Source organism: Podarcis filfolensis (assembly GCF_964270895.1).
Source record: "Podarcis filfolensis genome assembly, chromosome: 9".
Classification (NCBI taxonomy): domain Eukaryota; kingdom Metazoa; phylum Chordata; class Lepidosauria; order Squamata; family Lacertidae; genus Podarcis; species Podarcis filfolensis.
Genome location: NC_139610.1, coordinates 9,566,042 through 10,719,474, shown reverse-complemented (window position 1 = coordinate 10,719,474; position 1,153,433 = coordinate 9,566,042). Strand labels below are relative to the sequence as shown.

Below are 1,153,433 nucleotides of genomic sequence, written 5' to 3'. Positions count from 1 at the left end.
AATAATAATAATAAATTTTTTATTTATATCCCGCCCTCCCCAGCCAAAGCCGGGCTCAGGGTGCCTAACAACAATAAAATAATACAACATTCTAAAATCTTTTCATTATAAAATTAATTAAGGTATCTAAGTGTATTGAATTATTTAAGAAATGTGTGTATACATTTAAATCTCATCCTGTGATATTTGTGCTCGATAGTCCGAATGCTGGATGGAAATAACGGGTTTGCTTCTTGCAAAGCAGTTGGACAGAGCACCGAGTGTACAGTGGTACCTCGGGTTACATACGCTTCAGGTTACAGACTCCGCTAACTCAGAAATAGTACCTCGGGTTAAGAACTTTGCTTCAGGATGAGAACAGAAATCACGCGGCAGCAGCGCGGCAGCAGCGCGGCAGCAGCAGGAGGCCCCATTGGCTAAAGTGGTGCTTCAGGTTAAGAACAGTTTCAGGTTAAGAACAGACCTCCAGAACGAATTAAGTACTTAACCAGAGGTACCACTGTACATGGACCTTTATCTCTGCTAGGCAGCAGACTTGTGTTTTTAAAGCAAATACTGAGAATTCAGGGAAGGGGCCTGGAACATCCCCAAAGGGACCAAGACTCCAGAGAGGCAGCCAGTCCCGCAAAATGCTTCAAGAAAAGGAGAAAACACCCCAAATTAGGTCAAGGCATGTTGCACATGTGGAGCTCTATTCTCTCCAGAGTTCTTGTCATCCAATGTAAAGGTAAAGGGACCCCTGACCATTAGGTCCAGTCGTGACCGACTCTGGGGTTGCGTCGCTCATCTCGCTTTATTGGCCGAGAGAGCCGGCGTACAGCTTTCCGGGTCATGTGGCCAGCATGACTAAACCGCTTCTGGTGAACCAGAGCAGCACACGGAAACGCTGTTTACCTTCCTGCTGGAGCAGTACCTATTTATCTACTTGCACTTTGACGTGCTTTTGAACTGCTAGGTTGGCAGGAGCAGGGACCAAGCAACGGGAGCTCACCCCGTCGCGGGGATTCAAACCACTGACCTTCTGATCAGCAAGTCCTAGGCTCTGTGGTTTAACCCACAGCGCCACCCACGTCCCTCTGTCATCCAAGGTATCACTGCACAATTAGGAATGATTATCCTCTTCTTCCAGCAGCTCTTGAACAACAGCCCACACTGTTTATGAGAGTCCCATCACGAATGGGAGAGACTTTGTCCGGTTCACAGTGGATTCAGCACTGTGGGAGTGGTGTGTGTCTTACCATTTGGTGTAAGCCACCCTAGAAGTTCTACTGAAGGGAAGCGTGCAACTATTATAAATAAATAAACCACAACCAACCAAGAAATACCAAGAGTTAAGCTTGAAAGTGTTTGGTGATGGCGTGCACTCCAATGGGTGCTATATTTCTTTCGTTTTTGACATTTCTGGGTTGCAAGTTAATTTGAGTCGCTGAACCCATAGGTGTTTTCTACTTAATATATTCCTTTCGTAGGAAGAATGCGTCACTGGTCTTAATGCCTTCTGACAGAAGCTAGAATAGAAGCACACTTGTGGAGACAGCAAAATGAGAACTGAGCGGAGGCAGCAGCTGTTGTGCACACCAACTTTGGAGCCAGTCTCGCCCAATTCATTGTGGTTTATTTCCAATTTAACTGGCACAGGATAGGCCAAGAGATGCTCCAGAAAATGCCTCTTCTCAAGTCAGATACTTCTAAGCACTGCTGCTTTCCAACAACTCTAGTTGTGCCGATTGCATACTGACTTCAGCAACTTCTTCCTTGTAGTTTGAGTGCCAGAAAGCTATTACTGTTCCTGAGAAGCTAGGCAGATAAGCCATAAGTAAAGAACAAAATGTGCACTCAGATTATGAAGAGTTGCTTCCTAGAAGCTGTGCTTAAAAATCCAGACAATAGATGTAGCAGCCTGGTGGAGGTGGTATTATTTTACTGTTATTCCTGTTACTTATATATAATAATCTGCATGCATGGTGTTTTGCAGTCGAAAAGGGCAGCCGCAAGTCACAAAGAGCTTAATCTTCTGTTTCAACCATTTTTCATCGTCTATAATTTTGTCCAATTATAAGCCATTTGTGGCACTTTCTAGCTGACGTTTTCCAAAGACACTTTTCAATTCCATGCTTGTTTGACAGTAAGAAGTGCAGAACAACATTGTGGTCTACAATATGCAGAGTGAAAAGATGAAAGTATTGCTCAAGACTCCTTCTATTGTTCTGCCCAGACACTGAGGTCCAGTGCCGAGGGTCTTCTGGCGGTTCCCTCACTGCGAGAAGCCAAGTTACAGGGAACCAGGCAGAGGGCCTTCTCGGTAGTGGCGCCCGCCCTGTGGAACGCCCTCCCACCAGATGTCAAAGAGAAGAACAACTACCAGACTTTTAGAAGACATCTGAAGGCAGCCCTGTTTAGGGAAGCTTTTAATGTTTAACAGTCTATTGTATTTTCATATTTTGTTGGAAGCCGCTCAGAGTGGCTGGGGAAACCCAGCCAGATGGGCGGGGAATAAATAATAAATTCTTCTTCTTCTTCTAGAACAGGGCACACAGGAACTGTGACCCACCAAGCAGAGTCTACCCAGTGGCTCCCGTTTACTATGTTTTGTTTTGTGGGTCACAAATTCTTCAAATCTTCCTTGGAATAACTAAGAGTGCAATCCTGTACATTTCTGCTCCAAAGTCATTCCTGTTAACAGGAAGGGTGCAAGAGTCATGAATCTTGGCTAGGTACAGTTGCACCTGCAACATCATCCACGGTTGAAGTCAGGGACAGGTGAGTCGGCTATGCACTATGCCATCCTGGAGCTGCTGTAACAGTAAAGGTAAAGGGACCCCTGACCATTAGGTCCAGTCGTGACCGACTCTGGGGTTGCGGCGCTCATCTCGCTTTATTGGCCGAGGGAGCTGGCGTACAGCTTCCGGGTCATGTGACCAGCATGACTAAGCCGCTTCTGGCGAACCAGAGCAGCGCACAGAAACGCCGTTTACCTTCCCGCCAGAGCGGTACCTATTTATCTACTTGCACTTTGTTGTGCTTTCGAACTGCTAGGTTGGCAGGAGAAGGGACTGAGCAACAGGAGCTCACCCCGTCGTGGGGATTTGAACCGCTGACCTTCTGATCGGCAAGCCCTAGGCTCTGTGGTTTAACCCACAGTGCCACCCAATGTGTGAACCACTGATTAAAAACCCAGCCTTGGAAATGAAATGAGTGCACAGCAAACGGGAGTGTGAACACAGGTTCAGTTTGCATTCATCTGCTTTGAGGATTTCCATGCGCTGCATGCATTCCTTGAATCTTTTGCCAAGTCTCGCTTTTCCCCAGTCTACGGCTTATGAAGTAATCAAATACATAATTCCCTGCCGTCCTCTGCAAACTAGTTTTGCCCCACCTTAATAAACAGGCAGCCAACAGGGATGTTTTACTAAATGCAAGAGCCAGTCAGAGGGCAAGCAGGCATTTCCGCGCATTCTACTGCCAAGTGACAGACAGGGAAGCCTACATCGGAGCCAGAGTTGTGAGAATGAGTCTATCAGCCAAGCCGCCTAGGAGACTTGGGTGAAGTATGTGTACGTGATGCCAAATGTTAAAAGAAATGCAAACGGAAAAGCATGCAACAGGCTGCTTTAAAATATCTTGATTCAAATTCACAGGTGTCATTGGGAATATGCAATCAGGAAATTATAGCTAGGGCAAGAATAAGCAAAACAAATAAGAATCTGCCAGGCAAAATACGTTGAAGATTTGGAGGCATATTATGGGATGCACACAGTTTATGTGACACTCTGACCTGGACTTGTTGGATCTCACTGTCACCTCCCTGTGAACAAAGAGTAGGTCCCCTTGGACAAACTTCACATTCTCCTGTGGCTGGGTTATGACAGGAAAGACTGGTAGCAATGGGCAAGATATATATATATATATATATATATATATATATATATATATATAGTACCTCGGGTTACATACGCTTCAGGTTACAGACTCTGCTAACCCAGAAATAGTGCTTCAGGTTAAGAACTTTTCTTCAGGATGAGAACAGAAATTGTGTTTCGGCGGCGCGGCAGCAGCAGGAGGCCCCATTAGCTAAAGTGGTGCTTCAGGTTAAGAACAGTTTCAGATTAAGTACGGACCTCTGGAACAAATTAAGCACTTAACCTGAGGTACCACTGTATACACACACACACACACACACACACACAGAGAGAGAGAGAGAGAGAGAGAGAGAGAGAGAGAGAGAGAGAGAGTCATACCTCGGGTTACAGACGCTTCAGGTTGCGTTTTTTGGGGGGTTACGGATGCGCCGAAACCCGGAAGTACCGGAACGAGTTACTTCCAGGTTTCAGCGGCCGCGTATGCACAGAAGCGCTACGTTGTACTTTGCGCACGCGCGGAAGCGCCGAGTCGCAACCCGCACATGCGCAGATGCACCGCTGCGGGTTACGAGCGTGCATCCCACAAGGATCAAGTTCGCAACCCGAACGTCCACTGTATATATATTTTGTGGGTGCTCTTATCAGTTACTTATGCTCTCTGTTACGTTTCTGAGAGACACGAGAGTCCTCTGGATCTCATTTTGGAAACCACTGGCTTATGTAATTGAAGCAGAGGCCCAAGGAAAGCCACAGCTGATCTCTGCACCATCAGATGCAGATGCTTTCTGCTCTCTATGCTGAATGACCCTTTCAAAGTAAACACATTTCCTAGCGAGTGCTTCATCATTTCACCCCTGTAACCCTGTTTATTGTCTGAAAGAGGGCGTTTTTATTACAAAGGCATCTTAGGAGCGAAAATATGGCAGCCTCTTGTAATGTGCTGCCATTGATCTTTAATCTGCAGTGGCCATTCCTTGAGCGTTCTTCCACAATGGGGCCTCTCCGGCAGAAATGTGTGGCTACAGGGGGAAGCAAGCGAGCCGAGTGCCAGCGCTGCTCTTTTCTCCTCACGAAAAGCCTGAAATTGCTTTGTGTAAATGTGTGGAAAATGCTGATATTTTGTTTCTATAAATATCTCGCCTCCCGCGTGCCATATTTCATTTGTGCGGTTTCCTAGGAGTATTTGGCTTCTTATCATCGGGGCTCAGGGTGTGGAATACAAATGAGCTTCCCCTGCTAAGAGTTTACCCGGCAACCAGCTCTTGGAACATTGAGGAAGGCTGTGTGTTCGCTGAGTGAAATGAACTATTGACTGAATCAAATTTCACTGAAACACAGGAGATTAGAAAACATACAGTTCTGGTATAAACAGCCAAGAATATATTCAAGCCCCTTTTCCTCAGCACGCCAAGAAACAGGTTTTTGCTCCTATCCAATTACTGCTCTTCTTACCCTTTTACTTTTGCCGTAAATTCCTCCTCATGTGAAGGTTCGTGAAGGAGCCCAATCTAGTACTTTTCAAACCATATCCCTGCAAATTCCTCAGCAGCTTATCAGGGATTTCCCTGATGAGAAGATCAGTCGCAGCAAGCAAACGCTGTACTGTTTTTAACACTTGATTGGGAGCCACCCAGAGTGGCTGGGGAAACTCAGCCAGATGGGCGGGGTATAAATAAATTATTATTATTATTATTATTAACTGTCCTGAAAGACAACTGGCCTGCTGCTACCAACCTTTCTGCTCCAGGCAAGAATGCTGAATCCTTGAAACCTGATCTGCAGAACTGTGTCCCAAATGCCCATACCATATTTCAGGCTCGTAACTCAACGTTCAATTGAGATAGTCTATAACAAGCAAACATACGCCCCGGTGCTGAATAATGAGAAATATTATCTGGTTGGAAATGGAGATATCAGAATGAAAGTTGATGTGTAGGCTTCAGTCACAATTATGCATTTGATGTTCAAACACCAGCTCAGTCGACACGCCTGTTTTCAAGAGGCCCGGGAAAGATGATATAAAACACACTGCAATGTGATATTTCCTTGCAGCACTGAGAGATCGGAATTAAAGCCGCCACATACTTGGGCAATGTGGGTCTTCGTTTTAAGCTTTAACACCAACTAGAAGCCCACCCCTCACCAGGCATGTTCATTTTCAAAAGGTGGCAGGAAAAAGATGCAAAATAAATATGAAGTAAAGCAGCTCAAAAGAACCTTTTATTGAGGGTGAAAGAGGAGAGCGCAAAATATGGTCTGAAGCTCAACATCAAAAACACACACGAAGATCATGGCCACTGGTCCCATCACCTCCTGGCAAATAGAAGGGGAAGAAATGGAGGCAGTGAGAGATTTTACTTTCTTGGGCTCCATGATCACTGCAGATGGTGACAGCAGTCACGAAATTAAAAGACGACTGCTCCTTGGGAGAAAGGCAATGGCAAACCTAGACAGCATCTTAAAAAGTAGAGACATCACCTTGCCAACAAAGGTCTGTGTAGTTAAAGCTATGGTTTTCCCAGTAGTGATGTATGGAAATGAAAGCTGGACCATAAAGAAGGCTGATCGCCGAAGAATTGATGCTTTTGAATTATGGTGCTGGAGGAGACTCTTGAGAGTCCCATGGACTGCAAGAATATCAAACCTCTCCATTCTTAAGGAAATTAGCCCTGAGTGCTCACTGGAAGGACAGATCGTGAAGCTGAGGCTACAGTACTTTGGCCACCTCATGAGAAGAGAAGACTCCCTGGAAAAGACCCTGATGTTGGGAAAGATGGAGGGCACAAGGAGAAGGGGATGACAGAGGATGAGATGGTTGGACAGTGTTCTCGAAGCTACCAGCATGAGTTTGACCAAACTGTGGGAGGCGGCGGAAGACAGGAGTGCCTGGCGTGCTCTGGTCCATGGGGTCACGAAGAGTCGGACACGACTAAATGACTAAGCAACAACAACAACAAAGCAGCTCAAAGATTCTGCATTACTAGCATTGAGCCATCCAGACTGACAACCACAATCACATCTTGTGGAGGAGAATTCCACCGGCTAATTATGAATTGTGCGAAAGACTTCCTTCTCTCTGCCCACTATAGTGACAGAACTTATGGCCTTGGTTAACCTTGTAGAAATGCTCTCTTTTCTGTGCAAATTTGGGAACCACGTGAAGTGCTCTTTCATAACTTGGATTCCTCCAATAATTATTATTTTTCCGCAGTGACAAATCTTTTGACAGACTAAGTGAAAACGCTTACATGCACATTTTTTAAAGTTTTAAGCCAGATATCTTTTCTTGAACAAGGATTGCCTGTGCTATGTACACAAATCTTCCGAGTATTTGTGCTGCTAAATCCATATTATTCCTTACCACTGCTTAGTGCTGCATCATAGAGCTTAAACTGCCCCCCCGTCCCAAGCCAATTGATCTAAGCAAGCATTAACCTTCAAATAAGTTAGAAGAAAAGACATAATGTAAATCAATTTTCATGCCAAACTGAGGCTGCAACCTAGCTCTGTTGGAATGGGTGTTCAACATTTCAACAGGATACATTGCTCCTTTCTAAATACAGTGATACCTCGGGTTAAGTACTTAATTCGTTCCGGAGGTCCGTTCTTAACCTGAAACTGTTCTTAACCTGAGGTACCACTTTAGCTAATGGGGCCTCCTGCTGCCGCTGCACCGCCAGAGCACGATTTCTATTCTCATCCTGAAGCAAAGTTCTTAACCTGAAGCACTATTTCTGGGTCAGCGGAGTCTGTAACCTGAAGCGTCTGTAACATGAAGCGTATGTAACCCGAGGTACCACTGTAGCCTTAATTGTTCCTTCCAGCATTGCCTTCTGGAGGTCACTGGTCACAGTATCTGCCTCCCAATTCAATTCTTGAGTAGCTTGTGCATGCAACAGAAGATCCAAATCCTAGGGGCTGGAGTCCCTTCACCACCCCTCCAATAAAATATTTGAGGGGCCTTGCACTTGGGTTTTGCATAAGTAGATTTTTAAAAGAAATTCACTAGAGTTTTATTTGTAATGATAGGGGAAATGGGATGGGTGGGTTTAAATATAAGGTTCAACTTTGCAGCCCAATAGATCCAACAGAATTTCATTGCACAAAATGGCATCCCGTGAGTGTGGGGCCAGATTTAGCTACTGAAGGCAATAGGGATCTTTATATGTCCAGCTGTCCTTTGTCAACAACAATTTGTCACTGTTTTTTGTGTTGAATATATGCTATATGGTAGTTTATGGACCTAATAGGTCCATACGCAACACAAAACACTGTTGCTGTATGTAGGTTTTATTTGTTTTTTCTTATATTTTGGAAATGTACATTGAGGTTTTTTCTTTAGTTTTTTTTTGGGGGGGGGGCCAAGAGAGTGGGGCCCTAAGCTATAGCTTGTTTAGCTTATATGTAAATCCGGCACTGCATGTGTGAAAATGTACTTCTATACTGTTTGTATTTTTGTTAAAGAAAAAAATGAGTGACAGACATTATTTTATTGTTTCAAGCTGCCCAGGGAACATTGTTATAAGTGACGTGCAAACACTTTAAGCAAGCAAACAAACAAATCCTTCGAATGGCCATCCTGAGGGAACTGAACTCTGGAGAGCGGCAGAGGAACTCCTGTGTCATCTTTCAAGGCTACTTCAGCTAGAAAAAACAGCTGACTTTAGGGAGAAATGCTCTTTTAGCTTTAGTAGCAGAAATGGTACACAACACAGATCATTAAAAATAATAGGATTGCTCCCTGTTGGGACACAGCATGTGTCTGTTTGTCTGGGTGGTAAAGACCAAGGGAACACAGCTAAGATTAAAACATTCTTGTTCCCTCCCAGATCTAAATAAAGAATACAATTGCAAGAGTAAATGTACTTGCCCCTCACATTGCCTGAATCCTATGAGCCACAAGATGCTGTCAAAGGGAAGAAACTACTGAACAGATATACCTTGTTGATGTTGAAGTATCTTTGCATATCTCTCTAGTCTAGATGAAAGCTGTGGGCAAATACTCTTGCGTGTCGAGACCCCGCAGCCACCCCCTCTGGAAATAACTCACACAAGGACACAGATATTAGGTTTATGTTATTGGGCAAATTTTGGCCACAACTTTATTGAAATTACAGAATGTGAGCGGTATTGGCTTAGGCATTGATTGGACCTGACTATATCTGACTCCATTGTGCAGGAAGTCCAATAAGGGTAAGCTACCGGTAGGGGGAGCCCTGTCGATGTGAACCAACTCAAGCTCCCCTGTTGGGGTCGTGTCAAGGCCCTAGCCCCCAGCTGGGCTTCAGACTAGATCAACACCCCCGGATTCCTTTAACAGAATACCCTTAAGCATGGAGGGGCAGGTGATGGCCACACCTCACCTCCCCCACACAAGGTCAAACAATGCCTAACTGCAATTCTAACAAAGTTGTGATGATTGCTACAAGGTAGGCAAAAACCAAGTGGCCAGTGCCAATTTGCCAAGTGGAAAAATTCCTACCAGGCCCCTCGGACAACCAAGGCGACCAACCAAAGTCCATAGCAATGCCATTGCCTAACCTGCAAAATAGGGAGGGAGGGTGGGTGATTGAGGAAGCGAGCCAAAGAGGAAGTCCTCTGGCTCGCTCCTCCGTTTAAACGGCCCCGGCCACGCCCCCCTCCAGCCAGCAGATTGGCTGGCTGGGCTCTGACATGGCCGGGATCCCCCAGGCAACGGCGGACAAAGTCCTCCGCCCCCGGTGGGGAGTGGATGGCCACGCGGTCCACCGCAATGCCTCCCCACTGGGAAGTGGAACGGATTTGTCAGAATTCACCACCCTATTTGTGGGGAGAGAAAATGGGGGATAATTTCACGCAATTTCTCCAACTGTTTCTCAGGGGTGGGGAGACCAGGGCTGACCCCAGACATTTTGGCACCTGAGGCGAATCTTCCTCCCTGCCAAGAAAGATGGGGTGAGTGAAGATCTACATGAGGAACAAGGAGGGAATAAAGATCTACATCTGGATCTGCTGCCCTGTGGATCCTGCCACCTGAGGTGGTTGCCTCACCTTGTCTCATGCGTGGGCCAGCCCTGGCAGTGACTATAGCACAGCACTTTCCTTATTCAGAAGTGGTATTGTGCTGTTGTGGTTTTCGCTGTCACTACAAGCGACAACAGTAGCAGCCTGACCACCATTTTGCCTTTTCCATGATGGCTTGATCCGAGCATCGTTCCAACGCAGTGTGTGTTTGTGTGTTGGTGGGGTCGGGTGTTTAAATGGCAGCTGTCGCCCCCCCCCCAAAAAAATGTTCCAATGATTCCAAAAATTGTTGGAAATGCAGCGTGAAAGAGGGCAGCTTCTTTCACATGTGGTGGCTGTGCGACAAGGTGAAAAATTTTGGGGGAAACATATACAACGAATTATAGGGATGCGGGTGGCGCTGTGGGTTAAACCACAGAGCCTAGGGCTTGCCAATCAGAAGGTTGGCGGTTTGAATCCCCGTGACGAGATGAGCTCCCATTGCTTGGTCCCTGCTCCTGCCAACCTAGCAGTTCGGAAGCACGTCAAAGTGCAAGTAGATAAATAGGTACCGCTCCGGCGGGAAGGTAAACAGCGTTTCTGTGCACTGCTCTGGTTCTCCAGAAGTGGCTTAGTCATGCTGGCCACATGACCCGGAAGCTGTACGCCGGCTCCCTCGGCCAATAAAGTGAGATGAGCGCCGCAACCCCAGAGTCAGTCAAGACTGGACCTAACGGTCAGGGGTCCCTTTACCTTTACCTTTACACAACGAATTAAAGAAAGATCTTTAGATATACGTTCCAGAAAAAAAGGGAAGCATTCTCGTTGGGAATGGTTGGGGAAGATATTGCAAAGAATGATCAGAAATTGTTTCTATACACAACAACAGCAGCAAGGTTATTGTTAGCACAGGTCTGGAAACAACAGCGATTACCAACAGTGGAAGATTGGCAACAGAAGGTAATGGAGTATGCGGAAATAGCCAAATTAACGGGGAAAATTCAACAGGGCGATGAAACATCTCAAAAAGAATGGAAGACATTTATGCTGTACATAGGAAAGCTATATGTGAAATAGAGAAATCAGTAGAATCGAATTAAACCTGTGTAATATAAATATCTTTACTGAAAAAGAATAACAACAATAAGAAGTATAATGTATATTGTAATCAAAGTAACCAATGGTAGATGCAAATAATATATAGATAGACAAAAAGAGTTGTATATATAGAAGGATTTATTTACATGCAGATAATTTTTGGACAACGAATAAGCAGAACAACAATATATAGAATGGATAAAAGACATTGCGAAAAATTTAGATGTGACAAAAAGAAGTCAGAAGAGGGAAGGAGGGAAGTCAGCTCATAGGAGCAAATTGCAAATGTAAAATGTAACATAATGTGCATTTGAAGTGTGAAATTTGGAAAATTAATAAAAGATCATATTGGGGGATGACGACAAAATGGCCTTTGCTCCAATGTGGGCTCAGAAAAAAGAACCCAGAAAGATTCTCAGAAAAAGTTTCTTCTAAGAAATTTCAGCTCTGCTCTACTTTAGAAGCCAGCCAAGTATGCTTGGTCTCCATCAAAACAATAAATAGGTGGAATTAAAAAAAAAAATGTTACACATTTGGCATGGGAAACAATAATATGTGGTGAACAGGTGTGTGCAGTAATGAGCATTGCTGATGCCTCTGCCCTTTGCAGATGATGGAGATGCCATTATAACAATGTGTTTTGGCAGCATACACTCCCATTAATCCATTTTTCTGGAACAGAATACTTAACCCAAAATATACTTTCTGTTCATAGTCTGAAGAAGTGCTAAGGAGGACACAGCTATTGCTTCGCAGTTGTGCAGTAGAGGGATCCCATATAGGGTGGGGCAATGTGTTTCCCTATATTTTAAACCATATGTAAATAAAGAAATAGATAACATCTTGCAATGACACTTTTTTTTTAACAAAAAAAATTATCATTGCATTTAAAGAAATTAAAATCCATTACATTTATTCTTGACGAGATTTTTCAGCTCTGTGAAGGACTGATCTGTAATTTGTTTTAAACAGTTTTTAATATTATTGAATATTGAACTGTAAATTGCTGTAACTCACCCTGGAACACTGTGGTGAAGGTAAAAAATCAGTACCACTGCCACCACATTAATGACAATATTCCTGAGAAATGCCTATATTTCTAGTCAAAACATGTTACTAATAATGGGAACATCTATATCCTATACACCATATGCCCTTTTAAAATGTGGTTTTTAATGGAGGGGCTATTGGGTTGTTGTTTTTGTTTTTATTATGTATTTTGTGGTTTTATATCTTGATTTTATTCTGTTAACCGCCCTGAAACCCCAGAGTATAAAAAGGTAAAGGTTTAAGGGACCCCTGTAGGGTGGTATAATAATAATAATAATAATAAATAATAATAATAATAATAATAATAATAATAATAATAATAATAATAATAATAGGATAGCATGCCAAAAGCACACATTTCTATTCTAAAAGCTCTAAAAAAATGAATTGTGTGCTGTGCGTTTTAAGAGCATCTGCGGTAGTTTGTTATACTGAATAATAGCTCATATTAGTTCCCATTCGGTTCAAATCCCCACAACGGGGTGAGCTCCCATTGCTCGGTCCCTGCTCCTGCCAACCTAGCAGTTCAAAAGCAAGTCAAAGTGCAAGTAGATAAATAGGTACCGCTCCGGCGGGAAGGTAAATGGAGTTTCTGTGCGCTGCTCTGGTTTGCCAGAAGCGGCTTAGTCATGCTGGCCACATGACCCAAAAGCTGTACACCAGCTCCCTCGGCCAATAAAGCAAGATGAGCGCCGCAACCCCAGAGTCAGTCATGACTGGACCTAATGGTCAGGGGTCCCTTTACTTTTACCTTTACTAGTTCCCATTCATTTCCTTGTCCTTGAGAAAGGATTACAGTATTGAGGATTACAATGTGAAGACACTCTGCTTCTGTTGAAATGCACTATATCTGAGAAGGAAAAAGCATACCACCAAAAAACAAAACCCCAAAACAGCAATTTAAAAAGAGCAGACATGGTTACGTCTGGAAACATCACCAAAGTCTACCCATCGAACACTTTGCCAGTGATGTTGCCCACATGCAACCACACACAGAGAGAGGAAACTAATCCATGAAGGACAAGTCAGAGGGATGTCTCTCACCCAACACCGAATAAATGCATATAACCCTGCAGCCAAGAAGACTCTCAGGTGCTGTGCACTAAAGCAGGCAGAGGCCAGCACACTCCCAGGACTGCTGATTCAGTCCCTGTTAGAACGGAACTTTTGCCTCCCAGCTCAGCGTCGGTGGAACAAATACATACGACTAGGCAATAACAGCAGGGACGCAGGTGGCACTGTGGTCTAAACCACTGAGCCTAGGGCTTGCTGATCAGAAGGTCGGCGGTTCAAATCCCGTTGCTCAGTCCCAACTCCTGCCAACCTAACAGTTTGAAAGCACGTTAAAGTGCAAGTAGATAAATAGGTACCGCTCTGGCGGGAAGGTAAATGGCGTTTCTGTGCGCTGCTCTGGTTTCGCCAGAAGCGGCTTAGTCATGCTGGCCACATGACCCGGAAGCTGTCTGCAGACAAACACCGGCTCCCTTGGCCAGTAAAGCGAGATGAGCGCCGCAACCCCAGAGTCATTCGCAACTGGATTTAACTGTCAGGGGTCCTTTACCTTTAGGCAGTAACAACAAAGGGTACAGCATGTGAAGCAAACACAAACATTCTTGTTCAAATCTATGCAGGTGATATCCCTTCATTACTGGTAGCCATCGATTATTTTTCGAGCAATATCGTTCCTTTACGATACAGTACAGTATTCACAAACACACATGGGAGAGTGTTAAGACAGATCTGCTTTGTAACTTCAACATCTGCAGTGAGCTATCACTATGCAGCTGCATGTCCATCATAGATCCTCCAGATGTTTCAGAATCTTTCCCTTTCAGCAACTAGAGGTGAAAATATAATCCAGATCAAGGAACCCTGTTCTCTTTCTGCATCCCATCACCCTACATGTCTAACCCTGAAAATATGGGCCGCTTCAGAAAATATGGGCTACATATAGGCTATTTTCCTACATCTCTCAAAGAGATTCACGTTCCATTCAACTGAAAAGAAGTGGTTTTGAATGACACCTCCCCTCACCCCTTGTTTATTCCTCTGCTCAGCACTCACAGGTGTAGCTGGAGGCCAGAAAAGGCGGCTACTTATTTGCAGGTGAATAAAGAACGAGACATACAATATTCTTTACGTGCCTCTCAGTGCGCAGGCAAGCTGATGGCATCACATTCAGAACGGAGTCATATTACTTTGCTCTCCTGCGTGTGAGAAAAGTTGTTTGAAAAAGTCGTTTGTTTACCGCGGGAGGAAAGGCAGAAAGTAGTTATGTACGTTAAAACGAAACGGAACAAAACCTCACCACCATGAATGTGTAAAATGCTCCAGAAGAAAGCAAAACAACACAACACATGGCTCCTGAAAACTGCACTGTCATGCTCCAGTTGCTGGTTCTCTTTTTTGAATTGTATTGCATTATTAAGTATTTATTATTCATATAACACCACCACCACATAATGCATTTATGCTGCACCTGCCTGGAGAGTTCTAGGCCCTGGTCTTTAAGCATAGATCTGACCAGCACCACAATAGAATGACAAAAGCAAAGAACACTGGAGCACTTGAGATGAGCACTTGAATTAGTGGTCACATTTTTGTGCTCTCCCCACACCACCCACAAAAGCAAGTTTAAAAGCTCATAATGATCCTGCCACCCTGGATGTGAACTGCCCTCCCAAGGGAAGCTGCCCTGGTGCCCGCACCCTAATATTTTCAGCACCAAGTGAGTGTTTCGGAATAAGATCAATGTGTAAAATAACGGCACAGAACTCTGCGTAATCCAATGTATGACTCAATTCATTGTACTCAAGTTATTGTTTGATTCTGTTCTGTTCTGAAAATTGAATAATAACATACTTACATAAATGGCATTTGCAGTAACACTGTACAAATTTTTTAAAGTCTAAAAATATGGATGGGGAGTAATTTAAAAACTGAAGCATGAGCATCATAATAGAAGCAATAAAAAATGTTGATCACTGACTCCTACATATAAAGTATTTGCTAGACAGGCATTAACATTGCCTGTTAGACAGACACCCTCCTTGCCTGGCAGAAGGAAGGAAGGAAGGGCCTAACTAAGCATGATGTTTTTCCCAGAGCCATGGTTTTCCCAGTAGTGATGTATGGAAGTGAGAGCTGGACCATAAAGAAGGCTGATCGCCGAAGAATATGGTGCTGGAGGAGACTCTTGAGAGTCCCATGGACTGCAAGAAGATCAAACCTGTCCATTCTGAAGGAAATCAGCCCTGAGTGCTCACTGGAAGGACAGATCCTGAAGCTGAGGCTCCAATACTTTGGCCACCTCATGAGAAGAGAAGACTCCCTGGAAAAGATGTTGGGAAAGATGGAGGGCACAAGGAGAAGGGGACGACAGAGGATGAGATGGTTGGACAGTGTTCTCGAAGCTACCAGCATGAGTTTGACCAAACTGCGGGAGGCAGTGGAAGACAGGAGTGCCTGGCATGCTCTGGTCCATGGGGTTACGAAGAGTCGGACATGACTAAACGACTAAACAACAAGCATGATGTGAGAGAGTTGTGTTTGGGATCTCCTGCGACTTTTGTGTAAGCAAGGGGCTGCTTTGAAGATCATTGTACTGTACTGGTGCTCAGTGAGAGGGTGTTTAACCCTTTCCCCAACCTAAACTCTCCCGGAAGCTGATTTTTGCTCTGCAGCAATGCATTTGTAGCAGGGTGCCGTGAAACTGATACATCACAGACTTACTTTATCTCAGAAGTGACAGGCACCATACGTCAGAATCTGTTGTGAGCCATCGTAGCTCAAATCAGCCCCTCCAGATGTTTCAAACCCTTTCACATTCAAACCCTTGGGAGAGATCGAAATTAAACCACTAGCCAAATGGAAGACTCAGACCATTTCGGACAGCTGACCCCATATTTGAGAAACAGAAATAACCCTACAATTCTATGGATCTTGAGGAGAGGGAAATGAGTAGAAATGACAAGTGACAGGAACAAAGAAGATTGTTGAGATGATCTCCATAACATGCATAGTAGAAAGTTCCCTGAAAATGTCAATGTGCTGGTCCGGGGGGGGGGGGTGTTACCATGCGGCGTGGTCAGAGTCCGGTCCTGGGTCGAGGGTATGGAGGCTGTCCATCAGGGGCGAAGCGGTGTCCAAGGCAAGGAGCCGGGCGTGGTCAGGAACTCTGGAAGAGCAGGACAGGGTGCTGGCAGGAACAGGTTTCCAACGTCGTTGCTCCTGCAACCTGGGACTGGGCTGGCTGGCCTTTATCTCCTCTGAGGCATAAGGCGGTCCCAGCCCACAGGTGACTCGCCTCTCCTGGCCTGGAGGCGAGCACTCCTCCTGTGAGAACTTAGTTCCCTCCGCCTCTCTGCCCTGAGCCTCTGCAGCTCCGGAGAGGCTGGAGGGTCACTGGACCCAGAGGCAACCTCAGCTTCCCCTGACAGGGCTGGGAGAGGAGCACCTGCAGGCAATGGGTCCTTGATCACCTCTGGAGCCAGAGCGGATTCAGCTGGTGTCTGCTCCTGAGGATCTGGCACAGGTGAGGGCCCTTCAGGTTCAAGCCCCTGCCCCAGCTCAGCTGGTTCTGGAGGCGGGGACTCCTGTGCAGGCTGGGATTCCTCAGGTTCAGCCTCTGAATCAGATTCCCAGGCCATCACAGTCAAGCTTGAGCCAAATAAGATGTGATGATAAAAATGCATGAATGCATCACTACATATTTTGTCTTTTGCGGTTAGCACCCACAGGACTCCTTGATTTAGATCAGGACTTTAGCATGGAGAAGGAAGGCCTTCTCCACTGCAGGACTTTTCTACCAGTGAACACCATCCTCGTAGAAATACAGACCCATGTAGGTGTGTTCTCCTACTGGCTTAATAAGCAGCTTTGGGATCAATTTCCACTGGGAAAACAGCTTGGAAGGAAAGGTTAAACCTATGCAGAATGTTTCCTCACCAAAATTCAAAGAGGTGAGGCAGCTGTGGCTGCTATATTGTTAAGTTCCAGTCTGAATGGTTTCATGTGATTTTTAACTGCAATTATTTTATCTGTATATACTGTATTTTCTGGCGTATAAGACAACTTTTTAACCCAGGGAAATCTTCTCAAAAGTCGGGGGTCGTCTTATACGCTGGCTACAGCAGCAGCTCCTGCAGCAACTCCCCCCCCCCCAAAGGATAAAACGACAGCAAATTAAATCAGAGGACACCAAGCTCTCTAGATGAAGCAGAAATACGCTTGAAAATTGGCCCCAGAAGCCCCCGGCCACTGGGAAGTGGAGCAGATTTCCGAGCCGGACTGGAGACTGGTTTTTTAAATTTTTATTTGGTGTGCGTTGGAAGTGGAGTAGTCTTATATGGCGAGTATATCCCAAACTCTATATTTTAACTGGAAAAGTTGGGGGGTCATCTTATACGCCCAGTCATCTTATACGCCGGAAAATACAGTAGTTGTGTATGCTGTTGTGGTAACCTGCCCTGGGACCCTAAGGTGGGCAGGTAAGAAATACTGTAAATAAATAAATACATGGCAGAATGAAAATAAAAAAGATGGGTATGCGCTCAATGCTTCTGTCATCTCTAGTCTGGCCTTCACTTTTGTTACAGAACCGAAAAGACAAAGTAGATGAAAGGACTGACATTGAAATGGAAAATATGATAGTGCCATCATATAAATGCATGGTGCAGCCATATTTAAAGCATTTTGGTTGCACCCTCAAAAAATGTATCTAAAACTTCCCAAGGTCCAAAAAGTGCAGCAAAAGATTATAATAAAGGATCACCAACAGGACAACCGATAAAGAATATGAAGAAGGGTTAGATCATTTGTGGCTTGTTGGTCTAAAAAAGAAAACAATAAACCAGGCACATGATGAAAGAGGTCTGCAAAATGATGAATAAATAGAGAGGAATCATTCCCATTCACAATATTAGAACTTGACGTCATCTAGAGAAATTGATTGACAGTAAAGTTCCCAGCAGACGACAGTTAAGTACTTTTTTGTGTGATACATGATTAGCTTATGAATTAATTGCCACAAGATGTCATTATGACTGCCGCTAAAAAGGCTCTTATATAAACCAGATAAATGCACTAATTATTATAGTTTAAAATGACAGCTCCATATTTACAGTGACCTCCACCCTGTCCTTTGGCTGGGCACTTTTGGAAACAACGCACGTAACCTGAAAGAACTTGATATAGTCCAGAGAGGTAATGTCTACATTTCCTATAAATTTTCAGTAACTGTGAAGAAATCAACAGAAGTATTTTAAAGCACCATTAAGGTATTACGGCTGCTTAGCTCCTGGTTGTGGGATGAACTGCCTTGTGACAGTTTAAAGATGAACAATATATCATGAGCTACAGCCTAGTCCTGGGATTCTTGGCATAGGGAAACCTTGGTAGCATGCGCACACAACAGCCATTACAGCACCGTTAGCTGTGGTGCAGAGGTGCATGCCAGGATAGTTTTGGCTCGCCAGGAAGTCCATCCTAGCCTGCAAGGTCATTTCACCCCCAAACCTCAATTTCCAGTATTGATGGCAGTGTGCCTTTGAAGACCAGTTGCTGGAAATCATGAATGGGGAGAGTGCTTTTGCACACAAGGTCAACATGCAAGCTTCATTCTCCATAGCTGTCAACTTACAGATTTGAAAATAAGGGACCAGCAGCCTCGGAAATAAGGGATCAGCAGCCAAAATAAGGGATTTTCAGAGCACAGGTATGTTCGACTTCTGAGCCCCTCCGAGCCAAAGGCAGAAAGCCCAGCCAGCAGCCAAACGAAGCCTCAAGTGGTGGTTCCCACAGCGCAGCAATCCGGCAAAGGGGATGCAGCAAGGAAAACCACCGTCACCTCTCCGCTGGGAAGCGCTGAGCAAAGGCGAGTCCCCAGGCAATGTGGCCGATTTGATCAGCACAAGACATGCAAGCTCCACCCCCCAGTCGTTCTTAGACACCTTATTGGGTGAGCAACGCATTCAAGCAACACAGCTGGAGCCTCCCTCCTCCCTTGCCAGCAGGGAGGAAGAGAAGCTGCTTCCTTTGAAACCCGGGAAATTTAAGGGACATCATCAATAAGGGACAGCAGCGGGACCCGGCGCTGGGATAAGGGACTTTCCCGCCAAATAAGGGACGGTTGACAGCTATGTCATTCTCATAGACATCTAGTTGGTCACTGTGAGAACAGGATGCTGGACTAGATCTGGTCTGATCCAGCAGGGCTCTTTGTATGTTCAGGCTGTGTGAGTCAGTTGCTCATCAAATACATAATGACCCTGATGTGTGGAGTGGACTGCACTGGGGAAATTGTGATTGTAACCCTAGACTCGCTCACCTAGGAGCAAATCCCATTGAACTCAATGGGATTAACTGTAGAGTAAGAGATGTCTGCGATTGCTGTTTCCAGAACACCGCAGGGCATGCAGATCAAGTCATATGCTCTTCCTCCACCTGGATGGATCTGCTCAGGAAGGTGGGACCTGAACCAATTGCATTCAAGTTACAGGAAAAGAGATTCCAACTAAATATATCAGGAAGAACTTTCTGACAGCAAGAACTGTTTGATAGTGGAACAGTCTCCCTCAGGAGGTGGTGAACTCTTGTTTCCTTGGAGGTTTTTAAGCAGAGGTCGGATGGCCATCTGTCATGGATGCTTTGATTGAAATTCCTGCATTGCAGGGGGTTTACTTACTAGATAAACCTCAGGGTCTCATCTAACTCTGCAATTGTATGATTCTATAACATGTTTCTCAACATGTCATTTGAAATGAACATTACCTGATAAAGTCTTTAAGAGGACTCACCATCATTTACACGCAAGTCCCCCTTTGAACTTGCACCTTTTCCAGCTCAGGCAAAGAAAGAATGATTATGGATTAGTCATAATTTGAGATATCGGTCTGTAACAAGCAAAGATTTGCCTTGGTTTATAATTTTCTGTGAAATTAGCAGGGCTTTTTTCCCCCCAACTGGAACTCACCGGAACTCGGTTTCAGCACCTCTCAGGTGGGTGTTATTGGAGGTGTTCATGGTGAGTTCCGGCACCTCTTTTTATAGAAAAATAGCGCTGGAAATTAGATTTGTCTGTCTGAACAAACTTGAATCAAAAATATGTACAGTGGTACCTCGGGTTAAGTACTTATTTCATTCCGGAGATCCGTTCTTAACCTGAAATTGTTCTTAACCTGAAGCACCACTTTAGCTAACGGGGCCTCCTGCTGCCGCCGCGCCGCTGGAGCACAATTTCTGTTCTCATCCTGAAGCAAAGTTCTTAACCTGAGGTAATATTTCTGGGTTAGCAGAGTCTGTAACCTGAAGCGTACGTAACCTGAAGTGTATGTAACCCGAGGTACCACTGTAGTAGTGAGAAAGGCTTTTGCAGGCAAAATAAAAAATAGCAGCAAGCATACTCAAGAGGGAGAACGAATAAGTAAGGCTTTGCATTGATATAACGAACAATGCTTGTCAAGACTAATCTGAAATCTGATATTGCTGCGTAAGATTATTATCTATCCATCAATAATAATAATAATAATTTATTATTTATACCCCACCCATCAGGCTGGGTTTCCCCAGCCACTCTGGGCGGCTTCCAGCAGAATATTAAAATACAATCTATCATGTCATTGACATTCCATCCTTCTTCCAAGAAACTCAAGGTGTTGTACATGGCATCCCCAATCCAATTTTATCCTCACAACAGACCTGTAAGGTAGGTTTGACCAAGTGGGACTGACTGGGCCAATATCACACAGTGAGCTTTGTTGCTGAGGAGGAATTTGAACCCATGTTTCCCAGATCTGAATCTAACACTTTTCCTCACCCAAGTCCATTTAATAAGAGCCTGCAATAGATACTGGGCATTAATGGATATTTGCCTGCTGTAATAAATATCGGCCTGTTTCTCTGCTTCATGTCGAGTAATAATAAATAAAACCACACCTGGAGTACCACAGTTTAAGAAGAGTATTAACAAGCTGGAATATGTGCAGAGAAGGGTGACCAAGATGATCGAGTGACCAAGATGGAAACCAAGCCATAAGGGTATGTTTAGCCCGGAAAAGAAGAGACTGAGAGGTGTTATGATAGCCTTTTTGAAGTATCTAAGTATCCTGAGGGACACGGGTGGCCACAGAGCCTAGGACTTGCCGATCAGAAGGTCGGCGGTTCGAATCCCCGCGATGGGGTAAGCTCCCGTTGCTTGGTCCCTGCTCCTGCCAACCTAGCCGATGAAAAGCACATCAAAGTGCAAGTAGATAAATAGGTACCACTCCAGCGGGAAGGTAAACGGTGTTTCCGTGCGCTGCTCTGGTTTGCCAGAAGTGGCTTAGTCATGCTGGCCACATGACCCGGAAGCTGTACGCCGACTCCCTTGGCCATTAAAGCGAGATGAGCGCTGCAACCCCAGAGTCAGTCATGACTGGACCTGATGGTCAAGGGTCCCTTTACCTTTACCTAAAGGGCTGTGACATGGAGGAAGCGTGTTTTCTCCTGCTTCGGAGGCTAGAACCCAAACCAATGGATTCAAATTAAAATAAAGGCGATTCCGACCAGGAAGAACTTTCTGACCGTAAGAGCTGTTTGACAGTGAAATGGACTCCTTTAGAAGGTGGTGGACTCTCATTCACTGGAGGTTTTTAAGCAGAGGCTAGATGGCCATTTGTCATGTAATTGAGATTCCTACATTGCAGAGGTTGGACTAAGTGACCCTCAGTGCCCCTTCCAACACTGCAATGCTATGATCATTACAAGTCGCCCTGAATTATGCTCAGTGCATACAGACATCACATCCTTGATGCCATCCTTGCACAAGACTTTGGAAATACCATGCCGTAGACGAGGACAAAATGTAGCGCCCATCCCTTAATGATTCTTATTTGCACAATAATATTTGGTACAGTGGTACCTCGGGTTAAGAACTTAATTCATTCCGGAGGTCCGTTCTTAACCTGAAACTGTTCTTAACCTGAAGCACCGCTTTAGCTAATGGGGCCTCCCGCTGCTGCTGCCGCGCCGCCGCTGCACGATTTCTGTTCTCATCCTGAAGCAAAGTTCTTAACCCGAGGTACTATTTCTGGGTTAGCGGAGTCTGTAACCTGAAGCATATGTAATCTGAAGTGTATGTAACCCGAGGTACCACTGTATTATTATTTGGTACTTTGAGTAGGTAAAGGTAAAGGGACCCCTGACCATTAGGTCCAGTCATGGCTGACTCTGGGGTTGTGGCGCTCATCTTGCTTTATTGGCTGAGGGAGCCGGCGTACAGCTTCCGGGTCATGTGGCCAGCATGACTAAGCCGCTTCTGGCAAACCAGAGCAGCGCACAGAAACGCCGTTTACCTTCCCGCCAGAGCGGTACCTATTTATCTACTTGCACTTTGACATGCTTTCGAACTGCTAGTTTGGCAGAAGTGGGGACCGAGCAACGGGAGCTCATTCTGTCGTGGGGATTTGAACTGCCGACCTTCTGATCAGCAAGCCCAAGGCTCAGTGGTTTAACTCACAGCGCCACCCACGTCCCTGTAACCCGAGGTACCACTGTATAAATATAGGTATCATCATCATCAACATCATTATCATCCCCCACCGTTTGGGCAGCCCTCACAGTGCTATGGGAAGCCGCCCAGAATTCCCCCCATGCCCCCTTGCTATGGGAATTCGCCCCACAACCCCGCCAATGAGATGGACCTTCTTTTAGAACTACAGTGGTACCTCGAGTTAAGAACTTAATTCGTTCTGGAGGTCTGTTCTTAACCTGAAACTGTTCTTAACCTGAAGCACCACTTTAGCTAATGGGGCCTCCTGCTGTTGCGCCGCCACCGCCACTGCACGATTTCTGTTCTCATCCTGAAGCAAAGTTCTTAACCCGAGGTACTATTTCTGGGTTAGCGGAGTCTGTAACCTGAAGCGTATGTAACCCGAGGTACCACTGTATTATTATTTGGTACTTTGAATAGGTACCTGTATAAATATAGGTATCGTCATCATCATCATCCCCCACCGTTTGGGCAGCCCTCACTGCGCTATGGGAAGCTGCCCAGAATCCCCCCCCATGCCCCCTTGCTATGGGAATTCGCCCCATAACCCCACCACTGAGATGGACCTTCTTTTAGAACTATTGACTGGGCTGGGTGAGGTTGTAGGGCGGGGGTTGAGGGGGGGGCGGATATGGGAAACTCCGATGGAGAGGATGGGCTCCTTGCCTCCGATTGCGCAGGGTCGGTGGGTAGCCGGCGATTTCTTAAAACTCTCCTTTGGATGTATTATTCATGATACCAAAAAAGAAAGAAAGAAAAGCAGAAGAAGCGGGTGGGGGGGAGGATGAGGAGCTGGGGAGGGGAGCGGGAGGCCTCAGCGCTGATGTCAGTCCGGAGGAAGGAGCCTGAGCGCACAGCAGGATCCTGGGCGCTGCTTCCAGTGCTGCAGAGAGGGAGAGAGAGGGGGCAGCTTCAGGGTGCAGCATGCTGCCTGGCTCCCGTTCCAGCCTCTCCAGTAGCAGCGGCGGCGGCGGCGGCGGCTGCATTGCTCGGGCCACGAGCGCAGCAGGGCCAAAGGGGGACCACGCGGCGAAGGCGGCGGCCGAGGGCGCACGATGGCTAGCTGGCTGGGCAGCGGCTGTCTCTGGCTCCTGGCGTTGGCGTGCCTTCTGCAGCGCGCCCAGGTGAGGAAGCCGGTGCGGTGTCCCGCCATCTGCAGCTGCACCAAAGAGTCCATCATTTGCGTCGGAGCGGCGGCGGTGCCGCGGAGCCCCGGAGACATCAGCTCCTTGTAAGTCGAGCCAAGAAGGGTGATGGGTGGGTGGCTGGCGCGCAGCGCACGGATGGCACCAGACCTTCCCTTCTGGGGCGGCGCGTGTGCATGCTTTACTTGAGATTCCTGCATTGCAGTGGGTTGGGCTGGATGACCCTCGGGGGTCTCCCCCCCTTCCGACACTCACTCCGCGATTCTAGGATTCTGACGTTCAGAGGGTGTTAGAAAAAGCGCAGCACCAAACTTGCCCCCTCCGGCTGCTCCGTGCAAACAGTGCGCATGGGAAGGGAGGCGCCCGCCTGGCGTTTCCGTAGATGCCTGCGCGGTAGCTCAGCCGGAGATGTTGTTTTAGGGCGAGCAGAAGATGCTGCAGCAGCAGGCAGTTCCAGAGATGTCAAAAGACTGGAGAGGGGCGGGTGATGCGGGAGAAAAGGCCCAGCCTATGAAACTCAAAGAATTGGGGAGATGCAGTGAGTAAGTGGCCATGTTCTCACTAGAGGGGAAGAAATGATTTTCAGCTGGTCTGAACTATCTTGGAACAAATAGGATTCAGGGTCCTGGAAGTTGAGAGTGAGTTCACTGCCTTTGGTAATGTAGGACTTTTCAACTTGCATCGCTTTAAAATCTGCTAGGCTTTAAAAGCCTTCAGTCAGTCTTCAATTCTGTTTCACTCACTGATTGCTTCTGTTCAGTCATATGTCATCTGTATCTACAGCTATAGCACAAAGGCTCAAATATATTACAGTGCATATATGTAATAAGTAGGAAAATAAATCCATAATATAAGGGGACGAAGAAAGCAGATCCCGATTCACTTTTCAGACAGAGGCAGTCAAATGCACACAATATTTTGGATTAATTGATAAATACGGTGGAAGGAGACCATAGAAAACTTCTGGAGGAGCAGGTTAAGAACTGTAAGGAAGGTCATGGAAAAACTGTTAAGAAAGAGAGTCACAATGATGATGGTAATGCTCAAATAAGAAAAAAGTGTTGTAATTAGTTCCTATGGATTTCCCCTTGTATTTTTCCCCTCAGGAGCCTGGTAAATGGAACATTTTCTGAAATAAAAGAGAGAATGTTTTCACATTTGCCTTCCCTGCAGTTGCTGTAAGTATTAAATTTTTATATTTTATAAAAAGAGATGATCAAAGCTCTTGCCTGCGAAGAGGCATCCTGGGACTTTGAAATAACTGTTTCCAAATCACAGACTGAGACTCACGATTGGTGAACATTAATTTCTAAAACCACGTAAAGAGCTGAGGAGTCATAGCTTGGAAAGGAAAGGAAAGGTTAGTGCAGAATCCAAAATAAATTGACATGCGATTGTAAAGCTTATTCTCAAATCCAGTTTCTTCTTCTTTTTTTTTAGAGGAGCACATTACAAACACTTCTCTTGTTTGACATTTGTTTGAAGGATTATGCTAAAATAATGGAAGGAAATTCTGCTCCAACAGCAATGTTACATTATTGAGAGGCACCAAAAGAAACTGGATTCTTAAACACCACCACCACAAGCAACACCTTTTTAGTATTCCTACTTAACAGCTTCCTCCTTATATCTCTGCCATAACAGTATAATTCCCTATTTGGTTCCTTCCATATCCAAGTTGGCATGAGTATGCTTAGTTCCCACCATGCTTTTGAATCGCAATTTGCATTGTTGTCTCAAACTCCTTGGGCCTTCCTTTCTTCTGAGAAAGGGAAGCTGCCTCCCAGGCTCTCAGTCGTGGGTGGAAAGGAGACAAGAGCTTGCTTGATGGCTTGGCAGTTGCCAAAATCTACACCCCACACTGTAATTTTATCTTGGTTTGGGAATTGTTGGTGAAGTTGACTGAACAGCAGCTCCTGCCCACCTAACAACCAATGCAGATGACCTGGTGAACCAGCCACAAAACTTGCATGGCCCACAGACTGGAAAACAGGTCATGCATATGCTTCCAATTCTCTAGATGACTCTCTTGGGAGCAATGCGGTGAACTGCCAAGCCATGCAATCAATGCACTGTGTTACACAACAGTTAACAAAGGGATAGGCTGAGATTATTGTTGCGAACTGTGAAGATCAGCATCTTAACCTTCCTGTACGATAATATCCAATGCCCTTCAGGTTGTAAGTAATTGTGGTTGACTTTTGTCTGACTTTACTGAAACTTTTGCAATCCTTATCCATTTTATGATTTGCGGTTGCCGTAATATTTGCACTCCTGTTTTGTGATAACTGTATTTTTGTGTGTGTTTAACTAATAAAATGTAGAATTTTGCAAAAAGAATCAGCACAGCGCAGGCTGCAAGCACCAGCACATGCTCGTGACGCCATCAATTTGTGCTGACGTCAGTCGGCTTCTAGACAGACCTAGAAAGGTCTGCAAACACCTGCTGTAATCTGCTGGAGCCTTCTTACGAATTATAGTCCATCTTCCTGTATATAGTGCCCAGTTCTACCCAAATTGGAACTAGGAAATCCGGTCAAAATTTCAACTCTGGAAAGAATTCAATGGTCAGGGTAGAAATTAATGGTAACTGTGGAAAAGTGACAACAATATACCCTTAGAGTTTGTTGGTTCCACAGGCACCTCTGTCCTAGCCTGTCCCTCTGTGGACTTTTGGTCTACAATTGCTTTACACCAGGAAGAGAGCTGGATTATACCCATCTGAGGATAAGGACGGCAGCACCCAACTTTGCTTCCCTTTCCCTTGAGGGGGGAGAGAAGCCCCAAGAAATGTGTTTATGGCCTGAAAGGTGGGAGAGTCCCTGTAGATTTGCAGTGTAGGGACGCGGGTGGTGCTGTGGGTTAAACAACAGAGCCTAGGACTTGCTGATCAGAAGGTCGGTGGTTCGAATCCCCGCGACGGGGTGAGCTCCTGTTGCTCGGTCCCTGCTCCTGCCAACCTAGCAGTTCGAAAGCACGTCAAAGCGCAAGTAGATAAATAGGTACTGCTCTGGTGGGAAGGTAAACGGCGTTTCCATGTGCTGCTCTGGTTCGCCAGAAGCGGCTTAGTCATGCTGGCCACATGACCCGGAAGTTGTATGCCGGCTCCCTCGGCCAATAAAGCGAGATGATTGCGCTGCAATCCCAGAGTCGGCCATGACTGGACATACCTAATGGTCAGGGGTCCTATTACCTTTACCTTACAGAGTTGTAGTGCAATTATGTTCTTTTATGCATTTCTGCTGCACTGGGCTCACTAGGATGAGCTACTCTTTTCTAGTAGTCATAGATTCTGTTCCTCTTATTCTGCTATCCAGTGTGGCAAGACCAACCCCCTTTTTTAATCCAATAGTGTTGTGTCTTGCCACTCTGCTCTTCCAAGGTGGTTCTGGCTTGTTCTATCGAGGTTCTGAGAGCATTTTCCATACAAATCATTATATCAACATTCATATTAATATTTTCTATGGTTATTAAACGATGACCGTATTTTGGCATTGATTTTTTTTTTGTAATGTTTTACTCAGCTCTCTGTCTTTTTAAACTATAAAACATTAAACGACACTATAGGAATCCAAGTCAGCAGGAATGCTAAATGAATGTTTGACAGTGATGTAGAACTGTGACTAATCTATCCATCAACCAACCAACCCTTTCAATGCATTCCATCGTGGCTTCCCAACACTCTGCCACACCCCAGAAACAGAACCCAGGGTACAGCTGTGCAGGCAGACGGGGGAGGCAGAACACCCAGTGAGGTGGCCATAATCCATCATTCAGCTGAGTTGACCTCTCCCTCCTCCAGCTGCCACCACAAGGCTACCTAAGGACCATCTTGCCCTGAAAGGGGGTGGGGGGTGGGAAGACAGAACAGCCTGGTGAGTTGCCCAAATTTTATCTCCTGGTGTTCCAGCTAAAGTAGCCTCTCCCCGAACCACCAGCCCATGGCTACACAAAAAACATCTTGCCCTAGGAGAGGAGAGATCTAACTATATCCTAAATAATTTTTTTTTAAGCCTATATTTAAAATACAGTCATACCTTGGGTTGAAGTAGCTTCGGGTTGAGCGTTTTCAGGTTGCGCTCTGCGGTGACCCGGAAGTAATGGAACGTGTTACTTCCAGGTTTCGCTGCATGCGCAGACACTCAAAATGATGTCGCGCGCATGCGCGAAAGTGGCGAATTGCAACCCGCGCAGACGCAGGTTGCGTTCGCTTCAGGATGCGAACCGGGCTCCGGAACGGATCCTGTTCGCATCCAGAGGTACCACTGTAAATGGCTATCACTCATTCCTATGGGGGGAAGTAAATCACTGCACTTGACGACAACATTCTGGTGGGCCACCAACATCCCCAGTCCCTCTAAAATTGAGGTGACCTAGCTATCACATACAAGGCACATCCTGGAAGGGAGCAAGGTTCCACTTTCTCCACTTCCTGCCATTCACAAAGTTGAAAGATTAAGGACAGGAAAAAGGAAGTATTTCTTCATGGAGCACAGAAGGCAGTGGTGGCCACCAAATCCTATGGTTTTAGAAGGGAATTGGACAAATTCATGGAGGAGAACGCTAGCGGTGGCTACTAGCCAGAATGGCTGTGCTCTGCCTACACTGTGAGAGGCAGTATGCTTCTGAATACTAGTTGCTGGAAACCACAGGAGGGGAGCCTTTACTTTGAAAAAAATAGAGTTTTGAAAGCAGGCCAGTCACCGGACTACTCCAGCTAGGAATAATGGAATAGGACTCTGGTTCTATTTTGTTGGTTTTCGGAACTGGGGCCATGATTAAGAGGGACGGCCGGGGGCATTCGTATTGTGCCGCTAGAGGTGAAATTCTTGGACCGGCGCAAGACGAACCAGAGCGAAAGCATTTGCCAAGAATGTTTTCATTAATCAAGAACGAGAGTCGGAGGTTCGAAGACGATCAGATACCGTCGTAGTTCCGACCATAAACGATGCCGACTAGCGATCCGGTGGCGTTATTTCCATAACTTACCTTTGTTGATATCTACAGGAGCCTGGCTAAAGGAACTTTAAAGACTGAATCTTCCTTTTGGACACAATTTGAATGAGTTTTCTGTTTGTGGCTTCTGTAGCAGATCTTGTACACAGCTCTCTCAATTTCTGGATTATTAATATAAGATTTAGAACGTAGAATGGTTTGGTAGCATTTTGTGTGCCGCTTATATGCTGCTTACTTTATACTGGCCTTCCTACTCGTGGGCTTCCCACAGGTAGCTGGCTGGTTGCTGTGTGCTGGACTAGATGGGACATTGGCCTGATCCAGCAGGCTCTTAGTCCTACTACCTACAGAGTCGGGACGCGGGTGGCACTGTGGTCTAAACCAGTGAGCCTAGGACTTGCTGATCAGAAGGTCGGTGGTTCGAATCCCTGAGACAGGGTGAGCTCCCGTTGCTCAGTCCCTGCTCCTGCCAACCTAGCAGTTCAAAAGCACATCAAAGTGCATGTAGATAAATAGGTACCACTCTGGTGGGAAGGTAAATGGCATTTCCGTGGGCTGCTCTGGTTCGCCAGAAGCGGCTTAGTCATGCTGGCCACATGACCCGGAAGCTGTACGCTGGGTCCCTCGGCCAATAAAGCGAGATGAGCGCCACAACCCCAGAGTCGGTCACGACTGGACCTAATGGTCAGGGGTCCCTTTACCTTTTACTACCTACAGAGTCATATTTGATAACAAAGCAATGCATGCTTAGTTGCACCAAAGCAGGGTGAGAGAGTATTAAACGCTCACTGATGACTTGTTAATGGTTCTTTTTATGCATTCTGAAGAAACTGACTAAGGGAAATTCAGCTTTGTCTAGCATTTCTTCACAGTGCTTTAAATTGTATGGTGGCCTTTTAAAAACATTCCCCCTCCCCTTAATGTTTGCATTCCATTTTTTAGACTGCTGAATTCTAACTCATTTACTATCATACGGGATGATGCCTTTGGTGGTCTGTTCCATCTCGAGTACTTGTAAGTTTCTTCTTTTGTTTATTGTAGTAAACTAAGATTTCTTAAATGGATGAAGCTACTCTGATGATTTACCAGTACACTGTCCCTGAAGGAAATGTTCTTTGCTCTAGATGACATTACGTGTTGTGACTCAGGCGGGGCAAGCGAATGCGTGTGAACATTCTCATATTTCTGCTTTCCACTGCAAGATATAATGTGCATACGAGGAACTAATACAATTCCCCAACTGGAGCTGCCTGAGCTCCAGAAACAGGGAGCTCTCGTGCATTTCTCCTCAGGAAATGTACATGAATTCCCATTTAGCACATTGCAACTTGCAGTGGAAAGCTGACGCGCAATATTACTTGCCTTTCTCTTTCTTCAGCACTTAACGTCTAATTATTTCCAGAGGGCTAGCTATGCTTGTCTGTTTCAGCAAAACCAACAGTCTTGCGGCACCTTCAAGTTTGCTAGTCTTTAAGGTGCCACACAGCTCTTTGTCGTTAAGCACTGTATAAGGTTTTGCACAAAACTGGAGAAGTTATAGCTTACTTTGAACATGTATTTTGTGTTATGTTTCATGTGTTAAGGGTCAGGACTCCATGCACTGCAAAGGGGCTTTGAATTGTCTTTTCACAAACAACAGGCCCCCTACCATGTCACATTAGAAACTGCTTTTAAAACTGAAGGGACTTTCAAAAGCAGATTGTGATAGGGCATGGGGTGGGGTGTCTGCTGTTGTTTTAAAAAAAATCCCACTGATCATGTTCAAGCCCTTTGGTGTGCCTGAAGTAGCTCTTTGGATCCCAGCCAATGTGATAATGATTAAGAGCTGGTGATAAATTGGGCACCTCATTCCAGCTGAGACATATTGTGTGTGGACTCAATAGGAGAGCATTTAAAGCTCACGAAATGTGCCGAATTACTGTGAGTTGAATGAGGGAGTTTCACAGAAAAATGGGAAATTTGACCCAAACAAATATATGTTTTCTAAGCGCAGTCATAAAGGGACGTGGGTGGCGCTGTGGTCTAAACCACTGAGCCTCTTGGGCTTGCCAATCAGAAGGTTGGCGGTTCGAATCCCCACAATGGGGTGAGCTCCCATTGCTTGGTCCCTGCTCCTGCCAACCTAACAGTTCGAAAGCACGTCAAAGTTCAAGTAGATAAATAGGTACCTCTCCGGCGGGAAGGTAAACGATGTTTCCGTGCACTGCTCTGGTTTGCCAGAAGCAGCTTAGTTATACTGGCCACATGACCCGGAAGCTGTCTGCGGACAAATGCCGGCTCCCTCGGCCTTTAGAGCAAGATGAGTGCTGCAACCCCAGAGTCGTCTGCGACTGGACCTAACGGTCAGGGGTCCCTTTACCCTTGCCTAAGCGCAGTCATGTGCTCTGTTGCATCCCAGTTGGTGCATTTCCCCCTCTGTACCATAGAATTAATGTCAAAAGTAGCAAATAAGGAAGACAGGAATAGCTATACCCCTTAATATTACCACTGCATGGTACTGTTGCTGTTTACATTAAAAAAATGGAAACACAGCCTCAGCTGTGGTGTGTCATCAGCCAATGCGGCCCTTCGCCACACTTACTTCACTAGCCTCTTAGAACCAGGTGCCTTCTGATTAAACAAAAAAGATGACTCCCCACCTTCTCACTGACCTCCTTTTCATTCTATATCCTAACCACAAAATCAAAATGCTCACATGCATATATCTCATGCTGCTTCAGAAGGCCAATCCATATTACATATGGTTTTGATTAAGTTAATGCCACGATGACAAGGCAGGGTTACAGATTGGGTGCAAAAAGCAAATGTATTCCCTCTGCCCAAACTTGATTTATACTGTTCCTCCATAACAAAGATCCAACCCAATTCATATTTTAAATGTGACAAACCCTTGATTTTATGCCAAATAGTCTTAATTTGTTGCTGGGTTGTTGTTGTTTTTTATAAGAAATCGATTTTAGTGACGTAGCCTACTTTAGCTGTGCTTTACACATTTTATGAGCGTCTTTGTATGGTGCTTTGAGTTGTTTATGTAATAAAAAAAGTAAGGTATAAATGTTGAAATCAGGAAGTCCTTTTCACTCCTACTGATTTCAGTAGGAGAGATAATCACATGGTTTAATATCTCCCATTGGAACCAGTGGGACTTAAAAGTTCTGGGTCATGAATTTCCTTTTATATTGGTTATATATTATATATATTAGAAAATTATATATATATATATAATTTTATATAGTAGAATTTTGCAGCTTCAACTCAGGAGAGTGGGGTTACAAATGTGTGAAGAACTATAACAGCACAAGCCTATGCATGCTTACTCAGAAGTATGTCCCATTATATTCACTGGGGTTTACTTTCTAGGTGTCCATAGGAGTACAGCTGGGAAGGCAATGTATTCATTATGCTGCAAGCTCCTGGTTTCCTTCATTTCTTTTGCACCTAGTGCCTCTTAAAAAAATATGTTTACAGTTTTCTTCCAAACACAAAAATGTGGCCAAATGCTTGTGCATTGAAACAACACCAGTCCAACATGGTGATGTTATGAATGTAGGCCAAGTGGGGGGAAAAGCCACTGTCTAGTTGGGGCTATTTAAGCAGTATATATGTGTGGGACGCGGGTGGCGCTGTGGGTTAAACCACAGAGCCTAGGGCTTGCCGATCAGAAGGTCGGCGGTTTGAATCCCTGCGATGGGGTGAGTTCCCGTTGCTCGCTCCCTGCTCCTGCCCAACCTAGCAGTTCGAAAGCACGTCAAAATGCAAGTGGATAAATAGGCACCGCTCCGGCGGGAAGGTAAACGGCGTTTCCATGCACTGCTCTGGTTCGCCAGAAGTGGCTTAGTCATGCTGGCCACATGACCCGGAAGCTGTATGCCAGCTCCCTTGGCCAATAAAGCGAGATGAGCGCCGCAACCCCAGAGTCGGCCACGACTGGACCTAATGGTCAGGGGTCCCTTTACCTTTACCTTTATGTCTGACTCACAGGGGCAGTTGTTACATGACAAGCAATAAAAGCATATTGCAGCCTGACCCAAAGTCTAGCAAGAGCCCGGCTGCTCACACAAACCTCCTGAGGGCGACTCTCGTGTGTGCCCTGAAATGAGCAGTTTGGTTAATGGAGGCTTTTGTTAATCAGACCACATCAGACACTTAAGCCAAGAAAAGGGGAATAATTGGTGCTATTTTTATAGAAAAAGAGGTGCCGGAACTCGTGGCAACGGCCCCCACATGAGAGGTGCCAGAATAGAGTTCCAGCAAGTTCTGTCTGGGGAAAAAGTCCTGGGAATAATGCTGTTCACGTTTTATTCAGTATTTGCTTTTGTTCTTCTGCCAGACGAACTGAAACATTCTCTTTAATGTGTGTCTTTCAATCAAATCTTTCTGCATAGATTTATTGAAGGAAACAAGGTAGAAACCATTTCAAGAAACGCTTTTCGTGGCCTTCGAGATTTGACACACCTGTAAGTCTTTTAATGCTGCTTTGAATTATTTATATCTTGCCCCAAACTAGATTTTCCAGTACCTGCACTGTAGGTACAGCTATGGCATTTTTCTCACTTCACTACATAAGCTGCAGTGGGCTGTGCAAAAATGTGAAACAAGAAATGTTCTAGCCCTCATTGTTGGATAAAGTCATTTTTTTTTTTTGTTAAGACTAAAGAATCAAATGAACCTAGAATAGGTGGTGGGAGGCAATGTATTCTGTGTTCTTCGTGTGCTCTACAAGACACTTAGATTGCAATCACCTCATGGTTTACATATGAAGAGAAACACATTGTGTGGAGTCAATTTGAGGGGTGTTTCTTTCATGGTAAATGATTACAGTCATACCTTGGGTTTAAAGTTGCTTCAGGTTGAGCATTTTCGGGTTGCACTCCGCAGCAACCCAGAAGTAATGGAACACATTACTTCCGGGTTGCGCCACTCGTGCATGCGCAGATGCTCAGAATGACATCGCACGCATGCGCAGAAGCAGTGAATCACGACCTGCGCAGACGCGGATTGCGTTCTCTTCAGGATGCGAACGGGGCTCCGGAACGGATCCCGTTTGCATCCAGAGGTACCACTGTATTAGTGTCATAAGACAATGTCTGAATATTTCACAGCTGGTTCAAAATATAAACTATTTCGTAATGTGGGGAGTAAACGTGTCACATTTTGCAAGAGTCCCAGACAAGCCTGGCATTTAGCAACATCATTAGGCATCAGCTGGGGGCCCTGCACTGGTCAAAAAGGTTGGGTCAGGGGTCTCCGACTCACCAACCCAGAACACCAGAAATTGCAAATCAACATGATAATTTTAAATATCCTTATCTGCATGTTCCAACATATGCACAAGGCAACATGTATGTCTAATTACTTGCCCTCCTCTTCATTTCTGGACCCAGTGAGAAGCAGGAAGAGCCATAATGGCTGCTCAGGGGCTAAATGAAGCAGCCAATGAGCATTACTTTTTGAAAGCAGGAGAAACTTGTTCCTAAAGTTGATTGTGTGAGGGATGTGTGAGGCATGTGGCCTAGAAGGAGTGAATGCAAATTCAACGGGCTCATTACTGTACTTAAAATATGTAATTCTATATGCAACCTTTGTAGGTGTACTTCCTTCATCCTAAGCCACAAAAACAGAACGAAATCTGTTTGATGGCACCTTGAGACTAGTTTTTGCAAAGCTTGTTTTTACAAACTTATAAACAAGAGCAGCGACTTTCTATTCTCATGAATTAAGTCAGGAGTGTTTAGGATTTCCATTAACGTTCAAGGGTTTTACGTAATTCATTCATAATCCTATTAGTCATTGTCAACATTGGGAATTGGGCATCATCCAAAGGTTAACATTAGCTAAGTGCTGCTCTATTTAGTGATTATCATCTCTTCAACTATTTTAACACCTAACTTTACTTTTTCCAGTTCTTTGGCCAATAACCAGATTAAAGCTTTGCCAAGGGATGTCTTCAGTGATTTAGATTCTCTGATTGAACTGTAAGTAAAGCCAACCAAACTATTTGTAGTGTTGTTATTGCATGCCTGTCCTTGTGTGGGTTTCTAAACTCTGAGTTTGGAATTTGGAATATTGTTTCTAGTCTGAACTGATTCTGAAAACAAATACATCAACTGGCACTTGCTTTCTGGTAGCCTGATTCCAGATTGCCAAGTGAAATATTTTTCATTACCTTTTTGCTAACGTTCTCATGACAGCAATAGTCATGGTAATTAATTCTTCTGCATGGGTGCTTTATCTAACATTTGGATGCATGTGACCACCAACTTTTAAATTATATATTGCTAAGTAAATATATATGTTCTCAAGTAACATGTACATCACTTGAGTTGCCATCTCTCAATTATTCAACACTTGGTGACTGAAAGCTGAATATATGAAATGACCCCACAAAAGAATGTGCCCTTATCCGACACAAAGAAATGTTTGCAAACTAGGGGCATTTGCACATTTTACCAAACTTTTTTCAGATCTCACTTAGAATTACAGCCCATTGACAGCATTTCCAGTGTACTTCTGGACAAATCTGATGTTAAATTGAATTACTTTGTTACTTTCCTCCATATTTCTTTTAAACCAAAAGCAGTACAGTGGTACCTCGGGTTAAGTACTTAATTCGTTCCGGAGGTCCGTACTTAACCTGAAACTGTTCTTAACCTGAAGCACCGCTTTAGCTAATGGGGCCTCCTGCTCCACCGCACCGCCGGAGCACGATTTCTGTTCTCATCCTGAAGCAAAGTTCTTAACCCGAAGTACTATTTCTGGGTTAGGGGAGTCTGTAACCTGAAGCGTCTGTAACCTGAAGCGTATGTAACCCGAGGTACCACTGTATTGACAAGCTGCCACTCAGGACTGAAGAAGGGCATGTAGAGATAGGCTGCTTAACTCTTGCCTTCATGCTATCTTTCAACTCAAAATTGCCCACCTTGCAAGGGGAAAGATATGGGGATCCTTCATCTTTTCACCCAAGCATGGGAAAGTAGCTGGGCGTGTATGCGGACAAAATGCAGGAATGGAAAGGGTTTAGCAGCCCCCTTCCCCTTCCCCCTCCAGCTGATCTTCGGTTCTCCATTCCAGTCTCTGGGAAAAACAAATAAGGAAGGAGGGTTGGAAAAGAGAACCGCAAGGTCTAGTACAGTGGTACCTCGGGTTACATACGCTTCAGGTTACGTACACTTCCGGTTACAGACTCCACTAACCCAGAAATATTACCTCGGGTTAAGAACTTTGCTTCAGGATGAGAACAGAAATCATGCAGCGGTGGTGCGGCGGCAGTGGGAGGCCCCATTAGCTAAAGTGGTGCTTCAGGTTAAGAACAGTATCAGGTTAAGAACAGACCTCCAGAACGAATTAAGTTTTTAACCTGAGGTACCACCGTATAGTTGACTGACTGGTTTCGAAAAAGTATAAGTGAATCAGGGACGCAACCCTCACAGCCATACTCTGTTTCCAGTGTCACACCAGTCACAATGGCCTAGTTTAAGCGCTTATTCAACAGTGCATTTTTGTAAAAGTGCAGATATACCAAAAGCCGCATTCAGCAGTAACCTTTTAGAGATCTACTTGGGAAGAGGCTCTGTTCCAAAATTGTAAATGTACTCAAAGGTTTATTTGCGTGGTCTGGTTTTGTTTTTTTAAATGTCGCTAGAAGTACTTGTGATATTTTGTGGTTTATGCCACGAACAGCTGGCATGATGGGGCAGGGAAGTGCGATGGTGGAGGCTGGGGCTATCCGGGTGCCCCACTCTGATAAGCAGCAGTGATGCTGGTGTCAGGAGAACAACACTGTACCACTACACCAGCCGCTCCTGGGTTTCTGCCAACCTAATATTACCAAAAATCATAACACAGGAGGAAATAAATAAATGACTCTCCCATACAGGAAATCTATATTGCATTTACAGTGGTACCTCGGGTTACAGACGCTTCAGGTTACAGACTCTGCTAACCCAGAAATAGTACCTTGGGTTAAGAACTTTACCTCAGGATAAGAACAGGAATCGCACGGCAGTGGTGCGGCAGCAGTGGGAGGCCCCATTAGCTAAAGTGGTACCTCAGGTTAAGAACAGTTTCAGGTTAAGAACGGACCTCCAGAACAAATTAAGTTCTTAACCTGAGGTACCACTGTACAGTGCTGCCACACCGCCAAAGCACGATTTCTCTCCTCATCCTGAAGCAAAGTTCTTAACCTGAAGCACTACAGTGGTACCTCAGGTTACATACGCTTCAGGTTACATACACATCAGATTACAGACTCCGCTAACCCAGAAATATTACCTCGGGTTAAGAACTTTGCTTCAGGATGAGAACAGAAATTGTGCTCCAGCGGCACAGCAGCAGCAGGGGCCCCATTAGCTAAAGTGGTGCTTCAGGTTAAGAACAGTTTCAGGTTAAGAACGGACCTCCAGAATGAATTAAGTACTTAACCTGAGGTATCACTGTATTTCTGGGTTAGCAGAGTCTGTAACCTGAAGTGTATGTAACCTGAAGTGTATGTAACCCGAGATACCACTGTACTAGATAGATAGATAGATAGATAGATAGATAGATAGATAGATAGATAGATACAGTGGTGCCCCGCAAGACGAATGCCTCGCAAAACGAAAAACGCGCAAGACGAAAGGGTTTTTCGGTTTTTGCGTCTCTTTGCTAGACGATTTTCCCTATGGGCTTGCTTCGCAAGACGAAACGTCTTACGAGTTCTTGCAAGTTTGTTTCCTTTTTCTTAAAGCCGCTAAGCTGTTAATAGCTGCTAAGCCGCTAAGCCGTTAATAGCCGCTAAGCCGCTAATAGCCGTGCTTCACAAGACGAAAAACCGCAAGACGAAGAGACTTGAGGAACGGATTAATTTCGTCTTGCGAGTCACCACTGTAGATAGATGGATGATAGAGTGCCTTTTCCTCAGGGCAACATGCATGCTGTCAATCATCTCACCCACATTTTACATTTACTACAACCCTGTGAGGTAGCTGACACTGAGAGAGAAAGTCCAAGGTTACCCATATAAGAGTTCATTGGAGGAAGTGGGTAATAAAAATATGGTAACCTTCAGCTACCAATATAATAATCCTTGGAAAGTATTATATTAGATCTCATAAATAATGGGAAACGATTGTTCCAACAAATAAATAAGTATGTTCTTTAGGTTATGCACAATATACTTTGTGACAGCTTGTATTCACAGATATATTTACAGCATAGAGTTATCTCAACAATTTTGCAGCATGTTACCATCTAATATGTATTCCTCCTGTACAACATCCATTCATTTCAACATCACCACCTCCCCACCCCATGTAGAAAGCAGGGTTTGTGGGCTGTCAACTTTTTGACCAGAATCAGTTTTGAACTGTTCTAATGTTCTTTGAATTAAATATTACAAGTAACTTGAAGAAATATTTGACTGTTGGCTCGATAACAACCTTTTCAAATCTGTTTATTTTATTTTTATGTGTCCTTTTAGAGATTTAAGGGGAAATAAGTTTGAATGTGACTGCAAAGCCAAGTGGTTGTTTTTGTGGTTAAAGATGACAAATTCCACTGTTTCTGATGTCCTGTGTGTTGGTCCAGCAGAATTTCAGGACAAGAAGTTAAATGATGTCTCAAGTTTTGATGATGAATGCACCACTACAGGTATATTTTATAGCAAATGAATAATGAGAAGTGTGAGCTATGCAAGTCCACAAACCAAGAACGCTGATAAGGTGTTTTCCCAGACCGTTGTTCTGTTAGCATTGACATAAATGTCCTATTTTTAATTGTCTCATTTTATTATTTACATGGAAAGTGATGACAGATTAGTTAAAAAGCTAATACTTATTTCTCAAAAATCCACTCCTTTGTGTATAAAACGTTCTTCTTTTACCTAATTCTTAATCTTCTCCTACATCCCTGCTTGCTGACACCTTCTGTTCTGTTGTTTTTCTGAAACACTTACTAGTAAGGCCTAGTAAGCCTTACTTCGGATTAAACATATGTAGTATTGCATTGTTAGAATGGATTTGTCTTCCTGGATTTGCTCAGACGAAGGAAGGTAAGACAAGACTAATGGTAGAATTAAAGGTTATGGACAACATGGCTCTGTTGGCAAAAACCGTGATCTAGTGTCTCATTCCCAGTAGCATGTAGTGACACAATTACCCTGTGTCATCACTCCACCACAACTGTATATTTTCCCTCTCTTGCTAGTGGCAGCTAATGTAGAGAAGTGGAATGGGGAAACAGTTTAGGGACCACATGCTATGCAATGCGTCTCGCTCAGGGCACAGGGGAGAACTAAATATAGACAGTGATGTTTTCAACACCAACCCCGCGTCCTTCTCATAGAATCATAGAGTTGGAAGAGACCACAAGGGCCATCGAGTCCAACCCCCTGCCAAGCAGGAAACACCATCAGAGCACTCCTGACATATGGTTGTCAAGCCTCTGCTTAAAGACCTCCAAAGAAGGAGACTCCACCACACTCCTTGGCAGCAAATTCCACTGTCGAACAGCTCTTACTGTCAGGAAGTTCTTCCTAATGTTTAGGTGGAATCTTCTTTCTTGTAGTTTGGATCCATTGCTCCGTGTCCGCTTCTCTGGAGCAGCAGAAAACAACCTTTCTCCCTCCTCTATGTGACATCCTTTTATATATTTGAACATGGCTATCATATCACCCCTTAACCTCCTCTTCTCCAGGCTAAACATGCCCAGCTCCCTTAGCCGTTCCTAATAATAATAATAATAATAATAATAATAATAATAATAATAATAAATTTTATTTATATCCCGCCCTTCCCAGCCGAAGCCGAGCTCAGGGCGGCTAACAACAATCAAATAATCAAACAATCAAATAAACCAACATTCTAAAAATATTTCATTATAAAAATTAAGGCATCGTTTCCAGGCCTTTGACCATTTTGGTTGCCCACATCTACTTCTGTCACATCCACTACATCTTCTGTCACATCTACTTCAACTTTAAGTTCTCCGTTTTGCTGGTATGAACCTGGATTCAAAGAATGGGCAGCTTTTTCACCCTGCATGTGAGGTCAAAGCTTCAAGTGCCATTTAATAAATAATAATAATAATAATAATAATAATAATAATAATAATAATAAAGGCGATGGCAAACCTGGACAGCATCTTAAAAAGCAGAGACATCACCTTGCCAACAAAGGTCCGTATAGTTAAAGCCATGGTTTTCCCAGTAGTGATGTATGGAAGTGAGAGCTGGACCATAAAGAAGGCTGATCACCGAAGAATTGATGCTTTTGAATTATGGTGCTGGAGGAGACTCTTGAGAGTCCCATGGACTGCAAGAACATCAAACCTATCCATTCTGAAGGAAATCAGCCCTGAGTGCTCACTGGAAGGACAGATCCTGAAGCTGAGGCTCTAATACTCTGGGCACCTCATGAGAAGAGAAGACTCCCTGGAAAAGACCCTGATGTTGGGAAAGATGGAGGGCACAAGGAGAAGGGGATGACAGAGGACGAGATGGTTGGATAGTGTTCTTGAAGCTACGAACATGAGTTTGACCACACTGTGGGAGGCAGTGGAAGATAGGAGTGCCTGGCGTGCTCTGGTCCATGGGGTCACGAAGAGGCGGACACGACTAAACGACTAAACAACAAAGAATAGCAGCATCCCCCCCCCCCAATAGAATAGTAGGAGAAGGAAATTCTTGGCAAGTCATTCACATACCTTGGACATCAAAAAACTCTCCCTGCCCCCCCCCCATTTGTTCAGGTTTCATAATGGCAAAGGGCTTTGTGCTCTCCAGCATTTCAAGAGCAAACTGTCAGAGCTGAGAAATCTTGTTTAGGGGGTGATATAAAAGTAGATTAGTCTTACTATAAACTCCCAAGACAAAATGCGAAATGCAAGTAAGGAGGCAGGAAGATTTAAGCACTCAGTGGGAAATCTTAAGAGTGCCAGAAAATGTACCAAAAGTAAAGACTGAAATAAACTGACATCAAAATGAGAAAGGATTGAAATTTCCCTGGAGTGTATGAAGAAAAAGTGTATATGCATAGGCAAAGCCTGTTGCTATTGGTATGTCTTTACTTTTTGTAGAGGACCATGGTTTGTTGTTGTTTAGTTGTTTAGTCGTGTCCGACTCTTCGTGACCCCATGGACCAGAGCATGCCAGGCACTTCTGTCTTCCACTGCCTCCCGCAGTTTGGTCAGACTCATGTTGGTAGCTTCGAGAACACTATCCAACCATCTTGTCCTCTGTCATCCCCTTCTCCTTGTGCCCTCCATCTTTCCCAACATCAGGGTCTTTTCCAGGGAGTCTTCTCTTCTCATGAGGTGGCCAAAGTATTGGAGCCTCAGCTTCAGGATCTGTCCTTCCAGTGAGCACTCAGGGCTGATTTCCTTCAGAATGGAGAGGTTTGATCTTCTTGCAGTCCATGGGACTCTCAAGAGTCTCCTCCAGCACCATAATTCAAAAGCATCAATTCTTCGGTGATCAGCCTTCTTTATGGTCCAGCTCTCACTTCCATACATCACTAATGGGAAAACCATGGCTCTGGGAAAAACATCATGCTTAGTTAGGCCCTTCCTTCCTTCCTTCTGCCAGGCAAGGAGGGCGTCTGTCTAACAGGCAATGTTAATGTCTGTCTAGCAAATACTTTGTATGTAGGAGTTGGTGATCAACATTTTTTATTGCTTCTATTATGATGCTCATGCTTCAGTTTTTAAATTACTCCCCATCTGTATTTTTAGACTTTAAAAAATTTGGACAGTTTTACACAAACACAAATCTCTCACATCATGCTTGTTGTTGTTTAGTCGTTTAGCCATGTCCGACTCTTCATGACCCCATGGACCAGAGCACGCCAGGCACTCCTGTCTTCCACCGCCTCCCGCAGTTTGGTCAAACTCATGCTGGTTGCTTCAAGAACACTATCCAACCATTTCGTCCTCTGTCATCCCCTTCTCCTTGTGCCCTCCATCTTTCCCAACATCAGGGTCTTTTCCAGGGAGTCTTCTCTTCTCATGAGGTGCCCAGAGTATTAGAGCCTCAGCTTCAGGATCTGTCCTTCCAGTGAGCACTCAGGGCTGATTTCCTTCAGAATGGATAGGTTTGATGTTCTTGCAGTCCACGGGACTCTCAAGAGTCTCCTCCAGCACCATAATTCAAAAGCATCAATTCTTTGGCGATCAGCCTTCTTTACGGTCAAGCTCTCACTTCCATACATCACTACCGGGAAAACCATAGCTTTTACTATACGGGCCTTTGTTGGCAAGGTGATGTCTCTGCTTTTTAAGGACCATGCTTAGGCCATGCAATTATTATGAGTGGTGTATCAACAATGGTAAACTAACTGTTGCGTGTTTAGTAGAGTTACAGCTTCTGTCATTTACTTCTCCAGAAGTGTGTAGTGATTATTTTGAGTTCAGTGGGGGATGTGCATAAATACTGGTGACTGTTAGATTTCACATGATGGTGTGAAGATTCTTTACTAACAGGGGTCTTCTGCATTGACCGGTCAACATGCCTAGTCTTCCAAGTGCTGTTGAGGTGTATGTACAGGTAGACAATGTCAACCAGAAAGTATGTATACTGGTATGTCAACATAAATAGGAGATTGGGCCTGGCTGTTGCGCAGAACTGACACAAATGCCGTGCTTATTCGCTGAACCATGTTCTGATACTTTCACATTCTCTAGCATTTGCTGACCGTTATCTTCACTCACCAGACCATGTGTAAAATTCCCCGTTGATGCTGTTGGTTGGTGCACATTCTCCTAGTGCCTTCCTGTGAATGTGCAGGTGCAGGTGCAGGTGATTACCTGTGTTTATATACATTCACCAATTCATTGATGCTGCATACCTAGTTTGAGGCCGTAGTTAAGATCATATTCTGTGAGTTGCGATTCTCTGGTTCAAGACCTGACTCAACCATGTGGGATGTCTTTAAGCAAGTAACTATCTCTCACCGAAGGGGCGCGGGTGGCGCTGTGGGTTAAACCACAGAGCATAAGACTTGCCGATCAGAAGGTTGGCGGTTCGAATCCCCACGATGCTCCCCCACGTTGTTCCCCCACGATGTTCGAATCCCCACGTTGCTCAGTCCCAGCTCCTGCCAACCTAGCAATTTGAAAGCATGTCAAAGTGCAAGTAGATAAATAGGTACCACTCAGTTGGGAAGGTAAACAGTGTTCCCGTGCGCTGCTCTGGTTCGCCAGAAGTGGCTTAGTCATGCTGGCCATATGACCCGGAAGCTGTATGCCGGCTCCCTCAGCCAATAAAGCGAGATGAGCGCCGCAACCCCAGAGTCGGTCACGATTGGACCTAATGGTCAGGGGTCCCTTTACCTTTACCTCTCACCACCACTACTGCTCATGGGCATAATATATTGGCCTACTATGCTGTAAGGATTATGGAAAATGCAGGGAAAGTAGTAATATAAATACTAAAAAAAATGTTTATATTTACTCCATGCATTGTAACCTGTAAATATCACACAGCAAACTTCAGGCTGGTGGCCTGTAGTCTTTGGTGGGTTGAAACTTGCATAGTAACTGATCAAAGGCTTTTTGACCATGGTGGTCAGAGGGGCATCATCTGGCCACACCGTTGTTACTTCAACTGATGATCAGCTACACATGAGAGTGTTGGATAAAATCAGCGAAATGTGTTCTAGTTTTCGAAAAAACTGCAGGAGAAGGAAAATGCTGAGAAAGCAAAGCAATTCTATTAGTGAAGGAACAATCTGACGGCCCACCTCTGGAAAGGAAATGCATTTTTTAATAGAGTGTTCCAGCAGTGTGAAGTGACATTCTTTAGAATCCATACTGTGAAACAAATTGCTGGGATGCCCTCCTTTGCTACTGACTTCTGTCATTTCAGAGCAAACTGGATACATCATTTAAGACTTTCCTTTTCAGAGTCCCCCCACAAAAGGGTAGGACCATCTGTATATATTAGTTAATTCAAAATTTCAAACTTTAAGACTTACAAGATACTGTAGGTATCAGAAACCAGAAGAGGCACAGAGGATATAGTCACAGAAAGGCACAGTGTGTGGAAACATGTGTCTTTTAGCACATAATATATCATTGGAGTTAAGACCAAAATTATGTAGGACATTGTCAGACTCATGTCTTTAACTGTGCAGGTCTGCTTCTGATCAGGTGAAAGTGACTTCAAGTGAAAAAAAGGAGTAAGGTAAAGGTAAAGGGACCCCTGACCGCTAAGTCCAGTCGTGGCCGACTCTGGGGTTGTGCCGCTCATCTCGCTTTATTAGCCGAGGAAGCCAGCATACAGCTTCCGGGTCATGTGGCCAGCATGACTAAGCTGCTTCTGGTGAACCAGAGCAGCGCACAGAAACGCCGTTTACCTTCCCACCGGAGCGGTACCTATTTATCCACTTGCACTTTGACATGCTTTCGAACTGCTAGGTGGGCAGGAGCAGGGACCGAGCAATGGGAGCTCACCCCATCACGGGGATTCGAACCGCCGACCTTCTGATTGGCAAGTCCTAGGCTCTGTGGTTTAACCCACAGTGCCACCCGCGTCCCCCCCCCAAGGAGTACATGGGTTTAAATTCATACTTCATTCTGCTGTTTCCCCCCTCGAAGACTGTTCCCCAAAGTAATTTTTCCAAGCCAGGGTTTTCCAGAGAGAAATCAGCACAACGTGTCTGTTTTATGTTTTCTGCCATGTTCAGTTGTAACATTTTTTGTTGTTTTTAATTACAAACATTTCTTTTCAGATTTTGTGGTTCATCAGATTTTACCCTACCAGTCAGTTTCAGTGGACACATACCACTCAAACAATGACGTGTATGTCGCTATTGCCCAGCCCAGCATGGAAAATTGCATGGTGCTAGAATGGGATCACATTGAGAAGAACTTCAGGAGTTATGACAACATTACTGGTAAAAATGAACACATAATTCTTATTTGTTATATTACTTAATTGATTATTAGTGTCTTTTTTTTAAAGTATCCGAGTATCAAGAAAAAATGCATATTTAAAAGAATATCTCTTGCTGATCTCTGCTGAATTTAGGTTGGGTCCATTGAAAAATAAAAAATAGTTTAGTCTAGTTCGCTAACAAAATGGTTATCATTATGATGGATAGAATATGAGTTCATATATTGCAGGATCCTCAGAGGGTCACAAGATGCCACACTCTAGTTTGACCAAGAAATGGAATGCAAAGCAGAGCTATGCAGCAATAAGTAAACTTGATTCTTCAGTATGGAGTACAGTAACTCTATAGACCAAAGCAGATGAAATGTTAGAGATCAAATCTCTTTTAACTCTTAAAAAAACAAAAAGCAACCCTCAGCATCAGAGGTGGGGGGGATTAAATTCAAACCTTGGAACTTAGATAGGGGGTATTAACCTTGCCATACTTTTTCTCAATATAGGGGGACAGGGCTTCCAGACTGTCACTATTTTGGGGTGGGATTCAATCATATACTGGCAAATTCAGGGTATGCAATTAAAGTTGATGGGCATTTTTATGCAACAACCCAGCTTGACCCAAATACTGGATATATATTTTTGCTCTAAAGGAAGCGATACAAAGATACACTGGACAGTGTGCTTGATTTGACACAATGTCATCTGACCTCCCCATAAGCAAATTAGAATGAACGCTCATCAGATAGCCAATGTCATCTAATCTCCCTGCAATTCGAGGTGGTGCCATCATAGTCTTAGAGAGACAGCCCCAAATATTGTTGTTTGGCCCTGCCCAGATCAACCAAGCATTCTTTGCCCCTCTTACCTTGAGTCCTCCTCCTGAAGGTTTGAGCTGGGTGTTTTTTGGTCTCCAACCAAATCTTCATGTTCCCTCATACAAACACTTTGCTCGCACCTGTGAGGAGATGAGGCAAGAGCAGCAACAAAATTGTTGCTTAGAATTGTAGAGTTGGAAGGGACCTTGAGGATCTGTGCAGGTCCGGGGGGGCGGGGTTACCGTGCAGCGCGGTCCATGTCCGGTCTGAGGCTGAAGCAGGGTCCAAGGCAGGGAGTCAGGCGTGGTCAGGAACTCTGGTAGAAGAGCAGGACAGGGTGCTGGCAGGAACAGGTAACCAACAATGTTGCTCCCGCAATAGGGCAGCCCCAGTCCACAGGTGATTCGCCTCTCCTGGCCTGGAGGCGAGCACTCCTCCTGTGAGAACTTAGTTCCCTCCGCCTCTCTGCCCTGAGCCTCTGCATCTCAGGAGAGGGTGGAGGGTTACTGGACCCAGAGGCAACCTCACCTTCCCCTGACAGGGCTGGGAGAGGAGCACCTGCAGGCAATGGGTCCTCGATCACCTCCGGAGCCAGAGTGGATTCAACTGGTGTCTGCTTCTGAGGATCTGGCACAGGTGAGGGCCCTTCAGGTTCAAGCCCCTGCCCCAGCTCAGCCGGCCCTGGAGGCGGGGACTCCTGTGCAGGCTGGGATTCCACAGGTTCAGCCTCTGAATCAGATTCCCAGGCCATCACAGGATCATCTAGTCGAACCACCTGCAATGCAGGAATATGCAGCTGTCCTATTTGGGGACTGAACCTGCAACCTTGGCATTATCAGCACCACGCTCTAACCAACTGAGCTATCCAGGCTGATGCGCTTGAGAAAAATGAATCACAAACCTTTGTAATGAAAGATGCTCCATTGCATTTATTCATTGACTTCTTTCACTTCATAGGATTCTATTAATTTGGCAAGTAGGAATCCACAATGGCCAACTCAAAATGTTAGTCAATGACTTCCTGCCCCTTTCTTCCTTCCATTTCCACCTTAAGACATGATGGTGATGTTTTCTTCAAATCTTCTCCTTCCCTTCCCATTCTATTCTTCCTTTACACATGACAGCTCAAAACAAGCCCTGCTCCATGTTACTAGTTGCTAGATAATAAATGACAGTATGATGCTTATTGAACTGCATTAGGTCTGATTATGGTAAACAGGCCCCTTAGCATGCAAGAAACTGTTCCAATTCACTGTCATTCCCCATGCTCCTGGGGACACCTCTGCCAAAAAATCTAGACTCTGAACTAAAGTAGGGAGGTCTGAACTGATCTATCCTTTTACGTCTTAACTAGACTTTAGGGCAGAGATAGGGGAAATTGTAACTCATGAGCAACCTTTTGGGAGCCTTATGCCAGTAGAGAGTGGGACCAGAGGCAAAAGTAGATGGAGCAATGGGTGTGTACAGTACAGCAGGCAACACAAATGTCATGGGTTTACTTACTTACTTACTTACTTACTTACACACACACACACACACACACACACACACACACACACTCCTCTTCATCCTCTATCCAAGGAAGCAATAAGTATTATTGTTGTTTAAGGACAGATTTCAGCCAAGCCAAATACTCATTTCTGGACATTTAAAGCATTCCTGACACCAATGATTAAAAACAATCACGGACATATTGTCACAGTTGCTTCATTCGCTGGGCATTTACCGTATTTTTCGCTCTATAGGACGCACTTTTTCCCCTCCCAAAATTAAGGGGAAATGTGTGTGCGTCCTATGGAGCGAATGCAGGCTCCTTGGCTTCAGCGATAGCAATGCGAAGCCTCCGAAGCGCAGAGGGAGCGCTCCCTCCGCACTCCTTGGCTTCGCGTTGCTTCAGGGATAGCCGCCTGAAGCCTTTGGAGCACAGCGGGACCTCGTGCTGTGCTCCAAAGGCTTTGGGTTCCTTTTGCTGAAGCTGGGAGAGCAAGACTCTCCTGGCTTCAGCAGAGAGGGAGAGCTGTGCAGCGCCCCTTCAGTGAAGCGGGAGGAGAAATGGAAGGGGCTCTGTTTCTCCTGCTGCTTCGCTGAAGGGGCGCTGAGCAGAGAGGGGGAGAATTTTTTTTCTTGTTCTCCCCCTCTAAAATAAGATGTGTCCTATGGTCGGGTGCATCCTATAGAGCGAAAAATACGGTTGGCGTTCCATGCATGGTTTGCTACAGTTCAAGCAAGTGGAGTGCTGTAGGATTTCATGAGAGTCTGAAAGAGGAGCTGAGCCTTTTGAAAATGGATGGGATTGAAACAACATGCATGTGCCCGGTTTTTATGAACACTGACTCTGTAAAACTCCTTAAGGCAATGTGCCCTTTGGTAGAGGTGGAAGACTCAGCCAAAGCATTAATGGAAGGAATACTTACTAACCAGAAAATGATTTTTGTTCCACGGTGGGCCACATTTCACCAACTTATGAAGTGTTTGCCAGAACGTGCTTACAATACCGTCACGAATGCCATCATGTTGTTTCAAATTATTTAAATGATTGGTTAATTCCACAATATGATGGGGGGGAAGGATGGCTATAGTAAGGGGTGTAGCTCAGGGCTATATAGAGAGATTTGAGGGCTGCATTCAGTTCCCCCTCCCTAGGGGACTGTTGGGACACATCCCTTAGAAGGGTGGATCCCTTATTGCCCTGCAAGGTCAGGTTCTTCACAGGATGGGGGAGTGAAGAAGCATCTGGATCTCTTCAGGATCATTTTAAGTGAGCTGGTCAAGCCAAGACCAAAGGAGTGAGACAACACTGCAAGCCAGAGAGACAGACTGATTTTTGTTTCTGTGGGCAGGTGAGGAAAATGTAGTATGAGAAGCAGGTAGTGGGAACTAGAATCTTATAATAACTATGCAGTTAGGAATACACCGAGGCAAAGCAGACACTGTCAGCTGCGCTCCGTATTTGCTGTGTTCTGCAGACCAAGTCAGCTAACAGAAAATGGAGTTTTGACTGGGGACAGCAAATGGCAATAACCAGTTGCACTGGGCATGGGATGGTGCAAGACCAGTAAAGCTGATTTGGCACAAGAAGGAGGCCCGTAGTTTTAGACACAGTCCATTTATTTACATACTACATATGACAAGGGACGCGGGTGGCACTGTGGGTTAACCTCAGAGCCTAGGACTTGCCGATCAGAAGGTCGGTGGTTCGAATCCCCACACTGGGGTGAGCTTCCGTCACTTGGTCCCTGCTCCTGCCAACCTAGCAGTTCGAAAGCACGTCAAAGTGCAAGTAGATAAATAGGTACCACTCCGGCGGGAAGGTAAACGGCGTTTCCGTGCGCTGCTCTGGTTCGCCAGAAGCGGCTTAGTCATGCTGGCCACATGACCCGGAAGTTGTACACCGGCTCCCTTGGCCAGTAAAGCGAGATGAGCGCCGCAACCCCAGAGTCGGCCACGACTGGACCTAATGGTCAGGGGTCCCTTTACCTTTTTACATATGACAAACTCAGAATGTATTATGCTCAAAGCAATTCACGAAGGAGACAGTTTAAGATCAGTGTTTAATAAGTAAACAGAATACACTGCAATATACCATATACATTTTAGCAATTACAATTTATTTTTCACATATCAAAACATACCAACATGTCAGTTAACAGTATCCGGTACCATTAATACTAGCATTGTACCCAAATTAATGCACCTAGCAATAAGAAAGCTTACCCACACCAAACTAAGAGCTAAAAAGGAGAAAAATAATACAAAGTCAAACTAATCTTTTTTTTTTAACTGAGAAGCAAAGCAGCTAGTAAGCCTGATCTTTATTAAAGCTGTTGCAACAGGATCTCCCCCCACACGCAGGAGAGAGGAGGAGAACCCTGAACCATGCACACAAGTCCTTATATAGACTTTTGAACTAACTGCTCACCCTGGAGCCCCAAACCACCCCTCCATACATCATAAATACATCACAGAAGGGGTGTAGCCCAAGACCACCTCCAGTACATCATACATACATCAGAAGGGACGGACTAAAACAGAATCCTGAGTGTGTTGTTTATCTCCTGTCTGCCAGGTTACCTGATTGGATTACCTGGGCATCCTGGCCACTCTTTTGTTATAACTACCAGTACTCAATTCCTGAATCCAGGCCACAGGCTCACGCTATTCCAGGGGTCAGCAAGGCTTATCGGGCATGCCAGATCACTCCCACAGATATCCTCTGTGGGCTGGGCCAGCGCAGCGCAATGCCGGAAATTGCACCTGCGCATGTCTGCGGCGCTGGAAATTGCTTCTGCGCAGAAGCGATTTCCAGAGCCACAGAAGAGAGTCCCTGCGCTGCGCTAAGTCGAACTACTCTTAGCCTCTAACCAAGCATGCTACATCACTATGCACAAATGCAACCGAGATGTCCCAATTAAAAGGGACACTTTTTCCACATGAGACCCCCTCCCCTCACTTGACCCCACCTCTAGCTTTGAAAGAGAAGGCACAATAACCACAAGGCACTTCAGACAACCCACCCTGTTATAGAAGGAAGCCCTTTTCTCACCAGGTTCCTGTATCCTGAACCAAAACTCACCCTCATGGAAAAACTCTGGTTCTAGACAGCACAGCACCAGAAGAGGCAAGATGGAGAAAACATCTCCCCTGCCAAAGGTTCTCACTGAGCTGTATTAGATGGTCTAGCTCACCCTCAAAGTGCTTTTGCTCCCAGAAGATCTGTGGTCTGAGCTTGACAAAGAGTTTTTAAGAGGTTGACATTGCAATCCTATTGAGTTCATGGGACTTATTCACAGGTAAGTGTCCAGGATTGCAGCCAAGGAATTGTTCAGCACTGCCTGTTTGGTGATTCTCAACTCATATTTTCATTGACCTTTCACTTGAAAAAAGCAAATACAAAACATCATGTTTGTTGTTTGTTCAAGTTAGTAAATTTATGGTGTTTAGGTGAAGCTTTAAAAAAAATGTTGGGTGTTGTAGAAAGATGATGTTCCCCTTAGCAAGGAACAGGAAGTAGGTTGCTGTATGGATAGGACATTTATAGAGTCAAATCAAGTCTATTTCAGCATGACTGATTCTCTCAAAGCGTAGAAAGGGCTTTCTTGTTGATCAGCAGCAGACACCCAAGGTTGTTAAGGCTGAAAGGCTACTATGCCGATTTTTAAATCTGTACATGTAGCAGTCCTTTTGCTCAGTAGCTCTGCACCAGTCACTGCACCTATTATGCTCTCAAGAGGCGTTTCCAAGACTACTTTGGTGGATGCCTCCAGTCACAACATTTACTGGAAGGACCAGCAACAGTTATTTAAATAAGCTAACAACAGGAAGGGTCCATAAATATGACTGGTAGAGTTGACTCCAGTATTCCTTGTTTGGGACTTCAAGAATCACATGGGTTGGGATATAGCCTGGTAAATTATCATCGATTGGGTATGCTCAGGCTACGGCTCCCTGTACAGCAGATGGGAAACTTGTGGTCCTTCAGTTTTCAGGCTACAATTCCAAGATCCCTGAACGTTGGCCATGTTGGCTGGGAATGATAGAGGGCCACAGGTTCACCATCCTTCCTCTACAGGCACAGAAGTTACTCTTTTTTTGCTGTAAGTATTAGGAATCTGGCCTCTTGCCTTTACCTGATCAACAGAGGAATAATTTGACCTTCCTGCATTTCAGGCTCTGGCTACCAGCTCAAGCTAGAGAGTTTTCTAAGAACCTTAGCTTGATTGCCTAGATCAGAGATGAGGAGTCTGTAGCCCTCCAGATGATGACAGACTCCCGTCCCCATCAGCATTATGACTGATGGTCAGAGATTATGGGAGTTGTACTCCAGCAACATTGTAAAGATCTGTCTTTTTGCCCTGGCTTTCACTGACCCTTAAGATTGTTTTTGTTTTAATTCCCAGAACTGCTATTTTAGATGCTTTTATACTACTGTTACACTACTGATTTTATGTTGTGTTCTTGTTTTAATGATGTACACCAAGTAGATATTAGTGTTAAAATATTAAGTGGTTTATAAATGCTTTTAAATAAATGAATAAATAAAACAAATGGAGGGCCTGCTCTAGATTTTGATATAGCTGTCCAGAGCACCAGACTGACCCAAACATTTATCCAGCATTGAAGTTTTTAGCCCTACCAACAACGTACTCCATTGGGTCCTCTTTAATGTTGACAGTAGTGCATTTCAGATCTTCAGAGGCAAGGTTAATATGGTATTCTCAGTGGAAAGAAACATGGTCGCTTCATAACTATCTTGACTGCCTGGATTATGTTGGTTTCATTCGAAAACAATGATGAATTGGTCAATATATTGTTTAAAAGATTTAATTGTACTCTGCTGATATTGCTACTTTGTTTGAGCCAACAGGTCAGTCCATAGTGGGATGCAAAGCTATCTTGATTGATGATCAGGTTTTTGTGGTGGTGGCTCAGCTTTTCGGTGGCTCACACATTTATAAGTATGAGGAAGGCTGGACAAAGTTTGTCAAATTCCAGGACATAGAAGTTTCCCGCATTTCAAAGCCGAATGACATAGAACTCTTTCAGATAGAGAGTGAAACCTTTTTTGTCATCGCAGATAGCTCAAAAGCTGGTCTGACGACAATTTATAAATGGAACAACAAGGGATTCTACTCTTACCAGTCCTTGCATGAATGGTTCCGGGACACAGATGCTGAGTTTGTTGATATAGATGGAAAATCTCATCTAATCCTGTCAAGCCGTTCACAGATTCCCATTATCCTTCAATGGAACAAAAATTCCAGAAAGTTCCTCCCACACAGTGAGATACCCAACATGGAAGATGTGTTGGCTGTGAAAAGCTTTCGAATACAGGACAACCTCTACCTCTCACTCACAAGATTTATAGGCGACTCCAGAGTAATGATGTGGAATAGCAAACAGTTTGTGGAAATCCAAGCTCTGCCTTCCCGGGGAGCCATGACCCTTCAGCCGTTCTCCTTTAAGAATCATCACTACCTAGCCCTGGGAAGTGACTACACCTTCTCCCAAATATTCCAGTGGGATAATGAGAAGCAGCTCTTCAAAATATTCAAGGAAATCTACGTGCAGGCACCTCGTTCATTCACAGCTGTGTCAACCGATAGAAGAGATTTTTTCTTTGCTTCTAGTTTTAAAGGCCACACGCAAATATTTGAACACATAATTGTTGACTTGAGTTTATGAAGGAGCTGTGGGAGGGAGGTGGGAGGGGGTAACTCATGTACAGTGACATTTTCACATAAAAACAAATCAAAAGGACAGATTACTCATTTTCTGAAGTTAGGATGTGCCTGTGGCATTAGTCAGGAGTTTTCTGAACTTTATAGAAGTTTGCATATTTAATCAGGGATCGCATTAACTTGGTTAAATGCATGCCATGCCCATTTTACCATTGGTAAAGACACTTTAAAGCCTATACTCAGAAAAAGTGTGCAATGCATTAGAATTAATTCTAACACATCGACAATATTGATGTAAAATCGAGAATGGAGAAGGGAAACCAAAAGAGGCAGGATAGCCATGCGTAGAAAGAAAAGAAGAGGGAATAACTCCAGTGTGCCAATCCTCCTGTGAGCTGATCTTGGCAGAAACCGTATTTACGGACTAACTCAAAAAGCTTGTTTGGGATTTGTAAAAGTTAGCATCGAGATGAAAATGCTGTTGCATCGTCTTTGCTTCATGCTGGTCAAGGAAGGCAGCAAGAAAAGGAAGTCTGCTGGTTGGCCTCTGGAGCAACTGTGATAGGAGGAGCCTCTAGAGAGCACTGTCTGTTCAATGCTCAGTCTGATTTAGGGGAGGAGGAAAGAGTGGACATGTGATCTGTTCCCTAAATCTCTCCCAGGCGGCTAGTTCACAGCAGCTCCACATTCAGGACTTCATCTGAACTAATCCAACCCACCTCTGCTAATATTTATGGCCTGCCCACTTGTTTTGGAAGGCATACAGCTGCTGCCAACCCTCAGATAATGTTTAGTAAAAGAAGCAAGTGGTGTGATGCCACCACATCCAGCATTTCCTACTCCCCATTTTTTTTAACGTTGGCTGTTCCCTCACATGGACCTGGATCTAGCCAAAGTTTCAAAGTACAGTTGATTTCACCGGGACAGAACAACACATGTGCTTCATTCTCCCATTGGAAGACTTGCTGCTTATCTGTGGCAGGATCATGCCCTGTTAATTCTGCCTAATTCCTTTCATTTGCTTCCTGATTACTGTGGACAAGGCTCCCAAGATGCGACCACGAGAACTGGTGCTTTGGTCATTTTCACGCTATTGGCCAATTTATGCTTTCAGTTTGTTTAATGCATGCTTAAGAGAATCTCCCGTGCAAAGCTCACACAATCTGAACAGCCTTTTCATTCAAATGTGGACCGCCTGATCAGGTGACAGGGCCACAGAGGTGAAGACTGCGTGCAAGAATCAGCTCAGCTTTCAGCTGTTAAACATTCCGGGATTTATTGTAAAAAGGTTTTGTTTGCATTTAGTTCCCCATATTAAAACAGTGAAATGCAAAGCTGTACTGACATTGAGTGGTTTCAAGATGATGGGGTGGAAGTGGCAGAATCCTATCATTCTTTTTGCTTGCAATTTTATTGATTTTCCCCTGAGAAAAAAAAAGTTTATCAACAAGGACATTTGTACTAATAATCACAATGACAGCGACAACTTTAACCCAGTTCCACTGCTAAAAGACTTACAAATATAAGAAAGTTCATTATCATACACTACCAAACTAAACGTCTTAATTCTATAACGTAGAAGGGATCCCTATTTTCATAAAATTTGACTCCTTCCTGAAGATTGTGAACCAGATTTTGTTATGTTTGTCTGTGCAGAGTCCATTATGGTTAGGTTTGTATTGCAATCTTGCATGCTTTCTAAACCAAAGAGCACCAGTGATAATGTTGGTAGGTTGCAAAGCAAGAGATCAGACCTTCACCTGTATAGACATTAACATGCAGTAAGACAGATTGCTGTATTCCACTGCTCAGCACCATCTTCCTAAAGTAAATGGGTTTTCAGTTTTACCCCCTGGTAGCTGGGACGCGGGTGGCGCTGTGGGTTAAACCACAGAGCCTAGGACTTGCTGATCAGAAGGTCAGCGGTTCGAATCCCCACGACGGGGTGAGCTCCCATTGCTCGGTCCCTGCTCCTGCAAACCTAGCAGTTCGAAAGCACGTCAAAGTGCAAGTAGATAAATAGGTACCGCTCCGGCGGGAAGGTAAACGGCGTTTCCGTGCGCTGCTCTGGTTTGCCAGAAGCGGCTTAGTCATGCTGGCCACATGACCCGGAAGCTGTACGCCAGCTCCCTCGGCCAATAAAGCGAAATGAGCGCCGCAACCCCAGAGTCTGTCACAACTGGACCTAATGGTCAGGGGTCCCTTTACCTTTACCTAGCTGGGGAAGTAGGATGACAACACAAGAAGAAATATAAATTACGCAGCACAGTGACAGCACCCTACTTTTTGGTACAGGCAAATTTGTAATTGGTGATTTGAAACCTGGCAACCTTTACTAAGGAACACAAATTATCAGGAATATGTGCACATCATTATATAACCTTAACATGGACTTTTTCAAAAACTGTATTGCGGCTCCGTATTCATTGCAAAGGCCTGCAACTGTATTGTTTAGAAACAGAGCTTTTCAAATACCCACCCCTCTTATTTTGAGCACTGTGCTTTACATAACATTTCTGCACCATGTGAGCCAAATCCTCTTTCTCCCTACCCGTTTTAGTCAAGCCAGTGAAGCGATGGCTGTTCGCATCGGTGTTAAATGAAGCACTGAAAATGTTAGCAGTAGGTCACTCCAGGCAATCCAGCTGTTAAAAAGCTATGAAGATGCCAAAACGAAGCAGCTCCAGTGCATGACTCAAGAATCAAACTTTGTTCAGTGGCGTTTAAAAACAAATGCTACAGATGAGAGAATACAGGTTGTGGCCTTCATTAATCACAATTAGAATGGACCTGCAGTGTGTGGCGGCTTTGTTGTAACTGGCTATGAGACCCTAACAAACAGGTTTCGTTTTTCACTCAGGTTATAAATCAAAGCCATTCTACATAGCAATACCAGTTATTTGGGGCTTCTCCACACTTACTTTCCCTCTTCTCTTTCCAGGCATAGATCGCAATTTAAAGTTCAATGCCTGAGCACCTTCTCCCCCCCCCTTTTTTTTTTTTGCTTTGGAGCTTTCTCCATGAAAACCCGCTCTTTAAATCTCAATTGGAGCAAACGTCAATCTGCAGAAAACCTAATTTGATGTTTGGTCTGATTCAGCTTTTAAAAGCGGGTTCTTGCAGGGAAAGCGCAGGACAAAAAATAAAATAAAATGTTTGGACATGCAGTGGACTTCTGTCTGGAAAGAGTGGGGCAAAATAGAAGTGTGGATAAGTCCTTTATCTCAACAGCAAAAAAGATTGTGATCAAAAATAGGCTTGGCCCAGATGATTTGACTTTTCCCCACCATAGTCTACGGGTCAGAAACCACTCTCAGGGGTTGGATACATCAATATCTGGCCTGTTACAGCAATAAATATTTTGATCAACATTTGGAGAAAACAGCAAAGAATCTTTTAACACTGTAAAGATGAGCAGATTTATTGGGAAATAAGGTCTGTAGTAGTAGTAGTAGTAGTAGTAATAATAATAATAATAATAATAATAATAATAATAATAATAATAATAATAATTTATTATTTGTACCCCACCCATCTGGCTGAGTTTCCCCAGCCACTCTGGGCGGCTCCCAATCAAGTGTTAAAAACAATACAGCATTAAATATTAAATATTTAAAACTTCCCTAAACAGGGCTGCCTTCAGATGTCATTTAAAGATAGGATAGCTGCTTATTTCCTTCACATCTTCCACATATTTCCCTCCACAGGATGAGCGCCACTACCGAGAGGGCCCTCTGTAGACTAGAGAACACTTTTTTCAAATGCAGTTATGAAAACTCATGTCAACAGTCCTGGTAGTATGCCATAAAGCTGTTGTTTTTTTCTGCAACAGACTTGAGACAGCTTCCCCTCTGGAATCCAGAGAATGGTCCGCTCTAAAAATGGCGCCTGACTTCTGTGTTATGATACATGGCATGTGAACAGATAGGTCATGAATTACAGAATAGTATTAGATAATAATATGAAACCTGAATCCTTTTATTAAAATGGAGCCTGAATTGTTTTGTATTTGTATTTTCCAATGCGCGTTGGGAGGGATCTAACTTGTAGGAGCTGTGATTTAGGACACCTTCCAGCTAAAGCTTTAGTTCTGGATTTCAGCTGGTGCAATGTCATTGTAAGCTCAAGACAGAATATGCACATGGTCTGCCCGTTTTCTTCACACAACAACGCTGTGAGGTTAGGGTGAGAGCCACTAAGCTTCCGGGCTGAGTGAAGTTCTAAAAAACTATGCAAGCAACTAAACCACTGGCTTAGCTCTCACTGAAATCAATGGGAATTTAACTGCCTTTCCGTAACATAGTTTCTTATGTTGCTAACTATACTGGAGATAAGAAGTGTCATGTATGAGGTGTTCTCAATTCCAATAGATTTCTAAATATCACTCACTTACATAGCTGAGTCCTTCATTCAGAATACCAAATCTCCTGTAGTTGGCTGTCTTTACTAGGTCTCTCCTGATTCCTTGAATGAGTCTCATGCAGCAAGATATAACAGGCACATGGGAGCCAGCCAGCGGCCTCTTTTCCATTAGTATACTCCTGTTAGAAAGCCAAAGGTATTGAACATACATCATTATAAATATATGAATGGCTACATTTTAAAGCTAGGAATTCTCAGTAAACATCTTTCATAAAGGTCTATGGCACTGTAATCCTAATCACTCTCTTGGAAATAGGCTCCATAGATTTCGTCAAATTGATTTCCGTGTGTGCAAGCTGTCTAAGCAAGCATTTACAAAGTGAAAATAGATTGGCCCTGATCCAGTTCTAGTTACAGCAAACTAGATGTGCATGTTAACTGTGGCCCCAGATTAGTGATAGATCAATCAGTTCATTTCTAGTCTGTGTCAGTTTTGCACGTGTTAATCCACAAATCCATTTCGGCCCATTTCTGTATTAATCCATTAATAGTTTAAAAAAAGAAATTCACACTAAGATTTATATTTAAATACATATTTATATATTATCGCAATTTATTTCTATATCTATTTTATCTCAAGTACACATTTTTAATGCATTTTGGTACATTTGTTGAGCTAAGAACACTATCATAAGGTTTAGAGAAATGCAAAATCCAAAGGATCATTACATTCTGATCCTCATATTAGTTGGGGTGTGTGTGTGTGTGAGTAAAGGTAAAGGGACCCCTGACCATTAGGTCCAGTCGTGACCGACTCTGGGGTTGCGACGCTCATCTCGCTTTATTGGCCGAGGGTCATGTGGCCAGCATGACTAAGCCGCTTCTGGCGAACCAGAGCAGCACACGGAAACACCATTTACCTTTCTGCCGGAGCGGTACCTATTTATCTACTTGCACTTTGACGTGCTTTCGAACTGCTAGGTTGGCAAGAGCTGAGACCGAGCAACGGGAGCTCACCCTGTCGCGGGGATTCGAACCGCCAACTTTCTGATCAGCAAGTCCTAGGCTCTGTGGTTTAACCCACAGCGCCATTCATATGTGTGAGTGTGATTGACCAAAATCAAGTTCTCCAAGCTTCCCTATCCCATTTGGGAATGTGCATTGGAAAATGCGTCAGGAGATATCAGATCAATGTTGTCCAGCTACAGGATGCCAATTCAAATCTTGCCTTTGTCCTAAACTCACTAGATGGCCGTAGGCCTCAGTACTTTCAGAGCCAATGTGGGGTAATAGTCCCCTACCCTCCAGGATTGCTGCAACAATTCAAGATAATATGTATGACGCACTTTATGCACTCAAAAGTGCTGTACAATTGATATTGTTAATTATCATCATAATCTATTGTGGATTGACTAATAAATTCTGACAGATCTGATTATCTTCTTTGTCCAGCTGTGCATCTATATTGATTACATGCATGAGAAGCTGCTTCCATGTGTGTGATCTCTGTTACTGGATTGGGCATAATAAGTTAGTTGCCACAAAGGGCCACTGAAAAGAAGGTTAACTGGGCTCTTTTTGATTCAGCACAATCCTATATGCCTGCTCAGAAGCAAGTGTCATTGAGTTCAACAGGGCTTGCTCCCAAGTAAGCGTGCATAGGATTGCAGCCTTTGTTCCTATTAAATTATTGTCCAGTTGTACCCACTGGGTCAGTGCATGCCTTTCCAAAACATTTACATATGAGTAAGCGTTACTAGAACATTCAAATGGCTTTGTCTCCAGTAACTTCAGAAAAGTAGTGAGTTACATCAAAATGCAATTAAAATATGTATAATGAGGCCAATTAGATGAAGAAACAAAGAGGAACACACACAGTAAAACAAGCCAAATTCAGTTTCAGTAATAATAGTTTCAGTAAACTAACGAAAAGGAGATGCTTTAATCCCCTTTGAAATCAACACCTGGCATCCCGTGAACCAACCACTGAAAATCCATCCATTCCAGTGGAATTTAGGAACAGCTAAATTATTACGTCTTGCACACAAAGAATCTGCATGGAATACCACATTTATAATAGTCATACCATCGTTGGGAAAGACATATATATATATAAAACCAGGGGATACAATTGCCTAATCTCATGCAAAGATATGTGCTCCATAGTCAACTGAAATAAACAGGGACAGCTACTAGCTCTGTGTAGGACTGCCCTAGAAAACTTTAGTATTTGGAAGTGATTCCTAGTGAAAATAAATTACTTCCAAGTAAGCATGAGCTAATAATCTAGCCAAAGTGAAATGCACATGTGCCCCACTGACCTTAATGGGGGAGAGTTACAGAGAGAACTGCATGCTTAACTCTCTTGTGGAAAGCAGTGGAATTTAAAAGAACTTTGCTTTGGGTGATCATTCCCATGCTTAGGATATCCTGAGATACATTTATATCAAAGCAGGATTATTGGGAGATGGGGGGAACAGGCTAGCTTTTCTTTTGCAATTCCCACCATTGCTAAATCAACAGTGATTTCGCTTGTGAAAGCTAAGCACACCAATAATTCTCTTATTTGGCTTGGACTTAATTCTTCCATTAGAATTAACAGGATGCAAAAATGTTTAACCTTGGCATTCCCATGCCCTTGTTGTCTGGAAGGTAACAGAATAGTACTGACTGATGCCTAGAAGCATTGAAATCTCAGTGGACCAAAAGGAAAAGGGGCAGATACGATGACTTCAGGGAAGAGACATTTTGATTTCTGTGACATCTTTTTTCTTAAAACATACACACACAAAAAAACCTTTTGAATGTAAAAGAATATCCTTGTTGAATCATCCACTGTTTTTCAAGCGTGAAAAGTGGAAACTACAGAAAAGACAAAAGCCCAGGCTGCAAAATGTAATTTGGTGTTGTTTGTTTGTTTGTTTAAAGAGCTTGCCTATAGGTTAATCCAAACGCAACTATTGATGCAATCCTATTCATGTCTACTCAGACGTCAGTCCCAATGAATTCAATGGGACTTACTCCCAGGTAACTGTGTACTGGATTTCAACCGATGTTGTTACCATTGCCTAGGTTTGGTGAATGGACAATGGGCATGATCCATGTCTAGTTAAGCACATTTAAGTCGCATTAATTTCACTGGCAAGAGTTCAGCATACACATTTCAATCACATCAAAATCGGTGGGTCAAAAGTGTCTAGCTTTGGCTGGATCACACCCTGTATTGTTTTAGTTTAATATCTATGCATATCTCATACTCACATTCATCTAAAACTTGTACAACTTGTGCAACTTGTGCAACGTGTACAAGGAGGAGTGGTAAAAGAACAATATGCCGTTTGGCACAGTTTTTAATGTATTATGTGTAAATGAGGTAGTTTATAAAAGTACAACACAGTTCTGTGGCAGCAATAAAAACATTTTAAGGCTGTACATACATATAGCTCTTTTATGGAAATGAGATTATTAACCTTAAATGCTACTAATGCATATGTGTACCCTGTTAGTATGTGAATAAAGTTAGCAAAACAATGGTCATGATGTCTTGTGTCTAAAAATGGCTCAAATACGCAAGGACAAGTGAATGGAAGTGGACCTCTATGGAGAATGATTTCCTTGTGATGTCAGATGTTCCTCACATTGAAGCTCTCCTATCTGCCACATGAAATGAAGCTCTTCCTAGGGAAAGCGCCAGGGTAAGTGCAAGGCAAAAAGTATATAATAATAATAATAATAATAATAATAATAATAATAATAATAATTTATTATTTATACCCCGCCCATCTGGCTGGGCTTCCCCAGCCACTCTGGGCGACTTCCAAAAAAATATTAAAATACTGTAATACATCAAACATTAAAAGCTTCCCTAAACAGGGCTGCCTTCAGATGTCTTCTAAAAGTCTGGTAGTTGTTGTTCTCTTTGACATCTGGTGGGAGGGCTTTCCACAGGGCGGGCGCCACTACCGAGAAGGCCCTCTGCCTGGTTCCCTGTAACTTGGCTTCTCGCAGTGAGGGAACCACCAGAAGGCCCTCGGTGCTGGACCTCAGTGTCCAGGTAGAACGACGGGGGTGAGCGATATGGATGAGCCGTCAGCCACTCCCTTAGCCAGTTCACCCAGGCCTTTCTCTGAAGAGTGAGAAAAAAGCAACTGGCCTTTTCTCAAAGTGAAGCAGTGAAGAGATGGGGTGACTGCCAGAGAAACCACCAGGGCTGCCACTGCTAGCGGAGCAGCAAAGGAAAAGAAAAACCTGTGAATATTAGAGAGGAGGAATTGGGAGGCATCATGGAGAAGAGGAAGGTGGTCTGGCATCACTGGTGCCAGAAATAAAGGGATAGGGTGGGAGTGGTGGGGGGAGGAGCAGGGAAGTAGAGGTATAACATTTTGCAGTGGGGCTGGCAGACCGTAAAGTTCCTTCAACAAAGGTGTAATACTTGCATGGCTAGCACTGGTTTTAGGGCAGTACAAGTGGTCCCCCCCCATAGGGTGCTGAGCCAAGGAGGTGCAAAATACCATTACTAAATAATAATAATAATAATAATAATAATAATAATAATAATAATATATGATTTGTACCCCGCCCATCTGGCTGGGTTTCCCCAGCCACTCTGGGCGGCTTCCACAGAGACCGAAAATACACTAAAATGTCACACATTACAAACTTCCCTGAACAGGGCTGCCTTCAGATGTCTTCTGAATGTCAGGTAGTTGTTTATCGCTTTGACATCTGATGGGAGGGTGTTCCACAGGGTGGGCGCCACTACCGAGAAGGCCCTCTGCCTGGTTCCCTGTAGCTTTGTTTCTCGCAATTAGGGAACCGCCAGAAGGCCCTCAGCGCTGGACCTCAGCGTCTGGGCAGAACGATGGGGGTGAAGACGCTCCTTCAGGTATACTGGGCTGAGACCGTTTAGGGCTTTAAAGGTCAACACCAGCACTTTGAATTGTGCTCGGAAACGTACTGGGAGCCAATGAGGGTCTTTCAAGACCGGTGTTATGTGGTCTCGGCGGCCGCCCCCAGTCACCAGTCTAGCTGCCGCATTCTGGATTAGTTGTAGTTTCCGGGTCACCTTCAAAGGTAGCCCCACGTAGAGCACATTGCAGTAGTCCAAGCGGGAAATAACTAGAGCATGCACCACTCTGTGCCAAACGGCATATTTATATGCGTACCTACTGAGAAGATCCATAAAAGGCAACTGTAGCAAAAGGATTTATCGTGAAAATAAGAAATGCTGCCAAATTCTTTCCTTGTTCAGAATTACCATATTACCTGCCATATTACCGAAGCCTGTCTCCGACATGGTCGAATGCTCCAATCAGTACTCCAGCTGCTGAATTCTGCAACTTCCAAACCTATTGCAAGTGTAGAGCATTACAGCCATCCAGTCATGAGGTTATTAATGCATGAATCAGAGTGGCTGAGCATAGTTGCATAGTTGTTGCAGCACCTGTGGTTGGTGCTCCTCACCATCAAGGTCATTTGACGTTCAGTTGACAGTGTTGCCGCCAGAGCATCCCCAAATGATGTAGCTGCTCTTTCAGGGGAAGTGGAAACCCATTCATGAGAAACTTCCTTGTTCCTGGACCTGGGAATCACTTACCCACAGAGTGAGTCTCCATTTTTTGGCAATCACTGCAGCCAGGCGCTGGTGTTCAGGTCGTGTACAGGCTCTCTTGATTCAGATGTTACAGAGAAACAGAGCAGAGTGTCATCAACATTCCTGCTGACACTTTGACTCACAGCTCTTAATGACGGCTTCCAAGAGCTTCATGCAGATGCTGAATAGCTTTGGGATCAAAATAGTACAAACATTTTCAACAGCCAATTTCACCGTGTTCCTTGCCCCTTGCAAGAAGGCAGAATTTCTGAAATCAAATGTTGGCAACCTTGCTTCACATGGCTACCAGTAATAGATTAAGATTATTTGACTTACAGCTGTGACCACACAGCTTATGCATTAGCTGTTGTAAATAGCCTTTTACCCAAACTTTAACCAAAAACAGGATCCATTAATTTACTAGGGAACATCTTAAAAGCTTCATTCTGGCAACAGCCCGCTCAAAATTCCGGACAGAAGCACTATACTGAAAAGCACATTAGTATCCCTTTCTGTTCAGTGAAAGAACAGAACTTCCAGGGTTTTCTGGCACTGATCTGTCCATCCATTGGCAGGTCTCCATGTACCTGCTTTCAATTATTTACAGTCTAGAAGAAAATAATAAAAAATAACAACAAAGAGCTGAGAAGCATATCCAGGCTGGGAAAGGGGTCACTCGCCAGAGATATATGGCTGTCAAACAATGAACATTGGATCTCAAATGGCCTTCAGACAATTAAATGGTCAATATGGGGTTGGCTTCTTCTCCTCGCTTCCTGGGCTGCAAAGTTTTATTAGTAGAAAATAAAAACTGTACTAACTCCTTCTAAGTCCTGTTGATTTCAATGGGAGTTTCAAGCATTGCATAAAGGTTGTGATGCTAAACTTATTCAGAAGCAAATTCTGTTATAATCTAAATAAACAAGCTTATGGTTGTGTTGCAAATCTCTTCCATTGAAATCAATGGCTATGAAAGCCACAATCCTATGCACACTTTTCTGGGAGTAAGTCCCATTCCCACCGAACTTGGTGGGTCCTAGGCCTAAGTAAACAATACTATTGGGCTCAAAAGTACTTAACTTTGATTGGATTGTGCCTATAATGTTTCTCTCATGTAACTGCTTGCAGTAATGTGTTCCATACAGGAACGCCTGTATCTAATGACTGGTCTGTGCTAGCCAGAAATTTAACAGGTGCACTTGGGGGGGGGGAGCTACACAATGAACATCTGCCTGCTGTGTGATTGTCAAAGATGCAAAAACCTTTCTTGAAAAACAGCGGCAATTGTAGATTTTTGTATGTACAGTGGTACCTTGGGTTACATACGCTTCAGGTTACACACTCCACTAACCCAGAAATAGTGCTTCAGGTTAAGAACTTTGCTTCAGTATAAGAACAGAAATCGTGCTGCGGCGGCGCAGCAGCAGCAGGAGGCCCCATTAGCTAAAGTGGTGCTTCAGGTTAAGAACAGTTTCAGGTTAAGAACGGACCTCTGGAACAAATTAAGTACTTAACCCGAGGTACCACTGTATCTAGATTTCTTAATTAACCTCTCAAATATGGTAAATATATTATGAAGATCCTGAATCCCTTCTTACTTTCACACCTATTAATTGGAGTCCATTTGGAGTTTCAAGGTCATGCAGAAAATGCAACCTGAACCATTTGCCAGAATCGCTCTAGTCGATGCTTGTGCAAGATCTGCTAGATTCAGCAAAACTCCTCTTTTTACTCTATTGTTCCCCACGTGCATCTTTGAAGGTCATTTTGCAAAGGCTTACACTGCCACATTTAAATCTAGCTTGCATTATTTTCTCATTTGCATATGTGGGCTTATCTGTCAACACATTTATTTCTATTTACTGCTCGGACATTAGTACTGGATTGTGTGAAAAATGATCATTTTCTAACTACTGCGCCTGTTTCGGTTCTTGTAACTCAGCAGTCTGAATCATCCTCCAGCTGCAGGTGCTCTCCTACAATTTTCTCCGTTTCATTGTGGTGTGTATAAGGCCAGTGGTTAATAAAACACTTGCCATCTGCTATTATCAATAAGCTGCTGATTTTAAATGTCCATAGGATAACTGGTTAGCGGATGTGAGGAAGTTCAAAGTCCTCTGCATACTAATTGCGGTAACAACCAGCCTTATAATAGCTGCTCTTCAAATCCAACCTTTGCAATAGCGTGTCATACACAGGGATTAGAGCAGCGCCACTGTGCTGGGGGCTAACCGAGAGGCGAGGTCCGAGGTTGATGGTGCGGTATGGAGGCTGTCCGTCAAAGCTGTAGCTGGGTCCAAGGCGGGGAGTTGGATGGAATCAGGAACTCTGGCAGAAGAGCAGGACAGGGTGCAGACAGGAACAGGCTAGCAACAACGTTGCTCCCGCAATCTGGGACTGGGGCTGACTGGCTTTTATCTGCCCCGAGGCATAGGGCGGCCCCGGTCCACAGGTGACTTGCCTCTCCTGGCCTGGAGACGAGCACTCCTCCTGTGAGAACTTAGTTCCCTCTGCCTCTCTGCCCTGAGCCTCTGCAGCTCAGGAGAGGCTGGAGGGTTACCAGACCCAGAGGCAACCTCAGCTTCCCTTGAAGGGGCTGAGAGTGGAGCACCTGCAGGCAATGGGTCCTCCATCACCTCAGGGGCCAGAGCAGACTTAGCTGATGCCTGCACCTGAGGATCCAGCACAGGTGAGGACCCTTCAGGCTCAGCCCCGGCTCTGCTGGTTCTGGAGGCGGGGACTCCTGTGCAGGCTGGGATTCCTCAGGTTCAGCCTCTGAGTCCGAATCCCAGGCCATCACGCCCATAGTTAGCAGTTCTGTGTTATGTAGATGTCAGGTGCATTGACTCTAGGGGTTGGAAGTGTCTTCAGCCCACTCAATATTTGTTTGAAGGAGGATCAGCACACCCCCCCCAATGTTGAGGAGGCCTGTTGTGATGTTGTGAAGGCTGAATCGACCTGCACAGTGTCGGGAGATGCCACAGGGACCAGCCCGGCCTGGTGCAAGGTTGCACCGGCCTGCACGGTGTTGGGAAATGTGACATCACACGATGCATGTGTGATGCCACACATGAGCAATGCAAGCTGCAGACCATAGGTAGGCAACCTAAGGCCCGGGGACCGGATGCGGCCCCATCGCCTTCTCAATCTGGCCCACGGACGGTCCAAGAAGCAGCGTGTTTTTACATGAGTAGAATGTGTCCTTTTATTTAAAATGCATCTCTGAGTTATTTAGGGAATAATCTCTGCCCTGTTTAAAGGTAAAGGTAAAGGGACCCCTGACCGTTAGGTCCAGTCGTGACCGACTCTGGGGTTGCGGCGCTCATCTCGCTTTATTGGCAAGGGAGCCGGCGTACAGCTTTTGGGTCATGTGGCCAGCATGACTAAGCCGCTTCTGGCGAACCAGAGCAGCACACGGAAACGCCGTTTACCTTCCCGCCGGAGCGGTACCTATTTCTCTACTTGTACTTTGATGTGCTTTTGAACTGCTAGGTTGGCAGGAGCAGGGACCGAGCAATGGGAGCTTACCCCGTCACGGGGATTTGAGCCACCAACCTTCTGATCGGCAAGTCCTAGGCTCTGTGATTTAGAGCACAGCGTCACCCATGTCCCTGCCCTGTTTAGGAAAGCTTTTAATGTCTGACAGACTATTGTATTTTAATATTTTGTTGAAAGCCACCCAGAGTGGCTGGGGAAACCCAGCCAGATGGGTGGGGTATAAATAATAAATTATTATTATTACTATTATCATTATTATTATTACTTGTGGGGCATAGGAATTTATTCATTTTTTTTCCCCAAAATATAGTCTGGCCCACCACATGGTCTGAGGGACGGTGGACCAGCCCACGGCTGAAACAGGTTGCTGACCCCTGCTGTAGACTAACACCCTTCACAATCTGGCAGCCATCAGTTTATCAGTATTACTCCAAGCCAGTGGCGTAGCGTCGGTTGTCAGCACCCGGGGCAAGGCAAGTAATTTGCGCCCCCTAACCTGTGGATTTGCGCCCCCTAACCTGTGGATTTGCGCCCCCTAGCCCATGGATTTGCCCTAACCCCAGATGTTGCGCCCGGTGCGGCCCGCACCCCCTGCACCCCCCACGCTACGCCACTGCTCCAAGCTGTAACAGATGCCCCAGTCTTTGCCGAAGTTGTGTAGAAATTGAAGTTGTGTAGAAATAACAAAGCTGTACTACTCTCTGTTGTCATCAGAATACTGACTGTTTGTTTTGTGTGTGAGGAGATTTGGCAATTGGCTTTAGCGAAAAATACATGGAAGAAATAATCTAACCAACTCAAAAAATGAGAAGGTAGAATAGCAAAAGGAAAATATCATCCCACTTCTTCTCTCCATCATACATAACACACCTCTGTTTGTTTATTTTGTTTCTCCTGGTGAATTTTATTTGTAAGTTGCTTTAGGAACCATATTTACTGAAAAATGTACACATTTATATACTTTTAAATATTTATACATGTTATTGTTGTTGTTGTTTAGTCGTGTCCGACTCTTCGTGACCCCATGGACCAGAGCACGCCAGGCACTCCTATCTTCCACTGCCTCCCGCAGTTTGGTCAGACTCATGTTTGTAGCTTCGAGAACACTATCCAACCATCTCCTCCTCTGTCGTTACCTTCTCCTTGTGCCCTCTATCTTTCCCAACATCAGGGTCTTTTCCAGGGAGTCTTCTCTTCTCATGAGGTGGCCAAAGTATTGGAGCCTCAGCTTCACGATCTGTCCTTCCAGTGAGCACTCAGGGCTAATTTCCTTAAGAATGGATACGTTTGATCTTCTTGCAGTCTATGGGACTCTCGAGTCTCCTCCAGCACCATAATTCAAAAGCATCAATTCTTCGGCGATCAGCCTTTTTTATGGTCCAGCTCTCACTTCCATACATCACTACTGGGAAAACCATGGCTTTAACTATACAGACCTTTGTTGGCAAGGTGATGTCTCTGCTTTTTAAGATGCTGTCCAGGTTTGCCATCGCCTTTCTCCCAAGGAGCAGGCGTCTTTTAATTTCGTGACTGCTGTCACCATCCGCAGTGATCATGGAGCCCAAGAAAGTAAAATCGCTCACTGCCTCCATTTCTTCCCCTTCTATTTGCCAGGAGGTGATGGGCCCAGTGGCCATGATCTTCGTTTTTTTGATGTTGAGCTTCAGACCATATTTTGCACTCTCCTCTTTCACCCTCATTAAAAGGTTCTTTAATTCCTCCTCACTTTCTGCCATCAAGGTTGTGTCGTCTGCATATCTGAGGTTATTGATATTTATACATACAGTATATCATTTTTTTTTAAGTAGAAGGAAGGACTCAACAGTAAAGAGGTGTTTATAAAAGGAAAGGGATGTTTGTAAATGTTCAACACCCTGATAATTGTTAATAGTAAGATGATTAAGACTGCAATTCTATACACATTTATGTGGGAGTAAATCCTATGGAACTCACTGGGGCTTACTTCTAAGTAAACATGCCTGGATTGCACTGTAATGTTGCAGCCCTAAGAGGATGCATACAAATAATTTAGCTCCAATTATACATATTTAAACCACAAGTGGTTTAGAACCTTGAAAGAGATTCAAAGATGTTCTACTCAAGAGTAGACCCACTGAAATTAATGAACCTAAATTAGTCATGTCCATTTACTTCAGCGGGTCTAGTCTGACAAGGACTAGCACTGAATACCATGCATAGACTGGAACAGATAAAGCAGATTGTGATCAGTGTGATTATGATATTATAAATTTGTTAGATTTTAAGATGCCACAGGGCTCTTTGTTGTTTTCTCTTCAAAAGAGAACCACAAAACCCTTGCTGGAAATGGCTGTGTATGTTATTTGTACATATTTGAAACTCTTACAAAAATGTGAATAACAAAATATGAATACATTATAAATATTATTTTACTTCTTTTTTATGCAGCAAAATTACTTCTTCTGGAGACCAGGGCAAAATATATTTTGCAGACCCGTGGCATATTTCAGAATTGCTTAGACTAACATCCCTTAACACATTAGCCCCCTTACGGAAAGAACCATTCCTACTTTGTACAGCATATTGAGAATCCACAGTGTTTCTGTGACTAAGAGAGGGTGGCTGATGCCTAATGAACATCCTGCACAGTCCTATAATTAGGGGAGCAAAATAACTTGCACAGCTGCACAGGGCACAGCTGTGACATATTCTGCAAGATGGCTCCCTTGCTAACTCTGTCGCGCTGCTGTAATTTCTCTTCGCAATACTCTCTCCGCTACTCTCGTTGCTTCCTTTGGCCGACATTTCTTACATTTCACCAAACATTTTGGTGTAGTTTTTAAACCCAGGAATGAGAGCACTGAAGCATTTTATGCAGGAAAAATATACATAAGTCCCTAAGAATATAATAAGAGCCCTGCAGGATCAAACCAAGTAAGTCTGCCTTAGAACTTATTTATCTATTAATATATTTACACACCATGGGACGCGGGTAGCACTGTGGGTTAAACCACAGAGCCTAGGACTTGCCGATCAGAAGGTTGGCGGTTTGAATCCCCGCGACGGGGTGCGCTCCCGTTGCTCGGTCCCTGCTCCTGCCAACCTAGCAGTTCGAAAGCACGTCAACGTGCAAGTAGATAAATAGGTACCGCTCCGGCAGGAATGTAAACGGCGTTTCCATACGCTGCTCTGGTTCGCCAGAAGCGGCTTAGTCATGCTGGCCACATGACCCGGAAGCTGAACGCCGACTCCCTCGGCCAATAAAGCGAAATGAGCGCCGCAACCCCAGAGTCAGCCACGACTGGACCTAATGGTCAGGGGTCCCTTTACCTTTACCTTATATTTACACACTACCCTTCACCAAAATGGTAACAGGGCTGTTTACTTCACAATTTCTCTTAGCATATGCATTATTGTACACAGTGTTCTGCTGCACCGCAAAATTCAAAGAAGTGCGCAAATCAAAGCATAGCTATCTTTCAGTTTGCATATTTTTTGGGGCGAGTGCAAATTAGGTAGGTTTGCATTAAAACGTGAACCGAACCAAATTCCTTCCCCATACCTATTAGCAAACTTGGCCACTTTACTGCTTTCCCAAAGCAGTAATTAGGCTAACCAGAGTCTATACTCCCAGCTCCCTTTTAAAAATATCTGCTATGTTGGCCACTGTCCAGTTCTCAGGTATGGAAGCTGATGTTGGTGATGACAAGTAAGGTGTTTTTGTTAGCAGTTTCACATCTGATTTTTTAAAGAACTCTGGGGTGGATTCCAGACCTGATGATTTGTTCATTTTTTTTTGTTCTGTCATTAAGGCCCAGAACTTTGTGTCTTGTCACCACAGTTTGCTTCAGTTCCTCAGGCTCTCATCCAGCGAAGGCTAGTCCAGGTACAAGGACCTACATCAACCACAGTGAAGACAGATGCAAAGCTTTCATTCAGCTTCTCTGCAATTTCATTTTCCTCCTTTAGCACACCTTTTACTTCATCATCCACCTTGCTAGCTGGTTTTCCTGCTTCCATGATGTTTTTAGCAATGCTACATTCTTTTTATAAAAAAGTCTTTTTGTCTGCTTGCATTTCTTTTGAAAAAGTTACTGCTCCTTTTAGTTCTCATCTGGGCAAGACTTCCATCAGACTTAGCACCAGTGGTTGGCCCATAGCTGTCAACTTACAGATTTGAAAATAAGGGACCAGCAGCCTCGAAAATAAGGGATCAGCAGCCCAAATAAGGGATTTGGTTTAGCTTATACAGAAATCAGGCACTGATGGAGCCATGCTGCTTTGGCTGTGACCGACTGTGTTTTGCAGGGGGTTGGACTAGATGATCCTAAGGGTCTACAACTCCCACCAAAGAAGAGTGGCAGACAAAACTGATGAACGATGTCGAGATGGCAAAGCTTACAGGCAGAATTAGAAACCAGGAAGAGTACCTCTTTAATAAAGAATGGGGAAAGTTTATAATTTAGTTGAAAAGCTATTGTAAATAGCTACATACATTGGTAGGATTGACAGAAAACTTGCAGTAAAAATTTGAACTATGGATGGACAAATGATTTATAAAAATGGAGTTATGAAAGGGATGCAGAGGGGGAATCACTACATTAAGATGCTGCACTGGTTGGAGGGTATGCTAAGCAGCACATAGGGGCAGCCGTCGTCCTGGCACGAGGAGTTCCATCGGCCCTTTCCCGCCAGAGAGAGAGGGAGGGAGGGAGACTCTCGCCCACGCCGTCCGCGAGCCCGGCATGAGGTGGTTGCGGCGCGTGGCAGCCATTGAAGCGCCGCCCTTCTGCATCCCTCCCCATCCCCTCCTCTTCCTCCTCCCTCAGCCGCCTCAGCCACCACCTTTGGCTTCCCCTGGCAGTGCGGCAGAAGTCTCGCAAGAGAGGGGCTGCCTGCCCGCCCGCCGCCACCCATCTCCTCACAACACGCCCCTGAGGGGGAAAAGGGAGAGATGGAGACGCAGCAACTCGTGTGCGCGCTCTCTCTCGTCCCAGCTGCTGCTTCCCTCCCGAGCTGGGTGAGCATGAAACCCGGGATATTTAAGGGACATCATCAATAAGGGACAGCAGTAGACATGGCACTGGGATAAGGGAGTTTCCTGCCAAATAAGGGATGGTTGACAGCTATGGGTTGGCCAAATCAAGAATGGGTCGAGGGCCAAGCCTTCTGCCCACTTATTCATTGCTGGGTCCAGCTCCACCCTCTACCTCCATGTCTCACCTGGGCTTTGAGAAGGCCCTTTCCCAGAGCCTCGCATTTGGAGCAACTTGAAAAATAACAATCCAAGTGTTGAAAGTCTCACTAGCCTCCATAGCAAACTGCAGTGGTGGCCCATTATTCTGGCCATCTCACACAATGTACCAGTTCTATCTTAATCTCCTTCTGCTCTGAGAAGGAGGATCCCCTTGGTTCTTTCTCAGAACCCAAGTGCCAACGGAGGTGGCAGAGAAGCCAGCAGTGCTGCCACCAAAATTGCAACAATAATGTTTTTAAGTAAGTGGGTGTTTGTGGATGGGGGGAGGATTGGAGGCAGCTGTGGCAAGGCTAGGAGGCAGGAAGGGTTACTGGTAAGAATGTGCCAAAAGCCCCTGAAGCTTGGAACCCTTACTTCCATTTTCTGAAGGAAGCCTTTTTGCCATTAAAAGCACCATTGATTTTGCTGGCTGGCTGGTATCCTCTTGGACTTGGTGGGTATTTGTCCTGATCTGCAGTATGCATTCTCACTGAGCTTCTATCCATGTGGTTTTCCTTTCAACTTTTCCTTACCTTCTTTTTTTACCAGTCCCCTCATTTCTGAGAACTCGCCTCTTTTGAAGCCAAATATGACTATATTGGACTATGTTGGCAATTGCCCACTTACATAGACCATACCGCAATTTTTGCTCTATAAGATGCACCAGACCATAAGACGCACCTAGTTTTTGGAGGAGGAAAACAAGAAAGAAAATATTCTGAATCTCAGAAGCCAGAACAGCAAGAGGGATCGCTGTGCAGTGAAAGCAGCAATCCCTCTTGCTGGCTTCTGGAATAGCTGTGCAGCCTGCACTCGCTCCATAAGACGCACACACATTTCCCCTTACTTTTTAGGAGGGAAAAAGTGAGTCTTATAGAGCAAAAAATACAGTAACTCTGATAGCACCGTGGTCACTATTTCCAATCAATTTACCAACACTTACATCTCACAGTGCACCCACTTATGATTAAGTCCAGGGCCACCTGCCCTCTGGTCAGTTCCATGCCCAACTGTTATAAGGTGCAGTCATTTAGGGTATCTAGAAATGTGACCTTTCTCATGACCAGAAGCTGCCCAATACCATATTGGCTCATTAGTCAATCTAGCCCTGCATTGTTTATTTGGACGGTAGCAGCTCTCTCTGGGATCTTATCACTTGTTACATGTGTATCACCTGCTACCTGATGCTTGTAATTAGTGGTGACAGGGGAATGGACCTGGAAACCTCTGTGTTCAGAACATGTGCCTCACCACTGAGCTATGGTCCATTGCCGAAAAATGGCTAGACCAGGCTGCTACTTTTTATGTTGTATGCATTGGGATTTCAAGGTCCTCATCCTGCGAAGGGTGTGTGTGATCACGTCTCAAACTATATAGTCATTTCCCAAGTAATACAGAAATGAAGTGGCAGCCTGAGTTTGTAGAATTCTGGATGACACCACTACAGATTGCAGGAAAATTATATTTTTTAACATCTTCAAATCATCACAAGCCTAGCACATGAAGGAGTTATTTGATGTGATGGCTTACTATATCCTACAGAGTTTCTTATCTAAGGGAGTATTCAAAAATGTGACCTCGACTCTCACATAGGCTTTGAAGTGGTACAGTTCAGAACTCTCTATCATTTCCAGCCTCATTCTAAGTAAAGTGTAGAATCGCTCTTGTATGGAGGTGGGGTTAGGATTCCTCAGAAGTCTCTATTTCTTTACTGCAGCACTATGATAGGAGGCAAAAGTTACCCCTGGCAAAATTCTGGTTTCTCCCCTACTCCTCAAAGGTTTAGGAACTATCCAAGTCAGAACTTAGTAAACATTGTATTCATTAATGTGGGGAACAGTTCCAGCTATAAAGCTGGCTAGGTTGAACAGTCCTTTTGACACAAAAGGTTGGCATCAACTAGTGAGTCATGATCTCTCTATTGCTCTTTGTTTGGAATAAGAACATATATTCGGTTCCTCCTGCATTTTCAGCAGTACAACTTGACTTTGTTGTCTAATGAGACAAAGAAAGGAAAGACGTTTCTAAGCTTAACACCGTATTTAAGCTATTTAAATAGAGAATAGAATCTCTTATAACAGTGTAAATCACAAAACATTTTCTTCAAGGTTCTCAGTCTCTCTAGTTCTTCCACAGAGACTTTACTTTCCTGTTTTTCCTCCCCACTAACACACAGTCATTTTCCTCAGTTTTAAATTTATAAGATCAGTTTCTGCAGAGGTTGTGTAATACTATACTCAAAGATGAGGCCAAGAAAAAGAAAAGCAGGACAAGCTTTAAGCTATTTGCAATAAAGGCAAGGGCATTTGCTTCTTTACCCAGACATATTCTCTAGCATCTAACAAGATTATGGCCACCACTTACATTTATAAAATCATTATCATCTATGCTTGCACATAAGTCTATAGGGGCAGGTTGTTTTTTAATGGCAGCCACACCATTTACAAGGGAAAATGGGAAGTTCGAAAAGAATGGGCAGTTCAAAAACTGAAGTCATGCAAAGGTTATATTATGTTTGTTGATGTAAAAAGTGATTGATAACATGTTATCCAAGTAAGTGAAGTAGTCCAGGCTCTTCTAGAACCCCAGATTCTCCCCAAATATACCCATTTTGCCTCTCCCTGCTAAGTATTTGTGCAGGAGAGAGAATGTAGGCAGGTGCTGCTTGTCACACAAGCATATGAAAAGGTGTACCTGAAAAGCTATACCTTAAATGGTTTGCAAGCCCGTTCTCCTTTGAACCTGATCACTGTACCACTTAACTTCATAGGATTAGTATTTCCTGATTTGGTCACTGAGAGAATCAACTAGAAGGAGAAGAAATTCCACTTTATATAGCTTCTCCTGCTACTGATTCAGCACTGTGGTAGGGAAAGAAAAATCACAAAAGGGCTTCAACGGAGCTTTTAGAGTTTGGGAAATTTTTCTATTATAAGCTCTGGTATGGTGCTTGCCAGCTGCTCTTAGTGTGCAGTTTAAATATTCAAGTGCCTATTGTTCTCATCAGCAATTGTGCATTATGGCTGTGTGTGTGTACCACTCTGGGAAACAGTTCCTTTTTTCAACAGTCTCAGAGGGACTGATAAAGCCCTAAAACAAGCAATGTGGATTAATTCCCAACTAGATAAGATTCCTCCAAATCCCCAAAGATAATTTGCTTGAAGCTTAATTTTCGGCCTGTTATTACATGAAGGCTTTATCTTCAACCAAAGCTGGGAGCAAAATTAAGCAAGCTGACTTTAGCCAAATAAAACGAACAGTTGAGCTAGAATCCATTGACAGCTGGTACTTGGAATACAACTCTACAGCGGAAGAGTACCTCAGCATCTATTTAGCGTGGCCACTTAAAGGTAAAGGACCCTTGACAGTTAAGTCCAGTTGCGAAGGACTCTGGGGTTGCGGCACTCATCTCCCTTTACTGGCCGGCGTTTGTCCGCACACAGCTTCCGGGTCATGTGGCCAGCATGACTAAGCCGCTTCTGGCAAAACCAGAGCAGCACACGGAAACGCCATTTACCTTCCCGCTGGAGCGGTACCTATTTATCTACTTGCACTTTGACGTGCTTTTGAACTGCTAGGTTTGCAGCACCAGGGACCGAACAACAGGAGCTCACCCCGTTGCGGGGATTTGAATCACCAACCTTCTGATCAGCAAGCCCTAGGCTCTGTGGTTTAGACCACAGCGCCACCCGCATCCCCTAGGGTGGGCACTTAAAGGTAAAGGGTAAAGGGACCCCTGACCATTAGGTCCAGTCGTGACCGACTCTGGGGTTGCGGCGCTCATCTCACTTTATTGGCCCAGGGAGCCGGCGTACAGCTTCCGTGTCATGTGGCCAGCATGATGAAGCCACTTCTGGCGAACCAGAGCAGCACATGGAAACAGTGTTTACCTTCCCGCCGGAGCGGTACCTATTTACCTACTTGCACTATGACGTGCTTTCAAACTGCTAGGTTCGCAGGACCGGGGACCGAACAACAGGAGCTCACCCCGTTGTGGGGATTTGAATCACCAACCTTCTGATCGGCAAGCCCTAGGCTCTGTGGTTTAGACCACAGCGCCACCCACATCCCCTAGGTGGCCACTTAGGGACCTCCTAAAAAGAAGAAATTCATTATGCAGATTTGCAAAAAATAAAAATAATGCATATTGTAAGGCGGGGTAGCTAACCGTTTTAAATCCGAGGGCTGCATGAGCTATTGGCCAACCTGCAGAGGGTGGCATGGCAGTAGTGGATGTGGCCACAGCAAAAGTTACAGAATTCAAAGTACAGTAGCTACATGACAATCATTCTATCAACGCAAGCATTTCAGCTTCCAAGATAAAACAATCCTCCCCACTGACCCGAGCCTCTTGCAGGAGAAGGGGAAGAGTTTGGGAGCCCACTCCACACTCTAGAATCTAAGATATATATGCAAATTAGGAAATAATTATTATAATTTAAATAGAAATACAATGGATAGTAGGGGAAGACTGTGACCAGGTGACTGACCTGTGTGTCTGCTCAATCTGCCATTGGTGGGAAACTTCAAGACCACTGTTTTCCTTCTTATGCTTATTTATCCTGAAATGGACTACAAATATCAAATAAAATGCCCAGAAATCTCTAGCGACAAAGACCTGGTACATCTATCTGGGCAACACCAAATAATTTCCTCCATAATGTCAGTCTCATAAAAAGCTTAATTTTATTTACTAGTGCACAATTTTTTTTTTACACGTAATTCAACTGTAAGTGCTTTAAAGCTCCACTGAGCACATGCTTCGCTCTCTTATATGAAATTAAATGGCCATAACTATAACAGGCATTTTACTCTTCAAAGTGCTTACCTTTAGCTGGATCATGCTCAATAATATGTAATAATTCATACATATTTTTATTAGAACAATCTATATTATTCTGAATTGTATTCCTTTGCTAATTTATTATACAGAAGTGTCTTTTAATTTTATTCTAATTGTTTTGGTTTCAACAAGATAATGATGATGAAACTAATATCAGGTTAAAATCCTGCGCATATTTATTTGGCAGTATGACAATGGAATCAGTAAAAGATGTGTAGGATTATGCTGCAAAAGCTCAAATATTATAGCATATAAAAAACTCCATTAGTTTGGAATGCTAGAAATATAAAACAAACAATAGAATCACATTGGGTAGAGCTGCAAAAAACATTATTTTTCATAAGCAACCTTTCATTCTGATTTTATTTTTTTGCCTATTTTAATATACAACATCTGCTATATTTAGAGGTCCATGGGAGCTCCCTCTGGTGGATTTATTAATAGCTGAATGCTGAATGCTATTAATAGTCTGTTACTAGCTGGATAACAAGAGCTTGATGCCCTGATTCTTAACATATTTCTTCAGAATCAGCAGGTCAATCTGATGGTCCTTTTGTGCTGGCAGACGCTTCGTCGCCATAACATCGTGTGATGAAAGCACACAATACCAGCAGAAAACAATACCAGCAGAAAAAGAGAATTTAGCAACTCCCACAGCATCCCTTAACAACACCTAACAACACCGATCATGCTCTCTGCCCCCACATAAGGCATGCACAGTCTACATCTGCCAACATGCAAGAACTCAGGGACAGGACTGTTCGTCCTATTGATTTATGTGGAGTTTCTTGCAGAATAACCATACATTAGATTGCAGCTCACATGCATGCATAGGTACTGGGGTAAGGATGGTGAGCTAAATGTGGTTGAGGTACTGAAAAGACTCAGGGCATAGACCTATAGTACAATCTAAAAGGTAAAGGTAAAGGTATCCCTGCCCTTACAGGGCCAGTCTTGACAGACTCTAGGGCTGTGTGCTCATCTCACTCTATAGGCCAGGAGCCAGCGCTGTCCGCAGACACTTCCGGGTCACGTGGCCAGTGTGACGAAGCTGCTCCGGCGAACCGGCACCAGAGCAGCACACGGAAACGCCGTTTACCTTCCCGCTATAAAGCGGTACCTATTTATCTACTTGCACTTAAGGGTACTTTCGAACTGCTAGGTGGGCAGGAGCTGGGACCGAACAACGGGAGCTCACCCCACCGCGGGGATTCGAACCGTCGACCATGCGATGGGCAAATCCTAGGCGCTGAGGTATTACCCACAGCGCCACCTGCGTCCCATAGTACAATCTACATATACTGTAAATGCAAATGTAAGTCTGTGAGATGGGCTGAGAAGTCTCATCAGCGTAGTGACCTCCTGGTGTAAAAGGTGTAATAGTCTCTCAAGAAACCTGGTCCTCGGCTAGACGAAAGTTGGATTAGTCAGCTGATCAATGTCCCAACTCTTTTCCTAAGATAATTTGGAATTGATATGTAAGTTAGGATTCATTTTTAAAGTGGTTGGGGTTTTTAAATTGTAAGTGTAACATGTTGTTGTTTAGTCATTTAGTCATGTCCGACTCTTTGTGACCCCATGGACCAGAGCACGCCAGTCTTCTACTGCCTCCCGCAGTTTGGTCAAACTCATGCTGGTAGCTTCAAGAACACTGTCCAACCATCTCGTCCTCTGTCGTTCCCTTCTCCTTGTGCCCTCCATCTTTCCCAACATCAGGGTCTTTTCCAGGGAGTCTTCTCTTCTCACGAGGTGGCCAAAGTATTGTAGCCTCAGCTTCACGATCTGTCCTTCCAGTGAGCACTCAGAGCTGATTTCCTTCAGAATGGATAGTTTGATCTTCTTGCAGTCCATGGGACTCTCAAGAGTCTCCTTCAGCACCATAATTCAAAAGCATCAATTCTTCACCAATCAGCCTTCTTTATGGTCCAGCTCTCACTTCCATACATCACTACTGGGAAAACCATAGCTTTAACTATAGAGACCTTTGTTGGCAAGGTGATGTCTCTGCTTTTTAGGATGCTGTCTAGGTGTAACATAAAACATTCTATTTTCCCTCTGAGTCCTTTGCTTAGTGGACATATTTTAACCTAAAAAGAGGAGGGTGGGGACAAAATATTTCAAAACAACTTTTGACATTGCCACACAGAAAAAAAATAGAGGTCATTTCTATTGGCATCCCTGTAAGCTTGTTTCTCTACAGACAACATCATCAGTTCAAGAGCATGCCAGAGAGCTGTCTGCAATCTGCAGTTTCAGGAGATGTAATGTTCTGGAAGGCAAGTGGAATTTGGGACCACGGCTTATTTGCCTTGCCTTCTCTTCTTCCACTTCCCAACCCTGAACAAAAAGGCTGTTCAGTATTAACAATACAGCAAATTTAAAATGAAATCCTTGAAAGAACTCAAATTCTTTGTGCAAAACAAAATGGAGGCATAACACTGACAGCAAGAAAACTAACATCAGTGTTTGCATCAAGTAGATATAAGTAGAAGATATATGAATCTGATCTTTGAAGAGTTTATGAGGAAACCATTTTTAACTTACCAAATGCACAGTCTCTTTCTATGCTATGGGAAGTGGAAAACTTTGGAAGCAGCTTAGAAAGGGATGTTTTAAAGGTCTTTACTTTGTTACATATTGTGGGATTTTAAATCTCTGTTGCACTTCTCTCACCAGAGAGTACTTGCCTCAAACCTGGATCTAGGCATGCAAGGAAATTCTCCTTTTATATACCTAACAAAAACCCAACAGTCATCTGGTCCAAGTCTAGTTTTAAAAAGTTGTCCGTCAGCTGTTATTGGCACCTGGAAAGCAGACTGAACAGGAACAAAGGTCACCCGAATACAATATTCCCCATTAAGGTGAGATATGTTTTATTTAAATTATCGTAATTATGTCAAAAAGTATTTAGAAATTTTATTTATTTAGTAAATTTCCATCCTGCCCGCTGTCTTTCCTGATCCCAGGTCAGTGGAGGCAGGGAGAGAGATTGCAAACCTAAAAAACATTGATACAATGCATAAAAATAAAAACAAGATTTTATACCAATAAAATCTGAAAGAAAGTTGCCTATTTTTTTCACCAGCACATTAAGGTTTGGGCAGATAACTGTGAACCGCCCTGAGACCTGAGGGTATAGGGCGGTATACAAATTTAACAAATAATAATAATAATAATAATAATAATAATAATAATAATGAAGAAATGGGAGCCTATGGGACTCCCAAAGGAAGGGTGTTTCACATTCAGGGTGCCACCACAAAGAAATTCAATTTTTGAGTGGCTGTATAATGCACATGCCTTGGGTGTGTGACTTTGAGAAGGGTTTATCCTTCAGATTATAGGAACCAAGCAAAACATAACAGGGAAGAACACTCCTTCATGTTTCTGAAGTTATGGTAGATCAGTAACCATGCCATTCCCATAATGTAAGAATTGACTCTCAAACTGATGGCTCAGATTGAGTCACCAGGTTCCCTGGCCTCTTTCAGCGGCATCAGTGCCATAACAGAGAGAGCATTTGGGCTGCATTCCAGTGGCATATTAGTACTGCAATAGTGCATCATCCTGTTTCTCATAATTCTTCCAACTCATTATCATGTGATAATTGCAGCTATTACTTGAATGTGTGAAGTAGCTATTAGGAACTGGCTATTGCTAATCATCCTCTCTTATCACCCAAGTTAATTATCTAATGTGAGAGGCAAGCTGGGAGTTGATAAATCCATCAATCAACCCTGGGATGAAACATAGGACAGGTTAAACCTAGAACATGATGTTAGGTGCTTTTGTGCTCTTGCACTAGCAACCAATGGCTGTCTTACCATGAACATCCACATTGGTAACATCTGGGAGTGTAGAGAAGGTGTGTTTCAGATTGCAGTATACTATGGAACGTTTAAAACAGCACATTTCCTAGTTTCAAAACCACCTTAGTAAACCCTACACAGGATACCTGTAAAGCAGGCCAGTATTATCTCAGGATAAGAGGTAGAATGCGTAATGAGTCTGAAGTAAAAAAAATCACACACAGAAACAATTCTTAAAATCCTTATCCGAAAAGCAAAATAAGGACAGAGGCTGATTCTAGTTAAGAGGGACAGTTGGAGCATATAACAGGCGAATGGTTGGAGCATATGACAGGGCTGCATACGTACAGTAGTAAACACTAGGATGGCACGTCCTCATATAACAGTGCAATCCCATGGGGTAGATCCACACCACACATTTAAAGCACTTCCAACACACCTTTAAAGCACTGGACTTCTCCCAAAGAATCCTGAGAACTGTAGATTGTTAAGGGTTCTTAATAATTGTTCTTAATAATTCCATGGACTGCAAGAAGATCAAACCTATCCATTCTTACGGAAATCAGCCCTGAGTGCTCACTGGAAGGACAGATCCTGAAGCTGAGGCTCCAATACTTTGGCCATCGCATGAGAAGAGAAGACTCCCTAGAAAAGACCCTGATGTTCGGAAAGATGGAGGGCACGAGGAGAAGGGGACGACAGAGGACGAGATGGTTGGACAGTGTTCTCGAAGCTACCAACATGAATTTGACCAAACTGTGGGAGGCAGTGGAAGACAGGAGTGCCTGGCGTGCTCTGGTCCATGGAGTCATGAAGAGTCGGACACGACTAAACGACCAAACAACAACAATAATTGTAGCTCTGTGCAGGGGGGAAATACAGCTCCTAGGATTCTTGGGCTTTACTTCATGTGCTTTAAATGTGTGGTAGATGTAATTTAAGTGTGAATCTGCCCCATATCTATTCAGAAGTCCTATTGAATTTAGTGGGCCTTACTCCCTGTGAAGTGCAGCTGATTGCAGCCAAATATTCTAGACTTAACTTATGGCACATTCTTGACTTGTGGCTGGTCACTGTTGGCATTTGCAAGCTCTGAATGACCTTCTGTATCTCTATTTGCTGGTTAGAAGAAATAATTATTTGAAAAGATAACATTGCCACCCTCTTTTCTACCTGGGTCCCACACTGATGTAAGTTTCTTCAGGATTCACGCCACATATTTATTTGATGTTTTGTTTTTTAAAAAGGCATATGCTCCCTTTTCACATACTGTCAAAAAAGTAAAAATTGTAAATGTTCAACATACTGTGACAAATCACAGTAAACAACCAAACAGTGCCCTTTATCACAGCAGGGATACCAGAGTTATTTAGCTTGAAAACTCTAACAGCATGTAGTGTCTCTAACGTTCCAAAAATATAAATATTGCCAATGACAGCTTTCGTTTGCAACCAATTCTACAAACTGGAAACATAAAATTGCCCCCCCCCCCCAGCACCTTCAAGGAGGTAGGAATGTGAAGCTGATAATATAGGCCATATGCTGAATGAACAAAATGTTTTATTGGCCTCAAACCTGGAAAGGAAACAAATTATGTATCTAATCAAACCTCAGAAAAACCAATACGCAAACTGAAACCCAGGTATCCTGCAAAATTTGTACTTTTTTTCTGTTGCTGTTCTTACATAGGATCTCTAAGGTTGACATCCAACAACATGCAAATGGACTTCCACTCATGCAATGAGTTTTACTCTTGCAGCCCCAATTCCCCCGGTCTGCGCCAGATCATCCCCCTGGCTGCCTAGAGCAGATTTGGGGGTGGGGCTTCAGAGGAAAGAAAAGTGCACTGTGTTGCATGAGCAGAAGTCTATTCTGCAGGTGACACCACTGGATTTCACCTTATGTCATTTCCCTTTTAATAACCCTCCCTTGCCTTTCTGCCCTTCTCCACAAGTTCTTATGGTTCATCATTTATATCGATGAACTTTTTGTTCCTTCTCAAGAGCACCCTCTTAACATTTTTATGGTTCCTTATCGCGTTCAGAACAAGTTTAGACTTCCTGCTCACTTATAACGCACTGGCAGATTTCTCTGCCAAGATGGGCCTTAAATCCATGCTTCTCCTCCCCAGACTTGTGTTAGATTTACAGAACTTGCTAAAACGACATCTATGAAGATGACACAAGTCTGCTTTCTCTGTACACTTTTATTTGTTGTTGTTTAGTCGTTTAGTAGTGTCCGACTCTTCATGACCCCATGGATCAGAGCATGCCAGGCACTTCTGTCTTCCACTGCCTCCCGCAATTTAGTCAAACTCATGCTGGTAGATTCGAGAACGCTATCCAACCATCTCGTCCTCTGTCATCCCCTTCTCCTTGTGCCCTCCATCTTTCCCAACATCAGGGTCTTTTCCAGGGAGTCTTCTCTTCTCATGAGGTGGCCAAAGTATTGGAGTCTCAGCTTCAGGATCTGTCCTTCCAGTGAGCACTCAGGGCCGATTTCCTTCAGAATGGATAGGTTTGATCTTCTTGCAGTCCATGGGACTCTCAAGAGTCTCCTCCAGCACCATAATTCAAAAGCATCAATTCTTCGGGGATCAGCCTTCTTTATGGTCCAGCTCTCACTTCCGTTCATCACTACTGGGAAAATTTGATCAGTAATATAAAAGTGTACTTTTCCCAGTACACTTTTATACTACTGATCAAATTGATTTGGTATCTTGGTCTTCATTATATGTTAAACTTTCATCTAATCAACTAACTGAATTTTAGCTGCAGCTATATACATCCTGTACAGCACAATAATTTGGCCACATTGTGAATGGCTGTGCCGTCATTCATCCCAGTGTCACTTCATGCCAGCAGTAAAGCAATCCACCATCTTCTAATGCATTACAGTGAACGTTTATACAACTATTACACCTTGCAGGGCTTCAATATTTTTTCTTTAAGAGGCTTGTCGTCTATACAGAGCACAGCGGATTGTCAAGTGACTTCTATGGTTGTCAGAAAGATACCTAGATCCAGCAACCCCGACTTCTACATTTTGATGTTAATGGAGGAAAAGATAATGGAAACATTTATAAAGAAGAAGATTGCAATTCAGTTAAGGTTATGATTTAGTAGGGAGTCGGTCAGCATGAACCAGTTAAATGAAGATCATGTGTGACAAATGTATTAGGGTCATTTCTACACATTATTGAATGGGTAAGATGAAGCCATCAGTATAATTCATCCAGGTTTCAGGAAAGCATTTGTTAATATGACTACATCATGAGATGGATTTACAAGGTCAGGCAGAAGAGGATAGGAGACAACATCTGAAATGGAATATAAATTGGTTTAGACATAAGAAGCAGATGGTGTCAGTAAGACGTAAGAATTCATGGTGCAGAAAGGTAGGGTATGCATGAATAAAAATACAGAGCATCGCATGATTCATCTGTTGTGCTGGGAAGGTAGAAACAGACAGAGCTGCACAGCACTTGAACCAAGCACTTTCACAGAGTGACTGACTGGAAAGCTATTGTGGCAATGCAAATTTGTCATACAGGAATCCCATGTACTCAACATACTAACTTCCTCAATAGGCAGAGGGAAATTGCTTAAACTTCACAGGTTATTAACCACTTCTACCTGCTCTTTAGCACCATCTGTGCACCTGATTAAATACCAAATGGAAATAAATGCATCGTAAGTGCAGGTCAAAATTAGAACATAAGTGCAGAGAACAATACGCTTTTCTATAAATAGTATTCATCTGCATGATAAATGTGGCTTTAATTATAACTATACTAATTAATATATCAAATCAATATTCAAGGCACTTCACATTCAAGAATACAATAGTCTTTCAACAGCTCTGTAAGGCCGGCCAATAGAAGCATCCAATAATGCAAGGCAGGCTGAATATGTGTGTAATAGCCTGGAAGAGGAGGAGGAAGATGAGTTTCAATGGCTTATTGAAAAATTAAGAGCTCTAGACCTTTCAAGCAGAGCTCTTTTCCATAATCCTAATCCATATGATATCTCAAATTCTGTTACAAGGTGAGAGAATGATGGTCAAACTAGATAATATGCTAAATACATAGATGCTGCATAAAATGGCAACCACAGGTTTGGCTCCCCATTGTATCACCCCATGATGTCTAATAGACCTTATTGCACTAAACTAGTTTATTCACTGATGAGCCATTACAGCACAATCCACCTAGGGTGCAACACTAGTTGACTTTGCACGTAGAAGTCCATAGAAGTGATGGATATTCATCTTAAGGGTTTGCACTGGTGTAGACAGGTCATTTGTGCAACATCATTGGGTTTTTTTGCTTCCCTGAATGGATTATGACAGGATTACCTGAAGGGCTGCCTATGCAAAATATCAATCTCTCTTACTGCCTTAAGATCAGCTTCAGAAGCTCTGCTTAGATGCGCACCAACAAAGACAATTAGGGTTGATGGGCAGAAGGAACAGTGTCTTCTTGGTGAAGAACCCACAGTTATTGAACTCGATTCTGCATGTTATGCAGGCTCAATCACTTGCTGTCTTTAAAGGAGACTTAAAGACCTACTCTTTCTACTGTTGCTTTTATCAGATAGTCTATTGGTGTGTCCAGTTTTTGCTATGGCCATGTCTTGCTGTTAGCTGGTGCTACTTTTAGTAGTATTTTGTGCTGCTTTTAGTTGTAATGAAATGCTTGCTTTTATCTGGTTTTAAATTTGTATTATATTATATTATATTATATTATATATTATATTATATTATATTATATTATATTATATTATATTATATTATATTATATTATATTATATTATATTATTGGTTTGGTGTATATTGTTGTGAAACATTTTCTTTGAAAAATATTATATAAATCTAAAAAATAAGAAAATACTCTTGCATTATTCATGTGGTTCCACAACTGGATTTTCTGGCAATATTGTTTTAAACGTATGTACTTTTATACTTTATTTAGTCTGCCAAGATTGATTAGGGCTGAAGAGTTTGAAATGAATTTGTGCCTGCATTATAATTGCATTGAACAACAAGATTTGCATTCCAAAATGACAAAGTCATTTATGTTTATGAAAAACGAGACATGGATTATGATTCTAAGATCATAGATACGAGTGGTATTTGTTTACAACTATTTTAAACTAATATGGACAATCCTCAGCTCCAATTCATTCCAGTAGACTGTGAGCAGGATAGGAATACCATCCCAACGTATTAACAACAATGAACCAGCAACCAATTAGGCTGCTTGGTGACATGGTTATTTTCCACGCCACCCTTTTGTACAAGTGACTGGTGACTGGGGGCGGCCGCCGAGACCACATAACACCGGTCTTGAAAGACCTACATTGGCTCCCAGTACGTTTCTGAGCACAATTCAAAGTGTTGGTGTTGACCTTTAAAGCCCTAAATGGCCTCGGCCCAGTATACCTGAAGGAGCGTCTCCACCCCCATCGTTCTGCCCGGACACTGAGGTCCAGCACCGAGGGCCTTCTGGCGGTTCCCTCATTGCGAGAAGCAAAGGTACAGGGAACCAGGCAGAGGGCCTTCTCGGTAGTGGCGCTTGCGCTGTGGAACGCCCTCCCATCAGATGTCAAAGCGATAAACAATGACCTGACATTCAGAAGACATCTTAAGGCAGCCGTGTTCAGGGAAGTTTTTAATGTGTGACATTTTAGTGTATTTTTGGTCTCTGTGGAAGCTGCCCAGAGTGGCTGGGGAAACCCAGCCAGATGGGCGGGGTACAAATAATAAATTATTATTATTATTATTATTATTATTATTATTAGTGTGGAAAGTAGCTACAGCGATACAGCCATGTGTGGGCATGTAGATCATTATTTCAGATCTAAATTATGGGCAAAATCTGCCAGGCACCCCCAGATGCTGGGTGTGGAGAATCTTCACCCTCTACAGCAGGCCCTTGTACATGCAACAGGAGTAAGTCTCCTATGGAAGATTGCCTCAATGGTTGTATGGATGTACGCTTTACTGGATCAGGGCAATGGTCAAGAAGTAGTTCTCCCTTCTAAACATCTAATATTATCATATCAGCATCTTTCAGAAGTGATCTAATGGATTTTATCACCCTTGCAACAACTGCATTGCCTGGAGACAAACCATCAGGTGGTGTGGATCCATAGCAGTTACTACAGAATGACCGCTGGGAGGTGTGCAGAGAGAAGAAACGCCATGGTGCATCTGCAGCAGCACAACCAGATGCCTTCATCTGCCCCAGCTGCAACAAAACATGTCTCTCCCATATCAATCTCTACAGCCACAGCTGTTGTTGCAACCTTCTAATAGTTTGACCCCAAAAGGCACACTCCTCCATTGTCTCCTAAAACAGATGGATGCCAGGCAACCAACCTCATCACTTGAAAAACAAATTAGCAGACCACAAAATAATCTGATAAGAACAAATCCCCAGTTTACTAAGAACCTTTGGTACAAAATATGTTTTACTATTTCCCCCCCCCCCATGACATACACTGGCATCTAATGCAGACATGCTTTCTACCTTTCACTGCACATATTCTGGTTGTGTCTGACTGCAGGTTGAACAAAATAGAATCTAATCACTGATTACATTATTTCTGGCTGTGTTGATGAAATAAGGCGATTGGGAAGAAAACGATATAGGAGGAACTACTGGGAAGGAAAGGCAGTCATTGTGACAAGAGAACCCTTACGCCTCTTGGGGAAAAAATCCACGCAGAATTTGTTTATATAATCTTTACAAAGCTAAAAGTGGTGCCCAAGGGTGACTGCCAGAGTCCTCTGCCCCTTCTGATTTCTTATTGATGATGATGATAATGTTTGATTTGAAGGTTTCTGGGCGAGTGTTGCCTTCATTTTTTCTGGGTTTTTTTTTTGCAGGGGTTATAGATGTTTTGGCTGTTTGGGGATGGGGCTCTGCTCTTCACCTTTCTTTTGTAAAATGGGTACATTTTGGTACTCATGTCAGTTTCTTAGATTACGGTGGCAAAAGCATTGATGTACCAAGTGCTGTTGTGCTTCAGACATATTCATCTAATAGGCTCAGAATAGCGGTTGCTAAGCTTCCTTTTGAGGCTAGAGATCTTAGGCGTCACAGGACTACCTGCTCTCTATCTGTACACACACACCACCTTGCATCTCTGAAGAGATGCTGCTTTGGGTGCCAATGAAGTTGAGTGGTGGCACTTGTATCATGTTAACTCTGTCCAGAAGGAAATTAACCAGATCCCATTCTATATGACTTTTTAAAAGAAATCTGTAAAGACTTTAAGGAGATCTGTAAAGACTTTATCTTATTATCCCAGGCACCCTAAGAGGTGATACGCACGTATTATGAGAGACTGTTGTTTGTGTGTATTTTGCTTTCCTTAATTTTTTCATGCTTTTATGACTCTGTTTGGGCCCTCGTGGCTAACAAACAAACAAACAAACAAACAAACAAACAAACAAACAAACAAATGAAAGTCTATGAATTTAAATGCCCTGTTCATGAATGCCCCTGTGCTGGTCCCGGGGGGAAGGTCACCGTTGGCGTAGTCAAAGTCCGGTCCAGGGTCACTAGCCTGGAAACAGTTCACAAGGAGCGGGGCGAGGTCCGAAGCAGGAAGCCGGGCAGGGACAGGAACACTGGAGGGTCAGGTCTGGGTCCGGGCAGGAACAGGTACTCAACAACGACATTGCTCCCGCAACCTGGGACCGGGCTGACTGGCCTTTATCTTCTCTGAGGCCAGGGGTGGTCCCGGCCCCCAGGAGACCCGCCTCTCCTGGCCTTAAGGCGAGCACTCCTCCTGGGAGAAACCAGTTCCCTTCGCCTCTCTGCCCTGAGCCTCTGCAGTTCAGGAGAGGCTGAAGGGTTACTGAGCCCAGGGGGAAACTCACCTGTAGGCACTGAGTCCTCAATCACCTCTGGAGCCAGAGTGGATTCACCTGGTGCCTGCTCCTGAGGATCTGGCACAGGTGCAAGCACTTCAGAATCAAGGCCCTGCCCCAGTTCAGCCGGCCCTGGAGGCGGGGACTCCTGTGCAGGCTGGGATTCCTCCGGTTCAGCCTCTGAATCAGATTCCCAGGCCATCACAGCCCCAAAGCCTCCCACAGGGTGCTGTTAGAAACAGGCTGAAGCACTGGAAGGACCTTTGGTCTGGTCCATCAAAGCAATTCTTATGTTTCTTTAAAAGGCAATTTTAAGAAGAATGCTGCAGATGGTCACTGGGAGCACTGTTATGGGTGCTGCCTCCAACACTGCCACAGTTCCTGAGAAGCTTTCCAGAGCTCCTGCCAATTCTCAGCTCCATTGATTTCAGTGGGGAATCCATCAATTCATTCCAGCTGCGACCCATTAGTATAATTGAAACAAACCATTTTGTCATACTAGTGTTACAAAGTTTCTCTCTAATTGATTTTGATTATTTCCCATCTTAATTTAAAGCCCCACGATTGATTACTAGCAAACTAAAAATTTGCACATGGGTACTGCCGAACGCAACATTACATTTCAACCATGCAATGATAAATGCGGGTGCTTTGAGCATGAAATTCCTTAATGGGACCACCCTTCACAGGAGACCATGTTGTTTAGTATCTAGAGAGAGGAAGAGTCTGTATTCAGACAATATAAGGAGGGCAAGAACCCAGAGAGAGAATGGCTTCTGAATTCCAAGTAATGAGAGAAATCCTAAGGTGGCAGAGGCCAGTTTTGGTTCTGAAATAAAACAAGTCATAGTGTTTTTACATTATAATTTAATTAATTTTAACTATTATCTTTCACATGCTTTTAGTTATCAGTGTTTTATCCATATTGGCTTTAATTTTTGTAAGTCGCTTTGAATCCCAGTTCTGGGGGAAACTGGAAGACTGTATAAAAATAAATAAAATAATGATGATTATCTCCACTTTTGAATTCCATAACTGTATTTCTATATGTCTTAGGTCTTTTTAAAAATCAAAGCATAAATAAATAAATATGTCTAGCTGCATACTACTATGTAGAGGACTATAAAGTATCAGGCTCTCTTCATACTGGTACCATTTTTGACATGGCAAGACAAACATGGCACTATACCTCACTTATGTCAACAGATGATATTATTGATGATCTAGATATGTTACCTCAACAAACAAAACAGGTTATATTTGTCTACCATCACTTATGACTTGCAATCAACAGCTAGGTAAATGTCACCAAACTTCAAATATGCAATGCAAAAGAATATAGGCATAAGGCATGTTAATTTTTTTTTTACTTTACACTCTGATCTCAGATTCATTAATCCTACTTCATTTCTCAGGTCTGTGTATGTGTGTGTAGATACACACACACATTTAATATTCAAACAAATAAGTTCACTAAATTTATGTGCAGCAAGATAACAGGATTAAAATGAGCCACCTTTCTTCTACTGAAGAGCACTACTGAGGAAGCTAAAGCCTCAGAGAATAAAAATAATTGGAAGTGATCATAAATAGAGATAACTGAAGAAAAATACAATCTTGCCAGTATGTCAGGGAAAGTGGGGGTTTGGAAGCCAGTGAGGTGTTTGGTGATGCTACCTACTTATTTCCAAGCTTCTAGACTATATTTTAAGATAATTAAGATGGGAAATACATTTGATAATGTGTGGTGTCCCTGAGAGAGCAAAGGGGAAGCAGCTTCTTGCCCTCATGGAAAATTGATTCATTTCTTTTTAAGCTTTGCTAGGGAGAAGAAGATGGGACTGATTCAGCGTTGAGACTGAAACTGCATTCCACTGGTCCAGAAAATCATTTAAAAAACATTATTGTCAGGTGGTGAGGTGGTTGCTCACGAGTAACCAGGCAGGACTCCGACCTGTCTCTAGCAGGTTTTTATTTGGGCAAACTATTTACAGTGCAGAACCAGAAAGTTCATGTCCATCTCAGTCACTTGCAGATTCCGGGAGTGGCCCCTTCCGGTTTCTCCCCCAACAGAAGAACTCAGACACCCCAAATCTCCGCCTTCCCTCCTTACATTTCATCCCTCTGCATAAGCTGGGCCTGGTCAGCTGTGCTAGGTGAGGCACCTGGGCTCTCAGTAGCATCTTCGAGCCGTCCCCTCGCTTGGCTGCCCCCTTCCCACTCTGCTCCACTGGAGGTGTGGCTTTCTCCACCGCTGGACAAGGTGTTGCTCCTCAGGAGCGGCAGAGGCTCTCTGCATCCCCCTGGCTTTCTCCCCTGTTCCGATGGCAGTCCCCTGACAATTATTATAAATGAACTTGAGAAGTTAAAAGAGGTCATTAGAATATATAAGAAAGCAAAAACCTAATTTGATGATTTAAAGGGACCCCTAACCATTAGGTCCAGTTGTGACCGACTCTGGGGTTGCGGCGCTCATCTCGCTTTATTGGCCGAGGGTGTCGGCGTACAGCTTCTGGGTCATGTGGCCTGCATGACTAATCCACTTCTGGCGAACCAGAGCAGCACATGGAAATGCCGTTTACCTTCCCACCGGAGCAGTACCTATTTATCTACCTGTGCTTTGACGTGCTTTCGAACTGCTAGGTTGGCAGGAGCAGGGACCGAGCAATGGGAGCTCACCCCGTTGCGGGGATTCGAACCGCCGACCTTCCGATCAGCAAGTCCTAGGTCCTGTGGTTTAACCCACAGTGCCACCCGCGTCCCTTGAATTTGATTAGTGATTTCTAAATTCAGATACTGTTATGTCTTACTTCCTGAAACTTTAAGGAAGTACAGGCTGTTGAAAAGATAACGTTTACATTACAACAGTTTAATAATTGATGAGGTTTCAAATTTATGTGATAGTATGTTGACCGTGGGAGCTGTACATTAGATCAGCTGAATAATTTGGACCATATACAATATTGTACTTTAAATATCACTTACCAGTGAATGCTGAATGGCATTATCTTCAGTCACAACACCTGTTGATGTGTAATTATGGACCCTCTGCTCTGACATCATTGGATCTTCACAGGTGGCTAAAGGAATGGAATGGGGAATTAGAATGTGCTATACAACCCAAGCAATGGAAATTATTTTAGAATCTATACATGATGTTTCCTTACAATTTAAAATTTAGATTGATCCAGCAAAAAAATAATGTTTTGGGTATATTGGACCCCACATCTTTATAGGAATACACTGCCTAAGACAGATAGATGCTGGAGGTGTAATGCCTTGTTAAGGCATTATGCATTATATGCTTCAGGCATATAACGTGGAAATGTCCAGTTCTCATATATATATATATATATATATATATATATATACACACACACACACACATATATATATATATATATATATATGAATGAATAAAAAATACGGTATATAATATATGTCCAGTTCTTTTATATATATATATGAGAGAACTGGATATACACACACACACATATATGCACACAGGGGGGTGTGTGTATTGGTCTGAGGTGCTCTAGCTCCAAGGATTATGGCAAAATCCTTGATATCTGCAGATGTACACCTGCTTTTACATTATATTCCTGTAGTATGAAAATTAGTGGCAGGACCACGAAAGCAGATTTTTACATTATATTCCTGTAGTATGAAAATTAGTGGCAGGACCATGAAAGCAGATTGCATGCCTTTTCAGGTTCAAAACAGGAAATATTATTGAGAACAGTTATACATCATACATAAGATATCACAGCTGCGTGTTCCACATTTATTCATTTTTTATAAAAAATGAAGTATAAATTGTTAATAGACTTGCTAAGACATACCACAATATTAATCTAAACATATTCAAATCAGAGTATTAAAACTGGCACACATACAGAGATACAAATACGCACCCCACCACAAAAATGAGAAAAGTTGAGAGTACAGATGTACTTGTCCTTGCAAAACCTTACGTTATATCTATGTAACCATACTCTGATAATGTTTTCTTTTTTCTTTCATTCTTTAAAATCAACATCCCTGTGGTATGTAGAAACATAGTATTAAACAAAGTATTAAACTGCATGTGCTGTAGCAGCAAGTGAGTGGCAGATGGAGCTTGCCAGACTGGGAAGGTAGCCCATCTAGGAGAAGGAAAACTCTGACCCTAAACCTTCTAGAGAAGAAAAAGCTCAGGAATAAACCCAACACAAATCTGGAGTAGAGCCCAAGATGGTTGGATGGCACCTTGTGCGCCTCCTTCCGGCAACTCCTGCAGCCAAGTTGGTGCCAAACATATTGCTCTGCTTTCCTTTGGACCATATCAGCGAGGCTGAGACAGGAGTCTTGTCATCTGGGCAACCCAGGACATCCATACATACTGCCCCTTCGAAGTTACTTCAGGGCTGCTACCGCAGTGGCTTAACTTCACCCCAGAAGGCATATTCCATTGTGTCTCGAGGCAGACGGATGCCAACAAGCTGAGATTTGCTATGTTTTCTGAGTGCCTCGGGACTCGTTGTAGGGCAGAAAGGCAAAAATAAAAAAGCATTTTACAATAAAAAACTCTAGCCCCTGGTTATTGTCAAAGTGCTTCAGACTTCCATCTCTCAGTCGCTGGATCATCACCTTGTCGTGGTGAGCGGGATTGCACGTTCGTATGACCCTTGTGAGCGAAGCCGTCGGGAATCTCGTACTCCCAGCAGGGTCACTCAAGGCGGTAAGGTCAAAGGGAAGGAGCTAGACAAAGAATGATCCAAGAAGTCCTCAACAACAGAACAGGCAGATGATAACAAGTGGTAGGTTACAATGGCTGTGAAGGTGGATGAAGGCTGTAGCAGATAAGAATCTACCGGTCGTTGTGACTACTCATGCCATGGGAACAGAGCCTTACTGCGAAGACTGTGCACTGGTCAGCGTGCAACTCTCCATCTCCTCCAAAGATTCCATCTGAGCAGGCTGAAAGCAAAGAGTAAGGTTACCGTAACTTCCATCATAGAGCTTCAGTATGCTGATGACAACGTGTGTGCACACCCAGAGGATGACCTCCAAACCATTCTAAATATCTTCGCAGAAGCTTATGAAAAGCTTGGCCTATCGCTCAACAACCCAAAAACCAAAGTGCTGCACCAAGAAGTACAAAATAACCCCTCTGCAGCACCACAAATAAAACTCAAGCAGAAAGCGACTGTAGACGTTAGCAACAAAATCAGGGGGAAATACTGAACTATTATTATTATTTGTAACCTATCCATTCTGAAGGAAATCAGCCCTGAGTGCTTACTGGAAGGACAAATCCTGAAGCTGAGACTCCAATACTTTGGCCACCTCATGAGAAGAGAAGACTCCCTGGAAAAGACCCTGATGCTGGGAAAGATGGAGGGCACAAGGAGAAGGGGACGACAGAGGACGAGATGGTGAGACAGTGTTCTCAAAGCTACCAGCATGAGTTTGACCAAACTGCGGGAGGCAGTGGAAGACAGGAGTGCCTGGCGTGCTCTGGTCCACGGGGTCACGAAGAGTTGGATGCAATTAAACGACTAAGCAACAACAAAACAGTCGCTTTGTCTCAGGCTACTGAAGAAGTGAACATGAGGGGCAAGTATTTCAAATGTGTTAACAACCAACAGCAGGGCCGGCCCACCTGCTAGGCAAGGTGAGGCAACTGCCTTGGGCGGCGGATCCTGATGCAGATCACAGAATCCTAAAGCTGAAAAGTGACCCTGAGGGTCATGTAGTCCATCGCCCTTGTTCCTGACGTCCTCTTCACTCAGCCTTTCTTCCCTCAGAGAGAGAGAAGGGAAAGGAGGCGGCATTTTGTGGTTCGCCTCAGGCGCCAAAATAGCCTCGGGCTTCACCTCAGGCACCAAAATGCCTCAGGCCGACCTGGCCAACAAGCAAGCACGCCTTAAGTTTCCCTCACGCTCAGAGGCTGCTTTTCTTTCTTTCTTTATAAAGCGCAAAAAGAGGCGTCGGAGCCCTGGAAGAACAGCAGGTGCAGGCGACGGGCGAGGCCGCCTCAGCGCCGGCCCCGCCTCTACGCGAGGCTCGGCGGCCGGCCTGTGTTCCCCGAAGCCCACGTCGCGCAAAAGCAGCCGGAGGAGGAGGAGCAGCGGCGGCGGCGGCGGCGCTGAGGAGACCCGGCTGCTCGCCGCCGGCAGCTGCTGGAGCCGCCCAGCCGCCGCCATGAACTCCAACAACCGCACCGAGAGCGACTGGCAGGGACTGGTGAGCGAGGTGAGAGGGGGAGAAGGAACCAGGCCTCCCGCGGACTGGAAGGCGGAGCTGCCTTTTCCCGCCATTTCCCCCCCAGCTCTCCTCCCCAAACGGGCCTGCAAAAACCCGCGTTGGTGGTGCAATGGAGCCGGCACTGGGTCGCCCATCCCTCTCCTTCCTGGCGTTTCCGGCAGCCTGCTGTGCATATATACGCGATCTACAGTCGGAGCGGCTTGCTTCCCTTTCCTCTCCTTAGTGCAATTAAGGTTTGCAGCCCCACTTCCCCCAATGCGTGTTTACTGTGCAGCATGTCACTTGTGAATTCATCCCCACCCCCCAGTTAAGCGTGCATAAGGGTTGCAGTGGTGGTGGTGGTGGGGTTTTGGGGGGTGGCGTCTGGGGCAAGGGACCTCCCTGGCCCGCCAAAGCAGCTGGGCTAAGCTCAAAACTTGCCTCAGTTTTTCCAGGTGTGGCCAATGCTAAAAGCTGGATGGTTGCGTGTCACCGCAGGGATCGTAGCCACTTGTTGCTTGGAGGGGTATGACGGATGTTACCTGTATGTCACTTTGGGGGCGAGGGGGTCTGGAGCGAAGTATATATCTTCCCTTATTCCTGTTAAGCTGAAAGCAGCAAACTTTTGCTATTCCCATCTCCCCATTTTTTTTTACTTAGACCTTGTGAGTCAGGAATTCCCCAAAATGAGTTGCCAGGTCTCAGGGTGCGATCAGAGGTTTCTGCAGCGCTATTCACTCAACACAAACTTTTTTGGTGAAGGGGAGGGCTGCAGGTGTTCGGTTAAAAGTCTAAATGAAGTCTGCGACTATGCAACCATATGCTCTTAGATTCGTCACCATATCCAAGTAAATATATTTACGTTGGGGGTGGACATGCACCACGATCCAGACGGATGCCAAGGGATTTTGCTGTCATTCTCTGCCTGTTGTCAGGCAATGTCCCCTACTCGGCAGGGTATAAATAAATTATTATTATTACTACTACTACTACTACTACTACTGCATGCTAATGGGATCTGTCCATCTCCCATCAGGCTTCACCTTCTTGATTCTTGCCCTCAAAAGACCTGGCCACTCTGGGCCAAACTAAATTTAATGTCCATTGCATGATTGCAACTAATGTGCTGTTGCTGCTGTTGTTTTTTAATGTAAGTAGGCAGCTTATGCTATATCTGCATAGCATATTTGCCCTGTGAAGGCTTCCCTCCTGATGTAAGTTGCAGCTTCAGGGGAATAGTTTCCATAGAGACCACAATAGGTGAGACTAATGGGTTAAATTCTCCACCCCCTGTGATTCTGTTGCTGCCCCCCCCCACTCTTTTCTGTTTTCCATTTTTAACTTGTGCCTATTAATTCATTCAGTTGTCAACTTACTATTTTTCTTCTGGCTAGGATTCTGTGTGTTTTTAACAGAATCTTTGTTGGTTGAGTATGAGCCTATCATTTCCTTGTTAGAGGGAAGGAGAAATGACACATTCACCTGCTAAATTTTGACTGCCTTGTGGCTTTTCAATGTACAAGAGGAGAAAAAAAGAAATTTGCAATCCCACTGTAATAATTGCCGCTGTAAACTTCATAAAAAGACCAGAGGTGATTGAAGTGTTGTTGGAACTAGTCAACTTTGGCAAACACTGACTAGTGTTTGCCACAGTATCTCAAAATGGCTGCTTCCCTAGGTTTCAATTCTCTGCTGATGTTCTCAATAACATCTTCCTTCTGTAGTCATAGAACACTTTGATTCCTATATTATTGTACCAGCATCTCACACCCACAGCTGAGTAACACAGCCAGACTCTAAGGTTATAAGAAAGGATGTCAATCAGAGTGTAACTAAGCTCTCTAAGCAGCCGTTGGGTCAGCAACGCTTCTACAAAGTGGGTATTGCCTGTCCATGGTTCTTTTCACTTCCATGATATTCATATTAATTTGGGCTAGGTTTTGGGTCCTAAACAAATGCCAGGCAGTTGTGCTTTCTTTCAATCCCAATCTTACTCCCTGCCCTTCCATTAGCACCCCCTCATGCCATGTTGCTTCTGCTCTGAGAAAATGTTTCTAAGAAATGATGGGATATGTTGGCACAGGCAGTTATTGGCAATTATGAATGATTATGGTCACATATGGAGTACCAGCATTCTAATACTTAGAATCATAGAATGGAATCCCAAGGGCCTTCCAGCTCAGCCCCCTGCAATGCCGGAAAAAAACAACAACTACAAATGTATGTGGCAAAAAATGGTAGTGGTATTAAATGTTTTGTGGTGCAGAAGGATGGTGGCCTTATGAGACCAAGATGAAGACCACCTGCAGGAGATTCCCTTCCATGTTCTGTGACGCTTTGTGCTAACTAGGGATGTGCTATGGTCTAAACCACTGAGCCTCTTGGGCATGCCAATTGAAAGGTCGGCGGTTTGAATCTGTGTGACAGGGTCAGCTCCTGTTGCTCTGTCCAAGCTTCTGCCAACCTAGCAGTTCGAAAGCATACCAGTGCAAGTAGATAAAAATGTACAGCTGCAGCAGGAAGGTAAATCACATTTTCGTGTGCTTTGGCACTCATCATGGTCCTCTGTGCACCTGTAGTGGTTTAGTCATGCTGGCTACGTGACCGGGAATGTCTGTGGACAAAGGCTGGCTCCCTCGGCCTGAAAAGCAAAATGAGTGCCACACCCTTTGACTGGACTCAACCATCCAAGGGTCCTCTACCTTTTACCTTTACAACTTCTCACTCTGGTGTGACAGTTCCTCTACATACCAGAGGATGAAGTAGGAAAGTAGACTGCCTTCATGTGTTGACCATGAGGATAGGGTAACTGCTGGTGGGAAGCTAAATATTTAGCTGGGGGTGGGGGTGGGATTTCTGTAAGAAAAGCAACAATACACAATGAATTTGGGTGTGTATTTTCAAATAGGCCTTGCAATCTTGGCCATGAGTTGTGTAAGATGCTCTTTGACTCTAAAGGCCCCTAATCTTGAACCTATGCAAAATGTAGGATTAATAACCTGTTCAAGATGCATTTTTGGTTGTGTGGGCTGGAAGGTAAATAGAGATAAGTTATTGGCTGCAGGTGATGGAAAGGGAGAATAAATGGTCTTTCCTTCTCTTTGCCTCCCCAGCCCTCGCAAATCCACAATATTCTGCTCATCCTTACTTGCAGTGCTCAATTATGTACATTATTATATACATCTAAAGCTACCATATAATCCTGTTTGGTAACTTACCATTAGTTTGAAGAAAAAGAGAAAACAGTTTCATATTACTAAGCAGGAAATTAGTCAAGTGTAATTATTTGAAAACATAGCAAAAAAATAAGAAGCAAGGATAGGAACTGAGATGGAAAACTGGAACTGCACATATTTATTGGGTTTCTTTGCCTATTGGAAATTTTAAGGGTCCATAAAATAAAGACATAAAGACTTACCAATGTTTTTTTCAGAAGTAAGTCTTGCTGTGTTTAATGGGACATAACACCCAAGTAAGTGTGCACAGGGTTACATGGGAATAAACTCAGTTTTGCTAATTGGGATTTATTCCTGAATAAATGTGCATAAGATCATGCTGCCAGTTTCTCCCCACTACCTGTGTTCCTGTCTATTTGTACTGCTGGTCTAAAGACCTGGCACTTGATGTCACTGTGATAAAGCAAACCTTCCTGGAAACCAGCTCTGAAACTTGTTTTGCACTGGATGATTGGATTTTATGGGCTCTTTGAGGAAATGGTTCTTGTTTAAAGCTTAGATCTGCAGCTGCTTCTTAAGGAAGCGCCACACAAGGTTTCACATGCACTCACCTGTCGGCAGGGTTAGAAGCAATGGTTCAAATGATTCAATACAGTAAAAGCTACAATCCCCCCTCAGCTTACACAGTAGATGTTTATCACAGACATCTTCTGAGCACTATTTCACACACTATGTTGCATAAAATCTGGATTTGCCACCAAATGGCCTCTGCCTGTCTGTCTGATGAATATTCGCATCCAAGACATGTGTATGGAAACATTTGCTTCTCACATTCAAATGTTACATTTTTAAACGAGCACGGGGTTTTTGTTTGGTTTTTTAAGTGTGATGCAAACCTTAAATGGGGTACGAGTGAGGAAAGGGCTGCTTTACAGATGGCTAACTCAAGTCTTGTTCTGTGATAACACAAATACAGTACAGTACCATATCTGTAAAGTTCCCTTGCAGTTTAAAGGGTTGCCCTAAAGGAGATGAACTGGTGCTGGAGGACATCAATGCTCACAAGCTAGTTTACACCCACCTACCCACACCTTGATCTTCAAAAAAAATTCCCCTTGTATCTACCTACTATTACCTCATGTCAACAAACATTCAGTGCTTCTTAGCTTGCACGTTAAACCGCAAGTCACCAAGTGTTAAGTGAACATGTGGTGTACGTCCATCTGTGAACCAGTCCTTGGCCATTCTGATATTAAAACTTTGAAAGCATTGCATTCTTTTTGGCTGCTTAGGATTATTATTGCCCAGACATTTGCATATGAGAATAAAATAGTGACAAATTCTCAGTACATAGCGGGAAGTAGATACGGCATGTGTAGCAAGGAGTGGCACTGTATTCCACATCCTTACAGCTAGTTTGGCTTCTATTATCTATCTTCTTTCTTTCTTTCTTTCTTTCTTTCTTTCTTTCTTTCTTTCTTTCTTTCTTTTGACTGCCCTTCATCAGAAAATATCAGGGTGGTTCGCAGAATAAAATACATAATTTTTAAAAAGGAAATAAGTAAAACAAAACAGCAAACAACTGCTGCCTTTATTGGGTTCTGAGTGTCCTGAAACTTCAGCTTTTCTGTACATTTGATTTGATACAAGCTGATACAGGGAGAAGGCAGAGACAGGTGACTCTCTGTGTGTGTGTGTGTGTGTGAGAGAGAGAGAGAGAGAGAGAGAGAGAGAGAAAGGAGTCCACAGGTGACAGAAAAAAGGAGGAATCTGTATGAAAGGGAGAGGATATCATTAGTTAATCTTAATTAAATTAATATGCAAATCCTTTATTTTAATGGGACTTACTCTTAAACAAATATGCCACTTTAATATTTCAGTGTTGATTTGGAATGAAAATTAATTTTATTTAGTTGAACGATGAAATGGCAAGATTTTGCAAACTAAAAGGGAAAAAAAACACTTGTTTTGGAACTACAGCCATATGGTGCTTGAATGTGGAAGAATCGGGAATTTCCTCAAAGCATTATACAGCTAACGGGCAAGAAAGAACAACTGCCACCTACAGTATACTAGGTTCCGAGGGTGATAAGTGCTGCTAACTTTGATTTCAGGCCTGCTGATGTTAGACGTGAGCAAGAGTCACAGAGAAGTGAATCGAAGGTGGCAGAGAAGGTGATAATAAGGTGAAAGAAAGTGAGGAAAGGAAAATTTGAAGGAGGCAGGCAATAATGAGCAGGTGAAATGAAGTAGAAGGAAGAAAGTATAGAAAAGTTTGAGAAGGTAAAGAGACTGGAGAGACAAAGGATTGTGAAAGATGGTGAGATGGGAGTAAGTGATAACAGAGAAGGAACTGGGAGGTGCAAGGAGGAGGCAAAGAGAATGTGGGAGGTAAGAAGAGAGAAGAGCAAAGGCAAGACAGGTGATGCAGGACCAGAAGGTAGGGAAGAAAAAGCTGGAAGCAGGTGGCAGAGACGAGCTGGTGAAATTGATGGGCCTTTTTGGTAACAAAACACAAGCATAAATAGCGATGGTGACTTGCCCTCTTGCTCAATATCAACCACAGGTTTCAAGGAAGAGAAGAACCCGAGAAATAAAAGAGAAGCTGTATGTATTAAAAGGGTTTGAAAGTTTGCCCAACAGTACGTGAAAGATTGGTTCACTTGCATTTAGAAAAATTGTATGCCACTACCTCTGTGTAATAGGTGGTGAGACGCTAGTACTATTAAGTATAAATCAAAAGTGAAAATGTAAAAGTGAGTCCTGTGTGACTGGCAAGGAATATATGGTGCACCTTGAGTCTAGACTGGTTGAAGACCACTGCTCTAAATGAAGATGGGCCAAAGCTGATAAGTGACACCGTAATCTGAATTTCCGAAGTTTATAATGGTGTGTCTTTCACTTTTTAGATTTCCCCTCTCCAATAACTTGACAAATGTCCTGGCATTATCAGATTATGAGGTCATTTCTGTTCAGGAGTTAATGAGATCAAAGCGGATTTGGCACTAAAAATAGCTATGGACAAATAGGGACCATTTGATGGAGGGGAGAGCTGTTTCACCTCTCTGTAATGTTGTCTTTCTCATTCTGTTTTGTTTAAAGCAGTTAGCAGGCAGTAAGACAGTTCAAGCAGTAATGTGAAACAGTTCAAGCAGTAATGTATTATATCAGTCTTTACTTAATATGATCTTGTAGCGATCATAGTCCACTTACGATGGTAAATTAGTGGTAGATAAAAGTCAATAGACAGCAATGAAAATTATTATTTTGAAGGTATTTAGAATTAGAGAAAAGCAGATGAAATTTGAATCTAACAACTGTTTAATGAAAGCATTAAATAGTTCATTTTTGCAAAAATACATGAAGATGTATTCAGAAGATTCACTTTTAAAAAAATACCTAAAAACAACTAGCAGAAGCTATAACTATCTGCAGTAAATGGTGGCTCTTTTTTTTTAAAAAAAAAGAAATCTAATAAAAGTGGTTATTTGCATCTTAAAAGTAAAAAAACCCCACTGTATTTTAAAAGCAGTATATCACAGTAGCATCATTTGCACATCATGGTAAGCTGCAGTTGATGGCTCCCACTTCATTTGTTTCATACAATTTTTTTACCGCTTGATTGTAGAAAACCCTCAAAGCAGTTTTCCCACACTCCTCTCCTAGTGCAAGTGGGAGAAACAAAGCATAAACCTTGACTTAATGTTTCAAACTTAACTGGGATTCATGCTTGGTTGTGATTTGCTTGGAGCTGAACAAACCACAGTCCTCAGTTTAGATGTAAATCTGAGCCAGGGTTTGTGGTTGTTTCTCCCACTCAGTCTAGCGGAATTGTTCTTGGCATACCAGTTGTGGTTTGTTTGACTGAAAGAAACCAGGATACCTGGTTTGGATTTAATGCTAAGCCAGGGATTGTGGTTTATTTGATCCCACTTGTGCTTGGAGTGAAGTTGGAGCAATCGCCACATACACAGCGAACCATTAACCCTTGAAGTAGTAACAAGGTCTCCACAACCATATTTATTATCTGCCTATCTGCAGGTTTCGTTGTTGTGTTTGGTTACTCGGACTATGAAATGAGGCTTGTGTTTCCATTTCCATTTCCTCTTTTTGTTGTTTAGTCGTTTAGTTGTGTCCGACTCTTCGTCACCTCATGGACCAGAGCACGCCAGGCACTCCTGTCTTCCACTGCCTCCCGCAGTTTGGTCAGACTCATGTTTGTAGCTTCAAGATCACCGTCCAACCATCTCGTCCTCTGTCATCCCCTTCTCCTTGTGCCCTCCATCTTCCCCAACATCAGGGTCTTTTCCAGGGAGTCTTCTCTTCTCATGAGGTGGCCAAAGTATTGGAGTCTCAGCTCTTTAGCCCTAACCATAGTAAGCCGAAACATCCAAACTGGCAAACCATAGTTAGTGTTTGCCTTCCAAATCAAAATAAAAAACTGTTTGAAATGGGTTTCTGATTTGGTTTTGGAGAATAATTGCCAACTGGAGTTTGCCAATCCAAACTTCATGACTAATTATGTTTAGGGCTAAGGAAACCAAAACAGAATTCCTGGATCTGTTATGTCTAGCATTCCATTTCTCCATGTTAAAGATGGAAGCTGAGGCTGAGAAAACAGTGACTTACTTGCTTAAGGCTAGCGTCTAAGCTTGAACTGGGGCCTTGTAGCTCAGACTCTTAACCGCTTTAGCATATAGCAGTTTCCTATCCAGAGTTCATCATTATTCCAGGTTCCAATGTCATTTCAATGGTGCATAAAAAGCTACAGATTCCAGATGCCTTTTTAATCAGGGAATTGGCCACTCTTAAAGTGTCACTATATGGATAAGAACAATAATGTTGCTTTATTGAGGGTAGTGCCAAGGCATCATAACCCAGAAGGTTTATGGCAGAAATTCAACTTTGCTGCTGCCAGTAATAAAATTAATCCAAGGTGGAGGTGTCCTCTTCAAAGTTCATTACCCTAGAATGATTTCTCCTTCCCTTTAAAGGGCTCTTGAAAGGATGCACTTGCTACTTTTGGGTACCACTCAAAGCATTATTATTTCTTCATGACCTGCAGGTATATTAATGCACCTTGACCAGTAGAAATAAGAGCTGTAAGGTTCAAGAAAGCCCTTCTCTACATTTCCCCCAGTCTTCAAAAAAGGAGCAGAGCAAAAGGGGTCTTTTGACTGCAGACCAAGTGTGAACAGAAACAAATTCTGCAGCTTTTTACACATATGAAACACTAAAGCACATTACATATTTTAGGTGCATATAAATGTCCTTTTTAAAGGGATGTGCCTAAAAACCTCACATGTGAGTAAGATTATATTGCATTTGGAAGGCTGTAATTGAGTTTGTGAGTAGCTAGTAGAAAAAAATACTGGGCTTCGTTGGATAAAAGGGTGTCATCAAAATGGAGGGAATAGTATAGCTTTTTTTACTTTTATAGAGTAGTGAAAGAAAATGCATCTCTGCTAGCTGAATTAAGCACTCTGTGGTCTGATACTTCAATTATGAGTGTGTTTATGAAGAAGTAATTCCCATTATGTTCAGTGGGGCTTACTCCGATGTAGGTACGTATAGGATCACAGCCTAACTACAATCCTCAGTATGTTTACTTAGAAATAAATCTATTTTCATCCTAAAGGTTGTAATGTTAACCCAGAAACTGACACAGCCCATAGTTCCTTTAAAGCACTTAAATGTGTGTGCCCCTGCCTTTAAAGTAGCATTTTTGCACAATGCACCTGGTTGGTTTGGTTTGGTTTGGTTTTCTTTTGTTTTGTTTTCAAGCGGCACGTACAAACTTTTTGCCTTGACTTTCTTGCAGTATTTGGTGTGTAAAAGGAAGCTGGAAAGCAAGAAGGAAGCTCTGCTAATTCTTTCCAAAGAGCTGGACACATGTCAACAAGAAAGAGACCAGTACAAGCTTATGGCTAATCAGCTACGGGAGAAGCACCAATCACTGAAAAAGAAATACCGGGAACTGATTGTATGTAACTGGTTTGATCATTTTCTGTTAATATCTGCTTATATTGAATCTTTTGCTTCTTGCAATGCATTGTGCATTATTAATCATTTCCTTGTAATCCTTTTAGTTCTGTGTTCATGATGCTGTTTTTGTTCATTTTTATTTAATTCATAATTATGTATTCACTACTATTTAAAGCACTAATAGAAACAGCTTCGACCTTACAGTCTAAACCTCTTAGTGCTTTGATTGCAGTACTGCAGTGCTTCATTAAATTACTTTTTCAAGCAAACTAGATTACTTTATAAAGTCCTGTTATTTTTCCAGTGACATGTAAACTCCCTTCTTGTAGGACGGGGACCCATCTCTTCCTCCTGAAAAGAGAAAGCAGGTAGGTTTCATTTTTGCTTGCATGCACATATAATTTACTGCTCTATGTCATTGGTTGTTTTTTTTTTAAATTTTTTTGCTAAACTATGTTATTTTGATTCCACTAATCAATTTACAGTGGTACCTTGGGTTACAAACACCTCAGGTTACAAACACTTTGTGTTACAGACTCCGCTAACCCGGAAGTAGTACCTCAGATTAAGAACTTTGCCCCAGGATGAGAACAGAAATCACGCGCCGGCGGGAGCGGAAGACCCCATTAGCTAAAGTGGTACCTCAGGTTAAGAATGGTTTCAGGTTAAGAATGAACCTCCAGAACAAATTACAGTGGTACCTCAGGTTACATACGCTTCAGGTTACATACAATTCAGGTTACAGACTCCGCCAACCCAGAAATAGTGCTTCAGGTTAAGAACTTTGCTTCAGGATGAGAACAGAAATCGGGCTCCAGCGGCGCGGCAGCAGCAGGAGGCCCCATTAGCTAAAGTGGTGCTTCAGGTTAAGAACAGTTTCAGGTTAAGTACGGACCTCCGGAACGAATTAAGTACTTAACCTGAGGTACCACTGTAAGTTCGTGACCAGAGGTACCGCTATACTCACTTTGTATTTCAAACCTGTATCCCATTGGACCCTCAAGGTGGTTTGGTGAAAATCCATATAAAGCAAAGTAAACCTGCAAATCAACAATAAAAGTTCCAACAGATGCTCTACATGCATCCCCGCTCCTGAAGCTGTGTGCTCATTGGAAAAAGGGCTATCCTAGCAGGGCCTCCCCGATGATGAGGTGGAGATGCAGCCACCGCAGGCAGTGAAAGCCCCAAGATGGTGCTCCTGCGGGCACCCCACCTGCTCTGCCACTGCCGGAATTGGCACCAGCTTCTGCTGAGATCTTGTGGTGGAAGTGGCAAGAAGAGCACTTCCTGTTTCTCGCCGCCACTGGGCAAGGGTCTCTTAAGGAGAAGCCTTGCTGAATTTCCCCCCTCCGCCCAGCAGGCTGGCAAGGCTTTTCAAGGGCTTTGCCTTGAGGGGAAGCCCTTGCAGAGTCTCATAGGGCCCCCTCCCCATCACAAGGATGGCATCAGGGCATTTTATCTCTTGCCAAAATGCCTCTAGCTGCCCCTGCTATCATCCCAGAAAGAAGGAGTGTACCGTTCTTGAATCAGGAGTATATCAGATCTGTAGGGTCCTCTGCTTCCAAGAAACTGCTTTCTCATCAATATCCTGTGCAATCATCCCCTCTGCAAACTGTTCCATACTTCTTAGTACTAGGTTCCCAAGTCGTGGTCCATAAACCATCATTGGTTTGCAGGTGTCAATCAGGTGGTCCACAGTGTATCCACGTTAAATATTCATACTGATTTTTATTGCTTCTTTTATTTCTCATATTGTATTATTGTTACAACTTGATTTCCACAGAATTCAAATTGTAATACAATAAAACACGTTAAAAGAAGCAATAAACATACAATTAAAAATCACACAGCGTCTAGTGCAGTGCATTACAGTTGCTAGAACAAGAAGAAAAATCATTAAATGGTCCGCCTTAGTACTTTTCAAGCAGTCGGCCAAGAAAAAAGTTGGGAACCACCGGTCTAGTAAAAGAGAAATTCTGAATCGGGTTTGCCACAATCTAAGCCGTAACTAACAAGTAGCTCAAACACTTCTATCAACAATGAGAGGGAAATTGAAGGTGCCCTCTGTTGAAGTAGATTAGAGGATAGCAGTGGCATTTTGTCAGTTCTTTGGGCATACTAGAATTAGTAGGTCAACAGTTTTCACTGCCTTCATTCCCAATCCTACCCCCTTTAAAACCCAAACATTGTGATGGAAATGAATGCTTTGGGTTGTCACGTCTTTAAAATATTTAAAAGCATTCCATTTGAAAATAATTTTCAAGTAAAGCTTTGAATTCATTTGACTATAATATTTTCAGCTAGAAAGGCCCACACAGGTTAATCAACAGTGGCTTATGGGGCTATGGAGAAGTGTTGTGCCACAAATTCCCTTCTCATGAATATCCTCATGAAGGTGCCTTAATGCAAGGGTGTTTGTTAAAGCCACCATTTTTCATTGGGTCTAGGAAAGAGAAGGACGAGTTGTGTCATAACTGAAAATTGTGGTTTAAGTTCCAGTAACAATTCTGGCTTGCAGACTAAGATTGAACCATGGTTTCCAATTATGGTTTGTCAGAGCTTAGACCACAGTTTCCTACCGTATTTTTCGCTCCATAAGATGCACCTAGTTGTTTAGAGGACGAAAACAAGAAAAAAAATATTCTGAACAAAACAGTGGATGTATGATGTTTGTGGTTCATGCTGTAGCCACAGACATGTGATTTGACGGTGAGTTTGGGGTAGCCCAATGCAAAAATCCTGAGGATCCATGTGGATCTGTGCTTTGTAACCATGTTTTTGCACCATTGCGGCCCCATCAACAGTGGGTGCGTGATTTTTTTGGTGCAGGCTGTAGCCATGGACATGCTACGTGATCTGATGGTGAAATTGGGGTGACCCAATGTAAAAATCCTGAGGATCCATGTGCTTTTACCTCCCCCCTCCCAGGCAGCCTCCTTTATTGCTAGCGTCCCTTATCTCCCTCCCAATCGCTTGCCCATCAGCAGCTTTGTTTCAACACCCCCTTCCCTCTTTCAAAAAGAAAAAAAGCATGATATGCTTTTTGCCTCTGGGAGATTCAGCTCCAGGGCCCACGAATCTGCTCCATAAGACAAACATTTCCCCTTACTTTTTAGGAAGAAAAAAGTGCGTCTTATGGAGCGAAAAATACGGTAATTCAGAATGGTATCTCCCCATACCAAGGAATCTTTCTCCAGCTTTTGGATTGCAATACCAATTAGAGTTTGGGAAAGCAATAGTTTCTGGCCAGCAGGAAGGGGCAGAAAAATAATTTGCAGCCTGTTTTTATCAGGGGCACTGAGGATGTATTGGAACTGGGCACGCAGAAGATGAAGCACATCTAGGTCTGGCAGTTGGATTTAGAGTGTGTGGAGTTGCTTTCTACCATGGGGATGTCTATTTTTATTTATACACGGCTTTCTTGTAAAACAAAAACCATCCAAGTGGCTTACAACAAGTAAAACAGTTAAATCATGAAAAAAGTCACAACCTTATTTAAACCATACAACAGTTAAAATACTAAAACAGATGAAAACTACCCCAACTTTCTAAGCATCAGGTCTGTTTAGAAGCTGCTCTGCTTGCATATATGTAAATACAGTAAAGCAAATAGGTATGGTGTCCTTACAAACACCCTAGGTGCTCCATCAAAGGAGGCCCTAGAGCACATCATTGTTCCAGGAAGTGGGGAACACACAACAATATCTTGGGTCTATCCTCACTTTCATTCCATTTTTAATTCTAGTCGTAAAACATTCTTAGAAGTGTTCAAAGCTGGAAACTTGTTTTACAAAACTTTGTCTGGCTCTTCTTACTATGCACCACCTCCCTAGTATTAGGAATACGTTGTTTGGGCACTTCGTTAAATGAAGTGTTAGTATTTCTCTGGTGAATCATATTTATTATAAAATCTGATGGTGAGTTTACTTTCCCTTCAATACACATTGGTTTGATTGTGCATTTTGTTGGAAATATCCTTGCTGGAGCTCCAAAAGCATTTTATTTGCGTGGAAAGACTGTGACAGGTATCCTTCATCACTTGAAAATTAATGCATGAAAGTTTGTTTCTACAACAAAAATGTAACGCTAGCAGATATCATCAATTTTTGTGGTTGGTGTTGAGCGCTAGGGTTTCTTACTAAGCAAAGCAGGTTTTACTGCATTAAGTTGGGTGCCACAATCATACAAAACCATTGAAGTAGAAATTGCAATAAAAATTGCTATCAATCACACTTCTGAAGTGTACTTGATGTTTCATCAGATTTTTCTACCTGTTCTCCTTTATTCCAGTTGTCTAACTTGAGCTGTGAGCTTAAACACTGGAAAATAATTTAAGCTTCTAAGAGACTTGAGCGTGGTTTGAACATTTCTGTCTAAATGGCTTTTGTACTGTTGTCTCTCACATTTCCCCCTCTTGTTCCCCCCTTCATCCAGAAACCTAGTTTACAGGGCACGGCTGTGGGATGGGATAACAACTTCTGTGCGCTAACTACGATTTATCTGCAGAGGACTGAAGGGTGCATTAAGTTCGTTACTATCCACCCTTCAGTAGTCTGAAGCAAAGTAACTTGTGGCAGGATTTCAAAAGCTGTGTTACGGAAATCGAATTTTAGGGTAGTGGGTGCTTTAGGGAGAATGTTACTTAGGTTACTGGCTTTTTTCTACTTGGGTTGGGTAATGAGAGAATGAATCAAATTGCCATATAGCAAGTGTAGTAGTAGTAGTAGTAGTAGTAGTAGTAGTAGTAGTAATAATAATAATAATAATAATAATAATAATAATAATATATTATTTATACCCCACCCATCTGGCTGAGTTTCCCCAGCCACTCTGGGCGGCTCCCAATCAAGTATTAAAAACAATACAGCATTAAATATTAAAAACTTCCCTGAACAGGGCTGCCTTCAGATGTCTTTTAAAAATAGGATAGCTACTTATTTCCTTCACATCTGGAGGGAGGGTGTTCCACAGGGTGGGCGCCACTACCGAGAAGGCCCTCTGTCTGGTTCCCTGTAACCTACCTTCTCACAATGAGGGAACCGCCAGAAGGCCCTTGGCGCTAGATCTCAGTGTCCGGGCAGAACGATGGGTATGGAGACACTCCTTCAGGTATACAGGACCAAGGCAGTTTAGGGTTTTACAGGTCAGCACCAACACTTTGAATTGTGCTCGGAAACGTACTGGGAGCCAATGCAGATCTCTCAGAACCGGTGTTATGTGGTCCCGGCGGCCACTCCCAGTCACCAGTCTAGCTGCTGCATTCTGGATTAATTGCAGTTTCAGGGTCACCTTCAAAGGTCGCCCCATATAGAGCGCGTTGCAGTAGTCCAAGCGAGAGATAACTAGAGCATGCACCACTCTGGTGAGACAGTCCGCGGGCAGGTGGGATCTCAGCCTGCGTACCAGATGGAGCTGGTACACAGCTGCCCTGGACACAGAATAAACCTGCACCTCCATGGACAGCTGTGAGTCCAAAATGACTCCCAGGCTGCGCACCTGGTCCTTCAGGGTCACAGTTAAGTGTACTTCGGTTTATTTTGGTTTACCCCTCCCCAAAGTCTTCCGTTCATTGTGCTGACCAAAAAACCTTACTTTTGAAGCTTTATGTCATGGGAGCCCTGGGGGGGAAAATACTACTCAGGTTGAGGCTGGTTCTGCTTATGTAAAGAGGCTTTCAAAGAGTATCTGCTGCAGATGGCTCCATAGGTCCTCTTGCTTTTGGCAGCTTTTGTCCTGGTGACATTTTTGTTTGTGAAGGAACCCCTCCCATGTTCATCAGTATACAATCGTACCTTGGAAGTTGAACAGAATCCGTTCCGGAAGTCTGTTCGACTTCCAAAACGTTTGGAAACCAAAGCGCAGCTTCTGATTGGCTGTAGGAAGCTCCCGCAGCCAGTCGGAAGCGGCACCGGACGTTCAGCTTCCAAAAATCGTTTGAAAACCAGAACACTTACTTCCGGGTTTCAGTCATTGGGGAGCTGATTTGTTTGGGAGCCATGGTGTTTGAGTTCCAAGGTATGACTACTAACACTTTATACTGTTTCATTGGTAAGAGAAAAAAATGATGATTACTCATACTTAATCTAAACACAACTACAAGGGCCCTTGATTAGGCATTTTATCTGTGTGATATTGAATGATATCTTAATTTTCTTCTATCCTGTTTCCTTGACGTTACTGTTTTTATTTAAACCACTCCATGAACCAAGAACTTGTACATTGAATGCTAATAATGAACCATAAGTTGTAGATCCCACTGCAAATTTTTTGTGCTATTTTGGTGATGTACAAATGACATGCAAATCTCGTGGAATCCCATAGAACTGTAGAGTGGGAATCTAGCTCAACCCCCTGCAATGCAGGAATCCTGTCCACAGCTGTCTCTGGTTATCATTTATTACTCCTATGATCCCTGATTAGAAAGCCCAATAAAAAGTTACTGAAATAAAAATAAATAAAAAATAAAGGAAATGAAGGTTTTGCAGATGTGTCAGTGGATATCTGTTCAGTGCTGCACCAAACCATAATTTAATGTGATGTGCAAAAAAAGGAACAAGGCTTGGCAAGCGATGGGTTTGTGCACTCCTCTTTCCTTTCCCCCCGCATGGCTAAGAAGGAGGTGTTTGGAATTTTCATTTTCCAGATTTGTTTAGTACAGCTTGTTTCATCTGAACTAACTGACTGGTTAGTAATGATGATTTGTTTGAATCAAGCCAACTTGAAGCCATGGTTGAAGTTCCCATTGACTCCTGTGGGTGATTTCCCCCAAATTCATATAGCCAATAAAGGCTGCACAAACCAGTTTGGAACCATAGCAGGAATTGTGTCACATTAGGTAGCTCCTTTATCGAAGCAGTTTCCAGGAAGTTATAATAGACATTCTAAGAGAAAGCAACAGACAAATAGGTCTTCCATCATCTATTATATGTAAACAGGTGTATGTGATAACTTTTCTAAATACAGTGGTACCTCAGGTTACACACGCTTCAGGTTACAGACTCCACTAACCCAGAAATCGTGCTTCAGGTTAAGAACTTTGCTTCAGGATGAGAACAAAATGGTGCTCCGGCACCGCCGCAGGAGGCCCCATTAGCTAAAGTGGTGCTTCAGGTTAAGAACAGTTTCAGGTTAAGAACAGACCTCCGGAATGAATTAAGTACTTAACCCGAGGTACCACTGTAACAGCTTTGTGACTTTCTTGCAGCGTTAATAACAGCTCTTCATACTTACAGCCAGCAGTTGTTTATAAATGATAATAGATTGACTAAATAACTACAGCTGAAAGGAAAATGGCTGTAAATACAACTCCATCCTTTCATTTCTTGAATGAACACTGGTTCATTGGTAACCATGGCCAGCTCTAAGCAATAGAGGTTAGAAACAGTTTTGCAAACTGCTGTATGGGGTTAACCATGGTTAGCAAATCACCAGTGCAGATGGTTCACTCTGAAAAGGAGAAGGTGGCTGAGATTTGCATGAGAAGCAAAAAGCTGTATAGTAGTCCTCATACTTCCACTTGTATAAGAACTTGCACAAGTTGTTCTTTTCTTGCACAATGCTCTAGGAGGCAGAAGATGCCTTTTACATTTAACAAGGCACGTTTGGCTCCAACCCAGTGAGCGAGAGCTATGCAAGAATGTGTTTAATGTTCTTGTGCAGTTCCTATTCACTTCAGGGAGCTTTGCCCAGGATAAATTCCCATTGGATTGCACCAGTTGATAAGGTGCAATTGTAAGTGAGTGACGATGTAAATAATATTTCTTTTCATAAACTTCCTCATCTTAATTATGGCCTTGTGATATTTAACCACTGGTCTCAATCCCTTGTAGTAAACAAAGTGTGGCAGGATTTTTTCCCTGTGGTATCAAACGATATTTGTGCTGCCATCTGTCTTTGTTTATGTACAAGGTTTATGTGCACACATGGTTGATTTATTTTATTTTTTGCAGTAATTTTAGTTATAGGAATGATGCTTTTTGGCCTAATGAAGCGTTTGGTTCCCCTCACCACCAGTCAAACTATATACAAATGTCGCACTGCATAAAGCTTAATGATTTTTCTCAGTCACATCTTCATCATCCAGCTTTTGACTCACTCTTGTTTGATGAAACTTTGCAATTTTCCTAGGCTAATCTTGCCCAACTCCTGAGTGATTCTCGGGATCGAAATAAGCATCTGGGAGATGAAATCAAAGAACTTGAGCAGAGGCTGGGAGAAGTCCAAGGGGACAACAAGGTATTGTACAAGTTGCATTTGAAAGTAAAAAGGTTATAGCTTTTGAAGTAATCTAGTCTCTCATTCAATTTGCATAACCACAACCAAAGACAGTTTTGCCTGCAGTTTTCCAGATTGTGATCTATTGCTATTTAAATTGGAAATATCCAAAAAGAATTGATAACATCTATGCAACTTTTGTACTGTGCCTTCCATAGTGCTGTGTATGTGTTTGTGGCAGTTGCTCTGTATTCAAAACTCATAAATCTCAGAATAAAAATAGCAGTCCCTTATATTACAAAAGGGTTTTAATATATTATATAATTATTATGCCACTTTTCTCGCAAAAGTGTCCCAAAGCAACCTACAAAAACAATAAAACTAGTGTGAAAAAAGCAACCAATAAAAATTAAAAACACAACTATACAGATAGACAACCCTTCCCCACTAACAGAGGTCACAAATACTTGAAACTCTTCAAATTAAGGGCCAAAAGCCCAGGTTAAAAGGAAAATGTTTGCTGTACTTGAGCTTTGATACTTTAAGGTAGACCCTTCACATTTTGGTTTGTATTACGTTTCAGGAGGTCTTAAAACTTCTTCAAAAAGGCATTACATTTCCCCCCTAGAGTTTTATCTGTTGACTCCCTTAACAACTCATATCCGATTTGTAATCAGGTTCTTAATTGGCAGTTTTTCCTACCCTAGTACTGCGTAGAATTCTCCCTCTTCAAACGCCTATTTCCTTTTGCAGAATATCATTTTATAGTTGGAGAATTCAAACAGCAGAGCTGATACTTTCGTATATGATATGATTCTGTTTCAAAGATTAAATGAGGAAAATATTAAAATGCAGTTAGTTCTGAGTGTCACAAACATTTCTGATGATACCTGAGAAAGGGTAAGTGGGCTTCTCTGGTTTGTTGTTTTCCTTCTCTCTTGAATGTAAGAAGCACCGGCTCCTGGCTCCATCTAAAGCTAATCTAAGAACTGTAGAGTGGATGAGACCATAAACTCCCCCACCTGCTCCATTAATCCCCTACTGCAATTTGCAAAATAACTTTCTATATATTGTGATTTAAAAGCCAAATATTTAGAAGCTTGACATACCCTTTATACTGCTGTTTTGAGTTAATCATTGCTGGCTTTCATAGTTTTAATTAGTGTTTCATAATAAATTATCACTAGAAGGAGAGGCAGATCACTTTCTGTTATGATTTAGTATTTTCTTTTACTAGAAAATTAGTATTTTCAGTAAGTGCAGGCACCATTTTAAAAGGTCCATTATATCAGGAGTACATTCACATTTTGCTGCTTAAAAAGACAGATGGGAGGGTTCAAATATATACATATATATTACTTTTTTATTTTAAAACATTGCCTGCTAATCACCACTTTATAAATTCATTCCTAAATTTAGCAGTTTATATGGAACATTACTCGTAATTCTGGCACTTGGTATTAAACAAATGCCACTTGTCTGTGTTAACTAATATATATGAACTCAAATGCATTTAATAATCGTAGCTTTATCCATGTGCAAAGCGTTGAAAACCAGGATTTAATAGTGCAATCCAGAAAGCGCAAGATTAAGGAAAAACAGGATTTTAAAGCAGAGCAGCAGCCTTCATGGCTGGACTGACCGGGGCTGATGGGAATTGTAATCTGGAATAGCTGGGGGAAAAGCTTCACTAGTGCATAGGCAACATAAAGTTCAACAGTTTAATGCTCAAGTAGGGAAAGAGGTGAACATTGCTTCCAATCTGACCTGCAGAGGCTTCCCATCTAATCCGCCCCCCTGCCATGTTCCCTGAAGCACTGTCTTTTAATTACATACATCAGCCACTGTCTCATCTGCTTCTCATCCATGTGATCAGAGCAGAGGCTTTGGTAGAGTTCTCAGCTGCAGGCTCCTATGCCAGGGAAGCAACTATAAGGCATATGGGACAAAGTATCTGAAGTGTCTAAAGAGGAGACCCTGCTCAAATTATTGTGCTGATGCTGAGAAGGAGAAATGTAAAGAGTCCCTTGTGTCTCAATCTGCAGGGAAAAATGTGGCTGCTGAGCTTTTAGGCCTTACTTAGTTCAAAATACCCACCTGTTTAAAATTCTTTGCTGCCATATATATTCCCAACAATATATGGAAGATTAGAGCCAGCGAGACACTCTGGTTTGATTTTGGTTTGTTATAACTGGTTTGAACAAAGCATAGTTTCTCATATTCAGTCTAGCAAGAAACCAATCTGTACCAAAGTGCAATGTTGTTGTTGTTTAGTCGTGTCCAACTCTTCATGACCCCATGGACCAGAGCACGCCAGGCACTCCTGTCTTCCACTACTCCCGCAGTTTGGTCAAACTCATGTTCATAGCTTTGAGAACACTGTCCAACCATCTCGTCCTCTGTCGTCCCCTTCTCCTTGTGCCCTCCATCTTTCCCAACATCAGGGTCTTTTCCAGGGAGTCTTCTCTTCTCATGAGGTGGCCAAAGTATTGGAGCCTCAGCTTCAGGATCTGTCCTTCCAGTGAGCACTCAGGGCTGATTTCCTTCAAAATGGATAGGTTTGATCTTCTTGCAGTCCATGGGACTCTCAAGAGTCTCCTCCAGCACCATAATGCAAAAGCATCAATTCTTTGGTGATCAGCCTTTTTTGTGGTCTGGCTCTCACTTCCATACATCACTACTGGGAAAACCATAGTTTTAACTATACAGACCTTTGTCAGCAAGGTGATATCTCACCTTTTAAGATGCTGTCTAGGCCTTAGTTCAAAATACCATCCTGTTTAAAATTCTTTGCTGCCATATATATTCCCAACAATATATGGAAGATTAGAGCCAGTAGCCTGGTTTACACTTGGCGAGACACTCTGGTTTGATTTTGGTTTGTTATAACTGGTTTGAACAAAGCACAGTTTCTCATATTCAGTCTAGCAAGAAACCAGTTTGTACCAAACTGCAATAGGAAGATTTAAACTTCCTCCCCTCTTGCATAAAGAAGGATGGTACAAGGTTGAGGCAGTTGCTTATCTCTGTGAGTTGTTTGAGGATAAAATTGCTTGTCTCTACTGGGACCTCAGCTCCATTGTTATAGCAGATGAATTGCAAGAAGGGTCCAGATCACTGTCTAGTCTAGTTGTGTTTGATGTGAACAAGGTAGTTGGTTTGATCTGGGACACCACGTGCTCTTGATCTTTGCCCACTACGGCTGAATAAAGCTAGTAAGGAAGGGATGACTGGCTGGGCCAGGGAGGTGATGAATTTCTCCTTGCAGGGGGATGAGGTGCCTGTCTACCTAAAGGAGCCAGTGGTAAGACCATAAGAAACCCTTGCAGAATTAAGAAAACCTAAATAACTATCAGCAGATTGCTAGTGACCCTTCTTGAGTTCTTGAGCACTTGATTGTGGGCAGATCCCAGCTTTCTTGGAAAACTGATTTTCTAGATCCATTTCAATCAGGGTTTAGGCCTCATTTTGTTAGATGACTGTTTTCAGAGCGTAGTGCCTGGGCAGTCTTATTTACCCCCATGTGGGGTGCCACAAGAATCCATTTTATCTCCCATGCTGCTTAACATCTACATGACACTGCTGAGTGACATCATCAGGAGTTTTGCTGTGTATTGTGAGCAATATGTGTGGCAATGGATGTGGTAAACCAACGTCTGGCCTCTGGAGTGAGCCAACAAACTGAAGCTTATTCCAGATCAGACTGAGGCACTGTTGGTGGGTTGTTTCCTAGACCACACGGGCAGGGCAGGGCCTGCTTTGAATGGGAGCTTACACACCCTCTGAAGGTGCAGGTGCATAGCTTACGAGTACTTTTGGATTCACTACTATTGCAGTGGTGCAAAGTGCCTTTCATCATTCATTCAGTCAGTCATTCATTCTATTTGTATGGTGCTTTTCTGCACAGAAAAAAATTACGCTCAATACAGCTTGCAACAAAGAAAACAGGAATAAATTTCAAACAAACACTACAAAAACAATTTCGTAATGACAACAAAACAATAATGTAATAACAATTTCATAATAACATCGCCAAACGATAGCAAATATAATAATATACAAACAACCACATTTGAATACTATAAATATAGCAAGATTGTATAAACGGCGTACATCACCCTTTAGCAAAAATAACAAGGGAGGTTCACAGTTTCACCTTATTCCTCCCAGGATGTTGCTGGTGGCCCAGCTATTCCCCTATCTGGACAGACAGAGCCTAGCTTCTGTTGTTTATGCTCTGTAACCTCTAATTAGATTGTTGCAATGTGTTATACATAGAGTTGCCTTTGAAGACAGTTTGGAAACAGCAGCTGGTGCAGAATTCAGTGGCCAGGTTGCTGAATGGGACAATATGGCAGGAATCCATTGGCGATCAATTAGTTACTGAAGTCAATTCAAAGTGTTGATTTTGACCAATAAATAGTCATGGACTTTATACCATAAGGACCCCCACACTCCTTGAGAACCAACCCTGAACTTGTGTTTGTCATCTGATGCCCTTCTCCTTCTCAAAAGAAAGTGTGGAAGTTGGTAACATGAGAATGGTGTTCTCAGTGGTAACTTCCTGCTTGTGAATTGCTTTCCCATGGAGGTATGCCTGACTCACCGTTATTTATTTTTATTTTTATTCACTTAGGCTTTAGAGCCTTAATTTAGAGGGTATTGGGTCTATCCATGGCCTCCTTTTTGCTCATCTTTTTAGTGAGGTAGGTTGAGTTAGATCTGCCCTTTTATATGTATTACGGATGGGCATCTTAGGTTCCTATTACTTTTTTTATATTTAGTTTTAATGTTGCTTCTGTTGTTTTGTGAAAAAAGCATCTAATAAATAATACAACAACAACAATAGGAAACCACTGTTTCCCAAGTAGGTCTGAACAAGATTAATGTTTTAGCTTACAGTGGCTAAATTTATCATAGGCCTGCTGTGCAGCACTTTTATAGAATTAAAAGAAACATGTAATGTTCAGTAATGAATTGCTTTCTGTGGTGGTAGTTTTAATATTTGCCAGTATCTCACATGTACAAGATTTGTGCACATTTGTTTTTCTCTGCAGAGTGTTCTGTTTAGAAAATCTTTCAAACTGAGAGTCCCAGCATGAGTTAAAACCTTGTTTGTTTACACTGGCATTAATCCTCAAGCTGAAACGCAGTGATGCCCCATTTGCATTCATGGATTCAACTCTAAGGATTGTAGCTAGGATCTGGGTTTGCACATCACAGTAAGCCATAAACCATGGCTTACTGTGCATGAGTGAAGAATATCCACTTCGCTCCTTCCCACTCCATGATGTGCAGCCAACAAACCACAAACTGTAGCCAAGTTTTGTTCTTGTCTGACTGTACTGCTGATTGTAGTTTGTCGGAGCAAAAGAAATTAGAGTCCCTGGTTTGGATGTTTAAGGTCGGGATCATTTCGTCCCAACATACTAGCAGAGAGGAGACAAAAAGCCCAGATAGAAGTGTTCGCAGCAGACCATAGTTATGTGCAAACTGGGCTGCATCTTGTTCTTTCTTTCCTGAACTATGTATAAGAACCCAAAGCCAGTAAACTTCAGAGGGGAAAGCAGTGTGGTCTTATGTCTTGGCACAGATCTTTTTATTTATTTACATGTTTATAGACAGGAGGACAAATGGATGAGAAACAGCTGTCAGCATCGGCAGTGCTTGCCCAAGGCAAAACCCACAAAGCTTTTAGACTTCCACAACCTCTGAATACTTGAGCGCTTCCAGCTTGTATAAAACTGCCTGTTTTATTTTCACCTTTAGCTTTTGCTATCTAATCTTAATTCATTTATTTGAGGCTCTGCCGACGAGAAACTAAAAGGCTTTATTCTTAGTGATGAAATCTGATGTCAGTAGTGTGAAATCCCAGGGAGGGATAGCCTTTTGACTGCTTAAAATAATGATCAATGTGCTCCTTTCCTGGGTTAAAAGGGCGCACACAGGCTCCAAAAAGTAAAAGAATATAAAAGAAAAAAATTGCTTCAGTGGAGGCCAGATAGCTGCCTGAGCAGATGGGAGGCTACTGCCACCAATCTTCACACTCAGGGGAACTTGTTGAGGACCACAAAACAGGGTGCTAAGGTGGTAGAACTGGGCCAGTTGCAGATCCACTGGATCCTATGCCATCCCATTGCCAGATGAATGCCCAATTTGGACCCCTCTCCTGTGCCAGCCTGAAGTTTCTAGATGATGGTCGTATTGTGCCTCCACTGTCAGACTTGCTGGGAATTGCAAGTGTTCTGTATGTGAGCTTCCTGTGGACCTCTGGGTGGCCACTGTGTGAGTAGGATCCTGGACTAGATGGGCTGTTGGCCTGATAGATCAGGCTCTTATTATGTTCTTACAGGGGAAGGCATTTTAAAACGTGTTCCTTGAACCATTGGGTTCAGCAAAGCGAGCCCCGCTGCGCTGGCAGATTGTTAATTTTGTTGGAGTATTAGACAAAAGCACTGTAATAATAATTAAAGCATGCACACTCCCCAAAGAATAATTTCGGTATCGTTTTGATAGTTGTGCTTCTATCTGCTCCAAAGTGAATGCCCAGATGGTCTCTGCCAGTGTCACCTCTGGCAAGAGATGAGCAAGCAGCTGCTTTTGTAGCCTGAAAAGATGCTTTATGGGTGAACTCTGCCTGGATGTGTGATTCATACAGTTGTTTTTCCCCAAGCAAACTGGGCCATAGGAGTGGGAGGAGGAGGGAAAATACTTCAGTAGACATATCTATCAATAGGAGCAGAGGCATGGTTTTTACAGGGTTTGGGGGGATTTTAAGTTGTGCAGTTGCTTAAAAATACTTGATAATAACTAATCGAGAACTGAGTGAGGAATGTGCTTTAGCCAATGACCTTTTCGGTTGTGGCCAAAAAACCCCAAGTTCAAGTGGATTAAGTACAAAAGCAAATTAATTACATAATGTTCTTTAAAAAAACAACCTAGGTTTTTCATTTATTTGGTGCATCTCAAAAATGTTACAAAGCACCCAAAAACATTTTCTGGAAATCTGTTTGAAGAATTTGTAGCAGCAGTTAACAGAATTGTGGTGACACGCACACACTGCAGTTTGCAAGTTGAGTTCTAAGGCTGTTTATTTTTGTGACCGATCACAATCTCTTATCAAGCCTGACACACACCACCAGAACTGCTCCTGGATGCAGCTTGCCTGAGGTTTAAAGGTATCTTTGTTTCATGCCACCGCGGACAGAATGTGCCTTTTGGACAATAAATGCAAAATACTAAAGAAATAAAAGTGTTTCCACTATTTCTGGGCTAGCAGATAGGAAAATCTGGAGTTTTCTGGAAGAACTGCTCAATAGTTCTGAGTCATCCGTAGTGAAGTATTATTTTGAGTAGGAGTGGCAGATTGGTTTTAGGGAGTGTGTTGTTCCTTGCGTTGTGAAGCAATGCTGGAAACATTAAATAATTTATTGTGCTTTAATACAAAAGAACTGCATCTTAGTTTACTTCCCAGCTTCTTTTCTCTGCTTCTAGACACATCTCTTCAGTTCTGATGATTTTGTTTTTTCCTCTTCCCCATCTCTTAAAGGAGCCTTACCTTCACGGTGAGAGAAAAAGATAAACAGCTTACTGGGGGAAGCTTAGAAGAGTGTCCCTTTTAACAAGGATTTACAACCACATTTTAACATTGGCTTTTTTCATCTCGATCCATTTGGAGCCCTACCCCCCAAAGTTTTCATTATCTGCAGTTAAGATGGACATTCACTTGAGGAAGGTGAAATGTGCAGGTAGGGGTTGCAGAATTCCATGGTTGACTCCTAACATCACCTTTGAAGTTAGAAGGCAGCCAACATTGCATCTGCACCAGAGCACAGCTTCTATCTTTTATGTTCTTCCTCCTCCTCCTCCTCCTCCTCCTCCTTCTTCTTCTTCTTCTTCTTCTTCTTCACATTTTCTTCTAATTTTAAGCAAAGATTTGCTTTAGATGTACCCATTCCAGCTTGGGTCCCCTGAAAGCTGCCAAGCAGCAAAAATTTACTGAGCAGGAAATAATAATCACCCACCCTTCACCCTAAGGTCCTAGAGCAGGTTACAGCATTAAAACACAACGTTAAAATCAGTTTGAAACAACTTACAATCACAAAAATAAGGTGGATTCTAAAATATACACATCTCAAGTGTCAAAAGCCAGAGGTGCATTTTCAGCATTCACCAGGAATTGCTTAGGGGCTTTCACAGAGAATGCCAACCCCCTAATCCTGAGCCTCTTGAGGGTGGAGGAACTAGTAAGGGAGCACTCTTTGCTGATCTCATAATCCGAGAGGGTCTCTAAGGAAGGAGGTGGTCCTTCAGATATTTGGGTCCTGTGTCTTTTAGGGCTTTAAACACGAACATGAGCACTTTGATTTGGGCCCAGAAACAAACTGGCAACCAGTGCAGCTATTTTAAAATGGGTTATGTGATACCTAAATGGAACCCCAGCCCCTAATCTTGCTGCTGTGTTATGGACCAGTTGAAGTTTCCGAATTATCTTCAAGGAAAGCTCCACGTAGAGCACATTGCAACAATCCAGTCTGGAAGTTACTAGAGCATGGATTACAGCAACCAAAAGGGGCCATTTCCCAGATAACCTGGGCACGCATAACACCCTTTGTCTTTTCAGGATTCTGCTTCAGTTTATTGGCCAACAGTCAAAGCATCAGTTCCTCCAAGCACTGGTCTAAAACCTCTCCTGATTCAGATGAAACACAGAGAGAGTGAGACCTCTCCCAATAAATGTCATCCAAACAGTCTACAAAGACAGTGCATGTGAGTGCATTACACTACTCCAGTCCAGATGTACCGTATTTTTCGCTCTATAAGACACACTTTTTCCCTCCTAAAAAGTAAGGGGAAATGTGTGTGCGTCGTATGGAGCGAATGCAGGCTGCGTGGCTATCCCAGAAGCCAGAACAGTGAGAGGGATCACTGTTCTAGCTTCTGGATTAGCTGTGCGAAGCCCAGGGCATGGGGAGCCTTCATCCCGCTGCCCTGAGGAGGCTTCACGCGGCTATCCCTGGCTTAAGGGACAGAGAGGCTGCCCTCAGTCCCTTCCCCCACCTCCCGGAAAAGCCCACAAGAGCCCTGCTCCCTTTAAAGAGTGTGCAACTCTTGCTGGCCTTTGCGGGAGGTTGGGGAAGGGACAGGGGGCAGCCCCTCAGTCCCTTCTCCCACCTCTCGGAAAAGCCCGCAAGAGCCGCGGGGGGGGGGGGCTGCCCTTCTCCCTCCTTGGGGAAAAGCCTGCAAGCACCGCACACACACTCCAAGTGGCTTGTGAAAGGGAGCACTGAGCAGAGCCTGGGATGCATACAGGTTCTCCTCATCGCTCCCTTTAAAGAATTTTTTTTTCTTGCTTTCCCCCCTCTAAAAACTCGGTGCATCCTATGGTCAGGTGTGTCTTATGGAGCGAAAAATACAGTAACTAAGGCATGCAGGAATGTGGCTAGGCCTGTCCTATTTGGGAAAAGGTGCTGCTGGTTTTCCAATCTAGGCTTAGCAAAGATTCTCCTGGCTACACCTGCCACCTTGGAAACCCAGGAGGAGCGTGGAATCCAAAATCCTGGTTTGTAGTTGCTTCATTTGTATGTCGTTTCCCCACATACCTTACATTCAAACTGTTCACAATCGTGCATAAGAAAAAGAACCAAAAACACAAGTAACAAATCATTATCCATAATAGTTATGAACTCAGTTTTCTGAAAAAAAAAAAAAAATTTTTTCTTCCAGTAGCACCTTAAAGACCAACTAAGTTAGTTCTTGGTATGAGCTTTCGTGTGCATGCACACTTCTTCAGATACACTGAAACAGAAGTTGCCAGATCCTTCTATATAGTGAGAAGGTGGGGAGGGGTATTACTCAGAAGGGTGGTGGGAATGGGTGATTGGCAGATAGCTGTGATGAGCCTGCAATAGGTCTTACAGGAAAAAGCAAGGGGTGAATACCCTTCTGATAGAAGGATCTGGCAACTTCTGTTTCAGTGTATCTGAAGAAGTGTGCATGCACACGAAAGCTCATACCAAGAACTAACTTAGTTGGTCTTTAAGGTGCTACTGGAAGGAAAAAAAAAATTTTTTTGACTATGGCAGACCAACACGGCTACCTATCTGTAACTCAGTTTTCTGAGTGTTGGTCCATAGCTGAAACAGCACTGTGCACGTTCAAGAAGGAAGTGTCATCAAGGTTGGAAGAGCCCCAAGGTTCGCATCAGTACAAAAAGCTATGGGGGGGGATCCTAAGGGATGGACCCCCATAAGCTGGTAGGCTGTTGAATTGGGGGGTTGGACATGGAAGAACAACACCAGATCTGACCCACAAACGGCTAAAAAGATCACCTTACCAAAATTTCATCTGCAATAACAGCTACAGTGGTACCTCAGGTTACATACGCTTCAGGTTACATACGCTTCAGGTTACAGACTCCGCTAACCCAGAAATAGTGCTTCAGGTTAAGAACTTTGCTTCAGGATGAGAACAGAAATCGTGCTCCACCGGCACAGCGGCAGCAGGAGGCCCCATTAGCTAAAGTGGTGCTTCAGGTTAAGAACAGTTTCAGGTTAAGAATGGACCTCCAGAACAAATTAAGTACTTAACCCGAGGTACCACTGTACTTGTAAGGTTTCTGCTGTTAGATTAAAACTCAGGGGCTTGATTCTTTGACCACCAGCTTCTCTTAGTCCTCTTTCCAACCACCTTCCATTCATGTCTTTATTATTAGTAAAATTGTTTTTTAAAATTTAAATAAATTGGTGCTTAAAAACACACACATAACATCTTCCTCTTCTTCCCCGTTTTTGCTGGCTGGGAATGCGAAAACAGCCCAATTTGCCAAAATGAAAGCAACATGGGGGTCAATGCCTCATTGAGGACTGCAAGTCAGTCACCCTGTGGAGCTTGTCAAATGAAGAATAGCAGCCACAGCAGCGTGGGCTTAATGGGGCTGAAGCAGAGGATCGCGGGTCATTTGCATCAGCAATATTTTAATTGGCCCATAGGTACTTAAGTGATTGGCATTCTGAAATTGCTTTAGGTAGCCTTAATATGTGATGCTCAATTTCAGAAGAGTGATCTTCTATTTCATGAAATATAATGATGTGCATTAATTCTGTAGCGCAGCTGCAAAATGTTAAGTCATGGGAGTTTTCACTGCAGATTTCTCATGCCTCTGCGTCAATTCTACAAATTGGACCACTGAGATGTAATTCTTTCTCTCTCCCAGCAATGCAGAATGTGGAGGGGGGAGGGTTGGAGTTAAATAGTTGCATCCACTATGGCCTCATCATTTTGTAGGTAACTTGCGCACTTTATATTCACTCCTCAAAACATTTTTGATGGTAGCTTTGAAAACGATTGGCTCCGAATTGAGTTCATGCTAGTTTGAATACTTGCTTTTGGAGATCACATAAACACTGGTGAAATATTTTGGTTTTTCATATTGGGCACATCTTGCCTGACACGGGGATTGATGAGGTTTTTTTTAACTGCAGTGGTATTTTAGAATTCTCATTGTAATTAAACAGATTACTGTGTCTGAAGGATTGAACAAAGCTGTACAAAAGGCAATCCCAGATTGAGGACTTCATTCACTGAAATTAGGTACTCGGTGGAACTTAGTTCTGAGTTAAGGGTAGCGGGTGGTGCTGTGGTCTAAATCACTAAGCCTCTTGGGCTTGTCGATCGGAAGGTCGGTGGTTCGAATGTGTGTAGTGGAGAGAGCTCCTGTTGCTCTGTCCCAGCTCCTGCCATCCTAGCAGTTTGCAAGCATACCAATGCAAGTAGATAAATAGGTACCACTGTGTAAGAAAGGTAAACGGTATTTCCATTCTCTCTGGCACTTGTCACGGTGTCCCGTTGTGCCAGAAGCGGTTTAGTCATGCTGGCCTCATGACTCGGAAAGCTGTGTGTGGACAAACGCCATCTCCCTCAGCCTGAAGCGAGATAACCGTCCAGGGGTCCTTTACCTTTATATTTTAGGCTGTAGGTATTTTTTAAAAGTGGTAGTATGGATAGATTATTGCTGCTACTGATAGGGAAGTTCAAGAAAATAATTAAATGTTCTAGATATGTGTTTAATTGTTATTCTCATAATTGTCCTCCAGCTAAAACTGAAAGAAAGCCTGAGGGCAATTTGAGACATAACACACTGACAAACACATAAGTGTCTAAGTGTGTTCTAGATTCAGGTAGGTAGCCGTGTTGGTCTGACGCAGTAGAAATATATATATATATGTATATGTATGTATGTATGTATGTATGTATGTATGTATATATCTATATGTACGTGTGTGTGTGTGTGTGTGTGTATTTTAAAAATGTCCAGTAGCACCTTAAGGTAAAGGTAAAGGTACCCCTGCCCTTGCGGGCCAGTCGTGTCCGACTCTAGGGTTGTGCGCCAATCTCACTTAAGAGGCCAGGGGCCAGCGCTGTCTGGAGACACTTCTGGGTCACGTGGCCAGCGTGACGAAGCTGCTCTGGCGAGCCGGCACCAGCACAGCACATGGAAACGCCGTTTACCTTCCCTCTATAAAGCGGTACCTATTTATCTACTTGCACCTAAGGGTGCTTTCGAACTGCTAGGTGGGCAGGAGCTGGGACCGAAAGACGGGAGCTCACCCCGCTGCGGGGATTCGAACCGCTGACCATGCGATCGGCAAGCCCTAGGTGCTGAGGTTTTACCCACAGCGCCACCCGCGTCCCTGCCCAGTAGCACCTTAGAGGCCAGCTAAGTTTGTTCTTGGTATAAGCTTTCGTGTGCATGCACACTTCTTCAGATACTCTGAAAAAGAAGTCACCAGACCCTTATATATAATGGGAAGATGGGGTGGGGTGGGGTTTTTCTCAGGAGGGTAGTAGCAGATGGGTGATTGACTCAATGGGTATGGTCTAAGTGTGTGTAAGTGCAGGGAGGGGCACATGGACAAGAATTGCCTTAATCAGGGGAGGGGAATCTAGCCCTCCAGGTGATGCTAAACTACAACTCCCATCATTCCTGGGATGATGGCTGGGGCTGATGAGAATTGTTGTTTAGAAACATCTGGAGAGCTGCAGGTTGCCATCTCTGGCCTAACCCTCAAACTGAATCCATTCTCCCCATGTGCTTTACTTGTAGTCAGGCTTGCTTCTGTTATTGTAACCCACCCAAGGGGAAAATGGGGTGCGGGCAGGTAAGATTTGAATAGAGAAGTTGTAAGTGTTGAGAAGATTGCCCCTCGCATGTGCGCACATTTGTTATAAAACAGGACTCACAGACATACTGATCTGTATCATCATCATATATTTCTATATGCTGTTCTTCTGTTGATGTACTCACATAACCTAACAGCACAGATAAAAGAAAGTCAAATAATAAAATACAATAGAAATAAGTGCTTAAACAAAAACAACAATATTACACATGCTTTGTACATATTGGAGACAGATTTGGCTTTAAACATACTGTTCTGCTTCCACTACAACAGTGAGAAAAAGGGACATTTAGAGGCAAAACTGAGAGTAGTTCATGCATGAATGTGCGTTGATTCATCACAGCAGAACATGTGAACTGTCAATATGTAAAACGGATTTTGTATGAGACGATATTAAAGCTATTCCTTCGGTCTGTGATTGATACTCTGCACATGGAAACCATTGCTTGATGTTGCCTAATGGGACAGACTTAACCACCTAGCAGTCTTCTTTGCATGGAAGATGAACAGGTGAGCATACTCCTTCAGTGCACCATATGGTAATGTATGAGGCTGTACCTGCATACACCTGATTTGCACCTAGGTTCTTCCATTTGAGGTGAGATAACTGCACCCAGGCCTCCACACATCACCTTAAGTGTGTAGTACAGAGTTATGCAATGCTCACTTACTCTTCTACCAACCAAAGAGGATAGCTGGCCAGAGAAATGTTTCTGATGGCATATATGGATATCACAGGTCAAGAGCCCATTTGGGGGGCCTGTGATTGGCTACAACTACCTGTTAAATGCATTGTTGGTGGTAAACCTAGGTTTATCTCTGTATATGTGTGTGGCGATCACACAGGGTCCCCGGGCGTTTGACGGTCTATTGATCCCTGTGCCACCACAGTGATTGCTTCCCCTCTGCCACCAACCCGTTTCTCTCGGGTACACACCGAGTCCAGACAGTTGTTAACATTAAAACAAATAATCAAGTTTATTTTATAAGCATGAACAAGTTTATGGTTTCAGATAATTTTTCTTGTCAGTTTCTTATCCTTAGTTTCTATACCGGCCTATACCTTCCTAATAACTTCTAACTGATTATCCCAAATGTCTATCTGACTCCTCCTAACAGTTTCACTCACTCTCTCACATCAAAACTAGACCAACCCACAGACTTATCCTCCCTCTTCCTTCTCCAACTCCCAACTGACTTCCCAACAACTCCAACTCTTAACTCTAACTTCTCCCCTTGGGTTCCCACAGGCCAATCACTTCACACCCATTTAACCATTTCCTTATGACCCACCTAGGAGGGCAAACGCCACAATGTGGAACATCCCTTATGCTGCCTTCATTAATCTTCATTAAACTCCCTTAATTCAAGCACTAACTTGCTGGTGTTTCTTTCAGCTCCTTAGGATGACAATAGCTAAACAAAGACTCGGAGATGAGGAGGTTGGAGCACGCCACTTCGCACCACATGAACGTGAAGACCTTGTCCAGCAATTGGAGAAAGCTCGAGAACAAGTACTTACCAATTAGCATGGCTTATAATTGTACATCTATTCCTGGTACCTCCAGAATATAGTTTTGGATCTTGAGTTGCTTGTAGAGCAGAAGTAAAGACATACACAGTGGTACCTCGGGTTAAGTACTTAATTCGTTCCGGAGGTCCGTTCTTAACCTGAAACTGTTCTTATCCTGAAGCACCACTTTAGCTAATGGAGCCTCCTGCTGCCGCTGCACCGCTGGAGCACGATTTCTGTTCTTATTCTGAAGCAAAGTTCTTAACCTGAAGCACTATTTCTGCGTTAGCAGAGTCTGTAACCTGAAACGTATGTAACCTGAAGCGTATGTAACCCGAGGTACCACTGTAAAGAGACATTTTGTATCAGGCCAGACATCATATCTTCTGATATCCAGTTACCTTACAGCATTTAATTGGATGCTACCCAGAAGCCCACAAGCAAAGCATGAAATCCAAAATCCTCTCCAAATTCCTAAGGGAATTTGTCTAGTTCCTTTCTAATGGCCATCGCTACACCTGGGCTTTGAATTTCATAAATAAATATGTTGTGTGAAGAAGTATTTTCTTTTGGGACATAATCCAGTTTTAATAGTTAAAAGGGTATGGGGGTGAAATGCTGCCTAAATTCCCCTCTGCCTATTGCTTCTCCTCAGCCAGACTCCCTACCATAAGGAGAGATGTAATTTGGTTATTAGGGACACGGGTGGCGCTGTGGGTTAAACCACAGAGCCTAGGGCTTGCCGATCAGAAGGTCGGCGGTTCAAATCCCCGCAATGGGGTGAGCTCCCGTTGCTTGGTCCCTGCTCCTGCCAACCTAGCAGATGAAAAGCACATCAAAGTGCAAGTAGGTAAATAGATACCGCTCCGGCGGGAAGGTAAACGGTGTTTCCGTGCGCTGCTCTGGTTCGTCAGAAGCGGCTTAGTCATGCTGGCCACATGATCAGCTATACGCCGGCTCCCTCGGCCAATAAAGCGAGATGAGCGCCACAACCCCAGAGTCGTCCGCGACCGGACCTAATGGTCAGGGGTCCCTTTACCTTTAATTTGGTTATTAACTTCTCTTTTTTAAAGCTTTGCTTGCAGAAACAGGTTATTTTGCACATAGGTTAATATAATATTCAACAGAATACAGTGATGCATTTGAGTTCTGGTTTTTTGTCAGATTGAGACTCTGCAACATGATCTTCAAGCATCATTGGATGAACTACAGGATGTAAAAGAGGAGCGCTCTTCTTACCAAGATAAGTCTGACAGATTAAACCAGGAGCTTAACCATGTTCTTGGAGGACATGTAAACCGCATTATCGATATTGATGCTCTTTGTATGGAGAACAGGTGAGTTTGTTTAGAAATTGTTATAACTTATCGGGAGAATGGGCCACATAGCATTCACAAGGGTCACCTCAAAACCTAAGTCATTGCTAGTATTTTGCAGTTCTCAATTTTAGTTTAAAAGCAATAAGATACTCCAGAAGACTTTGGAGCCAATTTTTTTTTAAATAAAGCCAGTAACATAACATCAAGTATAAGAAGCTCTTAAATACTATCACTATTTCTTAAAAAGCCCCACCCAGCTGTTTAATTACAGTGGTACCTCAGATTAAGTACTTGATTCGTTCTGGAGGTCTGTTCTTAACCTGAAACTGTTCTTAACCTGAAGCACCACTTTAGGTAATGGGGCCTCCTGCTGCTGCCGTGCCACCAGAGCACGATGTCTGTTATTATCCTGAAGCAAAGTTCTTAACCTGAAGCACTATTTCTGGGTTAGTGGAGTCTGTAACCTGAAGCGTATGTAACCCGAGGTACCACTGTATTTTGCAGTTCTAAATTTTAGTTTAAAAGCAATAAGATACTCCAGAAGACTTTGGAGCCAAATTTGCACTACAAAGATTTTTTTCTTAAAAAAATAAAGCCAGTAACATACCATCAAGTGTAAGAAGCTATCACTGTTTCTTAAAAAGCCCCACCCAGCTGTTTAATTATGTGGAAAAGGTATTTGATAGAATAGTGTGGCAATACTTTCAGGTTCTACAAAATACGGGGTTAGGCGCAAAGTTTATCTCAAGGATTTAATTGATTGTCACTAATCTGACACCTTCAATTTGAGTCAATAAAACAAGGCTAGAGAAATACAGACTCCAGTGAGGTACCCGACAGAGTTGTCCACTGTCACCAGTTTTATTCAACATTAAATTTTAAGGGGTGGGGCTAGCTGGTGGCAAGACCATCATGAACTAAGGCAGGACTCTGGTGGGCTTGTTTTATAATGGGCTTAGCGAGGGATGGGTGAATCCTTCAGTTCACCATTGCAGCTGGAGTCCCCTCATTTTTTGAGCTGCTTATTTGTTCAAGATGTTGCTTTTAGCGCATAAAACTTTTTAAAGCTTGCAGCCAGTTTACTTGAAGGATGACCTTCCCCCATTTTTGTCCATTTGACTTCTTCACTCTGCAGAACTGGCACATTTACATGTGCCACACAATGTTCGCTCTGCACTTAGAAGGAATTGATCCTACACTCTGGAATTCCCTCCCCATTGATACTGTGCCCTGTATTGTTTCCTGTGTCTGCTAAAAAACATTTTTAGGCAAGCCTACCCATCCATGTAAACTTGACATATACTTGATCATGAGATTTTATTTTATTATGGTATTTTTTTTAAGCTGCTGATTTTACTTACGCTTTGAAAATGTTTAGGTCAGCTTGTTTTTAAATTTTGGTTTTACTGATATTTTTAATGTGTATTTCTTGTAAACCACATAGAGATTGTTGATGCTTAACCAGTACATTAATCCTGCTAATTAATTAAATAAGCAAATTACAAACTTCAGCTCTTTCACTATCTCTGCATTACTTTCTGTTACCTTTTAAAATGGCTCAATGGATAAACAGCTTCATGAAAGTAATATAGTCTGTTTTCTGACTTTCCAGATATCTTCATGAGAGATTAAAGCAAATTCAAGAAGAGGTCAACATTCTCAAATCAAATATTGTAAAGTATAAGGTAGATTTTGTTTTTGTGATATAATATGCAATCAGTTTTATTCATGTGTTTGTGGTGTGCACTTGCATTTGTTTTCCATCTTGTTACACATTCAGACAGTTGATTAGAAAGTAGATTAATTCATTCACAAAAATACAGAGTGCCACACCTTTTCTGTGTTCATAGAGACCTGCAGGGTGATTTTAGTACCTGTAATTGACCTATTTTCTTTTACATAAGGGTTTTCAACATTATACGTTCTGCTAGTATTGGAAGGCTTAATCACAGATTAAAACATGTTTTATTTGCTTGTTAGAAAAGATAGATCTCAATTAGCTTTATCCCCCATGAGAATGCAATTGCTACAGAAGAAATTGCTGTAAAAGAATTCTGTACAATTCTTCAGCTGCCCAAATCTGTTTAGATTTTTTTCAACAATAAAATGATTTATCCAACATGTTCAGTTGAAAGCAACCATTAATATTGCTTATGTATTCTGAAAATGACACTTTTATTTATTGTTATTATTTAATTTATATGCCACTCTTCCTCCAAGGATCACAGGGTAGTTTACAATATAAAAACACCAAAAATACTTTTTATTGTGATATAGTGGGATATTTATTTTAGACTAATATCTAAGATGTCTGAAATCTTTTCCTATGTACCTCTGTTTTCTACTTAAGTTGGGTGTGAATATGTAGCAAAATAATCTTCCATTTGGCAAAACCTTACATACAACATAGATGCTGTGTTAAGTAACTCTTTGCTGGTGGTTACATTTTTTAATAAATGTAACAACTTTTAAATAAACAATTTTTTAATAAATAAATAAATTTGGACAGTTTGAGGGACCAAAGTTTGATTTCTTAACCTCTCAGTCTAATCAAAAGTCACGTCAACATTTTCTACTAAAAACAACATTTTTTATATAATAAAACAAATTACCATTCTTTGATTGCTGTTTGTTTTAGAATGCACTAGAGAGGAGGAAAAATTCCAAGTCTCACAGCAAGTCAAATAGCAGTGCACTAACTGGAGTCCTTTCTGCTAAGCAAGGTACTGCATTGGTTTTTGTCTTGCCTTTTCTCTCCGAAAACTAAGAACTGCTGTTCTGAGACTTCAGCAAAACAGCGAAGATTGTGTTCATGTATTCATGTTCTCGCTTTGAGATACTGCAATAACTTTGAGTGATACAATGAACACCCTCAAAAGTCACCATTTCTGTGAGGGAAGCTAAGAACTGCTGTTCCGGGGCTTCAATGAAAACAGATCAAGGGGTTTCAGTAATAATGAATAGAATTTGATTCTTTCCCCGCCCCCGATGTCTTTTGACGTGTCATTTCCAGGCTTCTATCTCCATAAAACTAAGTCAGTATTTCTTTTGTTTTGATTTTTCCAGTCCAAGAGCTGTTATCAGAGGATCATGGATGCAGCCTGCCAGCCACACCGCAGTCCATTTATGACCTTAAATCTTTGGCTACTGCTTTACTGGAGACAATCCATGAGAAAAACATGGTCATTCAGCATCAAAGGCAAACCAACAAGTAGGCACTTTTGCAGAAACAGAGAATTGCAGAGTTGTAAGGGATCCTGAGGTTCATCTATTCCAGTCCCCTCTGCAATGCAAGAATATGCGGTTGTCCCATACAGGGTTTGAACTTTCAGCTGACTGAGTTCAAAATCTGTTTTGCATTTCGTTTTAAAGGCTTTTATCTTGGGGTATAGCAAAAACGCTAAGCAATGTGAATGTGGGTGTGCATCTTTATGGAATTGTAAAAACGTAAGAAATTGTAGTTATTTTGCCGTTAACCCAGTGCATCAGTTTTGAGAGATACATATTGCTGATATCACCAGCACTATTAGCACCATCCATGTGCATGGTGCTTTGCAAAGCACAAGAAGACAGTTCTGCGCCCTAAGAAGCTTATGGTCTAAAATCCGACATAGAGAAACAGGAGGGACTCAGTGGCAGGGTTAATAAAGGAAAGAATACAGTGGTGCCTCGCAAGACGAAATTAATTCGTTCCGCAAGTTTTTTCTTCTTGCGAGTTTTTCGTCTTGCGAAGCACGGTTTCCCATAGGAATGCATTGAAAATCAATTAATGTGTTCCTATGGAAACCGCTTGCCAGGCTGGCGGTGTGGAGAAGGGCTTTTCTCCCCACCGCAAGCCTTCAGGACAGGTACGGGAACAGAGGGGAAGGCGCGCAGCGCTTCTCCTCTGTTCCCGGGGCTTGCGGTGGGAGGAGGGTTTTTCCTCCCCACTGCCAACATTCAGAACAGCATTCTGAATGTTGGCAGTGGGAAGGAAAACCCTCCTCCCACCGCAAGTCTTCAGGACAGCCATCCGAAGGCTGGCGCGGGGAGAAGGTCTCTCCGCCCCACCGCCAGCCTTCGGAGGAGCCTTCCGAAGGCTGGCGGCGGGAGGAGGTCTCTCCGCCCCACCACCAGCCTTCGGAGGAGGTCCGAGGACAGTGGGGAAGATGCGCTGCGCTTCCCCGCTGTCCTGGAGATTTCCCTATGGGCTTTCGTCTTGCGAAGGAAGCCCATAGGGAAATTCGTTTTGCGAAGCACCTCCAAAACGGAAAACCCTTTCGTCTAGCGGGTTTTTCGTCTTGCGAGGCGTTCGTCTTGCGGGGCACCACTGTATGCTCTTACAGTCATACCTTGTTTTGCGACTGGGATCCGTTCCAGAGCCCTGGACGCTAGATGAAAAGGACGCATGACAAAGTGCCGCTCTGCACATGCATGCGGAGTGGTTTGCGCTTCTGCGCATGCGCGAGAGGCAAACCCAGAAGTAATCCGTTCCGGTACTTCTGGGTTTGCTGCGGACGTTTGACGAAATGGCCGCTTGACTCAAAACGAGGTACCACTGTATTTCAATGGAAGTGCTTAGGTTTCGCCACTGGCTAAGTCAAGCAGGATGCTGAAACTTAAGTGGCTCTGACGCAGCAGCATGGTTTCATAATATGTTACCGAAACCCTTGATGTCACATTTTTAAAGTTACTCACAACTGTGGCTTGATAAACGCGAACGTGCATTCCTTCTTTAAGGTGTACTGTAGCATTACAGATATATTTTCTTTCAAAATATTGATTTTTAAAAACACTTTTCTTTCAAATACACAATTTTTAAACTATAGGGGTTTAGTTTTTTACTCACGAGCTGCATTGGAACAATTTAGAAAGTGTAAAATCAAGTTGCAGTGAGGAGTACACATTAGCACAAGACGTATAGATTAGGTCAGGGCACACTGGAATTCACAAAAATTGAATTCCTCAAAACATGCTTAATTACAGTCACTGGTAAATACATATTGCAATAATACTACATATTCCTTGTTACAGTAGTTAAGTCAACTGCAGATTCCATAGGATTTGTTGATATGTAGACTGGATGTATGGTAACGAGATCAGTGGATTTGAGGCAAATATGCAGGAAGCCATTCTGATTAATTATGAAGGAGAAGTGAACCCATTAATGTAGTCTGCAAATGTGCAGAATATAAGCAAGCCTTGAGATTGTACACCAATTTCAGGAGTGGGTGGATTGCATGGGCATGTCATACATATATTATTTCAGAATAATTTCTGATATATTGGAGACGTTTCTAACCTGATGTGAAAAAAAAATATGTATTTCACATGAATTAATCTATACCATACGTTTAAATGTAAATTTGTGTATCATAAGCGGATGTCTTCTCTCACGACACTGAATATCACCTATCATTGGATATCACCCATCAAATATAAACAGGGCACATGCCCATCCATGGTGATATTACTATACTTTTAATTACATTTCATGGAACATTTTATCCTCATTTCAGAATCTTAGGCAATCGTGTAGCAGAACTGGAGAAAAAGTTGAGGACTTTAGAAGTCTCTGGTTTGTGGAGTCTTCCAGGTAAGTCAGAATTCATAGTCGTACTTAATTTGGGGGTATCTGAACATAAGGACATTTTTAAATGTGTATTTCATAAGAAAGCTGCTGTTTACATTGGGAAATGCATTGTTTTCCTCATTTACTGCAGGGTTTGTTTTTTTAGTCTCTATAAGAAAAGTAATATGAAAATATTTTTACTGAACAAGAAATCTTTGTTTTCTTTCACACATAACAGTTAGATTTGTCTGAAATTGAAGCATTTTAAAGGTTCTTTGACAACATAATTAATGATGTGTTACATTTATCAATCACATCTTGCCACATAATTTTTCTGAACCTGTAGGCTTCTCAGACTTAAGGAGAAAAACTACCTGGGAATGCCACCAGGAGATTTCTCTATGTGAAAACTTTGTCCAAGGATAAGGGCCTTTTGGACACAGAACCCTTCAAACATGCAATTCTGTAGTAGTTTAGTTTCAGGGGAGCTGGGAGTTAGGATTTATTTTAATTTCTTTATCATGCAGATGTGCCTAAAGCATAGTAAGAACATGGGAAATGAAAGCTAAAATGATTCTAACAATGCAATCCCTATGCATGTGCATTGAGAACTGAATCTCACCGGGTTGTGATGCTCAAAGTAGAGCCATTGTAATCAGTACGCTTTTCTCACCGAAGTCCATTGATTTCAGTGGCTCTGCTCTGAGGGCGATTTGGTTGGACAAAGTCCATTGAGTTCAATGAGACTTATCTCCCCAGCAAGTATTTACAGACGGCAACCATTTGCGTGTCTGCTGACACACAGGTCCTTTTGGACCTGGAAGAGGGCAGAACGGGCCGAGTGTAACAGGGTGAGGTGGCTTATGGGCTCTTCACCGACTAGGCCTGTGCAACGTATTGATACAACACCCGGGACCAGTATGAGGGGCAGACCGCAATGGCAGCTTTAAAAAAGGTAAAGGTACCCCTGACAATTAGGTCCAGTCGTGACTGACTCTGGGGTTGCGGCGCTCATCTCGCTTTATTGGCCGAGGGAGCCGGCGTACAGCTTCCGGGTCATGTGGCCAGCATGACTAAGCTGCTTCTGGCGAACCAGAGCAGCGCACAGAAACGCCGTTTACCTTCCCTATTTAGAGCGGTACCTATTTATCTCCCTGCACTTTGACGTGCTTTCGAACTGCTAGGTGGGCAGGAACAGGGGACCGAGCAACGGGAGCTCACCCCGTTGTGGGGATTCAAACTGCTGACCTTCTGATCAGCAAGTCCTAGGCTCTGTGGTTTAACCCATAGCGCCACCGCAGTATATTGCGGATGAAACCAATACCCCTCCTGACTCCCTCTGTGATCAGCGCCGCTTTCAACATCAGGCCTCTAGCAGCAGAGGGACAGTAGCAGCAATGGTTTCACCCACAATATACTGCCAGGTGAAGCCACCATCGCAATCTGCCCCTCATACCGCAGAGGGAGGAGCAAGCTGTATTGCGCACCCCCCAGGTGAGCAAGCCTTGATGCCTTGCATGCAAGAATGAGAGGCATGCAGCTCGCTCAGCTGGGGGGGCAGGAATAATAATAATAATAATAATAATAATAATAATAATAATAATAATAATAAAAAAGGGCGGCTAACACCAGGTATAAAAACAATTGATTAAAATACAACTTAAAAATAAGATTAAAATACAACATTAAAATGCAGCCTCATTTCAGTAGAAACTCAAATCAAGAACAGTGGAAAGCTCAGCTGGGGGGGGCCTTCCTGCTCCCCACCTGAGCCACACAAAAAAGCTGCACCGTTCCCAGCCCACGAGTCATTGGGGTGAAAGCACCTCAGCCCCCCCCCCCAGTGAGAGCTGAGGCAGTTTTCACCCCGCACCTTGCGTGCTGCGGCCGATGCAACTTGTTCTTTTAACATTGCGGTGTATCCGCAGATCCCGATGGCTGGCGATAGATCGCGATGTTGAAAACCTGGCATTGCCCAGCCCTCCCGCTGACATGCACAGGGGTCAGGAATGGAATCCCCATGCAAAATGGTCACCGCCTGTATAGGATTGCAGCTTAAATCTATTATTTTAAAAGATACGTTTCAATAACACAATTGAAATTTTATTAATAAAATTTGGTGTGTGTCCCCTATTACAATTTTATTCTACTTTAAACATATTCCTGAAATTCGCTTTACAAATTGTGCCTTCTTCTTAGGACAATGTATTTGCTATGCAGATCAACATTTTTATTTTTATTCTGTTGCAGTCTGGAGAGTGCTACATTGGCTGCCTCTAGCATAGCCAGTATGGGTTGCAGAATGTATATTGTCCATGGCACAAACTTTTTGATAAACTTTGCTGCATAGTATGCACATCCTTGAGAATTGTCATGTCTATGGAGGACATCAGCATTTTGAGGAGTGGAGTGAGCTGTGCTTAGTTCACATGACGGAACAGTTAACAAACAGTTAATGGCTATGCTGAATATTTGACTCTTGTTTTTCAGCACAAAAGCAATGTTGGCTATGTGTGCAAATTTCTCCTTGGAAAGATCACACATAATCATTCACCTTTTGTGTTTGTAGCCATTTTCTCTGGTCAACTACAGGTTCAGTCCATTTCTTTTTTTAAAAAAAGAAAAACTACTTTCTATTTTTTAGCATGACCCCAACCAACAGGGAACATTCAGAGGATGTGATAACATAACTCTGTGTGCTTATCTCAGTGACAAAAGAAGGGCATTTAGAGTGAGGTCAAGTCCTTGCTGGCCTGGTCAGATAGCGATCTCAAACTGGCTGATCACAACTTCCCTCTATCGAGTTCATCACCATGATGGTTGTCAAGCGTAAATAATGAATGGTCTAGAAATTTGCTTATGCACTATCTCAGTGGACCTCAGAATTAAGAGCCTTGCTGTAATTGCCTATTGGTTGACTATGTAAGAACACTCAAATTGCTGGAATAGGGCATATAATGTAGCTATAATAAGGTATATAAAATATTATCAGTGTGGAACTGCTGAACTTTTCAGCCTGGAAACCATTGAAACTGACATTTTTCTCCAAGAAAAAGCTTTCACTAAACTGTAGATTCTTTTCATAACTCCTAAACAGTTTTCTCTGCCTTTATGGTATTTAATATCAAAAGTTAGCATATGACTAAGAATATCTTACCTAGCATATTTTATTGCGTGCCTGAATGCATTTTGTTTTGTCCCTGCTCTGTTCAGAAGCTCTGACATCTATAAATCCCTTCTGCCGCTTGCTTTCATAAATCCAAAAAAATGAATATTTAGATGAGGTTGAGAAATGCAGATCCAGTAAACGAATTTTGTTTTACTGGACTGACTGGTTCTTATCACTTCTGAACTATGTTCTCTCTTCTGCAAGCATAGATGCTCAGAGCAGGAGTAAGATTAAAATTAGGTGTTAGCCTCCCCATCGTTAATTTGATGTGTGTTCAGTCGCTAGAGGAAAGAAAGCATAGCAATCCTATGCAACCTTAGCCTGGAACTCAATGATAGGGCTAGCAGTGGCACACAGCATGCAGTAGCTTGTCAGGCCATGTGTACCTTGGCAGGACTCAGCAGTGCTGCTTTCAACCCTACCAGCCCATTCCGTCTCCTGGCTAGGAGTTTACCTGGTAGCTGTGGTAATGCTCTAGTTCAGGGGTTGGCAAGGATTACCACGCCTGGGCTGGTTCACTCCAGCAGAGATCCCTCTGCGGGCCAGATTGCATGCGTGCCTAAGTGCACGCGCACACAATTTTCTGAATCTGCGCAGACATGATTTTCGGCGTCTGTACGTGCGCAGACGTGATTTCCTGTGCCACGGAAGTGAGGCACCACGCGCCAGTTTAGCGCAGCACGCAGGGACTCACCGAGTGGACGGCTTGGTTCAGGGGCAGCTCGTGGGCTGGTTAAACGACCCCCATGGGCCACTTGTGGCCCATGGGCCTTAGGTTGCCTACCCCTGCTCTAGTTTCCACCTGCCATTTTGAATTTCCCACAGTGCCCTGGTGGGGAATATTTTTGGCCTGGTGGACTAGATCTCTTATCTTCCCCACCTCACCAACAAGTGGGCGGGACCAGCCACCTGTCAAGCATGTGTTGTCATATTGACATTGGGCGATTGATAGGTGGGGGGGGCCCATCCACCTGACAAAGCTGGACTGCTGGAGTAGAGAGGTGATAACTACATAAAGCAGCATTGAACTTCCCACACACCAGCTGATGCACAGTGAGTTCAAGTCTCGATTTATGCAGGATTCAGGCAGCTAATTGCAGCTATTGGATATGTACCCATAGCAAGATTGAATTGTAGTCTTCTATGTGCATCTAGGATACTGTTGTTGTTGTTGCTGCTGCTGCTGCTGCTGTTCCTTTAAAAAAAAAGTGGAAGAAACAACAACCAGCAACTCCAAAACATAAATTCAGACCACACTGACACCTATGATCTTCCCCTGAAGACTGAAATAAACAGACCAGGAAACTTATATAGCCCACGTGATCATTTTGAGTATATATTTCTGCTCTTAATTCTACTCCACTTGCTTTAGTTATTTCTTTTCTGCTGCTATACTTCATTTTATAATTGATTACAGGGGACATAATCGCCCTTCAGTAAACCAGAGTGCCACTCCTTCACATAGTTTCAACTTTGTTAATAAACTCCATGTTTCCCTTTCTGTAGATTATAGCCCAGGTCTTCTTGGTGCAAGCTCCTACAGGCCTTGTGAAATTGCATTTCCTTGCAGCCAGGGTCTCGTGCCTTGCCTCCTACACTATCCATACTCTTGTTTCTGTTGCAAGATTGCAAGACTAAACTTTGTGCGTTGATTGAGGCTTCCAACTAGGCTAATGAGTGTGAAGTTGTGCTCACATTAGTGAGAGCCCCTTCTTGGATGCTTTAGATTGGGATCAGGGCAATGACAGCCTTGCAATTGGGGCTGTACTTTGACTCAGTTCTAATGGCCACTCCTGCTTCCCCCCTTTCTCTGCCCCAAGGCCAACAAAGTTAACCTGGGCTCCTCTGGGGGAAAGGCAGGGTGCAAATTTAGACATAACAACAGCAGGTCAGGACAGGGGAACACAGAATTGCTCAGTGACCCCAGCAGATCATCCCTTCTTGCTGTGGACCAAGACTACATCCCAGAATCTTCAGCTGAAAACTGACACTGTGTTTTCATTTCCTTTGGAGTCTTAACCTTGTTGAGAATGGCACACATGGCATCAGTTGCCTTTGGAGTCTTAACCTTGTTGAGAATGGCACACATGGCATCAGTTGCCTTTGGAGTCTTAACCTTGTTGAGAATGGCACACATGGCATCAGTTTCCTCCTGAGGATTCTGGGATTTGTAGTTGAAATCTCTGGCCAGGAAAAAAATGTCCTGTATGGACTTTGTGAGAGCGCACCACCACTTTTGCCACCCCTCCCACACGGTAACTTGCTTGGTTGGTTTTGATTATATACCTTCCTCTGACCCTTCTGATTCTCCCCAGACCGATGCCTGTTTTGATACATGTTTGAACCCCTGTGTATTTTGATCTGCACAGCTGCTTCTGGCCTACTTGGTCTGCCAGCTAGCTCACCCCGGGTTGCAGAACCTGTCTTCCTGAAGCTTGACCTATTCCATGGTCTGACACCATTGTTCCTTGAATCTTGATTAAGATCCCAAACCTGAATTGAAACCAAAGTTGAGCTTGCTCACCTGCCCTGTTCTCAGTGTATGTGTATTTTGCAAGCGAAAATGCCTTAAACCATGGTTTGCTTGGTAGAGATACAACACTTAAACATGGTGACTGCAGAGCATGGTATGCAGACCCACCTCAAACCATGGTTTTGCATCTTGGCTTGTAGTCATTTGCAGCTCACACTCTCGGGTTTGGTCTTCTGTTTCAAGTAGCTCATAATCCACTAAATAGAGTGTTTTGGCCTTTAAAACAGAACACTAGCAAAAGACAGATGATGATTTTAGAATACCTTTGTTCTATTATTTCTGTTTAGGCATCAAATTAATATTTATATAATAACTTTTCTTTCCTTCCTTTTTTTCTTGCTGCCTGAAGGCCTGAGCTACAATGTCTCAGTGGGATTTGGGAGTAGGTTCTGTTTGACATATGTATTTTTAGTAACTAATCTTAGCGGTGCATTAAATATTGTCACTGCATGTAAATAAATGGAAATGTTATCTGAATGTTTTTCTATATCTGTCAGATTAAGATGTTCAACCGAGTAAGTTAGATGGCCACAAGAGAAATACAGAACACTGTAAAATTATTTTTAATTGGGAGAAATGGTAATAAGGAAGGATACGAGCTAGTTCTGAATATAATCACGGGTTGTGCAGAATGATGGGATTTTGTAGCTTTTTTTAAAAAAAAATATGACAAGCAGTAAGTCGAGACAATTCCCCCTCTTTAACTCAGCAATTATGAGTATGGATATCAACCAGTGTTGCTACTTACATTTTAATTCCGTGAGTGTTGCTATCTGGTTTACGCATTCCAGATCCAAGCATCATGGAACACAAAGACACGGATGGTAAATGGAGAAGGCGGACATTCCGAACCCATTCAGGGTTTCTACATCCCTCACGCATTGAAGGACAGCAGGGATGGTAGAGAACAAGCTTTGCATGTAGAAAGTTCCAAGATTTATCCCTCGCACCGCCAATTAAATAACCAGAGTAGATAGACCAATATAGTACACATTTTTTTAGTAGTAGCATTGCAAAACTTATATAGGGAAGGTGGCAAAGTCACCCTTTTGGGGTGCCATTTTTGACAGTATCCCTGTGACAAGAACTTAATGTATAACAGATCATAGCAAAGATGAGATAAGAGGAACCTAATTTAATTAATACTTGAGTTAAAATGTTTCTTACTTTAGCCATTCAAAATACTGATTCAGATATTTGGAGTGTGACACATGCTAAGCAAGTATGTAGACAAAAACAAAAAGTCTCCTTTTATCCAAGCATTTGAATCAAGCCAATTTACTTTTCTTTTTGAAGATTCATGAGTTGGTTCCTGCTTTTCTCTTTTATTTGTTAGATCTTTAATTTCAATTAGGACCAGATTCTCGTATGTTCCTCCATCTAGTCTTGTAAAGGAAATGTGTTATGTAAGGTAAAGGTACCCCTGATCATTAGGTCCAGTCGTGGATGACTCTGGGGTTGCGGCGCTCATCTCGCTCTACAGGCCGGCGTTTGTCCGCAGGCAGCTTCCGGGTCATGTGTTCAGCATGACTAAGCTCCTTCTGGCGAGCCAGAGCAGCGCACGGAAACGCCGTTTACCTTCCTGCCAGAGCGGTACCTATTTATCTACTTGCACTTTGACGTGCTTTCGAACTGCTAGGTTGGCAGCATCAGGGACTGAGCAATGGGAGCTCACCCCGTCGCGGGGATTCGAACCGCTGACCTTCTGATCGGCAAGCCCTAGGCTCAGTGGTTTAGACCATAGCGTAAGCTTACCAGATTTTTTTCAATGAATCCGGGGACACTTTTCAACTTCAATGGATTTTGTATGGGGACTGATTCATAAATCTGGGGACTGTCCCTGGGAAACAGGGACATCCGGTAACCTTACCATAGCGCCACCCGCGTCCCGTATAATGTGTTACGTAGTAAAGCTGAAAAAAACTCATCATTAGTCTTTGGAGACCAGGATTAACACCTTCCCTTCAGCATCCCCCCCCCTCCACATGCAGAGGGAATTTCCCTCTAGATTTCTGATGAAGTTACCAAACTTTGTTTCCATGCGCTAAACCACACAGAATAGACGCACATAATGAACGAGGCAACAGAAAAGTAAAGCTGTGCAGCCTTCTACTCTCATTTTGAAGTGATAAATGAGAAGCCTGTATGACTCTACTCCATGCCAACATTGCCCCATTTTCAGGAAGGGGTGACACTTGCGCAGGGAAGAACCCTGGTATAGCAGCCTCTACTGGAGTCAGTAAACATTGATGGAGAGAGGGCATAATGCATTGTCAGGCAATAGCTCTCCCTAGAATACTTTCGGGGTCACTGTTTTAATATAGAAACAGTAGTACAGCTATTCTGAGGGACTAGCTACGTGTTGCATGCAAACACATGAAACAGAGAAACAGAGAAACAAAGAAGAAGAAGTAGCTTCCACAGAGGAATATATATATATAAAAAAACACTTTTGGCCTCCTAGTACAGTATCATGGTTAGAGGCATATGGAAGCAGGGTTTTTTTAATGGTTTAAATCGGGGGTCAGCAAACCTTTCCAGCAGGGGGCCGGTCCACTGTCCCTCAGACCTTGTGGGGGGCTGGACTATATTTTGAACGCATTCCTATGCCCCACAAATAACCCAGAGATGCATTTTAAATAAAAGCACACATTCTGCTCATGTAAAAACACGCTGATTCCCGGACCGTCCACAGGCTGGATTTAGAAGGCAGTTGGGCCGGATCCGGCCCCCGGGCCTTAGTTTGCCTACCCATGGTTTAAATGGTGCATGCTTTAAGGGACCACGAAATTTGCAACACATTGGGAGAAACATAGGAACAGTAACATTTTAAAAGGTAAAACTGAATGTCAATTTTGGAGGGTCTTGGCACGCTACAAAAATGCTGTTGACCCATCTGCCCCAGCTGTGTAGGCATTTGCTTGTTTCTCTATCAGAAGGCTTTGGAATGAAGGCTTTGGAATGAAACGAGCTGATTTTTAAGAGGGCAAAGTCCAATACAGACTTAATGAAGGACTCATTCAGAATGCTCCAAGATAAAAGCAGAAGAAAACAAATTTTGGTTTTAGAAATCATGGCCTGCAAAAGCAAAAGTCAAACATCCTACAAAAATGAGGAGTTAAAAAGGTCCAAGTAATGCTGTAATAAGAATTTCTCATTAATGGGACAGTGAGTCTAAATAAATAGGTGATAGCAGTAAAATAACAATACTGTAGTCTCTCAGCACCATTATCTCAGTAATCTCTTCAACAACCCAGAAAATCCATTATTACCTAAGCCCACCCAGCGAGTTCAAAGGTGATATGATTTTTGTACTTGAAATCCATAGCATATGCTGTTCCCCGTCCACACTCCACCCCTAGCTTGAATTTGCTAATCTATATTGCAGTTGTCAGATATCCATCGTCCATTAAAATGATTTTTATAAATCCTGATAATATCTAGTATATTTCACCTAAGATGCTTGTATTAGTAGGTGCTGTGGTAGAAATTTCCCAAAACGCTCTTGCAATATATTCTTACACAGATTGGTATCTTATTCTAATCTTCTGTAAATGCAAGTCTGGTTTTTCAGGCCTCTTCTGATAAACCAGCTTGTGCTCATTGGTTTGCTTTTTCAAAGTAGCCCCCTGGCTGAATACCCATTGAAATATACCCAGTGGAGGTATACCCAGATTACTCTTCCCATCTAAATGTTGCCTATTACCCTTTTTCCTTTCCGTAAGGCTAATTTTTGTCCACTTCCCTCCCCCCACCCCATATGTACTATACACAAGCGCCTCAAGATGTGTAAATCATAGGTAGGTCAAAATAGGAGCAACCTCAAAGCAGTATCTTTAATTGTCAAAGGAATAATGCTTTTGCACCAGTTTCCTGTTTAAAATGGGCCCTGTATATTGGAAATTCAGCATTCCATAGACATGCTAAGTAAACATGTGGGAGGGAGGCATTGAATGAGAATGTTAGCTCTGCCTCCCCAATGCCATTCTAATCAACCTCCAACTCAAGGAGGAACTCAGTGGGAGGAACTTCCTGTTTCTAATGGAGGTTCCCTGCATGCTTTAGAAACCTGGAGAATCACAGCAGCAACTGAGAAGCAGAACTTGTGTGTTTGTTCCCATTCCCTACTCCCATGTTTACTTATCATGTAGGTTGAATGCCTGAAGAGGAATTCTGTGAACCTCAGGTCTAAACAGAAATATTATCTGTAATAGTATTACTCTTTACACTGAAGATACTTCCATAATTTCTGATAGAGTTGGATTGCAGTTGAACGCATCTAGCTTGTGATTTATTTCTTTAAATTATTGTCAAATGAGGAAACCACATCTTTTAACCAGATGGGCTCATACAAAATGGTCTCATTGGGTTTAATGCAGTTGAACTGTCATACATATTTTGGCTCATAGCATAGCTTTTCCTTTTCTATAGAGCTACTGAAATATGCCTGTTGGGTGTACACGACGTGTTTATTTAAATGTAGCCGCACTGTTTAAAACGTTGCATTAGTAAACTTCTCAGTCGTGTTGGAGAGTTCATGTTTCCATGCCCTCTTACTCGCAGGTGGCAAGGATACCATTACATTCAGTGACCCCGCTATGCCTATTATCCAGAGGTCTCGATCACCATTGCTATCTTTTGCAGATAAGCCACAGCAGAAGACAGAAGGTAAGCATCTGGAGTCATAACAAAAGGGTGGCGTAGGGCGATTCGTCTCTTGTGCCACCGAGTTTGTGTAGGGGAAAATAAGGATGAAGCTGTTTAGAGATACCTGCAGTGTCTCATTTTTGCACCACCAGAATAGCATGGGAAACAAGCCCATGGCCACGGGACAGGAAACAATATTCAGTGGTGGCTGGTGAGGCAGCGTTGTGTGTGTGTGTGTGTGTGTGTCTTTGTCACTCCCCGGCTTCCAACACCATGGGTCACTGCCACCTACCAAGAGGGTGAGGTATGGTGCAGCATTGTAGTTCCTGTCACCATGCACTACAGTGAGCTTTCCAAACTTTGCCCCTCTCTGTAAGCAGCAGCGAGTCACTGTGTTGGGAAGATGGGAGAGCAACAGAGTGTCGGGATCTCCGCCCGGCTCATTTTCTTCCCCCGGGTCCTTCGGAATCGTGTTTAACGACCTGAGCCTTTGCTAAGGCCTCAGGCACATTCTTCAGCAGAGTTTCCAGCACAGGAAAGAGATGAGAGGTTTGGGCTACATTGCAAAGAGTTTTATTTCTAAGCTACGCAGACAGAAAAGACATCCTCTCTCTATGAAAGCAGAGAGCAACTGAACAAAGGAACAGGAAACCACTAACGTCACATCCCGTCTCCTCTCCCGTGAGACTTCCAACAGCCTGGAAGGTCTCTGGAATGTAAACAGAGCCTTGTGACTCCAAGCAGCTGCACAGTGATAAGAACAGAAACTAACACAGAGTGCCTAAATTTTGCATGATCCAATCCAGAATTTGGGTGATCACTTGCAAGAGCAGGAACTGCAGAACAGACTCCTCCCATGCGGGTTGGGGCTTTTCATGTTGCTCTTGTCGTAGCCATACTGTAGCAATTCACCTGCTGCCACTACGGTGTAAGGAGACCGCATTCTGCACAATGGCATGGCGGTCTGTAAGGGGTAGAATTCTGAGTCATGCTGCTTTAGGCCAGAGGCAGGACGTCACTTCGGAAAAATCCCTGCACAAAGTAAAGCGCCACATCAGGGAGAAAGGTTTGGCATGGCCTCCCCCTGATGTGGTAGCTTCTCCCAGAAGAAATTTTCTAATGTTGATAACTGTTAAAAAATAATAATTGACTCCCCATCTCTGGTCTGAGGTAGTGCAATCCAGAATCATATCACCTCATTCTGTGCAAAGTGTAAAAGGGATGTGTTAACACAGGCTGAGATCCTACACAGTGGTACCTTGGGTTGCATACGCCTCAGGTTACATACCCCGCTAACGCAGAAATAGTGCTTCAGGTTAAGAACTTTGCTTCAGGATGAGAACAGAAATCGTGCTCCGGCGGTGCAGCAGCAGCAGGAGGCCCCATTAGCTAAAGTGGTGCTTCAGGTTAAGAACAGTTTCAGGTTAAGAACGGACCTCTGGAACGAATTAAGTACTTAACCCGAGGTACCACTGTACATGTTTACCTGGGATTGAGTCCCACTTACTTACTTCTGACAAGACATGTATAGGATGTCTTGCACTAGAAATCCATGTTTGGTCAAAAGGACTGGTTTAGGTCAGATTAAAGAAGAATAATTTATCAGATTGTTTGAGGGGTGAGGTATTCTAGCCACTCCCAAGTATGTAAATGAAGCAGATTTTCATCCAACCATACTTGCAATTTCCTTGAATTTAAAATTAGCAATTGAGGAAGTCGAGACACATTATGGGTGTACCAAAAACGGGCACAAACAGGAAAACACTAGCATGGGGATGATAGTTCCAATTTGACTGGGTTGGGGAGCAGAGAGTTCCTTGTCAGGCAGTGTTAGCTGATTGTCTCCCACAGCTCAGCTATTGTCTTCATGAGTTAAGGGAATGGGCAAGTCTGAATGGGAAAATACAAATATTTTATTTATATGTGGCCAACACTATTTAAAGTTCATACAATGTTGGCCTTCCTTTCTAATTCTTATTCACGCAGGTCTGATGCACAGCATACAGTTCGTACTACTTCATCACAGTAATTAGAACATGGCTTTTCTTTGATTTTTTTTATTATTAATCTATTGCAATGTCAGATAAAATCTGACTCCAAGGTTGATTTAGTTCCATGAACCTGGCAAACTGATTTTCTTTTCTCCTCTAGTAGAAAATAAGCGTAATTTGAAGTAGCCTATTAACCATTCCATCATAAAATATTGCAAGCAGACTAACCCCAATTATCTAACAGGCTCCAGGGACAATCATTCCATCAAACTAACAAGTAAGCAAACTTTTCTCCACACCTTACTGCCCTCTCGGAGTCTGATCTGGAGGTCCCCCATGTATCTTAATGCATTTGGATCAGCTATAATCAAGGCTGTTTGTATATTAAGCACACATTTTGCACTAAGAAAATTAGAAATTCAGCATTTAATAATATGAGCATGTGGTTACTTTGCATACTGCTATTCAGTTTTGCATAGTCCATTCTGATCACAGTATTGGAATTTGAAATGGTGTGGCAGGAAAGGTTTGGGATAGAATGCCTTTATATGAATAAATTCTAATTCCTGTTTCGTATGACTTTATATCACTGTTTTATTTATTTGGTCAAACTCATGCTGGAAGCTTCAAAAACATTGTCCAACCATCTCGTCCTCTGTTGTCCCCTTCTCCTTGTGCCCTCCATCTTTCCCAACATCAGGGTCTTTTCAAGGGAGTCTTCTCTTTTCATGAGGTGGCCAGAGTATTGGAGCCTCAACTTCAGGATCTGTCCTTCCAGTGAGCACTCAGGGCTGATTTCCTTCAGAATGGATAGGTTTGATCTTCTTGCAGTCCATGGGACTCTCAAGAGTCTCCTCCAGCACCATAATTCAAAAGCATCAATTCTTCAGCGATCAGCCTTCTTTATGGTCCAGCTCTCATTTCCATACATCACTACTGGGAAAACCATAGCTTTAACTATATGTATAATAAGACTATACGTATAATAACTATAAGTAGATTGTAAGTGTTTTAAAATAAATAGAAGATACACAGAAATGGGAAGTGAGGGTCCACAAGCACATACTTCCTATGCATTTCTGTATTTTGTATTTTTTAATTCCGTGAATGAGCTGGATTTTCATCTTTAAAAGTGGCTAGGCTTGGCAATTCTTTTGGAGCCAACTATGTAGTGGAACTTGTAGATAAAGAGAGATCACGCAGGCAGCTTGTTCCCGTTACCCATGCTGCCCTCAGCCAAGTTCATGGAACCAAATCAACCTTTGCAGTCATAATTTATTCTGTGTTGATAAATCACATGTGAACTTGCCCAAATAGTACATCTATGTGTTGTGTATGCTCAGGTCCTCTCGCTCCATTAAAAGTGCATGAGACAGAGCAGAGATGCACTCGCTAGCCTTACTCCCTCGGTCAGATCTGCAGGTTCACTGCTCTCCATGCACTTGAAAGAAGAAGCCTGTGGTAGTTCTTGGAAACTTCTGTGCCAGATTTAGAATCCTGTAAAATAATGGTTCTCATTCACAGCAAAGCCTCTGGAGTACCAGGGCTGGCCCAAGGCATTTTGGGCCCTGAGGCATAGCAGAAAATGGCAGGGCCCTACTGGCCAGGGAAGAAAGGCAAAGACCTACATCAGGAACAAGCGGGGTATAAAGTTTTATATTAGGAACAAGGCAGGAGTGCACCCACAGAAGCCGCGGGCGAGGCATCCGTTGGAGGCCAGATCTGCTGCCGCCTGAGGCAGTCACCTCACCTTGCCTCATTGGTGGGTCGGCCCTGATGAGTACAGCGGGCTCCCTGCTGCAAGTATTCAGTCCTTTAGCATGCGAGCAGGAGGAGGGCCAAATATTGGGGACACGGTGGAGGGGATGGGGCCAGCCACCCAGCCTTTCTTTGCTCTTCCTCACGTGACTCTAATAACATTGGGGAACTGAATGCAAAAATTGGTATCATGTGTGCTGTGATTCTGCCAGAGTGCACAAGAGGTGTTGATGCTGAATTCAGCTTGATGAGAATCTCAGCAGCTTTCAGGCATCAGAACTTGTTAATGGGAACACGAAATCTAAGGGTTTAGGGTTCAGCACAATTCTCATAAGACCTTCTACTTCAGAACTGAGGTGACGGATCAGATGTCAAAACACCCCCCTTCAAAACAGCTCTGCATATGGGAAATTAGAACTCTTCAGAGTTGACGTTTGTTAGCTTTACACACAGAGAGAGTTAATGCTGTAAGAGGGGGTTCAAAATGCAGATCCTGCACTTGTTTTCAGAGGTGCTACAATGTGTGAGTTGATATCCTATGCCAGTGGTTTCCAACCAGTGTGCCGTGGCACCCTGGGGTGCCTTGAATGATGGCCAGAGGTGCTGCGGGCAACACTGGCCTCTGTCCCTCTTTCTTTCTCTCCCTCATCTGATGCCCTTTCAAGTCTCTGCCTCCCCAAGGTTTGCACAGCTGTTGATTGCAGCAGCCCTGGCTATAAGCTCCACAGGCAAATGGTGCCTCTGGGAGGCACCTCTCTTTGAGGGCAGGAGGCATCTCAGAGACCAGGAAGGGTGTTTGAAAAAGGGTGAGAGGCTGCCAGCTCTGCAGGCAAGGGGTGACATAAATGAGTTCCCAAGTCCCACAGGGGTGCCGCAGAAAGAATGTACAGTGGTACCTTGGGTTACATACGCTTCAGGTTACCGACTCCGCTAACCCAGAAATAGTACCTCGGTTTCAGGTTAAGAACAGACCTCCGGAACGAATTTAGTACTTAACCCGAGGTACCACTGTAGTTGGTTAAGGGAGCTGTGGACTCAGAAAGGTTGAAAACCTCTGTCCTATGCTCTGTCTATGCTCTGAATTCTCGAGTTGTTTTGAAGAGCAACATACAGAAGGTAGTGGCAGAAATAGAGCCTTCCCAACCACCTCATTACACTGTGATGCTCTTTGCTATCCTTTGCTTATTATTTATTAAGTTGTTCTGTTCTGCAGTTAGCATTTCCAATGGGAAATAAAACTTTCTTCGCTTAATTTCTCATACTTTTTCTGTCCCTCTACTTTGTTTTTCCTTTTCATTTTTTCCTCCACACTCCCCTGTTTTATCTGCCCCCAAATATTAAAAATACAGTACTTAAACGGTGGTCATACTAATTAATATTCAAGAGATTCAGACATCTTGACTGTAACTTCAGGCTGTCTCCAGACTCAATGTAATTGGGGTTTGTTTTTTAAAGAGTGTGTTACATGAATTCAAGTAAGTGTCAGTTCAGCTTTGTTTCCATACTAAACTTCCTCCCAACCTGAAAATTTAAGGTCTAGTCTAGTTCCTTCTCTCATCACTTCTTCCCACACTTCTGGGAATGGCAAGGTTGGGTATATGCTTCGCTTCCATGGGGCTGGTGTCCCAGCAGGACAGAGATCACAATGTAGTGGGATGAGGAACAAAATTATTGGCACATGTTTTCTGTGGAGTAACTTTGAAGGAGCCACATAGAAGATGCTTTTGAGAGTAATGTGTAAGTGGGAACGTGAATTGAATGGGAAATGCCGTTGTGGAATGTGAGCCGCTGGGCTAGGTCAGATGAGAGCCAGTGTGGTGTAGTGGTTAAGAGCGGTAGACTCATAATCTGGGGAACCGGGTTCGCGTCTCCGTTCCTCCACATGCAGCTGCTGGGTGACCTTGGGCTAGTCACACTTCTCTGAAGTCTCTCAGCCCCACTCACCTCACAGAGTGTTTGTTGTGGGGAGGAAGGGAAAGGAGAATGTTAGCCACTTTGAGACTCCTTCGGGTAGTGATAAAGCGGGATATCAAATCCAAAACTCTTCTTCTACTACTGATAATTGCTGTAATAAACCATAGGGTTTTAGACTGAGAATTATACGCCCACCCACTTCTCCTTTCTCTTGCGTGTCACAATTTAAAACTCCCTGGAGTTTGTTAAACCACAATTTGTTAAACCGTTATATTTGAACCGGGAAACTGTGGTTTAATCTCAAGACTACTTACCAGGATATGAAACCAGATGCTGATCCAGGAGCAGGAAATGCATGAGCACAACACTTGTTCTTGTTACATCTGAACCCACCCATTGAGTGAAATAGCAGACTAAGGACTAGGTGATTCTTAGAGACTTTTTGGGACATTCAAAGGCAGCAATAAGAAAAGATTGAATAGTGTGTAACCCTCCTCATTCTTCTGAGTATTGTCTGAAGGGAGAGATCTTCTTCAAATCCTCTGTGTTGAGATTTATACTCTTGCCCCTACATCTCATTGTGGATGAGACCTTTTCTGCTTAGTTCAAAATATCTAAAGAGGGCATTCCTGAAAAGGGTGTAATGCCTGAGAACAGGCTTAAAGACAATTCACTGTCTTGTGTTATGGAGGTGCCTGCTTCTTGGTCCCCTCCAAACCTGGAACTGTGCTTTATATCTACATAAATGTGATGTTTCCCCATTTTTCTCTTCTAGAAGAAACCAGAGTACAAGAGGAAACGTGTGCCATTAAAACAGAATTGACACTCCCAGAAAAAACGGCTACAGTTTCTGATGATTCCTGCACAAACCAAAACAACGGTAACAAAACCAATCATTTTCATCCATCATTACCCCAGTTTCCTTCTGAGGAAGACGGTGCAAATGGGTTTGGGAATGAAATCATTAAGCTGACAGAGGAGCAGGCAGCTGCAGAGCTGGAAGGGAGCAGAGCAGAATGTTTGACAGAGAGCCAGGCAGCAGGTCAGCCAGAGCTCAGCAGCTCATCCGAAGGCGAATCCCCCTTGCCCAGCCCTCCTCCCTTTGACTCCACAGAGCCCTGCAACCTCCGGGAGAACAAACACACAAACGAGAAGCAGGCCGTGGAAGAAGAGACAGGAACCTCGGAAAGCGACACTGAGAATCTTTGTGACAAAAAGGATGAAAGCGGTGACACAGGGAACGCCGAGGATGATGAAAAGCAGATTCCCCCAACTCCAGATTTCAGTGACATTCCAGATAATGTACCTGCAGCTGTGACAGTTACAGACAGTGCTCCTGATCTGGGCTCACCGTGACTCACTTTGATTGTTTTCAGAAAGGATGTGATTCCAGTCTCTTCAAGCTTCTCCCAGCTGCTTCCTTGTTTGTCTGTCGAGAAAGATCCCCTAACACACACACACACACCACACACACACACACACACCCTGCATCCAACACTTTGGTATGTGCAAACAAACATACCCTAGAGAAATGTGAAAAAAAGGAGCAGGACTAAAATGATGGCTTTCAGAATTTTGCCCTCTGCTATTTGCTGCGATTAACGTTATTAGATAGAGTGACATAATTGAGAATAATGGGACTTAGCACCCCATCATTATGCTTTATCACGTCAGTTACATCTCTGTCTCTTCAGTATGTATAATTTTTGGTGCAGTGCCTGTTTGAATGTATCTTAAGAGCCTGGAACGTCAAGGGGGGGTAGAGAGAGTTGCCTTTGGTGAAGCCGACAGAATCAGAAATGGTAAAACATAAAGGCTTCAATGAACACGCTTTTGGTTTCTCAGGGTGGGGGGTGATTCTTCCTGGCACACACAGTTTAATACTAAACAGCAAATTGCCTTGATATAACTGGTGGCTGTACATAAACCGTGTCTGGTCATCGGATTAATTACTTGCAGACACACAAACACACAGCCTATTTTGCTGTTTCTATTTTGAAGGAGCTTTTTCCAGTAAGTACTAAGGCACAACAGCGTATTGACAAGGCTGGCCTTGCTGGCCATGTATGTACTACCACCCCTCCCTCTTTCCCCTTATTCTGTCCCCTCTTCCTTGCAAACTGTGAGCTCTCTCCCTCTTCCCCCTTTCCCCCTTTCTCCACTTCTCTCTACTTTGCCGCAACTTCAGTTCTTGACTTTCCGCATCTCTCTTATGGCTCACACTTTGGGTTGTATCAAATGGAGTTCGTCTGGCCTAGAAATGGAAGTTGAACTTCGTCCATGTCAGAATGACGTCTTTTTGAGCTTAAACCAGGGAAGAGTTGGAAGTCGGATGCCTCCTCTGCTTTCATTTGAGCAGCGTTTAAACTCAAAAGGTACACCTGTGCAGAAGGGAAGTATATATTTTTCTTTCCCTTCTGATCCATTAGCCTTGTGGATAATAGTTGAAATTACTCTTTTTTTCGTAGCCATTTTCTCTCTTCAATTCTTCCCGTGGTGGCAATCAATTAGCTTCCAGTGGGAGAGAGTCTTTAGGGCTTCTTGGACCTGCTGCGCAAAGCTTTCCATAGCCTGCTTCCACTGATTCTGAAGTGTTTCCTTGCGGTTCCTGGTAGGACAATGGCTGTGTAATATTTATTGTGGATATTTTGCAGCTGTGGAGCTAAAGGGAGGCCTGATTTTTGGTTTGGTTTCCCCCCACCCACCCCCAATAAGAAACAATCTCAGCAGCTGTAGAGCTTGTCTGGGCCTCCAGCCGTAGAGGCAATTTTCCTGCTGGCTTGGGAACCTAATTGCCTGTAAATGTTCATTTCTCACTCCTAGAAACTTAAAACCAATTGGAGAGGGGATTAATCCAAATTTAACAATGGTGTTCATAAGAAAGGAGGGAAATCCTTCCTGTTTTGAGCCTTGGTTTTACAAAATAAATACCTGCCAGCTGCACATTGTTACAGGCTGCTTGTTAGCAGGTTCGTGCCGGAAGCAGCGGCAGACCCAAATCTTGAAAGTCGGCTGAGCTAGATAGCAAGTGTTGCTTTGACGAAGGGACTCCAAGTGGACAAGCAGATTGTACCCCAGGCTTGGAACCAGGAGGAACCCTGAAAAGAGCTTCAGGATCCTCCAGCCAGCTGGAACAAGTACTGGTTCTAACAAATGTTTGGCTGCTAGAGAAACCCCATTTGATCACTCTCGCTCTCTGTACAACTTGCTCTTCTTCCAGTACAGCAAGGAACAAGAAAGTCATTAGGCGTCTGTCTACAGTATGTGGAGACTCCTTTTAGGCCAAAGATTGTGGAATGGTTCCACGTGGACACAGAACAAATGACAGCATTTTCAAAGCCGGAGAGTTTTGTTTCAGTCTTTCTTTACCTTTTCAACCCGTTCAGTTTCTCTGTTCCAAGAGGAAAGGGGGGGAAAAGACTCTGCAGTGTTCCTTAAATGCTCCCTTAATCTTGGGCATTGCACCACTCTGCTATTTGCATCCCATTCTTTTTGAGCAACACTGGTTTATTCTAAATTAAATGCTTTTGTCTCTTGCATTAATATGAAAAAAAGTTGAAACCATTTATTAGTTTGCATAATTTCATTCCTCATAGTGCAGTGGAGGAGAAGGGGGAGGATTACGTTATCTCTTGAATTTGTGGTACTGTTGCTTTTATTGATAGAGTAGCTGACAATGTTATCGACTCAGCACAGCGTTTGTGCTTTTATTGGTAAAATAACAGATAGCCTTATTGTCTCGATTTGTTGTTATAGGAATGACAAAACTGATACAGTGGGAAGAGTAATGAATATGCACCAAACTTATGAATATGAAATTCTGGAATTTTGCTCATCATAAATAAGACATTCCACATCCCAATGTTCATTTCAAGATACATATTTCTTTCTGGTTTTGTCACAGCCTTGATAAGGGCTACAGCTAATGCTGATGAAGTCCTAGCGCAGAAAAAAATAGTCAAGTAGGGAGGGCAGCTTAACGTAAACAAGTTCACACCATGAATGGCCAATGTTTTGCATTGCTTTAAATTATGGAGTGAGGGCTGCCATTTGCATTTTTTATGTGGCGTCTAGTTTGGAGCCCAGCTGCGCTAGTGGAAATGTTTGCATTTGAGCTCAGTAGCTTCCGGTGAGCTGGAATGATGCTATCATAGGGAGAGATTGAATTAAGGTCATATATGTGTAAAAGCAAGTACAAGCCTGAAGAAGCAAGCCAAGTTTTTAAACAATGCATGTAGCTATTAAGGTATTAGTAACAGATACACTGCTCCCTAAAAATAAACATTCCTCAACCCCGTGATCTAAAAACTTCAATAATCCAAAGAGCAGGGGGTGATTCAGTGACTACTTACGCAGTTGCAAAGCGCGACAGGGGATACAGCAGGTTAAGTGATAATTGAACTTCCGAAACCCAGTCACTATCCAAATCCATGAAGTAGCCCATTCCCTCTTTTCTTTACTTCCAGTGTCGCCACTCACTGTAACTATGTGTAATCTTATATCTAGACTTTTGGTGATACAGATTTGGGGGGGGGGTATCAGGTAATGTGATGGCCCCATGTTATAGCTGAATTCTGGTCAATAACACTCTTCCTGGTTTACTTTCTCTCCATTCTTCTGCTCCTCCAATTCCAATTTTTGATCTGCTGGCTTCCTTAATCATTTAAAGGTCAAGTGGGGCACATTCCGTGTCTTACGCTTACAGAGAAGGCAGACTGATAAAGTGGTGGTACATCCAATGGCATCTAGTTTAGACCTAATTTACAGTCCTACGCATGTTTACTCACAAGTAAGTCTGGTTTCGGTGTTCGGTTGCGCCAGAAGCGGCTAAGTCATGCTGGCCATATGCTGGACATAAAAACTGTCTGCGGACAAACGCCGGCTCCCTCGGCCTGTAAAGCGAGATGAGCGCCGCAACCCCAGAGTCGTCTGCGACTAGACTTAACTATCAGGGGTCCTTTACCTTTTTAAGTCCCCCTGTGCTCTTACTGTGCTTATAGCAGCAGCCTTCAGTTTCAAAAACATTGGCTTGTTTATCTGAGAGCAGCACAGTTGATGCTATTCATTGCAGAGGCTCTTATGAGTATCAGTTGTGCTTCCTTGTTGGGACTTAATTCTTTGCTATCAAAAACCCTAGGGAGCTTTCCTGTTTGTTTTTGATTGCCACTTGCACAGGTTATAGCATTTGCAGCTATATTCATTTAGCTGCTGGTTGAAACCAGTACGTGGCCCCATAAATTTGCACTTGCATCTACCGTATTTTTTGCTAAATAAGACTCACTTTTTCCCTCCTAAAAAGTAATGGGAAATGTGTGTGCGTCTTATGGAGCGAATGCAGGCTGCACAGCTATCCCAGAAGCCAGAACAGGGAGAGGGATCGCTACTTTCACTGCGCAGCAATCCCTCTTGCTGTTCTGGCTTCTGAGATTCAGAATATTTTTTTTTCTTGTTTTCCTCCTCCAAAAACTAGGTGCGTCTTGTGGTCTGGTGCGTCTTGTAGAGCGAAAAATACGGTGTATATTTTTCAGTTGCAGAAAACAGTCAGTGCCAGTGGTAATGAAGTCTGGCCATCTGGGTACAAGAGTGTCTATTCCCCTTATCACTTGTGGTATATAATTGCAGGGGGTTGGACTAGATGACCCAGGTACCCTTTCCAACTCCATGATAACCACCTTTGAACATGGAAGTGCACCACAGTGGATCTACGTATTATTTTTACATGCCAGCTTCCCAACGTCCCGTTGCAACCTAAGCCCTGTTCCGGCATTCGTGCAATGAAGTCTTTCTCCCAGTGGAAGTTAAATGGCTACAAGGGAGAGATCCTTGTACTTGTAAAACCTTCCTGCACACTTTATAGCTTGCACTGGGAATTACAGCAGGCTCTCTGTCGCAGGGCTTTGTCCTCCAGTGTGCGGTGGGAGTGTGGATGCAATGAAGATAGTGTGTCCAGCTCAAGGGGAAAGCTTTAGCCTGCTCCACCTTAACCTTCCTAGTGTTGCTGAATGCCCCCCATTATTTCTCCCATAAAACAAGTAGCTGCCATTCTCTTTCACGGGGGGGATAAGCTCTTCATACTGGGACATGGATACTATGAGGACATTGAGTGTTCACTCAGCGGGGGGGGGGGGGTGGCTGTGGGGTGAATATTGCCATTCATGATAGAAAAAAATAAAATCCAGTTTCAAAGGTTCGGTCCAGTTCAACCAAGAAAGAGACAGAACCCAGCATAGGGCTGCAGTTATCAGGCTTCAGCTGTAAAATGAAATACCGTAAGTCTAGTCTTACGATTCTGAATAGGGATCTGCTATGTAAAGTTCTTCTTGGCTTTTTGTTTCTTCCTCTCACTAGGACTCGTTTTTCATTTTTATCAGTTCTGGAGGCTCTCAGAAATTAAGACTCCTTTCATAAGTTCAGGTGTCTCTTTAAAGCTTTTCTTTTAAGGATTCCCTCGCATCCTTCTGCAAAAGGCAATGGACACTGTAATGTCGGGGGGAAACCCCAAATGTTACATTTTAAGACTCTTTTACGTTAAAAATGTGTTTGATAAATCATTCAACCGTGCAAATTTTCAGTGGTCATGGAAACAACCTCTTTTTGAAGGAAAAAACAATCTTTTGGTAGTGGAGGCTAATTTTATGCACAGGGCATTTTATATAATTCACCAGAAGTTTTTTTTTAAGTCAAGAGCTCTCAAGAATGTATTTTAATAAATCGGGTGGAAATCATGTTTTTTAAAAACCTTAAATAAATTAATTGCTTTATAAAATTCTGCTGCTGGTTAATAATTTCCTTTAAAAATGTGTATTCTATTTATTTGCAGGCCTTGCTTTCATTGCAACCCTGTCATCAAGTAATATATATATTTTGTCAATTGTAATAAAGACATTTCCTAATATATTTATCTATATTTTGTGTTGTTTTTACTTCATTTTTATAACATGACTGTGACTCACTTGGTCTTAAACTCTGGTGCATGGCAGCTGCTGGTGTACTTTGAAGTGCTTTGTACAGCTTCAGTACAAATAACAAGGGGAGAGTATTATGAGCTGGGTATACGTGTTCTCTTTGACATTTATTCTACATGCTGAAGCATCAACCCAATTTTTAGTTGCCCTCAGCTCTCACTTGGTATATAGTTTGACTGCAGGATTCTGGCCACAAAAGATCCAGGCAATAGTGGGATTTTAATTCAGAACATATCCAAGCATCCTCACATATTTAGAATAATGTGGTGGTTCTGTTAAAAAATATATAGAAAGAAATTTAAGCCACAATCACTTAGAACAAAGTTTAAGAAGCGGTGTCAGGTTATGTGTGTATTTGTCAGATCACTGGTCAAATGTTTTAAGAGATAAGCACGTACAGCAGTACATTCTAAAGTTCATATTTTTCCCAGTTTGCTTGTCCTTGAATTTGTCACTGGAAAAACTCGTTGATTTTTTTTAAAAAAACAAACAAACCTAGATTTTGCCCTCTGAACGCTTGTCAGAAACCTTTTTTTCAGAACTGCAAAAACAAAACAACTTCTGGAATGAAAAAATGTATTTTGCTCTATTTTATTAGTTCAGTACTCTCAACAGCTGCACAAAACTACATTGCTGTGCTTCTGTAGCATAGTTCATGGCATCTTTGTCACTCTTGAAAACATGCAGAAAGAGATCCCCCTTCATTTATCAACATTGCACAAACAGCATTACACAATTTAACCAGAAGTGATTCAAATCACACTTTTCCAAATATTTATTCAGTGACGAAGAAAAAGTCAGGAATGTTTTTGGAAACACTTGCTTCAAATATAAACAGTGTGACACAGCTACAGGACTGTGGATAACTCAAACCAGCTAAGAAGCTTAAAAAGAGTTAGGAAGTAAAACCTGCAAATATAAGCAGAATAAAATAATGGATCTGAAGTTTTAAAATAGAAATAACACACAAACTCCTACCTGAGCTCTGGGGGAGAAAGCTGTTATCACTCTCTGCCAGCCCATCCTCAAACAGTTGAAAGCGAAGTATTTTCTTTATGCGTTTCAGGTATATAGGAAAACAGAGCACACCATCTTAGTTGGAGACATTTATTTTTACCGTTTGTTCCTCCAGCTTTCTTGTTCTTGATATTTCCCCGCTAAGAGATATGGCACACAATAAGCAGGGTTGTTCAAGATTTCAGTAGCGAAGCGTACAGTCCTCCTTACTATATCAAGGATAAACTTTAGAGCTGGCAGGGGGGAGCAAGCCTGAACCTTTAAATCATACGCCGCTACTTTTTATTATTAATCTGCTTACGGAACGGAGCACTACGACAGAGCAAAAGGCGTATCTTACACTTTCTCAAAAGAACCAGAAGGCTTTCCTACGGTTTAGCAGCAACGCCATGCGAGCTGCTGCTTGCCTCTTTGGTCGTGAGCATTTTCTTCCTCTTCTCCTTAATCTCGGGGAACTGTCTTTCCCACAGGTTTTTGGTGCCCGTTCCGACGACACAGCAAGCCAGCCGCTTGCCCGCGTTGCCGTTCTCCAAACTGGCCTTGTTGTTCCCTTTCCCCAGGTCGTCTTCTTGCTCGTGGATCACAACCGATCTCCCTATGATGCTGTACGGGCCAAACAGGGTGGCCACGAGATTGGCCTTATATTTTTTAATCTTGCCTTCCTTAGAGTAGAAGTTCCCAAAGTCCCCAGGGTGACGAGGGTGGTTTTCCTTGAAGGGATTGTAGTGTCCGCCTGCGGAGTCGCAGCCATCGCTGAGGTCTCCGTATTGGTGGATATGAATCGCTCTCCCGGATAAGTTGGCGCCTGCCGGAAAGCCATCCAAGTTGAAAATAGCCTCCAATTTCCCATTGGGGTAGGCCTGCCTGAACAAAACGTGTCCTGTAACCTGCGGCTTGTCTGCACCTACTTTAGGGCTGGGTTTCACCAAGCAGGAGGCATAAGCAGTCCGGTTGGAGGCCACGATATCCTCGTACAGCTGCGGATAGAGCAAACTCAGCCACAGGTCGTTGACTTTTTTCTGCATGTCCTGGAGTGCGTTTTCTTCATTCGGCTGGGCATCAGTTGCACATAGGGCCACGCCGGTGGCGAGAAACAGCAGCGAGAACATGGCGGAGTTACGCGGAACCTGCAAAGGGCTACGAAAATAATGCAGAGAAAAGTGGCATCAACGGCTTTGGTAAGAGCACCAAAACCAAAGGGAAAATATTAATAGCATTTTATAACATTGTGCTGAGGAGGGCAACCAAGATGGTCAAGGGTCTGGAAACCAAGCCTTAAGAGAAATGGTGGAGGGAATTGGCCGTGTTTAGTGTGGTAAAGAGGAAACATGATGGCCATCTTCAGATATCTAAAGGGCTGTAGCATGGAAGATGGAGCAAGCTTGTTTTCCCTTGCTCTGGAGCTGGGGTAGACAACCTAAGGCCCGTGGGCTGGATGCGGCCCAGTCGCCTTCTCAGTTGGGCCCATGGACAGTCCGGGAATCAGCGTGTTTTTACATGAGTAGAATGTATGTTTTTATTTAAAATGCATCTCTGGGTTATTTGTGGGGCATAGGAATTCATCCCCCCCCCCAAAAAAATATAGACTGGCCCACCACATGGTCTGAGGGATGGTGGACCGGCCCACAGCTGAAAAAGGTTGCTGACCTCTGCTCTGGAGGATAGGACTCAAACCAAGAATCTGAAGAAGTGTGCGTGCACACGAAAGGTCATACCAGTAACAAACTTAGTTGGTCTCTAAGGTGCTACTCTAAGGTGGGACGTGGATGGCGCTGTGGGTTAAACCACAGAGCCTAGGACTCTAGTGCAAGTAGATAAATAGGTACCACTCCGGTGGGAAGGTAAATGGCGTTTCTGTGCGCTGCTCTGGTTCGCCAGAAGCGGCTTAGTCATGCTGGCCACATGACCCGGAAGCTGTAAGCCGGCTCCCTCGGCCAGTAAAGCGAGATGAGCGCCGCAACCCCAGAGTCAGCCACGACTGGACGTAATGGTCAGGGGTCCCTTTACCTTTAAGGTGCTACTGGAAGGAATTTTTTAGTTTTGTTTCAACAATGGAATCAAACTACAAGAAAGGAGATCCCGACTAAACATTAGGAGGAACTTTCTGACAGTAGGAGCTGTTTGACAGTGGAACAGACTCCCACAAGAGTGGGAGTCTGGAGGTTTTTAAGCAGAGATTGTTTAGCCATCTGTCACGTAGAATCTAGTTGAGATTCCTGCATTGCAAAGGGTTGGGACTAGATGATCCTTAGAGTCCCTTCCAACTCTACCATTCTATGGTTCTATGAAACTATTTCACATATGCGATCTCAGTCCTTAGAAGGCTATTACACAGGTGATGTTACCACTCCTCTACTGCGGTAAAGGAGACTGCACCTTGTTTAGGGACACCTAGACCAGGGGTCAGCAAACTTTTTCAGCAGGGGGCCGGTCCACTGTCCCTCAGGCCCTCAGACCACAAATAACCCAGAGATGTATTTTAAATAAAAGGACACATTCTACTCATGTAAAAACACCAGGTAGGCCCCACAAATAACCTAGAGATGCATTTTAAATAAAAGGACACATTCTATTCATGTAAAAACATGCTGATTTCCGGACCGTTCACGGACCGGATTTAGAAGACGATTGGGCCGGATCCGGCCCCCGGGCCTTAGTTTGCCTACCCATGACCTAGACAATAATATTAATGACTCAGGTGAGATTTGAACTTGGAAGATTTTCTGGTTCACCGCTCAGCATTTTAGAGCTGCCTTTGGGCGATCTCAAGAATGTCATGTTTATGTTACAGGAACAGGGTGTTCTGGTTTTTAAACAGGGGTGAGGTATTTAAAAAACCCCAATTGTTTCTCAAATTCAGATCCCTCAGCCCCACAGCAGAAAACATATTAGGTGGCTACGTTATGCCCGTATCGTTTCTGAGGTAATAACAAAAGTATTCATTAGACCCAATCTCCATTCTTCCCTCATCTTGCCTGATTGGATCCTTCACCACCTTTCTATAGCAGCTTAGTTACAGGATATATTTGGTTGTAAAATTTATCACCACCTGATTGATTCCTGCATTGCAGGGGGGGTTGGACTAGATGACCCTCGGGACCCAATCCAACGCTACAATTCTATGATTCTCTGACATGGAACTAGCAATGTCCCATATATAAATATTTTAAACACACACACACACACACACACACACACACACAAGCCCTCTTGAATATGGCTGGGAAAATATCACAGCACTGGATCACCCCTTTTCCTCAGCATTCCCCAAAACGGCATTGGTTTTCCCAAAAGTTGAAAAAAAGAAGTCAAGACTTTCCCAGTGGGATTTAATACACAGTGAAGACAGACAAACAGACTAAGTGCAAATGAAGTAGTCTGATCATGTGTTTGCTGCCTTCAAAGCTACTTGCCTTTATAGGCAGAGAATATATGTTCGTTACACTAACGCTGTGTTCATGTTATCGGCTTAAAATACAGCTGGAACTCTCTTTTTCTCGATTCAGATTGAAGCTGGTTTTGGTGGGGAAACTCATAAAAACTCAGTGTTTCATAAGAAATGATAGAATAGAGTCTGAATCGAATGCAAACTGCTTCCCAAACCAGTGGTGGATGGGAGTGTGTACACAGCCTAAGAATGCATGTCTGTTTTCATCCTCAGCCGGTTCTAAAAGTAATTGCAATCATCCTACCTTCAGCGCAGGATTCCTTCTGCAAAGATTTGTTTTCCCAAAACACTTTCCAGTTGGGTGCAGTCTCTTTCTGCAAAGGGTGACAAGCAAGCAAGCCAGGCAGCTGTTGAGTTAGTGCTTCTGAGCTCTGCTTGTTTGTGTAAAAGTTAGGTAATAGTAGCTCAGGGGAGTGGCTAGGACAAAAAATGAGGAGAGGAGGGGGAAATGTCGTCTAAAATCCATCTAGAGGCAAAGCCTGCAGATTATTCAAAGAAAAAGAAACGCCTTAAAATTAATATTTCATTGCTTCATGCACTAGAGGAAATAAGCTTCAACATGAAGTGACAGAGGAAAAATATTTAAATAAGGCTTTGTTTAGTCAATTTGCTGATGAGTTCATACAGAATCTGTCAACTAGGCGGTAATATTTTTCCTGTTGTTAAGCCTCCTTGGAATCCGCTTTTAAGACACGTCTTAGCAATGAAACTTGATTTACCTATCCAAATTGCTGTAATTATAAAAAATCAACCAAAGTAACTAGGTTTTGAAAGCTTTATGTGATAACTTTTCTTGTTGGGGAGGAGGGTTGTGTTATTATTTGAAGAGACAATTTTGAACACTGGGGGAGTTGGTCTAGAAACTAAAACTTCGCCTCTCCATTGGTGGTTCTTGGGAGAGTTGTCTTAATGCCAAGATCTTTCAGAGCTGACAAGCCAGATTGTAGGATATTTATGGAGATTTGATGTCCCAGCACAAAAAAAGGGTAATAGATTCTGTACACTGATACTTCATGGTGTGCAAAATTCTTGGGCCGGGAAACACCTAGCAGTGATTGGCTCGGCTGCCTGCCATTCACAGACAGTCTGTCAGCCATAGATCTGCAGCCATTGGCTGAATTGCTCTCTCCCCCTTTTAGGGTAAAGGTAAAGGGACCCTTGACCATTAGGTCCAGTCGTGACCGACTCTGGGGTTGCGGCACTCATCTCGCTTTACTGGCCGAGGGAGCCGGCGTACAGCTTCCGGGTCATGTGGCCAGCATGACTCAGCCGCTTCTGGTGAACCAGAGCAGCACATGGAAACGCCGTTTACCTTCCCGCCAGAGTGGTACCTATTTATCTACTTGCATGTTGACGTGCTTTTGAACTGCTAGGTTGGCAGGAGCAGGGACAAAGCAATGGGAGCTCACCCCGTCATGGATTTGAACCTCCGACCTTTCGATCGGCAAATCCTAGGCTCTGTGGTTTAACCCACAGCGCCACCCATGTCCCCTCCCCCTTTTAGGGTACCATAATTGCTTGCTTTTGAGTGAGGTCAGACTCTGTTCCTGCCATTGACAGAGCTGCCTGGATGCTAGAGAGTTGCATCCAGGGAAGGAGTCAGGACCAGAAAGTAGCAGACCAAGGGATCAGGGAACTCTGGTGTGTCTGAGCTAGGAAAGAAGGATTAGGAATCCTCCAGAAGGTTCAAGAGAAGAAGAGGGAGAGAAAAGAAGGGAGAGAAGATGGAATTAGTGTAGGAAAGCAGGTGCTATTTCCAAAAGTATTGGAAAGGGAATCAGTTACCCACTAGGGGAGAGTGGTTATGTAAGCTTTCAGAATACTTAGAATTAGCCAAACTGACAGACATAATAAGACAAAAACCAAAAAGTGAAGAAAAAAAAGAATGGGAGTGCCTAAATGAATATCTTAAAAGTCAAGGTCCGAGGACAGAAATCTGGCTGAGTCAGGAATAACCTTGTGAAGTGAAAGGATAAGAAAGAGGGATTTATATTTAGATGTTAGGATAGAGATGATAAGGAAAACGGGAAGACACAATAAAGGAGGTTCTGTGGGATTGGTGGAAGTCAATGTTTGTTTTTCTTTTTAGTGTTTATATTATTAACTTGTAAGATATGGATTTGTGGTTTTTTGGGGGGAGGGTTGAATGTTAGTTTTTGTGTTTTGTGTATTGTTATTTTTCGATATCTTTTGTGTTGTTGTTGGGTGGAAAAATACTAATAAAATTTATATATTAAAAAGAAAAGAAAAGCAAGTGCTCAGAAGTAAGGAATACATACTAAAATAACCATTCATTTATACATAAGAGAGCCATTTGTAAATGATAGCAGGTGAATTTTTAAGGCCACTGCTCCGCCTATTCTTTTTGTTCACCAACATTCTGCTCCACTGTAAAGAACTGCTTAACTCTCCTTGCTAATGTTCCTCTGTGTTATTTTTTCCTTCCAGCAAATCCCTTTTTCTAGAGTGTATCTCCCTCCCTAAATAATGGTGCACATTCAGCATCTATTTTAATTTGAGGTTTCGCATAAACTCCCCTCCGCATGCATGTAGTCTTTCAAGTATTTTGTGACTGCTTTTCTCTTGCAGCAGATTGCCTTGTTTCTTATTTGGGTTCCATTAGATACTGTCAGGCCTTCAGAACATGTAGCCTCTCTCTCTTCCCCCGCTTCCGTGGCTCCTTTTAAAATGTAAAAACTAGACATGTTAACCACAAGTACACAATTAATCTGGCATCTGATCAGATGTTTGGAAGCTGTGGCTGGATGGTTACGTGGGAGCCGGTTGAAGTTAAATCCTTCGAAGACAGAGGTCCTTGGCTAGGTCGGGATGATATGGGATTGCGGGGGGGGGGGGAAACTCCCATCTCTTAAAGGTAAAGGGACCCCTGACCATTAGGTCCCATCGTGACTGACTCTGGGGTTGCAGTGCTCATCTTGCTTTACTGGCCGATGGAGCCGGCGTACAGCTTCGGGGTCATGTGGCCGGCATGACTAAGCCGCTTCTGGCAAACCAGAGCAGCGCACGGAAACGCCGTTTACCTTCCCACCAGAGCGGTACCTATTTATCTACTTGCACTTTGACGGTTGGCAGGAGCTGGGACTGAGCAATGGGAGCTCACCCCATCGCGGAGATTTGAACCGCCGACCTTCTGATCGACAAGTCCTAGGCTCTGTGGTTTAACCCACAGCGCCACCTGCATCATCTTTTGCAGGGGTGCTGTTAGTGCCAGCACCGTCCGTTAAGAGTTTGGGTGTAATCTTCGACACCTCCCTTTCCATGGAGGCGCAGATTACAGCTATAACAAAGGCGGCATTTTTTCATCTCTGCCAAGCTAAGCAGTTGGCTCCTTACCTCTCTCGCCCTGACCTAGCCACTGTGATCCATGCGACGGTCACCTCCAGACTGGATTATTGTAACTCGCTCTACGTGGGGCTGCCCTTGAGACTGACCCAGAAACTCCAGTGGGTGAAGAATGCCGCGGCGAGACGCCTTACGGGGTCCTCGCTGCGGGATCACATTCACCCAGTGCTATACCAGCTGCACCGGCTGGGTACAGGATCAGGTTTAAGGTGCTGGTTTTAACCTTTAAAGCCCTATACGGTAAGACCCTCATACCTACAGGACCGCCTCTCCTGGTATGTCCCACGGAGGATCTTACAGTCTGCAAACAAAAACATCTTGGAGGTCCCGGGCCACAGAGAGGTTAGGCTGGCCTCAACCAGAGCCAGGGCTTTTTCAGCTGTGGCTCCGATATGGTGGAACGCTCTGTCACAAGAGACTAGGGCTCTGCAGGACTTGACATCTTTCCGCAGGGCCTGCAAGACAGAGCTGTTCCACCAGGCCTTTTGCCAAGGCACAGTCTGACCCCCTCCTTTGGTAATTTCTTCACAGAACTCTAGCCCAATGGTTGCCATCAATTTGATTTGAAATGATTTTATAATGAATTGATTTTAGAATGCTGTATTATTTTACTGTTGTTAGTTACTCTGAGCCCAGCTTCGGCTGGGGAGGGCAGGATATAAATAAAATTTTATTGTTTTATTATTATTATTATTATTATTATTATTATTATTATTATTATTTAGTTTGGCTGCATTGCAATGTGCTGTGTGTGGTGGCAAAGTGAGGAACTGTGTGAGCGGTGCATCGATCTTTGCAGATGCTTGTAAAACATATGCGAGTGCATATCTACGTAGGGTTGCCACATTTCAAAAAGTGAAAATCCAGACACAAACGTTTGCCCAGCTTTTTGGGGCAAAGTTTTTGAGCTTTGAAGTTTTTGAGCTACAGTGGTACCTCGGGTTAAGTACTTAATTCGTTCCCGAGGTCCATTCTTAACCTGAAACTGTTCTTAACCTGAAGCACCAGCTAATGGGGCCTCCCACTGCCGCCGCGCTGCCGGAGCACGATTTCTGTTCTCATCCTGAAGCAAAGTTCTTAACCCGAGGTACTATTTCTGGGTTAGTGGAGTCTGTAACCTGAAGCGTATGTAACCCGAGGTACCACTGTATTTCTAAGGAAATTCTCCCTAATCTACACTGTCGTCATGGGCTGCCAATACGTCTGGATTTTCCCAGACATTCTAGCAATTTTCTCCCAGACGCCGTTGCCAATGACTGAATCCTGGCTATGTCCGGGAAATTCTGGCCGTATGGCAACCCTATCAGAATGTGAACAGGGAATGTACCGTAGAGTAAAGGCATCTGTGGATATATTAGGGTCTTCACTTAGCATTTATGTTGGTGCTTAAAATGCTTGCTCAATAGCCCTCGCAACAATATATTGTAAGACGGGTGAAGCAGACAGAGAGACAGAAACCTGTTTGGAATGGAAGACTTTCTAGTTCACATTCATTTCAAATGGAAAAAGTCTGAGCAGTCCAGTTCAAAACATTCTTGAAATTCCTCTGCCTGGTAAGGTAAATCTAGGAATGGGCTTCATTAACTACGAACCCCAAACTTTGAGATCCACTCCAAACCTTTTGTAGGGTTTTCAACTATGCAACACTACAAAAGGTTTGCAGGGCACCCCAGATTTTGATAGTTCGTAGATCATGGTGGCTCTAATATTTCCCTAGTCTACAGCCGAGTGCAAGTGAAGTTCAGTGTAAGATCAGATTGACTTGAACTTCTAAATCAGGGAAGAAACTGTCACAGCCCCAAAATTATATTAGGAAAACTTTGGTTTTGTCGTAATTTTTGTTGTTGTTTAGTTGTTTAGTCATGTCTGACTCTTCGTGACCCCATGGACCAGAGCACACCAGGCACTTCTGTCTTCCACTGTCTCCTGCAGTTTGGTCAAACTCATGCTGGTAGCTTCGAGAACACTATCCAACCATCTGTCGTCCCCTTCTCCTTGTGCCCTCCACCTTTCCCAACATCAGGGTCTTTTCCAGGGAGTCTTCTCTTCTCATGAGGTGACCAAAGTATTGGAGCCTTAGCTTCAGGATCTGTCCTTCCAGTGAGCACTCAGGACTGATTTCCTTAAGAATGGAGAGGTTTGATCTTCTTGCAGTCCATGGGACTCTCAAGAGTCTCCTCCAGCACCATAATTCAAAAGCATCAATTCTTTGGCGATCAGCCTTCTTTATGGTCCAGCTCTCACTTCCATACATCACTACCGGGAAAACCATAGCTTTAACTATACGGACCTTTGTTGGCAAGGTGATGTCTCTACTTTTTAAGATGCTGTCTACGTTTGTCACTGCTTTTCTCCCAAGAAGCAAAAAATACAAAAAGAGATCAAAATTATCTCAACTTTCTAAGGGTAGGCTTGTCTAAACAATCATGTTTTAAGCAGGCAGCGATAAAGCATGTTTGCTATTGTTATGCAGTGCTATTTTTATAGAAAAAGATGTGCTGGGACTCACCCTTCTTCTCTTAGAATGGCAATAGTGCCCAACTGGGAGGTGCCGGAATTGAGTTCCAGCTGGAAAAAAACCCCTCGGGTATGTGTATCCTAAAGATGTGGTGGTAAAGCAGCAGTGACTGACCTTTTAGGTGCAGCTGTGTAATGTCCAGAACAGCTCAAATTCATTTGGAAAAAAACCCCCAAATTTGGTGATTCAAATTGCACCCCTCCAATACTTAAAAACAACCCCTAATTTTGCTTCGACATCAGTAGGGTCTGAAACATCAGTGACTAACTAGAAAAGAGTCATTGGGTTTGTTGGTAGATGAAAAACAACATGTGCAGCAGCTATGAAAATGTCAAAGAGCTTGCCTGGAATTTCCTGTAACACCCTTATAAAACTCTGTGCCTTGGCCACATTTTAGAGTACTGTTCATGCTTCTGGTTTCTCCATCTCAAAACAGACACATATCATAGACATTGAATATGTCTGTGGAATCAGTGCCCAAAAGGCAACACCACATGCCATGCACCTTCCCATGGTGCCTACAGCTGCAGGGACTCACCTGTCTTTCTCCTAGCCAATTTGCATGCGAAAGTAATTGCATCAGTTCCTATCTGGGTAGGTGAACTGTGACACAACTTCCAGTAACTTTGAGTAACCACCAGTCGCTAAATACCCTTAAGCAAGAACCTCCAGTTATCAAGCTACAGATATCTAGAGGCAGTGAGGCACTTAACCCAAAAGCATGCTTTCAATAATATTTTTCATCTGCGGTGATTGAAAGACCAGTGAGTGGGTGGGTAGGCAGGTGAGGCAGGGGTCCTGAGTGAGATGCACGGAGTAACTGTTACAGTGGTAGCTCTGCTTACGAACTTAATTGCTAGGTTGGCCGGAGCAGGGACTGAGCAATGGGAGCTCACCCCGTCGTAGGGATTCGAACCGCCGACCTTCTGATTGGCAAGTCCTAGGCTCTGTGGTTTTTAACCCACAGCGCCACCCGCGTCCCAGCTAAAGTGATACCCCAGGTTAAAAACAGTTTCAGATTAAGAACAGACCTCCAGAATGAATTAAGTTCTTAACCCGAGGTACCACTGCAGTAGTAGAAACCTATTAAGTGCATACCCTCCAAGATTTCTCTGATGAAAATTAGAACATCCTATTCCATAATAATAATTTAATTATTTGTACCCTGCCCATCTAACTTGGTTTCCCCAGCCACTCTGGACAGCTTCCAAAGACAAGACAAAACAAAACAAAACAAACATTTAAAAAAACTTTCCTATACAGGACTGCCTTCAGATGTCTTCTAAAGGTTGTATTGTTACTTATCTCCTTGGTTCAGGAGTCATGTAACTCAATACCCTCCTCTGATGACAATATGAACATCCTAAAGAAAAGCGGGAGATTCCAGGATCAAATCAGAAACCGGGATGGCTTCTGTAAATTCAGGACTGTCACTGGAAAATAGGGACACCTGGAGGTGTGTAAGTGGTGTTCAGAAAACACTATAAAAGAACTATCAATATAGGGAAGCTTTTAATGTTTGACGGACTACAGTGGTACCTCTGGATATGAACAGGATCTGTTCTGGAGCCCCGTTCGCATTCTGAAGCGAACGCAACCTGCGTCTGCGCATGCGTGGGTCATGATTCGCCGCTGCCGTGCATGCATGTGACGTCATTTTGACCATCTGCGCATGCCCGAGTGGCGAAAACCGGAAGTAACGGAACACGTTACTTCCGGGTCACAGCAGAGCGCAACCCGAAAGCGCTCAACCTGAAGCAACTTCAACCCAAGGTATTGTATTGTATTTGTGTGCTCTGTTGGAAGCCTCCCAGGGCGGTATAAATAATAAATTGTTATTGTTATTATTGTTATATCAATATGCAGGTAAAATTCAGCCAAATTTAAAAACAGATATGCATAATTATGTTATACGTCCGGACTGCGCCTCACTTCACCAGATGAATGAAATACATATAGCATACAGAATGAGAGAGAGAAATTATTGCAAACAGTAGGTCCCCCAAACTCTGGAATATAGGGGCAACGCTCTGTGACATTCTGTCGATGATTAACTTATTGTTATCTCACATCCATCACATTCCTAACCCTTCTGCTTCCCTTTGAAGTTTATGTCCCTTCAGTTCAACCTTTACCCATTAGAGAAATACTGGACTGCCCTTTCTCACAAAGTAATTTTGGTGATACCTGCCGTACCAACGTTTTTCTCTCTCCCCCTTTCATCTCTGCTCAGCTATGTGTGTGATGTTTTATCACATAAAATTAGAGAGTAGTAGTCAAGACTGCACAGATCAGTGTAAAGGGGGCATCCATCAGCGTAGGTGTTATAGAGACGCACGTACAGTGGTACCTCAGGTTACATACGCTTCAGGTGACATACGCTTCAGCTTACAGACTCCGCTAACCCAGATATAGTGCTTCAGGTTAAGAACTTTGCTTCAGGATGAGAACAGAAATCGTGCTCTGGTAGCGGGAGGCCCCATTAGCTAAAGTGGTGCTTCAGGTTAAGAACAGTTTCAGGTTAAGAACGGACCTCCGAAACGAATTAAGTACTTAACCCGAGGTACCGCTGTACATCTTTCATGAATTACCTAATCGCATGGAAATTAGGTACTTACCTCCACTTACCTCCCAGCCCGCCCTCGCCCAGTGGCAGTCGTGCCCAACAGTTCCGCATTAACAGACAATTGCCCTGGGATGCCTCACCTGACATCTTCCTGACGTTCCTCACTCTCTGCTTTGGGCAAGGAGAAAGCCAGGGCAGCCCACCATCGGTTTGCCCCCCCGGCCTAGCACAGTGCCTTGCTGTTTCTCGCCAGAGTCAGAGAACAATAGGTGCACTATTTACACTCGAACGGCAGGATCTAAATGCTCCAGTGGGGAAAAAATAAACAAGGAAATCCTTGTTCCAGTCCTCAAATCTGCCACATGCTGCAAATGTTTCCACAGAGCAAGTCCCAACAGGAATATAGGAAGCTGCCATATCTGATTCAGGACTGAGTCGAACTCAGTATTTGTCAACAGTGAGTGGCTCTCCCGGGTTCCAGGCACCAGTCTCTCCTGGCCCTGTGTGGAGATGCCACGATCTGGGATCTGGGCTCTGTTGCATGCACTGCTTCCCAAAGTGGTGAAAAGTTCCAAGGGGCAGTTCTTACCTCGCTTTGATGTTCTTTAAAAGGATGGATTAGTAGAGTCTTTTATTATTATTATTATTATTTAAATACATCTTTATTGGTTTAAAATACAATCTTACAATAAAGGTAATACACACACACACACAAACACACACACACTGTATTTTTCGCTCTATAAGACGCACCTTTTCCCCTCCAAAAATTAAGGGGAAATGTGTGTGTGTCTTATGGAGCGAATGCAGGCTCCATGGCTTCAGGGATAGTCGCCCGAAGCCTCCGGAGCACAGCGGTAACTCCCGCTGCGCTCCGGAGGCTTTGCGTTGCTTTCGCTGAAGCCAGGAGAGCAAGAGGGATCGGTGCGCACCGATCCCTCTTGCTCAGCTGGCTTCGCTTCGCTGGAGAGGCGCTGCGCAGCTTTCCCTCTCTGCTCAGCGCCCCTTCAGCGAAGCGGGAGGAGAAATGGAAGGGGCTCAGTTTCTCCTCCCGCTTCGCTGAAGGGGCACTGCGCAGAGGGAGAGATTTTTTTTTTCTTGTTCTCCCCACTAAAACAAGGTGTGTCTTATGGTCGGGTGCATCATAGAGAGCAAAAAATACGGTATATATATTATTATTGCTATTTTTAAAAAGAAAAAAAGTAGGAAATTGTGGTTGTGACCTTGATATACAGCCACCCACAACTGAACCCACAGTCCCATTTCCTGGACTTCCTACATCTGTTTTCATCTGTTTTCAAATGGACATACTGCGGGGTGATGCAGAATTAATCTGCAACGAGCTTTCCCCTGCCCCCTAGAATGAAACCAGCTTCTTAAGAAGTGTTTTTTCAGGGGCAAAAAAATATAAATGCAGTAAATCTAGATTGCATGCAGACCAAAAAAAAACACACAAAAAAAAACACCTCTCCATTGATTCCAGACTAAAAAGGTGTGTTTTTTGTATGTAAAAAGGTAAAGGTAAAGGTACCCCTGCCCGTTCGGGCCAGTCTTGCCAGACTCTAGGGTTGTGCGCTTATCTCACTCTAAAGGCCGGGAGCCAGCGCTGTCCACAGACACTTCCGGGTCAGGTGGCCAAGCTGCATCTGGCAAGCCAGCGCAGCACACGGAACGCTGTTTACCTTCCCGCTGGTAAGCGGTCCCTATTTATCTACTTGCACCCGGAGGTGCTTTCGAACTGCTAGGTTGGCAGGCGCTGGGACCGAACGACGGGAGCTCACCCCGTCACGGGGATTCGAACCGCCGACCATGCGATCGGCAAGTCCTAGGCGCTGAGGTTTTACCCACAACGCCACCCGCGTCCCTTTTTTTGTATGTAGCCTCAGACAAATGTGCACATTAATGTCTGAAGAAACTTTCAATGGGAGTTCTGCTATCAGAACAATATTCACTAGATATATCTTGAAGGCAATTATGCAGTAAGAAAGGGGCATTGTTCCCAGTGTGGAAGAAAACAAATTTTCATAGCAAAGTGGCTTCCCACCTTTTTAAACACTATTCACTCTAATGTGTTGATGTTGCAAGCATAATTTAAACCCTGGGAGACTAATGAAGTTTAGCAGTATGCGTTAATTATTTTTTGTTGTCTTGGTTAACGCAAGGTCCTAAATCCTATTTACAGCCTGAAACTTCAGAGGGTCCAGACCTCTCATGCAACTTTAACATCTTTCGGCTTCACGTGGCTTTCGTAAAGCCTGGGAACATTTATTTAAATCCCCCCGTGGCGTCCGCTTTTTTTTTTTAGATCCAATGTGCAAAGATTCTAAACTGAAGAAATTGCACGTAGCTGATTTTTTAAACTTTTAAATAACATAGCCAACCTTTGGAAAGGCACTGACGGATACATTAGATTTTTATGGGCAGTTCAGTAATTGCATCTGTGTCACACTGTCTCAGTTGGCGCAAGAGCTGAAAACTTGCTGCATGCCCCCTTCCTCTCTTTCCCTGAAATGAGATTTGCAGGAGTTCAGGGCTGCTTTGTTATAGCACCCAGCCTTTTGAATTCCCTGCTCAGGGCAGCATGCCTGGCTAGCTCACGGCTGACCATTAAGAGAATGGCAGGACTCTGAATTTAAGAAAGCTTAGCCATACAGCTAAGGGACGTGGGTGGTGCTGTGGGTTAAACCACTGAGCCTAGGACTTGCTAATCAGAAGGTCGGCGGTTCGAATCCCCACAACAGGGTGAGCTCCCGTTGCTCGGTCCCTGCTCCTGCCAACCTAGCAGTTTGAAAGCACGTCAAAGTGCAAGTAGATAAATAGGTACTGCTCCGGCGGGAAGGTAAACGGCGTTTCCGTGCACTGCTCTGGTTCGCCAGAAGCGGCTTAGTCATGCTGGCCACATGACCCGGAAGCTTTATGCTGGGTCCCTCGGCCAATAAAGCAAGATGAACTCTAGAGTCGGCCACGACTGGACCTAATGGTCAGGGGTCCCTTTACCTTATCCATGCAGCTGATTTTTTAAAAAATAATTTTTATTGATTTTAACATATAAATTATAAAATGTACCACAAAACTTATCACTTATACAATCTTTTTAGACTTCCATCAGCACCTCTGATGATCCACTGTTTTAACCACTTCTTATGCATTTCTTAACTTTATATTGCCTTTACATCTCTTAACAAATCATCCTTCCCCTTCTCCATTTTAACAATATTTCCATTAGTACTCCTCACAAAACTTCTTGCAGACCTACAAACGTCGTCTGATCTTCACAAATACTTTTCAAATAGTCTGTAAATTTACTCCAGTCTTCCGTGAATTTCTGGTCCCGCCGGTTTCGAATCCTTCCTGTTAGTTTATCTAATTCTGCATAGTCCATTAACTTCATTCTCCATTCTTCTTTCGTCGGTAACTCTTCTTGCTTCCAATTTTAGGCCAATAATATTCTTGCTGCTGTTATTGCATATAAAAAGAGCTTATATTCCTTTCTATTTATATCACTCCCAACAATGCCCAGTAAGAATGCTTCTGGTTTCTTTATAAATGTATATTTCAACATTTTTTTCATCTCATTATATAACATCTCCCAGAAACATTTCACCTTTTTACATTCCCACCACATGTGATAAAATGTTCCCTCTTTTTCTTTACATTTCCAACATTTATTGCTGACTTTATACATTTTTGCTAACTTAACAGGTGTAATATACCATCTATACATCATTTTCATCACAACAGCTGATTTTTATTTTTACACGTCATGTAGCTGCTGCTGTGGCTGCAACTATGTGAGATGGGTTGCGTTGTTTTTTTTACATTGTCCTGCTGTTTTAGATTGTGTCTGGCTATGGATACAGTGGTACCTTGGTTCTCAAATGCCTTGGTACTCAAACAACTTGGAACCCAAACACTGCAAACCCGGAAGTAAGCGTTCCAGTTTGTGAACTTTTTTCGGAAGCCAAACATGCTCTATTTTGAGTGTTATGCTTCCAATTTGGTCAAACTCATGCTGGTAGCTTCGAGAACATTGTCCAACCATCTCGTCCTCTGTCGTCCCCTTCTCTTTGTGCCCTCTGTTATGTATTGAAGTTCTCTCCCTGGCCACCAGGAGTATCATGTATATAGTTTTCACTCAGCCCCGTGTCAGTTACTTTAGGCAGGAAACCCTGGGTTGTTGTTGCTACAATGTTGACAGCCGGCTGCCTATAAAAGCAGGCCGGCTGAGCTGTTTGCTGTTCAGTTCTGTTCCAGCTTACAAATAAAGAGCTGCTTTGGAGAAATTGCTGCGTCGTCTGCTATGTCTACCCACTATTTAACACCCTCCATCTTTCCCAACATCAGGGTCTTTTCCAGGGAGCCTTCTCTCCATTGTCTCTAGAGATAGATGAATGCCAACAACAACAGTGCGGCCTTATATCAACCTCATCCTTAACTGAATTACTTAAACAGTTTACAGTTCTTGTACTTGCAAAGGTTATTGCTGAAAGTATCTCATTAGATTTACAGTGGTACCTTGGGTTAAGTACTTAATTCGTTCTGGAGGTCTGTACTTAACCTGAAACTGTTCTTAACCTGAAGCACCACTTTAGCTAATGGGGCCTCCTGCTGCTGCCGCGCCGCCAGAGCATGATTTCTGTTCTCATCCTGAAGCAAAGTTCTTAACCTGAAGCAATATTTCTGGGTTAGCGGCGTCTGTAACCTGAAGCGTATGTAACCTGAAGCATATGTAACCCGAGGTACCACTGTAGTGAGATTTGAAGGACTGCCACATTTCATCAGAACGGAACATGCCTGCTTTTAGGAAACTGGGTTAATGCTGTGGTTTCTGCAAGTTCAGGGGTTTTTTTCGGGGGGGGGCACATTGTCTGCAAGTCTGGTTAAACAGGATGAAATGAGCTGTTCTGGAAACTGCACAGGAAAAGAGACTGGGACCATCTGCTACTAGGGACTTGTTACTGGAATGCCTGTGACAGAGAAAGTCGGCAAAGTGGGAGGTAGGCAGTAGCATAAGATCACAGGAGAGGATGTTCTAATGAATCTGGAGAAGTTAAGGCCTTCAGCTTAGAATGCAGCCTAAAAATAGCTACAAAGAAGAATAAAAGCACTCTCTTTTGAAGCTGTTCTCTTGTTGGCTAGTAACAAAGTGAAATTTCATCCCCAACGCACACAGTTCCCTCCCGTGAGCTGTCATCTATTTGTCACTCACTGGTTTGATACCCAAAAGCCTACTGATATTATTAAAACTGGGGATTATAAGGTTATAAAGTGCTCTGTAGAAACCAGATACGGATTGGATGTTTTTATTAGAGGATTATTATTCATCTTTCCCCCCCTTATTTTGTCAACAGGAATAATTCTTGCTGGAAGCTTCACTTGCACTAGTTATGTGATATTAAGGAAGCTAAAAAGTCTGCCTTTTCAAAGCCATGGTACTGAATGGGTGGCCATGTTTCTGGCATGCATGAAGGTGAAATCCTGATGTACTGCAGCAGAACATTGTTTCCATGACAGCTGGAGACTGAGCACTTCCTTTTTCAAATGGCCTGTTCGTGGGACCCACCTCTTTTGCTTTTGTTTTTATAATTGTATATCCTATCCTGGGACCTTGTGATGAAGGCAGGTAAGAAGAAGAAGAAGAAGAAGAAGAAGAAGAAGAAGAAGAAGAAGAAGAAGAAGAAGAAGAAGAAGAAGAAGAGTTTGGATTTGATATCCCGTTTTATCACTACCCGAAGGAGTCTCAAAGCAGCTAACATTCACCTTTCCCTTCCTCCCCCACAACAAACACTCTGTGAGGTGAGTGGGGCTGAGAGACTTCAGAGAAGTGTGACCAGCCCAAGGTCACCTAGCAGCTGCATGTGGAGGAGCAGAGACGCAAACCCGGTTCCCCAGATTACGAATCTACCGCTCTTAACCACTACACCACACTGAAATTTTCTTTATAAATAAATGAACACACCAGGGTTTGCGGCAATGCCTTATTCTGGACTGATGTGGCACTACCTGACCATTTAATGCTACTGACTCCATCCTCATCCTTCATTCTCTCTATCTGGATCCTCCAGCCCTGGTCCGGTTGGTTTCTGAGTTAGTCTTGGGCCTTAGGAAGTTCCTGACTTTCTTGATCATGAGGGCTAATAATGGCAGCACTCGCTTTGGATAAAATCAGAGGCCCCATTGAAAGCTAATAGAAAAGCTTTGACCTTGCAAATCTTTATTTATATTTTGAAAAACAAAATACAAAAAATTTAGACAGCTCTCAAGCTGAATGGAAAAGAACAACTTCTGATGAGGAAGCCGTGATTTAATTTGTGTACAAGAATCTCGTAAAGAAACAGAAGGCATGCCATGTGGGGAAAGATGTATGGGAGAAAGGATGGGTTGGAGTTTGCATAAATCTGAGGGCAATCTCCTGATAGCTACAGCCTTGGTACTTTCTTTCCTTTTGAGTTGCCATGATGGGAATATGAGTCTGGAATTAGTATAAAATTTGCACAGAGTAGAAAACAAATCATATTTTTTTCTAGGCACTATTGAAAACATGCCGGCCGGAACAAAATAAGAGTGCACATTATACGTGATCTATCCTTCAGGTACATTCATTACACATTCCATTATTATAAGCATATAATATCTTCCAGACAAGCCAAACAATGTGTGCAATGTGTTCTGAATGTTTAGCATTTGGTATGTCATTCTCATATTTTGAAAGCTACTATTAGTAGTTTCAGTAAAATGTTTTTATAGATTAAAAAAAACCAGAAGAGACCATTATAAAAACCTAGCATGATCTGCGACAGAATGAAGCCCACTGACTTTTATCCAACATTTCTTTAGCAAATCCAGAATGTTTGCTGAAGTTGTAGCGTATACCGCTGTATAGATATTAGCTAGATGCTCAAGCGAGAGAGATTTGACTTGCTCTTGTGATTACTTTATTTGTAAGATTTGCATCTCAGGCTTAGTCTTGCTGGCCACATGACCCAGAAAAACTGTCTGCAGACAAACGTCAGCTCCCTTGGCCAGTAAAGCGAGGTGAGCGCCGCAACCTCAGAGTTGTTCACGACTGGACTTAACTGTCAGTGGTTCTATAAAGGTAAAGGGACCCCTGACTGTTAGGTCCAGTCGCGGACAACTCTGGGGTTGCAGCACTCATTTCACTTTACTGGCTGAGGGAGCCGGCATATAGCTTCCGACTAAGCTGCTTCTGGCAAACCAGAGCAGCGCACAGAAATGCCATTTACCTTCCCACCAGAGTGGTACCTATTTATCTACTTGCACTTTGACATGCTTTTGAACTGCTAGGTTGGCAGGAGCTGGGACTGAGCAACAGGAGCTCACCCAGTTGCGGGGATTCGAACCACCAACCTTCTGACCGTAAGCCCAAGGCTCTGTGGTTTAGACCACAGCACCACCCTTGTCCCACAGCGCCACCCGCGTCCAGGGGTCCTTTATCTTTATACCCAACCAAAACTAAGCTTTAAACTACTGCTTATCCAAATGTGTTTGGATGCTTGCCCTTTTTTAAATACCTTTGCTATAATAAGGTGATTAAGTTTAAACAAAAACAAAAACAAGTTTAGCCACTGAAAGTTGAGTACAGGGGAGGGGGGAACATGGCCAGTCAGGTTTAAAACTTTGATAATTTGATAAACTTGGCCAGCCATGTTTAAAGCTTTGTTAATCCTGAGCAGAACAGAAAAGCTTGTGAAAACAATAAACAACTTCTTCTCCCGATATGCTTGTTTGCCATTTCTATGCTACATGGGATGTTTACAGTAGCTTGCTATCTTGCATTCTGGTACAACATATTCCAGAGCACCTTTTTCCCCCATTTCCACACAGAATCCTTTCAGAGGAAGGCAGTCATATCAGTAATATAATGCCACGTCTTTGTACACTAGAACAAAACAAAAATTATCTACAAACTGAACACTGTTTTTCTTGCTAGTTCTGTCAACAGAGGTCCCTGAAACATCAATGCCTCAAACTTTAACACAGACAATGGAAGAGGAGGTGGACAAACTAGACTCCTGTCTTTCTCAAACAAGCAAGGGGACAGAACACAAGTTATTATTAGTAAATCCCAGGGCTTAGTTTAGATTGAATAAAAGCAGCAATCCAACAAATAAATGAACCATCAAGTTTGAATTTATGTAGCATAGAAAACACATTAAACCTGTTTGACCAAGACAAAGGCCTTTTCTGCTATGAATAATGAAGGCTACACATTGTAACGTTCCCTCAGATGAGACATTAAACCCAAGGTCCTTTCTGTTTGCCTCTGGTGGCTACCCAGGTGGAAGTTAGAGACTCTGTGGCATTTTACTCAGCAAGTACGCAAATTCTCCGGTGTCATGGTGAGGTTTAAAAAACAAGCCTCAAAGCTAAATGGCAACTGAACTCTTGATGAATACTAAATACCTGCTGGGTAACCTGTATGAAAGGTCTGGGAGCCTAGGACTGTTACAATTAAAATCAAGAGAAAATAAAATTCTGCCAACTAACAGCAAGTCCAGATGGCTGCAATTGCAGGGATCAGGTGTAATGGTTTAATACTTTCTGTCTAGGAAGCCAGCTTTAGATTTAGAAAATACAGACCCTCTGGGAGGGTTGGGGATTGGGGACAGAGCGGGCCAAAGCTGGGAAGGCCATCGGCAGTGTCAAGGTACACAATGGTAAGACAAGTGGAGGACCTAACAGATCAGGGCAGAATTTGTGGACCATGGATGGAGCCTGGTAGAATCTAGCAGATTCACCGCTAGACTCTGCAACAACACAGAGTGATTTTGAAGGACTTAAGAATCTACAAAACCTGAAAAAGAATGGACGTATGTAACCTGAGAAAGTGCAAATGATATCCTCTGAGCAGACTGTGGCGTTTGCCTCCTAGGTGGGTCATAAGGAAAGGGTTAAAATGAGTGTGATGTGATTGGCCAGTGGAAACTGATAGGGGGAGTTAGAGTTAGAGTGGGTGTTGTATGGAAATTAGTTGAGAGTTGGGAGTTGGAGAAGGAAGAGGGAGGAATAGTCTGTGGGTTGGTCGAGTTGTGTTGTGAGAGAGTGAGAAGGAATTGTTAGGTGGAGTCAGTTACAGATAGGTAGCCGTGTTGGTCTGCCATAGTCAAAACAAAAAAATTTTTTTTCCCTTCCAGTAGCACCTTAAAGACCAACTAAGTTAGTTCTTGGTATGAGCTTTCGTGTGCATGCAACGAAATGCACACTATCTGAAGAAGTGTGCATGCACACGAAAGCTCATACCAAGAACTAACTTAGTTGGTCTTTAAGGTGCTACTGGTAGGTGGAGTCAGATAGTTAGTTGAGATAATCAGTTTGAAGTCGTTAGGAACGAATAGGACAGTTAAGGAACTAAGATTAAGAAACTGCCAAGAAAAATTAACTGAAACCATAAGCTTGTTCATGCCTATAAAATAAACTTGATTATTTGTTAATGTTAACAACTGACTGGACTCCGTGTGTACCCGTGAGAAACGGGGTGGTGGCAGCGAAGAACGCAATTACAGTGGTGGCACAGGGTCAATAGACCATCAAACATCCGGGGACCCTGTGTGATCGCCACAAAAGTGGTGGTGGAGCGGTGGGATACCAACAATACCTGCCACCAGAAAAGTGATAGGCAAGTAGTGGGATAACATCAACATCAACTCTAACACCTCTCTTGAAAGACCTACATTGGCTCCCAATACGTTTCCAGGCACAATTCAAAGTGTTGGTGCTGACCTTTAAAGCCCTAAACAGTCTCGGCCCAGTGTACCTGAAGGAGCGTCTCCACCCCCATCGTTCAGCCCGGACACTGAGGTCCAGCGCTGAGGGCCTTCTGGCAGTTCCCTCACTGCGAGAAGTGAGGTTACAGGGAACCAGGCAGAGAGCCTTCTCAGTAGTGGCGCCCACCCTGTGGAACGCCCTCCCATCAGATGTCAAGGAGATAAACAATTATCTGACGTTTGGAAGAGATCTGAAGACAGCCCTGTTTAGGGAAGTTTTTTATGACTGATGTTTTAATGTACTTTTAATCTTTTGTTGGAAGCCGCCCAGAGTGGCTGAGGAAACCCAGCCAGATGGGCAGGGTATATATAATAAATTATGATGATGATGATGATGATGATGATGATGATGATGATGGCTGTTGTTGCCAGCTGACAGCTTCTCGAAGCCACAGGTAAGAGTTGCGTGCAGGGTGGGAACGAAAGGTGGACAAACTGCCCCAGAAAGAGAAGGATGTGTCCCCCACCCTCTCCCCTATCTCCCCATACACCACATTTTTACCCCACATATATCTGAAATTTCTGTTCTACCCCTTCGCTGCCTGATACACTCACTGCTCAGGGCAGCTTATGACAATATAAAATCACAATACAATAAAAAATATATACTAAACTACAGAAAATAAAGTTAAAAAGAAGAAGAAGCTAAGATACGCATTAAAAATAAAGGGCAGCCATGGCCGTCACACCAACTTTATACAAGTCCCTGAAAAACTATTGCTTGTAATAATAATAATAAAAGTTTAAAGCATGCTTTGGACATAAATTTCAATGCATAATTTTAAACTGCCCAAGGGTCTTAGGGGGGAAGACAGGATTCTTCTACAACTGGCCACTGCTCTATATGCAGAAATTGATAGATGATTTTAAGAGCATGGAGCGACACAGCAAAGAAGAATGATTTCTCCCGAACAGAGACAGCTGGCTCCCTAGACAAGGACACACAACGGTCATGTTGATCTGCCAACCAAAAAGACTGATATAATAGCATCAGGGGTGGTGTGTACATTTCTCACTCCCCTTAATTGCAAGTTAATACGAAGGCTAATTATGGATGCTTTGTATATGTTAACTGCTTCATAGCTGAAGAGATACATCTTGACACATTAAGTGGGCATGCTTGGCAATGCTAAGCTGTGGTTTATCTTGGCTTGTGCGTAATGATAACAACCCAGGTGTTATACAGGATCGGACCATCTGCATTATATTAATAATAACTTCCCTAAGTGGCGGAGTGTGATTATTGCAGCCATCACCGAGAGAATTAAAATTAAAAGTGTGTTTTCTCTCTATTTTAGGCTGAATATTTTTTTGCGACAGTATTTTCTTGTATTTTGTCACCAGCCTACCATCGTTGTTACGGATGAGCCTTTGGTCGTTTTAGCCAAGGAACCTGAGGTTCTGCTGAGTCCTATATATTAATAAGCCCCATTTCTGGACTCTGCTGTTGGCAGAAAACCACACCATTACAGTACATGCAACGTATTTTCCAGAAAACCCGTAAAATAATTTGGACCGTGTTGTGCACCTGGTGATGTCATTAAGTGCCCAATATCAACAACCTCAGATATGCAGATGACACAACCTTGATGGCAGAAAGTGAGGAGGAATTAAAGAACCTTTTAATGAGGGTGAAAGAGGAGAGCGCAAAAGATGGTCTGAAGCTCAACATCAAAAAAACGAAGATCATGGCCACTGGGCCCATCACCTCCTGGCAAATAGAAGGGGAAGAAATGGAGGCAGTGAGAGATTTTACTTTCTTGGGCTCTATAATCACTGCAGATGGTGACAGCAGTCACGAAATTAAAAGACTGCCTGCTTCTTGGGAGAAAAGCAATGACAAACCTAGACAGCATCTTAAAAAACAGAGACATCACCTTGCCAACAAAGGTCCGTATAGTAAAAGCTATGGTTTTCCCAGTAGTGATGTATGGAAGTGAGAGCTGGACCATAAAGAAGGCTGATCGTTGAAGAATTGATGCTTTTGAATTATGGTGCTGGAGGAGACACTTGCGAGTCCCATGGGCTGCAAGAAGATCAAACCTCTCCATTCTTAAGAAAACCAGTCCTGAGTGCTCACTGGAGGGACAGATCCTGAAGCTGAGGCTCCAATACTTTGGCCACCGCATGAGAAGAGAAGACTCCCTGGAAAAGACCCTGATGTTGGGGAAGATTGAGGGCACAAGGAGAAGGGGACGACAGAGGATGAGATGGTTGGACAGTGTGCTTGAAGCTACCAGCATGAGTTTGACCAAACTGCGGGAGGCAGTGGAGGACAGAAGTGCCTGGCGTGCTCTGGTCCAGGGGGTCATGAAGAGACGGACACGACTAAACGACTAAACAACAACAAGATCCAAAGTCCTTGTCCCAAACCCAGTGAACCTCCAGTCTGCCCATGAGACCCTGGCACCTTGCCTTGCCTTCAGGACCAGCCTGACCATCAGACAGATCTCTGTGTTGTGTTAAGCTAGCCTGTTGCTCTTAGGTACAGTGGCGGGTGCTGTCTTGACTGAATAAAGCTTCACCTGCCAGGATAAGATCATCCTGATAAGATCATCTCCAAGGAAGAGTGATAGGCTGAATAGCAAAAACAAAACAACCCCCCAATATAATATATTTTATGATATTCTGCAGTATTCTGCAGCTTCTTCTTCTTTGCTGCTGTGCCTTCTAATAACGGGAAACATAGAGGAATAATGACATGCAGTCCAAAACAGATGGGATACCTGTCCCCTTGGTAACTGGAGTCCCTGTTTGTGTCTGCAAGTATTTATTATTATTATTATTATTATTATTATTATTATTATTATTATTAACAGGAAAATGTACAGATGTAAAACCAAGCAGTCCTTTATGAAGGAAACAAATAAGAATAATATCCAGACACCACAGTAACAGGAATAACCATCCAGGTGACCATAGCTCAGTGATTATTGTCCTTTCTGGTTCTGGTTTTGACCTTTAAAGCCCTATGCAGCCTAGGACCCACATACCTACGGGACCGCCTCTCCTGGTATGCCCCGCGGAGGACCTCAAGGTCCATAAATAACAACACTTTGGAGGTCCCAAGCCTCAAGGAGGTTAGATTGGTTTCAACAAGGGCCAGGGCCTTTTCAGCACTGGCCCCGACGTGGTGGAACGCTCTGTCACAAGAGACTAGGGCCCTGTGGGACTTGACACCTTTCCGCAGGGCCTGCAAGACAGAGCTGCTCCACCAGGCCTTTGGTTTGGACTCAGTCTGACCCTTATGTTTCTCTCCCATTATGGTCTTGATTTATCGGCTACTTTTAAAATGAGGCTGCATTTTAAATTGCATTTTAACCTGTAATTTAAATTGGTTCCCCCCCCCCCAATTATGTTTTTACTGTGATTTTATTGGTGTTAGCCACCCTGAGCCTGGCTCTGGCCAGGGAAGGCGGGGTATAAATTATTATTATTATTATTATTATTATTATTATTATTATTATTATTATTTCTCATCTTGGCTGCTTTCCTCCACAGAATGATCATGCTGGGAGAAGAAATACGTCTAAAAATCAGAAGTTGATTGTATCTGGAGACAGGTTGGTTGAGACTGGTTCGCAAAATAACACAAAGGTGGTGTGGGGGGGAGATGCTGCCAAGGTTGTGGGTTTGATTCCCCATACGGGCCACCTGCGTATTCCTGCACTGCAGGGGGTTGGACTAGATGACCCACGGGGTCCCTTCCAATTCTACAATTCAAGGGGGAAAGAGAGAGTGTAGGAAGGATCTGACATAACAAGCAATGCATAAAACCCACTGAAAGTAGGTAGCTTTCAGGAAATGAGCTCCATATCTTCTCATAAGTTCCCCGAACGGTGTTGTGCTCGAGCAGACTTTGAAATGATGGCTGTTACAGTGTTTTCCCAGACAATGCTTAAATCGGCTTTTTGCATGCCATTGGTTTTGATAAGGGGTGTTAAACTTTTGTCCTAGTCAGAAAACCGAGGGAAAGCACCGCTTGTAGAATTTGTCAGAAATCAGAGAGATTCCAAACATTGCAATGTCGGGTCTTTGCAGAAATACATAATGACAATTACTTAGATAACAGCTGCTCGGAGTTTTTCTGGAGGATACAGTTGTAACATTAAAAGAAGACTCAAAGTACATTCTTTCAAGACAAGTGTCAGCCTGTCTTCTCAGCTGACATGACAGACATAGCATGACATCAAATGCATGCTGGGCCTGGCTCCGTATAAACGCAGAACTATACTAATCCAACATACTGAGTCAAGTACAGTGGTACCTCAGGTTAAGTACTTACCGGTAATTCGTTCTGGAGGTCTGTTCTTAACCTGAAACTGTTCTTAACCTGAAGCACCACTTTAGCTAATGGTGCCTCCTGCCGCCGCCGCACCACCGTAGCACAATTTCTGTTCTCATCCTGAAGCAAAATTCTTAACCTGAAGCACTATTTCTGGGTTAGCAGAGTCTGTAATCTGAAGCGTATGTAACCTGAGGTACCATTATACATCCCCTCTGCAGTGTGCATTAAAACTTACCTGTGTTGTACCATCACCATTCAGCGCATCAACCAATAATGTGGTGACATATCTTTGGCAAGGTACCACGCGGGTGGCCCTGTGGTCTAAACCACAGAGCCTAGGACTTGCCTATCAGAAGGTCGGCGGTTCAAATCTCCGCGATGGGGTGAGCTCCCGTTGTTTGATCCCTGCTCCTGCCAACCTAGCAGTTCAAAAGCACGTCAAAGTGCAAGTAGATAAATAGGTACCACTCTGGCGGGAAGGTAAACGGCATTTCCGTGTGCTGTTCTGGCTCGCCAGAAGTGGCTTAGTCATGCTGGAAGCTGTCTGTGGACAAACGCCGGCTCCCTCAACCAGTAAAGCGAGATGAGCACTGCAACCCCAGAGTCGTTCGTGACTGGACTTAACTGTCAGGGGTCCCTTTACCTTTACCTTTGGCAAAATCTCATACCTCATGTTATGTCCACTTCATGTTACGTTCTTTCAGGTTACGTCCTGCGGCAACCTGGAAGTACCAAAAAGGGTTACTTCTGGGTTTTGCCGCTCATGCATGCGCAGAAGCACAAAATAACATCACACACATGCGCAGAAGCGGCGAATCACAACCCACACATGTGCAGACACACTGCTGCGGGTTGCGTTCTTTTCATGTTGTGAACAGGCCTCCGGAACGGATCCCATTCACAACCAGAGGTACCACTGTGCTTGTCTGGTGTACGTCTGGCCCAAGGCAGCTGCATCTGTTCGCAGAGGAAAGTTTGCTTAAGCCTCATTGATTTCAATTGAACCTAACATGTGCATAACTGTGAAAGTTGATAGTGGCCTTTGCATGTGCTGTGCATTGTCTATGGTTTCAGTCAATATTTCACTTTTCATGATCATTAAAGGAAACTGAGGAGGGGGAAGAGAGAAACAAGGGTGGGCCGGGGAGAAGACGAAACGCAAACCCAATCCTGCCTATGCAATCAAAATAACTTTGATCAATAGGTCTATTCACAGCCTCGCTTTATTTTGTTAGCTGCTTTCGAACAAATAAAGAATTGTTCCCTGATTTCTTTCCAAAGCTGAAATCCACCTTCCGTGAGCAAGATGAAAAGCTAATTTTCTTGAAGTTTAACATATTTGTGTAAGCGTGTCAGGTAAAATAAATGACATTGATATTCAGCGAGAAGGTAGGTGGCACCAGCTACAAAACTCTCTTTTTCATCTTACTGGAACATTAACTTATGCTCCTGAGGGCTGTGCAGCGTGCAAAAAGGGAAAGCGCAAAACTTATAGATGATTTATCATGGCTTTCACCCCATGTATCATGCTCTTTTCCCCAAAATTTTCTGTACCGAGGAATAAACCAAAATAATTTCCCCTTTCCCCCTTTACTTTTACAAACTGTGCTTACTCGGAGCTGTTTATTCAAATGGACTAGGTACAGCATAAGACACTCCCCCCGACTGTGTAGCTTGGCTTGCTTTTTTGAGTCCTCTGGCATGATTTTATCTGTACTGCTTGTGGTACATTTCCATTCAGATGAGCCTGAAGCATGGGCGTAGCCAAGGGGGGGCAGGGAGGGACAGCTGCGCCCCAATAAATGAAAATAAATAAAAATAAATAAAAATAGTTAACTGAGATTCTGCCCCCCCTCCCCACGAAAGGCCTACACCCATGGCCTGAGGAACATTTTTTTCAGATTCCAGTACTGAGAAGGGACAACAATCGTACCTATATTCAAATGCCCACTTGTAGATATTCATTCAATGTTAAATTGTATAAGGAAAAAGGGTGGGATATTTTGTTCCATTTACTATTTTATACTTTGTAATATTCTGAACAATAGCTATGTTCTCCCCCCCCCCTTTTTTTTTTTGCAGTACAGCAGTATTTTATTTTCCAAGGGAGAATCCCATGTGCTCTGTGTGTTTGAAACTACTGACAGTCATGAGTCATGACAGTCATGAGAAACATATCATCCTTATTTCCCCTCCATTTCTCCTCCCTCCCCTCCCTCCCCCCACAGAACCCACCCACCCCCATCCCCCGACTTCCCTCAGTCCCAGTCTTTGATTTCTCTAAAAATGCTGTTTTCTGCATGTTACACAGTTGTATAGATCCTCAAACTATTTAGCTGATTATTATCAATAAAAAGTTTGTGAATGTTTATTCAAAACCAGCCAAGGAGTACAGTTCGCTTTGTTGCGTCTTCAAATACTTTGTAAAGGGTTCCCATTCATCTTTAAAGTCACAGTTATCCTTGTATGTCAGTTTTGCCAGTTCTGCATAGGCCATCAATTTTTCTTGCCATGATTCTTTAGTTGGGGTTTTTTCAGTCTTCCATCCTTGTGCTATTAAAACTCTCGCGGCCGTTGTTGCATACGTGAAGATGTTTTTCAGCTTTTTTGGCAGATCTTTCCCTACAATAGCTATGTTCTGAATAGCCTCCTGTTTTGTGTTTTGTGTTGTTTGCTAGAAACTAGCAATTTCCTTGTAATTCTTCCACAAAATGCAGGGATGTACAAATATTCGTCTTTTCTTTCTGTTCTGTTTAGGGCTACTGTTCTCCCTAATTACTACTGCATCTGCTGCTAGTGAGCCACTGAATGCAATTCAAGGTGTTAGTAGTAGCATGCAAGGCCCTAAATCGCTCGGGGCCCAAAGACCTGAGGTAGTGCTTCTCTCAGTATCAACCATCTCTGGCCCTGCCATCAGCAAGGGAAGCCTTGTTTGTGCCACTGCCTCTGGCTTCTGGTTGGCACTGACACACGACAGAGCCTTTTCGGTGGTGGCGCCCTAGTTTGTGGAATGCCCTTTCTGAAGAAATTTTAAAACAATCCTGTGCTATCCAGGCATTTGATGATTAATACATACTGTCCATAGCAACTGTGAAAAAATTGTGAGGGTATGCAATTACTTTTAAATTCAAAGTGCTGGTTTTGACCTATAAAGCCTTAAACGGCTCAGGACCGCAATACATCAAGGACTGCCTCTTTGTATATGAACCTACTTGGGCCCAGAGATCATCTTCCGAGGCCCTCCTTTGTGTGCCTACTCCTCAAGAGATCCGGAGGGTGGCAACATGAGAACAGGGCCTTCTCTGCAGTGGCTCCCCATCTGTGGAATGCTCTCCCCAGGGAAGTTCGCCTGGCGCCTTCGTTATACACCTTTAGGCACCAGGCAAAAACATTCCTTTTTAACCAGGCCTTTGGTTCATTTGACTGACATCCTATGCCCTTTTAAAATGTATTTTTGGGGGGGTGGGGGGGCTATTGGGTTGTTGTTTTTATTTTTATTATGTATTTTGTGGTTTTATATCTTGATTTTATTCCATGAACCACCCTGAGATCCCCAGGTATAGGGCGGTATATCAATCAATCAATCAATCAATCCATGTTTTGTTAATGGCTTGAAATTGTATTTAAATGTTTTAAAGTTCATTTTTAAATTGCATTCTTTTACCATTTCGATGTTTGCCGGCCTGGGCTCCTTTAGAAGGAATGGCAGGATACAAAATTCAACAAACAAATAAAACCCCCAGCTGGGGACTGGGCTACCTGGCTTTTCAGAACTGCCCAGGCGTTCAGTCCTAGGAAAAGTGTGTGTGTGTGTGTGTGTGTGTGTGTGTGTGTGTGTGTGCTTGTAGTACCGGTGTTAAACAGATGACTAGGCATCTTTTCACATAAAGGGCTGAGTGGGAAGGTTTAATAAATGGATTTCGGAACGGTGTTAAGCTTGAAAACGGAACAGAACAATGTCTCCCAGCAGAAAGACATTTGACCTGGCAAACATTCGGCACTGCTGGCTTAATTATTCATGGAAAGGCAAAAGGTGCAGATTCAAAACCTGACCTTAAAAAACTGAAAAAGAAAACACACACCAAAATATAAGGCAGGTAGGCAACATTTATATTGGCTGCAATCCCCACAATGCATATATTTCAGGAGTTCCGTTCGAGTCATTGGGGCTGCTGTGGAGTAAAAGGACTGCAGTTTGTACCCATCAAGATCCACAATTGCTTTCCTCGCAAAGATCATCATATTTTGCTCTCATGCAGACCTTTCGCCTAAGCATTGAAAATCACACTAATTGGTTAAGCAACAATTATTTTGCCATGTTCTCAAGAACAACTTGAGCCTGGGGACAGAATGAACAGTTGTAGAAAGTGTTTGCCTTGCTTCACAGAGCAGGGCAGAGTTCTTTTCTGTCCTCAAGTGATATTTTTTTACTCATTGAAATCAACGGGCTTCTACCTGTTTGGTGTTCTACTGGTGTTATAAAAGATGCTCTGAGGGCCAGGGCCAATGTGACTGCTGCCTTTATCTGGAGTTGCTGTGGAATATATTGCTTTGTTGGACTCCTCAGACTTGGATGACACACATCCAAGTAGGAGCTAATGGCACAGAATTGGCCAACGTCCTTTAAAGAGCAAATATAGGTCCTTGAGGGTGTGAGGCCAACAGAAGGACCCTCGGTGGTGTCTGCAAGCTGCTGAGGCAACAGCTTTCCTTGTGTGGGTGAAAACTTGACAGCCTACCCTTTCTATGGTGATCTGTCCAGGGTTCTGAAAAGACTCTGGGCTTGTCACAATTGTGCATTATTTAGCCTATTTGAATTAGACTGGAGCCGTCCACATCTGCACATATTTGAATTTATATATAGTATGAGGAGCAACTTTCGGTTTTCTCATTCATTCCCTTTTGCTTTTGCCTTCTAATTTGCCGAGTCTATTACACCAGTTAAGGGACACGGGTGGCGCTGTGGTCTAAACCACTGAGTTGCTTGGGCTTGCCGATCAGAAGGTCGGCGGTTCAAATTCCCATCACGGGGTGAGCTCCCGTTGCTCAGTCCCTGCTTCTGCCAACCTAGCAGTTCGAAAGCACGTCAAAGTGCAAGTAGATAAATAGGTACTGCTCCAGCGGGAAGGTAAACGGCGTTTCCGCGCACTGCTCTGGTTTGCCAGAAGCGGCTTAGTCATGCTGGCCACATGATCCGGAAGCTGTACGCCAGCTCCCTCAGCCAATAAAGCGAGATGAGCACCACAACCCCAGAGTTGGCCACAACTGGACCTAATGGTCAGGTGTCCCTTTACCTTTATTACTATTCCACCAGTTAAGTACTGATGGGGTCAGGTGGACAAATAGCAAAAGCACAGTGTCAGGGAATTGTATGTGTGCTTGTGTAGCTTAAACGTTTCTTCGAAAATCTAAGGGATCAAATATAATATTTATTCATACCCCACTTTGGCAGGGACTTTCCTCTCTAGCCTCTCACCCTGGAGCCTTCCTCAATAGATGGAGATTGTGATGTGGGGTTGAGCTCACCTTCTGGGCCTGCCTGGCCTCTTCCTCAGTAACATGTAGGACTCTCTTAGAGTGGGGTGTCAGAGGAGGAATGCTAGCAGTAATGAGACTGTCCTGCTGCAAATGGAAGAGTAATGAAATCCCCTCTATACAAGATTGGATCCAAAAGCTGACAGAATATGCCAAATTAGACAGTCTATCAGAAAAAATAAAGACTAAATCAAAACAAGAATTCGTCTCAAAATGGGAGGTTTTCAAAGAATATTTGAAAAATAAATATAGTAGTTTAAATTCTGTTGCAGCATTCGAGGAACTTCAATAATAGTTGCAAGGTAGATATAAGAAATTAGATATATTAAGAAAAAGTTTAATTATGATAAAAGTGTGTATTGGCAATAAGTAATATGAAATCGAAATACGGAGTAGACGGGAGGTTGGGTCTTTAGTGTTAAGACCAATTTATGTTTTATTGTTTGTTAAGAAAATTATGCGTCTGTGGTTATTCCTGTGTGTAATTTGGTACAGTGGTACCTCGGGTTAAGTACTTAATTCATTCCAGAGGTCTGTTCTTAACCTGAAACTGTTCTTAACCTGAAGCACCGCTTTAACTAATGGGGCCTCCTGCTGCCGCCGCACCACCAGAGCATGATTTCTCTTCTTATCCTGAAGCAAAGTTCTTAACCTGAGATACTATTTCTGGGTTAGAGGAATCTGTATGTATGTAACCCGGAGTCAGCGTATGTAACCTGAAGCGTATGTAACCTGAAGAGTATGTAACCTGAGGTACCACTGTATTTGTGTTTTTTCTTTTTTCTTGCTGTATCAATAAAAAAAAATGGCAAAAAAAGAGAGACTGTCCTGCTGCATGATGGGAAGTGTATCCTCCGATTCCTCCCTTTCTGCATCTGCGCTCACACTGAGACACTCAGCTTCCAGCCCTGTCCTGGATGCGTCTCCTTCTTCTGATCCCCCTTGATCTCTCCAACCTCCTGCTTCCAGCACCATCCAGCTTGTTTGTCCATTCCCCAGCCTCTTCCCTGGTGTCTCACCATCAAGACCCAGGGCCTAAGTCCTCATCTTCCCTGTCCTCCCTGGGGGGCTCCTGGGTGGTAGGCCCTCACCACTTCTCCTCATCCAGCCAATCCCTGACACAGAGACATAGGATTGGTGGACATGCTCTTTCCTAAGTGGTGTTGTTGTTTAGTCGTTTAGTCATGTCCGACTCTTCGTGACCCCATGGACCAGAGTACGCCAGGCACTCCTGTCTTCCACTGCCTCCCGCAGTTTGGTCAGACTCATGTTTGTAGCTTCGAGAACACTGTCCAACCATCTCGTCCTCTGTCGTCCCCTTCTCCTTGTGCCCTCCATCTTTCCCAACATCAGGGTCTTTTCCAGGGAGTCTTCTCTTCTCATGAGGTGGCCAAAGTATTGGAGCCTCAGCTTCACGATCTGTCCTTCCAGTGAGCACTCAGGGCTGATTTCTTTCAGAATGGAGAGGTTTGATCTTCTTGCAGTCCATGGGACTCTCAAGAGTCTCCTCCAGCACCATAATTCAAAATCATCAATTCTTCGGCGATCAGCCTTCTTTACGGTCCAGCTCTCGCTTCCATACATCACTACGGGGAAAACCATAGCTTTAACTTTACGGACCTTTGTCGGCAAGGTGATGTTTCCTAAGTGTACTTTTGACATTAAAGAGGACATTCCTTGCCTGACAGTGCAGTGAAACAAGCAATGTCTGAATTGTCCCCAAGTCTCATTCACGCTAAAGCAAGGTTGACCTTGGCCACAGGTTCCATGTTCACACCCCTTATTTGATCATTGCATGTTGCCAGAATCGCCTTGCTCTTCCGATGCAATTACTTACTCCAGGTTATCCCAATTTAAGTGTGGACGTATTTATCAACACCTCAGTCCACGCCAGCATCCATTTTCGTCGGGATGGCAGAGGGATTACCTTGCTGGATGCTGTGGGGAACATCGGTCCATGGAAAGCACCATTCTGTTCATGAACAGAAGGCAGTTGGCAACGTTTGTGGCAGGGAGATAGATGACTCCGAGTGTGGATTCAAAGGGATGCCAAGGAATATGGCTCGGTATCAAAAGTTGGCCATTTCCATCTGGAACCTTTTAGGAGGGGGTCCTTTTGCCAGCTTGCACATTAATGCCAAAAAAAGAAACAACCCCCCCCCCCAGCAAATCAACCTGTAGACAGCAGAACAATACAGACAATTGCTATTATATATGTGAGGCAGTGTTGGGTGGGTATATTGGGAGCAGATTAAACACTATCTGTAACAAAGGCTTGAAGCTGACAATTATTTTAACGAAGTGTAGCCTTAGGGTGCTGCGGTGCGGCAGTTTTGAGGAGTGGAAAGAAAATGGGTGCTAAAAGGACTGCAAAGTTAAGCACACCCCCCCCCAGCTCCTCCACTCAAAATTACAGAATCATATGTTTTTTCTTCTTCCTCCTCCTCTTCTTCTTCTTCTTCTTCTTCTTCTTCTTCTTCTTCTTCTTCTTCTTCTTCTTCTTCATCTTCTTCTTCTTCTTCTTCTTCTTCTTCTTCTTCTTCTTCTTCTTCTCAACCTTCTCAGAGCTTTATTACATGCATTTTCTTCTAACATTTTGTTCACTCCTAATCTGCCAGGTTTGGGGCACCATTATATGGCAGCATGTTCTTAGTTATTTGGTATTAGTGAGGGGGCTGAAAGTACAGCAGTTCCCGAGGGTGAGTAAAAATAGCAAGAGGAACCAGGATTGCAAAAGGAGGGGAAGAAAGGTCCTGGCCAAACAACAGGCTGGTTAAGATGTAACTATGGAGATTGGAAAAGATGGCGATCAGAAGTATCTGCTGTGGCTTTTAAACAAACCATAGTTCCCTATTTTTTCTGACTTTGGATTACTGTGGATTGGAAACCATAGTTCCATATAGGCTGGTTAAAGGTAAAGGTACCCCTGCCCGTACGGGCCAGTCTTGACAGACTCTAGGGTTGTGCGCTCATCTCACTCTATAGGCCGGGAGCCAGCGCTGTCCGCAGACACTTCCGGGTCACGTGGCCAGCGTGACAAGCTGCATCTGGCGAGCCAGTGCAGCAACGGAACGCCGTTTACCTTCCCGCTGGTAAGTGGTCCCTATTTATCTACTTGCACCTGGGGGTGCTTTCGAACTGCTAGGTTGGCAGGCGCTGGGACCGAACGACGGGAGCGCACCCCGCTGCGGGGATTCAAACCGCCGACCATGTGATCGGCAAGTCCTAGGCGCTGAGGTTTTACCCACAGCGCCACCCGCGTCCCTTTATAGGCTGGTTAGAATGTACTAAAACCAGTTTCCCATTATGACAGAACCAGATCAGAAGGTTCTATTCAGCGAGGAAGGAGTTGGCTGCTTGCAGCTTCTCCGAAAGTTAAAAACAGAAATCCATTTCATTCTTGGGCATCTTACCTTTTATTTTTGTAACTGAAGTGTGGGTCTGATAATAATGTTTGGTTTAATATTTGAGGGTCTAGCTGCATCTTTCAGATTAACTGTAATCATTTTACAGAAAGATTTGAGTTTATGTAGTTGATCCAACGCTAGGCTGGACCATTCTCGTTTCTCGACTACACAGCCACATAGAGCCAATATTGTTTTCTTACAATTACAGTGGTACCTCAGGTTCCAGACTTCAGGTTACAGACGCTTCAGGTTCCAGACTCCACTAACCCAGAAATAGTACCTCGGGTTATGAACTTTGCTTCAGGATGAGAAGAGAAATCGTGCGGCGGTGGCAGGAGGCCCCATTAGCTAAAGTGGTACCTCAGGTTAAGAACAGTTTCAGGTTAAGAAAGGATCTCCAGAATGAATTAAGTTCTTATATGCGTAATCTTATATGTGTTTACTCAATAAGTCCCACTGTTCTTAACAGTTCCAGGTGCCTATAAGATTCCAGCCTAAGTTTAAGAATAGAAAGAATCCTTCTACCCTGTTCTGTAAAATATAGTACTTTGAAGTTATGTTTCTATCTCCATCATTAAGAAGTTGGAATTGGAGTGCAATGTAAATACAGGGGTTTTGAATAAGGAAATGGTGCTTGTTTGAGGAGTACCAGAGATGTACGTGAGAGAAAGGTGGGAGAACAGCAGGACTGGTCCTATCATTAGGTTGTTGTTTAGTCCTTTAGTCGTGTCTGACTCTTCGTGACCCCATGGACCAGAGCACGCCAGGCACTCCTGTCTTCCACTGCCTCCTGCAGTTTGGTCAGACTCATGTTTGTAGCTTCGAGAACACTGTCCAACCATCTCGTCCTCTGTCATCCCCTTCTTGTGTCCTCCATCTTTGCCGACATCAGGGTCTTTTCAAGGGAGTCTTCTCCTCTCGTTTTCCTGGATTCTCCCACATCTGGTTACCATTAAGGCTTTGTACATTTATGTACCCATCCCCACGTCTATCCTTCCCTGCAAACTCTTTCAACATGAAAAAACATGAGAGAAAGTTCAATCCAATCCCCCTGCCCCTCTCCCAAACAACTGATCAGTGGGGCATATGCTCTGTTATAAAGGATTGCATACATTCAACTCTGGTTGCAGGAAGGTCTTGAGGAACTATGCATGTATTTACACGCCACGTCCTATTCTGCACGGGGCGGCAGGAAGGCAGCGAAAAATCAATAAATAGACCTCTTATTAAAACACGGCACCAATTTGTGTGCTTGCTCACCTGCAACCAAAATAGGCAAAAGGATGAGCTACTCCTGTTCTGCAGCTACCTTTCAGTGTGGCAGTGAAGGATGGTTTGCCAAGACCCGCAAAGTGGATAGCCAGCAGGTCCCTTTGCAACAGCCACCACTCCTTCCACGTGTACAGTGGTACCTCGGGTTAAGAACTTAATTAGTTCTGGAGGTCCATTCTTAACCTGAAACTGTTCTTAACCTGAAGTACCACTTTAGCTAATGGGGCCTCCCACTGCCACCGCACCGCTGCTACGCAATTTCTGTTCTCATCCTGAAGCAAAGTTCTTAACCCGAGGTAATATTTCTGGGTTAGCGGAGTCTGTAACCTGAAGCGTATGTAACCCGAGGCACCACTGTATAGTGAATTAGAAACTGAGCAGCTGATCAGAAGGTCTTCATCCCTCTCATCTCCACTTCCTTTGATGCTTCTGCAGCCACTAAGGCATGGGTAGGCAAACTAAGGCCCGGGAGCTGGATCTGGCCCAATCACCTTCTAAATCCAGCCCATGGACGGTCCAGGAATCAGTGTGTTTTTACATGAGTAGAATGTGCGCTTTTATTTAAAATGTATCTCTGGGTTATTTGTGGGGCATAGGAATTTGTTCATTTTTTTTCTTCCCAAATATAGTCCAGCCCCCCACAAGATCTGAGGGACAGTGAACCGGCCCCCTGCTGAAAGAAGAAGAAGAGGAGTTTGGATTTGCTATCCCGCTTTATCGCTACCCGAAGGAGTCTCAAAGCGGCTAACATTCTCCTTTCCCTTCCTCCCCCACAACAAACACTCTGTGAGGTGAGTGGGGCTGAGAGACTTCAAAGAAGTGTGACTAGCCCAAGGTCACCCAGCAGCTGCATGTGGAGGAGCGCGGAAGCGAACCCGGTTCACCAGATTACGAATCTACCTCTCTTAACCACTACACCACACTGAAAAAGTTTGCTGACCCCTGCTCTAAGGACTATAACTTGTGATCAGTACTGTACTGCCACTGGGAAAAGAACACTCCTCCTTTGACTTTTTCTTTTTGTACGACAGCACACACGGTCTTCCCTGTTCCCCTGGGGTCCCCATCCCTCCAGATGTCAAGAGGTCAAATTTTAATACGATGGGACTAGGAGTCTTGAAGTCTGAGCCTAAAAGCTCTCAAGCCCCTCACAGGAGGTCTTAACAGGCTTGTGCCTGTCAAATAGGAAGTGGATCTAGGCTTAAGTCGCTGCCCTCTAGGAAGTGCTGAGACAGTCCTAATTATAGCTGTGCGAATAGCATTGATATAATATCTGAAATAAATGGATACAGCAAAAAAGAAAAGTCCTGAGATCTGTATTTCCTTACAGCCATGTGATTATGAGCCGGCTGCATCAGGAGGGTGGGGGAGGATAAAGGACTTGGATTATACAGCATGTGGTGGGGGAAAGTCTTTGCTGACATTGGCAGAGTATATTGTGTTGCGCCAGCATTGCTAGGAGGAGCGTCTGAGAGTGAGAACATTGCAAAGTAATGAACTTTGGAGCGCCGTGGCAAAAAAAGATTACATGCATGTATGCATAAAGAGGGAAGGATGGCAGAAAGACTATAGCTGTGTGCTGTGAAATTAATGTACACTTAATATTAAAAAAATCAACCCTCTTTTTAAAATGCTCTTACTGTGCTTTCCAAGAGCCTAGCAGCTGGCAGTGCGTAAGAGCCTGACAATATTCCATTGGGGCAAAAATAAAATGGCATAGCCACCCCATAGCATGGTGGAACTGCAACAATAGCCTGTGAATACTGTCTAATTGGGACGCGGGTGGCACTATGGGTTAAGCCACAGAGCCTAGGACTTGTGGCTGATCAGAAGGTCGGCGGTTCGAATCCACACGACAGGGTGAGCTCCCGTTGCTCAGTCCCAGCTCCTGCCAACCTAGCAGTTCGAAAGCACGTCAAAGTGCAAGTAGATAAATAGGTACCGCTCTGGCGGGAAGGTAAACGGCGTTTCCATGCGCTGTTCTGGTTCGCCAGAAGCGGCTTAGTCATGCTGGCCACACGACCCGGAAGCTGTACGGCGGCTCCCTTGGCCAATAAAGCGAGATGAGCGCCGCAACCCCAGAGTCGGTCACGACTGGACCTAATGGTCAGGGGTCCCTTTACCCTTTACCTTACTGTCTAATTGGCTGGAAGACCCAATCATAATGCTAGCTGAGTCCATATCACCATTTGCTAAAGTCAAAACCAGTTATGGGTGAACTTTTAGGGCAATTACTGTGGCTGCAGAGAGACATATCAGGTATCCAATCAGCACTCCAATTCTAAGCACTCCTGGGAATAGACTTCACTGGGGTTACTTCTTGGTAGACATTCGTATTTTTTTATTTACAGCATTGGACTTTCTTTTTGCTTCCAGGCATATCTGCATCTGAGCGACCTTGGGGCCTTGGCCCAGCCGCTTCATCAGCTCTGAATCTACTTGTCCTTGTCCTCTGCTCTTCCTCAGTAGCATGTTGGACGCCTTCCGACCTGAGGGGCTCATCTTCCAGAGCTGGACCATAAAGAAGGCTGATCGCCGGAGAATTGATGCTTTTGAATTGTGGTGCTGGAGGAGACTCTTGAGAGTCCCATGGACTGCAAGAAGATCAAACCTATCCATTCTTAAGGAAATCAGCCCTGAGTGCTCACTGGAAGGACAGATCCTGAAGCTAAGGCTCCAATACTTTGGTCACCTCATGAGAAGAGATGACTCCCTGGAAAAGACCCTGATGTTGGGAAAGATGGAGGGCACAAGGAGAAGGGGACGACAGAGGACGAGATGGTTGGATAGTGTTCTTGAAGCTACCAGCATGAGTTTGACCAAACTGCGGGAGGCAGTGGAAGACAGGAGTGCCTGGCATGCTCTGGTCCATGGGGTCATGAAGAGTCGGACACGGCTAAACAACTAAACAACAAGACATTCATAGGACTGTGCTGTGAAGCACAGAAAGAGATACACAGGGGGAAATATAATTCTGACAGGGTGTCTCAAGCTTCCATAGCTATTAACTGTATGTAACTAGAGTACTTCAGGTGACCATGAAGATGGATAAGAGGCACTTAAGAGACTGTCTCTTTAGGTCTGATGCAGAAAGGGATCTAACCTTGATGGCTTCTACCAAGAGCTCACCATGGTTCCCACTTATCAAAACAGAGCGTGCCCGAGCTAGATACCTGACCAAACTCCCACTTCCCGTACTAAGAATCGCTTTTACAGAACTACAGTTCAAATTGATGCCCTCGGCGGGTGTTGGATGGACGGTACGACCAAGTACATTACGAAGAGAGACTCTGTCTGTGTGGACAACCCTGCGTTGAGGACCTGTGCCATTATTTATTGTAGTGCCCATTATATATAGACCCAAGAGACTGATTTATAAAACCCCTATTTACAAATGGACCACATCTGAATAGGGGGGAAAGGGTGAAATGGCTGCTGAGCGACACTGACGACTTTGTTACTTATAAAGTAGCACTCTGTGTGCTGGCAGCTAAGAAGATGAGGAGGAAAGAACTAGATAAAATAGCGGTCAACTGCAAAGGGGATTCGGATATTTAATTTGGCACATCTTACCTGAGAATCTGCTATTCTATTCTATTTAATGCAACAAATAATTTTAGTAGCCGTGACTGTGGTTCTGTTGTATGTGTGGTGCCCGATGATTTTTATGGGTCCCCCCCCCTTCTGAATGATGCCATGGCCTATGGCTAGTGCAATAAAAAGTTTAATTGGTCAAAACTGGACTAGAGTAGACTGACTCCTAGCAACTGACTCAGTTGATGTTGTGGAATGTTTATTAACATTCCAGCTGCTCAGGAGTTTTGAAAAATAGTTAGTCCTCAAAGACTAGGAAGGGGGAGAAATGAGTTCAGCCGACAAGGCCTAGGTGACAGTGAGTTCAGTGAAGAGCAGGGTAGGCATAACTTTTCAAGTGGGGGGGGGCGAAGAGAGAGAGAGAGAGAGAGAGAGGTTTGTGAATGGCATGCCCATGATGAAAGCAGGGAGTAATAATAATAATAACAATAATAATTTATTATTTATACCCCGCCCATCTGGCTGGGCTTCCCCAGCCACTCTGGGTGGCTTCCAACCAAATATTAAAATACAGTAATACAGTGGTACCTCAGGTTACAGACGCTTCAGGTTACATACGCTTCAGGTTACAGACTCTGCTAACCCAGAAATAGTACCTCGGGTTAAGAACTTTGCTTCAGGATGAGAACAGAAATCGTGCTCCAGCGGCATGGCAGCAGCAAGAGGCCCCATTAGCTAAAGTGGTGCTTCAGGTTAAGAACAGTTTCAGGTTAAGAACGGACCTCCGGAACGAATTAAGTACCTAACCCGAGGTACCACTGTACATCAAACATTAAAAGCTTCCCTAAACAGGGCTGCCTTCAGATGTCTTCTAAAAGTTTGGTAGTTGTTGTTCTCTTTGACATCTGGTGGGAAGGCGTTCCACAGGGAGGGCACCACTACCGAGAAGGCCCTCTGCCTGGTTCCCTGTAATTTGGCTTCTCGCAGTGAGGGAACTGCCAGAAGGCCCTCGGTGCTGGACCTCAGTGCCCGGGTAGAACGATGGAGGTGGAGACGCTCCTTCAGGTATCCTGGGCCGAGGTCGTTTAGGGCTTTAAAGGTCAACATCAACACCTTGAATTGTGCTCGGAAACGTACTGGGAGCCAATGTAGGTCTTTCAAGACCGGTGTTATGTGGTCTCTGCGGCCGCTCCCAGTCACCAGTCTAGCTGCCGCATTCTGGATTAGTTGTAGTTTCCGGGTCACCTTCAAAGGGAGCCCCATGTAGACGCTTAGAGCACCCCAACTGTCATCGCAAGGATCACTTTTGTTAACCCCGCTCCTTCCACTTTTATATTGCTGCAGGCTCTATATTTCCTGGCTGTATGCTATATTTGTTTGCTCTGCAATGCCTCGGCAGCTTTCATGTGTCAATTGGCAAGCTGCATTCTGGACGTTGGCTTAGTGTTAATGCACATGCATTTACTTGCATGCGGGCTGAATGCAAGAGGTATTCCTCAGACCACTCAAATTTAACTTCTAGAAGACGCCCTAGTGGGGAAGGAGCTGAATCATGAGAGCTGGCAATGCGAACAACTCACACTAACTTCCAATAAAAACAACGAAGAGTTTTGTGGCACCGCAAGACTAATACGTTTCATGGACCAAACCCTACTTGATCTGTTGCATAATAATAATAATAATTTATTATTTATACCCCACCCATATGGCTGAGTTTCCCCAGCCACTCTGGGCGGCTTCCAATCAAGTGTTAAAAACAATATAGCATCAAATATTAAAAACTTCCCTAAACAGGGCTGCCTTCAGATGTCTTTTAAAGATAGGATAGCTGCTTATTTCCTTCAGAGGCAACCGTTTAATAAAGCATTCACAAAGTGCAAAACGAGGACAAAGACAGATATAATAAGTCCTGGGGCCATATAATCATATAATGAAGGGGTTCCATTAGATTCATTTAGGTGGGTCCATAGCATGTCCGCATTACATAGTGATATTTATTTCTAACTGTATTTTATTGCTTCTTCTTTTTCTTATACTGTCCTTTATTGTATTGCAAATTGAATTGCATGCAATGGAAATTGTGATGCAATAAAATACACAATGGTCTGAGGGCCTCACTGCCCTGGCTACTTTTGAACATATTTCATACGGGCGTCAAATTCATGCGGGCATCTGGAGAACTTACATTAACTTATATGTTTAACTTAAGACATACTTGATAATGTTTATGGCACTTTGAACTGGTGGTGGCCTTTTTTTGTTACTATTGGTATTATTTATGTACAATTTTTATTTTATTGCCTTTAATTTTTCTCCTCGTTTTTTCCTTTGATAAATCTGCAAATAAAGAAATTATGAACTCAAGTGTAGAATTAAAAGAAGCAATTAAAATCATACAGCATCTAGCACAGTGCATTATGAATGCTACAACAGGTAGAAAAATAATTAAGTGCAAAGACCATCAACAATTTTAAGGAGCTGTGTGTGTTGTTGCAGGGCAGGGAGGGGGTGGAGTTTTGGACCTGGACATTCGCAGGGAAACCAAAATGCTTGTTTACAAACCTACTGCACTACCAACTTTACTGTATGCTTGTGAAACATGGACCACTTATAAACGTCATCTCCAACTCCTTGAAATATTCCATCAACTGTTTCTCCGAAAAATTTTACAAATCGCTTGGGAAGACAGGCGAATTAATATCACTGTACTGGAAGAAGCAAAGATCACCTGTGTCGATTCTTCAACATCAACTTTGTTGGAGTGGTCATGTGGTGCGGATGCCTGATGATCGTCTTCCAAAGCAACTACTCTATTTCCAGCTTAAAAATGGAACGTGTAATGCTGGTGGTCAACAAAAGAGGTTTAAAGACTGTCTCAAGGCAAATCTAAAAAAATGCAGTATAAATACTGACAACTGGGAAACCCTGGCCTGTGAGCACTCCAGTTGGAGAACAGCCTTTACCAAAGGTGTCATGGGCTTTGAAGACACTTGAACTCAGGATGCAAGGGAGAAACGTGCTAAGAGGAAGGCACACTTGGCAAATCCACACCGTGATTAACTCCCACCCTGAAATCAATATCCCCACTGTGGAAGGACTTGTGGATCCAGAATTGGCCTCCACAGTCACTTACGGACTCATTATTAAAACTGTGTTTATGGAAGACAATCTTACTCGGCTACGAGTGATCGCCAAAGAAGAAGAAGGATGGATGTGCACACACCCATTTCAATGGAGAAGGCATGAGAAAGTTAAAGAGCGAATGCCCAGTACATCACTCACATTCAACCCCTACATACACCTGCAAATTTACTCCGCTGGTATAATGCATTCGACTCTTTATCTTGCAGATGTGCTAGAATCCTCTACACAGAGGGGAACTTTACATTGGTGCACTGAGATGATGAATGCAAAGAAGAGGTGTCTAACCGAGTGTGTGTGCTTTATACACAATAAAATACTCCCCTTATGATGCTAATAGATCTTTTAAAAATGAATAGCTCCGAGAAGCTAGCGCTTTAATATACAGATGCAAAATTATGTCCTCAAAAATGTATAAATCACTACGACGCTGTAACGCAATTAATTTTCATTGCTGCATTTGTGACCTACTTAGTCAGACCACAAACACTAATCTTGCTGGGTAATTAAAAGAGAGTAAATATCATTTGTCCAGGCCCCTAGTGATTTGTTTTAGATGCTGAACAAATTCTCTGCTGTAAGTTTGTCGATAAGAATTCCTTGGCTATGTACAGACTTTAATTTGCAGTTGCTACTAATGAACCTTAATATCTGGTTCTTCCGCACACATCTGGAAGATAACTAACTGTACGTTAATGTGCAGTGGGAATATTTTACTCAGACGCAGTTCTTCGGTTTTTGTTTTTATGAATGCATTATTCGGATTTCAATAAGGCTTGGATGTATTGTACCAAAATGGCAAGCTTGTTGCAAGCTTTATTTATAGCTAGAGCTAAACAAAACGCTCCACGCCGCCCCCTCGCAGGCTGCAATCGCTTCAGTGGCTCACACCATAACAAACTCATTTGCTTCAGTTTGAGCTCACCTAAAGGGAGGTGGAGCTGGGTAGAAGAAGGAAGGGATTTGTCTGCTTGCAAAAAGACATAGCACTCATCTACTCTCTTACCAGGGTTAAGTATATTTCCTCTTGCTGGCTTTTTAAAGGTATAAATGTGTACGTTTTCTGAGGGTGCCTCCAGACCGTTACTGTTTTGTGGAAGGGATCCAAGTGCATACTGAAACTCTAAGTTAGTGCAATTAAAGTGAATTAAAGTGTTCTGGTAAGGGACGCGGGTGGCGCTGTGGGTTAAACCACAGAGCCTAGGACTTGCCAATCAGAAGGTCAGCGGTTCGAATCCCCGTGATGGGGTGAGCTCCCGTTGCTCCTGCCAACCTAGCAGTTCGAAAGCACATCAAACTGCAAGTAGCTAAATAGGTACCACTCCGGCGGGAAGGTAAACGGCGTTTCTGTGTGCTGCTCTGGTTCGCCAGAAGCGGCTTAGTCATGCTGGCCACATGACCCGGAAGCTGTACGCCGGCTCCCTCGGGCTATAGAGCGAGATGAGCGCCGCAACCCCAGAGTCGGCCACGATTGGACCTAATGGTCAGGCGTCCCTTTACTAAAGTGTTCTGGTGCAACAAATCTCTCTCACACACACCTTTAACACAGATTTCTTGTGGTTAGGAAACACACTAAAAATTGTAGAATCAATGAATGATGAATAAGAAAATGTGTAAACGCCCCTCAAGAAAACCGGGATGAATACAGGATGAACATTCATTGGGGTATAACCCCCCTGTAAACAAATGAGGATGAATACTCAGTAATGACAAGATATAATCCAAGCTTTGTGCGAGCAAATCAGGATGAATGCTGAATAGGGTGGAAGGATCTGTTCATTTTGTTTTCTTAGTTTCTGTTTTTTTGAATCTTAGATTTGGTTATCCACATTTTGAAGCAATTTGCAATTTTAAAAAAATCCTCACAAAAATCAGAATTTTACTGTGAATTTCTCCCAATAAGCACATTTTTATATGCAGTTTTGACTAAGGTACATTTTTTCTGCAATCAATTTCCCCTAATAGAATCCATTTTTGGGATGCTATTTTGACTAAAATCTTCATTTTTGCACAAACTTTCCCCTAATCTACGTACATTGTTTGGACCATTAGGTCCAGTTGCAGACGACTCTGGGGTTGCACACTCATCTCGCTTTACTGGCCGAGGGAGCCGGCGTACAGCTTCCTGGTCATGTGGCCAGCAAGACTAAGCTGCTTCTGGCAAACCAGAGCAGTGCACGGAAATACTATTTATTTTCCCACCGGAGTGGTACCTATTTATCTACTTGCACTTTGACGTGCTTTCGAACTGCTAGGTTGGCAGGCGCAGGGACTGAACAATGGGAGCTCACCCTGTCGCGAGGATTTGAACCGCCGACCTTCTGATCAGCAAGCCCAAGGCTCTGTGGTTTAGACCACAGCGCCACCCGCGTCACTAAGGGACTTGGTATGAGACAGCAAATGGATGGGGCCCCTATCCCTCGACAGCTAAAGCCATAGCTTAGAGCAGAGAGTTAGGAAAGCAATAACGTGATCTAGAGGTGAAGCAGGAAGCAGGAGAGGCAGGGAAGTCTGTGAGAGCAACGTTTGACGTCTGTGTGAATCCAAGGCTGCAGCTATAGGAGAAACAAGACCCTTTTGGGGTGCTGATTCTGTGAATTCCTCCATCAAAGTCTCAGGTTACATATGTGTGTAAATAAACCATATATCAAGGGACGCGGGTGGCGCTGTGGGTAAAACCTCAGCGCCTAGGACTTGCCGATCGCATGGTGGGTGGTTCGAATCCCCACGGCGGGGTGAGCTCCCGTCGTTCGGTCCCAGCTCCTGCCCACCTAGCAGTTCGAAAGCACCCTTAAGTGCAAGTAGATAAATAGGTACCGCTCTATAGCGGGAAGGTAAACGGCGTTTCCGTGTGCTGCTCTGGTGCCGGTTCACCAGAGCAGCTTCGTCACGCTGGCCACGTGACCCGGAAGTGTCTGCGGACAGCGCTGGCTCCCGGCCTCTAGAGTGAGATGAGCGCACAACCCTAGAGTCTGTCAAGCCTGGCCCGTACGGGCAGGGGTACCTTTACCTTTACCTTAAACCATATATCATAAAGACACCACAATCTCCGCTGTGCCTCACTCCAAAAGGAAACAGGAACCCTGGGTAAGCATCTAGAACCCCTGGGATCTTGCACCGCTAGGAGACTGGGGTGGCCTGCAACAATATTATAGCCAGAATTGCTTGCAGATACTGCTTTGCAAGCAGACGTATTCTACAGATCTCTCGAAGAGCATTATCAGAGAGTCTGCCTCATTGTGCTGTATCTTTAAAACATAATGAGCACGTAAAGAACTGACTCCCTTACTACTGCTGCTGGACATATATAAAACTGTGCTTTGTTATTGTTTTGCCATTCTGATTAGCCATTTTGGGAACCACAAAGAAACTACCTTCAAAACTGACTCTGTGCTTTAAAGCAAAGCAAAGCAAATGTTGCTTTAAGGTGTATGGCTGGCCTTTTGAAATATTTTGCCTGTTAAAATATGCAGATCCAGAATTATGCATTTGCACACAACTTTTATTGCTTCCATAAATATATCTACACATTAAAGGTGCATAGAGGTAGCACTGAAATTGTGAAAGGGAAAACACACACACACACACACACACACACACACAAAGCTAGGAAATGGAAATTTAAGGGTGAACAGCACCGTGGGGCTTTAATATGTAGTCACCATGGGAGCCATAAGGCAAGAGCTAATGTGTGGTCCTTCCATGCTGTGATTCGTTATTGAAAGACATGTAGCACATTTTAGTCCTTACTGGTACATTTCATTCATTATAATTAGTGAAGCCACAGAATTAGAGAAAAACAAGTTGAGACTTGTGGGGGTGGTTGAAAGAGGCACTAGGAGCAGTGGGGTTGCAAGAGTGCTTGTTAAACCTGGCAAAATTGGCCTCTTCTGTTCGCTTTAGAAGGGAGCTGAGGCTAGGATTGCAACCTGGAGAACCTACCTTTACTTTTCAGCTCTGCGAAACGCTCATTAATTTTGATAATCCCTTTCAAACTGGTATACTGACTGCAGCCAAACTAAATATATATATATTAAAAAAAAACACACCAGCTAATCTTATCGAATGTTTGTACCGTTTGGCACCTTTCCGTTTCCCTTGGTGGAAGCTGTTGTCATTTGAGTTCCTTTTTGCCCTCGCTTAATCCAATGGTTTGTGGCCCCCATGATGGTGTCGGTGACATTTTGTATTTTAATATTTTGTTGGAAGCCGCCCAGACAGCAGCGGGGTATAAATAAATAAATTTCTTCTTCTTCTTCTTCTTCTTCTTCTTCTTCTTCTTCTTCTTCTTCTTCTTCTTCTTCTTCTTCTTCTTCATCATCACAGCGCCACATCTGATGTCACAGGTGCCTATCCACTAAAACACATGGGCCAATCAGATTTCTTCCTTCTTTCTTTCTTTGGCGATCACTCATAGCTGAGTAAAATTGTCTTCCATAAACACAGTTTTAATAATGAGTCTGTAAGTTACTGTGGAGGCCAATTCTGGATCCACACGTCCTTCCACAGTGGGGACATAGGTTTCCGGGTGGGAGTTGATCACGGTGTGGTTTTGCCAAGCATGCCTTCCTCTGAGCACGTTTCCCCCTTGCGTCCTGAGTTCGAGAGTCTTCAAAGCCCATCACACCTTTGGTCAAGGCTGTTCTCCAACTGGAGCGCTCGCAGGCCAGTGTTTCCCAATCGTTGGGAATTTTTAATCGTTTACATTTTTTTAAAAATTGCCTTGAGACAGTCTTTTAAACCTCTTTTGTTGACCACCGCTTTCCATTTTTAAGTTCGGAATAAAGTATAGTCATATCTCAGGTCAAATGTACTTCAGGTTGAGCGCTTTCGGGTTGCGCTCCGCGGCGACCTGGAAGTAACGGAACGTGTTACTTCTGGGTTTTGCCGCTCGCGCAGATTGTCAAAATGATGTCACATGCGACCCGCACATGCACAGATGCGGGTTGCATTTGGTTCTGGATGCGAACGGGGCTCCAAAACGGATCGTGTTCACATCCAGAGGTACCACTGTAGTTGCTTTGGAAAGTAGTGAGGACAAATGAAGACAAGGAAGGCAAGGTCAGGTAAGAAGGAAAATATGGAGAGAAGTGCAGAGAAGAAATATTAACAGGTGGGGTGGGGGGAGTGCTAAACATAATTGGAACAATGCAAATATGCTCACAACAAGCGTTGAAAAATCGCCCCAAACAGGAGGTGTTCTTCAGCATTCATGAGAAGGAACCCAGAGCTAAACAGCCAGCTTCCACTCAGCCCTGCCTTCAACTGTTCTGAAGCGGCGAGAGAGTTTGCCGCCGCTGTGCCTCCTGTTCCATTTCCCCCTGCCCGGTTCCATCACTCACCCAGCTCCTCCATCTGTTGCGAGGCAAAATTAAAAGTCCCTCTTGCATTGGCACACAGGAGAGGAGGGTGAGTGATGTGAACCATGGAAGACCCGGGTGGAGAAGCAGCTGCTGCTGCTGTAGTTCTTTCTCTTTTCTTCTCTTGCTGCCATTTTATTGGCTTGACATATGTGTCTTGTTTTTGGTGTGTGTGTGTGTTTGTGATCTTTAGGGACCCTTTTCAGACAGAACGGTGTTGGATGCTACTAGCCCAGAGATGGAAGGAAGAAACAACCCTGACCAGAGAAGAATGGCAAACCAAGTTGATGGACTATGCTGAAATGGCAAAATTAACTGGGAAGCTCAGAAATCAAGAGGACAAGAACTTTAAAAAAGAATGGGAAAAGTTTATAATCTATTTACGAGACCATTGTAAACAGTTTAAAACATTAGCAGGATTTTAATCACTCCTGTAAAATAATGGAAAGTATTAATGGGACGCAGGTGGCGCTGTGGGTTAAACCACAGAGCCTAGGACTTGCCGATCAGAAGGTTGGCGGTTCGAATCCCCTCAACGGGGTGACCTCCCATTGCTCGGTCCCTGTTCCTGAGAGCCAGTGTGGTGTAGTGGTTAAGAGCGGTAGACTCCTAATCTGGGGAACCGGGTTCGCGTCTCTGCTCCTCCACATGCAGCTGCTGGGTGACCTTGGGCTAGTCACACTTCTTTGAAGTCTCTCAGCCCCACTCACCTCACAGAGTGTTTGTTGTGGGGGAGGAAGGGAAAGGAGAATGTTAGCCGCTTTGAGACTCCTTCGGGTAGTGATAAAGCGGGATATCAAATCCAAATCCAGACTCTTCTTCTTCTTCGTCTTCCAACCTAGCAGTTCGAAAGCACATCAAAGTTCATGTAGATAAATAGGTACCACTCCAGCAGGAAGGTAAAGGGCATTTCCGTGCGCTGCTCTGGTCGTGCGCTTAGTCATGCTGGCCACATGACTCGGAAGCTCTTTGCCGGCTCCCTCTGCCAATAAAGCGAGATGAGCGTCGCAACGTCAGAGTCAGCCACGACTGGACCTAATGGTCAGGGGTCCCCTTTATGGCTAGTTTGGATGGATAAAAATTTGGAGAAGTATTGATATGCAGTTGTAAATATTATTAGGACCCATGGAAGGGATGGGGGGGAAATCAGGTGATTCAGAGCAATCTCGATATTTGGATCTTGAATTGTTTTTTGTTATATGTTTATATTTTTAAAAATCAAATAAAAAAAGTATTTTATTTTTTTAAAAAAGACAGAATGGTGTTATGGGAATTAAAAGGGGGGGTCAATATCCAATGAAGTCATCCACAGAGTAAACCCACTGAAATCAATAGGTCTGCTCTGAGGACTGATTTCAATCTCGCCCAAACTCCAGAATGAGCCCCTAGCAACATCATAAATGTTATGCAACTAAGAAGTTGTCAAGAAACTTCATAAGGGAACTTTCTGTTTGTGCCCGTCTGACACTCTTAGTAGGGGAACACAGAGGCCCAAGTCTGCCATCAATTTTTTTCTTCCTTCCTTCCCTTTTTTTGGCCTTAAAAGGCATCTGTGAATGCTCTCTCACCCCAGTGGTCCCAAAGCCACACATCCAGCTGGGCATGCTATCTGCTTAATCTCACCTTCTCCGGTTACTCAGAGTGACTCCTGAGGAAATGTCTTTCAGCGGGTTGTGTAGCTCTTTCATCCCCATCAAAGAGCTAAAGATGGCGGCCACCTCTTCCAAGAAGCACAGGTGTTGTGTGAGGAGAGCCCAACTGTCAGCAGTCAGAAAGGAGACCGGCAATTTGTTGTTGTTTTTTTTCTACTTGTTTGGATCTAAAAATTCAGAATTTTAAAAAAATACGTTGGGTGAGCTGGCAGCTCATATGCAGTATGAAAGCATGCAGCTATAGAGGGGACGGGAAAGAATGTTTGTCCAATTCTTGATAGACAAACGATAATGTTAGGAACGAAACATAAGGAAACAAAACACATCAGACTAGTAAGTAGCAAGTCAGACTAGAAGCTTTAGTTTGTTATTCTCCAGCCAAAGATAATCTCCTATGAAGTTTCACCGACTCCTGTGAGAGAGTGCTTAACTTTTGAAACATGTTGGATCATGCCCTCCAAATTGAGATTGGAATTTGTGACAGAATTCTCAGCGCCCTTGCCATGTCCTGCAATCCACAGCCTTTATTTACCAGGGATAATTCTCCATTTGCCGGTAAGTCGCTGCCCCTAATTTTGCCTTTGATGGAGACTGGGATGTATGCATTTTTTAATTACGTACGTGTGCACCCATTGGAAGAGCTGCTATTCTTAGATAAATTTCTGAGTAGGGGATGGATATACCGTGTGCTTGTGAAAACACATGTACATTACAGGCACATAAGCACTACAGCACCACCTGGTCTATATTTCACATGTTGGAGCTGGTGAACTGTTAAGTACAGTCATACCTTGGGTTACAGCCACTTCAGGTTGCGTTTTCTCGTATTGCGGACTGCCGAAACCCAGAAGTACCGGAACGGGTTACTTCTGGGTTCCAGCGGTCATGCATGCGCAGAAGCGCTAAAATCACACTTTGCGTATGCGCAGAAGTGCCGAATCACAACCCGTGCGTGCGCAGACGCGGGTTGCGAACGGGCATCACGCACAGATCACATTCACAACCCAAACGTCCACTGTAATAATAATAATAATTTATTATTTATACTCCACCCATCTGGCTGGGTTTCCCCAGCCACTCTGGGCGGCTTCCAACAGAATATTAAAATACAATAGTCTATTAAACATTAAAAGCTTCCCTAAACAGGGCTGCCTTCAGATGTCTTCTAAAAGTCTGGTAGTTGTTTTCTCTTTGACATCTGGTGGGAAGGCATTCTACAGGGCGGGTGCCACTACCAATAAGGCCCTCTGCCTGGTTCCCTGTAACTTGGCTTCTTGCAGCGAGGGAACCTCCAGAAGGCCCTCGGTGCTGGACCTCAGCATCCGGGCAGAACAATGGGGGTGGAGACGCTCCTTCAAACAAAAAATTGATCTTCTGTTTCTGTTCCTGCCTGTATCCAGATACTAAAGGATGCTGAATGTTTGGGTTTCAGGTTCATTGTAAGTACTGCTAGACCCACTGCAAAATTAGATGCTCTGTTGCACATGGTTATTTTATTTTTGAAGGAAACTGTTATGTGGTCAGTAAGGAGAAGCACATCACACACCCTCCACGTGATGGGCAGAAACAGGGTAAATGTGCAGCCACTTGCTGCCCCACAGTAAATGAGCACAGCATGCAGCAAGCGAAAAGAGATTCCAGCACTGTGCAAGAGAATGTTTGAGGTGGTGATGTGAGAATGGACATTAACAAATATACAAGAGTTCCCCTATTTTCACATCTAAAGATGTGACGTTTTATAACTACCGTATTTTTCACTCCATAGGGCGCACCAGATCATAGGGCGCACCTAGTTTTTAGGGGGGGAAGAATTTTTTTTTATTCCCCCCCCCCCGCCAGCCCCAAAGAGCAAAGAAGCCAAGATAGCTAGTGCACGCGGCTTTGGCAGAAGCAAAGACAGAGTGCGATGGATCCCGCTAGCCTGAGCTTCCCCCGACCCCAGCTCCCAGAATGGGTCCAGGAGCGGGGGCGAGGTTGCGCGCAACCTCGCCTTCGCTCCCGGAGCTTGCTGCTATCCGCAAGCCTTCTGAGCCCGGCGGGAACTCCCGCCACGCTCTGAAGGCTTGCGGACAGCTCCCCGAAGCCCGGGGTGTGCAGCGCTGACTCCCCGGGCTTGGGGCTGCAGGCTGCAATCCGCAAGCCTTCGGAGCCAAGCAGGAACTCCCGTGCTCCGAAGGCTTGCGGATAGCTTCCTGAAGCCTGGAGAGCCTGCATTCGCTCCATAGGACGCACACACATTTCCCCTTCATTTTTGGAGGGGAAAAAGTGCATCCTATAGAGCCAAAAATACGGTAAAATACATTCCCAAGGATTGTTTGGGGCAGTAGCCATCACTGGTATAAGACCATATGCACTCACGCTTAGAATTCTGCCCATACCTATTATTATTATTATTATTATTATTATTATTATTATTATTATTATTATTATTATTATTTTGCCAACCTGGTTCCCAAACAGGATATTCCCTCCTTCCATAAATCAGCCAGACAATCCCATTCTCATTTTCATTCACGAAAAGTGGAATAGCAATGGAAACTCCACATGTATGGACTGCTGTTTTCCACCTAGGGTTTTTCCATATAATATAGATATTCTGTCTTCTGCTGTTCTGCTGTTCCTATATTGTTGGTTTTTTCCAATAGATATTGTTGGTTTTTTTCTATATACCTAGTTTTGGGAGGAGGAAAACAAGAAAAAAAATATTCTGACTCTCAGAAGCCAGAACAGCAAGAGGGATCGCTGCACAGTGAAAGCAGCAATACCTCTTGCTGTTCTGGCTTCTGGGATAGCTGCACAGTCTGCATTCGCTCCATAAGACGCACACACATTTCCCCTTGCTTTTTAGGAGGGAAAAAGTGAGTCTTATAGAGCAAAAAATACGGTATATGGGGGAAAACCCAACAATATAGGAACAGCAGAATGGCAGAAGACAGAAGCCGCTTCAGCCAGTGTCCTACAGTCTCAGGAAGGCAGACAAAAGATGAAGACTCAGTGCTAAAATATCTCAGTTGGTAGAGCATGGGACTCTTAATCTCAGGAATGTGGGTTCAAGTCCCATGTTAGGCAAAAGATTCTTGCTTTGCAGGGGGTTGGACTAGATGACCCTCGTGGTCCATCCCAACTCTACAGTTCTATGATTCTGTGTCCTTTAAGTTAAAACTTTATTCGCATTAGCCAATGGCCATAGCAACAGTAAAACATTACAGTATACACAGAAAAGGGAATTTGATATAAAAGCACAATTTAAAGCCTAGAATCAGCCGCCGGTTAGTGGCCCTTATTCTGATTGCCCCTGCTATGAACCTAGCATTTATTTTAGTGTTCTGTTGGAAGCCGCCCAGAGTGACTGGGGAAACCCAGCCAGATGGGAGGGATATAAATAATAAATTATTATTATTATACAAATCTTTGCTGTTATCTGCTCATTTTGATCTGACAGAAGAAAGGACATGGTCCTTTAACATATTCCATGAGTGGGCTCTTACTGGTTTGCACCTGATTACCGTATTTTTTGCTCTATAAGACTCACTTTTTCCCTCCTAAAAAGTAAGGGGAAATGTGTGTGCGTCTTATGGAGCGAATGCAGGCTGCGCAGCTATCCCAGAAGCCAGAACAGAAAGAGGGATTGCTGCTTGCACTGCGCAGTGATCCCTCTTGCTGTTCTGGCTTCTGAGATTCAGAATATTTTTTTCTTCTTCTTTTCCTCCTCCAAAAACTAGGTGCGTCTTGTGGTCTGGTGCATCTTATAGAGCGAAAAATACGGTAATTATATCCTCTTTCCATCACTGCTAATCTATTTAAACCCCTCGTCAGAGAGAGTGTGTTCTCTCTCTCTCTCTCTCTCTCTCTCTCTCTCTCTCTCTCTCTCTCTCTGTGTGTGTGTGTGTGTGTGTGTGTGTGTGTGAGAGAGAGAGAGAGAGAGAGAGAGAGAGAGAGAGAGAGAGAGACTGAGACTACTCTGGCTGCAAAGAAGGAAGGAGCTGCCATTTCTGAAAGGGGGACGGAATTTGAAAATGATTTTTCCTCACAGAGAATGCACAGCCAGAGGGAAAGTCACTCTACTGTCTCGCGTCGGGAGGAGGGAACAACTTCTGGAAATGATTAAGCAGCAACACAAGCAATCTGGTTCAATTAAAATTAGGCGACAAATTGAAGATATATGCAATAAATTAGAAATGATTAAGCAGCCCCGAGGGGTTGGAAGAAAGAGCGTAAGAAGAGAGCCGCAGGATCAGGCCAAAGGCTCACGTAGTCCAGCTTTCTCTTCTCACAGGGGCCAAAACAGATGCCACTATGGAAAGGTCAGAAGCAGGGCCTGAGAGCAACCCTTCCCCACCGTGTGGACAGAACACAGCAGGGTGTGTATGAAAATGTATGAGGTACATGAAGCAACAGCACTCATCCTGCAGTATAAAATGGAAAGCAAGTCAGAGCTCACTCCGTCTGAAAAGCACCTTCTGGGAATTGCTGCTGAGGTGGGAGGGCTGAGGCTTACAGAAGTCTCCGCACCGTTGTTGTTGTTGTTTAGTCATTTAGTCGTGCCCGGCTCTTCGTGACCCCATGGACCAGAGCACGCCAGGCACTCCTGTCTTCCACTGCCTCCCGCAGTTTGGTCAAACTCGTGCTGGTAGCTTCGAGAACACTGCCCAACCATCTCTTCCTCTGTCATCCCCTTCTCCTTGTGCCCTCCATCTTTCCCAACATCAGGGTCTTTTCCAGGGAGTCTTCTCTTCTCATGAGGTGGCCAAAGTATTGGAGCCTCAGCTTCAGGATCTGTCCTTCCAGTGAGCTGATTTCCTTAAGGATGGAGAGGTTTGATCTTCTTGCAGTCCATGGAACTCTCAAGAGTCTCCTCCAGCACCATAATTCAAAATCATCAATTCTTCGGCGATCAGCCTTCTTTATGGTCCAGCTCTCACTTCCATACATCACTACTGGGAAAACCATGGCTTTAACTATACGGACCTTCGTTGGCAATGTGATGTCTCTACTTTTTAAGATGCTGTCTAGGTTTGTCATTGCTTTTCTCCCAAGAAGCAGGCGTCTTTTAATTTCATGACTGCTGTCACCATCTGCAGTGATCATGGAGCCCAAGAAAGTAAAATCTCTCACTGCCTCCATTTCTTCCCCTTCTATTTGCCAGGAGGTGATGGGACCAGTGGCCATGATCTTAGGTTTTTTTTTATGTTGAGCTTCAGACCATATTTTGTGTGGTCTTTCACCCTTATTAAAAGGTTCTTTAATTCCTCCTCACTTTCTGCCATCAAGGTTGTGTCATCTGCATATCTGAGGTTGTTGATATTTCTTCCGGCAATCTTAATTCCGGCTTGGGATTCATCCAGCCCAGCCTTTCTCATGATGAATTCTGCATATAAGTTAAATAAGCAGGGAGACAATATACAACCTTGAGCCAAGGCTGTATATTGTCTCAGCACCCTTACCAAACTACAACTCCCAGAATTCATTGGGGGTGGGGAGCCATTGCAGCAAAGTAGAACAAAAAGGAAAATACTTTTAGTGTCTTCTTTCTTAGATAAGGTAATGATCTCTGGAGCCCACAAGCAAGACATGAGCACTATCCTACTGCTGTTCTGCTGCAACTGTTCTTCAGAGGGCAAACTATTTGGATACCGGAGGCGACATAGTGTTATGAGCTGAGGAAGGCATAGAAGTTGTGTGCCTAAAATCCTTCTAATTCCTGGATAAAGCACTGATTCAATTCCTAGAATAGCCAGGCTAGCTTCCTGGTGAGGTGATGGCCTTCTAAGTACAGGCCATTAAGGTAACAAAGGATGTGGCTCGATGCCAGATAACAACTGGCTAGAAAGACAAAGGCCAGAGTTGGGAGTTGAGAGAGAGAGAGCGCTAGAAGTGGGCAGGTTGGGTAGCTGGAAGATAGAGCTATACCTGACTTCTGTTGGGATCTAAGCAGAAACAAGACCCTCTTGGAGTGTTAATACTGTGAACCTCCATTTTAGACTCAGGTTGCATATATGTGTGAATAAACCATATGTACTAAAGACACCACAGTCTGTGTTGTGCCTCATTCCAATGAAACTGAACCCTGGGTAAGCTGCCACTTGGAGACTGGGGAGCAATCTTTTTTAAATTTTATGAGGCAAGACCACCATAGTGCTAAGAGCTGGGGGGTTAAGGGGGAAAGCTCCTGTTCAACAAAGCTGCCATGTATAAGTTACACCTACAGGGTTAAGATTTGTTCCCCAAGTTCACCTTGTTCATATTGATGACAGTGAAGATGTATGCATATTCGATCCTCCAGCAGGATTTTTAAATGTATGTGTTTGCAGTCAATGTATCTTGCTGTACGGTAGTTTATGGGCTTTAATATGCTATATATATCCACATAAAAAGTCGCAGGCATTGCTGCACCCGTGTGATAAGTTTGCTTCTAAATGTTCCGAAGATTAGCATTTGTAGGATTGTTTACAGTTCAGCTGCAGGAATGCTGTAATTCATATTATATATAGTCAACTGTTTATCCATAATTTAAAATTGCAAACTCCAGTACAGTATTTCCACATACTGGGATTCTTTTTCCCCCGCCCCCTGCAAACACACACACACACACACACACACACACACTCGTTTGCCGCCAGATGGCACAGAGAAAATTATTCCAGCATTCACAGCAACTGAATTTTAAGCAGACAAATGTAACAGTCTGTAGCTATAAGTGCGCCTTGCTCGCTTTTATCAATGGCTGTAGTGCTGGCCTGTTTGATCACACGCAACAGAACAAACATGGCTCATTAATCAGCGCTTTGCCTCTTTTCATTCAGAGGCCCTCTGAAAATTTATTTGGCACAGCCCTAGCTGTACAAAGAATGAAAATTTGTATAATGGCGAGGGGGAGTTATGTTCTGTAATTTAAGATAAGTTAGCTCTAGTAAAACGTGTCATACAGCTACTCTGCAAAAAGAGTAGTTCGCTGTCTCTCAGTCCCAACTCGGAGGCTGTGGTAGCCAGGAGTACTGGGGGGTGGGACAGCTTTTTACTGGGCTGACCAGTACAACTGTGTCCTGTTAGGTATCCTGTGTTTAAGTCCAATAAGCTCTTAAAAATGTAGAAACTTTATAAATATAGTTGTTAATAAAGTTATTTCCTCAAAATTAATGTGACAGAAGTGAACTGTAAAATCTGCATAATTTGAGAAGGGCTTTGGGACACGGGTGGTGCTGTGGGTTAAACCACAGAGCCTAGGACTTGCTGATCAGAAGGTCGGCAGTTTGAATCCCCGCGACGGGGTGAGCTCCCGTTGCTTGGTCCCTGCTCCTGCCAACCTAGCAGTTTGAAAGCATGTCAAAGTGCAAGTAGATAAATAGGTACCGCTCCGGCGGGAAGGTAAATGGCGTTTCCGTGCGCTGCTCTGGTTCGCCAGAAGTGGCTTAGTCATGCTGGCCACATGACATGGAAGCTGTACGCCGGCTCTCTCGGCCAATAAAGCGAGATGAGTGCCGCAACCCCAGAGTCGGCCACGACTGGACCTAATGGTCAGGGGTCCCTTTACTTTACCTTGGATAACGTGTGGCAGTCTCTCTCTTTCTCTCTCTCTCTCTCTCTCTCTCTCTCTCTCTCTCTCACACACACACACACACACACACACACACACACAAATAGGCAGTGGACTTTCAAGCAACAGACAACACACTGTGTTAATTTGACCCAGGAATGGAAGCTTGGCCATTGGAGTGTTAGGAAATTTACTTACAAGTTAACATGCACAGGATGGCACAGTGAGTAATTCAAGAATTTGAAGGTACCAAAATGAGATAAAAACGAAGAATTGCATCCAAATCAGATGCGATGTTTGCCATGTTTGTCTTCCCTTGCACACCTGGTTTTTGTTAAACACATAGCTTATATCCCTTGGCAAGTTGGAAAAAACAGCTTTAACCCTTTGCCCCTTGCTGCATTTCTCCCAATGCAAATAGAATTATTATTATTATTATTATTATTATTATTATTATTTATACCCCGCCCATCTGGCTGGGCTTCCCCAGCCACTCTGGGCGGCTTCAAAAAGAATATTAAAATACTGTGATATGTCAAACATTAAAAGCTTCACTAAACAGGGCTGCCTTCTAAAAGTCTGGTAGTTGTTGTTCTCTTTGACATCTGGTGGGAGGGCATTCCACAGGGAGGGCGCCACTACCGAGAAGGCCCTCTGCCTGGTTCCCTGTAACTTGGCTTCTCGCAGTGAGGGAACTGCCAGGAGGCCCTCGGTGCTGGACCTCAGTGTCCGGGTAGAATGATGGGGGTGGAGACGCTCCTTCAGGTATACAGGACCGAGGCCGTTTAGGGCTTTAAAGGTCAGCACCAACACTTTGAATTGTGTTCGGAAACATACTGGGAGCCAATGTAGGTCTTTCAAGACTGGTGTTATATGGTCTCGGCGGCTGCTCCCAGTCACCAGTCTGGCTGCCGCTTTCTGGATTAGTTGTAGTTTCCGGGTCACCTTCAAAGGTAGCCCCACGTAGAGCGCATTGCAGTAGTCCGAGCGGGAGATAACCAGAGCATGCACCACTCTGGCGAGGCAGTCCGCAGGCAGATAGGGTCTCAGCCTGCGTACCAGATGGAGCTGGTACACAGCTGTCCTGGACACGGATTTGACCTGTGCCTCCATGGACAGCTGTGAGTCCAAAATGACTCCCAGGCTGCGCACCTGGTCCTTCAGGGGCACAGTTACCCCATTCAGGACCAGGGAATCCTCCACACCTGCCCGTCTCCTGTCCCCCCAAAACAGTACTTCTGTCTTGTCAGGATTCAATCTCAATCTGTTAGCCACCATCCATCCTCCAACCGCCTCCAGACACTCACACAGGACCGTCACCGCCTTCACTGGTTCTGATTTGAAAGAGAGGTAGAGCTGGGTATCATCCGCATACTGATGAACACCTAGCCCAAACCCCCTGATGATCTCTCCCAGTGGCTGCATGTAGATGTTGAAAAGCATGGGGGAGAGGACAGAACCCTGAGGCACCCCACAAGTCAGAGCTCAGGGGTCTGAACACTCATCCCCCCCCACCACTTTCTGAACACGGCCCAGGAGGAAGGAGCGGAACCACTGTATAACAGTGCCCCCAGCTCCCAGCCCCTCTAGATGGTCCAGAAGGATGTTATGGTCGATGGTATCAAACGCCGCTCAGAGATCCAGCAGAACTAGGAAACAGCTCTCACCTTTGTCCCTAGCCCACCGGAGATCATCAACCAGTGCAACCAAGACAGTTTCAGTCCCGTGATGAGGCCTGAATCCCGACTGGAAGGGATCCAAATGGTTTGCTTCTTCCAGGCGTGCCTGGAGTTGTTCAGCAACCACTCGCTAAATCACCTTGCCCAAGAATGGAAGATTTGAGACTGGGCGATAGTTGGCCATCGTGGCAGCATCTAAAGATGGTTTTTTAAGAAGCGGTTTATAACCGCCTCTTTCAGCGGGTCTGGAAAGGCTCCCTCACGGAGGGAAGCATTCACCACCCCACAAAGCCCATCGCCCAGCCCTTCCCGGCTAGCTTTTATAAGCCAGGATGGGCAAGGATCAAGGAGACAGGTGGTTGGTTTCACTCGTCCAAGCAGCCTGTCCACATCCTCGGAGGTAACAGATTGGAATTGATCCCACGCAATTTGACTAGACAGGACTCTAGCACTCTCCCGCCCCAGCCCTGCTCCCACGGTGGCGTCTACCTCTTCCCAAATCTGAGCGACTTTATCTGCAAAAAACTTTGCAAAATCATTGCAGGAGATCATGTGGTAGAAGACGCAGAAGGGACAATTTTGGACTACGGTGGGGGCAAAGGATTTAAAAAAACCCAACCCTCTAACATACACCACAATCCCAATCCTGTTTAGGCTATTTGACAAAAAATAATAATAAATGCAATACCAAACTTCACACACAAAAATTACATCTAGTTTGGCCCTTACGTATACAGAGTCAGCTTGAACATTAGGCAGAGTGGGGCGGTTGCTTCAGGTGGCAGGTTTTTGGGTGTCATGAAACTGCACAAACTCTTAATTTATTACAGTTGTATTTTTACAATTGCTAGGGAGGGGAACTTGTGGGTTTTTATGTCTCGGGTACCAAAATAACTTGTTTAGCCTTGGCACTGTGCAGCAGAAGGAGGGACAGCATTTTACAGCTCTGCCTCAGGCAGCAAAATGTCTTGGATAGGTCCTGTATACTCTTCAGCATTTCTCAAAAGATATAATATATGAATTTGAAATGCTGTTGCAATGCAGACTTACTAATGCATGTTTCACTATACGGGTGATGGTGGTGGGTATTTGCAATATTTATTAAGAAAAGGGATGTTGCGCAATGATCTTTGCCGTTTTGGTTAATGTACTTTAAAGCAGAACTTGTAAATTTAACATATAAAATGAAATAAAAATAATAAAGAGATACAGTGGTACCTCGGGTTTAGAACTTAATTTGTTCCGGAGGTCTGTTCTTAACCTGAAACTGTTCTTAACCTGAGGTACCACTTTAGCTAATGGGGCCTCCTGCCACCGCTGCACGATTTCTGTTCTCATCCTGAAGCAAAGTTCTTAACCCGAGGTACTATTTCTGGGTTAGCGGAGTCTGTAACCTAAAGCATCTGTAACCTGAAGCGTTTGTAAGCTGAGGTACCACTGTATTTCATGATTTCTATGGCCACCAGGGATCTGCCTCAATTAATATTTGGTCACTTGTAGTACTTTTACACCGCTGCTAAATCTTAGGCTAGAGTTCTACTCCTTTCCTGAGTTACTTCTGCTGTTGCTCGCCACTCAGAACATAGCTAAAATCCAAACTCCTCTAAGGAAATGTAGATCCAACATCTAATTTTCTTCTAAGAAATTTCAGTGCTGTTTTGTCCAATAGGGTTCATCATTCAGTCAACAACATCAACACAATTTTAAACAGTTCCTTATGCTAAAGTGGCAGTGACAACATCATTGATAATGTTGCTGCAGAGCATAAATAACAACGTCAACAGAGCAGAGCTTTTTGGGCTCGTGACCTGCCAAACATATGAAAAATATCCATCTTTGCAAAAAAGACAAATTGCAAACATTGAGGAAAGATGTGCTGTCTTAATGCATTTTAACCTGGCATCTTAGATTCAGCTGGGAAGCCTGCACTGAGGAATAGAAGATGTTCTAAAATGCCTGGGCAACCCACACACCATCCTGATTGCAACATCAGGTTTCTCTGTTAACAATGTGTGTTTGTGTGTGTTTGGAAGGGGGAAATTAACAATTCCTTGGTAATTTTAGAAGCAGTGCATGTAATGGAACAGGGGAATGTTTTCCCATGCAGATCTGGTAATTACCTACTGGAAACCTCTGGTTCTTATTGGTGCCATGTATACAGCACCCACAGCCCTGACTACAATTATGAATCGGTTCTCCATCATGCCTGGGATACTTCATCATCTTTTCCTTAGTACAGTGGTACCTCGGGTTACATACGCTTCAGGTTACAGACTCCACTAACCCAGAAATAGTGCTTCGGGTTAAGAATTTTGCTTCAGGATAAGAACAGAAATCGGGCTCCCACGGCGCGGCGGCAGCAGAAGGCTCCATTAGCTAAAGCAGGGCTTCAGGTGAAGAACAGTTTCAGGTTAAGAATAGAACTCCGGAACAAATTAAGTACTTAACCCGAGGTACCACTGTACACTCTCTGATAAGAACATTTGTGATTAAGCAACAGGGTACTGAAATGGTGAGTGGAATCATGACAGGTGTTTGCAACACCAACTTTTTGATTTAAGATACCTGTTGTACAGGGCCGGATTTAGGTTTGACGAGGCCCTAAGCAACTGAAGGTAATGGGGCCCTTTATATGTCCAGCTGTCCTTTGTAAACAACAAATTGTCGCTGTTTTTTGTGTTGAATATATGCTATATGGTAATTTATGGACCTAATAGGTATCTAAAGCCATTTGCACATGCAGAATGTAGGCACCCTATATATAGAAATGAGCAAACCTGTGATATTTTAGGGAGCAGGCTAGCAGGCGGGGCCAATTACTTACATCATAGGAGCCTACACAACACAAAACACTGTTGCTGTATTTAGGTTTTATTTTATTTGTTTTTTATCTTATATTTTGGAAATGTACATCCAGATTTTTTCCTTTAATTTTTTTGGGGGCCCCTAAGAGAGTGGGGCCCTAAGCTATAGCTTGTTTAGCTTATATGTAAATCCGGCACTGCTGTTGTATCAAGAACCTTGGAGGACAAAGCTGGAATAAGTCAAACTTGGTTATTGCTTTGTCCAACGGGCTCAGGAATATATATCAGTTCATCATGCCCATCCAGTATTTCAGTTTATTTTCTTGGCATTGAGCAGCAGTACCTCAATAAGAGTCATTATCAAAGGATATTCTGGGTTAGGCTAAAGAAAAGGAGGCATAACTCTTCTTCTGTAGTAATGGCCTTACCTAGTCCCACCACAATAACTTCCTTTACACCACACACTCAACTCTGTACCACCAAACTTGGTTGAACTTGATGACCCTTTGGATTCCTTCTGACTCTACGAGTCCATCTGCCAAAGTTCCCAGATGCTTACTTAGTATTGAAATACTTTATTGTCACTTGTACAACTTTTATACAGTGAGATTACATGAGCACCCCCCACTCAGCTCTCTTAGTCTTAATTCCCCTCGTTTACTGACGCACACCCACCAAATCCGAAAGTCACTTGCCCTGTTGTTATCTTTTCATTCAGCAGCCTAACAGCCCGCGGATAGAAGCTGTTCTTTACCCTGTTGGTGCGACTAATGATGCTTCTATATCTTCTGCCCAAGGGCAGGAGATCAAGAAAGTGCTGGCCAGGGTGTGAATCATCCCTGAGAATTTTCCTCACTCTCCTGAGGCAACGTTCTTCCGCGATGTCATCCAGCGGATTCACGGGACAGCCCATAATATCTTGTGCTGTATTCACCACCCTCTGTAGGCACTTCCTATCAGTTGATGTCAAACCAGCGTACCACACCGTGATGCAGTATGAAAGGACACTTTCTATTGTTGACTGGTAGAAGGAGATCATCAAATGTTGATTGACATCATTCTTCCACAATAATCTGAGGAGATGGAGTCTCTGTTGGGCTTTCTTAACCACCTGGGTTGTATTTATTTTCCAAGTAAGGTATTCACTGAGATAGACTCAGTATCCCCACAATATCCTACCCACTGCCTTGTGAGACATCTTTGGGAGAAGAAAAGTCTAAGGAACCTTACACAAATCCAGAGTGGAGTCCCTAACACGGCTGGATAGGCCCCTCTTATGCCTCCTGCAACCAAGTTGGTGCCAAATGTATTGCTCCGCTTTCCTTTGAACCACATCAACCAGGCCAAGAGGGGTCTTGTAGTCTGGGCAGCCTAGGACCTCCATCCACACTGCCCAGGCTTGCGCCTCAGAGATGTCACTTCGCTGCTGCTAATGCAGCAAAAACAATGCGGGAGGCAGTAGTCACCGGCCATAGCAGCCACAGCAGGTGCTGTGATTCTCCAGCGGTTTGACGTAATCCCCAGAGGCACACTCCATTGTCTCTCGAGACAGATGAATGCCAACAACAAATATCCTCCACAGAAATATTCTATCTACAAAGGCAAGGGGGGGGGTATCAAAGATGTAAAAGGACAAGAGAAAAGAAAGGACAAGAAAAGGACAAGAGAAGAGATTAACTAGGAAATGAAATGGCCACAAGAGCTTATATTTAATCTTTCATACTTTTCCTGACCCAGGCTCCCACAATGGGACCAAGGACTCTACAAACCCAAGTAGGAATGAGTAGGTTTAACACCCCCCCCAAAAAAAGTAACTTTAGATCTCACCTGGGAAGAAGGGTTATTCCAAAACCTCAGAGCAGTTGTTCTAAAGCAGGCATGTCCAAAGTCTGTTTCAGGGGCCTAATCCGGCCCGCCTGTCAATTTAATCCAGCCTCTGTGGCAGTATATGTCCTGGGGTAAAACCCCCCCAAAAGGTCAGCAATTTCAATCCTTAAAAAGCTCAACAACTTTGGGGATAAATCCTTTTTTAAAAAGCATGTTCACTTCATGAAATCTGGCCCTCTTTGAAAAAAGTTTGGGCACCCCTGTTCTAAAGGTTCTTCTCTTCACCACTGATGCCCCCACCTCTGCAAACATGGGCAGGCGAGCTCAAAGAGTAACTTTTAACTTGCATTCACACATATGGCACTAATGGTAAAATTAAAATGTCACAGGTGAGAGGCAACCCTCAATATTGCAATGATCAGCTGTGCTGCTCTGCAAGGAGTTGTCATGACGACTGGTAATCTTTGGCATCTGAGGTAGAAAATCCAAATGGCACCCTCACTGCTACTAATTAACTTCAGGACCAATGCACAAAGATGTTGCATTGCACCTTCCTCAATGAAATCCATGTGAGGTGTTTGAGAGCATGACTTGAGCTTGACGCATGAGACCCTTCGGTAAGTATTTATTTATTGATTTAAGATTGTTTGTGTCATGCCCTTCCACTAAAAATATGCCACTTAAAAGCAGCTATTAACACCCAATAAAAATAGTAATCACAGTACAATATATTGGGAACACATCCAACACACGTTTAAAGCACATGACTCCCCTCCCCCAAGAATCCTGGGAACTGTGGTTTCCCCCCTCCCCTCACAGAACTACAGTTCTCAGCACCTTACAAAACTGAGCCAGAGTTACGGGAGGCCCAAGAAAATTGCTAGCAATATAGAGGAGACTATTGTTGTTGTTTAGTCGTGTCCGACTCTTTGTGACCCCATGGACCAGAGCACGCCAGGCACTCCTGTCTTCCACTGCCTCCCGCAGTTTGGTCAAACTCATGCTGATAGCTTCAAGAACACCGTCCAACCATCTCGTCCTCTGTCGTCCCCTTCTCCTTGTGCCCTCCATCTTTCCCAACATCAGGGTCTTTTCCAGGGAGTCTTCTCTTCTCATGAGGTGGCCAAAGTATTGGAGCTTCAGCTTCAGGATCTGTCCTTTCAGTGAGCACGCAGGGCTGATTTCCTTAAGAATGGATAGGTTTGATCTTCTTGCAGTCCATGGGACTCTAAAGAGTCTCCTCAGCACCATATTCTTCGGCGATCAGCCTTCTTTATGGTCCAGCTCTCACTTCCATACATCACTACTGGGAAAACCATAGCTTTAGCTATACAGACCTTTGTTGGCAAGGTGATGTCTCTGCTTTTTAAGATGCTGTCTAGGTTTGTCATTGCTTTTCTCCCAAGAAGCAGGCCTCTTTCAATTTCATGACTGCTGTCACCATCTGCAATGATCATGGAGCCCAAGAAAGTAAAATCTCTCACTGCCTCCATTTCTTCCCCTTCTATTTGCCAGGAGGTGATGACACTGTAAATTGTGTTAGGATTTTGCATTCTTCCAGTCGGCTGACGCTGGAGGTAGGAAATTCTGCATTGGATGTGATGGAATAATTCAGTCCTTCCAATGTTGATACATGGAAGAATAACCTGCCCTCAGAAGAGGTAGGCCATTTTGCATTAGTCGCTACTCGTGGTTTGCTTACGCGTGTGGCACTGTGGTCTAAACCGCTGAGTTGCTTGGGCTTGCCCAAGAAGGTCGGCGGTTCAAATCCCCACGACGGGGTGAGCTCCCGTTGCTCTGTCCCAGCTCCTGCCAACCTAGCAGTTCAAAAACACACCAGTGCAAGTAGATAAATAGGTACCACTGTGGCGGGAATGTCAACAGCATTTCCGTGTGCTCTGGTTTCCATCACGGGGTTCTCCTGCGCCAGGAGCAGTTTAGTCATGCTGGCCACATGACCTGGAAAGCTGTCTGTGGACAAACACCGGCTCCTGAAAGCGAGATGAGCACCGCACCCCATAGTCGCCTTTGACTGGACTTAACTGTCCAGGGGTCCTTTACCTTTTACCTTTACCTTTTACCTCAGAACAGTGATTCACACAGAATTATAAGGGGTGGGCACGCCAGAGAATGGCACCATTCTAGGATGCTGTCTAGTCTGATATCCTTTTTCACCACCTGACCAGCCAGAAGCTTCTGGAAAGACCCTGAGCAGGATGGGAAGACAACAGACCTAGTCAATTGCTTGCAAGGATATGCAACATTGCACACAGTTCTCAACTATGGACATAGAGAGGCCATGAATCTGAAGTCTAGCAAACATGTATATCAACAATACTTATTTTCTCTTCATAAACTAATGGAGCGATTAGCCAATTACCAAGTATAACAATGAATAAAGGACAAGAAAAAAGAAATGACTCAACCCAAACCACAGCTGAGTATGTGGTAAGGTAGTAAACTGTTGTTAAAAAAACTGAGTTTCAATAGTTCCTGTTGCTTGTATTCCTCCTCCTCCTATGTCTGAGTGTCTTCTGCTCTCTTTTTCCCCCTCAAGTATTTCTTCAGCACCTTCTCTTCACCTGCCCTCCTCACTCTAGCTGTCACCAACTGACTTCACTTGCACTGCATCCTCTGACCTCATAGGAGTCGGCATTGCAAAACTGTCTTTGCATACAAAATTCATTCAGCCATTCGGCTGTCAACAATTCAATCCTCTCTGAATCGCCGCATCTTGGGGAGTGTGAATTCGATAAGTTTGTTACTGAGAAGTGAAGAGTGTTGTTGTTTTTTATTTCTTCATCGTGAATCTTCTGCCTACTGATGTGATTCTAGTTTTAGCATTAGTAGTTTTTGAATTGGGGGGGGGGGAGGAAAATTATCTCCATGTCCAGAGCATTCACAATTTTGCAAAATCTCGATCATGCCTCACCCTTAGGTGATTTCAATTTAGAAAAAAGACAACGAACATCCATCTCACTCTGCAAAAATAGTTCTTGTTGTGGATGGGCAAATTGCATGGGGCAGGATTCCTTCCCCTTCCCGTGTTATCTGCTCTGCCTAAGAACCAAGGCTAGATCAGCTTTCAATTTAATTTTATTCCCCACTAGAGTACAGTGGTACCTCGGGTTACATACGCTTCAGGTTACAGACTCCGCTAGCCCAGAAATAGTACCTCAGGTTAAGAGCTTTGTTTCAGGATGAGAACAGAAATTGTACGCGCGGCGGCAGCAGGAGGCCCCATTAGCTAACCTGAAGTGCTGCTTCAGGTTAACAACAGTTTCAGGTTAAGAACGGACCTCCGGAACGAATTAAGTACTTAACCCGAGGTACCACTGTATTTTCTTTCGAGCCATCGTCCTGGTCTGCTTTTTGTCCTATTGCTCTTCTTAAGCAACAGCATGTAAAGAGGTGCTTTTAATTCGCTCCAGCAATCCAGACCTCAGAGGGCTAGACCCATTCAGCACATAGTAAGCAGAGCTCCTTCCTGGGTTACCTGCTTTGAGAAAACAGGCACTGCTGTTGGTTCTCCAAAAGAGGGCAGGCTCTCTCCTCGGCTGGCAGCTTGACCTGCTGCTACAGATTAGGCACCGGAGAACGAATCCTGCTGCCAAGTTTTAAAAATAGCAACAGGCCACAGGACTGGGAAAGCGCCACTTGTTCCGTTTCTCAGGGGAAAGTTAGCTACCTGATTTTCCTCTCCTTTTGAGGTGCTCTAGGAAAACGTATGCAGTGAAAATTAACTTGCAGAAGACTGGGCTTATAAAGTAGAGATTACGCAGAGTTTTTTTCTCATCAATTCAGACTCGTTGCATTTACTTTTGTTTTAATCTGTGCGTACAGGAGACTGTGGCCTGGTTCTCCTAAACAGTAAATGTATGTCTGGAGGGAACTACTCAGATTGCGAGTGTCTCTGTTTGAATGTTTCAGTGCTCCTCCATTCAACACCAAAGCAAACCAAAATCCTGCATATAGAAAACTACTAACCTTGGGGAGGCGTTCTGGTCTTACCTTTTTCCAGACAGGTTAGTTTTCTATGTGCAGTTAATACTTTGGTAAGAAGCAGCATTAAATGTGAGTCTCCACTTGCAGTTTGAAATGAGTGGTATAGTTCTTTATAAAAAATATTTATATCTTACCTTTCTGATTGGCAAGCCCTAGGCTCTGTGGTTTAACCCACAGCGCCACCGCGTCCCTAAACCAAGGGTAGAACCCTATTATTAATTCACAGTGAGGGTGAGTGAGTGAAGGAATTTTACCCAGGACTATTGACAGACTAAGGATACCCCCATTATAAAAAAATAAATGAAAAATTATACAGTGTCTGTTTTCAAACAAGCAACACCAGACCAGAAGTGACATTAGAAACATGAACAGGTTTAGTAAAACAAACCCATATGGCTTAAGAAATCATTTCCCCAGGCACTGCTTGTAAATAGGGTGTAATGAATTGAAAAAAAATGTTTAAAATAACTTTTGTAAAAACAAACAAACCCAGAAGCCTTTTATTAGGAATTGAAGGTACCGACATTCCACAGGAACAGAAAACACTTTTCATGTATGTGACAACAGCAATGCGGGTGCTGCTAGCCCAGAGATGGAAAGAATACAAAGTCCCTACCTGAGAAGAATGGCAAATAAAGCTGTTGGACTATGCCGAAATGACAAAACTGACTGGAAGGCTCAGGAACCAAAAAGACCAAAACTTCAACAAAGAATGGAAAAAAATTATAATTTATCTAGGAGACCACTGTAAGCAGATGAAAACCTTAGCAGGATTTTAATAACACCTGTAATGTAGCGAATATTATGGATAATATGGAAAGATATAAAATATGGACTATGAAATAATATGCAGTTGAGAAGGTGGAAAATAGGATCCATGGAGGGGAAGGTGGGAAGTCCAGAGATTTGGAGAAATCTCTAAAAAGGGATATGCAGTTTGGATTGTTATAATTCTATATTTGTGAAATCAAATAAAAATTATTATATATGTAAGAAGGAAGGCTTGGGCGGTGGTGAGTTGGGGGGGGGGCACCTTTCCATTTCATATCGGGTGACGAAACAGGATGCCACTGTCCTTGCCCGTCCCTCAAAAATGCCATCTAAGAAGAGGAAAGGAATTCTTGCAGCAGGGGACTTTCCCTTCCCTCCCCTTCTAGAATGTACACTCTGTAAAATGGAAGACCCTGCAGTATGAGGAGACCAGTCTTATAGCACACAGTCAACCCAAGGGGAGGTGACGATCTTCTTGTCATTGTCCCAGTCCCATCCTTGAAACTACAGTCTGTAAAGAGAAAAGAAGGAGTCACTCTAAGCAGAATAGGAGGAGAGAACTGCCTTCTACAGAGCTCATTCACAGGGCAGTCTTAAGCATATGCGGCGCTGGGCTGCAAAGATCCACCCAGCGCCCCTAGGTTGCCCAGAGTTGTTGACCTTTTTTTTTAGGGGGGGACCCCAAAGTTGTTGGCTTTTTTGTAGGAGATAGTTGTTTACCTTTAGAACAGTTGTGGGACACAGGGGTGCCAGCGTCCCACGCACAGGGGCGTATGAAGGGGGGTACGGGTTCCATGCTGGGGAGACAAAATGTTGGGCGGCACGCACACTACCAAAGAAATCTAACAAGCAAATAGAAAGAGAACCTACCCAATTGATGCTGACCAACCCCCCCCCCACATTCATGCTATATAAAAGAACATACGGTAAGTTTCACCACCCTGTTACCCCTCCCCCCTTCTTCCCCAACCCTATGTTTTATACAACACTATTATCTCATATCAAATGTAACTGATTTGTAGAAAAGACTTCATAATCTGAAAAATGACACAATGCACGCACTTTTGTAAACCAAGAAAACCTTTAATAAAAATTATTAAAAAACTAAAAAATAAAAATAAAAACTGTGTATGGGGGTCAGATCTTAGTTGGAAAATACATGTATTTCATGCAAAAGGTTCTAGGTTCAACCCTGACATCTCCCAGGGTTGCTCTTAAAAAGCATAGCTGTCAACTTTTCTCTTTTCTTGCAAGGAATCCTATTCGGAATAAGGGAATTTCCCTTTTAAAAAGGGAAACGTTGACAGCTGTGCTTAAAAAGACTTCTGTCCAAAATCCCAGAGAGCCACAGCTTATCAGCTGACTGATAGCATTTGGGCTTTTCAGGCAGAAAGCCCCTGCAGTAATATGATATTTTTTTTAAAACCAACTAGTATCTATTCATGTTTCCTTGATGTTTTTAATAATGTGTTTTTTTAATACTTTTACTGATTTTTTGGGTATTTCGTAGTATACCACCTTGATATACCTTAATGAACATGTGGATTATAAACATATTTAAACCAACAAACAAACATGATGTTAGGCTCTGTCTTAGTTCCCCCCTTTCACCTGCTATTAAAAAACAACAACCCATAAATGTTAATTGCAATTAACATCACATTTAGTTTGGCCCTGACATACAACTATGTTTAATTTGTATTTTAAGTTCCTGGCAGTTCCAGAAGCAGAACTAAATTCTTTCCTGGAACAACCAATGTCTCAATCAGTTAAGAAGGCAGGGCAAGAATGTGAAAATAAACATACAATTATAATGTAATATAAAATATAGCTTAAAGCTGCTAATACTTCCCTTTAGCTGAAATCTAACAAAACACAGCTATTTCTTGTTATATGGGAGCCTGCTCCAGGCTTCTTACGATCACCCTCTGTTTCCCGCTTTTTCCTTCCTGAAATCACTGCTTGTAAACAACAACAAGATGGGGCTCTGTTGCAGCAAGTCCCAGTCAACTAATTAAGCCGGAGGCAACTTGAGAGAAGCCATAGGGAATCCAGAGCATCTCTTGCGTCGGATAAGTAGTTGATGGCAAGGGAGATGTGCTTGTTTCTCTAATGCAGGCCTTCCCAAGGATAGGCTGCAAAACAACACATCTTTTTTAAAGATTGGCCTTCTGTTCCAGTTGGTGTCAGTTGCCATTTCGTTGCTGACTACCTCCCTATATGATACCTCCTTATGCTATGTGCCTCTGTAATCCACGCTGCAGTCACAGTTTGTACTGAAAATAAATTAATTGTGCCCATGTTTGCCAGCATAGGCAATTTAACCACTTGCGGGTATGTGCCAGGATTAATTAAGGGACTTGCAGGTAGGTTTTCCTGCTGTAAAGCAATAATAATAATAATAATAATAATAATAATAATAATACAGTGGTACCTCGGGTTAAAGGGACACGGGTGGCGCTGTGGGTTAAACCACAGAGCCTAGGACTTGCTGATCAGAAGGTCAGCGGTTTGAATCCCCGCAACGGGGTGAGCTCCCGTTGCTCGGTCCCAGCTCCTGCCAACCTAGCAGTTCGATAGCACGTCAAAGTGCAAGTAGATAATTAGCTGCTGGTGGTAAGGTAGTGCAAAGTGTAATGATGTCAGAACATGACATAACTTGGGCTTGGTCTATGCATACCACAATATGAGGTACTAAAATGGGCTGCATCGTTTCAGATGGGGATGATGTTTCTGAATAATCCACTATGTTCTAAATTCCACACAAGCAGAAAATCAACACAGGAGGCAAGGAGGTACACTAGAGCCTTTCCTCCTGACAGTGCTACTTTCCTGTTTGCAGGGTGATGTGTTTTGCTAGGGGAACATTCAGAAATTAAATCTCTCACCTGTGGTCTTTAAGTCCATTATACTATCTCTGCATTCCTTCTGATCCTGCTGTATATGCAGAACTGGCCTAACTACTAGATGTCAGGAATGGTGAGCTGTTTTCAATAGCAGCCCCATGTTTCTTGTAGCATTTAATTCAGCCTTGGCCACTTATTAGCACTGATGAGTGTATGCTAATCTTCTCTCTTTGCAGTTTTTCGAGACCTTCAAAAATAAACCAGAGAGGAAGAGAGGAAGAGAATTTAAATGAAGGATGGTTGCTATGAGCTAGGGTAATTTCCACTGAAAGCCTGTGGGAAAATAAGCCTATTTTTTTAAGTGTCCAGAAAAGTGTATTTGCATGATAAATGACTTCATATAAATGCCTGGCATTATTGATAGGTGTTGACCCTGCCCAAAATTAGGAACCATTAGTGTAAAACCAGCAGTCAGCTGAAAGTACATTGTGTGAAGGAAGTATTGTGTTAGGATGAAAGATCTCAATTCACATGAACTCCAGAAATGAGAATTCATCTCCGTGAAGTAAATCATTGGCCACTTACTCTGGTGTCATCCCACTGAAATTGTTGAGATATAGAAATATTCTGTTATCTGTCACCTAGGATTCAGACTCAGAAGTGCAGCCTTAACTTATGGGTGCCTCTCCAGAGTAAATTTGGTGGGATTTGCCCCATGGTAACTGTGTATAGGTGTAGATTTACTTCAGCAAACAGCCCTACTCAAGATAATGGGACTACTTATGTGGCAGAAAAATGAGGTCAAGTCTATGGCTGTGATCCAGATAATTGTGCGTTCCGCAGAAGGCTTTTCAATTGCTGCTGCATTTGCAGTTTTCAAAGTGTGATCAGGACTGGAGAGCTGGAGCAAGCAGATACCTAGGCTAAGGCTGGGAGTCTCCTTCCCTCCATTTTATTTTATTTTTTACAGGTTTAGTAGAACACACACAAAAGCCTAAACATTTGTAGGTTTGCCAGATCTCTTGAGGATCAAACCCTGAGATGCAGGGAGTGGCTTCTGGGTACTCAGAAGTGGCACCTGACAGAATGAGGAGAGAATGGGCTTTGGTGAGACGGGGCAGATTCCAGTTTCTTGGGTCAGAGAATGGTAACACTTCGGTTCAGGGAATAAGCCTGACTGTGCCAGGTTCTTGAAGCCAAAACAGATGGGCCATGGGAGTTGTAAGATCTCCCAATGTTTTCTGTAACATTTAAAAGTAGTTGTAAAGGTAAAGGGACCCCTGACCATTAGGTCCGGTCGTGACCAACTCTGGGGTTGCGGCGCTCATCTCGCTTTATTGGCTGAGGGAGCCAGCGTACAGCTTCCGGGTCATGTGGCCAGCATGACTAAGCCACTTCTGGAGAACCAGAGCAGCGCACGGAAACGCCATTTACCATCCTGCCAGAGCGGTACCTGTTTATCAACTTGCACTTTGACGTGCTTTCAAACTGCTAGGTTGGCAGGAGCAGGGACCGAGCAACGGGAGCTCACCCCGTTGCGGGGATTCGAACCACCAACCTTCTGATCGGCAAGTCACCCACCAAGTCACAGCGCCACCCACATCCCTGTTTTGAGGGGTACATCCCATTAAAAAAATGTAGCGGGTGGGAATTTGAACCCAGGTCTCTTCAGTGCAAGTCCAGCTTTGGATTCATTCTACTCAACTGGTCCTCGATCACTCCTGCTCTCAGTTTTCCCTACAGTATGGATCGTGCGATTAGCCTGGGGATATTTTCCTCGCCATTAATTTGTGGGAATAGATTCAAGTAGAAAGTGGCTCATGAAGAATGCTGCTCTCTATTTCAAGCATCAAGGCATACGATGCTATTCCATTGGCCTAGTTTTCACAGGTGCTGAGTAACCATACCTTTGCTATTAAAGTCAATGGGAGCTGTAAGTGTTCGACTTCAGCGTTTTCAAAAGCCCAGGCTGTTCATGTCAGCACAAAACAGTTAACCATCATTCTCTAGTCTCCTATAGCACAGCTCCCAACAGAGAATCGTCTGTGTAAATAAAGCGGCTTTTTCCATTGCTTGTAATTACAGATCATAAAGCTCATGTATCACAGATACCCCCAACTGGGTAAGATTAGCTTTTTTTTGGCCTCTCCCTCTTTTGAGTGCTTCATCTGCAAGTTTGACAATGTTTGTTCGCTGTGGCATCATTCTATAAATTCAGCAACATACTAACATGATATGAAATATTCTCTCTGTGTTATGCGTAGTGTACTGATCTTCAAAGTTAATTTGTTAGCTTGGCTTCTAGGGACAAGGGTGCTATTTCATGGACAGTCAAGCTGGAATGCAGATCACCTCTAATTGTCAGAGCGGATACAATTCGATCACTTCTTGTGCAGAGTTTACATTTCAGAGATGATGTGTATACACAAAAATGCGTATACCCAAACCACCACCCTTAAACCTTAGAAATTAATAAATGGCAGGATTTTGATTATTTGGAATATGAAGGGAGAATACAAGATACAGAGGAATTCCTGGGCTAGCCTGTGCAAAATGACCTGGCCAAGCTAGGGCCATTAAGAAACAATACAGTGGTACCTCGGGTTACATACGCTTCAGGTTACAGACTCTGCTAACCCAGAAATAGTGCCTCAGGTTAAGAACTTTGCTTCAGGATGAGAACAGAAATTGTGCGGCGGTGGCGAAGTGGCAGCGGGAGGCCACATTAGCTAAAGTGGTACCTCAGGTTAAGAACAGTTTCAGGTTAAGAACGGACCTCCGGAACGAATTAAATTCTTAACCTGAGGTACCACTGTATAAGATGCTTTAGCAAAAAGCATCATCTGAAACATGGAAAAATATGGTAAGTCATGGAAAAGGCATAGGGAGCTCTCCTTCTCTCGAGGCGCACAGCCCTGATTCAGTTTTTGGTCCTCTACAACTACTTTTTGGGATGTGGGTGGCGCTGTGGGTTAAACCACAGAGCCTAGGACTTGCCGATCAGAAGGTTGGCGGTTCGAATCCCCGCGACGGGTTGAGCTCCCGTTGCTCGGTCCCAGCTCCTGCCAACCTAGCAGTTCGAAAGCACGTCAAAGTGCAAGTAGATAAATAGGTACCACTCCGGCGGGAAGGTAAATGGCGTTTCCGTGCGCTGCTCTGGTTCACCAGAAGCAGCTTAGTCATGCTGGCCACATGACCCGGAAGCTGTACGCTGGCTCCCTCGGCCAATAAAGCAAGATGAGTGCCACAACCCCAGAGTTGGTCATGACTGGAGCTAATGGTCAGGGGTCCCTTTACCTTTAGCCCCCAAAAGCCATCCCCTCTCACCTCTCCCAGCTGTTCTGCTAGCAAATAGGAAATATACACACAACAAATGATTAGGTTTTCAGAAGGGTTGCCAAGTAATTAGGAGGGGGGGAACCTCACTGACCGTCCCCTGTGCTTTTAATTAGCAGCTTGATCTTAAGAAGCCAGGACATGAAACAGGGTGTGGCTAGTGAAGGACCCAAGGCACAGGACCATGACACAAATGTGCATTTATTTGTATAGTTGTCTATGGGCAGTTTAAGATGGTGTGTGGTTCGCCAGCATTATGCCATGCTCTGTAAGCAAAGTGGGTATGGAGGGAAAGGGGCATGAGATCTGGGACTTGGCAGAAAAGTCCATATCAGAGAGGAGTTGTGCGCAGTGTACACAGGAGCAAGGTCCCTGGGAGGCTTGTGGCAGGGAAATTATACAGTGGTACCTCGGGTTTAGGGACACGGGTGGCACTGTGGGTTAAACCACAGAGCCTAGGACTTGCCGATCAGAATGTCGGTGGTTCGAATCCCTGCAACAGGGTGAGCTCCCATTGCTTGGTCCCTGCTCCTGCCAAACTAGCAGTTTGAAAGCACGTCAAAGTGCAAGTAGATAAATAGGTACCGCTCTGGCAGGAAGGTAAACGGCGTTTCCATGCGCTGCTCTGGTTCGCCAGAAGCGGCTTAGTCATGCTGGCCATATGACCCAGAAGCTGTACGCCGGCTCCCTCGGCCAATAAAGCGAGATGAGCGCCGCAACCCTAGAGTCGGTCAAAACTGGACCTAATGGTCAGGGGTCTCTTTACCTTTACCTTTACCTCGGGTTACATACGCTTCAGGTTACAGACTCCGCTAACCCAGAAATAGTGCTTCAGGTTACGAACTTTGCTTCAGGATGAGAACAGAAATCGTGCTCTGGCGGCCCGGCAGCAGCAGGAGGCCCCATTAGCTAAAGTGGTGCTTCAGGTTAAGAACAGTTTCGGGTTAAGAACGGACCTCTGGAACGAATTAAGTACTTAACCCGAGGTACCACTGTACTTCATGGAATCATAGGCTTGTAGGGTGGGAAGTGACCCTGAGGATCATCTAGTCCAGCCCCCCTGCAATGCAGGAATGAATATGCAGCTGAGCTGTCCAAGATGGGGATCAAACCTGCATCTTTGGCATCATCAGCACCATGTCCAAATCTAACTGAGCTACCTCTCTTCAAAAACATGTGTGTCAGGTTTGGGGACTAGTCACATGCCATAGCTTTTTCCGGTTCAGTTCAGGTATCAGCACTGTTAGCAATTTTTCTTTTTTTTTTTAAGAAATATTTATTAAGATTTTACAAAAAACAAATATACAAAAACACATAATAGAAAAACAAGAAAAAAAATAAGAATAAACACACACGAACAAAAGATACAAAAGATTAAAAACAATTCTTTTTCATAATTTAAAACTCATTTGCTTGTTTCGTTGACTTCCTCACACCTCCCCTTCTTGTATTCCCATTTAAATAATCAAATCAGCAAATTCTTACCCTCTTTCATTCGTCTTATCTCTATAACTTGACATTTTATAACTCAGTATTTTCATCCATTATCAATTCATTTTTGCATATTCTTATTAACTTTTTTTTACCTATTTATACCCTTTTTCCATATTCTTAAAGCATTACAGCTGGAAACCACTTAATTTCTTTTTTTTTTCTGGAGCAGCCCTTCCCCTCCCTGCACTGATGATGTTTCTGCAGAATGTGACCTGTTTCCCAGGACAGAGATAAGCATCGTGACTTTCAGGTCAAACTGGTATTATAAAGTCACAGAAGACTTTCATAAAAAAGTAAAGGACCCTTGACAATTAAGTTCAGTCACAAACGACTCTGGGGTTGCGGCGCTCATCTCGCTTTATTGGCTGAGGGAGCCGGCGTTTGTCCGCAGACAGTTTTTCCGGGTCATGTGTCCAGCATGACTAAGCCGCTTCTGGCAAAACCAGAGCAGCGCACGGAAACACCGTTTACCTTCCCGCCGGAGTGGTACCTATTTATCTACTTGCACTTTGATGTGCTTTCAAACTGCTAGGTTGGCAGGATCAAGGACCGAGCAACGGAAGCACACCCCGTCGCGGGGATTTGAACTGCCGACCTTCTGATCGGCAAGCCCTAGGTTCAGTAGTTTAGACCACAGCGCCACCCTCTATATAGAGTGAGGACACAGCTTTTTCTCTGGGCCTGTTGTGTTCAAGCTGTGTTTTAATGAAGCTTTGGGTTCCTCCGTTAGATCAGAAATGTAAAGGAAAATATTCTCTGAAAGACAGCTTGCCTACCAATACTGGAATTCCTCTGCAATAAGCAGATGCTGGAGTTTGTTGGGGGATTCATCTGTGACGGCATGGCCCAGGAAATAAGGTCAGGTCCATGCATTAACTGAGGTCATGGGCATGCCATATATTTCAAGCACATGGCTTGCCCCCAAAGAACCCTGATAACTAGTTTGTTGCTGTTGCTCTGTGAGGGATAAACTGATTCTAGCACTCGCTTAGGGATTATTTCCTGTTATGGTCAGTACCAGCTAATTATTCACTCTTCCCGCATCAGAAAGATACAGACCAGCCTCCAGCACATTTGGCTTCATTAATCTACCAGGTGTTTCTAATTAGGTCACCTATTTGGCACTGTCTTAGTGTCACAACATACACACAGTTGTTACTAGCCAAGCAAGAAACCAAAGGACGGTTCAAACGAAACTTAATTTTCAGCCTGCCAGCGGGCTTAACATATTGGTGTCAAAGTACTCCTTCTTGCATTTGAACAAAAACCAGGTTAATCACCTTAAACCACGGGTGACCAATCTGTAGCAGGGGATTGCAGCATACCTGTATGAGGTCCTTGCGGCGTAGAGACACTCCTGCATGCCTCTGCTACGCTTTCACAGCAAAAATCTATCAAGGCATGAGAGTCTGCATGTACACTGTTGAGTGCATTGCTGTAGAACTGCCTCATAGTTTGGACTTGGCCTATGGCACATGCCCCCTGTTATGTACTGAAGTTCTTGCCCTGGGCCAGCAGGGGGATATTGTAGATAGTTATGCAAATAAGGGATCGAAAGTGACGTTCAGTGATTGGATAGTTTTAGAAAATTGTTACAGTTACATTGTACTGGAGCTCTACATAAGCAGGCTGGCTGAACCCTTCAGTTCAGTTCTGTCCTGGCCTGTGAATAAACAAGAGCTGTTTGAAGAATCGCTGTGTCGTCTGATATGTTCACCCACAACTTAATACCACCAAATAGCTACCTTTGCAGATTTCAGCAGTGGAATAGATGCTATACTAGGTATAAAAAAAAAAGGTAAAGGTAAATGACCCCTGGATGGTTAAGTCCAGTCAAAGGGGTTGCGGTGCTCATCTCGCTTTTCAGGCCAAGGGAGCTGGTGTTTGTCCACAGACAGCTTTCTGGGTGATGTGGCCAGCATGCCTAAACTGCTTCTGGCGCAGCGGAACACCATGAGGGGTGCCAGATCACACAGAAACACAATTTACCTTCCCACTGCAGCAGTACCTATTTATTTACGTGCACTGGTGTGCTTTTGAACTGCTAGGTTGGCAGAAGCTGGGACAGACCAACCAGAGCTCACCCTATCACACAGATTTGAACCGCCGACCTTCTGATTGGCAAGCCCAAGAGGCTCAGTGGTTTAGACCACAGCGCCACCCACATCCCTTTACCAAGCTCTACTAACTGTACTGCTAAAGACATAGTCAAATAACAGCCTGAGGAGTCATGTATTGTGTGCTTGGAGTAATTCTGTTTATAGTCTCTTTTCTCAGCCCTTGGCCATCATGACTAATTGCATTTTGCTGGGAAGATTGGCTGTCTGGTCATGGAGATAGTTAATCCCTGCCTAAGAGAATGGGGGTGTCCCAAAGAAGGCAATTTTGAAGCTACTCCTGAAGGAGGAATCATTAGTCTATCAGATGGTCAATATTATCTTCTCAGGTGTGTGATGGTCAATTAGCTCCAGGCATTCTCTAATGAATCTGATTATCTAAACCTCTTCAATCCAGTTTTCAGCCTGGAATTGAAACCAAAAAAGCGTACTTCGCCCTTTGCCCCCATAGATTACTTTTGTCAGGAAACAGAATAGGTCAGTGGTGTCCAAACTTTTTTCAAAGAGGGCCAGATTTGATGAAGTGAAGGGCTGTGGGGGCCAACCAAAGTTGTTGACCTTTGAAATTGTAGACCTTTTTTATTATTTTACCCCAAAGTTGAGCTTTTTTAGGGTTGGAGTTGTTGAGCTTCTTTTAAGGATTGAAGTTGTTGAGGATTTTTAGGATTTCACCCCAGAAAATAAACTGCCGCAGGGGCCAGATTAGGCCCCTGAAACACACTTTGGACATGGACATGCTGGACTAGTTATTGTGTCCTTGCTTGTTCCCATGGATTTCTTGTACAGTGGTACCTCAGGTTACATACGTTTCAGGTTACATACGCTTCAGGTTACATACGCTTCAGGTTACATACGCTTCAGGTTACAGACTCCGCTAACCCAGAAATAGTGCTTCAGGTTAAGAACTTTGCTTCAGGATAAGAACAGAAATTGTGCTCCGGCGGCCCGGCGGCAGCAGGAGGCCCCATTAGCTAAAGCGGTGCTTCAGGTTAAGAACAGTTTCAGGTTAAGAACGGACCTCCGGAACGAATTAAGTACTTAACCTGAGGTACCACTGTATCTCATTACTTTTGACTATGGTATCCCACCCAGTGATTTTCTTCTAGAAAAAAAGGTGGCAGTACTCATCATGAAGTTGTTACAGTAAGTGCCACATTTTTAACCAGTGCTTTTCTTCTATAAAAAAGGGTGCTGGTACTGCATATACTTGAGTTTCACCAGAAAAAAAGGACTGATCCTACCATACTTCTTGTTTGCGATGGTAACTGAAGTGACTGATCTGGAGTGGCTTGGTGCCTATCTCACTGCTCTATAGAGCTAGGAAAGTTCATTTTTTAACAGGAACTAGTTCTATTCAAGTTCAAGATGTCCAAAAAGTTCATGTTTCTCCATTCACAAAACAGAATAGTAGATGAACTAGTCTGGTTCATGTTCCTTTCATAATTCCATTCAAGTTCATCCAAAGGATTCTCAGAAATTTCGTTTTCAACATTCAGAATATTACGAGCTCCTTTGTGGAAGTATAAAACATACTTACACTTAAGAAGACTAAGAAAACATCAAGCCACACATGCAGTGCATGTGAATTGTTTATTTTTCCTAACAATTATGACAGTTAAGCTTCAAGGCCAAAAGAGTCTAAGGAGTAAAAAATGCATGCAAGACAATGAAGCTGAAGTAAGCATTCAAAATTTTACCTCAAAATGAACTTAAATCAGTTTGCGTTCAGTTAGTAATTATGGAAAGCACTTTTAGGTGAAGTTCAGATATTTTTGAACTAATTCAGTGAACTTCATTGAACTAAACTAGCTCGTTCCAAGCACTGCTACTCATTTCCAGCTGTTGCTCTGCTCTTTGGCCAGCAGGAAATGGACAATTTTGGTAACAACACCTCTTCTTTAGTCGAATAAAAAAATTGTCCAGTAGCACCTTAGAGACCAACTAAGTTTGTTCTGGGTGTGTGCATGCACACGAAAGCTTATACCCAGAACAAACTTAGTTGGTCTCTAAGCTGCTACTGGACAATTTTTTTATTTATTTCGACTGCGGCAGACCAACACGACTACCTACCTGAACCTCTTCTTTAGAACACTCTTCAGCTGTTCATTTACCAGGCTTCCACTGCTAACTTCCAGAGAGAATTTGAAGATGTCATTCTTCTCTTTTGCTTGAATTTATTGTTTCTGAATTGTTTGTTGATTGTTTTATCTGTTGCAGCTTTACTAATTTATTTTTCTCATCCACCTTATGAATGCTTGCGATTAGGAGAGGTATCAATATTTTAAATAAATATTATGAAGTTGGAAGGCAATTATATAAAAAATAGGTTAGTCTTTTAAGGTGCTACAAGATGCTTTTGCCTTTCTGGGCTGTTCCCGGAGATTGGAACTCCCTCCCTAGAGAAGCTAGACTTTTTTTTTTTTTAAATAATTTTTATTAACAGGCCAATCACATCACATTATTCAAATCACATTGGTTCCAAATTATACAGCCAAATTTTAAATTTTTGAAGGTACCCATATATCAAGCTCCGCACGAGTCCAAAATTCCGGATAAGTGCAGGCATCACTTATTTTACTGCATTAATTAATCAGTTCTATCCAGTTCAATCCGGATAGTCCTTTATTATTTTCTTTCTCATCTTGTTGTAGTCATATATTCCTTTCTTTGCGATCTCTGATGATTCTCAAAAGCAGGCTGAAAGCTGGCGTCTCTGTGTGGGTTTTATACTCTTCAGAAGCTATATCAGCCCAGGACAGCCTCTGTTCGACACTTCCGTAAACAAAATTAATCTTCGGTTTGTCCTTTATTTTTCCAGGCTAGCCAAATAAATCAAATAGATCAGGGGGCTCTGTCAGGTCAAACTTTCAGTTCCATCACTCCTTCTCTTTCCAACAATCCTGATTCTCCTCCCCCACCTTTCTTTCTCCGGCAGCCTGTCTTGACGAAACGCCATTTTTTAACTGCGTCATAAAAAATTCTCACCGTTCACCAATCTTCTCTCCTGTTATATTCCACTTCCCCACACAGTTCTTAAAATCCTGCTTATGATTCTTAAGAAACGCGACGATCTTGTTTCTTTCTGGGGTGGAGGGTTATTTTTGTAACATCATATAAAGAAGAAAAGAAGGTTTTTCCTCCACCCCCCCTTCATTCCAAACATACAGTCTCTTGGTGGTGACACATCAAAAGATTTACTTATCCATCCGTCGCTCCCAATCGCAGAGATCCATTACTCAGCAGCCTTATCGTCGAGCTTTGCTTGATATATGTGCTTCAGCCTCATTTCCAATCATCTGTTTCCAATTATAATTCCGAGCTGAAGCAACCAGCACGCTCTGATTGGAATCGGCGTCAGGAAGAGCTGACTTCACCGAGGGCTCGTGCCAAGTGTTCGGCACCCCCGTCTCTCGGATCAGGGGGTGCATTGTGAACACCGCTGGCAAGACAGGGCCCCACCACATCCTGGGGGGAAGGGAAGGCTGCCTACTTCCCATAGCAGCCCCTAAATTACCTCGTGTGGGTCAGAGAGATGTTATTGTCGGCCATCTTCCAACGCGCCACCTGGTGGCCCCCGATAGAGAAGCTAGACTTTCTTCCTCCTTGCTGTCCTTCCATCAGCAGGTGAAGACTTCCTTGTCCCAACAGGCTTTTTGGGAACAGGCTACTCTTAGTGAACGGGCTGGTACCATTTTAGCTTTTATTGTAAATATACGTATGATTTGAATAGATTATGTATTAATAGAATCATAGAATTGTAGCGTTGGAAGAGACCCTGAGGATCATTTAGTCCAAACCCTTGCAATGCAGTAAAATGCAGCTGTCGAACCTTGGTGTTATCAGCACCATGCTCTAACCAACTGAACTATGCTGAAACATATACAGTGGTACCTCGGGTTACAGACGCTTCAGGTTACATACGCTTCAGGTTACAGACTCCGCTAACCCAGAAATAGTACCTCGGGTTAAGAACTTTGCTTCAGGATGAGAACAGAAATTGTGCTCCGGCGGCACAGCAGCAGCGGGAGGCCCCATTAGCTAAAGTGGTGCTTCAGGTTAAGAACAGTTTCAGGTTAAGAACGGACCCCCAGAACAAATTAAGTACCGTATTTTTTGCTCTATAAGACACACTTTTTCCCTCCTAAAAAGTATGGGGAAATGTGTGTGCGTCTTATGGAGCGAAAGCAGGCTGCGCAGCTATCCCAGAAGCCAGAACAGCAAGAGGGATTGCTGCTTTCACTGCACAGCGATCCCTCTTGCTATTCTGGCTTCTGAGATTCAGAATATTTTTTTTCTTGTTTTCCTCCTCCAAAAACTTGTGGTCTGGTTCGTCTTATAGAGTGAAAAATACGGTACTTAACCCGAGATACCACTGTATATAGTTTTAATTCTGTTCCGTCCATGTTTAATTGCTTTTTAATGAATTTCCCCTGCTCCCAATTTTTTTATCTGTAGGCTACCTTAAGTCCCTGTCGAGGTAAAAGGTGGGTTATAAATAAACATATAATAATAATAATAATAATAATAATAATAATAATAATAGATACTTTCTATTTGTAGGCTAGCTCTGGAGGCTTATCAGTGCCACAGACATTGCACATTAGATAAGACTATTACTTAGAAGCAGCAATTTGAAATACAGAGCGGTAAAAGGTTTGCCCACAGCCTTTCCATTTGTCTGCTGCCCGAGGTTTCATCCATCGTTATTACTCAAGAGAAGCACTTTCTTTCCCCCTCCTTATCTGTTTATGTTATGTGTGGAAAACAGAGGGAAAGAAACGCTTAATTCATAAAATCATAGAACTGTAGAATTAGGGACCACGATCGATCGTCATCTAGTCCAAGCCCCCTGCAATGCAGGAATCTTTTGCCCAATGCAGCTCTCGAACCCACAACCCTGAGAGATGGAGAATCTGAAGGCAGCCCTGTTTAGAGAAGTTTTTCATGTCTGATGTTTTATCATGTTTTTGATATTCTGTTGGGAGCCGCCTGGAGTGGCTGGGGAAACCCATTCAGATGGGCGGTGGATAAAAAATATATGATGATGATGCCTCAACGGAGGCCTTGCGAGTTTTAAAAGCCAAATCCTGAACTTGAGAAGGATCTAACAAATAACCTTATATGGCACAAGCCACAGAAAATAACAATTTTGTTGTTTTTTCTCCAAATTTTTTTATTTGTTTTCACAACATTATAAACAAACACATAACAAACATAAATCATAGCCTTATTGAAAATTATTAACATTGTTAAGTGACTTCCTCGCTTCCCCTTGGTTGAATTTCATTGCATATCCTTTTAACGGTTTTCCAAATCACAGTTCTTCCAAAATTTAACTTAAACATTCACATCCTTAGATCTCCACATTATGAAATTAAACATATTAATTCCTCACTTCACATAAATAAAATCCTAAGCCAATTAGGTATCTGCAAGCTGTTTTCGGTTAATTTGACTTAACATATTTAACTAAGTAATCATTAAATTTAATCCACTACTCCTGATACGCAGCAAATAACAAATTTGAGGCGCCTCCAGGGTCGCCTATTGCGCATCCCTAGGCTTGGATGTGAAGGCACAAGTATCTGCCTCGCGAATAAACGGAAGGTCATAGAGGGCTGGAGAAATAAAATGATGATGTCTGTATTAAGGACCCTCCCCTTCATCTATAGCGCCCGGCGGGCCGTCTTTTTATTTTATTTATTTATTTAAAAAGCAGACGGGAACCCAGGCGCATGCCGGAACGCCAGTGCTGGGGGATTAGGTTTCCGGCCGGAGCTTTAGCCCCAGCCGTACCTCCTCCTCCTCTCCTCGCGGCTGCCGAGGCCGCTTCCTTCCGGCCGCCATTTTAGCTTGAGCTTTCCCTTGCCTCTCTCTCTCTCCCCATCTCCCTCTCTCTCTCTCTCCGCGGCCTCCTCGCGGCCGCCTGCCCTGCCGCCCCCGGCCATGTCCAAGCGCCACCGCCTCGACCTCGGGGAGGACTACGGCTCCAACAAGAAGCGGCTCGCCGCCCCCGATGGGTAAGGAGGAGGAGGAGGAGAAGCGGCGGCGGCGCCTCCCCGCTCAACGAGCACATTCCTGCTCTCCGGCTCCCTCAGCGCCGTTGTTCGGCGAGGAGGCCGCGCTGGGCGGAGGGAGCAGGCGGGGAGCCGGCGGCGCCCAAGGCAGGCGGGCCCCTTCTCCCCGCCGGACGCGCTGCGGCCTCCCTGGAGGAGGCTGGCCCGTAGCCAGGCCGGGCCGGCGGCCCCTTTGTGTCCCTCGGCCTCGGTGCTGCCAAGGCTCCCTTTCCGCGCGGGCTCCCAGCGCGCCCCCGGCTCCCTGCCTGCTCGCTCCTAAAACCGCCAGTTCTTCGTCGCGGCTGCTATTATTATTATTATTATTATTATTATTATTATTATTATTATCTCCCTCACGACGGGAAAATGCAAATTCTTCGTCGCGGCTGCTGCTATTATTACTATTGTTATTATTATTATCCTCTCCCTCACGGCGGGAAAATGCAAATTCTGCTATTAATGTTATTAATAATAATAGTAATAGCAACAGCAGCAACGCAGAATTTGTATTTTCCCGTCGTGAGGGTGATTATAATTATAGTAATAATAATATCATTTCCCTCACGACGGGAAAATGCAAATTCTTCGTTGCGGCTGCTGCTATTATTATTATTATTATTATTATTATTATTATCTCCCGCACGACAGGAAAATGCAAATGAGAATCGACTAAAATATTGGGGGGGCGGCAGTCATCATCAATCTCAAGACTCGGCACACGCGCACCATTTGAATAACCATGCCCATCCACTTTAGGGGGAGCCAGCCTCCTGAAATATTTTATTTTTTTGGTGGGGGGGGGGGGAGAAAAGGACCTCAGCCCTTAGTTGGCTCTTATGATGAGAATATAAAATGCATAATAAATCGAAAGTTTTGTGTTCTCCACATACCCCCCCACCTGCCATATCTGCTTCAGCCAACTAAAAGACCAGCAGGGCTTCAGAAAGCACATGGCTTTGTGTTTCTCTCTTGTGGGACTACAATTCCCATCAACCCTAGCTAAGCAAGGCCAGTGGTTGGGGGTGGTGCGAGTTGTAGTCCCCACAACATCTGGGGGGGGGGCAAGTTTGAGAAGCACTGAATTGTAGGGGGTGTTGCCTACACATTGTGCCAGTTTTATGGGGGAAGGCTGTACAGTGGATGCTCGGGTTGTGAACGTGATCCGTGCGAGAGGCATGTTTGCAACCCGCAGCGTCGCATCTGTGCACGCGCGGGTTGCGATTCGGAGCTTCTGCGCATGCACAAAGCACGATTTAGTGTTTCTGCGCATGCACGAGCGCCAAAACCCGGAAGTAACCCATTCCGGTACTTCCGGGTTTCAGCGCGTACGTAACCTGAAAACGCGCAACCTGAAGCGTCTGTAACCCGAGGTATGACTGTAAGTGAGAAAACCAGGGTTCAGCCTCTCTTCCATGTGCAGCTGGGAAATGTTTAGAAATCTGGAGAGCCACTTCCGCTTCAGTGTGGACACAACACTGATAGGGGTGGGGGGAATAGATTATTGTTCTAACAAAGGGTACCTTTGTTTGGCTTTGTTTTTCTTTTTGTGCTTTGGAGACGAGCATGTTTTGTAGATAGGAGCCCGCTTCACCCAGTATTTTAAGTTACCGTATTGGTACGTTGTTGGGAGTGCAGCCATCATCGTCCCTGACCATTGGGCCATACTGACTGGGTCTGATGGGAGCTGCAGTCCCAACAAGTATCAGGAGCCCCACAGGTTCCTCACCTTGGTAAGTGTGTGCACACATATATTCTCAAGTACAGAGATAAAAGGGAGTGGGGTGGGGGGAAGGTGTGTTGTACAGAGTTAGGCAGAACGTTGAAAATAGTGACGAGGGTGGCTCTGTGGTCTAAACCCTGACCATTGGTCCTGATAGCTAGGGATGATGGGAGTTGAAGTCCAACAACTGCTGGAGACCCACATTTCAGAAAGGCTGCTTTATCCTATTAATGCGAAGTTCACTCAGGAACCTTTGGTGATGGACTTTGTTGAAGTAAGGTAAAGGTAAAGGGACCCCTGACCATTAGGTCCAGTCGTGGCCGACTCTGGGGTTGCGGTGCTCATCTCGCTTTATTGGCCGAGGGAGCCGGCGTACAGCTTCCAGGTCATGTGGCCAGCATGACCAAGCCGCTTCTGGCGAACCAGAGCAGCGCACGGAAACGCCGTTTACCTTCCCGCCGGAGCGGTACCTATCTATCTACTTGCACTTTGACGTGCTTTCGAACTGCTAGGTTGGCAGGAGCAGGGACTGAGCAACGGGAGCTCACCCCGTCACGGGGATTCGAACCGCCAACCTTCTGATCGGCAAGTCCTAGGCTCTGTGGTTTAACCCACAACGCCACCCACATCCCTTGTTGAAGTACAGTTGAAGTACAGGCTATGACTATTTTATGGCCTTACATGTGCTCCGCTGTGGGGGGGGGGGCGTTCAGGATCGTTGCCTGTATTTAATGTCCATTGGATAACATCCACAACACAGCCAGGATATGGATATTATGTTGTTCTTTGTAGGTTTGTATGGCATATACTGGGCATTTTCCTTTTGAATGTCACTTTATTCATGAACGGAAACATTTTCATATGTTGCAAAGCATGTGTTGCACAGATTTTGCACAGGGCCTTGGTTATACCTGACACTGATAGTTTGATGTTGAAGCCAGTCATCAGGACTCCATGAATTCTTTTGAGGTAGGCCAGTAACACTGTGTCCTGGAAGCGTTGGGGTAACCTTTAATAATAATAATAATAATTCTGCAAAGATCTTTTCATAAATGGAGAAAAGCTAGTGCAATGCCAATACAGATGGGGGTCTTTGTATTTCAACAGTGTGAATATTCCATACCACTAGTGCCCCCAATACAAAAAGGCTCACCTCTGCATCACCGCAAGCCAAAAATCATTAAGTTGTAGCAAGACTAATTGGGAACCATTTGATCTTAAACTTAATGCTCTTAACAAGCTGTTGGGTGAGGGGGAGGATTCAGTCATTCAGGTAACCTGGTCCAGAATTGTTTAGGGCTTTGTAAGTATATAATATGATCTTGAAATCAGCTTAATGGCTAATAGGCAGTCAGTTCAGATCCCTGAGGATAAACTTGATATGTTTTCACAAGGACCACCTCTCAGACTCTGGCATTATGGACCAGCTGCAGCCTCTGGACCATCCATAAGGAAAGCCCCATAAGGCTTTCACAGTAGTCTAAACATGGGGTATCCCTGTTCAGTAAAATGACACAGTTTATATAGTGGAGGAAGCTGGCAATAGGCACTCTTTGCCGTGGAGATCACTGTGTGTTTGTTCCATCAGAGGGAGTGCAATCCCATCTAGAACAACCAAAATGCCTCATTCTCTGACCTGAGAACCACTACTCATCGTGTCTCTGACGTAAAGGGACTCCTGACTGTTAGGTCCAGTCACGGACGACTGGGTTGTGGCGCTCATCTTGCTTTATTGGCTGAGGGAGCCGGCGTACAGCTTCCGGGTCATGTGGCCAGCATGACTAAGCCGCTTCTGGCGAACCAGAGCAGTGCACGGAAACGCCGTTTACCTTCCCGCCGGAGCGGTACCTATTTATCTACTTGCACTTTGACGTGTTTTTGAACTGCTAGGTTGGCAGGAGCAGGGACCGAGCAACGGGAGCTCACCCCGTCATGGGGATTTGAACCACCGACCTTCCGATCAGCAAGCCCTAGGCTCTGTGGTTTAGACCACAGCACCAACTGTGTCCCCTGTCGCTGAATTAGCAGTATTCAATTTCAGTTTATTAACTTAAGTTGGATTGTCAGCTATTGTTGTTCTTAAGTTGGGATAGCCTGGCTTCAGTTGTTCATGCTCTTGTGACCTCCCATCAGGACTACTGCAATGTGGTGTTCATGGGGCTTCCCTTGAAGATAGTCCAGAAGCTGCAGCTAGTAGAGAAAATGGCTGCTAGGTTGGTAAGACCTAGCGCTGGCTGCCGTTGTGCTACCAGACCCAATTCTAGGTACTTGGCACTTGGGTAGGGTAAAGGGACCCCTGACCATTAGGTCCGGTCGTGACCGACTCTGGGGTTGTGGCGCTCATCTCGCTTTAATGGCCGAGGGAGCCGGCGTACAGCTTCCGGGTCATGTGGCCAGCATGACTAAGCCGCTTCTGGTGAACCAGAGCAGCGCACGGAAACGCCGTTTACCTTCCCGCCGGAGTGATACCTATTTATCTACTTGCACTTTGACGTGCTTTCGAACTGCTAGGTTGGCAGGAGCAGGGACCGAGCAACGGGCGCTCACCCCGTTGCTGGGTTCAAACTGCTGAACTTCTGATCAGCAAGTCCTAGGCTCTGTGGTTTAACCCACAGCGCCACCACTTGGCACTAAGCCTTAAAAGACAGTAAGCCTTAGGACAGGGACTGCCTTATCATGGAAGCCTTTTTTGACTGAAAAGCAGAACAAAAATAGCTTTAAATATTTATTTTTTTACCTGTATCCCAATCCTGATTTACAAAACTGATGCTTCTTAGTAGTTAGATGTTAGTTATTCACCCTGAGCAAATGGGCTGTTTTGATCATACCCATAACTGTATTTGGTTGCTGGTATTCACGCAGTCCACATGTAGTGGAAAAGTAATGGTTCCCACCATGAAAGCAAGTCACCGGGAGCATGCCTTCCCACTGCAAAAGGAAGCAGCTTCTGTTATGCAACTGTGAGGAGGACACTGAAAGTTTCTATTTTATTTTAAACCACCTTTCCCTGGGATAATTGAACTTGGGGGAAATGTGGTCTGCCCAGGCGTGGGCAAGCTGTGTCCCAAGAGCTGCATGTGGTCCTCAGCCTAATTCTCCCTCTGGGGATGCCCAGAGTGGAAGGTGAGGAAATATGGGGGGTACACCAGAAATGGATGGTGCAGTAGGAGGAGGATAGGAAATCCTCTGAAAGTGATTAGTTCAGACCTCTGGTAAGAGCAAGCGGTCCTTTGGCAACTGCTGGGAAAGGAGGGGAAGGGAAGAGAAAGAAGGAAAGCGGGTGGCAGAGAAAGGAAGAAAAGATGACCCCATCCACTTTTTACTCTGGTTTTGCACCCACTTCTACCTTGAGAGAATGCAGACCTTGACAGAAAAGTGTTTCCTCTTCCTAGTTTAGTGGCCAGTGAAAAGAGGCCAAAATCAAAGTGTGGTGTCAAATCGTCATTTGGTCTCCAGTCATAGTTTAAAGGAATCACACTTCCCCAAGGCTCACAGTTGTTCTTTGTGTTACTGAGAAACCATGATTTCCTATTCTGTTTCAACAGAACAAGTGGGTATGTAGAGGCGGGTAATTGACTCTTCACCCACTTGGATTGCATGTGGCAATGCCATAGTTTGCAGTAGTTCATACTGATGTGGTAATGTTGATGTGCTGCTGTACTAATAGAACAGGGGTCCCTAACCTGCGGCCCATGGGCCGGAAGCAGCCCACGGAGGTCGTTTAACCGGCCCGCGAGCTGCCCCCAAACTGAGCCGCCCACTCGGTGAGTCCCCATCTGCTGCAGTAAATTGTGGCACTGGAAATCGCTTCTGTGCATGCCCAGATGCCAGAAATAGCTTCTGCGCAGACACCATTTTCAGTGTGCGCATGCACAGAAGTGATTTTTGGCGCTGCGGATATGCGCAGACGCAATTTCCGGTGTTGCATTGCACCGGCCCGGCCCATGGAGGATCTGGCCCATACCCAGTAAGCTTTGCCGACCCCTGTAATAGAAGTCCTGAGTCTACTCATTTTGGTTGCACACGACCATACATACCTAAGCTGGTATAGGTGGAGCAGTTTCTGCAATTGGTCCTATATAGTTTGCTTATTTAAAATATTTATGTACCACTTGGCAGGTGGATCTCACAAAGTAGTTTTGTTTCCTGCCAGTGGGGTCCCTTCTTGGTATGGTGACCCTCAAGTCCAAATGTGCTTGGCATAGTGACCCATTGTTTTATTGTCACATGAATTTTTGACCATCGGTCTTCAGCGGCTATTGATTATGTGCATTTTAACTACAAGGTTGCCATTACTTGAGGCATCCAAGAAAAAAAATACTGAACACCCCTATTAATGTGGAATTTTTTGAAATATTTATAGTGCTTACAAAATTATTCAGTTTTTTTATAGGAGTGTAAGAACACCAAGCATCTGATAGCAAGATATTGCTTCATAAGCTATAAAAATATTCTTAAAACATACAGCTGCACAGGCAGTGCTAGATATAGCAAACTTAGAATATTTTTAATAGTTTTATTCACTATAAAGTCCATTTTGGCAAGTGTAAGTGGTATGGCTGTGCTTTCATTTTGCCAACAAGTAGGTCAGTGTGGGGTTTGATGATTGTGAGACATAGTCTCAGATCATTATTAATGTATAAGATAAAGATATTATTTCTTATTTCAACTAAGCAAACTTCAAATTACCCTTGACTTAACTATTGGCTAATCCTGGCAGTAGATCCAGTGACAGTTTGCCACAAGGTTCTTGTAGGGGGAGTTGTTTTGAGTGACTATAACAGCTTGCCTCTTATGGTGTGAGTATCTTGTGATGAACTGTTACTAGATCTGCTGCCAGTCGCCAAGCATTAAAATATAAGACTCAAGCCTTTCTGCTGTACAGTTACAAGTGTCAATACAGCATTATAATATCCCTTTACCTTTTTAAAAATAATATGCCAAGACGCTATAAGAGGTATTCATCATACCAGTTAAGGATTAAAAGCCATAATTATCTGGGTTATACTTTTAAAGACTGCAACCCATTTGCAGAGGCATTGCAACCAACTAGCAGGTTGTGACACACAGGTTGGAAATACTGCTTTAAATGGCTTCAGCAAACAGCTAGAGTGGACTTCGTACTTCACATTTGTAACTACGCACCACCTAAAAAGTAAGGAGTAGCACTAACAATATTTGTATGTATGTATGCATGTATGTATGTTATAGAATAAATCAAAGGAAGTTATAGTATCAGTTGATCAATAATAATCAATACTATACTATCACCAGTGCATAACCCTTGTATTTAAAGCAGGGTGGTCATCTTAGTCAGTTGGTTGAATTTATATAGCAATATAAGCATAATCTTGCCTTTAGATCATGTATATGTGAGTGTTGTAGTAGCATAATCTTAGGTAATTCCCTCTTTGGTCTGAGAGAATAGTCTCTTTTAAGATGAGACTTGCCAAGAGAGAAGTTAAAACATCTGCTGCCTAATTAATCAGGTCAACTTTTTGATTGTTCAAAATATTTATGGAAAATTAAATGTTCCCATCTAAATCTAAAGGCATTTTCCTGGAAGTTAATGCCACATATAATATGCACCAGTGGTTTGAAGGAGGTGGGTTGAACTAGGTTGTGCCTCCATCATAGTTAGTTAACAGCATCACCACCACTGATTCTTTGTTTTATCTACTTTGTTGAGCTTTTCTCATTTCCTGGCTCTCTTTCGACATCTATGGAAATAACTAAAAGTAGCCCTGTTTGGAAAGATGAGGATAAAAACGTCCCCGGGTCTGACTGCTAAGATACCCAGTGATATACCGTATTTTTCGCCCTATAGGACGCACTTTTTCCCCTCCAAAAATGAAGGGGAAATGTGTGTGCGTCCTATGGGGCGAATGCAGGCTTCGCGGACCTCTCCGCAAGCAGCGGGAGCGCTCCCGCTGCTTGCAGAGAGTTCCCTGCATGCTGAAGCCTGCGCTTACTGAGCTCAGCGCGTCCAGGCTTCGCGGACCTCTCAGCAAGCAGCGGGAGCCAGCGCTGGGCTCCCACGGCTTGCAGAGAGCTGCCTGTTTGGGGGCTGGGGTCGGGGGAAGCTCGGGCTTCCCCCGCCCCAGCCCCGCGCCGGGGGGGGGCGGAAATAATTTTTTCCCCTTTATTTCCCCCCAAAAACACTAGGTGCGCCTTATGGGACGGTGCGTCATATAGGGTGAAAAATACGGTACTCATCACTCATATTCTATTGCTGTTGATATTATGCTGGTCTATTATGGTGTATAGACTCGTAGTAAGATTTAAAAACTTCTTTGTTTCTACCACTAGTCTGCTGTCAAAAACTGGTTGCTTATATGAGTAGTATTTTTACTTAGAAGCAGATACTCTTTTCCGCATTAGCAGAGAATAGCTCCACACAATACTACCATATACATAAAACATGGAGTTGTTGCAAAAGATGCTATCCCATATCCCTGGTAAGATTCCTTTTTCTGTGTCATTGTCATATTGTGTCTTCCACTGACATCTTTGGCTTGGAAGTGGGGAAAGAGAGCCAAACACAAATCCTTAATTTTACAGTTGCTCCTGTGTCTTTAAGCAAATTGGAGTGGAAAAGGCAGATGGTCTTCATTACGAGAATTCTTGGATTGTGGTGCTAGGTAGTATATAGGCTGTATGTCGTTGGATGTGGATGTTCTGTTATAACAAATTTAGTATGCAGGATTGTTCAAGAGATCCATGAATTGAAAAAAAATCAAACTTGATTTATATCAATAATATACATATCCATATGACCAGTTTGGATGCTTTTCAGTCGTTTCTCCAGTGATTGCAGACAGCTTGCCTTAAACACAAGACCACTGCAGATTGCCTCTTGAAACAGGCAATTTTGGGTGTGTTATAGATGTGCTCTCCATTCATGTGGAGCAATGGTGAAGCCCAAGAAACATGGCCAGTGCCCTGATAGTGCACCCTAGAACACCTGTAGGAATCATGTGCCTTACCTGGGATTCAGTTGTAGATATATGGAGGTTCCTTGGCAGATGTCAGTGTGGAAGGAATTTCCTGGGGTTGGGGCGTTTGAAACCCTGGCACTTAATTCCTGAGTGCTTATCTGCTTCAAATAGAAAGCTTTCATGCCCTGTATTGGTATTTTCAGATTTGCAAAGCAAGGCAGAACAGAAATTGAATATCCTAATTTTTATAGGCTTAGTTCATGACGAAGCTGTTCTGAAAACCCAGAATGACTTGTCTATCTTTGGTTATCATCATCATGGCAAATCATTCTAGAATATCTTACGTAGAGGGAAAGGTAATCTAGAACCAATAGAAACATGGGCTTGTTTATTTCCAATAAGGAAATTTTGTAATAGAGAGCCTTTACTATGGTTATTTCAATGTAACTTATCTTTCTTTGTCCTGGAAATCACTTAGGAAGGATCGAGATCGTGAACGGGATCGTGATGACCGGTCCAAAGACCGTGACAGGGATCGAGATAGAGACCGTGACAGGGAAAGAGATAAGGAAAAGGATTTACGCCCATCAACCAATTCTGCACTCCTTCCTGGTGTTGGGTTGCCACCTTTAAAGCCAGCTGTCCTTCCACAGGGTATTAATCCATTTACAAATCTACCACATACACCTCGTTACTATGAAATCTTAAAGAAACGACTTCAGCTCCCTGTCTGGGAATATAAGGAAAGATTTACTGATATTCTGATCAGACACCAGTCTTTCGTACTTGTTGGTGAGACAGGTTCTGGCAAAACAACACAGGTAAGTTATTTTTCCAACCTTTATTCATTTGTAAAGATTTTGTGGTGTGCGGCAAGTGTTAAATGTTTGGAAGGATTCTGTGAAAGTATTAAGTGTTGTACTAGCAATATTTCAGTGTCCTTAACGAAATTCGCTGTGCAGTGACACATCACAGGTCTTACCCTTTTGAGCAAGATCTGTTTAATGAACCTTTCAGTTGCTTAATGACTAGAAAATGATGTAATGAGATTTCACTCTCCTCCCCCACCTCTGGTAGTCTGTCTGTCTCTTCAGGGTCTGTTACCTTTTCATAAAAGGTTCAGTGATGTTTGAATTGCTCAATACAAGCCTGTGTTAATCTACAAATAACTGCTATTCTGGTTATTTGGATGTGGTGGACTTAGAATAATGGTCAGAAAGTATGGGAAGGCACTTACTCAAACCGTATTTTTCTGAAGCTGGCTACTGGCTTAATGGAAAAACAACAATGTATTCCAATTCTTATTCATTGATAGCAACTGAATTGCTTTGTTTTATATCCTTTGACAGTATAAAATGACTGTTTGTTGCCTATGTAGATTGCCGTCTAGTTTGTAGTAGTGTTAGATCTAATCCTCTAGAAAGAATTATGTTGCTGATACAGGTGTGGAGAACATACTGCTCTCAAAAGTCATAGGTGCAGGGCTCATTGTTCTCTGGGAGTTCACATAAAGGACAATATTTTAAATGCTACACAGAAACAGACTTGTTACAAGAACAATATGTTCTGGTATATTTGCTCTTAATTTTCAATTTATATATAAATCTCATTTCATCAGCTTTGCAACCATTGGCCCTATAGGTATCAGTGAGATTTCTGACAGTGGTGAAGAATTTTCTGTGCTTGGGCCCTTTGTAGTCTGTCAAAGGGAGATATTCAGAATCATAGAATTGTAGAGTTGGAAGGGACCAAGAGGGTTATCTAGTCCAACTCTCTGCAAGGCATGAATCTTAAGAAAACATCCACATATGCTGGTAAAGGAATGCTTCAGTACTTAATACTCAGTACATTCAGAACTATCAGTTTTGGGGCATGGCCATGAAGGAAAGAATATGGCCGCTTAAACTTTAAGCTCTACTCCAAGGCCCAGAGCAACAGCTTGGAGCAAGAGCCTGCTGTCCAAAAACCCCAAACCTTGAAGAAAGGAGAGAGGAATTCAAAAGGATTCCGAAAAGCCGAAAATGAAAGGCCTCACTCAATTCTTTCTGCACATAGATAGAAAGCTCACTTCCCCAAGGACACTAATGCAGGCCGAAGCCAAGATGGCACCTCTCTCGAAAGAGGTGTCTTCCTCACTGGAGAAAGAAAATGGTAACAATGTCTTAAGAGAGGAATTTGCAGCCCAACAAGAAGCCATAAAGGAGCCATAAAATACTCAGAAAGAACTACGCAGTGCTTCCAATGGAAACGAAACTGGCAGAATGTAACAAGAGGCTTTACTCCTTAATGGAAACAACTGCAGCAACAAAAGATTAAGGCAAATCTATGATAAAAAGTTCAAAGAATTGCAAAAAGAAAATATAGATATACGAAGATGCAGAAAATAAAAATAGGAGAATTAATTTACGTTTTCATTCTTCTGAAGAGGGAGTGGAAGAGAGTGAATGATCCTGCACAGTTTATTGCCTCTTGGCCTAAATCACTGCTTCCAGACCTCATAATCTCGGCTGATTATTTTGAATGGGTACACAGAGCACTTGAACCCAAACTGAGAGAGGGAGCTCCCCTCATGATGTAATTGTCTGCTTTGCCCGTTACAAGAAGGAGGAAATGTGGAATAAATGGAGAAACCTAATACCCATAACATATAAAAACAGCCCAGTTGCGGTGATGGAGGAACTGGATTTTGGAACACTCAAGAAAAGGAAAAACTCTCTGTGCTTGCATGATTAAACAATAAGCTGGAATTAAGTAATGTTTGGGCTTTTCCTTCTGTCTTATCATCATGAGAGGAGCAGCACAGCTCAAAGCAACAAATAGACTCCGAGCAACAGATCTCCTCAACAGTCTTGGAATCAACCTGCCTCTGGCATGGCAGCTAGGAGAGGCAGTGGAAGAAGGAACACTCTGACCTTTCCAATGGAGGTTGGGAGGATGCAAACAGGAGAAAAAGATCTCGCAAAAGCCTGACACGTAACAGCCCAGGAGACCACTACAACACACCAAGCAGATTCCTATGTCCTGCTTCCTAAGACAGACGGATGCCAACAACAACAGCAACCAACATGAGACCAAGAAATATGGACTAAATCTTCACTGTTTTGGCTAACCCAATTATCAGTAAGGCAGCCACAAGACCAATAGCCTTATTTGAAAGACTTGCAAATTCCTTCTGAGAATAAGGTCTAGATGTAACACCCACAATCTACATAGAATTCTACTCAGTGCATTGAGAGCTGGACCATAAAGAAGGCTGATCACCGAAGAATTGATGCTTTTGATTTATGGTGCTGGAGGAGACTCTTGAGAGTCCCATGGACTGCAAGAAGATGAAACATCCATTCTTAAGGAAATCAGCCCTGAGTGCTCACTGGAAGGACAGATTGTGAAGCTGAGGCTCCCATACTTTGGCCACCTCATGAGAAGAGAAGACTCCCTGGAAAAGACCCTGATGTTGGGAAAGATGGAGGGCACAAGGAGAAGGGGACGAGATGGTTGGACAGTGTTCTCGAACCTACGAACATGAGTTTGACCAAACTGCGGGAGGCAGTGGAAGACAGGAGTGCCTGGCGTGCTCTGGTCCATGGAGTCATGAAGAGTTGGACATGACTAAATGACTAAACAACAACAGCAACAATCCAGCTGACAGTAATCCATCCCAGCGCCTCGCCACATAACTGGAGGGGCTGCCCCACACACGTTATATATCTCCACATGTGGGAATATACAGAAGTTCAACCTTTCTGGAATTTGATACTTCAGTACATTAATAAAATAACAAAAAATAGAAGTTGAACCAGAATTAGCTTTATTAAATGCATTTGAAGACAACAGTCTGGATTTACATAATAAAGAATTAATAAGTCATTTATTACAAGTGGTGAGATGCAACATAACCAGATAATGGAAAGACCTTTCTGGTAGAACGATAGACAATTGGTACAAAACAGTTTGGGAAACAGCCGTCCTTGAGAGATTAAAAAATAAAATACAGTTGACATGTGGACAGATCAAGAAAGACGGCTTTCCTCTTATGTGGTTTAAAATTTCATAACATATGCCAGTATTTCAGAAAATGAACAATCCCCCTCATCAGCATTTGGCTCAAGCTGGTTGATCTAAATTTAAATTTAAGCATAAATTATTATCTTAACTTTGAGTCAATATACTAACACTTTATACTGTTTCATGGGTAACATATAGGAAAAATGAGTATTACTCATACTTAATCTAAGCACAACCACAAGGGTTCCTCATGGGCATTTTAGCTACGTGGTATTGAATGTTACCTGTTCAATCTTTCTTCCCCCTTTGTTTTTTATTTTTATTTTAACCTGTTCACAAACCAATAACTTACACATGGACTTTTTGAGCCATAGATTGTAGATATTACTGCAAATTGTTATTCCAAAAAAAGGTGAAGAATCAGTTTTGTAGGAAAGAACTCGGCTCTAAAACAAAGAGGAAAAGTATGATACAGTGAATATTTGTGTTCTTGTTAAAGAGTCATCAGGGTCTAACATCTTGGGTATCTAAAATACAGTACATATTTTATTATAGGCTAGGATGTTACGACTATCAAAGTGACTATCAAAGCTATTCGTCTTCTGCATTCTTTGATGAATTCGGAACAATTTAGCCTTTTCTTTCTTGTGGAGGCATCTAGCTTCCATTAAATGGAAATACAGCAAAGAATCAGGGTCCAGATGATGGTTTGCCGAGTGGTAACATGTGATGCAGGTTTTGTTAAGAGTGGAACCAAAAATTCTTAATGATCTTCATGGCAGAGTGAGGATTTGGGCCTGTCCCCCTGATTCCAGCCCAATACTCTTCTCACTAGACTGATGTTTTCTAGTGGTGCTAAGTTTTGTGAGTGAGTAATTCCTTATGCTTGTCATATTTTTATTTCAAGACTCATTGTGTGACGGTCGTGCCAGCTGCCTAGGCTGCCTCCAGATGGGTGGCTACCAGAAGTATGCACTTTTTCAGTGTGTACATTACACTGTATGTTCTGTCCACACCATGACATTCTGCTGTAGATCAAGCCATTTGAGGTTCAACACACATACAGTAGAACATGCATGCTAGGTGCCATCACCCCCCCTTTAATCAGTAATTAAATTGATTAAATGCTCTTGCATCATAAATTACCGCTATAGCAGCAGGGTATTATAGCACTGCACTTCTCTTTCATAAAGTGTTTCAGCGGAAATTTAAAAATTGGTTTTTAAAAAATAAAATGGCATTTATTTCCGGAAATGTCACTTCCCACCTCTTAAACAGCGCTTTGGAAAAGACAGAAGAGTAACACTTAAAGTGGAGATTGAACCACTCTTCCATTCTTCTAAAAAAGGGCAGGCTTTCTTCCAGTCTGAAAAAAGATAGAAGAACCTCGGGGGCGATACAGAATGACAGTGATTAGATGACACTGTTGTGTGGATATACAGTAAAAAGTGAATGAAGCTTGGGAATTCCACACTATAGATACCTAATGTGAAAGTAGTGTGGTAAGTTGTATAATACCTTATGTGAAGTGCTTAGCAAGGTCTGCCTGAAAAGTGATAAATAAATTATGTTAGTAATAATAATAGTTGGGATCCTTACAGCAATATTTGGATTTTATTTTGACATATTAGTTTGACAGGGTATCTGTCCTAAAGTAATCTTCATGCAGCTCTGCAAAAACTCTTGCATAATTGCACTAGACTAAACCATTGCCAAAAACATATCCCTAATTGATATTATAGCTTTTGTTCTGGCTTGCTGTTTGTAGCTATGTCTTAAATGGCCAGCCTGTTGGTTTTAGGAACACACACTGCCTCAGTGAACTGACAGGGTATAACACCTGCTTTCATAATAGCCACATTTAAAGTTATTTTCAAATGCGCAAACACAACAACAAATATAGCAGATAGATCAGGCATTCATTCTTTTTTGCCACAAGTCAGGATTTCATTTTGTCAATAGTGCTTGCCAATCATTTGTGTCAAATCTCCTTATCCAGGAGCATATAAGTAATAAGACTAGAGTAATTCAGTCTCCTGTAATCTTTATATGGGATACGATTGTTTTTCCTCTCGAAAGAATGCTAGAGGAAATGTATAGAAAATTGCATAGCTGAAAGCTCTCCTTAGCTTGCTAGAAAGAGGCTATAGCAGATTTTTCCACCACTAGGGAAGATCTTGTTAACCAAAGGGTGGTAGCCAGGATGTTCTTAACTGTAGGATTAAGCATTCATTGGAATCCTCACTTGATATGGTCTCCAGTTTAATCAGGACATTTTCCAAGTACTTGCCAGCGGATTGAGTACCCGAGTTGCATTAAGTTATTTTAGTTCACATCTTTCATCTTCCTTGCTCATGTATTGAAGCATTAGGGGTCATAAAATGAAAATGTGTATCTTCTCTTCTTGAAGCAGTCACTTAAAGATCATGACGGTTTATCTTTAGTTGTTGGCTGTAGCATCACCATTAGGTCTCTGTAGTTTAAAGCTACTTTGCTTAGTCCCCGCAGAACATCAATATGAAACAGCTTAATTCAGGTAAAGCTTCAAATTCCTATCACTGCATTTTTGCATAGTCAAGATAGATACAAGGTAGTCGTTTATATGAAATTGGGGAATATGTCTTCTTTTATTGCTCCTCCTCCTCTGACTGTCTTAAATAGGAATTTAGCGCTGCATGCAGTCCTCTGCCTCTCCTCTCTCAGTTCAACAGCCACTTGTCTCAAAGATGAATGTATAATACGGTGGTGCCCCGCAAGACGAATGCCTCACAAGACGGAAAACTCGCTAGACGAAAGAGTTTTCCGTTTTGGAGGTGCTTCGCAAAACGAATTTCCTATGGGCTTGCTTCGCAAGACGAAAATGTCTTGCGAGTTCCTGCGGGGTTTTTTTCCTTCCCCCCCTTTTTCTAAGCCGCTAATAGCGCTAATAGCGCTAATCCGCCAATGGGCTTGCTTCGCAAGACGAAAAAACCGCTAGACGAAGAGACTCGCAGAATGGATTCTTTTCATCTTGCGAGGCACCACTGTACTCTGTTTCTAAAAGCAGCTTTCAAAATGGCATTAAACATACCATTCACACCCCAAAACCTGCAGATTTTTGAGCCACATTGATTTGAACCCATTATATTCTGTTTGTATTTGAGAGAAGTTGTGTGTTTTACATGCTGATGCTCTTGTATGAAATAGCATTGCATTCAGTGGTTGGAGGTTAAACAAAGTAGACACTGGGGAAAAAATTAGTACTTTGCTTTTGAGTTCATTTAATTGGGTTAAAAAAAATTCTATGTCCCTTTTGTTACTGTGTATCCTAGTTTATCTCTTGTTAGGCTGTACTAAACCAGTTACCTTAGTATCTTTTAAAATGTCTTATCTTTTACCCTTTTACAGAAGCACTTCTTTTCATATTAGTGTACAACTTTTCACAGTAATATGATCCAATTTTTTAGCTATTGGAGTTGCAAGCGGAATGCTTTGTCATAGATTTACACTTTCTTTGAATAGTAACTGTCTGAAAGACTGATATTTATCTTCAGTAAATATGGAGGCTAAGTGAAACACTTCAGCACTTAGTTTCATAGTCACTGGTGGCTATTATATTTGGTCATTTTAATGTGCATTGAACACAAGTTCCTATGACTGTTGCCCGTTTCTTCCCTGCTTGTGTCAGTTTAATACAAGCTTCTTGAATAAGGGCCTATTTGTATTTATCATTTAACAACTCTGATACATTTTAGAAATATAAATAATATACCGAAGATTTTTCCTGATAGATTCCTCAGTGGTGCGTTGATTATATGCGGTCACTGCCGGGGCCAAAGAGAGGTGTTGCTTGTACCCAGCCCAGAAGAGTTGCCGCAATGAGTGTGGCCCAGCGTGTTGCTGATGAGATGGATGTCATGTTAGGACAAGAAGTTGGGTACTCTATTCGATTTGAAGACTGCAGTAGTGCAAAAACTATTCTGAAGTAAGTATTGAATGCCACCTTTTCCAAAAATCATCCATCTTGGGAGGAGAGGCTTTCGAAATTGCTTGCTCGCTAGCTTATATCCCAGGGAGACATCTCAGCTTGGGAAGAGCTTTGAGCATTCATATGTCTGTTCTATTCAGTGCATGTAGAAAGTAACAACTACATTATGCTGTAGTACAGTATATCACATTTATTTGACCATGGTGTCTCTCAGACCACCCAGTCTGTTCCTGGAGGTTCTCTGAACCTGTTCTCTGGTTCCATGGCTTTTAAAGGGGAAAAGCTATGTTCAAAACCTGCATGTACTATGGGTTTCCTTGCGTGAATGCAAAGAGATGAGGGTTATAAAAAGAAAGAAAGAAAGAAAGAAAGAAAGAAAGAAAGAAAGAAATGAGGCTAGAACAGCAGTTCCCAAACACTGTGCTATGAGAGAACGGTGGGAGTGCAGTGAGGAAAAAACAAATTAGAGGTTTCTTTTGAGACCCATGTACCTATCCACAGAGGTAACTACTTGCTGCATCTCTATATGACTCATTGTTCTGGCCCAGAACAGAGACACTTGCTGCAGCACAAGCGGATAGGTTCCACTCAGCACAGATAAGTTTACATTCTCCAAAAGCAGACAAGTATTTCCTCTCAGAACTACAAAGACCATTGACCTGGGGTGTCTGCAGTGTGTTTTTAATGGCTAGGCTAAAGAAAAATGCACAAATTCTGTGCAAGGGATAAAAGAGGTCTACCCTGTAATTTTTAGTTGGTTGGTATATATACTGTACCATAAATATGGTTGTGATAGAGAGGGATCTGTGTGGTATTTCTTGCTTTCATCACTGTCAAACAGGAAAGCTGGCAATGACATTGCACTTTCCCTAAGCAGCTAGACATACCTTGCTGCCGTTATTAACATTATTAACTCATGACTATATCAACCAAGATTGCAAGGGAAACAGAGTAAGTGTGGTGCTAACACTGACAAAAAACATTGGACTGTGTGCAGTTTAATCCTTCCAAGTTCAGGAAGAAGCAGACAGGAGAAAGTTAAGAGCTTTTTCTGTACGAAGTAAGGGAAGAAGAAAAACATCCTGTATCTGGGATTAAAATATTGGTTTCCTGTTCAGGTACATGACTGATGGTATGTTACTACGTGAAGCTATGAATGACCCTTTGCTGGAACGTTATGGAGTAATAATTCTTGACGAAGCCCATGAAAGAACACTGGCTACCGATATTTTGATGGGAGTTCTAAAAGAGGTTGTAAGGCAAAGATCTGATTTAAAGGTCAGTAGTATATATCAAATGTAGAATGTTGGAAAACGCATTTGTAGAAGATGTTCTCACTACTGGATTGCTTTGCACATGGTTAAATAAGGTTTGCATTTTGTATGTGTGCTTGAAATTTGTTCATAGTGGGAACTTTCATAATTCATGGAAAACCTTAGGTTATAAGTAATATTATAGCAACTTTGTTCACCCCTTTCTTCCCCAATGTTTGCTTTATTAAACACACAGTACTATGCTGTGTGTATTTATTCAAAAGCAAGTCTCAATGAATTCCCAAGTGAGTGTACATAGGATAGTAACTTAAGCAAATGCGAACGTGACGGTGTGATCATGTTGGTTTTGATATTCACGTTGCATTTTAGTGTACCTAAGAATTGGTATGTGGGAGCCAGCTTCCAAATAACACCTTTCCCCTTTAATATTGCAGGTTATAGTTATGAGTGCAACTCTTGATGCTGGCAAATTTCAGATTTACTTTGACAACTGTCCTCTCCTCACTATTCCTGGCCGTACGCATCCTGTGGAGATCTTTTATACCCCAGAACCGGAAAGGGATTACCTGGAGGCAGCTATTCGTACAGTAATCCAGATTCATATGTGTGAAGAGGAGGAAGGAGATCTTCTACTTTTTCTTACTGGACAAGAGGTATTTCTGAGATGTTTTTCTCATAAAGGTTGCACATGAGGTTTTTGCTCCATATTAAAAAAGTATTTTCTCTTAGGAGTTACTAACTACTTATTTTTCAGCAGTTTCATGAGAAAAGTTTCATAAGAAAAGCTCTGTGTGGATTACAGTTGAAATACACTAAATGGACAAACAGTAGTTAAAATGTAGACTGAGAAAAATAGTACTTGCGTCTCAAGGAGAATGTGCTTCCTCTTTATTAATTTTTGCATAACCTCATAGCTAGCACCTGCTCAGGACTTTATAATCAAGAGGGTTTTTAAAAATTATTTAAAAGTTTTCATTTCAAAACGTTGCATTTACTGGAATCAAAGTCATAAGAGGCTATCTATGAATATACTTCACAAATGTAACACCTCAGATTTCATTGTTACATTCAGAAGGTTTCCCCCTTGCAGAATAGCTGTTTCACTAGTGGGATGAAATTTGTGCATGTTACCCCAAATAAATTTATAACCAATCTAAACAAAAGATTGCTTTTAAAAGGCAAGATTGGAAAAGAGATTTCTATTTCTGTAAAAGTTTCTAATTTGCTGATTGCCCTCTTTAAACCTTTCTAGGTGTGTAGTGTTATTATTTAAGGTGATGTGCATGCAGGCCACTTTTCAAAGGTTCTAAATGTGTAAACTGTGTGTAGCATATCTGTTCAATTCTGTCTTCTTGCAGTAAACTCAGTGTTTTCCACTTCTAAACTACCTCATCTAGTTCCTGTAAGCAAATCCCTTATTCATGTGAGGTTTCAGTTGTTATATCCTCTTTGTACTCTAAAAACAGATACAGAGAACATATAGACAAAGCAAATGATGTTGTGCTCTGAATATGGTGACTTCCCCAAAGTCCTGATCTGACCGCGGAATCAGCAGCACAGCTGTGAAATAATGCTATTGCATGTACTTAATTTGGAGGAAGTCAAAGACAATTTGAAAACAGTTTAAAATAGTAATAGTGGAAAATCCGATAAATAGTATAAATAAATTCTTACAGAAGATGGAAGAATTTGGAAGGGTAGCAGGATTTAAATTAAACAAAGACAAAACAAAGATAATGGTAAAAAATATGAATGAATTGGAGAAAAAGAATTTCGAAAAGCAAGTGGTCTTCAAATTGTAAAAAAGATAAAATATCCGGGGATTTATATAACAACGAAGAATATTAATTTGTTCAAGGATAATTACATAAGAACATGGAAATAAGAAATCAATTAGAAATCTGGCAGAGATTAAAATTATCAATTTTTCACTGTTCTGCAACAGAGATTCCCACATATTTTCTATTTCACAACGTCCTCGCAGTCCAGTATTTGGCCCAGATCATCCCACTAGGTTGCAGATGGGATCAGGAGGAATCCATCCTGTATTATAAAATGACCCATAATGAAATTCCTTTTTCTTTCTGTTCTAACTTAATACTTGAGGAATCCAAGTTGCTACTTTCTCTGCAACAAGATAGTAGGATGCAATTGAAGTGGGAAAACCTGAACGTTTTCTGCTTGACAAAATATCTGCAATCCCTATCCACAGTCTTGGAATATTGAGGCGGGACGTGGAGTGCTTTACGGTGGCAGTTTCTGTGGTTCACTGTGTGATTGTAGATAGTAGTGAATGTGCTGAGGTATCCCTCCCCTACGGCTTTCATTAACTTAAGTCTCTTGCTGCATGCTGGCACATCTGAGTTGGGAGCAGTCACCAGTGTCCTTAGTCATTTGATTCAGCAGTATGGTTTCCCCCAGTTAAAGAAGCTGTGCTCCTGACTGGCTGGACACATGAAACAGCAATTCAATTGCTCTCTCCGTGTGAGGTGAGCTGTATGCTTCTTCGTATATTCTTTCCGCGTGAAAGAAGCTAAAGGGATAAAGAGCCTGGTGTGTGGAACTCCCATTTCTCCAACGTTCCAGCAATGTGATTGCAGAACCCGTTGCAAAAGTGAACCCTGGCTCTGGTGCACAGGGACAAGGTGTAAAAGAAGATGTTGTTTTTGGGAGTTGCATTCAGCACAGTATTAGTATTTCCCTCCCTGACATGCCACCTTCTGCAGTTGTAGTTGCTGAAAAAGTTCTTGATCGGTTGTAGCCATTTCTTTTTGATTAGGGGGCTGTGCTCACCTTCATATAAAATGTCAGAAGGAATGTACAGATCCCTAGATCTTGTAGTCTGTTGCAGCTATTTCAGACTTAGCTGTGCTAGAGATACGCAGTATAAAAAGCCGCACTAGCCTTTAATGTCCTGCAGATACTGGAAGATCTGGAGCAGGTTTGGCTAGGGCCCTGATTTGGAGCAATATCTGTAAACCACATTTCTTCCTCCTGGATCAAATGGAACAGATTCACCTTAGCACAGTCAGCTGTGTGACAGTAAAAATAAATTTCAATATAACAGGTTGTGCTTTGCCGGTAATACTTCACGACACAACCTGGAGGTGCAAGAAAATAGCTTTATTTTGTGTACTCTGCTGATTTTTGAATTAATAGACAGGATTGCTCTAATGTGCTGCTGATAAAAACATATGCCCATGAGACATGTTGGCTTTGCTGCTTCAAACTTTAGATGTGCAGTTGCTTCATTTGTCAAACATTGTAAGCATGTATGTCAGAAGAGACTTTCAGAAAGACAGTTTGAAATTTGTAACGTTTTTCTAAATTGTATGTGGCTAGCAGCAAGACAAGAAACATCCTGCACAAACAACTACAGTAAAGGCAAAGTAGGACCTGAGGAATAAATCTTTTTGTAAAAACATGTGTAGAAAGTGAATTGACCGTTCAGCTTATGCACTGCTCTTTAATGTAAACCGCAAGAGAGATGGATATACTGCGAAGATTTCTTCCGTTGCTTTAAATTGCCTAGCAAATGACTTGCTTTCCATACTGCACCCTTGTGTACTCATTACAACTAGACACATAAGCAAGCCATTTCAGTTGTCCAAATGTTCAGTTGCATCTTCCCATTTTTAACTTTCCAAGGAAGCACCTGTACTAACACAGTAGCCCTAAGTATGTTTAGGACTAACACTAATGTGTTCTGACAGTTAACTAATGTATTCTGCTGCAGCTGAAGACAAAAGGCATTTATTTGATGGCAGATTGAAGTATCTATAGAAACCTTAACTATATTTCCATCCTTGGTGGAGTTGAAACCCAAGGAATTACATATACACTACATAATAATTAATTCTCCATTGATTTTATGATCGATTTAGAGGTTAGGAGAGGCTAATTACTGTTATAAAAAGTAACCTTTAGTCCAGATAGTCTTAATCTTTTTATTATATTCTGAACCATTTTCCTATATAGATATTCTTTTATGTTATGACTGTCATGTGGGAAGACAGCAGGGGAAAAAAATCTGAATTAAAATTTGGCTGCTTCTGCACTGTGGTATAGCTGGTATTATGTACTTCAGCCAAAAGACAGAGCTCACAGTATGAAGAGAGGGAAGGCATTGTTAGAGATCGTGTAGCAGTCAAATTACTACTAGTCCATTGATTCTTAAACTGCAACAGCCGCATGGTAGGTTGCTTGAAAGACCTTTGTGGCGGCCATTACACGAGACAGTTGCTCACAGTGTCAATTGCTCTGATGGTGCCTTTTCAAAGGCTTTACAAAAAGAACTGCTTTTCAGCATGTTCTTTCAGGTGGTTGGTAAGACAAGAGCATTAGACTGCTTGTGGTCACTTGGGCTGCAGTTTAGGAAACACTGCTCTAGTTGTATTCTGTTACCTGTTAGGGGGCTTCTGCGGCAACACTTTCCACCTGGCTATACATATTCAAATGTATGCACAGCGTGTCAGCTGTGAAAGGCTATTATGTGTATATTTGCAGCTTGTGCCTTTTACATGCTTGGAATTGGGAGCACTGTCACTGTTTCCATGCCTATACTCAGGTGTATCCCCAAGTACAGAACATTGCATTTGAAGCTATTCTTGATTAGCCAAATCCCGTGGGCAAAATGAATCTGGACAAAAAATTTAACGCTATTTCGAAGGACTTCCAAAGATCTCCTTGTGAGAAACGCCTTAGCTTTTTGCAAAAAGTCTCATATCCTACTGTGGTTTGTTGTTATTGCTTTGGGTTCTTATCATTTCCTGTCTTCCCATCCAATATAGTTGATAATATCGACTTCCGATGTCAGAAGCTTTGAGCTACTATAGACGGGTGCTGCATATGTAAATGGGCATTTTATTTAAATGTCAGGTACAAACCAGCATGTTCACATGCTGATGTGTAATAATGTGAATTACTTCAAGGCTGGGACTTCTTCTTCAGCCTTGTTCTCCATAGTTGAGGTGTCCTGGAATTGGAAACTTTGTGGTTGCTGGTCAACAGAGTAGAAGTACAGACGCTCCTCAAAGTGTCACACAGGAAGAAAAGGCTGCTGAGCAAAATACTTTCCTTCCATTCTCCTTGGGGAGCCAACACTTCAGCTCACTGGTGTGCCCAGAAGAAACAAATATCTTAAGAGTCTGTCACTGTTGCTTAGCAACCTTTCTTGGAAGTGCAGAGAGTCCTATGTCGTAGCTTTGGTGGCCCTGTTTTCCACTGTGAGCTGTGGAAGAAAGATGCTTGTTCATAGTAGCACTTGCTATTCCAATAGTGCCTTTGCTCTTTTCTGTAGCAGCACTGGCAGGACCCAACCCAGTCAGTAATTGAGGGGGCTTGCTGTGACCTCTTATTTTTGTTTCCTAGCAGATTCTATGGCTATCCAAAAAAGCAAACAGTAGAATCTTGCTCTGATTCCAGCACATATTAGGAGAACTGAACTTACTATAAGATCATCTGGTCATTAACCGTGAAACTACCTCCCTGCCCATTTTGAATTCATATTTTGTGTTCTTTTAATCTGACATCTATTAGGTTTTACAAACCTACTACGGTGATTTCCACATTCTAAAATGGAAAGTTCAAATTCTTCTGTTTTAATATTTTAAGTATTGAACATGTCTGTTGAGTGAGCGCTTTTATATAGAGTCTTGGTTTCCACCAAATAATCTTAACCACACTGTCTGATGCATTTGAACTAATGTGGTCACAGTATGCAGTCACTGTAATTAGAACACATAATATACCCATTGTATATTATACCCATTGTATATTAGATATTAGAATTCATGGCATTGTTTCTGATCTGTAGCAAATTACTATGAGGCTAACAAACTTTGCATGTTACTGGATATATATCATAAGTTTATTGGGTTTTGGCTTCACCTGTTTTGAAACTATTTTTGTGACATAACTAGAAAGTTGTCTGAACTTTTTAAACATTTCAGCAGCTCAAAATACCTAAACCATAGCTTTACATGGTAAGTATATTTTTTGTTTCTAGTTTAGTAGACCAGTAGGGGGCATCCTAACCCAGAGTGATAGAGGTATTTCTTTTTACATCGAAATCATTTTTGCAAGAAAGCACTAAGAAACTAAAAAAAGGTTTCTGATTTCAAAAAGGTATTCATGCCCTTCTAGTCCCCTCTTAATATTTTAGGTGTTGTTTTTTTTTTGTAGCAAGTTCTATTGAAGTATAAAGTGATCAGTAGGTGGTGTGATTCTAGATTGTTGAATAGAACACGAAACAAAAGACAACTACATCTTCATTGAAGTCTTGATTGGAAAATAAGTGGTAGAACCATAATTTCTGTAGCAGCTCTCTGTATAAAGTGCATGGTTCATGCTTCACTATATCTTGCCTTTTAGTCTTGTTTAAGACAAACTACTGCTACTTTTTTATCTGTTTTAGTATTAAATAATGTAGTAATAATGTGACAATTCATGTTTTTCTGTATTTCCCACCATAGGATAGGTTAATGGGTGAGACTTGCTCAGAACTTTAGTAATATCTTAGCTTGTTGATAAATACCTTGAAGTTCAATAACAGTGTAGCCTTCTACATAGGAAGATACAAAACAATTTTTAGTAAGAGTTCTGAGGTCTTTCATAAACCATGTTAACTTGGACTGAGAGGAGGCTGTTTCTTGAGCATCTATGTTTATACTGTAAAGGTGTTTGTTCTCATTAGATACAATGAAGCAAATCTTCCATATAATTGCATTAGTGATACGTGACATTAAAGCTTAATTGGCTTATTTAAAATATCTTGCACATCAATTTCTTTTAGATTCTGAAAATTGAAAAGGTCATGAGTGCAGTTTAATATTCCTGGGTGAGAGATTTCAATTTTAGTACAATTTGTAGAGAATTAATTAGGAAATACGACTAAAAGAAAAAGGGTGTTGAATGCAAATAAGGCTGTTATGCTCATTGGAATAAAGACTATGAGGCATCTTGGACTGCTGTGGAAGTCCCATTGAAAATTCAACAAATGTCCAAATTAGTTTAAAAATAACTTGTTTTGTAGCAAGTCGTCGTCTTCTTCTTTTTTTAAAGCTTTCATAGCCATTAAGCTGGAAAAAAAGTTTAAAGTTTTCATGGACTCTTGTTTGTGTAGGAAATAGATGAAGCCTGTAAGAGGATAAAGCGTGAAATTGATGATCTGGGCCCTGAAGTTGGTGACATTAAAATCATTCCATTATATTCTACACTTCCGCCGCAGCAGCAACAGAGGATTTTTGAGCCTCCCCCTCCAAAAAAAACAAATGGTGCAATAGGACGAAAGGTAAAGTTATTAACACTATTATCCTATACCCGTTTAGGTGAGAGTTAGTCACATTGAAATCAGTGGAACTTATTTCAGAGTAGACATGTATAGGATTACACTGTAAACATTTTATAGCTTGGCATATATTGCCGTAATCTGGTTACTGTGCATCGCAAAAGAACTTAGCTTTGAACTTCACATGCTAAAACATCTAATATTTGGGAAATGTGGTCCAGTTTCCTTTCTCATCTCTCACCCTTTGTGTCTTTCCAGCTGATTTTAGGGTGCTGTGATGTTTAAGTTCATCATTTGTGATTTCCGCAGTGTTCTTTTCTTCCACGTGGCAATCAGAGCGTTTAGCTTTGTCCTGTAAACAGGAATGAATCATGTTGTTTAATTTTAAAAATAAAGAAATCAATGAACTTAATTTGTAATCATTAATGCATTAACTTTAAATGCATGATTTAAAAGATTTCAGTGAAGCAGAATTTTAGAAATAGCTTCAATAGAGGGGTGGGAAAAGGAGAAGCTTAGTGGGTTGCCATTGGTATGGGAATATGCAGTTTGAGAATTGGCTTTGAAATCCCGACGAAAAGGCTTCAAGGCGCGATCACTATACAACATTTTTGCCCTGTTTGTATCATTCACAGAAGAGTTTTCTATTCTATCGTTCAACAGGTAGTTGTGTCAACTAATATTGCTGAGACATCATTGACAATAGATGGCGTTGTGTTTGTCATTGATCCTGGATTTGCCAAGCAAAAGGTAAACATGGATTCTTTCATACGTGCTAGATTATTTCCCCCGAACTTAAGATGGAATTACTTAGAATTGACCTGTCTTTGGTCTTCTTTTCTACTTTTTATGGTTAACGGGGTTAAATGTGTGGCTCCGTAAGTGGAAGAAAAAGTAGGTACAAGTGCTGTGCGACAAGTAGGCCAGTGCTATAAGAGTTCATGTTGTAGCAGTCCTCAGTTTCTGGAAGAATATTTCTGATAGCACATGGTGCTGATAACACCAGGATTGCAGGTTTGAGTCCTGTATGAGATAGTTGCATATTCCTGTGTTACAGGGGGTTAGACTAGATGATTTGCAGGGTCCCTTCCAGCTCTAAGATTATCTGAGTCAATGAGGATTGAGTTACACTTAGTTACAAAACCTCCAGTGCAGCATGTGAAAGGCCATTCTCTCTTGCTTTTAAAACCAGTTGTGACACCAACCTGCTTAGTAGAATCTACTTCGAAAGTGAACAAAATAGTAGTAGATATAGGTAGTAGATATGGCTTAGTTTTGTTCCTTGTTTAACAAGCCACCTATTGGAATGGATTTCTTCCTACGTATTTCATATTTGAACTTTGAAGTGTGCAGTACTCATACTAGTTTGTACTTAACTCTTCCATCAAATAGGTATACAATCCTCGTATAAGAGTAGAGTCTCTCTTGGTGACTGCAATAAGTAAAGCTTCTGCTCAGCAAAGAGCTGGTCGTGCTGGTCGTACTAGGCCAGGCAAGTGCTTCCGACTGTATACGGAGAAGGCTTACAAAACCGAGATGCAGGTGCGTAAATTCCTTTTTTAAAGATCTACCATATTTTTTGCTCCATAAGACGCATCTAGTTTTTAGAAGAGGAAAACAAGAAAAAAAATATTCTGAATGAAACAGTGGATGTATGATTTTTGTGGTTCATGCTGTGGCCACAGACATGTGATTTGATGGTGAGTTTGGGGTAGCCCAATGCAAAAATCCTGCGAAGCCATGTGGATCCGTTTTTGCGCCATTGCAGCCCCACGCAACAGTGGGTGGGTGATTTTTTTGGTGCAGGCTGTAGCCATGGACATGCTATGTGATCTGATGGTGAATTTGGGGTGACCCAATGTAAAAATCCATGGGCTTTTGCCTCCCCCCTCCCAGGCAGCCTCCTTTATCTCTAGCGGCCCTTATCTCTCTCCCTGATCAGCAAACTATCAGCGTCTTTGTTTCAACACCCACTTCCCTTTTTCAAAAAAAGAGAGCATGATCTGCTTTTCGCCCCTGGGCAATTCGGCTCCAGGGCCCACGCATGCGCTCCATAAGACGCACAGACATTTCCCCTTACTTTTTAGGAGGAAAAAAGTGTCTTATGGAGTGCAAAATACGGTATTTTAGAAGCCAGTTATCACACTAGAGTTTAATACAGGATGTATAATTTTTTTTAAAAAAAATTCATCATCAAAAGAAATAGTAATAGTCTCCCTTTGGAGCTGCGAACTATGTATCATGCTAGAAGACTTGACTGCCAGCCTTGTTAGATTATTTTGGTTGTGGAAGGTTGTTGAGTGTGATATTACTCTTCTGATACTACTTCTGCTTCACGGATTGAAGATATTCAACATTTTCATTTGCCTTGATCTCAAGTACAGTGCAATTCTGAGTGTGTCTCAGGTGGGGTGCAAGGAAGCAAGTCATCTGCTACTGCCAAAGTCCTGCTAGTTTGTGCCAGTTGATGCAGGAGGTTCAGGGAAGTACCCTGACTTGCCTCCCGCCTCCTTCTCCCATAGGGATACTTTTTGTGTGGGCAATTCTCTCCCTTGGTTTTCAGTATGATAAAGCTCCAGGCTGGTATGAATGAAGGGCTTGATCCTGGAGCCTCCCCGATGAACCAGTCCCTGTCTTTCCCCTAGAATACCCAATTCTGGTTTGACGTATTTTGAGTTAAATTGCTGGCTGCTTCCAATGGGAACATCACTGGTGGTAGTTTTATGCCCATGGAACTTTACCATTGAATACTTAACAATTGCAAACACACATACACAGATCTTCGCATAAACAATTGTGGCCATTGTTGTCAAGCAAGGTAGAAGTGCCTCTTTATGGATTTTGTAAATAGGAATATTAATAACAGTATAAAAGGGCCTTTATTCCTGATTGCCCTGTACTAGACCACTATTTCTTAGCAAAAGAACAAGCCAGCATAAATTGAAATAAAGTCCCCATTTCTTTTCTTTACATTTCTAGTATAGAATAACTTAAGTATACATAATTTTGCATGGTTTTTGAGATGTGCTATGTAGTTTTGTCATCATTTTACTTCCAGATACTTTTCTGAACATTAATTTTTTTTAAATGACCTAGGTCTTATATCCATTTCATTGTAAAGTTTAACTTGCTCTGTTTTAAAATGATATTCCAATCTCTTTAGCAGATGTTGGACACAAAATGTTTTGTATTGCCAGATGTTAAGTTTTTCTCCCCAAATACACCCAGTACTTCAATGGGAAATACTGCTTTGTAATTTCTTTATGTAATCTTGCAGGTTGATAAATTTGACATCATTGTCGTAATGATATAGATTAAATCTATTTTGACTTGTTTTTAAAGGGGTGCTTCTTGTGTTTATATCTTCAGCATGATGCGTATACTTCTGTGACATACAGTTTTCATTGCATTTATTATTATTTTAAATATATAATTAAATTTCTATAATGCCCTTCATCTGAGAATTACAGGATAGTTTACAATTTAAAAACACAAAAATGCATAATTTAGTAACAAACAACAACGCTCTCTCTCTCTCCCCCAGTCTAAGTCCTATTGAATAAATGGACATAAGTATATTAATGGACAGAGAACTATAGTTTAATTGTGTCTTGGGCCATTGGGACAGGTATAACAGTACCACATTTACAACCCCAGGCATGGCCCACTGAGGCTGTAGTCTTCTGTGCCAGCTGTGGATGCAGTCTTCATGCTTTTTGATAATGGGGAAAATTACAGATGCAATAATAAAGTGAAACCAAAATTAATAAAATATTTGTTTTCCAGGACAACACCTATCCTGAAATTCTAAGGTCCAACTTGGGTTCTGTGGTATTACAGCTGAAGAAACTAGGCATAGATGATTTGGTTCATTTTGATTTTATGGACCCACCAGGTATGTTTTTTGTAAAAACTTTAACATGCAGTAATATAATAAGAAATATCCAAATTGTTGTTTTGTCAGGAACTTTGCCGTAGCCTGAAATAAATTCGTTCCCTGAAGAGAGTATACCACATTATCAGTGTAAACAGAAAGATGAGTAAGAAGTCCAATAGTAACTAATCAGTATTCTTTCGTCATGCGTAAAAAATGAAAGCCGCGAGATGCCTTTGCTAGCTTCCTGCTGAGCTTGTGAATGTATGGCACATAAAATGTAAGACAGGCGTTATGATGATGAACAGCAGACTATCTAGCACAGGGGTCAGCAGACTTTTTCAGCAGGGGGCCAGTCCACCGTCCCTTAGGCCATGTGGTGGGTCGGACTATATTTTGAAAAGAAGAACAAATTCCTATGCCCCACAAATAACCCAGAGATGCATTTTAAATAAAAGAACACATCCTACCCATGTAAAAACACGCTGATTCCTGGACCGTCCGCGAGCCGGATTTAGAAGGTGATTGGGCTGGATCTGGCCCCCGGGCTTAGTTTGCCGACCCATGATCTAGCATGAGGCAATGGTCACCATAATTTGCTTGGGCCGCAACTTGTTTTGGAATGTAGTGTTGATTCTGTGTTACAAGGTATTGTAACAATTTGGCTTTTAAAGTGTTTAGGGAAGGGCCACATCTCAGTAGTAGAGGATCTACTTGCCTGCATAAGGCATCCCCAGGTATCTCCAGGTATGGTTGGAAGGGTCTCCAATCTGAAATCGTAGAGAGCCACTCCACTACCAGTCAGTGCATACAATCTTGAGCTAGACGGATTAATGGTCTAACTCAGTAAAAGGCAACTTCCTGTGTTCCTGTTGAGTAGTTTTATGTTCTGATGTATCCCTCCCCATGTGAGTAATGACTGAAGAAGGCTTGCAAAAAAATTTTATCAAAAGAAAAAACTTGCCATAGGTTTTGGCAAGTATTTTATGCCAAATACAGTTTCATCAATATCCCTACTTACAGATGTATGAAATGGCTAGAAAAGAGTCGGCAGAGCAGCATACCTGTAGTCGGTCCCGAAATGGCTAATCCGAAAACAGATGTGATTCTTGTTGAACACAACCCTAAAGCAAATTTGAGCTTTATTTGATTCCTTGGTGGCTAGATCTCAGTAACTTAATTTTCTGGTAGATTGTCTTCTGGATTTTGTCAGCTACAGAATGGAAAATGAGATTGCTTATGAAAGTGTACTCACATTTTTTGCTTCCTAAAGGCAGATTAATTTATAAGAGTATGTTGGTTTTTTTGCAGCTCCAGAGACCTTGATGAGAGCACTTGAGCTTTTGAATTACCTAGCTGCTTTAAATGACGATGGAGACTTGACTGAACTGGGATCCATGATGGCAGAATTTCCTCTCGATCCACAGCTGGCTAAAATGGTTATAGCAAGTTGCGACTACAACTGTTCTAATGAGATTCTATCTATTACTGCCATGCTGTCAGGTAATAGCAGGGACAGAGATGCCAATCAAAACACAGATCTCCAGTTAGGGGAAGCTTGTATTATTGTTCCTGCAACAGGACTTATAACTTCTAAAAAGTTTGAACTGTGCCTTTCCAAGTTATTGTATAGTGTGATACATAATGGAGTAAAGTTTATAAATGAAATCAACACTGAAGCTAAAGAAGTCATTGTGTGTGAAATGGTCTAACTTCTCTCGTGGCAGCAAAAAAATTATACCTACTAAGGATTCCAGATCGTAGGAGTTCATTTCTGTCTCTTAAATTTTTAACTTATGCCCATTTTTTTTGTTACCAAGTGATTGATAGTCATAATAACCCACTTTATTTTCAGCCCTTTAACTTGTGGTTGCCACTTACATAGCTAGTATGTACCAGTTTTTCTGTAGAAGAATCCTAGCATAAACGTCTCAGGTTTTCATTGATAAAAGGGAATGCTAGGCGGAGAAAACATTTTCTTAGCATTAATGCGTCACAGTTTTTTAAAGGGTGGCCGATGCAGAAATTGTAGTGTGGACTTGCCTGAGCAGCAGTCTTTTGTTACAGTGGACAAGTTTTCGTTAGGGCTGGAATCCAAAGAGCTGCCTGGATGGATCCGAGGACTTGGGCCTGCTTAGTGGGATTTTTAAAACTTTGAGAAGCATCCCCAGCCATATCGCATGCTGCTTTTGAAAGTTGACTTCAGTTTCAAAAGTGGTTTGCACAGGGATGCTGCTGTTTGAGAAGCTCTAGCCCGGAGCCCTGTTTGACATGTGGAACTAGTATTTTCTTTGGGTACCAGCCTAAACCTTTAAAAATAACCTGCTCAGAATCTGTGCAGGTAAGGCAAGAAGTACTTATTTTGTATGTGCTGAAACCCTTCCCATAGTAACTTCTCATCGTATTGTACATTCAACAAGATGTCAACAAGATGGCAAGTAAGATAAAGGTTTTGAGTAAGACAACCCATCACTTTATTATTGCAGCGTATTAACAATATTTTTCGAAAAGCAAGCTACAATGTTTATTGCAGAATTTTGACAGTTCAGACTCAGAGCAGCTGGGCAGGGCAGAATCTAAATGTTTCATGTAAATTGTTGTTTTATCTGCGGAGGTGGTGGTAGGTGGATGCCTGCCTTTTTATGCCATGAATTTCCATCATACCAGGCAAAGACTTGATGCGTGCTCTTGCTTCCAACTGCATAGTATTAATTTCTTTAACTGCATATGTCAATATTTTGAAGGAAGACATTTTACTTTAACCTTGCCCTCTACAAATACTTTACAAAATATTTATACCTTCATGCTTTTAAAATTAAGAATGGGTGCACTCATTATTTGTTACAGTATTTTATTATTAGCACACAATCTTCAAAAAAAAATTCTTATTCTGAGGGATAGCTATTTTCTTGGGATGCAGTTAAGGTGCAGTATTCTAAAATCATGTTGCTTTCTAAAGTGTCGCCAACAGAATCAGTAAACTTAATTACAGTGAACAAAATGTGAAGGGAGACATGACATCCTGGGTTTAGAGTACAGGACTATACCAGTCTACTCAGAAGTAAGTCTCCCTCAGTTCCAGGTGTGTGGGTATAGATGTGTGCAAACAATTAAATGGACACAAGTGTTAGATAAAATGAAACAGGAAATAGTAAAGCTTACCAAAGCTACCCAAACTGAAGTAATTTTGATTCTTTAAACTAAAGCCATAATAAGATGCCTTTAAGCAGATGATAAAAAGTACAGCTTTTCATTCTGCAACTTACAGTAAGTACACAACTAATTTTTATTTGTAAATACTAGTTATTACATCAGTGAATTGATGGATTTTTGCCATAATGCTTTTTATTAGCCTTAGAGCCAAATAATTCAAAGAATTTTCTGTCTTTGGAGTACTCTATTTTGTAGAATGGACTTTGGTTCTTTTTTTTTTTTAAATTATGCACTGTAAACAGTGTGGTTCTTGCAGTACTTCGGTTGGCATATTCCAGTTGTGCAGAATATTCAATTTCCGTATTGTTATCAGTTTTCCCAGTGTGTCTGCGCAGTTAGGAGGCTGATAGACCAATTTAAAAGTTGTGTGTATTACTTATTTTAAAAAATAGTGATAGGAGCTTTTACAAGCTTTGGTTGTGACCAAAGCAAAAATACCATGAAGTTTAAATGGCAGGTAGACATTCATTCTGTTCTTTCATCATCCATTATGTGTGGTTTTAGTTAAACACGTGTAGGTTTAAAGTGGAATATTTGCACAAAATTTCTAGGTAAAGACTTAGAAACATGTATGAAAGACATATACATAATTTCTATAAGTCCGAGAAGCTTGTGCTAGCATCAAATGAGCTGCTTTATGGAGTGTTTACCTACTATAAACAGTAAAATCACTACTTGTGGTTATTAATTATCCTTCATTTTGACATTTTAAATTAAATCAGAAAAAATGCATTGTTTAAAGAGTTCAATGTGTAAAGAGCACTAGAGTCACAATGCACTAAATTCAGATTTGCTTGTTAAGGTCTGAAAAAGCTGCTGAGCAGTCTACCTTCCACCACTGCCGCAAACTTGAGAGCCCTGGACTGCTATACACGCGTACACACGTTTATATCTAAATATGCTTATTCACATATGTTTCTGTCTGCCAGTGCTGATAGCAATGCCTGCTGTTGGTGACAGAGGCATAATACATCTTAATATTCTCTTATGAGTAGATTAGGTGTTGGCATAACGTTTTACAAGGGTTGCTGTGTATCTTGGTCATTGGCCATAGGCTACTTATTTAAACATTCATTGGGTTGGATCCAGAGTTCCCATGGGACATTCCTGCTAGAAGGGTGGGAAGCAGGTTTCTCATATTCTTCCTTCTCCCTGCAGTCCTCTGTGACCCCAGAAAAAGGGTGGAGGTCCCTGGAATATGTGGGAACTGAAGGAGGTTGCAGAGAGAAGGGGGAATCAGTGAAAACCCTATCCCCCTTCCTCCATCTGGTATCAGTCCCTTCCGCAAGTGGAAGCATCTCTTCCATTTGAGGGAGGGACACTGGATCTAATTCACTGTCTCCACCGCAAGGCAGAGCTATCAGCACTTGGTTTTGTACCGGGGTCACGTGATCTTTCCATTACGTAACTGGAGCTTTGATGGCCTTCAGGATTTATTTTTTTGATGCCTACTTCTAGTCAAAATAATCAGGCATTCTGTAGCTTTGAAACCCTCTTGTCTTGCAGATGTGGTTAGGTGTTGATGTACCAAATCAAGGTAGTAGACAGTCCAAGATGCAGTTGGAGGCCATCCTGCCCTGCCCTATGCTCTGTGAACTGACCTAGCTAGGCCTTGTTCCTCTATCTGTGAATGCGTGACTCATCGATATGGGCGTTTGTGTTGGGCCCATACCAACCTTGTTTAGTCCCACAGTGTTTTGTGCGCCCCACGGAAGCCAAGAAAGCGGCGGATGAGGCCAAGATGAGGTTCGCCCACATAGATGGAGATCATTTGACGTTGCTGAATGTCTACCATGCTTTCAAACAAAGTAAGTAGAAACTGGTGGGGCTCCTTGTGTTACTTGCTGATATATAGTGTTGACAATCTGATAGCCAGTGTGGTGTAATGGTTAAGAGCGGTAGTCTCGTAATCTGGGGAACCGGGTTCGCGTCCCCGCTCCTCCACATGCAGCTGCTGGGTGACCTTGGGCCAGTCACACTTCTTTGAAGTCTCTCAGCCCCACTCACCTCACAGAGTGTTTGTTGTGGGGGAGGAAGGGAAAGGAGAATGTTAGTCGCTTTGAGACTCCTTAAAGGGAGTGAAAGGCGGGATATCAAATCCAAACTCCTCTTCTTCTTCTATAGATCTGTATTCACTCTTGCTGTAGATCTTCCTCTACTGCAATGTTACACAGCGCTGTGGGTTAAACCACTGAGCCTAGGACTTGCCGATCAGAAGTTCGGCGGTTTGAATCCCCGCGACGGAGTGAGCTCCCGTTGCTCGGTTCCTGCTCCTGCCAACCTAGCAGTTCGAAAGCACGTCAAAGTGCAAGTAGATACCGCTCTGGCGGGACGGTAAATGGCGTTTCCGTGCGCTGCTCTGGTTCGCCAGAAGCGGCTTAGTCATGCTGGCCACATGACCCGGAAGCTGTACGCCGGCTCCCTCGGCCAATAAAGCGAGATGAGCGCCACAACCCCAGAGTCGGCCACGACTGGACCTAATGGTCAGGGGTCCCTTTACCTTTACTTTTACCGCTTATAAAAGAGAGGGATTATCTGTAGGATGAAATACTTTCAGCCAGTGGGGCTTAGCGGATAATAGACTGTGTACAAATCAGGAAGGCCCTGATGATGATGATAGTAGTAGTAATCGTAGTAGTAGTAGGTTGTTGTTGTTGTTGTTGTTGTTTACATGCCACCCCAGCTACTCTGGCAGCTTCCAACAAATTAAAATACAGTAAGACATCACACATTTAAAACTTCCCTCTGTCTCACGCTGTCAGCATAAGCTTTCCCTCTGCACGAGTGGAATAACAAAACTTAAAAATAAGGCAAAACCTTAAAGTAATTGTAAAATATAGTTTGTGTGGTGACCTAAATAATTGCTAAGTAAAAGTCGAAGGGACCTAGGTCTCTAGGAGTTGGCTCCTAGGAGTTTGAGTCGGGCACCTCTCCTTCACTGGCCCTGAGCCTCTGTTAAACACATGTGGCTTTTGAAGATGAACTGGGATGCCTGGAGTGGTGGTTATTCTCTTCTCTATAATAAGGCCAATATGATAACAGGTTGGGAAAGAAACACTTTGCGCTGGGCTGGACATTACAACTTTTAGTGTATTTTGTGTGTGTGTGGCTTCACCTGCTTAAAAAATAATCTATTTCACACTTATTCTAAAGTTTTCATGTATATTTCACTATATTTACTGGGCTGTGTTATTCAAGCATAGGCAAACTCTGCCCTCCAGATGTTTTGGGACTACAACTCCCATCATCCCTGACCACTGGTCCTGTTAGCTAGGGATGATGGGAGTTGTCCCAAAACATCTGGAGGGCCAAGTTTGCCTATGCCTGGTGTTATTGCTGTAAAGATTACTAAGATAATGCTTGTGAAGTGTAGCAGTCCCCTGGCACTATAATTGTGACCCTGTATCTCATGAATTAGCAACCAGTTTAATACTGTGCCCCCAATTCCCATTCCTTCAAGTCTACCCAGAAGGATACCATAGTTGTAACGAATACTACTGAGAGGATCAGGAAAACCATTATGGTCTTGCTTCTCTTATCTCCTAGTGCAGATCATCCAGATCAAAAGTTAAAAAAAAAGATAATTTCACATGCTGCCTAACACAGATAAATCCGTTGTTTAACCCTAACTTCACTCTGGATAAATTGATATTTGTTTTGAAAATCCATATAAAATTGCTGTAATATAGTGTGAGAGGACATCTAGATAGTAGAAAATAATATTTGGCTGCCAGGGCCTGCCAAAATTTGAGGACCCCTGGCTATATTTAAAAGGAAATATTTAATGTATTTTTCTGCTCATGACTGAAATGAAATTAAGTCTGAGTGTTCTGTTAATAAGAGACCAATCAATCTCCATTATTTAGAGATCCTGGATGTTAAATTGGTGAGGAGGACATTAATGGCTCAAAGTTGGAATTTTTGTTAGGGACATTCTGAGAATTTCTAGGTGGGGAGGGGGGAAGGTGAACTGGAATTCTAGATTAAAATGCAGACTCAAAACGTATTGTACTCCTGAATATGAGGCCAGTTGCAGCTAGCTGAAGTGCCTGAGTTTTGGAATGCTACAATTATTCTGAATGACACTGAGTAATGGGTAGATAGGTGTTCATTCAGAAGACAGAGTATTTGTGATAACTTTGTCACAGGGATATTGTTTGGTTCTTGAGTGTTGTCTGTACTAATGCATTCAATCTTCCAATAACATCACTCTTTAGTCAAGTCTATGTAAGAAGTAAGACCAAGATCACAGTGACAAGAGAAGATAAACCAATTCTCTCTTCCAAAGAATCACTGTGAATGACACCCTAGCTTTCAATTCTTATTTTCTATCAATGGCTTTCATGTCAAAACTGATCCCTATCTCTATGAAATAGTAAATTACTCAGCTTTCTGACACAGAATTTACCTGACACAGAGGTTGCACTTCCTTGCATAATCTGTAAATTAAAATTTGAAAATAGTGGCTTGGCAGATGGGAAAATAGCTGAAAATAGAGTCGATCTTCTCCCAAGTAGTTGAAATAAGCAAAAGCGAAGAGCTTTTAATGTTAAAATGGAAGATCAGAAGTGTAATGCCAGGTACCAGTTGGATTTTACTGTGAGAATTCTGTGGTAGAAAATGTGTTCCTTATGGTTTGAAGTTTTAGAGTTACAGGCTGCCTATTTATTCATTTGTATCACAGCTGTTGTGCACATTCTTCATCTATAGTTTGAATATCCCTGTGTGCTCTCTGAAGAGCTCATAGATGGTCTTCAGATTTCTTCAGCAGGGCAGATCTGTTCTATTTGATAATAACCAGCACATTTCCACGTTGAAAGAATTTGAATGGCTGGTAAAATTGCAGTATTCCTTAGGCTTCATGGTACTTAGCGCTTGTGTTTACTTATGTGGGATCTTCTTTTTTTTTTAAAATAATTTTTATTAACTGGCCAATCACATCAAATTAAATCACATCACATAAATTCCAAATTACAAAGCCAAATTTTTAAATTTTGTTGGGGGAACCCATACTTCAAGATCCAAAGGGGGATTCAAATCATCTTCTTATTACTGCGTTAGTGTCCAAATCAGTCCCAATCAGTCCAGACAAAGCTCATAATTCTATCCAGTCTTATCTTGGTGTTTCCACATCATGTCTTGTTCATATAATTTCTCTTTTTCTTTTACGATCTCTTCTGTTAGTCTCCTTAAGCCGATAAGCAAATATAATAATCCTGTGTGAATTTCCCGTTCTTCCAATTTAAGTCCAGATGGTTTCCATATATCTCCTTCGTAGATAACATCACTCTTTCCATCATAAATCAGGCATTTTTCGCTCTTAAGTCCCACAGAGAAGTTAATCCACGATATGTAAACAGCTCTATTTCTCTCTTTCTCCTCCCAGACCCAAGAGCTCCAACAATGCCTCCCAAAATGGCGACGGCATTTTTAACTGCGTCATTCCAAAACTCTTAACTTTCCAGCTTCGTCTTGAAACATTGCTTTGGTTCGAAAGTTTATCTCCACACAGCCTTAAATCACAGCTTAAGTCCTTAAAGTTCTAACTCATTAGGGGAGGGGATTCTTGTTAATCACATAAAGAGGATAGGAAAGTTTTTATTTCCCCCTCCCCCCTCAGTCATTTGCAATACCGTATCTTGACGTATCTTCTCATATTTTGTTCTTGCCTTGTTATCAGAGATCTCTTCTGTCAGCAGTCTTTACTCCCCCTTTTTCCTTGAAGTATGTGCAATTTATCTCGTTCAAATTGTTTCTTTTGAAGATTCTTGCAAACTAGAGGCGCGGATCAGGGACGGCGTCCAGGAGTGCCGGAGTCCCACAGGAGGGCTTTGTGCCTAGTGCCCCCACCCCCACAAATTTGGGGGTGGTATAGGGCACAGCAGGCAAGGGCCGTCCCCCCCATAATCCTGGGGGGGTTAAGGAGGCTAATTACCCCCATCATAGCCTCCAAATTACCTCGTGTGGGTCGGAGAGATGTTATTGTCAGCCATCTTCCGATGCGCCACCTAGTGGCCCCCCTACTTATGTGGGATCTTCCTCTTTGTGCATTCAAACCTTGTGTGATCAGAGTGAGAGGGGGAGAGTTCATTCATTGCCTTCCACGTTTTGGAAAGTGAAATTCTCCACATGAAAGATTAGGGTTCTAAATTGTGTAGGGAGCCTGCAGGAACGCAGCAGACTGATCCAACAGGCTCATCTCGGCTCTCACTGTAATGCAATGGTGTGTGTTTGTTTCTAAAAGAATAACTAGAGAGGGATATTCTCCCATGCAATTCCACTGGTCAATCCAACAGGCAAGGTTGTGTGCATGTAGCCCTCTTTAGAAAGTTGAAATAGTACTAACTGGGTGCTTGTGTGCATTTGTGAATGCACGTTTTTCTAAGCTTCCTTCAGAAAGGACTAGGGTTGCCTGATTCCAGCTGCTGCACCTGTGTGCTAATGGATCAGAATAAATGTTCTTTAGACATTTTTTCCTAGAAAGTGGCATCTGTCAGCCACTCCTTAGCCCGAAGACAGCTAGTTTGTTCATATATGGTTTGACAAAATCTAGAAATGAGACACGTATAGAACTTGTAAAAAAATAACCCATTGGTTGTACTACCCTATAATGACTTTCTACTGTTTACCTTTTCTTCCATCAGATTTCTTATTATCTCCTTGAGCTAATTTTTTTAAAACTTAGCAATTCTTTATTTTCTTTGTGGTCCCCAGTTTGTCCCCCCCCCCCCAAATTCTAGCCACTGCAGTTCTTGTCCACTTGTCTTTGTAATCTTATTTACCTACTGCGGACGCAAATTAAGAGCAGCTGAAAAGGTGTAGCAGTTGCTGTTTAAATAAAACAGTGTCATTCGGGTTTTTAATCGGTTCAGTGGGTTGACCATTCAGCTGGTTTCACTTTGTGTACTTGTTTTAATTTGGTAAAATGTTCATTTTTAGATGATTCATGACTTTTTTTTAACATTGCAGATCATGAATCGGTTCAGTGGTGTTATGACAACTTCATTAACTACAGGTCCCTGATGTCTGCAGACAATGTACGCCAACAGCTGTCACGAATCATGGACAGATTTAATTTGCCGCGTAGAAGCACAGACTTCACAAGCAGGGACTATTACATCAATATTAGGAAGGCTTTGGTTACTGGTTACTTCATGCAGGTATGTTGCATATAAAATACACGGAAATCTGCAATTCTGCACCCCTTTGAAATGATTAAAAATGTGTTTAGTATTTAGCTATGATTTATACAACCTGATTATTGGGCAACTCTGACAGACAGGCAAATAGCATAGGGAAATTCTGAAACGGCACATTTTGAAAAGTACCCCTCTCTCTGTCTCTCCATCCGTTAAAATAGAGACTGTGAGGCTCCCTAGGATTGGGACCTGTCTCTTTTCTCATGCAATTCTTTACATTGGTGGCACTATGCTGGTTAGTTTTTGCCTCTGGTAGTTGCCTCCTTGCAGATACTCATTTTTAAAATAAATACACATACTTTGTTTAATGAAAGATTTAAGAGATTATAAAAAACAAGTTATATATATGTTATATATTATTATAGCTGGGTGCTTTGGTTTAATGTTTGCTTAAGTTTTGACCTATACTCTACAACTGAACTGTTGTGGAACAGCTGGATCCCTACTTTATTAAGTGCAGGTTGGGCCATAGTGAATGAAAGCCAGTTGTATATTAAAAGTGGTCACTCAAAAACGCAAGAACAGCCCTTCTGGATTAGACCAAAGGCCCAGAAGTCCACATTCCTATTCTCACAGTGACCAACCCATGGGAAACCTACAAGTGGTTTATAATGAGTTTAAGCCATAATATGAGCTACCATTTTAATAGAATGCAGATTATCTAACCCAATTACAGGGAGTTTAAAAGCAAGGGATTATCCCATTTGCACAAGGACTTCTTATGTTCCAGGGGGTCACCCTTAATCCCCCAGAACAGAATTGGGTGGGGACATGTAAGGAGAGGAATTCTGTTGTACAAGCAAAAGCCATTGTATGAATGGGATGCGTTTATAGATCCACCCCCTAAGAATATACAGTGGTGCCTCGCAAGACGAAATTAATTCGTTCCGCGAATTTTTTCGTCTAGCGAATTTTTCGTCTTGCGAAGCACGAAATCCCATAGGAATGCATTGAAAATCAATTAATGCGTTCCTATGGTCAAAAAAAGTCCAAACAAAGCCAAATTTGGTACAACAAGAGTTTATTAAGTGCTCTTTAAAGTCACACATACTGTAAAGAGCATTTCAAAATTCAAACCCAGAATTTTTTTAAAAAAACAGCAGAGTGGCCCAATGGTCACAGAAAATCATAAAAATGCAGAAAAAAAACCACAAGCTTCCAGATTCTTGCAAACCCCTCCCCAACTGTTCCCCCAGCCACCCAGCACACAGAAATTCAAATCCAGAATTTTTTTAAAAAAAACAGCAGAGTGCCCCAATGGTCACAAAAAAATCATTAAAAAAACACACAAGCTTCCAGATTCTTGCAAACCCCTCCCCAACACCAAGTCCTTGAATTCCAAACACCCCAACCCAAAATCCAAACCCCCCCAAAAAAGTTTTAAAAGCTTAACTTACCAAATGGCTGCAAAAGAAGTTTTGGAAAAGCTTCAAAAATCACCAAAGTCTTTAAAAACCTCAAAAAAGGCTACTATGTACACTGCGTTCTATGAGTTGCTCCTCGAAGTCAAATCGCAACTGTATTAACGGTGTTAAGAAAAAGGAAACAAACTTGCAAGATGTTTTCGTCTTGCGAAGCAAGCCCATAGGGAAATTCATCTTGCGAAGCAGCTCAGTAAACGGAAAACCCTTTCGTCTAGCAAGTTTTCCGTCTTGCGAGACATTCGTCTTGCGGGGCAACACTGTACCTGAGATTCTGGATTGGGGCAACTGTGGCAGATCTGCCTTGCACAGAATTATTTAACTCTGTTGGCTGATTACAAGGGTTGCATCTCTGTTTTCTAATGCTTCATTTTTTTGCTCATATTTTCATCCCCATCTTTTGATTGTTGTTATAAATACGTGCTGCTTTAGAGTCTAAACAGCATTACATTTCAGATTATCTTCATATTATAATTTCACATTTCCAATTACTTTAGGAGATTTTTACCGTATTTTTCGCTCTATAAGACGCACCAGACCACAAGACACACCTAGTTTTTGGAGGAGGAAAACAAGAAAAAAAATATTCTGAATCTCAGAAGCCAGAACAACAAGAGGGATCGCTACGCAGTGAAAGCAGCAATCCCTCTTGCTGTTCTGGCTTCTGGGATAGCTGCGCAGCCTGCATTCGCTCCATAAGACGCACACACTTTTCCCCTTACTTTTTAGGAGGGAAAAAGTGCGTCTTATAGAGCAAAAAATACGGTAATTTGTCCAGAATTCAAGCCTGTGTTCCGAGGCTGGAAAATGCCCTGTTGCCATGTATGGGTTTGAAGCATAGCTATCAACTTTTCCCTTTTCTTGCGAGGAATCCTATTCGGAATAAGGGAATTTCCCTTAAAAAAAGGGAAACGTTGACAGCTATGGTTAGAAGGTTGTTGCGCAGTTGGGGTTTGGGGTGGCTAAGCTTTGATAGAGAGTTGCCGGCGCAAGAACAGCCAGTTGCAGCACCTTGATTTTCCAGGTTTTCCAAGAGGTTTAGTATCATGGGCGAAGCATAGCAGGCATCACATTTCTGACGTGAGTGTGAATGTTGTCCATATAGGTGGCACATTTGGAACGGACAGGACACTATCTAACAGTGAAGGACAACCAGGTAGTGCAGTTGCATCCTTCAACAGTTCTTGATCACAAGCCTGAGTGGGTACTTTACAACGAATTTGTTCTTACCACGAAGAACTACATCCGCACTTGTACAGACATCAAGCCAGAATGGTAAGCCACCTTCTTCAAAACTGTGTCTTTTTTTCTCTCAACACATTACTAATTTTAAAAGTACATTTTCATGTATGTTTTTATGAAAGTTTCCTGAGAGCTGTGAGGAAAAACGAAAAGGATTTTGGAGCCCTAGGCCACTAACAACACGAATTAAAAACCTCGCTTGAAACATCTCCTTTCTGGATCTTCAGTTTCAATTATGCTTATAAAAAACCGTGTTGTCTTTTTCCTTGTTCAAATGGCTGGTTTTATACATTCGCCTACCTGGACGTTGGAAAGCCCGGCCTTTCTGCTGTAAACAGAAGTTAGGTTCTGTTTTATCTTTTGCAGCAGCAGAAGTGAGCAAGCAAAGCAGGTTTTAAAAAAGAAACTTGTATTGAGGAGTGCTTGTTACTACAGATATTGGGAGCTGGGGAGAGTTTCTGAATTTCAGAGCTTGATTTAAAACACTGCCAGCTTTTCTCACAGTGGTTAAGGGTGTTGAGACGCTAAGCAAATCGTGCTGAAAGTGATGGTGGTCTTAACAGAAGAGAGCAAGTGTGCAATTGTGCAGTCCTTTAATTCTAGTTAAGGGACAAGCTTGGATTACACCTGCAAGTGCCCCCCCCCCTTTTTTTACATTTACAAATGTTTCCAAGTTGCTATTTTCCTATTTAATGTTCTGTCAGTAGCCACATGTATGCTACCTTTTGCACATGCAATTTTGATTAGGGTTGATAATTAAAACTCAAATACATATGGAATTTCGACTGACAATTGAATAGCGGCCAAATCTCAATTGGAAAAAAAGCAATGGTAACAAGACATGTGTTCTGCTTTGATAGATAGATAGATAGTCTGGTCCCTGTGAAAGAGATCATGTTGCAGAAAGATCCAGAAGGGAATGAAAGCTTAGAAATAGGAGTCACTTTTGACTTCTGCATCTGCTTCTTTAAATAATGCCACCTTCATTTCCCCCCCATTTATTATCCTCGTTTCTTTCGTAGCTGCACCTAGGATGTTGCCTTAGATTGGGTCAGACCACTGGTCCATCTTTGTCAGTATTGCCTATACAGTGGTATCTCTTTTTTTTTAAATGATATTTATTAGAATTTTCAAAATGTTACAAAATAAAATATAGACAAAAACAAATGCAAATTCAAACCAAAAAAAGAGAAAAAACGAGAAAAAAACACACAACAATACATCACAAACAATTAAAAACATTTAAAAAACAAATTCATTACTTCCAAGTCCTCAACTGTCATTACCTTCTTTCTTAGACCTCCTCCTCCTCCCTTTCTTTGTATCCTAGTTGTTAATTATCCCAGCAAATCCTTTCCATATTTCATAATATTCTGTCATTACATTACCCTAATCTGTTTTAATCTTATCTTTCTATAATAAGATAAATCTTAAAGCTTAAAACTTAAATCTTCTCCTTACCAGCTTCTCATAACCATAACATTCTTTCATAATTCTTTAAACATTTTTGCTAAAGCCAAGTAAATTCATTCCAACATTTACCTAATGTTCATCAATTTTATAAAACAGTTCTAATGGTAAGGGAAAAAAATACAAACAAGTCCAATCTTCATCCAACGTCCCTTCCTCCTGGTTCCGGGTTTTGTCAGTGGTATATACAGTGGTATCTCAGGTTACATACGCTTCAGGTTACAGACTCCGCTAACCCAGAAATAGTACCTCGGGTTAAGAACTTTGCTTCAGGATGAGAACAGAAATCGTGCACCAGTGGCACGGCAGCAGTGGGAGGCCCCATTAGCTTAAGTGGTGCTTCAGGTTAAGAACAGTTTCAGGTTAAGAACAGACCTCCAGAACGAATTAAGTACGTAACAAGAGGTACCACTGTATTCACTGGCAACAACTTTCCTGGGTTTCTTGTAGGAATGTTTTCCAGCTCTGTTTGGAGATTCCAGGGACTTATCCTGGAAACTTTTGCATGCAAAGCATGCGCTCCACCATCAGCTATGGTCTTTTTCCTTAGGCGAGAAATAGCAGAAATGACCTCTGCTCTTAGGTTCACTGAGAGGTTATCATCATCAGCTTGGGCTTACTGTTACCCATCCTGCTTACATCTAAATTGTACAAGTGGTTGTTTGCCTGCAAACCAGAACTGTGGAAACTGTGGTTTGTACATGCTTCCCATTTATCCATATGCCCAGTTATTTGTAATGGCAGATTATAAAACCAGGAAGTCAGGGTGGAAATTTGAATGCTTGACAGAAGGGAGCATGCATGCTTGAGGCCCATTCTCAATTCTCCAGCTGTGTTTTCAAGGGCTGGCAATATTGCATCTAAACCAGCTCATAGAATTTGACAATACTGAGGCTTTTTGATAAATCACTTTTAAGGTTGATGCTCGTAATTTTAGCCCCAAATGTGAAAAAAAAGAAGGAATAGAAAGAAGTGTTTGTTCCATTAAAGGCCCTGCGACAAGCCCCTTTGCTTTTCAGTAAAGCCATAATGTTTGTTCCTGTCGGTTCTAAAACGTCTGAATGCAGAGTCATTGTTCCTATATATTTTCATCATGCATTTGTATTATTGCCTGGAACTTGGCTTGCAATCAGAGATTCCTTCTGTGATGCTGTACTCTTATCTATTATTTAATCTAGCTATTGATAACTCATGTCTACACTGTTTACAACTACATAATTGACTTTTGGTTGAAGTATCCAAATCTTGTCTCCAACTTGCATATTATTCCAAGTCAATAAAAGTTGACCTTTCATTTTAATGAATGGTAAAAACAGCTTTCTTCATATTACATATACACAAGATTTTTTAAAACCCTCCTGACAATCACTGCGTGTTACAAGCTTTTTGTTTAGATTGTTTGAATTTTGTAAGTTTCAGAGTAGTAAGTATATATACTACTTGGCGATGCCTTTTATTTTGAAAAGCTCTTTTCAGTAGCATGGTTTTTTATACAGAAACTGGATTTCCATATTTCCAGGCATTATTAAGGAGATTGATAATCTAATTATCATAAGTAGATACTAATTGGGCCACTGCTATCGCCTGCATGATATTCAGATCTGTGCACAAGTGACAAACCTTTCTTTCTTTGGCAGGTTGGTGAAAATTGCCCCTCAATATTATGACATGAGCAATTTCCCACAGTGTGAAGCAAAGAGACAGTTGGACCGCATCATTGCCAAACTTCAGTCCAAGGAATACTCGCAGTACTGAATTTATTATTTGAATTGAAGTTGCTCAAGAGGACAGCTTTAAACAATAAATGAACTCTTAAGTTCCAAGTTGTGCTCTTTGCTTTGGTTCAATAATGGCCTTTATTTGAAAGCTTTTTAATTTTTCTTTTACAGTAAATATTCCATTCTGATTTCATAAATTAAACGCGTATGCCTCCCTTTTGTGTTCACACTGTAGCTCATACTGGAAAAGCTGATCAATGTTTTGCAGTTTATTGAAAGTAGTTCTCTATATAAATATAAATATATAACAATGTTATAAGCATTTCTTTAGAAATGGTTGAAAATGCTTCTAAAATGTGATTATCGACCATGGCATGCATGATCGTTGTAATTGTTGACATTCCTTTTAGAAGTTGTGAAGTGTTACAACATGCTTATGTAGACACAATCTTCAGCTTCAGTACAGAGGTACTGACTTCAATAAAGTCTATTTATACTAACGTTTTGGCAAAGTAACTTACTGTTTCTGTGCCCTTGGTGAAGAAATGTTGATGACACATTCAGGTTGAAATCTTTCAATCTGTTGAACATAGTTTTCAGATACGTCTGATAAGTAAGATTTGTTCTTATGTATAGAGCAATGCTAGTAAGCCCATGCATATTGCTATTGTGCAGACATCCCCAACCTTTGGCCCTCCAGATGTTTTGGACTACAATTCCCATCATCCCTGACCACTGGTCCTATTAGCTAGGGATCATGGGAGTTGTAGGCCAAAACATCTGGAGGGCCGCAGGTTGGGGATGCCTGCTAATGTGTATCACATGTTATCCCATGCCAACTGCCTGACTATTTAAAAAAGGGCTGTAAACTTGCAACCAGTGTTAGAAACTCAGATATATAAGCTAGGCGCCAAATGGTTCCTTGAACCAGGGTTACAAAACGGAATGCCTAGCTGCCTTTTGGGGGCCAGACGGCTTTAAAGTAGTATTTTTCAGTACAACTTTTTGGATCCTAAAATTCATGCTGATTCTGCAGATAAAACATAACGGATAGAATTCCACAGGATGTGTTGCTAGTGTGTGAAAATGGTCGAGATTCAAGGATTCCCCTGGGATGTACCTCCAGATGGTAGAGATGCCAGGCTCTATCCTAGCACCCGGGCATCTTCGCTAGTCACTCTTAGGCAATGTTTCAGTGCATTCTTAAGGAGCGTAAATGAGAGGCACAAATACAAGATGGGTGACACCTGGCTTGAGAGCAGTACATGTGAAAAGGATCTAGGAGTCTTGGTTGACCACAAACTTGGCATGAGCCAACAGTGTGACGCGGCAGCTAAAAAAGCCAATGCAATTCTGGGCTGCATCAATAGGAGTATAGCATCTAGATCAAGGGAAGTAATAGTGCCACTGTATTCTGCTCTGGTCAGACCTCACCTGGAGTACTGTGTCCAGTTCTGGGCACCACAGTTCAAGAAGGACACTGACAAACTGGAACGTGTCCAGAGGAGGGCAACCAAAATGGTCAAAGGCCTGGAAACGATGCCTTATGAGGAACGGCTAAGGGAGCTGGGCATGTTTAGCCTGGAGAAGAGGAGGTTAAGGGGTGATATGATAGCCATGTTCAAATATATAAAAGGATGTCACATAGAGGAGGGAGAAAGGTTGTTTTCTGCTGCTCCAGAGAAGCGGACACGGAGCAATGGATCCAAACTACAAGAAAGAAGATTCCACCTAAACATTAGGAAGAACTTCCTGACAGTAAGAGCTGTTCAACAGTGGAATTTGCTGCCAAGGAGTGTGGTGGAGTCTCCTTCTTTGGAGGTCTTTAAGCAGAGGCTTGACAACCATATGTCAGGAGTGCACTGATGGTGTTTCCTGCTTGGCAGGGGGTTGGACTCGACGGCCCTTGTGGTCTCTTCCAGCTCTACGATTCTATGCAAAAGCTATTTTGGGGAGCATCTTTAATGACCAAAACACAGACCAGATTTGCTTCAGAAATTCAGATTTTGTTCAAAACTGGCTGTCGCTTTTAATAAGAAGTTTGGATCTTACAAGGTTGTCTAATAAAAAAAATGGGCTTCCTCTTCTGAAATGCCTATGGAAATACGTTCTATGCATAAAACAATTTCCTCTCTTTAAATAAGTGTTATGTGTTCTAGTATCTGATGATGAAAGGGGGCTGATACTTGGTGCATGGTCCAGATGGCTTTGATTCTCCATTTCCTTTTGCAATAGACTGAACTAGAAGAATAAGCAAAGAAGGTCTCACCTTCGTTCCTTCTGTATACACAATTAATTATGAGTAAATGATCGCCCCCAGGAATAGGAGTGTTTTAACATATTAATGTATTATATATGAAATAATATATAAAATATTTCGGTTTTGCTTAGGTAGAGCAAGCATAGGCAACTGAATTTTTGAAATGTGGGTGTATGAAATTGGGTGCTTTTGTTGTTGTTTTTAAACCTTTTCAGTGTTAAAGTCTAGAAGAGCCACATTGTATGATAAAGTTTTTTAATTACCAGGCTAGCCCATAGGCTATATCTTGACTTTGTTCCAACTTTCCCATCGGTTTTCAACATTTCTGTATGGAGAATGTTGCGGAGCCTTGACCGAGCCATTGGTTCACAAAGAGTAATGAGACAACCTGAGAGGGCGCCGTTGAGCACATCTAGTGGTGTCCCTCCAGGGAAAGAACTCACTAATAAGGGGCAAACCTGTCTACTATTAAAGAGTCTCTAGTATAAACGTTCAAGCTTGGAAGCCTGGTTTTTTGAAACTGTTATTTAGATTAGATTGGGCTAGATTTAAGGAGACTTGAAGGGTTAGGAAAAGTTTGTAAACCAACATTTGCTCCTTTGAACATCTCAGTCATATATTTAATAGCTTGCGTCCTCAGCTGTTTTTCACTCATGCATCTAATTTTTGTTTGTTTCTAGTGGGAATGTGACTTTTAGCATCCATGGCTTGGAAAGCTACGAATTATAATTGTCCATGCTATAAATAGGTACCAATTTTGATTGCATATACAGTGCAACTGTGTGCAATTCGGTCCACAGCTTTCAGGTCTTTTTTCGTTGGGAGAGCACTTTCTATGATGTGTGTTTATATGTTCTCAGTTCAAAGTAAAAAAAATTGACTTCACAATAATGCATATGCAACAAGTGCCCCGCTAGAGATGCAAATGGCGAAACATCTGATTAATGCTACTAATAAATATTTAAAGCTGCCAACCAGGTTTTAAAAAGTTGAATATTGATCTGCCTTTTAACCAGTTGAGACTGCAACCCTACATTGCCTGGGATCCTCCTTCCATATTATGATCGCACTGAATATTATCCCAACCTCGATGCCAGTGTGCTTGAGATGCTGAAGGAGGAAACATGTGAAAACATAACCTTTAATACATGGAAGATACCACTCTTGGATAGAAGGCTACCTATGATACTTGTAAAATTCATTCTCTTATTACAGCAGTGGAATTGAAATAGTTTCAATAAGTGTTCACTCTTAAGATCCAGCAATTAAAGTTTTAGATGATTAATCTAATTAAACCAATTCATTTGTACCCTAGACTACCTCTTACGGTTCTCTGTTGTCTGTTTTTGTGTTAATGCTTTTATGTAAAGCATGCATGCCTTTGCTTTACATTTGAATTCTGTTTCTGTTCTTGTGTTCCTCTTCCCTAACCTCATTGCTCGAAGCAGCAAAAATACACACTTCAACCATCCTGCAATTACTAGGCTTTATGCAGTAAAGAGTTCCCTGTGTACCTGCCTATTTCATAAACGCTTTCGTCAACTCACATTTTCAGCTGAGTGATATAAACAGCTTCTCATTTTATATTGGTAAATGGGTTTTACCCTCTTGCATGTCAACCTTTCCGGCTCTCCAGAGATGCTTGTTTTCAACATCAAAATTCATCAAAAGCAGTTTAAAATGCTACAACTTGAAACTAGGTTTTTGACATTCAGACCTCAGAATGATCTAGTTCACATAAAGTTGTTTTTCCTTTTCATGGGCCCTTCAGATACGTAAAGATCTCATGGCACAAGGTTAAAAGCTGGTGGATGCACATATGTTTGTAGGTTATATCGCAGGGTACTTTTCAAAAATCCTGAATAAATTAAGTTGCATCCACCGAAGTGAGTTGTCTATATAATTGATGCTTTTAGATACTTGTCATTTGATCGCAATTTGGAGGACTTAACAGGCTGGGGGCCACTAATGGAAATCCAGAGAACCAGCATACCTTGCATGTGTGCATGCAGACCAAAAATACTTCTGTATACGTCTGTTGCCCTGGGCAGCAGGAGCTACAGTTTCCATGATGTACATTCAAGGCTGTGGACATGAACGGAAGCATGTAGGTCTCCTATGCATGCTGTAGTCTCATGCATGGCATGAGTTGAGTCTTGTCCATCATCCCATGCTCCTCCGATGATCCCATTCCTACCATGGAGGGTGTAGTCTTCAGCAGTCCCGTGTATTTTTGGTGAGCACCTGAGTCTCATTAAAATGTAAGGCCACTGCAGTACCATCCTGCTTTCTATAACATTCCTGCCACAACTGAACCACAAAACGTAAGCAAAGTGGCTGGGGCAACCCAGTTAGATGGGTGGCATATTATTAATATGAATATTATTATTATGCAATTTGGCAGCAACCCCACTGGTGAGATCTCTGATATCTTCTAGTAGTTTTCAGTAGTTGCTTAGCCAAATGACAAATTGATTCCTGGATTACCATAATCAAGCAATTAACCAGGGTTTTATTTGAATATTACCGTTCAATAGAAAGCTGGCCATCCACATTAATGTGATGGGTTCACTAAGACTCTTGAGCTACAGTATGATTATTCCTGGTACTACCACCACTACTAGAAAGTTAATATGAAAGGCCTTTTTTGTGTTGAGGGAGCAATCTTGGACCGTATTGTTTATCCTTCCCCTATCACAGCCCATTCTGTGTTTGCAGAGCCCAAGTATAGAATGTCCATTTGGATGGTGGTCTGGGAAGGAACAATGGTCTTGGGGAGGTAGGAAAATTTGGTGACTCGGGTGCTGTGCATCTTTTCTGGGTAAGGTGAACTTTTACATATATTTGGGGTCACTACTTCATATATAATGTCACCCAAAAATATACACACTTTCCTATTAACCCACCTTGCTTATTTTATCAGGAACTTTAGTGTGGATTTAGACTTCAGATATACCTGTCTGGAGGGCACTGTAATACATATTTTTAACAGTAAAGCATGCTATTTTGCTACCATATAAAGGGTTGCTGCTTAAGTAATGTGATTTGAGGCTTTGACTGCAAGTCTGCTTTAATGGCATAATTGTTCATTTTTGCCATTTATTGGGGTGCAAAAGACTAACCATCAATTACGCTGATGGAGAAGAGCTGCTGAAAGGCCTGAGGAGGGCATTCAATTATCACTTCATTTTAATAACCACAGTAATGTTGAAAGTTTCTTATTATGGGTAGGTTATTAGACTCATCAATGTTTGCTTCCACTTGAACAGACAAGACGTTTATCCAGCTGCACACTTGATCATGTAGAATCCAAAGAGATCTTTATGTACCTTGAAAGAACGACGACAACAACAAAATCCATTTATCTTGTTCTCTTATCTCTTGGCAGTTTTCAATTTGCTTTCTAAGAATGTTTCCGTTACTTGTTTGCTTCCCACCACCTTAATTTTCAGTCAAGAGCAATTCATATGTTGCTATTCAGCTGAATAGTGAGTATTGATCAGCTGCTTTCAACAACGCATTGGTGACATTTTGTATTAGATACAAATGCATGTTTCCATTTCTCCTGCAACACTTAAGATTCTGATATTTGAAGAGCACCAGATTTATACTAAAGGCTAAATATGTTTCTGTGCGCTCTGCAGGGTGGAGAAAATCTTAGCTTTTATGTTAAATCATAGACATACCCTTTGAGAGAAATATCATGCCTTAGATGAGTAGAATGCCTATGAGAACAGCGCTTGCACAGATTTTAATAGGTTTGTCTTCCAAATATAGCCCTGTGTTGTATCCAAAACAGGGACCTCAGTGTCCGTTCTGCCCAGACACTGAGGTCTAGCGCCAAGGGCCTTCTGGCGGTTCCCTCGCTGCGAAAAGCCAAGTTACAGGGAACCAGGCAGAGGGCCTTCTTGGCAGTGGCAGCCGCCCTGTGGAGCACCCTCCCACCAGATGTCAAAGAGAAAAATACCTACCAAACTTTTAGAAGACATCTAAAGGCAACCCTGTTTAGGGAAGCTTTTAATGTTTAATAGGTTATTGTATTTTAGTGTTTTGTTGGAAGCCGCCCAGAGTGGCTGGGGAAACCCAGCCAGATGGGCGGGGTATAAATAATAAATAATTATTATTATTATCCAATGAAGTTTTTCTGTTCACACAGTGAGTTCTCCTTGTACAACAGAATTTTCTCTCCTCTGCCATTTTCTCCATAAGGTTGAGGCAGGGCCAGCCCTACCATGAGGTAGAATGAGGCAGCTGCCTCAGGCATCAAATCCTGAAGGGCAGAAAGGGGCTGTAAAGGCATGCCATGTAGTCTCTAGCTTGCTGCCCTAGCACGGCCAGCACATCAATGAGGCAGCGTGAGGCAATCCACCTCAGGCGTCAGGCTCCATTGAGGGCGAGAGATTCTGATACGGACTTCGCTTTGGGTTAGCCAAAGATGCAGCCAAAAACTGAAGATGGGGAGAGCACTGGCAGCACCTTGTGGAATGCCCCATTTCCACCTAAAATATTGACAAATAAGGGGGCACCTCTGTAGAGTGGCTGTGTTATCACTGGTCTCTCGCCCTGCCAGGGCGTGGGCCTGGATCTGGAAAGAGGGACATTGGTGGCACATCTTGCCTCAGATTCTAAATGGGTTTTGTTGTTGTTGTTTAGTCGTGTCTGACTCTTCGTGACCCCATGGACCAGAGCACGCCAGGCACTCCTGTCTTCCACTGCCTCCCGCAGTTTGGTCAAACTCATGCTGGTAGCTTCGAGAACATTGTCCAACCATCTCGTCCTCTGTCGTCCCCTTCTCCTTGTGCCCTCCATCTTTCCCAACATCAGGGTCTTTTCCAGGGAGTCTTCTCTTCTCATGAGGTGGCCAAAGTATTGGAGCCTCAGCTTCACGATCTGTCCTTCCAGTGAGCACTCAGGGCTGATTTCCTTCAGAATGGATAGGTTTGATCTTCTTGCAGTCCATGGGACTCTCAAGAGTCTCCTCCAGCACCATAACTCAAAAGCATCAATTCTTTGGCGATCAGCCTTCTTTATGGTCCAGCTCTCACTTCCATACATCACTAGGCTGGCCTTGTTCTGGGCAGGGCGAACGCAGAACAGATTTGAGGGGTGCACAGGGGAAGGAGAAGAAAGGAAACTTTACTGCACAAGCAGAACTCACTCTGAATGGAACGGCTTCAATGGGTACAAAATCTAACCTTTCCAGTGAGTTCTTATCTCTTTTCTGTTCCCATTCGGCTTATCACAAAGTCATTTCCCAAGTGTTCCCCTTAACTCTTTTAACTTAGAATAGTCAGAAGAGTTTACCCTAACCTAGTTGATACACTCATCACACCTTAAACGTTATGTGGTAACTGGACTTCTCCGCTAAAACATAGTCATGGACATAGCAGGGGGGCAGCTGACCCCCCCATCAAGTAAATAAATAAAAATACTTGACTAACTGTCCAATCGCCTTGCAGATAACTCGGTTCTGCCAACATGAATCCTGGTTAGGCCCATGAACATAGTAAAGGTAAAGGGACCCCTGACCATTAGGTCCAGTCGTGGCCGACTCTGGGGTTGCAGCGCTCATCTTGCTTTATTGGACGAGGGAGCCGGCATATAGCTTCTGGGTCATGTGGCCAGAATGACTAAGCCGCTTCTGGCGAACCAGAGCAGCACATGGAAACGCCGTTTACCTTCCCGCCGGAGCAGTACCTATTTATATAGTTGCACTTTGACGTGCTTTTGAACTGCTAGGTCGGCAGGAGCAGGGACCGAGCAACGGGAGCTCACCCTGTCGCGGGGATTTGAACCGCCGACCTTCTGATCGGCAAGTCCTAGGCTCTGTGGTTTAACCCACAGCGCCACCCGCGTCCCATAGTCCACACTTAATTCGTCCACGTAGTCCACACTTAATTACCGTATTTTTGGCTCTATAACACGCACAAGACCATAACACGCACGTAGTTTTTAGAGGAGGAAGACAAGAAAAAAAATATTCTAAACGAAATAGTGGATATATGATTTTTGTGGTTCATTCTGTGGCCACAGACATGTGATCTGACAGTGAGTTTGGAGTAGCCCAATGCAAAAATCCTGAGGATCCATGTGGATCCATGCTTTGTAACCACGGAGGAGGGAAGGAAGGGGAACCATGGATCCTCTGCTCACGACTGCAGCAGACCCCCCCCCCCCGCCACCCGCAGGCATTCGCTCCATAACACGCACAGACATTTCCCCTTACTTTCTAGGAGGAAAAAAGTGAGTGTTATGGTGCAAAAAATACGGTAGATGATTCCACAAGTTTTGAAATGCCTGGCCTAAAATATTTAGGTCCCAAGTTTTATAAGTTATAACTAACACCTGGAAACTGGTGGGTTATGTTCCAGGCTCCTGTGTCCATAGCAAAAAAATCACGAAAGTGGGAAGCAGCATCTGAAAACTTTTCAATGCCAGATTTTTCCTGCTCTCCAATCTCCTGATCTCTCTCCACACAGCTCTTCAACAGTAGCTGAAACTTTGGGACAGGCTGGAAGCTGCATTCTGTATGAGCTGCAAATTCCGTGCCACCCCACTTAAGTGCATTGAAGTACTCTAACCGGGAGGTTACTAGGGCATGGACTGTTATGGTCTGCCAGGAATGGTCACAGCTATCAAGCCAGCTGCAAAAGCATTCTGAACCACAGGCACCAAACAAGGCTAGTTAAGCCTCCATTTCTTGCGTAATCCTTCCATGCTACTTTTTTAAGAGGAAAAGTTATGGGGACTTCAGTAATTTTGTATAAGGGAAAGGGCTAAGTTGACTTTCCCCTGACAACCAACCTGCGAAATATACTTGTAAAAAAATAATTTGGGGAGAGAACCACACAGCATGTAACACAGAGTGCTTTTTGTTTGTTTGTTCCTCAGCTGCAAAATCTATTGCTATACAGAGGAATACGCAGTAAAGAAAATAAAAATGTGGAATTGCAAACATTCTTAGGTAGGAATGTTCTTCAGTGGCACAGATGGTGCATGTACCTGTGGGCAAAAGACGAGTAAAATTTGCATGGTTAAGCAGAGATGTACTCAAGTTCATTAGGGACTGGAAGGAGGATAAAGGAGTATAAAGGCACATACGTCTCCAGCATATTTTAAAGCAAATTCTGCTTGGACGACATAAACTAGAACATGCCCTATCCTAGAGGTACAAACAGAAAACCAAATAGAGGAAGACAGGATATGCAGATAAGATCATGCAACAATATCAAAAAGCATTAGCTTGAATATGTGCTGGAAGCATCAAGGCTATGAACTTGGCTGTTTCTCTCACTCACAAATATCCAGTGTTCTGGTCTTCCAAGCTGTGTGTCCGAAAGATAACCCAGGGATTTGTGTGTGCATATATATTTGTGTTCATTATTTTTTTTGGGGGGGGGGTTGAAAATGATGTGGGGTGCTGTTGAAACTGAGTGTGCATGCAGAGAATTTGGGTGGGGTAATGAAGCAGGGATGGCGGTGGTGCTGTGGGTTAAACCACTGAGCCTAGGACTTGCCAATCGGAAGGTTGGCGGTTCGAATCCCTGTGACAGGGTGAGCTCCCGTTGCTCGGTCCCTGCTCCTGCCAACCTAGCAGTTCGAAAGCACGTAAAAGTGCAAGTAGATAGATAGGTACCGCTCCGGCGGGAAGGTAAACGGCGTTTCCGTGCGCTGCTCTGGTTCGCCAGAAGTGGCTTGGTCATGCTGGCCACATGACCTGGAAGCTGTACGCCGGCTCCCTCAGCCAATAAAGCGAGATGAGCGCCGCAACCCCAGAGTCGGCCACGACTGGACCTAATGGTCAGGGGTCCCTTTACCTTTACCTTACTTCAACAAAGTCCCTCACCAAAGGTTCCTGAGTGAACTTAGCATTAATAGGATAAAGCAGCCTTTCTGAAATGTGGGTCTCCAGCAGTTGTTGGACTTCAACTCCCATCATCCCTAGCTATCAGGACCAATGGTCAGGGTTTAGACCACAGAGCCACCCTCGTCACTATTTTAAACATTCTGCCTAACTCTGTACAACACACCTTCCCCCCACCCCACTCCCTTTTATCTGTTTTTAGCTGTTTTAGCAGTTCAAAAGCATGTCAAAGTGCAAGTAGATAAATAGGTACCGCTCCGGCAGAAAGGCAAACAGTGTTTCCGTGCGCTGCTCTGGTTCTCCAGAAGCGGCTTAGTCATGCTAGCCACATGACCCGGAAGCTGTACGCCGGCTCCCTTGGCCAATAAAGTGGGATGAGCGCCGCAACCCCAGAGTCGGCCACGACTGGACCTAATGGTCAGGGGTCCCTTTACCTTTACTTTTAATGAAGCAGTGAAAGGGGTGTGAAAATTGCAGGGAGATGAATGGCTTATCAGGGAAATTTAGAAGGGAGTGTTTTCTAAGGCTCCAGTCCTTGTACTTAGAAGTCTAAATAAAGTCGGATAGGATGGGACTGCATTTTTAGAAATCGTGGTTATGAGTTCTGCTTTGGTGTTTCCATTATATGTATATATTAAAATAAGCTGGACGCTTTTGAATAAGCTGGGTGCTTTCGGAGGTTTTTATGTAGAGGTTGGATAGCCATCTGTCATGGACGCTTTAGTTGAGATTCCTGCATTGTGGGGGTAAATTTGAAATGCCCTTCTTGGTATCCTCTCATTCCTCACCCTCTTTTTCTTTAACTCTTAGAATTTATTAGGGCTCAGGTTTTAGCAATCACCTTTGCTTGGCTGATGTTTCTCAGCTGTCGTTCCCACCTGCAGCTGGTACAGGAGCTGGTTGCTGCTGTTCATGTTGGCTGTCATTTTAAAATACTGTGCTTTTAGAAGCAAAATGAAAAAAATAAAATAAAAAGTTGGAATTGTCTTTTTGCCAGGGAACTTTCAAAAATTACAAGACACAGCAAAGAAATTCACTTTATTTTGCCTCTACATGGAAATGGGAATGTATACAGGGGCTTAAAGGAGAAGTGGAACAGATTATCATTAATTTTATTTATAAGATTACAGCACAATCATACATACATACATACATATATATATATATATATTCAGAAGCCAACCCCCACATTGAGTTTAATCAGAATTATCTCAGCATAAATGTGGATAGGACTGCACTCCTCCTTAGTGTGAGAGAAGCCCCTTGATATACCGGTATCTATTCACCATTTGATCAAACCACCTCTTTCTCCAGCTGCATCTTAGGGTGAATAACCAGGCCACCTTTATTCTTTGAGGTTTTCCTAGAACAATTATTGCCTTTTACAGTTACATACAACATTTCTAATTATATGCTACTGTTTACTTGTGTTGTTGTTATAGTAGATTTCCTTTATTTAGACCTTTCACCCTTAAAAAAAGTGCATCGAAGCAAGGATGGAGATCCACAAGGTTGTAAGCAGGATTTGTGACCTTAGTGCATGCTTGCAAGAAAACAGACGCATTGTGTGCTAAGTAAAAAGGTGGACCCCCGCTTTTCTATGGAGAGAGTTCTGAAGCAACCTAAGAAGAGTGCTCCATCTTTGGGTAATTGTGATTTGGCGTGGGGAGAAAGAACAAGGGCCATGCTATATATGCAACAAGAAGCTCGTTTTGAATGTTCCCTTCCCCCGGAGCCTTCAGCTGCCTGTCTTCACCGCAATGAACTGCCTGCCAGGTGCTATCAATAAAGACGAGAAAGCCGGCTTGCAAACCAAATGTTTCTTACGATAACAGGTTGCAGGGAGGCTCTTAAGTGAGAGAGCTTGACCTCTGTTGCTCTATAATAATAATAATAATAATATTTTAAGGGTGGGGGAGTGTCGCGCTAGGAAAAGCCTTTAGCCTTCTCTGCCTTTGGAGGCTAAGTTCTTCTTTTGATGTGCGTGTTTATCTTTGGAAAGGAACTCTGCCCCGAAGAGAATACCTGCCACTGAGGCTGCGATCCTATTAGACACGATACAAATCCACTGAACGCACTGGAACCTGCTTCCGAACGTACATGCATAGGATTGTGCGCTATTAGCTTTGAAAGGGAAGCAGCGTCAAGTCCTCCTTTCCCAAACCTGTGGCTATTTTAAAATACTGTACATGTTTTCTTTAGCAGCTGCACATCGGTCCCTCGGGCGAGGGATGGAGCTCCCCACCCCTCGCTCCAGCCCTTTGCTGGACGTCCACGTCTGAGTCCCCTTTAAATCCCTCGGTGGCGAGATAAAGGGGATCAGAGACGAGAAACGCGACGAGAACATGCCCAGAATGCGTTGCTCTTCGGGGGAAAAAGGGTTTTCTGGCTCTTGGCTTCTGACATCTCCCCCACGAAGCCACCTGCCGAGCGTCACCCTCGGCTTTGGCCTTTCCTAGAATCGGACGGGACCCCAAGGGTCATCTAGTCCAACCTCCTGAAATGCAGGAATCTGTTTGCCCAACATGGGGCTCGAACTCCAGAGCAGCGCCACTGAGGCTCCCAGCAGATGCGCGCGCTTGTGCGTGTGTGCCAAACTGGGTATTTGATCCAGGTGAAATAAAGCCCAATGTTTTACGGATGGTTCCCCCCATCCCCTTTTGGTTCCATTTTCTTAAATTATGCCACTAAAGAACGAATGAACGAAGCCTCGTTTCGCTCCTGAGGATGGCACCCTGTGCATCCTCACGAAACCGCGTGGAGTCTGGTGGCCTCAGCTTCCCTGATGGCGCAAAATCAACTCAGCACATGCTCAGAGGCTCTCTCTCTGAGCTCAGTCATTTGGTGGGGGGTGGGGTGGGGGGAGAAGCGGGACCAGGCACTTTCGCGCGAGAGCGAGATGCACTCTGCACATGCACGGAAGTTCCCAGCTGCAGCGCCAAGCTGCAACCTGATGTTTGCAAAATAAAAACAAAACACACCGGGTGCTCGGGCTGAAAATCTGCAGATTCTCCAACTTGAGCTTGTTTCCTCCCTCTCTCTCTCTCTCTCCCTCTCTCTCTCTCTCTCTCTCCATCCCTCGTGCGCACCCCGACCCTCGCCCAGCCCGCCTCCCTCCTTCCCTGAACAGACCGGGCTCCCCTCCCCAGTCCAAGCGCGCATCCCTAGCCCTTGGCGCAGTTGGAGCCAGCCGGCTCCTTTTTACGCATCGCGCTCGCCCGGAAAGGAGGCGGCGACGGCGGGACCCGAGCACGGGGCGCTTCTCCGCGTCGCTTTGGCAGCACCGGGCTGTTGGTCACACGCAGCCTGTGTGTCCCCAGCAGCGGCGGCGGCGGCGGGCGGGCGGCGGAGGGAGCGCGCCCACGTGATTCCGGCGGTGGCTCCTGACGGCGCCTCTCCAAAGAGCCGCACACCAGAAGGAGAGCGTCCAGAGAGAGCCCCGCCGTTGCCGCTGCGCTCGCTCGCCAGCCTCTCCCTGCGCCTCCTGGACGCCGAAGAGTTTCGCCCAGGCTCTGCTGCCCAAGTGCCGCGCGCGCCGCTCGAGCGTCTCCATCTCTCCCCGTCTCTCTCTCTCTCACCGTGGGCAGCGAGAGGGAGGCATGGCTGGCTGCGGGCTCTCCGAAGATGCCGCCTTCTCCCTCTCCTCCTCCTCCAGCGCCGCCGCCGCCGCCACCTCCTCCTGCTCCTCCTTCTGCAACCTCGCCGCCTCTTGGGAAGCCCCCTTCAGCCACCAGGTAAAATAAAGGGGAGGGAAGGAGTAGTTGTTGGGGGGGGGGGGAGAGAGGGAAGCGCTCTCCTCCTGGGGTCGGAGGGCGGCGCGGGAAGGGGTGGGGGAAATAATGCCCGTGTTGCGCCTCGACTCGACGCCTGTTGGTCTCGCTCTCGGCCAAGCTCGGCTCGGCTTCTTTTCCTTTGGGTGGGCAGTTTCGTGCGCGTTTCCAAAGGGGGACACGGGAGATATTTTTTTGGGGGGCGGTTTCACGCCCCCTTTTCTCCTCCGAGGTGCGCGAGAGAGGGAGATCGCGCAACCTTTCCCGGGGTAAATGTGCGTTCGCCAGAAAAAAACTCCAGAGCACACCAGGGGAACTCGAGCAGAACCTTCCCCAAATCTCTCTCCCTCCCTCCCTCCCTCTCTCTCTCTTTCTCTCTTTCTTTCTCTGGCCGAGTCCTTCCCCTTCAGAGTGGCCAGGTGAATTATCTGCTTGGGAGGTCCTCGACACTTTCTGCCCTTTCCTCCAAAGAAAAAAAACCAAACAAACGTGCCCCCTTCCTCAGTTTCCTCCATCAATTTCGGCTTCCAGTGCTTTCTCTCCTGCAACTTCCCTAGGATGGCTGAAGATGCCCACCACGTCCACATAGGAAGGCTGGGCCGCACTCTGATATCAAAAGCATCCCCCTTCGCGTCTCTCTCTTTCCCCATCTCCCTTCCCCAACCCTCACACTTAACTTTGATGACTGTGCAATGCAGAGCTTGCAGCCAAACAAAGCCCTTTCCAGTTTCTTCTTATCCCCACTCTGGTTTCTGAAGCCCACAAGAGAGCCTTTTAAAAACAGCAACACAGCGTTGTAGAGGAGGGAATAGTAATAATAGGATCATTTCTGTGGGAAATCTTGAATATTGGTAAAAGAGCTCCTCCAACGTCTCTGGAATTAGCTGATGTGGTGGGCTTTTGCTGCCCCTACTGCTTGTTCGGTGAAAGTCTTTGGGCCACCGAGTCATGTCAGAAACTATCTCGCAAGTGAGCTCTGTTTTTTTTTGGGTTGTGGAGGTTTGTCTGATGGGAGAAAAGTTGACTTGATAGAGGGAGAGGCTTCTGGAGAAAGTGAGATGCCCCAGCAGGCAGAGGAGACAAAGCAATATCAGAGAGGGAACGGCAGACAGACAACTCCTCCTTCCCCTTTTCCTTCCCTAGCCCGGTGGAAAGGATGGAGCAGGGTGGAATCTCTTTGGCACTGTGCCCGCCTGTCAGGTGGTGGTGGTGATGGTGACCGGCTAGGCTTGTGCGCTCCCTTTCCTTCTCTACTGGGGGCAGAAGTGTTGCTTAGCTCATGGAAAAACGTGCAGCTCGCAGCCCTGGTTTCCAGGAAACTAAAATCCCCAAACTAGCAGTTGCCAGTTTAAGGTTACATTTCGCAGCGCAGGATCAAGAGACTGCACATTTCTCTCTCTCTCTGCCTCCAGGAGTTGTTAATACGGAAGGCTACTTCTTCAGCAGCCAGTCTGAGAGCTTTAGACGTTAAGAGAGAGGGGGAGAGAGAGAGAGAGAAGGAAAAGGGAGCTCAGGGGCACAGAGTATTATTATTGATGGGGGCTTTTGGAGCCCTGACAACTGTGTTGTGTTTCCCAGTAAGCAGCGGAATAAGTATCGAACTCTTTAGTGTGTCTCTGGGTGGGAGGAAATATTTATCAGCACCCAATGAGGAAGGCACCTGGTGTCAGGTCAGCGTGATGGATGACTGTACAAGTCCACACTGGGGGAAAAGGAAGGGTTGCTAGATAGGGATGGGAATCGCTATTGCTGATGTGTTTTACCTTCTATTTCCACTGGCCTGGCATTCAGAGCAAACGTTTTAAAAATGAACAGAAACCTAGCTGATTTCACAAAGTTAGCTTTTGCTAACTGCATCAGGCAAGTGAGCAGAACCATATAGTCCCTGCCTGTGAAAGGGGGGGGGGGGGAATCCATTCGGTGGGTCATGCTGCCATCTTTTTGCTTTCTCATGTTTGCCCCCGTTGAAAGGGCTAAAATTGGCATTATTTAGCTGCCAAATACAAATGTTTACAATATCATGGGCACTATTCTTTGTATCTGTAATACAGTATGATTTGCTGAGCACGTCTCAACATGTCTGTGCAGCAACAGTGTAGTTTATGAAAGACTTACTTGTGGTTTGTACAAACAGAGAAATCCATTAGGCTGGGAAAGGTGTTGGTAAAAATGGTTTCCCTAAATAGTTCCAAACTTACAGAAGTGGATAAATGTGAAATGTTATGTCCTCTCTAATGTGTATCTTTTTAAAGGATTTTCACCTGTAAAGTAGAAAAATTGCTGGTAAATCTATAGCTGCTCACTTCATAGAACATCCGACTAATGCTGCATTTTATTTCGGGCAAGAATCAGAGAGATAATTTGGGAAGATGATCTATTTTAGTAGGTCTGTAAACTCTTGAAATGTAGTATACAAACTACTGTTAAATATGGGAAAATGCAGGAAGTTGTCGCCTATTCTTCACAATCATATTATCTCATATGGTCAGTCGCCTTATTTTATCCAGTAGAGAATAGCAGAGTGATGCTCGCTAGCAATTTGCAATCAGACACTAATTGTGAAAAGGTGCAAAATTACTTTTTATAAGTGATGTTTTTTTTTCTTGCTGAAATATAGCACTAAATGTCAGACATGGTTTAGAATTAAATGTCAGACATCACTTAAAGTGATGCTAAGAGTATACAAGCTATTATCTCTGCTCTCTAAATATAACAGCAGCAGTTACCCAGGAAAAAAAAATGTCTTGTCTAGTAGTACAATTTTGTATAGGGGAGGAAATCCTCAAATTTCAATATACCACAAAAAGGGCAGGCAAGCTATAGTGGGGGGAAACAGCTTTTTATTCCTAGATCAATATGATGCACTCTGTGAACATCTAATACCATATAAAAGCATCCTTTGTAAATATCAATAGAAGTTCAACAAGGACTTGCTAAATCTGTTCCTGGCATAGCAGGATATATATTGTAATAAAACTGTGCATAAACAAAGCAACACTTGCATTGTATAAACTCCCAAGTAGAAAGAATGAAGAGAGATACTGTGCAGCTTTGAAGCCCTGCAACATGGAGTAAATTGTTCTGATTTCTAACTTCTAATATCCCACTGTATGTTTTATTTATTTATTGTTATTATTATTTTGCATTTCCGTGACATGAAACCTTCCTGGTATCTTTCAGCATCCAGATGTAGAGCATGATTTGTCGAGAGTCTTCTTCCAGGAAACTACTCTTTGTAGTGTGCATAGAACTGTCACACAAGAACTGTAGCTGGGAAATTGCATTTGATAATACAAGTGTCAAGCTAGCGGTTCCCAATTAAAACCCTGGGCACCCAGCACTAAGAAAACTAACTGTTGAACCTAGTCAGGATCAAAAGTGCTTCTCTGGATATGCACAAGAACTTGCAGTTACCCAGTGAGGATTTTTTAGGGTCCCCGACCCCTGTCTTTCAAGGGACACGGGTGGTGCTGTGGGTTAAATCAGAGCCCAGGACTTGCAGATCAGAAGGTCGGCGGTTCGAATCCCCGTGACAGGTTGAGCTCCCGTTGCTCAGTCCCTGCTCCTGCCAACCAACAGTTCAAAAGCACGTCAAAGTGCAAGTAGATAAATAGGTACCTCTCTGGCGGGAAGGTAAACGATGTTTCTGTGCGCTGCTCTGGTTTGCCAGAAGCAGCTTAGTCATGCTGGCCACATGACCCGGAAAGCTGTACGCCGGCTCCCTCGGCCAATAAAACGAGATGAGCGCCACAACCCCAGAATCGGCCACGACTGGACCTAATGGTCAGGGGTCCCTTTACCTTTACTCCTGCCTTTCAGGATGACTGTGAGGGGATTATAAATGTACTTGCTGGACATGCGCCTAAGCTCAGAATAATTTTCTTTTCTTTTTATTATTATTATTTTAAGTGTCAATCCGTTGTAGAACAGGCAAGACAAAGCAAAATGTTCAGGGCACCAGTCTAACCAATCAGTTTGTGAGAAATCAGCTGACTCCTCCCTTTCAGTGATGTCACAGCTGTTTACAGAAGCTGTGCTATAGAGGAAAAAATAGAATCGCACTGGCACCTATTGTTGGGAGAAGGGACTTTCTGGTTCATTTTGAAGCTTTTTTTTGTATTTTTGGAAAGCAGTTGCTCAGGTAATTCTTTCTGAGAATCCAGGATTTTTGTGTAGCTATCATTTGGCAGTTTCACACCCACCCCAAAGCCAAAGGCAGCTCTTTGTAATCCACATTTAATTTTATGCAGAAATGTTAGTTTTTGAGAGTTTGTAAACCTTTAAAAAATTTGCCCTTCTACTTTTTCATTTGCGAAGGCAAATAAGTCCATTATTAGTATATGCACACTGCAGTGGGAAGAATGTTTTGATTTAAACAGTTCTGTGAAGTGACTCGTTTTGCTGGGGAGTCAAAAGAGTCGTTTACAACAGCCCTGTAGTGTAGTACAGTGTTGTGATCTATTCTCTTGCTGGTATTTTTTTCTTTAAGGCAAATGTAATGGGGGACTGTTGATTGTATCAGCAAAAGCAGGGATGGGATGATTAATTGCATTCCCACCCATGGGGTGTGGGTCTTATTGTACAGGATGATACTTCTGGAATAAATGTGCAGATTCATTTTTCTCAAAAATTAAAAGAAAAGGGTGGCTGTTTGGCCTGTGCTAATAACATGACCAGGGGTCAGCAACCTTTTCTAGCTGTGGGCCGGTCCACCGTCCCTCAGACCATGTGGTGGGCTTGCCCCGCATGTCATGTGCCCAGTCAGCCATTTTGATCAGCAGAATTGGCGGTACTACAGATCCCACATAATATCTGCACCACCATCTGTCTGTAAGAACTTGATCGATTAGTGTGGCAGCACTGAAACTTCATTGTACTCTTCTTGGGGCCTGCTGAAAGCATTCTTGTTTAGACAAGGCTGCTCAGATGCTTAGAAAGTTGAGATAATGTTAATCTGTTTTAATTGAATCAGAGAATTGTAGAGTTGGAGGGGACCCTGACGATTTTCCAACCCCCTGCAATGCAGGAATATGTAGCTGTCTCCTATGAGAATCGAACCTGCAACCTTGGCTTTACAGTGGTACCTCGGGTTACATACGCTTCAGGTTACATACTGTTATGTACTGAAGTTCTCACCCTGGGCCAGCAGGGGGATACTGTAGATAGTTATGCAAATAAGGGATCAAAAGTGACATTCAGTGATTGGATAGTTTTAGAAAATTGTTACAGTTGCTTTGTATTGGAGCTCTATATAAGCAGGCTGGCTGAACCCTTCAGTTCAGTTCTGTTCTGGCCTGTGAATAAACAAGAGCTGTTTGAAGAATCGCTGTGTCGTCTGATATGTTCACCCACAACTTAACACATACGCTTCAGGTTACACACTCCGCTAACCTAGAAATAGTGATTCAGGTTAAGAACTTTGCTTTAGGATAAGAACAGAAATTAGGCTCCAGTGGCGTGGCGGCGGCAGGAGGCCCCATTAGCTAAAGTGGCGCTTCAGGTTAAGAACAGTTCCAGGTTAAGTACGGACCTCCGGAACGAATTAAGTACTTAACCCGAGGTACCTTATTAGCACCGCATTGTAACATTTTAACTTTTGTATGTTTTAAAGGATGGCTGTGAATTTTTCTTGATTTTACTGTTGTATCTTTTGTAAACTGCTTTCTTAAACAAACAAACAGTGCATAAATGTTATGAATAAATAAACTTTGCTCAGTTCAAGTAACACTGCCACACAGCAAGGGAATCCTATAAGTCATTGAACTGGAATTGAGAAGGGTACTGCCAGCCATTGTTTGAGATCAATTTAGCGTTAAAATGATAGTCAGGAGTGGCTGCCCAGGTCAGGATTCCCAAGCCAGAGAGCTGTCCCACCACCCACCCCCAGTTCATCTGGGGCTTTGGTATATAATATCTTGTGTAGATACTGTGCAGTGCTAAATAGCAGCTTTTTCATCCCAGCGCCCTCACAGGTAGGGAACTGGGTCAGTCTTTTGCCATTAGCATTGCCCCATAAAAAAAATGCAGTGCAAAGGTGTTTTCTTCCCTGATTTCTGGTCTTCATCAGAAGGCATGGAAGCAGCTGAGATGGGCTAGAATGCCTCTAGAGTTAATGTTTGTGGCCAGGAGGTTCACCACCATCATTTTTAATTTGTATACCGTCTTTCTATCTTACAGTACTCAAGGCAGTTTACAAGCTGAAGAAACAAAAAAAATGTACATCTTACAACAATCTAATGTGATCCAAAAATGTGATAATAAAACATAACTTTAAATTGGCAACCTACATCAAAAAAGTAACATTCAACAATTATTAGAATAGTATTAAATAATAACATAAACGTTAAACAGAAATCTACTCAACAGCTATAATAAATAATTTCTAAACTATATCAATAAAACAACAGCAAGCCACAGTACATAAAATAATACAATACAAATTGAGAAGCAGAGACTAGAGGGTGGGGCAACGCAGGTGGAAGGAGGCCTTGCCTGATGGAGTTTCTTCCCTCACAGTTCTTTCTCCAGGACCAGCTCCCTTATGAGAACTCCTAGGGCCAGAGGGTGGAGCAAGTTCAGACACAAAGAGCAAAGATGTTGCAGTCCAGCCATTGCATAGGGCAGTATCTATTGACAGCCAGTCTCTTTCTTAGAGGGCAATTCTTCTGTGGGCTTTGCATCTGTGTTTGTTGTTTCAGCAACGAGAGATTACTTGGTCTCCTACCAGCAAATTTTACTTAGGTGTATATTAAATTAAGCCTAGGTCTAAAATTACCGAGACAAGAAAGCTAAGTTGCACAGGTCATAAAGGCTTTCTAGAAATATAATTTTGACCCTCTGTCCCTATAAGAACTATGTTTGAATGCTGCTCTTATTTGTGTTAAGTGTGTTAGTTTGCCAGAGTTTCATACTGCGTAGGAAAAGGTGGTGAGTGGTTTGGTGTGGTTTTTTTTTATAGTGTTCATTCCTTCTTGAGAATAGATCCATTAAAGTTTAAGTAAAGGTAAAGGGACCCCTGACCATTAGGTCCAGTCGTGGCCGACTCTGGGGTTGTGGCGCTCATCTCGCTTTATTGGCCAAGGGAGCCTGCGTACAGCTTCCGGGTCATGTGGCCAGCATGACTAAGCCATTTCTGGCGAACCAGAGCAGCGCACGGAAACGCCGTTTACCTTTCCACCGGAGTGGTACCTTTTTATCTACTTGCACTTTGACGTGCTTTCAAACTGCTAGGTTGGCAGGAGCAGGGACCGAGCAACGGGAGCTCACCCCGTCGCGGGGATTCGAACCGCCAACCTTCTGACCGGCAAGCCCTAGGCTCTGTGGTTTAACCCACAGCGCCACCCGCGTCCCTTGAGAATAAATCCACTAAACAAGATATTGGTCATAACATTATGTTTGCTGACTGGGAACAGTTGTGGACCACCGGTATGAAATTTACGGCATGTAATGCCTTAAGAGAGAATATTATGAAAATGATGTACAGGTGGTACATGACACCAGTCAAGCTTGCAAAAATATATCATTTGCCCGATAACAAATGTTGGAAATGTAAAGAAAATGAAGGCACATTCTTTCACCTTTGGTGGACGTGCCCAAAGATTAAGGCTTTCTGGGAGATGATCTATAATGAAATTAAAAAGGTATTTAAATATACCTTCCTGAAGAAACCAGAGGCCTTTCTCCTGGGCATAGTCGGCCAATTGGTGCCAAAGAAAGATAGAACTTTCTTCATGTATGCAACAACAGCAGCAAGAATACTCATTGCAAAGTATTGGAAGACACAAGATTTACCCACCCTGGAAGAGTGGCAGATGAAGGTGATGGACTATATGGAATTAGCGGAAATGACTGGCAGAATCCGAGACCTGGGAGAAGAGTTGGTGGAAGAAGATTGGAAGAAATTTAAAGACTATCTGCAGAAACACTGTAAAATTAATGAATGTTAAAAATGATGTTGGACTGAAAATAAGTGGCATTAGCAACAAAGTTAATGAGAATATGCAAAAATGAATTGATAATGGATGAAAATATAGAGTTATAATATGTTAAGATATAGAGTTAAGATAAACGAAAGAGGGTAAGGATTTGCTGATTTGATTATTTAAATGGGAATACAGAAAGGGGAGGTGTGAGGAGGTCAAGGAAACAAGCTTATGAGTTTAAAGTTACAAAAAATGGATTTGTTTTTAATTCTTTTTTATCTATCTGTTTTTTGTATTATGTATTTTTATTTTTATTTTTTATTTTTTATGTATTTTTGTATGTTTTCTTTTTTTTATCTTTTTCTTTTCCTGTGCTTTTTTTGTATTCTGTAAACCTATGTTTTTGTAAAATTTCAATAAATATTAAAAAAAGAGAATAAATCCACTAAAGTTTACTAGACAGCATAAATGTCTTGTGCCAATAGCCTGAAATGAAGCAAATACACAGAAAAGCTTGCATGTCTGGTAGCTTGGAGGTGATTTTTTGTTGCCCTAGGCAATCAGGCAAACTACGATTTACAGGTCTGTGTGGGTTGTTCATTTCAATAAAACAATTCACATCTAGAACAGGATATGCACCTTTAAACTTAAGTGTAGAAGATGTATCCATGCTCCAGAGGAAACCTTGGAAAGGTAGTGCTGTGTAAGAATATGATGCTAATTCACAGTAAATAATTCAGTTTACTAAATTAAAAAGTAGCACCTCTCTTTCCACCAGTAGATGAATGCATTCTGGAGTACATACATACATAAATTTATTTGTATGCCACTTTTCCACAGTTCACACCATCTCAAGGAGGCTTACAACATGAAGAAAGCATAACCACAACATAACAAGTGAAGTCATAAACAGCGTATAAAACATTAAGAAATACACAACCAAACAGAACAATTTCCACACAAAGGACAAGAAGATCTAAAATAAAGATACAAAAGGGGGAGTCTGTTCAGCAACCTCAGCTTTTGTAGCTGGAGTCAGTCAGACCCTCACTCTCCCAAATCAGGTGAAAAAGGCCTGCAAGGCAATAGAATTTCAGTGAGACTTACTCCTAGTGGATTTACTTTTTGTACATAAGTAGAAATTCTAAGTTGAAATATGATGGTCTAAAAAGGTTTTCATTATTTTATGCAGGCTGGAATCCAGAATTTTACATGCAAGAGAAGGAAGATGTGTTAGCAGTAACAGTTATGTAACTAAATGTAGAGGGCAGAGTTATTTCTTAACTGGTCCAATGTTTAGGTGGGTTAGCAGAAATGTAAAAGTGCAGGGTTTGCATTGCAATGAGAATGGGGTCACCCACCCTTTGTACTCATCATCAGGGAAGCAGAACCTTCTTCCAGCGTGACCATAGGAAATCAATGAGTAGACTATGCTAGTGTAGAGATAAATGTGTACCGCTGAAAGGTATTAAATATAAAAGGGCAGCAGTGGAGTGATTTACTACATTGTGGCAGAATGATTTGTTTTTGGTCAACTGAGGGAGGATATTTTAGTTTTGGACCACAGTCATTATATTCCAAAGGTTTCAATGTTATGTCTCTTTTTAAATGTAACTTGTTTACCGCAAAATTAACAGGTTGCAAAACTTCTTTCCCTGCATAAGTCTCTGTGTTGATTATCACTTGGAAAGATTTTTATGAAAATACAAAATGTATATGAGGAGTGATTGCTTCAATGGAAACAGTTACCCATTGAGAATATTGTGTTTCCCCCCAAAACCACTTTGGTTTTACTGTAGCGTGATCTTTAGATTTGAAACATTTACTATAAAGTGGCTGAGGGTGAACAGAAAGTTATGTTTCTATGTGCAAATTATAAGAAATAGATGTCAATCTTCTGAATATTATCCATGGTTTACATTCAAAACTGTGGTACCATGATCTATGATTCTTCTGCTGTGTATAATGGGATGATATTGTTGGCTTTCAGTATTGCAGCAAGAGAGATCAAGAACAGTATTTTAGGCACCCAATCTTCATACATTTTAATTAATATTTGGTGCTAAATTATGTTTATACCCCTACCAATCTTTTAAGGTAACCTTGCAAACTATTTGCTAACAAGCTTGAATTGGTACATCCCTCCTTCTGATAACTGAGTGCAGTGCTTTCTTTCTCAGGGGACGCATACCCCTAAACATTTTGTGAATCTAAGTTTGACCTCATTGAGGGGCAGTATTTCAATATGAGTAGGAAAATCAGAGTACCCCTAAACATTTGTTTTTTAGAAAAAAAAAACACTGACCGAGTGTAATTTTTTTTCAATTACAGTGGTAGCTTGTTTTGAGTCCGGTATCTGTTCCGGAGCCCCGGACACTCTATAATAATAATAATAATAATAATAATAATAATAATAATAATAATAATAATTTATTATTTATACCCCACCCATCTGACTGAGTTTCCCCAGCCACTCTGGGCTGCTTCCAATCAAGTGTTTAAAACAATACAGCATTAAATATTGATGAAAAGGATGAAAAGGACGCTCAACAAAGCGCCGCTTTGCGCACGCTTGCAGAGCGGTTTGCACTTCTGCGCATGTGCGAAGCACGATTTAGCACTTCTGCGCTTGCACGGGCAGGAAACCTGGAAGTAACCCGTTCCGGTACTTCCGGGTTTGCCGCGGACGTCAGCCGAAATGGACGCTGGACAGGGCAGAGGTACCATTGTTGAGGCATCTGATCAAGACTTGTATTTTAAAATGAGCTTAAAAAATATATTTGCAGATGCTTGTGTGTTTTTATGCCAGGCAGAAGACCAGCTGGCTAAAGACTTTGGCAGATGTTTATCCTCCTGGACAAGGGCCCCCCTGATTTATAGCAGGAGCCAAAATTCTCAAAGTTGTAAAAGGGAATTATAGGCTGGGAGCAAAAAGGTTACACTGACCCCACATATTACAGAATACAATCAAGCTGCAAAAACACTAATTAAGAGTTAGTAAATAGTAGGATTTATTGTTTAACAGAAAATAATACCATGTGCCTCCCATTAGGCTTTAGCCACATTTTCCTAAGGTTAAAGGGCAAGAGCTAATAGAAACAGCAGCTGGCTTGAAAGGGGAGTGTAAATTTAAGGGGTTGCTTTTGGAAAGTGTTTTTACTAAGTTCCTTTTTACTTTGAAAAGGCCTTTGCTTCTAAAAATCTATATATGTTATGTATGAAATATATTGGCTTAAATGTAATTATGCAAAGGATTTAGAAAGTAAGAAATGTTAGATTCTTATGTTAGATTCTTATTTCATTGATGGTGTGTGAGAATGTGAACCCAAGATCTGTTTAAGACAGAATGAGCCATCTGTTTTGGAGTGAATAGGGCAATAGGGTAATAAGGGCAAAAGGTGATCTGGTAATTAAGGTGCCTTGTTGAGGCAAATGTAAGATATATGGCTACTTGTTTGCCATTTATAGATAGAAGGAAATATAGCTCTTTGTCTCCCATAAAAGGTAATAGGAAATGGGTGTATCTTTTATGATTGGTTCTAGCAAACAGCCAATAGGAATTTCAACCAGGCTGATTGGACAGAGGCAGCCAAAGGAGGAGCAAGGGGGCTGGGCTGAGGAAATATAAGTGCTGGCCATCAGGGCTGGAGTGGGCAGAGCTTTGGTAACCATATACCACTGTGTCTCTCATTTATTTGTCTGACAAATAAATTATTATTTTAATTTCTCTATTGCTGCGTTGAATATTTCATTCCAGCTAAGCGTTAACCACAAGTAGGGTGCTACATTGTATTACCATCAGAATAGTAAGAGCTACTATATAGTGCAAACTATAATGAATGTACTTTAGTCTGGAATATCATGAGTCAGCCATGGCGTACAAGGTTTCCATATATTCTCACTGTGTAACAAGGTGCACTTTCTCAACCACTGCTTTGCATAATCTTCAAGCTTGCTTGCATGTTTTGCTCTTTAATTCCCTTTATAGGAATCTGATCAACTTACTTTGTTGTTGTTGCTTAACAAAAGCTAGGTGTCTGGGGCTCTTGCTGACTGTGGGCCCACGATGTCTGTGGCCCAACCGGCTCTTGGGGGCTTGATTGTGTGTGTGAGAGAGATGATACCTGACTCTATTTATTAATATACTTAGGACTGAGGATTACTTTAATTTGGCTCTGGATGCCAGGACAGGCCCCCACACAAATAAGAGTACTGTATTGTTGTAAGCATTTATTAACTGGTTCCCCAAATGCTTTTGAGATTTAAGTGTATGTTTATTCTGTGTAAATACAGAGATATATGTAGACCATGACTGTCTCACACATCAGGGAAAATAATAGTTTGAAGTGGGTTTGATGCAACCTGGTTTATGTACAGTATAGTTTGTATTAGTGCACATGTTAACATACAACTGTGGTTAATTAGAGGGATACGGGTGGTGCTGTGGTCTAAACCACTGAGCCTAGGACTTGCCAATCGGAAGGTTGGCGGTTCGAATCCCTGCGACGGGATGAGCTCCTGTTGCTCGGTCCCTGCTCCTGCCAACCTAGCAGTTCGAAAGCACGTCAAGTGCAAGTAGATAAATAGGTACCACTCCGGCGGAAAGGTAAACGGTGCTTGCGTGCGCTGCTCTGGTTCGCCAGAAGCGGCTTAGTCATGCTGGCCACATGACCCGGAAGCTGTACGCCAGCTCCCTCGGCCAGTAAAGCGAGATGAATGCCGCAACCCCAGAGTTGGCCACGACTGGACCTAATGGTCGGGGTCCCTTTACCTTTAATCACAGGAAATCAGAGGGAATGACCTGTAAACTCTGGTTCACAGAGAGTCACTGTATTTTAGAAATTGGAGGCCCCTAGTCAGACCAGCGATACACCCTCATATGAAATTCACTATTTAGGGCTGAGAATTCTAAGCACCTTAGGAAACCATGTCGCATTTTCAATTGAGAAACTGGAATTTGTATGTTTTTATTCATTGCATGTTTGAAATAGCCATGGGATCACAAATAATAGAACAAAAGTCTTACGTACTTTACTCTTAATAACTTTTCTTCCATCTCTCTCTGTTTCTTGGCTTCATGAAAAACCAGTTTATTTCCTCACTTCTCAGATAACTCTTGTCTCATGCTTTTGCTCTCTCTTCCCCCTTATTTAATCTATTTTATTATTTATTTGCAAGAGCAGTTTTAGTCCTTAATGTTAACAATGAATGATTATGATTCTCTACTTCCGTTTACAGCATAAATTAGCATTTTTGTTTTCCATTACAGCTTTTGAATGAGGAATTATAATGTATAATTTGCTGCAAATAGATGTTATCATCTTGCTGGAAGAGAACAGCCACATAAACTGGTACAAGTGATAAAAATGGAATCAATTACTTCTCAGATGGAAGCAGTTTACAAACCTCCACACAGAAAAGTGGCAGTGATAGTGGTTGTATTGTGACAAATAATTAGATTTTTTTAAAACAACATTTATTGAATTCTGTTGACACTTCTAAAATTGTTCACAGGAGTCTGGAATCCTCCCCCTGATATAAAGAAATGAAACATAGAAGATTTGCATTAGTTACCTCCAGGTTGAATTAATTTGAATTTATATTTATTTAAATGCATGGCCCTTTTAAAATAAAGGGGCACAGAGGAGAATTTGCCCTAAGAATAGTTATTAGAAAAACTAATGATTCATGAGACATGTGTCCAGTTGAAACAGTTCGCTCAAAACAGTGGGGTTCATTCTGTTGGCTTGTCCTGTTATGGCAAAGAATATCCCAGAAGGCCGCAGTTCATCTTGAGCATGTTAATTAGATTTATGGGCAAGTATAACATTTAGACATTGACAATAAATAAAACAGAAACATAGGTAGGTGTAAGGTCACTAACCTTAATATGCAGTTGTAAAGAATTAAGTCTCTGTTATGCTTGCTCGGGGAGTAGGAGAATTTTGAACACTTGGATTAGCTGCTACTTTGAGCATCCTCTTATTAGCCTTGATTAGCTGATGTTTTTGAATGAAAACTGTTAATAGCATCAATTATGCAGATTTATGGCAGTGTACAAATGAAAGTTTGCATAACCGTGTAGTTTCTTTTAGTGATCTGTCCATGCTTCCCATATCCTCATTCAGCCCTCTGTGTATTTTTCAAATACGTAACTCACGTTCCCAAGTTGTGTTGACCATGGAGAAACTCCTTTGTATACGGACAGTGTGCCCACATTTGGGTGGATCAGGGGTCAGCAACCTTTTTCAGCCGTGGGCCGGTCCACTGTCCCTCAGACCATGTTGTGGGCCGGACTATATTTTGGAAAAAAAAATATATGAACGAATTCCTATGCCCCACAAATACAGTGGTACTTCGGGTTACATACGCTTCAGGTTACATACGCTTCAGGTTACAGACTCCGCAAACCCAGAAATATTACCTCGGGTTAAGAACTTTGCTTCAGGATGAGAACAGAAATCGTGCAGCGGTGGTGCAGCGGCAGCAGGAGGCCACATTAGCTAAAGTGGTGCTTCAGGTTAAGAACAGTTTCAGGTTAAGAACGGACCTCCAGAGCAAATTAAGTACTTAACCTGAGGTACCACTGTATACACACACACACACACACACACACACACACACACACACACACACATTTTGATAATATTCTTTCATACAGGCAGAGTTGCTGATTCCATTCTGTGTGGCCTCCAGTCATTTTCACACCTTTATATCCTTTGCAGCTTTCTTCACTAAATGCTCTTTTATACTTTGTGGGTATAACACAATGTGCACAATTGACATTCTCAGCACTGTGCAAATTTAATAATCTGACATGAAGGTATGATTGGTTATGGAGTTGAGCAAATGGAGTTGAGATGAGTTGTGTGTTTTATTGTTTTGTTTTAAAGCAGGCATAGGCAACCTCAGCCTTCTAGATGTTTTGGGACTACAACTCCCATCATCCATGACCACTGGTCCTGCTAGCTGGGAATCATGGGAGTTGTAGTCCAAAAAACATCTGGAGGGCCAATGCCTGTTTTAAAGGGAGGGGGATAAAATACGTCTCTTGTGTTATGGGGTACATCACTAATTTCCATCGTACATGAAGTGGTTTTATTGTGGTTTCACCCTTTTATGTATGTTGCCTTAGGTGCTTTGAGTTGGAAGGGAAATTAACAAAATAAATTCTTAACTTTTGAACAGGAGAAGCAGTCAGAGGGTTATTTCCAAACCTGCTCATATGTCTCCGGAATGGACTTCCATTTGCAAAATGGGTCTTCTTTTTTTCCAGCTCCCCCTCTAGCAGCCTTCTGTGCACTCTCAAAATACAGTGTGCTTCAGGATTAGGGGAATGGATGGTTATATGAATTAGTGTTGTGCAAATGGCAGTCTGCTTGCATAATGTCGGTTTCTTTTAATAACGTATCCTGGGATAGTCTAGTCTAGATGAAAATTTATTTTTTGCTTTGCTAATAAAAAGTAGAATTTCATTCTTGTAGATTGTTTTGCTTTTTAAATAAATCTTGCTGTGGCATAATGTGTGGTTATTGATTTCAGGAAAACTTTAAAAGAGTGGAAGTTTTAAAAAGTGGTTCTTTCTCATTCCGGTCTTTTAGGTAGTATACTGCCCCTTGTTAAAAATCTTCATGTTCTCTTAAAACTCAAAACATTGGGTTTTTTTAGGAGCATAAGTAAGGTAATGCAAAATGCATCACTTTGTGCATTGTTTCATATTTCTCGAAACCAAATTTGGTTGCTATATGTATGGTCTACAAGCATGTTTAAATTTAAAGGGGAAAGGCCTGTATATAATTGCCACCAATAAAGAGATCTTTAATATGACACGTAATTAAATATTGTGTCTGTTTAGAACAATGAAGCCGTGAATTCCTTGCCAAATTCATTAGACAAAACAAAAATAACACTGCTTTTGTTGTTATTTTTTTAAATTGGAGTCCAAAGGGTTTATAAATCCTTGAGGATTAAAATTATATGGAAATGTACCCTAGTGATAAATAGGACCCACAGTGCAGTGGAAAATTGGCTGTGGTTAAAAAGTGCTGTGACACACACACACACACACACACACACACACACACAACACGTACGTTGCTGGTCTTTGATGCTACTTTTGGATTTAAACAATATGCTGTATAACACACACACTCTTTTTAGGAGTTATTAAAGGCCTTTCTCTCTCTCTAAAGAGCCTTGGCAACTTTATTAATTGATTTCCTGACACTCATAATAACAGTTGCATTGCAAATAAATTTATAAAGGGACTTTCATTATCAGAAACAGAACCCCTGCAGAATTTGTTGTGAAGAAGTGGATAGAGAATGGATTAATTCTACATAAGCATTCTTAGAGAATTATAATCCCCTTGATTGGTAAAACTGCTCCTCTGCTCCTTTGTATATTTTTTTTTAACTGTGCGGTAATACCATCTCTATGTTGTGGCTTCTTTGTGCTATAAATAACTCTGGCTTTCCTCAGATCTTGCTGTGGAATATTTGGTCATGTACCAGTTGTGATTGTGTAGTCTAAATCTTCCAGAACTTTGTGCTGCCAGCCATTGGGGAAGCCCTCTCTAGCTGTGAGTTCAGATGTGGTTTATTAAAAAGTACAGGTAATAGGGACGCGGGTGGCGCTGTGGGTTAAACCACAGAGCCTAGGACTTGCCGATCAGAAGGTCGGCGGTTCGAATCCCCGCGACGGGGTGAGCTCCCGTTGCTTGGTCCCTGCTCCTGCCAACCTAGCAGTTCGAAAGCATGTCAAAGTGCAAGTAGATAAATAGGTACCGCTCCAGCGGGAAGGTAAACAGCGTTTCCGTGCGCTGCTCTGGTTCGCCAGAAGCGGCTTAGTCATGCTGGCCACATGACCCAGAAGCTGTACGCCGGCTCCCTTGGCCAATAAAGCGCGATGAGCGTCGCAACCCCAGAGTCGGCCACGACTGGACCTAATGGTCAGGGGTCCCTTTACCTTTACCTTACAGGTAATAGGGCAGACTTGTAAAATAGTCTGCTGTTTAAAAGTTTTACTGAGGAATGAAGCAAATACTTGGAAGGCAGAGAAATAGGCTTGGTAATGAAAACTCTTGAGAGTCCCATGGATTGCAAGAAGATCAAACACATCCATTCTTAAGGAAATTAGCCCTGAGTGCTCACTGGAAGGACAGATCGTGAAGCTGAGGCTCCAATACTTTGGCCACCTCATGAGAAGAGAAGACTCCCTGGAAAAGACCCTGATGTTGGGAAAGATGGAGGGCACAAGGAGAAGGGGATGACAGAGGACGAGATGGTTGGACAGTGTTCTCGAAGCTACAAACATGAGTCTGACCAAACTGTGGGAGGCAGTGGAAGATAGGAGTGCCTGGCATGCTCTGGTCCATGGGGTCGCGAAGAGTCGGACACAACTAAACGACTAAACAACAACAACAACAATGAAAACAGGCGCAATTGAGAGACATCCTTGTTGATAAGACTGACTACTCTTGTCAGGAATGAGCAGGTCTCCCCCCCCCCCCGAAAAAAACACACCAAGGAGCTTTCCTCCCTACTCCCCCAAGTTGCTGGACTACTGTTATTTTTCTTTCAGAGATCATAACATGCGGGACACAACTCACCCACCTAGAAATATACTTTGCCCCTTCTGTGCCTCCTCCCCCACCGATATTTTTTCTGGTAGCACCACTCAACACTTCACACACAGAGCCGTAGTAATCATGTTTGTGGTTGCCACTGCATCCAGTAATTCACACAGTTGAAAACATGCACATGTTGCATCTGTACACTTGTGTATTAGGTGTGCACCTTGAAGTGTGCTGCGCGATACAATTATAAGGGGATCCTAAAACTGAATCTGCCGAAAGATAAGAAGAGCTGCAAATCGCTAAAGCACTGCTGGGAGGGAGAAAAAGAAGACTGTAGTAGCAAGGCATACTTGAAAAGAAAATATGGGAGCAGGGTGAAATAAATGGATAATGGGGTCACATATTGTTTTTGAGGCAATGGGAGCTGCTAGTCATAAACTCATAATGGTATTAGTGTTAGATACTACTGGAACTGCTTCAAGTGTCTAAGACTGCAAATGATTTCCCTGCTGGGGTAAGTGAGTCATACTGTCCCTGTGGAGAGAAATGTATTAAAAATGTGGAAACTGGTAAATTATGCTGTTTGGGGTGAAAATGCTGAAATATATCTTATCTCCAGTCTGCATTGTTGCATTTCAAGTAGATGCCTACCTGCAGCCTAAATAAATATGAGAGCAGAGTGATTTTCTTTCTAGATGTAGCTGGAGTGTGTAATCGGACATTTTCAGAAGATGGAGTGCGCAAGCAATAAAGGATAGAGGAGGGAAATGGGTAAATGATAAATTAAGCCTGCACCTTCAGAAGTGATGTCATTCCTACAAGCTCCTCAGGAAAGGGGAAGGGTATTATCTTCTCCTGCACTTCAGAAATGAGAATGGCAAAGCGCGGGGCGGTGGAGGGGGGGGGAATCATCTCAATGCTCTAATACACCTGAGACCTTGAAGAGCGCCAGTACACTTCACTTACAGAGTGCATGTCCGCTAAGGAAAGTTGTTTGTGCCAGAGAACGTTTAAAATTTCAATGTAGGCAAAGGTTGAAGGCTTGTGAGGCTCCGTTCTGTTGCAGATGGGAGGAACGAGTTGGTCTGCGATTAAGGTTCACAATTGGATGGTGTGCAAGGGCCTACAAAGGATGGCTTTCAACACTTTCCAACATTTGAAGACTATTCCCCCACCCCAATATTTAAGTTTTATATAACCTCAAGTATTAAATAATGTTTACATCTCTGTTTTTTAAAAAATGCAAAATGTGTGAAAACGTGGATTTTGGCTAGTAAGATTCATATTTTTTTTGTGTGTGTGTCTACAATTCAAGGAGAGCTAGTGTGGTGTATGTTAAGTTGTGGGTGAACATATCAGACGACACAGCAATTCTTCAAACAGCTCTTCTTTATTCAGAGGCCAGAACTGAACTGAACTGAAGAGCTCAGTCAGCCTGCTTATATAGAGCTCCAGAACAACGTAACTGTTGCAACTTTCTAAAACTATCCAATCACTGAACGCCACTTTCGATCCTTCATTTGCATACAAACTATCCAATCACTGAACGCCACTTTCGATCCTTCATTTGCATAACTATCTACAGTATCCCCCTGCTGGCCCAGGGTGAGAACTTCAGTACATAACAGCGTAGTGGTTAAGAGCGGTAGTCTTGTAATCTGGGGAACCGGGTTCGCTTCCCCGCTCCTCCACATGCAGCTGCTGGGTGACCTTGGGCTAGTTACACTTCTTTGAAGTCTCTCAGCCCCACTCACCTCACAGAGTGTTTGTTGTGGGGGAGGAAGGGAAAGGAGAATGTTAGCCGCTTTGAGACTCCTTCGGGTAGTGATAAAGTGGGATATCAAATCCAAACTCTTCTTCTTCTCCTTCAAGGCTCTGAAACAGCCATGGTTGCCCTGATTGGGAGAGAGATGGGGAATGTGACGCCGCTAGTTCTCCTTGATCTGTCAAAGGCTTTTGATACCATTGACCATGACATCCTTCTAGAACAACTCCAGAAGGTGGGAGTTGGAAGTACTGTGTTACAGCGGTTCTGCTCCCTTGGGAGAAAGGGTAGGATACACATTCTAACAGCCATTTTTATTGCACATAGCCAAAGGCTGCTGCAATGTATACAGAATCATTCAACAATTAAAAGAAAATATACTGGATTGATTCAAAAAACTTAAAACATTTATATTATCAAGACATTACCTACTCTAAACATAGCTATAAAAGTACCTTAATATACAAGTTAAGACATTAAAAAATAAAATTTATAAGCTAAAATTATTACATGGCCACTAATATATTAGAAAATAATGTTAATTAATACAATGTGCAATTATATTCGGAATTTGGCGATAAAGATAGAATATAGCTTGATGTAGATAGGGTCAAATAAATTCATCTCCTTGGCTACCTTGGCTATATAACATTCTAACAGTAATAAACACGGCATAGGATGTGGTGCATGTAGACCCATGGCAATCAGCGATTGCACCACTTACGAAAAATGTCAAAGCAAGTTTTGAAAACAACCAGCCTGTTTCATAGCTTGCAAAAAGGCAGCAAGACAAGGTGCATCGCGGCAGCGAGGAGGTGCTGAACTTAACTGATTTCAAGGATAAATTAGTTGCTTAATTATTTATATTTCAGTGCATTTGTAGGCCAGTGCCTCTTCATCTCTAAAAGGTATCCACAGAGACTCAGGCTCCATTCAGACAGCACTTTATTGTGCTTTCCCGACCTTTAGCTACCTTGTATTTTTTGCTGTTTATGTGATCTTTCGTATGACTTAAAAGCCACTTCAGGAGTCTAGTGGAAGTTGAGCACTCCTAGGTTGCCTGCTGCCTGCTTCCCCACACCTTTGATTTAAAGCTGTTTATCGAAACCGCCCATAGCCTGAGCGGCTAGTGTGGGATACCTGTTGCTGATGCTTACCTCGAATGGGGAGCAATGGGGCTTGATGCTGCTGTTCATTTGCTCTCAGAGGAAATTGTACGGGGGGTAAAAACACCATGGCTGATCCCCAGTGCTGTTTTTCTAGAAAAAGAGGTGCCAGGACTCACCATGAACACCTCTCTCTCCTTCTCCTAAAATGGCAAAACGTGTTCTCCCTAGCAGAGAACACGTGTTGTGGTGGGGGATACAAGCCACCTCAGTGTTGCTGGGCGGATTTGTGGAGTGACCCAGGCAGTGAATTGGTTAATTGGGTCGCTGGGGAGAAGTGCTTGTTGCCAATTTTGAAGGAGGGGTCAGAGATTTTAAATATTGGACGCCCAACTTTGGGCGCCCTCTTGGCTGCTTACACCGGATCACCCGCCCACCCTCCCTGTATTTGGGGGGTTGTTTGCTTGACCTTGCTATGCCTGTCATGGGGTCATCTGCTTTGAGGCAGGGGCTTGGTAGAAATTTGTCCATTTGGCTGATTGGCTGGTGTTATTTGGTTTTTGCCTACTGCGTAGCAAACCGTCACAACTTGTAAGGTTGGCAGTTAGGCATTGGTTCAAATTGGTTGGTGGAGGGGTAAGTGCCTACCCCTCCAATGGTGGTGCGGAAAGGGTATTCCGTTAAAGGAATTCAGGGGCTTGCCATTCTTTTCGTCCTTGTCCCTGGCATCGGACTTGGGCCATGCAAGCCACCAGGAGCATGAGGGTGAGAAGTGAGGGACTGAGGCCCAGCTTCATTTTCTCCCCAAAATTGTTTCTTTCACTGGCTTCCGCTGGAATCCGGAAGTCAGTTCTGTCCCTGGGCAAGGACAGATAGTCGGAACCAATGCCTAAGCAACCACTCACTTGTGTGTATTTAAATAAAGTTGTGGCCAAAATCGTGCCAAAAACCCAAACCAAAATTGATGTGTGATGTGTGAATTATTGGGGGGTGGCTTGGGGACCTCGACACGCAAATGGAACTCACCTGAGAGGTGCCGGAACTGGTGAATTCCCCCTGGAAAAAACCCCCTGACAAGTTTCCCTCAGCCAGGCACTGATACCGGGAGTGACCTAGCTGAGAGATGAGCACTTAGGAGGGTGAGGTTGCAGCGAGATAAGCAGCGACTGGATGGATGGTTCAACACTCTTCACTTTTGTATATCTTTAGCTCCTTTAACCGTAGCTGATTCTGATTGGTTGTCTTATTAGCCCTAATTGCAAGCTTAAAGAATACTAAAAAAAGAAAAAGTATGATATGGGAAATGCCCCATATTAAATCTGTTTGGTTGTGATATATTTTAAAGATGCTGATTTCTTAGCTGTGTTGGAAAAAGTTGGGTAGCTCACATAATGTATTTCAGCAGACACTAGAAGTGTGTGCAATTTGTTGTCAATGAATGGTAGCAATCAGAATAATCATAACTAAACTGCCTACTTCTGATCAAGTGAAGTGTTTTCTGCACACAGTGAACACACACAGTAAGAATTTTAAAAAATGGCTGCCTCATATTAAGGAATTAAAAGTGTTTAGGGTTGGGAAGGGAAGCAGGAGAGGACTTGCAAACAAACAGGAAGAAAGTATGTAGTTAAGACTGGGCGATATGTCAATATATCATCCAAAACTGGTTTGAAGTCCATATCGTGATAGCAGTTTCATAGTTTTTGATCTGGTAATATATTGTGAATCATGGTGTGTGTGTGTGTGCGCGTGTGCAATGTAAAAATCACAGTGTGGGGAAATCCATGAAGCCAGCCAATATCTCCATCCTTATTTCAGACTTTGTGATGTATTACTATAAGCACGTCAAAGTGCAAGTAGATAAATAGGTACCGCTCCGCAGAAAGGTAAACGGCATTTCCGTGCGCTGCTCTGATTTCGTCAGAAGCGGCTTAGTCATGCTGGCCACATGACCTGGAAAAACTATCCGCGGACAAACACCAACTCCCTCGGCTAGTAAAGCAAGATGAGCGCCGCACACCCAGAGTCATTCGTGACAGGAATTAACTGTCAGGGGTCCTTTACCTTTACCTTTTTATGTTTAGCTGGTGATGTATCACAATGTTGAAAACCAGATACCGCCCAGCCCTAGTCAAGTGGCGAGGGCCTCATAACTGCTTGCCCATGCACAACACTGTTACTAGGAGGCAGGGCGGATAAAACGTGAAGTGTGTGTATATATATATATATATATATATATATATATATATATACACACACACACACACACACATATATATATATATATATATATATATATATATATGACTGTTAAAATTTAAATTGGATATTTAAATTTCCAGGAGAAGAATGTAGTACTACTTCCTCTGTTACTAGAATACAGTGGTACCTCAGGTTACATACGCTTCAGGTTACAGACTCCGCTAACCCAGAAATAGTGCTTCAGGTTAAGAACTTTGTTTCAGGATGAGAACAGAAATCGTGCTCTGGCGGCGTGGCAGCAGCAGGAGGCCCCATTAGCTAAAGTGGTGCTTCAGGTTAAGAACGGTTTCAGGTTAAGAACGGACCTCCGGAACGAAGTAAGTACTTAACCTGAGGTACCACTGTAAATAAAAAAAATATAATCGTTGCAGACTAGATTATATAAAAGTATGAGAGACAATATACATGTGCTTAGCTTACCATTTCTGAAAGTGTGGCCCAGAGACAAAAGTTTTAGAACTACTGTTCAAATATGGTCAGAGGAAATGGTCTCAGGACTTAGCTGCAACCATAAAATGAATAATAACGGAGGTCTGAATCAGATATAAGACATAATTCCAGCACCCATCTATGTCAGCACTAATTCGGTAAGCATCATAATAAGCCAGATAAACTCCGAAGGAGGTCATGGCACAGAGAAGGTAATAAGTGCTTCAGTTATACAAGAGAGTATAACTCTGGCATCTGAAATGAATGTTTTGACTTGTAGTTACTGGCTACATTCCCTGGTGCAGAACCAGAGGCTCAAAGCAGTTGAATGCCAATGTGGTTTTGGTTTGTTTGACCTGCCACTTTGTAGCTTTAGCTTTCCCACCCTTTTATGAATGCTGGTCTGAGCTTTGTAAGAATGCAGAAAATGAACTTGTTTGCTGAAGACACCTTGTACCCAAGAAACACTCGGTGATCACGCCTAGGGTCCAATGGCAACAGTGTCACTTGAAATTATTTATTTACCCTAGAAGGCAAATATATCAATTTCTACAATGCTTACTTCTATATCTACGTGTGTGTGTGTGTGTGTGTGTGTGTGTGTGTGTGTGTGTGTGTGTATGACACTATAGCGCAGAATCAGAAGCGTCATATCTCTAAGGGGAGGGCCCTCATCTTACTGGGGGTTTCCCAGGAATATCTGGTTGGCCATGATGGGAAAGACGATGCCTCAAGGCTCTGTTTATTTTCTCTGTACCCCCTTGGTTAAACCACAGAGCCTAGGACTTGCCGATCAGAAGGTTGGCGGTTCGAATCCCCGCGACGGGGTGAGCTCCTGTTGCTCTGCCCCTGCTCCTGCCAACCTAGCAGTTCGAAAGCACGTCAAAGTGCAAGTAGATAAATAGGTACCACTCTGGCGGGAAGGTAAACGCCGTTTCCGTGCACTGCTCTGGTTCGCCAGAAGCGGCTTAGTCATGCTGGCCACATGACCCGGAAGCTGTACGCTGGCTCCCTCGGCCAATAAAGCGAGATGAGCGCCGCAACCCCGGAGTCAGTCACGACTGGACCTAACAGTCAGGGGTCCCTTTCCCTTTACTACCTTGGAAGGTGATGGACTCTCCTTCATTGGCAGTTTCTAAACAGAGTTTGGATAAGATATTGCATAGATATATATTTACCATATATGCTGCCTTGCTAGAGTTCTCATTTTTAACAGTTGTTATGAATTCCAGACTAAAATATGATACCTTTCTTAAAACAAACAAACAGGTAAGGCAGTAAACATCTGGCATGATTAGTCTTGGCTAGTTGATACTTTCTGCTGCACAGTAACAAAGGTCCACAATTCCTCAGCACCTTTGTATCTTCTACCATGTTCAATTGGGTGCTAGTGCTGTTTTGCCCCTGTTGATACTGGTTAGACCAGGTATAGGCAAACTCCGGCTCTCCAGATATTTGGGACTACAATTCCCATCATCCCTGACCACTGGTCCTGTTAGCTAGGAATGATGGGAATTGTAGTCCCAAACATCTGGAGGGCTGGAGTTTACCTATGCCTGGGTTAGACTTAAATGATTTCTGTGACCCCTTGCCAATATCCACAATGGAGTTTGTCCCTTATTCTGAGTCATAGATTTATAGGAACAAGCAATAGCTCTAGTTATCTTCTCTTTCTCTCAGGCTCCTGTTCTGTATACAAGATTTGCTTGTACATTCAATATACAGATTGGCAATTTAACTACTTTGAAAATACCAGAAAATTACTGCATTTGGACTTGATATTTAACACTGGGTTTAGTATTACCTAATGAACCTTGTGAGGATAAGGAAAGAAGCTTTTGCAACTTTCAAAAAGTAATCATTGTCGAATATGCCTTATATCTGCTGTAGGGGTTGGCCATTTAGATATTGCAACATAAGCATTTAATTCAGATGCCAAGACCTTCATAACTATTGTTGACTCTTCTGTCTTTGTTTCTCGTTGGGCATCTGTTGCAACTGAAACCTGACAGATCAACCATACCTGCTGATTGACTTGACATATACCTGGAGAACTGCCATTTTTTAAGTTTTATTTTATGAAACATATATTCTACCCTTCCTCCAAAAGGAGTCCAGGGCAGCTTTCTTTGCTGGCTCAATCTTTCACTACAATATACCTGTTCAGAACCTGACCGGCTTCCTCTATATGGTTGACAAAAGATCAGAACTCAAGGTATTAAGGCCTACTTCATATATTACTAGTACAGTGTGGCTGCTTCTTGTCCAGCAATAATAATAATAATAATAATAATAATAATAATAATAATAATAATAATAATAATAATTTATTTGTACCCCGCCAACAAAGATTAAAAATACATTAAAATGTCACACATTAAAAACTTCCCTGAACAGGGCTGCCTTCAGATGTCTTCTGAATATCAGGTAGTTGTTTATCTCTTTGACATCTGATGGGAAGGTCTGTGAGATCTATTTCTTTCTTTTCATACTAGAACACCAAGATTCATGAAATGGAGCCTTATGAAAAACAAACACACTTGGAAATAAAAAACCCAGGAATTGGTTCTGAGTGCCAGAACTGCAGTTCATCATCCTTCTACACAAAACTTCCCTCCAGCTCCCTCAGCAGAGGGGCTGGGTTATTGTGGTTGCCACTGCTAAACCATTGGGAGACAGATAGGTATCTACTGTTATTTCTGTCACCCTTGATTATGAGCACATACGGTACCAAGAGGTTCCTGCAGATCACATAGCTACAGATGGCACACAAATAATGGCACGCAAATAATCGTCCTGCTTTTTCCTTTCAACCTAATTCCCTGTCTGCTTTTGAAATGAGAGTTAGGGCCCTTGGCAGTCCAGATTAGAGGCCATGTTGCAAGGACTATAGTGGTGCCATTGCCATTGGGGTTCTCAGGTTCTTTGGCCTTTGAGTGTTTGTGCAGTTTAAGAATGACACAAGAAAGGCACAGTTGGTTGTGGGTTGCCAAAAACTGGTATCTGACATCATCAAAAAACTGTGTGTGGATAAAAATGTAAAAAAACTTCTACGCTGCATTTTCTACACCCAAGGAAATAGAATTAGAATTAAATATCACATAGAACAAGATAACCATTTAATTGTTGTTGTTTAGTCATGTCCGACTCTTCGTGACCCCATGGACCAGAGCACGCCAGGCACTTCTGTCTTCCACTGCCTCCCGCAGTTTGGTCAAACTCATGCTGGTAGCTTCGAGAACACTATCCAACCATCTCATCCTCTGTCGTTCCCCTTCTCCTTGTGCCCTCCATCTTTCCCAACATCAGGGTCTTTTCCAGGGAGTCTTCTCTTCTCATGAGGTGGCCAAAGTATTGGAGCCTCAGCTTCAGGATCTGTCCTTCCAGTGAGCACTCAGGGCTGATTTCCTTAAGAATGGATAGGTTTGATCTTCTTGCAGTCTATTTAATTAATTAATTTAACCATTTAATTAATGTGTGTTAAAATGTAATTTAACAATAAAAAATTAAACATCACAGCATCCTTTAAACTGGTCATGCCAGCAGACAAAAGAATCACAGCTAGATGTTTGTGGCTTTACAGCTCTTAAAGAAAGGGAGCGAGAGAGACAATCAGGTGCTGACCTCACCTTTAACTCATTCTATGTCTTGGGGCCACTGAAGCAAGTACCCTGCTCCATGCCATTGATTCTTTTACTTCATACATGTAAAAGTTTAGGACTAACTCAAGCATGTAGAAATAGCCTATGGTGCATTTCTTCCTAGAGTCCGCCATTTTAGATGGTAGCCATTTTGAATGTTTCCATGCGTTTGTGGAAAACCCTCTTCCTGCAGGTGTAAAAGCAGCATGCCGATGAAATATTGTTTTATTCTAGTCTTCTTCCTAATGCCTTTTCATGTGCAGCACGCATTTTTGCCTTTTGTTTGTTTTAAACATGTAACATTAAAAGATGCAGCTCCTTGCGTGCATGCCAAAGCTTGCTATTTTGACTGTCCAGCTCCTTCTTTAGCTGATTCAGCGATGCTTTTTCTTCATGTTGCAGTCGTCTCAAAGTTATGACTGTGAGGAAAGAAAGGAAAGCACTTATATTCAGCATGGTAGGATTTTCACCTACCTGAGCTTTTTTTGAGTATTGCATTCAAATCTTGCCTGAATGCCGTGATGGTTGCTTGAGGCGATGACAACAATAGACACTGACCTTAGTCATAAAGTGACCCAGTTAGGCCTTGAAGGGAATAAAAGTACTGAAGCAAGAATAAAAAGGTTGGGAATGGCAATGAGATTTCAAGAGAACTTAGGTGGTACAATAGAGGCTTCATTGCTCATTTTCTTCACCCCGTTATTGTTTCTGGTCAGTGTTTCCGAAGCAGTGCAAATCCTGTGAAGGAAGATAACAGTGGGGTGATTCTGAACCCCACAGGCAACAATAGCTCTATCATACCACTTCCAATTCTTTGAAAAACAACAACATGTATCATCTGTCTCTAGCCAAAGTTTCAGCTACAACAGATTGTGAGATCTGATGCCTGTTGTCTTAAGACGAGTATTTCTTGATGTGGGAAGCTGAATCAGCTAAAGCAGCAGCTGGCAAGACAAAATAGCAAGCATGCATCAATGCATTTGTCTTGTTTGTTTGAAAGAAAGAGGGAAAAAAGCCACCATGTGAGGTCAGAATGGATGCAGCTATCCCCAAGAAATTTAGGAGCCGGCAACAAAGAGAATAAAAATCATACACATTTGCATTCAGAGTGCTCTGGTAGCAATCGTGTGAAAGAGCTGAAGTCCTCTCCCTTGTGGAGGCTGTAGTGGTGGGGTGGTTCTAGAAGCTATGGAGGGTTTCCGTGAGAAAGCAGCTTGTGGTGTAGTGGTTAAGAGCGGTAGACTCGTAATCTGGTGAACCCGGTTCGCTTCCCCGCTCCTCCACATGCAGCTGCTGGGTGACCTTGGGCTAGTTACACTTCTTTGAAGTCTCTCAGCCCCACTCACCTCACAGAGTGTTTGTTGTGGGGGAGGAAGGGAAAGGAGAATGTTAGCCGCTTTGAGACTCCTTCGGGTAATGATAAAGCGGGATATCAAATCCAAACTCCTCTTCTTCTTGCTCATCATTCTTTTCCGGAATGCAAAGCTACAGGTGTATGTTGGGTGTATTTTACTCAGTTTATGCAAGGTGGTGGTATAGCTCAACAGGCCTGCCATTGCCCTGTGTGAAGTGTGTGCTGGTGTGTTTGTGTGCCCTACAATCCTCTGCCAATGCACAACCAACAATCAACAGAGAAAAAATTAAGGTCTTGCATTTAGGTACCCAAATAAAAGAAAATAGATCAAAGGCAGAAGTACTGTATGGGCAAGACCTGGTTTGGCAGCAATACAAAAGTGCACGAGCCTGCAAGCTTCTTGGAGTTTGTTCTTTTAAAGCTAAATCATATTTTAGTTTAGTGTTATGTCTGAAGTGGTCACACGTAGAAAGAATTATCTTTGAAAACTACTGTGCAAGTATATAGAAAAAGGTTGGCTGACTAGGCTACATGCGGCTCTTGGAATTCAGCTGACTACTTGCTGAGTCAGCTGATAGCTACCCATATGACTATATGACATAGTTAAAAAAGACACAACCTAATGCCTTGCTCCTGGAAACCCAGTTGAAGCACACCTTGCTGTGTCCGTAGCAATAAAGTTGTTCTCCAATAGCTGCTTGCAGCAGCCTTCATCTGGGAGTCTTTGGAGTTCCTACTATCTCTTGGTATAATTGCCAGAAGGAATATAACCATGGCAACAGTTCCTTTGGTGGGGTTATTCCCCCATGTGGTGCTAGAAGGTAGCCCGGAGCATATCTTTGCTTGTACAATCCACACAGATCACCGAAGATGACGCAGTGAGAGGTAGATAAGAAGTTTAGAATGTGGGATAAAAAAATACAACGCTTATTTTTTCACTATCATTTTGGAAAGCTTCAATTCATCTATCTATCTATTGATAACCTTTGTCTTTCAAATTAATTAAAATAGAAATGTATTCGGTAGCTTGATGCAGCCAGCTTGAGTTTTCCAACTATGTCCCACTTCTGGTTTCAGTAAAAGGTAAAGGTAAAGGACCCCTGACAGTTAAGTCCAGTCGTGGACAACTCTGGGGTTGCGGCGCTCATCTCACTTTACAGGCCGAGGGAGCCAGCGTTTGTCCACAGTTTTTCCGGGTCATGTGGCCAGCATGACTAAGCCGCTTCTGGCGCAATGGAACACCGAAACCAGAGCAATAATAATTATAATAATAATAATTTATTATTTGTACCCCGCCCCTCTGGCTGGGTTTCCCCAGCCACTCTTGGCGGCTTCCAACAAAGATTAAAAAGTCACACATTAAAAACTTCCCTGAACAGAGCTGCCTTCAGATGTCTTCTAAATGTCAGGTAGTTGTTTATCTCTTTGACAACTGATGGGAGGGCAAGCCACAGGGCAGGTGCCACTACAGGATGGGCATGGAAACGCTGTTTACCTTCCCGCTGGAGCGGTACCTATTTATCTTCTTGCACTTTGATGTGCTTTTGAACTGCTAGGTTGGCAGGAGCTGGGACCGAGCAATGGGAGCTCACCCCATCGCGGGTATTCGAACCACTGACCTTCTGATTGGCAAGACCAAGAGGCTCAGTGGTTTAGACCACAGCGCCACAGCATGACACAAATTTTGTTATGGAAAATGCTGCTTTTCTTGCAGCAACCTAGTGAGCTCCTGGCTGAGTCAGATTTTGAATCAGAAGTATCTTGGGTTACAGCTCACAGTCTTTATCCACAGTTCTATACCAGTTGTCAAGAAGATCAGACAAGCACATTTTTAGTGGAATATTGTCTGGACAAAGATATCTATCAGATTAGTTTCTCTTGATTTCACCATGACATATGCTGGTGTACACACTCCCACCCCAAGTGATCTGCACGTGTTCAAGTCATGTAATGAGATATATTTAGATATATCTATATCGATCTATCTATGATTTGTGATGATAACAACAGAGTGGTTGGTTTTCATAGCACTTAATTTGCTGCATGCAACATGCTTCAAAAGTTACTGAGGATTTTATGCTTCATGCCTCAGAGGCAAAGGAAAGATATTGACAAGAAAATGCATTATTTTAATCTCCAGACAGTAGGCAGTTTATAGCACACAGCCTTTTATTCTTTTGCTGTATTTCATTCAACAAGAGAGTGAAAACTAAGACAGAAATAGTTCTTAAAACCTAGGAAGGTGACAGTGTACGCAGATCTAATTGAATAATTAACTTGCCATTCCTGAAAACAAAGCAAAACGTGACTGATGTTCAAAGCTACATTGCCTACGAAGCATTGATCTCTGTAGATTCTGAACAGCATCACTTGAATCACATGGAAACTGCTTCAGTGTGATGCCTTCTCTCCATCATGGCTCTAACGTGTCACCACTAGCTATCTTCCAGTACCTGGCAGAGAGAGAATAAATGTCAGCCTCCCTCACCTTTCAGAACTGGCAATGTTGATGTGAAACCTTTCTGTGCCAGGCAGCAAGATGCCCTGTGCTTACACGTTATGATAGTGGCCAGGAGAAGTCATCGTGTGGAGGCTGTTTTCAGCAATCTCCACAGGATGCAAGTAATGTGTTCTCTGGCCCTAAATGTCCATAATTGGACAGGAAAATGTCCTGGTGTTGCAGAACACTTTAAAAAGCCATCTGTAGTACTCTATTTTTGGACTAACCTTTCTTGCATGTATAGCAAGAAACACAGCAATCTCAGTTTTAAATATATGTTCTTTTTCTATTGCATATAAAAGCTTTAAGTTAAAATGCTTTCTGATTCCAGGACAGGGTAGTGCTGGAATAGGTGTTGACATATTGCTAATTACTGTCATTATTCAGCACCGTCGTATGCTGAGCACAACATTCGTATCACAAACATTAGTAAAGTTCTGTTGAGTTTAGTGATTCTAGTTTCATAGTAAGAATATCTAGGTGTGCACCTTAGGCTTAGTTCTCAAAAACAGCAAAAATGTTCAGGGGTTCCTTTTTCCTCAATCTGGAAACATTTCATCATGTGCAGGTCAACAACACCTGTATACCAACATCTCTGTATACCAACATCCCACACAACGATGGTTTACAAGCTATAAGGAACACCATTTCAGATAAAACCACAGCGGACTTTGCCACCAAACTCTGCCAATTTGTCCTTACCCACAACAACTTCAAATTTGGTGATGACCTGTTCCTTCAGATCAGCGGCACAGCAATGGGCACCCGCATGGCCACACAGTATGCCAACATCTTCATGGCAGATTTAGAACAACGTTTCCTAAACTCCTACCCACTCAAACCTCTCTTGTACCTATGATACATTGATGATATTTTTATCATCTGGACACATGGTCAACAGACCCTGGACACCTTCCACCAGAAATTCAATGATTTTCACCCCACAATCAACCTAACAATGAATCAATCTATGCAAGAAATACATTTTTTGGACACTACTATAAAAATACAGGATGGACGCATAGACACCACCTTATACCGTAAACCAGCTGACCGACAAACATATCTACATGCCTCTAGCTACCATCCCAAACATACCAAACAGTCCATTGTATATAGCCAGGCACTACGTTACAGCCGTATCTGTTCCAATTCTACAGACAGAGACTCTCACCTAAAAGATCTACAGCAAACCTTTTTAGAACTAAAATACCCAGCAGATGAAGTTAGACAACAGATCAACAGAGCCAGACAGATACCCAGAGAGAACTTGCTACAAGACAGACCCAAAAAAGAAAATAACAGAACACCTCTAGTCATCACATACAGCTCCCAAGTTAAAACAGTACAACGCATCATCAGAGATCTACAACCTCTCCTGGACAATGACAGTTCTCTTTCTCAAGCTCTGGGAGGAAGACCTTTCATTGCCTACAGACAGCCACCCAATCTTAAACAACTCCTAACCCACAATAATACTACAACCAGACGTAACACGGACACTGGCACCAGAGCCTGCAATAAACCCAGATGCCAACTTTGCTGCCACATACACCCGGACAACACCATTACTGGCCCCAACAACATCACACATACCATCTCGGGACTATTCAATTGCTCATCGTCTAACATTGTATATGCCATCAAATGCCAACAGTGTCCCTCAGCTCTCTATATTGGACAAACAGGCCAAACCTTACGCCAAAGAATAAACGGACATAAATCGGACATCAAGAATCACAAGACAGAGAAACCAGTAGGAGAACACTTCAATCTCCCAGGACATTCTATACAAGATCTCAAAGTAGCTGTATTACTACAAAGGAATTTCAGAAATAGACTGGAAAGAGAAGCTGCTGAATTGCAACTCATTACCAAACTTAAAACCATGGAGAGACCTGGTCTGAACAAAGACATTGGATTCTTATCTCATTATACATGACAAAGCCATTTTTCACCTTCTCACCCCTTGCTTTTTCCTGTAAGACCTATTGCAGTCGTTAAGAGTCGTCAACAGGCTCATCACAGCTATCTGCCAACCACCCATTCCCACCACCCTTCTGAGTAATACCCCTCCCCACCTTCTCACTATATAGAAGGATCTGGCAACTTCTGTTTCAGTGTATCTGAAGAAGTGTGCATGCACACGAAAGCTCATACCAAGAACTAACTTAGTTGGTCTTTAAGGTGCTACTGGAAGAAAATTTTTGTTTTGTTTTGACTATGGCAGACCAACACGGCTACCTATCTGTAACTAACACTTTTACCATCCTTTTGCTGCTAGTGTGGACTAGGTCCTAATTTCAAACACCTTTCTGAAAGGCAGACCTCCATCTCTTCCTTTGGTGACATACGCCTAGGGGGTTTGTTCTCCTATTCCTGTTCCTGCTTGGCTTGTTCCATGTGTGTCTCCTAGTTTTTCATCCCTTCCTTTCTCTGCCCAACTACAGGGTTGCATACTCCTTTAATACAGGAGAAAAGCTGCCTCTGCTAAGTCCATTTACCAAAAATAAATGTTCCTTTCTGCTCCCCTGCCTGGTGCTTGTTTGAGGCTCCACCTGCTGTTAAGAAGCTGAAATGTTGCAAGTGGAATATAGATGGAATAATTCTCATTTCTGGGCCTCAAATCCTGGTAGAGACAGGACTCAGCCAGTTGAGGAGCAATGGATGGCGGTTCTAGTGCAAAAGTGAGGGAAAGAACTATAGCAAAGGCTAAATAGTTAAATGGAACTAGATCAGCTGGCTGTTGAAGTTGAACTTTATTAATTTGTTTATTCCAGCTGTAGAAATGAGTCTTGATATAAGTTACTTGCACAATACAAAAAAGGAAAGTCAAAAATTTGAATTGAGCAGGGCCAGTCTTGTTTTGTAATTATAGTACAACCATAACTTTCCCCCCATATTTTCCACTCAGTTGTAGGGGTTAGAGTGTTTGACAAGGAGCTGGGAGACAAGGGTTCGAATCTTCACTCTGCCATGAAGCTCACTGGGTGACCTTGTTCAAGTCACTGTCTCTTAAACTAACCTACCTCATATGTTTGTTCTGATGATAAATTGGGAGAGAGATGAAACATGGGAGAGTGATCTACACCATCTTGAGCTCATTGGATGAGAAATGGGAGGTATCTCTAGTAGGAGATATATATAGTAAATAGATTTGTTTGAGTTATGAAGAGGTATGTAAATAAACTAAACTAAAATACAGTGGACGCTCGGGTTGCAAACATGATCTGTGTGGGATACACATTCACAACCCACAGCGCTTACAACCCACGTCTGCACATGTGCGAATTGTAATTCAGTGCTTCTGCGCATGCGCAAAGCATGATTTAATGCTTCTGCGCATGCACGGCTGCCGAAACCCGGAAGTAACCCCTTCCGGTACTTCCGGGTTTTGGCCGTCCATAACCTGAAAAAACGCAACCTAAAGCGTCTGTAACCCGAGGTATGACTGTAATGAATGGCAATATTTTTAAATGCATGGAAAATGTGAATGATTAACACTTGCACAGATCAGGACAGCAGCTTTCTTCAACTACTCTCCCACGTTGCAGCTCATTGGCACTTCAACATAGTGTATTCCTCCTCCCTTCAAAACACACACAATGTATATAGCTTGTAGCAATCAATGAGATATTTTCATCCTTGTATGACTTCCATACAGTTTCTTAGCAGTGTGAGTCTTTGCAGCAGGGAAGAAAGAAAGCTTTTATTTTTTCCCCCAATAGAAAATAAAATCACATACCATTTTAAGTATATTTAATTGGTAAGGAGGAGAGAAGACTGCTGCCAATCAAGAGGCTTGATGCAGTGTTCAAAAGGTAAAATACAGCAATGTGTAAAACCAAACTAAAATAATTGCAACAGATTAAGCTGAAAACAAAGCCGTGGTGCAGTTAACTATATATAGAGATTTTAATTACCGCCCTATAAAGGCAAGCCTAAACACACACAGAGTGAGTTTATAATAGGCTCCAACATAGATGATAGTGAGAAAAGTAAAAATTAGATTTATTAGGGGAAGTCAGCTGAAAAAAAATAGTACTGATTCAAAAGGAAAGCATAGTTAGCTTCATACATACACAGTTAGATGTTCTAGCTGGTGGGTTTTTAGTGCTTGATTGCAAAGAAAATTATCCAAAATGTAAGCCGTAAAAGAAAATATGATAAAAGGTAAAGGAGAGACCATAAGCCCTTAGCGTTCTCACCCAAGACAAACAGAAGGCCCCTGAGAGATCTCTCTTCTAAAAGATAACCAATTAAAAGACATTACTTCTATCCACAAACAAGGTTCCCTAGGAAAAGAAGGTGAGAGAATCTTCATATACGTTCATAAACCTGTAAAGAACCAGGAGTTATTACCAAGGCCACAGAGAGCTTAGGCATTGCACTGGGCCATCAAGGGAAGCAAGCAGAGTTCCCTCAGCCATTATGAAATTGCTAAACAGAACTTAACACATAGGACAACAAAGAAAGGAATTTGGAGAGTTCTGTCAAGTGACAACCTCCCAAATATACAGATACGAGAGATTTAAGATAATGCACGCACTCCATGTCTGAATGAACAAATGGCCCTTCAAAAAATTAGAAACTTTCCAAACAAACTTATAAAAGTTGCAAACCTGTGGTAGAAAAGGTCGTCCCATTGAATTCGGGTGCCATACAGAGAAGATGGTATGTAAAATTTTGCCAATTGGAAAATCATTAAAGGAGTGCTCTGGAATGGGAATGCATAAGGCTGTGTGGAGATGGAGTAGGGTAACAATTGAGGATACAACGAACTGACAGATAAATATTCTTTGTGAAGATGGATACAGTAAGCACCAAATGGAATTGGTGGAGCTGCGTGGCAGCCAAAGAGGTCATGGAGGTGTGACCAAGTTTTGTTTTTCTCCTCATCTTCCTCCCTTGGAGAGATACTGTGTAATTCTTAATCATTGAAACTGTTTGCAAAATTATTATATGCAGTAACAAGTGTCCCGTTAGATCCTTTGTGCCATGCCATCCCCAATGATATATAAATATAGAATTAGTGGCCATGTCTGTTTGTTTACCAAAAATGAAACCAGATCCAATGGTTGTCTTCTTCTTTGGAGAAGATAGCCGAGTAGGATTGTCTTCCGTGAACACAGTCTTATTCTGGATCCACACGTCCTTCCAAACTGGGGACATAGGTTTCCAGGTGGGAGTTGATCACGGTGAGGGTTTGCCAAGCGTGCCTTCCTCTTAGCTCATTCCTTCCTTTCGTCCTGAGTTTGAGCGTCTTCAAAGTCCATGACACCTTTGGTAAAGGCTGTTCTGTAATTGGAGCACTCGTAGGCCAGTGTTTCCCAGTTGTTGGTGTTTATACTACATTTTTTAAGATTTGCCTTGAGAGAGTCTTTAAACCTCTTTTGTTGACCATCTTTCCATTTTTAAGTTTGGAATAGAGCAGTTGCTTTGGAAGACGATCATCACTCATCCTAAGGAGGATAAAATTATCCTCCTGGGTGATTTTAATGCAAGAGTTGGGCGAGATTTTGATCTGTGGCCTGGGACTATTGGGAAAGAAGGAATTGGCAACAGCAACCAGAACAGAATCTTACTTTTGACTATACATGCAGCACACAAACTTGGTATTACCAACACACTCTTTCAACAATTTTTTAAAAAAAATTAAAATCCAATGGTAATATAACAGCAGAACTAAGCAACTAATAACAGACATAAATGTGACCAGAAACTTATCAGGTGCACAGGTACACATTCCTGCTGCAATCCTGTGAACATTAATTGAGAGTAAGCCACATTGAACACAGTGGGATTTGCTTTTGAATAAATGTTCATATGATCTGGTAGTGATGGAGAAAGTTTTATCTGATCAATTTTTACTTACACAAGAGCAGTGTGTGTGTGTGTGTGTGTGTGTGTGTGTGTGTATGTGTGTGTGTGTGTAGAAAGCAAACAGAAAGCAAACAAGGAGACTCGCCATTACTGGGAACCATGCAGCATAAGCTAAAAGGCTTTCCTGTACTAATGTTCAAATGCATGAAGAGTAATCCTTAAAAGCTGACTGAGCAGGAGGAGGAGGAAGAAGAGCATGGCAGCCTGAAACACACATAAGCTGTTCACAGTCCACCATTTATCCTCTAAATCCAATAATAATAATAATAATAATAATAATAATAATAATAATATATTATTTATACCCCACCCATCTGGCTGGGTTTCCCCAGCCACTCTGGGTGGCTTCCAACCGAATATTAAAACCAATACAGCATCAAACATTAAAAACTTCCCTAAACAGGGCCACCTTCAGTTGTCTTTTAAAAGTAAAATAGTTGCTTATTGCCTTGACATCTGCTGGGAGGGCGTTCCACAGGGCAGGCACCACTACCGAGAAGGCCCTCTGCCTGGTTCCCTGTAACCTCACTTCTCGTAGTGAGGGAACTGCCAGAAGGCCCTTGGAGCTGGACCTCAGTGTCCAGGCTGAACGATGGGGGTGGAGACGCTCCTTCAGCTATACTGGACCAAGACCGTTTAGGGCTTTAAAGGTCAGCACCAACACTTTGAATTGTTCCCGGAAACTTATAACCTGCTGCTATAACACAGCCTATTCACAAAAACAAATGCAAATAATTTAAAATGTAAAAAACAGATAAATATTATAGAAAGAGGCTCACACTGTGTCCATCATCCCTTATTCAACCAATAATTACAGGAGGAGAAGCTGCTCAAACTTAACTACTATTCATTGTATCAAATTTCAACAGAAGTAACTCATAAAGTTCAACAAATGAAGAAAGCAGAAGACCCAGTGGATCAGATCATTCTCCAGTCAGTTCATGCATAAGGTCCATCCGTGTAATGGTGTCTATTCCACCTGTCTATTCATAAAGTCCAAACAATCCACATGAAAGGTTGTTGCAGTTCCACAAAATCCTTTCACAGCGTCTAGTCAAGGATTTCCGGAATATTGGCCTTGTTTCGCCGTCCTGGGCTTCATCAGTAGTTAAAGCACATATGTGATATCACAAGACAGTGGATCTTATGACATAGTAGTAGCCTAGACTCTTATGCATATATACCTTATTTATCTAAGAACACAGCCGGTTACGTCTTGTGTGTTTATTGAGGATGCTTTATGTGACCATAGGTTTGTTTGTTGTTGTTTTGCCTTGGATCTCCAGATGTTTTTGGTCTACAACTCCCATGATCCCTAGCTAGCAGGACCAGTGGTCAGGGATGATGGGAATTGTAGTCCAAAATCAGCTGGAGACCCAAGTTTGCAAAACCCTGCCTTGAGAGTTTGAGGAGCATAGCATCAGAGTTATAACAGACTTCCTCAACCTCGGCCCTCCAGATGCTTTGAGACTACAATTCCCATCATCCCTGACCACTGGTCCTGCTTGCTAGGAATGATGGGAGTTGTAGGCCAAAAACATCTGGAGGGCCGAGGTGGAGGAAGCCTGATCTATAACAAACTGCCCGATACTTCTCGTAATTCGAGAGATTTTATTTCACTTCCTTCTGTGTTCTGGAAGTGTTGACCTGTTTATGGTGGTAGGAAGACATTCAGCACTTGTGATTACCCTCCTGCTTTCAATTGTGGACCCCTTCCTACTAGCTCTGAACTGAGGCACCCCTCGATTCCAGACTTCACACAGGTACATTAAATAGATATGGCATAAAAACAAATCTAAAGTTGCTTGTTGCTTGGTTCTTGGCTTGAACTACTGACCTAGAAGTGAAACACTTCATATTTCATTACTCTTCTCCTAAGCCAGCTGCTCCCCCGATATAGCCGTTGATGTTGATAGCAATGAGTGGCATGCGGTGTCATTTCAAGATGACAGGCTACAGCGAACTGAAAAATAATCCCTTGGACATGAATTCCATGACACCAGAGCAGCAATTAACAGTCCTGTCTTTCGTCACCAGGGGATGATTAATGTTTAAATTATAGGCAAAGTATTGTGTTAAAGGGGGGGGGGGAGAAAAGTAGCCTAACTGGGAAGGGTTCTTGGTAGTTTTGCATTATCTTCCTCCATAGGTTTAGCACATGGAGGGTATTTTTGGATAAAGAGAATAACAATTTTCATTCCAGAAGGGCCAGAGATAACACTGAGAGGTGACCCCGAGACGCAGAAATTTCCGCTTCCATCCATCAGCAAGATATTAAACCAGCATTTGACTGGCCACATTTCTCATTGAGGATATGTCAATGGCTGGATGGAAGAGTCCTAACAGAGATTACCTAAATTATTTGTCATTTTGTCAATAAGAACTGTATAACAAAAAACAGTAGGAAGCCACCAGGAGCTGGGATTTTCTAGGCTAAAGAGACACTTAATAGCATATTAAAATTTATCAGCAGTGTGGTGGGGGACTCAGGAATCGTGGGGTTTTGGAGGAGGACTGAGGTGAAAAAGCTGCCCATTCTTTAGAGTTGGATTTTTATGGATTTGACAAAGAATTTCCTGTGTATTGGCATTGTGGAATTGTTTTGTTATATTTAATTCTATTGTATTGTTTTACAGTGGTACCTCTGGTTACAAACTTAATTCGTTCCAGAGGTCCGTTCTTAACCTGAAACCGTTCTTAACCTGAGGTACCATTTTAGCTAATGGGGCCTCCCGCTGCTGCCACATGATTTCTGTTCTCATCCTGAGGTAAAGTTCTTAACCCGAGGTACTACTTCCAGCTTAGTGGAGTCTGTAAACTGAAGTGTTTGTAATCCGAGGTGTTTGTAACCCGAGGTACCACTGTATATTTTAATTGATGTAAACTGTTCTGGGGTCTGATTCTGAAGCAGTATATAGACTCTTAAATAAAACCTCTTAAACATCAAAATATTTTTGTGTTGCATATTTTGTTGTTGTTGTTGTTTAGTCATTTAGTCGTGTCCGACTCTTCGTGACCCCATGGACCAGAGCACACCAGGCACTCCTGTCTTCCACTGCCTCCCGCAGTTTGGTCAAACTCATGCTGGTAGCTTCGAAAACACTGTCCAACCATCTCGTCCTCTGTCATCCCCTTCTCCTTGTGCCCTCCATCTTTCCCAACATCAGGGTCTTTTCCAGGGAGTCTTCTCTTCTCATGAGGTGGCCAAAGTATTGGAGCCTCAGCTTCAGGATCTGTCCTTCCAGTGAGCACTCAGAGCTGATTTCCTTAAGAATGGAGAGGTTTGATCTTCTTGCAGTCCATGGGACTCTCAAGAGTCTCCTCTAGCACCATAATTCAAAAGCATCAATTCTTCAGCGATCAGCCTTCTTTATGGTCCAGCTTTCACTTCCATACATCACTACTGGGAAAACCATAGCTTTAACTATACGGACCTTTGTTGGCAAGGTGATGTCTCTGCTTTTTAAGATGCTGTCCAGGTGTTGCATATAAGGTATAATAAATGTGCATGGTTCTGAGGACATACTCATGATGGGGTCTGAGAAATTATTGCTGCTATGGATTCATCTGCAAGAAGAATGGTCAACTGGTGTGATGCTAGGTCACATGTAGTCCCAAGTCTAATTTTGTCTGCGACTCTACATATTATGATAGTGGGATTTTTAATATTTTTTCCCAACAATAATCTTACCTTCTGGTAAAAGAAAAGATGCTTGAGGGTTTGTTTCTGATCTTCAAAATCATGGTTTTGAAGTTCAGAAATGTTACATATGAATGCAGCCACATGGTCCATCTTTCAAACATTAGATCTAACATACTCAGGCACTTCTCCACTGTATCATCTCTGGAGCAAGGTAACTCCTTAATTATTCATTTATTTGCTTCGTAAAATTTCTACCCTGCTTGATTTTAAAAAACACACACCCTCAAAGCAGTTTACCAAAGATAAAGCAATAAAACAGAGAAAAAAATTGCAACCATACTTTAAAACAGGGTTTCCCAAACTTAGGTCTCCAGCTGTTTTTGGACTACAGTTCCCATCATCCCTAGCTAACTGGACCAGTGGTCAGAGATGATGGTAGTTGTAGTTCAAAAACAGCTGGAGACCCAAATTTGGGAAGCACGCCTTTAAAATACACAAAAGTTAAAATACTGAAGCAGATTAAAATTACCTCAACCTTCTAAGCATCTGGGTAAGCTTGTCTAAACGATAATGTTTTTAAGCAGGACCCATGTTCATTTTTATTCCATGGCTATCCCACTAAAATGGGATTGGTGCTAGAACCTGTATAACTGATATAAGATGCACTCCACTTGCAGTTATAGCCAGTCTTATAAACTGTCTTAGTAGTGGTCATATTCTTGTCTTGTAAATGTGGAACACACCTATGGAATCCTTTTTTTTGGTGTGAAAATGAACTATGCACAACCATCCAAAAGCTTTTTATTTTGCCTGGAAAGAAAATGGTCGGCTAGGCTTTCCTGAGGTCAGTTTCTACCTAGGCACCTGATTGAAACGATCAGACTTTGAAAATTGCTCAAGATCCAGCTGCTTTCATCATTCACAATCGCCACAAAGCACTGTTTAAAAAACTCTGCCTTTATTATTTTAGCAGCTTTGATTAAGAGTGTGAGTCCTCTACTACAATGTTCTTAACAGGATGGCTTATAGGGAGATTATGAAACCATGGTGCTAAGTTAATACAAAAAGTTTCAAGATTCATACCATGCCATGTAATAAAATACAGAGCAGTTGAATTTCTGGGTATTTAATACAGTTGCTCCCTTCTGCTGTGAAGGGAGATCCAGCAGAGATTTGAGCAAATTCCACTAATTCAACTCTGAAGTGTTGATAGGCATGCCATAGACTTCAGAAATCTTTCTTCCTCTGTGTTTTTAAAAACATCCTGAGATGTTCCCTCCTCACAGATTGTAATGGAAAGAAGAGAAAGACCCTATAATACTTTGTTTTTGAGGTCTAACACTATACAAAAATCATGTAAAGTTCCTTATAAATGTTGCTGTTACCAAACAATGTTGGTCTTTTGGGTGGGAGTTGAGAGAATTTACTGAAAATTACTCTCTCATATGAAAAGGGACATAATGATATCATAAAAGGAGGCTAAGAATATGAGATAAGTACCGAGAGAAACTGGCACCCTAATGTGCGTATCTATTGTTATTATTATTGCCTTATCTCAAGGCAAGTGTACAAAACACAATAAAAACAGAAGAGAAAAAGCAACAACAAAATATAAATTTTGACAAGAAGTACTAAGTAAACACCAATGGAAGAGACCTATTCACCCCTCTGGATGGCCTCTGTGGTTATTGCTTTCACCTACATGGACATTGGAGTGATTTTAAAGTCAGAAGAGAGAGGATGAAACAAACATCAAAATTACCTAAGCTTCTATAAGAAAACTGTGAAAAAGTTATTTAAAAGATGCAATGGAACAGTGGGCCAACAAAGATGTAAATATTATTTATCTTGGAAGAAAACAGACTTTGAAAACTTGGTGTGTTCACATAGAAAGAAATGACTATCAACATTTATATATGATTTTCAGAACATTTCCAATTCAAATATAAATTTAATATGTCACTAAATAGAATAGATATATGGTGTGCTGAATTTGCTTTTTTCCGAAGAAATTATGCTTTTCAATGGCAATTAATTGTAAAGAAAATTGTTTTAAAATGGTCACACTGGTTAACTGCTTGGAAGAAATATGGAAAAGGGGAGGGACAGCTCAGGCTATTCCAAGAAATATAGAGAAGACTTTATGCATATGCTGTGTGTGTGTGTTTGTTTGTAGCATAGCTGTCAACTTACAGATTTGAAAATAAGGGACCAGCAGCCTCGAAAATAAGGGATCAGCAGCCAAAATAAGGGATTTTAGTCAATCAGCAGCCAAACAAAGCCTCAAGTGGTGGTTCCCATAGCGCAGCAACCCGGCAAAGGGGATGCAGCAAGGAAAACCACCGTCACCTCTCCGCTGGGAAGCACTGAGCAAAGGCGAGTCCCCAGGCCGATTTGATTGGCACAAGGCATGCAAACTCCACCCCCCCAGTCATTCTTAGACTCCTTATTGGGTGAGCAACGCAGCCAAGCAACACAGTTGGAGCCTCTCTCCTCCCTGGCCGGCAGGCAGGGAGGGAGAGGAGCTGCTTCCTTTGAAAACCAGGAAATTTAAGGGACATCATCAATAAGGGACAGCAGCGGGACATGGTTCTGGGATAAGGGACTGTCCCGCCAAATAAGGGACGCTTGACAGCTATGGTTTGTAGGGGGGTGTAGAACAGCAGTAAAATTCTGGTGTATGATGGTGCTGTTGATTTACAGAATTTTCAGCTTAATTCGGCACAAGATACAATTATGTGTTAATTAGATATGTTCAAAGTTTTGTATCTTCCAGAATACAACCTCTGGTTTTATATACTCTCACAAGTGTGAGAACTGAGTACAAACAAACTTAGAAAAGCAATTGAAAATCAAGTAAAAGACAATTACAATGGTTGCAGTCTTATATTCAGTTACCCCAGAGTCCTATGTATAGAATACTGTAAGGAAACTGAGAACAAATACTATCAGCTCTTGAGAAATGTTTACAGATACAGAATTAGACTGTGATATGTCTGTACCCACATCTTGCGTTTTCTTTAGAATTGTCACATATGTTTACTCACTTTTTACTCCCTGGGTCCTCACATGACTCGTGGTTTTGACTGATGATCAATGCGGATGACCTAAATAAATAAAGTGATCAGTTATTTTAATTATGTTTTCCCCATGTCTGGGGGCCGTCCAGCTCTTTCCGCAGAAGCTACAGACATATGTGGCATGAAATGCCAATGTTTATAACATGACTGGGCTAAAAAAAATATTCTCTTAGCTGTTTCATCCATATTGGTCTGGATATTTTCCTTTCAAGTACAGTGCTATTACACAAGGTAAGTATTTTCCAGATAATTTTAGAAGATACCTGGTGGGATAACGCTGGAAAAAGTAGAAGAAAGTGCATTGTAACAGTTTGATCATTTATGGTGAGAGCACATTATTGACTTCGCAGCCACACATCAGCTGTTAGCACCAAACCATGCTTAACCTGTAATATGGGTTTTTAAGCTCACCGCTGGTCATTATCTGTTTGGTAATGTCTGAAGAAAAAAACTATATTTTATGGCTGTTATGAACAGTTCTTGTCCTATTTTCAAGTTCCTATTTTATAGAGTGGCCACTGACATTGTCAGCAAAGGATTATAGTGCTTGACAGGGCAATTTTGTGGGTGGGTGGGTGAGCAGCACAAGTATTTTGTGCGGTTTTATGTTGCTGTTTTGAAGATGCAGACGTACACTGCCATCCCTTGTTTTTTGCACGGTGGCAAAAAAATAATAATCGGTTATATTAAGAAATGATATGTTCTCTTATTTACTCCTTAAACCAGGAAGTTCCCTTTTCTTTTTGTCTTTCATAATTTATTAGGGTTCTTATTTTTTCCTTAAATGAAGCTTTAGTTTCAGTGACAGACAGTTTGGATTAATGTTGCTAAATTTTAACAGCATTTTTATCGTTTTGAATCAATGGAAACAATTTTGGTCTCTGTAAAAAAAAAAAATAGTCAGGTATTACAGAAGGCATTTCTTCTGGCAATGGGGAACATAATTTATTTGCTACATTTTACACCTAGTTCAATATCAAAAAAATGAAACCAATAAGCCGATATATGTTGAGGTTCTGGACCAGTTTGCAGATAACAGTCCTGGCTTTATAAGCCAGAACTATTTACTGTGTGAAGAAGTTCTTCCTTTTGTCTGTCCAAAATCTCAAGTCCCACAGCATCATTAGGTGATTCTGAGTTCTAGTTCTATGAGAGATGTTCTGAACTGAGCTGCTGCAGCCCTTCTGAAGGAACAGGTATATAGCCTGGGTTTGCTTCTGGAATCCCCCCCCCCCATGGCAATAAGTGAAGTACCCAGGAGCAGCTAATAGATGCAATTACTGCTTGTTAAAGAGGGCACTATGTATGGAAGTGAGAGTTGGACCATAAAGAAGGCTGATCGCCGAAGAATTGATGCTTTTGAATTATGGTGCTGGAGGAGACTCTTGAGAGTCCCATGGACTGCAAGAAGATCAAACCTATCCATTCTGAAGGAAATCAGCCCTGAGTGCTTACTGGAAGGACAGATCCTGAAGCTGAGGCTCCAATACTTTGGCCACCTCATGAGAAGAGAAGACTCCCTGGAAAAAACCCTGATGTTGGGAAAGATTGAGGGCACAAGGAGAAGGGGACGACAGAGGACGGGATGGTTGGACAGTGTTCTCAAAGCTACCAGCATGAGTCTGACCAAACTGCGGGAGGCAGTGGAAGACAGGAGTGCCTGGTGTGCTCTGGTCCATGGGGTCACGAAGAGTCAGACACGACTAAACAACAACAACAAAGAGGGCACTGCAAGCTAGATCAGGAAAAGCAATCTGATGAGAAGTGACTATTAAGGTACTGGGGTTTGTTATCTATTTGGAGATATGTGTGGGGAAGGAAAGGCTGCTGCTGATGCTGCTTCTTCTTCTTCTTCTTCTTCTTCTTCCTCCTCCTCCTCTTCTTCTTCTTCTTCTTCTTCTTCTTCTTCTTCTTCTTCTTCTTCTATGGCTCCTAGCTAGATGGGGGCATTTTATAGGTATAAGAATAGCACATAAATAATTATGCTTCTTGTTATGGAACATCCAACAGTCTCTGTTATCATCATGACATTTTCTTCTTCAGGAGAAAAATTAGACAGGAGATATGGCCATGGTGCTTTCTTAAGGGAATGTTAAATAAATGTTTGAGAGATGGCGGAATTTATTTACTTTACAATTAAGTACATAATCCCAGGGAAGTATTTTTTAATGTATGTGTTAATTGGGAAGTGACATTATAATTATATGTATAATTGAGGAAACTTATAATCTACCTTATTTACTTGCTCTCAGGAAATTAATCTACAGAGATCATATATTAGATTGCCTGTTCATTAAATGGGACCTCCTGTAGTTAACGAACAACTGAATTAGGTATAAGCTGAACAAAACTGCCTTGTAAGTGATATCTAGCAGGTGTCAACAGTTCAAATCTTTGAGTGCTTATTGATCTGGATTCAAACACTTCATTAATCTAAGCACACATTATATAGATTTTTCAATGTGATTTTGAAAAGGTTGAAAAACTGTATTAAGGGATGAGAGGTGATAGTCAAATTATATCTTTATAGTATATCTCTCTTGGGTTCTGACACATCTGTGTGAGAACAGTTTGCAAAGAATGACAGTAGATAGCATTTCCCCTCCCCCCTATTTGTACAGTATACCAATAAGATTTGTTAGTGTGAAAACCCTAAGGGATATTTTGAATGCTTTGTGAATCAAAAATTCAGAAAAAGGGACAGGTTGTAAGTTTCTGAATTCAATCTGAAGAGAAAAGAGGACCTCACAGTATATCTGGAACAGTTAATTCTAGAGAGGAAGGATTTATAGCTCAGCATTCATCATGGTCATCTTTAGATATTGGCAGGAAGGAAAATGTATTGTAGAAGTGGACTTGGACAGAAGATAGATGATCAAAGGTTTAGGGTGGTTGAATAGATGTGGAAACCACATAAAGATAGCAATTTCAGGTGCTGTATAAATAATAAATAAAACTCATGGCCCACAAGACTTTGGAGAGATTGGCTCCCTGCCAGTTTCAAAGTGCAATTCAAAGAGCTGGTTTTAATAAGGAAAGATCAAGACAGCTTTGGACCAGGGGAGCTCAAGGGAATGTATTCTTTTGTATGAATCTCCTTAAGTACTTCAAATTAGGCCCTGCTTTGGATACCTTAGACAACTGAAGCTGTGAATAGCAGGGCCTTTTTACTCGTTGCATCCATTTGTGAGTCTTTCATCATGGAAGCCAAATTAACGCCCTCTTTGATTCCTCTCAAAAGATTGATAAAAATATGTTTGTTTTGAAGAGCCCTGGCGGATGCTCCTTCTTAACGTTCTAGCTTTTTGTTTGCTATTCTCTTTGTGATTTTAGGTTTTATATTAAATAAAATTAAATAAATACAATAGTAGCTGAATACATGAAAATAGTTGAAAAGCACACAATTCAACAAGAAGAGAGAATTGGTTGAAAAGAGTAGCAATCAAATGAGTATTTCCCAGTAATTTTGGCACTTAAGACTTATGACTTTTATACCCAGTATGATTCCACCTGTTTTGTACATGAACATGCAGATATCGCCATGTGCAGTCATATGTGCTTATCATATTTGAAGGACTAGCTTGGGACATGACCTGTTCCAAAATGGACATGAGAATAACAGAACAGTACCAATAGGACATCATCAGAGCAAAGCAATACACTGCTTCCTCCTTAGCCAGTTATATATTACATGTCCAGCCTATGATTTGAGAACCTGGAAAGTAAATAGCTTTTTGCTCTCTAACCTCTTGAAGAAATTTGCTGCCCCGAATTGAAGCTACAAAGGCCCTGAAATTTGTGAACTGCTTAGTCATATCTTTTAAATGTCATGCAAATCGCTCTGTCCTTGTTTTATGCACATTCTATCCCAACAAATATATTTGTATGTTTCTGGTTTGGTTAGCAAATACTTTTATTTGTATAAAATCAAAAGTAAAAGCTCTGAAAGTTCAAACTACATAAAACATTGCCGTTTTACAAGGGAATAAAGAGCAAAACTGTTAGAAGCGGGTTTTGAATTAGGGCATAGGTTTTTCAAGAAGGCTGAACTTGCCTCTCAAGATAATACAGATGGAATTTTATACATCTGCAGCAGAACACAAAATTTATTATGAATGAATTTGACACTGTTCATTATTTGTGGGATTTTATGATGCTTCAGTACTCCGGGAAAAATAAAATCAAATAAGTTGCAGTCCCAAATTCAATTTGCAACTGTATTTCATCTAGAAATACTAATGTATGTTAAATATCAATTAGAATGGAAACACTTTATATCATAACCCGACTTTAGAATAAAGTTCAAGCGAGGTGACATGGTGATTGGAAACCATACTGTGGACTGAAAAGGGTCTGGCTACTTCGTAGACATTCACATAACACTCTGGGATGAGACTTGCTGTAGCAGCTGAATTTTACTTGGATCTGGTCACAGTCATTTTGCTACCTACATTCCTAGCATGTTTGCACTCCTGTCCCAGTGGCATCTACACTGGCCTGGTCATGTCTACAGAATGGAAGATGGCAGGCTCCCCAAGGATGTTCTCTATGGGGATCTGCCTTCAGGCACCAGGCCCATTGGCTGACCAACTAACTCTGTGTTACAAAGAAATCTGCAAGCGAGACATGAAGGCTGGCGGCTGCAGTGCCTGGAGACAGGTTGTACACCCATAGCAGTGACCAGAGGAAGAATGACCGCTGGAGGAGCACAGTGAGAAGAAACGCCGTGGTGCATTTGCAACAGCACAACTGGATGCCTTCATCTGCCTCAGCTGCAACAAAACATGTCTTTCCTGTATCGGTCTCTACAGCCACAGCAGGTTCTGTAACCTTCTCTTTTTTTTATGCTATTTATTTATTTAGCTGTTCCATATCACGGCTCAAATTCTTTCTTCTTCTTTTTTTTAAATACATTTTTATTAATTTTGCATACAGTTTATAAAACGTACCACACAAATTATTACAAATACCATCTTTTTGGACTTCCCTCAGCACCCCCGCTGATCTTCCGTCTTAATCACTTTATATGCATTACTATATTTTATATTGTCTTTACCTCTCTTAACATATCATCTTCCCTTCTCCAATTTTACAATATTTCTAACAATACTCCTCACAGAACTTCTTGCAAACCTACAAACGTCGTTTGATCGTCACAAATACTTTTCATATAGTTCATAAATTTACTCCAGTCTTTGGTGAATTTCTGGTCCTGTTGGTTTCGGATCCTTCCTGTTAATTTATCTAATTCTGCATAGTCCATCAACTTCATTCTCCATTCTTCGATCGTCGGCAGTTCTTCTTGCTTCCATTTCTGGGCTGATAATATTCTAGCTAGCAGGTTCTGTAACCTTCATATAGTTTGAGTTGGACTTCAATCGCAAAGGCACACTCCTCCATTGTCTCCTGAGACAAGATGGATGCCAACCAACTTTAAATCCAATGGTAAGTCTCTCTTGCCTTAAACATTTCTTTGAAGCATCTCTCCCTTGTTCTCTAGCACCATCCTCACTCAGTGTTCGAAACTCCCATTGTTCTAGGCACATTTTGCGACAGGGAATTTCATTAGTGTGAGCAATTTCTGAGCTCTGGGCGCAGTACTGCAGCTAAAATTTCAGATTAAAACTGCAGAGTGGAAGGAAAGGAGGACCTTTTTCTGCCTCCCCACTTCCAGCTACTCTCTGAAGACTGGAGAAGAGACCCTCTTAAGAATATTAGGGGGGTGGGGCAGGGGAAGGACTAGGCCATATGAAAAATGAACATAATATTTTAGCTACAGTTCATTCATTTTCAGCTTTGTATGCTTGTTATTTAAAAAAGTGCACATAGCGCGCCTAGACTTTGTGTTCTCCTTCATGGATCACTGCCGTGGCAAAGGGGCTTGAATAACTCAGAGAAGCTATGAGCTATGCCGTGCAGGGCCACCCAAGATGGACAGGTCATGGTGGAGAGTTTTGACCAAACGTGATCCACCTGGAGCAGGAACCGGCAAGCCACTGCAGTATCCCTGCCAAGAAAACTCCATGGACAAAGACAACAGGCATATAAAAGTTATGACGCTGGAAGATGAGCCCCTCAGGTTGGAAGGCGTCCAACGTGCTACTGAGGAGGAGCGGAGGACAAGGACAAGTAGATTCAGAGCTGATGAAGCAGCTGGGCCAAAGCCGAAAGGTCGCTCAGTTGCGGATATGCTTGGAAGCGAAAGGAAAGTCCAATGCTGTAAAGAAAAATATTGCCTAGGAACCTGGAATGAGATGGTTGGACAGTGTTCTCGAAGCTACCGGCATGAGTGTGACCAAACTGCGGGAGGCAGTGGAAGACAGGAGTGCCTGGCGTGCTCTGGTCCATGGGGTCACAAAGAGTCGGACACGACTAAACGACTAAACAACAACAAGACTTTGTGTTGTTGGTGCCCATAACCTAGTCTTAAGGTTCCATTTAGCTCCTAGCTGTCATATCTCAGTTTCTAACACTGTAACTCGCTCCTTCATCTGCTTTCTCCTTCCCAATAAAAAAACTCCCAATTTCAGCCCAGAAAAAGCTTAATATGGAGGCCAAATGGCCGAAATATTGGGAAATTTTGGAACAAGAGGGAGATAGACTAAAACTGCAGAGTTTTGAGAAATTAAAAAATAAAGTGCGAGATTGGCTTCATTATTATCAGATAATGGAGGCAAGAAAATTGGCTTCCAGGTGGAAAAATCAAAATTAGAAACAGAACTGTTAGAACCCAAAACTAAGATTTTGTCAAGGATGTATAACTTGCTGTTGAAATGGAACACTCAGGATGAAACGGTGAAATCTGCTATGATTAAATGGGCACAAGATGTCGGACACAACATTATGTTTGCTGACTGGGAACAGTTGTGGACCACAGGTATGAAATTTACGGCATGTAATGCCTTAAGAGAGAATATTATGAAAATGATATACAGGTGGTACATGACCCCAGTCAAGCTTGCAAAAATATATCATTTGCCCGATAATAAATGTTGGAAATGTAAAGAAACTGAAGGTACATTCTTTCACCTTTGGTGGACGTGCCCAAGAATTAAGGCTTTCTGGGAAATGATCTATAATGAAATGAAAAAGGTATTTAAATATACCTTCCTGAAGAAGCCAGAGGCCTTCCTTCTGGGCATTGTTGGCCAATTGGTGCCAAAGAAGGATAGAACTTTCTTTATGTACGCTACAACAGCAGCAAGAATACTTATTGCAAAGTATTGGAAGACACAAGATCTACCCACTTTGGAAGAATGGCAGATGAAGGTGATGGACTATATGGGATTGGCAGAAATGACTGGCAGAATCCGAGACCAGGGAGAAGAGGCGGTGGAAGAAGATTGGAAGAAATTTAAAGACTATCTACAGAAATATTGTAAAATTAATGAATGTTAGAATGATGTTGGATAGAAATTAAGTGGTTTCCAGCTGTAATGCTTTAAGAATATGGAAAAAGGGTATAAATAGGTTAAAACATAATTAAAATGATGTTGGATTGGAAATAAGTGGTATTAGCAACAAAGTTAATAAGAATATGCAAAAATGAATTGATAATGGATGAAAATACTGAGTTATAAAATGTTAAGTTATAGAGATAAGATAAACGAAAGAGGGTAAGGATTTGCTGATTTGATTATTTAAATAGGAATACAAGAAGGGGAGGTGTGAGGAAGTCAAAGAAACAAGCAAATGAGTTTTAAGTTATGAAAAAGAACTTTTATTTTTTTATTTTTTCTGTGTGTGTTCTTATTTTTTTTTGTTTTTTTTATTATGTGTTTTGTATATTTGTTTTTGTAAATTCTTAATAAATATTTCTTTAAAAAAAACAAAACTCCCAATTTCTCCTCCACATATACCTTCAACCTTTATCATTGCCTAGTTATTCCCCTGAATGCATTGCAGGGGTTTGGACTAGATGGCTTTTGGACATCTGTTCCAACTCTATGATTCTATGATATTTCTTTTCTCTGACGCCCATTTACTGCTCATTCCTGTGTCTGCTTTTCTAGATTGTCACCACCCTCTTGTAGCAGGTCTTCTCTTAGCTGTTATGAATTCTTGCTGAGTTTCCTTGTTTGCACTCTGCCTCCCCCACCGACTCCTTTAACCGTTTTAAGGGCTGGCAGAGGCAAAAGTTTTCAATGTCTGAAAAATTGCTTATGCCAAAATAGCCTGCGTTTGCCTGGAGATAGATGTGCATGTGCTTGAATAAAACTTGCAACATTTATTCCTTCTTTGGTGAGCATGCAGAATCTGGTTTTCTTAGTCACGGAAATGCATGGTTTGATACAAGGGTGGTTGAGACATACCTGCCTACATGCTGTTGTCAGAGTAGCACACCAGCTGTATAAGTACTGGAGCTAGGCAGCCCATAGCTGTCAAGCGTCCCTTATTTGGAGGGACAGTCCCTTATCCCAGCGCCGTGTCCCACTGCTGTCCCTTATTGATGGATGTCCCTTAAATTTCCCGGGTTTCATTTTTTTAAAATAAATATTTATTAGAGTTTTCAATTTTATACAAACAAAAAAGAAAAAGAAAAAAAATATTAAAAACAAATCAATTTCAATACCAATTTTCAATAACATATTTCCTTGACTTCCTCATACCTCCCCTTCTTGTTTTCTAGTTCAAATTGTTTATCCAGCAAATTCTAATCTCTTAACATTCCATTTAACTAACACCTTATTTTCCAATCAACTTCTTAAATTTTGTAACTTAAACAATATTTATACCAATTCTTTTTACCATAACAGCTAGAGACCACATAAATTCAATCCAGTATCTTTCAAAGTTCATTAATTTTGCAATGTTTCTGTAGATAGTCCTTAAATTTCTTTCAATCTTCTTCTGCTGACTCTTCTCCCTGGTCGCGGATTCTGCCAGTCATTTCTGCCAGTCCCATACAGTCAATCAACTTCATCTGCCATTCTTCCAGAGTGGGTAGATCTTGCGTCTTCCAGTGCTTTGCTATAAGTATTCTTGCTGCCGTTGTAGCATACATAAAAAAAGTTCTATCCTTCTTTGGCACCAAATGGCCGACTATGCCCAAGAGAAAAGCCTCTGGTTTCTTCAAGAAGGTATATTTAAATACCTTTTTCATTTCATTATAAATCATCTCCCAGAAAGCCTTAATCTTTGGGCACGTCCACCAAAGGTGAAAGAATGTACCTTCAACCTCCTTACATTTCCAACATTTATTATCAGGCAAATGATATATTTTTGCGAGCTTGACTGGTGTCATGTACCACCTGTATATCATTTTCATAATATTCTCTCTTAGGGCATTACATGCCGTAAATTTCATATAAATTTCCCGGGTTTCAAAGGAAGCAGCTCCTCTCCCTCCCTCCCTGCCGGCCAGGGAGGAGGGAGGCTCCAACTGTGTTGCTTGGCTGCCCGGCCCGCCCCCCTCCGGCCTCCTCTCACCAGCCTTGGCCCCTGGGAACCCCTCCCCACCGGGACTGGCGGGAGCCTCGGGCCCTTCCGCCGCCATCCTCCTCGCGGCCGCTGAACTGGGTGTCTCTGCCTGGGGCCGCCCCTCTGCCCATCACCGCTGCTCCCGCTAGGCTGTATTGCGACTGTGCCGCCGAAGGACCCAAATGAGATGGGCAGCCTGGCATGGTCTATGAATTGATGAGGAGCCTTGAGAGGAGAGCGAGGGCAACCATAGAGAAAGCAGTTCAGAGAGAGGAGGAAGAGGAGGAGGCGGAGGCACGGGCAGGTGTTCCAAGGGCTATAAGGGAAGCACTTCTCCCATAGATTTGTAGTGGTAGACTAGCATAGATGGTCTGATCTGCGGGTTTACTTTGGGCGCTATTCCCCCCCTCCTCCCGCCCCACCTGATGGAATTGAGAGCTGCAGATGGAGCACGAGAGAAAAGATACAGAACTGCAGCAGCATCTTCGTAGCTTGGACTTCGTTTTGCGTGAAAAGTGGTTGCTGCTTGTAGTTATTTAATTGCAGTGTTTCATCGGCTGGTGTCTTGTGCAGCAACCTCTGGAAACGAAGGGCTAAAAACCGGTGCTGCTCTCCAAACTTATCTGGTCCCTTTTAACTGGTTGACCAAAATCCCTTATTTTGGCTGCTGGTCCCTTATTTTCAAATCTGTAAGTTGACAACTATGTAGGCAGCCACAGACAGGTCAATCCTGCAGCCCTTCTCTGTTCATTGTAGAGGGGGCAGCAGAAACACCATCCCTAGAGCCACGGGAGAGAACCAGATGGACTCCCACAGCTCCAGCCAGTATCTCCAGTGAACAATATCTGGAGGTTCACCCTTGACCCTGAGTCTAATGCTCAAATAGTTGAGACCTAGTGTGGTCCCTAGGCAAGCAAAGAGTCCAACCCCCAAAATTTGTCCATGAGTGAATGTGCAGGTAGATAAGCAGTTGAGTGACTTTAATAAGTAAGAGGGTTGTGAAGATTCCAACCATCTACTGATATTTAGTTGGAAAAGAGCAGAGGGATGGTCTGATTTGTCGGTCCAGCATACCTGAAGGAGCGTCTCCACCCCCATCGTTCTGCCCGGACACTGAGGTCCAATGCCGAGGGCCTTCTGGCAGTTCCCTCACTGCGAGAAGCCAAGTTACAGGGAACCAAGCAGAGGGCCTTCTCGGTAGTGGCACCCGCCCTGTGGAACGCCCTCCCACCAGATGTCAAAGAGAACAACAACTACCAGACTTTTAGAAGACATCTGAAGGCAGCCCTGTTTAGGGAAGCTTTTAATGTTTGGTGCATTGCTGTATTTTAATATTTTGTTGGAAGCCACCCAGAGTGGCTGGGGAAGCCCAGCCAGATGGACGGGGTATAAATAAATTATTGTTGTTGTTGTTGTTGTTGTTGTTGTTGTTGTTGTTATGCTCCTTGGCTGGTGGGTTTTTCCCTACAAATTTCTGCTAGTAGCCCATATTTAGTTTCTCCCTCTCACTAGGTATGATGTAAGAAAGTAATCTGATCTTGACTCCCAAGGCCCAAGTTTGAATACTGCGGCATTTGACACACTCTAAAAGCATCAGAATTAGGTCCGCAATATTCAGTCATTTAGATGAATCAATTAACCTTTTGATCAACTAAAAAGGTGCCCCCAATTAATTGGGCTGAAGGTTTTTTTGAAGATTATTATTAAGCAACAACTCATGCATGCATCATCTAAAACAAAGTGCATTTTGGTTACAAAATTATTGTGTTATTAATATGCAAATTTATGCAAATTGAATTAATTGTTGAGTTGGCTGAACTGCATACAATGAACTGGCTGAGACTGCAGTCATAGGTTCATTTCCCTCATTGAGACTTTTCGTGTGATGTACCTGAATTTGTGCTACAGTGCATTCTTTGTTCTAGTTTAATCTGGAATGAGCTAATAGGTGCTTTCAGTATTTTGCAGGATTTGAGTTTATTTACAGATATACAGGTTGAGCACAGGCAAAGTCACAGCTTAAACCAAGGATGGGGGAACTACTGGTCTCTGGGCAGGATCCAGACTGTGGAGCCTTTGATCTGACCCTTGATCTCTCATCTAATGAAGAAATACCCAATTACTATCCTTTGCTTATGTAAGTTCTGGATTCTTGTTAAAGTTTAGGATGAAGGTGCCTATGTTGTGCCTTCTCCTTCCTGGCGACGCAACTGACAGGTGGATGGCAGCAGCCCCTCTGGATTGCCCTGCTATTAGGCAACCCGCCCCCTGTATTGGCACATTCCAAACCTGGCTGGCGCCCAAAGTGAATTGAAAGTGTGGACTAGCATATGGTCTAGGTTCCTTGAAAGAAAAACCAGTGTGAAAAAAATGCCCTTTATCCAACTGGCAAATTGGCACCAGCCACTTGGTTTTTCGCCTACCTCGTAGCAAATCGTCACAACTTTTTGGGTATTGGCGGTTAGGCATTGGAATATGTTTGTGTATTGGAGGGCAGGGTGTGGCCATCGTCTACCCCTCCACTTTTGGGTATTCCGTTAAAGGAATCCGGCAGTCATGGATCCTGTCTGACGCCCTTGCTGGGGGCTAGGGCCATGGCACGACTCCCAGTGACATCAGGAGGAGCTTCCAGCTGTATTTGCATCAACAAGCTCCTCCTTCTGGTGGTTAACCCTTGATAGACTCACCCCTCCTTGAGGGGGTGGAGTCACACTCTGTTGTTTTATCCAATACCTAAACCAATACCACTCACATGCTGTAATCAATAAAGTTGTGGCCTTTTTTTAGCCCAATAACCTAATATACTGCGTCCTTGTGTCTTTCTTATCAAGTGTTATGTACTGAAGTTCTTACCCTGGGCCAGCAGGGGGATACTGTAGATAGTTTTCACTCAGGTCCACATATGCAAATAAGGGATCGAAAGTGAAGTTCAGTGATTGGATAGTTACAGAAAATGGTTACTGTTGCGTTGTAGTGGAGCTCTATATAAGCAGGCTGGTTGAACCCTTCAGTTCAGTTCTGTTCTGGACTGTGAATAAACAAGAGCTGTTTGAAAAATCGCTGTGTCGTCCGATATGTTCATCCCACAACTTAACATCAAGCTTATCCTCAAGTTCCTTGACTCACAAGTAGGAGATCTGCTTCATAATACATTCCCTCAATATTCATTTGACACTTCCTTCTCATCATTGGGTTGGATCTGGTTATGCGAGGGCTATCTGACTTCAGCGTAGACTATATTTGCTACTAGATGCCACTCTTGCCCCACAGAAGAACTGACATACTTCCATGCCTTAGTTTGTAGTATTAAACATGCACATTTCATTTTGTTAAGAGCATCCCTAGTGGTTTCTGAACTGTGAACCATAAACATATAAATGGTTGAAAATGAGGTATGCAGTAATTTAGGAGTTTAGAACCTTGTTAATGAGGCTGAGAGTACTGCATTTGTAACCATTCTAGAACAGAAGAATGTGTAATAATGTTTGTTTTGATGATCCGTAGAAGAGAAAGAAACTGAAGCATCTGGGCCACCACCTGCAGAAAGCAGAGAGGCAAACTTCATTGTACTCTGAAGGCTGATCTCATGAAAGTTGCTTAATACTATAACTTGAACTTCCCAACTTGGTGTTTCTTTTTCTGAACGAGTTTCCTGTTGCTTTCTGAAGAACCACTTTGCAAGCTGTGTTGTGAGAATCATCTTCATCTTGGTATTACGGTTTGATCTTGTGTAAGCTGTGTACAGCTTAGAATTACTTTATATATTTATAAACTGTGTAGAAGTTATATTTACAATTAAGCCATACAGTGGTACCTCAGGTTACATATGCTTCAGGTTACAGGTTCAGCTAACCCAGAAATAGTGCTTCAGGTTAAGAACTTTGCTTCAGGATGAGAACAGAAATCGTGCTCCGGCGGCGCGGTGGCAGCGGGAGGCCCCATTAGCTAAAGTGGTGCTTCAGGTTAAGAACAGTTTCAGGTTAACAATGGACCTCCGAAACAAATTAAGTACTTAACCCGAGGTACCACTGTATATAATTTTTGTTACTTTTTGGGATGTTTACTTGAAAATATTTCCCACTATGTTGTAAGGGTCGGCAGTTCAAAGCTACCCAATGGGTAGCTCCCGTTGCTTGGTCCCTGCTCCTGCCAACCTAGCAGTTCGAAAGCACATCAAAGTGCAAGTAAATAAATAGGTACCGCTCCAGTGGGAAGGTAAACACCATTTCTGTGTGCTGCTCTGGTTCGCCAGAAGCAGCTTAGTCATGCTGGACACATGACCCAGAAGCTGTACGCCGGCTCCCTCGGCCAATAAAACGAGATGAGCGCCGTAACCCCAGAGTTGGCCACGACTGGACCTAATGGTCAGGGGTCCCTTTACCTTTACCTTTAACGAGTCCCAGCACCCTTAACAAACAACAGCCACCAGGATTCTCTGAGGGGAAGCCTGGCTGTTTAAAGTAGTACGATACTGCTTTAAATGTGTAGTGCTGATGTATCTAATGTGAAGCACAATCTTCTGCATGTATACTTGGAAGTAAGTCCCACTCAGTTTAGTGAGGCTTACTCCCAGGTAAATGTGCATAATAGGAATGCAGCCAAAGATTCTGTGACTGAACCCTTGAATAACTTGAGTTCTTTTAGAGTCGAGTCCTGCTGCACTTGACTGTACTGAAATGTTAGCATTTGGTTTTTACATTTAGATTGTAAAACCTCCTCTGCGATTGTTAAACTGACACTAAAGTGGGCTTGGAACCCTTTTATGGTCTCTGGAAAGGGGCCACATGGTGGTGGTGTTATAAATTATGTCTCCATTTTAGCAAGATACTGTCTGCCAGCTGAGAGAAGGGTAGGAATAACTTGTTTTTATTTTTCAAATGTAATTTACAATTTGTCCAAGGAGAGGAATGGAAGCAGCTGTCTCTTAAATTAACCCCATAGAGCCACTGGGCTCAGAGCTCTCATTGAAGTGATAATGCGTTTAGCATTATCTTTCCACGTCAGGAGATCCCAACTCTTTCAGGCATCTCTGGGTTTGGGATGAGCAGTATATGTGTATCTGTGCAGGTTACCATAGTGACAAACTCCTGAAAGAAAACAATGGCATAGCTCCTGGGGCATCAACTCAGGAGGTGAATCAACTTGTTTCGGTACTGCAGGGCTCCACTTGATAATGGAAAAAAGTGCACTTTTACAGAATCACTTACAAAATCAAATGCCTTTGTTTTTGAAGGTCTGATGTTTTGCCATGTGCAACCAACTTCATTATTATTATTATTATTTGCTTAAAAATGTGTAACTAGTAATTCTTGGGAGCAGCACTACAAAGTGTCTCCCTGTGCTGGGCCTGGGGGTAACCCAAGCAATGAGGTCCAGGTCTGGTCCCAAATCCAAGGGTTCTGCGAGGAGTCAATCCGACAGGGCCAAGGCAGAACACGAGGCAGGAAACCAGGCGAGGTCAGGCAAAGGATCACAGGCAGGTGAGCAGCCTGGGGCGGGGTCCAGCAGCCTTTTATCTCTGTTGGGGTAACGGCTGGTCCTGATCCCCCGGCGACTCACCTCCCTGTCTCGCCCAAAGGTGAGCACTCCTCCTGCGAGTACTCAGGTCTCTCCTTCTCTCAGACCTCAGTCTCTGCAGATAGGGAGATGTCTGTGGGTTACTAGTCCCAGAAGCCGCCCCAGCCTCTTCTGACCCAACCAGTAGTGGAGCAGCTGTAAATGATTGCCCAGCTGAAGGCAACGAGGTAATCCCCGCATCTGGAGCCAGGACAGGCTCAGGCCCCTGACTTGGCCCAGCTGGTGCTTGTTGCAGGGGAACCTGTACAGACTGGGGATCTTCAGAATCAGGCCCCAGAGTAGGTTTAGCTGGCACCTGAGACAAAGGATCCGGTGCGGACTGAGACTCCTCTGGCTCCGAGTCCAAGCCCGAGTCCCAGGCCATCACACTCCCAGCAGCTCCATTTTCTGTCTTGACCAAAATTGAAAAAGAGGAGGTCATTACTGGTGGGGTGCTACCAGAGTAGACCTGGCACTGTCTAGACTCATAGCCCCACTGCGAAGAGGGGCAAAGAGTTAGACCCTGTCTCCTTGTGCTTGGCCTAGATCTTCTATGGTTGTTTTTTCAGAAACAAAAATGCCATAGGGATTCCCAAACACAGAGCAGAGCAGCCTCTAGCTTGATCCTTGAACAGAGTATCTCATGCTCTGGTTATCTCTCGCTTGGACTACTGCAATGTGCTCTATGTGGGGCTACCTTTGAAGGTGAGCCGGAAACTACAACTAATCCAGAATGCGGTAGCTAGACTGGTGACTGGGAGCGGCTGCCAAGACCACATAACACTGGTCTTGAAACACCTACACTGGCTCCCAGTACGTTTCCAAGCACAATTCAAAGTGTTGGTGCTGACCTTTAAAGCCCTAAATGGCCTCGGTCCAGTATACCTGAAGGAGCGTCTCCACCTCCATTGTTCAGCCCAGACACTGAGGTCCAGCGCCGAGGGCCTTCTGGCGGTTCCCTCATTGCGAGAAGCCAAGTTACAGGGAACCAGGCAGAGGGCCTTCTCGGTAGTGGCACCCGCCCTGTGGAACGCCCTCCCACCAGATGTCAAAGAGAAAATAACTACCAAACTTTTAGAAGACATCTGAAGGCAGCCCTGTTTAGGGAAGCTTTTAATGTTTAATAGGTTATTGTATTTTAGTGTTTTGTTGGAAGCCGCCCAGAGTGGCTGGGGAAACCCAGCCAGATCGGCGGGGTATAAATAATAAATTATTATTATTTTTATTATTGTTAATTAATGAAACCAGCTTCTACTGTTTACATTGTTTCTGATGGCTTCAGCACCAAACCTCTGCTGCTAAAAGGAAAATGTGGCTAGTTGCTGGAATCTCTCTCGCCCACTGGAATTCTCCATTTTCCCTCCCTTGCCCTCATATTTTGAGGATTTTTGCCATAACTTACTTCCAGTCACCATTTGAAAATTCCAAGTTCTAGCATTATTTGGGGGGGGGGGAGAGATAATTCTTCTGTCTTCCCTACATCTTATGAATAAGTCTACATTCCATGTAATTATGTATGTTGTTTTTTTAAAAAAAAGTATTGTGAGTTTTCATGTGCTTAATTTTCAAACCCATCACTCACACAGAGACAGACTACAAGGCATATGACGCAGCAGACGGGATACTATACATATGAATGATGAGGACCAATAGTTTGGAAAATACGTGTCAGATGTAATGAGGAATCAGTCTTACGTCTGTAAAAATATTGTTTATTTACAGTATTGTTTCCTTTGATATAACAGTGGCAGAGGCTACTGTAAGATGCTTTTGTTTTTTTGTTTTTAAGGAATACAAACCTGTTCCAGCATACATGCAATTTCCCCTTTAATCCACAGCTGCCTCATTAAAAGCCTGATGACATTTTGCATGAAGAACTGCCGCGGTTGCTTACTTCTTAAAATACTTCTCTGAAGCATGTGCCTGTTTAATGTACGGAGAAAGCTCATATAACATTTCCGATGGTGGTGTCTTGTGACCTGGCAGCTGAGCCTGAATTGCAGCAGCAAGCAAAAACAAACAAATTAAAACCCCACCCTGTGTAGCCTGAGAGGGTGGCTTAATCTAGCTAGTTGGCTTAATCTAACTGAAACGAGTCTTTTTTCCTCTCTCTCCCCTTATGGTCATTGACTGCTGAAGGTTCTTAAAATTGGGGAATCATTGGAGCCAGTTAATTATCTCTATGCACATTAGTGATACAAGCCACGTGTTTAGGAAAGCAATACTAGTGATGTAATGGGAGTTTCTACCTCATGCTTGTATGTCATTCACCTGAAGAGAGCATCATAGGAGATGGCTGAGATTGATGTCCTCTCTAAGAATAGCACTGATTATAGAACAGATTTTCCCATATACAGAGCCATTTTTAATTCACTGCCTACTGCAGCTGCCAGCCTGCGGAGATAATTCCTTCTAGCAGAATAGCTCTAGATTATTATAGGGAAATCAAATTTGCATAAAAGCGTTTTATTTCTCCCCCCCCACACACAAACATTTTTTCCTTGTCATAAGTTACGAAACATTCGCTGTCAGTTACTTTTTAATCGGAGGAACTCTGTTGAATTGTATTGCGTCTTAGGCAAATGCTATTTTGAGACCTCTCCTGTACTTTGTTGTTCTGTGGCTTAAGAAATCGCATCTGAATGAGAATAAATAGAACAGGGCAAGAATTTTATGCAAGGTAATATGGAAATCCAGGCTCCATAGATAATGTTGCTTAGATACCAACGAAAGAAGAATGGCAGACAAAATTAATGGACTACGCAGAATTGGATAAAATGACAGGAAGGATTCGAAACCTGCGGGACCAGAGGTTTACACAAGATTGGAAGAAATATATGAATTATTTGAAGAGCAACTGTAATCAACAAATTACGCTAGTAGGACTACAAGAAGTTTTGTAAGGAGATATATGAAATATATGAAAAATTGCAAAGAAGAGAAAGAAGAGAGATACTAGTTATGAGATTTAAATGTGATAGTGAAAATTTTCAGATGTGATTGATGGAAGTCAACAAAAATGTATAAGATGTAAAAGTACGTTTAATTATTGTTGAAAAGGATATGTTGAAAAACTAATAAAAAATTATATATATATAAGATAATGTTGCTTAGAGCAATTTGATGGTGCAGCATGCTATGGGGACCTCATCTACTCTGACCACATCTACTCTGGAAGTGGCAGGTATTGATGGGAGAGTAACATGAGAGCAGCAAGTAATACAACCTGGATATAGTGCCTGTGTGTTTGTGTATATATACACACAAATGCGCATGCAAACATACACAATATATGTCTGTCTGTCTGTCTGTTTCTAACTATGGTCCTTAGGTTTACACCCCCAAAATTCTGCACTGCATTGGGAACATTACTGAAATAGTAAACATTTTAAACTGAAAAGTACATTTTGATGTATTCATAGAATCATACAATTGTAGAGTTGGAAGAGACTAAAGAGGATCATCTAGTCCAAACTCCTGCAAAGCAGGAATCCCAACTAAAAAGAATAATGATAATAATTGATTATTTATACCCTGCCCATCTGGCTGGGTTTCCCCAGCCGCTCAGGGCTGCTTCCATCAGAATATTATTATTTTTAATCATCATCATAATCATCATCAAACATTAAAAACTTCCCTAAACAGGGCTGCCTTCAGATGTCTTCTAAAAGTAGGATAGGGCAGGAGCCACTGCCAAGAAGGCCCTTGGCCTGGTTCCCTGTAACCTCACTTCTCACAGTGAGGGAGTTACCTCAGAGCTGGACTTCAGTGTCCGGGCTAAACAATGGAGGTGGAGATGCTCCTTCAGGTATACTGGGCCAAGGCCGTTTAGGGCTTTATAGGTCATCACCAACACTTTGAATTGTGCTCAGAAACGTAATGGGAGTCAATGTAGGTTTTTCAGGACCAGTGTTATATGGTCTCTGCGGCCACTCCCAGTCACCAGTCTAGCTGCCGCATTCTGGATTAGTTGTAGTTTCCGGGTCACCTTCAAAGGTAGCCCCATGTAGAGCGCATCGCAGTAGTCCATGTGGGAGAGCATGCACCACTCTGGGGAGACGAAAGCATCCATGACAGAAGGCCACCCAGCCTCTGCTTAAAAACCTCCAAGGAATGATTGTCCACAAACTCATGAGTGAGCCCACTCCACTGTCAAACAGCTCTTACCATCAGAAAGTTCTTCCTGTTGTTTAGTTGGACACAGTACTCCAGGTGTGGTCTGAGCAAGGCAGAATGGGTTCTATGGCTTCCTTTGATCTAGACACTATATTTCTGTTGATGAAGCCTAGAATTAGTTTTCCCCACTCCTGCTACATCACATTGTTGACTCATGATAAGCTACGAAGACCCTTAGATCCTTTTCAAATGTCGTACAGTGGTACCTCGGGTTAAGTACTTAATTTGTTCCGGAGGTCTGTTCTTAACCTGAAACTGTTCTTAACCTGAAGCACCACTTTGGCTAATGGGGCCTCCCGCTGCTGCCGTGCTGCCATTGTGCGATTTCTGTTCTCACCCTGAAGCAAAGTTCTTAACCCAAGGTACTATTTCTGGGTTAGCGGAGTCTGTAACCTGAAGCGTATGTAACCTGAAGCGTATGTAACCCGAGGTACCACTGTACTGGTAAGTCAGGTGTCCCCCATCTTATATTTGTGCTTCTTCTTGCCTAAATGTAGAACCTTAAATTTGTCCCTATTGAAATTCATTTTGTTAGTGTGAGCCCAATTTTCCAATCTGTTAAGGTCATCTTGAATCCTGATTCTGTCTGCTCTGGCATTTGCTACCCACCCACCCCCACAGTTTAGTGTCACCTGCAAATTTGATGAGCTTTCCTTAAGTCCTTCATGTTCCTTGCAATGTAATGCGAACATCACTTGACTTCAAAAAAATATTTAAAGCTACTTATTGTTGCAATCACAAGTTATGTGATTGGCTCATTATTTAAAATTAAAATACAAAACTGGCAAACAATTATGCTGAATAAAAATTAGATGGAAGGATTAATTTAACTTCAATAGATTAAAAATCAAAAGCAATTATAAAATTACTCAGTATAAAATTGAATTGAAGTGTAAGCAAACTTTTTTGAAAACTTGATTAACATACTTGAAACACATTTTTATAATATCTAATAAAGGTGTATTATGATTTGGTGCAGATTTATACTGTGTTCCATCCAATTTCCCTGTAGAACAGAAACAGATCAGGCTGAGAGGTAGTTAACCAGAGTAAAGCAGTAGACTTCATGGCTGAACAGGTGTCTAAATCTGTATCCTGTTCTCAAACAGTACAAACTCAATCCCAGTACAGTGGTACCTCCGGTTACGAACTTAATTCGTTCCAGAGGTCCATTCTTCAGCCGAAACCGTTCTTAACATGCAGCACACTTTCGCTAATGGGGCCTCCCGCTGCCGCTGTACCGCCGGCACGTGAATTCCGCTCATATCCCTGGCTAAAGTTTGCAACTAGGGGCATCTACTTCCAGATTAGCGGAGCTCATTACCCGAAGCATTCGTAAGGAGGATGGTATGTAACCCGAGGTTCCACTGTACCTTTATCTACTGAACCATGCTAAATCATGGATGGTATACAAGTAGACTGTGCTGCTCAACACCAGCTGAGGATCAGACCTGCTAAGGCCACCAAATTACAGTGGTACCTTGGGTTAAGTACTTAATTCGTTCCGGAGGTCCGTACTTAACCTGAAAGTGTTCTTAACCTGAAGCACCACTTTAGCTAATGGGGCCTCCTGCGGCTGCCACGCCGCCGGAGCACGATTTCTGTTCTCATCCCGAAGCAAAGTTCTTAACCTGAAGCACTATTTCTGGGTTAGCGGAGTCTGTAACCTGAAGTGTATGTAACCTGGAGCGTATGTAACCCGAGGTACCACTGTATCATCATCATCATCATCATCATCATCATCATCATCATCATCATGCTGGAATAGTCCCAGCATGAAAATACATTCTCTAATCACCTTTGAAAACAGGGAAGTTCCCCATGCATTATTATTATTATTATTATTTAACTTTTATTGATAAATGCAATATTTACAACTTAGATTACAAAAAAGAGAAAATAAACATACAAACTAAACATACAGACATAAATCTCCACCTATATGTGGCTTCTTTTGTTTCTTTTCTTCTTTACGCTGTGTTATCAATATTATTTTTGACTATCTCATCTTATACCCATTTCTTCTTAATTTTTTACTCTATAAGTTTCATTCATTGCATATTGATATATTAATACCAGAACAATGATTTTTGATGTATTCCTTCACACAAGTCCATATTTAGGCCACCAAATTATTATCATTTCTCCCCATTCCATACATTTATATTATTGAACAGCCAGTGTATAAACAGGGAGAAGAATACGCTTTTCAGTGTTTTCATGTTACTTTTTTCAGAATTGGTTCCAGTTTAGCAATCTTTGACTTTTCTTTATGAGAGGAGCCTCAGTTTAGGAAATGTATATCTTGCCATAAGGGTTATAAACATTGGGCGATGATATCTAGTGTTAGTCATAGACTAACAGTGTTACTTAAATCCATTAATTTCGGTGGGTCTACTTTGAGTATAACTCAGTTAGATATCGCCAGATTTGTTGTTTCAGGAGTAGTCTGTACTCTGGGCCAGGAGTTTTTCAGAACCTGTTCTGGCAGGGTTGGGACAAAGTAAAATAAATGAATGATGAAAGGGTATGTAAATAGTGCTGTAATGGCTTTAGGGGTTGCTTGTGCGTAAGTTACCGCTGCTCTGGGCTAGGTTGCCTGGTTAAACCGTTTCTCGCTGGACAGCCATCCACTCCGTGGCTGTTCAGTCGCTGGCAGAATCCGTCAGTGGGCGTTTCTTGAACCTCTTCCAGCAAAGAAGTTCCTTGACGCCAAGTTGCCGCCTACTTTCCCTGCGCGGAAGTCTTCTGCGCTGGGTGGGTGTGGGCAGCGGAGGACCTGTGCTCTCCTCGCTGGTCTCCTGCGAAGAGTCCTGGAGCCTCCTCTCTGCTTCCCCCATCGGCCCCCCTCTATCCCTGGTGTTGCGCTGATTTTCTTCCCCAGCCGGAGACCTGCCTCACTCCCTGCTTGGCCCCTCTCCAGCATCACTGTGGAGCCTCGCCTCCTCCGCTAGTTCCGATGGCAGTTCCCTGACAAGTGCTTTACAGAATTCCAGAAGCAAAATGCACACATACATTCATACCACCAGCCTCCACAGCTCTTTAGAGTTTACAGTCTACATTTCTGTAGTAGGGGAAACAACAGAGGAATGTAACAGGAAGAAAATTAGTCACCTATGAACTTCTACAAATGCAGTTCAACATACAATGGTTACAGCTGGGGGAAAGGCTTGATGGTCGGAAAAGTAAATTTTACAGAAGGGTCTAAAAGAGGAAGAAACAGGAACCACCATGTATGTATTTACGGAGAGATTTGGGGGCATAAGGGGCAGCGAGAAAGAATCAGCTAAAAAAACAAGTTCCAAATAATATTACTCTCATCCTCAGGTTTTAGACAAGGTGTGTATGTTCTTCCTGGTTTCTGTTAGAGCTTGCCATTATCAGCAATTTACTGGAGCAGCTGCAGAATGCACAAAAAAACCCCGTTCTTCTGAATAAGCATTTTGTACAGTAAGGTTACAGGATCACCCAGAGACACTCAAAAGGAAGCTAACCTTAGGCTAAGCAAAAGTGAGGCTAGAAGTCTGTTATTTTTATTGATGATGCCCTAATCCATTGGGTTTCCAACTGCACTTTCTGGATGAATACTTTCTCCGTTTGAAACTGGGAGAAAAATACCTTCCTGACCAAACATAGGCCATAACCACACCGTTCATTTAATGCACATAGTTTCTTCCCACAGAGAATGCTGGGATCTGGAGCTTACCCTTCACAGAGCTTTAACTCCCAGCACCCTTAATAAACCACAGTTCTTTGGAGGAAACCATGCATTTTAAATGTATGGTATGGAAATGACCCCAATGGCCATTAAAGGAGGAAGAGAGAATAAAAGATACATAGTTATTCATACTTGGAGACATTAGTTTAAGGCTTGTTTGAGGGCCAAAGCAGACATGGTCTGTGATTGGAGCTCTCACATTTAAAAAAAATTGGATTGGAGCCATAATGCTCAGGGTAGAGGAGGGGGTAGCCATTTTCCTTGTGCAACTTCCCCCTTCAAGTTTCTGTATTCATCTGCATAAATTCAACTTAAGGGTTTTGTTGTTGTTGTTTAGTCGTTTAGTTGTGTCCAACTCTTCGTGACCCCATGGACCAGAGCACGCCAGGCACTCCTGTCTTACACTGCCTCCCGCAGTTTGGTCAAACTCAACGTTAGTAGCTTTGAAAACACTGTCCAACCATCTTGTCCTCTGTCGTCCCCTTCTCCTTGTGACCTCCATCTTTCCCAGCATCAGGGAGTCTTCTCTTCTCATGAGGTGGCCCAAGTATTGGAGCCTCAGCTTCAGGATCTGTCCTTCCAGTGAGCACTCAGGGCTGATTTCCTTCAGAATGGATATGTTTGTTCTTCTTACAGTCCATGGGACTCTCAAGAGTCTCCTCCAGCACCATAATTCAAAAGCATCAGTTCTTCAGGGATCAGCCTTCTTTATGGTCCATCTCTCACTTCCATACATCACTACTGGGAAAACCATAGCTTTAACAATACGGACCTTTGTTAGCAAGGTGATGTGTCTGCTTTTTAAGATGCTGGGTAAAAGGTAAAGGTAAAGGGACCCCTGACCATTAGGTCCAGTCGTGACTGACTCTGGGGTTCCGGCGCTCATCTCGCTTTATTGGCCGAGGGAGCTGGCGTACAGCTTCCGGGTCCTGTGGCCAGCATGACTAAGCCGCTTCTGGCGAACCAGAGCAGCACACGGAAACGCCGTTTACCTACCCGCCAGAGCGGTACCTATTTATCTACTTGCACTTTGACGTGCTTTCGAACTGCTAGGTTGGCAGGAGCAGGGACCGAGCAACGGGAGCTCACCCCGTCGTGGGGATTCGAACTGCTGACCTTCTGATCGGCAAGTCCTAGGCTCTGTGGTTTAACCCACAGCACCACCCGCGTCCCTTCTAAGATGATGGATACAAGTTGGCAAAAAGTGACTTTGTTGTGGGGATGTTGGATTGGGACAACGGAACAGTAAAAGGATAAACTCCCCATTGCCCTTCAGCACTGCAATCAAATCACACCACCACTCCTTCTGCAACAGCGTTTATCTTTTGAATCAAATGTAGGAGATCAACAATGTATTTTTGCTCTCTTAATTTATACCGTGTACATTCTTGTTTTCATTTTTTCTTATTGCCTGATGGCTTGAAGCGATGCGTGGCATTCATCCGTTCATTCTAAAACCAAAGTTGATGCCGGCCTCAGATGAGAAATGTTGCCCATTAAGCATCACGACTGAAAGCTGGAGGAGGCCGGCACAGCATGCATGATGGAGTACTTTTGTTTGAGCAAGAAATCAAACTTCTCCAGGTGTTGAAAAATACGAATGGATCGAAAGTTGCAAAGCATCCATTTCAGTTGGTTTAATAGTGTTCCAACTTGTTATTAATAAAGCAAACTAATTTGCTAATCATATCTCTTGTAAACAGAAAGGAAATTGAAGTGCACAATAATGCACATTGCTGTCATGAAAAGTGCACAATAATGCCCACTGAAGTACAACCAGCAGCTCTGAACATAAAATAGCCAATTTAGTCTCCTAGAGTTTTCTCCTCTCTGGTCACCTAGCCCCACTAGTTCTGAGTGTTAGGGGTTTGTTGTTGTTGTTAGACTCCACTGGAATATAGGTATATTGTGGCAGCAATATACCCCAATTGTGTGGTTACATTGTGGGTGGGTGCTGCAGGGTGGCTTGAACACAATACAGTCTTGCCACACACACACACCAAAAATATCTAGACTAAATGTATGGAGAGAGCTACTGAAAAGTCACAAATTATTATTCAAGGCCTGGTTTAATTGCTTGTGTTTTTTAACTCGGGCCTAAATGGAAGCTTGCAAGCCCTTATTGTTATAGGAAATGCCCATTTTGTTCATATTGTAGAAAGTACCCTTCCCTTTTGTCCTGGAAGGAGGCAAAGCCCATGAATACTTTTGCAAGTTCACATTAATCTCAGCAAGGGGTTGCAGAGAATAAATTCATGGTGGCTTTTCCCTATTGTCATCAAATTTATCAGTTTTACACCCTACTACTAAAATGAGGCACAGACTTAATTGATTGGGTTTTGATGCACAATTTATTTTTTTTGCAATCCCTACCTTCCATTTATTTTGTCTAGAAGTGGGCCCTGTACCTACAGATTGGTTGAAGAATGTACATCTTATCTGTCTTGAAGTTCCCATAGAAAAATAACAATCTGTTATTAATTTGTTTGAATCCAGGGGCAGTTGGTTTCTGTCTTTGTGTACGCTTATTACATTGTCTGTGAAGGAATTTTCTCTGATGAAAATGGGGAAAAGTTAAAATACGACAATTTACTGCTTCAGTCTACAGGGCAGCTGTTTTCTGTCTCTATCAGTATTCCAAAAAGTCTTTTAAATGAAGAGATTTATGAGATTATTTTAATTTTGATGTCCGTTTAATGCTTCATGCATTTTAAATACAACCTTTTAATAGTTTTTTTTTTTAGATTGAAGAATTTAATTTTATTTTATACTGCAGAAATAAATGTATACTCAGGAGACTGCACCATTATTAGGGCTTTTTGAAATTCAGCAGTTCTGCAGTAGACAGCACAAGTAATTCAGTTGCATGTGTATCAAGCAGATGAGCAGCAAAATGGCGTTGCGTGGTGAGTTCCCGCCTCCCCCCAGTAGGAATAAAGACACAGGACACTGTTATTTTAGGTTAATGGGCTAAAATTTGGCCACAACTTTATTGGTTACAGGTGATGAGCGGTATTGGCTTAGGCATTGGTCCTATCGACTATCCGGCTTCAGCCTGCTTGCTTGAAGACCAGGAAGGGTTAACACCAGCAGGGGGAGTCCTGCTGATGCACATCAACCAGGCACCTCCCCGGGGTCACCGCTTGGGGGCGTGCCTTGGGTCCTGGCCTCCATAGGCTTCGGACGGGGCCACGCCCCCCCGGAATCCTTTTACTGGACTACCCTTCAATATCCGGGGGAGGTGATGGCGCTCCCCCCCATTCATCTACATAACAATACCCATACCAATGCCTAACCACCAAAGCCAAGAAAGTTGTGACAATTTGCTACGAGGTAGGCGAAAAACCAAATGGCTGGTGCCAATTTGCCAAGTGGGAAAAATTCCTACCAGGCCCCTTAATGGCGACCAACCGAGGTCCATAGCAAAGTCAAAGAGGAACCTTGAAGGGTGGGCGGGTGGGAAACCGAAGCGGCTGAGCGGCCAAAGAGGGAGATTCCTGGCCACGCTTGCCTTAAATGAGGCAGGCTACACACCCTGGGCCAGCCGATTGGATTCCCCAGATCGCGTGGGGCTGAAGCCCGCAACACCATCTCCTCCTGAGGTTGGAAGTGGCTTTCTGGAACACCACCCCTCTTGCAGAGTTTGGTGAGAAGGTGAGCATTTTGTAAGACCTTGATGGTCTTCTTCTACATCCCAGGGATGGAGAACATCACACACTGAAAACTTCCAGCTACACTGGGACACTCCTGCCAGTGGCAGAAGCGATGGGGCACTGCCTCTCGTGCTTTCCTGCCTGAGGCAGCTTCTTCACCCCGCCTCATGCATGGGCCGGCTCTGCTTACCAGCTTTCCTGAGGTCAGAACCAGAATTTCAGAGGGGAGAGAGTCTAGGAGGCAAAGGCTGGTGATGAAGGGCCACAGCTTACTAAAGTAGGGGGTGTACTTGTGGGATTGGAGGCAGAGCATAATGACTCCGGGGTTTGGAGCCTGATGGATTCTGGGAAAGACTAATAGCAGCAGTCACTTAAGCCAAGCAGAACATAGGATGCTTACTTGCCTCTATCGGATCACTGTTCTTTTTTCCTCCCAATTCTCTGAGAAAGAGGCTGAAACTCTGAAAATTCATTCTGAAATCCTGGGCAACTTTAGTTGTAACAGCCCAAGTAAAGATGCAAAAGGGATCTTCTCCAATCAGTCAGTCTGGGTCTTCAATAGAGTATGTTCCGTAGGTGAAGGATGAGTTTTAAATTGATTTAAATTACTTAGGTATTAAGGATGAGGAAATAATTGGGAGTAAGAAGGATCAAGAAGGATTGGAGGAACATTTGGTGCTAGGTACATTTCAGTGATAGGGACGCGGGTGGTGCTGTGGTCTAAACCACTGAGCCTAGGGCTTGCTGATCGGAAGGTCGGCAGTTCGAATCCCTGTGACGGGGTGAGCTCCCATTACTCGGTCCCAGCTCCTGCCAACCTAGCAGTCTGAAAGCACCCCAAAAAGTGCAAGTAGATAAATAGGTACCACTCTGGCGGGAAGGTAAACGGCGTTTCCATGTGCTGCTCTGATTTTGCCAGAAGCGGCTTAGTCATGCTGGCCACATGACCCGGAAAAACTGTCTGCGAACAAACGTTGGCTCCCTCGGCCAGTAAAGTGAGATGAGCGCCGCAACCCCAGAGTCGTTTGCAACTGGACTTAAACTGTCAGGGGTCCTTTACCTTTACATTTCAGCAATAGACCATCTCTGTTCCAGGTGCTTGTGACTGTGGTTCTACTGTATGATCAAATCATGCACTTGAGAGGATGAAATAATTGAGCGCAGAGGTAAATTCATTGGGACTGCAGGGTGCTTTTTTGTTTTGTTTTACTCATGTGCTTTTTTAACCACTGTTGCGTATCTGAGAAGATTTCCCTCCCAAAGCAACTGAAACAACATGTCATGTGATTTATAGGTCCAAAAACAAATGTGGTATAATTTTAGTGGGTATTTAAGCACAGAGTTAATGCTGATAGCCTTATTTTATTAATTAATTAACTATAGAAATACTGCTGTTATCACAGCTTGTATAGGATGGGGCTCTGCATATTGCAGAAATCTTGGAGACAGCGTAGATATATGACACAAGCCCAAAGGGTAATAAGTGATACCTACATATGCACTGTAAAGGTAAAGGGACCCCTGACCATTAGGTCCAGTCGTGGCCGACTCTGGGGTTGTGGCGCGCATCTTGCTTTATTGGCCGAGGGAGCCGGTGTACAGCTTCTGGGTCATGTGGCCAGCATGACTAAGACACATCTGGCGAACCAGAGCAGCTCACGGAAACGCTGTTTACCTTCCCGCTGGAGTGGTACCTATTTAGCTACTTGCACTTTGACATGCTTTTGAACTGCTAGGTTGGCAGGAGCAGGGACTAAGCAAAGGGAGCTCACCCCGTTGCGGGGATTCGAACCACCGACCTTCTGATCGGCAAGTCTTAGGCTCTGTTGTTTAACCCACAGCGCCACCCGCGTCCCCAGTGCATATGCACTGAGCCTGAAGCAATTTTTGCAGAGGCACTGCTGTTTTGGATAGACATTGCACAATGCAGTACCAATTTGGGGGAAACTTTTCCTCTACCTCACTGTAACCAATGCAAACAACAAAATGGAAGATTTTAAGATTGCGGTTCTGTGTGGATTACAGAGCATCAGACTCAAACAGCAACAAGTAGAATGTGCATGCTCTTCTAACCAAAAAAATCTAAGCAGAATCCCTGAGCGTCTTCAAAGAGTACAGTAGAACATTGGTTCTCAAATTTAATATGTTCTGGGAGTCTGTTCGACTCCCGAAACCGTTCAAAAACCAAGTTGCGGTTTCCGATTGGCTGCAGGAGCTTCCTGTGCTGAAGCAGAAGCCATGTCGGATGTTCAGCTTCTGAAAAACGTTTGCAAACTGGAACACTTGCTTCCGGGTTTGCGCCATTTGGGAGCCAATTTGTTCATCAACTAAGCTGTTTGAGAACCAAGAAAATGCCCTGTGTTTGAACGTCACCTGTTCAGACAGCTTAAATTTACTGATGCAGATAGAATTGATAGCTTTCTTACACAGCTAAGCAGCAAAGCTCAGCAATGTAAACTTGGGGCTTCAGAAGATGCTTCCCCTTGCTCCCACCACTATTTTCTTGCTTAGAGAGTAATATCAACAGGGCTATAGGTTTCCTCGGTTTGGTAGGGAGTCCAGTGTTGGGTCCTGGCAGATGCCCAGTGATGCCCACTTTGAACACCTGCCCTGAGGACAGGTCTCTTGCTTTGTACTGGTTTTTGAGAAGTTCAGAAGTTGCACAGTCTTCTCAACACTTCTGTTCTTCTTCAATATCTGCTGTGAAGCAAGAGACTGGCCCTGTTAACTGCATGTGTCAAAGGATTTACAAGGGAGGGGTGTTGGCCTCTCTGTCCCAGCATAAAATGAGAGATGGGTTTCCCGTTGCATGTTCTTATAAGTTGAGCTATAATGTTTAGCAAAATTGTTTAGTTTAAATCATTAAGGCTGCAATCCTAATCACACATAGGGAGTAACCCCACTGAACACAATGGGATTTATTTCCAATAAATATGCATAGTGTTTTGCAGTAAAACAGGGAACATGAACAGGTCAACCATATAAACAGTGAACAGTACTGTATAATTACACCATCCTCTGCCTATTTTCAACATCCTTTTTCTGATATACCTCCTTTTAGCTGTCAAGCTAAAGCAATGGTACTTTTCTGCATGCCTGTTAGATTTCAAGTATCACACTTTAGGTTTCTAATTAAGAAATTAATTAAAATACTATACAGTTTACTGCACAGTCTATCAAGAGTAGGGCAGTTTACAAGATTTTTCATGTTAGGTGTACTATAAACGCTACAGATGTACATAATCATATTCACACTGATATTAAAAGTTCTCCTTCAGGAACACATCTAAAAATTATTGAGAGGCATAAGTCGTGAAAGTAATTGTTTGAGCAGGAAACCTAGTGATAAGAAACTGAAATTTTAAGCACCAAAGACTGACAGTAAATCTGATATGAGCATAGAAAATGCCAAATAGAAAGGAAAGATTAGAAAAGGTGATGTGCTAAATTTGCATGGAAGTTAAATAGGTTGCAAAGTACCTTTATCACTGGGGGGGAAAAACCCCCTTTCTTTTTAAGCCTCAAAATGGCAACACCTGAAAACTCTAAAGAGCAAGTTGGACGTTTTTCTTTAGTGCTGCAGTAGTTGATTAATGAGCTAAAATATTGGCCCACAGGTAACTCCAGTGAGGCAGATTTAAGCAGATATAGATAAAAGTTGAGTTTTACTCAAAATATTTTAAAAGTACATTTTTGCTAGAATTTGAAGTAGATTATGCATCACACGAGATCCTATTTAACACTGGTTTTCCCAGTAGTGATGTATGGAAGTGAGAGCTGGACTATCAAGAAGGCTGATCGCCGAAGAATTGATGCTTTTGAATTATGGTGCTGGAGGAGACTCTTGAGAGTCCCATGGACTGCAAGAAGATCAAACCTCTCCATTCTGAAGTAAATCAGCCCTGACTGCTCACTGGAAGGACAGATCGTGAAGCTGAGGCTCCAGTACTTTGGTCACCTCATGAGAAGAGAAGACTCCCTGGAAAAGGCCCTGATGTTGGGAAAGATGGAGGGCACAAGGAGAAGGGGATGACAGAGGACGAGATGGTTGGACAGTGTTCTCGAAGCTACCAGCATGAGTTTGACCAAACTGCGGGAGGCAGTGGAAGACAGGAGTGCCTGGCGTGCTCTGGTCCGTGGGGTCACGAAGAGTCGGACACGACTAAATGACTAAACAACAACAACAACCCCATGGCAGAACATTTTAAATAGAGCCTCTTCTACATGCTCAGCAAATGTGAGAACAATTAGCATTATGATGTTAGCAGTGGGCTCCTTATCTGTTGAAATCTAGGACAGGATGGAAAAGATGACTAATTCTCCAGGGGGTTTCTATGGAGCATTTCCTCATATGTTATGTATTTGTTCAAGATCAATTAAAACATCACATTCCTCGCCTCCCCATACCCACAGTTGGGCCTGTACATGTTGGACTCTATAAACAAATATGCCAATTATATCTATGTCTTCTGAGTGGTATTGAGGTTGTTGTATGCATAACCTCACTGTCCCATGGTGCATTGATTATTCTAAATTTTCCAGACCTGTGAGTGGTTTAGTCATTTCTGTGTGTCCACGTTCTGACCCTAGTATATCACAGTATATCAATTAATTATATGGCACTTGTAGCTATGAAGACTCTGACACATTGTTTTCCAATGTATCAACTGGAAATATTTTATTTATATTCTGCTTATGGCAACAAAGTCTCTGATATTGGTTGGCTGAGCTGTTTTGGCTTCGCATGGCCAGTGACTCAGGGAACTAAACTGTTTGTAGTTCAGCATCAGAGAACATGGAGAAGGTAGTTTGCTTGATTTGGATTAAAACAACACACAGGGACAGGTTTAGGTCTTGGAAGCGGTAGAGGGGAAGCTAAGGGATAGTACCTGAGAACTAATAAGATTGGTTAAGAGACAGGGTGGATGAAAAGCAAATTAGACAATGTGCTGAAAAGGAAGAAACTTGAGTGGAAAAAAAGGATGGTGAAATATGGAGTCAGTTGTGTAGCATTTTGGGGGGGCACAGGGGCTGTTGCCCCGGACGCAAAATTGTTAGGGGCGCAAAATTTCAACAGCCAGTGCTGCTTCAATACAGCTGCACACTTCCATTGCTGGGCTCTGTTGAAAATGGATTATCCATGCGAGCCAGGAAGTGACCTCTCCAGACAATGGAACGACTCTTATTTTCTTATCTCTGCAGCTGTGACCTCCTGGGTGACGCAAATAATGTTAGGCAGTTGAATACGCATGCGTAGTCTGTCCCTTCCTTCCCCGCAGTGGCCTTGGGCTCTGGCAACCCATGCTACGCTACTACATGGAGCTGGAGAAAGTAGGACTGGAGCTATGTAATATTGGCAGGAAGAGAAATCTGCCAGTTCTGTCTTCTGCTACCATTACACCCCTCTGGCCAGGTGTGTGGATAATGCCATTATATAGTTTAGTCACTAGGTGGCACTGAAGTTAGTTGCATCTGGGTGGAGACAGGAGCTTCTTGATATTCTGTGAGAAAGAGCAGTATGTGAGAGTTGAAAGGATGTTTTCTGCGTGTGAGTGAGTGAGTGCTTTTTCCTACATAACACTATTCTAACATCAGTGGAGAAGAGGTACGTACATGGAACAGTAACTATATGAAATTTAGACAAACTCTTCTGACATATTTGGTTTTATACCAGCATGTCTGCTGTTGACTAAATAGGGCGGGTGACTCCTGTGGAAACAGGCTGTCTTGTGCAAAATATAAGAGAGAAAGCTAACAGATTGCTTTGGGAAATTTATGGGGTTTAAATCAATTGTCAAAGATCTGTGTTGACATGCAGTTGGGAATCACACTGCACTCTGTATTTTTGTGACGTGGTTAGATGCTGCTCAGTTTCTGAAAAAGATCCATCATTGTGCTTGAAGAGCACGTTACTTCCCAAGCAGTTTCATACTCAGCAAGAGTAGAAGGTGCTGATAGAATTGTGCATTATTTTGCTGTTGAGATTAGAATGAATTTTTTAAAAAACTCCTTACATTGACATGTGGTCTAGTTTGATTTGCCAGTATTCAAGGGTAATGGGAGTTGGAGGTTCACAGTTTATCCAGCCCCCAATGTAAAAAATATCCTGGGCCTGAATTTCCCATCCAACTTCCATATAAATGTTTTGACTAAATAGAGAACATTTGGTGTATAGCCCCATTTGGAATGATAATTGAGATGAATATTTCTTCTTCTTGCTGTTCTGTGAGTGGCTTTTCCACACCATGTTTGGTGACCAGGAGGTCACAAGATGTCTGTGGCCCATTTCAGATGTCCTACCTAAAACATGCAGGAGGGCAGCAGGAGCGAGCATGCTAGCTGCCAGCCCCAGCAACATTATTGTCACCCTCCACATGTTGTACTAATGAAGGCTCTCAACAACTCAACAACTTTGGCTCCCTAAAAAAAGCTCAACAGCGTTGGTAGATCACTGCAAGTTTTTTTTACAGTGGGAGTAGATTGCTGCCTCTTGAAAGTTGGACATGCCTGGTTTAAAACATGAGAAAAACATTGGCCTTAGTTCTTCAGGTTTAATAGTCAGTGGTTAACAGCAGCTCTTGCTGTAGGTGTAAGTTGAATCCCCCCCCCCCCCGCTTTGCCCAAGTGATTTAGAGCAGAGGAAAGATTACTGCATTATAATTTAATAGGTATGAAAGCAATATAATGGCAAATTTCTCAACAGTGGAAGTTATTGTTACTTACATAGGTATCCGAAGAAGGGTCTGGTTGATTGACAGAATATGAATGAATGGGTTTTGAAATGGTTAAGTATATTTAAAATAGCACTTTGCACCTGAACATATACTTTTTGTGAAGGGAATTGCCATTTGAAATGCTATGCATACAGCACTTTTACAAATCACAGCAGCGAGGAGATATGGCAATTCACGCTGAGAGAACCTGTGTTCATGCAGATGCGTGTTAGTGTCTTGTCTATTACAAATTTGAGTAATGAACATAGCATGGTTTCAGAAATGCATAGACTGTTGATCTGTTTCTCCCATTTGGAAGCTGTTGTGTTCTCTGGAAACGTGAGATCCTAGTGTGTGTGTGTTTGTGTGTTTGCTAAACAGCCTCGGCCCAGGATACCTGAAGGAGCGTCTCCACCCCCATTGTTCTACCCGGATACTGAGGTCTAGCGCCGAGGGCCTTCTGGCGGTTCCCTCACTGCGAGAAGCCAAGTTACAGGGAACCAGGCAGAGGGCCTTCTCGGTAGTGGTGCCCTCCCTGTGGAACGCCCTCCCACCAGATGTCAAAGAGAAAAACAACTACCAGACTTTTAGAAGACATCTGAAGGCAGCCCTGTTTAGGGAAGCTTTTAATGTTTGATGTATTGCAGTGTTTTAATATTTTCTTTTGGAAGCTGCCCAGAGTGGCTGGGGAAGCCCATCCAGATGGGCGGGGTATAAATAATAAATTATTATTATTATTATTATTATTATTATTATTATTATTATTATTATTTTATTTATTTTAATGGGAAGGACTTGTTCTGGAGATGTTTCTATTTGAAGCTTAATCTTATTAGAAAATCTTTAGCCAAGTCAGGTTTTTAATCACTATGTTAGTCATCCCAGTGATTACATAAGGAATACTGTAGGAGCATTTCAAATACCACCAGCCTTTGGCACTGGAATAGCAATGAGGATGAAGTATTAAAAATATGTACTCATAAAGACAAACTTGGCTAGGCTGTTGCACAGAGAGATCATTTCTCTGTTTGTTCCTGAATATATCTTTACATTAATTCAACTTGTTTCTGAGACAGCGCAATGGAAAAAGAGCTAATTTGTGTTAATTATTTGCACATATGGTGTGCGGCTGATGTTAGCTAATGCTACATTAAGGATAGACATGCTGGGCAGACATTAAATAATAGTATAAATATTTGCATTGTTTATGACAAACTGATTCCTCCTCCACATCTTCGTCAACTCTGCTGTATTCATTTGGTATGACTCACGGGGCGCTATATGTCAAGAATTATAAAAGTGCCCCCTTAAATCTAAAGCCCTAATTTGTTTCAAGAGCAATTTAATATTTAGTAACACTTAAAAATAATAGCCAAATCATCACCATCATCATCATTATCGCAGCAGAATGTCCTGTTTAATATTAATCGTGAGAGCTTATTCTGTGTCAGAAATGCTCTAAAAGTTTTCCACAGCAGTTCGCGAGGAATGAACTGTTTTAAAGGTATTTCCAAATATTTATAAATATGAAATGGGTTTTTAGCATTACTATTTGCTTCCAAGATGAACTAACCTTGTTCAACAAATAGAAGGCAAAAAGACGACTGCAATAGGATTCAAGCCCCTCTGTGGGAATTTAAAGTTCCTCTGCTAAGAATAACAAAATTATAGGCATGAAGTGAAGAATGGCCCCAGGGACCATTCTGTTTAACTCACTACTGAGCCACTGTATCCAAATGATCCTTGGCAGATGCTTGTCCAGTCTCCTTTCCAAAGACTTCAACGAAATACGGAACACCTTTTTTTCCTAAGGCATTACTTGTTCGGTTGCTTTTTTCCCATTTACCTACCTCTCAGTGGCAACTGTATATATAGGGTGCTCAAGTATGTGGCTGCACAGTGGCCCAAAGGTTTTTGGGATCTGCCAAACCTAGAACTTAATATTATGTATAAACATGCACCTATAATTTATATAACATTCTGAAGATACGTGCTTCATTTTTAATTAAATTTCCTCTTCTCGCCATAATGTTTCCTCTGCGTTCAGAAGGTATATACAGTGGTACCTTGGGTTACAAACGCTTCAGGTTACATACGCTTCAGGTTACAGACTCCGCTAACCCAGAAATATTACCTCAGGTTAAGAACTTTGCTTCAGGATGAGAACAGAAATTGTGCGGTGGCAGCGGGAGGCCCCATTAGCTAAAGCGGTACCTTAGGTTAAGAACAGCTTCAAGTTAAGAACGGACCTCCAGAACGAATTAAGTTCTTAACCCGAGGTACTACTATAACTGGATACTGGTGTATCGTTAAATTAAAGTGGGAGAGCCCCTTGGAATATTTTTGCACGAGGGTCTCTCTCACTTTAGTTTGATGACTTAACCAATGCAGCTTATGCAAACCACCTTGTCCTGTCATGTGATAAATAATAAAATACAATATTAGAAAACAAGTTTTCAAAGAAATAAGAAAAGTGAGCATATTCAGTACATAAGCTGCAAGTAACAGGGATTCTTTCTGAGATAATATAATGGTGGGGTTTTACAGCCAGAGATAACAAACAGTATGAGGCCTTCACTGTGGTGGGGGGGTGGGGGTGGAACGTGGAACAACAGCTGGGGACAGGCCACAGTAGGTCTCTCATAGCCAGGAGTTGCAGGATCTGTTGTTTCCTAAGGCAAAGGACAAAATGCCTTCCTTCTAATCCATATACTGAGTCCAGTCAGACTCATAGTTGAATCTTCTTCTTCTTTCTTCTTCTTTGGCGATCACTCATAGCCGAGTAAGATTGTCTTCCATAGTTGAATCTTCTTCTTCTTTCTTCTTCTTTGGCGAACACTCATAGCCGAGTAAGATTGTCTTCCATAAACACGGTTTTAACAATGAGTCTGTAAGTGACTGTGGAGGCCAATTCTGGATCCACACGTCCTTCCACAGTGGGGACATAGGTTTCCGGGCGGGAATTGATCACAGTGAGGGTTTGCCGAGTGTGCCTTCCTCTTAGCACATTTCTCCCTTGCGTCCTGAGTTTGAGTGTCTTCAAAGCCCATGCCACCTTACTTCAAGATTGGCAGTAGGACAGCATCGCCTACTGCGTCTGAAGGCAAAAGGTTAGTTTAGGGGGTGCAGGCAGCTCTCTTGGCACACAACAGCTCTGCCTTCCAATCCTTCATTGCCACTTTCCATGTCCCAACATTTGCTGCCTATTTCATGATAAAGCTGGCCCTGCTTGCAGAACGCAAAAAGAACATGCTGAGAAACTAGCCAGTCTTCTGTTTCGGGGTGAAATACTAAAATGCTGCACATCCAGTTATGAGTAGGAGGACAGGTGGTGTGTGGAATGGCCTTTTCCAAGAGAAACATCCTGTCTAAATTGCTTTCCTGAATCTCTACCTACGGAAGTCATGGGACAGCAGAATCTTGGTCAACATCAAAAGAATTTGCTTAAGTGATGGAGCTTTAGCTGCTTGTCGTCTCTCGGTTGCTCAATGATTATTTGCTTTTGTTTTGTTGACGTCTATTGTAATATTTCGACTGACTTGAATGGACTCGGATTTTCAGCTTCATGATGTACAACATCCTATTTCAACTTGAGTGCTTGTGTTTGCATCTCCAGGAGGAAGCTGTCCAGGGGAACTGAATAAAGAATTGACTATTCAGCTTGTTAGGTAGTTCTACGGCCTCAATGTCTCTCATGTCTCCCGAGGTAAATTATATCACTGGATATTGGTAGGAGCTTGGTCAATTCCTTTGACTTCAAGTCTGTCTGTAACAGAGGGAGCTTTAACCCTTGAGCTTGAAGGGGAAACAATGTTTAGTATTTTTATACCACAATGTCTGAACATTCAAATAAATCATCAGGCAAATAAGGGAGTATTCTGAAATGTAAAAACCAGCTCAGGGCATTTCTACTTCTCATAACAAAAACTCTGTAGTATTGGTCTGCGAGGGCAATAAATATGTCAATGTGCTGATTCACTTGATAAAGCACTAGTGGCTATTGCCTCTGGTTTCGGATTTGGTTCACAGGCAGTTAGACACTGATTTAACTGTACAACTCCCTATATCTGTTCCTTAATATTGCTCGCTAATCAGGAACATGGCATAGCCTGCAGAAGCAACACTTGAATCAGTTTGTAAAGTAATCTCTAGTTTTTTGTTAGCAGAAGAGAGAGTAAACGAGATTTTGTGGGGTTTTTTAATACATTGTCATTTTGGAATAGTTTATGTACTGCAGATATTTGTTTGGATTCTAGGATTAGGTGTCTCAGGCAGGCTGCTTAAGCATGCATGGGACTGTGTAATAAGTTGTTGTTGTTGTTTAGTCATTTAGTTGTGTCCGACACTTCGTGACCCCATGGACCAGAGCACGCCAGGCACTCCGTCTTCCACTGCCTCCCGCAGTTTGGTCAGACTCATGTTTGTAGCTTTGAGAACACTGTCCAACCATCTCGTCCTCTGTCGTTCCCTTCTCCTTGTGCCCTCCATCTTTCCCAACATCAGGGTCTTTTCCAGGGAGTCTTCTCTTCTCATGAGGTGGCCCAAGTATTGGAGCCTCAGCTTCAGGATCTGTCCTTCCAGTGAGCACTCAGGGCTGATTTCCTTCAGAATGGATAGGTTTGATCTTCTTGCAGTCCATGGGGCTCTCAAGAGTCTCCTCCAGCACCATAATTCAAAAGCATCAATTCTTCGGCGATCAGCCTACTTTACGGTCCAGCTCTCACTTCCATACATCACTACTGGGTGTAATAAGTAGATGTTGGGTTTGTTTGATTGATTGATTGATTGATTGATTGCATTTATATCCCCACCTTTTGTTGCATGGAGCTCAAGGTGGCATGCAGAGTTTTCTCCTTCTTCATTTAATTGCCACAACAACCCTGTGAGGTAGGTTAGGCTGAGAGGCAATGACTGGCTCCCAAGGTCACCCTGTGAGCTTCATAGCCAAGTGCGGATCTGAACCCCAGTCTACAAGGTCATAGTCCGACACTTTAAACACCAAACCACACTGGCTGAAGTTAAAATGCATGGTCTTGCAAAACACAGGAGTATCATTCGCAACAATACAGTTTACTCATTGGCTCTTGGAGTGTTTATGATTGCATATTCTGGTTATCTTGCTGTAGATTTGCTGTTGTTGCACAAGATTCTAATAACTGTAAACTCATCAACTGCTCCTAAAGAGGTTCTGTATCTCTCTCTGAGCAACATGCAGGCTAACCACTCAAGAGGATTGTGAAATAGTCATCAGGTACCATGCACCAAAGACAGAGCTGTCATATCAACTAATGTCATTTCCTGCACAGGACTTTTCAGTGCAGACAGTTCCCAGATTCAGCTGTGAACCGTATATGACAGATTCAGAAGCTGCAAAAGGCTCTGTGCGGCATGTCTCCTGTAGCCTCATGGAGAAGATCTGATCTGATGCAGCCACAGTGGCAGGGAGCAGCTTCCTGGTGGCCATTAGCTGAGCATGGCAGGCAAGAAATAATAAGAGCAGCTCCCACATTCATGCAGCTTCCGTCTAGGAAGTGGTACCTGTTTGCATGGTTGTCCTGAGTGAAAACATTTCTTCTTCCACATGCTGATGTAGACACAGACTCACAGTTGGCAGGATTTTAAAGCATCTGAACTGGGCTCCTTGACCAGTGTATGTGTGGACCAAGTACTTTAATTAAAGAATTGTTGACATTTTGTGTCAATATAGGTAAAGGTAAAGGGACCCCTGACCATTAGGTCCAGTTGTGACTAACTCTGGGGTTGTGACGCTCATCTTGCTTTACTGGCCGAGGGAGCCGGCGTACAGCTTCCGGGTCATGTGGCCAGCATGACTAAGCCGCTTCTGGCAAACCAGAGCCGTGCACAGAAATGCTGTTTACCTTCCCGCCGGAGTGGTACCTATTTATCTACTTGCACTCTGACGTGCTTTCGAACTGCTAGGTTGGCAGGAGCAGGGACCGAGCAACGGGAGCTCATTCTGTCGCGGGGATTTGAACCGCCGACCTTCTGATCGGCAAGTCAATATATTTCCTTGTTAAAAAACCTGGTGTCAATATATTTCCTTGTTAACAAACCTTGCCATGAGTTCTGAAAAGAGTTCTGAAAGAGTTACATAAACTGCTTGTTTGCTTCTGAGCCTAATTCATGGTTTTAAATGGCTTGGGGCCCAAATATCCAAAGGAACACCTCTTCCTATACCATCCTGCCCATGCCTTAAGACCCCTACAGGGGCCTCCTCCATGCCCCCATGACAGGAGAAGTTCACTATGTCATGATGCCTACAAGAGAGTCTTCTGTGTAGTGGCACTCTGTTTGTGGAATGTCATTCTCTTAGAAGTTTGCGTGGCACTGGAATTGTTACTGTGTCAGAGCTAGGTCAAGACTTGTTTGATTTTCCGCTTCCTTTATCTGTTTTGACAAAGTGTTTTATTGCTCTATAATTGATTGGTGTCTTGTATTGTTTGTTTGAGCCTTACTCTGCCCTGGTATCTCTGTAGATGAAGGGTGAGTTATAAATACTTCCCCACAAATATATAACTAAGGGAATCAGCAAAGTTTGGGTCTCCTGATGTGGGCAAGTGAAAGTGCTTTCCACAAAGGCCAAATCACAATTACACTAGTGGCCTGTGAATTCTTTGCTGTAAGGTTTTCTGCAGAAGTACTTAAAGCTGGCAGTTTTATTAACTTCTATTGCTAGTTTAGGGATGCGGGTGGCACTGTGGGTTAAACCACTGAGCCTAGGACTTGCCGATCAGAAGGTTGGCGGTTCGAATCCCCGCGATGGGGTGAGCTCCCATTGCTCGGTCCCAGCTCCTGCCAACCTAGCAGTTCGAAAGCACGTCAAAGTGCAAGTAGATAAGTAGGTACCACTCCAGCGGGAAGGTAAACGGCGTTTCCCTGTGCTGCTCTGGTTCACCAGAAGCGGCTTAGTCATGCTGGCCACATGACCCGGAAGCTGTCTGCGGACAAACGCCGGCTGCCTCGGCCTATAGAGCAAGATGAGTGCCGCAACCCCACAGTCGGTCACGACTGGACCTAATGGTCAGGGGTCCCTTTACCTTTTTTTTTGCTAGTTTACAGCATTGAATCCACACTGACTTCTTAGATTTTTGCAATAGGAAAAACCCCTAATCTTGCTCAGTAATTATATACCATAGTTAATTAATCATATAATGTAATAAAGTGAGACCATTTTTTTTAAAAAAGAGATGTGCCAAATGATCATGATAATTCTCAGTAATTATGTTTAATAAGATTGATTAAAAGTGACTTTCGCTTGGGTTTTAGGAATGCAATACATGTGAGGGAGATAATGCCTGACCCCTCACTAGTGCCATAATGATCCGGTCAACATATGGGAGAAACCATACCCACTGGGTATCTAATCTGTTGCCCCCAAAGAGCTTTCTCCAGATTTGGGACACTATTCTAACCACTGAGTCATTACTGCATGCATTGTGCACCCAAGGAGCTAGCCTAGTTATTTTTAATTGTTAGTTATTAAATCTGTATACCTCCCGTCATTCAGAGATCACAGTTAAGAACAACGAGGCACACTGAGTTGAGTGGAGGAGGCACACGCTACCAGTTGATTTAATTTCAGTTGTAGAATTTACCGTATTTTTCACCCCATAAGCCACACCTGACCATACGGCACACCTAGTTTTTAGAGGGGGAATTCAAGAAAAACAAAATTATTTAAAGGGGGCGCTGAGCAGAGCCTGTATGCATCCCAGGCTCTGCTCAGCGTTCCCTTTCACGAGCCGCGTGGAATGTGTGTGTGGCACTTGCAGGTTTTTCCCCGAGGAGGGAGAAGGGCAGCCCATCACTGATGGGCTGCCCTTCTCCCTCCTTGGGGAAAAGCCCCCAAGAGCCACACACACACTCCGTGTGGCTCTTTAAAGGGAGCGCGGCTCTTGGGGGCTTTTGCGGGAGGTGCTCTGTCCTTTCCCCCACCTCCCGCAAAAGCCAGGGATAGCCGCACGAAGCCTCCGCAGGGCAGCAGGATGAAGGCTCCCCACTGCCCTGCAGAGGCTTTGCGCCGCTAAGGCAAAAGCTAACAGCTAGAGGGAGCGCTGCGCAGCGCTCTCTCTAGCTGTTCTGGCTTTAGGGGTAGCTTGCGAAGCCTCCGCAGGGCAGCGGGATGAAGGCTCCCCGCTGCCCTGCAGAGGCTTCGCGGGCTACCCCAGAGCTGCTCAGGAGCTTGTCGGGGCTGGTGGGGGAAGCCCAGGTTCCCCCCCCAGCCCCAAAGAGCAGCTCGGGGAGCAGCGGACAGGCTGCACACAGCCTTCCCGCTGCTCCCAGAGCTTGTGGGGCTGGCAGGGGAAGCCCGGGTCCCCCCCCCAGCCCCAGGGACCACACATTCACTCCATAAGACGCACAAACATTTCCCCTTAGTTTTTAAGAGGAAAAAAGTGTGTCTTATGGAGCGAAAAATACGGTAATGGCTGCAAGATGTTTGGTGTATTCTGGTGGGCATATCTCTATTAGATAATACATAAGAGCAAAGGGAAAGAGTTTGAAATAGTATCATGTCTGTCAGTCTTGCAAATAATGAAAGGCCCACACTGCATTTCTTATTAGCCTACATGACCCCCTCAACACCTACGTTAGTTGTTTGTGTCACAGTGTCAGGGTGAAAATAAATGCAAAATTCTTTGCCCTGTTACTGGGAGGTGATTCTCACCCTTCACAGGTGACCAGGTTAGTACGTTAGTTACTATAGCAAGCCTGTTATGCTGACAATGTATTCTTAATAGGGAAGGGGGCATAACACAGCGATAGAGCACATTATTTTCACGACAAAGGTTTCAGTTTCTGGCCTTGGTGTTTCCAATGTACAGGATCTTGGATAGCAGGATCTGAAAATACATTTTGCTTAAGACTTTGGGGAGGTTTTCCAGTGAGACAGTATAGTTGCAATGCAACCATTGGTTCAGCAACACCCCACAATAGAAAGGACACCACTTATAAGAATGGTCGGGGGGGGGGGGAATGTCCAGTAGCACCTTAGAGACCAACTAAGTTTGTTCTGGGTATAAGCTGGGTATAAGCATATGCACACGAAAGCTTATACCCAGAACAAACTTTGTTGTTGTTGTTTAGTCGTTTAGTCGTGTCCGACTCTTCGTGACCCCTTGGACCAGAGCACGCCAGGCACTTCTGTCCTCCACTGCCTCTCGCAGTTTGGTCAAACTCATGCCGGTAGCTTCGAGAACACTGTCCAACCATCTCGTCCTCTGTCATCCCCTTCTCCTTGTGCCCTCCATCTTTCCCAACATCAGGGTCTTTTCCAGGGAGTCTTCTCTTCTCATGAGGTGGCCAAAGTACTGGAGCCTCAGCTTCAGGATCTGTCCTTCCAGTGAGCACTCAGGCCTGATTTCCTTCAGAATGGATAGGTTTGATCTTCTTGCAGTCCATGGGGCTCTCAAGAGTCTCCTCCAGCACCATAATTCAAAAGCATCAATTCTTCACCGATCAGCCTTCTTTATGGTCCAGCTCTCACTTCCATACATCACTACTGGGTGTAATAAGTAGATGTTGGGTTTGAACAAACTAAGTTGAACAAACTTAGTTGGTCTCTAAGGTGTTACTGGACATATTTATTATTATTATTTCGAATGTGTCAGACCAACATGGCTACCTACCTGAATCTTATAAGAATGGTGTGTGAGATGTTAATAAACATTTTTAAATCAATGGATTCAGTTACTGGTATAAAGCTGATTGATTAATCTTAAGGCTTCAATTAAAACATTTAAGCCAAAATCCATGGCAACTTGTATCTTTAAATGAATTTATAAACTACGCTTAAGCTTACCGTATTTTTCGCACGATTGGACGCACCGGACCATAGGACGCACCTAGTTTTCAGGGGGGGAAATCAAGGAAAAAATATGATCCCCCCCCCCGCAGCTCTGGGAGCAGTGGACAGGCTGCACGCAGCCTGTGCGCTACTCCAAGACCTTCTCCCTGCTTTTGCGGGAGGTGGCAGAATTCCCCCACCTCCCGCAAAAGCCCACAGGAGCCCCGCGTGACTCCTGCGGGCTTTTCGACCAGGAGGGAGAAGGGACTGAAACGGCCCGTCAGTCCCTTCTCCCTCCTTGGGGAAAAGCCCCCAAGAACCGCTCGCTCTTTAAAGGCTGCGCGGCTCCTGCGGGCTTTTCTAGGAGGTGGGGGAATTCCTAGAAAAGCCAGCAAAGCCGTGGAGCTCCTTTAAAGAGCGCACGGCTTTTGCCTGCTTTTGCGGGAGGTGGGGGAATTCCCCCATCTCCCGCAAAAGCCCGCAGGAGGGAGAAGGGACTGACTAGGCCAGTCAGTCCCTTCTCCCTCCTTGGGGAAAAGCCCCCAAGAGCTGTGCGCTCTTTAAAGGCTGCACGGCTCTTGCAGGCTTTTCTGCGAGGTGGGGGAATTCCCCCACCTCCTAGAAAAGCCAGCAAAGCCGTGGAGCTCCTTTAAAGAGCGCACGGCTTTTGCCTGCTTTTGCGGGAGGTGGGGGAATTCCCCCATCTCCCCCAAAAGCCCACAGGAGGGTTGGAGAGTAGCGGGAAGGCGTCGCACGCCTTCCCGCTGGCCCCCGATCTCTGGGGCTGGCGATGGGGGAAGCGCTGCTTTCCCCACCGCCAGCCTCAAACCCGGGTTGGAGAGTAGCGGGAAGGCATCGCTGCCTTCCCGCTGCCCCCGATCTCTGGGGCTGGCGATGGGGGAAGCGCTGCTTTCCCCACCGCCAGCCTCAAACCCGGGTTGGAGAGTAGCGGGAAGGCATCGCTGCCTTCCCGCTGCCCCCCGATCTCTGGGGCTGGCGATGGGGGAAGCGTTGCTTTCCCCACCGCCAGCCTCAAACCCGGGTTGGAGAGTAGCGGGAAGGCATCGCACGCCTTCCCGCTGCCCCCCAATCTCTGGGGCTGGCGATGGGGGAAGCGCTGCTTTCCCCACCGCCAGCCTCAAAGAGCAGACTCTCCTGGCTTCAGCGGAAGCAACGCAAAGCTTCCGGAGCGCAGGCTTCGGAGGCTTTGCCTTGCTATCGCTGAAGCCAGGGAGCCTGCATTCGCTCCATAGGACGCACACACATTTCCCCTTCATTTTTGGAGGGGAAAAAGTGCGTCCTATAGAGCGAAAAATACGGTATATTTCTTTTGGTCTTTTGACGTTAAAGGTGATTTTCTTTGAGGCGCGTGCAGAATAATAGCTATCAGAAGGATTTGTCTTGTTTGTCATGTTATTTAATCTTTATAATGGTATTGGTCACCTGGTATGAAAATCCTTGGTCCTCTTGTAAGATCATTACTCAGAAACAGACGTAGCTCTTTCTACCTGGTGCTGGCTTCTTGCTTTTCAGCTGTGAAGTCATTCAAAACATTTAGGTAGAAGATGGAATGGAAAGAAAACTCTACCTGCTTCGGAAGCACCCTATTTTTCATTTTTTTAAAAAATTCCATCTACCACAAGGATAGTGCGCGTGTAATATTCTCACTCTTGGTGTGGTAGACTACCTTGACTGTTTATCTTCCCTTTTTTTGTACTTAATTTTCATATGTACCACTGCTTTAAAGAAAAGCTGCCGCTATGCATAATCTTGTTGGAAGAGGACTCAATAAAATCAAGTTGGTAATACTAATTTTGTCACCTTAGGCTTTATTAGTGAATGTAATAGTCATTTTAAAAATCTTTGCAGCCATAAGTGTTTTATCTCTCTTACAGTCTCATATGCTGTGTTTAATCAGTGTCATTAAGGAAAGATAATTAAATTTAGCACCACTTACTTTTTTGAGTCTCAGCCCTCATTGATAGGTTTGGGAAAAACCTGTATGCAAACACATCTTACAGAGAGAACCCACAATCTACACCAACTTTCTTTAGAAACAGTTACCGTATTTTTCGCTCTATAAGACGCACCAGACCACAAGACACACCTAGTTTTTGGAGGAGGAAAACAAGAAAAAAAATATTCTGAATCTCAGAAGCCAGAACAGCAAGAGGGATCGCTGCGCAGTGAAAGCAGCAATCCCTCTTGCTGTTCTGGCTTCTGGGATAGCTGTGCAGCCTGCATTCGCTCCATAAGATGCACACACATTCCCTCTTACTTTTTAGGAGGGAAAAAGTGAGTCTTATAGAGCAAAAAATACGGTACATACTGCAAAGCGCACCATCTGGTTTCATGTTACATGCATGAACATTGGGCCAGCCAAAATTAGTTTACCCTTGCTTGCAGTAATTAATTGTGGCCTAAAAGAGGAAAAATAAAATATTTTTATTTTTATTTGTTGATAAAGCTTTCCTGGCCTGTTGACTGGAGGCCATTCTCAACTTCTGTAGATGACCAGACAATTGGTTATAATCCTAATAACATTATTTTGATCAGTTGCATGTGCCCAAAGGAAATTTGTTCAGGGTTACATACACAATGAAATACTCTTCACCACTCCATGTGGTCACTGAATAATCTCATTAATTCACCAAGCTTGAAACTAGTTTCTGCCACAAAAGCCTTTCACTTAGTAGGGGCTAGCATGTGGCACGGCACTTCAAAGAGCTTTCTGCAGCAAAAACCTAGTACTCGATTAATAATATTTATGTTTCATTTTTATTATTTTCAATTACTCCATTAAAAGAAATAATATTCAATCACCTTAAATAATTACACAGTCATTTCTGTGCAGATCGTTTTCCTTGATCACATATTAGAAAAAGAATGTCTAATGAGCATGTCTAAAACCATTTACAGAAGTATGTGACTAAACACGCTTCTTACCAAATCAATCAACAGATTTCTTAAGATGGAGGCCTCTTGAGTATTTCGGGTTCGCTTGTCATAACTAAGATATCAGTCAAGCTTTCAATCTCTACAAATGTTTCTTAATTAACTTTTTATGCTTTAAGTAGAAGGGAAGTATATTAATCCAGAGCATTAGTGCTGGGTAAAACTGACTCTAACCCTATATCCATCAATTTCAGAATGTCTCCAGTAAGGCAACTGGGTTCATGGTTACCTATTAGTTCAGGTATGTATTTGTCACTTTGAGATGAAGTGTCCTCCTGCTGGACCAGGCCAATGGCCCATCTAGCCTAGTATTTTGGTCTCAAAGTGCCAACAAGATGCCTATGGGAAGTCCAAAAGCAGAATCAGAGCACAACAGCATTCTCCCCACCTGCAGTGAGTGCCATGTTGAGATTTCCATTCCACCTTAAGGAGCAGACGTGTGGAACTGTTGAGTGTCACATGTCTGTTTACATTCCAGCACAGCTTGCTGGGAACTTCCGTTGTGTGTATTGCTTTTGCTTTTCCCCGGTCTCTCTGAGAAGACGAAGAGGGAGAGACGACATGTTTCTTTGTCCTGATTTATGATTAATAAATCTGTAGTTGTACTATGCTTTCACAAGCCTCACGCCTATTCTGTGTGCAGTTCGATCTGCTGATAGTGTGCCCTGGCTTTGAAGCCCAGGTAGCTGATTTACGGTGAAGCAGAGGCCGATGGGTCTTCGCAGCGGACGGCTGGAAGGAGACAGCCCACCTGGGACTAGCCAGCTAGCCTTGCGGCCCTCTGCATGTTGACATGACACACCCCATAGACACCTTTGACTGCACTTAACCATCAAGGGGTCCTTTACCTTTAGCTCTCAAAGTGTGCATGGTTAGAATCAGGGAGAGATGTGCCCTATCATCTGAGGAACTGGCAATCTGTTAGCGATTGCTGTGACTGGATGCAGAAGTAAGAGTTGCATACTATGCTGTGGCCATGCGAAGAGTTTCTTTTGGATTTCCATTGTCTTCTGTTGGCATCTGTCTGTCTTGGGAGACAATGGAGGAGTGTGCCTTTAGGGGTGAAGTCAGACCACTGGAGAGTTACTGCGCTTGCTGTGGCTGTATAAACCAATGCAGTACATATTTTGTTGCAGCTGTAGCAGATGAAGGCGTCTGGTTGTGCTGCAGCAGGTGCAGCATGGCATTTCTTCTCTCTGTGATCCTCATTCCTCCTCTGGTCACTGGTGTGGATGCACAACTGTTTCCAGGTGCTGCAGTCACCTGCAAGGGGGTGGGGGTGGGAGGAGGTTTAACGTAGGGTTATCAGACGTCCCCGGATTTGCAAATCAGTCCCCGGACAAATTCCGTCCCTGGAATGTCCCCAGTGTTATGTCCTTAAGTTCTCACCCTGGGCCAGCAGGGTGGATACTGTAGATAGTTATGCAAATAAGGGATCGAAAGTGACGTTCAGTGATTGGATAGTTTTAGAAAATTGTTACAGTTACGTTATACTGGAGCTCTATATAAGCAGGCTGACTGAACCCTTCAGTTCAGTTCTGTTCTGGCCTGTGAATAAGCAAGAGCTGTTTGAAGAATCGCTGTGTCGTCTGAGATGTTCACCCACAACTTAACACTGGCGACGAGGATGGGATCGATGGACATCAGAGCATAGCCAGATGCGGCCACTCTCTGAGCTGAATCACTGAACATCACTTTCGATCCCTTATTTGCATAACTATCTACAGCATCCCCCTGCTGGCCCAGGGTGAGAACTTCAGTACATAACACCCAGATTTGCAAATCTGTTCCCGGAAAACGTGGCAGCGGCAGCCTCAGCAGCCCAGAGCCAGCCTGGTAGTGCAGTTGGCTCTGGCTGGCTTCAGGAGCTGCTCGCTGCCACACAATACACAATACACATCATATGGGGACTTCCAGCAAGGAAAAATGGCGGGCACCACCGCAGCGGGCGACGAGCAGCTGCTGAAGCCAGCCAGAGCCAACTGTGCTACCAGGCTGGCTCCGGGCTGCTGAGGCTGCCACTGCCGAAGGGGAACTGGGGACGTCCGGCAGTACAGATCTCCTGCCCCCTTCCCTCTTTGTTTTGACTGATCAGGGGAGGCTCGGGAGTCGCGGCCAGCCAGCTGTTGCCCAGTTTTTTAAAAACCTGCACATTTATGTTTCACAGGGTGCGAAAGAAGGGCTTTGCACCTTGCGTGGCAGAGAAACTGTGTGCCTTGTGCCCCGCCTGGGCAACAGTCGCCCATCCGTGACTCCCGAGCCTCCCCCAAACAAAGGGGGAAGCGAGCAGGAGATCGGGGAAGGCTTGGGAGTCACAAGCAGGCAGCACGCCCAGTTTTCTTTTAATCTCTGCACATTTATGTTTCACAGGGTGTGAAAGAAGGGCTCTGCACCTTTATACAATATGCACGTGTGCTTGGGCCCAGCGTCTTTTGCCTCACCATCCGCACTACAGTGGTACCTCAGATTAAGTACTTAATTCGTTCTGGAGGTCCGTTCTTAACCTGAAGCTGTTCTTAACCTAAAGCACCACTTTAGCTAATGGGGCCTCCTGCTGCTGCCGTGCTGCCAGAGCACGATTTCTGTTCTCATCCTGAAGCAAAGTTCTTAACCTGAAGCACCATTTCTGGGTTAGCGGAGTCTGTAACCTGAAGCGTATGTAACCTGAGGTACCACTGTGTTGTTGTTTAGTCGTTTAGTCGTGTCCGACTCTTTGTGACCCCATGGACCAGAGCACGCCAGGCACTCCTGTCTTCCACTGCCTCCCGCAGTTTGGTCAAACTCATGCTGGTAGCTTCGAAAACACTGTCCAACCACCTCGTCTTCTGTCGTCCCCTTCTCCTTGTGCCCTCCATCTTTCCCAACATCAGGGTCTTTTCCAGGGAGTCTTCTCTTCTCATGAGGTGGCCCAAGCATTGGAGCCTCAGCTTCAGGATCTGTCCTTCCAGTGAGCACTCAGGGTTGATTTCCTTCAGAATGGATACGTTTGATCTTCTTGCAGTCCATGGGACTCTCAACTGTACTGACTCCCTGTTGCTACTCAGCTTCCAAAAAAAAAAAAAAAAAAGTGTCCCCAGATTCATTGAAAATTTTTTGCTAACGTTGCCAGCCTTCATGTCTCGCAGACATCTTTGTAACACAAAGTTGGTCTGCCAACAGGCCTGGTGCCTGAAGCCAGCTCCCTGTAGAGCACATCCTTGGGGATCCTGCCATCTTCCATTCTGTTGACGTGACCAAGCCAGCATAGACGTTGCAGAGACAGGAGTGTGAACATGCTAGGAAAGTTGGCTTGGGAGAGCACATCTTTGTCTGAGACTCTGTCCTGCCATGTGATGCCCAAAATCTTCCCAAGGCATTGACTTCAGTGCTTCAATTTACATCACTTATTTTGTTCGCATAGTGATGAGGAGCAGGGTGAATTTAGGAGGCAGACTAAGCCTACTTCAATCACGGCAGACACCCAGCACTACTCATTTTTGGCTTCTCTGCTGGTAAAGTTGTGTTGGCAGTGGAAATAGGCTGGCATAATGTTCTTCTGGCATCACATGCCCAGTGGTAGTGGAGCTCCAAGATTTCCCCACACAGGAAGACTTGCATCGAATCCTAAATTCTTCCAGCCAGTACAACTTGAGTGTAGGATTGTTCCTTAGAATTAATTATTGGTCATTCAAACCAAACATAACATGAAGATTTGGAGGACAGAATACAGTTCTATATTCAGGACTTGCTAAAGGCTCAGGAACTACTGGTTTTCCCCCCTGCGTTTAAGACATTTTTTTCCTTAGAAAGAATAGGGAAAAATTGTGGGTCGTCTTATACATGGATAGCAGAGGGGGGACGTGTGATTGGTGGCAGCAGCCAGCAGGAGATTGGCAGGAACGATTGGCGTGTGATTGGTTGCTGCTGCAAGGCCCGTTGATAATTGGCTGTGGCTGCAGCAATTGGGTGGGCAATTTAACTCTGGGCAATCCCCCTCCAATAGGGGTTGTCTTATACATGGGGGCATGTTATACACGAAAAAAATACGATATATCTTCTGAGGTTATTCTGTGGGCCTGTACTATAAATGGATACATTCGAAATATATTTCTTGAAGCTTTGTGTGATGATACATTTATAGATACAGTTTCACACACACATACTTCACTTTTAAAAATGGGTCCAGAAATTTTTTGATACAACCATCTGAATAAAAAGTATTTTCAGGCTCAAATTAGTTTTGGATTTCCACTTGGGAGAAAATTGTAGCTCCTATTAGAATACTCGCCTCTGGTTATACTTGGGAGAGAAATGAATCAATTCATTGCACAATCACTGTATTTGTCATCATGGTGCTTATGTATTACACTGGGGCACAGACTCCGTAAGGCACTGGATTGACAAATCAAATACTAGTTGCCTTTTCTTTTAGAAATGTTATAAATTCCAGACTCAAATACTTCTTAAAGTAGTTTCGATCAACCCTGCTGCATTACTAATATTTCTTCTCCTCCTTCTTCTGTGGTAATTTTCTCCAAATGTGTGTATTTTCTTTATTTTGGAAGATTTGCTTCATTGCTGTCAAACCTGGCCCTCAGCCTTCAGAATTTAGGATTGCATTTATCCAAACTTTGTGTGCAGACTGATGCAACATTTTAAAGCCATAGTTTTGTTTGCTCCCACCTGACAGCACACTCCATTATATAAAGCGATCTTTACTTCTGAGTAAAATTACATAATATTGCATTACATGAACAGTGTCGCCGACTTGAAAATGCCCTCACCACATTCTGTGCAAATGCACATTTTTTCCTGCCCCAGCTGAGCTTTGAGAACTAAGAATTCAAGTTTATATCATGATTATTATATGAACTGGGAAAAGCCGTCCCTTTGACAAATACATAAACAACCATCATCCTCAGTTGCAACTTTTTCTATATTTTTCAACCATATAAAAGGTTGAATATATTTGTGTGCAAATATGTTTACACCTCTAAACTTGTGTATACTGTTTTCAAATAATAATAAAAGAAAAAAGGTGAACAGCTTGCCTGAGGCATGGAGGGAGGAGTAATGTTGCTGTTGTTGCTGTTGTTTAGTCGTTAAGTCGTGTCCGACTCTTCGTGACCCCATGGACCAGAGCACGCCAGGCACTTCTGTCTTCCACTGCCTCCCGCAATTTGGTCAAACTCATGCTGGTAGTTTCAAGAACACTGTCCAACCATCTCGTCCTCTGTCGTCCCCTTCTCCTTGTGCCCTCCATCTTTCCCAACATCAGGGTCTTTTCCAGGGAGTCTTCTCTTCTCATGAGGTGGCCAACGTATTGGAGCCTCAGCTTCACGATCTGTCCTTCCAGTGAGCACTCAGGGCTGATTTCCTTCAGAATGGATAGGTTTGATCTTCTTGCAGTCCATGGGACTCTCAAGAGTCTCCTCCAGCACCATAATTCAAAAGCATCAATTCTTCGGCGATCAGCCTTCTTTATGGTCCAGCTCTCACTTCCTTACATCACTACTGGGAAAACCATAGCTTTCACTATACGGACCTTTGTTGGCATAGTGGAGGAGTACTATTGATGGCTAAAGCACTGCTCTACATGTTAGGATGTGTTGTATGAAAAGCATATTCTGAAGGTGGAATCACAAAAACCTGCTTTGAAATCAGAATCATAGTGACCACTCTTAGAACACTATGCGATTACTCTAGAATGCAGTTGCGTATCATCTTCCAGTCTTTAATTTCCAAAGGAAAAATGGCTATTATGAATTAAATGTCCTGTAGTTTGATTTGTTGCTTTACAAATAAATGTAGAGGTTTGTGAAAGATGTAATGTTTGTTCGTATAGATGCTTCACATATAATGATGATGCCCAAAGGCAATACTTATTATTTCATGATTATTTATTATTATATTAGAATGAGAGTAGCTTCAGTGTTAGGATTTGAAGGATAGTATGGGGAGGAAGAGAGGGGAGAGAACATGGAATGAATGATGTGTAACAGGATAATAAAAGGAAAGGGGGGGGGTGGAGGACTAGAAAATGCTGAATTTACCCAAACAGGGCATTTCCCTGTTGGATGATACTGAATGTAACCTTATAACACAGAAAATGGAGAACAAGAATCATCTACATAATCCCGTTGAGGACTAAGAAAAGGGACTCAGCTATTTGTTTTAAAATGACCTTTAGTTAATATACAATGTCAGCAATTAGGTTTAACCTCTTCTTGAGTCCTTGTGCTGAACTCACATTCATGATAATTTTTTCTGTATATTTTAAATTGAAAATAAAACTCCATTATGAAAGTTCCGTTGTGAAAATAGTAACGTGTTGTTTACAAAGCCTTCCTTTCTATTTTCTAGGCTTTTGTCTGACTGAAACACAAATATAGTTATGGATGTATCTTCCCATTGTCAGCAACATCTAGAAACTTCATTTGTGATCTTAATCCATAGGTAGGCAAACTAAGACCCGGGGGCCGGATCCGGCCAAATCACCTTCTAAATCCGGCCCGTGGATGGTCTGGAAATCAGTGTGTTTTTACATGAGTAGAATGTGTCCTTTTATTTAAAATGCATCTCTGGGTTATTTGTGGGGCCTGCCTGGTGTTTTTACATGAGTAGAATGTGTGCTTTTATTTAAAATGCATCTCTGGGTTATTTGTGGGGCATAGGAATGCGTTCATTTCCCCCCTCCAAAATATAGTCCGGCCCCCACAAGGTCTGAGGGACAGTGGACCGGCCCCCTGCTGAAAAAGTTTGCTGACCTTTGTCTTAATTCCTCACATACCTCACTGTGTCAGAGTTTCCTAAATGTTCGGAGGATTTTCAAGAAGAAAAATAACATTCATCAGAACAGTAATACTTGCTTGTCCACTTGTCCTCTCCTATGGCGAGTAACAAAAAGGTGCAGCCAGCTTAAAACGGAAGTTGCATCCTAACTGCTCCTAACAGCAGGAGAAGAGTTTGGATTTGATATCCCACTTTATCACTACCCTAAGGAGTCTCAAAGCGGCTAACATTCTCCTTTCCCTTCCTCCCCCACAACAAACACTCTGTGAGGTGAGTGGGGCTGAGAGACTTCAGAGAAGTGTGACTGGCCCAAGGTCACCCAGCAGCTGCATGTGGAGGAGCAGGGAAGCGAACCCGGTTCACTAGATTACGAGTCCACTACACCACACTGGCTCTCTGCACTGGGGTGTAAAGCCTTCTCACACTTTAGCACCTTCCGCATTCCCTGAGAAATCTTCACAGGGTAAAAAGTGTGTGTGAGAGAGTGACTGGAAGGTGGTCTCCAGCCCTGTCATACTGTTCCCGTTCACCCCTGACATGTGATATTACATCTGTTCCACTGGTGCACATTGATATTCTCCCCGCAGTTTATTTGAAAGTGGAATACAGCAAATGCTACAGATGAGTTGTGTTGCTTGACATTTTCAGCAATAACCAGAGTTTCAAGGTTCCTGAATTTTGAGTTGTTTTACAGATGTGGCTGGTTTTTAGAGACTGTCCAGATAAGTTACAGTAAGGCAGAGGTAGGCAATGTGATTCTCTTCCAGATATTGCAACTCTCATCAGCTCTGGCCAGCACACCCAATGGTTAGAGACTGTGGCGTTTGCCCTCCTAGGTGTGTGATATCATACTGGGTTCATAAGGAAAGGGTTAACCAATTGTAAAATGACTAACCAATGGGAACCCAAGGGGCGGAGTTAACTGTGTATAAGGTTTTAAGCACAGAGGTTTTTTGGGGAGGGAGTTAGAGTTAGGGTGGTTGAGAAGACAGTCTGGAGTTAGAAAAGACAGAGAAGATATGTCTGTGGGTTGGGCTAGTCTGGTGTGTGTGAGAGAGAATTTGTTAAGAGGAGTCAGTCAAACAGTTGAGATAATCAGTCAGAAGGTATTAGGAAGGTGTTGTTGTTGTTTAGTCGTTTAGTCGTGTCCGACTCTTCGTGACCCAATGGACCAGAGCACGCCAGGCACTTCTGTCTTCCACTGCCTCCCGCAGTTTGGTCAAACTCATGCTGGTAGCTTCGAGAACACTATCCAACCACCTCGTCTTCTGTCGTCCCCTTCTCCTTGTGCTCTCCATCTTTCCCAACATCAGGGTCTTTTCCAGGGAGTCTTCTCTTCTCATGAGGTGGCCCAAGTATTGGAGCCTCAGCTTCAGGATCTGTCCTTCCAGTGAGCACTCAGGGCTGATTTCCTTCAGAATGGATAGGTTTGATCTTCTTGCAGTCCATGGGACTCTCAAGAGTCTCCTCCAGCACTAATTGTAAACTAATTGTAAAATGACTAACCAATGGGAACCCAAGGGGCAGAGTTAACTGTGTATAAGGTTTTAAGCACAGAGTTTTTGGGGGGAGGGAGTTAGAGTTAGGGTGGTTGAGAAGACACGTCTGGAGTTAGAAGAGACAGAGAAGATAAGTCTGTGGGTTGGGCTAGTCTGGTGTGAGAGAGTGATAGAATTTGTTAAGAGGAGTCAGTCAAACAGTTGAGATAATCAGTCAGAAGATATTAAGAAGGTATAGGTCGGTAAAGAAACTAAAGTTAAGATACTGACAGGAATATTATCTGAGAAACCATAAACTTGTTAATGTTTGTAAAATAAACTTGGGGGGGGTTTGGTTCACTTTTAACAACTGTGTGGACTCAGTGTTTTACCAGAGAGTAACAGGTTGGTGGCAGCAGGGAAGTGAGCACAGTGGTGGCACAGGGATCAATAGACCATTAAACATCTGGGGACTCTGTGTGATCGCCACAGAGACAATGGGTGAGTTGTGGTCTGGAGGGCACTATGTTGGCTAGCCCTGCAGTAAGGCGATACCTAAATTAGGACTATCTGTATTGTTGCCGCAGGGAGAGAAAGCTTTCAAGTTCTTTTGGCTGGATATTTAGCGGAAAGCAAGCAGCCCCTCCAAAACAAAATGAAACTGAACACAAGCAAAAACAGGGATGGGAGAAAAAGGCAGAACGTGGTGATGAAGCCCAAAGTCTGCAGATCATAGATGCCCCATGAAGCAGAGACTCTTCTTGGGTGGCTCACAAAAAGCAAGCAAGCAAGCAAGCAAGCAAACAAACAAACAAACAAAAACAAACAAGGGATTTAAAGGCTTTGGTCTATGTGAAAAAATATCTTTATCTAGAACCAAGGAGCCCATAAGGATGGCACCATACAAGGCTTTTAACTTTTGTACACATAAAAGAGTTTTAAGTTTCATACACAAAACATCTCAATGAACAGGTTATGCCTCTTATGAATCAGGGTGTACTCTTCCCCTTTTTCTTCTCTCTCTCTCTTTGAATTAGGCATTTGCCATACAACCAGCATATATGCAGTTTTAATTGGCCGGACATCTTCTTCTGTCCTCAATACAGTGGAACCTCTACCTGCGACCATAATCCATTCTGGAGGTCTGTCTGGAGGTTGAAATGGGACGCTGGGAGAGGCGCCGTTGTGTGCAGGCGTGGGCCACAATTGCCCACTTCTGCGCATGTGGCAATTGCACATGCACGAGCGGCGATCACTGCTCCTGCGCGAATGGTGGCAAACGCACCAGTTACTTCCGGGTTTGCTGCGGACGTTGGGCAAAATGGACGCAAGCGGAGGTGGACATAAGAAGAGGTTTGACTGTAATTTTCTTCAGGCTATTTTCAAGTTTTCTCTTAAGACAAAAGGAACAAAAACTTTGAAGCCCAAGTATTCTCTTAGCTGGATAGCTGCTTCAGCTAGACTAGTATCTTATACCTAAGAGTCGCCAGTAAAAGCTGAGTGAGCGAATGGTGCATAAACTCTGCAGAAAGCAATTACAGAATAAGCTGCTCACAGGAGAATGTACTCCTAGTCCTCATTGCTCAAGGGGCTGACTCATCCCCTGAAGACATGAGGTTTATATCTTTGTTCTTAACTGGACTCCCTCTCTCTCTGTTTAATTTCCTCAGTGTCCTTCCTCAGATAAGGTGAAAACCTAAACAGACATTCAAGGTGAGGATGTACCAATTATACGTATAAATGGCAACGCAAGCAGATATTCTGCAAATGTTCACATTCCCTTCTTAGTATAACCTAATGCAGTGTCAAACTTCACACCTACAGAGCTCTGTTCCCGCAGCATTTTGTCTGCCAAAGACCAACTGCACCTCTGTCATGGAACTCCTACATATCACAAAGGATTCTGGGGTGTGTTCAGGTTTTTAGAAGCATCAGATACACTATTAGCTTGGATATTGAGAAGGCCTGCTAAATAACCAGAACATCCAAGCAGTCTGCTTAAGTCCTAACTGATCAGGAAGAAAGTGCTTCAGGCTGTTGAAGCACCTCACACAGATATTAACTTGCCTTCCTTAAAAGATCAGCTACATGGTACAATAGTATTGCTATGCATTCCCTGCTTCTGTTCCATGGGCTTGTTAAATTATTTTAATGTTGCCCTGTTTCTCAGCCCAGGGAATCCCAGAGTAATTTGCCATAAAAATAGTTTCCGGAGTAGTTCACAATAAAATAAGTAAATGGAAGCAGCATAACCAATGGAGGTAGAGTTAGAATCAACAGATCCAAAAGCCCTGGGAGAATAAAGTAAAAAAGGCTTTCATTTTACAGGGAACCAGGAAGAGGGCCTTCTCGGTAGTGGCACCCACACTGTCGAATGCCCTCCCACCAGATGTCAAGGAAACAAACAACTATCTGACTTTTAGAAAACATCTGAAGGCAGCCCTGTTTAGGGAAGTTTTTAATGTTTGACGGACTGTTGTGTTTTAATATTCTGTTGGAAGCCGCCTAGAGTGGCTGGGATATAAACAATAACAACTTCTTCTTCTTCTTCTTCTTCTTCTTCTTCTTCTTCTTCTTCATTTACTTTCCTTTCCATGTGTATTTGATTTATTTTTAAATACTACAGGCTCCGCTCCTTCTCACCAGTCTTGCCCCCTGACAAACTACCCGTCATAAAAAGCACACCTCCTAGACCTCACCAGCCCACCTTCACTTTCTTGGCTGCCAACCATTGGTCTAACATTTATAGGTGGATAGGACAACTGGTGTGTCAATCACAAGACATAACTGTGGTGTTACATGATTGGCAGGTGGGTTATGCCACTGACCTGTCCAAATCCCAAGATCAGATGTGTGTGTGTGTGGATGCGAGAAGTGTTACAAAGGTCGCCCTGTGTTGATCCATCAGCCTTTTGTGATCCTCCCCGACTTTCCTTTGCCCCCTGATGTCAGAGGTCCAAATGAAGGCCAGCCCACCTACCTTTCCATCCACTTGCCAAAGTCCCCACAATCCCCTAGACCTCATCAAACCATCTCACCTTCCTCCTTGTTGTTGTTGTTTAGTCGTGTCTGACTCTTCGTGACCCCCTGGACCAGAGCACGCCAGGCACTCCTGTCTTCCACTGCTTCCCGTTTTGTCAAACTCATGTTGGTAGCTTCGAGAACACTGTCCAGCCATCTCGTCCTCTGTCCTGTCGTTCCCTTCTCCTTGTGCCCTCCATCTTTCCCAACATCAGGGTCTTTTCCAGGGAGTCTTCTCATGAGGTAGCCAAAGTATTGGAGCCTCAGCTTCAGGATCTGTCCTTCCAGTGAGCACTCAGGGCTGATTTCCTTAAGAATGGAGAGGTTTGATCTTCTTGCAGTCCATGGGACTCTCAAGAGTCTCTTCTAGCACCATAATTCAAAAGCATCAATTCTTCGGCGATCAGCCTTCTTTATGGTCCAGCTCACACTCCTTCAGCAAACAGGACTTCTGTGTGCTCCTCATCTTGAATGCATTCCCAATGCCACCTAGAAATTCTATGTCTTTGCCCAATTCAAAAACTCTATTTTTTTATAAGATATTTATTAAGATTTTTTAAAGTATTACAATAAAATGGAAAAAAATAACAAAAATACAAAATAAAAATAATTAAAAACACACAAATTTTCCATTGCTTATTTTCCTTTAGCTTGTTCCCAGACCTCCTCATACCTCCCTTTTTTGTATTCCACTTCAAATTGTTGGTTCAGCAAATCCTTACCATTATGTTTTTACCTATTTATAACCCTTTTTTCATATTCTCTTAAAGCATTACAGCTGGAAACCACTTAATTTCTACCCAACATCATTCTAACATTCATTAATTTTACAATATTTCTGTAGATAGTCTTTAAATTTCTTCCAATTCAAAAACTCTAAAACGCCCACACTCTTCACACTCAGGAGTATCCTGATATGAATTGCTCATTCAGGAAACATCTGAAACCATTAAAGGAGCATGAAGGTTCTTTCGTGAAATCCCTGACAGCCATCAGGTTACGCATCTCATCGAGTATGGTACACTTCTCACACCACTGTTACGCTCCCATATTCTAAACACGGATCTGAAACAGTGTGTGTGTGGCTTTCCTAAGGTCACCTGGGGAATTTATAGCAAAGGTGATATTGAAACTGGAGGTTTTCTGATCCCTGGCTCGGTCTCTGAACCACTATACTGCACAGGCTCTAACCAAAGCAAAAAGTCAACCCAGGGACTGGATGTTGACACTAACATTTTAGGTTCTCTGCGTGCTGATTCTGTTGTTTCCCTATTTTGTTTTGTTGCCCTGTTGCGGTGGCCTGATGGGCACCCATTTGGCACTGTTGCCTCTTTTACTTCATTCAAGTTTAATTAAAGAAGCTCTTAACTGCCTTGATAAATTTAACTGGGCTTTTTTTTTGGGGGGGGGTTTTCTACTTAGTCATCACAGTTTCCCTTTTGTCTTTCTGCTAATGTCAGTTTGTTTGTTTTTCAGCTAGTGTCAAATAAAGTAGGTTTCCATTTGTAAAGGTCAAATCGCTGGCCCGAATAAAGTCTTGTACTTTTTGTTATTTAATCATTCTGTTTTACTTACTATTTTTGTTCTGAGGTATTCAAACCTGCTGTGACTCTAATAAGGTATTATTTTAGCTGCTTCCATGCTGTTTTGCATGGATTTTAATTTCTTAACCACCCCTTCAGGCTGTATAACTACATTCTGCATTTAGAACAATAACAACAGCATAGCTCTGAACAAGAATTTGGTAAGGCTCTTTCTAGTCTCTAATAATTGTCAACTTTCTGTAGTCATAACAATGAACTCTCTCATGCCTGTTTTTCCTGTGACCCCTTCACTATTTGAAACATGGGTGTACAACTAAAATGTAAGGTGTGAATGTAATAAATACATATATCGTACAGCTGCATTTGTCAGGAAAATGTGACGATGGATTGCAGCTACTGTTTGACTGGCAAACATGAGTGGTTGACCACTGTAGAAAAGAGTAGTGATAGCAGAAAACCTGCTCAGATCAAGCTTGGAAAGTTTATCCTTCTGAAGTATCCCACTTCCTGACGTTTTGTCATAACTTCCTTTTTACTCCCTTTTTCAAGTCTTGACTTGGCCTTGAATATGACTGATTATGCTTTAGGTGGGTTTGAACTTATTTCTCTATAGGGTGCTTTCAGACACTGGTTTCTTGTTTTCAGAGGAGTGTTTTTGTAGCTTTGTACGATCGCACAAAACATAGTCCCTTTGCTTTTAAATGCATTACTAGATTGACAGATTGGCAAAAATATAGCTCATTTTTTGAAGTTGTTGCTCTTAATGGCTTCTTGTTCCCACTTTCTAATGTTGTTTTGCTAAACTAATAATTCAAGGGAAAGCTGAAAGATGGAAAACACAGGTAGATATCTTCAACCTCCACCTTAAAATAATAATAATAATAATAATAATAATAATAATATTAATAATAATAATAAAAACCCAGCCATCACTAGTGTCGTATTTGCTTCCTTACAATGTCTGGCCTACGAAAGCCAAAAACTGCCTATAGGGGGTCGATAAATCTCCTTCTTTTATTACCTCATTAGGAATGAAAAACTGAGTTTTCCAAGTCCCTAGCAGGCCACAGTACATGGCCTGTAAGTAGCATTTTGACCATGATAGTCACAACTTGTGCAGACTTGCACAATAGACTATACTAAGTTGGGTAGTACAACTTCTTTCTTTTTAAAATCCCAAAGGGAAGAATTGTGATTACAGTTGATTTCTCGCTGGAGAGCTGGTAATGCAAATGGCTACCTGCTCATTTGTGAAACAGATTTTTAGACTGTTGACATGGAGGCTTGTTTGAAAAGTAATTGAATTTCTGTTACCTAATGGAAAGTGACAGTTAACAGTATTTATTTTCCATTTACGTCTCAGCAGATAACATAATACAATTTTGATTTGTCATTAGCTTTGGAATCTGATATTCTTCTTTTGCTGTAATTTAAGAGTTGGGAGGGTGATGGCCTAATAACAATAGCTTTCTGTTTTTATAACCAGTAAAACAGTCGTTTGCAGACTGAATGGATTCTGTTCTATTATAGTCAGATGTTTTTTGTTTGCATTGTTTTTCTAGGGCTCTCACATATAATAGCCCTGAATTGTTACTTTTTACATTTTTACCGCAAAAACTTGGCAAGGACTCATTTTCCACTCTCTTTCTTGTTCTCTTTCAGGAAGCATGTTTGTTATTCTTTAAAGTTTACCTCTCAGATTTGTATCCTTCCCTTCCTCCTCCTGAGCTAATGCAGGACAGCATACATGATGGCATTCCTATTGCCACCTCACCCAAAATGGTTGCTGCAGGGATTGGACTTTCAGAAGGAAACCCTGCCTTTCATTCAGGTATTGCTGGCTGCTGTTTGCAGTCCACTAGGATTTTTTTTTTTGTCCCTCAGCTGATTGAGCTTGCTAGCTGGGTCCCTGCCCCTCTTTGTCTACACCATGGGTAGGCAAACTCAGGCCCAGGGGCCGGATCCGGCCCAATCGCCATCTAAATCCGGCCCACAGATGGTCTGCGAATCAGCGTGTAAAATGTGCCCTTTTATTTAAAATGCATCTCTGGGTTATTTGGTTTTTTTAAAAATAATTTTTATTGAATGATTTTATGTTACAAAAAACAATACAACCATACTACCGCTAAATATAATTAAGAAATAAAAATTACACACATCAGTATTTAGTTTGTTATTTGTTATTTACCGTCTTATTTCCTCCCAAACATTGCATACAAAAACACACATATGTGCAGACACCCACACACACACACCCGCAAACCAAATGATAATGAAAGTATTTCTCCCCCTTTTATCCTCCAAAATCTTTTCTTCAACTTTGACTTCCTGTCAAGTCCCTTTGCATATATTTTATCTTACATTTGAATGTACATGGGTTATTTGTGGGGCATAGGGATTCGTTCATTTTTTTCTTCCAAAATATAGTCCGGCCCCCCGCAAGGTCTGAGGGACAGTGGACCGGCCCCCTGCTGAAAAAGTTTGCTGACCCCAATCTGTACTGCTTTGGTGGTTGGTTGGTTGGTACTTAGTGCGAGGTAGGCATTAAATAGGTTAAATGACCGCAATGGCAGGAAGCTGTGGCAAGATATCAGGTAGTTAAGGTTTGGTGAGCACTTATATCACCTCTAAGGGCGAAGAATGTAGCCCTGAGACTTATTTATTCTGTTTATGAGTTGCTTTATACAACAAAGTGGCATAACAAGATAAAATACAAACAGAAAAAAGCAATGAAAAGGTGGAGAATTTAAAACCTGTATCTTTCCTGTCCAGTGCCGTAACACTCAGTCCATGATAACTTGGAATAAATACATGCTTTGCTGTTTTCAGAAGCAAAAAGAGAGGATGCTCTTTATTTTCACTTTAAAAAGAGAGAGCAAGAGCTAAGAGTCAGGAGCCTTGCTGGCATGTACCCACAGCCCTAAACTGGAGCAAGAGGCCTTTTTAAAAATTACTATGTTTGTACCCGGTGTTTCAATTTGAAATTCCACAAGGCAGCCATTAAAATACATCAAAGGACCACAATGGATATTTTGAAACATCATCAAATACACCAGCAAAATGAAAGCAGTAGGAAGTGCTCTGCCCTTGAAGACGATTCAGGAACAGCAGCTGTGGTCAGAATATGGCAAGAAATTGGGACCTGCTTTTAAGGATTAGTGCTGGTTGCCTGTTTGCTTCTGAGCCCACTTTAAAGTGCTGACCTTGTTTAGGCGTTTAAGATCTGGTGCCCAGGTATCTAAAATAATGACTTCCCTATTACCTATTACGGAGGGACGCAGGTGGCGCTGTGGGTTAAACCACAGAACCTAGGACTTGCCAATCAGAAGGTTGGCGGTTCGAATCCCTGCAATGGGGTGAGCTCCCGCTGCTCGGTCCCAGCTCCTGCCAACCTAGCAGTTCGAAAGCACGTCAAAGTGCAAGTAGATAAATAGGTACCGCTCCGGTGGGAAGGTAAACGGCGTTTCCGTGCACTGCGCTGGTTCGCCAGAAGCAGCTTAGTCATGCTGGCCACATGACCCGGAAGCTGTACGCTGGCTCCCTCGGCTAATAAAGCGAGATGAGCGCTGCAACCCCAGAGTTGGTCACGGCTGGACCTAATGGTCAGGGGTTCCTTTACCTTTACCTATTACCTGCCACCCCATGCCTTAAAATATGCAAGGGAAGCCCTCCTCATACATAGCTCACGGAGCAGAGCCTTCTGTGTTGTGGCACCTCAGATGTAGAATTCCTTCCCCACAGAGATCCATCTAACTGCTATATGATATGTTTTTAGGCATCAGATTAAGGAGCATTGATTTCCCCAGGTTTAGGGCTTTGACTGATGTCAGAGAGATTGCTACTGGATTTTTTTAAATTTCAGAGATTGCAGAAAAGGCTGAACAGATATTCACAGCTTAACTGATTGTATTCACGGAGGGTGAATGAAGAACTGAGTCAGATAAGAGGTGGCAAGAAAGGAAGACCCGTGGCTAATTTACAGCTTTGAAATTAACAAGCCACTAGCTGGCCTACACCTGAGAGGTCTTGCGAGGTCTTAAGAAATTCAGATATGAAATTGAGGACCTCCTAACAAAAATATGCAAGGTCGTTAAAACTTGCCTCCCTATCAGATGATTGGAAAGTTCCCAGCGGAATTCTATTAAAAAAAATATTGATTGGGGGGTCCAGTTCAGATAGTCTAATGTCTGTTTCAGGTAATTTGGTAGAAAGTGTGATTAAAGAGAGAATGATTAAAAACAAGTTTTGTTATGTACTGAAGTTCTCACCCTGGGCCAGCAGGGGGATACTGTAGATAGTTCAGGTCCACATATGCAAATAAGGGATCGAAAGTGATGTTCAGTGATTGGATAGTTACAGAAAGTTGTTACAGTTACATTGTACTGGAGCTCTATATAAGCTGGCTGGCTGAACCCTTCAGTTCAGTTCTGTTCTGGCCTGTGAATAAACAAGAGCTGTTTGAAGAATCGCTGTGTCGTCTGATATGTTCACCCACAACTTAACAAGTTTTACTTAGGAAGAACTGGCAAAGGGAAGTCCTGCCCCATAAAATTTTCAGAGCTAATTGAGAATGACAGCTTTCAGTAGGGATAAACCAGTAGACATACATACTTGAACTTCCAATTGGCTTTTGACAAAATCCATAGTCAAAGCGTTCTGAGAATGCTTAGGGATAAAATGATGGGTCCTTATAGATCAAGAATGCTATTATAATGGAATGAAGTGATTAATCGGATCCCCAAAGGATCTGTATTGGAGCCGGTGCTACTTGGACGGTTCATAAAAATTATCTGGAGTTGGGATTAGCAGTGAGGTGGCCAAGTGCAGGTGGCACCAAATTATTCAGGATTCTGAAAGCCTGAATGGAATGTGAAGAGCTCTAAAAGGATATTTCCAAGCTGAGTGAATGGGCAACAAAATGGTAAATGAAATTCAATGTCAGTAAATGTAAAGTGATGCATATTTGGAACAAAACATCCAAACACACCATATGCACTGATGGTATATGAACTGACAGTGACTGTCCAAGAGAGAAGCTCTATAAAAACACACTCAGTGTGTCACAGCAACCAAAAAAATATAGATTCTATGCTAGGGATTATCAGGAAAGAGACTGAAAGGTACTTTGCAGGTAGTATCATAAAATCTTTGTGTATTATGGGCAGTTGTGGTTGTCCCATCTCAAAAGTATATCATAGAGCTGTAAAAGATGCAAAAAGAGCGATAAAATGCAGAAAGAGAAATAAAATACTACTACTAATAATAATAATCGGGGGTTTATGCATCTTTTCATGAGGAAAGGCTAAATTAGAAATATATATGACTAAGGAGGTATATGGAAAAGGTTTGTAAAATTATGCATGGTGTAGAAAGAGTTCTTTCTTTCTCTCTCTCTCTCTCTATATATATATAAACACTGAGTTAATATATTTAATTCACTTCCTCAATGAATGCCCACTAACAATGAAAAATGAGTGGGTATTAGGCAAGGGGTGTGAGTATTCTGATTTTATTGTGCTAGTTCTATATGATTTGCATTGGCTGCTTATTCGTTTCCAGTGTCTGTTCAAGGTGTTGGTCTTCAAAACCTTAATTACTTGGTATTTGAGTGCTTTAGGAATAATCATTGTTTGTCTGTATGTTCCTTCCTGTTCTGAGGACCTAGTCCAAACCCTTCAACTTCAGGAAAAGAAGTTGGCATCAATTGGGGCAGGGCCTTTTCTGGTGCTGCACCTTCACTGTGGAATGCTTTGCAGATTGAGGCCCATTAGGCCCCATCACTTTTTCAGGTGGTTGATGATAAAGTTCCTTTTAAAAACAAAAACAAAAAATGGTCTTAGATTAATTGTGTAGGTTTGTGTATCAGTTCTAGTGTGTGTTGTGTATTAGTTCTATATCGCTTTGTGCTGCTGGGACTTTATCTAACAGGCTGAATATTGGAAACTTATTTCTCTAAATGCATTTTGGATTATCATTTTTTGAGGGGTTTTGTTTGTTTTACTCTGTTTTATTACTACTTGTTAGGTACTGGCTTAGTGTATTGTTTGTTGCCCACAGATGGAACCATGACATCCTATGCTTCTTATGGTTTTCCTGAAGGCATCTAGATAACTATTGTGGATCATTCATCTTATCCAGCAGGGCTCTTTGGATACTCTTAGTAGTGACGAAACTAAAAACCCAATTAACATTGTGGATTATAGCGAACCAAGGGTAATTCAGTAACAACAAAAGTAGTGCAAAGCAATATGCTGATTTGGTATGTGTGCGCAAGAGGGAAGGAGGGGAGACCTGGTGTAGTGATTTTTAAGGCAACAGAACAGTAGCAGCTGGACCTCTGAATTTTTGCAAAGTCTGTTGAATATGCACAGTAGAATTTCTTCATTTCAGGCCGTCTTTCCATCGGCTAAATCAGCATACAGGTTCTTATAACTGCTCTGCTACCAGTTTATACTGCTAGTCTCAAGAGCTACCATTTTAAATTACCTAGTCATTATGCTGTAGCAAAAGAACAGCTATTATATCGAACACATTTTTAGCAATTCTTACAGTTATGAGCTCATGAAATGGAGCTTTTTATACTGCATCAAATATCATAACTATTAATTATTCTAGCATTAGAGCTTCGTATGGCTCATGCTAATGAGTGAATCAGCAGGAAGTGAGATTTATATGAGCCGGTCTGGCTCCTGAATGATGGAGGAATATTTTATAATACACAGACCTTGCGGTGAATGCAATAGTTTGAGCAAATCTAAAACGTAGGTCAATGTAATCGTTTAACAGACGGAAATTATGTTTTTTGTATTGTTATGCTATGGTATTTTGTAACTAGAAAGGGTGTAACATAGATTCTAAAGCAATAAAAATCACTTATATAAACTCATGGTAATTTTCTATATGACACCCCTGCTTTTAGCATCATTTATTTTGGAAGCTTAGATGCGAGTGTGGTTCGAGTTTGAGAAGTACAAAAAGTATTTAGGGAGGAAAACAAACAACATTAATTTCAGTGGGTCTCTGGTGACTAAAACTTCGTTGAATACCACCCTCTGGTGAGATAGGGAGTGTAAGACTCATAAGTTTTTATTGGCCTCGCTTAAACCAACTTTTAGGTTTTGGTATATATCTATATCTATATCTGCATCCGGGAAGGTCACTCGTCTAAGAGAATAAAAACTCTGACCCTAAACCTCCACTGCTTTGCAGGATATCTTCAGGAGAAGAAAAGGCTAAGGATCCTACAAAAATCCGGGCTGGAGTCCCTAAGATGGTTGGATGGTGCCTTGTACACTTCCTTCTGGCAACTCCAGTGTATTTGCTTTGCTTTCCTTTGGACCACATCAGTGAAGCCGAGAGACGGGTCTTGTCAATTGGGCAGCCCAGGACCTCCATACACACTGCCCAGGCTTGCACTCCGAGGAGGTCACTTCGGTGCTGCTAATGCAGCGGTTTGACTTCACCCCCAGAAGTGCACTCCTTTGTCTCTCAAGACAGATGGATGCCAACAACATCTTTGAAGTGATGGGCATGAGATGGGTGCTGGTAATGCAGGTGAGCTCTGCGGAAGCAAGCTGGCAGGCGTGCTCCAAGCAAGCTGCCGGCTAGCTCTGCAGAGGCCCCTTTTATTAGCAGAAGTCAACAATTGGAAACAGTAGTGAAACCAGGCTGAACTTAACTTACCGTATTTCCATCTAAGCACATTTCCAGCGTCAGCAAATACACGTGTCAGCAGGTGTTTCCTTCAAATGTTCCCCCCGATACTTGATTACGTTTGCGTCCCCCGTCATGCTCCAGCCAAGCGATATGTCTAGCAAACAAATTGTGAAAGGACAAAAGGTCAGGGGGGAAACCCTGTTTTCCAGCCAAGAAGGCAAAAGGTCAGGGAAAGCAGGCGTAACGCTCTTTGACATACTGTTGCACGTCTGGTGCGAGGTTTGCCTTCGCATAGCGGAGCGTTATCTCTACACATCTTCCCACTAAAAAAAGCAAATAAAAAATACAATGTTAAAATCACTGAAGCATTAAGAAAATATAACAGTACAGTATCATATCATTAAAGGTAAAGGTAAAGGGACCCCTGACAGTTAACTCCAGTCACGAACAACTCTAGGGTTAGGGCGCTCATCTCGCTTTACAGGCTGGGGGCATTTGAGCAGTTCTAATGATATCACGCTGGGGGTGCTGTGGTTTAAACCACTGCGCCGCTTGGCTTGCCGATCGGAAGGTTGGCGGTTCAAATCCCCGCGACGGGGTAAGCTCCCGTTGCTCCGTCCCAACTACTGTCAACCTAGCAGTTTGAAAGCACATCATGTGCAAGTAGATAAATAGGTACCGCTCCAGCGGGAAGGTAAACAGCGTTTCCGTGCGCTGCTCTGGTTCGCCAAGAAGCGGCTTAGTCATGCTGGCCATATGACCTGGAAGCTGTATGACCTGGCTCCCTCGGCCAATAAAGCGAGATGAGCGCCGCAACCCCAGAGTTGGCCACGACTGGACCTAATGGTCAGGGGTCCCTTTACCTTTACTTCAGTTGAAATAATTGAAGTTAACCCAAGTGCATTGGTTTCAGTAGGCCTACTTTGAGTATGATTTAGCTTACTATCACCCACAAAACTGTTTAATTGTACTGTTTAATTTAAGAAGGCGATATTAATAAGAGAAGACATATTGATGATATGTGGAACAATGAATCTTGAAGATACCATTTTCCCTTTTGTCTCTTGCTGTTCTCATCACACAAACTCTGCTGGATTCTCTGTAGCTAGTTCATTGATTTAGACAGTATATAAGCATCCATCAGTTTTGTATTGTTTAGATTTATTCTAAAACGCTTTCCTACATTACAGCAATTAATTAAATGGATGAGACTTCTAAGGCAGTAAGGACTGTGTGGCAATTCTGCAACCTTCAAAATAATGTAAAAATAAAATAAAAACTGCAAATTTACAGGGTTTTGAGCTGAACAGACTCTTGTCAACTTTCGGGGCTCAGTTGTGAATGTAGATGGTTACGAAACTGATAACAGAGCACTGTTAAGTGGTTCCATTGCCAAGAAGACTGGAATTCAACTTGTGCTGGAGTGGGTCTTACTCTGTTTCAAATATCAAGTACGTTTGTGGGTTTTCTTGGATCAATCAATATCATTAGAGCAGGGGTAGGCAATTGCCTTCTCAATCCGGCCCACGGACGGTCCGGGAATCAGTGTGTTTTTACATGAGTAGAATGTGTCCTTTTATTTAAAATGCATCTCTGGGTTATTTTTGGGGCATAGGAATTTGTTCATCCCCCCCAAAAAATATAGTCCAGCCCACCACATGATCTGAGGGACGGTGGACCGGCCCATGCCTGAAAAAGGTTGCTGACCCCTGCATTAGAGGCTCAAGCGATACTAGCTTAGACTGGTGTACCAGCTACGACCCCATCTGGAAGTACATAACCTGGCTGTAGTGATCCATGCTTTGCAACTTCCAGTTCAGGTTAATATCATGTTTTGTACATGGAGCTGCCTTTGAAGACAATTTGGAAACTTCAGCTGAGTCAGACTGTGGCATTGATACTGGTACTTTCTCGTCTGTAATGAATTGCAATTCATTTCTGGGTCCAATTTGTGGGGAGTGCTCAAACATTGCACAACAACAAAAGCCTATCTTATATCCTATCTATATTTCCAGACCCAGGAAAGATAGAATGCACACAAAGAGCATATCTCAGGCTTCAGATAAATGTATCACCATTTAAATTTGCATACAATTCTAGAGGCACTGTGGTCAAAAGAACCTGACGAAAGGCCAACACAACCATGAGGCCATTGCAACAGTGATCTTAATTTTCTAGGGTGTCCCTGGGCCCATGTCTGCCTATGAGCACATTGACTCTGGAAAACACTGCCTGTAGAGATTCACCTGGTAGTGTGGCCTCATTGAATAAAAAGTTAACTGAAGGAGCGTCTCCACTCCCATCGTTCAGCCCGGACACTGAGATCCAGCGCCGAGGGCCTTCTGGCGGTTCCCTCGTTGCGAGAAGTGAGGCTACAGGGAACCAGACAGAGGGCCTTCTCGGTAGTGGCGCCCACCCTGTGGAATGCCCTTCCATCAGATGTCAAAGAGATAAACAAATACCTGACATTCAGAAGACATCTTAAGGCAGCCCTGTTCAGGGAAGTTTTTAATATTTAACGCTGTACTGTTTTTAACACTTGATTGGGAGCTGCCCAGAGTGCCTGGGGAAACTCAGCCAGATGGGCAGGGTATAAATAATAAAGTATTATTATTATTATTAAGAAAACAAAGGAAAATTTAAAAATACATTGTGGCGACTGTTGTTGGGGCCCACAAAGTGCAGACTCCCAGAATCCAGGCATCTGCTGCCACTGCTACTTTTTCTTCATGTGGTTCTTTATAGTGAAACCAGATTAACACCGGACAGTTTGTCAGATAGAAGATCCCCCTGTGAAATATGACACATAGTCATTCTATGCAAAGGGTGAACTGACTGGCAGTTTTAAGGCCAGCCCAAGACATTTTGGCACCTGAGGCAAACTGCAAAAAGTCTGTCTCACCCCCGGCCAGGGAAGAAGGGGTGAGTGAAAATCTCCATCAAGACCAAGGCGGGAATAAAGATTCATATTGGGGACAAGTGGGTTAGTAAAGATCTGCATTGGACTTTGGGAGTGGGGAATCACCCTTATCTGGTGGGAGAAGTGGGAATCAAAGGCCACTGTGTGTGGGGTAGGGAGGGGCCCATTCTGAATCACGCCAAGCAGGTGAAGAGCAGTCACCTCACCTTACCTCACTGGTGGGCCAGCCCTGGCCAGGTGAATTTTACTTCCAACCCTGGCTGTTGCATATTCTCCTCCACTATACCTGAGTGGCCTCCTCTGCACCCTCTAAAAAGGCCTAGAGAAGAGGTTGCCAACACGGTGCTTCTGTTCATGCCCTCAAAGACTTTGCGCCCCAACTTGCTACCTTGTTGGTCAGGAGGTGCTACGAGTGGTTCTGTTTCCCCACCCCCCTTGAAAAGTACATCTAGCTGAAGAAGCTTGGAAGACTGATGCTCTTCCAGTGTGGTGTAGTGGTTAAGAGTGGTGGACTCATAATCTGGTGAACCGGGTTCGCTTCCCCGCTCCTCCACATGCAGCTGCTGGGTGTCCTTCGGCTAGTCACACTTCTCTGAAGTCTCTCAGCCCCATTCACCTCACAGAGTGTTTGTTGTGGGGGAGGAAGGGAAAGGAGAATGTTAGCCACTTTGAGACTCCTTAAAGGTAAAGGGACCCCTGACCATTAGGTCCAGTCGTCACCGACTCTAGGGTTGCGGCGCTCATCTCGCTTTATTGGCCGAGGGAGCTGGCGTACAGCTTCCGGGTCATGTGGCCAGCATGACTAAGCTGCTTCTGGTGAACCAGAGCAGCACGCGGAAACGCTGTTTACCTTCCCGCCGGAGTGGTACCTATTTATCTACTTGCACTTTGATGTGCTTTCGAACTGCTAGGTTGGCAGGAGCAGGGACCGAGCAATGGGAGCTCACCCCATCGCAGGGATTCGAACCGCCGACCTTCTGATCGGCAAGTCCTAGGGAGTGATAAAGTGGGATATCAAATCCAAACTCTTCTTCTTCTTCTTTCCCGCTTCCTCTTTCAGCTCAAATCACTTTTCAAGGCTCAGAGTAATGCTTGCAAAGTGGCCAGTGGGGCTGCTTCCCACGGCGCTTGGTCAAAAATCCAAATGTGCCCACAGTCCTGGCTTGGAGGGTAAAGGGCAGATTGTGGGCATACAGCAGTGTCTTCCAACACCTCACTGCTGCTTAGAGATAGGGCTGGCCCTCCTTGAGAAAAAGAGACATTGATCTAACAAACCTTGCTCACATACCTTGAATGATAACTGGGTTATTCTCTTGCAACGCAACATGCGCGAACATGACAAATGAAGAAAAGTCATTAGCGATGTGAGGGAGGGCAGATAATGCAAACGAAAGTACCCCATAAGCAATACAATACAAAAATGCGCAAAATTATACCCAGTATGTCTTGCAGTCACAGTCTGGGGCACCCAGCCTTGAGACGTACATGTTTTAATGAGCCAAAGAAATAAATGGAACTGATAAAAGAAGGGCTGTTAAGATCAGATTCACCTTTCCATCAGATCCCTTCTGCTTGGCATCCCGGTGTTGGAATGAGTGATTATTCCAAGGTTTAGAGTCATTAGAATAATAAAATTTCTAATCTTCCCCCACCTCTTCTGTATCTACCATTACTTCTTATGCCAAAGGAAGCAGATGGAGAATGCCCGTGAAAAACAACTGTCTTACATCACTGCCTGTGCTGGCTCTCTGCGCTTGCTGCCCACACTGGCTTCCTAGCTATATTTCAGTAAATAATAGTAGGAAATGGCTCCTCATGTAAGCCCCTCTGTTTAATATTCACATCTCCTCCTCCTCTAGAACATCTTCAGGAGATTTTCCAGGAATCAAAGTTTCAGGCCAGTGATCAGGAGGAGATCAAGCTAGAGTGAGATGCAGAGACAGAGCAAGATAGCGAATTTCTGTCCTGTATAGCAACAGTCCTGCATTTCATCCTGTGTTTGAATTCAGGGGTCTACTTGCAAATTGGTACAGGGGTCAACTTCTAAGGCTGATAGGAGGAATAGGACCAAGTGCTTGTTTACTACTAGGTTGATGGGAGTTACAGACAATACATCTGGAGGGTACCAGGTTGATGAAGGCTGGTGTATAGGTCTATATTTTGAATTACAGTATTTTCCGCTCTATAAGACGCACCAGACCACAAGACGCACCTAGTTTTTGGAGGAGGAAAACAAGAAAAAAAATATTCTGAATCTCAGAAGCTAGAACAGCAAGAGGGATCGCTGCGCACTGAAAGCAGCAATCCCTCTTGCTATTCTGGCTTCTGGGACAGCTGTGCAGCCTGCATTCGCTCCATAAGATGCACACACATTTCCCCTTACTTTTTAGGAGGGAAAAAGTGAGTCTTATAGAGCAAAAAATACGGTAATATGGAACAGACTGAAGGTAATCCACAGGAAAATGCACTACTGTTCTTCTTTCTTGTTTTCTTGGTGTAGTATAAATGAAGTGCAAGTTCTGTTAGCAGCCCAAGGGCACTCATGGCAAGCTGCTTTTAAAACTACCCTCCTTTTCAAAAGCAGTTTGTAATATGGCAGGTGGGCCGGCTGTGAAAAGGAAAGGTAAGACCAGACAAAGCCAACAACCACTGGGCTAGCTCAAGTCCCTTTGCGTGAGTCCAAGCAGCTTTCGAATTCCTGACTAAATATGTAACTGCCATGCTAAATATATAACATGATTGCTGGCATGCAAGAATGGAAATTAGTAGAGCATGAAAATTATAAATATCTCATGAAATGCATATGTCTTAGGGGTTCAAGGAGCCGTATAGAAATGCACTTTGAGGGGATATTTCAGTGCAATAATGATTTCAGTTTGCAATAGCAACTGTTTGCTCTCCGGAGGCATTCCCATGCCTTTCCCTGTTCCTGCATAAATGCATCGTATCACTTCTGATATGAGTCCTGAGTTGCAGGTGTGCAGCAAGTGAGAGTATAATAAATGTAGGCTACACAAGCAATATGTGTGGGAGATTTTAGCATAGATGCTAGTTAGTACATGAAGGGGTTAAGGACCATAGAATTCTAATTGCTAGATAGGCTTGGTGAGGTCACAGCCCTTCTTCTCCTGAGAGGCAGGAAGTAAAGCCTATTTCTTGTTCCTTTCACTCACTCCCTCCACACTGCACACAATGAAGGCGGACATGCCTTGACTTAGCTCCCAGTCTGAGGCTGCTTTGCTGTATTTCAACTAATAATATTCTACATGCATTATTTTATTGCTGCTGCATAAGAAAAATGCAAGTCTGAGACCTAGTAACTGTAAGTAAAGCATTTTAAAATTTACTTTGTAGTCTGTGGTCTTTTTCACTGAAAAAGTGGTGGGGCAGCTACTTCATGCAGCTGAACATATTAATAAGGTTTAATAGCCTATTCCTATCTTCATTAATCTGCCTAACGATGGGACAATACTCTGCTTCTGGAACTCTCTGTGTGCTAGCAGTACCTTTTACAAACAGGCACCAGCCTTCCCACCCCCCCTTTTTTGTTAACCCACACACGTTGGTGTGTAGAGGATTAAATATAATCATTACTAATTCCCATCAAGATGAACAAAAATTGGTTTTATCTCTTGGTTTCCATTGCACAGCTTGTACTCTGGCATCCATCTTGGAACCACTCCCAAGAATAAAGGTCAGGAGCGTGCTCAGTTCCAACCATTTTCTCAAGAGAACACTTTTGCTTTTTGGCCACTGGGTGGCAACCGCATAAACATATATTTTGGGGAGAACTGTGCATCATCTCAAAGAACAGGAAGGCAGAGGAAATTCTATACAGTACAGCCAAAAGAATAACGGCAACTCTTCACTCAGTTTTCAAAATAAATTCAAAATGTGGGGAACACCCGCTGATGTAATAGCAAATTTGGGAAAAAGAATATTCATTAGATTTTGGTGAAGGTTTTCAACTTTATTCACAACTTCAAGATTGTTGTTGTTTAGTCGTTTAGTAATGTCCGACTCTTCGTGACCCCATGGACTAGAGCACGCCAGGCCTTCCTGTCTTCCACTGCCTCCCGCAGTTTGGTCAGACTCATGCTGGTAGCTTCAAGAACACTGTCCAACCACCTTGTCCTCTGTCCTCCCCTTCTCCTTGTGCCCTCCATCTTTCCCAGCATCAGGGTCTTTTCCAGGGAGTCTTCTCTTCTCATGAGGTGGCCCAAGTATTGGAGCCTCAGCTTCAGGATCTGTCCTTCCAGTGAGCACTCAGGGTTGATTTCCTTAAGAATGGATAGGTTTGATCTTCTTGCAGTCCATGGGATTCTCAAGAGTCTCCTCCAGCACCATAATTCAAACTTCAAGATACCTGTAAGAAATACTGCTCAAGAAATACTGCTCCCTGCCCACTGTGTCCATTGAATGTTAGCAAATTCCCATTGCTGAAGCCAAAGTAGGATTTGGGTTGGAGTTATTTTGTTCAGATTAGTGATACAGGTACCTACCACATTTGTGTGGTCAAGGAATTGAACTGCGTGACGGGAAAGCACAGGCACAGTTCAGAATGTGACCCCGTGCTCCAGTTTCAGACAAGGCTGATATATTATGTTACATTATAAACAGCACGGTTTGGTCATTTTTTCCTGTGTGTCTCTTTCATATATATTAACCTCTAGGATATCCTGAGATTTGCACAAATGGGAAACATTCCAAATACCGTTGTGTTAAACTTTACAGTTTTCACAAAGCCGAGATGTGGGCAGTGTTCAAACAATGGGAACACATAAATTAAACCTGTTGCGGAAAGTCTATAAAAAGTACAATTTACATGTGCAAACCTACTGATTACTCATATATTAGGGTTATTATGGCATTGTAAGTCAGTAGCCATTTGTTCATTGTAATTTAGTTCTCATTTTGAACGCAGTGCCTCCTAAGTGAATATGCCCATGACGTGTACAAATATTGTATCCCACTAGCAGTTTTCTAAGGATTTTCTTTGCTTAATGAAGTCAAATCATTTGAATGTACTCTTATGCCCTCTTGTGTACAGCTTGGCTTCCTTGGTGGGCATCCCCACAGGCAATGTAGTGAGTTTCTCTTGGTTGGCACACTGCAATATACTTTATAACGTCTAACAATATAAGGCCTTCCTGCACTTTAAATATTTTTATCCATCATAGGCCCCAGCACGTAAGCTGCTCCCACAAATAACATTTAATTTGCAGACTACTCTGTGTAATTATGACAGCAGTTGAGCACAGCTTTAGATTTTGTTCCACTTTTATTTTTATTCTCTTAGATTTATTAATTGCTGCCGCCAAATTACCCTCACAGCAACTTACAAAAAAATTACATTGAAAGCAAGTATAAAACCAAGCCTGAATCAGCCTGAACTACACAAATAATATAAAAAAGCAGATCTAATGCCACCCTACCTTGCTAATATTTAGATGCAAATTTTCTAGGAGTCTAAAAACACACCAAGCATGCCTCCATGGCGTGAACATTCCATAAATGGGGGGCCACCACTGAAAAGCCCTGCTTTTATGTTGCCTCCCTTGGTGAGAGCTCTCAGAGAAGCGCTACAGATTAGGAACATAGGATTCAGGGTGGTTCATGTGTGGACAGGTCTTTGAGGTACAGTCATACCTCGGGTTGGATGTGCTTCAGGTTGAGCGCTTTTGGGTTGCACTCTGTGGCAACCCGAAAGCAACGGAGCGCGTTACTTCCGGGTTTTGCCGCTCACGCATGCACAGACGCTCAAAATGACGTCACATGCATGCGTGGAAGCGGCAAAACACGGCACGTGCAGACGCGCCGTTGCGTCTTACATTCCATTCAGGATGCGAACGGGGCTCTAGAACGGATTCCGTTCGCATCCTGAGGTACCACTGTACTGGAATCCTGATCCGCCGTGTAAGGCTTATAGGTCAAAACCAGCACTTTGAATCAAGCCTGGAAACTAATTGGTAGCCAGTGCACTCAGGCCACAATTAGTGTTAAATGCTCAGACTGTCTTCGGGTGAACAACCTGGTTGCTCATTTCTGCACCAGGTGCAGTTCTCAAACTCTCTTCAAAGGCAGCCCCACATATTGCAGTAATCTAACCTATACGTTGCCAGAGCATAGACAACAGTAGTTAGGTTGTCCCTGTCCGGATGGTGCAGCCGGGCCACTAGCCAAAGCTGATGGTGGGTCCACACCACCAAGGCCATTTGAGCCTCAAGTGACAGTAACGGATGCAGAATTACCTAAAAGCTGCCACCTGTTCCTTCAGATGGAGTGTAACCAGAATCGACTGGTGCAACCCAATCTAGAGCAGGGCACATTCCACTCATCCAATCTTGGGAACCATTCCACTAGTAATGTCTCAGTCTTGTCTGGATTGAGCTTCAGGTTATTTTCCCATTACCCAGGCAAACACCTCTGCTGCCCCACCTGTGGATGTAAAGGAAAAGCAGAACTGTGTGTAAGAGTTTGGATTTGATATCCTGCTTTATCACTACTCGAAGGCGTCTCAAAGCGGCTAACAATCTCCTTTCTCTTCCTCCCCCACAACAAACACTCTGTGAGGTAAGTGGAGCTGAGAGACTTCAGAGAAGTGTGACTAGCCCAAGGTCACCCAGTAGCTGCATATGGAGGAGCAGGGAAGCGAACCCGGTTCACCAGGTTACGAGTCCACCGCTCTGAACCACTACACCACAGAGTAGGTATGGATATACCAAAAAGAGTTTATTCATAAAGGACCTTCACATAAATCATTGTCTGATGAATAAAGGATTAATACACTGATCAATACCTACTATGATAACTCAACGGGTTATGTTCCATAGGTTCTGTTGGCTAGATTTATCTTCTCTTTGCCTTTTGAGAGGAAGCCTCAACAAGGTTTATGTTGAAAGCATATGTATATGTTGAAAGTCGTCCTATTGTCTGGAGAGGTCACTTCCTGAAGCCCAGTGATGGAAGTGCGCAGTTGCATTGAGGCAGCACTGGGTGTTGAAATTTTATGCCTGTAACAATTTTGCGCCGTTGGCAACTGCCCCTGTGCCCCCCATTACGCCATTTTCTGAAAGCATGAGTTATGGAAATTTGCTCAGCTAAACATGAGTGAATTTGAGAAAGTGGGGGGTTCTTCATGGAGAGCACGTGTTGCAGTGGGGGCAACCATGACATCCCCTGTTGCTGGGCGGGTTAGTTTGGATGGCCACGAATTTGATTGGATACCTTCAATTGTTGCTGGGGAGAATTTATTGTTGCAATGTTATTTGATTGATGGGGGTGCTGTATATTCCTAGTGTGCAGCGTTGAGCTTCCTCTTTTCACTGCACACATCGGATTACCTGCCCACCTTCCCTATATTTAGGGTTGTTCGCTTTGACCGTGCTATGACTGTCATGGGGTCGTCTGCTTTGGAGCAGGGGCCTGGTAGGAATTTTACCATTTGGCTGATTGGCTGGTGCCATTTGGGTTTTGCCTACTGCGTAGCAAATCGTCACAACTTGTAAGGTTGCAGTTAGGCATTGGTTAATTTTGGTTGGTGGAGGAGTAAGGGTTGGCTGTGCCTGCCCCTCCAATGCTGCAAGGGTATTCCGAATCCCTGGCAAGGGGCTTGGGCCATGCAAGAGCCCCTGGGAGCATTTAGGGAGAGGTGAGAACCTGGCGCCCAGCTTTATTCTCTCTCCAAAATTGTTTACCCTTACAGTAGTACCTCAGGTTAAGTACTTAATTCGTTCCGGAGGTCTGTTCTTAACCTGAAAGTGTTCTTAACCTGAAGCACCACTTTAGCAAATTGGGCCTCCTGCTGCTGTCGCACTGCCGGAGCCCGATTTCTGTTCTTATCCTGAAGCAAAGTTCTTAACCTGAAGCACCATTTCTGGGTTAGCAGAGTGTGTAACCTGAAGCGTATGTAACCTGAGGTACCACTGTACTGACTTCCACAGGCTTGCGGTTGTCAGTTCTGTTCCTACCTCTAAGTGGGAACAGATAGTTGCTAACCAATGCTTAGGAAACCACTCACATACTGTAATTCAATAAAGTTGTGGCCAAAATTATGCCAAAAACCAAAACAAAAATGATGTGTGAACCGTGTCTGTTAAGTTGTGGGCGAACATATCAGACGACACAGCAATTATTCCAAAGCAGCTCTTTATTTGTAAGCTGGAACAGAACTGAACTGAGGAGCTCAGTCAACCTGCTTATATAGAGCTCCACTAGAATGCAACAGTAACCATTTTCTGTACCTAGCCAATCACTGAACGTCACTTTCGATCCTTCATTTGCATACAAACTATTCAATCACTGAACGTCACTTTCGATCCTTCATTTGCATAACTATCTACAGTATCCCCCTGCTGGCCCAGGGTGAGAACTTCAGTACATAACAGTGTCTTTATTTGGGGGTGTCTTGGAGGTACTCGACACGCATTCTTTTCTCTGGGCAACAGACAGCTCAACCATTTTGCCCCCCCCCAAAAAAAACCCCTCAGTAACTTTTGTGTCTGTATTTTCACTTTTTGAAATATGGCAGCCTTAGTTTAATATCTGCAGTAAGACTGAAATATCAGGTTTACTGTTGCAAGCGCAGTTAATAATCAACAGATTAAAGCACAATTTGAAGTAACTTAAAAGACGTCTAACTCTGTGCTGCTTTATCCAGAATTGCCCAACATTTTGCAGTTGTTTTCTGAAGTTGTAGAGCTTTAGCACAACAGAAAGACTGCCTGAGTCATCAAAGTCATTGTGGGGGCCAGGAATTGCCCATGTTAAAAGAATCTGGCTTCTGGGAGACCTTGATTATATGCTCTGTTTTCATCTCTCCTACTGTTAGAGTGGTGCTATGTACCATGTGCATATGCTGAAGAACTGATTTATAATTGGGAGCAGCTGGCCATTCTGCTGTCTAGAGTAATTTTCCTTGTGTCCTAAACAAAGCATAAGTTTGAAGGCAGTTCTTACCAAGTAGCAGAGGGAAAGGCAATACATCAGGGATGTTCTGCTGGCCTGGTAAGATCAGAGTTGCCTAATTTTTTCAGTTTACAAATGTGATGTTTAGATGACTAGCCTTACCAACGTTGACGCAACTATACGATGGTTAGGAAACAAAACAAATGGTCTCAGTTTTGCCCATGTTAACTTTAAGATGTCACTGAGACATTTACCGTATTTTTTCGCTCTATAAGACGCACCAGACCACAAGACGCACCTAGTTTTTGGAGGAGGAAAACAAGAAAGAAAAAATATTCTGAATCTCAGAAGCCAGCACAGCAAGAGGGATCGCTGCGCAGTGAAAGCAGCAATCCCTCTTGCTGTTCTGGCTTCTGGGATAGCTGCGCAGCCTGCATTCGCTCCATAAGACGAACACACATTTCCCCTTACTTTTTAGGAGGGAAAAAGTGAGTCTTATAGAGCAAAAAATACGGTACATGCATCAGAAGAGGTTAACCCCTTAAGAGTTCCATGGGAATGGTGGCAGAATTATCTATAAATGGACTAAGCATGACTGAGCATCAAACTGACTTGTAATCCACTTGTCGTCTTGCCATGAGACTAGTTTGGTGTTTTTTTAAAAGAAATATTTCAAATATGACAATTGTTTGTTCCAGTAAGATATAATCAGCTACCACCAGCAGCAGCATTTGATCTTAACCGTCTGCTAACTGGGTGCAGCTGAAATGTGTATGCACTTTATCTTCTACCTCATTGATTCACTGCTGAGGTGATTATGTTAGCCATTAACCACCATCATTGTTTTATTATTAAACTTCCTCTCACTTTTCTTGCCCCCTGTGACATGCGCATAGAAAGTGCAGTCATTGTCTTACTTGTTAATGTGAATCTAGGATATGTATTAATATCCTAACAAAAAATTAGGCTTTACTTGTATATTGTGAGTGTTAAAATGTGAGTCTGATGCATATATACTTGCAGTCACATTATAACATCATTTATGTTGACATTGTAATAAATTGTTGTTTTTCTATTATCCTGTTTATGCTTATTAAGGTAAAGGTAAAGGGACCCCTGACCATGAGGTCCAGTCGTGACCGACTCTGGGGTTGCGGCACTCATCTCGCTTTATTGGCCAAGGGAGCCGGCGTACAGCTTCCGGGTCATGTGGCCAGCATGACTAAGCCGCTTCTGGCAAACCAGAGCAGCACACGGAAACGCCGTTTACCTTCCCGCCGGAGAGGTACCTATTTATCTACTTGCACTTTGATGTGCTTTCGAACTGCTAGGTTGGCAGGAGCAGGGACTGAGCAACGGGAGCTCACCCCATTGCGTGGATTTGAACCGCCGACCTTTTGATTGGCAAGTCCTAGGCTCTGTGATTTAACCCACAGCGTCACCCGCGTCCCGGCTTATGCTTATTACTTTTCGTTATTAATCCTTATTACTGTATTTTTCGCCCTATAGGATGCACTTTTCCCCCTCCAAAAATGAAGGGGAAATGTGTGTGCGTCCTTTGGGGCGAATGCAGGCTTTCGCTGAAGCCTGGAGAGCGAGAGGCGTCGGTGCGCACCAACCCCTCTCGCTCTCCAGGCTTCAGGAAGCTATCCGCAAGCCTTGGGAGCCCGGCGGGAGTTCCCGCCAGCTCGCAAGGCTTGCGGGCAGCAGCTTGCAGCCCGAAGCACGGGGTGCCCTCCGGAGGACGCCCCGTGCTTTGCGCAGGTGTCCGCAAGCCTTGCGCGCCCTGGGGAACTCCCCCCGAGCTCGCAAGGCTTGCGGATAGCAGCCTGTTCTGGGGGCTGGGGTGGGGATAATTTTTTTTTATTCATTCCCCCCCCCCCCCAAAAATGAGGTGCGTCCTATGGGCCAGTGCACCCTATAGGGCGAAAAATACAGTACTTTTCATTATTAATTCGTGCAAAAATACAAAACCGCATTTTTATTGTTCTTTTTCTGGGCAAAGAGAGAGAGGGCATGTGCATGTGTGTTGGGAGGAAAATCATCAATATGCCCTGCAAACTATGCCATGTTCTTTCTTATGAACCTGCGTGGGCTCTGAGATCTTTGGGGGAGATCTGGGGAAAAGGTGGGATGTAACAGCAGCAACAACAGGTCTTTTGGAGGTGCAGTAGGTTGGGGTGGAATAATAAATGCACAACAACTGAATTGTAGAATGTAGTTTTTTATTTTTATTTCAGGGGACTCATTTTAACTATTCTAAGGTACCTAAAACCTTTATGAAAGTTAAACAAGTGTATAATGAGTTTGAATGATAGATGTTTTCTGGGTGACCTCTAGCAATAGCCAAAGGATCTTGGTCTAAAGCTATCTTTGGTTTCCTGGATGGCAGGTGCAGACTGAAAATGGTCAAGCAATAAGGTTAAGCATTTAATGTAACATGATTTACACTGAGCCTCTAAGGTGGCAATGAAGTTGGCTAGGAACTGGAGCGGTTCCGTTTTCTGGGCATCGAGCTCTGCCATATAAATAGGCAGTTGCCGTCTGCTGAATTTTTATAAAATGCCATCTCTCTGCCAACTGGCTAAGTAGGCTTATCAAACAGTGACACTTCAATTACATTTCTCCTATGTATTTTCTGATGATTTTAGTCAATTTTCTGTTGTTGTTCTGGCATTACATTGTAAATAACAGTATATATCACTTTGAGAAGAAAAGCAAAATCATAGGTAAAATTTCATATTTAGTGGAATGGCCTGCTTTATTAAATTGGAGTTTAAGAATATACATATATAGCCGCATTTGTATTGCAGACACGTCCTTGCAAAAATGTTATAAAGCACTGTTCTTCAATCTAAGAGGAAAATCGAGTTGTTAGACATTTGATGGGACAACATCTGTTTGGCACATAGTCTTATGTGCCTGCAGCTTAGAGCAGATAGCATTAATAGGAAAAGCATTTCAAAGTTGTAAATTTAATGTAAAATACGAAATTCATCAATAATTGAATTATAAAGCAAACAGTTCTGTTATTAAGGGATTGTAGTTTGGGCTGAGCTGGGTAGCAGAAGAAATCTTCTGTTGTAACCTGTCCCAAACAATTATTACTGTGTTTATTTATAATATACTTTTCTTCTCCTACTACTCTCCCCTCCTATTTTTAAACAACTGCATTATGATGTGACATATCTTTTCTGGGTATTTTGCTTGAATAAATAAATAGGATATTGTATTCAACTGGGATATTAGTATATAAATTAGTTCTGTAACAGACATCATAATGTTATTTAGATTTTTGGTTTACACAGACATGGTAGGAACTCCCCAGAGCTATAGCACAGAATTAGAAGAAGATGCGAGTTGATGTAGGAAAATTGCTTTTTGTAATGCGCCGATGTCAGTAGGCTTTTGCTGTGTGGAAACTGGAAACATATTTAAATTAAAGCTTCTGCTTACTCTGTCATAGGGACTAAAGATTAGTAATGATTTCAGATTACTTACTGGCTGGTATTTGGGCTTGGCCTACAAGACAATAAACGCCTCTTCCTTTGTCAGGATCTATTTATACAAAGAGAGCAACAAAAGAAAGACACATCCCAAGTGTGCAGAAATTTCACCTCCTGTCACTGAATTCATGTTTTACACATTTAACTGAGAGATGTTCCTATGCATTTGTAGTCTTACTGCTTGATCGCGGTCCAGCTGGTGCCCAGCCTTGGAATGAGAAGGGAAGAGAAAACTGGACTGTAATAAATGTCCTGCGGATCATCTGTGAAATACAAGTCTGCTTGCTGAATGCTGTTGTGGTGGATGTTCTTCTCACGCACTTGCTAATCATCCATCAAGCATCATTTACTGTGATGTGCGGTTATCACGTGATGAGTTACCCTGCCCCTCTAGCAGTTGCCAGCAATGCAGAAAGAGTGGGGAGACCCATTAGGCATTGATTCCAGTTTTATCAGTGAGCAATCAGAAGGTTGGCGGTTCGAATCCCCGTGATGGGGTGAGCTCCCGTTGCTCGGTCCCTGCTCCTGCCAACCTAGCAGTTCAAAAGCATGTCAAAGTGCAAGTAGATAAATAGGTACCGCTCTGGTGGGAAGGTAAACGGCGTTTCCGTGCGCTGCTTTGGTTCGCCAGAAGTGGCTTAGTCATGCTGGCCACATGACCCGGAAGCTGTACGCCGGCTCCCTCGGCCAGTAAAGCGAGATGAGCGCCACAACCCCAGAGTCGTTCGCAAGTGGACCTAATGGTCAGGGGTCCCTTTACCTTTACCTTTTAATGCTTTGCTTTATAGCCAGAGTGGTGATGCCTTCTAGATGTTTTGCACCAAAACACCCGTAATTCCTGACTTCACCATATTGGTTATGGCTGGTAGGAGTTATACCGTGTTGGTTGTTGCTGTTTAGTCGTTTAGCTGTGTCCGACTCTTCGTGACGCCATGAAGCAGAGCACGCCAGGCACTCCTGTCTTCCACTGCCTCCCGCAGTTTGGTCAAACTCGTGTTGGTAGCTTTGAGAACATTGCCCAACCATCTTGTTCTCTGTCGTCCCCTTCTCCTTGTGCCTCCATCTTTCCCAACATCAGGGTTTTTTCCAGGGAGTCTTCTCTTCTCATGAGGTGGCCAAAGTATTGGAGTCTCAGCTTCAGGATCTGTCCTTCCAGTGAGCACTCAGGGCTGATTTCCTTCAGAATCGATAGATTTGATCTTCTTGCAGTCCATGGGACTCTCAAGAGTCTCCTCTAGCACCATAATTCAAAAGCATCAATTCTTTGGCCATCAGCCTTTATGGTCCAGCTCTCACTTCCGTACATCACTACTGGGAAAACCATAGCTTTAACTATATGGACCTTTGTCGGCAAACCGTGTTGGTTACTCCTGTTCTATTGTCTCTCTGCTACTCCACTCCCTGACTGCTTGACTTCTTTTCTGTTTGCTTGTTTCAGTTTCAGTTGATTGATGGATGGATTTTTTCAGTTCAGAGCCTGGCATACCTGATTCTTCTCCGTACTAACCCTCTTGAGCAGGTAGGTGTAGGGAACCTTTGGCCCAGTAGATGTTGCTGAATTACAGCCAATGACAACATCTGGAAGGCCAAAGGCTCCTCATACCTGCTTTTGAGGATCTGCCCCAGTGGTTCATCCAGCTCCAGCCCATATTCCACATACTCTGTGTGAGTATGTGAGAGCCAGTGTGGTGAGCACAGTGTGGACTGTGTGAGAGCCAGTGTGGTGTAGTGGTTAAGAGCTGTAGACTCGTAATCTGGGGAACCGGGTTCGATTCCCCGCTCCTCCACATGCAGCTGCTGGGTGACCTTGGGCTAGTCACACTTCTTTAAAGTCTCTCAGCCTCACTCACCTCACAGACTGTTTGTTGTGGGGGAGGAAGGGAAAGGAGAATGTTAGCCGCTTTGAGACTCCTTCGGGTAGTGATAAAGCGGGATATCAAATCCAAACTCTTCTGGTATCTCTAGTGTCCGCATTAAAATTATATAGAAGATTTTAAGCTAGTTTCCACAAAGATTGTCCTTTGCAAGGATTGGATGTCTTATGTTAAAAAAACAACACAGTCCATTGGAAGTAGCCAGAAAATAAATTGGAACACAACTTCATCTAGGAAGAAATAAATGATATACCTTCTCTTAAATTTATTTTTAATTGATTTAACATACACTTTCACTTGGTTAATAAGGAATAGTATATCTGAGGCAATGTAATCACTCATCCAAGTTAGATCTGCTGCATTTAAGAACATTCCTTCTTTATCAGACGGAAACTAATTTCATGAAGGGGCTGTCCTTGTTTACTGGACTGCTTCAGATAATGTGTCCTGAATATTTTCTGATTAGTTTTGCAGTGTTCCTTGCAGATAAATATAGATTATTAGATAAATTGAATGTAATAATATGCGCCTTGACTGCATGCTGTAGCAACTTTCAATTTCGTGTGTTAAACTCCATCAGGTCTACTTGTAGCTGGTAAGTAAATGGGGTGGTGATAAAGCAAAAGCTGCAAAACAGGGGGACTGGAAGCTGAAGTGAAGGCACAAGACTGGGGGTTGATCATCAGGTGAGCTGTGGAGCCTCCTTTTATTTAGACAAATATGCAAACCAAGCAGATACATTTTGGGCTGTGACCTTTACACATCTTCGGTCCCGAGATCGTGGGGTGGTACAAAGTTATTTTGGCACCTGTTTCCACCGCGTCATTTTCCCCTTGCACAGTGTATGATGAAGGAGACAAAAGGTCTCAGAGACAAGGGTTACAGACAGGACACCACATAGCCCGTGTGAAACCTGGGTTGTTTCTGGGGGAGCAGTTGTATCGGGCTGCTCCAGCTCGCTACCTGGCGGATATCCACTACGTGGAATACCGCAGACTATTTACTGCGGCTAGGCTGAATGTTCTTGACTCGGCGGTTCTGAAGGGAAGATATGGAGGAGTCCCATATGACCAGAGATTATGCCACTGTGCATTGGGTGAGGTAGAATCCACAGAGCACATCTTACTGAGCTGTCCCTTCTACAACGATTTAAGACAGTACCTTATAACTCCATACTTACCCCAGCTCAGTTCCCGACAAAGAGGAAAGCAGACAGCATATCTGCTAAATAAGTCTTCAGGGAAAATAACTTTGTCAGTGGCTAAATTCCTTTTCCTGGCACTCAAGTGTCGGAAACGTATAACTGAATGCTTTGATGTGGGTTATCTGTGAGAGGTCTAGTACCCTAACCCTACCTTATTTATGTACCCCTATGATGTTATAGTTTATAATTATTGTGTAATGTTTTATTTCCGACTATCGGTCGAATAAAGGAAATTGATTGATTGATTGATTGATTGACAGGACACCGCAGACTGTTGAGACCGCAAAAGGTCAGACAGAGGGAACGATGTTCAGACAGCTGTGGCTTGTCTGGGGGGGGGGGATATGCCACGCACCCCAGGGTCACGCGTGCAGGCAGACTGTGGCTGCCTGCTGAAGGGGCGTGTGCTCCCTCCGGACCCCACTGCCCACTCCGCGATTATCCCTACAGAAGTTATATACAAATAACTTCAGCAATGAGAACATCCCATTCTCTAGGCAAAGATAGGTAATACACTAAAGGGTTTTGTTATGATGGTAATGAAACGTCTGGCAATTGTTGGGATTTATGAACATACCGCATTCTATTCTAATAGTCACTTGCACTTTCATCTGGTATTTTCTGTTTCCAGTGTCATTGTTATATTTTGCACAAGTCCTTCCGTTTTGCAAACAATTTTTTTATTTTTACATGTATATCGAAGTGCTTGATAAGTATGAATATCTCAGCCATCACCAGAGATTTACAAATCAGTTACTTTCCCTTTCAAAGTTAGTGAATTTCCAGAGGGGTAGCCCTGTTTATCTTCTGCAACAGAAAAAACAAAAACAAATAACACTGAGCCAGTCTTAAAGAAAAGTCAAAGAAGTGTCTAATGGCCCCTCACAAAGCCTTCTGTGGCTGCAACCCTATCTTGATTTTGAAGTTCAGTATATAGTTTATCTTGCCCTGTTTTCCTCACTTGGGCACCAGGGAAGGGCAGTTCAGATTTCTGTTGATATTTTGCTCTTTGTGCCCTGGATTGTATGAATTCTGTGGGAATATTAAACAGTTTCCAGGCACTCGCCTTTGCTCAGTGTAATGCCACTTATGCAAGTCCTCTTTATAATGCAACATTCTAAGTCATAAATGCGCATTTTTTTAAATGCAGAAAATAGTCATGTGCTTGCAACTGCTGAAACATAATACTCAAAGTAATGCTTGTAGTAAACATGTTTTTTTGTTTGACAGCTTGCAATCCTCAAACTTTAAATGAGGAACACAGATAACGTCAACAGGTAACAATAGAGACCACAGATTTTCATGTGGAAACAGCAATAATGAATTATTCATCTGATCAGTTTTTTTAAATCTGCAGTAGAAAGCAGATTAAGGCTACAGTCTTAACTCTGTTTACCTGGGAGTAAGCCCCATTGGCTTCAATTTACTTCTAAATAGACATGGTCAGGATTTCACCTTAGTGCTTACGAGCTTCCTTTAGAAACAAACAACTCATTCACATACAATCAACACTTCAGGAAAAATATAAGCCATAAGGTCCCTGTTGAAACAGCAGCATTTATATATCCGCAAATTTACATATAATGTTTTTGGTTTTTTTAAAAAAGCTTTTGTTGTAGAGAACTAAGAGGAAAAGTTTATAGCAAGAATCCTTTGCCCAATATGGGGATAAAACCCAAGACTCTAAGATTAAGTCTCTGCTGCTCTACCGCCTGAGCTGAGGGCCGGGTGGAAAGGCCTTGAAGACCCCAAGGCCTGAGGTTTTGTTTTCAAGGTTTTAATGTATCAAGGTGGTTGATACATTACCATTTTAATATTCTATAGTACTTTGAACTTTTTAAGTAAAAGTGGTTAACTTGCCAACAAAGGTCCGTATAGTTAAAGCTATAGTTTTCCCAGTAGTGATGTATGGAAGTGAGAGCTGGACCCTAAAGAAGGCTGATTGCTGAAGAATTTTGAATTATGGTGCTGGAGGAGACTCTTGAGAGTCCCATGGACTGCAAGAAGATCAAACCTATCCATTCTGAAGGAAATCAGCCCTGAGTGCTCACTGGAAGGACAGATCCTGAAGCTGAGACTCCAATACTTTGGCCACATCATGAGAAGAGAAGACTCCCTAGAAAAGACCCTCATGTTGGGAAAGATGGAGGGCACAAGGAGAAGGGAACGACAGAGGACGAGATGGTTGGACAGTGTTCTCAAAGCTACCAGCATGAGTTTGACTAAACTGCGGGAGGCAGTGGAAGACAGGAGTGCCTGGCGTGCTCTGTTCCATGGGGTCACAAAGAGTCGGACATGACTAAACGACTAAACAACAACAACAGTTAACAAGCAACAGATCTGGGATCTGAAAGTCACCAGGTTGCTGCTCCAGGTTCCACTGCCTCTGAATGTGATTTCAATAACTGTTCACCAACCATTGTTGGAACCAGGGAGGTGGGCCTCCGCAGGTCTTCCAGGAACATGGAACCCAGGCCATTAATGGTAAAAACTTGGGTAACTTGGATTGGGCCTGGAAGGCTGTGCATTTCAGCAAGAAATGGGGGCAGGTTGTAAAATGGGGTATGGCCAAGAGGCATAAAGCCACATTCTGCTGTAACTTCTGTACTTATAAATGATCAAAAGCTGAATGATTAGCAAAGGATATGGTTCATAATAATGATAATGATAATGATAATGATAATGATGATAATGATAATGATAATGATAATGATGATAATAATAATAATAATAATAATAATAATAATAATAATAATAATAATTTATTTGTACCCCCGCACATCTGGCTGGGTTTCCCCAGCTACTCTGGGTGGCTTCCAGCAAAGATTAAAAATACATTAAAATGTCACACATTAAAAGCTTCCCTAAACAGGGCTGCCTTCAGATGTCTTCTAAAGGTCAGGTAGTTGTTTATTTCTTTGACATCTGATGGGAGGGCGTTCCACAGGGCGGGCACCACTACCGAGAAGGCCCTCTGCCTGGTTCCCTGTAACTTGGCTTCTCGCAGTGAGGGAACCGCCAGAAAGCCCTCGGAGCTGGACCTCAGTGTCCGGGCAGAACGATGGGGGTGGAGACGCTCCTTCAGGTATACTTCAGGTATAATTATTGTTAATTGATTAATTTGAGTGTATATTAATTTCAGGTATATTCATTTCAGGTATACTTCAGGTATAATTATTGTTAATTTGAGTGTATATTGGCATGTTTTAGTTTTGCTTTATGCTGTACGTACTTCTGTTTGTTAGCCAACTTGAGGCTCTTTGGAGTGACAGGCAGGATATAATTTTCAATCAATCAATCAATCAATCAATCAATAGGAGCATCCCCATGAGGATCAGATGGCATTAATCCAAGGTTGAGATAACTAGTGCATGCAAGCTGCTGTTGTAGCTCTGCTCCTAAATCCCACTAAGAAGACAATATAGGAAGCTTCTGTGAGTCCCAAGGGTTGAGTTCCTTCCTTCCTTCCTACTTGAAGTGAAAGATTCAAAAGTCTTAATGCCACACCACCAAATCATTGTATGGCAAATATTTGCATAATTTTAATTATCATACATTACAATTATTTCTAATTTATTTCAGCATACAAATCACTATTTTATATATGTAATGTTGTTAATGTTTACAAGCATAATTACTAATTTGCTATATGAGGCAGCAATTTAATAGTTATTGAGTTACATATAATTATTATGTCAAATAGGAGATGGCAATTAACACCAAAATATATTACAAATTATTGAACCAAAATTATTCCGCATATATTTGAAACTTAATTGTCATATAAATATAAGCCTCTATTTATTTCCTGTCCTTTTGCTTTGGTTTGTGGTGTTTAGGAAAGAATCTTCAAAAGAGCTTCCTATTAAGATACCTCCCCCAAAAGCAGTAAGTTGGACTAATGCATAGAGATTCAAGAGTTGTTCCTGTATAGCAGCTAAAAATCGGGGGACGAAAGTTGAATATACGGTAGTAAGTGGGCATGTCCTTGGCTGTGCTGTTACTTCTTGACTCTCTATGGATCATGTAATTTCTCTGTACTTCAGTTTTCAGTCTCTGCAGAAGTCCTGCTAGATACAGGAAGTTGTGTGATTGAATACAATAACAGATAAGGGTGCAATTTTATGTATGCTTGCATGGGAAGAAACCACATCGAAATCAATAGGAAGACTGTCAGGACCATTGGCATCAGTCCGTCTCAAGAGACAGTGAGGAGCACCTTCAGGGGTGAAGTCATACTGCTGTGTTAGCAGCCCCCAAAAGTAACCTCCTGATGTGCAAACCTGAGCAGTCCTGGGTTGCCGAGACATGAAGACCCCATTGCTGATGTAGTCCAAAGGAAAGCAGAGCGATATGTTTGGCACCAGCTTGGCTGTGGGAGTTGCCAGAAGGAGGTGTGCAAGGCACCATCCAACCATTTTAGGGGCTCCACTCCAGATTTGTGTATGGTGACTATATTTGTGGTTTTTCCTCTTTCAGCCCTCCATCTCTCCTACATGATCCAATTGTACCTGGAGTGCTGTGTGGTGGAGCCATCAGTTGGGAACCACTATGAAATAACCCGTTGTCTTTGTCCATGGAGTTTTATTGGCAGGGATACTGGAGTGGCTTGCCGGTTCCTGCTCCAGGTGGATCACGTTTGGTCAAAACTCTCCACTATGACCTGTCCATCTTGGGTGCCCCTGCACGGCATAGCTTATAGCTTCTCTGAATTATTCAAGCCCCTTCGCCACGGCAAGGCAGTGATCCGAGAAGGAGTTTTGAATTATGGTGCTGGAGGAGACTCTTGAGAGTCCCATGGACTGCAAGAAGATCAAACCTATCCATGCTGAAGAAAATCAGCCCTGAGTGCTCACTGGAAGGGCAGATCCTGAAGCTGAGGCTCCAATACTTTGGCCACCTCATGAGAAGAGAAGACTCCCTGGAAAAGACCCTGATGTTGGGAAAGATTGAGGGCACAAGGAGAAGGGGATGACAGAGGATGAGATGGTTGGACAGTGTTCTTGAAGCTACCAACATGAGTTTGACCAAACTGCGGGAGGCAGTGGAAGACAGGAGTGCCTGGCGTTCTTTGGTCCATGGGGTCACGAAGAGTCGGACACGACTTAATGATTAAACAACAACAACAACATGAACTAACCCTAACCAGTGAGAATTAGCATCAGGTTCACCCAATCAACAGTTGGTTTAGACCAGACTCAATTTAGGAAGCATGCAACCTCAAGATGTGACGATCTTTTGAAAACATCACAAAATTTGAATTTTTAAAGACTGAGACACAACTTGTGGAGGATGGGTCTGCTATTGGTTATTGGCCATAGTGGCAAAGTGGAACCTTCATGTTCAGGGGAAATGGTTTTCTGAGTACCAAATTCTACAGGCAAACTTTTTGGAGAGATGGTTTCCCTCATGCACTTCTGGTAGGTTTCCAGACATAGCTGGCTGGGGAACTGTGGGAAGCCAGATGGACCTTGAATCAAATTCAAGAATCCTCAGGTTCTTGTGTGCAAGTAGATTCACAAGTATATAGCTATAAAAATCAGAAATTAAATATACTGTATCTCGACAACAATATGTCACAAAACTAATATTCATAAAGTGCACTGGGAAAAATAGCCTGTACCACTAGGTCACAGTCACAACCAGCTTTCCTTGTGGTCTGCTACAGAGGCACATCACGTGGTGACAAATAGGCTAGGACTTTCTCCATGGTGAGGCCCTGATTATGGAATACCTTCACTCAGAAGTATGACTGGTACTTATGCTTTGGACATTGTATCTATATGCCTGGACCTTTGCCGGATGCTAGCTCTGAGTTCTGCTGCAATTGAGTATGGTGGGTTTTTGTATGGATTGTAATTTGACTTACTACTTTTTATTTATGCTTTTACTGTATTTGTATGCGTGGGGGAATTTTGGTTTTGTTTTGTTTTATTGGTTCCCTAGTGATGAAGGGCAGTGTATGGAAGTGAAAGCTGGACCATAAAGAAGGCTGATTGCCGAAGAATTGATGCTTTTGAATTATGGTGCTGGAGGAGATTCTTGAGAGTCCCATGGGCTGCAAGAAGATCAAACCTCTCCATTCTGAAGGAAATCAGCCCTGACTGCTCACTGGAAGGACAGATCGTGAAGCTGAGGCTCCAATACTTTGGCCACCTCATGAGAAAAGAAGACTCCCTGGAAAAGACCCGGATGTTAGGAAAGATGGAGGGAACAAGGAGAAGGGGACGACAGAGGACAAGATGGTTGGATAGTGTTCTCAAGGCTACCAGCATGAGTTTGACCAAACTGCGGGAGGCAGTGGAAGATAGAAGTGCCTGGCGTGCTCTGGTCCATGAGGTCACGAAGAGTCGGACATGACTAAACGACTAAACAACAACAGTGATGAAGGGCAGGAAACAGTACTCAAACAGGACTATCCTCCTGCCTGGCTTATGACTGGGAGGACAGGCAGTTGGGTTGGTGTGTAAAACATCTGAAGGGCAGGAGGTTTAATATGCTCCGTAAGAGAAGGTGACAGCCTATAAAGTTTGTTTGTTTTTTTGAAATTTGTGAGGTAATAAAACTCCTTTCTACCATAAATGTGTGTGGCAGCTCATCTTAATTAATCTAAGTACTTTTCATATTGGGCTACATAATGCATACTTTCCTGTACGTGCAAAGCTGAGATAAGTTCATCCTGCATTGGAAGATGCGAGCAGAGTCTGCCTTGTGTTAACATAAGCATGTTGACTTATATCAGTCCTTTTGCCTGGTTTAAAATTGATCCCATAAGAAAAGTTAAATATCACCTATGTTTGTACATTGCTCGACAGCTATTAAGATAATTCTTTTATAAATACAGATGGTGCCCTTATCAAAATTACATGGCAGTAAATAGATGCCAGGAGAAGCAATATGACACTTGATTAGCTAATAAAATGGAGCGCAAAGGAAATCGGGATGCTAAGTTGCTCTGACAGTTCTCGTGCTGTCTTATTTATTGCTCATGTAAATGTTTCTAAAGTGCCATCACTGTTTCGGTTTAACTGGTTTTCGTGGTTTAATTTTTTAAAAAATCACCTGCTCATTAGATCTGAGATGTAAAATACTCATTACCAATAAAGCCTTCATCCTGACAGAAATTGATTTTTCATTCTTCTGCTGGTTTTTTTGTTTTTTTTTAAGCACTGAATTGATGAAAGAAATAGCATGCCAGACATCGTGAAAACAAAAGGGACGGAGGGTGCCAATTAATACGTTATGTGAACATTATCGATTTGAGCAAATAATTGCCAGGAATTTGCCAAGTTACCGTTTGTTCATTCATGAGGCTACAATTCTCTAGTCTTGAAAGAACTCCTGATCATTAGTCTTGCACAAACGAGAGAGAGAGAAATGTGCAAGTGGATATTTATATTTTATTGAAGAAAATACCTAAATATAATCCATATAATTAGCATAGGCTGACAAGCCTTTTGTCAGCAAGAATCCAAAGGTAGCCAGGAATGAAAATATAGCTGTTCGGTTTTTCCTTCCTAGAGATAGCAATGTGATCCAAGAGATCCGTTTTGGCTTTTTATTGGCGTGTAACAAAGATTCACTTGCAATCCTTAAAGCGGACCACTGTAGAAATATTACAAGTTCTAAACATTATAGCCGAAGTACTCTAGAATTGTAAGATTTGTAAAGTGCCTGAAAGGAGCTCAGCACATCTTTTATGGACTCTGTAAGCTTCTAGTTAAAATCTCAGTTACGACAAATCATGGTAGGCAACGTTATGTACTTTAAATTTGAACTTGTTAAATTTAACTACAGCACGTTCCTTTAAATTTAAACATAAACTACCTAGATCCTGCCCCATAGAGCCATCCTATTTATTTGATGTTCTGTCTAAGGCATGCTTCGTGCGTAGCCTACTCATTGGCAGTTGACTGGAGCAAAACATCTCCATCCCTTCTTCTAGTGGCGGCGGATGAAGTGCCCTCAGTTCAGTTTGCAAAACAGTCACTCATTAGAAGTTGTTATTCTGAACATTTCTGCTTCTGTTGTTTTGTGGGCTAGGATGCTTCTCCAGAGCTTAGTTCGACAAACGCTGGGGACTGCGTAGATCTTTTTCCGGGTTTGCAAGAATCTGGAAGCTTGTGTGGTTTTTTTCTGCATTTTTATGATTTTTTTGTGACCATTGGGCCACTCTGCTGTTTTTTAAAAAAAATTCTGGATTTGAATTTCTGTGTGCTGGGTGGCTGGGGGAACAGTTGGGGAGGGGTTTGGAAGAATCTGGAAGCTTGTTTTTTTTCCTGCATTTTTATGATTTTCTGTGACCATTGGGCCACTCTGCTGTTTTAAAAAAAATTTATGGGTTTGAATTTTGAAATGCTCTTTACAGTATGTGTGACTTTAAAGAGCACTTAATAAACTCTTGTTGTACCAAATTTGGCTTTGTTTGGACTTTTTTTGACCATAGGAACGCATTAATTGATTTTCAGTGCATTCCTATGGGATTTCGTGCTTCGCAAGACGAAAAATTCGCTAGACGAAAAAATTCGCGGAACGAATTAATTTCGTCTTGCGAGGCACCACTGTAAATTCAGACAAGACTCAAATTTTGGTTTGGTTTTGGGCAGAATTTAGGCCACAACTTTATTGATTAGAGCAAGTGAGTGGTTGCATTGGCTCTGGTTCGACTAGCTCCCTGCACCTTTGCAGGTAGCGCTGACCCAGGGCACCAGCATAGGTCAGCCTAGGGTGAACACCTGGATAAGCGGAAAGCTGGGAACACGCTATCTCTGCCACCCAAATGCTCCCCTGGACTCAGGCATGGGCACAACCCCCTCACAGGGGTTGACCAAACCACCAAGTCCCTGAATTCCTTTAACGGAATACCCTTCACATAAGGATGGTGAGAGCGATCTCCCATCCCTATCACCTGAACCAGAGCCTCTCCACAACCTTACAAGTTGTGATGATTTGCTACGCGGCAGGCGAAACCCAAATGACACCAGCCAAGTGGGGAAATTCCTGCTGTGCCCCTGTCCCAACGACAGACAACCCATGACAGCATAGCAAGGTCAAGCCCTAAATATAGGGAGAGGTGGGTGGGTGTTCCGATGCACGCACTGAAAGAGGAAGCTCTGGGTCACATGCATAGGTATATATAGGTCCCCTGATACGTTTAGCCTGCGTCCCATTGGCCTAATTGAACCCTGCATCAAGGGACCTACCAATCCGGTGTTGTGGCTATCCAAACGTACCCACCCACAACACAGGTTGCCAGGTCTCACCACAACACGTGCCCTCTTTAAGGGAGGACCTGATTTACAAAACACATGAATACATGGTTTTATTAGCATGAGTAGAGGAAGTGGGGGGTGCTGAACCTTAAACCCCTGTAAATTGTGCATCTACATGGGGATTGAGTAGATATTCCCTTTGGGGTTAGTGAGGAAGTTTAATCCTTTTGTTGTAAACTGCTGACTATTACTATAGCTAACACAGACAGGTCAGTTACATCCCTTCAACAATAGCTGAGAAGATAAGGTGAATTCTTTTTTATTATATGGATATCATAAAACCCAAGGCAGTGTACTTATTTACACCTTTAAATTACTTAAAATTAAAAACATTTTTCTTTTTAAAAAAGCAGCCACCACGAAGCCCTAGAAGCACATTCTGATTTCCAATCCTCTGTGACTACAGTGTCAACTTGATGCATGAGAGTTTAGCTGTATAAATCCTTTTAATGCTAGTGAAAATTGTACAGCTAAAACCTTGCACACTACTTCAAGATAATATTCCTTCACCTTTTATTTTTTAAGCCCTTTTATTGATTTTACCCATTTTCTCCTTTTTGCCTTTTTAATGAAAATGCAGACTAACTTAATGCTTTTGTCAAATAGCACAAAGGCCTGAACATTTGGGAGTTTCTGTTTCTTATCACATTGTTAGATGGCCCTATTCCAAAGAAGTTCTTCCAATAGTTAATACAGTACTAATTAAGGATGAAGAACCTATGGCTTGCAAATGTGCCTCTGGATAGGAATGTAGCACAACTGACAATTGTACCTGAAGTGACAAGCTGTTTTTGATTGCTGTTTATTTTTGATTGCTTTTCCTGTGTTGAGCTGAATTTTCCTTCTCTCAGAAATGGTGCATTTGACTTGACCAAATGTATATACAGAACCCCAGGTATAGATGACTGGACATAAATTTAATTATCTTTTTTTGTGTGAGCTAGAAGCATAATTCAGACGTTCCAAGTAACAGGCACCATGTTGCTTGTGCTTTTCAATTGAACACGTAATTTTAAAGGTAAACAATGCATCCAGTCTCAGTGGGCAACAATCAAGCTATACCTGAGTTCTTTAGGTCTGTAAAACACAATAATGAACATGTGTGATATGTGTGTGTGTGTGTGTGTGTGTGTGTGTGTGTGTGTGTCTTTCTCTCCCCCAGTGTCCTGTTAGACAATTTTTAGGGCTGCTTACTAAACTAATCGTGAAGACTAGAAGTAGAAAATGTTTATTTCATTTTTATTATTTATTAAATTTGTATACCATCCTATGGGACGCGGGTGGCGCTGTGGGTTAAACCACTGAGCCTAGGACTTGCTGATCAGAAGATCGGCGGTTCGAATCCCCGCGACGGGGTGAACTCCCGTTGCTCGGTCCCTGCTCCTGCCAACCTAGCAGTTCGAAAGCACGTCAAAGTGCAAGTGGGTAAATAGGTACCGCTCTAGTGGGAAGGTAAATGACGTTTGGTGCACTGCTTTGGTTTGCCAGAAGCGGCTTAGTCATGCTGACCACATGACCCGGAAGCTGTCTGTGGACAAACGCCGGCTCCCTCGGCCTATAGAGAGAGTTGAACACGCAACCCCAGAGTCGTCCGCAACTGGACCTAACGTTGAGGGGTACCTTTACCTTTACCTTTAAGTCCCTTTGAGTTTTCTTTGGCACGGAAAAGTGACCAATAAACCAACAAATAAAAAGCTGCAAATGATATTTTCTTAAATGGTTTGGCAAGCCTGAAAATAATAATTTTTAATCCAATATTCTCTTGTTGTTCTGCATGTCATCTGATATGTCTGTGCAAATTTGCCAACTTTCCAATTTACCTTTCTAGAATTTCGTGGGGACAGAGCAGACTCATAGATAGAAAAGATGGTTATGTTGATGTGACAGCAGCCTTGGGTTCAGCTATTGGAAATAGACCATTACTTTCCCTCTGCAGAATTAACATCATAACCTTATGTCAGTAGCTCACTATTACCCTAATATCTGATTTTGGATTCTGTCCAGTCCCATTAGATATCCCCATGTTGATTGCTCTGTTACTGGTGAATGTTAATTGCCTCCAAATCTCTTTGGAGTTCAAATGCTTGTGAACAGAAAAAAAATGAAACTCACTGCTTAGTAAAGCTGCCACTTTTACTGACAAACAATAATTCTGTTTAGGGAAGAGATTTGAGTGAAGTGCTAGAGACCAGAGATAGAAACAGTGAAATTAAGTGTCTCTCATACCATGCAAGCAGGTAGAAGAAAGAATCATGTTTATATTTAGCATTAACATAAATGATACTACTGTTTTTGTGCATGAACACAACAGTGGTGCCTTAAAGACTTGTTATTGCATCTGTTTTCATTGACATATGCCATAATAAACATATTAGTTATAATTTTGTTGCTTTTGCTGCAATAAATATGGCTGCTCTTCCGGAGACTGCATGAAAGCAAAGTACTTCAGCAGGTTTTGCTTGAAGTGGGGTGAATAATATGAAGTGGGGCTACTTTTAGGATGAGCGTACGTTTGTCAGACTTGTCAAATAGTGAGATTTATTGGGGGGAAGGTTATTTCAAAGGCTGATGGGTGTTTTACAGTGTGGCATCCTTTACACTGCCAACGAAGGCCCCCATCCACGTTCCAGTGTCCCTCTACTCAGTCTACTGCATCATATCCCAGATATGCATGTAAAATAATTTCTGTACCACCTTTCATTTCCCAAAAAAATACCAAGATGGTTCACAAACAAACAAAACAAACAAAATAAAACTAGCTCTGTAAAACAAAGTTAAAACATTAGTCGGTAACCAGGAATGCAGGGAATTGATTGAGCTCTAAAATAATACATTCACTTAAATCATCTCCAATGATTTAACTTTGATTTAATATAATTAATAAATAAATATATTTAAATTGTGGAACAGCATATATAGTTGCATCAGGGCGATCTAGTTTTGTCTTTTCCGCTAAACCTAGTGCTAATCAAAGCCTATCTGTTCTCATATAAGCTGATGTATAATGGAATGAAAAGTATAATCTCTCTATTTGGTTGGATTTAAGTACCACCGGGTCATCAATTAATCCTAAAGCTTTCCTACTTATCTGAGTATTTTTGGCAATGTAAACACATCTTTATTTATTTTCTTATACATACCCATCATGGAGTCTAGCAACCCATTGATATCTTCCTGTCACAAAAATGATCCTTTGGAAAAGAAAGTGAGAATCTTGAGGAAGTATTTCTGATACACCTTCTCCTGCCCTTCACTAGGGAGTAAACTGTTCTTAAAGTAACTTTGCCAAAGATCCCATCTGCTAGCAGCAGAAAACATCTACCCTCTGAGTCTTATCAATTGTTCTTCAATTTCCACCCTAAATGAACAGCAGCGCTTGCGTCTTTTGCCACCATATGCTAAATGCATTTCATATAGCCTTTTATTTCCTAAACGTTCTACATATTCTCTGCTAACATTCTACTTGAAGAAATATGTTACTCTGTTTCTTTTAAATAAGCTCGGAAATTTATATTTACTGACAGACATTTAATTATAACCATTTGAGAGGATAGGGAGAAACCCTCTTTTATTCAGCTACTTTCTCTATTTAATTTTCTCTATCCCTTCTTGATGGGACCCACAATGTCCTTTCTGTTATTTTGTACAGATTTTTCTTCCTATCTTTTCAATTTTTCTATGTTATTTCTGTTAGCTCTAAACACCCATCCAGTGTCTTAACCCAAATTGTTTTCCTCTTAAAGTCACAAATAATTTAAAAGGAAATCCTCACTGGTAAGTAATTCTCTGTTCTTGTAGTTGCTTCATATATAGCTTAAGATTTCTCAAGACCTAAGTATAAGACTTCAGGATATCTTTATGTGAGTTTTTCTCATTCTGCCATGGTGTATTTTATTCTATCTGTTGCATCCTAAAACTAGAAGACCTTCGAATAACATCACCAACATCACAATCCGATGTACGTTCACTCCATGCAAGTAAATCCTGCTGTGTTCTGTACAGCTTATTCCCTGGTACGTGTGTTAAGGATTGCAGCCTTACAAAGCAATCCTATACATTTCCATTTAGTAGCAACACCCATTGAGTTGACTGGGACTTACTTCTAGGTAAATGCTTATAGGACTGCAGCTTAAGTTATTTCTTATTTCTTGGATACATATGCAAGTGTACAGTTATGTGGCCAGCATGACTAAGCCGCTTCTGGCAAACCAGAGCAGCGCACGGAAATGCCGTTTACTGTACTGTAAGCTTCAGGATGAGAACAGAAATCGTGCTCTGGTGGCGTGGAAACCCAGCCAGATGGGTGGGGTATAAATAATAAATTGTTGTTGTTATTATTAATTATTATGAATGCACAGCAGTGTTGTGTGGGTGGGATTTTTAAAATTAAAAACCGAAACACCAAATACCTGGAAAAGTGGGCAGAAGCAAGTAAACCAACTTTTGCTCATTCGCCCAGCAATGTGAGGTAGGGTGTGTGTGTGTGTGTGTGTGTGTGTGTAGAACTTCCAGATGTAATCATGCTGGTAGCTGATAGCTGATAGTGAGGGGACAAAAAAGCAGGATGGTGATTAGAGAGGAACATGATGCTGGATGGAAACCAATGAGGGTGGATGAATTTTGCATCCTGATTCAAAAACACCCAACCAGAATGTATTTCAAAAAACAGACTGCCTGGGTTTCCAATACACCAAATAATCAAGACTTCTCTACTGATCTTTTATTAATATTTTGAAAATCTTGGCCAAGGCTGTCTATAGGCAGCACATTATGAAGACGCCCTAATCAAGACTATTCTGTTCCTTTTCTACATGGCTATTCACATTTATGAGCCAAGCAGAAATGCTTTTGCATGTTAAATTCCAGAAACAGTCTTACATTTCCTTTTTTCATTTTAGAATTCATGATAACGCAAATCAGATGCAACCATCAAATAAAGCAGGGGATGAATAAAAGATGGTTTATGTTTATTTGGCTTTATGGGGTTTGAATTTTCCCCGTGATATCTCTGTTAAATGTATTCATGATTTATTGCAATGAAATGAATTTGGATTTACAGCCTTGTCCCACAATGTTTCCACTTTCCACATAAAAGTGTCTTGGGGTGCTTTTGTAACCAAGCTCTATAGCATCTGGTTAGAGTAGCTTGTGCTACAAGAGCAAAGTTAAGTGGCACAGATCAGTTTACTCCAAGCACTCCCTGTGAGTTGGAGGAGGGTTCTCAGTAACCCCATTGCTTCTTTTAGGTCATCATTATGCCAAACTGGCATAGACACCAGAATCATGATCTTCCATTGGCTTCTATGTGTATACTTGCTATGCTTACCCTGATAAACTTTCTGATACTTCTCATGGCACTCCAACTGAGACCACATAGATCAGGGGTTGTCAACCTGGTCCCTATCGCCCACTAGTGGGCGTTTCAAGATTCTAGGTGGGCAGTAGGGGGTTCTACGGCACAAGCTGAATCCTCATGTGTGGTGTAGTGGTTAAGAGCAGTAGTCTCGTAATCTGGGGAACCGGGTTTGTGTCTCCGCTCCTCCACATGCAGCTGCTGGGTGACCTTGGGCCAGTCACACTTCTTGAAGTCTCTCAGCCCCTCTCACCTCACAGAGTGTTTGTTGTGGGGGAGGAAGGGAAGGAGAATGTTAGCCGCTTTATGGTCCATGGTACCTCGGGTTCTGAACCTAATTAGTTCTGGAGGTCTGCTCTTAACCCAAAACCGTTCTTCACCTGAGGTGTGCATTCACTAATGGGGCCTGTTGCTGCACCGCCGCCGTGCGATTTCCGTTCTCATCCTGGGGCAAAGTTCGCAACCTGAGGTACTGCTTCCGGGTTAGTGGAGTTTGTAACCCAAAGTGTTTGTAACCTGAAATGTTTGTAACCCAAGTTACCACTGTATTTTATTGTAACCCTGCAAGCTGTATGATGGAGGGCATATTTATAAATTGAAATAAGTTGTTGTTGATTTGCTTTCACCAGGATTTTTCAGTAAAAGACCCCCATGGTATGTAGTATCACACAGTAGTCAGTTGTTGAAATGTCCATGTAATCACAAGCCATGTGCTTTAGTGCCCTTGTGAATAGTTAGTTCTCCCTTTAGGTGCATGGGCCTGAAATAGGGTGCATGCTTTGAGCTGAATTCTTCCCTGTCATTGAGCTTCCTCGCGTTGACATATTCCTGTTTCTGAAATGCACATAAGAGCCAGTTTACGCCTGTTCCCAATAACAACAGCATTGGCCAGGTGTGGAGACTATGATAAAGAGCCATACAATCTGCTGGAAGAACATTGTTAGCAGCCTTGCACATGACGGAAGCAGCAGGAGAATAACCACACTACTCACGTAGTTGAGTCAAGATGAAACAAGCAGAGAATCTCAAGGGAACTAATTGCATATAAATGCTAAAATTCATAGTGAGCAGGGTGAGTGAAGTCAATGCTAAGTTTCTGAGCAAAAAGTGCTATTTCCTCTCTAAAACATTGAAAATAGCTCTGAGGGGGTGATGAAAGTTCTGTTTGTTGTATCTGATCTGTGATCATGAATGGAAATCACTGCGTTGGTCAAGTCATGACCATGTACATATGAACCTCTTCAAAGGGAATCCTAAGCACATTTACAAGGAAGTAAGTTCCAGTAACTCAAAGAGGCATACTTATGAGTAAACATATTTAGGATTAGGCTGAGAAGCTGACTCCTCAAAACCTGAACTCATGATTTGTGTGGCCTCTTACATTGCAATTTAGGCGAACATTCAGGAGGAGGAGATAGTACAGAGCCCTTTACAAATGTTGACTAGAGATGAGGGGAAAATTCAATTTAAAACCAAAACAACACTTTTGTAAGCAAAACACATGCAAAACACATGCAAGCAAAACACAGCTATTTTTCAAAATTCACACATATCTGAATTTTACTGTGCAGTTCTCCAACCAAACACCATTCACAAAAATGCATATATTAAGGGAAAGTGTGCATAAAATTGAATATATTGGTGTAAATAACACACAAATGCATTATATTAAAGGAAATTGCTTGCAAAAATGTGCACAGTCTAAACTGCATATAAAACTGTGTTTACTAAGAGAAATTCTCACTAAAATGATGATAGATTTAGAGAATGGAATTATAGATTCGAAGAAATAGAAACAGAGGACCAAAATTGACAGATCCTTCCATCCCTAGTTGCCACCAGCTCAGTAGTTGCTTTGGTGTAAGTGTTCGTATCAATGACAAACCTAGACAGCATCTTAAAAAGCAGAGACATCACCTTGTCAACAAAGGTCCGTATAGTTAAAGCTATGGTTTTCCCAGTAGTGATGTATGGAAGTGAGAGCTGGACCCTAAAGAAGGCTGATCGCCGAGGAATTGATGCTTTTGAATTATGGTGCTGGAGGAGACTCTTGAGAGTCCCATGGACTGCAAGAAGATCAAACCTATCCATTCTTAAGGAAATCAGCCCTGAGTGCTCACTGGAAGGACAGATTGTGAAGCTGAGGCTCCAATACTTTGGCCACCTCATGAGAAGAGAAGACTCCCTGGAAAAGACCCGGATATTGGGAAAGATGGAGGGCACAAGGAGAAGGGGACGACAGAGGACAAGATGGTTGGATAGTGTTCTCGAAGCTACCAGCATGAGTTTGACTAAACTGTGGGAGGCAGTGGAAGACAGGAGTGCCTGGTGTGCTCTGGTCCATGGGGTCACAAAGAGTCGGACACGACTAAATGACTAAACAACAACAACAAGTGTTCGTATGTGCAAAGTCTTCTGCCCTGCTGGTTCCTCCTGACTGAATGCTCACATAACATGTAAGTGGCACATCAGCCAAATAGTTTGAGGTCTTTGCATGAACTCAGACTGGTATGGAAGCAGCTACACAAAAGGCAGGGCTTACACTTGTAAATAGGTCATAGTACCAAGCTTATTGACTGATGTGAGCTAATGAAACAAATTGTCCTTATAAATAAAGGACATATTTGAAGTGGCATTTGTAGTTCAAGGTTCCTGTTGGGGTTCCTCTTTACAGTATTTTAAAGCAATGTTATGGATATGAATTTTCAACAACATAATCAGATTTGATTAGAAGAAATCTGAGGTTGAGGAATAAGCAAACCACAGCTGTTAAACAGTGTTAAAACTCCTCTTGAAACCAGTAGACGGTCCCCCTACCGATTATTTGACATATAATGGAAATGAAAGAATGGCTGGAATGAAAAATACGGCTTTTAATATGGGCATGTAATGCTTAAAGTGTCCTGGATACTCAGGAATAAATATCAAGCTTCAGAAGGACGTTGCCCTACCGGTGATATTCTCACAGTTGTCCATGACAGTCATAAAAAGGCTAATCAAGCTTGCATTGCTATATATTTCGTATGCAAACTTTCCCCAAATTCTATTAATATTTACCCAGCCGTAGCTTCCCAAAGTTTAGTCTTGGAACTGACAAACTATAATATGGATTAGAAAATTGGAGGTGGCTTACCTTTCTTTCTCACCAGCATGTTTTCTAGGGAGCTTCTGGGATGAGTGACAGTATGATTGGTGCCTGTCAAATGTGACAAGCAAAAAACCTAGCTGTTATTCTCTCCCGTATATTCCCCAAAGGTTATTTAAATCCCACAGGTCACTATTGGGATTTATTTTAGGAAGGAAGCACTTCAGGAGAGGTTTAGAGGCACAGCTGCAGCGCTCTGACAGGCCATAGGTAAAGCTGTACGGATTTCAGATACACAGAAACGCAGGTTGTTCTGTGATGGGCAGTTCTGAACTTCTTATGACATGGATTTACAGCTTTCTCAGAGATTTCCTTGTGGCTGTCAGTGATATCACGTGTCTGCCAATAATAGTCCTGATGCTGTATCTTTTTCATGTGTGGAACACAGTCTTTCGTTGAGTAATGCCCAGGAAAGGGATAAGGCAGTAGGCATCCAGTTGTCAATAGATATGGGTGCAACAGGAGGTTTGCATTGGGGAGGTGTTGGGGAATTCAGACTCAAATTCAGTGAGTGTGCGGATCAGTAAGAAGCATCAGGTTCAGAACACTTGTATCTTTGCAGCAATGTTTATTCTTAAGAGCTTTGGCTGTAACATCACTTTATGCTGATGAAGGCCATTTTATGCATTGTTGTGTATCTGACTATATATATTTGTTGTTGTTTAGTCGTTTAGTCGTGTCCGACTCTTCATGACCCCATGGACCAGAGCACGCCAGGCACTCCTGTTTTCCACTGCCTCCCACAGTTTGGTCAAACTCATGTTTGTAGCTTCGAGAACACTGTCCAACCATCTCGTCCTCTGTTGTCCCCTTCTCCTTGTGCCCTCCATCTTTCCCAACATCCGGGTCTTTTCCAGGGAGTCTTCTCTTCTCATGAGGTGGCCAAAGTATTGGAGCCTCAGCTTCACGATCTATCCTTCCAGTGAGCACTCAGGCCTGATTTCCTTCAGAATGGATAGGTTTGATCTTCTTGCAGTCCATGGGACTCTCAAGGGTCTCCTCCAGCACCATAATTCAAAAGCATCAATTCTTCGGTGATCAGCCTTCTTTATGGTCCAGCTCTCACTTCCATACATCATTACTGGGAAAACCATAGCTTTAACTATATGGGCCTTTGTTGGCAAGGTGATGTCTCTGCTTTTTAAGATGCTGTCTAGGTTTGTCACTGCTTTTCTCCCAAGAAGCAGGCGTCTTTTAATTTCGTGGCTGCTGTCACCATCTGCAGTGATCATGGAGTCCAAGAAAGTAAAATCTCTCACTGCTGACTATATATATATATATATATATATATATATATATATATATACACACATATATACATATATATATATATATATATATACATATATATGTATATATACATATACATATACATATACATATATATATATATATATATACATATATATATATATATATATATATATATATATATATATATATATATAAAATCCTAAAACTAAACAGCTTTTTGGAATCAAGGCAGTTGTTATGGCTACAGCTGTCAACCCTTCAACAAACTTGTATACATGTTTATGACCCAGTCCATCCCTTAATTTTCAATGGATGAAAGAGACCTGTAGATAATCAATTTACTGATAAATAATTTCAAAGGCACAAAGAATCTCAGCATGTTTTAAAGGCTTTCCTTTCACATAAACTCCAGGCAAGGACAAGCCCTATGGTCCCTAAGATCACCCTCCATATCTGAGGACTAGAAGTTGACTGATGTGAAAAAGGGAGCTGGGATTATCTGGGAAATTACATTCTGGTAAATTTAAGGTCTGTTCTAAGTAAAACTAATGGAAAGCATCAGAATTGCCAAGCATGTAGAACAAGTCTTGCTGAAGCAGACCCAGCACACTCACCTCACAGAGTGTTTGTTGTCGGGGAAGAAGAGAAAGGAGATTGTTAGCTGCTTTGAGACTCCTTAAGGGAAGTGAAAGGAGGGATATCAAGTCCAAACTACTCTTCCTCCTCCTCCTCCTCCTCCTCCTCCTCCTCCTCCTCCTCCTCCTCCTCTTCTTCAATGTGGGTATGTCCTCTCTCACTATTCTTGTTGAGCGGTTCAACAAGCATACTGATACAGGTGATCCAGTCAACATTGTGTACTTAGATTTTCAAAAAAGCTTTTGATAAAGTTCCTCACCAAAGATGCCTGAAAATGTTTAGTGGCAGTCCTCTTATGGGTCAGTAACTACTTAAGGAACAGAGAGCAGACAGTATAGATAAACAGACTGTTCTTCAAATGTAGACAGTGGACTCTCCCAACGATTGGTATCAAGTTGTTCATAAATGACCTAGAGTTAGGGGTGAGAAAGGAGATAGCCAAGTTTTCTGCTGATACCCACCTGCCACAGGATGCTGGACTAGATGAAGAATATAAGGGTTCTTATATTCTTATACCTGCCCCCCAGCAAGGGAAAAGACATTTACCATTCCAGGTGCTAACTAATATAACTAAGCTTATTATAGAAAATGAGAATGTGATAGCTCTTGCTCATAGCAGAGATTCCTGCTCCTTATTTTTGTTTCTTTTTCAAGGGTACAGTGAGAAGCCTTTTCCTTACTGGTAAAGTTGTTCGAACTATTGCTGCTTGTGGCCATCAGGGAGCACTGCACAAACGTGGTTCCAAGTTACTGCCCCACTGCCTCCTTGTTCTACAGCACAACATCACGTTTCTTGCCACTCACAACCTTGTTAAGGTCACGCTTAAGAGCTCCAAAATAAAAGGCTTAGCAAATATGCCCTGAAAACACTTGCCTAGGTGGAAACCTCACTTTGCATAATTTGAAACCCAATCTCCATGACATGCTTCCATTGCAACAGCTGAGTCGAAGGAGATGGAAAAGGAAAAGAGATTGGATCAGGAGGCCCTCACCGTCTTCGAACTCAGTGTGCTGTGTGAGTGAAATGTCACATTCCAGAAGGTCCTGGAATTAATAGTCTTGGTGTCGCATCACACACGACAGACTCTGGTCACATGATGCATTGCCCTGCTCCCCTGCTGGATGGGGCCTAAAATAAGAAAGGCATATGCTTCATTTAGGAGCATTGTGGCACAGTCGCCAAGATGTACATAACCTTGAGGGAGTGCTATAATATGATCAGTTTGGATTCACACCCAACCATAGCTGTCAACTTACAGATTTGAAAATAAGGGACCAGCAGCCTCGAAAATAAGGGATCAGCAGCCAAAATAAGGGATCAACAATTACTTTGATAAAATACATATTTTGTTGCGTGCAAATGGCTTTAGATACCTATTAGGTCCATAAATTACCATATACCATATATTCAACACAAAAAAACAGCAACAATTTGTGGTTGACAAAGGACAGCTGGACATAGAAAAGGCCCCATTACGTTCAGTAGCTTATTAAAGGGACATCATCAATAAGGGACAGCAGCGGGACTTGGCGCTGGGATAAGGGACTGTCCCGCCAAATAAGGGACGCTTGACAGCTATGCACCCAACTATCTGCTTCTGAATAGGAAGAGGAAAGTGCCCCCCCCCAGGGTGCTGTGTTATTTTTCAGGAAACGAAAAGAAGGCTGTTGTCCTGTCTGTGGGCTACATAACGCATAATGCAATCTTAGTGTCGAACTTTTATGGTTTTCTGTTTCTAAAAGTAACAGGTTTTCTTCTTTGTCAAAGGAAGGAAGGAAGGAAGGAAGGAAAAGAAACACATGTCTGCAATAGGTAGTTTGGGTTTTTTCCTGGAAGCTAGGCATGCAAAGATACGGCTACTTTGAGCATTGCGGAAATTCTCATAATGTGATTACCCAATTGTATGGTACTTTCCAAAATTGCAGTTCTCAGAATTGTCTCCATTGTGACTGCAGGTGAGGCCATGAAATAATCACATTCCACATTTAGAAATTTCTGGTGGCTTCATATGCGACCAAATTAGCCACATTTGGAGATCCCTACATTATATGAATTTTTTTTTAAGGGTTGGGAGGTGAAACAACTGAAGATGTTGTTTGTATGCTCTGCCTTGTATTTTTTTTAAAAAAAATCAACACCTCTAGGGATGACATCCAGTGGAATGGGCTTCAACTTGCACAATGGGATTTCCCCCTTCTCTCCTCCCCCCTAAACCCCATGCCTGCTACCCAAATCTGCTCTGAAGAGTTGAGGGATGAGATTCTGAGGGGCTGCAGGGGGCAGGAAAATAAGAATACAGTGGTACCTCGGGTTACATACGTTTCAGGTTACAGACTCCGCTAACCCAGAAATAGTGCTTCAGGTTAAGAACTTTGCTTCAGGATGAGAACAGAAATCATGCTCCGGCAGCGTGGCGGCAGCAGGAGGCCCCATTAGCTAAAGTGGTGCTTCAGGTTAAGAACAGTTTCAGGTTAAGAACGGACCTCCGGAACGAATTAAGTATTTAACCCGAGGTACCACTGTAAGTCCTATTGCATGAGCAGAAGTCTGTTTGTGTGACATTAGCGTTTCCCCTAGCAGTGGTTCTAACAGAGCTTAGAAATGCATTTCAAGTACTTACGTTTACTTTGAATAGCTGAATTTCTGATTGCCATCTGGACATAGGAATCTACCTGTTCTGATTCAGGCCAGTCGTCATCTAGTTCAATATGGTCTAATGTCAACTCTGACTGGTAGAAACTACTCAGGATTTCCCAAAGAGGTTTTCCCTTGACCTGCTTACTATATGACCATTGAACTGATGATGTAGAGGATGGAACTTACTTGATAACTTGCGAACCATATGCTCCGCTACTGAGTTATACCCCTTCAGTTAATGAATGGTTTTCTGAAGTCCGGGGGATGCTTTTGAGTTGGCATATTATATTTACTTTGTGCAAAACAAGCATAAATAATTGCATTATTGGTCAGCATGTGCTACCTTTTTATAAACAATAATATTAGAAGTGCCGAGAGACTTTCAGATAACCCTGTTAATTGACTTACAGAAAATATATATTTATCTCTCCCTCTCTTGGTTTCCGTTTTGTTTCTGATTATTCATGCAGATTTACTGCTGCTGTGAAGCTCTGTGCTTTATTTTTATTATGCATTTAGAAGTAAAACTTGCAGAGAGATCCTCCCCCTGCAGCCCCTGAGAGTTTAGGAAGTAACAGCACACCAGGAGGCAAACGTTTTGTATTTATTTATTAATTAAAAAACCCACAAATTTATATACTGCTGTATCATGCAGCTTTTAAGAAAGCCTCTTCTCCTCCAGGAGGGGAGGGATTGGGAGCGGGAACAGTTTCCCGCGCTATGCAGGGGGTGTTCCGGCCCCTGCCCTGCATCGTCGCTGGCGCGCCACGCCCCCCAGAAGAGCACTCAATCGGGTGGCAGCTTGGGGGCGTAGTGTAGTCGCTCAAATGCAGCCGCGCCAGCTCTCCCCGCCATTGCGCCGCCGATCTCCTCAAGTCACCCACCCACCACTCCCTTTAGTGCATAGCTGCTCGCTCGACCTTGCTATGGACCTTTGGTTGGTCACCCCGGTTGCCTGGTAGGAGTTTTTTCCAACTGGCGAATTGGCACCGGCCTCTTGGTTTCTTTCGCCTATCTCGTAGCAATCATCACAACTTTCTTGGTATTTGGCGGTTAGGCATTGGAATATGTTGTTGGTGTATGGAAGGGCAAGGTGTGGCCATCGCCTACCCCTTCACTTATGGGTATTCCGTTAAAGGAATCTGGCGGTCGTGGATCCTGTCCGATGCCCTGTGCGGCTGGGGGCCATGGCACGACCCCCGGTGACATCAGGGGAGAGCTTATAGTTGGATTAGCATCAACAGGCTCCCCCTACTGGTGGTTAACCCTTGTCAGACTCACCCCTCTCCGAGTGGGTGGAGTCAAGGTTTGCTGTTGTCCAATGCCTAAGCCAATACCTCTCACATGCTGTAATCAATAAAGTTGTGGCCTTTTTCTAGCCCATTAACCTAATATCCTGTGTCAACGTGTCTTTATTATTCCCGAGCGGGGAATGGGTCCTCGAATCACAATCCAATGATGAGGTACAAATAAAGGCTATAAATATAGATTTAGTGCCACTTCCAACGAATCTCAGCTTACTGCTACACAGGAATGAGGAACCCTAGGTTAAAGGAAACAAAAAGCATTAATGGCTTGAAGTTGCCTTATTTAGACACTAAATGGCTAATGGTTCTGAACACTGTGCTTCTATCTGTTACTGTTTGTTTCGGTTTACGAGAAAGTAAGAGCTGTAGAATTCTTCTGACTTCTTTTTGTGAACGGAACGTTCATCTCTCTATACATTTTTCTTGAAAATAATTAAATAATAATAATAAAATAAATTTAAATACAACCCACACTACAAGATATGCACCTGGACAGGACTGAGGAATGATTCCAGTACTTTCATGTTTATCTTGCATCTGGGTTTTTGATTTCCATTGCTTGTACTGCGATCTTATACTTTTTGTGTTGCTAAATCAAGATGAGTTATGTCACTTGCAGCTTTTTGTATTTTTACAAAATTATAGTTCAAGGCTTGTGATTAAGTTATTACCAGATCTATACGTCTTTGGCAGTATATTCAGATTGACTTTTAATGGGATTCAGATAGAAATTATTGAGCTTTCTTTGTTGAGCTTTCAGAGAGAGGGGGGAGGTGGCGGAGGGAGGGAAAATAACTTTGAACTAGCTCAGGAAATAAAGCTATATTGTCCATTAAGCTTAAATGGATAACCCCCCCCCAAAAAAAGCCTAGTTTGTCTACAACCATCCTATTTAGAAAATGAACAGTGATTTGATTAATAAACAAATGCAAAAGCTTATGAGAAGGCCATTGTATTGTATATTTTACAATATATAAAACATTGATGGGACAAGTGAAACAGTACTTTTATTACTACTGACCTAGGTTGGTAAAGCAGTATGTGAACTTCTGAAGGCTTTTCCAGACTTTGCCTTGTCCCATCCCTTTCTCCTGGGGAAAACCGTTCTTTTGTGCTCAGTTTTTGCGATTGCGACAGACAGCCGGGTTTTCTGCAGATTGCCTTTTGTTCTGATTTGAAGCTGCCGGTAGCTGTTTTTGGGTGATGGCATATCGCTGAGCACCTCCTGTAGCTTTTTAGATAGTAAAAGGGGAAATAAGTAAAGGTAAAGGGACCCCTGACCATTAGGTCCAGTCGTGGCCGACTCTGGGGTTGCGGTGCTCATCTCGCTTTATTGGCCGAGGGAACCGGCATGCAGCTTCCGGGTCATGTGGCCAGCATGACTAAGCCGCTTCTGGCAAACCAGAGCAGTGCATGGAAACACCACTTACCTTCCCGCCAGAGTGGTACCTATTTATCTACTTGCACTTTGACGTGCTTTCAAACTGCTAGGTTGGCAGGAGCAGGGACCGAGCAATGGGAGCTCACCCCGTCATGCGGATTCGAACCGCCAGCCTCCTGACCAGCAAGTCCTAGGCTCTGTGGTTTAACCCACAGCGCCACACACGTCCCCTAAAGGGGAAATAGTTCCAAATTAATAAGCCACGTTGTGTATTTATGTGTGTATGTATGTATTTGGATGCCATTTTTTTTAGATTTAGAGACCACCAGCCTTTTTAAGTGGGAACATTTTGGATATAGAGACCATAACAAAATTGTAGCCACAGGAAGCTGTGGGGAGAAGTCATTGCTGGGTCTCCCCAAGCAAGACAACCTCATGTTTACCATGGGAGTTCAGCTATGTCCTGCTGTTGCTGATTATTGTGATGCAGCTGTTAAAGGCACAAGAACCCCATTTCCCCCAGCGCCAACCCTAAACTAAAGCCTAGGCTGCCACAGCTTGCCCGGTTACCTGGGAGTAAGTCCCATTAAACACAAATACTTCTGAGCAGACACTTATATTTTTGCACTGTAAGTTGACCATATAGTGAATTCTTAATGATCGCCTGGACATTCATTAAGCCTCTCTGCAAAGTTTTCACATTCGGCAAGGGGATTTGTTAATGCCCACCTGCATTTATTGTGGCATTCAACTCTTTGACTCAAAACAGACCTAGTAAAATCAATGGACCCAGCTTAGTCAAACACACGCATTTCAGTGGGTCTGCTCAAAGTCAAGCTTAGTTGAGTGCCACCCAATAACTTAGAGGGAGTACCTGATGAAAGGTGCCATGTGTCAAAATAATAATAGTAATAATAGTAATAATAGTAATAGTAGTAGTAGTAGTAGTAGTAGTAATAATAATAATAATAATAATAATAATAATAATAATTTTATATACAGTGGTGCCCTGCAAGACGAATGCCTCGCAAGACGGAAAACTCGCTAGACGAAAGGGTTTTCCGTTTTTTGAGCTGCTTCGCAAGACGAATTTCCCTATGGGCTTGCTTCGCAAGACAAAAACGTCTTGCAAGTTTGTTTCCTTTTTCTTAACACCATTAATACAGTTGCGACTTGACTTCGAGGAGCAACTCATAGAATGCAGTGTACATAGTAGCCTTTTTTGAGGTTTTTAAAGACTTTGGTGATTTTTGAAGCTTTTCCAAAACTTCTTTTGCAGCCATTTGGTAAGTTAAGCTTTTAAAACTTTTTTGGGGGGGTTTTTGGATTTTGGGTTGGGGTGTTTGGAATTCAAGGACTTGGTGTTGGGGAGGGGTTTGCAAGAATCTGGAAGCTTGTGTTTTTTTTCCTGCATTTTTATGATTTTTTGTGACCATTGGGGCACTCTGCTGTTTTTTTTAAAAAAATTCTGGATTTGAATTTCTGTGTGCTGGGTGGCTGGGGGAACAGTTGGGGAGGGGTTTGCAAGAATCTGGAAGCTTGTGTTTTTTTTCTGCATTTTTATGATTTTCTGTGACCATTGGGCCACTCTGCTGTTTTTTTTAAAAAAATCTGGGTTTGAATTTTGAAATGCTCTTTACAGTATGTGTGACTTTAAAGAGCACTTAATAAACTCTTGTTGTACCAAATTTGGCTTTGTTTGGACTTTTTTTGACCATAGGAACGCATTAATTGATTTTCAATGTATTCCTATGGGATTTCGTGCTTCGCAAGACGAAAAATTCGCTAGACGAAAAAATTCGCAGAACGAATTAATTTCGTCTTGTGAGGCACCACTGTATATACCCCACCATTCCCGGTTCAAAAACCGGGCTCAGGGCGGCTAACAACAAATTTAAAACACTTAATTATAAAAGCAGCATAAAATACAGTATAAAAACATGAATAACAATAAAATCCTAAATTCAAAAATCAATTTAGGGGAAATAGGCATTAGAAAATCCCCAGGGCTAGCTGGCTGAATTGGTCCTACCAATGGGGAGAATTAGCTGTGGGGTCTCAGAGCGGGTGATCTTCATAAAAGGGGAGGGGGAGGGAAGAGAAGGGAAATAAAAGATCAGGCTGAATTCAAATTAAAGGCCAGGCGGAATAGCTCTGTCTTACACAGGCTCGACGGAAGGAGGTTAAATCCTGCAGGGCCCTGGTCTCATGGGACAGAGCATTCCACCAGGTCGGAGCCATCACTGAAAAGGCCCTGGCCCTGGTGGAGGATAGTCTGACTTCCTTAGGGCCCGGGACCTCTAAACTATGGTTATTCATGGACCTTAAGGTCCTCTGCAGGGCATACCAGGAGAGATGGTCCCGTATATACGAGTGTTGGTGGAGTAAACCTACATCTTTGAGGGATTCTGAAATAACTGGACTATCAAGAACAAAACATCGAAAGCGAAAACTTGATGAAACACATTGTTCTTTAATTGGATGGATGAAAGAAGTGAAATGTACCTATTCCAACATTATCTTAAGCGCAGAGACAAAATTAAATGGGAGTAGAGGAGTGGTGGGACAGTGGCTGAGATGAGTGAAATAAGTTGATTGAATCAGGCAATTTGCCTGTGTGGCTCAGTCTCGTCTGCTGAAAATTTTGCTGTTTTTCCAAGTCTGCAGACAGGAGTCTTTTCCATCCCTGCTACCTGGGATCCTTTCAAGTGGAGATTTGGGTGACTGAGCTTTTGACCTCCTGCATGCAACGCCTGTGATCTGGCACTGAGTTCTGGCTCCTTTAGGTATGAACTTGCAAAAAGTGGCTGGAACAGACAACTTAACTATGCTCATGAAAAGTCATGAATGTGCTAAAGTGCCTTGCTGGGAGCTTAAAACAATTGAATCCCTGTCACCTCATAGTCTTTAATCAATCAATGCAAAATTGCTTTATTTCCATTTTTGATGAAATTAGCAAATAACTTGTAAACAGAAAATAAAATTAATAGTGTGCTGTTCAATAATAATAATAAAACCCCCATCATGCTTACCTCAGCCTTGTAGCTATTTTGCCCTCCTGCAGGGGCTATTTTAATTAGCAGCATGAGTTTTTGGATAGTTTAATTTATTTTATGATTGTGGTTCTTTCTTTCTTTTTGTTATATTCTCTTATGGAAGGGGAATTTATAAGCTGCCTGGGTAATCAGCAATAATATTTCAACAATGGCTGTTAAAGCAGGATGTCCTGTGTGATGTATCCTATCACACTTTTAGCAGAATGGTTCCCCTCCCCCTTCCAAATTGCTTTCTGCTGAAAACAGCAAAGGCGGACATTATGAAGACCAGGTCATTAAAAGAGTAAACAAACATTTAATTAATCCCCCACTCTTTTATGATTTCGTAGATCTCATGAAATCCAAGGTCATGAAAGGACCATCTGATTAACTGGGATGCGCCATTTGCATGAGAGAGACCAAACTCCATTTTCTAAAAGTCTAAGCAGTGATGGGCTGGGGAACGTCGGTCCCAGGGACCAAATAAGCCATGGCTGGTGACTGATGCAAATAAAGATTCATTCATTCATTCATTCATTCATTCAAAGAAGGTCTGCCAGGTTTCTCTATCTGGCCTTCAGGGCTCTTCCCAGACCACGTCCCTCCTGCATCCTTCACTGGCCGTGCTCTGCACCATCCTCTGGTGACTTTATGTAGCTAGAATGTGAGCTTCAACTACATTGGCTTCCTGTACATTTCTGAGCACAATTCAAAGTGTTGGTGCTGACCTTTAAAGCCCTAAACGGCCTCGGTCCAGTAGACCTGAAGGAGCGTCTCCACCCCCATCGCTCTACCCGGATACTGAGGTCCAGCACCGAGGGCCTTCTGGCGGTTCCCTCACTGCGAGAAGCCAAGTTACAGGGAACCAGGCAGAGGGCCTTCTTGGTAGTGGCACCTGCCCTGTGGAATGCCCTCCCACCAGGTGTCAAAGAGGAAAAACACCTATCAGACTTTTAGTGTTTGATGTATTGCAGTATTTTAATTTTTTTTGGAAGCCACCCAGATGGGCGGGGTATAAATAATAAATAATAATAATAATAATAATAATAATAATAATAATAATAATTTTTAATGCTCCCTTGCTTGTCTGGATGGAGAATGGTCTGCATCTGGCCACACACACTTCTACCATTTCCACCATTGGTATGCAGCCCCCAGAAGGAAGTGTACACATGAGGAAGTGTAGTCCTTGGGCTGCTTAAGAGGTTCCCACCCGCTACACTTGAACACGCAGGTGCGTGTGTGAGAGAGCATAGGGGCATGAGTATTGGAAGCACATTTGAAAGCTGCCTCAGGAAAAAGCCCATCCATGCATATGACTGGGTTACCCACCTTATAAAAAACTTCAAAGCAAGACCAGGGAGTTTCAAAACTGGTTGAAAATGGGGTGTTTTTCTCCAGTCTACATTGTTGGGAAAATAGCGGGGTTCATGTCCAATTGTCAGTAAAACAGGACATTGCAAGGCTTTGCAAAGCTGGTGCGACATAACTTCTACCAGCAATGTAAAGGTAAAGGACCCCTGGATGGTAAGTCCAGTCAATGGGGAATGCGGGTAGCGCTGTGGTCTAATCCACTGAGGCTCTTGGGCTTGCTGATCGGAAGGTCGGCAGTTCGAATCCCTGGGACATAGTGAGCTCCCATTTCTCTGTCCCAGTTCCTGCCAACCTAGCATTTCTAAAGCATACCAGTGCCAGTAGATAAATAGGTACTGCTGCAGTGGGAAGGTAAACAATGTTTCTGTGTGCTCTGGCACTCGTCACGGTTTTCCGTTGTTCCAGAAGCGGTTTAGTCATGCTGGCCACATGACCTGGAAAGCTGTCTGTGGACAAACGCCGGCTCCCTTGGACTGAAAGCGAGATGAGCGCCACAACCCCATAGTTGCCTTTGACTGGACTTAACCATCCAGGGGTCCTTTATCTTTTTACCTCCAACCAGCAAGTAGTAAGGGATGGCACACCAAATATGAAAATGAAGCATTCGTACACTTAGAAACAAATGGAAGCAAAGGAGCGGTTATATCCATATATAGCAATACTGCATTTTTCTAGCTTATACAGTGGTACCTTGGGTTACATACGCTTTAGGTTACATACGCTTCAGGTTACACACTCCGCTAACCCAGAAATAGCTCTTCAGGTTAAGAACTTTGCTTCAGGATAAGAACAGAAATCGGGCTCCGGTGGCGCGGCAGCAGCAGGAGACCCCATTAGCTAAAGTGGTGCTTCAGGTTAAGAACAGTTTCAGGTTAAGTACAGACCTCCGGAACGAATTAAGTACTTAACCTGAGGTACCACTGTACTGGTTTAATCACAAAGCATAGCAATTTCCTAATATTTCCTTCGTTCCTGCTTCCTCAGTATCTCCTGCGTACATGTTGCTCCACCCTCCTCTCAAAATTCTCTTGAAAACCCAGCCTCCACATCCCATCCTTCACTTGCTCAGCCCTTTTCACACGTTTCAACTTACATTCTATACTTTCTCTGACAACACACACTCTTCAAAGCTGCTAAGACAAGCTTGAGCAGGATGGGGGCGCGATTTAGATTGGAGGAAGTGTGGAGGAGGGGAAAACAGAGAATTGAACCCTGAATGCACATGAGGCCGCCACTTTGCTGAAGCTAAGCTCAGTGCCTGTGTGGGTGTGGGTTTTGAACAACAGGGATAGATAGCACCTTGGGCTCCGTTTTGGAATGAAGATGGGATATACCAGTGGAAGCTGACTTCAGAAGAGGACCAGCTAGCCTGCTGCCATCTGGTGTTGTGGAGGACACTGTCCTGTTGCCAGCAAGAGTCATTGTGCAGTCTGATTATCTTTTGTGCTTGGAATTGGGGAGAGGGCATGATCTTGCCCTCCCGACCTCCAGGTTGCAAAATATCTTGGCTGACCCTGATATGTCACTGAATACCTGTTCCTGGGAAAGGCGGCAAACATCAATGAAAGACCTTCATGCCCAGTTTATGGACTTCCTGGACTTAGCCAGTGTGGTGTAGTGGTTAAGAGCGGTAGACTCGTAATCTGGTGAACTGGGTTCGCGTCCCCGCTCCTCCACATGCAGCTGCTGGGTAACATTGGGCTAGTCACACTTCTCTGAAGTCTCTCAGCCCCACTCACCTCACAGAGTGTTTGTTGTGGGGGAGAAAGGGAAAGGAGAATGTTAGCCGCTTTGAGACTCCTTCAGGTAGTGATAAAGTGGGATATCAAATCCAAACACTTCTTCTCTTCTAGCTAGCAAGAAACAGAATGCCCAGAGTAGATTGCCCCTTGGTTTGATCCAGTAAGGCAACACTTAACATTTATTACATTAAATATACAGCACAGGTGATGCTCAAATGAAATGTTGCCATGAGCTTATTTATTTCATTAAATGTTGTGTTTGTTTTTAAATTGTATTTGGACGCATCTGACGCAGTGACTTATATTAGCCTCTTCTTCTGTCGTTGTGTGTTTAGAGTGCCTTGTATTACTCATATCCATTTTTAAGAAGCCTGTATTTGTAAATGTTAATGCAGCGTTTGCACGCCTCGCTGTGCATCTGTGAGAGTGCAGTGGATGCTAATGTAGCATATTGCAGTTGCTTTGACCTAAGCACCAACCACAAAAGTTTAATGTAATCTTCTCCAGTGCAACCCAACAGTCATACAGGTGTAAGCACAAGTCAGTGTTCACACAGTGACCTGTGCAAAATGGATGCAGATATATTTTATCTGACACTGAGGCAGCCCAGCTGAATAATAAGTAAGATACTTCTTTATTCCTGAAAACAGAAGTCAGTGAAAGGCAGTGTTTTAGCATTACGGCATCAAAGCTAAATTAGAGTTCTGCAGCCAAACACGTTGGACACAAAACGTCTTCATTCCTAGTACCCAGGTCTCTGCGATTTCTGCCTGTCCTCTTTTTGACAGACTCACTCTGCCTCAGATCACTGGATAAGAGTGCAGATCTTTCACCTCTGTTTTCTTCCCTTATTGTGACATTGTAATGGATATGGAAAAACAAGAAGCTTAGAATGTTGCAAATGTCAGCAGTGACATTTATGAATGGTGGCAATCATGGTGCTTAACTTCCAGATGCCAAGTTGAGACCTGTTAGTTGTTGTGTATGATAAGGGAACACCTAGCTACTTTAAATGAATTCAAATTTCCAAGGCCTGATGAGCTGCACCCAGAGAAGAAGCTTGCAGGTGTAATCACAAAGGCTCTGTCCATAATATTTGAGAATCTGTGGAGGAACAGGTGAGGTCCCTGCAGACTGGAGATGGGCAAATATTGTCCCCCATCTTCAAAAAGGGGGGAAAAGAAGACCCAGGTACCACCAGCCGGTCAGCTTGATGTCGATACCAGGAAAGATCCTAGAACAGATATTTAACAGTTGGTCTGTGAGCACTGAGAAAAGGATGCTGTGATTACCAAGACATAGCACTGGTTTCTCAAAAACAAGTCATGCCAGATGAAACTCATTTCTTTTTTTCTTTTTTCTTTTTGATAAAGTTACAATTGGTGGATGAGGGGAATGCTTTGGATGCAGTGTATATTGGCTCCCCCAATTTTTTTATTGATTCTCCAATTTTATATCACACAGAAAATATAAAAAACCACAAACAAAAAACCATACATTTATCCTAACTATAATAATTCCATTTCTGTTAACATTGTTAAGTGACTTCCTTGAATCCTCCTAGCTGAGTTTCCATATAGTCCATTGTAGCAGTTTTCCAAAACTATTTTCACATAAAATTTTACTTAGTCAATTTACATCTTTCTTTCTTTTCATTTTAGCTTTAACATAGTATTTTACAACATCACATATTTAAATCCTAGGCCTATTTGGTACTTGCAGGTAATTCTATTTATGTTATCTTAACATATTTAGCTAAATATTCTTTGAATTTCTTCCAATCCTCTTGGTGCTCCTCCTCCTTCTGGTCACGGACTCTTCCGGTCAGGTCGGCTACCTCCCAAAAATCTATCATCTTCATCTGCCATTCCTCCACTGTTGGTACTTCTTGTAGTTTCCAATTTTTGGCCAACAAAATTCTAGCTGCAGTTCTGGCATAGTGTATATTGGCTTTTGACATAGTCCCCCATGATAGTCAGTGGAGGACTTCTTGTGGAGAAGCTGATAAAATGTGGGTTGGACAAGGTAACAGTTAGGTGGATTTGTAGCTGGTTGTCTGACCAAACCTAAAAAGTACTCACTAATGGGTCCTCATCACCCTGGAAAAAGTGACAAGCGGGGTGCTGTTCTGTCTTGGGCCGTTGTTGTTTGACCTCTTTATAAATGACTTGGGTGAAGGAGTTGAGGGGATGTTAATCAACTTTGCATATGACACCAAACTGGGAGGGGTAGCTAATGCTGCAAAAGACAGAATTGGGATTCAAGATGACCTTAACAGATTGGAGAACTGGTCCAAAACTAACAAAATGAATTTCAATAGAGATGAATGTAAGGTTCTGCACTCAGGCAGGAAGAGTTGTGAATTTCAAAGGATGAGTGTATTTCAGTTCACATATTACTTTAGAAAGTGCAAGTTAGGCACATTTTATCTTTAAATGCAAACTAAATCAAAATTCTCCTCCATCCCTACCCTGACGTTTATAGCTACACTGCCTCTAAGCATGTAAGTTTAACATGAGTAGTAGAGTAGTCATTACAGACCTATCCACCATGACTTTTTCTTGTTGTTGTTTAGTCGTTTAGTTGTGTCCGACTCTTCGTGACCCCATGGACCAGAGCACGCCAGGCACTCCTGTCTTCCACTGCCACCTGCAGTTTGGTCAAACTCATGCTGGTAGCTTCGAGAACACTATCCAACCATCTCGTCCTCTGTCGTCCCCTTCTCCTTGTGCCCTCCATCTTTCCCAATATCCGGGTCTTTTCCAGGGAGTCTTCTCTTCTCATGAGGTGGCCAAAGTATTGGAGTCTCCGCTTGAGGATCTGTCCTTCCTGTGAGCACTCAGGGCTGATTTCCTTCAGAATGGAGAGGTTTGATCTTCTTGCAGTCCATGGGACTCTCAAGAGTCTCCTCCAGCACCATAATTCAAAAGCATCAATTCTTCGGCGATCAGCCTTCTTTATGCTCCAGCTCTCACTTCCATACATCACTACTGGGAAATGACTTTTTCTAGTTACCATCTAAAAGCAACGAAGCCATTACCCATCACAATATCTTATGTCACTGAATTCCATAAGTTAGTAAAGAGAGTACTTGCACTTTCATCGGTCCTGAAGTTAATTCCAATCGGTTTCGCTGTACTACTTTGAATTCTATTGCCACACCATCAACCATTAAAATAGCGATTAGAAACTGGCAACCTCTGGGGCAAATTCAGCTCCCCAAGAATGCTACGTTGTCCACAGAGAAAGTTGAAAATAAAGTGGTACCTGTGTCAACAGAGCTTGGAGGCAGCTTAATTTGAATGTTGTTTACATCACACCTATCTCCTCAAAGTGCTCCCCCTGAAAATCTAGTTGCTGACTAGGATTTTAGCACTATCTCTAGTTATGAGAGACTTACTGGATGTTTCAGGTCACCCAGTTATGCCCTAATGTGGACCACTTCCCTGCAAGCCATTCTATTTTTCTAGAAAAAGAGGTGCCAGAACTAATCATGAACACTTGCCCCATTCTCTTAAAATGCCAGTGGTGCTGGAACCCACCTGAGAGGTGCCAGAACTGAGTTCCTGTGAGTTCCCCCTGAAAAAAGCCCTGCCGGCAAGGTTTAAGATGTAATAACCTATCTCTTCTGCTACCCCAGATAATGAAATCTTAAGATTAGTCTGCTTTAGTATATCCAGATTCTCAACACCTAGTTGCAATTTCTCTTTTTGGCTAACTCTACCTCTCCAGTGATTGAAGGTATGGAGCCTTGTAATTCACTTTGTTCCACCATTATTGATTTGGTGGCACTGGTCCAAATGCTGAAAAAATATTTTCTAGCGTGTTGTTGCCCTTCGCCTACATTGCGTCAAGTGAAGAGTGAAGCTGAAGTATCAGTAGCAGCAGAGGGGCTTTTGAAGGTTCATTTTCCATTGTGAAAGCAGCTTATGTTTAATTATAGGTATTTCCAAGGGCACTGTGCTCTTCTGTGGCTTCTATTTTTCTTATCTGGAAATGTTTTGCCAACACCTTCACATGCACATATCCAGAATTTATTCCCCTGCAAACAGAATGTTTCATGTGTTTTGCTGAAGATTTGTATTAAATGCTTAAGTACATCTTTATCCCTTCCATTCTACTTGAGCATTTACTTTCTGCTTCTTGAGAATCTTGCTACACCACAAGCTTAGGATTACTTAGCATCACTAGTAACCATATTATTAATGCATTTGGCTTTTTCTATAGTTTTTGTAGTGGACTGAGAGGATGTAAGAGACCCTGGCCAGAGGGGCATTTCTGTACTATGTATAAGAGGAGAGAAAGACTGTATTTTTGAGGGAGGATAATTTCTAATTTAATACAGTAGTAAAAGGTAAAGGTACCCCTGACCGTTAGGTCCAGTCGCGGACGACTCTGGGGTTGCGGCACTCATCTCGCTTTACTGGCCGAGGGAGCCGGCGTTTGACCGCAGACAGTTTTTCCAGGTCATGTGGCCAGCATGACTAAGCCTCTTCTGGCAAAACCAGAGCAGCGTACAGAAGCGCCGTTTACCTTCCCACCTACTTGCACTTTGGCATGCTTTTGAACTGCTAGCTGGGCAGGAGCTGGGACTGAACAACGGGAGCAGAACAGCTTAGTTTATGAACAACTTGGATTAAGAATGGTGCAAACCTGGAAGTGGGTGTTTTGGTTTGTGCACTTTGCCTTGGAATAAGAAAATGTTTCGCTTCCTGTTGAGTGTGTTGCATTTGTAAATTGAGTCCCCCGCTGCTATGGGAAACCATGCTTTGGTTTAAGAACGCATTGGTTTAAGAACGGACTTCCAGAACGGATTAAGTTCGTAAACCAAGGTACCACTGTATTGGATATGTTGAATATCAGGTCTTTGAAGCTTGCAATTTTTCGATCTCTTCTAGGGAGGTATTGTTACTCCCCTAACAAAACCTGAAATGTAACTTGATTACTCAGGTATATACCGTATTTTTTGCCCTATAGGACGCACTTTTCCCCCTCCAAAAATGAAGGGAAAATGTGTGTGCGTCCTATGAGGCGAATGCAGGCTTTCGCTGAAGCCTGGAGAGCGAGAGGGGTCGGTGCGCACCGACCCCTCTCACTCTCCAGGCTTCAGGAAGCTCTGCGCAACCCTCGGGAGACTGGTGCGACTTCGCGCCGGTCTCCCGAGGGTTGCGCAGAGCTGCCTGCATTCCGAAGCCCGGGGCGCGCTGAAGAGCGCGCCCGGGCTTCGCGCAGCTCTCCGCAAGCCTGGGGAGACCGGCGCGACTTCCCGCCGGGCTCCCTAGGCTTGCGGATAGCAGGCTGTTCTCGGGGCTGGGGTCGGGGGAGGCTCGGCTTCCCCCGCACCAGCCCTGTGCCTGGGCGGGAAATAATTTTTTTTCTTTATTTCCCCCCCCCAAAAAAACCGAGGTGCGTCCTATGGGGCGGTGCGCCCTATGAGGCGAAAAATACGGTAGTAATATTTAGACTTGGCTGTCAGAGGAGGGATCAAAGTTTTCCATGCACTCCTGTTTGTTCTAATCCTCGATAGTCTTCTACAACCCTTGGCTGTTCATCAGGCCACCACAGATGCATTTTAACGTCACTCCTTCTAATAGTGAACCGAAGTGATACGTGCCGAAATTGCAAAAAAGGCCCACTGCAGAAGTGTTATTAGTATGTTCAAGGAACCTTGAGGTTAGCCAAAACACGACAACAAAGATCCTAAAGACACCAGCAACAAGAGACCATCCTAAAGAAAAACAACCCAGCCCCAATGAGGACTGAACATGCCCAGTAAGTACAGAATGTTGAATATCACATGTAAACGAAAACTGGGTGGAGTGTTCCTGGAGTAGATCACGGTTCCAACTGAAAATATAATCTTGAGTTTTCTAAGTTCCCTGCTTTAATAAACAGAGGGCAGTCTGACAGGGAAAAGGGACAACCAAACCTCCATTTTGGAATTGGAACTATCTGTATCTGACACTGCTATGAAAGCCAGGCTTGTAACAACTAATCAGAGAAGGACTCAACTCCTTATGCAAAAGCAGGGAATTAATTACAATGAGGTAGTTTGAAAAAAAGCAGAGACATCACCTTGCCGACAAAGGTCCGTATAGTAAAAGCTATGGTTTTCCCAGTAGTGATGTATGGAAGTGAGAGCTGGACCATAAAGAAGGCTGATCGCCGAAGAATTGATGCTTTTGAATTATGGTACTGGAGGAGACTCTTGAGAGTCCCATGGACTGCAAGAAGATCAAACCTATCCATTCTGAAGGAAATCAGCCCTGAGTGCTCACTAGAAGGACAGATCCTGAAGCTGAGGCTCCAATACTTTGGCCACCTCATGAGAAGAGAAGACTCCCTGGAAAAGACCCTGATGTTGGGAAAGATGGAGGGCACAAGGAGAAGCGGACGACAGAGGACGAGATGGTTGGACAGTGTTCTTGAAGCTACCAGCATGAGTTTGACCAAACTGCAGGAGGCGGTGGAAGACAGGAGTGCCTGGCGTGCTCTGGTCCATGGGGTCACGAAGAGTCAGACATGACTAAATGACAACAACAACAAAGTTTGAAAAGAAATAGGGATTCCTCCCTTCTCCAGTTGCTGTCTGGACACTCAGAACTGAGTTAGCATCACTGAACTAAAAAGATGAAGCGGTTGAGTCCTGAAACTCTTACTGAAGAGCAATGGACACCGACCCACAAAAGAAATGAAAGACGCACACACCAGCAAACAGGCTGCTTGTGATGGTGCATATTTGCAGTTTTAGGGAAATGGGGATTGTCAGATAAAACTGACCAGATATTAGAAATCTGGCCATTACAGCTCACCCACATCACACCAACGTATTACTGGGTTGATCTGTGCCAAGGGTCTTCCTTTGAACTCAGTATCCACCCATAGATTGGGGAACAGATAGTTGGGCTAGAGAAAAACAGGGAATACTGAAACGTTTGCTGAAACACATGAAAATGCAGAAGAATAAATAGAGTATCACCCACAGGAAAGTAGTCGTGGTACTGCGCACACTAATATATTGGATGCTTTCAAATCCCTGCTCTGCCATGAAGCTCATTGAATGAACTTGAGTGAACTCTTCCAGCCTAATGAACCTCACAGGGTTCAGAAAAGAAGAAGAAGAAGAAGAAGAAGAAGAAGAAGAAGAAGAAGAAGAAGAAGAAGAAGAAGAAGATTTCCACTGTGACATTATTAATGGAGGAAGAATGAAATTTCAGATGTAGTAGATATATTTTCTGAAGTGGATGCTCACATCTAATTCTTCAGTGGAAAAGTTAAGGTTTCTCAATTTGACTTTAACAACAACAACCCTTAAAAATATTTTAATTTGCAACTCTGCACTGTACTATTATTTGCTTGACATTTGCAAATACTGACTTCTCTAGAAACATCTTCTGCAATAACTTAATGCCCTTGGCATCACTTTCTTTAATGGAACAGAGCGGCTGGTGTTTTCTTGGTAATATGCCAAGCTGCTTCTCCCCATCCCATTCCAAGATCAGGTAGTGTGAAAACAAATTTGGAGTACTTGTGAACACCAAATGATTGCACAAATATTTTTCAAGTCGCTTCAGGGAGAAAATGCTATATTATATAAGTGCTATCTTACTTTTCTGTGCACCTGAATACCTGTGTCTTAAACTTTACAAAAGAGGCCCTGCTCCAATTTAGGAGGTATGTGAATAACCCACAGGGACCTCTTCTGTAGTAGTAGCATGACTTTGGAATGACTTCCCAAAGCATTTGTCTAGGCATTTTAGATTATTTTTGGGGAATCTTTTGCTTTTCAGGTTTCTGTTTGCCTCTTGTTTTATTGTACTTTCCTGTGTTTATTTATTGGTTCTGTTCACACTTTTGTACACCACCCTCTAAACTTCTGATGAATGCTTTAAACAAATAAGTGTAAAATGAAAACAACCCATAATTCTGAAATTAATGATCCTTCATGTTATTTCTGCTTCTGCATGTTATTGTTTCATAAACTAATTAATTTCTCAATGCCCCACTTGAAGTTTTCTTGCAATAGATGTCAATAGATTTACTTACTAAGTTGAAATACAATATTTTTGGTGTGTGTGTAAATGCATCCCTACGCTCCTTTGATTCAAGTCCCACATCTTGTACCACAACATTGCAAACCTTATGGAGGCCATTTATAAAGCAGAATGAAGCTGTTCAATAGAGCTCTAGGAGCAGTTTCTCCAGTGCCCCTTAAAGCAAGGCTTATATCTGCAGAGTTCTATGTGCATACACACACACAGCCTTCGTGTATTTGCACTAAGCCAGTTTTATTAATCAAACATTCCTTTTTGCCTCAGCTTTACCATGGACCAGATTTGTCATATTTGTGTTCGGGTTCAGCTGCTTTCAGTTGTGAGACCAGGGAGCATGTTTGAAATGCTTTTAAGGTGTTATGCCACAATATTTCTAAGCCAAGCATTGTTTCCCATCTGAATCTATCAAAGTGGATCTGCAGAGTGGTCTATTGATTATTGCAGCTGCTGAATTTTTATAGGCCGTTTATGCATGTTCACGTAGTCAAGCGTTCAAGGATAATTTGGCTAATTTCCTTTTTCTTTTTTTGAAAACGCCAGTTGATGCTTTTGCTCTGCTGCAGTGAAATCATCCTAAAAGATTTTCTTTTGTGGACTGGAGAGAGAATGGTAGTAGGGGTCACGTATGTGGCACTGGCAACTGGAAGACTACAAAGACAGATGGAGAATACCACTGTTTTCATTACTTGTCAATCACACCAGCGCCTTTGCTTGCACTTGACAGTTTAGCTCTTACTAGAATTTTTCACCCCTCCTTCGGGTGTCTTGTGCCTCCTTCCTCACCCCCCCACCCCCGCCTTTTAAAATTCACTGGCTTTAAACTAAAGGTCAAAAACAGCTCTTTGAATTATGCCTAGAAGCAAAAAGGCAGCCATTGCAGTTAAAACAGATTAAGGAGTTGCATTTTCTGTGACTCAGGAGGCTAAGGCTGCATTCTGCACCAGCTGCAACTTCTGTGTGATCTTCATAGATAACCCTTCATTGTGTACATTGCAGTAGTCCAAATGGTACATTTCTGTAGCATCTCCCCCCCCCCCACTCCATAGCCACAGATTATGCTGATCACTACCATTTTTTTTTCCTGGCTCTACATGGATAAAAGTCTTCTTAGGCTTTGTAGGTGTGTTCATCACCTGGCATTTAAAATGAATTTCAGTAAATTGAGTTAGATGTTCAGTGGCCCATTGTGTTAAAAGGTAAAGGTAAAGGACCCCTGACAGTTAAGTCCAGTTGCGAACGACTCTGTGGTTACGGCACTCAGCTCGCTTTATTGGCTGAGGGAGCCGACGTTTGTCTGCAGACAGTTTTTCTGGGTCATGTGGCCAGCATGACTAAGCCGCTTCTGGCAAAACCAGAGGAGCGCACGGAAACGCCGTTTACCTTCCCATCGGAGCGATACCTATTTATCTACTATTTTGGGGTGCTTTTGAACTGCTAGGTTGGCAGGAGCTGGGACCGAGGAACAGGAGCTCACCCGTCGGGGGGATTCGAACCGCTGACCTTCTGATCGGCAAGTCCTAGGCTCAGTGGTTTAACCCACAGCGCCACCCGCGTCCCGGCCCATTGTGTTAGTCCTTACCTAATCCCCAACCTCCATGCCCTTTGTTTACTGTCTCCCTTTCTTTCAACTTGCTTATTCCTATGCAAGTCTTTGCAAACAATCATAAATTCTTTGAAACCCTTAATTTAGGAAGCAGATTGAATTATGCAAAGTAAGTGGATACATGCAAATTATTTATCTTGCCTTGTTTATTCAGGATGTTCCGGAGGCTGTTGACGGAGGTTTGTAATCCTGAATCAACAACCCCTGTTCTATGCAGATAAGACAGTGTAGGATGTTTCAGATACATTCCGTTGCTCTCTTTCTTGTCACTTTGTGCTTACAAATAATTTTGTATTTTATACACCTTTGATACCAGCAATAACACTGCTGCTATTGTTTACAGTGGAGATGACCACCATCTGTATTCTCTGGGGACCACTCCTTTCTCCATACACTGTGCTTGCTGCACAACTGGCCTCCTTATGAGTTGGCTCTGTGTTAAAGTCAGTATCACCTGCAGTAAGGAATCTATAAGTGTTAAATGCGTGCACTTGGAAACTGGGAAATAATCTATGATGATCATCGGCAGAGGAATGAACAAATATGGTTCCCGACAGGTTCCCCTCATGAGAAAGATTGCCTGCTAGTTATTTGCCTTTCTGGAATGCACAAGAGGCAACAATATCAGCAACACCTGGTTCCTCTCTTCCTGTTCGCTCCAGACTCTGGTTCACATATTGAATATATGAACAAGCCAGAGCTTCAGATAACTGATAATGATGCAGCTATATTGGTGAAGCTAAGCATGTTAGGGACATGGGTGGCATTGTGGGTTAAACCACTGAGCCTAGGGCTTGCCAATCAGAAGGTCGGCAGTTCGAATCCCTGCAATGGGGTGAGCTCCCGTTGCTCGGTCCCAGCTCCTGCCCACCTAGCAGTTCGAAAGCACATCAAAGTGCAAGTAGATAAATAGGTACCGCTCCGGCGGGAAGGTAAACGGCGTTTCCGTGCGCTGCTTTGGTTCATCAGAAGCAGCTTAGTCATGCTGGCCACATTACCCGGAAGCCGTACGCCGGCTCCCTCGGCCAATAAAGCAAGATGAGCACCGCAACCCCAGAGTTATTTATGATGAATAAATAAATAAATGCAGAATAAGATTAATATGAGCGTGGGGAGAGGACAGCAAACTGAAGACTTGGGAAAGTCCTTACATCACTGGTAGATAATGTGTTTTGCATATGTATTCACATTTTTCAATCTTTAGGTTTTGTATCTAGTAAAGACTCATAAAAACTTCCTTCATGAAGCCCTGAGTAATCAGAGTGAGATGGATCAATAGAGTGACTATGAATAAAATAGCTTCTATATTGATTAGATTCCAATGATTTCTTGGTGCCATTTGACCAATCTTAAATTGGCATTACTGTGTTTCCTTATTATCCTGTGAATATTTAAAAATTGTGACTCGAAAGCTAGATACTCCAAATTTTAAAATTTGATATTGAAATAAGATAACCAATGCCAATTGGCAACTGCCTTAAAAAAAAGTACAGTTGACTAGCCTGTCTTTATGAATATTTATTTCTGGTATCATTTGAATATACCAATATAGAATGGCAGTTATTTTTGTGTGTGTGTCTTTTGTAGTTATCAAAATGTTCCAAAACATTTTGCACCATAGCTAAGTATCAGTAGCCTTTAAATAATGGCTTCAGTTGTTTTCAAGGTTTAATACATTGTTGGCTATGTGTGAATCGCAATAAAGAACCGTAAATGCCTATACTAAAAATCTTTGAACCACACTAAGCATTACAAAAACCTCTCTCATGAACAAAGACATGGGTTATTAAGGAGTTTGACATCAGTCATTACAATTTTATTTTAATTTAATCCGTGCTTCCTTCCTAGTGTTACATACTAATTGAAACGGCTGCGCTTGCCCATAAGCAGGTAGTCATGCAAGAATGACCAAGGGTGATAAAAGTGGAATAAGTGATGCTAAGTGCAACATTGCAGTCAATAGGAGTGCAATAGCAATAATGTGAGTAGATCTAGCTAAAGAGATTTAAATCGATCATCGTCTGAATGAAGGTTAGAACCACAGAGATGGAAGCTGCTTCTAGCTCAGAAGTAAACCTAATATATCTGAACCTTCTCAGAGCTGTGGCACATATTTAGCTGTCTGAAAACATCCTTGGCATTTGTGTTGTTTTTGGGAGCTGCATCTATACATGCAAAGTGTGGCTGACACCTGCATCTTTAAACTCCCGTATACACTACTGAGTGATGGGAGAACTTGACTTGGCTCACCTTGGAAAAGCATTTCGTTTTTTTGAGCTTTCCTTAGAAATAAAGTATTTAGCAGCAAAAAACCCCTCAAAAACTTCTATGTGTGCCATGAAGTTCTGATTGGTTGTGGGTGCCTGGTTTGTGCATATGCTGCATGTTTAATGACATCTACCTGTCTCTTGCAAGGGACGCGGGTGGCGCTGTGGGTTAAACCACTGAGCCTAGGACTTGCCGATCAGAAGGTCAGCGGTTCGAATCCCCGCCACGGGGTGAGCTCCCATTGCTCGGTCCCTGCTCCTGCCAACCTAGCAGTTCGAAAGCACGTCAAAGTGCAAGTAGATAAATAGGTACCGCTCCAGCGGGAAGGGAAACGGCATTTCCGTGCGCTGCTCTGGTTGGCCAGAAGCGGCTTAGTCATGCTGGCCACAAGACACGGAAGCTGTACGCCGGCTCCCTCAGCCAATAAAGCGAGATGAGCGCCGCAACCCCAGAGTCGGCCACGACTGGACCTAATGGTCAGGGGTCCCTTTACCTTTACCTTACCTGTCTCTTGCTCTTTTATGTATTTCCTGTGGGAAACACCAGTGTAACACTGTTCTAGCAGCAACATTAAAAAAAATAATCTTCATAATAAAGTTGTTTTTGCATAAGTTTTGTGCGTATTAAGCTTTGGAGTTCTGTATTAGAATGCAATACTTTCATTTTTCGGATTGCCTAGAAATATAATTTCACTAAGTATACTGCAAAGTGTGAACTAATGTAGTTCAATATTTGGGAAGCAGTAACCTTCAAGAGAGGAATAAGCAAGCTCAGCTTCAACCCCCAAAACGGCATTGACAAATATTTGAACATTTGGAATGTGTGGCTTTTAATGGAGACCCTTTTAAACTATTAGCAATTGTCGGTGTAGGTTTTCCCCCAAAACAAATTAAAATAAAATCTAGAGTGTTATGTCGCTTCCTTGTATTGAGGGCCAATTTATATGTTTTTAGCCACTGATACGAACATTTGAGTACTTGCAAAAGTTTGCTTAAGCACAATGAGGAAATACTGGTGCAATATTGTACAGGAGCTTGCATGTGCAGGGGGCGGGTAAGCGCCTGAAAAATGGTCTGCCCTACTTAAGAAAGTCAACCAAATATATTTGATATATCCTCTCTGTATGTTGCTGTTTCATGTGGATAGATCTTTCAGTGGCTGTATCCAAATCAAGACTAGAACAGCTGTAGGTTGAGTTTTTCAGCTCCAGAGTCCCCAAGATCTGTTTCTTAAGCTCAAGACTCTAAAAGCTACTCAGAAAAAAAAAAACTTGAACCTGAATTGCAACATGTAAATAAAGTGTTGCTTTTTTACTAGGAAGTAGCAGGAAGTTGAAGGGATGCAGGTGGCGCTGTGGGTTAAACCACAGAGCCTAGGACTTGCCAGTCAGAACAATATGGAACTGAGTTTTCTCCCTTCACACCATGGCCAATTTGCTTACCGTCTTGAGATATTTATTCCTAAGTTATGTTACCTAAACGGTGGAATTATTATTATTAGCTGTATTTGTGGAATTTGTGTTGTATTTTTCATGTTGATCGAGTTATGTAAATCGCACATAGATTTCTGATGAAACAGGAAGCGGTACATAAGTCAAATAAATAGGTGCTAAGTGGGTGGCGCTGGGGTCTAAACCACAGAACCTAGGGCTTGCCAACCAGAAGGTTGACGGTTCAAATCCCCGTGATGGGGTGAGCTCCTGTTGCTTGGTCCCTGCTCCTGCCAACCTAGCAGTTCGAAAGCAAGTAGATAAATAGGTACCGCTGTCAAAGTGCAAGTAGATATATAGGTACCGCTCCAGCGGGAAGGTAAACGGTGTTTCCGTGCACTGCTCTGGTTTGCCAGAAGCAACTTAGTCATGGTGGCCTCATGACCCGGAAGCTGTCTGTGGAGAAATGCTGGCTCCCTCGGCCTATAGAGCAAGATGAGCGTGCAACCCCAGAGTCATCCATGACTGGACCTAACGGTCAGGGATACCTTTACCTTTACCTTTTAAGCAATCAGGAGGAAACATAAGGAAGAACTTTCTGACAGTAAGTGCTGTTCAACAGTAGAACAGAATCTCTTGGGAAGTTGCGGCCTAACCTTTCTTGGAGGTTGGATGGCCGTCTGTCATGGATGTTTTGATGGAAATTCCTGCATTACATGTGGTTGGACAAGATAATGTTTGGGGTCCATTTCAACTCTACAATTCTCTGAATATAGCAAAAGAAAAACATTGAGATGGTGGAACTCAATGATATAGGGACAATTGTATCACAGAGCATATAACCTGTTTGCTTTTATTTGTGAGCTCTCAACCATGAATGCAGAAATACCACACAGTGATCATTGATCAGCTTTGTCCTGATATCTTGCCATTTGAAAGAGCTTCACTTAAACTACTGCCAGAGAAACAACATCTAAAGTTGATGCTTCAGAAAACATGGCTTATGTATTACATGCTCAGCGAGGTAGAATATTGTATTTTTCTTTGCAAGTCCTCTTATATCTCACAAATTATAAGTAAGGCAAATGCAAAAATCTGCGGCTTGACAGTGTTACTGTGTAACAGCTATTTTATGCTATCTGCATGAGGAAACTTGCAATCTCATTTTGACTCTTAAGAAAAACAACGCAACCTATTATGCTAATTGCCCACAGGAAATGTCTACCTGTAGATGATGTTTTATTCCCCCCTCCCTTAGTTATGGTTTAGCATCACTCCTGGTACAACTTGCTCTGAAATTATTAAAGCTGCCCAAGTGTAACAATAAGGGATTGCTGGGTTGCCACATGAAGATACATTGCATTTGCAAGCAAGCTGCAGAGCTTTGAGATGCAAGGTAGCTGCGGTTTCTTCTGTCCTGTTTCCCAATAAGTTGCTTAACCTCACCCATTAACTCACCTCTCTGGTTTGCCAGAACCGGCTTAGTTATGCTGGCCACATGACCCGGAAGCTGTACGCCGGCTCCCTCGGCCAATAAAGCGAGATGAGCACAGCAACCCCAGAATCGTCTGTGACTGGACCTAATGGTCAGGGGTCCCTTTACCTTTGAGGGACACGGGTGGTGCTGTGGGTTAAACCACAGAGCCTCGGGCTTGCCGATCAGAAGGTCGGCGGTTCGAATCCCCACGGCGGGGTGAGCTCCTGTTGCTCGGTCCCTGCTCCTGCCAACCTAGCAGTTCGAAAGCACGTCAAAAGTGCAGGTAAATAAATAGGTACCGCTCCGGCAGGAAGGTAAACGGCATTTCCGTGCGCTGCTCTGGTTCACCAGAAGCGGCTTAGTCATGCTGACCACTTGACCCGGAAAGCTGTACACCGGCTCCCTTGGCCAATAATCAAGATGAGCGCCACAACCCCAGAGTTGTCTGCAACTGGACTTAACGGTCAGGGGTCCCTTTACCTTTACCTTTAATTCCCTCTTAACTCTTACAACAAAGATCCTTTCTGATCTTGTCAACATGTAGAGCACAATCTCCTCTTGTGGTGTGGTTTTGTGGTTTTTTTTAATGAGGTATCATATACATTAATGTTACTATACCAACAAACAAGACCCAGGTTACATGTTGCTCTCACCCCATGAGAGTTCATTCTAGTTTTGAGGCTTGAGGAATATGTAGGGAAGGCTTCTACGCCGACAGGCATAGAAAATTCTGGGTGTTCGGAGTATAAAGTTTAGGGAAGCAGGAGTTTGCTCCCTTTCCTTCCTTGGTGCCTAACTTTTATTGCTCTTCTCCTTCCGAAGTCATAGGGGAAATGAGTCACTAAGGGGAGAGATAGGTGAAGATAAGGAGATCAGCCATCAGCTCTCTGTTCTCTCCTGCAGTGAGCATATTGTGTAGCTCAGTTAAAGAGATACAATCTTCCTTTACAGTCAGGACTGTTGAAATAGCTTGTTTCTGTTTCCTCTTAATTGCCACCTCAATAACTCTAAACAGATGTTTAAATTAGAGTTGCCTAACTATGCTGCAGCAATGCTCACTGTTTGATGTGGCCTTACAGGCCTCCAGCACCACTGCCACATGCTTGTAGTGCTAGCAATGCCGTCGTCTTTCGGTGACACGACAGTTGGTGCAACCCATCTCAAGCACGTATCTGCAGCCTCAGCAAATCTGGAGTGGCCGTAAGCCTGGTGGTTTGCGGAAACGGTGAACGGTGCATGCCTCAGAGGTCACCAATGCATGTCGAGCTTTCGCAGCAGCCTTTATACGTTTCTAAAAGCTGAGCACGACTCCATTTTAAAGCCTCCTCTCTTTGCATAGTAGTCAGTATTTCCCCGTCTTTAGAGAAATCGGAATAATGCTGTTGTTTTCTGACAAGCATGTCATTTGTTTTACCGGTCTGCAGTTGATTAATTTGCAAATGATATTCCAATAAAGTACTTAGAAGTAGATAATTACAACTATATTAACAGTTACCGGAGAAGCAGATGGTATTCTGAGGAGCTGCCATGTAGAATTAGTGCTGATCCTCCGCTGTAATGTACCATATACCCCAGCAGCCCACAAACAATGAACTAAAATCCTGCTGATACTCCAGATTGTAGCAAAACTGTGCTATTTTGCTTCACGTTCAGCCTTATCTGAATTGCTATGTGCCTTTTCTACTGCTCAGCAAGTTGGCACTTTTTATGGCCAGCTCCATAACTCGGCAGGCCAGTCCTTCTCAGTATTGAAAACATGCTTTTCACAGAGCAGGTGCCATTTCTGCACCAATTTATCCCATATAAACATGGCCGTTCTAAACTATTTCACACTACACAATGAGACAAATCTGTGTTTGTTAGAAAGTGTACAGTCAACTGAAAGCTGCGGCCAGTCATGGCTCTTTGAAATGGGTAGCAATACGTGGAGTTCCATGATTCTTTCCTCCATTTTTTAAACCCAAAGCAGTTTGTGCAAGAGTGGAAAAAGGGCACGGGGCAGAGGCTGCTTTAACACTTCTTCTCCAGTTCTGTTTCAACTAAAAATCACCTTCCACAAGTTGATTTTCCACTGTTTGTGTGTGTATGTGTAGAAGTTGGTCCCTTGTATCTTTCCTTGCTGCATATAGATTAAATAGAATTTGTCTGCACTGCAAAAAGGAGGAGGATTTCAGTAGGAACAAGTCTAAGGTTCTACAGTCATTTAGGCAGGAGTAACCAGGAATGCAAGGGATGCGGGTGGCGCTGTGGGTTAAACCACTGAGCCTAGGACTTGCCGATCAGAAGGTCGGCGGTTCGAATCCCTGCGATGGGGTGAGCTCCCATTGCTCGGTCCCTGCTCCTGCCAACCCAGCAGTTCGAAAGCACGTCAAAGTGCAAGTAGATAAATAGGTACTGCTCTGGTGGGAAGGTAAACGGCGTCTCCGTGCGCTGCTCTGGTTCACCAGAAATGGCTTAGTCATACTGGCCACATGATCCGGAAGCTGTACGCCGGCTCCCTCGGCCAATAAAGAGAGATGAGCGCCGCAACCCCAGAGTCGGTCACGACTGGACCTAATGGTCAGGGGTCCCTTTACCTTTACCTTTACGATCTTTCCTTGCTGCATATAGATTAAACAGAATTTGTCTTTGTGTTAGCACTGCAAAAAGGAGGAGGATTTCAGTAGGAACAAATGTAAGGTTCTACAGTCACTTAGGCAGGAATAACGAGGAATGCACACATATAAGATTGGGGACACCTGGCTTACTAGAAGTACGTATGAAAAGTATCTTGGGGTCTTAGTAGACCACAAGCTGAACATGAGTCAACAGTGTGGTGCAGCAGCAGCAAAAAGAAAGAAAGAAAAAATGCTATTCTAGGCTGCACCGACAGAAGTACAGTGGTACCTCGGGTTCAGAACGTAATTCGTTCTGGAGGTCTGTTCTTAACCTGAAACTGTTCTTAACCTGAAGCACCACTTTAGCTAATGGGGCCTCCTGCTGCTTCCATGCTGCCGCCACACAATTTCTGTTCTTATCCTGAAGCAAAGTTCTTAACCCAAGGTACTATTTATGGGTTAGTGGAGTCTGTAACCTGAAGCGTATGTAACCTGAAGCGTATGTAACCCAAGGTACCACTGTATAGTGTCAAGTATTGGAGCCTCAGCTTGAGGATCTGTCCTTCCAGTGAGGAAGATTAGGTGTCTCGGATTAGGTGTCTCAGGCAGGCTGCTTAAGCATGCATGGGACTGTGTAATAAGTTGTTGTTGTTGTTTAGTCATTTAGTTGTGTCCGACTCTTCGTGACCCCATGGACCAGAGCACACCAGGCACTCCGTCTTCCACTGCCTCCCGCACTTTGGTCAGACTCATGTTTGTAGCTTCGAGAACACTGTCCAACCATCTCGTCCTCTGTCGTCCCCTTCTCCTTGTGCCCTCCATCTTTCCCAACATCAGGGTCTTTTCCAGGGAGTCTTCTCTTCTCATGAGGTGACCAAAGTACTGGAGCCTCAGCTTCAGGATCTGTCCTTCCAGTGAGCACTCAGGGCTGATTTCCTTCAGAATGGAGAGGTTTGATCTTCTTGCAGTCCATGGGACTCTCAAGAGTCTCCTCCAGCACCATAATTCAAAAGCATCCATTCTTTGGCGATCAGCCTTCTTTATGGTCCAGCTCTCACTTCCATACATCACTACTGGGAAAACCATAGCTTTAACTATACGGACCTTTGTTGGCAAGGTGATGTCTCTGCTTTTTAATATTTCCATAGAATTGTAGAATTGGAAGGGATCCTAAGGATCATCTAGTCCAAAAACATGCAGTGCATTTTGTTGTTGGTAGGTCAGAAGGTCAGAAAGAGGGATGTGTTTGTTCCCTAGATAAGCTGAGTGTAATGTTAATGCTGATGCAGAAGGATTTTTGCACACTTCTTGAACTAAACTGGGCAATTTTATAAGATGTATGGAACCTCTAAAAGCATAGAGTGTTTTTTTATTTTCAAATAATACTTTTAATGGGCTTTTCTATGTCATATGTAGAAAGCACCTTTGAAACTATTTTAGGTAGATCAGACCAATATTACAGAAGAACAAACAGAGCAAGATAAATGTTCAGTCATGCCAGGTGGACAAATCCCTCAGACTAACAGCATCCTGAGATTTGCTTTCCGAGTTTAACCACAATAATAAGCATTATTCTGCTAGTACATCTTCTCTCCTTTTCTGCGTGAACCACAAATGTGAGAGGTTGTGTAGCAGAATATTTGGATCTATAATAGTAGTAGCAATATGATGATGTTGATGATTAATGTAAATAGGAGCTTCTCTATTTAATTTAATCTGAGAATTTACTGTACCTTTCCACTATTAGTAATTGCTTTCCTTAATTTTCCGCTGCTTAAAAATAATAATCTCACATTCTTTTTAAAAAAAGCATATTTTTCATGCATCTTAAAAATGTTATTGAAATCCAAGTGTTCTATGGTGTTTTGGTGTTTCCATCTTTTGAGCTTAATTCTTTCAGTTAAATGGCAGTCGAAGTCAGAAATCAGGCTGCATCTGTGCAAACTTTGCTGGCGCAGTGTGTTTAGAGCACATTACAGTACCAGTGGGACCTTTTCCATGCAAATAAAAATCAAATACACAGAGAAAGGAATCTCTGGATTGGTTGTTTTGGTGTTTACATATTGTCTAATAAATAACACTCAGGAAAAGCTGAGCTATAAAAAACAATTATTAGAAATGTCTTTGTAATTTCTGCCTTTCTGATCCAGATTGGTCCGCGCATCCAAAAGTGCTACAAGGGAAAATTTATTTCTATGGAAGGAGCAAAATGTAGATGCACAGAACAGCAGTGGGCCGTGTGCATCCATAGTGGTAGTTGTACACAACTGAATGTCTTGCAAATAGTCTTATGAGATCAGAGACTGAAATATACTCAGTCGAGTAGTAATTTCATGTTCTTTATTTCAGCTCATAGGAACAGTGATTGAATTTCCCCCCAAACCACAGAACCAGTGTAGTGCAGTGGTTAAGAGCGGTGGACTCGTAATCTGGTGAACCGGGTTCGCTTCCCCGCTCCTCCACATGCAGCTGCTGGGTGACCTTGGGCTAGTCACACTTCTCTGAAGTCTCTCAGCCTCACTCACCTCACAGAGTGTTTGTTGTAGGGGAGGAAGGGAAAGGAGAATGTTAGCCGCTTTGATAAAGCGGGATATCAAATCAAAACTCCTCCTCCTCCTTGTCGTCTTCTTCTTCTTCTTCTTCTTCTTCTTCTTCTTCTTCTTCTTCTTCTTCTTCTTCCTCCTCCTCCTCCTCCTCCTCCTCCTCCTCCTCCTCCTCCTCTTCTTCTCAGGCTTTATATACATTATTTACACAATGCTGATTGGTTGATTATGTTTCCCTCCTGGAGCCTGATTGGTCTGCTCCTGCAGGCCAATCAGGTTGTTGCATTCTAGGATCCTACCTGCCTATTGTTCTAGGATTCAAGCTTAGTACATAACAGAGACAGATAGTACCACTGCATGCTGCCCTTTTCTGTGCTTGCAAGGTGCTTGCACAGTTAGAGGTGGGAAAATGGATCCATTATCTCCACCTGAGCTGGTCCTCTGTGTATAGTAGGATCCCACACCATATAAGGTGCATGGAACAAAATGGTGGTGCCAGTCAGTTAGACATTGGTTAGACAATTCCACCACAGCTCAGGTTGAGTGGGACGCTTCAGAGACCAAATGTGGGACCACACTTGGGGGGGGGGGTGAATTGCCATTCCACCACATATGACAGTTCGAGAAGCATTAGCACAGAGAGCAGATGAATGGATCTGCATGTAGCTATATGCTGTGTGGACTTGGGCACATGAAACACACGGTTGCGTGCAGTCAATGATCTGTGGATTTAGGGTGACAGGAAAAAAAATGTATTAAACAGCCAAACAGCTCGTAAATATTTTTATGTAGGTGTTCTAATAAAGTTGTTGTTGATTTTGATGATTTTTATATAATGCTATCAGGGAATGTGGTGCTTTACATAATACAGTGGCACCTCTGGTTGCGAACGGGATCCGTTCTGGAGACTCGTTCACAACATGAAAATCCCGCAACATGAATTGCCGTATCTGCGCAGGTGCGCGGCACAATCTGGCGCTTGTGCGCATGCACAAAGCGTGATTTAGCGCTTCTGTGCGAGCGGCGAAACCCGGAAGTAACCCTTTCCGGTACTTCCGGGTCGCCGTGGGACACAACCTGAAAAAAACGTATCATGAAGCAAATGTAACATGAGGTATGACTGTAATAATAAACATAGGCAGGCTCCTTCCTCGTGGAACTTGCGGTATAGTTTTGGCAGTGGGGTGGAGACGAAGGAGGCAAGAGGAAAGGGTGATGTAAGGAAAATGAGGGGTCAGATTGTGGTTTTGCACTTGAAGAAAGCATTTTGCCTCACACAAGGGAAGGTACCTGATTTTCACTGCATTTCTATCCCCTCTGTTCCCCCACCAAAAAGAGAGAGAATGCCACTGCTGAGAGTTGGGGGACCTTCGAGAACAACATTGCACTTTGATTTGTAGGCAGTGGAGACTGATGAAAATTGGATGCCCCACCTTGCTCCGGCATAAACACTTTCTGCTAGTACGGAGGACCTAATGGGTGCAGCCCAGTGTAAGGAAATACAATTGAATATACACATACAGTGGTACCTCGGGTTACAGACGCTTCAGGTTACAGACTCCACTAACCCAGAAATAGTACCTCGGGTTAAGAACTCTGCTTCAGGATGAGAACAGAAATCGCGTGGCGGCGGCGCAGCAACAGCGGGAGGCCCCATTAGCTAAAGTGGCATCTCAGGTTAAGAACAGTTTCAGGTTAAGAACGGACCTCCAGAACGAATTAAGTTCTTAACCTGAGGTACCACTGTAGAGTGGTACCTCAGGTTACATACACTTCAGGTTACAGACGCTTCAGGTTACAGACTCCGCTAACCCAGAAATAGTGCTTCAGGTTAAGAACTTTGCTTCAGGATAAGAACAGAAATTGTGCTCCAGCGGCACAGTGGCAGCAGGAGGCCCCATTAGTTAAAGTGGTGCTTCAGGTTAAGAACAGTTTCAGGTTAAGAACGGACCTCCGGAATGAATTAAGTACTTTACCCGAGGTACCACTGTATATTATTCCATAGGGGAAGAAATACATCATATATACTGGATTTTTGTTGTTGTTCCTGCTTTAAAACAGCTATCCAGGAAATTTTCGGTAACTACAGAACGTATTAGAGCTATTGCTGCTTCACGAACTGAAATTTGTATTCCTTATTTTTGTACTTCCTTTTATTTGAACATCCTGACCATGCGCTTGTGATCCAGTTTGTATTTTTGGAAAATTCTGCTGGAAGCAAGGCTGTAGTTATCTCCTGAAGTTCTTAGCTACGCATTGCTCCAGCTGTTTTGTGATGATAGCTGACTTTTGATGCATCATACAAGTATGTAGATCGTTGCTAATTTTATCTCTTTGCGGTTTGTTAAAGTTGGACTCTTGGCAGCTGTATAAAACAGTTGATAGCTTGAATGTTCTGCTTGTATGTTTTCTCTTGTATCAAATGCAATTCCACCTGTTGTTTCCCCTGGTTCTGCCAATACGTTTAACAAACAGAAAGTAAAAAGACAACAACAAAAAAAACCCAACCCCACCACACAGCAAAAAGCTTATCAGAGCAATAACATTATTTATACCAGGAAAAGCTGAAAATTGAGGTGTATGGGGTGTTCGAGGAGGAAAGGGATAGTGCTTTTGGTGGGGGACATGTTGTGCTCCTTCTGGGATAGTTTGTTCACCTTTGGTCCCTACCCTGCACTCTACTCTCACCTGTGGCTCCTACAAGCTGTCAGCATGTGACATCGGCCACACCTGGGGGAAAAAACTTTGATTGGCCAGCTAAACCAGGTGAGTGCAGCTGATGGTTTAGGGACTTCTGCTGCATGCAAAGACTGTGTGCTGGTTCCATGGGTTACCCAAGACGCGAGGTCCAAGTCCGGTCCATGGTCAAAGGTGCAACGTGGAGGCAGTCCACAGCAGCTGAAGCTGGGTGCAGGGCAGGGAGTCGGGTGAAGTCAAGAACAGCATTGCAAGCAGGGAGCCAGGGTGGGTCAGGAGCTCAGGCAGGAAAGCAGGACAGGGCTCAGGCAGGAAATAGCAACCAAAAATGTTGCTCCCACAAATTGGGACTGGGGCTGGCCGGCTTTTATCTGCCCCGAGGCATAGGGCGGCCCTGATCATCAGGTGACTCGCCTCTTCTGGCCTGGAGGTGAGCACTCTCCTGCGGGAACTTAGTTCCCTCCACCTCTCTGCCCTGAGCCTCTGCAGCTCAGGAGAGGCTGGAGGGTTACCGGACCCAGAGGCAACCTCAGCTTCCTCTGACGGGGCTGAGAGTAGAGAACCTGCAGGCAATGGGTCCTCCATCACCTCAGGAGCCACAGCAGACTCAGCACCTGAGGATCCAGCACAGGTGAGGACCCTTCAGGCTCATGTCCAAGCCTCGGCTCAGCTGGTTCTGGAGGCGGGGAGGTTCAGCATCTGAGTCCGAATTCCAGGCCATCACAGACTGGCTTGGGCAGGTGAGACCAATAGTGTGTCCAACAGTCAACGAGGTGGTTATTGCACATGCCGTAGAGGAAAGTGAGCAGAAGATGGGGTTCGCTGCCTTTTGGGGTTATCTTCAGGAGAAGAAAAGGGTAAAGAGCGAAACCCACACAAATCTGGAGTGGAGTTCCCTTCCGGAAACGCCAGCAGCCAGGCTGGTGCCAAACTCACTGATCTGCTTTCCTTTGGACCACATTAGTGAGGCTGAGAGGGAGGTCTTCTCCTCTGGGCAGCCTGGGACCTCCATACACACTGCTCAGGCTTGCACCCTGGGGAGGTTACTGCTACCACAGCAGTTTGACTTCACCCCCGGAAGTGTACTCCATTGTCTCTTGAGACAGATGGATACCAGCAAAGCTGAATTTCCCTGTTTTTATTGAGCCTTCCAATCCACACCCCTAAGTGCTTTCAGGAAGTGGGGGAAATTTCCCTGTCTTTTTCTGAACAGGAGGTAGATTCAGCGCTTCTTGCTTTGCTTAATAATAATAACAATTTATTATTTATACTCCGCCCACCTGGCTGAGTTTCCCCAGCCACTTTGGGAGGCTTCCAACCAAATGTTAAAAACAATACAGCATTAAATATTAAAAACTTCCCTAAACAGGGCTGCCTTCAGATGCCTTTTAAAGAGAAGATAGCTGCTTATTTCCTTCACATATGAAGGGAGGGCGTTCCACAGGGCGGGCACCACTGATGAGAAGGCTCTGTGTCTGGTTCCCTGTAACATCACTTCTCGCAATGAGGGAACCGCCAGAAGGCCCTCGGTGCTGGACCTCAGTGTCTGAATGATGGGGTGGAGACGCTCCTTCAGGTATACAGGACCGAGGTGGTTTAGGGCTTTAAAGGTCAGCACCAACACTTTGAATTGTGCTCGGAAACGTACTGGGAGCCAGTGCAGATCTCTCAGGACCGGTGTTATGTGGTCCCGGCAGTTAAAACATTACAAGTGTCTTTTCTTTTTCTTTCTTTCTAAGCCTCAACGGCTCATACTGTCATGAGGCAAGACCACATTTTATGGGCGTTGAGCTACAATGTGAGGGATGGGCTGCAGTTTCCAGGGACATTTTTAAAGCATTCTTCTGACTTCTGTTGAACTTTCCACATGCAGCTATAGATGGGGATTTGTGCCCCCCTCCACTGAATTTGACTGCTGCCTCTATGTAACGCCCTTAGCATTTATTTTCAGGGCCAAAGCTCAAAGTACTTTTCACATGCTTGCCGTAAATGACATGGCAACTTAGACCAAATGGATCTGGCGAATCTGGAGCAGGATAGTAATTTATACAGTGCTTCCCAGGGATACTTCCTTGTTTATTTCCTAGGACACAATTTCTAAAATGCTATTTTCAATACTGGCCATGCTCTGCTTAATAGGAATACAGTGGTACCTCGGGTTACATATGCTTCAGATTACATACGCTTCAGGTTACAGACTCCGCTAACCCAGAAATAGTACCTCGGATTAAGAACTTTGCTTCAGGATGAGAACAGAAATCGTGCTCCGGCGGTGCGGCGGCAGCAGGAGGCCCCATTAGCTAAAGTGGTGCTTCAGGTTAAGAACAGTTTCAGGTTAAGAACGGACCTCTGGAACGAATTAAGTACTTAACCCGAGGTACCACTGTACTTACAAATATGCGGCTATATTTTCTCTGTGTTATGCTTTTCCTGTAGCCCGATATACCTCTCCTTCCAATAGTACTCTGCAAAGTTGTGTTCCATAGACAGTTCCTGTTTAACAAGATTATTTTCTCTTGTGCTCTGAAAATCCAGCAAACCTTGCAAAACCGTCTGATCCTTAGCGCCATTCCTCCTCCAGGGACTTTACAAAAAACTCCTCTCTTCATTGTACCTCTACAGGAGACTAGTCAGTCTCCAAAGGATTTAGACTGAAAATGGACCTGCTGAGAATAGAAGGTGCAGCAGAGAAATGTCTTGCTCTCTGTGGTGATGTTTAGTTTAGAAATCTTCACTTCAAAAGCATCAGGTCCTTTACAGCCTTCTGCGTAATTGAGCCTGAATGGCATGAAGGAGACGAGTTAAGCAATAAAGAGGAAATGGCCTGTGTGAGGTCCCTGGGACCAAAATCTCTCGATGCCGCTATGAAAATAAACCCAGTGCCTGAAATAAATGCAAAGTACGACACTACGGAGAACGTGCATGTATTTCGTTTAGCCTGGCTGAATTGGGGGACCTCGCTTTTTCTTTTCAACATCTTTTGTATTCTTCCAGTGTTAGTTTCTGTGCTGTGAGGATGAATTAGGATTTTGTTACATAGTTTGGAAAAAGAATGTACAGTGGTACTCTGGTTACGTACTTAGTTCGTTCCGGAGGTCCGTACTTAACCTGAAACTGTTCTTAACCTGAAGCACCACTTTCGCTAATGGGGCCTGCTGCTGCCGCCGCGCCGCCGGAGCACGATTTCTGTTCTCATCCTGAAGCAAAGTTCTTAACCTGAAGCACTATTTCTGGGTTAGCGGAGTCTGTAACCTGAAGCGTATGTAACCTGAAGCGTATGTAACCCAAGATACCACTGTACTAATTGACACTGAAAGACCCTCATTTAACCTTTTGACAGTCACCAGTTCACAAATGAGCACACTGGCATGTTCCAGGAGAGAAGGCAGGGGCTGCTTTCTCTTTCCTGGTCATTTTGCTGCTGCACTGAGCTAACCCAGGGTTTGGCTTAGTGTGGTATCCACACCTGGGCACATGGTTTAGCTCCCTCCAGACAAAACATGTACTGCAACCAACATGTGTTCTGTGGTTTACAGGTAATAGTTTGTCTGGATTCAAATGACATGCTAAGCCATGGGTAGGCAAACTAAGGCCTGGGGGCCGGATCCAGCCCAATCGCCTTCTAAATCTGGCCTGCGGACGGTCCAGGAATCAGCGTGTTTTTACATCAGTAAAGGGGTAAAGGGGACCCCTGACTCTTGGGTCCAGTCGTGGCCGACTCTGGGGTTGCGGCGCTCATCTCGCTTTATTGGCCGAGGGAGCCGGCGTTCAGCTTCCGGGTCATGTGGCCAGCATGACTAAGCCGCTTCTGGCGAACCAGAGCAGCGCACGGAAACGCCGTTTACCTTCCCGCCGGAGCGGTACCTATTTATCTACTTGAACTTTGACGTGCTTTTGAACTGCTAGGTTGGCAGGAGCAGGGACCGAGCAACGGGAGCTCACCCCATCGCAGGGATTCGAACCGCCGACCTTCTGATCAGCAAGTCCTAGGCTCTGTGGTTTAACCCACAGCACCATCCGCATCCCTTTTACAACAGTAGAATGTGTCCTTTTATTTAAAATGCATCTCTGGGTTATTTGTGGGGCATAGGAATTCGTTCATTCTCTCCCCCCCCCCCCAAATATAGTCCGGTCCCCCACAAGGTCTGAGAGTGGACCGGCCCCCTGCTGAAAAAGTTTGCTGACCCCTGTGGTAAGCAAAGCCATGGCTTAGTGCATTACAGTCCTAAGAAGCACAAAGCAGCTGCACTCTCCTCTCTGGGATCCTGCACATGTGCTCATGTGCACTAAGCCATGGTTTGCCTCAGTGCTACATGTGAATGAGCGCATTAAGAGATTGTTGTGCTCATAAAGCAGGAGTTGCGCTCCAGATATCGTTTGCCATCCTGGTTGGGGCTGGTGGGAATTGGAGCCCAATATCTGAATTTCAGCAAGTCCCCTACTGCTGAAGTGAGGGCTGGAAGCTGGTAATTCTTGGAACTATTAAAAGTTTTATTATTTCTTCTAATTTATACAGTGCCTCTTTCCTCTGATTAATCTCTCACTCTGCTCTTTCTGCATTACTTTGATACCAGCCTCTCAGTTAAAGCCGAGATTGCATCTGTTGTCTCATTCCTCTGCCCTTATCATTTTGAAATTAATTGCCCTCGGACATTTATACAGTCGAGTCCATCCCTGAAGAAGTGCCTTAAGTCATATTTATGTTGCTGTGCCTTGTCTAATTAATTGAAGTATGTGTGCTGCTTCTTGTTCCCTTCCCCTTCTCCTTTCATTCTCCTTGTGTTTCTGTTTACTTTATTTTACTCCCTGTGTGTCCGTTTACTGCAGGCGAAACTTTTGTTGTGCTCATTCCATTGTATCGAATCTTCTCTGGTTGCTTCCAATGCCTCCTTGGGCATGCATACTACCTTGAAATCTCCCACCAACCCACTGAGCTTCCTTCCTGAGACCATTTCACCTTCCCAGAGACACCTCAGTTTCTTCCCCTTCCTCCTCCACCCCAGTTCCTGCATTCCCTTTCTCCCATTACCGCTTCATCTCCATTTTGAAGGAACTGGGTCCTCTTCAGTCCGTGGGAACTTTCTTTTAGTGAATTGCAGGTCACATGCAAATCCTGATTTTCACTTTGTAGGCAGATCGTCCTAAAGCAGCGGTTCTCCACCTGTGGGTCTCCAGATGTGTTGGACTACAACTCCCATCATCCCTGAGCTCTGGCCTTGCTAGCTACGGATGATGGGAGTTGTAGTCCAACAACATCTGGGGAGCCACAGGTTGAGAACCGCTGTCCAAAAGGTATGAAACGTTTTTTTTATCTCTTCATTCCAATTAGCGCATTCCTCCTCTCCCCCAGTTTATGAAAATTGTGTATTCTCCCGATTAATACCAGTCTGGATTTACTGGTTTGTTGCTTTTTAAAAATTGTTATCATATACAGTTGTACTTCGGGTTACATATGCTTCAGGTTACATACGCTTCAGGTTACAGACCCAGAAATAGTGCTTCAGGTTAAGAACTTTGCTTCAGGATGAGAACAGAAATCGTGCTCCGGCGGTGCAGCGGCAGCGGGAGGCCCCATTAGCTAAAGTGGTGCTTCAGGTTCAGAACAGTTTCAGGTTAAGTACGGACCTCCGGAAAGAATTAAGTACGTAACCAGAGGTACCACTATAGTGTGGTTGCTCTTGCCGTAAAGTTTATACCACTTCGTGGATTTTAAATGAAAAATGGTGTAAAATTATTTTTGAACAAACAGGACAAACCACGAATGATGCCGTTTTTATCATGAAGTAGAAGTAACGACTCTCTGGCCTTGTTTTCAAAATCTTCTTTTATTGATTCTTCCTTCTTAAACAAAGCGTATAACTTGGTCAGCACAGCAGCAGCAGCAGCAACAGCAACAGCATAATCCTGACTTTCGCTGCTTCCTCTGTGGTTTGTGCAATTCATGCTGGGAACTACAGAGATGTTCGATGTCTGCTAGGGCAATGATAGGAATGAAAGGTTGAGCAGACATGTTATAAGGCTGGTTGACTTGAGGAAGTTTCTGCACCCCCAGTAAACTTTGCAACTGCCTTATCTCTTTTTTGTGGGAAAAGGTGGAGATATCCTGTCAGGATCACTGCCACACAACAAGAGGCTGAGGGACAGGCCAAGCACAGATTGCTATAAGAGTGCTTATATCCCTTGTTCAATAGTTCCTTATCTCTCTGGTAGTCCCTTCACAGCTGGCTAACCATTTCCACAGATCTGTGCCTTTGTCCCTGATATCTTTTCTCTTCTATACGTCTCCCGACTTTGAGGATCAAAACTGATAATTGGTGGCATAATCCATCTAGTTATTTATCTAACACTGTTCATATACATGGCATGTTATAGATTAACGAAAGAAGGCAGGGCATTCTTCCAAAGAAGTTTGTGTTCTTAATGTTTCATTTCGACAGTAGGAGAAGCAGCAAAAAGAGGAAAAGGAGTGATGAGGATAACAGAGGAACGAGTACACGTTTTTGCATATATTCAGGCTTCATATTAGATGTGTGTGAGGGGGTGAGGGTTAAGGGCTTGAGCCTAAGGTAAACAAGGGTTTTGAAGATGGCCGCTTGTATACCCTCCCACATTTGCGTGCTGAGGTCCCCCAAAACACCCCTACCCCAATAACTCACACATCACACATAATTTTTGTTTAAGGTTTTTGGCATAATTTTGGCCACAACTTTATTAAACATACAAGATGTGAGTGGTTGCTTAGGCATTGGTTATGACTATCTGTCCCCCCGCCTGGGGACAGAACTGACTCCCGGATTCCAGCGAAAGCCAGTGTGGGGAAACAAGTTCGGGGATAACTGGAGCTGTGCTGCAGGCCCTCACCTTCTCCCCGCATGCTCCCAGGAGCTTACGCGGCCCGCACCCGATTCCAGGGGTTTGGACGAAAGGATGGTAAGGCCCTGAATTCCTTTAACGGAATTCCCTTGCAGCAGCAGCATTGTAGGGGCAGGCACAGCCAATCCTTACCCCTCCTCCAACCAATTTAAACCAATGCCTAACCGCCAACCTTACAAGTTGTGACGATTTGCTACGCAGTAGGCAAAAAACCAAATGGCACCCACTAATCAGCCAGATGGCAAAATTCCTACCGGGCCCCTGCCCCAAGAGCAGACGACCCCATGACAGGCATAGAAAGGTCAAAGCACAAGCCCAAAACAAGGGAGGGCGGGCGGGTGATCCGGTGCCCACAGCGAAAGAGAAAGCAGATCGCTGTGAGCACTGCTTAAACAATCTCTGTTCCCACCACCCAAGTTGGCAACATCAATTTTACCCCAGCAACACCAACAACCAATCCTTGCCAGGCCCCTCTATCCTATCCTGCCTGGCAGCTACGGGGTGTCTTGCTTGGCCTCATCCGCAACACACGCTCTCTTTTAATGAGAACACGCTTTATCCAATGAAAATAGGGACATCCAATTCTCCATCAGGAAGTTCTCCTTAATTTGATCTCGCTGCACACATAGACGTCATATACACATCTATACCAGTCACCTTCAGCCAGTTACAACAACTCTGCTGAACCAACCTCGCAGGATTGTTGTAAAGAAAAAAGGTGTGATGGAAGAGACCGTGTGCAAAACCTTCCACAGATATGTGGAATGAAAAAAGATTTTAGTGGTAAGCTGCCTTGAGTCTCTGTCAGAGAGAAACGCATAATAATAATAATAATAATAATAATAATAGAAACATAAATCCTATTGAACTCAGTGGGACGTAGTTCTGGGTAAAAAGCTTCAGATCACAGTGTAAGGCTGCCCAGACTTTACCCAATTACCTGGGAGTAAGCTCCATTGGGGACACGGGTGGCGCTGTGGGTTAAACCACAGAGCCTAGGACTTGCCGATCAGAAGGTCGGCGGTTCGAATCCCCGCGACGGGGTGAGCTCCCGTTGCTCGGTCCCTGCTCCTGCCAACCTAGCAGTTCGAAAGCACGTCAAAGTGCAAGTAGATCATTAGGTACCACTCCGGCGGGAAGGTAAACTGCGTTTCCGTGCGCTGCTCTGGTTCGCCAGAAGTGGCTTAGTCATGCTGGCCACATGACCTGGAAGCTGTACGCCGGCTCCCTCGGCCAATAAAGCGAGATGAGCGCCGCAACCCCAGAGTCGGCCACGACTGAACCTAATGGTCAGATGTCCCTTTACCTTTTAAGCTCCATTGAATACAGTGGGATTTACTTCTGAGTAGACAAGTTTCAGGCTCCATTTACAATAAATGAATCAACACTCCCCATGCTTCCTAAGAAATGGCTGACTGCTGAAGCTTTGGAATTAAATAATTTAGAGTGGATTGGTGACCTTTTCCTTCAAAATTACAGGAAGGGCTTTGTATGCCAGCATCACCATTTTCTTCATTTGGTGCAGGTTTTTTTATTTTCAGGATAAACAGGACTCCGTTTATGCAACTATACACACCCACACCTCACTTTTAATTGTTCTCCGAGAAGTGAAGGGGAGGAAAAGAGAAAATCAGGACATTTCAGGATCAAATCAGAACCTGGGACGGCTTCTGTACAGTGGTACCTCGGGTTAAGAACTTAATTCGTTCTGGAGGTCCGTTCTTAACCTGAAACTGTTCTTAACCTGAGGTACCACTTTAGCTAATGGGGCCTCCCACCACTGCTGCACAATTTCTGTTCTCATCCTGAAGCAAAGTTCTTAACCCGAGGTACTATTTCTGGGTTAGCGGAGTCTGTAACCTGAAGCATCTGTAACCTGAAGCGTCTGTAACCCGAGGTACCACTGTAATTCCAGAACTGTCCTTGGAAAATTGGGACACTAGGAAGGTATGCACTTTCTTTTCTTTTAGACATCTGCCAGCATAGGTTAATCTCCCTTACTGGTGAGGGTTCATGTGGACATGCTGGAATCACGCGCGTAGAAAAACAGAGACCCATGGTATATGCTTTGTCCCTAGATATAGTAAATAAAAGTGGAAGTAAAATAGATTAGGAGGACAGATGTTCCTCTTACAACCCATATGCCCTGTACACAATAGTAATAAAGAAATATATTCACTGTTGTTCTCACTGGTGCTAAATTTCCTCCAGTGGGGCAACGCGCTCTAATAATAAAAACACATTTTCTTAAGCAAGGGAGCCCAAGATTTACATTGGCAGTAAGTCACTACTTCCAAATGCCATCAGGCGGAATGTCAAAGATAACTGGGAGTCTCCCTAGGATGGCTGACTCTGCACGTAAACTGTAGCCAGGTGGAACCTATGTGCTATTCATCTTCATTTTCTATTTCTGTTGAAGCATTTGTATTAATGGCAATGTGATCTTTTATTTCAAGGACTTGTTTTATATAAGCAGAGTGCAGGGAAACTTTACTGAATTTTTAGTTATTTCTCCCGTTCTTCGGTGAAATAGCAGGTGCTCTATATACAGTTCCTTGCATCATTATTTCTTCAGTCTCCATGCCAGGATGTGTCTTTTTATTTTGATATCCTCTTTGTTCTAGGATCATACTTCACAAGCAGGGGGACAACTCAAAGCTTATTCACACATGCATGTTCAACACATGGTGACATGCATGTATGAATGAGAATATAGCCATGCAGAAGAATGGAATCGGAAACTGGGAATAAAGTGATTGAAGTCTTGGGATTGTGCAGTGGTATGCAGGTGGCGCTGTGGGTTAAACCACAGAGCCTAGGACTTGCCGATCAGAAGGTCGGCGGTTCGAATCCCCGCAACTGGGTGAGCTCCAGTTGCTCGGTCCCTGCTCCTGCCAACCTAGCAGTTCGAAAGCACGTCAAAGTGCAAGTAGATAAATAGGTACCGCTCCGGCAGGAAGGTAAACGGTGTTTCTGTGCACAGCTCTGGTTCGCCAGAAGCGGCTTAGTCATGCTGGCCACATGACCCGGAAGCTGTACGCCGGCTCCCTCGGCCAATAAAGCGAGATGAGCGCCGCAACCCCAGAGTCGGCCACGACTGGACCTAATGGTCAGGGGTCCCTTTACCTTTATATACAGGGCTGCCGGTCACCTTCTTGCGAGATGGGGCTTCCTGTATCAAAGTAAGACAGCAGGGAGAGAGCTGGGATAGAACATTTCTCTCTGATGTGTTATCTTTCTTCTTGCAAAGAGTTTTCATGGGTCACCTTTCCAAAATGACATATGCCACTTGCTGTCTGAAGTAGTGTAGTTTACTCCAGGGGCCAGCAAACCTTTTCAGCAGGGGGCCGGTCCACTGTCCCTCAGACCTTGTGGGGGGCCGGACTATATTTTGAAAAAATAAATAAATGAACGAATTCCTATGCCCCACAAATAACCCAGAGATGCATTTTAAATAAAAGGACACATTCTACTCATGTAAAAACACTCTGATTCCCGTAGGCCGGATTGAGAAGGTGATTGGGCCAGATGCGGCCCCCGGGCCTTAGTTTGCCTTCCCATGGTTTACTTAAGGTAAAGGTAAAGGTACCCTTGACCATTAGGTCCAGTCGCAGACGACTCTGAGGTTGTGGCGCTCATCTCGCTTTACAGGCTGAGGGAGCTGGCGTTTGTCCGCAGACAGTTTTTCCAAGTCATGTGGCCAACATGACTAAACTGCTTCCGGTGAACCAGAGCAGTGCACGGAAATGCCGTTTACCTTCCCGCCAAAGCGGTACCTATTTATCTACTTGCACTTTGATGTGCTTTCTTTTTTTTTAATAAATATTTATTACATTTTCCAGTTTTATACAAACACAAAAGAAAAAAGAAAAAGAAAAATATTAAAAACAAATCAATTTCAACCACAGTTTTTCAATAACATGTTTCTTTGACTTCCTCATACCTCCCCTTCTTGTTTTCTAGTTCAAATTGTTAATCCAGCAAATCCTAATCTCTTAACGTTCCTTTTAACTAATACCTTATTCTCCAATCAGCTTTTTAAATTTTATGACTTAAACAATTTTAATCCCAATTATTTTTATCATAACAGCTAGAGACCACATAAATTCGATCCAGCATCTTTCAAAATTCATTAATTTTATAATATTTCTGTAAATAGTCCTTGAATTTCTTCCAATCTTCTTCTGCCGACTCTTCTCCCTGGTCGCGGATTCTGCCAGTCATTTCTGCCAATCCCATACAGTCAATCAACTTCATCTGCCATTCTTCCAGAGTGGGTAGATCTTGCGTCTTCCAGTGCTTTGCTATGAGTATTCTTGCTGCTGTTGTAGTATACATAAAAAAAGTTCTGTCCTTCTTTGGCACCAAATGGCCAACTATGCCCAAGAGAAAAGCCTCTGGTTTCTTCAAGAAGGTATACTTAAATACCTTTTTCATTTCATTATAAATCATTTCCCAGAAAGCCTTAATCTTTGGGCACGTCCACCAAAGGTGAAAGAATGTACCTTCAACCTCCTTACATTTCCAACATTTATTATCGGGCAAATGATATATTTTTGCAAGCTTGACTGGGGTCATGTACCACCTGTATATCATTTTCATAATATTCTCTCTTAAGGCATTACATGCCGTAAATTTCATACCGGTGGTCCATAACTGTTCCCAGTCAGCAAACATAATGTTATGTCCAACATTTTGTGCCCATTTAATCATAGTTGACTTAATCGTTTCATCCTGTGTGTTCCATTTCAGCAGCAAGTTATACATTTTTGACATGATCTTAGTTTTAGGTTCTAGCACTTCTGTTTCTAGTTTAGATTTTCCCACCTGGAAGCCAATTTTCTTGTCCAAATTGTAAGCCTCCATTATCTGAAAATAATGAAGCCAGTCTCGCACTTTGTTTTTTAGTTTCTCAAAGCTCTGCAATTTCAATCTGTCTCCTTCTTGTTCCAAAATTTCCCAATATTTCGGCCATTTGGCCTCCATATTGAGCTTTCTCTGGGCTTTCGCTTCCATTGGTGACAACCACCTTGGGGTCTTATTTTCCAATAAATCCTTATATCTAATCCAGACATTAAACAAAGATCTCGCACTTTGATGTGCTTTCGAACTGCTAGGTTGGCAGGAGCAGGGACCGAGCAATGGGAGCTCACCCCGTTGCGGGGATTTGAACCGCCGACCTTCTGATCGGCAAGCGCTAGGCTCTGTGGTTTAGACCACAGCGCCACCCGCGTCCCATATGGTTTACTTTATCACCTTGAAATTCTGTTGCCTCGTTCTGGTAGGAACACAAGAAGAGCCTTCTCGATCAGGCCTGTGGCCCATTTAGTTATTCACCCTGCTCTCCCCAGTGACTGACCATATGCCTGTGGGAGACCTGAAAGCAGGACTCTCCTTTCATGAACTTTCCACCAATGGTATTTGGAATCATCGCCACCTCCAGCTGTGGAGGCGGAACATAGCCATTGTAGCTGGTAGTCATTGATAGCCTGATCCTCTGTGAATTTGTCTAATCCTCTTTTACCCTCATCCAAGTTGATGGCCATCACTGCCTCCTGTAGGAGCAAGTTCTATGGTATAACTACCGTATTTTTCGCTCCATAGGACACACCTTTTTTACCTCCTATAAAGTAAGGGGAAATGTGAGTGCGTCTTATGGAGTGAATGGCGCTGCGCAGAGAGGTAGAGCTGCACAGTGCCCCTTCAGTGAAGCGGGAGGAGGAACAGAAGGGACTCCTTCTATTCCTCCTCTCACTTCGCAGCAAGGCGCCTGTCCTCCGAAGTCGGAGGAGGAACAGAATGGTCTCCTTCTGTTCCTCCTCCCACTTCGCAGGAGAGGCGCTGAGCAGAGAGGGAGAACTGCGCAGCGCCCCTTCAGCGACACGCCTGCCCTGGCTTCTGCCTGAAGAGGCTTGGCGCGGTTATCCCAGAAGCCAGAACAGCCACACGGTATCCCAGAAGCCAGATCCCTCTTGCTGTTCTGGCTTCTGGGATTCAAAATATTTTTTTGTCTTGTTTTCCTCCCCCCCAAACTGAGTGCATCTTATCATCTGGTGCATCCTATAGAGCGAAAAATACGGTATGTGCTGAAGGAAGAATCAGTTTCTTTTATCTGCCCTGAATCTCCCAACATTCAAGTTTCATTGAGTGCCCATGAGTTTCAGTGTTAAGAGAGCAGGAGAATAAACTTTTCTCTATTATTTTTCCACCTTCGCCACATTAAGCAGTTGGTCCCTTACCTTTCTCGCCCTGATCTGGCCACAGTGATCCATGTGACGGTCACCTCCAGGCTTGACTACTGTAATTCGCTCTATGCTGGGCTGCCCTTGAAACTGTCCCAGAAACTCCAGCGGATGCAGAATGCTGCAGCAAGGCTCCTCACGGGGTCCCTGCTATGGGAGCATATTCACCCAGTGCTTTACCAGTTGCACTGGCTCCTGGTGGAGTATCGGGTCAGGTTTAAGGTGCTGGTTTTGACCTTTAAAGCCCTTTGTGGCTTAGGGCCCCTGTATTTACCGGTTCACCTCTCTTCGTATGCCCCACAGAGGATCTTAAGTTCCATGAATAATCATAGTTTAGAGGTCCTGGGTCCTAAGGAAGTCAGATTATCCTCCACCAGGGCCAGGGCCTTCTCATTGATGGCTCTGACCTGGTGGAATGCTCTGTCCCATGAGACCAGGGCCCTGCAGGATTTAACTTCCTTCCGCAGGACCTGTAAGACAGAGCTATTCCACCTGGCTTTCAATCTGAATTTAGCCTAATCTTTTATTCCCCTTCCTTCCCTCCCCCTCCCCTTTTTATGAAGATTACCCGCTCTGGATCCCACAGCTAATTCTTTCCTGGTCTCCTCGCTGACCCAAATAGGACCAATTTAGCCAGCTCGCCCTGGTGATCTTCTAATGTTTATTGGATGGATTTCCCCCCTAAATTGATTTTTGAATTCTGAATTTATTGTTATTCCTGTTTTATACTGTATTTTATGCTAATTTTTGTTGCATCAATTAAGTGTTTTAAATTTGTTGTTAGCCACCCTGAGCCCGGTTTTCTGAACCGGGAAGGGCGGGGTATAAATAAAAAATTATTATTATTATTATTATTATTATTATTATTATTATTATTATTATTATCTGCTTTCTCCATGCAGTGCATAATTTTCCAAACTTCTATCATATTGCCACTTACTTGCCTTTTCTCTAAACTAAGAAATCCCAAATGCCACAACCTTTCCTGATAGGGGACTTGCTCCTTTCCATGGATTGCTTGGGTTGCCACAGATGGGAATTCCAAATCAGTTCATCGAATGACAGTGCTTTTTAATGGAATTTAGTGGTGACTAGTTTGCAATTTCAGAAGTCCTGGGGAGAGCTCCCACGTAGAGCTCCCAGTTCTCACAAATGAGAGAAGGCTGTTGGGCTGCCAACCTTATGGCTGCCCTGCATGGTCCCATTGTGATAGGCTGGGGAATGCCGTTATCTCTGAACTGGAAATGGCAAGGTAAAAAAGGGGAGTACTTGGAATATGGAACTTTACTTCCTTCTGTTTCACTCTATATTTGCCTTTATGAAACAGCGTGCCAACATACCATATGAAGTAGCATATAAAGTCTTCTTCCTTTATTAACTACCGTATTTTTCGCTCCATAAGACGCACCTAGTTTTTTAGAGGAGGAAAACAAGAAAAAAAAATATTCTGAACGAAACAGTGGATGTATGATTTTTGTGGTGCATGCTGTGGCCACAGACATGTGATCTGATGGTGAATTTGGGGTGACCCAATGCAAAAATCCTGAGGATCCATGTGGATATGTGCTTTGTTATCACGTTTTTGCACCATTGCAGCCCCAGGAAACAGTGGATGTGTGATTTTTTTGGTGCAGGCTGTAGCCATGGACATGCTATGTGAACTGATGGTGAATTTGGGGTGACCCAATGTAAAAATCCTGAGGATCCATGGGCTTTTACCTCCCCCCTCCCAGGCAGCCTCCGCTAGCGTCCCTTATCTCTCTTCCGATCCCACCGACCAGCTGTTTCCTTTCAACACTCCCTTCCCTCTTTCTTGCCTTAGTGTCTTAGCTGGAGCAGTTTTTTGCTCCTCCTTTTCTTCTAATTTCTCTCCTTATTGCTTTAGTCTTCCTGCTTCCCCCCTTTGCAAGTTTGCTGTCTATATCTCCCCCCTCCCAGGCAGCCTCCTTTATCTCTAGCGGCCCTTATCTCTCTCCCTGATCGGCAAACGATCAGCGGCTTTGTTTCAACACCCCCTTCCCGCTTTCAAAAAAGAAAAAAGAGCATGATCTGCTTTTTGCCCCTGGGCAATTCAGCTCCAGGGACCACGCATTCGCTCCATAAGACGCAGAGACATTTCCCCTTACTTTTTAGGAAGAAAAAAGTGTGTCTTATGGAGCGAAAAATACGGTACCTTGGGTCACTCCTTTCAAGAGCATGCTGATGGACTTGGCTCCATTGCCATGTGCTAGTCTCAGGAATCAAACGCAAGGCAACTCCAGTTAAATTCCAGGAAGTCCAGGTGCATTACAGGTGAGCAGAACAAGCCACAAGCTCTGGCACCTTACTCTGTGTGTCACTGAGACAACTTGTAGGATAATTGGACTAATCTCTGCTGCAATGTCCATCTTGCAGATTGTCAGACTGACTACTGTAGCCTCAAAGAGTCAGGAGACCTAAGACGCCAATAAGGTTCTATTTGGCCTTCTGTAAATGCTGACTCTGGACTGGCACTTGAGCACAAGACAAATAGAATAGCCGGGCAGGGAGGCAGGTGGATGGATGGAGTTTGAAGAAGGAAGGAGGATTAAAGAGCCAGACAAACAAAAGCAGCCAGGAGGGCTAAATAGCAGCCCCAGCATTTGAGAAACACAATTCCTACACAAAGCCTGACTGTATTTGCCAAGAGGCTTGTTAAAAAGCGAGAGCGACCAATCACGCTGCAACTTGTGGTGGCGGTGGTAAGAAATCTCATTAGCTTGTTGTTGTTTAGTCGTTTAGTCATGTCCGACTCTTTGTGACCCCATGGACCAGAGCACGCCAGGCACTCCTGTCTTCCACTGCCTCCCGCAGTTTGGTCAAACTCATGTTCGTAGGTTCGAGAACACTGTCCAACCATCTCGTCCTCTGTCGTCCCCTTCTCCTTGTGCCCTCCATCTTTCCCAACATCGGGGCCTTTTCCAGGGAGTCTTCTCTTCTCATGAGGTGTCCAGAGTATTGGAGCTACAGCTTCAGGATCTGTCCTTCCAGTGAGCACTCAGGGCTGATTTCCTTCAGAATGGATAGGTTTGATCTTCTTGCAGTCCATGGGACTCTCAAGAGTCTCCTCCAGCACCATAATTCAAAAGCATCAATTCTTCGGTGATCAGCCTTCTTTATGGTCCAGCTTTCACTTCCATACATCACTACTGGGAAAACCATAGCTTTTACTATACGGACCTTTGTTGGCAAGGTGATGTCTCTACTTTTTAAGATGCTGTCTAGGTTTATCATTGCTTTTCTCCCAAGAATCTCATTAGCTATGTAGTGGCAAAAAAGGCCAAACTGACTTGATCTTGATAAAACCTAAGCTACCGCGTTCTGTTATAGAAGCTGTAAACTCCAAAGGTGAAAGCACAGCTCTTGTTACATGATTATGTACATGTTTATATGTTCATTCCTGACCTGGAGAAGTATCAAAGAGTTTATGATAAAAATGCAATGACCCACAAAAGTTAGGCGACGATTTGTTAATTTATCCGCTAATTTAATCAGTCATATGAGAAAATTTGCTGAAGTTTTCGCCTCTATCGATCTTAATTGCTAAATTAAAAATTAGCCTTTCAGAAGACAGGAGAAGAATGACACATTGGATGCAATGAAAAATGTGAAGAGATCTATACCTGCAAGAACTCTCCATGGGTTTGGTATTCTACAAGGTGTATCCCATTCATCCAGCCCATCTGCATTGAATTTATCATCAGCAGAGCAGCTGGAAAATGGAGGTCAAACTTCATTTTGGTCTGCAACTTGTTAAAAACAACCTGCAAAAGGTAGCTGACAGGTTGTTATTTTTATGCATTGGAAAACAGAAAAGATTAGGTGCTATCCTCAATATGTTCTCTACCCCATACCTTTTGCTGTGGGTCTGACATGAGTACTCTGTTTTGGTTGTATTTAGGTTTTTAGAAGGCTCATCAAAGCTAAAAACAAGATAGATTTCCTTCAGATGGGCAGCTTCAGTTCAGCACGGTCTGCTGAGAATCTTCTTTCAGCATCTGAAGTTCCCAATTTATCACTAACTATTCATTTCTTTTGGAAAGGGGAAAAAAAAGGCCCACCTGCAAACATGACATTTTTGACATGCTCTTTCTTTTGATTTCAGTTCAACTCATCTTGAAAGTCATCTGTTAATGGGGATTAATGATTCTTCAGGAATTTTGATAGTTCAACAACTTTGGGGAGATAGGAAGAAATCCTATCACTAAACGAGAGCAAACCCCTATGTGATTGTGTAAATCCCGAAACATGCAGGAGATAGAATTCAAATATCCAAACAAATGTTCTTCTAACACTCAGTGTATTATGAAATGCAAGATCAAATAGAAACAGAGAAGGATTAGTCTAGGATTAAGAATCCTTTAAACATATGAAGTGCATAACCTTCAGCATGTCCGCTCCTTTCACTGTTTGTAATTTTAGTCCCATCACTTCTGGTAGCACATTGATAACTGCTGCATTGCAGCCTTCTTCACGTTTGGTCTTTTACGATTCAGTGCTACTTTTGGTTTGGTTCGTGAAGATTGCTGTGAGACCTTATCTTGTCTAATTGTTATTACTGCCATCTGCATTACAGTATAATTACTTTTCAAAAAGAGCATCTCTCTCCAGCTAACATTTAAAGACACTTCCTCAGCCACTAAATTGCAAACTTACAGCACAAGTCAAAGCCTAAGCTTATAAATATGAGCTAATATTGTAGCCTATATTTCTTATAGTTAACCCCCCCTAAAAATATTAAAGATTCATATTTCAGTCTTTCCCTCTCTCCCTTCAGTGGACCAGTCTGGTATAGACATAGGCCCCATGAATGCTCTCCAGGGCAAATTCCCCCTCTCTTCTGTTGTCGGCTCTAACAACTTCATTTAACACTTGGCTTGCAGATATACCAGTATCAGAATTCCCATCTTTAGCATCAGTTGCAAACCTACTTCAAACCCGGATAAGATAGGAACAAAAAGGTATTTGACTGGTGCTGATCAGACAACGAAGTAGGTGGCAAGTAGTTTTTCTGGGGAGAGCATTCTGTAACACATAAGCGCAGATAGAGAAAGCAGTCCTTCTGCTACTCACCAAGGGAATTTGAAAGTAAAATCAAGCATTTTGAACTGGGCCTGGGACCTTGGGAATTTATAATGCAGTTGGTATAGAAAACAGATCCTATAAATCTTTTGCCTTTTACTTAACAACTTTCCGATTTGTTCTTGATTCTCTTCTGTTAACGTATTCTGATCAAATGGCTAAATAGACACACCAGGTTTCTTTGAAGCTATGTTATGTTAAAAAGAGGTGTGAAGAAACAATATTCAACTCAATGACAAGCTGGCATGAAGAATAAGTAAAAAAAAGAAAGAAAGAAAAATATTGACGCAACCTTGTGAACATAATCAGTTAACTAAGCTTAGAAGACTTTGAAAAAAATATTTTAGAATATCTAGGTATCTAATGTTCTGTTTTGAAGACACAGAATGCCCTTAGGGTCATGCTCAAGTGCGATAATATCTTTAAGCTTTCCAGTAATTATGTATCACAAATTAGAGCTGTTCTAGTTATTCTCTAGTTACATATGTATGATTTTGAGGGGCAGAGGGATCAAGATGTTCTTGTCAAATCCTATATTACCTTAAAGAGTAAAATAACAGAGAGAAGGATGTTAAAAAGGCACCCAGAAAATGCAGATGACAGGGAGGGAAAATGGAAAGCAACAGAGGGGAAGTACCATGGATAAAATGATAAGGCAATGTAGTAAAGCATGACAAAACTATGATGGCTTGCATAAGTAATGAGAATAGGATTTGTGGTTTATAAATTGCTGTTAAAATTCCCATTTGCATGTTTATCAGAAATCTCATTTGCTTAAATAAAGCTAGCTTATATAAGCATGCATTTTAATCTATGTACATCACTTATTTAGCATAGATGTATGATCATAGTTGTACTGATTCAAGATGCTACTGCGCCGTACAGCCAGTTAGAGGATGCTGTGCATTGCACAGGGCCAGTCCTACCAGTAGGCAGAATGCGATAGCAGCTTCAAGCAGCTGGTTTTGAATGTCACGAAAGGGCAGTAAATATTTATTCATTTATAATTGTATTTTTACTATCTGGGAGGGGTGGAGCTCCTGTGGAACTTTTTACTGTCTTATGCAAGTGGACTTTGTGTGTGTGATTTCCTGTTTTGTTCCAGGCAACAAAACAGGTTAGGCCATTCATTGCACTTCTTTTAGAAGACTTATATAGTACAGTGGTACCTCGGGTTAAGTACTTAATGTGTTCCAGAGGTCCGTACTTAACCTGAAACTGTTCTTAACCTGAAGCACCACTTTAGCTAATGGGGCCTCCCGCTGCCGCCGCGCCACCGGAGCACGATTTCTGTTCTCATCCTGAAGCAAAGTTCTTAGCCCGAGATACTATTTATGGGTTAGCGGAGTCTGTAACCTGAAGCGTATGTAACCCGAGGTACCACTGTACGGAGGACTGGGCCAAAACTAGCAAAACAAATTTCAGTAGAGATAAATGCAAAAGGGTGCGTTGAGATAAGAATAATAAGATGCACAGATACAGGATGGCTGGCACCTAGCTTGACAGTACTACATGTCAAAAGAGTCTAGGGGCTTCAGCAGACAACAAGCTAAACAGAAGTCAGCACTGTGATGCAATGGCTAAAAAGACTGTTTCGATTCTAGGTTGCATTGACCACAAGAAGCAATGACGCCTCTCTATAGTTTAAAAAGGCAATACAGTAGCAATCTTCAAATATTTTAAAGGCTGTTACATAGTTGATGGAGCAGTGTGGTGCATTTCATTTTTTTTAAATAAATGCTTTTTATTGAGTTTTTAAAAAACACAAACGAACAAAATAAATACTCAAATATTCCACAATCATATGTCTGCTTATTTTCTAAACACTCTATCGCGTGCGGACTTCCCTCCCTCCCTTCAACAGGTTTTCATATTATTCTCTTTTCCCGCAGATTCTTAATTACATTCTATCCACATCACAAAATTTATTTTAATCCTACTACAGTCTTTAAACTTCTACAGTTGCTACTTATATATTCAACAAATTTACGCCACTCCTTTTTGAACTTGGTTTCCTCTGGGTTCCAGATCCTATGTGTTAGTTTTGCTAATTCTACATATTCAACCATTTTTGTCTGCCGCTCCACTAATGTTGGTATTTCCTGAGTTTTCCATTTTTGAGCTACTAAGATTCTGGCGGAAGTCGTAGCGTACATAAATAATCTCTCTGTTTTTCTTATTTCGTCTCCTATCAATCCCAGCAAAAAGGCTTCTGGTTTTTTTGGGAAGGTATATTTAAACAATTTTTTCAATTTGTTATAAATCACCCCCCCCTTTTTTTCATTTTTTCACATGTCCACCACATGTGAAAAACCTCTCCGTCTTTCGTTTTGCATTTCCAGCAGACTTTACTTCTCACTCTGTACATTTTTGCTAGTTTGACGGGTGTAATATACCAGCGGTACATCATTTTCAATGTAGTGCATTTCAGATGTTGTTGGACAAAGAGGGTGTCATGTCCACTGCCCTTGCTCTTGAGGGAGGGACCTGAACCAACAGCTTCAAATTGCAAGAAGAGGGATTTAGACAAAAGATCAGGAAGAACATTTTATTGGTGTGTGTGGGAAGGGCCCTAGTTCAGTGGCAGAGAATATGCCTTCCATGTAGAAGGTCCTAACTTCAATCTAGGTAGGGCTAGGAATGTCTCCCTGTCTGAAACCCTGGATAGCCATTGCTATGTTGGCAATAGTGAGCTTCCTAGCCAATGTACTGTACATAGCATCAACCAGAACAGAAGCATGTTGGATTTTAAGTGAAATAGATTAGTGGCTTTGCTTTAGTGGTGATTAGCCATAACGAAAGGTGAACATCAGTAAGCAAATTAGCACATAGGCATATTGATGGCTGCCTTAAACGTTAGGTCATGTGGCGCAGTCAGACATAAAGGTTTGAATGTGACTCTGTCTAAGTTTCGCTCAACCTCTCCTTGATGATTTGCTTTATATGTACAGGGAAATTTAATAGGGGAGTAGGGTGGAGTTGCTCTCATACAATTTATCTCCCATTGCAGATCTGTGGTGGCACAGATGGTACCCTTTGCCAAGCTGAAATCTGGATTTGCTCTTCTGTTATGGTTTTGGGGTATGATGTTCCTAAGATTAAAAAAAAAAAGCAATAGCCTTTAGTGATTTCTGTTATAAACACACTTTTCTTAATATGTGGGAGCACATTTGCATGATAGAAACTAGCCAAATGTGCTTGAATTTCTATCTCTGCAGGAAACACCTATTGCATTTTCAAATTAACAATCACTGCAATTAATCTAAACAATCGCTCCTACACATTGGTACTATTGAAAGTCATATTTCTAATTTACATGTCCAAATTAGTTTCAACTTACTTATATTGAAGGAAAATAGATTTCTTTTTTCATTTAATTAATGTAGCCTGCAAATGTACTGTGGATTAAATTTATCATTGTAAGGATCTTAAGATTCTAATATTTTTGCAGAGGCATAAAAAAGAGTAGCTATAATTATTTCATTATGTATGTATAAAAATAGGATGCGGGGAAGAGTGCATGCTTTCCTTCACTGATTACTCTTAATGTCTCCCAAATTTCCTGATTTACAGTATTCTCCAAGGATGCAGGTTTTTCTAATTGAAGTGCAGCAATTTGCATATTTTTAGACCTTGTGAAACAGTTAATTGATATATCATACTTATACAGTACTTAATATATTTTATGCATTTTCAGTAGGGGAGATAACTTCTATAAGGCTATCACATTTTGCAAATAATCTTAAATTTACAAATTCGTGATTCCCCCCCCCCCCGTTTGTCCTGTCCTCTTAGAATGAAGTAAAAATGCGATGAGGAAGCAATTGGTACAGCACAAAAATTTAATCCTATTGGTACCTTGACTTGTTCTGTGCTGGCGGCAGTCCTCAATTATGCAGAGGTGGTCAGCGATCAGGGTGTTTCGCACTATTCCTGCATCAAATTCCAGCTCTTTTTCTGTTGCAGACATACCCTTTACCATGCAGATATCCCCATCAGTGTGTATGCCAATTCTTCAAGTATACATACACCTTCTTAGCTGGTCTTAGCAGTCTCCTTTCCTTGGATAATAGTCTGGGAGGCAGCAGAACTCCCCACAGAATGCCACAAGCACTGATATGCTGTGGGCATACTGATAGGTTGTGGCCAACATGTTGACGATGATCAACATTTTGAAAATCCTGTTTTCGGATTTTCTTGGTAGTCAATCTGGAACTCTGCATGCACCAGATGTCAGCTTCCTAGTTGATATGGAAGTATGTTGGCACCTTTTTCTGTGGAGAGACTTGCATGTGTTCTGCAGCCCAATCATGTATTGTGTGTGTGTGTGTGTGTGTGTGTGTGTGTGTAGCACACTTTTGCCTGCCTTGCCTGTTCCCTTTCTGCACTTTATCAGATGGCAGTGCACTCCCAGTTTTGCAATGTCGGCATCATCAAGAAGAGAGCACTATACCAGTCCAGTCATCTAGACACATCACCACTATAGCCAGGCATTTGAAGGAAGGATTGCAGAACAGGAGAGGACCAGGGCCTTTTCAGTACTGGCCCCAACTTGGTGGAACACTCTGTCACAAGTGACTAGGGCCCTGTGGGACTTGACATCTTTTCTCAGGGCCTGCAAGACAGAGCTGTTCCGCCTGGCCTTTGGTTTGGACTCAGTCTGACCCTTATGTTTCCCTCCCCTTGTGGTCTTGATTTATTGGCTACTTTTAAAATGAGGCTTCATTTTGAATTGCATTTTAACTTGTATTTTAAATTGGTCCCCCCCATTATGTTTTTACTGTGATTTTATTGGTGTTAGCCACCCTGAGCCAGGCTCTGGCCGGGGTATAAATAAATATTATTATTATTATTATTATTATTATTATTATTATTATTAATCAGCCCTGGTTCTATTGACCAACTAAATTTTCTTTCCTTGTTGTTGTTGTTGTTTAGTCATTTAGTCGTGTCCGACTCTTCGTGACCCCATGGACCAGAGCACGCCAGGCACTTCTGTCTTCCACTGCCTCCCGCAGTTTGGTCAAACTCATGCTGGTAGCTTCGCAAACACTATCCAACCATCTCGTCCTCTGTCGTCCCCTTCTCCTTGTGCCCTCCATCTTTCCCAACATCAGGATCTTTTCCAGGGAGTCTTCTCTTCTCATGAGGTGCCCAGAGTATTAGAGCCTCAGCTTCAGGATCTGTCCTTCCAGCGAGCACTCAGGGCTGATTTCCTTAAGAATGGATAGGTCTCAAGAGTCTCCTCCAGCACCATAATTCAAAAGCATCAATTCTTTGGCGATCAGCCTTCTTCATGGTCCAGCTCTCACTTCCATACATCACTACTGGGAAAACCATAGCTTTTACTATACGGACCTTTGTTGGCAAGGTGATGTCTCTACTTTTTAAGATGCTGTCTAGGTTTGTCATTCTTTCCTTACCTGCATACAATTCCTTGTTGCCAAGCCACTCATCTTAAAAACCCAACAACACTCTTTCAAAATTCCCTGCCATTTTAGAGCACTCAGTATAAAGAATGCAGGATGTATTTCATAGAATCACAGTCACACAGAGCAGCAAGCAGTTATCAATGTCATGGATGCTTTAGCTGAGATCCCTGCATTGCAGGGGGTTGGACAAGATGGCGCTTGGGTCCTTTCCAGCTTGTAAGATTCTATGATATCTATGAAATGGTGGTTAAGCACTGCCTGAAGGCCTGTAAAAATGGCTGGTGTGGGTCACTCTGGCAAGATCAACCTGGATAAATAAATGTAAGGACCAATAAAGGTGTGCTTACATATGTAGCTGGAAGATAGATAACCCAGGTGAAATAATGGAAACTTGAGTGATGTCCTATTTTGAGTCTCTAAAGTTGAGGAATAACCATCCAATTTAGTACAGTGGTACCTCGGGTTACATATGCTTCAGTTTACATATGCTTCAGGTTACAGACTCTGTTAACCCAGAAATAGTACCTCGGGTTAAGAACTTTGCTTCAGGATGAGAACAGAAATCATGCTCCGGCGGTGCGGCGGCAGCAGGAGGCCCCATTAGCTAAAGTGGTGCTTCAGGTTAAGAACAGTTTCAGGTTAACAACGGACCTCCAGAACAAATTAAGTTCTTAACCTGAGGTACCACTGTACAGTGGTACCTCAGGTTACATACACTTCAGGTTACAGACGCTTCAGGTTACAGACTCCGCTAACCCAGAAATAGTGCTTCAGGTTAAGAACTTTGCTTCAGGATGAGAACAGAAATCGTGCACTGGCGGCGCAGCGGCAGCAGGAGGCCCCATTAGCTAAAGTGGTGCTTCAGGTTAAGAGCAGTTTCAGGTTAAGTACAGACCTCTGGAAGGAATTAAGTACTTAACCTGAGTACCACTGTAAGTATATGCTGGAAGCCACCCAGAGTGGCTGGGGCGACCCTTTCTGATGGGTGGGGTACAAATAATAAAATCATTATTATTGTTGTTATTATTGTTATTATTAAATGTTCCACTTGAAAATCCTGAGAAGCTCCTATGCCAGATTTAGGGCGGTGTGGGTGGTCCCCCTGCCAAGCCAAGAGCATGGAGAATGGAAGGTGAGACGGAGGAGGGCATGAACATACTAAATATTGAGAGGGGGTGCCAAATGTTGTCCTTTCTCAGGGTGCCATTTTATTACCAAAGTTTCCCCCTGCCTATACAGTAATTCTAACCTGGTGGTCCACTACAGTGGTACCTCGGGCTACATACGCTTCAGGTTACAGACGCTTCAGGTTACAGACTCCACTAACCCAGAAATAGTACCTCGGGCTAAGAACTTTGCTTCAGGATGAGAACAGAAATCGTGCTCCGGCAGCGGGGCAGAAGCGGGAGGCCCCATTAGCTAAAGCGGTGCTTCAGGTTAAGAACAGTTTCAGGTTAAGAACGGACCTCCAGAATGAATTAAGTTCTTAACCCGAGGTACCACTGTACTGGGTCCAGTATCAGGTTCACAGACGCAACACAAGAATTCACTTAATCCCTTAGCTCTGGTATTGGATCTGACAATGGGTGGGGCTGCTAGGACTTGCCACAGAGATTATTTAGCATCATTCATCTGGTTCTAGTGTACAGCACTGTGATATATTTGCTTTTAGAAGCAAATAAAACAGGGAGCTATGGCTCTGTCCAGCTTTCCAGGAAGCTTCAGCCATTACAGTATAATAATAATAATAATAATAATAATAATAATAATAATAATAATTTATTATTTATACCCCACCCATCTGGCTGGGCCTCCCCAGCCACTCTGGGCGGCTTCCATAAAAACCAAAAATACAGTAAAATATCACACATTAAAAACTTCCCTGAACAGGGCTGCCTTAAGATGTCTTCTGAATGTCAGGTAGTTGTTTATCGCTTTGACATCTGCTGGAAGGGCGTTCCACAGGGCGGCGCCACTACCGAGAAGGCCCTCTGCCTGGTTCCCTGTAGCTTTGCTTCTCGCAAGGAGGGAACCGCCAGAAGGCCCTCGGCGCTGGACCTCAGCGTCCGGGCAGAATGATGGCGGTGGAGACGCTCCTTCAGGTATACCGGACCGAGGCCGTTTAGGGCTTTAAAGGTCAGCACCAACACTTTGAATTGTGCTCGGAAACGTACTGGGAGCCAGTGTAGGTCTTTCAAGACCGGTGTTATATGGTCTCGGCGGCCGCCCCCAGTCACCAGTCTAGCTGCCGCATTCTGGATTAGTTGCAGTATAAGGTATGCCTCGCTCCATGACAGCTAAAATGACTGCAGATACGTTTTGATTCGGAGGATTCTGACTGAAAGTTTAGATGCATTGTTTGAATAAATGAAGAAAAGCTGGGAGCAGACAGGCTAAGAATAACGATGCATGAGAATGCTGAACCGATTCTCCAGGGCAGGACTGGCTGAAGACATTGAGCCGTTTGAGGTGAAGCTGACCGATTGAATTTTACTTCAGCCCTGGCGACAGGACAGAGTATTTCACACCCGAGGGCAGCAGGCTAGCATGGAAGGCACACGACAAACATGTGGCGCAAGCAGAACTCTCTCCCAACACCTTGCAATTCCACGCCCAGCATCTTCTGCCCGATGTGCCCACTTCATTCTGCCTAATTAAGGGCTGCCAACTTGGCACTTGCAGATGCCATGGTGCCCGTGAAGGCTTTTACTGGTGCCGCAGACTCTGAGCTTTCATTTTCTTTCTATACTGAGTCAGAGGGGTGACATACTGCCCTGGTCTGCATGTCAGGCTAGGCCAAAACATGGTTTAGTCCGAATGTGCAAGCGTGCAGGTTCCTGGAGAAGAACTCACACCTACTTTGTCCCTACTTGGTTCTTTTTACTGCTGTGCCATGCTGTTCTATGTCAAAGTTTGGCTTATCCTGTCATCTAAACCCAAGTTCATGGCTTGGCTCTCTTCCAGCTAGCATGAGCTGTAAAGTAAAGGTAAAGGGACCCCTGACCATTAGGTCCAGTCGTGGCTGACTCTGGGGTTGCGGCGCTCATCTCACTTTATTGGCCGAGGGAGCCAGCTACATCTTCCGGGTCATGTGGCCAGTAGGACTGGGCCGCTTCTGGCGAACCAGAGCAGCGCACGGAAATGCCGTTTACCTTCCCGCCGGAGCGGTACCTATTTATCTACTTGCACTTTGATGTGCTTTCGAACTGCTAGGTTGGCAGGAGCAGGGACCAAGCAATGGGAGCTGTAACACTTCATATATTTCTCCTTACAAAACTTCTTGTAGTCCTACTAGCGTAATTTGTTGGTTACAATTGCTCTTCAGATAGTTCATATGCTTCTTACAATCTTCTGTAAATCTCTGGTCCTGCAGGTTTTGAATCCTTCCTGTCATTTTGTCCAATTCTGCATAGTCCATTAATTTTGTCTGCCATTCTTCTTTCGTCGGAATTTCTTCTTGCTTCCATTTCTGGGCTAACAATACTCTTGCCTGCTGATTCCTTATATATTGGTCTGATCACTGATATCTTTGGGGGAGTCTTTGTTAGTAGTTCCACATGGCTCAGATGCACAACTCATAAATGCTAGTAGAAGAAGAAGGAGAAGGAGAAGGAGAAGGAGAAGGAGAAGGAGAAGAAGAGTTTGGATTTCATATCCCGCTTTATCACTACCCTAAGGAGTCTCAAAGCGGCTAACATTCTCCTTTCCCTTTCTCCCCCACAACAAACACTCTGTGAGGTGAGTGGGGCTGAGAGACTTCAGAGAAGTGCGACTAGCCCAAGGTCACCCAGCAGCTGCATGTGGAGGAGTGGGGAAGCGAACCCGGTTCACCAGATTACGAGTCCACCGCTCTTAACCACTACACCACACTGGCTCAGAAGCCCTGCATTCTGTGTAGCGGGCCCAAGCTTGTGTAACTTCCTCCCAACTGAGATTAGGAAGGCAGCCTCCTTTCTGAACTTCCAGCTCTTGACTAAAATGTTATTGTTCCTGCAGGCATTCTAATGATGCAGCTTTATTGTTTAATTTTGGGTGGACTGTTTTTATGTACGTCATTTAGAAATACTAACGACTGAGCAGTATATAAACACAACAAACAAACAAACAAATAAATGTCATTTTAATTGTTTGAGCTCCTCCTGCTTTCATGCTCTTGTTGCACATTGTCCAAGGTAAACAATGTTGCACATTGTCCAAGATCATTTATAAATACTGAACATGAATAATTTCTCTTTGGAGCACCTTTGGAACTGAATGATGTTCAGGTGGGTTATCTTGTACCCACATCTCAGTGAAGAAAGCCTTGTTGTCAGCCGGTGTTCGGAAGTGTTTTTTTGAGAAAGTTACTCTTCCGTTCATTTTTGAAGCTTCTGCCTCTTATGATGAAAGGGGGAGCAGTCAATTATAAGTTGTAAATGTAGATATTAGGTTACCTGATTGCCTTTTAAAAATAAAACAAAAGAATTATAAATGCCAAGTGAGTCAATTGTAAGATGATTCCTATATTGCTTGAGCTTTTAGAATGAACCATCTTCATGTGGAATAACCAGCTTCATCTAACCAACATGCTTAAGTCTAATTAATGCATGAAGGGGTTAAGATCATAGAGTAAGCTGTCTTAGTGATGTCCCTTCCCTTCACCTTGGGAAGAAAGTAATCAAGCCTATTGTTGTACCTCAGTCTACCTAAGAACCTCAAAGTGTGTGAAGAGGTTCTCAGCTGGTTGCTTCAGCTCTGACCACATGACTCTAACAAGCCTCTCTAATAAGTTCTTGTACCAAGAATTTAGCAACTTTCACCACTTTCACCAAGCCAAGTTTTGCTGCCTGTGCAGCTTTTTCTGACTGCTGTATGGAAAAGCACATGAATCTGACCTTTGGAGAGTTAGTAAGTAAACCATTTTAAACTTACCAAACTTTTGGTCTTTTACTATGCTAGGGGAAGGGGGAAGCTTTGGAACTCACAATGACATTTTAAAGATCGAACAGCCTATATGTCCACACTTTACTTTGCTACTTTGTGATTTTAAATCTCCACTGGGATCCTCTCACCAAATTGTACTTGCCCCAAGCATGGATCTTGGCACCCCAGAATTCTTCTTTTATATACCTATTTTTTATTATTGCACCAACACTTCAGCTTTCAGATTTGTTCCTGTTATCAGACATCTGTTTTATACCAGGTTTACTTTCAATCATACAGGTTAGGAAGTCCACCTGGCTTTCTTAGCCTGGGAATTTCCCTAGTCTCCCTTACAGAGACATACATGTGTGTGTGTGTATGTATAACTATATGTGTGTGTGTGCATATATGTGCGTTTCAGCAAAGGAGTAAAAGACTATACCAATTATCTCACACCCTGCAGCTGTGCCAGCAGCCATCTCAAGAGAATAGTCGTCTGTTAGGGGTTAACTTGAAATCCTGATATTGAAGGATTTGGAGTATTTTGGTGTAAAGCATTGTAATCACAATACTGTAATTTGAAGCTTGATCATATGTAGAGAATTAAGATACTTTTTCCTAATCAGTTCTTACTGACTTGATGTGAAGGAAATGTTTATTGCGGGGAGAAGAATAGCCACGAAAACAAGAAAATGATTTTGTTTTAACTGTAATATGTAGATCAGAGTCTTGAAATGTATTTCTCCCAATCTTTTTTTAAATACCAACCACTAACACTACATTTCATTGGTATCTAATAGTCATTAGTTTTGCAATTTGCTTTGAGATGGGCCATTCACTAATCATTAAAATATATAGTTAACTATAAAACTGGATATTGAAAAGGATTAGACAAAATCATTAGATTTGTAGTCCTTGGAAGTTTTTATCTGAGATCATCAGGGGTTGCAAAGGCCTTCTTGCAATGTCCAAGCGTCATTTCTCTTGAACCAGTAGACATTTGTGACTCTGAGGGTTAAAAAATTAAACTTCTGCAAGGTTTGAAGAACATGAGTGGCGAAAGCTTTCATTTCCTATCTCCTTCAAACAAATACTGAGATCCCCAAATCCTTAACTAAGCAAAACTCCTGCTGGCAAGACTCTGAGTTTAGTCACTCCAAGTAAGGCTGAAGAAGATGCATTTTTATCTCCAAACACACAAAGGTTTATACAATCAGCTAAGATTCTGAATTCTGGATTACAGCTAAATCTACATTCCTGTTCATCTACAAATATGTGCACAACCACAATGGCTTTCTGGACAAACATGTTTCTTGCATATCTATGAAATATATGCCAAAATAGTCATCAGGTTATCAAAGAACTAAAAGAATGTGTACAGACTCTCCAAGTGCCCCTATTTTCCAGGGATAGTCCCGAATATACAGAAGCTCTCCTGGTTTCTGATTTGATTCCGGAATGTCCTACTTTTCCTTAGGACATCCCTATTTTCATCAAAGAAATGTTGGAAGGTATGTAATCACATGTGATGCACAACCTTCACCTGGGTCTTTTCATTTGCCTGTTCCAGAGGCATAAACACATTCCCTATTGTAGGAAAGAGAGCCAAGAGTCCAGCTGCACCTCAAAAACTAACAGATTTGGTGAAAGGCAATAGTGTAACTGGTGGAGGAAATCACAATGACCACCTAAAGATAGCCTAAATATGCAGGCAGTTGTGTTGGTCCACTACAGTGGTACCTTGGGCAGTGGCGTAGCGTGGGGGGTGCCAGGGGTGCCGGCCGCACCGGGCGCAACATCTGGGGGGGGCGCGAGTCCAGAGGGAAGGGACAAGTTCCTTCCTCCACCGGGCTCCCCGCCGCTGCCGCCAGCCTTGCGCCCTAGCGCGCCCCCCCCCCGCCGCCGCCGCTGCGGCTGCGCTCCACTCACTGCTCGCAGGAGGAGCAGCCGCTGCAGCAGCGCCGACGCCGCCACCGACGCCTGGCCGGGCACCGGCAGCCTCCGCACCCCGATGCCGACGCCGGCGCCATCCCCTCGGCCCAGCCACAGGCGGCGGCTGCTTCTGCCGACTGGGAGGGAGGAGAGCTCCGAGGGGCCTCGACGCGCCCTGCCCTCCCCAAAACCCTCCGAGAGGAAGCCGGCGGGCGGGCGAGGGTCTCCCGTCGGAAGGGGGCGCCGCTGGCTCCGGCTCTCAGCGCAAGTCTCAGCCGCGGGGGAGGGGGGGCGAGGACGGAGCTCGGCTGGAAGCCCCCGGACCCGGCCGGGAGGAGGAGAGGCGCTCGCCAAGCCCGGATCTGGAGCGCCTCGGAGCGCGGGCTCCACCTACAGCCCAAGGAGACGAGGGGGCGGGGAGGCGCCCGAGGGGAGGGGGCTTCGGCTGCCTCAGCCCGCGGGGGCTCCGCAAATAATAAATTTAATAAATTCCTGCTGAGCCTTTGGGGGGGTCTTTGGCTCCTTCGCTCGCCCCCAGCCCCAGTGGCGTAGCGTGGGGGGTGCAGGGGGGGCCGGCCGCACCGGCCGCAACATCTGGGGGGGGCGCGCTCGCACTCCAGTGCTAAAATCCACGGGTTAAGGGGCACAAATTACTTGCCTTGCCCCGGGTGCTGACAACCCACGCTACGCCACTGACCTTGGGTTACATACGCTTCAGGTTACAGACTCCGCTAACCCAGAAATAGTGCTTCAGGTTAAGAACTTTGCTTCAGGATGAGAACAGAAATCATGCTCTGGCGGCGCGGCAGCAGCAGGAGGCCCCATTAGCTAAAGTGGTGCTTCAGGTTAAGAAGAGTTTCAGGTTAAGTACAGACCTCTGGAACGAATTAAGTACTTAACCTGAGGCACCACTGTATTTATATCTGTCTACACACGTGGACCTCTTCAAGAGCATAGCAACTTGTTAGGATCAGCAGACAGTCACAGAATAGTGAGCTGGCAAAGGATGGTATGCACATTAGTCTTCTTTGTTGCCTGTTACATACCAGAGCCTTATTAAAAACACACAAAAAAGCAATTGTGACCTAACCGTCAGCAGTCAAAATGGGCTCCTGGTCACACTTCTTTGAAGTCTCTCAACCCCACTCACCTCACAGAGTGTTTGTTGTGGGGGAGGAAGGGAAAGGAGATTGTTAGCCGCTTTGAGACTCCTTCGGGTAGTGATAAAGCGGGATATCAAATCCAAACTCCTCCTCCTCCTCCTCCTTCTTCCTCCTCTTCTTCTCCCTCTCTGAGCATATTTTGTATCTTGCTGTAGTGCTGCCAAGAGCGGGGGTGATCTCAAAGTAAAATTGTCCAGTTCGTGCTTCTCTCCTGTATAGTGGGGCAGGCTGGAGATCGTGCTGGATGAGTAGCTTTTATAGGTTATGTTTCAACTTATTAATTGAGGACATCTCAAACTTTATTGAAAAATGAACTCAATAAACATATCGATCTTACAGAGGATTGCATTTATAGATAAATGTGCATTGTAACTGACAAAAACTAATCAACTGAGTCAATTTAGTGTTTTGCCAGCCTGTTTGCCTGCATACTAAGGGGAATAATATTTATAGTGTGCCGCTTGGAGGTATAGCGCTAAAGGGGCAGATCAGATTAAGTGCAATCAGGGAGAAGGGAGGCAACTTCCAGCATCCCCACCCCAGCCACAGGCAACTATTTCTGTGCACAGTAACAGCTGTGTGAACGAATACCTCTGCATTTTATTCCAAGTGAAAGTAAGTCTCATCGATTTCAGTGGGTCTCATGGCCACGTAAAGCACTTTCAGATTGAGGGTGATGGAGTGAGGATGCTGGAATTTCACGGGCTTGCTTCTTTTGAAGATACATGGCTAATGGTTCATATTGCACACTCTCTGTAGCTCTGCTATGCTGAGTCTAGCTCACGTCCTAGATCTTTGCAGAAGTGGAGCTGTTTCTTATTAAACTGACACATTTCCATGTATCCTTTTGTTCTTTGTTACCAGCATATTTTGCTTCTTGTGAGGAGCGGTCTTCTACATATTTTACATGTGTTAATTTCCCCCCCTTTTAAAATAACCTGCTATGACTTTTTGATGCAGAGTTACATTATTACAAAAAGTTAAGAATAGTATACATTTCTAGCTCAAGCGTAGCTAATGCCACAATCCTTTTGGTGTCTACTCAGAAGTAAACCCCATTGTGTTGAGTGAGATAGGTAAGTGTGTACAGTCATACCTTTGATTCCGAACACCTTAGTCCTCAGACGTTTTGGCTCCCGAACGCCACAAATCCAGAAGTGAGTGTTCCCGTTTGTGAACGTTCTTTGGAACCCGAACGTCCGACGGGGCTTCCGTGGCTTCCAACTGGCTACAGGAGCTTCCTGCAGCCAATCAGAAGTTGTGCTTTGGTTTCCGAACGTTTTGGAAGTCGAACGGACTTCCAAACAGATTCCGTTTGACTTCCAAGGTACGACTGTATAAGACTTCAGTCTAGAACTGCAATCTTAAACAAGCTTATTAGAAAGTAAGTCCCACTGAATTTCTGGGTGAATGTTAAATTGGATTGTGAGCTGAACCACAGTGCTCCCATTATGGAGACAGGAAGGGCTGTTCCAACTCAGGCTTATCTGAGATCATGGAAGTAGCAGCTCCCATTATGGATCACGGAAGTAGCACTAAACCATGGTTTAGCATTACATGTGAACAAAATCTTTAACTCTAGAAGAGAAACATCCAAGCTGCTTCACCTTTGTTTGATCTTCATGAGGATTCCCCAGCTGTCTTTGTCTGGTGGGCACCAGGAGAGCTGTTCTCTTGGACTGAAACATTTGAACCAGCATAAATATATATCAGAATTCAAGAAAATTGTGCACATGCTGGTTATCTCAATTAAGACATTTTTCAAGCTAGCAAACGAGTCAGATCTTCATGAGAAAGTAGACCTAGGGTAGGTGTAAATTTAGATCACAAAATGGATAGGGGGTAAGGGTTAAATTTTTTGTTAAGAGTACATTTCCCCTGATCTTCAAAGCCCGTAGGACTGCTAAGTAGTAAAAAGAAAATCCTAATCATTGCACCTCCTGTGTCATGTCTAGTTTGGTCTTAAGACAAAGATACATAGGTACCTCAGTGAACAACCTTTAGTGACCGTAAACAACAGGTATCTCTGTCTCATTGATTTATAAAAAAACATTTGTATATTATTATTCATTAAAAAAATCAGAGGGGCAGTTTATGACAGTTGTACAATGCAATGCAATAAAACCATATTTAAAAGTTAAGATCAGCAATCAGCTCAGCATTGTGGAAAGGTATATTCTTAATTACCTGCATAAGCCTGGCAGAACAGAGAAGTTTTCAGCAGGTGTTTAAAAGTTGAAGCAGAAGGCACCTGCTAAATCTCTGTTGGTGGACTATTCCAGGTTCCAACATTTCAGACTCAAGTTCAAATCTGCTATCTGTCGTTCAGTTGATATACCTTTGTCCTAATTTTTGCTTTTGTTTTTTTTGCAGCCTCTTTCCAGTGCTGATCTCCCGATGAAGGAATGCAACATTCTTTTCAACAGTGCACAGGTAAAAAAACCATACCTTTAAATTATTGAATAATTTGTGGACACAATACAGCTGGAACACTAGGTATGTGGAAAAACTTGGTTAAAGAATTCGAGCGGCACCTGTTGTGTTTGTTTGTGTTTGGTAATAAGATGCATAAGCAGACTTCTGTTGGCAGATTGTACCCCCACAGATTTTGCCCCTAAGCCCACTTCACAGACTACAGCACTGGTCTGACCAAGGAGCCTCTAGGGACCCAGAGATGTTTGCTATGGAAGCTCACCACTGGTGTGGCTATAACTATGCCTGTTTGTTCCGAGGTCTAGTTTGGTGGTACTGACTTGGAGTGAAGCTGAATAATGTCTCAGTAAGGAAGACAAGGGTGTTCTCTATCGGAGATCCTTCAGAGTAGTGGGTCAGATTGTAGGAGAAATCATATGACAGACTTTTGAGTTTTTTTATGAGTTGAACTTCTGCTTCTCTGTTTGTTCCACCTGTCCCCCCTCCTCTGCATCCTCCACTTTTGCTTCTGGAGTCCAGTCTTGTAAGGGTGTGTGGAACCTCATGTAGATATTCAATCTGTTGGTCACTTTTCCAGTGAAAAGGAAACATTTGGAAAATCCTTAAAAGACATAAAATGTTTTTTCCCCCTCATTGGGACTCCCCAAACAGGTTGGTTGTTGTTTTTTTAATTACTCATGTATCCAATAAATTTCTATACTGCCCTTTGTAAATAACTCCAGGGCAGTTTTAAGTAGAGATGTCAGACTTCCAGCGTGCTGCCACCTGCCTCATTGCAGGGCAGATTCGAGGGTAAACCATACATGGAACGAGTCTGCAACTTGATGGAGGTAGAAACTGTCTCTCATGCCTTGTTACACTGCCGTTTCTACAGGGATATACACTCGGTACAGTGGTGCCTCGCAACACGAAATTAATTTGTTCCGTGAATTTTTTCATCTAGCGAATTTTTCGTCTTGCGAAGCACGAAATCCCATAGGAATGCATTGAAAATCAATTAATGCGTTCCTATGGTCAAAAAAAGTCCAAACAAAGCCAAATTTGGTACAACAAGAGTTTATTAAGTGCTCTTTAAAGTCACACATACTGTAAAGAGCATTTCAAAATTCAAACCCAGAATTTTTTTTAAAAAACAGCAGAGTGGCCCAGTGGTCACAGAAAATCATAAAAATGCAGGAAAAAAAAAGCTTCCAGATTCTTGCAAACCCCTCCCCAACACCAAGTCCTTGAATTCCAAACACCCCAACCCAAAATCCAAACCCCCCAAAAAAAGTTTTAAAAGCTTAACTTACCAAATGGCTGCAAAAGAAGTTTTGGAAAAGCTTCAAAAATCACCAAAGTCTTTAAAAACCTCAAAAAAGGCTACTATGTACACTGCGTTCTATGAGTTGCTCCTCGAAGTCAAGTCGCAACTGTATTAACGGTGTTAAGAAAAAGGAAACAAACTTGCAAGACGTTTTCGTCTTGCGAAGCAAGCCCATAGGGAAATTCGTCTTGCGAAGCAGCTCGAAAAACGGAAAACCCTTTCGTCTAGCGAGTTTTCCGTCTTGCGAGGCATTCGTCTTGCGGGGCACCACTGTATTTATTACCCCTGCTATGCAAATCCGAACTTCAATGTCTAAAATCCCTGGTAGAGGACAAGGATCCTGAGATCATGTTAAGGGTAGCCAAATTCTGCGAGATTGCCATAAAACTTAGCGAACAAGCTGTGCTATCATAATGATTAAAGCCTTAAATGATAATTTTAGGTTATATGTTAGTGACTAAGTTTTAATTTATATATTTTTTAACTGTTGCTATATCTGTATTGTTCCTGTTATACCTAATTGCAAATTCAAATGTATCCCTATCATGACTTCCTTGATATTGTATGTGGGCTGGAACTGGTCTGTGACCAAAATAATAATAAAATTCAAAAGATGTCAATTTTTTAGGGTTATTGCAAGGGCCACCACACTTAATATATTAGGGGTGGACATTTAAGATGCGTTAAATGTACATAAAGAATGGAATGTGTGAATATTGACAATGGTGTGTACAGGTGGCCTACTCATCACAGAGTTGTGATTAACTACAGTGCCTATTGAGTATATTTTCAGTGACAAATCCAGATTTGTGTCTGTGTAATGGGTGAAATGGCCCTCACTATGTTTGATCAAAGGCACTGAAATCAAAATACTTCGCCAAGTGGATGAAGTTGTGTAGAGCAGAACGTAAAATGCCCATGGTATTGTTGATCCTTCTTGTGTGTTGTGTTTATTGCATATAATGTTGGGTGCCAATCCAGGTATCAACTGAGTGTAGACGCTCAGTAGGTCATTGATCATTGAGCACTGCAATGGACAGCTGATGGGAAGCACTTGTGCTGTGTCTGTGCTTGTTTGAATGCATTGACTTCAGCTTCCGAAGGTGCCTTACAGGTTCTATCAGAAGTATTGCAATATTTAGTGCATGCCTCAGCCTCTGTTCCTTATAGCACTAAGTTGCTTACTTTTTAATGCATCTGAAGAAGACTTTCTCTGAGGAGTTTTTCTGTGAAAAAAACACACATGCAAAAACCTCCCCCTTATGAGCAAAATTCACAGCCCTGCAGCTTGTGCTCTTGGGGTGGCACTGCTGTTGAGTGGGACACCAGGGCCCCATGGAAAAGCTATGGTTGCATGTAGTAAATGATGTATGAAATGCAAAATCCTTTCTTACCTGGGGCATAGATAGCAGAGATGGAGAGAAAATTTGCCTTCTGGTCCTTTCTGGGAACTGCTATTAGCTGGGATTTTAGGTTCAAGGGAAAAATACTCCAAAATTGAAGAGTACACCCCCGCTCTCCTGCCGATGCCGCCCAGACATGCATATATACCCTCTCTTACTGCTGAGTATGTTTTGCTACAAAAATTGGCTAGCTGGAAAACTCAGCTGTTGTCTGTCTGACTGGACTTTAAAAAAAACAACAGCTATGTTTCATATCAGCTACAGCACCTGCTCGAATCTATTTATCTTTTCTTTTAATTAAGAGATAATGTCAATGGGAGGAAAATAAAACCTGACAAGATGAAAATCTTTCACCATACCATTAAAAACAGAACAACAACAACAACAACAGAAGTGAACCAGCTTTTTTTCGTTTTGAAAGGGAGAGAAGGGAAAATCTTCATTAGGTTGCAACATCCTCTTACATATAGCGTGCTGTGCTATACTAATGAATTAGAAATACGAACAATGAAAGGAACAATAGGAGATCTGATCAGACAGACCAAAACCAAAGCTATCCACTGAGACCAGTGTAACAGAGTTTAATGCTTCTCTGCTATTTTTAAACAACCTGATTCAGTTTGGCTCAGAGATACTTTTGCTGATTGACTCACGGAAAGAGCAAAGTGAATCCTGATCACTAATGCTGTTGTATGTGTGTTTGAATCTCTGAAGTGCTGTACATTTCACCAATCCTTTCACATATGGAAAGGATTTTGATGTGTATGCGGTTGTTCTGTGCTAAAAATCATGTCGCTGTCTGAAAATAATGAAATACTATTTTTAAGGGACATTGATGGTGGATTGGTTGGTAGGTTTGTTGCATGAGTTCTAGGGTCACATTTTGGCTGTGTCTTTGCTCCCCTTTCTCCTGCAAATATGTGGTTTGGAAACCTAAAGCAAGGCATCATTGTTTGTGGGAAAGACTTGTGGATGTAAGACAGGCATAGGCAAACTCGGCCCTCCAGATATTTTGGGACTAAAACTCCCATCATCCCTAGCTAACAGGACCAGTGGTCAGGGATGATGGGAGTTGTAGTCCCAAAACATCTGGAGGGCCTAGTTTGCCTATGCCTGATATAAGATGTTCAGATAATTGGAATGAAACTATTGTTAGCGTTTGAGTCCCATAGAGAGAGGCTATTTCTTGGAAGTGACATTACCTCTTTCGATACGCACTTCCCATAGGCAAGTGCAGCACATTTAATTAGGGTGTGCACACCGGGATGTTTATTTATTTATTTCAACGATGAAACAGCGGAGTGGGGAGTCAATGGCAAGACAGACAACTGGGGCAAGGAAGAGGCAAAGAGGCAAAAAGCTAATAAAACAACCACAACAAGAGTTGCCAAGAAGCCAAAACAGGAGACTTTTCCTGTAGACGAAAAGCCCAGTGCCAAGCTGACCAGAGGCTGGGCAGATCTGGAGGGTTGAGGCCTTGCTTGCTCATCCCTGCAGATCTCTCTCCACAAAAGGTGGTGAGTGGAGCTTGGATGGAGAGAGCCATGAGATACAGAGAGAGAGACTAAAAAGGCTGCAAGGGATTTGCCAGTGTGGTGTAGTGGTTAAGAGCGGTATCTACCCCCAACCCCATCTACCGTGGGTTCACTGTGCCTGGGCCCACAACCATGACCTTATGGAACATCTGGTATTCCAGAAGACCAGTAATGAAGATCGAGTAAGAATCTGTGAGGACTTTCCAGTTCACTTAAATGGTGAGCCAAGTTCCTTGAAGGCAGAGGGTGTGGGAAAGGACATGAAATAACACTGTGTATGGATTGGATCTAGGGTGAGAGAGCCAGTGTGGTGTAGTGGTTAAGAACAGTGGACTTGTAATCCGGTGAACTGGGTTCGCGTCTCCGCTCTTCCACATGCAGCTGCTGGGTGACCTTGGTCTAGTCACACTTCTCTGAAGTCTCTCAGTCTCACTCACCTCACAGAGTGTTTGTTGTGGGGGAGGAAGGGAAAGGAGAATGTTAGCTGCTTTGAGACTCCTTAGGGTAGTGATAAAGCGGGATATCAAATCCAAACTCTTCTTCTTCTGCCTGCAGAGAGGAGGGCGTCCCTCCTCACTTACTGCCAGAGCCAATCACCCCACTGCCGATTCCTGAGATAGATGCAAGCTCCTGATCCATTCCAGCCCTTGTATTATGCTTGAGTCCCTCCCTGTCTGCTTCCCTTAGTCTCTGTTTTTTTGGGAAACGCTGGAGTGTGTTGGCATGCTTGCTGCACATCCCTATGGTCCTTCCAAGTTCTCTTCTAGGTTTGTCTCTCCCATTACCGAGTGGGGGAGCTGTGGTGTGACCCAAACAAGCTGGCACCATTGATTGGACTACCTTCTCTAAGTGCAGGACTAATAGCAAAAGCACATATTTTCTTCCTATGCCTAAACTTAGGCATACATTTCATAAACGTAGGCTGGCATGTGTAGGTATAAGCCAGTATTGCACCAAAATCTGTCCAATGTCTTGGAAAAGAGGCTTCCATTCTTCAATCTCATTCTCCTTTTAGAATGTATTGGTGAATGCAGGGATTTGAGTTTATAGTAGTAGTAGTAGAAGAAGAAGTTATAAAGTTGGAGGTATGTTGGTAAGCCCATGGCAAATGCTAATAACTATGACATCCAGATCACTGGTGTATCTCCTAAGAACTTTGTTGTACTGTTGCTTTGCATAATATTGCTGAATTTTTATTATTGGATAACCAAAGTAACACTGACCATAAACAGATGTTCCTGTTCCTGTACTCTTGACCATAAAAGGTTGTTCCTGTTCCTATATTCCTTATCTTGGGGTAAGAAGGTCACCAACTCTAAGAGCACTCCTGGCGCCATCCCCGAGCACGGGGGTGACTTGCAAGGTCTGTGCGTCAGTGTGTCAGGATATCTACAACCCACTAGATAAGATAAGCCCCAGCTCTGCCGTCCCGTCTCCACTTTGGAACTGACAAGGCCATTCATTAGGCGTCACGGACTGATAAAGGAGAGAGCTTTGTTTATGCAGCTGGGTTCCTGTTATACATTTGCTCCAGAACTCAAGTTAATGGTTTTTAGCTAATGCACCCTTGGAGAAGGAAAAATGGGGATTTTGGGGCCTGTTTCAGACTGACTGCACAGTCAGGCTTTAGATTTGGGAAACCCATTCCTTCAATACAGTCTCTGTCAGGTGCTGGTGCGGTTGCTTGAGAGCAAACAGGCAAGACTCCAACCTGTCTTTTCCAGGCTTTATTATCTGTACAAACTATTTACAGTGCAGAACATCGCAAGTCCATGTCTGCTCAGTCGCTAGCAGAATCTGGGAGTGGGCGGTCCTTATACCTTCCCCAGCATAACAGTCGTGTGACCCCCATCCTTCTCCTCCCCTCTCTGCGCCCAAACCTACTGCGCAGAGTGGGCGCTGGCAAAGGGGGACTTGCCTCCCCTCCGCTTTGCTCAGGCTCGGTGTTGAGGCTCTCTCTAGCATCTTCTGATCCCTGCGCCCCTTCCCCACTGGAGGCGGGGCTTCCCTCCTCGCCAGAGGAAGAACTGCTTCGCGAGATATTCGGAGGCTCCCTGTAACACAACTGCCCTTCCACCTGTCGCCTCTGAGCTGATGGCAGTTCCCTGACAGTCTCATATTGGCATGGCTAATCACTCTTCTGTGTGTAAATAACTAGCACCACATTTTTGCCGATTTGCATACAGGTTAGCATCCCTCACCCTGCCCAATGGATTCTTAGACTGATTCCTTTTAATGTCAGCCCTGTTTTGTTAATACATGCTATTATAATATAGAAGTGCTGATATTTGAAATGCAGTCAATCCCAGTCACAGCATAATTGTTTGTGCTTTCTTCTTCCACAAGGCCGGATTAGTCATTCAGTACTAATGTTGAATTTTTGTTGTCTGATTCCTGCCAGCAACTGAAACCTGACAACTAATTCTGGGTAAGCATGATCAAAATTGATAAACCCTGCTCTACATGGAAGCCAAAAATTGGAAGTGGCTGTTATTTCAAATACAATCTCTTATCTCATATGGCACAGTGGCATTTAGTGAAAACATACAAACAAATCTAGTCTTGGATTGCCCTGGAGATAGAGGCTTGGATGCAATTCAAATAAGTAGTTCTTTATTCTGCATAACTTTGGGATGTACTAAGACATTTCAGCTGCGCCTGATATCATTAAATTTGGCAGCCACCGCCTAAGCTTCCTGCTTTTCATTTGTACAAAATGCCATATTAAAGAGTGGAAATATGAGAAAATTCGTGTTTTTCCTCCTTTTGCATATGCTCATCGTGACACTGTAAATTATAAGAGCTGAAAGGAGTCTGAAAGCTAATACGTACCCCACATTTTTATGACGGATGACGCGCAGTAGAGGAAAGGACCATTGGATTTTAAAATAAACAAAATCCATTGCAAGTTTATTTGAAAGCAAATATGGACCAAGCATGGCAGCTTTCTTCAGAGTACTTATGTCATGGGAATATATTTCAAGCAAGCATTTAAGAGATAATTTTATTAGGAGAGGTTGATGGTCTCTGGACTGGTTCTTCTCTTCAGATGGAATTATAGTCTCTCTACGATTAAATTAGAAAGTACGTATAAGGCAGCTTCCAAGGTTTAATGGGAAGGGCAGTAGCTCTTTATTAGCACAGTCATATCTTTTGAGTAGGCCTTGACCTATATATCGTCAAATAACTAACAAGTGCCTTCCTGTACAGTTAAGGTATTTTTATCCACCAAAGCATGGAGCACAATGGCTACTTTTGCATACCTTCCAACATTCCTCAGATGAGAATAGGAATATTTCTCCCCCCCCCACTGACCCTCATCGACACCCCATTTCCTGTCCCCCTCCCCAAGCATTTCCTATCATAAACCAAACCCCTTAATCCAAATTTTATTTTTATTTCATTCTTTGGTAGATTTGTTATTGTTGTATAGTCGTTTAGTCGTGTCCGACTCTTCGTGACCCCATGGACCAGAACACACCAGGCACTCCTGTCTTCCACTGCCTCCCGCAGTTTGGTCAGTTTGGTAGCTTCGAGAACACTATCCAACCATCTCGTCCTCTGCCGTCCCCTTCTCCTTGTGCCCTCCATCTTTCCCAACATCAGGGTCTTTTCCAGGGAGTCTTCTCTTCTCATGAGGTGGCCCAAGTATTGGAGCCTCAGCTTCATGATCGGTCCTTCCAGTGTGCACTCAGGGCTGATTTCCTTCAGAATGGAGAGTTTGATCTTCTTGCAGTCCATGGGACTCTCAAGAGTCTCCTCCAGCACCAGAATTCAAAAGCATGGTAGATTTACTCATCAATAAATGAATTTTAGAAAGGGGCAAGATTAGACACCTCACCTGGTCCCCAGCAGCTGCTATGAGCAGCCCAAGGGAGGAGGCTGGCAGCAGCGGCCATGGCGAGGCAACGAGATGCTCCCTCACGGCCACTGCTGTCACTCGGGACAAGCGCTGGCTCACCCTCTTCCCCGAGCACAGTGGTGGCGGCACTGGCAGGGGAAATAGGGACATTCTGGGATCAAGTCAGAAGCTGGGATAGCATTCATAATTATGGGACTGTTCCTGGAAAATAGGGACACTTGGAGGGTATTCTTCTGCCAAATGTCTACTTCTTTGGGTTAGCCTTTAATAAAGTTTATTACACAGAGAGAGGGAGGGAGGGAGAGCGAAAGAGTGCACGCCTTGTGATCCTTGTTATATGGAATGGGTGGGTTTTCTGTCCAGAAATGTATTTCATAACTTTCAGTTTACTAGGCCAATCTGTTTACACTCTGAATGAACCTAAAAAGCTCATTAAGAGCTGAACATTAAAAGTAAGCTCCTGCTGTTTTATCTCACCTTTGCTGTTTTGGTTACATCCACTCCTCAACTATGTATACATTCAACGGTCCCTTAATCAATATTCATAATAATAAAAAAAATCTATTTTTGTCCCTTTCAGACTCCATGCACACTCTCTTAGCAATGACTGATCTCCATGGGATTTACTTCCACATAAACATGCACAACCCTAACTAAGCCTAGATACAAACTTACCAAAGATTCCCAATGAATTCAGTGGTATTTAATTTCCAGCTGAACTTGTTTAGAGTTCCTGTTTAATTTTCATTCCTTGCAACAAATTTCTTTCAGTGTTTGGAATTTTCTTTATTGATTGCATCATCAGTTCCTGCCTATGCTTCCATCCTGGCCTGCGTTGACTACTGCAACTATTCCGATCTTGTTTCCTCAACATCTACTGCTTTAAACTTTATTCAAAAAATTGTGTTCTGCTGCCACCAACTTCTTGTATCCTCCTCTTATGCTGTCCTTCCTCCTGAAGGGCTCAGCAGGAAGGCAGGAAAACTGAGACTGAATTTATTGGGTTATGAAGTACAACCTAAGCACACCAAATTTTTATCTTCATGTCTGGCATTTGCATCACAATTCCATGTCGTAGAAAATGTCAAATGTGAAGCCACAGTTTCATCCATTCTATGAGTCTTCCCAAAAGTATATAGTGGAAACAGCCTCTCTCACAATAGACCTTTCTCACAATAGAGAATTGTCTTTGCTATTGATTAGAGGCACTGATTAGCTGCAAACTGTGGAGGCAGACAACCTATAGTTTCAAAACCTGACTTTTTAATGTTGTTGTCTTCCGCCTGCTACTTCTGTCGCCCATGCCAGCTTTGTTGCTTTAGCCAACAATTACTACTTGTCTTTCAGGATTTATGCATTTAAAAAGCAGAGGTAATTTGTTTACTGTGCCCTTGTACAATGCCTAGCTCAGCTTAATCTGGTTGAGTTAAAGTACCAAGTTCATTGCAATGATTAAGAACAATAATCAGCCCTCTTTTCCACCACACACCAAGGGGGGTGCTTGGAAGACTTTGGCGCTCAGTGTGGTATATCCCATCATTCCTGGTGTTTCAATGAAGATTAATATTTATTAACACATGAATACATTTTGTATCTACCCACCTCTGAGCTCATACATGCAAAAGAGCAAGGAAACCTTCATAAGTCTTCACTGTTAACTCTTCAAAATGAAAACTATGGACATGCCTATTGTTATTACTGCTTCTTAAATATATTAGTTGCCCTTTTGCCATGACAACTCAAAGCGACTTAAAACATTGTAAGCAAAAAACCCCAGACACATACATACATTAAAACCAGAATATTTTCTCCCAACATTGAGAGTTTTCCACAAGCAGGGAGATGTTGACACAAGGGACATTAAATCATGCAATCTCCCATCTGAAATGGCATGTGCAAAAAGACAAATGTATTGCAATGGAAAAATGCCCAACATGTATTGGCATGTGTCTTCTTCAGGGACAATTGTAAACGCCGGCAAAATAAAGTTTGCCTCTGAGTAACCCAAGATCCTTTTGCATGGCACTTTGTTCTCCCATGTAATAATTCTTCTAAAGGGGGTTTTGCCCATCACTTTACTCTGTAGACAGGACTCAACATCCTTTAAAATCTTTGCCTTGTCTTAGTAAGTATTGTGTGTGCCAAACATGTGAGCAGAAATGCCACTAGCAGGATCCCCACTGGGTATTATGAGTGAACATGCATGAAAGGGCTACATCCTTTGGAAAAACAATCTCTCAAAGGACCTGTTGATGGCATTTTACCATTGTACTGTGGAGAGTGTATTAACTTACGGTCTGTGTGTGTGGTTTGGGAGCTGCACGGTCAGGGAAAAAAACAATGCTGTCCAGGGTTGTAAAGACTGCGGAGAGAATAACTGGGTGCACTCTTCCCACCTTGGATCAAATCTATGCTTCCAGGTGCCATAAGAAAGCTGCAGAGATAGCACAGGATAGTACACACCCCGGAAATGATCTCTTTCAGCTTCTGCCTTCTGGAAGAAGGTACAGGTTATAAAGACTAGAACTAGCTGCCTGAAAAACAGCTTCTACCCAAATGCGATTTTGGTTTTAAACTCAGTGTAAGGAGTCTCTATGGGAGTATATTGTATTTAAAAATGGGATATCACAGTTTTTAGGGGGCTAACCAGGTTGGGATAGCAGGCTTGTTGGTTTTTGAATGTCTTATGTAGATTTTCCAATTTTGTTGTTCTGTATGGGACAATGACAATAAAGATTATTGTATCGTATCGTATCATAAATAGATTGATGCCCCAGCCCCAGATTGGTCCTTGCCTATAGAAAAACCAGGAGCAGCTGTATGTCCTGTGACCATAGGCTGAGCGAGCTGGGAGCGTCCCGGGGGGGCAGCGATGTCACCCCCTTCCTCTGCCACTGCCTGTGATGTCCCATATTTTTAGTAGACTGGGCAAGACAGTCTTGGGTGTATAAGTGAAGAGTTCAAGTTTTTATTTTCAGCCTCACTTTCTATGCTTCAGTCATTCTCTGTGCTCCCCGCCCCAACCAATTGCTAAGGTTCTGCCCCAGAGTAAATTTTTATAGCTCAGTTACAAAAGCCTTCACAATTTGGGATTTATATTGGGCCTGACAAGAGCCGTGCAAATGGCAGAGTGTTCGAAACAAAAGGTTATCAAGCCTGTAATTTATTTGTTTAGACCACTTGCTGTACAAAAGAGTCCTCTTATCTTTTCGGTTCCCTGAGTATATAGCAACGAGCGTGGGTTCTTCCAGAGCAATGTCTCACTTTCTCTGTCAGTCCTTTTCTGCAACATTTTGCAAGGAGTTGGTATATCAGGCAGGTGGATATTATTTTTCAAGAAGAGAGTTTTGCTTGCCGTCTCCCCTTCTTCCTTCTCATCCTCACATTCTGTACTAGATAACCGTTTGCCTTTTTCTGTTCTCTTTCAGGTTGCAGAGGACAAAAAAATATATATAGATGGGCAGTGAATTCTATTCACATCTTATTAGGCAAAAAGATCTTGAACTAGCAAAGTGGCAAACTTAATCTGATAAAGCGATGAAGGAAGGGCAGCTCATGGAAAGCACTTAAATAAGAATCTTTGTATTAATGTACCTCTTGAATTTTTAAGAAAATTGATGCCACTGCTTGTTCAGAAGATGAAATCTACTTGTCATCTCTTTAGAATTATACCTTAATGGTGCGCTGAATAATGTGTACCATTTTTTTGTGAAATCATTTTTATTGAGCCAGTTTCAGCGGTTATTTATATATTACATTATATTCAGTCCCTCCCCCGAACTCTTGGTGGTGTGAATAGCATGTCCAGCAGCCTCTGTCTAGGAGCCAGCTAGATAGACTCAGACATAATTAGCTATGATAAGGCTGCTACACTATGTAGCTTCAGACCACACCTTTGGGTGGATGAATATCTGTCCGTTGTTCCCAAAGATCCACTCATACGAAAGCAAAAGGCCTTGTTCATGCCATCTTGTAGCCTTATTTGAGTTCACCGATTGGGTCTGCGTTGCTCTGGGACAGGAGGAAGGAAGTCAAATGACACCGAGGTTGGTTCAAAGAAAGAGTTTATTCTGCTCTCCGGATAGCAGAAGGCACTTGCGTGATCAAGTCCACAGCAAGTCCAAAGAAATGAGAAGTTTCATGCAGTATATATATCCTCCAGACACCCTCTCCCCCTTCCCCAGCCACGTCAGCTTGTACACTCAGGTTGACATCACAGATGTTCCTGCTCTGGCACTCTTAACCATAAAAGGGATTTCCTTCCTGCACTCCTGACCATAAAAGGATCTTCCTCTTCCTACTCTTATCTTGGAGGAAAAGGTCATCATCTCCGAGCACACGCTTCTGGCGTTGTTCCCAGACTTGGGTCTGTGCGTCTTTGTGGTAAGAACATAAGATAAGGCACAAACGTGTTTTCTCTGTTCTACTGGTACAGTCAGGGTCATCCTTGACGTCACAAACTGATAAAGGAGAGAGCTGTGTTCTTGTTATGCATTTGCTCAACGGCTCAAGTTTGTGCATTTTAGCTAAGGAAAAATAGGGATTTTGGTGCAGTTTAAAAAACTGCACAGTCAGTTTTAGGTTTTGGGAAACCCATTCCTTCAATCTTGTATTTAGTGAAGCTCCCAGTTGCAATTCCAGTGAGTTGCCCACAAGAGTGGGCATTCGTGGCTGTGGGTCCTTAAGGTTAAATTTCAGAGCTCTGCTTGCACATGGAACCACACAAAGAAGGATAGATTTCAGAGGTTTCATTGATGAGCTATAGAAGAAACCTGTCCTGGTTTATGTAGGTTTCTGCATTTCTGCATAAATTCTCAGGGGGAGGTTTCCCATCTCTACTTAGATCAATCTGAGATGGTTGGAGAATTTGATTGCTATTCCAGTTATTCTCTGATGAGGCTAAGTTACTTTTTCTGGAAACATTAGGCAAAATGGGTCTCTTATGCTTGGCTGATTCAACTTTGTTACTAATACTTTCCCCCACAGTATCTTCCTCTGAAATGGAATGGATATCCTGTACTGACACCTTCTTATCACAGTTGAATATTGAAATAACCAAGCTTAATTTCTCCCTTATTGCTCCTAATTCCTCACAGATAGACTGCACTATTCTGGCACTCAGAAGAGCCTAGTCTCCTGCAAAGTTAGAAATTTACTCATGGAGAAATGTGGCTGTGTTTAATTGGGGAAGGGCTGTGTTACTAATAGTTTCTCCCCCCTACAATTCAAGCCATGAGGATCTAGGACACCACATCTGTTTGAGACATTATATATTATATTTCCTCTCATCCTTATTTTTTAAAAGAAAACCATCAATTTTAATCTGCATGCCCTATTGCTCACCCTTGGTTGCTTTCTACCACCCAGTTAGGGTGGTTAGGATACCAAAAATAATTTTTTAATGTTGCTGTAACGACGAATAAAACCAGCAGGGTAACACAAACAGTCAGGGTCAAGAATCAGAATGGCCGCTGCTCAGTTGTCTCCTGGAGTAGTATTTAACAAAGTTTTACTCAGTTGAAATTAATGGACCTAACTCAAGGTCCTAACTCTGGATCTGCCAGGATGAGAGAGTTAGGCTCCAGCAGATCTCCAGCTCATCCAGGCTGTGTCAGTATAGCTTCTCAACCCCAACTTAAAGGGGTAAAGGGACCCCTGACCACTAGGTCTAGTCGTGGCCGACGCTGGGGTTGCGGCGCTCATCTCACTTTACTGGCCGAGGGAGCCGGCGTACAGCTTCCGGGTCATGTGGCCAGCATGACTAAGCCGCTTCTGGTGAACCAGAGCAGCGCACGGAAACGCCGTTTACCTTCCCACCGGAAGGTACTTGCACTTAATCTACTTGCACTTTGATGTGCTTTCGAACTGCTAGGTTGGCAGGAGCTGGGACTGAACAACCGGAGCTCACCCCGTTGCGGGGATTCGAACCGCCGACCTTCTGACCGGCAAGTCCTAGGCTCTGTGGTTTAACCCACAGTGCCCCCCCGCGCCCCCCCAGCTTAGCCAGAGATAAATTGGCATAACTCTTCCATCTGGACTTAGCCCAGTGAGCCGAGATAGTGCTGGCATAAGCCCTGAAAAATGAGCATTCTGGAGGAGTGACAAGGGCAGGGCCTGGCAGGGGAGACTTGACGTGGGATCCTAGCTGTGTTCAGCTCAGTCACATGACCTCGCAACCCGGCAGAGCCTATGCTGGCAAAAAAGGTGGCACACAATGGAAGTCAGTGAGGTGGACCCATGAACCAAAAATTGGGACCAGGCTCTCCTATTGTTCCCGCCCACACTGAAAGAGCACTCGGGATCTGGTCTGCTCTGGTGCATCATGCTGCCTCACAAACTCCTCAGCTAGGGAGTTTGTGCTCAGGAGAGGAGCCCAGGGCATCTGATGAAAGGCACTTTGCACCCAAGGAACACATTCACCAAGCACTGGGCACTTTGAACGCTTGCTGAACAGGCACTGCGCACCAGAAATGGGGAATAAACAAGGCTTTTGTGCAAACACCTCTCTCCCAAGCTTCTCTCCTCGAGAGGAATACAGCAGCATCTGCACATTGGAGATGTGGCCATCACCCAAAGGAGCAGCAGCCACAGAGACAGACTGCAAGGTAAGTCCAGGAAGATAGAGATCGCCAGCAGTTCTCCCACTCTGTACAAGGAGGGCTGGCAGCAGTCTGAAAACATACCCCCTGAAGGCCACCCCAGATCTCCAAACAAACAGCTCTGTAGCACAGAGATCCCCAGGCCTTGACGCACAGATTTCTTTGGCCAAGCCACCCCTGACAACAGCCCCCAGGTCTACTATGGGGTGTGGAGGTCCTGGCACCTTGGACACCAGGGACACCAGGGACACATGGGGTCACCAGCCACAGGGATGCTCCTGCAACCACTAGCCTTCATTGCCACCCCACTGTTTTCATGCCTTGCAGACACACAGCTGCAGAGGAGCCAGAAACACTCACACCACCGGTGGATGCAATCCAGGAGGGAAAGCTATAGGTGACGGTGTAGACTGCTCTATACATCAACCTCTCGCACTTCACTCAGTTGCTCTGTTGTTTGTTTTGCAGGAACCTCCCAGCTTCATCCTGCAGAAGCAGCCTCAAGCAACCTTCAGAAAGCTGACAGGTGCCCTAGATGTGCTCCCTCTCCCCAAGGTGATGTGAGGGAGAACCATGCTTGGCTGATGTGCCAACAGCACTTGGGGATGCTTGGCCCCACAGTTCTAAGCTCTTGCTCCCTTTATAGTTGCTGCCACACCCCAATGCTGCACCATTTTTCTGCATGTTTCCAGTTCATCCTTTCTTCAGAGGCTGCTAGGCAAGGGATACTGCACTCAACCTCATGCAGAAAGACAGCCCCGGCAACTGAGACTCCTTCACCAGCCCTTGATGGGAAGGGAGCTCTGTTCCAAAGTGTGCTCAATAAAGATCAAACGTTTGCAACTGTTAAGTCTGTCTCTCAAGTCCATGCTGCCACCACTTGGGACTGCTTTGTAGGATCCTTGAACTCTGGACCATGAAATATACTCAGAATCGCAAAGTGATTTCATGCTCTTTATTCAGCTCATAGTGGTGAGGAGGAATGAGTTAAAGTCCCCTCAAGGTATCTGCTTTATATACATTATTTACACAATGGGCTGCACATGATTGGCTAATTCCGGAATTCTACTGTAAGCCAATCAGGTTGTGGATTCACTTCTATCTGGAGCATGATTGGGTGGTTCCTGCCAACCAATCATACTGCTGCATTGTTCTAGGACCAATTAGACTGCTGCATTCTGAATACTATTGTTCTAGGACCAATCAGACTGCTGCCTTTTGGATCTTATTGTTCTAGGACCAATCAGACTGCTGCAGTTTGGATCCTATTCAACTCAGTACATAACAGACCACAACTCTGAGACACCCCTGTTGTGGGAAACTCAGTAACAGCAGTGGTGTGGGAGGAACCATCTGGAGAGAGAACAAGGACACAAAGCACATCCTGGGCAAACAAAATCCCACTGGTGATAGCCAATTGGTGCCCTCCATGACCAGCTTTCCCCTCGGTTCAAACTGAATTGCTTTTTCAGAGCTTTCCATGGGAAGAGTTACTGAATGAGGTGCAAACCCTTCTAAAGCACCCCCCCCATGAACTGAAATCACATTGCAGTGTGATGTTGGCCAGTAGTGTACCATAGAACTAGTTCTTTTTGTGCCTTGCATAAAGGTAAAGGGACCCCTGACCATTAGGTCCAGTCGTGACCAACTCTGGCGTTGCGGCGCTCATCTTGCTTTATTGGCCGAGGGAGCCGGCGTTCAGCTTCCGGGTAATGTGGGCAGCATGACTAAGCCGCTTCTGGCAAACCAGAGCAGCGCACAGAAATGCCGTTTACCTTCCTGCCAGAGCGGTACCGATTTATCTACTTGCACTTTGACGTGCTTTCGAACTGCTGGGTTGGCAGGAGCAGGGACCGAGCAACGGGAGCTCACCCCGTTGCGGGGATTCGAACCGCCGACCTTCTGACCGGCAAGTCATAGGCTCTGTGGTTTAACCACATTGCAGTGTGATGTTGGCCAGTAGTGTACCATAGAACTAGTTCTTTTCATGGCTTGCATAGTGCTTAAATATTTCAGTCCACTGTTTTCTTTATTGATTAAAGTCAAGAAAGCGCAGGATTCAAGAGTCTGTTTAAATCAAGAGTGCAATCTGTACCATTTCCTATGGCTGAGGCTTAGGGGGTCTAGCAAAAGAATTTGGTTTCCAAATCCTCCTGCAGCACAGTTGCCCATCATCATATAGCCAATTGATTCCTCCCCCCTCTTTTTGAGCAAACACTGCTTCATCTTTCCTAAAAATTGAGTTCCAAGCCTTCTCTTTCCCTTGCAGATTCACATTTCTGTAGGCATGTAACCTGAAAAAAAGTATAAAATGCAAAGACCAAATAAGCTTCCCTTCATTCCCATATCTCTCATGTCACATCTTGTTTTATCTAGCATAAACTGCAAGTGGCTTGAGGCAGAGACTGTGCTTTCTACTTATCTACAGATCTCTCTATAACAAAACACTAAATTCTGATAGTCTTGCTCGGAATGAGTGCTGTTTCATTCTGCTAAGAAGTTCTGAGTGATCGTTCTCACACACAATACACAGGCTAGGTAAGGATGAAATAAATCAAGGTTGCGGCAAGTTTCTGATGTGAACCAGAATGTTAGAAGAATTCTGCTAGATTGGACCAGCTTAAAAAATGGATATGACTCTGAGATTGCCTCCTCTTTTTTAGGGTTAAATGGTCTCACCATTCGTTAGCGTTAAGTTGTGCGTTAAAATGTCCCAACGCCCAAATGATCGTGCTATGCAGTGGCATGGAAAATACTCAATTCCTCTAATATGAAGAGCCCCATTCAGGCTGCCAAACATAGACATGGAGATGCAACAGGAAGTGGAGGGAGAGAGTGGGAGCGTGAGAATACATTTTTCCTACGTGTCTGAGATCGAAAGGGGCCATAGGAAAAATGGATCACACTGCAAAGGTTTGAGTGTGAAGGTGGTGAAACAGACTTGGGAGCTTGTGCGTGTGTGTGTGTGTATGTGTGTGTTGCCCAATTGAAGTCAGTTGGGCATACATTGTACCTGAGCTGTAGGTAAGTTGCCCATTTTAATCCCCTTTTAGCATGTGTGTATCTGTGCCATCATTGTGTGTGTGTGTGCGCGCGCACACACACGGGGGGGGGGGTAACGTTGGCCATATAGACTGGCACCAGTCCCAATGCCCTGGCAGAGTTAGTGTCCCTTTAACTGGGAGAATTCAGCAGGTCTGTTATGTACTGAGTTGAATAGGATCCAAAATGCAGCAGTCTGATTGGTCCTAGAACAATAGGATCCAGAATGCAGCAGTCTGATTCGTCCACAGGAGCTACCCAATCCAGCTCCAGGTGGAAGTGAATCCGCAACCTGATTGGCCTACAGGAGAATCTCGGAACAGCCAATCACGTGGGGCCCATTGTGTAAATAATGTATATAAAGCAGCCATTCTGGGGGAACTTCCATTCCTCCTCACCACTCTGAGCTGAATAAAGAGCATGAAATCCACTCTCGACTCCGAGTATATTTCAAGGTCAGAACCAGCATTTTCAGTGCTATTCTTTGGAAGCATATTGGATTCATGTTCCCACGTTTAATGGTTTAAAATGGTTGCGGATCTCTTGACTTGACTGGGACAACATGTGTATAATATTTTAGACTTGAACACACTCATATTTCAACTTGTTGGAGCTTGCTCTGGGATCTTTGGGTTAATAATAATAATAATAATAATAATAATGTTTCTAGTGTTTTTAAAATAAATGTTATATGCTATCTATATCTATCTATCTATCTATCTATCTATCATCTATCTATCTATCTATCTATCATCTATCTATATCTGTCTGTCTATCATCTATCATCTATCTATCATCTATCTATACTATCTATGTCAATTGTTTGCTTTCAGTGTAAAAGTGCATTTTCTAGGGAAATGAATAGGTTTTTATAAACCTAGGAAATTGTTGCTATGTGAATCTGGTAGCAGAATGTTGCTCAAGCCGTGCACACTTCAAAATCAACTTTTCTCAAGCAAACACACAACTACCACTACAAGTTTCCATTTAGAATATGGGTACATTGGCCTTATCGACCAAGTGGCTTATTGCTATGTGTCAAAACGCTTGACACATACACAAACACTCCTACACAAACTACATTAATAATAAAAGGGGCTTTTAAAAACCCTCAACACTTTTAGAAAAATGGGAACATTTGAAATACGACAAGTACCAGCCACTTATTTTTTTCCTAACAGAATGACAAATGTGTCTAGTTTAAAAGGGCAATTGGGGAATGTAGAGTACAATAATATCTGCGCTCTCTCCCATTTTCCTTAAATGAAGTACGCGTTGCAGGCAAGTGTGCACATTAAAACTACAAATACGGTTTCCTAGCATATTTGCAGGCAGTTCCCAGTTCCTAGTTTCCAGTTATGGGTGGGTGTTTGTAGGTGGGGCATAAATTTGGCTATCTAAAAAATAACTAATCTTGGTCGAGTGGTCTTTGTAAAGAAAACAGGTCATGATGACTACATATCTATGTTTATGTAGAAATAATCGGAGTTTTGTAAGATCTTTCAGGATGGTGAATAAGATCGCTGCAAGTATAGTAGGTGGTGTTGAGACCTTATGCCATGCATTTTGCTTGTTGGCTCCTTGTATCCATGCATATATTAAGTCAAGCACAAATCCTCATCATAGCCTTCAGAGGCTAGTGGGAGCATTGCCTAGGGTTGGCCACCCTAGGAAGTCCTAGCTAGAGATGCTGCACCGTTCTGTCAGAAATGAGAGCGGAAATTGCACAATTTGCATGTTTGTCCAAGGTCAAGAATAATGCAAGAGACCATGAGCAGTATTTGCTACCTTTTTTAAAGTCCACGAACACTACAGAAATAATTCTGTTATTTTTTGGATTGTTTTGATGTTCCTCTTCCATGGATACATATTGAAGTTACATAATAAATTACATTAGTGTCAGCCACTGTGGTGAATAATGTATGTTTTAGCAAAAATTGAACTGTAGTGGAAGACACAACAACAACAACAACAACAACAACAAAAACAAAAACAACAACAATTTATTATTTATACCCCTCCCATTCGGCACCAATTGTAACAAACACAGGACAGGATGAAAACTGCTGCCTTCTTACACCCCCAGTCCTCACCTTTTTTTGTGAACATTTGTTCACAAAACACACATTGTTGTAAGCAATCTTGCCTATTACATGCAGTGTTGTGAACAATTCCCCCCTAAGAGAACGTATTTTTATACGCCATTTTCTTTAAGATATGCATTTTTGCATGCAGATTTCCCATTTTTGTATGCATTCCTTAGGGACGCGGGGGGCGCTGTGGGTTAAACCACAGAGCCTAGGACTTGCTGATCAGAAGGTCGGCAGTTCGAATCTCCGCAACGGGATGAGCTCCCGTTGCTCGGTCCCAGCTCCTGCCAACCTAGCAGTTCGAAAGCACGTCAAAGTGCAAGTAGATAAATAGGTACCACTCCAGCGGGAAGGTAAATGGTGTTTCCGTGTGCTGCTCTGGTTCACCAGAAGCGGCTTAGTCATGCTGGCCACATGACCCGGAAGCTTTGACCATTTGTTGCGTATGAATGACTAATATATTTAATTGTGCGTATGTGATATAATGGTACACCCACTCCCTAAATTTGCTAGCAGAAGGCAGTTACAAGTGTACATCAGGGTGCCCATATAAATTTATTCTTGCTTAATATATTTTCTTTTATGTCTCAGCTAAAGGAAGTGTAGTATGGATGCTTGAATGAACCTCAAGCTCTTATGTGTTTTGGTCTTGCTCAGGTGAGCTGAAATTAATGCCGGTTTCCTTCCTCACAACTTTAGGTTCCAAAGGAAGGTATGCAACAATAGCCTCCTAAGAGCTCAGGTGCCGCAACAGATTTTGCCTCTAAGGGAGAAATAGACACTATTAAGCAAACAGGGATGTTTCCGGACTGTTAGTTAACTTAACATTTTCTTTTTGTGTAATGGTCATTAAAATAAAGTTCTCCCAAGAGATTACTTCCCTCCTCCCTTTCCATTAGTCTGTCCACTTTAGCAAAGTTTAGCCACGCTAAGAATTCCAACATGCATAGTATCTGGTTAGCTGGTTCTGACAGCATAATGCTGAAGCAGGTGGATCTGGCTCTTCACAGCTTCAGCTCCAGAGAGTGGTGGCATCTGGAATTTGCTGAGTCCCCAAGAATGGTGAAAAACACCTCCACTCTCTTTGCCTACCATTCCCACATAGCACTGGGCATCCAAGAAGCTGAGAGGTAGCGTTGGAGACCTCTGGCTTTGCACGTACTGCTTATTTCAGGTGAAGGCCTGAAGGTGTCTTTCCTAGGTAAAGGGACCCCTGACCATTAGGTCCAGTCGTGACCGACTCTGGGGTTGCGGCGCTCATCTCGCTTTATTATCCGAGATAACCGGCATACAGCTTCTGGGTCATGTGGCCAGCATGACTAAGCCGCTTCTGTCGAACCAGAGCAGCACACGGAAACGCCGTTCACCTTCCCGCCGGAGTGGTACCTATTTATCTATTTGCACTTTGACGTGCTTTCGAACTGCTAGGTTGGCAGGAGCAGGGACCGAACAATGGGAGCTCACCCCGTCGTGGGGATTTGAACCGCCAACCTTCTGATCGGCAAGTCCTAGGCTCTGTGGTTTAACCCACAGCGCCACCCGCGTCCCGTGTCTTTCCTAAGGGCTCCCAAAATCTTAGAGCCAGCACTGGACCTTGGTTTGATGCACATATGAATACTCTGAGTCAATGTGGATGAGCATCATCTATGCTGACTGGTTCTTGCTTTCCAGAGTTTCAAACCAGGTTCTTCCCCAGCCCTAATTGGTAATCTTAGGTTCTGAAACTGGGATCATCTGAACACAAAGCATGCAATGCAATTTGGCTTAGCTTCCTGGGGCTTGTTTCCCTTAGATGTGGTAGAAGCCTGCTGAACCAAGAGCACAATTTGATTATGTTGGCCAAATCTCATTGCCACTGACTTCAGCTACTTTTACATTGGCCACTTTTGCCTAACCATGAGCCAAGTTGAACCAAGGGATTTTGGCTTCTGTAGTTGCTTTCCAATTCCAGTGAAAGTGGAAACCCATTTTTAAAGTGCCATCTTGGTCTAGTATAATATAATATGATATGGTATGATATAATATAATATGATATAATATACAAAACTGTAGAGCACTGCCAGGGATATAATTCAAGAATGAGCATCTTAATAAAAATCACAGTTCAAAATAACAGCAAGAACTATGTTTTCTAAGCCAATAAGATCATATATATATATGTGCACTTTTTACTCCAAGTTACCTGTTTTGTCCTCCTCCTCCTCTCTGCTCAATTCTCTTTCCCCCAGTACATCTCTCCTTCCATTACAGTGATACCTCAGGTTACAGACGCTTCAGGTTACATACACTTCAGGTTACAGACTCCGCTAACCCAGAAATAGTACCTCAAGTTAAGAACTTTGGTTCAGGATGAGAACAGAAATCGTGCTCCGGTGGCGCGGCGGCAGTGGGAGGCCCCATTAGCTAAAGTGGTGCTTCAGGTTAAGAACAGTTTCATGTTAAGAACGGACCTCCAGAACGAATTAAGTACGTAACCAGAGGTACCACTGTACTCCTCTCCTCTCTTTACTTCAAGGTTTTCTTTTTCTGCACTACCACAGATCATTGCCCCACATGTTTCTCCTATTTCTCAGATTCCCTGCCCATAGATCTTTCTGTAAGCCCATTCCTACCCTACCACTCTCCTCAGCTTGCACTACCGCAGATCCCTCTGCAACCCAATTTCTCTGCTTCCCAACTCTGCAACAGAGTTCTTTCTCTGCTGTTTTCCAACCATCATATCACTCCTCAGACACAGACACACCCTTAAAAAAATCTCTCTTTCCTCATCACCATACGTCTCTTTGTACTTCCTTGCCCCATTTTTGCTATTCCCTTTTGGGAGCAGGTCTTGGAGATTTCTACAAAAGTGTGGGGAAAAGCACACAGTGAATAGTCTTAGGTAATCTGTGAGCCTATGGTTTTCCCAGTAGTGATGTATGGAAGTGAGAGCTAGACCATAAAGAAGGTTGATCGCCGAAGAATTGATGCTTTTGAATTATGGTGCTGGAGGAGACTCTTGAGAGTCCCATGGACTGCAAGAAGAGCAAACCTATCCATTCTTAAGGAAATCAGCCCTGAGTGCTCACTAGAAGGACAGATCGTGAAGCTGAGGCTCCAGTACTTTGGCCACCTCATGAGAAGAGAAGACTCCCTGGAAAAGACCCTGATGTTGGGAAAGATGGAGGGCACAAGGAGAAGGGGACGACAGAGGACGAGATGGTGGGACAGTGTTCTCGAAGTTATTAGCACGAGTTTGACCAAGCTGCGGGAGGCAGTGGAAGACAGGAGTGCCTGGCGTGCTCTGGTCCATGGGGTCACGAAGAGTCGGTCACAATTAAACGACTAAACAACAACAACAACAATCTGTGAGCCTCAGGTTGTGCAGGCCTGATATAGACACCCTACAAATGCACCACCCCTCTCTTTAACACCCCACCCCCCACCCCTGGCCCAACATGTACTGCCATCCAAACTGAATTTCTTCAAAGAAGATAGAATTCCATGGAGTATGAGCTCTAGCTCACATAATTCTCAAAAGTTAACTTTAGAACAAGTCAGATATTTCCCCGAGCAGGGCCAAGAGAGCTCCCAGGAACATTAAAGATAATGCTAGACAAAGGTCATGGAGTACCTTGTAGGTTTAAAGAGCAGTTGTAAAATTGGTACTTTGGTTTAATTGACAGACATAGCAGCCATTGTGGAATATGTTAAATTAAATCAGGCCTCTTTTCAACTAAGAACATCCTGGTTGTGTAACCTTTCTTGTGCGATATTATGCAGTTAAGCATGTAAGTAACTATAGACTTGCAAATAATCTAATCTTGATGCTACAAAAGCATGAATAATCATCTTGAGAACCTGGCAGAGATTGAACTAGCTGTAATTTAGTGATTTACAGTTTACAAAAAGATAGTTTTCCTCTCACTATTTGAAAAATGAAAATAACATCTTGCTCAGATTTTAACTTCTGAACACCACGAGGCTCATTTTCAGACTAAACGAAGACGCTAAACATGATGGATCCTGAATACAAAAATAGCAAGTTTAGATAGTGGTGTCTGTGAAAGAGAGATTAGGCAGTAATCCTGCACACACTTACGGAGGAGTAAGTCTCACTGAACTCAGTGGGGCTCACTTCTGAGTACACGTACATAGGTGGTTAAGAGTGGTAGACTCGTAATCTGGTGAACTGGGTTTGATTCCCCACTCCTCCACATGCAGCTGCTGGGTGACCTTGGGCTAGTCACACTTCTCTGAAGTCTCTCAGCCTCACTCACCTCACAGAGTGTTTGTTGTGGGGGAGGAAGGGAAAGGAGAATGTTAGCCGCTTTGAGACTCCTTCGGGTTGTGATAAAGCGGGATATCAAATCCAAACTCCTCTTCTTCTTCTCTAGGGTTGCACAGTTTGTCAAGTAGAATCCATAAAAATCCAGTTGAACACTTAAAGAGCATTTAAGAATAGAATGCTACCTATTAGGAATGTATGGATCAGTTTGCTGAAATGAACCATGAAGCCAAGTGATGAAGTTTCTGTGAAGACATCTGCACAATGAAAATACCCACCACCTGATTTCCCACAAGCAGAAGACCCCAGGCTAAACCATTAATAAACCTTGATTACAGCTCCTGCGGGGACGCGGGTGGCGCTGTGGGTTAAACCACAGAGCCTAGGACTTGCCGACCAGAAGGTCGGTGGTTGGAATCCCCACGATGGGGTGAGCTCCCGTTGCTCAGTCCCTGCTCCTGCCAACCTAGCAGTTCGAAAGCACAAAGTGCAAGTAGATAAATAGGTACCGCTCCGGCGGGAAGGTAAACGGCGTTTCTGTCCGCTGCTCTGGTTCACCAGAAGCGGCTTAGTCATGCTGGCCACATGACCTGGAAGCTGTACGCCGGCTCCCTCGGCCAATAAAGCGAGATGAGCACCGCAACCCCAGAGTCGGCCACGACTCGACCTAATGGTCAGGGGTCCCTTTACCTTTACTTTACAGCTCATGCTAGCTGGGAGAGAGCCAAGCCATGAACCTGGGTTTAGATGACAGGATAAGCCAAACTTTGACATAGAACAGCATGGCACAGCCGTAAAAAGAACCAAGTAGGGACAAAGTAGGTGTGAGTTCTTCTCCAGGAATCTGCATGCTTGCACATTCACACTAAACAATGTTTTGGCTTAGCCTGACATGCAGACCAGGGCAGTACAGTGGTGCCCCGCAAGACGAATGCCTCGCTAAACGAAAAACCCGCAAGATGAAAGGGTTTTCCGATTTTTAGCGGCTTTGCAAGACGAATTTCCCTATGGGCTTGCTTCGCAAGACGAAAGCCCATAGGGAAATCTCCAGGGACAGCGGGGAAACGCAGCGCGCCTTCTCCTCTGTTCCCGGACCTGTCCTGAAGGCTTGCGGTGGGAGGTCCGGGAACAGAGGAGAAGGCGCACAGCGCTTCTCCTCTGTTCCCGGGGCTTGCGGTGGGTGGAGGGTTTTTCCTCCCCACCGCCAACATTCAGAACAGCATTCTCCTGCAGGGCTCCCCAAACTGCGAATGTCTGCCCCGCGCGAGGGGCGCTCTGCTTAAGAGCGCCCCTCGTGTGGGGCAGCAGGCTGCTATCCGCAGCTTGGAGAGCCCTGCGGGGAAGTCCTGCAGGGCTCCCCAAGCTGCAGATGTCTGCCCCGCACGAGGGGCGCTCTGCTTCAGAGCGCCCCTCGCGCCGGGCAGCAGGCTGCTATCCGCAGCCTAGGCAGCCCTGCGGGAACTCTTCTGAAGGCTGGCGGCGGGAGAAGGGCTTTTCTTCCCACCGCCAGCCTTCAGAAGGCTGTTCTGAAGGCTGGCGGTGGGGAGAAAAGTCCTTCTCCCCCCGCCAGCCTTCAGAAGAGGTCCAGGGACAGACTGTCCCCAGACCTGGTCTGAAGGCGGTCTCCATAGGAACGCATTAATTGATTTTCAATGCATTCCTATGGGAAACCGTGCTTCGCAAGACGAAAAACTCGCAAGAAGAAAAAACTTGCTGAACGAATTAATTTCGTCTTGCGAGGCACCACTGTATGTGGCTCAGTTTCCTAGGGGGCAGGGGAGCCACATTAACATCATGCCTCACGTTGAGCAAAGGTCAGCCTACTTACCACCTCCCAGCCCAAATCCAGTACTCAGTTACACCTTGCCCTGTGCTCCGTTGAGTTGGCCGAGTCCATGGTGTGGCCTTTCCTTCAAGCAACAATGCCCTGTTCTTTCCTCCAAAGTGTAAACTGAATGAAAAGAGGGAGGAAGGGGTTGTTGCCCCCCTTCAAAATCTGTGCAAATGAGACTCTGCAAGCTCATAGCTGCATGTACAGTGGTACCTCGGGTTACAGACGCTTCAGGTTACAGACGCTTCAGGTTACAGACTCCGCTAACCCAGAAATAGTACCTCGGGTTAAGAACTTTGCTTCAGGATGAGAACAGAAATCATGCGGCGGCAGCGGCGGCAGGAGGCCCCATTAGCTAAAGTGGTACCTCAGGTTAAGAACAGTTTCAGGTTAAGAACGGACCTCCGGAACAAATTAAGTACTTAACCCGAGGTACCACTGTACCTTCATGGAGTTTATCTTGATCAGTGTTGATTACAAACACTGTACTCACAGTCTGTTAGTTCTCCCTTTAAATTTGTTGTGCTCCACCACCTAGTTCCTTTCAAAAACATTTGGCATGCTAGAGATAAACCGATTTGAGAAAATATTCAGTGAGCACCAGAATATGCTGGTTGATACTTGCTGTCTGCATTTGTGGCTTGAGATTGTATCATGGGTGACTGAATCTTAGGTAGGCTTCTATTGTTTTTTATTTTTATTTTCTATGACTTTGTTGTAAGGTTATTCTAGGGCTTTGTTTCCGAAAGCAAGGTATAGGCCCAAGAAATATTTGCCTTGAATCCTTTTCCTTTTTGTCTGTTTCCCCAAATTTACCTCCATTCTCTTGGTTCAACTGTGCTGTCACTTGCTACTTAGCTCAAAAGTTATTTAATAGGAAACTGCAAAATGCTGTAATAATAATAATAATAATAATAATAATAATAATAATAATAATAATAATTTATTATTTATACCCTGCCCATCTGGCTGGGCTTCCCCAGCCACTCTGGGTGGCTTCCAAAAATATATATATTAAAATGCTGTAATACATCAAACATTAAAAGCTTCCCTAAACAGGGCTGTGACTCTTTCGCAGAAAAACCGAGCATAGACTTAAATCACTTACATGGAGAATCAGCCCGTCATTTTGGCCAATATTTACCAAGTTCAGATGTCATAATACTCACTCATGCAGTTCCTTTGCTTGGGTGATTCTATGGCCTTGTTACCTTTAGCTTAGTTACCTTTACCTTTTCCCTTCTGTTTGCACAAGAGGCCTATGAGGCAAAGGCCAGTACTCTGTCCCCCAGCTGAAGTTTGGTACGCTTAAGTTATATCTTGTTATCTGAGGCCTACCTCAGAACCTGTTCAGAACTTATCCCAGCACCTACCAGTTTCCACAGTCTTCGATATGAGATGAAAAATTAGAGTTTCTAACCATTTCTTTATAAAATCCCAGCCACACATCAGACATGATAACAAAAGATCCTTTGTGTTATACTAAACTTAAAATGCTGAACCCAAACACTGAAGATAAATTTACTAGAGCACTAGAAACTTAGAATCACAGAATTTTGGAGATGGAAGGGATCACGATCCTTTGCCCAACATGGGGCTTGAAAAAGCCCAGATACAAACATCCAGCAGCTACAAAGACAAGGCACCCTGTGCTGGTAAGCAAAGCAATGTGGTCCTCATGGGGAGGGCACCATGCTTCAGTGAATTACACCCACCTAGGGCTTAACTAGGGGAAGAAATGGAGGCAGTGAGAAATTTCACTTTCTTGGGCTCCATGATCACTGCAGTTGGTGACAGCAGTCATGAAATTAAAAGATGCCTGTTTCTTGGGAGAAAAGTGATGACAAACCTAGATAGCATCTCAAAAAGCAGAAACAGCACCTTGTAGACAAAGGTCTGTATAGTTAAAGCTATGGTTTTCCCAGTAGTGATGTATAGAAGTGGACCATAAAGAAGGCGGATCATCAAAGAATTGATGCTTTTGAATTATGGTGCTGGAGGAGACTCTTGAGAGTCCCATGGACTGCAAGAAGATCAAACCTATCCATTCTGAAGGAAATCAGCCCTGAGTACACACTGGAAGGACAGATCCTGAAGCTGAGGCTCCAATACTTTGGCCACCTCATGAGAAGAGAAGACTCCCTGGAAAAGACCCTGATGTTGGGAAAGATTGAGGGCACAAGGAGAAGCGGACGACAGAGGACGAGATGGTTGGACAGTGTACTTGAAGCTATTAACATGAGTTTGACCAAATTGCGGGAGGCAGGAGGACAGGAGTGCCTGGCGTGCTCTGGTCCATGGGGTCACGAAGAGTCGAACATGACTAAACGACTAAACGACAACAACAATGGCTTAACTGCACGTTTTGTTAAATCTATAGCATGTCATCTGAAGGTTTAAGTTTCTAAAATTGGAAGAGTAGGAGCCTTCCATTCATTTCAGGAATGCAGCAAGTGGGGAGGGCAGCATCTCACATTGGGAGGTAGAGAGAGAAAGAGAGAGAGAGAGAGAGAGAGAGAGGGATGAGGGCAATATGAGGTGACAGCATTTTACCTCTCCATTAGTCGCTCACAAACACCCAATTGTTTATGTCCCTGCATCTGTCTTGCCCTCCACAGACAACCCCCCAAACAGCTGTAGAGGCAAGGACATTCACCACTTCCTTTGCCACGCAGAACACAAGTCAGGCTTGTAGCAAGACCAAGAGCAATCAACAGTATGATGCAGGCCATTTTACTTCTCATTGTACAAGTTCCTTGACTGACAGTTAATGTAACAAAAGGAGTCATACCCAGCATGGTAACAGAACACAGGGATAAACGCTGGCTACTCTGTTGTCTGTTGTGCAACTTTCGAAGGCAAAAGAACCCTGCTGGGGCTTCACTACTCACTCATCTTTCTTTAAGATATACCTTCATCTCTGATGCTGTTCAACGGAATCTTTCATTTATTTACAGCTGCTGATACATGGTTAATGGGAATGGCTCCCTTTCTGCTTTTCACAGGCCTTGGGCTGAGACTGTTGCAGCAATAGCCAACAGGCCAAGACTGTCAAGCAGATGATTAGGCATGACTAATACAACTTTACCCGAAAGGTAAAATTTTACCCGCCACAATTTTACCCGAAAGGGTTCCCAACGAACTATCCTTTCAGGAAATAGACAGGGCGTAGCAGAATATCGAAATGCACACGACCATAGTGTGACCTTATAACCCTTGTCCTTTTAATTATTCTGGTTATTTGAAATGTTTTATACTGTGGTGCCAATAAAGGTAATTGATTGATTGAGTGATTGATTGATATACAGTGGTACCTCGGGTTAAGAACTTAATTCGTTCTGGAGGTCCGTTCTTAACCTGAGGTACCACTTTAACTAATGGGGCCTCCCACTGTCTCTGCACTGCCAGAGAGCGATTTCTGTTCTCATCCTGAAGCAAAGTTCTCACTATTTCTGGGTTAGCGGAGTCTGTAACCTGAAGCGTCTGTAACCCGAGATACCACTGTACAAGACAACCTGGACTATGTGACAGGCAGGCTGTTAGCTAATTGGGGCAGCTCTGCCTGGATGGCTGGTAGAGCACTCTTTTGGGTGTGAAACCTGTCCTCTCCTGTGTGGCTAGGGCTTGCAACCAGTGTAGTCGCAGTGTTTGTGGCTGGGCAGCTGTCTCCTGTCTCTTGCTACTCCTGCTATGCCGAGTCTACAGCACTGATGAGTTCTGATCCTCTGGCCTTCTTTATTTCTTTTGTCTTTCGACACGGCTCTTGCTGGCCATGTAGGCAAAAGGTGAGTGGAGACCATCTTTCTATCATTTCCTAAGGTTGGCCATTAGCTTGCATATCCTGTTTCCCAACTCCTTATTCTTTGTAGTGCATTAGCTTCCATTGTTCCTTGTCTTAATTCCCCTCTTTCCCTCCCTGTCAAAAGCTTCCTTCTCCCCTTGACTGTCTCTCCTGCAGTGGGCTTTGGACTCTGGTCCCAACAAGGCTGGTGTGTGCTTACTATATGACAGCTATTTAGGTATTCTGTGGGCAGCTATTTAGGTATTCTGCTGAACTGACTGACCTTCTGCCCCCTTGCAGCTAAACAGAAGCACTGGCAGGCTTGAGGGGCCCCTGGGTGAGATACCTTCTGGTCCCAGCACCAGCTTGGCTACCCTCCTGGTAGGGCTGCCATATTGACTAGTTGGCAGGATTTTAAGGTAAAGGTAAAGGGACCCCTGACCATTAGGTCCAGTCGTGGCCGACTCTGGGGTTGCGGCGCTCATCTCGCTTTATTGGGTGAGAGAGCCGGCGTACAGCTTCTGGGTCACATGGCCAGCATGACTAAGCCGCTTCTGGCGAAGCAGAGCAGTGCACGGAAACGACGTTTACCTTCCCGCTGGAGCAGTACCTATTTATCTACTTGCACTTTGACGTGCTTTCAAACTGCTAGGTTGGCAGGAGCAGGGACCGAGCAACGGGAGCTCACCCTGTCGCGGGGATTCAAACTGCCAACCTTCCGATCAGCAAGTCCTAGGCTCTGTGTTTAACCCACAGTGCCACCCACATCCCTATTAACTTGCATTAGCTCGTAATAAATAGTTATGTCTCCAAATTGAATGGGGGGGGGGGGAACCAAGGCAAGATAGAGGTGTTGGATATGTGAGATTGAGGGCAAGCTCAAGATGTAACTAGAGCTGTGTCTGTTTTAAAATAATTTGTGCAACACAACGAGTGCAGACTATGATGGTTGGGCACAGAACACATATTCTGGAAAATCCAAGGCAAATTTCAATAAAAGCAAGTTGCTTCTTGCTCTTTTGGTTATGAATAGATGCTTAATGGTCTGTTGTGGCCAATGCTAAAGTGAGACTTCCATTGCTCATTGGAAGCAAGTGTTGTTGGGCCACAACTTTCATCATCTCTGTTCATTGGCCAAGGAGCTGATGGCAGGTACAGTGCCATAACACATCAAGGGCCACAGTTTTTTCCATCCGTGATGCATAAGGTTTCTTTTTAAGTAGACAGGGTGGAGCCTCACATAGCAGAAGCAGAATATTTTATGCAAAACAAGGGGAATTTTGTAATATACTTAACTTGCATAATTTACACAGGTGGCAGAAATGAGCTTTTCTTGAAACAAAACAGTGAAAAACTGTTTCACTTAGATTGAAGAAACCTTGCAGAATATGATGGCTCTCCCTCCCTCCCTCTCTTTAATGAGTTCATATAAACCTGAACATAGTTCTGTTTTTTAGTACTAACGTATCTCCAAAATTTCATCCTGGTGTATACTGAAGTGTCCCTGTTTTCTTGCCAGTTCATCTTGGGTGGGGAGGAGAAAGATTATCTAACCTTGCAACAGCTGGAATATGGTTATCTAATTGCTGTTTGAATAGCATTGCGATAATACAAATGTCAAATTCGCTATCGGAATGTCAAAAAAGGCAGCTACCAAAGTGAGCCCTCTCTTTTTCTGAACAAAGAAACAATAAACCAGTTTGTAAGCATTTATTTTTAAGAGCACATTTGGTCTCCCCGCCTCTCTTTACTAACAAGAGAGTGAGGGTGGGGGGTGGGGGAAAAAGGATTTAATGCAATGTGATGAATCTGTCTACATAAAATAAGAGCTGGAAGGATAGGAAGATTGTATTGCCTATAAAATCCACTTAAGATGCATCATGGATTCATTCAAAATATTTATGATGCCATTGTAAAAATAAAATAAAAATGTATTTGTTTTCAAGGATCAGAAAATGGCAAGTCCTTCTTTTGAGTCTTGCCGCAAAACTTTACACCAGAACATTCACAGAGCACAGGCATATGGCGGGCCATGAACCGGCGCTTGCTTTCATTTACAAGCCTATGCTTTTTCCTACTGCTGTAGTTTATATACGGTGTTGTCAGTTTCAATGCCTGTGTTTACTCTTGCTGCAGTTATTGACCACAGCCCCACTGAAGTCTCGGTTCTAGGGGTTATCAAGATTTAGACTGAGTGACCTGGCAGTCCTGTACAATTCTAAGAACTAATTCGTTCAAGGGGAAAGTGTTTGTTCAGTCTGATTGTGTTCTGAAAGAACAAATTATAATTTAAAGGTACAATTTGAAACCCCTTCTTTTATCATCCCTGGCGCTCCAGCTGACTATTAATTAGCTAAGAGGCGCTGAAAACCCCCAATGTATCTGCCCAGTATTAGCTTGATTTGATCATAATTCAACTGCACACTGGTTTTGTCTACCCTCTGTGTACAGTGAAGTTCCTATATATATATATGATATATCAATAAAATCATTCAGATCTTCCAAGACATAGCACAGTATTTTCTCCTCTCCTCTAGCAAACACAAACTTCTGCATGTCCAAATCTGCTTTCCTGCTTGCAGAAGGTCATGCAGATAGCATGATCCACTCATTTTCAATTGATGTGGAACCATTTTCACATAGACCTCCCATTCCATGAAATAGTCTGTTGTGGTGATCACAAATGCAAGGAGGAGAAACAAGACTCCCATCTCTTTTCACATGAGTATTGTACCTGCAGTTCATTGGATCAAACCCATAAGATGTTAATATGCAAGGCTGTAGGATAAAATCCCAGCTGTTGAAAGTGTGCTTAAGTGATATGCTGCCACTGAAAGTAATAGGACTTGCTTGCGAGTAAAGGTATTCAGGATCCATTAAATGCTAGACCAGGTAGGAAATGTACCAAATTCTGCCTGTTGTGTGCAATGGCAAACCCTCTAATCGGAATTTCTGATGAAGAAATGTATTTGTTTGAGAAGTAACTTCACTTTTCACCAAGCCAATGTATTTGTAAGAATTTTTACTATACCGTGCTTGCAAATAACGTTTATTTCTGTTGTGTAAATATGCAATGGTTCATTTTAATAAAATGTAAGCCCTAAAATAAGATAAACCCCATGACTAGAAGTGCATTGAAGATTTAAAGTGCATTCATCTGCTCTTTTTCTATATAAATATTCATTGGTTCAGTGTTCTCAGGTTGCTGGAACTTTTAATCTGCATTCAGATGGAGGTGCTTTAATCAGGGAGTTCATAAAAACCTAACTTTTTCCATAAAAAATATAGTAAGGTATAACACAGGGTCACTAGAGCTTAAAAAAAAGGAAATAAAATTGGGTAAACTGCATCTTGAAAAGGAGGGAAATGCAACCGCTGATGGCATTCTGCACCATAATATCAATATTCTATTAAAAATAAATCTCTCACTGTTATACTGAAGTGCCTCAAACAGCCTGTCACTTTACTGCAGTCTTCAAAGATGACTGATAATGGGTGAAAAAAATATAAAAATAAAAACCCCATAGCATCTGTTTACCATGCACTCTCAGAAACAGTTAAGATTTTTTTTTTTAATGTCAGCAGTAATATGTGCATGTATTAGCTATCATAGAGAGATCAACGGAACAAAGACAGGCTCACTCCATGCTGGGAATGGGGCCGGCTACTGTTATAAATTAGGAGAGCCAAGCAATGGGAGGCAGGGGGAGTAATTTTAAAAGGCACCTTGCCTTTGTTTCATGGAGCCTACATTTCTTTTGCAACATTTTGTTTATTAAGATTAGGACTAGGACAAAACTATTTGTATTGGATTTATATAGCACCACATGGCTCCATGGAGCCTTCTGGGCTTTCAGTCTTGTTTTGCGGTCTGTTTTTAGTGTTTGTGTTTTTTTTGAAAAAAACCCTCTCATTTTCAGCCCTTTTTTTTTTGCACTATTTTGTCGTTGTCTTTCTTCTGCGTTACCTTCTCAGTCACTGGCCTCATTCGTTTGCCCACAATGCCATTAAATCTTTTGGCTGGGGCAGCCCTTGCGATTGTGTTGATATTGCATGTCGAGGTCCCCAGGGCCACCCCAAATAACTCACACATCACACAGAAATTTTGTTTAAGGTTTTTGGCATAATTTTGGCCACAACTTTATTAAAATACAAAAAAATGTGAGTGGTTGCTTAGGCATTGGTTGCAACTATCTGCCCCCCAGTGGGGGACAGACTGACATTCCGCAAGCCTGCGAAAGTCAGAAAAGGGGAATACATTTGGGGGTAGCGACGGAGCAGGGAACCTGCCCTCAGCCCTCCCCAAATGCAACCAGGGGCTCTTGTGTGGCCCTAGCCCCTTGACAGGGTTCGGACAAAAGCAATGGTGAGCCCCTGTATTCCTTTAATGGAATACCCTGCAGCAGCAGCATTAGAGGGGCAGGCACAGCCACTCCATGCCCCTCAACCAACCAAACCATAAACCAATGCCTAACCGCAACCTTACAAGTTGTGGCGATTTGCTACGCAGTAGGCAAAAACCAAATGGCCCCAGCCAATCAGCCAGATGGACAAAATTCCTACCGGGCCCCTGCCCCAAGAGCAGACGATCCCATGACAGGCATAGCAAGGTCAAGCGCAACCCTAAATATGGGGGGGGGGACGGGTAATCCGATGCACGGAGCGAAAAGAGGAAGCTCTACGCCTCGTGTAGGGAGTTTTAACATTTCTGGCTGTCAATCAACAATTGGCAACATTAACTTCTTCCCAACAACAAGGGAAGCCCAATCACAACAGTGGCCAACGATCAATTAGCCCGCCCCACAACTTTGGAGTGTCCTGGCGGCCCCCACCGCAACACGTGCTCTCCATGAAGGAGAACACGCTTTGTCTTGATAAAACATTTGATGCGATGATTTCAACAAAAAATATGGAGGCCACCACAGGCAATCAGATAAAGCAACACTTTATAACGCTGATTCCTCTCCTCACCTCTCACCCTGGGCTGAAAACCATATGTTTCTTTCTTCTGCTATACCTTGAACGGTTCTAAATTTGATCCATTTACTTCTAAATGACTGCCATATCCTTGGACGTCAATCGAATTTAAGTCAAGGTTGGTCATGATAAGGTCCATTGAAATCAACGTGACTGAAGCTAGACATGGCAGAATCCCATTCCATTGCTTTCAGTGGGACTGTGTTGCATCTAATTGCAACGTCCTTCGTGTCCAGTGCACAACTGATGACCGGTGGAGGTGAGTGTGTTTTCAATTTTAGTGATGCAGATTTTAACGGCAAGGAGTAAGTACCGTATTTTTTGCTCTATAAGACTCACTTTTCCCCTCCTAAAAAGTAAGGGAAAATGTGTGTGCGTCTTATGGAGCAAGTGCAGGCTGCGCAGCTATCCCAGAAGCCAGAACAGCAAGAGGGATTGCTGCTTTCACTGCGCAGCGATCCCTCTTGCTGTTCTGGCTTCTGAGATTCAGATTTTTTTTTTCTTGTTTTCCTCCTCCAAAAACTAGGTGCATCTTGTGGTCTGGTGCGTCTTATAGAGCGAAAAATACGGTAAACTGTTTCTGTGAAAGAGAATAGCAACTCCTATCCTTTTATTCAGCAGCATAAGTTGCTAGGATTTGGACATGCCCTGGAATTGAACTGAGAAGCTGAACGTGGCAAATGTTTCAGTTGTAGGAAGGTTAGCCACAGAAGGCAGTATGTTTGAGGTCAGTAGAAAGGAGGGGAGGGAAGCAAGGCGTACATGACTTAGACTGGATTTTGCATTAGCCAGGCCATTTGGTAACCTGAGCATTCATCAAGTACAGAAAGTCATATACGTGCAACTGCTGACTACACAAAGTTTGCTTGACAGCCTTGTTAGCAACTGCTATATTACTTGACAATTCTGCACTATTTAAGTACTTAGATATGAAACAGGGTATGTTGTCCTGGCAAAGTCATTGTATTACAAGCCACTTTTCAAACTCAAATTCATAAATCAGCGAGGGATTCCCACTCCCCCCTTCCTTAACAGAAGCACTGTGTTTAAAAAGCGAGCCTCTTCCTCCGTCTGCTTCCCCTTTTATATGGCTAAAAGGGGGAAAAAAATACCGAACCAAGAGTTAAGAAATGATATTGTAATATTCACTGCTTCGTTTCTCTATTTTTGAAACAGCTTAATTATTTCCCTGCAAGGGTATTTAGTATCAAGGGTATATTGGCAGAAAATATATCTGACAGTTTCAGCAGAAAAAAAATTCAAATTACTGGTACACAGCAAAGGAAAATCCCTAAAGTCCATGGAGAAGATTGTATTGATTTTTATGGAAGCAGAAGTCAGGACAGGACCAGTACAAATACAGATTGTCCACAGCATCAGTTGCACAGCTGGAGCCATAGAATGGGAGTTTATGTGTTCAGATTGCTAGCATCCATCAAGATTTGGCGAGTTATTACAGATCATTGCCTCCCAGCACCTCCAAGCTTGGATCCCATAATGGTTGAGGTCAGTGGAAATAGTTAAAAGCTCCTAGCATGCCCATTAACATCTCGATCTTTTCATTTAATTTAAAAGTTTATAAGTTGTAGGATCCTAAGACAGAGTGGGATTCAAATGTGTATCTGAAGTGATGGCAGTAGCAGTAGCTCAAAATAAAATAAGAGGAATCTGGAACACAGTTAAGGTCTGCTTCATACTACTTTGTGCCTGTTCCTAAGAGTGCAACATCCACCCACCTGGGTATAGCTAGGGAATGGAGGAAGCTGATGAATCAGAGAGGGGGAAAAGGGATATAATTATCCAGGAGTATAGATGGACACATGGACAAGTGTTGTAAACCTTAAAAAGTGTACAGTAGTTCTCAGTTAATCAAATGTTCTTCTGCATAGAAACCACTTGGTAAGGTATTATTATTATAACTATTATTATTATTATTGCCAATACTATTTATTGAATTTGTATGCAGTTGTCTAGAATGTCCTTGAGTAATAAGTCATTTTAATGGTTGCTTTGTTTGGCTTTTAAAAGTCCGTATGTTGTACACCGCCCTGATGTTTTGCAAGAGGGCAGTATATTCTTTTATGAAGAAATACATAAATGAAGGCTAGCAGTGTATGCCCTGATTATGGCACTTAACATCAGTGAATAATTGTAACATAGTAAGGGAAGTGTATTTGCAAAGGAATAGTCCCATGTCTGGGACACGGGTGGCGCTGTGGTCTAAACCACAGAGCCTAGGGCTTGCTGATCAGAAGGTCAGTGGTTCGAATCCCCGCGACAGGGTGAGGTCCCATTGTTCGGTTCCAGCTCCTGGCAACCTAGCAGTTCGAAAGCACATCAAAGTGCAAGTAGATAAATAGGTACCGCTCTGGCGGGAAGGTAAAACGGCGTTTCCGTGCGCTGCTCTGGTTCGACAGAAGCGGCTTAGTCATGCTGGCCATATGACCCGGAAAAACTGTCTGCGGACAAACGCCGGCTCCCTTGGCCTATAGAGCGAGATGAGCGCACAACCCTAGAGTCGTCTGTGACTGGACCTAATGGTCAGAGGTACGTTTACCTTTATGTTTAGTCCCATGTCTAGTCCAATGGGTTGTGGGGCTTTTCAGAACATTGGCTGGGAATGAAATTAGCAACAAATTAGTTCTCTCCCTAGAAGCCAATTGAGATGGTTAACCAAATAACCCAACCTTCCTTCTAAATGTCTCACAACAACAACAACAACAACAACAACAACAACAACAACAACAACAACAACAACAACAACTTATTTATACCCCACCCATCTGGCTGAATCTCCCCAGCCACTCTGGGCGGCTCCCAATCAAATATTAAAAACAGTACAGCATTAAATATTAAAAACTTCCCTAAACAGGGCTGCCTTCAGATGTCTTTTAAAGATAGGATAACTGCTTATTTCCTTCACATCTGAAGGAAGGGTGTTCCACAGGGTGGGCGCCACTACCGAGAAGGCCCTCTCTCTGGTTCCCTGTAACCTCACGTCTCGCAATGAGGGAACCACCAGAAGGCCCTCGGAGCTGGACCTCAGTGTCCGGGCTAAACGATGGGGGTGGAGACGCTCCTTCAGGTATATAGGACCGAGGCCGTTTAGGGCTTTAAAGGTCAGCACCAACACTTTGAATTGTGCTCGGAAACGTACTGGGAGCCAATGCAGATCTCTCAGGATCTGTGTTATGTGGTTCCGGCGGCCACTCCCAGTCACCAGTTTAGCTGCCGCATTCTGGATTAATTGCAGTTTCTGGGTCACCTTCAAAGGTAGCCCCACGTAGAGCACATTGCAGTAGTCATCTTGCTCATAGTGCACCAATACTAAAATATCTCCATTGGTTACTTGCCCCCTTCTGAGCCCAGGTCAAGATGCTAACTGGTGTTTGTCTTCAAATTACTTGTGACCCAAGAACCTGAAGGAGTGTCTACTCCCATATCAAGCTGTCCATACCTCAGAATCATTTGCTATAACCTTTCTCTGTGCATATTTTTCATCTGAGGTGAGAATGAGAGTTTTTTTCATGTGTTCTGGGCAAGTGTCTCAAAGCACTTCGTGCAACACTACAAGTCACTAGCTTGTCTAAGATTCTGAGAAAAAGAAGATAATTTTTTTTGAGGGGGGAGGTGTCACTGGATGTGTAGTTTGTTTGGTTTGTCTTTTGGTTTGTCTTGATTTCATTATAACATAACCAGTCTATAATGGAAAGGCTAATTTCTTAGATTCATAAATACTTTATATTTAATCATGAAATATATACTTTTGGGGGCTATCTGGCATGAAATATACAGCCTTTTATCATAAAACAAGCAATTGTGGCCCGTAAAAAGCAAATATTCCCTATTGCCATGATGCAGGCCATTAGTGAAGCTGTATTTTCTTTATTTATTACAGTAAACATTTTCTTGATAATAAATAAGTTGCATATTTTACAGCATGCAATAATCCCTGTTGTTTTTGTGACATGATTTCCATTTACTCTGAGTTCTGTGATTGCACTTTCTCAGGATTAGTTCTTTTTTAATGCTTCCTTATAGTACTTTAAAGTGATTCAAAAGCAATTTAACTTCAATCAGATAATTGTGGCATGGTTGTAGTAAAGGACTTCACTGCAAGTAGATAACAGGTGGGAGGAATTTAAAGTGAAAAAGCAGTGAGGGGAAGGCATGCTTAACCCATTTAAAAACATTTGTACTTCACCTTTCCATTTCAAACAAAAATGCTCCAAGTAAAGGTAAAGGTAAAGGGACCCCTGACCATTAGGTCCAGTCGTGACCGACTCTGGGGTTGCGGCTCTCATCTCGCTTTGTTGGCCGAGGGAGCCGGCGTACAGCTTCCGGGTCATGTGGCCAGCATGACTAAGCCGCTTCTGGCTAACCAGAGCAGTGCACAGAAATGCCGTTTTACCGTCCCACCGGAGCGGTACCTATTTATCTACTTGCACTTTGACATGCTTTCGAACTGCTAGGTTGGCAGGAGCAGGGACCGAGCAACAGGAGCTCAACCCGTCGCGGGGATTCGAACCACCGACCTTCTGATCGGCAAGCCCTAGGCTCTGTGGTTTAACCCACAGCGCCACCCGCGTCCCCTAATGCTCCAAGTGGTTTACATTAAAAAGAAAGTCAAACATCTGTTAGGCTGAAAGCCTACAGTGGAATCCCATTTCCACTGGGGCCAAATGGAATTCTTTGATCAACCAAGAAGTCAATTACTTGAACTCTGCTCTTCCCGGTTCTGTTCCAGCAGTCTTCTCTATTAGGCCACATTGGCTAATTCACTAGGACCAAGCTTTCACAGGGGTCAAGTGTCATATAATTTGAGATGTTTATGTTTTTGGGAATAAAATGTATTTACAGGCAATGCTAAGTTCCCATTTTCTGGAAATCAAATTGTTTTAAAGAGGCGAAAGACAGGTCACAAATATGAGCTAGACTCTTCTGAAAAGGGTCAACAACCTCATCTTTAGAGCACTACACCAACTTAATCCAGACTGAAATGTGAAATGAATGGAGCTTGAAGTAGGTGCGTAGATAGAGCTTTCAGTGCTCTTGAGCCATTGACACTCCTAAATTCCTGAAGCACTTTGGAAAATGAGATTCAGAGCATCGGGTTTCGCCCCAAGTAGAAGGACAGACAATTCAAGGGCAATCTGTGCATTTAATTTTTCTCTCTCCGATAGCTCCTATCATTGTACTATCTAATCATTGATCTCACATTGTCAGTTGCTGAGACTCAGAGCGGAGTCCACCATTCATCTGTTTTCTCCTTCAGAATAAGCATGATCTTCAGAATTGAGCCTCTGGTTTCACCTTCTTTCCCCTGCTGCTCTGGAGGTAGAATTGTTACAAGAAAATATGAAGACAAATCTCTTATCTGCTTTTTGGTATCATGTGATACATCTGATAATGAAAGGTTGGATGAGAACAACCATTCAAAATAAAAATGAGTCAAAGAATGCCCTTGAAGGTGTGAGAAATGTACCAAATGTACACAAATATCGGCCTAAACTAGAGAGAAATGCATTCAAAATACGGAGACGGGACTGTTTCACACATTACAAAAGCAACAAAACTGGGTGTGTACTCCACAGAGAGCTTTCCAATATCATACACATGCTTTCAAACCCCTGCTCATTGTTTTAAGATTTTATATTTTGGATTAACCTTAACAATTTTAGAGACACAACAGCAACGAGGCCCTAAGAGGGTGCAAGGTTTAACAGATATGCATTGTGTTCTTGCTTCAGAACACCTGCTGTATAGACTGAGGGAAATCATGATATTTTCCTCGTTCAGTTACTTTCCTGTTTTGTAATTTAGCTGTCCCCCCCTGCTTAATTCCAATTTTAAATAGGGATGATGGGAAAGAGTGACAGTTGGGAAAGGCTGTTCTATTTCCTCTAGATACCAGCTCAGAGAGTTGTACATCAGGTTATCACATTATTACACACATCATCCTAAGAACCCAATGAGGTGAGTTAAGTGAAGAGAGTCATAAAGAGGCTTTTGACCTGTTCCGTTATATTCAAGGAGCTCCATAGAACAGCGGGATTTCTTGGTCCAAGCAGAGCATCTGGTCCAATGTGCATCACAAGCACCGTTCCTGACTCAGAACTGTTGGAACTGCTGCAGTCAGTCACAGGAGCAGATTTCACCTGGCCACCTGATTGTGCAGTGTCCACAGGATTTAAAGTATGGCTTTGGTTTGCTGCAGCTTGCCTTCCTGCAAGAGTGGGCGATGAGGAGTGGGTTAGACACACCAGCATAGCAGATTGGATTGGTGGACTGTGCCCTAAATCTGTAACTCTGAAAGAACTATTTCTGTGTGCATACTTGGCTAAATAGTCTGTGTACCAATCCAAAATGCTCATTTTGTGCATTTCTTTAAAGGGCTACAGAAGAAGGTTCAGGGGGAACAATATTCCTCCTACAAAAATAAGAATGAACTCCTGCTAGGTTCTGTGTACCACTTTATTCAACTAAGTTTTAATCAGAGTACATCTGCTAAAATTAAAGAATATGACTAATTTAGGTCCATTCATTTCAGTAAGGTAAAGGTAAAGGGACCCCTGACCATTAGGTCCAGTCGTGACCGACTCTGGGGTTGTGGCGCTCATCTTGCTTTATTGGCTGAGGGAGCCGGCGTACAGCTTCCAGGTCATGTGGCCAGCATGACTAAGCCGCTTCTGGCGAACCAGAGCAGCGTACAGAAACGCTGTTTACCTTCTCGCCAGAGCGGTACCTATTTATCTACTTGCACTTTGACGTGCTTTTGAACTGCTAGGTTGGCAGGAGCAGGGACCGAGCAACGGGAGCTCACCCCGTCGTGGGGATTCAAACCGCCAACCTTCTGATCAGCAAGCCAAGAGGCTCAGTGGTTTAACCCATAGCACCACCCGTGTCCCTATTAATTTCAGTAGGTCTTGTCTAATTAAAACTTAGTTGCATATCGCCGTAATTTTGAACAGCTCCTCCTGCTCTCCACCTTAAACCTGTTGCACGCTTCAAACCATGGGGCTTTAACACAGTGCCTTATTTCTCCCTCTTTCCTGCCTTCCCATGCTCTCTGTCTTTCTACCTACAGGTAGGTACGGTGTTGGTCTGCCGTAGTCGAAACAAAATGAAAAAAATTCCTTCCAGTAGCACCTTAGAGACCAACTAAGTTTGTTATTGGTATGAGCTTTCGTGTGCATGCACACTTCTTCAGATACCTGTCTTTCTACCTGTTTTGTTTGACTTGCAGTAAGAATAAGACTTCTATAGAACTCTAAAGCTTGCTCACCAGTTTGTGACATTTTCCTTAGCTCCAATAATATTTCCATACTGCAGCTTTAAGATTTTTTGCCTGATTGACTTTACAATGATGGGACAGAGTATTGTGGATTTTTTTCTTGTTAGGGGTCTAAAAGCATAACTTTTAAAGAACATCATTTCAACTAACCTTTACTTGGAGTAGACTCATTGAAACAAATGGCTGTTATTACATAGGTCTACTAGTTTCAGTGGGTCTAGTCTAAGTAAAATTACTTGACTACAACCCAAGGGCTGTGAATATTGAAGTTTCCTACGGTCATCAATGGAGAGGAAAATATCTGCTCAGTGTCTTCAGAACTGCAGGCAATATTGGCTTCAAAGAGCAGTGGGTCTAGAAATGGATCTGCTTATGTTTCTGTCTGTATATCGTAGCTTAATAGCTTAAAGTTTAACTAACACTTAAGATCATTAATTTAAGAGAGGCGCTGGCTGCAGTCCACCTGCTGGGATCAATGAATACAAGCAAGACCTTCCTATTATTGGTTATGAACAGGAAAAGAGAACTATGTATTTCAGGAGTTCCATCTACCAACACCACAAGGTTTCTGGGGATGAGGGTGGGGAGAAAATTAATCAGTTTGCATTTGAAGGTGAAACAAGCTATGTTGCACTTCTGAGAACATGAGAACCAAAACATAGCTATCTTTTGAAATTTGCGTTTCCCTGAATTTTGCAATGTGTACAAAAATGCATATACTGCGGTAAATGTGCAAAACATGAATACAGTGGTACCTCGGGTTACATACACTTCAGGTTACATACGCTTCAGGTTACAAACTCCGCTAACCCAGAAATATTACCTTGGGTTAAGAACTTTGCTTCAGGATAAGAACAGAAATCGTGCTCCGGCGGCGTGGCAGCAGCAGGAGGCCCCATTAGCTAAAGTGGTGATTCAGGTTAAGAACAGTTTCAGGTTAAGAACAGAAGTCTGGAACGAATTTAGTACTTAACCCAAGGTACCACTGTACATTGGTGAAAAGAGCATACAAACTTCGCTTTGCAAAAATGTATATATTAGGCAAAATTGCATACAGGAGAATTTATTCTAAACTGCTGATGAATTTTCTCAAGGACTTATAAAAAAAAATACTGGTGTGGAAATGTGGATAACTGAACTTAAAACTTGAAAAAATTGAGAGAAACCAAAACTGACAGAGACTATATGGCATTGTTTGGCCTGATTTGGACATCATGCTAAACTATGGTTTAGACTAGGTTTTGTGCATGAGCAGCAATGAGTCATTTGATCCTGAGTAGTAGAACAAACCAGGGCTTAAACTAACCAGTTTCCCTCAGTCTGGATATGATGAGAAACTCTGGTTAGTTTTAAAGTTACGGCGAATGCTATGGATTTCCTCATAGCCACAATGCAGGATGGTGTGTTTGTGTGTGTGTGTGGTGTGTGGAGAGGGAGCCTGAGGGTCACTGCAATTTAATGTTATGTCTGTAAAGGATCTATTGGGTTCACTGCAAGCAACAGCTATTGGGGTATTCCATGTATCATACCCACTGAGGAATCACTTCACAGTCTGCATACTCCCACAAAATATGTGTTTGTTGGAGGGGGGTATTATTGATTTCTTTTTGTTTTGTTATGCATTTTGTGTTCTCAGTTTTTATTTTTATGTTGTATCCTGTCTTCATCTTCGGATGAAGGGCAGTATACAAAACACAAACAAAGTGCTAGTTTTACTGCCTTTTTATATGAGAAAACAAGGCAAGGTTGTCCAGCAGGAAACAGCACATTAATGATGGGTCGATGCTTGGTTGGCCTCTAATAAAACCCACAAACTCTCCACAATTCTTGCCAAATCATACCCTGCACCCCTCTAAAAACAATAGCTAAGGTAGCTGGGGCTTCTTTGCAACTCTGCAATTTTAGCACCGCCAGGAAGTTCTCCTGAAGTTCTCCTGAACAAGCCTTTTTGCTTGTGTTCACCCCCTTTGATTAAATGTAAATGTAAGTTGCTGTTTTTTTCGTAACTGTTGTATTATTTGCATAGAAGATGGCTGTTCTTAATTGGATTGCCTTCCCATCTTGTGGAGAAAACATTACTTTGTTTTTTAGCCTCTCTCGTTTTTCCCCCTTTTGCCTTGTAATCCTCGGTGCTGAATTCTACTGAACAGTGATTTACAGTTTATAAATGTCTCCCTTAATTCCACATTATTTATAAATCAATACTTAATTTGAATTGATTATGTTTCTGGGCCCTTAGATCTTTTATTAAGAAAAGGGCTGACTCTGTTCCTGGCAGCTGAACATCAAGTTTCTCTCCTTAACGACGACCAAAAAAAAAAAAAAATCTTGGAAGTCATTCTGTTAATTGGAATGCACAGTCTTTGCCTTGTTGTAAAATATGAGTGTTTCTCCTAATTACTACCAGAGGATCCCATCTGATTTCATTGAAACAGGTTTAACATTTACATGCAAGAAAGAAAAATCAGAGGAAATCCTTGCCTTCTGCAACAGTGTCAAAATAGTATAAATCCCTAAATGTTTAGACTCACATATTTAAAATGTAAGGAGAATGGAGTGCTTCTTTGGAGACATAAATCAATTGCCTGCTCCAACACTGACTTTGACCGAGTTGCTTAGGTTACATGCCTTAGCTTCCCAGTTTTGCATAATAAAAGTGATACAATTATGATTGCTATGGTAGAAAGATGACAAGATGGGATAATATTTGTAGTAGGGCACATGCCATGTAAGCAGAAGATCTCAGCCTCTCCAGGTACGTCTAGTAGGGTCTCCTGTCTGAAAACCTGGAGAGCTACATCTCTTCTTTCAAGACAGCAGTGAGATAGATGGGCCGATGGTCCAACTCAGTCTACCTCCTTTTATTCACAATTGCAGCTCATCGTTCCTTGGAGCTCAGAATATGCGTACATGTTACAATCCCTCACAAAACGTTCCAAGAAGTACCGTATTTTTCGCTCCATAAGGCGCACCTGACCATAAGACACACCTAGTTTTTAGAGGAGGAAAACAATAAAAAAAAATATTCTGAATGAAACAGTGGATGTATGATTTTTGTGGTGCATGCTGTGGCCACAGACATGTGATCTGATGGTGAATTTGGGGTGACCCAATGCAAAAATCCTGAGGATCCATGTGGATCCGTGCTTTGTAATCACGTTTTTGCACCATTGCAGCCCCAGGAAACAGTGGGTGTGTGATTTTTTTTTTGGTGCAGGCTGTAGCCATGGACATGCTATGTGAACTGATGGTGAATTTGGGGTGACCCAATGTAAAAATCCTGAGGATCCATGGGCTTTTACCTCCCCCCTCCCAGGCAGCCTCCACTAGCGTCCCTTATCTCTCTTCCGATCCCACTAATCAGCTGTTTCCTTTCAACACTCCCTTCCCTCTTGTTTGCCTTAGTGTCTTAGCTGGAGCAGTTTTTTGCTCCTCCTTTTCTTCTAATTTCTCTTCTTATTGCTTTAGTCTTCCTGTCCCCCCCCCCCTTTTCAAGTTTGCTGTCTTTATCTCCCCCCTCCCAGGCAGCCTCCTTTATCTCTAGCGGCCCTTATCTCTCTCCCTGATCGGCAAATGATCAGCGGCTTTGTTTCAACACCCCCTTCCCTCTTTCAAAAAAAGAGAGCATGATCTGCTTTTTGCCCCTGGGCAATTAAGCTCCAGGGACCACACATTCGCTCCATAAGACGCATGGGCATCTCCCCTTACTTTTTAGGAAGAAAAAAGTGCGTCTTATGGAGCGAAAAATACGGTAGGTTTAGGGATGCTCAAGGAATTTGATATTTGTGAATTTTAATATGAACTGATCTCATCCTCACCTTCTGGACTAACATGATTTTGCACTTGCGTGTCGAGGTACCCAAGCCACCCCCCTAAATAAATCACAATTCACACAGAATTTTTGTTTCAGGTTTTTGGCATAATTCTGGCCACAGCTTTATTAACATACATAATGTGAGTGGTTGCTTAGGCATTGGTTACGATTATCTGTCCCCGTCCAGGGACAGAACTAACTTCCAGATTCCAGCAAAAGCCAGTGAGGGAAAACAATATTGGGGAGAGAATGGGGCTGGGCACCATACCGTCACCCCTCCCCACATGCTCCCAGGGGCTTGCATGGCCCTAGCCCCTTGCCTGGGATACGGACAAAAGCATGGCAAACCCCTGGATTCCTTTAACGGAATTCCCTTGCAGCAGCAGCATTGGAGGGTTAGGCACAGCCAACTCTTACCCCTCCACCAACCAATTTTTAACCAATGCCTAACCGCAACCTTACAAGTTGTGACGATTTGCTATGCAGTAGGCAAAAACCAAATGGCACCAGCCAATCAGCCAAATGGACAAAATTCCTAGCAGGCCCCTGCCCCAAGAGCAGATGACCCCATGACAGGCATAGCAATGTCAAGCGCAACAGCCCTAAAATCAGGGAGTAATCCAATGCACACAGTAAAAGAGGCTGCCAAGAATATATAACCTTCAGGCCAACCCTCTAAATGGCAACATCAAAATCTCCCCAACAACCCAAATTGACCCAATCACAGACCTGGCCATCCAAAGAAGCAAAAGGGGGTGTCCTGTTAGATCCCACCACAACACGTGCTCTCCAAGAAGGAGAACATGCTTTCCCAAATGTTCAGTCACAGGTCTCGGCGCAAAAATACAGTGGTACCTCTGGTTATGAACTTAATTCATTCTGGAGGTCCGTTCTTAAGCTGAAACCATTCCTACCCTGAGGCACGCTTTCGCTAATGGGGACTCTGGTGCGCAATTTCCATTCGCATCCTGGGGTCAAGTTTGCAACCAGGACCAGCTACTTCCGGGTTAGAGGAGCTCTTAACCTGAAGCGTTCATAACCACCAGAAGCGTTCGTAATCAGAGGTACCACTGTAGTACCCAAAGGCCATTAGAAATGCTTATTTCCAAAAGAAAACATGTTTACAAATGTGTATGATTACATTAAAGTTCATTAAATGGATGCTTACATGCAGTTTTTATGTATATTTTTAAAAATTCGGATCAGTGGGGATATGGGAAGGTACAGTCATGAGTGAACACATGCAAAATCGACACAAACTGGAAATAGTGTAGTTGGCCGAACTGCAGATAACTTATATTAGAGGGAGAAAAAAATGACTTAAACTATTGACTCATTGTGAGCTCTGTGGCAGGACTTTGAGCCCAGGTCTCTGTGCTCTAAATTTTGCATTTGTTACACCATGCTGATGCATGAAGTATTGAATTCAGCTGAATTCAGCTCATCTTGTAATATGATATTCTTCACTATAAAAAATGAATAAAATAATGTATTTCTTTCAAATTGCTAAAATATTTTTAATATAGCAAAACAAGTCTAATATGGGACATAATTCAGGCTAACATGCAAAATATATATTAAAAAGGAAGGAAATCCAGAATGCAGCAAACTGTTTAGGGGCGCATATGCGCAAAATACACATATAAAAGATTCTCACCTCACTAGTTTCAAAATTTATCAGAAATATTTTGTATGGCCATAGGTTGAGAGGAGGGGGGTAAACCTCTGTAATCTATACATTTGCATCTAAATTAATTTTGGGTGGAGGCATGTCGTCTGAATTTGACTCTTGCACAGCTATGGAATCTGCACAGGAGAATTTTCCAGTTTGTGCCTTTGTGGTTCTGCACTTCCCATAACATGAGTTTCTTTGTAGTGTTTATCTCCACATTTAATATGTAAACATTGGGAAGTCTAGATTACATTTTAGGAATAATACTCGACATTTTAAACTATAATGCTACTTGGATCCCTCCCCCCAATATGACAGTTACCTGTTTTTGCTTTTCCTTTTTCTGGCCACAAGGAGCTATCTATATTAGGGATTTTTCAATATTAATAGGGTACACTGTATAAGAAAGTAACTGATGGAGAAGCATACAGTATACAGTGGTACCTCGGGTTACATACACTTCAGGTTACATACGCTTCAGGTTACAGACTCCGCTAACCCAGAAATATTACCTCAGGTTAAGAACTTTGCTTCAGGATGAGAACAGAAATCGTGCTCTGGCGGCGTGGCAGCAGCAGGAGGCCCCATTAGCTAAAGTGGTGCTTCAGGTTAAGAACAGTTTCAGGTTAAGAATGGACCTCCAGAATGAATTAAGTTCTTAACCCAAGGTACCACTGTATTGGTTTATACAAATTTTAACTTGGAATGTAGCTCCTGTGTCCTGTCATTTCCTACTCATTTATACTTTTTTAACACCCTTGAAAAGTGTGCAAAAATACAATCTGTTTGTTCCCCCCTGATTTCACCCTTGCATTTAGCCTACAACAAAATTAGAATTTGAAAGGCCCTAAGGTATACTGCTTTTTACTTCTACCGGCCTCACGTTTATATACTTCAAGGTTACTGTTATGCTAGAATACTTCAGGACAAACTGATCTTCCAGTATTTCCTGCTTGAATGAAAGTTGTAAGTGTCAAATCTTACACAAGAACGCAATTATTATGGAATTTCCAGAAAGTTTTTGCTGATTTGCAGGGCTTGGTTTGTTCAGAGAGGTAGGCACACTTTGGTATTGCGAAACATCTGATGATGTCTCACTTGATAAAACATAAGGATTACTATTGCAGATTTTCTGTTCCCTTATTCCAAATGCTGTTACTGTATTTGGAATGTTTTGATTACTCCAGTACATTCTAGAGGCATTAGTGAAGGAGGCAGGCAGCAACAGATTTTGCTGAGACACGGATGGGTTTTACCTGGTTATTGTACCAGCCCACAAGAATATTTACTGTCTCATCTGTCTTCACATATTGGTACATTCATGTCCTAAACAAAATAAAACAAAACCCCAAAAGGTTTCTCTTCTGTTATGTACTAAGCTTGGATCCTAGAACAATAGGCAAGTTGGATCCTAGAATGCAACAACTGATTGGCTTGCAGGAAAAGACCAACCAGGCTCCAGGAGGAAGTTAAGCAGCCTATTAGGCTGGTAGGATCGTAGAATGCAACAACTGATTGGCCTGCAGGAAAAGACCAATCAGGCTCCAGGAGGGAAGCAGAGTCAGCCAATCAGATGGGACTCATTGTGTAAATAATGCATATAAAAGCCTGAGGTTTGGGGGGCCAATTCAACCACTGTTTTACAACCTGCAATAAAGAGCATGAAATCACTACAGGACTCGGAGTATATTTCACTTCTGCTTCAAAAAAGCTCTTCTGCATGATCACCTTGAGATGGTTTTTACATACCATTGGTAAGTGATTTATTTACGAGGCTCAGCTTACAACGAGCTTCTCGGACATTTCATTCATGAGGCCAAACATAGCCACACCTGCCTTTCTTATGTTTCACTGGGCTTGGAAACAACAAGATCTGTATATCAGGAAGACAGTGGTAGATGTCTTGGTGTTTCAAGTATTAGAGCAGGGGGACTGAGGCAAAGTCACTCTTTGAAGCCTGCTGAATCTCAGTTCTGAGATGGACCTTTCCTCAGTTGAAGTGATGTGTGCAGCATCAGTTACCTGCTGCACTTGAATTTTCAGCCCTAATGGGAGAAGATGCTTTCCCATGACCTGAAAGTATCCACAGTGGCCTCTCCTAACTTACTTAAGGTGAAAGGAAAAGAGGAGGGACCAATAACAGTGTCATATCACCAAAGTAGAGACATCACCTTGCCAACAAAGGTCCATATAGTAAAAGCTATGGTTTTCCCAGTAGTGATGTATGGAAGTGAGAGCTGGACCATAAAGAAGGCTGATCGCCGAAGAATTGATGCTTTTGAATTATGGTGCTGGAGGAGACTCTTGAGAGTCCCATGGACTGCAAGAAGATCAAACCTCTCCATTCTTAAGGAAATCAACCCTGAGTGCTCACTGGAAGGACAGATCCTGAAGCTGAGGCTCCAATACTTTGGCCACCTCATGAGAAGAGAAGACTCCCTGGAAAAGAACCTGATGTTGGGAAAGATTGAGGGTACAAGGAGAAGAGGATGACAGAGGACGAGATGGTTGGACAGTGTTCTCGAAGCTACCAGCATGAGTTTGACTAAACTGCGGGAGGCAGTGGAAGACAGAAGTGCCTGGTGTGCTCTGGTCCATGGGGTCACGAAGAGTCAGACACGACTTAACGATTAAACAACAACAACAACATGAACTAACCCTAACCATTGAGAATTAGCATCAGGTTCAAGATGTGACGATCTTTTGAAAACATCACAAAATTTGAATTTTTAAAGACTGAGACACAACTTGTGGAAGGTGGGTCTGTTATTGGTTATTGGCCATAGTGGCAAAGTGGAACCTTCATGTTCAGGGGAGGTGGTTTTCTGAGTACCATGGACTGCAAGAAGATCAAACCTATCCATTCTGAAGGAAATCAGCCCTGAGTGCTCACTGGAAGGACAGATCGTGAAGCTGAGGCTCCAATACTTTGGCAAGGAGAAGAGGATGACAGAGGTCAAGATGGTTGGACAATGTTTTTGAAGCCACCAGCATGAGTTTGACGAAATTGTGGGAGGCAGAGGAAGACAGGCGTGCCTGGCGTGCTCTGGTCTATGGGGTCATGAAGAGGCGGACACGACTGAACGACTAAAGAACAACAACAACAAATCACCAAAGAGCTGGTTCCGAGCACTGTGTACAGATGATGTAATCAGCTAGTGCTTGCAGTGGGAATTGAAGGGTAGGGATGACCTCCCAACAAAGGAATAAAAGTATTTAGTGAAAATGTGCTGCAGTGCACCTGTTTATGCTCAAGTGGCAAACTCAAATACCTCATAAAGGAATAAATTGACTGTACAAGGTTATGCTCTTGACAGATCATTGCTGTTGCTACATTAGAGGTGCCTTTTATTAAGTATGGGATCAGGGTGAATACGTCCATGGGAGCTACCAGAGCTATTCCAAAGTAGAGGATTCTTATCCCTCTTCCTTTCTGCTGCAGTGAAATTAGATGATACAGAAGGAGAACATAGGTATTTCATTTCTGTCTTACTGCCCTCTATGCCTTGAACCCAGAGAGTGCCTCATTCCATGAAATAACTTACGAATACATTTTCCCTCTATGAACCACTTACTCTTCCTCTCCAGTGGATGTAAAGCAGAAGGAGCCATAACTACATGTTCTTGCATTCATCCTGTGTTATCCCATTCTTTGTTGCTTCTCTACTGTCAAGATTACTGGTTTATCCTGCAGGACAGAAATTTAATAAGTAAGTAAGTGTTCGAATCCCTGTGACGGGGTGAGCTCCCGTTGCTCGGTCCCTGCTCCTGCCCAACCTAGCAGTTCGAAAGCACATCCAAGTGCAAGTAGATAAATAGGTACCGCTCCGGCGGGAAGGTAAACGGCGTTTCCGTGCGCTGCTCTGGTTCGCCAGAAGCGGCTTAGTCATGCTGGACACATGACCCGGAAGCTGTACACCGGCTCCCTCGGCCAATAAAGCGAGATGAGCACCGCAACCCCAGAATCGGCCACAACTGGACCTAATGGTCAGGGGTCCCTTTACCTTTAAGTAAGTAAGTAAGTAGGTGATAGACAGATGATTCATGAGCCTACCAATTTTCAAACATAATGTTATCAATGCATATCTGCATTTTTTAAACAACAACAACAACAACAACAACAACAACAGAATATATAACACTTTCCAAAGTACCATATTTTTTGCTCTATAAGACTCACTTTTTCCCTCCCAAAAAGTAAGGGGAAATGTGTGTGCGTCTTATGGAGCGAATGCAGGCTGTGCAGCTATCACAGAAGCCAGAACAGCAAGAGGTATTGCTGCTTTCACTGCACAGCGATCCCTCTTGCTGTTCTGGCTTCTGAGAGTCAGAATTTTTTCTTTTTCTTGTTTTCCTCCTCCAAAAACTAAGTGCGTCTTGTGGTCTGGTGCATCTTATAGAGCGAAAAATACGGTATTTTACTGGCAGAGCAATCCAAATATTCCCTGGCAGAGTAACCTCCAATTCCAAAGGCTTGCTGGCTCTCAACAATTAGGCAGGGAGGGTAGCATAGGCATGCAACAGGGGGTGGCTGAAGCACACCCTAACGGTTAAAAAGACCACAAGGGATCAAGGAATGCAGAAAGAGATGCTAGCAGAAGAAAAAGGCTGGAATGGACCTGCAAATTCAGCTTGTGTCTGTTTCTGGAAGTGGTGGTGGGATGATTGGCTCAAGAAGAAGCTGTAGATCACTTCCAGCCTTTTTCTCCTGCCTGCTCCTATCTCATGGCTCCATTTGTGTCCCAGTTCTGCTGGCAACCTTTTGTGGAGAAAGATATGCTTTTGTACCGCACAAGCAAGAAGGAGAAGGACCCGTCTGGCACCCTTGATTTGTACTGCCTTTGATCAGCTTGGCATTTGACTTTCTCTGCAGGAAAAAAACCACAAAACCTCATATTTTGGCTTCTTGACCACTCCTGTTATGGTTATTTTGTTAGGTTTTTACCTCTTTATTTGTCCTTATTTGTTTGTCATCTCTCCCCACCTCCTCCTTTCACTGAAATACAGTGGTACTTTGGGTTACAGACGCTTCAGGTTACAGACGCTTTGGGTTGCAGACTCCGCTAACCCAGAAATAGTACCTCGGGTTAAGAACTTTGCTTCAGGATGAGAACAGAAATCACGCGGCAGCGGCAGCAGGAGGCCCCATTAGCTAAAGTGGTACCTCAGGTTAAGAACAGTTTCAGGTTAAGAATGGACCTCCAGAATGAATTAAGTTCTTAATCCGAGGTACCACTGTATTGCTGTTCTTCGGTGTATGTGTGCATTGGAACGTTTGTGCATTGGAACAATAACATGCCTGCATTTTTGGACTCTGCTTGAGGGTCTGGGAGGTTGCCATGATGAACAGTTTCAGATTAAGAAAGGACCTCCAGAACGAATTAAGTTCTTAACCCGAGGAACCACTGTAAATAAATAAGCCCTGGGTGCACACTCTAGAGAAATGTGCTGCACAAGCCTGCACATTTTCATTTGCTATTTTTCTCATCCTTCCTCCTCCCCCAGAATGCCCCTTTTTCTAGGCCAACCGTTGGTGGTACAGGATGACAACAGTGCTTTCTGCTGCTATACCAGGAAGGCCCATAGCACCCAACAAGCCCTCAGTTGCTCTCCTGAGAACTCAGGAATTCTCCTTTAATATGTTTACTTTGAACATGAACATGTGTATCAGTTTAAAAACATAATAATGAAATAGCCACATTTCATAAACTTAGGTGGGATTTTCAGCTTCAACATTGCCCTTAAATACACACAACACAGTGGCCACACATACTTCCTCCATTTAAAAAGGATTTATTTAATCTCATTCTTCATTTTACTTAGCCAAGTGTCCCATTTGAGGCCCACTTAAATTAGTGAAAGTTTGCTATCTGCAGTGCCTGGTGGATTGTGTCCATTTCACAAAAGAAATAAACCCAACTTTCACTACATTACCAGATGCAAAATTTACCTAGGGATAAATTGTTCCTTTGCATCACTCTTAGCTGCAATGATGTTTGTTTAAATATTATCTCATTTCCTCAGCACTTTATTATTTACCGATTCAAAAAAGGCATAATTACTTTTCTTCTGATTTTTTCTCTCTCCAAATGACAATAGAGCAATTAAATTACTGAATTCATTTATATTTAATTGTGCGCTTGGTTTTTAATGTGCCATTCGAAGGCATTTCTGGTGACTGCTTGTTTTCTACACAACATGAGAAAATCTAAAGCTATATTAGGGAAATATATTATATGGGCAACACTGGGTCTCATTAATGTTATTTATTGTACGGTGAAACCTCATTAGAAGGTATCCTGGATTCAAAAACGCATTACCAGGAATGCTCATTCCCTCTCTCTTTTTAATTTTTCTTGTAAGAGAGAAATTGCTTTTATTGTGTTTCTTTATCACACACAAAATGGCTACTGCATTTTTTTAAAGGTATTAAATAAATTGGGGGAGGAGAGAACAATTAATCTGCTAACAAGTACAACCCTATTACAACATGTGATCAAAAAGGGATTTTGTGTTTACTATTCACCTTCGTATCTCAGCTAACCATTAATTCTTAACTTCTTTCACCAGAGTTAAGAACCACTATTTTTCAGTGCAGTTGTTTGCATCTTAAGCACCAATAATGTGCTTTTAGTGCATTTGAGATCAGGGATGAGTGAAACCTGAGGTGCAGAGCCACAAATAGCCCAATTTAGGAAGTAGTATTTGCTCTAATGAGAGCAATATATCCAGTCCTGCGTAAATATTGTTTGGTAAGCCATACAAAGAACCATTATTTGCAAGGAAATGAGAACAAAAGCAGAGTCCCTGAATTGTCAGTCCTGGAGAGGGAAGTCATTTTCAGAAGGCAAATATCCTTTGCCAAGTTTGTGTTGCAGCCATTACTTAACTTACACTGACTACTGCAAACTGCTCTTTATTTCCCCCGAAAAATAAAAAAAGAAAGATAAAAAATAAATCCCTCTACCCTGCCAGACCTTGATCCTTGATGCTGCTGGTACAAAAACAACTGCAAATGCTTCATTCTCCCTTTCATTTTGCTTCCCACTGCAGTTGGTCACTGTCAACAGTGCTCCACAGCTGACAAACTCTTTTGCATTAGTGCTTCACAAGGCTGCCGCCTGACAGCGCTGCTACCTGGTAGCGGCATTCATTGTTTTGACTTATTGTGCCGCATCCACTTTGTGCTAACTCGACACACAACCGCTTTGATGGCGCTTGCACGCGTCAGAACCTTGTGCTAAAATGCTTGGACCATCAGGGGTCTCCGTTGATCCAGGAACTGATGCTTACCGTCACAACTTCCTTGTGGTCAGAACTCCAGATGTGACCTCCATGGTTGCTGCTGCAACCTTTATGGGTGAAATACTCTGTGGGTTTCTAATGGGTGATTGGGAAGAAGAGTGCCTATTTTACATCTGGACAAGGTTAAAGGAACTCAGTGAACTTTAAAATACCAACCACCCTATCCACTATAGAGATTATCAAGTCATTGAGTGTAATCATAACGTGGCCATCTCCGGCTTTCACAGAGAATATGTCTTGTAATGACTTCAGATTTCTTCTGGTGATGGGACGAAGTTTCCTTGGCTCGATTTAGAATCAGTTCTGTGTTGTTTGCAGGCATTCTCAGGAAGTGTTTAGATACCATGTGCAAATAAAGGTAAAGGTAAAGGACCCCTGACAGTTAAGTCCAGTCACAGACGACCCTGGGATTGCGGCGTTCATCTCACTTTACTGGCCGAGAGAGCCTGCATTTGTCCGCAGACAGTTTTTCCGGATCATGTGGCCAGCATGACTAAGCCGCTTCTGGCACAATGGAACACCAAAACCACAGCAGTGCAAGGAAATGCCGTTTGCCTTCCCGCCGGAGTGGTACCTATTTATCTACTTGCACTTTTTGGCGTGCTTTCGAACTGCTAGGTTGGCAGGAGCTGGGACCAAGCAACGGGAGCTCACCCCGCCGCGGGGATTTGAACCACCAGCCTTCTGATCGGCAAACCCAAGACATCTTTGCCTACAAAGCAGCCTAGTCAACTTGAACACGGACTGTGTATCCATACCAGATATTGGGACCTTTTTGCCTTCAAGTTGTTGCTGACCCCTGGCCATTGGCCATGCTTGCTGAGAAGCTGGTGGTAGTCATTGTTCAGCAGCATTTTGAGGGCCGAAGGTTGAGAGCCACACCTGATGTACACAATCCTATTCTCAGAAGGAGAACTTTTGGGGAAATGATGTCGATTTTTAATCCATCTGAGCATTCTGGTCTGGACAGGAAATTACATCTCAGATTTCCTTCTCCTATCCCCTTTCTCTGGGCTCTCACCATTACACTATCTTCTGTCGCCAGCATTATCATGAAATTAATAGTTCTCTAATCAGAATTACGGAGCTTGGGGCCTTCACAAGAGCTACTGCCAACATGGAAGATCTTGTGAAGATCCCATGTCCCATTGGCCACTGCTCTTTTAGTACTGTTACACTGCAGAGTATTTCAGGATAATGGGGTGGAAGGAAGGAAAATCCACTTCCCCTCTTCCACCATTATCATCCTTGTAAAAGGAAGGTTGTTAGGTGGTTGGCAGTGGGGAAGCATTTATTTCATGAGCCTCTGGAATTGGGTAATTGCAGAATTGCAGAAAGGTTTGCATCTTAATTTGGCTATCTTTGTTGGGGGGAAAAGAAGAAGGAAACTATGATTATTTTACGGTGCAAGTCTAAGGTATTTAAGATGCTGATTAAAAAGAGGCACTATATTTTTCATAGGAAGCAGTGTTTCTGAGAAATGGATACCAGGGGCACAGTTTTCCTCCAGATAACAATGAAAGCACACTTCACTCAACAATCAAAAAAGGGTGGTGATTTATTTTTATCTATATGCTTCTTTGCAGCTTACAAAATGGCAAAACAATTAAATTAATAATAATGATAATAATAATAATCAGTTTCAAGTAAATTAATCATTATTAATTAATTAATTAATAAAGAGTTCCAAGCAATGTGCAACAGTTTTAAGTATCTAATTTCCATCTAAATTCATCTAAGATAACTCATCAATATTGCCTTCCACCCTCTCATGTCAGGGGCGGACTTTGGTCTTTCAAATTTCAGCGGTGCCCTGTGTGAGCCCCTAATTTGGTACCCTCTCCCTCTCACCTTCCCTTCTGCTCAGTTCACTGCGTCACTGTTGAAACACCTTATGGCGCCTTCTAGGCGTGGTGCCTAGTGCGTCATAACTGGTTGTGCTATGATAATAATAATAATAATAATAATAATAATAATAATAATAATAATAATAATTTATTATTTATTATTTATACTCTGCCCATCTGGCTGGGTTTCCCCAGCTACTCAGGGTGGCTAAATCTGCATCTGTTCTTGTTTGCCTAGCCAGTTAAGACTCGGGAACAGGGCTGTGCTTTCTGAATTTTCCCTGCACCTGTCGGCTAGTATATGGGCTCCAGTTGCTGTGGCCTATGGCACCCCCTAGGCTTGGCGCCCCGTGTGGTGGAACCTGTCATGCTGCCCGAAATCTGCCTCTGCTTCTAGTAGGTACAAGCTGTACATCTGCACCTTGGGGACCCACTAACAGAGACCCTCCCGCAAATCTCACTGGTTAAGCAGGAATATAAAGGATCAGGCATAAGGTAACCAAGACCTGAGTTCTTAAGAGCCTTATAAATTAATACCAGCACTTTGAACCTGGCCTAGTAATACATATGCAATCAGTAGATGCTTTTAAGCATTGGTGTTATGTTTTGATGGTAAAAGTAAAGGGACCCCTGACCATTAGGTCCAGTCACGAACGACTCTGGGGTTGCGGCACTCATCTCGCTTTACTGGCCGAGGGAGCCAGTGTACAGCTTCCTGGTGAAACCAGAGCAGCGCACAGAAACACCGTTTACCTTCCCACAAGAGTGGTACCTATTTATCTACTTGCACTTTTTGGGGTGGTTTCGAACTGCTAGGTTGGCAGGAGCTGGGACCGAGCAACAGGAGCTCACCCCGTCACGGGGATTCAAACTGCTGACCTTCCGATCGGCAAGCCCTAGGCTCAGTAGTTTAGACCACAGCACCACCCACGTACCTATCACTGAAATGCAAAAAGGTAAAGGTAAAGGGACCCCTGACCATTAAGTCCAGTCGTGGACGACTCTGGGGTTGCGGTGCTCATCTTGCTTTACTGACCGAGGGAACTGGCGTTTGTCTGCAGACAGTTTCCGGGTCATGTGGCCAGCATGACTAAGCCGCTTCTGGTGAACCAGAGCAGCGCACGGAAACGCCGTTTACCTTCCCGCCGGAGTGGTACCTATTTATCTACTTGCACTTTGACGTGCTTTCGAACTGCTAGGTTAGCAGGAGCAGGGACTGAACAACGGGATCTCACCCTATCGCAGGGATTCGAACTGTTGACCTTTCGATCGGCAAGCCCAAGGCTCAGTGGTTTAACCCACAGCACCACCCGCATTTTGATGGTAGTCTGTCCCCACTGACGGTCAGACTGCAAGTTACTAGTGAGTACTTAGCAAGAAACTTTCCCTAAAGGCAAAGAAATATTTTATGTCACTTCAACTTTAAAAGAAGGAAGAGAGGGAGGGTTTGGGTTTTTGTTTTGTTTTTAAAAAGGACAATGGATCTGATTGCTTCCCCTTTCATTAAATGGTTCTCACTCCTACTTAAATATCAAAGGAGTTAGAAGAGCTTCCATCTGTCACTATCAAATCTGTCTGGCGCTCCAGTATAATATATTACTTTAAAGATTTATGCCATTCTCCCTCTCTCTCCATCCTCAACACTACTGTGTTGTACATTGTTAGTGTTACTAATCTGCTAACATGGGAGATAGAGCAGACAATTTGTTGCTCAAGCACCCGTGATGATTTGTGAGAAATTAAACTAAAGGCATTTAAGTTCTTCACCACTTGATAATATGGATAAGCTAAAATATTATTCATTTGCAAGGATGTTGGCTTTTCACTCTGTAGAGGAGCAGGAGACAGAGAGAGAAATGGCGGTAATGTTACCAAAAACATACAAGAATCAAAGACGCTTTCTTATTATAAGCTTGAAATAGGAACATAACAGGACTCAGGCTTGATAACATACTTCAGCATCTTAAATAGTGCATATTGTCGTCGAAGTTTGGTAGTATGAATAACTGTGATGGAGGTCAGGTACCATTTCTTATATCTATCATTCTTTTAATGGAATAGTAAGGGGTTCCAGCATTTGTAAGACATAGTACAGTACAGAGGTACCTCGGGTTAAGAATTTAATTTGTTCCGGAGGTCCGTTCTTAACCTGAAACTGTTCTTAACCTGAGGTACCACTTTAGCTAATGGGGCCTCCCGCAACTGCCGCGCCGCCGGAGCATGATTTCTGTTCTCATCCTGAAGCAAAGTTCTTAACCTGAGGTAATATTTCTGGCTTAGCGGAGTCTGTAACCTGAAGCGTCTGTAACCCGAGGTACCACTGTATACCCCTGCATACATTCTAGGATGTTCATAGCCTTTACTCCATTATTCCAGTGTCTCACACAAACCTGGTTAATTGTTTGAACCACTGACCAGTTCTGTGTCTGAAATCCAGAGATCCAGGGCACACTTTCTAGGAAAAGTTAAAAGTACAGTGGTACCTCGGGTTACATACTCTTCAGGTTACATACACTTCAGGTTACAGACTCTGCTAACCCAGAAATAGTGCTTCAGGTTAAGAACTTTGCTTCAGGATGAGAACAGAAATTGTTCTCCGGCGGCACGGCAGCAGCAGGAGGCCCCATTAGCTAAAGTGGTGCTTCAGGTTAAGAACAGTTTCAGGTTAAGTACGGACTTCCGGAACGAATTAAGTACTTAACCCCAGGTACCACTGTACTTTTGTTGCAGGGTGGGTGGATTGCAGTTTTCACCAGAGAGTGTCAGCTGTGTAACCTACAATAGTCTTTTTTTCCTTCTAATTGTGTGTAGTAGTGGAAACTGGCCTAGGCTGAACTAACTTGTGCGTGTATGTCCCAAGGTATCGGAATGACTCAGCTTCTCAGAATGCTTGTTCTTGATGGTGACTTTATAGATTTTACTTATATAGCATATCGGCTAAAAGTGGGGGAAAGAGGTTTGAAGGTCTACTTGAAGCCTTACCTCTGCTACGCACTCACTAGGCAACCTTTGGTGAGGCACTATTATCTCAGCCTCAGTCTACAGGGTTACTAAAAGATTTGCTACGCTGATGCACATGGGATGATTTGAACATTCTAAAGTGCTATATGAAGCTCAACATCAAAAAAACAAAGTTCATGGCCACTGGTCCCATCACCTCCTGGCAAATAGAAGGGGAAGAAATGGAGGCAGTGAGAGATTTTTCTTTCTTGGGCTCCATGATCACTGCAGATGGTGACAGCAGCCACGAAATTAAAAGACGCCTGCTTCTTGGGAGAAAAGCAATGACAAACCTAGACAGCATCTTAAAAAGCAGAGACATCACCTTGCCAACAAAGGTCCATATAGTTTAAGCTATGATTTTCCCAGTAGTGATGTATGGAAGTGAGAGCTGGACCATAAAGAAGGCTGATCACCAGAGAATTGATGCTTTTGAATTATGGTGCTGGAGGAGACTCTTGAGAGTCCCATGGACTGCAAGAAGATCAAACCTCTCCATTCTGAAAGAAATCAGCCCTGAGTGCTCACTGGAAGGACAGGTCCTGAAGCTCAGGCTCCAATACTTTGGCCACCTCATGAGAAGAGAAGACTCCCTGGAAAAGACCCTTATGTTGGGAAAGATGGAGGGCACAATGAGAAGGGGACAACAGAGGATGAGATGGTTGGACAGTGTTCTCGAAGCTACCAGCATGAGTTTGACCAAATTGCGGGAGGCAGTAGAAGACAGGAGTGCCTGGCGTGCTCTGGTCCATGGGGTCACAAAGAGTCGGGGCACGACTAAACGACTAAACAACAACAACAAAGTGCTACAAAGGTGCCGACATTGATTACATGTGAAGCTCCTCCCCAATGTATTTTTCCACGATCCCATAATTGTTATGTGTGCCCATAATGATCTCACAATATCCTATTCAATAGGGAAAGAACCAAATGCTCATTCTAAGCGTCACTCCCACATTTCATTGTGCGCACTTTTCACAACATATGGATTGTGTCAGAAAACCTAACCTAAGAAGACAACTCTCCATACTGATTTTGTTTTGCTTTAACTTTCCAGCCTGCCTTATCTCCTCCTAATGTGTGCCCAACACTGAAATTCAGTTCCAAGCTGAAGGATTGGTCTAAACTAAACTCCCTGTAGGTCCCAGGCGGCTGAAGACAGGGAGTTGAACATCTCACATGAGAGAGATTGCCAAGGGTTTCCTGAAAACTGTATGTCTGGGTCCAGGATTTTTTTGTTTCTTTTATGAAATGCAGAATTTAAGCCTCAGATCTGCTTCCAAGCTGAGGGAAAATGTACCAGGTAGATCATTCAACAGGATTTATGTGTGTTTTATTTTGCTGGAGAAGTTAAAACCATGAGGTAAAAATACCCTTTGTGGTGTTAAGCTTCTAATCCTTAATTAGTTGGCTAGCAAGATGGCAGAGTGAAAATCCACTAGCAGTATGAAGACATAAGACTACGTCTCTGCAGAATGATTTCTTGGAATCATTAGTACAGTATCAGGAATTGTAAGTGTTAGCTCTTTCTCCAGTCAAAGCAGTATCTCTTAATTTAGGACTTTGGGGGACAACAGCAGTGAAATAAATGGTCAACTGGCAGCCACTGGGCGTGATCCAGTCCCCGCCAAATTCTAAGAGCCAGTGTGGTGTAGTGGTTAAGAGCAACAGACTCGTAATCTGGGGAACCGGGTTCGCGTCTCCGCTCCTCCACATGCAGCTGCTGGGTGACCTTGGGCCAGTCACACTTCTCTGAAGTCTCTCAGCCCCACTCACCTCACAGAGTGTTTGTTGTGGGGGAGGAAGGGAAAGGAGAACTTTAGCCGCTTTGAGACTCCTTCGGGTATTGATAAAGCGGGATATCAAATCCAAACTCTTCTTCTTCTTCTAATCAAGGTGTGCATTTTAAAAAGGGGGAGGCGCTGCCTCTAGATGGACTGATTACAGCATGGCAACAGTCTGAGGTGGTGTGGCCTGGGCTTGGGAATTTGCCCAAATATAGGGCTGAGAGAGATGAAACAAAGTGGGCTTGAAAGATGGGTCTGGGGTGATTTGAGGCAGTTGAGAAGAAAAGTGCAAGATCAGGTTGAGGTGATGCTTGGAGTTTGAGGTGAAGATGGCTGTTGGTGAGCAGAGTGAAGAGGACGGTACTCCCTGGCAAGGGGTGTGTGAAGGACACTTCATGTGCATTTCATATAAGTCAGGGATGTCCAACCAGTAGATCGCGATATACTGGTAGATCCCTGGCTGATCCTGGTAGATTGTGGGGTCTTTATTGTGTACAAAAAGTTACGGGGGGGGGGGAGCTAAAAAACTCTGTGCAATCCCCCTCCCAAATCTCAACAACTCTGGGAAATCCACCCACCCCACGCACGCTCCTCCTCCCTCCAATGACAATGGATAAATCACTGCCTGTTTTTTTTTTTATACTGGGAGTAGATCACAGTCTCTTGGGAGTTGGACATGCCTGATACAATTGCTTACAATGGTACCTCGGGTTACATACGCTTCAGGTTACATACGCTTCAGGTTACAGACTCCGCTAACCCAGAAATAGTACCTCGGGTTAAGAACTTTGCTTCAGGATAAGAACAGAAATTGTGCTCTGGCGGCGCGGCAGCAGCGGCAGGCCCCATTAGTTAAAGTGGTGCTTCAGGTTAAGAACAGCTTCAGGTTAAGAACGGACCTCCGGAACGAATTAAGTACTTAACCCGAGGTACCACTGTATTGTATTGTTCTCTTTTCCTTTAGGAACCCAAAGGATAATTGCTAACCTGTGGTTTCGAGGGTATTTTTCAGGAAGTATATTGAGTTCCAATGGATATTGGGGTAGTTGCAGTCTCTCCTCTTTGAAAATTTCGTAGTCTGCTCTAGGAAGGCATCATCCAAGTCCTCAGCCTGGCTTGGAGGTCTATAGCAGACACCCACAGTAAGGCCGCTGTTGTTTTCCCTCTCCTACAATTTTTACCTATATACTCTCATTTGGTCTTCCAGGCCATGGATATCTTCACAAGTGTATACATAAGCTCTTGGGTTTTATCTGCATTTGTTTGTACTCTTTAAAGCACCATGTAGCTGTACCATTGCTACTAAAGCCACCAGTTCTGCTATTATAATAAAAGGAGATATGTTAGGTAATTCCATTTTTTGCTGGATCAACAAAGTCAAACTGACTTGTGTTGAAGGCTGGCATTCAAGTGCCAGGGGAGATTGTGTTATATTTCTCCAGACTTGGGTCTGCAGTGGGTCAGCAGACCTGATTGCCGTAACACTGAGTATTTTACCCAGGGAAGTCACACTATCTCCCTGGATTCTTTTGTGTAAACTTGACCTGCCTTTGCCGTGTGAAATGTGAGAGGGAGGGTTTGAATTTTCTCAGCGCCATCAGCTACCATAGGATTTTAAATACATGTTGCGGCGGGTGGGAGGGGGAATCACTTGCAAGATCTATGGGTTTGCAAAATCTGATGCTTAAGCAGTTGTTAGTAATGTTAAATCTTCTTTTCACAGCCTTTGGCTTACTAAAATGTGCAAACATCTGTTTAACATTACTTAATAGATGTTACTGCGATAAATAAAATTGCTCAGGTACCAAGTTCTAAAAGCAATTTCTGAAGCTGTTCATTAGCCAAATGTCATGTTTATATAAATAATTATTCTGTTGACTGGGTGATATGCTAACTGACTTTATCTGCAAATCTGGTCGTAAGCATATTCTGAAGAGACTGTTTGCATATGAGAAGATCTGATCGCACTTGCAGAAGCTAGCTTGGACAGCTGAGGCAAAATCTGACATTTGACATTACAGGTCATGGAGTGGTTGAGATCCAAAGGCAGAGGAGGCAACACAATTTGATATTTACACAACTGCTTGAGATTTAACACATTTGTTTATGAATAAGTATGAGGACCTTTAATACAAAGTACTGTATTTACGTAAATACTTCTTCAGATAACCTATCACACAATGACATTTTTTTAGTTGTTATTGTGGGTGATAGTCAACTACAGTGGTACCTCGGGTTAAGTACTTAATTTGTTCCAGAGGTCCGTTCTTAACCTGAAACTGTTCTTAACTTGAAGCACCACTTTAGCTAATGGGACCTCCTGCTGCTGCCACGCCGCCAGATCACGATTTCTGTTCTCATCCTGAAGCAAAGTTCTTAACCCGAGGTACTATTTCTGGGTTAGCGGAGTCTGTAACCTGAAGCGTATGTAACCTGAGGTACCACTGAACCGCTATTATTAATTGATTACCAACTTATACTGATTCCATAGTGAAAGCCCTGATAATATTTGGCTAGGCCACTGTTTCCTAGACGTCTGATAGCTAACATCCACTTTTTTCTGAACTAAAATTGGAATGGCATTGTACTACTTTTACAGTACAGCTAATTTGTAACTCGCACACATTTAACGTGTGCATTATCTGCTTGGCCAGATAAATAAATAAATAGGAGGAAAGTTGTATAAAAACTCCATTTCCCATGAACATATGTAATGTAGAACGCTACTTAGTTAAAAACCCAAAGTGGACACATTTAATATCTCAAGCACAAAGAGGAGGATGAGGAAGGGGAAGCAAGTGATCTGAATCATGCAACCACAGTTTCCAATTGCACCTGGACCAGCCCTGTCAGTTAATTATGTATTATGTGGATCATATGACTTATCACAGGGATAGGTACTCAGATGTTGTGGTCCTAGGGCAAATATTGGGTATTTCTTCAAACAAGGGATATGCACGTGCGTGTGTGCTGTCTAGTTTATCTAACTGGTAAGGAATATTAATCACTCCCTTAATTCAAAGGGTATTTATTGATTCTTTCCCCCTCATTTGATATTTTCTGACATTTTATAACACTCAGTATTGATTTATACAAAATCCGTAGCCTGCTTTATTCACTTGTCATTTTTTGTTTTCTTCCTTAATAAATATAAGAACCATGCATACCCACTCTGTTAAGATCTTGAGCCTCTGCTCTCAAAGTAATGACAATCTGGCACTAAGAAATGTGAAATTCATTGAGAAGCTTCGAAGTTGCAGGAAATAGAGAAAAAGGCTACTTTCTGATGACTTACTGGAAAGACAGAGAAAGGACTTTATGTTGGTAAAGGGCAGCTGAGTTGAGACAGGAAACATGTAGCTCAGATGTAACCTCTCTTTCCTCTCTTGGGGAAAACTGGTTTTCTAGATCCATTTCAATCAGGATTTATGGCTGGTTTTGGCACAAGATTCTCATCAACCTCTCAGCAGCTTTAGATACCATTGACCATGGTATCCTTTTGGAGTGGTTGTCCAAGTTCAGTGTGGTGGTTCCATTCCTACTTGAATGGTTCTTTCCAGCAGATGATGCTTGAGGAATGCTTTTCGGCCCCATGGAGCCTTCTACGAGGTGTTTTATCTTATCCACCACGCTGTTTGACATCTACATGAAACTGCTGAGTGGGGTCATCTGGAGTTTTGGAGTGTGCTATCAGCAGTATGCTGATGATGCACAGCTCTACTTCTCCTTTACGTCTGCAGGTGTGACAGTGGTTGTACTGGACCCTTGTCTTACCCTCAGTGATGGGCTGGTTGGGAGCCAATAGACCAAAGCTCAATCCAGATAAGACTGATACACTGTTAGTGGGTGGTTCCTGAGACCCCCTGGATGGGTAGTACTCATAGGTCCATTGCTGTTGCTTGAGGCTCAGGTGGCCTTGATGGCATGGAGTGCCTTCTATTGGCTTTGACTGGTGACTCAGTTATACCCATAGCTGGACAGGGATAGCCTTACTTGTGTTGTTTATGCTCTGATAACTTCAAGGTTAGATTGCTGTAATGCATTGTATGTGGGGCTCTCTCGGAAGATCGTTTGGAAACCTACTGCAGAATTCAGTAGACAGGGGGCTCATCAGGGCAAGATGGTTTGAGCATGGAACACCAATCCTGATGTGACTGCATTGTCTGCCAATTTATTTCTGGGTCCAATTCAAAGTCTCTCCCCATATGAACTGACTTGGACTCTGCAATCATCTTCAATGGGCCTTCTTTGTCTGCCCCCCTTCATGGAAGGTCGTGGGATGGCAACATGAGAATGGGCCTTTTCTGTGGCGGCACCCCATTTGTGAAGTGCTGTCCCTTGGAAGGTTCACCTGGCATCGTCGTTGTCACATAAACATTCCTCTTAAACCAGGCCTTTAGTGATCAAACAATCTGTAACAGGAATGCAAACTTGAATAAAATAATTGGGGGGGGGGCAAGTAACCCCCCCTGCATAACTGATAGTGTGGAGCATGCACACCATTTGAATGACAATGCCCATCAACTTTGCCCTCCCTGGAACCCTCAAATATTTTATTGGGGAAGGGGGCTGAAGGGAACTCAACCCCTAGGAGTTTGCTACTATGATCTATAGCCTTTTAAATGTGTTTGGGGGGGGAGCATATTGTTTTTAATTATTATGTTATGTATTTTGTGTTGCATGGGACATGGGTGGCGCTGTGGGTAAAACCGCAGCGCCTAGGACTTGCCGATCGCATGGTCGGCGGTTCGAATCCCCGCGGCGGGGTGAACTCCCATCGTTCGGTCCCAGCTCCTGCCCACCTAGCAGTTCGAAAGCACCCCTAAGTGCAAGTAGATAAATAGGTACCGCTCCGGCAGGAAGGTAAACGGCGTTTCCGTGTGCTGCGCTGGTGCCAGTTCGCCAGAGCAGCTTCGTTACACTGGCCACGTGACCCGGAGGTGTCTGCGGACAGCGCTGGCTCCCGGCCTTTAGCGTGAGATGAGCGTACAACCCTAGAGTCTGGCAAGACTGGCCCGTACGGGCAAGGGTACCTTTACCTTTACTATTTTGTTTTGTTATGTTGCAAACTGTGCTCTTTGGATGAAGGGTGGTATATTTATTTATTTAATTGTAATAACCTCCTGAATGCCACGCTGTACAAAGTAAAAATTATAATTTGCGTGCATATAAAATGCCTCATAGTAGTCTGAAATTTGGGACAGTTACTTATGTATAAAGTAACCTATAGGCTAAAGCCCCAAACAGGCAACATATCTCTTTATTTAGATATATTTATCCTGCCTTTCCTCTTCAAAGTGAAGCACTCAAGGTGGCTATCATCATAAATTTAAAAAACCAATTGTGTAATGTAATACTTTAAAAACACAACAAAACAGGCAGCCATAAATTTACAATACTACATTTCTGCCTCTAGAACTGAAGCAAAAAATGTATTTAAATGGTAATAGAAAACTAATGCTGAGGGAGATAAATGAGGTTCATGTTTTGTGCGCTGCAACAGAGAAGGCCCTTATCCTTTCTCCACCAACTTATGATGTAGCTTGGGCTTCCAGAAGGGCCTTCCTGCATCAGAAGATAGCTGGGAGTTCTAGGTGCCAGTCCTAAACAAGTTAGGCCTTAGAAGATAATATGAATTCAGTAATTTGAGTTGCCCTTGAAAATGAACTGGTAGGCAGTGACCCTGGTTAACAATGGAGTAAAGTGATTAAAACACTCACTCTTGTTAGGAATCTTGCCACTGCATTCTGAAATACATGAATATTTGTTCAATTAAGAAATTTGGAGAGGGTTGTCATCAGTAAGCTGCTGATACCTAATCTCTGTAACATCTGAATTGGAAATGGCCCTGAAACGGTGTCTGGGCGAAATGGTGGGCTGGATGAGGGATAATAAACTGAGGTTGAATACTGGCAAGATGGAGGTTTTCTGAAGGAGTGGTATCCGGGTCTGATAAGTCATGAAGTTGCCTGCCTTTAAAAGGATTGCACTCTCCCTGAATGAGCAGTCTGATGGAGGTCCTCGCTCCAGCTCTCATTGGAGGTGCACTTCTTTTGGTAGCAAGACAACTACAGCCATTCCTGGATCGGAATAGTTTGGCCACAGTTGTCCATACATTGGTAAGTTTGGATTATTGCAATGCACTCTATGTAGAGCTACCACTGAGATTGGTCCAGAGCCTGCAAGTCGTGCATTGACACCTTGTTTCTAGGACTCTCACTGTCTGCCTTTCTGCCCCATGCAGCTTATGGTCAGGTTACTTGAAATACCTCCTTATCTCTTATATACCCAGTAAAGGTAAAGGGACCCCTGTCCATCAGGTCCAGTCGCGGACGACTCTGGGGTTGCGGCGCTCATCTCACTTTACTGGCCAAGGGAGCCGGCGTACAGCTTCCGGGTCATATGGCCAGTACGACTAAGCCACTTCTGGCAAACCAGAGCAGTGCACGGAAACGCAGTTTACCTTCCCACCGGAGCGGTACCTATTTATCTACTTGCACTTTGATGTGCTTTCGAACTGCTAGGTTGGCAGGAGCAGGGACTGAACAACAGGAGCACACCCCATTGCGGGGATTCGAACCGCCGACCTTCTGATTGGCAAGCCCTAGGCTCTCTGGTTTAACCCACAGCGCCACCCACATCCCTTCACTGCTTTCTGCAGAAGAGCTATCTGAAGCCCACTCCACGAACACTGAACGTTGCTTTTAATATGGCTGCCCCTTTTCTGTGGAACAGCATCCCCGTAGAGTAGAGATATAACTGACACCTAGTATTTGTACTTTCTGGAGGCAATTGAAGGCTTTTTTATTTTCTTTTTTGACAAGCTTTTCCAGCTGGCTGTTCATTTTGTATTGTTTTTAAACCCATTGCCTGTTATTTCTGCACTATTTTAAAACTATGTTTAGCTGTTTTATTATATGTTTGCAAATTGCCTTCATAAATAAAATAACGTATCTTATTCATTACTTATACCTTCCTCTGAGCAGCAGCTTTTATATCATTCTCCAGCAGCCCTGTTCCAATAAGTTTGTAGGGCTCACCAACCTGGGTATCTTTAGTGATGAAACTGTATTATATACCTTCAGACTGTCCTCAAAGAACAACTGCTAAGCAGATCTGTTTCCTTGGGTGTGTACGCACACATTTGAGTGATATATGAAACCTCTTTAACTGCATTGAATTAGATTTGATTCTTAGCAAATAAGTGACAGCTTCGAAAGAGGGAAATTGCTGTTTCCCTTCATATGATGTTTTTTAATGTGTTTTCTTTGCTTCAGGCTCTCACAATTCAAAATAATTCAAGCACTCTTTGAGTAAAAAAGTTTGCTGATTTCCATCCATAAATGTTTTCATATTCGGCACAATTTGCACAGCAACCTTTGTTGAGACAGAGACAGAGGGAGAGAGAGACCATGAAATAATTACATGAAAATAATTGAAGTCCAATGTACCATAGATTTAAACAATTGCTGAAACCTATGGTCCCAACTTAAGTGTTCCCCTTCTGTTCAGTTTGTCGTTTTGCTTAGATAACCATCATTCAGTAAAGATGTATCAGATGTATTGCGCATGCTGCACCGACGTGAGCCTGGGTTTGCCACTAAGTGTACACTCAACAGGAAATTGCAACCAACCACCATTCCCTTAGGCTTTAGCTTTGCACTTAAAATTGTTGTTGGCACTTGTCCATCTCGAGAGACAATGGAGTGCACCTCTAGGGTTGAAGTCAAAACACCAACTCATAACTTCTGCCTCCTGCATTGTTTTTTGTGATCTCTCTGGGGCGCCAATCTGGGTGGTATGTATGGAGGTCCTGGGCTTCTCAGACAACAAGACTCTGCCCCACCCCCAGTCTTGCTGGTGTGCTCCAAAGGAAGCAATACATTTGGCGCAAGCCTGGATGCAGGAGTTGCTGGCAGGAGGCATACAAGAAGCCATCCAACCAAACTTGTATAGGATTTACCATATTTTTCGCTCTATAAGATGCGCTTTTCCCCTCCTAAAAAGTAAGGGCAAATGTGTATGCGTCTTATGGAGGGAATACAGGTGGGAGGCTCTGCTCAGCGCTCCCTTTAAAGAGCCGCACGGAGCGTGTGTGTGGCTCTTCGGGGCATATTCAGAATATGTTTTTTCTTGTTTTCCTCTTCCAAAAACTAGGTGCGTCTTATAGAGTGAAAAATATGGTACTCCTTTGCCTTTTCTTTTCCTGTCTGGTCTTTGACCACAATAAAGTTTGATTTGATTTGACTTTTCTTGAGAGCCAGTGTGGTGTAGTGGTTAAGAGTGGTAGTCTTGTAATCTGGTGAACCGGGTTCGCATCCCTGCTCCTCCACATGCAGCTGCTGGGTGACCTTGGGCTAGACACACTTCTCTGAAGTCTCTCAGCCCCACTCACCTCACAGAGTGTTTGTTGTGGGGGAGGAAGGGAGAGGAGAATGTTAGCCGCTTTGAGACTCCTTCGGGTAGTGATAAAGCGGAATATCAAATCCAAACTCCTCCTCCTCCTCCTCCTCTTCTTCTCCTGAAGATGTCTCTCAAGGCAGTTGGTATGGATTTTTCCTCGGGGTTTACTTCTGAAGCCTTTCTCATGAATGAGTATAGCTGCAAGGCAGCGGAGGTTTATGATCAGAGCTTTTCTTCTCCTACGTGGGCTACCTTCCCAGGTTGACTAGCCCCATCTGCCTCTTGTTTCCTTCTACAACACGTGCAGTAACTGCCTTCTTGACCACTGGACTCACCATTGGTCTTGTCCATTCCATCGGCTGGAGCCTTAAAATTAGAGGACATTTAAAAACATAATCTGTGAGGTGGTCTTCAGTAGAGGTGGGCAAGTTCCTCAGTTCAGCTTGGATTCATCAAATGAGTGAAACTGGAGGATGCTAGGGGGAAAGTACTGGGTAATCAGTTTATAATTGCAGTTCTAAATCTGTAGTTGTTGGCCCTTTATCCTGTGAACACTATTTTTTTTTTAATCCAGTGGTGGAGGCTGCATGGTGGTGGTAGAGGGGGATGGAGGCCTCTGTCTAAACTTCTCTGTTGTGGTTGCTATGACCACAGGAGGATTGTGGGAAGTTGGGGTCCCTTCCTCTTCTTTCCTCCTCTTCACTTGCTATCCCACATTATTTCTAGTTATACTAGTAATCTGGATGCTAGGAGCCCTGGAAACTGTAATTGTTTCAGGGTACCTGAAGAGGATGATGGGAGAGAGATTTTTCTCTCTGCTGCCACAGTAGGCACTGCAGCAACCACCTGTGTGACTGGGATAAGTTCTTCTTCGGATTAGATTAAAAAACTGAGCTGGAAAAGAACTTAAGGGCACGTTGAAGGTGAGCATTACAAATCTAGGAATCATGAATGTCAAAAACATGACTAGTTTTCAATAGGATGGTTTGTATCCATCTGTATTTACCATATAGATTGGAAAGCAACAATGGCCCTATTCATGTATTAGTATCCTGTTGCCCACCTTCCCCCATATATGCACAAAAGTTCCTTTCCAAAGCTTTTTATTGTTAGGCTACGGCAATATGTAAGCCCCTTACGCACTTCAGGCAATACATGTTGCTAATCCCCCATTCATTACTATACAATGCAGACTTCCTATTTAGCTCAGAGCCATAAGTACTTAAGTAGAGAAGGGTTTGGATGGTGGGCACGTCTTCAGGCACTCATTTCACTGCACAAGCTGTACCCTCTCTGCGCTTTTTCTTTTCTGGCTCCTCCTGTACCTGGGAGGCAGAGAGGGAGGTGTCTCCAAGTCTTGCAAAGAGAGTGGCCCCTCCCCTTGTAGGGTGCCAGAACCACTGCCAGCCCCTTTCTGCATCAGGACATGTTCGCTCACAGTTCCTCCCGTTCAGAAGAAGGATGTAGCAAGGGCTGGGGGCCCAGAAAGGCTCGCTATGGGGAAGACAGGGATGGAGGAGCAGATTGGACATCTTCTGGGATTCCCCCCGCCTCCAGATCTCTGCTGCCCAATTCCCTCACTTTTCGTGGTGGTGGGTACAACTCGCTGGACCGTCCTCATTCTGACTCAGCCAGCCCCTTGCAAGTGTGGATAAGAGAGAGCAAAGCCACTCCAATTCCTGATAGATCAGGCTTCCTCAACCTCAGCCCTCCAGGTGTTTTTGGCCTACAACTCCCATGATCCCTAGCTAGCAGGACCAGTGGTCAGGGATGATGGGAACTGTAGTCTCAAAACATCTGGAGGGCCGAGGTTGAGGAAACCTGTGTTAGATGAAAGTTTGCAGCGGGAGTTGGCTGTAGGCTTCTCCATGGGATTAGGAACTCTGATTTTGCAGGGCTTCCTGTTGTGCATGCCCAGATCCCCCTTCACACCTTTGCCTAATAATCAGAGGGAGGGAGGGGCAGAGCCAGGTGGGTGTGCAGCACCTTGGGCATGATCCTCCGGGGTGGAGGAAGGGGGTATGGTGGGGGCGGGCCGCCCTGGGTGTCACCACTGAGAGGGGTGACAAAATGCCGAGCAGCACTCACTGCGGGGCCTGCTGCTGCCCGAGCCACACATCTCTCCTGGGAGAGACACAGTGGCTTGGGTGTGTGCAGGCTCCGCGCTGCCCAAGCGGTCTGCCTGCTGCCTCCCCCCCAGCACAGTGGACCAAAACCAGCTGATGACATGGCTCCCCAAATCTATTTTCTGATGAGAGCAGATTTTGCGTCTCATTTGGAAACCAAGGACCCAGAGTCTGGAGGAATGGGGAGGCACACAATGCCAGATGCTTGAAGTCCAGTGTGAAGTTTCCACAGTCTGTGTTGATTTGGGGAGCCATGTCATCAGCTGGTGTTGGTTCACTGTGCTTCATTAAGTCCAGGGTCAACGTAGCCGTCTACCAGGAGATTTTGAAGCATTTCATGCTTCCTTCCGCAGACAAGCTTTATGGGGATGCTGACTTCATTTTCCAGCAGGACTTTGGCACCTGCCCACACCGCCAAAAGTGCCAAAACCTGGTTCAATGCCCATGGGGTTACTGTGCTTGATTGGCCAACAAACTCGCCTGACCTGAACCCCATAGAGAATATATGGGGCATTGCCAAGAGAATAATAATAATAATAATAATAATAATAATAATAATAATAATAATTTATTATTTATACCCCGCCCATCTGGCTGGGCCACCCCAGCCACTCTGGGCGGCTTCCAAAAGAATATTAAAATACTGTGATACATCAAACATTAAAAGCTTCCCTAAACAGGGCTGCCTTCAGATGTCTTCTAAAAGTCTGGTAGTTGTTGTTCTCTTTGACATCTGGTGGGAGGGCGTTCCACAGGGAGGGCCCCACTACTGAGAAGGCCCTCTGCCTGGTTCCCTGTAACTTGGCTTCTCGCAGTGAGGGAACCACCAGAAGGCCCTCGGTGCTGGACCTCAGTGTCCGGGTAGATCGATGGGGGTGGAGACGTTTCTTCAGGCATACTGGACCGAGGCCATTTAGGATTTTAAAGGTCAGCACCAACACTTTGAATTGTGCTCAGAAACGTACTGGGAGCCAATGTAGGTCTTTCAAGACTGGTGTTATATGGTCTCGGCGGCGAAAGATGAGAGACAGGGGACCGAGCAATGCAGAAGAGCTGGAGGCTGCTATTGAAGCATCCTGGTCTTCCATAACATCTCAGCAGTGCCAGAGGCTGATAGCATCCATGCCATGCCGCCTTGAGGCAGTAATTGCTGCAAAAGGGGCCCAAACCAAGTACATATGCATGCTTCTAGTTCTAAGAGGTCCAATATTGCTCTATTTGCACTCCTTGTTTTGCTGATTTCATTTAATATTCTAATTTTCTGAGATTGTTAAGTTGGGGTTTTCATCAGCTGTACGCCATGATCATCACAAATATAACAAATAAAGGCTTGACATATCTTGCTTTGCATGTCATGAGTCTATCTCATATATTAGTTTCACCTTTTAAGTTGAATTACTGAAATAAATGAACTTTTCCACGATATTCTAATTTTCTGAGTTTCACCTGTATACTATCAACTCTAGATAGTTTATTCTGCACAATGAGCAATGGAGAAATCAACAATTCTCTCATTGAATTTATTTCTATTTATTCTCCATATTGCCCTGTAACAAAGTCTGCAGGGTGGCTTACAGTGAGGAAGAACTCCATTTTTAAAACATCATTACCATATTAACATATCTGGAAAACAGCTAACTTGATCACAAACTTTCTTATCTCTTTTTGTTGCTTGTCTGGTGTGTCTCATTGTGTCTATTTAAAAAAAAAAATCTTCCTGTGTTCATATTGGTTTACTGCTTGCTCTCTTGATCTAAAAATAAAGTACCCCATATGTGTATCCGATTATCATGTTCATTCTTTCCCTTAAAATGCAACATGAGAGCTAAAGTCAAACCATGCTCTGGCAGAGGAAAATTTGCTTTTTAGACCACATTATGCATTGTTTCAGGAACCCATTTATTTATTTATTTTGAAGCTGTGGTTGGTCATGATATGTGTCACACGATGCAGATGTGCTTTTGCCAAAACGAAAAGCCTCAGAAGAGCCCAAATTAGAGAGCTTTAATTTGTGGTATAGTGGTTAAGAGTGGTAGACTTGTAATCTGGTGAACCGGGTTCGCGTCTCCACTCCTCCACATGCAGCTGCTGGGTGACCTTGGGCTAGTCACACTTCTCTGAAGTCTCTCAGCCCCACTCACCTCACAGAGTGTTTGTTGTGGGGGAGGAAGGGGAAGGAGAATGTTAGTCGCTTTCAGACTCCTTCGGGTAGTGATAAAGCGGGATATCAAATCCACTCTTCTTTTTCTGCTTCTTATGGAATAGGATACCCCTATGTTCAAATCCCTGTGACGGAGTGAGCGCCCTTTGCTCGGTCCCAGCTCCTGCCAAAAAGTGCAAGTAGATAAATAGGTACCACTCTGGCGGGAAGGTAAACGGTGTTTCCGTGCACTGCTCTGGTTTCAGTGTCCCGTTGTGCCAGAAGCGGCTTAGTCATGCTGGCCACATGACTCGGAAAAACTGTCTGCGGACAAACGTCAGCTCCCTCAGCCTGTAAAGTGAGATGAACGCTGCAACCCCAGAGTCATTTGCAACAGGACTTAACTGTCAGAGGTCCGTTACCTTTTTTTAATTTTCATTGGAGAAATGTTGGAGGCTATGAACAACTGGGCTGGAGGGTAAACTTTGGTGATTCCAATCATCAGCATACAGCTCCTTTCTGAATACCCTATCCTGTGTATTGTTTCTTGTAAAGTGCGACGGAATGATGGGATCATGTATACTTGTCAAAACTGAGCATCCTATAAGTGAATTCTGTAGTTATTTACGGATTATTTATTTATTTATTTGCCCTCCTCCCCGCTTTTTTTCAAATTGTATTTTATTAGCATCACACACTAAGAATCTGAGGTAGAGGAAAAAAATGAAATTATTTTGTTAGCATCACATTCTCCTTTTGCATCCACATGGGCTTTTATATATATATTAACTTTGCCACATAAACTCCCCCTGCCCCTCCCCCCCCCAGATAAGCTGTGGTGAACTCCCTAGCTATAGCTCTGACACTTATGGGGCCTGCCAGCACATGTTGGAGAGCACTCACACTTTTTTTGTGTGATTTGGCTCCCCCCCCCCCACAAAGCAGGCTCTTCATGTCAAAAGGAGAAGGAGAGGAAAAAACCCATTTTGAGGCATGACATTTCCCTCATGACAGTCTGCCTCTGAACTGCACTTGCTGCCGCGGTGGTTAAAAGGCTTACAAAGAGAGTCTAACAGCCAGTGGCCAATCGAGATTGTGCAAGCCACATCTGCTATGGATGAAACACGCGCGAGGGAGAATAAGGACTTGGAGGAAGACTGGATAAAAGGGCTACGACGGGAGCCTAGCTGGCAGGTCAGTGATATAAAGGTGTCTGTGAATGCTTGGAAGTATGCTGTTATGTCTTAAGTGCCAGTAATCTCTAAACTTTGCCGGCTAAGTACAAATGAAATATGCTTCGTTGATTTGCAGCTCAGCAGTTTGCGGAAGCCGATTCGCAGGGAATCAGTGATCATTATGTTTTCATTGTCTTGGGAAGAATGGCTAGGCGATTCCAAATCTGTTTAGTTCAAATTGCAGGGGGTGGGGGTGGGGATAAGCAAGGTTTTGAAAATCTGTAGACATTTCTAAATTTATACTTCCCTTAATAATGGTACTTACATTAACAAGCTGCAGGTGTGCTCTGCACTGTTAAAGGAAATGCATGGGGCTTTTTCTCTCTCTTCTTGTGTAGTTGCAAGTTTATTACATTATAAAAACAGAAAGCAACACCTGTCACCCTTTTGCTTCCATGGTGTCATAGTAATTTGTAACAATGAGTTTTGTTTTGTTTTCTTTTAACCTCATTTAATGATGTGACCCTTCCTTTTAAAGCATGGTACACGCTTGCCTTATTATACCGGGCTAATAGCAGTTTTGCATGCATTCATTCCCTCCCTCAAGGCAAAGGCAGTTTTCATTTAGGTGAGCACTGCAAGGCAGTACTGTTTACACTCTGAAATACCTGTTTCAAATTTGCGGAATTAGATATTTCCATTTTGTAAGCCGATAAATGAAATCCTCTGCTAAGCACCACTGAGTGGCTTTGATTGCTCTTTACATTACATCCTACACAGCATATCTGCACTTTTTTTTCCTGCTCCGGTGCATTTTAATTAGACAATCAACAATATTGAAGAGATATGTCACACGGTAGTTTCTCCCTTCTTTTGGCACTCCTCACAAGCTGTGTTTTAGGGGGGATTGCTGCTGTTAACAGATTCTGATAAAGTGCTAACACAATCTCTTTCTGTCACGAGAAATTGCTCAAAAGTACAGGGCTAGTAAAGATTGCCACACGCGACAAAATCCTTTCTTCCCCCCACGAGAAGGAAATGTATATATTTCAAATGTACCAGATTCCCCCCGATTTCACACTGAGAAAGAGAACCATAACAGTAATCTGTGCTACTGTAGAATGACCTTGGTTGTACTGGGGGTCATCCAACACTTTGGAATAATACAGAGAACAGAACTTAACGTTCATATAGTGCTGTGAGAGAAATGCTTGGTGGATTTTAGCCACTAGGAGATTTGGATATTAATAATAAAAAACGAATGTTTTGATTTCACTTTATATAAGGTCATGCAACACTGCCCTGTCCTAGAGTTCAAGGGCATCTTCTGAGAATTGTTGAGAGAGTACTGTTTAGTGCTGTGCTGAAAATGTATCCTGTCCTCCCCCCCAGCCATTATCCACCCATTAATGAAAAAAGAAATGGTGTTTTAAAATTATCAGATTTGGTGAAATTCTTGTGGCTGGGTTCAGGGTTGATGTTATACTTGCTCTACTTAGAGGTGTTTGTGAGTGCTGCGACTTCTACAGAACATCTCACCAGTAGTCTGAACTTCATCCTCCCCATATTCCACCAGTTGGGTTTTAGTACCCAAGAGGAAGACATCAGGACAGAACTCCCTTGGGCCTTTTTCTGGTCAGGGTGAGCAGGCAAGGAGGTTGCAGAGTGCTAAATACAGTGGTACCTCAGGTTAAGTACTTAATTTGTTCCGGAGGTCCGTACTTAACCTGAAACTGTTCTTAACCTGAAGCGCCACTTTAGCTAATGGGGCCTCCTGCTGCCGCCGCGCCGCCTGAGCCCGATTTCTGTTCTCATTCTGAAGCAAAGTTCTTAACCTGAGGTAATATTTCTGGGTTAGCAGAGTCTGTAACCTGAAGCGTATGTAACCTGAAGCATATGTAACCCGAGGTACCACTGTAGATGTTTACTGGATAGGAATAAAAAAGCACCTCTCTTACGACCTAATCCCTGCACCAGCCAAAATTCTAAAGACACTCTCATGTGCCCCCAAAATGAGCAGAAAAAAATAAAAATGGAAACCATTTGTAGAGCAATAAAACTTTTGAGAAATTGGAGGTCAAGTTTCAGCACAGCACATGCATTGCAAGAATTCTCTAAATAGAGAGTTTTTTTTAATGTTACTGGAGCATGATAATTGCCTCTCACTGGTGGTTTCATCTCATGACAATCTAGTACCATCTGAATCCACTAACCAACATGTCACTGATGGGGACCAGACGGGCATTTGCCGGCATTTTATTTTATTATATTTTTATTTATTAAATTTGTGTACCACCCTTCGTCTGAAGATCTCGGGGCAGTTCGCAGTATGTCTCATGTGATCAGTCTATGCCATGTGATCACTGGATTTGGGCATTACTGGAGCATTATGGGATGACATATCGGGATGTCATGTAAGAGTTAAGAGCACCACACACACCCAACTGAAACTGGTTTACCGTAATAAGGTAAAGGTAAAGGTAAAGGACCCCTGACTATTAAGTCCAGTTGCGAACGACTCTGGGGTTGCGGCACTCATCTCACTTTACTGGCCGAGGGAGCCGACGTTTGTCCGCAGATAGTTTTTCCGGGTCATGTGGCCAGCATGACAAAGCTGCTTCTAGCAAAACCAGAGCAGCGCACGGAAACGCCGTTTACCTTCCCACCGGAGTGATACCTATTTATCTACTTGCACTTTGACGTGCTTTCGAACTGCTAGGTTGGCAGGAGCAGGGACTGAGCAACAGGAGCTCACCCCGTCATGGGGATTCAAACTGCCGACCTTCCGATGGGCAAGCCCTAGACTGGCTCTGCCATTGCTTTTGCACAGCACTGACCTCCCCTCTCCCTTGGTAAGTCGCAGTAACTCCTCAGCCAGGGAGCATCAGCATCCCTCCTCATTGACTGCTCCTGGTGATACTCTTGTTGTTGTTGTAGTTCTTGTTATTATTTGATGTGTTTGGGGTGTTAGGGGAAGGGTAGTACTTGTCATACTCCTTCTGGGGTTGTTTTTCCACCTTTGGTCCCCACCCTGCACCCAGCACTCCCTCGTGGCCCCTAGAAGCTGTCAGCATGTGACAGCGGCCACATCCTGGAAAACAGCTTTGAATGGCCAGCTAAACCAGGTGAGTGTAGCCGATGGGTCTCAAACCCTTGTTGAGTTAGGGACTTCCCCTGCATGCAAAGACAGTCTTCAGCAGATGGAGCGGACAAGACCAATTGTGGGCCCAATGGCCAATAAGATGGTTTCTACATGTGCTGTAGAGGGAGAAGTCTGATCCTAAACCTCCACTGCCTTGCGGATATCTCTGGGAGAAGGAAAGGCTAGGGAGTAAACCCTAAACACATCCAGAGTTGGTGTCCCTGAGATGGTTGTGTGGTGACATGTACACCTCCTTCCAGTAACTCCAGCAGCCAAGCTGGTGCCAAACCTATTGCTCTGCTTTCCTTTGGGCCACATCAGTGAGGTGGAGAGGGAGGTCTTGTCATCTGGGCAGCCTAGGACCTCTATGTACACTGCCCAGGCTTTGCTCCAGAGAGGCCACTTTGGTGCTTCTACTGCAGTGGTTTGACTTCACAAGCTGACACAGAACAACTCTTATTGGGCCAATATTTTTAGTCTCTCTCTCTCTCTCTCTCTCTCTCTCTCTCTCTCTCTGTGTGTGTGTGTCTCTTTTTCAGGTGCCAAAAATGGCAGAATATATTTTTCTTCCCACCTTGCACATACAAGGTCAATTTCTGTTAAAAGTCCCCAGATATGTCAGTCTGACTCTAGATGATGCAAAATGTGAGAATCACTTACATAAATAGGATTGGAAAATATATAGGTCAAAAAGTCCCAAGAGATGAGAAACATCCTAATCGCGGTGGCTTGTCAGTGCAGCAATTTCTCCTGCTGACATGCTGAGATCTCAAATACTTGCAGTTTTCTTCTCAGGTCATGTTTCAGTTTGTTATCTGCTTCTGGACCACCTGTGCCCTGGGTTTATTTCTTAGTTTCTGTGTAATTCTAAAAATGGTTTCCATAGAGAATGACAGACACAAATGAAATCTAAAATATTAATTATACATTTTGGATAATTAATTACAGCACGAACACACTGGATGAGCTTTTGTTTTGTAGGTTTCAACCATTCAGTTATTGTGAAAAGTTACTTTTCCCTTTTACAGTTACCATGCTGTATTTGAAAGAAATCATTCACCCTTACATTATATTTAAATTAGTGATGCATAGAACCTGCCCCATTCCCAATAAATTTCCCCAGTTTTGTTGTGCTTTCTCTTGAAATTTCTCAGATATTTAAAATGAGAAGGAGCTGTAAGATTCACCTCAAATTTCACTTCCTGAATTTTTTTTACCACAGATCCTAACCGGGAAGTTTTGTGACCAAAAAAGAAAAAGAGCTGAAATACAATCCTGTGAGCATCACGGATGTTTAAATCCAATTTACTTCAGTGGGATTTAAAACAATCCAAGCATATGCCATGATGCAGCCCTTACATGTCAAAGATGAAATTAGCTGGCTCCCAGCTCTCTGGCAACCTTTTTATGTGAAAAAGTACTAATTTGATAGTACTACAAATATGCTTGTTTATATATGTGAAATTATCCTGTTATACAACACTATCATTTTTGATATAGAAGTTATATAAACCATTGAACTAAAGTAATGTGTAAACGCACTTGTTCTGTGGTCTGCATAATCTCTCCTAAAGCTTATAAAATTTCTGTTCTTAAATTAATAAGCATTTAGCCTAAAGGAACTCTTCTCCTGTATTCAGCATGACTTAAAAAAAGAAAGGCAAAAACTTTAAGCTACTAAAGTTTGGATTTAAGACAAGTTGGTTTTCTTTCCCTCAAGAAAGCAAATGCCACTTTCATTTGAAAGCAATGAATGAATAAACTGCACACAATTCAGTCTAAGTGAAGCACTTTTAAGTACAACTGAATTCAGTGGAATAATATACTAAACTCTGATTGAAATGACTGGGATTTTAGTCAAGTTTATTAGCAATAACCATATACTTTAAGAACAAATTCAGTCTTCCTGGTGGTTCAGCAGGTTGCTTCGTAGTCAATATTTCATATATGTAATACTGCACAGTATATTCGCATAATATATTTTACCTTACCATATAACCAAAGGATTCAAAATTCAGATTGTTATTAGTAGAGCATCACATTTTGGAAGATGTTGAATAGCATGGTCTTTCATTATGCCTTTTAGATAATGAAACCACAGGTGAATTAAAAAAAACAGTGAAATGTCAACAGCTAATCATATATGTGCCTCTTCACTGATCCCAACTGGTTGCTTAGAAATGTGTGTTGGGGGATCATAGATTTACTCCGAAAGTTGTAAGCACCAAAGCTTTGGGGAAGTGCAGAGGAAGGGGAGAGGAAGTCCCATTGCACAGGTAGAAGTCCTTGCACTAGTGCAGCCTTTCTTAAACTTGGGTCCCCAGATGTTGTGGGACTACAACTCCCATCATCCTTGACCACTGGTCCTGGTAGCTAGGGAGGATGGGAGTTGTAGTCCAACAACCTCGGGGGGGCCCAAGTTTGAGAAAGGCTGCACTCATGGGATGACTTGATCAGATACAACCATAGGTTAGTTTCAGTTGAAATAAACAAGACTTAACTCACCTAACTTGTTCCATGGATTTCAATAGGACCCAAGTTCCAGCTAACTTACTCTGGTTGCAACCAAATATGTCTTATACTCCTTCTTGGCCTAAACCAAATCTTGTTAGAATTGTCATCCATCCCCATCTACTCTTCTACAGTGTTTCCCCCACCCACACATCTCATTACATGGTTCATTAGCTTAATGCGCCTGCCGTTTCTGCAATCTTGGATATCCCCATTGTTCTTAAAAAGTGAGACTACAGAAATAGCTTCTCAATGTGCCAGGCATCCTTTGTTAGGGCTGGATTCTGGTTTTCTATACCAGCTAGTTAAAATATAAGAGTTCCATCATTAAATGAACAAAAATGATAGGCATCTTCTAGAACGCTGAAACTCCCTTCACCACCAGCCCAAACCATATGAATACTGAAGTAACTAACTACAGAATTACTTACATGAGTATTTTTGTATGTCTTTCAATATATTCATTTCTCTTTTCAGTTTCCATTAAATGGGAGCTGCATCTGTTTAATGCAACTCAGATAACAATATGGCCTCACATGCTCCCTGTGGAAGATGTAAAAAACCTACCTTAAAGATGTGTCACAGTTTTTTTTTCATCTTTAGTGCGGTGACGAGACATTTGATAATAAGGATGTATTCCATTTTCTGCTGCTTCCTTACCTGATAATTTCTGCTCTTTCACACGATGTAAAAGCCAGTTCTGGAAATCTAGTGGAAGTTTAGCACACATTTCCATGGGGAAAAAAATGTGTTTGCAGCCCCACCCACTCCCCAAATCATGGCAGTCTGGGGGTGGGAACAGAGTCACAAATATGCATTAAAAGGTGACAACATGTCTAGTGATGTCTGTGGTTGTTTCACACCACGGCCACTGATGCAAATGAAATTTAGCATGACATGGCAGTATATCAATAAGGAAGCCACAGTTCCTTAACACAACAGGTAATGAAACCTGGATATAAGTGTTCACATAACCAGGAAAATGAATGCAATAATCCACCCATCTGAATATACCCTAAGAGATGTAGATAATTCAGTACTGTAAAGTGGGGTGGTACATAATGGCATGAGCAAGTTTTCTCTTATCATCACTGTTTTTGGGATGTTTTCATTGGTCTGTTTTTTGTTTTAAAGCAAAACCCCAGGACAGCCTTATGAATCGTACAATCCTTGCTCTGCGCTCTCAAGCAGTTGTGATCTAAATATATTTATTCTTTTGAAAGGACAAGGTCAATTATTCTTAATGTATTGCCAGCTGCAGAAGCATTTGTGCAGTTTTTATTTATGCTATTGATTTATAAGGTGGATTTTTAGTTAAACTAGTAGAGAAGTCAGATCGGGGTCTTTTATTTTGAAACGTCTTACACTGGGACTCGGCCATAAAACATCGCTTTACTCTCATATGAACATATACATACAATCACCCCAGCCCTCTGAGCAATCCATTTCATCGCAGCATTTTCAAAAGTGATCACTGTTGACTGTCTTTGGGAATGCTCAGGGCTTTTGCTATGTAGCTACATTTATCATTTTTATATATATATATATATATATATATATATATTTGCAAAAATAAACAAGATTAAACTGATTTTCAAATCCCTCCAAACCAAGTTCCATTTAAGAGTTGGTTGGATATTACAATTAATTGCAACCAATCAGATATGTAATAATTTGTGAGTCGAACAGGTGGCAGTTCATTTTGATGTTTTCACGGGGACCATATGTGAGCTATATATGGGCGCACTGTTCCACATGCAACATCTTCTTTGGATGTTACAAAGCGATGCTGCCAGCAGAATGCACATGTTGCTGGATATTTGGTTGATACTGTTTGTTTGTAAGGTTTAAGTGAGACTTGGAGTGCTGTGAGACACAGGTTGCTAATATGCAGTGCAACAATCTTTCCTATTAGGCTACCTTTCTGCCTTGATAAATTGCACTCTGGATAGCAGCATTTACTGTAAGCATGTACTAGCAATAGAACTGGGCACATAGTTATTTAAGGAGAAGTCACTGTTAGAATGCAGTTGAAAGTTAAGGGCACTCAGGCCCAATTTCACTTTAATTACTTGCTCATGCACCGCATATTCACACTTTCTCAAGTATCATCTTGGCTTCTTTTGCCTTCCATAGGTCTGTGTTGTCAGTGTATGGCAAATGAAGGGCAGGCATGTGTTCTAGGGAACAAGAAGGCTTCCAGGTGGAGCATTATTGGGTGGAATTGGTGCTGCTGCTGCATGCATGCTTTTCATCCTGACCATCTGATACCTGATATCATCATCATCATCATCATCATCATCATCATCATCAAAATGTGCGCCTACACTTTTTAAAATGTTTAATTCAGATTTTCTCTGGATTTTTAAAGGTGTAGCCCAGAGGTGCAGAAATCCCTGCAACATGTCCAGAATGGGCAGAAAGGTACCAGAGGGCAGGGCACTTTGAGGAGAGGGGCCCCAAAACATAAAATGGGATGGTTCCATCAAAGCCGATCACTCGTGTCCAGGAAACAGCAGGATCCTGTGGGGGTGGTCATGTTCCAGCTGTGTACATGGAAAGGACATGGAAAGGACCTGCTTGCACTTCTTTGTATCAGATTCCCCTACCAACACATTCCAAGTTCATGTGAGAACAGGACACTTACAACCAGTCTCTTGCTCCCTTTCTCTATGTTACTAGTATCAATATTAGTTAGGTGCAAGGGTGTTGTAGGTAAGACAAAATACTGTCATGTCGTTCACAAAATGAATGGGGTGGAATAACGTAACAGCAACATGTTGTTGTTGTTTAGTCGTGTCCGACTCTTCGTGACCCCATGGACCAGAGCACGCCAGGCACTTCTGTCTTCCACTGCCTCCCACAGTTTGGCCAAACTCATGCTGGTAGCTTCGCGAACACTATCTAACCATCTCGCCCTCTGTCGTCCCCTTCTCCTTGTGCCCTCCATCTTTCCCAACATCAGGGTCTTTTCCAGGAAGCCTTCTCTTCTCATGAAGTGGCCAAAGTATTGTAGCCTCAGCTTCACAATCTGTCCTTCCAGTGAGCACTCAGGGCCGATTTCCTTAAGAATGGAGAGGTTTGATCTTCTTGCAGCCCATGAGACTCTCAAGAGTCTCCTCCAGCACCATAATTCAAAAGCATCAATTCTTCGGTGATCAGTCTTCTTTATGGTCCAGCTCTCACTTCCATACATCACTACTGGGAAAACCATAGCTTTAACTATACGGACCTTTGTTGGCAAGGTGATGTCTCTGCTTTTTAAGATGCTGTCTAGGTTTGTCATTGCTTTTCTCCCAAGAAGAAGAAATAGAGAAACAGAGAACATAAACAACATAATTTCACCACAGTAGACAATGAGATGAATAGCATAGTTTGGGGTTGGAAGAGGAGCTGTAGTGAAACAGAAGCAGTGCTGTGGACAGGGAACTCAAGCAGAATGGAAAATGATGGCTTCTTACATCTGTAGCCACAAGAGAAAATGCCGTGTTCTTCGCCTTTCTTACCATTGGTACACCTTTTCCATTTAGAGGGTTGTGAATAAACACCAGGGGAAGTGATGCTTAGGTTCTCTCATTCCACATACAATACTTACGCCTGTTACCTGCCTAGCGCTTGTGATCCCTGGGATCATTGGGAAAGAACACGTGTTGACTCCAGACTTTAGTTTTTGTGTGTAAATTTGCTTTAAAGCCCAGAAGTGGTTTTCATATTTTAAAAAAATCCCCACAGAGAAATTAAATTCAAAGACCAATGGCAGGAAAAGAAGCAACATAGCTTTCACAAGGCACCAGGACCATTCGTCAAAAAGCCCTGCTCTTGTCCTTGCACATCCTTTGGTATCACTCATGGGCCAAGGCAGCAGTTCTTCTTGAGAAGCTCTGGGGATAGGGTGCCAGGGATGAGGAGGGCTGTTTTTCCAATTTATCCGGGGTCTGCATTTCCCCCCAAAAGAAATGTAAACAAGCCTGTAAAATGAAAGCAAGTTGGATTCCCTCTTTGCTGCAGATGCTTTATTACTAATCTGGTTGTGTGTGTGTGTTACAATTTATCATATAGGCACATTCATGTATTGCATCTACTCCAAAAAACCCCCGATATATGTATATATCAAATGTTCCGTCTCTTTGTAGCTTGATTTAGAAATGGCCCTAAAACGAATATTTGTTTGTTTGTTTTTAATTGAGGCACTTCTTTCCATGTAATATATTTGCTTTTCTTAGCATATTAAAACAATATTTGAGGAAAATTGATTTTTAAGCTTAATAGCATGGATTATAGAAACTGATAAATCTAAAATTAATAGCTAAGAAAGCAGTCGCTTCAGATGGGATAATTTAGATTTTTTATCATTTATTAATCATAAAAAGTAAACCTGCTCTATTGCTAATTTTAGTTTTTATCAAGAAGATGAATTGTTTGGGCTAATGAATGTATAGATATTCAATGCCAAAGGCATTCGTGGGAATCTGTTAATCATTTAACTGTGTCATGGCATATGCTTTGTCTTCATAAACCAATTAAAAGACAAAACTTCATCCACTAAAATATCTGCTGGTCTTTGTTGCCTAAAGCAAATTAAAACAGCATTTGTTTTAGAATGTGCTCCAATCCAGAGTTAATATCTTTAGGTAAATAATTAAAATGGAGATAGTAATATACAATATATTTTTTTTTACATCAAGATTTACAATGTATGCCAGCTTTGGAACTGCATAGAACTCTTCCTAAACTAAGAATGAATTGATTTCTGTCTTTGCTTTATGTTTGTTATAATCATTCAGAGTGATCCATTACCTGTTTACTCAGAATAAAAAGTTTTGAGGAGTACAATGGGATTTATTCTCCAGGAAGTGTTATTTGGATTTCAGCCTTAAAATGGTAATAGAAGAAGCCCTTTCTAGTTAGAACGCAGCAAACATTTCAGGGTAACACAGAGGAATTCTAGGTTCGGCGAAGCAATAGCAGCTCTCCCTTTGAAAATGCAAAAAAACCCATCAAAACAATAACAGACCAAAGACTCAGCAGTTATGCAGCCATGTCTCTCTGTCTCTGGCACTAATTAGAACTCACAGGTACAGGACTTTTTTCAGATAAAGAAAAACTAATATGGCATCTCCATTCTCACTTAAATATATGGGAAAGTAGAAGATCAGTTTCCCCATTCCCCCCTCGCAGTGTGGGAGTTTCAAATTTAAAGTTCTAGACCTGACAACAGGGGTGCATATTTGCCTTTTAAAAGATCAGCAGCCTTTTGAAAGTGGAGGTGAAATATGCAATAACATTTCTGAGTGAAGGGGAAGGTCTAGAAATGCCTCAGGCACCCAAAAGAGCTAGAAAATCTCCCTGAGTCTTATAAACACCATCACACATAGTTCCGTGATATCCTTCCTGCATTGAGAGCAGGTGTAAGAGTGGCAAATGTAAAGGGACCCCTGACCATTATGTCCAGTCGTGGCCAACTTTGGGGTTGCGGCACTCATCTTGCTTTATTGGCCGAGGGAGCCGGTGTACAGCTTCCGGGTCATGTGTTCAGCATGACTAAGCTGCTTCTGGCGAACCAGAGCAGCGCATGGAAACGCCGTTTACCTTCCCGCCAGAGTGGTACCTATTTATCTACTTGCACTTTGATGTGCTTTCGAACTGCTAGGTTGGCAGGAGCTGGGACCGAGCAACGGGAGCTCACCCTGTTGCGTGGATTCGAACCGCTGACCTTCTGATCGGCAAGTCCTAGGCTCTGTGGTTTAACCCACAGCACCACCCGCGTCCCCTAAGAGTGGTAGTGGTGAGGTATTTTGGAGATGGAAGTCTTGTATTGTGTTCTGCGCCTGTGAAAGTTCAGATGTAAAGGAGGAAGTAGAATTTTTCTTCCTGTTCAGGAGTTGCTTTTGTCCATTGTTACAGAACAACAGAGTTGGTACGAGACCCTAGACAACATGGGAGAGAAGGAAGGGATCTGGAATGATTAAGTAAGTTTCTCCTGCAATTAAAACCTGTGGTTATTTAGACCAGTCATTTAGATTAGATCCGGGATCCACTTTTAACTAAAACATGCATTTGGAGACCCATCTCTTAATCTTTTTAATATATGGGCATGGTGGTAGTGCTCCTGTTGCGACCCATCTTGGATCAGGCCATGACCCACTGATGGGTCTTCACCTACCAGTTGAAGACCAATGGTTTAGATGTTTCACCTAGACAATGGATGGGGACCTACCTACCTACCATGGACAGTGGTCAGGGATGATGTGAACTGTTGTCCAACAACATCTAGAGAGGACAGACTCCATATCCCTAATCCAGATTTGATTTAACTCAATATTAGAGATCAGCAGCTGGAGTAGTATGTCCTCTGCAGGCTGCCACCAGTTTCTAATCCAGAGGGTGACATAACTGGGATGTGGAAGGCATAGTCTACATAGTACTGTCATTTCGTGAGCCCCAGCCCTCAAAAATTGCTGCCTATTAGAAGATGCTGAAGAGCTTTGCCTGCAGACTTGCACCCTAAATGAGGGGTTGTTGCTGTTGGACTCTGAACTCCCATCAGCTGCAGCCAGCATAGTCAGTGGTTAGGGATGATGGGTGTTGTAGTCCAACAACATTGTGTGGAATGGCAAAGGTTTCCCCATCTCTGGTCTATATGACAAAACTAGTCAGCAGACCACCAGAGGAGGAGGAGGGCCGAAGTGAGGTGATTGGCCTACTGCCCAGCACTCTTGTAATGTCAAAGCCTAATTGGTGATCAGGATTCAATACATGCCTTATGTTTTGTCTCTATACTTGATGCTCTCATCTCCCATTCCAGTCATCCTTGTTCATTACAATCTTTTTGGTATTTGAATATGTGGGAAATGATTGTTTTTAAAATAAGGAGCTGACAATAAAAGCTCTAAAACATTCCAGCAACAAAATATATATTTCTTAAATATTTGTGGAAGTGATTTCCCATCTGTAAGTTAGCTGTATAAGTGGTATCAAAAGAGCAAAAACATTTGAAGCGATGTAATGGTTACCATGTGGGACGCGGGTGGCGCTGCGGGTAAAACCTCAGCGCCTAGGGCTTGCCGATCGCATGGTCGGCGGTTCGAATCCCCGCAGCAGGGTGAGCTCCTGTCTTTCGGTCCCAGCTCCTGCCCACCTAGCAGTTCGAAAGCACCCCTAAGTGCAAGTAGATAAATAGGTACCGCTTTATAGCGGGAAGGTAAACGGCGTTTCCGTGTGCTGTGCTGGTGCTGGATCACCAGAGCAGCTTCATCACGCTGGCCACGTGACCCGGAAGTGTCTCCCCGGCCTCTTAAGTGAGATGGGCGCAAAACCCTAGAGTCGGACACGACTGGCCCGTACGGGCAGGGGTACCTTTACCTTTACCTAATGGTTACCATTGTGAAGAAAACAGCCATCTGCAATGGCAGATCACATTTGGAGCATCTTTTTTTTATTTATTTTAAAGTCTCTTCTTTTCACCTGCATGTTTTCTTAGAAAAGAACAGTCAGTCTTATCAGATTTAGGTTTTTTGGAGTTTGGAGTCTTGTGGGACTTGGTGCTTCATGTTAGGTCAAGAGTTTTGTCTTTCCAAAAGTGTTTTTGGGTGTATAAAACAACCATAAGGAATAGGAGCATGGTTTGTAACAAGTTACGCTCCCAGTGCTGGCTTGAGCTATCACTCTCTTCTAAAGAGAAAAACACAAAAGCTTTAGAGTTGTGTTTTTTTCTGGGACTTAAATAATTTTTCAGGACATATTGCCCTAGATTTAACTCACTTCTGGGAATAAGGAAGGGGGAATGGATCCTTCTAACGGCTGTGAGAATGCTGTTGATGTGGAGAGAAGGGAACCAGGTCGTTATGGAGCAATGAACTTGGTTCTAAATGGAGTGTAGAAATGTAAGCCATGGTATACTTCTAAATATGGGAGTCTGGTTGTACACAGAAAGCTTGAAAAGACAGAACAGCATACAAGGGCAGAGAAATCACAAACTTTGCTCAAAGTGCGGCTTCCCAAGTAAAGAGTGAAACTATCTGAACACGTCCAAAGGTTGGCAAAGTAACTTAAAGGTCATATTTTTATTATACTTAATAAGAGGGAAAGGAGTGGAGTTGGAGAGGTGGGAAATGAGATTTCTGAGCTGAAAGTTCATAAAGGGACACTTTTTGCTCAGATCTGAGAGAGTGTCCCCCAAAATAGGAGTCCCTGAAATAGAAGCCTCTTCTCCAGACTTTTTTAATATATAAAGGGAGCATGGTTTTCACAATCAGGAAGGGTAGCATTCAACTGCTACCCTTTCACCAGTTCCTGGAGCATAATGTGACTGTAACTGAGGCACCATGCAGGGAACAAAATTGCAAAATGCTAAAGGAAGAGCTCCCGAGTTCCTGCAAGGGGTTAATCTCTTTGTTCAAATTGGGCTGAGGACAAATGCACGCTACAAATACAGGGTGTGTGCATGTGTGCGCATGCATGTTCAAAATAGCAACTGCCAGGGTCTGGATTGGGATCATGGTGTAGGGAAAAAAGGGCTGAACTCTCCATGTCATTTCCTTGCCCAAAAAGCCCCCTGAAGTTTCTATTTGCTCCTGAAGCTGCCATTAGCTGCAGTGACTTCTCTGGGGCATAATCAGTTTTAGTTGGGGACATGATCCAGGCCTTATCCATGCTTAGCTTTTGCCCCACTCTTTCCAGGCAAAGGTCTACACTTTAAAGCTCTGTGTCCAAGTGCTCCCCGCCCTCTTTTTACTTTGCCCTGGAGCTTTCCTCGCGGAAACCTGTTCTTTAAAGCTGAATTGGAGCAAATGGACATTTGGGTTTTCTGTGGCTTGCCGTTGTCTCCGATTTAGCTGTAAAGAGTGAGTTTTCATGGGGAAAGTTCAGAAGCAAAAGAAAGGCTTCTTGGATACAGAGCTTTAAAGCACAGACCATGCCTGAAAAGAACAGAGGAAAGGTAAATGTGGGTTGGCCCTCGGGGAAGGGGTTATCTGGTTCTCCTGACCTAGATTTGCTTTGCCTGCGCCTGTTAAGAAAAACAAAAAAAGAATTATGGGAGAGATGATTATGTGATAAACATTGCCTTTAGTTTGAGGTGTAGAATAAGGACTGCGTATGAGCCACGTAATGAGGGACTAATCCTTCTGTTTCTTGGCTATGCTGGAAGCCACTTGGGGAATTTCAGAGGAACAGATTGAATTCCCATGGCTGCCAGTTTCCTATCCCTATCTATCTGATTAGTTCGACTGCCTTCAGTGCACCAAGAGTGATGAATAGTGCCATGGAGAACCGTAGTGAGAGATCCGAAAGAAACAGTGGGTTATAGAGAATAAATGAAATCACCTTTTGCTCTCCTGAACAGAACACCCACTCCACACCTTGTTCCATATCAGTAAACAGCGACGCCTTGAAACATCCCTGCTTTGTGTTTATATTAACATTTAAGAACAACTCCTTCCTTTTTTGGTCAGAGCAATGTATTCACAGATAGCTTTTCATCACTCTGTGGAGAACCTTTAGCAACCCAGGCCCTCCCCACTCCCCCCCAGATACTTTGTATAAATTCTGAGTGAATACCTATATACCACGAATAAGGTTAGGAGATCTGCAGCTACTTAAAGGTCAGGAAAACATTGAATTAAGCGGCCCATTTTATGCTCCCAGACACGTAGCCATGATAAATTTTCTGCAGTACATTCCTGCAACTTCAATAGACACCATTTCTTCAATAATTCACTACCCTTTAAAAGCTTTATTTTTCTTCTGGTTTTGACAGTCTTTTGCAGGACCTGCGCTGGACTTCCAAGATCAGTTGAATTGAAGAACAAATGGTGTTAAAGCTTTTATGAAAGCCAAGAAGGAAGCTGTTTTCAGGATTTCACCTTTCCTGAAGCCTGTGGCATACAGACTGGCTCTTAGTATCATTCTGGCCTTTAGCTGTTTGCTTGTCTCATTTTTATCCAAGGTTTCCCACACACACACCCTTAAACCCCTTCAAATCAAATGTTTAAGTGTGAAACCAACGTGGAGAGATTCTCAACCTTTATTAGCCCGAGTATTCACTGAGAAAATGTCATCCGTACCACGAGGCTCCTCATCACACATTGACCTCCCAGCTTTTGTTTGTTGGAGTAAAGTCGGCAGAAGCAAATTGGCTGGCGCTTTTCAATGGAGACTTGTTTCCAGTGGCTTCTGCCAGATATTGTGTGGGTTGCCAAATTAGAATTGATTTCTCAATAAAATGGACTTCAACATGCCCAGCATAATCTGAGGCAGAAATGACAAAACCTTCCTCATTCAGTTTTTCACTCTGTTTTGGTCTTGGATATTTTTCCGTGACTGTTTGCTGCTCTCTTCCTGGTATCGCTACCCTGCTCCACAGGGTGGGAAGTTGCTGTTGCTTACTATTATTATCATCTGTCCTGTAAACAGGCCAGCTCCCAGAGTAAAACTAAATGGCAGGAACCTATCGTGAGGAACTTACAGTCTAAAGTTTGACAGTATTTGTTGGTTTGTTTTATTAGATTTCTTACCCATCCTTTTATGACATGGTTCCAGGGCAAGGTTGTTGTTGTTTAGCCGTTTAGTCATGTCCGACTCTTTGTGACCCAATGGACCAGAGCACGCCAGGCACTCCTGTCTTCCACTGCCTCCCACAGTTTGGTCAAACTCATGCTGGTAGCTTCGAGAACACTGTCCAACCATCTCGTCCTCTGTCGTCCCCTTCTCCTTGTGCCCTCCATCTTTCCCAACATCAGGGTCTTTTCCAGGAAGCCTTCTCCTCTCATGAGGTGGCCAAAGTATTGGAGCCTCAGCTTCACAATCTGTCCTTCCAGTGAGCACTCAGGGCTGATTTCCTTAAGAATGGAGAGGTTTAATTTTCTTGCAGTCCACGGGACTCTCAAGAGTCTCCTCCAGCACCATAATTCAAAAGCATCAATTCTTCGGTGATCAGTCTTCTTTATGGTCCAGCTCTCACTTCCATACATCACTACTGGGAAAACCATAGCTTTAACTATACGGACCTTTGTTGGCAAGGTGATGTCTCTGCTTTTTAAGATGCTGTCTAGGTTTGTCATTGCTTTTCTCCCAAGAAGCAGGTGTCTTTTAATTTCGTGGCTGCTGTCACCATCTGCAGTGATCATGGAGCCCAAGAAAGTAAAATCTCTCACTGCCTCCATTACAACAGTTTAAAAAAATACATTTATAAAACAAATGTAGTTGTTACAACCAACAGGTTTTTTAAAATTTTTTTAAACATTCCTATATAGAAAAACCATACAAATATTTAAAACCAATTCCACATATAACAGTTAAAACAGTTCCAATAGCGAAAAGGGGAGCAAGAGAAGCCAGTGTAACAAGATATGAATATATCCAAATGTGCTTACATGTACTTGAGCATAGCTTTATTTCTTATGTACTTTCTCCTTCCTCACAACCAGGCCATGCTACAACCCTGTGAGGTGCATTAAAGTGAGAGATGGCTGGTCCCTGGCCCAGTGCATTTTGTGGCTTAGTGATGGGGATTTCAATCTGGGTCAAATTCACTCTGTTGTACTGGCTTTCCAGTGAAGATTAAGGGGTTAATTCGATAACTTCACAGAGAATGTGGTTTTGACGAAGAACAGAGTTGTAGAAAAACAAAAGATTGAACTGCAAAGCTAATTCTGAGTTTAGGGCGCAGCAAGGGTGAGTCGCGAGAATCATGTAATGGAATAAGAAACATTTGGGGAACTGAGGATGGTGGAGTTGGAGGAGTAAGCAGGTAGAAAAGGTAGAGTTTTGTTCATAGAATTCCAGGTCATTTTAGGGAATGGGAGATTCATGGTGTGTGCCAAGAGGTACAATAGGAATAAAGACTCCATTTACTTTATGCTAGAGATGTAAAACTGATGTGAAGCAAACAAAACAACTCACATTGATTTCTCGCTTTAGTTTCACATTGATCATGTTCATGTTTCTCTTCAATTCTTTCCCATTTCCCCATTAGTTTCATATAAGAGGCCTTTCCTTTGCAAATTGATACTTTTCTGGACCACATTACACAAAGTCCAAAGGGAAGGGGAAACTGGAAGAGCTGGTAAAACAGGCCAACTCTCCAAACAGAAACAAAGAAACATTAGTCCACCATCAGTGATCCTGAGAGGTTCTCAACCTAACCTTTTTCTCAGTTAGTCTCACTATCTTGTCTTTCTATAGTACTAGTACAGTGGGTCCAAAATTATGCACAATTTAGTTACATGATCGCAGCCTTGTGTTCTTCATCAATAAATAATTATCGTATTTTTCCGTGTATAAGATGCCCCCTATTTTTGAGAACTCCAATTTCCTGAGCATTTTTTTTTTTGGGGGGGGGAGCCTGAAAATCACTCACCATATTGAAGAACGCTGCCTATCGCACACATCACAACAGCCACAAACTGTCTGCCTGATTGCCACCAGGAAACAGCAAGCGCACACACAATTTGACACAAGTCAAACAATGACAGCCCTTGACACATCCAACAATCACCAGCTCTATTGTCATGGCAGCAGCCAATCCAAAGCAGCCCTTGGTGCAGCAACCAATCACCCACCAAATCGCTGCTGACAAGCTCCTGCTTGCAGCTGCAAACAATCTCTGCACTGTCCGTGTATAAGACGAGCCCTGATTTTGAACACTGTTTTTGCGTAAACATAGCTAGTCTTATACATGGAAAAGTCAGGTAAATAGGAAGGTGGTGGGAGAGTTGGGAAAAACTGTCAGAAGGGGTCATGCCAAGAACTCAAGAGAGGTTCCAGCGCCCTTGTGCGAATCTTCCCAGAGGCCTGAAAGCAAGGCAGAGGGCTTTTAAAAAGCTCTTTCCACGCAGGAAAACCCAACACAGAAAGAGTGTATGAAGCTTTTTGGGCTCTGGAAAGATTGCACAAGGGCTCTGGAAGCACCCACAAGGCAACCTAGATCTCACCAGCTTTGACACCTTAGGATGGTCACGTGGTGTGTGGACAGTTTCAGGGGTCTTTCTGACTCTACACAATTTTGTCTTTGGGCATGGACCATGGAATGTAACTCGTGTGTACGTTTTGGACCTACTGTAGTAATGCCACTGTGCCTGTGCATTTTTCTTAATTACCTGTATAAGTGGGGATCATTTGTCCAATTTGTCTCACACGTCAAAGATCTGATCTTTGTGAAGGGTAGTGGAGTGTCTGAAAAGTTTGTGCCTTTTAAATACAAAACATGAGACTTACTTGCTGGAGAACACTTATCAATTTTTAGGGGGGACCCCCCTAAGTCCTAGAAATTAATAAGTGGTAGGATTTTGATTAGCTGGAGTATTGAGGGGAGTATTGCAGGCCAGTGAAAAAATACAGGCTAAGCTTCCTTTCAAAGCTGGGGGAGGCCTCTCCTGGGATAGAGGCATTGACATGACAAAAGGTGTTTGATGGCCCATCTAAGAGGAATCATGGGCCTGGGGGATCAGAATGTTGCCAGGGTAACTGGGTGTGAAGTAGGAGGAAAAGAGACTCTTTAGCAAGGTGTGCTGGGAAGACGATGGGGGAGAATAAAGGCTGAGATCCATCTTGGGCAGGCTGGCTGAAGGGTGGTTGTGACAGATTCTGTGGGGCATAAGCCCCTCTTGAAATGACCACGCTGTAAGATCTGGACTCCCTCCAGACTGAAGGAGTAAATAGGTGAATAAACCATATTTCTTAAAGCTTTGCTTAAACAGTCTTTGCTGTGTCTCAATTCTCCAAAGGAACACAGACTCTGGAAGCCCCTGGAGTTTTGATATCGCTTGGCAGAGAGTGGGGACGACACCCAACTTTTGTAACAATACCATAGATGGGTCTCCATTGGAAGAAATGGAAGCCTGTTAGAATGGAGTCCCTTGGTTCAACCTGCTCAAAATTTGTCACATCATATATGCTGGGGGATTAGTAGAAAGCCTGCAAATAGCGTGCCATTTGGATGATAAAAAGCAAAGTTATAGGCAGCGGAAGATAGACTATGTTTCTGTTGAAATCAATGTGAAAAGTAAAAAGTGGAACCAAAACAAAGGGACAGTGACAAATGTGAAACTAAATCAATTCCAATGAAACCAAAAGAAAGGTGACATGTAGAAGCTAAACTAAAACCTCCCAACCCAGGCATACATTCCTACCCTATGCTGAGTCTTCAGTATCCAGATGGCTGCGCCAGAGTCAAGATGAATTGTTCCTTATTTTGCAAAGACGAGGCCCTGCCACAGGCTCGCAACTGAGGAAGAGGCAAAGCATAAAAAGAACTTTACTTGCTTGTCGCCATATGTCCTGGTGAATTCTTAATTTAGCTTAAGTTCCTTTGACATCTGATTCTATGTTACAAGTTCATTATCTGCGCATCCAACTTTATTTCTTAACCTTCCAACTCTTCCCACACAACACATTGCTTTGGGAGCTACCAACCACCCTAATTAAAATCCCTTTCTTTTCCTTTCCTTTTTACAGTAATGGAAGTAATTCTGCTGTGCTCTGCTTTATTGGGTGTTATGCTCTCTCTGTCAACTTCCAAACATGAGATTAAAAGCCTGTGAAGCTAGTGAATTGAAAACGTTCCAGTCCAATAAATGATAGCTGGTGGGGCTGCTTTGGGGGCCAGAAAAGTCACACGGATAAGGCCAGCTAAGTCTAGCCCCCAACCTCTGCCCATCTTCTTCCCTTGCACAGAATCAGTGGACATGTAAATATTGTGGCCGTATTTGGTCGACTGTATAATTTAGAGTAGCTCAGTCTGCTACCCTGTGCACATTTACTTTGGAGCATGTGCCACTGAACTGATTGGGGCTTACTTATGAGTAGACATGGATGTCATGCATTGATATAATTTAGAGGTCAGCAGAAAATGCGTGTATCAAAAGTAAACCATCAGAATAAATGTTAGCTCATCTCCTGCAGTCAGAACTATAATATCATTTCTATGCATTGTAACAAAGAAGAACTATTTGTGGAACCTTTAAGACTATCAGATTAGATTACAGTGGTACCTCGGGTTAAGAACTTAATTCGTTCTGGAGGTCCATTCTTAACTGAAACTGTTCTTAACCTGAGGTACCACTTTAGCTAATGGGGCCTCCCGCTTCCGCCGCGCCGCCACTGTGCGATTTCTGTTCTCATCCTGAAGCAAAGTTCTTAACCCGAGGTACTATTTCTGGGTTAGCGGAGTCTGTAACCTGAAGCGTCTGTAACCCAAGGTACCACTGTAACACATAACTCCCTTACCCACCACCCACCACCTACATTGTTTCAGAATTTCCAGAAAAGTATATGTCTCTATGTCTGACAGCACATTCCTCTCGGAGGTAGAATTTAATCTGCAGTCGTGTACACTTACCCATTTAACTCAATGAGATTTAATTTTGAGTAGACATGTATAGGGTTACACTCCACTGGAATATACTACACCAGGGACTGAACTTCTGTCCATTAAAGCTACACTAAATGCAACAACAAACAAACACATTTATTGTAATATTATATGTACACTCCTATCCATGTCCACTCTGAAGTAACCCTCACTGAATTCTATGGGACTTGCTGGTAAGCATGTATAAGATTGCATCTCCAAAGCTGCTACACAGGGCAGTTAACAAGGGACCAGCCCTAGGGAAGAAGATTATCCCTTACTGTTGTCCTCTATTACAACATGGAGTAAGGTAGAAAGATATGAAGTTGACCAGACTGGGGTTCAAATCGCCATTCGGCCTTGAAGCACACTAGGTGCCCTTGGGAAGTCACTGTTTCTCAGCCTAACCCATTTCACTGCATTGTGGTGGGGATAAAATGGATAAGAGGAGAACCACAAATGCTACGTTTTGCTCCTTGGAGCAATGGTGGGATATAAATGCAATATTAAATAAAAGTTCTATCTCCAGCCTGCCTGACGCTTACTGAATGGGTGTTGTGTGGCTTCCATCAACGGTGTCTCCAAATTTTTTTACAAATTACTTGGGAAGACAGGCCAACTAATACCAGTGTACTGGAAGAAGCAAAGACCACCAGTGTTGAAGCAATGATTCTTCAACATCAACTTTGTTGGACTGGTCATGTTGTGCGGATGCCTGGTTATCATCTTCCAGACTATTCCGAACTTAAATGCTGGTGGTCAACAAAAGAGGTTTAAAGACTGTCTCAAGGCAAATCTTAAAAAAAAATGTAGTATAAACACTGACAACTGGGAAACACTGGCCTGCAAGCGCTCCAGTTGGAGAACAGCCTTTACCAAAGGTGTCATGAGCTTTGAAGACACTCGAACTCAGGACAAAAGGGAGAAACATGCTAAGAGGAAGGCACGCTTGGCAAATCCGCACCGTGATCAACTCACGCCCAGAAACCAATGTCCCCAATGTGGAAGGACGTGTGGATCCAGAATTGGCCTCCACAGTCACTTACGGACTCATTGTTAAAACCGTGTTTATGGAAGACAATCTTATTCGGCTATGAGTGATCGCCAAAAAGAAGTGTAGATGGCTGGGTTTGGAATGAGGAAAGGAATAGATATTGCTAACACTAGTAGAATGCTAATTTTTCAGTTGGTTCTTCAGCCTTCAGAGATGGTTCAAAGGGACCTCCTGACCATAACCATAATTTTGGATTAAGATTGGCTAAGAAATGTAAGGTGATTGGCCGGAGAATGGGAGATTGACAGAGATGCCTCCAGGGGTCTCTGTAATTTGAAATGGGAGGATATGATGGTGTGTGGGACACAATGTGGTTTTGACATTTTCGGGAGAACTTTTCAAATTTTTACTTTCAATGTACAAGTCTCCACTGAACCCAAGGCAAGAATTACAACCATGCTTAGTTTGCTAAGTAGCATGGTTTACTAGTGTAATGGCTTTAGGGGTTGCTTGTGCGTAAGTTGCCGCCACTCTGGGCTAGGTTGGCTGGTTAAACCATTTCTCGCTGGACAGCCATCCACTCCGTGGCTGTTCAGTCGCTGGCAGAATCTGTCAGTGGGTGTTTCTTAAACCTTTTCCAACATAAAAGTTGTTTGACGCCCAGTCTCCTCCTACTCTCCCTGTGCGGAAGTCTTCTGCGCAGGGAGGGCGTGGGTAGCGGAGGACCTGTGCTCTCCCCGCTGGTGTCCAGTGAAGAGTCCTGGAGCCTGCTCTCTGCTTCCCCCATTGGCCCCCCTCTATCCCTGGTGTTGGGCTGATTTTCTTCCCCAACAGGAGACCTGCCTCTCTCCCTGCTTGGCCCCTCTCCAGCATCACTGTGGAGCCTCGCCTCCTCCTCTGGTTCCGATGGCAGTTCCCTGACATCCAGCTACATGGCAAGAGTCTGTTAAAATAATAAGAATCGCTAATTCTTTTGGTTGCGTTTAAGGTTGCCCCTTGCTGTTCTGGGTGATATTGATGCCTATGTCATGTCAAAAGTTCTCCATGATGGCATCCACAACAGTTGTCCTCCTCTCTTTGAAGCTTCAGCCTGAATGTCTGATGCTGCCAAGGCTACTGAGAACTCTGTGGCCAGTATGCAGTCTGGCCTTAGAAAAGAGTGATAAGCTCAGTTTACAAGGGATGGGGTGGGGGCAAAGTTTCAAAAGCGTAGTTGTGAAATGCAATACCTCACTATTACAGACCGGAGCTCCAGCTGTTTTAAATTGGCACTTGCCACAAGTTGACATAAAGTTGTCCCAGCAGACACTCTGACCCTATGTTTTCATTAGTACTAAAATACCTCCTTCACCACCTCCATCCTGCTCTGCGACATACTCTTTGTGCAATTTGTCCCTTCCTTTACTCATCTAAGGGTGAAGAGAAGCATAGGAAAGCTTTCGAAACAGCATAACTGAAGCTTTTAAAGGCCATCTGTTTGTAGCTGTTCTTGAGAAGGTTTGTCTGGTTAGCCAATGAGGTTGGAACTAAACACATGGAAACAGTTTGCATGGCGCAACATCATTATTTTGAACAACACAGTCCTTATGGAAGGTACTACACACCACACAACTCTTTCCTCCCATCTCAAAACCATAACACAATCCCCTTACAACTGGGGATCTGTGCTTTTGTCTTCCACTCAGGTTGCCTCCCTCAATTAAAGCTTCCTTTCAGCCCCTTGCTTGACAGCTTCATGTATTAAAATGTCATCATACTTTTTGCCAGTTCACATGCTCGTCTAGATCAGGGGTAACCTAGGGCCCGGGGGCCGGATGTGGCCCAATCGCCTTCTAAATCTGGCCCATTGATGATCCGGGAATCAGCATGTTTTTACATGAGTAGAATGTGTCCTTTTATTTAAAATGCATCTCTGGTTATTTGTGGGGCATAGGAATTTGTTCTTGAGAGTCCCATGGACTGCAAAGAGAACAAACCTCTCCATTCTGAAGGAAATCAGCCCTGAGTTCTCACTGGAAGGACAGATTGTGAAGCTGAGGCTCCAGTACTTTGGCCACCTCATGAGAAGAGAAGGCTCCCTGGAAAAGACCCTGATGTTGGGAAAGATGGAGGGCACAAGGAGAAGGGGACGACAGAGGATGAGATGGTTGGACAGTGTTCTCAAAGCTACCAGCATGAGTTTGACCAAACTGCAGGAGGCAGTGGAAGACAGAAGTGCCTGGCGTGCTCTGGTCCTTGGGGTCACGAAGAGTTGGACGCGACTAAACAACTAAACAACAACAACAACAAGGAATTTGTTCATTTCCCCCCCAAAATATAGTCCGGCCCACCACATGGTCTGAGGGATGGTGGACTGGCCCATGGCTGAAAAAAAGGTCTAGACAGTCTAGTTCAAGAGTGAATCACAGGCTCACATATTCCACTTTCTCATCTATTGATTCTGTTGTATGATTAGATGCAGGCATCCTTGAGTGTGTACATATCACCTAACCTCTCTGCCCAGCCCTTCTTTTTGCAAAAGAAGATTATGTGAGGGGAGTGTGCCCATCTCTTTATATGTTTTATTGATGGGGTAGGCAAAGGAGACACATGACTCAAGTCTTGCCCTTGAATTCCCTAATGTGTGCACTGCGATGCTACCCTGGTCTGTTCCATGCTCTGTTCACCCTTCTCTCCAACCTTAGGTTCTCAGGGTGTATATAGATCAGAATTGCAGAGGATGCGCTTTCTATGCAGAAGGTCTCAGGTCCAGTCCCTGGTATCTTCACTGGAAGGAAGGAAGGATCAGGTCACAGTAAATCATCTTTACCTAAGATCCTGGAGAACTTTGTGATCCAGTCAGACTATATGATACTGGGCTTGATCAGCTGTATTTACAATTTCCTGTGATCTCATTTCCAGGATCTCCCCGGCTCCTCTGTATCAAATAACTTCCCCCATAATTTTTAATAATTGAATATTTGACCTTTCCCATTGTGCTGTGCCCATGGACAGCCTTTTGCTGGTTTTCAGGGGAGATGTGTGAGCCTTACTTCCACTCCACTTCAGGATTTACTGAAAGTATTCAGACAGCTTCTCTGTCCCCCATTTCTTCTAGCTTTCGTGCATTGATACAAACTATTCCAGCATTGCCAAAGTAGAAGAGATGGGCAGTTTTCTGATCCAAGGTACCTTTCTCAAAGTGGGTGTGCCCACCTGATCTGGATGTGCATGTCATGTGGCTGGGGTTTTGCCATCAATCTCTGATCCTTATCATAAATTGCCTCGTGTATTACTTACCTTCCATTCTCCTTTGCCTGAAGCCAGGCTGACAACTCAGCATAGAAGCTGTTTCAGCATCTGGAAGCCAGCCAGGAACTGGGAAGGACCTTGTCAGTAGCCCTGCCTGGCACCCTTGGAAGTTGACTAAGAAGATACTTCCACAACTCCTGAGCTTATTGGTACAGCCTGACATCACTGATAGGCTGCAGCGTTCTATACACGTCTTGAGTTTGCGAGAATTACTCTCAGGCAATTGAGGATAGGACTGCAGCCTGAGATGCTGAAAAGTGATGTGGAATGAAACACATAAAATGTAATAATAATTGAATGGTCACTGTTCTGAAGGCTTTCACTGCAGTCACAGCAGAGTGATCTCTGTTATTGTTGTTGTTATTCTATGAACTGAAATTAGCCATGTTGTCATCTGGCTTGAGTTTCATTGGTCATAAGAGCTTGGGAACATTATCCTTCTGCATTAAAGGACTGCCTTGCATGTCTTTTGAGGGTGTTTATTAGGGGCATGTGGCGGGGGGATTGAAACATAGAAATTGGAGAATGATAAGTCATCTGGCTGCCCTCTTTCCGTAATCCTAGGTCATCTGGTGCATTCCACTGACAGTGCAGTTTTCATGCCTTCAAAACATATACAGTACATCAGAAAATCATGGGCATTTCATACAGAATAGTCTGATCTTCATGCACAGCAATTAATATTGGGAGCTGACTTGGAAATGCACTTTGTATCATATGCTGCATTACTTAGTTCTTTATTATTTTAAAGCAATAAAACTCTTACTATGGAAGATCGTTCTATAGCCTTTATTGACATTCTGCAACCCCCTCCCTTTATTTTTAATCGCCACTCATTACTTCTACTTATGACTCTGCACTTATAAATGGCTCAGCATCAATTTAGAAGATAATCAATGGGGAAGGGGTGTCACTGGAGTCGGCCCTGGTCACAGTGCTGCATAATGTATTTCTCTTCCCTAAATAATATACACCCAATGATGAAATTTGCAGATGATACCAAATTAGGAGGGATCATAAAACCATGGAAGACAGAGAGAGATAACAAAAGGATCTTGAGAGTTTAAAGAACTGTGTGAAAATTAACAAGATGAGATTTAATTTAGATAAAATGCAAGGTCGTAAACTAAGAGAGAAAAAAATTCAAAGTACAAATGAGAGAAGGCTAGTTAGGAAAACAGACATAATAGTGATGTATTTTGCAGTTTATACAGCAGCTTATTTTCCCAAGGGATGCCAGACTGTTTCGCTGATCAAAATTACGGCGCATTGAAATGCAGCAACCTCTATTGCAGAACACGGACACTGCTGGAATGGCACAAAGTGTCAGAACTAGGGCAGTCAAACCGCCAGAGGCAAACTCTAGTTTCAGGCCTCATCCTTTATTTCCCTGCTGCTATTCACTCTCAGGCACACAGCTCACAAGCCACAATCTTCTGAGTTTCACCAAGGTAATCTTTATTAGAATGGATATCAAAGTATTTCGGTTTTGTAAGTCTCCGAGTCAAGCCACCCCTTTTATTTGTAGATGGTTCCAATTTTTTGCATGCTGTCATTGCATGTTCAGGACACTGTTTGAACTATTGGTGCAGCTCACTTGCACACCATTATCCTCAGTTGACTTTGTTGTGCCCATGTCCGCTACTCAAAAGCACACGCAGCAGTATAATGCAGAACTGAATCATTGGCATGCATCACTCATACAAATTGCTATAATTTTGCAACAGCATGCCATCCAGAGATATCAGCAGAGGCAGTCATAATCCTTTGCAATGAATTCAGGAGTATTTTCTATTGGGGGAATGCATATTTTGAACAAAGTCAGCCTTGCTAACTGTGGGCCCTTTCATTTACCATTGCAGTTCGCCATGCAATGTATTTATCAGGAATAGCATTTGGGGAATTAGGATTCGGTCAGTAGACTTTTGCAACATTCTCTTCCTACTAGAATGCCTGTTTCATTTGAGTGTGAATGGATTAGAATATCTGTGTTGTATGTTAAGAATAGAGGAATTCAGAGTGAACGATCATAGGCGTGAAGTAGGCTTGCGTCCTATAATGCTCACAATCCTCTCAGTGACAAGAAAAAAGCAAACCAGGCAGTGGTACAGTTACATGCTGTCCAAGCGGCAGCTAGGGAGCACCTCATGGCTTCTCCATGGCTGTTGCCGCCAGCTTCCTCCCTTGGGCAACTTATAGTGGCTGCTGGAGAGCAGGTGAGGAGGAGAGGCTGTGGCCACTGAGTAGGGTTGCCATATTTTGAAGAGCAAAAAAGAGGATGCGGAGGCCCCTCATCTTCCATGGGCACTGTGGACACACGTGCCATACCCTCCAACATTTCTCTGATGAAAATAGGGGCATCCTATTCAATAATAATTGAAGTGAAGGACATGAGGCAGGAGTTGGTAATGCAGGTGAGCTGTGCACAGGCAAGCTGCCAGCTAGCTCCGCAGAGGCTCTTTTTATTAGCACTATATGCAAAACCAGTCAGATACATTCTGGACTGTGACCTTTACACATCTTCCAATCCCGATATGGAGGGGTGGTGCAAAGTTATTTTGGCACCTGTTTCCACCGCGTCACTTTCCCCTTGCACAATGTATGATGAAGGAGACAAAGGTCACAGACAGGGCACGGCAGACCGCTAAGAAAGCGATTAGATAGAGGGCATGATGTTCAGACAGCTGAGGCCTGTCTGCAGGTGGAAGTGTGCTCCACACCTGACGGGTAGAAGTGTGCTCCACACCCGGCGATCATTCCTTCAAATAATAATAATAATAATAATAATAATAATAATAATAATAATAATAAATTGTATGCTGCCCATCTGACTGGGTTGCCCCAACCACTCTGGGCAGTTTCCAACATATAGTAAAAACATAATAAAACATTAAACATTTAAAAACTTCCCTGTACAGGGCTGCCTTCCAATGTCTTCTAAAGCAGGAGTCAGCAAATATTTTTAGCCGCGGGCCGGTCCACTGTCCCTCAGACCTTGTGGTGGGCCAGAGAAGTGGCACCGGGGGCAGGGAAGCTGGAAGAAGGGGCAAGGGGGGCAAGTAGTCCTCCTCCCCACCCCCCAGTCCCAGCTGCTGCGCTTACCTTCCCAGGGGCTGCCGCCACCACTGCCGCCACCACCACTTCTTGTGGGTAGGCAGAGTGAACTCGTCCGCTCCACTCTCTGGTCCATAGGACCACCAGGGCGGTGATGGTGATGGCGGAGAGAAGATGAGCAGTGGGAAAGGGCTGGTTCCAGAGAGGCTGCTTAAAATGGCGCTCAGCCCAGCCCAGCCCCCTTCCTCCTCTAGGCAGGGCAGGGAGAAGCCAGGAGGGAGGGAGGGAGTAGGCACCACCACAGTGTGTGTGAGGGAGAGAAATGGAATGGCGGAGGGGGGGGGAATGGCGCAGCCCAAACGAACAGATTCCCCACGCTGATCCACGGACAGTCCGTGGGCCAAATCCTGAAAGCAATTGGGCATGATCCAGCCCGCGGGTCTTAGTTTGCCGACCCCTGTTCTCAAGGCATAGTGGCAAAAAGAAATACAATATGAAGATCCAAGCAGTATGGTGATCAAAGTAAAGGAGCAAAGCTTTTATGGTGGAAATGGGGTGCCTTTAGAGCCTCAGCCATTTCTTCCACTCTTTCCCCAACCCCAATCCCAACCCCAACCCCTCATCCTTTCTTTGCTAGGTTCCTCAACCATATTTTGGGAGCTACTCAGATAAGGAGGAGTAGAGATTCCTCCAAATGGGATTTGGGTCCTTTTGATCATTCTTGCTTTCCTGAGGCAGCTGCCAACTGACATTGAAGCTACCGCAAGGATAGTATCACAGCAGGAAGCCCATGCCATGATGAGAGGGCAGATGGTCATTCCTGGCTGGATATTATTGCATAGGTGTAAAATCTTTCCTAATATTTGTAATATTGCATCCCGTATTTTTAATATCTCAAGTTTTGTGTTTTGAAATGGTTATTATTCACCCTGAAACTGAAGGAAGGGTTGGAAGTGAAATGTAGAATGTGATATTGTAATAATATATAAAGGTAAAGGTAAAGGACCCCTGACAGTTAAGTCCAGTTGTGAACAACTCTAGGGTTGCGGCACTCATCTCGCTTTACTGGCCAAGGGAGCCCACGTTTGTCCGCAGACAGTTTTTCCCGGTCATGTGGCCAGCATGACTAAGCCACTTCTGGCGAAACAAGAGCAGCTCACAGAAACACCGTTTACCTTCCCACCAGGGCGGTACCTATTTATCTACTTGCACTTTGACATGCTTTTGAACTGCTAGATTGGCAGGAGCTGGGACTGAGCAATGGGAGCTCACTCCGTCGCGGGGATTCGAACCGCTGACCTTCCAATCGGCAAGCCCAAGGCTCAGTGGTTTACACGACAGCGCTACCTGTGTCCCTAACACACACACACATATATATCAACCAACAAGATTGGCATATGTCATTTTCTGTTTGAATGACAGCAGGCTGAAGGAGATATCCTATACTATGGGAGAACATGCTTTTTGCAGCAACACTGTCAGTTATGATTCTGTGGTTACATGCTAGTGGGAAATACCCGGAGGAGATTCATTGTGTGGTTGAAAGAACTTAGCCCCAAGCAATAAAATGTTGACTGGACTCGCTCAGTAAGTATCCTAATAATGAAAAGAAGCTGCAGCATAGTAGCAGTGGAGCAATGTGCTTGTTAAAGATTTTTCTGTTCTCACACATGCCCTTGAAGATGAATGGTTGTTACTAGAAAGGAGAGGTTAAAGGCTGGCTCTCAGAGACCACAACCTCACTGTTTTATCATGGCTAGAAGAGAGAAAAAGAGAGTGAACATCAGGCACTGGAGAACACATTTAATAGAGTGAGTGACTGGTTAGTCACTTATCTGTTGTTCAGGAACCCATTTATGGTCTATCCAGGTGTTTATAGACCCTGACATCATTATAACATCAAGATAGGCTTGGTCTACGAACAAGTGTTATGCCAGCCTGAAAGTCTGGGTTTAAATCATAATATAAAAATCATCTCACTACACAGTGAGTGACGTGGGTGGCGCTGTGGGTTAAACCACAGAGCCTAGGACTTGCCAGTCAGAAGGTCAGTGGTTCGAATCTCCGCAACGTGGTGAGCTCCCGTTGCTCAGTCCCTGCTCCTGCCAACCTAGCGGTTCAAAAGAACGTCAAAGTGAAAGTAGATAAATAGGTACCGCTCCAGCGGTAAGGTAAATGGCGTTTCCGTGTGCTGCTCTGGTTCGCCAGAAGTGGCTTAGTCATGCTGGCCACATGACCCAGAAGCGGTACGCCGGCTCCCTCGGCCAATAAAGCGAGATGAGCGCCGCAACCCCAGAGTCGGTCACGACTGGACCTAATGGTCAGGGGTCCCTTTACCTTTACCTTTACATAGTGAGCAGTTCAGGCAATACACGTTGCTAATCCCCTATTCAGTACTACACATAAGCTAAAAGTAACAGAAGTTGATCCAATCCTTGGCAAACTTTCTTTCTGGCTTAAGTAGAGAAGGGCCTGGGTGGGAGGCGATTCTGCAGGCACTCATTTCTCCTAACTGGTTGCGTTCTCCGTTCTCATCTCTTCTGGCTCCTCCTAGACCTGGGAGGGGTGTGTGTGGGTCCCCAACTCCTGTGAAGAGGGTGGGGTTGGAACCCCCCCCCTTGTGGACTGACAGCCTTTGGCTGTGCCAGGGCAAACTCACCCTTCTGCAACTCATCCCTGTCGGGAGGATCTGGCAGGGGCTGAGGGTATGATGGGGACAGAGGGACTTATTGGGCCTCTCCCAGGAGCTCCCTAGCCTGGATTTCTGCTGGCTGACTCCTTCACCTCTGGCAGAGGGGTCCCCCCAATCTACGGGGGTCCTCCCCTGGGTTGTCGTTGTCCTGACTCAGCCCCTGACACCAGAGTCCTCATCTCCAGGTCAGCCCAGCACCACAGGCAATGCAGTTGGTGGGTAAGAGTGCTAGTCTCAAAGACAGAGACCTGTCCCTTTAAGGCCCTCCATTCCTGGGCAGGGGGACCTGGTCCCAGAAGCATAAAAAGGCTTTAGTCCACTCTAAGGCTTTGTAGAGCCAGGGTGGTGTAGTGGTTAAGAGCAGTGGACTTGTAATCTGGGGAACCGGGTTCGCATCTCCGCTCCTCCACACGCAGCTACTGGGTGACCTTGGGCTAGTCACATTTCTCTCTGAAGTCTCTCAGCCTCACTCACCTCACAGAGTGTTTGTTGTGGGGGAGGAAGGGAAAATGAGATTGTTAGCTGCTTTGAGACTCCTTAAAAGTAAAGGGACCCCTGACCATTAGGTCCAGTTGTGACCGACTCTGGGGTTGCCGTGCTCATCTTGCTTTATTGGCCGAGGGAGCCGGCGTACAGCTTCCGGGTCATGTGGCCAGGATGACTAAGCCGCTTCTGGTGAACCAGAGCAGCGCATGGAAACGCTGTTTACCTTCCCGCTGGAGCGGTACCTATTTATCTACTTGCACTTTGACGTGCTTTCGAACTGCTAGGTTGGCAGGAGCAGGGACTGAGCAACTGGAGCTCACCCCGTCACAGGGATTCGAACCGCCAACCTTCTGATCGGCAAGTCCTAGGCTCTGTGGTTTAACCCACAACACCACCTGCGTCCCCTTTGAGACTCCTTAGGGTAGTGATAAAGCGGGATATTAAATCCAAAACTCTTCTCTTCTCTTCTTCTTGGAACAAGTTGATTCTAGGTGCTGCAATGGTGCCTGGCCCCATTTTGACACACGTGCTCCACATCAAAGCCAGGCCAGACAAGGCCAAGTATATACTGCTTGGATCCTGCCGCCACCTTGCTTGAAAGAGCTTGAATTATGGTGACATCTATTAGAATTCCATTAGCAGTAGCTCAGTGACCCAAATGAATATTCTTTGTTAATTCAAGCCAATGTTCTACGCATTCTGTTCTCTGGCCAAGCAGACCTGCATGAAACAGAGGCTCAGAATCTCAGGCTCCTGGAAATGCCTCTGCAACTGGCTTCAGAGCTCAAAGCTTATATAATAAAGGGCACGCTGCTTTGATCCTGTTAATATTATTGCACATATGGCACATGGTTAAAACAGTTTAGATTTTGAATAGGAACTGAGAAAAGGAACAGAGCAGGAGACATCATGGATACTTCATGAAGTCTTTTGGAGTATTTTCTCTTCTTTGAACTGTGGTGACTACAGTCAGTTTAAATAAATATAATCCAGTTTCTGAGGATCTTCCTGGTTTTTCCTGGGTGGGAAAATAGCACTCCACAACCTAGTTATTTAAAGTAGAGGAATGGGGTTCGTCGCAAAAAAACAGAACAACCGGTACATCTGTAGGCAGAACCTGACATGAAGGTAATTTTACCACTCTCTCCTGTAAGTAAGTGTTTTCTTTTGAGGAATTTGAAAAGAACCATTGAAAAACCTAAGGAGAATCAGAAAACAGAAGCAGCATTTTACACTGTTTTGAGGATGCAAGTAACAAAGTAGAAATTATTATTGAGGATTCAAGCAATATTTTCAATATAATTCTTTCTTCTTTAAAAGTGAACTTGTATGTCTTGCTTCATAAATTACTGGTTTTGAGCATTTGCTAGTTCCTTGTGCTACTTCAGTAATGGTTGATGGACATAATCCCATAGGTATTATTTCTGCCTGAGCCCCTTTAAAGGCCACACAACATTTTTCCTTTGTTATTCTTGTAAAATATTAGCTTATGCATACAATAAAAAGTCATAGTCATAGGTACCAACATCAGACTAGGTCCACTTTCAGTTTAAATTGATGAATCAAATTCATACAGGGCAGAAAAAAGAAAGAAAAAGAAAGAAAGAAAAAAGAACAAAGAAAAAATAAAGAAGTAAAAGAAAAAGATCATAGGTTAAAATTTTTAAAAGTAGATAAGTATTCGCTATACATAGCCGTTTCCCATCTATATTTATATTCAATTGTATAATTTCATCTTGTCCTTATCTACCTTAAATGAAGTGTTGTTTTTTTCTGATATCTTATCTTTCATTTCACTCCTTTATTGTGAATGGCATTTTATAGAGGTATAAATAACTGTAAATATGAAAAGAGACAAAGTAGTCTCTAATTTTTTTCCTTGGTTATATGTATTTTCTTTTTCTTTTGTATTTTCTTTTGTTGTAAATATGTACGTTTTCTAATTTGTACTTAATAAAAATTAATAAAATAAATTATTTTTTTTTAAAGCAACAAATTCATAGAGGGCAGGTGTTGCACGTTGTTTATACTTGAAATATTTCTTCATCATTTGTGCAGGTTTCACATGTAGCATCTCAGTTAAATGTGCATATACTAATTTAACAAGTTTAATACCCTAGCATTTACAGAAGGGGGAAAAGTTGGTCTGAACACATCTTAACAACCACAAAGGATATATATTTTGATGCTGACTGCGCCTGGTGGAAGGAAAGCCTCGAAAAATCTGTTTCCAACATACTTGCTCACATTTACTTATCAGTAGCACAGATGGTACTTGAATTGCTGAATAATGATTGTTAGCAGCTAAGGGAAATGGCAATAAGAAGTTAAGCATGGCCACTGGAGTTATAAGATCCTGCACTTGTAGGGAGAAAAGTGATAAGAGTTAATAAATGTTGAAGCACATATCATAAGCAGCAGGCCTTTTAACATACTTGCCAATTACTGTGGATATTGGGCAGAGAACAGCAGAATAGGATTTGATTCATTGTCAGTGAAGTAAAGTAAAGTAAACTAGTGACTATTTACTGTATTTGATGCAAAATTAATACCCACCATGGCTTTAACAGGGTCTATAATAGTGTCCCAGTTAGTATCACTCACCTGATGATAGGCTTTATGGAATACTCATATTTTGGGTGCTGTATGTTGTTGTTGTTTAGTCGTTTAGTCGTGTCCGACTCTTCGTGACCCCATGGACCAGAGCACGCCAGGCACTTCTGTCTTCCACTGCCTTCCGCAGTTTGGTCAAACTCATGCTGGTAGCTTCGAGAACACTATCCAACCATCTCGTCCTCTGTCGTCCCCTTCTCCTTGTGCCCTCCATCTTTCCCAACATCAGGGTCTTTTCCAGGGAGTCTTCTCTTCTCATGAGGGGGCCAAAGTATTGGAGCCTCAGCTTCACGATCTGTCCTTCCAGTGAGCACTCAGGGCTGATTTCCTTAAGAATGGATAGGTTTGATCTTCTTGCAGTCCATGGGACTCTCAAGAGTCTCCTCCAGCACCATAATTCAAATGCATCAATTCTTCGGCGATCAGCCTTCTTTATGGTCCAGCATTCACTTCCATACATCACTACTGGGAAAACCATAGCTTTAACTATACAGACCTTTGTTGGCAAGGTGATGTCTCTGCTTTTTAAGATGCTGTCTAGGTTTGTCATTGGGTGCTGTATAGCAACCATATTATTGATAGAATTTGTTCAAACCTTTCGTGAAGGAGACAGAATTGCATTCCTGTGCAAGTCTGTTTCATAAAAAGGGTATATAAACGAAAGCCGCTTCTGAAGACAGCGAAGAGCAAGTCTGCTTTAAAATAATAATTTAAAAACTAATAAGGGTAAGATGGTTTGCAGAAATATAATGTAAACTATTACTCAGTTTGAAAACAGAAATTGCTGTGTAGGCTAATGAGAGGCTATAATGATTAGGCATCAGTGTCTGGCTTCCCACCTCTATATTTAAGAATGAAAATTATGTGACTCTGTGATTATAATGTGGTCCCAATAACCTCCTTTATATCTTTCTAGTTTTGCTCCCCTGATGCGATGGATGGGTAGGTTTTCCATCATTTGCCAGGCTCAAATATGGCAGCACTAGTCTTCAGCCCGCCCCCAACACCACCAGTGATGAAGTGGTAAATTTTGGAGATCATCATGGCAACCTCCCATACCCTCAAGCAGAGTCCAAAAATGCAGGCATGTTATTGTTCCAATGCACACATACACCGAAGAACAGCAGTACAGTGGTACATCGGGTTAAGAACGTAATTCATTATGGAGGTCCGTTCTTAACCTGAAACTGTTCTTAACCCGAGGTACCACTTTAGCTAATGGGGCCTCCCGCTGCCACTGCCGCGTGATTTCTGTTCTCATCCTGAAGCAAAGTTCTTAACCCGAGGTACTATTTCTGGGTTAGTGGTGTCTGTAACCTGAAGCATCTGTAACCTGAAGTGTATGTACCCCGAGGTACCACTGTACTTAGCAAAATGCCTTGCCTTCAATCCTCTGCACAGTTTTGTCAGAGAAAACTCAGTGGTACTTAATTCTGACCAAACAGGTTCCACATGTGAAACACAGTGGACTTTACCAAACCTTTTAATTATAAAAAAAAATATACCTGAAGGAGTGTCTCCACCCCCATCGTTCTGCCCGGACACTGAGATCCAGCACTGAGGGCCTTCTGGTGGTCCCCTCACTGTGAGAAGCGAAATTGCAGGGAAGTGAAGTTACAGGGAACCAGGCAGAGGGCCTTCTCGGTAGTGGTGCCTGCCCTGTGGAACGCCCTCCCATCAGATGTCAAAGAAATAAGCAACTACCTGACTTTTAGAAGACATCTGAAGGCAGCCCTGTTTAGGGAAGTTTTAAATATTTGATGAATTATTGTATTTTAATCTTTTGTTGGAAGCCGCCCAGAGTGGCTGGGGAAAGCCAGTCAGATGGGCGGGGTATAAATAATAATAATAATAATAATAATAATAATAATAATAATACTCCAAATAAGTGTTACCACTTAACTGCAAGCATGACATAGGAACACCCATCAAAAAAACGGAAAGAAGTATTCAGCCTCAGTTTTATTCCTGCCCCACTCCTTTCTAGCATATAGCACCTTTTTTTGTCTGGCTGCCGCCAGGTTCTATTGAATACTGAAAAATTCAGAATTCAAGCCATCTGTTTCACCAAGGCAAACCCCACAATAGATGCCTGAATTTGAGGGTGGGGTGGCTTTTTGGAATCAGTCATGAGGTCATTTGATTTCCCCGCCATTCTTAGACCCGGTTAAGTCTTTGCAGAGACTTCTTGCTGCCAGGATCACAGATGACAGTGCAGTAGAGTATAAGTTCTTGTTGGACATATTGTACTTGTGTACACTGATATAGCACTATTAGCTTGTGCTGTCACCTACAGGCCTTTCGGCTATGGTTGCTTCTAGAATCAGTTAGTTCTCTCCATTTTGGGGAACAGTCCAGCCAGAAACCCATTCCCTAAATTTGGACCGGAGACAATTTTATCTATACCCTCTGACACTCACCAAAGTCACCTACCCATCCCAATTATTTGTAAACTATTAATAAATGTTACTTGGGGGTGTTTGATTGTAGGGGTTTCCTATTTGGGGGGACAACATCACTTGTTTGTTTGTTTTTCATGTATCTGGGGTAGAGGCAGTTTAGGAATTTGGCTATTGAGGGCATCACCAGTTTTATTCTGTTGCAATGGACATTTTTTTGGTTCCAAATGTTTTGTGGATTCCATCCATTGTAAGCACTCCATGGTTCCCTTCATATAGTGAAGGAGCAAATGCAAATCTGCGGAAAATCTAAATTGACATTTGCTCCAATTGAGTGCTAAAGAGTGAGGGTTCGTGGGGAAAGCTCCAGGGAGAAAGAAAGAAAGAAAGAAAGAAAGAAAGAAAGAAAGAAAGAAAGAAATGATTGGACGTTGGGTTTTTAAGCATGGAAAGTGCAAAACAATTTGTTGTTGTTGTTTAGTCGTTTAGTCGTGTCCGACTCTTCGTGACCCCATAGACCAGAGCACGCCAGGCACTCCTGTCTTCCACTGCCTCCTGCAGTTTGGTCAAACTCATGCTGGCAGCTTCAAGAACACTATCCAACCATCTCGTCCTCTGTCGTCCCCTTCTCCTTGTGCCCTCCATCTTTCCCAATATCAGGGTCTTTTCCAGGAATCTTCTCTTCTCATGAGGTGGCCAGCCTCAGCTTCAGGATCTGTCCTTCCAGTTAGCACTCAGGGCTGATTTCCTTAAGAATGGATAGGTTTGATCTTCTTGCAGCCCATGGGGCTCTCAAGAGTCTCATCCAGCACCATAATTCAAAAGCATCGATTCTTCGGTGATCAGCCTTCTTTATGGTCCAGCTCTCACTTCTATACATCACTACTGGGAAAACCATGGCGTTAACTATATGGACCTTTGTTGGCAAGGTGATGTCTCTACTTTTAAGATGCTGTCTAGGTTTGCCATCACCTTTCTCCCAAGAAGCAGGCGACTTTTAATTTCGTGGCTGCTGTCACCATCTGCAGTGATCATGGAGCACAAGAAAGTAAAATCTCTCACTGCCTCCATTTCTTCCCCTTCTATTTGCCAGGAGGTGACAATAAGGAAGTGTGAATAAGCCCTCACAGTTGACTGGTATTCAGAGGCACTGATAGCCTTAACCTCCATGAATCTGTCTAATCTTGTTCTAAGCCAATGGTCCTCACCACATGTTGCGACAGTGTGAGGAAGTATATTCTGGTGTGTGTCCTGAACCAATCAGCCTCATCAGATGCAAACAGCTGCTTTTAGTACCCTGAAGTATAGAAGTATCTACATAGAAGTATTGTGACCTGCTTTCAGGGCGCAGTCGAGCCAAAAAGTGACTATAAATCCAAAACTAAATAAATGCACATATATTTGGATATAGAAGGTAGCTGAACATCTAACATATGCTAAACAAGAGCTATTTCACCATACAGTGTCTCCTTTATGAAACTAAAACCTGATTTCTCCCTCAATAGTTTCGAGTATTGGCCTGATTTGCTAGCACAAGTATTTTCAGAATATTGGAATTGTGAAAGAAGAAAGAAGAACAAAGAAGAGAGAGCGAAATAGAGAGAATTGATGTTTGTATCAAATTCAATAATATATAAAATAGCCCAAGGAGTGTGTTCCTGGGTTTGTTTAAGTTTTATATTAAATTCAATAAAACAACAACAGCCCGGCTCTCTTTTTGTTTTGAAGCTATTGCAGAAATGTCAAAGTGCCGTGGAGTTCACTTCTTCCAGTCTACTGAAATCAAAGGGACATGTTGCGAGAAACAACAACCCCAAAATTTTCCTTTCTGCTGGGAGCCACCCAGAGTGGCTGGGGAAACCCAGCCAGATGGACAGATTATAAATCAAATGATGATGATGATATACACAAAGTATCTAGTTTAGGGGTGAAATTCACCTCTTTGCAGTCAGACGAAAGCTAATCATGTCCTCCTTGAGTGGATATAAAATGTGTTTAGAGTTTTTAAGATCAAATGTCTATGATAAGAGTAACCATAATTGTGCCCCAAGAAATGCCACACTCTGCAATTTGCATTCATCATTAAAACTTAGGTAAATGCATTTAATTTCTTTATTTAAAAATAAATAAATTATTCTGCATCTCGTCAGGGAAAAGAACTTAAATCGCTGACACCCCACCCCCTGGCATGTGGCAGTCTTGTTCAGCAAGGTCTCTGGATCCTGAGATTTGTGCAGGTAATATGAATGTTGAAGCTGAATCTTGGAAGGTTTGGGACGGATTTGGGACTTTAAAAGAGGATTGGACAAATTCATAGAGGAGAGGGCTATTGATGGCTACTAGCCATGGTGGCTGTGCACTGCTTTCAAGGTTGGAGGCACTATTGCTTCTGAATATCAGTTTCTGTTGCACTCATGTTCTGTTCCCTGGTTTCTCAAAGGCATCTGGGTGGCCACTGTGAGAACAGGATGGCCTGATCCATTGGCCTGATCCAGCAGGCAAGGCTTCTGTTCTTCAGAAAGAGCCACTAGATTCAGCCTGAGTGTGTCGGGTTTCCTGGAAGGAACCAGAAACTATTGGGCAACAGCCATTTCTCGGGGAACCATGGAGCGAGATCTGTAAAACTGAGCTTGGTAAAACCTATAAGTGGACAAATTCACTCCTCCCTCCTCCCCATGCATTCAGTTCATGCAATTTAGAAGGTGAGAAAAGGGCTACAGTCTTGTGTATTGAAGGATACCTGTGAGCTCTACTGATATGGTTATGAGGGTACCCAAATTAGAATTGCTAACATAGGTGGTAGACCTTAGGTTACGCTGAATCCACACTACTTAGCCTTAGAGATTTGCATCGAAATTTTCAGTTAAAAAGATAAGCAATAAAATTTCTAGAAAATTTCAGATTTTTAAAATAGGCCTACTACTTAACTGTGTGGTGCAGAATAAAGATTATGCCTATTTGCCAGTCAATATCTATCATCTCTATTTATCATCTATCATCTATCTATCTATCTATCATCTATCTATCTATCTATCTATCTATCATCTATCTATCTATCTATCTATCTATCTATCTATCTATCTATCATCTATCTCTATCTATCTATCTATCTATCTATCTATCTATCTATCATCTATCTATCTATCTATCTATATATATTTGTAGTGAAACAAATAAGTAAACATGCACATTTGGTTAGCAATATTATTCTTATGTGTCCGTTTTGCTACAGGGGCACAGGAATCCTTCCAGGGAATCCATCCAGCAGAGAGAGGATTCTCATTGCCACATGGTTTTTAGAGCAGAAAATGGAGGGAGCGAATTTGAGAAATTTGTGATGTAAAATAAAGGGAGAGTGCTTTAAGGTCCATCGGAAGGTGAACCAGAAGGGTGAAGGGAGCAGGCTAGGATATAAAATGTGTGACTGTTGCAAGCTGGGCCTCACAGGGAAGAATTAGGGTAGAAATTGCACACAGCCTCCTGGTAGGAACTAATTTTTAATAATGAACATCTCTGCTTCGAAGAGCTAAAGGTAAAGGTAAAGGACCCCTGACAATTAAGTTCAGTCGCGAACGACTCTGGGGTTGTGGCACTCATTTCGCTTTACAGGCTGAGGGAGCCGGCGTTTGTCCGCAAACAGTTTTTCTGGGTCATGTGGCCAGCATGACTAAGCCGCTTCTGGTGAAACCAGAGCAGCACACGGAAATGCCGTTTACCTTCCCGCTAGAGCGGTACCTATTTATCTACTTGCACTTTGACGTACTTTAGAACTGCTAGGTTGGCAGGAGCAGGGACCGAACAACGGGAGCTCACCCCGTCACGGGGATTTGAACCGCCGACCTTCCGATTGGCAAGCCCAAGGCTCAGTGGTTTGCACCACAGCTCCACCCGCATCCTGTTCGAAGAGCTACTTCCTACTATTGCCTTTTGGAGAAGTAGAGAAGGATTGTGTTGGTGGTGTTAGTTGACCCAGTTGACTGATTGGACAGACCCCAAGGGAATATGATCACATTGCACTGCTCATTGGCATTAACATTATAACATTTAATTGTTTCTCCCATCTATTTCTCAACACAAAGTACGTAAAGGTTTTATGGGGGTAAAGTCACCCCAGAAAATGGAACTGGATATTTGGCATCTCCTACAAAATGTGGCTGCTTTATATGCTTCAACAAATCTCCTGTATCATAGCTCAGAAATAGTAGTCTTGTGTACAGAGTCAATGTTGGTATGGTGTATGTGTGGTAGGCAGCCAACTTTACATATCCAAGCTCCACAGGTTTGAGGCTCACATGCATATATATATATATATATATATATATATATATATATATACTCATGCCACCTCTGTGCCAGATCTCTGTGCTTGGTCCTAGCAAAATGGAAGGTACAGATCTTGTGTAGGGAACCTATGTGCTTCTATGGATATCTGACCTTGAGTGTATGCAGGCTGGGAGTGTTAGAATTCCTGCTCCATGATTGCAGTCATAGGATTGTTGTCTTTCACATGACGGTATATGTTTTGACTCCACAGAGTGGGAAGTGACGGAAACAGGATGTTTGTGTTACTGTGTTCGGTGAAGTGGGACTATTGTCCTTTGTTCTTTTTTTCTTTGCTGTCTGATGCTTGAGAGAGAGGGAGCCATGTTGCAGTGCTCCGTGTGTATTTATATGTAAATAAAGTAGATTAGCCAAAATGCTGAGTTGCTGAGGTCTGTCACGCATGATGCACAAACTCTGCAGATCTCTAAGTGTGCCGGTGTCGGTTGGCATCAGTCGCTGTAAAGTTCGGGCTGAAGAAAGCTTTTGAAGCTCCCGAATGATCGACCAGGAGGGAGAGAACATGCCAGTCGGGCATGTGTCTCTGCCAGGGTCCTACTTGAGTGTAGGCAGAACTCCTAACAGCGAGAACCAAAATGACAGGGGCAGTAGTCATTTGTGTAATTTTAGTTCCAAATTATTTCTCATAAATTCAACCCAAATCCCAATATTTGTGCTTAAGATACAGTATCCTGGATCAGACAATACTGTTTTACATTACCATGCAAGTCAGAAAATAACTGTGAGTGTTTCAAGATGGTCTCCGGAGACGAAAAAAAGGTAACAGCTTTTAGTAAATAAGCCGCATTAGCATTATACTTTAATGCATGGTTGTTACCAGCATCTGTTACAACACCCCCCCCCCTCCCCAAATTAAATAGTCGAAACTAGCAACTTGAAAATGGAAGTTTGGCTTCTTTGTATCTTAATCGTTTGTAAAGTATATGCATGTTACCTCTTCCATATTGTACTTCAGAAAGGTTCATCCATCTGTGTACTCTGTTGAAAAACTACGCTGCACCAGCTTTGAAATGGAATACGGTACTTCGCTGGTTGCCTTGCCTTTAGAGATCAGTGCAGAATGACATTTGTTCTATCATGCAGAAAATGATCCATCAAGAACAAGGGAAATGCTACATGCATCTGTAACCTACACAGCCAAACAAAGAAGGCAAGAAAAGTCCATCTGACTAGCAAAGAGGTGTTTTTGTGCAGCACTTGGTGAGAACACCCAATAAGAAAGGAATTGGAAATGAGACAACTCTAACGTGAAGTTAAAGAGGTCTGTCTCATAAGGTGCCTGGATGGGACAGTTCCTGGGAGTCCATGTGAGAAGTGAGCCAAAAAAATTTCAGAGTCTATGTTATTCTCACCCTCTTGGAAAAATAAGGATGCCACAGAAGTTTCTCCCAATATTCTGCACCATTTTTTGGTGGCAACCCACCCCCCTGAATAATTATGGAGGATTCAAAATGGTGACTGTACAGTTGCTCCTGTTGCTAGTTGCAGTAGCAGCACACACAAAGAAGGGGAACAAAGCTTAGGAAAAAGAAAGAAGCCGAGTAGCTCCCAAATTTTGGTTGAAGAACTTTTTCTCTCCCTGGAGAAATTCAGTGAAATGGTACCCCCAGTCTTCTGCCCACAGAGCAGATGCAAAACTTCCAGAAGCCATTTCTACACAGCTGTATTGAAGCTTTTTCTGAGCTTGCTGGAGGAAAACACAGGTTTAGAGAGAAATAGAAGGGAAAACTAGGTTTTGGAAAGTGGAGTTAGTTGTAAAGTCTTCACGGTTTTTTGTTTGTTTTCCTTTTAAGGGGTGTTCTCTGGTGCATTGTTGTTGCTTAGTCGTTTAGTCGTGTCCGACTCTTCATGACCCCATGGACCAGAGCACACCAGGCACTCCTGTCTTCCACTGCCTTCCACAGTTTGGTCAAACTCATGCTGGTAGCTTTGAGAACACTGTCCAACCATCTCGTCCTCTGTTGTTCCCTTCTCCTTGTGCCCTCAATCTTTCCCAACATCAGGGTCTTTTCCAGGGAGTCTTCTCTTCTCATGAGGTGGCCAAAGTATTGGAGCCTCAGCTTCAGGATCTGTCCTTCCAGTGAGCACTCAGGGCTGATTTCCTTCAGAATGGAGAGGTTTGATCTTCTTGCAGTCCATGGGGCTCTCAAGAGTCTCCTCCAGCACCATAATTCAAAAGCATCAATTCTTCAGCGATCAGCCTTCTTTATGGTCCAGCTCTCACTTCCATACATCACTACTGGGAAAACCATAGCTTTAACTATATGGACTTTGGTCGGCAAGGTGATGTCTCTGCTTTTTAAGATGCTGTCTAGGTTTGTTATTGCTTTTCTCCCAAGAAGCAGGCGTCTTTTAATTTTGTGACTGCTGTTACCATCTGCAGTGATCATGGAGCCCAAGAAAGTAAAATCTCTCTCTGGTGCATAGAAGCCCCTGAATTTGCAGGGCTTTTATGGTTTAAAAATATGGTGCTATGCGACCAGAAAGCAGCTAATCCCCCTTTAATACAGACTTGGCAAGCAGTGTTGAGCTGTTATGACTGGTGACAAGGGTACTAATACTTCTTGATAAAAGAGAGAAGCAAAATCTTGACAAGGAAATATGGGGCTCATTCCTTTCGTATGTTGGAGGAAACTGCACATTCTTCAGTGCCCTTAGTATTTTCCCATATGCACACACACACTTTTTAATTCTGTTTTTATTTTTAGCACAATCTAACCATAGTTAACCCAATATAAGTCTCATTGATTTTGGCTGGAGTGTTCTTCAGAATCTCCACCATTTGTACAAGTAGAACTTGAAAGGGTATCAGCTTTCACTAAATCTTGCCCCATCTGTATTTTTTTTTTTTAAATCATTTTCTTGCTTCCCCTGGTAGAGGATATCCGAGTTTCACTTTGTGCAGCCAGATGTGTGAGAAGTGGGAGCAGGGATTAGATAGACTCACAAATGCTATAATGGTGCACTGAGAATGTAACTTTCTTCTATATAAAATAATGAAAGTTTTAATGAAAAAAGAAAGTGGAGGTTAATGTGAATGGGGGAAATAGTCTGGGATTGAGATTTGTCCCATTGTATGATAATATTAGGACTAAATTCTCAGGTCACAACATCCCATTAATGCTGTGTATTGAACTCATTAAAGTAATTAGAGTGTATTTTAAGTTTATTAGCGAACTGACTAATGTACTCTTAAAAAGGTTGATTTGGAAGGAAGTCAATAGATAAAGCCAATAGCGCTCTTGAGAGTTTGTGCCACATGCAAACTCTCTCACAGAAAATCGTGTTATCAATTTTCATGTGGCTTTTAATCAATTACAGTGACAAAGAGATGATTTGAAGCCAATCTTCTGTTGGCTGGTTGCAAATTTAGCTTTTGCTTGCGCATACGCTTGTGTTGGGTTTGTTTTGTTTTTGTTCTTAAGAAGAGAAGAGTGCATGGTTAGCTTGCAGTGGTTGGCAACCCCATGAAGATCTGACGGCAGTTTTTGGTTTTGGTTATATCCTGTGACCTGACTCCCCTGGGAAGATTTTTCTTGGAAAGATGTGAGGTGATAATATGTATTGTGAGGGAAGAAGGCTTGCTGTGCATCTTAGTAGGCCACAGCCTGAGTGAGGTCCCAGGGTATTGCAGTATATAGTCATGCAAATCACTTTGGAGCGTCTGCTGTTTTACCTCAGGGGAATTCATGCATTCATTTTATTTTGTTTGCCGCTTTTCCACAAAAGAAATCATGCTCAAGGCAGCTCACATCAAAGAAAACAGGAAGCAAACGCAGCAAAAGCAATTTCATAATAACGTAGCAAAACAAATAACAAATATAATAATGTGCAAAAACCACGTTTAAATACTAGAAATATAACAAGATTATTTAAAGAACATGCAGCATCCAGTAGCAAAAGTAACAAGGCAACTTCACAGATACACCTTAGTCCTCAAAACATCCCCCTCCATGATGATGCTCATAGCCCCTGTCCCACAGCATCTTATGGAGGAGACGGCTATTGAGGCCTACTGGCCATGATGACTATGTCTCAACTGGTGGAGGCGTTAATGCTTCTGAATAACTTATAAGACCTCGAAGGGCAAAGGGTGCAGGAGCTGGAAGCACTCGTCCCATTGATGTTCCTCCATCCCATGATGTTGCTGAATCTTTGCCTGATGTTTTGTCACAAGCAAATCTCTACTGCCAAAAAGTAATGCTGGTTTTGTCTTTTTGGGATCAGGAACTACAATGAAAAAACATCAAACCACATTTTGCCTACCTGTGAGTTTCTCATGCCCATTAAACCTTGCTGTTTCTCTGCCTCATGTCCTACATATGTCCGTACAATCGAAATTGTGAGGGGCGAGGCTGGCCTTCGTTGATTATCATAAGGAAAAGGGAACCTTTAAAATAAACTGGTTTTGTTTTATTTTCACTACACACACACACACATTTGAAGGGGATGTGTTCCTAGACAGCTGAGCAAAACAAAAAGTTTCTAAGGTTTCAAATACACACCAGCAAATTATTTATGAAGCTGCAGTACCTCGTAAAAAAAAGAGAAGAAATTGTGTATGGTGTTCTGACTCCAACTTTTTAGATAACTTCAAATTGGGTCGCTTTTACTATTTACCACAAATGAAGCTCTGCGTAAATGGTTCCCTTATTCTGTGCCATCTGCCCTCGATTTTCTTGCTGCTTCGCCTACAAAGATGTGCAGCAGAAAAATGCCCATCTGCTGAGGGCTGAGGTATTAGACAGAGGTGACAGCATTAAATAGGTATTAGAGACATGTCAAACTGAGTTAAACAGAAAAAGATTAAGAGGAAGATGTCCCAGGAAGATGTGGGTAGTGAGCAAAAAGCATTTTATCCATCATAATATTGTGGAGGGAGGGAGGAAGAAGAAGAAGAAATTGTGCGGAGAGGAGAGGGCTTTCAACTTCACAAAGATGCAGTGGCTTGTTGGAGTTCTTCAATATCTCTGAAATGTAAGGCTGGGACTGTGGCAGTGAGACAATGCTGAGCACTGGGCAGTATCCAATAGTACTGGACAACAGGCACACGAGAAATATTTTAAATAACTAAGCAAGTATTAGACATCACCCCAGAATTGGCCCTCCTAAACATCTTCCAAGACAACAATGCCCATTTACACCACAAAGAACTCATAACCCACCTACTTTCAGTAGCCAGAAACACCATAACCAGACACTGGAGAGACCTGTCAGGAGTAAGCATGGACCAATGGTACCAAATAGTATGGGAAACAGCCCTACTAGAAAAATTAACCAATAAACTGAAATTGACACGGGGACAAACAGAAGAAGACGCCTTTACCCCGGTATGGCTCCCCTTTATCACATAGACAGCCCAACAAGACAATGACAATAACCCACCAACAGCATACAAATCAATATGGCTAACCTGATCCAAAACACCCACCCACCCCACTCACACACGAAAACAAAGATCACCGCAGCCAATCACAAACAAACAACCACACCCTAGGCCAACCCCAACCTCTCTCACCACCAAAGGAATACAAGTGAACAGCACAAGCAACGCTGACACCAAACCCTACATACATTGAGCATAATAGAAACATTGCCACCCGCCCCCGCCCATCTTCCCTCCCTCCAACCTTTTTTTTTCTCTCCCCCTAATGTCTCAACAAATGAAATGGATTTGTAAAAATCTTACATGGGAAAAATATGAGAGACATTACACTTACTTCTGTAAAACAAGAAAATCTTTAATAAAAAAAAGAGAGACAATAAACACTTTTTTCTATGTTGGAAAAAAAAAAGTACTGCCCAAATTGTTTATAGTTGCTAAGGCTTTGTGCAAAAGTTGCTGTTGGGGGTGAAGTGAAGTTGACACTGAAAGATAAGCCACTCCTAGCAAAAAATAAATTATTATTATTATTATTATTATTATTATTATTGCTGCAGTAAACAACACACAATGTGATGCCTAACCTTTCCTTGTAAAATGATGCAAGTATTTTCACCCATCCTTATCCATCCTTATCCATCCTTTTCAAGAGAAGTTGAAGGTTTTCACAAAACCGAATCTACTGGTTTGCATTGACTCCTACTGAGAGCCAATGTGTCATAGAGGCTAGGTCAGATGAAGCCAGTATTGTCCCCAGATATTGCTTACCAATGACTTCCATCAGCTCAAATCAATATGTCCAATAGTCAGAGATGATGACAGCTGTAGTACAGCAACACTTGCCTGGCACCACATGGGCCATCCCTCACTTTGATAGTCAGACTACGTTTGAAAAGACCCATGTTCAAATATATACCCAGGTAGGAAATCCATTGAGTAAATGGGCCAGCCACTATCTCTTGTGGTTGTTTGGGGGATACAACTGGGTGTGGGAGACACAATGTAGGCCATCTTGAGTTCCTTGGAAGAGAGGCAAGATACATCCAAAGGCCTGTATATTTTGAGTGTGTTGCTAATGAAATTCATAGCCACATAATGTACATTCACTGCCTCCCATCATTCTAAGTCTCAGCTGAACCTGACCATTATCATGCATAAATTGACGATTGCCAGGTTAAGCTACAGTAATGTGTTCAATATTGGGCTCCTTATGAAACTGTTCAGTGTTCTCATAGTTCATCTATTTTGAGACAGGTACACCGGCCTCCAATTTATCCATGCTGAAGTGTTGGTTTTTAATACATGATCACAAGACCAAATCTCAATAGCCCTACATGTCTGCTCCTATATGACGCCCCTGCCATGGTATTTGAGATCATCTGAAAAACTCATATAATGGAGAGGCAACTTTAGTCTCTAGAACAGGTGTGGGGACCTTTGGCCCTCCAGATGTTGCTAAACTACACCTCCCATCATCCCTGGGCACTGGCCATGTTTGCTGTGGCTGATGGGAGTTGCAGTTCAGCAACATCTGGAAGGCAAAAGAGGAAGAAGAAGAAGAAGAAGAAGAGGTGGATAGTTGGGGAATGGTGTACAGTGGTACCTCGGGTTAAGTACTTAATTCATTCCGGAGGTCCGTACTTAACCTGAAACTGTTCTTAACCTGAAGCACCACTTTAGCTAATGGGGCCTCCTGCTGCTGCCGCGCTGCTGGAGCATGATTTCTGTTCTCATCCTGAAGCAAAGTTCTTAACCTGAAGCACTATTTCTGGGTTAGGGGAGTCTGTAACCTGAAGCGTAAGTAACCAGAGGTACCACTGCAATGGGAAGGGAACACGCACGCAACCTGCTTTGCACCAATTAAGTAAGCTCAGTTCCCACCCATGGTGTAAGGAATTATAAAGGAAATGTAAAGCACCCTAGGCAGAAAAACGGAAGCACCTTTCACAATTAAATAAACCGGCTGAAAAATTGAGGTAGGGGAGGTTTTGGCACAGGATTTGTGGTGGCAACCCAGGGTTTCAAGCAAAGGTTGTTCCCGTTAACTGCTATCTGATCTTTGGTTTAACTTGAGAGGCCATGGGTTGAACCCTGGAGCTTCTACACACACAGCTTGAACTCTACCATTGAGCTAAAGGTGGGCGGGGGACCTGCTGTTGTTCAAGAAACGTCATATGGATACGTAGAACAAGTGGCTTGGTCCTGGGACTCTATTTCGAAGTATCTATTCTGGGCCTCTTTTTTTCTGAGAGTCCATACCAGAGCATTCCATGGAAGCATAACTTTAAAAGGTTAAATGACCATTTTGGCCTTGGGAAAGAGCAGAGGGGAGAAACTTTCATGCATTTCCGTAGTCTGATAGCTTAAACTTTTCTGTTGCAAAGGGCTGAATTCATCATGATTATAAATACTAAGAAATATGTCATTACCCTTGCAGCAGTAGGAGTTAATTGCATGCTGCTTGCTTCAAGGAAACAAATGAGAGGGGAAAGACTGTTTATAATAAGACCATGTATAGATGCACTACCTCTGACCTTCTTAAACAATGAAGCCAGGCAAATGTATGCAGAAATACATTGACATGATTTTGGTCCTTTGCTGTGTCCATGTCTCGGCTTGAGTGAGATTCTGTGGGCCTTTTCAGGTGGTATCTTTTAAAAGCAATAATTGCAGAGTTGCCTCAGTTGCTGCTTGACATCCAGATGCATATCCTGAGGGCAGATTTTCTGTTGAAGGGGGGAAAGGTTTTATGGCTAAAACTCAGCCATTCTTCACTGAACTTTTTCTAAACTTAGGAAAGGTTCTTTGGTTAGGCTGGTTGTTGACAGCTAAACTAGCAGAAGGGTATGGGTTTAACATATTGCATTTATCAATTTTAATTGTTATTTTATACATGTCTTTTTTGGGACACAGGTGGCACTGTGGGTTAAACAACAGAGCCTAGGGCTTGCCGATCAGAAGGTCGACGGTTCCAATCCCCACGACAGAGTGAGCTCCCATTGCTCGGTCCCTGCTCTGTCAACCTAGCAGTTTGAAAGCATGTCAAAGTGCAAGTAGATAAATAGGTACCACTCCGGCAGGAAGGTAAACGGCGTTTCTGTGCACTGCTCTGGTTTGCCAGAAGCGGCTTAGTCATGCTGGCCACATGACCCGGAAGCTGTACGCCAGCTCCCTCGGCCAATAAAGCGAGATGAGCGCCGCAACCCCAGAGTCAGCCACGACTGGACCTAATGGTTAGGGGTCCCTTTACTTTTACCTTATTAAGAATGGGAAAATACTACTTATCAGCACTTCCCTGCAGACACACAATTCAAGCAAGTATGGAACTCATAAGTGGACAGATATGTAATTCAAGAAATAGGCAAATCTAAGGGCTCGGTCTGAAGGGTCTGAATCCAAGTGGGAAATGGACAGGGTCAGGCCTTTGTTAGGTCATCAGGAAGAAATATTAACCGTGGTCTGCCAGGAAAGGATAGGCAGAGGAAAGAGAATGTGTCAGAGGGGTGTAGTGTCTAAGCCACTAAGCAGGATGCGGTTGAGATACCTTTTCTGCAAGACAGAATCCAGAGCAAAGAGCTCTAGCCCACCTTTAGAAAGCAGTCATGTTCACTTGAACGTGCATCCTGGTGAACTTTGACGTGCACCACAATTTTACCGGAAACTACTAATCATCCAGCGAACAACTAATGAAAACAGCTTTCCGATTCCGCAGAATTTGCACGCACGGAAGCCTACTTGCTAGCATAGACCTCCTTAGCTGGATCAAGGTACAAGTGGCTTCTCTTTTAAGAGTTAATTTGTAAGGAAAACAAACATGATTTGACAAGTAGCATATAAATATGTGCTATAGTTCATTAAAGGGCTTTCTTTGAGCGATGCCGTTTGAAGGTTTCAGTATGTGTCCATATATCATGCAATAGCTGCTGACACTATTATGCAGTGGCGGAGCTGTTGAAGTGGTTGATATTTTTCAGTGTACTAGCGTTATAAGGACTGAGCATTCTACTTATTATGAAATGGATTGTCTTATCAGTATTAAATTTAGCATGGTGAATCTTAAAGGTAAAGGTAAAGGGACCCCTGACCATTAGGTCCAGTCGTGACCGACTCTGGGGTTGCGGCGCTCATCTTGCTTTATTGGCCAAGGGGGCCGGCGTACAGCTTCTGGCTCATGTGGCCAGCATGACTAAGCCGCTTCTGGCGAACCAGAGCAGTGCACGGAAACACTGTTTACCTTCCCGCCGGAGTGATACCTATTTATCTACTTGCACTTTGACATGCTTTTGAACTGCTAGGTTGGCAGGAGCAGGGACCGAGCAACAGGAGCTCACCCGTCGCGGGGATTTGAACCGCCGACCTTCTGATCGACAAGTCCTAGGCTCTGTGGTTTAACCTACAGCGCCACCCGCATCCCTATCGTTATAAGGACTGAGAATTCTACTTGTCATGAAATGGCTTGTCTCATCAGTATTAAATTTAACATGGAGAATCTTAGAAGAGTTATAATCAGGCTTGATTAAAGGTTTTATTTTTTATTTTTTAATGAATAGTGAATTTTATCATAGAATCATAGAACTGTAGAGTTGGAAGGGACCCTGAGGGTCATCTGGTATAGTAATAAAGTCCTGCCATACTGTCTCCTATTTGAGGACTAGTAAAATGCTTGGGCTGTTGATGTGTAGGGAGCAGAGGATCTGAAAACTGCAGAACTCGATCCCTGACCCTGTCACTGGAATGTAGGCCTCCTTGTATCGGAGGTTTGTTTCAGGTTCACACAAATGCACACATGTGCAGACAAAGTAATGGGACGGCTGGCTGCCACCTGCAATAAAAATGACAACAGCCATCTGCTTCTGAACCTCCTCCATCTCATCATGCACTTAAGATAGCGTTCCAGTCCTCCTCCTACTTTTCTAGTACTATAGTTTTTTGTTTTTGATTTTTAAAAAGGCACAACTGTGCACAAAGTGGGCATGTAACTTTGGGCAGGGTTATTTATTCCATGGTTGTTTCATTAGCTGTGAAATGTGTTGTCCTCTCCCTTTCATCGTAGTAGCCAATTTTTGTAGTGTGGAATGAGGACCTGCACCACGATCTTCTCTGAGAGAGAGAGAGAGAGAGGAAATAAGATATCCTTTGAAGCCATTGTAAACATATTTTGATGGTGCTTTCGTTGGGATTTGAAAACTGACAGTTTGGTGCATTTGACTGAATTAAATTACCCTTATAGTTGTGTTATACGCTGTGGAGAGAGGAATGCACGTCCAGAGGTACATGTGCTCTTCCAGTGTCTCAAAGGAAACAGAAGCGTGAGGAAACAAATGACAGTGAAAAATTTAGCTACCTAGGCATGAAACTGGAGGATGGAGGTAAAATGCTGTTAGTCTGGTGAGCAAACTTTGGGGAATACTGACATTGTGGCCTTTTCTCACTGCATCATGAACCTGCCAGAAGGACATAGCCCAGGAACTTCCTTGTAAGCGTTGACAATTCCATCGTACAATGAATGGCTCAGTTAAACCTGCTAAAAGAGATTTTGCAAGGTCAAAGATCACCGAGCGTTTTAAAAGTTTACCATAAAAGTTTTTTAAACGTAATTAAGAGTTCGCAACTTAAGTAATCTTGTTTACTCAAGATTAGTGAATAAGTTCAAGGGGATTTCAAAAGGTAAGCTTGTGTAAGCTTGCTGTTCAGTTTTCCTGCTTGCCTTGCCCCAGTGAAACATACAGAGACTCTACTGGTTTTCAGATGTTATGCCCAGTGATCTTAGGCAAAAACTCTCATTCCACCCCCTTTTGAAAAAAGAACAATGTGATATCTCTTTTCCCAGGATAGTATTGAGCTCTTTTTCCACTTCCCTCAAAATAGCACAGAGTACTCTACAGAAAAAGCATTTCCTTACCTGTGCTAATGGCAAAGTGTGATAAAGATCTTTGAATAATAGGGCTTAGAAATATCTGCCACTGGGGCCTTACAGTAAGAGTTCCTAGTCAATACAGCAGCTTTCCTTTCGAGAGGAAGCAAGCTGGCTCTGGCATGTGCAAGGAATACATGTTATCCAATATTTCCAACAGAATACTTTTGCATCTCAGATGAATTATTAAATGCAAATTCAGCAATGTGAGGGAGGAAAAAACAGATTATTTTTCTTTTGAGTTTGCTGATTAGTCAATTGCATAGTTCATGGAGGATGCCACTTGTGTCAAGTTTCTGTACACTTTCGTAGAACTGGAGCATGATACTTACCATATCTCAAGTGAATGATTTTTCAATTAGTCTGCAGTTCCTTGGCTTCATTTCCTTTGCAGTCCCACACGAGTGATGTAGAGCAAAGGTTTAAGAGGTTTTGGACAATTTATGACATTGGGAGAGACGATTTGTCAAGAAACAATATCTGCAGCAACTTTTTCGTCTTGGGTCTTCTATTTATTTTTATGGCACAGTTTTCTAAGGTGTTAAAACTAGCTTTAAGGTACTGTTAAAATGTGGAGTGCAGAAGGGGGACTTAGTGCAATGGGATCAAGATATTACGAGGCAAACAACGGTTCTACAATGTAAGTGGGAACACACTTGGAATTTGTTTTATTTTACCCTGCTAGGTGTTAGAGAAAGGAAGGAAAGATCAGAAACATTTGAAAATGAGATCATACAGTATGTGAACTATACAGACATCTTGCCCATGTTTTTTTTATGAGAAGTCTTACTGACATTTGAAAAGCAGAGCCCTGTTCCATAGTCTTAAGGTTGACTGACATTTAAGGGCAGCAGAAGGCTTGGTTTTCTCTCCACTCTTTTTAAATTGAAGTTTTCATAAATCAGTGCAAGGGGAGAAAACTGGTTACATCTTACAAAATGCGACTATCTGGATAGGAATATGAAAATGTCACCTGTGACATTTTAAAGACATCGCTGACTCTCAATACATCTTATATATTGTGCCTAGCAAAAGAAGAAGAAAAAAGGAGGGGGGGGGAGAGAGAAAAGAAAAATATGAAAGAACAGAAAATGGTATCATTTCAAGTCTTTGTCTTTAAAGCTTGGGCACTCTCCTAAAGAGTTTCCTAATTAGAATCGAAATACCTTGGGGCAAGATAGAGAGATCATAAGAGAAGGTGCTATATTGTGAGGCTTAGCCTCTGGTAGGTTATCATCAGTTTAACATCCCACCGCACAGAAGAGCAGGAAATTCAGAAACCATCTACTCTCTTCTCACCATGTGGTATTATTAGTTGCCAAGAACCAATAATGTCCAAAATACCGTATTTTTTGCTCTATAAGACTCACTTTTCCCCTCCTAAAAAGTAAGGGGAAATGTGTGTGCGTCTTATGGGGCGAATGCAGGCTGTGCAGCTATCCCAGAAGCCAGAACAGCAAGAGGGATCACTGCTTTCACTGCACAGCGATTCCTCTTGCTGTTCTTGCTTCTGTGATTCAGAATATTTTTTTTCTTGTTTTCCTCCTCCAAAAACTAGGTGCATCTTGTGGTCTGGTGCATCTTATAGAGCGAAAAATACGGTAATAAGGCCGGAATCACAATGCTGTCCCTGGTAACATAAGACGGGGAAGGACTGTGTGATATAGGATTACTGATTCCTCCTGAATCCTCTGGAGATTTTCCAATCAGTATCGCTCCTGTCAAGGCCCAGGTCTCATTATGGAATGGTGAGATGGTGACCGTTGACATGATTGTTCCCGGATGCCCTCTTCAGGTCCATGGAGTCCAGAAAGCTCCTTGGTTTTCCAAGAAACATCAGGCTGTGAAACAGATTGGAAGACAGCTGGAGTGCAGGTGGTGCAAAACTAGGAGCGAATACAACTAACAGAGCAGCAGTGTTGCATCGAAGAAGGCTCACAATGCTTCCACCATTTTGTCCTTGATGAACCACACAGTAGAGCTCTCCTGGATAGTGAAGGGGTTGACGAACTCAGACTCTGAGTTTTGTGAAGAATTTTGAATTCAAAGTTTCTTGTACAGTGGAACCTCTACTCACGACCACAATCTGTTCCGGAGACCCATCCGGGAGTCGAAACGGGGCGCTGGGAGAGGAACCGTTGTGCACAGGCGCGGGCAGCGATTGCCCGCTTCTGCACATGTGTGAACAGTGGCAAACCCGACGGCTACTTCTGGGTTTGCCGCGGACGTTGGGCAAAATGGACGTGAGCGGAGGTGGACATAAGAAGAGGTTTGACTGTATATGGTCTGATTTAAAGGTCACAGTTGGAGCAGATCTGAAGAAGATTTTCAGAGCTCCATCTGGTCAAATATTAGGATCCAAATATTAGGAAATTGGGATCCATTTCAATTGCTTTAGTCTGATGATCTGGATCTTGCAGGGATCAGGCTATGTCCCATCTTGATCCTTGTCCATCCTGGCTAATTAAATCTAGCCAAGGGGGAGGTAAGTTGAGTCTAGGGAGTGGCTAATGCTTATTAGGGGAAGGAGATATTCCCACTACATTGAAGGAAGGCAGTAGTGTGCCCTGTTTTGGCTTCCTGAACCAACCAGAAGTGTTAGAAGACTATTGCCCAAATATCCCTTTGGGGGCAAGATGACAGAGAAGTTATAGGCCCACCAAATGCATAAATTATTCAGTAAGACAGATTGCTAGACCCATTTCAGTCTGACTTCGCTTCTGGATATGACACTGAATTGGACTTGCCCCCTTACTGATTATCTTTGTTAGGACAGAGGCAGGGGGAGTGCTGCCCTGTTGGTTCTCCTTGATCTCTCAGTGCCAATTGATAGAATTTACCATGGTATCTTTCTGGAATGATTCTAGGGGTTGAGGGCACTGTTTTGCAGTCTCTCCATTCATACCTTCTGAGTCACTGTCAAAGCATCGGAATACTACTGCTCAGACCATTTATGCTTTGGGCTTATCTCCTATGCTGATGACACCCAGATCTATCTCTCCATTCCATTCAAAAGAAGCTGTGCAGGTAGGTGCTGAGCATCTGGAATCAATGATGGGCTGGACAAGCGTCAGGAAACAGACTGAGGACTCGGCTACGTTAGTCAAAAACCAGTGTTTTGAATGCTTTATAAACATGCAACACCAGATGATAGTGGAGAGCAAAAAATAATAATTTGCATTTTCCATAGCATTTTTTTCTTTTGTTATAACAATTTAATTTCTGACTTATTTATAGCATCCCCCCCCCCCCCCGCAGTCACCATCCTGTGTGTAGATCCACCCATTATCTGGATAAGACAGAGGTTCTGTGGGTGGTTCTCTGGTCCAGGAATTAGGGAGTCAACCTGTTCTGGATGGGACAGAACTCCCCCTGAAGAAGCAGGTTCACAGTCTGATGGTGTTGCTCAATAAGAAACTGTCATTTGAACTGCAGGTGGGGTCCCTGTACTCAGTTCTGGCTAGTTCATCATCAGTAGCCATTCTTGGACAGAAATGGCAGGCAGTGTGTGGAACTGGAGATGACACTGTGATGTCATATGTTTTGAACCTGAACTGGAGGAGAGTGACTACGAAATTCTGTCTAGAAATTTGAGTTAAATATGAATATCCTTGATTTATTATTTTGAAGTAACCTAAACTAACATAAATAAGACTGGAACAATTTCCTAAAGTTGTTTTGTGTGTGTGTGTGTGTGTGTGTGTGTGTGTGTGACACATCCTTTAATTGCCCGCTGAAATTCTAGCTGAAGTGAAATCCAAAGTCAAGCAAAATATCTGGGAAATTTTGAGGGAGACAAAAAGACTTTTGATCAGACCAGAAACATGTATTGAGGATTATTGTTCTGCAAACCTCTCGGGTGAGAAGGAATTAATTCATATCCCTACTCAGTCAAGTTCATTGGGTGGCTTTTGATCTCTCATGGGAGGATAATATTCAAGGATCCCACCTTTGCTTCTCTGAGCAGCCTGGGAAGAAAGCATGTCAATATATTCAGCTGCTTCTTAGATGGCCTCTGCTGATGAGGAGTGTTGCTGGTGGGGTGGAGGCCCATAAATCATGTGCCAGTCCTGCAATGGGGCAGTTCAGGGCAGGTTGTGGGCAGGTCAACAGCAGCTTTAGATCCACTGAATCCAAAGCCATGAGGATCTCCCAAGGAGCCACTTAGCTACATTACCTTGGGGGCGGAAGGATGAACATCTACCACCCGTCTTCTACTCTGGCCAGTTCAAGTCAGCAGGGACTGGGATGTGGTGAGTTGTTCCACTTTTGCCTGTATCTATTAGGCTAGTTCTGCATGGCAGGCTTTAAGGTATTCAGTCCTTCACAGTAGCTAGATGCACTATGAAGCTGATGTAGCTTGAAAAATTGCATCTGCAAAGTAGAGCCTGTCCTTTGAAAATTCATGCCACAAAAGAGTTGTTAGTCTTTTAAGTGCCATAGGACTCCTGCTTCATGAAAACTTGTCATTATTTCTTCATTTTTGTAATAGAATGCTTTGGACAGGAAATAAAATAGAAGCCCTAGTAGCTAAAACTCACAGCTTCCCTGCGTTTTGGATTTTGTACTAAAAAATTGAAAATGTTGTTCAACACTGGAACTTTCAATAAAAGTCATGTGTTTGCAAAGGGAAGGTCAGCTTTAAAAATCGGGGGGGGGGGAGATCAAAGGTCAGAAAATGAATCTTATATGCATATATATTTCAGATCATGTGTATGTTAACCTAGACAAAGCTGGAGATTAAACCAAACTTTATATAGTCTGATGAAACTAACCTCTGTTGAAGAAGCATACAGTATTGCTGCAGTATTCTGACTGGATTAGACTTAACAGCCAAGTAATGGAAAATAATGACTGGCTACTTTGGCTAGCAAGTGTGTATATCACTGGCTGCAACTGCAAAGTGATGTTGTTGATGCTCACTTACATCTAGTTCACAGTATGGATTTGCTTAGCTAGCAATTGTTTTGTTGGTTGGGCATCCATCCGTCTCAAGAGACAATGCAGGAGTGTGCCTTTGGGGTTGAAGTCAAACCATTGGTGAGTTACAGCAGTTGCCTATACCAACTTACTATGCCAAGATATTAATGGAATAGCACACTTGAGAATCACTTGCATTTTAAAACCGACATTCACCCAAAGCGCTGACAAAACTATTGCCAGAACCATGTGCTCTGAAGTTCATTTTAAATCTGGTCTCTCACTATAGCTTCAGTCTGGGGGGTAGTAGAGGATTCTGCATCTACAGTTTTCATTCATAAATGTAATTTTACACTGCCTGGACTTTGTTTGAGGGAGCCATTGCTAATCGCATGCCTCCCACCTCAAAGTCTACAAGGCAAACCCTTTCTTGCATGATGTTTACGAAGCCATTTTAAAAGCAAACATGGAGGGCAAGATCTTAAAAGGATTCCGGTGTCTTGGGAAGCTTATGTTGCCAAGCCCAGTGCTTGGTTTATTGCTGGATAACTCATCACCTTAAAAACAGAATATGAATGCAAATTATAACCTTTGTTATTACCGCAGTTCAGATGCTTAACTTGGCAGTTTACCCACAGTTCTTTTATAAACCACTAACCTGAAGAATAAATTATAAATGATACATAATTGTCTTTAAAAAAAGCAATCATTGTTCTAAATTTCTAAAAGGTAGGCATGGCTTTATTTCTCCTGAGATATGTGTGCTGCTAAGCTGGAAACTTTTATCCATGCTTGCCTCTCTGAGGTATTGCAGATACCTGGTCTGGGCTGATAAAGGAAGCACTTCCAAAAAACAACTCCTGGTTTCTTGGTTTCTTGGTTTCCCTGGCACCTCCAGTTAAAAAGTTCCTTGGTAGCCGGCTTGGGAGATACATTGGCTAACGTCTTTGGCAGGGCCACTACTAAGGGGGAACTAGATACGGCAAGCATGGCGTTTCCATCCCAACACCCTCTTCTCCCTGCAGATGTTGCTCTTCTAGGCCCCCAGGATCCCACCCCCCTTAAAATAAATTCACACTGGGCAAATTTTGGCCACAACTTTATTTAATACAACCATGTGAGTGGAATTGGCTTAGGCATTGGCTCCAAACTAAAACTGACTCCACCTTTCTGATTGGTAGTCTGAAAGGGTAAACCAAACGAGGGAGCAACGTCGATGAAGACCAACCGAAGCTCACCCCGGGGTTCTTGTGGTCCTGGCATGGCCCTAGCCCCTCAAATGGACTTCGGACGAGATCCAGGACCCCCAGATTCCTTTACCGTAATACCCTGTTCCTGGAGGGGCAGGTGATGGCCGCACCTCCCCTCCCCCATGTTTCAATGAGCCAATGCCTAACCGCCACCTTACAAGTTGTGACGATTGCTGCGCTGGGGGACGTGGGTGGCACTGTGGGTTAAACCACAGAGCCTAGGGCTTGCCAATCAGAAGGTCGGCGGTTCGAATCCCCGTGACGGGGTGAGCTCCCGTTGCTCAGTCCCTGCTCCTGCCAACCTAGCAGTCTGAAAGCACGTCAAAGTGCAAGTAGATAAATGGGTACCACTCCAGCAGGAAGGTAAACGGCGTTTCCGTGCGCTGCTCTGGTTCGCCAGAAGCTGCTTACTCATGTTGGCCACATGACCCGGAAGCTCTACACTGGCTCCCTCGGCCAGTAAAGCGAGATGAGCACCGCAACCCCAGAGTCCTCCACAACTGGACCTAATGGTCAGGGGTCCCTTTACCTTTACCTTTTAATGGATAATGCTTGTCACATTATAGGGATTACATTTCCACATTCTCTCAGTTTTGTAAAAGTATGTTGTTTGTAAAAAAATATATACTTGCTACCTGCTGATCCAAGAGTATCCACCTACCTACTTCCTTCCCTTTCCTTCCCTTATCTTTGTTGAGGACCACCTTTTTATCTGACCACTGTGTTCTGTATGTTGTTGTTGTTGTTTAGTCGTGTCCGACTCTTCGTGACCCCATGGACCAGAGTACGCCAGGCACTCCTGTCTTCCACTGCCTCCCGCAGTTTGGTCAAACTCATGCTGGTAGCTTCGAGATCACTGTCCAACCATCTCGTCCTCTGTCGTCCCCTTCTCCTTGTGTCCTCCATCTTTCCCAACATCAGGGTCTTCTCCAGGGAGTCTTCTCTTCTCATGAGGTGGCCAAAGTATTGGAGCCTCAGCTTCAGGATCTGTCCTTCCAGTGAGCACTCAGGGCTGATTTCCTTCAGAATGGATAGGTTTGATCTTCTTGCAGTCCATGGGGCTCTCAAGAGTCTCCTCCAGCACCATAATTCAAAAGCATCAATTCTTCGGTGGAAGAGTGCAGTTAAGTAGTAGATTGGTTCACCAATGACCTTCGTTATAATGCTATGGAGCTTTGACTCCCTGTGGCTCAATTTTTTTAACAGAGCAAAGCATTGTGGGTGGATCATCAGAACTGACACATCCTTCCTCCTGTGGGTCATTCCTGGGATGCCAGCCATTCATTCCCGCTTCTACCCTCCAGCAAGATAAATTCAGTTCCATGTAGTTTATTCTTTTAGAAGATCTTTTTTGGACAAAACTTCTCACTCCTGTTTGCTTTGTGTGATCCTTAAGCGTATGACAATACTACCCTTGGCAGAAATAAAATGTACCTACTTGTTCTCATTCAGTATAGTAGATAGTGCATAGTGTCCCATGTTATGTACATCCCTCCAAAACAAATATATATATATATATATATATATATATATATATATATATATATATTCTTAGAATTAAAAGTATTGTGTACACTTGAAATACTGCTGGTATGATTATATCAAAATTTACAGATACATGTTTATTTAAGTGCACTTGTTTAAAAAGATTTCTGTATTTTTCCTCTTTAATGAGCTGATTAGGTATTCATTTCTTTTGATTTAGAACTATATAATTTTGCTGTCACTCAGATGGTACTTCATAACTAATACTCAATACATGTACATTTTGCTCGGATTATGTTGCACAAACAGGATCTGCCCTCCTACCATCGCCACCTGCAAAGACACTTTGAGCTGCCACTCTCCCAAATTATTATTTCCTCCCCCCATTACTGGCTAACTTTTCTCATACCTGTTTTTTAAAAACGTTAATATTAGCAAGGCTGACTATCAGAATCCTTGTACGCCCAACCCCCTGCCCCCAGCCAGACTCTCAATTAATTTTGTTGGCTTGTTAGATACCCTTGTAAAGTGGACAGCATAAATGTTAGACGTACTTTGTCTTCTGTGTCCTTTTTTCTTCTGGCTTGCGAGATACATTGCAGAAAACATTTCACACGGGAATGTATGTGTCACTATAATAATTGATACTAGAAAGTTATGTGAAGGTCTTTTCATTATTAAATAAAATAGCCTTTTCTAACAATGGAAAGATAGATGGTGGGAGAGTACGGAAGAAAGTGGCTCTAAAAATGACCCAAGAGTTAAGATATATAAACTACAGGAAAAGAACTCACATGTTTTTATCCTGGCTCAGAAAGGTCACTATTTTTCTACAGCAGTAACAGAATAATGACATCTTCAGTTAACAAATAATTGCACAACAGCACAATCTCAAGCGCCGATAGATGTTGCAAGTAAAGTGCAGCGAAGTCTGTGCTGCCAGTCTTTGTTTGCTTCTCTTCCAGTGATTAGAGACTGTCAGTCAAAAAGCTGGATTCCTATATAAAAGCTAAATAGGAGCAAGATCTTTTGTATTTCTGAAGGGTAACCATACTTGAATGCCAGCACCAGCAAGATAGTGGTTGCTTTCAGACCCTGACGTTTTACAACGTCAATACCGCATCTGAAGCAGCAATTCAACTGCAATGTGTCTCAGATGAGATTTTAAAACAAAATTTACCCTTAAAAATATTGTGGCAAGAATTAGAAATTTGATGTGCACTTTTTTAGATACTTCTTTTCTTGTGCATTGTGCCCTGTCTGCCTTATAATTTTTGATTTAATGTTTCGGTCAACAAACATGAGCCAGTGTGGTGTAGTGGTTAAGAGTGGTAGACTCGTAATCTGGTAAACCAGGTTCGCTTCCCCGCTCCTCCACATGCAGCTGCTGGGTGACCTTGGGCTAGTCACACTTCTCTGAAGTCTCTCAGCCCCACTCACCTCACAGAGTGTTTGTTGTCTCACAGAGTGTTTGTTGTGGGGGAGGAAGAGAAAGGAGAATGTTAGCCGCTTTGAGACTCCTTTGGGTAGTGATAAAGTGGGATATCAAATCCAAACTCTTCCTCCTCCTTCCTTAAAATAAAAATAAATCTAATGCTTGCTGCTTAAAGTGAGCAGCAAACTGAAGTCACAGGATGGCTGATCAATTGTACTGTGCATGAAATGAGCCTGACTGGATGGAGTGTGCTTTTTAGGGTGCTGGTATTGGACTTGTGTGTTTGGGCAAGTTCTGTGGTGTTCTGGTCTTGGTATAGCCTAGTGCTGTCTGTATTTTATTTGGCTGTGTGGCACAAAGTATATTGCAATGCCAAGCAGAACATTATTGGTATGGGTTTGGGGGGGCAGGCGGCTCTGATCCCCCTAAGTCTCTGGATTCATTAAAGGGTTAGAATTTAAGCAACCCCCCCCCAATTCCTTGATCTAGCAATGGTTGGAAATAACATAGGCCAGCTTCTTCATGAGGTAATCCCTTGATAATAGCAAAGTCGTTGACCTAACCAAAGGTAGGCAGTTGGGCCATTGGGAGATTCAGTACCAGATAGCCCAGTGGGTAAAGCCACTTCCCGAGTCCTGTTTTTAGTTAGCAAGACAAAACGTCAGCATTGGTGGGTTTATTTTTAGCATTGTCGTTGGCAGTGATGTGCAAGCAAAGCTGTGACAGGTTGTAAAAGAAGACAGAGAGCATGGAGAAGCAAGAGACCCTTTTGGGGTGTTAATGATGTGAACCCCTCCATCGCAGGTTCAGGTTGTGTGTGTATATATATATGTAAGTAAACCATATATCATAAAGACACCATAGTCTCTGCTGTGCCTCATTTCCCAAAGGAAACATGAACCCTGTGTAAATGCCTGGAACCCTGGAACCTCACATTGCTGGGAGATTGAGGTGGTGTGTAACATTGTAAAGGAGGAAATGACAGAGACTGTGTCCCGAATGCTATAAAATGTGCCAATTTCTGATGTATTCATTGTCACCAAACGAAGCTAGCGCTACTGCCAAACACCTTGGTCTGCCTCCAAACTTATAAAGATGGTATTGACTTCTGAGTGCATACAAAAAGAACCATAATGTTGTAGCTGTGGTTATGATTTAGTTGAAGAGCCCTGAATTGCTTCTTCTAGGAAGGCAAGGGATCTTATTAGATGATCTTAGTGTCCTTCCTGATGCAAAAATGGACGACTCTGTGGGCTTAGTTAGACATTACTTTAACTGAAATACAGGTTCTGCTTGTCAGAACAGGATCTTGGGCTAGATGGGCCTTTGGCCTAATCCAGCAGGCTCTTCTTAAATTCTTAAGGAGGGGAAAATTGGAGCAATTAGCAGGTGTTCCAGCTCCTTCCTTGCATCCTTCTTACTGTGCATAGGAGGGCAATATTAGGGTTGGATCCTTGCTAGAATTACCTAGGGAGGAGAATATTGCTTCTTCCCCCTTCCTTCTTTATCTTGGAATGATACAAACACACATGCAGCCAAGATATCAGCCCAACAACATGCAAGTTCTTGGGTCATGTCTGGCCCTGATGGTTCTCAGCACATCAATTCCCTTTCAACAGACTTCTGGGGAACATTTATTTTATTTTTTGCTTATGGTAGGGATAGCTAGTGTAGTGTCGTCCAGATGTTGGTGAGCAATGGCTATTCTGGCCTGGGGCAGATGAGAGTTGGGAGTCCAGCAAACATCTGGAGGCACTATGTTGGCTACTCTTGGCTTGTCTGCTGACAATTCTGAATGGGGAAATCCTTTTTCTGTTGACATCCATCTGTCTTGGAAGACAATGGAAGAATGTGCCTTTGGGGATGAAGCCAAGCCACTGGAGAGTTACAGCACCTGTTGTTGCTGTAGAGACATGTTTTATTGCAAGTGGGTCAGATGAAGGTTTTGCTGCTTTAGGTGCACCATGGCATTTTCTCTCTCTTCACTCCTTCCAGAGTTCATTCCTCCTCTGGTCACTGCTCCTACCAGCTCCTCCTATCTTTTAATGCTATAATCAGGGATTTTTACAGCAAAGAACTCACTGAAATCCAGTTCTAGCACCTCTCTAGTGGGTGCCATTGCCACTATAAGAGAACCAGGGGAGTGTTCATGGTGAGTTCTGGCACCTCCTTTTCTAGAAAAATAGCACTGGCTACGCTTAACATGTAAATAAATATATATTTGCTCAAGAATTTAACTTTTTATGCTTTCCTCTCCTTTCTAATTGCTGAAGAGTTAAAACCGCTCACCCAGCAAACCTGAAGGTAAAAAGTGCTTTCATTTCCCCTGGTAAGGCTCTTGTAAGCTTAAGAATTCAGAAAAAGTTAGAATTTGGTTGGAGGCTGTCCCAGTACTTGGAGCAAGATAAACATGCAACAATTCTCAATTTGAGTGAATAAGGACTCATGGATCCTTATTGTGTGAAGAATCCCAATGTAACAGGGGAAAGTTACGAGGTGTATGTGCTGTTCTTTTGTTTGTCTTCTGCTTTATGTGGAGAACTTGCCAACACAATATTACAAAAGTTCCTTTCTGCTTTTGTAGGAAATGAAAATCAGGATGGTGTGTATTTGTCAGGGGGGTGGGGGAAGAGTCATGGATGTTGGAAATAAGAAGTGTTTACAATCTAAACTGGAACATGCCAGATTTCCCCACTTCCTTTGACTTCACCATACTTTTTCCTTGGAGTGAACTGTGTAGAATAAAGTTTAGACATAGAAAGAAATAGGGTTATTTGGAGACACATCTCCAGAATGAAAACAGAGATGTGTCAAGACAGTTGAATGGACTCCCGGAATGGATTAAGAATGGAGCCAGCGGAAGCTGTGCTGGCAAAAAGACAGTTGAAAAAAGATATATATACAAATAAAGCTGTAGTCGATGGATGAAAGGATATATGATGTCTGACATGATTGAGAATCATAGAGCCAGAGACGGAGAACTTTAAAGTGTTAAAATCGAGATGTGGAAAATATGGAAACAATGAGGAGAGGCAGGGTTGAGATTTGGAGATATGCTTCAAGGTCCAGACTATGGGAAGTCCCGAAAAATTAATAATTATAATTTGGATGATAATTTGGTCTTTTTTATTTAAGTTTTTTATTTTAATTGGGTTATGATTTGATATGTCAATTGGATGTTTTTTATTGGAAAATTAATAAAAATGATTTAACCACAAAAAAAGTTTGAGAACCAAGGTACCACTGTATACTATACTTCAGCATGGAGGAGAGGCAGTGTTCAATCTTGTCTTCTTCAGAGGCTTCAAAACTGGGTATATTGATGGCTCTGGCCATTCCTGCAGAATCGGTTTCAGAAGGTTGTGCTGTGGACTTCTGTTCCACCACTTTGGCCTGTGGTGTGCCAAGAAGGTTCAGTTCTGTCCTATATACCGTTTAACATCTACATGGAGCCACTTGGAGAAGCGAATGTGTAATTATCATTCAATCAATCCGTAAAGGTGTATTGTTTTAGCCTTAGGAACAAAGAGCAAAAATAGAGTGAGGACATTAATGCAGTGTGATAACCTTTGCACTTTTAGATCAACATGGCAATCAAAAGTATTAGTTTTGTCAGAAGCTGTCCTTCGTGTTGGCCAACTTCCCATTACAACCGAAGATGGGCATTAGTTTTTATAAGAGCTGAAGGTGGTACAACAGAGCCAAAGATAGCTGAGTTTTTGACATTCTTTTGTTTATTCCCACAAATACTTCTAGTCAAACAAGTTTTGCAGATTTTTGAACGGCTTGGGATAAAGGTGCACATTGCATGCAATAGTACCTTCAACTCATAGCTGTTGTCAATTTCTAACTTAAGTAAAAACTAGAAAAGGGAGCAAAAATTCATCCCTGACACTTCTGTAAAATAAGGTTATCTGCTAAACTATCTCCACATACACATAAACTTCTAGTTCCACATTATTTTCCTAGTCCTCTGAAACCAAATACAGTGGTACCTCTGGTTAAGTACTTAATTCGTTCCGGAGGTGCGTACTTAAGGTGCAAGTTCTTAACCTGAAGCACTATTTCTGGGTTAGTGGAGTCTGTAACCAGAAGAGTATGTAACCTGAAGCGTATGTAAACTGAGGTACCACTGTATAGTGTGTTTTCCCCAGAACATTAGCATGAAAAATGCCTTCCTTGGGTTGCTAGCGCCTAACAGGTTTTTTAAAAAATATAAGTTTCCCTTTTATGTGGATATTTATAAATATACAAAAAGAAGACAAAACTTACCAGGATGAATCGTCAAGTCATCTATATTTTTAAATGTGCATTTCTCATTTTAATCTGGAAATGCTTCATTTCTGCATATTTATTCATCGCAGATAGAACATAATAAAACCAGCTAAAACTGATTTGAAGCTTTCAACAAATAATACATTATTCCATAAGCTGCTTCCTTGCTAATCTTTTTGTTACCCAAGGTGAATGGAAAGGTCTTCATCAGCCTATAAATAATTGCAAGTGAGCCAGGTTGACAAGCTGTCCCTGCAACTCATAGTAACATGTTTACTCTCAGACAGTGGTGCACTTGGAGCAGGATACCACCAAATGTTCCTGGATCACATGGCAGAACATGGGACAAGGCCTTCCTTTGAAGTCTTCCATAGAGTTCAATGGAACATCCATGGTGCTACTCATAGCCTTGTGCGGTTAGCCAAAGGGTGAAGTTCATGCCAGAGTCTGGATTTGAACCTATGGCTGTGTCATCACTTCCATTTGCTGTGCTCTCACTGGGTTTTCAATCCATTGTTCACATGACATTATCCAAAATGCATATATATATCATACTTTGTGATAAGATACTACTGTTTGAGAGCCAGTGTGGTGTAGTGGTTAAGAGCGATAGACTCGTAATCTGGTGAACCAGGTTTGCATCTCCGCTCCTCTACATGCAGCTGCTGGGTGACCTTGGGCTAGTCACACTTCTCTGAAGTATCTCAGCCCCACTCACCTCACAGAGTGTTTGTTGTGGGGGAGGAAGGGAAAGGAGAATGTTAGCCGCTTTGAGACTCCCTAGGGTAGTGATAAAGCGGGATATCAAATCCAAACTCTTCCTCTTCTTCTTGTAAGCCAGCTTGAAAACCATTGGAGTCCTTGAGCTATTCTTAATTTGTCTCTAGGCAAAGTGTTGACAACATTACAGGTCAATGACCCCTGGTGTGTTCACAAGCAAAAACTAATCTGACACTATTGAAGCTATGCTGATGTGAACAACTGGGGTGGGGGAAAGATCTGTGAAATGCCTGGTTGGGTTAATTAATTCTCAGGCATTAATGTGTACACACCCTAAGTTTCCTCAGTTCAAGTCCAACACACTGTTGCACCACATCAGTTCTCCTACTTCACATGGGGAAGTTATATCTTATTAGGTACGATCCTCTCTTCCAGATAAGCCATATGGGATTGAGTCCTCCTCTAAATTTGCCTAAAACCCATTATACATACAACAGCATCAAGAAAAACATGCAGGTAGTGTTTCATTTCCCTTGTTTAGGGACAGATTGGTGAGCAATTGACTTTTTCCGAACTGAAAACAGCTTTCATAGACTGAGAACGAACTGACACTTTCTGTTTTACTTAACATCTTATTTATGATTAAATTACCGTAAATTAAATTAAGCGAATGTAAGAAGATTATACAACTCCTGCGCGGAATTCTGGTGTTTTAACGTGAGTTTAAGGTGCCCCTCAACCAAGGTACCTTGAGAGTTGGCACCCTTAATTTTAGTAACTTACCTCTTCTCACCGGATTCTATATTAATCTTTGCAGGACATTAATTGTATTGGTCTATTTTTCTCTTATAACCACCTTCCACTTTTTTGCTGTTGAACTCAATACTTTCAAGGCTATCTCCCTTCTCCTAGGAGGCATTCCTGCTTCTGCCTTGTGGCTTCAAGATAGCTTCTCTTTGTATTAAAGAGTCCAGCTTTACAGATTATATCTCTCCCTTCTTAGACTAATAGATTTATTATATCTTTTTCCCTGTTACATGAAGATGCCTATGTTTGTGCACTACACTCTAATTAAGGGCTGATATCCAGCTGTAGTGGTTTACATTTCTCTAACAGCTTTTATGGTGTTGTCACATGGAGTTAGCTCCATCTGAAGACAGCCAGATTTTACAGCAGTTAAAGGTTTTGAAGGAGATTACCATAATTACAAGTGATCAACATTCAGTGCTTTTGTGCCCTTCCTTTTCCACCACCCCCTTCGCCCTTTGCACAGCTTATCACATTGCAAGCCGTAGAAAGGAAATTCACTGAAAGGGACTTCCTAGGGGATAATGCTTTGTTAGAGTGGAATTTTGAGATTTATGGAATGAGTTTTAAAAGATGCTGCTCTGTTTAATTTTAATAGTTCCCTGCTAACTCTTTCACTGTGTCATGGAAAAACTGGTTTCTTCTTTTTGGCATTGGCTTTGCCTTGTGGGACGCGGGTGGCGCTGTGGGTTAAACCACAGAGCCTAGGACTTGCCGATCGGAAGGTCGGTGGTTCGAATCCCCGCGACGGGGTGAGATCCCGTTGCTTGGTCCCTGCTCCTGCCCACCTAGCAGTTCAAAAGCACGTCAAAGTGCAAGTAGATAAATAGGTACCACTCTGGCGGGAAGGTAAACAGTGTTTCCGTGTGCTGCTCTGGTTCGCCAGAAGCGGCTTAGTCATGCTGGCCACATGACCCGGAAGCTGTACGCTGGCTCCCTTGGCCAATAAAGCGAGATGAGTGCTGCAACCCCAGAGTCGGCCACGACTGGACCTAATGGTCAGGGGTCCCTTTACCTTTTGCCTTGTGATGGCTTGCCACCTGCCGTCTCCTCTGCTGGGGTTGCCATCCACCTCCTTTTCCTACATTCTCACAAACTTTGCTTAGGGAGAAGGGGTAGACAGAATCCAACATCTGAGGCTTCAAAGCTGAATTGAACTCTCTGAATTTTATTCCTCTGAATACCCCACCCAAGTGTACAAAGGTAACCCGAGGTCTGTTTCTCAGGCTTTTGCCCTGCTTTATAGCAAGGGTGTGGAAGCTTTCTGAGCCTAAGAGACAGGTTAGCTTATTGCTAACCCCGCCGCTGCCAAGGCCCAGATACCAGAAGTAAAGGTAAAGGTAAAGGTAAAGGACCCCTGACAGTTAAGTTAAGTCCAGTCGCAGACGACTCTGGGGTTACGGTGCTCATCTTGCTTCACAGGCCGAGGGAGCCGGCATTTGTCCTCAGACAGTTTTTCCAGGTCATGTGGCCAGCATGACTAAGCCACTTCCGGCGAAGCCAGAGCAGTGCATGGAAATGCCGTTTATCTTCCCACCGGAGTGGTACCTATTTATCTACTTGCGCTTTTTTTGGCGCGCTTTCAAACTGTTAGGTTGGCGGGTGCTGGGACCAAGGAACTGGAGCTCACCCCATCGTGGGGATTCGAACTGCCGACCTTCTGATCGGCAAGTTCAAGAGGCTCAGTGGTTTAGACCACAGCGCCACCAACAGTAGGTGGGGGCAAAATTGGCAGTGGGTGGAGCCACTCATACACATTCATGCACTGTACACACAAACCACACACATGCATGGCCCATACACACATGCAGACAGATTAGTCACTCTCCTCTCCAGTTCTTCAGCTGATCTGTTCTTCTAAGAAGATGGTGGTGGGTATTTTCATACCCATGGCAGCATTGGGATCGCCCCACATGCTGCCCAGCCCAGTGCCATTATGGGGATGAAAAACACACTCATTTGAAGAGCAGGGAGGGGAGCAGTTGGAGGCACTGAGGTCTAGGACCTGGACCACTGCCCAGTCCATGTCCACAGTGGAGAAGACTGCCTATGGCAGTAGCAGGAGGAAACTGCTGAGCAGTTGTGGAACTAGAAGGATTCTTATTCCTTCCTGTAGAAAGCACTCTGTAATTGTGGAAGCAGTTCTAACTGTTGCAGAAGAAGTATTATGATCAGAACTGCTTTAGCAGAGGGAGGATACATTTGTGGTTGTATTCTCCCCTTGGCAAGGCTGCCAATGCCGCCAACAAGATACCCATGTAGTGTAAGTTGCTCCCAGTACTAGTCACCACATGGAAGCAGGGAAAGGTTCAGATAGTTTACTGTTGCAGAAGATAAGGCTCAGTAAACGGCTCTGGATATAGATACTGTCAGAGCCGCCCGAGGTCCCAGCTCACAAAGGACCAACGCTGCTTCGTTGTTAAGTACAAAAGTCTTTATTGAAGTTCAGTTTCACTTCCAGAGCCACAGCGCGCAGCTCTACGTCTCAACTGTCAGACCGCTGATGCTCCGTCTGAGTCTCCTCCCCCCAGACACCAATTTAAGACTCTCGCCTTACTCCACCTCTTCCTCTGTTCCTTCCGCCTCTGGTTCCGCCTGTCCGTTGGGGTCTCGCCCTTTCTAGACTCTTCTGACGCTGAATCCCCTGAGCCTTCCCCCTCCCTCCGGCGGGCTTTAGGAGCTGGTTCCCCATCCGGGTCTCCTGCTGTCCCCCGCGCCTGTACATTTGAACTTGGCGTGCGCGCCCAGCCGGTAACTTTTCTCCTGACCGTTTCACTGCTGCTGCTGTCACTGCTTCCCCCTCTGGGGGGGGGGCTAGCTGCAACTGACCTCCCCTCCTTTGGAGGCGTGGTCAGCCCTGACTCACTTTCTCTCCCCGCTGGAGGAGACGCTGGCCCTGACACATGTGACTCTTCCCCCCCACTACGCTCTGGTGGGGAAACTGGTCCTGATCCCCCGCTGCTGCTTTGGGGTTCCCCTCTGGCTCCTTGTTTCTGGTGCGTCCCCCTGGGACCCCCCTTGCCCTGACCATCGACACCCCCTTCTGGGAATCTTCTGATTCGCTGGAGAAGCTCATGGAATCTCTCGGGCCACTGTCATACTCCCCTACGCTGCCCTCGGATTCTTCCCCTTCGCTCTCCATTTCCTCTCTCCCCAGTGCTCCTGCTCCTGAGCCCCTGACAGATACTATATATGCAACCTGTAGGCTTTTGCAGATACAGATACATACAGATAGATACAACTCCAAAGGATCTCTGTTGCTCTAAATAAGTCCAGCAATTCAAGACTCAACACTGGACAAGTAACACTGGTTAACAGATAGACAGACAGACTAACCGCAGACTAACAGGCACTACTGAGCTGGCATGCATTAATCAGGTATGCAGTGGTACCTCAGGTTAAGAACTTAATTCGTTCTGGAGGTCTGTTCTTAACCTGAAACTGTTCTTAACCTGAGGTACCACTTTAGCTAATGTGACCAAGCAACGGGAGCTCACCCCGTCACAGGTATTTGAACCGCCAACCTTCTGATCAGCAAGTCCTAGGCTCTGTTGTTTAACCCACAGCGCCACCCGCGTCCCGGTTTTTACGCCTACCTCTTGGCAAATCGTTACAACTTCTCCAGTTTTGGCGGTTAGGCATTGGACTGTGTGTTGTGTGTTGGTGGGCAGGGTTTGGCCATCTCCTACCCTGCCCCATGTTGGGTATTCCGTTAAAGGAATCCGGCGGTCGTGGATCCTGTCCGATGACCTGCTGGTGGCTAGGGCCATGGCACGACCCCCGGTGACATCAGGGGGAGATTTCAGTTGTATTTTCATCAGCAAGCTCCTCCCACTGGGTGTTAACCTTCAAATGACCCCCCACTGCGTGGGTGGGTCATATATAGGTTGTTTGATCCAATGCCTAAGCCAATACCACTCACATGCTGTAACCCATAAAAGTTTTGGCCTTTTCAGCCCTTTAATCTGAAATACTTGTGTCTCTCTTATTCACCACCATGTGGGTTTGGATCCTCAACTCACAACAGTAGCCATAGCTGCTAATCTTCAGGCAGAGGGGATCAAATGCCTGTCATGAGTAGAATTCACCCCAACCCATAGATTTACAATGAAGTAGGCACAGTATAAGAAGAATGAAATTAATACTAATAATAGACAACTTTTGTGGCTGAACTGATGCATGGTGAGCAATGACAACAACAAAGTTCAGTTAATTAAGCTTGCCGTTCAGCTCCCATTCCTGTTTGTATTATGGCTTTTATTTTTAAGAAAATATATAGAAGTAGATCGTTTTAGATCTGCTGTCTCCATTCGATTGCACCATAGTTTTTGGCTGGGGAAAATTGCGATTTAAAAAGGGTTAAAAAGCAAGCCATAACAAGAACATCTTGGATAGATGAATCCATTTATCCACTAATTAATAGCATACTTCTAACAATGGAAAGCCATTAAAACGTGAAATCATGTTTTCTGAGTCACATTTATCAAACACTGTACATACTGAAGTTCTATTATTTATTTTGGGTTTTTTTTTACGGATCATATGGATTTTTTCATTCGCTAGAAAAGCAGCAACAAAAACATATTTTTATCTCCTTTTTTCATTTTTTAAAAGGTAGCCAAGCTAAAATATTAAATAGGACTTGAATGTTTTATGTCAACAGTAACCTTTATTCTATGCTCTTTAGATAAAACTATGAATATTGGGGAATGGCGGGGGGGGGAGAGATAAGTACCTCCCTTATTCATCTTAGTCCAAAATCTATTTTACCCGCCGCTGCTTGTTGGCATTGTTTGATGATATGACACGGTAGTAGAGTATCAGATTATAAGTAAAGGAGATTCCCAATTTAATACTTACTCACAGAAATCAAAGTATTTTTTCCCTTTTATCTCAACATCTCCCCCAAAAGTAGCTGCTAAATTTCAAATTATGCAGTCCTCCCGATTTATCATCATATCATGCTTACACTTAGCTGTCTAGCATCAGGAAATCCAATAAGTCCTGTCATATAAGAAGAAAAGAGAAAACCCTATTGGATAATGGTTTGCATTCTTTTCCTACAGTGATTTATTTCTGTCACAAGACTTAATTTTATCACAAGGCAGATGCTCCGTCTATATCAAAGCAATGCCAGTTCTGTATCCATTTATTTCGCACGATACCTGATGTTATTTTCAGATACTTTGTTGTCGCCGTTGCTCATTCGGTGTGTGGAGTGATTAGCTGGTGTTTAATCGCATATGTAATTTTCGGTTTTCCTAATTCTCCAGCCTGATAAAGGAAGTCCGCTGCAAAGAGGCATAATATTAGATTAAATTGCACACAGTAGCAGTTACGGATGCAGCTGGTGTTAACATTTTTCGATCTCTGGTACTTGTCAGGGTAGAGCATGTCAGATAGAATAAGGAGAGCGTGCTCAGGTTATCAGGTGACCCCACTGGTATGAATGCACTAAACTTTGCCTGAAATAAGTTACTATTGATATTATCACGGAATAAAAAGTACGGTGGTTTTGTTTCGTTGCATAGCACGCAATATGTTTCACTTTCTTTTTAAAAAAAACACACTTAAAAAGCAAAACCCAGCCAAATTGGAGCTATAATGATCATCTTGCACCCCGTGAACATTTTCCTCCCTTCAGTCTGGCATTTAATACAGATTATACTCTTCTGAATAATCGCCTTTATTCAGTTGGGCAGCCGAGGTCCATAGGTTGAGATGCTCCGCCAACTGTCATTAGACTATGGGAGCATACTGCATCTGTTTATACTCAATGCATCTATGCAGACGCTCTCCAGTGGCGCTGTGTGTGTGTGTGTGTATGAGAGAGAGAGAGACTGTATTTTCCTTCATATGTAAAAAGAGCTCTCAGTGAAAGACTTGTCAGCTTGCTCAACTTTTCAATCAGCTCAGGATATTTGCGATTTCTATTTTGACGTTCTGCCTGGAGGAGTATCTATTGTCAGCTGCCATTGACAAGTGACAGAGGAGATGTGACTTCTAGGAAGTTTTATTTTCTTCCTTCTTTCCTCTACACCTCCGATATTATTTTCCGTTTCTGTTTCTCCATTTATTTATTTAAAAAAACAAACCTGTCCTTCACCAGCTATTTCGATATGGAGTATGAGCAAGCCAAGGTAGGTCTGCAGCGGAATCTTCCCAAAGTTGCAATTTGGAGCTATTTCTACAAGTAAGTTAATAGACAGGAAAGGAGACCAAGTTAATGACAATTCTCCAAACAGCTGTTGTACGATTCAGCTCCACTACCTCAGTTAATTAATCAGCACCTTGCTGGCAACTCTAGGGGAGATACTCGTTAGATACTGGTAGCAAACAGACAATGCTTTCATATCAAATATGTTCAGCAACATCTAATACAGTGATAACTTCCACGGAACAGGGAAGGGAATACTGTAAGTCATAAACTTGCCGAAGAGGTGGCGTTTGATATTCTGCTATTTAGAGAAGCAGATTATGAATTACATACGTTGTTTTCTCTTATCATCTCTTTAAATCTGGTTTACTAAAACTGGAGCTTGAAAAGCAGCTCCGAGCTGTTTTCTTAGACATGCATGTAGTTTTATTAGTCCTTGGGGGACAAATGCCTAGATCCTGTATCCAAACTAAGCAGACTCCATTGAAATCAGTAGACCTGACTCACTGAAATGCATTTCTTTCCGTGGCTCTACTCTTAGTATGGTGGGCAATGAGATACAAACCATTAAAAAGAGAGAATCATACCACTGTAGAGTTGGAAGGGCCCCTGAGGATCACGCTGGTGGATTTTGGACTCGCAGCTGTCCATGGAGGCGCAGGTTAATTCTGTGTCCAGGGCGGCTGTCTACTAGCTCCACCTGGTACGCAGGCTGAGACCCTACCTGCCTGTGGACTGTCTCGCCAGAGTGATGCATGCTCTGGTTATCTCCCACCTGGACTACTGCAATGTGCTCTACATGGGGCTACCTTTGAAGGTGACCCGGAAACTGCAATTAATCCAGAATGCAGCAGCTAGACTGGTGACTGGGAGTGGCCACAGGGACCACATAACACCGGTTCTGAGAGATCTGCATTGGCTCCCAGTACGTTTCCGAGCACGATTCAAAGTGTTGGCGCTGACCTTTAAAGCCCTAAACGGCCTCGGTCCTGTATACCTGAAGGAGCGTCTCCACCCCCATCGTTCTGCCCGGACACTGAGATCCAGCGCCAAGGGCCTTCTGGCGGTTCCCTCATTGCGAGAAGTAAGATTACAGGGAACCAGACAGAGGGCCTTCTCAGTAGTGGCACCTGCCCTGTGGAACACCCTCCCATCAGATGTCAAAGAGATAAACAACTACCTGACATTCAGAAGACATCTGAAGGCAGCCCTGTTCAGGGAAGTTTTTAATATTTAACGCTGTATTGTTTTTAACACTTGTTTGGGAGCCGCCCAGAGTGGCTGGGGAAACTCAGCCAGATGGGCGGGGAATGAATGAATGAATAAATAAATAAATAAATAAATATTGTTAAATTTCTTAATATGGAATAAATTAAAGCCTTCATTTTTATTATTCCAGGAAGCTTAACTGGCAGCTGTTACTTTTTAAAATGATGTCACTGTAGGCAATGCATGCGGTGACAACATAATTTGCTTCTGATAGCAGGCCCTTTAGACAGAGAAGAGCTACCACAACGCCTTTCCTCCATCTTCGGTTTTTTAACAGGAGATGCTTCGAATCCCACCTAGCGGTTCAATAAAGCATCAATGTTTTATGAGTAATAATGCATGGAAACCTTAAACCAATGAAATTACATCTGGATATTTTCAGTATCGGGTATATTTTGGTACTGCTCTCAGATGGATGTTGGTTTCAGATTCAAAGCAAAGCTTGCTTTTTCAAGATCTCTCCATTTGCTAAGATTATATACCCCAGCTTCCTATTATCATGCTCTTGCTCTTTATTTGCTTTTCAGATTTAACCCTGTTCTTCTACAGCTAGAAAACTGTAATTAAGTTAGGCTTTGGAATGCATTTCCCATCAAGTTGGTCTATGGTTATTCAATTCAAAATACGGCTTTTTAAATGTGTTTGTGGGAAGGGGAGGTTATTGGCTTGTTTTTGTTTTATTATGTATTTTGTATTCTCATTTTGCATTTTTTGTTGTGAATTGCGCTGGGCTCTTCGGATGAAGGGTGGTATACAAATTTAATAAATAGAATAAAGCAATAAAAATTAAAAATAATTCCATTGTTAATATCATTTTACTGACATGTTAAGAATGAAAAAGCCTCCATAATAACTTGTTTACATGCATTATATACTTTATGTATCATAATCCCATTGTTTACACCTTGGTGTCCATTGAGTATGGGTGAGATTTTAGCATAGTGTATATGGACATTCATGCAATGGTGTTTCTCCTTCTCTCCTCCCTGCACCTCCAAAATGAATATGTCCTGGAGATTTGGGGACTCTCTGGAGCAGTTTTGGCAGGTCCTGGAGAGGGGAGAAAAATAAGTCCCCTTGTGCAAGCTGTTGTGCAGCCATTATAAACCTAATTGTGAAATGCACATTTAAGGACATCCAGTGCATATTTAAAGCACGTTACTCCTCCCAAAGAATCATGGGAACTGTAGTTTGTTAAGGGTGATGGACATTTGTGGCTCTGTGAGGAGGAAGTCGCCGTTCCCAGGATTCTTTGAGGGAAGTTATCTTATTTTTCTGTGTATAAGACGCTCCCATTTTGGGGGGACTGAAAATTAAGAATATGGGGGGGGGAATTGCCCACAGTTATTGAGCTTTTCAAAGGGGAGATTGCCAAAAACCGCTCACCCGCCTGACCACTCACGCCTGTCGCAGAAGCCAACAATCGCAAGCACGATAGCCACAGCAACAGCCAGTCAGCACCAGCCCTTGATGCAGCCACCACACGAAAAACACATCCAATAGGTAAAGGTAAAGGGACCTCTGACCATTAGGTCCAGTCATGGCCGACTCTGGGGTTGTGGCGCTCAACTTGCTTTATTGGCCGAGGGAGCTGGCATACAGCTTCCAGGTCATGTGGCTAGCATGACTAAGCAGCTTCTGGTGAACCAGAGCAGCGCACGGAAACGCCGTTTTCCTTCCCGCCAGAGTGGTACCTATTTATCTACTTGCACTTGACGTGCTTTCGAACTGCTAGGTGGGCAGGAGCTGGGACAGAGCAACGGGAGCTCACCCCGCCGCGGGGATTTGAACCACCGACCTTCTGATCGGCAAGCCCTAGGCTCTGTGGTTTAAAACCAAAAATCACACATGCCACCATGCACTATCCATGTATAAGACGACCCCCTATTTTTAACATACTTTTAGAATAAAAAAAGGTTGCCTTATACACGGAAAACTATGGTATTTGCTTTAAATGTGCTTTTGATATGCTTCAAATATGTGGTGTGGATCTGACTTGTACAAAGTGAGCAGGCCCTCTTGCTCATACAACCCCCTTGCCTGAACCTCCTGTGCCACTCATGACAATCATGCTATTGATTGGTCATCTATGATATAAAGCATCTTGCTGTGATGATATTGGTATTGTGCAAGTCTGTGATAACTGACACGCCTTCTCCACTTGGGATTCGACCAGAGACCGTGTGCCTGGTTCAGCAGGTTGCCATTCAAAGTTTGCAAATGTAGAGCAATACGAATGGTGTCAGTCCAGAACTCTGTTTATTGCTGTATGTGAATAAAATGCTGCTGTACTGGTTTCTAACCAGTAAGAAGTGGAAGAAATAGTCTGTTACTACCATCTTAGATTCTTGATTCCAACAGAGTTGGATCCCATTTTGTGGACTGACAGTGGTCTATGAATTAACACAATGAGTTAGTTACCTAGGGACCTAGAATTCTAGAGTTCAGGATGATGCCCTATTGAATCTAATTTCTGTACAAATTTATGCCAGCATCTGTTGTAGACAATGTTAGCATCAGCTTTGCAAAGAAAGTAAGTATCTGTGAAAGAACGTCATAAATTAAATTGAACTTTCCAACACTGTGGTTTTATGTGGTTACTTACAATTGTATCCTTGTTTTGAATATCACTGGTATTGCATGTGTGTTTGTGTGTGTCATTTTTAAAATAAAAAAGTTGTTAGAATTAACAGAACCTGCCTTAAACTGCATCTTTGTAGTTGTTTGTGTTATACAGAGCGCAAGATACATTATCAGTCCTGCCTAATCTGCAGCTTTCCCACTCCTTTTAAACAAACCTTGAGATAAAAATGACTTCGTACCCACCATCTGAAATTTGACTCTGTTTCAGATTTGCACTATTTAAAATCCTTTCCCCCTCCCCTTTGTTCTTCCAAAATATATGTTGTTGAAAAGAAAGCATGGGTTCATTCTTGACAAAAAAAATAAAATAAAAATGTATGTGTAATTTAGAAGACAGAAATGAGGTATAAAATCTTTTTCATGCTTCCTGTTTTCAAGGAAAAGCCACCCAGTGCTATAATTCTGCATAAAATGCATTTAAGTCTAGAAGTATGGAATGTCCACTGCTGCTTTGTGGCACAACAGTCTAAATTGAAAGGCATTCCAGCATCTGTTTTCAGGGAGTTAAGACATAATGTGCTGGCATTTTTTCCTGATAGATCAGGGAATAAAGAGGTCTGTAAGACTTGCTTGTGAAGGTGTCTATTGCAGATAAGGAGGACCTTCTTTTCCCAAGAATTTATACGCTTTTAAATCTCCCCTTCTCATCCCTCCTCTGCCTTTCTGTTCCTGAGATACTTGGGTATATATGCCTCCAAAAATTCCCACTAGCTGCTCTGTTGCAAATTGAAAAGTCCTGTTATTGCTATTTCTGGAAGTTTTCCCACCATCTTTATATGGGGAGATGAGGATAAACAAGTAATTTGGGAAATATAATTTGCTGTCTCTTGAAACGCTGTGTTTTATGTAGGGATAGAACAGACGGGAAGAATAATGGTTAGAGTTGATTCCTGTGTACACACCACACATTGGAAACACATTATTTTCCCCCAAGAATCTTGGGAGCTCACACAGCTGCAATTCTCAGAACCCCCCTAACAAACTACAGTACCCAGGATTCTTTGTGAGAAATAATATGCTTTCAATGTTGGTTGTGTGTGATGCCATATTTTGTCTCTGCATGTGTATTCTTTCCTATTTAAAATAGCAACTACAAGGTGGCCTGATTAGGATCAGGACCATGTCATACACTGAAGGTTATTTTCCTCCCTGCCCATGGTCCTCCTGGCCCATGGGGGACACACCCCAACTTTTAAAGCTGAAATTTCCTTGGGAGGGTAGCTGCTATTTGTGCCTCTCTCCCAAGGCAAATTACAACCTGAGAAAGGTGCTGTTGTTTGTGTTGTTGTTGAGACTGTTGTTGTTGTTTAGTCGTTTAGTCGTGTCCGGCTCTTCGTGACCCCATGGACCAGAGCACGCCAGGCACTCCTGTCTTCCACTGCCTCCCGCAGTTTGGTCAAACTCATGCTGATAGCTTCGAGAACACTGTCCAACCATCTCGTCCTCTGTTGTCCCCTTCTCCTTGTGCCCTCCATCTTTCCCAACATCAGGGTCTTTTCCAGGGAGTCTTCTCTTCTCATGAGGTGGCCAAAGTATTGGAGCCTCAGTTTCAGGATCTGTCCTTCCAGTGAGCACTCAGGGCTGATTTCCTTCAGAATGGATAGGTTTGATCTTCTTGCAGTCCATGGGACTCTCAAGGGTCTCCTCCAGCACCATAATTCAAAAGCATCAATTCTTCGGCGATCAGCCTTCTTTATGGTCCAGCTCTCACTTCCATACATCACTACTGGGAAAACCATAGCTTTAACTATACGGACCTTTGTTGGCAAGGTGATGTTTCTGCTTTTTAAGATGCTGTCTAGGTTTGCCATTACTTTTCTCCCAAGAAGCAGGGGTCTTTGAATTCCATGACTGCTGTCACTATCTGCAGTGATCATGGAGCCCAAGAAAGTAAAATCTCTCACTGCCTCCATTTCTTCCTCTTCTATTTGCCAGGAGGTGTTGAGACTGTAGGGGAGAGGAAAGGATTAAATGCCCAGGATAGGGATCCTGCAGTAAATACCTTCTGCCCTCTGAACCTTCCATTGAGCAATGTGTGAGGTCTTGATCCAAGAAGCAAGTTTTGTCATTGCAATGTGTTGGGCTTGTTTAGTTGTGGCACTTGTCTCTTCCATGTGAGGTCTGCTAGGTTCAATATTTTTACCTCATTTACTTTTGTTACCAATCTGCAGTGGGTGGTTATTTTGCTCTTCTTATAGTTTTAGACTGATAAATGTTAACTTACACTTAATGAATTATGCAAATGTGGTTATTGTGTTGTATCCCACTTATCTATTCAACTAAACGTCGTTCCCCAAGATGGCATACATGCTATATAAATATAGAGCAAAAACAAAATCTGCAGCACTGTGCAAATACACCCAGCTTGTGCTTTAAAGGTCACATCTCTAGGTAAAAAGTGCATCAGTTTATTTCCCCTTTCAAATGTGTCTACTCAATTGAGATGAATAGCAATAATATTTACTTGCTTCCATTGTGAGGTCATTGTACATAATAGGGCCATTTTCTGCTTTCTATGGAATTGCCAATATTCATGTGCTGGGGAATGTCTGCACCAGAGACAGAGAACCAGGTATTATTGGACTACAACTCCCATCACTCACAGCCAACATGGTCAGGGATGATGGGAGTTACAGCTGAACAACTTATGGAAGACCTTGTGTTCCTTATCATCACAAGCATGGTCTGCTTCCACAATGGGCTTTTAGATTGGAAAAGCTCTATTTTGCTCGCTCACTTCTTAAAGAGCACCTGTGCATCATCATGAACATCCCTCTCTCATGTTTCTGCTGTTCGGCTTCCGCTTTTTTCAGAACCCAGAAAATCCACCTTTTTAAAATTCAGTGAAAGAGCTGCACACTTTCCCTAGATGTAGGCCTGTCATACTGTTGTATTGGCTGGTTATGGCCTATATAGGTGGTTCTAGCTATTTTCTTCTCTGTGGTGTGTGTTTCTTCTCTAGGAATCAATTATATCACTTTAATTTCCCCCCTTCTAAACCACACTGCCTGTATATCCACACCCACACCCATTTTGCAGAGGTGGAAAGCAGTCATGATTGGGAGCACGGTGAGGGGAGAAGTATGTAATCTTTTAGCAGTGGTGAAATTGCCTCTCCTCCAACATTTGGGCCTGGGAAAAGAATGGCTGTCCACTCAGCTCTAGTTTTAGATTTCTGGAAGCAGAATTGCTACTTTGCTTCCCCTTAAAGTAGACAGCAATGATTGGGCACTGCCAAGTTGTCCACATCTGAAAGCATCTTTAAACTTGATTAAGTGTAAATCCCTTTAACCTGAAATCTCTGCATTTGTCAGAGGAATCCTAAGGATCTCAAAACAGAGAAGTCCCGGACCCAAGCTTTGGGGGAAGTCATGGCAATTACATTAGTTGAAAACTGATATAAGTTTGTAGAGTAGACATGTCTTGAGGCTTTTGAACTTTAGAGATTAGTTTTGCTTGTATTTGGACTGGATGTTATCAATTTCAAGAGATTGCAGGAAAGGTAATTGTTCTTTGGGTGGAAGTACATATTCGGTAATTCTTTTCCCTGAGGACTCTTTTATCAGGTCAAGCAGATGCTGGTGGCTTCAAATTGAGTGGGGAACCATTGGAGGGAGAAAGAGAAGGACTGCTTAACTTTCTCCTTCTCCTTCCCAGCAATTTGTCCCCTTATAATTCTTCTCCCTCAGCTCAGCTACTTTTCGCCTTAAGTGATAAATGATAGAGCTTCCTGTATATTCTGTCTCTCAAGGAGTTGGAGAAAGACAATGTTGAGAAGACAACAGTCCTCAGTTCAGGCAGGACCACCTATATCTGCTTTATCTTAGGGGGAAAGAATGAAGAAATGATGTATAATTTGTAACTTTGGCCTTTGCCTTTGAGACAATTATATTAAGAAACTTCCTTGACACCTCTGGCACATTCCTGCTTTACATCTTCCTACCGTCTTTTCTTAGTCAGTAAAGAAAAGTGCATTGTAAATTGCATTGGATCCATAATGGAACCAGGACACTTTAGACAGATTTGGGATTTGCGTGAGCCAAATCGGAATCTCTCTGAGGCACCGTGAACCAAAGAGGGGCATCTGAAGTGATTTGGGGTGTTTCAGAGATTCAGCCAACAGTGTGTCTGCAAAAATTGAATCATTTCTCCCGAAGATCAACATATTAGCAAAACGCTGTTGGGTGGGACTCTTTGTAACAGACAGGTCTTGCTTCCAATCAGAAGGACTTATTTTACCATAGCTTTTTGCCCCCTTTTCTGCGACCAGTCTGTTATTGTAAATGTAGGACATTCAAGTCCTTCTTCCTCTGTGTCACATACCCACACATCCACTTTTGACAAATCAACTTTGCACTTAGGTTCTGCAATTTTGGGTGCCAATGGAGCAGAACACAACCCAAAAGCTTCCCCACCCCTCCATTCACCATAATTCCCTAGCTCCTGCACTCATCTTTCTGAAATGAGTTATTTTTCTAAGGGCACCTCTATGATGCATGCCATTTTAATAATAAACTCACTGCACACCACACCACAGGGAGGGAAGCAAATCCCTTTTAGTTTTCTACCCTCCAAAACATCTTTGAAGGTGCTAATACAATCAATAAGTAAATCCCTGACTCTATTTGTCTGTAATTAACAAGGTTTCTTATCAAGGGGATCCTCTATCATGTGTTCTATTTTTATATAAATTGTCCATAAAACAATATAGAACACGAAGTGAATCCCTTTTTAACTACCACGTCTGCAAATGTTACCCAGTTCTCCTCAAAACAATAAGTTATATATGGTTCCTATTGGGGGGCGGGTGGACTTTAAAGTGCCCTATACAAAAACCCTAGACCTCTTTGTTTATAATTGGGGAAGCTTTGTCCACTCGGCAGGAACTACCATGCCTACAAATTTCACCCACTTCTGTCAAAAGGGGGGGGGGGAGTATAGCCATTTGAAAAGTTATACATATCAATGCATGTGGAAGGCATAAAACTTTGTTTTCCAAATCTGGATTTGGCTAAGTACTTTGAATTGAATCAGAGAGCTTCCTAAGCAGGCTATTTGCCAAAGTGCTGAACTGGGGTCCAAATAAATCTTGTGGTTGATGGTTGATAGTTGACTGAGACTTATATTCTACTGTCATACTTGTATGTTGTTCCAATTCTGCTACTTCCTTGAATCAACTTTCTCCTTAACGTGGTTAAATGCTGTGACAGAAATTTACATCAGTCTCCAACTTTGGATGCCTGAGGAGTTTTAATTTTGAGAAATCCTATATGAACTGAATTGATCCTCATCTTCCAAACTAATATGCAGACTGGAAATTACCGGTAGCTATCCACTGCTTTTTATCTTTCTGAATGTACAGATGCGGTTCTCAGCTCAAAAAACATATAACAATACCTTTAACAAAATGTAAAAAGTCTTATGGCATCTTCAACAGATTTTAGTTTCCATTCTTTTTAGTATATCAGACTGGCATGTTTATCCTTTAGGAAATCAAATCAAAAATGCATATTTTGAGATAATAAGGGTTGTAAGCAATGTTAGTCACACTCAGATTAAACCCACTAAAATTAATTTATTTGTAAGTAAAAGTTAAGATGGATCTAACCCATAGTGCTTAAAATGCATATTTAAATATATGTTTAATGATAATTTCCATGTGAGTTGATATGCACAGGGAAATGCAGAAATGGAATGGAAGGTGTTCATGGATTGACATATGCAAAAGTAGTACGAACCGGAAGTAGAACGATTTGTTCATCCTTATGCTGAGCACATGCCCTATTGAAGAGTGTGAAGGTGAAGGAAAAGTCTAGTACTGTACTGAGGCTTCCACAGATCTGATATTTCCCTTCATCTTCCAGGTTGTGTTAGGCATCAGTATTGCATGAGCATGTTTCCTTGTGGAAAACTGTGGTTCACAAGCTATGTAAGTTGCAGTCTAGAAAAGAGCCGTATTAACCAGATGGTTGGAATCTACAAATCCACATTACATTATGGCAGCTCAACACGGCACCTGCTTTATTTTTTGTTTGTCGCAAATCCCGATTTCCAGCAGAGAATGTTGGTTTTGGACACGGTTTCAGAACCTCAAGAGAAGCGCATAAATGTTACTATGGCGGAATGATTTACCAAGCCCACCTGTGTTCCACTTTATCTTCAAGCTTCTGTTCCATGTAGAGTTCAAAGCGTAAGAACCAGGTTTAGATGGATGGGCAAATCTGTATTTGAGCAACCCTGCTCATTTGGTCCATCACCATAATTTTGCAGTTGTTGGGTACAGAGTCGCTATTACTCAGACATCCTTCTCCTGCATTGCTCTGATTACCATTTTGCAGCATGGAAGATGCTTCCTCTGATTATGCCAGCAGAGAGAATTGTCAATAATGTGCTTGGCTGAATCCTGCAGAAGAAGAAAGCTCTCACTTCATTCTCCCTGTGAAGACAGCTCACAGATGGTGTCCTGACCTGGTCTCCTTAGGATAATCCTCTGCATCTGGATATTTTGACTCCTTTTTGCCAAAGTGACTTTTCTCTTTCTGTGGCACGAATTTGGGGAAATGATGCCGTCCTGTAACAAACCAAAAGGAAAACGGGTGTAGTGTAGGGCTGCCATAGTGTAAAATGATGCTGTTTGCACACATACGGTGTTTGCTTGGGTTCTGCTTTCCTAAATGAGCCTTTTAGAACAATTCTGAATTAGAAGAAATGAAGCGCACATCTCTTTGTCTGTACAGTTTTTCTTATCCTGCTGCATAACTGACCACAAAGGGAACTAAAAATGTAAATAAATCTTTCCCCTCTAACCTATACCACTTTAAACTCCATGTACAGTGGTACCTCAGGTTACATATGCTTCAGGTTACATACACTTCAGGTTACAGACTCCGCTAACCCAGAAATAGTGCTTCAGGTTAAGAACTTTGCTTCAGGATGAGAACAGAAATCATGCTCCGGCGTTGCGGCAGCAGCAGGAGGCCCCATTAGCTAAAGTGGTGCTTCAGGTTAAGACCAGTTTCAGGTTAAGAACGGACCTCCGGAACGAATTAAGTACTTAACCCGAGGTACCACTGTATTTATATAATAAAAGGCTTGATTTTTCCATGGTTCTGCTCTCCCTCCCTCCCCGCTCTCTCTCACACACGATTGCTCTCAATTGAAGTCTGTCTCAGTGTTTCTCATTGACACCAGTGGGCTATGCTTGATAAAACAGATTCACACTATGTGTTGTCCCCTCCATTCAATTAGTAGCTCCTCACCCGCCTTGAGTTCTGGAAACCTGAGGGCTATTGTGGTTGTGCATGCAGGCATTTGTTTAGCTATGCATGTGCCCTTTTATTGTTGACATAAAAGTTTCTGACATACCAGATTTGCACAAAGCAGGAAATTAAAAAGTGTGTGTGTGTGTGTGTGTGTGTTGCCCCACCCCACCAACAGCCCACTGAGGAATGTCTCATCAACGGAAGTAAGGATTGTAGTAATAAATGCCACCCAGCAAAACATCACACACAGCCCCCAAACACCATTCACAAAATGCAGCTCAGCATGACCATAATCAGGGAACATGCAGGATTTATGTAGTGTGTGTGTGTGTGTGTGTGTGTGTGTGTGTGTGTGTGTGAATAAAACTATGCACATTTGAAATACAGTGGTACGGGTCAAGAACTTAATTCGTTCTGGAGGTCCATTCTTAACCTGAAACTGTTCTCAACCTGAGGTACCACTTTAGCTAATAGGGCCTCCCGCTGCCACTGCGCGATTTCTGTTCTCATCCTCAAGCAAAGTTCTTAACCCGAGGTACTATTTCTGGGTTAGCGGAATCTGTAACCTGAAGTGTCTGTAACCTGAAGCGTCCGTAACTTGAGGTACCACTGTATTGGGGATGAAAACAGTGCAGGTTTTTACAGACCCCCTAGACACCATCCTTGTATAGTTGTACACACTGGTAGAGGAAGAGGAGTGCGGGGGAGCGCACTGCGCCTGGCAGTGAGATCCTGATAGGGTGCCATCGCAGCTCCCCCTGCCCGCGCTAGGTGCCACACCCCCGCAGGCGGTGTGCCCTGCCCCCAGGACGCACGCCAGCCCTGCCCCCGCCTGCTCTCCACCACCCCCCAGTGCGGGAGCATGAAGCTCCGCCACTGGTTGTACATTTGTATGATGAAAAATAATCTTTAATACACGCCGTTGGCGCTGTGGGTTAAACCACATAGCCTAGGACTTGCCGATCAGAAGGTCAGCGGTTCGAGTCCACGCAACGGGGTGAGCTCCCGTTGCTCGGTCTCAGCTCCTGCCAACCTAGCAGTTCGAAAGCACACCAGTGCAAGTAGATAAATAGGTACCGCTCTGGCGGGAAGGTAAACGGCATTTCCGTGCGCTGCTCTGGTTCGCCAGAAGCAGCGTAGTCATGCTGGCCACATGACCCGGAAGCTGTAGGCCGGCTCCCTCGGCCAATAAAGCGAGATGAGCGCCGCAACCCCAGAGTCGGCCACGACTGGACCTAATGGTCTGGGATGCCTTTACCTTTACTTAATATTTTTGCATTAAACTAGAGCGGCTGATGCATCTCCCTTTAGAAATGCTGCAGCCGATGATTTAACTTGGATCTGTCTGACAGAAATATGAGATTAGTAAACTGCTTTTGTAGAAAGAGTTGGAAGGCTGACATGCATGACTGGACCTCACACCTGCAGGAAATCTGTTCTTCCTTTTTTTGCGGACTCCTCTGTCACTGAGACCCTAACTAATTATGACAGCATTAGCTGAATGAGACCCAGTGTCTTCTAGCACAGTGTAAGTATTCAAAGCCACTGTCTCGGCTCAGAGGTTTGTGCTTCAAAGGAGGTTATACATATGTACTTATATTCTGACTGGAAGCTAATCATAATGAGTGCACAGTTAAGCACCTAAATCTGCAATTCTGTGTGCTGCATTGAAATAAGTGGGTTGTGCTTCCAAGTGAACACGTGAAAGATCATGCGTAAGTTTTATTGCTAATTTATTATTATTATTATTATTATTATTATTATTATTATTATTATTATTATTCTGTGGAACATATTGCTTCCTCCACATTGCTTCTTTAACATGATGGACCCAAACACATCTAACTGAGTTCTAACTTTGTTTAAATAAAAAGTATCTTGAGGGGAGAGGAATTCAGAATGGAGATACAGCAAAAGAGTTCCTAATCTTTTCTGCTGTTTCTTCATGTTAAATTGCCCTCTCAAGTAGCATTTTCCTCTTTCGAGTTCCAAAGGCATATTTAGAATGTCTTCATTCATCTTCTTTCCCCAGAATTACATTATAAATGTCCCAATCTCAGCACCCAAGGCTGTTTCAACCATAGATGTTTCCTGCAGGGGGAAAGAAAGAAGAAGAAAAAAACCAATTTTCACGCACATCAAATTAAATTTCAAAATGCTTACGTGATAAATCAGGTCACATATCTCTTGTCCTTGTGGGTATATTTTAGTCAGGAATGTGGGAAGGAATTGCTGGGACTAGTGTGTCTACTGTAATTGATTAGGAACATCCCGATGTAGATGGGCTGCCATTAACCCAGTGGGTGGGACTGCACCAAGTGCCACGACACACAAAGAAAAGGCGTCAGGAGGGAAGAGGATTGATGTTCTAAAGTGACAGTCAGGAAAAACAAGGCAAAGCAGGAGTTAAAAAATATGAGTCTTCAGGAGCCAGAAATAAATGCAGAAAGAAAAGGAGACCGTTGGATCAATAGTGGAATAGTGTTCCAGACATATAGTATTTTTCTGGTGGATGTGCTTTATCAGAAAATGAAGTGCTTCCAGCAGCAAACAGTTAAAACTGTAACTCAAACGAACAGCTCCAAATCTTGTTAAAAGAGTTTCCTTCCAAAACTTGCCCAGAGTAGCACATTTGTTTGTGGCTACCTATCAGTGTGTAAAAAGGTGGTTGAGTTACGCTTTTTTTCATAGGAAGGGCAGCAGTTCTTTGCATATTTAGTATCTTTAAAACTTCCCTGCAACCTTGTAATTGGAGGATCATAGGTAAAGAGGGCTGTAAAAGAAAATCAGCCTGAGGTCCTGGAAAGGGTAGATTTGAAATCCAATGCTAGATAAACATAACCAAAGGTAATAATATATTTTTCACACACCTTTGTGAGAAATGTCACTACTAACGTTTTGAGAAATCTTCATTTTAGCGTGGTGTTAAAAACTGGTACCTGCTTCTGTTACATGCTATGAGAAACAGTATGGAAATTGTAAGTTGGAGACTCACAGGGAGCAGTATTTGGGTAAAAAAAAATGTTCATTATTATATGACTGCAGCAACTTTTCATGTCACTAACACTTCTGTTTCCAAGCACTCAAAAAGGCTAGTGTTGTAATATAAATCACCAGTGTCCATGAAATGTGTTGTACTTCTCAGCGGGAGTTTCATCTTAAAAGACATTGGCTGCGTTCTTAGTGCTTTGAAACAGCAAATAGATGGTATTATTTATATTTCTTGAAGGCAGATGGCAGTTTCTTATGGTTAACACAGTATTGTAGTAATTACTGCTGGAGCACAATCTAACCTAATGTGTATTAGTTTTGCTCTCTATAATCTAATATGCATTAATACTTCAGCGGGCTGTGCTTACTAATGACTGCATTAATACATACCATGTGCATATTATAGTACATTGTTTTATTTATACTCAGGAATTTTCTGCAATGTGTACAGTGCTGACAATCGAAACCCATAGTAAATTATGAAACAAAGTGGACGGGCTTCATGCTGGAGCAAATGGTATATTTCCTGGCCCACCATAAATGAACTGAAAGGTTGCTGTATAAAATTATTTATGTAGCTTAAGGTTATCAACACAAGCTTTATGAATAATAAAAATTAATGCTGATGTTTCATGTGCGAAGTCATTGGAAGAGTATTAGGCTTATGGCTCTTTATTTGTTAACACACTGAAGTGGACACTGGCAATTTAAATGAAGGGGGGTGAAAACCATGCATAATGTTCATTATAAATCACATGGTCCATGATCACATTGCCACCAAATGTTACCTAGAGTGTTATTAGAGGTGGATAGGTAAGTTCAAGCTTCAGCAAAACGTCTACAGAATTTAGAAGGAAACTAAAATAATTTAAATTTAAATCAGGCTAGTGGAACATTACAGGAGGCACATCCCTAGTTAAGGCACAGACATTTTGATGGGGCCAACATTGGCTGGAACTACACATTATCTGAACCATGCAGCTGCCAGGAAAAATTGCTACTCCATTCCTCCCTCTCCTCTGCTCTCCTTTCATAGTACAAGACATCTGATGGCATTGGATGTTTCTGTGCACCTCCTCCACATCATATGCTAGTGTCAGGCAGTGAAATACATAGGTAAAGGTAAAGGGACTCTTGACTGTTAGGTCCAGTCATGGCCAACTCTGGGGTTGTGGAGCTCATCTCGCTTTATTGGCCGAGGGAGCCGGCGTACAGCTTCTGGGTCATGTGGCCAGCATGACTAAGCCGCTTCTGGCAAACCAGAGCAGCGCACGGAAACTTCCCGCCAGAGCGGTACCTATCTATCTACTTGCACTTTGATGTGCTTTCAAACTGCTAGGTTGGCAGGAGCTGGGACCGGACAATGGGAGCTCACCCCATCGAGGGGATTCGAACCACCAACCTTCTGATCAGCAAGCCCTAGGCTCAGTGGTTTAGACCACAGCATTGTCAAACCACTACATGGAATAAGTTGCTCAAGACATTACAAAGCAGAATGGCGGGGGGGGGGGGAGAGGAGAGAGAGACCTGTGGCTGTTGCTTTTGTCAGTACGGTGGTACCTCAGGTTACAAATGCTTCAGGTTACAGACACTTCAGGTTACATACTCCAATAACTGAGAAATAGTACCTCGGGTTAAGAACTTTGCTTCAGGATGAGAACAGAAATTGCGCGGCGGCAGCAGCGGGAGGCCCCATTAGCTAAAGTGGTACTTCAGGTTAAGAACAGTTTCAGGTTAAGAACGGACCTCCAGAACGAATTAAGTTCTTAACCTGAGGTACCACTGTAATCCCAATTTACTCTTTTAGCTATGGTGTTGTTCCAGCAGTAGGATCTGTGGTTCTTCCATATCATGGATCCGCTTTTACAGTTGCAAGGAGAAGGAGAAGGTATCTAGTATGAGAGACAGTCATAGAATCATGGAACCATAAAATTGTAGACTTGGGAGGGATTTGGAAGGTCATTTAGCCCAGCCCCTGCAATACAAGAACCTCGACTAAAGCACCCATGACAGATGGCCATCCAAACTCCACTTAAAAATCTGCAAGGAAAGAGAGTCCACAAAGCCTTGTGGGAGTCTGTTCCACTGTTGAACATTTTTCACTCTCAGAAAGTTCTTCCTGATGATTATTCGTAATCTCCTTTCTTGTAATTTGAATCCATTGACTGGGATCCTAGCCTCTGGAGCAGGAGAAAACAAGCTTGCTCCATCTTCCATGTGGCAGCCCTTTAGATATTTGAAGGTCTCTATCATATCTCCTCTCAGTCTTCTCCAGGCTAAACATGCCAAACTCCCTCAACCATTCCTCATAAGGCATTCCAGACCCTTGACCACCTTGATCGCACTTTTCTGCACACGTTCCAGCATAGGAACCAACTCCTAGGGGCTGAGGTCCCTTTGTTTCCTACCCTAAAATATTTCAGGGGGCCAGACCTAAGAGCCATTTTCAAGGGGGAATCTGTGGGTCAGAAACCAAGTCAAGCAGATCTCTTCCTGCTAACTCTCTCCTAACATGCCCTGCCTATTTGCACATTCATGTTATTTTTGGGGCATATGTGGCTTTGGAAACTCATACTTGCTTAGCCAACATGCCATTTCTTCCTCAGGGTTTTGTTTTGCTTCGAAACGGGTGTTTTCTGGCGCAATCTAGTCTCCACGGCTTTTATTTGTGGGTATCATTCAGCTAATTTTGTCTACTTTTTAGCAGCCAGTGTGGAATTTTGGTCAGTGTTCTGAACATAAACTAAGAAACTGGGAAACCCAGACATATGGGTGGGGTGTAAATAAATAAATAAATAAATAAATAAATAAATAAATAAATAAAACTAATTAATAATAATAATAATAATAATAACTACTACTACCCTACTTTATTTTGAAAGGATGGGTAACTGAGAAGATCTTATATTTGTTGCCCAAGAGCTTTGCAAGGAAAAGTATGAAGCAGTGTGATGAATGAAATATATTAATCAGCATTCTGGTCATCTTTAACAACCTTGAAGTCATCCATAAACAAATTAACCTTGATTTATCTTTGTCGAGCATTATTTACACATTAGTGTAAAGAGAAAAGAGGGAAAGGTAATACTGGCAAGACTAGTAGGAGCTACATACAGTTTTATGGTGAAAAAAAGAGAGCCTCTTTATTTCAGGGAGAACTTAAGTAGTGTTTGAAAGCAATATTTTATTCCAAGCTCTTGCTGGTAGCAGCCATTTTTGACACAGTGGGTCTGCCCTATTAAAAAACCCTCCATCATGCTTGTTCGTGATTTAGCACTCATAAAAAGCAGCACATCAGGAGGAAACACATCCATCCATTATCGTTATAGCACTTTCCTGATCTCTCATTTTATATTTCCCTCTCTCTTATCTAGGACTCTATTGCATATTTTAAGCCATAAGACTGATGAGATCAGCTTAAAAACAATTAAAATGCAAAATTTAAGGTTCCAAAAGAACATAATTTTACATGATTTACTGTTTGGCTTTTTCCTAAGCACTCCACAATACCTCTCATAACATTTGGTAAATAACTGAATTGGAAGATTTCGTTCTTTTTATGCAAGCCAATATAGCTCTTTCTCTCCTTCCTTCTTTGCTTGTACAAACTGTTCTGAATGTTGGTTGGGATTTTTTTTTGTTTCTAAACTGAATGCTACCAAGCACTTTTTCTGTTTAAAAATTAAACATTTTGTTTAAATATTAAACATTTAAAGTTTTCTTCTAATTGCTGCATTTGTTATATGAGATTTGAAACTGTTTAAACATACGTTGGCAGACACAAAAAAAGAATTAAATGGAATTTGAGAAAGCCTTAAATAGTTTCATTCTATTTAGCCATGTGGGGATATACTAATAGAAAAGAGACAGTCATGGAACTGAGAAATTGCACAAAACAAATGAAATACCATGAAAATCCCTGAGACGGGAAGTAATCAACTAGAAATATTATCTTGAGGAAATAAACAAAATAATAAAAAAATCAAAATGCTTAAGGAAAAAATTAAGATAGAACAAAGCCTTAACTCCAGAATTCTGGGGGTTTCTACCCTTTTTTTGAATTTTGGTCATTTAAAGTTTATGATTTTTCTATTTCCTTCTGAGGAAACTAAATAGTTCAGTGAAATGAGGTTTGTTGCCGGCATCCCGTTAAGGCTTTGTCCTATTTTAATTTTTTCCTTAAACTTTTTGATTTTTTTATTATTTAGTTTATTTCCACAAGATAATATTTCTATTTGATTACTTCTCATCTCAGGGATTTTCATGGTATTTCATTTGTTTTGTGCAATGTGGGGATATACTAGCCAACATATGAAAGGCACATCACCAATATCACTTCTCACTCTATCTTCAGTGGTATTTGTGAGGAATTCTAGCATAGCCAAGGTAAAAACTAGTGATGGATGGATATACCTATTCCTGACCCTTGTCAGTTTACCATGTACTCAGCCTGTTCCGTTCCAGGTTCTCTCTGTCTCTCTCTTCCCCAGATTAAATAAAATCCATACAAAAATTCAAATGTAAATAGTACTGATTGTATAGGCGTTATATGCATATTATATATATATTGCCCTCCTAAAATGCACATTTTGCATGTTTTCCAATGCATTTTCCTCCTAAAGACACATTTGGAACCAAACCCCATTTTGAAATGAAACTCTTGTCAAAATATTCAGACAAATGTGCCCTCCAATTGACAGATGTTGTAATTCTTACATAAGGCAAGGATGAGCAGATTAGGTCAGTTTGTCTTAAAATGCAGACCAAACTAATTTTGCCTCCATTCCTAGTGAAAGCCAGTAATTCTTAAACTAAACCCTAGTGTGACATGAGAGAACTGCTGATGCGCTATAAGAAAAACAATAAAGTTTCTGTGAGCTCGTAGTATCCACTCAGTTGTTATAGTGGGTGTAAACAGACCAGTTAAAATAGTCTGCTGTGATTTAAAGGGAGTGTATGTAGATACTTTGCTGCTTCAAGAAATTCACATTAACCAACAACGTGGACATTTTAAAAAGTCACTTATATGAGCTAAGATATATTTTGCACAATGTTAATTGAAAGCTGGGTTTTCTGCTCTGGTTAATGGCTCAAGTAGGCTATGTGTGGCATGGCATTCAGGAGAAAGAACCCCATGTGGAACCAATTCAGCAATTTATAAGCCCAGACTGAGCCTTAAATAAATGGTGGTTTTGTTGGAACTTCTGGACTGGAGGTCTCAGAAACTGGGGGTGGTGGACCTCCTGTGCTCCGTGGCCATGGAGAGTATTATAACCACCTCCCATCCATTGATTATTTCGCCATGTTCATAATCCCAACCCCTGAAAAGGTGAATTTGGTTGTCAAGTTCATGATACCAGGGGAACATGATCTATTTGAGGAGGTGCAAGGACAGATCCTGAAGCTGAGGCTTCAGTACTTTGGCCACCTCATGAGAAGAGAAGACTCCCTGGAAAAGACCCTGATGTTGGGAAAGATGGAGGGCACAAGGAGAAGGGGACGACAGAGGATGAGATGGTTGGACAGTGCTCTCAGAGCTATTAACATGAGTTTGACCAAACTGCAGGAGGCAGTGGAAGACAGGAGTGCCTGGCGTGCTCTGGTCCATGGGGTCACGAAGAGTCAGACATGACTAAACAACAACAACAACAACAACAACAACATGCAGAATGTCATATCCAGTCTGGAATATTGGGCAGCTGCTGCTGCTGGACCAACTCAGTATAGAGTCATCTAAACACAGATTGACAGCATCTCTACTAAGATATTCCACTGACTTCAATTAGGCTTGCATCCAGATGAGTGTGTATAGGATTGCGGCTTAAGGGTACAATTTTACGGCTCCTGAAGGTCATCCCATGGCCCATAGGGCATCTAGGATCTCCCTCTCTGGTGCTAGAAACAGAGCCCCACTGGGAGATCCATCCAGCAGAAACATCTGATTCCCTGGCCCAAGTGGTTTTAGAGCTCTGGTGTCAGAAGAGACAGAAAGTGGTCACGTTGGGGAAAAGTTAGACAGGAAGCAGTTTGGACCAGAACATGTCCCCAAACCTAGGAGAGATTTATATCAGCCCAGGAATTGGTTTCTATCTCTCCCTCTTCTTTCCCTCTTATTGTTCCCAGTAGTGTAAAAATGCAAAATGAATAGAAGAGTTCAAGAGCTCCATTCTGCCTTCATTGCTAGCAAGAGTCTGGAAGGACTTAGAAAGCGTGTTCTCCCTAACAGAGAGCACGTGTTGCGGTGGGGGCCAGCAGGCCACCCCACTGTTGCTGGGCAGATACGTTTGGATGGCCACGGGCTGTGATTGGGCTATGCGAGTCTCTGGGGAGATTTTCATGTTGCCAATTTGGAGGAGGGGGCAGAGGTTTTAAATACTGGTCACGCGGCTTTGGGCGTTCTCTTGGGCTGCGTGCACCGGATCACCCGCCCACCCTCCCTGTATTGGGGGGGGGGTTTGCTTTGACCTTGCTATGCCTGTCATGGGGTCGTCTGCTTTTGGGGCAGGGGCCGGATTTTGTCCATTTGGCTGATTGGCTGGTGCCATTTGGGTTTTGCCTACTGCGTAGCAAATCATCACAACTTGTAAGGTTTGCGGTTAGGCATTGGTTAAAATTGGTTGGTGGAGGGGTAAGTGCCTACCCCTCCAATGGTGGTGCTGCAAGGGAATTCCGTTAAAGGAATCCAGGGGCTTGCCATCCTTTCGTCCCAGTCCCTGGCATCAGGCTTGGGCCGTGCAAGCCACCAGGAGCATGCGGGTGAGAAGTGAGGGATTGATGCTCAGCTTCTTTTCTCCCCAATATTGTTTTCCCTGACTGGCTTCCGCTGGAATACAGAAGTCAGTTCTTTCCCTGGGGCAAGGACAGATAGTCATAACCAATGCCTAAGCAACCACTCACGTGTGTGTATTTAAATAAAGCTGTGACCAAAAATCATGCCAAAAACCTTAAACAAAAATTGATGTGTGAAGTGTGAGTTATTTGGGGTGGCTTGGGGACCTCGACACGCAATAAGGCAGTTAGAATATATTCAGTTCCACCTCCCCGTCCCACGTTAGGATTGCAGCATAAATGCACACAAAGGCTTGAGCAGGATAATTCTAGGGTGCAAGGAATGGCCACTTCTCAAACCAGCCAGGCCAGAAGATGAGGTGTGTTTTCCTTCCTTTCTCAATCTTTTTTGGAACTTGATATTTTTAATTTTTCTTTTCTCCCATTGGGAAATACCCCGTTGCAAGGGGTATTTCAAGGAAACTAGAGAGCTTTGACTCCAAGGCCTTCCCTGATCAGCCTCAACATGCCCACCCCTTTCAAGCTCCATTACCATATTTCTCGCTCTATAAGATGCACCAGACCATAAGACGCACCTAGTTTTTGGAGGAGGAAAACAAGAAAAAAAAATATTCTGAATTCCAGAAGCCAGAACAAGAGGGATTGCTGCACAATGAAAGCAATGATCCCTCTTGCTGTTCTGGCTTCTGGGATAGCTGTGCAGCCTGCATTCACTCCATAAGACGCACACACATTTCCCTTTATTTTTTAGGAGGGAAAAAGTGTGTCTTTTAGAGCGAAAAATACGGTATTTCAGAGCACCTATGACAAAGGAGCAACAGTGGTGAAGCTTCTTGCTGCTACAATGAGAAGGCATCTAGCAGCAGACTATGCTCCACAACATCCAAAGAAATCTCGAAGGAAGATTGTGGTAGTGGGTTTGTGGGATGGTAGGGGGGGGAGAGGGTAGCCTGAACACCATCTGATGAGCTTCTCAGGCGCATAGGTTCAACAGCAGAGACCAAGGGCAGCTCTAAGCCACATCCCATAGCATAAGAGGGTCTGAGAACACACTGTGGTTTTGTAGAGAATACCATCTCCTCATAATGTCCCCCTGTTTTCAAGTGTTTTTCCAATCATTTTGTCTTCTCTCAAAAGTTGTGAAGGAATTGGAAATCTTGTGGACCATGAATGAATCCCAAATCGAATGTAAACCTTGAAGATGAAATGTTTGTTTGTTGCTGCAAGATACAGAAGTGGCACACAGAATATAACTGCAGCTATGTTTGATGAAAATAGGACCAAAGATTCAAGATTAGCTTCAGTGTTGGAGGCAGGAAATGGCAGTGATGAGGGGCCACTTCATTAGTATAGCATCACTGCAGAAATGAACAAAGAAAAGATGAAAGTGCCTAAAATTATAAGATCTGGAAAGGGAGCATAAAAACCTTAAAGAATCCTCTGATCGATTAGAATTATCTACGAGTAGGTTAATGTTGACAAAAGCATATAAAATTGAACAATTATACTTTTTTGGGGGGGGGATCAGAATCATTTTGAGAAAACGTGCTGCCAACCTGATCAACTGCTGGTCTCCTGTGAAGATTCAAAAAGAATTTTCTTCCTGTTTTAAAGAGTTTGCCTTTGGAAGACAAACTAAAAAACAAAACAAAAAAATAGTAATAGCAAGATGGTACGAAATACAGATTTTGTGGGTGGGGGTGAGCAGCCTTAATCAAATGGTCCTGTCTAAATTAATGAAGGATGGGACATATTGGTTTTGAAATTGTTATTAATTAATTAAGGATATTTACATGCCACCCTTCAATAAGTTACACAAGAGCTAACAATGAAATACCAACAGTTAAAAGATGCAAAAGATACAAAATGCAAGATTGTTGTTGTTGTCGTTTAGTCGTGTCCGACTCTTCGTGCCCCCATGGACCAGAGCACGCCAGGCACTCCTGTCTTCAACTGCCTCCCGCAGTTTGGTCAAACTCATGCTGATAGCTTCGAGAACACTATCCAACCATCTCGTCCTCTGTTGTCCCCTTCTCCTTGTGCCCTCCATCTTTCCCAACATCAGGGTCTTCTCCAGGGAGTCTTCTCTTCTCGTGAGGTGGCCCAAGTATTGGAGCTTCAGCTTCAGGATCTGTCCTTCCAGTGAGCACTCAGGGCTGATTTCCTTCATAATGGATGTGTTTGATCTTATTGCAGTCCATGGGACTCTCAAGAGTCTCCTCCAGCACCATAATTCAAAGGCATCAATTCTTCGGCGATCAGCCTTCTTTATGGTCCAGCTCTCACTTCCATACATCACTACTGGGAAAACCATAGCTTTAACTATACGGACCTTTGATGGCTATGTGTGAATTAGACACCCACAAATTATGTGTTTTACAATGAAAGCTTTGAAAACAATACATGCTGGCAATATGGTTCAGCTGTGTGTTGCATCTACCCTGGGGCACTTTGCAAAAGCCTTTTTATTTTGCGATTCAGACTCGGGGAGTCATTGTGTTGTGGATAGTCAAGAAGCAACCTGGTGAAGAGCCTCTTCTATCCTCGTCCTCTGTGTCCTACTCTACTTATCTCATTTAAATGTATCAGAAGTATTTAAACTCTTGCCTTAGGCTATTCAGTTAATGCTCAGATCCATTCCTGTAAAAGACTTGCCTTCTGGTTGTTTGCTTGAAATTCTACCGTCCTCAGCGATGCGGTGAAAAGGATATCAATAAGTAGCAAAAAAAACAAAACAAAACAAAACCCTAACCTGAAAAAGTGAGCAAAAATATTATATTCTCTCTTGACAGATTTCCCATTTCACACTTTGTTTAAGGTGGCTGTGCTCCTTTCCAGGAAATGTATCGCTAACCAAGAAAAGTCTCTGTTGCCGGAGACTTAACAGGTTTTACCACAAGAGTATTGCCCTGCTTGGAGTTCGCTTGTGGTTATTCCCAGACTGAAGTCTGTGTTTTGAATGACATGGTGGTTCTCAGCAGCAAGCTAAAGGACAACAATATTCTTCACTTGCTGTGTTTTCCTATGTTGGTACAGGTCTAAAATGTTTGTGAATATGAATTGGGAATGTGGAAGTATTGGGCCTTTATATCCCACCATTCCCACTGAATTGGAGGTTCTGGCTCACCAATTCTACCTCAGAAAATATTTCTTAAATATACTGCAATTCTCCCCGCCCCCCCTTAAATTTCTGCTTCCACCATAGACATTCTAATAAAACCTTATCCCCTTAGTATATAATCAATGACACGATAGTGGGGTATTGGTTTTATAGGTATGGAATGAGAAGACACAAATAATTATTGAAGAAGAAATAAATAAATATATTTATATTGATTTTTAAAATGTAGTTAATTATATATTAATAATGTATGTTCAGAAGTTAATTAATATGCTTCAATAGTTACTTAAATTTGTGCTGCTTTTTTAAGGAGGCTGTTCTATCCATATCAAGTTCATTTCCCTAATTAACCCCTCCCCCCTACCAATTACCCTTTTCCCAACTCCACCCTAGTTAGCTGTCCCAGAATGACTCACAGGACAAAACCTGGAGTTTTCCCTCTGGGCAGAGATTCACAGGGGCCAGGATTGGACAGAGTCTCTCAACTGTCAGTCACAAGGAATTCAGCTTCCTGAGAAGACAGTATTTATCTGGCAGACTCACTTGAGCTTCCTCTGCAGCAAAGGAGATGCCTTGGTTGCCTCCTCTGAAGTCTTCATGCTTTCTGAGGTCAGCTGCTTTCTGTTGTCTCTCTGGCCAGAATCTTTCCTGGAGAACAGTCTCCGGAGTCTTCCTCTCTTCCTAGCTGCATAGCTGTCAACTTTTCCCTTTTCTTGTGAGGAATCCTATTTGGAATAAGGGAATTCCCCTTAAGAAAAGGGAAGCGTTGACAGCTATGTCTAGCTGTCACAGATCCTCTTACAGTGGTTTCAGCCAAACTTCAGCCTGAGCTTCTGATTCCTGTAAGGCTACATGCACATCAAACATTTAAAGCACACGCGCCAAGAATCATGGGAGCTGAAATTTGTTACAGTGCTGGGAATTCTAGTTTTGTGATGGTGAAACTGCAGTTTGCGGGATTCCTTTCATGTGGGGACGGAAGGGGATATGCTTTAAATGCAATGTGTGTATGCAGCCTCTGACTTTTCCCTGCCAGAACTGCTACCAACAACAGCCTACACAGACGACACGTTCCTGGACCAAACAATGACAGTCTTTTTATATAATCTCAGTCAGGAGCCTCCTGCCATTTACTTTAAGGTTACCAGATGTCCCCATTTCCCAGGGACAGTCCCCGGATTTACAAATCAGTCTCCATACAAAATCCATTGAAGTTGAAAAGTGTCCCCGGATTCATTGAAAAAAAAATCTGGTAACCTTAATTTACCTTCAGTCACTTCTGTATCCACTTGTTGACATCCGTCTGTCTTGAGTGACAATGGAGTACACCTCCGGGGTTGAAGTCAGAGCACTGGGGAATCACAGCACCTGCTGTGGCTGCAGAGACCAGTAACTTGTAACTACTGCTTCCTACGTTGGTTTTGCTGCATTAGCAGCACTGAAGTGACTTCTCTAAGGTGCAAGCCTGGGCAGCATGTATGGACGTCCTGGACTGCCTAGATGACAAGTCTCCATCTCTTGGCCTTGCTGATGTGGCTCAGCTGCTCCTAGAGGCTGTCAGCAGCATGTGACAGCAGCCACACCCCAGGAATAGCTTTGAGTGGCCGGATAAATCAGGTGAAGGATCTCAAACCCTCGGTGAGTTAGGGACTTCCCTTGCATGCAAAGACAGGCTTCAGCAGATTGAGCAAACAAGACCAACAGTGGACCCAACAGTCAAGAAGGTGGTTACTGCGTGTACTGTAGGGGGAAGTGAGGGGCAAATGGGACTTGTCAACCTAGGAAGGTAGCCCGTCAAGGAGAAGAAAGACTGTGATCCTAAACCTCCACTGCACTTGACCGTTACTTATGTGTCAGTGAGAGGCAACAGAAAGTTCATTAACTGATCTCCTGTCCAATGTATAAAATGGCAGGTCTAAGCTTCTGTTGCCGCTTTCCTGCTGTGAAGCTTTTTTGTAACTTGTAAAAACCTCCAGAAGGGGATTTGTCACCATGGAATGCTCAGTGAAGGACTTGACTCATTGTGCAACTGAGTAAAATAAAGCATAATGTTATGTTGCTTAATAAGTCAAAAGGAAATAACACTGAATTTACGGTAATTATATAAATTCACAGTTCGCCACCAGTTCATAATACAGCTTAACCCTTAGATAGTTCAGTTTTCTAAAGAAATTGACAATTGCTCTTTAACCGCAGTTTGAATTTCTGGGTTGACCTTCTTACCTTGCCAACTTAATTTCTTGATCTCACAATGCAGTGCATATAAGGAACTCCCACTCAGGACTTGTGTTGCTTTTCAAATGACGGCTGTGTGGCCAAAGGCAGGATTGTATTTTGCCAAAATGGAAGCACGTTCTTTTTTGTAGCAAGGTGATGACAGAACTCGCCCCCTTAGAAGCTAACTGAAAATATTGGGCTTATTTGCTTTGCAAATAAAATATTTATTTTTTTGAAATGGAAACACGCTCAGAAGACAGAAACAGAGTTACTGTTCTGTGAGTTTCGTAATACAAGAACAAGGAGACATTCAACAAACTTGAAAGGCGTCCAGTTAGACCTTATTGCTGAAAGGAAATAACATTTTAACACAATGGATTGTCACACAGACCGGCAGTGGAAATCATTGCCACAGAATATGCCTGTGGCTAGGTGTCTGGCAGGAATGAAGGGGAGAATGGAAAGTCTTTTTGGATGGGTTTATTAAGTGCAGTAGTTAATGACAGAGAATATTTCTGCTACTGAGCCAAAGCCAATCTACAAATAGATGGTTTTGGAATAAAAATTTCCACAGCACACAAGTATTTCCACATTTACGCTGCCTTTATCCTCTCAAGAGTTGTGACTTCCATCAGTGACAGGTTGCTAGATCTGATATGTTACTAATTTGGTCCTTTTTTTGAGAAAGGAGTTAAAGTTAGCATTTTATTTATTTTATTTTTTATTTATTAAATTAGTATACCACCCTGCATTTGTAGATCTCATGGCAGTTCACAACATACAAATACAGAATAAAACCACTAAGTGTTGTTGTTGTTTAGTTGTTCAGTTGTGTCCGACTCTTCGTGACCCCATGGACCAGAGCACGCCAGGCACTTCTGTCTTCCACTGCCTCCCGCAGTTTGGTCAAACTCATGCTGGTAGCTTCGAGAACACTGTCCAACCATCTTGTTCTCTTCTCATGAGGTGGCCAAAGTATTGGAGCCTCAGCTTCAGGCTCTGTCCTTCCAGTGAGCACTCAGGGCTGATTTCCTTCAGAATGGATAGGTTTGATCTTCTTGCAGTCCATGGGACTCTCAAGAGTCTCCTCCAGCACCATAATTCAAAACCACAAAGTACATAAGAACAAAAAGAACAGAAGCAAAACCATATCCCCCCAACACATTTAAAAGGCCATAGACTGTTAATCAGCCAAGGCCTGGTTAAAGAGGAACATTTTCGCCTGCTGCCTAAAGATGTATAATGAGGGTGCCTGGTGAGCCGCGCTGGGGAGAGCATTCCACAAATGGGGAGCCACTGCAGAAAAGGCCCTTTCTCATGTTGCCACCTTCCAGACCTCTTGAGGAAGAGGCACACAAAGAAGGTCCACAGAAGATGATCTCAGGATCTGGGTAGGTTCATATAGAGAGAGGCAGTCCATGAGGTATTGCGGTCATGAGCTGTTTAAGGCTTCATATATCAAAACAGGCACTTTGAATTGGGCACAGAAACGATTTGGCAAAACCGGCGGTGGGGTGCTGCCCTAAAAGAATCTCAACAACTTTGGCAACTTTGGCTGGATTCTCCCCTAAAAAAAGGTCACCTCTTTTTCTAGAAAAAAGCCCTGGTTGTAGCTATATCAGGAATTCTCCAGAATGACACTATGTTGGCATGTAGTGTAGGGTTACCAGACATTCCTGGGGACAGTCCCTGGATTTGCAGATCTGTCCCTGGACAAATTCCATCCCCAGAATGTCCCCAGATTTGCAAATCTGTCCCCGGGAAATGTGGCAGCGGCAGCCTCACCAGCCCAGAGCCAGCCTGGTAGCGCAGTTGGCTCTGGCTGGCTTCAGGAGCTGCTTGCTGCTTGCTGCTGCTGCCACTGCCGAAGGGGAACCAGGGACGTCTGGCGGTACAGATCTCCTGCCCCCTTCCCCCTTTGTTTTGACAGATCGTAGGGAGCTCGGGAGTCACGGGTGGATGGGCGTTGCCCAGGAGGGGCGCAAAGCATGCTGTTTCTCTGCCAGGCAAGGTGCAAAGCCCTTCTTTCGCACCCTGTGAAACATAAATGCGCAGAGTTTTTAAAGAACTGGGCAATGCCGGCAGAATCCGAGATCCGGGAAAAGAGATGGCGGAAGAAGATTGGAAGAAATTTAAGGACTATCTTAGGAAACATTGTAAAAATATTGAAGGTTAGAACGATGTTGATTCAGAAATTAAGTGGTTATAAGCTGTAATGATTATGTGATTAAGAAAAGAAAGGTTAAAAATTATACAGAAATTAGGGGAAGGATTTGCTGAATTGAATTAATTAGAGTTTGGAATACAGAAAGGGGAGGTATGAGGAGGTCGGGAAAGTAAGTTTTATGAATATAAGGGATTGAAATTATACTTGTTGTTGTATGTGTTTTGTATGTTTTGTATGTATTTTTACTGTTTTTGTTTTTTGTTTTGTTTTTTCTATTTTATATAAACTTTTAAAACCTTAATAAATATTTTATAAAAAAAATAAAAAACAAAAAACTGGGCAATGGCAGGCTGGCCGCAACTCCTGATCCTGCCCCGATCAGTCAAAACAAAGGGGGAAGGGGAAGGAGATCGGGGGAGGCTCAGGAGTCGTGGCCGGCTGGCCGTTGCCCAGTTTTTTAAAAAAAGCTCTGCGCATTTATGTTTCACAGGGTGCAAAAGAAGGGCTTTTCACCTTTATACAATACTGTATGCATGTGTGCTTGGGCCCAGGGTCTTTTGCCTCACCATCCCCACTACAGTGGTACCTCAGGTTACATACGCTTCAGGTTACAGACTCCACTAACCCAGAAATAGTACCTCGGGTTAAGAACTTTGCTTCAGGATGAGAACAGAAATCGTGCTCCGGCGGTGTGGCGGCAGCAGGAGGCCCCATGAGCTAAAGTGGTGCTTCAGGTTAAGAACAGTTTCAGGTTAAGAACGGACCTCCGGAACGAATTAAGTACTTAACCTGAGGTACCACTGTACTAACTCCCTATTGCTACACAGCTTTAAAAAAAAAAATAGTGTTCCCGGATTCATTGAAAAAAATCTGGTAACCATATATGTAGTGTCTTTTCAAATGGCATTTATTTTTAGTCTGTGTGAGAGAGAGGCAGAAAGAGGGGAACTGAATTGGGTTTCAGTTACTCTTGTTCATCAAGTTGGTGACTGTGAGGTACTGCATCATTTCAACATATTGCTTATCCCTCTTCCTAGTTTAAACTCTCCTTTGCAGAACTGCAACAGACTTTGTAGGAATGAACAAGGTGTCCAAACACCTCCTTATCCTCTTTGTAGCTATTTCAGAGGCTTCCAGCTGGACACTCTTGGAAATAGATGGTTGGACTAGAACAGCCTTTGTGAACATCTGGCACTCTGAATATTTTGGACTACAACTCCCATCAAGCGCTAGCTAGGAATCCAGTCTACTAGAGAGATCCTTAGACTGATTTGGCAAGGCAGATTGGGATGTACAGTTCCACATGGCAGATGAGTAGTAGATCATTGTCAAGATGTTGCTATGAGTGGAAAGTCAATGGACCAGTTGCTTGTATTACACCAGACACTGTTTCAAGCCCCTTTGAAAGTGCTTAATTTGTGTAACTTTCCTTTAGTTCCCCTTTTCCTTTCTGAGGCACGTTTTGGAAGAGCAAAATGGCATTATGTAGATGCAGAAACCATTAAGGTTTCTGTTGCCCTGTGGTAGGAAGAAATATATTAAAAATTGATTTTGGGTTTTGCCTTTGTCTTGGTAACATTTATAATAAGGAACACAGTGGAAAGTATCATTTGAAATTGACATTCAAAGCTTTTTAGTGTTAAAATATGCTACACTAAAATGTTTATATAGCTAAGTAAAATGGTCAGCATCTGAGTAAGATGTTTTAAATGGTCCATTAAAAAGTGACATTAGCGTTCTTGAATTATTTAAATAAGAACCAAGATATTTGCCACTTACATTAGGATATAGTAAGCATTACCATTGGAAGTAGTTTAGAAAATACAATCCCATATGATTCTAACTTGGAAACAATGCAAAGAAATTGGTAGCATTAATTCTCTCTTTTCTTTTGGCTTAGTGCTCTGTGCTTTTACAATATAAGTCTACCTTGCATGATGTTGGTAGTGAGATGTAACTATACATTTTGTTCTTTTGTTCTTTGGATTTAGTATGTTGATACTTCTATAATTAGAGGAGCCACTGTTCTTCCTTGAATAATGAACTGTGCTTCTGATTCAGTAAATGTTGTACTATACTGAGCAACCCATACTGAACACCAAGGTTCTTCATAAAACCCCTCATAGCTCCGGTCTAGTTCTTACTGGGGTGGTAGACCAGTGTCTGGATTGTACTACTCTAGACTGAAAGTGGACCTCACAAGATGGAATGTTCTGTTATGGGGAGACAAAAACCTTCATTGAACACTGAAAACTGTCATGTCTGCAAGAAGGGTTTCAAGATTCCCTTCCCTTCCTAGATTCCGTCCCAAGATGGCGGCACGTTCATATGCTGTGGCTCTGAGCTCCCAATTCTTCAATCAAATTTCAAAGGGTTCTATCCCATTTTCCTGAGAATAGAGAGTTTTGTGTGCGAGAATTTCTTAAAGTTTTATTCAGTCTTTATCTGCAGTACAGTGGTACCTCGGGTTAAGTGCTTAATTCGTTCCGGAGGTCCGTACTTAACCTGAAACTGTTCTTAACCTGAAGCACCACTTTAGCTAATGGGGCTTCCTGCTGCCGCTGCGCCGCTGCTGTGTGATTTCTGTTCTCATCCTGAAGCAGAGTTCTTAACCTGAAGCACTATTTCTGGGTTAGCGGAGTCTGTAACCTGAAGCGTATGTAACCTGAAGCGTATGTAACCCGAGGTACCACTGTATAAAGTGCCATAGCTCTCTCACAAAGGCTTACCCTCAGGAAGAATTAGACCGCAGCCTTAAACCCACAAATGTGGAAGCCCAGAAAATACCAGTTACATGAGTTAAGCTGTGTTAATTTCAGTACAGTTCATTGCCGAATAACAGCCTAACCCTCAATGTTATTGCTTTTGTGCCCTGTTGGTGGCTCTGTTGTAGGCCTCTGGCTGGCTACTGTTAGCAATGGGATGCTGGACTCGAGGGTTTCTTCATCTGATCTAGCTGGCCTCTCCTTATGTGCTTAGACATGCTCCATTATCTAGCTAAGGCAAAGCTCACAAAGAGTTGACTCCAAATAATCCTGTAGAAATAAGGCCCATTGGATTGGTGCATCCTTGAAGGCTGCATTCCAGCAGCACCTCTGTGTAGCTGGAGCATTGGACACTCAGGGCATTACTGCTTTCAGCAGATAAATATTCTTGTATGCAGTAGGCAATCTCTGTGCACACAGAACAGTCTTATTCATAGCAGAGAGCTGCTCACTTTGTTTTGAATTATATCCATGAGTTCAGGATCAAGTTCTTAGGATTACAGTTAGAAGTGTCCTTTGGACTGCAAATGAATCTGGATAGGATGTGGGGAAAATGGCACGGTGCAGCTTCTACAACAATTTTGTAAATCAGACGTTTTGTTTTCTTTGATTTCTCGTTTTGTAACTTTGCAAATAAAGGACTTTTGAAACAGCTTGATAGAATAATGCTGTCAACATGTTTAGATTTATCATGCATTTTAAAATTCAATAGAAGTCTTCAGGGACCTAGACTAGTATTTAAAAAAAAAGAACCCGGCAAAAAAGAAAAGAAAACCATTTGATTCAATATAGCTCTGATGGTTTGAAGTGTTAATTGCCAAACCACCTAAAGTGTATAAAGAATGTCATTTTGTGCAGCATAATCCATCATATTTTAGAGAGTTGGGTGATGGATTAATAAACACTGTAAATCTTACATGCAAACGAAATATTTATAATAAATGGACTGCAAACTAAACAGCCCTTCAGTTAAATTAATATAAGTAGTAGCCAGGATGGGGAGGCAGTATGATGATGACATGGAACTTAATGCCGAGGAATTTGTAGTTATGCTGTAAGCTTTCCTTGAAAATGCCTAACCTATCTGTATATTGGAATATTCACTTAGATTTGAATGATCAGTGTCTCACCCAAACAATATGCGTGTACCTTCACTCCTGCGAAATGAAAGTGTGGGTGATGAGATAGAAGAAGGGGACAAGAATAAGCTACAGCTATTCACTTTCTTTAAAAGATGGGAGGGAATACTGTCACCTACACTTGACAGATAAGGTAGAGGAATCACCTTTGGATCACCCACTGCTGAAAAATACCAGACACATACTTAAAGATCCCCTGATCCACACCAAGGGGTTACAAAAGTTGGGTGCTTGCCCCTCTCTCTGCCCAACAGTTGCAACAGCCCATGGGGTTCCAGGGTCTGTGTTCCTTTGGAGAATTGAAACACAGCGGAGACTGTCGTAGCTTTAAGAAACATTCACCTATTTACACCTTCATTCTGCATGGAGGCAGTCCAAATCTTACAGCATGGTCATTTCAAGAAGGGCTTGTCCTCCATAGCAGGGCACCCATGAAGTCCAAGGCATCTCTCCCAGCCATCCTTCAGCCAGCCTGCCCAAGATGGATCCCGGTCTATCTGCTTCCTCCTTCCCCCCACCCAGAGCACATTGCTAAAAACTCTCTTTTCCTGTCACCCCACACCCAGTTACCCTGGCAACCTTCCAAATCCCCAATCTTTGTTCATATTTCAGGGCAAGCAGGGAGGACAGCTATTTTGCATTGCCAATGGCGCTCAGTGGCCCTGTATTGTTTCTTAATGCCCCAAGCTTGGCTAGGTCATTTTGATTAGGCTAGCCCAGGAATTCCACTGCAGCTTTACATTCCAAATAATCAAACTCCTGTCATTTATTAATTTCTGGTGTTTAGGGGTCCCCCTCCAAAATCGATATTTATCCAAAATCTGTATTTATCTATATTTTGTAATCATCATGATCAAACAGGTCGAAGAATGGTAAAAGGGTGGATCATTTCCATTCTTTTAGTACACATTATTGTGTGATCATACTGTAAGGTAAAGGTAAAGGGACCCCTGACCATTAGGTCCAGTTGTGGCCAACTCTGGGGTTGTGGCGCTCATCTCGCTTTATTGGCCGAGGGAACTGGCGTACAGCATCTGGGTCATGTGGCCAGCATGACTAAGCCGCTTCTGGCGAACCAGAGCAGCGCACAGAAACGCCGTTTACCTTCCCGCCGGAGCGGTACCTATTTATCTACTTGCACTGTGTTGCTTTCGAACTGCTAGGTTGGCAGGAGCAGGGACCGAGCAATGGGAGCTCACCCCGTCGCGGGGATTTGAACCACCAACCATCTGATCAGCAAGTCCTAGGCTCTGTGATTTAACCCACAGCACCACCTGCGTCCAGTAATTGAGAATGGAACCAGGAAGTCATACTTGAAGTCACTTCATTTGTAACCTTAGCTATTCTCAGTCAGGTTTGTGGAAGAATTACCAGAATTTTCAACTGACATGAAGTGGTTTATGTTGGATAGAGATTTAATTCTCTCTTTCCACCGCCTTCTTGTGCTCCTGTCCCATTATTTTATTGGTACCAGCAGAGATTAATAGCACCATGTTAAAAGATCGACAGTATGTAATGCAACATATGACTGTTCTTCATCACTGAAGCTTAATGCAGTTTGTTAATATTTCCAAATAAAGCCTTTATGGCCGGTATAGGTATCAGGCGCAATGGTCCACAGTATAGTGGAGAGAGGGTAATTTGCTAAGTGTTTTGTCTGGTAAACATAAGGTTGGATACCTTATTTCTGGGCATCCATGTGTCATGATATGGGACGCAGGTGGCACTGTGGGTTAAATCACAGAGCCTAGGACTTGCCGATCAGAAGGTCGGCAGTTCAAATCCCCGTAAGGGGGTGAGCTCCTGTTGCTTGGTCCCTGCTCCTGCCAACCTAGCAGTTTGAAAGCACGTCAAAGTGCAAGTAGATAAATAGGTACCACTCTGGTGGGAAGGTAAACGGCGTTTCCGTGCGCTGCTGTGGTTCGCCAGAAGCGGCTTAGTCATGCTGGCCACATGACCCAGAAGCTGTACGCCGGCTCCCTCGGCCAATAAAGCGAGTTGAGCGCCACAACCCCAGAGTCGGTCATGACTGGACCTAATGGTCAGGGGTCCCTTTACCTTTACCTTATGTGTCATGATGGGAACTTTTAATATACTGATACACTTCAGACGTCTTTTACTTTTGACCCTGTAAGCTCTCAATCAATGTGTCAAGTCCTGGATGAGCCACTGGGATACCTATAGAAACTCACTGGTGTGGCAAGTGGACTTCATCTTTTCAAAACCAGGCAGGACCCAATGCAAGTACACTACATCTGCTCCTCTCTTGTTTCCATCTCCTCTAAGCGTTCCGATACAAGATCGCCCCCCCCCCATCAATTCCAAGACTTTTCTTGTGCCACTCCATTATGTAACATTGAACTTTTAAAAGTCATCACACGTTTCATTTTCGTGAAGTGCATGGGGCACTGGTGGTGGTACTAATGCTTAGAATTCAATTAGTCCAGAATATTTTATGCTTATGAGGGGCTATTTTTCATCCAGGTGGCGTGACTGAAAGCCTAAATTGCATAGGGATGAGGACTGCGTAGTGCGAACCTCCTTGTGCTAAACGTAGAAAGAGACGCATGAAATCCTAGTGCGCAAAGTTTGCTTTATCTTTAAGGAACATTAAAATTGGACATCAAATAATGTAACACTGTAGTGAAGGATGTTTATTTTAATTCGGCAAGAAGCAAGCAAATTTGTGTGACAACCAATTTCATAGCGGAAACTTTGCAAGGAAAAAAATATACGTATGTCGAACACTGATAAGACAATGTGCGTTTGCAAGTTTGGAGGCATCTTTCTTTTCGTGTTTCCCTGCGACACAATACACTTTCTTCAGCAGCTAGTCCATACTCACAATTGCCTGGTTCACGTATGTTTTTCTGTGCAGATGTACTCAGGGCAGCTGGGAATGCCCACATAGAGAAAAAATGATAATGGTGTAAGCCAGGGCCTAGGGGAGCATCGAATGTTCCCAAACACTCTGTATGTAGCCTATAATAAGCCTGTCTCAGATTGATACCACCTCAGAGTGCAGGTGGGAGCAGGGCTCTTATAAACAAACAACAGATTCCCTACATGTAGAAGATAAGCATGTCTCAGAAACGACTACAATAAACCCCTTCATCCGGCATCTAATTTTCTCTGTGCATTTTTGCACAGAAGAACATTCCATTGCATGAGCCACAATTGTTGTCTGAAGTGGTACAGTCCACTCTATATGGTGTTTTTCCACCTTGTGGAAAGGCCCCTGAAAGCACAGCGTTCATTAATTTAGAACCAAGAGTTTCAGAACTCTATATTTGAGCAGGGATGTGCAAAAATAGTCGACATTTTTTTTTTGCACATACCGTATTTTTTGCTCTTTAAGACTCACTTTCCCCCCTCCTAAAAAGTAAGGGGAAATGTGTCTGTGTCTTATGGAGCGAATGCAGGCTGTGCAGCTATCCCAGAAGCCAGAACAGCAAGAGGGATCACTGCTTTTGCTGCGCAGCGATCCCTCTTGCTGTTCTGGCTTCTGGGATTCAGAATATATTTTTTCTTGTTTTCCTCCTCCAAAAACTAGGTGCATCTTATGGTCTGGTGCATCTTATAGAGCGAAAAATACGGTATTTCAACCTGCTTGCATGCTATTCTGCATTGTTACCAAGGAGCACTTGATTCATGGTTACTCAGAAATAAGTCTAACTGCATGACAGATGAGTGTGGATGTCCAAGGGAAGGAGCTTTGAACATCCTAGAGGGGAGCACCCCATTCCATCCTTGGAGCTAGTGGCTCTGCAATGCACACAATCCTTATGCCTATTTGTGAGGATAAAAGTAATAGCCATTTGGATTGCCGTTTTCTGGTACTTGCTCTAGAGCTTTCCCTTTTTGCTTCTGCCTCTTTCCTTGCATGCGGGAGCATCTGAATCAATTTGTGTGGGAGTCTGTGTGCTTGCACACTGGCTAGTGTTGCCCAGCACTGCGTGACTGCAGTCTCTTGCTCGAGACTCCAGACTTTAAGACTGAGAGTTTAATAATAATAATAATAATAATGATAATAATAATAATAATAATAATAATAATAATAATAATAATTTATTATTTATAGCCGCCCATCTGGCTGGGTTTCCCCAGCCACTCTGGGCAGCTTCCAACAGAATACTAAAATACAATAACCTATTAAAAATTAAAAGCTTCCCTAAACAAGTTTGTCACTTGCTGTCCCTATCTTCACACTCTCCCTATCTTCACACACTGGGTACAGTTGCAGCAAGAGGAGCAATGATAACAAATGGTCTACAGAAGGCATAAGGGATGCGGGAGCCTAGGACTTGCCGATCAGAAGGTTGGTGGTTCGAATCCCCGCAATGGGGAGAGTTCCCGTTGCTCGGTCCCTGCTCCTGCCAACCTAGCAGTTCAAAAGCACGTCAAAGTGCAAGTAGATAAATAGGTAGGAAGGTAAACAGCGTAAACATGCGCTGCTCTGGTTCGCCAGAAGCGGCTTAGTCATGCTGGCCACATGACCCAGAAGCTGTATGCCAGCTCCCTCGGCTAATAAAGTGAGATGAGCACCGCAACCCCAGAGTCGGCCATGACTGGACCTAATGGTCAGGGGTCCCTTTAACTTTTTACAGCAGGCATATCCAACTTCCAAGAGACTGCAATCTACTCCCACTATAAAAAAACTGACAGTGATCTACTCACTGGATAGACCAGAGTTGTTGAGCCTTTTTTGGGGATGATTCTTTTTTGGGGGGGAGGGGGAATCGATCAGGGTCCAACGATCGACCAGGATCAACCAGGGACACCCCACGATCGGCCGGTAGATCACGATCCACCCAACAGTACTTGAACTTCTTCCATCTTAGAGCTTTCTCTGACATGGGCTGAAGTACAGCCCAGCTCTGCCAAGTTCCAACAGTTGGGTGGGTGAGATGCAAGTGGTGATTTGGGATGAATGACATGCCAGGAGAGGCAACAGCCACAAGGCACAGCTCAGCAGTGGTGGCTGGGAGGATGAGCAGTGGTCCAGTGGCAGTGGGAAACCCTTGGGGACAGGGCTAGATGTGTGTGCTCAATCATCCATCCTCAAAACCTGCTGCCTGAGACAAAAGCTTTAGTTAAATTCCAGTGCCAAAGATGTGACTGGCAGGACTAAGCAGATGACAGCAGCAGCGATAGCTGCCAAGTCTGAGAAAAACCAGTTATGGTCATGTTCAGCTACCTTCTGATGATGGGGCATTCTAAGCATTAGTAAATCTGGAGGGGTTGATGAACCTCAGGGGTGCTAGCACTGCCAAGCCCAAATGCTCAAGCATTCATGTGTCACATTTTCCTCCCCTCCAGCTATCACAATATTGCCTTAAAAACTAATGAAATTTCAACTAGGCAGTTGAAATTTTCTAAAATGTTATTAAGCTGTTCTCCACAAAGATGTAACTTGGAGTTTTGCATGTACCATTTAAAGTCTTTACAACTGGCATACTTTACAGTGCGATGAGATTTTTTTAAAATATATAATAGTTTAATGACTGGGCAAGTTATGTGTTCTTTCTCGCTGGAACAGTTACGTGACTTGAATGTGTGTGATCAGGTTTTTGCCATTGTGCTGGAACTAAATAATGTATCTGTGAAAAAGCCACCATCCTGTGGTACCAACAGCCACAATGTTAATAGTTTCTAGCTAAAACCTTCCACCACCACACATACCACAAGGAGTTTTTGCTGTGTATTGCTTCAGTTCCTGAAAAACAAGGCAAAAAGCAGTATAACACCAAGATGACTTTCCTTGTTCCAAGTACTCTAGTATTCTCTTGGGCCTTGGCAAAACAAGGTGAAGGCATTTATTACCTGTGTATAGATGTGATATTTGCTGCTGTAAACTTTGTAAAAATGATGTCACATGAGACTGAAGCGTGGAACAAACTTTACACTGTGCAACAATTATAATAAAATAAAAATCCTGAGTTTAATAGAAGAAGACACTTAGAAACTCATTCATGCATCGAAACACATGAAAATTGTAAGTTAATACACCTGTCACCCAGCTTGACCTCTGTGTCATGTAAGCAGTAAACACATTTTACAGTCTCATATATTGCGCTCTCTTACAACTTAGCTTCCATAATCCTCGTTTCCCATGGCCTTTGAACCCCAATTCACTTTTGTCGCTTTCAGTGGGATGTAGTCACAACTTTCTTTTGCTGGATTGTTTTCTCCCCAACACACATTCATATTTTAATGAAAAGCTCTTCTTTGAATTCTACTTTAACTAAGATGAGAGTTTATGAACAACTGGCATGCACTATAGAAGTGTTTGGAGAAGCTTCATAAATACTCTGAGAATGATAGATGCTGTACATTTACGGAAGTTAGGCAACTGTGGACCTAGTCAGTGGTCCGAATGGAAGACCACTTGGAGCTTTCTGTCAAAGGAGGATCGGTGGTGCGCACTGATCCCTCTCGCTCTCCTGGCTTCAGCGATAGCTGCTCAGCCTGCATTCGCTCCATAAGACGCACACACATTTCCCCTTACTTTTTAGGAGGGGAAAAGTGCGTCTTATAGAGAGAGAAAAAAGGGTATCTTAATAATGGAAAAGAAGAGTTGGGACATTTACACTGTGCTGTTCACCCACTTCTTTACTCACCTGCTCCTTGAATGAGGTATTCTGTAGATACCTAAATTGAAAGAGCTGAGGCAAAGTTTTCTTGGCGTTTGTGTGGCATTGCTTTTTATGATGGAAATCACTTTGTGTGTTTCAGCAGATTTCTTCCTGCATATTTTTACATGCCACCCCTATTGCTGAGCTGTGTGAGATTCCAGGGGTCCCAGGAGCTCACCCAGGGGTTGCCCTTCAGAAATTAGGCACAGCAGAGATTGTAGTGTCTTTATGATATATGGCTTTATTTACATATCAATGCAACCTGCACCTAGATGGATGGATTGCCAGAAGGTGCAGTCTTCCAGTGTCTCCTGAGACAGATGGATGCCAGCCAACCTAGATGGAGGGATTACAGAGCATTAACATCCAATAAGGGTTTTGCTTCCCCCTTAAGGGCAGCTTTGGACAGCAAAAAGCCATCCTCTGTGTCTCTTAGTTCTAGCCAGTCATCTCCAGATCACAAAGAGTTCTGCACGTCCTCCTCCTTTTTGCAGCTAACCGACTCCAAGGACCTCCCCTTAGCCCATGCCATCCAAATCTGAAACACAAAACCTGGCCTTTGTATGCTACCATGGGCCTTTGCCTCTGCTACTCACTCACAGCTGGGCGGGAGCAGAGGCAGATTTAAGGAAGCATGGCCACACTGGGCACCAAGCCTAGGGGGCGCTGCAGGGCATCACAACTATGACGTAGCAAAATTGAGGAGAGGGGAAGGTGAGGGGCTCCACGCCTTTGCTGGCCGACAGTATTTGAATTGCCACTTATTCTTAAGGGCTCTTTGTTCTTGCTAATGGCCCATCTAGCCCTAGGCAACTTCCTGAGCACAGAAAAATGGTTAGTCTTTCCTTTTGAAATTGCCAGATTTAGCATTTGGCAGCTTCCTTTAAGACTCCAAGCACTGATTTATTTGTGACATTTAGTAAATCTAAGAATTTAGGAGGATCTGACCACCCACAAATGCTCATAACCTACAAACTAGCTCCTATCTTGCTCCACCTACAAACTCATAACAGTATTCTTCGCAATCCTGTCTTTTCCCCCACTTCCTCTTAAAATAATGTATATTGTTTTAGCAAAAACCCTATTTATTTATTTTTACTATTGCTGTAAAGGATTGCTGTCTCCATTTAGTTTAATTTACAAGGAAGGAGTGTTGTGATGATCAATGAACAGGAGCAATTAATTGAAGTGAGAGTGGTGGATGCAGATACATTTTAAATTTTATTTTATGTTTAAATATATATTAATTATAACATGTATAGGAAACCCACAGTCCTCCAGATATTGTTAGACTTAAGCTCACACCAGATTCAGCCATGCTGGCCAGTGGTCATGGAAGATTGTGTTATAGATTTGTGGTCCAACAACATTTGGAAAGCCACACGTTTCCTGTCCATGAATTAGAGAGTGTTGCCATTTCTCAGGTGTTGGTGTTGTGTACTGTGTTGAAAACAAAAATTGCCCTTTTCCCTTATGGGGTATCCAAGAGCCCATATAGATTCCTTACATAGGTTCCCTATTGGTAGGAGAAAATAACAGAGGCCAACTAGAGAATATTGAGAAGCAAAGCAGCTAGTAAGCTTGATCTTTATTGATCTGTTGCAACAGGGTGCTCCCCTCACCCACAGGAGAGAGGAGGAACCCAGAAAAATGGTGCGCAAGGCCTTATAAAGACTATTGAAATTGCCACCCTGTAGATCAAGACCACGCCCAGAAACATCATACATACATCACAGAAGGGGTGTAACCTAAGACCACCCCTCAGATACATCACACCTACATCACAGAAAAGGCGGTCCAAAATAGAAATTTTAATATTGTTTTTCTCCTGTTTTTGTTTATCTCCTGTCTGGCAGGTTACTTGATTGGATTTCCTGGGTAGCCTGGCCAGTCTTTTGTAATGATAAATACTTAGTTCCTGGGCCAGGTCACAGGCTCACACCTTATTCAAACACAGACATACCCTTAAGACAGGATTTGTGAAGGAAAAGACAATGGGGAGGCTTTTCCATTTTGACCTTGCAGAGAAAAGATTTGGTCAGTTTAGGAATCAAAATGGTTCCAGGTTGGTCTTCCTGTGCTGATCTATGTACGTGCTTGGTTGGTACACTTATGAACATTACCATATATCTAAGACCATAAAATTCCTATTACAACTGCCCACCCTAAAATGGGTATGTATTTTCTTAGGGAACAAATTTGGAACCTTTTGCAATCAAAGCATGTGCTCTATCCCAGAGCTACAACCCTTCTTCTTAACATGTGCAGCCAGAATAATGCATAAATCAACATGTGTGCTGTCAAATCGCCAGTTTGAAGGGATTTCTGCCACTCTAGGTAGGCTTCTAAATGTGACTGCATGGAACAAAGCATGTGCACACCAACACAAAACGAAAATGCACAGGGGTGTTGCACCAGGGTGCACAATGCATGTGGATTAGAAGGCGTTTTATAGCAGCATGTGCTGTGTGCGCACATTGTACTAGGCCCCAACAGAATTTCTGAGTTTCCATAAAAAGAACCTCCTGGATCTAGCCCTGATTTGTTTCCAAAGCAGCCTATATCTAAAAAATGTTAAAATTCCGTTGACTGGAAAGCGGATGGCTCTAGCATTCACGGTCAGTGTTCGCAGCACCACTTAGAGCTTTTAAATTTTCCCCGCCATAGAATTGCTGTGATATTTTGTTTTATGAGGATGAAGCAGTATAACAACAACAACAACAACAACAACAACAACAACAACAACAACAACAACAACAATTTATTATTTATACCCCACCCATCTGGCTGAGTTTCCCCAGCCACTCCGGGCGGCTCCCAATCAAGTGTTAAAAACAGCACAGCATTAAATATTAAAAACTTCCCTGAACAGGGCTGCCTTAAGATGTCTTTTAAAGATAGGATAGCTGCTTATTTCCTTCACATCTGAAGGGAGGATGTTCCACAGGGTGGGCGCCACTACCGAGAAGGCCCTCTGTCTGCTTCCCTGTAACCTCACTTCTCGCAATGAGGGAACCGCCAGAAGGCCCTCGGTGCTGGACCTCAGTGTCCGGGCAGAACGATGGGGGTGGAGACGCTCCTTCAGGTATACTGGGCCGAGACCGTTTAGGGCTTTAAAGGTCAGCAACAACACTTTGAATTGTGCTCGGAAACGTACTGGGAGCCAATGCAGATCTCTCAGAACCTGTGTTATGTGGTCCCGGCAGCCACTCCCAGTCACCAGTCTAGCTGCCGCATTCTGGATTAATTGCAGTTTCTGGGTCACCTTCAAAGGTAGCCCCACGTAGAGTATGTGTATTGCTTGAAGCACTTTCAACAATGATAAGCAGCGTAAAGCATGTTCTCCTTCATGGAGAGCACGTGTTGCGTTGGGGCAAACAAGACATCCCTCTGTTGCTGGGCGGGTTAGTTTGGATGGCCACGAATCTTATTGAGCGCCTCTTGGTCATTAGGGAGAATTTCATGTTGCAATTTATGATTGACGGCCAAGGGGCTATTTATTCCCTGCGCGCAGCGTTGAGCTGCCTCTTTTCACGGCACACATCGAATCACCTTCCCACCCTCCCTATATTTAGGGCTGTTTGCGTTGACATTGCTATGCCTGTCATGGGGTCGTCTGCTTTGGGGCAGGGACCTTGCAGGAATTTTTCCATTTGGCTGATTGGGCGGTTAAAGTTAAAGGTAAAGGGACCCCTGACCATTAGGTCCAGTCGTGACCGACTCTGGGGTTGCGGCGCTCATCTCGCTTTATTGGCCGAGGAAGCCGGCGTACAGCTTCCGGGTCATGTGGCCAGGATGACTAAGCCGCTTCTGGCAAACCAGAGCAGCACACGGAAATGCCGTTTACCTTCCTGCCGGAGCAGTACCTATCTATCTACTTGCACTTTGATGTGCTTTCGAACTGCTAGGTTGGCAGGAGCAGGGACTGAGCGACGGGAGTTCACCCCATTGCGGGGATTCGAACCGCTGATCTTCTGATTGGCAAGTCCTAGGCTCTGTGGTTTAACCCACAGTGCCACCAGCATCCCTGATTGGGCAGTTAGGTATTGGTTAATTTTGCTTGGTGGAGGGGATGTGGTTGGCTGTGCCTGCCCCTCCAATGCTGCTGCTGCAAGGGTATTCCGGTAAAGGAATCCAGGGGTTCGCCGTGCTCTTGTCCGAATCTCTGGTAAGGGGCTTGGGCCGCGCATCCCCTGGGAGGACTTGGGGAGATGTGAGGGACTGGCACCCAGCTCTGTTCTCTCCCCAAAATGTTTTCTCTTCTTGACTTTCGCAGGCTTGTGGATGTCAGTTCTGTTCCTACCTCCAGGTGGGAACAGATAGTCGCGAACCAATGCCTAAGCAACCACTCCCATTCTGTAATCAATAAAGTTGTGGCCAAAAAATTATGCCAAAAACCTTAAACAAAAATTCTGTGTGAATTGTGTTTTATTTGAGGGTGGCTTGGGGACCTTGATATGCAATTAAGAGATCTTGTTGTCCATAAATTCTGTTTCTTTAGATTTTTTAAAAAATGTGCAAAGGTATCCAGTGCCTGGCATATATGCAAGTTGTCCTCTTGTCCAAAAGCATTTTAGTCTATGCTGTCAATAATCTGCAGATTAAAAATATAATGAACAGTTGCATTTTTTAAAAAAACAAAACAAAAACAAACACCATACACTTGCAAGCCACTCGCCACTGCCAATTCACGTCCCTGCTTCCAGTCCTTTCTGTTTTGTGCTGGGAAAGAGGCAAGCTGAGAGGCTCTGGTCCCCGTTCCCCCAGGGAATTGTGACACATTTTCTTATACCTCAGACCATACTGAGTTTGCCTAGTCAGATTACATTTGCAGGGCTAGATTGTGTAGGCAGCCGAGATTTAAAATCGAAAGGTGAAAAAGAAAGCACCGTGGTGGATTTAAATCAGCAGCCACAGTTCAATTCATTTATATACTTTCCTTCTCCCCACCCACTCAAATACACCCAAGCTCTTCGTGTAAAGAGATTTATCCCCCTACCCCACCCCCCAAAAAAGACCCCCAGGACCTCCACATAACAGGGGCAGCACCATTTTAAAGTTCAGTGGGAAAGAGGCAAAATGTTCTGCAAAGTCTAAAGGGCAGTTCTTCATGATTAAAAAGCAAAGCAAAGCAGTGCATTTTGAAAGCACCTGTTGTGGCCACCTTTTTAGCCCTTGTAATAGCTATATCAATGCAGGTCACTCATACGTTTCTAAGCAAAGGGATTTGCTCTAGCCTCATTTTTTTTTTTTTAAGCAAAGGGGTCTTTAATAACCAGATAGTACTGGCACCTTCACCTGCATATGATAAGACTATCATTTTCATCAGTGACTCCATGGGTGACCTGATTCATCTGCTGTTACCCATAACTTTGTTTTGGTACTCAATTTCCACTTCCCTTCTGTTCCTTTTTCCACATGCTCCTCCTCCTCCTCCTCCTCCTCCTCCTTCTTCTTCTTCTTCTTCGTTGTCATTATTTACCATAGCAGGCTGTGTTGCCTATGTGGGGCGTCTATTTTGTTACTTGGCTGTTTCTGTTTTATAAGAAGATGAATGAAAATAATCATTGTTGTCATCAAAGGAAAACGGATGTGTGCTCTTGGCGTGCTGACTTGTACATTGGTTCGCTTATCGGTTTATAGCAATGGTCACTCAGTGTACAGTATAGAAGCAGTGAGAAAAAGAGTTCCTTCAGAGAAATGAGCACATTCTTGAAACCAAGGAGAGTGTGGTGGCTGCAATTTCGAAAAAGTGTGCAATGCACATTTTCCTATAAAGTATGTGTTAAGTTGTGGGTGAACATATCAGACAACACAGCGATTCTTCAAACAGCTCTTGTTTATTCACAGGCCAGAACAGAACTGAACTAAAGGGTTCAGCCAGCCTGCTTACATAGAGCTCCATTACAATGCAACTGTAACAACTTTCTGTAACTATCCAATCACTGAACGTCACTTTCAGTCCCTTATTTGCATATGTGGACCTGAGTGAAAGCTATCTACAGTATCCCCCTGCTAGCCCAGGGTGAGAACTTCAGTACATAACAGTATGCAACTTAGAGGCACAGCAGTACTGCCAGAAAGAACTCCTACCAAATCCTCAGCATCATTTCTGTATCATCCTAACATGTTCCAGGCCAGTGTTTCTCAAATTCTGAGCAGCCGAGGCACACTTTTTTTTCTGAATAAGAATTGGACGCATGCCTCACTTTGAGAAGTATTTCTCCAACATGTAAGAACATAACATGGTAGTGTACAATAAATCAGGGTTGTCCTTCGACTCTGGGAATCATTCTCTATTGTGGCATTCCTGTCTATGCAATGCCCTCCTGTCACAATTTCAGCTAGTTTCAGGCACCTCGCAAAGTCATTTTGTTTATTTGGGCCTGTAGTTTTCTTTTTCTTTTTCTAAAGTATTTTTTAGTAAACACTTCCAACATAACAAATTATCAATGCAAATAATCAAATACAATATTTCCCCCTTTTTTTCTCCCCCCTCCCCCCCCAAGGACTTCCCTCAGCTCCCCTCTCTGATTTCTCTACACATATTGTTCTCTGCATGTTATAAAATTGCGCATACCCTTGCCTTATCTATCATGTATTCAACCAATAAATTTGTGGGTGTTTATTCAAAACCTGCCAAGGAGTCCAGTTCATTTTGTTGTCTTTTTAGGTAATTTTTAAAAAGTTCTCATTCTCCCTTAAAGTCACAGTTGTCTTTATCACACAGTTTGTATGTCAATTTAGCCAATTCCGCATAACTCACCAGTTTTTCTTGCCACTGTTCTTTTGTTGGGCTTTCTGCATTCTTCCATCCTTATGCTAGCAAGACTCGTGCTGCTGTTGTAGCATACATAAATAAGTTCTTAGGCCTGTAGTTTTCAACCAGTGTGCCGTGGCACCCTGGGGTGCCTTGAATGATGGCCGGGGGTGCTGCGGGCACCCCAGGGCTCTGTCCCTCTTTCCTTCCCTCCCATCTCTGATGCCCTCTCATATCTCTGCCTCCCAAAAGCTTGCACAGCTGTTTCTTGCAGCAGCCCTGGCTACAAGCTTCCCAGGCAATTGGTGTCTATGGGGATGGCCAGGGGGTGCTTCCCCGGCCCCTGTGGGGCAGTGGGAGGAGGCACCTCTCTTTGGGGCAGGAGGGGGGGAGCAGCTCAGGGACCAGGAGGGGCAGCTGCCTAGAGGACTCCCAAGGAGAGGGGAGAGGAGAGGAGGCTGAGGGGTGGTGTTTGAAAACGGATGAGAGGCTGCCAGCTCTGCAGACAATGGGTGACATAACTGGGTTCCTGAGTCCCTCAGGGGTGCCGCAAAATGAATGTAGTTGGTCATGGCAATTGGTTAGTTGACTGAAGAAGATGTTTTGTCGTTCTTTCACTGCTGAGGTGTAAATTTGATTTATTGTTGATTTTTAAAGATTGTTTTAGTTTATTATGTATTGCATATAGGCTGTACCCTGCTCTTGGATTGCTTTTTAATGAAGAGCAGGTTATAAATTACCTAAATAAATAAGCAATTAACACGATGCAGCCTCAGTGGGGTGAAGTACCAATATTTTCAATCTGTTTCTCCTGTTTTGCACAGATGTGAAATGATGGGCTTTTTCTGTGTGGTTTCCTCTTTTTCTATTTTCCCATTGTAGACTCAATCCACCCATGACTCACAAAAATGTAAGGAAATAAACTCAGTCATGAGCACTCAAATCCCCCCCCCGAACCCTTGCCAGAATGAGACTTCCCCTTCTGCTTACATCATCAGCCACTGTAACCATGGCAACCTCCCCACTCTGTACCTGGCAGGGTCTTCTGTTTTGTTGATGACTTGCATTGATGACTGGCCATTTCAGCCTGTGCTTCTTAATGGTTAATCCCCAGCTAGCTGTGTCAAACTGGCACGGCTTGTTATCCTAAACTCAACCCAGCAATGTTGGGCACAGTTTTAGTCGAACCTTTATCAATTCTAACTTTTACCAGTTTCAGGAATGACGGCGGTGACTTCACACCCACAGACTCTGGTACCCAAAACCTGTAACGCTGGAAACAGAAGGCATAAATATCACCTTGCCATGTACACCGTCTCCTGAACAAAACCAGGCATTTCCCAGCTTACTATTTCTTTCTAACACCTCACTCCAGGCATGGTGCTGCTAATTGCACAATTAAAAGTAGCATCTAATTTGTGGTGGAATCTCTTCCTCTGTATCCTTCCTTACGGCCTTTCTTTGGAGTAAAGCTTCACCCACTTTATCCAAGACTAAGAGCTCCCTCCTCTGTAACTGTTGTCGTAGCCATTTTAGGTTCAGCTTGAGGTGAAAGACTAGCTTGCTTGCCAATGGCAAAAGATAATATTTTAATGTTTTTTGCCTTATCTGCTGGCACAGTGGCACTTAACGGGCTTGGTCTTGCCTTTTGAGCCCAGAAAATTGCTCTTTAGGATGTGGTCTAGTGTAAGGTTACCAGATTTTTTTCAATGAATCCGGGGACACTTTTCAACTTCAATGGATTTTGTATGGGGACTGGTTTGTAAATTCGGGGATGTCGGGTATCCTTAGTCTAGTGTGCATCTTGCCAGTAGTGGAAGGGAATACAGCACTTAAACATCCATCCTAGTTGAAAACATTGTTGATGAATGCCCCCTCTGCCCCCCGCTGTCTGTTTAAACAAAAACTCTCCTTCCTATTATCACAGGTAGTTAGAAATGACCATATGGTGTATAATAAAGGTAAAGGGACCCCTGACCATTAGGTCCAGTCATGGCCGACTCTGGGGTTACGACACTCATCTCGCTTTATTGGCCGAGGGAGCCGGCGTACAGCTTCCGGGTCATGTGGCCAGCACGACTAAGCCGCTTCTGGCAAACCAGAGCAGCGCACGGAAATACCCTTTACCTTCCCGCCGGAGCAGTACCTATTTATCTACTTGCACTTTGACGTGCTTTCGAACTGCTAGGTTGGCAGGAGCTGGGACTGAACAACGGGAGCTCACCCCGTCGTGGGGATTCCAACTGCCGACCTTCTGATCAGCAAGTCCTAGGCTCTGTGGTTTAACCCACAGCGCCACCATTATTATGGTGTATAATACCTCACCTTCAATCTGGCACAATACCTTTTGCATTCATTTTCTGATCAGGCATTGACAGAATAATTATTCATATTGTAAATCTTGTTTTCTTATAGGCTGTCATATTTGAACCGTATGGTAATTTTCGTGTGTTGGACTGTATCATTTCCTGGATATAATTTCAACTCAGTTGCACATGTTACTTCCTATGCATCAAGATTGGCATTTCACAGCTAATGCTGGCTCTTTCCTAAAACATATTTGAAGTAGTCCAACATAAGTTAACATCTTTCTTATAAATACTTATATATCGAATGAAAAAACAACACACCACAACTCTCTCACCCATCTCTCCCTTTTGAAATCAAGTGCAAATGTATTGCTTCAGCTTCAAAGGGGGAAATTCAGCATGATAGACTACGTATTAATTTTGGGGATTATGTTTAGGCTGCAGCTTTTGAGATTTATCTTTGAACTAGAAGTATATCTCTTTTCTTTGGGATTTTTTTTAAAATAACCCCCCCCCCCCCAATATATTTTTTTAAATGATAGGCTTCATCCATAGTCACCTTGATTCCCACCCACTCCCTGGTCCTACTGATACATTTTTAAAATCATATGATTTGAATGGCTGTGAATTGCACCCACTGTGCAATGGCAAGGTGGAACCAAAAACCTGCTTAAATTAATGGAACAATTCCCACCAACTTCCAAGTGCTCTTAAGCAAGCCTAATGAATGAAAATGTGAACAGTTTTATTTTTCCTTACAGCGCTACTATTTATGTAGTAATAATAATGACTATTAACCTACATTATTTTTTCGATAGCTCCGTGAGCTTTAATAAAATACTGGTTGTAATTTGGTTTGATATTTTTATGCCACCATAATGAATTTGTTTGTTATTCATTGTAGCACCACTCTCTGCACATAAATCAATTTTGCTTAGTATTCAGCTCAGATAACACACATGTATTTCTAGAGGTTTTCTGGGGTGGGGGTGGGGGAGAGCTGCATATATTAATAAAACATAAGCAAAACCCAGTGTTTTAGATGCAATTAGAAAATACCAGACAATCTTTCTCTAGAATTTGTTTCTTGTTTTGAACAGATCCTGTTGAAGACTTAGAATCTGGCTTCTACTGAACTTTTTTGATAGTAGGGATAGTAGGGAGATGACTGCAATTTATGACAGGCAAGACCAGCTCTGCACACAGTGTTATATTGCACCCTCACGGGAACCATGCCATTGGGGACCAAACACTTTCAAGGTGCTGTCCGCACTGCAATGTTGTTTCCAAGTGTGCATAATAATAATAATAAATTTTATTTATATCCCGCCCTCCCCAGCTGAAGCCGGGCTCAGGGCGGCTAACAACAATAAAATAATACAAGATTCTAAAATCATTTCATTATAAAATTAATTCAAATCAAATTGATGGCAACCATTGGGCTAGAGTTCTGTGAAGATTGCCAAAGGAGGGAGTCAGGCTGTGCCTTGGCCAAAGGCCTGGTGGAACAGCTCTGTCTTGCAGGCCCTGCAGAAAGATGTCAAGTCCCGCAGGGCCCTAGTCTCTTGTAACAGAGCGTTCCACCAGACTGGAGCCACAGATGAAAAAGCCCAGGCTCTAGTTGAGGCCAGCCTAACCTCTCTGTGGCCTGGGACCTTCAAGATGTTTTTGTTTGAAGACCATAAGTTCCTCTGTGGGACATACCAGGAGAGGCGGTCCCGTAGGTACGAGGGTCCTAGGCCGTATAGGGCTTTAAAGGTTAAAACCAGGACCTTAAACCTGATCCTGTACTCCACCGGGAGCCAGTGCAGCTGGTATAGTGCATGTGTGAACAGGAGCTCTTCATTTAATGAGTGCACTGGAGACACCACTTGATTGTGGTCCAGTCTGCCTTCATCCTCTGTCACTTCGATATCTTGAATGAAGGGCATCTCCCTGATTGTTTATGCTGTTCTTTGGAACATTTGACCTTTTTGGTGTTGACCTTTAAAGCCATAAACAGTTGAGGACTGCCAGAGCTAAAGAACAGTCTTTTGCGTGTTCAGACCCAGAAACCTTCCCCTTTGATAAATTCACACATGACTCAAATTTTGGTTTTGGTTTTGGCAGAATTTAGGTCACAAGTTTATAGATTACAGAAAGTGACTGGTTGCATAGGCTCTGGTTCAACTAGCTCCATGCCATGCAGGTAGCGCTGACCCAGGGTTCCAGCATAGGTCAGCCAAAGGTGAACACCTGGATAAGCGGAAAGCCGGGAGTGGGCTAACTCTGCCACCCAAATGTCCCCCTGGGCTCAGGCACTGACACAACCCCCTCACAGGGGTTGACCAAACCATCGAGTCCCTGGATTCCTTTAACGGAATACCCTTCACATAGGGATGGCGAGAGCCTTCTTCCATCCCTATCACCTGAAGCAGAGCCTATCCGCAACCTTACAAGTTGTGACGATTTGCTACGCGACAGGCGAAACCCAGTTGGCAACAGCCAATCAGCCAAGTGGGGGAAATTCCTGCCGTGCCCCTGTCCCAACGACAGACGACACACAGTGGCATAGCAAGGTCACGTGTAAGCCCTAAAAGTAGGGAGAGGTGGGCGGGTGTTCCGAATGCACGCGCCGAAAGAGGAAGCTCTGGGTCACATGCATGGGCATAAATAGGTCCCTCAAACCATTTGGACTGTGTCCCATTGGCCAGATTGCACCCAGCTTCGAAGGACCTACCAATCGGGTGTTGTGGCTGACCAATAGTACCCACCCACAACAGAGGGTGTCGGTTGTCCAGATCTCACCGCAATACATGCCCTCTTTAAGGGAGGACCCATTTCCCCATATGAACCTGTCCAGACGCTGCATTTATTATCTGAGGACCTTCTCTGTGTCCCACTTCCAAAAGAAGCACAGAAAGTGATGATCAGAGAACGGCCCTCCTCTTTAAAAGCCTCCTTGAAACACTCCCCTGTGTCACCTTTTCTGTCATTTTGGCACCAGATAAAAACTTCTTTATTCTCCCAGGTATACTGATAGGGCAGTTGCTCAATCTGGCTTGAGTGTGTGTTTTTATAGTTGTTACTTCATTGATACTATGCGTGGCTCAACAGGTTTTTATTATTATTATTATGCTTTCTTGTATTATGTACATTGTAAATTGCTTTGAGCCTTTTTCTTTTTTTTCTTTTTTGAAAAGTGTAGAGCGATATACATGGGACGTGGGTGGCGCTGTGAGCCTAGGACTTGCCGATCAGAAGGTTAGTGGTTCGAATCCCCGCGACGGGGTGAACTCCCAATCCTTGGTCCCTGCTCCTGCCAACCTAGCAGTTCGAAAGCAAGCCCAAAAGTGCAAGTAGATAAATAGGTACCGCTCCGGCGGGAAGGTAAACGGCATTTCCGTGCACTGCTCTGGTTCGCCAGAAGCGGCTTAGTCATGCTGGCCACATGACCCGGAAGCTGTACACCAGCTCCCTCGGCCAATAAAGCGAGATGAGCGCCGCAACCCCAGAGCCAGCCACGACTGGACCTAATGGTCCGGGGTCCCTTTACCTTTACCTTTTAAAATGATATACAAGTCTAAATCAAATCAAAATGGATGGGAGCCATTGACGACCAAACTAGGCCCCATTTGTGTGGCTTTGTCTCTTCATCTGCGTATTCTTGACCTGGGTTCGGCTTCTTCTTTTGATGCTTGGGCCCTGGGAGATTGGGGAGGCTTGAACCCTGTGTGTTTGTGAGAGAGTGTGCGTGCATAAGAGAGGCACACAAGAGTGTTTGCTTTATGGTTACAGGTTGCAATGATGGCCGAACCTTTTCTCATGCTGTGGGAAGAAAAGGACTATTACATTCCAGAGCATATGCCACCATTTCCCCCTTGTTAGCTGTGCTCTTATTTCCACTTGTAGCTAACACTGATCTACAGTGACACTTAGTGAAAGCAGCACGATGGCATCAAAACTGTAATCTTCTTTGACGCTGATGCCTCTTTGTTGGGAATACAACTCATGGCTTTCTTGGCACGTTAACCAAATACTGAAGTGGTTTTAAGAATCACAAAGACTGCTAGGATTTTAATGGTAAAAAAAGTCTGTGATTAACTGAACTTTAAAAGCCCTGACAAGCACAACCTGATCTTGAAATCCTGTTACTCACAGGCTTTAACCATCTTCATGTGCGGATAGATGCCTAATATTCAAAGTGGAAGTAGAGCAAAACCCAGCTTTGCTGGAAGACCTCACTAATTAGAAAGAAGCATAATTATTCTGTGTAATAAGCGTGGAATTTCTGTCCCCCCAGCCCAGCCCCCTTCTCTAGACTTTTTCTGTACAGGTTGTGTCCATGTTCTCTGACATACTCAACAGGGGGTAATGTGTAATTAATAGGACTGTATGTGCTCAATATGAAAAAGCAAACAAATGAAATCCTGCACAAGGCACTTCATATTCTTCACCAAAAAAAAGAAAAAAGGATGTGTGTCCCCCTTGCTGTGGCAATCACACAGGGTCCCCGGACATTTCACCATCTATTGATCCCTGTGCCACCACTCTATTTCCTGCTGCTACCACCCAGGCCCTACCTGGGACAATACTGAATCCAGTCAGGGTTAAATTGGAACATAAACTTCTGTTTATTTATTGCAGTTTAACAAGCGTGTGGTTTCATAAACGGTAGCGGTCAATTACAATCATGGGGTGCCTATCCAGACCTATAACTTCTGCTACCTGCTCTCCCTCACTAAACCACCTCTCAGATATTTACTTGTCTTCCTAGCCCCTAACTGTTCCTGACTCAGCTTATTTTGCTACACTAACTCAACCTACCCACAGACTCTATCCCAATTCACTCCCACTCCAACCAACCACCCAACTCCCAACGAACTCCCCTTTCGCCCCTCCCAGAGCTGGTTTTATAGTCCCTCTGACTCCACCCCCGGGTCCTGATTGGGTAACCTGTTTAACTATTTCACCTCCAGCACTGTCATATGTTAACGTCACACCTGCTTCTATGATTTCTTCTGTTCTTGTGATTTCTTTTGCAAGCTTTATAATTAGAATGATTAATTTTTGTCCCGGCAGTTATGGAGAAGGGCACAATGGCTGTATCATCAAGGCCTGGCCAGAAATCTACCCAAAATTTTACAGGAATACTCATCCTATGCAAAGATCAGGGCGGGGCACATGTGGAATATTGGCGACTTTCAGGGTGTGAGCAAATTATCAGCGCTTTCAATGGAAGAAGAGGCTTTACTTTTAAAGATGAGGTGCCTGAGTTTCCCCCTCTATTTTGTCCTTATTAGCAGATGTACACACAAATATTTGCTTTTGCACCAGGCAATGGGTAGACTGCCCTGATAAGCCAAAGCAGCATTCACTTCTAATTTCAAACAAAACGCTTCATGGGGACAATGGTACGTGATGACAAAGGCTTCGTTCCTGTCAGGGCATTGTACTCTGAGGGCGGAAGGAATATTACTGGGCTGCTCCTCTGCTTCTTCAAGTATCTGCAATGTCTTTATGCTGAAAAAAGAGGGGTGTACCCTGACCCTCCTTTCCAGAATGGTTTTCTACTCCACCTGAAAAGTATGGAATTTTAGCAAGACTCGCCCTTTAAAGATTGCAGACCCCTACTCTTTGGGGATAAATAAACCCGTGATGGGGGAGATATTTGGTACTCCTCTCCTCTCATCTCTGTCTCTTTCTCTCACTCCTGGAAAAAACTGTATCAGCGGTATGGACAGACTGCCCCACAGATGGCTGTCTCAGACCCACAGACCAGCTTGACTAACAGACGTGTTTGCTCAGCATAATTCTTCACTGTTGCTATTGGCATCTTTCCCTGCCACAGTAAATGCCGTAAATAATGCACCAGCACAAAAAAAGACAACCCTCCAGAGTTTTAAAACTGTAAAATATGGTAGATGTATTAAGTGAAAATTGCAAATGTGACACAATTAGTAAAAAAAAAAAAAGTCATTAAAGAAATTACTAATACTAAAAACAAATATGCATTATGGTATACTAGCATATGCCTGGGACCACCCTATTAACAGAAGTACAATACATGGAAATTGTTTTTTAAAATCCCCATACATAACTAAACTGCTAGAGTGGAAAAAAATTAAACTTCCTTCTTCCCCTGACCATAAACAGTCAGTTAACTTTCCTCCTTTCCTCCCTTTCCCCTGTATAGTACTAACAGCTTACAGGATGCAATCCAAAAATGCACATATTGTCTATGATACTCTAGTAGTAAACAGACCATTGTCATGGGGGGAATAACACACAGTGTTTAGTAATGAGGTCCATATTTATTTCTATTGATCCGACACAGTGTTCCTTATAGTATAAAAGTAAGGAACCGGTGTTGTTTATTCCCCCTGCTCCCCAGTGTTTGTTTTTAGGAATTGAGTTTGCCCAGGGTCCTACGGCTGGGAGCTGAGGGATATCAGCAGCCTTGGCCTGATATGCTTTTGCTGCCTAAAGCAGAATTCAAATGGTTCCACCCAACACAGATGGCCATTTGTTCTGATTTAGGGCGAAAGAGCAGGTTTTCCTTGGGAAAGGAGTGCGGCAAGCTGAAAACTGCTCAGACCTACTGTTTCTAGGTATGGGGCAAGTGGAAGCGTGTACAAGACCCAACCAACACTCTAAACAGCCTTGCTACATCATTCAGGTGCCAATTTCTGGATTCATCTATCCTTCCCTTCTTAGTGGCATTTGAAACAGGCTGGTTCACCCTGTTGCATGGCAGGGCTACCCCTGGATATCAGGTACAGATCAGCCTGTGCACTGATAACCAGTTCTGGCCAAAGAAAGGAAGGCAGCCAGACTGGCAAGTTAGCTTTTTAGCAACAGGTTGTGTGATACCTCTGGGTCAGGTTCATTCCTTAACAGGAAAAGGAAGAGGATTCTACTGCCACGTTGTGATATATTGCCTCCTCTTCTGGGTCTGACCTCTGTAAACACAAAAATGTAACTCTAAATGAATCTTCAGCTATGACACTCAGGTCATATAGTGCACTTCAGATACAACAAAGAGCCATCAGAGGAAAGAAATGTCCTTTATTGTAATATTCATTCTCTCTCTCTCTCTCTCTCTCTCTGTGTGTGTGTGTGTGTGTGTGTACCAGAGGATATTGACGAGAAGTTACATTTTCCCTTTTAAATCCAGCACTGTTGTGGTTTGATGAAGTCTTCTCTGAATACGATACGTTGTAGAGTCATGAAAGTCTGTCTCCTGGGTTTCTCTGTTGGTTGGCCATTGTGGCCTTCATGGATGGTATATTTATGGTTTTGAGAATGCCGTGTCAGCAAACCTGCTGCATAATGATCCCCATTTCATTGTTATACTGTAAGTGGTTAAAGCCAAGTGTATATGAATATGTAATGTCCTCCTCCAGCTTCATAGCCTCGAAATACATTACACTGGTGAGCTACGGAGGCATTTATTCCAAAGGAAATTCAGGGAGTGATTTAGAAATGCCAAGAACAATAATGTAATTACAGTTGCAAAACATCTCAGTTGACCAAACAAATCTTTTCTAAAATGCACCTGCAATATTTCTTTAGCACATTTTAATTAAGCATATATTCAGCATATTTAGTCTGAGACTCAATTAAAGCACCAGGAGCATCAAGGAATGAAATACGGCACATGGTACTTGGTATTCTTGTTTAAATTCAGTAGTGATTTTGTTCAGAGCTGCTGCAGAGGTACTTAGAAGTCTGGGGCCATATTGGTAAATGCCATTGGTTCCTTTCAATAGCAGTTACGGTCCTTTAGGCTGCAGGTGGCGCTGTGGGTTAAACCTCAGAGCCTAGGACTTGCTGATCAGAAGGTCGGCGGTTCGAATCCCTGCGATGGGGTGAGCTCCCGTTGCTCAGTCCCTGCTCCTGCCCACCTAGCAGTTCGAAAGCACGTCAAAGTGCAAGTAGATAAATAGGTACCGCTCCGGCAGGAAGGTAAACGGCGTTTCCGTGTGCTGCTCTGGTTCACCAGAAGCGGCTTAGTCATGCTGGCCACATGACCCGGAAGCTGTCTGTGGACAAACGCCGGCTCCCTCAGCCCATAGAGCGAGATGAGCGCCGCAACCCCAGAGTCGGTCACGACTGGACCTAATGGTCAGGGGTACCTTTACCTTTTACAAAACAGAAGAATTGAATAAATGTTAGAAGTTTATACCTTTACAACATGCTTTCAAGCACCTTATTCTGCCACTTTCTTTTCTCTGTTGATGTCTTAGTTGCCCACTTCCTTTGTTTCTCATGTGTGTATACACACACACACACAAACACACACACACACACACTACCATGTTAGTTTCTTTTGATCTATTTAGAAACAGATCACTGTGCAGTATTTACAGCTCTGCTTTAGTCTCTAGTTTATATATCAAGGTGTCAACATATCTCCCAGCCAAGCAGCAGAACACATAGAGTGAAAGTGACAGTGAGATGAGGTTACAGCGTTCCAACCAGTAAATCACCATGCTGCAGAGAAACCATAAGACATTGACAACAAGGGGTAGACAGAAGACCATTTTAACCTGCAGCATGCTAGATTAATGACTAGGATTACAGTTTCAGTTATCAGTAGTTAACTCTGCGGCTGATAATATTTGTCTAAATAGTTACACGGCAGAGAAATACATTCTGCCACAGGCATACTAAAGGAGGCAAAACCAGGGAAACTTATTATGTAAGATGCAAACATTGCTTAGTATATAGGGCCACTTGGGAAGGCTGGGTTGAGCTCACAGGTTTTTCCAGAAACTTATTTTGCAGATCAACATCACTTGTAAAAGCAGAATAACAAGGTATAGGAAGTTTTAACACAAGAGGTCCCTACATCAGGGCCTGACAAGGTCAAGCCTGCAAGTGGTGAGCAGGAGATCCAGAGTAATATAAATCCAAATCAGGTCAAACCTAGGGTCCAGGGTACTAAATGAAGATCAAAAAGTCCAGAAGTGGATAGGTAGCTACTATTAAAAGAGGTTGATCAGACTGAGGAAGCAAGCCTGAAGTAATGATTTATACAAGGCTAGACTGGCTTTCCAGCTCATGTGGTCAAGTTGTGCTGATGAACTGCAGAGTCCCTCTCTGGCCATTATCTGTGTGGCACTGTAGTACAGTGGTACCTCGGGTTACAGACGCTTCAGGTTACAGACTCCGCTAACCCAGAAATAGTACCTCGGATTAAGAACTTTGCTTCAGGGTGAGAACAGAAATTGTGCTCCAGTGGTGCAGGGGCAGCGGGAGGCCCCATTAGCTAAAGTGGTGCCTCAGGTTAAGAAAGGTTTCAGGTTAAGAGGGACCGGTTGGTTAAAGGTATACAGGTCAGAGCCAAACAGTACAAATTGAGAGCATTTGCAGATGACTTAGTATTGACGCTACAGGAGCCAGAATCTAGTACCAAAAGGGTTTTAGAACTAATTCAAGAATTTGGTCAAGTGGCAGGATTCAAACTGAACAAGTTAAAAACTAAGGTTTTAGAGAAAAATTTAACACCGATTGAAAGAGAGAGGTTTCAGAATGAGACAGGTCTGACTGTGGTTAAGAAAGTGAAATACTTGGGGATTAACATGACAGCAAAAAATGGGAACTTATTTAAAGATAATTATGAAAAATGTGAAATGTGAAGAAAAATGTGAAGAAGTGAAAAAAGACTTAGAAATTTGGTCAAATTTGAAGCTTTCCTTGTTGGGTCGAATTGCAGCTATAAAGATGAATGTATTGCCTAGAATGCTGTTTTTGTTTCAAACACTGCAAATTGTGGACAAGATGGACTGTTTCAAGAAGTGGCAGAAAGATATCTCTAGATTTGTCTGGCAGGGTAAGAAGCCCAGAATAAAATTCAAGATATTAACTGATGCAAAGGAAAGGGGTGGATTTGCCCTGCCAGACTTTAAACTTTACTATGAATCAGCGGCATTCTGCTGCTTGAAAGACTGGCTGCTTCTTGAGAACACAGACATTTTGGATTTAGAAGGTTTTAACAATGTCTTCGGGTGGCATGCATATTTGTGGTACGACAAGGTTAAAGCACATAAAGCATTTAAAAACCATATTGTCAGGAAAGCATTGTTCAATGTTTGGATAAGATATAAGGATTTATTGGAAAATAAAACCCCAAGGTGGCTGTCACCAATGGAAGCAAAAGCCCAGAAAAAGCTCAATATGGAGGCCAAATGGCCGAAATATTGGGAAATTTTGGAACAAGAGGGAGATAGACTAAAACTGCAGAGTTTTGAGAAACTAAAAAACAAAGTGCAAGATTGGCTTCATTATTATCAGATAATGGAGGCATATAATTTGGACAAGAAAATTGGCTTCCAGGTGGAAAAATCAAAATTAGAAACAGAACTGTTAGAACCCAAAACTAAGATTTTGTCAAAGATGTATAACTTGCTGTTGAAATGGAACACTCAGGATGAAACGGTGAAATCTGCTATGATTAAATGGGCACAAGATGTTGGACATAACATTATGTTTGCTGACTGGGAACAGTTGTGGACCACAAGTATGAAATTTACGGCATGTAATGCCTTAAGAGAGAATATTATGAAAATGATATACAGGTGGTACATGACCCCAGTCAAGCTTGCAAAAATATATCATTTGCCCGATAATAAATGTTGGAAATGTAAAGAAACTGAAGGTACATTCTTTCACCTTTGGTGGACGTGCCCAAGAATTAAGGCTTTCTGGGAAATGATCTATAATGAAATGAAAAAGGTATTTAAATATACCTTCCTGAAGAAACCAGAGGCCTTCCTTCTGGGCATTGTTGGCCAATTGGTGCCAAAGAAGGACAGAATTTTTTTTTATGTACGCTACAACAGCAGCAAGAATACTCATTGCAAAGTATTGGAAGACACAAGATCTACCCACTTTGGAAGAATGGCAAACGAAGGTGATGGACTATATGGGATTGGCAGAAATGACTGGCAGAATCCGAGACCAGGGAGAAGAGTCGGTGGAAGAAGATTGGAAGAAATTCAAAGACTATCTACAGAAATATTGCAAAATTAATGAATGTTAGAATGATGTTGGATAGAAATTAAGTGGTTTCCAGCTGTAATGCTTTAAGAGAATATGAAAAAAGGGTTATAAATAGGTAAAAACTTAATGGTAAGGATTTGCTGAACCAACAATTTGAAGTGGAATACAAAAAAGGGAGGTATGAGGAGGTCTGGGAAACAAGCTAAAGGAAAATAAGCAATGGAAAATCTGTGTGTTTTTAACTATTTTTATTTTGTATTTTTGTTATTTTTTTCATTTTTATTGTAATACTTTAAAAAATCTTAATAAATATCTTATAAAAAAAGAAAGAAAGAAAGGTTTCAGGTTAAGAATGGACCTCTGGAACGAATTAAGTTCTTAACCCAAGGTACCACTGTACAACAAAGACCAAGCCAATAGCTTCCTCTGCTTGAGAGTTGCCTCAGCAAGGAGTAAGGGCAAAACTACATGTTACACTTAATGCACCAAAAAGAGAGAGAATTAAGTGACTCAAGGAATGAGAATTGTTATGGAGATCACAGTGCATAGGAAGAGGTGGTTTATCCCTTTCCTTCTCAGTCACAGCTACTGGGAACACATGGACTTGATGGTGTAACCCAGTGGACTGGGCAATGTTTAAGGTAAAATGAACCAAAGTCTTGTAGGTTGATATATATTTACTGAATCCCATTGAACTCAGTATAGTTTATTTCTGGGCAGACTTGTATAGGATTTCATTACTATTATAGACCGAAACCTACACCCCTCACTCCATGCTTCCCCCCCCCCATGGTAGCCCTGCTTTACTCTTCCATCTTCTTTCTGTGCCCACTTGGAATTAATCTATCTCAGTCCCTATTGATCTCATACTTCGCTATGCTAAAGCCCTGTTCCGGTGTTCATTGTCCTTGGATGAGAGTAGAGAGTTGCAAGCTGTGTTCCTCATCTATGCATATTCAGTCAGATATATGTAAAGGGCCCCCATGTGTATAGTTGACTATGTGACGGGCTCTTAATGTGTGGTTAAGATGGAACCCTCTGTACATACAGTTATATGCCTGGGAGCTACATTCAGGCAGATCTTGGTGCCCTTGCTCTGTGCATGTTTACAGATACCGAAGGCCTAAATCAGAGTACAGAATTACAAACTTAATTCGTTCCAGAGGTCTGTTCTTAACCTGAAACCATTCTTAACCTGAGGTACCACTTTAGCTAATGGGGCCTCCCAATCCCACCGGGCCGCCAGCACACGATTTCTGTTCTCATCCTGAGGTAAAGTTCTTAACCTGAGGTACTGCTTCCAGGTGAGTGGACTCTGTAACCCAAAGTGTTTGTAACCTGAGGTGTTTGTAACCAGAGGTACCACTGTACCTATTCCCATCCATGCTTAGGTTACCCAGAGCCAGCTATGTACCCATTTTGGTCTTCTTTATATGCTTTCAAGAACTCTGACACCTCTCCATGTGGTAGGCAGAAGCACAAAAACCTCTGGCAGGTAATACTTCTTGAATGTCGACATCTGGTAGCTTGTCATGAAGACGTTCTTCTGAGGACATGTTTCTGCTCTTTGTGCTTTGGGATAATTCAGCATCTTGGTTTCCATGCCACAAGGGAAATTTCTTGTGGTTCTCGAGTGTTCTCATAAGGATGTATTTTCAAAGTTAGCTCAGCAAGTCTTGTTGTGAAGATAGTTTCCTTGGGAAGGACACGTCTTGAAGAAACAGCATATGTGTCAGGACTGGGAGTGTAAATGAGGGGAACGAATGAATCCAAGCCAAAGGATGAGAGGAGAGGGAATCTTCTGTTGTGTGTCCGATGCGTGCTTCCTTGCCCTTGAAAAAGTGCTGGCCTGTCATCTAGTTTTTGTGGCAGTGCTTCCAACATCTGAGACAAATGAGTGATGGGCTGGGGTTGCTGCAAAATAAGTATCTTCTTCTTCAACATGGTATCTTGTAAATTTACTGGATTAACCTTGGAATATTCTGATAACAGATGGAATAAAAGATCACATGGCACCGTTTAAATAGTCAAAGCCTGACCCCAATGTCCTGGTCAGTGTTCCTTCTCCAGTTTAATGACATTGCTAATTAATTGGCACAAGTGTTGCTAGCTAGCCTTATGTGGGTTGCTGCTGAAAACCTGCTGGGGACTGGCATTCAGATATGCCGCAATCACTATCTGGCCAGAATGCCACAGTTTGACACACACCCCCGCCCCCATCTAATTGCAGCAACAAGAGGGATGAATGCAAACTTTGGAAAGTTGTTTCCATGTTTGCCTGTTTTATATATTTCCGTCTATAAATTAATAGAGGAGATTGCTTCTTCAGAAGGTTAGCAAATAGGTCTGACTGAAGGGTTTGCAGGCAGACACCACTTGGATTCCGTTTTAGCAACCTGGCAGTGATACATAGGTAATGATGGCAAATATCTGGTGTTGCAGCTAGTATGCTAGATGCCAGACTAGAACTGGGGAGACTGAGGCTCTCATAACCATTTAGTCCTGAAGCTCACAATGTGTTTTATCTAAAATGATTGTTGCAAGGATTAGAGTGGGAGAACTATGTAAATGTGTGTGTGTGTGTGTGTGTGTGTGTGTGTGTGTGTATACATAAAGGTAAAGGGACCCCTGACCATTAGGTCCAGTCGTGGCCAACTCTGGGGTTGCGGCGCTCATCTCGCTTTATTGGCCGAAGGAGCCAGCGTACAACTTCCGGGTCATGTGGCCAGCATGACTAGGCCATTTCTGGTGAACCAGAGCAGTGCACGGAAATGCCGTTTACCTTCCCGCCGGAGCGGTACCTATTTATCTATGATGTGCTTTTGAACTGCTTAGGTTGGCAGGAGCAGGGACCGAGCAACGGGAGCTCACCCCGTCGTGGGGATTCGAACCACTGACCTTCTGATCAATAAGTCCTAGGCTCTGTGGTTTAACCCACAGTGCCACCCACGTCCCTCATATATATACATACACACCCCCTATATTTGCACTATATTGATATTACACAGCCCCCATTGGAGCATTTGTAGCCCTTCACCACAATTCTGGATTTGCATGAAGTCAAGGCAGGATAGGGGAGCAAAAGAGAAGGCAAGGTTGCACAACAGCTGTGGCTGCAGCATAGGAGCAAAAAAATGAGGAACACTGAGAGAGAGAAAGAAATGCAAGAGCAAGATGGGGAAAAAACAGAGGAGGAAGAGGTAGTAAAAACGGAATGGAGATGAAAACAGGGTGCAAAGATGGAGATCTGCAAAAAGAAGGAGAAGAGGGAATTGAAGGCATGGGAATGGGGGTGAAGATGAAAAGGTTGCTTGGGAGCTGCAATGTTTGGGAGTGGGAAGACGCAGGAGGTTAGAAATACTTTATTGTCACTGTACCACTTGTTTACAGTGAGATTAAATGAGGCCCCCCACCACAATCTCTCAGTCCTTGTTACACTCTGTGTGCTGTCGTATGACCACCAACCCTGAACGTCAGCTGTAATGTGCTGTCTTCCATTCAGCAGCCTCACGGCCCACGGGTAGAAACTGTTCTTTAACCTGTTGGCGCGGCTTATCATGTTTCTATATCTCCTGCCTGAGGGCAGGAGATTAAAAAGGTGCTAGCCAGGGTGTGAGTCATCCCTGATAATGTTCCTCGCTCTTCTGAGGCAATGGTCTCCTGTGATGACATCCAGCAGACTCAGGGGACAGCCCATGATATTGGGTGCTGTCTTCACCACCCTCTGTAGGGATTTTCTGTCCCTGGCTGTCAAACCAGCATACCACACCGTAATACAGTATGAGAATGAGAGAAGACTTTCTATCGTGGACCGGTAGAAGGAAATCATCAGTTGCTGTCTAACATTGGTCTTTCACAAGACCCTAAGGAAATATATAGGGACGCGGGTGCGTTGTGGGTTAAACCACAGAGCCTAGGACTTGCCGATCAGAAGGTCGGTGGTTCAAATCCCCGCAATGGAGTGAGCTCCCGTTGCTTGGTCCCAGCTCCTGCCAACCTAGCAGTTCGAAAGCACATCAAAGTGCAAGTAGATAAATAGGTACCGCTCCAGTGGGAAAGTAAACGGCGTTTCCGTGCGCTGCTCTGGTTCTCCAGAAGCGGCTTAGTCATGCTGGCCACATGACCCGGAAGCTGTACGCCAGCTCCCTTGGCCAATAAAGCGAGATGAGCGCCGCAACCCCAGAGTCAGCCACGACTGGACCTAATGACCAGGGGTCCCTTTACCTTTACCTTTAAGGAAATATAGTCTCTCTTGGGCCTTCCTAACCACCTGGGCTGTATTGACCTTCCAAGTAAGGTCTTCACTAAGATGGACTCCCAGGAATTTAAAGGAAGAGGCTGTCTCCACACAGCCTCCCCCCACCCCTGATATACAACGGGGCTAGCTCCCCTCTCTTCCTCCAAAAGTCCAACACCATCTCCTTTGTCTTGCCAATGTTTAGGTCCAGATTGTTCTCTGAGCACCATGTGGATACCTTTTGAACCTCCCCCCTGTACACAGATTCGTCTCCGCCTGTAATGGTGGTGTCATCAGCAAACTTAATAATTGCAGTAGATGGGTCAGATGAAATGCAATCATATGTATACAATGAATACAGGTATGGACTTAGCACACATCCCTGTGGAGTGCCAGTGCTGAGCTTCAGGGAGGTAGATGTAACAGGTGTAACAGATGTTACCATTGGGGTGCAGGGGGAAGGGCAGAAAAGGGGGAAGAAGAAGAGGCATGGATTGAAGGTGAAAACAGGGTTGTTAAGTGTGTCTGTAGAACAGAAGAGAAAAGCTGGGATGATTTCTTCATTGGTCAGACAATTTAGCAGGTAGAATGCCTTACATGGGGTTGGTTAGGGGCTAGAGTGAGCAGGGGTGGGCAGAGCCCCCATAATATATAATGCACACACTATATATTTTCCACAATCAGCCCTGAGTGCTCACTGGAAGGACAGATCCTGAAGCTAAGACTCCAATACTTTGGCCACCTCATGAGCAGCGAAGACTCCCTAGAAAAGACCCTGATGTTGGGAAAGATGGAGGGCACAAGGAGAAGGGGATGACAGTGGACGAGATGGTTAGATAGTGTTCTCAAAGCTACCAGCATGAGTTTGACCAAACTGCGGGAGGCAGTGGAAGACAGGAGTGCCTGGCGTGCTCTGGTCCATGGGGTCACGAAGAGTCAGACACGACTAAATGACTAAACAACAACATATATTTTCCACACACTGGTTAGAATGCAGAACTGATCTAAGAATTCACTTGAAGTCTCACATTGTTTTAAGTTGCAAATAAAATAAAATTGTTCAATTTGTATTCTCTCGACTGCTCGCAAAGTTTATCTTCTAAACATGGGGATTTCACAAGGAATTCTAGATGTTCCTCATGAAAGCAATATCAGTGTTGGATCTCTGTGATAAGGAGATGCAGGACTCCTGCCAAAGCTACCCGCTCATATCTCTCCTCCTCTCTCTTCTGGCAGTGTCTAGTAAGCCATAACTACACATTCCGACTCGTTCCCCCACTCTGTATGCAGCAGTCAGTGAAGCAGAGCAGGGACAGCAAAATTTGGAATATGGTGGCACTGCATCCTACCCTTTGTATCACTAGATATTTCTGGGGGCAGGGCAGAGAAAGACCTGCGTGGGGCTGCTGCTTTTGGTTGCAGTCTTGCATCGCCTCTGTAATCTCATTCTGATATTACTGCTGGGGAAAAAAATGGAAAACAGTTTTTTGAAAATGTTCTGCATAGTGGTTTTGAAAGATTCCTGTGCGGTGCAATCGCATGCATATATTCAGAAGTTCTGCTCTGTTCGATGGGGCTTATAGTCTAGTAAGTGTGCAGCGTAGGTTTGTAATCCTAAATGCTCATACCAGGGAGTAAGTGACTAAGCATAGTGGGGCTTATATCTGAATAAACGTGCATAATAATATTTTTTTTATTTATACCCTGCCCTTCCCAGTTTAAAAACTGGGCTCAGGGCGGCTAACAGTAAATATAAAACATTGATTAAAATGTGACTTAAAAGCAGCATAAAACAGCATAAAATACAACATAAAATGCAGCATAAATATCAATAAAATTCAAAAATTCAGGGGTCATTTTGGGAAAAGAAAAAACAAAAAAAACAGTCACTAGACATCAAATGATCACCAGGGCTAGCTGGCCAAGTTGGTCCTACTAGGGCCAGCAAGGAGACAAGGGAAGAATTTAAATGTGGGGTCCCAGAAAGGGTTTCTTCATAGAAGACGAAAGGGGGAAAGGGAATAGAGGATCAGGCTAATTCAAATTGAAGGCCAGGCGGAATAGCTCTGTCTTACAGGCCCTGCGGAAGGAGATCAAGTCCTATGCATAGATTGCATTGGTGCCACATTTGTTATGTAGTTCTTTGCTAGTTTTCTGGGTAGAATCCATTTACTAGTAGCCAGCAGTGCCAAGTTGAATTAAAAAAATGGGGGGGGGCAGGTAAGCCCAACCCTGCATAATTGATCACAAGATTGGTGCACACACACCATTGAATGGCAGTGCCCATCAACTGGGGTTGACGCCCTCAAATATTTAATTGGAGTGTGTGTGAAGGAATCTAGGACCCTGGGTGTTGGCTCCTGTGCTAATAGCTTGTTTGCAGGCTTGTTCTTCCTTCATTTTTCATACCTATGTGATTTTACGTGGATCTGGAGGTGGGAGGGGGAAGAGCTGTCAAAATTTTGTGAAAGCGAGGTCTTGCTTTCCCCCTCCTCTTCTCTCTTTTTGCTCATCCTCCCCCATCTAGATTAACCCAAATTAAATTTCCCACAGTCATGCCAGAGGCAGTTAACGATTCATTTGCTTGTAAGGGATTTGGGCTGATTGTGGGGGAAATGATGATTGCCTTCATTGCAAAATGTGTGAAATATAGGAGAATAATTGTGGAGCAAAAATACCAACATTTATTGTACAATTAAACCTGTGCAAAATAATAACCAACAGAATTACTGAAATTGCAGGGTAAAAGTAATCACGAATGAAAGGGAATACAATTGTGCCAGAAAACTGAGTACACACTTCATTTGCGTGTTGAAACCATAGTGACTGTACAGGAAAAAAAGGGGGGGGAGGTGGGGAGAATAACAATAATGTAGGTAGATTAAATGATCAAGGAAACCAAGATTACAAGATAGACTCAACCTAAGTGCAAGAACGCTGTACATTATGAAAAATGTAAAAGCTTCCAAGGTCTTTTTCACCCAGGAAGCTGTTGTTGTTTAGTCATTTAGTCGTGTCCGACTCTTCGTGACCCCATGGACCAGAGCACGCCAGGCACTCCTGTCTTCCACTGCCTCCCGCAGTTTGGTCAAACTCATGCTGGTAGCTTCGAGAACACTGTCCAACCATCTTGTCCTCTGTCGTCCCCTTCTCCTTGTGCCCTCCATCTTTCCCAACATCAGGGTCTTTTCCAGGAAGTCTTCTCTTCTCATGAGGTGGCCAAAGTGTTGGAGGCTCAACTTCAGGATCTGTCCTTCCAGTGAGCACTCAGGGCTGATTTCCTTCAGAATGGATAGGTTTGATCTTCTTGTAGTCCATGGGACTCTCAAGAGTCTCCTCCAGCACCATAATTCAAAAGCATCAATTCTTCGGCGATCAGCCTTCTTTATGGTCCAGCTCCCACTTCCATACATCACTACTCAGGAAGCTACCTGGCTTATATTCTAACACCTGCTAGTTGCCAGGTTAGAACAGCCTACTCCCCCCCCCCCCCACTTCAAGCTCAGGCTTTTGGCACAGAAACTGTTTTGGTCACCCTGTATGACAACCTCTGTCAGGAGAGGAATAGGGGAAATGTTGTCCCTGTTAATTCTCCTTGACCTCTCAGTGGCTTTCAATACCATTGACAATGGTATCCTTCTGGAGCAGCTGTCTCAATTTGGGGTGGGTGGCTCCTCTTTGCTGTGGTTCCAGTACTACTTGGATGGATGTTTCCAGAGGATGATGTTTGGAGAATGTTCTTCAGCCCCATGTGGCTGAACCCTGAATCTCAACGTTCAATTTTATCCTCTATGCTGCTTAACATCTACATGAAACTGTTGAGTAGGAATGAAGAGTGGCATACAAATATAATAATAATAATAATAATAATAATAATAATAATAATAATATGCATTTATATATAGCTATTTTGATGGCATGATCCAGTGAGCCAACTTGTGTAGGTTTCCCACACCACCCACAAGTTTGATATTTGAATAATTGATTGAACACGTGGCTCCCATACTATTGCGGCAGGTAATAGTATGCTAATGAGTCTACCATACCCTTGGCAACAAAAAAAAATAACATTTGGAAATAATTTACTCCGCTTACAGAATATGTTTTTGTAAGTCTCTGGGAGAGAAAAATTCTGAAGGTGAGAGAATGCATCTCTCTGCAACTCTGAATTCTTGATTAGCTCAGAGATATTTAACAAACTTCCTGGTTGATCTTAAAGGCAAAGTATCACACAAGGGTGGAGGACATCTAAATGTTGTGGTTGTAAGCTGTTTAGGGCTTTACTGGTGGAAACCCGTAAGCTTAGGAGGCAACAAAGATTCAATGAAGACCCTGGAACACTGTGCCATTACACGGTCAATGTCTTACCTGCATCAGCAAGTAGACCACTATGTTTTGCATGTAATGAAATAAAGTGTCCTATAGATACTGGGAGTTAAATGTTACTGACTTACTGAGTTAAATTTGATACTATCATTGTGATTGCCATCCTCATAATTCCATCTATCTTAGTTCATACACCATACAAACAAGATAGCTACCCCAATACCATTTTAAAAGATAGCCTTTGGCTTTCATGTAAAGTGTTGCATTATTTTTCTCTGTGTCTTAAATCACTTCTAAGTGGTTTTCAGGCTGACCTGCTGGGCTCTTGTGCAGAAAATTGTACAGATTACCTGAAGTGAAAACTGTAACACACAAATGTATTCAACTTTATTGCCTGTGACTTAAAAGAACTTCATCTGTTGAAAGGGTTATATGAGCTTGAATGGACTTGCACTCCAGACATAAATTGTTTATGTAAATACTAGATTCTCACAGTAAATCTTCACTGAGTAATGCTCCCTTTTTGGAGTTCAAAGAACAAAATAAGAGGCGATTATGACAGAATTGTGGTTTTCAACTTGTATTATTATATATGCTTAAGTCTAGGATTCCCAAAGGGACCAATTTGCAAACACTAAACATACTCATTTCAAATAGGATGCAGTGAATCCATAGCTGCCCCCCCCCCCAAGTTTACAGCTTAATTTCCTGTTTCTCTTAGTAGCCCTGGAGTTCCAAATTAGTGGAACTTTCCCCTAACCCTCTTATTAATTAGGAATTATCCGAAGGTGAAATATCGACATTAGCTTGCCAGCGGCGGAATAAAGATTGATGTATTGTGGTACCCAAAAGCTCATGGTGGTGATAACGCAGAGCACAAAACTTATAATAAACTAGGAATGACTTTGATGAACTTGACAACAGACGATTAATGTAAATCCTCTTTCCCAGGAGATGCTTTTTGCTTTCTTTCTTTCTTTCTTTCTTTCTTTCTTTCTTTCTTTCTTTCTTTCTTTTGTTAGTACCATTGCTGGGGATTCTCCCTTTCCTGTTGGTTTTAATGCATTAACCAATAATAGCGTATATATAGTATTAACTGGTTGGCTGCCTCTTTAAAAAGAGATTATTTTTGGATGGGGAACAGAATTGCAGGTAAAATTTCCAGCTCTGGATTTCAAAAATACTGTTCCCCTGAGTGTGGTCAGCTGACAGACCCGGGACAAAAAGAAGTGGGAAAGAATTAGAATGAGTCAGAAGAAGGAACAGAAAACTCTGGAGTGTGCTGAAGGCTGAAATGTCCTTAGGGGTTCAGGGTCTCACTCTTCCTCTGAAAATCTGATGCAGGGTTTGTGAATTTCCTGCTTTCTGAAGAAGTGACTATTTATTTCCAATATGCTCTGCTCATATCTTTGTGAAAAAGCAAAACAAATTCACATCAATTTCCAAGGCTCTTTCATTCAATGAAAACTAAACATTTTAGTTATTCCCTTTGGAACTTCTCACTTCTTTGAGAAATGAAGATGTTTCAAATATGTTTTTTATTGTTCTATCACGTTTGGGTTGCCGCCCTGCATGCCTTTGAAAGTAAGGATGGGATATAAATCAAATAAATAAATAAACAGCATTATCCGCATAAGTATATGGTTCTTTAGAGAACAGCATATTCCTCCCTATTGTTTTAAGAGCAGGTGCGGAAGGGACATCAATCTGTGAGTTAAAATGTGTGAGTATTCAAGCCAGAGCAGCCTCATTTCCCAGAAAGTCTTGTCAGGGAACATCACTACTCGGATTTGAACACCAGAATGCCCGCAGAGTCCAGCTCACAAATGTGTCTCTTCAAAAATGGCACAGATAACATGTCACTTTTTAATATACTTTAAAAGCAGCTGTTGCATTGTGCACTTAACTGGGATCATGTCCATTACTGTGATACAAGATGGAGGCATTATTTGTATATGGTTTATTGGTTCAAAAAATGGTGGTCATCCTCTTCTGATGGACTTATATTTCTCCTCCCTGAAAAGATAAAGATCACTGTCTGGTGGTGCTCATTTCACTGAAGGATCAGTCTGTAGATTACAAGAGGACCTTCCAACATGTGGCTTTTAATGATGCAAGAGAAGACACTTACAGCAAAGTCCTATATATGTTTAGTCAGTTGCAAGTCCTACTGAGTTCAATGAGTCTTTCTCCCTGGTAAATGGGTATAGCACGGCATTCTCAGACTTCAGACTGCCCACCATGGGCACTGCAAAATATGTGCTTGGTTGGCAGCCGAGTCTTTATAATTTTAGTCCATATAAACTAATAGCAACTGCAACTGTCAGCTGTTTGGAAAGGAAAGGGGACTATATCCAGTTTTTCCTTCTAAGTAGCTGAGCTGTAACGCCATGAATTTTCCAGCAGGGTTGCAGCTGGACTGCGGAAGCAAGCACTTTTAGACCACCTGTTTGTGCATGCAGTTTCTCATCTAACTAAGGAGTTGCATGTGGAAAATTCAGCGGGATCAGGATTTCTGTTCTTTCGAGTCACAAGCACTTCTTGTTTTATTTTGTGCTGTTATAAGAAGCATTCTAGATGCAGTAAGTTTTTCAACAAATGTGTTTTTTCTAATTTCAGGAAATGGGATCTTGAAAGTACCAGATATTTGAAAATTAGGATCAAGTTCTTTAATGATAACTATTTTGCAGGGCCAAATTGTTCTGTAGGGTGGGTGTAGGTGTATAAACACACACACACACACACACACACACACACACACACACACACAACTTGTATTTCTGCTATCTATCCATGTCAACAACAGAATATCAATCAATCATTTTTTATTGCATATAGCCAAAGGTCTTTACAGTGGACGACAGTGGAGAAAAAAAAGGAAACTTTCATCTAAAATCATACACGTAACATTTTGTGTAGCGGTTTACAACATAAAATAAGTTTACAACATAGTGCAAATTTTGCTACCTGGTGTGTAATATATATGTTTATCTGCTAGGAGTTCAACTGTCACTTCCTGTGCGGATCGACATGGAAAAATTGGTGATACAAATTTTTCTCTGGCCGTTGTATACAGGAGGCATGTCAGCAGGTAGTGTGTGAGGTCCTCTGCCTGATTGCATCCATGTATACATTGCAATCCGTGGGGGGAATTCCCCAGTATCTCCCCTCTAAATATCCTGAGGGCATCTGTTGAAATCTTAGTACTACAAAGGCCCTGCATAGTTGTGGGAAGGTCAGAGTCTCAAGGTAATGGGGCCTTGAGTGATTAGTCTTAATTTGGGGGTACCAAGTAGAGTAGCGGGCAGCAATGATGGATGCTCTGTCTTGGTTGGCATCCTGATCAAAAATCCAATTTCTGAGGTCACTAAGTAGTTCTCCATTTGGAGATTATAAACCCTAAGCTATTTGGGGGGGGGACTTTTGTGGCCAGCCCCCCTGTCCTTAGTTGCTCTAACCAGCGGAGCTTAGCAAGAGTATGATCCTCAAAGGCATTTAGCCCCCTCCAGTATCTCAGATAGGCTAGATCAATTCTGGCTGCTTCTTTCCAAATTCACTGTCTCATTAGTTGAGGTGAGGAGTATTTAAGTGATTTTTCTTCAAAACGTTTGTGGGGAAGCAGCATGTCAGACCTTTCTGTTCGTTCTCTCTCTCTCTCTCTCTCTCTCTCTCTCTCTCTCTCATTAAATTTCCACAAATTTCACATAAAATTCCAATACGTAATACATTTTTTTCTTTTGTTTTATTGACTTCCCATCCCATTTTCTGTGGTGTTTCCCCCCCTAACCCTTGGCTGCACCCTCTCCTCCCTCTTTTATATCATAACCATAATACAATAATCACTAACTATTCCTGTTGCCCATGGTTCAAATCCTGCTATTCTTTCTGTTCTCTTTGTAAACTCATTTTAGTGCCACAGGCTAAGGCAACCATAACATAGCTTTCCTCACGGCCATCATCTGTTGGCTATGATCAGTTCTCCAGAACGCCCTGGGAAAACATTGCACCCTAGAATTTGTGTGGATGGGTGTTTAAATAGTGGCCTCTGACTACTACGAAGAGCTCTACCACCCTAAGTAGCAGTGGTGAAGGTTTTCTTTTAAGATGTTCTACAAAATGAACATTTAAATCCCACCCCTAACCATTTCTCTCTTAATGTGGGCAACTCCTAGCCCTCCCACCCCCAAATTCAATCCCAATGTGCTCATTTGAGAACTTTCAAATCAGGATTCCAGACAACCATTCCATTGCATGTGAAGTGTGTTAACATTCCCCTCACCACCTGACAGGATGCCACAAGGGACCAAGCCACTACATACAGAGCAAACTCTTTCATTCTGAATGGTTTGGCCGTCTGCACGGACTCTGTTTTGTTTCCTATTGAGGGCTAAAAGATTTTAGATTTAAAATACTTCCATCTCAACCAACTCTCAGCCTCCTTCCCCTCATGATTTTTCTCTTCTCTCTTACCCATCCTTGTTCCTGACACCTTCTCTCCTCACACACACAGACACACACCTATATGACTGTGCCGTTTGCCTGTGTTTGAATTCACTGCCTTTTATTTGAGAAATGCAAGTTCTATTAAAATTCATGGATGGCTGTCACCATTGATTTTAGTAGTAAAAATAATGGACAGTCATATTTTGTTTTATTATATGATATAACATTACATGCGAACATAAAGCAGTCAGTTGCCCTGACTTGTATGTGATATGTGGGTGTGATAAAATCATTGCTATGCTTGTACAGGCATCCGAGATGCTGCACTTCATTCACCCTGGCTCCTAGCATCTCTTGAGTATAGTCAGAGTGTGTGACTTCCTTTTCTCACTGTCTTTTCACCCCTCACCCCAAGCTGAGGACTAGGCCCCACCTCTACTCTTGTTCGTTCATACAGGTCATGAGCATAGTCAACATTGGGTGAATATAAGCAGACACTCTAATGGATGGTGCAAGTGGTTTGAATACACCCTTTCTTTATTTTGAAGCATTGGTTTTCTACAGTAGGCAGAGATCTAGCAGTACCCAATCACCGCTGTTTTAAGCTGGATGTGGAATAACAATTCTGCTTACATAATTCTGGAATCCAAATGGTATTCTGTTGCCAAGTGCGCAGTTGCTCTTTCTCCAACTTTAACATGAGACCAGGGCCCTGCAGGATCTGATTTCTTTCCGCAGGGCCTGTGAGACAGAGTTGTTCTGCCTGGCCTTCGCTTGGAATCAATTTGATTCCCTCCCCCTCTTCTTTTTTCCTTTCCCCTCCTGTGATGGAACTCCTATTTGGGGACTTCCCTGGCTTTTTCTGGCCCATGTAGGACTAGTTTGGAAAGTTAGCCTTGGTGAAGACTTGACATTTTCATCCCCCAAAAAGTTTTTGATTTGAATTTCGACTGAATGAGGCTGTATTTTAATATTCTAATATTTTAATGTTGTATTTTAATCTTGTTTTTAAGTTGTATTTCAATCAATTTGTTTTATATGGGGTGTTAGCCACCCTGAGCCCGGTCTTGGCTGGGGAGGGCGGGGTATAAATAATTTATTATTATTATTATTATTATTATTATTATTATTATTATTATTATTAACATTGGGGATGGGGATGGATTTTCATTGGAACCATTGTGTGGTAAGAAAAGATTAAATAGTTCTTCCATCACCATGGCATTCCCAGTCATGATTGCCATCCTGCTGCAATTTGAGGGAGGGAGAAAATAAACTGCTGTTCTGGAAGATCATAGACAAGTGGGAATTTCAGCATGTATCACTTAGCATGCAAGCGATACTCCTGAAATTTCCTCTTCTGGGAGAGTCTTCAGTGGAGTCAGCAAAGGATGTGTAGGGCAGGGCAGCACCTTCCTGTTTCACATCAGGTGTCCAGCAGGTGTCCACAGATTTTGGCTTTGATAGCCAACCCTCTCCCCTGAGTCCTCTGGAAAAGAGCAGGAGCTTTGCTGAGAGAGTTTGGAGGGTGGGCTCTGTCACTTTGCACCATTCTTTAGAGAAAGAAAGAAGCAGAAGGAATCTCTCATTCTTTCCCTACTCCCCAGGATCTGGTGTGAAGTGAGAGTGAATCACTTTTCCCCCTTTAAACACGCCATGAAATTGAAGAGGTCATCTCTAAATGGGCATGGTTAATGAAGGCGGCCACAAGACTAAGATTCAGCGGCTCTTGCAAGAGTTCTCCTTTCCACTTACACCACCGCTTATGCAGTGAACTTTATTTTTTAACAGTCACTCTGTGGTTAGTGGTCTTCTGAAACCTCTGATTATCTTCTTGTTGTTGTTTAGTCATTTAGTCATGTCCGACTTTTCGTGACCCCATGGACCAGAGCACGCCAGGCCCTCCTGTCTTCCACCGCCTCCTGCAGTTTGGTCACACTCATGTTTGTAGCTTCGAAAACACTGTCCAACCATTTCGTCTTCTGTCGTCCCCTTCTCCTTGTGCCCTCAGTCTTTCACAACATCAGGGTCTTTTTCAGGGAGTCTTCTCTTCTCATGAGGTGGCCAAAGTACTGGAGCCTCAGCTTCATGATCTGCCCTTCCAGTGAGCACTCAGGGCTGATTTCCTTCAGAATCGATAGGTTTGATCTTCTTGCAGTCCATGGACAGATGCTCTTCGAGCTCATCTGACGTTGTGTTCCATGCTGCAGCTGCCTCTTACTTCAGCCCACTGCCTTTTGGTTTGAAATTGAAATTCATGGTGTATCGGGTATCAGTTTGTTGGTGTGGGCTGTTCCCACCAACCTCATCTCTGCTAAGGCCCTGAATAGTCAGAATCTGAATGCTAACTTCCACTGATAAAGAGCTAAATTATGAACTGCTAATCTCCCCTATGCGCCAAACATCATAAAGTATGTAAGAATACCCACTGTTCTGAGGCCCCCTAATAGCCCAAGCCTTTAATGTTATTTTTACATTTTTTAAAATTCAATCTTGTATGCTCTAGTTGAGTTACATGAATGGATTAGTATACAGCGTCAACCAAGGCAAATTCCAGTACAATAGACTGAGAGTTGGGTGGATGGACAGACAGATGCAAGTTTAAAGCACCAGAGGATTTGCATATTTAGTTCTACTGTACAGCCTGTTTTAGAAGAGTGGGATTAATGATCTGCTAAATTATGAGAGTCCTCTTCACTGGTATGGATTTCTACCCGGCTTCTTTCTGCAGGGCCAATTTTGCAACTTCCTTTGAATGAAAGCAGAAACTGAACTCAGGCAGGGTGTCTGCTAACATTGCAAGAGCCGGTTCTCATCATTAGAAGCTGTTGAATTCATCCCTGCTTCTTATGACCAGTTGCCAAACACATTGGCTAAGAGAGCTCCCAGGCTTGTCCTGACTAATGAGATTACTCTGAAGGTTAAGGAGATTCTGGGCAGTGCAAGCCTGGAAAACTCTTTGAGGCTGCTCATAGCTCCCAGCTTCATGCAGCCTAATGAGGCTTCCCATGAAACAGCATTGCTGTGAATTGCTCCTTGGAGCAGGTCTCAACCTCTGAACTCAGATGTTTGGGTATCCACGTTTAGAAGGCTCAGCAAAGCTTCTGAGAAGAGGGAGCTGTCCATGAAGCATTTCCCAAATAACGTGGTCCTCTCTGGCACCCTATTTTGTACGCAGTGGGCCATTTTGAGGTTAACCTGCAAGACAGTGTACAAGGAGGCAAATTCAGATTGGGATACTAAGATAAAGCCACTTGGTTTAGGGAGGATATCTGTTCATTCCTGATTTTCACTGGACGGCCTAACTTGGCTGGCCCCTGTTCCTCAGCCTAGTTCTTAGACTATCACATGGTACCATGAACTAGCACATAGTTGTTGTGAGGACAGAGTGGGAAAACCCCTTGCATGCTGCCTTAACCTCTGGGAGATAGATGGAATACAAATGCAATATGTTTTGCCAAGGATGGGCATATGAGCAATTCTTGAATGCCTGTTGAGTCCATCTGTCTCATAAAAAATTACATATGTAACAACAGTAGCACTTTTAAAAGTCATTTAAAAGCAGGTGTTACATTGCAGCTGCAATACTATATACAGTGGTACCTCAGGTTACAGACGCTTCGGGTTACACATTTTCAGAACGCGCCGAAGAGCATCACATGTGTGCGCTGACGCAGTGCTGCGGGTTGTGGTGACTGGGTGCGGCCACTGAGACCGCATAACACCGGTCTTGAAAAACCTACATTGGCTCCCAGTACGTTTCCGAGCACAATTCAAAGTGTTGGTGCTGACCTTTAAAGCCTTAAACAGCCTCGGCCCGGTATACCTGAAGGAGTGTCTCCACCCCCATCATTCTACCCGGACACTGAGATGCAGCACTGAGGGCCTTCTGGTGGTTCCCTCACTGTGAGAAGCCAAATTACAGGGAATCAGGCAAAGGGCCTTCATGGTAGTGCCGCCCTCCCTGTGGAACACCCTCCCACTAGATGTCAAAGAGAAAAACAACTACCAGACTTTTAGAAGACATCTGAAGGCACCCCTGTTTAGGGAAGCTTTTAGTGTTTGATGTATTACAGTATTTTAATATTTTTTGGAAGCCACCCAGAATGGCTGGGGAAGCCGAGCCAGATGGGCGGGGTATAAATAATAAGCTTTTATTTTTATTTTTATTATGAACATGCCTCCCACACAGATCATGTTTGCAACCCGAGGTTCCACTGTACACTTAACTGGGAATGTGTCCAACAGAACTTAGTGGAGCTTATTTTTGTGTAGGCACCCAAAGATTTTCACTACAAAGCTTTCAGTTAACAATACTGAGCACCTCATCCTCGAACCAGTGGTGATGATGCAAAACTAACATTTGGCATGTTTTTCAAGAATTCAGAAAGGTGTTATAGGAGCAGTCGTTGTAGTGCTGGAAAAACCACAGCAGAGGACATTCTCCATACTTCAGAGGTCTTAATGGAAAAGCAACCCACCACAGCTCTAGTTGTTAGATGCTGTTTGAGTCAAAATACTGCCACAGCATCTCTTTTTAATTCGAAGATCTAAGCTTTGGGACGCGGGTGGTGCTGTGGGTTAAACCACAGAGCCTAGGACTTGCTGATCAGAAGGTCAGCGGTTTGAATCCCCGCGACAAGGTGAGATCCCATTTCTCGGTCCCCGCTCCTGCCAACCTAGCAGTTCGAAAGCATGTCAAAGTGCAAGTAAATAAATAGGTACCGTTCTGGCGGGAAGGTAAACGGCATTTCCGTGCGCTGCTCTGGTTCGCCAGAAGCGGCTTAGTCATGCTGGCCACATGACCCAGAAGCTGTACGCCGGCTCCCTCAGCCAATAAAGCGAGATGAGTGCCGCAACCCCAGAGTCAGTCACGACTGAACCTAATGGCCAGGGGTCCCTTTACCTTTTTAAGCTTTGAAACATATGAAAATGCCTCTGAGTAGACACACAACTACAGAGAGTGTAACACACCAGGGGACTGGGGTGCAGAAACCTCCAGTGCAGGGTGATTTTTCCTTGAGTCACATAATTTCTTTTTCTAGAAATTAGGGACTGAGTTGGATTGGAGATTCATTTTTCATGTGCAGCGCTAGTCTAAGTTAATAGGCTACTACAAAAGAGCCTTCCTTTCATCCTTCTAAATACGGCCACAAAATAACAACATGCATCCTTAGCCCCAGAAGGGAGACAGCATTCCTCTGTTGTGTACATACCGCATGATACCAACTGTAAGGCAATGTTGTTGTTGTTGTTTTCCGGGGGAAGAAAAACACTAACGTCCGCAGCTAATAATAATGTTGCATGGCTACTACATAGTGGAGATACTGTTGCACAAAAACAGGCAGCTGTTCGTATTTAGCATAAATACGGAATGTCCGTGGTATCACAAAATGCCTGAATGGCAAGGAAGACACAGCTTGAGCTTTGCTGTCTGGGCAGTGTATACCTTGCTGGGTGATTGATGATAATTTTTGGTGGGTGGGGGCCACATTTAATTCCTCTATTTGCCAAGTGGAATCTTTGTGTTGATTTCAAGTTGGATTGGGCCTGACAGAGCAATCTGCCCCACTTCATTTGCTGCCTTAAGTAAATCTAAGATTTCAGCATGTTTACTTGTTCCGTTCCTAGTAATTTCATGCTTTCTTCCTTTTGAGCCTAAGGATGTATTTACCTTAAAGCTTAGAGGATGCCAGAATCATGGCACAAAATCTAAGGGCAGGGAAGGAAGCCCTGCAGTCCAGGCAAAGGTGCAACCCAAGAGTAATGGCAGTAAGGGGTCTGATATGTACTCCAATGCATGTTTAAATAGGGTTGCCAGCTGACCAGGGGGAAAGCAAGAAACCTAGTGAAATATACTCAGAGTCGAGAGTGGATTTCATGCTCTTTATTCAGCTCATAGTGGTGAGGAGGAAATGGAAGTTCCCCCAGAATGTCTGCTTTATATACATTATTTACACAATGGGCCCCACGTGATTGGCTAATTCCGGGATTTTCCTGTAAGCCAATCAGGTCGCGGATTCACTTCCACCTGGAGCTGGATTGGGTGGCTCCTGTGGACCAATCAGACTGCTGCATTCTGGAGCCTATTGTTCTAGGACCAATCAGACTGCTGCATTCTGAATCCTATTGTTCTAGGACCAATCAGACTGCTGCATTTTGGATCCTATTCAACTCAGTGCATAACACCTAGGATGGCCAACTTTTTGACCCCTGAGCTAGTTGCCAGAATATTTTGTGCAAACTCCCCCAATTTGGCTTTGCTAAGCACGTCAAAGTGCAAGTAGATAAATAGGTACCACTCTGGCGGGAAGGTAAATGGCATTTACATGCACTGTTCTGGTTCGCCAGAAGCGGCTTAGTCATGCTGGCCACATGACCCGGAAGCTGTACGCCAGCTCCCTCAGCCAATAAAGTGAGATGAGCGCCGCAACCCTGGAGTCGGTCACAACTGGACCTAATGGTCAGGGGTCCCTTTACTACCAGATATATTTCAGCTTAAGCTCACCATATGCTTGAACTGCATAGTTCATACATGCACCTGGTTACTGAGATGATACTCAGATGCTCATTTCATATATCAGTCGTGTGACATGGCAGACATCAGAGTGGAGCTATTCGGTTCCACCCTCCACAGGCTCCGGAGGGAGCAGAGAAAGGATGTGTAGTAGAGGATCTGAAGAAAAGGGAGGAAGTGCCATCAGTAGAGCATAGTGAGGTGGTTCCTGCATCTACAGAGGTTGTTTTCACACCCGTTTTACTGCACATCTCTTCTATCCTATGCTATAAACAAAATGCAGTCTCTCAGTACACCATACCTACCAGCCATCACAGGAGAAAGCGATTCATGTTAGCCGTGCGAATGGCCTACCAGGTTGTCAGGATTTTGTTCCCCAAACCACCTTGAGATCCTCGTTCGGTGGTCACCCAAGCACCAAAATGAAAAGCTGGCGAGTCAAAGCAGAAATACACTTGTGCTTCTTGGTCTGGATAAAGGCTGTAGCAGATACTTCATCTTTCTGGGGTGTGCATCCCAACACAGATGCACATTCACTCTGCCTGGTCTTCCCAAACCAGCAAGGAAATCCACATGTACAAGCTTCTGAGGGCAGAAGAGGCATTTTCTACAACGTGCCAGACTTTGTTCACTTTTCTTCCATTGCTTTTCATTTTTTAACTGCAATTTGTGAATTAATTTTCTTATCTCCACTCTACAGTTAGTTCCCTTCTTTGGAGTTATTCTCTAAACAATGTGCCTTAATTTCTCTCCCTCCCTCTCTCTCTGACTCTCTCTCTCATTTCACAAAAATATATATATTCACTGATTTCACCACCGTCCCCCCTTAATTCTTTCCAGGGGTACCTGGGAGGGAGAAACTCCTCTCCCCCCCGCCCCACTTTCCCAACTGCATCTAACTATTCCTCATGTCATGCTATAAGCTGTGAAAGGAAAGTTGGGATAACATGTATTTTCTCATGAAGAGGCCTGCCTTTTAATTGACCACTGGCCAAAGGTGACTCAATTAAAGGTGAGTCAGTGAAAGGACTTAACCTTAAGGCTTAGCAGGGCACGCTCTGGAAGACCTTTCATGTTGGGGTACATAGGAATTGTAGTTTTCAGGACCAGCTAGTTGGAGGGGAAAATACTGAATATGCAAGCTGGCAAGACAGGGGAGTTGGGTGAACTCTGCAAAGCCTCCTCTATTAACAGGCAACCTTCCCATGACTAGTTCATCTTGGTTCAGAGAGGTATATTTGCTTGGGAAATGAGGGCCTAGCAAGGGTGAATGGGTTGCGGAGGCGGGGGCTGCCCTAGGCTTGAACTGTAGCCAATTACAAGCCACAGGGGTTAGGGGAAATCACTAATATAAATAAATCAATGGACCTAATCTTTATGCCGAAGTGACTCTTTTGAGTTGTGTCTATGGGAGTTTTCATCCACCACCTGCACATTCAGTAAATGTGTGATGAGGGAAGGGGATTATTTCTGCTCTTTGCACCACTAAACCTGCTAGCAACGCACCCACAAATCATATGCCCAGCAGGCACAAATTCATCCTTTAGTAATAATAATAATAATAATAATTTATTATTTATACCCCGCCCATCTGGCTGAGCTTCCCCAGCCACTCTGGGCGGCTTCCAATCAAGTGTTAAAAACAATACAGCATTAAATATTAAAAACTTCCCTAAACAGGGCTGCCTTCAGATGTCTTTTAAAAAGAAGATAGCTGCTTACTTCCTTCACATCTGAAGGGAGGGCATTCCACAGGGTGGGCGCCACTACCAAGAAAACCCTCTGTCTGGTTCCCTGTAACCTCACATCTCACAATGAGGGAACCGCCAGAAGGCCCTTGGTGCTGGACCTCAGTGTCCGGGCAGAACGATGGGGGTGGAGACGCTCCTTCAGGTATACTGGACCGAGACCGTTTAGGGCTTTAAATGTCAGCTCCAACACTTTGAATTGTGCTCGGAAACGTACTGGGAGCCAATGCAGATCTCTCAGGACTGGTGTTATGTGGTCCCGGTGGCCACTCCCAGTCACCAGTCTAGCTGCCGCATTCTGGATTAATTGCAATTTCCGGGTCACCTTCAAAGGTAGCCCCACGTAGAGCGCATTGCAGTAGTCCCAGCGGGAGATAACTAGAGCATGCACCACTCTGGCGAGACAGTCTGCAGGCAGGTAGGGTCTCAGCCTGCATACCAGATGGAGCTGGTAGACAGCCGCCCTGGACACAGAATTAACCTGCGCCTCCATGGACAGCTGCGAGTCCAAAATGACTCCCAGGCTGCGCACCTGGTCCTTCAGGGGCACAGTTACCCCATTCAGCAGATAGAGGGCCTACCTTCTGGAATAGCTCAGTCAATACATGGTGAGGCTCTTAATCTCAGGGTTCCGGGTTTGAGCCCCGGATTGGGCAAAAGATTCCTGCATCACAGGAGGTTGGACTAGACTAGATGTGGTCCCTTCTAACTCTACCATTCTGTGATTCTATGACAGGCATCAGCAACCCTTTTCAGCCATGGGCCGGTCCACCATCCCTCAGACCATGTGGTGGGCCAGACTATATTTTGAAAAAAATAATAATGAACGAATCCCTATGCCCCACAAATAACCCAGAGATGCATTTTAAATAGAAGCACACATTCTACTCATGGAAAAACACCAGGCAGGCCCCACAAATAACCCAGAGATGCATTTTAAATAAAAGGACACATTCTACTCATGTAAAAACATGCTGATTCCTGGACCGTCCGCGGACCAGATTGAGAAGGTGATTGGGCCGCATCCAGCCCCCGGGCCTTAGTTTGCCTACCCCTGTTCTATGAGATCTACAAATGGAAACCTTGCTCAGTCAGAAGCCCTAGCTATTAGAGGGCACAACAACAGGCATGTTGGCATCAGGAGGCACGGCTTGTAGGACACCTTCCTATGGTCATCACCAAGACTGTCTTTTACCATCTTCAGGCAGATGTTGAAAACATGTTATTCTGCAAGTTACTTTATGAGTAAATGCTGTGCTGGTTTTATGTCTTTTTATGCTGAGGTATTTTACAAAAAGGGATGCGGGTGGCGCTGTAGGTTAAACCACAGAGCCTAGGACTTGCCGCTCAGAAGGTCAGTGGTTTGAATCCCCGCGACGGGGTGAGCTCCTGTTGCTCAGTCCCTGCTCCTGCCAACCTAGTAGTTCGAAAGCACATCAAAGTGCAAGTAGATAAATAGGTACCACTCTGGCGGGAAGGTAAACGGTGTTTCCGTGCACTGCTCTGGTTCGCCAGAAGCAGCTTAGTCATGCTGGCCACATGACCCAGAAGCTGTACGCCGGCTCCCTCGGCCAATAAAGCGAGATGAGTGCCACAACCCCAGAGTCGGTCACGACTGGACCTAATGGTCCCTTTACCTTTGCCTTTTATTTTACAAAAACATTGGTTGGGGTAGATTTTGTTTGCATTATTATTGTGTTGTGTTGTGTTGTTGTGTTTTTTTAAAAAAAATATTGTGAGCCACTCTGGACAAATGTTTTATTCTGAAAGACTGGATACTGGTGACTTAACCAAACAATCTCCACTCACCTCTCCCTGAAATCCCATTCCCTTTCCTATCCAAAATTCTTTTGCTTACCGCATCTAAGTTGGAACTTAGCGGCAGCTTCGTGTTGCTACTGGGATATGGCTGCAGCAATGCACTGAAGACAGCTGAGGCCCTGCTATGATGTTTACAGCTCCCATTCTCTTGCCGTTGGGGACTAGGTATAAAAGATGTCACATTGCAAGCTATGAAAGCAAAGTTGGGACAATCTGTATTCTCTCATGAGCTGGAGTGCCTTTTGATCGACCGATGCCCTGGCAAAGCTACATACACTCTCGTCCTATTTCACAGGGAATATTTACTCATAATTCTCCTGATGTCTTACAGTCTCACATGACTCCAGTGTGCTTTGCTGTAATTCTTCCATTGGCAATCAGCACTCCTTATCCCTTTCCAGAGCTGTTTTGAATAGGAGTCATTGAATAACAGAAGTCATGATATCGTTTTCAGATTCCACCATTACCTTATGACATTATGGGTGCTTCCAAAAGGAAACCTTAAAGGACACAAATTACGTCTCTCATTTCAGAGTTCACAATGTCTTCAAACATGCAGCTTTGTTATTATAGCTTATTATTACCGTCATTTATATAACATTTTGTGCAGCGGTTTTGTTTTGTTTTTGCTATTTTCTTGTCTTGTCTGCACAACTTCCTGGTGCAAAAAAGTCATTGTCATCTACTTTTGGCATACGGCGAAGGGAGGCAGAGAGAAAGTAATTTGGCCAAGGTCATAAAATTAGTCAACTTCAGAGGTGGGTCTTAAATCCAGATCACAACATAGCTCTTACTGCAGTGGGCCGTATCTGCCAGAACGAGGGAAATTTTTCTTCCTGCCCCCACTTCTGTGTATCTTTTCTGATACTCTGTTCCTGCCTCTGAGTTGGTTCACACATGCAATACTTGCTTGTTTGCTTCACGTGTGAACTGGGTAGCACATGGGATTGGGAAGAGCTGCAGGGATCCCCTACAAACAGAGGTCAATGGATTCCAGCTGTCTTCTTATATTGTCAGGCCATTTCCAGGCTATCTCTGTTTTGGGGTGATTCTGTCACGTACTGGCAAATTCAGGGTCCACCATTAAAGTTGATTTGGCACTTTGGTGCAAAGTTCTCCTTTCCCTCCTCCAAAACCAGACCCTGCAGGATGAAAAGTGTGGGATAACAACTGATTGACATTACACCATCTAACCTCCCAGCAAACCTTGTGCGAGCAAATCAGGACGAATGCTCAATTAGCAGAACATGTGGAAGAAACCTCAGATCGTATTTCTCAACGTGACCTGTGTATAGCTGCAGTTTGTGCAAATATTCACCTCTGTCTAAGTTTGCATCAACGCCACTTCCCTCCCTTGCCCCCCCCCCTACTTTCCTGGCCTCAGTGAATATACAGTGGTACCTCGGGTTAAGTACTTAATTCATTCCGGAGGTCCGTTCTTAACCTGAAACTGTTCTTAACATGAAGCACCACTTTAGCTAATGGGGCCTCCCGCTGCTGCTGCACCGCCGGAGCACGATTTCTGTTCTCATCCTGAAGCAAAGTTCTTAACCCGAGGTACTATTTTTGGGTTAGCAGAGCCTGTAACCTGAAGCGTATGTAACCTGAAGCGTATGTAACCAGAGGTATCACTGTATACCTTCATTGATGGCAAGCCTAGAGCGTTATTTCATTATTTCTCCCCCCCCCCCAACAATTGAACAGCAAAAATCACAGGCCTGCTCTTGGGTAAATTCAAGTTTATACAGCAGCAACAACAAAACCCCAGCATGCATTACTTGTGTTTGTTGTTGTTGTTGTTTATATGTTTCATAAAGAAAACCCAAAGCCTGGATGCTCTCCAGGAATAACCCCATGTTGTCTGAAACACTGTGCATATATGCCATGATAGCATCCTTGTCCAACTCTGTTGCCTTTTCTACTTCACACTCGTCTCTGTTATAAAAGGCACACATTCTTCTCTGGAATCATGGAGGAGTTGGGAGTTGTTATTCAGAAAACAGGGATTTCTCTATGATAATCCCTGCTCCTGTGTCTTTTCCTAAAGCAGGATCTCATTGCATTGCCTGAATTAAACTCTCCCCTCCATTCTGTTATGTTTCATCATCAGTAAGTGGGAGTTGCCTCTGCAAGGTGCCAATAAGGGCAGGGCCTTTGAGTTCCTGCATTTAGTTTAAGACCATCTACGAATATCTAAGCCAAAGTTCAGATGAAGGGCAGCGTTTCAGCCAGAAAGTCACGCAGCTCACATGTTGGTTAGTATGTCACTTTGAACAGCCCTTATCTGATATTATTATGACTAACCCGGTGCTGACAGCATGGAACAGATTGCAGAAGCCATGTGATGATTATTTAAGGCCTCGCTGGGTACAACGTGTTGCTAATATTAACCCATTCTTTCCGGAATAGCTTTATGTGTAAATTACACCCTCGGAGGGAGACTGCAGTAAGGGAACACTGGGTAATTACACCAAGGGTTTTTTTTTTCCATGAAAACTAATTGCCAGCAGTAATATATTTATAGCCTGACTCTTCTGGCCTGCCCTACGCATTACAGCTTAAAGCAGGGAATAAAGGTTTGCAGATTGCAGTTGTGGGTCTAAGGTTTGCTTTTTGCTCTTTTTATAAAACTTTTTTTTAAAAGAAAAAGAAATCAGAAACTATTACTTCTGGCGGATGTAGGACTTTTTCCCAAACACGGCATGCCAATAAAATGTGGACTTTGGTTTGGTTCTTTTGATGGCTGATCTTTAAAGTTTATTGCAAAGTGCGCCAAAGTCACAGTCTGCAGAAACAGTCTCTCAGCGCTGTACAGAAATGTCACAGTAAGAAGGCGATACAAACAACAGAGGTAATGATTTGTGCATAGTGTGAGGTCATGGGGCAAGCACACACATTGAACCCTTAATAAAGGTTCCTACCAGTACATGGGGCATTTCAAAACACCACCAAATGTAATGTTATATGAAATATAAATAATGGTCAGAAAGAACAGAGTTGGGACAAGAGGAGATGCTGACCTTCACCTCATTACACCCCCTTTTTTTGGAGATGCATTTGGAAAAGGGGCTGTCCTCATGGAAGGAGGCCACTCGCTTGACAATTTGGGAGGGGGCAAAGGAAAATGTCAAAAGTGCCTCCATTTATGCTGGAAAGAAGTTTGGGGGAAGTGTCCTCACATGGGAGGCACAGGAATAAAAGTAAGTTGTTATGTGCCGAGCTTGGATCCTAGAAAAATTGGCAGGTAATATCCTAGAAGGCAGCAACCTGATTGGTCTGCAGGAGCCGCCCAATCAGGCTCCAGGAGGAAGTAAATCAGCAACCTGCAGGAACAGTCCATTCAGGCTCCAGGAGGGGAGTTGAATCAGCCAATCACACGGGACCTGTTGTGTAAATAATGTTTATATAGCCAGAGGTTTGGGGGGAAATCACTCAATCACAGGGACGCGGGTGGCGCTGTGGGTTAAACCACAGAGCCTAGGACTTGCCGATCAGAAGGTCGGCGGTTTGAATCCCCGCGACGGGGTGAGCTCCTGTTGCTCGGTCCCTGCTCCTGCCAACCTAGCAGTTCGAAAGCACGTCAAAGTGCAAGTAGATAAATAGGTACCGCTCCAGCAGGAAGGTAAACAGCGTTTCCGTGCGTTGCTCTGGTTTACCAGAAGCGGCTTAGTCATGCTGGCCACATGACCCAGAAGCTGTACGCCGGCTCCCTCGGCCAATAAAGCGAGATGAGCGCCGCAACCCCAGAGTCGGCCACGACTGGACCTAATGGTCAGGGGTCCCTTTACCTTTACTTTACCTTACTCCCTCACTCACTGTTTACCATGAGCTGAAATATACTCTGAGTATATTTCTTAAGTAATTGCGGCAAGTGGTTTTGGGACAATAAGAAGAGAAGCCTCTACCTCCTAGGATTGTTTGTGGCACTCTGGGAGCTGTGTGACGCTGTGTGAGGTCTCAGGCCACAAAGCTAAAAGTGTCGTGGTGGGAGGGCATGATGGATTTTTTCTATTTAGCCCCTGCCGCCCCTCCACATATTTACCATGCCCATTCATTTCGTTAAGGGGTTGAAGGCCACACTGCGCTCAGGTTGATGTCCTTGTCCCAAGGTAACATCTGGCCTTTAAAATAATCCCTTTTAATATTCTACCACTAAGCTGTGCATATTCCACGAGGCACTTTCCCAGAGAGATGATATTCTCACTGGAAAGTTGGGTGGTGTTGCTTTTTGGAACAGCAGCTGAGTCAGGTCTAAAGGCACCCTGAGAATCGAAGCCACAACATGCTTCCTTCATGGTCTTTTCGGTGGTGGTACCCTGGCTTTGGAATAGCCTCCTGAAGAAAATAGGATTATATTCTTTTTGGCAACTAGTTAATAATAATAATAATAATAATAATAATAATAATAATAATAATAATAATTTTATTTGTACCCCGCCCTCCCCGGCCGGAGCTGGGCTCAGAGCGGCTAAAATCATATAAGTAATAGAATATGCATAAAAACAAGCAATCAATCGATTAAAATGCATCCCAGGCCTTTAAATTTTATTGTATTTTCTTAGCTGACTGAATAGTTATCAGTGCTGCTCCTTAGATTTTATTATGCAGTGGTACCTTGGGTTACAGACGCTTCAGGTTACAGACTCCGCCAACCAAAAATAGTACCTTGGGTTAAGAACTTTGCTTCAGGATGAGAACAGAAATCACGCGGCGGCGGCGCAGCAACGGGAGGCCCCATTAGCCAAAGTGGTACCTCAGGTTAAGAACAGTTTCAGGTTAAGAACGGACCTCCAGAACAAATTAAGTTCTTAACCCGAGGTACCACTGTATTATTTTAAATTGTTGCTTTAACATTGTATTGATATTTGAATTTTATGTACGTTGTCCTGGAATCCATGTTTTGGATGAGGGTGCTACAAACAAATTCAAAATGCATATGTTCTGTACACTGATGGCATGGTATAAATAAATTGATGCTAATGGTTTGCATTATGGAAGTGAGAGCTGGACCATAAAGAAGGCTGATCGCCGAAGAATTGATGCTTTTGAATTATGGTGCTGGAGGAGACTCTTGAGAGTCCCATGGACTGCAAGAAAATCAAACCATTCTTAAGGAAATCAGCCCTGAGTGCTCACTGGAAGGAAAGATCCTGAAGCTGAGGCTCCAGTACTTTGGCCACCTCATGAGAAGAGAAGACTCCCTGGAAAAGACCCTGATGTTGGGAAAGATGGAGGGCACAAGGAGAAGGGGATGACAGAGGACGAGATGGTTGGACAGTGTTTTCGAAGCTACCAGCATGAGTTTGACCAAACTGCGAGACGCAGTGGAAGACAGGAGTGCCTGGCGTGCTCTGGTCCATGGGGTCACGAAGAGTTGGACACGACTAAACGACTAAACAACAACAAATGCTCTGCATGGTTATCCTTAGAGACCGTGGATTGACTTGTGCTGCGTAAGTGCAATGATGGACAGGTGCCATTCATATCACTGAAGAGATGGTGTTTCCACCTACCAGAACACACAGGGACTGTCTGCTGTACATACTTCAGAGGCTGTGGGTAGGCATTTCCCATGTGAAGAGACGGCCGTTCTGCTTCTGCGGCGTTTCTACCTCCTGCAGGCCAGAATGGAGGAAATTAATTGGATTCCTACTAGCATGGAGAGGAGTAGCTCTTCAAAGGAATGAGGCAGTTTAAGCCTTTTTGTGTTGAGATTATTTTTATTCCTGCTATGACATTGTAGTCCGAACTCTCATCGCACCATGCAAGAGAAGTTCAGAATTCTTCCTTGTACAACCCAAATTGCTACTTATCCAAAGGTCCTTATATCGCACACCGTTTAAGCATAAATCAATGTAAATAATAAAAGCAGTGGCCGTTTCAGAATCGACCCTTCCTTTACTTTGTAAACTTTATATGCATTTTCTTTAAAATGTGCATTGCCCGTGTTTTATATAACTGTCCTTCTCTGCATTACAAATGGAAGCAGTGATCTGGAAAGATTAGGGTCCCCGTGTTCATTCTTGTGGCAGGAAAACATTGTGGGGGGGGGGTGGACTGGATAACCCTTCCAACTCCATAATTCTATGGCTCTATGACTCATTGAAAACCAAATTCTTTAAATGTGCACATAATCTACAGCTTCCAAAACATGCTAGGTTACAGATGGTTCACCTCTGTAGTAGACTCTATACATAAAGTTTAGGCAATAATAAATCTACTAAGTCTTTAAGGTTCCACAACATGGGCGTAGCCAAGGGGGGGCTACGGGGCAGCTGCCCCCCTAAATCAAGTAAATCAATAAAAACACTTAACTAACTGAGGTTCTTCCCCCCCAACACGAAGCCTGCCCCCCCAACATAAATCCTGTCAACGCCCATGTTCCACAAGACTCTCATTTGTTTGTTGGTTTTGTTTTTGCTGTAACAGAGTAACGTAATTATCCCTCTTGAATATGAATGTAGTTTAGTTACTCCTTGACTTGCTTTACTGTGGGAGGGGGGCACGTTCTATGCTCTATTCGCAGACAGGGAGTGGTGTAGTGGTTAAAAGCCGTAGACTTGTAATCTGGTGAACTGAGTTTGCTTACCCGCTCCTCCACATGCAGCTGCTGGGTGTCCTTTGGCCAGTCACAGTTCTCTGAAGTCTCTCAGCCCCACTCACGTCACAGAGTGTTTGTTGTGGGGGAGGAAGGGAAAGAAGAATGTTAGCCGCTTTGAGACTCCTTCAGGTAGTGATAAAGTGGGATATCAAATCCAAACTCCTCCTCCTCCTCCTCCTCCTCCTCCTCCTCCTCCTCCTCCTCTTCTTCTTCTTCTTCTTCTCCCTCTCACCCTTTCAATGCATGCTTTTGAGTGAAGTGGAGATTCAATTTAATAAGTACTAGGTGGTTGTCAGTGTGTAACCAGCTGTGTATGCTTATTTTTCTGTATTAATTAAACTGATGGTATATTTTTGTGCTTTTTTTTAAGGATTGGTAAGCGCTGTGGTTTAAACCACTGTGCCGTTTGGACTTGCCGATCGGAAGGTTGGCAGTTCGAGGCCCCGCGATGGGGTCAGCTCCTGTTGCTCGGTTCCTGCTCCTGCCAATCTAGTAGTCAGAAAGCATGTCAAAGTGCCAGTAGATAAATAGGTACCGCTCCGGTGGGAAGGTAAATGTTGTTCTGGCTTCGCCAGAAGCGGCTTAGTCCTGCTGGCCGCGTGACCCGGAAAAACTGTCTGCAGAAGTGGACAAACGCCATCTCCCTCGGCCTGTAAAGCAAGATGAGCGCCGCAACCCCAGAGTCATTCGCGACTGGACTTAACTGTCAGGGGTCCCTTTACCAAAGCAAAATTATTTTGGCACAAGTAGTGTAGCAGGGTAGAAATTTCTTTCCAGACCAGTTTGAGGATGAGCAAAACCTGCCTCTTTCTTTTTGAGACTATTTCCACTTTCCCTAGCACTGGAACTGCATGGTAGGGACATGTTTCAGAAGCCTTGTTGTGTATCACATAAATATTCGCACCTGCAATATTGTACTATTGCTTATTCTTTCTCTTTGTGTTTCCTCTTTTTGTCTCTGAGTTCCCTCTTTTCACCTTCTCTGTTGGAAAAGAAAGTGGATAAGTAGCACTCCTCATTTCTCCTCATTTCTAGAGCGGGGCTTGGTATTCTAGTCCTGTGTTTCCCTTAGTTTGTGTGTGTTTCCTCTTTCCTTCCTGGCTCGTACAATTGAGCATGCCCTGTGGCAAAGTGACAGTTGGACTTTCCTTTTGCTTCTATCAGGATGTCCTGCCAAGTTGGAGTATCTGTGTAGTTCCCCTGGGGCTGTGGTGCCTGAACTGAGGCGTTTTCCTAGAAGTGCTTGGGCACGCTGGCGTTTGTGTCCCATCCCCTTGATCTCCTTTTTCGGTTCTCTTATTCAAAGCTGTTGTCTGCTGCCCTGTTTCTCTCTTCTTTGACAGACTGAGTCTGTGTCTGCCTGTCAGTTAGTGATGAGTAGCTTTCTGGTGCAGGTACAGTGGTACCTCAGGTTACAGATGCTTCAGACTACAGTCCACTAACCCAGAAATTGAATTGAAATACTTTATTGCCACTTGTACAACTTGTATACAGTGAGATCACATGAGCACCCCTCACTCAGTTCTCTTAGTCTTAATTCCCCTCGTTTACTGACGCACACCCACCAAACCCGAAAGTCAGTTGCCCTGTTGTTATCTTTTCATTCAGCAGCCTAACAGCCCACAGATAGAAGCTGTTCTTTACCCTGTTGGTGCGACTAATCATGCTTCTATATCTTCTGCCCGAAGGCAGGAGATCAAGAAAGTGCCCACCAGGGTGTGAATCATCCCTGAGAATTTTCCTCACTCTCCTGAGGCAACGTTCTTCCGCGATGTCATCCAGCGGATTCACGGGACAGCCCATAATATCTTGTGCTGTATTCACCATCCTCTGTAGGCACTTCCTATCCGTTGATGTCAAACCAGCGTACCACACCGTGATGCAGTATGAAAGGACACTTTCTATTGTGGACCGGTAGAAGGAGATAATCAAATGTTGATTGACATCGTTCTTCCGCAATACTCTGAGGAAATGGAGTCTCTGTTGGGCTTTCTTAACCACCTGGGTTGTATTGATTTTCCAAGTAAGGTCTTCACTGAGATAAACTCCTAGGAATTTAAAGGAAGAGACTCTCTCCACACAGCCCTCCCCGGTGTACAGTGGAGCTAGTTCTCCTCTCTTCCATCTCCTTTGTCTTGCTGAAATTAAGGTGCAAGTTGTTCCCTAGGCACCATGTAGATATTTTTTGGACCTCCCCTCTATATGCTGATTCATCTCCACCTGTTATTAAACCCATTATGGTGGTGTCATCTGCAAACCTACTGATTGCCGTAGACGGGTTAGATGATACACATAGTACAAATAGTACCTCGGGTTAAGAACTTTGCTTCAGGATGAGAACAGAAATCATGCTAAATTAGCTAAAGTGGTACCTCAGGTTAAGAACAGTTTCAGGTTAGGAACACACCTCCAGAACGAATTAAGTTCTTAACCCGAGGTACCACTGTATAGTTATGCCACTGTACTGCTGTGACCCAGGCTGTTGGTTATAATTATTTCTCCCACATCCCACCAGATCCCAGTTTTTGGGAGTGTCACTGCTTAGAGACAGAGAGGTCATGTATCAACAGCAGTGACTACTACAGGACAAATGACCACTGGGAGGAGCGCAGAGAAAAGAAATGCCATGTTGCACCTGTAGCAGCAAAATTGGATGCCTTCATCTGCCCCAACTGCAATAAAACATGTCTCACCCGTATTGGTCTCTAGTGGCCTGACTTTATCCCCAAAGGCTCACTCCTTCAACAACACTGCATGGCTCCCCCAATAGAGGTTATTATCTTTATATCTTAACCGTGGGTGCTGAATTGTTCGCTCGCATAACAGGTGTATTAGAGTTTCCCTTTTTTAAACTGTTGACTTAAGAGCACATGGCCTGCAGCGACTCTTGAGCAGCCAATTTGCTGTTTTAAAGATTTATGCTTATATTGCTATTTTCTGCCGTTGGTACAAGAATTTGCAGAGTACAAGACACGATGGGAAACAGCACTGGATTAGCAAAAAGAAACCAGCCTGCTGTTAAGTTTCATTTATTTATTTTATACTGCCTAGATTAAAATACCGGCACACACTACCCCACTTGAGTGAGGGACAACGGGCTTTGGGATGGAAATTTGTGTTGCCTTTGTAGTATTTGCTGCATTTGCAAATGCACAAGGAGAGCATCGTGGCGACCACAGGCAATGCATCTGCCAACACCGTACCTGATTCCCAAAGAGAACCAACCTTTCTCAGCCGCAAGGTGTTTCACATTTAGGCTGCGCTCAGACCTGGGAGTTCTTGCATTAGTTTTACTAGTTATAATGCTAGCACCCCATCCCAATTTGTAATATTCATTTTTCACTGCGTACCTGTTGCACTATGGAACTGCGGCTTTTAAACTAATATAATACCATGTCATTTGGAATTTTAAACGGTGGGAAAGAACTGTATGCCATAATACCGCCCCAAAGTTTATCATGTGATTTAAAAAACAACAACAACCATGGGGAAATTATAATGCAAATCTCCTGTGATTTTCTGAGATAACCAAGTTGGAAGTGGATATTTTTCTGGAAACGAGTACTAAACATCTGCTAGATCTGCAATACTTCCAGAAGTGGCTTTTGCATCATAGGAAAGAGATAAAACACAAAAATTATCAGGTAAGGAAATGTCGAGAAGATGGAATAAAGTGCCGTCTGAAGGCAGCCTTAGCATAGTTAGAGCTCTCCCAACTCAACCTGCAAAACGGCTGGAACATGCTTCTGTTCCTGCTCCTGCTCTGATGGACATTGCCCTGCAGGGGTCAAACCATAAAGGAGCCTTGGGACTTTCCTATTGGTACTTCTGGTGCTGCTTTCAAAGCCCTGGTCATGTGATGCAATGCTGAACTGACCCAACCTGCTGATCAGAATATTCCTAAGCACCCTTTCCCCCTCAACAGAAACCACCCAGTTACCAAATACATCCAGGCAATGGACACCGAGAAGTGGCAGGGATGATGGCTAGAACACCGGTGGAGGAAGGCTCTGTCTGAATATGACAGAACATAAGTTACAGCTCTTGTCTGAGTCTGCTCAGTGGCAGTAATAGCCCAAAGGAGGGATGCTTTTCTGTAACCCCTGTGTCCACTTAATGCTGTTCAACAAAGTGCTGTTTTGAATAGTTCAGGGATTCCTTTAGTCAGGTCACCAGGGTGATCTCAGAGAATTCGTAGGCCTGCTGTGATACATTTGCAAAGCACTTTGATAAAATCACTCATATCCATTTCAATTTGGAGTCCACGGTTAAAGCAGTTCAGTCACAGAGTGTGTCTAGGGAACCGCAGCTGCAAGCTAAGTATTTAGAGGGGGGTCCGAAGGGGTTTAGTCTACTATCTCTTTATTTGCCACCTGTCAATCTTGGCTAAACATCTGTCAGGGGGCTGACTGGATAGATCTGTGAAGTGATAAATTAAGAGGTCCTGGCTGCTGGCCTGAAGAAGGTGGCCATGCAGCCACTTTTTATTTTTATTTTTTAAAGAAGTCTTCCCTCGACCCAGAGGATTGCTTCAACCACCACTTGTTTGCAGATATTTCCTTCCTGAGCAAGTTGCTTAAGCATCTGTTAGCTAGGCAACTCCAGTCATTTTTGGATGACATTGATTTCTGGATCTATTTCAATTTGGCTTCAGTCCTGGATTTTGCCAGAAACTGCTTTGGTCACCCTGATGGATGACCTCTTCCTGGGGAAGGACAGGGCTTGGAACATGTCCTGAGGAGGGTGACACAGGAGACCAGTTCCTATGCGAAAAGGTTGAAAGATTTGGATATGTTGAAGGAAGTTATTAAGAGGCAATATGGTTGTTGTTGTTTAGTTGTTTAGTCATGTCCGACTCTTTGTGACCCCCTGGACCAGAGCATACCAGGCACTCCTGTCTTCCACTGCCTCCCGCAGTTTGGTCAAACTCATGCTGGTAGCTTCGAGAACACTGTCCAACCATCTCGTCCTCTGTCGTCCCCTTCTCCTTGTGCCCTCAATCTTCCCCAACATCAGGGTCTTTTCCAGGGAGTCTTCTCTTCTCATGAGGTGGCCAAAGTATTGGAGCCTCAGCTTCAGGATCTGTCCTTCCAGTGAGCACTCAGGGCTGATTTCCTTAAGAATGGAGAGGTTTGATCTTCTTGCAGTCCATGGGACTCTCAAGAGTCTCCTCAAGCACCATAATTCAAAAGCATCCATTCTTTGGCTTTAACTATACGGACCTTTGTCGGCAAGGTGATGTCTCTGCTTTTTAAGATGCTGTCTATGTTGTCATCGCTTTTCTCCCAAGAAGCAGGCATCTTTTAATTTCATGACTGCTGTCACCATCTGCAGTGATCATGGAGCCCAATAAAGTAAAATCTCTTACTGCCTCCATTTCTTCCCTTTCTATTTGCCAGGAGGTGATGGGCCCAGTGGCCATGATCTTAGTTTTTTTGATGTTAAGCTTCAGCCCATATTTTGCGCTCTCCTCTTTCACCCTCATTAAAAGGTTCTTTAATTCCTCCTCACTTTCTGCCATCGAGGTTGTGTCATCTGCATATCTGAGGTTGTTGATATTTCTTACAACAGGCAATATGGTAGTCATCTTCAAATGTTTGGAGGGCTGTCACATAGAAGACAGTGGATAATATTTGCTTCCTGTTTCTCCCAAGGGAAAGACCTAACCCAATGAGTTTAAATTACAAGAAAAATGATTTAAGCTAAACATTAGGAAGAATTTCCTGATTGTATGGGTCATTTGACAGACTGCCTTAGAAGGTAGTGGACTCTCCATCACTTGTGGTTTTAAACAGAGGCTGGATGGCCACATATCCTGGGATGCTATATTAGTGGGTTCCCAGCATTGGCAGAGAATTAGATGGCATTTGATGTCCCTTCCAGGTTTATGATTCTGAATCCTGAACTGGTGTCTGTGGGTGGTAAAGGACTGGATGACAGCCAATCAATCAATGCTCAATCCAGACAAGATGCAAGTGCTGTTAGCTGACCAACAGGTCTGACCAACTTGTTCCGAACAGGATATGTTCCCCCTTAAGGATCAGAGTAACAGTTTGGTTTTTACTTTGAATGCCTAAAAGAGGCGTCAGTGGCATGCCGTGCTTTCCACTGCCAGGTTGGTGCGCCAGACTTCCTCCTGAACAGAGAGAGACGTGAGAGCAGTTATCCATTTCCAGGTGATCCATGCCCAAATAATACGCAGCAGTGACTACTGCAGTGTGTTCTGTGTCGGAGGGTTCCTTTGAAAACCTCTCTGAAGCTACAGTAGATGGGCAAAGCTGCAGCAATCCTACTAACTTAGGCAGAGCATATCTCACCAGCTTTAAAACAGCTGCACTTGGTTTCTGTGTGTTCCCCTGCACAATTCAGAGTGTTTTAATCAATGAAGCTTCAAACAGGGGGGATCTCAAGGATGTCCTGTTCCCATACAAAACAGACAGAGGTCGTCAGGAGAGGCATTTCTGCAGGTACCCATTCAGATCAGCTGTATGGTGGTTGAGATTGGGCCTTCTCAGTGGTGATACCATTGCAAGGGAATTTGTACTCTGTTTCCTTATACTGAGAGTCCAGCAAGGGTTTTAGGTGTTAGGTAAATATGGCTGCATTTTCCCAGGCTTATAAATCCTCTCCCCCACTGCTACACTGAGTTTTTTATTTGAGTTTTATATGCTTCTTCAAGGGTTTTTATGGTGAGTGCACTGTATTTTATTGCAATATGCTTTAACGGCCTGCTGCTGTTTTTTTCATCTTCTTATTTTGTTTTTACACTTATTTATGTATTTTAAAATGTTTGTGATGAGTAGCTGCCTTGAAAGATATTACATGATGCAAGGGGCATACTGAAGTAAATAAACAAACTTTATTTTATAAAATCTCAAATGCCTGTCGGATAGCACTTTAGGAAAAAACTGTGCTGATAGAACCATTCACAGCAGCGAGCCATCCAGAACTTGCACCAAATATGTTTGTTAAGAAATCATTAATAAAGCACAAGGGCAGTTAATAATAATAATAATAATAATAATAATAATAATAATAATAATAATATATTTATACCTCACCCATCTGGTTGGGCTGACGTTAAGACGGATCCCTTTTAAAGAGCAAGTCAAGTTACTTATTCCTATGTGCACATCTTGCATAATTCTAAGTTGTATTTCCAGAAGCACTGGGTGCGTTGTTGTCATTGGAGGTGCAACTGGCCTTTGTGGCAAGGTGTTTCTGTTTCTAACTAGGATTGGGTCACCAGCTACAGCCATACCTAGGCCAAGATAGAACAGGATCAGTTGCTCATGCTCTAGTGACCCCACATTGGATTATTGTAATATGCTCTACCCTCGAAAATAGTCTAGAAACTGCAGCTAGTGCAGAATGCAGCTTCCATAGTGTTAGCTTGGCCATCAAGATGGAAGAACGCAATGCCACTCCTTTAAACACTACACCTGGCTACATGTAAACTACTGGACACAATTCAAGGTTATTGATAATGGTCTGTAAAACTCTAAATGGCTGAGGGATCAAGTATCTGCAGGAGTGCCTCTTACACTTGAACCTTAAGCGGCAAGTGGCAATATCTCCTTGTAGTCCCTATAAGAGAACTTGTCCAAGCGATTTCAGCTCTGGAACGATCTGCCCTCGTCATCGTTTAAATGTTGACTAAATATTTTTCACCCACGTCTTTGCAGTCTGAAAGGTTAGTTAGTATGTGTCATGAACAGCATCGTGTGGACTTGTGTTTTGAATCACTGCCGCGTCTGTATATTTTAGTTCTATATTTGTTTTTATGCCTTGATTTGTTGTACAAGACCCTTGGCTCTGTTGTAGGAAATGCAATTAAGTAACAGCACATTTGTGTGATTTCTCAAATCTAGGAACAGCCGTACTCCTTTTTTAAAAAAAAAAATGAAAATATTTGCATAACGTATTCTGCTTCTGAACTATGCATCCAGGACCACTGGCAAACTATTCAAGCACAGCCCCTCTAGCTTCTGAGATTTCACCAGGGATACTTGCAAGCTGAGTTTAAAAAAACAGGAAGGCCGAGATTCTCAGAAAGGCCCATTCTGTTTCCAGTATTATTATTATTTTATTAAATTTGTATACTGACCTACATCCATAGAGGTTCACAAGATAAAATCACAATATAAAAACGCAAAACACAAAATCAAAATAAAAACAATAGCAAACCAATAACCCACCCCATAGCACATTTTAAGAAAGCATTGGATTTTAAGCAGCCAAAGGCCTGGTTAAAGAGGAACATTTTTGCCTGGCGCCTAAAGGTGTATGACGAAGAATCCCTGGGGAGAGCATTCCACAAACCTGTGGGGGGCCACCACAGAAAAGACCTCTTCTTGTGTTGCTACCCTACGGACCTCTTGTGGAGCAGGCACACAAAGAAGGGCCTCAGAAGATGTTCTCAGAGTCCAGGTGGGTTCATGTGGAGAGAAGTGGTTCTCGAGGTATCACACTTTACTTTGTGTTGCATCCTAGCATACAGAGAGAACCCTGGGAATAATAATAATAATAATAATAATAATAATAATAATAATAATAATAATAATAATAATATATTTATACCCCGCTCATCTAGCTGGGTTTCCCCAGCCACTCTGGGCGGCTTCCAACAAAATATTAAAATACAATAGTCCTTCAGATATTAAAAGCTTCCCTAAACAGGGCTGCCTTCAGATGTCTCCTAAAAGGGAATTCCCACAAAAAGATTTTGTGGGGGAAGCTCTTAGTAAATGGTAGCCAGGGGGACATCTTCCTGCTCTCCTGAGGTCACAGGCTTAGTTTTCATGAAAGCCTTAGGTCTGGCCTATAACACTTCAGACTTCAAGCAGAGAATCACAAATGTTTCTCCATTCAGAAACAACACACCCCTCCACAAAGAAAGCAGTCAGAGAGGCTTCTTGACAGGTCTTGAAGTTGCCGGACTGAAGGGAAAGTATGATTCTTTATTTTTAAAAAATGCAGAAAATGCTTGTTTATTTGTAGTGTTGTTGTTTTTTGTTTTGTTTTTGTACGGATGTGTATTCAGTCATATGAACTCCAACCCGCAGTCTGAAGTGCTACAGGACACACAACTTTGGTGACAACAGTGCCTGAGGCGTAGTATTTTTTTCTGATCTCTTCTCTGCTTCCAAAAACTGTTATGCATCCTCCCCTCTCCTCAACAAGTTATCTTGAAACGTGCGATGATCTAAGGCGTTAGTTTCCTTCAAATATAGACCCATTGCAAAAACTCCAGACATAACACTCTCTTCAACCACAAACTCTGCGCTGTCTGGCGAGCCAACAGCCAGAGCCAGCAGAAGCTCAGTCACTTGAATGTAGGTTGTGTAATTGCTGGAATATAAATGGCAACAGCCTTGCGAACTCCCTTTTATGTTGGTAGAAGGGCAAAGAATTCCTGTGGGCAGCCGTGTGACCGGGTCCTGCATGAATGAGAAGCCAACACCCCCCCCTTCTCCCTATTGTGCTGCCACACAGAAACTTGGGTAACCAAGAAGAGGTAAATTCTTCCAGAGCCTTGTGACTCAATCCCTAACTGGGGGAAGCAGCAGCATAAAGAGCTATTATTTGAGCACTGGTTTGCAATCAGCAGGCTGTGCGAATGTCAGAACGAAGATTTTCTCACTAGCAAACTGCCTCTCCTTACGATGGGAGTGTGTGTGTTTGTGTGTGCGTGTGCTGTTGTCAGGACTCTGGGGTTAGAGTGGAGGTGAGGTGCATCTCTTTCTGCACATAGCGACACATTGAAAACATACACTGTGAAATCCCTGCCAGCAAAACGCCAGCCTCCTAGTATCAGATTTTGCCTTACCACAACATTCTCCCTACAGGAGAAAAGAAAAGGGGTGTTACAGTGCCTATCTGCAGAGCTGCGTCAAGGGTTTGGTCAAGGATTTGCTGGGAACTGTGAGAGATAAACAATGGACCACGGAACAGAGTACAAAAACTGATATTTTAAATATTGCTCTCATTACTGAAAAAGGCTGTGTTGGACCTTCAGCTTTAAATTTATGAAGGCAAAATATTCAGAGTCTGTAAGAACTAGTTCATGAGTAGGCAAACTAAGGCCCAGGGGCCAGATCTGGCCTAATCGCCTTCTCAAATGCATATCTGTGTGGGGCATAGGAATTCGTTCATCTCCCCCCCCCCCAAAAAAAAATATATAGTCCGGTCCCCCACAAGGTCTGAGTGACAGTGGACCGGTCCCCCGCTGAAAAAGTTTGCTGACCCCTGGACTAGTTAATGACAGTAATAGGTCAAGGACAGGTTTACAGGTTCCACAAGTGAATCTGTATCCTATTGTCAGCGTGGGTGACATTCTCCTCAAATCTGGTTGGAGTGCAGCTGGGTTGCTGCATGAAAAGAGCTTGATGGTGTTGGGTCAATCCCTTGTGAATTAGTCTCAACGTAAAGTGGTTTGTCGGTGATTCACCATGTCCTGGTATTATTTTCGTGCTGAACCCAGGAGGGGCCAGAAATGAGCTAGCATGAAAACAGAATTGTGTTTGCTTCCCTTGTCCTACCCTAAATGGGCAGGGTTAAGGTCGTGAACAAATTCCATGAGTGAGAAGGTTACTACATCTTCCCTTTACACGAAGAATAGGAAGGCAATGCCACAAAGTTATACTGTATTTATATTTTAATCCTATAAGTGATTGCTTTTATTTTTGAGTAATTCTGAGCTACCCCCTTCAAGATCTAAGTGCTTTTTGGCAAACTGCCAAATACATTAAACTTCTGTAAGAGTTGGGTGGGTTTTTTGTTTTTTGTTTATTGTCCCCTGCCTCTTATCAGGGTGTTCATACTATTTCTTCTGAAATTCATCATGGTGAAAGCAAAGTTTGAGGTCACCATCTCATTTTTGACCTGTTCCTTTCTCGGATGCATTCCTTAACCCTGTGCTAGGACATGAATGAGTGTGATTGCTCATGCAAAAGAGAGAGAGAAAGAGAGAGAGAGAGAGAGAGAGAGAGAGAGAGAGAGAGAGAGAGAGATAAAGGAGGAGGAGGAGGAGGAGGAGGGGAAGAAGAAGAAGAAGAAGAAGAAGAAGAAGAAGAAGAAGAAGAAGAAGAAGAAGAAGAAGAAGAAGAGGAAGCTACAACCTGAGTGTTGTAGCCACAATTCATTCAGAAGCCTGGGGGGATTCAAATGACCTTCCTTTTGCATTCACAAAGACAGGTGGTGGGGAGAGGCATTGCCAGCTGGCTACCTCCTTGCACCCTCATGACTCATCACGTAATAGATCTTCTCAACACAAGAGGAGATTGTGGAATAATCAGGGTCCTCCTCCCTTTCATAGCGGAAGCCTATGTGTGTTCAGCCCTTTCATGCTGATGCAGAATGTGGCTTGCAAGGGACATCGCCAACACATATGTCATCACACAGGTGGCCTTCTCTCCTGTATTCATAAGCACGTGAGCTGAGCTGTGTGAATCCTTCTCCCGTGAATGAGACTCCAGGTGGGAATGAGATGCTAACGGCATCTGTCCATTCTGAAAGTTTCTAGCTCTCCCTTGGCTTTGCCAGCTCTCTCACAAAAGGGGGCTTGGAACTTGCTCGGGGTTTAACTCATGTGCGCATTGCAACTTGTGTGTGCTAGTTCCTTTCGCATCATTCCCATTTTCAGCCTATTGTTTCTCCCAATAATTTGTGAAGTGTGAGGCCCACGGCACGTGGGAGAAGCCATTTCAAATCCCCAAATGGCTTGGGACTAAGAGTGGAAGAGAATGTGTGCATTTTAAGTGGTCTGACCGATTGCACATCTCCTGGTCCGATACACAGCTTGGAACATAGTTATCCTTCACAGCTCAAAATCATGCAGGAAAACATAGATAAAATGAATAAGATACATTTAGAAATACATGCTGAAATAGGTATTTAGTGATTAAATGTGTTTTAAATATTATATAATACGTTTTATTTAAAAAGAGTTCGCATATTGATGCACACATTGACAGAATGCATTTATGAATAAGCATATGCAATATTGTATTGACATGGACTTGAAATAGGCTGATCCGTCCATGTATACTTGAGACCAGTGAACCTTGAGGTCTATTAGCCATTAATTCCATATGAACCTGACCAGAGTTAAGATCTTCTTATGTGGCTCTTCTTAGGATCCTCCTCCTTTCAGAGACAAGCCAAGTGGTGACCTGAGAAAGGGCCTTTTCAGTGGTGGCACCCTCTCTCTGGAATGCCCTCTCCAGGGAGGCTCTCTTGAAACCAGCAGAATGCCTTTTAATTTTTTCAGTTCCTTTCGATTGTCTGCTTAATTGGTCTTTTAAATCCCAGTACTGCTCAGGTTTTATAGTATTTTAATTCCTCTTCTGCTGTTATGGTAATCCCTTTTGGTGTTTATGAGAGGGACAGAACTTGTTCAAAGGAAGGAAGGAAGGAAGGAAGGAAGGAAGGAAGGAAGGAAGGAAGGGGCATTTAAAAATACCATACTGTTTCCCACTTTATATGTGTTACTGCTGAATTTGAGGTGGGTATAGCTCCTCTCTAGCAAGGCAACCATTTTGTCTCTTGTGGTTTCATTCTGCTGACTCAATACATACAACATAAGCTTTTCTGCTATCTCTGTGTGTATGTCTTTATTTATTTATTTTTAAAAAACTGTTCCTCTGTGAGTGTGAAGAGTCTGCGAAATAGCTTCATCAGCACCACAAGAAAAAGGTGAAAACCCGTTGTCAATCGCTAGACATTTAATCTAGTAGAATCCCGGCAAATTACTGTTATCAGCCAATTCTAATTTTTTTTTATTGTGTGCAAACATCAGTGGGTGTGTTTTTATTACCAGTTGTGGTATATACAGAGATGATCCATTTATTTATAGGATTAGGGAGTTATAGGTGACTGTGAAATAAGCTGCCCCTCTGTCAAATTCTGCTCTCAGTCGGAAGATTTCCCCATTTTTACAGGGTGAGACGCAGTTCATCTTGTCTAGTACATGACATTCTTCCCTTTCTTACTTAATAACCACTTTTGTGTCATATCACTCTAATTACCCGGCTTGTGACAGCTTGGCAAATTTAGATATTAAATTGCATTGATCTCTTGATATAGTGAGACTCCAAAATACTTTTCACTGAGAGGTTAATAGTGAACTTTCGAAGGTCAAGAGCCCATGCTTTATCCAGCAAAGCACCTTGTCTACTCTGAAACTATTTCAAAGAGTCTTTCTGCCGTATGTCTCAATGAACAGAACTATTGTATTCAGTGAGATTCTTATCAGCGGGGTCCTCTGTTTCCTACCACGCACATTTGCTCTGAGTCACAAAATTAATTAATGGAGAAAATTTATTTTAAAATGGAGCAGTGAAGCTGATTTAGTGCTCTTCTCTTCATTTATAAATGTCTCTACCCCTATGGCTACGAGTTACATTAGTTATTTTTCTTTTCTCTTCAATCTATGTACAATGTGGTGTAATGAGTTGAGATATCAAGGCGCTTGCAAAGAGCCAAGTGCATTCCTTCTAATGCAGTTTATTTTAGTTTTATAGTTGTCTTTCCCCCCTTCATTAATAGCTTCATCAAGACAGCATGCCAAGATAACTGAGTGGCCTGGTAGGAGCAGCTCTTCTGGGCATGGAGATGTGTGGTGGCGAAGAAAGGATGAACTCTTTGGGCATCTGCCTGTCAAACAGTTGTTAAAAACAAAGGAACTAAGGTCTGGGTTAACGTGAATGATTTTGTTGTTGTTATTGTTGTTTAGCTGTGTCCGACTCTTCGTGACCCCATGGAGCAGAGCACACCAGGCACTCCTGTCTTCCACTGCCTCCCGCAGTTTGGTCAAACTCATACTGGTAGCTTCGAGAACACTATCCAACCATCTCGTCCTCTGTCGTCCCCTTCTCCTTGTGCCCTCCATCTTTCCCAACATGAGGGTCTTTTCCAGGGAGACTTCTCTTCTCATGATGTGGCCAAAGTATTGGCGCCTCAGCTTCAGGATCTGTCCTTCCAGTGAGCACTCAGGGCTGATTTCCTTCAGAATGGAGAGTTTGATCTTCTTGCAGTTCATGGGACTCTCAAGAGTCTCCTCCAGCACCATAATTCAAAAGCATCAATTCTTCGGCGATCATCCTTCTTTATGGTCCAACTCTCACTTCCATACATCACTAGTGGGAAGACCATAGCTTTAACTATACAGACCTTTGTCGGCAAGGTGATGTCTCTGCTTTTTAAGATGCTGTCTATGTTGTCATCGCTTTTCTCCCAAGAAGCAGGCATCTTTTAATTTCATGACTGCTGTCACCATCTGCAGTGATCATGGAGCCCAAGAAAGTAAAATCTCTCACTGCCTTCTATTTGCTAGGAGGTGATGGGACCAGTGGCCATGATCTTAGTTTAACATGAATGATACTGGAACACTATTACTTAGGAAGCTGCCATACCCTGAGTAAGATCACTGGCCCATCTATCTCAGAGCTCTCTCCAAGGTTTCAGACTGTGGACAATTCCACCTGGAAATGCCAGGTGTTGAACCTGAGACCTTCTGTATGAAATGTAGAAGCTCCACCAATGAGCTGTTGACCTTCCTTCCTCTTGGATGTCTAGCTCTCTTCTCATAATTGCCTCTGCTCTTGGTAAAGAAAAATATCTCCCCCATTATTATTATTTTTAAAATGTGTTTTGCGAATGTAAGCTAGAATGTCATTTCAGGCATAGCAATGGTTTGTTTTACTAGGGTGACACTTTGAGTTCTGTACTGTCGGGTCAAATGTTCAAGTGAACTTGCTAGTTTCTTCCTGCCTGCCAGATAGCAGCAGAACTGCCAAATTTGTGTGCCTCCAGCTCCCGTTCTGGACAGGCAATCCAGATTCCAGGATACATTGGTTGATGGCGCTGAAGTCGGCAGAGATATCTGGGAGAAGGAAGGAGCTTCCCCTTTCTCAGTGAGCAACCAAGGCAATTTCAACCTCCCTGCCTCCACTCTTTCTACTCTAGCCCTGAAACTGTACTCTTGAAGGTTGTCTAGGATGGCATGTGATGTCACATGGAAGGCTGGTGGTCAAGGAGAGGGAATTTACAGATATCAGTAGCCCTCATGCCCAAGTGGAAGTTACTTTAGGTTCAAGCACACCTACCTGTCTGTCACTGGATTAGGAGTGAGCAATGGCCACAAGTGAGCCATATTTAGCCATGGTATACGATCCTCTCTGGATACCTTTTGTATTGACCACTGGTACAGCTTTTCTGGCAGGTAGGGTATCAGATTTATCCTTGTATTTTTGCGTGGACAGGTGGAGTCCCCCCAACCCCAGGCGACCCCCGAGTGGAATAATGACTCAAGACAATGTGCTATGGGATTAAAATTGGCCTCAACTTTATTAAGTTTCAGATGCAGGGAGACTTTGGCTCAGGCATTGGGCATTTATCCTTCCCAGTCCCCAGCCAGGGATCTGGGGGACATCAGGGTTATCCAGAATGTGTGGGGATTGGGCTGGCTCTGGAGAACATATGTTCAAGCAGAGAGCCCGCCCCCCGTTTTGCTGCCGTCGCAGGGGAGAGCAATGGCAACCTCTCGGCGTATGGCCAATGCCTCCCCTCAAGACCCCTTTAACGGGGAACCCTGGGATTACTGCCGTAAGGGGCATGGGTCACCGCTTCAAACCCCCCTCCCTATTTAGGGAAGATAGACTAAAGGATTCCGCCCAAGGCCTGAAACCACCAAAGTTGTGACGTTTTGTTACGGGGAAGGCAAAACCTGCCAATGTAGGAAAATTGCTTTCCGGCCCTTCAACAGTGACCGTGATGCAGCAGTGCCCACGTACCTGTGGAGAAGAGGTTAACCTGCAAAAGAAGGCTTAACTGAGGGGAGGGCAGGGTGGGAGAAGCTCTGGAGCCAACTGAAGCTTCTCAGGTAAGATTCACCTTCTGTTGTGCGGGCAGGGTGGTCCCTCCCCCTACCTGGCCAATCCCCTGGCAACGCCACCCCAGGCAGGATTGGGCGATTGGCTGAGGTAGGCGGAGACCTCCAGATATCCAGCCTGGGGAGGGTGAAGCCAGCCCGTACTACCAGAAGCCACACTGGGATCCAGGGGGCTGTGTGCGACCACACAAAAGGCCTCTGCTCTTGGTAAAGAAAAATGTCTCCCCCGTTATTATTATTTGATGTGGGGAGCGGTCATTTTTGACTTTTTTTCTTGCTATGTTAATGAGTCTTTTAGAGCTGAAATAAATGTGATCCTTGGTTTCAATGTGAATTTTCTTCCAAGGTTTTCCGAATGCTTAACAGATATTTGGCGCCGGATAACAGCTGGCATTTAAACTTGCATATCTGAAATGATTTTTGTATGTATTTGGTAGTTTATAGCTGACAATGCTTGATAGACAGCCTGCAGTGGTATTTGGTTTTTTGACAGCATTTGACAGCTGATATTTGGCGTTTGTTACTTGATACCTTCGCACAAACCAAAGAATCAAGAGTTTGAAGCAGTCAGGTTTGTCTGTTTGCCAGAGTGACATATTCTGTCTCTTGCATATTATGCAGCTGAGAGGCTGAAGTGGAAATAAAGGATGAAAGCAAGCAAATCAAGTATAGAGGAGCCCAAAAGAATAACAACACAAAAACACAAAACAAAAAGGCCCCTAAACCGTAACCTGGGGGGGGGGGGTGTCTAAATGCATTTAGCCCATTGTGTTTGGGATTAATGGAAAACTAGATCATCCAGTTATATAGACTGTAACTGTAAACCCAGTGAATGCTCCCACTGTTTCATGTACAGTTTTACCTGCTTGTATGTTTTGTGCTGAGGGACCATTGTGACCATGGGAGGATTATCTCTGTTCTATTTGTTTTATTAAACTAATTAAAGTATTTCAGACTAGGAAGTACTTTTCCACTTATTATGAAAACACTCAAGGGATAAACAACGAAGAAACAGGAAAGGGTGCTGTATAGGTTTAGCAAACGCACAATTAATGCAGTGTTGTAAAACCCTCTGAAAATTAACAGCATCATCCAGCCAAAGTTAAGATTTTTCTTTTTTTTAATTTCCATTGATTTCAGCGGGAGAGGGAAGCATGTACTTAACTTTGTGAAACTGGCCATGACTTAACAGGCTGATCTGCTTCACTGTGAATTTACAGCTAAATCTCTGGGTATTTGTGAGCAGGAGGGAAATAAGAGAGCTCTACCCCTTTTTACTGCTTCGTAATGCTACAGTGCCATCATAATAACTATAAGAAAGGGAGCAAGATTTGGTTCTGGCTCATGCATAACCAATAAAATTGCTAATTAAGGGACAGATTCTGCCCTCTGGTACTTGGGTGAAACTCTCATTAGTGTGAAATAATGGTGTTGTGTCTTTTAATTCAGGTCAGAATCTGAATCTGATGTGCCAGTCTGTTAAGACGTATTCTCTGGGTTGAAAGGGGGGGGGGGGTGTCAGTGGAACAAATTTTGTCGAAAGTGGCTAAAAACAAGACTGTAAAATAGTTATTAAAACGTCCATTTATTTGAAGGCTCTGTATTCACCTTTCAGTTGGAAACCAATAGAATATTTGCAGTCTTATTTCAACTCCTCTCTCCCACTATAAACTAAGTGAATTTGGTTGCTTAATGGCACCTGAAAATCCCAGTTCTGTCGCACTGGGGATGTCCCATGTAAGCCTCCCGTGTGGAGGGAGACACAGCTCCTTGGTAGATAGAGCACATTCCTTGCACATAGAAGGTCCCAGCCTTAATTATTGGCAATTCTAGTTAAAAGGAGTCTGCCAGTCAGAGTAAGCAGTCTTGTACTAGATATGGGATGCGGGTGGCGCTGTGGGTTAAACCACAGAGCCTAGGACTTGCCGATCGGAAGGTTGGTGGTTCGAATCCCCACGACGGGGTGAGCTCCCGTTGCTCAGTCCCTGCTCCTGCCAACCTAGCAGTTCGAAAGCACATCAAAGTGCAAGTAGATAAATAGGCATCACTCCGGCACGAAGGTAAACGGCGTTTCCGTGCTGCTCTGGTTTGCCAGAAGTGGTTTAGTCATGCTGGCCACATGACCCGGAAGCTGTACGCCAGCTCCCTCGGCCAATAAAGCGAGATGAGTGCAGCAACCCCAGAGTCAGTCATAACTGGACCTAATAGTCAGGGGTCCCTTTACCTTTACCTTACTAGAAGGATCCGTGATCTGACTTGGTAGAAGACAGCTCCATACGCTGAGATATGTTGCAAGCGCAACAGGCACCCTATAATGTGATTGCGCCCCACACCAATTTTGAGGTCTTCCCGTCACCCGTCTGCTCTTGAGTGTTTATGTTTCTGTGTGGAACCATTCATAGCCAACATCTTCCTTACTGGTGCCTCTACAGAAAAGTTGTGCCAAGTGATCACTGACGTATGTCAGCCTTAAAACCTGAATACAGTGGTACCTCTGGTTACGTACTTAATTTGTTCCGGAGGTCCATTCTTAACCTGAAACTGTTCTTAACCTGAAGCACCACTTTAGCTAATGGGGCCTCCCACTGCTGCCGCGCCGCTGGAACATGATTTCTGTTCTCATCCTGAAGCAAAGATCTTAACCTGAAGCACTATTTCTGGGTTAGCGGAGTCTGTAACCTGAAGTGTATGTAACCCGAGGTACCACTGTATCCACTTCAGAGATGGACATGTTGCTGAGCATGGTAAAGGGGACCCCTGACAGTTAAGTCCAGTCATGGCCGACTCTGGGGTTGCGGAGCTCATCTCGTTTTACAGGCCGAGGGAGCCGGCATTTGTCTGCTTCCACAGACAATTTTTCCAGGTCATGTGGCCAGCATGACTAAGCCACTTCTGGCAAAGCCAGAGCAGCACACAGAAATGCCGTTTACCTTCCCGCCGGAGCGGTACCTATTTATCTACTTGCACTTTAACGTGCTTTTGAACTGCTAGGTTGGCAGGAGCAGGGACCGAACAACGGGAGCTCACCCCATTGTGTGGCCTCAAACCGCCAACCTTCCGATCAGCAAGTCCAAGCAGCACAGTGGTTTAAACCACAGTGCCCAGAAGAGATTTCTTATTAGCTATTAAATATTAGCTTCTTTTTATGCTAGTGCTTTCAGGTTTAGATGCAAGCGGTATTTAGCCTTTGTCATCCTGCAAACCCCTCCTTTTTAATTCAACGTGTTTTGTGTTAAGTGCACAAAAATGTCAATAGCGACATGAAGAACTCAATGTAAGAAACATTTATTATTATTATTATTATTATTATTATTATTATTATTATTTACAGTATGGCAGCAGACAGACCGGAAGTGAGTTCCCCCCCTTCTTCCATGTGCTGACCTCTTTCATACCACTTACTGTGAATTAAATCTGCGAGTGAGAACCAGTTTGGGCATGTGCAGCAGCACTCCATTGCTGCCCAATAATAAGATTTATGTTTCCAAGGAGCTGCGACAAAGAAAAACGGGGGTAAGAGGGAGGGGTTAAGAGCCAGTAGCTGTCACTGTGTAAAATAGAAGTATGTATGTTTGGATAGGGAGTTGGGGCGAAGTTTGGATTAGCTCATCTCATATCCTGTTTGCCGTGTGCTCCCCTTTCTGAAAGTTCAGAAGGAAACAGCTGTGAGTGTGTGGGGTTTAGCACATCTCATGCCATTACAGCTTTCAAAAGTCAAACGGGATAAAAATCAGTTGTGACCTGCTCAAGACATGTGATTGCGCAAGTGGCATGACTGTTGTTTGTTGTTCCCTTGGGAATGATTAGTAACAGCAAACGAACTCGTGAAAGGGATACACTGAAGGCAGAGAAAGAAAGATCTCTCTCTGCCCTCCGCCTTCTTCATAGCTTCAAACATGCATAACTTTTCATACACACTGAGCCCGGCTCTGCCAACAGTGTAATCCACGCCCCCTGCAACCTTTAGGTTATAAATAACTTTCGAACGAGGCACTTGCATACCCACAGTTGTAGCACGGATGTCGTGAAAAGGATTGTTTGTGCAACAAAGCATCTTCAAGGGACGAAGAGCCACAGACTGAACCCCAAAGGAATCATTTAAGAATTAAAAAACATCTTTTTCCTCTCCCCTCACACCTTAGACAGGGAGCCCACCTGTCCCTGTGGCTGATATCTAACACCCAGGGGTTCTAAATCTCTCAGAAAAGTCCATAGAACCGTATGTATTTTCTCCACTTCTCTCTCCGATTAGAACCCACGAGTTCATAGGAAAGAATCAAGCCTTAAAGACTATATATATAATGGCACTTGCTCTCACGGGCTGGCAGCCACTTTGTCAGGTGGAAGTCCATGAAACACGTGCTTCAACTCAAGCTTGGAAAATGTGTGATCTGATGATAGGCGTCTTCTTTTATGCAATAGCTAGCAGAGCAGTCCCCAAGCCTTCCTCCGTGCAAATGCCAGAGAAAGCTGCCTTTCATATTAAGGAGAGGAATGTCCTCTGTAACAAGCTCCTGTTTTAAAATAACCAATATTTGTATGTATCTCAAATTGCCCAGAAGATATTTTGGTCTGCTTATTTGCATGATATGGAAACAATTTTCGGCAGCGAGTGTTTTAAGCTATTTTGGTGTTGCTTTTCTTTCGGAGCGATCAGAAGGGTATACATTTAGGAACGTGTTTCTCTCTCTTCCCTTTTGAAGTCGGCAAAGTGTCTAATTTGCAGCAGAAGAGAGGAAAAGTTGGAAATAGTACACAGACGTACGTTTGAACTTGGGAAAACTTTGAGGAGTTTTGAGAATCTGTGTTTGAAAACAGTCGCTTGCAAATTCTCTTCCTCCCCCCTCTTTCTTCTTCTTTTGGATGAACTTGAATAGCTCTGAGCTGAGCATTCATTTTTCCGTGTATAATCTAGAATGCTGTCCATTCCACTTCCTGCCAAGTTGGGGGGTGTGAAAGGTGAAAGGAAAGCAGGATGCAGCCAGGTAAGGCAGAGGGAAAGCTGAAGGAAGCCTGTCACTGGGAGCAGCAAGAGGAAATATGGAAGGAGCATCCTCTGTTCTTCAAAACAGTCAGCAAGCTTGATAAGGTAAAGGGTAAAGGGACCCCTGACCATTAGGTCCAGTCATGGCCAACTCTGGGGTTGCGGTGCTCATCTCACTTTATTGGCCGAGGGAGCCGGCGTACAGCTTCCGGGTCATATGGCCAGCATGACTAAGCCGCTTCTGGCAAACCACAGCAGCGCATGTACTTTCCCGCCGGAGCAGTACCTATTTATCTACTTGCACTTTGACATGGTTTCAGACTGCTAGGTGAGCAGGAGCAGGGACCGAGCAACGGGAGCTCACCCCATCGTGGGGATTCGAACCGCCGACCTTCTGATCGGCAAGTCCTAGGCTCTGTGGTTTAACCCACAGCGCCACCATGTCCCACAGCAAGCTTTATAGAGAGGCCTTTATATGGGGTTCGGACAATAGCATATAATCTATTGTGATCTGCTGCTACTAAGATTCTGGTCTGGTCAGGTCCCCTCCAGCCTTTGGCCAGAGATAGATTGATGGTTCAGAAGCTGATTCCGCCATCTTAGGTAAAACCAGAGTCAGGATCCGCTGTGGTTTCATGTCCACAAATGTAGAATCCAGGAGAAATTTCCACATGGGAAGAGAATAACACATTGAATATTTCTGCTTGCTGCATCACTTTTCATGAGACACAGATAGCAATATTTGCATGTAAACAGTGCACACAGCAAGTTGTTTCAGATACACTGATCTCCATAATCCTTATGAAACCACACACAAACACCTTCCCTATGATAGATTATCTCATCTGCCCTCATATTCTTTATGTGCTCCCTAATTTTTCAAGCAGCGTAATTTTCCAGAGGTGCAGCGCTCACCCGGGTTTGGTTCCCATTGGAAGGTCACGGGAGGTTTACGCAATGTGTGGAACTATTTACAAATGTAGTGCAAATATTGAAAATAAATAAGTGAAAGTAAGTAAATACTGCTTGAACACAGTTGAAAATATCTCTTGAACACTCACAAAGAGACAATAAGAATCCACAGCTCCCACGCCAGATTTTGAGGGAGACTGCCAGCGCTCAAAAATGCTGTTAGCTTTTTCAGCGCCCCACAAAACCCAGCTCTCTGGCTCCGTCTGGCTCAAAGGTGCAGTCTGCACACACACAGCTTCACCCCATCGCCACCATTTTCTGATCGGCTTTTCCTCTTCAGAACCTGACCCTGTATCAAGAAGTCATTGGCTAGCTATTCGCTCCCATGGCAACCTGTCACCCATTGAATATAACAAAAGAGATGGGCAAGACATAACCAGCAGGTTTGGCTTTAGCTGTCCTCATCTAGTCCTTACAGTGTTGTAAATCAGGGACAAAGGGCATGTCTTCATTTGCAAGTCCCACCCCAAACATCCCAGGCATTCAAGCTACCCTTTAGATCTTTGCTTCAGTAGTGAAAAGGCCTGTAGAAAGTTCTGAGCATGTTTGGTTGACTTTTAGGTTGGGCAAATTTGTCAGCTTTGGTTTCTCTCCGTTTCTCATTTTCCAAATTTTCAAAGCGGCTCCCCACATTTCCACATGAGCCTGTAATTTTTTAAAAAATATGTTTTCATGAAAATTCATCAGCATTTTAGTTTCACATTTTTGCATGCTATTTTGGCGAACACACACACTTTTTTGCAATGAAATTTCCCTTAACACAGTGCATTTTTTTGTATGTTATTCTCATGAATATATGTATTTTTGTGCATGGTTCACTCTAGCATGGTTCACTCTACCAGAAAACTGAAAAGGTAGGAGAACTGTGAATGGCAAAGGATGGCTGAGTTTTGGTTCATGTGTTACAAAGAAGCAAGGAGGATAGGGGGGGAAAGTCATTCATGTTTCCTTGTGAATGTTTCTTATGCTCTTCCACAAGCCATAGTGTTTGAAGACATTCACAGTGTGATGCTTACTCGGTTGTAAGGCCCACTGAACACAGTATGACTTGCTTCTAAGAAAACATACATACGATTGTGCTCCTGGCTGAAGAGGGATTCAGATTTGAATCTTGAGCATTCATATTCTAATATATATCCATTACACTAGCCTGGAGTTTTGAGGGAACTAGACATTCATGTCGAGAGACAAACCCTGCCAACTTTCCTGTGTTGTGTACTGTGTGCACTTTATTTTCCTTTGCGTGATGTCACAAATTGTGCATAAGAGCCAGCTAATTTTGTGTACGTTAAAATTCAGAAAAGCATGGGCCAGCACCTATGTCCTCACACAGTTACAACTTTCCCACCTTACTGGGGTTTTTTTATATAGAAAATACATGACATGCTTTCATCTTTAAATGTATGTTTTAGGCATCAGGTATGCAATGACCGCTCCCCGCTTAAAACGGGGGTGCCCTTTGCGTGGACGCGTGCAGCCCCTAGATCTGGAGCGGCTCCAACAGCATAGGCTTGGCTTTGCCTTCCCTCAGGTGGGATACCTGGAGGTCTCCGCCTACCTCAGTCAGTTGTCCAATCCCACCTGGGGGAAGCGTTGCCAAGGAGACCAGGCCAGGTAGGGGAGGGATTACCTGCCCACACAATAGAGGGAGGATCTTACCTGGGAATCCTCACTTGGCTCCAGAGCTTCTCCCACCCTACCCACCCTCAGTTAATGTCTTATTTTGCAGGTTAACTTTTCTTCACAGGTTTTGCAGGTTAACTTTTCTTCACAGGTATGCGGGCGCTGCTATGTTAAGGTCGCTGTTAAAGGGCCGGAAAGGAATTTCCCTGCATTGGCAGGTTTCGCCTTTCCCGTAGCAAAACGTCACAACTTTGGCGGTATCAGGCCTTGGGCGGAATCCTTTTGTCCATCTTCCTCTTTGCGGCGGCGATACCAGGGTTCCCCGTTAAAGGGGTTTTCTGAAGGGAGGCTTTGACCGTACGCCGAAAGGTCGTCATTGCTCTCCCCTGCGGCGGCGGCGTTATGGGGGCGGCTATCTCTGCTTGAACATATGTTCTCCAGAGCCGGCCCATCCCCCCCCACACACACTGGATAACCCTGATGCTCCCTAGGTCCCCGGCTGGGGACTGGGGAGGGAGAACGCCCAATGCCTGAGCCAAGGTCTACCCACATTTGAAATTTAATAAAGTTGTGGCCAATTTAATCCCATAGCACGTTGTCTTGAGTCGTTATTCCACATGACGGGGGGACCGCGTGGGATCTGGGGACTCCGCCTGTCCACGCAAAAGATTTTATTTTATTTTAAAAATCATATCGTATATTCTGGGCATCAAAAATCTTCTAGGTAGCTAATAAATTCAAAACGCAATGCATAATAAAATATACATAAAACCACTAGTCAAACAAAACCACTTGTTGTTGTTGTTTAGTTGTCTTAGTCGTGTTCGATTCTCCATGACTCCATGAACCAGAACATGCCTTGGAAATTCTCACTTTCTTCTCAAAGCTTCTCCTTTTTTATGTCCATGGAGTTTTCTTGGCAAAATACTGGAGTGGTTTGCCAGTTCCAGGTGGATCACATTTAGTCTAAACTCTCGGCTATGACCTGTCCGTCTTGGGTGGCCCTGCACAGCACAGCTCATAATTCTTGGAGTTATTCAAGCTCCTTCACCACAACAAGGAGGTGATCCATGAAGGGAAAACAAAACCAAACGTTATATTAAAACATTGACTGGCTAGAATGCTTAAAAACAAACAAACCAACAACAATGCTAAAAAGTCAAATGGGAACAAACCTGGCAGTCCTCTCCTAGGAAGGTATTGCATAGGGAAGGTGCCAGCACAAAATAGGCCCTGCTGGTAAGGAGCTACCAACTTCTGGCTTCATGTGTTGAGGGAATCTAAGGCAGGGAATCACCTCAAATTCACAGTAGCCAGGAAGATGCATAGAAGCAGGCACTTCTGGGGATACCCCAAGTCCAGGTCTTAGGTACCAGGCCAGTCAGCAGACCAACTCTACATTACAAAGATGTCTGCAGACATGACATGAAGGCTGGCGACATCAACCTCACCATAGGGAAATCCCTTGCAAATGACTGCAGTGCCTGGAGACAGACAGTCAGGTCAGTATCCACAGCAACAGCCACAGGAGAAATGGCTACTGCAAGGAGTCCAGAGAGAAGAAACACCATAGTGCATCTGCACCAGCGAAACCGGAAGCATTCATCTGCCCCAGCTGTAGTAAAACACTATCTCTCTCTCTGCAGCAACAGCAGGTGCTGTAACTCTCCAATGGCGCGCTTTTTCATTGTATCTCAAGACAGATGGATTACAACAAAGTTTGCATACTGCAAACTCAGAACAGGCAGTATTTAAATAATACCTCTTCGATAAAATGAATAAGATTATTTTTGTAAACATGCAATCCCATGCCCGTTGTAACACAGTGCTATCCCATATACAGTGGTACCTCAGTTTAAGAACAGCCCTGTTGATTAACTGTTCGGTTTAAAAACTCCACAAAACCGGAAGTAGTGTCCCTGTTTGTGAACTTTACCTTGGTTTAAGAACAGCCCTGTTGACGAACTATTCGGTTTACGAACTCAGCAAAACTGAAAGTAGTGTCCCGGTTTGCGAACTTTACCTCAGTCTAAAAATAGAAGCCGAACGGTGGGCACCGGCGGCGGAAGGCCTCATTAGGGAAAGCGCACCTTGGTTTAAGAACGGTTTTGGTTTAAGAACGGACTTCCAGAATGGATTAAGTTCATAAACCGAGGTACCACTGTATATTTATCTGAGAATAAGCTCCACTGAACATTGCAACTATGAGTAAGCATACATAGATTAAGGTTCCTTATCTCCTGTTTGCTGCCATTTCAGATGTCAGCCTTATGAACATTTGTCTTTCAGTAGTGGTTTTCAAACTTTGCACCTAACTTCCTACCTTCCCGAATTGACTCGCCGGCTAAGAGGAACATTCGCCCTGTAACCCCCAACATGCTGCGTGGGATTTTGGATCAGGTTCAAGGAAACACTGTTCATGGATGGCACTGATCAGACCTGTTGGGCTTCATAGGAACCTTGCTTGAACTTTGTGTCCTGGAACATATTCAACATTCTTCAGCTTCACATTGCAGCAGCAGGTCAGTTGGCTTTCAAGGAAGAATGCCTGCCATTTCAGATCATATCTCTGAGGTATCTCTCTCATAAATATCGGATGAACCATAGAGTACCTGGGGAAAATAATTTAAAAACGACCATGGAGGGTTCATAGGCCCCAGCCCCTAAAAAGAGTGAAGGGTGTTGACTAATTGACAACTGGCAAGTTGACTAATGAATTTTTCAATTTTCTTCACATCACATGCAGAAGCCACCAGCTACCAGCTCCACACACCAGGACAGGATTTTTTGCCTGCTCAAGCCCCACATGCTATAATGTATGATTGATATTAATTAGATTTTTTGCAAAGTACCATACTCCTCAACTTGAGCTGAACCAGAAATAAATATGTAGCCATATATTAAAGCTTTATTAGTTGAAGAGAAGGACAGGGTGAAGGTACCTATATGAAACTCAACGTATGTTGGCTTCTGCTTGTATTAATGTTGGCAGCGCCTTGAGATTAATTTGGTTACCACCATGGGTAAAGAATAAGAAACAGTATACCATAATGTAACTATGTTTACCGATTCATTTCTGGGATTAAAACTTATTGCCGCATTATATATGCAAGGGCAGACTCCCCTCCCCCACCCATTCCTTTGGAAGATGAAGGGAGGCACATTTTGGTAAATAAAGTGAATGTTGCCCTCTAAAGAGTCAGACGTAGAAAACTTGTCATTCAGGCTCTCATTACACGAGACTGGGGAGGAAATCTTTGGGATATCAGCATTCTGTACCCTCTTGTTTCTGTTTTGTGATGTGATAACATCTATTTAATATGCCATTCACAGCGCAGGTCAAATGTCATTTTCTAACATCATGTTATTTCCTGTCGCATCAGTATGTACAAGACAGGACGAGCCTTGCATCTTAAAACATTAGAAAGCGAGGGTCATGATGAAATAACACAACAGAAATATCGCATAGATCCTGAAAGCAATTATATTAAAGGGCTTTCCATTTTGACACATTTAGATTAAGAATAAGTCTTTCCTGTTTCATGCGCCTGCTGTCAAGAATGTTGTTAAAACAAGGAAAGTACCTCCAAAGAGAATAACTTTTAAGCACCAAAATGCAAAAGGGATAAGCACTAAATATATGGGTAGATATATTATGCTGTAACGTCGATTTGTGGTGTTCTTAATACAAAGCACAGTAGGGCTTAATTAAAAAGTGATTGTACCGATCTATCACAAACCTGCATTAAGGATATAGATGCCAAGAAAATTAAGTTGAATAGGTGGTAGTAATGAAATTGATTTTTTATTGAATAGTTTTTATTTCTCCAGCTTTGTTTTCTAATCCGGCCTCTTCATCAGTTAAGTGTGAGACATTCTTCAGCCAGATTCTTTTTAACTTCAGCATGCAGCTGGTTTTTGATACCAGAATTTGCATTTCCATTAATCCTTTGTATTATTTTTTTTTAATGTTTGAAACTGCTGATAAAGACTTGAAGACTTAATCATGGCAGTAAATGAAGAAGAACAAACCCTTTCAGCCTTGTTCTTTCCCTTCTGGTTCCTTCAACAGAATGCTCAGGTTGCTACTGGAGCAAAGCTGTTTTGCTAGATTTTTTTTTTATTTCATGTAAGCAAAAGTCTGAGACACACTAAGAAAGCTCCAGGCAGTCCCATAACTGTACTTTATTACTTCGTAGACAAATCCCTATCAAACAGCCACGTGTCTTCTGAACCCAATATATTTAATGTTCCACTGATAACGCTGCGCAGGAGACAAAATGGGCACAACTCACTAACTACTACTTGTGCGTAGCACCATATTAATTTAAATAACTGTGAGCACTGCCTGCAAATACATGGGCACAATCCAGCCATGGTTAAGCACGTAGAAGGGGAAGGGATTTTAAAATGCTGAAATTTGCCCACCTGTTCTCCTTCTCCCCCCCCCCCCGAATCTTTTTTGCCCACAATCTTCCTCGGCCTGCAATGGTACTGTATGTGTTTTGCTCTACTTTCAGTGGAGCAGAAAAAATAACCAAGGAGGACTCTGTGGCTACCTTGACACTCTCTTGACTGCTACTTTTAAAAGCAAACAGTTACTTTGTTGCCTGAAGTCTGGTAATTCTACCCCCAAACCAACAGTGGTACTTCGGGTTAAGTACTTACCGGTAATTCATTCCGGAGGTCCATTCTTAACCTGAAACTGTTCTTAACCTGAAGCACCACTTTAGCTAATGGGGGCCTCCTGCTGCTGCCGCGCCGCCAGAGCACAATTTCTGTTCTTATCCTGAAGCAAAATTCTTAACCTGAAGCACTATTTCTGGGTTAGCGGAGTCAGTAACCTGAAGTGTATGTAAGCTGAAGCGTATGTAACCTGAGGTACCACTGTAATGCCATTCATAGTGAGAGTCTACAGAAGGCAAAGTCAGAGGCGTTGCACTGAGAAAGTCCAAGCAGAGTTACCAAATAAAGAATGAAATGCTAAGAACGAGCGCTGTGTTGCAGAATAATTCTGCAACAGCAGGTTCATCAGAATTCAACATTCTGTTTAAAAAGCCACATTACTGAGGGTGAATATATTTGTTTTTATGGCCATCTCAGATTTTTATGAAAGCTATCCAGTGTCACAAAGCTATTTTCCCTAGATTAACACATGCTTAAAGTTTAATTGCAAAGCACACACTTTTCTCTCTTTTTTTGGAGAGCGTCCCATAAAACTGGCAAATTGCAGCAAGCCATGAAATTTTACCATGAAATAAGAAATTGGCTATCATGGGGGGGACGGGGCGGTGATTGAGACTGAAATACATGTTTGGAAATGGACTATTACAGTAGGAGAATTAACCACAATGTGATAACAGTAAACCCCTCTCCCCACACAAATCATTGAATTTTTTTTTCAAAGGGTGCAAGGCAAAAGTTGATGATGTTGTGACATGAATTAAGATAGCAAAATACAAAAGAATATTTTGAATATGATAGCTTCTCACGAGTAAGAAGTGGATCAGTAAAACATTTCTGTGTTGACAAGCACTGGCAGGGACTGTCAGGACCCTGACGAGTGCAGTGGGGCTGGAGTCTTGACTCGGGAGAGTCATTTGGGGGGAACTGTACAAGCCAGGAGGCAAGAGTTAGAGGCAGGGGAAGTTTCAGAGCTGGAGGCTGGAGCACAGGATGAGTCGGAAGAAGAGGAGGAAGAGGCAGGTCAGGTAAGGGAAGCACCATGTGCTTCCCCACCTTCTCCTGACCCACTGTCTCCCAATACCAGGAGGGGACTGAAAAGAGATGACCAGAGGAAGAACACTGGCACAATCTCTGCTTTTGTGCATGCAGCCCATTGGGGGGGGGGGGTACATAAACTGTTGGAGGGGGAGTGCCCCCCCATTGCTGCAACTGCTCCATAAAGTGTGGACCTGGGAATAGCTGCCTAGACGTTGGGTTGGTTTGTGTAGGTCTCCATCACTGTAGAAGGAACTCTCTGCCATGTGGTGGTCTGAAAGGTGCCCAGATGCAGAGGCTGGCTGGCTGGGAAAAGGAATGATAAAAAGCAAGATCCTCAGCCTCTTCCCAAGACAAGGGTTAAGTACTTAATTCATTCTGGAGGTCCGTTCTTAACCTGAAACTATTCTTAACCTGAAGCACCACTTTAGCTAATGGGGCCTCCTGCTGCTGCCGCGACGCTGGAACACGATTTCTGTTCTCATCCTGAAGCAAAGTTCTTAACCTGAAGCACTATTTCTGGGTTAGTGGAGTCTGTAACGTGAAGCGTATGTAACCTTAAGCGTATGTAACCTGAGGTACCACTGTAGTTTTGAACTGTTCCTTTGTTCAACTTTGGAGCCCCATTGTGTGCTTTATTCTGCGCTCGTAAAATAGTTTCCATTGGATTGTAAGCCCATAATGCCTGAGAGAGAGAGAGAGAGAGAGAGGAGGAGGAGGAGGAGGAGGAGGAGGAGGAGGAGGAGGAGAAGAAGAAGAAGAAGAAGAAGAAGAAGAAGAAGAAGAAGAAGAAGAAGAAGAAGAAGAAGAAGAAGAAGCAGCAGCAGCAGAAGCAGAAGCAGAAGAAGCAGCAGCTACAACTTGAGTGTTGTAGCCACAGTTCATTCAGGAGAGAGGTGCCATGAACCATGAGAGCCCGGAGATAATTTGCAGGCATACAACACGTCCCTCAGGCTAATAGCTCTACCACACATTGACATCCACCAGTGGCAAGGAGGTCCCCAACTAAATCTAGGGAAAAAATGTATATTTTGCTATTGGTCTCGATGTTTCTGAGATTTGTATGGAACATGGCCAAGCTTTTCAAACCATTTCATTTTTTATTCTTAGCATAGGTCATCTGAATTTCTTAGCTTGGGGTTATGAATGGGCCAGGAATATAACTAATATTTGCTTTGACATGTAATTAGTAATACTACTGTGATTTGCACACATTTATTCTTTAGTTTCAATAAAAGTTTTCCTTTTTTCCAAATTCCTGCTTTGTGTGTATTTCATTCATTGCACACACCTGCAGGCACACCTAGGCAATTGTCTCTTGCTTCTCAGCAAAGTGTCTTGCTTATCTCTAAGAGGGTGACATGATCTGACCAGGGGTGGGAGCTGGGAGTTGGTGTGTAGCATGTTGTACTTCCATCAGACACTCATAAGATTAAGTCTTGGACACTGTGCTTAGGAAACCCTTTCCCCAACCCCCAACATGGAAACATCCTTGATGGGTAATATAACCCACTAGCAGCCCTCTGCTGTAGCCAGCAAGAGCTTTTGACTTCCTCCCCTTCCCTTGGAGCGCTCTCTCTCTCTCTCTCTCCTGGTGATGGGCTTTCTCATGAGGAGGCGGCTGTCCTGGTGGGCAATGCAGTCTGAGAAACACTGAATTAGGGTATTAAACTAGGGCTTTGCATTGTTGTTGTTCTCATTGGTTTTAATGATTTTTAACGTCCAGGGGCATGAGCGATGTAATTTTTTATTTTCTTTATTTATTAAATTTATATACCACCCTATACCCACAGGGATGCAGGTAGCGCTGTGGGTTAAACCACAGAGCCTAGGACTTGCCGATCAGAAGGTTGGCGGTTCGAATCCCCACAACGGGGTGAGCTCCCGTTGCTTGGTCCCAGCTCCTGCCCACCTAGCAGTTCGAAAGCACATCAAAGTGCAAGTAGATAAATAGGTACCGCTCTGGTGGGAAGGTAAACAGCGTTTCTGTGCACTGCTCTGGTCCACCAGAAGCGGCTTAGTCATGCTGGCCACATGACCTGGAAGCTGTCTGTGGACAAACGCTGGCTCCCTCGGCCTATAGAGCGAGATGAGCGCGCAACCCCAGAGTCGTCCGCAAGAGGACTTAACGGTCAGGGGTCCTTTTACCCTTACCTATACTCACAGGTCTCAGGGTGGATCACAGGATGAAATCAGAATATAAAACCACAAAATACATAATCAAAACAAAAAACAACCCAGTAACACCCCTCCAACACATTTCAAAAGGGCAATAAAATCTTTTAAATCTGTAAGGTCCGCAAGACTTTCTGTTACAGATCAACAGGGCTCCCACTTTGGAAACAGATGGAGAAGCGGGTTCATACTGGCCAGAGCGCAGGCTGTGGTGAGTTCATGTGTATGCATGCAAACACCTCTCACTGCCTTCAGCCTTTTCTTCAGTTGATTGATAGACTTCTTGTAATAGGTGTTTACCTTTAAACATACACACCCCTCTAACACCACCAGGGCACACAAAGGAGACTGGGTATTATTATTTTTTTAAAATATGTTCCATGGCTGATGTTTAGTGAAGGAAGGGTTAGGGGAAGCTGTATCCGCCGCACATAGGGAAAAATTCAAAAGGAGAATGTGTTTACCTCTGCTGGTGAGCGACAAATCTATTAGCAACAGGAGAAATTAACAAAAGGAAAGATTTTCTGCATATGGGGGAAAGGGTTTGGGGAGTGAGTATAAATCTGACCTTCCAAATTGCTCAAAAGGCAACCTGTCTGGGAACTGGGATGAGCACAACTTCAATGCTATGTGCAATTATCTGCAAATAGCATGCCCTGCAGAATTTAGGGGACTTATTGCTGGGGAAACACGCATAGGATCAGCATGCACAAGAAAATTTTTACCACCTGGCAGCAGATTGCAGAAGGGCAGCAGAAATACAAAGAAGAAAGTGAGTCCCCTTGCCGTCCTCTTAGGTGAATTTAATGTGTGCAAGCCCTCCTCAATTCCCCTTCCAAACAAACAAAAAACAAAACAACCTTACCAACCACAGACTTTTGTTAGTGATGTTGAAGCACATACCCCCAAAAGTAAGGGGAGGCTGCTTATCTCCTCATTATCTTGTGATAATGAGGCTGCTTAGATCAGGCAAATGAGCATCTGAATTCCTCGCAGGTGTGTAGTTATTCATTCTGGGTTTTCCTCCTGTGGCAAATCGTGTCCTCCAAATCATGGAGAGCCACGTGTTGTGGTGAGATCACCAAACTGCCTTCTTGTTGCTGGGGTGGGCCTGTTTGGATGCCCTCCTTGCCTCATTGGTCGACCCTTTGTTACTGGGGCAGATTTCTGTTGGTTGGGGTTTGATTGGCACATAAGGGGCTATTTAAGGGGCTGCACGTGGCAAAGTACTTTCTCTTTCGCATCATGCAGCGGATCACCCTCCCTCCCTCCCTATAATTTTAGGTTGTGTTTTTGACCTTGCTATGCCTGTCTAGGGGTCTTCTGTTTTTGGACCAGGTCCCAGTAGGAATTTTGCCACTTGGCTGATTGCCTGATGCCATTTGGTTTTTGCCTACCGTGTAGCAAGTCGTCACAACTTTGTAAGGTTGGCGGTTAAAGGTAAAGGTAAAGGGACCCCTGACCATTAGGTCCAGTTGTGGCCCACTCTGGGGTTGCGGCGCTCATCTTGCTTTATTGGCCAAGGGAACCGGTGTACAGCTTCCGGGTCTTGTGGCCAGCATAACTAAGCTGCTTCTGGTGAACCAGAGCAGTGCACAGAAACGCCGTTCACCTTCCCGCCGGAGCGGTACCTATTTATCTACTTGCACTGAATGCTTTCGAACTGCTAGGTCGGCAGGAGCAGAGACCGAGCAACGGGAGCTCACCCCATTGTGGGAATTTGAACTGCCAACCTTCTGATCAGCAAGTCCTAGGCTCTGTGGTTTAACCCACAGTGCCACCCACGTCCTTAAGGTTGGAGGTTAGGCATTGGTTTATTCTTTGGCGGAGCGGATTATGGATTGGCTGTGCCTGCCCCTCATTTGTTGTTGTTCCTGCTGCTAGGGAATTCCGTTAAAGGAATCCAGGGGCTCGATTTGCTCTGTCCGATCCCCTCTCAGGGGTAGGGCCATGGCAGAGTTCCTGGGAGCATCTGGGGTGAAGTAAGAGGCGGAAATCTGCCTCTGTGCTCCCCCAGTATGTTTTCCCTTCCTGACCTCTGGAGGTTCCAGGTGTCAGTCCTGTTCCTGCCAGTGCAGGTTCAGGTAGTCCGAACCAATGCCTAAGCAACCTCTCACATGCTGTAAACAATAAAGTTGTGGCCAAATTAATGCCAAAAATCCTAAACAAATATTCTGTTTCCTGTGTGATTTATTTTGGAGAGGGTTTGGGAGTCTTCACACGCAACTGGGTGATTTGGGATAGTTGGAAGGTATGACTTTGGTCTCAGGTTGAAAAGGCCATGCAGAATAAACAAAATAAAATCTCAAATAACATAATCTACCCCGGGATGAAATTGAGAGCTGCCTGAATGGAGCAGCGTGGGAATGGGGGCAAGCTGGTGCAGGATACTGAACCAAGAAGCAAGGCCTACACTCGACCTGATTTGGAAGCATTTATAGCTAAGCACAGATCAGAGCAAAGAATTTGTTGTTTAGGATGGACAACACCCTGAGCTGAAAAGGACATTATCCCTTCTGAGAGTTATCTGGATCTTGCACAGAGTCTGAACCAATAAGCTCTACACACTGAGAAAGAGTCACAACATGTTATTTTTTTATTTTATTTACTTATTTATTGAATTTATATTCTTCCCTATACCCACAGGTCTCAGGACGGTTTACAGAGAAACTGCAAACGGTCTTTAAACTTGTTACAAAATTTTTTTGTAAATACAAATTGGCAAATTGCTCTTAAACAACCTAGCAAGGCTGCCCAGTTTTCTTAGGTCCTTACTTCATAATATTGTCCAATAACTATTCTCTTTGGTTCCAAAGAGTCAGGTAAGCAAGTTGCTTCCTCAGTAAGCTGGAAGATTCTGAGAGAGAACCAGACTCCTAGGAATGAGTCATCGATTAACATAGACATTGAAATAAAAACCACTCCATTCCCTTGTTGCAGCTTTAGCCGCAAAAGCACCTTTTGCACTCGCTGCAGTTATCGGCGAAACATCCATTCTGCAAATGCAAACTTCCACTAAGTTGCATACACAATGAACACTCCCCACTCCAGCTGCAACTTGTTGGTTCTTTTTAGTTGAGCTAGTTGAAAACCTTGGATTTCTTCAATTTAATGTGAAACCCGGGAGAGTGCACAGAGACTTGTTAGGGCACAGCCATGCCTTTCCACGTTAAGATTAGCCTTTGAACAAGGTGCATATTCAGTTGTTCCTGGGTGAATGGACAAATCTATCCATTAATCAGGATGTTTTGTGGCTCCTTGGGTGCTCATATCTGCAAACTTTTTTTTTCCAGAGTGGATAGTTCATTTGGTTAATGATTGGTGCGGGTGATGCCAAGTTTGCAGGTTTGATCCCCGTATGGGACAGCTGCGTATTCTTCCATTGCAGGAGGTTGGACTAGATTATTCTCAGCGTCCCTTCCAATTCAACAATTCTATGATTCTGAGATCTGTCGCTCCATCCCTGCCAATATGCAACCATATAAAATCTAATCCCAGGGCTCACCCCACAAATTCACAAGGTGGATGTTCTCCTACGTGGCGGTATAATATTTGAAAGAAATGCTGGTAGTTATAGCTTGGGACTGGTCATCAAAAAAGGGAGATGGGGAAATCATTGATATGTTAGGAATTCTGAGCAGCAACAGTAAAAGATAGTGTTTTCTATCAACGTGTCATTTTTCAAAAATGCCTCTGTATTTATGGGGTGGACCTTGTTCTCAGTGATTAAAATGTTTTCAAGTTGTTTGTGTCTTTTCTACATCAGCATTTTTGGGTTTTAGAAAAAGTTGTAAGAACTATGACTTTGCTGTTTGGGAAGATTTACTCATTTATTTAAATTGTTTTGGTTTTTTTTAAAGGAAAGGACGTTGGCAATACCTTTCTCCCCCATATAAAAATGTCTGGCAATAAATTGTCATTTGGTAGTTTAACATCAGCTGCCATTAAATGACCCAAATGTTTGCCATTTGCTCCCTTGCACACATTTTGCAGGAGACAAAATGTAAATATATTTACTGGACAAGAATTAACATCCGCTACGGTACAGTTTATGGCATAACACTAATAAAGGATTAGCGTTTACCATCGTTCTTCCATCTGCCTTAAGGCTATCTCAGTACTCTGTCCCCAACGAATATGTCTGCAGTTTGCACCACACACTCCCATTCAGTGTTAAAAGGAAATCTGCAAACAATGTAATATTATATTGAGCTGGAGCACAAACACCATTTTCAATTTCTTTGTAAACAGGGACACGTGAGAATGAAACAGCTGGAGATATAGCTCCAGAAGAACCCCTGGGGATATCTCACAGTCATTTCTTTTTTGTATGCAGCCTTGGTGTAATAAATTGGTAATAATATGATGATGAAGTGTTCTCTTTTCCCTCTTTGTTTGCTGGGTTGTTATTTTTAATATTATTATCTTAAGAACTGGAGCCTTGCAGGGTGTGCCTGAAATTTCAGAAGCTGAAACAATCCAAAAGTGAAGTTTCCCGTGAGCAAGAACCAGGCCAGCAATCCATCTGATGATTCTTGTGCTGGCATTTCCAAAGTTTCAGGCAGAGATTTTTGCAGCCCTGTTCCCTGAGATCAAATTAACCAAACTCGAGATCATCTATCTTCATGGAAAGCCGAAGCAGTTCCACTCAGCTATGGCATGGCATGAACTATTTTGTACCTCTAGCTAACGCCGGTGTGGTGTGTGAGTGAAAATGTTATGGCAGCTTGCAACCTTTGTACACTGGTTCTGTTGACATTTGGAAAGAACGCCACACACACGCCATTACAGCAAACGGCACGTAAAATAATATTGCATCCTTGGTCATCTCCTGCTTTTGCTAATGTTGGTAAGGTGGTGAACCCCTTGAATCAAGTCAAGGATGAGTGTAGGAGAGGTTTTCAGCAGGACAGGTAGCAAGCGGATTCCCTTGCTGTTCAGGCTAGCGAAGAAGCCTGACTTACAAGTTTTTGTAGGGGCCAGGCCTTATCTCATAATCTGTTCCAACCTGTCATTGTTCATGAGGATCTTCCCCCCCGCCCCCGGTCTGGCTTCTGCAATTCCATCTTTTGGCTAGGTCATGACGGCCAAATCTCTCAGGCTAGGAGTTGAGACCAGCTGATGATTTATTTAATTAATATTTATTTGACAGATGTGTTGCCCCCGTCTTTCAAAATAAAATTCAGGGACATTCAGCTGCTCCCAGTTCTTTCCTCACAATCACAAAGGAATAGTCCATGCTCAACCATCCCTGTGCACTTTTAAAAGCCGAGAAGTTGGCAGAAATCCTACATGCTGCCATTCCCCCCCCCCCAGTCGCCTTGATTTTGAATATGTTTATCTCAGGAGTAGCCAAAGTGGTCCCCTCTACATTTTCATAGAATCATTGAATTGTAGAGTAGGATCATCTGGTCCATCTTTTGCCCAACATGGGACTTGAACCGACAGTGCAACCATGATAACAGGGCACCACATTGGCTAGTTGAAAAGTGTTCTTGGAATATGTGCCCTAAAATAATGGATTAGTTCTGGCATTATTATGAGATTCCTTTTCCTGCAAATACATCCTGTGACTTAGCTATTGTTTCAGGTCCGGTGTTTTCCTCAATGGGGTCTACAGATATTCTTAAATTGCATCAGATTGCCTGAGAGTTTTGGTTGTGGGTTGCAGAAAGAGCAAGCTTATTTGGCAATCTAATTTCAGTTGTAGCCTAACATGACATTTCACCTGGAGGTACAATTGCCCTTAGAAGCTAGGATTCTTTAAAATGATTGTCTTTGAAATGATGGTAATTCACACATAGCTGCATTCCAGAAAGACTTGGGTGTGATGCGCGCGCTCTCTCTCTCTTTGTGTGTGTGTGTGTGCGTGCTTGTAAAGCAACTATTAAAATTCGCTTTGAGAATAACCAGTTTTTATGGATGAGAAAATGTTTTGGAAGTTGAGCAATAAATATTACTAGATAGAATTAAATAAGATTTTTCAGACGGCTTTAAAACAATTACACGTGTTATACGGGGGGGGGGAGAGAACCCTTTTCACATGTTCACTGAGAGTTGGTGACAGGATTGTGTGGACTTTGTGCAGTCAAAGGTTGCAGCAGAATCTCTCTCTCTCTCTTTCTCTCTCTCTGTGTGTGTGTGTGTGTGGTTGTCTTAGCACAATCTGGAATCCATGATCAGTTGGAGAGAGTCTTACATGCCTACAGTTGTGCATAGGTACGCTGTATGTGTCCCAACCTTCAGCTGAACATCAGAAGGCAAACGTTGATAGCAGCTTCCTTGATTAACAATCATAGACTACTTAGGCAAAGGGCCCTGAAGAAAAATTAAACCTGTTCCTGCATTGGTCTTAATGAGAAAGAAGCTGTGCGTGGCTAGTCTAAAAAAGACATGCTCTTTGTTTTGTAAAATTGATTCCTGTAGACGGTGACCTTCTGGATAAAGATTGCTGCTGCTTCTTCTTCCTCCTCCTCCTCCTCCTCCTCCTCCTCCTCTTCTTTGTATTTCAAAAGACTTATAACCAATAAAGCTGTGTTCATTTCATCACCATAATTATTTTTTAAAAAAGCTTTGAAGTTTCAAATTATTCCCTTCCCTTGGCCCCAAAGGGTTTAGCATCAGTTGCACAGCCATGATGCACATCTCATAATGTGCATATATCTCTACTGCCATCAGTGGCAGCCAATGATATGGAACAGGAATAGGGAATGTGCACAATTTGATGACATCACATGAGGAAGATCTCAGCATTGGGATGTATTTTTCAGCAGCAGCCTGGTATTATAAGTTACATGAGATGCATCGCATAGGCGCAAACTCATGGAGTTACTGTTACTCTTAAGATGTTATACACATCATTGTTTCTCTCCCCATGTTGTTTCTAGTCAAGCAAGTATGTAGCACAGGGTGTTCCAAAAAGATGCAACGTCTGTACGACCAGATGCAGCACTGGAACAAAAGAAACAGATGTCAACACAGTTATACCTGATTTCTCGAAAGTAGTTTTATTTATTTATTTTTACAAATTTTTTATTAGTTTTTAACATACAAAATTATAAAACGTACCACACAAAATTATCACAAATGCAATCTTATTGGACTTCCATCAGCACCTCTGATAATCTTCCGTCTTACATCACTTCTTATGCATTTCCTAACTTAATACTGTCTTTATATCTCTTAACCAATCTTCTCTCCTTTTCCATTTTAACAATATTTCCATTAGTACTCCTCACAGAACTTCTTGCAAACCTACAAACGTCGTCTGGTCATCACAAATACTTTTCAAATAGTCCGTAAATTTACTCCAGTCTTCGGTAAACTTCTGGTCCCGCTGGTTTCGGATCCTTCCTGTTAGTTTGTCGAGTTCTGCGTAGTCCATTAATTTCATCCTCCATTCTTCCACCGTTGGTAATTCTTCTTGTTTCCATTTTTGGGCCAGTAGTATTCTTGCTGCTGTTACTGCATATGAAAAAAGCTTACATTCCTTTCTTGAAAGTAGTTTTAGAAAGGGTCGAAATCTGTGTCCAGTACTGGAAGCTTATGGGACACCCGAAAAAAAGCTTTTCACCTCGAGAGCTAAAAATTGGCCCCTTCCCTCTTCAAGTACCTCTGTTTTGTTTTGGAAGACTCACACTCTCTTTATAGCAGCGGTTCTCAAAGATTGTGGCATGCCACAGTGGTGTGGCCAGAGAGGATGGCAACTGGGGTGGGAAGATTCAAGGACAATCAAGATTATATTTTTGGAATGATTCGTGTTCTTATGTAGCTGCATTGTTTTATACTTTCTGGGTGTCCCACGATCACATTATGAAGTAGTTGCATTCTGTGTTATAACTGCTATGAGTTCTTTTTGTTTTCCAGTGTATTGCTTATCAATATAAAATTTGGTGTGGTGTGAGCAATTTTTTTATTCTGAAATTGTGGCCCAGAGAAAAAAGTTTCAGAATCACTGCTTTATAGTGGCTACATCTTTCTTTCTTACGCATTTCTCCTGGGTGCAAAATGCTTTATCACGGGTCAGGATAAAATAATGGAAACAAATAAAATGATTGAACTGAAACTGACCCACATTTTTGGAGAAGACGTTTGGTCCTGCTTTTTCTCCAAAGGGAAAAGTGCTGAAATATGAACCAAAGTTTTTGCTGTATATGATGCTTAGAAGATATTGCTGCTGGATTTCTTTGGGAGAGACTCCAGCGCTATATTTTTATAGGACTGCTGTCCTAGGGTGAACTAGGTGTTCAGCAGCAGACCTCGGTGTGTGAATATGTTTGCAAAATGGTGGCTTGATTTGCAGGAAAGAAGCAGTGGGTGGGGGGGGCATGAGACTGATGGTTGCTTAACTTTTTCCATGCAACCCTCTTAAGAGTTTGGATTTGGATTTGATATCCTGCTTTATCACTACCCTAAGGAGTCTCAAAGCAGCTAACAATCTCCTTTCCCTTCCTCCCCCACAACAAACACTCTGTGAGGTGAGTGGGGCTGAGAGACTTCAGATAAGTGTGACTAGCCCAAGGTCACCCAGCAGCTGCATGTGGAGGAGCGGGGAATCGAACCCAGTTCACCAGATTATGAGTCCACTGCTCTTAACCACTACACCACACTGGCTCTTGCCTCAGTGACTTTTTTCCTGTGTCAGGGTAAACACATCTCCAAAACCTCCTGTAGGGAAGAGGAATTTCCAAGGGAAAGACCGCAGGTGAGGTAAAGTTTAAGCCAGGGGTCAGCAAACTTTTTCAGGTGTGGGCCGGTCCACCGTCCCTCAGACCATGTGGTGGGCCGGACTATTTTTTTTTTTTGGGGGGGGGGAATTAATGAATTCCTATGCCCCACATATAACCCAGAAATGCATTTTAAATAAAAGGACACATTCTACTCATGTAAAAACACCAGGCAGGCCCCACAAATAACCCAGAGATGCATTTTAAATAAAAGGACACATTCTACTCGTGTAAAAACACACTGATTCCGGGACCGTCCGCTGGCCAGATTGAGAAGGCGATTGGGCCACATCCGGCCCCTGGGCCTTAGGTTGCCTGCCTATGGTTTAAGCCTACCAAGTCTCTGTGGCAAACTGGACCCTGCCACTGTTTCCCAGCTGTTGGCAGCAGATTGGTTCCTGCCACTGCTAAATGTCCATTTCCCCACTCCTTAACAAGCAACCCTTGTTGTAAATTTAGGTGGCGCTGTGGGTTAAACCACAGAGCCTAGACTTGCCGATCAGAAGGTCGGCGGTTCGAATCCCCGCGGCGGGGTGAGCTCCCATTGCTCGGTGCCTGCTCCTGCCAACCTAGCAGTTCAAAAGCACGTCAAAGTGCAAGTAGATAAATAGGTACCGCTCCGGCGGGAAGGTAAATGGCGTTTCCATGCGCTGCTCTGGTTTGCCAGAAGCGGCTTAGTCATGCTGGCCACATGACCCTGAAGCTGTACAGCGGCTCCCTTGGCCAATAAAGCAAGATGAGCGCCGCAACCCCAGAGTCGGTCACGACTGGACCTAATGGTCAGGGGTCCCTTTACCTTTACCTAAACCCCACCAAACAAAATATCCATTATTCCACCTCAGCATTCCAGGGCTGCAGCCTTGATTCAAACAGGGCACAATGCACTAAAAAGTCCTCCTATTCCAACCTCACCAACGTGACTAGAAGTTTGGCAGGAGCCCAACACAATTCCTATTATTTCAGTGTCCAGTAGAACATCCCAGTAGATTGCACTTAAAGTTTGGGAAAGCCTTATGCTATTTGAAATATTTTATTGCATTTTTTTTTAAAAGTTGCTTGCTGTTCATTTGGCTACCCAGAGAATACAAGTCAGTCAAAGATCTTAAACAAAAATGGGCCTCTTTCTTGTAAACAGAAAATTTATGTCATGCACCAGACTGCTTTAATATGAGAAAAGCCAAGCACAGGGGCCAAGTTCAAAAGAGAAGAGGCTGATTCAAATAAAGTGAAGATCTATCAATGGGCAGATTTCATTTGAAGATGAGAAATGCTTTGCTAGGGCTGGCTGTCGGCTACCACTAGTTCATTTAAAATGAAATTCTCCCAGGCAATACAGTTGCCTATTGTCTTTCCCCTCTGTTCCTTTATTCAAAGGCACTTTGTTCAGGTGGGTGTTACCATACAGGGTGTGTTTAAAATAAATGGTATCATTTAAGGGATATAGTACTTAAATTTCAGTACCGCGTTGCTGACTATATACCATCGGCCACATTGCGTATAATGGTGAAGTAATGTGATTCCTTTGTGATCCCCTTCTCCCAATAGCTTTTGTTGCACCCATACTCTACCTTGAAAGGTTCTGTTAGAGAAAAGGTATCCTAGTAATAAAATCAGGGTAGCTGAAGAGGATGTTTTCATACTGATCATTTCCTCCCCAACAGGTGATAATGAGACCAGATGTGATTTATTCCTTGGTGGCAGCTTGCAAAAGAACCTGTGAAGGAGGCTTTGCATCCTCCAGTTGGTTATAGTGATTATTGGCTCCGGCAGCAGCTACAGACAGTCAGAGAGCTTTGTTGTAGTCCTCTTTTGGCAGCACTTTTTATTGCTGCTTCAGAGGGTAGAATGGAGGGACAAGGAAGTTGTAGTGAACGACAAGTAACGGCAGCAGTTCTACTAAACAGGGCTAGAATGGAACTATGATTAGTCATTGCTCTTTCTTGCTCAAATACAGTGGTACCTTGGATTACGTATGCTTCAGGTTACAGACGCTTCAGGTTACAGACTCCGCTAACCCAGAAATAGTACCTCGGGTTAAGAACTTTGCTTCAGGATGAGAACAGAAATCGTTCTCTGGCGGCGCAGCAGCAGCAGGAGGCCCCATTAGCTAACGTGGTGCTTCAGGTTAAGAGCAGTTTCAGGTTAAGAAGAGACCTCCAGAACGAATTAAGTACTTAACCCGAAGTACCACTGTATAATCTTCTTGGGTTGGTTCAGACATGATGTTCTCAGGCCTCCAAAAGCGTATTTTGGAGAACTGGGAATGTGATGTGCTCCAATTCCCTGCTTCCCTCATTTCAGCAAAACACAGGTTCTTTTTGTGAATACTCCAGCATGCCAGGAATGACCGCTCCCCACATCAAATGGGGGGCGCCTTTTGCATAGTCACACGCAGTGCGGACCCCAGTGCAGCTCCTGATAGTTCGGGCTGGCTTCATCCTCCCTGGGCTGGATACCTGGAGGTCTCCGCCTACCTCAGCCAATTGCCCAATCCTGCCTGGGGAGGCGTTGCCAAGGCAGCACTTCTACATGGATTAATAGATGATCAAATACACAAACCTGAAAGCTTGGGTTTCTCTCCTATTTATAGGAAACTTAAAAGCAGGAGAACATGTGTTGGCAAAATATGATGAGCAAATATTAATGTGTATCCATGTAACACTGTAGGCTGCAAATGCAAGTTTTAATACTGTTTATTAATAACAATAATAGGAGGATTACATTTTTTATATTAAGGGATGGCCCAAAACACATTTAGAAAAACAACCACCACAATGAATTCTTTAGAAAATAACAAGACCCACTCTGAAAGTTCAGTGCAGGTTGATGATTCCAACCCATCATGCTGTTTCATATATCTTATGCTTGCTGAGAGATGAAGTATGCGCCTTAACGAGGTGCTTACATGTGTCTCAAGGCTGCAAGAATTTTGCAGGATGGATTCAAGCAAATAGTATAAAATTTAGGTTTGTGCAATTAAAGTGGATTAAAGAGCTCTGTCATCCTAGCATAATAAATCCACTTTTTTAAAAAAAGAAACATACTTTTGTGGTTAGTAAAGTGATGGGAGGGAAAGCATTGAAAAGCGTGGAATGATTAAACACCCAGAACCTTTTATTGAGGATGAAAGAGAAGAGTGCAAAATATGGTCTGAAGCTCAACATCAAAAAAACGAAGATCATGGCCACTGGTCCCATCACCTCCTGGCAAATAGAAGGGGAAGAAATGGAGGCAGTGAGAGATTTAACTTTCTTGGGCTCTATAATCACTGCAGATGGTGACAGCAGCCACGAAATTAAAAGACGCCTGCTTCTTGGGAGAAAAGCAATGACAAACCTAGACAGCATCTTAAAAAGTAGATACATCACCTTGCCAACAAAGGTCCGTATAGTAAAAGCTATGGTTTTCCCAGTAGTGATGTATGGAAGTGAGAGCTGGACCATAAAGAAGGCTGATCGCTGAAGAATTGATGCTTTTGAATTATGGTGCTGGAGGAGACTCTTGAGAGTTCCATGGACTGCAAGAAGATCAAACCTATCCATTCTGAAGGAAATCAGCCCTGAGTGCTCACTGGAAGGACAGATCATGAAGCTGAGGCTCCAATACTTTGGCCACCTCATGAGAAGAGAAGCCTCCCTGGAAAAGACCCTGATGTTGGGAAAGATGGAGGGCACAAGAAGGGGACGACAGAGGACGAGATGGTTGGATGGTGTTCTCGAAGCTACCAGCATGAGTTTGACCAAACTGTGGGAGGCGGTGGAAGACAGGAGTGCCTGGCATGCTCTGGTCCATGGGGTCACGAAGAGTCGGACACAACTAAACGACAACGACAAGCAAGTAAGGGTGAATGCTCATTCTCCATAAAACGAGAGACTAACATTACTGTTTTGAAAATACACAGGGCTGTTACCAGTCAAATCCAACATTGCACGAACCATCTTCCACTTGCACAATGGAACTTCACCTTTGTTTCCATCCCTCTCCAGCTCCTCAAGCATTCCTGGAATCTGCTCCTCACGGTCCCTCAACTTTCCAGATTAGATCTCGAGAGTGGGAAGAGGGTTGCAAGGGGAAAGTGAAGCCCCGTCGTGCAACTGGAAGTCTGTTCTGCTGGTACGCAGACAATATTGAAAACAACATTGTCCAGCCCAATGTAGCAGCCTTATCCACTCTGATTTGGGAATAGATTTACAACCTGTTCCTGTTTCAAGGAACCATTCCTTATTTGGTAACCTTGAAATAAGGAATGGATCGGAAACCTCACTGGGAGACCTGCCAATGAACACTTACTACTGAGTTCAGTTGATTTAGGATCACAATGCACAGATACTTACCATGTGACCATTCATGTACTGATTTGGTGTTGATTTCATTTTACTTTCTCATCTTTCTATCATTTTTGATTTGGTTGGACGTCTAAGAGAATAAAAGTGCACTTTGATCATGGAAAGTCTGGTTTTTAAGAAAATGCCAATTTCAGCTTTCTTAATCAATGATACCTAATCAAGCTCCTTTTCTCGACAATGTTAAGGAAGTCAAACCAATTGAATTAAATGAATGCCAGGCTATTATATAAACACTCTAAAGGTGTTAAATTGAATGTGATGGTTTGTTAATGGAAACAAAGAATAACTTTCAATTTGTTCCAGTGTTTCTTCTAATCTATATTATGGTAGTAAATGCCTGAAAAATAAAGGCGGGAGGAAGCATTATAACAGTGCTTTCATGAAAACCAGTATCATTTTAGTAAGTGTTAACTGACATTGGCCAGGATCCAAAGTATCACAGATTCAGTTGCACCCAAGGAGACTTTGAGCTTGTTTCTTGACTATCACAGCTCTCTGTTGCCCCCATGTTATATGGATTTGGATTTGATATCCCACTTTATCACTACCCTAAGGAGTCTCAAAGCGGCTAACATTCTCCTTTCCCTTCCTCCCCCACAACAAACACTCTGTGAGGTGAGTGGGGCTGAGAGACTTCAAAGAAGTGTGACTGGCCCAAGGTCACCCAGCAGCTGCATGTGGAGGAGCGGAGATGCGAACCCGGTTCACCAGATTACGAGACCACCGCTCTTAACCACTACACCACACTGGCTCTCAAACCACTTTTGCTAACAAGAGTTTCAAAAACAGTTTGGCTGATACCTGTTGTCCAAGAACAGAAGTGAAATTCCCATTAGGCATGCCCAGTTCCTTGGATATTCCCATGGAAGTTCCTGGGAGCCTAGCCCATGTATCCCTCTCAAAGCCCTGCAGATTTTGCATCTGCATTTTTGCAAAGCATGAACACAAAATGGTAGAGGACCACCTGCACCTTGCCAAAAAGGAGGACAAAAGATGGACACAGCTCTGCATAAAATGTGCATGCACTAATTTCTATGTATAGATGCACATCTAGAAACGATTGCTGTAATTTAATTTAAAAATACCACCCATTTCGCTATAGTGGGGAACACTGTAACTGGATGACCCACACATGTCTGCTAATGGCCAGCTTTAAGCCTCTTATTACTGTAGTTCTTTGTCTTAAAATTGGACTCGGACCAGACAACCCTTCAAAGAGTTGTACAGAATGGCACTTGACCACATTACAAAACAATTTCAAAATTTCCATGGGCTACAGTTTGAAATTAGAAAGCCGTAGCCCTAAAGAGCAAAAAGGTGTGTAAGGAGGAGGCAATATGTATTGAGTAGTTTTCTCATCTGTTTTGTGATAGCAGCCGTGGGACTTTAACAACTAACTGTGGGGCTTTCAGAAATCTAACAGGTACAGTTCTCACCAGAATGGGAAAACTTTCATTTGCTGAATTTCTACTTAATACCCTAAACACCAGCAGTTGGGGGAAGTGAAAATGGTGGTGGTTATAGCCTTAGGGCATTCCTGATGTTAGAAAATATTCCATCAGTAAGAACATTTGAAAAACCATTGAAATATTCTTTAGGCCTTCATTTAGTGACGTTGCTTATAGCATAGTGAATTACAAGTGTTTTCTGTTGTGAATGATCACATTTAGATTATTAGTATTATTTATTAAATGTTTTAGTTGCTTTATCAACCCAAAGCAACTTGCAGCCAACCAACCAAACAAACAAGCAAAAAAATACATTAAAACCAAGGGGGATAACAAGGATTACTTGAGTAATTGATTTCTGTACTTGTTGGCACCAATGGCATTGGGAAATGTAGACCTGAAGTCTAGAAAGCAAACTATAGATGGCTAGATATGAAGCTGAAAGACTGGACGTTTTAGTAGCTTTCTCTGAAATACCAGTAGAATGGAACCAGATTGCCATTAAAATTCAAAAGATGACAGAGCAGCTTTGAAATTGATTGGCAGGGAAAGCTAACAAGAGCCAAGGGGCATCTAGTTTGGGGCAAATCATCTCTAAGAGATGAGCATGAAAATATTCAAGGTTGTCCAGATGGGCACAGTCTACAACTAGGTAGTGAAACTACAGTGGGACATGGTGGCGATTCCTAGTGCCATAGAGGAAAACAAACATATGTGGAGAGGCACTGTGTATAAACTTTTACTGTATATGTAAATGCTCAAAGCCTTGAAGCCAAGATGAGTGAGCTGGAAAAGAGGTAAAATTTCTTGATAAACTAAAATGACTGTTTCCTAGAACTACTGGTCAAAGAACGGACATGAGGGGAAGTGAGTCTGGATGTACCTAATCCTAAGTGTCACCTAGGATGTGGTGCAAGACTTAAGTTTTCTTGAACCAGTTGGAAAGACTGTGTTGTTGGCTTCAAGATATACTTAAGTGAACAATTGCCAAGGAAGTCAAAAACTGCCACGTTTGACTTCAGAAGATGAAACTTAAAAAATGGGGGGGGGGGGTTCAGAAAGGAAGTTGAAAGGGAAAGTCAAGAGGTCAAATCTCTCCAGAATGCTGGAGGGTTATTCAAAACCACGGTAATAGAAGCTCAGCTCGAATGTATACCGCCGATCAGGAAAGGTTAACAAGAAGAGTCAGGGAAGCTATTAGAGGCAAAAAGGCCTCTTTTGGAAAATGAAAGTCTTGTACAAATGAGGAGAACAAAAAGGGACACAAACTTTGGCAAAATAAAAATAAACTTTGGCAAAAACAATGAGGCATGTGAAAAAAATGAGGGGCATATCACTTTAAACATGAAGACCAACAATTGTTGTTGTTGTTTAGTCATTTAGTCGTGTCCGACTCTTCATGACCCCATGTAGCAGAGCACGCCAGGCACTCCTGTCTTCCACTGCTTCCCGCAGTTTGGTCAAACTCATGCTGATAGCTTCGAGAACACTGTCCCACCATCTCGTCCTCTGTCGTCCCCTTCTCCTTGTGCCCTCCATCTTTCCCAACATCAGGGTCTTTTCCAGGGAGTCTTCTCTTCTCATGAGGTGGCCAAAGTATTGGAGCCTCAGCTTCACGATCTGTCCTTCCAGTGAGCACTCAGGGCTGATTTCCTTAAGAATGGATTGGTTTGATCTTCTTGCAGTCCATGGGACTCTCAAGAGTTTCCTCCAGCACCATAATTCAAAAGCATCAATTCTTCGGCGATCAGCCTTCTTTATGGTCCAGCTCTCACTTCCATACATCACTACTGGGAAAGCCATAGCTTTTACTATATGGACCTTTGTTGTCAAGGTGATGTCTCTGCTTTTTAAGACCAACAGTAAGAAACTCTTTTAACTACATTTGAAGCAGGAAACCAGCTAGGGAGGAAATTGGACCTTTGGATGGCAAGAAAGAAGAAGGTGTGTTAAAGGAGGAGAATGAGATTACAGATCAGCTAAATTAATTATTTGCATCTGTCTTCACTGTGGAAGATGTAGGGCAGATCTCTGTGCTTGAACTTTCTCAGTAAGGGGATTTGAGGAACTGAGGCAAATAGTAGTGACGAGAGACCACGTTCTAGGCCTTATGGATAAATTAACAACAAACTAATCACTGGGTCCAGATGGCAGCCATTCAACAGTTCTTTAAAATTCTAATGTGGAATTGCTGATCTTCTAGCAAAAATATATAACTTATCCCTAAGATCAGAGTCCATTCCTGAGGGTTGGACAGTACCAATGTAACACCAATTTTTAAAGAGCAATCCAGGGGGATGCAAGAAATTACAGGTCAGTTTGGACAATTAATGATTGGGAGTTGCTGTGCCATTAAACTTTAGCTAACAGACTCGGACAACATCTCGGATTGGAATGGAGTCAGAGGAAGCTGCGCTGATAAAAAAGGCATTTGGAAAAATATATAGTAATAAAGCTGTATTTGACAGATGAAAGTATATGATGTTTGACATGATTGAGAATCGTGGACTCAGGGATGGAGAATTATAAAACATCAAAATCAAGATGTGGAAAATATGGAAACAAGGAGGAGAGGCAGGGCTGAGATGTGGAGATATGCTTCAGAGATCCAGACCGTGGGGAGCTCTGAAAAATTAATAATTATCATTTGGACTATAATTTGGTCTTTTTTATTTTAGTTTTTTATTTTAATTGGAGTATTATGATTGGATATATTAATTGGATGTTTTTTATTGGAAAATCAATAAAAATGATTTAAAAAAAGAAAGAAATTACAGGTCAGTTAGCTTGATATTCTTCTTGGAAAACTTGTGGAAAACATCATTAAAAATAAATTCTCCAAGTATATAGAAGACTAAGTCTTGCTGAAGAAGAATCAGTAAGGCTTCGGCAACGGGTAGCTCCTGCCTGCCATAACTGGGTGGATGGGTATTTAAATGGCAGTGCTAGCAAGTGCAAAGTGGTGCAGTCTGGGGCAAGAAGCCTTACCTTCAAATGTTTGCAAACAGGTTCTGAACCGTTGGTTTCTGGTCATCAAAGAGATCTTGGAGTCGTGCAGAATAGCTTGATGAAAATGTCAACCCCGTGTGTGGCAGTTATGAAAGGGTGAATTCTGCAAATATCATGATGCTCATATACAAATCTATGGTGTTGTTAAGTTGTGGGTGAACATATCAGACGACACAGCGATTCTTCAAACAGCTCTTGTTTATTCACAAGCCAGAACAGAACTGAACTGAAGGGTTCAGCCAGCCTGCTTATATAGAGCTCCAGTACAACACAACTGTAACAACTTTCTGTAACTATCCAATCACTGAACGTCACTTTCAATCCCTTATTTGCATATGTGGACCTGAGTGAAAACTATCTACAGTATCCCCCTGCTGGCCCAGGGTGAGAACTTCAGTACATAACAGGTGTAGCCAGAATACTGTGTACAGTTCTGACTGCCTTACCACAGAAAGGATATGAGTTGCATCTGTAGTCTGCTACTCAAACCGCTTGGTTTATGTTACAGCTTGAGATACTGGTGTAGGGAGGAGAAAATATTGCACGTGGCAGCCAGCAGCGTTTTGCTTCTCCAAAGCTGACAAACTGTGGAGGCAGCTTTATGCAACTCAGCCCACATGCCTGGCCAGCACTGTAAAGCACAGGCTCATGTTTTGTGTGAGTGTGAGGGAGTGCAAAGATAGTGGTTTGGCCAGAGGAGGTATAGTGACTTGTTGTGCCTGACTGGGAAGTGGAGTGTGGGAAGAACTCAAGAGACAGGGGTAGTAATGCATCACAACAGAAGGTTTGAGCAGAAAACTGAGACATGAAGAAGACAAGAGAGGAGCATTGCATTTTCTAATAAAAAATTAATACGGTAAATATACTGCATATAGGGCATTCATTTGTGCTAACCCAGCTTTTCAGTAAAGTTCTGCTGCCCTTTACTCATCATAGAAGAGCCTTATCTCTTGGCTCTAAGTGATGTCAGTAATCACTGTCCCCACATTTTCAAACTTTCTTCAAACTTTTTTCAGTGAGGATGAGAAACTTGCTTCTATCTATCTATCTATATCTCTATTCATTTTTAAAAAAAACGGAAGCAGGAATTCTTTACCTCTGCAAATGCATTCAGGGTGATGAAACATATCAAAAGGAATAGGGAAAATTTATGTTATATATAGAGAAGACAATGTGAAATAGGGAAACCAGTAGAATTAAAGTACAGTGGTATTTCGGGTTACATATGCTTCAGGTTACATACGCTTCAGGTTATACACTCCGCTAACCCAGAAATAGTGCTTCAGGTTAAGAACTTTGCTTCAGGATAAGAACAGAAATCGGGCTCCGGCGGTGTAGCAGCAGCAGGAGGCCCCATTAGCTAAAGTGGTGCTTCAGGTTAAGAACAGTTTCAGGTTAAGTACGGACCTCCGGAACGAATTAAGTACTTAACCCGAGGTACCACTGTTAAACCTCATAATGGGAAAACACAAGAAATGTATTGGATAATATCAAAATGAATTAAAAATGTATATTAGGACTATTGTTGAACAATATTTGTAAATGCATATAGACAGACAGCAAGAATTGTATATATAGAAAGATTTATTTGTTTACAGACATTTTATGGAAAAAAATTGAAGAACAACAATTATATACAAAATGCACAAAGACAATGCGAAAAGTTAAAGACGACATAAAAAAGCCGGAAGGAGGAAGGAAGGAAGTCAGCTCGGAAGAGCAAGAACAAATGTGAAACATAATGTATGTGTATGTATAGTATGTAACTAAAAATTCAATAAAGGTCATCGGGGGGGGGGGAGCAAATGCATTCTTGACTCTGTACTGTGTTGCAGTGTGTACTTGACATGAAACTCAAAAATCATTGCCACCATAATGCAATCACCAGTTTTTTAACTATAGTCATTTTTAAGGTCCCTGCATGTGGTAGATATGCTGGCATTCGCTGGAGAAACAGGAACTGAGGAGAAATCGACCTCAGCTGGATGGAAAAGACAGCAGTGGATATTTCCACACTAGCCTGTGAGTCATGTGAGCATGGCAAGATCCCTTCCCTGTCAAATACTGCATGGGAGGGAGTAAGCTGCAATGATTTAATCAGAAATCTGCTTAATAAATGGGATAAAAATGGTTCTTTCCCCATTATTTGCTAAGTTCCTATAGTAGCTAGGCACTGCACAAAGTAGTTTTTAAAATCCATGCCCCCACCTGAAAACTTACTGTCTAGCAGGGAAAGTAAAGGTGGAGGTAAATTAAAAGAGCAACTGTCCCGTTAGTTGAAATTCCCTTTGCTGTTCTTTTAATCAGATCACCTATCATATTGCAGAGTTCCGTAAAAGCAACAGTGCCACCTCATGGACAGTTGAAGAACAAGTGCATAATGTACTGCAGTGTAGTTAAATGATGCTCAGTTAATTTTCATAGTCTTTTACATTCGTGGTGAAGATGCTGTTATCTGAAAGGAAGTAGGTCCTAATGGTTTCTGCAAGGGCACTGCAATATGGAGTGGAAAAGCAGAGGTGCACATTAAGTCTTACTTTCCTGACACATAAATGGCTCTGTATACTTGTTCCTCACTGGTATCGCAAGTGCTTGGACACTTCCAAAAACGTTTAGCTATTCCTGTATAAATGCTGTGCAGATTATTGGCAGGATATTTTTATTTATTGAAAAACCTAGTGGGAAAAGAGAGCCCAACTGCAGAGGCTGGGAAGTAGGGACAGAGAGGTGAGGCTGCAGAAATGTGCCTTGGAACTGGAAATAATTCAGCATTACAAACAACTTCCCTTTTGAAAGTTCTGAACTAGGGAGGCAGTTACTCTTGAAGTAAGCAACAGAGGAGCATCGTGTTATAAGAAGTCATATGCTGCCTACATTTAACTTTATATTAATTTACAGCAATGTTTTAATACCACCCACCTAAAAGTGAAGACTCCTAATCTCTAGGTAGATCTCCCCTGGGCAAGCGTTCTGCTACTTCCATAAATTGATATTCTTACTCCTTTTTAGGGGGAGGGGTAGCCTGTATCTATTCTTGTTTATACAGTGGTACCTCTGGTTAAGAACTTAATTCGTTTTGGAGGTCCGTTCTTAACCTGAAACTGTTCTTAACCTGAGGTACCACTTTAGCTAATGGGGCCTCCTGCTGCCGCCGCCGCACGATTTCTGTTCTCATCCTGAAGCAAAGTTCTTAACCCGAGGTACTACTTCCGGGTTAGAGGAGTCCGTAACCTGAAGCGTTCGTAACCTGAAGCATTTGTAACCTGAGGTACCACTGTACATCAGGTTTTCCTCACATGCATTTTCATCAGTCTGTGAGTCAAGATCAAGTAATGGTTTGTATGTGTGAATGGGCCATCACCAATATAATATAAACCACATATGTACTGAACTTCCATATCAAAACGTAATGTTTTTAATGTGATTATATCTGCCCCCGATTGTTTTGTTCGCTGCTGCTGTGTTGATGTTTTATCGTTTTGCTGTTTTTAATAAGTTGTAAACTGATTGTTTTATCGACTAATTGCAAACTGCCTGGGGGGCGTGGGCGGTAACTAATCCCGAAAGGCAGCTTAAAAATACATCAAACACATAAATGAGATTCACCCTAAAGAAGAGCTACTGGGCTGTGGTGATTAGAATAGGGTGTGTGACCAACCCTTTGGGGGAATAAGCACATTTCCTAAATGGAGAAACTGTTAATCATAGAATTGCAGAGTTGCAGGGGACCCTGCAGATCATCTAGTCCAACCCCTTGAAAAGCAGGAATATGTAGCTGTCCCATACAGGAATCGAACCTGTTACCTTGGCGTTATCAGCCCCATGCTCTAACCAACTGAGCGATGTGAGCTGTTGTGGGCTGTGCACCACTGGCACCACTTTTTTCTCTCATTTCCTCCATTCCTTCCTGCTTTTTATTATTAGATCTACGAGTGTTGCAAACTACGTTTAGGAAGTGTGATAGAAACTCCCTAATGAAGCTATTTATAGTAACCACTTATGAGCCAGGCAGTTGTTAAAAAGCGGGGGAGGAAGGGGAAACCTTCCTATTGGAAACCCTTGCTGTAGTGAGTTTGCCGATATTTCTAGAGGTATAAGGTACTGTTTGATGTCAATTCTCGAAAACTCCTGTTGCAAATGCAGTTCTGTGGGCCTGTCTCAGTAGAAAAATTCCCCAGTACTTTGAGCCATTGTTCCGCGTAGGAAGACTTCGAAATGCATGCGCCAGGAAAGTCGTCTCCCCCCCCCCCATCGTTTCTGAACTGCTGCTTAACTTTGTAGTTATCTATTTGTCAGTTAACTTGCTAATTTGACAGAAAAGCAGTGAAATGGAATTGTAGAAAATACAAACAACGCGGGCAGGTTGAAATATGCTTCTCCTTCCCTCTGCAGTCTAAGATGTTGCAGTATAAATATGATTCTATAAAAGGTGTGAATGGAACATAAACATAAAAGTGATGGATTTGGTACAGTCAGTGAACGCAATTATAAGTAGGTATGGCAGAAGACTATTTCATCAAGCATGGATCCACTGATTAATACAAATCTACTCCATTTCTGCCAGTCAGCGGCTGTACTTCACAGATGAGTTTTCTAAGGGCAGAGGTAAATAACCTTTGCCCCCAGTCCCAATAATTTGCTGTCATTTTTCTCCATTAAATTAGCATATAATTTGGAAGAAATTCACTCTGTTGTTTTCTCTCTCTTCATGATAAGAGCAAAATCTTACCATCCACTCTTTTATAAATGGCTTCTTTGAATTCGCGGTGCATTTTGCTTTAAAGAAATGAGTAAAATGCAATCTGTGGGTGATACGCAACTTAGTTTTCTTCAGAGAAGACTCACTGAAAATAGTGGACATGAGTTACTACTGAAGTCCATAGATTTCATTGGGTCTGTACCCTTTTTATCATTTAGGGGGTTGGGGGAGTGGGAGTTTGCTATGTAAAACAAAAGCAATAGGCTTTTTACATTGCTTAACTTCCTTTCTACATTTGCCAGCAAAGTAGCCTTAACGGGTGAGGGAGACAAGAAATAGTTAAACATTTACTTGCAGCTTGATTCATATTTTGAATGGACGTAGAATCTGGGAGAAAATGACTGTTTCAAGAATCGCCGCTTCCTGTCTGTCAATTCAATTCTGTCTCTGGATAATAATTGTATTCATTTAGCATTTAGAATACTCAAATTTGCAAATGACAACCCAAATGAATATTTCATAACAAAGAGGCATGATCCATTATGGTAGTGTGACTCTAACTAGTAGCGCAGCATGACTGATCTCGCATTTAGAATTTGTGTGAGAGAACTGTGGCACACGGCTAATTAAAAGTACAGCTTTTAATCTTAAAAAAAAGAAAACCAGAAAGAAAAGAAAGGAAATTTAAGACTCAGGTGGAGGAGAAAGTCCTGTTTTTCCTGTTGTGGGAAAGGTGCGCTGGGTTTGTTGTGAGTTCGTTCCGTTGTGTTGTCATAAAACAGAGGCACCTGTAAAAGTCTGGAAAGGGAAAACAGTCTTTGGAGTCGCCATCTGGGAGTATGTTTTGTGCCCTCCCAAGAAAACGCATAGCCTAGGCCAGCAACAGGGTTAGTGTGCAATTTGGTTTATACAAAATATGCCCCAAGGCAACATTGGAGAACCTTTCCTGATCGTGGAAATGAGCAAACAGGAATGTGAGTTGTTTGGGTTAAAAACAACCGCAGCAACCCACTATGGTAGTTGTGTATCGCAACATTGCTTTTGAGGAGTATAAAACAGACATGCAACGGTTCCAGGGCTGCCTTCTTCCTTTCGGCTAATTCAGCCTGTGCAATTTAACATAGCACAAATGTTGAAAAAGTTCTTTTATAAATATGGATATTCTTAGTAGCAATGGGTTTTTCCCCTCTTTAAATCATGCTTAGGAGGTTCAGAGCGACTGAGTGAGTCATAGAGGATATATGGCTATCAGTAGCTGTTAGCTGTGATGGTTAAATGGAGTTTCCATGTATGATTGCAGTTTACCTGACCAATGGGACAAACAGTCAAGGAAGGCAGTTGTCTTCAAGTCCTATTACTGCGTTTCCAGAGTAAGCTACTTGAGAGTAAGCTTTTGTGAGAGTTGGGTTTCCCCAAATATGCTCAAGACTAGAGCTTTCTGCTTGAAGTATCCGGTTGGAGAGAGAATATTCCCGATGCAATTGCTACAGTTTCTTCTTCCCTTTCCCTGCACAAAACCAAAGCCCTGCAAATCGTTCAGCACCAACCTTAACCTCTTTAAAAGTTTAGTCTTTTAAGAGGCAAGCGGCCTCCAAATCAAGGCTCTTATTTCTGCCTCCTTCCAAACTTCGAAAACCAACAGCCTTTTGCTCCGTTTGCCTTGGTTTGGAAACGAAAAAAAAAGATGGGTGGACGCAAGAAGAGAAAGGATTTTAATTTTATTTTTTTAAAGCCCCTTGCAAAAGGATTGGATCCGGGCACAGCAGAGTTCTGGAGGTGTGGCTCGGGAGGGAACCTGCTTTAAAAAATAAATCGATCCCAGTGTTTTCGCCTGGGAAAGATGCGCGCGTGTGTGTGCGCGCCCGCGCGCGTGGACCGGGCTTGACTCCGCTCCAGCCTGGGTCTGCCTCTGAGCGTGACGTCACTTGGCTTTAGCACACAGCGGCACAAGAGCAGGCGGCTGGGTGAGTGACAGGCCAGCCTACTTTTTAATAGCTTTGTCATGTGACTGGAACAGTAGTAAGACAGGTGCCTTCGGTTCACTCTCAGTAAGGGGCTGCTTGGCTGCGCGCGAGTATATTTGCTCTCTCTCCCTCTCTTTCTCTCTCTCTCGCCCTGGCTGTGGATTGTAGTTTCAAAGCTTTGCTGCCGTCATTCAGGAGCTGGATGGCGTGGGACATGTGTAATCAGGACTCTGTTTGGAGTGACATCGAGGTGAGCTTTTTGGGGGACGGTCTCTCTCTCTCCCTTTTTTTTTTGCGTGCAAATTCTCCCAGCTGGAGGGCTTGTTTCCTTGTATTCTGTTCTTCCTTTCCCCTTTCCCCCCTCCTCCCTTTTTTATTTTTCGCTTGTGTTGCTTTGAATCTTGTCCACCCCTCCCTTGCCGGAAAGTAGCTAGAAGAAAGAATCCTTTTGGAATGGAAGCAAGGCTGCATCTTATCTTTAATCCTGTAAGTTTTTCTTTTCTCTCCACCTTCCCACCCCCAACCCCACCCCGCCGGCTTTCTATTTTAAGATTACGCTCCGGTTCCTTGAGCAAATTAAAAAAAAAAAAAAGCAACTGGCTCCTGTCATCGGGATCTCCTGCAGTTGGAAACTATTTTTATGTGCCTTTGGCTCCCTTTCCAGTCATATGCAATATTTATGCACAGAGATATTGATATGAATCGATGTCTGAAGTCTTTCCATTGGCATCTAGTGGCATCTGGCTTGGAAAAAAAGCTGCCTCTTTTTCTGTGTGCGTGAGGCAGATGAAATGCTGTCGTTCACCTTTTAAAACTTGCAAAAAGAAAAAAAGTAGTTTTATTTTATATGGGGTTATGGGCTGCAGAGCAGAGATGCTTGTGCGTGGAGCGAGACGGGCTTGGTATCGGTTGCTGTGTTGTGGGAATGTGGCTTCTGTGCTGTGATTTTTGGGAAGAGATGTCCTGTCGCTTCTGCTGGAATGGTTGGGCTAAGGAGTCCTCTTCCTTTGGTTCTGTGCCGCTGAGACAACAGGATGGAGCGTGAGAATAGAGTTTATGCAGGATCTCGTGGTGCTGCTGCTGCTGCCTCCGCTGCTTGAGTAAAAATAGATGGCAATACATCAAACCTGCAGCTTCTGCTGGCTACAATTCATAAAGGGGAGGGGGGAACGGAGGCAGGGGTTGGGGAAGAAAATAAGCAGCCCATTGGGAGTCTCTGGAGAATAGGAACAGAGGCTTGAGGGTGTCTAAATGCTTGCAATCAGGAAAACCAAACCAAAATAAATATCCGAGTTCGAAATGGTGTAGCGTCTGAAAGTTCCTGCAACTTAGGGAAAACTTTCCCCCTCCCTGGTTATCCCAAAACAGAAGCCTCAAATGATAGCTACTTTTACAGGCCATTCCTTGTGCATCTCAATTCAGTCTTTTAATGGGGATTACTTTTAACTAAGTGAGCACAGGATTCCAGCTTTAAATGCTTCCTTTGGCAGTAGAGAAAGCTACTGGTGATTCCCTTCTCCGCAACCCCCCTCCTTTTTAAAAAAACCTGAAGATGTTGTTTTAGTGCATGGGCACATATTATTGGGTACAATCCTTTAATGCTTTCTACATATACGTATTCCGGGCAGGAAGCAAATATAATAGCATATTCCCATTATTATTGTTAATTATCATCATCAAAAATCATGTTTAAAATATTTGCATCTGCCGACTTCTGTTTGCATATCATAATTTTTCATCTCTTGTTTTGACTCAGTAAAGTGGGAGAGATATGGATAATTCATATGTCCTGTAGCTATTATGAGTCAAAGTGGTAAGCGAGTGACTTGCTGGCTCCAGAAGTCCTGATTTGTTTCTGAGCAGCTGGGAGCATCCAGTGGATTAGAATCATAGATTGCCGTCTTGGTTTTTGTTGCACGGGTCTCGGCTGCCGTGGCTTCGTTTTTTCCATCATGCATTATTCCTAACGCTGCTAGGAGCTTATTTGAGGAACCAATGTCTGTGGAAATGGTGATCTATTTTAATCACCAGTGTTCCTGCAGGAATTTCAGGCTGGTAACAAGAAAATATAATTTATGCCAGTGAGCCGTTTATTTGCTTTTGGGTTTGGGTTCTTCTTCTTGTTGTTTTTACTTGTTTAGAGGAAGGGAAGGGGGTCTGTGTGAGTTGTATCGCAGATAAGGTGGCTTCTTAGTTCCATCTTTCAAAGTGGCATGAGCTTTGACCCTGTGTGCAGACAGTTTGGTTACTGGCTATAAGCTGTTCCTGCTCCCCTGGGGAATCGCCTTTCCTCTTAAAGTACGACCAGCATCAAGTACGATAGGCAGCTCTCCCCCCCCCCTTCTTTTGAGGCCCTCCAAATTCACTTCTGATATAAAATACTTGAGATCCCCTTGTTCATAACAAGGAGATTCCCTGCTCCTTCATAAAGGCCTGTACATCACAGTAACTGATCAGCGTCCCACAGCGTTTCTCTGTTTAATGAAGGTAATGTACGACGAGGCTGCAAAGATTGATAAAGAGGATGCACATGGTGTTATGTTTGCTTTAAGCATATTGTCCGTGTTTGGGATCATCTCTCTCTCTCTCTCTCGCCTCCCTCTCCCTCCCTCGACTCCCTTTAACAACCTTGTTAAATACAGATTATTGTTTTCACTAATGCAATTTAAATGGCATACATCCAGCCCTCCCCCCACCCGCACACACTGGCCATCATTTAGTTTTAAAAATTACCTTCGAAAAGCCACACGAGCATCCAAAAAGGTTAACGGAGAATGATGCTTAATTATGATGATTCATTATCATTGATGCAGTTAAGCTAATTTATTGTTTGCTCTTTAACTAAGCGTTTGGAGGGGTGGGTGAGAATGATCTGGGGGCAAAAGAAAGGCACAATAATTAGCCTTTGTGTTTAGTGACTGCTTTATCCTCGTAAAGCTTATTACAGAACTAAGGGTATAGTTGTGTAATAACTGCCGTAAGCTGTTGGCTGTGTTTTAAAAAAAGGGGGGTGGAGAGACATTGCTTGCAAGGTGCACCTGTTAGAGATGTATAGACAAACGCCAGATATCTGCGTCGAGGACAGTCAGATGAGGACAGTTATAGGACTCGGAGTGTTAAACCTGGCATCATTCAAAGGCCAAATATAAATTAATAACAGGAACACTTGCTACTAATGTCTCTCAGATTAGAAGTGTAGTGCCATATCTAGAAGCATTGATTTTATTATCAGGTCAACATTGGCAAGAGTCAGCGTGCTTCACTTCAGATATTCCATTTGTTTTTAAAAAGTGACACTCCGGTCATTAGAGAGAAATGAAAACTGTGAAGAGAATACTTTCTTTGTTTTTAAACCCCCTGCCCCAAATAGAACAGTTATTTCTGATATTGCTTCAAAATGGCCACTGCAGGCCTTTTTGAAAAATGTGTACCTATTGAGAGAACCCATCCAGTTTTAACTAGGCAGTGCAGAGAGATGGCGAGAGAATGAGAATCTATTTTTACAAATGAAAAGTAGTAAAGCGACCAGCACGGTGCCTTGGAAGTCTGTGGCATCAGTTTTAAGCCACTGACCTCCACAACACAAACCTGGGGGATGATGCTGAGAATCTACCTTTTCAGGCAAAGACCTAGATTATCCTTTAATGAGATCACAGATTTCATTTGGGCATCAAGAAAAGGTCATTTTTGCATTATAACATTTGCCAACTTTAGGATTGGAAACATAGAGGGTGGGGAAGCCTTTTATTTTTCCCCTAAGGGGAGAAAAACAGTTTTCATTACCAGTCTTGCTATGCAGTTTTCTTTGTGTGTTCCCTCTACCTTTTCTTCAAGTTTGCCATATACTACATATGTGCGTGTATAACTCAGGTAGGCCTTGAACTGTTACAGCTTTGTACTCGTTTCAAAGAATAGTAATAAAGAACAGAGACTCTCCTTCCAGCCCTTAAGTTTCCCTTTCTATGCACCTATTGTCTGATTCCCTGCATCATCCTGCTTGACCAGTGAAAGTGGAATGTTAAATTGTAGCCTTTGCCAGCTTCTCCAAGTCTATTGACCCTGTTTCTCTATTCCAAAGCATGCCTTGCAATTAGGTTGTCACACGTAAAGGCAGAATATGCAGTGCTGGAGTCGCTCTTTCAGGGACTGCCTGTCAAATGTTTCAGGAAGTTTATTTTTCTGAAGTCCAACTTTAGCAAGAAACCTGCACTTAGCTGTTGAAGTGTGACATGACAGACACTGAATTCCTATGTTTGCTGGGGGAAGGGTGCTTTAAGGTTACTGATACATTCACCTTAATTGACCTCATTCGAGAAAGATTATAAATAAGGGAAACTATACCATCTTTGAGGGTGATTGACAGGCCGTGGCATCTGAAATCCATGTGCATTTTTTGTGGGGGTTTTTGGCTGCTGCATTTGACACAGATAAATCCAGGGAATGGAAAGTGGGAGCCTGGAAATCTTCACTGTTAAACTGACTACATTTTGTCACCTGTTAACAACATAATTGCTAATTCATATGGGTGCCAACACAAGGGAGTTCTGGCTTATGCAGAAAAAATGAAATAAAAGCTGAAGATATACTACGGACACAACGCAGCAAAAGTTAAGCACTTTTGAGTCACAATTAGTTCAGTTGCAACGTTCAGCACCATGTTTAGTTTTGTGCCATTAAACTCTGTAGGATTTGTGTTTGTGGCTATGTAGTTAAAAACAAATTTTCACAAGGCTGTAGCTGTAGCCTTACTTACCCACATTGTGACTGCTGAACAGTTGTGGATACATTGTAAAAAGACATGTATCTTCAGTTAGCCTGATATCTAAATTCAATGATGCTGAGACGTCTACGGAAATATATGCTGCCTAAAGGTATTAGTGGAATGTGCTGTAGTATTAGTACAGGGTTTGCTTTGCAATGATTCTCCATATGTAACAGTTACCTAGCAAAACTTGCCAGAGCCAAATGTCAATCCCCACAAGATCAGAATGGAAGTACGGTAATAAGATTTTTTTAAAAATACAATTGCACGTTCAAACATCTCTGTATAACGGAGCTCTAACAGTTTAGCAATATGTTCTCAGAGGAAGAATGAGTTTCAGGGCTAGTGAAATCAATTCATGATCCCGGGGTAGATTTCAGCATAAACTATCAATATGTAAAAACAAAAACGATTGAATCAATAAAATCATACGTATGCCTTACATTGAGACGTCACTGGTCCACCTTGCTACTTCTTGTCTGTTCAGTTTGGTGGCCACTCACTAGGTCTCAGATGGCGGTCTTTCCTAGCTCTGTTAGACTCTTTATGTCAGGGAATGTTTGTATGCAACGCATACACACTACAACCGAGCTATGGGCTAGGTAACATTAAACATCTTTTTCCATACTTCAGCTCAAACACGGGCTTTTGACTCCATGTATAAGTCACTCGCAGAAGTTGTGCTACTGTCATCTCATGATTGCTCCTGCACAGTCCCAGTGACATTTGCAACTGTCACCCACTAAGACTGGAGTGAATATACAGTGACAACTACACTAGCCTCCAGTGGCAATGCTTTCCCTTGTATGGTAAATAATGGCACCATGTTCATTTAACAGAAGATGCGTACATTGCTGGGAGTGTTGTGGGAGCAGTACCTATTTATCTACTTGCACTTTGACGTGCTTTCAAACTGCTAAGTTGGCAGGAGCAGGGACCGAGCAACGGGAGCTCACCCCGTCGCGGGGATTTGAACTGCCGGCCTTCTGATCGGCAAGTCCTAGGCTCTGTGGTTTAACCCACAGCGCCACCCGCGTCCCACTCATGGATATATCCATGATCAAAATTTCAGAAAAAGTGGTGCATTTTGGAAAACTTTTTGTGGTTGATTATGTGAATATGAGGTGCACACACAGGCCTCCCTAAATAGCACCCCGTTTGCATTTCAATAATCCTAGATGCAGAATACTCTCTAGACTTAGTGTGAAGAAGTAGCTGTATATCCCATAAGGAAAGAGGCATATCAATGATGTGCAATGGGTGTGAATCTAGTAGAGGTAGGAGTTCAAATAATGGAGGGGAAAGGGGTCACCCTTGTTTGCATGCTTACAGATGGGCAAGATGGAGTTGCCAAACCTGGGAGTAGCCTTATTAGTCTCATTGTCGTTGCCCTATTCTGGTTCTCAGTCCACAAAAGAGGACGACCTACCTCCCAAGACTGTTGTGAAGATGAGGCTATGTCTTTCCTATCTCTGGCTGAGGATAAGCTATGAAAAGCCAATTAGTGGCGCTGTCAAGTTTGGCCTGTGAATGGCAAGATGCTAGCCAACAGAAATATGGTCTGAGACTGTGTTCCTAGCCGGAAAGTGAAGCTATAGATTGGGAGACTCCATAAATGGAATGTGACATTTATAGATATTTGGTCATTACTTGGCAGGTGCCTGGCTTTTTTGTGTCATGAGAAATATTTCAAAATCTTCTTATTATGAGGCTGTTGTAGCTTAGCTTATAGTAGTTTACCCAGAGTTTTGTTACGGCTAATAATTCTGGAACCATTTGGCAGGTTGATGTGTGTGAGGCCAACAGAGATGTGTAATTTCATGTTGCTGTCTTTCCTGCTGATTTTTTTGCATCATAGTTTCTGCTGTGGATTCTGGGCCTTCCTTATTCTAAGTCCAGAGCTTGCTGGAATGGCATGTCTGTTGCTGGAAATGGCAGCCCCAGATCTCCCCTCCCTTCGTGGTGGATATGTAGTTTAAAGAGGAACAAGTGTGTGACAGCCAGCTCCTTGCTCTCTCCGTTGGCTTCCTTGTACAGTGGTACCTCGGGTTAAGAACTTAATCTGTTCTGGAGGTCCGTTCTTAACCTGAGGTACCACTTTAGCTAATGGGGCCTCTTGCTGCTGCCACTGTGCAATTTCTGTTCTCATCCTGAAGCAAAGTTCTTAACCTGAGGTACTATTTCTGGGTTAGCGGAGTTTGTAACCTGAAGCATCTGTAACCTGAAGCATCTGTAACCCGAGGTGCCACTGTATAGGGGTGGGGAACCTCAGAATTCATCTGCTTGCCTGTTTACTCCTAGGTAAGTCCAACTGAATTCCATGGGGCTTACCTCTGAGCCAACATCCGGAGCATGGCCCTGTCAGCGTGCAATATTATACCTTAAAAATAAACTAGAAGTTACTGAGGGAGAGAGGCACAGGTTTACTGTCTTCGGTTGCTGCCGTGCATCTTCTAATAATGCCTCATTCTGGCTTAACTGAGAGATCAGAAATCGTGGCCTCCCCTCTTTGCTTTTTAAATGACTTCTGCACTTTGGGGGCTGTGAATAAAAAGACAGTGGCTGTTCCCAGCGCAGGAGGGTGGTTTAGAAGGCAAAGGTCAGCCTATCTCCAACAAGCAGGCCGGCACACACACAAACACGCTCTGTTGCTCACCTGTGCCAAGTTCCTTTGATACAAGTCAGCGTTTTCTTCCCCAAAATGAAGTTAACTCCAGTGACCTGCTGGGTGGTATAAGTGAGTTAACGGAGCTATAATTCTTCTCACGTGCTGTTGTTCTTCACAGTTTCCTCTAATTAATGAAAGCATTTCTGTATCTTCCCTTCCCCTCTTTTCAGTGTGCTGCTCTGGTTGGTGAAGACCAGCCTCTTTGCCCAGATCTTCCAGAACTTGACCTCTCTGAATTAGATGTGAATGACTTGGATGCCGACAGCTTTCTGGGAGGCCTCAAGTGGTACAGTGACCAATCGGAAATCATTTCCAATCAGTATGCCAATGAATCATCAAACATATTTGAGGTAAGGAAAAGCTGTTCCACATAAGCATCTTTTTTTAATGACACGGATAACGGTCTTTATCTGCTCTGATTTCTAATGTTTTCAAGCTGCAGTGCTTGCAGCTATTTTTCCGATTCCTTGGATATGGCTTCGGATTAGTGGGCGCTAATCCTGTAAAGAAATGGCAAAAATATCAAGATATTTAGGGGCCAGTATCAGTATTTCAAATGCCCAAACCAAGGGTCTCAGGGATGACAGTTTGGATTTCTAAAATTCTGGATCACTGGATTGAAACTCGGGGGTTAGATTTGTGGCTTAGGCGGTGGAGCCAGAACAGAATCTGGCACATTTTGGCAAAAGGCTGGCAAAGTCTAGTAGGCAGTTGTCAGAGGAGGACAAAAGGGGGAGTTTTCTGACCCTGCTAGTGATAGTATATTGGTTTTGATTATCAGACTGGTATCAGACTGGTTGGATGGCAACTCTAGCGTGAAATGCAGTTCAGGAGTGCTTGAGCTGCAAAGTTTGTTTACAAGGCAGTTCAGTGGGCCTCGGGGTAGCACTGCCTAAATCCTGTCTGTCTCCGCCCCATGAAGTTAACCTGAGCATGAAATTGCAGCACATTCAGCAACACAGTATACAACACCCCTGCCAGCCATTCCCTAACCGAATCCATGTTGACAGCACTGACTCCCACAAATCGTGGAGTGCTGTATTGGCAAAGAAGGAACAAACACAAGTGTGTGGCAAGTGGGCACCCTCTCGCGTTGTCACCCTGCCCCACAGATGCAGTAGGCCTGCTGTGGTGACTTCACGCACTCAAACATCTGTGGTGAAGGCGGGAAGAGTACAGAAGTCAATATGCCCTGTGGATCTACACACATTGCCAATCAACACACTTTTGACTGGCCAAAGCGTGTTATTGTTAGGAGGCTAGCCAAGGGAACGCATGGGCCACTTTCCCCATGATTACCCTCCCTTCCTGTTTTTTTATTCTTCCACTGGCAGAGTTGTGCCAGCAGCAGAGCTATGCCAGCATAAAATAATATGGGTAGGAGACCTGGACCTACGTAAATCCAAAAGCAAACCAGAGGTAGAGTTGGAGCTGTTAATTTTGAAAGTTCACCACCACCCTTTCCCTCCACATTCTAGTGCAACTAGTCATGTGGAAATTTCCCCCACGTTCTTTATAAAAATTGCAACCAGTACCGGAGTTAGCATGTTCTATATCATCTGGCAGCGAGACGTGAAATAGACAAATTTTATTTATTTGTTTGAAACACTTTCTGTCCTGCTCTTTGGCCAAAAAGGCTCCCAGAGCAGCTTCCATGCAATTAATAAAAACAAGACAGCCCCTGCCTGCAAGCTTTTCATTTGTGTCTTTGTCTTTTAGACTTTAAAAGACACACAGGGGGGAAGAAGAAAACTGGAAAACTCAGACAGCAGTTCTGAGTTACATAATAGTTCTTATGACCAGCTAGAATGGAAACAGTTTAGGGAGGGGCGGATCCATATGGAACTAGCCTTCCAGGAGATGCAATGGAGTGCTCCTGCTTCTCATCTTTCCCCCTGCCACTGACTGATGGAAGGGCTTCTGCCAGGTGAGAAGCCAGACGGAGAAGGTCTTTCAGCAGAGCTAATGGAGTCATCCTGCTTCCACCTGCATATCTCTACAACTAAACAAAGAAAAGCAAGCCTGATATGAACCAATGGAGTTGAGACACTTTTTATTATCCCAGGGTCAAAGTATTCCCATATCATCCCATGTCATGATACTGTTGGCGTATTGCTCATCCAGTGGCATGGTGGTCTCTTTCTGAGCTGGTGGGCATTGTTGTGGGGTTATGTCGTGGACCTTTCATTTTCCTGACGGATTTCAGCCATCCTTTGATCTAATAAGGAAGAGGGGTGGACTTTAGTCCCTTTGCCAAATCCCTGGTTGGGGTTACAGGGCTTCCAAAAACCTCTAAGACTTGTCAGAATGGCTTCCCAGAGGTTGGCTAAATGGGCTCCTGAGGGCTTTGGGGGAATTTTGTCAAAGCCTTGCTCACCCTCTGGAATGCAGAAATAGCTTATTTGGTTGACATGATGTTTTCTAGGGACTCTTTGATGCTGACTAGGGCATCAGTGGAGAAAGACTCGGGTTAATGCAATAGGACAGGTTGTAGAACCTGCTTTGGAGCCACCTTTGTCACCCTACCTGCAACATGGTATGTGTTTTCCCACCATTGTGTCGGTACAGTGCTGGCCAGTGAAGGCTTTCTGGGTGGTGATGGGACTTCTGTATTCTGGCAACCAAGGTGTGAATTTGCAAAGTGTTTTGCAGATGGTTTGTATTTTGACTTTACTCTACATTAATTGCAGATGGGGTTCTGGATGTTCTTGCACTGGTCACATGTGTAAAACTTCCCATTTCTGCAGTCTGAGGATGTGGACAGGTTACCTGGTGCGTGTTTGCCTCTCCTGGCTGTGGGGTGTTGGCAAGTGGAGGCTGTTTGTGCCTCCTTGAAGAAAGGGGAATTCCCTGTGGCTTTGGGAGTGGTTGTGGCAGGCCCCCTTCAGATTCCACTGATAACTTTTGCCCAGTCTCTGAAGTGTTGTCTTTTGGCAAAATGCTCCAGTGTGTGGCAGCCCAACTTCAAGCCTTCATTGCTAGCTATGATAATCTAGGATCCTGTATCAGTCTGGTTTACAACAGATGTTTGCACAATGACTTGCACTGCACCTGGTGGATGACCTGCACTGTAAGATGATCATGGAATACATCATGGTCCCCTCTATGGCATTCAGTACCATGAACCATGGTATCCTTCTGATCTACCTTGCTGACTTGCAGCTAGGGAGTCAGTCTCTCCCTCCCCCCCCCCCCCCCGCGATTGTTTTCTGGTCTCATTTTTCTAGCCCTCGTCAGGTAGAATGCTCTGTCGCAAGAGACCAGGGCCCTGCGGGATCTGACATCTTTCTGCAGGACCTGCAAGACGGAGCTGTTCCACCAGTCCTTTGGCCCAGGCCCAGTCTGACCCCCTTCCTTCTTCTTTCGTCTTTTTATGGGACCCTGTCTGTAAGTGGCCTCTTGGCTCCTCCTATCACAGACTTTCTCAACTTGTGGGTCCCCAGATGTTGTTGAACTACCCCTTCTCCTGGGCATAGTCGGCCAATTGGTGCCAAAGAAGGATAGAACTTTCTTTATGTATGCAACAACAGCAGCAAGAATACTTATTGCAAAGTATTGGAAGACACAAGATTTACCCACCCTGGAAGAGTGGCAGATGAAGGTGATGGACTATATGGAATTGGCGGAAATGACTGGCAGAATCCGAGACCAGGGAGAAGAGTTGGTGGAAGAAGATTGGAAGAAATTTAAAGACTATTTGCAGAAATATTGTAAAATTAATGAATGTTAAAATGATGCTGGATTGAAATTAAGTGGCATTAGCAACAAGGTTAATAAGAATATGCAAAAATGGATTGTTAATGGATGAAAAAATATAGTTATAATATGTTAAGATATAGAGTTAAGATAAAGGAAAGAGGGTAAGGATTTGCTGAATTGATTATGTAAATTGGAATACAAAAAGGGGAGGTGTGAGGAGGTCAAGGAAACAAGCAAATGAGCCTAAAGATATAAAAAAAATGGATTTGTTTTTAATTTTTTCTTATATACTTGTTTTTTGTATCTTGTATTTTTTCCTTTTTTCCCCTTTTTTCTTCGCTATGTATTTTTGTATTTTTTGTATTTTCTCTTATTTCTCTCTTTTTTATGCTTTTTCTTTATTCTGTAAACTTTTGTTTTTTGTAAAACCTTAATAAATATTATATATATATATAAAAAAAAACAGATGTTGTTGAACTACAACTCCCATCACCCCTAGCTAGCAAGGCCAGAGTTCAGGGATGATGGGAGTTGTAGTCCAACAACTTCTGGGAACCCACAGGTTGAGAACCGCTGTATCGGCTCACATAGGACCAGCACGGTTGGCCGGGCCTGGTGAACATTTAATATTCCTTACCCCTACGGTTGTGATTATTTTGATTTTAAATGTGATTTTGAACTGTATTTTAATCAATTGTTTGATTTTGTGTTTTTAATGTGTTATATATTTGGTGTTGACTGCCCTGAGCCGGGTCTTGGCCGGGGAGCGTGGGGTATAAATATTATTATTATTATTATTATTATTATTATTATTAAGCATAGGTCCTGGAAGGTGGTACTCAAACTGTTGCTCTACACTGTGGTCATTGCTGTAAGGCTTCACCTTGCATCTTTTGCTGTTTAACAGTCATGCAGAACCAGCAGGTGAGATAATCTGTGGCTTTTTGGTACCGTTGATGGCACCTAGTTCTATTTCTGCTTTTCATCAAGTACCATGGTGGCAGGTAGGGGGTTGCAAATGAGTGTTTGGAATTAGAAGCGGTTTGTTGGATGTGGTGAAGAGGTATTGCTGGTTAGGATGCAAGGTGGTCTACGAACAAGCCCACAGCCTTTCCTAGGTGGGGTTGCATTCTGTCAACCTCAGCTAGCATGGGCAATGGCCAGGGATAATGGGACTTGTAGGCCAGGAACTTCGAGAGGGCAATAGATTCCCCACTCCTGTTCTAAAGGAAATATTTATTTGTCCCTCCTACTTAGGTAGGGCTGGGTGAAGAACCCCCACCCCCCAAACTTTGCAACCTTTTTTTTGGGCTGTGATGCTGGGGTTCCCTTTGGTTAGTTGTTGTTTGGGGAGGCTGTGGACATGGGGAAGTTTGCCCATTGTGATGGGTGGGAAAGGGAGGTATAGCTATAGTTTCCCTGTATAATATAGACAACCCTTATTTTTCTACTGCTGTTCTGGGATCCACAGGAATAGCGGCAGCTTGCTTTAGCTCCCTTGGTCCTTTAGAAGCACAACTCAGCTACCCTTTGGGAAGCATTTTCTTCCCCATTCCCAAATTTGTGATACTTTGGCTGTGTATGAGAGAGAGAGAGAGAGAGAGAGATGGGAATGTAAGAAAGTGAAGAGTTTCTGGGAAGAGATATATAATGAATTGAAGAAGATGCTAAAATATACTTTTGTAAAGAAACCAGAAGCTTTTCTTTTAGGGATTACAGGAAAAGAAATAAGAAGAAAGGATTATAAACTTTTTCAGTATGCAGTTACAGCAGCAAGAATTTTATTGGCTCAGAAATGGAAACAAGAGGAAATACTGACGATACATGAATGGAGAATGAAACTGACAGACTATGCGGAATTGGACAAATGAACTGGGAAAATTAGATATGTGAGAAACCAAAAAATTACTAAAGACTGGGAAAAGTTTGTAGAGTATCTGAAAAATGTGTGTGATGTGCAAACAACGCTAGTGGGGTGGGGTTTCAAGAAGCACTGTAAAAGTTAAGATGTATTGTCAAAAAGAAAATAGAAGAGGGAGGGAAGACAAATGGCAATATAATGAAGGGAATGCGTACTGAAGAATAACTATGGATGATTACCAGAGCAGTTGAAGGAAGTCCAAAAGATTTAATTTGTTAAAAATTTGGATACAATTGTATAATTTTTTTTGGAAAGTCAATAAAAAAATTTATTCGGGAGAGAGAGAGAGAAGGGGCAGGGAGAGAATGGCAGCTCAACAAGGTGTTCAAGGGAAGGCATGTGTCTGTTTCTGTATTGCTTATTCTGGTTGCCTTCCTGGTCAGTTGATTCCTTTCCTTCCGGACCCAGGAGGCAAGAGGTTGATGCTGCAGCCTCGGCAATTTTGGGCATATGCTGCCTCCAACTTGTTCCTCCAGTAAATATTAGGGGGCTGGCAAGCAAATTCCCTTTCGACTGGGGTGAAATCTCTATGTGCCTTGCTTGTGCCACATTACCATCAATATGTGGCAAAGCTGTTTTGAAGCCCTTATTTATTCAAAATAATTTATATCCTGCTCTAACTCCCTCAGGAGTCCAGAGCAGTGTACACTAAACACAGTAAAACTATATAAAAAACAGTAGCACAACAATAAAAGGAAGAGCAGCCAAAATCTCCAGATGGACTCAAACTAATTTTTAAAAATGGGGGGGGGGGGTGTAGTTGACCTAAGCACAAGCACTGAAAGAGCTAGATGAATATCCACTGGAGGTGGAGTGGGCGCTACTGGAAAGTCCCTTTTGGACATTGCCACCTTATAAATACCTGAAGCCCTTTCAGTGGTTTCCAGACTTCCTAAATTCAGGATGTTATGCTGTGAGTGTGTGTCCAGGACTTGAAGCAGGAAGTCTTTGATCTGATGCTGAAGCTTAGCCTAGTAAGCTGAACTGGGACTATATTTTGCTCATCCCTCAGAGCCCTCATTAAACGCTGAGGGAGTTACTGATTTCTGTTAGGGTTGTGATGAAAATTTGGATCCTTTAGGTGGATCAAAGCAGAAGTAAATCTAGAAGTGGCTCCTCTGTGCAAACCTCTGGATTCTGTTGGATCAAAGGTAAAGGTAAAGGACCCCTGGACGTTTAAGTCCAGTCAAAGGCAACTATGGGGTTGTGGCGCTCATCTTGCTTTCAGGCCGAGGGAGCCGGCGTTTGTCCACAGACAGCTTTCCGGGTCATGTGGCCAGCAGGACTAAGCTGCATCTGACACAACGGAACACTGTGACGGAAACCAGAGACCACAGAAACACCATTTACCTTCCCACTGCAACCGTACCTATTTATCTACTTGCACTGGCGTGCTTTCGAACTGCTAGGTTGGCAGAAGCTGGGACAGAGCAACAGGACCTCACTCCGTCGCGGGGATTCAAACTGCCAACCTTTCGATTGGCAAGCCCAAGAGGCTCAGTGGTTTAGACCACTGTGATAACCCTATTGCCTCCACGGAACGAATCTATGCAAGCAGGGTGAATCAAGTTGTAATACTCACACCATTTTTGTTTGCAGAACCAGGGGTCACTTGTTTGAGGTTTGGGGACTTGTGTATTCCCCCCCCCATTGCAATCTAACACCACCCTGCATAGGTTGATATGGGGAGGGGCAAAGTTTTATTTTTTTAAAGCAACCCAGCACTGCTGCCCTGATCAAATTTGCATGCTGCTTCAAAGTTAAAAGTGCAACAAAAACCTTTGGGAGGTGCAGTCATAGATGGCTTGCATCGTAATGCACTTTGGCACCTTGCATAAGCAGACTGGTCCCTCTCGGTTCCCATCCGTTCTCCCAAAGCATCAGCTCTCCAAAAGCAAACAGCGTGCCTTTGGGACCGCCCCCCTCCCACAGCCCCTGCTTCCCTTCTCCTCCTTGCCAGTCAGCTATAAAGCTCCCACTTTGCGTCTTTCTCCATGCCAAGCTCTCCCTCTCAAGCACCTCCTTGGGATGGGAGCTCTGTCCAGAAGCGCATTGCTGCTGGTAGAGTGCAATTGGATTTACTTCCCGGTAAGTGTGATTACAGTTTCAGACTTAATCTTCTTCTAACGATTAAGAGTCTGGCCAAAGAACCTTTTTTTTCTTACTGTTGAGCAGGGGAAAGGTTCAGCTGTTCCCAAAAGGAACTGGGTGTGTATGCTAAATCGAGCAGCCAAAATGAAGTGATGTGTGTCTTCTTGACCACCAGGTTTACCCCCTAGCACCTTGTGACGTACACTGTCACTGTTTTGCCAGCTTTTCTTTTAAATTAAGGTACAATTAAGCCTTGTCATTTCATTAGAGAAATTTATAGAGATGGATGTATGCAGTAGCTATGCAAGCTACTACTGTTCGTGTCTTTGAACAGAGATGCATGTTCTGTATTCTCACACTTGGCAGATTTAGATTGCGGGAGTGGGGGAATCAAATGCTTCAAAGCTCCTAAATATTTATTTTAAAAAAATACTTCTGCATTTTTGAAAGAGGGATTTACCTTGACATGCTTCTAAATGGAGGGAATCCTATATTTTAAAAATTAGGTCCGATTTTAAATTTACATAAATACCATGTAAACATTATCTGTCTCAAACTTAATGCCATCAGAATTACCAATACACCTGTTACAAGACAAACAGTGCCCAGTTTTGTTTAAAAGTCATATTGGCTGCATTGTTATTGTTCCTACCTAGTAGTTTTGTGCATGACTATTATTTTCTATAACTTCTTCTTGAAGATATGAACAAATAAAAGTATTTGATGGATCAGCTTACTGCAGGAGTGCATCTTTGTTTAGCCATAGAACATGACCACCTTTTTGTAAAATAAAAACAACTAGCAAGAATATAGCAGAATATCCTTTCTCTGTAACACCATAAGTAGATAATGGCCAAGAGGGGTCCACTATAGAAATCAAAACAGTATTTTAAAACGTTTGCCATTGTACAAAACAACAATATATGAAATACTGATAAATGCAGGTCATACAAAATCTGGCCATGTAATTGCATAATGCCAAACAACATTCTGACATTGTAGGAAGCCGAGTCTTGTTATTTATTGATGATCTATTTATTTATTTAACAAATTTATGTACTACTTGGTGGTAGAGAAAACCTCAAAGCAGTTTACAAGGAAGATAAAACCACGAAATAATCACTAAACGTTTTACAAGCATAATTTAAAACATACAAGAGGTTAGAACGGTAATAAAATAGACTAAAACAAATTAAAATTCCTACAGACTCTCTGGGTAAGCTTGTCTAAATAAGAATGTCTTCAGCAGGCACCAAAAAGAGTACAGTGAAGGCACCTGCCTGATACCAATTTTAACGTTTAACGTAATATTGATGTTCATGATAATATACACCGCCTACAGTCTGAAGTGCTTGACTTGCAGCAACTGATACATTGTGCAAGTCTGCTGATCCTACAGTTTGGTTCCAAGAGTGGAATTTGCCTGTTAAAATGTGGAGAGGTCACATTTTTTTCTGCACAATGTGTGGGTTTGTTGAGCTGTAGCTGTTTCTGTCCAGTGTGGATTGCGAAATATTGCTTGAAGCACTGGTAGATGCTTTGCATCCTATTTGAGGCAAAACAAGCACACATTCTTCTTTGCCCTTGTGCAGGTAACTTCAGAGCCAACAGTTTATGTGTTCCTGCCTCACCTCTGAATTTGTGACCAGACAGGGTTAGTTTGATCTGACATGGATATTGGAGAAACAGAATGATATTCCTCTAGATTCCACTTGCTCTAAGATCTCTCAAGCTTTGATACTTAGTTAACTTTTGGAGGACCGAAGGAAGGAAAATAAGCCAACAGCTCTCTTAAAACACAAGTTTATGTATGGCTGCCAGTGATACTTCAGTGTATCTGAAGAAGTGTGCATGCACACGAAAGCTCATACCAAGAACTAACTTAGTTGGTCTTTAAGGTGCTACTGGAAGAAAAAAATTTTTTTGTTTTGACTATGGCAGACCAACACGGCTACCTATCTGTAACTGGAGTGATGCTGAAAGTTGGACTTCCCCCTCCGATCTTCACAATTTTCCTCCATGTTTTCTTTGTCTTAACACTTTCACTGGATGCAGGTAAAAAAAGGTAAAGGTAAAGGACCCCTGGACGGTTAAGTCCAGTCAAAGGCGACGATGGGGTTTCAGCGCTCATCTTGCTTTCAGGCTGAGGGAGCCGGCGTTTGTCCACAGACAGCTTTCTGGGTCATGTGGCCAGCATGACTAAACCGCTTCTGGCACAATGGGAAACCCTTATGGAAACCAGAGCACATGGAAATGCCATTTACCTTCCCACCGCAGCAGTGCCCATTTACCTACTTGCACTGGCATGCTTTCAAATTGCTAGGTTGGCAGAATCTGGGACAAAGCAACGGGAGCTCACTCCGTAGCACATATTCAAACTGTCGACCTTCCGATTGGCAAGTCCAAGAGGCTCAGTGGTCTAGACCACAGCGCCACCTGCTTCCCTGTATACAACCAAATGCTGGATTATTCCTCCATACTGCTTTCAAGAGAGATTTTGCCACAAGGTTTCACCTTTGTTAAACTTCGTGTTCTTTTCCTTCATATTGATTAAATACCTCAGGTTTTATAGTTGAACCAGAGCTGGCCCAAGACACCTTGCGGCTTAAGGCAGGCAATCCATTCCCCTGTCCCCCAGGCCTTTGGGAATTTGGGTTTTCTGCAATGGTAATTGTGCATATGGAATGAGGGAGGGGACCTGCAGCAATAAATGACTAGTATCTGATGTACCACAATTTATAACTGGCAATATCTGTCTGATCAGAGCTAAATTTTGTATTGTGTCTCAGCCCTGCCCCCTCATCTGTTTTCATGGCAAAACAATACACAGTGGTACCTCAGGTTAAGTACTTAATTGGTTCCGGAGGTCTGTACTTAACCTGAAACTGTTCTTAACCTGAAGCTCCACTTTAGCTAATGGGGCCTCCTGCTGCTGCCGCACCGCCGCTGCACGATTTCTGTTCTCATCCTGAAGCAAAGTTCTTAACCTGAGGTACTATTTCTGGGTTAGCAGAGTATGTAACCTGAAGTGTATGTAACCTGAAGCATATGTAACCCGAGGTACCACTGTACCACTTTGAGTAAAGAGCACAGGAAAAGAGCATTTTCTTTGCCACTATAGCAGCAAACTCTGGCCCTCCAGATGTTGTGAGACTACAATTCCCATCATCCCTGACCACTGGTCCTGTTAGCTAGGGATGATGGGAATTGTAGTTCCAAAACATCTGGAGGGCTGGAGTTTGCCTATGCCTGCACTATAGCCTGCCCCTGCATGCAGATTACATGACCCTCAGTTGGACTTAATTTAATAGAGTTGCCTTTTTACTTCTGCAATAAGGCAGTGTTTGCTGGTTTATACTTTTTGTGTATGGAGAAACATCCAGTCACATGAGCTTCCACCTGCAGTCTGAAGTCGTGCAGTCTAGATGCAGGTTTCCCATCTCGATGAGAGCTAGGCCAAAGTATTTGAGCGACTTACCTGTATATATATAAGGGACGCGGGTGGCGCTGTGGGTTAAACCACAGAGCCTAGGACTTGCTGATCAGAAGGTCGGTGGTTCGAATCCCCACGACAGGGTGAGCTCCCATTGCTCAGTCCCTGCTCCTGCCCACCTAGCAGTTCAAAAGCATGTCAAAGTGCAAGTAGATAAATAGGTACCGCTCCAGCGGGAAGGTAAACAGCGTTTCTGTGTGCTGCTCTGGTTCACCAGAAGCGGCTTAGTCATGCTGGCCACATGACCCGGAAGCTGTATGCCTGCTCCCCCAGTCAATAAAGCGAGATGAGCGCCGCAACCCCAGAGTCGGCCACGACTGGACCTAATGGTCAGGGGTCCCTTTACCTTTACTTTACCTGTATAGAGCAGGTCAACAACCATTCTGTCCTCTCCATAGCTGGGGGGGGGGGCTGCGGGCTATTCTATGCTTCTTGGAAATCTTGGATTGCCTTCCCTTCTACCTAACTGTGCACCTATTTGCAACTGGCACCTTCTCTCTAAAGGATGCTTTTCCTGCCATAGCAGCTTCCCAGGCTTTCAGTGCTCTCTATTCAGTACTTTAATACCAATTTGGGGAAATGGGTACTCTCACTTCTGTACTGCCACTATGAATCCTATTGCGCAGTTTGATGCCTGATGTGCATGTGTATGTACAAGCTTAAGTATATTGAAAGTAATATTTAAACCCATGAAAGGATGTAATAAACACCTGGTGTTCTATGGAGGTAGCTTTGGATACAGATATATGCATGGATGTTTTATATACATATACATCTGAAGTCAATGTTGGGGTGAAAAGATCATTTATATTTTCTTCTTAAAAAGAGAAGGCATATGCTTGCTGCTCAGGAATAAGTCCCATTGAGATGAGTGGGACTTACACAAGAGCAATTTAAGGAGGTGACAACTGCCAGTCTCCAGCAGTGCTAGAAACAGTGACATTTGCAAAAGTAGCATGCATTGATGTGGTGCAAATTTTACCTATTTAAGAAGACTTTCCCCTGAATTTCTTTCCTATTCTTTCAGTGAACCGAGATTTCAACTGCCACACTGTCATTATTATTGCAGCGAACAATTGAATGTGTGTGTTTATGTTGTGTTCAGCTCAGTCCAAGGTACTTCCAGGACTGTGATGCATGTAAGGTATTTGGAAAACAAAATATAAGCTACTGTGCTTCTCTGTGGGCAGCCAAAGAAGTTTATTACAAGCCGTAAGGATGAGGGGGAACAAAAGGGATTCACAATGGAAGCATACACAGTGTGTCGTTCTTGGCAAAGAGGAAATTTTACAAAGATAAATGACTTCGTATCCATTTGGAATGGTTTTGCATGGCGAAGGCGATGGGGGCTTTTTATAGTCATCTGGGTAATTTGCATAGATTCATACCATAAAGCTCCAATATTCTGTTGGGGGCTCTGCTACTCCTGCAAAGTTATTCATTCAATGTTTGCAGCCAGATTGATTAATGAATTACCAGATCTTGCATAAAACGACTTGGCCTGACTTTTAAACAGCCCCTGATGTTTTCTTTGCAGAGTCTTGTGACTGGCGTCAATGGGTTTCTAGGGCTCTAGGCCTCCTGTGGAGCTTTCTGAACTGGTCTGTTCCAGTATATATGGATAGATATGTATACGTGTGTGTGCGTGCACGTGTTTTTTAATTCCACTTCTCGATTTTCTCCAAAACGAGTAGCCCAAGGCAGACTGCTTAAGCAGATAAAATCTTGGGGGGGGGGGGCTTGTAGTAAGGCCCTCCACGGCTGCTACCCTTCAGTGCCAACTTGGCATGATTTATCATAGCCATCTATTTGGCACCATAGTCTGTAAGGTGAGTTGCCTGGTGTTACTAGCACAAAAATGCGTTACTGGCTCTCTGAACTTTGAAGGAAAGCCTCTGAGCTATTTGCAAAGTGCTGGTGCTTAGTGAATACTAAATTACATTTAGGAAATAGTCTAGAGCCACCAGTTATACTTCATTTTTATTCTTGACACAGACACCTAAATCAGAGAACAGTAACATTTCAGAGATTATGGAAGCAGTTTGGGTATGTTCCAACGCTATAATAGGATCAGAATTTTAAGGCCCTTTTTTATTATTACCAATAGTCACTTAGTTTCTACTGCAGTGTACTTTGTAGGGAATTACAGCTTTTACTAAAAAGATTAAAATGCTATTATGCAAATGATTGCAGTATGTTATTATGTTTACAAATTAACATCCATGGCTCAACACACAAATTAACTAACTATTCTATCTATATTATTAAGGATTTAATAAAGTAAGTGTTGATAAAAAGGGAGAGAAGCTTCAAATTGTTAATAGGAACTGATTGTGATTTAACGCTGGACTTAAAAAACTCACACACATTGTGCTTAATGTTCTAGATGGGGCAATGGCCAAATGAAGCTCATCGTTGTACTTAAAGGAACGGAGGGTGGAATGAAGAGCAAAGCTGAATGTCCTGAGGTCTTAGCGAACATAAACTAGATTTCTCTAGGCTATATGGCATAACAGGCAGCGTATCTGTAAATCTGAGGGAGGCATAAATGGTTATCCCCAACAAACCCACAGTTTGTTGAACTTTGTAAGTAGGTTATTGCAATTCTAATGACTACGTGTTTCAATGTTTTATATGTCTTTCAAAATGCATCCCACGTACCTAACAGCTTGCATCCCTCCGAAATGCACCTTTTATTATGAAATTTTTGTTACAGCAAATGGGATTTTGCGTGCATGGTATTGCAGCGGGACAAAAGAGGATGTGGTCGAGTTTAGACTGAGATGGCTTTACCAAGAGCCCTGCAAAATTGCTTGTTTCGGCATTTCAGCAGAGATCATAAAGAACAAAAAGGCAACCAGATAATAGCCACTTAGGTCCTAGAGAAATGAATGCATGGAATGTGGCTTTTGGGTAGACTTTGAGAAGCACAGATAGTGCTGTGGGTTTAGGATGCAGATTTCGGATAAGGCAGTTCAGAAGAATAAGCAAATGTAATATTGCTGTGATTTATTCAGTTTGTTCTTTATCGATAAAAGCATTTGTGGGGTACTCCATCCTCTCCCCTATGTTTTTAACATCTATATTAAACCACTGGGAGAGATCATCAGGGGGTTTGGGCTGGATGTTCTCCACTATGCGAATGAAACCACGTCTACCTCTCATTTAAATCAGAACCATTGAAGGCAGTGAATGTCTGTGTGAGTATCTGGAGGCAGTTGGAGGACGGATGGTGGTTAATGGATTGAGGTTGAATCCTGACAAGACAGAAGCACTGTTTCTGGGGGACAGTGGGTGGGCGGGCAGGTGTGGAGGACTCCCCGGTCCTGAATGGAGTATGTTGTTGTTGTTGTTGTTGTTTAGTCGTTCAGTCGTTTCTGACTCTTCGTGATCCCATGGACCAGAGCACGCCAGGCACTTCTGTCTTCCACTGCCTCCCGCAGTTTGGTCAAACTCATGTTAGTAGCTTCAAGAACACTGTCCAACCATCTCATCCTCTGTCATTCCCTTTATCCTTGTGCCCTCAATCTTTCCCAACATCAGGGTCTTTTCCAGGGAGTGAGTCTTCTCTTCTCATGAGGTAGCCAAAGTATTGGAGCCTCAGTTTCAGGATCTGTCCTTCCAGTGAGCACTCAGGGCTGATTTCCTTCAGAATGGAGAGGTTTGATCTTCTTGCAGTCCATGGGACTCTCAAGAGTCTCCTCCAGCACCATAATTCCAAAGCATCAATTCTGTGGCGATCAGCCTTCTTTATGGTCCAGCTCTCACTTCCGTGCATCACTACTGGGAAAGCCATAGCTTTAACTATGCCAACTTTGTTGGCAAGGTGATATGTGTCCCTAAAGGACCAACTGTGCAGCCTCAGCATCATTTTGGACTCACAGCTGACCATGGAGGCACAGGTCAACTCTGTGTCCAAGGCAACTGTTTACCAGCTTCATCTGGTATGCCAACTGAGACTCTACTTGCTTGCCCACTATCTCGACAGAGTAGTACATGCTCTGGTTATCTCATGCTCAGACTACTGCAGTGCTCCCTATGTGGGGCTACCTTTGAAGGTGACTCAGAAACTACAATTAATCAAGAAGGTGACTGCTGGGCTGGTCGCTAGGAGGAGCTTCCAGGACCATATAACACCGCGCCTGAAAGATCTGCATTGGCTCCCAGGATGTTTCCAAGCACAATTCAAAGTGTTGGTGTTGATCTTTAAAGCCCTAAACCGCCTTAGGAAGGAGCATCTCCATCCCCATCATTTGGCCCAGACCCTGAGGTCCAGCTCCTAGGACCCTCTGGTGGTTCCCTACCTGCAAGAAGTGAAGTTACAGGTAAAAATGCAGAGGGCCTTCTCGGTAGTGGTGCCCAACTGTGGAACGTCTTCCTATCAGATGTTGAGGAGATAAATAACTATGCAACTTTAAAGACATCTGAAGGCAGCCCTGTACAAGGAAGTTTTTTAAATGTTTTATTGTGTTGGAAGCCACCGAGAGTGGCTGGGCAACCGTGTCAGATGGATAGGGGTGCTACTACCACTACTACTACTACTATTAATAAACAATTTCTTTAAAGAAAAAGAGGCAGTTGGGATCTCTGAGACTAACTGATTTAGATGGGGGGGGGGAAGCGCACAGTGAGGTCCCTCAATCTGATCTCACGTCTTCCAAGAACTAACAAGATGGGCCCTTGGACGTGCCACAATCTCTCAGTCTTGTCTCTCACCTGTACTATAGATCTGGCAGTTGAGAGCATAGTGGCTGGGTTAGGTCACCAAATGAGTTCATCACATTATTTGAACTAGAGTCTTACTGCCTCACACACATAGCTAACCTAGAAGGGGAGTAGGGTCAGCAGCATCTTTTGGCAACGTAAGTTGCAGACCAGACAGTGTTGGAGAGTAGGAGCTGGGAGTAGTCCATTTTCCATGGATTCTCTATGACAGAATCCATAAGTAGGTCTTGCTCAGAGGCAGAATTCCTTGCCTAACTAAGATCACACTGTTCTGTATCAAGGTATCTCTAGAGCAAGGTATCTTCCAGATCAGTTGTGTAAATCAGCTAAGCTATATATCCTAAGGGAAACCAAACAATATAGGTATTTCTTTTCCAATCAACTGGAGAAATTCTGTTCTGTGACGTAATGAATAACTCTTGCTTCCAGACATTCTGAGACAAATTTCAGCCTAATCTTTCCATGTTTTCTAAGGAATTTGAACTCGTGTTTCCTACTTAAGCTTCCAGTTAGGTTCTTACTTTATATTTGTGTGTGGATATGCATGCACACACATGTATGTAGAAGCAAGTAGATATAATATTCAGATATAATTAATTCAGTACTGCATATAGGATAATGCTTCTAAACTGAAAAAGGGCTCTTTTGTTGTAGCAATCAGTTAGCATACATGCTTGATCAGGAAATATCTCAATTTCAAAATGAGAAACTTGTTTAACTTGGTCTTTTTGTGATTTAAATAAATGATTGACATGGCCTTCCTTTAAATCACATCAAATCAAATCAATTCACCCCATTAATGTGATGTGGGGGTAAAATGCACTTTGTGCCCCAAATCTAGCATTTAGCTATAGTAATTCTGTGTATGCGACAAGCCCCACATAATCATATGTTTAGCTGCAGTGACCGTGCTGTTGTGTACTTTGAAGCATCAAGGTTTACTAAATAAAGGGGATGGGTGGAGATACTGTGTTTCCAAAAACACTGTTAAAAAATACGCCGGGGCAGCTGTGCCTAAAGTCTTGTGCATTCAAGTTAGATCTGTGCATTGCTGAAACCATTCTCAAGCAACTCGCTATGTTTCGAGCTAGGAATGTACAGTGTGGAAATATTTATACATTTTTTCCCTTATCTAGCTGTTGCAAGGTGTGTTTTGTTTCTTCGTTCTGTTTCCCGAATTGGAGGAAAGGTGCTATTCAGTGTTAGCCTGAATCTGTTGAAGCGAGTCCATGAAAGTTACCGTATTTTTCGCACGATTGGACGCACCGGACCATAGGACGCACCTAGTTTTCAGCGGGGGAAATCAAGGGAAAAATATGATTCCCCCCCCCCCCGCAGCTCTGGGAGCAGTGGACTTCTCCCTGCTTTTGCGGGAGGTGGCGGAATTCCCCCACCTCCCGCAAAAGCCCACAGGAGCCCCGCGTGACTCCTGCGGGCTTTTCGACCAGGAGGGAGAAGGGACTGAAACGGCCAGTCAGTCCCTTCTCCCTCCTTGGGGAAAAGCCCCCAAGAGCGGCGTGCTCTTTAAAGGCTGCGCAGCTCTTGCAGGCTTTTCTGGAGGTGGGGGAATTCCCCCACCTCCTAGAAAAGCCAGCAGAAGCCACGGAGCCCCTTTAAAGAGCGCGTGGCTTTTGCCTGCTTTTGCGGGAGGTGGGGGAATTCCCCCATCTCCCGCAAAAGCCCACAGGAGGGTTGGAGAGTAGCGGGAAGGCGTTGCACGCCTTCCTGCTGCCCCCCAATCTCTGGGGCAGGCGATGGGGGAAGCGCTGCTTTCCCCACCGCCAGCCTCGAAGCCGGGTTGGAGAGTAGCGGGAAGGCGTCGCGCGCCTTCCTGCTGCCCCCCATCCTCTGGGGCTGGCGATGGGGGAAGCGCTGCTTTCCCCACCGCCAGCCTCAAAGCCGGGTTGGAGAGTAGTGGGAAGGCGTCGCGCGCCTTCCTGCTGCCCCCCATCCTCTGGGGCTGGCGATGGGGGAGGCGCTGCTTTCCCCACCGCCAGCCTCGAAGCCGGGTTGGAGAGTAGCGGGAAGGCGTTGCACGCCTTCCTGCTGCCCCCCATCCTCTGGGGCGGGCGATGGGGGAAGCGCTGCTTTCCCCACCGCCAGCCTCAAAGAGCAGACTCTCCTGGCTTCAGCGGAAGCAACGCGAAGCCTCCGGAGCGCAGGCTTCTGAGGCTTCGTGTTGCTATCACTGAAGCCAGGGAGCCTGCATTCGCTCCATAGGACGCACACACATTTCCCCTTCATTTTTGGAGGGGAAAAAGTGCGTCCTATAGAGCGAAAAATACGGTATTCCCTTTCCATTCACCCCCTGACATTTCTCAGCTAAGTGAGCTTGATGTGGCTTCTTTCAAAGCTTATGGTGAGGTGGGGTGTGTCTGGTTCACAGATAAAAAGTGGCATGTCCTGTTTTGCTGCTCAAGGCAAAGTGGGAAGTTATGCCCTGCCCTGCTGCTGCTGCTGGTTGCTTCGAGAATACTGTCCAACCATCTCATCCTCTGTCATCCCCTTCTCCTTGTGCACTCCATCTTTCCCAACATCAGGATCTTTTCCAGGGAGTCTTCTCTTCTCATGAGGTGGCTGCCTTCAGATGTCTTCCAAAAGTCAGGTAGTTGTTTATTTCCTTGACATCTGATGGGAGGGCGTTCCACAGGGCGGGTGCCACTACCGAGAAGGCCCTCTGCCTGGTTCCCTGTAGCTTTCCTTTTCGCAATGAGGGAACCGCCAGAAGGCCCTCAGCACTGGACCTCAGTGTCCAGGCAGAACGATGGGGGTGGAGACGCTCCTTCAGGTATACTCCTTCAAGTGAGACCACACCAATCTCCAGTGAAATCTCACCGAAATGGTGTGAGATCTCATGTGTGCCGCAAGATCTAGTGCCGTTTCGGTGCGATGTCACCAGAAATCTCACCTGCTGATGCTGGTTCCGCTTCTCCACCAGAGGTGGTGGGGCAGGCAGTGAGCTTCACCCTTCCTAATGGCTGTGCCGACCCTGCAAAGTCATAACTTATCATTTAACATGATCCCGTCGAACATGGGCATTGTTGAAGGTGTTCTGGGGAAATATGTATATCTGTGAGCCCATGTGCTAAACCCTGTCCCTGGAGCCTACCCACCCCAGAAATCAGACATGACAACAATGTATGGGTTTAAATTAGGCCACAACTTTATTGAATTTCAGGTGCAGGAACCTTGGCTTAGGCCTTGAAGTCATCCCTCTCAACCCAGCAGGGGCCAAGAATGTGCAGGGCAGTCAGGTGCAGTGGGAGGGGACTATGAAGCGTGAACTTATACAGCGTGCCCTCCCACTTCACCAAAGCCGGGAGTTTGACCTATATGCCGCCACTCTAGGGCCAGTGACCCCCTTTAACGGACCCTGCAAATGCCGCTGCGTGGGGGTGCATGAAGATGTTTGCCCCCACCTCGAAGATAGACTAGATAGACTACAGGATACCGACCAAGGACTAAAACCACAAAAATTGTGATGAATTGCTACAGGGAAGGCAAAACCTGCCAATGCAGGGAAATTCCTCCCCGGTTCTGAATACAGCAACCATCTTATGACCATAGCTGACTTAGGAAGCAAGAGGTTAGCTTGCAAAAGAAGACCATGTTATATTTTAGGGAGGGTTGGGTGGGTGAATCAAGAGGAATGACCACTCCCCACATTAAACAGGGGGCGCCCTTTGTGTGGTCGCGCACAGCCCCCTGGAACCTATGCAGCACCATTAGCACAGGCTTGGCTTGGTCTTCCGCAGGTGGGATACCTGGAGGTCTCTGCCTACCTCAGCCAGTTGCCCAATCCCGCCTGGGGAAGCATTGCCAAGGTGATCAGGCCAGGTAGGGGGAGGGACCACCTGCCCACGCAATAGGGGGAGGATCTTAGTGAACTGGGCCAAAGAGCATTGGCCCTTTTCCTGGTCCTCGCTCCACCCCCAGCCGGCAGCCCATTGTCCTGCCGAGACCAGGTAAGCCCGCACGGTGTCGCAAACCCCGCCCACCTCTTAGAGGGGGTGAGCGGAAATTGTGCAAGCAATTGTGGGGGGGGGAAGTGTTGGGGACCACAGTCCAAGTACTGCTGAGGACCATATTCCCTGGCCACGGATGTGACAGGTGTGAGGCATGCCAGCAGTCTGAAAAATCAGAAGGCTCACCTAGTAGGTTCCTCCATGACAATTGCCCAGACCGAGGAAGTTCAGCAGGTCTTGCAGCTTCACAGGGCAGTGTGGCCAGGGATTGCCTTGTGGCTCAGGATTACATCATGCTGAGAATGATTTTGACCTGCATTCATATCCTGGCTCGAACCTCCTGCAGTTCTGCCTTCCAGCCACAGTGCTGTTGTTTCAGGGAGTCAGGAATCTGTTCATGACCTGCGCTGTTCCTGGTTCAAGACCCGTGCGTGACAGCTAGAAGAGAAATGTTCATCCAGGACAAGGCAGCTAAGCTAAAGTAAATGGGTGAACATAATGTCTTGGCTCATGTGTTTAAAACAAACCCCTTGAGGACACTGTGTTCTTGCAAGTCAGATATCTAAATACAAACTGGAGTCAGCTGCCATACAAGCAAAAAATGTATTAGCCTCCCTCCTCATAGGTCATTGCAAATCCTCTTTGGTCACCGTCGCGCTGCACATCTGTTTTAGTGAGATGCAGATCCTTAAGGTGGCATTTGGAACTTCATAAGCACACAAACAACCCAGCTATAAATTGCTGCTGCTGGAGTTATTTTGAATAAGTGTATACTGTTTCATATTTATAATGGCGAAGCTTCATAATATTCACAGTGAATATATAACACAGATCAGTTCAACAAGCATGAAATTGTATGTTGTCAGGTTGTCACATAAATAGAGCCATATTCCATGTTACAATAATATTGGACTAAATATTTTCTTCTCCTTAGAAACTGTACAGAGAGCCATGTAAAGGGGGAGAGGAGCAAGCTGCCGGCTTTTCTCAAGATTAATGCTATTTAAAAAAATAATAATTCCTGGTTGTTTTTAAAAAGGATTCCCTCCCCCAGCCCATTTGTAGGGGAGAAAATATTTACTTAGACAAATGCTGATTGGTTAAAACGCCTACATTTTTTTCGCTCCCTAATGCTTCATTTCCGAACTATCCATTTTTAAGAATTGTTTCCATTTTTGAATTTCACATCAGTACTAATTGCTAATAAATGCTGCAACTTAACCCAGGCACGCGGTCTCCCTCCTGACCCATCCCACTTAGCACTAATTTATGGCAATGCCATTATGGAATGATGAAAGATCACAGCCAAGTCTAATTTAACGCTCCTCATCACTCTTGTTTTGCTTGCATATTGTGTATTGTGGAATGTATCAGGAAAAAGTAATGTTGCGTATGCGCAAAACAAAATCCACAGTAAGTGCTCCATACTCATCGAGTTTTGTGCTGTGGTTAAAATGTCAGGTCAGAGCCAGAGAGTAGCAGCTTCAACTCTCTGCCCAGCCATGATGTGTTACTTGACAAGAGGTCAAATGTGGAGGAGAACCATAGTGCCTTGTACTTCTTGGATGAGTAACTGATTTATAAATATCACAAGTCCGTCTAGTACCTGGATAGCTCAGTTGGTTAGAACACGGTGCTAATAGTGCCAAGGCTGCAGGTTTGATCCCCGTATGAGACAGCTGCCTATTATTGCGTTCCAAGGGGTTGGACCTAGAAGATACTCAGGGTCTCTTCCAGCTCCATGATTCTGAAATTCCCATTCAGGTAAAAACTAAAATTGCCATCAAGCAATGCTATCCACAAATTATACCGCCCGTGCTCTCCAGAATGCCACATGATCAAAACTATGACTGTGCCACAGTCAAAGTAGGATATACCATATTTTTTGCTCTATAAAACTCACTTTTTCCCTCCTAAAAAGTAAGGGGAAATGTGTGTGCATCTTATGGAGTGAATGCAGGCTGCACAGCTATCCCAGAAGCCAGAACAGTAAGAGGGATCGCTGCTTTCACTGCGCAGCGATCCCTCTTGTTGTTCTGGCTTCTGAGATTCAGAATATTTTTTTCTTGTTTTCCTCCTCCAAAAACTAGGTGCTTCTTATGGTCTGGTGCGTCTTATAGAGCGAAAAATACAGTACTTTTTAAAAAGATGAGCGAAGTGACATAGCCCAAGTCAAGCTGCGCGTGCAGAATATGGCCGAGGAATTAACCCAGCTGCTATCTTTCATCCTATGCAGTGGAAGGAGAATGCAAGAAATGGTCAGGACTTTTCAGAACAGGAGCAGTAATAGCCTTTGCACATGGTAGTTGACATCCCCTTGCTTGAGTGAGTGGATGAGATGACAAGTGTGTTTGTGAAAGATTAGCATAAAGAAAAACTGAGAATGAGGGAAACCATCGAGCAGAGGCTGGATACGTTTTTCCTTTTCTTAAATGGAGTTCCTACTTCATGCTAGCAGTTTAAACAGTTAAACCTCTTTGCAAGATCATTTGCATTACTCAGGGAAAGCTCAAAGTTGCCTTTTGTCTGGCTGAAGATCTTGTGTTAAAGCTCAATGTCTTTTCCAAGTTGAATCTATGTGTTCAAAAGAAAGTACTACTGAGTTCAGTGGAGCTTGCTACCAAAAAACTATGCCTAGGATTGCAGTTATGTCTTCGGGTTGTGCAATTTTGGGTTGCACACTGCGCCGAACCTGGAAGTGCCAGAACTGATTACTTCCAGGTTTTGGCATTTGCACATGCGCAGAAGCGCCGAATTGAGACCTGCGCGTGCACACACACGCTGCTGTGGGTTGCAAACGTGCTTCCCGCACAGATCACGTTCAAGCGTCCACTGTACATACATTAAATTTACATATAATTATGATTAAAAGCAGTATGCTACAACGGCAGCAAGAATACTCATAGCAAAGCACTGGAAGACGCAAGATCTACCCACTCTGGAAGAATGGCAGATGAAGTTGATCGACTGTATGGGACTGGCAGAAATGACTGGCAGAATCCGCGACCAGGGATAAGAGTCGGCAGAAGAAGATTGGAAGAAATTCAAGGACTATTTACAGAAATACTATAAAATTAATGAACTTTGAAAGATGCTGGATCAAACTTATGTGGTCTCTAGCTGTTATGATAAAAATAATTGGGATTAAAATTGTTTAAGTCATAAAATTTAAAAAGTTGATTGGAAAATAAGGTGTTAGTTAAAAGGAATGTTAAGAGATTAGGATTTGCTGGATTAACAATTTGAACTAGAAAACAAGAAGGGGAGGTATGAGGAAGTCAAAGAAACATGTTACTGAAAAACTGTGGTTGAAATTGATTTGGTTTTAATATTTTTCTTTTTCTTTTTTCTTCTGTGTTTGTATAAAATTGGAAAATTTAATAAATATTTATTTAAAAAAATATATAATTATGATTAAAAGCAGCATAGCACCAGCCCCCTCATTAAAAGCAGTCTGTTGGGACAAGAAAGCCTTCACCTGCTGATGGAAGGACAAGGAGTGAGCCGGTCTAACGTCTGGGAGCTGCAATCAGGTTGCAAAGGATGTTGCAAATGAATGAATAGGAGGGAGTAGGAAGCGTGAAAATGAGATTGAAAACGAAGGTTGGGGCATGAATTGTAGGGATGGTGGCTTCATAACTGGGCGAAAGGTGAAATTGCAGGTTTAGGAATTGCAATGTGTGGCAGGAGGTTCCCACGGGGTCTTTCGTGTGCGGGGGTGGGGGGGTGGGGATTGTACAGAAGGATCGGGAAGGCATGGGCAAGAAGGTGAAAAAGGATGCAAAGTTTGCTGCAGAATACAAGAAAGAACTGGCTTCGGAAATGGGGCCAGGAAGGTGGAAAGCTAGTTAGTGGCTATTGGGGAAGCTCTAGGCTGATAGCCTGGGAGGAATGGCGGTGGGAGCGAGCCAGGATACAGCCCCATGTCTTCCCATAAGTCTTGCTGTGGTCCATGAGCGTCTCTGGGAATGCTATACTGGAGTTTCTGCCAGTTAGTGTGAAAGTGGTCCCTTCCTGCCTCCAAATTGCTACCTTTAGCTGTAAGTTTGTATGCCCATGGAAGTTTTACAAATCATTCAGGAGACATTCTCTCTTGCACAGCCCTGATGGAGAAGTTATGTTGCTTTACTCGAGAGAAGCCCCATTGACCTCAGCTGATTATAGTTGCTGCCTCTCAACATAGTTAAATGGATGTTGGTAGTATTGTGGTATTCTACGGTTCTTTTTTTCCGTAACATACTTTGCTTTTTGTATACTACTGCTTTAAGTATTATATTAAAGGTACCTATATTCCAAAGAAAAAATACAGCAAATCCATGATCTCTTCCTGGTGTCCTTTTTTCTTTAAATCTTTGTAAATATAAAAGCCCTTGGTTAGGGATTAGGGTGCATGTATTCTCTGTATAGCGCCAAGCACATACATTAATAAGCTTTTTCAAGGGGCAAGCTGAAGAGAACCAAGGTTATATTTAGCCAGTTTGGTCTCTTTGGGCAATAGGGAGTGATAAAGCCAGTTTTATTCTTATTGGAGTGCTTCTTTTTTAATGCAGTCGATTTGGATGTTGTGATTATCCCAGGTTTTCCTGTAAACTTTGAAGAGTGTTAATAAGATTTAGTCACTCTTTTATCTGTATAAACTTGGACTGCTAGGATTTATTATGGATATCCTAGAATGGGGTTTTAGTAGTGTGCTAAAGTGAAAGTGAAGAAGAAGTAATTTTCAAAATCTAAACGTAGAAGCTGTGCTGTGTCTCTAGCAGTTTTTGCTGATGTCTGTCTGTAGGAATTGGAATACACCTGTGCAGAACTCCTGAGGCCCAGTTAACATGTCATCTTCTTTGGCAATCACTCGTAGCCGAGTAAGATTGTCTTCCATAAACATGGTTTTAAGAGTGAGTCCGTAAGTGACTGTGGAGGCCAATTCTGGATCCACACGTCCTTCCACAGTGGGGACATAGGTTTCTGGGCTGGAGTTGATCACGGTAAGGATTTGCCAAGCGTGCCTTTCTCTTAGCGCGTTTCTCCCTTTCATTCTGAGTTTGAGTGTCTTCAAAACCCATGACACCTTTGGTAAAGGCTGTTCTCCAACTGGAGCACTTCCCAATTGTTGGTGTTCGTACTACATTTTTTAGATTTGCCTTGAGAGAGTCTTTAAACCTCTTTTGTTGACCACCAGCATTACGCTTTCCATTTTAAAGTTAGGAATAGAATAGTTGCCTTGGAAGACGATAATCGGGCATCCGCACAACATGACCAGTCCAATGAAGTTGATGTTGAAGGATCATTGCTTCGACACTGGTGATCTTTGCTTCTTCCAGTACACTGGCATTAGTTCGCCCGTCTTCCCAAGTGATGTGTAAAATTTTTCAGAGACACCGTTGATGGAATCTTTCGAGGAGTTAACATATAACACGCTTAACATGTTAACATGTTTAATGTTAACATGCTGAATGTGAACGAGCAAATGTGTGGATTTCTGGAGAGAAGACAGGCTTCTCTGCTGATGCACTTCACAGGACTCTGCCATGGCTTGGTTTAGCATTGCATCTGAACCTGGGCTTGTGGTTTGTATTATATTTTTCTTGTATCCCTTCGCCAGTGATTTGTTGGTTCATTATCCCTAACTTGGTTTTTATTAGTTAATTTGCTCTACAGAGGTGTGAAAGTGCCTGGTTCCGGGGGCAGGGGCGGGGTAAACACTGCTAACAAATGGAAAATGAAGCTTGGAGATTCCTTGGCCATATCAGAAATGCTAAGAAATAATCTCTGATTCACAGTTCGTATGGGATGTTGTTGTTGTTTTTTCTTTCTTAGAATATCATTGGTGAAATACTAGTTCTCTTTGGGGATGTACCATTTATAGCTCTAGAGTTGCAATTTCTTCCTAACGTGTCATAGCAAAATTGTAGTGGACTGTCCATACCATTGATTGCATATCACTGTTTTCGGAGAGTGACTTCACATTGCCCATCCACACAAGTGATGAAATGTGTTCTGTTTGAGAAAAGTTATGCATCTTTAGTCACACCTCTTCAGTTTCTGTTCCTCCAACCAGTAAATGTTGGGATTGTGAGCATATTCATAGGGTTCTGATAGCCCCCTGGTGGGGTGTCCCCATATTGGTATTTAACACCTGGTAATCTGGAATTCTGGTTGTGAGGGAGATTAGATGGCAGGAACTTCTTGAATTGATTGATAAATGGAAAAAAAGGAATGAAGCAGATGTTCCTCAAACCACGCACCACAAATGCCACAAAAGGAGCAGGAGGAAATTGAGCAAAACAGCTTCCACACAATCAAAATATTGCAGAAGTATCCTGGATCTTTCACAAATGTCATATGTTTTGTGACAGAATTGAAATGGTTTGGTGACTGCCATATCCCAGAATAGTAATGGAATGATAATGACATCATGTGGAAATATGTGGATATAGTAGTTTGTAGTTATAGCACTACAAACAGTACAACTGTAAGACCCTTGATTATAATAATGTAATCTCCAAAATCTCCTGTAAAAAAACACATTGTGGCTGAATTCTATTCTCTGGTGTGATTTGGAAAATTATTGCTTCAAATCTGTAGCTCTAGAGCTGATTTGATAGCTTAGGCAAACCATTATTGCCTTGATTCACCCTTTAACCACCACTCACCTGTGATGAAAAACAATAAGGTATCTTCCAGTTGCTTTGGACTGCAACTCCCATCAACTCTAGTCAACATGGCCAAGTGTTGTTGTCCAAACCATGTGGAGACTCTTTTTTAAAAAATGTTCCAAATAAGCATGCCAGGACAAAATCTAGTCTAGAGTCCTTTCTTTGACTTGCTAATTTTCTAAATTTGTTTTGCTGGAGAGTATTTAAATAGCTCTCTTGCCAACCTAGCAGTTCAAAAGCCCGTCAAAGTGCAAGTAGATAAATAGGTACCGCTCTGGCGGGAAGGTAAACGGCGTTTCCGTGTGCTGCTCTGGTTCGCCAGAAGCGGCTTAGTCATGCTGGCCACATGACCCGGAAGCTGTACGCTGGCTCCCTCGGCCAATAAAGCGAGATGAGCGCCGCAACCCCAGCGTCGGCCACGACTAGACCTAGTGGTCAGGGGTCCCTTTACCTTTACCTATTCAAATAGCTGATCCTCTACTTGCAGTCTCAGGTGGGAAAGTTCAGCAACAAATACTTTTTCAGAAGCCCAACATAATGCATGTAAAGTGCCTTAGGACAGTTTGATAGAGTCAGAAATTCTGGTGAAGAAGTGCACAGGTGTCTTGTTCTTTGACTTAAGGAAAAGTTGTGTGGTGGTGGGGAGATTCATGGGGATGAGTGCACATGAAGCTGTCACTTTTCCACCACACAAGATTCCCTTGAACAAGTACCGTGTAAACCCAAGGCACTCATGCATCTACTTTCCAGCACGGCTTAGAATGTCAGTTAGAGAATGCCTACCCCACACTCTGGACTCAAATGAATTTTAATGTTACTGCTAAATTAATTAGTAGCCACATAGTTGAATGGCTCTGGAATTTCATTGCATTCAACAATTTGGCTCTCTTTGATCAATGATTCTGCACTTGCAATTTGCATTCCAGGCTAGAATTGATGAGGTTTTCTGGGTTTTATTTTTTATTTTTAGTTTATGGAGAAATGGGAGAGGACGTGGGAATGACCTTCCTTCCTATGCATCTGAATTAGCACCTGGATGTCTTTAAGCTGCAGTGAGGTACATCTACAGCTAGATTTTGCATTTATGCACTAGTGTTGAGTTTTATATAGAAAGTGCACAGGCAGGCTGCAAGACTCTCTGCAATATCCCAAATAACGTAGGCTGCATACATAACACACAGTTTCCAGAACCCTTAGCAAACTACCATTTTCCAGGATTCGTTGAAGGAAGCTTTGTGCTTTAGTTGTGTGGTGTGTAAGCATACATTACTTACATATATATATATGACATCTGCAGTTGCTGCTTTTCCATTTTAATAATACAAAATGCAATCTGTGATTGCATAGCACTTAAACATGCTCAGAGAAATTAGAATGATAAGGTAAAAACACTATTTTACCTTATTATTCTAACTTTCTTTTTTTTTTTTATAATATATTTATTGAAGTTTTCAAATAAAGCATATATTAGATAAGCACCACTTATCATTGTCCATTTAACATCTCTCAATTGTTACATGGGACTCCCCCACACCTCCCGCATACACTTACATCATTATTAAATTAATTTCAAACAAATTATCATTTAACTCATCTTAATTAATAATCTTAATTTGGTTTGACATATAATTCAGCCTTAAATCTAATTTAATGGTAGACAATTGTCTGCACTGGCATCCAATTCAGCACTCAGCCAAATTACAATATTTTTGTAAATAAATCTTAAATTTCCTCCAGTCTTCTTCCATCCTTTCTTCTCCCTGGTCTCGAATTCTGCCGGTCATCTCGGCTAATTGCATATAGTCCATCAGTTGCATCTGCCATTCTTCCACAGTGGGTAGCTCCTGAGTTTTCCAATTCTTGGCAATTAATATTCTTGCTGCTGTTGTTGCGTACAAAAAGAATGTTCTGTCCTTTTTTAACACACTCTGGCCGACAATACCCAGGAGAAAGGCCTCTGATTTCTTAGTAAAGGTGTATTTAAACACCTTTTTTAATTCATTATATATCTTCTCCCAAAAGGCCTTCACTCTAGGGCAGGTCCACCAGAGGTGAAAAAATGTTCCTTCATTTTCCTTACATTTCCAACATTTGCTATCAGACGAATGGTATATTTTAGCCAGTTTAACAGGGGTCATGTACCATCTATACATCATTTTCATCACATTTTCCTTCAACGCATTACATGCAGTGAAGTTCAGCCCAGAGGTCCACAACCTTTCCCAATCTTCAAACATAATATTATACCCAATATCCTGCGCCCATTTTATCATTGTTGATTTTACCATTTCGTCATGTGTGTTCCATTTCAGCAGCAAGTTATACATTCTTGAAAGTACCTTAGTCTTAGGTTCTAACAGTTCAGTTTCTAACTTTGACTTTTCCACTTGGAATCCTAGCTTTTTGTCATTTTTAAACACTTCTTTAATCTGAGCATAGTGTAACCAGTCTCGCACTTTGTCTCTCATCTTTTCTAAACTCTGCAATTTCCAGTTATCACCATCCTTTTCTATTATCTCCCAATATTTTGGCCAGTTGGCCTCCATATTGGCTCTTTTCCGAGCCTTAGCCTCCAGGGGTGACAGCCACCTCGGAGTTTTATTCTCCAGTAAGTCTTTATATTTTGTCCAGACATTAAAAACTGATTTTCTGACAATATGGTTCTTGAAGGCCTTATTTATCTTAGCTTTATCATACCATAAATATGCATGCCATCCAAACGCATTATTAAAACCTTCCAAATCCAAGACATCCGTATCTTCAAGAAGTAACCAATCTTTTAACCAGCAGAAAGCTGCAGCTTCATAATACAACTTTAAATCTGGCAGGGCAAAGCCCCCTCTTTCTTTCGCATCTGTTAATATTTTAAATTTGATTCTGGGCTTTTTGCCCTGCCAGACAAATTTAGAAATATCTTTCTGCCACTTCCGGAAGCACTCTGTCTTGTCTACAATCTGCAGTGTCTGAAACAAAAATAACATTTTTGGCAATACATTCATCTTGATGGCAGCTATTCGGCCTAACAAAGAAAGTTTTAGTCTTGACCAACTATCCAAGTCTCTCTTAATCTCTGACCAACATTTTTCATAATTATCTTTAAATAAACTCAGATTTTTTGCTGTTATGTTTACCCCTAGGTATTTAACTTTTTTAACCACATTTAGTTCTGTCTCTTTCTGAAGCTGTTCCAACTCAATATCTGTCACGTTTTTCCCCAAAACTTTAGTTTTTTGCTTATTTAACTTAAATCCTGCCACTCGACCAAAGTTTTGAATCAGTTGTAGTACTCTTTTCAAACTAGACTCCGGCTCCTGTAATGTCAGAACTAGGTCATCTGCAAAAGCTTTAAGTTTATATTGTTTCGCTCCGACCTGAATCCCTTCCACCAACCGGTCCCCCCTAATCATATTCAGGAGCACTTCCAGAACCGAAATAAACAGTAATGGGGAAATCGGGCAGCCTTGTCGTGTACCTTTTTCAATTTTAAACTCTTCTGTAACCACATTGTTAACTATCAGTTTAGCCTTTTGTTCTGAATATATTGCCTCAATCCCGTTCTCAAAACCCCCGTCCCACTCCCATTTCTTTTAAATTCCCCTTCATAAATTTCCAAGATATGTTGTCAAAGGCTTTCTCCGCGTCTATAAAAATTAAAACTGCTTTAGTGTTTATGTTTGTTTGTAAAAGTTCCAATATGTCTATGATGTTCCTTGTGTTAGTAAACATATGTCTGCCCGGGAGAAAGCCTGCCTGGTCTTTATGGATTATCTCACTTAAAACTTTCTTAAATCTTCGTGCCAAAACATCTGCAAATATTTTGTAATCCACATTTAAAAGGGAGATGGGACGGTAATTCTTGAGTTGTGTCTTTTCAGTTTCTAACTTTGGAATCAATGTGATAAATGCTTCTTTCCACGATTCAGGCGCCTTCTTCCCCTCCATTATTTCATTACTGACCTCCAACAAAGGTTGTATCAAATAATCCTTCAATGTCTTATAGTAGTTAGAGGTCAGTCCATCTGGCCCTGGTGATTTGCCCTGTTTCAGACTCAGGATGGCCTGTTCAATCTCTTGTCGTGTTATTTTGCCATTTAAAATTGTTCTATTTTCTTCTGACAGCTTTGCTAATCCATTTCTCTCCAAAAATTGTGTAATCTCTATTTCATCTTGTGGCCCTTGAGTATATAACTTTTTAAAATACCTCTGGAAGCACTTTCTAATCTCTCCCGGGTTCTGAATGTTCCTTCCTTCAACCTCTAAGTTTGTTACTGTATTTAATCTTTGTCTCCTTTTCAACTGCCAAGCTAGCAGTTTCCCACATTTATTTGCCGATTCAAAAGTTTTTTGTTTCATTGTTTTAATCTTCCATTCTATTTCCTGATTTATCAGCTTGGAATATTGCGCCTGATAAAGTTTAATTTCTCTCAGAATCGGTTGGGACTTCGGGTTAGATCTTAACTTCTTCTCCAACTCTTTGATACTTTCCAGAATTTTATCTTTCTTTTCATTTTGCAGTCTTTTCTTTAAGGAATTCTGTTGAATCAAGAACCCTCTCATCACAGCTTTACTTGCATCCCAGATAGTTCTTTTTTCCACCGTAGTGTTCAAATTAATCTCAAAATAGTCCTTTAAGGTTTTTTGGGCCTTCTTTACAATTCTTTGGTCTCTAAACAGGCCATCATTCATCTTCCATCTAAAGGAGCCGATTGGGATCAATGTCATATCCATTCTCAAGGCGTTATGGTCGGAGCATGTTTTGGGGCAGATTTCCACCTTCCTCACCTTAGGTGCCAGACTTCTAGTTATCCATATTTGGTCGATTCGTGTCCAAGTCAGTTGAGCTTCAGAAAAGAATGTTCCTTCTCTTCCCAGGGGGTTTCTAACTCTCCAGATGTCAACCCAGTCCATATTGTCAGTCATTTCAAAAAAGGTCTTAGGTAGTCTTCCCTCTTTAGTAATGTTCTGGTTCTGTGACTTATCCATATTTGTTGATACGACCCCGTTCATGTCCCCCATCATGATGACGTTGTTGTAATCCAGATAATCCAGCATGGTCTCGTGCAACTTCTTATAAAAATCCGATTTTCCTTCATTTGGAGCATAAATTCCTAATATCAAAATTTTTTCTCCTTGATACTGTACTTCTATTGCGAGGATTCTTCCACTTTCATCTTTAAAGAGAAATTTTGGTGAAAGGCTCTCTTTTGCATAGATCACTACACCTCTCTTTTTAACTGTATCCGATGATATAAATTCTTGACCAAGCTTTTTATTTATTAACACCTTTCTATGGAGCCTAATCACATGTGTTTCTTGTAAGCATATAATGTCCAATTGTTCCTTTTTTAAAATATGAAAAATTTTAGACCTTTTTTCGGGACTGTTACAGCCATTTATGTTCCAGCTCAAAAGCTGCAGAGACATCCTGGATAGGTCTGGTTATTCTTTCTGGGGTGGTACCTTGTTCTCCGGTCCTTGAGGATCCGAGGGGGCGGGCTCCCCTGGAAGTTCTGGCGCTGGCAATCCAAGTCCTTTGTGGAGGTCTTCTCCGTGTGCTCCCAAAAACTTGTCTCTATCTTCCACTGTTTTGATTTTGATCTTTCTCCCTCTGTAGGTAAAGGATAATCCTTGTGGAAACTCCCACCTGAAGATAATTGCGTTGCTTCTCAACAGTCTTGCCAATTCCGTGTAGTTAGATCTAAGGTCCAGCAACTGCTTAGGAATGTCCTTGTAGATTTCAATTCTCTTGCCCAAAATGTCTAGTGACTTTTCGTAGTGCAGGCCCAAAATCTTGTCCCTTTCCTCCTTTGATCTCAGTGTTATCAAACAATCTCTGGGCTTCTCTGTCCTTCTGACTCTGCCAAGCCTGAAAGCAGATACAATTTTAAAGTCTTTTTCCTCTAACTTCCAAAACTTGGCAAATTCCTTAGTTAGAAATTCAATAAAATTATCTTCTTCCACCTCTGGTATTGACCGTATCCTCAAGTTGGTCTCCCTGTTTCGCAGTTCTGTCATCAAAAAGTAAATCTGATGTTCTCCAACTTGTTTGCTGAGTGGTCTTACTTCTTTCTCAAGTTCTTCCAATCTTTGACTAGTATCTTCAGCCAGTTTACGATTTTCACCTACAGCCTCCTTTAATTCTCCAATAGACTGGGCATTCTGTGCAACTTGTCCAGTCAGCTTATTCAAGCTTTCTGTGTTCTGTTCAATTTTAGCTGTATGCAAATCAGCCTTCTTGTCCAGAGCCTCCAGTTTCTCCAAAATTTTCTCCAAGACAGAGCTACTTGTCCCTGAAGCCATATCTCCCAGGTGCAGCTCCTCTGTCTCACCCTCCCCTGCCTGTATTAGGGAGGCCGCCTCTATGTCTGGAGGCAAAGTGGAAGGCAAGGCCGGCACAGAAGATCTACGCTGTGAGGCTGCAGATAAAGTTAGAGTTGTTTGTTTAGTCCTTCCTCTTCTCCTTACGCCACTCATTCCAAAGTTATCTGTAATCCAAGGTCAATCCAAGTTGTTCCCATGAGAAAGCAGAGTCCCAGATACAATAGTCAAACAGAGGCCGGGAAAGGGAAAGTAAAACAAAGTCACTGCTGTAAGTCCAAAATCCTCTAGAGGGAGCTTAATACGTCTTCAGGGAAAAGATCAAATCCAAGTTAAACTTATAAATTTAAATCCATGTCTATCGCCTCCACAATGTATTATTTTTAGCAGAGTAAAACTTAAAGCAAAACAGTGTTTCTTACAGTGCCTTGACTGCAACAGTTTCAAAGTATCCAGTTCCAACTCAGAATGTTTCAAAACCTGAATTCAATGTATCCAAAGTTGCAAACTGGTGCTCATCCAGGCAGCTCCAGCACCAGAGATTCTTATTTATTTTATAATCCACTGGTGCCACAGAAGAAGGATATCAATGCACCCCGAATATGACCAGCAAAAGTCAATAGCTCAAAGTCTTTCACTCAGAAAACTGCTTTAACAGGGTGCCAGCATTTAGTTAACGCATAACTTTTTGTCTCCACTCCTCCTGCTCTTTGCTTAAAGTTCAGTATAGCGGGAGATGGGCTTCCTGCTTATCCTCACTCCGTTTTCAGCCAGATTTCAACTTTTTAAAAAAGTTTTAAAAGTTTCATAAAGTTCTCAAAAAGTTTCAGAAAGTTGACAAAAGTTTCAGAAAGTTTTCAATGTCCAAATTTACTCACGGGTTGTAGTTTCCAAAGTTCAGAAAAGTTGCAGGAAGAAAGGACAGCGCTGACCGGCAACAGCAACGCGGCTTCACTTCGCTGTTTGCGCAACGACCCACAGCGCCGCTACCCCCTCCGCGATCCGGAGCCCCTTACGGGGTCCCTTCAGCGTTTTGGGGGCTGCTTCTGGCGCCCGCCGGGTCCCGAGACCACAGGCTTCTGCCACCTGTGGTTTTCCTGAATGGGTCTCCGCTTCGCCGTAGCGGACGACCCGTTTACAGCGGAGCTCCCTTCTCCTTACTCGGAGAAGGCAGCCATTACCGGTCGCGCCGCCTCCGGAGGTCCTATTATTCTAACTTTCATTTTGGTGCCAAAACATTTTCTGTCTCTTTAACAGATATTTAAGTTGCCCCTATGATTCTCTTTTTTGTTGTTGTTCTCTAACAAAAAAAAAAAATCTATTGATGCTTATTCAAAGATACACAGAAATACATAACCATTACAAAGTATCTTTTTATAATATACTGAGATCAAACAGCTACTTATTCTAAAAAAAAAAAAAAAAAAAAAAAAAAAAAGAGCAAATTCAGAAAGAGGAAAATACAAGAAAAGGAGAAATCTAAAGAAGGATAAATATCACCTGGCATGGTGGGTTTCATTTGCCATGCAGAAGTTATGATACCCAGTACTCTAGTAACAGTATGGTAAGTAAATTGTTCAGTTCTCGATAATTGCCATCAGATTATCACAATATTGTGGTTTTTTTTGCACCTATGATTCTCATTGCTTTCAGTCTCTGTTGATGTACTGATTACTACTCTTGAGAGCAATTAACACTATAGCTCTGTTTTTGAGAGCAAGGGTTCAGCAATAGTAATAATAATAGTCACTGTTACACTATTCTTAGCCCCCACCTTACCCCCAGTCCATGCTGTGAAGCAGGATTGTCCCTGTCACAAAAGCCATTTGTGGTTTTTGGGGTTTTTTCCTGCCCATTTCTGAAAGGAGAAATTTCCCTGCACTAAAACTGCTTTGCATTATTTGCTCAAACTAAGAACACTTCCTGTCCCAAAAATATGCTCTGCTCACACTGACGCCCAAACAGATTTCCTTTTTTAGATGCACTTGGATGCACTTTTAGATGCTGCCTGTACCTGACTGATAACCAAGTCTGGGCACCTTTGTAGAGTGATCCATGCCCTTTTAAGATTTGTCTTTGAATGACAAACGTGAATCTCCACTGAGTCAGCAAAAGAGAGATGATCTCCTGCAAGAGCTATCCTAGACTTCTCATCGGAGGCGGCCAAGTGGCTGGCCTTGAGTCATCCCCTCGCCTCTTAAAATAATATTTGGAAGCCAAATTAAGATAAGCATAGCTGAGACAGTTACGTGTGCTTGTATAGGGTTGCTGGGTGATCAAGGATTGACTATATCTCTCTCTCACACACCCCTCCAAAAAAAAAAAACCCAAGCTGGTTTATCTCCATGAACCATGATGAACTCTTAACAGTGGAGAAACCCTGATAATTGTGCAGTAACAAGTGCAATGGGTAACTGTTACAGCTCGTGTGCAATCTTAGCTCATATCTCCCTGCACTCTTGCTAGAAGCCCCTCAACTAGCAACCTCCCCCCCCCCAACCCCCTCTTCCCTCATATTGCCCTAAACGTGCAGAATGCTTTTAAATAAAGATCTGGGTTTTTTCTCCCAGAGTGTCTTCTGGTTTTTGAGGTTTCTGGACACGCTACCATCACATTTTCAATAAAGTGGCTAAGCTGTTTATCCCATTAAGAGCATGGGTAGGCAAACTAAGGCCTGGGGGCCGGATCCGGCCCAATCGCCTTCTAAATCCGGCCCACGGATGGTCTGGGAATCGGCATGTTTTTACATGAGTAGAATGTGTCCTTTTATTTAAAATTCATCTCTGGGTTATTTGTGGGGCATAGGAATTTATTCATTATTTTTATTCAAAATATAGTCCGCCCCCCCAACAAGGTCTGAGGGGCAGTGGACCGGCCCCCTGCTGAAAAAGTTTGATGACCCCTGCATTAAGAGGGTTTCCCTTTTAAAGTCCAGTCACTGCATCAGTGGTGATGGTGGTAATGGTTACTGCATAGCACCCTTAATGCGCCGTTCCTCACTTGTGGGGAAAATGATACTGATTGTATGTCTCTAAAAGAACCCGAGGCACGTGTTGTATTTTTGCAATTAGAGTGTTTGTGCAAAATTTTGTCAAGCCCAGTCCTTGTCGAGTTGAGGACAATACGAGGTTGGACAGAGGTGAAACAGCTATGTAGCGTAAATTGCTGTGTTGTTTAGACCAGCCAGCCTTTAAGTGGGGCAGGGACAGCCTCCCGCATTGCTTGCTGCGACCTACTGCTGGCAACGGGCTGCTTTCTGCTCTGATTCAGCATCCATCCAAGCCCGAATCCTGATACATTTCTTTTTAGGAACTCCTTCCTGCTGCTTTAAACATATTCACTTTATATTTAGCAGCATATTGATCTTTATGGGACATGCTGGTGACATCTAAGAAGCGATGCAGTTTGAGAATTGGGGACGAAGAGTAAAGTTGCAGTGATTAGTTAAGCCCGTTAAGAATTCTTGAAATAACACTCGGTAGTTATTACTGAATGTTTGGCACAAATTAAAATTGTGGCTTTTTTTGGGGGGGGGGATGTGCTAACGAATTATCCAAATAATCAAATGCTGTAGTAGTCCATTTCATCTCATTTTAATTGTTCTTCCTATAGTCCAAGGTAGAAAAAAATTAAGAATCTGGGCTTGCTGATATCTGTGAATCCTTCTCTTCCAGCAGCCATAACCCTGAGCATCTCCCAAATTGCAATCTATGATTCACCTAGATTGCATCTTATCTCTCATTTTCTTGCTCCAATAAACACTAAGTATCTAGTCTGTCTTCTGACTTCCTCTTGCCAACAGGATTCAATCTGCTGTCTGTACTTGTAGCATTGTTCCTGTAGTGTTCAACATTGGCAGCAAGTTGTTTGTTGCAAGTTTTCACCTTCTGGATAAAAGGCTGCGGCCGAGTTGCTGTAATTTAGGAATCCTTCTGTTTTATTTTCCAGTTGTGGTCCCTAGTTGCATCTGAGGAAGTAATCTGTATTTAAAGGCAGTGCTAAAATACGGTGTATCGTTTCCCTGGACTGGATACTTATTACTATTTAAAGATAAATAACTGAACTGTTAAGAACTGTGGGGTTTTGTATAAAATACTCTTTCTTTTGGCTGAGTTCATGAGTGCCTCTTTAGACATTTCTGCTACTACGTACGTCCTTGCTGCATATTTGGTGTCTGTTTTCTTTTCACTTTTAATTATTGGCTGCTTCCTGAATGGTGAGCCAGCACATTGATAGTCCACAGTATGACACTGACACTCATGGCTAGCCCACTGATAGTCCAGCCTAGGCAGGGTTGTATGCACACTGCCTTAAAATGTAAAATAACATTATGTGCTTGGCAAGCCAAATTGTGTATCCAAGAAAAGCTGGATTCTGTAACCTGTTTAAATGGAACAGATTTGCATGATGCTACCTTATTTTGCAGGGGATGTGGGTGGCGCTGTGGTCTAATCTATTGAGCCTAGGGCTTGCCAATCACAAGATCGGCAGTTCAAATCCCCGCGACGGAATGAGCTCCCGTTGCTCGGTCCCAGCTCCTGCCAACCTAGCAGTTCGAAAGCACGTCAAAGTGCAAGTAGATAAATAGGTACTGCTCCAGTGGGAAGGTAAACGGCATTTCCGTGCGCTGCTCTGGTTCGCCAGAAGCGGCTTAGTCATGCTGGCCACATGACCCGGAAGCTGTACGCCGGCTCCCTCGGCCAATAAAGCGAGATGAGCACCGCAACCTCAGAGTCGTCCATGACTGGACCTAATGGTCAGGGGTCCCTTTATCTTTCACCTTTACCTTTTTTTGCACAATTTAATGTGTTTTTCACCCCTAGTGAACACAGTTCTGGCTACAAAGTGTTTCCATTCACTTCTGAATTGTAGGGTGCTTTCTCAAGTGCACGGATACTTTTTACGAGGACAAATAGGCTGAAAAGAAACATGCGAACCAGCCCTTCCTTAAAACCCAAAACATTGTTTCTCTGCTGTGGCGTGATACTATTACAGCTTTTTCACTTTTGATCTTGCACCACACATTTTCTCCCATTGTTTTGAGTAAGTTCATGTGCGCCTTCGTGTTTATTAGAGTAAAGTTAAGCAGTGCCATTTATGTGGTCTCCTAGAAGTCACGACCAGGTTGTTTTGCAGTGAGCTTGACAGGTAGAAAAGAATTATTGACTTGCTAGAGGCCTTCCACACAGATCAGGAAGTAGCAGTTGGGACTCTTGAATGTGAAACAGCCATGACAACATTCTTTCCATCTTTGTATCGGAATCCACAGTGTGTAAACAGAGAATACTACTTTTGTTGTTGTAACTCCTCATTTCTCATGAAGCATAGCCCCGGGTGCACAATTTTGATGGGTCATGAACCAGGCATCCTCATGCAGGCGCCGGCTTCTGTGGGGATCCCCCTGTCCCAATCAGGTGTGTCTTACAGGCCCCATTCTTTGCTCCCCATCCTTCCTTGCCTGCCACTGAGGGGCTCTGGGCCCCAGAGTCCAGCCTGGCTTTGCCACTGCATCCCTGGCCCCCTTGCTGAATGGCCACCCAGCCAGCACTTGCTCGCTCCTTGTTTGGCATGCTCCCCAGACAATGAGCGGGCATGGATGGAGGGAGGCAGGCAAGGAGTGAGCACAGCACTGCCCGGTGTTCCTCTCTCAGGTATTGGTGGGATTTACCCATTGCTCGGTCCCTGCTCCTGCCAACCTAGCAGTTCAAAAACACGTCAAAGTGCAAGTAGATAAATAGGTACCGCTCCAGCGGGAAGGTAAATGGCGTTTCCGTGCGCTGCTCTGGTTCGCCAGAAGCAGCTTAGTCATGCTGGACACATGACCCGGAAGCTGTACGCCAGCTCCCTCGGCCAATAAAGCGAGATGAGCGCCGCAACCCCAGAGTCGGTCACGACTGGACCTAATGGTCAGGAGTCCCTTTACCTTCCAAGGGCTGAGTTGGCCAGCTGGGCTACCCACTGCACAAGCAGGCAAGCAGCACAGTGTGGCTCTGTTTGGCTGTGGTGGGGCAGGGGTTGCTCCATCAGTGGCTAGAGCTGGGCTGGTGTGGCAGACTCCTTTCACCCTCTGTCCCCCACCTCAGGCACTGGCAAACCACAATAGGCCACTGCTTTCTCCTCTTAAAATACAAATTTTGGGGGAAGGTGTACTGGTGTAAACAACTGGCATGCTTGCCCAAACTAACGGGAGTTCAGAAGTACAGTGGTACCTCTGGTTGCGAACAGGATCCGTTCCGGAGGCCCGTTCGCAACATGAAAAAAACGCAACCCACAGCGGCGCATCTGCACAAGCGTAGGTTGTGATTCGCTGCTTCTGCGCCAGCGCATGACGTCATTTTGCGCATCTGCGCATGCACAAGCAGCGAAACCTGGAAGTAACCCTTTCCAGTACTTCCGGGTCACCACGGGACGTATCCTGAAAGAACGTAACATGAAGCGGATGTAACATGAGGTATGACTGTACCTGTGATATCAACTTGAGGTCTCCTCCCCCACCCCAAAGGCTGTTAAAGTTGTGGGCATCTTATGAAAATGCGTTCTGTGGGTTAAGCTTGAAGAAATTCTGTATCTGTTGGCTTTCAATTTGTAGCCTAACATTCAATAGTGAATTAACCCAAGAGTTTGACGTTTGAGAGTGATGCTTCACGCGTATGAGTCATGATTTTAAAGTGGTCTCGATATAATGAGTGTGAATCATTTCCATAGGAGGATGGTGGGGTTTGACTCGGTGTCTGTGTGTTCTCTCTTCGACGTTCCGTTTTCTCAAGCACTGGGTTGGTTCAGCATCCCCAGAGCAAAGAACATTTTGTTTGTTTTTCAAAGCAGGGCTGTGAATTTCTGGTTGGATAAGGAAAGGCACTTTCCAAATGAAGACATATGGAGGATTTTAATGGCAATTGTGAAACATGTGGCCCTGTTACGGCATTGTGCTTTTTAGCATAGAGAGGCAGGGGATATATATCTCTTCTGAAGAATCTGTGATTTCTAGTACTGCTTAAGATTGCATTCTTCACCCTTAGAGGTGAGCAAAGGACAAGTGTGATCTTAGCTAGTGGAAGCGCAATGACACAAGGTGCACAATGAAAAGGACCAGATATTGTTCCTTCCAGGGGGAGGGGAAACCCTTCCACAGCTCCCAGGACAACAGATCTTCTTTTAACTTTGCATAGTTAACCTTATTAGATTATTTAGCTCCTGGGCGCAATTAAGAGTGCCCTTTGGCCCAAGGACATCATATGCACAAGGGCAACATTGCTAGTATTTTGAAGAAACCCAGTTGCATGGTCCATCTACAGGGGAGATGCATTCACTGACTATCAATAGAGGGCCTTCTTGGTGCCTCTATCAAATCTCTGGAATTCCCTTGCTAAGGAACTCTGGCCACCACATTTGCCTCTTGATTGGGTTTTGCAGGCAAGAAGAGGCATGTTCAAGTTTATTCCGCCAGGTACCCAGTGCTGTCTGTGTGACAAAGCTTGAATTTTGTCTGGATCCTCTGCTATACTTTGGTAATTTGTAGCAGCTTATGAGGGGAATGTCCCTGCTTCAAACCTTACCTGTGCCATGAATTTTCTAGGTGATAAGTTCCTATCTCTCAGATGCAGTCCCTCATTCTGCAATACTGGGAGTACTGACCTACTGATATTCATGGGTTCTTTGCAAGGATTACTGAGAAAGTTTGCAGCAAACCTTGCATGCCCTAAAGCCATATAATAATAACAATTATTATGATATAGCCTTTTAAAAGTGTAGGCATACAGACTCTTTGTATTCGTTCCGTCTCCTCTTTTTTTAAAAAATGCAGTTGGTGTGTGATATTTTCTGGAAAAGGAAATAACATTTTTTTTAAAAAAAAGCATAATATTAAAGTTTAATATGTAAGTAGAAAAATCCATCAAAAAAGCAAATGTACCCTGCCATTGCAATTACACTAGTTTAGCCCTCTACAAGCAAAACATGGTAAAATACATGTTTGAATGGGGATCCGCGGTAATCACTATAGTGCTGTCTTTCTGTTTTAAGACCTGAAAGCTCCAGGGGAGCAAAAAGAATAGATGGAAGTATCTTGCAGAGACAAGAGTCTTGATTTGCTCGTGTGCCATGACTGCTAATGACACTTGGGTGTAGAACTATGTCCAGAGGTGTTGAAAGGTGGTACAACAACAGGAGAGATTCTGAGCCATTAAATTCTGCCCACCTTCTGTGTGTTTTGATTAATAACTCTGAGGCTTTCTGTGGTTATGAGCTAAATGGACTAGGATTTCAGGCAGTTGACATGGTCGCTCATGTTACATGATTTTTTAAAGTCGGTTGCAGTCTTTGGAGGTAAAAGTTAGAAAACAGCTTTCTCTGAAACATTAGACTGTGTCGCCACATACTGCAAGTGTGGGTGCCATTTTTTAATGCTTTTTTCTATAATAGGAACTCTTTCAGAGAAATGGAAATGCTAGGCAGGCATTATTTCTAAAATTTCAGGTGTGTGTATCATCTTTGTGTCCTCCTTCCTCCATTTTTTAGGTGTGGCTGTTCTCTCTTTTTGGCATTGTGCAAGTGGCTACCCTCTATTTCTTTTTTTGAACTTTCTTCAGTTTCATGCCAGGTTTTGAACTATTCTGGCTTCCCCCAAAGAATCGTGGGGATTTGGTCTTGCTGCAGTGGTGGCTGGTGCCCACTGGAACTGGTTGGGCAGAGAGGTCAGCCACAGATGGAGCCAGTGGCAGGGAAACCTTCCCAGCTATCCCATTCATCCTTCCTGCAGAGTTGTCCAATGGCACTAGTCAGATTCGGGAAGAGGAAACCGAGAGCCAGTGCCACCCATTGGGCTGGATGTAAGTAAGAAGGCAGACAGGTAGAGACAGGTGGAAGCTTGCTGAGGTTGGTAGGGCAGTGTCCCACGTGCCCTAGTGGATCAGTCTCCGCTGGTTTGCTGAGGCATTCACTATTGGCAATCCATGCACCTTCTCCAACCAAAGACATGTTGTTCCTTTGGCTAGGGTGGGGGTGGGGCAGTGATAACTTTGTAGAGTAGATCAACCTTTAGACATTACATATGGGAAATGAGCCATGAGATTCTCCACAAAAAAACATGGATAGTTGTTTTTAAATTCCCAGTGCATAGTACTGAATGATAAGAAATTGTACAGTTGACAGATGGCCATCCGACCTCTGCTTAAAAGTCTCCATAAATGAGAACCCACAAGGAGGTTAAGGGGTGATATGATAGCCATGTTCAAATATATAAAAGGATGTCACATAGAGGAGGGAGAAAGGTTGTTTTCTGCTGCTCCAGAGAAGCGGACACGGAGCAATGGATCCAAACTACAAGAAAGAAGATTCCACCTAAACATTAGGAAGAACTTCCTGACAGTAAGAGCTGTTCGACAGTGGAATTTGCTGCCAAGGAGTGTGGTGGAGTCTCCTTCTTTGGAGGTCTTTAAGCAGAGGCTTGACAGCCATATGTCAGGAGTGCTCTGATGGTGTTTCCTGCTTGGCAGGGGGTTGGACTCGATGGCCCTTGTGGTCTCTTCCAACTCTATGATTCTATGATTCTAACCTCCCAAGATAATCCGTTCCACTGTCCAACAGATTTTACTGTCAGAAAGTTCTTCCTGGTGTTCAGTCAGAATCTCCTTTCTTGTAACTTGAAGCCGTTGGTTCAAGTCCTACCCTTGGAGCAGGAGAAAACAAGCTTGCTCCATCTTCCATGTGACAACCCTTTAGATCAGGCATAGGCAAACTTGGCCCTCCAGATGTTTTGGGACCTAAGCTCCCACCATCCCTGACCACTGGTGCTGTTAGCTAGGGATGATGGGAGTTGTAGTCCCAAAACATATGGAGGGGCGAGTTTGCCTATGCCTGCTTTAGATATTTGAAGATGGCTATCATATCTCCTCCCAGTCTCCTCTTTTCCAGGCGAAACATACCCAGCACTTCAACTGTTCCTCATAACTTTTGCCCTCCTCTGCACACTTTCCACCTTGTCAATGTCCCCCTTAAATTGTGACACCCAGAACTGGACACAGTACTCCATGTGTGGTCTGACTAATGAGCCAGTAACCTCAAAGCCTTGAGACTGAGACCCTAACTCTGTGAGCTAATGTGGACTCTGCTCAGATTTCTAGGCACAGAGCGAAAGAGAGGCAGTATGAATCCCTCAGATTGGTCAGTCATGATAGAAATACTAGGAGTCTGGTATTCTAGCTCTTGCTTGATTCAATAGAACAGTACATTATGTACTTCAGGTTCCAGTTTCAAGTTTGGACCACTGACCTCGCATGCTCTGAGCTAAGGGCACACCTTCCAAGGTTTAGCTTTAGGTGCAGCCACTCAGGGCCCTGGCAAAACAGAAAAAGTTAGTTTCCTAAATCCTGCTATTGGTAGAGGGGAGAACAAGAGAAAGAAAATCCAGTCTTTGCTGCAGGCTGCTTTTGACATTTACATTCCATAGGGACGCTTGCCTAACCTGAGTGTTTGGAGGTCTAACAGCTCATTAGAATATTAGCAGCAGGACCAAGCTAAATAAGAAGGGTTTTGTGGGTGAATGTCCTCTGGCTGTGTATTCCAAAAGGTGGGGCGGGGGGAAGTGGCAAACAGAATCAGAAACTAATTAAACAGTCGGCTAAAGCAAGCATATTTAAAAAGCTCCGAAAACTTCCAAAAAAGGAAACATATTACAGTTATCTGCATTCACAGCACAGAACAAGTTTGGTAGTATTTAAGATAATTCTCTAGTGCTTGCTATTTTTAGCCTAGGAGTAAGCTTCTGTAAGAGCTTTTTCAGCAATGCATCCCTTTAACCTGGTCTAACAAGCTAAGCCAATAAGCTGTCTGATTTCCGTCTTACATGAGGAGGAGAGATAGCTGAAACAAACCGTTTGCGGTGAAAATGTTCCAGCCTATCTTTGTATTACGAGAGTCCCACCCCCTCCCACCCCTGGTATGGATTTCCCCCCCAAGCATCCTAATATTAAGTGTAGCTTGTCAGAGACCAAAATGTCAAGCTCCACTGTTTTGAAATTATAGAAGCAGATAAATAAAAACAGTAGGGTTTTTATAGAAGCAGCATAATTTGGGGGGCAGGGATAGGGGAAGAGGTGGCACAGGCAAGCATTACTACCCCATAGCTGGCAAAACTGGATCTCTGTTCTTTCAGCTGCTATTAGTGACTTGTAGAGATTTGTAATATTTTGCAGAAATCGGGGTGGGGGTGGGGGGTGAACACACCATAATCCTAAGCAATAGGTATAGTAATAGCAAAACACTAGAGTCACCCACAGGGCAAACTTTTGTTCTAAACAGAACACTGCAATTTGCATTATTCTCTTTAGATTTAAATGGTATGATTTTTTTAATTTTTCTCAACAAGAAAGAACACCTCTACCCTAAGCTTGGCTGTGGGCACAGTGACATCTCATATGATACGTCACCTGGATTTTGTTTTGGTTCCAATGCAATCACATCTGTGAAAAGAAGAGGCCAGTCTAAAAGTAAAAGAGTAATTTTAGTTGCACTGCGAATTATATATTTACCGTACTCCCTCTTCCCTTACTTGCAACATGAGTTACAAACCAAAAGTTGCAATTTTGTTTTTCAGTTGTTTGCTTCCTTTGCATTTTTTGTATAAGATTACTTTTTGAAAATTAATAAACATTCAAATAAACAGAAACAAAGAACGAGTAGCCTGGCTGCCCAATTTTATAACATGGCAGAGGAAAGAAGGAATGCTTGATTCGTTGCTTGCATGCTGTTTCTCCTCTTCTCTCCCGAGTTTCAAATGCATGCCATGAAAGGGCTCCGTAAAGGTAAAGGTAAAGGTAAAGGGACCTCTGACCATTAGGTCCAGTCGTGGCCGACTCTAGGGTTGCGGCGCTCATCTCGCTTTACTGGCCGAGGGAGCCGGCGTACAGCTTCCGGGTCATGTGGCCAGCATGACTAAGCCGCTTCTGGCAAACCAGAGCAGAGCACGGAAACGCTGTTTACCTTCCCGCCGGAGCGGTACCTATTTATCTACTTGCACTTTGATGTGCTTTCAAACTGCTAGGTTGGCAGGAGCAGGGACGGAGCAACCCCTTTGCGGGGATTCGAACCACTGACCTTCTGATCGGCAAGTCCTAGGCTCTGTGGTTTAACCCACAGCGCCACCCATAGCTGCTGCTAAATACATTTTTGGGGCGCTGCAGATTTTCAGTTGTGAGCATTGAGAAACTGAGCCCCAGTCCACCCAGTTCCATTGTATCATTATAATGTGGATATCCTGCGGCTCCTAGGACAGAGCTGGAGAGTCTCCAGTTATTGGATTCCAGTTCCCATCTACTTTGGTCATCATGACTGCTAGTCAGGGGTGATAGTTGATGGACTAGGGATGCTACATCCCTGCCTTGGGAGCCAGTGTTTTTGAGTCTGCCACCAGTTTCCCCAGTCCCTCAATATAGAGGCCATGCACCTTCTGATGCAACTGGGGATGCTCCATTTCCAGTGGAGTATTCCACACCTCCATTTATTGTTTGATGAAAAACTAAAATACGGCAGTCCCATAAGGATATCACATACACTGAGATGTGTAGCACTTCAATTTCAGAATTCAAAAGAGCAGTTTATAGTCACGTTTGCCATCAGCCTGCAACCTTCAGCTGGTGCTAAAGCTGAAAATAAACTTTCATGCACCTCTTTCGCACTGAGTGGTGGTGAGCAAATGGCACTCGATTTTTAAAAGGCTATCAGAGAATGAGCAGTCTGTTCGGTTTTGTCCATAAATGTAATCTCTGAATGCAAGGAATGCAGCTCTGCCATGTCTCCTAACACTGCGCCGCTACATCAAGTGCTCCAGTCCTCTTGTCACTAAAAGAACAGCGGGAGCAAACTTGGTTAGTACCAAGGCGAATTTCATCAGCCGTGATTGTAAAGCCTAACACGTTACAGAGAAATGGGGTAATACGGTGCGGATGGGCTGCCCTCAAGTAATCTTTGCTAAGGGAGAACTTTGTATGTCTCAGTTTTCCAGAGGCAGTCCTGGAATTATGAAAGCCACCCTGGCTTCTGATTTGATCCTGGAATGTCTCTATTTTTCCCACCAGTGCCACTGCTGCTGAGTTTGGGGAAGAGGATGAGCTGGAATTTGTCCTGAGCGGCTGCTGCTGCAGCAGCTACTGCAAGGAAGCACCCCATTGTCTCTCCATGGCCGCCACTGCTGGCCTCCTCCCTTGGGCAGCTCGTAGGGGGTGAGGAGGAGAGGCTGTGGCTGCAGAGGTCCAGCCCTGTGTGACGCACAGTTATGTACTGAAGTTCTCACCCTGGGCCAGCAGGGGGATACTGTAGATAGTTTTCACTCAGGTCCACATATGCAAATAAGGGATTGAAAGTGACGTTCAGTGATTGGATAGTTACAGAAAGTGGTTACTGTTGCGTTGTAGTGGAGCTCTATACAAGCAGGCTGGCTGAACCCTTCAGTTCAGTTCTGTTCTGGCCTGTGAATAAACAAGAGCTGCTTGAAGAATCGCTGTGTCATTTGATATGTTCCCCACAACTTAACACGGACCAGCTCTGAGGGGGCATGCAGAGGGCAGGGCCTCCCTGGGTGGGAAGAAAGGGGGAGCTAACCGGAGCACAAGGAGTCTTGATTAAAAAAGAAGTGTTTTCTGTTTCCGCATCAAATCTCACCCCTTTCTAAAACGTATTTATCGGTGTGTGCTTTTCTGTTTGTAAAATGTACCAAATAATAAACTAAAATGAAATCGGGGTTGCAGGGTTTTCTCAAGATGGTGGAGGGTGTGTATTCTATGTTCCGTTGATGTGATGATGGTGGCACTTGCCCTTCTCACAGGAAATGCTCTGGGTGTGTGTTGAATGGGGGGGGGGTCAAAAAGGATCAGTTGCGGTGAGGGGAGAGTGAGGAATGTCCCTATTTTCATCTGAGGAATGTTGGAGGTTATGGTATGTTACTCTCTATACTTTTATGTGTGTTGCTATTTATAATCCTTGGTCTGTCTCTCTTCCACCTCCTCACTGCTGGTGTGTGCCCCAGGCCCGCCAAACATGTGATCCACCAGCAATGTATTGTGGCCTCCCAGTTCTTGGCAGCTTTTCTTGCAGACATAGGCAGGCAGCAAAATCAGGAGGCTAGGTTGTGTTTTGTCTTGGTGTGTCACAGATCCTACAGGTTTTGTGGTTGAATACAAATCAAGTACACTTGCTTGAGTCATGTGCAAGCAGACCCACCTGTTAGTCAAGGGGCAAGTTAACCAACTGAGGGGCTATATGTACAAAATTGTTATGTGGCAGCTAAATCAGTGGGATTGCTCATTTTGGCTTGAACATTTGCACAGCTTTCTTTGGAAAGGGGCTTTCGATTGTTGTTGTTGTTTAGTCGTTTAGTTGTGTCCGACTCTTCGTGACCCCATGGACCAGAGCACACCAGGCACTCCTGTCTTCCACTGCCTCCCACAGTTTCGTCAAACTCATGCTGGTAGCTTCGAGAACACTATCCAGCCATCTCGTCCTCTGTCGTTTCCTTCTCCTTGTGCCCTCCATCTTTCCCAACATCAGGGTCTTTTCCAGGGAGTCTTCTCTTCTCATGAGGTGGCCAAAGTATTGGAGCCTCAGCTTCAGTGTACTTCCAGTGAGCACTCAGGGCTGATTTCCTTCAGAATGGATAGGTTTGATCTTCTTGCAGTCCGTGGGACTCTCAAGAGTCTCCTCCAGCGCCATAATTCAAAAGCATCAATTCTTCGGCGATCAGCCTTCTTTATGGTCCAGCTTTCACTTCCATACATCACTACTGGGAAAACTATAGCTTTAACTATACGGACCTTTGTTGGCAAGGTGATGTCTCTACTTTTTAAGATGCTGTCTAGGTTTGTCATTGCTTTTCTCCCAAGAAGCAGGTGTCTTTTAATTTCGTTAAATAATAAAAATAATATCAAACACTTAAACGGCATCTCTATGTGATCAAAGCACTTTGCATATGTTTCCTTGGACTATTTATAGCATTGGTGGGAATCCTGCAGCTTGTGGGCCTCGTTGACGTCAGGTGTGAGGCAGGTAAAGATGCAGCTGCAAAGGAACAATCAGGATTTTTAAAATCCCCTCCTGTTCCACGTCAAGTAGGGCTTCTATTTGGCACCACATGCAAGGCCCAGTGGAATTGGTTCCACTTGGAAGCTTCCAAGCAGAGCTCCTCTAAGTGTAGCCAATCCCTGCAGAAAGTGGGACTTAGAAGTCCATGCCGCTCGTGCGATTGATGGCGATGTCAAGCCCTGCTGGGATTGGCTGCACTCTGGCATTTCCGACCAAGCTGTGGCTGATCCATGCAGAAAGCGAGGCTTGGAGACAGGGCTGATCAACAGTGATTTCAAGCCCTACTTGGATTGGCTGGGATCTCCTTTGAAGTACAGCTTGAGTTCAAACTGTGCCGCAAAGGAAATTTGGCTTCCTGCGGAAATCAAGGGTAGATTTGGTGGTGTGCCTGCATTTGCAGAGGTAGCTGCCTTTTATTTTATTCTGTAAATCGAATCAATCGTTTTTAATGAAAGTGAATATATAAATACGTTTAAAAAGGAATAGTTTAAACAGAGTGGAAATGGTGCAGAAGCTAAGCAGGGTCTGCTATGGTTTCAAATTGGATGGGAGACTGTGTGTTGAGATGCCTGCATTGGAGGGGATTAGATGACTCTTAGAGCCCCTTCCAGCTCTACAATTCTATTATTTTGTGGTTGGGTGATTGACAGGTTGGCTGCCCCATCTATCTGCCCATGGGTAGGTGAGCTCAGCATCCGGCCTGACGTCGAGAAAAGCTGTTCCTGATCTAGAAATTTGTGTATGTTTGCTTACAGCTCTGGCCGATCCCTGATAACATGTAAATATGATAGGTATTGAATTGAGTACAACTCAGAGTAGACCCACTGAAATTAAATCTCCTAAGTTGTGACTATTAACTTCAGTGGGTCTGCTCATGAGTTGTAAAGGTAAAGGGACCCCTGACCATTAGGTCCAGTTGTGACCGACTCTGGGGTTGCGGCGCTCATCTCGCTTTATTGGCCGAGGGAGCTGGCGTACAGCTTCCAGGTCATGTGGCCAGCATGAATAAGCCGCTTCTGGCAAACCAGAGCAGCACACAGAAATGCCTTTTACCTTCCCGCCAGAGCAGTACCTATTTATCTACTTGCACTTTGACGTGCTTTCGAACTGCTGGGTTGGCAGGAGCAGGGACCGAGCAACAGGAGCTCACCCCGTTGCGGGGATTTGAACCGCCGACCTTCTGATCAGCAAGTCCTAGGCTCTGTGGTTTAACACACAGCGCCACCCGCGTCCTCGCTCATGAGTTGAATACTACCTAAAATGTTTCACATCTACCACAGCACATTTGCCCATTCAGTGTGTGGTGGACTGAGTTCAGGAGATACAACTAGCTGAGCTGTGGCATGTGCTGGTTGTTCCTCGGTTGTAACCCAGCAAAAACAGTTGTTGGCAGATGTGCTCAAAGAGATTTTCTCCCCCCTTGTGTCTCATTGATAGCTTAGTGTAGGAAACCCTTTTTAGCCAGAGGGATATATTCCCCAGTGAGCAAAACTTTGGGGAGTTGCATCCCAGGGTTGGTGAGGCTGCAGGCCAAAAGTGCAGGAGACCACAGATGTGTTAGGAGCTTGTCCTACACTTGAGTAGGACCCTAGAAGAGACACATGCCCAACTGGCATGTTCCCTCCCTCCTGGTCGATCGTTCGGGAGCTTCAAAAGCTTTCTTCTGCCTGAACATCACAGCGACTGATGCCAACAGACATCTGCACACTTAGGGATCTGCAGAGTCTTCGCAGCTTGCGTGACAGACCTCAGCAACTCAGCATTTTGGCTAATCTACTTTATTTACATTAAACACACACGGAGCACTGCAACATGGCTCCCTCTCTCTCTAGCATCAGACAACAAAGAGAAAAAACAAAGGACAATAGTCCCACTTCATGGAACACAGTAACACAAACACCCTGTCTCCGTCATTTCCCACTCTGTGGAGTCAAAACATATACCGTCATGTGATAGACAACAATTCCATGACTGCAATCATGGAGCAGGAATTCTAACAAGATGAACTCCACTCTGTGATTGAGCCCGTTATGTAGTTAAATAAGAGCAACTGAAATGGCCTCCTTTAAAAAGAGAGGGAGAAATAACCCCCAATATTCTACACAAATTGAGGCATACCTGAACCCACAAGCATTCAGCAACTTGTAGGCATGTGAGAGCGATATCTGTGCAGTTCATTTCTATTTTAGTCTTCTCACTGGGCAAGGCATGACACTGGCGAGCCTATAAGGAAGGAAATATGGCAAGGCCCCAGAACCTAGAGAGGAAGAAGCTATCCTGCAGCGTTGATATCTGCGTGCATAATAAGAATAGTACTTGGCACATTTAAAGTGTTCAGTGCATTTCCCACAGTAATCCTTATAACAGCTCTGTGTACTAGAGGTGCTACACAATATGCAGAGATACCATCCGATTTTACCCTTTTACGGGTAGCTGAATATTTGCAGGTTCTTGAGTTTCATGGAGCTCTAACCTGGGCAGACTGAGCCAGAGTTTAATGGTACCTATTTGAGGACTGCGGGTGAACTGTTTTGGTCCCAGGTGACTGGAGAAGAGCAAATGCAGTACAGAATAGTGAACAGAGACCCAGGGATATACAGACCTATAAGCCTGACCCTTTTTACTTGATAGAGTGTTAAATTGTGTACTAAAATAATACCGTTCTAAGCACCTGTAGGGGGAAAAGGGGCAAAAAAAGGAAGGACAGGGTGACCTCACAAAAGAGAGAGCTTTGCTAAATATTATTGAGTTGAAATAGAAAGATTTTAAAAGCCCAAGTCTTCATTGAGAGCATTGAGTGACTCCAGTCATTTCTTGATTAAGTATATCAACATGTTTCCACAAGGCATTTTGGATTATCTTAAGTAATTAAAGTCATTCCTTGGTGTGGTAAACAATGGTTGAGTCTTTGCTAGGCCTCTGGCATCAACACAAGCTGACTGTGTAATTGGATTGCCTTGGAGACTTGATAGCCAGATGGATTTTTGGAAGGACCAGGCCCTACTAAGGAGGAAGAATGCTGCCCATATCCCTTCTTGTTTGTGGCGATGACAGAATGCTAGGCCTTTCTGGGCCTGGGCAATGTCCTCAAGGATCAGCTTGGGTTGTTGATGTCACTGTTCCAAGTGACCAGGCTTTTTGCTTCGGTGGCACAGGAGAATGGGGCTGGAATGCTTGGTTTGGTTTTTTTCTTTTTGCAGAGCATCCCCAGCTTACAAGAACCATCTCAAGAAGAGTAAAAATCAGACTCAGAATGTAAAATTCACTTTCCAAGAACAACAACCAACTGCTAAAAGCCTGGGGAAATAAACCCATTTCAACTTCAATAAGACAGAGTAGTAGATGTTTCTGTGGAGATCATTCTGTAATGGGTTTACCACCACAGAGAAGCCCCTATTTCCACTTACCACCTGTTTTTCATTTGAAGCCAAGGTTGGAACAGTGATACATTTCCAACCATTTGCTTCTTTTTAAATAATAAAGATTATTTCCTGATTTTAGCTATCTAGGTTGAGCTGCGGGATTGTGTGGCAGTATGGTCAGAAGACTTGAATGCCACAAAATGGCAGGCTAGCCCCCTCCTACTTCTCCCCACTACAAATTTTCCATGGACCTTCACAGTTCCACCTTTTCAGCTGAGTAGCTGAAGAGGTATGTGTGTAGCACATAAGTGCTGATGGACTGGCAGCCCAAAGTGCTGTGGTGATGGATAAAGACTGATGAGCCATAGAGTTCCTTACAACTACAGGAGTATCAGAATCTGAAGTGGGCAAAGATATGGCGCTCCTCAGGTAGCAGAGTCTGTGTAACAGGACTCCTTGAGCTAAAGTCAAAGATGATTACAGAGAGCAGGTGAGGGTGCAGGTGGCCTGGCGTCCTCTTATATGTTGAAACGCTTTCTGCCATTGCAACCATCTTACACCCTGTGTGAGTGTTTTGGTCATTTCCCCTCTAGTGGGTTTGCCCTGCTCTTTACAAAAGAGAGGGGTTTCTAAGGGGTTTCCACTGCCAAGTGAAAACATTTTTATTCTCCTAGCCGTTCGGTATAAATCAGTGATTTCCACTTACTCAGTTTTATATTTTCATGTGCTGCTATGTTTTAATTATTTGGCCTCAATAAACTTCTTTTGAGTAATGTGGACATGGTAGGTTTGTTTGTACATTTTGTAACACATTGGAAACAACCCTGGGATCAGAATGATCCAAATTGGGTAAATAAAATCGCAAATAGATTTGTTTTGGGAGCATCCTGCTTTCACCTAAGACACCAAGTTTTCCAATCCTACAAGATTGCTTACAATAAAAATCTAAAGGTCTGCTTGTTCTGTAGTGATGGCCTGAGGATGTCTCTAGGTAAGATTATTTGTCAGCAGAATGACAGTATCCAAAGTAATAGTTTTTTGCTGTAGTCGCCATCCTTGCTTCTGACTACAGTGGTACCTCGGATTAAGTACTTAATTCGTTCCAGAGGTCCATTCTTAACCTGAAGCACTATTTCTGGGTTAGTGGAGTCTGTAACCTGAAGCGTATGTAACCTGAAGCATATGTAACCTGAGGTACCACTGTACAGTCAAACCTAAGGGCCAAACTAGATGTGGCATTTTACTTTGTAGCTTGCCCCAGAGAGTAAGCTTTGGGTCCCCCACCTCTGCAAAAAATAAAATAGAAAATGGAAAGCTGGTGCCCCTGCTCCAGATGATGATGATGATGATGATGATGATAAGGGGGAGAGACAGTGGCATAGCATGGGGGGCACAGGGGCGATTGCACCAGGGGCAACATTGTTAGGGGTGCAAAATTTCAGTTCCCGGTGCTGCCTCAATACAGCTGCAGGCTTCTGTTGCTGGGCTCCATTGAAAACAGCTTCTCCATGCAAACCAGGAAATGACCTCTCCAGACAATGAATTGACTCTTCTTTTCTTATCTCTGAGGTTGCAATCTCCTGCGTGACGCAAGTGCCACTAGGCAGTTGAATGTGCATGCATACTCTGCCCATTTCCCTTCCACTCACCCCCCTTGCGAGGTGCTGGCAATCCACGCTATGCCACTGGGGAGAGGAAGACATTAATCCACTGTGGTCCTGATTTACACACAAAGAGAGAGAGATCAAGACCACAGTGGGTCTGCAATAAACTTTCATTTTACCATCATGTTTTGCTTGACCCTGAGGCGGCAATTGTTGCTGCAGTATGGTGTGTGTTGAATGTGTTCTCATGCCCACTTCACAGAAGGAGCTTAATCCAGGTTCCTACTTTTTCTGCTCACTTTGCACATGGACAAATGTGCTGGGAACATCCCTATTCATAAGTCAGGCCCAGTGTAAGGTGTTGGCCTGATTTGTGTTGCGTGATGAGGATTGATTTTGCAGAGACTGGAAGGGGAATCCACCATGTTGCTTGGCATTCTAAAAATGCACTTAATATGCTAATATTAAGATAGCTGGCAATGAATTTGCCACCATCAAGTTCTGGACACATTTAAACATCCCTCGTGTGCAAAACACAGTTAATGCATTTATGTAGTAATCAGCATATTATCTCATGTAGTCAGTAAACGTTGAGGCCCAAACTGCTGATAAGATCGTTTGCTTTCAGGTGTTTTTCAATATTGTGCTCAGCGTCAACTATAAATTGAGTTGAGTGACCTTTTGGTTCTGAATCAAATAGACTGCATTTCTGTGGTTTCAATTACATACACATATATATAATAGGGACCACAACAATTGACCAGTATCTTATCGTTCTGGTTCTGTTAGCGCAGTCAAGAGTCTGATAGCTCATTCTCTCCTTTTCGTTCTTTGCGTTCAAAATCAAAGCCTTGGTGCCAACGAGAGGGAAGATAGGCAGTTTACACAACTGAAATCTAATCATTTAGCAGCTTGCAAGAACTGTGAATGATTTCTGGTCAAAGGATGTAAAATGTCTTGCTACAGGTTGCTAGCAAGGTAGTGTATTTGTGAGACAAATAAGTCAATTAGTAGCTCCTCCATTTATTAGAAACTTAATTGTCAGCTCAGAATGGAAACTTCTGAACTGCAACAGCTCATTAGAAGCAAGAAAACATGCAAGAGTATCCCCCCACAACTTTTAGTAGACTTTTGGAAATGTGTTGATGCCAGAAAAGCTTAAATTTGTACTGAAACAATGCATCAGCTTGAGGAGTACGGAGGGTATTTTGTGAAAATTTACTTAGGGTGAGTTTCAGATCATTTTAGACAAAGACCTCGTTGGCCTTTGGTTATAGCTTGTGGTTTGTCTTTTTGTTGCTTGCATCCAGCTGTCTCAAGAGACTATGGAGTGCAACTCCAGGTACAAAGTCAAACCATTGCATTACTGACCTCCCTGAGACACAAACCTGGGCAGTGTATATGGAGGGGCTGCCCAGACAACAAGACTGATGTGGTCCAAAGAAAAAAAAAAACATAGCAATACATTAATAATAATAATAATAATAATAATAATAATAATAATAGTAATAATAATAATTTATTATTTATACCCCGCCCATCTGGCTGAGCTTCCCCAGCCACTCTGGGCGGCTCCCAATCAAGTGTTAAAAACAGTACAGCGTTAAATATTAAAAACTTCCCTGAACAGGGCTGCCTTCAGATGTCTTTTAAAGATAGGATAGCTACTTATTTCCTTCACATCTGAAGGGAGGGCGTTCCACAGGGTGGGCACCACCACCGAGAAGGCCCTCTGTCTGGTTCCCTGTAACCTTACTTCTCGCAATGAGGGAACCGCCAGAAGGCCCTTGGCGCTGGATCTCAGTGTCCAGGCAGAACGATGGGGGTGGAGATGCTCCTTCAGGTATACAGGACCGAGGCTGTTTAGGGCTTTAAGGTGGGATTCATGGAAAGAATTTAAGCATAGTGTGGTTGTATAGTATTTTAAAACAATTTTGTTTGGGGGTCTCTTCTCTTACATAGAAAATGGGAAAGGCAGGTAGCATTGAAAAATGGCCATGAAAACAGAAGGGGAAGTAAACTTTGAGCTAGCCCTGGATAGAGAATAAACTGAACAAAAAATGCTCAGGGAACTTGACAAAAAAGAGAGTCCTCTTCATGAACAGGAGCTGTATGTTCTATTTCAAAAAGAGTCTAAGTTCTAAAAAATAAAATTTCTTCATCTGGTGCCAGTTTGAGGTTCTTTTTGCTTAATTATTATCCAATATGATAACTATTAGCTGTAATAATAAGTTATACTTCACTGAATAATGTGCCTTGCCTTTGTTTTACATACTAGACAACACTAGGTGTGAGACTGCCGCACGACTTGTGTTGTGAATCAATGTGGGGGAAACTTGAGACTTTAAATGCTAATTAATGTATTTTTTTTTACTGTTGAAAATATGGACAAATTCATTTTGGCAAAAACAACAACAACACACTGCTTGGAAAGTTGTTGTTGCTTTCTGCTCAAGTATTCAGGAAATCTCTATATGGTGTGCTTTCACAGTGCCATCCAGACTATTTATGGGATCGTTTCAGCGGGGTGCTGAGTGCGGCACTCTCGCTCATTGATCCTCCTGCTCAGCACCTGTCTGGAACTGTTCAGTCCTCATCAGGATGAGACTACCTCATATAATTGCTGGAATGTCCCATGTGGAAGATGAGCCTCATAAGCAGCAATGCTGGAATAGTGAAATTTACAGCTTTTGGCTGCGGCAAAGCTTTCTCCCTGCGCTGTCAACACCACAGCTCACACCACGAGCACAAAGCAGGGAGTCGACACTTTAATGAACGTTATGCGGAGATGGATCTGTTATAATAATAATTGCAATCACACTTTTTGGTTATGCAAAATGACCTTCTCTGAGTTTCTGTAGACTTTTGCTAGCTGAAATTATAGTCTTTGATGTGCTGTGGGTACTAGCTACAGTAGTATCTCGGGTTAAGAACTTAATTCGTTCCAGAGGTCCGTTCTTAACCTGAAACTGTTCTTAACCTGAGACACCACTTTAGCTAATGGGGTCTCCCTCCACGCGATTTCTGTTCTCATCCTGAAGCAAAGTTCTTAACCTGAGGTACTATTTCTGGGTTAGCAGAGTCTGTAACCTGAAGCGTCTGTAACCTAAGGTACCACTGTACTAGAATTTGGTGACATACTCCAGAAGCTTGGATAGTAGCTGGGGGAAAACTGCTTTGCTGTTGGAATGGGTTGAGCAAAAATGATGATGCACAGGACAAGAACTGATATGGTTTTAAAGACAACCCCTTTTAGCCAGTTGAGCAAATCTGGCATTCTGCCTGTGCAGCCCCTTAAACCTGGGATAGGCCAGCCCACCTGATGCAGCAGATCCAGCTTCAAAATCCACTTTCCCCACACATTCCTTGGCACATCCCTTAGTTTCCAAGCTCCATATGCTACTGTAAGTAAAGGTAAAGGGACCCTTGACCATTAGGTCCAGTTGTGACCAACTCTGGGGTTGCGGCGCTCATCTTGCTTTATTGGCCGAGGGAGCCGGCGTACAGCTTCCGGGTCATGTGGCCAGCATGACTAAGCTGCTTCTGGAGGACCAGAGCAGTGCACGGAAACGCCGTTTACCTTCCCGCTGAAGCGGTACCTATTTATCTACTTGCACTTTGACATGCTTTTGAATTGCTAGGTGGGCAGGAGCTGGGACTGAGCAACGGGAGCTCACCCCGTCGCGGGGATTCAAACTGCTGACCTTCTGATCGGCAAGTCCTAGGCTCTGTGGTTTAACCCACAGTGCCAACCGCTACTGTAACCAAGCAACAAATGCATTTTCTCTCCCCCATCTCCCTCTCCTTCCCCTGTTGTCTCCTCTGTGCCTAATAACAGATTGTAAGTTCCTCAAGGCAGAGACTTCTACACACAGAAAGAAAGCCTTCCACTGGCTAGAATGGGGAAGCTCTCTCTCCCCCCCCCCCATCCTAATTGCATGAGTGAGCACAATACGGAGTAGATAATAATGATGATGATAACGTATTACTTATACCGGGTCTCCCCAACCACTCTGGCCAACTCCCAACAGAATCTTAAAAACACAATCAAACTTCAGACATTAAAAACTTATCTAAACAGGGCTGCCTTCAGATGTCTTCTAAAAGTCAGATACAGTGGTACCTCGGGTTAAGTACTTAATTCGTTCCGGAGGTCTGTTCTTAACCTGAAACTGTTCTTAACCTGCAGTGCCACTTTAGCTAATGGGGCCTCCTGCTGCCGCCACGCCGCCTGAGCACAATTTCTGTTCTCATCCTGAAGCAAAGTTCTTCAGCTGAAGCACTATTTCTGGGTTAGTGGAGTGTGTAACCTGAAGCGTATGTAACCCGAGATACCACTGTAGTTGTTTATTTCAATGACATCTGGTGGGAGGCTGTTCCACAGGGCAAGGAGGCATGAACCTGCAGTTCCTCATTCATGCTGATGGTACTATGGCTATTTAACGCCCCTTCCCACTTTTATTTCTATACAGTGGAACCTCGGGTTAAGTATTTAATTCGTTTCGGAGGTCTGTTCTTAACCTGAAACTGTTCTTAACCTGAAGCACCACTTTAGCTAATGGGGCCTCCCGCTGCCCCCACGCCGCCGGAGCACGATTTCTGTTCTCATCCTGAAGCAAAGTTCTTAGCCCGAGATACTATTTCTGGGTTAGCGGAGTCTGTAACCTGAAACGTATGTAACCTGAGGTACCACTGTACTAGTAAATACACCCATTTCAAAGACTATCAGTACACTCATTTCTCAAGAGAATGGATGGACCCTGTAAAAGGCTTGCCCCGCAACTTCCTATTGCTCAGGGAGAAGGAGAGCAAAATAAGACCCTTTCCTCCTTACAACCTTTTCTCAGCGCCGCTTTGGCTATGTGAACTAATAAAAATGTTTCCGTATAAAACAGTGTTTTGGAGCCAGCAACATGGCGGTGCTTCGCAAAGGTTATCTCCCGACGTCATTTGTGAACAGACATGTGTTGGCTTGGTAGCGTACCAGCGTCCGTGGTGACTTTGATTTATTTGCTCTGTAAATTGGGACTGGAGCAATAATGGAAAGTGACATTAATTGTTTTAACAGAGTCCTCTTTGTCACATCATTTGCTTTCCTCTGAGGGGTGTTTGATTTTTTGAAACTTGTACAAAAAACTAATGGAAATTGCTATGATGAGGGCCAGTGTCCACTCCACATTCCGACTTTGAATGTCGGGGCGCTTCAGTGTCTGTTTGAAAGTGCAGATGCCAAGCGCTGGAACAGCAAAGGCTGGAGCTTCTGGAAGGGTCCGTATTATCAAAGAAAGAATGCTGACCTGGAAAGGATTTTTATAAAGAAAAAGTTCTGCTTTGGAGGCTGGATCCACTCCAGTTAAATACCAAAGAGATTCTGCTTGTAGAACGAGTGGCATGAAGGACTTCCATACAGTGGTACCTCGGGTTACATACGCTTCAGGTTACATACGCTTCAGGTTACAGACTCCGCTAACCCAGAAATAGTACCTCGGGTTAAGAACTTTGCTTCAGGATGAGATCAGAAATCGTGCTCCGGCGGCGCGGCACCAGCAGGAGGCCCCATTAGCTAAAGTGGTGCTTCAGGTTAAGAAAAGTTTCAGGTTAAGAACGGACCTCCGGAACGAATTAAGTACTTAACCTGAGTTACCACTGTAGTTCTTTAGGTTGTAGCTCTTGGCTATAGTTCTCTCCTTTAGGGGAGCTGGATGTATTGACCACCCAGGGCCGGCCCACTCATGAGGTAAAGTGAGGTGACTGCCTCTGGCAGCGGGATCCACAGGGGCAGCAGATTCCGATATCGAACTTTCCTCCCGCCTTCTTCCCGATGTCGATCTTTCCCCATCCCTTCTTCTCTGGTGGCGGTGGGTGCCATTTTGTGGTTTGCCTCCGGGGCCAAAATGTCTTGGGCTGGTCCTGTGATCACCATCCCAGATAGAATTAGGCATACAAATCGTTCGTAAAGGCTTCTACCTATTTGACTCTTCTAATTCCTTGTTTATGTGCAGAGCCTTTCAAGAGAGGTTTGTGCTTCCTTTTAAATTCCACAAATGTTTTTGGACGAGGCGGGACCGTTTCATCTGATGGCAGCTTAATGATGTGTGGAAACTTCCCACTGGGTCATTTCATTAGGCTCTTAACAAAACTCTCTCGACTTTCCTTGAAATCCTACAGTTTTTGTTATTTTTACTTGAGAAGGATCCTCAACATTTGTTTCATATTTCATCTTTATGCTAAATTCTTGTGCCTACTTGAAACCCCCAAGGGGTTGAGTATCACTTGCCTTGCATATACAATACAATGCTAGGGTTTGGGGCCCTGGCAGAATCCCATAAATGGCCCTTGACCAGAGTGGATACAACTGTGAAGTCAGAATGGGTCTTAGGGAAGCAATATGATTATAAGCCCCATTTAGACATCATGGAAAGTGTGTAGTATAACTGTGCGCTGAATTAGCAGAGTCACATACCACTGACATATGACACATAACACATATGCACAGTCCAGTGCGTCTAGCCCCGGCAATGTGTGAATCGGGATGGGGGACGAAGTCTCTTACTTCTTGTTACTTATCAAACTGTGTTAACAATTTAGTCCTGGTTTTCTGATGTAGTCCCCATGACCTTAAAAGCAAGGAGAGAATGGGGGAAATTCAAGTTTATTGAGTGTATTATTATTATTGTTGTTGCTGTTGTTAAAATTAAGATTTGTATACCACCCTTCATCAACAGATCTTAGGGTGGTTTATTGAAAGAATGATATAACATCTTCAAAGAAGTATATGTTGTTTTATTTGTCGAACCTTTATTCATCCCTAATAAAGAGCAAAATGTCCAGGGCTGAAGTTTTTATGTGATCAGACCCAACATGCATTGGATTTTAGGTGCGCTTAGATCAATTAAGTGTTGCATCCAGCACATGTCGGTGGGACACCCATTTATTCTGCACACTTGGGTGATGGAAATAGGGCTGTATTTTGTCTTGAAATAATAAAACGATCAGACATTATAATTGTATGCATGTGTAATTGTTTCCTGAACTGCTCTGTTGCCAAAAGGAAGATTTAACTGAACAGGAGTTAATTCAGTTAAGATCAGTCTAAGCTAATCTCTATGGAGAAAAGCCTTTATTTTGAGGTTTGCACTGCCATTCAGGTACTACCCCTTTGCCCGTTCCTGGGTGGTATTAAACTACTTAAGTGTGACATCTGTGGAGAATATCTAGTCTGCTTCCCTTTTCTTTATCTTACTGAGAATTGTATTTGGCTGCCAGCAAAGTCTTTGCATGGGCTCCACAGGGAGTTTTTCCAAGCCCTAAGTCATTAATAATTGCTGCGACAAATCTCTAAAATATAATAAGTGCTTTTATTCCCCCCCCTGCCTTCCAAATATACGGATGATAATTAGAACGTGTTGCATTGAGAAATGCAAGGATATTAAATATATTTGATTTGACACAAACAAGTCCCTGGTACTGAAATAAGATATCTAGTACAAATTAACGTTGCAGCCACATCTGATTAGGAATTAATCTACTTTTTATAATTGCAGCCTGAATTAGATAAATGCATACAGTAGTTGTATTGAGCACTCAAAATACATAACAGGAAAGGACAACTTCAAAGGCAACCTGCAGAATACATTTATTTAAAAAAGAAACCAGGAGTTTTCCATTAATAATAAGAGCATTGATTGCTTTTCTTCGAAATGCATATAAATGAGAGGTTTCCCATTTCTGGTAGTGGGAGAAGGCATCTGGAGAACCAAAGAGGTGTTTGACATTCTTCCTTATGCAGCTCTCCTCATTAGCTGTCTTGCTTCATTATCCTTGTGGGTTTTGTTAGATCAGTTAGTTGTTGCAGCAACATCTTGGGTGTAGTTCATAGGACACATGGGTGTTGACTGAGCTAAATATATTCCTGTTGGATTAAGAATAGGGAAAGGGATGAAGAAACATTGCAAAGCACAATGTGGAGCAACTGTTGCAAAAGGTGTGTGCTACCCTGAAATTCAAACTGAGTTACCGTACTTTTCTGTGTATAAGACGAGGATTTTGTATTCAAAAATTATGTCTAAAATTGGGGGTCGTCTTATGCAGTGGTACCTCGGGTTACAAACACCTTGGGTTACAAACACTTCGGGTTGCAAACTCCGCTAACCCGGAAGTAGTACCTCGGGTTAAAAACTATACCTCAGGATGAGAACAGAAATGGTGCGCCGGCGGCGCAGTGGCAGCGGGAGGCCCCATTAGCTAAAGTGGTACCTCAGGTTGAGAATGGACCTCTGGAACGAATTAAGTTCTTAACCTGACATACCACTGTACATGGATAGTGCATAGGGGGGACATGGGATTGGTTCCTTCTGCGAGCCGGAGATTGTCAGCAGTTATAGGCCGTGTTATTGGTGGCTGCAGCAAGGGCTGTTATTGATTGGCTGCTGCTGCTGCTGCTGCAAATGGGTGGGCGATTTGCGGCTTCTGCTGGCGAGGGGCCAGAGATAGGTGGCTTTTGCAACGCATGTGAGAAGCAGTGGGTTAGTGATTTTCGGCAGTTTCCCCCCAAAATAGCTCAACAACCTCCCTCCCAAAAGCTCAACAACTCTGGGCAATCTCTCCCCTTTTTATAAATTTGGAGTCCCCCCAAATAGGGGGCATCTTATACATGGGGGCGTGTTACACGCAGAAAAGTATGGTACAGTGGTACCTCGGGTTAAGAACTTAATTCGTTCTGGAGGTCCGTTATTAACCTGAAACTGTTCTTAACCTGAGGTACCATTTTAGCTGAAGCATCTGTAACCCGAGGTACTACTGTAGTTAGTTAGAACTTTGTGCCCTCAAAAATTAATTGGGCCAGATCATGTGTTATATGGCAATGTAAGTGCTACAACTCCCTTCCTGACTCACCTTTTTTCCTCCCTTGTTTTCCTGCTTTTGCAGAAGATAGATGAAGAGAATGAGGCAAATTTGCTAGCAGTTCTCACGGAGACATTGGACAGCATCCCTGTGGATGAGGATGGACTGCCTTCATTTGATGCACTGACGGATGGCGATGTGACCAACGAAAACGATGCCAGCCCTTCGCCGATGCCCGACGGCACCCCTCCACCTCTGGAGGCAGAAGAGCCGTCTCTAGTAAGAATCTACCTTCCTAGTGTTTAACGGGAAATGGAGGTGCCCTCTCACTATCCACTGCATGGGTATGATGTAGCCACAGTAAGGTTTGGTCTTTTCGTTTTTAGACTGAAAACCCAAAGAAAGCTTAATCACACTTGGGCATTTCAGACAGAAAGCCCAGGATAAACATGTTTGTTGGAGAACCTATGGTATTGCCTGAATGTTTTTCTTCCAATAATGCACACTCTTGCTCATTCAGAAAGGGAATATTTTGAATATGTGTTTTCTCATTAGGAGATCTCCGGTATGTGTGAACAAGTTTCACTTTTAATAATGTGTTACCAAGATGTTGTTGTTGTTTAGTTGTTTAGTCGTGTCCGACTCTTCGTGACCCCATGGACCAGAGCACACCAGGCCCTCCTGTCTTCCACTCCCTCCCGCAGTTTGGTCAAACTCATGCTGGTAGCTTCGAGAATACTGTCCAACCATCTCGTCCTCTGTCGTCCCCTTTTCCTTGTGCCCTCAATCTTTCCCAGCATCAGGGTCTTTTCCAGGGAGTCTTCTCTTCTCATGAGGTGGCCAAAGTATTGGAGCCTCAGCTTCACGATCTGTCCTTCCAGTGAGCACTCAGGGCTGATTTCCTTAAGGATGGATAGGTTACCAAGACAGCTTATTGATAAAGGCTGGATTCACGTTTGGCTCACATCTGTTCACAACTCCTTGGGTTGTGTTAGTAAGTGGATGAAAGGAAGATAATTCTTTTCATATGGGAATCGGCAACTGAAAACGCCTATGCCAAATCTGAGGGATAAGAGTTGGCTCTCCATTTGCCAAGCCAGAAAGAAGATGAAGTGGTGGCTCCTCAGAATGGGCCTCCTATAAAACTAGCCGCAGACTAGGACCCTATCAAATGGCCAGCCTCTTGCTCAGTGAACTGAAAAGATTTGCTGATACTCAGTAAAACGCCTCCAAATTTCTAAGGCCACAGCTACACTACCAACTTAAACAGGTTCAGTTTTTGTTCCCTCTTTCCCCTCTATGTGAAATATTTGTAATAAATAAGCTACATCTCTGTTAGGGTGCCTAGAGTTTATAGTGTTTAACACTGTTGTCAAACTACAGCTCTTTAAAGTCTTTGAGGGAAACCACGACAGTGTTTTTGCTTTGCATTTTTGGACACAAGTTAGATGTGCAGCTAAAAGATGTAATGTGTGAAGGAGCCCATGGCAGCAATAGCATAGTTCCAGATCAGTATTCTGTAGCAGAAGCAAGGATTAGAATGAGAAGGGAGAGGAGACAGTGGTAGAAAATGGAGGAAAAAAATGAAGTCCTAGAGTCTTTCTTTTTTGGTGTGTATAGAGCCCAGTGTGATGCCTCCTCATGCTCCTTTTCAGATGTGCTAAGGGGCCCTCAAGAAATGTGTCAGGACAAACCCTACAGTTTGCTTTGTCTTGAGAGAATAGCACCCTCATTAACAGCAAATATCCATTGCTGCCAGATCTGTCACTACAAAAGTGACTGCTAAGATTTTCAGAAAACACCAACCCCTAACTTTACAAAAACCAATTCTGCTGCCAGAGGACTCTTTTATCTTTTGGTCATAATGGAATCGAGAAGTTCAGCATCTTATAGTTTTGACTATCAAGATGACTTGCAATGTACATTTCCTGAATGATTTTATCAGCTACCAAGAAGATTTGTATTCACTCTGCCTGGCAGAAAAAAACTAGCCAATTGTCAGGCCTTGTTTACTTTGAGATGTAGCATTGTCCTTCATATTGTGCATTTGTATCCCTATGCTACAGACTTTCCTCTACTGTAGGCAAACATTGTCTTTTGACAAGTGAATCCCACGTTGTCAGAATGGAGGATGTCAGAACCATGCAAAAAACAATCACTTCAATCTTCACTCAAATGGCTTTACATTTGACTTCTCTTTGTCCATCTGTGGTCCATGTTAATGTGACCACCTTTGCAAGGTGTATTGCAAAGAGAGCTTGGCTCCAGGGCTGGCTAGATTTTATTGGCCCCTGAGCACCATTCTGTGCATGGGTCCTTGAGCTTGTTGGCTGGTAAAAGCAAGTGGCTGGCAGTCATGCTTATGACTGATGTTCTGCAGCCTTGTTCATGTGTCAGAGCAGTCATATGAAGCATTAAAAAAAATATGGTTGAGTTTGACTTGAATTTCAAGGGCTCAGGTTGGCTGTGGATGCCGATAGGTGTTTACTGCTGACTCCTGGTTTGCTTGGCTCAAGTGAATTTCTCACACGGAAGGAAGACATTGTGGAGAACTGAAATCTCCTTTCTCCTCTCTGCTTCCTATATTTTCCTTCCGCTTCATACTTCTCTGCATTGCCTGCATCCAGCCAAACAGGTTGTGATGAAGGGGAGAATGTACGTCCCTATGCAGATGCATATGAAATAAAGTGTGTAGTTATGTTCCTGTGTGTATATGGCAACATACGGTCATGACTCTTATGAATCTGGAAGTCTTTACCTATGCCCTTGGGCACAATCTGCATTTGCAATTGGTTGTGTGGTTCCCCAGGTAAAACAGCCCCCACCTTGGCTGTTGTTTCTTAAATCACGAACATAACACAGTATACCTTTTTTAAAAAAACTAAAAACAACCATCATTTTTGGCCTAGGGATAAGTACTAATATATTTTAGTGTGTAAAATGGTTTTGTAAGTCTTACGTTGCTCGTCTTTTTGACAACTCTGTGAAGCAGGCATTTTATCTTTCGCGTTCTGTGGTATCTAAGGCTAGAAGCACAGAATTCCTTCCATTTAGGAACTAATGTGGAACTCTTGTGTCGCTCATTATGCTTGACAATCCTGGGAAAGGTTCAGAGGTCAGAGTAGAAGTGCCCTTCCCCTTAAAAAGCTCATGAAACAACGGATGACACAACTCCAGTTTTGTGGGCAATTTTGAATCATAGAATCAAAGAATTGTAGAGTTGAAAGGGACCCTGAGGATCATCTAGTCTAACGCCCTGCATTGCAGGAATGTGTGACTGTCCCACAAGGGGACCAAACTTGTAACCTTGGTGTTACCAGCACCACGCTCTAACCAGCTGAGCTATGCAACTTCTCATATGATCCTAATAATAATAATAATAATAATAATAATAATAATAATAATAATAAATTTTATTTATACCTCGCCCTTCCTGGTTCAGAAAACCGGGCTCAGGGCGGCTAACAACAAATTTTAAACACTTAATTTATGCAACAAAAAACAGCATAAAATACAGTATAAAACGTGAATAAATTCAGAATTCAAAAATCAATTTAGGGGGGAAATCCATCCAATAAACATTAGATGATCACCAGGGCTAGCTGGCTAAATTAGTCCTATCTGGGCCAGCGAGGAGACCAGGGGAGAATTAGCTGTGGGATCCCAGAGAGGGTAATCTTAATAAAAAGGGGAAGGGGAGGGAAAGAAGGAGAATAAATGATCAGGCTAATTTCAGATTGAAAGCCAGGTGGAATAGCCCTGTCTTACAAGCCCTGCGGAAATAAATTCAATCCTGCAGGGCCCTGGTCTCATGGGACGGAGCATTCCACCAGGTCAGAGCCATCACTGAGAAGGCCCTGGCCCTGTTGGAGGATAATCTGACCTCTTTAGGGCCCGGGACCTCTAAACTATGATTATTCATGGACCTTAAGGTCCTCTGTAGGGCATACCAGGAGAGGCAGTCCTGTAAATAAGAATATAAACCTAAAGTCAGGGTACTTCTGCCCGTGCTTGGACCCTGTAAGACCACTTAGCCAACTACATCCAGTGTGTACTGTGCAGTTTGCATGACTGACTTCTGCCTTGATTGCAGGGGATGGCCTGGGACATTGGCCATGCCCAGTGATGCTTTCTGCACTTCTGGTTGCACTACAGTGCTCAAGTGGGAGCATGCAGGAGCTATGATTTTTTAGGACCGCAATGTCTCCAGAACCACCTCTCCCCATATGAATGGACCCAGACCCTGCAGTCATCAGCTGAGGCCCTTCTTCATATGCCTCCTCCACGATAGGTCTGGAGGGGGCAACACAAGAATAGGCCTTTTCTGCGATGGTTCCCCATTTGTGGAATGCTTTCTCCAGGGAGAGTTGCCTGGTGCCTTCAGTACGTATCTTTAGACACCAGGTGAAAGCATTCCTCTCTAGCCAGGCCCTTGGCTGATTAGGGAGGGGGGTTATTGGTGGTTTTTTTTGTATGTTTATTAAGTATTTTGTGTTCTCAGTGTGCATTTCTAGACTCTAGGCTTGCAGGACATTCATGTATGAAGCAGAATGCGTTAGGCATAGACAGGAATAGTCCGGTGTTTATAGGCTTAAACCGTTTCCCAGATTTTACTGGCATGAATGGATTTATGGTTTTGCCACCCATGGAGGCCCTGTGCAAATATTGCTTCCATGTGTGGACTTTTAGCAGCCGTGGGGCAAGGCCTATTGTTCAAAGTCCTACTTTTCCATCTTGCATAGCCTCTATACATGTTGATATTTGTCCGAACTGGACCTGAGACTCATAAATTCAGATAAAACCTGAGGAACGGAGATGCATAACCTTATTTCTTTTTCTTCCCAACCTTCCCCCTTCCGCACCCACCCCAAACCTTTCCCTTTGTTATCCTTGCAGCTTAAGAAACTCTTGTTGGCGCCAGCTAACACCCAGCTAAATTACAATGAATGCAGTGGCCTCAGCACACACAACCATGCAAACCATGCCAATCACAGGATCAGAACAAGCCCTGTGGTGGTTAAGGTACAGTGCAATACATATCAAGATGGTTTTAAATAGTTTCCTTTTCCCCCACTAGGGCTCAGACATTTACCCGGCCAGTGCACAAGGAATGGGATATGTCTCAAAGTTTCACCTGACTCCCTAAGCAATGTTGGATGCAGGCACTCTGTGGAGAGGCCCATATACACAATGGCCCAGTTTCCATGATCACACACACCCTTATTGTGTGAAAGCAAAGGATCTTAAAACTGGGCCATTGCACATACAGACCTCAGCACAGAACATCTTGTTATTATCTGTGGAGAGGGAAAAGGAGAGATGAGCATCTACTCCTTCTACACACAAACTGAATTTTCAACCCAATAACTGCACCAATAGCCTGGTATCTTATCTCAAATTGTGGGGTTGGAGCAGAAGCGGTGGGGTTTTGTTCATATGTGGGGATGAGGGGGATATCCTAAACATAAAGAGAAGCTGCTTCTGTTCATTTTTTTCATTCTGAATAATTCATGTTATGCCTTCCCCTTCTTGGCAGCATTAACGCATTTTTAAAGGCTTCTCTTCTTTCCCCATCCACAGAATTGTAGACAGTGCCATTAAAATATTACTGATGGGCTGATGTGTTGACGTGCGACTCCAGGCCACCACTTCACTTGCGGCCCAACTTAGAAAAAGATTATGCTGGAACCTCAGTAGAAAGGTCTATGTCAGCCATTAATTGGCTCCGATGCTGGCAGTGGTGTAATTCTGTTAGCAGGCTGTATTAAACAATGTTTGTCTTGCCATTGACTGTAACCGAAAACAGAGCATTTAGGGGTACTTAAGAGAGTTGTGAGCGCTGGGCTTGAGCAATCAGCAGCAAATTAAGGTTTAAGCCAGCTTATTTTTTCCCCCCTCCCTGTTCGTAGTAAAGGCGCTGTAGGGTCTTGTTAGTTATATGTTGCTGAGTAGGAACATTGAAACATAAGAGAAATGAAATAAAAAAGCCGCATAAATGTCATTTAGGAATTTTAAATGTAATTTTCTTTCCTTGTTCTGCAAACAATTATTCACAGCTCATAGATCTAGTGCTCTTATAAGGAACACTTCACTGAAAATCTCATCTCTTCAGAAATCCTATATCCATTCTGATAAGGTTCGGTTCACTAATTTCAGCTTTCTTTTTTCTTTTCCTTCCTTCCTTCCTTTCTTTTATTACTTTTCCTTTTATTGTGACTTGTTTCTTAAGACTGAGAATTCATGGAGCAATAAAGCGAAGAGCATTTGTCAACCACAAAAGCCACAGAGACGTCCCTGCTCAGAGCTTCTCAAGTATCTGACTACAAACGATGACCCTCCTCAGACCAAACCAACAGAGAACAGGAGCAGCAACAGAGACAAATTCACCTCTAAAAAGAAGGCGCTTTTGCACTCTCAGACGCATCATTTGCAAGGTAGGCTTGGGATCAAAAAATAGGTTGTGCCCAATGATTGTCATTGTTGCAAGTGATCAGACCCTGGTGGGGGAGAGAGGTGAAGGGAACCTGTAGCTTCCTGGAGAACATTTCTTAGCGGCTCAGACCAGTGAACAATGCTCACCTCTAAAATCTTCCAGGAGCCAGGAAGCATTGCCTGACCCTCTCTGGGTCGGCCGAAACCCTCCACCTAGCAGCTTATCTTCTTTTGTGGGCAACTTGCCTGAACATGACGTACAGTGCAGAGGGGTCCCTATGGAAGTTCCCTGCAAAATTTTGGAAGGATAGGTGCCGAAGATACAATGAATGAAACATTGTTTGAGTAGGGCGCATTGAATTTTTCAACTTCCCAATTGCGTAGAAATTATTTAAAATGATTGCCAAGCACTTGCAGTTCAACAACAGCAACAATAACAACAATAATAATTTAGCATTAGCTGACATTTTCAGAAAGTTAAAATCAAAATTCTTTGGTTTTCTGAAGCAGTTTATTTCCTTCTCAATCAAATGTAGACTTAGCAAGCTAAAAGTTGACCAATCACAAAAATCAAAACCAGATTTGAACTCCTCACACCCCAAACCATATTTTTAATACCCCCCTCACTGAAGAAATTTGCAAAAAAATAAAAAATAAATTTCACCTCCTAAGACAACATGCTGTACTGTTTGAGACTTTTTGCTCAGGGTTGTGTGGTTCCTTTGTGCCCCTTGTGTGATTATAGTGAACTTCTGTAGTGGGGATTCTTTATTTATTTGTTTGTTGCATTCTTACCCAACTTTTTTCACAATGCTCTAGGTAGCTTCCTACTCCTCATTTAATCCCAGCAACAACCCTGTGAGGTAGCTTAGGCTGAGAGGTAGTGACTGGCCCAAGGTCACTCTGTGAGCTTCTTTTTTTTATATATAAAATATTTATTAAGGTTTTAAGAATTTATATAAAATAGAAAAAACAAGACGAAAAACATAAACAATAAAAATACATACAAACCATACAAAACACATACAACAACAAGTATAATTTCAATCCCTTATATTCATAAAACTTACTTTCCCGACCTCCTCATACCTCCCCTTTCTGTATTCCAATCTCTAATTAATTCAATTCAGCAAATCCTTCCCCTAATTTCTGTATAATTTTTAACCTTTCTTTTCTTAATCACATAATCATTACAGCTTATAACCACTTATTTTCTGAATCAACATCATTCTAACCTTCAATAATTTTACAATGTTTCCTAAGATAGTCCTTAAATTTCTTCCAATCTTCTTCCGCCGTCTCTTTTCCCTGGTCTTGGATTCTGCTGGTCATTTCTGCCAGTCCCATATAGTCTATAACCTTCATCTGCCATTCTTCCACGGTGGGTAGATCTTCTGTCTTCCAATACTTTGCGATGAGTATTCTTGCTGCTGTTGTAGCATACATAAAAAATGTTCTGTCCTTCTTTGACACCAATTGGCCGACCATGCCCAGGAGAAAGGCCTCTGGTTTCTTCAGGAAGGTATATTTAAATACCTTTTTCATTTCATTATAAATCATCTCCCAGAAAGCCTTAATCCTTGGGCACGTCCACCAAAGGTGAAAGAATGTACCTTCAGTCTCTTTACATTTCCAACACTTATTATCAGGCAAGTGGTAATTTTTTGCGAGCTTGACTGGAGTCATGTACCACCTATAAATCATTTTCATAATATTCACTCCGTGAGCTTCATGGGGAATCGAACCCTGGTCTCCCAGGTCCTAGTCCAACACTCTAACCACTGCACCACCACCGGCTGCATGGAGCCGCTGTGTTTCCTTGGAGGCTCACCAGCCTAGAGGAGTCATGCTCCTTGAGAGGTGAGGCTAAACCCATGTAGCTCTCAGCCCAGCTCTGCCTGGGCTTCCTGTTAATTGCTTAGCATAAATTGGAACATTAGCTGGGCACGTTTGTGCATGCACACAGATGCAAAGGTGCATTTTTAACTAGCATAGCTCCTCTTCCTCTTGTGCATTTAGAACACATTCTGTGTGCAAAGAGCTTAGGGGTAAAGGGTTTAAGATTTCTCAAGTAAAGAGTCTCTTCACACACAGTGGTTTTTAAGTGAGCACCTAAGGTCTGTTAAGAATACTTAAGAATACACTGAGCCTTTTGGGCTTGCTGATCAGAAGGTCGGCAGTTCGAATCCCCATGATGGAGTGAGCTCCCATTGCTCTGTCCCAGGTCCTGCAGTTCGAAAGCATACCAGTGCCAGTAGATAAATAGGTACCACTCCGGCAGGAAGGTAAACGGCATTTCTGTGCACTCTGGCACTTTTCATGGTGTTCTGTTGTGCCAGAAGCGGTCTAGTCCTGTTGGCCACATGATCCGGAAAGCTGTCTATGGACAAACGCCGGCTCCCTTGGCCTGAAAAGTGAGATGAGTGCCGTAACCCCATAGTCACCTTTGACTGGACTTAACCATCCAGGGGTGCTTTACCTTAACCTTTTACTTCCAAGGCCTAATGTGAATGCGGTATGTGTGTGTTTGCAAATGTAGCCCCTTGAAAGAGGAGTCGTAAGGGGGTCAGGACTGGCTATGCTTCTGACATACATCTGTGTATAGTCCTGAGCTGAAGATAAAGACAATTGGGAAGGAGTAACCTGAAGATGGATTTGTAGCCATGGGGGAGTTGAGGGTTAACTGGATTCCAACAGCACAAAAGTAGTGATGCGTTCCTGGGAAATAATTACTGTCCTGGACAAGCTGGGCTACCCAGTTCATTAGGGAGCCTCTTTTATTTTCACCGGACTAAAATGAAGACATTGTTAACTTGCAATATATTCCTTAAGAGACAATAAAAACAGCTTTCTTGCAGCTTCTGAATAGGCAATAAATGTGTCAGCCCTATTATAACTTTAAAAAACCCCACCATTTTATTGTTTTGTTCTCTAAACAGTGTCAAGTGTAGGAACCGTCCTGACCCCTCTTGCTCACTTACCAAACAAGAAACTTTATGGCCAACTAAGCATCCGTAATGACGTTTAGTATCCTCCAGTGTATTAAGAGGGGATTTTGGTCCTATACTAACTGCTACGGCCGGGTTGAAAAAATGCAAATGACCTCCTCTTTCCCAGCTGAGTTGTTCCTTTTCTTGCTTTCTCCTGATGCCACTTTCTAAAGGCTTATAGGCCCAAGTAGGATTTATCTAAAGGGACGTGGGTGGCACTGTGGATTAAACCACAGAGCCTAGGACTTGCTGATCAGAAGGTCGCCGGTGCAAATCCCCGCAACGGGGTGAGCTCCCGTTGCTCGGTCCCTGCTCCTGCCAACCTAGCAGTTCAAAAGCATGTCAAAGTGCAAGTAGATAAATAGGTACCGCTCCGGCGGGAAGGTAAACGGCGTTTCCGTGCACTGTTCTGGTTCGCCAGAAGTGGCTTAGTCATGCTGGCCACATGACCCGGAAGCTGTACGCCGACTCCCTCGGCCAGTGAAGAGAGATGAGCGCCGCAACCCCAGAGTCGGCCACGACTGGACCTAATGGTCAGGGGTCCCTTTACCTTTACCCTAGGCTTTATTTAGAGATCCTGCCACTTTAAAAAAAAGTCATCTACTGGCCTTGTCTCCAGAGGTAAGAAACCGAGAGTCTGTTACATCTGCAAGCATCTGTAGCTCCAGTGTCAATGAGTGAGAGAATTTGGTTCTAGAACTTGGTTACAAGCAGAGTTGGAAACAAAGATTAATTTCTCCCCACACCCTGAGTTTTTTGTTCCCAAATGGTAATGTTTTTTGAGCAGCAGGGCTGCCTTCTCTTATCTGCAGTGCAAGAAGCAATTCAATGTTGTGATTACTTCTGCCATGCTAAGGCTCAGTGAAGCCATTGCGTGTGGAGGTCCCCAAGACACCCTCCCAATAACACACATATCACACAGAATTTTTGTTTAAGGTTTTCGGCATAATTTTGGCCACAACTTTATTAACATACATGGATGTGAGTGGTTTGTTAGGCATTGGTTAGGACTATCTGTCCCCCCGGCCTGGGGACAAAACTGACATCCGGATTCCAGCGAAAGTCAGTAAGGGGAAACAATATTGGTGAGAAACTGGAGCTGCGCCACAGGCCCTCACCTTCTCCCCGCATGCTCCCGGGGCTTACGCAGCCCAAACCCAATTCCAGGGATTTGGACAAAAGCATGACAAGCCCCTGAATTGCTTTAACGGAATTCCCTTGCAGCAGAAGCATTGGAGGGGCAGGCCCAGCCAATCCTTACCCCTCCTTCAACCAATTTTTAACCAATGCCTAACGCGGGTGGCGCTGTGGGTAAAACCTCAGTGCTTAGGACTTGCTGATCGTATGGTCGGCGGTTCGAATCCCCGCGGCGGGGTGAGCTCCCGTCTTTCGGTCCCAGCTCCTGCCCACCTAGCAGTTCGAAAGCACCCCTAAGTGCAAGTAGATAAATAGGTACCGCTTTATAGCGGGAGGGTAAACGGCGTTTCCGTGTGCTGCGCTGGTGCTGGCTCGCCAGAGCAGCTTCGTCACGCTGGCCACGTGACCCGGAAGTATCTTTGGATAGCGCTGGCTCCCGGCCTCTTAAGTGAGATGAGCGCACAGCCCTAGAGTCGGACACGACTGGCCCGTACGGGCAGGGGTACCTTTACCTTTTTAACCGCAACCTTACAAGTTGTGACGATTTGCTACGCAGTAGGCAAAAACCAAATGGCACCAGCCAATCAGCCAAATGGACAACATTCCTACCAGGCCCCTGCCCCAATGGCAGATGACCCCATGACAGGCATAGCAAGGTCAACGCACAAGACCTCAAATAAGGGAGGGCAGGTGGGTGATCCGGTGCACCCATCGAAAGAGAAAGCTGAACACTGTGTGCACTGCTTAAAAACCTCTGTTCCCTCCCCCAAATTGTTGTTGTTTAGTCGTTTAGTCGTGTCCGACTCTTCGTGACCCCATGGACCAGAGCACGCCAGGCACTCCTGTCTTCCACTGCCTCCCGCAGTTTGGTCGAACTCATGCTGGTAGCTTCGAGAACACTGTCCAACCATCTTGTCCTCTGTCGTCCCCTTCTCCTTGTGCCCGCCATCTTTCCCAACATCAGGGTCTTTTCCAGGGAGTCTTCTCTTCTCATGAGGTGGCCAAAGTATTGGAGCCTCAGCTTCAGGATCTGTCCTTCCAGTGAGCACTTAAATTAGCAACACCAAAATTACCCCAGCAACTCAAACTACCAATCCCTGCCAGAGACCAAGCACCCCAACCCGCCTGGCAATAGAGGGGTGGATTGGCTGGCCCCCACCGCAACATGTACTCTCTTTTAATGAGAACACGCTCTACCACCTTAGTCCTTGCCTCCTGCAGTAAGCACTTGTATCTTCATGTGGTCTGGCCAAGTGTCACTCCTTGTTTTATCTACCTGAAGGTAATTTTTGAGCACAGAAGCAGGGCTTGCATTTTTAGGGAGCTGCCGTAAGCAGAGTCACAGGCCCGTTTAACTGGTTCTTGTCTATAGCAGGCATCTTTGGCCCTCCAGAAAGACTGCAACGCCTATCACTCCTGACTATTGGCCATGCTGGCTGGGGTTGATGGGAGATGTAGTTCCGCAACATCTGGTTCCCAACCCCAATCCACAATGTAGACTCTACACTACTGGGAGCAACTCTTCCAAGGTTTCCGGCAGTGGCTTTCCCCAGCCCAGCCTAGAGATGTTGTGGATGGAACTAAAGACCTTCTGCATGTAAAGCAGGGGTGAAGGGTGAAATCTGCAATCCCTACTCCCTCATCCCCTCCAAACGTAGCCAAATCTTGTAGATATTCTAAAACACGAGCTCAAGGGAAACCATTCTGTGCATTGTGCAGTTCCTTTCTGTTGCTGAAAATGCAGATAGGAGGCACCTGGGGAAAACCAAAAGATGCTTCGTGCAGGCAGTGTTTTACTATTGCCTCTATTGTATAAAATGCCGCAGCATTTCTATTGAAGTGTTTAACACATTCCAAAGCCAGTGATTGAGAAAGAGCCAAGCTAGGTGAGGTGATCTCCATCTGTGATCAGATATCCTGTCCCTTTGAATGTTGGCCAGTCAGAGGTGTGTTTGTGGATCTAGATTGGGACCGTGTTGCGGGGGGGGGGGGGGGGGAAGGCTGTTAACACTTTCCCACCACACTCTTTCCCCCTGTGAATTCAGCTGCTGTTTGCCCTGCTAGAGGAAGTTTAAAGGTAAAGGTACCCATGACCGTTGGTCCAGTAGCGGATGACTCTGGGGTTGCATGCTCATCTCGCTCTATAGGCCGAAGGAGCCAGTGTTTGTCCGCAGACAGCTTCCGGGTCATGTGGCCAGCATGACTAAGCCACTTCTGGCGAACCAGAGCAGCGCACAGAAATGCCGTTTACCTTCCCGCCGGAGTGGTACCTATTTATCTCCTTGCACTTTGATGTGCTTTCAAACTGCTAGGTGGGCAGGAGCTGGGACCGAGCAACGGTAGCTCACCCCGTCGCGGGTATTTGAACCACCGACCTTCCGATTGGCAAGCCCTAGGCTCTGTGGTTTAGACCACAGCGCCACCTGCGTCCCCTAGAGGAAGTTTAACAGCACGCAAATAGCAAGGAAACAGCCCCAGGTCCCAGTCCAGATCCACACCAGCTCACCTGAGGGAGATGTGTGAGGGGAAGGGTTAAAAGGCGATGGTGGTGGATCAGGGGGCGACTGCTGGTAGGATAAAGCTTGGGTCTGCCGATGGCAAAGAGTGGCACCTGACAGGTCAGGAGAAAAGTGGCTCCTTGGCGGTTGACTTGAGAGATAGAACCTAATGGATATTTCTTGGAGTGAACTGCACAACTTCTCAAGCCAAGCAGAAAATTGCCTGCTAGCAAAATTAAACTCTTGCTTCTGGAAACCCTGAAAAAAAAGGCTGAATAATAATAATAATAATAATAATAATAATAATAATAATAATAATACCACCTTTATTGACAATGTACAACCTGTGTACAATGAAATTAACCGAGCCTCCCTCCCGCCCCCAAACACTCAATCTCATTGCACTCTGTGTTCTTTTCGCACAACACACCAGCCCCAAAAATCAGTTGCACTATATTTTCCGTTCAGCAGCCTAACAGCCCACGGATAGAAATTGTTTTTTAGCCTGTTGGTACGACTGATCATACTTCTATAACTCCTGCCCGAGGGTAGAAGATTAAAGAGGTGCTGGCCGGGGTGTGAATCGTCCCTGTGAATTTTTCTCGCTCTCCTAAGGCAACAATCCCCTGCGATGTCATCTAGCGGGCTCAGGGGATAGCCCATGATATCATGTGCTGTGTTCACCACCCTCTGTAGAGACTATCTGTCCGTGGCTGTCTAGCCAACGTACCACACTGTGATACAATATGTGAAGTCCAGAGACAGTACAACCCCAGTTCAGGATCACACGTAAGGTGGAGCAGACATTTCCCCTGTCACTCCAGAGAGAAGGACTAGAACCAGTGGGTGGAAACTTCAGGGAGTCAACAAATCTCTAAGAGAAACTTCCTGTTGGTACACAACAGTAGACTAGTCTGCTTGGTGGTGGGGTCTCCCTTGCTGGTGGTCCTTAAGCAGAGGCTGAGTAGCCATCTGCTGTAGTTGCTTTCTGCATTGAGCAGGGTCTAGATGACACCTGAGATCTCTTCCAACTCTATTTATTATTACTTTCTCTGGCAAGTAAAGGCTGTTCCATGGTGAGGAGTTTTTTGTGTGTGTGTGTGGAGGGGCAGCAAAAGATTGGTATCCCAATTGTTTTCTAACAAAGGATGGCGGAAGGTTTAACTGCTAAAAGTGCTGTTGTTCATTCATGTCAGGGTTTTAGCATGGAGGAGTTAAACCCCAATTTAAGCCATCTGCGACTCTCTTCCCCCTATTTGCAGAATAATTTGCAAGCACTTGGATCATATTTGCTTGGGTCTTGGCCTCACAGAAACAACCTATTTTCCTAGTGCTGTATATAAAACTGTATATTGTACAAGTGAAGTCAACTGAATATTCATAGAGTTCTGTTGCTTTGTAGTTATACGGCCGCTGTACATCCAAGTGAAACGTGAACTGTAGTCTAAATTAAATGTGAAGGAAGCACATTGTCACACTATGTTCTGTGTATTTTTGGGGGTGTCTGTGTGTGTAGTTTTCTAAGGTCTCAGGTCTGTATTGCAGGTGTACAGCAGTTGGCATAAATCAATCGTGCAACCTGTTTCAGGGTTCCAGAGGAGTTTAGATCTCTTTATCTATAAAATATGTGTGGCTGCTGGAATTAAATATAATGTGTGATGTGTGGTTGCTGCTGGAAACAGTCTTGCATCCCTTTTCACTCTCAGTAGCTGGTACTATAAAGTGCAAGTCACAACTAGGGTAGAGAAGAATGTCATTGGTCTGCATTTTAAAACAGACTTACCTAATGCATGCCTTTCAGACTAATATATTGATTGGGACATAATTACCCTGTGGATTTTGCACTTCTCCAAATGTTGTGACACAAGTCTTGGCTCAGAAAAAAGAAAGAAACCAAAATGCATCTTTAAGGATAAAATGTGTATGTTATTTTACATGCATTTAAATATACATGATTAAATAATAATAATAATAATAATAATAATAATAATAATAATAATAATAAAATTTATTATTTATACCCCGCCCATCTGGCTGAGCTTCCCCAGCCACTCTGGGCGGCTCCCAATCAAGTGTTAAAAACAGTACAGTGTTAAATATTAAAAACTTCCCTGAACAGGGCTGCATTCAGATGTCTTTTAAAGATAGGATAGCTGCTTATTTCCTTCACATCTGAAGGGAGGGCGTTCCACAGGGTGGGTGCAAAGGGCGGGCATTCCACAGGGCGGGTGAAGGTCAGCACCATCACTTTGAATTGTGCTCGGAAACGTACTGGGAGCCAATGCAGATCTCTCAGAACCGGTGTTATGTGGTCCCGGCGGCTACTCCCAGTCACCAGTCTAGCTGCCGCATTCTGGATTAATTGCAGTTTCCAGGTCACCTTCAAAGGTATCCCCACGTAGAGCACGTTGCAGTAGTCCAAGCGGGAGATAACTAGAGCATGCACCACTCTGGCGAGACAGTCCACGAGCAGGTAGGGTCTTAGCCTGCGTACCAGGTGGAGCTGGTAGACAGCTGCCCTGGACACAGAATTAACCTGCGTCTCCATGGACAGCTGTGAGTCCAAAATACAAATTTCCATACATGTTTATCTTTTTTGAGGGGGAGGGGGGAATCCCAGTGTAATTCTGGGATTCTGATGAATAAACACATGTGAAACTGGCATGGACTGGAAATTCCTAGTCAAAACATCAGAACGGCTGTGAATTTCTCTGCTCCCACGAGTAGCAGCCTATATATAGTAGGAGAATTGACAGTTGGGGTGGCATCAAAGTATTTGCTTAATGCAAAATTTTAGGAATGTAGAAGGTGTGGGGCTGTTTTTCAAAAAGCAGCCATGCATTTTCTATCAGGTCTGCTTCCAAACTAATTCAAGACAGCACAAAATTCTCAATTTCTTTCACCATATTTTACACCTGGTTTTCCTTCTTTTTCACCCTCCCTTTTTCAGCCAAACCAATGAGTTTATCGCTTCCTTTGACGCCCGAGTCACCAAAGTAAGTATCAAGAACTGTAAATATTTACAACAGGGAAGGGGTTTTAAATACATTTTGGCTACAGCAACTCCATTTCAGCTTGTTTTTATAAATGTGCCCTGTCTTCCAGTGATCCCAAGGGTTCCCCATTTGAGAACAAGACTATTGAACAAACTTTAAGTGTGGAACTCTCTGGAACTGCAGGTGAGAAGTGCATTGTCAGATATGTATATAGATATAGATGTTTTGTGTGGGGGTTTTTTATTGCTAGCTTGACATTATGAATTGCACAGCAATATGTTACCGTGGTCTCTTAAGAGATTAATTGTAATGTACTTTTAACAACAATTTTCCCCACATGGTTCCTTAAGATGAGATTTGCTTTAGAATTATGATTCCACTGTTACAGAGCTTAGTATAATGTCTAGGGAGGAAAAACGAATGAAATAATTTATCTGGAATAAATTCCCAGTCCCCTGACGTATATATTGCTAAATTTTAGCTGCATTTCCCTTACTCCCACCTTCTCTTACCTGAAAGGGATGATTCACACATGTGTGTTCATTACTTGATGACTGCAGCCATCAGTCGATGGCTTGCATTTATACAAGAATAATCAGCAAGAGTTTTTATATTACCTCAAACTTGATGCTTTCCATTTGAAATATTTCGCACATTTGGGTGCAAGTCATTGAAGACTGAGTGTTCAAGGGTTGTGAATGCATATGTGAACTGGCTCACAGACTGCACAACAGAAGATTTATACCATCTGATCAGTGTTTTAGAATTTGCTTCCTTCCTGTTTAAATTAGAGGATAAAACTTTGCCAAACAACATTTTTGCTGGGTAACAGGAAAGGGACCATCTAAGCTTAGTATTGGATTGCAGACAGTGACCTTCTCTTGATGACGTTTGCAGACCACAAAGCAGTAATGGAATAATCAATTCTCTTGTTTTTGTCTAACTTTAGAAAGTATGAGCTTTGAGGATATCTTGAGTATTAGAATGTAGACCTCGGCAGCCTTGTCTGAAAGCCATAGTATTGCACCTGCCATGAACTTGTCCTCTCTCAAGTTAAGGGCAATCCACAACTTTTTTAAAAAATACACTCATAATGAAATCTAGTCTTATTATGGTCCTCTGCCTTGTACCTTCATTTTACACTCCTAACCTATTCTTGATCCTTTCAGGCTTCAAATCCTTATGTGTTTTTTATGTAGCCTTCCATAACTTGATTATATTATGCTTATGTACACTTTTTGAAAAAGTCTGACCATTGGGTAGTTAACAGTTCAGTCCTGTCTATCTTTACCTGCAAGAATGTTTACTTTCAAAGAAAATGTACCTAGGATGTCAGCCTAAATGTATTGCTTTCCTTTGAGATATCTTCTGCTCACTCCTGGAGTCTGCAAAAGCTGAAGGGAGTGGTTTCACTGACTCTTCACAGGTTAATATTCTTTAGTGCAAGATATATTAGGCCCATGTGGACACATTTAAAGCACGTGACTTCTGTCCCCACCCCACAGAGAATCCTGGCATATTTACTGGGTTCCATGTAATAACTTTTAAACAAGCGATGTTCTGATTTTATATACATTTGTTTGTTATTTTTTTAAAAAAATCTTAATAAAGCATTGGTGGGAGGAACCGTTTAAGCAAGTGACAAGTGGGGTGCCGTAGGGTTCTGTCCAGGGCCCGTTGTTGTTCGACGTCTTTATAAATAATTTGGATGAAGGAATTGAGGGGATGCTCATCAAATTTGCAGGTGACACCAAACTGAGATGTCCCCTCCAGCATTTCCCCAGTGACAATAGGGATGCCCTAAGGAAAAGCAGGACATTCTGGAATCAAATCAGAAACCAGGACAGCCTTTGTAAATCTGGGACTGTCCCTGGAAAATAGAAACACTTAGAGGGTCTGTGGTAGTATAGAAATAACAACAACAAAACAACAACAACAACAACAACAACAACAACAACAATTATGGTCATTAACAGAGATTTAATTCCAACCTGTAGTAGACAGCAGTGTTGTGTCTTCTGCCTAGATGCTGTCTTTAATGTTGCCCTGACATTGTTTATAATATTTTAGATAGTGGTTGCATTGCTCCCACTATGAGTGGGCCTGGTTGCACTATTGAAGTACTGTACACTACAGTGGTACCTCGGGTTAAGTACTTAATTCGTTCTGGAGGTCTGTTCTTAACCTGAAACTGTTCTTAACCTGAAGCACCACTTTAGCTAATGGGGCCTCCCACTGCCACTGCACCGCCAGAGCACGTTTTCTGTTCTCATCCTGAAGCAAAGTTCTTAACCTGAAGCACTATTTCTGGGTTAGCGGAGTCTGTAACCTGAAGCGTATGTAACCCGAGGTACCACTGTATAACAATATGAAAAGCACCTTCCTTGGTTTTCCACTCTTTCCCTCACTTCCTCTCTGCTGCCTTCTCCTTTCTAACAAAAGTGGTTACTTTACTACACAGTCAACTGATAAAAATTCTCCCCTCTCCAATTATTATTGGTATCATTTATATATTCTGGATGGGTGTTTATAAAGCTGAATCTTTAAATTCATTCTATACCTCAGATCATCATCATCATCATCTGGGATTTTGCCCTAGGGATTGCAAGATTAATTGTATATCTGTTTTGTCAAGATAGGCCATCAGGTGAACTGGGAGGGAATGCTTAGGGAATGAATTTCCTGGCAACTCCCCAGGGATTATGCCATTTCCATTTTTAATTTTTGTAGGTAATAAACTTAAATTTTGGGTTTAAGTTCTCAAAATTTTGGGTTTAAGTTCTCAAAATGTCCTGCTGTTTCTTCAGGTAAGACATATTTGAAGGAACAGTTCCAAAATCACATTTTGCACCTCATCAGTTTAAGAATTTGAGGTGATAACTTCCACACTTTTTGCCCAGTTTGGGCCATAGCAGGTTCAAGATGGCCGGAAGAGATCTACAATGTATTGAAATAATTTATGGGAGCATCGTGGCAAAGATGCAAAATAGGCAGTGTAAGCATGCATGGAATAAATCCTGTTTTTCAGGTTTTGCTTAAGGGGAAAAAATAGCCTCTAATGCCCCAGTGACTGTTCTTTCAAGTATATATTATACACCCAAATATTTTCGATTTAGCTTGCTGCAGCAACTATGCAGCAATCAGACAATGAACTACTAGATTAGAATTGTTAGGGCAAAACATAACCTGCCCCCATTTTGTACTACCAGTGGCAATATTCACATGATATGTTGTATGCATGCCGCATTTTCACTCCATTTTTGTCTCCCATATAAAACAGAGTCTGTCCATGGACATTTCAGAATAATTTATTTAAGAATGATGGCTACTGCATGTTTGTTTGTTTTTCCCTGTGAGGAAAATCATCGTATTTTCCTTGTTTAGCAGCATTAAAAAAAAATTGTGTACACAAAGCTAATGAAAACAAATTTAACTTGTCCAAACTGTCTAACAGGGCAGGTATCCATGAGGATAATTTCACTGAGGATAAATCATCCAGGAAAAATGCAATGCTTGCAATGTATATACCTTTTTTTACATTTTAGCTTATGTTTTAATAAATATTTCCTGAAAGAAAATCTGTTTTAATTCCACCATATTAAAATCAGAACATCCTAGTCAAAGTCAGGCTCTTCAGATATACCTTCGGTCTCAGTTGCATAATTATACAACTTTTCCTCATTGTGACATGTATGCCAATCAGTGGCGAGTTAAAGCAGGAACAATCATAATCCCTTTCTTCCTGCTTGTTTCCTCCTTGATTTTCTTAGCTTTTTTAGTATTTTCACCTCTTTCTATGTAGTTTCAGAACAAATAGAGCAGAATTTGTTTTGATGAAGATAAATTGATGTCGGCCTTTAAAGCAGTTTCCCCATCATAGTCCCTTTCTCCCCAGCTGTCTGAAAACAAATGGGTGCGTTTCTGTTGTGTGTATAGCATACTAAAGTCAGAAAGGAATTGCTTTCATTTGTTTTTCAAAGCTGTATTAGTCTGTTGTATTATTATTTTTCAAAAAGTATTTATATACTTATTTGACAGTAACCCCATAACACCTTTTAGGGATTACTTCTGAGTAGATTGGCCTATGGTTGGTAATTTTAATCTAAGGAAATGGTCACAGTTAAATCTGAAGCAAGGTAGTCTTTATTCTCCTTTACTTAACCCTCTGGGCTCCACCTCCCATAGACCCTAGCTCTGCCCACCACTGACATATAGTTCCAATAGATTATCCTTGAGGAAGTATGGTCCCTGGCAGAATGAAGCTTGATTAAGAAGTAGCTTCCCAAATGCACCTTTGCACTAAAGATGGATCAAAAGATGGATCTTGTGAAACGACAAACACTTCATTAAAGCATCTTGATAGTTCGCACTTTGGTTCTGCTGGTGTGACATGTTCTGGTGGCATATTCTGCTCAAGAAATTAGATGATGCTGTGCTGAGTATCCTACATGAGACATCATTAATATTTGTTGATGAAGCTTGGTCCTATAGGTGACACAGAAATTATTCAGGCACAAGACAGATGGATTATTGTAGTATAAAGTCTTTCTCAAGATCAGGGAGAACATCAAGAAAATGCTCAGGAGGAATGGAAGTTCCCCCAGAATGTCTGCTTTATATACATTATTTACACAATGGGCCCCATGTGATTGGCTAATTCCGGGATTCACCTGTAGGCCAATCAGGTTGCGGATTCACTTCCACCTGGAACTGGATTGGGTGGCTCCTGTGGACCAATCAGACTGCTGCATTCTGAATCCTATTGTTCTAAGACCAATCAGACTGCTGCCTTTTGGATCCTATTCAACTCAGTACATAACAGGTACCCTTTGTGGACCAGAACTACAGCGACATTTTGCAAATCATGGATCCTTGCATCTGCAGTGGAAATGTGGCAACTGTGACTTGGGACCAGTGAGTGCTAGTCAACACTAGTCCTACTCAGAGCAGAGCCGCTGAAGTTAATGGACACAACTAACTTGGGGAGCATAAAAAGAACATATTGCATCAAGTGGGCAGGGTTCTATTGTGCTTGAGCCATTTTCACAGGCCTCTGGTTGGCCACTGTGAGAGTAGGACTAGGTGGACCATTGGCCTGATCCAGTAGGCTCCATGTTGTCCTTTATTTGTTTTATCTTCTGAAAAAATTGCCATCTAGAAAAGAAGCTCCAACCCTGAGATTGGGTGTACATCTGTTGCCTTCCCACCCCTGTTCCACTCCTTCATTACTGCATGTTGCCCCAAAGCTCAAGAGAGTAGTGTACTGTGAAGATGCTAGTTCCCCAAAAAGTGCATATCAATGCAACTTTTGCCTCATATTGAGGGAAGTATTCCTTAATTTATTTGACTTGGTTCTAAAGCTTGTGTCCTGCCTTCAAAGAAGAAAGAAAGGAAGAGCTGTTTTAGATTTGTTTCATGGTTCTCTTTTTTAGGCTATCTTGACAATCTAGATTCGAAAAATTATGTTTTTAAAAAAAGAAAGGAAGGAAGGAAAGAAGAGAAAGAGACACACAAAGTTCTAACACAGTGCATGATACCTGTAAGCAGGTATCATTGACTGTTTTGGGAATGCTGGAAAAAATAAACTGGGATTTCCTCATTCTTGGGCCATATTTTAGGTAGTTACCAAGAGTCCACCGGTATATTGCTTAGCTTTTCAGACGTACCCAAACCTAGTCTGGGTTAGTTAGCATTCACATGTGAATGTTGACAGTCACCAAATTCCAGATGTTCATTGTAGTAACACACACCAAGCAGAAGTCCCATTATCTGAAGTGTTCCCTACCCCGTTTCCACTCTGAATTGCAGCCTGGCCACCCCTATGGCTGGTGTTTGGGTTGTCTACCCACAAAGCGATAAAGTGATATGATCAAGAATGGGTGGCGGAAGGTTGGACCAGGGGAATGCCATCTAGTAAATTATTAGATCTTTCCAGAGGTCTATATTTATCCTCTGCTGTACTGACAACAAGATTAAACTGACTGCTCAACAGACATGTAGTCCTTTATTATATGATGGCTATTTAATTTTATTATCCATTCCCAGCTTCTGCCGTTTTGTGTCATACAGAAGCCCTGCTGATTCTTTTACTGAATCAGGCCATTATCTTGTGTTCAGTGCCTTAAGTGGCTTTAAATAATGTTTCCCTTGATAATCCCATTTCCAAACTCATAAGATGTAAAAGAATCTGGTGGGTTGTTGTTTTTTTAATAATGCTGATACTCACAGCATGTCTCCAGGAAGGTTCAACTCTCTACAGCCCGCCAATATGCATCCACAAACGAGACGCATTATCAGATGTTTGTACGTTAACGCTGAAGTACTCTCAGTCATGTTAAATTTTGACAGAAAAATTGCCATCAGTGTAAACCTGTGTTGTAAAGGGATAAGAGTTTTGGAATAAATTTCAAAAGCACATTGACATTAATCTTAGGTGGGAACTGGCATTCTGCAACAGCTAAAGCAGACTTGCACAATTTGCGGCCCACCTCAGTGGACACAGCCCACTAGCCAGGTAGTGCTGCCTTCCAGGTGGGGGCCACGATAAACACCTTGTGGGCTGGGTTCAGTTTGGTGGGTCGGCAGTATGTGCAAGCCTAGGCTAAAATGTTACATTCAGGTCTAGATAAATCTAACCCATTTTGGTCAAATCTGTGAGGGAGCGGACTGAACTTCCACAAGCTGTTAAAAACAGATGTATTTACTCGAGCTTTCCTTGGCCTCAAATACCAGTCAAACGATTCCCTGTTCCTGTAATTGTGGTATGCTGCTTTTATGGGCTTTTTAAAATTGTACATTGAATTCTTTGTGTTGAATTGTTTTATTGAATAGCATGCTATTGTATAATAAGTCTCACAGTACAGTATATAGTACAGTACAGTAAACTGACTTATTTATTTATATCTACTTTGAGGACCTTATTTTGGATCAAATGTATAAGCGTGTATATAATTCTCCTAGATTGGTCAGAGCAGTTCACACACACACACACACACACACACACGCATTCCGTGAAACATTTGACTTCTCTTTCCGTTCCAAAAATGGAAGCACCATTCCAAAACACCTAATGAGTTTGTGGCTAAAGTGATACTTGGATAAAGGACATTCAGGCTCACACTAATTTTCCTGTTCAAATGACTGTCCAAGAGGGGCATCTACACTTGGATAACTTCTTTTTAAAAACAAAACATAACATAACTGTGTTAAATGTTTGGAATAGTGATGCATGCATTACTCGGTTGTGCCATGCGCACGTTTTCTGGGAGTGTAGGGAAAAGATTGTGCATTTTAAAATGGAAAATACCATGGAAAGTTGTGGCAGAGAGAGGAAGGCAATTTAAGCAGCCTTGCACTGCAGTTGGGGAATCCTTCTCGGGGAGCAGGGAGAGGAGGAGACAGTGCCAGAGGTATTGGATTGTCCTTGTAGCATTTGCAAAGGCCATTCAATTTAAGGGAAGACCTTTTAAAGAAAACTTTAAAAAGGTGGCCTTGAAAGTTTGCTTTAGGCAAAACTTGGTTGCAAATTAGAGATGTGTGTGGACCCTCCTGACTCGACCTGCAACCTCCATATTTATTTGGATACTTTCCATTATGCAGAAGAGAGTACTGTGGCATTGCAGCCGAGGACGAGGTTGCGGGGAAGGGAAGGGAAGGAATATCCTCAAAACAACACAAAATTAAAAGGCTGGTGTTTGAAAGGAAGGATTGTTGTGGTGCATGTACCACGTCTACTGGATTTGCTGTGCAGAAGTACATAAGTGTGAGTGATGTAGAGGTACTTGTTTATTATAGAGCACATTTCAATGCAGTAATCATAAATATTGCTAAGGTTGTGCTCTGTTGAAATATGACCTACATACTCTTGATTGTTTGTGTTACGTGATTTGTCTGACACCCATTACATCCCGGGTAATGGCAGCCATTTGTTGCTCTGCACAGCAGGCGCTTTTGACAAAGGAAAATAGGCAGCAATAAAAAAGCTATAGTCTGAATTACATTCTGCACAGTGCCGCACTGCCGAGAGTTTGTGCAAGTGTGTTAACAATGCTCTGAACTGCCTCTTGTCAGCCTTCAGCCTGTAATGGCCATCTGTCCTCACATAAATCTGTCAAAACCTGCTAAGTTCAAGAGAGAGCACGGAATATACCTTGCACTGTCAACGCCAAAATGTACACATTTTGCAGAGAGAAAATCAGCCAGCGTGAAATAATCCAAAAGGGTGCAGAATGTTTTAGCACTATTGATTTAGGATCATGGCATGAGATGGAACTCAGATTACTGTGATTAGAGTAAAGGCAAAGCAGACGTGATACTCGCTGTGAATAAATATGGCGCTAATTTTCTCAAAGTTTATATACAGGGGAAGTGGGTAGAGTTTGGTCCTAGGTAGGAAAGAAGTACCAATGCAAAACTTTTCTCCTCCTTACTTAAATAAATATTGCACATTCCCCCTCTTCGCTGGTGACAGAGGTGTTCTTAAAGGTAAAGGTACCCCTGCCCATACGGGCCAGTCGTGTCCGACTCTAGGGTTGTGCGCCCATCTCACTTAAGAGGCTGGGGGCCAGTGCTGTCCAGAGACACTTCCAGGTCACGTGGCCAGTGTGACAAAGCTGCATCTGGTGAGCCAGCGCAGCACACGGAAACGCTGTTTACCTTCCCGCCAGTAAGCGGTCCCTATTTATCTACTTGCACTTAAGAGTGCTTTCGAACTGCTACGTTGGCAGGCGCTGGGACCGAGCAACGGGAGCGCACCCCGCCGCGGGGATTCGAACCACCGACCTTTCGATCGGCAAGTCCTAGGCACTGAGGTTTTACCCACAGCGCCACCCGCGAGGTGTTCTTAGGGTTCTTAGGGGTTGGTAAAACCAGCCCCCCGCCAAGGGTGCAGGTCCAGGGGTGTGTGTGTGTAAAATTCACTCCAGAAATTAATCCGTGTAAAGTCATTAGACAACAGCTGGGAGCTCGGCAATAAAAGAAATGGCAAGGCAGTATTAAGGTAGATGGCTTGAAACTGTGGAGTATATGACGTTTTTGTGTGTGGTGCCACAGCAAGAGCATACACAGGAGAAACTTCCCATCCTTGTCACACCTCAACACAAAGGCATGCAGGGTTGTTGGGTTTTTTTGCCCTTCTCACTTTGCAACACTTTGGGACACTTCGAGTTCTTGGGTTGCATAAAATGTAGTAATTTCTAATGTGCCTGTTGTGGTGAAGTGTGGTGTTTTTCCCCCCTTTGAGGGAGCACTGATATACCTCCTTGCCAAGAATCCAGGGGAGCCTTCCTAGTGACAAACTTGGGTTTGCTCCTGACAGTACACTCATTGGGAAGCCATAGCAAATACTGGCTCACTATGCGGGTGGCGCTGTGGTTTAACCACAGAGCCTAGGACTTGCTGATCAGAAGGTCAGCGGTTCAAATACCTGCGATGGGGTGAGCTCCTGTTGCTCGGTCCCTGCTCCTGCCAACCTAGCAGTTCGAAAGCACGTCAAAGTGCAAGTAGATAAATAGGTATCGCTCCGGTGGGAAGGTAAACGGCGTTTCCGTGCGCTGCTCTGGTTCGCCAGAAGTGGCTTAGTGATGCTGGCCACATGACCCGGAAGCTGTACACCTGCTCCCTCGGCCAATAAAGCGAGATGAGCGCCGCAACCCCAGAGTCAGCCACGACTGGACCTAATGGTCAGGGGTCCCTTTACCTTTACCTTTATATGTTTGCAGGTTCAATTTTGTAGCCATTTGTTGGAGGCAGGTCTAATTTTGAATGCTCCCCTATGTGGAAAGCTTCCTGCAAATAGAAAACCGGCACAGCCAGCAAAACCTTGTTCTAGCTTTCTGTCAGAAAGGGACAAGCTCTCAAAAGAGTTATTCCCCACATGCACATTCTGTTTCCTCAGAACCATATGATTTCATGCCCATCTTATTTTCTTGATGTGGGTGGGTGGGGATTAATTTGTTTAGCTTTCATTTTGCTTATGTGTGCATTTATAACTTCACTTCAACTTAAAAGGCATCTAATATACGTGAGTTGTTAAGTTCCTGTGCTTAGTTCCTAGTCCTTAATTTTTAAGGCTCCCCAACTGACTCTCTCTCTTTCTCCTTAAACATAGTGCTCCTCATCTCACCTTATTCCTTTTTGCACATTTTACTAATGATATGGAAGTATTATTATTTTAGGAGAAATTCAGTGGTGATTGATTTTATTATTTTGTTTAAAAACAGATACTTGCAAGCCCTTCTGTACAGCAGCCTCGCCAACTTTACCAGACAATACCCTTCAATAGTCCATTGGCTAGAACAGGTAGTCATGATCATTTGAGGTGCATAAATGAGGCAGCCTTTTTTTCATAAAGCCTATGACTCTAATAAAGTTATTGGTCATGTTGACCTTCATCAACAAATAGCTTTTCCCCAAACACCGCATTACCTATGTAAAAAAAAAAAAAGAGCCAAATAACCAAAAATATGTAATCGTATTGCGGGAGCTATAGGTTTCACATCTTTTGCCCAGTTTGGCTCAAACTGACCAGCAAAAACATCTATAATATATTAAAATGTTTTGGGGAGCATCAGCAAAAAATTAGAAAAAGCAGAACCAATTATTTCACTGAAGGGTAAAAGAGTTCCTTTGGACTGAAGAGTGCTCTGTCTTCTGCAGATTATACACATTTCTCACTGTCTCTCTTTTGGCCTGGCACTGATCAGTGGTTGATCATACCTCTGTTGAGGTAACATTCCTGATGCAATACAATATTGTTCCCTCCATTTGTCAGTGCAGTTCCTTTCACAGACCTTAAAATTGCATCTTGAGGGATTAAACTAGACCCCCTTGTTCCTGATGTAGGCTATAAGTCCCCACATCTTCCGTGGCAGTGGGGACTCCATTTTGTGGTTTGCCTCAGGTGCCAAAATGTCTTGGGCAGGCCACACTACCCGCAGCAGAGACAACATGGCTGTGCAGTTTGCTGGATTATTGTTAGGGACCCATAGAGGCCTTGGGCTGTTATGTGGTGGCTTGGTGTATTGAGACACACCTTGGATGCCTCCAAGTCAGTGAGATGCTTATGTGTTGCTCTTGAAACTGAACATTTCTAACAGCTGTTCTCTGTGTTACTGGCCATTGGAATGCTGTAGGTTATGGCTGAGGTTTGTGTGGAATGGGTTTTTGTCTTATTTTTCCAAAGTAACACCTCTGTTCCTCTTTGAATTTGCCTACCTGAACTAGAGATCTTCAGTTTCCACATTGTAAAAGTAAAGCACCAGAGTTAAATACAATTCTGCACAGCTTTATTTAAGCCAATCCTGTGCTGTTGGTAGGAATAACAAGACTTAAATTACCCCTGGACACTATTTGATTGTTCAGTGAACATTTGCATCGATGCAAATTTCTGAACCTCCTTAAAAAAGAAAGAAAAACAGCTTGTTTCATTACCCAACTTAGCTTCTCAGTTAACTTGCCTCTCAGCTAGGAAGATGTAGTTCCCAACATTTTGTTTTTTAAAAATCATTCGATTAACATAATCTTTTATAGAACCTGAAAGAAACTCAAAAAGAGTTGCAGACATCCGCTACACAAAACTATCAGCAGTGGGATGAAAGCTTTGCCTTCTTTCATTCTAGGTGGTTCAGCGTGGCTGTGTGTGATCTTTCATCTCTGCAAAGAGATCTGGCATAGTAAATTCACATCATAGTGTGCAGGGAGAGCGGGGGAACCTGGTAGTTATTGATCTGACATTTGTCTCCTCTTTATTTACTTAATCCTCTATTTGCTCGACACAAAGTAAATTTCAGCCTCTCCTTTGTAATATTCATTGGCATTTGGGTATTTAGTTGCCGTTTCAGTTTCACTATTGTTCTGTTTTTGAAGAACCTTGTTGTTTGGTTTCCAATATTTTATTATTTGTATATTAGCAAGGATTTCTTGAATTATTGAGCTCTGCAGACCTGAATCTTTGCTACAAATTGTATGGCCAGTTTTAGGTCTTGCATCTCTTTGTGTTGTCTATTACTGAAGTACTCCATGTTTCTGTCATCTAGATTGTTTTAGCTTTAGAAATAGTTGGATTGGGTGGAGAAGACTGACAGTGTTTTAAATTTACAGTCTAAATCTACAATTTACAATATCAACTTTGTATAATGAATATCACTGAAATTAGTTCAAACTCTCTATCTATTGAGAGGACACCCAAATAGTCCAGAAACCTGATAAGAAAATAAATTAATAAAATCAAAATCCACCCCCACTTCCAATAGTGTTTGATGCATCCTGGTTTTGATGTTTGAAGGAATAAACATTCCTTAGACATTATTTTAGCTGTGTGGTTACCAATCACATCTGCTGTTGTTTTCTTAAATAATTGCTATGCGTGTGGGCCCCAATTCTCAGTGCATCTGTGTCATATGGTGAAGAGAGGATTGCCCCTTCACCCCCAGCCACGATCTTGATGAAAACTGATTTCCCCCATGTGGTAATAATAATAATAATTTATTAAGCAAATAAGAAAAAAAAGCTTCCATTGATACCCATGGTAGATTTTTGGAGGTTTTTTTGCAATGCCTTTTGCAGTATTGGGATGATTTTCATTGTGATTGAGGCTAGGAAGGGAAGAGATAAGAGATCCCTTCCCCATGTGCAGTTAAAGAAGCTTCTGGTTTGGCCTGTGCTGATATACATTCGGAAGCCCTTTTTAAAGCACTTCTTTTAGCAACTTTGGAGCCATAGGAATGCATGCCCCTCCCACATCACTGTGGTAGTATTGAAGACCAAGGCCATGTGGGAGGAGCCCATGATTTGGTTCTTCTCATGCCAGTGTTTCTCCAGTTACTTTGGGGGACAATGCTGGTGTGGAAAGGAACCACAACATTCGCTTCTGCCTTGTGATCTAGGACTTCGTGACATTACCAAGTGGTGCAAACAGGATCCATGCTGCAGCTATTCCACACCACTAAAGGTAATAACAGAAGGGACTTTTAGTATCATCAGCATCACTTTTTATGTTGCAAGGGGTAAATAAAAGCATTGTTTTGTTTTTAGTTGTGTGTGTGTGTGTGTGTCTTTGCTTGCTTGCTTCATTCATTCATTTTAATGAACATGATTTCTTTATGTATATAGCACCCTCAATGTTCATAACACATTACAGAGTAGCAACAAGATGATAAATCTTTTCCTCTGAGATTCTATCTAAATTTCAACTTGGGGAAGTTGATGGCGGGAGGTGAGCAAGATGGAAGCCAGGGTGAACTAGAGAAGACTGTGTGTTCGGTGTAGCTGCATGCACATAAAATAGGCAAATAAGGGGTTGTGGCAAAGGTTTCGTGGAAAAGATGGGTTTTGAGGATATGCTTCAGGGAAGCAACAGGAGGGGGCCTCATGAAGGTGTTTTGGGGAAAGTTAGGGTAGAACCCACATGCTAACCAACTTTGGTTGGTTTTTGCTTTGCTTTCCTCTTAGGCCTAACTCCGCCTACAACCCCTCCTCACAAAGCCAACCAAGACAACCCTTTTCGGACTTCACCAAAGCCAAAGTCGTCATGCAAGACTGTTATGCCACCTTCCAAAAAACCGCGCTGCAGTGAGTCTTCCAGCTCTCAAGGACATAACTTAGTTCGGAAGGGTCCGGAACAGTCAGAGCTGTATGCGCAACTTAGTAAAACAACTGTGCTGTCTGTCGGTCATGAGGAGAGGAAGACAAAGCGGCCTGGTTTGCGGCTGTTTGGTGACCATGACTACTGTCAGTCTGTTAATTCGAAAACAGAAATACGCATCAACCTATCCCAGGAGCTTGAGGAGTCCAGACAAGTCCAATTGAAAGGCTGCTTGCCTGAGCGGTGGTGCCATATTTGTTCTTCTTTCGAACAATGTGACCAGTACAAGAGAGAGACTTCACAGGCGAACAGGCAGGATTTGCAGTGCAACAGCCGGAAGCAGCTCCAAGACCAGGAAATCCGGGCCGAACTCAATAAGCATTTTGGTCACCCTAGCCAAGCTGTTTTTGAAGAAGAGACCACTAAAACCAGTGCACTGAGGGACAACGGCAATTATAGTGACGAACAATTTTCCAAGCTACCTATGTTTATAAATTCAGGACTCACAATGGAAGGTCTTTTCGATGACAGCGAAGATGAAAGTGACAAACTGTGCTGGTCGTGGGATGGGACGCAAGCCTACTCCTTGTTTGACCTGTCGGCTTCTTGCTCATCTCTTAACTCTCCATGCAGAGATTCAGTGTCTCCACCCAAATCCTTCCTTTCTCAAAGATTCCAAAGGATACGTTCTCGATCGAGGTCCTTTCCTCAGCACCGGTCTTGTTCCCGTTCTCCATATTCCCGATCGAGATCAAGGTCGCCGTGCAGTAGATCCTCCTCAAGGTACTGTATTGGAAGAAAGTTTCTGAGCGGTAACAAGCGGTGTGATGGGAGTTGACTGCCCGCTTGCAGGAAGTTGCTGTGCTAACCTTTTATCAGCAACCTCTCCGATGCTAAGCTAGTTACAGTTCATACGAAACGAGGTTGACAGTCGCTAACTCAGTCATCTATTCTTATCTCAGTACAGAATTTGCAGAGAGAAAATAAATCACTTGGGCAGACAAAAGGAAATACTTTCCCACACAATTATGGAATTCATTCCCGTAACATGTGCTGATGGTCAACTAACTTAGAGGTTGTTGGATTATTAGATCAGTTGAAATTTGCGGAAGATAAGTCTCTTAAAGGATAGGAGCTCTGATAAGCTAAGTGAAGTCCCCATGATCTCTCAATACGCAGAGCCTGACTTGTACGTCAAAATGGAGCCACATAACTTGCCATTGCTGGAGTCAGAATCTTAGACAAGTTGGACCCTTGAGGCAGCAAGGCAATGCATATTTTGTTGTTAGGTGGCTAAGAAATGCACATATTATGACAAAACCTTATCAGCAGATAGAAAGAAGCTATAGATGTGAGCCGTAGGAAGCTGGGGATAACTCATCCTTTACAATCAGTGACAAATGTTCTTTTTTATTTCTTCTAACAGATCTTCCTACTATCATGAGTCCAGTCACTGTAGACCCCTGGCATATAGAAGTTCTCCCTTGTATTCAAGATCCCGATCCAGATCGCCATATAGCCATAGACCCAGGTAGTGTAGCATCCCATATTTATACGTCTCGCATTTTTAACATATATTTCTTTTTGCATGTGTCAAAAGAACAACACACCCAATCTTTATTATTCATTCTACCTCTGGGAAATTCAGGCACTTGATTTTAATGATTAAGTTATGTCTCCTAGATATGACAGCTATGAGGAATATCAGCATGAAAGGCTGAAGAGGGAAGAATACCGCAAAGAATATGAAAAACGGGAAACTGAAAGGGCCAAACAAAGAGAGAGACAGAGGCAGAAAGCAATTGTAAGCACTATGCAGATAACTTTCATTTTGGAAGAGATTTGTTTTATACTCCTTTTCTCTGTCTTTTTTCTCCTTAAATGGAACAAACAAAACACACACACTAATCTCTTCACATGCATTTCTCAGTAATTCTGATCTCCTGTGCTCCAGTTGTGCTTTCATTTCAATGCTCACTTTGCCTTTAAAATGTAATATTTTAAAGCTACTGTAAATCATCACTTTCTACATTCAGTAGCCACTAGAAGACATATTAGAAAAGGGCTTTGTCATGGATAGTAAGCAGCAAAGTAGCTTAAATTTTTGTAGCATATGGGATGTTTAGAAATATATAAATCTGCCATAGAAGCAGCAACTTCTGTAATGCAGACAAAAATGTGCTTTGTCCTAAGATGTTCGTCTTGGGGCATATGTGTGCTACAAAGTTAAGGTAGTTGTTCACTTATTTCAATGCCGTTGCACCCCCTGAAGAATCTGGGTGACTCTTAACTTCGTTAGAGACCCTTTTTCTCCCTCACAGAACTAAAGTTTCCCAAGAAAAGAAATAACTTTTTCAACCAGTATCAGTCTTTGTGTAAATTTGCCCCTGGCAGTGAGTCATTGGATAAATGCAGAGGTTTCGTGGTGACACGAAAGCTATACATTAGGTTTAAAACAGGACTTGTTAGGGGTGTGTGTGTTGGGATTTGTTATTGCTGCAAATAGTTGGCTGGCTGCGTGAGGCCAGAGAAATATCACTGTAAAGAGTTGCAACATGCCCTTATATGACCTCTTGTCCCATGCGCTCCCCCACCGAGATGTTGACATTCCTGCATTGACCTTGTATGCCTCTTTCAAGCAATAGTACAATAGCTCTGATTTTCCTAATGGCTCGAGCAAAGCCTGGGTCCATTTATATCTGGTTAGAAGTTTTGAGAAGACTAAATTTGAGCTACATTGTTGGGCTATGCCATTTCTTTGGAGCAAGGCTAGCAAATGGGGTCCCTTCGAGATGTTGGATTGCATCCCTGACCCTGATGGCTCTTGTGGTTGATGGGAGTCGGAACCCAAGAGCAGCTGAAGGATTGGCGTCCCCTGCTTTAGATGAACAAACATTTGAAGGTGTGCTACATGAATGTGTTGAAAGAGCCTTCCTACAGGCTGCAGGAAGAAGACAAGGGGCATTTGCTAGTGATTGTTCTCCACCAACACCACTTGCCCAACCTGTATAATGTCATGGTTTTGACACCACACTGACAAAGCAGATAATACGAGGCAGTGGTAGCAACTTAACAGCATATTTTACGTTTGGGACTTGAGACACATTTTTGAAAATTACTCAGAACCCAAAGCAAGATGAACTCCGTTGAACAAACCCCCATATTTCCACATGTAGCGGATTGGGCTACATGATCCTTAGGGTCCCTTCCAGCTCTGCATTTCTATGATTCTAAGAAATAATACAAGTCACCTAAGCACTGGCAGATAGACTATAGTGGCAACATGCAGATTGTGAAAGCTTTCACATATGCGCCTTCAAAAATGTGTTTGAAAAATATTTCAGCTGTCATTTGCAGAGTAAGGCCTAAAGTATTCAGACAGAGAGCATATGCCGTTGTTGTTGTTGTTTTCATTTTCTTTTGGCGATTTACCATTACGCTATAAAAGAATGAATTTCTTTTTGGTAAGCTCCACCATCAAGACCCTAGCTTTGCACCATTTCCAAATCCAGACAGTGTGCTGGGGCAATGGCACTGCTCACCTGACCTCCTGACAGCTGAGGGAGAGGTGGAGATGTGAAGTGGTGAGCCCAGCACAGTGCAAACACACCAGCAGGAGCAATGGACTGGCTGCACCAATGCCTTTGCACTGCGCTGACCTTCCTGCCACTTCTCCCTCTCCCTCTGGATAAGCATCAGTGACTCAGCTCTTGGGAGGTCAGGTGAGCAGGAAGGGCTGTAGCTCAAGGGCAGAGAATCTGCTTTGTGTAGAGAAGGTCCCAGGTTCGGTCCCTAGAATCTCCAGGTAGAGATTTGCCTGAAGCCCTGGACAGCTACTGTCAATCTCTGTAGGCAGTGCTTTCTGACAGCATTCTGTGTTCCTCTGCCTCACACTACTGACTTCAGCTGAAGGTTGACCGAAGCAGCATTAGGCATCCAAAAATGTTTTGGGAAATAACAAGATTGCTATGCTTATTCACTAACGAATGAAACAGAAAGCGTGTTCTCCTTCATGGAGAGCACGTGTTGCGGTGGGGTCTGCTGAGCCACCCCTCTGTTACCAGGCAGGGTCTCTAAAGATGGCCTGGGGCAGTGATTGGTTCACTGGGTTGCTGGGGTAAAAGTTATGTTGCAATTTTGGTGGGAGGGGTAAAATGTTAAAATACTCTGCACGCAGCCTGGAGCTTTCTCTTTGCTGCGTGCAACGGATCACCCGCCCACCCGCCCTTGAGTAAGGGGTTGTTGCATTGACCTTGCTATGCCTGTCATGGGGTCGTCTGCCATTGGGGCAGGGGCCTGGTAGGAATTTTGTCCATCTGGCTGATTGGCTGGGCCATTTGGTTTTTGCCTACTGCGTAGCAAATCGTCACAACTTGTAAGGTTGCGGTTAGGCATTGGTTATAAATTGGTGGAGGAGGGGTTAGGATAGGCTGGGCCTGCCCCTCCATGGTTGCTGCGGAAAGGGAATTCCGTTAAAGGAATCCTGGGGCTTGCCATCTTTTCGTCCAATCCCTGGAATGGGACTAGGGCCGGCAAGCCTTCGGGGAGCATGCGGATGAGAATTGAGGGTCTGTGACTCAGCTCCATTTCTCCCCGACTTGCTTTCCCCCGCACTGTCTTTCGGTGGTGCCCGGAAGTCAGTTCTGTCCCCAGGCAGGGGGGACAGATAGTCTTAACCAATGCCTAAACAACCACTCACGGTTTTGTATTTAAATAAAGTTGTGGCCAAAATTATGCCAAAAACCTTAAACAAAAATCAAGTGTGCGTTGTGAGTTATTTGGGGGGTGGCTTGGGGACCTCGACACGCAAATGGGTAGATTTTTAAGCATAAAGACAAACCCCAACATTTTGCCTACATCCCTCTCTTCCTGGTTACTTCGCATCCTCATATCCCTGCATGCAAGCATGGAAATACTATTGGTCCCTCCTGCACAATTCCGCCCCCCACCCCACAGTAACTCAGAGCAGGGCTTTAAGTGTGGCAGCCCCTGTTCTGTGGAACAGCATTACTGTCAAGATATGACAGGCTCCTACGACCTACACCAGGCATAGGCAAACTCGGCCCTTCAGATGTTTTGGGACTACAACTCCCATCATCCCTAGCTAACAGGACCAGTGGTCAGGGATGATGGAATTGTAGTCCCAAAACATCTGGAGCTACACTTTCTGGAAACAATTGAAGACATTTTTGTTCACACACCTTCCCAGCTTAGATAAATAGGTCTTTGTCACAAGTGTCTAGTTTGTGTGGTTTTTGTTTTGTTGTAAATGTATCTGCATTTTTAATTATTTGTGTGTGTGTGTCTATTGTACATTCCTTGACATGATTTTGTATAAGGCAATTACAGTGGAACCTTGGGTTGCGGATGTAATCTGTGTCGGAGGCACGTCCGCAACCCACAGCGTTTGCATCCTGAAGCAGTTTGGCGCTTCTGCGCATGCGCAAGCGGCGAAACCCAGAAGTAATCCGTTCCGGTATTTCCAGGTTTCCCACGGTCCGTAACCCAAAAACACATAACTTGAAGTGTCTGTAACATGAGGTATGACTGTAATAGATTCATGATGAAGATGATGGTTACCAGAGCAGGGTGATGTGGACCAATGCAGAGTGAGGCCATACTGCTCCTACTGTTAGTGTTACCAGCTCTTCAGATTATGCACTCTTAAGAGCCCAGATAAAAGAGGGGCATGCATGCATCGTCTAACTTTTTTTCATTTGCTAAAAGCAGCCATCTGTGGATGTTGGGATAGGGGATCTGGATAATCTCTTGGAAACATGCATGGCCATCAAACATTGGCAGATGCATCAAAGCAAGATAACCTTAAAACTTTTTTTGAAGTTGGAAACAGAGCTTCAGACATTTCTATAAATCCCTCTTTGCTGAAAAATAAGATCGTCCCTTGCATTTGCAATTTTTAAAAAATAATTTCTAGAACAAGTACAAAAGAGAGCAGGATATTGAAGCGACACAGTGCAGCAACTTTGGTGAAGCTAAGATGCAGTGGTATCTCGGGTTGCGAACTTGATTCGTTCCGGAGGTCCGTTCTTAACCCGAAACCTTTCTTAACCTGAGGCGCGCTTTCACTAATGGGGCCTACTGCTGCCGCCGGTGCACAATTTCTATTCTCATCCTGGGGCAAAGTTCTCAACCCGAGGTACTACTTCCGGGTTAGCGGAGTTTGTAATCCGAAGTGTTTGTAACCTGAGGTACCACTGTACTTTGCATCTGAACAGTGCCTGGACAGGAAACATCCTGGAAACTCTATGTACATTATCTTGATTTCTTGGGTATGGGAGGCAGGAATGTTCATGGCCACTATATGTTATGATGGCCACTGACTTAGGTGGCCTTAAAAGGGATTCAGACATATTCATGAGCGGTAGGGCTATCAAAGGCTATTAGGTAAAAGTAAAGGGACCCCTGACCATTAGGTCCAATCACAGACGACTCTGGGGTTGCGGTGCTCATCTTGCTTTATTGGCTGAGGGAGCCGGCATACAGCTTCCGGGTCATGTGTCCAGCATGACTAAGCCGTTTCTGGCAAAACCAGAGCAGTGCACGGAAATGCTGTTTACCTTCCCGCCGGAGCGGTACCTATTTATCTACTTGCACTTTGACATGCTTTCAAACTGCTAGGTTGGCAGGAGCAGGGACCGAACAACGGGAGCTCACCCCATGGTGGGGATTCAAACAGCCGACCTTCCGATCGGCAAGCCCTAGGCTCTGTGGTTTAGGCTATTAGCTAGGAGTTAAATGGAACCTCCATCATCAGTTGGCGTATATTACTAGTATATTGTAATATTAGTAATATGTCGTATATTACTAAGAACAAGCAGTGGGGCTTCTATTCACCCTTGCAAATTTATGGCCCCATATCAGTGAAATGGCAAAGAAAGCCACTGTAACCCTCTTGGAATTATGGAAAAGCCATGTAAGCCTGTACCAGAGTTGAAACACAAACTTTGCCTCCCAATCTATGGGCACAATGGCATGCCGTTGAAGGGAATAGTTAGTGGAATCTTTTGCCGCTCTCGCATACTGGAGGACATATGGTACATTTCAGTTTCAAATTTGAATTTCTGTGCCTTGGTCGTTTTTACTTATTCCCTTAATTGTACTTCACCAAGCTTTTTTTTATTTTTTTAATGGTTCAGTTTTAGCAGGGTTATCTCTCGCAGCCTAAATAAAGAGAAGAAGGGGAAATAGAAGCCAAAAATAATCACACTCGTGACAAATCTCGTGGAGCATATGCAGTATTTATTCCCATCACATAGTTCTATTACGTTTTCAATGTTGGTGCATGAAACATTATGGGTCTCCCCCCCCCGCCCCCCCGCTTCCAATCCAGATATATTATCTGAAATGAAGTGTATTAGAAAGTCTGCTGTTACGTTATGCTCCATCTGGTCAGTCATTTTGGTTCAATAGCTAGTGTCAACCAAATTGTTTCTTATCAAGTGGTTCAGCGCAGTTAAGTTTTGTTTTGTTAAGACATTTGTGTGTGATGGGGGGGGGAGGAATATTGCAGAACATGTGCAAATCTTTACTGTTCCCAGATTTATGAGCTGAATCCTCCTATTCCAAGGCAGAGCCATTAGGAGCAAACATAACCTAAAATAAAGTCAAGGAGTATGAAATGGAAACAGAGACCATGCTTACATGTTCCTGACACGTTATACCATATGTTGGCAATTCTTCTGAGACTTACCCCTCAATATGATGTCGCCATTGTTGCCTCTCTCCATGAATTCTACACATGGACTGAGTGCACTCATCCCAGCCCTGTTGCGCTCCGTGAACTGGGAAGTGGAGACTCCTTGTGCTATCTAGAACCTTAGGTAAAGGGACCCCTGACCATTAGGTCCAGTGGTGGCCGACTCTGGGGTTGCGGCGCTCATCTCGCTTTATTGGCCGAGGGAGCCGGCGTACAGCTTCCGGGTCATGTGGCCAGCATGACTAAGCCGCTTCTGGTGAACCAGAGCAGCACACAGAAATGCCGTTTACCTTCCCGCTGGAGTGGTACCTATTTATCTACTTGCACTTTGATGTGCTTTTGAACTGCTAGGTGGACAGGAGCTGGGACTGAGCAACGGGAGCTCACCCCGTTGCAGGGATTTGAACCGCCGACCTTCTGATCGGCAAGTCCTAGGCTCTTTGGTTTAACCCACAGCACCACCCACGTCCGCCACAGCGCCAGGCTTTCTCAAACTTGGGTCTCCAGATGTTGTTGGACTACAGCTCCATCAATCTTGGCCAATGGTCCTGGTAGCTAGGGATGTTCAGAGTTCTAAATTAGCTAAGGGACCAGAAGCATAGAGTTGTGAACACATGCACATAGGTTTCCTGATACCACCCCCACCCCACGGTATCAGGGTTTGTTTTACTTCACACTGCGTCAGGAAGATTTTGGGCATCACATGGCACGGCGGAGTCTCAAACAAAGATGTGTACTCCCAAGCCCACAATCCCATCATGTTTGCAGTCTCAATGACATCTATGCTGGCTTCATCACGTCTACAGAATGGAAGGTGGCAAGATCCCCAAAGACATTCTCTGTGGGGAGCTGGCTTCAGGAACCAGGCCTGTCGGCAGACCAACTCTGCCTTGCAAAATTGTCTGCAAGTGTGACATGAAGCTGGCAACAGGGGCGAACGAAGGCGTCGGGACACCTGGGGCGGGGTGTCGCTATGTAGGGCGCACGTGCTATGTACGATGCATGCGCCGTACGTAGTGACATCACACATGCGCTGTACACAGTGGTTTGCCAGCGGCACTGGGATCCTCTGCTCATGGCTCAAGCCGCGAATGAAGGATTCTCCATATGCGGCAGCGGCAGCGCGATGGCTGCTCATTCCACCGCGAGCCACTGCAGGGTGCCTTCTTGTCACCCCTGCAGACACAGCACCTGGGGCGCAACCCTTCCCCACCCCCGTTGCGACGCCACTGGCTGGCAATATCAACTACATTGTGTGGGAATCCCTTGCAGAAAAACACAGTGTCTGGAGCCAATCAGGTTGTGAATCCACAACAGTGACCAGAGGAGGAATGACCATTAGAAGGAATTCAGAGAGAACACACACCATTGTGCATCTGCAGCAGCACCGCCAGACACCTTCATCTGCTCCACCTGCAGTAAAACATGGCTGTCCTGTATCAGTCTCTACAGCTGCAGCAGGCGCTGTAAAACTGTAAAACTCACCCCTGAAGGCACTCTCTTCCATTGTCTCATGAGACAGAAGGATACGAACAAAACATGTTCGTGGAGAGTTAGTCAGACCAAACTTGCTCAACCTACAGTTCATTCCATTTTTAGGAGTGTACAAATCTGCTACATTTTCTACAGCCCATTTCTTTTCTAGACAAAGGGATTTAGCACTTTAAAATTTATATATTATTTAAATTAATTTTGATATAAGAAGAATGTATACACAGCCTTTCAGTGTCTTGCAGCACAGATAAAAGTCGCTTTTAAAAAATGCAAAATCGCTAAAAATCAAAGACCTGGTCCCTACAAAAAAGAATAAAGACAACGGAGAATTTACTGCTATTGCCAAATAACAAGTCAGCCAAATCACCCCAAAATAGATAAAAGGCAGACCTGCTCTTTCAAATTAGGTGGTCTTAAACTAGAATATTAGAGTTATACATCACCTCATGTTTATATGTGTATTTTATATATGTATTTTCGAATAAGCTATTTCATGTGCTCCTCTCCAACAGGAAGAACGACGTGTGATTTATGTGGGCAAAATTGGGCCTGACACAACCCGAACAGAACTGAGAGACCGGTTTGAAGTTTTTGGTGAAATTGAGGAGTGCACTGTAAATCTACAGGATGATGGGTGAGATTAGCCTTATTCCTTGTTAGGAAGTGTGTACGCTGATTAAGAACTTAATTTGTTCCAGAGGTCCATTCTTAACCTGAGGTACCACTTTAGCTAATGGGGCCTCCCGCTGCCACTGCCCCACCACCGGCGCACAATTTCTGTTCTTATCCTGAGGTAAAATTCTTAACCCGAGGTACTACTTCCGGGTTAGCAGAGTCTGTAACCCGAAGTGTTTGTAACCTGAGGTGTCTGTAACCCACGGTACTCCTGTATACACTTAAAAAAGAAAGAAAGATGCCCATAAGTTCGTGGCAACAAGAAAGTGCTGTGTCAGAAGTCAAGCTAAAGTTTTAAAAAACCTCCCCCCCCCCCGCTTTCCCCCCTTATTTATTCATCTTGCTATAGTTGAGATTTCATGTCCCAGAAAAAAGTATTTAGCTGGCTGACAGGACAATTGTGCTGATGAATGGATGCAGTGGTGTTGGCATTTACGCTAGGTGAGCCCCCGTAGAGTTCTTGCTTCTTAGGAAATGGTGACGTTGACGTGCATTAATACTTTTTAATTGTAATTCTCAACAGCATGTTTTCTTTTCAATTACAGAGATAGCTATGGTTTCATCACTTACCGCTACACTTGTGATGCCTTTGCCGCTCTAGAAAATGGGTACACACTGCGCAGAGCCAACGAACCTGACTTCGAACTGTATTTTTGTGGACAAAAGCAATTTTGCAAGTCTAACTATGCAGACCTAGGTATGGCATTTACTTCTGGGGCGGGGGGGCTGAATGTAGGGTCTGCAATTTCAGTTTACTCGAGGGTCTTCCTATGATTTTTCAAGCTGGAACAAACCATAAAAATTAAATTTAGAGGACCTTGTTTGAAAAGTAGCTGCAGTTGTTTCAAAAGTGCTTTCTAAACCAAATTCAGGTCTGTTTTTGCCAATGTGGAAGATTGCCATTTCGACGTTCTCCACATGTGGGGACAGCAAAAGGGAGCCCAGCTCTGCTTGTGGTAAAGTATTGTGAAGTTGCTTCCCTGCCACCATAGATTTCAGTTGTGCCTTTGTTCTTTGTGCCACTGCAGAACTGCACTTGGGCAGTTAGTGGACTTCAGATAGCAGCACCGCATTAGAGATGAAACACATGTGCTAATCCTCATTCCCTCTGCGCATATTTTCACCACCTTCAAATTGTGATAAAGCCACTTTTTAAAAACTAAAACATTCATATTCCAGTGCTTCTGGTACGAAAAAACCATTTACTGCGGCTTTCAGCATTTGAAATTACAGCCAACGAGACAAGGTCATCAGTTAGAATCAAAACACATTTTTCAACAACTGGTGGAAAATAGCAAGGGGGTGTGCCAACCGCATTTTTACAGGGCAAGCTGTTTCGTAATCTGGGTGCAGTCGCTGAGAAGGCCCGCCGGTGTGGTGTAGTGCTTAAGAGCGGTGGATTCGTAATCTGGTGAACCAGGTTCGCTTCCCTGCTCCTCCACATGCAGCTGCTGGGTGACCTTGGGCTGGTCACACTTCTCTGAAGTCTCTCAGCCCCACTCACCTCACAGAGTGTTTGTTGTGGGGGAGGAAGGGAAAGGAGAATGTTAGCCACTTTGAGACTCCTTCGGGAAGTGATAAAGTGAGATATCAAATCCAAACTTCTCCTCCTTCTCCTCCTCTTCTTCTTCCCACCCTAGATGGGACAAGGTGGGAAACAGGTATTCTTCCACCATGGATGATATACAGAGAAGGGCCTCTCCTTCTGATCTCAGGAAACAGGCAGCATCATTTGGAAGAAGGGAGTCCCTATAGCATCCTGGACCTGGGGGACATGGGTGGCGCTGTGGTCTAAACCACTGAGCCTCTTGGGCTTGCCAATTGGATGGTCGGCGGTTCAAATCCCTGCAATGGAGTGAGCTCCCATTGCTCTGTTCCTTCTCCTGCCAACCTAGGAGTTCAAAAGCATATCAGTGCAAGTAGATAAATAGGTACTGCTGTGGTAGGAAGGTAAACAGCGTTTCGGTGCGCTCTGGTTTCTGTCACAGTGTCCCATTGCACCTGAAGCGGTTTAGTCATGCTGGCCACATGACCCGGAAAGCTGTCTGTGGACAAACACTGGCTCCCTCGGCCTGAAAGCGAGATGAGTGCCGCAACCCCATAGTTGCCTTTGACTGGACTTAACCATCCAGGGGTCCCTCACCCTTTACCTGCCTAGCATCCTGGACCATTGCCATTTCATACATCACCACAGCAGCACCTGTACATAAGGCAGCTAGCAATCTCCTGATAAATGGCTTCTCAGATGTGTTTATCCAAAGACCCTTTTTCTTGTAATGAATTCTCTTAACTGTATATTTGAATATTAAAGGTTAAGCAGGAGGATAGGAAATGTTTCTCTTTCACCAAAAATAGGATTAAGTGTGATGACACTTGTAGCCGTCCTTAATAGTCTAATTGTGTGGAGGTTTTTAAACATTAAATTAATGACCGGGATCGTTAAGATTTCAGCATACTGCTATTCCTCTGTCTGTCTGAAATCTTGTACATTCTCCCTCTGCTTTGTGTAATGCGGGAAGTGAATACAAAACAATATTTCCCCTAGCCAATTGATGTCTTCTCCGAGTCTAAATGATAAAGGCGATATGCATTGTTCAAAGTGAATATGCTATAATTCACTTCACTGGCTAAATAGATAGTGTAAACCCACAGAAAGGCAGCTGACTGCCGGAGAGATAGAGGCCCAGTGATGAAAATATAAAAGGTGGCAAATCATTTGTTCAAACACTGGCTGATAAAACCAGTAAAGACGGATTGAAGTCTTGACTTATCTTCCACATTGATGAAGTCAGGGGCATTTTTAGTATCTCAAAACATCTAGGGTATGAAATAAGCTGCCTTAAAGAGACCTCCTTGAACATTATCCATCACTGGGGGTTAGTTCTGGAAGAGCTTTCCATGTTGTCAGTGTATCCTCACACCTTTTCCTCATCAGAACTTCAGAATGCCTTTCCGAGTTTTTGTTTTAAAGATTGCTGTCCCTTTCCTTTAAGGGGGTGGGGGTGGGGAATGAGTCAAACGTAGAATAGCAAAACCCTGAACACAAATAGCTAATTTATTATCTATTTTAAACTAATCTGTTTTCTAAAGGGTGGTTGTAGTTAATGGAACTACCAGAACAGAACGTCTGATGAGCCCACAATTTGTGTTCAAAATGGCTTGTAACATTCTGCAAGGAATAACTGTGACCCATTAAGAAGTGGGAAACAGCATAATATGTTGTGAATTAAATGCAGCACTAAAGCTAAGAGGGGTTTTTGTTGAGGGGCTTGTAGTAAGCATTTGCTTACATATCCAGATCCCATCTCACTGGGGTAAGAGTCCTGTACCAGTAGCCCTGCTGCTGAAGTGTGTGTGTGTTTGTGTGTGTGTGTAAGACGCGGGTGGCGCTGTGGGTTAAATCATAAGGTCGGCAGTTCGAATCCCCGTGACGGGGTGAGCTCCCGTTGCTCGGTCCCTGCTCCTGCCAATCTAGCAGTTTGAAAGCACACCAAAGTGCAAGTAGATAAATAGGTACCACTCCAGCGGGAAGGTAAACGGTGTTTCCGTGTGCTGCTCTGGTTCACCAGAAGCGGCTTTGTCATGCTGGCCACATGACCCGGAAGCTGTACGCTGGCTCCCTCAGCCAATAAAGCGAGCTAAGCGCCGCAACCCCAGAGTCGGTCACCACTGGACCTAATGGTCAGGGGTCCCTTTACCTTTACCTTTAAGTGTGTGTAAGTGTGTAAATAAAAATAGCCCCTTCTAATGCTTTTTGTAGAGGTAGCGGAGTCTCCTTCCATTGGGCTCTGTGTCATTATTACAGGGGTCAGCAAACCTTTTCAGCAGGGGGGCTGGTCCACTGTCCCTCAGACCTTGGGGGGGGCAGACTATATTTTGGGGGAAGTTGAACGAATTCCTATACCCCACAAATAACCCAGAGATGCATTTTAAATAAAAGGACACATTCTACTCATGTAAAAACATGCAGATTCCCGGACCATCCGTGGGCTGGATTGAGAAGGCGATTGGGCCAGATCTGGCCCCCGGGCCTTATTTTCCCTACCCATGGACTAGAAGATTGAGGTAATAGGGGAGAACTGCATGCATAGCTGTGTCACGCCTTCTGGGAACTAGTACCACATTGGCATGGGAAGGGAGCACAGTGGCATGGTCCCCTGCAAAATGGCTTTAATACCATGTGATGTGGAAGGAGCCACCTTCCACACAGCAGTAAAGATAAGGTTGGAAGGAAACCACGTTACTAAAAATAATGTTGGCTGGACCTGTAGTAGCATGAAGAATGCAAATGGAAGGGGGTAATTTTTAAAAAACCAAGATGGAAAACTATGAGAAATACAAGAGGAAATGGGAACGGAAGATATGGAACTGGATGCAAATTAATGAATGCATAATAGGAAAAACAAATATGGAATATCATTTAATATATAATCACAGAGAGACTCTAGTATAGACAGAGGTGGAAATATTAGCGTTTAATATGGAGGAATGGTTGTGGACGTAGTTGGCGATAGCATTGATATGTTTGATTAGAAGAAAGCTATTGTTGAAATTTATCAATAACCATAACTAGAGAATCCCTTTTGGATTTTTTGTGTAAAAAGGAAAATGTTTTAATTTGAATTACTTGGTTTGGAAGACTTTGAAAATATTCCCTAACAAAAAAGTAGATCAGTGTGATGTCATTCAAGAGTGCATATTTTGAAAATTTTATTTTATGTAACTGACAGACAATCAGAAGTCCTTTCCCCTCTTTTTTTTCTTTTTGTCTATTTTTTTCCTCCTTTGCTGTTTTGTTTCTGTTTTTATTTAGATTAGTTTATTTTGTCTTATTGTATTATGAAAAATATTTAATAAAATCTTTTTTTAAAAAAAAAGAAAAGAAAAACAAACAGATAAATAGCATGAAGAATGTGTAATAGTTGCTAGGCTACTACTCAAATAGGTAGCCAAATTAGTTATTGTTATCCATTGCAGATTGGACTCTAGTCTTGACGAATCCTAGTACAATTTGCATTCCCAAAGTTGCATGCAAACCAGCCCGTACTGTCATGTCAAGGAGACTCTATAAAAAAATAATAATCATAGTCACAATAGTCAAGACTCTACCTCCCTATCTCTTCTTCTAGATTCAAACTCAGACGATTTTGATCCTGCCTCTACTAAGAGCAAGTATGACTCCATGGATTTTGACAGCTTACTGAAAGAGGCACAGCGAAGCTTGCGGAGGTAACGTGCATCATGGCCAAGGAAAATGGAGGGATGGCGAATACCTCATGGACGTCAAGTCCTTCAATAACGAACAATGAAGAAGTCACGCTTACAAATTTCTCCCTAACTCCACACTCTCTCCATATACAAAAACATAGTTTACATGGACAGCTGCTTAAGAGGCAAAATGGGTCTGGTGTGAGCAATTGTGTACCCCCGAGGCTCAACTTTGCTTTTCCAGGGTGAAGAGGGCGAGGGTTTTGATCTTTGTAGAGTGCCAAGCGAGAACCATTCGACATGGCAGCAGTTCCATAGAGATACGTTTTAAAAAAAATATATGCGAACTCCAAAATTGTGTACATAGAACATTTTCAAAATGAAGCAAATTCAAACTTCCGCTGCTGACAACCTGAGACACACTGCAGGTTTTGGGATTTTGTTTGTTTGTTTGTTTCATTCAAGAAGCTTCTTCTCACGCCATGTTGTTTTAAAATGACGACAATCCTGAAGAAATCTACAGATCCACACGGTCCACCATCTTTCATTGTGCTTCTCTCACGAAGGCAAGGGAAGGGCAGAAAATGGTGGAAGGATTCAAAACTTCCATAGCGTTTTAAAGTTCTGTCTTTTTAATTGTGACATCCATGTCAGCGTCTAAAACATTTATCTCACGTAGAGAAATTTTGAGACCCTCATTAACAGCCAGCTTCTTGGGTGTTTTTGTCCCTTCGATGAGCCGACATGGTGTCACGCTACAAAAACATTGAGGGCAAATCTTCAGGGGAGGGGTGGAGGGGTTGTGGATGTACAGTTAGATTATATACTACATTCATGAATGTAGTTAAGTATTTACAGATGTTAAATGGAGTATTTTTATTTTGTGTACATACCGTATGACAAGACGATGCTTTTTTTTGTTACAGCTATGCACTGTAAATGCAGCGTTCTTTTAAGAAGAAGAGGGAAAAAACTGCTGAAATTTTTCTTAATCAAGAATATTCAAATGTAATTATATGGGGCAGAACAATATTGTACACTAACATATTTAGAAAGCTGAACTTAACGCTTATATATATTTGATTGTAAAAGAAAAAGAAAAGTGTGTGTGGGTGCGTGTTGAGTGCAAAAATATTGATGCTATACGCACATCATCCATCCCCTCTTTGAGTAGCTTATCTAATAACATTGACCAGAATTCAGCCAAAGTTAAAAACAAAAGTTATCGATTAGCTAGACTGGCGTAATTGTCCATTGCCATGCCACAAAATGTCTACCTACGGTATTTCGCAGTATGCCAGTGTAGGGATCTGGATATATATTTCCATATATTTGTATTACATTTGATATTAAAGCCCTGGGCCCTCCCGATGGAGGTCTTATTTAGGACATAAAGTCAAGAAGGAGGTTTCAACGCTTAGCAGAGAAGCAACTACCAGGAGTTTGCCTCTCTGCATCTCTAAGTCCTATTCATTTCATTGGAGGAGTTGGGCACACACTTAAATCTCTCAGTTGAGTTTGGTTGAGACTGCAGTCCTATCCATACTTAATTGCACTGCAAAAGTACTTAACTTTGGCTGGATCATACCTTTGTCAAGAACTTAACCTTGGGCAACAAGGCATTAACCTCCTTTGCAATATTTTTTCCCACATTTTTTGGGGGTGCCTCTTTCTTTAGCTGTTTTATATAAACAAAATTTATTAATGGGGGCGGGGCGGGATATTTTTCTCATTTTAAAGTTTTTTCTAGGAGATGCCATAATTTTATGTGAAGCTTCTCAAATGGGAAATCATTAAGAAGTGTTTTTATTTTATGTATCGATGATAGTTTTGGAACTAGAAGTCACAAATCTTTTTAAAAATGATACTTTGTTTTAATCGTTGTGACTTTAATTTGATAAAGAAAATTTGCTGTGGTACAGAGCACAGTTATGGTTTTTACAATAATCCTGTGTGTCTGAACACTGTTCTTGAAGCCAGTAATCTGTTCATTGGCAGAGTTCAATGATTATCTATGATTTTGAAATGTACGCATCCTCTGTATAAACACTAATTCTTCATTCCTTTGTTTACTTAAAGATGCATATTTATCGGTTGTGATTAACCTATTTATTATAAATTATGAGGTGACTAAAATAATAAAAAGGCCAGTGGACATTTTTATGTAGGATGCACACCGGTTGTCAGGTTGCTAAATGTATTATTTTCATTTGGTGGGGGGGAAATCTAGCTTTTTCTTCCTTCAGAAGCAGTGATTCTTCCTTCTTCTTTTTCTTTAACTATGCACTAATATGGCCTTAGAGGTGCCCATGACATTGTGGGAGCCTTCAGATCGTATCAGGATCGTAGAATCCATTTGCAAGTTTATGGGCTGGCACAATGCAAGCAGCTAAAATAGACTAACTTGTGCAGCCGTCATATGACTGATGTCTTGTCCATTCAAGTCATTCCTGTCAATTACCCTATTGGATTTCAAGTCAAACACCCATCGCAAGGTTGTTACTCCTTTTAAGTTTGCTCTTTAGGGCTTTCACTGCTTGTTTACAGAATAAATGAAAATCTCCCCAGAGAGATTATGGCTCTAAGAATGTATACAGACCTGCCCAAACCAAACTCTTTAGACACCACATGGGCAGACACACCAGTGCACCCAGAGAATCCCAATATGGTTCAGTAGATCCCTGTTTTCCGTCTAGAGATCCATAGGCAACCAAAGGGGCTACCGTGGTGGATGGAAGGCCTTGTGTGCCTGTCCAGCCCTAAGAAAATGAGTGAAGAGAATGGATTCAGTGGGGATTTGAGAGTCATGCACAGACCTCCCATTGATTCAAGTGGTTCATTGTGCCACCCTGCAGTTGATTATAGAGCAGCGGTTCTCAACCTGTGGGTCCCCAGATGTTGTTGGACTACAACTCCCATCATCCCTGAGCTCTGGCCTTTCTAGCTAGGCATGATGGGAGTTGTAGTCCAACAACATCTGGGGACCCACAGGTTGAGAACCGCTGTTATAGGAGGCAGGCAAAAGGGAAAGCAGCGCTCAGTTGAATTTTATCTAGATCTTGTGTACCTGGCTGCTGCAACCACAGAGCCCTTGAACATGCCCACTCCATGGTGTGATGGCAGTGGAGATGGTGGGCAGCCATTTGCCTGCGTGAGCCACCCAGTGAGCATATATAGCAGTAGGTGGAATACACTGCAGTATTAACTAGGGGTCTTTGGACAAGATGCTTAGCACTTGGGTATGAGGAAGTCCTAGAGTTGGAAGGGACACCGAGGGTCATCTAGTCCAACCCTCCACAATGCAGGAATATTTTGCCCAATGTGGGGCTCAAACCCACAACCCTGATAATTAAGAGCCCCATGCTCTACCAACCCAGTTCCTGCTCACATGCATATTCAAGTGGGGAAAGGCACATTGAAACATATCCCATGTTTTTCAGTACTGAGATATTAACACCTCAGACCAAAAATATGGTAATAACTGGTTGTTACTTAATCTTGAAAGTGGAAGTGGTTTCCGAATTGTAATCGACTGTGCCTACTTTCTACTGTGCACACCGCATGGGGGAGCCACTTCCCCTTCATGTGACCTGACACCTACGATAGACATGTGAACAGAACCATTTGGGTCAGGTTCATCCCTTGATTGGCACCAAGGGAGGCGGGACAGCCTTGCTTTGGGGGAAGGAGCCACAGGGGGCAAAACAGAACAGGCTCTTTGGTTGCAAATAATATTCCAGGCCTCATTTCCTGCTGTGGATCATGAAACTTGATTCCAAGCCCCCATTATCCCTAGTGCAAAAGTGGGGGGTCTCATTTGTCCTGGAGGAATGAATGGGAGAGTGGCGGAGGCAGAATATTTTGAAAGGAAAGGGGTTGAGCTTTTTGGCTGTTCAAAAGCATTTGATTCGATTTGAACATTTAAAAGTCAACTGATGGAGGGGAGAGAGCTGGATAAAATTCTCCCATCCCACACTCTGAACCTGGAGGATTCATTTAATTACCATGGCCAGTAGCCACTGATAGGGTACTGACTAAGAACCTAGGATCGCTGCTGGATCGGACAGAAGTCTTGCCTAGTTCAGCTTAGATCCTGCTTGCCACAGTCCCTTAAAAAGGAATTCCGCAAGCGGGATGTGAATGCAATAGCTGCCTTCTACTCTTGTCCTCCAGTGACTGGTATGCTATCCTGGAGCCATCACTGATAGCAATTGATAGCCTTAAGTTCCTTCAGTTTGTCCCCTTTTCAAGCTGTCTGGGTTCACGGCCAACACCACACCTTTCAGTAACCAGTTTCATAGTTTTAACTATGCACTGTGTGGGGTAGTCTCACATGGGGTAGGAAATATCCATGGGCGAGGCTCTAGCCTACACAGTTCCCATGCTGAAGCAGACATGTGTAGTTATACATTTGAAACAGGGATGGTCTCAGTGGAGCACTTACCATTGTTTGGCAGTGATTGCTTCTGAAGATACAACATACCTACCTATTTATTCCCCCCCTTCCCTAAAGTGCAGGGGAAACGATTTTGTCCCATGATCAGTGCAGCTGAGTTTGACAGCTATCCTCATTTTTATCACCAGCATATTGTTTTCCAGTAGATTCCACTGTGTCCTGTTCTATGCCTGCTCTTTTCCGTCTTTGTATTCCTCAGTAGGTAGATAGCAATAAAAAGAGAACTTTTTCGCAAGTTCTGTTTTGCACCCTGTCAATCTGCGTAATCCTTGCCATCCATTGCTTTGTAGGTTGAAGATACAGGTATTTTAACTTTTGATTGTGTGAATGCCAAACTAAACGTTTACAGCTTTTTTCTTTCTGGATTTTGAGTGTCTTCTGTTGTAAAGGAAAAAAAATTAAAGCAATAAATTATTTTTTAAGAAATCAATATTTAGTATATCATGTGTTCAAGGATGAGACGCATTGCCGATTTTTGCCTTTCAATTTTAGTGATTCAATTTTTAAATACATTCTATTTGGCCCTGGATTGCTGACATAAAGAAAAACGTGTGTGTGCTTATGTTTTCAGGTAGCTGCTATGTCACAGTTCAGGGTTTCGTTTCTTTCTGGCCTGATAAATATCTTGTTCTTGAAGATGGTTCTTCCTTTGCCGGTATCAAAGCACATATGGAATTAATGTCATTGTGTGGTTGGAGAGCAATCTGGTCCAATCTCTGCATGGAAAGCACGCTGCCATACACAAATCTCTTGTTGAACTGCAGGTGCCTATCAGATGCCTATCTCAATTCAGATACCATCTCTCCTCATTGCATCGCATTCACATCCACATTTCTGGCGCAAATAGTCATGCATAACTGCAAGCAACTACAGGTCGGGACAGATATTGTTGGACAATCTCTGTGGGTAGCCCATCAAGCGCTTCTTCAAAAAGGCGTTTCATATTTGCACATATCCTTCGTTGCCAAATTGTAGCATAGATCTGTATGTTTTTTAGATGAAGATGTTTTGCCTCTGCTCCCATGCTGTGGTAAGTACCATATCTGGTAAGAGAACCAGTACTTAGAAACAATAGCCTTTCTAAGCGATATAACAAAGCAATTCCTCCATAACACAAAAATGATCAGAATCCAAACAGAGGGAGTCCAAAATTGGGGGAGAAAAATAGCAATTGGTGCAAAATGGCTCCAAACCACTGCTGGCCTGCCAGCAAGGATCATAACACAGAAGGAGTGGTTTTTTGCTGTTAGTGTGTAATGAGCTGGGTCAGTTTGGAAAAAAATAAAATAAAACCTTTTTATATCCCTTTAGATGTGAGCTTCCAGTAGGCAATGATTATGTGTCCTTTTAGGATGGCTGTAATGGAACTTCAATCACTGTAGTATAAGATCTGATCTATAAATGACCTAGACTAGCCATGTAATGTGATGATTCTAAATTTGTACCTATGTGACAGACATTTTCAATAATGTGAAACTACTGATCTGATGCAACTACTGTAAAATGTGTACAGTAGGGAGAAAGTGGTAAAAACTATACTGAACAAAGGAGAGCGAGCTATTAGACTAGCCCTTCTTGGGCACCCCCTTGATCTCTATATGTACTGTTGTAGTTTTTAAACTCGCTGTATGACAATTTCCTGTGATGTCCCGATCCCCCCCCTTTAAAAGCAAAAACAAAACATGCAGTACATGCAGCCTCAATGAGCAAAATAAAGGGAATTGAATGTTTCAACCCCACTTGTTGATTTTTCCCTTATTTGTCCTGGGCAAGCAAGGTCTGTCTTTCCAAGCTAGCTGTGGACAGGATTCTGCATGTACGGACTGAGGGGAGGGAGGGGCGACACAGACTTTGGAGCATGAAATTGGACAGCATTTCTGCTTTCGTCTGAAAGTTTTCTTAATCTTCTGGTTTGAATCTGTGCAAAGGAATGGCTATTGAAATAGAATCTAGTTGGGCAGAGGCGAGGTTCTGTGTCTGCATTGCATTCCCAGAATAAATTGTATAAACAATTTAATTGTTTTTGTGTAATTGGCACAGGTAGTAGAACCCACCTCTTCTTGTTAGAGGGTTTAGATTATTTTGGATGTTCAGTCCGTTTCATTAGAGGGGAGAGTGCCACTGTGTTCACTGCCCTCACTCCCTGTCGCATCCCCATCAGCCTGTCCTTGTTGCAGTCCTCACGTTGAACTGCAGAGCCTCCTGTATACATGTAGGCTCCCTGTGCCATTTAGCAGGGAGCTCATGTACTTTCAGCAGGTTCCCAACTTCAAAATGGCAGCAAGGAGAGGTGGGATGGCTCTTCCTGGCCACAAGCTTGTAACTGCATGGACCACAGTATCTAAAGAAGGCTAGAGCATCAGGTACATTTTGTAGCCAAGTGTGCGCAGCAATGGCATGCAGTTCTTTTCTTGGTTTTAATAGCAATTTGCATCTTCAAGATGGCTCTATTTTTTCGGAACCAGAAGGGCAAGCATTAGAAATAAAATGTGTCAAAGGAAAGCTAGTTTGGGGATGGAGATATTTTTTGCATTTACATTGCTAGTGTGATGGCCTCCAGAAGTTCTGGGCTACAATGTCCCATCAACTGGATGGTCAAGGGAACTCCTAAGGGAAGAAGGCTCAGATCCAGGGGATTGGTGGTGGGATGATGATAAGAGGGCAGAGGGAGTAGACTAGGAGGAGGAGGTGTCGGAAGCTGAAGAAGTAGCAGGGTTTAGTGAGCAAGAAGAGGGTGTGGCTGAGAGCCATCCAGACTTTGAGACAGGAGAGGAGTGGGGCCAAGAGATGAGATGAGGCAGGTTACGGAGGAATCCAGGGAGTCTCCCCCTCCTGCTGCGACCAGCTCACCTCCCTCCCTGTCTTCCAGATCATGCAGAGAAGTAATAATAATAACAATTTATTATTTATACCCCACCCATCTGGCTGGGCTTCCCCAGCCACTCTGGGCGGCTTCCAACAAAATATTAAAATACAGTAATGCATCAAACATTAAAAGCTTCCCTAAACAGGGCTGCCTTCAGATGTCTTCTAAAATTCTGGTAGTAGTTGTTCTCTTTGACATCTGGTGGGAGGGCGTTCCACAGGGTGGGTGCCACTACCGAGAAGGCCCTCTGCCTGGTTCCCTGTAACTTGGCTTCTCGCAGTGAGGGAACCATCAGAAGGCCCTCAGAGCTGGACCTCAGTGTCTGGGTAGAACGATGGGGTGGGGACGCTCCTTCAGATTTACTGGACTGAGGCCATTTAGGGCTTTAAAGGTCAGCACCAACACTTTGAATTGTGCCCAGAACGTACTGGGTGGAGCAATGAGAGACAAGATGATGCAGCCTTAGGTTGCTGGAGAAAGAACTGGGGGAAGAGAGAGCGATGGGAAGGCCTTCAGTTCAGCTTCATTGGGGCAAGACCTACTGGGAATGGTTGCTGTGACTGAGCTGTTTTGTTTCTTGGAATAAAATCTTCACTGACATCGGGTGCTCTGTTTTTTTATTTGCTGACATCAAGAGTAAAAAGCCATCCCTTAAATAATTGCATTGGAGAAGCAGGTAAGGAGAGAAAAATCCTTTTCACTTCCCAATGTACCTGATCAGGTTATGGAGCATCATTGCCATATGAGTGGCTAAGACCCCCAACCCATTTTTTACTGGGCACCATTTGATACTTGGCAGGAGTTCTTCCAAAAGAGAAGAGCGATGGGAAATGATGCAATCTGGATCCAGCAAAATTTTAATTGGATCATTGCCGTTGTCAAAAAATGAAGTGAGAGGGGCAGGCTTGAATTGTGCACAAGGGAAATTCTGGCATCTGAAGCTTCTGTTGTCATTTGGGCTTTGTGACCTGGCAATCTAAGATGGCAAGAAGAACTAAGAAGTATAGCATTTGTGGATGGGATGATTTCACATATTGATTTCAGCTAATTAGCCAATTATGTGATTGTAAGCTTCTATGCAGCATAAACAGGAACTATTGAAATTAATATTCCATTGCAATTTGTCCCACAGCATGGTTCCTAGATATTATGCTAGGCAAATAGCCAATATTCTTGAATATTACTAACAATGGGGGGGGGTACTTAACATTACCTCCTACTACAATCCTATTGGCTGAAATTAGTTGCCACTGCATTCTTTCTCTTGTGAAATTTGAAGCATGTTTGGAGGTTCTTCATCAACTGGGGGAGAGGTAAGAATGTGGAGGGAAGCAAAAATCTATATATTTTGGGAAATTGATTGTTCGGTAGGCATTTGGATATCTCCTAAGATACTGTAACAAAATTTTGCATGATCGCTCCTGAGATCAAGGAGCAGGTTTTCATCGATGTTTGAAGACAATTGGGATTGGTGTTTAATGAAGATGGTGGTCCGAACCTTTCAAAAGTGCACTAATTTTTTGTTGCTTAGATTTCCTGAGCCAACGCCAGGTACACAACAGCTTCTAAATTTACAGGGGAGGAGGTTGTATCTGCACACCCTTAAGTTGTCACAGGATTCTGGCTGAAGCAAAATATGTATAATGGATTTACAGGCTATTCTTCAGGTGAATCATCAAAAGAAGTCAAAGGCGTTTGATAACACTAGAAACATCACAGTTTGATTGCCATATCTGTTCTTCAAATCCATCGCACTGCTGTCTGTGGGTGGCAAATCACATGCATTTCAGGGTGACAGCTGATCCTGAAGCAAGTGTTATGGCTCACTCTTTGAGCCTTCTGTTAGGCAAATATAACTCTAGTCTTTGCCACCTGTAATTTCTCCCACATTGATTTAATTTGTATCTTCTGGCCCCTTACAGTTAGCAGACATGATATCTGAGCTCAGAATACATTATGGATTGGGATCTATCTATGCTGCATTGTTAATTTGTTTTAAAGGAATTATGTTGTTGTTGTTTAGTCATTTAGTCGTGTCCGACTCTTCGTGACCCCATGGACCACAGCACGCCAGGCACTCCTGTCTTCCACTGCCTCCCGCAGTTTGGTCAAACTCATGCTGGTAGCTTCGAGAACACTGTCCAACCATCTCGTCCTCTGTCGTCCCCTTCTCCTTGTGCCCTCCATCTTTCCCAACATCAGGGTCTTTTACAGGGAGTCTTCTCTTCTCACGAGGTGGCCAAAGTATTGGAGCCTCAGCTTCAGGATCTGTCCTTCCAGTGAGAACTCGGGGCTGATTTCCTTAAGGATGGATAGGTTTGTTCTTCTTGGGATTCTCAAGAGTCTCCTCCAGCACCATAATTCAAAAGCATCAATTCTTTGGCGGTCAGCCTTCTTTATGGTCCAGCTCTCACTTCTCAAAGGAATTATAAGACTATGTATTTTATCCTATTGTTCAAAAAGCAATTTCTTAATACTGTTATTACTATTTACATATACTGTATCTAGTGTGACCAGATAACAGAAGTTAGGATCTGCTCAACTCTCACTGTAACTGAATAATGTATGACGTAGCTTGCATTCTGCCCACTTTTTTAAAAGATGTTCGTGGGGATAGGAGAAAAAAAAAAACCAAAAAACATTGAGGCTTAATTGCAGATTTAACATTAAGAAGCAAAATCGTCATAATTTCTTAGCATTAATTAATTTTCCTGCATTGCATTCTATGGATGCAAGCTGATATTGTCAACTTGTACTCAACATTGATATTCTAGGTTCACAAGCACCACTGCACAGTGTTACAAATCAATTTTCTCTACTTTATCAAACAGCAGAAAGTAATAAAGAAGGTCACAAACAGTACACTAGTTCCTTGGAGGTTTGTAACTTCATGATTTAATTTAAACCTCACAAGATTGAATCAAAAGTTGAATTAATCCCTTAGGGGAATGGTTCTATACAGATTCTGTTGATAGACACCAAGTAACCCATCCTCACTGGGATGTAGCATATCTGTTAATACGCCGCGACAAAGGAAATACGCCCCCAGGGAAAAAGAAACAGCAAAGATCCTGGACAGTCACATCCCACCTTCAGAATCTGCTCTTGTCCTTTTTCGCTGGGGGAAAAATGCTCAGCATATCAGGTTTCCTCTTGAAATGCATGTTTTTCTAAAGATAAAGTCTACATTAGGGGTGGGTGGGGCTGCAAGCAAGGGGTCTGTATGCTCTGATGTGCACACAGCAAGGGAACCCTGAACACTGAAAGAACTTGGGTGTGAGTTTTGCAGATCCATTCACACTGTAGGCATGTGCACCAGCCACTCCACCCTCTGGCGGTGTATTTGGCCGCCGCATGAAGGAGCCCTGTGGAAACACAGATATACAGTACATCTTCCAAGACACTAATGCTCACTCACATCACAAAGAGCTCATAGCCCACTTACTCTCAGCAGCCAGAAGCATCCTAGCCAGACCCTGGAGGGACCTGTCAGGAGTCAGCATGGACCAATGGTATCAAATAGTGTGGGAAGCAGCCTTATTAGAAAAAACTAACCAACAAACTGAAACTGACATGGGACAAACAGAAGACGCCGCCTTCACCCCAATAAGGTTATAGTAAGGTAAAGGGACCCTTGACCATTAGGTCCAGTCGTGGCCGACTCTGGGGCTGCGGCGCTCATCTCGCTTTATTGGCCAGGGGAGCCGGCGTACAGCTTCCGGGTCATGTGGCCAGCATGACTAAGCCGCTTCTGGCGAACCAGAGCAGCACACGGAAACGCCGTTTGCCTTCCGGCTGGAGCGGTACCTATTTATCTACTTGCACTTTGACGTGCTTTTGAACTGCTAGGTTGACAGGAGCAGGGACCGAGCAACGGGAGCTCACCCCGTTGCAGGGATTCGAACCGCCGACTTTCTGATCAGCAAGTCCTAGGCTCTGTAGTTTAAACCACAGCGCCACCCTTCATCACATATAGAGCCCAACGAGACAACGAGAAGAACCTGCCAACAGCATACGAATCAATCTGCCTAACCTGATTCAAACACACACACACACACACACACACACACAGAGAGAGAGAGAGAGAGAGAGAGAAAGAAAGAGAGAGAGAGAGAGAAACAAATTTTACTACAGCCAATCAAAAACAGCCAACCACACCCTAGGCCACCCCAACTTCTCTCACCACCAAAAAAATACAAGCGAATAGTAAAGAGAACCCACACAAGTGATGCTGACACAAACCCCCCCACATACACTAAGTAGAATAGAACCATTGGTGACTTCCTGTTTTATCGCCGCCATTTGAAGGAGCGCGGGATCAACTCTCTGGAGAGGTCCTGAGCTTTGCAAGGCAAAAAAAGAGGTACATTAGGGCTCCGCGAACCTTGAAACCCGAGGAGGTAAATCCTCAGGGCTGAGGGATCTGGCTGCGTTCAGGGCGATTCTCCTGCAAATATACTGGACTCATTGGGGCTCAGGAGGAGCAGGATTGCAGACATGAATGCTAGGATCCATTCTAGACCCGCAAAGCGATGCCACAGGCTCTGAAGGTGAAGCGGTAAAGCATTCCGAGACGTACGGTTAATCCCGAACTTTAAAAACAACTAAAAAGGGAATTGGAATAGAAGTAGAAGTAAAAGAGGCTTGGGAAACGTTTTAAGGATTGGGAAGTTAAGGAAATCCTATCCGACGTTGGCGGAGAAAATGGCGCAGGATAAAAGCATTATGAATGAATCAGCTTCTCTCACCACCAAAGAAATACAAGCGAATAGTAAAGAGAACCCACACAAGTGATGCTGACACAAAACCCCACACATACACTAAGTAGAATAGAAGCCTTGCAACCCAAACCCCCTCCACCTCCCCCCCTTTTCTTCCTAATGCAACACTAATGTCTCACAACAAATGAAACTGATCTGTAGAAAGCGCAACTTGGAAAAAAAGAGACATTGCACCTACTTTTGTAAACTAAAAAAAATCTCAATCTCTCTCAAAACTTTAGGGCTCCCCCATGCTGACTGGAGAGAAGGCCCTTTCACAGTGCTCATGGATGTGTGATGGTCGAGGCCGCAGGATGTGACCCCTTTGCTCATTCGGCACATGAGGGGGATTGCTCCCCCAATGTCAGGACCGATGGGCAGGTTGTATTCCAACAACATTGCCTGAAGTTTAGCACTTATTATCATGGCAGTGAAGCTTGCAGAAGATAAACAAAGATAAACGTCTAACCCTCCCATGTGTCTTGAGCCAGGAAGAGGTTTTTGCCTTATCTCAACTGCGTCTCGGCTTTTGTTCCATAGAGTTCAGTGGGAAAGGGTAGGCACTGAGCCAGCCCATCTCTGTAACATTCCCCCAATCCCTTCGCCCAGGTATTCCAGGTCTTCGGTGTGATGCTAGAATGGGAACAAGCTTTTCAATTCACAGGTGATTTCTGTAGTCCTTCCTGGTTTATAAATGCATAATGACTCCACTTGCAGAGAAGAAAGACTTTGACAATAGTGGAGATCCCCTAACAGAACCACAACTCATCATTTGTTGCCTATTCATTTATCTGCTGGAGCCAGTCCAAATAAATGCCCAATACTCTTCCAAAGAAGGTAGGGTTAATGGGTGTAATCATCTTTCCTATTTGCTGATTTAAAGCTCTTAGGAGACATGTTTTGGCCACTGAGTAGCCTGTCTCGTTTGGATTCATAAGAGACCTATATATCTGTTTAGGGCTACCTGAGTGGTTGCATTTGTTTAAGTCCGGCTGTGCTAAAACTCACTGTGCTGTGAGCCTGGTGAGCTATGCATGGCCACAGTTCTCTACCACAGGCACTGCACATGTCTTTAAAAAGATGTGGTGTGCAAAGCAATATTTTATGGGATGTGGCTGCAAAGGGCAGCCTCGTGCATTTACATGTATCTTACAGAAAAATAGCAAGCACTCTTATTACTGTCTTCGTCTGACTAACTTTAGCATCAAGAGAATGGCATTTCAAAGGGACACATTTCGGTTTCCAGGAGGAAGTGATAAATAGACTGCAGCAGAGATGGGCAGTGCGTGCAAAAAGCAGCAAGACCTGAAGCCTGCGTTCGGTTGCCTATACGGCAGAGTGTTGTGAGCCTATTGAGTAGTCATTTTACGGCTAAAAATTTGGAAGATGCATGGTAACGTCAGTCAAATGGGGCAAATCAGTGACATATTTATTTCCCCTCGAAGAGAGGGAGTTAGTGCCTTTCCCCTGTTGAGTTCCAGGTAAGGCATTGCAATAGGTAAATAGGTTAGGATTTCTAACACAGGGCATGAAGAGGTAAACTTGTGTTGGCAGGCATGGCTGTTGGCAGTTGGTACCCAGATGCTCAAATGCTATTCTGTACAGAAGGACACATTCTGTATCCCTCAGTGCCAAGGAAGCCTTTCTGAAATATACTCGGAGTTGAGAGTGGATTTCATGCTCTTTATTCAGCTCATAGTGGTGAGGAGGAATGAAAGTTCCCCCACAATATCTGCTTTATATACATTATTTACACAATGGGCTGCACGTGATTGGCTAATTCCAGGATTCTCCTGTAAGCCAATCAGGTTGTGGAGCTGGATTGGGTGGCTCCTGCGGACCAATCATACTGCTGCATTGTTTTAGGACCAATCAGACTGCTGCATTCTGGATCCTATTGTTCTCGGACCAATCAGACTGCTGCATTTTGGATCCTATTGTTCTAGGACCAATCAGACTGCTGCATTTTGGATACTATTCAACTCAGTACATAACACTTTCCCTCTGACACTTTGGTGAAGGATTTCCCCGTAGTCTTTCTTTCATGGGGGAGCTCTCACTTCATTTCACTTTTAATTTGTATACCACCTTTCTATATGATATGGTCACCAGATTTTTTTCAATGAACCTGGGGACCCCCCCCTTTTTTTTGAAGCTGAGTGGCAACAGGGAGTCAGTTGTGGGGGATGGAGAGGCAAAAACCCAGGGCTCAAGCCCACATGCATATCCCGAGCCTTCCCCAATGATCTGCCCCCTTCCTCTTTTGTTTTGACAGATCAGGGGAGGCACGGGAGTCGTGGGCAGGCGACCGTTGTCCAGGAGGGGTGCAAGGCACGCAGTTTCTCTGCCAGGCAAGGTGCAAAGCCCTTCTTTCGCACCCTGTGAAACATAAATGAGCAGAGTTTTTTTTAAAAAACTGAGCAACGGCCGGCCACAACTCCTGAGCCTCCCCTGATCAGTCAAAACAAAGAGGGAAGGGGGCAGGAGATCTGTACCACCGGATGTACCTGGTTCCCCTTTGGCAGTGGTGGCAGCAGCCTTAGCAGCCCGGAGCCAGCCTGGTAGTGCAGTTGGCTCTGGCTGGCTTCAGGAGCTGCTCACTGCTCGCTGCCATGGCACCTGCCATTTTTCCTTGCTGGAACTCCCCATATGTTGTGTTGCGCACAAGACACATCATATGGGGACTTTCGGTGAGGAAAAATGGCAGGCGCCAATGCAGCGAGCAACTCCTGAAGCCAGCCAGAGCCAACTGCGCTAGCAGACTGGCTCCGGGCTGCCGAGGCTGCCACTGCCACAGTTCCCGGGGACAGATTTGCAAATCTGGGGACATTCCAGGGACGGAATTTGTCCGGGGACAGATTTGCAAATCCGGGGACGCTTGGTAACCCTACTATATTACTCTACACAAGGCGGTTTACAAGCTGAAGAAACAACAAAAATAGATAGCAAAGATCACACACGTCATAACAATCTGATCCAATACAAAAAAAGTCACAATAACTTTAAAATAAATAACTCATATCAAATAAAGCAATGCTCAATAATCCATTAGAATGCAATGGGAAACACCAAAATTAAATGCCAGCAAATCATAATCAAGCAGTTTAGCCTTATCAGTTACAATCAATCAATAAAAATAACAAGAAGTCACAAATACCAAGTAGAAAGATCAAATTGAGAAACAAGGACACACAAAATATTTGTTTTAAAAAACATCCGTGAACTCCTTTCTTCCCAGCTGCTCCTGCTATTTCTCAAAGTCATGGTCTGGGAAAAGCTCCTAGGGCTGGAAGACGGAGGAAGGCAGGTGGGAAAAGCCATTCCATCATGTGAGCATCCCTTTTACTCCAAGTCAGTGCAAATGAAACACAGCTTTTGCAACTCATCTGCCAAATGCATGCATAAGGCCTCAATGTGTGGAACCAGTGAGCTTGCCAGAACTAGAGGTGCACCTGAGGACCAGTGATTTTTGATGTGAAAAACAGGGAGACGGGTACTTGTCCCCGATGGCTTCCATAAGTGCTCCCTGCTTCGATCCCCTCCTAATGCTGCCCCTTTGACCTTTGCCACTAAGCCCTCTGTTTGCCTATGGGCAAAGAGAACACCAACCACCTGCCTGAAAAGGGGGATTTCTTTCCTTTTCCAAGAGACCCTGCCATTGTAACTATAGCTTTCTGTGGCATGAATAATGTACCATATTAGTTAGACATGCTCTCGGTTGTGCACTCCAGCCAGCAGGTAGCGGAGGGTAGAAGCTATCACTGAATAATGATTAATTACTCTCCCTTCTGGCCAATCTCAGCTTAGTAAACTGGTCACACAGCATGTTACATGGGCTGTGTCAGCTCCATATGAGATTACTCCCTCAACGATGCACATCGCAACCATTGTTTGCTTCCAGTTTGTGCTGAATGAGAGTTTAGATGGAAACTCATTTATCTACTTATCTCGGCTGCCAGTCAGAACTACTAAGCCCAGTGGTCCCTACTGCAAACTAAGCATAGGCATGCTATATAGAACAGTACCTGCTCCAAGAGATTCTGTTTGTGTCCTCTGTAAGGAGGGTGGGGCAAACAGTTCAACACTCTTGAGCAATAGTTTTCAAACTGCGCCAGAGACTAGTCATGGAGGGTGAGAGCCCGTAAAAGGCAATTTACCCTTCACCCTCTGCAGGAGGGTGTTGGGCACATTCTGGAACCAGGAAGGCTAGAAGACCTGAGGTGCTCACAAATAAGAAACAGGCAACCCAACTTATTCAAAAGATGTGAGGTAAGGAAGAACAAGTTAGCGAATCAACGGTTGAAAGGATAATAAAAGGAATAGATGAGATTAAAGTAAGCAAATTTAGAGAGCTGGAATTAAAATTCTTTCTAAAATGGTACAGAACTCCAGCCCAGCTAGCTAATATGGTAGCAGGATTGAATTCTGTTGGCACTGTAAACAAGCCAAGGGATGGTTTTCCCATACGTACTGGGAATGCCCAGAGGTAAAGGAATTCTGGAATAAAATCCTAAAGGTTATTAATTAAATTTTAAAAGTGAAGCTTTCAATAGACTTTGATTTCATGACAATAGGTATACTTGGAAACATGGCTATAGAGAAAGGTGACCAGTTTAGCTTCAAAGCTATGATATTAATGGGAAAGGCAACGATAGCTTTAGGTTGGAAAGATAGAGAAAAGTGGACAGTAGAGGCATGGAATAGTTATTTGTTTGAACTTATTCAGTCGGACATTGTCATAGTCATGTCACAGGAAACAACGTGGAAGGTCAAGTCCACCACGATAAGGAACAGATGGAATCCATATCTTCAATGGATAAAAACTACTGGAACAAAAGACATTCAGGGGAAACTAAAGATGCTATGCCCGTGGCTGAGGATAATTGTTTGAACTCTTCCAATGGATATGGGGGTGGGGGGTGAGGAGGGGGAAGGGATTTAAAGCAAAATATTGTACGGGAAATTTAAAAATTGGAAGGAGATAATATAATGTATGTAAAAATCCCGAACTCAAATAAAACTGTTCAAGAAGAAGAAGAAGAAGAAGAAGAAGAAGAAGAAGAAGAAGAAGAAGGACCTGAGGGTGCCAATGTTCCACAGGAGACAAGAGCATGCCCTTTATCATTCTCCAAATCTGCTGAAACGCTCAGGACATCCCTATTTTCATCAGAAAATATTGGGGGTACTGTATTCTTTTGTGTATAACATGCCCCTGGTATAATACACCCCCTATTTTGGGGGACTACAAATTAAGAAAATGGGAGACAATTGCCCAGAGTCGTCAAGCTATTTTTTAGGAGGAAATGCCCAAAATCACTCACCCACCTGACCTATGATGCCACTCGCACGCATCACATATGCCAGCAATCCACTGTCCACAGAAGATGCCAAACACCCACCCAATTGCTGCAGCAACAGCCGATCAAGCCCAGACCTTGATGCAGCCACCAATAACACGCCCAATAGCTGTGGACGCTCTCCGGGTCCCGGAACCAACATATAACATGTCCCCCTGATGAACTACCTGTGTATAAGGTGAGGCCCAAATTTTTACATGATATTTTAATAAAAAAAACACCTTGTCTTATACACAGAAAATTACGGTACAGTAGTACCTCGGGTTACAAACGCCTCAGGTTACAAACACTTCGGGTTACAGAATCTGTTAACCTGGTAGCAGTACCTCAGGTTAAGAACTTTACCTCAGGATGAGAACAGAAATCGTGCAGCCATTAGCTAAAGTGGTACCTCAGGTTAAGAACAGTTTCAGGTTAAGAACAGACCTCCAGAACGAATTAAGTTCATAACCAGAGGTACCACTGTATTTGTCAGGGATTCCTCAAAAAACAAGCCAATGTGGAATTGTTAAGACTCTCTGCTTAGAAATGTAAATGTGGTACAGTTTAGGCACATGCAAGAATTGAGCCACGATTCTACAGCCACGCGTATCTTCCACAGAGAGCCTGACCTCTTCTCTGCCGAAATGCATAGACTACCACTGAAGCAAAAATGCCTATCATTGTGAGAGAAGGAAGGGCTGGTACATTAAAAGGCCTCTTTGTGAATGAGTTATGTCCCTGCCTCTGCACTCTACACAAAGACACATTGCACCTCACTGTTGGAGACCCATTCTGAGATGTACCGGGAGGGGCAGCTTTCGTCCATATTGCGACAATATCCCCAAATAAAGCATTTCCTGCTCCCTCATAGGCTTACAAGATAACAAATATACAGGAGAATATGGGGTGAAGTTTGGGGCAGCATCCTGGGGAAGGCTAAAACTGTCTCATTTTCAGGCAGCAAGCTAATTTTCTGGGGTCAGAGCAGCAGATTTAGCTCCCTCATAAACGTGCCCTGGATTGGCGCCTGCTTACTTTGTCCAGTTGAGCCACTGAGACTAAAACTTGCTCCTTTCTGAAGACTCCCCAACCTTTCATCTGCATCCCCTTGGTCATTCTAAAGAAAGTTTGATGGCGTCTTCTGCCCGGGACATTGTCTAAATAGACTGCCAAGGCTGACCCAATACATTTTGGCTCCCTCCCCACCAGGGAAGAGGGGGTGGGTAAAGATCTATATCAGGAACAAGGAGGGAATAAAGATCCACATCAGAATCAGCCACCTGAGGGGTTGCCTCACCTTGCCTCGTGGGTGGCCTGGCCCAGACTGCAAACCCACCAAAAGCTACTTTTGCAACACCTTACATGGCTCTCTCTTGCTTTTATCCTCAATTTACTTCCCTTTCCCTCCGTGATACTGGCTACATTTCAGATGCTTGATTTGCTTGGATCACCATTGTGTCTGATCCAGAAGAGAAAAAGAAACATCAGCTTTTGGAAGGAGTTGTGTGTGTGTGTGTGTGTGTGTGTGTGCGCACACCAAAGCAACAGCCCCATCCTAAGTTATTTTGAGGAAAATATTGCTGTCTGCCAAATTCACCGTATTTGACCTGAAAATCTGAACTGGGGTATAGGCTGAAAGATCCTACTTCAAATTGCTGATGTTGACAATGAAATTACGTTTGATGCCTTTCCACATATGCTTCAGTTCCTTGTCTAGCTTTTAGTGTTTCGTTTTGCCAGTTTTTTCATTGTTCCTGTCTATTATGAAAACAGGCCTCCCCCCTTTCTGATTTTGTTTTCCTTCAATATTATGTCCAGCACAGGTAGGCTGCAATCTTTTAAGTACTTACCTGGGATTAACCCCATCGAACTTAACGAATTTAATTCTGAGTAGACAGAAAAGGACTGCACTGTTAACGTAGCTCATAGTTTGATTTGTTGTAATAGGTTTTCTCCAGAATAAGGTGTAATCATTGTTTTCAGGAATTGGATTGGAACTGTATCTGTAGTAAGACGGACGGGGCTGATTTTGAAGTGCTCAGTTGATGCAGCAGAGTCCAGGTGATGGCAAACGATTTTATCGATGTGATTGTGTTTGGCAAGACTTTCTGTGCTGCGTGGGATGGAGCAGTCAGCTCTTGCATGTTTTATGTAATATATTTTCTCGCTCTCAAAGTCCCCAATACAAGGAAGTGCAAGTCCATTACTTCCTAAATCAACACACAGTCTGTGACATGACGTCTCATAGGAAAATGATGGTCAGACACTATGTTATCTAGAAGAGAGGGAGGAATAGTTGGCATGGTTGTATATAACTCACCTGTCTGCTGCTTGCTCAAAAAGTGGACAATGATGGGGAAATGATGAGACATGAGATATGAACCCCAATAAACAATTCTTGCTTCAGCCTGTGTACATAGTTGCCTATCCTCTGACAGATTCCCTCAATTTCCATTATACATTGGAAACAGCTGTATCACTTTTTACCTCTGATTGGAGATGGAAAATTATGAAGCAACAGATGAGAGCGGCTACAACAAAGACTACAAAAAGCAGAGGAAGAAAAATGGTTTTGTCCTAGGAGAACGTCAACCATGCTGGTCAATCACAAACAAACAACCACACCCTAGGCCAACCTCAACCTCTCTCACCACCAAAGAAACACAAGTGAATAGTAAAGAGAACTCGCACAAGCAACGCTGACACAAAACCCCACACATAGATCAAGTAGAATAGAAACACTGCCACCCGACCCCACCCCCACTCACAATGCCCCCCTCCACCTCTTTCCCCCCTTTCTTCCTAATGCAACACTAATGTCTCAACAAATGAAACTGCTCTGTAGAAAATGTAACTTGAAAAAAAAGAGACATTGCACACACTTTTGTAAATCAAGAAATCTAATAAAAAATATGTTTTTTAAAAAATCCATGCTGGTCAGAGCTAAATTCAGATCTGTTTGCTGGTACCACATTTGCACAAACCTGCCTTTTCCAGTCTTATCACAAACATTTTTCTCTCTGGGTTGCTTTAAATGAAACCTCCCCCACAACCACCAATGGGTTTTGCAGTGTAATAAATTATGTGAAGGCAGGTTAAGAATATAATAAATGACTTACTAGATTAGGCCAGATTCAGTACATGGTGTTGACTCCAACTGTGGCCAAACCAGTTGCCTGAAGTGGTTCTTCATGTTGTGTTTTAGATCCTTTTCACCACCACTCCCTTGTTCAAATTGGTTTATGTAAGCTTGCTCAACAAGCCACAGCTGCAGACACTGTGATTACTGAAGGCCTGTTTCCTTCGATTTCCTTTGATTTTGCCTGGTGATGGCAAAAGGAAGCAGTGTGCTGTCTGAATATGCTCATGATTGGGGCAGGGGGCAGATGCTGAAACATGGCTAGCCAGACATCTTTTGAAAATCTATCTTGTTTAATGAGAGAAACTGGAATGTTATGTGGTATCGGCTTAATTTAAGGGATAAGGGAGTAAGGTGTTTGGTTTGCATTGTGATGTGAACCTACCTACCAAATTCACACTTCCTGAATCAATGTTGAAACTGAAGTGCGGCTATCGTTTGAATATTGTCCACCCCCATAAATTTTGCAATGCAGTTCATCAAGCAAGAAAATGTTTACCAAAATATTTAAAAATAGGGGAAATTGTGGACAAGCATACAGGAAAAGATTGTTCCTATTTTTAAAAGCCTAGTCTGCATGAACAGTGGAAGAAATCATAATTTTCCCCTCCCTATACCACTTCTATGGGATGCAGATGGCTTGCTGATCAGAAGGTTGGCAGTTCGAATCCCCGTGATGGGGTGAGCTCCCGTTGCTCGGTCCCTGCTCCTGCCTACCTAGCAGTTTGAAAGCACTACAAGTGCAAGTAGATAAATAGGTACCGCTCCGGCGGGAAGGTAAACGGCGTTTCCATGTGCTGCTCTGGTTTGCCAGAAGCGGCTTAGTTATGTTGGCCACATGACCCGGAAGCTGTCTGTGGACAAACGCCGGCTCCCTTGGCCTATAGAGCGAGATGAGCACACAACCCCAGAGTCGTCCGCAACTGGACCTAATGGTCAGGGGTACCTTTACCTTTATAGCACTTCTGACTGCAAGTAAGGAGATCACATGACTGAATGCTCATCAGTGTCGTTAAAAAACTTCCCCAACTTTCACTTTCTAGACAACTAGAGACATAAGGGAGAAGCATTGTACAGTGGTACCTCGGGTTACATACACTTCAGGTTACATACTCCGCTAACACAGATATAGTGCTTCAGGTTAAGAACTTTGCTTAAGGATGAGAACAGAAATTGTGCTCTGGCGGCGCGGCGGCAGTGGGAGGCCCCATTAGCTAAAGTGGTGCTTCAGGTTAAGAACAGTTTCATGTTAAGAACGGACCTCCAGAATGAATTAAGTACTTAACCCGAGGTACCACTGTAGAGGTCTTCTTCACAATGTCCCAATGCAGAGCCATCTAAACCCAAATGTGCTATCTATGTTGATACAGCCCATGAACAGTTTTACTACCTCGCCAGTTCTCACCTTGGTAGTTTGTTCTTTGTTGGGATTTCATTGGTTCGGCTGCCATTTCTTCTCTCTGCTAAATCCCTCTGCTAAATCTCTCTCGGTGAAACTATACAGACCTGCATTTTAGGAAAAGAACATTCATTGAGCCCAGGGACCCCAGCCTACTGCATAGGACTGAACTGAATAATGTAGTGTCTATGGGGATGCAGTGATGGATACTGGGTAGTTGACAGCCTGAGAAGACAGAATGAGATCTCTGGATTGCCTTCTAATGAATGTGGACAGAGAATGTGCTCTGAGCGTGAACCCAGCTCTTTTATAAAATAGCGCAGAGTTTTGAAAATCAGAAACAGATCGCCTGCCCGAGTCTTAGGTAGCTTGACTAATCATACAGAGCAAGCATAACAGTGCTAAATAGTGGGTCTAACAAGTTTTTTAAAAATGCAAGATGCAACCTTCCTTGTAACAGATATAGTAAGGTGAGGTAAGGCAGGGCCGAGAACAGATATTTGTGCACTAATGTCCACCTGTCTAACTCTGTGAGATTCCGTTTTTAATCTCAGCACAGAGGGAGGAAGTTGCAGCAGATAATTATAGTAAAAAGGGGCACTGGTGGCAAAGTTTCAAGTCAAACGAAAACCCCTTACAGCAAAGGTCTAAATGGGCAAATGCTTCCTTTGTAAATATGAAAACTAGTTATAAGGCATGACTTTCCCTACATCTGGATCTCTTTAGAAGCATTTGTCTGGAGGAGGAGAATTATTATTATTATTATTATTATTATTATTATTATTATTATTATTATTTATACCCCGCTTATGTGGCTGGGTTTCCCCAGCCACTCTGGGTGGCTTCCAACAAAATATTAAAATACAATAGTCCTTCAGATATTAAAAGTTCCCTAAACAGGGCTGCCTTCAGATGCCTTCAGGATGGCAAAAAGGTCACCCTTGCTTTGCCCACCGCATTCATTAGGGGAGGATATGGGGCAGCCATGTTGTTTTCATTTCAACGGGTCCAATTCCCCACCCAACAGCTTTAAAAACATTTAAAATGTCCAAAGGGGGGCGGCAGAGAGAAAACAAAAAGTGGGACGCCCGCTTGCAATGATAGACCCACGGCGTGAATCATTTCACCCCTGTAACTTTTATTTCGTTTGGGGGGATTGATTCAAAGTTGCTGGGTGCGCCAAAGAGACAGAGGACAGCAGGAACCGACTTTGATCGATAGATAAACCGAACATGGAATCAGCAGCACGGCACTGTGGCAGACAAGCACAAAGGCCCTTTCAGACTGCATAAATTCTAGAACACCACCCATAACTCATGAGGAGGAAAGTGAAGGTGCATAGAGAATTGCTAACCACTGTCACATATGTCAGGTAGTGAGGACAGAGAAGAACAATTGGTCGCTTCCCTATGGTTGGGGCAGTAGGTTTAAATTACACAAAGGTTGCCTTTTAAAACTTTTTGTAAGAGTGGGCTCGTAACAACCTATCCAGATACTAAATTGTTGCTGAATGTGTCGGAGTTGCAACTATTCTGTAATACATCCAGCTGGTTTCTAAACAGTCTGAAACTACTGTGGGACAGGATGTTGCAAGGTGATGGCAGATGGCAAGCCAAGAAGAGCCTTCACCTGTTTGTTTGTTTGTTTGTTTGTGTATGTCATTTTGGACTCACAGCTGTCCATGGAGGCGCAGGTTAACTCTGTGTCCAGGGCAGCTGTCTACCAGCTCCACCTGGTACGCAGGCTAAGACCCTACCTGCCCACAGACTGTCTCGCCAGAGTGGTGCATGCTCTAGTTATCTCCCTCTTGGACTACTGCAATGTGCTCTACGTGGGCCTACCTTTGATGGTGACCCGGAAACTGCAATTAATCCAGAATGCGGCAGCTAGACTGGTGACTGGGAGTGGCCGCCGGGACCACATAACACCGGTCCTGAGAGATCTGCATTGGCTCCCAGTACGTTTCCGAGCACGATTCAAAGTGTTGGTGCTGACCTTTAAAGCCCTAAACGGCCTCAGCCAAGTATACCTGAAGGAGCGTCTCCACCCCCATCGTTCAGCCCGGACACAGATCGAGTGCCAAGGGCCTTCTGGGCAGAGGCCATTTAGGGCTTTAAAGGTCAGCACCAACACTTTGAGTTGTGCTTGGAAATGTCCCATTCAAGGGTGTTGTGGGTAGGGCTTCAGAGCACATGTGGAAGAAAATGCCTGAGCAGGGTTTTAATTGCAACATCCAGTTCTCATTGGCTTATCACAGAAGTGTCTCAGAGTGTTTTGCTGCTCTTACAATGCTGTTTTTACAGTGTAATCAGCAGCCTCACATGATATTATCTCTTGCTGGGCTGTACTACTTCAAACTGCAGGTGGGGGATTGCATGCTTCCCAAATAACTGTGCATACAAATATATCGTTTTGGGAGAAGGATTCTAGTCTCGCTCTCTCCTTGACATGCTTGTTTTTATGTGTAGGGAGTTTCCAGCTGAAAGGATGTCAGGCAGCACTGGTGGGAAATGCACTTGCCCAAGACACTGGAGAGCCTCTGGTGGTGGTGGTAGTTTGCACAGGCAAACTCCGGCCCTCCAGATATTTGGACTACAATTCCCATCATCCCTAACTAACAGGACCAGTGAAGGTAATAAGCAAGAGTTGTACAAGATTATGATTTTAGCTGGAATGGCTGTCAGTGTTTGTAAAAAAAAAGAAGGAAAGGGTTCTGACCTCCCTTTGTCTCTTCAACCTGGTCCTCAGACCCTTGTCGGCATAAAAGAGTCCACAAGAATATCCTTGCAGAGTTTCTGCTTTTATTCTTAAAAGTCTTTGTGCAAAAGCGACTGACCAACTGTACACACCAACACTACCAGCTTTCACTAACCAACCAACCAACCCAACAAAGAAACATTTCTCACTCTGTATATACAACCTGGTGCAGGCCACTGACTCATGCTGACCCAGCTTTATTCGCATTAAAGAAACAGCGGCCATTTTGGCTGTGACAATGGCAGTTATTGCTCTGGGATGGAAAGAAAAGGCCAAATGGAATATGGAAAAATGGAATGATTATGTTTTTGAATACAATCAGAAATATTCACACAGATAGTGGCAGAGGATAGATAGGAAAATAAATGCCAAAGAATCACAAATAAATGGGCATTTTACAGGAACTGGATAGAAAGAGGGGAAGCCAAGCCTAACATACAAGTTCGAATGAACAGACTGTGTACATGGATAAAGATATGAAGAAGGAAGGCCTGACCGGGGGGGAGGGGGGCTGGAGTGGGGAGGGGGAAGAAGAAGAAAAAAAGTAACCCGGATGGTATTTTGAATTGATTTTGTTATGTAAGCCTTTTTTTCTGAAACCATATATATTAATGTTATGTAGTTATGCATTGTAGTATGAACGAATTTTGTTTTGTATTCTTTGTTTTATAGAATACATATAATAATGTTATGATGCTAAGCAAATTTAATAAAACAGTAAAAGGGAAAAAAAACTAACAGGACCAGTGGTCAGGGATGATGGGAACTGTAGTCCCAAACATCTGGAGGGCCAGAGTTTGCCTATGCCTGGTCTGGACCATGATGCACTCTTTCCTGTGTTGCCAGAAGATGCAGCCTGAAATGGAAAGCTGAAGCTAAACACCACCAAACTGGCACAACAACAGTGGAGACTTCTTCAGTAAATGCAGGAACCTGGAGGGGTTCTTTGAACCTCCAAGTCATAGAATCATAGAATCATAGAGTTGGAAGAGACCACAAGGGCCATCGAGTCCAACCCCCTGCCAAGCAGGAAACACCATCAGAGCACTCCTGACATATGGTTGTCAAGCCTCTGCTTAAAGACCTCCAAAGAAGGAGACTCCACCACACTCCTTGGCAGCAAATTCCACTGTCGAACAGCTCTTACTGTCAGGAAGTTCTTCCTAATGTTTAGGTGGAATCTTCTTTCTTGTAGTTTGGATCCATTGCTCCGTGTCCACTTCTCTGGAGCAGCAGAAAACAACCTTTCTCCCTCCTCTATGTGACATTCTTTTATATATTTGAACATGGCTATCATATCACCCCTTAACCTCCTCTTCTCCAGGCTAAACATGCCCAGCTCCCTTAGCCGTTCCTCATAAGGTGTTGTTTCCAGGCCTTTGACCATTTTGGTTGCCCTCCTCTGGACACGTTCCAGTTTGTCAGTGTCCTTCTTGAACTGTGGTGCCCAGAACTGGACACAGTACTCCAGGTGAGGTCTGACCAGAGTAGAATACAGTGGCACTATTACTTCCCTTGATCTAGATGCTATACTCCTATTGATGCAGCCCAGAATTGCATTGGCTTTTTTAGCTGCCGCGTCACACTGTTGGCTCATGTCAAGTTTGTGGTCAACCAAGACTCCTAGATCCTTTTCACATGTAGTGCTCTCAAGCCAGGTGTCACCCATCTTGTATTTGTGCCTCTCATTTATTTTTTTTGCCCAAGTGCAATACTTTACATTTCTCCCTGTTAAAATTCATCTTGTTTGTTTTGGCTCCGTTCTCTAATCTGTCAAGGTCGTTTTGAAATGTGATCCTGTCCTCTGGGGTGTTAGCCACCCCTCCCAGTTTGGTGTCATCTGCTAATTTGATCAGGATGCCCTTGAGTCCATCATCCAAGTCGTTGATAAAGATGTTGAATAAGACCGGGCCCAAGACAGAACCCTGTGGCACCCCACTAGTCACTCTTCTCCAGGATGAAGAGGAACCATTGATGAGCACCCTTTGGGTTCGGTCAGTCAGCCAGTTACAAATCCACTGAGTGGTATCATAGTCAAGACCGCATTTTACCAGCTTCTTTACAAGAATATCATGGGGCACCTTGTCAAATGCCTTGCTGAAATCAAGGTAGGCTACATCCACTGCGTTCCCTTCATCTACCAGGCTTGTAATTCTGTCAAAAAATGAGATCAGGTTAGTCTGACATAACTACAATGCCCACCATCCTCCCCAAGGAACGTGTAGGGAAAATGGGTAGGATGTGGAAGAGCTCTTTTGTGGTGGCAGAGGGCCTCTCCTCCAGTGGGAACTGCTGCTCTTTTTCCCACAGGGCATGATGAAGCCGGTGTACAACACTCACAAACCTTATTGGGAACTTTGATATTCTGAGATTCAGTTCCAACCAATGAAAAGCTGGAAGTGAATCAGGGTTTACTGGAACTGAAGATCAGAGCATCAAAGCTCACCAGGAATGATGGTTCTTCTACCTCCTTTTCCTTCCCCAGGATAAGTTTTTCCTCCCTCAGCAATGGGAAGGTGGTATGGGGAGGTGGCAGGTAGGTGCAAATGGGTACGAGACAAATTGAGCATCCCTGCTTTGAATGTTTCCACCCTCACAGCTGTATCAGTTCTCCTCGCCAGATGTTAACGCAACACAGCAACCCCAGTTGCCTACTACACATGCATTCGGCTTACAGTTCTGAAAAATAATACACTTTAGTGAGAGGAATTACAGAAAACTGTTGAAGGCTAATAAACAACATTGATTTTTCCAAATAGAAACCTCATCATTATAAAATCCATTCTATTTAGGGTTTAGCTACATAATTATAATAATATTCAACCTATAAGCAAAGGCTTCTCCCTCCCTAATGGTCTGAGGAGTTTTTGGCATCTGTCCTTTACTTGTTTTGCTTATCATTTAAAGTGCATATGCCCTGACGTAATGGTGAGTGAGGCTAGATAAATGTCCATAATAAATAAATAAATAAATGGAATAAATCTATAAGCTGGAGTAAATCCTTGCAATGTCAACAGTGCGAAGGGAATGAACAGAATGAGCCAAGATGTCTGTTTTATGATGGGGGATTGGAAATGACATCTACAGGACTATAGCCAAATGCAAGTTTTCTTCAGGCAATCCAGTATTAAAAAGCTGCCAAAACAAGGTGAAATTGCACATGATTCTCCATTCAAATGCATGGACCTGACTTGTGCATTGCTTCCAGTTTTGAAATGAGTAGCCAGCTTTCTACTAGCCACTCCTTGCAGCCGAAAGGTCCATATAAGCATATCTGTCCCCTTTTAAACTAGCAGTACCAAAGAATCTAGGGACGCGGGTGGCGCTGTGGGTTAAACCACAGAGCCTAGGACTTGCTGATCAGAAGGTCGGCGGTTCGAATCCCCGCGATGGGGTGAGCTCCCGTTGCTCGGTCCCTGCTCCTGCTAACCAAGCAGTTCGAAAGCACATCAAAGTGCAAGTAGACAAATAGGTACCGCTCCACCGGGAAGGTAAACAGCGTTTCCGTGCGCTGCTCTGGTTCACCAGAAGCGGCTTAGTCATGCTGGCCACATGACCCAGAAGCTGTACGCCGGCTTTCTTGGCCAATAAAGCGAGATGAGCGCCGCAACCCCAGAGTCAGTCACGACTGGACCTACTGGTCAGGGGTCCCTTTACCTTTACCTTACCAAAGAATCTGCCCTGTTAATTAGGAAAGAGACTTGGAGCTGGCTTTCGTGTCTGCTTCTCCTTTCGAGGAAACAGACAAACTAGGACCCCACCTGTCCCATATCAGTCAAGGCTCCCATGATTCCTTTACTCATGCTGAGATTATATGCAATGTGTAATAGCACCTTGGGGCCCCATCCACTTGCTCAGCCCTTCCCAACTTTGAAACAAATATGCATGCAATACTATGTGTTCGTGACAGCACTGATGCTGGTTTGCAACCAATGTGTGTATTGGAAGTGATGCACACATGTTCGGAAGCTGTTAAAGTTAATGTTCCCCATGAGGGCATCTGAATGTGTAAGAAGTTTTGCATGATCTTCATCTAAGTAGACTGTCGTTGAGGCAACATCTACACTTGTTCTAAGCATTTGGATATTAGAGCATGTTAAAATTTTCTAACTTTCAAATTCACAAAATGTGGGGTGCTCTAAAGTTGTAACATGACTTGGGAATTGAAAAGGTATTTTGGTTAAGTTAATATAATTTAGTTTTGCTTGGTAGGTAAAATGTGTCTAAAATGGCACATAAATCATTATAAATGATTGCAAAGTACTTGCTGTTATGTTATATATTGATATTGATATTAATATCTATTGTTATTATTATTTAGCATTACCAGACATTTTCTGAAGGAAAAAAAATTAAATTCTTTGCTTTTCCAAAAGCAGTTTATGTGCTTCTTCATCAAAAATAGACACCCCAAGCAAGATGTTGGCCAATCACAAAAATCATAGCAGATTTGAATTTCTCACATCTCAAAAAATGTGTTTTAAAGGCCACTCACTGAATTAATTTGCAAAACTGAAGTTTCACCTGCTAAAATGGCACGCCCTATTCGGCTACTGAGAGCAAGGTAGCATGTTGACATCATTTGTATCCAAGATGCCACAAAGGAAAATAGCGTCACCTCTCTCTTTTAGATTATTCTGAACCCAGGATAACTGCATGCACACTAATAATAATAATAAAAATTTATTATTTATTATTTATACCCCATCCATCTGGCTGAGTTTCCCCAGCCACTCTGGGCGGCTCCCAATCAAATGTTAAAAACAGTACAGCGTTAAATATTAAAAACTTCCCTTCTGAATGTCATTCTTCTGAATGTCAGGTAGTTGTTTATCTCTTTGACATCTGATGGGAGGGCGTTCCACAGGGCGGGCACGACTACCGAGAAGGCCCTCCGTCTGGTTCCCTGTAGCCTCCCTTTTCGCAATGAGGGAACCACCTCAGCCCAGTATACCTGAAGGAGCGTCTCCACCCCCCATCGTTCAACCCAGACACTGAGGTCCTCCTCCGAGGGCCTTCTGGCAGTTCCCTCACCGTGAGAAGTGAAATTACAGGGAACCAGGCAGAGGGCCTTCTGGGTAGTGGCGCCCACCCTGTGGAACACCCTCCCAAAGAAATAAACAATTATCTGAGGTTTGGAAGACATCTGAAGGCAGCCCTGTTTAGGGAAGTTTTTATTGACTGATGTTTTAATGTATTTTTAATCTTTTGTTGGACGCCGCCCAGAGTGGCTGGGGAAACCCAGTCAGATGGGCGGGATATAAATAATAAATTATTATTAATAATAATAACTGGGAAATTCTGAAGGAATTGCCACATCTTTGGTTGAATATGATTCGAAGTTTCCACCATACAGTGGTACCTCAGGTTATATATGCTACAGGTTACAGACTCCGCTAACCCAGAAATAGTACCTTGGGTTAAGAACTTTGCTTCAGGATGAGAACAGAAATTGTGCAGCAGCGGCGCAGCAGCAGGAGGAGGCCCCATTAGCTAAAGTGGTGCTTCAGGTTAAGAACAGTTTCAGGTTAAGAGTGGACCTGTGAAACGAAGTAAGTACTTAACCCAAGATACCACTGTATTGGGAACCCCCAAACATAAGTATAGCCTGCTGGATCAGGGCCCATCTAGCCCAGCATCCTGTTCTCACAGTGGCCAACCAGAGTCCTGTGGGAAACCTGGGAACAGAACATGAACACAAGAGCACTCTCCCCTTCTGTGGTTTCCAGCAGCTGCTCTTCAGAATCATTGCTGTCTCCAACTGTGGAAGCAGAGCACAGCCATCATGGCTAGAAGCCATCATTAGCCCTCTCCTCCATGAATTGGTCTAATCCTCTTTTAAAGCCATCTAAAGAAGGCTGATCGCCGAAGAATTGATGCTTTTGAATTATGGTGCTGGAGGAGACTCTTGAGAGTCCCATGGACTGCAAGAAGATCCAACCTATCCATTCTGAAGGAAATCAGCCCTGAGTGCTCACTGGAAGGACAGATCCTGAAGCTGAGGCTCCAATACTTTGGCCACCTCATGAGAAGAGAAGACTCCCTGGAAAAGATGTTGGGAAAGATGGAGGGCACAAGGAGAAGGGGACGACAGAGGACGAGATGGTTGGACAGTGTTCTTGAAGCTACCAGCATGAGTTTGACCAAACTGCGAGAGGCAGTGGAAGACAGGAGTGCCTGGCGTGCTCTGGTCCATGGGGTCACGAAGAGTCGGGCACGACTAAACAACAACAACAAATTTGGTTTCCATTATTGCCTTTTGACGGAGCGAGTTCCATAGTTTGACTATGCGCCATGTGAAGAAGTCCTAAATCTTTCAGCATTCAGCTTCATTGGAAGTCCACAAGTTCAAGTGTCATGTGAAAGCAAGGAAAGCATTTCTCTACCCACTTTTTCCATTCCATGCATTATTTTATAAACTTTTGTCATGTTGCATATTGTAGAGTTCGGAACTCTACAGTGCCGGATTTACGTATAAGCTAAGCAAGCTATAGCTTAGGGCCCCACTCTCTTGAGGTCCCCCCAAAAAAAATCAAAGGGGAAAAAATCTAGACGTACATTTCCAAAATATAAGATAAAAAACAAATAAAATAAAACCTACATACAGCAACAGTGTTTTGTGTTGTGTAGGCTCCTATGATGAAAGTCATCGGCCCTGCCTGCTCACCTGCTCCCTAAAATATCACTGGGTTGCTTATTTCTATAACCATTCTGCACGGTTATAGAAATGGTTGCACGGAATGGTTGCATGGCAACATGTGCAAATGGCTTCAGATACCTATTAGGTCCATAAATTACCATATAGCATATATTCAACACAAAAAACAGTGACAATTTGTAGTTGACAAAGGACAGCTGGACATATAAAGGGCCCCATTACCTTAAGTAGTTTAGGGCCTCATCAAACCTAAATCCGGCCCTGAGAGTTCCCACACTACAATATGCTTTTTGAGGCGAGACAACCAGAACTGTACACAGTACTCCAAATGCGGCCACACCATAGGTTTGTATGATGGCATTGTGATCTTGGTAGTTTTTATTTTCAGTTCCTTTCCTTACGATCCCTAGCATGGAATTTGCCTTTTCCATGGCTGCCGCACGCTGGGTTCACATAGAGAATTCTAGGCGTGTTCAGCCAAACAAATGGAGACTCTACCTTTGGAGCACCCTGCTCAACATGCAAATGTCTGAGGGTGCTGGGGTGGGATTAATGCATAAAGTCCCGTTCCTCTCTCCACATGTTCCAAGAAGGCTGCTGGTTGCCTTCTGAACAGCAAACATCTGCACAAGATTGGCTCCTGCAATAAACATGCATACAGAACCCAAGCCCTGCAAATCTGCAACTCAGGAGTGCTGGAATGAGCAAATACACAAGCCTAATATTATGGGATGGTGGGAATTGGATGTGACAGTAGAGCTGGAGCTGCTCTCTTCTTTCATGCCTTTTTCAAACATATAAATATACAACTCCCATGCCTATTGTCCATGTTGTCTGGCTCTGATGGGAGTTGGGAGTCTAAAGGGCCTCAGGTTCCCCATCTCTCCATTAAAAGAACACGAGAGAGAACTGAGCAGGGCAAATAACCAGGGGCGTTTTGCCCATAGAGGCAAGTGGCGCAGGCCGCCAAGTTCTGGAGGGCGCCAGGGAAGAGGCGGAGGCTGGACGCGGTGCCTCCTGGCATCAGCTCGCTGCCCTTGCCCACCTCAGCCATGCCGCGCTGAAGCAGCACCGCGCCCGGAGCCTCGGCCTTTTCCCCACCGGAAGAGTCACCCTCCAGCTGCTGCCCACCTCCTCCAGCCCCGCAAAGCTGCTGACAGCACCGTAAAAAGGTTGGCAACTCTGGGAAATGTGGAGGGGCGCGCGCTGAAGGGATTTTTGCCCCATGGCGCCAGGTATACTTAAGACAGCCCTGCAAATAACATTTCTGGTGGTTGCCTGCAACTGTGATAACTTGTAGATCCAGTCAGAGAGCAGGATGAAAATTTCTTTTCTCAGTACAGTTCCTAAAGATATTGAGTCTCCATCATGTTTCCCCTTAGTTGTTTTTGGTGGTTAAACTGAAACAATGCAAATCCTTTTCAGAAGGGACTGTTTTCATCGTAGCAATATGACCTCAGGGCATTTGTCGCATATGTGAATGCAGGGACATGGTTCTCCAAAGCGAGCTTTCGGTAGCTGCTGGCATTTGGGGGTTGTGTAGGGCATTTGTTTAATATCTCTCCTTGTAACAGTAACAGATTAAACGAGCTCCTAGGAAAGAGGCATGTTTCAGCACTTAAGTTAATTGAAGTGTTACAAACTAAATATGATTCTCAATTGCTTCTGTATTCCAGATCACTTCATGCATGCAGATAAAAACGACAAAAATTACCAAATGGCTTTGGAAATGTGCAAATCGGGCGTACAATAGTGACATTTAGATCTGTGACCTGATTGCCATCTTTGCAAGAGTACTTTGAAAAACTTTGGGCTTCCTTAAAGCTGTCATGCCAAACCTTTGAACTGTAGATTAATGCAGGTCAAGACAGAGAAGTCAAGCTCCATTCAAATGGTAGAAGCTATTTGAATGCATCAAGAGTCTCACACCTAAATTATTTCCCCCCTGATTATTTTCATGGACCGCATAAGAAGGTGCTTGCTTTTATTTATACAGTGGTACCTTGCTTTAAGAACAGCTTAGTTTATGAACAACTTGGATTAAGAACGCTGCAAACCCGGAAGTGGGTGTTTTGGTTTGTGAGCTTTGCCTTGGAATAAGAACATGTTTCGCTTCCTGTTGAGTGTGTTCCATTTGTAAATTGAGTCCCCCGCTGCTATGGGAAAGCACGCCTTGGTTTAAGAACACTTTGGTTTAAGAACGGACGTCTGGCACAGATTAAGTTTGTAAACCATGGTACCACTGTACTTGCTATTGAATAGGTTTTAAAGTTTCATAACCCGCTTCACAATACTAATAGAATTTCAGTAATAATTAAACAAAATTCCCTCCTCTTGGATGTTATGCAGCCATCATCCCTGTTGTGTTTTTGGCACCTAAGGAAGACCTTCTTCTTTCAAATAGACTTTTAAGATGAGATCTTGCCCTGTCTGCATTTGTACTGGGCTTGTTTGCCGCCTTGGGCTACTTTGGGAAGAAGGGTGGGGTGTTAATCTAATTAATAAATAAAAGTGTGGTGGGACAAGGAAAGGGTGCTGGGAGTTAATAGGCAAGGAAACCGAGGTGGGGATGCGGTTTTGGCACCCAGTTCCTGCTCACCACCAAAATTTTTCTAGCCCTGTTTTCACCTGTCATAACAAAGGGTACAAAAATATTTTCACTTTTGTTGAAATGTCTTTGGCTATTTCCACTCCTAAGTATTCAGTCATTACAGTGGTACCTCGGGTTAAGTACTTAATTTGTTTCGGGGGTCCATTCTTAACCTGAAACTGTTCTTAACCTGAAGCACCACTTTAGCTAATGGGGCCTCCTGCTGCTGCCGCACTGCCGGAGCACAATTTCTGTTCTCATCCTGAAGCAAAGTGCTTAACCTGAAGCACTATTTCTGGGTTAGCGGAGTCTGTAACCTGAAGCGTATGTAACCTGAGGTACCACTGTATTTGTCATCTCGAATAAAAGGCCTGTGAGGAATTAGTCCCTATAAGAATTAATTCTGATTCCCCCCCCCCCAATTTGCAGAATATCTAGAAAACTGTCAAAATTATTTGATCAAAGCAGGTAGCGATTGATCAGGTTAATCAAAGAATAGGAGGGTATCACCTGCATACATACCCATTGTATGCAACACAAGGCCTTCTTTGCGGATGGCAGGGAATTAGCTTGAGTTCATTATTGGCCTAACTAAAATGAGCAGTTCATTTCTCAGTGAATAGCAGCCTGTGTTGTTCAACCATCTTGTACAATTACATAGAATTGGCTGCCTCTCCGTAAAAGAAGTAGAAGTCCAATTTAGCATGGGCGCTAATCACTTCTCTCAGCTATAAAGAAAGATAGCCCTTCTTGGGGCTGGATGACAAATAATAAACATAGTTTATTTTCAGCAAGTCCCTGGGACAGGTTAAATAAGAAATGGCAAAATGGCAAAATGCATATTCTCTCATAACATAAAAGCCAGATGGCACCTCTAGTTTGCAATTATTTCTTTTGATTAAGAAGCTACCAAGAACCATAACAGGCAAACAGTATTTCTCTGTAGAAATTACAAAAAATGGAAACTGTGGGGCACTGGCAGAACAAATCTCATTTTTTTCAGAGCAAGCCAGTTGCATATCCCTGGTTTACAACCTTTCTAACGCCCAGCAAATTTCACTCTCACCGCCATTCTCTGTTCGTCTCTCAGCATGGATGTACTGACATTTGAGGAGCACTGGCCGCAGCAGACAGTGAATTGAAAAGAGCAATAATGTTAATGGACCCCATAACTGAGGGATGGGTAAGCTGGAGGTGGTGAGACATGAAAAGCCAAAGGTGACTTCTTTCAGGCAAAAGGAGGAGATGGATTTGAGAGGCATCACCAAACCAGTGCAGAACTCTGTTGCTGGGCCTGGTCATACAATATTTATAAATGACTTAGTGTATGGAGCAAGAAAATGGACATTTGACCCACAAACTGTTTGCCGTGGGGTATAGTTCATACATTCCCCTGAAGTGGTCTTTATTGCAGATAAAGTGTTTAACCTTTATTGCAGATACTAATATTGTGCAGCTTGAAGCAATTGGGTGCATGAAGCTGACTCTTCTTGAAATAAAAATTCTCCGGACCCATCAATATGCTCCAAAGCTTTACTAAACAGAACTTCTTCAAGACAGGTACAAAAATAAATCAATGGTACATCCAAATAGTTCCATAAGACATATGCTTGCCAAAGCATAGACACAGCATCTTCTTAGAAATACTATAATTCTAAACAGAATGAAAATCAAAGGTCCCTCTCTCTCTCTCTCTCTCTCTCTCTCCCCCTCTCCCTCTCCCTCCCCCTCCCCCTCCCCCTCTCCCTCTCCCTCTCTCTCTCTCTCCCTACTCTATTAGCCTGCATTCCAGCCTGAGGCAGTTCCTTCTGCAGAGGCATCAATAGCACACCTTTCTCTGAATGTGCCTGGGAACAAAAGACCAAAGGCAACTCCCTTCAAAATGACCGTTTGCAACTGAATACCTTAATGACATGATGTAAGGTTAAACACTCATGTGGAAGAGCAGAGAACATCAACACTTAATCATTAACCCAGCTAGAAGTTCAGAAAGTTCTCTTCTAGTTTTCGTATACCACATTTTCCAATGTTAAGCCTTTCAGCAATACACATGCCGGCATTCTCAATTCCAGAGTACAATTAAACAATTACAGTTAACAGTCTCTTTATGGGCATGGTGGGAAAGTGTCAACATTCAAGTCCTCCTGCCACACTTACAACATAATGTGTAATGTGGCTATACCCACTGACAATTCTCCACTGCCACCTTCAAAACAGGTTGGGATATTATGTGAATTACGGTGTTTCGGTGTGCTGCTCTGGTTCGCCAGAAGTGGCTTAGTCATGCTGGCCACATGACCCGGAAGCTGTACGCCAGCTCCCTTGGCCAATAAAGCGAGATGAGCGCCGCAACCCCAGAGTTGGTCATGACTAGAGCTAATGGTCAGGGGTCCCTTTACCTTTACGTTTACAGCTGTTGCAGACATTATTTATATTATAGGCATGCTTGCAACATGTTTAGGGTGACAGCTTATTCCTTGGTCTGCACCTTGGGAAGAGTAGAGTGCTCTAGTGCTCCCTGGAAGAGGATTTTTGAGGTAGGAAGGAACAGGAACGGAATCTGAACTGCAGCGGATCGCTAAAAGCAAAGGTAAAGGACCCCTGACAGTTAAGTCCAGTCGCAGACAACTCTGGGGTTGCGGCGCTCATCTTGCTTTACAGTCTGAGGGAGCTGGCATTTGTCTGCAGACAGGTTTTCCGGGTCATGTGGACAGCATGACTAAGCCACTTCTGGCGCAACGGAACACCGAAACCAGAGCAGTGCACGGAAACGCTGTTTACCTTCCTGCTGGAGCAGTACCTATTTATCTACTTGCACTTTTCGGCATGCTTTCAAACTGCTAGGTTGGCAGGAGCAGGGACTGAGCAACAGGAGCTCACCCCGTCGCGGGGATCTGAACCGCTGACTTTCTTGTCAGCAAGCCCAAGAGGCTCAATGGTTTAGACCACAGCGCATTCGCTAGGAGTGGTTGAAAGTGAAAACCTATTTTCAGTGCTTGAAAAGATCCTGAGGAAAGAGGAGAGAATAATCTACAGATGCAATTGTCTGCATACTCACTCAGGTATAAGTCCTCTTTATTTAAACTTGGCTTACGCCCAAATCAACATGCATCAATATTCAGTGTGCCAGATGCAAGGAACTTATATCAGTGAAATGAAGCAAGTATGAGATTGCAGGGACATTGTTGCCATTTGACGTAGGGTGGTCCAGGATAGGATGTTCCTCACTGAGAAAATGTCCTGACAGATGCACCTTCCAGGGGTACGTTTGATTCACAGTTTCTTCTGGTGAATCAAAGAGATCAATAGCAGACTGTGTAACTTCCCACAGCCTTCCCCAATATACAGTGGTCTCTCGGGTTACAGATGCTTCAGGTTACAGATGCTTCAGGTTACAGACTCCGCTAACCCAGAAATAGTACCTCGGGTTAAGAACTTTGCTTCAGGGTGAGAACAGAAATCACGCAGCAGCGGCGTGACAGCAGCGGGCAGCCCCATTAGCTAAAGTGGTGCTTCAGGTTAAGAACAGTTTCATGTTAAGAATGGACCTCCGGAACGAATTAAGTTCTTAACCCGAGGTACCACTGTACAGTATTTGGACTCAGTTCAGATGGAGGCAAAGCCCTTGAATCCCGTGGTCAGCTTCTCCCTTTTGTGACCCCAGCCAGGGATAGGACAGAATAATAAGAATATAATAATTATTTATTATTTATACTCCACCCATCCGGCTGGGTTTCCCCAGCCATTCTGGGTGGCTCGCAACAGATTAAAAACATTATTTCCTTGACATCTGATGGGAGGGCGTTCCACAGGGTGGGTGCCACCACTGAGAAGGCACATCGTGTGCTATCCGAAACACAGCTCTCCTTTGAAATCTGCCCTTCTCCAAATTTTGTGATACAGTTCTCCAACTAAAATAAAAACGGCCTACCAAAGCATGTATATTAGGGGGAAAGTCAAAGTAATGTATTTGGCATTTTTATACAAAGGAAAATAGTTTGTGTGTGTGTCTCTTTGTGTATGAGTTTTCCTGGGGTTGTTTGGTTCTGAGAGCTATTTTGCCATTCAAATTTACCTGCCCATCCACGAACTCCTTTCACACCCGTGGTGAAAAGAGAGACCGTAATTCAGGGGTCACCAACCTATGGCCCGGGGGCCGGGTAAGGCTCGAGGGACTTGTTTATCTGGCCTGTGGTGACCCCCACTGCTGCCCACTCTTACTGGTGTGGTGCAGTGCGGGGACCCACTTCTGGGTCAGAGGAGCACCGGAAATAGCTTGTGCGCATGCGCATGGGCCTCCTCCAACCCAGAAGTGTGCCAGAAATAGCATGCGTGAGTGTACAGACGCACACTCCCCCGCCCTCCAGCCCACGGTGCAATCGTCGCTTGAGACACCAGCCTGAGGCAAGGAAAGCTTGGAGACCCCTGCCCTAATTCAATGTACATTTCCCCATGCGGGGAAAAAAAGAATATTTAGAAGTTTGTTTTTTAGCAGGCAAATGACACTTCTCCCTGAACCTTCTGTGACACTGATTTTTATTTTATTTATTTTATTTAGAAACACCCACTACATCTAGAGACACTTCACATGATTCCTGCACCGTGTCTTGTTTGCACCTGAAAACATCCTGAAGGGGACTAAAAAAAATAAATTAAACAAACCGGAGAGGAATATTCTCTTTTTTAATGGTCAACCACACTTCCCTTTTTTCTTTTTTGCAGTCACTCCAGAAAATGTCAAATGTGTGGCAGGGGAGGCACAGAAATAAAAAAAGAGAGGTGAAATTAGATTTAAATTACTCATTTAGAATTGCTAGTTTCAATCAATGACAATTTTAAGACATTAAATACATTCCAGAGCAACTTGTCAAAAAAAGGAGGAAAAAAAATATTGCAGTAGCTGGCATTCCTTGAGGTTTTTTAATAAGATCAGGGTCAGCGATGGGAAATAAGCAGGAAGATGAATAGGATGTCAGAATTAAATTGAGTTCCAGAAGAGTTATCTCAAGTTCCGTAACAAAAAGATCTCACAGAACTTTGCCTGAGACGGGATGGTTAGCACATGATTCAGCGTTGCAGGCAGCTGGAAGGTTGACAATCCTCCCCAGAAGAATTAGCCAGCTGATTTTTATTTTTTTTATCAGCTTGAAAAACACCTTGTTCCTTTGAATTCTGAGGAAAGGGAAGGTGCTTCTCGTTTGCAGTCTTAATGATTTCTGACGCACCAAGTGCTTTCCTTCTTTCTTTTCCTTTTTTTTTTTTAATACAAGGAACCAGATTAATTGTCTGAGCCATCTGACTAACCATTACTATCTTGCTCAAGTTTTAGAATTGTGGTGGAAAACAAAGTTTTAACAAACCATATGTCTCTTTGTTTCCCTTTTTTGTTCTAAAATATTCAAATGTGTTTATCTCCTACAGTAAGAACTGAAATGTATTAAACACACTGTTCTTTCTATGACTAATGACCACAATCCAAAGCTTCGTGGGGCCTAGGGCTGTGTGTGAACAGCGTTGCTGACATTTTGCTAGTCTTTGCCATTTTGGCTTTCTTCGAATTCTTCAGATGCTCTACCTAAGATGTTACCTCCACATTTGCTTCAGGAAAAATCTTGGGATGTCCCTACCTGTTCCAAGAAATTTTGTTCTTATCTATCATCTGTGGCAATCACACAGGGTCCCCGGACGTTTCACCGTCTATTGATCCCTGTGACACTACTTTATTTCTCGCTGCCACCACCCAGGCCCTACCTGGTACAATACTGAGTCCAGTCAGGTTTAAATTGGAACATAAACTTCTGTTTATTTATTGCAGTTTAACAAGTGTGTGGTTTCATAAACGGTATCGGTCAATTACAATCATGGGGTGCCTATCCAGACCTATAACTTCTGCTACCTGCTCTCACTCACTAAACCACCTCTCAGATATTTACTTGTCTTCCTAGCTCCTAACTGTTCCTGACTCAACTTATTTCGCTACACTAACTCAACCTACCCACAGACTCTATCCCAATTCATTCCCACTCCAACCAACCACCCAACTCCCAATGAACTCCCCTTTTGCCCCTCCCAGAGCTGGTTTTATAGTCCCTCTGACTCCACCCCCTGGGTTCTGATAGGGTAACCTGTTTAACTATTTCACCTCCAGCACTCTCCTATGTTAACGTCACACCATCTTCCAGCCAAATTCAATTCAACTTGACTTTAGGCCAAATTTTGACAGCAACTCCAACAAAGGCTCTAACGCAAGTAGGAAGTTTTGTGCAGGCAGAGGGTGCTGCACCGAGTTCAGTGCTGGGGCTGGATGATGTTCCCCAACAGTGCAAAATTGAGTCTGCATACTGGACAATCTATACATGGCTCAGTCGCCTGGGCCATGAGACAAATAATTTTTTCATTGCTATGAAAAATGGCTCAAGAAAAGGCCACAATGAATGACTTCCAAATAGCTGGGATTGCCTATGGCTTCTGCCCCAGATGCCCAGGCATCCACACAGCCACTTCGGCTGGTATAATTACTGTTGCAACAAAGCACCATGCCAGACGCTGCAAAGGACCCTGGGTGTACCTCTCGGGTACCTCCTAGATGTAATCAGCATTTGTAAAAAAGCAATTCTGGAAGCCATGAAAGATTCAAAGATCTTACAGGGATGAAAATGCACTCCTGACCAGAAACAGGAAAAGAAGCATGAATCACATTTTGTGCTTCTTCAAAATATTCCCTTCTCTTTCTTTTCTTTTGAGACTGGCACTTGAAGGTGGGAAATAGTTGCCTGATTAATGACTTTTGATGGCAGGTGGCTATTCCAATCCACTATAATTTGCATCGTGCTCGACCTGCAAGAATGGGAGCTTTAAGAACAGCTTTTGTGTGCTTAAATTTGGACACAGGGAGAGAACGAATTTGAGATTTGGAGTTGGCTGGAAAAGGGTGCTAAAGCTGCAGTCCTAAGGGATGCTTGTGTGTTTGTGTGTGGTGCTTTCTGATATATACTGTGGTCCCTGGGAAGGCGTTCCAGGAACCACTGAATAGCCCTCTGAGAGCTCTTACAATACTATAGTGCTGGACTGATGTTGTCTGCAGATTAGTACTACATGTATGTGCTATGAATTGCTAACTAGTCAACCTCTCAGTGTTGTCGTTGTTGTTGTTGTTTAGTCATTGTTTGGAAGTGCTCCAGGGAGTCTTCTCTTCTCATGAGGTGGCCCAAGTATTAGAGCCTCAGCTTCAGGATCTGTCCTTCCAGTGAGCACTCAGGGCTGATTTCCTTCAGAATGGATAGGTTTGATCTTCTTGCCTTCCATGGGACTCTCAAGAGTCTCCTCCAGCACCATAATTCAAAAGCATCAATTCTTCGGTGATCAGCCTTCTTTATGGTCCAACCTCTCAAAAAATAGCTTATTTTAGGGTTACCAGACATCCCTGTTTCCCAGGGACAGTCCCCAGATTTGCGAATAAGTCCCCGGACAAATTCCATCCCCGGAATGTCCCCGGATTTCATCTAATGTCCCCGGGAAATGCAGTCTCAGCAGCCCGGAGCAGTTGGCTCTGGCTGACTTCAGGAGCTACTTGGAAGTCCCCATATGATGGTGGTGCAGCTTCCGGGCTGCCTCTACCTTCCCTGACCCCAGCAACTAAGCTGTGAAGGGAGGCTTCTTGCTGCCTGTCAGAGCAGTCTCTCAACTCCTACTTGCGTGCAAGCAGGAGCGGGGCAGGGATCTCTCAGATAGGCAACGGGATGCCTCCCTTCCCAGCTGAGGGACCCCTGCCCCCTCCTGCTTGCACTCAAGTAGGAATGGGATTGGGGCTGCTCTGAAGAAGAAGAAGAAGAAGAGTTTGGATTTGATATCCCGCCTTTCACTCCCCTTCAGGAGTCTCAAAGCGGCTAACAATCTCCTTTCCTTTCCTCCCCCACAACAAACACTCTGTGAGGTGAGTGGGGCTGAGAGACTTCAAAGAAGTGTGACTGGCCCAAGGTCACCCAGCAGCTGCATGTGGAGGAGTGGAGACACGAACCCGGTTCCCCAGGTTACGAGACTACCACTCTTAACCACTACACCACACTGGCTCTCGATGGGAAGGGAGGCATTTCGCTGCCTGAGAGATTCCTGCCCCCTCCTGCTTGCACGCAAGTAGGAGTTGGGATGGGGCTGCTCCAAAAGGCAGTGTGAAGCCTTCCTTCCCAGCTAAGGGATCCCCACCCCCTCCCGCTTGCACACAGGTAGGAATGGGATTGGGGCTGCTCTGATGGGAAGGGAGGCATTGTGCTACCTGAGCCTCGCCACCGCTCTCAGCCCTCCTTCTCTGCCTTCCATGCCTGACCCACCGCACACCGCTTCCCCACCACTACCACCAAAAAACCAACAACTTAGAGGCTGCCCAGGCTCATGGAGACAGGAGATAGATGCCTCAGAGGAAGGGGGAATGTGGCGGTTGAGGTCAAGGCAGCAGCGGCTCTCTGCCGCCACCATCGCTGCAGCATCAATGTCCCAAACGTGTAGTATGTATGTATGTATGTATGTATGTATGTATGTATTTTTTTTAAAGGATATTTATTGAAGTTTTACAAAAACATAAATTTAAAAAATCATATAAAAAGAAAGAAATACAAAAAATAATAATACATAAAATAAGAAAAAGAAGAGTAAAAACAAATCCATTTTTGTAACCCTAACTCATTATCTTATTTCCCTGGCCTCCTCACACCTCCCCTTTTTGTATCCCCATTTAAATAATCAAATCAGCAAATCCTTACCCTCTTTCGTTTATCTTAACTCTGTATCTTAACATATTATAACTCTATATTTTCATCCATTATCAGTTCAATTTTGCATACTCTTATTAACTTTGTTGCTAATGCCACTTATTTTCAATCCAACATCATTTTAACATTCATGTATGTATGTATGTATGTATTGTGCCCCCAGATTCATTGGAAAAAATCTGGTAACCTTATTTCAAAAGGCAGGCACCAGACGTTGCTGGTGCTGCCTTCTTCACAAGGAAACTGACCTTGTAGCATGGTCCTTGGAACCTCTTACCACTTCAGGAAGTATGGTGGCCCAATTGCCCGAACCTTGTATTGCAGATAGGCTTTTCCCAGATAATGGAATGACGGTGGCCGCTGCTTGGCTTACGTACGTTGCCCAAACCGCGTGACCGTGACAGGACCAGGTATATCAGTTCAACCCACTGAACTGGAGACTGAACTATCGAGGGCGGTAATTAGTCCGGGCCTGTTGGAATCATGCATTGCTAACTGCTGATAAATGTTCCTGTGTTAACAAGATTTCAAGAAAAGTCAGATATTCTGCGTGGCTGCTCAGGAAGTTTGTTATTTACTCTGGTAATTTAAAATCTAATCACTCCCATGGGTAATCCTGTTTCCTTTGGAGCCGCTTTATCTCTTTTGATAATAATGTAAGCTGCACATGTGATAAGTAAACTTGGATCTAAGTGTGAAGGGCATATGGGTATATCTAGAAAATTGCTAGTAGGATCCTCTATGGCTGAGCTGAAGCCTGAATGATCAAAAAGACCTAAATCTGAGAGCATTTGCGTCTCCTATTTCAAAACCGCAAGATTACCGTTTCCAGAAATAAACAGGGTTTCTTTCTAGTCACCTCTAGCACTTCAGGACAGCAATTTCATGGGGGCAGAGGTGCTCCATTGTGCTCCATTGTACATGCCCAGTTACCTCATCCTTAAAGGCTACGGCCTTCACTTTCATGGAGGGATCACCTCAGTGAGGCATAGAGATGTGTGCCTGGGAAACTGGTTCCTCCACTGAATTGGTACCAATTGGTACCAAAGAAGGATAGAACTTTCTTCATGTACGCAACAACAGCAGCAAGAATACTTATCGCAGAGTATTGGAAGACACAAGAGCTACCCACCCTGGAAGAGTGGCAGATGAAGCTGATGGACTATATGGAATTGGCGGAAATGACTGGCAGAATCCGAGACCTGGGAGAAGAGTTGGTGGAAGAAGACTGGAAGAAATTTAAAGACTATCTTCAGAAATACTGTAAAATTAATGAATGTTAAAATTATGTTTGGATTGGCAATAAGTGGTAATTAGCAACAAAAGTTAACAAGAATATGTAAAAAATGTATTGATAAATGGACGAAAATATTGAGTTATAATATGTTATGATATAAAGTTAAGATAAATGAAAAAGGGTAAGAATTTGCTGAACTGATTATGTAAATGGGAGTACAAAGGGGGGAGGTGTGAGGAGGTCAAGGAAACAAGCATATGAATTTAAAGATATCAAAAAAATATGGATTTGTTTTTTAACTTCTTCTTTAACTATTTGTTTTTTGTGTGAATTTTTGTATTTTTTGTGTTTTCTTTTTTTATTGTTTATCCTTTTTGTGGTTTTTTTTTCATTCTGTAAAACTCTACTTTTTCTGTAAAACCCCAATAAATATTTATTAAAAAAAAAAACCCCGCAAGATTACCGTTTCCAGAAATAAACAGGGTTTCTTTCTAGTCACCTCTAGCACTTCAGGACAGCAATTTCATGGGGGCAGAGGTGCGCCATTGTACATGCCTAGTTCCCTCATCCTTAAAGGCTACGGCCTTCACTTTAATGGAGGGATCACCTCAGTGAGGCATAGAGATGTGTGCCTGGGAAACTGGTTCCTCCACTGAACTGACTGGAGATTCTTCCTCACATATTATCTTCCAGATTTGTGGAATGTCGAATTACAAGGCTTCCTTTTCTTGAGGCTATAGGTAAGGAGGTGTGAAACACTTCTTAAGGTATTTCATGAATCAGTTCTTTTGCCTTTGCTTGGACTTCCTACAGATGTCTTCTCTTTCTAAATTTGCTTGAAATTTCACTTTTGATGAAATTTGGTGGCGAAAACCAGTTTTCCAAGTAATCTGCCTCCTTGATTCTATGATGGGCATAGGCAAACTTGACCCTCCAGATGTTTTGGGACTACAACTTCCATGATCCCTAGCTAACAGGACCAGTGGTCAGGGATGATGGGAGTTGTAGTCCCAAAACATCTGGAGGGCTGAATTTGCCTATGCCTGTTTTATGATCACAGCTAGAAATCCTTTTTAACCCTCTGTCCATCATCTGTTGTGGCAGGGAGAGAGCTCATGGCTGACAACTCATGTGTCTGTTGAGTTTGGCTGAAATGCCTCTTTAAATGTTATTTCTCATGTCCTGATGCTTGATTCACACAAAATCCAAAAGGAATTGCAAGCCCCAGTGTTCTGGAAGGCTGTTTGCTCAGGCAATCCATTGATTTCTTGACCCAAATCTCCTGTCTTTTAATTGCTTTATTTATGTTTACTGGGTTTTGTTTTTGTTTTTTGTTTGGGTATTTCAGCTATAGATATCTATATTTTAAAAGCTTTGTGTATCTTGAGTTCGTTGATCTTCTGTCCCATGAGAAATAGAATTGTTGAGCTGGAAGGGACCCTGAGGGTCATCTAGTCCAACCCCCTGCATTGCCAGAATATGCAGTTGTCTCATACAAGCATCAAACCTGAAACCTTGGCATTATAAGCCCCATGCTCTAACCAACTAGACTATGCTTAAAACTGCTAAGAACTCAGAACTCCTTAGAAGCAAACTCTGGGATTAAGCAGTATCTATTAATGAAACAGGGATGCGGGTGGCGCTGTGGGTTAAACCACAGAGCCTAGGACTTGCTTATCAGAAGGTCGGCGGTTCGAATCCCCAAGACGGGGTGAGCTCCCATTGTTCGGTCCTTGCTCCTGCCAACCTAGCAGTTCGAAAGCACATCAAAGTGGAAGTAGATAAATAGGTACTGCTCCGGCGGGAAGGTAAATGGCGTTTCCGTGCGCTGCTCTGGTTCGCCAGAAGCGGCTTAGTCATGCTGGCCACATGACTCGGAAGCTGTACGCCAATGCCTCGGCCAATAAAGCGAGATGAGCGCCGCAACCCCAGAGTCGGCCACGACTGGACCTAATGGTCAGGGGTCCCTTTACCTTATATTAATGAAACAAAATTTATATACTCCTTGATTATTATTATTATTATTATTATTATTATTATTATTATTATTTTTTAAAAAACAAGCCTCTCTGATAATCTTGTGCCACCACTTTGGGACAACTCAGCCACCTGTGGCAGAGGCTGCTGTGATAGTAAGGCAGGCTATGGATCACATCCCAGCTGCATGTAGTCAGTCGGCAATCAAACAGTCCCACTCACTGCAATCAGCATAAATACTTTCTTACTGAGGCAGATATCTCACAGGAGACACAAACCAATGCAGACAAAAAAGCATGCATGCACTTTTGCTGCCTGAGGGAACCAACCAGAGGCCAGGATGCTGCCAACCAGCCCTTCCCTGCTTAGTCCTCTCCCACCGGCAATAGAAAGGAATTTCTAGTTATTTTGGACACTCAGGTGCCCTCAAATGTAACTTAGAACCATTCACTGTCTTCTTGTGACCCAAATGTATGATCGTTCTTGACTGATTGTGAATGAACAATGGAGCAGAACCAACAAAACCAGAACACAATACATCACTATTTCACATCAAGTTAATATTCTCTCTCTCTCTCTCTCTCTCTCTCTCTCTCTCTCTCTCTCTCTCTCTTTCCGAAGTATGTATCACATGAGTGGAATTACAAACAGAGAAAGACAAATCGCAGCTGCAGTAAATACTGAAACTTCCAAATTTCTGTAGAAAGCTAAAGGGAGAGAAGTCTCATTTCCCCATCTGCTTAATAACTAACATGCAAATGAATAGAGTGCCATTTTTCCCCTTTGCATTCTCTATTGAATTAAATCTTCCTTCGTTCTAAAAGACTCATCTTATTCTGTCAGCCTTTTGAGTAGGCTATTCAGCAGCCGATCAACACAACTGTTTGCCTAGATGCTGCTTGTTCTTTCTTCATCTCGCCTCTCCCTCACCCTTTCCAATGCATCCCCTTATCTTTTTATAGCATTTCTGCCAGCATAGCTTTAGGCAGGTGCATGCTCTAAAACCTGTTTTATTGTTAACATATTTATAACCAGGCTTTTCTAATAGAGACAATTAGAAAGGAGCTAGAAATAATCTCTAAACTGATCCCTCCCTGCAACTATTTCCTAAAAACATGTCTTAGTTCGGTAAGGGTCATGCAAACGCATTGCGGTCCCAGTCATAGCATCCCCCATCACTGTGCAGTGACTCTAGCTAAGGTGTAGTGAACAAACTCAGAGATAAGAAGGGCCACAACTTTATTGATTCCAGATCAGGGGTGCGGACTATGCACGGCCCTGGGTGCCCCAGCACCCACCATTTTAAAATGAAACTCCCCCCACCCGATTCCACTTGCACACACCAGCATCTGTAAGTGACATCAGCACACCCCCATGATGTGCAAGAATGATGCCAGCAGCCCGCTGGCACCCAATGGCTGATCAATCTACGGGCACAATCCATCCCAAATGAAGTAAAAGATGCTCAACACATTTGCTTGGGGCAAAGCACCATTTTGTCGTAGGAAAGGTTAATAATTCTTTTAAGTAACAAGGACCAAATGAGCTGGTTGGCTGCCCTCCTTTAAAGCGTAAAATAATAATATGATGATCGGAGGAAGAAGAAGAAGAAGAAGAAGAAGTAGAAGTAGTTTGGACTTGATATCCCGCCTTTCACTCCCCTAAAGAATTCTCAAAATGGCTAACAATCTCCTTTCCCTTCCTCCCCCACAACAAACACTCTGTGAGGTGAGTGGGGCTGAGAGACTTCAGAGAAGTGCGACTAGCCCAAGGCCACCCAGCAGCTGCATGTGGAGGAGCGGGGAAGCGAACCCAGCTCACCAGATTACGAGTCTACTGCTCTTAACCACTACACCACGCTGGTTGGAGGAGGAGGAGGAGGAGGAGGAGGAGGAAGAAGAAGAAGAAGAAGAAGAAGAATTGATGCTGTGGTGACCAGCATTAGCCTTCACTGACCTAAGTGGTGATGTAGACCCTGTTTGCCACTGGCTATCATCTGACACTTTCCAGGTGGTCATTTGGATGGGGGGCTGGGCTGTGGGATCCAGGACTTGGCCCAGAAGTCCAGGCTTAGCTGTACCACTTCTTCGATCAACACTGGTGTTTGTGTCTTCATCCTCCACACAGCAGCAGGTTAGCTGCCACACCTCATAATTTCATCAATAGGTGGCAGTTCAGGACCCAGTTCAACCAGGGTCTGGTATAGTTATTCCCATTAGAATGATCTCCGTTGTAAGGATATATGAGCAGATTTGAAGCTGATCAATCAAATTGGATCACTTGGACTATTAGTCTCTTTTTCTTCAGTTGGACTAATTGACTTAAACCTAAATACAGTGGCTTAATTGATTCATGGAGTGCAGCCTTTGATACTCAAGAATCCAATGCAGTGATTAAGTATCATCTCGGCAAGATTGCAGTTCTTATTTATTTTTACATATATCACTATTTCCATTTATGTCCCATACATCATTTTTAATATTCAGTGTATGGATAAATTCTGTATTTCAATGAGCTACATTTTCTGCTCCATGTTAATAGCCAACACTGTTTTACATTAGCTGTTCTTGTTTCTTACCACTTGGTAATGTTCATCAATCAAGATCTTTCTCCATTGTCTACCTTTTTTAGTTGGCACCAGTGAAAAATGGTATGAGGCTGGAGCTCACAATGTACTTTTATTTATTTATTTTCAACATCTTGAAATTTAACTCTGTGATAGAATACATCTGATTTTACATGGCAGATTGCGCAGCCAAATGGCATGAGCCAGCCAATATTAGTAATTTCTAATTCTTGTTGAGAGCAGTGGGATGAAATTTACAATCTCACGGAGTAAACCAGTTTCTGGGCTTTACCACTTCAGACATAGGGATAGAGCCCTTTTTAAAATCTGAGAGGCTCAGGGGAAGAACGTTCAATTCAGTCACCTTATCACCTTCAGGATAGCATGCCATGTATGAACACTATTTATCCCCCGCCCAAACAAACTAATTATGCATATAATCATTTCAAAAAGCATCTATATCAGAAACAGAATCTTAAGGTTTTATGTCTCTAAAACTCAAAGATAAAAAAATAAAGATTTCATTTGCAATATTTCTCCTTCAGTCCTTCTGCATATGGATTTCATGTTTCATCAATTAATATAGAAAATAAACAAAGAAAATATTTACACCTAACACCGAGATACTTTCATATCAATGTAAAAGTTATGCAGTTATATAAGTTATATCTCATATCTACATTTCTTGGCAGCAAATTCAAAAATGAGATTATCAAAGACATTTCCCTCATTAGATCGTATTCTATAGAGAGAACAGATAATGATGATAGTCTTGACTGCCGCATTGTTGACCGTAATTTATTTTTAATAAAAGATAATTTGGAGAATCCTCTTTCTCCTTCACAATTTGAAATGGGCAGAGTGAGATAAAGAAGGGAAGCTATGGTAACATTTGGAAAAAGCTTCTGCTGGGTCTTTACTGTAAATTATCTTCAAACCACGCTGTGCTGTAGTCTCAGATCCATCACATTCTTCTGCGGCATCTAGGAAATGAGTGAAATGTTTTAGCTCAGAGAGCAGAGAGATTAGAAGCCATTCCCAAAGCTTCTGCATCCCTTTCTGTGGGAAAGTTCAGGGTGGCAGGAGAGGGCATATTGTTTATTAATATCCTTCCTCACTTGCACTAGCAAGTTCCTTTATTTAGCAGAGTGCATTCCCTTTTACACAGCAGAAAACTAGTTGCAAACTCGTGTGAGTTTCTTAAGACAATACACAATCTGGCTTGTCCAGACTGAAATGTGTTCTAGTATTTTACTAGTAAGATCCATTGAATCCCTCCTAAAAGAATAAAGACACCACAGTCTTATTCATAAGCAATAAAAATAAAGTTTACTCACGATCAGGCAGAGCACAGTGTGATTCCTGAAGGCAGGCTTTAGGCTTAAAGTTTCTTTCTCTTTTTTGAATATATTTTTATTGAACAATTTTAGCAAACAAATTATCAATCAACATAACCATTTACACAACCCCTTTTCCCCCTCCCCCTCCCCCCAGGACTTCCCTTAGCTCCCCTCCCTGGCTTCTTTACACATATTATCCTCTGCACATTATAAAATTGTACATATCATTACCTTATCTATCATATATTCAACTAATAACTTTGTGGATGTTTATTCAAAACCTGCCAAGGAGTCCAAGTCGTTTTGTTGTCTTTTTAGATAATTTGTAAAAAGGTCCCATTCTTCCTTGAAGTCACAATTGTTCTTATTACGCAGTTTGCATGTCAACTTAGCCAGTTCCGCATAGCTCATCAATTTTTCTTGCCACTGTTCTTTCGTTGGGATTTCCTCATTCTTCCACCCTTGTGCTAACAAGACTCTTGCTGCTAGGCTTAAAGTTTCAAGCATATACAAACAGGTTTGCCCCATATGTGGGCTGACCTAATGACTGCAGCTAGCAGTCTGGGAAGTTTGCAGGATAAAAGGAAGATGGAAAAGAGACGGGGGGCAGCATGCATTGGCCTTTTACCAGGTCAGGTAAGGTCATGCCTACCCACTAGTCACATGCAAGGAAGGATGCTCCAGGCCAGGAGGAACAGGAAGTTTCAACTGGCTGGACCAAACATTCCCTTGTATGTCCACTCTAGCAAAACAAGGAATGTTGTACTTGACTGCTCCCAATGGATTACATTCCACACTTTCCAGTGCACCATGATTTGCAGAAGAATGGTCCATACTTACCAGGAATCCAAATAAATCCACAACATCTGGGTAAACGCACGAGCACCTCTCTAGTTCCATTTGTAGCTTATCTAAAATATTGTAGTATGTTTCCACCCTGAATTTGTCTCTGCCAGTTAGCTTGCAATAACTTTTTTTCCCTTTGGGAAAACTGATTTGTGTATCTATGATGTTGGTCTTTCATCTGAGTACAGTGGTACCTCGGGTTAAGAACTTAATTCATTCTGGAGGTCTGTTCTTAACCTGAAACTGTTCTTAACCTGAGGTACCACTTTAGCTAATGGGGCCTCCCGCTGCTGCCGCACTGCCGCCTCATGATTTCTGTTCTCATCCTGAAGGAAAGTTCTTAACCCGAGGTACTATTTCTGGGTTAACGGTGTCTGTAACCAGAAGCATCTGTAACCTGAAGCGTATGTAACCCGAGGTACCACTGTATGTGGCTTCCACTTGTTGTTTCTTTTCTTTGTATCTTCTACAGTTCTTCAAAGTTGCCCCACACATGATCCGAAGAGGAACCAGAATTGTCCCACATGCCATTGACAAAGGTGATTAGGGAAGAATACAAATTTCCCCTGGATATAGCATTCTTGTTGGATTTTTGTTTACAGAGACAAATCTGCAAGGGATCTTATGCCTTAATGCCCTCAAAAATATATATTTCAAATGATTTCAGCATTTTTATTTTATTTAACCAAAGAATGTGCTTCTAACTTAACCACTACTTTCTCTTTGGAATCAATGGCAATCTTTATCAAGGTGTCCAAAATGCTGCAATAATTAAGAACAAGCGTTTGTGTGGCATCGTCTCAGAAGGCCTACCTTGATGGTGACATGTTTTCCAAGGTGTTCTTTTGTGTATTATTTGGGAGGGCCAGTGATCAATATCAGTTTGAAACAATTTCAATCTGTGGGTGGGTCTGACTGTGGGAAACAGCCTGTAGGTCTGATTATGATTCAGTTTACAACAGGGGTTGCCAAATTTTTTTAGCCATGGCCGGTCCACTGTCTCTCAGACCTTGTGGTGGGTCGGAGAAACGGTAATGGGGGGGGCTGGAAGAAGAGGTAAGGGGGGCAAGTAGTCATCCTCCCACCCCCACCCGCTGCGCTTACCTTCCCAGGGGCTGCCACCACCACCACTGTCATCTGGCCCACAGGAACACCAGGGCAGCTGCGGCAGGAAGATGAGCGGCATGATAGGGCTGGCTCTGGAGAGGGGCTGTTTAAAATGGCACTCAGCCAGCTCCCTTCCTCCTCTAGGCAGGGCGGGGAGAAGCCAGGAGGAGGGAGGGAGGAGGCACCGCCACGGTGTGTGTGAGGGGGGGGAATGGAATGGCGCAGGGGGGGAATCATAGAATCATAGAGCTGGAAGAGACCACAAGGGCCATTGAGTCCAACCCCCTGCCAAGCAGGAAACACCATCAGAGCACTCCTGACATATGGTTGTCAAGCCTCTGCTTAAAGACCTCCAAAGAAGGAGACTCCACCACACTCCTTGGCAGCAAATTCCACTGCCGAACAGCTCTTACTGTCAGGAAGTTCCTCCTAATGTTTAGGTAGAATCTTCTTTCTTGTAGTTTGGATCCATTGCTCCGTGTCCGCTTCTCTGGAGCAGCAGAAAACAACCTTTCTCCCTCCTCTATGTGACATCCTTTTATATATTTGAACATGGCTATCATATCACCCCTTAACCTCCTCTTCTCCAGGCTAAACATGCCCAGCTCCCTTAGCCGTTCCTCATAAGGCATCGTTTCCAGGCCTTTGACCATTTTGGTTGCCCTCCTCTGGACACGTTCCAGTTTGTCAGTGTCCTTCTTGAACTGTGGTGCCCAGAACTGGACACAGTACTCCAGGTGAGGTCTGACCAGAGCAGAATACAGTGGCACTATTACTTCCCTTGAAATGGCGCAGCCTGAACAAACAGAATCCCCACATTGATCCACGGACAGTCCGCGGGCCGGATCCTGAAGGCAATTGGGCCTGATCCGGTCCTCAGACCTTAGTTTGCTGACCCCTGGTTTACAACCTCATAAAGAACTAGGCCCACGTTGCAACTAACGTTTGTGGATTGTGCCCTTTAAGGAGTTTTCCCTCTCATTTCCTTCACCACTCTGATTTCATAGAAATAAAAGAAAAGGAGGTGAGCTGATTATCATACAATTATAGAAATGGAAATGAAACACCTAATCAAGGATGAATAGCTTGTGTAACTATTAACCAATGCATGGCAAACCTTTATGTTGCTCTGCATTGAATGATCCATCAGGTGTATCATGGCAGCTTCTTGGCTAATGTTTAAACCGTTCCACAGCAATTTCAACTTGAAGTTAATGGCAATCTTTTAGCTATACATTCACATTCAGGGGCTTTCCCAAATGACAGGGCTATCTGCACAACAAGTACACCACTGTCACTAATTGGTTGTTGGGAATCCGGATGCCCTCCTTTAACAGCAATAGCCAAAACAACAACCAACCATACCTCTCAGAATGAGGCATTATGCAAAATCTAAAGTGATAAAACTTTAAAGGACTCTGGTAATTCCCCCCCCCCCCCCCCGAAAAATCACACTCTCCACCTCCAAGAAACTGAAAGAAGAAAAGTGTTTTTGCAATCTCAGGATCTGGCAAATTCAGAAAAGAATGCAGAGGATCCTGGGCTGGCCAAAGATCTGGGCAGAACTTTGCACTGAATTTCATTTAAAGCACCCTTTGATGCATTCTGCTTGGGCAAAACTTTGGCAAAATTTTTGAGAGAAGCTCAAAGAATTTTGACAAGAGAAGAAACATGTTTCCATGCTTGGCTTGGGACACATGTCTTTAAACAAATTTGTAACATATATAGAGCTGTGTCTTTAAACACATCTGCAAACTACTTATCTGTGCTCCGCAACATGAATGACTGGGGGATAAGATGAGTTAGCTTAATGCAGAGCTTTCCCCATCATAAGCCGAATTCTTTTCTGCCAGAGGACAGGCTACTGTCTAGAGTAGATCAGTAGAGCTGATGCAGAAAGCAGCACATATTCCAAAATACATGGGGAGCAACATATGTAACTTATGGAAGTAGTCTAGGTAGCAGAGTGCTTGCACAAGAACAACAGAGACAGGTTAGCCATGAAGGCTGTCCAAGAAAAGGAAGGAGTAGAGTAGGATGAGAAATGAGAGGGCAGAATACCAATGGAGGCTGTCCAGTGATGGTTTGCTTGGCGAGAAATTGGAAATCTGTCGTGAGAGGAAGAGAAAAAGAAAGATGGAGTTATACCTTTCTCTTCCTCAGGGAGAACAATGGGGATTCTTAGCACGAGACAAATCCAAAAACAGATGCAGAAAAAAGAGATTTTCCTCTTCCACAGCAAATCTGTATCAGGCACAGACTGTTGGGATGTGGGGCTGAGGGGGAAAAGGCACCCAAACTGGGAGCCCAGAATCTGTTGGAGTAAGTTTATCCCAGAAACAATTATTCTGACATCGCCTAGGGTCCAGAGGTGTAAAAATGGGCACCTAAATCTGAGAACTCAGGAATCAGTCAGCCAGAGTTTATCCCAGCAAGGAACACTGACGTCAAGTATCTAAAACCAGTAATAGTTTTAGACAACAAGGGCTCACTAAAGAATGAATTAGTCTTGGAATATGTGGCATGCAGGAAATGCTATGCCAAAACACACCTTCTGAGTTCTCAGAAGTTTTCTTCTGCTGTGAAAGAGAATTCCTTTTTTTTTAATGCCTCATTTTCAGGGCACTTTAGAGTTTTGTTCAGTTAAGGGGTATCACTGGGCTGGTGGCGATGTGTGTGTTTATTTCCAGTAAATATTTATCCAGCATTTTGCAAGTTCATTGGCTACCTGCTGTCCTTGATTTGAATAGAAGAAGAAGAAGAAGAAGAAGAAGAAGAAGAAGAAGAAGAAGAAGAGGAGGAGGAGGAGGAGGAGGAGGAGTTTGGATTTGATATCCCGCCTTTCACTCCCTTTAAGGAGTCTCAAAGCGGCTAACATCCTCCTTTCCCTTCCTCCCCCACAACAAAAACTCTGTGAGGTGAGTGGGGCTGAGAGACTTCAATGAAGTGTGAAAAGCCCAAGGTCACCCAGCAGCTGCATGTGGAGGAGTGGAGATGCGAACCCGGTTCACTAGATTACGAGACTACCGCTCTTAACCACTACACCACACTGGCCCCTGTGAGATCTAGGAGATCATGCTGTCTTTCCCTGGGCTTCCATTGAAGCATGGGCACCTAGAACACTGCAGAGTGCAGTATGGTTTGTAGAATGAATGAAGGGAAACCCACAAACACCCTTTGGGCACCTCAGCAGTGAGGCAAGTGCAACAAAAACCCTGTGCTGCACCCCTTAGAATTTAACTGAATTTTTCTCTCCTGATTGATAATGTTCAAAGGCAATTTCTTGTCCCATTGACAGATAGAGAATGGTTGTGGGAGTGGGGGAACAGCAGGCATTTCAACACAGCATCCACTGCAGGCAAAGGAACAGTCTTTTCCTGCTTAATAAAAAAGTGTGTGTGTATTTGACTTTTGATGGCTTGTATAGCACTTTTAATTGGACGCGGGTGGCACTGTGGTCTAAACCACTAAGCCTAGGGCTTGCTGATTGGAAGGTCGGCAGTTTGAATCCCCACAATGGGGTGAGCTCCTGTTGCTCGGTCCCTGCTCCTGCCAACCTAGCAGTTCGAAAGCACGTCAAAGTGCAAGTAGATAAATAGGTACCAATCCAGCAGGAAGGTAAACGGTGTTTCCGTGCACTGCTGTGGTTCGCCAGAAGCGGCTTAGTCATGCTGGCCACATGACCCGGAAAAACTGTCTGTGGACAAACGTCAGCTCCTTCGGCCAGTAAAGCGAGATGAGTGCTGCAACCCCAGAGTCGTTCACGACCGGACTTAACTGTCAGGGGTTCTTTACCTTTACCTTTATAGCACTGAAAACAGCACTCAAAATTTCAATAGCCAATTGATAGGGGACACAGTATTTGGGTCAGATTAGGGAAATGGAGGGAGATTCAGCATTAATGATCTCAGGAGGCCTCAGGCCAGGGAACAGAGGGCTTGGCTAACACAGTAGGTGTGTTCAGAATTTTGAGAAAGTGCCATGGGCACCAGTCACAAAATGGCTACTATGGGCACGTGGTATAACATAACTTGACTGCCATGGGGGGGGGGGTGTAGAGAGAGTGAGCCAATGGAGACCAGAAGTGCTTTGTGGCTTTGAGGGGATATTTATGGAGGTGTTTCACAGGTGTCATAGGTTGTACTGGTGGGTGGCCATGGGCTCTGTGTTGGCAATCACTGAGATAACCTTTCCAGACAAAATGGAGACATGTGTGCCAAGATGCAGAGATGGAGCTAGCTGCTCTGGCTCCCGGAGTGGCGCACATACTGTGCACCCAGGGCCAGGGCTAGCTGCGAGCATCCTGGGGGGGGGGGCGCTGCGGTGATGTCACCCCCCCGGGATGACACCCAGGACAGACCACCTCCCCCTTACTCCACCACTGCCAAGATAGGGTGGGGACACAAAATGGATGCAAGATTGTGTTCTCTGGCAACAAACAGTTATGGGGGGGGGGGTTAAGGTGGGGAGCCTCATCCTTACTCTCCCTGCCGTTCCATCAGCAATGAATTACAGAATATTGCAGAAAAAGTATTTTACTTTTAGCAAACCCGCTAGGCGTCACAGCTGTTGTTATCCTTCAAAGCGTTACCATTAAACATTCATTTATGGCTTTAGCTGTTTGCCTATGTATTCGCTGCAATAGCAGATACAGTGGTGTCTCGCAAGACGAAAAGAATCCGTTCCGCGAGTCTCTTAGTCTTGCGGTTTTTTCATCTTGCGAAGCAAGCCCATTAGCGGGTTAGCGGATCAGCTGATAAGCGGGTTAGCGGATCAGCTGATAAGCGGGTTAGCGGATCAGCTGATAAGCGGCTTAGCGGATCAGCTGATAAGCGGCTTAGCGGCTTAGGGGATCAGCTGATAAGCGGCTTAGCGGATCAGCTGTTAAGCGGCTTAGCGGATCAGCTGATAAGCGGCTTAGCGGATCAGCTGATAAGCGGCTTAGCGGCTTGGGAAAAAGGGGGGGAAGGAAAAAAAAACCCGCAGGAACTCGCAAGACATTTTCGTCTTGCAAAGCAAGCCCATAGGAAATTCGTTTTGCGAAGCACCTCCAAAACGGAAAACCCTTTCGTCTAGCGGGTTTTCCGTCTTGGGAGGCATTCGTCTTGCGGGGCACCACTGTACATATTTACAAATGACAAGCAGAAATATTATTGCACTTATTAGGAGCATTGCCATTGATTTTGATGGAGGCTCAACCTCGTCTTATTCCCCCCCCCCATCATGGAAAATATGTACCAAACAATGGAAAGGATCCAACTAAATTCTCCATTCTTTAAGAATGCTCACTATCAAAGGGATTTGCTAATTAGCTTTTTTATGGTAGATAGCAGGCTATTGTTTGTGCTAGTCAATTTCAATCCACGAACTATGTTTTCAGATCCTGAAAGAGACTTTCCATATTGTTTGCTTTAATACTATTATTTTCTACTTGCCTACACTGTTCCAATAATTGTGAAATTGGAAATACACTAGAAGGTGTAAGTGAACTGGATCTAATAGCTCTTATTAATGAACTCTTCTAGGAAATACATGAGGGCTATGACCTCTCTCAGAATGGGAATGATGTTTTTATGAAGAGCATATATTTGAACAATACTAGGCTGGCAATTTGATTGAATGAAGAGAGGTTACAGAAATGGAGCACTGAGAAAGTTGATGATGAAACCTTAGGAGGCTACTTCTTGGCATTCCTTCATTTTCTGAAATCATAAAACAGTATTGTAATGGGTTTTAAATTGTTGGCTGCCCCCAAATTAAGAGGATTTGGGGGGTAAGAAAATAGGCATAGAAAAGTCAATTGCATTTTCTACCCTTTTTTGATAACCTCTTGATGCCTAGATGGAATTATGCAAAGGCAAACAGTGTTTCTGCCTATAAGATGTATAAACTCATTATTTTATTTTTTTGCTGCTGAATATTTTCTTATGTTTTATCAACTGCAAAGCTAGATGTGCATCAGTAATATGATTTTCTGTTCAGAGAGATGAACTTCTATTATTCAGTTCTATACCACACAAAGAATGCAGAAAATTAAGCAAAACCTTATTTAATAGTCACAGAGTGGATAATCGTGGTGGCTCTTTAGTAAACAAAGCATATATAGATTTTCTCCCTTCATAGGCATCGTCTTGTTCTAATATAATTTTGTGTGTTTCTGTTATTTTTTCCTGGGCGATTTCAGAATTTCAAGGGTGGGGGGAGCAAACCAAAGGGGCGCCATGCTTCCTGTACAGTGTGTGGAATGGGGCGAGCAGAGGACTCTTAGAGCCTCTCTTCTGCTTCCATGTATCTTAGTTGGGATTCTGTACACTCACAGCAGAGCATGAATTGGGAGGGGTGGCTAACACCCCAGAGGACAGGATCACACTTCAAAACGACCTTGACAGAGTAGAGAACTGGGCCAAAACAAACAAGATGAATTTTAACAGGGAGAAATGTAAAGTATTGCACTTGGGCAAAAAAAATGAGAGGCACAAATACAAGATGGGTGACACCTGGCTTGAGAGCACTACATGTGAAAAGGATCTAGGAGTCTTGGTTGACCACAAACTTGACATGAGCCAACAGTGTGACGCGGCAGCTAAAAAAGCCAATGCAATTCTGGGCTGCATCAATAGGAGTATAGCATCTAGATCAAGGGAAGTAATAGTGCCACTGTATTCTGCTCTGGTCAGACCTCACCTGGAGTACTGTGTCCAGTTCTGGGCACCACAGTTCAAGAAGGACACTGACAAACTGGAACGTGTCCAGACGAGGGCAACCAAAATGGTCAAAGGCCTGGAAACGATGCCTTATGAGGAACGGCTAAGGGAGCTGGGCATGTTTAGCCTGGAGAAGAGGAAGTTAAGGGGTGATATGATAGCCATGTTCAAATATATAAAAGGATGTCACATAGAGGAGGGAGAAAGGTTGTTTTCTGCTGCTCCAGAGAAGCGGACACGGAGCAATGGATCCAAACTACAAGAAAGAAGATTCCACCTAAACATTAGGAAGAACTTCCTGACAGTAAGAGCTGTTCGACAGTGGAATTTGCTGCCAAGGAGTGTGGTGGAGTCTCCTTCTTTGGAGGTCTTTAAGCAGAGGCTTGACAACCATATGTCAGGAGTACTCTGATGGTGTTTCCTGCTTGGCAGGGGGTTGGACTCGATGGCCCTTGTGGTCTCTTCCAACTCTATGATTCTATGATTCTATGATTCTAATTGTTCTGTGCAACCTGAATCGGGGCACATGACACACAACCCTTTTTGGTCCTTCCTTGAGTGCCTCATTCCCTCTTTCCCATATGTCAAATGATTGCCTTGTTCATCAGGGTAGAAATGACTGATCAACCATAATGTGCTGGACCCGGGGGGGTGTACCGAGAGGCATGGTCAGAGTCCGGTCCTGGGTCGAGGGTCTGGAGACTGTCCACCAAGGGCGAAGCGGGGTCCAAAGCAAGAAGCCGGGCATGGTCGGGAACTCTGGAAAAACAGGTCTGGGTGCTGGCAGAAACAGGTTTCCAACGACGTTGCTCCCGCAACCTGGGACTGGGCTGACTGGCCTTTATCTCCTCTGGGGCATAGGGCGGCCCCAGTCCACAGGTGACTTGCCTCTCCTGGCCTGGAGGCAAGCATTCCTCCTGAGAGAACTTAGTTCCCTCCGCCTCTCTGCCCTGAGCCTCTGCAGCTCAGGAGAGGCTGGAGGGTTACTGGACCCAGGGGCAGCTTCACCTTCCCCTGACAGGGCTGGGAGAGGAGCACCTGTAGGCAATGGGTCCTCAATCGCCCCCGGAGCCAGAGCGGATTCAGCTGGTGTCTGCTCCTGAGGATCCGGCACAGGTGCGGGACCTTCAGATTCAAGGCCCTGCCCTGGCTCAGCCGGCCCTGGAGACGGGAACTCCTGTGCAGGCTGGGACTCCTCCAGTTCAGCCTCTGAATCAGATTCCCAGGCCATCACAGATTGCCTTGTTCACCAGGGTAGAAATGACTGATCAACCATAATCACTGACAAGTTCCTCTGACTGGAGCGCAGGTGGCCAGAGGATGGAGAAGATGCAGACCCTGAGATCTGGTAGCAGGGAAGCCCATTGAGCAGCCCACTCCCTCAGTCCCATACTAAGGATCCCCGTCCACCAAGGAATTGCAGCAGAAATGTGAAAGCTTCAACTAGGTGGCATCAAAGATGGAGAAGGCCCTGAAAGAATGCTTGGTGATAATGGCTGGAGTGGAGGGCTTGGCCTTCCCAAGAGAGATGGTGCTTCATGGCCACCAGTCACTGATATTCTTCATCCTACATACTTACCCTGTGTCTCCTCTTTGAATCTGCAGACACTGCTATTAGATGTTGATGAATGGTTGGCTAGCCAACAGAGCAGCCCTTCCCCAACCCAATGCTTTAGATGTTTTGAATATGACATAAGAACGTAAGTAGATCCTGCTGGATCAAGCCAATGACCCATCTAGTCCAGCTTCCTGCTCTCACTCTGGCCAAGCCAGGTGCCTGAAGGAATCTGCAAGAGCACTGTCTCTTCCTGTGGTTCCCAGCAACAAGGTAATCAAAAGCATATTGCCTACAACAGTGAAGGTAGATCATAGCCATCACGATTAGTAGGCACTGATAGCCTTATCCTCCATGCATTTGTCGGATGATGAAGGCATCTATTTGTCTCAAGAGACAATGGAGTGCAACTCCCGGGGTGAAGTCAAACCACTGCATTAGCAGCACTGAAATGACCTTCCTTTTAAAGCCGTCCAAGTTGGTGGCCATCCTACCTGGAACTGATGCTGACTTGGTCCAACGTCTGAAGGGCAATAGGCTGAAGATAGATGCAGCACAGTTTAGCCAAGGGCAATTTGACAATACTCAAGGACAGGAGGAAGGAGACATAGGAAATATTTTCTGGGGTATTGGAAAGTGAATATGTAAAATAAGGGAAAGAGCCAGTGTGGTGTAGTGGTTAAGAGCGGTAGTCTCATAATCTGGGGAACCGGGTTCGCATCTCCGCTCCTCCACATGCAGCTGCTGGGTGACCTTGGGCTAGTCACACTTCTCTGAAGTCTCTCAGCCCCACTCACCTCACAGAGTGTTTGTTGAGGGGGAGGAAGGGAAAGGAGAATGTTAGTCGCTTTGAGACTCCTTAAAGGGAGTGAAAGGCGGGATATCAAATCCAAACTCCTCTTCTTCTTCTTCTTCAGAGTGTTTTTCAACACACACAAACACAAAAAGAGAGAGAGAAAGACAGACAGACAGACAGACAGACAGAACTTCTGTACCATTATTCCTTCTTGTTTCACACACTTTCGTGCCAATGTTACATGCAGAGAGAGAGATTAACGCAATTCTAACAATAATATTGGCAGATGTATAATGAAGCTTAATTTCTCGGAATTAAAAAGCTCTTTCCCCACTGGTGAACCAATACTATTTTCACTTAAAATGGCAGTTTGCAAATCAACAAACACATATGCATCGAACAGAAGCAACGTAATGTGACAGTTCTGTTTTTCACCTATCTGTCCAGTCTGCTTTGCCTAAATATGTACAAATGATCGCTCAAGCTCCTGCCTTTTCAGGTTTTTTTTTTCCTTTTTAAAGTTCCACATCCAAGGCGACTCCACGGTGTGTTTTATAGGAGAGATGTCTGCTCTGTGAACTGCAAGAAAAACACAAAATTCCCACTTCCAGATGGAAAGGTCCTTCCAGCCATCCCAGAAGTTTCTACTAGTGCTGCAGTACTAATGAGACCTGCAGTGATACCTCAAACCTCTGCATCACAGAAAAAGAATGGGCTTAGCATCGCTGCCTGACCATAGCCTTGCTAGGGTCAGGAAAAAATACTTTTTGTTACATGTTGAAGAGAAAAGGCTTGGATAAGCATTTTAAAATGAATGGTAAATAGAGGTTTGGGACAGGGTAATGGCACTCTAGCCTCTCATTTTCAGAAAGGTGGATGTAGGCAGGAGAAGGAGCTGTGAATATACTTTTATATATACTGAGATCCAGCGCCGAGTGCCTTCTGGCGGTTCCCTCATTGCGAGAAGTGAGGTTACAGGGAACCAGACAGAGGGCCTTCTCGGTAGTGGCACCCACCCTGTGGAACACCCTCCCTTCAGATGTGAAGGAAATAAGTAGCTATCCTATCTTTAAAAGACATCTGAAGGCAGCCCTGTTCAGGGAAGTTTTTAATATTTAATGCTGTATTGTTTTTAATACTTGATTGGGAGCTGCCCAGAGTGGCTTGGGAAACTCAGCCAGATGGGCAGGGTATAAATAATAAATTATTATTATTATTATTATTATTATTATTATTATTATTATTATTATTATTATTATTATTATTTTATGAATAGAGTACCCCAGAGTGAGGGTCCGAGCCTCAGGTCTAGGGTCCATATGTAAAAAAAGGTAAAGGTAAAGGACCCCTGGACAGTTAAGTCCAGTCAAAGGCGACTATGAGGTTGCGACGCTCATCTCGCTTTCAGATCGAGGGAGCTGCTCAGAGAAGTCTAGGTAGCAGCCTTGGACCTGCCATTCAATCATGAGCCGCATCTCAGCATGTACCATGAGGGCGCATTCATAGAGATAGGAAAAGGTTAAGAGTGATCCTTGCATGCACACTTCCTGTTTGCAAAAACACGGACATTTTGGCAAATTCAAAATACCATCCGGAGTCAAATTTTACCCCTGAAAAAGAGGACGGTTCCAGGAAAATCCAGGCATATGGCAACTCTAGGCTCACAAATTCATTGGGAAGTCTTCTCTCCTAAAGGCTCAAATATGTTTCCCTTCTAAAGCAATGTAAGTGTGAATTCTCCTGGAGACAATTCATGGGCCTGATCCTCTGTTGGTTTACTCTGAATTAAGTCCTATTATATTCAGTAGTGCTTACTCCCTAGTAAGTGTGAGTGGAGTTGCAGCCTTAGTGCCCTATGTAAACTAGAAAGATTGTCAAATTTAGGTATGTCTCACATGCAGGAATGGAGGATTGGCAGAAAAAGGAACAGGAAATTGAAAATCAGGATAGTTTTGACTGTGCAATTTGTTCAATAATAAGTGTTTGAAGCAACTCAAATACTTCTAAGCAGTTGTTTTATACTGAGTCATCTAGGAAAGAAAAAGAAGAAAAATAAAAAACCACCAGGCACATTTCTAATCAGTATCCAACCAATTTCCCAGGTATGACAATTTCCTCCAAAGACTCAGAGAACATCCTGAATCATTCTTCCTCCTGTGCTAGAAATATTAACTTCATCTACCCTTTGTTGCCCTAAATGAGTACACATTTTCTGCAAGGCTGACACTCAACAGTGTTTCCTGGTAGAACATATTTACAGTGGCGAGTTCACACATCTATGACTCATGATTAAGGTGTAATTCCAAAAAGGCTGAATTACTTCCCTGTCATAGAGTGAGGAGGACTGTGGTAGATATAAAACAATTGACTTTTGGCCTCTGTGAGAATATAGGCTTGCCATATTTCAATCAGTGACAATCCAGACAGAAAAGCTGCTGAGCTTTTTTGGCAAAATTGCAAAAAAAGAGAGACTTTTTAAAGCCATTTTTATGGAAAATTGGCAAAAATTACACTGCTGACACGTGTTGCCATACATCTTGATTTTCCTGGACACTGTCGATTTCAGCCCGGGCACTGCTGCCAACTACAGTATTCTGGGAGATTCCGGACGCATTCTGACCCTATGAGAACCACATACAGTGGTACCTCGGTTGTCGAACGTAATCCATTCCGGAAGACCATTCGACTTCCAAAACGTTTGACAACTGAGACACAAAGGGTGGTCAGCAAAGTCTATGGAGAAAATTGGAAAAAACTCAATGGAAGCCGTTCAACTTCCAAGGCGCGTTTGAAAATGGAAGCATTTACTTCCGGGTTTTTGGCTTTCAAAAACTGAAACGTTCGGCAGCCGAGATGTCCGAAAACCGATGTACCACTGTATATGAATTTTAGAGCTGTAGGCCTGTATGTTGTTGTTTAGTCATTTAGTCGTGTCCAACTTTTTGTGACTCCATGGACCAGAGCACGCCAGGCACTCTTGTCTTCCACTGCCTCCCGCAGTTTGGTCAAACTCATGCTGGTAGCTTCGAGAACACTGTCCAACCATCTCATCCTCTGTCGTTCCCTTCTCCTTGTGCCCTCCATCTTTCCCAACATCAGGGTCTTTTCCAGGGAGTCTTCTTTTCTCATGAAGTGGCCAAAGTATTGGAGCCTCAGCTTCACTCAGCTTCTAGTGAGCACTCAGGGCTGATTTCCTTCAGAATGGATAGGTTTGATCTTCTTGCAGTCCATGGGACTCTCAAGAGTCTCCTCCAGCACCATAATTCAAAAGCATCTATTCTTCGGCGATCGGCCTTCTTTATGGTCCAGCTCTCACTTCCATACATCACTAGTAGGCCTGTATATGTTTCCTTTAAGCTTCAACCCCAATTTGTAATACAGTGGTACCTTGCGTTACGTATCCCTCTGGATAAATAATCTTCGGGTTGCGAACGCGGCAAACCCGGAAGCGTATACTTCCTGGTTTCAGTGCGTGTGCATGTGCAGAAGCGATCTGCGTGCAGCGCACATGCACAGAAGCACTCAATTGTGCCACGTGTGTGCACAGAATGGCACCTCCATTTGAGGACTTTTCGGGATACGGCCGGGCCTCTGGAACGGATCCTGTCCGTAACTGGAGGTACCACAGTATTCCACCTGATTCCACCCCTACACAGTTTTCACAAAATATCTGCAGCATGATTTACCTCCATACCTTTCCTCCATGCCTTTCCTTTCCTTTCTACTTCAGAAGGACACTCCTGGCTCTTGCTTCACCAGCCTCTGGAGACAAAGTGATGGCCATAATGTCAGTGGGGTCAACTCAGACAGTATGCCAAACCAGAGTTAGCACAAACTAAGTAACGTAACAACTGTTAGCTATCCCCCTGTGTTTTAAAAGCCTGACTAACTCCAATTAGAAGATGGGCATTTAGCGTTACTGCTTCCATGGAGAAATTCTTCCATCAGAGATTCAACAGGTGCCCTCAATGCTAACCTTCAAAGCTGGTGCAAATACATTTATCACAACAGTTAAACAGTTGTTTAACTTCTTTTAAGATGAGCCAGTCATTTTTATGATTATTCTGCAATGTTTTTACAGCATTCTACACTTTTTGTAAATTTTAGCTGTGCACCACCCAGATATTTTATATTGGGGTAGTCTATCAATATTTTTATACCTAAAAATCAAATAAATCCATTTCTGGTTCCAGTTTGTCTGTTGATCGCAAACCATGATTTGTCCATTCAGACATTGCACCAAACTTATCTAAGTTCCTTAATCATTAGTTTGCTACAATGACTGACCTGCTATTTCAGACAGTTGCTGGTATAAGAAATAAAAAGGGGGGGAATTAAATCAAACAATTAAACTCATTTAATTTCTGTAATTCTTAAGGGGAAATAAATGTGTGTGTGTGTGGTCTGGGAGAGAGAGGAAATCTGTATTCTGTGCTTTAGTCTGATGCAATTTTGCACAAGTTGTTAAACACTGAAAATCAGGGTTCATGAGGGAAATGCATACTAAGCTGATTGCAGTGCAACTGGTGCAGCTATAATGAGCTCCAGACACTCTTAGATTAGCAGATCTCCATCTATGTCTACAAAGGAGTAGACAAGAAAGACAAGCCAGATGGTGTACTTAGCTGCACTTAAAATCTGATTGCTAGTGTCAATAATGAGTGTTCAGATAGGATGATCCATAAAAGCTAAAAACGCATAAACAAAACTTGAACACATCCAACCCTTACAGGGAAAAAAGGAGGGCTGGGTTGGTATCCTGGCCTTCAGTGATAATTTTACTGTAATCAATTTCTTTGTGGTTTCATCAGGTGCATGTGCAATATATAAACCACTCTAGCAGCGATTGCAAAGTTTGCATTTCTTTGCAATGCAGGTGGTTAAATTTCTCGTCCACACAGCCTGAGATACTCCAAGCCAAGACTCCCAGGTGCTTAACATTCTGCCTCCCCACACTTTTTGAGGGACCCACCAGGGGTTTGAAAATTGCCCAATTTTTCCTGCACGTCTGGGACTGAGTATGCAAATAGTTGATTAAGCACCTTGCGAGTCACAGAATATACTTGTGCCTTATTCGGTGAAAGTTATGAAGACCTTTAGCTATATGGTTCCCATATAGGTCCACAGAGTTGTATGTAGGGGCACAGACCATTCAGTTGTCAGTTCTAGAGGATTCAGTCCTGCACATCCTAGTACAGTGGTACCTCGGGTTAAGAACTTAATTCGTTCTGGAGGTCCGTTCTTAACCTGAAACTGTTCTTAACCTGAAGCACCACTTTAGCTAATAGGGCCTCCTGCTGCCACTGTGCCACCGCTGCACAATTTCTGTTCTCATCCTGAAGCAAAGTTCTTAACTCGAGGTACTATTTCTGGGTTAGCGGAGTCTGTAACCTGAAGCGTATGTAACCTGAAGCATATGTAACCCGAGGTACCACTGTATGTCGAAATAGGGGCTGGATATTTCTTGACTCTATTGACTCCAGCTAACTCAGCAACGTTTTATTATCTGCAAAGACAATAGCTGGGAAAGCATGGGAGAAGACCAACATGCTGGCATTTGGGGTATATCTGCAAGAGAGTACCTTTTGAGACATCCTCCTTTGCTATTGTTTTAGCTCTCTGACATGTCTCTCTGTCCCTGCCTGAGGAACAAAGCTTGGTGGATTCCAGGTCTACATGGTTTTATTTATTTAGGCTGCCTGGCCAAATCTTTCCCAGTTTTGCTTATTCACCTGCCTCTTTGGTTTGGTCAAGTTATGTCCTGCAGTGAATCAGAAGCTGTGCACACGCCATACGTTTAAAGCACCCCCAAGAATTCTGAGAACTGTTTTGTTGAGTTTGGGGAATTGCAACTCTGAGAGAGGTAGCTCTGTGATTCTTGGGGATGGGGTGCTATAACTGAAGAGAGTATCTGTCATGGACTGGTTGGGTGGTGGGAGGAACCAACTGGAGAACCACCAAGGGAAGAAGGCTCAGAGCCCAGAGAGTGATGGTGGCACAATGATGAGTGGTCACAGGAATACAAGGGAGAAGATTGGGAAGAGGGTATTGGAAGCTTACAAGGTTTAGTGAGCTGGGAGAGTCTATGGCAGAGAGCAGTTCAGAATCAGAGGCATAAGCTGAAGCAGAAAAGTGGGAGACCAAGAGGCAGAAAGAAGTCAGGCTGGTGAATAGCCATGTGTGTCTCTACCCCTGCTGCGACAAGCTCCCCTTCTCCCTCGTGTCCCAGAACCAGAAGAGGCATGAAGCTGGAGGAGCAAAGAGACACACACAGGCACAGTCTCTGATTGCTTGGGGAAGTCCTGAAGAAGAGGGGACTTAGGCAGCTGTGAGGAGAGGGTCCTCAGCAACTGCTTCATGGGGGGCAAGACCAACCAAGACTGAGTTGCTGTGCTCATTAGGCCTGACAGTGCACCAGGTCCTTGCAGATGATGTTTTTGCTAATAAAGAGTTGACTCCAATGTGAGTGGTGTGATTTACTGCTGGCTTGCTTCTGAAAGTATCTGCCCAGTGAGCAGTTGTGCCGTTGCATTTCACACCAGCTTCTGCTTCTGGACCAGCTTCAAGGGCAGCCCCACATGCAGCAGCGGGTGGGTGGAGAAGCTCCATGTGATTAACCAGAAGCAGAGTCATGCTGTTGCCCTCTGCCTGATGTTTTGTGGCATTCCTACCCCTAGCACCCATGCCTTGAGTATGGATACCTAATGCAGGAAAGCCATGTATATAGATGTCTATGCACATAGACTTCCACCTGGGCTGGAACCCTCACAGCCCTGTGTTCTAGTTCACATGGAAGTCTGTGCCTGTAAAGTCTATGCACAGATTCTCCCCTGTTGCTTGCATCCACCTGTTCAATGTGTGGATGTTGAGGTAAAGGTAAAGGGACCCCTGACCATTAGGTCCAGTCGTGACCGACTCTGGGGTTGCGGCGCTCATCTCGCTTTATTGGCCGAGGGAGCTGGCGTACAGCTTCTGGGTCATGTGGCCAGCATGACTAAGCCGCTTCTGGCAAACAGAGCAGCGCACGGAAACTCCATTTACCTTCCCGCCAGAGTGGTACCTATTTATCTAGTTGCACTTTGACGTGCTTTTGAACTGCTAGGTTAGCAGGAGCAGGGACCGAGCAACGGGAGCTCACCCCTTTGCAGGGATTGGAACCGCCGACCTTCTGATCGGCAAGCCCTAGGCTCTGTGGTTTAACCCACAGCGCCACCCGCGTCCCCTGGATGTTGAGGTAGGAGCTAGGAAAGCTCAGTGATACTGTGGCTGGGGCCAGAGACAAGGCCCCATTTCCTTCCATTTGTGTGAAGCTGCCTTCACTTGATTAATGTATAGCGGAGACAGGGGATACTCACTGTAGCGCATTTGTCACATGGGTATAATTAATATATAAAAATGCCATATGCACACCAATAAAGTAGCCTGAAAGCCAAAGAGCTTAAACAAAAGTGCATTAAGGATACAGATCAGTCTTCCAATTTATCAAAACAGCCATGGCCCTTTCACAAGGAAGGGGCCCGTGTTGCATGTTTGTGATTGGAGCAGAGGAATGATGCCCAGGCACTTGGTTAAAGAAACACGTATATCTCACATACAAGAACGCCATGGGAACAAACAAGAAGTTCCCCAAAGATGAGAGTAAGCTCCAAAGAGAAAGTCCCCATCGATCAGCAGCCATAAGTAAATTGGATCTGGCACCTTAAGTGCCTTAAACACTAGAAGTTAAACCTTAAATGGTATCCTGATTCTTAAAGGAAGCTAGTAAATTGCTTGCCGAACAAATAGGTGACATAATCAACATGAGCAATGCTGCTGACTCTTGAACAGAGGGCAGAAGTGTAAGAAGAGGAGGTGGGAAGCATCTCTCAGCATTAGGTTGCTCAACACGGAGGGATAATTCACACATACATGATGGTTGCCACAAGGAGAGCCCTGATGGAATAGGACATTTAAAAGCATCTGGCTTCCTGCAAAGAATCTGGGAACTGTAGCTTGGTGAGGGGTTAACTACAAGAGCCAGGATCCTTCGTGGGAACCCATATGCTTTAAATGTATGCCGTGGATGTGAAGCTTTCTGAAAACTATTTGAAAACTTTCTCAGGGTCTGGAAACCAAGCCTTATGAGGAACAGTTGAGCCTGGGAAAGAGGAGACTGAGAGGAGATATGATGTTGTTGTTGTTTAGTCGTTTAGTCGTGTCTGACTCTTCGTGACCCCATGGACCAAAGCACGCCAGGCACTTCTGTCTTCCACTGCCTCTCGCAGTTTGGTCAAACTCATGCTGGTAGCTTCGAGAACCCTGTCCAACCATCTCGTCCTCTGTCGTCCCCTTCTCCTTGTGCCCTCCATCTTTCCCAACATCAGGGTCTTTTCCAGGGAGTCTTCTCTTCTCATGAGGTGGCCAAAGTATTGGAGCCTCAGCTTCACGATCTGTCCTTCCAGTGAGCACTCAGGGCTGATTTTCTTAAGATATGATAGCCATCTTCAAATATCTCAAGGGCTGTCACATGGAAGAGGGAACAAGCTTGCTTTCTCCTGCTCGGGAGCGTAAGACTCGAATCAATGGCTTCAAGTTACAAGAAAGGAGATTCCGACTAAACATCTGGAAGAACTTTCTGACAGTTAGGAGCTGGTCGACAGTGGAATGGTCTCCCTTGGGAGGTTGGGGACTCTTCCTCCATGGAAGTTTCTAAGCAGAGGTTGGATAGCTATCTGACATGGATGCTTTAGTTAAGATTCCTGCATTTCACGGGGGTTGGACTAGATGACCCTTGGGATACCTTCCAACTATGCAGTTCTATGATTCTACCATCTACAGGTCAGCAACCTTGTTTTCAAGAGAATGATTTTCCAGTGTGAATAGCAAATTACACCACACTCACATGTGACAGGGACACGGGTGGCACTGTGGGTTAAACCACAGAGCCTAGGACTTGCTGATCAGAAGGTCGGCAGTTTGAATCCCTGTGACGGGGTGAGCTCCCGTTGCTCAGTCCCTGCTCCTGCCAACCTAGCAGTCGGAAAGCACATCAAAGTGCAAGTAGATAAATAGTTACTGCTCCGACGGGAAGGTAAATGGTGTTTCCATGTGCTGCTCTGGTTTGCCAGAAGCGGCTTAGTCATGCTGGCCACATGACCCAGAAGCTGTACGCCGGCTCCCTCGGCCAATAAAGCAAGATAAGTGCTGCAACCCCAGAGTTGGCCATGACTGGACCTAATGGTCAGGGGTACCTTTACCTTTACACATATGACAGTGACATATTGCAAAATTCACTGGCTAGTCCAGGCCAGGCTTCCTCAACTTTGGCCCTCCAGATGTTTTGAGACTACAATTCCCATCATCCCTGACCACTGGTCCTGCTAGCTAGGGATCATGGGAGTTGTAGGCCAAAAACATCTGGAGGGCCGAGGCTGAGGAAGCCTAGTCTATGCACCCTTGCTGGCTTTCTACCTGCACACCTGCTATTGCTGTTTGAGTTAATTAATTTGGAACTTGGAATTTCCTAGATTTAATAGTTGGGTTAGTGCCCTAGCCTCCTTTCCCTGATGCTGAACTCATGCAGCTGCCTAACTCGCTTGCTGCATTGCTGCTTTGTCACTGGAGCCAAAATGCTACATCTGCGAAGGCTCCCTTGCTAGGTTGCCCTAGATTTATTGCGGCGACTGGATTTCTACAGGTGCTGTGTAAGCCAATTAGATCAGAAGGGCCTTGTTTGAAAAGCACAAAGGGGTGAGTAGAAATTTGAAACAGGGATGGATCTAGGTCAGTTTATCCCCCTGTGAATTGAGGTTTTTGTCAGGGGAGTGGAAAACGGGTGGTAATTAAGTGGGGATTTAAGGTGAGAATGTGGGAAGTTAAAGCCCCTCAAGGGATGCGTGAGTCTGACTCCTAGCGGAAGGTTGCAAACTGGACTAGTTTTTAAATGATTTTGAAACTAAATAAAGCACTGAGATTTAACTTGGACTGTGGCAAACTGAAATTTAGCCTCAGCCTTCTGTTTATATGCTTCACTTAATTAATCTTAAACCCATCTTTAACCAAGGTTTGTTAAAATGCAAGTGACCTTCTAGCTTTAAAAACTCAACCAGATGTAGCCAGAGTTAGCCAACTGAACTGAAAGTTGAAACTTTTGAATTGGATTGAGGTTTATCCTAACACATAGCCTATGTGCTGTCCTTTACAATCTAAGTTGAATATTACACTGAACTTGAGCTAAAAGCTCAGTCTACTCTTCATTTTAAGTTTGCTTTTCCACTAGCTAGGTCAGCGGTATGTCAAACTATATTTTAGGGTTGTGGGTTACTTTTAACCTCCTCTCCAAAAATGGGATATTGTCTAGGTTTCTGGTTGCAGTTTACTGTCGTGTCTCAAGAGTGCCTAGCTAGGGCACAGCTGAAAACTAAGTTTCCATGGGCTTATCTGCTGCTAAGTTTTTAAAGGATTTGCCCCACTGAGATTTAGTTCCTGGACAGATCCTGAAGCTGAGGCTCCAATATTTTGGCCACCTCATGAGAAGAGAAGACTCCCTGGAAAAGACCCTGATGTTGGGAAAGATGGAGGGCACAAGGAGAAGGGGACGACAGAGGACGAGATGGTTGGACAGTGTTCTCGAAGCTACCAGCATGAGTTTGACCAAATTGCGGGAGGCAGTGGAAGACAGGAGTGCCTGGCATGCTCTGGTCCATGGGGTCATGAAGAGTTGGACACGACTAAATGACTAAACAACAACAACACTGGGTGTCCTTTACTTTTACCTTGCTTTTGTTGTCCCACTGTTAAAGTTTTAGCTGATGCTTAAATAAAATAAATAAAGTCCCTTACAGAGCTGCCTAACTTGCTTACTCCTTGACATTTTGTCACTGGGGCAGAAATGCTTTGTCATCTTGCCTGATGATACAATCATATTGCAGCTCTTGCCTGGTTGCTCCACAACATACAGTGCCGGATTTACTCATAAGCCAAACAAGCTATAGCTTAGGGACCCACTATCTTGAGGTACCCCGGCCCGTACGGGCCAGTCGTGTCTGACTCTAGGGTTGTGCGCCCATCTCACTTAAAAGGTCGGGGGCCAGCGCAGAGACACTTCCGGGTCACGTGGCCAGCGTGACGAAGCTGCTCTGGCGAGCCAGCACCAGCACACGGAAATGCCGTTTACCTTCCCGCTATAAAGCGGTACCTATTTATCTACTTGCACTTTGACGTGCTTTCGAACTGCTAGGTGGGCAGGAGCTGGGACCGAAGATGGGAGCTCACCCCGCCGCATGGATTCGAACCGCCGACCATACGATCAGCAAGTCCTAGGCACTGAGGTTTTTACCCACAGCGCCACCTGCGTCCCTAGCTTAGGGACCCACTATCTTGGGGGGCCCCAAAAAAAAATTAAAGGGGAAAAACTGGATGTACATTTCCAAAATATAAGATAAAAAACAAATAAAATAAAACCTACATACAGCAACAGTGTTTTGCATTGTGTAGGCTCCTATGATGTAAGTAATGGGCCCCGCCTGCTAGCCTGCTCCCTAAAATATCACTGGTTTGTCCATTTCTATATATAGGGTGCCTACACTATTAATCTACTTCTTCTTAATTGCATTTCGTTCAACAATTACTTTGATAAAATACACATTTATGGATACCTATTGGGTCCATAAATTACCATATAGCATATATTCAACACAAAAAACAGTGGCAATTTGTTGTTGACAAAGGACAGCTGGACATATAAAGGGCCCCATTACCTTCAGTCGTTTAGGGCCTCATCAAACCTAAATCTGGCCCTGATAACATACTTCATTTGTGAGGTAGCATGTTTAAATGCTCCTGAACACATTTGTGGGGGATGAGGTGTGTGGAACATATTGTGCATCAAACAAGCATGACAGGGAGAAGTATGTCTGCCCCTCATCCCCTGGAACTTCTGGAACTTTTCTTTTACTCATAAGAGTATGAGAACTGTTTTACTGCATAGGACCAGAGGATCATCCTGAATTCTGTCCCAACAGTGATCAGTCAAATATGTTTGGCATTTGATTCCCCTTCTCCCCGATAAGCAAATGCACATAATTTCCTTCTTCTCCCCAGACTCTGGTCCTCTTTCTTCTCCTACATTTTCACTTCTTGGTAGGTACAGCATTTAAGAATTAATACATTTCATTATTGATCTATGCAGCTATATCTAGCGTACGCAATGGTGAAGTGAAAGGTGTTCTCCATATTTTTTTATTACCCTCCCCTGCTTTGCATCTAAATTCTCCTCTTACACGTATTTTTAGATACTAGCATGATGTGAAATATTATTGCTTTGGAAATGACAGGCAAGTCTATTTTGCTCGTTCGAGTGATGCACCAAGACAGAGAACCTGCTCTGTCATCCAACTTTGGCAGAGTACAAATATTGGATGGCAGAGCATGTATTTTAAGGTTTAAACAAAAGTGCTGAGAGCTGACTTTGCTAATTTATCAAAAGTGTCTCCTGCCCCCTCTTGGGATTTTTGTGGCTGGCAGTGATCGGGCTGCCTTTTCTGATACAAGCAGAAGTTTTGGAACCCAGACCATTTTATCATTTTGAAGTCTGCATTCGAGATGGTTCAAACTCTGCTGGCAGAGGCACCATTTTAGGCTTCAGTAGTGGGGAGGAGAGAATTGGTTCCAGTGTGGGGTGGATAAAACTCACAACAAGATTCTAAGGGGTGCGGTGCTTTTGGATAATTAAAATTAGTCTCCTCCTACCCCCTGCAGGTTATTTTAGCTGTATATAATTATTTTAATGTTACAATAACCAACTCTCTACGAACACATGTAGTCTAAAACACTGAATGTGCATAGATAGCAATCTATGTATATAGTACCTCCCACACACTTCCTAAGAGGCACATTCTCTGATGGGTGCTGATTCTGACAACATACAATGTGAAAAAGAATGATGGGCCTTGGATGATATGGTCATTGCCAGGCCTTGAATGCCAAGTGCTTTTGCAGAGTTGGCCATGGATTACAGGGCATCTGGGCCAACGTACTGTTTTATGCCACAATCCTTTTAATTTATTTCATAAAACGTAAAGGTAAAGGTAAAGGTAAAGGTAAAGGGACCCCTGACCATTAGGTCCAGTCATGGCCAACTCTAGGGTTGCGGCGCTCATCTTGCTTTTTTGGCCGAGGGAGCCGGTGTACAGCTTCCGGGTCATGTGGCCAGCATGACTAGGCCACTTCTGCTGAACCAGAGCAGCGCACAGAAACACCGTTTACCTTCCCGCTGGAGCAGTACCTATTTATCTACTTGCACTTTGACATGCTTTCGAACTGCTAGGTTGGCAGGAGCAGGGACCGAGCAACGGGAGCTCACTCCGTCGCGGGGATTTGAACCACTGACCTTTCAATCGGCAAGTCCTAGGCTCTGTGGTTTAACCCACAGCGCCACCCATGTCCCTCATAAAACTTACATGCTGCTTGATTGCAAAACAAACAAAAGCCCTTAAAGTGGTTGTGTTGGCCCCCTGATACCTGCATTCTAAACCCAATACTGTCCAGGGCACTGCAAGGCCATACTGTGTTTTAGATAGTCCAAGGGCAGTGGTATAAAACTTAGACATCAGTTGGCCATGGGGAGTGAAAAGAGAAAAGGATCAGAAAGTAAGGAGGTGTCAAATTTCGGGGGACATCAGAATGGGGTGGAGCAGATGATTACTGACAGCTGGCCAAGCCCAACTTGAGTGGAGGCCTGAATCCAGTTTGTTGAGAAAATGACTAAAATGGGTTAAGTCAGCCTGGGTAGCTCAGTTGGTTACAGTGTGGGGCTGATAATGCCAAGCTTTCAGGTTTGACCCCTAATAATAATAATAATAATAATAATAATAATAATAATAATTTATTATTTATACCCCAGCCACTCTGGGCGGCTTCCAACAAAGTATTAAAATACAGCAGTCTGTTAAACATTAAAAGCTTCCCTAAAGAGGGCTGCCTTCAGATGTCTTCTAAAAGTCTTGTAGTTGTTCTTCTCTTTGACATCTGGAGGGAGGGTGTTCCACAGGGTGGGTGCCACTGCCGAGAAGGCCCTCTGCCTGGTTCCCTGTAACTTGGCTTCTCGCAGTGAGGGAACCGCCAGAAGGCCCTCAGCACTGGACCTCAGTGTCCAGGCAGAACGATGGCGGTGGAGACACTCCTTCAGGTAAACCGGATCATCATCATCATCATCATCATCATCATTTTATTTGTATGCTGCCTTTCCACAGTTAAAAACAATGAGAAGATTTACATAATAACAAAAGTCATAAACAATAAAAAACCACATAAAAAAACCACACAACCAAATGGAAAACAATTTCCACATAAATCAAAATCTTTATGGAGCCCATCAGGCCCCACCCTAGGCCAGGTGGCGAGTGGCAGGACTGGGGCCCTCAGGCGCTCAGCAGGGGAGCTGCATATTCCTCCATTGCAGGGGTTTGGACTAGATGATCATCAGGGTCCCTTCCAACTCTACAATTCTCGACTATTCTTGATAAGGGATATTGCCAGACAGGAGGATATAGCCCGTGTGAAACCTGGGTTGTTTCTGGGGGAGCAGTTGTATCGGGCTGCTCCAGCTCGCTACCTGGCGGATATCCACTACGTGGAATACCGCAGACTATTTACTGCGGCTAGGCTGAATGTTCTTGACTCGGCGGTTCTGAAGGGAAGATATGGAGGAGTCCCATATGACCAGAGATTATGCCACTGTGCATTGGGTGAGGTAGAATCCACAGAGCACATCTTACTGAGCTGTCCCATCTACAACGATTTAAGACAGTACCTTATAACTCCATACTTACCCCAGCTCAGTTCCCGACAAAGAGGAAAGCAGACAGCATATCTGCTAAATAAGTCTTCAGGGAAAATAACTTTGTCAGTGGCTAAATTCCTTTTCCTGGCACTCAAGTGTCGGAAACGTATAACTGAATGCTTTAATGTGGGTTATCTGTGAGAGGTCTAGTACCCTAAGCCTACCTTATTTATGTACCCCTATGATGTTATAGTTTATAATTATTGTGTAATGTTTTATTTCTGACTATCGGTTGAATAAAGGAAATTGATTGATTGACTATTCTTGAGAGGATTGTGAGAGTGTTTTGGGTTGCAGATTTGGTTCATGTAGGTTACTGGCCTGGCTGTTGCCCAGTCACTGGAACACATTCTGTGTGAGTACACATTGTGGGATGATCAAAATGAAGAGAAAATTGTATTTCGGGGAAATGTAGCTACATTCCTGAACTTCTCATTCCTGAGGAGCTTCCAAGATTCCCCAGGTACCTGTAGCTTTTCCTTTATTGGGGAAATCACAGCTTTTTGGGGAGGGGAAGCAATTTACACTGGGAACATGGCCTGGCGGGGTCCAGGGCAGTGGGATAAACAGCTTTCCCAGCACAGTAGCCCTGATGCATTTTGAGGTCTCCTGCCACTTCCCTCCCCTTTCTAAAGGTTGTTTAAAAGCTGGAAGATCCAGTCATGGAAGTCCAAATTTTTGTTGAGTTTGGCCTTAAGGGACACACAATTCATTGACCCCACTGACGTGGTAAACTGGTGTTGGCACAGTACCACCTCACAATGTAGGCATAAAAACATCTGATCGAACGGTTCTCTATGGGGGAAGGGAAGCTTTCCCAAAAACACAGGGAACACAGTAGGCTAGAACCCTTCTCCCTAACTAGAGATGGGTCAATTTGTTTGTTTAGGTTCTCACAGTTTCTCATTTTTCCAATTTTGAGTTCAGTTCTCCACATTTCCATAATGGTTTGAGGGTTGTTCTTTTTTTAAAGTCCTCACAAAAATTCATTAGCCTTTCAGTACGAATTTCCCGATACTCATATTTTTCTGTGCTGTTTTGTTTAACATATACACTTTTGCAAAGTATTTCCCCTAAATATATGCATCTGTGTATGTAATTTTCATTCATACTTTACCATGGTATCTGCATTTTTGGAGAGCTGCATTGCAAAATTTGGAAAAGTTTGAATTTTCAGGCTGCCTGAATTTCAGTATATATCTTGTTTCGGGAAGTGCAAGTAAGGTAAATTTCACATCATCATAATCATCATCATTTATTATTTGTATGCCACCCTTCTGGCTGGGTTTCCCCAGCCACTCTGGGCGGCGTCCAACAAAGATTAAAAATACATTAAAATGTCACACATTAAAAACTTCCCTGAACAGGACTGCCTTAAGATGTCTTCTAAAGGTCAGGTCATTGTTTATCTCTTTGAGATCTGACGGGAGGGCATTCCACAGGGCGGGCCCTCTGCCTGGTTCCCTGTAACTTTGCTTCTCACATTGAGGGAACCGCCAGAAGGCCATTGGAGCTGGACCTCAGCGTCCGGGCAGAATGATGGGGGTGGAGACGCTCCTTCACGTATACTGGGCTGAAGCTGTTTAGGGCTTTAAAGGTCGACACCAACACTTTGAATTGTGCTCAGAAACGTACTGGGAGCCAATATAGGTCTTTCAAGACCAGTGTTATGTTGTCTTGGCGGCTGCCCCCAGTCACCAGTCTAGCTGCTGCATTCTGGATTAGTTGTAGTTTCCGGGTCACCTTCAAAAGTAGCCCCACGTAGAGCACATTGCAGTAGTCCAAGTGGGAGATAACCAGAGGATGCACCACTTTGGCGAGACAGTCTGCGGGCAGGTAGGGTCTCAGCCTGCATACCAGAGGGAGCTGGTAGACAACCTCAAATAAATTTGTCCCCCACACCTATCTCTAACGTATATTGTATTTTCGTGTGTGGAGAGAAACTTTGTTTATGCACAGAGGAACATCCACATTCACCTGCAGTCTGACTTGGAACTGCCCAGGAACCTCTTCGGCTTCATTAGCAATGCAATAGGGCACAGGGGCCAAAATGGTGTGAGAACCACTTCCCTAAGAGTCCACTTCCCTTAGCCTCTTCTGAAGCAGTGTACAGAACCACCATGCAATAAACCCAATCCTTCTAAAAACCCCTGTACAGCAGCGGGTCTGAACTAGCATGTGGTCATCGCTTGGCAAATGCCTCCGTGCTAAGTTTAGCTTCATATTGATTGCAATTTGCCTTGGGATGTTTTGCATGGAGAAAGAGCCTGGAAATGGAAGATTATAATGTATTATTGCATTTACAGCATTGATAATATTGAAAATCATTTCCTAATTTTCACAGGAATATTTTGGACACATTTTCTGAGCTAAATGGAGATATTAAGACGGGCACATCGGTTCCATTACAAGGGGGGAAGCGAAGGATGTTGGTGTATCGGTATTGCAAAATAGTCAATTTGCTTCTTAAATTGGAAACTGTCAAGGCTCTGTAGAAATTAAACTTGTTTTTAGCTAGATTTTAAGATTAGATTAGTCCTCACTGCCTGCATACTTGAAATAAAATCATAAATGAATGCTGGATATAAACTGAAGATGATATATAAGAGCACCCACTTCAAGTTGTTTGCTAAAGTGTTTAACTTTTTATTAAATGAAGAACAAAGTTTCCAAGGTGCAGCAAAAGAGAGAGAGAGAGTAAAACAACTGAGAGCTCTCCATCAGAGAGAGCTCTCCATCAAGAAGACTGTGACACCGCTCTCTCTTTGCACAGAGGAAAGAGCAGCACTGCTCAAACAGTGCAGCGTGACCTATATAAAGTCTAGGGTGGTAATCTAGCTCCCTCAGAATCAACTGGGGTTTTGCCACGGTAGGTAGAAAATGGGTGGTGTGGAAAACAAATCAGCCAGAAACAAAACAGAAGGTCTGATCCCACTTCATCCTAAACACGTCTGGGCACAATCCAATGTAAGTTAAGCACTGTTGTTGTTGTTTAGTCATTTAGTCATGTCCGACTCTTCGTGACCCCATGGACCAGAGCACGCCAGGCACTCCTGTCTTCCACTGCCTCCCGCAGTTTGGTCAAACTCATGCTGGTAGCTTCGAGAACACCATCCAACCATCTCATCCTCTGTCGTCCCCTTCTCCTTGTGCCCTCCATCTTTCCCAACATCAGGGTCTTTTCCAGGGAGTCTTCTCTTCTCATGAGGTGGCCAAAGAATTGGAGCCTCAGCTTCAGGATCTGTCCTTCCAGTGAGCACTCGGGGCTGATTTCCTTCAGAATGGATGTTTGATCTTCTTGAGCTATCTGCCACATGCTTGGTCAGTTAGTTAAGTATTTTTTTATTGATTAACTTGATTGGGGGGCAGCTGCCCCCCTGCCTCCCCCGGCTATCTATAAATCTCAGGAACAGAGGAAGCTGCCTTATTACTGGTTCAAACCTTGGTGCATCTAGTTCTATGCTGACTTTCAGAGGCTCTCCAAGATTCTCTCCATTAGGGTTCTCTCTCATGTCTGAGGGGTTTCGCGTTTGCCCCACAGCTGGAAAACACACTTTTTTACCGCGGAATCACAGCAATTGCAACCTGTGGAAAATCCGATGGCTCTTTTGTCTGATTCAGCCCTAAACAAAAGGTTGATACCAAACCATGCATTTAAAAACAACAACACAGGGAGACAGGGGTAATTATTTTGCATTGGAAAGCAATCTGGAGTAGAACGTTGCAGTCTGATAGAGCTCCCAGGTTTTGCTGCCACTATCACCACCTGAGCGTTAGGAGAAAGTGGCAACACTATATTATGGATAGGCATGGACAAAGGGAATCTGGTGCAATGGGTCAGTGTGCCTGGCTGCCAACCAGGAAGAAGAGAAGAAGAGTTTGGATTTGATATCCCACTTTATCACTACCTGAAGGAGTCTCAAAGAGGCTAACATCCTCCTTTCCCTTCCTCCCCCACAACAAACACTCTGTGAGGTGAGTGCGGCTGAGAGACTTCAGAGAAGTGTGACTAGCCCAAGGTCACCCAGCAGCTGCATGTGGAGGAGCGGGGACGTGAACGCGGTTCCCCAGGTTATGAGTCTACCGCTCTTAACCACTACACCACACTGGCCCTGGGAAGGTTCAAGCCCACCCAGGGACGGCTGTGGGCTGGATTCCTGTATCCACAGGGGTTTAGAGTAGATGACCCTCAAGGTCCCTTCCAACTCTACCATTCTCCGATTCTCTGATCCCACCAGCATTAACTCGGATGAAATCTGGACAAATGCTGTCTTCGCCTACAGCATATGGCATGGCTTGATGCTTAAACTGCTGATTGTAAAGATCTGAGCTGTCAGGTGTCAAGGCTAGCAGTCTCGGAGTGCATCTGCATCAATGTCAGGAATCACTGAATGGAAGCAAGTCTGGGGGAGGTGAAGCAAAGCGGGCACTGGGCAGACAGACAGGTATGTCCGGAAGCAGGCATAAGAAACTGCAGGTCAGCTTTGGACCAAGAGCCAGGCTGCTCAGCTCAGGGAAGCAAGCACTGGCCTAAGGCTTTAATGTTGTGGCTTGTATCTAATGTTGCATACATGGAGTTCCACTTGTGCAATGCGACTTGCCCTTCCCCTCCCTGAGCCCTCTCTGTGCCAACCCCCTGAAACGGATATTGAGGGTGGGCAGGAAGTTTCAGAGTTGAGGAAATGCATTTTCCGTTTTGGAAGACTTCTGGGCTGGATACAGCCCTATGTGTCTATACAAGACTGTCCCAACTAGGCCTCACTGCATGTGTTTCATGACTGTGAAGCTGGTGTGGTACCAGCTTTGATATGGTGCCTTGGGATTATGAGGTTCCAGTCTTTCCTTCTGTATCTGGAGAGCAGGCTTGCCCCCCACCCTCACAGAGAACAGTTGACGCTGGTTTACAGCAGTGGGTTTTCAGATTTTTCCCGACGAAACTTGAGACTTCCTCAGAGCTTATTTCATACCATCCAACATTTCTCTCATAAATATAGGGGAGTTATCTTCCACACCCTGCAATGTTTTTCCAATGAAAATAGGGACATCCTAAGGAAAAGCGAGGGACACGGGTGGCGCTGTGGTCTAAACCACAGAGCCTAGGAATTGCCGGTCAGAAGGTCGGTGGTTCGAATCCCCATGAGGGGGTGAGCTTCCATTGTTCGGTCCCAGCTCCTGCCCACCTAGCAGTTCGAAAGCACGTCAAGTGCAAGTAGATAAATAGGTACCGCTCCGGTGGGAGGGTAAACGGTGTTTCTGTGTGCTGCTCTGGTTCACCAGAAGCGGCTTAGTCATGCTGGCCAAATGACCCGGAAACTGTCTGCGGACAAATGCCGGCTCCCTTGGGCTATAGAGCGAGATGAGAGCGCAACCCCAGAGTAGTCCGCTACTGGACTTAAGGGTCAGGGGTACCTTTATGTTTAAGGAAAAGCGGGACATTCCAGGATCAAATCAGAAACTGGGACAGCTTCTGTGAATCTGGGACTGTCCCTGGAAAGTAGGGACACTTGGAAGGCCTGGCACTGGGGTGATTTAGTGTGAGAGTTTATAATGCTGGACCAATTTTCCTGAAATATAGCTCACTCATTATAACCAGTGAAATGAGAAGTTACAGAGAAGCATTGAATATATTCCTGATGGAGTTCTCCCTTCATATAGGTTGGCTCTGAGACTTCTCAGTGCCCCGTGTGACATGAAAGTGCCCCTAGAATCATCTGCAGCGCATCAGGCAAAGATGTCAATGGAGAAATGGGGTTCCTTCAAAATTTTAAGCAGATTCTGTGGTTCACAGGCAGGGTCTCACATCTTAGGGTGGATGAAACAGCCAAGAGTCCCTCATATTCCCTGAGATTACAGATCTCTCATTTCCACCCTCTGTAAATCACTCCTTGAATGTGGAAACAAAGACGCTGAATGAGTGGATCAAGGAGCTGTTATCCCAACATACTTGATTGTGTAAATTGTCCCAAATCACACACAGTTCTGCTCATTGCAAACAAAGCAGGAAGTAATCGCCAGCATCAAAATCAAATCATGTGTAAGAAGATCGCAATCCTATGCCTATTTACCTGGGGGTAAACGCCGTTGAACCCAGTGGGATTTACTTCTGAGTAGAAGTGTATAGGGCTGCACTATTAAAATATCTCATTGTCTAAGGAAAATTATAATTATTTAAAGAAAGAAAAACCCTAAAGACAGGTTTCTGCCGCCTCCTCGCAGTATCTGACAGCACAAAAAAAGAAGAAAACACAAATCTGACCGCAATAATGTAAATGCTTAAGGTACAATTCTCTCATCTTTTAGAAGATTATTAGCTTATATGAAAGGGGCCATAGCAATATACATACAGAGCGATATTGAAAAGACAATGATGTGATTTGAGAGAGAGAGAGAGAGAGAGAGAGAGAGAGAGAGAGAGAGAGAGAGAGAGAGAGGAGGGGGAGGGGGAAGCCCAACCCTCTGATCTCAAAAGCAGCAGATGAGACAGATAAAGTGCAGACCTTGATGGCAAACCTAGCAGGGAACTTTTATGCATATATAAAAGCAATTATAAAGGTGTTTGATATATTTTTGGGGCATTAAAGCAAGCCAATTAGTCTAGTTTCTTTTCTTTTCTTTGCAAAAATCCTATACGTAACACTGAGCAAACGATCTAAAATGAAGTTCAGGGAAAACAAACAAACAAATAAACAAAATCAGGGCAAAGTGGGAGGGCGAGCGTGTGTATCTCCTTTAAAATGTGCTGGAGCAGGATAGCTGAGACTGCAAAACCCAAGCTTCCCTCTCGATTCTTTTACAACTTGTGACAGCTTTCGAATGCAATTGACACAGAGACACCCAGTGCTGGAAAATTCCTTGAGGGCCTAGGATAGAAGCTGAGCTTGTATCTTATTGTAAGGCCAAGGTACAGCCTCGTTGGGCTTCTGGTAAGGGATGGGGTGTCAGTCCTGGATGCATCCCTGTGCTTTTGGGTTACAGCTGAGGTATGCTGTTTGGACTAGACATTCGTTTCCGTCTGAAACCAGGAGAGTTCAAGGGAACACAAATATACCAGAGGATGTTTGACTTTCTTAGTTTGCTCTGTTGCTGTCATGCACACATGACACACAACAGGCTCCCCACCCCATAACTGCCATTGCTGTCGTTGTCATCCCTTAAACCTTGCCTCAGAGGGCAGTTTGCACTCTTGGTTCCATCCAGAACATCCATTCACTCTGGATGTTTTCCTGCCACTGTTTAAATCAAGAACCCCCTTTAAAAATACGGGCTGATTTACATGCATGCTTATCTGATCTTTGTGCCCTGGCTTGTTCTCAGCTCCCTTCTGAAGCATATGAGGTAAAGGAAGAGGAAAGCATATTTTTTCAGGAGGTGCAATGTGAATTTCACCACTGAGTAACTCATTAAAACAATTGACCTCAGGGGTTTTCCCTCACACTTAAGCCACAATGACCCTACCCAAACAAGGGCTCTTCCCAACTCATGGAATCTTTTTCGGGATTTCTAGTGATGCACATGCCTTACTCCTATGCCCTGCATTTAACTGCAATGTGTTTAATCTCAAAAGGGGAGAGCTGGTGATTGTCTGAAAAACATGGCTAGCAGCTCTGGTGAGGCTTGAATACCAGATCTCTGGTAACAGCCCAAGTGTCTCTGGCCGTTAACCAGAAGGTTGGTGGTTCGAGCTCACCCAAGGATGGCTGTGGGCAAGATCCCTGCACTGCAGGGGGTTGGACCTACAATTCAATGATTCTGTGTTTGATGAGGATTTCAAATGCCAGAATAACGATGCCTTATGAGGAACGGCTAAGGGAGCTGGGCATGTTTAGCCTGGAGAAGAGGAGGTTAAGGGGTGATATGATAGCCATGTTCAAATATATAAAAGGATGTCACATAGAGGAGGGAGAAAGGTTGTTTTCTGCTGCTCCAGAGAAGCGGACACAGAGCAATGGATCCAAACTACAAGGAAGAAGATTCTACCTAAACATTAGGAAGAACTTCCTGACAGTAAGAGCTGTTCGACAGTGGAATTTGCTGCCAAGGAGTGTGGTGGAGTCTCCTTCTTTGGAGGTCTTTAAGCAGAGGCTTGACAACCATATGTCAGGAGTGCTCTGATGGTGTTTCCTGCTTGGCAGGGGGTTGGACTCGATGGCCCTTGTGGTCTCTTCCAACTCTATGATTCTATGATTCTAATATGAGCTGGCTTATCCAGGTTGAAGGAATTGAATATATAAAATAGGTAAAGGACGCCTGGACAGTTAAGTCCAGTCAAAGGTGATTATGGGGTTGCAGCGATCATCTCGCTTTCAGGTCGAGGGAGCTGGCGTTTGTCCACATGACTAAACCACGTCTGGTGCAACGGGACACAGTGACGGAAGCCAGAGCGCATGGAAACGTCATTTACCTTCCTGCCGCAGCGGTACCTATTTATCTACTTGCACTGGTGTGCTTTCGAACTGTTGGTTGGCCGGAGCTAGGGCAGAGCAACGGGAGCTCACCCCGTCATGGGGATTCAAGCCATCGACCTTCTGATTGGCAATCCCTAGAGGCTCAGTGGTTTAGACCACAGTCCCTTTTATCATATATATATATATATATATATATATATATATATATATATATGAACTGAATGGTGTTACAGGCTATATTTATAGAGAACTACAGAGCCTAGGGCTTGCCGATCGGAAGGTCGGCGGTTCGAATCCCCGCGACGGGGTGAGCTCCTGTTGCTCGGTCCCAGCTCCTGCTAACCTAGCAGTTCGAAAGCATGTCAAAGTGCAACTAGATAAATAGGTACCACTCCAGCGGGAAGGTAAACGGCATTTCCGTGCACTGCTCTGGCTTCACCAGAGCACTTAGTCATGCTGGCCACATGACCTGGAAAAAATGTCTGCAGACAAACACCAGCTCCCTTGGCCTGTAAAGCGAGATGAGCGCAGCAACCCCAGAGTCGTTCACGACTGGACTTAACTGTCAGGGGTCCGTTACCTTTAGCGTTATAGTGACTCTTGCAAATCAGGGATTAGGAGGATAGGCTTCCAGATCACAGGGTGGGTCGTTCAGATTCAGCCCTTTTTTCTTTTTAGAAATTCAGGGCTCAGTTCAACCCCACTGTCCATGGTTGGCTGCCCATGCTGCCTTGAACATCAGCAGATTCAACAGTGCAGAGGGGCAGCAACACACAAAGTAAGGACTAGAGACAATGCAGGAAGGTGGCATTGCATTTGGAGGAGCAACTTGTGAATCCAAGAAGGGGCATGGGCAGAAGAGAAACAATGTGGGACTAAGATGTGGGTGACACTGGCATCAGTCCCTGCAGAGCTTATGTTAAATAACTATTTTGCAACATTAAGGTATAGCTGCACGACAGACCTGCATACGAACCTTGCAAATTGTAGTTTCGGAGATTGTTGAGATCTCTTGCCTAACCGATTCTTATGCTAGTTACAGGAATACCATCTCCAGGGCTTATGAGGGACAGGGAATGACTACTAACTCGGCTTATCTGTGGTGCAATATGTTCTTGAAGTTCCAGTAAATACAAATTATGGGCAAAATTCAGACAGACCTAATTGCTTTTCTGTCCCATTGATTTCAGCTGGAGGGCAGGAGGCAAGGCATGGGAGAAGGAGAGTTCTTTCCCCCTCACCCGTGCCCCCTTATTGCATATAATTTGCCCCCGTGCCTCGCTTTTAGCCAAATAAATAAACATTGCTGTGCCTCCATCTCAGCTTGCTCATTCCTGAGCAACTTGGAGGAAGGGTGGGGTGTGTATGGAGGACATTATTATTATTTTGCTTGAAAAATACTTCAAATGTGCACACTGGCACTTTCCTCATTTGAAGTTGCCTTTGAAATACTCATTTAGGGGTCTAATAATTTCTACAGCTCATTTGCTGGAAACATGAACAGCGGCTAAGGCACCATCAGATGCTCACACTCACTGCAGTGCTAATCTTAACTGGCCAAGGGGAAGTATTTTATAGAGTAGCTAATCATCTCCTTCCAGAAAAAGTGGTCGTTCAGTGAGAGCTGGTCCTTCTCTCTCTCTCTGTCTTTCTTTTTTACTCTATAAATTGATCCCTGATCCTTTCATCCCTCAGTACGTTGAACTTGTAGAGAGCAGTGAGGCCCCACTGGGCTAATATGTAATGAAACACTCATCAGGGTTTACCTTGCCATAGTTCCTCTGTTAGGTATGCTCCCATAATCTACGTGGTGGAAATCTTGCTCAGTAAATGGTTCAGTACAAACAAGAGGGTTGTTTGCTGATTTGGAATGTGCTGTCCCAACCGTTGTCTCTGCGATGCCTCCCCCCTCCCTGCCGCCAAGGCTTACAAGCCCACATGGAGTCGTGTCCTGATCTTTGGACTTCTGACTGATCGCTAGCCAAACAGTGTTGTGTTGATGTGAACCCTGGCATTCTTTCTAAAGGATTCCAAACAAATCCATCCGAGTTTCCTAATAGGAAATCAGAATGGGCTTTCGTCATAGGAAACTGAACCAAGCTCCAAATGGGGGAAGATTTAAGAAAGGATAACTGTCAGAGCTGCCCAAGGTCCCAGCTCACAAAGGACCAACGCTGCTTCGTTGTTAAGTACAAAAGTCTTTATTGAAGTTCAGTTTCACTTCCAGAGCCGCAGCGTGCAGCTCCACGTCTCAACTGTCAGACCGCTGATGCTCCGTCTGAGTCTCCTCCCCCCAGACACCAATTTAAGACTCTAGCCTTACTCCACCTCTTCCTCTGTTCCTTCCGCCTCTGGTTCCGCCTGTCCGTTGGGGTCTCGCCCTTTCTAGACTCTTCTGACGCTGAATCCCCTGAGCCTTCCCCCTCCCTCCGGCGGGCTTTAGGAGCTGGTTCCCCATCCGGGTCTCCTGCTGTTCCCCGCGCCTGTACATTTGAACTTGGCGCGCGCGCCCAGCCGGTAACTTTTCTCCTGACAGTTTCACTGCTGCTGCTGTCACTGCTTCCCCCTCTGGGGGGGCTAGCTGCAACTGACCTCCCCTCCGTTGGAGGCGTGGTCAGCCCTGACTCACTCTCTCTCCCCGCTGGAGGAGACGCTGGCCCTGACACATGTGACTCTTCCCCCCCACTACGCTCTGGTGGGGAAACTGGTCCCAATCCCCCACTGCTCCTTTGGGGTTCGCCTCTGGCTCCTTGTTTCTGGTGCGTCCCCCCTGGGACCCCCCTTGCCCTGACCATCGGCGCCCCCTTCTGGGAATCTTCTGATTCGCTGGAGAAGCTCATGGAATCTCTCGGGCCACTGTCATACTCCCCTACGCTGCCCTCGGATTCTTCCCCTTCGCTCTCCATTTCCTCTCTCCCCAGTGCTCCTGCTCCTGAGTCCCTGACAATAACAAAAAAGCATGGCGCCATTTTAATTATTTATTAATGTGTGTGCAACAGATAGGGGTGTGTGGGGTGTTAGAGGAGGGGTAGGACCTCTGGTGGGGGACATGTTGTTCCAGTTCTGGGGTAGTTTGGTGCCCAGCCTGCACTCAACTCTCACCTGGAGCTCCTAGTTGTTGTCATGAGCAGGTTGCTGCTTGCCTTCCTTATATATGTATGTATATTGCAATGCACTCAATGTGCAGTGTATATGTACATATATGTATGTACATATATCATGCTCCAGCACCAGGGGGCAGGGCTGGCGTGCATCCCGGGGACATGGCGTGCCGCTCACAGAAGCATGGTGCATGTCCTGGGGGCATGGTGCCCAGTGCAGGGGGGGGGCCAGCCGCGATGGCATCCCACCGGGATTGCGCTGCCGGGGCAGTGCGCTCCCCCGCCCTCCTCTTCCCCCACCAGTGACTACGTGGGGCTACCTTTGAAGGTGACCCGGAAACTACAACTAATCCAGAATGTGGCAGCTAGACTGGTAACTGGGAGTGACCACCGAGACCATATAACACTGGTCCTGAAAGACTTATATTGGCTCCCAGTACGTTTCCAAGCACAATTTGAAGGGCTTTAAAGCCCTAAACGGCCTCGGCCCAGTATGCCTGAAGGAGCGTCTCCGCCCCCATAGTTCAGCCCAGACACTGAGATCCAGCGCCGAGGGCCTTCTAGTGGCTCCCTCACTGCAAGAAGTGAAGTTGCAGGGAACCAGGCAGAGGGCCTTCTTGATGGTGGCACCCGCCCTGTGGAATGCTCTCCCACCAGATGTCAAGGAAATAAACAACTATTTGACTTTTAAAAGACATCTGATGGCATCCCTGTTTAGGGAAGATTTTAATATTTTGCTGGTAGCTGCACAAGTGGCTGGGGAAACTCAGCCAGATGGGTGGGGTATAAATAAAAATCATCACCATCATCATCATCATCAGCATCATTTGGAACATCCCGTTTTGGGGCTCCATATTCTCACACAAGTCATGTGACGCGCCTGAGAGCGTGGCCTGGCAAACGTGGCTCGGTTTTGGGCTGTGACATTTTGGAGGGTATGATATAGTCACTACCACACTTCCACCATGATTGTATTGAGCATCATGGTATTCGTGACAAGAAACAGAAATTTTCAGTGTACCACAGAATAAAGTTGGATCTCTTACTTGAGTCTGTGTCGCTTTAAGATCTTGGCTGTCTTCCCTAAAGAAAAGTGGGGGGGGGGGAGAGGGAGAGGATTTGCAAAGCTACATAACATCAACGGACAAACTTCCATGAACATTATCTCATATGGTACACCCCATTAATTACCCTCTCCGAGGAAAAGAAGGGGGGAATTTGTTATAAAATCTTTTTTTTCTTTTTTTAAAAAAGATATTTATTAAAGTTTTACAAAAACATAAATTTAAAAAATCATATAAAAAGAAAGAAATACAATAAAAGAAACATAGAAAAATACATAAAAAAGGAAAAAGAAGAGTAAAAACAAATCCATTTTTGTAACCCTAACTCATTATCTTATTTCCTTGGCCTCCTCACACCTCCCCTTTTTGTATCCCCATTTAAATAATCAAATCAGCAAATCCTTACCCTCTTTCATTTATCTTAACTCTATATCTTAACATATTATAACTCTATATTTTCATCCATTATCAATTCATTTTTGCATATTCTCATTAACTTTGTTGCTAATGCCACTTATTTTCAATCCAACATCATTTTTAACATTCATTAATTTTACAGTGTTTCTGCAGATAGTCTTTAAATTTCTTCCAATCTTCTTCCACCAACTCTTCTCCCAGGTCTCGGATTCTGCCAGTCATTTCCGCTAATTCCATATAGTCCATCACCTTCATCTGCCACTCTTCCAGGGTGGGTAACTCTTGTGTCTTCCAATACTTTGCGATGAGAATTCTTGCTGCTGTTGTTGCATACATAAAGAAAGTTCTGTCCTTCTTTGGCACCAATTGGCCGACTATGCCCAGGAGAAAGGCCTCTGGTTTCTTCAAGAAGGTATATTTAAATACCTTTTTCATTTCATTATAGATCATCTCCCAGAAAGCCTTAATCTTTGGGCACGTCCACCAAAGGTGAAAGAATGTACCTTCATTTTCTTTACATTTCCAACATTTATTATCGGGCAGATGATATATTTTTGCAAGCTTGACTGGTGTCATGTACCACCTGTATATCATTTTCATAATATTCTCTCTTAAGGCATTACATGCCGTAAATTTCATACCGGTGGTCCACAACTGTTCCCAGGGTATGATATAGTCACTACCACACTTCCACTATGCATGTATTGAGCATCATGGTATTCGTGACAAGAAACAGAAATTTTCAGTGTACCACAGAATAAAGTTGGATCTCTTACTTGAGTCTGTGTCGCTTTAAGATCTTGGCTGTCTTCCCAAAAAGAAAAGTGGGGGGGGGGGGAGAGAGAGGGAGAGGATTTGCAAAGCTACATAACATCAACGGACAAACTTCCATGAACATTATCTCATATGGAAATAATGGTACACCCCATTAATTACCCTCTCCGAGGAAAAGAAGGGGGGAATTTGTTATAAAATCAGTCCATAAGACAGAAAGTCCCAGGCATCTATTATAGAATTTACTCCTGACATAGCACATTAAAATCTGAGGAGGAAAACCCAATTTTACTGTAAAGTCAGCAATATGCCACAGAACTAAAAACTCATGCCTGCATCCTACTAAACAGGGTGACAGTGAATAACGCCCCTAACAATCACATTGGCCTTAAAGCTATCAGAGTTTTTATAGCCAGGCATTCTTCTTATTCCAGCCTCTCATATATGCATTGCAGCGCTGTTGTTGTTTTTAAGGCTTTGGTGAAATACTGGAGTTTTCATTTAAACCTTCAGGTCCTTTACACTTGGTGAATGGATGCAACAAAGGCAGAGCATAAAAGAAATCCACTCTTCAGGTGGGCCATTACAAAGCAGAGAAAAGACTTGACTCGACGTGCCAAACAATTCATTCACCTCCAGGTAAATTAGCAGAGCTGGGAGTATGAGATGGCGCCCATGACGCCCATTTTTTTCAGAAGCTACAAGCCTGGGAAGACAATCCTGGAAGAATAGGAGCTAGCAACCAAGAATTGTCTTGCATGTTGTGCAGAATAAGCCTGGAACCAACCCCCTCAATGTCCTTAGAAAGAGTGTTCTCCCTTAATAGAGAACACGGGTTGCGGTGGGGTCTGCCAGGCCGCCCCTCTGTTGCCGGGCAGAATTGGGAGGTTGGCCTGTGGCAATGATTGGATGGTCGAGTTGCTGGGGCAATTTGTGCGTTGTAATTTGGTGGGAGGGATTTAAGGCACGCTTGGGACGCGGGTGGCGCTGTGGGTTAAACCACAGAGCCTAGGACTTGCCGATCAGAAGGTGGGTGGTTCGAATCCCCGCGACGGAGTGAGCTCCCGTTGCTCGGTCCCTGCTCCTGCCAACCTAGCAGTTTGAAAGCACGTCAAAGTGCAAGTAGATAAATAGGTACCGCTTCGGCAGGAAGGTAAACGGCATTTCCGTGCGCTGCTCTGGTTCGCCAGAAGTGGCTTAGTCATGCTGGCCACATGATCCGGAAGCTATACGTCGGCTCCCTCAGCAAATAAAGCGAGATGAGCGCCGCAACCCCAGAGTCGGTCACGACTGGACCTGATGGTCAGGGGTCCCTTTACCTTTACCTTTATCCTGTGCACGCAGCTTTGGAACTTTCTCTTTTGCTGCGTGCATCGGAACACCCGCCCACCTGCCCTGTAATTAGGGTTTTTTTGCGTTGACCTTGCTATGCCTGTCATAGGGTCGTCTGCTGTTGCGGCAAGGGCCTGGTAGGAATTTTGTCCATCTGGCCGATTGGCTGGGCCATTTGGTTTTTGCCTACTGCGTAGCAAATCGTCACAACTTGTAAGCTGCGGTTAGGCATTGGTTATAAATTGGTTGGAGGAGGGGTAAGGATTGGCTGGGCCTGCCCCTCCATGGTTGCTCCGGAAAGGGAATTCCGTTAAAGGAATCCAGGGGCTTGCCATGCTTTCGTCCGAATCCCTGGAAAGGGGCTAGGGCCAGCAAACCCTGGGCAGCATGCGGGGAGAAGTGAGGGCCTGTGCCTCAGCTCCATTTCTCCCCAATATTGTTTTCCCTTACTGGCTTTCGGTGGAATCCGGAAGTCAGTTCTGTCCCCAGGTGTGAGGGAGGGGTACAGATAGTCTTAACCAATGCCTAAGCAACCACTAACAATCATGTATGTTAATAAAGTTGTGGCCAAAATTATGCCAAAAACCTTAAACAAAAATTATGTGTGTGTTGTGAGTTATTTGAGGGGTGGCTTGGGGACCTCGACATGCAACGGTCTAACTCAGACAAAATGGGGACCATTCTTCTGCTTTCATGAGTGAGGGGAGAAACTTCTTTGAAATTTTGGGCGAGCGGATGCTTCTTAGCTGGTCCTGGGCTTTCTCAGGAATTCCAGTCAGCAGGAAGATGTGTAGAGAGATTTGCACAGTGTCCTGTTGGTCATGCATCCCTGAATTCTTGGAAATGGTGCCATGTGATGTGGCATTGCTCCTAAGGCAATAAAGGAAACGTACTGGGAGCCGATGTAGGTCTTTCAGGACTGGTGTTATGTGGTCTCATCAGGGCAGTTGAGGGGTACGCTCTGCAGGAAATAGTGAGATAACCTGCATTTTCACAATTGAACAGGCGTTTGCAGCCACAGCAACACTGATAATTATGGTGTGTGTGTGTGTGTGTGTGTGAGAGAGAGAGAGAGAGAGAGAGAGAGAGAGAGAGAGAGAGCGCATGTACGAAGGGGGGTGCAAAATAAGAAAAAGGAGGAGGCATGGAAATGGGGCGAGTTTGTGTGTGGGGGCAGTTGAGCAAATGAAAGAAGGAGGAAGAGAAAGAGGAAAATAGGTGAAGGTGGAAATGAGGGGTTGTTTCAAGCACACGGAGAGTATGAGGCATAGGAATGGGGTGAAGATGTAAGCAGGGGCGTGAAAGGGTCTGGAGAACAGAAAGGAATTGTTTCTTTATAATTTAGCGGAAGGTGAAAGGGGTGCTTAGTAGTTGAAGTTTGTGGGAGAAGATGCAGGAGGTGGCCTGTGAGCAAGAGGGGTTGCACAAAAGTGGGGAGGCACGGGGTGAAGGTGGAAACAGGGGTGCAAAGTGGGGTGCAGAATAGAAGAGAGACGTGGCTTCAGAAAGGGTTCTGGGAAAGGTGAAAAGGGAGCTTAGTAGTTACGTGGATTGTGAAGCTCTGGAGGTTAACGTGGGGACAGTGATGGGGTGTCTGGTAAGTGGGGCAAGCAGGGGTACAGCTCCTAGTACAGTCAATACAAACACAAGATTAATAATATTCAGAATAGTCACCAGTTATGAAAACACATTTCTTAATATTTCAACTTATGCATTAGTAAAAGGTAAAGGACCCCTGACAGTTAAGCCCAGTCGCGAACGACTCTGGGGTTGCAGCGCTCATCTCGCTTTACTGGCCGAGGGAGCCGGTGTACAGCTTCTGGGTCATGTGGCCAGCATGACTAAGCCGCTTCTGGCGAACCAGAGCAGCGCACGGAAACACCATTTAGCTTCCCGCCGGAGAGGTACCTATTTATCTACTTGCATTGGCATGCTTTTGAACTGCTAGGTGGGCAGGAGCTGGAACCGAACAATGGGAGCTCATCCCGTCGCGGGGATTCGAACCGCCAACCTTCCGATCGGCAAGCTCTAGGCTCAGTGGTTTAGACCACAGTGCCACCCGCTGTTTTTAAATACAACATTTTTTAAATACAACTTTTTGTTCAAATGCCATTAAAAATATATCCTGCTTCATTAAATAAATTCCTCATCCTTTAACACTTATTGTTATCCAATTAAGATTCCCAGCACCAGTGAAAGACATGGGTTTGAATCATGAGATTCTCTTGAGAGGAACTCCATTCATTCCCACTGGTAGAAGAGAGGACATTGTTTTTTGGCCACAGGAAGGGAACATCAGTGAAAATTGCCTACAACCTCTTCCACCCGTGGAATTTTTGACAGACTGAAGGGATATTCCTTCTGATTGATGAATCCAAGTCATGTGACTTCAGAAAATAGTATAAACTAAAGAAAGAAAGAAATGCAGGACCCTATGAGAAAATTGAAGTTTAAATGTTGACTGTGAAGGAGACAAAGGGAGAGGGGAGGAGAAGGAAAAGGAAAAATAAAAAAGGGTGAAAACAATATTGCATCATATGTACCTTAGCTTCATTTTTATGAACAGAGCATGCCAGAAACATCACCATCCTAAGACTTGGGGTTGGTTCTTCAGTTCTGTAGTAAAACTTGCCATGTGTGTGTGAACTCTAGAAAGATATTGTATTGAAGAACCATAATCTGTGAATTAAGGTAAAAGGTAAAGGTACCCCTGGCCGTTAGGTCTAGTTGCGGACGACTCTGGGGTTGCATGCTCATCTCACTCTACAAGCTGAGGGAGCTGGCATTTGTCTGCAGACAGCTTCCGGGTCACGTCGCCAGTGTGACTAAATAGTTTCTGGTGAACCAGCGCAGCGCACGGAAACGCTGTTTACCTTCCCGCCGGAGCGGTACCTATTTATCTACTTGAACTTTGATGTGCTTTCAAACTGCTAGGTGGGCAGGAGCTGGGACCGAACAACAGGAGCTCACCCCATCGCAGGGATTCAAATCACCGACCTTCTGATCGGCAAGCCCTAGGCTCTGTGGTTTAGACCACAGCGCCACTTGCATCTGTGAATAATCACTCCTGATCCCTTACTCATTTAGATAGGCTAAAATGCTTGATATGACAATAGCTGATTGTACAAGCTTTCAGGCCTTGGAAAGACCAGGTTCTGAGACCCCTGAAAGCAAAGTGTAAGACTTGTTGACATCACAGAGCTACAAGGGCTTGAAATAACCTAATGTTGTGCATTTCAAAGATCCCTAGTGTAGCAGAACCTGCGCAGTGCTCATAAAACGTCATCTGCAGGAGTCAAACCGTCTTCGCTTCTCAATTACTGTAGTTTTCCATGGCTTCCGAGGACGGCCTATTAAGTATTCAGTGTCAAGGCACACCATGCTGTTTCTTGTACCGACTTCTGACACACTCATTAGCTTAGACTCTTGGAGTTTCTGATTATGTCCCTGATAGTCAGAAAAGCCACTAATAGGAGGTAATGAAAAGGAATAAAAACAGCCAGTCAGTGTGTAGGAATTCCATTTCGGAAGACACTCTGCATTCACCTATGATGGCTTGTGGTCATTTTAGTTTGGACACGGCATACCACCGGGCTGCCAGGTTCAATATACATGGAGTCCAGTTGCAAGTGGCTGAAATGAGGCCTCCACAATTTGATCATTTAGACAAAAAAGGAAATTGTCACTTTCATTTCTGAATAATGGCTTTTGAATAACAGAACTGCCTATTATTTCCTACCCCCACCCCAATCCAATCTATACACTCTTAACCAAGTAGGAGAACTGTGAGCAAAGAGAATCAACAAATCTGAATGGTCTATGGACCGTTCAGTGAAGTCCAAAGTCCTCCCAAGGAGAATTTTGAGCATTTTAATGCACACAAAAATAATCTCAAAACCACATACTCCTTCCCATTTCTCACACACTTTACACTTCAATTTGAACTCAGAAAAGATCTGCAAATGTTTGCATTAATCTACTGTTTTCTGGCCAATCAGGTCTTTTGGATTAGGATTAGGCTAATCCAAAAGGTAGCTATGACTAAGTGCCCCTTTCCATATATCTCTGGGCAGAAAAAGTAGGACTGCCAGGTCTTCGGCCCTGGTTGTACTGATTTCCCATCCCTTTTGTTGTTATAAGGCAAGTCCAGTCTTTGTGTTGGATGAGGCAGACTGCTTTAAGAGCAGCCCTGAGCAAGGTATGGTGAGAAAACGAGAACAATTTAGCCACACGTCTTTGACTTAACTTTTGAGCTAGTAGTAAACTGATGAGTCGGTGATATATATATATATATATATATATATATATATATATATATATATCCCAAAACTAACATTGAGCAAAGTTGTGCCAAAGTTAAGCATGTTTGATTTATTTAAACAAATAGAAAAAAGTGTTTAGTTTTGCCTAGATCCCATCCATAAAAAACCCCAACAGCAATGTGTTAAAATGCCTGGGAACTGTATACAAAAATGACTACCTTTCCCATTTAAAAAAGGGAGCAAAAGCACTGAGCTGTTGGATCAAAGCAATCCAAGTCCAGTGTTTGTTTTCAGCAGCAGACAGCTAGATGCTCCTTAATAAGAGCAGATATTATTAATATTAAAGGGATGATGAGCGCAGTTCCAACAGGAAGAATAAATGACGGACTGCGCAGAGGTGCATGCACATTAAATTCAAACTAGGACGGAGAGCAGGCAAGTGTGTCCTGAAATATGTGGCAGGTGATTGGCTAAATTCTGAGCATCTTCATCTGCTTCATACAAGGCCTCAGAAAGCAGAGATGGTTCCAAGGCTGCCCATTATACAGTCTACACCTGTAAAAGCAATAACTTGATTGTGTTTCTGTTTCTGAAAGGTTTATCATTAACTATGAGGGACCATGGGATTGCTGCTGAAGAGCGCTCCCCCCCCCCCGGATATATTACTAAGCCACCATTAATGGCCAATTCGCTGGAGTGTAAACTACTCACTGCTTTGCCTTGGGCTGTCTGGTTTGTTCAAGTTAACCATGGAACAAAAATAACTGCAATTTTGGCAAGCATCAGCTCTGCTTTACTGTGGGGAACTCATCGCTCTTGAGCCCTCAGCGTTTTCAGATGCAAACAGCCCTCCAAATTAGGGATGTCCTGCTTCTTATAACCACTGCTAAGCAACCACCTGCACATGCTCCAATTCAGACGCAGGACCAGTACTCGTCCCATATGCGACTCCTCTGGTGTTTTATTCGTCAATCTGTCTCAGCTTTGCGAGAGAGCTAGCAAATTATGTATTGCTCGTTTTGTCAAAGTCATCACTGATGACAATTCTGGCGTCAAGAGGCTCATTTTATCCTGCAGATGTTGGGTTTCTCTAAAAGATGTTGGGTTTCTCTACGAGAGCCAGTGTGGTGTAGTGGTTAAGAGCAGTTGACTCGTAATCTGGTGAACCGGGTTCGCGTCTCCGCTCCTCCACATGCAGCTGCTGGGTGTCCTTTGGCCAGTCACACTTCTCTGAAGTCTCTCAGCCCCACTCACCTCACAGAGTGTTTGTTGTGGGGCAGGAAGGGAAAGGAGAATGTTAGCCGCTTTGAGACTCCTTCAGGCAGTGATAAAGCGGGATATCAAATCCAAACTCTTCTTCTTCTTCTTCTAACAACCCCCACCCCCGGAGATAAATACATCACACACGCGTACGCACACAAACACACATGTGCATGTGATGTACATCTTGGAATAAGAGATCCCAGATGCACACACACCAATGGGAAATAAAGAAATGAGTGTATCTTTTCGAAAACTCAAGAAGCTCCCCACTTCAACTCTGCAGAGCACACCAGTGGGTGCTATATTTAGTGTTAGAAGAGGGTGGGATGAATTGCGGGAAAACACTGAGCTTTTTATAGTAAGCGAATGGTCTTCTCTCAGTCTCTCTTGGGTAGCAGCCCAAATTTCTGCAGACCACAATGATGCCATTTCTAGCCAGCCCCTCCCACTGTATCTGTTTGTGACACAGATATTTCAGATGTCATTTTAGTGTTACTTCCATATTAAAGCAAAAACTGAGCCAGTTATTGATATATTAAGCTAAACCTAGTGTAGATACTCGCCATGAAGTTCTTTGCTTGATAGGCCAGGACCCAGCATATTTCCTCCATAATGGAACTGAAAGCAGTTTACAGTGGTACCTTGGTTTTAGGACAGCTTAGTTTATGAACAACTTGGAAATAGAATGCTGCAAACCCGTAAGTAGGTGTTTCAGTTTGTGAACTTTGCCTTGGAAGCTTCCTGTTGAGTCTGTTCCATTTGTAAATTGAGTCCCCCGCTGCTAATCAGAGGTTTCCTGTTGAGTCTGTCGTCTCTTGAGTTCTGAGCACCCACGCAACACAGAGGTGATATTTGGAGCTTTTGTTTTTGCTATTTTTATTGCATTTTGTTTGTGTGGCTTTTTTGTGTGGTGTTTTTTTTTACTGTGACCTGTCCTTTGTTTTATAGGACTGACTTGTGACTGTGGCTTGTGATTTCGTTTTTGTGACTTGTTTTTGTGACTGTATGGAACCCAATTCAGCTACTAATTGATTGATTGTGTGACTGCAGAAATGGATAAAAGCCCCCCATCCAATAAATGACTATCATCAGTGCACGTTAAAAAAAAAATTTTTTTTTAATCAGCTACAATACTGTCTTATTTCTTTTATAGCACAGTACATTGGTTATTGCTTTCATTTTATGGATCAATGGTCTCATTAGATAGTAAAATTCATGTTAAATTGCTGTTTTAGGGATTGTTTTTAAAAGTCTGGAACGGATTAATCCATTTTGCATTACTTTCTATGGGAAAGCGCACCTTGGTTTTAGAACGCTTTTGTTTTTGGAACAGACTTCCGGAACTGATTAAGTTTGGGAACCAAAGTACCATTGTACTTGTTCCTGGCACATTCCCATGCAGTTGCTGACCAAATCTGGAACTGCTTAGCTTTAGGTGCCTTCAGACATGCTCAAGTACCTGTGTACTTATTCTTCCCCTCCAGCAGGGGTAGTGGCCATTTAGGTTGGGGGAAAATTGAAACAAAAAAGAGTTAAATGCCCCTTCCCCCCTCCTCCTCATTGCACTGATAAAAATCCAAACTCCCCACTGTGATTCCCCCCCCCTTTTCTTTTTTTTAAAGTGGGGAAATCCAGTAACAGATTTTGCCTCATCCCATCTGTTTTGTACCTCGCAATAAAGCTTTGTTGTGTTAAATGCCAGCACATCTCAGTTGACGCAGGCAGGAGTTTCTTATTTTGGTAATCAGCAATGGGAAGCCAGCTAAACCCATTAAATCTCTCAGGACGAAGGGATTAAGTGGCTTTGGGAATTGCCACTGGGCATTGAGCTCAATAGTTTTTGGGAAACAGAAAACCCTTAAATGGCTGAGCAGTATTTTGCAAATATTAAAGAGCTTATTCTAGTCAGAATTCTACACTGTCAAAGTTATGGGAAAGAATCAAATTGTTTTCACACTCAAGTATGGTTTTAAAAAGCAGAGACATCACCTTGCCAACAAAAGTCCATATAGTTTAAGCTATGGTTTTCCCAGTAGTGATGTATGGAAGTGAGAGCTGGACCATAAAGAAGGCTGATCGCTGAAGAATTCATGCTTTGGAATTATGGTGCTGGAGGAGACTCTTGAGAGTCCCATGGACTGCAAGAAGATCAAACATCCATTCTGAAGGAAATCAGCCCTGAGTGCTCACTGGAAGGACAGATCCTGAAGCTGAGGCTCCAATACTTTGGCCACCTCATGAGAAGAGAAGACTCCCTGGAAAAAACCCTGATGTTGGGAAAGATTGAGGGCACAAGGAGAAGGGGACGACAGAGGACGAGATGGTTGGACAGTGTTCTTGAAGCTACCAGCATGAGTTTGACCAAACTGCGGGAGGCGGTGGAAGACAGGAGAGCCTGGCGTGCTCTGGTCCATGGGGTCATGAAGAGTCAGACATGACTAAACAATAAACAACCAAACATGGTTCTGCATGGCATCTTATGTCACATAGGAAATACTAGAACAGCCAACAACACAGGGTAACAGCCAGCACGACATTTTCTGTTGGTTGTCACACATTTACTTGAACAGATTGTTTTCAGAGGGAGCATCATGTGACTTGCAAGAATGCATAATTCACTGAAACATTTGATAGGCAGGTTGACATTAACATCATATTAAAATAGGAACATTTTAATAAATAGAAAATATGAAACACATTTAATAAGTTTTTCCCCTTAAAAAGGGTTCTAATTCTATGCATGGGAAAAGTTTTTACTCTGTAAAATATTTCAGCTGCAATCCTAACCCCAACCTCATTGGATTAAATAGGACTTAGTTCTGAGTATTGGTTCTGAGTACCCTGTAAAAGACCCTGATGTTGGGAAAGATGGAGGGCACAAGGAGAAGGGGACGGCAGAGGACGAGATGGTTGGATGGTGTTCTCGAAGCTACCAGCATGAGTCTGACCAAACTGCAGGAGGCAATGGAAGACAGAAGTGCCTGGCGTGCTCTGGTCCATGGGGTCACGAAGAGTCGGACACGACGAAACGACTAAACAACAACAACATTATTTATTAAATTTCTCTGCTAGCCTTTCTCCCAAAGGAGCCTTGGGTGGCAAACACCACAGCGATATAACAGTACTACAGTGGTACCTCTGGTTATGTACTTAATTCGTTCCGGAGGTCCGTTCTTAACCTGAAACTGTTCTTAACCTGAAGCACCACTTTAGCTAATGGGGCCTCCTGCTGCTGCCACACGATTTCTGTTCTCATCCTGAAGCAGAGTTCTTAACCTGAGGTACTATTTCTGGGTTAGCGGAGTCTGTAACTTGAAGCGTACGTAAACTGAAGCGTATGTAACCCAAGGTACCACTGTATTTTAAAAATAAAAATAAAGCAATTTTAAATATTTTAAAACTATTTTAAATAATTTTTAAAGTTAAGAACCTCTAAAAATATCTAAGTAGACATGGTTAGGATTACATTATTCAGCTGTTCAATGATGTGAAAACTGGAAATGTTTAGATGGGCCTTCTAAATGTAAAACTAACCGATAGACCAAACTAGATGTTTGACTAATGTGGAGAAACATCTGTCTCACCTTTCCAGTCCTTGAGATGGCTTATATCAGACAAAAAATGAAATAAAAAAATTACAGCATAAAAAATGAAATGACTGGACAAATGGAAAAGTGACAGATAAGCAATTAGTGCACTAGTTCGGTGAATTTAGATTCTGTGGTTAATAGCCGTATTGGGGCTCCCCGATTTGTCTCTATAGACAGTGCAAGCTGGACCTGGCAAGCATTTGGCCCTTGGCCCTGAACAATGCGACAGTTCCCAGGCAAATCTTTACCATTATTGACTGTTAAAGTCATTATTGACTTCTAGAGCACACTCACTGTACTAAACCTCCATGCCATTGTTGGCAACGGAACCACTGCTTCAATACACAGCCGTCTGGATCATAGCCAGTGTCTGGCCCACAGTTCCAAAACCTTTCTTAGCCAATCTCCTTTCTGCTAGAAATTTTCAGATCTTACCCACTGGATACTTCATGTCTACTATTTAAGGAGGTGTTTCCAGGCATCTCCCACATCAAAACTGAATGAAAACAAACCAATCAAAACTGATTCTTAGCACTGGGACACCACATTTGTTGTTGTTGTTGTAAATGTGATTATCCTCTATTTACCTTAGCTTCCATGTTGTTACGGCTAAAATCTGGGTGCGGGGCTACTCTGCCACCCAGCTCATCGGACTAAGTCCGTGGGTCCCTGCGGAAGAAAAATGAGCTCAGCCGGACAGGAGCAAATTGCAGAAGATCCAAGTTTATTGCGCAACAGGTTCAAGGCAAGATTGAACAGCGAGAAAGGGGTGACATGGACTTTTGAAACTCCCCCCATGTCCCAGAATACAGTGCAAAGCACATCCCAGTTACATCATGAATACATTAAGGAAAGGTTGGGTTACACAGATTACATCATGAATACATTAAGGAGAGGTTGGGTTACACCGGATTAACATATGGAGGAGGGAGGGGGGAATATGCAGAGCTGGAGATATGCACAGATAAGCACATCCTGAGTGCCGGTGATGAGAAGACAATGGTCCATATATGCATAGTCTGCCACCTGGCATTGCCCGGAGGAAAGGCTTGGCAGAGTGATTTGACAGGATTAGGGTCTTGACACCTTGCTTGAGGGATTATGGAGGACAGGGGAGGTGTGATGGAGTCCTAGAGAAATTGAGCAAATCGGCACGTTGATTTTCTATGAATTTTATAAATTTTAGTCCCTTTTGACATTGACAATTGGACTCGGAAATAAATGGGTATATTGTAGCGAAGAAGAAGGTGAAGAAGACATGCCCCCCCCCTTTCCGTAACAGTCCCCCATTCGGAGATAGATTTGCATTAAAGTTCTGTAAGAACTTGCAAATCTTTTCTCCGCACCCTAAATCTCGGTGAAGGTAGGGGTGCCCTGTGAGTGGGAATAGGCTTTAATGGAAAAGGAGGTGGGTTGAGCAGGGCAGCAAAGGAGGGAGCAACACGGACCAATACAATAATGTACGTGTATGTTATATAGATATGCACTAATAACTTGGTATCCACCGTACTAGATGTGTGGGTTTGTGCAAACCTGAAGGGGACTTGCAAGCCATGCCTCTTAAGGTCATTTGCAAGTATAGTAGTGCAGATAGCTGGATATAGGATATCACATAAAAGAACACCTGTTGTATTTTGTTCAATAGTGGTCTATGCTTTACATTTAGCAGGAAGGTCCGCTACTGACTGAAAAAAAATGCAGTTTGGTTTTTTTTAGCTCCACCGTTTTTGTGTTCTCAGGTGCGAAGGTAGCTCTTCTGTGGTCTCACACCGGCATGGTGTCACAGTAGTGGCAATCCCTGGTGAATCCACTTAGGGCTTTCATATTAACCATGTTGCCTGGCACTCACCCCAGCTGGCACAGGTTTGGGCACGTCATGAGGGAAATGTCCTTGCCTTGGCCATTCTATGGGATTTTATTATTATAGGCTCTGGTCTTGCAGTCATGGGAAGTTGCTCACTTGCACTTTAAGGACCAAAAAGCTAATTGCAGCCTGGATACACTTGCCCAATTCAAAATGAGTCCAATTTGAATTTATCTTGCCCCATGGTTCCCAACTTCTCAAACTAATCTGTTAAAATAAAACCATTCTTAGAGGGCATTTGTTCAAATAAGTCAATTTAACTCTATAAGGGATTATTCCTGCTAAACCAAAGCATATGCACTTTCATGTATCTTATCAGCTTCTCTTTGGTTAAGCGAGTTTTTAGCACATTTTAAAATGGGTAGGGAAGTTGGCAGAGTGCCAGGTGAAACAACTAAATGTGGTTATAAATTTATCTAGTTCTAAACATTGGACTACATAATAGCCTGGTCTGTTAAAAGCATAAGATGTATGAGAATCCTCCACTGGGTTGTAAGGAATAAGACATTAAACATAAAAACAATTACACACAAAAATAGCCACAAAATAGCCCCCCCCATTTGTGGAAATAACACACTGTCAGACACATTTCAACATTCCTACATAATAACACATAATACAAAACAAACTAATTAAGTATCAGTTGCATATCTTGAGACAATTGTGATATTTTATGTATGTATCTTTTGAATCCTGGAGCACAGTCTTGAGGTTCAAAAGTGAGAAGATGTCCTTACAATTCTACTCCACCCCCCTTTGAAAGGAATTGCTGTGGCCACTTTGAAAACTTTGGTGTCTGTTGTTGTTGCTGCAGGTCTTGTGGTGGCGAAGCTTTTCATTGGATCTGTAGTAACACATTTGTAGAAGTGATATCCTGTAGGGGGCAGGGTTTTGGGAACTTAAAAAAGAGAACTGTAAAAAATACAAGGTTAAAATAATAATAAAACACACACACACACACACACACACACACACACACACACAATGACCTATGAGGAACCAAAAATAAATAAATGCTAAGACACACAATTTCAAGAAACCTGCAGTAACAATGAAAATAAAAGAGTGTTTCTTGATGTGACAATATCGGCTAGGATGTTAATAGCAAAATACTGGGAAATGACTTAATACCAAGAAAAAATGAATGACAATTTAAAGTTCTGCAAGTACCTTGAACTAGCCAAAATGACAGAATCAATAAGAAATGCTCAGGCAAAAGGTAAACAAATACCATTCCACAAATAATGTTTGCTTGTGCTTCGATTAATTTCATAGACATCATGGAAAAATGGATTAAATAAATGAAAACAGATTATTTGTAACTTAAAAGTGTCAAAGCCACAAAGAGATGAAAGTCACTAATATAGCAGGGATTCAGACTTGTTTCACAGAACAGAAAGAAAGTTGCTGTGGGAGAAAAGAAGGGACAAACACTTTGTTATCGGGGTTCACATGTCCTGTTAAAAGGGAAAATTATTTCATGTGAGAAGCCTGTCAGGAAATGCTGTTCCTAAAATGCACACAAAGTCTGTGATTTAAATCCCATTGAGGGGGGAATGCTTTGATATTTACCTGTGAAAAGAATTTGGCATGTTAAGATTTGAAATTTGGCAACCTCTTGACTTTGATGGTCCAGTACTTAAGGGTACATTAAGGGTGATTTCCCTCAATGGTTCCAAGTTTTACATAAGGAAATTTGGATAAGTTTCTCCCTGCAGCCCAAGCTCTCCAAACCTCCTCTCCCCCCCTACAGTTCCCCCTCCTTCCTCTCTCTCTCTCTCTCTCTCTCTCTTTTTTTTTTCCCCTTTTTTTTTTAAGCTGATCTAGCCTCTGTGCATGTGCAGAGTTCATGTCTCAGCAAACCTTTTATACTATTGAAAATGTTGAATCTTTTGGCTAAATTACCATTTGAATAAAGGAAATGAAGGATAAGGAGTAGATTTTTAAAATAGGGTTAGATTTAAAACAAAACAAGAAACTCCGCAATTCAAGCATTTACCAAAGCTAGAAATTTTCTAAGGGATCATGTTTCCTGTAGCCCAAGCAAGGGAGTGCTTCCTTTATTTACAGGAAAGGGCTATCATTTTGTGTGATTTCCCTCTGGTCATTCGCGGAACAATGCCACGCCCTTATATATGGGAAAAATGGCCAGAGAGTCAGAATTCATAGGATTTTTTAACATTCAGCCTTACCATTTGCAGACAAAAAATTTTCCTGCCCTTTATTTACAGGATTGGTCAAGGCCCATATGTATTTGTATGTGCTTAAACCTTGAATTGACTTCGAAGTCTGATTTTTAAATAGTAGACAAAATGATAAACACTGTAGTCACTCAAATGCTTGATATTACTTCAAAACATCACAGCTTCACCTCTCACCTTTTAAAACTAAAGAGCAAAGCTAGGCTGAATTTCAACTCCATCACCACACCAGAATTTAAGAACTACCCTCCAATGCTTGCGGACACATGTCCTTCCACACAGCCACAAATTGGGAGAGTTGAAAGGGACCCTGGGGTCATCTAGTCCAACCCTCCAAAATATAGGGTTCACAGCAAGATTTCACAGCAAGATTTGTACTACCAAAGAGACACACACATACTTATGTACACAGGCACTACTGGGGAAGAGAGCACAATCAATGCTCCTATCATGTACTAAGGAAGATGAAAATAAAAGTACCCAGCTTTATGCAGAACCCTTTTAGCAGATCTTGAAGCTAGTTTGAGTGAGAGTTTACTTCCTTAGACTAAAGAATGCAAGTTCCTAGTGAAATGATATTTAAATGAAGATTGAAGTGAACAGTTTTTCTAAGATAGGGAGAGGATCTTTTATTAAGCATAATTAAAACAGCCATAGATTTGATTTAAAGGGAATACAAAAGTGAACAATTTTTTTCTGAACTTGCAGAGGAATAGTAAGCCTAATTTAGATTATTATTACTATTACTACTATTATTTTAATAACTACACATAGGAAAGTGAGATGCAGGGCACCTTAGGAAAGATTGCTCCCCCCTCTTTGCAGTTTCCCTTAAAGGAAGCTTACTCGGGAGTAAATTTACCTGGCACAGAAGTAAGAAGGGAGGGGAAAAAAACAAAAAACTGAAAGAGACAGAATGAAACAAGGGGGGCATTTGGCCAGGAAGTCTTATAGAGACTGATATCAGGAGCCTTACAATAACTCTTCTGTCCAACCAAATCAAAGTTAAAACTGGACTCACATATTTTCTTAGAAGGAACACCATACTTTCATAGGCATATGCTTAATGAAATACATACACTGCATTTTAGCTTGAGAGAGCAGTTGTGCTCAACTACGCTTTTGCAGCAGAAACATTAGGTTAACTTCACATTCCAAAGTAGACTGTAGACTCACAATCTCAAAAGTTGCGGCAAAGCAAGAGGTGGGGTAAACATTTGCACCCTTCACTCTCAATTTGTCTTATTTAGGACTGATAAGGTCCAGCATGCCTTCCTTAGATTTAAAATTTTGAAGCAAGCTTGCAGTTTAAACTATGCACACTTAAGAAAGGCAGTCTGTCAGAGACAGAAGGAACACACATAACAGACAACATGTAAACATACATATTCTCATATTCTCATATATGTATTAACACACAACACACATAACAGACAACATGTAAACATATATATTCTCATCCTTTAGTTGGTTATTGCAAGGAGTTGGGCCGCTTCCTTTGGCTTCATTAAGTGAAATTAGTAGGAAGGTCCCACATGGTTTTAAGAGCCTCCTTGCCTCTTCAAACACCACCAGTTAACCAAACTGGCAGGGCTCACAATGCTTAGTTGACTGGGTACCCCTTTATATATGCATGCGTTGTTGTTGCTTTTTGTTGTTTTTTTCTTTTTTCTGGGATAGAGAAGGGAGAAAGAGAGGGGTTGATTTGGATCTGGGTAACTTGTACAGGGGGCTATTTAGGGTTTTTCTTTTCCTTGTTGCTTGGCAACTTCCTAACAGGGTTTCCTTTTAGAGAGCTCTTCTACCTAATTCCTTATTTCTTCCTTTCTCACTTATTTTCTTCCTTCCTTACTTATCTATTTCCTGGGGTTTTCCTTTCCACTCTGCCAAATCCCGCCCAATTCCTCTTGAGCTATCCCTCCTGGCAACCTCCTACCTATCGTTACAATCTCAGGAAAAGGGGCCCTACTGGACGCCCGCGCCGTGCGGTGCCAGATCGGGTAGTCCCTTGATAGAGTTTTGAACCGAAAATCCCCCTTGCTTTTGGAAGCGGGCTCACGCACGATACACGTGTTACGTGGCACCGACCAGTGCGGCTGGGATTGAGAAAGAAAGCAAGACCCCTTCCTGCCCCCTCCGTAAGGGCGCTCGGGAAGTTCGGAAGAAGAACTCCAGCCCCTTGCTTTCAACTGAGATGTCCGTTGCGGGGAGTCGGCTGTCTTTCAAGCCGGGTCTCTCCGTCTTACTTTCGGACTCCCAATTGGTGCGGCTGACTGGAGGGTTTGAGAGGCGAAAGAGATAGAGCTCAGAACCCCCCTTTCGGGTCGAGCGGCAGTCCAAGGTCTCTCTCAGCAATTGGACCAAGAGACAGGCGAGAAAGAGCGATAGAGAGGAGGGCAGAGAATTCAGTTGCCAGGAGAATCCACCCCCTTCCCACCAGTGCACTGGGTTTTCCTTTTCCTTATACTCACGTGTCTTCTATGATGATCCCGGGATCGATGAATAAGCCGGCTGGATCCCTCTTTGCTCCCCGGCTGAACTCCTGGGGCTTTTGATTACCGCCCGGAGGATGGCCGAGGGTCCAAAGGATCTTCCCAGGCAAAATGGCCCGGTGCCGGCTGAAGATTTCGGGGCCCCCGGTCAGCAACGCGGGAGAACCGCATGCCCCACGTTGGGCAGCCAACTGTTACGGCTAAAATCTGGGTGCGGGGCTACTCTGCCACCCAGCTCATCGGACTAAGTCCGTGGGTCCCTGCGGAAGAAAAATGAGCTCAGCCGGACAGGAGCAAATTGCAGAAGATCCAAGTTTATTGCGCAACAGGTTCAAGGCAAGATTGAACAGCGAGAAAGGGGTGACATGGACTTTTGAAACTCCCCCCATGTCCCAGAATACAGTGCAAAGCACATCCCAGTTACATCATGAATACATTAAGGAAAGGTTGGGTTACACAGATTACATCATGAATACATTAAGGAGAGGTTGGGTTACACCGGATTAACATATGGAGGAGGGAGGGGGGAATATGCAGAGCTGGAGATATGCACAGATAAGCACATCCTGAGTGCCGGTGATGAGAAGACAATGGTCCATATATGCATAGTCTGCCACCTGGCATTGCCCGGAGGAAAGGCTTGGCAGAGTGATTTGACAGGATTAGGGTCTTGACACCTTGCTTGAGGGATTATGGAGGACAGGGGAGGTGTGATGGAGTCCTAGAGAAATTGAGCAAATCGGCACGTTGATTTTCTATGAATTTTATAAATTTTAGTCCCTTTTGACATTGACAATTGGACTCGGAAATAAATGGGTATATTGTAGCGAAGAAGAAGGTGAAGAAGACATGCCCCCCCCCCCTTTCCGTAACAATGTGATTTACCATTGAATGTTTAGGAGTGAACAAAAATGCAGTAACACAAAAGAAGTTTTAACAAGCTTCCATGAGGCTGACAATAAGAGATGGGGACTCAGGAACATGGAAATAACAAGCAATGAGAATGCCAGCAAGCACTAGCCTCAAACAGGCACAAAATATAAAAATACACACACATGCATTCTGCAGTCTGGTTTTGCTTTAACTATTTAGAGTGTTTCAGATTTATTTGCACCAGAAATCTTCAGGTTCCAGTAATGTGAATGCTGATTCTCCCCTTCTTTGAAAATTACTGTATGAAATGTCCGGTTTTGGCACCTTTGGACTAATGTGTGGGTCTGAACTTAGCTATGCAACAGGTTTCACGCTTATTGAAATATTAATTTAAATACCGTTTTGGTACAATAAAAAAAATATTTTAAAAGATTAAAGCGGAAATGGAATGGAACTGTGGGCGATAAACAAACAAATGGAAAACAAACCAGGGGTAGACATATTCACCCACATCTAGTGAAAGTTCCTGTGTGATTTTCGCAGGTATTTCTGTCTTTCCAAAATGTGACATCACATGTCCAGGACATTGGTTCATAAAAACAATATGTGCAAATGTTGCTGAGAAGGGCATTCCAAATACTGTATTTTTCAGTGTATAAGACTATATATGTTCCCTATTTTTTCAAGTTTAAAATTGGGGGGTCGTCTTATATGCTGATAGTGCCTATGGGGGATATCTTTATTTGGAGTCCCAAAAAATAGGAGTCGTGTTATACACGGAAAAATACGGTAGTTGGCTCACGGTCCAGACCTGGTTACAGGTAGGTAGCCCTGTTGGTCTGCCTTAGTCGAAACAAAATAAAAAATATCCTTCCAGTAGCACCTTAGAGATGAACCAAGTTTGTTATTGGTATGCACACGAAAGCTCATACCAATAACAAACTTAGTTGGGCTAGACCTCGAGTATCCAATGTGGTCCCCTCTGAATATTGCTGGACTCCAACTCCTTTCACCCTCAGCCAGCATGGCAAATGGCCCAGGATGATGGGAGTTGGAGTCCAACACCATCTGAAGGGCACCACATTGACTATTCCTGCTTCACCACCCTCTCCTCACTCAGAGTGCTAAGTTGTTTCCTCATGCACCTGGGCCAGGCCTTTGCACAATGTTATTCACCACTCAAAGTGCTGACCAGCTTGGCAGTATATCTTACAGCTCTCCATCAAAGTGCTGACCACTTTGCTCTTGTACATGGGGGGGCAGAAAACTGATTCTTCTTCCTTGTTCTGTGTGATTATCGTAACGGTGTATCATTTTTCATAACAAATCACCACTCTTTTGTGGATCCTGGGGAAATGTCTGAATACCTGTTTTTCTTTTCTAGGACAGGCATACTTTGCTGTGAATATGCGACCCCCCCCCCAATCCCAAACAACAGAAATCATGAAAAAAGATATCAGTAGATGTCAACTACAGATATCACATATCCTGGACAAATATTTGAGTGTTCAGAGAACATCCAGTGATAGCATGCTGCCACAGAGCAAATTTTGTGGTGGTGTGGAGGGGGGGATTAATGGTGAACCAAGCATTGTCTGAAATGATTTAAAGCTGCCTGCCTCCATATGGATGTCTTAATGTATGGGCTTCTCCACATTTCCACATGCCCCATGCCTAGAAAGCGATGGTCTGAGTGGTTTTCCCCTTGCCAGAAGGCTTTCTAAGGACAGGTCCAAGCTGGTTTCCCATTTCCCTGCTCCTTTCCAGGGAAAACCTGCTCTTTAGTGCTAAATCAGAACAACCAGCTATCTGTGGGAAACCAGGTTGCTGTTTGTTCCGATTTAGCACTAAAGAGTGGTTTTCCCTGGGGGAAAGCCGTGGGACAAGAGGAAGTGCAGATAAACCCTATGCCTCAGTTCTAAGGTTTGACAGGATATGTGAAGCTCAGAAACAGGTAGTAAAGTGCATTCATTTCTAATTTGAATGAGAAATGAAATGATTGTTCATCCCCCCCCCCCCAGTTTTGTATCTAATTTACATATGTGAGTAAGGAATGAAAATATAAAAATGAAGGGGAGAAAGTATGAAAATCCTTTCATTTCATTTCTCCCATTTGTTTCTCGTCACCGAAGGGTTTTCTGAAATTGACAAAAGGGGTTGCATTGTTTTGCTTAGCAAATTGATACAAACTGATATATTCAGGGAACGTTCCATAGAGAGAGGTGATCTTGGGATGCTCAGAGTGTGACAAGACGTGAAAACTGTCCATTCGGAAGCATAAAGCAATAGGAAACTTTAGAGGATGATATGCCGTGCCGGATTTAGGTTTGATGAGGCCCTAAGCTACTGAAGGTAACAGGGCCCTTTGTATGTCCAGCTGTCCTTTGTCAAAAACAAATTGTTGCTGTTTTTTGTGTTGAATATATACTATACAGTAATTTATGGACCTAATAGGATGCAGAATGTAGGCATATAGAAATGAGCAAACCAGTGATATTTTAGGGAGCAGGCTAGCAGGTGGGGCCCATTACTTACATCATAGGAACCTACACAACACAAAACACTGTTGCTGTATGTAGGTTTTATTTTATTTGTTTTTTATCTTATATTTTGGAAATGTACATCAGGTTTTTTCTCTTTAAATTTTTGGGGGGCCAATATTAAAAATTAGAAGTTACCTGAAAGTACCAAACAGGCCTAAGTATTAAATTAGGAGTTAGTTAAATAAATGAGATTTAGAACATTAAGAAATGTTAAGAAATCTGTTTATAACTGGAATATTGTGTTTTAATAATGATATTGGAAAACTGTTACATTCAGATACAAGGAAACTCAGATGGGAGGGACTAGAGGAAGTCAAATAATATGTTCATGAGGTTGGAAATTTAAATAATTAATTAATTTGTGTTGTTTATGTGTTTGTTGTTATATTTTTTGTTTTTATTTGCTTTCTTTTTTCTCTTTCTTTTTTTGTGTTTTTGGTGGTGCATCACTTGTTGCAGTATGTGTTATATTTGTATGAATCTTAATAAAAAATACTGTAATAAATAAATAAATTTTGGGGGGGCCCCCAATAGAGGGGCGGATTTATACATAAATCCGGCACTGATGATATCCCTTTATGAAATTCCTATAAAATGGCAAGTCTTTGTCCCATGTGGGTGATGAAACATGGCTGGCCTGATGCCTTAGGTGAATTGTGTAGCACTTCAGAATAACATGCTATTCACATGGAAAACACCTGTGTTATGCATGTAAGAAACCAGGCGGGATGTCCACTGTAATCAATATAGAACTGAAATGATTGAGGTGGGGGGAAGAGTGGCACAGTAATGAAAGAGACATGAAACAAACGATACAATAACAAATGGAAGCTGAAACTAATGGACCTGCCACAAACGAAACAAATAATGAAGATAACCAAATGAGCACCTCTACAATTAGGCCTGTTCAAATAGGTCAGGCTATGGCCATTGTTTAACTCAGTCTTCAAATACAACAGTCTTGTGTTTGAGAAATGGTAACTTCCTAGATATATTTGTCTATTAATGATTGTGTGAGGTTAATGGACACTTGCAGGAGGTGTGTGACCCTTGTCCCTAGCCCTGAAGCTACCTGGAACATTAGGCTAAGCTGCATAACTTGGGGGAAGCAAGTTATCAACCAGTTGCCAGGGCAACCAGAACACACACTAGACCAATGGTGGTTTTTGTGTGGTTGGATGTGCCAGAAGAAATCAAGTATACTCAAGCTGAAATCTTGAATTTTTGAACATTTGGCTTGAAACTAGGGAGCATGGGCAGACATGGGGAACAAAATTGCGTGTGTGATTGTTTTTCATCGTATTTTTATTTATTTATCGTAAAACCTTTTATTGGCATCACATACAACATCCAACACAATACAGAATTACCACTTCCCCAGTGGCACACACATTTGCTAAAAGAAAAGAGGCAGAGCAGTCTATTGTCACATCTCTTGGTCTCCAGGGAGATCAGACATCTGCAGTGTATTTCGACGACAAAAAAAACAAATAGAGATATTTAGCCACTAACTTGGTGAGCTCCTGATCATTCCCCAGTAATAGAAAATGTATGACCTCTGACTCTGGTTTCCATTTGGGGATACAGAGTTGATCTAGAAATTGCTGGTGGAGATCAGCATATAGTTTACAATTGAGAACCATATGTGTAAGGGTTTCCACCAGGTGGTCTTGGGCAAGTTCTTTCTCCTTCCACCCTGCCTGAGAACCTTCCCCAAAGGAGGTTTGATGGATTTGAATTAAACCTGGCCAGCGAAAATGTCCTTCTTTCTTGAGGGTTAAGCAGAAATTCAAGGTAATTATGGTTAGTTTCATGTGCCCAAGAAAGTTGAAAATAAAGAGGGGGACATGTTTTCTCTGCTGCTACTGTTATTTCTTGGCAATATATATAGAGAGAGAGTTTCTAGATGCCCAGATCCAAGTTTGGGGCAAGTACTCTTTAGTGAGAGAAGCCCAACAGAGATTTAAAATCACAACATATGCTGCAAAGTAAAGTGTGGAAATATAGGCTGTAAAATGTGCCCTTCCAAGTGAATTCCAAAATTTCCCCCTTCCTCCGGAATAGGAAAAGACCACATATTTGGTAATTTAAAAATTGGCTTACTTACCCTTCAACAGTCTGTTTCATGTGTTTTTCCATGCATCAGTCAGAAGAGTTGCACAGGCACTAAAACTTAGCTTCGTGAAAGTTCCTAAATTATTTGTATAGGAACTCAAGAGAGGCTAGTGAGAGCCTTGTGGCTGAGCAGAGCAACAAACCTCTTCACAGGCTGAGTATCTCAGGTAGACTGGTGGGGGCCAATCGGCTTAGCTATTTCCTTCTAAGGTAGGGGAAGAGACATAGCTAAGCCTGACAGGACAGCTTACTCTATGGTATTAACCCCTTCAGGCATTAATTAGACCTAAGCATGTTGGTCATATGATGCTTGTTATCCACATCAGTGGCTTGTGGCAGCAGTTGTGTTTTTCTTCTTTCTCTTTTGCTGCCACTCCATGTTGTTCTGTTGTAGGTGATACCGAAAAAGTGGAGAAATGGTGGTTGGCGTGAATGGTAATAAGGGAGGCCATTTTTCCCATAACGTTATGCTCTGGTGTATTCTGGGCAACTAGGAGAGCAAGACGCCAAGAGGCAGTACTAACTGGAATCTGTTCTCATTGCTAGGAAAATGTCTGATTGGGGCTCCTTGAGAAAATACCCCCCTTTTTTGCAAATACTCTGGGGCCTGGAGCATAAAGGCATATGTATCTGATTAGGCCAGGCATGGCCAAACTTGGATCTCCAGATGTTTTGGAACTACAATTCCCAGCATCCCTGACCACTGGTCCTGTTAGCTAGAGATGATGGGAGTTGTAGCCCCAAAATATCTGGGGGGCCAAGTTTGGCCATGCCTGGATTAGGCAGTACAGTGGTACCTCGGGTTAAGTACTTAATTCGTTCCGGAGGTCCGTTCTTAACCTGAAACTGTTCTTAACCTGAAGCACCACTTTAGCTAATGGGGCCGGAGCACAATTTCTGTTCTCATCCTGAAGCAAAGTTCTTAACCTGAGGTACTATTTCTGGGTTAATGGAGTCTGTAACCTGAAACTTATGTAACCTGAAGTGTATGTAACCTGAGGTTCCACTGTATCAGCCTCCATACTTCTGAGAAGAAAGGCTACCATGACAGTAGAAGTATCATTGAGGCAGGACTAAGCCCTGATTTTTTTTTTCCATCGGAGAAAGGAAGTATTGCCTTGATAAGTTTCATTGTAATGTTTACCTCCTTCATCCCAATCATCTCTCTCCTTTTAAATCTCCTTTTTGTTCCTATTTCCAGAAACAGTTTAGTCTTCCCTACAAATTGTACAAATCATGGAGCTAGCAGTTAGAGTTATTGTAGGAGCACAAATAGCTGAAGACAGATCGCAACGTCCCCAGTGATCAAGGAACTATATAATGCTGACGTGCGCGAGCAACGGCAGCAAAAATTCTATAAGCCAGCTGCTTAGATTTCAGCAACCTCACCCCCTTCATCTCTTTCTCTCTTTCCCTCCTTCTGATAACAACAAACTAAACCCACCCTTGTTACTTCCATAACAAATATAGCCCAGACTTTCAAAAGCAAGTGGAGCGGAAGGGGGGGGGGAGAGGATCACTGAATTCTTCATTGCTTTGTGATCATTTTTGCATTTAAAAATGAACTTGTAGGGGATGCTGATATGACTGGAGATAAAAGAGCCCCTCTCTATGTGAGTGTAGATTTCAGGTTGTTAATCTGAAGAGGCAAGCTTGCATCTCAGTACTCATTCCCAGTGTGGCCAGAAGCCCATAGTCAAAGAATTGGCCATTTAATTCAAGCCAATGAGTGCAAAGCAGCAAGCTCCCCTCCCTGTTTCTGGGCTTGTTTAGGTTGGCCATTTCACGATACTGCTGTTACTTTGACGCATTATGTGCGAAAGGAGTCCATGAGATTAAAAAGGTGGGTAGGCAGCTCTGCTAGACCTGCCTCAAAAAATACACAGCTTCCCCAAGACCTCCATCCAACAGCCACAAGTTGTTTTTAATGATTATTTATTTGAATATTTTGTATACCCCCCCCAGCGAATGGTGCTCAAGGTGGCAGTGGTAAAAATCCAATTAAATAAAGATGTTAAAAACATACCAACAGCACAGGTAAAATGGCATTAAAAACAATCACTTAAAGCCATATGATACTATATTTACAAATCATTTTATGGGCCAAAGGTCTGTGTAAATAAAAATGGAGGAATACCTTCTTTTGAATTCCAACCAAATAATAAAACAACAACAACAATTTATTATTTCTACCCTGTGTGGTTTCCCCAGCCACTCTGGGTGGCTCCCAACAGAATATTAAAAACACGATAAAACATCAAACGTTAAAAACTTCCCTAAAGAGGGCTGCCTTCAGATGTTGGCAGAAAAGAAAGGATGTTAAAACCCATGTAGGCTTCTGTGGGAGAACATGATCTTTTCCATAGCCTGGTCACAGGCTATTAGAGCTTTCTGCGTCATAACCAACACTTTGAATCCAGAAACGGACTGGTAGCAGGTGCACCAACTCAAGGGGGGGCAGGTATCATTAGTCCCCATAATATTTGTCGGAAGGGGGCTGAGCTGCCTCAATGTTGAGGGGGCAAAGGAAGCTGAGCACAGAGCTGAGTGTGACACAAATTCAGTGGCTGGCTCCTCCAGACACTGTGATGTCATGCACAATGCCACCCCCCTCAATCTTGGGGGCAACTTGGCACCTCTGACTGGTAGCCAGTGAAGGTGTTGTAATATGGGAGTGAGATGTTCCCTGTAACTGGACCCAGACAGGGTCTGTTTGAAGTTTTAATCCAAGCCAAACTGGAAATATTCCTTCCCAACACACATACACACACACACACACACACACACACACAACTACAAATATGTTGACACTGTTAGAATTCCTGCTCCATGATTGCAGTCACGGGATTTTTGTCTTTCACATGATGGTATTTGTTTTGACTCCACAGAGTGGGAAGTGATGGAGACAGGATGTTTGTGTTACTGTGTTCTGTGAAGTGGGACTATTGCCCTTTGTTCTTTTCCTCTTTGCTGTCTGATGCTAGAGAGAGAGGGAGCCATGTTGCAGTGCTCCGTGTGTGTTTATATGTAAATAAAGTAGATTAGCCAAAATGCTGAGTTGCTGAGATCTGTTATGCAAGTTGTGCAAACTCTGCGGATCCCTAAGTGAGCCAGTGTCTGTTGGCATCGGTCGCTGTGATGTTTGGGCAGAAGAAAGCTATTGAAACTCCTGAACAATCGACCAGGAGGGAGAGAACATGCCAGTCAGGCATGTGTCTCTGCCAGGGTCCTACTCAAGTGTAGGATGATCTCCTGACAGACACCTCTGCTCTCTGCATGCTGAGAATGTTCAAGTTGTGAGCTTTCCATGGGATAATTCCAGCTAACTTCATGTCTGTGGCTTGCCTGCCACAATGCAGTATATATTCCCATGGTCTTGCAGTCTGAACACTAGAGGGCTCTTCATCATTATACGCTTGTGGTGTGAGAGCTGGTCCAGTTCAACATTTTCCCATGCCACTCAGACAATGGGAAAAGGCCAAGGCAACTTCTCCCCATTCAAGGGATGCTGCCGTTTCTGGAGGAGGTGGTGCTGGTGGCACAGGCTCCTCCCACACGTCTCGGGACATCTCGCATTACCCAGTGGTGTGAGAAGCAGCGGCCACCAATTCTTGTGGAAGCAGGAATTCTTGATACTTGAGGCAGAGGTCTTTCCCCTCCCTGGAATAAAACTAGAGGCACACTTACACTCAGTACATATAGTCTCCACCAGCATTCAGAACTCTTTTATGTGCAAAAATATACATGCTTATTTTTTTTCCTGTCAGTTCTCAGGCATCCTCCTTGTGATTGGTCTAAACCACAGAGCCTAGGGCTTGCCAATCAGAAGGTCGGCGGTTCGAATTCTCTCAACGGGGTGAGCTCCCATTGCTCGGTCCCAGCTCCTGCCAACCTAGCAGTTCACAAGCATGTTAAAGTGCAGGTAGATAAATAGGTACCACTCTGGTGGGAAGGTAAACAGCGTTTCTGTGCGCTGCTCTGGTTTGCCAGAAGCGGCTTAGTCATGCTGGCCACGTGACCCGGAAGCTGTTCGCCAGCTCCCTCAGCCAATAAAGTGAGATGAGCGCCGCAACCCCAGAGTCGTCCGTGACTGGACCTAATGGTCAGGGGTCACTTTGCCTTTACCTTTATTTTTTTCTGTCAGCTCTCAGGCATCCCCCTTGCGATTGTAGGCTAGACCAGTTAATATTGATTCCTAGCATCCTGCCTTCCTCTTTGTTCCAATCAATTTAAGGTTCAGGGTGCTTTCTGCATAAGTTCTAAGAGGCAAGGGACAATGGATGCATCCAACCTCATGGCTTAATTCATGGGTAGGCAAACTAAGGCCCAGGGGCTGGATCTGGCCCAATTGCCTTCTAAATCCGGCCTGCGGCGGTCCGGGAATCAGCGTGTTTTTACATGAGTAGAATGTGTCCTTTAATTTAAAATGCATCTCTGGGTTATTTGTGAGGCATAGGAATTCGTTCATTCCCCCCCCCCAAAAAAAAAAATATAGTCCCACCCGCCACAAGGTCTGAGGGACAGTGGACTGGTCCCCTGCTGAAAAAGTTTGCTGACCCCTGGCTTAATTCTTTAAGGTGTACCAGTTCTCTTCAAGACACACTAGTGTTGTCCAGCACGTATGTTGGGAATCATTCATATAAAAAGTTATTTTGATGATCACCTGTCTCCCAAAATAATGAACGGGCTTTTGTGCACATTCATAACAGAGCCCTTGCAGAAAAAGCCTGATTAAAATTCCGTTTGGTGGGTAAGATTTCTGAAGGTGCCTTTGAAAGCCTGTCCATAAATGATATCCTTTCCTAACCACTCTGTCACTGAACTGCTCTAGTGGTACAAAGATCCAAAGTAGTGAATCAGGATTGTGCAGGTCAGGCATCAAGGATCAGAGCTCATCAGTAGTTTCACAGTAACTGCACAATGATCCATATTCAAACATGGCTTGGATATGTTGGCTGCAACCTGCACACCATTTATTCCTTAGCAGCTCTACAAGGTCAAGGTGGGACTGTTCCTATTGAGGCAGCAGTGCTTTCATTATTAAATTTGCAGCTCCCCTTGACTGCTTGGAAGAAAAGGAAAAAAGATACCCAGAGATCCAAAACATGTAGCTTCTCTGACAATGTCCACTTTTAGATAGCATCACCACCATCCCACTGTTCTATCCAGTGCCTACATCAGCTTCCATAAAAGGAGTTAAATGATGCAGTAGTAGTAGTAGTAGTAAACATTGATAGTATATTAGTAGTAAACTGATGTCTGGGCCTGTACCATTTTAGGCTGCAGATAACATGTGTTCTGCAAATATTATGGCACATCACCAATTAATGTGTGGTAGAATTCCTCTTATCACTCAACAGGAATATACAAAAACTATCCTTCAGTGAGCATATTCTCTCTATGGTTTGGTCATAGGTATGGGTGAAACACTTGTGGCACTGTGGTCTAAACCACTGAGCCTAGGGTTTGCCGATTGGCAGGTTGGTGGTTCGAATCCCCGTAATGGGGTGAGCATTGTTGAAACTGAAGTGCGGCTATCATTTGAATTTTGCCTACCCCCAAATTTTGCAATGCAGATCCCCAAGCAAGAAAATGTTTACCAAAATACAAAATAAATAAATAAATAAATAGGGGAAAGTGTGGACAAGCGTACAGGAAAAGATTGTTCCTATTTTTAAAAGCCTAGTCTGCATGAACAGTGGAAGAAATCATAATTTCCCCCTCCCTATACCACTTCTATGGGACGCGGGTGGCGCTGTGGTCTAAACCACAGAGCCTAGGGCTTGCTGATCAGAAGGTCGCGGTTCGAATCCCCATGACGGGTTGAGCTCCTGTTGCTCGGTCCCAGCTCCTGCCCACCTAGCAGCTTGAAAGCACTACAAGTGCAAGTAGATAAATAGATACTGCTCCGGTGGGAAGGTAAATGGTGTTTCCGTGCACTGCTCTGGTTTGCCAGAAGCAGCTTAGTTGTGCTGGCCACATGACCCAGAAGCTGTCTGCGGCTCCCTTGGCCTATAGAGCGAGATGAGCGCCGCAGCCCGAGAGTCATCTGGACCTAACGGTTAGGGGTACCTTTTTATGGGTGAAACATGATGACAATCTGGTAGCTACAGTATTTGGGAACTGAATATACAGTAGCACCTTTCTTTCTTTCTTTCTTTCTTTCTTTCTTTCTTTCTTTCTTTCTTTAAGTCCATCCTCCCAGATTGACTACATCCCTTGCAATAAGCTTTGCTTTTCCTATAAAATGCCCATAAAAACAAAAGAGCCTTGTTCCTTGCCAACTTCTGTTTTCCATACCTGAACAAGAGGGGGAGGTTCCAGCTGGCTACCCGAAACAAAAAGAAAGAGGATAGGACCATTTTGTTTTCAGTGGCCAAAGTCTCCTGAGGTCTTTGCTTGCCAACCTTGCTCTCCTTCCAAAAAGTTTTGTGCTAGTGTACCAGCTCCAGTCCATTCTTTCTCCAAGGTGACAGGAGAGGCAGGCAGATAAAGCCTTTGACATTTGTTGCCTACCTGCAAAGAAACCACTATTGAACCCATGAAGCTTGAATATACTTTCCCTTGGGACCTCATCATTTTTTTTAAAAAAAAATATAATGGATGGCCCCGAAACTGCACAACCTTTGCCCAGAAGCTGGCAAGCTATATTGGTAACAAGAGGGATTGTACTGGCCAGTTGGAAGTGTATACATAGAGAGAAGAAAACAGACCAACAGGCAGAGCAGCTGGCCTGCCCTTCGCAAGACAGATTTTTAAAAGGCAGTACTGCACACCACACCAGGTCCTTATTATCCAGGGGTCAGCAAACGTTTTCAGCAGGGGGCCGGTCCACTGCCCCTCAGACCTTGTGGGGGGCCAGACAATACTTTGAAAAAAATAATAATGAACAAATTCCTATGCCCCACAAATAACCCAGAGATGCATTTTAAATTAAAGCACACATTCTACTCATGTAAAAACACATTGATTCCTGGACTGTCCAATGGCCGGATTTAGAAGGCGATTGGGCCAGATCTGACCCCCGGGCCTTAGTTTGCCTACCCATGTTCTTATCCCTATGATGGCCATTACAAAGTTGCTAAACCATGATCCAGATGAAGGAACACAGAAGGTTCCTTATACATTCTATAGCTCATGTTCATCTTAGCCAACATGAAAACACACGGCACAACAACCAGCACCAGCATTTTACTCCACATTCAACCACCATCCTATAATGGCTGCATCTCTAATGTGGCAATGTATGCAGTGGTGTATTGGTCTCTCGGAGTGTATGGGGTGTTAGGGAAGGGTGGGGGATACACCAAGCTCATTCTGAGGTGGTTTGTCTACCTTTGATCCCTACCTTGCACTCAGCTCTCATCTGTGGCTCCTAGAAGCTGCCAGTGTGCAAAAGCGGCCGCACCCCGGAAAATAGCTTTGATTGTCTGGCTATACCAGGTGAGGGTAGCTGATGAGTCTCAAACCCTCAGTGAGTTAGGGTCTTCCCCTACAAATGAAAACAGGCTTCGACAGTCATAAAGGCGGATTGAGCAGACAAGACCAATAGTGGGCTCAACCGTCAAGAAGGCGGTCACTGCACAGGATGTAGAGGAAAATGAGGAGCAGATGGGGCTCATCAGCCTGGGAAGGTAGCCCATCTAGGAGAAGGAAAACTCTGATCCTAAACTTCTGCTGAGAAGAAAAGGCTAAGGAGTAAACTCTACACAAATCTGGAGTGGAGTCCCCAAGACAGGTTGGATGGTGCTTTGTACGCCTCCTTCTGGCAACTCCTGCAGCCAAGCTGGTGCCAAACATATTGCTCTGCTTTCCTTTGAACCACATCAGTGAGTCCAAGAGGCAGGTCTTGTTGTCTGGGCAACTCAGGACCTCCATGCACACTGTCCAGGCTTGCGTCCCAGGGTGGTCACTTTGGTAGTTTAACTTCACCGATGGAGGCACTGGGGTGTTGACAGACTGATGTCAACAACAATTGGTCTCTCATTCAACCCACTGAATTGTCAGCCGACCCTTGCCCACAGTTCTGCCCTCAAATGAACGAATAGATGATGTGCATCATTGCTTCTGAGCAATGGAATGGTTACTTTGATGGGCATGTAAAGGTAAACGGACCCTGACCATTAGGTCCAGCCGTGGACGACTCTGTGGTTGCGGCGCTCATCTTGCTTTATTGGCTGAGGGAGCCGGCATACAGCTTCCAGGTCATGTGGCCAGCATGACTAAGCCACTTCTCGCAAACCAGAGCAGCACACGAAAATGCCGTTTACCTTCCTGCTGGAGCGGTACCTATTTATCTACTTGCACTTGGACATGCTTTCAAACTGCTAGGTTGGCAGGAGCAAGGTCCGAGCAACGGGAGCTCACCCCGTTGCGGGGATTTGAACCGCTGACCTTCTGATCATATAACACGGTATAACCCGTGTTATACTGCCGCATATAGCAATCTGGTAAATATACTTTTGAGATCTTCCTTGCATCACAACATTGGGAGAAGCACATTCCCTTTCAGCCCCAGCGTTACTTTGTACTAAATCCACTGCAAATTAAGCTAGTTTGTCTAGAGACTATTGCAGTTGCTCAGAGCTTGCGCAAGAGACAAGAGACAATGTAATGATCTGTGACTGCATACCATTCACGTAGGCTGCAACCATCACTCAACTGCATGATCCTCAGCATCAAGATTCATTAAAGTCGGTGGGAGCCGCCAAGCTAAAACTGTGCGTGTCACTTCGAAAATGTAGAGGTTAGTATTTGTGAATGAGAGGCTGAGACGAGGGAGAAAAGAATGAAAGCGAAATCAGAACAGCTGCAGATAAAGGCAAAGTTGAGCTTTTGTGGTTGTAGATTACTCTTTGGGACAATCACAACCCAAAAGAAAATAAACTGAAGCATTTCTAGAGGAAATGATATGACAATATATCATTTCACACACAACAAAATGCTCCCCCCTTCCCTTCCTTGCCACACTTATCTAAATTGCTTTCCGTTTTCCATCGGCTTAAGAAACGTTACATATCAGCGCAACAACTTGAGTGCGCACCAGCAAATTATAGCATCCTTTCCCTTTCTCAAACAGCGCTGACAGTAATAAAGTGGTTCCTTGGAGTTTTGAAAGTGTTAAAAAGAAAGTTAAACCGTAATTACAGGCGGCGAGATGCTAAAGGGAGAAGAACGCTGAATTGTAGCAGTGACATCTGGACTAGGAGAAGTGTGCACAATGTGTATCTGTCACTGACAACTCACTGGGCTACATTTAATTCAGAATCATCACTCATGTTGTCGTATTCCACAAGCACCAGAAGAAGCAACTGCAGCTTTGGAGGCCTTTGCACAAAGGGCGAGTTAACATGGCGGATTCCAGAAGATGACCTTATGGATGTTAACACAGTGGACAGAATCAGTGTCAATGCAATTACAGTGGTACCTTGGTTTACGAACTTAATCGGTTCCGGAAGTCCGTTCTTAAACCAAAACCGTTCTTAAACCAAGGCGTGCTTTCCCTAATGAGGCCTCCTGCCGCTGGTGCCCTTCCACCATTCAGATTCCATTCTTTGTTGTTGTTGTTGTTTAGTCGTGTCCGACTCTTCGTGACCCCATGGACCAGAGCATGCCAGGCACTCCTGTCTTCCACTGCCTCCCGCAGTTTGGTCAAACTCATGCTGGTAGCTTCGAGAACACTGTCCAACCATCTCGCCCTCTGTCGTCCCCTTCTCCTTGTGCCCTCCATCTTTCCCAACATCAGGGTCTTTTCCAGGGAGTCTTCTCTTCTCATGAGGTGGCCAACGTATTGGAGCCTCAGCTTCACGATCTGTCCTTCCAGTGAGCACTGAGGGCTGATTTCCTTAGACTGAGGTAAAGTTCGCAAACCAAGTCACTATTTCTGGTTTTGTGGAGTTTGTAAACCCAATCGTTCTTAAACCGGACTGTTCTTAAACCGAGGTACCGCTGTAATTCAAAGGGTGTGAAGTTCTGCCACCAAGTCCATTCAGATACTTAGTATCTCTTTCTCCCTTAGTTCTAGTAGCACGAAATATTATTTGAGTTTCCCAGTTTGGTGTTAGGCTACACCTGTGGAGGCAGCCATATTCTGACTAGTGTCCTTGGCACCTTCCCAACATTCCAAATGTGCCCCCCAGATCCAAAAAGGTTAGTGACCCCTGTCCTGGAGCTATAATTGTCAGGGGAGTGCTTCAGTCTCTTGGAGCACTTTTTACCAGTTTGCTAACTTCTGCCATTCCTGGATCAGAATAGCTTGTCCACAGTGACTTATATAAATGGCCTCGGCCCAGTATACCTGAAGGAGCGTCTCCACCCCCATCGTTCAGCCTGGATACTGAGGTCCAGCACTGAGGGCCTTCTGGTGTTTCCCTCACTGCGAGAAGTGAGGTTACAGGGAACCAGGCAGAGGGCCTTCTCGGTAGTGGCGCCCACCCTGTGGAAAGCCCTCCCATCAGATGTCAAGGATATAAACTATCTGACTTTTAGAAGACACCTGAAGGCAGCCCTGTTTAGGGAAGTTTTTAATGTTTGATGTTTTGTCATGTTTTAAATATTCTATTGGGAGCCGCCCAGAGTAGCTGGGGAAACCCAGTCAGATGGGTGGAATAATAATAATAATAATAATAATAATAATAATAATAATAATAATTGATCAGGGCCGGATTTAGGTTTGATAAAGCCCTAAGCTACTGAAGGTAATGGGGCCCTTTATATGTCCAGCTGTCCTTTGTCAACAACAAATTGTTGCTGTTTTTTGTGTTGAACATATGCTATATGGTAATTTATGGACCTAATAGGTATCTAAAGCCATTTGCACATAACAAAATATGTATTTTATCAAAGTAATTGTTGAACTGAAATACAATTAAGAAGTAGTATATTAATAATGAATTTTGGGGGGGACCTCCAAGAGAGTGTGGCCCTAAGCTATAGCTTGTTTAGCTTATATGTAAATCCTGCACTGATCAAGATTGGATTACTGTATTGCAGTCTATATGGGACTGTGCCAGGGCCAGCTCAATACATTTTGCTGCCTGAAGTGATGGACAGGATGCTGCCTTCTCCCAAGGCACATCCAGAAGCCAATTGGACTGGCAGTTGACTCTTACTCCCACACTGGTGAAAGGAAAGCATCTCATACTATACTTAAGGGCATCAGGCTATCATAGGATGTACAGGGCAGGCCACATGGCACTCACAGCTCTGTATCCTCCCCACCCCTCAGCATCTGCTACCTGAGGCAGCTGCCTCACTCTGCCTTATCACAGGGCCGGCTCTGGACTGCCCTAATTTGCAGCTGGAACCTGCAGCAAGAGTGTTATTGGCACAGAAATGGAAGCAGGAAGAATTTCTGATGAAAGAGGAGTGGCAGATAAAATTAATGGACTGCGCAGAATTGGATGACAGGGAGAATACGAAACCAGTGGGACCAGAAATTCTTGAAAGACCGGAGTAAATATGCGAGTTATTTGAAAAACAATTGTAATCAACTGACTACGCTTATAGGATTACAAGAATTTTTGTAAGGAGAACTATATGAAATATTACAGAAAAAATCTATGAGAGTGGATTTTAAGTTAAGGATTACCAAAAGTAAGATAATGAAAAGCAAGATCAAGAGAGGAAGGTAGCGTTTCAAATATATTTTAAAACTTGTTTGTGTTTGAAATAAACTTTAATCTTCATTGTTAACTCTACCTGACTGAGACTTAATACTTCACCAGGGAACCCTGGGTTTCCCCCACAAAATTGGTGGTAGCAGTGGGATAAAGTAGTGGTGTACAGGTCAATTGTCCATGAAACAACCGGGGGCCCTGTATGAACACCACAACATCTTCTCAAGATACTTTGTCTTGCTACAATTTGAATATTCCTCCACAACAAGCATCAAAGACGCAATCTGCTCCAACCTATCAAATAATTCTAAATTTGACTCAACTATGAACTCCGCTCATAACTAATAGCTATTTCTCCAGTCATGAGACCCATTGATCCTTGATCTAAGGATAAATCCTAAATCAAATTACAATTTAAAAAGTCTGTCTTAATGTTGGTTCAAAAATCAACTCAATACAAATATTAAGAGTTAATCCAAATTCAAACAGCCCATTATTTTCATAAAGTAAAACTGGTGAAAGACCATAAATTACTAAGTGACTCAATAATTGATGCACCAAAATAGAAGCAGTATTTAAATTAGTAAGCCTGTTAATTCACCACATGCCATCATGACCACTAATCTTCAATTAATTCTAATCATTCCTGAGAATGTGTATTGTTTTTGTTTCAATATTGCAATTACCAAAACAATTGGAACAATGTGCTACTACAACAATGAAGTAACTAGAGAATAATTCTTTACCAACAATTAATTCATTAATGAACCAGGAATTAATTTATGTGCACATTGGCAGTTATATTACAAGCATCAGCACCTATGTTGATGCTGTAGTAACCACTGTAGAGAGCAATAAATTTGGTAGATATCAGTTAAGTCATTGAAACATTTAAAATTCATTAATTGTAATTAGAGAAATATCAGCCTTTGATCTTTCTAGAAGATCTCTTAGATTTGGATATGACATACATGATGAAGCTGGTGCATTTGGTTAGAGTGAAAATAAATTTATTGAGAATTGGAATCTGTTTATTGCTTATTCGAACAAGAAAGTACAAGACTTTGCAATTTGATATTCCTTGTGGGGAGGAAGTATAATGTAATACAGCCACTAGAAAACCAATATTATACATTAAGATAAGAATTAACTTAGGGAAGTTTAAAGTATATTTAGAGGGGGAAATAGTAATAATACTTCAATAAGAATAGTAAAAAGGACATGCTAGTTTTGTGTGGGTTTTTATATTCTACTCATCAAAATATTTATTATCTCATTAATTGTATTACATTTATAGAACTATTTATTATCTGCATTTATATTTTATAGTAACAATGTTCATAATAAATAAATAGTATCAGCAGTTAGTTCCTTGAAACCTTAGCGATTGCTTTTTCCTTCTTTAAAAATATGAACTGTAACTTACTTTGCAATACTGGCCATTTTTGAATTGCAGGTATCAACAAAGAGTTCATTTTAAAAAATGCATTGGAGCTACAGTGCTCTTGGGATGCTCTTGCTGAAGAAAGGGAAGAGGCTTTTTCAGATTCTTCTTTCCTCCTACAGCTCGCTGTACTCCCTGAAAAGCTGCTCTGAAAATTTGGGGGAGCTCCCAGAACCATGTTTCCAAAACCCATTACCTTAAGGATAGCAATAGTAGATTTACGGAAGAAATTGGTCATTAAATTAATAAAGATTTCCTAGATTAGTGCAATTAATGCACTGATTCAAGCCATTGGTTCATTCAAACCTTCAGCATATCAGTCTCTGGCCTCAGCCTCAATTTTAGCCGATGCAGCTTACCAAAGGAAATCAGCCCTGAGTGCTCACTGGAAGGACAGATCCTGAAGCTGAGGCTCCAATACTTTGGCCACCTCATGAGAAGACAAGACTCCCTGGAAAAGACCCTGATGTTGGGAAAGATGGAGGGCACAAGGAGAAGGGGACGACAGAGGACGAGATGGTTGGATAGTGTTCTCAAAGCAACCAGCATGAGTTTGACCAAACTGCGGGAGGCAGTGGAAGACAGGAGTGCCTGGCGTGCTCTGGTCCATGGGGTCACAAAGAGTTGGACACGACTAAATGACTAAACAACAACAACAGCTTACCAAAGTGAACTAGACTGTTGACTTTGCCCAACAAGCCTGAAAACTTGTGTCTAAGACCTGATGTCATTTTCCTTTACAGAAAGCAACTGTGTGTAAAGGGGTAATCTTTTCTGTTGAAATTCACCTTCATATCCTTTTGTAACTGGGGCAAATAACAACTGCAAGAATCACCGGGAACCAGTACTGCTGGAAAATGTTCAAAACTGCCACCCCTTGGGCAACATCATTGTTCTAATCTGGCTTGAGACCCATTGTGACTGCTTTTTGTAAAATACAGTGGTACCTCTACAGTCATACCTCGGGTTGCAAATGTGATACGTGTGGGAGGCACGTTCCCAACCCACAGCATTCGCAGCCTGAAGTGCCGCATCTGCGCATGCGCATGACGCGCTTCTGCGCTTCTGCGCATGTGCATGGCATCATTTTGTGTTTCTGTCCGTGCGCGAGCACCGAAACCTGGATTACGAGTGTTCGTAACCTGGAGTACTCTTGTCATGTATCCTTCGGGATACGCACATGGCAAACTCAGAAGTATATTTCCCGGTTTCGCCGTGCGCGCATGCACAGTAATGTTCTATGGCACCGCATGCATGCACAGAACAGGCACCTCTGGTTGTGGGAACCTCGGGATCCAACCAGAGCTCCGGAACAGATCCCGTCCGCAACCAGAGGTACCACTATAAAATCAAACAAACCAGGAATTCTAGCCACAGAACTCCCTCCTCACATCTAACTTGATTCTCAGGATAGTCTCCCTGCTGAACGGGCTTCTGGAGTAAAGAATCACCTTTTACTCTCGATTTTCCAGAGTGTGGCACCTTAGTTGCTGTTGTGGAAGCTGGATCCTACCAGCTCTGCGACTCTTGCATCATTTACTCCTAGCTTAGGGCTGTAAACTGATTAAAGGATTTTGAGTTGGCTTAATTATCTGTCTTTTAACTGATTATTCCGTTCATTCATTGATTACATTTAAATACGTTTGTTGCATTCCCCAAACTTCAACACAGGTGCCTTTTTGAGAAAGTGATGAAAGTATAAGATAATTGACCGTTTAATAAACAGAAGTCATCACTTACTGTTAGAAGACTGGGTGATACGTTCTGAATTTTGGAAATGTTTGAGGCATCGCTCATCTCAGTAGATGACCTGGAGATCAGCCATTGGCCATTGGTCATGCTGGCTGGGGCTGACGGGAATTGTCATCCAGAAACATCTGGAGAATTACAGGTTCCCCATCACATTTCAAGAGAGTTGAGTGGATGAACTTGTCTTGTTGTTGTTTAGTCATTTAGTCGTGTCCGACTCTTCATGACCCCATGGACCAGAGCACGCCAGGCACTCCTGTCTTCCACTGCCTCCCGCAGTTTGGTCAAACTCATGCTGGTAGCTTCGAGAACATTGTCCAGCCATCTCGTCCTCTGTCGTCCCCTTCTCCTTGTGCCCTCCATCTTTTCCAACATCAGGGGCTTTTCCAGGGAGTCTTCTCTTCTCATGAGGTGGCCAAAGTATTGGAGTCTCAGCTTCACGATCTGTCTTTCCAGTGAGCACTCAGGGCTGATTTCCTTAAGAATGGATACGTTTGATCTTCTTGCAGTCCATGGGACTCTCAAGAGTCTCCTCCAGCACCATAATTCAAAAGCATCAATTCTTTGGCGATCAGCCTTCTTTATAGTCCAGCTCTCACTTCCATACATCACTACTGGGAAAACCATGGCTTTAACTATATGGACCTTGAACTTGTCTTAGGATCAGTTAATATATTCAGCAAAATCAAGTGATAGTAACTGCCTACCCATGGGAATCTGAGGTGGGGGACAGTGGGGGTGGTGGGGGTGATCACACAGCAGGGAATATTTTATTTATTTATTGGTTGTTTTGTTTATGTGTGGGAATTTGTGCCCCCCAAGTCAAGTTCCCAGGGTGATTATTACAGGATGCATAGGCAGTCTGCATCATTAAAACTGCAATGAATTAACTTGTCCACCAATGAGAACTCTTCCAGTCATGCCTACTGATCTTATCACATGTCATTATGTTTGTCATCTTTTTGTTATGAGATGACTTGCACATTTTCCTATAGTTTATAGCAATTGTCCCTATTATTCATGGCAGATTGAGTAGAAACTCTTTGGACTATCAAGTGTATAATCTTTCTTTATGTATCCCTGCTGTATGAGTTAGCCTTGGTCGGCTGGGTAGCCTTTCATTTACAGTCTTCATGCTTATATTCTAATTATTCTTTTAAGTAGAACTACAGAGGAGTAATAAACTGAGGTAATAAAACTATTTATGGGTGGTACCACTTCAAACTCCTTATATGAAATCCAAACCCTCCACATGGAAAATGGCATTTCAGGGAGAAGAATAGGATATAATCCTTTGTCTGGACATTTTCTGTTTTATATTGAAGCAATATTTTGGCAGAGGAGAGCATTCAGTCATCTAGGCATCTACTCCTAGTCTGAAATGATAGACCCCAGCTCAATGAGAGTCAACCGTAATATTTGACATTTAACATCTAAACATCTAGCCTTCTATCCATAGGTGAAAAATCCCACTTAATGATGTAAGAGGTTAAATTTCCACTTAGCAATAGAAAATAATGCAATGCTATTCACGTGGCAAGGTCCTGAAAACCCCCCCCCCCCATTGTAGAATAAAGATACTTGACACCAGAATTTAGGTTAATGGGCTGAAAAAGGCTACAACTTTATTGATTACAGAATGTGAGTGGTATTGGCTTAGGCATTGGAACCAATGACTATATTTGACTACTGCCTGCCTGCCGGGAGTCTAGTAAGGGTTAACCACCGATAGAGGGAGCCCTGTTGATGCACATCAACTAGGAATTCCCCCAGGGTCACCGATAGGGGTCGCGTTATGACCCTGGCCCCCGTCTGGACTTCAGACAGAGGAAACCCCCCCAGATTCCTTTACCCTTGAAATAGGAGGGGTAGGTGATGGCCGCCACCTCCCCTCACCTCCAACTGCCTAACCGCCAAACCTTACAAAGTTGTGAGGATTCGTTATGAGGTAGGCGAAAAACCAAGTGGCTGGTGCCAATTTGCCAAGTGGGAAAAAATCCTACCAGGCCCCCTGGACAACCAAGGCGACAAACCGAAGTCCATAGCAAGGTCAAAGGATAAGGACCTAACCTTAGGGAGGGAGGGTGGGAGAACTGGGCAAGCGGGAGCGAGGTAAAAGAGGGTGCGAGCTTGGCCGTGGCTTGTTTAAATGGGCTAAGCCATGCCCCCTTCAGCCGATCAGACTGGCAGATATGAAAAGACATGGCCAGGAACTCCTTGTGACGCAGAGCCATGGGTCTGGTTTGTGATCTGACCGCAATGTCGACTCCCTGTGAGGGGAACCGGCTTTACCGCTCTATAATCTACTACGTTAGCAACCCTGGAATTAATTCACAAACACGCAGAAGAGCAAACCGCATTCACAATGTCAGTAGGTTCTACAGGAACCTGTGGGGAACCGGACATCCTTCAGAATTTGCTGGCCTGCAACTCCCATAATCTCTGACCATTGGCCAATATGGCTGGGGATTATGGAACCTGCAGAGCAATATCCGAAGAGCCACAGTTTCTCCACCTACAGTCTGCTGTGGTCACATTGTTGATGTCTTTGTCCGAGATCGGCTGTCTTATGAATAATAGCCATTCACATCAGGTAACATATGTGTCTTATGCTACACTAACATATGTACCGTTTATGTTTCCTGTAAGATGCTCAAAGGATGAAGTTGCACAACTCCTCTATAATGAGACATGTGAACTCTGCAAACATTTGGCATCCCATTGATTTGATTTGTGATTTACATGGATATTGCTGCCCTCTTTTACCCACATTAACATCATATGCTCTGTATATTTGTCCATACGTACGGCTGTGCAATTTGCACAACGCAGGTCTGAATTCTTGTTGCTTGTTACACGAGACTTTTCATCTACAGGTGACTCAGTAGCACGTCATGTTCCCCATTCAACATCACATAATCATCTGCTTAATTTGTATGATTATGATCACGCAGAGTAACTGCTGCAGACTTAAAATGGTATAGAACTCCGGCACAAATGGCGTATATAGTGAAAGGGTTTAGTCCCAAATGCTGGCATTGTGGTCAGGAAAAAGGACTATATTCACACATGTGGTGGGAATGTAATCTGGTTAAGGAATATTGGCAAAAGATTATAAAGGTAATTTCTGGATTATTTCAAATAAACATAGAAGTTAATAGGGATTTGTTATTTTCGGGAATACTGGGAAATAACAAAGTAATAAGTAATAAGCAAGAGTTGTACAAGATTATGATCTTAGCTGGAATGGCAGTTATTGCTTTGGGATGGAAAGAAAAGGCCAAATGGAATATGGAAAAATGGAATGATTATGTTTTTGAATACGTACAATCAGAAATATTTGCACAGATAGTGGCAGAGGATAGATGGGAAAATAAATGCCAAAGAATCACAAGTAAATGGGCATTTTACAGGAACTGGATAGAAAGAGGGGAAGCCAACCCCAACATACAAGTTTGAATGATCAGACTGTGTACATGGATAAAGATATGAAGAAGGAAGGCCTGACCGGGGTGGGGGGGGGGCTGGAGTGGGGAGGGAGGGGGGAAGTAAACCAGATGGTATTTTGAATTGATTTTGTTATGTAAGCCTTTTTTCAGAAACCATATATATTAATGTTATGTAGTTAGGCACTGTAGTATGAATGAATTTTGTTTTGTATTCTTTGTTTTATAGAATGCATATAATAATGTTATGTAACTAAGCAAATTTAATAAAACAGTAAAAGGAAAAAAAAGAGTAACTGCTGCAGACTGTGTGCACAATTGACTTTCTTGCACCGCACCTTTCACCTTCAGTTGTTACTTGATTTAATTTCAGAATTAAGGACCATACTTTCAAACCTTCTGCATGTTTAATAAACTTTCCCTCAACTCTGTGTTCCCTGTTTTCACATTCACAGGTCAGCAGCATCACACAATATCAAACAGTCTGCCCAGTCTGTAGGGTGCAATGAAGGCTCCATGTTTGGGGCAATGGTCTGGCGATGTGCCACTGTTCGCAACTGGAAAGCTGCTTTGAGAATTACGAACACTCCAGGATTACTAACACTCTTTGTTCCCGTGTAGTTTATAACTCTAACGTTTATTGCATTTGAGTTTGGTTGTTTCTGTAACTCTTCGCCCTAACTGTGTTTCGTGAGATATAGAATTAATGGCTATATTTCCTAGCAACAGACCATTTATATTTTTATTGTTTTATTGTTTTTAAGGATCTCTGTTTTGAGACGAAACCCACATAATAGCCTTTTCTATACAGTCGCTCTTTTATTCACCTGTTGGGAAATGGGTTCTGGGGTTAAAAAAAAATACAAGTACCAATAAACACTAGCTTAAAATATGATGCTGTTTCTAAGAAGTATGTCATTTTCTTCGACGCAGTACATTCCCATATAAATTAGACATAGGTGCATTTTTACTGAGATCTGTGGCAGGTCTCTTTTAGTATTCATAGGTGTTCCAGCATAATACAATTCATTTAGGAATATGACACATCTGTGTAATTTGTAGGTGTTGACTGTCTAACCTTCAGACAACTTGATGGAAAAAAATAATTCATCCATAACAGAGACCTTTATTTTTCCATCCATAACATTCTATTTAATGTGTTAGAACTACATGAGCAAAATTGAAAAGCTAGACAAATAGAACAACATGGGGGGAAATCCTTATTGTACAGATTTTCATTGCCAAATATAAAGACAGATGCTATCCTTGTATAATGCAAAAAAATACTCTGTGGTGCGTGTTCCCTAAATCTTTGCACAGGTTTGCCTCGGGAGCTTGTGAACACTAGAAATTTTGCACTGGATCAAAATTGGGGGAGGGTGTAGATGTGACCTCAGTCTTGTTTGCATTCAACACATTTATCTTAAACTATATCTGGGGTATGTAGGGTTTGGGAAACGTGAAGGGATGGATTGTAGAGCTAACCATTCCACTCTCAATTTCCCAATAGCAACTCAACCACCATTAAAAATGTGCACACCATGTGACTAGAGCTCTTCAGGATTTAACCTCCTTCCATTTGGCCTGTAAGACAGAGTTATTCCACCTGGCCTTTAATTTGAATTCAGCCTGATCTTTTATTTCCCTTCTCTTCCCTCCCCCTTCCTTTTTATGATCACCCGCTCTGAGACCCCACAGCAAATTCTCCCCTCGCCTCCTCGCTGGCCCAAGTAGGACCAATTCAGCCAGCTAGCCCTGGGGATTATCTAATGCTTATTTCCCCTAAATTGATTTTTGATTTTTGAATTTTATTGTTATTCATGTTTTTATACTGTGTTTTATGCTGCTTTTATAATTAAGTGTTTTAAATTTGTTGTTAGCCACCCTGAGCCCGGTTTTTGAACCAGGAAGGGTGGGGTATAAATAAATTATAATTATAATTATAATTATAATTATAATTATAATTATAATTATAATTATAATTATAATTATAATTATTATTATTATTATTATTATTATAGTTTTTGCACTTTGTAGGAAGTGAAGTGATGCACTTAAGTAAGCCAACATCTGGATGCCACTTCCATTTGCTCGTCTTGGTCTTGCCTCCAGGTGGCAAACTGCTTACCGTATTTTTTGCTCTATAAGACTCACTTTTTCCCTTCTAAAAAGTAAGGGGAAATGTGTGTGCGTCTTATGGAGTGAATGAAGGCTGCGCAGCTATCCCAGAAGCCAGAACAGCAAGAGGGATTGCTTCTTTCACTGCGCAGCGATTCCTCTTGCTGTTCTGGCTTCTGAGATTCAGAATATTTTTTTTTCTTGTTTTCCTACTCCAAAAATTAGGTGCGCCCTGTGGTCTGGTGCGTCTTATAGAGCGAAAAATACGGTATTTGCTCTGACTCACTAAGAACACTGCAGAGAGGGTCCCTAGAAAGTGGTGCTGGATCTGGGAGACAGCTGGTCCACCTGATTGCCAATGGGCTATGAGGATGTCAGAAAGATCTCTTATGCTGCTTTTTAAAAACTTTTACTTTACATGATATTTACATTAAATCACTAGGGGAAGTTATACAGGAATGTGGCTTTAGGTGTTATCAGGATGCTGATCACTCTTCTCCTTTCCATCTACCTCTCTCTCTGATCATAAGCAGGCAACTGAAGTGTGTTTCATGTTCATAACGGAATTCATGTAGCCAATCTGGTGCCCTCCATATGTTCTGGAGCGCAATTCCCATCATTCCTGACCATTAAAACTTAATTCAGACAAGACATTCTGGGGTATTCTAGGAGAAAGTGGCAGCCACCCCACAGAATAACAAATGCCAATGGGGTCCACTATTTTTTTTTGGGGGGGTCACTATTATCCATCTAGACCAGTGTTTCCCAACTGCGGGCCATATGGCCCCCTCAGGGGTCCCAGGATATATCAAGGGGGCCACAGATGAAAAATGTGTAAATGGGGGGCCATAGCATGAGGCTAGGGGGCCACAGAGCGAAGTGAAAAGTGAAGGTAGAAAATCATTTTTTAAAATCCTGATTGGCTGCGTATCCTTTATGTATGCCACTACTGCAGCCCGAGTTTTGTTAGCCCCAAAATGGAAAACGAGCAAAGTCCCATCTAAAGAAGAATGGCAACTTAAACCGATGGAATATGTGCCGCTTGCGGAACTAACATATAGAATAAGAGAACAAGAAGAACCAACATTTAAATGGAAAATGTTTACTGAATATATGGGGGAGGGAAATTGTGTACGCTTGAAAATGCTGGCAGCATTAAGATGAATTCAACAGTGTAAATAAGTTTTGATGGATGTAATATTGAAATACTGAATGGTCTAGTTTACATAAAATATGCAGGATTTATGTTATGCAAAATGAACCATGGAAAGTGAAGAATGGAAGTCACTGATATTTTAAAGGGACCCCTGACCATTAGGTCCAGTCGTAGCCGAATCTGGGGTTGCGGCGCTCATCTCGCTTTCCTGGCCGACGGAACCGGCGTACAGCTTCTGGGTCATGTGGCCAGCATCACTAAGCCGCTTCTGGCAAACCAGAGCAGCGCACGGAAACGCCGTTTACCTTCCCGCCAGAGCGGTACCTATTTATCTACTTGCACTTCATGCTTTCAAACTGCTAGGTTGGCAGGACCAGGGACCGAGCAACGGGAACTCACCCCGTCGCAGGGATTCAAACCGCTGACCTTCTGATCGGCAAATCCTAGGCTCTGTGGTTTAACCCGCAGCGCCACCTTTGTCCCTATTGATATTTTAAGATTGTTTAAATGAATATTCAAAAACAGAAACAGAAAATTCAATAAAAATTATACAAAGAAAGAAAGAAAGAAAGAAAGAAAGAAAGAAAGGAAGGAAGGAAGGAAGGAAGGAAGGAAGGAAGGAAGGAAGGGAAGGAAGAGAAAGAAAGAAAGAAAGAAAGAAAGAAAGAAAGAAAGAAAGAAAGAAAGAAAGGAAGGAAGGAAGGAAGGAAGGAAGGAGGGAAGGAAGGAAAGAAAGGAAGAAAAAGAAAGAAAGAAAGAAAGAAAGAAAGAAAGAAAGAAAGAAAGAAAGAAAGAAATCTTATAGGAGGTGGTTGTGTGGAGGGACATTTCACCTGGTGCACCCTCGTCTCCCACTTGGCTGCAGTGATGGAGGCCAAGGAGAAACAGGTTTGCCAGCTGAGTCAAAACTAAGCGAGAAAGCCCCTACATATCAGAGATTGGTTGGGGACGAGAGCAGGCATCAGGGAGTGGTGCCTGAAGTCAGGTTTCTTCCACTCCAACATTTCTTCTTCTGCAAATTAAGCACCGGTGTCTCCCTAAGCTTCTTATACTGTACAAGTTTCTTGTTTGTCCACAGCAAGTCCCTCTGCATCGCGGCAAAACAGCCCGCCATATCACAAACTGCCTTACACCTTTCTTGGAACTGTTACATTGCGGTAGTGAGCGCTACTTCCTCCATCTCTCTTTCTCTCTCCCCCTCTTTGGGTAATAATGAATTTTATGCCCATGTTGTTTCTGTTCTTTTGTCTATTTTTAATTCAAATATGTAAAAGCTTTTTAAATACAGACTCCCAGGTGTCAGTTGCTGCCTCAAGTCCCTTTTCTATCCTCTATTGTTCTCTTAATTGTTACTTCAAAACAATTAGCTGGGCATTCATATGCAAATGAATGCAAATGAACAGGGGGATTGGGTGGGGGAGAATACCACCACTTGTTAATTTCCACTTCAAGGTCTGCTGGTAGAAACAAGAAAATTGGTTAACAATGTCTTTTTCCCTGGGCTCTAAAGGGTGCACACTTGACGAAAGGAGCCTTCTTGCTGGCTGGGCAATTGCTGGGAGTCTGCCATTCAACTTGACCAGAATCGTTCTCTTCTTTTGTCATGGAGGCTTGTGCTAAACTTTTCCATGTTTATTGACCTTGCCCTTGCTCCAGCAAATGTCTGCACAACTTGGGTGCACCGCTGGCAGAGGCTAATAAAATAATAATCGCAATATTCATCAGGAAAATGCTCATTATACAGGAACCCTCGCCTTCCCACAGCCAAATCAAAACTTCCATAATTTATGAAAAGATCATCTCTTCTCCTTGCATTTTTGTGCCACAGAAGAAAAAGACATAATGACTGATGAGCTGCATGTCTGTGAATGAAATTCTAGGGAGATTTTCTCCGTTGCCGAGATAAATCGGATCTCTTTCAGAGGGGTTGCCGCCTATTGTGCTAAGATGAATACTATTTTAGGCTGTGCATAGTCTAACATCGTATGAAAAGCAGTAGATTAACGTGGCATTCAAAAGGTATTTCAGAAGTAAACAATATAGCTTTAAAAATGTATAATCAAGGGTACAATCATGGTCCGCGCAAAGGGAGAGACAATCCTGGCCATCAGAGTCCAGGGCTCTGACCCCATCATGCTTTACCTGTGATTCAAAGTGAATGCTCTAAATTTGTATTTTAAAAATGCTACGCTGTTCTTGCAAGCCTCCATCAGGCTTGAATCTGATGACCTGGCTTGCTTCATAACCAGCTTTGAACATTCTGAAGGAAAACTTCTCATATTCTGACCAAGGACCTTGACTCATTAGGGCTGGACACGTTCTTCAGAGCTCACCTCAGCCATCATGCTCTGCTATATCTAGAGTTTTCAGTAAATTGTTGTTGTTTAGTTGTTTAGTCGTGTCCGACTCTTCGTGACCCCATGGACCAGAGCACGCCAGGCACTTCTGTCTTCCACTGCCTCCCGCAGTTTGGTCAAACTCATGCTGGTAGCCTTGAGAACACTATCCAACCATCTTGTCCTCTGTCGTCCACTTCTTCTTGTGCCCTCAATCTTTCCCAACATCAGGTCTTTTCCAGGGAGTCTTCTCTGCTCATGAGGTGGCCAAAGCATTGGAGCCTCAGCTTCACGATCTGTCCTTCCAGTGAGCACTCAGGGCTGATTTCCTTCAGAATGGATAGCTTTGTTCTTCTTGCAGTCCATGGGGTTCTCAAGAGTCTCCTCCAGCACCATAATTCAAAAGCATCAATTCTTTGGCGATCAGCCTTCTTTATGGTCCAGCTCTCACTTCCATACATCACTACTGGGAAAACCATAGCGTTTACTATACAGACCTTTGTTGGTAAGGTGATGTCTCTGCTTTTTAAGATGCTGTCTAGGTTTCAGTAAATTAAATTGTTATTAATGTGAGTCAGCTGTGGGTCTGGGTCAGGGATAGGGACCAAAAAAGAAGGCAGAGGTCAGTGGGGAGGGCTGTTCAGAAGGGATTGTTTCTTCCTCCTCAGCTTTGGAGTGGTGAGACGCATGGAAGGAGATGAGGAACACTGACAGATCTTCATCCTTTCACTTGGCAGGACAGCGTGGTCGCAAAGAACCAACATCAGAGTGGGTTGCACAGCCATCACTCCTAATAGCAAGCTCAGGTGACGAGTGCCTCAAGGCTTGTAGCCAGAGTGGCACTACTGAGAAAGAAGATGGAAGTTTCATTATGGTTGAGAGAATACAGTGGTACCTCGGGTTACAGACACTTCAGATTACAGACTCTGCTAACCCAGAAATAGTACCTCGGGTTAAGAACTTTGCTTCAGGATGAGAACAGAAATTGCACGGTGGCAGCGCAGCGCCAGCGGGAGGCCTCATTATCTAAAGTGGTACCTCGGGTTAAGAACAGTTTCAGGTTAAGAACGGATCTCCAGAACGAATCAAGTTCTTAACCCGAGGTTCCACTATAATGGGGTTTGTAGAAATAAATGCCTATTTCCAGAAGCAAAATTCAGGATGCAAAAGTTGTTGAGCTTTTAAAGGCGACTCTAGACTAAGAGAAGAAAAGGAAAAACAGTGCTTGGGAGTTGGGGAGAAGACTGAAATCCTGAGCAATGAGTATTAGTTTTAAAGGGAAGAAACACTGTAACATTTTTGGTAAGGTCTACTTGTTATGTCCTGCTTGTTAACAGCTATAAAAAGGTAAAGATCCATTAGGTCCAGTCGTGGCCGACTCTGGGGTTGCAGCGCTCATCTCGCTTTATTAGTCGAGGGGGCCACAGCGCCACCTGCGCCGCATTAACAGCTATGGTTGCACACAAAGAAAATGAAATGAAATGAAATATGTTGCTTTAATGTTTTTGTAGCGGAGCTGGAAATTGCATTATTATTTTATATATATATATATATATATATATATATATATATATATATATATAAATAAAAAACACTTTTATTTTGCTTTAAACAGGTACATGTAAACAGGTACATATAAATATAGACAACCAAAATTACAAAGGAAAATTCCTTAATAGTAATGAAAAAAAACTACAAAAACTACAAAAAAAATCAAAGTACATGACACAGAACATAAGCAATTATGGGAAAGATAAAAGAAAAAAGAAAAAGAAAAAAAGAAAAAGGAAGATGAACCAAAGCAGGAAAGCTCATCTATTGTACACTTCCATCAAGTTCACAACAGATCATTATTCTTATCAATTATCTCTATCTGCATTCCAAAGGAAACCCTCATCTTGGTATCAGGGAACATTTCTCTATGCAGTATCATTCTAAACATAGCCAGATCTTTCTTGCTGAGCCCTTGTCCCCTAAATAATTATTTAAACATTCCCATTCTTCTTTCACCATTTTTTTAGGTTTATCTCTTATTGCATCTGTCAGCTTTGCGAGCTCCAAGTACTCGCACAATTTGACTACCCATTCCTCTTTAGTGGGTGCATTTTTATCTTTCCAGTGTTTTGCCACTATAACCCTTGCTGCTGACGTTGCATACATAAATAGCCTAGTTTTGTTTTTGGGAATATTATCTGAAACCATTCCTAGTAAAAATTCTTCCAGTTTCTTGCTAAATGTAGTTTTTATCAATCTCTTTATCTCTTCATAAATCATGTTCCAAAATCTTTGTATCTCTAGACAGGACCACCACATATGGTAGTATGTTCCTATCTGTTCCTTACATCGCCAGCACTTGTTATTATTTGATTTATTTATTTTTGCAAGTTTTACAGGGGTGAGGTACCACCTATAGTACATTTTCATAAGATTTTCCCTTATAAGGAAACAAGCCGTGAATTTTATATTTTTAGTCCATAATTCATTCCAAATATTGGATTTGATCGTATGTCCCAGTTCCCTCTCCCATTTTACTGTAATTTCTTTAATATCTTCCTCCTTTCTTTGCCAATTCAAAAGTAGTTTGTACATTTTAGAAAGTGTCTTTTGATTATTATATAAAATATCCTTCTCCAGATAGGATATTTTTTTGTCAAATCCTTTGGTTCTTTTATCCTTTTCAAGAGCGGCTTTTAATTGATAATACTCCAGCCAGGTTATTCCATTCTGTTTCAATTTGCTTAGGTCCTTTATTTTCGGATCACTACTTGTTTCCTCTACTAAATCCTTATATGTTAGCCAATCGCTGTTCATATTCATCCTGTGAACCGACATAGATTCCATTGGTGACAGCCACCATGGTGTTTTGGTTACTACTGATTTTTTACTCCTCTCCCATACTTCATATAATGCCCTTCTCACAATATGATTTAAAAATCCTTTGTGGGATTTAACCTTGTCATAGCCTATGTAACCATGCCACCCGTACACAATATCCCATCCCTCCAGATCTAGGACTTCCGTGTTTTTAATTAATATCCAGTCCTTAATCCATGTCCAGCACGCTGCCTCAAAGTACAGTTTAAGGTCAGGGACCGCGAAGCCTCCTTTTTCCTTCAACTCTGTTAGTAGCTTAAATTTTATGCGTGGTTTTTTCCCTTGCCAGATAAACTTGGCAAGGTCTTTCTGCCAATCCTTAAAACACTTTACGCCTCTAATTATAGGTATTGTTTGGAACATAAAAATCAGCATTATTATTAATATTATTTGCAATAATGTGCATGGCACACTTTGTCCTTTAACTTTTTTTAAAAAAAATCATTTTTATTAAGTTTCCCATTTTAACAATCCAATCAAATCACATTTAATGTTCCAAATTATACAAATACATATCAAATAGTCCAAATATTCTGCCTAAATTATAATTTTTTGGGGGGACTTCCCATGCTTCAAGTTCGTCCTTTGTCCTTTATCTTATCCAGGGGTAGGCAAACTAAGGCCTGGTGGCTGGATCCGGCCCAATCGCCTTCTCAATCTGGCCCACGGACAGTCCAGGAATCAGTGTGTTTTTACATGAGTAGAATGTGTCCTTTTACTTAAAATGCATCTCTGGGTTATTTGTGGGGCCTGCCTGGTGTTTTTACATGAGTAGAATGTGTGCTTTGGTTTAAAATGCATCTCTGGGTTATTTGTGGGGCCTGCCTGGTGTTTTTACATGAGTAGAATGTGTGCTTTGGTTTAAAATGCATCTCTGGGTTATTTGTGGGGCATAGGAATTCGTTCTTTCCCCCCCTTCAAAATATAGTCCTGCCCACCACATGGTCTGAGGGACGGTGGACTGGCTCACGGCTGAAAAAGGTGGCTGACCCCTGATCTTATCTCATTTATCTTCATAATTCCGCCTTGAGGTCGTTGTGGCTGAACAATTTTTTTCCTTTCCCAAGACCAGTTAGCTCCATCTGGAATTGCTACCTAATCAGCTCCCGTCTGGTATTTTAGGCATATTTCTGCTCATGAAACGCTTCTGCAGGGTTTATCAGTGGCCAAGAGACTCCCTCTGAAGCAGGCTGCACAGATATTAAATACCGGGCTGTCAACCACAGCCTGTTATATTTCTGAGAGTTTCATCCCCACCCTCTTACCTAATGGAAGGAGACTAAAGGGGTGTTTTCACATTATGCCGTACCTGAGTACATGCCATCTGTACTTGGGTCCAGCTACCTGTGAGAAACAGCCCACACATAGTGAATTGAAAACACACTGTTTGTGTCAGTGCACAGAGGAGTCGGGGAGGAAGAGAGAGAGAGACAGGGGGAAGAATTAATACTTTTTGTTCCGTTATGTTAGCAAACCTCATAAGCTTTCTTCTATTTGTTTTCTTCTGTTTGTCCTTTCATCAGTAAACACTGGCACAGTCACCCTGGTTCACACTGTACTGTTGTGGCAGGTCTCAGTCAAATTCTGCACAGAGAGGGATTCTCACATGCCCAGGCCCATCTGCTTTTTCGTTCTTTTTGTGGCCAACCTGCACCAGTGAGAGAGGTATGGATGGACAAATCTATAAATCTCAGTTCACTCAGCTTCTCTTCTTTCTGATCTTAAAGTCAGTCCTCCGGTTTCTGCAGCTATTTGCAATTTAAAAATAAAATGAAAGGATCCCCATGAAAATTCATCAGCACTGTTGTGCAAATGAACTACTAACAGATCCATTTTTGTAAGCGATTTGGCACATTTTTGCAAGCACTTTCCCTTAACACAACACATTTCTGTACATTATTTTCACCGCTACATGCATTTTTGTAAACACTGCTTAAAGAACTGCATCACAAAATTCAGACGAGTGCAAATTTTAAAGACTGTGTATCGGTTTGTGCATTGGTTCAAGAAGCGTGAACTGGGTAGTTTCTCATACAAACAAAATCATTTTTCCGCTGTATTCCCAGAGAGAAGGCAAGGAAAACAGAGGCTCCTCCTTGCTCATTTCCCCACCTTGTGCTGTCTCTGGAAAGGAATGGAAATGACATTGTTTCCTTTCTCTTGTGCAAGCAAGGAGTACCAATTCACACAATGCTGATATAGCAGCAACAATTCGGCTTCTGGCTTCCCTTTAGATAAAAGGAAGGAAGGAAAGAAAGATCATCCACCAGCCACTTTTTCTCATCCTGTATATTTGGTACAGAAAGTTGACACCTTTCTAGGCAGACCTTGAACTGCTGGGTTTTCTGCTAGGAAAGAGGACACCAAGACATCCTAGGAAACTATCTTTGTCAAGAGTGAGAGCGAAGAGTGAGCATAAATGTTTCTTTAACTCAGAGGTTGGGATCCTCCAGCCTGCAGTTCAAATCAGGACTCGTGACTTGCAACCAACAATTCCATTCTATTCCAAACACCTGGTAAAATCTTGTTCTTTTTCAATAACATTATTTTGTTTAGTCTTAGTACAATGGGAGACTTTTGTGATTTGGTTTGGCTTTTTAAAAATAATAATAATTAAGACTTGAAATTCATGAAATGTTTTTGGAGGAAGAGGTCTTTCTGAGACAAAGAAAAGTTTCAAGCCAGTGCTGAGAGAAAAGGTTGAACTAACAAGATAAAGAAATAGGTGTCTTTTATAAACATTTTGATTTTTAAAAGATTTATTGGGGACTCTATTTATTTAAAGATTTGTTCAGGGAATCTATGGGATCCTTTCTTTAGCAGGCGGCGCTTCTTCAGAGGCGGTTTGCATACATCTCAGTCTCTTCATCATCCACGAATTGAAGCTGAATCCAGATAAAAGAAACATGCTATGTGTCCCAAGTCATCAGGTCCATGAGGTGGCCTTTTCTGGGTGAGCTTGCACTCAACTAGAAGGGATAGGTACATAACCGGGGTCTATCCTGGAGTCATTATTGCCACTTGTCAGGGACTGGGCAGAGGAGGAGTGGTGGAGTCTGTCTCCCCATCCTGACCCTCCCAGGGACAATCTTCTCAGGGTGCTGTCAATGGCTCCCAGCTGGTTGCGCAGGAAAGTATAAAAAACAAGGGAAAGCGTCTTACAGTCCTTTTTTATTTCAAACTTTACAGAGAGAGGCTATAGATCCCAGCCTCTTGGATAATGGCGTTGTCCCGAGTGAATCTCCACCCCTCCTTCTCTCGCACTTGCTAATTTGTCATCATCATCTCTACTATGGGTGCTGCTAAGTGTCCTCTGTCTTTTAGCTCTTTGCTCTCCTACTTTTAAGGCTCGCCGGGTTCTGGGAGATGGTGGGTGTGGAAAGCTTTCTAGTGACAATGTGTCAGCCAGCTACTGCTCCAGCTCTGCCTGCTCCTTCTCTCCCATTATTTCCCAACTTCCCCCTTCATCTGCCTCTGAGCTGTGACCTCCTGCAAACTCCTGTTATAAATCTATACTGCCTTCCTCCTCCTTCTCCTCCTCCCTGGAAGGGTCAGGATGATGAGGCAGTCTCCACCACTGCTTCTCCTCTGCCCAGTCCCTGACACTACTTGAGGCCCAGGTGGCTTCTCTAGGACTAGGAGCTACTATCCTTGCTAGACATGAATGGCCACTGTACTCCATGCTCTGGCATCCACTGAGGCCACACTTGAAGATGGTCCAGAGGCTACAACTAGTGCAGAATGCCACCATCTGTCTTTGGGCTGGAACATCAATTAGGATGAGAAAGCACCTGCCCTGAAACAGCTGCACTGGTTGCTATTCTCTTATGTACTCAATCCAAAGCTCTACACAAGTTTGTCCAGTCACAACTTTGGTCACAGATACCTGTAAGAGTGTTTCTACCCCTATGTGCCAGTCAGGGTATTATGATCTGTTGAAGAAGCTTTTCTTCTGGTGCAGTCTCCCACAGGCAGTGTGTGAGAGTGTGTTGATAAGGGCTTTGTAGCCTATGAGAGACCCTTCTCTGTAATGGTCCCCAAACTGTGGAACTCACTCCCTATAGCAGTGAGACAGGTGCCACATCTTCCCAACTTTAGGCAGTCATTGAAGGTACACCTCTTTTCTGTAACTTTTGGCAGGTTATCTAGTGTTGTTAACGTTTCCATGTATATCCTCTGGTTTGCTGATATGCACTTTATTGTATGAGATTTTAGGATGGGTGTGTTTTTATTGTATTGTATTTTTCAAGATGTTACCTATTGTGGGACCTTATAGTCTTCTTCTTCCATAAAGAATGTCTTCCATAAACACGGTTTTAACAGTGAGCCCGTAAGTGAATGTGGAGGCCAATTCTGGATCCACATGTCCTACCACAGTGGGGACATAGGTTTCCGGGTGGGAGTTCATCATGGTGAGGGTTTGCCAAGTGTGCCTTCCTCTTCACACGCTTCTCCTTTTCATCCTGAGTTTGAGCGTCTTCAAAGCCCATGACACCTTTGGTAAAGGCTGTTCTCCAACTGGAGCGCTCACAGGCCAGTGTTTCCCAGTTGTCAGTGTTTATACTCCTTTTTTTTTTTTAGATTTGCCTTGAGAGATTCTTTAAACCTCTTTTGTTGACCACCAGCATCACGCTTTCCATTTTTAAGTTTGGAATACAGTAGTTGTGGGGATCTTATAGTGAAGGGTGATTAAAAATATCAAAGTATTTGTAATCGCAGTAGTATTTTGTATTCCACAAGTTTCTGTATTTTAAAGGTGCAGAGATCTGTGTCTCTGTGTGGACTCTATATACTCCTCTCCCTTAATACAGGCATAATGTGCAGTGATTTTGACCTTGAACGAATAGTCCAGGATGTGGTTGAAAGGTAATATACAAATAAATGCCAGAAGGGATCTTTAATTGTAATAGCTCTATTTTTACCTTCCTTAAAACCTGGAGAAATAAATGGATATATTTGTCTTCATTACAACACAAGCACCTGTGAAAGGTTGGGAGGTACTAGACGAGCAAATGTATCATGCCGGCAGCCGGTGTCCTTACTGTAGCCTTGTCATAGCTCACCAACCAATATATTTTATCTTCATATCAAGCTGAAACAGGGCAGATTTCTGCGATTTAAAAGGGAAAATAAAATACATCCATCTTCCAGAGATTATGAATGGATGTCCATTGGTAATACTTGAGCAAAGATGAACATTGTCACACTGATCCAAGCAAGGGAAATGTGTGAACGTGAAAGCAGATTCCAAGCATAGATTCCTTCCTGGATGGGAAACGATGAATGTTTGTATGGATATGAACCTCTGTAGATGTAAATAATCTGATGCAGTTCCATTCACAGTACTCGGTGCGACTTGTGGCATGAATGCATTACACCTCAATGCCATTCTTTGTCAGAAGATCTCAAAGCAACTTAGAAATGGTTCTCATGAACCATTCTGGTTACCAGCCCACACGTGCTTAGCTTCATCAGTAGAATGACATTATGCATCTCTACAAGAAACAGAATTCCATACTTGAATGACATGGATTGGCACATGGGTGACTTACAAAGTCCTAAGCTTTGTGGCAGAACACAGGAGAAAAAACAAACTCTTAAACATGCTCCCCGTAACATCTAATTTAGACTGTCCTTCAGGAGAATGGGCAAACTCTTTGGGCAAGTGGCTGTCAGAGACCTTTCCATTACAGTGGTACCTCGGGTTACAGATGCTTCAGGTTACAGATGCTTCAGGTTACAGACTCCGCTAAACCAGAAATAGTACCTCGGGTTAAGAACTTTGCTTTAGAATGAGAACAGAAATTGCGCAGCAGTGGCGCGACAGCAATGGGAGGCCCCATTAGCTAAAGTGGTACCTCAGGTTAAGAACAGTTTCAGGTTAAGAATGGACCTCCAGAACGTATTAAGTTCTTAACCTGAGGTACCACTGTATGATACTTTTTCTGACACCCTTCTTACTGCAAGTTTCCTGCTTTATAAGAAGACACTAAGGAGTTCAACTAACTGGGACATGGGTGGCGCTGTGGTTTAAACCACTGTGCTGCTTGGACTTGCCGATTGGAAGGTCAGCGGTTCAAATCCCCGCGACGGGATGAGCTCCCGTTGTTTGGTCCCAGCTTCTGCCAACCTAGCAGTTCAAAAGCACGCCAGTGCAAGTAGATAAATAGGTACAGATCCGGAGGGGAAGGTAAATGGCGTTTCTGTGCGTTGCTCTGGCTTCGCCAGAAGTGGCTTAATCATGCTGGCCACATGACCCGGAAAAACTGTCTGCGGAAGCGGACAACCGCCGGCTCCCCCAGCCTGTAAAGTGAGATGAGCGCCACAACCCCAGAGTCATTCGCAACTGGACTTAACTGTCAGGGGTCCCTTTACCTTTACCTTTTGAGGAATTGGACTAGATCCAAGGAGTCTGAGTACCATTTTGCTCTATGGCTTGAAGTTTTATCCCTCTCGTTTCTTTTTAGCATACGTTGATTTTAGGATCTCTAATTGTGATCTGAGTTGCGATTCAATTATGTTCACTACATTGTAAGTCATTTGTTTTATTTTTTAAAGGGGGCTATAAATGTGATTAATCAGTCGACAGAAATGGACTGTGCAAGCGGCAGCAGGCTTTGCACTACACAGAGCCCTAGAGTCATCCTGCTCACATGCCTGCGCTCAAGAGATAAACAAGAGGATTATTATTTAATATTTATTTCAGGCATTTGCAAGGGGCACTGTCTGCCAAAGAGCACTCAAAGGAGCACACAAGAAAAGAAATAAGAGCACAATGCAAACACTTTATATTCTATTTCTGATCTTTTAGGGGAGAGGGCAAGCACTTACATAGCCACAACAGCATGTGCACACATGCACATACACACACAACAGGGAGTTATCAACAGACTCAGGGAAACCCCCAGAAGTGTAAAGTAGTTTTCCCCAGTTTTTTTTTTTAAAGAACCCTCTAAAGGATAAACCCCGAAACAGCTCATTGAGGACAGAATTCATTCAGTGGGCTTGAATTGTTTGCTTGGCTGACTGTTGGGGAACACAAAGCTGTAGGAGGGGGAACAGAGTGGATTGGCTGGAAAAGAAGGCATGTCAGTATATAGAAAAAGGTTGAGATAACCATTTCATTGTCTGTTGTTGTTTAGTCGTTTAGTCGTGTCTGACTCTTCGTGACCCCATGGACCAGAGCACGCCAGGCACTCCTTTCTTCCACTGCCTCCCACAGTTTGGTCAAACTCATGCTGGTAGCTTCGAGAACACTATCCAACCATCTCGTCCTCTGTCATCCCCTTCTCCTCGTGCCCTCCATCTTTCCCAACATCAGGATCTTTTCCAGGGAGTCTTCTCTTCTCATGAGGTGGCCAAAGTATTGGAGTCTCAGCTTCAGGATTTGTCCTTCCAGTGAGCACTCAGGTCTGATTTCCTTAAGAATGGATAGGTTTGATCTTCTTGCAGTCCATGGGACTCCCCCATGCACCATAATTCAAAAGCATCAATTCTTTTGGCGATCAGCCTTCTTTATGGTCCAGCTTTCACTTCCATACATCACTACTGGGAAAACCATAGCTTTTACTATACGGACCTTTGTTGGCAAGGTGATGTCTCTACTTTTTAAGATGCTGTCTAGGTTTGTCATTTCATTGTCTAGATAGGGTATTTTTCTGGTTTACACTGAATAGCCATTTTAAAATGTATCCAGGACTGAAGAGATAGCTGCCCATAGAAGTCAATTGAGAAATCCATGATCTTAAGAGAAGCTGGGATTGGGTGCCAATCCCCCACACTCACAAACACAAAACTGAATGGGGGAGAGAAGAACCTGAACAGCCCAGTGGAAACTGAGCATATTCTGTGCATATGGGATGCTGAATGATTGTTGCAGAAAACTGGATGGAATAGCAATAAAAATCTCAACAGCCGCACTCCATTCTGTAACGCTTTGCTGCAGAGCCCCACTTGTTAAGCCTTTAAAGCGATCCTAAAACCCTAAAAAGTCAGCTAGATTAACAGCAATCAATTTAAAACCTTATATAGCACACCCGTGGAGAGATGGAAATATCGGCTTAAAAATGCACACGTCCCCAACTCAAAAGTTTAATATCTAGCGATCTGTAGCAAGGGAGATTGAAACCAGAAGAATGGCAGCTCTAGTTTACCACAATCCCAACATTTTGCAAGGGTATCCCCAGGGAGATCAGGCTCTGCAGCCCACGAAAGATGTGTCATAGAACAGGACTATTCCTGATAAATAGGGACAACTGAAATTATGCACCATTTTATAAATGGAAGGATACTAGAAGGCAAGCATTTGAGTCATGCAGGCTATATTACACAAGAGCACATATTCTTCTTCTCACCTATGAGAAGGTTTGCATCTTTGATTCACATTTCAATACTCCCCCCCATTTCTGAAATCTGGATGCTTTGATGTAATTGATGAGGTTAGGTCTATTTGTGCTCTTTCTCTTTTCCTTTGATGCTTAGAATATATTAGCTGGTGTCCGTAAGTCAGATAACATAGATGCACTCTCCCTTTTCAATTATATCCATCCTTTCTAGTCATTTAGAGCAGCATTACAACCACATAATTATACGTTTCTCTGTGCTATCTTAAGAACAAGCAAAATGCCTATCATGATGATGGCTGAGGGTTACCTAGAGGGAGGAATTCTTTTTGCAAAGACACCTGGTGGCATAGATCAGGGATGAGGAACCTGTTATGTTTCAGATGTTGCTGGACTCCATCATCTTCGACTATTGATTATGCTGGCTGGGGCTGATGGAAGCTGGAGTACAGCAACCACAGGGCTACAGCTTCCCCTTCTCTGATGTAGACACATATGGTCACACCTACGGGGTTCCTTGCAGTTGAGGTTGGGAACTAGGGAACAGCATTACGATACTGTTGTGAGTTTGTGGGGTGGTCGGTCTGCGTGGCGTCCTCAGCCACTTCTTCCTGTGCCCAATAGGAGTTAAGATCTAATGGAAGATTCAGTTGTTGAACTAGTCAGTTTCTTTGTGAGATAATGATCATGGTTGCAACTTAAGCACCACCATAACAAAAGAAGTTGCGCTATGACAGCGGTCAAATGTGTGGGCTACTCTCCTCACCAGTGGCGTAGCGTGGGTTGTCAGCCCCCGGGGCAAGGCAAGTAATTTGCGCCCCCTAACCCGTGGACTTGCGCCCCCTAACCCGTGGTTTGCGCCCCCTAACCCGTGGATTTGCCCTAACCCCAGATGTTGTGCCCGGTGTGGCCGGCCCCCCCTGCACCCCCCACGCTACGCCACTGCTCCTCGCCTCAATTCTATGATTCTATGATTCTATGACTTTGCCTGACTGGAAAGTATCCTCGGAATCTGATCATGCCCTCTGCTTCTCCTGATGGATGATAGGGGATGTGTGTTTGTGTGCAAGCGCAAAGGTACAATTTACATTAATTGCTCCGCCCACCTTTGCCTCCGCCCCACCATGATTGGCATGTGGTCCTTGGAAGGTTGATCACAAGAGACTGACCCTCAGACAGAAGGTTTCTCACTCCTGAGCTAGGTTACGATGGCATGCCCATTACAAGGTAACAGAAGAAAGTCAAATTCCTGGGTTCTCTAACTTTCTGGCACCACAGGAAGGAAGGAACTGTTTATTCCAGCCACAGACCTGTAACCAGGGAGAAGGATTATCTCCAACCCTGGCATCACATTTAATCTGAAAAGAAATGCCATAAGCACGAGGGAGCAAGGCAAGGCAGGTAGAGGCCACCTTGATCCTATGACGAAGTAAATGACAGCATGGAGAAAGGGAAATGGCAACAAAATGAGTATGTCTGCTAGGGGAGAGCTGAGGCTTGCTATTACAGTGGTACCTCGGGTTAAGAACTTAATTCGCTCTGGAGGTCCGTTCTTAACCTGAAACTGTTATTAACCTGAAGCACCACTTTAGCTAATGGGGCCTCCCACTGCCACCACACAATTTCTGTTCTTATCCTGAAGCAAATTTCTTAACCCAAGGTACTATTTCTGGGTTAGCTGAGTCTATAACCTGAAGCGTCTGTAACCCGAGGTACCACTGTACCAAGAAATTGTGAAAACCAGGGGAGGTTGTTGGGTTTGGACCCCATCCTAGCAATCTCACACAATACCCATACTTAAAGGTAAAGGGACCCCTGACCATTAGGTCCAGTTGCGACCGACTCTGGGGTTGCGGCGCTCATCTCGCTTTATTGGCTGAGGGAGCCGGCGTACAGCTTCCGGGTCATGTGGCCAGCATAACTAAGCCGCTTCTGGTGAACCAGAGCAGCGCACGGAAACACCGTTTACCTTCCCGCCGGAGCGGTACCTATTTATCTACTTGCACTTTATCGTGCTTTCGAACTGCTAGGTTGGCAGGAGCAGGGACTGAGCAACGGGAGCTCACCCCGTTGCGGGGATTCAAACCTTCTGATCGACAAGTCCTAGGCTCTGTGGTTTAACCCACAGCGCCACCTGCATACTTACTTTAATAATAATTCGTATAAGTGATTAGCTGCCATTTTCTCCTTTAGGGAATATGTGGTGGAAAGAACTTGAGGAAAGTCTGGAGCATAAAAACTGTGTGGGGAGCAAGGCTTGAGTACACACATACTCCCTGTTGGTCCACTACAAATTTCCTCATGCCAAAGTGGCTTTTCTTGTGACAGAGAGAAAGAAGCTTCAGGTCATAACATGCCAGTTTGCCCCCTGGGTATGGAGGAGGCTAGCAAACCAGGGGGACCTTTGTCGAATTCTATTCTGCATCTTGAGCTTCATCCAGATGCGACGGCAAGCCAATGAAGACTGCCGGAGAACTCTCTAATGACTTGCAATTGGCTACAGAGAGCAGAGCAGAGCAGCCAATCACGTTGTATATGAATGCCTTTCTACAAACGACTGCTGCATGGTGCCAGCAGCTTGTGCTAGCCAAATGCAGCGAAGGAATTGAACAAACAATTCTGCCTGCCACCCTCCAGTTCCTATGGCCCAAAGCCCAGAGAAAGGAAGCTGGGGACCTCTAGTACTGCCAAGGGCAAGGGACGCTGGCCTCGGAAGCCCACTAATGAGCTGTATTGTACTCCACTCACTGTATTCAGAGTCTTTCTTTCGTGTCGCCTCTAATTATTCTTTTTAAGCTTGCCCCATCGATTGCTGTCGATCTGGACACACATTGACAGTCCATTACATTAGCTGGCTGGTTCCCAGGTCCAGGTGACTTATTCATGCTGGGTGACCCTCGAAGCTGTCAGCAGCTTCAAGACTCTAGGCAGGAAAAGAGCACAAGGAGGGGAAGGATCTGTATATGGGTTTCCATCTGGTTTTATGAACATAAACCACCTTCTCTGTAATTAGCCGTTCGGATGAAATACATGGAAGGCAACCTTTCCACTCCACAAGACTAAATTTTAGAGGCTTCATTAAACACTGGGAACTGCGAGGTAAAAGGACACTGCCCCATTTTTCTCTAAATGAAATAACTAAGGGTTGCATGATGGGAGTCAGACACCAGTGAATGGAATTCATGCCGCTGGAGATTCTGAACAATGGGTTTTGTGTTAAAGGAGTTTAATTGATTTTCTTTGGCAAACTATAAATTTGGAGGTGACCTTTGATTTTGCAGGACCATAGGCTGAAACAATAGGCTGGAACAGTACATTATGCATGGGGTGGGGGTGTCACTTAAAGCAGCATCTCTCAGGGGGTGTTCACAAAGCCCCCCTCTTGAATGTATGAAGAGGGGTTGTATATGCCAGTCATGCCCTATATACAGGCATGTCAGACGTGCTGGCCCTGCCACCACTGGCTGTGTGCTTGGTGCCACCATGGAGAAGGCCCTGCTTCTTGTTGCCATCAATCTACACTCTGGTGGCTGTTGTCCTCGATGGAAGATCTCATAAGATGCCTCAGACCTTCCCAGAGCCAAAGCAAATGGGAGATTCCAACTAGCAAGATGGGTAGAATGGTAGAAACCATTCCTTGGTGTACCCTAGTTGCAAGCCATTTCATCTGTAAAGGTAGGAACCTGAAGGAGCGTCTCCACCCCCATTGCTCTACCCAGACACTGAGATCCAGCGCCGAGGGCCTTCTGGCGGTTCCCTCACTGTGAGAAGCCAAGTTACAGGGAACCAGGCAGAGGGCCTTCTCGGCAGTGGCGCCCGCCTTGTGGAACGCCCTCCCACCAGATGTCAAGGAGAACAACAACTACCAGACTTTTAGAAGACATCTGAAGGCAGCCCTGTTTAGGGAAACTTTTAATGTTTGATGCATTACTGTATTTTAATATTTTGTTGGAAGCCGCCCAGAGTGGCTGGGGAAGCCCAGCCAGATGGGTGGGGTATAAAAAAAATATTATTATTATTATTATTATTATTATTATTATTATTATTAACCTTGAATTGTGCCTAAAAGCCAACTGGCTACCAGTTCTCAATGCTTTTTTCTGGGGGTACTCAAGGGCACAAAAGTACTGGCACCATTTCTTCCAGCTGTTAACAACTTCATGGTGAGTACTGGTACCCTTTTTCCTTTAAAAAAACAATGGATGTTATTATAATCTTATACACTGTTCTGGTATGATTAGAGGTGAGCCAACAGTAGCTGTGGCAGAAGCTCTGCCCATCAATTTTTCCCTCCCAAAATGTGTGCACTGAGGACAGCGAGGTTACACTTGACCTTTTAGAAATTCTGTCATTTTCTACTACAGATACTTTTAAAAAACCTCCAATCCCTGTTTTTAAAAGGGGGTGGGGGGAGGAATTGTGATGTTACACACCCTCTACCCCACTACAATGATTCACCATATTTCAATCTCCATCCCAACACAAACACACCTTTATGGATTGAAATCACTGCCTTTCTAATTTGAGAGGAGCCTCAAGCCAGCCAAATTCAGCCCAGGTAAGGGCTAACCTTAATCAACAGCAGAGTTCCCATGTTTTGAACCAGTTAGCATTCCCAAACAGTATTCAAGGACAGCCCCGCATAGACTTCTGCTTCCAACCTCATCCGTTCAGTCACATGCTTGCTGTTCAGTTCACAACCTCGGTCACATCCGCACCTTTTGTGTGCTATAAAAGTAATGTCTGCAGTGGGGATCCTGCTGTAAGATTTAGATCCATGGAATTCCATGGGGCATACATGCTCTCTGTCACTGAAATTACCCTTATAACACCTGAGAGATGCACAAATAAGCGTTCAAGGAAGGAGGACATGGGCCAAGAACCACAATTCTGTGAGAGGGGCCGTAGAACTGGTCATAGCTTCTACCCAGGCAGCAAAATGTAAAACTGGGCCCAACCAAACCACATCTTCACTGCTTCCATCTTCTCCACTTTCATGGTGCGATGGGTGAAAAGGATAGAAGAGAAAACTGAAGATAAAGAATTGTGGCTCAGGGAAAGAAGGGGAGAAAGCTGGAAGATATTTTTGCATTCCTAGAATGATAGTGATAACAACCAAAATAATTCAGAGCTAATTATATTTGTTATCAGTCAACATAATTTCCTCCCATTCTGTGCCTAACATCATTTCCCTCTTCTCTCAGACAGTCTGAACAAACGTTTTCCCCTTGTCATTATTTTAGCAAGAAGCAAAGTAATGTTGATTGAACTAATAGTGTAAACAGAAGGATATCACTTAAAATGCCCAAAGATGTGGTGCTATTTTTCATTCTACTACAGCGCTGACATATTTGCTGACAGTGAACATCTCCCTCGAGGATTTGGTCCACACAGTTGGGCTTGTAATTCAAATTCTGTCGGTAGAAGACGCAACTGAGGCCTTGCTCTCATGGAGGTGGAAAGCCTTGGCCTTGCCAGGCTGGAGTTCACATGACTGAATGTTCTGCCATACAGAAAACTTCACATATCTGTTAGGTAAAACAAACCCTCAGGGAGAAGGAAACAAGATAATTTCTCCACACAAATGAAGTGATAGAGGCTTGCAGACTAAAAACAGAAGCTTATTTAACTGGATATATGTACTTCAGCCTTCCTGTTATCCCTGCCCTGTCTAGCTATCAATTTTCCTTTTCCTCTCAGACTCCTTCTTTTGTCAGAAATGTTCCTCTCAGCCACTCAGCCTTTCTTGGGGTAAAGGTAAAGGGACCCCTGACCATTAGGTCCAGTCGTGGCCAACTCTGGGGTTGCGGCGCTCATCTCACTTTACTGGCCAAGGGAACCAGCGTACAGCTTCTGGGTCATGAGGCCAGCAGGACTAAGCCGCTTCTGGTGAACTAGAGCAGCACACGGAAACACCGTTTACCTTCCTGCCGAAGCGGTAGCTATTTATCTACTTGCACTTTGACGTGCTTTCGAACTGCTAGGTTGGCAGGAGCAGGGACTGAGCAATGGGAGCTCACCCTGTTGTGGGGATTCGAACCGCTGACCTTCTGATCGGCAAGTCCTAGGCTCTGTGGTTTAACCCACAGCGCCACCAGCATCCCTTTTTCTTGGGGTAGACCTTATCTTTAAACACGTGGCAAAATCTCTCACTATATGGCATATGCCCTTTACTACAGAACAGAATCGATAGTACTGCAGATGTACGGTACTTCTGGAAGTGCTGTGGCAGAAGGAGAAAGAAGAGTGAGGGCAAAGGTAAGGGTGCCTCTTTTGGTTCTGGTTTTTGGTTTGGTTTTCAGTGTGAGCCAGCTAACTTGCACCACAGCACGGAACCAAAAAACGTGCATCTTTTGGTCCCGCGTTCTGCTGCAGCCAGAGCACAGGAGCCAAAATAGGACATTCCTAATTGAGCTCAGAAGCCGGGGCGGCTTCTGTCAATCTGGGATGTCTCACTTAAAATGGGACACTTGAAGGGAATGGTGTGTGCGTGCACACATTCTTATGCCAAAGCACCACAAAAGCAGGGCAAAAAAACACACCAACTAGAACATTTGTTGTATAAAAAGTTGCAGGTTTTCAGCAGGGTCTTTTGGGAAACGCAGCAGTGAAGGAAGTCGCTCAGGCGCCTGGGGAGGCGTGCCCAGGGGCGGGGCACACCCATGGGGCCTCCGGAGTCTGCCTGCCTCCTCCCACTCAGCCACCAGTGTGGTGTAGTGGTTAAGAGCGGTAGACTCGTAATCTGGTGAACCGGGTTTGATTCCCCGCTCCTCCACATGCAGCTGCTGGGTGACCTTGGGCCAGTCACACTTCTTTGAAGTCTCTCAGCCCCACTCACCTCACAGAGTGTTTGTTGTGGGGGAGGAAGGAAAGGAGAATGTTAGCCGCTTTGAGACTCCTTCGGGTAGTGATAAAGTGGGATATCAAATCCAAACTCTTCTTCTTCTTCACCCTACAGCTGGGGGAGAGGCAGCGGGCGGACCGTTCGGGCAGCATGGAGCCTGCGCGCACTCAATCCACCGCGTCTCTCCCAGGAGAGATGCATGGCTCAGGAACGCTGCAGGCTCCATGGTGAGTGCCGCCCGGCATTTTGTCACCCCCTCAGTGGTGACACCTGGGGCAGATCACCCCCACCACACCGCCTTCCTCCGCCCCTGGGGACATGCACTGTCTGGAAATGAAGCCGCATGACTGGCCCAAAACTTTCACAGGTCACAAAAGGTATGGAAAGTGTAATTGTGCCTTACTGCTCTGATACCATCATTAGTGCAAATTCTCATGAATGCACTAGATGCCTGGAAGGGCACTTTCTTTCTCTTCTTAGAAGGTTTTCTCTCCTTAGAAGGATATCATGCCCTCATCATGGCTGTGTTGCTGCAGGTGGGTTCTACAGCAAGAGGAACAGTGGCACTCTAGCTGGGCTCTGATCCATCTCTGATAACAGGATAACCAGATTGCAAATTAGACCTTGTCCTACTCAGTTCAGTTATGTCTGTTCACTTTTATTTGTTTTAGCCATAGGCCATAACAAATGCAGAATACACAATACAACTGTCGTCCTAATCACAGGGCAGTAGCTAGAATCTGAACAGCAACCAAGCACCATACAACTACAATAATAAAATGTCAGTAATCCAGTTTCCTGTCTACAGCATAAGCATCCAAATAACTCTGGCGAGAGCTTGTACTACCGAGCCATAGTTGGCTACGTTCTCTGTTATCTCCACATTCAGTTTCAGTTTTAATTGTTTAGCCATGGAGTGTGACTACAACTAATAACAACCAAAATAAATCATATTAATAGTAACATTCAAGATTTAAAAAATTCAACTGGTTCCCTCTTTTACCCAGAAATGAATTTGTTTATCTGGATATCATGAATACAATCTGTATATCTCCCATGTACGTCCCTTTATCAAGAGGACAAATAGTATTGAAATACATTTGATGCTGCTTTGATACCGACAGGGCAAGTATAACTATTTGCTCCGTTGTCTCCTTGTGATCATTTGCAAATAGGAATTCAGCGTTTTGCCCTGTTTGTGCATGTTAGGGAGCAATCTCTTATATATGGGAAGCCAGCGAAATTCATGCCAACTTAAATTAAGCTGATGCAAAGTACACCAAATCCAAGCTCCATTTAGGCTGAGCTGGTCTAAGCTTGGCAGAATGAAAACAAGCCATTACAATACAGCTTGACTAGCACTACCCTTTTTGCTGCCATGCATTCCACCAGGTTGTCAGGTCATGTGACCAATCATGGACTAAGGATCCAGTGTAAGCCTGTCTTGTCTGCCCCACCCTGCCCCAGAACGTTGAGCTAGGAAACTAGCTGGCTGAGCTGAAGATACACCACATTCTAACTTGTTCATTCCAGCAGATCTAGGGATACAAACAAACTGTGATGGCCTGGGAATCGGATTCAGAGGCTGAACCTGAGGAATCCCAGCCTGCACAGGAGTGCCCACCTCCGGAACCAGCTGAGCTGGGGCTGGGGCTTGAGCCTGAAGGGTCCTCACCTGTGCTGGGTCCTCAGGAGCAGACATCAGCTGAATCCACTCTGGCTCCGGAGGTGATGGAGGACCCATTGCCTGCAAGTGCTCCACTCTCAGCCCTGTCAGGGGAGGAGGAGGTTGCCTCTGGGTCCAGTAACCCTCCAGCCTCTCCTGAGCTGCAGAGGCTCAGGGCAGAGAGGCAGAGGGAACTAAGTTCTCACAGGAGGAGTGCTCGCCTTAAGGCCAGGAGAGGCGAGTCACCTGTGGGCCAGGACCACCCTATGCCTCAGAGGAGATAAAGGCTAACCCGCCCAGTCCCAGGTTGCGGGAGCAACCTTGTTGGTTACCTGTTCCTGCTGGCACCCTGACCTGCTCTCCTGAGTTCCTGACCACACCCGACTCCTCGCTTTGGACCTTGCTTCACCCCTGATGGACAGCCTCCTTACCCTCGACCTAGGACCGGACTTAGACCATGCCGCACGGTAACCCCCCCCCCCCCGGGACCAGCACACAAACCCTTAGACTTATGCCTTTAAGGAGGTAGGGGGGTGACTTTTTCGTGTAGGCTGTCAAAATAGGACAGTCCAATCAATAACAGAATATTCTCATGAGCTCACTCAGGGTATGCACTGTGCGAAGCTTCTATTTTGTAGAATCAGAGACTTTGAAGGGAGTTCTAAACTAACCCACACAAAAGTATAAACTTGGCTGAGTACAGTGGTACCTCGGGTTAAGTATTTAATTCGTTCCGGAGGTCCGTACATCACCTGATACTGTTCTTAACCTGAAGCACCACTTTAGCTAATGGGGCCTCCTGCTGCTGCTGCGCCATCGTTCAGCCTAGACACTGAGGTCCAGCACCGAGGGCCTTCTGGTGCTTCCCTCACTGCGAGAAGCCAAGTTACAGGGAACCAGGCAGAGGGCCTTCTCGGTAGTGGCACCCTCCCTATGGAACGTTCTCCCATCAGATGTCAAAGAGAACAACTACCAGACTTTTAGAAGACATCTGAAGGCAGCCCTGTTTAGGGAAGCTTTTAATGTTTGATGTATTGCAGTATTTAAATATTTTTCTGGAAGCCGCCCAGAGTGGCTGGGGAAGCCCAGCCAGATGGGCGGGGTATAAATTATTATTATTATTATTATTATTATTATTATTATTATTATTATTATTATCGTCATCATCATCATCATCATTTCTGTTCTAATCCTGAAGCAAAGTTCTTAACCTGAAGCACTATTTCTGGGTTAGCGGAGTCTGTAACCTGAAGCGTATGTAACCCGAGGTACCACTGTATAACAAAGAAGAATTTGCAGCAGCAGCAAAAACCAGCTGCAAACAAAAACCCTTGTGAAAACGGGAAGAAGCTGTGCTCTTGCCATTACTAATGCTGAGCCCCATCCCCAAGAAACTGGTGGAGATATTCTCACTTGATTGGAGATTGATGGTGAAATGGTTCTCCCAGTTTCTCTGCTCACAAATGAGAACTTCAAGAGGCCATCTGTGCACAACTCTGGTTCAAGGCTGTCGTATCTTCACAGGGCACTAAGTGGCCAGGATACTCTTTTTAAAAAATAGATTTTACTGGAATTTAGGGGGGAAAGGTATACAAAATTTATTATTAAATATCTTTTTTGTCAAAAGTAAAAAGTTGATGTAGATAAAAGCACAGACCACAACAAAAAAAGAAACACACTGTAGCCTCTCCCCAAATACACTACAGTGGTACCTCAGGTTACAGATGCTTCAGGTTACAGACGCTTCAGGTTACAGACTCCGCTAACCCAGAAATAGTACCTCAGGTTAAGAACTTTGCTTCAGGATGAAAACAGAAATTGTGCGGTGGAGGCACGGCGGCAGCGGGAGGCTAAAGTGGTACCTCAGGTTAAGAACAGTTTCAGGTTAAGAACGGATCTCCAGAAGGAATTAAATTCTTAACCCAAGGTACCACTGTACCTCTCCCCAGCCAATACACCTCACTGGTCTTGCTTCACATCCTCCAGGTTTGTTGTGATGAAAAGGTTGTTGTGAGTCCCATGAGTAGGACACTCACGGGCAACTTGAATTTCCTCAGTGACAGAGCTTTCATTGGGCACGTTTAGATGCCCAGCTAGCTTGAACAGGAGCTTTTGCATCCTGCTGATAATCCTGCCCCCCTCAAACAGATAGAAAGTGGGCTCAAGTTAATGGTCCATATCAATGCAGCTACAATACTTGAATCAGAATCAAACCTTCTGGACGACCACAGCACTAAATAGCAGCTTTTCAGGAGAAAAGAAGCGGTACCTGTGGCAATCATTTACTGCAAGACCAGCTACACTGGAGTTTTTTCCGTACGCTATTTTTAGCTCTTTTACAATAAGTGCAAAGAACTACTGACAGTCTATTTGGAGATCTATTTCAGTTTGAGGCAAAAGCACTGTGTTGTCTGCATAAATAAAATATTGATGGTTAATTCCACCCTCACCCCCTTCTGGCAAGCGGGGATGATCTCTGCTAAGGTTTGCTCCAATATCATTTACAGAAAAAGCAAAGAATACACACCCTCCTTAGTTTTGCTAGAAAATGATTTGTCAGAAATCTGGAGGAAGATGTTAAAATCTGAGGTTGGTATCTCTCTGACGTGTTTTTACTAGCAGCAGCAAGTGGTGGTCCAGATTGGCATTTGCCAATTTATCCCAGAATTGTTGTCAGTCATATCCAAAGAAGCTTTTAAATTAAGAAGGCCTGCAGGTCAATGAAAATTTGCTAACTTAACATATTTAGGGATCAAGATGTTTGAGGACTAAGCAGCTGCCTACTGTAGAGTAAGGTAAACATAAAGGACCCCTGGATGGTTAAGTCCAGTCAAATTCGGCCATGGGGTGCGATGCTCATTTCCACTTTCAGGCCAAGGGAGCTGGCGTTTGTCCACAGACAGCTTTACTGGGTCATGTGGCCAGCATGACTAAACCACTTCTGGTGCAATGGGACACTGTGACAGAAGCCAGAGAGCATGGATATGCCGTTTACCTTCCCATTGCAGTGGTACCTATTTATCTACTTGCGCTGGTATGCTTTCGAACTGCTAGGTTGGCAGGAGCTGGGACAGAGCAACGGGAGCTCATCCCATTGAGCAGATTCGAACTGCTGACCTTCTGATCGGAAAGCCCAAGAGGCTCCGTGGTTTAGATCACAGCACCACCTGAGTCCCTGTAAAGTAACCATAGCTAAATCCCGATTGTGCTTCACACAAAATGTAGATACACAGAACTTGCTTTATATTGACTTGACCACTAATCCATCAAATTCACACTCTCCATCGTTTCAGGCATAGGTCTCTCCTACCCCTACCTGAAGATACTTGGGATTGGACTTGGACCTTCTACAGTGGTACCTCAGGTTAAGAACTTAATTCGTTCTGGAGGTCTGTTCTGAAACTGTTCTTAACCTGAGGTACCACTTTAGTTAATGGGGCCTCCCGCCACTGAGCGATTTCTCTTCTCATCCTGAAGCAAAGTTCTTAACCCGAGGTACTATTTCTGGGTTAGGGGAGTCTGTAACCCGAGGTACCACTGTATATGCAAAGCAGTTGTTCTGCTATTGAGCTGCATCGATAGGGCCATTAAGTACTGCCTAATCCTTCATATATATGTTGATGTTGATGTTGTTGTTGTTGTTCCCATCTGCCTGGGTTGCCCCAGCTACTCAGGGTGGTTTCCAACAATTAAAACATTAAGCACAGTAAACATCAAACATTAAAAACTTCCCTATACAGGGCTGTCTTCAGTTGTCTTCTAAAAGTCAGATATAGTGGTACCTCGGGTTAAGAACTTAATTTGTTCTGGAGGCTTGTTCTTAACCTGAAACTGTTCTTAACCTGAGGTACCACTTTAGCTAATGGGGCCTCCCACTGCCGCCGTGCCGCTGCCACACGATTTCTGTTCTCATCCTGAAGCAAAGTTCTTAACCCAAGGTACTATTTCTGGATTAGCGGAGTCTGAAACCTGAAGCGTCTGTAACCTGAAGCGTCTGTGACCTGAGGTACCACTGTAGTTGTTTATTTCTTTGACATCTTCTGGGAGGGCGTCCCACAGGAAGGGCACCACTAATGAGAAGGCCCTTTGCCTGGTTCCCTGCAACCTCACTGCTCATAGTGAGGGAACCACCAGAAGGCCCTTGGTGCTGGACCTTAGTGTCTGGGAAAATAAGAATCATAGAATCATAGAATCATAGAATCATAGAGTTGGAAGAGACCACAAGGGCCATCGAGTCCAACCCCCTGCCAAGCAGGAAACACCATCAGAGCACTCCTGACATATGGTTGTCAAGCCTCTGCTTAAAGACCTCCAAAGAAGGAGACTCCACCACACTCCTTGGCAGCAAATTCCACTGTCGAACAGCTCTTACTGTCAGGAAGTTCTTCCTAATGTTTAGGTGGAATCTTCTTTCTTGTAGTTTGGATCCATTGCTCCGTGTCCGCTTCTCTGGAGCAGCAGAAAACAACCTTTCTCCCTCCTCTATGTGACATCCTTTTATATATTTGAACATGGCTATCATATCACCCCTTAACCTCCTCTTCTCCAGGCTAAACATGCCCAGCTCCCTTAGCCGTTCCTCATAAGGCATTGTTTCCAGGCCTTTGACCATTTTGGTTGCCCTCCTCTGGACACGTTCCAGTTTGTCAGTGTCCTTCTTGAACTGTGGTGCCCAGAACTGGACACAGTACTCCAGGTGAGGTCTGACCAGAGCAGAATACAGTGGCACTATTACTTCCCTTGATCTAGATGCTATACTCCTATTGATGCAGCCCAGAATTGCATTGGCTTTTTTAGCTGCCACGTCACACTGTTGGCTCATGTCAAGTTTGTGGTTAACCAAGACTCCTAGATCCTTTTCACATGTACTGCTCTCAAGCCAGGTGTCACCCATCTTGTATTTGTGCCTCTCATTTTTTTTGCCCAAGTGCAATACTTTACATTTCTCCCTGTTAAAATTCATCTTGTTTGTTTTGGCCCAGTTCTCTAATCTGTCAAGGTCGTTTTGAAGTGTGATCCTGTCCTCTGGGGTGTTAGCCACCCCTCCCAGTTTGGTGTCATCTGCAAATTTGATCAGGATGCCCTTGAGTCCATCATCCAAGTCGTTGATAAAGATGTTGAATAAGACTGGGCCCAAGACAGAACCCTATGGCACCCCACTAGTCACTCTTCTATGATGAGGTTGGAGATGCTCAAGTTTACTTAACAAATATCTGGCATAAAATTGAACCAAGTTGTTACTCATAGGCCTGCTATTGGAAAGTTTACTACTGCTGCTCATATAAACAGTGGCATTTGAGTTCCATGCACGGGAAAACAACTTTCTAAACTCAAGGCACTGACCATAAGAGGTGGATCCCATCAGACTAGACTACATTAAAAAACTTCACAAGGAATACTGTCCTCACCTGGAAACGTATCATTAGTCAGTTGCAAAATTAGATTCTCTACTGCCTTAATAGTAACTGTGGGGCCATGATTAATTTCCAGTTTGTCATTAGTGCTCTGACCTTCTGAGCTGATTACCGTGTAAAAGACTTCATACAAGTATTGCTCCTGAACACTGTTGGTTACATTTATCAGCATATGATTATTAGAGAATAAGCATGGTGGCAGTTGTACATTCATTTCCAAAACTAAATACTGTATTTCAACTTGGTGGTTAAATTCTATATAAGTTATTTAAAAACTTGCATCCTTCCCAATAATCTTTTGTATTCCCTCTTCAGACCAGTCCAAACTTGGACTGCATCTTCAGAATTGCTTAGTTTAATATGCCTTACTGCATATTCTTTTCTGAAATTTCTAAAATTCACTCATAATAATTTATTTATATAAAATATTTTTTTTAATGGATGAACAACACCTGCCCTGCTTTCCCCTCCTAGTAATCGTATGCTCAGAAATATAACCAGTAGTACTTGTATGAAATTCTTAACCATTTATTTATTTAAATTTATATCTAGTCTTTCCTCCCAAGGGAGTGCAGGGCACAGTAGGGTTAATCAACTCTTCTCAAGATGGTTCACAAAACTGGGACATTAGCTGGCACTGTGGGTGTGAGAAAGGGGGGGAAGGCAAATAACTACATTAAAACTAAAATAGCATTCCAAATCAAAATCATAACTGTAAAATATAAAGTTAGGTAAGGGTAAAGGGACCCCTGACCATTAGGTCCAGTCGTGACCAACTCTGGAGTTGCAGCGCTCATCTCGCTTTATTGGCCGAGGGAGCCGGCGTACAGCTTCCTGGTCATGACTAAGCTGCTTCTGGTGAACCGGAGCAGTGTACGGAAACGCCGTTTACCTTCCCGCCAGAGCGGTACCTATTTATCTACTTGCACTGCATGCTTTTGAACTGCTAGGTTGGCAGGAGCAGGGACCAAGCAACGGGAGCTCACCCCATCACGGGGATTTGAACCGCCGACCTTCTGATCGGCAAGCCCAAGGCTCTGTGGTTTAACCCACAGCGCCACCCGCATAGCATCAATTAAAAGCAGCAGACTGGAAGATGGAGCAAGGCAGGTAGGGAAATCCCTGCCAGTGAGAACTTAGGCAACTCCATGAATAGGAAACATTCACTTACATGGGTTATAATGAAGCAGAGAACGTGGGGACATCGCTGAGGAAGTGAGTAAACCTGTTCCCTCTCCCTGGTGATGGCATTGGTTCTGTCCACAGGGGTCTATCTGCACATCTCTGTTCTGGATTCTGTTCTTAGTCATGCTAGAGTGTGGTGCTCCTCCATGGAAACCTCTGAGAACTTTCCATGGTTTCCCAGTGATCTCTCAACCAAACACCAACCGGATCCACAGCTGCTTACTTTCAACAATCCTTAAACCATCAGGTGTTCCCAGAATTCACCAAATGATATCCACTGTATTTGAAGGGTGGAAAAAACTCATTTTATGTCAAAGGGTATACTGTTGTTTTGCTGTTGCAGATGTTGGTTCTTTGCTGTGCTGCTCATTATTTTAAAACTTCTTACCTGAGTTAATGGATAGGTCTCAAGTTAATGGGATGCAGGTAGCGCTGTGGTCTTAACCACTGAGCCTCTTGGGCTTGCCGATCAGAAGGTCGGTGGTTTGAATCCCCACGACAGGGTGAGCTCCCATTGCTCTGTCCCAGCTCCTGCCAACCTAGCAGTTCGAAAGCATGCCAGTGCAAGTAGATAAATAGGGACCACTGCAGTGGGAAGGTAAATGGTGTTTCCATGCAATCTGGTTTCCATCCCGTTGTGCCAGAAGCAGTTTAGTCATGCTGGCCACATGACCTGGAAAGCTGTCTGTGGACAAATGCCGGCTCCCTCAGCCTGTAAAGCAAGATGAGCGCCACAACCCCATAGTCACCTTTGACTGGACTTAACCATCCAGGGCTCCTTTACCTTTACCTTTTCTCAAGTTAATGCAGACAAGAAGAAAAGGTGACATCCTTTGAGACCAATTATGTTTTTTGCCTCTTGGCTTCTTGTATCCCAGTTTGCACCGTGCAATATTTAACATCAAGTTTGATTAATACAATTAACACTTGAAGCGGGGGAACTTTAACTCAAGAGAAAGCAGAACGCTTTCGAAATTCTCAGCTGCATTCACTGGATGAATCCCTGTTATTGTCTCCTTACCCCCATCACTGAGTTCAGTTGGGCTGCTGGAGCAAGAAGTCAGATCAAGTTCACCAGGAATCGGCAGACTGCCAAAGTAACAGAGCTCTGTCCAGCAGGACCAATAGACCTAACACAACTTATGAAAGCAATTTGTTGTTTCAGCACCAAAGTCTCTGGAAGGCTCAGGCATAGGACACCTGTAGTTCACAGACAGATGCTGGAAAATGTGGAAGTTGCTAAGCAAGTAAAAAAGTTAAAAGGTGACAGTGACAAGGAAGCGTGATGATGGCTAAGCCACTGGAACAGTGTTTCCGGCTGATAGCTGAGGCAAACGTTTTCTGAATTAAAATTAGAGAAACGCTTCACTCTTTCATACCCCAGTAAGTTTACTTTTGGAGTGCATAACAGAGAGAATTACCTGCCTGCAGTACTGCTTATCCTAAATGTTTCTGCATGTCCTTGTCCCAGGCATGTTTGTTGGCTGGAAGATGGAAAACTCAGAGCAGTGATGTAGGCAGCGATGCAATGGGTGGCCTCTAATGCTCTAACCCAGTGTTTCTCAACCTGTGGGTCCCCAGATGTTGTTGGACTACAACTCCCATCATTCCTAGCCAGCATGACCAGTGGTCAGGGATGATGGGAGTTGTAGTCCAACAACATCTGGGGACCCACAGGTTGAGAACCGCTGTATCTAATCCCATCTGATGCCCAGGCACAGCAGAATTAGGAACATAGAAAGCAGCCTCATAGCAAATAAATGACCCATTTGGCTCCAAATTATTTTTTATGTTTTGCTGGAAGCTGCCCAGAGTGGCTGGGGAAACCCAACCAGATGGGTGGGGTATAAGCAAAATAATAATAATAATAATAATAATAATAATAATAATAATAATAATAATAATACATGGACAGGCAGAGGTTATCCAGGGTTTCAGGTAGACATCTTTCTCAATGCAACCTGGGGGAGCCAAGGACTGAACTTGGAGCCTTTCTGCACTGCTGAGGCTCTCCAGGAGGCAAGGCCAGAGCAGTGAATCAAACACAAGTGGGTACTTTGGGCTCAAAGTCACACAAGCCTTTAAATTATTTAATACATTTATTTCTCCTGGTGCGCTACGGTTCTCCCTTGGTAAATGACTGAGCCCTGGAACACTGCTCTAGAAACCTGAAGGGATGCGAGCTGAACAGGATTTTAGGGAAGAATCGCTGGGGCAACAAAGCACACTTCCCTTAAATGAGAAATCAAGGGACTCCCCTTCCCCCACCCCCACCAGAGTCTTGCCTTTGATATATGAATACGACTCCCCAGCTCCAGCTCCCTTGTGTCTCTTCTAGCTCTTGATAATTTAAGATTATTTTTATAATGTGCTTGGCTGCTGCATGCAAATCACATCGCCTTGCCCAGAATTGCATTATACAACACAGCAAGGACCATCTGAACTGAATAAAGACGCAGCATTAAATCAGGTACTTAATCGCTCATTTTGCTTTGATTTACTGAATCCATTGTCTTCCGGTTTTATGTTACAGGGGGGGGAAAACCCCAGCCCAGCCCCAAGAAGAAGAAAAAAACATAGGAAGAAACAACTTGATACGACAAGCCCCAATATGCAGTGTCAGATAAGGAAACAATATATTAAGATCCTAGTGGTTTCGGAAAATCAATACAGACATGCTTATTCAAGTGACTAGTAACGTCACAGGGGCCATTAAAAAGGCAATTGAGGATTGACCCACAAATATGTTACCTAGAGGGTTAGTTGCTGTTTTTGTGTTATTAACATGGATGGAAATTACAAGACTCCACTTGTGGCTTTGTGGAATTGAATGTCAGCCTGGAAACAGACAATAGCTTTTTCAGAGTATTGAAACTATGACAGCCATCACTGTCCATGGCATGCATAGGCACTGCACAAAAACCTGCGCAAAATCATCAGACCAGAGACAACAGCCGGACAAAATGCACGAGTGTATATGCCACAGGAGACAATGCTTTCATCATGCCACCTGCTGCTTTTGAGCTTTAATGATGTCAATCACATGTTCACATAATAAAGGTGATCTAGGGATGATGATCGAGGGACTCGGGTGGCGCTGTGGGTTAAACCACAGAGCCTAGGACTTCCAGATCAGAAGGTCAGAGGTTCGAATCCCCACAACGGGGTTAGCTCCCATTGCTCAGTCCCAGCTTCTGCCAACCTAGCAGTTCAAAAGCATGTCAAAGTGCAAGTAGATAAATAGGTACCGCTCTGGCGGGAAGGTAAACGGCATTTCCGTGCGCTGCTCTGGTTCGCCAGAAGCGGCTTAGTCATGCTGGCCACATGACCCGGAAGCTGTACACCAACTCCCTCGGGCAATAAAGCGAGATGAGCACCGCAACTCCAGAGTCAGTCATGACTGGACCTAATGATCAGGGGTCCCTCTACCTTTACTTAGGGTTGATGGAGGACGAAGGGGTTTTTTTTATGAATGCTCAGATGACCAGCCAGATACAATAAGTTTTCATTGTCTTTATTTATTTCCTGTATTTTTAGGCCGCCTTTTCAGGTTCATCCTTCTTTCCCTTCCCCTTTCCCTCTGCAGCCAAAACATCAGGCATTGGGAGCAATTGATATGCAAGGTCCAAATAACGTGTTTAACCAATCTTTCCCCCACCCAGCGCACCATCATGTTTCTATGTACGGGCGACAACCATTTTGCATGGGGATTCCATTCCTGGGCTCCACAAGTGTCAGGCCTGCCCTGTTCTGCCCTCTTTCAGGTCCAAAAGGACCCATGTGTTAGCAGTCGCATGTCAGTTGGAAGTGTGCAGAATGATCACCTCATGTACTTACTGTTCAGGATAACACTTCATGAATCTGAAGAAGTGGACTGTAGTGCCCAAAAGCCTATGCCGTAATAAATGTGTTATTCTTGAAGGTGCTGCAAGATTCTATGTTTTTGGAAACAATGCTACCCCTTGGGAAGTTTAACCACTGGAGTTTGGATCATCTGCATTATCAGTAGTGGGTAGTGGAGTGGAGTGATGCTACTCACTTGACCTCTGGCCAGCCATACTGCTGCTTACCGAAAGTACTTGTTGTTGTTGTTGTTTAGTCATTTAGTCGTGTCCTACTCTTCGTGACCCCATGGACCAGAGCACTCCAGGCACTCCTGTCTTCCACTGCCTCCCGCAGTTTGGTCAAACTCATGCTGGTAGCTTCAAGAACACTATCCAACCATCTCATCCTCCGTCGTCCCCTTCTCCTTGTGCCCTCCATCTTTCCCAACATCAGGGTCTTTTTCAGGGAGTCTTCTCTTCTCATGAGGTGGCCAAAGTATTGGAGTCTCAGCTTCAGGATCTGTCCTTCCAGTGAGCACTCAGGGCTGATTTCCCTAAGAATGGAGAGGTTTGATCTTCTTGCAGTCCATGGGACTCTCAAGAGTCTCCTTCAGCGCCATAATTCAAAAGCATCCATTCTTCGGCGATCAGCCTTCTCTATGGTCCAGCTTAAAGATCTCAGGGACGAGACCATCACGCCGCTACTATCTGCCATCCCAGGCCGCTCTTGTGAAGCCAAATTGTTCTCACTCCTAGCCGACCAGAACAGCTCGATAACAGAGAAGGTTGCCAAATTTATCGAGAGAGCAATGAGACTGAGAGCTGCTATCTGAATGACATCAGTGCCGTCACCTGGATTCCTCGCCTAGGATCTTATTATTATTATCATTACCTCTGCCAAGTTTTAAGTACTGAGATTATTTTATGATAACTATTTCCGTAATGTATTTTGTTTTTGTCTGTCCTTTGATGCTATGGCCTGTTGGCTATGCAAATAAAGTCTATTCTATTCTATGGTCCAGCTCTCACTTCCATACATCACTACTGGGCAAACCATAGCTTTAACTATATGGACCTTTGTTGGCAAGGTGATGTCTCTGCTTTTTAAGATGCTGTCTAGGTTTGTCATTGCTTTTCTCCCAAGAAGCAGGCATCTTTTAATTTCATGGCTGCACGGTGCAAATGCATCAGCAGAGCCAATCTGGCACTCCTGCTGATGTGTTTGCCCTCCGCCAACCTCCTTGACGCCTTCCCCCTCCCGCTCTACCTCCTGGTAAGCAGCACCAACACTACTGAATGGAGGCAGCTTGCAGATGGAACATTTCCTCCAACTGCTTGGTAAAGATATCCAAATTGGCATCTGCTGACTTTTTGCCTCGTATACCGCCTAAAATGAAGCTCTATTGTGATTTTAAAGGGGGATATGTTCAGTTTTAAAGCAATAGGCTATGACTGCATAACTGAAAAGAATATTCAGCTTTCCACATCTAGTGTGGGTTTATGGCAAAATTGCCATGACCATGTTTCTGTAGGCTTTTAAAATAGAGTTAAGGAATCTTCCACTCTTCATATCAAGGTGTGTGTGTGTGCATGTGTGCTGTAGGAATTACTGCCTGCATAAATTTTAATTTTGCTGTCTAAAGCATCATTTATATACTCTGTCACTTTTATTTCATGTAATAAACCAAACTTTCTTTATTCCTCTGTGTGAGAGCGTCCTGTGGGCATAGGGTTAAGGGTAAAATATACTCATAGACAAGCATGTGTTACAAATCTAGGAAAAGTTCCTAAACCTCTCAGCAGTGTGAATATGAACATGCATGAGTGCTGGTTGTGCACTTGTGAGTTGAGGTGCACACTTGTAACACTACTTTTGCTAACACAATGTCCTCCTAGTTTCTATTGGTTCCTGTTTTCCACCTACTAGGAAACCTACTGTATGTTATTTCACCTAAGGATGGAAAAAGACCTTGGTAACAGCCAATTCATTTGTCTCCATGATGGTGTGGTGATCACACAGGGTCCCTGGACATTTCATCGTCTATTGATCCCTGTGCCACCACTTGATTTCTCGCTGCCACCACCCAGGCCCTACCTGGGACAATACTGAGTCCAGTCAGGGTTAAATTGGAACATAAACTTCTGTTTATTTATTGCAGTTTAACAAGTGTGTGGTTTCATAAACGGGATCGGTCCATTGCAATCATGGGGTGCCTATCCAGACCTATAACTTCCGCTACCTGCTCTCCCTCACTAAACCACCTCTCAGATATTTACTTGTCTTCCTAGCCCCTAACTGTTCCTGACTCAGCTTATTTCGCTACACTAACTCAACCTACCCACAGACTCTGTCCCAATTCACTCCCACTCCAACCAACCACCCAACTCCCAACAAACTCCTCCCTTCGCCCCCTCCCAGAGCTGGTTTTATAGTCCCTCTGACTCCACCCCCTGGGTTCTGATAGGGTAACCTGTTTAACTATTTCACCTCCAGCACTCTCATATGTTAACGTCACAGATGGCAACTCAGCTAGTCATGCTTCCTGATCCCAATGGGTGTTGGTACAACCTGGATACCTGCATAGCACCTGAACAGCCAAATTTGAATGTGTGTGACCCCCGCCCACAATTATATCTAGGGCTCCTGCTAGTGAAACAAGGCTTCCCTCCCCTGTGGCTCCTCCAAATCTGCTCTGGAAACTCTGGCAACCGACCTCACACCAGAGCAGTGCACTGAGACAGGAAAGGGGGACTGTTCCATGTGACAAGCAGGTGTGGTTGTGCTGGTAGAAAGTTCAGAAGAGTGTGATGTTCAATTGCTCCCCATGACCTCAACATTAGCCAATTGTTTTTTCACCCCATCCTGCCCATCACCTCTTGTTCTGTTTACCAACTAGCCTGATAAAGAGTTCTGGAAAACTCAAAAGCTCGAACACTAGATTTGTGATATTTTGGTTGGCTTAATACAGACGTTGTTAAGAAGCATTCTTCCTAGGAATTTTAGACCAAGATGTAAAAAAAAAGACAATTGGAAATTATTTATGTATGCAACAACAGCGGCAAGAATTATATTAGCACAAACTTGGAAGACAGAAGAAGTACCAACGAAAGAACAATGGCAAGGGAAACTTATGGAATATGCAGAACTGGCAAAACTAACAGATAAACTACATGAAAAGGACAACAAAGGCTTTAAAAGAGAATGGGAACCATTTGCAACATATATGAAGAGGCAACATAAAGAAATGGACTCATTGGCAGGGTTTGAGTAAACAATCACAACTGTATAGAACAAAAAATAAGACTATATGTATTGGGAAAATTTAGGGGAAATAATACACAGGGTGAACAATATGGAAATAAAACAAAACGGGAGTATGAGGGAAGTCCAGGGGAGGAGGGTGGAAATATGAAAAATTATTAAAGATATATTGTTAGAAGAAGTATACATGGAAAAATCAATTAAAAAACATTTAAAAATAATTAAATACCGGCGTTGCTCTACTTTGGAACTTGTAAATGTGTCATCACAAGGACTCTCTTTTTTAATTGGTAGACTATTCTGCTTACGCAATATTATGAAATTACGGTATTTTTCGCTCTATAGGACACACTTTTTCCCCTCCAAAAATTAAGGGGAAATGTGTGTGCGTCATATGGAGCGAATGCAGGCTCCTTGGGGCTTCAGCGATAGCAATGCGAAGCTTACAAAGCGCAGAGGGAGTGCTCCCTCCGTGATCCGGAGGCTTCACGTTGCTATTGCTGAAGCCTGGAGAGCGAGAGGTGCGCACCGACCCCTCTCACTCTCCAGGCTTCAGGAATAGCCGCCTGAAGCCTTTGGAGCACAGCGGGAACTCGTGCTGCACTCCAAAGGCTTCGGGTTCCTTTTGCTGAAGCCGGGAGAGCAAGACTCTCCTGGCTTCAGCAGAGAGGGAGAGCTGCGCAGCGCCCCTTCAGCGAAGCGGGAGGAGAAATGGAAGGGGCTCTGTTTCTCCTGCCGCTTCGCTGAAGGGGTGCTGAGCAGAGAGGGGGAGAATTTTTTTTTCTTGTTCTCCCCCTCTAAAACAAGGTGCGTCCTATAGAGCGAAAAATACGGTAAATTATGTTCAAAATCTTGAAACTACTGGGCTCAATCCAAGCAAAGTCAAATGCTTTCAATGGAAAAGATGGGAAAAGGTGTAATCCTATATCCACTTACCTAAGTGAGCCCTGTTGTTCTCAGCGGCACTTTCTTCTGAGTAGGCATGCACAAGCTTGCGCTGTCAGTGCCTGATTGAAATCAAGGGACCTGAATTGTGCCTAACCTTGCCTAGATTGAACTCAAGTGTTTGTGGTTTAATAAAGGGGTGGGGGTGGGGGATCAAAAAACAGAAATCCTTTGGGATTTAATTTTTACTGTGTTTGGCAAACATGAAGGAATAAGAGCATTTCCTTTGCATCATATTATTAATCATATTAAAAATTATGCTGTCCCCAAATTAAACTGCAGCACCACTTATTAAATTCCAGGGACTGTGAGATACATGGAATTATTGCTTCAGTGGTTTCGGTTCAAAATTATTTCCCAAACCTTATGTTAATTAAATTAAGTACTTAAATTAACTGATGTTCAAGTGATCGTTTGTGTATGCTGTGGGTGGAAAACCAAGGTTCAGTGCGGTGTTTGCTCTAACTTGCAGTAATGTCATATTGGTAAAATGGGGAAAGCAACTATTGCTAGAGTAATGAAAAACTTGGAGATCACCATGTTAAACTGTGCATATTTTAAATTTCTGTTTGTGCAAATTAAAATTCTGGAAGGTTTCTTAACTATACTAAAATTCATTATTATATTTTACTCGAATCAAACATAATTTCCCCCTTTTACCTGTATTTTGAAGGCTACCAATTTACACCTGTCTAACTTCTCTTTATGGGACGCGGGTGGTGCTGTGGTCTAAACCACTGAGCCTAGGGCTAGCCGATCGGAAGATTGGCAGTTCGAATCCCTGCGGCGGGGTGAGCTCCCATTGCTCGGTCCCAGCTCCTGCTAACCTAGCAGTTTGAAAGCACGTCAAAGTGCAAATAGATAAATAGGTACCACTCTGGCGGGAAGGTAAATGCCATTTCCGTGCACTGCTCTGGTTTCGCCAGAAGCGGCTTAGTCATGCTGGCCACATGACCTGGAAAAACTGCCTGCGGACAAACGCCGGCTCCCTCAGCCAGTAAAGTGAGATGAACGCTGCAACCCCAGAGTCATTCACGAATGGACTTAACTGTCAGGGATCCTTTACCTTTACCTTTAACTTCTCTTTAGCTGTCACGGCTTCCTTTCAAGCAGAGACAGGGAACAACTGGAGACTCCAACTCCTGTTGGCCATTTGGGAAGGGGCTGACGTAAACTAGAGTCCAGCAACATCTGGGAGTATATGGATTCCCCATCCGTGATTTAAATAATCATGGGGCTTTACGTTTGGCCATAGTCCTGATAATCTATTGTTAGGGGATGCTATACCAGAACCACTGTACTGAAACAAACAACCAGCATATTTAGACTGCAAGAAGATCAAACCTATCCATTCTTAAGGAAATCAGCCCTGAGTGCTCACTGGAAGGACAGATCCTGAAGCTGAGGCTCCAACACTTTGGCCACCTCATGAGAAGAGAAGACTCCCTAGAAAAGACCCTGATGTCGGGAAAGATGGAGAGCACAAGGAGAAGGGGACAACAGAGGACGAGATGGTTGAACAGTGTTCTTGAAGCTACCAGCATGAGTTTGACCAAACTGTGGGAGGCAGTGGAAGACAGGAGTGCCTGGCGTGCTCTGGTCCAGGGGTCACGAAGAGTCGGACACAACTAAATGAATAAACAACAAAATGACCTCATTTGTCTTTGCACCAGGCGAGCAAATTACTGGGCAATAAACAAACCAGGCACAAAAACGTTACTCTACGTTCCTAAGGATCAAATTTTCCATCTACACTTACCCCCAGAATAATAATAATAATAATAATAATAATAATAATAATAATAATAATAATAATTTATTATTTGTACCCCGCCCATCTGGCTGGGTTTCCCCAGCCACTCTGGGCGGCTTCCAACAAAGATGAAAAATACACTAAAATGTCACATATTAAAAACTTCCCTGAACAGGGCTGCCTTCAGATGTCTTCTGAATGTCAGGTAGTTGTTTATCGCTTTGACATCTGATGGGAGGGCGTTCCACAGGGCAGGCGCCACTACCGAGAAGGCCTTCTCTGTAACTTGGCCTCTCGCAGTGAGGGAACCGCCAGAAGGCCCTCGGAGCTGGACCTCAGTGTCCGGGCAGAACGATGGGGGAGGAGACGCTCCTTCAGATATACCGGACCGAGGCCGTTTAGGGCTTTAAAGGTCAGCGCCAGCACTTTGAATTGTGCTCGGAAACGTACTGGGAGCCAATGTAGGTCTTTCAAGACCGGTGTTATATGGTCTCGGCCACTCCCAGTCACCAGTCTAGCTGCCGCGTTCTGGATTAGTTGTAGTTCCCGGGTCACCTTCAAAGTTAGCCCCACGTAGAGCGCATTGTAGTAGTCCAAGCGGGAGATAACCAGAGTTGTTCTTCATTTATGAAAAGGTAGAACCATCAGCAGAGAGATGTCTCTCTGCCCATGGAATTGGTTCCCCTGTGTGATGTCTTCTCAGGATTCACATTCTACACGACAGCTAAGAAGAAGTTAGCAGAGTGTTCTACAATGTCTCTGAACTGTGGCAGACCTTGGGCTTTCAAATTCCAGTGGCGCCCTGCGCTGTGCTAAAATTTGGCGCCTCCCCCCTCCATTCTACATCATTATTCCAGTACCCCCTGTGGCACTGGTGCCCAGTGCAGCCAAATGCAAATATAAAACAGAAAAAAGGTGTCCTTGGGCCACCTCATAAGCCAGGTTTGGGGACCTCCGCAGAAAATTATGCTTAGCCTGGAAAAGAAAAAGAGGAGTTTGGATTTGATATCCCACTTTATCACTACTCGGAGTTTCAAAGCGGCTAACATTCTCCTTTCCCTTCCTCCCCCACAACAAACACTCTGTGAGGTGAGTGAGGCTGAGAGACTTCAGAGAAGTGTGACTGGCCCAAGGTCACCGAGCAGCTGCATGTGGAGGAGTGGGGAAGCGAACCTGGTTCACCAGATTACGAGTCTACCACTCTTAACCACCACACCACACTGGCTCTGAAAGGAGATAAGATAGCCATCTTCAAAAATCTAAAGAGCTGTGACATGGAAGATGGAGCAAGCTTGTTTTCTCCTGCTTCCAGAGGCTAGAACTCAAACCAAGTTACAAGAAAGGAGATTTTGATTAAGTATCAGGAAGAACTTTCTGACATTAAGAGCTGTTTGATGGTGAAGCGGACTCCTTCGGAAGGTTGTAGACTCTTCTTCGTTGGAGGTTTTTAAGCAGAGGTTAGACGGCCATCTTTCATGGATACTTTAGTTGAGACTCCTGCATTGCAGGGGACTGACATTTCATTTCTATGATTCTATGATTCCATCTACTTTCAAGTCTGAGCACCAGTTTTGGAGAGGTGACCCATTCCTATCCATTCATGGATGGAACAGGAAAGACGCCTTTCCCCATGCTGTATCAGCCATGGAGCGCAATAACTTGGGTTGGGTTGCTGTGGTGGTGCATGTACTGGGGAGAACTAGAGGGACAGAAGACTGAAGGAAGATTAAGATAACCCCCTCACGTATTCAAATCATGCATGAGGGGTCCACAAAGCTGCATCAGCTAGACCCGATTCTTCCTCATAATGCATACTCTGGCCATGAACAAGCACAAGAAAGGACCCTTCTTGTCTGCTGGTTATTAATGTAGACCTCTTCCACACGACGAAGGAACCTGGGAGAATCAGGTGACTGTTTGTACGCAGGAGCTCTACATGTGTGTAAACTCGTAGAGTTTCCATGCTTGCACAATGTGTAGCCAGAGAGGTTGTGGCTAGCAAGCTACATCAGTATGGTCACTGGGTTGATTTCCCCTCTTCCTCTTCCTCTTTCTCTTCCTCTTTCTTTCAGCAGATGCCAAAGAGGTCATGGGGCCTTCTCTCTGCCATCATAACAATAAAGGACCATGTAATTTATGCAAAATTCAAAGAGAGTCCAGGCAACAAAGTTTCCATGATAAAACCTGCAGGGTAAATATATGGGAACTGAATTGAAGTATAGGCATTTCCTATAGAAAATTTCCCTCTTATGTGTGTAAAGGCTACATATTTTTCAATCATTAAAAAAGTGATTTTGCAGTGTGTTAATTGAAATGCATAGGTTGCCTCATTCCTAAATGTCATTGTGTAATGCAAATAGCTTTATGGTTGTGCCACGTTAATCTCCATCACCCCACCACTAAAAAAAAATCCAGCGAAGTAAATATTAATTATTCCTTTTTCATAGGTGGAGGAGCAGGAAATAGAGGTCAGAAACCAAGGGACACCTTGACTAGTTCTATGCACCAAATGGTGGGTTTTTGTTTGTGTTTCCTGATGGACCCATATTGCTTTAATGAAACACAGCTCCCTTCCTTGCTCCTAAAAGAAGAACGTATATGTGAAAGAACACAGTCCCTAAGATTCTCACTCAATGACACTCAGTTAATGTCTAAAAGGATGTTTCAGTCAAGATCTGTTAGGTCCAAATCTAGAACTCCACTTTGCCTTAGCAGATCATTTAAATACTGCATATCATATACCTGCCCTTCCTATCTTCCTATGACCGTCCCACTGGTCAGCCAAAAAGGCTCTCAAGGTCATTTAACATTGACATTGTGTCAAATCTGTCTGAAAATTTCACCTAACTCTGAAATACATCAACTCTGTCAATTCCTCGCTTTTCATCTTTTCCACTCTTCAGCTCAGTTCTCCACACTGCCACATCAATTTGCAATCAGATTTCTATTTTAAAAGCCCCCATGAAATTCATCAACATTTTTAGGGAACTTTCTTCCCTGAAGCCAAAATGACATGGACAAGAATTGACCAAATTTGGATAACTAGAGGACTGGCTCCAAAGACTAGAAAAGTGGAAATTTGTCCTAAAACCTGCTCCGACCACAATGCTATGAAAATGGAGGTGAAACTAACACCAATCGGCTCCTTCAGATGGAGGATGAACGACACCTTGTTTAGAGACGAAGAAGTGACCAAGAAGGCCCAAAAAACCTTGAGAGATTATTTTGAGATAAATATGAATACCACCGTTGAAAAAAGAGTAATCTGGGACGCAAGCAAAGCTGTTATGAGAGGGTTTCTGATACAACAGAATGCAATAAAGAAGAGAACTCAAAATGAGAAAAAAGATAAAAATTTGGACAAAATAAAAGAAGGTGAGAAGAAATTGAGAGCGAAACCAAAGTCGCAAGAGATTCTGAGAGAAATAAAGTTATATCAAGTACAATATATGAAAATGATGAACCAGGAAATAGAGTGGAAAATTAAACAGATGAGACAAAAGACATTCGAATCGGCCAACAAATGTGGGAAATTGCTAGCTTGGCAAATGAAAAGAAGACAAAAACTCAACACTATTACAAATTTGGAAGTGGAAGGAAAGACTATACAGAATCCAGTGGAGATTAGAAAATGATTCCAGAGGTACTTTAAACAATTATATACACAAGGGCCACAGAAAGAAATTGATATAGATCAATTTTTGAAATTAAATGGACTACAAAAAATCTCTCAGGAAAATAAGTTAATGCTGAACTATAAAATAACGGAACAGGAGGTAGAAGGTGCCGTCCAGAATATGCAACTGGGTAAATCTCCAGGGCTGGACGGCTTAACTTCAAGATATTATAGATCCTTGAAAGATTGGATAATACAACCATTAAAGGAAGTTTGTAATGGAATTTTGCAAGGGAAAAAAGCACCAGAGTCGTGGAAGGAAGCCTACATTACACTTATACCGAAAATTGAGTCTGAGAAGACACAACTTAAGAATTACCGCCCCAACTTAAGAATTATCGCGTGAAAAGTGGTTGCTGCTTGTAGTTATTTAATTGCAGTGTTTCATTGGCTGGTGTCTTGAGCAGCAACCTCTGGAAACGAAGGGCTAAAAAGCAGCGCTGCTCTCCAAAATTATCTGGTCCCTTTTAACTGGTTGACTAAAATCCCTTATTTTGGCTGCTGGTCCCTTATTTTCAAATCTGTAAGTTGACAGCTATGCATAAGAAAGATATCAGTAAGAACTGAGCATGCTCCGAGGTCATAGAATGCTGACTTACTGATGGACAGTGCCAAGGGAGAAAAGAATGTAATATCCTGGAAGTGGGCATGGCTGGCTGGTTGGAATCGTGTACAGGAGTGCTACACATTGCAACATTTTGTGGTAGGTTCCTTTTTAAAATATTTTGATGCAATAGTCTTCCTTATAGGGTGTGATCCCCTTCATGTCTTGCCTGTGGCAGCCCTCATATGTGAGTGCCTGGAGGCGGTTGGAGGATGGATGGTGGCTAACAGATTGAGGTTGAATCCTGACAAGATAGAAGTACTGTTTTTGGGGGACAATGGGCGGGTGGGTGTGGGGGATTCCCTGGTCCTGAATGGGGTAACTGTGCCCCTGAAGGACCAGGTGCACAGCCTGGGAGTCATTTTGGACTCACAGCTGTCCATAGAGGCACAGGTTAATTCTGTGTCCAGGGCGGCTGTCTACCAGCTCCACCTGGTACACAGGCTAAGACCCTACTTGCCCGCGGACTGTCTCGCCAGAGTGGTGCATGCTCTAGTTATCTCCCACTTGGACTACTGCAATGCGCTCTATGTGGGGCTACCTTTGAAGGTGACCCAGAAACTACAACTAATCCAGAATGCAGCAGCTAGACTGGTGACTGGGATTGGCCAAGACCACATAACACCGGTCCTGAGAGATCTGCATTGGCTCCCACTACATTTCCGAGCACAATGCAAAGTGTTGGTGCTGACCTTTAAAGCCCTAAACGGCCTCGGTCCTGTATCTCCACCCCCATTGTTCAGCCTGGACACTGAGATCCAGCGCTGAGGGCCTTCTGGCGGCTCCCTCATTGCGAGAAGTGAGGTTACAGGGAACCAGACAGAGGGCCTTCTCGGTAGTGGCACCCACCCTGTGGAACACTCTCCCTTCAGATGTGAAGGAAATAAGCAGCTATCCTATCTTTAAAAGACATCTGAAGGCAGCTCTGTTCAGGGAAGTTTTTAATATTTAATGCTGTACTGTTTTTAACACTTGATTGGGAGCCGCCCAGAGTGGCTGAGGAAACTCAGCCAGATGGGCGGGGTATAAATAATAAATTATCATCATCATCATCATCATCATCATCATCATCATCATCATATGCACATTAGAGGAATATAGATGGAGGATGGGAGGAAAGTTCCAGGAAGGTGAAAATGTGGATTGTCTCCATGTTTTTCCTTTACTAGGCTGGTTTGTAGGCTAAATACAGCTCCTTTGGCTCCTTCCTTTAATATGAACCAATATAGTTTGTTCTAGTTGACTTTAACAGCTGTAGATGTTGAGGCGCTAACATGAGCTGGGATTTTCACTGACACATTTAAGGCCTTAAAAGCAAAAAGCAAAAACCCTGCTTTTTTTGGTTTGGATTTCGAATAAAATGCAGGGCATGGAGAAGCAAGCGCCTGTTGTTTCCTCTCATTTTCCTGTTCTTCAGCACATAATGATTCTTCTGTCATTAATGGTGCTTTAATTGAGTGGGATTAAGGGTAGATTAAAGGATCTCTCATTAGAGCACAACCTCCCTGCATTCACTTCCTGTTGGGACCTCTCAACAGGAGAGCTTTCGATATAGGAAAGTGGAAAACACTTAAAACATAGGAAGAGAGTGAGGGGGGGAAGCATATTTGAAATTTAATCTACTTGTGAAGTGTAAAATATAAATGTCAGTGGCAGATGATAAAAGCTCTAGGTTGGAGCAGCCCATCAGCAAGATGTTTTGTATGGGGTGGGGAGTGGGTGTATTTGTTCGGGAAATTATCCTAAGTCAATGGAAGGGAACGAAAAACAAGCATCTTAATATGTTTACATTAATGTCATGTACAGTGCAATCCTATAGATGTGTACAGTGGTACCTTGGCTCTCAAACGCCTTGGTTCTCAAATGCCGAAAACCCGGAAGTGTTCTGGTTTTCAGACGTTTTTCAGAAGCCGAATGTCCAATGCGGCTGTCGGCTATTGTTTCCGGGGCACCTGCACCAATCAGAAGCTGCGCCTCGGTTTTTGAACATTTTGGAAGACAAATGGTCTTCCAGAACTGATTAAGTTAGGCACCTTTGCTTTTGCTTTTTATTTTGCGTTTTTGGTTTTGAGGCTTTTTCGGTTAATTTGTTTTTGTGACTATGTGGAACCCAATTGATTGATTGATTGATTGTGTGATTGGGGGGGGACCCCAAACAAACAATGACCATCATCTGTGCAGGTAAGAAAAAATAGTAATGTTTATTTTTATCATCTACAATGCTGTCTTATTTATTTTATAGTACAGTACATTGATTATTGCTTTCATTTTATGGATCAATGGTCTCATTAGTAAAATTCATGTTAAATTGCTGTTTTAGGGGTTGTTTTTAAAAGTCTGGAACGGATTAATTCGTTTTGCATTACTTTCTATGGGAAAGGGCTCCTTGGTTTTGGAACGCTTTTGTTTTGGAACGGACTTCCAGAACAGCTTAAGTTTGGGAACCAAGGCACCACTGTGCTCTTAGTGGTAAGTCCTGGAAGACCTGCTCCCTGCCTTGCAGGTCATTTCCCACCTGGCAGGACCTGACTGACTACAGCTACGAAAGCCGAGGCTGCTGAATAAGCTGGAGACCATCTTGGCCGTGAGTCCTGGAAGAACACAGTGCCTGTGCACATTGATAATGCAGAAGAGGAGGCTGAAAGGAAGCAAAGGGTTCACAGAGGGACTAGTGCTGCACACACAGGTACATTTCAAGGTTGCTGCTAGTGCCCTCAAATTTCCCCATGGATCGGCTGCTTCTTGTAGTGCAAACAGATGGCAAAACTAGAATCCACTGCCAACTCAGAGGTAGACCTGCCAGCCAAGGTCTCCCTCCCCTTTCTCCCCACCCTGGTATTTTCTTTATAAGGTTTTGCTTTTAACAGACACTTACCTGTCGTATTTTGGTCAAAAAGCCCTACATAGTGTTTTGAAGTTCCACAAATGGGATCATCTTAATAGATAGTCCTGGTTGCAGGCAGTCTCTCAACCTGATTCCCCCCACCCTGGCATGGGTGAAGCTATCTCACTCACACCGGGATGGCACCACAATTACCCAGGGCTATTGCCCAATCATTGTCATGGGGTGATAGTGGGGGGAAGTATGAAAGCAGCAGCGTGACGTGTGCCAGGCTCTTGCTTCGTGCTGCTGGACACCCGCCCACCCTCCCTTTAATTTAGATCCTTTGGCCTTGGTTTGGACTTTGGTTGGTTGCCCGGCTTGAGTCGGGAGCTGGGTAGGAATTTTCCCATTTGGCAAATTGGCACAGGCCACTTGGTTTTTGCCTACCTCTTAGCAATCGTCACAACTTGGTAAGGTTTGGCGGTTGTGATTGGCTTATGGTGAATGGGGGAGGGGAGGTTGGCCTTCCAGTTTCAAGGGTATTCCGTTAAAAGAAGCCGGGGCCTGGTTCCTGTCCGAAGTCTGCTTGAAGGGTGAGGGCCATGCCAGGCCTCCGGGAACACCAGGGGAGATGCAGGCAGGTTCCCCCGAAGCAATTTCCCTTTGGGTGGTTTACCCTTACAGACTTCCTGCAAAGGGGACAGGAGTCAGATGTAGTCTTGCCAATGCCTAAGCCAATACCGCTCTCATTCCTGTAATCAAGTTGTGGCCAAATTTTTGCACAAAAACCTTAAACAAAATATCCATGTGAATTTATTTATCTTAATGGGGGGTCGGCTTGAGGGTCTTGCCACGCAATTCAGTTTGTGGCTCATCATGCAAATCTCATTTCACTTCAGAGAAACCGAGAGTCCCCTCCCAGCAGCCTGCTTCAGTTGGAGAGGTATCTAAATACATTGCAGACTTTACATCTGCAAGAGGGAAGAGGCAAACGCCTTAGGCCACGGCTCAGGCAAAAGAAAACACTTTTGATTTCAGCTAACAGCACAATCCTATACATACGTACTCAGAAGCAAATCCCAGAGGGGTCTCCCAGGCAAATGTGCATAGGATTACACTGATAAATCCTTCTCATATGTAGCAGAGGTGCTTTACCTTGGATGGATGTGTTGTGCTTGTAAAATGCATGAAAAATTCGGAGAAGGTCTCTGTAATGTTTCTGAGGCAATGAGGCCCAACAGCACCCAACATCTGTATAGCCTTCTGTAAGAATGAACGCATAGGCAGAAAGAAAAGACGACAGAAGCGATTTTGCATTTGGGCTCAGTCGTGGACCCAGAAGGGCTCTTTTTTTAGACTGCAACCTGGAGGTTTTCACAACCAATATGACATAGAGATTATGCACACACTACAAATATTGTGATGACTGTCAGAGCCACTTCCCACATTATGGGGCTCCCCTCTCCATGTGTACATCAAAGGTACATAAGTGTACATCACAACATGTAAAATGTGATTACAGCATATGTACCATACCAGGAATACTAATAGGGTTAGCTCCCTCAGTGGCCTCAGTGCCTCTAAAGTAATGTGTGAAACAGACCTTAAAGACAAAAGAAGAAGTTGTTGTTGTTGTTGTTAATATTTCTATATTGCCATGATGGAACACAAAACATTTCCATTAAAATCCATTATAACATCATATACAAACCATATAAAGCCATTCAGATACAAAACTGCCAGCAAAGCAAAACTCCTACAGCAGGTCAACAGTTCTTCGGTTCAGCTCTTCCTGTAAGCCTATAGGAGCAGGCAGGAAAAGGCTGGCAACAAGGGAGGCAACAGCACTTGCAACGCAAGAGTGTTCCATAACTCAGGTGCCACAACAGAGAAGGCCCTGCTCTACCTTAAAAGTCTCATGCTCTACTGACTAAGCTGGCCGGGCCCCTGCTCCACCTTAAATAAATAAGCCAAGCTGTTATTTTTATTGCATATGACCTGCTCTGACCATTATGTGTTTTATTTATTTATTTCATAAAATTTATAGATTGCTTGACTGTAAAAAAAAAAAACAAACCTCAAAGTGGTTACCAAAAAGATAAAGCAATAAGTCAAGAACGTTTAGTTACAGGTAGGTAGCTGTGTGGGTCTGCCGTAGTCAGACCAACTACGTTTGTTATTGGTATGAGCTTTCGTATACATGCACACTTCTTCAGATACACTGAAACAGAAGTCACCAGACCCTTATATATAGTGAGAGGAAGGGTCTTGGGAATGGGTGGTTGGCTGATAGGTGTGGTAAACCTGTTGACGACTGTTGACGACTGCAATTGGTCTTACAGGAAAAAGCAAGGGGTGAGATGGCTAAAAATACTTTTATCATGTATAATGAGATAAGAATCCAATGTCTCTATTCAGACTAGGTCTCTCCATGGTTTTAAGTTTGGTGATAAGTTGCAATTCAGCAACTTCTCTTTCCAGTCTATTACTGAAATTATTTTGTAATAAGACAGCTACTTTGAGATCTTGTATAGAATGTCATGGGAGACTGAAGTGTTCTCCTACTGGTTTCTCTGTCTTGTGATTCCTGATGTCAGATTTATGTCCATTTATCCTTTGGCGTAAGGGATGCGGGTGGCGCTGTGGGTTAAACCACAGAGCCTAGGACTTGCCGATCAAAAGGTCAGCGGTCCGAATCCCCGCAACGGGGTGAGCTCCCGTTGCTCGGTCCCTGCTCCTGCCAACCTAGCAGTTCAAAAGCACGTCCAAGTGCAAGTAGATAAATAGGTACCGCTCTGGCGGGAAGGTAAACGACATTTCTGTGCGCTGCTCTGGTTCGCCAGAAGCGGCTTAGTCATGCTAGCCACAAGACCCGGAAGCTGTACGCCAGCTCCCTCAGCCAATAAAGCAAGATGAGCGCCGCAACCCCAGAGTCAGCCACGACTGGACCTAATGACCAGGGGTCCCTTTACCTTTACCTTTTATCCTTTAGCGTCAGGTTTGGCTTGTTTGTCCAATATAGAGAGCTGAAGGGCACAGCTTACACAACTTCTTACAGTGCATATGTGTGTCTAGCTGTGACGGAATCTGAATAAATTTAGATGGCATACCAATGTGGTGGTGTGTTCTGCTTTTTTTTAAAAGCAGAAATCTGTATACAAAAAGAAGCTTTGCAGATCAAGGCTTTGTAATGAGCTGGATTTTCACTAAAGTGGGTTTATAAAGCATCAATTCTGCCAGAGAGTATGGAAGCAATAAAATATTATGTTGCTGAAGCTCTCTCTCCTCTCCCCCACTTCCCGCTGATCACTGAAGAGAAGCACTCTCTGATTTGAATCGTGTTTAATTAATTCTATGCATAGGTGCCCAACAAAAGCCCAATACTCTGCACAGAGGTTCCTTTGTGCCACCCTGGGCTCCTTTGGGAAGGAGGGCGGGATATAAATTTAATACGCAGGACAAAGCTTCCTGCTTAAGAAATTACAGGATACATGCATCTCGTATTTTTGAAATCATGTGGCAGTGCTCTGGATAATTACTGTGTTCAGTACTGAGTACCAGCATCATGCTCCAAAAATAGTGGGAAAATATACAGTCATACCTTGGATCCCAAACACCTTGGTAATCGGATGTTTTGGCTCCCAAACACCACAACTCCGGAAGTGATTGTTCCGGTTTGTGAATGTTCTTTGGAACCCGAATGTCCGACGGGGTTCCGTGGCTTCTGATTGGCTGCAGGAAGTTCCTGCAGCCAATCAGAAGCTGCGCCTTGGTTTCCAAATGTTTTGGAAGTCGAAAGGACTTCGGGAACGGATTCCGTTCGACTTCCGAGGTACCACTGCATATGGAAAAGCAGCCATATAAATGGGTCACAGGCAGCTCAATCATCTTCAGTTTCCCATCTCAAATGGCCTTGCCCTACTTCCTTTCCTTTCTCTAGTGTCTCATTCTCCAACCTAGGCCTAACTCTGACTGTGATGGGAAACCTGTGCCTGGGCTATACCACTTCAGACTACCTGTGGGGTATCACATTCTCTTCCATATGGAACACAAAAATCTCTCTGGAGAAGGATATTAAACCTCCTTCCTTACTTGCAAGTTTTCAAATATAGGCATGTTTTTGGTTTTGTCTGTTGTAATGAGGGATGTGGAATATGTGGGGTGTGTGGGGAGGGGTAGTACCTTTGGTGGGGGACAAGTCGTGCTTCTTCTGGGTTAGTTTGTCCACCTTTGGTCCTCACCCTCCACTCAGCTCTCACCTGTGGCTGCTAGAACCTGTCATAACAGTTTCATAGTATAGTGGTACCTCGGGTTACATACGCTTCAGGTTACATAAGCTTCAGGTTACAGACTCCGCTAACCCAGAAATAGTGCTTCAGGTTAAGAACTTTGCTTCAGGATGAGAACAGAAATCGTGCTCCTGCGGCGCGGCAGCAACAGGAGGCCCCATTAGATAAAGTGGCCCTTCAGGTTAAGAACAGTTTCAGGTTAAGTACGGACCTCCGGAACGAATTAAGTACTTAACCTGAGGTACCACTGTAGTGTTATTGATGATTGCACTCATGAATTGGAAAACAGGTTCAAGGAGAGAGACAGCTCTGTTATAGTAGAAGTTTGCAAGCCTGCGAACGAGCACAATTTGAATTCACTATGAGAAATATTGAAACACAACTCAGATAACCATAAAAACCTAGAAGACTTAAAAACAGAGGTTGGGTTGGCAAAACCCCTTTGAAAGAAAAACCACTGTAAGTGGGTTTTTTGCAGGTGAGCTCACAAAATGTGGACTACATTTCCCAGACTTGGTCTTTTGCTTGAGGCTGCGTTGACAATTTCAAACAGTACTTCAACAGTTGAAATCTGCTTTTCTAATTTAACTTCAGTTTTAGGTCCACCCCAACAGTTCGTGCTACATGACTGCAAAGTTGAAATGGTTTGTTTTGAGTTATAATAAGGACATTACTAAAGCATTGAATTTGGATAAACTTGTACTACAGTTTGCAGCATCAAAGACAATAAATCTTTGTTATAAACTATCAGATGTATGGAAGTGAGAGGTGGACCATAAAGAAGGCTGATCACCGAAGAATTGATGCTTTTGAATTATGGTGCTAGAGGAGACTCTTGAGAGTCCCATGGACTGCAAGAAGATCAGACCTCTCCATTCTGAAGGAAATCAGCCCTGAGTGCTCACTCGAAGGACAGATCCTGAAGCTGAGACTCCAATACTTTGGCCACCTCATGAGAAGAGAAGACTCCCTGGAAAAGACCCTGATGATGGGAATGATTGAGGGCACAAGGAGAAGGGGACAACAGAGGACGAGATGGTTGGACAGTGTTCTTGAAGCTACCAACATGAGTTTGACCAAACTGCGGGAGGCAGTGGAAGACAGGAGTGCCTGGTGTGCTCTGGTCCATGGGGTCACGAAGAGTCGGACACGACTAAACAACTAAACAACAACAACAACATCATCATCATCAGAATACTCCTGTTGTAGCTTATTCTTGATTTTCTACTAGTGGGTTACTGTTATTTTCTACATTTTTGTTGGTAGCAATTGCTGGGGGGAAATGAACAAGGTTTAAATAAAAATAGTTTACAATTTTGTCTTAAAAGGGTCTACAGAGCAGATAAACACCCTTCTCTAATTTTTTGATGCCACCCCAGAACTTTTAGGCTGGCCACGAGCCTGGGATACTGCCTGAAACAATTCTGGTTTTTGGCTTACATAGTCATAGAAGTCACCATGAGACATGCCAAAATTTAATTTGCTCTGATGCTCTCCCTCCACTACATCAAAATGAAGATCGTTTTGTTCATTTGTCCAAATATTGGCCATTATGGAGAACACACGCTTCATTAAGCTGTTGCTAACAGGCACTGACAGTTCATAATGTACAACCTTGTAAAAGTTTCATAGAACCAGTTCTACGTTTTCCTCAAACAATAGCTTCTTCCATGTATTTTCACATGGAGTTGAAGTTGGCAATATGATGGACATTGTGGGGTTTTTTAAATAGATGCAAACTCTGAATACAACAACAAGACACTTCTTCCACTTTTTATCACTGCTATGACATGAAAATTCAAGAATGGTTTTTACCTTGTGATGTTCAGAAAGGTAGGAATGAGCCAAATTCTTCCTTAATCCTACCCTTCACTAGCTTTTTGCTACTCTTTACAACCACTTCTCTCCTCCTTTTGCTGATTCTTCAGTGACTATGTTGTTTTCTGTTTCATTCTTACCCCAGACAAATACTGGACTTGATGCTATCACATTGCTATGAAGCTGATATGATGCAGCTGTTTGCTGATAACACAGTGGGCAAATTATGTAGAATACATGGGGAAATCCTGACCCATTCAGCGCTCACAATCAATCGGGAAGCAAAACAGTTTCACAGACTTTTACTATGCCACACTCCACTTATTTTGGATCAGCCATTTTACAAAGTCCTAAAAAAAGAGAGGTTACAGTCCTCCACACACTTAACTTGGTAGTAACTCCCACTGAATGTAGTAAGACCTGTCCTAAGTAGACGTGCATAGGATTGTACTGTCAACTGCTTTATTGTACCATTTGCATCACAATAAATCTATGGGAAATTGAATGCTGAAAGTATTTTTGCATCAACTGGGAACATAAGAATCGTCTGCTTCTTGGCAATTTTTCATGTCAAGGTCATAACTGATGTGAGCTGGAATTCACTAAAATCTTATGAAACATTTTTGAGTGATGCTGAAAATCCTAGCATGCAATACATCAAATTTATTTCTAGCCTCTCTGAATAAGTAAATAAATACCAGGAGGAAAATGTTCACAGCATGTTGTAAGCCAACTTTCAAATTGTGTAGCATTGATTTATATGCCCCTTTAATTTATTAGGTAAAGGTAAAGGTACCCCTGCCCGTACGGGCCAGTCGTGTCCTACTCTAGGGTTGTGCGCCCATCTCACTTAAGAGGCCGGGGGCCAGCGCTGTCCGGAGACACTTCCGGGTCACGTGGCCAGCGTGACGAAGCTGCTCTGGCGAGCCGGCACCAGCGCAGCACACAGAAACGCCGTTTACCTTCCCGCTATAAAGCGGTCCCTGTTTATCTACTTGCACTTAGGGGTGCTTTCAAACTGCTAGGTGGGCAAGAGCTGGGACTGAAAGACAGGAGCTCACCCCGCCGCGGGGATTCGAACCGCCGACCATGCGATCGGCAAGCCCTAGGCGCTGAGGTTTTACCCACAGCATATATCCACAGTTGCAATTAGTGATGAGGTGATGCTTTTATGCTCTTTAATAGGTCAGTTTGAAGATAAAGACCTATCGGCTAAGAAATGTAACTCCTAGAATCTAAGCATGGACTATATACACCAGGCATCCCCATACTTGGCCCTCCAGATGTTTTGGGACTACAATTCCCATCATCCCTGACCACTGGTCCTGTTAGCTAGGGATGATGGGAGTTGTAGTCCCAAAACATCTGGAGGGCCGAGTTTGGGGGTGCCTGATATACACCTTTCTCCATTGTCAAGCTCCTGGTGATGAGTTCCTAATGCTGAGGTCCAAGTGCTGGCAGGTATTGGGGTAGACTGAAAATCATCAGACAGGAGGGAGGCAGGAAGACAGAAGGCAGACCCAGAGAAATAGCCACTCTACACGAGTGTTGTTCAGATGTTCAACCACAACCATACATTTAGAATCATATGAGAGAAACAATATTGGGTGGTGGGTCTCATTGGCCCTGACCATTTCCACCGTGTTCCTGTCTCTCAGGACTGTCGTCTTCCATGCATTGAGAGGGTAACAACTGGAGCGAGGAGCCTGATTTACTCACACAAGCTTCCCCTTGTGATTTAAAACCCTGCACAGTCAGGGTACCAAGTTTCACTGTTACTGCTTGTAATCTGAATTAGTTCATTTTGGGAACTCCTTCAGAGGCCACCGGCAATGGCGCCTCTCAACCATCTCCTCGCACAGCTCCGTTTTGAATGCTACAGGTTAGGCCAAATCAATTTAAGCAACAGCTCTCCGAGAGCTGCTAAGAAATGTCATGAAACAATTATAGCAACCGTCGATGGATGCGGAATAATAAAAACGTACCCTTTGCACAGAGGATTGTGGCAAATATTACCCGTTAAAATGCCAGCTAACTTGGGTAATTAAAAGAACTTGTGTTGAAAGTTTAAACATATGTGCTGGTGCATTGTCCTGGAATGCTCAAAATAAAAGGCTGATTTATAACATGATACTGACATTGGGACGCGGGTCGTGCTATGGGTTAAACCACATAGCCTAGGACTTGCCAATCAGAAGGTTGGTGGTTCGAATCCCCGCGACGGGGTGAGCTCCCGTGGCTCAGTCCCTGCTTCTGCCAACCTAGCAGTTCGAAAGCACATCAAAGTGCAAGTAGTTAAATAGGTACTGCTCTGGCGGGAAGATAAATGGCATTTCCGTGTGCTGCTCTAGTTCGCCAGAAGTGGCTTAGTCATGCTGGCCACATGACCTGGAAGCTGTACGCCGGCTCCCTCGGCCAATAAAGCAAGATGAGCACCACAACCCCAGAGTCATCCGCGACTGGACCTAACAGTCAAGGGTACCTTTATCTTTACCTTTACTGACATAGGAGGTTCGTTCATATGACACGTCCGAAGCATCCAGCCCAATGGTTGCTGTTGTTGCCATCTGTCTGTCTCAGGATACAATTGAGTACACCTCCGTGGGTGAAGTCAAACACTACAATTGCAGCACTGGTGAACTCCATGGGGCGCAAGCCTGGGCAGTGTGTATGGAGGTCCTGGGCTGCCCAGATGACAAACCCCCCCCCCCCAGCATTGCTGATATGATCCAAAGGAAAGCAGAACAATACATTTGTCACCAGCTTGGCTGCAGGAGTTGCTGGAAGGAGGCAAAGGGCCTATCAATATAGAGAGGAAGAGGCAGAAAGAGAAGGGGTTGCCTAGACCCAGCTCCTGTGTAATCAAGGACAGGTGTTTTAGTCCACCTGTGGCCATCCAGATGATGAAGTGTAACTCCCAGTTTCCCTGACTACTGGTCATGGTGGCTGGGAGTTTGAGTCAAACAACCCTGACCCCCAACATCCATCTGTTGAATGCAAAATATCAGAAGAGAAATCTCAACACCCGAAAAGCTGCTTCAGTGCATGGGTGTCCTACAAGCAATTAACACATGGACAGGGGATCAAGTTTTAAATGGTTCCTGTTTAAACGCTGTAGGTCAGCTGTGACCTTCTCTAGATTGAGTTTCACATCAACCAAAGAAGCCTAATGCAGAAGCAAACTCTTGAATGCTTTCTTTTTTTTGCCAGTCCCATAAAATGAATCCCTTGCTGCATTTCTGTATTTCATCACCAATTTTGATCTATTTGGATATGGGGGAAAGTAGGTTTAGGACAGCTTAGAAGTGTTTAAATTTTAATATGGCAAATCATGTTAAATTGTGAAAAGGGCACTTAGACAGACAGAGTCAGAGTGAGAGGGAAGGTGTCAAGAATTAGTAATTTTTCCTTGTCAAGTTGATAATTCCTTTGTAACAAATGTCTAAATGTATTAAAAATGGGCTGGCAAGAAATTCGCTTTGTCATTACAGTTGAAAACTCAGCAGTTGCGGCCAGCGGTGTAGTCTTAAGCCACACAACTAATTCTCTCTCGTTCTCTCTCTCTTTCTGTGTGTGCTTGCTTATTTATTTACCACATTTATAGCCAAACATACACCAACAACAAAAGTTCTCAAAGTAGCTTACAACACAAAACAAGTGACAAATTCAGTAACTAGAACAGTAACAACTGTAAAAAAGTATGATGCAGCATAAAACGCAAGAAGCAAAGAACGAAAAGTGAACTGAGGCTGTGTATCCATCGCACATTCAAAGCACATTTAAAGCATAGTGTCCCAAAGAATCTTGGGTACAATTCCCAGCACACTTAAGAACCTAGTGAAGGTAGAGGAACCCCTGACTATTAGGTTCAGTCGTGACCGACTCTGGGGTTGCGGCGCTCATCTCGCTTTATTGGCCGAGGGAGCCAATGTACAGCTTCCGGGTCATGAGGCCAGCATGACTAAGCCGCTTCTGGCGAACCAGAGCAGCACACGGAAACGCCGTTTACCTTCCCGCCAGAGCAGTACCTATTTATCTACTTGCACTTTGATGTGCTTTCCAACTGCTAGGTTGGCAGGAGCAGGGACCAAGCAATGGGAGCTCACCCCGTCGCGGGGATTCGAACCGCCAACCTTTTGATCGGCAAGTCCTAGGCTCTGTGGTTTAACCCACAGCGCCACCCACATCCCACTTAAGAAACTACTATCCCCATTATCCTTGGGGGTGTGCACTTTAAATATACTTTAAGGCAGCACATTAAAAATGCCTTGGAAACTAAAAAAAAAGTGCTTACCTGGCACAAGAATTACAACAAAGTAAACATCAAGGAGATAGGTATGGCTTTCAGGGATGCAGGTAGCACTGTGCTCTAAACCACTGAGTCTCTTGGGCTTGCCGATCAGAAGGTCAGCGGTTCAAATCCCCGCGACGGAGTGAGCTCCCATTGCTCTGTCCCAGCTTCTGCCAACCTAGCAGTTCGAAAGCATACCAGAGCAAGTAGATAAATAGGTACCAATGTGGCAGGAAGGTAAACAGTGTTTCAATGTGCTCTGGCTTCTGTCACAGTGTTCCATTGCACCAGAAGCAGTTTAGTCATGCTGGCCACATGACCTGGAAAGCTGTCTGTGGACAAACAGCAGCTCCCTCAGCCTGAAAGCGAGATAAGTGCCGAGGCCCCATAGTCGCCTTTGATTGGACTTAACTGTCCAGAGGTCCTTTACCACATTTTGAAGCAAGTGAAGTAATGCACATTACCTACTCACTTTGCTTTATGGCAGTTAAGTCAAGGGTCAGCAATACCATAAGTACACCACTGCTTCTTCTCCTGTCAGGTCTCTATAACAGGAAAAATGAGAACTAAAACTGGAATGACACATCTGTTAAAACTATGTTTTAACGGGGGAGGGATGCCCCAGGAGGAAAGCAGGAGGAAAGCAGCAAACACAGAAAAGTCCCACTCCCCTAGTGGACATTACTGAAGTCAATTTTGGCTGCAGCTCCACCACCAGGAGGGTCTCAACAGATAACTGTAGTGACCCTATTGGGCAATAAGAGAGAAGACGATCCCATAGGTACCCTGGTCCCAAGTTGGGTTTTGTAGAGGAAGACTTGACACCTTGGATCTGCCTTTGTAGCTTGTTGGCAGCCACTGCTACACCCAGTTGCACTGGTGGGGCATGGGTATGTTAAGGCACTCTGGTGTGCAACCTAGCCACTGCATTTTGCACCAACCTCACCCCTGGGAAAACACCGTCTCTGACCTTTCCCCAAGCAAAATTCTGCACTAAGTCATTGCAGTAATGTGGCTTCCATACTTCCGCAGGGGCATCAAGCAAGGAAAACACTCCCCCCCCCCCGTCTCTTGGAAAGCAAAAACACATTTTAACAAATATGTCTTCCGAAAAAGCAGAGATGTTTCAGTTGAATCATTTCTCTCTCTCACCCTGCAATGTCTTCTTCATGACATTTTGTCATATCATTATCCAAATCTTAGTTAATTTAAGGACAATTTTGCCCATGGTCCTTGGAGGGGTGTGCTTCTGGCTTAACCTTTGGTGGTTTCCTCATTCTTGAGGAAAGAAGTGAGCTAAGTATGATGTCAGAACTCCCTTGATTATTTGCTTCATACCTTACATTTGAAATTACTCCTCTGAGACCTTGACATCAATGGTTAAGGAAATGAACCGTGAGCAGGAAATCTCCAGTTGAAATTGTAGCTCAGTCATGAAATCACTGCATGGCCTTAGATATCCCAGAAGAGGAAGAAGCTTGGAAGAAGGCCAACAGAGGTAGAATCATGGACAGAGCAGCAGAATCATGTAGTTAGAATGGACCTCAAAGGTTATCAAGTTCTTGTCCCCTGTTGATGAAGGAAATCCACTTCTACAGCATCCTTACTAGGTGATCACAAAGCCTTTGCTTAAAAATCTCTAACAAAGGACTGGGCCACGACCTCGCAAGGCAGTCTGTGTTCCACTGTAAAACTGCTTGTACAACCAGGAAGTTCTTTCCAATGTTGAAATTGAATACATCAGTTTGGGTCCTACAAGTCACAGAGAACAATTTTGCCCCAGCAAACCTTCAAGCATTTAAAGATGGCAACACTGGCTGGATGGTCCATGGCCTGGGGATGCAGGAGAACTTAACGCTGATGTTGCTTCAAAAGATAAGATCACCCACTGCTTCAGTGGCAGTTTTGGTCCAGAGGAAAGATGAGGTTCCTTTCCTATGAAGAAATGTATAAGAGTCCCTGAGGCTGGAACTCAGGGCAGAAGCAAAAGGTGACATTTTACCTTGATGTCCTGGACTTGATTATTAAGGTGAGGCAGGCACAGGATCTACATACCATGGCAATTCTGTGAAGTAAATCAGATATCCACAACTGTTCACGTCTTGCTTTCTCATGGCCCTGAGCAAGCCCTCCCCTCTCTCCAATTGCATACTTGTTCTTCTGACCTTCTGAATATCTAAATGATATAGCTATATTTCACCCTATTACGATAAAGATATTATAATGCATGTGGAGTTTTCTAAATATTTCAGGTAATTGTTTTATCAATATTGTTAAATTTGAAGACCTTAATGTGACAGATTTGGGGGATATGGGAATAACAAGAAACCTGAATCTATTAGAAAATGTATTGCAATTTTTCTTTCCTGCCAACCTTTATGGCAGCTCTCTCAAAGAATCATCCTGTGTTTTCATTATAAAACAATGCTTTATCAGGGGTTTAAATTGGAAAAATATTGATTAGGGAGGGGAAACTGACATGGTTAATTTAGAAGATATTAGTTTTGGCCCTTCTCCTATTTTAATATGTCTAGAAGTAAATAAATAACTGCTGTACTAGAAAAGATGGCTTTTTGACATAAAAGCAGCATTCCAAAGAGGTTTCATGAGAAATTTACACTGCTAGTTGGTATATAATCATATAAAATCTAGATGTTGTATAACAATTAATTTAACCAACTATGGAATTTTCTCCCACAGGAAACAGTGATGGCTATGAACCCAAATTGCTTTAAAAGAGAATTAAACAAATTCATAGAGGAGAAGTTTATTGATGACTGCTATCCATGATGGCTATTCTCTGCCACCACATCATGGCTAGCAGTCATCGATAAACATCTCCTCTATGAATTTAGACTGATCTAAAACTTGCTATGAGCAGAACAGAGCTATTTCAGTTCACCAATAGTGATCAGAGTTTCCAATGAAATTTGGTCGAAAACAAAACTCAAAGGAGATTGTTCTACCTCAGGAAGAACATAGAAATAATTCTAAGAGATTAAAGGATACTTGCAAAACCATATTGAAAAATCAGAACTCCTATTAGAATAAACAAGTTCCATTTTAAATACTGAAATACTAAATAAGATGGATAACAATGTGTAATAGAAAAAGAAGCATGAAATTAGGTTAAAGGTGTGTGAAAGAAAGCAATAGAAGTGGAAAGAAATTGCAATTGAGTAGATTGGAAGTCTAACACAAAGGTGGGGTGAGGGGTGGTGGATGGTGATGGGAAAAGGAATTATCTGTGGGATTGAGTGTAGGTATGTTTGAACATTTTTAAGGATTGTATGAAATGTATGTTTGTATGCTTGCATATTCACAATATGTGTGTATTAATGCTGAATTATTTTAATAATAAAAACTTTTTTATAAAAAGAAATAATTCTAAGAGCAACTAAATAATTTTCAGTCAGACTTCTACATTCCTAGAAAGCCAACACTAAATCAAAATTTGTATTAATTTGGAAGGTTCCTCTTCAGATGGAACATCTAAGAAAAGGAATAAAAGTGTTCAATAATATTAGCAAAATGTAACTTATTGACAGTAGATTAATTGCTGGATTTTTGTCTAGTCCAGCTAGAGCCCCACTTTGATCATGTCTCTTCCCTCCTGTGGAGAATGTCTGCATTTTATCATCTCCCCTGGCCATGTGATAAAACCAAACAGTCAGATAGGACTAACAATACTGGTAATAAGTGCTATTTTTCTGGAAAAAGAGGTGCTGGAGCTCACCATGAACACCTTGCTCCTTCTCTTAGAATGGCAATGGCCCCAACCTGAGAAGTGGCGGAACTGAGTTCCCCTGAGTTCCTGCTGGAAAAAAGTCCTGTTGATAACTTAGAATAACATGCTTCAGGGTTACCCATGGGGTCTTATTTCACTGTTCAGCAAGCTTCAACAGCAGCCCACATGTTTTCAACACAGACACACCTGGGTCCACCCTACAACTCTTTGTCTTTCACCCCTCTCTTGACCCAACAGGTTCCACACATAGTTTGCCATGACAGAATCCCTTAGGTTCCAGTCAGGCAGTCAGTATTTTTAAATCAACCACTGATAATGCTACTCCAAGTTGGCTTCTATACAATACTAGCATATGTGTTCTTGAAAAGTACTGTATGTCATAGATTATTGTTTGTTTTTTTAAAATAATATTTATTAAAAGTTTAAAGATTACAGAAAGAAGAAGAAGAAGAAAGGAAAAGTTAAACAAAACAAATCAATACATTACAATACATAGGGAAAAAAAACAATACAGCAAAATAAAAGGAAAAGCAAAAACGATTAAAAACACATCCAATATTTCCATATCTTTGTCTTTCATTTACTTGTTTCATCGACCTCCTCACACCTCCCTTTTTTGTATTCTAGTTCAGTTAGCTATTTCAGCAAATCCTTTCCATCTTTCTCAATTTTTGTTCTATAATTTATCTTAACACAATCTAACCTTAATTTTTCCACTTTGGCCCATTAACAATCTATTTTTACTTAATTCTTTATAACGTTTCTGCTAAAGCCATATAACTTCATTCCAGCATCCTTCTAACATTCATTAATTTTACAGTATTTCTGTAAATAAACTTTAATTTTTTTTCCAATCTTCTTCCACCGACTCTTCTCCCTGGTCTCGGATTCTGCCAGTCATTTCCGCCAGTTCCATGTAGTCCATCAACTTCATCTGCCATTCTTCCCGGGTGGGTAAATCTTGTGTCTTCCAATGCTTTGCGATAAGTATTCTTGCTGCTGTTGTAGCATACATAAAGAAAGTTCTATCCTTCTTTAGCACCAATTGGCCGACCATGCCCAGGAGAAAGGCCTCTGGTTTCTTCAGGAAGGTATATTTAAATACGTTTTTCATTTCATTATAAATCATCTCCCAGAAAGTCTTAATCCTTGGGCATGTCCACCAAAGGTGAAAGAGTGTACCTTCAGTCTCATTACATTTCCAACATTTATTATCAGGCAAATGGTAAATTTTTGCAAGCTTGACTGGTGTCATGTACCACCTGTAGATCATTTTCATTAGGTTCTCTCTTAAGGCATTACATGCCGTAAACTTCATACCTGTGGTCCATAACTGTTCCCAGTCAGCCATCATAATGTTATGTCCAACATCTTGTGCCCATTTAATCATAGCAGATTTCACCGTTTCATCCTGGGTGTTCCATTTCAACAGCAAGTTATACATTCTCGACAAATTCTTAACTTTGGGATCTAACAATTCTGTTTCCAATTTTGATTTTTCCACCTGGAAGCCAAGTTTTTTGTCCAAATTATATGCCTCCATTATTTGGTAATAATGGAGCCAGTCTCGAACTCTATTTTTTAATTTTTCAAAACTCTGCAGTTTTAATCTGTCTCCCTCTGTATGTCATAGATTATTCTGAATTTGCATCAGGATCCCACCTCCACTAATTATCCCAATGTTCTCCCCAGCTGTTACAATGGTACCTCGGGTTACATATGCTTCAGGTTACATACCCTTCAGGTTACAGACTCCGCTAACCCAGAAATAGTACCTCGGGTTAAGAACTTTGCTTCAGGATGAGAACAGAAATTGCGCGGCGGTGGCACAGCAGCAGCGGGAGGCCCCATTAGCTAAAGTGGTGCTTCAGGTTAAGAACAGTTTCAGGTTAAGAACAGACCTCCGGAACAAATTAAGTATGTAACCAGAGTTACCACTGGACTTACGGAGGCTCATCTAGTTCAACTCCCTGCAATGCAGAAATCTCAGCTGAAGCATCCATGACAGATGGCTACCCAACCTCTGCTTAAAAACCTCCAGTGAAGGAGAGCCAGTCACCTTCCGAGGGAGCCGGTTCCACTGTTGAACAGCTCTTACCTGATGTTTAGCCAGAAATGTATCTCTCACCTTGATTGCTTGCAGTTTTGTGGTGACCGGTGGTTTTTAGGAAATGGTTTGGCGGATTGACCATCTCTAGCTACCTCATCTATATAATATGTCAAACGCTTACAAAAGTGGGGGGAAGTTTACAAAAACAGTTAAAACTGCTTGTTGCAGTAGATCCATATAGATCCTTCTGGGCTAATCCAGACCATCAAACTGATGATCTGCTAGTTAAAAGTGTTCTGAGGAGAGCCTGATTCAATAAATCCCTGAAGAACTCCTTCTGCTGTTAGTGTCTGGTAAATGAGCAGTGCTTGCTTTTCTGCATCGGATCGTAATGACTCCATTACAGTTTATCAGATCATTGATCTACAAAGTAAAGTGCATTTAAATATTCCATGACTTGATAGACTATGGTGTATGATCTCCTGAGTCATCTGCTCTTTCATTGAACCAATATAGAGGAGAAGCCATTATGTCATTTCTTCAGCCACTGATCTAGAAGATCGTTAAAGAAACCTTTCCATCGGCAGTAAGCAATAGGCCTTGAGTGCTTGGTTTCTGAGCACTCTGGTAGGAATTGCATGGGCACTGCCAATAGAATTTTCATTGATATTCATAATAGTTCTAAGTGGAGTGCTGAAAGATCCAATTTTTCTACCATTTCACGTAATGAAACGACATAAGATCATTTGAGGCTGTAATAGTTCTTTGCTCTTGATTCAGTACACAAAAGACCCAAATCCCAGCCAGGTAATTTACACACAAATGGAACTACATGCACATCGTTTATTGACTTGTTTTATCTTTTGCAATCCTTGGGTGGTAGGAATATTCTGAAGAACAAGCTTCTTGTGAGCATAGAATACTGAACAGATAGAAAGACAGACAGACAGACAGACAGATAGGTGTTTTTGCTTTGTTTTTGAATTGTGTATCTGTTCATTGCCATCGGCTCTTTTGGGCAGAAAGTGGGATGTAAATTATATAAATATATAAAATTTATATCCCACTTTCTTCCCAAAGGAGCCAATGGAAATGAAGCAAAAACAAAGCGACAACATTCTGAAACAGACAAAGCATTCTCAAAACAGTTGCAGTGAAAAACATCTAAAAGCAGGAACAGCTAAAAATATTTTAAAAGCAATTTAAAACATCCATCCATCCAATGATCTCCCCCCTGTGTCATGTGATTGATCACGTGGGGCAGGGCTTACCTGAGCCTGCCCAATATTTTATTCAAGTTGGCACTCCTGCTTACAGCCAAAACACCGGCAGAAAATGGTTGAAAGTCCTATTGATTCATAGCCCCTGACAGATGAGATACAATGGGCGGCAAAAGGCTTCTTTGCTGGTGGCTCCCCAGGTGTAGAATCCCTTTGCAGTCTAGAATATGGGAGTTGTAGTCCACCCACAGGTTCCCCACCCCCCGGTGCACACTTCCAAGCAGTGATCTTTCAGGGTTCCAGACAGGGGATCTATCCAGCCTTGTTGTTGTTTAGTCGTTTAGTCGTGTCCAGCTCTTCATGACCCCATGGACCAGAGCACGCCAGGCACTCCTGTCTTCCACAGCCTCCCGCAGTTTGGTCAAACTTATGCTGGTAGCTTCGAGAACACTATCCAACCATCTCGTCCTCTGTCGTCCCCTTCTCCTTGTGCCCTCCATCTTTCCCAACAAGTCTTTTCCAGGGAGTCTTCTCTTCTCATGAGGTGGCCAAAGTATTGGAGCCTCAGCTTCAGGATCTGTCCTTCCAGTGAGCACTCAGGGCTGATTTCCTTCAGAATGGATATGTTGGATCTTCTTGCAGTCCATGGGACTCTCAAGAGTCTCCTCCAGCACCATAATTCAAAAGCATAAATTCTTCGGCGATCAGCCTTCTTTATGGTCCAGCTCTCACTTCCATACATCACTACTGGGAAAACCATAGCTTTTACTATACGAACCTTTGTTGGCAAGGTGATGTCTCTACTTTTTAACCTAGGAAGTAAACCTGGGACCTTATACATGCAAAACATGTCTTTGACTGCTGAGTACTATCAGTTACAGCCCTTTCGTAGCCGCTATAATCCCCATTCAGGGAACAGGATCAGTTTGAGTGGAGCAGTGCATTAGTCATACTACAATACAGGTGTCCTAAGGAGGTAAAAAAACAAAACCCTGGAATGAAGTGGAAGGGTAAAAGATCACTAGGTTTCAGTATGAACACTGATCATGAAAGCGGGTCCTCATGATCTTTCCGAATTTGAGGTTTTAAGGAGTTAGTGCCCCAAACATTAATACAGGGACTGCATTTGTGTGGTGTTCAGCTGCCCATGATAAAATTGTATTGTCCCAAGCAGCATAGTTCCCTGGTTGAATTGAAAATGTGACCCACTTTGACCTTAATTACTCATTATTAGTACCTGCCAGTAATCAAATAATGTGATCTTTTTAGAGAACTGGGGGTATTATCACTCTACGATGAAAACATTAGCTTTTAAGAGAAATGAAGCCATATTTCGCAAAGTGAACCAAGTGGTACTAATCCCCTAACAAACAACAAATTATACATTCCGTGTTGATGCAAGGGAAGTCGACAGGGTATAATCTTAATTTGTATGTACAAGATTTAGAGGCAAGCTAATGGATGGGTTGCGAACTGCTGAGCCTTTTGAAAGAAGGTGCTTCTACCATCTAGCAATGAAGCTTGGGGTCATGCACAGTGTGTGAATACACATAAGTTTTTTATGGACTGTCTGCTCTGTGTACATCCCTAGAGAACTTAAAGCCATACTTCCTTGCTTTATGGCCTGGGATTTGTACAGCACGTATAATCATTTTCTTAACATAAGAAATCTGGTCATGCATTCAAGGTTCCTCTTGGTAGAAAACGATATTGCACCAAGGGAGGAATGAAGATCTCTGTACTGAGGTGTGTGAGCCACCCCAATACATTCCTCCCTCCCAGACATTTGGAGAAAAGAACATGAGGCGTGAATCCCTTGTGCTCCCTGTTCCCTCTGCTTCTCCATCATATCCAAAATACAACGTTCGTATTTGTCCCCTTCATTGAAATGTGCAAGCTGTCATCCCTACAGCAGAGCACACATATCTCACAACGTGCATGCCTTTTTAGGGAGAGAGGAAGAAGAAAGAAGCTTTTTCCAGTTTTACAGAGAAAGGCAGGAGGTTTACAGTTCCTGATGACTAGGCAGTACCAGCGGGCTTCAAGTTAGGGGGTACAGTACTATGGAGTTTGGGGGAGTTAATTCCTTATTTCACACCACTTCCTGCCTTCTCTGCAAGCAGCAGCGAGGAGTATTTCTGTGTTTTGGAGAAAGGACTCAAGCAGCAACATGTCTTCCGTTGCTACACAAAATAATAGGAGTGGTGGGGGTGAAAGAAAAGGGCAGCAGATTGCTCTTGGAATGGCATACAAAAGACAAACAGGTTAAATCTGTAATGGTACACTGGGCAAGGGAATTGGGGCACAATATTCAGATTTCAGATTGGGAAAGGTTATGGAAAACGGATTTGAAATTCACGGCATGTTGTATGCTGAAAGAAAATTAGATGAAAATGATATACTGGTGGTATTTAACTCCTAGTAAATTAGCGAAGAGTCGGACATGACTAAACGGCTAAACAACAACAACAAATTAGAAAAGGGACACGGGTGGTGCTGTGGTGTAAACCACTAAGTCTTGGTCTTGCCGGTTGTAAGGTTGGCAGTTCGAATCCTCGTGATGGGGTAAGCTCCCATTGCCCGGTCCCAGCTCCTGCCAACCTAGCAGTTCTAAAGCATGTCAAAGTGCAAGTAGATAAATAGGTACCACTCTGGCGGGAAGGTAAATGGCATTTCCCTACGGTGCTCTGGTTTCACCAGAAGCGGCTTAGTCATGCTTGCCACATGACCCGGATAAACAGACTGCGGACAAACGTCGGCTCCCTCAGCCACTAAAGTGAGATGAGTGCTGCAACCCCAGAGTCGTTCGTGACTGGACTTAACTGTCAGGGGTCCTTTACCTTTACATTAGCAAAAATTTATAAAACAAGTACAAATATGTGTTGGAAATGTAAAGAAAAAGAAGGTACCTTTTATCATATGTGGTGGTCATGTAAGGTAATAAAGGTTTTCTGGGAAATGGTGTATAACGAACTGAAACAAATGTTTAAAATAACTTTTGTAAAAACAACAACCCAGAAGCCTTTCTATTAGGAATTATAGGTACCGACATTCCAAAGGAACAGAAAAGACTATTTATGTATACGACAACAACAGCACAGATGCTACTAGCTTAGAGATGGAAAGAAGAAAGAAGGGAGGAATGGCAAAATAAGCTGTTAGACTATGCTGAATTGGCAGAACTGACCAGAAAACTCAGAGACCAAGAAGACAAGAAATTCAATAAAGAATGGGAAAAGTTTGTCATTTATTTAGGAGACTGTAAGCAGATGAAAACATTAGCAGGATTTTAATCTCACTTGTAATGTAACAAATACTATGGGCAATATGGATAGATACGAAATAATATGTAGTTGGAAATTTTAACAATAGGGCCCATGAACGGGATGGAGGGAAGTGTCAAGATTCAGAGAAATCTGATTTTTATGGATATGTATTTGGTATTGTAATTAATTTACATTTGCAAAATCAAATAATAATGATTTCAAGAAAAGAAAAGAAAAGAAAAGAAAAGAAAAGAAAGGGCAGCACTTTTGCAAATTGAATCTTTACTTGTCCATGCTAAGCATTCCTGTTTTGGTTTTCAGAGTGAAATTAGCAGTTTTGACGGAGTAGAAATCTCCTTGGAGAACCATTTCTATGAATACCCACTTTTTTTATTCCAATTCTGTACCCTTGTTTGCTTCAGCTACTGCTTCTGCAGCAACATCCCCCTGCACATACCCAGTTATTGCTTCCTCCTCCTTCCTGGATAAGTAAAAAAAAAAGAAAAAGGTAAAGGACCCCGGACGGTTAAGTCCAGTCAAAGGTGACTATGGGGTTGCGGTGCTCATCTCGTTTTCAGACCAAGGGAGCCGGCGTTTGTTCACAGACAGCTTTCTGGGTCATGTGGCCAGCATGACTAAACTGCTTCTGGTGCAATGGAACACCGTGACAGAAGCCAGAGCGCACAGAAACACCGTTTACCTTCCCGCCACAGAGGTACCTATTTATCTCCTTGCACCGGTGTGCTTTCGAACTGCTAGGTTGGCAGGAGCTGGGACAGAGCAACGGGAGCTCACCCCCATCATGGGGATTCGAACCACCAACCTTCCGATCAGTAAGCCTAAGAGGCTCAGTGGTTGAGATCACAGTGTCACCTGCATCCCTTTCTGGATAAGACACAGGGTGATCCCACCCAACTAGAGATCATCGAATGAGTAGCATCATATCACAACACCGTGTAGCCAATAAGATTCAGTTATGTGTGATGTCAGTGAAGGCAAATGACATCAATGCGTATGAATGTGTCAATATTTATAAAGTCAATATTTGTACAAGGAATGCTGGGGGTGGGGAGGAGGAAAAGTTTTTAATTTAAAATACTGAAAATGTTTGAAAACACAATAACAACCTGAGTTGCTTTGGCTCAACCAGTTTTCAATATCCATTCTTCCAGATCCAGAAAACTTTGCACATAGCAGTAAGCTGCACATCATTGCGCACCAAACAGGTGGTGGTGATAGGACAGTCATTGAAACAGAACATAGAAAAAAGGAAAGAAAACATGACCAAAAATGATCTAAATGGTCTAAGAGACAAGCCTGATATCCAATCTCGCACAATCCATTGGGCTTATGCGTGGTAAATTCATACCATTAGAGCGCAAAAAATAATTGAGTTTTCATTTTTCAAGGCCTAATGCTCGTATCTTTAGCTCATCACATTGTTATCCAAAAAAAAAATCTGCTTGCTCATCAGGTGAGCTTTGATAATCTTCCCTAGTCCTCGTATTTATTCATATATTTTTAGATTAAATTAAAAGAATAGAAAACCTTAGCACTGAACCCAATTAAAAACGAAGTGATTAGCTATGAATAACTGTAAAAGTGACCCAAAAAAAGAGACCAAAAGGAAAGGCAATCAGTGCTCTTTAATTGACACAACAACTTTGGTGTGAAATTTGAAATGAATAAAGGAGCTGATCAGAGAGCCCATTATAATATGCTTCGCCTCCCTCCTTCCCCATTTTTAATAGCTAAGACTCCATCACATGCCGGGCTTTGACAAGTAAAATGTTTTTGTTTTTTTAAAAATTAGCTAGCTTATGTGCTTTTATCAAAAACTATGATGCATCTGCATTTGGAGTACAGTTCTTGGCACCCCATGCCCAAAAGGATATCGTAGAGCTTGAATAGGTGCAGAAAAGAGAACTCCAGACGATAAAAATGCTAAAGAAACTTACAGAAGATGAAAGGCGCATGGGGCCTTGTAGTTTAGAACAGGCCTCCCCAACCTTCGGCCTTCCAGATGTTTTGGACTACAGTTCCCATCATCCCTGACCACTGGTCCTATTAGCTAGGGATCATGGGAGTTGTAGGCCAAAACATCTGGAGGGCCGCAGGTTGGGGAGGCCTGGTTTAGAAAAAGGCAACTATGGAAGGGACATGATAAGATTGTATCAAGTTATGAGACGGATTGGCAGGGGATCGAGGAGTTGAGTACTACTTCATTCAATGCACGACCAATGTACACAGTTTGCTGTCATAAAATATGGTGATGACCACAGGCTTAAAGCTAAAGGTAAAGGGACCCCTGACCCCTGATCGGCAAGTCCTAGGCTCTGTGGTTTAACTCACAGCGCCACCCGCGTCCCTGACTACTGGCTTAGATGGCTTTACAAATAATTGGACAATTCATAGAGGACAGGTCCATCAGTGGCATATAGCCATGAAAGCTAAACAAAGCCTCCAGACTCAGAGGAAGCAAAGTTCTCAATGACACTTGTTGAGCTGGAAAATAGCAGGGGATACCAGTTTGGCATAACTGTTCAATTAGAATTCTAGAAATGTAGGAAATTCCACACATTTTATTTTAAGGAATGTTAGCTTGTTCTCTCTTATAATCCGAGAAAATAGTTGCAACCAAGGATCAGAGTAAATGAAGGAGAAAGAATGATGAATCTCAGAATCTTGTCACTGCCACCTATTTTGACAGTTTCCTAGGAAAGCTTTGGGATTGGCCTTGCCGTACTCCTTTCCCAATTTGGAACCAATCAGTTGTTCCATATCCAATTCTAACTGTAGCTTCTTGTCCCACATAGAGATTTCTCAGGAGACAGATGAGGTGATCAGGCACTCCCATTTCTTTAAACTTGCCATAGTTTGCTGTGGTCGACACAGTCAAAGGCTTTTGCATAGTCAATGAAGCAGAAGTAGATGTCTTTCTGGAACTCTCTGGCTTTCTCCATAATCCAGCGCATGTTTGCAATTTGGTCTCTGGTTCCTCTGCCTCTTCTAAATCCAGCTTGCACTTCTGGGAGTTCTCAGTCCATATACTGCTTGAGCCTTCCTTGTAGAATTTTAAGCATAACCTTGCTAGCGTGTGAAATGAGTGCAATTGTGCGGTAGTTGGAGCATTCTTTGGCACTGCCCTTCTTTGGAATTGGGATGTAGACTGATCTTCTCCAATCCTCTGGCCACTGCTGAGTTTTCCATACTTGCTGACATACTGAGTATAGTACCTTAACAGCATCATCTTTTAAAATTTTAAGTAGTTCAGCTGGAATACCATCACTTCCACTGGCCTTGCTATTTGCAGTGCTTTCTAAGGCCCATTTGACTTCACTCTCCAGGATGTCTGGCTCAAGGTCAGCAACCACACTACCTGGGGTGTACAAGCCATCCATATCTTTCTGGTATAATTCCTCTGTGTATTCTTGCCACCTCTTCTTGATGTCTTCTGCTTCTGTTAGGTCCTTACCACTTTTGTCCTTTATTATGGTAATCTTTGTACGAAATGTCCCTTTCATATCTCCAATTTTCTTGAACAGATCTCTGGTTCTTCCCATTCTGTTGTTTTCCTCTATTTCTTTGCATTGCTCGTTTAAGAAGGCCTTCTTGTCTCTCCTTGCTATTTTTTGGAAATCTGCATTCAATTTCCTGTATCTTTCACTATCTCCCTCGCATTTTGCTTGCCTTGGAGTAGAGGGAGAGTATTAGCCATCCCACAACCGGGAGTAACCGAAGCCTAGCAAATCTTGGAGACCAAGCTTGTCTATGAGCTGGCAGAGTAGCTGGGCAAGAGGTTGTTGCTCCTCTCCAGTCCCCATCTAAAAATGAGCAAGGCTGCTATTCTGTACCTACTTTCCTGGGAGTAAATGCCATTTAGCTTACTTGGACGTTCTTGTGAGTAGAATCTGTGTAACCATGGAAAGGATGCTGTTATTCCCACCCCCCGTGGAAAAATTAACCAACACATTTGGAGAACCCCATGAGATGAGGAAAAAAACTCCCCTCTCCCCTTACTCTGATATTGGTGGAGACACATCTTCCCAACACACACCCTTGAATGATCTATGGCAAGATGCCCAATTCTGTTGCTTGAAAAAATTACAGTTGTACCTCAGAAGTCGAATGGAATCCATTCCAGAAGTTCATTCAACTTCCAAAACGTTCAGAAACCAAGGTACGGCTTCCGATTAGCTGCAGGAAGCCGTGGAAACCCCGTCGGATGGTCAGGTTCCAAAGAACGTCCGCAAACACTCACTTCTAGGTTTGCAGTGTTCAGGAGCCAAAACGTTCGACTCATAAGGCGTTTGTCAATCAAGGTACAACTGTATATAGGCTGGTAGGTAAAGGTAAAGGGACCCCTGACCATTAGGTCCAGTCGTGACCAACTCTGGGGTTGTGGCGCTCATCTCACTTTATTGGCCGAGGGAGCCGGCGTACAGCTTCTGGGTCACATGGCCAGCATGACTAAGCAGCTTCTGGCGAACCAGAGCAGTGCACGGAAACGCTGTTTACCTTCCCGCCGCAGCGGTACCTATTTATCTACTTGCACTTTGATGTGCTTTCGAACTGCTAAGTTGGCAGGAGCAGGGACCGAGCAACGGGAGCTCACCCCATCGCGGGGATTCGAACTGCCAACCTTCTGACTGGTAAGTCCTAGGCTCTGAGGTTTAACCTACAGTGCCACCCGCGTCCCTTAGGCTGGTAGAGTATTGTACATATTCAAGCTGATATTTCAATACACATGACACCTGGTGCTATAGAGGTTGTTCATTCGTGGGTTGTCAGTGGTGAGTGTTTAACATTAACATTATAGCCATTTTCATCTTTTGTAGGCTAGAAGCTATGGACAGGGCCAGTACATTGCAGTACAAGCTGGCTCTTCTCAGTCCACTTTCATTCAGGTAGTTCCCATTCATTTTGCATAGTGCCTGGGGCTACGAGGACAAGAGAGGGAAATCGGCAGCAGAACAGTGAAAGAAAGAGCTGACAATTTAACATGGAAAGCAGAAATCGGAGGTTTTTATGTCCCTCTTAGAAGTACTTGTGCAGTTCTGAGCGCAGTGAAGAGGAAGAGAGAGTCCGTAAGCTGAGCAGAATGTCTTTCGCATAAAGTGGGTCTCACTACTAAGCATGTGAGAGGCGAGAGAAATTATTCTGAAAGGAGAGTAGAAAAGCCTGCCATTCCTTCTGTTCATCAAAGGGAAGGAAGAAGCAAATGAATCAGAAATCAAAGATTGAATATCATCGGTCTTGCTGACAAAGAAATCAGCAATCCCCTCACAGCAAGTGCAGGAGTTGGGGGAAAAAGCTAAAAGGACATAGAAGCCTTGAACAAAAATGGGTCTTTCCATTTAGAACAGTAATTTTAAAACAACATTTTGATTTAGTAGCTGCAAAGATTCTTTGAACTGTAGTGTGTGTGTGTGTGTGTGTATCTATAGGACAAAAATCTGGCCATTTTATGTACTTCAAACTTGGAAGTGTATAAAAAGTTTAAAGTCCCAGTGAATCGATAAGAGAGTTAAGCATCTGCTTAAAATATCTCATATTGAAATGAGTGGAACTGAAATATATTCACCTTATCTGGATATATCTTATAAAGTAAATGTTAGAAACTCAGGGAATATTAACTCTTTCCATTTGCCAATTGGGAAATTTACTGTTATTTACTGCTGAACACTAAATCTCATCTAGGCAAGTGCTTTTGGCAAGTTACAAACATTTATCTGTTTGCCATTGTTTAGTAGACAAAGAGGGCACTTTGCATGGCCCAGCTAACCAAATTTTATCCCCATGCCCTTCATTTACAGGTAAAGAACTATGCCAAATGCCATGACACAGGGAGAAATATTGAAAACATCCTTGTTACGCAATGATTTATGATGGGTGCCGTTTTATAAATGACTCAAGTTTACCCTCATTTCTGTCAATTACTGGTGAATGTCAAAACTTACCAGGGTGGGGGGATGCCCAGAATGGTGAAAAAGTAATTGCTTTTTTATTAATTTTATTTTGTGTATAGTACTCTGATTTTACAGCTGCGTTCAGGGATCTGCCTGATCATATGAAGAAGAGGAGGAGGAGGAGGAGGAGGCGGAGGAGGAGGAGTTTGGATTTGACATCCCACTTTAACACTACCCTAAGGAGTCTCAAAGCGGCTAACAATCTCCTTTCCCTTCCTCCACCACAATAAACACTCTGTGAGGTGAGTGGGGCTGAGAGACTTCAGAGAAGTGTGACTGGCCCAAGCAGCTGCATGTGGAGAAGCGGGGAATTGAACCCGGTCCACCAGATTACGAGTCCACTGCTCTTAACCAATACACCACACTGGCTCTCATGTATAGTGTCAAGGGCCCACATTCAAGCTCTTTCATGACACTGCTAGAGCTGCAGAATATTCTTTGTGTGGTTGGCATGAAGAGGGATTTTAAGTTCATTTGGTTGCAAACGCTTCAAAACTCTCCTTGTGCTTGAGAACCCTGAAAACGCAGACTTCCCAGATGCAGGATACACACCCAATGCCTGTGCCCAAACCTACTGATATCCGTAATCAATAAAGTTGTGGCCTGCTTAATCCCAATACATTTGTCCTGTGCTTATTGTATCTACCCCCAACCCCATCTACGGTGAGTTCACTGCGCCTGGGCCCACAACCATGACCTTATGGAACATCTGGTATTCCAGGAGACCAGTAATGAAGATCGAGTAAGAATCTGTGAGGACTTTCCAGTTCACTTAAATGGTGAGCCAAGTTCCTTGAAGGCAAAGGGTGTGGGAAAGGACATGAAATAACACTGTGTATGGATTGGATCTAGGGTGAGAGAGCCAGTGTGGTGTAGTGGTTAAGAGCAGTGGACTCATAATCTGGTGAACCAGGTTCGTGTCCCTGCTCCTCCGCATGCAGCTGCTGGGTGACCTTGGGCTAGTCACACTTCTCTGAAGTCTCTCAGCCCCACTCACCTCACAGAGTGTTTGTTGTGGGGGAGGAAGGGAAAGGAGATTGTTAGCCGCTTTGAGACTCCTTCGGGTAGTGATAAAGCAGGATAGCAGATCCAAACTCTTCTTCTTCCTGCAACAATATCAGTTTAAGAAAGGCAAAAACTCTTCTCTTTACCCAAGACTTTGGGCCTTAGTTTGAAGGATGGTATTGTGGCCTCTTTTAGTGGGGCAGGTTCTGTTAAGTCCAACATTTTATTTCTACAGCTGTGCTTTCTATTGGTTTTAGCGTAACCTGCTTTGTGTCGCTCTGTGAGAAAAGCAACTAACAAGCACAATAAAGAATAATAAGAAAATAATATGCATTTATTTTAATTTTTTAGTAAAATAGTCTTGTGTGAGAATGCAGAAAGAGATAGGGGAGGTAAACCTGAGCACACAACTGTTAAGGAATTTTGCTGTTACAGAAAAGGCACTGGAAAGAATTGGAAACAAGAAGAGTGAGGGGTTTAACCATCAGGACCTTTGGAAGTAGTTGTAAAATGACCCAAGTCCTATTTTGGAGCAAAGAGGAAACATGCGTACGGTGGGGCTGTGGAACCATGCATTTGACACTGCCCTTGGGGCCGTGTGACTCTCTTGGTCAGTTGCACAATGACAGTAAACTTCTGAAGCACAACTGAGAATCCTGTTGCAGAGACAACCTTTCAGCAGGTCAAGGCAGGTGTATATGATTCTCTCCACCCCCATTTAATCCTCACAAGAACCTGGTGAGGTAGGCTGGACACTCAATGAGCTTCAATGCTGAGCTGAGATTTGAACCTGGGTCTCCCTAGTCCTGATCTGACACCGCCTCTCAGTAGATACTTAAAAATGTACTACGTAGATCCCAACCATGTCCAGGATTGAAGTGCTGTGGTGCAAACAGAGGTTTTTACTCCAACAGCTATAACCATGTCTCTGACCAGGTAAACTGGGCATAGCTATCCATCTTTTATTCTTTGTTCTAACAAACCCCTCTAACACAGCTGCTACAACAGTTTCCTTAGCTTGCACTAGGGTGAAGGTGAGGCTGCTCTCATTGCATTTGAGATGTGATGTCAAAGACCAAAAGCAGGAAGGAATTTTTGGAATATGGCGCACCATATATCACAATTGGGACTACAGTGGTACCTCAGGTTAAATACTTAATTCGTTCCAGAGGTCCGTCCTTAGCCTGAAACTGTTCTTAACCTGAAGCACCACTTTAGCTAATGGGGCCTCCTGCTGCCGCCGCGCCGCCAGAGCACGATTTCTGTTCTTATCCTGAAGCAAAGTTCTTAACCTGAAGCACTATTTCTGGGTTAGCAGAGTGTGTAACCTGAGGCGTATGTAACCCGAGGTACCACTGTATTTCTTAAAAACAAAAACAAAAAACGTAACAATATACCAACATTGTCCGATACAGAGAAGCAATTTTTACCAGATTCAAGTAAGGCAATAAATGACATTCTTCTTATGCAGCTATGCCTTGGAATTTTGGCGGCAGCAATGGAAATAAGGAACAAAATCAGCAAGGGCTGCTTTCATGAAATGGCAAATTATTCAGTGGTGAAAGCCAAGTTTCTGTTAAACATCTCATGTTATCTTAGGTACCAGTCACATAATCCCTTATCAGCTAAACTTTTTTTATTATTATTATAAAAAATAAAAAATAAGGAACTTATATTCAAAAGGCCAAAGAAGAATTTCTAATGAGAAAGGATGTGCCAGCTTTTGGGGAAATTAACTGCTCCAGTGAATTGCAGAGATAAAGCGGAAGAAATTATCCCAATGATTCGTCTATTGTAATTAGAGATGGGCCTCAGCTTCTGAGGTACACAGCCAGATCCAAACTTCTCTCAAACTGCAAAGGGTGTGTGTGTGTGTGTGCTTTGCATTGAGTCTTCCTCCTTTAAATGACAAATACAACAGCACAGCAGTCAATTGAAACACCAATCACTTATTTTTCGTACCGAAGAGTGTAAATCTGTTGGTGTTATTACGGTCGGAGACCAGCTTATAAAACACACTTGGGGGTACAGTTAAAACAATGTACAACAATAAATTTAAAATTTATAAATGCGATAAGCATATAGACACTTAAAACTTTAAGATAAGCTACTGCATAGATATGACCCAGTCACCCATGGAACTGAGTTTGGGGATTTTCTTCACGAACTAGTTTGAGTCGGGGGATGGTCTGAGCCTACAGATCTATACACAGAATCTGGCGACCATCTGGGTTATCTTCTAATCTTTGCCTAACAGGAAAAGATCAAATTTTTGCTTTTCCGGGTGGTCAGTGAGCCTCACTAGTAGGGGATCAATGGTCTTACTACGTGCCTCTTCATAAAAGGGACATCTAAAGAACAAGTGCTCTGGGCTTCCTATATCTCCCAATGAACAGGCACAAAGTCTCTGAGCATATGGGAGTTTTTTTAAAGGCTCCTTCCAGGACCGGCAAGGGCAGAGCTGAGCTGCTGGTGAGTGTAAAGGCCCTTCTAGTATTTTTGGATACGAGAAAGAAGAGATATGCTGCCGGTGTGGCTGTATCTCTCTCGATTTCTCCAATTTTATAGTCGGGGCACCTTGAGCAGTTCTGTTGTCTCTCGGTGTCTATGATTCTTTGCCTGACCGTAGCATTTGCCTGGCCCAACCCCAGACTTAGAAGGGCTTGAGGGGCAAAACCCAGTTTCTGAAGGGTGTTCAGGACTGCTGCCAGCCAGCCTGACCGGACCTGGTCGCAGAGGATCAGTGGGGCTATTCCTCAGGGGAGCAGATTCAATGTCAGCCATTTGTAAATTGATGTTAGGCAACCTTAGTAGATACCTGACTGTGTTGGTCCTTCAATCCAGCCTTGTTTCAGGGTGGTGGCCTGTATTAAGACTATGGATCCAGAATCGACCGTCAGCCAGATTTACCCAAAGTCGCTTATCAGCTGAATTAAAGTTAAGCTGATGAAGAAAAAGTCATTGTTCACAGATTATTAAAGCCAGTACCAGCTTGGAGTAAGCTTTTACTCCTGAAGAAACCAACCTTGGACTTAGAATGCTACAGGAAAAAAACTACTGCAGGTGGTTTTAATCTTTCATTTTGGATCTTTGTGGCTAGATAACAGAATGTTAGTGCACCGTCAAAGCCACATATTCCTTTCTCTTGCACACTACTGGATCAGCTAACAATCTATCTACCTATCTACTAAGGTCCCCCACTCCAGCAGGCAGTTTACTGGCAAGGACCTCCTCGACCCATAGGAGCCAACTCTGAGGGGCCCCCAATAAAATATATTAAGGGATCAGCTCCCCCAGTTGATGGGCGTTGCCATTCAAATGATGTGTGTGTACCAAGTCTTGTGATCGCTTTCATTCCAGTTGGCACCCTTGCCTGGACCTGTTGTAGCGAGGATGGAAACTTACTGAGGAAGGCACTGCTGAATCACACTCCATTGTCTCTTGAGACAAGCAGATGCCAACAACAACCAACAAAACTCCTGTCCCAATGACCCAAAGATGAGTGGCACCAGCAGTTTCTTCTCCTCCCTGTTGTAATTTCTCATTGATTTAGGAAAAGCAGGCAAAAAGGAAGCAATACGAAGGCTAAGGGTACAGGTGTGCCATTAAGTGCCTTTGCTTGGGGGGGGGGGTACGGGCCCAGCAAAGTCATTCTTTGACCCAGCCCAGCCCCTGTGCCAGAATTGCAACTGGCAATGTGGGACGGTGCTGGAATTGATGGAGTCTGACTATTATTATGAGTGTACCACTTCCATGCCAAAACAGCTTCTCGGTGGTTTACAAAGCGTGTTCTCCCTCATGGAGAGCATGTGTTGTAGTGGGGTCTGCCGAGCCACCCCTCTGTTGCCAGGAAGGGTTCCTAAAGAGGGCCTAGGGCAATGATTGGATGGCTGGGTTGCTGCGGTAAAAGTTATGTTGCAATTTGGGTGGGAGGGGTAAAAGGTTTTAAACACTCTGCACGCAGCCTGGAGCTTTTTCTTTGCTGCGTGCAACGGATCACCCGCCCACCTGCCTTAAATTAAGGGTTTTTTTGCGTTGACCTTGCTATGCCTGTCATGGGGTCATCTGCCGTTGGGGCAGGGGCCTGGTAGGAATTTTGTCCATTTGGCTGATTGGCTGGAGCCATTTGGTTTTTGCCTACTGCGTAGCAAATCGTCACAACTTGTAAGGTTGCGGTTAGGCATTGGTTATAAATTTGTTGGTGGAGGGGTTAGGATAGGCTGGGCCTGCCCCTCCATGGTTGCTGCAGAAAGGGAATTCCGTTAAAGGAATCCAGGGGCTTGCCATCTTTTCATCCGAATCCCTGGAAAGGGGCTAGGGCCAGCAAACCCTGGGGAGCATGTGGGGAGAGGTGAGGGCCTGTGACTCAGCTCCATTTCTCCCCAATATTGTTTTCCCTTACTGGCTTTCGATGGTGCCCGGAAGTCAGTTCTGTCCCCAGGCGGGGGGACAGATAGTCTTAACCAATGCCTAAACAACCACTCACGCTTATGTATTTCAATAAAGTTGTGGCCAAAATTATGCCAAAAACCTTAAACAAAAAGAATGTGTGTGATGTGAGTTATTTGGGGGGTGGCTTGGGGACCTTGACATGCAACTATTTAATCAATACATCATTAAACACGCAATAGCAATTCCATTGGGGCATTAAAACTTCCTTAAGTGAAATGTACAATGGGACAAACAATTAAAATTCAAAGCAAATTTGTTTTGGTTTTTTTTTTAAAAAAAAACAAACAGTTAAAACAATAAAACCAGATGTTCAGTTCATAAGATCGCTTGCCACAGTTGTGTCTCCAGGAGCTGGCAGAATGTCAACACTTATGGGGCCTCTCATATTTTCTTGGGGGGGGGGTGTATTCCACAGCACTGGTGCCACCAGTGAAAAGGCCCAATTTTGGTTTTCCACAAGACAATAAAGATTCGGTTGAGGCAAAACTAATCAGGTTCCATTAGCTGATTGTAGTGCCCTCACTCTAATCTGCCCTTGGTCAGTCCACCAGTCTTTATTGCACAAGCAATAGGGATTTCAGCATAGCACTGGCTAGGCACTTGATAGTTTTGAATAAGGACTCTTTCTGCACTGGCTTTAATAAGAAATAAGAAGCTCATGAGCAAGTAAAGGATATAGAAACACGCCATAAGATAATGCGAAATGCAAGAAGAACTAATGGACAATGTGCTCATCATTAACTGCTGGGTAATAACAAGCTTTGTTAACATTGTTTTATAGACTGTAATTGTTTCACTGGCAGTTTGTTAATTATTCAATATGATTTATGCTGTATTTGTGATATTCTATTACGTTCTATCATATTATCATTATTTATTGTTTGTAAGCCCCTTTGGGATTCATTTGAATGAAACATGGCCTAGAAATATATTAAATACAAAGAATCCAACCAGAACACCCACTTCTGAGCCCATCCTTCCCTGAGTTCTGGAGCGGCTCTGCACCACAGCAGAACTTAAGTAGGACAGCATGAAGTTACTGCTCTTGACATGTTCCCAAAAGGAGGCTTCTCTCGGGAGAGTGCAGCTGTCTGAGCAGTTTGAAGAACTAAGAAATGCCCTGCTGCGTTCGACCAAAGGCCACTGTAGCCTTCCCTTCTAGTCTCCCCACAGTGGCCAATCAAATGCCTAAGGTAAGTTTGCAAGCAGACCATGAGCATAATTGCACTCGCCCACTCACATTGCCCATCAGAGGATATTCAGTGAGACATACTGCCTGTGATACTGGAGGTAATATACAGCCATCAGATTTGTGTAAAGACATTAGGACATTGACAGTTTTATTTTTAATCCCCTTTCTAATGATCCCGAACATGGAATTTGCCTTTATTGGGGTTGCCATCTCCTGTTGAGGATTAAATTGTCACGTTTAACGTTTGCAAAGGACTAGCATGGGCTGATTTCATTAATATTAATGTAAATACCTAATTCTGAAATCTGAATTGGTGCTTTAAAACACACACACACAGCATATCTTCAAGGGATATTCATTTCTGGCCATTGCTTGTCTCTGAATTAGGGCCTCATATTAGACATTGTGCAGAGGCAGCTGTGACAGCACTAGGTGCTAGATTCAGGTAGGTCTTGGTCTGACGCAGTCAATATATATATAAAAAATATTCCAGTAGCTGTTAGGTTTCTGTTTGTGCCACTGGTGCAGTGCTTGGAGTCACAAGACTGTTTACATTCCAGGGATTCCAAACTGTTGGAAGTCTCACAGGAGATGGGAGATGGATGTTGTTGTTACTGGTTTCCTGTTCCTTTGTTCCAGTTGCCTCTCTGCTCTCACAGAGAGAGGATGTTTCTTTTCTGTCTGCGTAGTTAGAAATAAAACTCTTTGCAATGTAGCTCAAATTTCTCGTCCTTCCCTGCATGCTGGATACTCTGCGTAATGGGGAACGTGCCTGGAGCCTCATCAAAGGCTCAGGTCGTTAATCACGTCGGAGGACTCGACCGGAGGAGGAGCTCGGTTGAACGCAAGTCCGACAGTAGCACCTTAGAGACCAACTAAGTTTGTTCTTGGTATAAGCTTTCGTGTGCATGCACACTTCTTCAGATACCTTCAGATACTGGGTGCTCACAGTCAAAGAGTCATAGCTGCGAAGCGCCCCATTTCATTGCAAGGAATGCTGCAACATACAAGCATTTTGCCTGTTCAAAACCTTTGGCAGGGCAGGTAGAACATTTCAAAAGAGCCACAGAGATGTCCTTCCCTATATAACAGCAGAAGCAGCTGGTGGGGGGGCGAGTAGAGCCAATCCAACCCTCTCAAAAATACACCCACTGTTATGTACTGAAGTCTCACCCTGGGCCAGCAGGGGGATACTGTAGATAGTTATGCAAATGAAGGATCGAAAGTGACGTTCAGTGATTGGATAGTTCGTATGCAAATGAAGGATCGAAAGTGATTGGATAGGTTTAGAAAGTTGCAACAGTTACATTGTTCTGGAGCTCTATATAAGCAGGCTGACTGAGCTCCTCAGTTCAGTTCTGTTCCAGCTTACAAATAAAGAGCTGCTTTGGAAGAATCGCTGTGTCGTCTGATATGTTCGCCCACAACTTAACACCCACACCATTCCAATCCCCCACCACCTTCTCTTTCCTTCTGTAACCGATGGTGACCTCCACATTGGGAAACCAGGTAAGCAATGCTGTCCCATCCTGCTCCACAGCACTCTAAAGGATAATGATGTTGTTGTTGTTGTTTAGGGAAGTTTTTAATGTCAGATGCTGATTTGTTTTTAATATTCGGTTGGAAGCCACCCAGAGTGGCTGGGGAAACCCAGCCAGATGGGCAGGGTAGAAATAAATTATTATTATTATTATTATTATTATTATTATTATTATTATTATACATCTGGTTGGGGTTTGGCAGAGAGACAAAATAAGCAGCCATATTTGGAACGGGGTGGCCAAATCTGTACTTTTTAGAAAAGCATATGGTTGAGTTGTAATGCCTATATTATGGAGCATTACATGAGGCATATGCATGGAAGGAAAAAGGTCATCCAAATCCAACTGAATGCTGGGGCTGGGAGGAACAATGGGAGAACTTCCTCCAGTTCCTCCTTCCTGGTTAACATTTTTGCAATTTCCTCTTGGGACACACTGGGAATTGATGCAGCATTGACTCTTATCATTCGTGTTTTACCTGTTGATCTTGCCCAGATGGTGATAGAGACCTTGCCTATTGTCTCTGGGTCACCATCCCTTGTATTTTGCTCAGTGCTTGCTCTTTACCACCTAAGACAAGGGTGGCCAACTCCCAAGAGACTGCCATCTACTCACAGAGTTAAAAACTGGCAGTGATCTATCCCTTTTTGGGGGTTCAGATCAAAGTTGTTGAACTTTTTTCAGGAAGGAAAACCCTGTTTTGGGGGTTCCGGTCTTTTTTTAGGGAGGAAGAAAGCCCCAATTTTTGGGTGCAGGGCTTCTTGGAGGGGAGCCATTGATCTACCACAGACTTTCAATGATCTACCAGTAGATCACAATCTACCTGTTGGACGTGCCTGACTCCAGGTCAGACCTCACCTGGAGTACTGTGTCCAGTTCTGGGCACCACAGTTCAAGAAGGACATTGACAAACTGGAACGTGTCCAGAGGAGGGCAACCAAAATGGTCAAAGGCCTGGAAACAATGCCTTATGAGGAACGGCTAAGGGAGCTGGGCATGTTTAGCCTGGAGAAGAGGAGGTTAAGGGGTGATATGATAGCCATGTTCAAATATATAAAAGGATGTCACATAGAGGAGGGAGAAAGGTTGTTTTCTGCTGCTCCAGAGAAGCGGACACGGAGCAATGGATCCAAACTACAAGAAAGAAGATTCCAGCTAAACATTAGGAAGAACTTCCTGACAGTAAGAGCTGTTCGACAGTGGAATTTGCTGCCAAGGAGTGTGGTGGAGTCTCCTTCTTTGGAGGTCTTTAAGCAGAGGCTTGGCAACCATATGTCAGGAGTGCTCTGATGGTGTTTCCTGCTTGGCAGGGGGTTGGACTCGATGGCCCTTGTGGTCTCTTCCAACTCTATGATTCTATGATTCTAAGATATCACATGAATTCTGGTCTTCCAGGTTGTTGGGTCAGGGGTGGAAGAAAGTTTTATATTCAGCACAATCTCCCTAAGTTCAAGCCCAGGAATGAAACTCCCTGGATTTTCAGACAGATATCCATTGCTGTCGTGGGAAGCAAGTAAAACCCAGAGCGCAGCTTGGCCAACAACCCGCAGCAATGTTTTCTACAGTTTGTGAAAAGGAACGTGAAGCACCTCCATGCAGACACAAACGCGGTTGCTACATTGATCAAATGTTGCCGGAGCGATCAAATCTCTTTCTTCCCTCAAAAGTAGAAACCTCAAATTGGCCTTGAACTTTCACTGGAGAGGAAGTTTGGTCACAAAAGAGACAATCAAAGATATTGTGGTTGCCTGAGGCAGAAAATCAAAATGGCACTTTCCCATGCTGGTAAGAATATAACAATAAACTCAATAATTGACAATTTGCTGCTCTGGAACGGCACCCCAGAGTCTGCCACCTGAGGAGGTCTGCCCCACCCTGCCTCATAACAGAGCTGGCCTGGCAATTGTAGTCAACGCCAATATTCCAGCTGCCACAGCCATAGAAACAGGCACCCTGAGCCAATTCCAGACAACAGAAGGTAAAATTGCATTATGGAACCCATTTGCTGAAAGTTGGGGGCAGGGAGTAGAATGAAAGAAGCATGCTATCAACATAAGCATATTCCTACTAATTAAGTAAAAACTTTTTTTTTTCAAAAAAGGAAACAATTATCAAGCAAATAAGAGAAGCCAAAAATTGCCCCAAACCCTATAACATCTAGAGGGGAAAAAAATGCAGATTAAAAAAAACCAGGCTAAAGCAGACCTCAAAGCAGAGCAGCCATCTGTGCCAGCCACGATTTCGTAATAATCCAACTCCTAATAGCATTGCGAATAATAACAGTAAAAATGGCAAGAGTTGCTATGTTTTCCCAGCAGTAATTATAGAACCTTTCTGTGGTGTCTGATCTTTGCTTATGGATCGTTACAACTGTGCTTAACGCTTTCAGAAATGCAACGTTTCTCTCCTTACAATACTCCCAACCCCCACTCCCATCCGTTCCCATTACAAAATAGAGGAGAAATGTTTCTGTGCTGATTTCTGATTTCCTGGAAATATTCACCCTGTATCCACCAGTGAAATTTGAGACAGCCATGGCTTTAATGTCCCTAGACTGTAAAGAAAGAAAAAGAAAAAGTTTTCGCTTATCTGCCAATCAGCTGCTAAACTAATAGGTCTTATAAGGAAGACCAACTACAGACTTTTTCACATGGCTTCATTTTTTAACCACCTGATTCCTCAACACTCAGGGATTCCTAGCTGGTTGTGTGAACAACACTAATGGAAAAGACCTGTGTTTGTGGTGAAAGGAAGTGATTGGGAAGGTGGGACTTCGTCTCTAAGCAGATCTGGATTGGACAGTTCTTTGGATAGAAGACTGCTCATTGGCTCTCTGGAGGAAAGGTACAATATAATGAATAACCAAATCACAGGTAGGAGGAGGGGGCGGTAGAGAAGGAGACTAATAATTTAAATAAACACTTTCTCACCTTAGGTCTTATAGGGCAGGGGTGGCCAACTCCCAAGAGACTGCAGTCTACTCAGAGTTAAAGACTGGCAGTGATCTATCCCCCTTTTTGGGGGTTCAGGTCAAAGTTTAAGATTTGCATGCTCTACTGACTGAGCTATCTCCCCATTCTCATATCATGCTTCTTAAAACATCCTTAACATGGGTTTTGTCAGGGTTTCATGTCCAAATTGCAAGTTCTTTTAGCATTTTCATGGGGGGAAACATGAACATCTCCAGTGTTCTTAATGCAAGAAATGCAAGGAAATTTCGCCTGCCATCCTGGTGCAAAGTAGGTTGTGTGTGTGTGTGTGTGTGTGTGTGTGTGTGTGTGTGTGTCTGTGTGTGTGTGTGTGTGTGTGTGTGTGTGTGTGTGTCTGTACTAAGGCTGAGCACTGGATTTGGCTGAAACCCAAGACGATCCAGGGTGATCGGGGTGGAGTGGGGGATCCAGGATTCAGTCAAGACATTCACATGTTCCCCTGGCTTGAGTCAGGCCACCCACAGTGATCTGAAGCTGTCAGGAGGTATGCCTTGAGCAGGAATTCAGTTACTCCTTTACAAGGCCCTTCCATGCAGCCTACCAACTGCATGTTTAATTTGATTTTGTATAATGTCAGACCCTCCAAGAGTCCCTGTTTTCCAGGGACAGTCCCAGATTTACAGAAGCTGTCCCAGTTTCTGATTTGATCCCAGAATGTCCCACTTTTCCTTAGGACGTCCCTATTTTCATCAGAGAAATATTGGAGAGTATGGCGCTAGCTGATCCTTGAACCAAGGATATAAGTAACTATACAACCTTTAGAAGACATCTGAAGGCAGCCCTTTATAGAGAAGTTTATATGTTTAATGTTTTATAATGTTTTTATATATGTTGGAAGCTGCTCAGAGTGGCTGGGGCAAAATTATTATTATTATTATTATTATTATTATTATTATTATTATTATTTAAGTAGGACATCCCTGTGTTCACCAGAGAAATGTTGGAGGGTGTGTAATGTTTTAAATTGTTGTTTTAAACTGTTTTAAACATTTTATTCTTTTTGTAAACCACTCTGAGGTGGTTTTTTTTAAAAAAAAATAAAGTGGTATATAAATTTTATGAAATAAATGATATAATACGTACATTTTGGTGAAATTCTCAGGGGTGAGGTGCAGAATGTTTTATGTGCTTACTTTTGAGCTGGTTAAGGATTGCTTCTCCTTTCTTTCCTTCTACACATCATTCCCGCCCGTGTTCTTCACTCTGCAGCCTTCCTGGGTGACATCATGAGATAGCTCCTCCCATGAGGCTTTTTCAGCTCTGGAAGTATCAGCAGCTAGGGAGACTGCAGAGTTCTGGGGAAATGTTTAATGGAAAGTGGAGGGAACACATACACACACCTCCTTGGGCCAAGTTTAGCTCAAAACCTGTACAGCCAATAATGGCTCAGATTGTGCTATTGCACTAGGCACCATGCCTTCAAGAGGCCAAGACTCTGAGCTTCCTTCCTTCCTTCCTTCCTTCCTTACTTACTTACTTACTTAAATTTTATTTGCTTAATTTGCTTTAAAAAAAATTTCTTCATTATCCATGAATACAAAAAGATAAGAGAAATCAACTAAAAAAGGGAGGGGGGAGTCTAATCTAATAGAACAAAGAAGATCTTCTTACTTTACATACAACTTCTCATCCGCTCCATATTAACTTGTTGCCAAAACTTGTCAGATGGTTATAAAACAGAAAATATAAATAAATATTTAATTTTCTGTGGTCTCAATTCTTACTACCAGCTACTACAGATGTTATTTGAATGCTACAACAGCGTTTAGATGGCGACAACTATTTTTCAAATATATTTTAACTACCGGTACTTCCCACTTTGAAATAAATACATGTTTTGGTTCATTTTTCATTTTTTTCAGATAGATTATCCAACTCTGAGCTTTCAGTGTGGCTCTACGGGGAATAAAGTTATAAAGCAAAAGGTACAGATCATCCTTCTAAGTGATTTCTGGAAGATAAGTCAGCTGCCCCGTGTTTTTAGCCAATGAGTGAAGTCTGAACTGTGATTGAAGAGTGAGTTATTTGAACACCAGCCTATAGGAATACACACACGCAAAAAACACAACTTTGGGTTGTTTTGTTCACAGTTCCTGAAAATAAATATTATGATTATGGGTGATGTAGGAGTAGTGATATTTTTTAATTACTTAATATACAAAAGAGCTAAAGGATTCTTAAATATGCTCTCTTGCCTTGAGTCACTGTTGTCTCCATTTCAGAAGGCCCCTGTGACCATTGCCCTCTTTGGCACTCTCACTGGTTCTTTTTCTAGAAAAAGAGGTGTCAGAATTCACCATGAACACCTCCCTCGTTCTCTTAGAATGGCTATGGTGCCCACCTGAGAGGGGCCGGAACTGAGTTTTAGTGAGATCCAGCTGGGGGGAAAAGCCCTGACTGTTGCCATTCAAGTTGTCCTTTTCAACACCACAGAGATGTTTTTCCATCTCCTTAGTCTTGTCACATACATGCTCAGAGATGACAAGCTCTGCCATGGAAGAAAAGCAGAATACAAATATAACCATTTCAATTGATCAATCGATCAGTCAGTCAGTCAGTCAGTCATAGTACTCCAATGAATTTATCCCACATCATTGCCATTATGATGTGTGCATCCCTGCTCACACCATTATAGCTTGGGGTAAATTGTACTAGATATTAGCATTGTGAGAACTCAAAGCATCAACCTTTGTGCTCTCAGTACTGCGTGGTTCAACCTGGGTATTTTATTGAGGAAAGTATCCATAAACGAATCTCGTAGAGAGATTGCTCTCACGTCAAGAGGCATGCTAAGCCACTCTCACAGAGCATTGTGCTAAACTACTCTGCAGAAAATCTTTCTTTGCAATTTGTATACAAGCCTGGGTAAGGGCGTTGAATCAAGAAAACTTAATTTTGACAGGCCTGATATATAGTCTATTTTGGTTAACCAAAAGGAACACATACATTTTCTACATTAGAGAAATTTCCATTATTTTCCTCTCAGCCATGAAAATCGATTCTGATGTGATTACACTCGGAGGCCGCTTGATGTGCCTCTGACAGTACAAAATGGATAGAAACGGTGGTTGGTGTTGAATCAAGGATACTGTGGTTAGCTGAACTCTTGTCACAAAGTCAAAATGGTGAGATTAGAATGCACACCATCCATTTTTCTCATGTCAGGAACTGAGTCTCTGCGTGCCTGGGAGCAGGGTATAGGGGGAGTGTGGTAGCAGTATTCTGATGTTTGATGATCAGAAGCACTTACATTATTTTCAGTTTGTTGTAAATAGTGCTATTTGCAGAAGTGGGAGGAAGTCACCACTGCTTATGGCCCAAGTATCTCCTAATACTAAATAATGGAATGTAGTTTAATTGGTATCCATTAATTGGTATACATTCTGAAGGAAATCAGCCCTGAGTGCTCACTGGAAGGACAGATCCTGAAGCTGAGGCTCCAATACTTTGGCCACCTCATGAGAAGAGAAGAGAGAAGAGAAAAGACCTGGAAAAGACCCTGATGTTGGGAAAGATTGAGGACACAAGGAGAAGGGGACGACAGAGGACGAGGTGGTTGGATAGTGCTCTCGAAGCAACCAGCATGAGTTTGACCAAACTGCGGGAGGCAGTGGAAGACAGGAGTGCCTGGCGTGCTCTGGTCCATGGGGTCACGAAGACTCGGACACAACTAAACAACAACAGTTTATTGGTTAGTTTTTTCTAATAAGGCTGTTTCCCAGACTATATTGGTCTATGCTTACTCCTGAAAGGTCTCTCCAGTGTCTGGCTATGATGTTTCTGGCTGCTGAGAGTAGGTGGGTTATGAGCTCTTTATGATGTGAGTGGACATTATTATCTTGGAAGATGTTTAGTCACCCCGGTATGGCTCCCCTTTATCACATACACAGCCCAACAAGACAACAACAAGAATCCACCATATGAATCAATATGGCTAACCTGATTCAAAAACACCCACCCACCCCACTCACACATGAAAACAAAGTTCACCACAGCCAATCACAAACAAACAACCACACCCTAGGCCAACTTCTCTCACCACCAAAGGAACACAAGTGAATAGTAAAGAGAACCCGCACAAGCGACGCTGACACAAAACCCCATACATACATCAAGTAGAATAGAACATCGCCTCCCGACCCCACCCCCCCACATTCCCCCCTCCACCTCTTTCCCCCTTTTCTTCCTAATGTAACACTAATGTCTCAACAAATGAAACTGATATGTAGAAAATGTAACTTGAAAAAAGAGACATTGCACATACAGTGGTACCTTGGGTTAAGTACTTAATTCGTTCCGGAGGTCCGTTCTAACCTGAAGCTGTTCTTAACCTGAAGCACCACTTTAGCTAATGGGGCCTCCCGCCGCCGCTGCACCGCCGGAGCATGATTTCTGTTCTCATCCTGAAGCAAAGTTCTTAACCCGAGGTACTATTTCTGGGTTAGCGGGGTCTGTAACCTGAAGCGTATGTAACCTGAAACGTATGTAACCCGAGCTACCACTGTACTTTGGTAAACCAATAAATCTTTAATAAAAAATATGTTAAAAAAATAAAATAAAAACAATAATGGAATGTAGTTAAATGTAGACACAGTTACACAGGCAAAGTTGAAATCTACCCTGTTGGCATGTGAACTGGCTATGGGACTAGCCACACTCACTGGTGCAGCTCTCCCAAATCTCCAGGAAAAGTCTTTCCCAGCCATAGACCAAGGGTCCTTTAACTGGAGAGGTCAAATTCTAAGGGTGGCCCCTTCTGCATGATGGCTTGCTACTGAGCCCTGGACCCTCCTCATATAAAGAATCTTGCATGCTACTGTAGTTATGAAACTGCTTTTTATGGAGCCAGATTATTAGTCTAGTGAGTGCAGTATTTTCTACTCTCAGTGGCAGCAGTTGTCTAAGACCTCCAGTGGAAATCTTTTCCCCAGGACTTGCTGTCTAAGATGCTTTTAACAGGAGATACTAGGATTGAAAGCGTGTGCCCTACCACTGAGCTATGGCCCCTCTCCCCAAGCTATTCTTGATTATCAAGGCGAGCTTAGAAGAACAGAAAAGACATACAGAATATCTTCTGCATGCTTCCTGATGTCTTGCGAAGGAAAGATGATGTGAACGTTTAGTCTGCAAGAAAGGTTTGGGATTAAGGATGTGACAGCTAGCTGTGGGTTTTGTTTTTTGTTTTTTTTTCTGGAGCCAAAACCACACACTTGAAGCTACAAATCAACTTCTCCGCTGGAGAGGGTTAGCGACAGATTTTTGAAAGGTTGTAATTTAGGATGTCTTAAGGTTTTGATCCAGGGTGTTTGAAAAGGTCAACACCCCAGTCTTGTTCACTGGCCTGTGCATGCCCTGACCCTATAAACTGCCTCCAACTCCCCCTGCCCAAACACACCAACCCTGAAATATACCTTTGAACAGGATGAAGGCATTCAGTTGTCCACATTGGGTGGCTAGACTGGACTTACAATTCTCAGCATGCCCAGGAGGAAAATGGGTACGCTGTTCCCACTGGAGAGCCTGGAACCCTATTCATTGATTCTTGGGAAGCCCTGGGGCAAAAGAGACCATTCACAGCATCAATGCAAGAATAGCCTTATAAACAAGAATGTAACCCCCCAATCCTTGACTAAACACCCAGTAATTTCTTAGTTCAAACCATGTCTGCCACACTTAGCAGGGAATGACATGCATTCTGAAATGAAATGATTTGAACACATCCTAAGGCATGTGTTTCCTAAGTAGATATACCAAGGGTTTTTCCAAATGACCTGTTTAATGCGCACTCATCCTGATTTGTTTGAGTGGAGATTAGATGGTAGTGCATCAAAGCAAGTGATGTCCTACGTTTTCCAGTACATTCCTCCATCATGTTCCTCATTGCAAAAATAAAATAAAATAAAAATCCAATATTTTGGGGAAAATGGGTTTGTTGCACCAGACCCCACCAGTTCCAATTACTGCAAGTCCTGAATTTGCCAGATTCATCTCACCCTAAAATAGTGACTGTCTGGAAGCACCCTGCAAGTTCCACCTCACTTGGAATGAATGTGTGTCTTCACCCTGTCACAGTTCCCACCCTAACACAAGACTGAGCAGACTCTCATATGTAGCCTGAATCATTCTGGCAGGCTCTGCCCTAGCTTCCCTGTTCCCTTTAAAAGTACAGATCCAGCCAGATCTGTGTGTGAGAGTATTATGAGAGCTATTTCTGTGTGAAATTCTGTGTGCTGATCGCCGAAGAACTGATGCTTTTGATTTCTGGTGCTGGAGGAGACTTTTGAGAGTCCCATGGACTTCAAGAAGATCAAATGTATCCATTCTTAAGGAAATCAGCCCTGAGTGCTCACTGGAAGGACAGCTCGTAAAGTTGAGGCTCCAATACCTTGGCCACCTCATGAGAAGAGTCGAGTCCCTGGAAAAGACCCTGATGTTGGGAAAGATGGAGGGCACAAGGAGAAGGGGATGACAGAGGATGAGATGGTTGGACAGTGCTCTTGAAGCTACGAACATGAGTTTGACCAAACTGCAGGAGGCAGTGGAAGACAGGAGTGCCTGGCGTGCTCTGGTCCATGGGGTCACGAAGAGTCGGACACGACTAAACGTCTAAAGAACAACAACAATTTCTGTGTGAGAGAAAAATGCTGTGGGGTGTGGGGTGAGGTGTGGGGCGTGGGGCTGTGGTATAGCCACTGACAAATTTCCTCTGAGGGAAAGAAGTTTTTGAATGAAAGAAGCTTGTCCATCTCTGCCCTAACACACCTTCACCATAGCAAAGGCTCTGCAGGTAAAGCAAAAGGAAAAATTCAAGTAGACAGAGTGTCTCTTTCAAGGAAACGCTCCTCTGGCCTTTACTTTATCCATCACTTTGGTAGCAGACAGGACAGCGAGATTCTGAACAACGCTGCTTGTGGTATTTATACTTTTTAAAGCATTAATGGGAAAATGTATTGTATGAGCTAAATGTATCTGCGGACGGTAAATTGGCCCATTTTCACGCTTTGGGTTCATGCTTACTCCCCATACATTGTTGAGAAGGTTGCTCTTCTCATGAGAATAACGGAGCCAATTAGGGTGTCAAGAATGAACTAGTCCATCCTGTGAGCTTTGACAGAGTAGTTTGGCTAAGGCTGATTCGCGTCATGGCTATCAGGGTTTAACATTTACACCAAGGACAATAACTTCTTCCAAGTGCCCTTTAGAGTATTTTCATGATCATGTACTGCATCTGTTTTGGGTGTATATTACTGCTGTTGTGCTTATATTACTGTGCGATTTAGTATCTGTTTTTCTGTTGGGCTCTAAATGCCTGTCACTTGCTACAGCTCCTTTGGTCCAATCCTACATGTATTTACTCATATGCCAGTCCCACAGAGTTCAGTGGGACTTATTCCCACATAAGTGTGCATTAGACTGAAGTGCAAGACACTACATTCTGTGTATACTGATCAGATGGACTCCAGTCCAGGTCAAAAGTCACATTAAATTGTACATAAAGATAAGGTATGGTTTGATGCAAACTATGTCATGGAAAGGGACGCGGGTGGCGCTGTGGGTTAAACCACAGAGCCTAGGACTTGCCGAGCAGAAGGTCGACGGTTCGAATCCCTGCGATGGGGTGAGCTCCCGTTGCTCAGTCCCAGCTCCTGCCAACCTAGCAGTTCGAAAGCACCTCAAAGTGCAAGTAGATAAATAGGTACCGCTCCAGTGGGAAGGTAAACGGCATTTCCGTGTGCTGCTCTGGTTCTCCAGAAGCGGCTTAGTCATGCTGGCCACATGACCCAGTAGTTGTACGCCAGCTCCCTCGGCCAATAAAGCGAGATGAGCACCGCAACCCCAGAGTCGGTCACGACTGGACCTAATGGTCAGGGGTCCCTTTACCTTTACCTATGTCATGGAAAGAGTGCTGCATACAACAAATACACGAGAGAATGGAAGATTATACCATGTGACAGACCTTTCTGCAGCTTGTGGGAAACTGTGGAGAGAGCCTTACCACAGTGCAGGGGTTTTTTTTACAAAGTTTTAAAAGAAAGAAAACAGAAAAAACATCAGGCACCTTGCAAGGTTAAGAAAGGTAGAGGAACACCATCCCCAACCCAAAAATCTTGGAGACATTTCTTCCCAATTTTTATAGGGGGCTTCATTTTGCCCCACCCACCCAAAGAAGTGTTTGGCTCAGTTCTAGTTTTGCAAGAGAAATTTACCTTTGCTCCTTGCTTTTTTCAAGCTGTAATGGAACCAAATGACCTTACCTGAATTCTCTGAAATATATAATGAATATCATATGATAATACCTGCCCATTTGAGATACGCATGGGGCCCATACATAGCTGTGAAGTTGCCTCTTCCACCTTGAGTGGCCATTGTTCTTTAAATATCAGACAGACCTAGTTGTCCTCCCCAGCTCGTAAAGAAGATCTTAAATTTTTAAAATTAGAATGCAGAGTGTCAAAAGGCACATTCCCTGCAAAATGTCAAATATTCACTCAGCAGGGATATCAGTTCTCAATGATCTTTCTTATATATTCTCCTTCTTTCTCTCTTTCATCTGAATGTTCTTTCAACACACCTCTGGCATTACTGCATTAAAAAGAAAACCCTAGCTATATCATGGTTTTTATTATTATTGTGATTCGGTCTACCCTTACTCCGCCACAACACTCTTTGCAAGCATTTTTAGGATTTAAGGTTTATTTAAGAGTTAAAAAGAAACTTTGGATTATTTATCTGGTAGTGATTTTAGTCCTACAGAACAAGATGCATAAAGTAGCTAAAGCGACGTCCTGTTTATTGGACCATCTTCTCTTCAAATAAAAGTAAGCAAGAGTTCTATGTAAGATGGGTAAATTTAGAGCAAAACCAGGTATCCTGTGTTCAGTGGGATATACAGTGGTACCTCGGGTTACATATGCTTCAGGTTACATACGCTTCAGGTTACAGACTCCACTAACCCAGAAATAGTGCTTCAGATTAAGAACTTTGCTTCAGGATGAGAACAGAAATCATGCACCGGCGGCGCGGCGGCAGCAGCAGGCCCCATTAGCTAAAGTGGTGCTTCAGGTTAAGAACAGTTTCAGGTTAAGAACGGACCTCCAGAACGAATTAAGTACTTAACCCAAGGTACCACTGTACTCCCATGTGCAGTCCTCTTCAGGCATTCAGTTTGAATATGTGAGGACAGAAGTATGTAGAGGGATGAGGGTCCACCTGTTGATCACACCTCTAGCATCATTTGTCATGCTGGGTCGCACCTATTTAGTGTGAAGGTCTGAAGGGGGTTGAAAGCATGTTTGCTTGAACATGTGTGATGGCCTGGGAATCCGATTCAGAGGCTGAACCTGAGGAATCCCAGCCTGCACAGGAGTCCCCGCCTCCAGGGCCAGCTGAGCTGGGGCAGGGGCTTGAATCTGAAGGACCCTCACCTGTGCCAGATCCTCAGGAGCAGACACCAGCTTAATCCGCTCTGGCTCCGGAGGTGATCGAGGACCCATTGCCTGCAGGCGCTCCTCTCCCAGCCCTGTCAGGGGAAGGTGAGGTTGCCTCTGGGTCCAGTAACTCTCCAGCCTCTCCGGAGCTGCAGAGGCTCAGGGCAGAGAGGCAGAGGGAACCAAGTTCTCACAGGAGGAGTGCTCGCCTTAAGGCCAGGAGAGGCGGGTCACCTGTGGGCCGGGACTGCCCTATGCCTCGGGATAGATAAAAGCCAGTCAGCCCAGTCCCAGGTTGTGGGAGCAACATCGTTGGTAACCTGTTCCTGCCAGCACCCTGTCCTGCTCTTCCAGAGTTCCTGATCACGCCCGGCTCCTTGCCTTGGACCCCACTTTGCCCTTGACGGACAGCCTCCATACCCTTGACCTAGGACCGGACTCAGACCAAAACGCATGGTAACCGCCCCCCCCCCCCCCGGACCAGCACAACATGCTTCAAATGCTGACTTATCATCGTTCCTGATTGCAAGCAGATTTGTAAGCACATTCAGGCAACGATGCTTACAAGCACCTTCCAGACCTTCATGCTAAATAGGTTTGAAGGTGGAGGTTGCCCACCTCGCCATAGACCAAAGATCAAGGAGAAGAACAGGAGTACCCAAGTACCATGTGATGGAATTGAGCAGTGGCTCCCAGCCCTAACCTGGTCAACTGATCCAAGAGGATATCATGATGAATTGAATCAATAGCTTCTTCAGTATAAGCAATGGAGACACCTCACCATCTGCTTCCCAGTGTAGGTTTAAGGCAGTCTCTGACCAAATGCCAGGCAGTCGCAGCCTCCAAACTGTACATAAGAAAAAGGGCAGTTTACAACCTTGCGTAAGTTCTGACAGTGGGGAGGCAATACAGGGAAGAGGAAGGGATGAATAGATGCTTTTATGATGTAGTCTTACTCCCCACCCCCACACCTGTTCGTTATCTTTCCCTCTCTCACACCTATATTATATGGATGGTGTTGATGTTCTGTTTCATTATCAAGCATCTGCTTTTCTTTCATTTGGCTATTTACTTTTGAAATTACATTATTAATTGAAAAACTTGTAAATATTTGTAAAGTTGCCACTCAAGGTAATTGCCACCACATTCTCAATTCAAGCCTGAGTCCTGTTTCTGAATAGCTTGTGCATAAAGCTGTGGAAAGGAGGAAGCACCAGACATTATAGAAAATATCAATTACATCCAGAGATCTGTAGGCTCTCTGATGGCGCACACATGCCTGGATTTTGACAGATGGAATGGAATACAAGTGTTGCCTCAGAGGTCTGCAGAAGCATCAATGAATGCACTTTAGAGACAGTGGGCTTCAGTGGACACAGTGTTGCAGTGTTGCATTTGAGCCAGGGAAGCCTGGGTTCAATATCTGCTCAGTAATGAAGCTCACTAGACAGCTTCTCTCCCCTTAACCCACCTTTTCAAATTGGCTGACGACAACTAATTGTGCAGGAGAAGAGGTATAAATATTGCAATGGGCCAAATGTCTATGCTGGGGGGGGGGAGAGAAAACCAGTCTAAAGTAGAATATATTAGGCAGAAGAGTGAACCAGAAAGGAACAGGAAACAGATAATTGAATAATTGTTCAGACCAGGATAGTTCAGCACCTTGGATAGCTCCAGGGGCAAAGAGAGTGGGTAGCTGTTCCAAGAAGTCCAAAATCCATTGTGTAGTATAATTGTGTAGTATAACATGTGCTCTCTCTTACACAGCATTTTTCCTCTACCCATCTCAAACAGTTTCTTAAAAAAAAAAAAAAGTACCTCCAAAAGGAAGAGAAATTATCATTGCCAGCTCCAGGACTGCTGTAGATCACCCTCCTGTTCTAGAACTTTATGTACCCCAGCAGAGTTTGATGACTCAAGTGAGGCTGCAAGAGGATTAAGTTTGGCATTCTGGAGCCTTGCATGGTGGCACCACTGAAAAGCTTTGATTTGCATCTTTTTCTTTCTCCATACATATAAGTTAGCATATGGGTTTTCCATGCAACACCGTGGCATCTTGACCCTCCTTTTTTGGCAATGTCTGTCTGGTTTTGGGGTGATGTACAAGTGACCCCTCTGATTTCAGCTCACAAGTGCTTGATCAGCACAATATAGGAGAGAGGTACCTTCTTTAAAACAAAAAAACAAAACAAAAAACAGAGGAAAGGGTAATGTATATTTAAAATGTGTAGCCTAACTGTGATAGCTTAGTCAATGTTATCAGGAGGTCAGGACGAAAGGATTGCAGAATAAAGTCCATAGAATGCTAGCAAGGTAAGGAAGAGGAATTTGGCAGAGATTGCAAGAGGTTTTGTAGATGCAGGGGCGGAAAATATGGCTCACATGTAACTTATCTGTAGGGATTTCAGGAAAGCTTTAAAACTGACATCAAAACAGGCATTCACAAAGAATCACTAGGCGGGGATTAGTGTTAGCAAGCACACTCCTCTGCTAGATTCAGTTAATATACTGATTAAAAAGGCAGCTCAGCATAAGTTTCCCCAAGTAAAGTAAAACGTTTCACTTCTATCCACTCCACACAACCGCACACAGACTGAGCCAAATTGATTCCCTGCTTCTTGGAAGAGATATGTTGTTTTAACTGTAGAACCTACTGGTTAAATGAAAGGGTCTTTTCTACCCTTAAGAACTACAAAGCTGACTGATGAAATGGAACTTCTCTATGAAACAAACAAAAATATTTTTAAAAAAAAATAGCAAAAAACAAATCCGTCTTTATAAATAAATTAAAATTCTTTTGGAAAAAAAGCTAATTATAGGGGTATTTGTTTTGTTTGAGGTAAAGCACATCTATTATCATAAAGATAATTAACTCAGCCTGACAGATCTAATAAAAGGAGAAGTTTAGCACTGGCTTAGCTAGAAGCCCAAGGCAAGCAATTTTTATAATTACTAGTTATTGTAACTGGGCTCTGAGAAAATGGTCTGTGATATTTAAACAGTAATGTTAATTTGCATTTAGACCTGTTTTTTTTTTCTTGGGCAAGATCTATTTAACTGGAATAAGTGAAAGGAACTCAAAAAACTTTACAAAAATCAGAACAGCTCTCTTCATTCAAAAACGTACTGCTTTTTATGTCTAGATAATTAATATCCTTATGAGGTAAGTAGCATAATCACAAAACAATTCAACAGCTTAACATAGTTTTAACATGCAGAAAATGTTGAATTTTCAGCTTCGGCCAATGTGTCCAAATCGCGTGTGTCTGGAGGCAATCTTATTTACTTATTCACAGATGTGGTAACATGCGCTGCATCGTATTGTCTCAATTGTGTTACTAGAGTTAAAGTTGATCAAGAAAATTGTAGAGCAGGGATTAAACATAAAGCATTCCAAACTCATGTCAGCAAACAGAACCTATGAGCAAGCAAGAAAGGGAGAACAATAAAGTTTAGAAATAGGTGGAATCAGAGTAAGTGGTTGCTTTTGAAATGCAGGGCTGGACGACTCACAAGTCTTTACACCATAGCATGTTGTTTGTAAGAAGAAAAGAAAGCAATTCGAGTTTTCTAAGGAAGAGAGATTTTTAAAATGTAAAGCTATAGATACATGCTAGCCTGGATCTTTTGAAATTATATTGGTAGAACTGTACAAATGAGAACACTAAGCATTTGACATTCTGCTATGAATTTCTCTGTGCGGAGGAAATATGTAATCTCCCAAGTGTTTACTGTTTTCATTGCATGTAGCCGGTGGTATAAAGGACTGAAAATACTAGGGCTGTATACCAGCTCTAGGTTGATTCAGCCAGTGTGGGTTGAGGAAGCCCTAAATCACCCTGAGTTGGATCAGGTCCACCTGGAGTAATCCAGGACTGTCAAAAGGGGAGCAGCCATAAAATGCCAGCAAAGAAGTCATTGTTCTGATTAACCAAACTCGGGCTCTAGGACAATCACTGCCAGTGTCACCTTCTTCTCTGCCTTCTCCTCCTCCTTCCTCCCTTCCAGAATTCCAGTGCATGATGGGAAGTGTAGTCTTTTGCTGAAGAGCATCCTCTGAAGCCATGCCTACCTTGAACATTGTTCTTCATGGCAGAGCCCACTGCCCAAGCAAAAT

At 43.3% G+C, this 1,153,433-nt stretch overlaps 6 protein-coding genes and 5 long non-coding RNA genes across 31 annotated transcripts; 4 read left to right on the top strand and 7 right to left on the bottom strand.

Annotated features, from left to right (window-relative positions):
• Positions 1-23,329: 23,329 nt before the first annotated feature.
• On the top strand, positions 23,330-53,808 carry LGI2 (leucine rich repeat LGI family member 2). Its single transcript, XM_083630514.1, has 8 exons — positions 23,330-23,749; positions 24,770-24,841; positions 29,562-29,633; positions 33,005-33,076; positions 34,523-34,594; positions 38,077-38,246; positions 44,321-44,485; positions 51,661-53,808. Exons 1-8 carry the CDS (start codon positions 23,574-23,576, stop codon positions 52,476-52,478), a joined length of 1,617 nt encoding a protein of 538 aa, XP_083486640.1. The 5' UTR covers positions 23,330-23,573; the 3' UTR covers positions 52,479-53,808.
• A 2,981-nt stretch (positions 53,809-56,789) lies between these two features.
• Positions 56,790-93,491, bottom strand: LOC310770285 (uncharacterized protein; the record flags this gene model as incomplete). 6 transcript variants are annotated; one of them, XM_083630873.1, is made up of 3 exons in its annotated part: positions 56,790-57,015; positions 90,661-90,755; positions 93,320-93,491. In XM_083630873.1, 3 exons carry the CDS (start codon positions 93,489-93,491, stop codon positions 56,881-56,883), a joined length of 402 nt encoding a protein of 133 aa, XP_083486999.1. In that variant the 3' UTR covers positions 56,790-56,880. The 6 variants fall into 6 exon arrangements, 2 of the variants coding, with proteins under 2 accessions (XP_083486999.1, XP_083487000.1); XM_083630874.1 differs by lacking the exon at positions 56,790-57,015 and adding an exon at positions 83,618-83,718; XR_014552026.1 differs by lacking the exons at positions 56,790-57,015; positions 93,320-93,491 and adding exons at positions 88,566-88,656; positions 91,650-92,991.
• A 55-nt stretch (positions 93,492-93,546) lies between these two features.
• CCDC149 (coiled-coil domain containing 149) lies at positions 93,547-152,418 on the top strand (the record flags this gene model as incomplete). 4 transcript variants are annotated; one of them, XM_083630387.1, is made up of 14 exons in its annotated part: positions 93,547-93,912; positions 102,901-103,062; positions 103,394-103,432; positions 111,192-111,299; positions 125,857-125,973; positions 127,137-127,309; positions 128,904-128,976; positions 129,930-130,014; positions 130,358-130,502; positions 132,790-132,866; positions 138,894-138,926; positions 143,108-143,212; positions 149,630-149,734; positions 149,969-152,418. In XM_083630387.1, 14 exons carry the CDS (start codon positions 93,547-93,549, stop codon positions 150,208-150,210), a joined length of 1,830 nt encoding a protein of 609 aa, XP_083486513.1. In that variant the 3' UTR covers positions 150,211-152,418. The 4 variants fall into 4 exon arrangements, with proteins under 4 accessions (XP_083486513.1, XP_083486511.1, XP_083486512.1 ...); XM_083630385.1 differs by having other exon boundaries at positions 149,630-152,418; XM_083630388.1 differs by lacking the exon at positions 93,547-93,912 and adding an exon at positions 94,045-94,157 and having other exon boundaries at positions 149,630-152,418.
• A 3,976-nt stretch (positions 152,419-156,394) lies between these two features.
• Positions 156,395-160,688, bottom strand: SOD3 (superoxide dismutase 3). The gene is made up of 2 exons (XM_083630822.1): positions 160,529-160,688; positions 156,395-157,973 (listed from the first exon to the last, which is right to left on the bottom strand). The coding sequence occupies exon 2, from the start codon at positions 157,943-157,945 to the stop codon at positions 157,205-157,207; it is 741 nt and encodes a 246-aa protein (XP_083486948.1). The 5' UTR covers positions 157,946-157,973; positions 160,529-160,688; the 3' UTR covers positions 156,395-157,204.
• A 36,445-nt stretch (positions 160,689-197,133) lies between these two features.
• LOC310770370 lies at positions 197,134-239,467 on the bottom strand. Its single transcript, XR_014552119.1, has 3 exons — positions 239,359-239,467; positions 210,212-210,345; positions 197,134-197,354 (listed from the first exon to the last, which is right to left on the bottom strand). It is a non-coding gene; the product is annotated as an uncharacterized lncRNA (long non-coding RNA).
• Positions 239,468-240,928: 1,461 nt separating this feature from the next.
• On the top strand, positions 240,929-287,003 carry DHX15 (DEAH-box helicase 15). Its single transcript, XM_083630359.1, has 14 exons — positions 240,929-241,138; positions 250,311-250,653; positions 257,608-257,801; positions 258,923-259,082; positions 259,513-259,731; positions 266,202-266,369; positions 267,030-267,116; positions 267,759-267,908; positions 270,153-270,261; positions 271,552-271,743; positions 275,139-275,261; positions 280,423-280,613; positions 283,179-283,348; positions 286,423-287,003. Exons 1-14 carry the CDS (start codon positions 241,065-241,067, stop codon positions 286,538-286,540), a joined length of 2,298 nt encoding a protein of 765 aa, XP_083486485.1. The 5' UTR covers positions 240,929-241,064; the 3' UTR covers positions 286,541-287,003.
• Positions 276,588-278,353, bottom strand: LOC310770375. The gene is made up of 2 exons (XR_014552123.1): positions 276,752-278,353; positions 276,588-276,663 (listed from the first exon to the last, which is right to left on the bottom strand). It is a non-coding gene; the product is annotated as an uncharacterized lncRNA (long non-coding RNA).
• Positions 287,004-300,032: 13,029 nt separating the features above from the next.
• Positions 300,033-929,193, top strand: PPARGC1A (PPARG coactivator 1 alpha). 12 transcript variants are annotated; one of them, XR_014551951.1, is made up of 15 exons: positions 300,033-300,361; positions 516,259-516,318; positions 816,698-816,877; positions 878,359-878,553; positions 883,171-883,296; positions 884,504-884,708; positions 894,282-894,327; positions 894,437-894,510; positions 907,777-908,692; positions 909,336-909,440; positions 909,593-909,713; positions 917,633-917,754; positions 918,341-918,492; positions 922,925-925,806; positions 926,001-929,193. XR_014551951.1 is itself a non-coding variant. In XM_083630267.1 (14 exons), exons 1-14 carry the CDS (start codon positions 300,227-300,229, stop codon positions 923,026-923,028), a joined length of 2,541 nt encoding a protein of 846 aa, XP_083486393.1. In that variant the 5' UTR covers positions 300,033-300,226; the 3' UTR covers positions 923,029-929,193. The 12 variants fall into 12 exon arrangements, 7 of the variants coding, with proteins under 7 accessions (XP_083486393.1, XP_083486396.1, XP_083486395.1 ...); XR_014551952.1 differs by having other exon boundaries at positions 922,925-925,857; positions 925,995-929,193; XM_083630267.1 differs by having other exon boundaries at positions 922,925-929,193.
• LOC310770352 lies at positions 623,293-1,139,768 on the bottom strand. 2 transcript variants are annotated; one of them, XR_014552102.1, is made up of 3 exons: positions 1,138,488-1,138,990; positions 1,136,213-1,136,354; positions 623,293-623,497 (listed from the first exon to the last, which is right to left on the bottom strand). It is a non-coding gene; the product is annotated as an uncharacterized lncRNA (long non-coding RNA). The 2 variants fall into 2 exon arrangements; XR_014552101.1 differs by lacking the exon at positions 623,293-623,497 and adding an exon at positions 1,139,570-1,139,768 and having other exon boundaries at positions 1,135,795-1,136,354; positions 1,138,488-1,138,595.
• On the bottom strand, positions 972,297-1,011,270 carry LOC310770362. Its single transcript, XR_014552111.1, has 2 exons — positions 1,011,234-1,011,270; positions 972,297-972,495 (listed from the first exon to the last, which is right to left on the bottom strand). It is a non-coding gene; the product is annotated as an uncharacterized lncRNA (long non-coding RNA).
• LOC310770308 lies at positions 1,067,157-1,085,247 on the bottom strand. The gene is made up of 3 exons (XR_014552046.1): positions 1,085,156-1,085,247; positions 1,072,809-1,072,983; positions 1,067,157-1,067,213 (listed from the first exon to the last, which is right to left on the bottom strand). It is a non-coding gene; the product is annotated as an uncharacterized lncRNA (long non-coding RNA).
• Positions 1,139,769-1,153,433: the final 13,665 nt, after the last annotated feature.

What these genes read in the sequence shown, in the direction of transcription:
- LGI2 (XM_083630514.1), top strand. Translation starts at nt 23,574, where the DNA reads ATGGCTAGCTGGCTGGGCAGCGGCTGTCTCTGGCTCCTGGCGTTGGCG. An exon ending in TTGCCTTCCCTGCAGTTGCT is followed by an intron (nt 24,842 to 29,561) that starts GTAAGTATTAAA and finishes TCCATTTTTTAG; the next exon opens with ACTGCTGAATTCTAACTCAT. An exon ending in CTGTTCCATCTCGAGTACTT is followed by an intron (nt 29,634 to 33,004) that starts GTAAGTTTCTTC and finishes CTTTCTGCATAG; the next exon opens with ATTTATTGAAGGAAACAAGG.
- SOD3 (XM_083630822.1), bottom strand. Translation starts at nt 157,945, where the DNA reads ATGTTCTCGCTGCTGTTTCTCGCCACCGGCGTGGCCCTATGTGCAACT.
- DHX15 (XM_083630359.1), top strand. Translation starts at nt 241,065, where the DNA reads ATGTCCAAGCGCCACCGCCTCGACCTCGGGGAGGACTACGGCTCCAAC. An exon ending in AGTGCAAAAACTATTCTGAA is followed by an intron (nt 257,802 to 258,922) that starts GTAAGTATTGAA and finishes TTTCCTGTTCAG; the next exon opens with GTACATGACTGATGGTATGT. An exon ending in ACAGACATCAAGCCAGAATG is followed by an intron (nt 283,349 to 286,422) that starts GTAAGCCACCTT and finishes TTTCTTTGGCAG; the next exon opens with GTTGGTGAAAATTGCCCCTC.
- PPARGC1A (XM_083630267.1), top strand. Translation starts at nt 300,227, where the DNA reads ATGGCTGGCTGCGGGCTCTCCGAAGATGCCGCCTTCTCCCTCTCCTCC. An exon ending in CAAGCCCTGTGGTGGTTAAG is followed by an intron (nt 883,297 to 884,503) that starts GTACAGTGCAAT and finishes TTGTTTCTTAAG; the next exon opens with ACTGAGAATTCATGGAGCAA. An exon ending in GGAACTCTCTGGAACTGCAG is followed by an intron (nt 894,511 to 907,776) that starts GTGAGAAGTGCA and finishes CTTTCCTCTTAG; the next exon opens with GCCTAACTCCGCCTACAACC.